The sequence below is a fragment of the Sphaerodactylus townsendi genome, linkage group LG03 (genome assembly GCF_021028975.2).
Source record: "Sphaerodactylus townsendi isolate TG3544 linkage group LG03, MPM_Stown_v2.3, whole genome shotgun sequence".
Lineage (NCBI taxonomy): Eukaryota > Metazoa > Chordata > Lepidosauria > Squamata > Sphaerodactylidae > Sphaerodactylus > Sphaerodactylus townsendi.
The window spans coordinates 43,413,399-44,566,831 of NC_059427.1; the positions used below are offsets into that span (position 1 = coordinate 43,413,399).

Genomic DNA, 1,153,433 nt, shown 5'->3' on the forward strand with positions numbered 1-1,153,433 from the left:
CAGGGGCTGATGGGAATTGTAGTCCATGAACATCTGGAGTGCCATAGGTTCACCATCCCTGCTATAGGCTATTTGACCAAGTGACTGTAGTCTTTTCATCATTGGGAACACAATCCACCCATCAGGTGCCATAATATGTTTCTGGAGAGGAACAATAAGAATAATAGTGATCTCTCCCTCAAGGTGATTTACTGTATTATATGAGATTACATATTTCATAACTAACCTGCAACAAAGTGTTTTTATTTTTCCATGCAACAATAATAGGGTAAAGCACTACAAAGACATACAGCTTCTAATGAATGACAAGAGTATACGGCTCTAAACCATCAAAGCCTAACATTGTGTTTCATTGATTTTACATAAAGTCTGCTTTTGCTGTTAAAAGCAAGGTATGTCTGAAAATATTGGAATTCTTTCTTAAAGTCTGACCATAATAGAAAATAAAAGATAATAAAAGGAGATAATTCTTTGAACAAAAACTGCAGTCTTCAAGGATCTCGGCCAAAATGGTTGATAACTTCCCTTTTAAATTTCTTTTTAGGATAGGTTGTTAATTTTTTTTCTGTCAACATTCAGTAGATGAAATGCAGAAAATCAATTTTCACTAATTGTTGAGCATAACTATCTCTTCACTATGTGCCGACTTCTGAAGCATGATTCAACTGTGCATGTTGTAACTGGGAAGTAAAATGCAGTAAGAATGGCCATTTTAATAGCAGGGAACAATTTGATGTGGTTCAATGATTCTATAAGGTTCATATTGAATGTGTCACAAAATGATGAGTGTGTCTCCTTTATATGTCTTGACCACAAGTCATACCAAGTGACAGATTCACCTACTGTGTTTGGCTTTAAAAATGCACCACTGAAAGGCACCCCAAAAAATTTGCCCAGATTCTCTGCTCTGCAGTTCCTTGGCTCCATTGTAGCCAGTAGGGAATTTCTGAGTGTGTAAGAAGCCTGCACATTTTTCAAGATGAATTTTTAAAGCTAGTGGCACCAAAAATTTCAGGGTCTCATCCGGAGATTCTCCAGATGATACTACCTGAGTTTGGTGAAGTTTGGTGGGTGGGGTGGGGGGGGGCAAAGTTATGGAACCTCAAAGGGGTAGCCCCATGTGCGTTAACTCCCATTGGAAACAATGGGGGATGGGGCACCCACTTTGGGGGGCCATAACATTAGCCTCCCCAAACAAAACTTCACCAAGCTTGGGTGACATCATCAGAACAGTCTCCGGATGAAATATTGGTGCCTCTAGCTTTAAAAATGCACCCCTGCAGGCTGAAATGAACCCCCCCGAAATACAAAAAAAGTTCCAATAAGAGGCATTTGGATAGGCTCATATTCTGCCAGAACATATTCGGGCTGATTTTGGCCCGAATATGCCTGAATTTGCCCAGATTCAGGCCAAATCCAGGATTTGGTGCACCCGAATCTCCAAGCCTTTCCTCCCTATAACTGTGTATGTGTCAAGTGTCATCAAGCTGCTTCTATCTTGTGGTGATCCACTGAAGTAATGATTTCTAAAATGACTTATCATTATCAATATTCTTCACATCTTACAAATGAAAGGCCATGGCTTCCTTTAGTGAGTCAATCCATCTCATATTGGCTCTTCCTCTTCTCCTGCTGCCTTCTATTTTTCCTAGCATTATTGTCTGCTCATAATCTGACCACAGTATAATGTAATGGCCTTCTATAATGAAAAAAAAAGATGTCATAATTGATATTCATACAGATGAATAAAGATTACAGAATAGCCAGTGTATTCTGGTATAAGCTTTAGGTAGTCATCTCCAGGAAGGTGTTCTTAGGATTTTGTGATGGCTGGGGAGAGGAGGAAGCAAGGGAATGTCAAACACATAACCTTTCATATGTAAGAAAAATGAGGCTGTACAGGTGCAACTTTCAAACTCAAGCTACCTTTATTCTACCTTTTACAAGGGAGGCATTGGTGGTTAATATCCCCACTTTCCATAAGGAATCAACCCCATCCATCGCCAGGAGGAACCCTCTTGCTTTCATAACTTCCTTTCAGAGTCTGGGTTTCTGGGCTTTCTTGTCCAAGTCTGGGCCTTGTCTGAGTCTGGGCCTACTTGGAGTTTTCAGGATTTTCTGTCCCTTCTTTCCATATTTTTCCCCCTCATCTCCAATAGAGAGCCAACCAGCCTATGGCTGATTCCACATGGGCCAAAAAACCCTTTACCCATTTTAAACCATTTTACACCATTTTCACACTGCTGTTTTTGGCCCATGTGAAATCTGCCTATGATGTGGCTCCATTCCATGATTTCCCAGGTAACCCAGTTGCCAGGGGATGTTTTAGAAGCTGTCTGATGACAAATGAGGAATAGGAAGTCATGTTCCTGGATGCAAGTTTTGTGAAGGCCCAGGATCTCAATAGGTGGGTTCTTCCTGACTGGAGCTGGATATGGATGTGGTAACCTTTGGATGTTGGTAAGCTTTGGATGTCAAAGGATTGTACTGCAAATCTTTAAAATTCAAAAAGATTCTCTACAACATATTTATATGACTAGCCCTGTAAAATGCCCTGCTGTCATCAAATAATTGTACTTCCACTGATAAACTAGTCAATCGATTAAAATGTTACCAATTGAAAACTTTTTTCATTGCCTTATATTTACATTAAATTCCTATTACCACATACGTTAGAAAATCTTATGATATATTGATGCTTTCTTCGTATCTTTAAAAATATCATCATTCATGTTTACATACAGATGCCTTCAGCTGATTGTTCTGCCACTGAACCAGTCAATCAGATATTGGGATTAAAGACATGGATATCGAATGCTGGAAACAAATTAATTTTGTAACATTGATTGTGCTGCGAACATTTATGCATCTGCAAGGTGCGGAAAGCCCCAAGTCCTGTTGGTAAAGTATAATCTCTTCAAATCACTATTGTGTTAATCTTGGCCAAACGGGATGAGAGTAAAGATCTTGGTGAAGGTCAAGATCTGAAAACTGATAGCTCTGGAATTTGAAAAGTTGCTATATTACAGCATGCAAAGCAGATATACTACCTCTGGGGCCATTCTTTGGCAGGCAAGAGCTTCTGAGTGGCATGCTAATCGGAATAAAATGCAAATGAATGGGCAGACAACATATAATACTGACATATAATCTTCGAGCCATGCTAGTGGCTGAGGTTATATGGGAAATTCTCTCTGCAACTACCATCACCATTTTGTCACTGTTTGGATCTTTATCAGGATCATTTCTAGCATTATGATTGAATAAGAATAAAGTTTATCCAGATAACAAGCAGGGCACGTGAATTCATATATCAGTGGGACCTTCAAATGTCAGTTGAACATCTGCATGGAGCTTATGCAGCTAAAGCTGTATGCTCAGAGGAATCTGCCCACAATTGGGTACTCTGATTTTCCAGTTATGTAGAGAAAGTCCTCTGAACAAGTGTATGTCAAGACTCCATGGAGATGTTTAAAAAAAAGCATAGATAGGGACCAGGTCTGACCCCATATTTATGTGGTTAGTTTGAAAATCTCTATGCTGCCTTTCAAACGAACCTAATCAAGGAAGCTTACAAAATAAAAGATGATAGAAACATAAAATTAGATAGTTAAAATTAGCAAATTATTCAAACTAAGCTGTTAAAAGTCTGCATTAAAATTGTTTAGCTTAATATGAGTCTTACAAAAGTAACTCTTCCCTACCAGGACCAAGAACTATTCTTCCTTGCACCTGCTCCTGCCATGGTTTTAAGGACTTGTCTTCTCCTAAGTTGGCCCATTATCCAGCTGCTCATGACTGTCCACTCTATCACTGTCTGGACTGATTTAGCTCTTGCTGGTGCGTATGATAGTACTTCAGCTTATGCTATGAGCTGAACAACCCTAGCATAGTTTTGTGTATACATAGTCAATGTGTTATCTGAAATATAAATACAATGTGATTGTCCCTGCTCCATTTTTTAGTCCCCTACCCTAGATGTTTTAGCTGCAACCACATTCATAAATAGTGGTTTTAGACAGATAGTTGTAGGCCAAAACTTGTGACTCCAAAATCCTTTTTCTACATTTTTTCTGGTTTAAATATCTATTGGATTCAAATATCCCAATGATGGATTCATTCCACTTTTCACTTAATACTATGTATTCCAGTCCTGGCAATCAATGGGAGACCAAGGAGGTGGGGACATGTGTGGGGGGGCAGCCATTGGCAGCAGTCTGTCATCACTCCTGGGGAAAAACCTGGAAGTGATACCATAATTTTCTAGGCATTGCTGGAAACTTTATGGTAAAACCATAGAGTTTTTATTGATTCCCAGAGAGGTGTGACATCAATTACGGGTTTTTTCCAGAAGTGATGCCACATTATTGACATGACAACCATTTTTTAATTTTTCTCCCACCACAACTCAGAACAGTGGCAGGGTGCAAGAGGTGGTGGTGACAGATACTGCATTAGGAGATGGTTCTTCCTTCACTGTTCCAATATTATTCTGGACGTTCATTATGAATACTAGAATGAAATTTCCCAGTGTTGTGGATCATGATTTCTTGATTCGAATATGTTGTCTCCCTTCTCCTTTAACATCATATGGGAGTGCAGGGGCTCAGTTTTATTTACTTACTTGTTTGTTTGTTTGATTTATAAGCAGTTCTTCCCTAATGGGCTCATTGATACCACAGTTGTCCTCAAATGTCTTAACTTACTGTCTTCTGAATTTGCTTTAATATTTGAGAAGCACTTCCAAAGTAATTTAGAAATGCCATTTAGTTAATACTGATCAAGTTCACATTTTACTGTTCATCTCTAGTACATTAAATATGTAACACTTCATGAGCAGTAGGCCTTCCCACACCTTGTACAGAGGCAACTGAGCCTCCAGAGTTACCCTTTACCTTCTTTGCAACCCACCTGAACATTGGAGTTCCAACTCCCCTTCGAGAACCACTACCTTAAATTGCTATTGATTATACAAGTGTCACCCAAGGACATTCCAAACGACTTACAGATCACAAAGAAACCAAAAACAAGTAGCCTAAAAGGGAAGAAACCATGCAATGTGAATGCATACAGATTTCTGCAAGCAAATCCATAAGGTATTGTCTGTGATCTATACATCCGGTTGGCAATGCCAGCTATGTAACAACCTTGTAATCCTACCCCAAATATGAAGTGTCTCTGGAGATATGGTAGATATACTGAACGCTTTAGAATATTTTCAGGATATAGAAACAATTATTCCCCCTTTCAGGAGGCTGTTCAGCAAACTCCAGTAAAAAGAATGATTCTCGCTATGTTTCATTGGAATCAATGGCAGAGAAGTAAAGGTCGTCACACACATTTACATAACAGTGATCCCGGGCTGACTGGGATGTGATAATATGCTGAAAGCTTTCTTTCTTTCAAAGATGAATTGTGGGTTTATTTTTGGTTCTGTACTACAATAACGGAGGTGATGCAATTATTATGCTCTCAGCTAGAGCTTTTCAGGAGTGAAATTTTCCAGCTCTTCTTGGAACTGTGATTGTAATGTTGGCAGGGATATTTGTATAAATAAGATACAGTTGCTTAGACTGATCAGTTCACAAACAAATTGCTTTGTAGGCACTATAGACTTGTATAATGGTAATAGTACATCACACCCTACAAGTTTGGAATCCATGCCCTATGAGGAGGGACTTTGGGAACTGGGTGAGTTTAATCTGGAGAAGAGAAGGTTAAAGGGTGACATGACAGCCATATTTTAATATTTGAAGGGATATCATGCTGAAGAGGGAGAAAGCTTGTTTTTTGCCACTCGCGAGACTATGACATGGAGTAATGGTTTCAAACTACAAGAAAAAAGATTCCACCTAAACATTAGGATGAACTTTCTGGCTAAGGGCTGATCAACAGTGGAATTAATATGCTGCCTCAGAGGGTAGTAGAGTTTTTAAACCAGGGGTGGCCAACCCAGCCCCTGATGGGAATTGTAGTCCATGAACATCTAGAGTGCCATAGGTTGGCCACCCCTGGTTTAAACTGAGGTCCTTTCCACACTGCCAGCTTGCGCGGGTGCATCAGCATAGCTTATGCCGATGCACCCCCGTGAGACCGTTCACATGGAGGGTCCTGCTGGGTGCACCGCCTGCGGCACAGCCTTCGCAGAGGCTGCGCCACTCCCAAACATTGCTTACCTCTCGTCTACTTCCATCATGTTGTGGAGGCAAAGGGACATGCCCCATCCTGGCCAGAGCGACGACCCTGAAGTCGGAGGCCAGGAGACAAGCAACGGAAGGAGACCGGAAGTAAGCAACGTTTGGGAGGGCTGGGGGAGAAACGCCGGCTGCCACTCGAATGGAAGCTGGCATTTGCTAAAACCTCTCCCCGAGCGAGGTTTGAAAACATCATTTTAGTGGGAATAGAGCCCCGCTGCATCGATTTGGCAGCGGCACCTGTGCGAAGGGTCCCCGCCAAAACTGTGTTTTACTGGACCGAAATAATTGATTTTGGCCCATGCAGAAAGGGCCAGAGATTGGAAAGTCATCTGTCATGAGGGCTTAGGTTGTGTGTTCCTGCATGGCAAAAGGTTGGTCTGGATGGCCCTTATGGTCTCTTGTAATTTTTTAATTCTATTATTTGGGCAGCCCCATCTAAAGCCTGAGGTGGCCGGGAATGATCCTGCTGCCATGTAGTACTGCCAGAGGGCTTTATGGTGGCATGGGGAGTCAGAGAAAACAAAACAAAACCCCTGCCGCAAAGGCAAGGAGGCCAGAATATTTGAACAGCAGGGAAGTGTGAAGATTGAAAATTATTTATTTTATTTTTATTGTATTTACACTATTTCTAGTCTGCTTTTCTCTGAGACTAAAGGCAGATTAGACCAAATAGGTTATTGCAATAAACAGGCATGCAACCAACAATTTGATAGGATTAGGATTGCAGACATCTGAAATTTTCCATGGATGGTAAGATTGTCTGCGGCAGGCATAACTCATCCAAAAATAAAAGCAGGCATTTGAAAATTAGCCACCAGATTAGGAAGATGATGGGAGTTGCAGAGCCAAAAAACAAAGGAAATTGGAATATCCTAGCCCAGATCATCTCCAGAACATTCCTCTTCTATCTACAGAAAATTGTATTCATGTGAAACCAAAAAGATGTAGGCAGCACAGAGAGGGTGGAAAATACTTCCTTCTTTACAAAATAGAGGGGGGTTAATAACTGGCCTGAGCTAACTGAGCCAGATTTGTATTGTGCATAGAGTTCCTGTCTAGGACCTATGAGACCCAGGTTCGAATCTCATCTCTGCTACAGAAACTTGCTTGGGAACCTGCAGCCAGTCACACAATCTCACCCTAACCTACCTCATGGCTTTCAAGGACTGGATAATGATGTATACTGTTTTGCACGCACATTGGGAAGAAAGGCAGTACAGGCAGGGAAAGTAGAACATATCCTCTCCTTTACAAAAACAAAGGAGGAGGGATCAAACCATCCCTGACCTATCAGTCCCAGTGTGACATAGTGGTTAGAGTGTCTGAGTGTCTAGGATATGTGAGACCCAGGTTCAAATGCTACTTCTGTCACAGAAGTAGAGTTGCTAATTTCCAGGTGAACCCTGAAGATCTCTCAAAAATCATCACTAACCTCCAGGCTACGTAGATTAGTTCCCCTGGAGAAAACAGCTGCTTTGAAAAGTGAACCCTATGTCATTATACTCTGCTCAGGTCCCTTCCCTCCCAAACACTACCCATTCCACACTTCACACCCAAATCTCCTAGAATTTCCTAAGCCAGAAATTGCTACCTCGTGCAAAAGCTTGTTTGGTGTCATCAGCCAAACTTTCTCACCCTAAACTATGCCAGATGGTTGTTGTTTTGAGGAGAGCAGGTGTGTTTTTGAGTGGAGAGCAGGAGAATGATGTAAACTGCTTTGGACCCATACTGGGGAGAAAAGCAACACAGGGATGGATGGTGGAAATTTTTCCCTCCTTCACAAACAAAAAGAGGGTTGAGAACTTCCCAGAGTTATTGGAGTCTGCCTGGTATAGTGGACTAGAGTCAAGGAGATCCAGGTTTGAATCCCCAACCTTTCAGGTTAGGTTGCTGAGTCACATTCTCAGCCTGCCTTCTCTACCTCACTATTATGAGGACAAACTGGAGGACAGTTAGAATGCTGTAAGCCCCTTTGGCTCCTATTTAATTCAACAGAGGTTACTCTCAGGAAAGTGTTGTTAGGACTGCAGTTGTAGGATCTGGGAGGGAAGAGGGTTTCCACAGACAATCAGGGAGTGTCTTTATCATCAAAGCGCTCAGGTTTCTTATAATCAGCTTGACCACCACAATTTACTGAGAACAGGGCAGTATCAGAATTTCTGTTGAGACTTATGGCTTCAGTTCTCAGAGGTAGTTTGAGGAAACATAGTTATGTTTTGTTTCTATTTTGAATAGAAATATAAACTGTCCTGAAATCCATTTGCAGCCTTTCTGGAGAAAAGGTTTACCTATATGTTCAAAGAAAACAAAGAATTCCCTTATTCTCTTCCATCTAAAAATACAGCACAGCAGATGGGGTGATGAACATGAGCAAAACGTCAGTCCTTATTTTATACCTTGCTTGTATTCCTCTGTATACATTGCATCCAGGAATGATATCAAACAATGCAATAAGATACGAAATCAATGTTTTCAATTCTATTGAAACTATCCCCAAATTAATACTCTCCCTCCAAAAAAGAATGCATAGTGAATATGTTATTAATCACTTTTTTCAGAAGGGGGCATACTTGTGCTGCTGCAAGCAAATCCTTTCAGCTCAGCTGACAGAAAGTGGTTTAGCAGATACCAATCAATGAATGAACTGTTCCTACTATGAAGGATTTGCATGTTTAACGTAAAAACAGAGAGTCTTCTTAATTGGTGTGACAATTTCAGAAACAGAGACCTCAGTGCATTAATGCAGATTTGTGTCAGCGTTTGTTCAAACGTTTCTAATCAAAAATAATTTTCTGTGTGCCTTGGGGAATGTTTCTGATGCATGTGCATGTTTGCATGGCAGGGGGGAGAGGGAAACACTTATGATGGCTCTGGAGGAAAAAAAAGTGAGATAATCTCATTTCCGCTTTTTGGCATCGCAAGATGTCCAACAGCTGTGCTTCTCACAATGTTACCATGCATCCACCCTCTCTATTTCTATCAGGCTACGGACTGCACATCATTGTCAGCTAGAGAACTGGATTATGCCTCTGTGCATATTCAGGACTGAGGCATTTTGTTTTGAGTTAATTAGTGTGTGTGTGCATGCGTGCATGTGTGTGTGTGTGTGTGTAGGATAGGGGAGTTGGTGGGGAATAACAACAAAAAAGCACTGCAATCATTGACCTAATAGTGCTTCTACCTCTGCTAAAATTAGGGAATGTGCTTCTCCAAATTTTTGTTGTCAGTTTCAGCAACTCAGACTATTATGAGATTGCACTTCAGGGACATTGCCCAACAGTAGAAACAATATAATAGCACACTGGTATAATAATATTAACCCTGACCTGAATGGCCCAGGCTAGCATGATCTTGTCAGGTCTCAGAAGCTAAGGAGGATCAGCGCTAATAAGTATTTGGATGGGAGACCACCAAGGAAGTCCAGGGCTGCTTTGCAAAGGCAGGCAATGTCAAACCATCTCTGGACGTCTCTTGCCTTGGAAACCCCATGGGATTGCCTCAAGTCAGCTGTGACTTGAGGACACTTTTCTCCACGTAACTATGCCAATTTCAATTGATATATCTAATTGTCAAGCTATGAGGGCTGCCAGAAGAAGGAAAAGAGGGGAAAGCTTGGGAAGGAGGATACAAGGGAAAGTGGGGTGTTTCCTGCAAGTCCGTGGGGGCTCCCCTCCATGCAACTGGGATGTGGTATTCTCAGGGAGAGACTGCAAGTGGAAGGGAAAGAGGTTAAGCTGAAGATGGGGCCATATAAAGGTAGGTTTGCTGGCAGGTGAGGAGAGAAGGAAGCAGAAAAAGGGGAGAGGCCATTGGGAGGGGGGCTGCTGAGGAAGGGAAACAGGAAATTGTAGGGAAGGTTTAGATGAGATGTCCCCTGCAAGTTTGTGTGGATCCTTTCTTAAAAAATAAAAGGTAACCACAACAAAAGGAGACATCTGGCACTATGTTTTCTAGCACCCACATGAAATGAATATGTCCACATTTATTCTGACAGTTTTGAACAGCGTGCCAAACACTCAGTCCCCTGCTTGTGACCAAACAGCAGGAGGTGTACTGAACTGGTGGGTGCGTGAGACTCTCTAACATCTAACAATTACCAGCAGCGTAAGAAGTCGATAAGAAACAAGTTACATAAATCTAATACAATATGTAACAACCAGTTTCATATCATGATGTGGTAAAAAAAGTCTGCAAATGTCTGGTGGGCTGCAAGCCTAGTAGAAATTTCTAACAGTTGGGAAAAAGCAAAAAAAAAAAAGTTTAAAAATTAGATTTAAAGTTTAACATGCACACCCTGAGCAACAGCTAAGTATTGCCAGGGTTTCTGTGGCAGTCACAAATTTATTTATTTATTTATTTATTTATTTATTTATTTATTTATTTATTTATTTATTTATTTCATTTTTAAACCGCCCTGCCCCGAAGGGCTCAGGGTGGTGTACATCAATGGCATCCAAAAATAGAATGAGGTGGATAGCAGGAAGAGGAGAGAAAGTCAAATGAAATATTGCTAGGGCAATTGCGGTGTGTGTGTGTGTGTGTTTGAACAAATAGTGGCAATAATGAAAATGGAGGAAAGTAAATGGGGGTGAAGAGCTAGAGGCAGTAGGCATGGGGAAGTGTAGGTAGTTGAGAAGGCCAGCAAGCCTGGCCAGAAAATTGGCAATGGAAAAAAGCATATAAGTTATTATATTGAGTTGAAAGAACAAGTGGAGACAGAGGAAAAGGGTGGCACGCAAGGCCAACAGACAGAGGGAAATCCCCTCGTCCATGAATACCAACTGTCATCCTCTTGCCATCTGTCTTCAAGCTCAAAGTTTGCCTCAAAGGCCATTTCCGCACAGAGATGGAAGGGGTCGGGTTGGCGCAATCCACGCCGACCCGACCCCTCTGGGACCGTTCGCATGGACGGTCCCAGAAATGGCAGGGACGACGGCGCAGAGCTGCGCCGTCGTCAGAGCGACTCACCTGTCCTGCAGCCCTCCAGCACATCACCGAGGCCAGGGGACACGCCCCCCTGCCCTGCGTGACCGGTCCAGAGTCGCAGGGCAAAGGGGGGGTGTCCCCAGGCCTCGGCGACGTGCCGGAGGGCCGCAGGACAGGTGAGTCACCTGGTCGGGGTGGGGGAGGGAAGGCGCCTCCAAGCCAGCGTTTCCCAACAACCTCACTTGCCGAGCGAGGTCGGGAAACACCGGCTTCGCACCAGTCGGGCGGCGTGAGGGCGGCGCGGCTGCGTAGCAGCTGCGCCCCCTGTGTGAATGGCTCCCTGGGGACGGCATTTTTGCCATCCCCAGGGCGCCATTAACCGCCCGTGTGGAAAGGGCCAAAGTTTGAGGCCTTCATAGACCTTGAAGCTGATCTGTTACAGACATTTTACACAAAACTCTTGGAGAACCTTGCTTAGGCTTGTCTATTAGATTAGATAATAGACAGATAATACACAAAGGCATTATTATCTATAGTAATGTGATTTCTAATATCAAATAAGGGCTTTCTTTTTTAAAAAATGCAAGAGTCTTTCTCTGAATGTTAGAATGCAGAAATGGTAGGTCTCCCCCCTCCCCTGTTTTGATCCCATTTATGTACCCAAATCAAACTCTTGTACCAGCAATCCTAAAATGTGATATTCAGGTAAATATTCATCCTGCCTCAACTTTCATCAAAGCTGAAGACAGTTGGGCTGAAAGCTGAACATCCCATTGCTGTCTTGCCTCAGAAATGATAGACGACATTAAAACTAATTTTCACACTGAAGGCATGCACTGCATAAAGACGTTTTGTAAGAAGCTGTCACTTTGCTCTATTTCCTTTTTTTACTGCAAACATTTTAAAACCACTACACACATCAAAAGAGATGACATAAGCTTGTGCATGATTTGCAGAAATTAGACATTGGAAACCAGTGAGCTTTGCTTGACAAAAATGCTATCTGTTGTGATATTATCAGGCTAAGATGTCCATTATCTCATAACCAGATAGCCAATGATCTATTAAACAAAGAAGGTAGAGGCCTCAAAGAATGTGGCCCATACATTAATGCACTTCTCCGCAGGAGGTCCCAGGAAGCAACAAAGCTGCTCTGTTGTCATCCATATCTTGAAATGCATTGAGATATTAATAGCACCATCAATCTGTTGGTGGCATTCTAGGCAGATTAGTAGCATTTTATTTTTCCTGCTGCTGGGAACATTGCCACTACTCACTGGTCATGTAATGTGCAGCATGTTGAGTAACCAAAGGCAGAAGATGGCAACACTCCTGTTGCACAAGTGAGCAGGCATAGCCTATCCTTATCTTACACAATAAACTCCCACCATAGAACTTGCTGAAGAGCCTGGCAGATTCTGTGATTTGCAGTGTCTCCATTGTAGCCAATAGGGAATTTCTGAATGTGTAAGCACTGGCTGTACATTTTTGAAGGTAGAGGCACCAGACTTTCAAGGTGGCTCCAGGATGCCTCCTGGTAATAGCATCCAGGCTTGTGAACTTTGCTTCTGGGAGGGGGGCGGGGGTTGAGAGAGAACCCAGACATCAGGCTTCATGTGCAGGAGTGGGGAAATAAAATAAACCTTTTGGGGACCCATAAAATTGAACCCCCAGAAGCAAAGTTCACCAAGCCTCTATCTTCACAAATGTGCAGCCTGCTTACACACTCAGCAATTCCCCATTGGCTACAATGGAGCCAAGGCGCTGCAAAGAAGAGAATCTGGGCAAATTTCTTGGGGTGCCTGTCAGGGGTGCATTTTTAAAGCTACTGGCACCAAAATTTCAGGATATCATCCAGAGAATGTTCTGATGATACCACCCATGTTTGGTGAAGTTTGGGTCAGGGGAGGCAAAGTTATGTACCCTCAAAGGGGTAGCCTCCATCTCCTGTTAATCTCTTTGGAAACAATGGGGGATGAAGGCACCCCCTTTAGGGGTCCATAACTTTGGCCCCCTGAACCAAACTTCACAAAAATTGGGTGGTATAATCAGGACAGTCTCCAGATGATCTTCTGAAATTTTGGTGCTGCCAACTTTAAAAATGCACCCCCTGCTGGCCAAAAAACACCAAAAAAATCAGACAGACCCAAATTTTTCAGGTATACCCGAATATTCGGTATATCCAAATATGTTATTTGTTTTATTTGAGCATTCAGAAAATTTCATGCCTGAATAAATCCAAATCCTAATTTTACCAAATTTCTAGGGTATTGACCAAGCCTAGTAAGAAGGTGTTTGCTTCTATCCTTTGTGACTGATGCCTCCTCCTTTGGACCTAGCTTGCTTTCACCTACACTTGTGCTTACTCAATAGTAAAGAATGAATTATATAGATTTGCTTATTTTGAACATAATAGATATTTATTTTGAACATAATAGACATAGTCATCTAAATGTTATTAGTACTATCATTAAAGGAATGCTGTGTTACAGTTGCATTATGGTAGATGGAAAATTACAGATAATTTTAATAGAATGAGAGGGGTTAAAGACTCATTTTAGTCTGTGTTGTTACCTAATAATGTTTGTCTTCCCAACACATTAGCATATTACTGTTTTTGCAGACTGACCAGTGAATCCAGACCTCTGTGGTGGACAGAGGTAGTATGGAGAAGGCATTACAAAGGCCACGCTGCCTCAAATGGGCTTTCCAGAGACATGGGAAGGGAGGAAAAAGGAAAAAAAACTCTCCTCACCAGCAGGAAGCCCTCCATGGGGCCCAATGGACTTACATCACCCAAAAAAGGTGGTGTAAGTCCAGGGCCAGGTCTATAACTCAACTGGTCACAAACCCAGGGTTAAAACTGACTAACCAGCTCCACCTCTGAGAATGTCCTAGCCTACTCCTCACCACCATGCCAGCATCCATTCTGGATGTCAGAACAGCCCTTCAGCAGCCAAAACTTCCAGGTTTTCCCACTGTGGATCAGAGGGGAGATTGGCCGCCATCACATTTGCTCCCTGCACCACAGAGATGTCCTTTATATGATGGGGGGAACACATAGCCTGGCCTGGCACTGCTACCTATGTTCAGTCCCTTTCCATTTGGACTGACCTGCCCTTAAGGTATTTATGTCAAATACAGAAGGTATTCATGTCATATACAGTTTCTTCTGCTTTCAAATGAATTAGCATAGAGGTGGTTGCTCAGCTGAATTTTAAACAAATTAAACTGATCTAAAACTGAATGTAAAAAGATAATTGTAATCCCTATGTAACTCCTTCAGGCATAATATGTAGTCTTTGATGCATCAACTGATTAGAGTTTTGAGCAGTATGTGTGGTGTGAATGACACTTGACCTCCAACTTCCACCTGACATCAAAGAGATCTAAATTTCACTGCTATGTGTCATTTGTTCTAGTGCTATTCCTGTATTGCAGGAGCTTACTAACTACATCCTGGCGTTCCTTGGAGCTTCTTGTTCTGGTTTTTTTTCAATGAAAGGCTTAGTAATGGCAGAACAGTCTTCCAAAAAGACTACTTGCCTTACCAGTAGGACTCTTTCTCTGCAAGAAAGTTGCAACTTGACCTTAAGTTCAGTCTGTCAGACCCGAACTTTGCATGGCCTGTATGTGTACCAGAGAAGTCTATCTTCAGGATCTGTTCAAATGTTCAGTCAATTATGATTTGCATGAATTCCTTGCACTGAGTCGAATGCAAAACTGTTTTCTGAATGCAAAACTGTTGGGGAAAAAACACTATGCACTTCCTTCATAGACTTTATAATGTTTCAGCTCCACAGGTGAAATGGAAATGGTTAGAAGGCATAATCTTGTTGTCCATTCTTCAAAACCAATTAGTCTTTTATTTAAATATATGTCTTAATTTTTGTGGCTTCTAACCAAAGTTTCTTAAAAGTTTCTCATCAGACAAAAACATCCAACAAATTAGAAGAAAAGCCTAAAGAGTAAGGCAAATGTTATATTTCACATGGCAGAGAACTCATGGGATGTTTGGGGTTCGGATGCCATCCCCAATATGGTTTATCTGAGTTATGATGCTGCTACTGTTTTAACGGATTTTAATGCACATTTGATTTATATTGTAGTATTATGTTTTATCACAACTTCTTGTTGGTTTTATTGTACACCACCCTGAGCCCTTAGGGGGTAGGGTGGTCTATTAAATTTAATAAATGATGATGATGATGATGATGATGATGATGATGATGATGATGATGATGATGATGATGATGATGATGATGATGATGATGATGATGATGATGATGATGATGTGGTGGAATGGTACAGCAAAACCTGATTTCATCAGATCTTGGAAGCTGACTAACCAGCTCCACATCTGAGAATGTCCTAGCCTACTCCTCACCACCATGCCAGCATCCATTCTGGATGTCAGAACAGCCCTTCGGCTGGATGTCAGAACAGCCCTTTATCTTGCCCTTTCCCAGAGGGCCCAGGGCAGGTTACAACAAGTTAAGGACACACTAAAACATTATAGAATAAATTATGTTGATCTCTATGAACTATTAATGAATAATTATACTTTTACATTATTTTATCTCACTATAGTGTTTGAATATTTCCTTAGCCCCTCTATACACATAAAAACACAACACAAGGAGAAAGTTTTTCAGTCTAGTCTTTTCCCAGACATTTTCTTTAAATGCAGCACTCATAATTTTGACAAGGAGAACACCAAACATACCTCACACTTCTTTGCAGCCAGATAAAGTACAGCCCAAGAAAAGCTTTATCTGGCAACTGTGGTGCTAGAAGTTAAAATGACTAAACAAAAGCTACTGTACTTTAGCCATTTAGTCATTAGAACAGACAATAACACTAGGAAACCAACAGTAGGAAAAGTAATCTCTGCTGGGCAATTGAGCCTCCCCCCTCTCCTAGAAACAGTCTAATCAAGGGAACAAGCGTGCACGCTGCAGAATGAGCCATCTCTTCTGGGCAACTGATCCTTCCCCACCTCCTTTGCTGCCCCCTCTGCCTGCTGCCCAGGGTAACTACCCCTTCGCTCCCCGCTTCAGATTCAGCCCTGCTAAGTAACAACACTGACCTGCTACAATGAAATAATGCTTGCGGGGGGGGGGGCATCATCACTACATTATTCCAGCCATGTCTTTGCTGACTGGGTTCCAACAAGTGCGAGATATGAGTAATTTCTCTATTTCAGCAGTCAAGTAGTGCTCAAGTTGTGCTGGACAGAAAATCTTTCCAGCCATCAGGATCCATCAGTCTTCAGAGACAGACCCTGTACCTTGCAGAAAGTATTGTCCTTTTAAGATTGTGATCCTTACTATAACCCTAAAGATAAGATGCTGAAAGAATTCAAACTCATTTCACACGTGGAATGGTTTTGTGGCCCATTCTCGACATCCAATGTCGTATTCATTCAAAAAATTATCTTGGTCCGTTGTATTTTCTTAGCTAACCATGTCTGGGCTCTTTTCAATACGTGACTGGATACAACAACATACCCTTATACAAAAAGCTTTACCTAAAGGTATCGCATGACAAGCAAGCTTAGATGATCTATGGCAGCAATGATGGCAAGTGTTTTAAGTGTTAAGCATTCTTCCTTGAGAGTTTACTGCTAACATTCTAGTAATATTTCACTTTGCTTGGTTTAGTAGCCTAGCTCCATCATGTCAGAAGAAGAATGTCAGGTATTTTTGTCAGATGGCATCAATAATTTCCTTATTAAAACCTGGGTAACTTCTACAACTCAACTTTTTTCTCCAGTAAGTGAGTTTCTAGGCAACCAATAACAAGATTTCAGACTTGAAATAATAATTTAATGCAAGCTAAACCAAGAACCTCTAGAAAGCTTGTTACCTCTCACACTAACCAACTTCTTTGAGAAAAGAAAGGAAAAAAGAAAACCAATTTTTGGTTGGCTTCCAATCCAGTAAATTGATTTTTCAAGATTTCAAATTGTAATGCCACTGCATGGCTTTCTTTTGTAATTTTGTTCAAGTACAATAATCTTTCATTGTTGTTGGAGGATAAGAGGTGTTTGTCTTGCCTAGCAGAATAACATGTTTTTTTCAAATGATGCAGTGTTTCTCATAAGTAAATATTTGTAATGTTAAAAATAGAAATCAAAAATTTAACCAGTGTGATTCAGTGAATAGACTGATATACTTGGACTGTGGGCAGCAGTTTGCTTGAAATATCTGCCCAAACCATACAATTTCTGAACATCCTTCAGCACTTTGTGATTACTTCACCTAACCGATTTCACAAAGTTGATGCTGTGAAGAGAAAATGGAATACATTCAATGGTCTTTTCTGCACAAGTTATTTACTATGTATTTTGGTGCCAAATGCTTCATCTTTATCCTTTGAATTCCATATATTTTCGCCCTCAGTTAGGTTTCAGAATTTTTTTACCCTTCATTTTTCTGCATTGTTTTCTTGATCATTTTAACCTCAATGTTTAGTTTCGATCCACTTCTTAGTCAGCTTCTCTTCAGCATGTGGTCATGTTGAAACAGCCTTTATTTCTCCACCCAACCAAACACTAGGCCCTTGTCCATGCCCCTTTGGAGTTGCCCAACCTCCCTTTCAGTCATTCCCTCCTCTTCCTCTGTTTTCAAAGCAGATAGGAAGAAGCAGGGTTGATTTCACCAGCTTTGTCAATTTCATATTGAACTAGTTACTTACATAACTGTATGTCTCTCTCTTAGCTCCTTAGTATTCAAACAAGACTGACAAAGACATATAAAAAAGAGGGGAAACGAAACCTCATTGTATTGTCGAAGGCTTTCACAGCCAGAATCACTGGGGGGTTGTGGGGTTTCTGGGCTATATGGCCATGTTCCAGTAGCATTTTCTTGTGACGTTTTGCCTGCATCTGTAGCTGGCATCTTCAGACGATCTGATGGTAGTAAAGCAAGTGGAGTATACATACCTGTGGAATGTTCAGGGTGGGAAAAATTTGCATAGGTTAACAAGTATGAAGGGTGCAATTAGCAAGTGTGATTTGCATGTGTTGAATGAAATCTACCCATTTTAGCGTATGTAAGTAACAATGAAGTTGCACAATCAATTAGTGAGGGCATCTGCATAGTAGTAGTGAAGGCATCTGCATAGTTCTCCCACCCTGGACATTTCACAAGTATATATAGTCCACTTGCATTGCTACCATCAAATCCCCTGAAGATGCCAGCCACAGATGCAGGCAAAATTTCAGGAGTAAATGCTACTGGAACATGACCATACAGTCCAGAAACCCCACACCACCCCAACAAACCCTCATTGATTTGAAAAAGACAAGATGGAAACAAAAATATGATCAATGATATCAACACCATTGTTCCATACATCAACAACCTTTTTTAAAAAAACAAAACAAAACACCCTCTTTGGCATCCTATATCATCATTATAGCCTTTTTCTTTCAAAAACAGTTTTGTGGTAGAACACTGTATGCCTCTAAGATATTTTAGACCTCTATTATTCTTTTGCTAAGATCAAACTCCCTGCATTATTTAAACAAGGTATCATATCCTCTTCATGTATCCACGAAGCTTAGCAACTAGCAGAAGAGGTGGAGGTGGGGTCATGGGAGCATGTAAAGCCATAGAGTTTCTGGCAATTCCTTGAGCTACCATTTATAGGGTTACCAGATCCCCTATGGCCACTAGTAGGGTGGTGGGATAGGGTTGCCAGGTTCATGTTGGAAAACTCTTGGAGATTTGAGGGTGGAGCCTGGGTGAAGACAGAGACCTTAGTGGGGAGCAATGCCTTAGAGTCCACTCTCCAAAGCATCAGTTTTCTCCAGGGACACATATATATGTAGTCTGCAGATGAACTGTAATTCTGAGGGATCCTTAAATCTCATGTAGAGGATGGTATTCCTAATCCACTCTTACTTCTAGATTGTACCACAGGTAACATATTGGTGTAAAGGATATTTTCATTCAGCTGTTGCTTGGAGCAGCAACAAACACTGAAGGAAACAAAAAAGATACCTGCTGTCATAGTAGGAAACATGTCAACTGTAAAAGGAGGCTGTCTATTATAGGTAGTATGCTATGTCCAACGTATGACGATTTGGCACACAGCACTCTATTTTAAACCTAGAATACCTTAAGATGGATGGAGAGCCACTGTTGTTAGCTCTCCAAGGTCAAAATGACATTTCAGGAAAAGTATGTCATGGCCAAGTAAATGAAGCAAAATGGGATGTTTGCAGATCTTAGTAGCAATGCTGGGAATTTCCAACAACCCATTACTTATCATAAGTTCTCATCAAGCCCTGTAGGCCTGCATTGTCATTGAACCCACATAATAGAATGACACTTTCTGTCAGCGGTGCTGTGAGTCAACGACTCCTTGGGCTACAGCTGGAAATCAGTCTCACCTACGAATGTGGTTGACTCATGGACAGAGAGAATTGTTCCTTTTTTGTATTAAAAAACCCTCACAAACTCTGGCATGATCATGCTTCCGTGAGCCTTTTTTAAAAAAAACACTGAGCATTGAGGAAGCCCTGCTAGTCTTGCTGAAGCATTCTGGAATAAAATGGAATTCCTTCAGAAGAGGGATCTTCCTATCTGCCAAGGCCATCTCCAAAGGCTCTAAAAGATTTATAAGCATAGAGAAGAGCAAGGATGGTGAAAATATATAGTTATACCTTCATAAAGAATATGCCATAATACTTACATAACACTGCCTGGGCTTAAGCCTTCACACATCTGTGCAGAAGCAATCTGGAATTTAACAATCTGATTAATGGCAGACTATGGAGAAATGTCTGAGTCACAGCTGACCCCAAGGTCGCAGACTCTGGTGAGAGGAGAAACAGTGTGTGATCATTAACAGAAAATAGCTAAGTGGGGAGGGGGGGCGGCAACTAAGGGACAGCATTTGGCTGCATTCATTTTGGATAAAAACGAGATATTATTGGAAGCTGGAAAATGTCAAGACGCTCAGGCGACTGAGCAAAAGTCACTTGCAAGGTGCCAGCACCAACTTAAATCATAGTACTGCATGAGGCTAGCCACCATTTCCATCTTGTCTCACCACTGATGATCTGTCCATGCACTGAATGCTACATGGGGAGGAAGAGTGGCCATGAAGCTGATGGCCCCACCCCCACCTCCACCCCATAGCCCTGTGGTGGCGAACTTGTGGCACTCCAGATGTTCATGGACTACCATGGAGTGCCACAGGTTCATGGACTACAATTGGAGTGCCACAGGTTCACCACCACAGCCATAGCCAATTGGTTTCTGTATATACACTCCCTCTCCATGATCAGCAATGCAACTTTCCAAACCTTGCTGATCATGGGGAGTCACAGAGTGCAGACTCCTTAGTAATCACATGGAGGTTAGTGTGAGTTCAGTATGCTCATGTCTGATCTTCTTTCCTGTGTGGTCAGTCAACAAGAGGTGTATCATCTGTACAGGGCTTTCAACTGTACAGGGCTTTCAATATATATGCATGCATGTAAAGTGCTGTCAAGTTCACAGCCTGCTCATGGCAATGTAGGGCTCTCAAGGCAAGGACTAAAAAAATGATCTGCCACTGCCTTCCTCTGCCCAACAACTCTGGCATTCCTTGGTGGCCTCCCACCTACTAACCACAGCTGATCTTGCTTAGTTTCTTAGATATGTCAAGATCAGGCTAGCCTGGGCCGTTCAGGTCAAGTCTCAATTGACTTTGAAGGGTGTAACTTTGCTTATCTTTGGCTTAATTATACAGCTGGACCTGTAGAGTGTCATAAATTACTCACACACATATCATCAAAAGTTTGTCAACATGAATCTTGGATAATTATGTTATTTGACCAAGAACTAAACAAATAGGAAGTGAAGTGGTGTGGAATTGGGCCAGATAAAGCAAGTGATACTGGAGTGTATTAAGTTTCATTGAAATAATCATGCCTGCTAGAAGTAAAGCAACCTTTCCATACACATAACTATTATTTTACTCACATCTAGGATTCACCCTATTCTTATTTCTCCATCCTTGCTTTCTTGTCCACCAGTGTATGCCTTTAAAACACTGTTATGGTATATTCAGTTTTGCAGAGCTCCACATAAGCTGATGGCGCTACATAAATAGAAAAGGTTCAGCGCTTCTGGGATACTTCATGCTGAATGAGGTTGATAATTAATGTCTTGCTTTAGGCCAACTAAGTTGTGGCTGTTCTCCACATAATCATCCTATCAAGATACATTAAATCTATGTAGATGTTAGATGCATATGTTAGATGCATTGGAAAGTGGTAAAACTAAAGGTAATGTTCGCTAGAGTTGGAGACATGCACCACCAGAATTGTACCAACTACATTAAAATCACAGGTTGGGTCCTTCAAAAATGTTACAGCAATAATCTTAAAATGAATGCAACTTCCATTTAGATTATACAGAGGAGACACAGACTGCATAAAACTATATCACTTTTGTTTCCCAAGAAAATGTGCAGGACAACCAACATAAAGAACAGGACAGAGCATGTTAAAGATTTGGGGGTGCAGGGGTTCTCTCTTCCACATTTTCTCCATCCCTGCCTTTTAATGGAAATTGGAATAGTGGATAATATACAACTCAAGGGGTTGTATATTTTTTTGTACCTCCATGATACAAACAACAGATTCTGTTCCTGGCCTGTACTTCTTCAGTTAGCAAGGCAAGTGCATTATTTATGTAAAACTTTGTAAATGTTTCCTTCTCATTTTTTAAAAGCCCTTAAATGTAAAAATAGATGCCACAGATAATGTGTTTTTTCTGTGGACGACACTAGATTTTTTCATATTTTGGTTTTTGTTTGAGGCTGACATTCAAACATGATATAATGTCTGCCACCACCTGCAGTTCAGGTTATTCCAGTCCAAGAACGGTTTCACTGTTTATACAGACCAGCCCACAGTGTCTGCATCCATCCACATCAGTGAACACAGCAGGGACTCGCACAGTTTGCCTGTAAGGAGAAGCATGTTTTTCTCTCTTACCAGGTGGTGATGGGGGAATGTGTCAGTTCCCACTTCGGACATAAATGATATCATTAAGCTCTCACTGAATGAATCCCTTGAGAGACAAGGAGTGAAAAGAAGTCTGTAGATATTGGAATTCAGATGTTATTAGGTTGTAGTAGCTTATTTGGGAATCCACTGCTAGGGAAAAGCAGGTAGCAGAATTAGCCAGCTAGAACATTGGTTGGTCTGTCATGAATAGTTGGGCAAACTCTCACTGATAAAACTGGCAGAGGAAAGGGAGAAATGCTTAACCCTCTGACATCTGCTATTTTTTTGTGTGGAAAATATCCTGCTGTCGATTGTTTCTAGCCCCTCCTGAGTTTGCTTCCAGATTATGAACCTTATTTGGAGAGCAATCAATTAACATTTCTGATGGAGAGCAATTTACAGAAGATAAATTGGTGGGCAGTGATGACTTCAGACCTCAGAAGCAGCTTTGGGGTACCACAGGAGACTGTAGAGCAGTGGTTCTCAACCTTCCTTATGCCGTGACCCTTTAATACAGTTCCTCATGTTGTGGTGACCCCCAACCCTAACATTTATCCATTTTACAGATGGAGAACTTTGATGCAGAGAATCTTAGGTGACCCCTGTGAAAGGGTGGTTCGACCCCCAAAGGGGTCCCGACCCCCAGGTTGAGGACCACTGCTGTAGAGCAAAGGAAAATGAAAAACTCATTCCATGAAATCCTCTGAATCAGGGGTCAAAGGATCCAACCCATATTTGAAGACATGGCCTTCAGGTCCAAGGCCAACATCCTTCTATAGTAGCCTTTACTCTTCCACATAGTAGAATTATGGATGATGCTTTTTTTCTTGCTGTAATATTAATGGAAAAAAAGAATGAATGGACAGGTGCTTATGAGTTGCTGAGAGAAGCATGTGATTATAACAAAGAAAGCCCTGCAATGGACCTAATTTTTCCATATTTCACCAAATAATTGCAACTAATACAGTATTCGGATTTCTAGTCTTTAAGCCCTTGCCTTGCTATCTTAAGAAGAGCGACATCATTCTAAGTCAATGAGCTTAGGCAGGTTTGACTCTGTTTTGGATCGCACTTCTGTGATCAAGATGGCTGGGTTCCTAAAAAAAAATGAAGTCCTGTTCAATTCAAAGGCTGAATGAAATGAGTTTGTTCTTAGACAAGATAAAAATAATTGGACTTCTGAGATATGTTTTAACTGTTGTGTTTTATAGATCAGCAATATCAAAGCATATGGAGAAAGTGCCCACCTGAAAGAAATAAAAGTTAATAATGATCTTAATAATACGAAAGTTCTCTTCTAAAAAAGTTTGAAAAATTCACCTCCCAAAATTCTAGTCATGCATAAAATATTGGAAGAACCCCTGCCCCAAAGCTGTAAAGTAGTTTATCTGTGATTACCAATAACAAATGGATCCAGGATGGAAAAAAATACCCTCCATTTTATAAAAGGGGTGATGACTTTGCAGAATTTTTTTGCCTCCCTACAAAGTAGTGTTTCCAGTCCTTCAGGCCTCTAGAACACAAAATGAAACAAATGTTGGTCAAACGTTAAATATGACCTTGGTCTCTGTTTCGATATTAAACTTTTTCATCACTTTCAAACATCATCCAGCAGATTTATTTTCTGTAATTAAGTGAATTGTTATTTACCAGCAAATATAAGACTTGGATAACAGACATTGTAACAGTAACATAATTCACAGGGCATGAATTATTACTGAGATGTGATTAATGGAATAGTTTTGTTTTGTTTTTTTGCTACAGGTTAGGGAATGGTATTTCATAAAAGGGGGCAGGGGAGGCAAAATATCCCATCTGTGTGTAGCAAAGGCTATTTGTGCCTGGCTAGTCTGAGAACTGGAAAGGAACGGTAATGGTATAGCCTGATCTTGTCAGATCTCAGAAGCTAAGCAGGGTCAGTACTTGAAAGGGAGGCAACCAAGTATGACTCTGCAGAGAAAGGCAGTGGCAAACCACCTCTGTTTCTCACTTGTCTTGAAAGCCACTTGCTGGGGTCACTGTAAGCCAGCTGTGACTTGACAGCATTTTACACTCAAAGTGTCTTAGAACTAGACATACAAACATGCAACACTAACTCTTAGACATCCGTTTCACTGTGAAGACATTTAGCGAACAGATGGTGTGATTCTGAAAGTGAATTCCACCGAGCCTCACACTTTGTAGTTGTAATTTTGGACCATTAAAATTATATAGGTCCAGTTTTGTTGGCACCGCTTGACATTCAGACATCTGGCAGAGTCTAATTAACGTTAGAAATCAGGTAGTCAAGTTGGCCATTCAGGGTGGCAAACGTGCACCCATCATGCAGGCAGTCTGCGGAACCTAATGCAAAGCCAAGATGAAATGGATTCAAAACTCCATGGAAATCAGTTGAAAACAAATTAGAAGGAAAGTATTGTGGACTTGATTTTGAGGGGATTTGTTATTCTAGAGTTAGGAACTGCTCCAGACGCACATGATGGAGCATTCTTGCTGAAGCTATACATGCTCATCTGGTCAGCACATGGATAGGAAACAATCTGAAAATTCTGTGTATGCCATTTTAAATTCCATGGAAGGAAATGAGGATGCAAGGCTTACAAATACATAATGAATATACCCTTGTTACAGGATGACTGTCCACCTAGCCAGCTTATTCATATCTGAACTGTAGACATTTCACATTTGCCAATTAATGCACTTTCAATCCACTTTTAGTGCACTTTGTAGCTAGATTTGCAAATGGTCATTAAGATGCATTAAAAGTGCATTATTCAGTATGTGTGAAAGTGTTCCATGTGAACATGTGACTGCCAATAAACTGTAGCAGTGGGACCATGGCATTCCAGACTTCTTCTATCTCTACTGGCTTCTAATTTGCTTCTGGGCTCAATTCAAGATGCTGGTATTAACCTTTAAAGCCCTGAATGATCTGAGAACAACATACCTTCTCTCATATAAACCTACCGGTTCACTGCAATCATCTTTCAAGGTCCTACTTCACTTGTCTCTACCATTTGAGGCTAGATGGGTGTCAACCTGAGAAAGTACTTCCTAGGTTGTGGAACAAAAACTTTGGAATTCCCTCCATCAGTTGTCTTCTGCCAGTAGCTGAAGTATTTTTTGTTTCATTTGGCGTACTGCAGATAAGGTTATTGGCCTCCTTCCTGGTTCTAGAGCTGTATGTTTATGTGTTTTTACTGAATTATGTCTTAATTTCAAATGTTATTTCTAATCATTCAAATGTTATGTTTTCATGTTGACCACCTTGGGGACCACAACTGGATAGACAGGTGGCATTATTATGTTTTAAATAAAACAAACAAATAAAATGCTGTATGAGCCCAATTTCAACTTACTACTGTCAAGGACGAAGGTAAGGGGGGTTTCCCAGTTTCAAACCCCCATTACATGTCCGAAGCTTAACCCCCGTTTGTGTTTTTTTGTATTTTTAGTGTTTTTTTGGTTTTTGGTTTGCAAGGGGTGCTGTTTTTAGACTAGCAGCACCACAATTTTAGGAATTTGTTGGGAGACTCTCCTGATGGTCCCACCCAGGTTTGGTTAGGTTGGTTCAGGGGATCCAAAGTTCTAGACTCCCAGAGGGTGTGCCCCATCCCCCATTGTTTCCAATGGGAGCCAATAGAAGATGGGGGCTACACCTTCAAGGATCCATAACTTTGGACCCCCTGAACCAAACTTCGCCAAACCTGAGTGGTATCATCAGGAGAGTCTTCTAAAGATACCCTGAAATTTTGGTGCACCCCTGACAGCAGGCACCCCCTCCCCAATTTTCCCCAAATTCTCCTTTTAAATCCACCCTCTTCGGCATGGATTTAAAGGGAGAATATGAGGTCCCCAGTTTAAACATTGCAAGTGATGCTGTTTAAGGGTGGGGGATAATCCACCCCAAAACAGCATCACTTTCAATGTTGTTTTAACTGGGCACCCCAGATTCTCCCTTTAAGGTGGATTTAAAAGGAGAATCTGGGCTCTCTAGTTTAAACACAATTAAAAGTGATGCTGTTTGGGGGTGGATTCTAGCATCACAGCAGCCACCCATGGGGGCCCCTGCAAAACTCAGATTTTGCACCAGGCTCCACTTTCCCTAGCTACGCCTCTGCCTAGATGGGAGGGCAGAAGGGACTGCTGGCTGGAAGCCCAGCTGTGGGGGGGGGGCAGGAGAGTCTGCCATCCCTGGCCTTGGAGAGCTGCTTTTATAAGCACAGAAGCCAGGGGCAGGGCTTGGGGAGGTGTGGCCATGCCCCCAGTGGCAGGCGAGGGTGTGGCCCCACCCCCAAATCCCCCATAAAAATCTATACCTACATCACTGACTACTGTGAAGTTCTTTGAGAGACCTTTAGTCAACTGCACTTGCAATTAACCTACTTGACTGTTATTGTGAAGTTTTGTAAATGAAGTTAAAACAGGAAAGGTGGGAACACCATCCTGAGCAACTTGGAGGAAGAGTTAGTGAAAAAAAATAGATATTTGTGCATACACTATCTACTGGGTGGCTGAGGAATGGGACAACCAGAGAGAGAGAGAGAGAGAGAGAGAGAGAGAGAGAGTAGGAGATATATATAGATATCTCTAGATTAGATGATAGATAGATAGATAGATAGATAGATAGACAGACAGACAGACAGACAGACAGACAGACAGACAGACAGACAGACAGACAGACAGACAGACAGACAGACAGACAGACAGACAGACAGACAGACAGACAGACAGACAGACAGATAGATAGATAGATAGATAGATAGATAGATAGATAGATAGATAGATAGATAGATAGATAGATAGATAGAAAACTTCTACCAATAAAGTGCTTAGCAAGCTAAGAATCTGCCTTTAAACGGTTTTCTAGAAAACACATTAAAGTCCATCTGTAACTGCTGAGCATAACAGTTCTTAAATTCAGTATAAATCTTTGAAGAACATTTGGTTGATAATTAGTTGGAAGGCAGAATTTGTAGCATACAGTGTAAAAGTCTTAATTATCATGCTGAGCTGAGGTATACGTACTGGCTCCGATAGGAGGTTTCTTTCTTCCCCTAGAGCAGGGTATACAAAATATGGATAACTGTCAGCATATCACTCACATCAGGTCATGCAGGTTTGGTAAATATTCAGCCTTGTTTACTGCAAATTTATTGCTGCCACCTCAGGATCCAGAAGTAAAAAGAAATTGTTGAATTTGTAAATTGCATAGCATAATGCTTCCGGATCATATTGTCTTGATTTTTAGTCTCTTCCTTCTACATCCTAAAATTTCAGAATCCATTGCTGAGATCCTGCCCATCATTGTCCCCTGTCCCCTCTGTCATTTCACAGATCGTTAGGGGGAAATGGAGTGGGCTGGCCAGCACAACATGGTTTCTGCCACAAAATCAGAAGTGACACTCTAAGATTCAACAGATCTAGGATGTGGACAAATACTAGAATGTTGTCCCAATATGATGATGTTACTCCTTGTTTTGTGCTGGCAGTGACACTGCATGTCGGTGGAACACCAGCAAGCCTTTCTTGGAGGGCATCCCTAGTTTCACTGCAAACTTTTTGTCCTGTCATCTAAGCATATATACCCTGAAATTCGACCAGCAATTCAGTACTAGCATTTTATGTACCCCTCTCATAAAAATGATTTCGCTATGTTATCACATACTGAAGTCCTGGGGGATTTGCACATCTTCCATGTTGTAAACTGGAGATAATTTTCTATATCTGTAACTCATGTAGAAAGTAATATAATCCCATTAAAGCTTCAGGGAGCTTTTTTTTAAAAAAATTGTTTTCTCTCATAAACTTTAAGCAATATCGCATCCTTCAGGATAAGTACCACACATACTGCACGGATCATATTTCCATTAAAAATAAACACAGCAAAATAACCAAATATGCCTAACTTAGCATTAAAGAGCACAGAAATTTATAGGTATAGTAGAGCATTAATCATATATAACATCCTGAGGAGCAGATTCAGTCGGATTGCAATTTTGTTATTTTACTCAACAGCTTAAGTTTTAATTGTTCCCATTTACTGAGATCTAATTGTGTTTTGTGCATTATTCGGCATAAATTTAATTTAACCTAATCCATTTTCAAAGAGATAGGTGGGTATTTAAGAGCACCATGTCTATTAGTCCTAATGTGAAACACACAGCTATTCCCAATGAGAGATGAATCCAAAGCTTTTAGATGTTTGTCTTTCTCTGACACTAATGGGGACTATTACCTTCATTCACCAAAGCATCATATGAATCTTCAGTGGACTTAACTTCACAACTTCTTTGCAAAAGAAAATTGTGAGGCTTTGTTACAGAAGGACTGACCAGTTTGACTCATATCATCAAAAAAATCATAGAATCATAGACTTGGAAGCGACCCCAAGGGCCATCAACCCTCTGCAATGCAGGAACACACAATCAAAGCACTCCTGTCAGATGGCCATCCAGCCGCTCCTTAAAAACCTCCAAAGAAGGAGACTCCACCACACTCCAAGGTAGTGCATTCCACTGTTGAACAGCCCTTACTGTCAGGAAGTTTTTCCTGATGTTTAGGTGGAATCTCTTTTCCTTCACCTTGAACCCATTACTCCTGGTCCTAGTCTCTGGAGCAGCATAAAAAATGCTTGCTCTCTCATCAACATGACATCCCTTCAAATATCTAAACTTGGCTCTCACATCACCTCTTAACCTTCGCTTTACTAAACTAAAAATACCCAGCTCCTTAACTCTCCCTTCATAAGGCATGGATTCTGGACCTTTTACCATTTTGGTTGCCCTCCTCTGGACCCATTCCAGCTTGTCAATATCCTTCTTGAATTGCAGTGCCCAGAACTGTACTAGGTGTACAATATTCTAGGTGAAGTCTAACCAATGCAGAATAGAGAGGTATAATTACACTAAGACTCCCAGATCCCTTTTGCATGTCAAGCCAGGTGTCACCCAACCAATATCTGTGCATTTCATTTCACTAGCTTACTTGCAAGAATATCATGGGCACCTTGTCAAAAGCTGGGGAAATTTGGGGGGTGCCTGCTGTCAGGGGTGCAATTGTTAAGCTAGGAGCACCAACATCTTTAGGAGAATCTCCTGATGATAACACCCAGGTTTGGTGAAGTTTGGTTCAGGGGGTCCAAAGTTATGGACCCTCAAAGGTGTAACCCCCATCTCGTATTAGCTCCTATTGGAAAGAATGGGGGATAGGGGCACCCCTTTTGAAAGTCCATAACGTTGGACCCCCTGACCCAAACCTCACCAAACCTGGGTGGTGTCATCAAGAGTATCTCCTGAAAAATCCCTGAAATTTGGGTGCTTCTACCTAAAGATGCGCCCCCTGCAGGCCGCAAACTGATAAAACACTTTAAAATACAAAAAAACCACAAGCGAACCTGAAATGTTTGCGCCCTCCACTAGGGGGCGCCCGGGGACAAGGGGTACACCCTGTCCCTAGGCAAATACACCACTGCCTATAGGCATGAGGTGCAACCCATCTCTTGCCACCAGTCCCTCTTAATGGAACCACAGACCATGGTCCAAGAACCCAAGTCATTTCCAGCAGCACCACTTGCAAAGCCAGTTGTTCACCTCCACTATTCTTCTTTCTCTCCATGGGCCATGTCCTTCAACTGGGAGTAGAGATGAAAATACAACTTGTGCATCCAGATCCTTCAGCTTCCTTCCCAGAGCCTCAAAATCCCTTCTGATGTCTCGAAAGCTATGTCTTGCTGTACCATTAGTTCCCACATGGATCAAAAGGAAGGGGTAACGATCAGTGGCCTTAACAAGTCTTGTCAGCCTCTCTGTGACATCATGGATTTTTGCCCCAGAGAGACAGCATACCTCTTGATACATCTTGTGAGGCCTGCAAGTAGCTTTTTCAGTTCCACTCAGCAGGGAGTCCCCAACCACGACTACATACCTCCTCTGAGGTTTTGCAGGGGCCATTCTATAGGCTGAACTTTCGATTGCTTGCACATTCTCTGAGGAGTGACTTGGTTCCTCCTGTGCCTGTTCCTTATCCTCACTGAGAAGGGAGAGAACTTCAAATCAATGTTGTAGCTTTAAGTTCACAGAATGCTCCCTAATCCCTCTACTTCTTTGTGTCGCACTCCTCCAATTGCCCACCTCCAGTGTTTGAGAGCTGCTAACTTTTTCAGACAGATTCCCGATGTGTTCCTCACCCAGTACTATCTGTTCCACTCTGTCAAGGAAATTTTCCTTTTTCCTAGTGTCGCAAAGGGTAGATACTTGTGCCTCAAGCCACTGGACCTTCTCTTCTAAGAGAGCAATCAACTTACACTTGTTGCAGGTGTAGCTCTACACATCCTCCTGCAAAAAAACAAACCCCCCACAGCTGTTGCAAGTAACTGTAGCAACTCCCTCACAAGCCATATTTAGCAGTTTACTAGTTCAGAAAGAGACCTGAGGGTCTCCTTTCAAAAAGTCCTGTAAGAATTTCTTCTACTCTCCCGCAAAAAATTTGCCCTTATTGAGCTTAAAAAACTGCATGCGCTGCCAGGCGTGTGCCGCTGCTTTCAAAGAGTGAGCAATAGCAAGCCCTGCTTCTCAGAAGCCAAAGGAAAGCAAATGGCCAAAACAACGCAAACCAAGAAAAAAAATCCCACACAAACAAAAGTCTTTCCAAGCCCTGAGAGAACAAACACACAAGCCCTAAGAAACACACATAGTTGAAGATTTGGCTTTGAAAAAAGCCCTCCAAAAAGAAAACTAGAGCTCACCTAGTGCTTTCTGCCCCACTACTCCTCTCTACTGCTACAGGGAAACCATGTCAGGTTTCTATGGCTGAATGATGAAAAGACCCTACCTTATACTGATTCAGACCATATCTAGCCTAGTATCATTGAATGACAACTTTCCAGCCCCTTAGTCAGAAAAATGCCTATTCAGGACTGGTTTCAGACTGAGGGGAGGACTCTACGCAGCAAGTGGCCAGAGTGGCCTGCCTACTGCTAGGCCTATTAGTTCTTACCTTTCTGCCCCCCTACCCACACGTCATCCCACCTGTTTAGGAATCCTTCCTTCCCTTGCTCATGAGCCCTCCCCGTACCTGTGTTCATATAGCCACCTAAGCTGCTTATGGTATGTTCTCCAATGATGATGCATGAGACTGAGAGGGCCAAAACCATGGCCTCCAGGATCAGTACATAGTGGTACAAGATGGTACAAGGAAACATGTGCAGGCAGGAGCATGAATGGCAGAGTGCTCAGAAATAAGTGGGCAGAGGAGGGAAATATTGGTTGGCATTGGATCCTGTCAAAAGCTCTGGGCTTCTGGCAGTTGCCCCACCGCAGAGCATGCTGATGAGGGCCTATGTCTTTTGCCATAGACACTAAGAAATCCAATAATTTATGCTAGGGTCACTGGCATTCAGCCACAGACTCTGCCATTGAGCCACAGTCCCTACCATTGTATTTTACTGTGACCTAGGTATTCTATTGTGATTTTACTGTGATTACTTTTTGTATCTCATAACAACCAGAAATATTAGGTGTTTCCAAGGAGTAACTACATCACTTTTTTTTGCTTGCGTGTGTGAGACAACTTACATTTTCAGCTGTGACTGTCTTTTTGTTTAAAAAAAGGAGTACTTTGTAGGCATTCATGTTTTCCAGCAAATTTGAATTTTAACCATCAGTGTTTTTATTACACAGGGGAAAAAAAACCTGTGGCAAATTTCACAGCAATCAAAGAGATTTTTTTTAAAAAAAAAAAGTTCATCAGATTAAAATATGTTGCATTAAAAATCCATCATTTGAAAACATAGCATCTGGTTGTAGTAATTCTCTCTTTTTCAAAAGAATTGCTTTTGTTTTTGTATTATAAGCAAAGATGAAGTCCATTTCCAAAATACAAACTCATCTGAAAAGCACTTTATTCTTTTCACTGTGAAGAGTCACAAATATATTTGAAACTTAAATTACTTTAAGTATGTTTTTTCTAATTCCCACTAGGAACAACAGACTCAGAGTCTGAAGATCAAAGGGCTTTAAAGTTCATTTTCTACATCAGTATTCATGCCAAATAAGTGCTTTTCTGGTAGTTTAAACATTTTTATTTTCAAAGAATAAATTAGGATCATGAAGAAAAGAACAGAATGTCTGTTGATACAACCAAATTTGATCTATAATAAACTTGGTGAATGAATGTGGAATTGGAATAGAGTTTCACATTATAAATGTATACTGGTAAATATTGCTTGATTCAGCAATCATCAGACTTTATAACATAAGTACAAATGTGATAAACATAAGAAAAAAAGTCAATTTAAGCCAGCCATTTATTTTATTGTGAATCTGCCTTTTTTGAATACCCGTATATACTCGCATATGTCGAATTTTTCAGCACATTTTTTGTGCTAAAAAAGCTCCCCTCGACTTATACACGAGTGAGGTGTATTTTACAAAATATTTTAGGCTTTTTACTTTGTTGGCGACCAGGTGGCACCAACATTTCAGGGTATCATCAAGTGCCCCATCCCCCATTGTTTCCAATGGGAGCTAATAGTAGATGGGGCTACATTTTGAGGGTCCATAACTTTGGACCCCCTGAACCAAACTTCACCAAACCTGGGTGGTATCATCAGGAGTGTTGCCTGATGATACCCTGAAATGTTGGTACTGCTAACATAAACATTCCTCCCCTGACAGGCACCCTCAAATTTTCCCCAGATTCTCCCTTTAAATTACCCCCGCCCCCTTCTGAGTGAATTTAAAGGGAGAATCAGGGCTTACAGAGCTAGTTTACTGTTTTTCTTTGAAATAAATATTCAAAACATTTAACCTACCGATGTCTCAATTAATGTAATTTTATTGGTATCTATTTTTATTTTTGAAATTTACCAGTAGCTGCTGCATTTCCCACCCTCGACTTATACGTGAGTCAATAAGTTTTCACAGTTTTTTGTGGTAAAATTAGGTGCCGCGACTTATATGCAGGTCAACTTATACAAGAGTGTATACGGTATGTAACCTATAGTGGAATAAATATTGAGATACTTTGACTGGGTTGCCAGTGTTTCACTGTTCAGTCTTTTTTTGGGATAGGATGCCTGGGTTTGGAAAAGCACCAAGACTACACACACACAAACCCAATCACAAAAATCACAGAAGAAAACAACCTAAATCAGTCATAAGAATCAGAATCCAGCTGATGGGGGACAATTCATGAGTACCACCAATAACATCCCTTATACTGAACACATACACCCAAACTCAATTTATGCAACAAATGACTTATGTGGAAGGAGACATTCCCATTTTCAGAAGTAATCCATCACTAGTGGCTTGTATTATACTACATCTGGGATGTAGTATAATACAATTTAGCCAAAGAGTGGTTTCTCAGGGCTCAATGCCAAATTGAGTCATCTATACTATGGATTACTCCATGATTATCAGAAGCTGCCTTGGAGAGGTGGATATAAATATTTAGTTAACAATTAATTAATTAGCAAAATAAAAGTCACCAGATCATCCTAGTTGGTAATGTAACATTCTTTTGACATGCTCTGTCTGTCATCTATCTATCATCTATCTATCGCTTCACGCATTTGCCACATTAAAAACTCCTAATGGATGGAAGAAAAGGATATAGTTCTTCACTTCAATTAAAACTACTACCTAACCAGATTTATTTGGGAAGAAGCTCCTACATCAGTTTCACCATTTAAATACATAACCTAGTCCCAGGATGTTTTTGGAAGGTGTGTACAACTTCCTGAAACCTTCCTGAAACAAAAAAGCTCTTGGTCTGGCCACTGGCTGGATGTGAAGACCTCTTGAGATTCTTATGATGGAAGAAAGTGAGGACACAGGTATAAAAAGTAAATATAAGATGAACTTGCATCTTACAGTAAGAAAATATGCATGTGCACATTTGGCAAACTACACATTGCATTGGCCACTTGTTACATTGTTCACATTCAGTACCTATAACTCTGTTTGGCTAATAGGGGAGCATTGCTGTAATGGAACATACCTCTTCCACTAGAACAAGGAGGAAGTTGCCACCATTGGTAGAACAGAATGATAGCATCCAGTCCAACACACGTATTATAATACATGCCCCAAATGCCAAAGAAAACATTTTGTTTTTGTTACTTTACTTTGTGGTCTCTTTTTATTATTACAGTAATACATGGGCAGGATTTTCCTCAGAGAAGCTGTGCTATACAGACAATTATCTTGTTCAAGTCTGCAGCCAGCTGTTCTGATCCCCTAGTTTTGGCAAATTGCATTTCATAAAGAAAGAAGGAACACCAACATTCATGGTAACCTGGAGATCTTCACCTGACCAGCAATCATGATTATGTGAATTTAAGCAGATCATGAGAGGGAGGACACAAAGTGAGTCACTGCTTGAGTCTTGTAACCCTTTCTTACATGCTAAGGATACTGCTGATTGCCACTTTGGGATAAGGAAGCAATTTTCCTCCTAACCAAATTGGGAAGCTTTCTGACTTCCTCTGCGAATGGAGCACAGGTCACTGGGGAAGTAGGGGGGACGTTGTTGAACTAGAGGACCCTTGAGGTCTCTTCCAACTCTAAGTTTTTACAGAGATCTCTGAGCAAAAATAGATTTTAACAAGACTTTTTGGCATACACTTGGCTTCAGAATGAGAACTTCTAGAACATTGTCGAGTGTGTTAAAAATATAACCAGGTATGCAGGTCCCCCCTTTTGAGGATGGTTCAAAAAGACATATTATAGAGCCAAGTAAAATTGACAACTTGTGTGCAGGCCAGACCAAATATGTTAAAAAGAGATAAACCTTTATCCATTAGAATGGTCTTTTGCAAGATGCTGGATTAGCTTTTGTAATTTTAGTAATACTTGCTGTAATTTTGCTGCAAGAAAATTACAGCATGTTCTGAATAGCCCGTTCTTTTGGCAGATTCCCCCTTTGTTTATTTTTGTTACGTTAATTTTTCATGAAGTCTGTGCAGGCTTATATAATGCCGTGCTTACACAGCAAAGTTTTATGGTTTTATTACAGATTGAAAATGATTAAAAAAGAGAATTGTTGAAAATAACAGATGATCCATTTCAGCTTCTCTATTTCCTTCAACTGTTTTAGCTGCATAGAGTTGGATTTTGGCATGGGTCACAACTAGCTCCCTATACATCAGTTTTGGGGGTGCTGATTTTTGCGGTGTGAGTCATGAACTATCTATTCATTCAGCAGTTGAAACATTTCAACATCACTTGTAGAACTAGCAAAACTGTTCTACAAAACCAGTTTGCTATTGATGACAGTGTAGTGTAGTGGGTAAGAGCAGTGAACTCTAATCTGGAGAAGCAGGTTTGATTCCCCATGCCTACACATGAGCATCATACTCTAAGCTGGTGACCCAAATCAGTTCTCTTTTTCTCCACATAAAGCCTGCTGGGTGACCCTGGGCCAGTCACAGTTCTCTCAGAACTCTCACCGCCCCACCTACTTTACAAGGTGTGAGTTGTGGGCAGGAGTTTGTAAGCTGCTTTGAGACTCCTTATAGGAGAGAAAAGTGGGGTATAACTCCAAGCTCTTCTTCTCCTTCATTAGTATACTCAAACAGTATGAAAGGAGGTGCCCACATTACAAATTATTGGTCCTTGACACTGACTGACTGGTCGGGTTTATGTTGCAGGGTTTCATGGCAGAAGTGGCAGGCTGGCACCTGCAAGGCTCCACAGCAGAGAGGCCTGGCTTTGGGACCTCAGGGTAGCAGCTAAGGAACCTTGGGTCTTTTCTTCAACCAAACGCTTTTCTGATCATTTATTACAAAGTGCAGCTGGCATGCACAGTACCTTGGATCCTGTGGATTGAAAATGCAGTTGCACTATATACCTGGCAACTTTCCCACTTCTTCTCTCCTGAAGCGCATGTGTATGCCTCCTAAAACATCACAGGGCTCAAAATGGCAGCTGCAGAAGGCTGAATGAGAAACTTCCCTCTCTTTCCCCAAGTGAGCAGAAAGAAAGGTTAGGATCCAAGCCATGGATTCATGATTAGACCGCCATTCAAATTATTATCTACTTTTCCCACAGCACAAAATGAAATTTGCGATCACATTATGAAAAAAATAGCCAAGCCGGCAATATTACCATTAGCAGGCCAGTGTTTCAACCAGATTAGTTTCTCCTACAGCAGGGGTAAGCAACCTTTACCACCCAAAGAACCATTTGGATCCGTTTTCCATGGCCCCGAAGATATACCGAGTCGGAGAAGTGGATCTGCACAGAGCCGCCTCCAGTTCGGTCCCTCCACTGACTTTTCCTTCCAGCGCTGGCAGGCGGAGGCACCAGGCAGGGAAACCCCCTCTGCCCAATGGAGCAGGGAGCCGCCTGCTCCATGGGGCAGAGGGGGGATGGCAGCTGCTCCGTGGGGCAGAGGGGAGATGGCGGCTGCGAGGATGGCAGAGGGGGATTGCGGCTGCTCTGGAGAGACATGTCCACACTACCCTGTCACCTCCAGGGGTCGGAGGGCAATGTGGGCATGTCCCTCCCACCCTCCAGAACAGCGCTGGAAGGAGAGGTGAGTGGAGGGGATGCGAAAAGCGGCGCCCTCACGCACGGAGCAGCCTCCGGTTCGGCCCCTCCACTCATCTTTCCTTCCAGCACCACTGTGAAGGGCTTCACGGACATGCCCATGCTACCCTCCAGGCCATGTGGAGTCGCAGTATAAGGCTGAAAAAGCTGCATGCGGCTCCGGAGCCATGGGTAGCAGACCCCTGTCCCACAGTTTCAGAAGGAGGTGACGTTTTTTTCCTGTGGTGTTGCTGCCAAAGGGCGAGACTGAACATGATGGGCTCAATAAGTGACTTTATAAACTCTGCCTTTGATAGTCGATGAAGCAGGCCTTTTGTATATGAGAAATCAAATGAGGATCAGCTAGGATTCCTGTGTTTACAGATACAATTTTTGTTATGCAGGAAATGTTGAAGTTCAAATGTTGAAAATGAAATAAGGTTCCACTAGGATTCCTGTTGACATGAGTATAATTTTCATTGGACAGGAGATTTGAAAAGCATATGCTTCAGGGGCTGTGGTTTGATAGTGGATTGTGTGGAATTGTATGTGCCTTATGTACCTGAAAAGAAGACTAGTTATTTTTTAAGAGAGATCTTCTTAAATTAAAGGTTATTTAAGGACCATCTAAATCCAAACAGAGCTACCCAAATCCTATGGTCATCTGAAGTGCCCCACCTTCTGTGGTTAGAGAGGTGACACTGAGAGAGACCCTTCTCAGTTTTTGCACTAAAATTGATATGATTATTAAACTTGACTGTAAATGGGTTGTATGGTTCTTTGATAATATTCTACTGGCCTTGGTGGCCATGACTGGGCAGAAAGGTGGTATAACAATTCAGCAAATCATTAAACAAATTATCCTTTTATGGTGACCACAGCAAGGGACTTCAGGGCAAGTGAAAAGCAGAAATGGTTTGCCATTTCCTTCGTCTGAAGATCCTTGGACACACTCACACATGCACAATGTAAAACCTTCTTGAACTGATACAAGCTCTAATGGTAGGTGACAGTGCTGGTCACCAAATTAAAAGCAAATTTGCACATCTACATTTCATTTAGAAATTGCTCACCAGTTTGCCCTTGGTGCTGAAAATTATTACCTAATGCTTTTAAGTGACTTATTCCTGCTGTTCTTGATGGGGAGGAGTGTTATAATAATGATTTTTTTAAAAAAAAAATTCTGCATTAGAATTAGCTCAGAGGGATTTTTTTCTCTTCAAGTTCCTCTTCACACCACTTCAGCTTGAACAGCCTATAGAGATACTGTTATTTCCTCTCCAGTCTAGAATTTCTTATTATAGAGCAACTGCCCCTTTTGCAGCAAGTCACTTAAAAAAACTTTTTGATCAATTGTATTCTTTTAATTAGATTAATGAAGTATTCTAGGCAAAGTCAAGAGAATTTATAAGGCAAATCACAGGTTATTTGAGAGAGAATTTGGGCTACTTATCACGCATAAAATGGATTTCATTGTAAAAGAATTTCCAAAGAAATCAGTAGGTGACTAGTTGTGCAAAGAAATGTCAATATGTGTGGGCCCACTGTGCGCTTAGCTGGTAAGGGATCTTTATTTTTGAAAAGTGCTTTTGAATAACTCAAAGCACTGAAAAAAGAGAGGGTGTAGATAATTTTGGGGTGCAGGTATTTATTAAAAGGTAGTGGAAATGAGAACTAAAAAGGGACACTCATCTCAGTAAGCTTTTGAGCCTGGACAACTGACATGGATGACACAAAAGGACATTTGAAGAAGACCATTAGAAATGGTCCCCATTTCATTTCTGTCTGGTTGCCCTGGAAGTTTAAGTTAGAACAAAATATGGTAGTGCCTTTTGTAGAATTTCTAAATGGGTTATAAAGCAAAATAGCTTGCTCAGGCCACTTCTTTCTAGAGGACAGTGACCAAAAAACTGCATGGGATAGACAGGTTGCTCAGGATGTTTTATTTTTTTAAAAAAAATGGCAACACATCTGTTTGAACAATTGTAAGTAGTATTTACATGCAGGAATAAAGTATTACAAATGGAGGAAAGGAAAAAGATGGAAAGGAAATCAAAATGTTTTCTATATGTACAATGCACATTTCTGTACATAAGAATAGTTTGGTTGCCCTCCATGTGCCATTAGCAGTGCTATCCGAAGTCAGTTAGTTCCTTCTGAGCAGCTTACAAGGGTGGAACTCTGTTTAGGGGGCACTGTCTGCAAGTCATTCATTTAGTTCCTTATTTTACTTCATTTATATTCCACATTTCTTACTCATGGGACCTAAAGTCACTCACATCATTTTTCTCTCCTTCATTTTATCCAAACAACAGTCCAGTGAGGTATGTTAGCCTGACAGTAGGTGACTGACCCAAGGTAAGCCAGCAAGCATTAATGGTGGAGTGACGATTTGAGCCTGGATCTCACAGATTCTAAACAATACACAACACTGCGATAAACAATACACCACACTGGGCTGAATTTGGCATAACATTTCTACTTGCACCAGATCTCTTGAACAAGCAGAAAGGCCAGAAAAAGACTTCAGTAGCTAGTTGAGCTACTCAGATCCTTTCATGCACTTCCACTTGCACAAGATATTGGGCAAACAATTTATGGTCAGTAGGGTGTAGTGGGTTTTCCAGGCTGTATGGCCATGTTCCAGTAGCATTTTCTCCAGACGTTTCACCTGCATCTTTGACGGGCATCTTCAGAGGATGGTCACTATAATATATAGAGAGAAAAGTGCTAGGTGTTTCAAAAGATCTTGTGCAAGCACAGCTACACTATTTGTGTTTCTATTTGTACATTGCTAGATGCAAGCCCATATTCTTAATAACATTAGTCATCTGTAAAATGAATGGGAGGGACTCAGGATTCAGGTTGCTTTACATTGTGCATCTTTATGGGAGGAGGGGGAGGGGCTCCATCATCTGCTCATGGTCCACCCACCCTGGGGGGAAGGGGGGAAGGCGAGGAGGGAGGAGCCTACCCACCCTGGTCATGGCCCACCCAGCCTGGAGGGAAGGGGAGAGAGAGAAGGGAGGTGTTTGCATTTTTCTTTCCTTTATGCCCCTTTAATTCTCTGCCAAGCTCACTTTGGCCAGTGAATAGCTTACAACTTTATCTGGTAGCATCTCTCCAGTGGAGAACAACCTCTCCTTCTACTTGAGTTCTGGCCACTGGAGATGCCAAGGTCTGGTTTCACTTGATTCTCCAGTCCTGCACTTGAGCAGTGGACTCTAATCTGATGAACCAGGTTTATTTTCCCCAGTCTTCCACAAAAAACCTGCTGGGTGTCCTTGGGCCAGTCACGGTTCTCTCAGACCCACCTATTTCATAAGGTGTCTGTTGTGGGGAGGGGAAGGCAATTATAAGCCAGTTTGAGACTCCTTAAAGTGAAAGAAAAAATGAGTATAAAAACAAACTCTTCTTTTTCACTTCTAGTGGGGATCTTATGAACGCAAAGAACATCTTCCACAACTACTCCTTGACTTCTCTTCTGTGCCAACTTCTTTTGTGGCTTGGATAGCTGGGGAAACCTGGGCTAATGGACACTGCAGCAGGTGAACCAGACACCAAAAAGAGATGTTTGAAGTCTTATTGGAGGTCATGAAATCTTTAGCACCGCCATCCATCTCGTGCTCCTGCGGCATTGCATCCTTAGTGGAGTTGCCGTACTATCTCTAAAGCTTGAATTAGAGAGGCATTTTTCTTTCCTTTATGCCCCTTTAATTCTCTGCCAAGCTCACTTTGGCCAGCACATAGATGGGCTTATGCAGCTCTGTTACTCTTCTGCTCACAGAAATATGAGTCACAGTATTTGAGCTGCACACTGCCACTCTCTAGGAGTTTTTGAAGCTAAGCAAAGGCTCCAGAATTGAGTGCAAATGTCCACATGGACACCTATGACTATTGGTATTTCCAGTAGATCTTACCATACATGTAAAAGAAGATGTGAATTGGATGACCCCTCCACCACTGTTGAGCATCTGGGATGTCGTGGTGAAACATTTTAACAACTAAACGTGGTTTTTTCCAGAATCTGACTGTCGAGAGTGTAGTTTCTCTGAAGGAAGTGAAAACTAATTTTGAATGGGATTCATTCCAAGACAGGTGTTGCTTTTATACAAAACGGGCAATGCAGGCTGAGATACAAAAAGGTGAGCCAGAAATGTCCTGTGCAGTAGGGAAGCTTGAAGACAATGAACTCAAATGTGGATTGTGAGAAGAAAGGGGCAATACAGGTAAGGGAGTAAGAAGCAGCAAGGAGCCGTCAGTGAGCAGACAAGCAAAATAATTACAGCAATTTTCAACATCCACGCAGCAATTCTATAAGTTAAGTGTAGATCTATGAAGATGTGCTAGCTTTATGAAACTCTGAGGCAAACACACACACACACACACACACACACAATGCTTCCCACTAAAGGAAGTTTAAATCATTTTTGAAGGAAAGCTGATTAATAATTCATTCACTTACATTGCAGACAATAAGGACACATCTGGCTTTTTAATTTTAGGGCAAACCCATATTGTGAGAAGAACGCAGAGACATCGTTCATAATTAGCTTTTTCAGAACTCTAAATGTGCTATTGGCAGGACATGTACCAGGATAGTGCACAGACTGTGTGCTCATCATGCCGGAAAAATGCATCAGCTGCACGTCATGGATTCTTTTTTTTAATGTAGATTTTTAAAAAATTCCTCTGCAACAACACGAATGCACTTTCATTGAAAAGTGGTGGGAAGATTTGATTTTCTCATCTGTTGAGCTAAAATGGCAATCATAAGTGTAAAGCTGGCCACTTCTGTGGAAGCATGAAGACAAAAAGATGGATCGTGTCCCTTCAAAAATCAGAGGGACAAGAAACACTAGCCTCAGGGCGTCAGGATTTGAATTCCCATACCAGGAGGCTTTTTGCATCAAGTAATTCACCAAAATTAGTGCCAAGCAATTGTGGGGCAAAAATTTAATCCAAATCCTGATTTGCAGGCAGAGCTTGTCTGAAAGTATTGTCACATTAGTGGCAGTGTGACCTACAAGGAGCCCTTCATGGTTACAACCTGATCTGGCTGGTATCCTGTGCCCATTAATGGATAGATTTATTTACCATGATGTAGGGTAATCAAATCCAAAGGAAAACAAGGGCGCTATTTTTTCTAATATTCATGGAAAAGGATATTGTGGGGATTGCAAATTGACATGTTGGAATGTGGAAGGCTGTGTCTTCTGAAATTTTCTCCTCTGCATCTCCTCCTGCTCTGTGATTGAAGGTACAGAAACTCTGCCATTGTTTCTTTCATCCTGGTATCTTGCATTGTTTGCCATAGCTTTGCTTTGCTGGAAACAACTCAAGTTCCTAAGTGCAGCTGTGCTGTTAAAGCATTAGGCTCCCTTTCAAACTTTTTTTCCCCATATGTATTACACTACATGAATCAACTCAGAGCCCAGCAATGTTGGGCCTTGTGCCATGGAGAGAAACTCATCTTACTGTGAAATGCCTCTGAAGATACCAGTCATAGGTGCGAGTGAAATGTTAGGAGCAAAAGTTACCAGACCGCAGCCACACAGCCTGGAAAACCCACAACAGCCAGATGGGCAAATTAATCCTAAATCCAGGATACCAGCACATCACCCATGCTGGCACATTGCCAGCATAGTACCCTTTGCTTTCTTAGCATGAAAGAATGCCTTTATAAAGACCCAGTTGGAAGGAACTGAGAGTATGGTCACAGAATTGGGGAAAGCCCTTGAACGGCAATGCTGCCAATCACCAGAGAAGGACTGTAGTTCAGAAATAAGGCATATGCTTTGCATAAAAATATTGTGTATTGCTGCTCTGATGTTGTTAAATTATTGATCCATTGTATTTATTTATTTATTTATTTATTTAAGATACTAAGTATTGTATGGATTTAGCTGTATCTTTGTTAATGCGGCTGTTTAGGTTTTTGAAGTTATATAGCCTGTTGCCATCTGGAATTACTGGTAGCTTATTTAGCCATATATATTTATTATTGCTATTATGTATTTTGTTATATTGTTGGAATTTATTGTTTACTGTGTTGCTAGCCGCTCTGAGCCCTTCGGGGATAGGGTGGGGTACAAATGCAATTGAAATTTTAAAAAATGAAATGAAAAATAAAAATAGCCCCAGGTTCAATCCCAAGTATTTCCAGTGAAAGGATATAATAGCAGGTGATGCAAAATACTTCAGCGTTGCTAAATCCACTCATTGCAAATAATACTGAGCTTGATAGACCCATGGTCTGACTTCATATGGTAGGGTTTCATGAATGAATTTGTGGAGCAGCATGCTGATGACATCTCTCCCTCCCCCCCTCCACACACACACCATGGCAGCCAGTTACACAAACAGCTTGTCAGTGTACAATGATGCCAGCACACTTTCCTGGCCCCACTTATACCAGTGTGGAGCTTTGTTGCCACTTTAAGCAGTTTACAGATTACTTTTAGGGTGGCACTGTCAGAGATTTATTTCAGCTGTCAAAATCTTATTAGAATCAATAATCATCTCAGCTTTTTTTTTTATCCACGTTCAATGTGACACAACACTTAGTGCTGCCAGAATGCCTTGCCACAAGGGACTGTTTTCCGCATGCCAGGCAGTCTGGGCTGAAAATATGAGTTTCTCTTAGCAACCATGGCTTGCTCAAAGTGCTTTTAACGCGTACAGCTTCGAGATGTCTTTGGAGAAGCCACAGGTAGTGAACAGTTTCTTGAGACAGTCAGTATTCTAAGCAGTGGCTTCTTTACACTGGTGCTTCTTCCCCTTGTGGCTCTGCAGACACAGTGTAAATATAGCTTATACAGGTAAAATTACCACATGGGTGAGAAGCAGTCACTTTGCAGCCTTTGTTCTCAAGCGAAGTTTTTGTGTATGCACCGTCCTTTTCCCCTTCATCTTTTTTTGGTTACATTTTGTTAATCTCCTCCAAAGAGTCTCTATTCAGGCCAACCCACCATTCCCCACCCCCAGCTTCTTTTTCAACATCATGCGTTTTTGGAGGTTGTTTGCCTTTTTTGGAGGAAGGTTGTCTGCCTTTTTTTATCAGTAGATAGTTCACACATTTTCAGACTCCTCTGCAAGCACCCTCTGAAGTCTTCTGATCATGGAGCTGGGTAGCTGGTGGGTGTGGAGTGACTGGCAGATCTCCTTTGCATTCCACCTAAAGCATCCCCTCCCCTTTCCTCCTCCTTCTCCTGCTGCTGCTGCTGGGGTTGTCTGGTTTAAAACATTCCTCCTGAGTCTTGTCAGTTTCACTAGGTTCACTGCACCATTTACAGATAGCACTAAAAATATTTTTTGGGGGGGAAAAAACCAGCAGAGGAATTTCCAAAAACCTCAAATCATCTTAACATGGAGGAGGCATGAGAGGGAGATAGGGAGTGGAGTAAGAGGAACTGCTGTGCTGTGGATGGGAGGAAGGGAGGGAAGAATGAGAAAACCCAAGGTAACCATAATGCATACAGATCTCCTTCACTTTCCCTGTGAAAGGAGAAAAAAGACCCACTTCAAGAGCTTGTGGAAACTGCAGGGATTCTCTGATTTGACAGTGGAATGAGTGCTGAAGAGGGGATGACTGACAGGTCCATAAACCAGAACCAAACCCGAAGGGAATGTACACTCTAAGCGAAGGAGGTCACATGTGCATAAATGGAAACAGAGAGAAAATGTGGTACCATCACTGGTTATTTATTTATTTAATGGAGTCCACTGTCCTGTTTTGATTGTAATGTTATTGCTTCTCTTTACTTGCTCATTTAAAAGCTCATTTAAAAAACACATGCTCATCACTTATCAAAGGTTGCCAATGAAATTCCTGCTGATTTGGGGATGAAGCCCAAGAAGACAGTGGTTCAGGGATGGACTTTCACAAAGCCTAACGCCATAAAGTCCCCCTTCAAAAGCTGTCAATTTCTGTAGGACATCTTATCTCTGGAATCTGGAGATCTGTTGTAATTCCAGAACATCTTCAGGCCCAACCTGGAGGATGACAACCTTGTGTCTTTCCACTCACCTTTGGATCCCCAACATGGTGAACAATCAAAACAATGTTAAAATATGGATAAACTTTTATAAATGTGTAAAACAAATAAACTTAACAACACAGCGACACACAAAGACAGAGGACAGCAAACAAGAGTGGTGGAATGCTAAACGTAACACCAAGATGTTCACTTGCTGGCAGAATGGAGCGAGATAACCAGAGAGTTCCAGAGTCTGGGCATCATGACTGAGAAGGCTCTTTGTCAGGTTGCTACTCATCTAGCCTGAGATGTCAGGGACACCTGAAGCAGGCCTCTGAAGATGACTTGAATAGTCTGATAGGTTCATACGAGAGCAAGCTGTCTTTCAGGTATGCTGACCCCAAGCTATACAGGTTAGGGTATTTTTCTTTTGGGGAGAGGGGCTATTATTTTTCATCTTGGATTGTTTTAATTGTGGGTTGTTTTGATGTGTACTTATTCTAATCATGGTATAAGATGATCTATAACTATAAAATACTGAATAGGGGTTACTTCTAAAGGATAGAGAGGAAACTGAAGGACAGATCAGAACCCACAGTGTAATACAGTAATGGGTTGCCTTTGAAACCTCATTTGGCAGCCCAGTTAGAAACTGCAGCTGCACCTGCTCTCAGCTGGGCTTTTTACACTCCTGTTCTTGCTCCCATTTTGCAATGTAGGAGTAGTTGATCATCAAGTAGGAATCTTTCCTACCAAGGCCAAACTGTTTCTTGAGCCAGAATTTGGTAAAATGGTTCTTGTCTCCTACTGCTGGATATGGTTGAAATTATATGAGCAGCCTTAACTATATGTCACTACTGGCATTGACAATTCGATTTTGGAGGGAGGCAAGATTCAGTTACCTTGGTGGTCACCCTGACTTGCCACTATCAAGATAAAGGAACTTCTCTCTTACCATCTTCTCAGGTGACTGGGTTCATTGAGGCTTGAACAGACACCTTCTTTGGGGTTAAAAAACTTGTATTCAAGCAGTTGTATCTTAGAAAGCCTCTCTCAACACAGTTAATCTGTGATTCTGATGAGCATCAAGCTGTTATAATCTTGCAGAGTTAGGAGAATAGTAGATCACCCAAACTACGTTTTATCTCCGCTAACCAACATGAGAATTCCAGTACTGAAAGAGGGCGGGGGGAGAGAGATAAATCAGTTGTAAACCATCTCTTTTCTGTTGCAAATTAATTGAAGTGATAAAGTTGGGAATCAATTTTATACAATATTATTCCATCTTTACTCTTAATTTCCTTGCAGAGCCGAAGCTGGGCCATACTGTGCCTGGTGCATACTCTGTGCCCCCCCCCCCCGACACACACACACACTTACCTTAGCTCAGCCTGAAAGTGCAGGCTGGGAAAAGTGGCCTGTTCACTTGAGGCTGAAAATGGCCTGGTGGGAACTACACTTCCCAGGAGACTTTGGGGCTCGCAAGGTCTCCTGGGAAGTGTAATTCCCACCAGGGCATTTTTCAGTCTCAAGTGAACAGGCCGCTGTTGCCAGCCTGCACTTTCAGACTGAACTAAGGTAAGTGTGGGTGGGTAGGGGCCATGTGGAGGGAGCAGGGGGATGATTTTCCATCCCCCAGGCATGTGCCTGGTGCAATGCCCCCCCCCCCCATCCCCTGATAGTTCCGCCTCTGTTTCCTTGGGATGCTCAGTGATGATAATATATTAAGGTTACTAATCTCCAGATAGAGCATGGAAATCTCCTGGAATCACAACTGATCTCCAGACTACAGAATTCATTTGTACTGGAGGAAATGTCAGCTTCAGAGGGCAGAATCTACATCATCAGTTCTCACTGAATTCCCTACCCAAACTCACCCTCCTCAGGCATAATCCCCAAATCTCCATGAATTTCCCAAATCAGAATTGATATGTTACCAGTCTGAATGCTTGTTTAATGATGGGACAGTGTACTACGTACTACATGAGCTCCAGTTAGCTCCAATCACCAATAAGAGAGAAGAGAGGAAGGAAGTACAGCAGAGGTGGAAGAGGGAACACAAGGGCTTCAGATAATAATACACAAGCCACATTGGGCCAGGAAAAAGGGCAAGGTCTAAACATTTGTTTGAAAAATGGCCATCACGCTGATGGAGTATCATCACAACATTTTAAGAATTGCTGAAAATCCTACAGTTTTGAAAGCATAGAGTCTATAACATTTCCTAGAGAAGGGTGATGTGACTTCCATTTTTCCCAAAAGGGATGTCACACTGTTGCCGATGATCACCCCCTATGTTGTAATCCACCCAGAGACCTTCGTGTATAGGGTGGGATAAAAACTACAACAAAAAATATCCCTGCTCCCTTGGTTTCCCACTTGTTGCCAGGGCAGGCCTGGAAACCCCAGAGGTGGGGAAATGTTCTATTCATTAAGTTCTATTGAACTTTCCTATGATTTAAGAGAATTGTTGTAGAAAGGAATAAGAGTGAAATCCCATGGTTCTTGCATGTGGAGATTTGGATCCAAACTGATACGTTATATGGGGGAGTTGGAAGGCCATTACCCCTTTATACATAAACCTTCAGATCCCTTGGCTCAGCCTGATGTAACAGAATATAAACTCCCAGACTTGATTCTGTCCACTCAGGAGGGAATAAAATTAGCTATTCCATCAATGTCCAGAGGACAAGTCACTCCCTCCATTAAAACTGGAGAGATAGATTTCCAATTGTTGCAATAGAAATTAATTATTTTTATAATGGGTGTATATAATTGAACAGAGATTACATCAGGGATGAGTGAGTCTTTATAATTAAAGGCCTGAAAGGTTTCATTTGTAAATTACTATTTTCAAGGGACTGTAAGGCTGGAAATAAGGAGGATGAAAGCACATGTACAAAGTTTTATCTGTCTAAAGGGCAACTTGCCCACTACACCCCTTGTACCTTTTGTAGGAATATGGTCAATTATCAATAATCCTGAGTCTGTGTGAGGGGACATGGAGGTAATTCCTGTGTGGTCAAAGGTAATCACCTAGATTTAAACATGCTGAGATCAGAATAGGGAACTGCAGACCCAATCCTAATTTCTCCCTCTCTATGTGTTTACCAAATGGTTGCATAATCATGGAGCAGCTAATATTTTTTGTAACATAATAATATTTATTTAAAACATTTTAATACCAACTTTCCACCTGAACAGGGTTTCCAAAGCAGTGCTCATAAAAGCTTTAAAACGTCTGAACAATTGAAAACAACATTTTACTGAATTATTTTGCAATCTTTTTGCAATTATTTTGCAATCTTAAAACACATAAACAAACAACACCAGACCCAGGGAGGAGAGGTGTTATTGGGACATGTCAAATGAAACAAAAAAGTCTTCATTCACTGGTAAAAGATACTGAGAGAGAGAGAGAGAGAGAGAGAGAGAGAGATCTCCCCAGGAAGAGAGTTCCAAAGTGGTGCCATGACCAAGAAACTCCTGTCTAAATTCAAATGGCAAGAACAACTGAAAATGACTGGTGTGGATGGGCTGATTCATATTGGAGAAGGTGGTCCTTAAGATATGTTGGTCCCACTCCCAAGCTATACCTGCCCAGGGCTTTAAAGATCAATATCAGCACCTTGAATTGACCCAAGAAGCACTGTTGAAACCCCAGCCAAGGTACCTGTATCTCTGATGATGTGGCACATCGTATAGACTACCCCTCTCCAGCATCTTGTCTGTTGTGCTTGGAAGGAATGTGCTAATACTAAAAAAAACAGCAATTTGCACAAAAAGGAACCACTGTTCATGAAAAGTTCAGTATCAGAAGAACGTAACAGTGTTTTCTAATACTGCTCTGCTCAGAACCCTTGCCTGTTATTCTACCTCACGATACAAACCGGAACTTGCTTCTTTTATTCCTACAACTGGAAATGGAAAGACAATATGTGCCACAAAGCTAAGCTCAGGAAAGGAATTGTTTTATTATTTATTTATTTGATTTGATTTCTAGGCTGCTCTTCCCCATATGAGTTCATGTCGGCATAGAATAACAGTCAAACAACAATAAATCAGTTATAAAACACACTATTAATCTGGCACTATTAATTCCAAAAAGGGATAATAATTAAAAACTAACTATACCCCTTAAAATCAGCATATATACATATATCAAGGGAAAGGATGAAAGGGGGGAAGAGGAAAGGGAGACCACCTAGAATGGATACTGTTTGTGTCCTCAACCAGGTCAGACCTCAACTGCTGTACATATTTTCCCTCATACAGATGGAACATGTAGTGTACCTTTTCTTTTTCAATAGTAGCAATTAGGCAGCACACAACACACAAAGGGGGGTGTCAAACATCACTTCCACACATGCTAAATAATGCACTTTCAATTACTTTTAGTGCAATTTGAAGCTGGATTTTATTTTGTGAAATACCACAATCAATTTGGAAATGATTACTAAAGTGAATGAAGTTGGATTCAGTTATACTGTATCCAATTGGTATGGTGACTTTTGTGTGATGTCATTCCAGTGTAGCCACACTGTCAGGGAAAGAGGGCATTCAACCACATGTTTGAGTGATTACTAGTCGTCACAGCAACAATAGCTACTGTTCATCAAACATTCACAGTGTCTTTTGTATGACTGTGCTTTTCCATGTGACAGCCATAATGGAAATTGCTGACAGAGTTCCAGTGTGACTCCTTATAAGAAATGTGAAGTACCTAACAGATGGGGATGCCCAAAGAAGAGGCTTAGCAGTAGAAAGAAAAGCTAGCTAGGTGATGCTACTGTCTCATATCCATCACTCATAGAGCAAGCATGGTGTAGTGGTTAAGAGTGGTGCACTCTAATCTGGAGAACTGGATTTGTTTTTCTTCTCTTCCACATTAAACCTGCTGGCCTAGTCATAGTTCTTTCTGAACTCTCTCAACCCCACCTTCCTCACATAGTGTCTGTTGTGAGGAGAAGAAAGGCAGGAGTTTGTGAGTCACTTTGAGACTCCTTACAGGAGAGAAAGGTTGGGAATAAATCCAAATTCTTCTCTCTTCATCATTGTCACCTTGTGCAGGAGATTCCTGCCTGCCTCTACTGCAGTATGTCACTCATTACTGCTCTACTCATCTTGTGTCTCTTTTGACTCGATCCAGGCAGTCCTCCAACTGCAGCAGAGGCAAGAATAGACTTCAAGGTGCAGTGCAGCTGACACTGCCACACAACCAACAGCTGCAGGACTGATAGTCCCATGAAGCATTTGAGCCCTTTTGCTATTTCTTTGTCAGATGACTTGCTACACTAGGGACTTCCAGTATGAAAATAGCTCTAGGTGGATATGTCTGGATTCACTCCAGACAATTAAGCTCAAATGAGCAGTCCTGAGGGGTGCTTAAGCCTCTCTGGATGAAGGAAAGAGCAGGAGACAGCTGCATGAGCTCCCATGGTGATCTCCTCCAAGTGTGATCATGCAGAGAACATTCACTCTAGTGATTCCATGGAGCTGAGAAGCCAGAGCAAAGCGGCATATCCATCTTGTCCAGTTTGAGATGCCGTTCTTCCCCTGGGAGAAAACTTCCAAGCAGAGTGCCTCTGAAGAAAAGAATGAAAATTGAAAAAGAGAAGTCCAATCATTCCTGCCGATAGCCTAACTGAAAGCACAAGAGTTTCTTAACAGGTATGCAAATGATGGGAAAAGATAAATTTAATGATCTGAACTGATATCAAATTAAAATAAAAAGGACTCCCAGTAAAAACAGACATTATACGATTTTGAAAAATCTTCTGCAGTCTGAAATGAACAGTCCTGATCAGATAACACTTTTGCTAGGGAACAGTCTGACTCCTGCTGAAACCTCTGCCCTTACTGACTGCTTGCAAAAAAAAAAAAGGATTATTAATTTTTTTAAGTGGCACACTATAAATGCAATAAAAGAGGGGAAAATCCAGGAATTTGAAAAACATTACCAAAGTTTTATTTGTAAAATAATCATAAAAGCAATATAAGGGGTTCTATCTCCTCATCACTAGCAAAACAATGGTGAAGCAGGGGAGAGCAAATGTCCCTGGTGTTGCTTGAGGGAGAGCACCAGATTCCCCACCCCACCCCAGGAAAATCCACCCAAGAGACGCAGCAAGGTTGGCCTCACTTGCTGCTGTCCGTGGTTCTCTCTGCCTGCCAGGCCTGTAGCCAGAAATTTTTTATTAAGGCAGGGGGCAAATGAGTATATGGGGGCATCCGTCACTATTTACTATCGTATAGACCCAGTTTCTACTTGAGACTCAAGGTGGATTACACGGTACAAAAGCAATGTAATCAAATAGCATGAGAGCTCCCTAATGCAAAGCAACTAGACTAGGGTTACAAAAATTCAAAAAGTGCAAAAAAAGTATCAGATATACTATGCCAAATAATGTCGAAAATGGATTAACAGAAAATGAAAACAATGATATAAGATCATGTTGGAATGGCATACACTATGGCATAGACTACAGTTCTGTTCTCTATTAGAGTTATAAAAATGCCCTCCCAAACAAGTAGTTTGCATAGTTTGCAGAATTAAAGAAGTGTGGCAGCCTTTCTTCCAGATACTGACACCTGAAACTGCAAATACAATCTTCATTTTTTTCATAAATTTTCTGCTAAGGAAACAGAAAGCTTTGTCACTCAAAATGGAGTTTTCAAGCCTATCATACTATCTGTAGCCAGTTGGTCAGAGTTCTTATTTTTTTAAAGTGAACAAGTTGAGGTTGTGATTTTCTGTACCTAAGTCTGTAGAACAAATTAATTTTGTTCTCTAAAACTCTTGGTCTCTGCTGCAGTTCTTTGCTTGAAACATAGCTATTGGGTTACAGTTAGGAACCGGTCCATTTTCTTACAGGATTAAGTTATGAAACGGATGCCAAATGAGACTCCCTATATTCAAAAACCCACAACCCTGCCCTGTGAATAAGATTCCTGTGGGGTCACATTAATTAGCAAAAGATTTGTGCTCACTTAAGCCTCTAAGCCTAAGTGCCATATTATTTGTCTCCTGGCCTGTCAAAAATAATTTCCCCAGCAGTAAGAGTTTTTCAGGACTATTGTAAAACAGTGTCCTGTCCTCTCTGTCTTTTTCTTTGCTTTGTTCAGAGTCTGGTACAACATGGTTTTTACTCCTTCATTACTTAATCTCTCTCTCTCTTTACTCCAACATAATTTTACCTCACTGCTTGTAGGCTTTTAAAACCTTCACCCTTGATCTTCACCCTTTGTTCTTCACTCTTCACCCGTGTTCTGTTTTAGCCTATTGTAAAAGAGACTTCACACTTGGAAAGATTTGTAACAGGATTCACACCTTTTACCTCAGCTCTTTCATTTCCGCCTTTACATAGAGAATTTACACTTGAAAGACTTGTGACTGTCACCTCAACCCCTAGTGCTGGTTGGAGGGACATGACATATGATTTATGGGGCACTGCCCCCTCTTCCCCCACTGTGGCCATGGGCCTGCTGCCTGCCCCTCTTTCTTTCTCACACTCTTTCAATCTCTCTCTCTCTCTCATTCTCATTCTTGCCCATTCTCTTGTTATTGCTCTCTCTCTCTCTTGTCCATTCGCTCACAACCTCTCTCACTCTCATTCTTGCTCTGTTTTGCTAGCTGTCACTTTCATTAGTGCTCTTGCTCACTGTCTCACTCATGCTTGGAGCTTGGGTACAAGTCCCCCCCATAGGAGAACTTGCTCAAGGATGCCTTGGGTGGGTGAAGGAAGCACCCGCCAGACCTCAGGGGACTTATGCCCCTCTGCTGCCTGCCAAGTTCAGAAGGAAGCATCCAGAAGAGAGAAGCGTCACCTTCCTCACCCTCCTCTTCCTCTACGAGAGAGCAGGGCCATGTTCTGGATTCATCCACCAATCCACAGGAAGAAAGGAAGAGGGGAGGTTCACTCCCCTGGAATTGAAGCTTTTCTGTGTGTGGGGGGGGAGTCCTTCCTCCCATTTCTTCGGGCCAGGGTTCCGGGGTGGTGGGAGCAAGGGATCATCTCACAGTATCATTGAGGAGCATTCAAAGGGTTCACTCCTACTGCTGACAAGCCTGACCCCAAAGACTCTAGACCCAGCTGTGCATCTTAAGGCCCAAAGAAATCAGCAGCATTTCTAAAAGGAGCAGTTCTGTCAACATTGACTCGGGGATGATTGCTCTTGAACATCTCCATTAAGGTTTTTTGGGGATCAAAGGGGGAAGTGAAACTCTTGGTGAAACTGCTGGAAGATTATTTACTTTGTTTGTTTATGTTATTTATAGTCTACTTTTTTCACAGGGATTCAAGGCAGATCACACATAGTGAGGCAGTACAATCAACAATCTAAAAGATGGGTGTTAGACATTTGAGAGGGTGCAATTGTACTACTTGCCTTGGTGCCATTTTATGTAGATTTGCCCATGGTCCTCACCCTAGGGGGCCGGGTTTGTAATTGTCTATGAAAGATTCAAAAGATGTTGGGTGTTTTTATTAAGTGAGGGGAATTTTTGCTGTGGGGTTCAATTGTTTTATTGTTACCTGCTTTTATGGCCTCTAGTCTACAGCAATCTAGTCTACAGCATAATCTTTGCCTTTCAGTCAGGAACTAAAAATACATATTTAAAATTTGTTTCCCCCCTCTTTTTTATTTTGTAACTTCCGGCTTGATGAAGAGTTCTGGGGAACTCAAAAGCTTGTCCCAAAAAAAAGCTTGCTTCAAAAAAGCTTCTATTTTTGCCCAAAAAATTGATAATGTATTGTCGAAGGCTTTCATGGCCGGAATCACTGGGGTGTTGTGTGGTTTCTGGGCTGCATAGCCATGTTCTAGTGGCATTTTCTCCTGATGTTTCACCTGCATTTGTGGCTGGCATCTTCAGAGGACTGATAATGTTGCAATTCATTATGTATTATGGGTCCAGGCTAGTGCTGATTAAGGAGGCTATAATATTTTAGCCTGCTGCTACAGTTTTTGTCTTTTGGTATAGTTCACAAACTGTAACCTGCTGTCTTAGTATCTTATATTATATTGAGGATAAAATTTTTCAACCTGCCATGGAATATGTATAAGCATGGGCTATAATTCTAAACACAGTTAGACGGCTTAAATCCTTTCAAAATCAATGGGATTAAAACAGCCTGTTTGCAGGAAAGCTGCTCCTTATCTCTTAATATTTGCCAATGGAAAAATTATTGGTTACTTTGATGGAAAGGATAGCAAAACAAAAGACTGGTTTCTGCATACTGAGTAGCACAGGATCCTTTTGCCCCCTCTGTAGCTATTATCATTAGAATTCATCTATACCTAGGGAGGGGGACTTTCTATTTAGGAATTATTAACCTTACTATTGGACTTTAGATCCCAATTCAGATCATTAAAGAATGAAGAATAGGATGATGATATTGAGTTTTAGCTTTACCAGGATATGCTATTCAACATATAGATTTCTCACTGAAAATCCTAAAAATTGGTGATGGCCAATGGTAAAAATTTCCTTCCAGAGATTAAGTAACTCAACCAACAAGGTTTTCACTTCACACATAACTGCTGTCTCAATGATAAATCCTGAAACTTGCAAAGAACTATGATAGCCATATAGTTATACTGCTTACTTTTTAACCAGGAGCAGCAGTCAGGTTAAGTTACTGGGTGCATGTTTACATCATTCCAAACAGCATCTTCCATACCATGGCTTGCAAAATTTGCCAGTGATTCCTGATCCACACACAGTGTTTGCCCAAGCCCTGTACACAAAGATACAGGCATTACCCTTATAAGTGGGCAATACATCGAAGCTCAGTTTTTATACATGGGTGGGGTTGGGGTGTAAACCAGTCCCAGTGTACAAGCAATGGGTTGGATCCACTCATTCTCACATAATTACCTTACTTACTCCAGCCTCCATCACACGTGTCTTTATCTATGAAGATTCCTTGATTCCAAGCATAGCCTTTTTGGCAGCCAGAAAGTACCATCTCCTCCACTTTTCACCAAAGGAAAAAAACAGGTTGGATCCAATCCAGTAGCCCAGTTTTCACACATTTTGTGGGGAAATGGAATGCTAGATTCATACTATAATTAATCAGCTCCATTTAAGAGGGGTTGGTTAAGCTGATCAAGTGCAATATTATTGCTTGGTGTAGACTGTGCTATGTTACAATTGTTGTCTCACCAGTTGTGTTTTTGCGTGCCACCAGTCTTATGCAATCAGTTCTGGGCACTATGATATACATGTGAAGAATAAGATCTTATGTACGCAAAACTGTATGAAGTGTGTTTATGTTTCCACTTGTGTATCACTCAGTGTAAGCCACTGTCATGTTAACTAATTGAAGACAGTGGTTTAATTATCTTAAAGTTCAGTCCAACTACTCATGGCTTGATCGCACTGTAGACTGAAATTATTACCTTGTTGACAAGGAAAAGCAGGCAGCTGAGCAAATTTTCATTGTCCAACATAACCCAACATAACCCAACATAACCTCATACAGTCCCAGTGAAACATTCTTGAAAAAAAGAGAAATTCTGTCCTGCTAGGATTGCAGTGCGCTTGATGATTTGCCTCAAGCACTCATCTAATATATCTGCCGATTTGAAATATCTGAGTTCCCAAAGGAATGTTTTTATAGTCTTCTTCATCCTGTATAATTGATTGATCCTTTCCTTTTAAAGGCTTGGACGGCTTTCAAATGGAGGGGACAGGTACTGATGTAACTTTGAGTGGGACATGAATTGCAAGCACATGACAGAAGGTGGGAAAACTTCTCCTGAAAAATGAATACAGAAAGGCCTAATTGTGTTGTTTGTGCAGCCTGTTCACAAAAAAAAAAACCATGGCATTATTCAAACTGGGCTATGGCAAAGCTGTTTCTAGGAACAGTATTTGACTGTGAAATACCTCCAGATTTCATACTGTAGCAAGAAGTGCTCATGGATACTACCCTTATTGGATTAAGACCAGAATAAACAGGTGCTTTGTAGAAAGCTGCTAGGGAGTCTGGTGGGACAAGAAGTCCAAGTAGAAGTTTTAAAATGAATATTGTCTTACAGAAAGAATGAGACGCTGGACCTGGGATTTTTGCATGATGGAAGGAAAAGTGGATACAGCAAGGGGATAAACCTTCTGAGGCTCTAATAAATGAAAGAAAAGATAAGTCTTACACTTTTTTGATGCTTAAAGAGGGGAAGCAAGGGAAGGTAAACAATTCCTTGCATCACTTTCTCATTTAATACAGGTACTGGAAAGGAAGATAGAAAAGGGTTCTGGATATTTAATATACCCTGTTTCTCTGAAAATAAGACATCTCCTGAGAATAAGACGTAGTAGAGGTGTTGCTGAAGTGCTAAAGTCTTCCATTTTGCCTCTGGGCTCAAGTCAAGATGCTGATATTTACCTTTAAAGCCCTGTACAGCCTAGGGCCAACATTCCTTAAGAACCACCTCCTCCCATATACACCTACCCATAAACTCCAGTCATATTTGGAGTCCATGCTTTGCTTTCCTCTTTCAATTTAATCTAGATAGGTGGCAACCTGAGAGATGGCCTACTTGGTTACGGTAGCAAAACTTTGAAACTCCCTCCCCCAGGAGATTTGTCTGTCTCCCTCTACCTGTGTCTTTTGCCAGCAGGTTGAGATTTTTTTTTTGCTAGCATACCCCAATAATGATTATTGCCCCTTCTCTTTGTATTATTTATGGTGTTATTTATGGAGAACATGGTGGCAAACATAACAAGTGGAAAGGTGGCATAAAAAGGTTTTAGATGAATAAATAAATGTTGACTCAGAAGTCAGTTTTGCTGAGTTCAGTGGGACCTACTCCCACAATAAAAATGTAGCATCTGTCAGCATCTGTCATTGATGAGACTTTCCTTTAACATTAAAAAAGGATGATAATGCATCGGGTGGGAGGAAAATGATAAGCTTCTTTCAGTCCTTGTTTCAAAAATTTATTTCAATATTTCCTGCTCACACCTTCCACTTTGTCCATGCTGTTACTTTTTCTGCATATAATTACACTAATTGACTGAAATGACCTTGACATTCTTTACACATAAGTTGAAGGTGTTCTGTTTGTTTCCCAAATAAAATACATTTGATGGAAAATATTCCTAAAATAAAACACCTAAAAGACAGAGATTCTCAAACACCTGCCAGTTTAGCTCACTTCCCTTTCACCAATGGTGATAAAGTCTCAATATAATTGACTGTGTGTGGTCAGTTGTAACCTATTAATGTCTATATACAAGAAGATGCTACTTGTTTGCAGCCATTAGAAGTTACTCCCAGTTGATAATGGATCAGTTGGAAGTCAGCTTCTGATCTCCTGATGGAAAACATTTTGCTCTGTACTCAGCACAAGGGTGGGGGGAGATTGGTTGTTGACTCCCAGCTGATCAGATGGAAGTCAGATTCTTCTGATCTCCCCAGAAACTTTGCTTCCTCCCAGAATACCTGAGAGAGAGAGCAAATTGAAATGAGGGATCAGAAGCCCGGCTGATTTCCCTTCCCTTTACCCTGTCCCCAGCTGTCAATTTGGGCTGTGGAAAAAAAAGATGAGAAATTAGCTCTTTGTTCTCTGCCATTTGCTTCTGTCCCTGTCCAGCTTGGAGAGATGAGAGAAAGGAGGGGTTTTTGCCCTCTCATTGGAGCATCATCTTATAGCTATTTTGCTGAGGAGACAAGGTCAGAACCCCACTCCAAGCTGCTCCCCTGAATAGCAGAGTTGGCCCCTGACCAACAACAGACATATTCCTGATCCGCTCACAGTCCAGTCGCAAGTGTCAAACAAGCTAGAGTGTAAAATGGGTGTAGTGACAACTTTGAGACATCTCTACTTAAAGATCATGCTATTATATGCAGAAGTTCATATAATGAAAGTTACCTGCTTATCTGCCAGACTCACTGGCTTAGGGTCTATTCATGAGTTACAATGAACATGGCCAAAAACTTTGCGAACTGTTCAATGGGGATTCAAACATTTACAAGCATCTTCTTGATTATTTGTTTTTGTTTTTCTGAAGGCTTCCCCATTTCCGCTACCACAGATCTTACCAGTACCATATTCTTTAATATAAAGGGTAGAGGGTGTTCTATCAATTTCCCTCACATTCCTCTCACCACTTCATAATAGATCTCACAAGTGTCATACACTTTAATGCATAAAATAGATCACAGTGACATATACAGGTGAGGTGTTTTTGTGTCTCTGTCAGAGGTGTTCCTCCCATTGGGCAAAGCGGGCCGTTTCCCAGGGCGCCCCCTTGTGGGGTGCGCAAAAGCTGCAGGTTCGTTTGTGGGATTTTTTGTATTTTCAGTGTTTTTTTCGTTTTTGGCCTGCAGAGGACGCAGTTTTTAGGCTAGCAGCACCAACATTTCAGGGATTTTTTGGGATACTCTCCTGATGGCATCATCCAGGTTTGGTGAGGTTTGGTTTAGGGAGTCCAAAGTTATGGACTCCCAAAAGGAGTGCCCCCATCCCCCGTTGTTTCCAATGGGAGGTAATAGGAGATGGGGGCTACACATTTGAGGGTCCATAACTTTGGACCCCCTGAACCAAACTTCACCAAACCTGGATGGTATCATCAGCAGGGTCTCACAAAGATACTCTGAAATTCTGGTGCTGATATCTTAATAATTGCACCCCTGACAGCAGGCACCCCCTAAATTTCCCCAGATTTTCCTTTTAAATCCACCCCTTCCTGCCATTGCTTGTTTTCTTTCTTTCTTTTATTCTCTCAATGCCTAATGAAGGTTATTATTATTATTCAATTCACCCCCTTCGGCATGGATTTAAAGGGAGAATCTGAGGTCTCCAGTTGAAACATTGAAAGTGATGCTGTTTCAGGGTGGGGATAATCCACCCCAAAACAGCATCACTTTCAATGTTGTTTAAACTGGGGACCCCAGATTCTCCCTTTAATGGGGGTTTAAAAGGAGAATCTGGGCTCCCTAGTTTAAACACCATTGAAAATAACACTGTTGGGGGTGGAGTCCAGCATCACTTGTTTAAACTAGGGAGCCCAGATTCTCCTTTTAAATCCACCTTAAAGGGAGAATCTGGGGTCCCCAGTTTAAATAACATTGAAAGTGATGCTGTTTCCCCCAATTGGGGGGACTGGATGCAACACCATAAAATGTTTTCGTAGCAGTAATAAAACATTTTGAAAGCATTTTGAAAATGTTTTCAAAAAAATATTTCTGCTGTGTGGCATGGCCCATTGCTGTGTTCAGATTTGTGAGTTGGGACATGTTCTATAATGTGATGGTGACTTTGAAGTGACCTGGAGGAAAAAAATCATTGTTTGGTCATGGTAGGAGAGGATGGCCGCCCATGGGGGTGGGCATCAAACTCAGGTTTTGCCCAGGGCTCCAGTTTGCTAGGTACTCCACTGGTCTCTGTGACTACTTGTTCCAGCTTTCATGATCAAGGAAAACTGCAGAAAAACTCTTCAGCTGCAAAGACAGGGTGAACTGTGGGTGAGGACTGCTATGAGTCAGACTAGATAATACTGACCTTGATAGACCAATGGTCTGTCTCTGAATAAGGCAGCTTCATGTGATAGAAACAGGAGGAGATTAAAATGTATAGATTGGATAATTCAAATACAGTTCAGCTTCATTTATTTTAATAGATTAATGGGAAATATCAAAAAAGCTTTGAAGAATCAAAGCTTTTAAAATGGGACTGTTCTAGAAAGGCATGAGCATTCATTTGGATAATCAGGAGATGCACATGACCGAACGTTGACAAATTGCATGTTGAATATAATCTAAAATTCAGAAAATACTATGGAACAGAAGCAGCAGTATAATTTCTTCAGATGTTAAGCAGATCTTCAGTATTAACTAGACAGTTATTGAATATTTACATCATGTAATCTGTTAAGTAAAGCCACCAACAAGCGTTCTGGCTAGCCACTGCTGGTTCAGAGACAATTTGCTGTAATATCCTTTCTTCTTTCTGAAAGAGAGTCTGCAAACCCTTATGTTTAAGGATCATAGCCCCCCTTTGCTTCAGATAACAAAATTTAATTATTTACACAGTGCCAGTTAAGCAGGAGCCCTGGCACCAGACTGTCCATTGACTCCATCCAACAAACTAATTGCTTGTACCATGGCCATTAATATGGAGTCAAAATGACCTGAGATAGTGCCATGTATTTTTTAAAATTATGCCCAATCTCAAAGCTGTCTAGATTCTGATACATGGTCACTGTATACCTTGCTTTTGTCCAAAACATCCATCCCACACAAAGAGTATGATCTTTTGTGCCATATTGTCTGTGGCCGATTCTCACAAAAATCAGTGCCGTTACCAAAGTGGTTCCTGGATACTCTAAACAGACCTATTTCTCTGTTACTTGCGTCTGCTGATTAAATAGGCTTTCCACTTTCTATATGTGATGCCATATCAACTGAACAGCATTGAATCTAAGTTCTGTGTTCAGTCACGATGGGGAAAGATTGTTTTAAAACTTTTCAATGCAACTTAAAGTCTTAAATATATATTCCATTATTATTTAGTAGAGTTCTACAGATCTGCTGCTAGAAATAATCCATCACCAGTTTTTCATTTCTGGGTTGTTGTTTTTTATGTAAGTAGTCGGGCATAACTGGATATATATATATACTGATCCAGCTGCACATGGGCAAAATTGAGACTCTACAGCAGCGGTGTTGTGTCTGTCCAGGCCCATGTGAAATATACCATCACCTCCTTGGTGTGAGCCAGGAAGAGAATGCTTGGAATAGTATCATATTGGCATTTTCCACACAGATCATATATCCTGGGATGGAGAGGTGAAACATCTCAGTTTGAGCATGACTTCCACATGGCTTCTGACCCTAAATTGCCCCCCCCCCGCAAGATTTTCCTTATCCCAGGGTTTTGGCAGTTCTTTTGAAAAACCCTGCACTAATCCCTCTCCCTTGCAAACACAGCAGGAGGTGGACCGGTTTATTTTTCCCACCTTGCCACCTGCAGCCAATCAGAATTGCGGAAAAATGGGAATTTTCATGCTCATGTGGAAACATTGGCATGGAAAATGAAGATAAATCATGGGCTCTTGCATAATTACCTGGAGTTCTTCCTCCCAGTCTTAATGCAATATTGGGCAGCCATGCAAAGGGAAAAACTGGGAGACTGGGAAGTTAGATCTATGGCCAGGTGCCTGTCATAACTGAGGAAGGGCTGGAACATTCCTAACCAGGCATTTAGATGTGGAGCAAATTACTGGAATTGGGCCAGTGTTTATTGTTTTGAAAATCTGGGTTGTTAGCTGAGATCAAATTGTTAGGGAGGAGGTCCCAAGATCTTTGGGGAAAATGGTCCTTGACTGAAGCCTTCTTATTTGCATGATTGATCAATGAGCTGCCCTGCATTCTTTTCCTGCTGTGACTAAGTGTCTTTTCATATCACTTCAATTCAAGCTCCTTCCATCAGTTATAGGCCCACATTCAGGTGTACATATGTAGAAAAGGGGAACAAGCTGTAAGAAAAATGGGGTCCCAGGGGCATCAGGAGGAGGAGGGAGTGGACCTTCAGGTACCCCAGCTCTAAACCATTTAGGGCTATATAGAAACATATGAGCAGCCTGGGTAAATCTTTCAGCCCATGGGTGATATAATACCAGTATTCAGTACCTAATATTAAATTTAAAACAAATAAAATATATAATCACATAAAATACACAGAGAGAAGAGTTAATGAGAAATATTAAGGGAATGACAAACAACACACCTTGAATTAGACTGAGAAGCAATTGAAAACCAGTGTAGATGGAACTAGTTTGGAGTGGTAGGGTCTCAGGGACAGGTGTGCAGTTGAACACTGAACCCAACTAGCATCCACCTGGGCTCACTCTGCTGAATTCCACATGGAGTGGTTCAATGCTGGGCTCAGCTTGACTATGTCCAGCTTTAAACTGCAGTCTTTAACTGCCCTGCCCCTGAGCTCCACATAGAGTTTAGGGATGGGATGAGCCATTAGGCTCACTCTGGGCACCGTTTTAGACCCCTGGATGGAACATAACCATCACTGCCCTCAACTGTAAACCCAACAGAACATGTTCATCTAACAGGCCCTGTGGAATTGGGAGAGATTCTGCTGGGGCATGGTCTCCACAGGGAGCATGTTCCACCAAATGGGGGGGGGGGCACAGCCAAGAAGGCCCTGGTTCTGGTATATAGCCAGACTGACTTTAGGTCAGGAATCACTGGAAAGCTTTGCACACTTGAACATAGTCTACTTGGGGGGACAAAACAGTAGAAGCAATTGTGAAGACTTGAGAGTCCCAGACTATTGAGGGATTTAAAAGTTAATACCAGTATCAGTTAGCATTCTGGCCACAGGACTCTATACCAACTCCTCCTGCCAAGGAAGAGCTGCAGATGGCTCAACAGCTTCTGTGGCTCATAGCCCAGTCCAATATAATGGTCATTATATATATGACCATTGAAACTTCAGGGAAACACATTTTGTGTGTATCATTTTCACCTGCTGACTGGGTGAGAAGGACCCGTGTAATTGTGCCTTATATAATTCATAAAACAAGCATCCAAACACAGAGCCGCAGAAGAGCAGTTCTCCCATAGATCAGTGGGAAATTGGTATTTCAATGTTGCTGCTGAACTGCTGAAAACTGATATGATGTAGCCATAATAGCAATGCATGAAGAAGATCCATTGCAGTAGATGGTAGCAGGGTATTTATTTCTAGGTGCACAGCACTGTCAATTTAATGAAGAGGCACAGCATTTTCTTTTGATACAAATTTGAGAGAGAAGAATATTGGAAGCAATCACTGCCATCACAAATAATCATTATGTAAAGAAAGCTTGAACAGAAAGGAACAATTTCTGGAATAAGGACAACTTGTACATTTTTTCAAGAAAAGAAAAAGGCAGAAATTTGGATGTATTGCCTTTTATAAAATAGCACATGATTGCTTTAAGTGTACAGCATACACAAATGCTTGAAAATTGTGGGGCCAGTCTAGCAATCCCTTGAAGATGTAGGCCTCCCAAATGCATCCAAAATTGCAACGTTTTCTCCAGAGCAGTCCTAAACAGTGCTGCCCCCTATGTCCAAGTGAAGAGAGAAGTCTAACTACACATGAGAGAAATCCAGAGTTTTGGTCAAGATCAGCCTGTTAGATCATGACTATTTGGCTTTTAACTTGGATTTGTGAGAGTTAGTATCTGGTTGCTCTTTCTGGCACCTTTTGCATTATTTCATCTTATCCCTATTCTGTGATTGCTTATTCTTTATCATATGTCTTAATTATTTGGTTTTGTATTTTACACAAGAGTCTGAACCAGTTATTTTTTGGGGTGGTGGTGATAATCCTAAATAAAATTACACTCTTCAAAACCGACTAGATGTAAAAGAGTAAAAAATTACTTAGGATGGCACTGATAGTGACTTGGACCTGGTGATTTCAAAGAAAAATAAGTTAAATCCAGCTATGATACAGGTCCTGTGGCTGAGCCAAAAGGAGCAGGTGGGTGGCGTCAGTTGCTTACTTCACTGATTATCAAGAGTTTGGGCATTTTCCTTGATGCTGCAGTTGGGCAATGCATTTAATTTGTTCATAAATTTTAGAAAGCTTCTCCCCTAAGCCTTCATTTAATAGAGGAAAGCAGTGGAAAAACCAAGCATTCATAAAGCAATGGAACTAGATGAATCCTCTCCTTACTAGTGATTACATACATTAGTTCCATCAAGTCACATCTGACTTAAGGTGACCCCAGAAAGGAGCTTGCAAGACACAGAGGTGGTTTTCTGCAGAGTCTTCCTTGGTGTTATCTCATTTCAGTACTGACTCTGCTTAGCTTCTGAGATCAATTGGCCATGCTGGCAGGGGCTGATGAGAATTGTAGTCCATTAACATCTGGAGAGCCACAGGTTGCCGACCCCTGGGCTACACCATGCCATTTTCCCTACCAGTGATTACTTTCTCCTATAATACATGACTTTGGTTGCCTTATTGTGTTCCCTGGGGCTATTCTATATCACTTGTTCTATAGCAGTAATCCATGGCAGTCTGGATTGAGGTGGGAGGAGCCAGTCGATGGACCCAGCTTGCACAGGGTGATAGATAAGGGAGCCTTTGGATCCCTTTTATATTTATGATGAGTTTCTTAATGCCATTAAAGGTAATTGAAACTGAAATTGATTAGTTACAACAGCAGATAAAAGGTAACATTTCCTGTCAGTTTCATTGCAAATATTATTATTCTCTAAAAATCTTTTGAATTAAAAGCTTCTTTCTTTGGTTTCTTTTAACATTCACTTTTCAGATTTATAGGTTTTCCCAGCTTTCACTGACTGCCAGCTACCTGCACCTGACATATGTTTTAAATATTCCATTTTTTAAAATTAAAATATGGCAGCAAGCGGGAGAAGACTATAGATCATGCTAAAATATGTTTTCCGGCTTTTTCTCCTGGTTTTAGTTAACACGCAGCCCCATGAATTAAACACTAGTTTTAGTTACTTGGAAATTCTATTCATTGAAAAATCAAGATGACTTGTACCACCACAGTATGAAATTTGGCACAGAAAAATCTATCTGGATTTGGGTATAATCTCAACTTTTTAAAAAAAAACTGCTTCAAATGGCTTACAATGATTTCTGTTCAGTCACAGTATCTTAAAGCTTGATTCTCTTTGTTTTTTGTGCATCCACCACATATTTTGAATTTCTCCTTTTTTTTCTGTTTATGTTATATTGAAAATGCAAAGCTATTCAGGGAACTTTCCTTGTGTATACCCCCACATGTATTAATGAACGTGTGAGGTTTCAGTGAAAAATCTTATTTAAAATATCTACAGAAACTTGGTTGGGGTTGCGTTAATGGTTCGTGAATGTACACACTACAGAAAAATGGCCCACCAGCCCAGCTGGATACAAAAGGACATGTTAATTTGTGTCCAGGGATGAAACTGCACTCAGCAGCCCTCCTCACACCTCTCCCTTTCAGAGATGCCCACCCATGGACAGCAGAACATCTGTCAAATGGCAACCCCAGAAAACATAGGCACCTTGTGGAAGTCAGAAACCAGAATAAGCTACAAGAAGTTGGCAGGAAGGACTGGGCAACAGGAGCTGGCCTCAGCTGTTCCTCAGAACAGAGCAAGGCCGACACAGCTGAGGCAAAGCTGCAAGCAGCATGCCCCAGCCTTTCCTCAGAGTAGGGTGAGGCCTTCACAGCCTAGACCAGGCTGCAATCCGGGAGGAGGGCAAAGAACACTGTGGTCCTTTTCTTTTGTCATTGTGCTGACCTGTTGTCCACCCTGCAAGGATGGTGGAGAGGGGTGGTGCTCACAATTTGTTATCAACAAGACTCTATTTTTGTCTGTCATTCTTTCTCCCTCAACAGTCTTGGTATAGGCAGTGCTGGGGTCAGGACCACGAGTCTGGGCTGCTGCTTGCCACTGGTGAGTGGGCTCTGGCTACAGAACCACCTTCTTTTCATCCTGCCATTGCATCAGGCAGTTTCCTTGGAAACTCAGTCAGAGGACATACTTACTTGCCCCTTCTGGTCTCTCCCCTTTTTCCAAGTCTAGAAAGGAAAGAAAGAAAATAATTTTGCTCCAAACCAGAAACAGCACCCCAAGAGTGGATTCTGACTGGCTCCTCAACTATCCATGTTTGTGAAATTGTAAAGAGTTGGTTTTATACCCCACTTTTCTCTTCTGAAAAAAGTCTCAAAGCAGTTTACAATCACCTCACCCCCTCAACAACAGACATCTTGTGAGGTAAATACTCCACTCTCAGAGGGATTTCTGAGAGAACTGTGAGTAGCCCTGCATGTAGAGTAGTGAAGAAACAAACCTGGTTTTCCAGATTAAAGTTTGCTGCTCATGTGGAGGATCAGGGAATCAAACCTTGTTCTCTCCATGCTCTTAACCACTATAGCATGCTGGCCAGGAGCGGAGAGGATGGGTGCAGGCCATCTGTCATGTGGGGGGTGCAAAATCACCCCACACCCCCTCCCTCATGCCCACTTGGCTCTTGGGTCAGCACAGGAATGGAGGGGTGTGTCGCATGGGGGACATTTTTATTTATTTGTTAATTTTGTGTTCCTCACATCTCCCCAGCACTGACTTGGCTTGTCTGAGTTGGCGCAGGGAAGGAGGGAATGGTGCCTGTGGGGGTTTCAAAATTGCCCCCACACTCCTTCTCCCTGTGCCGCCCCCTCTGGTTCAAGTCAACGTGGGGGAGGAGGAGATGGCACCCACAGGGGAGGGGTGCAAAATCACACCCACAGCCCTCCCCCTTCAGCCAGCCCCAGCACCGCCAGGCTGCTCCTTCAGCTAGCGGAGGCTGAAGGAGTAACCTAGTAGGGCTGCCACAGAGCACTCCTCAGCCCGGCCCAGCCTCGCCAGACCTGGTCAAGGCCGCAGCCAAACAGCCCTCAGCCCCACCCTGCCAGGTTGTCTGGGACTGCTGCCATCTCAGGTAAGTGGGGCATGAAAGGCGTAGCTTCCAACGGGTGCCATGGAGGTGTGTGGGGTGGGAGCGAAGGAGTGCCATTTTGCCCCAGGTACCATTTCCCCCCCCACTATTCCTCTGATGCTGGCTCTCTTCATGGTCTCTGCTTTCCCCCGTTGGGTAGAGTATGTTAGCCAGTGCATGTAGGTGCTAGGAATGCTAGGAATATTTACATCTCCCTCCGAAGCTCCCAGCATCCAGGAACAGTGCTGCTGCCACACTGTCACACCACCTCCAGAAAGCTTTCAGATGGCATGAGTATGCATAAAAAACAAAACCTCATGGGGTTAAATGGATTTATGTCACCTTTTTGCATGGAATAAGTCTGGGGCAACAGCTGTAGCACTCGCAGTGTGAAAGTCCAGGGGGAAGCCACCTATAATCAGCTCCAACCCTGGGAATGCCTTGGCTCACCCCCTGTCTGCATTGGCATCCAGTTGGACACCAGCATACTCTGCAGCAGCACCCAGTTCTAGGTTCTGTCTCCTAGGAGTTGAGAGGTACCTGGCCACAGGCATCTTTGTCCTCTGGCATGGGTGTCTCTTGCACCAGTAGAGGGGGCAAACATACTGGCATGGCTCCATGACACTTCCATCAGTCCATTCCCCACCCCCTGCCCATAGAATTGGGCTTTCTAGTGTTAGATATTATTGCTATTATTTGGCTGCTTGAATCTGCTAATTCTGCAGCCCAGTTATTTGTATGATTACATTACTGTGCCTTCTGTACAAACTTTATTTCTGATTTCATTCAGTCCAGATTCTCAGTATTAATTTCCAAGCTTGTAGAGTCAGTTCACCACTTTGTCAACAGATCCTTTAATACTGTTGTGTGGGTCGCTGCCCAGATTGGAAGCTTTCCTTAAGCTACAGGATGAATCGATGCCAGTAGCTTCTTTAACTGAGGTGGCAAAAGAAGGCTGTTTTACTGAGAATGTTGGCTCAGACTGGATGTGAGCCACTTTCACCCTGAAAAGTATTCAGGGTACTTGTGACTTTCTAATTACATTTGGAAACAAGTTGGAGAGAGTGGGGAATCCCAGGACAGAAAAGAAGAGAAGGTTTTTGAGTAATTTCTCCTCCTTTTTTTTAACCCAATTCTGCAATACAATGAAGTCATAAAACTGTAGAATGGTGTCAGAGTATAATGACACAACAGATTTCAAAAATGCAATTTTAAAATATGTTGTACTGTTGATCGATGCAGAAAAAACTTACTTTTTCTATGTTGTTAGGAGCATGAAAATGTATGTCTTGATATCAAATAATATAAAGGAATAATCATGTTTCTCTTCTATTGCAAAACTATAAATGTATGAAGAATCTACACACCCCAATATGGGATTACAAATAAAAAAAATAAAGACATTCATACTGTCCAGCCTTTCAAAATTTCAGTCTTTTTTCTTTCTAATACACATGCTGGCAATGTTTGGAAAATCTGTCGTCATGCTCTGACATTCCCTCATTACTCCACTATTGTAGATATGATGTCATATTGCATATGTGATTGATACGGTCAATATACATCACATTGTTTAGGAACATAGGTGCCAGATTTCTGATGACTATGGGAATAAAGGAACCAGAAACAAATACCTGAGTTGGAGAGGAGACAGAGAGGAAGATAAAGGTCGGGGTGCAGAAGGTTAGGAACAGCAAGAGAACTTCACTAGCATTGACTCTGATTCCCAAGGTGACTTATTGGAGTTGGTGCTAACTTCAGCAGATTCAAATTCATTGTATGATGTCTGGACAATCATTGGTCTGCAATTCAAACAGTTAATTGCACTAACAGGTTCATTGAAACCAGTGGGATAAAGATTAGGATTAACTCATTTTCTCTAGATTGAAGCCTTTGTCACACACCCTTATTTTTCAGTCTTTAATGTGCATGATCTACTTAAACATAAGAAGAATGCTGGACAATAAGACCAAAATACTGCTAGTCTGTTTTTTGTTACCAGCCTAACAAATGAGGTATCAGAACTCACAAATCTCTCCCCTATTGTCTGTATCAAGCAAAAGGTATTCATAAGGTAAACAGCCATTGAACACTAATTATGATTCGCAGGTGCTGATGATCATAGTCACTATAGGGTTTTTTCTAATGTCTTTTCGTAATGGACTAGGAAGCCATGAGAGGATTATTTATTTAAAATTGTTATTTTATTTATTTTGGCTGCTTTTCAATCCAGTTTAGAGTCCCCAAGGCAGAGAACAATCAAAACCATTCAACAATTTTTTAAAGATTATATATTGTAAAACTAATCAGAAAATTAAATGAAATGTATAAACACTTGGAACATATAAATAGGAAGGAGGATCAGGGAGGGAATGTCAAATGAAACAAATATGTCTTTATTTACTGAAGGAAGGTGATTGCTGAAGAGAGCAGATGAATCTCCCTGGGGAGAAATTCCATAATGTTGCTGCCATGATGGTGAAAACCCTTTATTGGGTGGCCATCCATCTAACCTCAGATGGTGATGTTACCTGAAGTGATAGGAAGTCACTCTCTTTCAGAGTGGGGAATTAGCAGGAGAAGATTCTTGGCTTAGCTAGAGGTTGGGCAATGCAAGACCTGGGATCTGCTGGAACCATGAGCTCATTGTCATCAGCATATTGGTGGAAACTGAGCCCAACTCTCTGGATGACCCTCCACAGCAGTTTCATATAAATGTTAGAAAGGGTTAAGATCTTTTCTCAGCCCACAAACTTGCTGTAATACACAAGGCTGTAACACTGACACAGGATGCTGTGAGAATCAAGTGGAAAACCCTCTATGCTTCCTTGAGATCCATAAAAAAGAAAGAGGTAAGAAAGATACACAAACACATACATACTAATCTAGAGGCTTTTCCTGCACCTTGTAGATGTGAATTTTTATTAACTAAAGCAGAGCATAGTAGCCTGTTGTAATGCAAGGTGCTTCGTAAACAATGACGATGACAGGTCATACTAAGCAGAAGGCCAAGACAACTGCAGAAACACACTGTAAGTGAAAACAGATGGCCACTTTTACAAATATGGGGCCACTGTTATAAATCTCTGTCCCCTGCCCCAATACACAATGCAACTTTAACCACCTGCAAAATGATTGCCTGAACTAGCTGACTAAATGGAAGATCTGTGGCTGCTCAACAATATGAAGAATGTGGGTACAGTCCTATTCTCCTCTCACTGTACAGCTGAGGCTTACAGATAACTGCCTTTCTATCATTTAGTTCTTCTCCAGCCCTGCTGGAATGAATGAAGAACAGCACAAAGGCTTGGTAGCAATCTTGTGACATCTGATGGCAATATAAAAGGAGAAGACGAACATCCCAAACACTGGATCAGGCCCCACCTAATTAACATCATGGGAGAATTTTGAAAGCAGCCAGGTGGTAAGTAGCCAGCAGTTTATAAACCCAGATTGCAGCTCAAGGAAACAAACCAGGAGAAACAAAAGTCAACATGAACAAATTAACTGGACATCTTTGTGACAGTGAGCAAGATTCACATTCAGCTGAGCAGCAACTGGGTGTCTTGCAATCATTGGGATGAGAGGAATGATGAACGAGCACAAGCCACCTGCGGTATGAATGAAATAAGCCAAAATACAGGGATGCTACATAATCAGTATGTCTCAGGTGGGCAGCAGTCAGGTGAGTGCATAAAGAAATTTCCACTGACATGTCCAGTCTCATCTTGCCTCTATTCTCACCAGACCGGGACAGTTCTGTTTATGCTGCCATAACCAAGCTCCCCTGCTGCCTCTCCTTAAGTTGACACCTTGTCCCAGTTCTGTCAACATGATGATAAGCAATACTCGAGACCACATGCAAACAGAAAGGTCACAGAAGCAGCACCAAAAACATGGACACCTCCTCGTCCAAGTATTTGCAGGCTGCCCCAAATGTAATTGTGGTTAAAAAAACAAAACACTTTTGTATTGCTAAGACAACTGCTTTTGAAATTAATAACAACACTGATTTTAAAGTGACAGCTCAACAGCAACTGAGTATTAAGTGCCAATGTATAAATTTGAGGGTCACAACATAATTTTTGAAATGTAGACATTGTGGGGTCAAATCACACACCCTGGGAATTTTTTTAAAGAGTCTGTCCCTCCCTCCTCCTCTCTGTCTCTCTGATATGCACACATGTATGTTCTTTATAAATGTTTGAGAGGAACAAACTCTTCATTTTTATACTTCAGTCATCAATCAGGGCGTGCTTCCTGTTTCGAAGCAGATGTGTTCAGTGCTGTGATTCACACAGACACACAATGGGCAGCTTCCTGTGGGGTTGCCAGTGCTTTTACATCACTCCAGGACAGCCAACTGGATGTGTCAGAATTTTACCAAAGGGGCCTTCATATAACCTCCATCTGTGACCTTGTTGCCATAATCAATTGTCTCTAGAAGATAGTCCCTACTAAAGATGCTCTGACCTATGGTGAAGAGGGATTCTCAAACACCGGTCAGTTCAGCGCACTTCCCAATTGTCAGGGCTGATCAGGCAGGTAACGATGCATCGTTGGGCTGCTCACACCATGTTTGTATTACTAGAAAGAAGAGGGTGTTTATAGTCATTAGAAATTTCCAAACTCCTGCTAAGGAAATTTTGCTCTGTAAGCAACAAAATTTTGGGAAACAGGCTTTTCTGATCTTCTCAGTTCCTGGAAACTTTGCTGCCTTTCAGACTTGCTGAAATGCATCAAATTTACCACATTTAACTGAGAGGAGGGTGATTGAAAACCCAGCTGATTTCCTTTCCATTCTCCCTACCCTGACAGCTTAGGCTCTAGAGAAAAGGAAAATATTTCTTTCTCTGTATTGTCAGAATCAACTGGCTGTTGTGGGTTTTCCGGGCTGTGTAGCCTAGCCATAGTTTCTTTCTCTTCTCCTATTTGCCATGCAGAGATTAAAAGCATTTCTTCTATCCTCCCCCAATTTGAATGGAAGGGAAGAGAAGAAAGTAACTTTTTCTTTTCTCCATTTAGCAACTTCTCTGTGTGCTTATTTGCTGGAGGGAGTGGGAGGGGGGAATCCGAATCAAACTCCCTGCTGATTCCTTAATCAGCTCTGATTGGGCTTCTGACCAACACACACCTGCAAACTTTTTCAGTAGCTGTTCAAATTGCTCAATGCAATACAAATGTATCCCTGATCAGGTCAGAGTGTGAATGTGCACATGGAACAAGGTAAGTTCAGCTGTAAGTTCAATTGTCAAACAGGTTTACTGAAAGATTTGCAGCATCCCTAATGGTAAATAGCAGTGCAGCAACACAAAGTCCTGTCTACTTCTGCTCACACTAAGGAGAAAGCAATCAGGATAGAGTTGCTCCACATTTCACATTGAACATGTTTGACAGTCAAATTTACCATGCCGGACTTGACAATTAAGGATGATTGGTCTGTTTGGTTTGCACCTAATGGATAAAACACCTGCCAAATCGGTTTTCATCCTCCCCCCCCCCCCAACCTATACATGGGCTAATCAAGGAGAAAGCCAACCATTAATGTTGTAACACTATTAGATGAACACCAAGAAGTATGATTTTATTAAAAAATACCTTCCTTATTTATAACTGTGGATGATTCAACTGCTTATGGTTGCACTGGAGGGCTTTTTCAGGACCAAAAAATCAGCAACTTCTGCTGCTCTAATGTGCACTAATGTTTCAGTGATCTGTTGCCATGATCTACCAGCTTCTCTGAATTATCAACTTTCATTTTATTTAAGTCAGCTTCTTGTTAGAGACTTCCTATTTTGCAAAAGGCTTAGGGCCAGGGAAGAGAGGACACAGTGGTAACAATGACAGCAGAGTCTCTGGGGGAAGTCAGGCATGAACCATAAGGTGCTCCAGATCTAAATGCTATGAACAATAGTTATATCATGGATTGTTTCTCTGACCTCCAAAAAATGGAAGGCTAAATCAATACTGAGCCAGCTACCTGAAGCCATCTTCCATTGGTGTCTAACTCAGGTCATGAGCAGAGTTTTGACTGTAGGACTGCAGTTTACCAGTCTGCACCATGGGGCTTCTAATTTGCAAGATCTCTGTACCTTTGTATTAATTGTAGCTGATGCCCGCTTTCTGCTTCCACAGCAACTGGATTTTCAGAATTGACTTCAGCATATTTTGACACAAATTCTCCACAAAATAACGTGTTACAAATTAATGGGTGATGTGTTGAAATCCCTTAGGGTGCTTTGAAAAACTCAATCAAGAGTTAATCAGCTAGAACCACTTATAATTTGATCAGCCACATCTGCTAGCCTACTTCCACTGTGAAATCTTAATGTTATGGGATAGAATTTGACTGAATCTAGAAAGATCGAGACTTCTGATCTGAGGTGTTCAGTACTTACTGCAAATCAGTACTCTAAAGACACTATTGGAACCCACTGAATTGTACCTTGGACCAAAACTGTGGCAATTTTCAATGATCAGTGAATTTTGGTGACTCTCATTTATTTAAAGTTTATAACCCATATCCTCAGTAAAAATTGCCAGTCTGGCTTGCAGCCATCTTTTAAACATACACTAATAAAACAGATAAAGACTAGCAAAAATATCAAATAACCGTTACAAGTGGCCGAGCTTTCTATTAAAGCAGCAACAGCAGCTGCCTGTATCATAAAAGCAATAGGCCAAGAAATAAATAATAACATAATAAAAGAGCAGCAAATTTAATATGGATAATTTTTTAAAACTTAACAGAAATCCAGGCAGAAAAACTCAATCTTCTCACCCGGATCTTAAAGCTCAGCAAATATGGCACCAATTCCTAAGGGAAAGGGGAATTCCACAATCAAAGTGCCTCCACAGGGTATGGTAAGTTTTTGTTGCCACTATCTTCTATGTGGAGATACAGGCACAGAGAATAAACTTCCATAAAATACTTCAGACAGGAGTTGAACAGGTTTGTAAATAAGAAGGCACCCTTTCAAATACTCTCCCTGAGGAGAAGAGTAGGGCAATAAACAAATCAATCATTGTATTTCTGCTAAGACTGGTGGGATATATTCTGAACTTTCATAACAAAAGGAATTCCATATAGAGCACATTACAGTAACCTATCCCAGGGCACTTTCACACATGCAGAATAATGCACTTTCAATGCACTTTACAGCTGGATTTTACTGTGTGAAATAGCAAAATCCACTTGCAAACAATTGTGAAAGTGGATTGAAAGTGCGTTATTCTGCATAAGCAAAAGTGCCCCCAGAGAGCTGACCAAAGTTGAGATAACCATAACCAGCTATCCACCTGCCTACAACTGGGCCTGTGACTTAGTGGCCTCCCCTACCCCCAAGCCAGTGGTGGGATTCAGCAGGTTCACACCACTTCGGCAGAACCGGTTGTTAAAATGGTGCTTGTAAACAACCAGTTGTTAAATTATTTGAATTCCACCACCAGAACCGGTTGTCAAATTATGTGAATCCCACCACTGCCCCAAGCCCCTTATGGGGACCCCAGATTGATGGGGAGGCAAGCATTCAGGCATCGCCTCCCACAAAAAGAATCCATTCCCATGCTCAATTCGCCAAGCTGTGACAAAATAAATTAAATAACAACTCCAACTGTTATGTACAATACATTCAAAATTGCTGTGTGTGCAGGCCTAATATAAAAGTAGCAAAAACTAATGTAAAAAAGACAATGCAGAAATTTGTGTCACCCTGAAGACAATGTTCCCTAAATCCAGATTTGTGGCAAATAGTTGTAGAAACTGCAGCAAGTGTTCCTGACATGTAGTCAGGAATAATGTAAGCAAGACTACCTAGACAAAGGGCAGGAAATAACCAGTGAATTATCATAATATAGAAAGAACATTGCACTGAAAACACTGCACTGCATTGCACTTGCACTAAAAATTGATTATGTACTTGAGCAACTCTGGTCCAAATTGGCCCAATCTCTTCTACAGTTTTACCTTTCCTCTTCTTGAAGTAAGGCTCTAGGATTTTGATATGTATGGCACTGTCTAGCAGAGAACTTCATAATTATTTTTTAAAAAAATCAGCCTTGTTGAAGGCCATCATTCCTCCAAGAACCTCAAGGCTGTGGATAATTCCATCAAGTATTCTCAAAGAACCATGTCAGCACCTTCAGTTGGGTCATCTGTTTTTGGTAAGGAGAGAATGCCGTTGGAGAACAAGGATGGCCGTAAAGGTTTACTGTGACTGTTTCTTCACTGAACCAATGAAGAAAGAGCACCAGCGATCTCTTCTGGGTCGATCAACTGGGCAGCCATCGAGATTCAGTTCAGGAGAGCCAAGAAAGGGAGTAATATTGGATCCTCTCAATTGAGTTCAAACGAGTGTGGCGCTGTCCAACTCCCTTTCCGGAGGGCTGAAAGTCTGCCTATCCGAGGGATCCCATGTCGGCACCCAAAGATGCCCGTGCGCGCGCTCTCTCTCTCGCTCTCTCTCTCTCTGTCAGGTGAGACCCTTTGAGTGAATATAACAGGTGGATCTCACGGCTTTCCTTGAGAGAGCTGATCAGAAGCCCAAGGAAAGGCGCGGAGGAGCCAGCCAAGCTCCTGTGGGGGAAGACAGAAGGAGACGCCTCCCTCTCCCCTCCCCCCTGCGGTCCATCACTCCCTTAAGCGTCTGCGAGACGCTCGGGCTTCCTCCAGAGCGGCAGGCTCCTCGCCTCGCCTGGCCACCCTTTTCCTTGGCCGCCGGTTAGCTCAGCCCGTATCTCTGCGTAATGACGCGCGGGGAGAGCCGGCGAGGCTGGGGAGGCGGCTGAGAGCGAGCGAGCCGGAGAGGTGGGCAGATCGCGCGAGCGGGAGGCGGAGAGGAGCCGCCGACGGAGCCTTTAAAGCGACAGCCGAGCCGCCCCTTCGCCCAGTGCTGAGCCGCGGGAAGGGAAGGCAGCGCGGCCGGCCGGAGCGTCGACGGCAGCCCAAGCAGGAGCTGGACCTCCCCGCTGGACCTCTGTTCGCCCCTCGGGGGAATCCTCTCGGCGGGACCCCTGGCCGGCGGGACCAAACAGTAGCTGCCTTCTCCCCCTCGTCGTCGTCCTCCTCTTCCTCAGCATGCTCCAGCCGGGGCGCCTCGTCCAGCTGCTGACTTTGATGAAGTTGCCTTGGTGCCTGCTGGAGTTCCTGCTCTCGGCCGTGGCGCAGGGCCAGGAGATGTACGCCCCTCACTCCATCCGCCTGGAGGGGGACATCACCTTAGGGGGGCTCTTCCCCGTCCACGCCAAGGGGCCCACCGGCGTGCCTTGCGGGGACATCAAGAAGGAGAACGGGATTCACCGCCTGGAAGCCATGCTCTACGCCCTGGACCAGATCAACAGCGACCACGAGCTGCTGCCCAACGTCACCCTCGGGGCCAGGATCTTGGACACCTGCTCCCGGGACACCTACGCGCTGGAGCAGTCGCTCACCTTCGTCCAGGCGCTCATCCAGAAGGACACCTCCGACGTGAGGTGCACCAACGGGGAGCCGCCGGTGTTTGTCAAGCCGGAGAAAGTGGTGGGAGTGATTGGGGCGTCTGGGAGTTCCGTGTCCATCATGGTAGCCAACATCTTGAGGCTCTTCCAGGTAGGGGCTCCATTGCTTCAGCAGCAGGTTGTTGTTGGGGGGGGGGGCGAGGGAGGAGATCTGGCACCGAGAGATGGCTGGATCCCCTTCGCATGTGCGTGCCACTGCGGGGGCTTGCGTGCATAGATCTGGAGAAAGAGAGATGCACGCACATGTCCGTGAATATGTGCACGATCGTGGAAACATCAGCTGTATCAGATGGTGCTATATTTGGCGAACCGTGTGACCCAAGAGGATTATTATATGCTATGCATTATATTGTATAGGCGAATGTTATATAATAAGAGAATCTCTAACCTACCTTCGGCATCCCCTCTCCTCTGGGAACCCACTTCCACCGAAGCAAAATCAGGCAGACTCCCGAGCTGCAGTGCTAAGTCTGCCCCTGCAGCGCACAGGCGCACATTTCCCCAGGTTTGCTTCTCGCCTTCTCTTTCCCAAACCCACCTGTCCCACCCAGTGCTCTCCCTCCTCGCTCTGTTTCTCCCGACCCTTCCCTTACCAGGCTCCCTACACGCGCTCGGGGGTTTCTCTGCCTTCTCCACTCTTGGCACTGTCCGGATTTATGATCCAATTTTCAAGAAGCACTATGTGAATCAAGAAGGTTGGGGGTGGTGATTTAAATGGATTTTGCATTAGAAGGAAATGTGGCTAGCGGAAAGGCAACAGGGAGCACTGCCAGGGTTTGGTTTCCACCATGAAATATTCAAGGGTGTCCCCCCCCCCCCCGCTCCCTGCAATGAAGACACACACATTGCATACCGCAACTCATGTCGGATCAGTTTAGGGTTAGTTGCCTTGAGGGCGGAGGGCATACTCTTCGTAGGGAGAAAGGGATTTGTGCCGGGGAAATACAATTCCCATTCATCCGGGCCGTTATTTTATCCCCCCTTTCCCCTCCTTTAACTTTCCGTCTTCGTGAGTGGGCTTTGGGGGTGACTGTTTGGGCAACTTCAGCGCATAATTGTGCCTGCCGAATTAGGTGTCTTTCCGCAACTTTGGCCGCAAGCTTTCCCCTCAGGCAAATAGGTAGCTTGCAATCCAGAACTGTCGCTGTTTGTCTATGACTGATTTTTTAAAAAATCTCTAGCTATCCTTGGGAGGTAAAAAAAAAATCAGTAAGTTAAAAAGAATCTGCCTGGAAAGGAAAAATTGAGCCTCCCCCTCTTTCGCCTTGGACAGTTGGTCAGTTTCTTAGGCGTCCGTGTCAATTTCAAGAGGAGGCATCCGGGTGGGAACCAGGAGGCGAGAGCTGCTCTCCGCCTTACCACAACTCGGATTGCTGGAGGTTTTGACGCCTCCTTCGTGTGGTGAGCCGTGACAGAGAAAACTGGATTAAAGGATCCGTGTGTGTGTGTGTGTGTGCCTGTGTGTGGACTTGTGCATATGCGAGCGCATGGTCGCATGTGTTGCTGCAGTTCCTCCTCCCTCCTCGTTTGTCTTTTATTTTCTTGGTCTCCCGGCTTTCCCCTTCCTCAAATCGATTTCCCCTCTTGTTTGCTCGTGGCAAATAACACCCCTTCCTTCTCAGCTTGAATCCAGCAGCCACGTTTGAGGCGCGCCCCCCCCCCCGAAAAAGCAACCCAGCCTGCTTCAAATCCAAATTGGATCCGGAATTTGCATTAAAGCTTCTCCCCTGCTCCTCCCCCCGCCCCTTAAAAATGCAAGAGGATCTATCTGCTTGGAAAGGCGCTGGGGGAGATAAAACCCCGGCTGAGTACAATCCTGACTCTCTTGAAGCCAGTGCCTTTGCATGCAGGAGAGTCAGAAAAAAAAGCAGGGATTTAATTAACCCACAGCAAAGACTCTCTTTACAGTTCGGGGATGGGGATGTTCTCTGCAGTAGGCGCTGCTTTTTAATTTTTTTTTAAGCTGATTTATAGCCTTGAACTCCGAAGATGTTCCAAATGGAACACTGGCAGCAGTTCCTATCGAGACTCAGAGAGAGAGTGGAAAAGAAAAGGGGAGAAAAGGAGGGGGGAGAGAGCGCACCCTGGAACTGGAGGGCGGGGAGAGATCTCAACCGCCAGCTTTTGCAGTACTCTGTAATTTTGCCTCTGATTTGCAAATTGAAACAGTTCAGAACAGGTGGAGGTGTCCCCGTTGGAGAGCGAGAGAGACTAGGGAGAAGGCGGGTGTGAAGAAAAAGGAGGAGGAGGAGGAGAGAAAGGAGGGGGGGGGGCTGGGGCCAGAGCGCAGAGATGCATCAACTTGTAGCACGCCCTGTAAAGTTAGGCGCTGTCCAACTTGGATTGCACGTCCCTGTTTCACGCAGCAGCTGCGAAGAGCCTCCCTCCTCCACCTTTGCTGAGGCTGAATCTAGACACTGATCACCGTTCAAACGCAAGAGTTGCCGTACTGTCTGCTAATGCTGGGCGCCGGGGAGGCTGTGTGGGTGTGTGTGTCCATAACAGTGGCAATGAATTGGGGACTTTGGAGCAGGGCTGGGAGCGGCTGCGTCTGATTCTCCTGCCTGTTAGGTGGCTTGGCAAAGGGCAAGGAAGTTGAGCTCTTCGGCTCTTGCCTTCCGCAGTGCCAAGAGAAGAAGAATCTGCCGGCTGAGTGGGCTTTCATGTTGCTTCTCCCACTGTTCAGACATCTCTCCAGAACAGCTGCCTATTTTTACACCGAGCTGTCCTTCGGAGTGCAAGGTGCCTTGGGAAGGGTAAACAGCAAGCCGGCCACTGATCTCAGGGCCAGCGACAAAGTACCCCCACTACTAATAATAGTGTCATCAGCAATAGGGTTGGACTTCATTCTACAGCATGTAGTGGATTTTTGTTTGTTTGTGTGGCATCAGGAAAGTTTCCTTGCACAGTTGTTCCTTTCCAGCATAGGGATGAGAAGAACTGAACAAAACCAGAGGGGACTTGCCAGTGCCAGTCTCCATCCGACAAAATAGTCCCTCTCCCAATACACTCCTGGAGTACCTTGGACAGTTCCATTTCCAGACTTGTACTGAGACCTTCTGTGGAAGAAGAATGATCTGCAGCAGAATAGGACTACAGTTTTATTCAGGACGTTTTCCCCCAAGTCTTGTGACCAGACCTACCATCCTGAGAGCTGGAAACCAACCACTTGTGCTCTCATCTTCGATAGGTAGACTGAACTGACTCATCCCTCTTCTTCTGGGCATGATTTTTCTTTGCCTCTCCACCCAGGTCTACAATCCAGTCTAAGGCACCCTTGACATTACTATCCAGTTGCTAAGCCTACAAACATCTCACACCCAGACCTTTAGCTGAGACTTCCTCTCACTGAACAGATACAGGAGAGTCTGGGCTTTCTGCAAAAGGCAGCCTCAAAGAATCTCTCTCTAGGAAGGATGGGGCAACTTAGTCTTCTCCTGAATCTACAATGTGTGGCTATTAGCCCAGTGGAGACCACAGTCACCTTTTCATAATACCGTAAAGCTTGTGTGGAGGGTCCCATTGTGACAAAACTGTCAACTCATGCTTCTTCTATGAGTGGTGTCTGCTGTGTGAATGAGATCTAACTAGAGATGGGGGCAGAGGATGCACGCCTGTAGAACACTTCTTTCTGTGATGGTGGTGGCGGTGGTGGTAATAATCATTTGTAGGCTCCGGGACTGCCCTATCCTACTCTATTCCATTTCATGTCAAGAGAGATGCCATTAAAAAGATGAGGAAGCCCTAGTTAAAACAGCATTGCTTGAGGCTTTTTTTTTCACAAGCTGAAAAAAAGCAGTCACAACCTACTTTTACTGAGAAAACCTCATTCCTGCAGTAACTAACCCCCTCCCCGCTATAACTCCGGCACTGTTGATCTTACATAATGTGGCAGGAAGGCAGACATAATAAGTCTTTTTAAATGCAGATTCTTAATGCAATGAATAAAGTCACATGCTGTAAAAGAAAAAACCTGGTTGCTTTCTGATATAAATCCCACATAGTAACCTGTGATTACTGTGCCACAAGTAGCCCCAGAAGCTACTGCCTCTTACTAATGTGAATATTGTTTTCACAAGTCAGGTGTTTTTACTTGCATTTGAGTTCTATTTCCTTTTACTACTCATTGTGGTTGCACCCCATTGTCAGTTCCTGTTCCTTAAACACACACACACACACACACACACACACACACACACACACACACACACACACACACACACACACACACACAGAGGCAAGATAAAAAGAGATTGACAGGAGACAGGACAGTAAAAAGGGGCAGGAGATTGACAAGAGGAAGGAGAAAGTCACCAGCGAGCCTCATGTTTAGTTATGAGCAGGAGGGAGGCAGAGTCCTGATTACAGCCCTGGGTGTTGGCACTGAAATGGAAAGAGAGGGCAAAAATCAAGATTACATGCTCATATAGTGAGGAACTAGGAGCCTCAGAGTGCCATGGGGAAAAGCTGCCATGGAGAAAGATCATCAGAGCTGCCATGGGGAAAAATTCATGGGGGCCTGGTCACTCAGAGGACCCAAGAAGTCAGGCAAGCAATGCAATCTTTGATCACGTTTGGGTAGAATAAAGGAGGAACTCTTTGTCTTAGGATCTCTGCTGGTTCTCAAAGTCTGGTGAACTCTTTTCAGCAAAGTTGATGCTGTTGAATGGCTAAGTCATCCCTTCAACTCTTACTCAGGCCACAAACCCACTAGGCGGCCTTGGCAAGCATCTTCCTCTAAGTCTCTCCTCCCTGAATGAAAAAATCTTACCTTACCGGATTTTCAATTCTGAGCTCTTTCCTTCTTGAACATGGATGAATAGTTGCTATAGGGATTATCTTCACGTTTAATGACCCCAAACACGCTTGTTTTCAATAATATCCAGCATTCTCTCCCCCTTTCCCCTCATCTGTTGAGGTCATGGCAAATGTAATCCCACTCAGCAATGTTTACATTTCCCAGTGATTAATTTAGCTGAGAGAGAAGTGCTGGACTGGCTGGCAGCATATTCACAAATGGGCCACCGTCATATAGCAAATGTATGCATTCACTAGCTGTTTGCATATACTAATATTACTATAGGTAAGAGAGAGCCAGTATAAGAATGCAAGTTCACTAGCCTTATGCCATTACATGTAAATTTAGCATACCCTCCTGATAGGCTTTGCAATGAAAACGAGTTGGTGTTGGTTTGCTGCTTCTGCTATCATGAAGGAGTTTTTATTTTTCATTTGGGGGAAATATACTTAAGTGGGGGAGGGGTTGAATTTCCATTTTGCATTCATCTCTATCTGAAGTCAAATCTTTTGTGAAGAAATATCTATGAGACCAATAAGACATACCTCTTCCTTAAAAAAATGCTTTCAGGACAAGTTAAAAATACATTTACTTTGACAGTTCTGTGGCTGATTATTGTTGCTGGTACAATCATGGCATAGCCTTAACTTATTAAGACAGTTTAAAGTATCAAAGTGTTCTAACATGCATACTTGCATAGCCCTCTACTCCCTGATGTGTTGATGTATATCTCTATAATGGATTGGTTCTCCCATCTTACAACTCTGCTTAATTTTAATGACAAAATATAAGCAACATTTATGGATAAAAAATTTAAAACAGTTTTTACCTCTACATATGAGTGAGTGCGTGCCATTTGGTGTAGCCATAGTGGTTAAGAGCAGTGGACTTTGATCTGGAAAACCAGGTTTGATTCCACATGAGTGATTGACTCTTATCTGGTGAACTGGATTTGTTTCCTTGCTCCTACATAAGAAGCCTGCTAGGTGCTCTTGAGCTAATCACAGTTCTCTCCAAACTCTCAGCCCCACCTACCTCACAAGGTGTCTGTTGTGGGTAGGAGAAATAAAGGAGCGTGTAAGCAGCTTTGAGACTCCTTACAGTTGAGAAAAGCAGGGTAGAAATCCAAACTCTTCTTCTTCTTCTAAAAGCCACTACTATTTGGAACCAGAGGTAGGCCTCCCCATTCTGTGAACTGTCAAAACTTCTCAAATCTGCTGAGAACTGAGATTGCTTTGGCTGCATAGTCATAGCCCATTTCTGATTGTTCTAAAATATGATAAAGAGATACAAGCAGGGGACAGGTTTTCATGTACTTTCTTGTGAAACTTACAAATAATCAATTATACCAGAATCAAAGGAGCCCCCACTGACAATAAACCTGTGGAGGGTGTAACTCTGCTCAGGACTCAGATTCGTTAATATAACTTATACAAACCAGTTATGACCCATCCTTAGGACACATTGCTTACATTCTGTGTTTTCCCCATGTAAGCGGGCTGACAAACCCCACTCTTGCTGCATTCTTTCAATCCAGAGTTCTTCAGTATTGGCTGTGACACCACCAAGGTTGTTGTTCAGTAAATACTGTGTGTATGTTAGTTTGCTGAGGGGTTTTTTGTGATCAGTGTTATACAATTATTAGAAGCTGAGGAAACTTGGCCAGCTGCCCAGAGTTGCTGTTCTGTCTGGTGATGGCTTCTCAAAAATGGAGGAACAAGTAGAAATATATGTTTTTGGGAAAGCAGTTGATATGTTTTTGGGAAAGCAGTTGCAACATGTGGCATCAGCAATGGTGATACAAGCTCCTAACACATGTTGCCATTGTTAATTTGGTCTTATGGCTGGATTCTACCTAAGCATAGGAAATATGTAAGTAAGCTAGAAGTTATGCTTAATCCTCTGGCTCAAGTTCAGCAAGCTTCTTGTCACCCCAGTAAGAAGACAAAGGTGGGCCACCCCAGTAAGAAGACAAGGTGGGCCACTGCGAGTAGCAGAGAGCTGGACTAGATGGACTCTGGTCTGATCCAGCAGGCTTGTTCTTATGTTCTTATGCCTTTTCCTCATGTGAAATTTACCACAGATTTTCCTAGCAGGCAAACCTTGCGTCTTGGAAAAAATTTCTGTGAAATCATTCCACGCACCTACATTTTCCCCTTGTCTCTTTAGAAGCATTATTCCACATGCTGCTGCTGAAAACATATTATTCCTAATGGCGGTAAGATGTCATCCATGATGCAGAAGAACAACTCTAAGGCTGTGAGTAGCTTTAGGGATTGTGTGCGTGCCAAACATATATCTTAGTCATCATTAGAGGTAGCTTTCACATACATATCTATTTAGAATTCAATGACTGTAGCATCAGGTCATTAGTTGCAATCGTAAATGAATCATTATAGATCAGTCAGCCCTAGTATAGCTTTCATCACTTCAGACACAGTGCTTTTCTGTAGCATCGATGACACACTCGGATGTGCACCGTCAAATGATGTCATCAAGTAATCTATGCATGTGCCTGAACCGGAAACCCAGTACCTGTAGGAGGGTGATGAGAAAGATTGACCGTGACAGTTCTGTCCACACTGGGGAACCTTTCAAAAGGCTGAAAGGATGCTTAAGGGGGCAGGAGAATTTAAATAGTGAAATCCTCTCACTTGTTTTCCTAGATAGCTAGCCCAGTGAGAGCTGTCTCACTTAAATGTGCTGCTCGGAAACACGCCCTAATTTTGCTGCTCTGCTTTTCCTCTCTCGTGGTTACTGCTTCTCCCTCTGTTCTCATGATGTAGCTATATTTGGTTTTACAGGGCAACAAAGCCTTTTCCTTCCCATTCACTGTCTTGCCCTCACTGGTCATGGATTCTCCATAAATCCAAATGCTTATACATTCTTGTAGGAAGTATGAAGGACCAGAGTTGCAAACCCTCCCTGTTTCTTCAAGTTGGAAAGCCCTACTGCTGTCTGAATACTGCCTCTATCCCTTGCTCCCTGGGGGTGCCCAAGACAAACTGGGCAATTCCCAGTTTGGTGTAGTGCTTAAGAACAGATAGACTGTAATCTGGGGGACCAGGTTTGATTCCCCACTCCTACATTCCTGCTGGGTGACCTTAGGCTAATCACAGTTCATTTAGAACTATCTCAGCCCCACCTACCTCACAAAGTGTGGGGAGAAGAAGGGAAAGGAGTTTGAGTCTCGTTACAGGAAAGGGAGAAGTATTAATCCAAACTCTCCTTCTACTACTGTTATCAGCTACTCTGGAAGTATCTCCTGATAACAGAGTTGCACATCTAGCACTCTGCAGCTATACTGCAATTTAAAGCCTCAGCCTGGTTATCCTGTATTCCACTTCAGTCTGTAAACTAGTATGTGGGCAATCTATTGCACCTTCACAATTTCAATCAGGGAAGGCAACCTCACCTTCTGTGCTTCCCACTATTTCAGATAGCAAAAACAAAGAGAGGTGCTGTTTTTCCAAAGCACTCAAAATATAAGCAAGTTTAATAAATGAATAAAAATAATCCATATGGCCTGTTCCAGCATTCAAACTGAGAATGGTAAAAACACACAGTCCTCTTTCCCTGTACTCGGTGCCTATCTAAATTTATGTTTAGATGGAACAGGCTGATGTTACTTGATGTAGCAGTAGATTAAATTTCATCCTTACCTTCCCCATTGTTCCACTCCAAATAGACAAGATGGAATCCCTGGCAAAAGTTTAGTCCTTGAGACCGTACAAGCTCATTCCATTCCAAATGGATGAGGTAATGGAAGAGTAAGCAAGCTTCTTCTCTGAGTCCTCAGTATTTACAATCTACCTTGAAAAGTCCTTCCAACCTAGGAGTAATTTTGATCTTCCTATCTCAAGAGGAAGAAAATACATTACAGTACTTTAGCAGTTTCCCTCTCTGCCTCTTGTGGGGTTTCCTTCTAGAAAGATGTCAAGTGATACACAGTTGTCCTCCTTCAGCCAGAGTCATTAGCATAACCAAGAGCTTGAGTGTTCTGCAGTTGGTTCTGGATGGCTTCTTTATCTGTCCATTGTTTTCTGCCAGTTATGAGTTACCATCTGGGTTCCTGAGCACTCACACAGAGTTTAATGACAATGACTGAAATATCTGAGAGAATTCTTGAGTGGATGGTATTTATCCACAGTTAGAGAAAACACCAGGCAGTTATACAGTAGAGAAAGAAACATGCACAACAAAAGGACTGCCTCTCCCCTTGTCCAGCAGCTCCAGTCATCCCCACAGTTTTTTTCCTCTGTCTGACCTCCAGAAGGCTGCTTGTATATATGTTCACCTAGTCACAAGTATTTTCAGCAGTGGCCCTGGTGAGGTAGAACTATCTACCAGAAAAATGCTAGGAAGGCTCTATCATGTTTTTTTACACCACAAACACTGTAAATTAATGATGTTTAGGGGCACTTTGAAGAAATTAAGATTTACATGTAGTTTACAGATCCAGATGCTCATTTTGTCTTTTTTAATGGTTTTTTTATATTTTATTATATTTATTAATTTCGCGGTGCTCTTGGGTTTCTTCCAGTCTGCTGGGTAATTCTCAATTTGTAAGCCTCTTAAGGTGATCTTATGAGAAAAAGGCAAGATGAAAAAAAATTAAACATTAATTACTCAATGAATGAAAACACTGGAACATAGACCCCTTCACATGCACACACAAAAAGTTTGAACAGATATATACACCTGACTTGCCCAGCAGAACTCATAGACTATCTTTGACCTGCTGGGAAGAGACATTGTTGTCTATCTCGACTTGGCAAAGATAGTGTCATTTTTTCTGAAATGTAGAAAACATGGATGAAAGAGTGTGCTACTAGCACTAGAAAAGACTGAAACTGCCCGTGGGACAATAACACTGTGAAAAGCATCATCTGTTGCCAAATAAGCAGCCTACCGATGACATCAAAGTACCTTCAGGAATACAGAGGCTTACCGAGTGAAAACGTACTCTTTGAAATTAAGATAGCTTTGGAGAGATAATAATTTTTATGAAAGTAATATTGATTACATTTGGGATGGCACAGTGCTAATAAGATAAGCTTGCATTGGCCACGTTATAGTTTGTCTTCTAAAATCAGTTTTGACTTGGAGGCATTGATCCATCCAGCAAAATGCACTGTAACATTGTATCAGATGCTGTTACTTCTATTTATAGCACTATGCAAATTAATCTCAATGAATGAGAATACAAAGTGTCCTGGGGATAGGAATATGACAAATTTTGTCATAATATTGGGAGATATGAAGCGTGTAATTAAAGCCAATTTAGAAGCGTGATTTTTGATATAGTCAGGGCACTGGAGGTGGGGTGGACATTTTGGGAAAACAGGCACAGCAGGGTTGAAAGGAACCACACTTATTTAGAAATGAAAGTATAGAAGGGCAATTCTACCTCTTGGAAACCAATGCCCTCCCCACAGGTAGCTCTAAAGAACTCAGGTAAAGACAGCCTGGTTTATCAAATCCTGGCCAAGGAATGTATGCCCAATGAAGAACCTCTGAAGGAATGAATCAAGGGCAGAGAACAGAACAATTACCATCTGCACAAGGAATGGGAAACTACTTCTAATTTAGTCATATGGCATCAAGAGAAAGTATTTAGTCAAACGTTTTTGTAGCAATGGAATCACGGTCATTTTGGGCCTAGAGACTACCTGAAGCCAAAGATTCCCAGGTGCCAATGATTCTGTTGATAAGTGATGTGTTCTTCATCAATATTGCAGGCACTATGAGCAAGCAAGAAGGATTCCTATGGTTTTAATAGCTCCAGCATAGCCTTTTTCACCACTGTGTAATCATACTGCACTGGCTGAACCTTTTCTACCCAGTTTTTAATGGCCCTTCTCCACTCAGATCACTGATACAAGACTTGAAGTTGATGATACATTCAAACAGAAGCTTGAAGTCTGGTCACTGTTCTTACATTAGCATCACTGAGTAATAAGGACCGACCTATTCTGCTCTTTACTCAACATCATTTCTGAAGGGAAAAGAGGAGATCGTAGAGACTCGTCTGATTTTTGGAACCAAAACTCTGAGCTGAGTTTGATTTAAGATTTTAGAGTAATTTTCTAACTCTTTGTCCTTTCAGACATTATATAAAAGAACAGGTGAACAGAGGCAGGGATAGGCCTCTTCCACTGCTTTTCATTTATTCCATACCCAATGGTGTTTTCAAGGCTGTCTGCATACACAATAACTGAAAATGGAATCAACTTCAGTTCTGAGTTTTTTTAATAAAATCGCTAAGGTGATATAAAAATGACATGTATTTTAGTGCATACTGAAGGCAACACTCTTGTCATCCATTTCAAATCCATTTGAAATAAGTCTTTTATCAGTTCTGTATTTGGGTTAGTCCAGAATGGGCAATCAGCGATGTGTTTGTAAAACAACCATGTGGGCAGAGATCCTTGTGGTAAACCATTTTCTACACAACTAATGCAAATTGTGTTCACTCTAACACAATGAATGCACACCCACTGAAGATTTATTATTTTATTGTGATTTAACATGTGGTGAATTCTTTGCATAATGACTTACTACAACATGGAATTTGAATTCATCAAGGGGAAGAATCCATATACAACTATTCCTGAATTATTTACAGTGAGTAGAATTACAAGTCTTTTTGTAAGGTTGCTTCAAAAGCTAGGTGAAAATCAGTTGTTGAACCCCTCTACCTATGACAGTAGGATTAAAATAAATTGAAAGGCACTAATCAGTATCTTCTTGATCACGCATTTCCAACATCATGCTCTATATCAAGAGACAGCAATTCTGGAAATGAGTGTATATGCACTACAAGTGATTATATAATATTGCCAATGAACAAAGCATTCTACTCAGGGACCAAGCCTCTTCTCAAAACTTGGCAAGCAAAGGACCCATATTGATGGGAAAGGCAACTGGATTGACAGACAGGATGCTAAATAGTTCCTGACACTACATACAGCGCCATTGGATTTGGCCTAAATATGTAAAGAACCTGTAGTACCCCAGTTGAAAATTTCTTAAATGCCATTGGATGAATTCTTCTTTCTTCATAAAGAATGGTTATATCAGTCATTCTGTAAAACATGTTCTGAACAGAAAAGAAAAGAAGCTATATATCAACCTGCCTTTTTGATAATTATCTCCAAGTCACTAGTATTCCTTAATAGGCCTTATCTGTACCTGCAGGTCTAGCAATCTGGCTGTCTTCTTTTGAGACTGGCACTGCTGGAAGAGATTGCAACATGGGCCAGTATGATCCACCCCCTCCTCCTCAAACAACTGACAGTACTTAGAAATATCACAACATTAATCATGTCTATTGCCTCCCAGCTAAGCATTGCCTTACCAGTAGGCTTATTATGTCTTGGTGCACTTGCTCTGTGATGTACATGAACCATTGTTCAATTGGCCTTGGGACACTGCTTCTCTTTCTTATTGAGGGAGCAAATGCTATCCAACCCTTAGAAAAATCCAGGTAGAATAGCTCTGTGTTTTAGCCAGGGAGCATACAACACAGACTGACTGCAAAAATGTGATTAATAGACCTCTGGGCTCACTAAAGAGATGAATATGTAAAGCACCTGAGCCAATCTTTAGGCTAGGGTGAGAATTCCCGGTTGCAGAAACTTACACTTTTGAACAGTCTGTGCCATATCAGGTGCTATTTCTGACCACACTGGTCCCAGCTGTGTGGCATAGTTTGATCAAGTGCAATGTCATTGTCTCATTTCTACACCACAGTAGTTGTTTTTTTAGCTAACTGGAGGAAAGCACAGTGCTATGACAGAGAGAGGGAGCGAGAGAGAACAGGAAGCTGGCTTCAAAGCATTGAGTGACTAAGAAATAAATATTCAAATCGACAGTGATATCAAATATAAGTTTGGGTTGACTTTCCTTTTTCCTCTCCTTCTCCCTTTCTCACAGATGTGCACAGAGGATAGCTTAATTTGTACTACACTTCAGTGCAGCAGTGAAAGAATGTAGAACCTTTGCACAGATGGCACAGCCAAAGTTCATTGAACCTGCCTGTTCTGACCTATTTTAGTTTACATAATTCTAAGAGAATTCAGCAAGGTAGATGTTCTATCTGGTTTAGAATATTGTGTGTTTGTAACTGATGCTGCATTTGACTGTGAGTGTGTTTTTTTAAAAAAACAAACTTATTCGAAGCTGAGTGAGGAGAAGGTGGCAAGAGCTTCGATTATATTGCTAGAGAAGAAAGAGAATAATAGAACATCAGGAACTGGCAGTCCTCCTAAAGGACAACAAAGTGATTGGACAAATAAAAGAAGCCGTGTGTTTGCTAAATCGGCTCTGTTCCTTGATCCTAGTCCGAGTTTCAGAAACTCATGATAGCAAAGCTTCCCATCCAAAGTCTCTTACTGGTCTGATAGGACAATATACTGGGTAGGAGAGCCAGTGAGTGGTTTTGCTGTAGTCTCATATAGAGCTAGATTAGACAATCTGTATGGTTACTCCAGCCTGAGCCCATTGAAGTAAAAAACACTAAGCTTTGCTTTTGAAAAGTGAAAGACCATTGTTTCATCACATGCTGTGCTTCTACTCACACTGGGAAACAAAGGTGATCCTTGAGGAGTTCTGATGGTTGAGGCTATCCAGACTGCATGTATTCCAGGATTTAATTAAGCAGTTACTAAAACTGGTACTGGGTGCAATATATGAAATTCTGAGGATCAGAGCATTCTTTTAACTTTTTAAGAAATTGAAACAGAGAAACATATAGCTGGAAGGGTCCAACATTTGATGGCCATCTAGCCCATGATGCAGGACATTCAAAACTACATCCCCCCACCCCAACTCTATGCCAGATGTAAACATATCATGAACCAAAATATGGGCCCTTCAAAAAATGCAACTGTGTTGACAGAAAGGATCAGCATATGGCTCTTTCCTCTCTCTAGCTGCAGTTATGCATATATGCAAACACTGGCGCCCAGCTATGGCTTCCAATGGGGGGGGGGGGCAGGCTGCATGCATCTCCCAAAAATTTGTCCTTCTAATCTTCTTTTCTCTCCTTGGTCTCCTTGCAATGAAATTCTGATCAAGAAGGAAAGTGAAAATGGAGAGGAACATTAGCTCTGTTGTTGTAGGCCATTTATGCGTGCAGCACTTACTCTGTGGCTGTTTGCCTTGCAGTGGCGTTTTCCCACTTTTCCATGTTCACTCCAATGACAGCTGAACTGAGCCAAGTTGCCATTTTGCCCAATCTTTTGCTTCCTTGTTGTGTCCTTCATTTGGGTTGCTCCATTTGCCTTTTTCTAAACAGCATTTTGTTCAGTCTATTCCTGCAATAGACCTCGCAGCATATTTTTGTTTAAAAAAGGGAATCCTTTCTGAGCTTCCTGAAATATTGGCCTGAAGAGAGGGTGAAACTATTGCTGTTATGTCAGTGGGGTAAAGTGGGGAGTAGCAGGAAAACCCAAAGCACCCTGAATGTATTCGGTCTTCCTTCACTTTCCCTGCAAAGGTAGGGGGAAAGCTGCATTTTACTCACTTTTGGAAACTGTGGGGATTGTCTGTTGTGCAGCATTGTGAGTTTCAGAGCAGGGAAAACCTGTGACCCGAAGGGAATGGATATTCACTGTGGAACAGACCACAGGTGCATAAATGGCCATATAATAATAGATGCAACTATGCATTTGGTGTGTATAATTATGCCCCTTATGGGAAGAATCTCTGTGAATTCAGGCATGGGGCTGTCTGGTGAGGCTGGGGTTGTCAATTATCTGTTGGGGTCTGGATGTCTCCTGGAATTAAAACTGATCTCCAGATTTCAGAAGCCAGTTCCCCTTGAAGAAAATGGCTGATTTGGAGGGTGAAGTCTATGGCATCACATTCATGCTGATATCCCTCCATTCTTTAAACTCTGCCCTCCCAAGGTTTCACCCTCAAATCGTTAGAAATTTCCCTGCCTGGAGCTGGCAACTGTAAGTGAAACCTAGTGAAATCTCAAAAGGCAGTGACAGGAAGCTGAGTAGGAGTTTAGGAGGTCAAAGTGTGGGGCTTCAATGACCTGTATAGGAACTGTCAGCTATGAGACTCAGCATAAAACAATGTTGTACACATTTGCATAATATGGACAATGTACTTGCATCAAAGAATCGAGCTTTTTTCATTGGAAAATTTTGCTGTTTGTGTAATGATGAATAGCATAGCAAACCCACAGTACCATTAACTCTGCATCTCCATTTTTCACTACTTCAGAAACGAGTAAACTATTGAAAAATCTTAACTGTACCGAAATAGAGGTTAGTTTTTGCATGAGTATGTTTTATCAGCAATCCTTGAAGGTCATTACAAGCAGCCTCCTTCAAATGGATAGTTTTTGCCGTTGTAATGCAGGGGTGGCAGAAACTAGTTACAGTTTCACTTCCTGCTTGGGTTGGGAGATTTTTTTTGCCCCTAGCCAGCCTGCTTCCACTCAGATGAATAGTGAGAAAACAAATGGGGGGCATAATTATGGGCATCCTGACATGAGTGTGCCATTTTTATTGAGACAATAGAAATAAGTTTTTTTAGAGGGCATGATAATAATTGAGCCAACTTTAGAAAGAGCAAAAGTTTAAAAACGTATTAAACACATGGTCACGATTCAAACTGTGCATGTACAGACAATGGTTGTTGCTCAGAGCACAGGAGCATCGGTTTCTTGCTGTATAATGAAGAGAAATTTGGGGGCTATACTAACAGCCTCAGTCAAGTTGCATGGCACCTGGAAAACATTAGACCTGGCCCACTGAGTCCTTTGCTAAAATGTGTGTCGTTTTGGATTTTAGCACGGTAACCATTGTAATTTTGGGATTTTTATTTCAAGACCATAAACTTGGACAAATTCCCAGGATCTTTCATCTTTGCAGTAAGAGGGAATGTGTAAAACACGCAAAGTAAATCAGAGATAAATCTACTTTATGGAAACACAAAATAATATGCCAGATTTGATGTTATGTGTAAATGAAGAAGTAACTACAGCAATCTGAATATTTCTTTAAAACATCATTATAATTATTTGCAGCACAGCTCTATAATAGTAGCCCTGCATAACATGAAGATTAATGTTCAATATTCTTACTGATTTTCTGACTGATAATGAAGGCACTCTCATATTACTCAAATTCTGAGAATAGCGAATGCTACGATCCATCTACTATTCATATATAAATTTATTATATTATATTTATCTGTAAAAGGTTTTTCCTTTATTTTCTGTTAAACTTTAAAATTAATAAAAACTTCTTTGGGGGGGAAAAATAATCTTACTCATTTTTAAGAGCAAAACAGACAAAATGGCAGAGGCAGTTCTCATCTGCTCAGAGCAGCCAGCCAAAGTGGATTTTGATGGCAATCTTTTACTCTCTTAGTAGAGAGGAAGAGAAGAACCCTTCCCCCCAAAATGGCAGAAAGATGAAGTAGAAATGAAGAAGCAAAAAAAGGAGAGTTGGTTCTTATACCCTGCTTTCTCTTCCTTTAAAGTCTCAGAGCAGCTTCCCTTCCCTTCCCCTCCCCACAACAGACATTTTGTGAGCCTGAGAGAGTTCTGAGAGAACTGTGACTAGCCCAAGATCACCCAGCTGGCTTCATGTGGACGAGTGGGAAATCAAACTCAGTTCTCTCGATCAGAGGCCTCTGCTCTTAACTAATACACCACATTGGCTATCTTAAACTTAAGAGCTTCTCTCTTATGGTGTGATCCAGCATTATTATTATTCAGCAGTGTATTACATTTTTGAGAAGTCAACCCTTTCTCCCAATACTGTCATATTAAAATGATGTCCAATTAGAGAAGATCTGACTTTATTCAAGTGATTCATTGACACCTTACAGAGAAATCTAGGAAGGTTCCAGACAGACTAAATGGTTAATGGTCTTTTGGTTATTGGATCATCCCTTAATATTTTGCCAACTAATTTCATCATACTCTTCAACCCTAGTGGGTTTTTTTTTGGGGGGGGGGTGGAGGGATGGCAATTACAATCAATTGTTAGGAAATTCCCACCCTTATCTATATCACTATCATGTGGTTTCAATCAGCTGGTGACCCTCTGAACGTTAATATTTGTTATCAAACAAGCTGGCCCAAACCAGGAAAGGGATTTACACAAACTATGAAAATCGTTTCGCTACCTATTTATAGGTCATCTCTACCTATTTATAGGACAAGTCACTGACATCAACTGAGATGTTACAGAGAATACAAAAAGCAATTGATTTCACAAGCACACAAAAGGTAGAGAATCTTGTGTAGGGCTCATGCTTTAGCAAGTGTGATATGAGTGTGTTGGGCAGGGAGGTAGTGAACTGTCTTTGTGTGAACTCTGTCATCCTGTTTCACAGATGCTTAGGATTATCCAGGTGGATGCCTTTCTCACACTTGCTATGATGCTAAAATGGGCATGAGACAAAAGCTAGCAGAACAATCATACCTGGCAGCAGGGAGTCCCACCAAGTCATGTTTGTCAGGCCAGTCTCCCACCTTCCTTTTGGACTAGCAGGAATTAGCATAGCATAGTCATAGATCAGGGGTAGGGAACCTGCGGCTCTCCAGATGTTCAGGAACTACAATTCCCATCAGCCTCTGTCACCATGGCCAATTGGCCATGCTGGTAGGGGCTGATGGGAATTGTAGTTCCTGAACATCTGGAGAGCCGCAGGTTCCCTACCCCTGTCATAGATCATATGTGGCTGGCAGGTGTCAACTGTTCTGATTCAGCTCACCAGATGTTTAACAAGCCTCTGCCTAAAAGCAGTCCCCAAGTTGCAAATCCCTTTAAATTAGAAATTGCTTCTGTTCCTGAGACGACGCAGTGCAGGTGACTGAAACAACTTGGCTCGCTAGGACTGATTTGCTACAGAGCAAGAAACAAAAGATGCATAATGAAAGAATTCAGTGAGGCATTTGAAGCTTGCTGCTATATTCTGATGTGCAGAGTTGCTCCCATATAAGTTATGCCTAAAATAGCAGCACATTTATCTGTCCATAAGGGAATGGGTGGAAGTGGAATTACCAGAATCAACAGAGGGTTGGGTGGGTCCAGCAGATGCCCACAATTTACAGACCAACTGGCCATTGTAGTCTAGTCCAGATGCTAACTGGCAATGTTGTCATTAGTGTAGCTACCAGGTGACCTGTGCCCCAAAGACTTGAGAAGGTATATTCTAATATTTCATTTATGGAGGCAACTGAGTGTTCCAGGTGTGTATTGATTTTTTACAGCCATGTGAGCAGATTCTAGCCATTTTGGTGGGTTCAGCACAAGTCTTGAGCCCAGCGCAAAAGTTGTCCATTTACCCAAAGCTAATAAAACTGGGTGAAGGGGTGCTTTACTTTCAAGCACCTTGTTGAAAAATGTCAAGAAGCTTTATCTTCTAAAGGGCTAAAACTTGTGAAATTTGTAAAAAAAAATCTGTGTAAGACAAGGGTGACGAGCCAGATGAAAATAATCCCGTTCCAATAAGAAGTTTAATTTGCTGAGTAAAGTTGAAACACCTGGCAGGAAGAATGTGATTGGCTGAAGTTTAGCTAAAAGGAGGAGCCGTTGTGGGGTGGAGCCAGAGGTGGAATCTAACCAGTTCTCAACACTTGTCTAGAAGTGGTTACTAATTTTTTCTGAGTGCCGAGACGGGGTTACTAAAGAAACTTCCCTGCCCAATAGGGACTGGAGGTGCGTGTGTGCAGCGGCGCCACTGTTTGAATCCTACCACCATCGGAACCTGTTATTAAAATTTTTGGATCCTACTACTGGGTGGAACGTGAGTTGGTGGGGATGCTGCAGATGGAGAGGCCTGTGTAGCCCAGCTCAGAAGCCTGCTGCTATGGAATTGCCAATTGGGTCAGCTATTCAAATTGTATTGTACACAGACAAGGTCTTTAGCTAGTGCCCTAAAACGGGACTACGTAGGTTTTGTTTTCTTGTTGCCTGGATTGTTTTATGTTACTCTCTTGCCTCAAATAAATCTCTGAACTTAAGTTTTCCAGTGATCTTACTAACTTGACAAATCCATTTGTCACACTACTTGCCTACTTTACAAAGAGGTCAGGGAACCCTTTCCTTGGAGCAACCCAGGAGGTTGGGAAGTGGGATGTTTCACTATAGGCTGAACTTCTTGACAGTAACAACAGCAAAAATTAATGGAGAGACTGCTCTCATAAACTATACAGCTTGGGTTTTTCCTTGCCAATCCAGATGTTCTCTGGAAGTCCTGATAACAAAAAGTGGTTATTTCTTTCAGTTAACCAACCTTGCTGCCCTTATAGAGTCACCAGCAAGAATCTGTGTGCTGAGAGGACTATAACTTGCCCACAACTTGCCCACTGCTTCTAAAAATGATTGTGGAAATATTCAGGTTGATGCTGCTCCATTTTCACATCTCTGGTTACTCCTTCCTATATTAACAGAGGCCTTACACCTTGAAAAATGTACCTTTATTTAGGCATAATGCATTGCTTCAGTATCATTTGTTAGTGTCCAAAAAAGCTTTCCAGTTCTTACCTGATTCTTTCCTGATTCCTCTGAGATGGGCTAGGATGTAAGAGAGCGAGGGAATTTCATATCTGAATGGGGATTTAAATCTGAGTTTCTTATATCCAAGATTAAGATTCTGTGCCTGCCTCACCACTTAACATAGCTAAGTTTATCTGTTGAGATTTTTGTGTGTATGCTGAGTCATTTTGTGGTCAATCTGAAGGCCGGAATTTGCATTTTATATTAAGGCATGAAACACAGACAACACACACACACACACACACACACACACACACACACACACACACGGGTGTCTTCTCTCTGAAATGCTTAAGTTGGCTAAAGCCTCCCCTCACTCTGTACTGTTTTCAAAGACAGTTGATCAGTCTGCCAAGAAAAATAATGTGTAGTTTCTTTTCCTGCTCCCCACATCACTGTTTGGAGTACAACTTCCAGTTTCCTGAACACTGGAACAAGATTACAAAAAGTAGGTTCAGAGAATGAATTCCTGCACTGCCTGACAATATCATAGGGGTCACAGGGGTATCTCTGGACTTGCTTCAGTTGGAAGAGTTCCTGACAGAGTGACGTATACCTAAGCAAGTCAATATCTGTTTCGAATGCTCTTGATAAATAGCAAAATCGGTTGGCCTTTTAACCTCCTGCTTCAGCCAGAATGTAAACACCCATAGCAGTGAAACAGGAACCAACAACAGCCAAACATCATTCCAAACCCAGTCTGTATATGTAGATTGGCCTCAGTCATGGGAGTGAGCTGTGTATTACTGGGGGTAAAATGTAGATTTCTGGGGATGGCAATGGCAAGCCAACCTATAAATACAGTCCCACTAGTAATCACTGTGATATTACTTCACCTCATGGGTCAGTAATGAGCTCAGAGAGTTTACCTCACAGGACTCAGGAGGGAGAGATAGCTCAGCCCCTCCCAGTCTTTTGCAGATGTCTTCATTCAAACAGGGCTCACTTTTGGTTTTAGAAACTGCCTGGGGGTGGGGTGGGAAAATTAGAGACCAGTTTGAATATAGACTGCAGGGGTTGGGGAAAAAAGCAAAGGAAGGGGGGAAATTTGGCTTCCATAGTGTACATACTCTTTTGTCATTTAACATGTATACCAGTCCCAGCAACCGGGGCATGTCCTAATGACTTTGCCCTCTAGGGTTGCCAGTTCCAGATTGGGAAATTCCTGAAGATTATAGGAGTGGAGCCTAGGGAGGGAAGTTTAATGGAGGGGAAGGACCTCAGCCGGGCTCTCAGAGCCCACCCTTCAAAGCAGCGATTTCCACCAGAAGTATTGATCTTTGACATTTGGAGATCAGTTGTAATTCCAGGAGATAGCCTGCAGGTTGGTGACCCATTACCATCATGTGTTTTCCATTAGACATGCTCGGTCGCCCCTCTGTACAGTGTGCAAATTATAAACAGGACCCTCAAACCTCAACAAAAAGTTTCATTGTTTTTTTCAAACTATTGAAATCCAATAATATTCCAAAATCCAAAAATGTCCTTTGTCCTGCTTTTCTGAACATCCCTCATCTTTGTATTTCAGAAACACTGTTTTTCAGTCCTCCTTGGTGGGGAAGGGAAAGGGAGGCATCTGTGTAGTTTTGTTCTCTTTTCTAGGCTTGGTAAGGAGAAATGGCAAAATATGCACAGTGGCTTTTAAGTTCTTTTTTTTCTTTTTTGAAGGAAAGTACTTTTGAAGGAAGGAGGTTTGAGTATGAAAATGGCCCTTTCTTTGCTGCTTCTCTGCTCAAACGTCTTCCCCCGCACATCGCATTGGCTTGGATCTTAGAAAGTATGAGGAACTCCACTATATAAATAGTAACTTTCCTGACTCCCCTCCCCTGCTGCAGTCATCTTCGATTTCGAATACCTTTAATGGCATATGAACCGCATATACATCACAAATTTAAAACAAGTTTTACAATTTCAAGCGCATTGAAATAACACCGTTTAAAAATTTAGCCACCGCTTCCAACAGATCAAGGTTGTGGCTATTTAAAAGATATATAACCTTCTGATCATCTGTTATGCCTTCACTTCCGTACAGGGAGGGGATTATATGCTTCTTCCTATCTTTCTCATAAAGGGAACAATTCAACAGCATATGAGATACTGTTTCCACAGAACCCATGCCACAGGGGCATTTCCTTTCTTGGTATTGGAATACCAAGATGACGTCCCTGGCTAAAGGGAAGAGGGCAAAGCATTACACCTAGCTAAGGTGATTGCTCTGCGCCACCGGGCCTCAACCAGGAGGTAGAGGTACCGGGCTGCAATTAACCTATCCACCGGTATTCCCAGAGAGATCGGGGAACAGGTTTTATTGGCTTCCTCTAGCATCTGTTGGAACTCTCTATCAAAAAGTCTCTTCTCTATAGCCCCATAGACCTCCTGCTCTGTTAGCATCAGCAGGTTCTCCAAGGAAATACCCAGCCCATTGAGTTTGGCTTCGATTTTAGCCCACCATTGGGCTGTGTGGAGGATGGTACGCCCCTGGGATGTGTAGTCCCCGCTCATCTCGAGCTGGAAACAGATCCTGGCCCAAAAACTTGAATGTTCGACACTGTGTCAGAAAGCCTTCCAGATGATGCTGACCTGTTTCTAAGCACAGTGGACCTGCAGATGGGGATGAATGGGGCAAGCCAAGGATTTTGTACAGAAAGTGCCACTGAATTTTTTTTCAACCTCTCTGCTCCATGCCCCTATCCAGATGGGAATCCCATAAAGGATTTGTTACCTCACTTTGGCACAATACTCTCAATGAGCAGGGATGTATCCTCTGCCTTTCCCATAAAGGAAGCTTATGATGGCAGAAGTACTTAATCTAGCTGATGGAAATGGCCCGCATTCCTATGAGATGTCCAGGGAGGCCCTATGATGGTAGGTGAGCCCTAGGTATTTATACACGACTGCACCCACTCAAACCTACTGTGGCCTACCCGCCAGATGTAGGTTTTCCATTTATGCGGTAAATTACCACTCTTTTGGATTTATCTAGGTTGAGTTGCAAATCGTTGAGTGTGCAGTATTCTATGCAACGCTCTAGGGCTCTCCTTAGTCCAACTCTTGTACGTGAAAGTACAACTGCATCATCGGCAAACAGAAGCAGGGGTATAGAAGTTGAACCCAGAGTTGGACTATGTACTTGGGCCTCACTTAGTGAGGAAGCTAGATCGTTAATAAAGAGCTTAAAGAGTGTAGGGGCCAATACGCAGCCTTGTTTCACTCCTTTAGTAACTGGAATTTGTGGGGTTAACAATCCCTTTATGTTGCATCTCACATGGCAGTAGGTATTTGTGTGCAGAATCTTGATTAATTCGAGCAACCTTGACTCTATACCTTGGCTACTGAGTTTCCTCTCACAGTTTCCTTCCTCTCACAGTCATCTGTGTTCTTGAACTTATTTTCATGTGGGTCGGTAGACCTCCAAAACACAACATGAGGGGATACAGTGACCAAAGACTTGGAAAAAAATGTGCAAGAGAAACTGCCTACTGTGAGTTCTTGGCATTTGAGCCATGCTATATAATGGACACCAAAGTTCCATTATCAGGGTCATTCTAAGCAGTGGGATGGGTATATGAGCAACTCCTTGAACAAAGAACCGTAGATCAGATACTTTTTATGAGCAAGACTTTGGAAGGGGATTGCAACTGATTCATTACATAGGATGGCGTGAATTGTCTAAGCTCTGCCGGCACACATTCGCCACTGCCGATTTGCAGCCCTATGAACATTTTATTGAAGTTTAATTGGCTGACAAAAAGGGCTACTATAGAAATAGGAAACAGATGCAACTCCCCCCTCCTCCCCCATCAAACATTCCCTCCATCTAATGACTTGAATATTCTCTGTGAAGAAAGAAAAAGTACCCTACTTCCTGGGCAGGCATGATAAGCAACCAATTAGCACTCAGACAAGATGTCAAGAAATGTTGCCAAACTGAACTGAATTTCTCTGAATTACCTCACCCATGGCTTGATTCAGTCTTTTGAAAGGATAACTCTTAAAGCATCTTCAGTCTAGTGACCCATTCTGGGTTATAATTGTGACTACTAAAATTGCAGTGCAATTTATGAGGCTACCAGTGATACCCTAGTGATTAATGCACAATAGCTTTAAACTCAGTTCACTAAGTAATACCCCAAAATGTGGTTCAAATGATGACATGTTCCAATGCCAGTGAGATGCTGTTAGAGTGTCCAACTCAGATCTGGGAGAACCACATCTCAATTGCCTGGTGACCCTGAGCAAGTCACTCGCTCTCAGCCCAACCTATGGAGGTTGCTTTAAAATGTAGGAGGGAGAGAATGATATTGTAAGCTGCTTTGGGTCCCAACTAGGGAGACAAGCAAGGTATCGATATCTAAACAGATGGATCAGTCAATAAAGAAAAGGTTTATAATGAAATCCCTCTCAATTGGATTGGATTCTTTATAAGCAGCATCCTCATGAGGCTGGGATTTGCAGCCAGGGGGCTGTATGCATGGACCCACCTGCTTATCCTTTTCCCTCTTTCTGCTCAGAATCCACTGTGCTCTGATTTTTCTTTGCCAGGATAATTATGTATCTGGAATTTGACAGCTGTTGCTCCTTTTTAACCCCAGTATCTAATAGTCAGAGGAAATATACCTCTGGACATTGAGACCTAGAATTTTATTGTTTATGTTATCAGCGTACATTTCTATAGATGTGTAATCTAAAATATCATCAAAAGAACTGGTCATAGTGTTCCTTCATATACAACTGTTTACCAGAGGACATTATGCCCATAAAGAACCAGCAGGATCAAATATAGATACAAGTACAGTATTTTGTTATCTATGAAATGGATCATTACAGTGTAAAATAACATTCTTCAAGTTACACAAAGGAGCCTTGCACCCATTTTCTTAGGCAAGCCACAGCGATGTTCCACAAGAAAATAAGCACCTCTGAGTAGAAGTATACTGTGGAAATTAATACTTCATAAACCGTTATTACTCAACTCAATAGGAAGCTTATTATGGCTACATTTTGCTATGACAATGTCACATATGAGTCAACATAGCAAACTCCTCGATTTAGAATTGACATACCAAGAATGGAGGAAGTTATATGCCTTTTGTTAGGATATTTCTATTGTGCTGTACTTCAGAGCAGAACTGACTGGCTTTCCTTTAAATATATCACTCCTGATACCTGAGCTGCCAGGAAAATATTCCGCCAGGTCCTCTGTATGTTTGGTTGAGTTCAGTGGAACAATCTCATAGCCAACAGTCTAAAGCAGAATACTAATGAACCAAGTTGCACTTAAAGTTGCCAGTTTCCAGGTGGGGCCTGGAGATCTCCCACAATTCCAATTGCTCTCCAGACTACAGAAAACTATTCCTCTGCTTTGGAGGGTGGGCCCTATGGCATTATACCCCACTGAGGTCCCTCCCCTCCCCAAACCCCTCTCTAAACAGGCTGCAACCCAACATCTCTAGAAATTTCCCAACCTGAAGTTGGCAACCCTATACTTTGTTCAAAGTAGGACTGTATAGTATCACATTGTATTATATAAATGGTTTACAGATAAAGCCCATATGACGTATATTTTTGTCACCTTAGTCTGTATGTGTGAATGTTTCCTCATATTAAAAAAATCTAATCTGCATATTCAAAATTAGAAGGTCAAGAAGAGATAGGCTGAATCTCTTCTTTTAGTGTGCTAGTGTATGTAAGTGATGCTCATATTAAGATGAGCATCTGAAGCCCTGAAGATTGAGGTGGTACGGCTTACATGTCACATGGAGCTTCTGATTATGCTTCTTGGTTCTTGGACCAGGAGTGAGATCAGTTCTTACAAGTCTAGGGTCCCTTCCGCACACGCAAAATAATGCGTTTTCAAACCACTTTCACAACTGTTTGCAAGTGGATTTTGCTATTCTGCACAGCTTCAAAGAGCACTGAAAGCAGTTTGAAAGTGCATTATTCTGCATGTGCGGAATGAGCCTAGGAGTGTTTTGCAATGTGGTTCTTGATATGTGGTCTATAGGTGGCAGTAAATCAGTTGTAAATCAATACTCAACTGATCTTTGTTTGTTGAGAACCACAGTAGTGTGGTGGTTGGTGTCAAACTAGGATCAAGGACATTTAGGTTCAAATTTGCATGCAGTGCTGAAACTGAATGAATTACCATGTATCTCATGCTACTGTTGGGTTTTATAACCTGCTTTTCTCTACTGTAAGAACTCTCAAAGTGGTTTGCAATTGTCTTCCTTCCTTCATTCCCACAATTAGCATATTGTGAGGTAGGTAGGGCTGAGAGTGTTCTGAGGGAACTGTCACTGGCCCAAGATCACCCAGCAGGCTTCACAGGGAGGAGTGAGAAATTGAACTTGGTTCTCCAGATTAGAGGCCACCACTCTTAGACACTACACCACAATGGATGTCGATAAGCCAGTGTGCTGAAGTGATCAAAAGCACCAGACTAATCTAGAAAACCAGGTCTCATTCCCCATTCTTCACATGAAGCTTGCTGGGTGACCGTGGGCTAGTCACAGTTCTCTCAGAACTCTCTCAGCCCCACCCACCTTACAAGGTGCCTATTGTGAGGGAGGGAGAACAGAAGGCAATTATAAGCTGCTTTGAGACTCCTTACAATAGAGAAAAAAGAGTATAAAACCCAACTATTCTTCACTGTACATTACCATAGTCCAAATTTCGATACAACCTCCGGACTATTCATAGCCTCCCTTTTGAGGTAATTTTTACTCCTCCTCCTGATTAAGAAATCATTGACCAATCATTAAAAAATCATTGACCAGAACAAGAAATGATTGACCAATGGCCTAACAGCCATATAGCAGGATGGACAATTGCTCCAGGGCTTGTGGCTCCACTGACTGGAGATGCAGCAGCCTGGTGGTGATAATGGTGGAGGTGGGTTTGCATTCTTGTCCCAAAGTTGATCTTCTTCATTTTGGGGTCAGCATTTATTTTTAGGGTTGCTAGCTGCATGTTGGAAAATAACTGGAGTTTTGGGGACTGGAGCCTGAGGAGGAGAGAGGTTGGGGAGGGGAGGGACTTCAATGGGGTATAGAACCATTGACTCCAGCTTCCAAAGTGGCCATTTTCTCCAGGCTAATTGATCTCTGTACTCTGGAGATAAGCTGTAATAGCAGTTCTCCAGCCACCTCCTGGAGCTTGGCAACCCTAGTAGGTCTAGTATTGGCTGCCTCAGAAAGCAAAGATGAGACTAGGAGCAACAGCAATTATGCATTATGAGTTGATTCAAGCACCTTTCTGACAACACTAGTTTTGTTCAGGCTACTAAGAGCTAGGAACATAGGACCTGATGGGTAGCCATGTTTGTCTGTAGCAGTAGAAAAGAACAAGAGTCCAGTAGCATCTTAGAGACTTAATAACATTTCTTTCAGGGTGTGAGCTTTTGAGAATCACAGCTCATTTCTTTCATATTTAGAGTATCTTTGTAATATATACTTCATTTACACTCATCAATCCCGTACCTCACTGTGCTTGCCATATTTAATGGTAGCTTGAATACTGAATTAGCACTTCCTCCTCCTTCAAAACAGTTGCAAAGCAAAAGCAAGACCACCAGTTCTTCTTCTTGGAGAATTTCCTTCATTTTTGGCTCTACAACTTCCATCATCCTCTCAATCTGGCGGCTAATTTTCAAATGCCTGCTTTTATTTTTGGATGAATTATGCCTGCCACAGAGTATCTTACCTTCCATGGCAAAATTCAGATGTCTGCCATCCTAATCCTATCACATTGTTGATTGCATGCCCCATCCTGTTGATTGCAATAATTTATTCGGTCTAATCTGCCTTGAGTCTCAGAGAAAGGCAAATTAGAAATACTGGAAAATACAATGAAAATAAAATAAATACTTTTCAATCTTTCCACTTCCCTGTTGCTCAAACACACTGACCTTCTTGCCTCTGCTTGGGCACTTTATAAGTTTAGATGAGCAAGAGATCTAAAAGTAGACCATCTCCAGACAGCCCATATTGAAGAAACATTGCCAGCACTTAACCATCATTAGCCTTCTTTTTCAAAGGCCCTGAATCCCATAACCCATGTCTTTATGTCAAAACTAACTGATATATCCATTAACAATAATCAAACCACAATCTCACACCAAACTAAAGGTCCAGAAAGGAAAGGACTGCTGTGCTTTACTCTCCTGTTCATGGTGACCACCTATTTTCTCTTCTCTATGCTTGGCCCATACTTATGATGATCATATATCCATTTTTATCTCTAGTTACAGATGAGGCTGTAGGTGATGTGGAAGACCTCACTCTGAGACTCTGAAGAACTGCTGTCAATCTGAGCAGGCAGTATTGACTTTGATGGACCAAGGGTCTGATTCAGTGCAAGGGATCTTCAAGTGCTCGCTCTGATTGATTTGTCAAAAGAAAAGAAAATGCCACAAAGAGTTCAACATGAGATGCATACATAGGGCAAAGTTTATTGTTCTGCTTCAGGTATTGTGGCAATACTTGTAAAGTTTAATGTGTCTCCATGCTAGAGAGCTCAGATACGCCATTAAATATGAACACAATTTTGAAATGAGGAAAAGGGTGGGTTGCAATGAAGTGACTGAGTCTTGTACAGGGCCACAATTTTCTCTCTCTCACACATACGTGCACTACACACACACACACACACACACACACAGAGAGAGAGAAAGAGAGAGAGAGAGAGAGAGAGAGAGAGAGAGAGCACAAGAAAGCAAGAATGGTGTGTCCTGTTTCCTTAGTACAAGGGAGGTCGTGAGGTTGATACTTTTGGGCTATCTCTTGTTGTTATTGCTCCCCATAGAAAAAGGAATGCATTTCCTATTTCTGAACTAACAGAGAGAACATCGTACAGTACCATCATGGGATTGCTTATACTTCATAATAGAGAGAAAATGTAAAGGCAAGCAAGGGGGACATAAAGGGGAAAGAAAGATTTGAGGGTGGAATGTCAGTGGTTTTACAGGCAGCTCCCCACTGTTCTCCACTTTCTACTCACAGTGGCCCTCTAGGCCTTACATTTGCTCAATTTGTTTTAAGTGCAGCTCCATTGTTAAGACAATTCCCTTACTTTCTTTTGAGAATCGAGTAACAAGGACCCCGGCTTCTGTATGAATTAGAATCAGAGTTCTGGGAAAAACTGAATGGATCAAATAGTCCAAGCAGTTGTCCTAAGGCAAAGCCAAATGTCCTACACTTCAAAAAATCTGACAGATGAATGTCCATTTCTTTTCTTGAAATTCTCGTTCTTTCCCTCATCAGGTAGCTGATTTTACAGTGGGGAAGTTTCCCCTAAGGTTTCCCCTGAATCCATCTTCTTACTTGTTCTTAAAGTCATTTCTGTTTCTCAGTTGACAGGATGAACGGTTGCATGCACATAAATACAGCCTTAATTACATTTTTTTAAGGCTGCCCAATACCCAGTTCCTTTACTCTTTCTCAGGATTTATATTATTGTTCCTTCAACATCTTTGTAGCTCCCTTTTGAATTCTTTCTTGTTCCTTCAAATTATTTTTAAGGATGGTAGACAGAACTGAACCCCTTTCGGTCAGGAAAGCAAAATGCAGGCACTACCTGTATCAAACTTCAAGGAGGAAAGAAAGACAGTTGAAATATAATTTCATCTATTGGCCCACATCCCACAGTTTTCAGATCTCTCTCTCTGTTCAAAATTTGCACTGAGTACATTGCTCACTGTATTATGCCAAGAAGAATGAGAAAGCCTCCTGTTTTTAGATTCCTTTTGTTTTTTCAAAGCACACATGGAACTCTTTATAAGGTCAGTCAAATGAAGTAAAGCCTCTAAAAATCATTTAAGCTGTGAACATTGTTTTGATAACATTAGGAACTGTTGCCCTGCAGAACAACAGACATGGTAAAGAACACTGAAGTATGTGTCAGAACTAGAATTTTGTCTGTGCCGATTGTAATTGCCATCACAGTACTCTGCAGTACAAAGCAATCTTCCATTTTCACCTTATGCTACATTCAGATCCAATTTCATCTCTTTATTTCTTATCACTTTTAAGCAGGATGGGATACTGGCTGGACAGCTGATTAAAGTCTGGAGGTTGAATGTTAGGAATCAGATTTATAGAAGGGGGGAAAGTAACCTTGCGCTTAAGGCACAGAAGGAGTGTCACTATTCTGTTGGCTGGGCTCCCATAACACAATTGTCAAATATTTGATGATCAGTGTTCCTGTTATTGTATTTCCATCATGGAGAAAGCCACATACTGTGTATTTCCAGCCACTGCATAACAGACAGATGTGAAGGAGCTCCATCAGACAAATAGGCAAGAAGACCTCATGTCTAGTTTGTGGAGGGGAAGAGAAATGTGCCAGCTGCCCTGCTCACAGTGTCTCCCTTAAGCTGCCCAACCTTGTCCACTCCTGGTTCCTCTGTGTAAAATAATGACCAGCAGTGGCTACAAAAGCACCAACTTTGGCAACCTTTAATAAGACACAAAAGACCACTCTGCATCAGTGGGCTGTCTCTTGAAGATCTATTTGTTTTAAGAATAAATGGAAACCTCTCAACCTTTTCCATATCTCATCAGATGCTTTAATAGGGATCTTACAGAATTCCATTACTAAAACACTTCAGAAGTCTAGGTTTCTGCTCACGGAAAAATGGCATTCCCCTGCCCCTTTCTAATTAGATGCAGAAATGTTACTATGAACTGGTGCCTGTGTTTTAGTCAATGACACAAATCATTAATGAAAATAATAATAAAATGGCATACAGACAAACCAATTAGGAATACTATGTTGAAAGGAGAAGAGTCACAACCAAACCACAACAGAAATCAACATAATCAAACTAAAAGGGTTGTTAATGTCACCCCTGCTCTTTAAAATGGCAATCAAAATGACCTACTTCATTGGGTCCTAGTTATTTGAGGCACTGTATATAATGAGATATGGATTTAAACATTTTGCACATTAAAAGTGCCATAAAATTTAATTAAACCTTAGAGAAGTAATGCCAAGCAAGATATCAGGCATTTTCTTACCAACAAAGCTTTAACATATGGAGCTCTAAATGGAAACACACAAATGTATGGGGTGTAGTGGTTAAGAGTGATGGCCTCTAATCTGGAGAACCGGGTTTGATTCCCCACTTCTCCGCATGGAGCCTTTGGTTAGTCCAAGTTCTCTCAGAATTCCCTCAGCCCTGCCTATCATACAAGGTGCCTGTGAGGAAGAGAAGGGAAGGAGTTTTTCAGCCACTCTGAAACTCCTTGTGATAGAGAAAAGCAAGCTATAAAAAACCAACTCCTCTTCTTCTCTTCTGTGTTGTGGAATGTGCTCCCAACAGACCTAAGAGCCTAAATGAGATTCTCTATGGGAGTGACTCAATAAATTCATTAATGAAGTGGAGACTGAAAGATAACTTGGCTCTTGTTCACAGCTTCCATGTCCCCCTGCAAGGTAGTGTTATACCTTTTTTACTGTTGATGTTATACCACTAACATCAACCAGTGAAGTTCTTTCCCCAACAGTGAAGTTTCCCCCCCGCATCTGTCCCTCTCAAGAAAACTGTCAGTCTCTGAATCAAAAGTATAATATCAGCATGACAAAGATGCTACAAAAAAGGCAGAGAATCAACATTTATCTATCATCATCGGGTACAAGTATAGAAGAAGAAGAAGTGGTTTTTCAGCACTCGATCCCTTCTAGTCCGGCTTCCATGCTGGGCATGGGATGGAGACCATCCTCGCTGCCCTCACATATACACTCCACATGCAACTTGACCAAGGCAGATTGGTGCTGCTGGTATTATTAGACCTTACTGCAGCATTTGACGTGGTCAAACATGACCTTTTGGCCCACCGCCTGGCTGTTTCCGGGGTATGGGGCGTTGTCCTTCAGTGGATCGTCTTGTTCCTTCAGGATCAGTCAGCAAGATTGGCAGGGGGATCGAGCCTCCCAGAGGTGCCCGCTTCCCTGTGGGGTGCCTCAGGGGGCCCTATTATCTCCTCTGTTGTTTAACATCTATATGCAGCCCCTTGCTCAGTTGGTGCAGAGTTTTGGGATGATCTGTCATCAATATGCTGATGACATTCAGGTCATTCTGTTGATGGAGGAGAGGTGTCCACTGCCCCTGCGGCTCTACAGCATTGTTTGGAGGTGGTTGCTGGTTGGTTGAAGCAGAGCAGGTTAAAACTAAATCCATTGAAGACGGAAATCCTTTGGATGGGTCGCGGTGAGGGGATTGAGGGTTTCCAGTCACCGGTGCTGGAAGCCGTCTCTAACACTGACCTCTTCAGTCCTCAACCTGGAGGTCCACCTGGATTCATCTCTATCTTTGGAGACCCATCTTCACCAGGCTCGGTGGCTGGCCCCCCAACCTTTACCAGATTGAGCTGGCCATGGTGATCCATGCTATGGTCACTTTCAGGTTAAACTATTGTAACTCCCTCAATGTGGGCCTTCCCTTGCAGTTGATCTGGAAGCTGAAACTGGTCCAGCATGCAGCGGCACAGCTCCTCATGGGTGGCTCTGCCAGGGATCACATGTCCCCCATGTTGCGCTGTTTACACTGGCCCCCAGTGGAATACCGGATCCCCTTCAAGGTGTTGGTATTGACCTTTAAGGCCCTTCACAGCCTGGGGACCTCATACCTTCAAGACTGTCTTGTACCATATGTCCCTGTTCAGTCTCTGTGTTCTGCAGAGGCAAATTTGCTGGTGGTCCCTGGACCCTCAATGATGTGGCTAGCCTTTACCCAGGCCAGGGGTTTCTCTGCCCTCGCCCCTGCCTGGTGGAACACTCTTCCTTCAGCTGTTGGGGCCTTGCGGGACCTTAGTGAGTTCCACAGGGCCTGTAAAACTGAACTGTTCCACCAGGCTTTTGGGGGGGTGCGGGGGGAGGGGTTGGCTGCTGATTGTTTGCACCCCTGCTAAATCCCCCCACATACCATCTGACTGGCCATGTATGCTGGTCACCTGCCGGAGAGGGGTTAGGAGTTCTCGACCGCCTCCTACAGTTCAGGTTTTATGATGCAGGTTTTGGAATTTTAATGTATTTAAATTGGAATTTGTGTTATGTTGTGTACTGGTTTTATTGTATTGTTTCGGTTTTTATTGTACACTGCCCAGAGCCCTTCGGGGGTGGGGGGTATACTAAATTTAATAAATATTAATCACAATAATACCCCACTTTTCTCTGCTGTAAGAAAGTGGCTAACAATTGTTTTCCCTTCCCTTCTCTTCAACAGACACCTTATAAGGTAGGTGGGCCTGAAAGAGTTTTGCAAAAACTGTGACTAGCCCAAGGTCTTCTGGTAGGCTTCATGCGGAGAAATGGGGAGTCAAACCCAGTTCTCCAGATTAGAGTATGTCACTCTTGTGGAAGAGTAGAAAATCAAACCCAGTTCTCCAGATTAGCATCCACCACTCTTAACCACTACACGATGCTGGCTTTGTTACACAGAACAGCATATTGTACAGGAACTCTGTGTATGCACGTCCATTGTAGTGCATACATTTGTAATGCATACATCTTTAAAGTGCACATTTTGGATTTGCACTGACCCTTTGACTTCAGTTTTGGCTCTTGGTGGCTGGAGGTTGACCTTCCATAGAAAAAAGTAAGCCTTGGCAAAGTCTAATTATGAGACTACACAGTTTACAGGTGTATTACAGAATCATTGCAACACAAACCTCACAGTTGGGCAGCAAAACTGTAGAGCTATCGGGATACAATGTGTGGCACCAGGTTGCTAATTTGTTTTATACCATCAAGTCACAGCTGACTTATGGTAACCCCCAGAGTGGTCTTGAAGGCAGGAGGTGTTCAGAGGTGGGTTGCCATTGCCTGTCTCTGCATTATGACCCTGGTGCCCCTTGGAAGTTTCCCATTCAAATACTAGCCAGGATTGATTCTGCTTAACTTTTGAGATCTAATGAGATCAGGCCAGTCTGGGGCTATTCAAGTCAGGAATGCAAGCTAAAATTCATTTTTTCTTTGTTCTGGCAATTTTATCAAGCCCCAAAAATGTAGTTAAATCTCTGCAAATGTAGTTAAATCACTCAGTGAGTAAGTCTAATTTCTAAGTTATTTTCTTTTTATTGTTAAATATCTCCCAAAAATGCTTGGCATTAGAATGAACAAAAGCCTTTACAAGAGTGATCGTTGCAAGAGTGTCCCTGATATAGGTCAAAATGTACTCCTGTTTGTCAGCTACTTCTGTCCCGAACACTGGGATTCTCTTGTGGTCTTTATTAACCTTCAACTTATTATGAATTACGTCGATCTCTATAGCATTTTTAATACAGCAAATACATATATGCCATTTAGTTCCAGTTCAAATGTTTGCTTTTTATTAGGCCTTACATAGAAATCAGCTTCCCAGTTGCTGGTAAAGGTATCTCCTCCATGAGGCAAATGTGGAGCTTGCCTGAGGCAAAAGATACCAAGGGACCGATCTATACTTGCTCTACTGCCTCACCACATATTTTATTTAACAATCCATTGACCCAGAGATCTTGGACAGAACCAATTTTACAAGTGTCACCCTCTATATCTCTCCCGGCATGGATCCAGAAATGTGGCCACAGCCAAAGTAATATTACAATTAGTTCCAGCTAGCAGAGAAGACCTAGAAATAAGGAAAACATTAGAAACTATTGCCAGCATCTCTCCATTGATCTCTCAAAGGAAATATTGGTTTCTCTTTTCAAAACAGGGATGCCAGCCTTCTGGTGGGGCCCGAGGATCCCTCATAGTTATAGCTTATCTTCAGACGACAGAAATCAGTTTCCCTGGAGAAAATGGATACTTTAGAGAATTGGCTGTTTGACATTAGACCCCTCTGAGGTCCCTGTCCTCCCAGGTTCCACCCCAAAATCTCCAGAAGTTTCCCAACCTGGATCTGGCAACCTCACTGGTGACTGGGGGGTGGGGGACCTGGCATTGCTAGCCATGTTGACAACACTTCTTGGAGATAAACCCAAAAAACTGACTTTCCCTTACCCTGTGCCTTCTCTTAGGCCCCTTCCGCACACGCAAAATAATGCGTTTTCAAACCACTTTCACAATTGTTTGCAAGTGGATTTTGCTATTCCGCACAGTTTCAAAGAGCACTGAAAGCAATTTGAAAGTGCATTATTCTGCATGTGCGGAATGAGCCTTAGCTAGCTTGTCTATTTTGTTGACAAGAGTTAGAAGAAGAGCTGATATGAGGTGGGGGTTCCGCCAATTTCAGTCTGTTGGTGACCTCCAGGTGTTGCTAGAATGAAAGTACATCCAGTGAACTCCAGCCTTGTGAAATAAAAGCTACTTCTGGATGGTTTAACGTGTTCATGAAGATGCTGTGAGTGGAATTTATTACAGAACAAAAGCTTGCTGATTGCATAAAATAAGGATATTTTGCTACTTCAGTAGGTAACAATGAGATAATGCAGAAGTTACCATTAGGAGAAGGAATGTTTTGAAGCATGTTGCTAACAGATGTCCTAAGTTAAAAGCTTTTGTGATGTAAATGTTGCTTCCACACTGAAACAACTGTTTTGTAGATCAGGTATGATTGCTAACTTCATCAGTCAGAAGGAGGCGGTGCAATAACTGATATTTTTTTTATATGTGCCTGTTGCTTGTTGTATGTATTATAACTTAAGATTTCCCCCTGATTATTTGAAATGATAGGTTTTATGGATTATATTCTAGAATGGGTAAATATTACTTTACTTAGAACAGATAGTTCTATGGTTGCTTGATCCTCTTTGTTTCTGAAAATAAATACATTTGCTAGCAGTGTGTTCCCAGGCTCTGACCAAGAGATTGGGCACTAAGGGTGAATTCACAATATATGACCACCAGCTGAAATCTATTCACTTTGAGTTATAGTTTGCAGCTTCACTGTAGAGAACACTGAATTTAAGTGTAAAAGGGGAATTCAAAATTGCAGGTTTGTATCTGATGTTTCATCAGTGAAAATTGTATGGAATTCCCCACAGTGTTCTCCATTGTCTTCTGATGGTCAGAAAGCTTATTTCAGGGATTACGGGACTTAGTTGTATGGTTGACACATTTATTGATTTAGATATTCACACCTTGCTTTTCTCTCCAGTGGAGTCACAATGGCTTATACCATCATTCTCCCACCTGCACATTATCTTCACAAAACCTCTGTGAGGTAGGTCAGGCTGAAAATGTACGATTAGCCAAAGGTCACCCAGTGAGCTTATGCAGCAGAATAGGAATTCCATTCTCTGTCTACCATATCCTAGCCTACACTCTGACTCTATGCCACAGAATGACAATTGCTCTCTCTTTCTTGCTCACATCTCCTTCTTGCGCTATATGGTATTTCTTGTATACAGGTTCCATGACTCCCAGAATGAGCTTTCCACGAGGAGGTTGAAAGGTCTACAGCAGGGGTCTGCAACCTGCGGCTCTTCAGATGTTCATGGACTACAGTTCCCATCAGCCCCTGCCACCATAGCCAATTGGCCATGGTGGCAGGGGCTGATGGGAATTGTAGTCCATAAACATCTGGAGAGCTGCAGGTTGCAGACCCCTGGTCTACAGGAACAGAGAGGAATGTAGAGGAAATTGGCATCCTGTTGATGCTTTATTGGATTCAGACCAGTCCAAGGCATTTGATTTCTTATGTTTGTTTCATACATCCAGAACAATCAAAGCTCTTGTCTAGTTGGACATATGTGCAAGGATGGGAACAGGGTTACCTACTAGCCTGGAGAAAAATGCCCCATCCCTTTAATAGAGGTTTAATGGGTAGAAATGGGTCATTGAATCTTTTTGCAGCATGGAGGTAAATTAACATCCTATTAAGTTGCTATGACACAGGTAATAAGACTGTGCTGAAAACAAAAAGTAAGATGCTTGGGTAAAGGATTAAGAATTGTAGACTATACTGCTATGTATAATACATACAGCCTGTTGTTGTATGTGTGATTCTTCTATATAATTGAATGTGTTGTGTTAATACTTATGCTTTCTTTCTGCTCTGTTCAGATTTTTGTTTGGTTTAAAATTTCTGCAGTCCAATTCCAATTGCATTGTTGTCCCTCATTATTGCATTGGATGTACCATCCTGTGGATTGTGTTGACTTAACACTGTGCTTTGAGTCTAGTGAGAAAGGTAGATTACAAATAATGTAAAGGTTAAAGGGACAATGTATTTTTCCCTGTGCCAACTGACAGACATAGACGAGGGAAGCTTCACCAGTTGAACTTTTGCCTGATAGGCAATTCTCAGGTTGTTTAATTCCATCTCTCTCTCTCTCTAAGGACCGATCAATCAACTCATAGCACAACACGATTGTCAGTGTTTCCAACTGAGTTCAAAACAGATAAATTTTCTGTCATGTCTTTAGTATATTTGATATGGATGGCACGTATGGCTTAGCGAGATGACTCCTGTGACCATTGCTGTTATATTCTTTATTGGCAGTTTGACTGCACTAAAAGAATCTGAGATAAATGGCTTTGGGATGCATGTAGAAATGCACTGCTTCATGTACATCTAATGAGAAAGATGTCAGTGTGACTACTTTGACTCAACAAGCTGTGTAAACAGATGGCAGAGGCGGTAGTAACCAATGTTGTTCAGTCCTCTGCACCACAGGAGCCGAATGGAATGACAACAGGCTCCAGTTGACCTACCAGCTTTAAAATAAGTGAACTCGGCAGCCTACTGAGGTGGGGTTTTTTTCATTTTGCCAATTTGTGTCGACCCTTTTAATTGTTCCAGTGAGTCTCTTTTCATCTCTCCAATCTTCTCTTTGAAAGTTTTTTCCCCAAAGCCCTTGCTTTAAACTCATGAGCTTCAGAAAGTCAACACTTTTGCAGCTTTCTAAAGAATATGACTCTTAAAACAGGCATATCATAGGCCATGTCTCAGGAAAGGCATCAAGCGTATCACAGATATATGGCTAAAGTTGGGCGCTTTGTAAAATGTACCAGGGAAGTTGGTTTATGCTGTTCCTTGTTTGTGTGGCATTCGGAAATTCACAAGCAGCTCATGCACAGAAAGCTTCACTTTTGGTTGCTTTCTGTGGTATAGTTGAAGGAACTATACCAAAACCACCCTGCTGGAACTTCATCTTTAGTGTCTACATATTGAGTGGGAAGCTGTTTAATGAGGTAGCTAATTCTGTAAATTAAATAAGGAATGTTTAAATCATATTTCTAAGCAGTTTTCTTATGATGCTCTCTTCTGCCTCTGTATCAGGAAACCACTACTGGTAGCCTCTGGGTCACATCCAGTCCCTACCATTGGAAAATGGGGAAGGGCCAGATGAAAGCAGCATCTGTGACAAAACCACTTGCCAATGGATTATGTTGAGAATTATGAGGGCCCTTGACCCACTGCCTCGCATAGTTGTCTCAATGGCCTTCTAACAAGATAAGCAGCTGAACAAGACTCTACACAGATTACACATTTCTCCTGGAGCTTCAGAGCTCTCCAGGAAAATACAGAGAGTAGCTTGTGTCTGATGGAGTCTTACTGCATCCTTTGCCAAATTTGCCATTATGAGGCTCATTAGTTGTCTTTGGACAAGGCCCTTAAAGGGTTGCTGAAATTTTACTGAACAAGTTAATGTGGTGTATTTTAAGCAGCCTGACTACTACTGGGGAGTTCCAGGCTCAAATCCCCCCTCAGTTATGATGTTCATTGGGTGGCCTTGTACCAATCTCTCTCAGCCTACCCTATCTCACATAATTGCTGTGAGAATAACATGAGATGACCAGCTTAAGCTCCTTGAAATAAGAGTGACTAAAAAACCTGGCGTGAGTGAATAAGAGTGAATAAAAAACCTGGAGAATCAAAAACCTGATAAGACTGTCCCTATACTTCGCTGTGGCAGCTGTGTCTGGTGAGGTTTTCCCTGATGTGTAAGGTACAGAGTTTGAAGCTTAGCATATTCTTTTGTCAAGTTCTGTGAGGGAAATAGATACAATAAACTAAGGAAAGTATGAGTGATTCTGACTTGGGAACTATTATCGACAGATATGTTACACTTGGAATAAATACTGTTAATGGATACCTGAATGAAGAGTGAGAACTAGTTATAAAGGAAAAGCTAGTTTTCTAGAGTGAGAGCTAGTTATAACAGTAAAGGTAGTCCCCCGTGCAAGAACCAGGTCAATACAGACAAATTAGGTGATATCAAATCATGTTTACTAGGGAGACTTTGTGGTTTGGGTGATATGACTCTGCCTTCCCCAGTCATTTACACTTTACCCTCAGCATCCTGGGCACTCATTTTAGCAGTGTTGGAAAGATGGGAAGTGGAGTCAACCTTGAGTTGGATTCCTGAAACTGACTTCCATTGGGATAGAACTCAGGTTGCGAGCAGAGCTTTGGCTGCAGTGCTGCAGTTTACCTCTCTTTGGCTCATTCCGCACACGCAAAATAATGCACCTTCAAGCTGCTTTCACAACTGTTTTTGCCATTCCGCACAGCTTCAAAGAGCCCTGAAAGCAGCTTGAAAGTGCATTATTCTGCGTGTGCGGAATGAGCCTTTGTCACAGGACTCACAGAACCACAATGAGAAGGAGGAGCTTTACATACTTGCCACTTACAAAAGAAGTTAGAAGGAGAAGCTCAGTTAGGAAAAAATCAGCCCAAAGTGCACATTTTAGAAATAATGTTTCTAGTCTGTTTGGGTCTGATCCCAGAGAGGAGATGAAGCAAGAATCCCAGTGCCTGTTAGGGCACTTGGATAGCCCATCAGTGCCATCCTAAGTAGAGTTATGGCCTTCTGAGCACATTAAAGTCAATGGGCTTAGAAGGATGCAATTCTGTTTGGGATTGTATTGTTGGTACTCGCCCACATGATGTGCAACAATAGACTAACAGTGCAGGCCTAAATAGCTTTACACAGAATCCTCCTTGAGGCTATTCAGTTGAACTTAATCCCAAGAAAGTGTTCTTAGGATTGTACTGTAAATAAAGCAGAAGCAACAGACATGGCCATTGTGCTTTGTGTGCATCATTTAGAAACAGTTTTTTAATAGCATAGAATTTCGTTACCATGGTGCAGTGTATCCAGGCTTTCTTTTAATCTAGAAAAACTGGTATTCACCAAGAAGCAGCTTTCAGTCTGGCCTGGCCCATATGGACGTTTATGAGAAAGGCAATGCTGCGTAATTGTAAGAATCCATTATACCGTGGACTGTTCATGTTGTTGAAAGATAAATGTCCTCAGAACTTAAAATACCCAGGAAACAAAAGCCCATGGGGAACCAGCAGGGTATAGTGGTTAAGAACAGCAGACTCTTATCTGGTGAACTGGATTTGTTTCTCTACTCCTCCACATGAAGCCTACTGGGTGACGTTGGACAAGTCAGTTCTCTCAGAACTCTCTCAGCCCCACCTTCCTCACAAGGTGCCCGTTGTGGGGAAGGGAAGGCAACTGTAAACCGCTGAAACTTCTTAAGGTTGAGAAAAGCAGGGTATAAAACGCAACTCTTCTTCATTTGGTTGCACAATTTGTATGGGTGTCCCTGCAGCATAAGATTGTTCCAAGACTCCTTTTATTCTGGACATGCTAGTAAAGAACACTTTACGTCTGTTAAAAGAAAATCAGTGCACGAGGATTCCTATTAGTTCTTAATGGAGCTTTCCTTTTACAAGGTTAATGGGTTGCAACCCAGAGACCTGTGTTTACATATAAATTCTCAGATTATCAGGAATGAGGCCACCATAGTTTCTCCCCAAATCCTGTGGTTCGTCTTTTTCGTCATTTGGAATCCTTGTTACAGCAGGAGGAGAAAGGCAAGAGGAGATAATTGCAGAAACTGAATAAGACTTGGGTTGGAATCCTGTATACAGTAACTTGAACATAATGAAATTCTGTCCATTCAGGTTATGGTCATTAACCAAATAAATAATACACACATATATGGCCAGGGAAATCAAATATGGGGGGGGGGGGGTCAATGTTTTTCTCACTTTTAGCTACATCTAGACAACAACCTGACAACTCTATTATTTAGTCAATGATGGAGAATTCTCAAATACACATGGAATCTATGACAGCTAACTATACCGATTCAGTATATGCACTGTCTGAGGTAAGCTGTCCAGAGAGGGGAATTATTTACTTTATTTGAAAACCAGTTTTACTTTATATAAGTTATAGGCACATCATATTTACCTTATTAAATACTTTATTTTCTGTTAAACAAACCTTTGTTGTACATCCCCATCTGTGTCTTGTCTGACAAGTCAAATATCAAAGAAAATGTGATCTCTGTTTAGCCCAAAAATAAGTACAGCCTGAGTTTAACAGGAGACCTTTAGGGAACCTATATCTTATGTACCAACCTTTTTTATTTGATTGTTTGTGACTGGAGCATAAAGAATGTATGGGAGAAGCTTGAATGGGGACTGGGTATTCTTCAGTCCAGAAGGCAGAAGCCTCAGAGCCTTCCCTCACCGTGCCTATCCCATATTTGTACATCATCATACATATAGATATATCCGAAATTAGCCATTTTGATTCAGCACAGATTAGAATTGCCAACTCCAGGTTAGATTTGGGGGTGAAGCTTGGGGTGGGTGGAATTTGTGAAGTGGAAGGACTTCAGCAGAGTATAATGCCACAGAATCCACCCTCCAAGACAGCCATTTTATCCAGGGGAACTAGGGATGCCAACCTCCAGGCAACAGTTCCCCCAGAGAAAATGGCTGCTTTGGATGGCGGACTTTATGGTGTTATAATTTGCTGAAGTTCCTCTCATCCCCAAACTCTATGTTCTCCAGGATCCATTTCCAAAATCTTCAGGGATTTCTCAACCCTGAGTTGGCAATCCTGTGGAGATCAGTTGTCATTTAAATAAAAACAAGTGCTCATACACTTCCACAAGTAACAAAAAGTTATCTATTCCATGGAATATTTGGAATATTTTCAGGTTTTTGGACCCCTCCCCGGCCCTTTAATTTTCTTTAAAAGAAAGAAGGGAAGGAAGGCATGACTTATGAGCTATCTAGAGCCACATTGCAGCTCCTGGTCCTTCTTTCTATGGAAGGTTGCGCCTGCTCAGGCTCTAACAGTGAAAGAATTTTAAAACTTTAAAGGGCCAAGGGGAAATTCCTTTTAAATCTCAGGTTGACAATGTGGAAATTGAAATTATTTGAGACTTTCTATTCCCTGGGGCTATTGTCAACCAACAGGGAGACTGCAACAAAGAAATCCAAAGGAGAAGGAGACTGAGACTGAGACTGGGAAGGACAGCCATGAAGGAGATAGAAATGTTTCATACGTGTAAGGCAACCAAGATAGTTCATACCATGGTATTCTCTATTGCTATGTATGGGTGTGAAAGTTGGACAATGAAGAAAGCTGACAAGACCAAAGTAGAATCCTTTCAAATGTCATGTTGGAGGAGAGCTTTACAGACATCATGGGTGCCCAAAAAGACAAATAAAGGTGTCCTAGATCAAACTCGGCCTGAAATGTCCAGTAGAAGCTACTGTACTTTAGTCACATTATAAGAAGACAAGAGTCACTGGAAAAGGATCATAATGGTAAGAAAGGTTGAAGGAAGTATGGAAGCAGGAAGACCCAACAGGTGACAGATTGACTCGATAAAGGAAGCCATGACCCTCAGTTTGCAAGACCTAAGCATTGTTCTTAAGATAGGATGTTTTCGATTGATTCATAGGGTCGCTTTGAGTCAGAAACGCCTTGACAGCACACATGGTTTTTAAGTGCCAAAATTCCTGAATCCAAAAAAGTATCTGAAAATAATCCTTTAAAATGAAAACATCGTAATGGAAAGCATGCCCTGTAGAAACCTGGACATAAAATTAAGACAGAAATTTTTGCAGTGCCTACACTTAGGAAACTGCTGCATTTTTCTCCTAACACCATTCTTTGGTATTTCAAAGGCACTGCGAATGCTTGCTTAATAGATGAGCATGTTACCATGGAATTCAAGGCTGCCTGGGGGAGATATTTTTAGGGAGTGGTGGCATTATATGAAAGCATTGTTTGATGCAGCTGGACTAGGCAGTTTTCCTGTGAGCACTGTGCTCATTTCGCCTTTTAAATAACAGGAATGAGTTCCCTTCGGAGGTTAGACTTTGTTGACAATTATGACCTGGGATTTTGAAATCTTGTTATTGGTTTGCTTCAGTAAGAGGGACAGCTTTCTTTTGGAACTGCAAGCGGCACAGTAGTAGCCCATTAAAATAGCAAATTTTCAATATTGACCTTTTTCAATGGGTTTGATAGACATCAGGTTTAATTCATTAAAATATTTCTAATTTCCTGACATTAAAAAGGGACTTTTTTCAGTGCACAGCCACTCCAACAGTCATAATCAAATGTCCTAGTTTAACAAAGGTCCCTTGACTCTATGCATGCCAATGAACCTGACTATTGAATTTATAAATCAGTGCTAATATATGTCCTACAAAAGTCAGGGACTTCTGGCTGTGTATACTCTGATGTCTTACAATTCATTAGAGGGGGTATATATGCTTCAGTGAGCTTGGTCTAAAGGTGCACAAATACATTCAAATGAATCTCAAATTAGAACTTTGAGGGGGGGGGGGAAGGCTCAAAGGAAGAAAAACACCCAATGAGTACTTTAGGGCAAAATTGAATTCTGGCCACGTGTAAAATATAAAAGGCTAAATAAATATTAATATATCTACTTTCAGGATGATTATATTTTATTTCTAATCTTCTGGATATGTGAAGTGGGTTTGAATGAAATGGACACTTCTAACACTGTTGCAAAGGCTGCTGTCCAGAGCGTGATTTCTTTGAAGTCAGTACCACTGAAGTCAATTTTCAGGGCTTCATTTCAGCTAGGGTTCTGGACTCAGATTCCATTTTCAGTGCTTTGACCTCTAAGCTAATGAGGAGTACCATTGCCTCTTGAATAGCTGTAATTATGAGATATGATTTAGCTCTGGAGCATGGTATAGATGGAGCTGGGGCTTCGGCCTTTTCTTCTGTCTGTTTTCCCATGCCAAAATGGCTGTGAGGGAGGGCTGTTTTACCTACTGTGCAAAGCTATAATGACAGCAGCATATGGAATCAGCTTTCAGGTGGGACTTGGAAATCTCCTAGAATTACAACTGTTTCTGGAGTTTAGAGTACAGAAATTAGTTCATCTCGAACAAATGGCTGCTTTGGATGGTGAACGCGATGGCATCATGCCCTGCTGAGGTTCATTCCCTCTCCAAACTCCCCAGGTTCTACCTTCCAATTCTCCAGGAATTTCCCAATGCAGAAACTGTAACCCTAGTCCCAAGGCAGAGCAAACATACCCTCTGCAGCTATTTGATTAGATAAACTGTGCAGGAATAGGTTTGTCCACCTCCAGGTGGTGGCTGGAGAGATCCTGCTATTAAAATTGGTCTCCAGGTGACAGAGATCAGTTCACCTGAAGAAAATGGTCACTCTGGATGGTGACCTCTATGACATTATACTCCACTGAAGTTCCTCGTCTCCACAAGTTCTGCCTTCCACAGGCTTTAGCCCCAAAATCTGCCACTATTTCCCAACCTACAGCTTGTGACTTTTTGCAGAAGAGAAGGCTGAGCTACCTCCTTTTCCACACCATGCTCCTCAACCAAACTGGGCCCCTGTGTGCATGGGAACATTAATTCCCTGAGAGCACTCATGTCTGCAAGTGAGGCACTTTCAAAAATTAGTTTGTAATGTTTATTTCCTGCTTACGTAGATGTCTTTCAGCCCCAACCACTGCCAAGGTGGTTTACAATAAAAACAAATTAGTGCAGTAACATCACACAATAACACAGCTGCAGTGGCTTCAGTGGTAGTGAATTCATTATGTCTGAACCTTCTTCCCAGCTTTCTAAATGTTCTGTTTACTGTTTTTAGTTCATCATAGAGTTTATTTTTAAAAAAACTGAAGAACACACACCCCCTCCCAAGTTCTGGATATTGTTCTCATGGGTGGGGGACACACTTTCTTCTCCTGGTCTCCAATCCAGGGTGGTTGAGATTCTGCTTGGTGACTGTGGAGTCCTTAGTAAACAGGTCATGTTCACTTCTCCGACCCCTCTAGATGCTCTGGCTGCTGCTCTTTCTTTCTTCGCAGGGCTCAAGACACAGGAGAAAGACTATTAAAATCTCAGTAGCTATGTCAAAATCCCTGAGGATTTACCATAGCTCTGAGGAGTTACTAAGCATAAAATGAAGAAAATAGATAGGTGGATGTGAATGAGGAGACTGTGTCCAGAAAAGGGGTGAATTGTACCGGGAAAGAAGGCTCCCAACAGCAACAGAAAAGGAGCTGGCAAAGGAAAAGGGATGGGTAGACAGATGGGGAATGACAAAGCTCAGCAGAAAATAAATGAAACCCTACAGCTGATGAAACTTGCATTTGTTATCAGATGATCGATAATACATTCGGACACACGATAATTGCTACTGCTACAAAAAGAAGATGAATATTCACAAAGACAATGCTGAATGCACTTTATTTTTTTCAAAGAAACCTCAAAAGAAGAGGAAAGAAAATCATACTTTCATTTTTCTTGTGGAAGGATTTCTTAACTCTCCTTGAAAAGCAAGGCTGAAAGTTTTCCTGAGATAATTCTGTATTTGCGGCTGAAAGCATGTCAACCGAGTATAAACAGAGTACAAAAGAAATGGCGTATGGCCATTATGTGAGTTGAGTTGACTGGGAACTATCAACAACCTTGCAGGAAATCTTGCCATTACTATAAAGTGTTAAAGACTCATTGCAGTTGTTTTGCTGTGCCACAGAGCCCATTAAGAACTTAAGCAACCTTATATATTGCAAAGGCCTCTAGATAAGCAGAACAAAGCTGCAGTTTGATAGATTTCCAGTACCTTATTTTGAACTGTTCTGTAGCATTGTTATATGCTGCTGGGGATTTTCCTCTAAGCCTTTGGGAGCTAGTGAATACTATGGGAACGAATAATAATAAGTTGAAGTTTACACAGCAGTTGATCAGTTTTGCACATTTGTATTCCAACTGTTCCTCCAAAAACTTGAGCGGTGCCATGGGATTGTCCCATCTTTGTTTAGTAGGATAGACTACAACAGAGCAACTGACCAAGGAGCTCCCAAGAAGTATCATGACAGAATTGTAGTTGGGGCCAGGAAATCTATGCTGTGTGTGCTTGCATTGTCCTGGGTTCAATCTCTGCCATCTCCTGTTAATGAGCGACAGAAAGTAGGTGCTGGAAAATACTTTTCTCCATAAGCACCATGCTCAGGCAGGATTCCTAGAGTTGTACTATGTGTGTGAGAGACAGATGAAAACTCAGCACACCAGACTATTATTGGAAACCTTTAATTTCCATGTCTAGAATACCTCTTCCACTTGGTGTTTGGGACTGGCTGAAAGGTCTACACAGGCCGTTTAGGGATTGGCTTCAAAATCAATGTAGGCCATTAGGGATTGGCTGGAAGATCCATGTAGGTCCCATAAAGCCCTGATGCGGGACCTGCATGCACGTGTCATAAGGGTATGTGAATCTTTTATGTCCACTGGAGGTTTTTTTGGTATGTGGAAATGGAGAACAGGGTCAAATCTTACCAAAAAGCAAGCATCACAGATATCACTTTCACAGATATCACAGATAACACTTTCACCTGAAAGCCATTGATTTTTGTTACTGCTGTTTGCCAAGGCTTAGTGTCCTGTCTGCTACAAACTTAGATATCTGTCAGTATCTTTCAACAACAGAAACAGCTTTAACTGCACTATTCAGATGTAATGGAGGAATTTATTTAAAGAGGTGGGGGAAATGTTTATGATTAAATGTTCTAATTGAGTGGTTAAGAGAATGTGAAAAGTTTTACGAGCTCAAGTGCCATGAGTACAATGGCCCATAAACAAGATTAAATGGCTGTAGCTCACCATTCATCAAAATGATACATTACATTTACTTCTCCAACAAGACCCTAGAAATCAGTGTTCTATCAAACCATGAAATTCTAACTCATCCACCAAAAAAAAGTCTTTCGTTCAAGAGGCATTTCATCATGATGCCTCTGCACTCTGCAAATGAGGTAATAATTCAAACAAACCTGAGCTTATTAAGTAAAATAAAAATGAATTACCCCTGATTTGTAATAAATAGCTAACATATTCAGTGAGCAAGGGTAAGCAGTTCTCATTGAGGACTTGTAGTCTACCTTGGTACTGAATGACTAAAGCTACAGTCCTAAAGATACTTCCCTGGGAGTAATCCCCACTGCATAATATGAATTTGCTTCTGAGTTAACCTGCTTAGGAGTGCTATCTTGTAAGAGTCACTCAAAAGATGGGGATTTTTGTATGGATTTTAGGCCTACAGTGCTTAATGTCACAAGTGTTCCAATTAATATCAAGTATGAATGGTAAAACATCACTGTTGTCATGAGAGATGATGTTATCTTTAATGCAGGTACTGGTGGCATTCAGAACCTAAATCTAGCACTTCCTGTGCAATTCAAAATCACAAGGTTGGTTGAAAATTAGGCTTTACATAAGCTGCCCATATGATATAAGTCAACATGGTTACTTTATTCTCCATAATAAATTTATCATTAGTAACATTGTTTTTTGTACAAAAGCCCAGAATTCAGAATCTGAGAAATACTTTGGAACACAAAAACAAGAAGAAACTCATCACTCTCTCACTTGTCCAGTGTGCGAGGGAAAGGTCAAATAGCCATCCTTTTGTTCACCTGTTTTCCTTTTGAACTTGATTATTGACACACTTGTGGATTCCTTTGCATTGAGCATACATTCCCTTCAGCTTTAATTCTTGATTATGCACACATTTCCCCATCTTTGAAACCCACTGCCCTCTCAGTTCATAGAATCTCTGCAGTTTCTGAAAGATGTTAGAGTATGACTCTTTTTCTACATTCACAAAAAAAGTGAAGGAGATCCACATTCATTAGGCTTTCTTTGGAGTTTCTCACTCCTCCTGCCTTCCCACATCCACACCATCGCAGTTCCTCCCAGCCTTCTTGCCCCCATTTCAGAAGGATCAAAAGGGCTTTCTTTTTTAAAAAGAAATCATGCGGAAGCAATAGACTTAGTTTGCTAAACCATGTCAATTTCTTGCCAATTTCACTAAGATAGACCAAAAATGGCAGGTAGCGGGGGGGGGGGGGGGGGGCAAACGACATTCCCAAATGGAGTTGCATGGAAACAAGTGGGGGGGGGGGGGGGGGGCGCAAAATGGCAGATCAGCTTAACTAGGGACACTTTGCAGGAGGAGAAACCCTGTGCAAACAAAAACTGTATATATATGCGCATGTGTGTGTGTTTATATGCGTGTGTGTGTATATATGTATGTGTGTATATATATACATATATGTTGTGTGTGTGTGTCTGTGTGAGAAAAAAAAAACAGTGATTCCTAGGTCACCCACTGAGCTTCTGGGTGGAGAAGAGGAATCCCTTTATGAACATGTTTACTTTGCAATTCCACTGACTTCAGTGATCTCAAGCTGTAAAAAGTGAATGCCTAAATTGACTTTTTCAAACTGTACTCATTGCTATTTTCTAAATAAAAAATAGCATTATAGACAGATTTTTACTGAAACTTCATTGAGACTCTGCTCCCCTCTCATAATCTGCTGAGATGATAGCTAGAAAGAACCCTCTTATTCTATGTATGAGGTTATAGCAATTACCTAAACTGCGACAGAAGGGCTTACTCATCAGATTTAGCCGCTGCTTTATAGCCTGGGCAGTTGTATTTCAGTGGCGGCAACGGAGAAAAGAGACTGCAAAAAATAATGCCTTGTTCCCTGAAGGCCAGCTGCAGTGGCAAATGTACAGTTGAGTGGAATCCATTATTGTACTTAGGCCTAAGTCCAAAGCACAGCAGATTAATGTCAAATGAGGAGGATTTGTATACCTGAGGAATCCCCTTGATGGAGAGACATTATAGTTTTTAGCACATCCTGCTTTCTTGAAAGTGTACCAATCCAGGCAGATTTGCATATATCAAAAGACATGCATGAAGGCTTGGCTGTATCTCTTTCTCTGGCATGATGTAACAATACAAAGGACTACAGCTTGGTGAAAATAGAACATTATGTCCCCAATTTAATCTCTGGCCTACTGCTGATAAAACCCCACACATATAGTTTAGCTAAGGTTCTCAGTGAATGCTGGGCCTCACAACCAGCGGCAGAATAGATTGGTTGCAAATGAGACTAGAGGCCTGAGTGCATGTGCCTTTGCTATTAAAATTTTCATCAACAAGGATTGGCATTTAAAAGTGCAGTGAATCTTTGGAAGAGAGAACAAGTGACGCACATAGACCATGTGGTACCCCAGAAATAAGAGAAGTACTGGCTGAGAAAAGAAGAGGTTCGTTGAGGGTTGGGCTGGGTCAGACTTGAGGGAGAAGGTATGGGAATGTGGCGCGAATCCGTGAACCCATTAAAAGCTCTGGGCCCCTAGATGGATAGACGAGGTGTCCCCAATTTGTGGGGAGGGAGGAAAAGAATAGATGGGTCATTCTTGGTGGGAGCGGGGGAGGAAAGGAATGACATGGAACAATGGTGGTCCAATAGCCAACAGTGCATTAGAATTTAAATCTCTACTGATACCATCAAATTGGTAACATGTTGTACTCAAATATGCTTATTTTGTTGGATGTAAAGAGAGGGGATTTTCCCTGTAGCACTTGCCTCATATTTGTTAGGGATGTTAGGGATGTTTTGATATTTCTCATCCCTGTGGTTTCAACCTGACTGAAGAAGCTACTATAACTAGGATGCATTTAAAACTTTTTGAGGCTGCAAATGAAACGTTTTGGGGAAAAAACAATGCAAAGCTCCTTGGAGGAAACATTTTATTTCCTAACCAAAAATGTTTTAAAGCGTCTCAAGATCGTGCTGTAACCACACTAAGCAGTTTGCTCACTGACCTCCTTGTTGGAGACTCTGCTCTGTATCCTGCATCTCTCTTACATGTGGTTGGTAGAAACATCAGATAAGGCCTCTGGTGGTAGCCCTTGGCCTCTAGAACTCTCTATGATGGACCCCTTTTAGATGACAGATCAAATTATTCTTTTGGCATGCATTTGACTTGGATAGTAATAAATTATCATTCATTCCCTGTTATTGTTGAGATTTTGTTTTCCTCTGTTTCAGCATTTGTGTTCTGATTTTATTGTTTTTGGTGCAGGAGGCGGTGCCTAGGGCACGCGTGCGCCCTGCGCCCCTGCCACACCCCTGCCATGCCCCTGAATGCCCCCACCATGCCCACGCACCGACATGCTCCCGGTGCGTCCCCCCCCCCCGTTTTGCTGTAATGCTAGGATTCTCAACTTCAGCTTAGGAAACTCCTGGAGATTTGGGGACAGTGCCTGAGCAGTAGCAGAGAGAGATCTTCCTGTGGATGTAGTGTTATGGAGTCGGCCATTTCCTTCTGGAGAACTGATCTCTGTAGCCTGGCGATCATTTGTAATTCCAGGAGACCTCCCTCCCTCCCTCCCCCCACCCCACCCCCATGGCAACACTGTCCTATCCAGGAGTCTGGCCTACACCCATGCTATTTTTTTTCTGCAACGTTTGTTGCTGTTACAGATTAACAGATCTTCAAGGAAGCTAACAATAGCTTATCTGTCTAAGATTGTGCCTCAGTTCAGTTTCAGTGCCTCACTTCCCTGAAATTTGTCAGGTGTCTGTGGTCTACTCACAAACTTCTGGCTTAACCTACTTCATGGAGATATTATAGTAAAAATGGAGGTGCCTGTGCCATGTTTGTCCTCCTGTGTTTCTTGGTGGGTGAGATAAAATTTTATTAGGTAGTAAAAAGAAATTCCTGTCACAGTGAATTCCAAACCCTATGGATACAAATGTTGCTTTATAATAATAGTACACTTGGACTGTGAGGAGCTTTTCTATTTAAATGTATGCAAATGTTTAATCATTCATAAGATATCCATCAGATCTAGTTAAATAGGTGATGAAATATTCTATCTCCACCTATAAAAACACTTTCTATTGCTAAATGGCTTTTGTGAAAATTGCTTCTGCCTAATGTTCATAATTGCACTCTTCTGAGACATTTACTTTTAGCCAGTTCCCACTAAATGGAACACTGTGTGCTCATGGAAGATGGTGGGCATGTCAACACATGTTTATCAGTCACCAAGAGTAATAAAAAAATATTGCTAAGCTAGAAACTTTTACTGGTTTTGGCTTAGGTGTAAAAAGACAGAAGTGATGGAGTGATTACTTCCGTTTATCTTACCAAAAGTGATGTAACTCCACAGTCAGCATTGTGTGTTTTAGTTTTTTAAATTTCTCTCTTGGGGCCCTCCACTAGTCCAAACAGCAGCAGGTAACAGGAGCAGAAGATCCCTTGCCCTGACCAGAGGGCTGGCAGCCCTGCTTTAGCCTAGAGACCTGCTTTAGCCTAGAGGACACATGTCACAGATCCTTGGTTGGACATGTTACGAAAAGGAATGATTAACACCCTTCCTGTAATTTTCCTCTTGGGGAAAATACCCTTTCAGGATATTCTTTATCATGGTTGTGGGAAGAGAGACAGGTACTCATATTTTACCAGTCTTCCTCCACCTCATGCTGAGTTTGAAGGCAACTTATATCATTTTTGATTGAAAAAATGGTCCTGAGAGAAGAATAAAATTTACTTTCCACAGCACCACAGGCTCAATCCATATCATGCCTGCTTCTCTGCAATTGTTTTGTGTGTGTGTATGTTTTTTTGCAGCTGAATAGTATGTGTCATTGAGGGTCCTTACGGGGACCTTGTGGCAAGCCAGTGGCGTAGTGCCAACAAGGCTGGAGGGTGTGTGCGACGCCCCAGGCGGTGCTGCGGCAGGGGCATGCCCGGGGTGTGGAGGGGGCGTAATGGGGGCATTCCAAGACAGGTGCAGGTGGTGCTGCAGCAGGGGCGCAGGGTGCATGCGAGCCCCGAGTGTAGTTCCCCTCACTCTGCCCCTGTGTCAAGCACACATACAACTGGTGCTTTGCCAGCTGCATTGGCTTTGGCTGGAGTACCATATCAGATGCAAGATTTTGTGCTTACCTTTAAAGCTCTAAACGCTCTGGGGCTATCATACTTGTGGGACTTCCTCTCCCAATATGTCCCCTGATGGGCGCTATGTTCTGTATATAATAGCTTACTGGCCTGAAGATATCTAGCTGGCTTTGACCAGAGTCTGGGCTTTTTGACCCTATCCCCCACCTGGTGGAACATTCTGTCTAATGAGACCTGGGTTCAGGGGTGTACCGGCCACGGTGACATGTGGTGTCACATGTCCCCGGGCACAGTCCATTCAGTCATGTAGGGGATGCAAAATCATCCCCCTTCTTATCCCCACTGCACCCACCCCACCCCAAGCCGCCGGTCCATTCTCTCTCTCCAAAGTTCAGTCGCTCTCTCCAATCCTCCCCCTCTTCTGCTCCTCCTTCCAAATCACCCACCCCTTGCTGCCAAACATGCCGTCCTTTTATCCCCCATCCTGGTCCCTGCCTCCTTTCTAATGGCTGGGCTCATCCCTGCCAGCCCAGCTTCACTTCCAAGGCAGTCCCTCCCCTGCTGCACCCCTCCAAGCTCCCAGCACGGCCCACAACTCCCTCTCTAGGTGAGCTTTCTGCCACTCTCCCTTCACTGGGCTTGGGAGGGATTGATAGCAGCTTCAGGGACCAGCCACATGCACAGTCCCTGCCCCAGTGCCTTGGGTCGCAGGAGCCATTAGGAGGTGACTGATCCCTGCCAGGTTGGATTGATTGCTGGAGTTGAGGGGAGGGGGGGCTGGGGTACCAGGGATGTGCTCCCCCCATGCCCCGGGAGGGCTGCTGCTCAGAAGCCTTGGCTGCAGAAGCCCAGCCACCCAGCTCTCTGCCATCCTTATTTTTGGGGTCTTCTTTTCTCTTTTGCAGCAGGGGTTCATTGCCACCACACCTGCTTCTTTCATTGAGCCAGGGAAGGGGGTAGGTAAGCTGGGATTGTTGCCAGGCAGGGGAGTCTTCACACTCTGGGAGCATCATCTCTGTTTGGGGAGGGGGCATATTTTCAGCCCAGCTGATGTTCTTTAACAAGGTTTGAAGGAGACTAAAGAGAGCTCCCATCAGTCTCCCTTTCTTGGCGGGGTGGGGGGGGGAGTAGAAGTTCAAGGAAGATACTAGTCCAGGCTCTGGAGGGAGGCACAAAAATAAAGTCTTGTCCTGGGCATCATTTTCTGTGGGCACGCCTCTGCCTGGGTCTTGCAGGACTTGATGCAGTTCCACCAAGTATACGGTTGAGGCAGCTATGGTAATACCTTCTAAGTGGCCTCCCTCTTCTCTGTCTACTCAGTGGGATTTTTATCAGGGTAGGTATGGGATAAAAGAAGGAAATGCCAAATCGCCATCTGGGTTTTTATGGACTATTTATGGTTTTAATTTGAAGGGAGTGTGGCGTTCTGCCCCCATGTTTTACATTGTAATTTTGGATATGGTGTGAGCCACCCTGAGCCTGTAAGGGGAAGGGCAACAAACATTTAGCAAAATAAATAAAATAAATAAATTTGCTATCTATTGTTGATTTCTAATGCTGAATATAATTTGGCCATTAAAATACTGACTGCTGCTAAGTTGACTTCAAATTGCTTTGGTAGCTTCACTATGCTTGAATAACCACCTGAACCTGATGACGGAGTGGGAACAGCATCTAATGAATGATCTCAACAGGAAAGATTTCTATAAACCTGTCCTGTAATATAAGCATTGGCCTCAACAGCAAAATCTGTCTGTAATTGTGATGATCCCAAAATATTTGAGTTGGATGGATCCATTTTTTTTAAAAAAAAAATACTGCAATTCTGAAAGTTCTGTAGATGTGGAAAATCCTGCTTTATGGAGCGAGTTTCTTAGATTTTAATGGTGATAGATGACAAAGTGAGGGGGCAAGGAAGAGGAAAGTCTGACTATTTTGTGCATTTGAACCTTCCTTCCGTTCAAAAGAGCTCTTTCATATTACTCTCACAAGAATCTTGAGATGTTGGGTCTGAGAATGAATGACCATCCCAACATTACCCAGCAAGTGTCATGGTAAGTGGAGATTTGAACCCAGGTCTCTAAATTCCTAGTTCCGGGGTCCCAAAACATTTTGAGCTTTTAGGCACATTTGGAATTTTGACACAGCATGGCAAGTGCAGCAACCAAATGGCTGCCACAAAATGACTGTTGCAGGAGGCAGAGCCAGCAACCAAATGATTTGGCAATCATAGCTTAACTTCAGTAACACAGTGTAGATCTTTGTGTTCCTTTGAAAGTTGCTGTCAAACACATATTTTTTAAATCTGTACAGCCAATCAAATATTCAATAGCCAATTAGAAGGCTTGCTGGACAAAAGCCCTGCCCAGTTCCACCCACTTCCTAAAAAATACTTGGTGAGCATCAGAGTACCAGTGGTCATCATGTTGGGGCCCTTGTCCTGGTCCAGCTGCCCACTGTCTCTTATGGTAAAAGAATTTACTGTGTATTTAAGAGCTTACTGATTACCCTGGTTGGAGCTTTTTACTTTCATTTTCAGAAGAGTCTTTTTGATGCCTCAAAAGCAATATTTTCCCCCTCTTACTATCTCCAGAGGCAGAAAGAAAGAGGGAGTTGGGAGAGGGTAAGAACAGAGCACTATTGTTTTGGCCATGATTTTGCACTGACAGGTAAAATAATTTTTCTTTTTAAAAAAACCCTGGAATTTCAATGATGTTCAGTTTGATCACATACACATTTACTCCAAAATAAGTCCCACTGTTGCCATTTTAGGAGAACTCTGGGCCTTCCTGAGAGTCTCCTACAAGATCTGGGTAAATTATTTCTGAAAAAAATGTGCCCTACTCCTTTTACCCCAGCCGCCAGTTTTTAATGGGCCTCAGAATTTCTTGTTTCTGGACAAATTGTCTGTACTCTGCACTTTTGTAACAAGCTTTTTTTTTACAGGAACTTAAACTAACCCTTGCAGCGGCCCTTCGAAAAACAAGTACATATCATTTGCCTATAATGAGTTCAGATACGATACAGCATGTCCTTTTTGTAGAACAAATCCTCAAAAGTTGCTCAATATTTTACTCTTCTTGAAAGAATTCTCATAAATTTTGTACTGTATTTGAGCCGTGTGTGTGTGTGTGTGTGTGTGTGTGCATTTGTAAGAGGAGAGGAATATTAAATTAAATGCCCTGACCAATTTGCCTTTTCATTGAGGAAAAACTGCAGGTGTCATGGAGGAGATATTTTGGGTTTCATTTTGTTCATTTTAAATTGTAATACTTTTAATTATGATTTGTAAGGTACCTGCAGCCAAGAGGAAAGGCTGGATATAAATATTAATAAATGAAAATGATAAAAAAAATGACCTGCACATTACATATAGTTTAAGATGTCCATTAATCTAGATAAGGTAGTAAGCATCAAAGGCTTCTTTAATCCTTGCTTTGCGCTTATGGCAGAGTTGAAAAATGGATTATTAAAGAATTGTTTTTCTTTTGTTAATGTAGTTAGTAGAAGGTCAGATTAGTGCAGGCATTATTTTATTATTTTATTAAATTTTGAAGTGGGACTAAATTTTACAGCTGACTAGCAGAAAATAACAGTTGGCTACCAATCCCAAACACTGTTTCAAAACATCATGGCATTGTGCTGAAACAGTGATTTGTATTGGGCCTTGGAATAGTTTCTCCAAATGGATGGAGTACTAGGTAGTGCAATCAGCCTGCCTGCCCAGCCATCCTATCCACTGCCTGCTTTTGCCAACATACAGTGCCAAGGCCAGGTTTGTATTGTTTTGCTAAAACTGGCATTTTCTCCAATTTGAGTTAGAACCATATAATCATAGAGTTGGAAGAGACTCCATCAAGTCTAACCCCCTGCAATGCAGGAACACACAATCAAAGCACTCCTGACATATGTTCATTCAGCCTCTGTTTAAAAATCTCTAAAGAAGGAGACTCCTCAACTCCCCGAGGCAATGAATTCCACTGTCAAACAGCCCTGACGGTCAGGATGTTCTTCCTAAAGTTTAGGTGGAATCTCTTTTTCTGCACCTTGAATTCATTACTCAGTGTCCTAGTCTCTGAGGCAACAGAAAACAAGCTTGCTCCCTCTTTGACATGGCATCCCTTCAAATATTTAAACATAGCTATCATGTCCCCCCTTAATCTTTGCTTCTCCAGACTAAACATCCCCAACTCCCTAAGCCTCTCTTGTAGAACATGAACTCCAGACCTTTTACCATTTTTGTTGCCTTCCTCTGGACCCGTTCCGGTTTGTCAATATCCTTCTTGAATTGGGGGCCCAGAACTGTACATAATATTCCAGGTGAGGTCTAACCAATGCAGAATAGAGAGGAACAATTACATCCCTCAATCTTGACACTATACTCCTATTGATACAGCCCAAAATTGCATTGGCCTTCTTGGCTGCCAGATCACACTGCTGACTCATGTTTAATTTTTGGCCTATTAAGACTCCCAGATTCCTTTCGCATGTAGCATTGTCAAGCCAGGTGTCACCCATCCTATACCTGTGCATTTCATTTTCTGCCTAAGTGTAGCATCTTACATTTACATTACATTCTTACATTGCATTCTTTTCCTCCTGCTCTGTTATGGGTGCAAGGTGCAATAAGTTATTCATTCCAGATCCTGTTGTAAAAATCTTCGACATACCAAGATGGGACAATTAGCCATAATATGACATAATATAACAGCATTTTATAACATGGAACACTGACAATACCAAAAAAAATATGCCCGCCATATTTCAGGGGATGTCTCAGATTACCATCAGATGGGAGGAGGGGGAGAATCACAATCTGTAGTTGGAAATTCGTGCACCATAGAAATGTGTAGTGTGGATGGAAACCCATAATGCTTGTCTATATTAATAATCCTGAAGTGGCTTTAAATTTTGCAATGAGAAACATGAGAATTTTTTTTTTGTTACTTCAAGCAGCTAGAATAAAATAATCACATATGAAAGCTGTCCGTGAGAATTGGTGGACCACCCAAAATTCTTTGAGTGTCTCATGTAACTGTCTACCTTGGGCTTTATAATATTACTAATAGTGCTAATGTAAAGGACAGAGTTAGGCTTGTTTTCTTTAATAAGATCAAAGGCCCAAAGGGAACGAAACAGCTGTTTTAAGCCTTTCATCTCCAACACTCTGATTAGATGTGGAATGGAAATCAAGAAGCAATGGCTATTTTGGCTTTAATAAGTAAAGACAATCTTGCAAATGGAGACTTTTCGGTGTTCATGGACGCATTTGTGTATAAATGTGCTTTCAGAGTATCCCCCCAAAATTCCCCCCAAGCCCTTCCCAGATTTTAAAACTTATAGGATTTTCTGTATAGAACTATTTGTTTCACAGAGAGAAGTAGCTTGATGAATCAAGTAGATTTCATTAAAGATTACAGATGAGAATTTTTTTGCCATGCCGATAATAGTGGGAGGTAGCCTTAACACTGTTAAATGAATGACTGTAATAGAGCCCCTGGGGGAAACCAGTAAGACCTTCATTATTAGAAAGCATTTTGAGAGAAATTTTACTTGTTCAAAAATATTAATCTATGCAACAGAGATGAATAATCTTTCATCATTCCTAAATACTTGTCAAACTGATTGCCTTTTTGCCTGGGAAAGTCTCTAATGACTAGGCTAATTCTGATGCTTACAGATTTGAATAGAACTTCTGAAAATCTTTGTAACGTCCTTTTGGGTCCTCAATTTGACCAGAAAAGTGGTATTTATAACATCTGGGCTTCTGAAATGTTCTATGCATACTCCATAACTTGCACTCAGGGAAGTCTGAAAACATTTCCCAAGACATTCAAAGCCACCTGGGTTTTTTTTTAACAACGCATCCTCAACCTTTTGTCCTATCTAATTTGTAAATCATCTATGCAATAGTTCTCTTGTTTAAGTTTAGGAACATTCAACAACTAGTATTGGCATTTATTTGCATCCTAATTTATAGGAACCCAGTTAGTTTTCAGCCATCTTTTTACTTCGTATCCTCCTAGTTTCTGAAAATCTGTTTCTTCCCTTTACTTAAAATTTGTCATTTAACATTGTATACTAAGACCTACCCCGAAAATAAGCCCTAGCATGATTTTTCAGGACTTTTGGAGGATGCTTGAAATATAAGCCCTACTCCAAAAATAAGCCCTAGTTACAGATTCCCCGGCGCAGCTGATCTGGTCATGTGGGGGGTACAAAATCATGGGAAAAAAATAAGTTATCCCCTGAAAATAAGCCTTAATGCATCTTTTGGAGCAAAAATTATTATAAGACCATCTTATTTTCAGGGAAACACGGTATATTGACTTACTAGGAGAAAGATGATGTGCCATGTGTGAGATTAGTGAAAGATTTCACTTTATTAGTTAGTTTATAATTAATGCTCATGCCAATTGGTAAGTTCAGAATAATGTTTCCACTCAAGTCCTGCTATGAGCATAACATGAATTCCCATCTCAGAAAAAGTACCAACTCATAATGGTACCAATCTGATACCAGATCTTTCTGGAGGTGTGATGAGAGTACAGTAGAGCACTTTCTTAAACATACTCTTTCAGTAGATATTGGTATCTCTTTTGCCTTGCAAATCCCATGAGGGGTTGCCATAGGTGACCTGCGACTTGACAGCACTTTGTATCACTACCACCAGAGATGGTTAGTGAGCCATGAAGCAGTGGGCCTCTGTCTTAAGAAATCTACTGCCACCAGGGAATTTTCCAATCATAGTTTGCAGTTCTTCACAGGTCTTTTCCTTTTGGCACCCTCCGTTGTTGCAGGAAAACTTAGGAGCATAAGGAGGAAGTTGTTGTCTTTCTCCTCACCACTGGTTTGTGCTGCCAACTCTTGCACAATACACTTGGTCAACTAGTTACAGCATGAGACTTGGCAATCGTGGTGACTAATAGGTTGCTTTCCTGGGCTGTATCACCTTTCCAAGTACTCAGAAAACTCCTGAGCTTTCACTGAGAAAGCCTGGAAATAATGAGCAAATTACAAAGTGAGCCAGGGGGATCTTGTCTATTATTACTGGAAATACACACAGAAACTACTCAGGAAGTAGCCCTGGGGAAGAGATGCAGGAGTCAATACTAGCAATCTACCTCTAATTAGTGATGGCCAAACTCCCCCAGCCACTATTCACATGCCATCCACAATTACAAGCAGAGTAGAGAAGTGAAAAGTTCTTTCTTCCCAAGAGTTCTACATTGATTTGTAATTGCCTACTCAAGTCCATGAGCCTCTAACATCCTCCCCTTAGAGCCTTCGACTTTCTTCCCTGGTGTTTTCTGCTGGTGCTCCATTTTTTCTCTTTGTCCTACTCTATCTTCATCTACAGAAGCACTTCCCCCTCTCTCTGCCATTCTTTTTCTTCTTCATGTTCTCCTCAGAGACAACAGTGGATCAATTTCGTTGTGTGCATACAATGCAGATATGTTAATGTTATATGTGTTTATTACTGGCTAGACTTTTGTCAGGCACCCTCTGGAAACTACATGTCTCAGTGCTCCTAGTTCCTGAAACACTAACCTAGTTGCATTTCAGGCAATTGAAAGCACAAAGGGATAATGGAGACTAAAACAACTGAACAACCAGTCACTGAACAGTAATAGCAAAATATGTGAGTAGGAAAGTGGAGTTGTCATCTGGATAGGATTTAAAATCTGAGTTCACAAAGGACTATAAATCACCAAAGCAAATATTTTAAGCCAAGAAATTATGAAGTTTGATGAAATTATCATCACCAGTTGCTGATAAGAAGTAAAAACATTCCATAACCTGTGCTTCATAAGAAATAGGAGGTACTCTGGTGGATCAGAGCAGTAATCCATCTGACCAAAATGGTTAACCAATTATCTTGAAAGACTAACAGATGAGACACAGAAGCCAAAGCCTTCCTGTGACATTACCTCCAATTAGTGGTATTCAATGATTTGCTCCCTCCACATGTGGAGGTTCCCTTTAGTCATTGCAGCTGAAGGTCATGATGCACCTATCTTCCATGTTTTAGAGTCTTGAACCACAAGATAAGGATTTCACCATCTTTGGGGAATTGGCCTACAATTGAGCATATAATGAATAATGACTATTTTCATATTCACTTCAAACATGCTATTTGTTTTAATTATATTTGTTGTAAAATGTGTTTGATGAAGTGTTTACATTTTTGAAGTAGGCCTGGAGATAGCCAGATTCAAATCCCTGTTCAGCGGGGAATAACTTACTGAGGGATCATGAACCTAATGTACATCCAGGGATTGTTGTGAGGATGAAGTGGAGGAAGGAAACCGGATATAATGTCCTGAACTGTTTGGAAGAAGGCTAGGCTAAAATGTCAAGATTTTTCTAATCTATTTTTTTTTAATTTTCTGGTTTAATTTTTTTTAATTTGTATCTAAAAGCGATTTAACGACAAGCAAATTACAGAGATTACAAATATAAATAGGTACATTTATCTATCATATAGACTTTCAATTTCATCTGCATCCATTTTTTTAAAAAAACATACCTTTTGGTCTTTATTAACAAAATTGAGATCATATGCCTAAAAACATTTCTGATAAATTGCTAAATATCATACTTTTCTCTATTGTCTTAATTTTAAAATACATTAGAGCTCAAAACCACTTGTCTTCAGTTATTCTTTTTTCCTTTTTATATTCTAACAGGTTTCTAATTACACCAACATTTGTTCAAATTCCTTTCTTTGAGCCTAAATGTCTTAAAAAAGTAAGTTTAGACATTTCTGCTAATTCCAATACCTTCACCTACCATCCTTCAATTGTAGGAATAGCTTGAATTTTGCATTTTTGTGCATATATTATTCTTGCTGCTGTTATCATAAATAAAAATTCAGATTCATGTTTCTTTTCCAAAGTTCTGTCCATAAGCTCCAACAAAAAGACCTCTGGTCTCTTTTGTACAATCATTTTTTTTAAGTTTTGGATTGTTGAATGCATTATTCACCAGAGTTCTCTCACCATGTCACAAGTCCACCACAGATGACAGAATGACCCTTCATGGTGCTCACATTTCCAATATTTATTTGAGACATTTTAAATATATTTTTGCTAATTTATCTGATGTATCGTCGAAGGCTTTCATGGCTGGATTCAACTGGTTCTGGTGTGTTTTCCAGGCTGTGTGACCGTGGTTTGGTGGATCTTGTTCCTAACATTTCGCCTGCATCTGTGGCTGGCATCTTTAGAGGTGTATCACACAGTGTATAACAGACTTCCCTCTCTTTTACACCTCTGAAGATGCCAGCCACAGATGCAGGTGAAACATTAGGAACAAGATCCACCGATTACAACCACACAGCCTGGAAAAAGCACCAAAACCACTATCTGATGTATCATCTATGCATCATTTTATAAACATCTCTTTCAAATTAGAACGTAATGTATGTTTTAGGCCATTCACTACATATATTTTATTTTTTATTTTCTAATATTTATCGTGTGTTCTGTAATTTTTAGTAAATATAATTTTTCAATATGGTGGGTGGAGCCCACCCTTCAGTTTTCCAATAGGCAGCAGTGGTAATCAGAGGGAGCAGAGCTGATGTTTGGATGTCCCATGCATGCATCTTCAGAACAAGAGAGTAGATAGTACTTGCCGATCAGAACCTCACAAATACTGACAGCTGCAGCATAACAGTTGGCAAAGTTCACAAACTTATATACCCTCTGGAAAATCTCTCACTCTTTCTCACTCAGGTGACTCAGTATTACAGTAGCAATGCTACTTGTACCGCACCAATCAAAAGCTATAAATACAAATTCCTCCTCAAGAGTTCATTCTCTCTCAGGTGGATCTGGAGATTTTTGAGGGGGTCATGCGAAAATCAGTGCTGGGATTATAGTTCCCAAACTAATGGAAGTGAAGAAAGGATCAGCCTAATAATTTTAATAATGAATTTGGCAGGATCACACCTTTTCTTTTCTTTTTGTAAAGCAAACAAATCAAAAATGAGAAAGCAAATGTTCAAATCCCTAATACTTAATTCTATTTCTAAGGGGAACAAAAGAAGATATACAAGTACAGAAAATTTATATCATTTGCCTCTTCTCTCTGCTCCCGGAAAGCGTGTATTTGATCATGTATCACTTTTACATATTCAGGCAATGAGGCATGGACAAACTCCCTTCGTCTAATGTACGTAAATCAGGCTTCTGGGTGCTTTTTTAATTTAATTGATCCCTACAGAAAGCATAGCCAGCTGTTCCTGCCCTGTAAACTGTCAGAGGCTACATTGACACATGCAAATCAAGGTTGCCCATGCTGCCATTGTACCTGCACCTCTGAAACAGAATTACTCAGTCATCTGGACATCTTTCAATGATGCATTAACATACAATGATCATTCTAGTAACTGTCAGTTTCTGCTGCCGTGTCTTCGTACATAATACATTTTAGACACATGCCTTTATATTCTTCACCTCTTCTCAATTTCACTCTTTTCCTGGGGGAAAGCTTGATTGGCACAAATTTCTCTCTTTTTTTAATCAATGATTAATTTTTCTCCATTCCCCCCAAATCTCTCACTTGGTTTAAATTAGGGCACTGCATAATATCATGAAAGATCAGTCAATTGGTGGGAGAACATATAATATGCTGGTGTCTTTCAAGATCCAATGCAACTTTACTCCTATCACATACAGAAGTAAAAGGCGAGTATTTTTTCTTTTCTATTTTGAAGAATGTTTGCAACATATGATATTGTTTGTACTATTTCCCCAGTGGTTCTGAATCTAACTTACTATCTTTAGAAAAAAGCAGTTATGGCTGCAAGTGTCACAGGGGAAGTAGTGTGAGTGGGACCCAAGAGATAATTTCCAGTTCTCTCCATGCAATGGAAATGTTAACTAGCAGGTAGAATCACAGAGTTGGAAGACACTACAAAGACCATCCCTCTGCCATGCAGGAATATACAATCACAACACCCACAACAAAGGCCATACATCCTCTCTTTAAAAACCTCCAAAGTAGGAGACTCTACCCCCCCCTTATCATCAGGAAGTTTTTTTCTAATGATAGGTGGAATGTCTTTTCTTGTTTGAATCCATTCCTCCTTGTCCTACTTTCTGGAGCAGTAGAAAACAAGCTTGCTCCTTCAACATGGCATTTCTCCAAATATTTAAACATGGCTATCATGCCACTCCTTAACATTCTTTTCTATGGACTAAACATACCTAGCATCCTAAATCTCTCAAAATCCTCTCCAGCTTGTCAATATACTTCTTGAATTGTGATGCCCAGAACTGGATACAATATTCCATGTGGATAAAGTGGTACTATTACTTCCCATGATCCAGACACTATACTCCTATTGATGCAGCCTAGAATCACACTGGCTTTCTTAGCTGCCTCATTACAGTTGACTCATGTTAAGTTTGTGGTCTACTAAGACTCAGATCCCTTTCACATACTGTTATCAAGCCAGGTGTTGCCCATCTGTGCTTTTCATTGTTTCTGTTTACATTTCTCCCTGTTGAAATTGAATTTGTTAGTTTTGGCCCAGCTCTCTAATCTGTGAAGGTCATTTTGAATTCTGACCCTCTCCGCTAGGGTATTAGCTACCCATCTCAATTTGGGGTTATCTGAAAATTTGATTAGCATGCCCTGTATCCCCTCATCCAAGTCTTTTATAAAAATATTGAATAGCACTGGGCCTAGGATAGACCCCTGTGGCACCTGCTAGTCACATCTCTCCAGGATGAAAATGAATCATTGGTGAGCATCCTTTTGGTTTAGTCAGCCAACCAATTACAAATCAAATCTAACAATAGTCTTTCCCATATTTTCCTAGCTTGCTTGCAAGAATTTTTTTCCTGGTATTTATGTCAGGCTGACTGGGCAATAAATGTTTGGATTCTCTTTTTTCCCCTTTTTTGAAGGTGGGCACAACATTAGCCCTCCTCCAGTCCTTTGGGACTTCTCCTGTTCTCTCGGTGCTCTCAGAGATTATTGCAAGTAGTTCTGAAATTACTTCTGCCAGTTCTTTTAATATCCTTTACCAGGCCCTGGAGATATGAATTCATTTAGAGTAGCCAGATATTCCTGTACTACCTCTTAGGATCCTCATATCAAAAGAAGCTGGAATGACTATAAGATGGCTAGCTAGTGATAGAAACAGAACACTAAATTAGATGGGTCTTTGGGCAGGACCAGCTTGCCCACAAGTTGACCTTGTCAATTTCCTAAGGCACAAGGGTTCACACTCCTGGCTTAGAACTGCTTCTTAGGAACTTTTCCCTTGGTTTGCTTGCTTGTGCTCCCACAAGGGAGAGAGAGCAGCTGGCCAATTGTTCTGCTGCTGCCACCAGGCTCCCCAACAACCCAGCTCATACTATGCTGTTGGCTCCTCTCCCACCTGGCTTGTGCACAGTGGCTCAGAGTATGTCAAGGTCTGAGTACCAGATCTGGGCATAGCAGTGCAGGACACACCAAGGGCCATGTGTGGCCTGGGCCTTTGGAGGGGGAATAGAAGATGGCAACAATGCTGCCTCTTATCCCTTCTATTGAGAGCTTCTGGGTGTTTACAAGCAATGAGAGCTGGAGGGCAAATAAAATTTTCAACCAGTTTGCAGAGAGAAAGAAATGAGAAAGAAGGAGCCAGATCTATAGCTTGGAGTTGGGGGAAAGCAGGAAGTGATACAGTATGAAGAGAAGAAATGGAATAGAGCCATATTGGTAGTTTTCCAGGGAAAATCTTCATCTTCACAAAGAGGGAAACCCCAGCAAAGAAGCACAGCCTAGCATGCTTGAGGCATTGCAGCCTGGCTCCAGGACTTTCTGGTGATTTCAAGTGTCTGGGGCAGGGGATAGGAAGCTTGGTCCAAGCATGGCGGCTTGGGAGCAGCATCTCAATGTGCCCCTTTGCCTTAGCTGCCATATGAATTCGTAAAAGGAGTTTAAAACAGGGTGTTATGCGTTTTCTGGGCAGTGTGGCTATGGTTTTCTTCAAACATTTCACCTGCATCTGTCGCTGGCACCGTGTTGATTCCAGCCATGAAAGCCTTCAACACTACCTTGATTAAAAAAAAAAAACAGCCTAGTGACACCTTTAAAACATGGGCATAATTTTTCATGCCTATTTGATTGTAGCTGGTATTGCTAGGCCCTGTGATTGTGTCGCTTGAGTGACTATGAAGCCAGAGTGGGTGTTAGGGTTTGCAGGGCAAATTCTTTGTATCCCCATTGTTGTTGGTGAGTGAATTTCTTCAGTTTAGGGGGCCATTTGTAAGCAAAAACATATATTTCAAGGCCTGTGTGAGAGAGGAAGATCATATTTTCATATAAGGCTGAAGAACTCTAATAATACACTGGAAAGACTTTACCTGGAATATTTCTGAGATGACCAATGTTATTCTGCTACTGCCTCTTCTAGATCTGTTTCACTGGGCTGCCTGTGATTCTCGGTACCTATCCGATTTTGGCGGTTTGCTAACTCACTTTACCAAATCACTGATGGGCTTTTTGTACAAATTACTGTTTATATGTCAGTTGTATAGTGGATTCCAGAAAATAAGCCTCTTGTGTGAGCTAGTCGAGACTTGGATAGATGGTGGAATGGAAGTTATGGAAATCTGAGGGAATTTTTCAAGGTCTTCTTTTTCATGGGTCCAGATGGGAAAGATGTGATTATTTCCCTGGCTTATTTTTTTCTCCCTGGATAAAACATCTTCAACTGCAACACAGAATACATTCTGAAGAGCTGGATTATAAATATGCATATATTGGGGCAGAAATAGAGTGCAGGAGATACTCCTCTGATATATAAACAGTGTTACTGGATATGTAATTGAGGCAACAGCTCCTAGTAGTAGGTAGGAGCTTGAGGTCTTCCTGTAGATTTGTTGCCTTGTATTTGAAAAGTTCTGGCCACTGCAAGTTTGTATGGCAGACGGCTTCATCTTATGGGGCTTTTAATGCTCTCCAGTTTGCTGAACAGGATGCTTTGTGAATGCTTCTGCAGGGTAACTGCTCACAATTGAATAGAGAAATGATATTCATATGTATCAGAATGACTCTCTGTTTTGAAAATGCAACGCTTCTGTGGAGATCAAAGGAGGTTTCTAGTTATATTTGGCTGTGATTCAGTGGTAGTTTTGCATGCAGAAGACCTCATGCAGTAGTCCTCGGCATCTCTAGTTAAAAGATACAAAACATTCAGGAAAGAAAAGTCTTTCTCAGCATATGAAACTCCAGAGAGTCATGATAGTGAGCATAATACTGGGGTAGATGGACCAATAATGTGACTTGGTGCAGTGAGACTTCATAGTTTTGTTTATGTCCATCCAACCGGAGATTTGAACAGTCAGCAAGAGGTGAAGGCTGCATTCCCTTTCCTTTTGCCAGTTCAGTCCTGCAGACGAAAAGGTAAATTTGAACTCTGTATCTCATAGGGCTTCCTGAATGGTCTCAATGCTATCAAACTCTTACATGAATCTTCATCCTTAATGAACCTACCTAATAACTTCTACCTATGTCTCCCTCCCACAATCAAATTAGGAATATGCTGCACTGCCCTCCCAGTGCACCTCTTTCCTCTATCCAAAATAAACAGTTATTGCCTTGGGGTGCTATGTGGTTTCCAGGCTGTATCGCCTTGTTCTAGCTACATTCTCTCCTGACATTTCGCCTGCATCTGTGGCTGGCATCTGCAGAGGATCTGATAGTAGGAATGGAAAGCAAGTGGAGTATATATACTGTGAGGTCAAAAGGTGAGGCCCTCTGAATAGAGTAGCCTGGTATGTGAGTCACAAAGATGTCTGTAGCCTGGGAGTAACAATGAAGATAGCAAGGTCAATAGGTGAATGCATCTGAATAGAAGTATCCTGGTCTTTGTTTCCTTTGATTGCTATTGTCTATAGTTGTCCTGTGTTTGTGTGGAGCTGATTAGTCACTGTCTTGATTCTAGAGTTTTTCAACACTGGCAGCCAAATTCTGTTCATTTTCATGGTTTCTTCCTTCCAGTTGAAGTTGTCCATGTGCTTGTGAATTTCAATGGCTTCTCTGTGTAGTCTGACGTAGTGGTTGTCAGAGTGGTCCAGAATTTCTGTGTTCTTGCCTTGTTCATTTTAAAGCATGAGTGGATTTATACTTTTCTCATGTGTTAGTTCTCAGACAGATCTTGGCAGCATAAAATGCTGCTCACACCTCACTCCTCTTATTTAGGAAGCACGTAGAGCTGGTGGCACATTCGCCAAACGGTTCACTTCCATCTCACTGTCGTGTTCACTCATTCGTTGCTTGTTAAGATGAGATTCATACTTGCAGTTGCACATTAGAATGGAATACTGGTAATGAAGAAAAATATATCATTACATTACAAGTCAGGCAGTATTTTAAAGGCTGCCAGTGTCAGTTGCTTAGCTATGTCCCAGACCTTCCTAATGTTTCTTTCATTGCACTCTGCAGTGTATTTATATGCTCTTGCAAGTTTATTGAAGTGCTGTAAACTGATTTTGTGACCATCTTGAATGTAAATAGTCATCCTGTTTTGGATCAAAGGTTCAGAAAGCTGACAAGGGATTGAAATATTATTGAAACCATTCCCTAATTCTGTGATATAAATTACTTGTCCTGAAAGACAACTGAACATCCTTGTGGGATGTGCTAATTTTATGTTCCAAATTCTCATCATTTCCTAAATCTCAGCTCTTCTGTCACTTTCTGCATCTATGTTTAAGGCACTCAGTTTATGGTTAACTTCAAATTAGACAGTAAATTTCTCCATATGGGATTGGGAGACTACTTCAAAGATCCCCCTCCCCACTTAATACAATTCACCGATTTGAGATGTATAGTTTTGCTTGTTTGTAAAGCTTAAGGCAAGTACTCTTGGATAAAACTCTGGCAGAGGTGTTGGCTTTTCTCAAATATTTACAGAGCTCAAAAAGCTGAGTAAGTATCTTTGTCATCACCAGGACTCTTCCATGTAATTTCTTTCCCAAATTTTGGGAAAGGATTTGTCTGGGATCCACAGCTTTCACAGTTGACTCATGTGAGGAAAACAGTTAACCATTCCAAAAACTAATTTACTTGATTGTAGAGACCATCAGATTTCTTCTGGCTTTCAGAGATATTTCATTCACTGTCTGCCTTTAAATTATGTTGTGGCTGGGATGTAAGTGGAAAAGAACATGCCGTTTCCAGCATTTTATACTCTCCATGAGCTAAATCTTTTCCTGCATTATACTGTCTGTCTTCATTTCATCAGTCAAATTTGACCCTCTTTACAGTGTGTGACACAGTGCAGTGAAAAATAATGGAAGTACTAGAGCTAAGCTGAAACAGTTTTCTTAGGATCATTTTTGTTGATCACTATTTGTTGATTTGGGAAGCACCTCTGTTTTCCTTTGGCCTTTCAGCTTTTCTCTCAGTCCTTTACAATAGCAAGAAAGTTGTGAAAGCCCTTAAAGTGTTTTCATGGTTTTTGGGAACTGTATAGTCCCCGAGCTAGCCAGCAGGGCAGAATTCAGACAAGCTCCTGAGCCCTGGGAGCAAACAAGACTGGCAATCCTTGATCTTCTCTCCCCAGTCTGGCTGAGCTACTTATGCTTCAGCAGAGTTCTTTTATGTGCTTTCTTTAATTCTAACATCATCCAGTTAATTCATTCCAGCCCTTCATTGACTAGCTCCCCAACCCTGCCTGAATCAGATTAGCTTCAGGAGCGGGTTTATAATGATTATGTAAAGGGACCTTACTTAAACTTAGCTTAGTGAGAAACTTATCTCCAGTGTGTCTGAAAAGTCCATATGCAATTTCACAGTACTCTAATTTTGTGGTTAGGAGATTCAGTGAGCATTGTACTTCAGGCTCACTTAAGGATTTGGATCCATTAAACCAGCCTTCTGCATGGTACTGTCTGAGCTGTGATTGGTATCCAGGACCTGGAGGTAAAACAAAGCAACATTCTTTATGTTTGAGGAATTTGCTTTACCATTCAACAACACAGACCATAACAAATGAAGCTCTTGAAAATTCATCTCCTCCAACCACAATTGCTATTCTAAAAAATTTAAATGGTAAGTGTGCAATGTTAGCTCCTTGCAACATATGAATTGCTTTATTTAGAGTAACTCATATTTTTTCTCCACGATACCCTTTATAAAAATAAATTCCCGAATCAATACTCATTTTGATAGTGAGGGTAGGGCAGGATAGAAATCTAAAATAAAGTAAATTATACTAAATAATTTAGATGGACCAGTTTTCATTCTGACCTCTTTTCATTAAGGGACAGCACTAACAAATTTCATTAATATTTTAAATTTGTCCATATCCAGAATGGCCAAGTGGCACCCAGTGGGCTCCATTTGGCTGCTGAATAGTGCTGGATGAGTGTTGTTTGTTCCATCTGTACTTGTTTTTGCTTCATCAAGTGCTCCATTCTGCATCCTTCCAGTGGTTCACTGCAGATTTCTGGGAGCTTCGTGTGGATGTGCACAAAACACTCATTGTGACGAGAGCTGCAATACGCTAATATATATTCAAATGTTTGTCAAGTGTGTGCCCCACAATTCAAGGTCAAAATAGCCATGTAGTTTTTATTCTGCAGTGTGCGCTTCTCTATTCAAAATAGTATATTCAATTTGGAAGAATTGAGATGCATCCCTATGCAGGCAGCCTCCCTCCCTCCCTGTGCTTTGGTTTTCTACTGCTTGATAGGGTGGAGGGGAAAATGGGGGTGGTAAACAGTATTTTACAACATCACTTCCAGCTGCATAACTGAAGTGGCATCACTGAGTCATGGGCTGCTTTAAGATTTCCCTGGGAAACTATTTCATAGGTATGGTGCTACTTAAAAGGCCCACTCTCTCACCCCAGTTCACTGCATCTCTGGTGGGCAAGGGATCCACAGAAGGGCCTCGAATATTAATATAAGACAAGCAGAATGTAATGCACATTGCAGAGGTAGACCGGTAATGGAGGAAATACTGATGAAATGAATTTTGACACAGGAGTATCATACTCTATTACTAGGGGACCTAGTGAGATCTAATTTTTCCCATTCCCTTTTGCTTTCCTTCTTTGCAACCTTCTCTTACACCCATCTAACTTCTCTTTCTTTTCTGGCAGCCTCTTCTCTCTCCCCCCTTACTCGTGCATCTGTCCAGAGCTTCCCCATGTGTTGAGATGATGAAAATAGCATCAATAAATCTCAGGTACAAGCGGGGTGTTAATAGATGGGAGTTGAGCTTATACTTGCGCTTGTGCCTAAGAATAATTGGTATTTTTCATAATTTGGATACATGGGAAAGAAGTAATGAAGAAATTTTATCAGACCTAAAAAAGGGGAAGAAGAGGATCACAAAATGGCCACCATGAATTGTTTCTAGGGGATGAGTGTGACCAATGGCGGCGCGGGGGGATTGAAAACATTTTACAAATGCTTTAGGAGATTTGTGTGGAAAAGGCCACTGTTTCATAGACATATTCAGGCTGTCAGATGGTTAACAATTAAGTCAGTTTAAAATGTATTTTAAACATCCATTGTCAGGGATGGTTTCAGTTTAGGTTATCCCCTTGGAAGCTAGAGTTGGCCCTGATTAGTATTTGGATGTGAGGATACCAAGGAAGTTCGCGGTTGCAATTCAGAGGCAACCCGTCTCTGAATGCCTTTTGCCTTGAAAACCACGAAGGGTCACTATAACAAGTAAAATTACTCAATAATATGTTAAGTTCAACCTTTCCATCTTTGCTTCAAAATACAAAATACTGTGGGAAACACGGAGAGCCTGCCCAAGTAAAATTATTGGTTGTAGCATAATCGCCAAAGGTGCTGCCAGCCAGCTTTCCCTGTAAATATAAGTTATCAGCTGGATTTCCTTGGGGAAATACAGAACAGGTTAATTGTCAGTAGGCAACAGATTTCTCCAGAGGGTGAAAAATATATTAAAAAGGGGAGACATTTTTTTAAAAGCAGAAATAGGAAGATTAAACCAAACTCTTGCATATTCAACCACACATCCCCATTCTACAAGCTTGTTCCATCTTCTTGATTTTCTGTGTGTACCAGCTTATGTATAATTACATCTGAGTACCAGCATATGTATAATTACAGACAAAAGTATGGGGGCAGAGTTTGATTCAGAATGGGGATCTGTATTCTTTTATGCCATGCTCAATCATGGTCCTTAATGATATATGAGTTCATATATACCACATTGAATGATTGTCCTCTGTGATATATGAGTTTCGCAAATAGGACTGTGCTGAATCTGAACAGTTCCAACTCTGTTCAAGTTTTTGTTATTCAAACAGCAACCCTTGTGTTCTTCTACTCACCCAAATAACAGTTCTTGGTCAGACCTGCTGCATCCAGTGACGAAGCTCATTGATTCCGCTGTACTTGTTAGAAATAGTTATTATCAGATGCTGCAATACAGGTTAGACTGTGATAAAAGGTGGTGTGACTTTGGATGTCTAATATGAGACAGATATACAGACAAATCAGTCATCATAGTTATACCAACGTATGTATACATAGATTCAGTGGCATAGTGTCACAAAGTGAAGCCCGTGGCAAGCCCCAGGTTCCACACCCAGCCCCCAGCCTGACCAAACTCTCCCCACATTGGCCCCTGTGAACTCCCCCCTCCGCCCCCCACTGTGCCAAACTCCCCCCAACTCCAATAAACTGGTGAGGTGACAGAAGTGGCAGCAAATTGTGCCCCTAAAAACTTTGCACCTGGGGCATCTGCCCTTGTTATGCCACTGCTTAGGTTCCACCATGCAAATCTGACCATTCACATTTCTTTTTGTATAGCCAGCTCTTCATGCCAACTGTGTGCCTAGGAATCTTCTGGAATATCACTGGGGATTGTGGAATTTTTCTTAGCCAACCAACCTGCCATGCTGGAAATAATATGCAAGATGTGACTAGCTTGGGTTATTACATACTTCTCTTCAAGAAATATACTTTGAACTATAGTTCTTTATCCTGAGAACCTTGTGGAATATGTGAACACTTTGTATGATGAACATGTTGCATGAACACTTTGTATGGTCACCATGATGAATGCCATGTATGACTACCATTACAGTATGCTCACATTCAAAATAAACAGCACGTCTGAATAGTTTAGCTTCTGCACAGTGACATCAATCAGCATGGCAGCTGGCTGAGGAGCAGCAATGGCGTAGGAGGTTAAGAGCTCGTGTATCTAATCTGGAGGAACCGGGTTTGATTCCCAGCTCTGCCACCTGAGCTGTGGAGGCTTATCTGGGGAATTCAGATTAGCCTGTACACTCCCACACACGCCAGCTGGGTGACCTTGGGCTAGTCACAGCTTCTCAGAGCTCTCTCAGCCCCACCTACCTCACAGGGTGTTTGTTGTGAGGGGGGAAGGGCAAGGAGATTGTTAGCCCCTTTGAGTCTTCTGCAGGAGAGAAAAGGGGGATATAAATCCAAACTACTCCTCCTCCTCCTCCTCCTCCTCCTCCTCTTCTTCTTCCTCTTCTTCTTCCTCTTCTTCTTCCTCTTCTTCTTCCTCTTCTTCTTCTTCTTCTTCTTCTTCTGGACTAGCCGTCGTCGTCGTCGTCTTCTTCTTCTTCTGGACTAGCCATTGTCGACTCACGCTCACAGTTTGCTGGCCTTCTTGGGTTTTGTGCGCCTTTGGTTCAACATCATAGTTAAGTTATGCCCCAGTGGAAATCAGTTATATATGTTCTGATTATGCTTCTGTACCATTGGCAACATTCAGCAAGAAGATCCATGTTCAGAACTTTCCCTGAAAGAATGGGACAGCTTCATTTGTGTTCAGTGGTTGCAGCAGGGAAAAAGAATCAAGGGAAGGTTAGATTCTGGCAAGTCTGTTCTTGAGTCCCTCAATGGTTATTAGCTTACATAATTTTTGTCTGCCTTAAATATGTCAGAAGCCCTATTGCTGGATGTGACAGAGGTCCAGTATATAAACCATACCCCAGAATCCTGTAGGAGACACACTTGGTAACTCCTGTAGGTGCCATGCTTGGAAAATACGTGGAGATTGGGGATGAAGCCTGAGGAGGTTAAGGTTTAGGAAAGGGAGGGACCTCAACAGCATATAATGCCATAGAATTCAGCCTCCAAAGCAGCCATTTTCTCCAGAGGAACTGATCTCTTTTAATTGAAGATAAATTGTGATTCTAGAAGTTCTCCATTTGGAAGCTGGCAACCCTAACTTTAGTCACAGGTGGGCTTCCCCCAGCCCCCCAGTCAGTGATACTGGGCTCCAAGAGACAACAGGGATAAAAAGGTAAAGAGCAGGAGTCAGACCAAGGAGAACAGGTGTCAGCAAGGCAGATGATTACTGGAACCTTTCATCAAAATTCCTTCTCCTTTGTAGTTTTTTAACTGCTGCTATTTCTCCATCTGAACTGCTTGGGATTAAGTGCAATAGTTTTTTACTTCAGCTAGAAGAGCCTTGGTGGAATGCCTTACAACACTGGGCAGTAGTTATAACTCTTTGCCCCAACAAGAGACTCATTTTGTTGTTGTTCTGTTTTCTGCAAAATTACCCTTCATACACAACACAGCATTGGATGTAGAAAATCGTACCTGTGGTGCTTGGTTTATAAAATGTGATCGGAATGCGAAATGACCCAGAAAAGGAAGATGAGGCAATCATAAGGAGCCTTTCTTTTTGCCAGAGTTGCAGGATTCTAGAGGGAAGACATTACAATATATATACACAGGATTTTTTTAAAAAGGTGTGTATAAGCTGTGATGACAGCAAAAACCAATACATTATTTTTACCTCTGCTGATGCTTGAAATAGAAGCTCATTAACTGAAACCTTTTCTTCCCACTGAATTTCTTGCACAGCAGACGTAGATGATGAAGAATTGCAGACTCGTTTGCTGTGTCCTCTTATAAGAAGCGTTCAGCATTTGTGACGCTCCCTAAAATTTACAAGGCCAAGAACACAGAGCAGCTTGGTTATCCATCTACCCATGTGACTCTTGGCAATAGATTTTCAACTCCCCTAACAAATGTCATTGATTTTTTTTTCTTCTGGCTTGTTTTGAAGGGCTAACATAGTTTCATTGTCCGTCACACGCATATAGAATTTTTTGTTTTTCTGTTTGCTTTTCCTCTTGTAAAAATCTTTCATGATGAAAAGAATTTAGGAAGGTTTTTCATGAACATAAACGAGGGTCGGGAGTAGCAAAGAAAGTGAAAGTTTTGCAGACACCCAAACAGTTGAACTCATGGACCAAGTGTGTTCACTTCTCTCTGTGATACACCTCTGAAGATGCCAGCCACAAATGCAGGCAAAATGTTAGGAACAAGATCTACCAGGCCACGGCCACACAGCCAGGAAAGCCCACATCAACCATTTTGAGAGTCGTTTGTATGCAGTCCCAGTAGCAACAGGTCTCTTAGAAAATATAACATACGATGTTAGGATCTTTGGAAAAGGCAGCTATCTGAAAGGGGCGGGGAGCAAATTGGGGTTGCATCAGTCATAGCCTTGGTATTTAGCAGCTGTTAGGTGCTTATCATTTTGTTTGAAGAACAATTCAGGTATATGGTACTTCAATACTTGCTACTGTAACAGAAGAAACATAAGCCCTATGTGTTGGCAACAGCATAGCTCCAAATAATCTTATTTTCAACTCTGCTGTTGCCAGGTCAGGAATTTTATTGTTGTCTCTGAGGATTTTATGATAATGTTAAATTAGATTTGCATTTACCATAAAGGTGTTCTGTCACTGCAGTGTAAGATTTTCTGCCTGATGGAGGGGAGGGAAAACATTCAATTAATAATGCTGTTTTAGAGACTCATTTATTAGCTTTATGAAATGCAATTGTGTCATTTTATGAAGATCTTGCTACTGACTTCAATCTATTTAGAAACTATTGATTGGAGGAAGAATCTAGTAGGCCAGGTGATAGGAAACTTAAATGAGTGGATCAGGCTATTTGAATGAAAACTGCATTTTGAAAAGTGGACAGTCTTCATTTGTTCAAAGAAACATTTTATTTGAACAGGTGATACACACAAATGCTTTTATTCACCTGGGAATTATTTGCGTTCCTGTTCCCCCATTTTTAGAACCGTCTATCTTACTTTAAGACCACTTCATAAGGAGGACTTGTTCTACGGAACAATTTCTCTTTCCCTAAAGCCAGGGTGGCTAAAGGAACAATCTTAGGCAGGTCTACTCATACATAAATTCAATTTTATTGTGGAGCTTACCCCCAGGAAAGTAATGGTAAGATTGCAGCCTTGTACCAGTTCCTTATCATGAAGTCATTTTGAATGGTCTTGATAGTATTGGAAGAGGGAACAAGCTTGTTTTCTGCTGCTTCAAAGACTAGGACCAAAAGTAATGGATTCAAAGTACAGGAAAAGAGATTCCACCTAAACTTTAGGAAGAACTTCCTGATGGTAAGGACTGTTCAACAATGGAATACATTGCCTTGAAGTGTGATGGAGTCCCCTTCTTTTGAGGTTTTAAAAAAAGATGCTGTATGGCCATCTGTCAAGGGTGCTTTGATTGTGTCTTCCTGCATGGCAGGGGTTGGACTTGTTGGCCCTTGTGGTCTCCTTCAACTCTATGATTTTACAATGTATGCTGTGTGTTTGCCAATTTACTGGAGCCCTGTGTGGATGCTACATTTGTGAAGACATGGAAATGGGTCAGGATTGCATCTGTTGATCCTTCTCCCCCCAATCTGCAAAGGGGTTTAAGCAATCCACTGTGCCTATTCTCTGTAAGTGGCAGGTTGCACAGTTAGTCTTGAAGGGACCTTGAGTATATGGAGACTGGCATGAGTGACGCTGGAAATCACCTCTCCCCCACCTTCTTATACAAACATATGGAGCGTTTGCAAAGGACTTTTAGAAGTTGCCAAGTGGTAAAATTTTGCTCCTATGAAACATGATGTCACTCTTATATAGGAGCAGGCAGGCTCCTGTATGTTGATTTGTTGTGCCATGCAACTTCCTGTTGGGATGCAAACTGTCTCTTCGTTGATAAATGTATGGTACTTTCTTCACCATAATAGCCATGTAAGCTGATGTGGGGCAGAATATAGAGTGCGGGTTAGTTGGGCACAAACTGCAGCACTTATCTGCATCTTCTTTTGTCCTACATTCAGGAGTGAAAAGGTTATCTAGAAGAATTTCTAGCATCTTTTAGTTTTGCTGAATTCAGTATTTTTTTTATAAAAGAATCAACATCCTGTCTTTCTTCATGATGTAGTGGTTAGGAGCAGTGGACTCTAATCTGGTGAACCGGGTTTGTTTCTCCACTTCTTCACATGAAGCCTGGTGAGTTTTCTCAGAATTCTTTCAGCGCCACCTACCTCAAAAGGTGTCTGCTGGAGGGAGGGGAAGGGAAGGCATTTGTAAACTGCATTGAGACTCCTTAAAGACTGAGGCCGTTTCCGCACGGCCAAAAGCAGCGACGCGATGACGTCGCAAATTGCGACGCATCCCAAAAAAAGCGTTCACACAGACAGGCGGAGCTGCGGGCGTCCGCAGCCCCGCAGAAATGTGACGGTTCGCACGGAAGCGCCATGGAAGCTGGGCGCGCTCAGCGACGTTGCGCTCTGGCGCGACTTCAGGAAGCCGCAGGCCCGACGCCATTTGTGACGACAGCCCGCGGCTGTTCGCACGGTGCGCGCCGAACGCGCCGCTGGGGAAAAAGAGTGGTTTTAAGCGCTTTCAATACACCGCCTTCGCGCCGGTTTAGCGCTACGCCGACTCGCGCACTCCTGCACAAGTGCCGCGTAACGCTTCCGCTTCTGACTTTTCCGTTGCGACGACGTCATATTTTGCCCGTGCGGAAACGGCCTGAGAAAAATGGGGTATAAAAATATATCTTATTCTAGTTTGCTATTTTAAAAAAAACGGTCTCAGTAATTCTATTAAAGAGGAGGTGAGCTGCTTGGGGGACTCCAGTCAAAAATAGATTTTCAGATCTAAAACCAATTTATTATTTTTAACTATGTTTTTTGTCCTGTCCATCTTCCAAGAACATGGCAAGTAGGAATTTGAACATGGTTCTTCCCAAGTTTAATCCAGCACTTTAAATACTTCATGTACACTCTTTCTAAATCAATCAATCAATAGATACTAGTAATTATTATTTCCACATTGCTTAAGTCCTCCTCAAAGTAGCAATGCCAGGGTGTTTGCAGACTATGGAGTCTCTCCAAATGCTGATCACTGAAGATGCTTATCTTGTGATTGGATCATCCATTTTTGAGACCTTGAGTTTGAATCAATACTCTGAGGTGATCGCAGAACTACTGAGGTGATTGCAGAAGGCCAACATGATGAAGCATATGACTGTACAGGCAAGTGAGCACAATTTGCAGTATAGTTCTTGGGAGTTAAATTAGTACAAGTAAGATACCAGAATAATATGTGTTCTGATTGATTTATATTCATTTCTTCGTACCCTTTGGTAATTCGAACTTACCATCCTTGTGGAATTTATTTTAAGTTCTATTTCATTACCATTAGGTGTTTATTTTCTCTGCAGTCTGATTTTGTACTCAGTAACTGATATTTTACTCTTTAGGGTCTAAACCATTTTAATTATCGACTCCTGATTAATAGTGAAAGAGGATGTTTTATCCTTGGTGTAGTATAAATGACATTGGCTAAATTATGTACCTAAATATTAATACAAGTAAATTAAGAATTTAGCTGTCAGCAAAACTCTTTTTTTTAAAAAAAAAATCATGCCTTGTTAAACTAAAGAGAGGTTAATAAATAGTGTGGGGCACACAAAACTGATTGTTTAGGAAAGGCGATAGTAATGGTTGTGTAACGTGTTCCGATTTCATATATGTCACAGCTCCGTGTGTCAGTTTCATTTATTTTCAGTGACTGTTTTCAAACAGCAGTGGATGTCCTTATTAGGTTTTGCATTTCATGCTCTTATTGTTTTCCTGTATTTGTTTTTTTTCTTATCTTAGATTTGTTCATTTGTATGCATTCGTTGTATGAATTCAGTGTGTTTCCTTGTGAATTTAAAGGACATTAAAGGATCAGTGTTTAGGCAGAAAAAATACCCAGTAGTTTTTGGAAATATATGCTAATAAAGCCTAATTTCTAACGATGGATAAACATCAGTGGCTTCAGATTTTGACCAAGGCTTCCGAAAAAATGTTAACCAAAAAGGCAGCTGAATCCAAACATTCTACCAGAGTTTTTGATTCCAGACATCACTGGTTGTACTCATCGGCAATCTCTATTTAAAATGGATAAGCATAGACTATTCCTTGTTGATATTGCCAGATCTTTCAGTGGTGTTTAATACACTTGTCCACACCCACTTTTTAGTCAGATGTAGTTCATGTTTCAGGAATAACTCATTGGTAGTTTGATTCATTTTTGTGTGATTGAACACAGAGTATCCACTGGAGGAACAAAATCAGCAGGGTGGGTCCTGTCTTGAAGAGAGTCGCAGGGTTCCATTTTAACATGCACTTTAAAAAATATTAATGTGAAACACCTAATGGGATTGCTCAAAGACTAGGGATTGGATGCAATCAATGCATCAATAATATCCAGCTCTACACTTCATTATTCAAGCTCCCAGATGTGTCTGCCCTGACTCTGAACGAGTTTTGAGGTTGTGGTTGTAGCTAAGCTGAATCCATACAAGAAAGAGGTAATGCTGGTTAAAAAGTTGAAGATTTTGAAGGATTATGCCCCTTTGTAGTAAACTGGTACTTGCAAAAAAGGCTGTGAGCTTGGAGGGTGCTCATAGACCAAGCTTTGCTGTTGAAAAGCTCTCTTCTATCACCTGATAGAGGGTCCCAGAACCAACTAGAGAGGGAGAGGTGAGGAAATCTTAGAATTAATTAATCTGAGATGAAATGCACATTAAGGGACTGTGGGAAAAAACACCGGTCAACCTTTATCATCTTTGCTAATAGTTTTCCTAGTTCCCCAAACCAGGTCTTGTGGCCATGTCTAGTCCTTTTCTATTGCTCTCTGATACTTTCATGGTGGGCATGAAGAAGAAGAGAAGAGTTTGGATTTATATCTCACCTTTATCTCCTGTAAAGAGACTCAAGGTGGCTTATAAGCTCATTTCCTTTCCTCACCCCACAACAGACAACTTGTGAGGTAGGTGGGGCTGAGAGAGTTCCGAAGAACTGCGATTAGCCCAAGGTCATCCAGCACGAATGTAGGAGTGTGGAAACAGATAAGCCTTTGCCATTCAGGTGGAGGAGTAGGGAATCAAACTCAGTTCTGCAAATTAGAATCTACCTGCTCTTAACCACTACACCACTCTGGCTCTGAGAGACAGAGAAAACAGATGGTGCTGCATTTTCTTATAGGCCTGTGTCTAGGCCCACAAAAGCTGCACCTGACTGCCATTAACTCCACATTTTCAAGAGTAACTTAACAACCTTGCGAAAACAAGGTATTTAATTTTTTTTTAAAAAAATCACTGCACACAGTAGGAGAAAAGCCTGTTAGTGACTGTTGGATTCAATTAGAAAGAGAGCAATTCACAATAATTTCACATGAGATGAGGCTCTTATTTTCCAGGAAAGAGTGCTATTGGATTTTATACCAGGGTCTCTGATATTCCAGGTGGATTTATTTCAAATTTTATGCTCTTTCATTCTTACAATAAACTGCTTATATTACTAAATGACAGGCACTTCCGGACTATAAAGACCTTCTTTTTCAAGATGTTGGCTCTTTTCTATTATAGTTCAACAGGGGGTCCAGGTAGAAGAACATGACCAGCCCTTATCCTCCCAATAAGAGTAAAGGACTATGTTTTAGCTGTAGATTTTATATTTTGCCAATAAAGAGAAGCAGAGAGCAAAAGTGAGCTTCAGCCTTAGGACTCACAGTAAGTGTTAGTAGATATGTTTTTTTGTGTTGGAAGAACACTGGGTATTTTTTTTAAGGCAATTGATGGAGATTGGTTTTTTAACTCCAGCAGCTTATTGTTCCTTTGTAGAATTTGCAAACTCGGGCTATCAGATTTTGAGACTGGAGTACTTTACTTAGTGCATGTGAGTATATCTAAAAGTCTTATTTTCTGTACAGCATATGCCAAGGATCACATCTATGAATGCTTGCTGAGAAATGTCAATTCCTCCTCAGTTTGAGGCCGATTTTGAAAAAAGCAACAACAAATGGTTCATGCAGTGAGCTGTTTATAGTGTGGATATGATACCAAAATAATATTGGAACTACATGCATAATGTTTTGCTGTTGCTACTGTGAATAAATTAGCCTTTCCCCCTTTAAAGGCTCTAAACTGCTTCAGCCACTGGTATGGAATTCAAAGAAGGCACCTGGGCCCAGTTGGAGACCTCCCTTATGTCATGTTCCAATTTCTGAGATTGGCTACTCACAACCTTTTTGACTTTTACATTTGTGTATGATACGGAGCTCAAAAAGAGGCCTTACTGGTGCTGAATGGCACAGGAACTCCATTTCTCCTGCAGAATTAGCAGAACCAGAAGCACCATTTGATGCCTGAAGTCCATCTGTGCAATTTTTGCTGTGATGGTTTAACTGATTATTCCTGTTTCTTTGAACGTGACCGTTCAGAGTCTTTCGAGAAGTTCTACAAATGTTGAAGGAGACTCTGGTAGCAGATGGGAAGAAAAGGAATGAAAAAAAGGAAGGCAGAAGCTGTGGAGAATGGCTGGAACAGATGGAGAAGTATCGGGTGATGAAAGGCATAATGTTTTGCTTTACAAAACAGGTATTTGTTCCAATTAGTTTTAAAGAATAATGAAAGGATCTGCTCTCGGTATATTGCAGTAGAGTAGTTTGAAAACAACTGGTTTAAATTGTTTTATCTACCTGCTCTCTTGGGTTGTGCAGTGGTGGACAATAGAGTTCTAAATAAATTTAAGACATACTGGAACTTTTTCTAGCATGTCTTCATGATTATAACAGTTGGAAATTCTGTAATGATTTGCAATGATTTAAAAATACACTAATCTTAAACAAGAAAGATTTGAGGGAGTATTGATGCTCAGAATGCATGGTTTCATAGGGGTTTCCAAGCAATACCTGGCAACCAGCGGGATGTAGAGGGCACAATACCTACTGCCATGTCATGTCATTTCTAGTTTAAAACACCCAGAAGTGACGCAAGTAGCTCTGGAATCACTTTAAACTCCATAATTTTTGCCATAGACTAGAGTTTCCAGGGATTCCTAGTACTACCCTAGGTCTTCTGTTGTTTTATCTGAAATGAGATAGTGCCTCAGTGGGCATAGCAGGTTTTATTTATTTTTCTTCTGCTGATCATCAGAATGGCAGTGGGGGATATTCTGTCTCAGTGAGGAGAATGCTATTCTTGAGTATCACAAGACTGGTTGTTTTCTATTATATTAGCCCAGTCTCAAGCATTACAAAAAAATAATGTATATATTTCAGGTTGAATAAGCTTATACATCTGTTTTTGTTCCTTCAAGAACTACTATATCTCTATTCATTTGTTCTTGCAGCCACACTGCATCCTGGATAAGTCTTTAGACTGAAAATAGTGCTTGCATGCTTCTTTATATGTATATTGATTGTTGCCACACTGCCATTTGGCAGACTTTGGTATTTCAGAGCCTTTGAGAGCCGACTGAAATTTTCCATCTCATCACCCTAAAACATAAAAATAGATTAGGGGTGGTCATTCAGTAATCTTTCTGACTTTTTATTTTGGCTTTTTTTTTGGAGCAGGGTTGCCCTAAAAAAAACACTAAATAGCCAGATAAATAGCTGGTGTTGAAAAATCCAAATAGATTCTGGCTTTTTCAGCTTTCCTAGCTTCCTGCATAGTTGTGAGATTCTCTATCCTGCAGGCAACCCTTTCTTCCATCTTGTGAAGCAGGTTCCAACTTCACAAACAAGGAGCTAGCCCCGCACAGCTCAATGCAGGGGTCAGCTCAGCTGATTTCTGCATTCAGCTGTGCAGGGCTTGAATTTTGGGGGTTTGGCTTTAAAAACTCGAAAATGTTTGGGAAACTTGAAAAAGCTAATTAGCTTTTGCTGACTTTTCTGAAAATGTCCAGGTCTTTTAAAATTGTCCTCGAAAATTACTGGAAGAGAGTTGCCCACCCCAGTATAGATTTTAGAGTCAAGACAGATGAATGAAGGGGATTTTTCTATCTTTGAATTTTGAGGCTTCATTATAAACATTTTTTTTGGCGTTCTTTCAGTCTCATCTTTTTGCTGTTTGGTATATTTAACATAGAATTGTATACATCTCTAAATTAAAAATATGGTTGTCTACAGATAAATTTCTATTTTTACACTGAAAATAAAATTGGTCTGGTCTGTTCCCATTTAGTTTGAGGAGTTAGCAGGGAACGGACCTTGCAATGCAAGATGAGGTAACTAGGATCTCTCCACCTATGTTTTACAGAGGTCTTTCCCCCTAGAAATCCACATGAAACCAGAATTTAAGGAAAAGGTTTTACAATGTACACACAAAATACACACATGATTCAACAAAACACACACATGGAGTTTCAAGGAGCCTAGGATTTAGAGGGAGGTGGAAAATAGATGAGAACAGAAGAGGGCATTGAGGGAAGGATGATATTTAGCAATCAAGAAGAAAGTCCGAGGAAGGAAAATCCAGTGCCAGTACTGATTTCCAGGGAAAGGATGACGTCAGGCACAATGTAACTAGAACCAATGGCAGCACCAGATCCAAGGGGCGAGGGGCCCTCATTTCCAAGGTTTGAATATTGGAAAAGGTAGCCTCTGGCAATGATAAGTGGGGCTACTTTTTAAGAAACAAAGCAAAGTTCTGTTCCCAAGGAGGAACAATGCTTTGGGAGAAGGAAGGAAGGAAGGAAGGAAGGAAGGAAGGAAGGAAGGAAGGAAGGAAGGAAGGAAGGAAGGAAGGAAGGAAGGAAGGAAGGAAAGAAGGAAGGAAGGAAGGAAGGAAGGAAGGAAGGAAGGAAGGAAGGAAGGAAGGAAGGAAGGAAGGAAGGAAGGAAGGGTTGATTAGGTTAAAACCTGGGAGTGCCCTATAGAGATCAGAGCAGAATTGATAAGATTAATGCCAGGGGCATTCCAAGTCAGGATGACTTTGGACTGACATAATAAAGGAACTCTGAAAGGTTGGATGGTTCACTGATAGGTTGAAGATTGAATTCTATTTAGGAAGAAAGAGAATTGGGTGAGCTGATTGATTCAAGGTGTGGAATGTTTGCATGTCCTTTGTGAGACTGAGACTTACCAAGGCTGGGCTTTGTAATCTAGATTCAAATGGCTCCACCATCAGGGAAGGTGAAAAACATGTTCAAGCAGACCCCTCTTTGTATCAAAGTTTAATAATTAAGATGTGGCATCCATCTTGGCCTAGACTGGCTATGATACCAAGATATGACTGGTAAGGCAATTCAGAAAAATGCCCCTCCGCCCCGTCTTGCCATGGGCCTGCATGTCAATACCATCTACCACAATATTTGGAAAAGAAATACACACATGAATCAGTAAAGAAAAGAAACAAACTTTTGAGGAGAAATGAAGTGGGCACAAACTTGAGATCAAGGGCAAGAAAAAGGTCAGCTTAACCCTGATTTTGCTCTTTGCATAGAACCATTCTTCAAACATCTAATCTCCAAACATTGGCAGCATGGATCTGAATCTCTCTATATTAATGATCCAAGTAAAATTAATGGCACAGTAATAAAATGATTGTCAATAAGGAATTTGAATGAAAGGCATCAGACCTGGAATGAGATGGAAGATTTATTTCAGGCACATGAATTGATAGCCATTGAACTGTCTGGAGCCTTGATTAAGTGCTCTTTGCTGCATTGGGAAATGGCTATTTGGACAAGAGATCAGCAAAGAGGAAGAAGGTTGATAGAACCACTAGAAAGCTTTACAGTTTCTAAATGGTAAGAAAACATCCAATTCCCTCTTTAGCCAACTGCCAATTGCCCTGCAAATAAGGAAGAATATGAATGGTATTCCTTGGGTGGAGGACAGTAGAGAGATATGAGCTGTACTTTGTATAAACAGGGTAAAGGGAACTAGAAAGGGAGCTGGAAATATTATTTCTAGATATTTTAGTCCACTGGATAAGCGCTGACTCTTAACATTTGTTTACCTCTTCATTCCTCTTCATTCAGTGGACCTTCCAAATAACTATCTACTGTTTATTTGTTTACATAATTGTGCCCCATCTTTCCCCCGCCACCCCGAGCATGGATCCAGTGCAGCTTACAGTATTGTTCTCCACCTTTCTATTTTATCTTCACAACTACAACAACAACCCTGTGCACCGTTAGGCTGAAAAAGAGTGAATGACCCAGTGAAATTCCATGACAGAATGGAGATCTGAATCTGTGTCTCCAAGATCCCAATTTGACATCCCAAGAGCATTCCAGCTCTGCATGGAAACTCACAGGAGTTTGCAGGGTGGGTGGGTGGGGGTAGAGACATGGGGGGGGGGGGCTGGTGATTCATCCATGTGATGTCACATATAAGGAAAATTAAAATTCTTAGAATCACTCTAGGAATCACTGGAACCTCTATGATATAACAAAAAGGAAAAAAAGATAAGGCCCAAAAGTAGTAATTCCTGTAGCAATTTAGAAGATTGGTTGTATTTTAGTTCTGTTTTATATCTAAATCCTCCTACTAATGCTAGCAGCTAGTTGCTGACTTTTGACTGAATTGCTGCTCTTCCCATCCTTCTAGATATTCCATTTTAAACTTTCTTCTCTGTATTTGTTTTATATGTTAGAATTGTGTATTGTTTTATGTGTTGCTTTAAGGACATGCCTTGAAAAAGTTGCTACAATTTTTATCATTGCCATATTTAAGAAATCTGGATCAGCCTATATCCAGTTACAATTCCATCCAGTTACCACTCTGTGGAACTGCTAGAATATTTTAATCATTTTCCCTGAAGAGTTCCTTCAGACTGAGTCTAGTAATGTGCATTTGAGTATACCTAAGCCAAAATTACATCCCAGATTAGCTGTTTGGGGTAGGCGTGGAGACACACAAAGTGAATTAAAATGCTCTTGAAATTCTGAGAGTAATAAACATCCATATCCTGGAATTTCAAGAAGGTTTGGGAAAGGCTAGGTATGTCAGCCTACGAATAGGGCCTGGGAATCTCATGGAATTACACTTTACCTCCAGGCTAAAGAGATCAGTTCACCTGGAGTAAATGGATGTTTTGGAGGGTCGAATTCATGGCAGTGTACTCCACTAAGGTCCCTGTCCTCTGTAGGCACCTCCTCCAAACCTCCAAGATGTTCCCAACCTGGATCTGGCAACTCTAACTCCATCTCTTGCCAGTGACTGGTGGGGGGAATGATTTAGTAACCCTAGGGAAGGTTCATGTGTAGGGAGGGAAGGATAGGTAGCCAAACAAGGTGACAGTCAGATATGCGAGGCTTTCACCTATGACCATTTAAATTTTACTGTGAAAGAACAGTCTTCAATTTACCATGCCCATATCATCACTATTGGAGTCTTCTCCTTGCAGCCAGCACTAGAGGCAGACAAGTCCACACCCTCAGCTGGTGGACTTGTGAGTTCCTGAACTCCCACTTGGCTTCATTGTCACAACAGTGATTTTCTCCCTCACCATTTTTTTTATTTGGCAATTAAATTGCATTTTATTGATAACAGTATAGCAGTATGAGTACCAGGTTCTCTGAATTCCCAGTGTAAGAATCATAAAGTTGGAAGAGACTACAAGGGCCACCAAGTCCAATCCCCTGCCATGCAGGAACACACAGTCATAGCACTGCTGACATATGATCACCCAGCCTCTGTTTAAAACCTCAGAAGAAGGAGACTCCACTACTCTCCGAGGCAGTGAATTTCACTGTCAAACAGCCCTGCAAGTCAGAAAGTTCTTCCTAATGTTTAGATATAATCTATTTTCCTGCACCTTGTATCCATTACTACGTGTCGTAGTCTTTGAGGCACTCTTTCTGTTCAAGCAGTCAACTAATTACAAATCCATCTAACAGTTGCATTGTCCAGTGCACATCTTTTCAGTTTACTTGCAAGAATATCGTGGGGCACCTTATCAAAGGCCTTACTAAAATCAAGGTATGCTATGTCCACATCATTCCCTTCATCTATCAAGTTTGTCACTCTATCAAAAAAAGAGATAAGATTAGTCTGGCATGTCTTTTTTGAGAAATCCATGTTAATTTTCAGTGATCACATTATTCCCTTCCAAGTGCTTACAGACTGTCTCCTTAATGACCTGCTCTAAAATCTTTCCTGGTATTGATATCAGGCTGATTGGGTGGTAGTTGTTGTTTAAGTGAGCCTCTAGCTTCTTCCATTGTCAAGAAATGCCTTTTCCTTTATTTCTCTGCAACAAATAGGGATAGAGTCTTCTTTTTTTTAAAAAAAAAGAACAAAATAAAGCTGGAAATTCAGAGATCCTGGTAAACACGGTTCTATGTTATATGAATATAATGCTATTAAACTGTTTTTTAAAAGCCCTCCTCCCTCTATGGCCACTGCAACAGCCATCATAGGAGTCCAATAAGTTGCCAGCCTTCCTACCAATTTCTAGCGGAGGGGAATGGGCTCTGCTGTTTCTGATACCAACAGCATGGAGAAGCTTCAGCATGCACTTCAAAGATGTGCATAGATGATGATGGCATGTTAAGTCTGGGGTTGGCTTCCTCTATCTCCTTTCCTCTCTCCGCATTCCTCCTGCCAAAAATAATGGTCCCAAATTTTTGGAAACCCCGCTCCCCCAATCATGAACTGGTACCAACACTTCCCAAAAATCAGGATAATAAAAACAGTGCCCATATTCAAAATCTAGATTTGAAATTATTATAAACTTTTTTTGAAGTGCATACACCTAATTGTGTGGGAAGTGTCCATCTCGGTACTGTCTTAGGGAGTGTGATCAAAACCTTTAAAGCACCTACATCTTGACATTCCTTTCTATAAGCTTTTTTTAAAAATTCCTTCTGGCTTCTGATGTAGCACTTTTTCTCATGTAGTTCTTTCTGGCAGCAGGCAGTCCAGGTCTGGGCTTGAAATAATATGTTGATTCTCATATACCTGGAGCAAAAATATGTAATTAGCTTACTGTTATAAGTATGGGATACAGCATGATCTTTAAATTAGTTGTGAGGCAATTAGAGGATTTGCTGATATCTGGAAGGGCAATAACACAGCATGGGATTCTTATGAGTCGTGCCAGAACCCCCCACATTGTATTAACTCTAGTAATATTTAATTTGGGACTTCCTGTATTAGTTGCTCTGTGCTCAGAATGACTTTGTAGTCTCCCAAGGGTTTCTGAGGTGCCAGTGTTAAGAAATAAACTTTTTGTAATGAGATTGGAGGAGCTGTGGGTATCTTGAAATATAGCAGGAATGTGATAGTAGGTTTCCAGCTGGAGTTTATCAGATTGCCCTACAGTTATCCCTCCAATGTGTATAATATTAGTAAATACTATTTGCATTCCACAGTAATATTTCTGACTGGTTCTACCATTGGCTGGCTCATAGTATCTCAGCCACCAGTGTTTCTGTCCAGAGCATGCAGTTCTTCCTGCCTTCCTTGTCTAAGGTTCTTCTCTTACCTGTTCACTTTATGCATTTGATGAAATGTGGCCCTAGTATGCAAAACCAATGCTGAATAAAGTCATGCTAGTCTTTTAGATGCTGCTAGACTCCTGTTCTGTATGCTAAGACCTGGCTTAGCATGTGATATTTGGGGTTATTGTGTGTGTGCCAATGGAATGGAAGTTGCCTATGAGTGGTTTAATGCCTAGGGAAGGGGATGGATAGATTTTCGCTTTGAGCGATTGCAGTAACCAACCTTGAGAGACATCTTTGAGTTGTCATATTTTGGCTCTGGAAGGACAGGTGGGATGGGAATCCTCTTTTTTCTTCAATAGTGGTAGGGCAGAGTTTCTGAGGTTAAACCTGGGGATCCTGAAACAAATTATATCCAGCCTTAATATAATAAAAGATTGCAGAAAGCATTTTAACTGTAACCTTCTATTGTTTCTTCATACACATTGTCCCTCTTGAAGTTCTTTTCTCTAAAATCAAAACTAATGGCTTTCACTGGGCAGGCTGGCTTGAAAGAATATAAAGGCTTTCACTGACTGTCAGACCCAGGACATTAGAAATGGATTTGTATGTGGAGGCTCCCGCAGTGGCCTTATTTGAATCTTATTTGCAAGCCCTGGATCAGTATGGGTCTGTAGAAGATAAGGATTGGAGCTATTAGACTGCTAGTCATAACATTTGGGATAGGGCTGGCCTGCTGCCCCCCCCCCCATTCTTTCTACAGCTTAAGTCTATACGGCATTGTGAATTAGACCCAATTCCTCGTGAAAAAGGGGAAAAAAGGCAATGCTGGAGATCGTAGAACCTGCAAGTATCAACAGCCGATATTGTAATGACCATGTATAGATTTATGTTGAGGACTCTTTTGGAATACTATTGCAATTCTTGCTGCTGTAGCTCAAAAATAATAGTCCAAAGCTGGAATAATTACAGAAGAATGCAGCTAACAGTGTTATAGAGTTGAAGCATTTTTCCTAGGAGAGAAATGTAAAAAAGTCTAGGACTTTTCAATTTGGAAAAAAAAAGACTTTGAAGACGATATGGTGGAGGTTTATACAATTATGCATGGGATGGAGAAAATGGCTAAAGAGGTCTTTTGGTCTTCCTCCCATAACTTTAGCACTTGGGGGCACCCAGTGCAGTCAATGGGCAACAGATGCAATACAGACCAAAGAAATACCACTTTAATCAAAAAGTAATTAAATTGAAATTGTAGAATTCAATGCTAGTAGACATAGTGATGGCCATGATCATGGGTGGTTTTTGTGGAGAAATCCCCTCTGCTATAGCATTTGTCTTAATAACTCAACCACTGTGAGTATACCTAGTTAATGATGTGAAACCTGGCTTCAAACTCATAGCTGAAAGAAGGGGGCAGAATATGAGCCATCAGACCTGGACATGGGGCTTTTGAATGCAGATGGTTCTTGTTGAAATAAGAATGAAAGGTTTAGCATCTCACATCTTGCTTAGAATGTCACACTTCAAGGAACAGAGTCTCAGAATATTAAAAGGCTAGACAGCAATTTTGTTTTTGCTCTTGAGTCAGGAAGACCAGGGTTGACTCCCAGAGGGAGAGAGACATCTAAGGGGATATCATAAATTCTCAAGACACACATAGCTTTCTTCTCCTTATTTAGAATTTATCATCCTTGGATGCACACAAGCCATGAAGGACTAAACCTTTATCTAGGGACTTCATTTTATCCCTGTCACAAGACACAGGGAGAGAAAAGTTCCAGCTCTGAGAAGTAAGGTAATGATGAACTTCTAAAATGCTGCAGTTTTAAGAATTGCTTGCCCTTTGCTACTTAAACTTTGAAAAACCAGCAGGCATCAACAAGTACCTGTGTATCAACAGATCCATGCATTTTTTTTAAGAATAAAGGTTTCTGATTTCACTAGATAAGCTGAAGGTTTCTTGCCTAATGTTTCATGGATACAAGGCTTAGAGTCCAATCCAGAGTGTCTGTGTGTGTGTGTGGGGGGGGGGGGCGAGGAATCCCACACTGGATGTGTAAGTGGCATCCCCACCGACAGTGAGGGTTCCATTGCCTCTTGGGGGGGGGCAGCATCATGGAGATCTGGAGCACACACACACTGAAGTGTCAGCACCTGCCACTTTCAGCACCCGGACGATGCCAAGACAGCCTCGAACTTATGCCACAATTTGCAAGGTGAAAATTGCTTTCCTCTATGGGGTTTTCCAGGGGCAGGAGAATTTTGCAGTTTTTCTCCTGCCCATGCCATTGGGGAACACAATAGGAAGAGGTGCGGTTGTAATGTAGTTGCACCTTCCCCGACCGGCCTTCTTTCCCACCCCTGTTTGGTTTGGCTTGACTATACATCAGTTAAATGACAGTTCTAAGACTACAGGATTTAACCTCGAGAATTTAGAACTATTGGGTTCTGGAAGATATAGAAGTGTAAAAAAATATCCAGTTTATATATGGAACATCAGCATGTTACTATTATTATGGGCTTCAAGGAAATCATTATAAAAATAAGAAATTGTCCAGGGACATTAGTATACAAGCCAAAAAATATAGATTACTATGCATTTAACTATGCTGATTTCATTTTTTTAAACTTTCTTTGGAGATATAGCAATGAAGAGTTCAGATTTGTTTACATATTTGCACTGATGGGTAGCTTTGTGTTTTACATTGTAGAAACTAAGCAGATAAATTGAAGAGACAATTTTCTTGATAAAGAATTTCCCTGAAGACACCTTACTGTAGTTATTTGCTAAGTGCATTTGCAAAGTGTGTTTACTTTTAATTAGAAGAAAAAGCTCTCTAACTGAAATTTCTCTCAAAATGTCTGTTGTGTGGGGGAGTTAAAAAAAAACCTGTATCAGCTAATGTTTTAAAAAGCATTTTCACAGCTAAATGAATTGCTTAGATCAACTAATATGACTAATAGCTATCTTTTGAAAGTAGAACTTTCTTTGAAAAACAAGAAAATAAATATACTTTATTAGCATTGTGTGGAAATAAAAATAAATTAGATGCCCCAGATGAATCAGAAGTTGAAGTATAAAGTTTTTTAAAAGGGAGTTAATACAGTTCTCAATCAGATAAGTGCAATGCTATCAAGAAATCTGTAACGTATAATCTGTGGAAGAAGAAAAATGGAAAACAAATATCTTATTTGTTGGCAGTCACCACACATATTTTTGTTCTTATGCCAGTATATTGCTCCAATTGTTGTGGTCTTCAATTTGGATTTGGGGGTTCCTTCTGACCTTGTCTGCAGAGCAGGCTTCTGGTTTTTTAGGGATGTGAAGGGGAATGAACTATGTTGAAAGGCATTTTTCTACTTGGATGCTGTCTAAAATTCTGAATACTGATTATACAGAGGCGAGGATAGAGAAGAGTCTGCATAGCTACAAAGATAGCTCCTCAAAAATATTTTTTTTAAAAGGAAAACTATATATTGCCAGAATCAGCAGGACCAGTTGAGTACAACTATGCACTTTTCAGGCTGAAAAGGCTCACAGGATCAGAGCTTGCATCAGCAAATGGTGGCAGGGAGAATTCCTTCAGCTGCACACAAAATGTCTGGCACAAGCTAAGGGTGAAACTGACCACTGAGCTTAATGATTGGGTGGGAAGAATCAGATACTTCCTGAGCTCTGCAGTCCGCACAGCCAGGCAGGGGATGTCTTGCAGGTGGCATACAGAACAAACGAGCACTTTAAGGTGTCCCCCAAAATAGTCACCTTGAGCAAAGATAAAGTGTTCTGAGGATGTCTTGGGGAAAAAGCTGTGTGGAGTTCTACCCCGAGATGCCTCTTTTAGCATGCTCAGGACATGTTATTTCTACTGTGCAGAATGGACTTGCGTTTCTTACAGTGGTGGGATTCAGCAGGTCCGCACCACTTCAGCAGAACCGGTTGTTAAAATGGTGCTTGAAAACAACCAGTTGTTAAATTATTTGAATCCCACCACCAGAACCGGTTGTTAAATTATTTGAATCCCACCACTGCATGGTTGGGATAACTTTTAACTGACACAAACAAGTGGACCTTGCTGGTTATAAGTGTCCCAACCATGGCAGTGGCTAGGAGTAGAGTGCTAGAATGCTTGATATGATGGACTATTCCCATTTGTTTGGAACAATTAAATTGTTTTCCCAGCCACCAAAACAGCTGGTCACAGAAAAGTGGCCCCCATTACTGCTAAAGGATTTCTTGGAAGAAGACAGATAATGAATCAATGCAATATGTGTCATCTTGCATATCTCCTGGGACTATATTGGTGCAGTTAAATTTTATTTATGCAGCATGCCATTCATCAGATGTATTTTGCACCTGCAAAGCTTTGATTCATAAATTAGTTTGACATTGGATTAGTATGTTGCAGAAGCACAGGAGTGTGTCAATCTGAAAAAATTGTACATAGCTAGTATGGCACAATCTAAAATTACCTGTGTTTTCAATCTATTTTCACCTCTTTATTTTCACGGACAAGCTGTATCCCTCACTGTCATTGCAAACATTTTCATTGGCAGTTTTTGGCAGGAAATACAAAAATCACCAGTGAAAATATTTGCAATGATGGTGAGGGATATAGCTGGTCAATGAAAATAAAAAGAGGTGCAAATATCTTTAAAACACAAGTGATCCATGGTTTGTTTGTTTCTTCCACTTTGTCCAGTTGAATGTTTTAGTGGTTTTCTGGATTGCCTAATTTTTTGAGTATATCTCATCCTGTTTCTGAATGTGTTCAGTAACTGTAACAAAATATTAGTGGTATTTAATAATTGTCCTTCACTGCACAAGATGAAATCCGGCATCTCCTATCTGTCTAAATAAATGGTGATCCATTTTCAAGGCAAAATATAATTTAAAAAATGAAAGGAGGTAATTTTGTATTGATTTCTCTATTGTAATTTTGGGCATAATGGGCACGGATTCAGCTGCACCAATTATTAGGCATATTCCATTTACCAAGGTCTTGTGAAAGGTAATACCAGTGTTCTTCTCATTGCAAACCCTATTATCTCTACAAAGAAGTAGTTAATTACCCCCCCCCCCCAGAGCTATTAGAAGATCATTTTCAAAACCTTGCATTCTAAAAGGGATGTATTTACCATTGACAAGAAAAGTCACGCTTCAGGATACTAATAGATGCAAACCTAATGTATATGGACAACAAGAGAAAGAGAGAGAAAGAAACCACTGTATTAGAAAGCAGATTGGGGAAAAAGAGGTGTATCTTTTTTGAAAGTATTCTGTTTGGGATTTCAAATAGTTCCATGGATATGTATGTTTGGTTTGATAAATGCCAGAGGATTCTTTTTTTCTGATTCTGAGTTAATGTAAAAGCGAGCACTTTCTTCTATCACTGTATCATGTTACTTTTTTTGCTATGCCATGTAATGAAGTATAAAACATGCATTGCACTCTGTAACAAAGCTGTTATTCCACACAAAGTAAACTATACATACTAAATAGATTGAAACCATAGTGAACGTTTTTAGGTAAGGAAGAAGGAGATTTAGAGCTGAGAAGCAAAATTTGGGATAAACTAATCTTTCTGCCCTTTGTTTTATGCATTTACCACAGCTTTCTCCCCCACAGCCATGCTGGGGGTTGGGTCAGTGTACATGACGCCGACCCAACCCACCCGGGACCGTTCGCACGAACGGTCTTGGTAACGAAAGGGAAGACGGTGCCGTGGAGCGTCGTCGTCCGATTGACCTACCTTCTCTGTGACCGTCCAGCACATCGCCGAGGCCAGGGGACACCCCCCCCCCTGCCCTGCACGACTGCTCCGGAGTCGCAGGGCAGGGGGCGTGTCCCCAGACCTCAGCGACGCGCTGGACGGTCGCAGAGAAGGTAGGTCAATTGGGCAAAGAGTTGCCATTTTCCAAAATGGTGGCTTCGCGCCGCTGGGGAGGAGCAAGGGCGGTGCGGCTGTGAAGCAGCTGCGCCCCCCATGCGAACAGCTCCCTGGGGACAGCGTTTTTGCTGTCCCCAGGGCGCTGTATTTGGCCTGTGTGGAAAGGGCCACACCCAAACCAGTTTACATCATTCTACTGTTCTCTGTTTTCTCCTTATAACAGTTCTGTGAAGCAGGTTATTTTGTTATGTATTTATTTACAACATCTATATCATACCTCTCTGCCTTTACAAGGATAACTGAAGCGGTTAACAATTTAAAATCTAGCTTCGGGGGAGAATTGTTCTGATTTGTTATGTGGAAGTCATTCTGGAGCCTTCAGCAAATGATGTCTGCCATATTTAGTGGCCATCATAATATGACATGTTATATCTGTTCTGAGAAAGCCAAGGAAGATATTGATTTATTGATACCGTTTATTTACAAAATTTATATCACACCTTTCTGACCTCACACAGGCCACCAAAGAAGCTAACAATTTAAAACATATTCTGTCCTTTGTGTTGCATTATTCTGTTTATTAGCAGCATAATGATAAGCCCAGCCTAGCCTGATCTTAATGCAATTTGGAAACTAAGCAAAGTCAGCCACAGCTTGTCCTTGAATGAAAGACCACTGGCATTCTGAAGGAGACAATGGCAAGCAACTTCTTTTCATCTGCCTTGAAAAATCTGGTCCTGGAGTCACAATGAGTCAATAGAGACTCAATATTATTAATTGTTATTCCTTTTGTGAAAATATGTAGAATACATTCCTTCATCTTTCATGAAACAAGTATAACCGTGATCATATTAAGCCAAGGTGGTTTTTTTTAATTGCTAAAAAGAGATTGCCTGGCACCCTGCTGCTGACATCAAAACATTTTAGGGACATTTGAGTGACAGATAAAAATCCACAGAAATCTATTGCAATACAGAGCACAAGTGATAGCCTCCCAAGAGGAATTTTCTTTCCTATCATGCTACCACCAGGAACCAACAATCCAAGTAACACTTTAAACAATACAGCAGTATGAAAAAAAAAAGACAGGACAGGACAAGTTGTTCTGTACGGACAGCCACAGCCTCCTGCTTCTTGAAATATCTTTAAAATTCCCTGCTACTAATTCTCTGCTCTCCTGGATCAGCGTGATGTGCACCCTGTTTAATTTATGTGTTTCTGCACGCTGAACAGTAAAAATTAAGTTGTTCACTAGATATGGATTAACTGGTCATACAAAGCATGTAAGAAATAGAGGCTGCTTCTGCATGGGCGGAAAACAGCGCCCTAGGGATGGTTAAAACACCATTCCTGGGGCGCTGTTCGCACAGCAGGTGCTGCTGCATTGCACAGTGCCGTACTGGGCCCGTCCAAGCAGTGTGAAGACGCTGCTTTTATTGGAGTGAGGGAGCGAGGTTTTTTTTTAAAAGAGCGAGGTTTTTTAAATAGTGGCATCTTCCCACTGGCGCGATGCAAACTTCACCGGCGTGCAGCCGCTGCTTTTGGCCCCTACAGTATCTGTGAGGGACTTACTGTGACCCCTGAGGGTCGGAGGGCAGCGTGGACATGTCTTTCCAGCTGCCCAGAGCTGCAGAGGAAGGCAAGGTAAGTCCTTCGCAGACACCCTGGGCAGCTCAATGTAGAGCCACCCCTGCGGGCAGTGGCGGCAGCGGGACTGCCATGTGAACGGTCCCAGTGCTCCACCAGCTTCATTTATGCTGGTGGGAAGCCGCTGCCTCTGGCTGTGTGGAAACAGCCAGAGAAAGTCAAAGCTATGATTCTTAAGAACAGTGCCCTGGGAGAATACTTCTGAATATATCTTGTTAGGATTCTTCCCTAAGTATTTCTATGTCAATTCACACATTTTACTTTGATTTTTATTGCCTTAAGCTCAGTCATTTATTGAGTGCTTACTTGGCATAGATTGTAATTGTCCATATGTGAGTGAAAATATCAAATGGTTTTGACCTATCATTTTGCAGTAATTCGATATCTCATTATCATTGCTTATCAATAACCATGGTCATGTTAAAAACCTTGATTCTGGGTCAAATTACTGTCAAGTTGTATCTCTCTTTAGGACAACCATGGATTTATACCCTGCCTTTTTCTACTTTTAAGGAGTCTCAGAGTAGTTTACAATCACCTTCTCTTCTCCCCTTCCACAACAGACACCTGGTGAGGTAGGTGGGGCTGAGAGAATTCTGAAAGAACTGTGACTAGCCCAAGGTCACTCAGCAGCTTCCATGTGTAGAAGTGGGGAAACCAACCTGGTTCACCAGATAGAATCCACTGCTCTTAACCACTACACAATGGATTCCTGTACTTGATTTGCCTTGCACAAACAGTAATACCAGGAAAACATACATTTTTGTCTGTAGTCCAGTTTGACACCTAGATTTATGGGGAAGTGTGTGCTGGCTGGGATCTTGGACTTTTGGGTCGTGTAAGTCCATTGAGCCCTACAGAGGGCTTTCCGATGCCAGGGAGATTTTTTTCATTTTCTTCCCATTCCGTGCTGGACAGCCCTCTAGAGGGGGTGGGATGGCACTGCAATGGTCCATCCCTGGCTGTCCGTCCCTGGCTGTCCAGCTCAACTATGTCATGTCAATGGAGTCTGTCATATAATATGGTATGATACTACCTTGTTTCCCCTAATATAAGACATCCTCGAAAAATAAGACATAGTAGAGGTTTTGCTGAAGTGCGAAATATAAGGCATCCCCCGAAAGTAAGACATAGCAAAGTTTTTGTTTGGAAGCATGCCCAACAAACAGAACACAGGAAAAATAAGACATCCTCTGAAAATAAGACATAGCACATCTTTGGGAGCAAAAATTAATATAAGACACTGCCTTATATTCGGGGAAACACGGTAGTCTTGGCTTCCACTGCTCTTAACTACTATACCATGCTGTCTCTCTTTAGGTGTGTGTCACATTCTGTCTGCTGAATAAGGAAACTCAGCAGGAAGGTGGTTGTAGATATTGCCAAAGACAAATGCTTCTTTTAATTTTGAAGGAATCCTGGAGTCAATAGACATAAAATAGACATACAATTAATCACTTCAGGTTCACCCAAAGTACTATTTCTTATTTTTGGTAAAGATAAATGCAATAAAATTAACATAACTAGTTAATAAAATTAACATAACTACTTGCACATTTACAACTTGACCATGGCTAGAAGCTAGAAAAATACTGATTTTTTTTTCTGTGACTAAAATATGGTTTGTTCACGAATGATGAGAACAGAAGACCTCCGAGGAATCAAAACATGATGCTGGAATCAGTTATTTTTAAAAAGCCATCTGTCCATTTTCTGTTTGAAAAAGATATGCAACATACAGCAATTTCCAGATTATTTCAGACAGATTCTAATCTGTTGTTGGAAAAAACTGTGTTACCTCTATGGGTTTTTAAAGTTCTTTTACTGTGGCTATTGAATATGTATTTAGGCTAGTAGGGTCAGAGGCATCATTGTGCCAGTATCTCTGAAGAAAAAAAAATCTGTGGGCAATATGTGGGTGGGTGTTTCTGATGTGGCTACCTTTTACAGAGATCTGTTAAGAGGCTAAAGCATGTACAGACGTGTTCTTTCACAAATGCCTACCATTTTTTCTTCTTTTATATTCTTCAGTTTGGTAAAGCAGAACTGCATTTACTAGAAGGGTCAAAAATGGGTGTCATTATTCAATATTTTTTTTGCATCATGGCAGGTAGTAATTTTGAATTTGAGGAACATGGAGATTTGTAATCCAGGAAGCTGGCCTTCCTTTGCTTTTCTGGGACAATTTGGACAGCCCCCAATGTCAAATATTTGTTATAACTACTTGTTCTCTGACAAAATAGTTCTTATTATATGGTATGCTGTTCTGGTGAGTGGGTCACATTGACACATGACATTTTCAAGTTTCAAGTGACTGCAAGACTGACCATGAACACAAACACAACCGGTCTGATTTATGGACCAATCCACTTTTTAAAGGTGTTAAATCCAAATTAATCCTTTCATACTGCAGATCCCCCAAGAGAAACTTCTCATGAACATCAGCAGAGGTGAACGGAGAAAAATTGGTGCCCAGAGACAACTCGGTCTCTGGGTGTCATCCCCGGCCTTAGGGGCAGGGCTCAGGGGATGGGCCCACCACAAAGCCCAGCCCCCTCACCAGGCTCCTTGCAGCCTGGCTGCTGCTCTCCCCAGGTTCTGGGGAGAGCAGTTGCTGGCCGCCGGCTATGTGCTTTTAAAAGCACAGAAGCTGGGGACAGGGCTTGGGGTGGGCCCCCACCCCCATTCCTCCCCCCCAGCCCCAGCCCCAGCCCCAGCCCCAGCCCCAGCCCCAGCCCCAGCCCCAGCCCCACACTGGGCTCCCTGCATCCCAGTTGCTGCTCTCTCCAGAGCCTGGGGAGAGCAGCTGCTGGCCTCCAGCTACATGCTTTTAAAAGCATGGAGACTGGGGGTGGGACTTGGGGCTATGCTCAGGGGTGGGGACCCATCCCCACAAGCCCCACCCCCACTGGGTTCCCTGAAGTTTGGTTGCTGCTCTCATTGCCAGCCCCCATCAATGTGCTTTTAAAAGGCTGGGGTTGGGGCTTGGGGTTGGGGCTTGGGCGGGGCCCCAACTCCCCACTGTCAGTGCTTTTAAAAGCACGTAGATGAAGGCCCAGCTGGGGTTGGGGCTTGGGCGGGGCCCCAACTCCCCGCTGTCAGTGCTTTTAAAAGCACGTAGATGAAGGCCCAGCAACTGCTCTCCCCAGGCTCTGGGGAGAACAGCAGGCAGGCTGCAGGGATCCCACTGCCCAGGGGAGGGGGAGGGGCTAGGGGGAGGTGGTTGGGGGTGGGGAGTGGTTGGGAGGCAGGGAGGGGGCAGAGCAGAGCTCCTGCAGAAGTCGGCTTGCAGGGAGTCCGGGAGGGGGGTGGGGGCAAACAGTTTTGGTCATGTGAGGGGCCCCTCTGGCACCCCCCCCCCACATGACTGAAAGGTGTATCCCTAGGTCGGTAAGCCTCTGAACATCAGTGAGATGCAGTGAGAGGAAGGAGGCAGAGAAGTTCCATTCTGCCACTGGAAAACTCATATTAATAACAGCAAGCAGTCAAGTGACAACATATGGAACATTACTACAGGACTCAACATTAGATGAAGCTGAGGCGTAGCCCTCCATTCACTTCAGAGAGGTAGGGAGCACTTCTGCTTTCTTCAGGGATGGCAAGAAAGAAGCAGATACCCAGTGGTGTGCCTGACTTTGGTCCTGTGGTAATTGTCGTTTAAGAGTGTAGAAATAAGCTTGGTTTCTTAGGATGAAATCTCTGGATTTGTTCCTCCCTGCTGTGAATTTTTATTGGGCAGATAGAACATGTGAGTAGGTCAGCTACATCCTGTAATTGTCTTTTCAACTCATCAAATCATCGTTTTTCTCACAGGCCTCTTTATAGCAGAAATCTTCCTTTTTTTCTCAGCTACAGCCTCAGTCTTTTGATTCCTTGGCCAAGTTTTGACTTGGTTATGAGATGTGTGTATGTGGGGAGGGAGAGTGTTGGACCTCTAAATTACTGGATGCCCTATGCATTATATTCCAGCTCTGCTGACAAATTCCCATTATTTGTCTCCAGGATATATACATGCATTATTTTGCAGATTATACTTTTGCTGCCTTTAGAAATTCATTTTTCTAACTCAAATGTGTAATTCCAAAGACAATGATGGACTGTAGTTGGAACACACAATTTTGCCTTTGAAGATGATAAATCGCGCCCCAGGCTTCAGCCTGGAGGCGCCATTGCAAGGGGGGAGGAACGAGTGGAAGCCTCCTTCCCTGCCGGCCGACTGAGGCTGTCACGTGGCCGGGTCCCGGCACGTGACAGGGGCCTTGAGCAGCCTATAAAGGGCTGCGTCGGCGGGGGACCGGCCTCTTCGAGGCCGGCTGCTTTCAAAGGAGTCTGCCTTTATTGAGCTCTCCCTTGCGGCCTCGAACAGAGCAGGCTGATGCGGCCTTTGCTGGGACTCTTGGTTCCCTCCCTCTCCCGCCCTAATATTGCTTAGGCTGGACGGGACGTGCGATCGCTCCCAAAACAGAGCATTGACAGCTGAGCATCCTGCTGCTTTAAAAGGGAAGACGCTGTTTGGCGCGGCTCTCCCTGGAGGCCTCGACCAGAGCAGGGTGACTCGGCCTTCACTGAGACACTCAAGGGCTCCTCAGGAACTGTCAGCTCTTTCAAGGCCGGCTGCTTTAAAAGGGAGAGACTGTAGTCCTTGCTCTCCCTTGCGGCCTCGTTTAGAGAAGGTTTGTTCGCCTTGGCCAAGAGCCCTGGAAAACGGCTGCAGTTATTGCGGCTGGGGAGGACGCTTGAAAGAGCGTACGTCCGGCTTGGGCAGCATCAACATCCCCCCCCTTTTTTTGGGGGGGGGTGAGGGGTTTTTTGCAGCGGGAACCTCCCGGGAGGCGCACGATGCAACGGCTCTTTGCAGCCCTGTTGGTTGGCGGGCTCTTGTTTACCGCGGCGATTGAGCCAAAGGCCGTTGCAGCGGCCTCTATGGTGCCTCGGCGCACCCCCCTCCCCCCCTTGTTGAAGGGTATTGTGCCGGGAGCCTCCCGGGGAGCTCGATGCAGCGGCTCTTTGCTGCCGGGTTGATTGGAGGGCTTTTGGGCTTCAGCGGCAATTGGGGTCTGAAGGCCCGTTGCAGCGGCCTTTCCCCCCTCCCCATGTTGAAGGGTGCGGCGGCTTACTGGCTGAGCCTCCCGGAGAAAGAGGCTGTTGCTCGTTGCTCGGGGATTGTCCCAGCCGGCAGTTGGGCGCTCATGGGGGGGTGTTCATGTAGGCATTTGCTTGCCACTACGGAAGTTTCCAGCAGGGCCTGCCCGGGTATATGGCCTTGACCGGAGAGGCCTTGCTCCGGCAATGCAAAAATGCTCGTGGCAGAGATCCCCCCCCCCCGTTAGCGGGGATTGTTCTAGGAAGCAGGGTTGTGTCCCAGAGCCGGTGTCAGGCAAGGTGGTGGCCGAGTCGGGGCGGCAGCCACTCTCAAAAGAAGGCTCTTCAGGCAGGCTTAATTTTCTGGATGACCCAGATGCAAAATAACAGAGGGAGAGATCCAGCATGGTGTAGTGGTTAAGAGCAGGTGCACTGTAAATTTCTGGATGACCCGGATTCAAAATAACAAATGGAGAGATCCAGCGTAATGTAGTGGTTAAGAGCAGGTGCACTGTAAGTTTCTGGATGACCGGATTCAAAATATCAGATGGAGAGATGCAGCATGGTAGTGGTTAAGAGCAGGGGCACTGTAATTTTCTGGATGACCCAGATTCAAATTACAGATGGAGAGATCCAGCGTGGTGTAGTGTAAAAGTGCACCATAATTATGAGAACCGGGTTTTTATTCCTGCTCTGCTTGAGCTGGGGAGGCTTAAACAATGCTTTCATGCTGGAAATCAGACCTCCACTCTTCCTACCAAAAGCTAGTCTCAAGCTATGGCCTGAAGCTTTTCTGGAATTACAGCTGATCTCTAAACTATAGAGTAAGCAGCTGCTTTGGAGGGTGGATGCTATGTTCATTAGAACCCAATTGTTCCTCCCTTTCCCCAATTCAGTTTACAGGAATTTTCCAACCTGGAGATGGTAACCCTATCACCACCAACCCTTGGAGGGAAGGAAGTCAGTAATATGAAAGTTCTCTTCCTTTGAATATATGCAAAGAGCAAACTGCCACCATGCCAAGCACGAAGAAGTTGATAAAGGGACTGTATTTAGCAGTTTTTTTTTTTATAAATGGTGGTGAGCACAAACATGTGCCTTTGATGTGGCATTGGGGATTCAAATTTATTAAAATAGATCATTCTTTACGCCGAAGCTGGCTTATCAGAGCTCGGAGATTAACTGGGGCTGACTCTGGTTGGGCAGATTCCTTGCTGATTAAGCCTATTATATATGGTTCAATGTAGACATTTATACTATGCAGAAATCCATCGGAAGTGATCATCCTTCTGTATAGGACAAGAGTTGTTTATGGGATTGAAATCAAGCGGTCATGGATGCGCTTTCCCGTTAAGAGCACCCAAATTGGTCAGCAGGGTTGTAGCACTTTAAAGGGCCTTTAGGCCCAGTTTGCAAAATCCATGGGTGACCATAAGGCTTTCGGCCATCAGTGTTCACTATGGCACCACAAAACAATACCATCAGAGTCTACCTTGGCATGGACGGTTGTCAGACAATCCAGCCACTTTAGTAAGGGTTGGGCGCTTAGCCCAGGAGTGGTGTCGTTATGTGAACTAATTGGCATTTCTTAAGGCTGGTTTTTTCCAGGTATCAACACGGATATTGCCAACAGTTAATTCGTCACCAGATGGATTGTTCCCGCTCCCTGGCTCCCGGGGCAACAGTAGCCGGAGGCATTTTCAGATCAGCCGTGTATTGGTGGGCGATTTATTTTATTTATTTACTTATTTTTGGCTTGATATACTGCCCCATCCCCAGGGGGCTCTTGATCTTGCTGGGCCAGGAGCCTTTCTTGTGGCAGTAGGGGACTCCGTCAGGTCTCCCCCACTTTAGTACTTGATCACTGGATGTAGTGGGTTCAGTCTTCCTCACCCTGTTCCATCATACGGGGAGGTAGCGCCTTTAAAAAAATAATAATAAAAAATGAAATAAATAAATAATAATAATAATAATAATAATAATAATAATTAAAAATAAAATAAAATGAAGTGCCACAGGCCATTTACTTGCCGATATGTGATTGGTGACAACAATCTGGTGATCTGGCCGGTTGGTTCCACACTGCCCAGCATGACAAAGGGATGAATTTATCCACACGGACTCAGCATGGTTCAGGGGTTCAGGTATGGGGCTAAGACCTGGGATTGCCACATGGAAACCCCCACTGGCACCAGGGAAGCTTTCTTGGTGGCCCTGGGCGTGTCACACACTATGGCTCTGCTTAAGAGTACCAGGCTGACATGATGGCTGGCAGGGGCAAACCACATCTGCAAAGAGAGGTGGACGCGAATTTGGTGACCTGGGTTAAACCGTACTGCAGGGTCTTCATGGCCAGACAATGAGGCAGCTGTGGCTCAGCTCAGTGGCCAGCTATTTCAGGCACTTTCACCGGGGATGGGTCTCCCCTGTTTAGATGGTAGATTTTGTTTTATTTTATTACATCGCACGTCTAATTCAAATAAGAAAGTGCCAAATTAATCAATTTGAATACAGAATATGATTCCAGCAGCTCTCTTCACTCCTACAGCATGGGCTGCTTAAAGCAGACTTTGGGATAAGTATTGATCCTGCTTATACTTAAGTTCGATCTCGGTCCTGGTTCTAGGCTATTACTCTTAGTGATGGCTTGGAATTTTATCACCGGGGCCTTTTTTCGACTGGGTTCCTCCAGCATAAGGGCTGCTGGGGCAGTGGCAGAGGACAGTCACCCCAGAGCAAATTTGTATGGTCAGCCAGGGGTATCGTTGGTTGACAAGGGAATGGTCAGCCTCAGTTCTCTCTATTTTCTTTACCTGGTCTCATCCGAGCCAGCCAACTGGAGTGTGGATCTGTGGACACAGCTCAGGCTGGTTGGTTTGCCCTCATCGATCCAGAGGCAGTGGAACCTGCGGGATTCCACCGTCAAGCTAGCTGATTCGGGCAGCATGGTTTTGCGACGGGATCCGGCGCCGCCGCCGCTCAATGTGGTCCAACGCTGGCCAGGGCTCCACAGCTAATGGAATCATCATCCCGCCCATTGTCAGGCTAGTTGTTCACAGCTCGGAGAGCTGCATCTGCAGCTCCACTGCCCAAAAAATATGGTTATGCCTATCATATAAGTGGGCATGGTGGAATGCTTTCAGCCCTAGTACAGTGGAGCCTAGCACAAAGTGCACTCTAGCTTGGTCCGCTAGGTATCTGGGCTAAGTAGAGTAAGGCCTTAGTTTTCAGTCGATAGCCGAAAACTGGGCTAGGGACGAGGGTTCAATTTGCTGAACACTTGTCAGCCCCTGGGAATCACTGACCATTCCCACTCGAAGTCCCGAAGGGCCATGGTCGGTTGGCAGCGGTATTCCCCTAGGCCACAGGACCATAGGCAGCCCATTAGAAAGGGCCCCCCTAAGAACGCTGCTTTGGCCTGTTATGGTTTGTTCCGGTGCAGTGAACTTGTTGCCCCGTTCACCAAAGCATCAGCTCCCTTTAGCCTTTCAAAGGGTCGACATGTGCATGGTTGATGGGGAGGCATTGACATGCTGGGCGAGAACAAAGAGTATATTACCTTTCTCCAAGCCTTTGGAAAAATTTAAATTGTTGCTTTATTAAATTTTAATTTGTTGGGCAGAGCAGGAAGAAGATCTGTTATTCACTTGCCACACTACAAGTGTGTAGCGGGTTGCAGTCCCGCTTTCCTGTTTTGCATTTGCATTCATCCATGCAGGCAGCATTAGGAGCCAACCCGATGGCTCACATGACTGCATTACCAGTGTCCAGATATCAATTCACAGCTGTTCTGCGGTGTTGCTTGTGATTTCGGGGTCTCCTTGCTGAACAGTTTGGTTCCCACCACGCAGACTAGACTCAGGCTACAGACCACTCAGGCTGGAGGCTGCTGGCAGTCTTTGGCTTTCCGTGTGTACATCTGGCCTCACCTTTTGTTGTAACTCTGTTCTCTTTATAGTTCTGGTGGCGGTCGTTACTGAGTTTGGCTGGTGGGCCACAGCGTTGTGTCCTGGGCTGGTCGTTACGCGAGCGGAAGTCCATGAGGTGGTCCCTACTCCCCTGGTTGCGATTCCGTCCTTCAATTCCGCTTCCCTGATGGAGTTGTGCTACAAGAGAATGGCATTCCTGGCTTGACGGAGTGGCCTCTGCAGATCCTCATGAAGACTGACTTGAGCTTGCTGCGCTTATGCGATGCCAAAAACCAAGCTGTTTGGTCGTGCTTACTAGAACGGAGGACTTGGAGGGATCCTCATGGAGCCAGTGACCTGAGCTGGCTGCATCGTAAGACGTCACAGACCAAGCTGTACAGTCGTGCTTATTGGAACAGAGGAATTGGAGGGATGTAGTTGCTCCCACCAGGGAAAACAAAGCCAAGGTTAAGGCTTGTCGGCCGCAGCCCTCGGGTTGTACAGGATATAGGGGATGTTATTCCCCACAGGGATATATCCCATGCGCTCGGTGCGCTGTCTTTGCCCGATAGAGTACACTTATCGGATTGACGTCAGGACATCTGTGAAATGATGTCGGTTATGCTCTGATATGCTCTGTTGCAGTGGCTTCACGGGCATGCACTGAGCTGCTCTGCTGCAATGGCTTTTGCAGTATGCACTGAGTGAAACTGAGGTGGTCTGTTGCAGTGACTTCACGGCACGCACTGAGCAAAATGACGTCTGATATGCTCTGTTGCAGTGGCTTTGCGGCACGCACTGAGCTGTGTGACTCTGGGCTGCTGAAGCTGGGGCGGGAGCTGTTGGTTTAACAGCTCGGTGGCGGTTTGGGCATAAGAGCACATCCTATTTTGGGAAGGCAGTAGCTTGCATGCCGGACCTCCCATGGGGGCCTCCATATGAGGTCCGTGGTGGCGATAGAGCTCATGAGGGCAAGCCTTGGGGCCGCGCCAAGAGCTCGCTGCCTGGTAGGAAGGAGTGTCATAAATTGGGTTTGCGTCCATGTGGCATCTAGTAACTTCCTGTTCCGGTTCCCTCGGGGGATGTGCCGGACAGGGGTTCTGTCCGAAGGGCCTAAGGGGTCAGCTTGGGCTGCCCTATAACCAGGTCAGCGGTTTGCTGCCTGGGGGCCAGGATGTGCTCTGTTATGCTCGCCCAGCTTCAAAGTTTTGTTATATGTTAATAAATTTGGGCTGCGGCCGATTTCTTTTCCAACAAGTATGTGTCAGTGTCTTTGATGGAACGAGTCTCCACACATCCCCATGCAATGGTAATACTAGCAATAATAGCATAGCAAATTCTGTTCAGTCCAGCTTTTTCCATTTTTATAGTTGGTCATAAAAGTAATAAACAAGCTGCAACATTACAAGAATCAGAAGATGAGACACTTCAAAACTCCCCTTTGCTTTCTGTTGAAAGAGAGGAAGGTGAGGCCTACTTAGAATGAAGGCCCGGGTTTCTTTATCTCTGTCTCTTGGGAAGAGCACCAAGCTGGGGCATTTAAAGTATGTGTATTTTACTGGCACACAAAGCCCACTCTTTAGAACACAGCCTAATCCAGACCTCTCTAGTAGACAGGGACAGTGCCACTGTGCTATCATGTCATCCCTTAACCTTTTCTTCTCCAGACTAAACATCCCCAGCTGCCTAAGTCTTTCCTCATAGGACATGGATTCCAGACCTTTTACCATTTTATTCACTCTCCTCTGGACATCCTTCTTGAATTGTGATGCTCAGAACTGGGCACAATATTCCAGAGACGGTATGACCATCGCGGAATAGAGTGGTACTATTGCTTCCCTTGATCTAGACACTGTACTCCTATTGATGCAGCCCAGAATCGCATTTGCTTTCTTAGCTGCCACATCACACTGTTGACTATTCCACACTGAAAAGTGGATTTCTGGTGATTTTTGTTTTGTTTTGTTAGGAATCCTTAAAGAACTCCTAGGCTTAAAACAATATTTAATCTGCCACTCTTATCTCCCTCTTTCCCATATTTTCTCAACTTTTGTGTGAGGGGCATGGGGGGTGGGAGAATAGCATGCGTTTACAAAAGCCAAGGGGCTTTTCCAATCTGAGCATGCTTTTGTCTTCTACTTTCATGAAGAAATTCAGGAATTGTAATTTTTCATTCTGATAAATGTCAAGAAGAATAACAGTCAGCAATTCAGACTTCCAAGAACTCAAGTAATCTTCACTGAGTAATAAAAAAATCTTAGAAACACTTTTTGTCTTAAGTCTGAGGACAGGTTTTTTTAATTGTTGTTCTGTTCTGGTAAATGAGTACAGATACATTTTTTAAAAAGCCTACATCGGGAACAATAAAAAAAACCCCTTTTTTAACCTTTGCTTATGTTTACTGTCCTCCCCACAGAGCTTTGCCAGTTTGAGGAAGTAATGGGCAAGATGAATCTGGCAGACCTAAATAATGGCACTAAGCTATTGTGAGTCAAAGCAGAATTAAGAGGCAGGTTGGTTTCTGTTTATAAATTGCTTTGGGATTTCAGGACTGTGGGGAATTTATTTCCAAGCCCCCTCCCTTTGTGCAAAATTACTTCCTTCGAAATGTTTTTGGGTATGAGAATGCTGTGAGCAGGTGATTATGGGTTAAGCTGTGGGAGGAGATTAAGCATATATGTAGGAATAAGAAATGGTGAACGTGTTTAAAAGGGATTTTTCTATTTATTCTTAATGAGTATGAAATGGCTCATTAAACTAGAGTTAAGAGGATTTTCAGCATTCTTTTACTGCTCCATGATTTCACTCTGCTTTCTAATCTTTCTCCTGAATTTTTGTTTAGCTATATAGCAAAATTTCTAAAATTAATTCCAGGGCCCATTATTAATTCCAGGACACACACCTACGTTGGGACTCTTCACTGCACAGTGGGCTTGTAGTGGGGTCTCTCATTAACTGTTTACACATGAGGAGGCAGCCCACAGCCTGCAACCCAGTTTGCCTGCTGAACTCAACTGGGCCTCTGCTTCCTGGTTCTCTTAACTCTGCCCATCAACAGCCTCAAAAGGACAGATCTCATCACACTCGGTAGTCCCAGGATTAGAGCTGATGTTTTCTCTCCCTTCCTTCCCCTCTACTCTCTCTCTCTCTCTCTCTCTCTCTCTCTCTTGCTGATGCAAGAGAAGAGAAGATAGAAGCTTGTTTTAAAATAGAGTCTTGTTGGAAATTCAGTTTTAGAAAGCTCTCCAAATTATCAGGGGTGGTGGAAGCAGAGCAGGGGAGGTGGAGTAGAGCCAAAAAGAGCCCCTGCTTATACAGTTCCTTGCAAAAGTCAACTCTGTTATTGATATAACAATATATTGATATAACAATATGAGCATTTAGGGAAGGAGCTGGCAAAATGGAAGTGTGTGGATGAGGGGGGTGAAGGGGTGAGGGTGAAAGTATGTACAGCAGTGTGAGGGAGTGGGAAGGTTGGCTGGTGAGGGAGGGAAGATGTCTGGGGCAAAGCTGTGCTCCCTGGCAAATCTGCCTGCTCAGGGAGTGAAGCAAATTAAAAGTCTCGCTAGAAGTAGTCTCGCTTGCCACGGAGAAAATAGATAGTGAAAGTGGGGCTTCAGAAAGTAGGTCTGTAGAAGAAATCTTGCCACATTGAACCATTGCCCCCAGTGAGTACCAAACACCTTGTGCATAATCCACCCAATACTGGAGCACGCACAACTTGCCACAGTATTCAGTTTCTTTGATTTTTATTTGTTACTTCCATTCTGTCCTTTGTTTGCTATTTCATTCTCATGTGACATATATCTAATTTATGTTTCACCCTTACCTCAAAAGTAGGGTACTTACTCTCAGTCACAGTTCTCTCAGAAGTCTCTCAGACTACATGGAGGCAGGCAATGGCAAGCTGCCTTTAAACATCTCTTGCCTTAAAAACCCTACAGGGTTACCATAGGTTGGCTGTGACTTGACAGCATACACATATGATGGGAAAGAGCAGATATTCACCTTAATCATTTTAGTCCTAGGCTGGTAGAAGGTGTTTCTCTTGTCCCTCATTGTATTCCCTTTTGCTCAATAGCCATTGATCAAGGTTTGCTCAGCTATATGCATTTACTTTTTGTGACCAACAACTGTGTATTCAAGACAAGTTTGTGTCTTTTTTTGTAACTGGTATTATGGTGGTCCATCTCCATCCACACAAAAAGCCTAATTTCGTTCATGCTCACTGAGACAGAAAGGAATAGCAGGGAGATGGTCGTCTGAATCTATAATAAGAAAGGTTTCACTATGGGCCAGATCAGATTATCCATGTGACTTCAGTTGAGTAAGGGATCCCCAACCTGTCTTGTACATGACTTTTGAGGAATGAATTTCCCAAGTATACTTCCCATTTGGATGGGGAACAGAGCACAGAGGGAAGAAGGAATTCAGCTTTCCCTCAAGCACAGTATGACTGAGCCAAGTGACTTTAGGGTGCCTGTTTGCCTCAACTGTGGGGCTGCACATGTTATGACTGCAGCATGTGGAGTCTCACAGCAGGGCAAATCAGAGCTGTTTTGGTTGAGGTGGGGAAGCAGAGGAAGAAAGACCTTTACTACTAAAACGAATCAGACTCCAGCATCCTTAAAAAAGGTGAGTTCTCATATGCTTGCTATTGGATCATCTGTTTGACCCGCAAATTCAATGAGATTTGTAGCACAAGGGACAATTGAAGATATTTGTTAAGGTTATTGTTTGGGCTGCAGGGTATTAGGGAAGCATGTTTATAGCTCTTAATGTGCTTCTCGCAGCAAAAAAAAGAATTCTATATGTGTTGAGAACGAGTAGAATAAAACTGAACTGGTTAACTCCACACTGAAATTTAGGTATGTGAGGCCTGGACAAACTTTGTAGACGCCTCATTCTCCCCAGTGGAATGAGGTGCCCTATAGGACCCGTTTCCTGTTTTGGTTTGTTCTTAAATGTACCATGTTTCACCAAAAATAAGCCCTAGCATGATTTTTCAGTATTGTTGGAGAATACTTGAAATATAAGACCTACTCCAAAAATAAACCTTAGTTACAGATTCCCATGCACAACCCCCACCCTGCTACAAGGACACACACCCCTGCCAGGCTAGGCACGAGTGCCTCAGACACCCAAGCTACACACAGGCTCACTGGCTCTGTGTGTTAAATAAAGTCACCTTTTAGCAGGCATGGTCCTGCCTTTGGACTATCTTTTAAGTTATGACGAGCATTTTTAAAATTATGATTTTTAACTGTAATGTAGGTTTAACATGTTGTTGCTGCCCTGAGCCCTTCTGGGATGGGCAGGATATACAACTAAAAATGAATTTAAATTTTCTTAAACAGCATACCCATGAGCCTTTGCTAGATATGCAAATTATTAATTATAATTATAAAGGGCAGAAAGGAAGGATATACATTTTGTAAATAAATACATAAATAACTTTAGCACCCCCTCTCCCTGTCATTCCAATATCACATGACTTTCTGTTATTTGCATAAAGCTCACTGTGTCTCATCCTTGGTGCTAAGGGTGGATCCCAGGTCTAGATGTAAAAGAGAGGAGTACAATCCAGTTTATAGCTGCATTCGGAAGCACTCTATCCATTGACTAAAATGGGACTTACTTTTCAGTAGTCCTGTTTAGGATTTTTCCTTTAAGTTCCTATAATCTTGTAATCTTGTCAATGAATATTTTAGAATTAAGAGATGTCCAGTGCAGAGTAAATGTTTGCAAGTTTTTTAGATTGTTTTAGGAACTGAGTTCCTAGTTACTGAGTTCCTAGTTACTTTTTTCCATTCTCAGCAGGGCAGAAAATCCTGTCCAGTATTCTAAAGAGCAGCTTTAATACCGGGCTAGAAGTCATAGCTTTCTAAAGGCAACTGTCTAAATGAATTGGCTGCCTTCATCAACCCATCAGGGAAAGCAACTGGGGTTTTAAACTTGCAAATGTGCATGAACAGGTGTTGGCAGCTAGGTTGTGTCCCTGTCAAACTGGAAAGCTCAGAATGCTGATAAGCTGGGTAGTTGTTACAGCACAATTGAAATGGAATTGCCTGAAATGAATGGAAATTAATGGAAATGGGTAATGGAATTCTCTACCATCAACCAACAGAGAGGTTTTGCTGTGCATATGCTTTAGTGAAAATTGATGACAACTATTTCAGACTTAATGGAATTCCTGCAACCTTATTGGGATATAATAATATTCTTTTAATTGAAAATCAATTCAAAAATAATTCCAATTAATTATTACCATTCTTTGCAGTCTTAACTAACATCTATAATTTAGGGCAAGCGGGGAAGGCAGTATGTAGCTGCAAGTCTAATCTCCCTTCATTCTCAGGTTCTTATGGATTCATTCTCAAACTGAAAAAAGGCCAGACTAGTCTTATCTTCCATTAATTTATTTTAAATATCTCTGTTGAACACATTCAGAAATGAGACCTGCGAATACAGAGGAATGTAGAAAGTATATTACTGATTTTAAAATTATTGATGTATCTTTATTTCAGTCTATTACTATAATAAAGGCAGAATACTTTGTTCGATGTTTGGCTCTGTGAAATGATGATACCCCTCTTACACAAAAGTAAATTGTCTTTCTCTTGGCAGTGTGTTTGTCTGTGATACATTTAGTGCAATATTTATCAATGAGCTCTAGTTGTATCTTAAAATATAATCTAGTCTCAGTTTTCAGCCCATGAAAATATATATATGGAAAATATATATATGGAAAATATATATGTATGGAATACACACACACACACACACACACACACACACACACACACACACACACACACACCCCAACCATCTTCTTTGTCCATGTCATGCTTTTGGTGCTGTGTTGCCTGATAGCTCATTGCTCTTTCATTGCACATTTCAGTTTCCAGACTACAGAATCTACAATGACAGTATTGCATGAGTATATAATACTGTTTTATGTATAGCATCTATATTCCAATAGCAGCTAGCACCAATGGCATATTGGGAATTAAGTTGGTTGGCCTTGGGTCTCGTGAAATAATAGATACAGTATGTGTTTGAAGAAAAGTATTTAGGAGTGGGCTTTGCGTTCTCTTCCACAAAACCTATTTCTAGCAATGTCCTGTTTCTAGCAATACAGAGTATCCTATTTCTAGCAACAGAAAAAAACAAGAGTCCGGTAGCACCTTAAAGACTAACAAAACTTCTGGCAGGGCATGAGCTTTCATGAGTCACAGCTCATTTCTTCAGATTTTTTGCTGCAGGTATTTTTCTAGCAGATGAAGTTAGATCATGATGTTGTGCACACAAACATTTAAGCCTTGGGAACATTGCCTGCTTTCCCATTCTAGCCTGTTACAGTCCTTATTCAATCTATAAGCCCTGCCTTTTTGCATGTGCTAGGATTTTTATGTGATCGGAAGTGTGAACAGGACCTTATACTTAGTTTCTTGTGCTGAGTTGAATGGAGTATGCCATGAACTAATTTTTTTTTCATGGATAAGACTTGGGGTTCTGGAGGAGCTGAGGTCGGAAACCTTGAGTCTCCCTCTCCAGTTATATTAACTTTGAGGTTTGTTACCAGGACCATTAGACTTTTTTGCAGTTTCTGAGCATGGTAAAGATAGGGAGGAAAGGACAAGGCATTGTACAAGGTCCATTTACATTGGAGTGGTGATGTTCACTGTTGTGGCACAGATGTGATGGTGGTGGTGTGACCATTTGAATGGTCATGAAGGGACAAAAATGCTTGGGCTGGAGAAAACTGTAGATTGAAGAAACCAACAGCATGGGTTGTTGTGCATTAACTTAATGGAAGCAGCTTGCTGTCACTGTCTGCCTGGAGTGATCACAAACTGAGCAGTTTGGAACCCTCTGTGAACTGGCTCATCTATTATGCTTGTGTTTGCTGGCAGAGTGTGGGAGAAAAGAATTCAAAGTGGAGATGCTTGAAGCAATCTGGGGTGGTGAGGTGATTGGACTTTGGAAGTCCAGGTTCAGATCCCCACTTCCCATGAAATTGACCTGGTGACCTTGGGACCCTCCTCAACCCAAACAAAGGATCCCCAACCTTTTTGAGTTGCATATCATGTATGGTATCCTAGTAGAAAGGTGGGGAAAGACACATTTAATCACTGAATATCTCTGTATGTAGTTATGGTGGGTACTTGATGACTATAAACAGCTAGCGAATGACTTAAACACACTTCTGAAAGTAGGAAACATAGTAAATATTCGGAAATTATGATCATAAGTACAACAGCAGTTTAACAGCACAATTTGCATAGAAATATAAAATTAGTATAGAATGATTAAAATCTGTAACCTTATTGTGCTGTAATTAACTATATATAAAAGTTTTTAAAACATTTAGAATATCTGCTTTCTTATGGACTAAGTCTCAGCACAAAATTTGACTTCTTTAGAGATCAACTAATTGGAATACTCTACAAGGAGGAGATATGTGTAGAATTTTCCAGATCTTCTGGGAAACTCTTAGGCCCCTTCCAGACACGCAAAATAATGCATTTTCAAACCACTTTCACAACTGTTTGCAAGTGGATTTTGCTATTCCGCACAGCTTCAAAGAGCACTGAAAGAGCAGTTTAAAAGTGCAGTTTCAAAGAGCAGTTTGAAAGTGCATTATTCTGCATGTGCGAAATGAGCCTAGATAGACGAAGAATGAGATATGTGGAACAGATGTCCTTATGAAATGGACAATAAAATGACACATATTCCTAAAATACTTAAAGAATGTATTTTATGTGTAGAATACTGCTGAGGCAAATGCTTAGTCATTTCGATTGTAGAATAAGATTCCAAAGACAAATCTTTAAAAGTATCTGTACTGAAAAGATTGATTAACATTTTCAGAAATAGTGTTGGGGAGCATACAGTCTCACCAATGCAGCACTGCCCTGCTACCTCCAAAAGAGCTTTTTGGTGGCACGGGGAGCAGGGAAAAGCCCAGAATCTCTATGCTGCTGAGGACTGGTGCACTGTGCTACCAGACTTCAATCCTGGGAGGGAACACCCAAGCCCGCCCCCTCCCAAGCTGGCATTCAAGCAGGACACCAGCACAACCCCTCCACAGCCCAGCCTTCCTGGTCCTGAAGCAGCGGAGCTGTGGGACGGGTGACCACCGGCACATCTTTCCCTCCTCCTGAGTAAGTGCTCCAGAAAGGGCAAATGCTCCGGCATGAGGCATGCCCATCTTACGAACTCTTCCTCCCCTTCTTCGGATGAGGCTCTAAAGGACTTTTGCTTTAGGGCAACTCCATTTTTTTCTCCAGTGCAGTTCTCCAGTTATTTCTTTCAAGCACCAGCTTGAAACATGCAATGTAGTAATATACATGAAACTGCCTTAGGTTCTCCTGTTGGTAGTTCACTATTTCATCAAAGTGCTTTTTATCTAATGAATATGAGAAAAATGGAACAAGCAGGGGACATTTCTTGGACAAGCTAGAGTTTAATCTACTGGAGAGTATTTTTATAGGGTATAGTCTTCATCATATTCATGAAAAAGAATTAAGTATTCTGGATGTTGATTAAATGGTAGAATCTAAATGGTGTTCAGAACAAATATGTAAATAATTTACTTTAACTACCAGTTGGACAGTTTGGTTAGCATTGTCCTACCTAACGAGCAGAATTCCATCTCTCAAAGTCTGCAGGGTCTTGAAAACATACTCGTGACCACTTTCATATAGATCTCTCTTGCTGAATGTCTCATCCCCAGGAGACCAAGAATATCTATGCAATTTTTGAAAAGAACATGCTTGAAAATCAAACTTGCTTTGCTCACAATTACCATGGTCTCTAGAGACCAGCACCCTGTACAATTTGCATTGGTGATTTGGACGCAGATTAAAACAAGTAGAACTTTGAGTGGTTTTGCATCTGCCCATTTGGCAGCATTCAGTATGGCAAATGCTGTTGGCACAGGCTTACAATTGAATGACTGGTTTGGTCATCTGGGGAATATCACGCTGCTTTTAAAATCTGCCACATAGTGCATCTTTGTTCCTACATATGCAGCGCATTCATTATGTTTTGCAAAGAGTTTACCGGATCAACCTGCAGTGTGAGAAAATGCAAAGTACTTATAACCCAGTTCTGGACACTTGATGGACACATCAACATTGGGTTTGGAAAGCCAAGAAAGCAAAATAAGCAAAGCTGGAACTCTGTTCAGTCACAACAACTGAGGAGGCTGCTATTTTTGGCTAGGTGTCTTGGAGAGATGGCAGACAAGGAAGGGGAACAGAGATAGCTTCTGGGGGAAAAAACTTGTGAGAAAATGCAGGCATGATGTATTTGTGATCTTGCTTAAAATGCTTTTTTTTTATTGGGCATTCAAATTGTTCTATGTGTTTGTCAGTATAATGGAACAAATATAGTCCACAGGAGGAACAGTTGCCAGAGCTGAAGAGGCACTAACACCTAGAGATCTGGGATGAAAGCACTGCTCCTAGAATTTCTTGGACATCCTTACTTAGGGTTGCCAACGTCCAGGTTGGCCAGGAGCTATCCCAGAATTATAACTGAGCTCTTGGTTACAGGGATCAGTTTCCCTGGAGAAAATGGCTGCTTCATTTATTTATCTTTGGCCCCTTCCGCACACGCAAAATAATGCGTTTTCAAACCACTTTCACAACTGTTTGCAAGTGGATTTTGCCATTCTGCACAGCTTCAAAGAGCATTGAAAGCAGTTTGAAAGTACATTATTCTGCATGTGCGGAATGAGCCTTTTGCCACTTCCCCCCTTAGGAAAGGTAAACTGTGTGGCATTATACCACAGTGAGGACCTCGCCCTCCCTAGGCTCTACCCCCAAATATCTGGACATTTCCCAACACAGAGTTAGCAACCCTATTCCTGATGCTGGAAGAAAAGAATATTTGAGTCCCATGATATAGTGACAAACAGCAAAGTGAAGAAGCCCTATGCAACACTGACTGGCAACATCTAGCTGTTGAGTATAAGCTTAGCAGCCTCTTTGGAGGAATGTTGCCTGCCACAACCAGCAAGAAATAGCAGGGCAGGAAAACCATGTGGTTTCATGCGAGGACTCTGAACCACTATATACCCACATCATCTTTTATGAGAAAGCGCGTTTGTGGCTAATGGATTTTGTAAGCCATCTTGAGTCGGGAGCACTTGACGGCTCTTAACCCACACATAAGCCATGTTAAGGGTTGTGTCTAGTGGAAAAGGGCATGTGTGGAATCTTATTTATTTATGTTCTTATATTCTTTATAGCCTGCCTTTCTCATTGAAATTCAAGATAGATTACACAGGGTAAGACAATGGCATCAACAGATGAGATTTCCATTACATAATTCAATAAAACTTGGATTGCAGAAACATGGAACCAAGCAGCACTTTGAATAGAGCTGAAGCAATGTACTGCATTAAACAATGCATAACATTATCTAATGGGATCACACAGCAACAGAAACACTGAAAACAGTAGTATTATCCATATCCTTTTATCCAAGCATCTTTCTGAACCATTTCATCATAGTACAGTCCTCATAGGATGTATATGTTGTGCTATAAAATTGCATCTGCTTTATGATGACATTATAAATTAATGACCTCCAAAATGTTCTTCCATTAAGAGCCTTACTCAGGTCTTACACATTTAGGATTGTGAGTTCCTTTATTGAGTCAATCCATCTCATTTTGGGTCTTTCTCATTTCCCACTGCCTTCCATTTTTTCCTTGCATTATTGTCTTTTCCAGTGAGACTAGACATAATATGCAATACAATATGATACCCTCAATTTGGTTATTTCTCATTCTATACTTGGCAACAGTCTTTGTGAGATTTCGAGCATCATTTTATTTGCATGAGAAAATGTGATGATCCAATCATTGCTGTAATCTTTGACATCTTTTTTCAAAATTGGAATTTGTATCTGTGTTAAAAAAAGTGCTTCTGCATAATTTCACACTGCATAGTTTATAGAAGATCAGGCAAGAGAGGGAGCTTTTCTGATCTCCTCGGCCAGGTTATTCTATGAGGTGAAAACCATAACAAAGAATGCACTTGTTGAATGCACTTGTTGCCCAAGGCTTTGCTCAGATGAGCAAAGCTGTTGAGGTGGAAATTAAAGAGAGAAAGATGGTCCCACAGATATGAGAGAACAAGGCAATAAGGGGCAGAGGGTGGACTATTTAACTTAAACCAGGGATAGCTGAGGTCAAGTTGCCATTCTACAGTGAAGCATATTGGTTGAATAGCGTGCAGTTGGGGTTGTTGTGAATGTACAATGAACCAACTCCCATGAAAAAATGTTTCAGGCAACTTGCTTCTATTTCCTGTAATAATTTTCAATTACCAATTCCATTGTTTTTATCAAAATGACAATGGTTTAAAAATAACACCTGACAATTTTTTTGTCTGCTTTCAAGCAACCTTTTGTCAGCAGTCTCAGAAATAAGAGAGACCATACTGCTAACCTATCTACATTTTTGGATGTATTAATTTATGTAGATGCTGTGCAAGTTTGCTAATCTTAATTGTAAATAAAGCTGTTTAGGAAATCCCAGTGAAGAGATAACAATGAGTAGTAGTTAAAGGAAAACTAACCAGAATGAGAAAGGGAAAATAACATTTAAAATTGCTTGATGGGACATATGAGGATATGAATTAGGTGATACACATGGCACAAATAGCAAGAATATTTCTAAATCTGCTGGACCCAATACTAATTTTGGCCAATGGGAAAAGATTTCAATTGACAGAACGGAACATTTTCTCTCACATGCTACAGTTCCAAATGCACCCTGCCATTCTGTTCCTGGGCACAAGTAGGGTTGCCTGTTATAGGTTGGGAAATCCCTGGAGATTAAGGCTCATTCCGCACATGCAGAATAATGCACTTTCAAACTGCTTTCAATGCTCTTTGAAGCTGTGCGGAATGGCAAAATCCACTTGCAAACAGTTGTGAAAGTGGTTTGAAAACGCATTATTTTGCATGTGCGGAAGGGGCCTAAGAGACAGAGCTGAGAGAGGGTGGACCTTGAACTCAGCGGGGATGAAATGCAATAGAGCCCATCCTCCAAAGCTACCATTTCCTCCAAGAATCAGTTGTAATTCTGGGAGATTTCAAGGAACAATCTTGAAGTTGGCAACTCTAGGGACAAGGGATCACCGGGAACAGCATGAAAAGTATTGGGTAGCATCATTTGGAAGAATGTTGTCTTTTCTGAAAATTACCCAACCTTTCCTATCTGTTAAAATTCTTCTATGGATCCAAGCCATTGACCAGCATGCATCTAAATATAAGCACACAAATGTCAGCTGAGTCATAATTAAGTGCATAGTTTCTATATTCCTATGATCCCCTTCGGGGATCCTATGATCCCCTTCGGGGATCGGGCAGTATACAAATTAAATAAATAATAATAATAATAATAATAATACACAGCTCAGGATGTGCAAGACCTTTTATATCTGGAAATTTTTGCTCTACAGATGTTATGCTGGGTAACACTCTAAAGAATGTAGTGCCTAAATAATATGAAAGCAAATAAAAAATGTAAATGAACAATTTTATAAGGCATTCCAGGTAGAGCCGGTGCCAGCATTTTTTGTACCCTAGGCCAAGCTAACTACTTGTGTAGGATGTAGTAGTTAAGAGTAGATTTTAGATTTTAATCCCTGCTTGTACACATGAAGCCTACTAGGTGACCTTGGGCTAGTCACACTACCCTCAGAACTCTCTCAGGCCTGCCTGCCTCACAAGGTATCTGTTGTGGAGACAGGAAGGAGGGAGTTTATAAGCCACTTTGAGACTTGGTATAGCTGACCAAAGCGAGGTATAAGTGTTTCATACTGAATTTAGAAGAAAATACAGATCTTTTCCCCTAGTGATAAATGCTCCATAGGTGTTCTTAGAAGTCATGTAGTATTGAAGATGGCAAAGTGTCTATACTATTTGTCATTATTTGTATGAATGCCACATCTCTCCTGGTTAGTCCAGGGTCTTCATTGGTTCCACAGGCAGGGCCCACCCCTGTTCTTCTGGAAACCTGCCAAATTGATTTTCTTTCCTAAGCAATCTCATCTTGTCATTTTTTGTTTCGTGAAGGGCAGCTTAATGGAGTTTCCTATCAGTTCAGTTATTTCCTGTCATTTTCTCTCAAGACTGAATCCTAAACTCTGAGTGTGGGTATGCCAATGTGATGATGATGCTTGTTGATAGCTGAGGAAGATCATGGTAGCAAGTGATAGCAATCATACAAATTGTTCAACATGGGCAGCTTCAGGGGAAAAAAGAAACTTTGCCCAACATATTTGTGACTTACTACTGTTCTCAAATTGGATTGAAGAAAAGTGGATTCATGTGAACCCTGTTTACCTATGCTCTAGTCTGACCAATAACTTGTATAGATCCAACATGCTCATTTTAATAATTTGTGACCTTGATGTATGGCATATTGGCATGCAGAAAGAAGCAGTGTCAGTAAAATGTGCTTGGTAGAATAGAATGCTTCCAAAATTCTCATTATCCCAACTGGGGTCAGCTCAAAATTTTGTGCACAGTTTTGTGTGTTTTTAGTTCTTGAGAACACTTTATGAGGCCAGATTTTTAAAAAGCTGGGAAGGGGGAAAATATTTGTATTTCAGACTTTTTGTGTGCTTCCTCTATCAAAAAGTCTATAGATGAAAATAGATTAGGGTGGAGCTGGTATCAAGTTAAACCTTGGCTAACTGGAAAGAAGAAAAATGGCACCCCCCCCCCATAAAACTAGCAGCTGGTTACATTTGTTTCTAGGGCCAAATAGCTGTCACATCAATTTGAGTTGGACTATATAAAGATAGCTCCAAAATAAGGCCCTTTCTGCACGGGTCATTTACGGCGCCCTGGGGACAGCCAAAACTCCGTCCCCAGGGAGCCGTTCGCACAGGCGGCGCTGCGAAAATGCAGCAGCGCCGACCTGGCTCCCCTCCCCCAGGGCGGTATCAGGCCGCCTCCAAAAACCTCCCTCCTGGAGGGAGGTTTTTGGAAAACAGCGCATTCCCGGTGGCGCGGTGCAAACGGCACCGCCGGGAATGCACTGTTTTCCCCGTCCCTCTCCCACTCACCTCGTCGCCCTCGTCACCCTGCTGGCCTCCTAAGACCCTCCCTCGCTGTCCTCCAACCCCACCCCTCCACCGGCAGAATTCCTGCTGGTGCAGAGGTGCCCAAAGGCCCGTGCGGAAAGGGCCAGAGGTAGTTTTCCTTGTTGCTGCAAAACTGCTGGGATGGCACATCTATGATGGGTCTTCCATATGGCAGGTTTTCTGGCAGTTTCCCTGCTCATGTCCCCCAGCAGCAGCCAGCCCCTTTCTCCTGAGCTACTGGAGCTTTTGTATTTTTTTTAAAAAATTGGCCTTATAATATTCTATTGTAGGACTGCCAACTGCAGGTTGGGAAATTCCTGGAGATTTAAAGATAGACCCAGGTGAGGTTGAAGTCTGGGCCAGAGAGGGACCTCAGTGAGGGATAATACCATAGATGCTACCCTCCAAGAGAGTCATTTTCTCCAGGGGCCACTGATCTTTGTCAACTGGAGATCAAATGAAGTTCAAAGAGAACTCAAGACCCCACCTGAACCTTGGTGACCCCATAATAGACCATAGTAACAATAGGTGTAACAAGTTCTCTGAATGCTTCCACTGTTGAAAATATGCCTTTCCTTTTATATCTCTACAAGGGGAGGGGCTAGGGAGTTACTTTTATTTTTCAACGAAAGCTAGTAATTCAGAGAACCTTTGATACCTATTATAATAATAGTATATTGTTACCTATTGTTACAACAGTCTAGGACTGATTTTTTTTAAAAAAAACTATCAAAGAAGCCCTACTTGGTGAGGAAAAAATGGTTGTGGAGATGGGATGAGGGAAAATGGCTGCCATGTGGAAAGGGAAATCCAGTAAAGTCATCTAGGAAATCCAGTAAAGTCATCAGAGCAAATCAGGGTTGAGGCGGGTTTGAGAAAATCCAGGGCAACCTCAGTAGGTGCCTTAGTGCATCATGACATTGGGGGAAGCAGGAAGAAAACCAGCTTCCCAACAACATTAAACCTGGGGAAAGTAATCTGTGCATAAATAGCCTAAACCAGAGTTTGGGATGAGCTTAACATAGAGGGGGAGTAAATCTACAGAGTAACAAAAAATGCATCAAGGTACATTTGATTATTCCTAGAGGCTTTATGTTTTGAAAGTGAGATGCCAGCTGTGTGGATTGCTTACCTGCGGTCAGTTTCTTGTTAGATTCTGGCCTTCGTCTACAGCTCCGCTGAGTAACATTCCTTCATAAGTGGCTGAGTTGTTCCCTTACCTAATCCCATTGTCCCTCTAGATTTAGTGTGATGTGATGGATTTTATGTCAGAGTCCTGATTGTGCAGGCAGCATACCACCCTGGCATTCTGAGCAGCTGACGTACTGCTCTCTCTTTTTTCCCTGCAATCCTGGAGAGAAGCAAAATATTGGCACCTTCTGATTTTTGTTTTGTTTCTGGTTTTTTTTCTAGTAGATTTAACCACAAGTATTTAAAAATTTAAACGTTTTAAAGCTTGGCCTTTGGAAGTCTTAATATTTGTTTCTTGCTTTACAAAGGTCAGTATTGATTTTGTAAGAAGGAATCGTGTTCCGAGGGGAAAGCGCGAAGAGGAAGAAATGCTGCTGCAAAGACACACCAACCTGCAATCTGTAAATCAATGCAATATCTTTTTTTAATGGTTTGAAAACTAAATGGATGCAATCTAATTAACTCTCTTAGCTGTGAAAGATATTTATGTGAATTAATTTTTAATACTTGGTGCCAGGAGCAAGAGAACAGCCTCTCTCTGAAAACAGAGATCAAATCTATTCCCTTGATCAAAAAAACCCCCAAGATGGGGTGATCGAAGGAAAGATGAGCCAAGCTTACTTTCACATGTACATGTGAAACAAAAGCTTACCCTAGAATTAACAATTCCTAACTGATTCCTAACCCATGTTTCATTTTCAAGCTTTATTAGTCCTATCAGAATACTTAAGCTTCTCTCACTGTTGTATTTTTTCTTGTACTTATCTGGACCACTATATTGTTTCAAATTAAAGTTGCCAATTCAGTGTTGAGAAATTTTGGGCGATTTAGGGATAGACTCTGGGCAGGATGAGGGAGGGGAAATACCTCAACAAGGTATAATGCAATAGATTCCCTCCTCCGAAGCAGTTGTTTTCTCTAGTAGAACTGGTCTCTGTAATCTGGAGATTCTAAATAGTCCCAGTTAGAAGATGGCAACCCTATTTCAAATCTAGCTTTGGTAATTACTGGATAAGAAGTAGTGATGAGTGAGTGTCCTGCAGCCTAGTCTGAATCTGGGTTCAGGAAGCTATTCCCATCTAGGGTTGCCAGACCCCTGCGTAGGGGTGGGGATCTCCTGATTTGGGCCCCCTTCCCCTGGCACTGTGCAGCTATCCAGTGGGAGTCTTAACAGGCATAAAATGGAGCCTAGACCTCAATGTCACTGGTGTAATGATATCACTGTCATTATATAGATGATGAGGGAGATGCTGTGCTATATGGGCAAGACTATATAGTAAAAACAGCTTCTGCCCTAGAGTTTTTTCCTAAATACCAGAGCTTCTCCCTTGTCATCAGCAATGTGATGATGTCATGTCCAGAAGTGACATCATCATGCCAATGATGTCAAGAACTATGTCTCATTTCATACCCAGTGAGATCCACCCCTTCCCCCCACATATTGCTAGGGGGTACCTACCTGCCCTACTCCAGTCCCCATTTTTTGAAAATACCTTTTTCTGACATAAATTTTGGAAACGATAATTGGAAATAGATCAGAACTTCCAAATATCCACCACCATTTACAACCCTCCTCTCTAGAACAACAAATCCTAGTGTAGTTTGGCCTTGAAGCAGCAATGACATTACTGGTGGCAGCAACAGAGAGGCCTATCTGTAACTCATTCTGAAATCCACCCATCTCATTGTATCTGGAATGGTAGTGTTCCAAGTGGTCAGCACAGACACAGTGGGAAAATGACTATCCCAATGATCCTGGTGCTTACATTCAAATATCTTACATTCCATCTGTCAGTAAGATTAAATGGGATGATATTGTTTGTGTTCTAGTCAGGTCTCTGGCATGTTGGCACCTTTATTGATGTCGTAGTTAGTGTGTTGCGATAAGAGCTAGAAGACCCAGCTTCAAATCCCGCTCTGTCGTAAAATTTGCGGTGTGACCTTAGTCGGTCACTTTTTCTCAGCCTGACATACTACACAGGGTTGCTGTGAAAGTAAAATGGAGAACAGAATAATGTACACCTCCCTGAACTCCTTGAGAATTAAACCATCTGCTTGCAAAGGACATCTGCCAATATGCCATGTCCCTCAACAGGTTAATCAAAAGTGGCAAGTATTTGTTTGACATGAATAGCTAAGTAATTGGCTTTAACCTACTGGCATATTTTACTAGATATGTATTCAGTATCAATTAAAATTTTTTTTATTGCATTTGCTTTATCTTATGTTGTTAGCCACTTGAAGCAAATCTCCAGAGAGGCAGACTACAAATATCCTAAATAAAGAAAACAGTGAATCCTCACACCGCCACTGTCTCAAGTGTAGAAGCTTTTTATTTTGGTATTGCAAATTAGTTGACCTAATAGTGTCTATCATACATGTTTCTTTTGCTACATTTCAGCAGCCAGCTACCCCTTGATATAACTTGCTTCCTGTTGGAAATTTGATTTGGGTACAGTTTGAATCTATGTGTGTGGGTGGCCAAACATGTTAGCTTTATGATATGCCTAAACATCTTTGGTTGGTTAATCTGCCAAAAATTTAAAACGCTGAAAATAAGACGTGTTGTCATGGTGTTAGGAGGCAGTGTGTTGGATTTTGCTTGCAATAGCTGTGGTCTTGTTCAGCTGCCTTTTGAAACTAATTATGTAAAAAAAAAGGACAATGCCTCAATCTCATTCTGACTAAATGGCACCTGTTGTTTTATTCCTCCAACCTTCCCAGCCCCTATCACCTCTGCAGATTGTTTCATAGTTACAAGATGCTTGATGAAAAGGTCCCTCTCATTTGATATTTGTCAAAAGAGCACAGGAGTTCAGACCGGCAGGTTTGGCTTTCTTGATTGAAGAACTATTTTTTAAAAACCTTAAATATTCTCACATGATGCAAAAGCTTTCAATAATGGAATGCTTCGTATTCGTCTAAGTTGGGTTTCTTGATTCAAACATCTGCTGTTTTGCCCTAAAAGCTGCTGTGGGGAGCAAAGTATGGATTTATTTATTTAGCGTATTTATATACCACTTTTCTCCTGGAACACCAGACTCGGAGCAGCTTGCAAACATCAAAGGCGTAGAACAGCTAAGATGACTATCATAATTTAGAATTCTAGTGCATCAGAAAACATTGCTTGCTCAAGCCACCGCTGCCACCAGAATCAAAGCTGGAGAAAATGCGACGCCAGCAAGAAACCACCCACCAGGATGAAAAATCAGTTGTGAACCACAAAAGTTTAAAAGAGGGAGGCACAACACAGGAAAGGTAACCATCTGCAGGTCAAGGCCAGAAGCAGACTCTTGCTTCCCAGCCCCAGCTTTTTATACGATCTCTAGGCAGGGGTGGACTTGAAGCTTTGCAGGTAGATGGAGGAGCTGGCAATTTGCAGGCCAAGATGGTAGCACTCTCTCCCCTCCCAGGTTCTGGTCCCCTCATCATTTCTAGCCAAAATCAAAACTGCAACTCTATAGGTGGAAAGAGAAGCCAGCCAGCCATAGGCCAAAGTAACAATCAGACATTTTCCTTAATGGAGCTTAAAGCAACCTGGGGATTATTTTTAAGTAGGCCTTGGGACTGTGGGACTGTAGATGAGGGGAGGAGTTAACTCTCTTCTTTTTATTTGCTTTTCCCTGCTTGAAAATGATCCACAGGTTGCCTGAAGCCCAGTGAGGAAAGAGTCAGACACATATTGTGCCACATACCCCTCTTTACAGCCATATTAAAATGGACTAGAGGAATAAATTTTCAGTCTGAGAAGGAGGAATTAACTTCCCCACCTTGTAACATATCAACCCCCCCCCCCCACACACACACACATTTCTTTTAACGGGCCAAATATAGCAGAGACTTTTCTGCTCACAGAAACGGTATAAAGTAAGTTAGGCTGCAAGTGTGTGAATGCTCCAATCTAGCAAGCTTCCATAACTGAGTGGGACATGAACTTGGAATCTGATATGACGCTCTAGCTGCTACACCACAGGAGGAGTTGGGAATCACAGCCTGTCAGAAGAGACAATATTGAGCTAGGTTTCCGCTGTCATCTGGCTGTGAAGTTAAAACATGCAGTCAGCCACTTAGGAGGGCTTGAAATAAATAAATAAATTGTTGCAAGCTCCTTAGAGGTTAATCAGATAGAAACAAGACATTGTGCAACTCCTCCCCCCTCCCGCCAGTAGTATTTTGTATTGTGGGTCATGCAGGAGCAAAGACCACATAGAAAAGCTTTTGGATTAATAAATCTAGCCTGCTTTGGCAGTTTTGTAGTTTATGTTCTGGTCTGTTAGATTTGCAGCTTAATCCACTACTGAGCTATGATTACAATCTTCCATAAGCTGCTCCTCAGCAAGATATAGCAGCTTCAGGGGTTGAATTTTTTTTCACTCTGTTTTTCCCCCCATCACTCTACATCAGGTCTCTAATCATGTTTCTTAAGGCACCAACCACTCCTCTTAAAAAATTATTTGGCAAACATTGGGTTCATTCTTATGCAGAGTCCTTCTGAACAGGCATATCTACTTTTTATTTCTTTATATTCTTTCACTTTTGGTTGATTTAAGTTGATTTATTTTTTATTTTCCTCATTACACATGCCCGTTTACTTTATAATGTTTGTTTTTATTCCAGTTGTTTCCATGTTTGTTCATTTATCTAGGCAGATGGGGTCCCAGAGCAGCTGACCCCATTGTTCCTACTCCTCCATTTTATTCACATATCAACAATCATGTGAGTGGGGTTGCTGAACCAAGTGTGGAAACTGGCAGAAGTGCTGGAGGTGGGAACTTGGTGGGAGGGCAGTATCATGAGCATGAAACCATAATTTTTCTGGCAATTCCTAGAGCAGTGATGGCGAACTTTTGGCACTCCAGATGTTATGGACTAGAATTCCCATCAGCCCCTGCCAGCACGGCCAATTGGTCATGCTGGCAGGGGCTGATGGGAATTGTAGTCCATAACACCTGGAGTGCCAAAGGTTCGCCATCACAGTCCTAGAGTAACTGCCATCACTTTTTGAATTTTCCTCAGAAGCAATTTTCCTCAGATTCACCTTTTCACTCCCTGGACTGATAAGCCCCATCCACAATACAATACTATCAACCACATCTTTGCATAACAAGTTCCACACCAACACTTACTGATTAGTTACCCACCCTGAGACATGGACAATATCTATCCAAAACATTCCCTTCTTTCTGGACACAGTGTGTAACAGACTTCCCTCTGTGATACACCTCTGAAGATGCTAGCCACAGATGCAGGCGAAACGTTAGGAACAAGATCCACCAGATCACAGCCACACAGCCCGGAAAACCCACCAGAACCAGTTGAATCCAGCTGTGAAAGCCTTCAACAATGCAAAGTTTGTTTAGTCTAGCGATCCTGTTCACATGTCATTTTTCCTTTTTTTGTTTTGAGGGGACTGTCTGCAAAGCTAAAGAAGCTGCAATATGCACATATTTGTGTTTTGAAATAGCAAACAGATGAGTTGCAAGCAGAGGAAACCTCCATGGGAATCTTCTTGGAAAATCTCCTGTAGCACACAAAATGGCACGTGTCACTGAGAAACTGACAAGTGTTTTGAGCAACAGGCGGGGGAAAAAGATCCTTTTTGGCTAACAACACTTCTGTTCCCTCACGCTGTGGGAGCACAAAATCCCAAAATGGATCTTTTTATAATATCCTAAAGATGTTATATTTATGCTAGCCAAAAGTCACTCAGGCCGTTTCCGCACGGCCTCCTTGCGCCCCCACGCCGCCAAGAGTGCTGGCGGCGTGAAAGCCCGCCGCACGCCGGAGGCAGCCGCCAGGAGAGGCTGCTCCGCGCAGACACGCCCGCCGCCCTCCTCCGTTCTACTCACGATGTCCTGGATAAGTAGCCTGCTGGCCGGGCCCATGCGCTGCCCTCCGACCCCTGGAGGTCGGAGGACAGTGTCAGGCGAGGCCTCAACTTCTGGCGGCGAGGACATCTGTGAAGGAAAAGCGGCAGCTCCGGCCCGGCGCGATTCGCACCACCGCCGGGAAGACGCTTCCTCCCCAACAACAACCCTTTAAGGGTTGTTGTTTAGAAATGCCACCCTGGGGAGGAAAGCATTCAGGTAAAGCGGCTCCTCGCGTTGCAGCAGCGGCGCCTGTCTTAACCTGCCAGCGGCCTGAAGAGCGGCGTTTTTACGCCAGGCGTCGTTTATGGAGCGTCTTGATGAACGGCCTCAGTGAGCTTCCCTGACAGAGCGGAGATTTGGACCTAGATCTTCTAGATACTAACCTATAACCTCTATTCTAATCATAGTCTAATTTTTCTGGCAAGATGTAGTTTACTTCCAACAGCTGAATACAGAGGAAGTCTTAATGGTTGTCCCTGGAATGAAAAAAGCTGTTTTTGTGTGCCTAGAGCTATGGAAACCATCTCAAATGTGTTGTTATGCTGTCATCTACTTGCAGAAGCTAGGTGTGATATACTGGAATCTCTTATTTACTCTGCTGTTTTGTGCTCCAGTAATGACATCATTTTGAAATTGTTATTTTTTAATGAAATGGGCTGGATTACAGCTATAGCAATATTTCTTTCATGCGTTTTTAAATGATCTTAGTATTTATTGTTTTATTGTACTCCCTCCTTTTCATTTTATTTCTAATCCTACCAATCTATGACTGAAGGGATTGAAAATGGAATGCGATTTGAAATTGAAATATTCCATGTTTCAATAGAAAACAGGTTTTTGACGGTAACCCCTGCCCTGATCCAAGTGGAATGTAATTCTCAGAGATTATAGCCCTTGCCCAAGGAATCCTCCCTGCAGAATTTACCAAAGATAGAAGAAATGCACACTGTTTGCATAGGCAATGGAAATTATCATTGACAGAGCATAAGCAGTAGCAAGGTGTTTGATAACACAAGGAAGCTGGTATTGACCACAAATGAAAAATAAGTGTATTTACATGAGCCCATCTATCCTTGAATAAAGAAAGCTGGGCTTATTGTCTATTTTTAAACATGGATAAGAGTTTGAGGGTAAGTGAAGCTAAACCCTCTTTTCTTCTGCACCTTAGCTTGTCACTCTGTAGTAGAAGAAGCATTTTCATCTATCACTAATATCAGAAACAAGCGTAGGTTTTCACCACCCTGAATAATTTGCAATATCATTTGCAAACTTGGTTAGTATACTGCTCCAATTCCAAATAATTTATGAACAAATCCAATAATGTATTGTCAAAGGTTTTCACAGCTGAAATCAATTGGCTGTTGTGGGTTTTTCAAGAGTATGTGACTATGGTCTGGTAGTTTTTTTTTTCTTGTCACAGTTTGTGCCATGGAGAGAAACACATCTCACCATTACACACCTCTGAAGATGTGAGCCATAGATGCAGGCAAAATGTTAGGAGCAAAAACTACCAGACCATGGTCACCCAGCCCAGAAAACCCACAACAAATTATATTTGTTCCAGTTTTTAGCCTGGTGGGATACCATTACTCATTCTTCTTCATTGTGAGAACTGTCCATAAACACTACATTCTGCTGCATCACCTGTACTTATTACTCCCTCCTGTAAAGCTAGGTTGTTTGACTGACTCTTATCTACAACTGACAACTTCACACTTGGCTCAACCCAACTCAGTCATTAATACTTAACTGACGATCTGCTTCCCAGTATTTGGAAGTAGTTAGGACTTTACTCTCATTGGATTCTATGCTGTAAGGTGGCAAAGATCCATGGTCATTATAATGATCCTGGGTGTCAAGCATAGAATAACATGCAATTTCCTACCTTCTGCACTAGCACAATTGAATGTATCCTTTAAATAACCAACAATTGGTTTATTGCCTGATTGTTTTAATGCCTGTATGATCAGAAAAATGTTTAAGTGACTTCAAGAACAGATTTCAATAATAGTTAGATCCATGGACAGACACTGAAAGCATATAGAGACACCAAAGTAATAAACTGCAGCTCAAAATTTTCAAATAACTTTTTAAAATCAATATATGCCTTTTAGCAATTGAGGGTCATGATGGATGAAGTGACTGAGAAAAGGCAGTCTAATCATGCTAAGGACATGTCCAAACTTTCTGGTGAATGATCAGCTCTTTGATCATGACTAATGAGTAAGATGCAAGCTAAACCAATTCATGATCAGGCCACTCTGATTGCTCAATATTAGCAGGCATGGTTAGCATGGAGTTTTATTTGTTTTACTTTAGTTTTGACCTTCTCCCCTTTTACTTTCCTTCCTGCCTTGTTTCATTTGTTACGTTGCATTTTCCACTTTGCTTTACCATACTAAATTCTGTCTTCAGTATCCCTGATGTGTGAAATTTAGAAACCCATAAACATTTTTATTGTGTGAATAATAACTTAGGCTAATGAGGTATGTCTGCTGTAATGATACAGCAGATGACTAATGTGCTTATATCAGGGTACTGCTTGCAATCTATAATTTATTTATGTGCACCAAAAATCCATGATAAATGTATTGGTGGCATGCATCCTACCATGTTGCTTAGCACAACGATCAAGCCGTCTGTCAACTTACATGGTTCTTCCTCTGGAAGAACGTTAGGCCTGAAGTACAGTCTCCATGTAGTGGCAACCTACAAGTCCATAATGGTACACCACGAGTCTGTGTAACATTTCCTCTAAAGCTGTGAAATATGTTTTCATAGAGGGATTTCATATGTTTTCTGAGAATGTCTTAATGATTTTCAAGAAGAGATGTGAGTTAGGATTAAGGCTTTCCCAAAAAGGGTCTGCTGGGGATGCCAAAATTGTATACAAAGACATCTTCTAACCCTTATCCACTTCACACCATTTCATTTAATTTTGTCCCTGTTTGCTGCACCACTCACCAGCTGTTTTGATACATTTTCTCTTCTTTCCTTTGAAAAGGTGGTTTTCTTCTTACTAATGACATGATTCAGCCAACAAGCCAATCACATTTAGACAATGTGATTATATCATGTTAAATCAAATTAATCTCTATATAAAAGTGCTTTCTGCCCTCACTTTGAATGAGAAAACATTTTGTCCCATTTTACATGGGGTTGTTTTCACAGGGGGTGGGAAGGCCGCAGCATTGGTCCATCTTATTAGCCCTCAGAAACTATGCAGGGTCAGAAGGTGGGTGGGGGATCGTCATGGCAGACCACAGAAGAAGGCAATGGGAAACACCTGCCTTGAAAACCCCTTGCTGGGGTCGCCATAAAGTGGTTGCAACTTGTACATTTATTTATGTACATTTCAAAGGAAGCAATTTTTTTCAGAACACTTTTCCTGCTTCCTAACATCAGCTTGGCCCACAATAACAGTTATCGTTTTCAAAGGCTTGTCACAATGCAATCCCAAATAGAGGTACATCTTTTAAAGTCGATTGGAGCCAATGGGTTTATAAAGGTGCATTTGTCTTAGGACTGTACTGGTGACTGCTGTTAAGTGAAATACATTCATTCATTTATGGATCTTTCAACTGCAGTGTTTTGTGAAACTGTATTTTGTGAAGGTGTGAGTTGCCTTGAATACTGGAGGCAGAAAAAAGCCCCTACATTAATCGATTTAAAAGATCTTCACCCCGTTCATTCTACACTTGGAGCAACATCTACAAACATAAAATGCGACAAAACACAAACAGTGCAATCCAAGGGTGGGGGGAGCTGAAATCGCAGATGAGGCAGTGTGGCCCTGGAACTGGCATAAATGCCATTTATGCTGGCATTAGGAACAGTAGCGCCAACACAGAGGTTCTTATTCCAGCATTGGGGAGCCCCTTTCCCTTCCCTATCCATCCTCCCAGGATGGATGGGCTTCAACCAGATGATGGCCCACCTTCACCTCTCCCCCTTCCTACCCTTCCCCCTATGGTGAGTGGGCTTTGACCAGAAGATGGACCCCCTTCCCCTGCCTGCCCTACCCTTCCCCCCAGGGTGAGATGACCCCCCCCCCCATAATGCCCATGGTGGGTGGGCCAAGTGGCACTGAAGAGGTGGAGCCAAATTTAGTTGGCTTCCTGAGCCGTTCTGTCTTGGGAACACCCCATTAGTTGACATGGATTCTCACCAGCAAGAAGGTAGGCACAGCCCATTGTGCTGCATAGGGGGATTTCAACGAGATCATGAGAATTTTGCTCTTAGGAGGTGGCATGGCTGTGCCATCCCTGGCCACGTAGCACCTAAGATTGCACTACCCAATTACCTGAATTCAAATTACAACAACTATTAATTTAAAATGTGGAACTCTTCACACCCTTCAGCCTAACAAATCAATCAATCATATAAATCATATATGTCAGTAAATATAATTCCACTACCCAAAGTATTCAATCACACTACAGCTTAACAAAGAGAGTTAATTTGTTGCCTTACAGAACTTTCAGACCATGATCCCATAAAGGGCCCCTTGTATTTCCTTTGCCAGATTATTCCAAAGACTAAGCACCACTGCAGAAGGGATGGGTAATCCTACAGGGAGTGAGGAGGGACCACCTGAAACAGCTGGTTGGTGGATGTATTTAGATTGGCAGGTCTGTAGTGAGATGCAGGCCTCAAATAAGTGAGTCCCAGGTTGTGAAGGTTTATAATCACTAGTCTGAATTTCTCTTGGAAATAGATGCTTTAAGGATAGTTTGATTAACGTCACTTATAGAAGAATCAAGAAAGTATAGTAAGGTCAGTAGTCCCTCTAACCATGATAGGGAACTGCACGGAAGTTCCCTACCACTGAATGTCACAGACCCCCCTGTGAGAGTTCCCAATGCTGGCAGCCACCTGATCTGTGCAGCATTCCAATATAGTGTCTGCGTAGCCGTGCGGCTTACAGGAAACATTGAGTGAGGCATAAATGTATTCTTCTTAAGAAGGGCATCAGTATTCTGTGCTTATGTGCTGGAAATATATATTGAAGAATGTGTAATCTTTGGAAGCTGAGAGTAGTTCAGCACCTTGTAAAACGATTCCTGAGCGAGTTACGCAGTTATACAGTGAATTAGCTTAATGCATAGATTTTGAAGTGGAACAAGACTTCTTATCCTACATAGAGCAGGCAGTGAAAAATTTCCATAAATGTAAACAAAGCAGAAAAAAATAAGTCAAAGAATTATTACAGTTACAATCAAAGACTAGCAGTGTAATTAAATGGTGGGGCTGAAACTGCTCAGGAGGTGGCACGATCCTGGCACTGGTGTAAATGCCACTTATGCTGGCTTAAGAGCACTTATGCTGGCATTGAGGAGCTATGGCATTGTGCCTGGGCAGCAGTTCTTCTCTGGTGGACGAGGCAATGCTGAAGGGGACGTTCTCAGGAGCATGATTGGCATTAGTCAGCTTCCCGGGCCCTTTCAGCTTGAGAACACCCTTATTTCCTTGAGCAAACTTGACACTGGCAAAAATGGTGGCACAACCATTGACCACTTTCACAGATTAAGTGGAAGCATCACTGTCAGATTGTTGGATGTGTTGCAGCAAGCCTCTACAAGGCTGCATGGCTGTTCAACCCCCTGAAGAACTACACTCCCTGAAGAACTGCAGTGCAAGAGAGAGAGAAATATTCATGTTACACATGATCTAAGAAACAATAAAGATAATTGTTATTGCCAGTAAAGAATAATGGTAAACATGAAATAATGTAATAATTTAAAGAAATCGTTATATATCTGATAATATTACCCACTGCTTTAATAAGTACTCCTGCTCCCAGATTCTAGGTTATAGGCTGTTAGATCTAAAGCCTTATACCCTCCAGATCTTACATAAACAGGATGAAGGCAGTCCCAGTAATCTTCTGGGATTGTCTTCTGCTGTCTCCAGCAGCTCGTCCAGCCCTTTATAGTTGCCCCCAAACTTCTCAGGGCTTCCTAGAAACCTCCAGAGTCATCTAGGGTCCCTCCCTGTTCCCTCAAGCTCACTCATTCCTTATTATTCCTTGTTTCTGCTGTGACCCTTGTTTTCATCTGGGCTTCTTGTTCTCACTTTCTTCTGGTTCTCACTGATGATGCATGTAGATCTGCTGAACTACACAGAGACAAGTACGATGATGAATGCTCTCAAGGCTTTCCTCCAACTTCACCAATCTCTGCCTCCAGGAGAAACCCACTCTTCTGCTCCCCTGCCTCCAGGAGAAACCCACTCTAAAGCTCCACCTTTAGTTTCACTTCTGAAGGATCAAGCTCCTTCAGCAAGGTCCCAGACAATGGCAGCTGTGCACCACTACCACAATGTTCCTGTTTCAGTCAAGGGAACTCTGGGAGACCCTTTCAGGAGCTGCAGACCTTAACCTTCAATAATGTCCTTTGGCACAACCCCGTAAGCTGCCTTATTAGAAATTTCTAGGAATGATTCTCACATATTCACCCTGAAGTCCATATATTTATTTTCACCCATTGTTAATATATTTAAATGTTATGTATGTCTTCTCTTTAAACCCCTTTTCAATGTAGCATTTTGTGAGAATTATTAATAGTTTATGTATATCATCGCAACAACCACATTCTCAACTCACCCTTTTTAAAGGATAACATAAATAGCATGCTTTCTGTTTATCTTGAAATTCTTTGATTGGCCTCTTATTCCAAAAGTTTGTTAGTTTTGCCATTAAAAATTAAAATTCAAAACTTTTCAAAGCATTTTCTTCCTTAGGATGAATTACATTGGGCTGTTCAAGGATAAAACATGATTTTAATGTATTTCCTTTTCTTTCAAGAATATTCAAATTAATCATATGTGTGGAAAAATTGGGAGGGCTGTGTATGTATTCTGGCAGCGACATAGAGTACATTTCACATCCTAAAAGAAAAGCTGTATTTTGGGTCCAGATTATTGGCACATAATTGATCAATGATTCTGATGGGATAATTTTGGTTGTGTCTTTGGGTGGAATCCTACTTGATCTTTCCCACTTGATCTTCTCTCATTGTTCTCATCACCTTATCCCCCTTCCCATAATGCCATGCTGGGGACTAATATTTATTATTGTTTTGTAGGAGGGATTGCAAACCTGCCATCATTATATTTTTCTGCATGTACAAGTAGAAAGCAAGATGGCACCTCCAGTGATGCAGGCAATGTCAATCTTCAGCTATTTTTCCAACTTGCATGGGGTTGAGATTTGATTAAAGCACAATCTGTGGCTGTAGCTGAACCGTTGCTATCATTTTTATATGTCTAGCATTTCATTTTATGATAAATGTCATGTCCTTTCCATTTCCATTTCTGAACCAAAAGTGGAAGCCATTCCAAGTGCTGTTGCAAATCCTCTTTGGACTTAACCTGTGACTCTAGCAGATAACTCTCACATTGTACACAATAAGATAGCATTAGCTTCAGAGAGGCAGATGCTCCCTTTGGCCAATTAATTTTTTATAAATCAATTCTGCCCTTGAAATGGACTCTGCCTTTGCGGTTGGCAGAACTCATGCGGTCTAGATTAACGTTTACATTGAAATACATTGAATGATTGCTCTCTTGCAGCACATGAATTCTGAAGTATGTATTTATTTTCTTGGGTAGAACAGTCAAAATATGCTCTCTTTTTATCATATCTCCTGAGCCAATACAGAGTAGATGGGAAAGGACAATTTTTTCTCAATATTTTCAATTAGCTGGTCTTATAGCCTGATCCACAATGCACTTAAGCTAAAATACTTAAGGTAACACTATAGATTCCTTGATAACTGGCAGCCTGATTGGATGAACTGGATGTAATCTGCTGCAAAAGTTTAAATATGCCATGCGGTAAATTTGTGCAGAGCCAGACATGAACATTTTCATTAATAATTTGTGAGGGAATGTATAATTTGATGGGAGGGGGCAATGCTGACAGACATGAGAAGTAATCCTGGTACAAATTCAAATACAGGGATGGGCAAAATGTGAACCAAATTTGAAAAAAATATATAATTTTTCATAGGTCAAACAGGACAGTGGTGGACCATAAGTTGTGAACTCTTCATCCAAAATTTATAGTTAAATATGGAAAGTTATTTCTGTTAAATACTGTTAAGAAAGTTAAATACTGAAAGAAATGTTAATGGATCCAATCAAATTTCTCACTTGTAAAACTGGCAGCTGTAGTGATCATGGAATGTGCATGCACAAAACCTATGTGGAGTAGAGGCTGTAGTAAACTTGAAGGATATATTTTAGCATGGATGCCACACAGAATTTCTGCAGATGCAAGCGGTATGGTGATGATTTGTTTGGTGATTTTTCATCCTTTTATGGTCACTCAAAATGCCACCTCACTTGAAATTTTGATCCTGAAGAAGACAGGGACATCCCCAGGAGTAACTTGGGGTGAAACAAGGATCTCTTGTGGGAGGCTGGGTTTGATGAAAATTGCCTCTTAAGGTCATACAGCAAGATTCCATGGCAAATCAAGGTATCTGTATCTGCGCTGCCCAGATCTTAATCTGATGTTCTAAGCACCCCATCACATTGGCTGTCAAAGAAATAGGTGGAATCTTTTTTGGGGGCGGGGGGTGGGGGGGGACAATAATAAAAACATACATTCTACATAACAAATATGTGTGAAATATACTCTTTGCTTGCAATAAAGACAAAAAATGAGGTGTATGAATACATCTCTATTCAGATCACCAATTTTGAGCAACCTTAAGAATGCTCATTTTTTTTGTTCTTTATTAAAATTGCTTTAAATTGCAGTGCAAAAGCCTTCTTGGACTATCCCTGTCCTCATCCCTCTCTTATGTTCTACCATAAGTGTACATCGAGCTTTGCAGTGAAACATTCACTGACAGAATGTATAAGAGGTCACTGTGCCAAAGATGTTACACTGTACATAAATGGGAAATAATTAATTGTAGCCCGTCTCACTTCCTCCTTTTGACTCATCTGTGTAATAATGTAGGTGTCAACACTTAGATGCTGCCTAGACAAGATATCAAGACATGCTTTTACAACACTGGGACAAAATATTTGAATCTCCTTCCCTGAATCAGATTCATCACCCATTCAGTATTGAAATATTAACAGACAGAAGTTGCAAATATTTTCTTTTTCTGCATGTTTCTTTATTAGATCTTCTCATTTAATCTGTTTGTGTATTTATTAAAATGAATGCAGTTGCTTGGACAATGAAAAAAACATTAGCATCTAAAAAGAAGAAAAGACATGCATTTTGTTGCACATAGGTTGAATAGTTCTTTGTGGGGGGCAGTTACTTTAGAAGCCTGTCAAGAGTGGTGTATTCATGAAGAAACTTCAAGGAGATTCTAATTGTTGGTGAAATCTCTCCCACATCAAACCTGTTTATAGTGTCTATGCTCTAATTTGCTCCAGTCGCTGTAATTGCAAGCTATTCCAGCCTTGCAGTTGTGTAACACACTCCTTTTTACCATTCACTTGGCATTTTGAAGGAGGTTGCAAATGACTCTGAGCTTTCAACTCTGTCTTTTTGGAACAAGGGAAAGGGGAAAAGATTTATTTCTCTATTCCTGGGGGGAAACTGGAAGTGGCACTCCATTTTGAGTAAACTGGCCTAGGTACTAATCATTTATTACTGTGGTGGCTGCTAGTACTTTGTAATAGAGAAAAAAACTTTATTCTGAGTTATGGATGTGAATGTTTACTGAATGGGAACTGTCTGATGGGCATGAAATGCAATAATCACGGAGACAGGAGGGGTCGAAATGAGAGGAGGCGCAGATAAACAGGGAAATTATTTTAAGTAAATATGTGATCTGGGCAAAGACTCAAAAACTGTAGCCAGTAATTGAAGTGATCAATGAGAGTCATATTTTTGAAATGTGCATAATCAACCATCATAAGAGTGTATGCCACAGTTCTTAAACCTATCTATCTCATTAAACTCAGCAGCTTATAGATTCATGAATTCTTCAGGTAATGATTCTAACCGTACCTCTGGTTTATCTCAGTGGTTCATGGAGAGGAGAGATAAATGATAGATATGGATATAGGTAGAGGGAGGTCCTTAAATTGTTGTGCTGGCTTTTGCTGCACATATTCATAGAGAGAAATCCTTAAATTGTGCTGGCTGCTTCTGCCTGTTAGACAGTTTTTTAAAAAACCTCACGCAATGCAGGCATTGGCCTATCAGAGTTTTTGGTCTAGTGTTGTCTATTATGATGGTTAGCAACTCTTCAGAGTCTCAGACAGTGATCTTTCATATCTATTACTACCTGATCCTTTTAAATGACAATACCATGGATTGAACCTTGGAACTTGCTGTATACAAAGTACATGAAACTTGAAGCTGTCTTATACTCAGTGATGTCGCAAGGGGACATGGGCAGCTGGAGCCCTGGGCATCATTTCCTTAGTGGTGCATAGCAGGGCTGCACCCCTCCTTGCAATTGCCTTCCAGCCCTAAACTCCCCGTGGAATTTGGGCAGGGGTGCAGTTGAACACTAGCGAGCAGAGCTTGCCCCACCCCTGAACTCTTCTTGGGCCTCTTCCACACATGCAGAATAATGCACTTTCAATGCACTTTGCAGCTGGATTTTACTGTGCCGAATAGCAAAATCCACTTGCAAACAACTGTAAAAGTGGATTGAAAGTGCATTATTCTGCATGTGCGGAAGGGGCCTTGGAGCTCAGGAGCAGGACCAGCCACAGGTGCCGTTTTATAAAGCTACACCCCTGTTTATACTGAATGAGACCATTGACTCATTAAGGTCAATATTGTGTACTCAGATGCTCTGCCACTATGCCATGCCTCCCCCACCCCCCACCCCATGTATACTGGAGTTGTGAATTTGTTGATACTGGTAATCCAACCAAATCATAAAGATTACTGCATTTTTAAAATTAAGGGTTAATTTCATACATTTTAATCCTGCCCTTCCTCCAAGGAGTTCAGGACAGCATATGCACTTCTGTCTTCTCCTCCATGGGCAGAAGAAGGAGGTTTTACATATGGGGTGGGAGGGGGACTGAAATTTGTTTCACATAAAAGATCTGGGTTTTGCTAATGCCCCTTATGGCTCAGTGGTGGAGAAAATAAGAATTTGACTTTATACCCCACCTTTCTCTCCTGTAAGGAATCTCAAAGTAGCTTACAAACACCTTCCCTTCCTCTCCACACAACAGACACCTTGTGAGGTAGGTAGGACATAGAGAGTCCTGAGAGAACTGTGACTGGCCAAGATCACCCAGCAGGCTTTCATGTGTACAACTGGGGAATCAAACCTGGTTCTCCAGATTAGAGTCCACTGCTCTTAATCACTATACCATGTTGACTTGTACTGACATTGATGGACTAAGGGTCTGGTCCGCTATAAGGCAGCTTCATACATTCATACGTTCAGGGTCAGGCTACTATTTATGGTGCTGAGTTTTGGTGCTGGGCTTAGGGTTGTGCTGTCACAGTCTACTAACTCAGCCATTCAACATCTAACAAAAAAAGGATACCCAGTTCAGATTGACTTGAGAAGATGGTAACACTCAATTGCATGACCAGTGTTGTATAAAAAGTTAAACTTTTTCCTTTCTTTTTTAAAAATTAGAACATCAGTGCCCATTGTGCACGAGTGACTGTAATACCATAGAATGAATTGATCATCATGTTATTTATCAAATCCAACCAAACTTGTTTAGCTTTTCTTATGTATGGCATGAATAAATTCAGACTGACAGGTTCTAGTGTGCAAATTTATCATCATTTTTGACAGGGATAAATCATGCATGCAAATCATGCAGCAAAGTCTAATAAAAACAATGTATTCAGAAGTGAACAAATGAAAGGGACACAGGAGATGCTCTTTGCTTGAGGTGCCATTTGCTCACATGATGACCCTGGTGGGAGAGATAATACAAATTGATGAGGTCAATGTACTCTGGGGTCAGCCTGAGGAGTTATTTGGAGGGATTTCATCCTAGGAAATCAAGGATACAATTTGCTATTCTACCATCATGAGCAAAAAAGGCAGCTGAAAAGTTTAAATCTGTTATAAAAATGGTCTGATAACTGAAAATGTTAGTCCAAAGTTGCTTAATCTGAGACAAAGAAATCTTCAATTTTACAAGGAACAGATTTTGGCCTATAATAGTTTTAGGTGGGTAGCTGTGTTAGTCTGCAATTGACGACTGACATTGAGAAGTAGCCCCTGAGACCAACAAAATTTCTGGGCACAATGTTTATTTATTTATTTTACTAGATTTTTATATTGCCCTTTTGAACTCTCTTATTATTATTACTATTACTATTATGGTAGATTTCACAGCTGCCAGATCTTTAGCTGGTTGTTGACCTTCATTATAATTCGAGCCTCACCCAGAGGCCTAGGAAGTTGTAATGTATCGGCGTAGTATTCGTGCGGATCCCAGCAGGGCTGCCTTCTGAATTTGACAGATGTTAATTTTGTCAATTCGAAGATGTTTCAAGTGCTGCCCTAGTGTTTTTGGGAGGGCGCCCAGCGTGCCGATTACCACTGGGATGACCTTAGCTGGTTTGTGTCATAGACGCTGAAGCTTGATTTTCAAATCATGGTATCTAGTGACCTTCTCATGTTCTTTTTCAATGACCCTGCTGTCACAGGGGACCGCTGTGTCGATGATGGTAACTTTCTTGTCCTTGATCACAGTGATGTCTGGTGTATTGTGTTTCAACACTTTGTCCGTTTGGATTCGAAAATCCCACAGGATCTTGACTTTCTCATTTTCCATTACTTTCTCTGGACAATGTTCCCACCAGTTCTTAGCTGCTCTTATGTTGTAATTCTTGCATACATTCCAGTGGATCAGCTTGGCCACTGAGTTGTGTCTCTGTTTGTACTCAGTCTGGGCAATCTTTTTGCAGCAGCAGCTATTATTATTATTGTTGTTGTTGTTGTTGATTTCACAGCTGCCAGATCTTTAGCTGGTTGTTGGCCTTCATTACAATTCGAGCCTCACCCAGAGGCCTAGGAAGTTGTAACGTATTGGCGTATTATTATTATTATTATTATTATTATTATTATTATTATTATTATTATTATTATTATTATTATTATTATTATTATTATTATTTAGATTTTCTAAACTGCCCACCCTTTAAGGGCTAAATACAATAACAGATCACAATATACTAAACAAAATATAATTCACAATTTTAACTTTAAAAAAGTAGTTAAAAATTCCAACAGATGGCAGCACAAAACCCAATGGAAAGGAAAGAGGGAGGCCAAAATATTCTAGAGGTCCTTCTTTGTTCTGCCTCTGCCTCAGTCATAAGCCTGGTGGAACAATAATGCACAATAATAACATCGGTGAAAGCTCCTTGTGATTATATGTGATAAAAGGAGATTTTACTGTCAAAAGCTTATACCCTGGAGAACTTCTTAATCTGTTAAGATGCTACTGAATTTGATCTTGTCCTAAAATAGCTAAATTTGAATCTAGCAGCACCTTTTCAGGTATAAACTTTTGGCTCCCTTCATCAGATACCAGAAGGGAACTTTGACTCTCAAAAGCTTATACCCAAAAAATCTTTTTGGTCTCTAAGATGCTACTGGACTAGAATCTAGCTGTTCTATAGTAGACTAATACAACTACCCTCTGAAACTGGCCTAAAATATTATCCCATCTTATTCTTTTTCATGACCATAACAGAACTGGCAGAAGTAATCTCAGAACCATTGACAATAATCTTTGAGAATTCCTGGATAACAGGAGAAGTCCCAGTAGACTGGAGGAGGGATGCTGTTGTTCCTTTCTTCAAAAAGGGGAAAAAAGAAATCCCAAACAATTACTTCCTAGTCAGCCTGATATCAATACCAGGAAAGATTTTAGAGCATGTCCTTAAACAGGCAGTCTGTAAGCACTTAGAAGAGAATACCATGATAACTAAAAGTCAACATGGGTTTCTGAAAAACAAGTCATGCAAGACTACTCTTATATCTTTTTTTTGATAGAATGACAAGCTTGGTATTGTGGATATAGCATGCCTTGATTTCAGTGAGGCCCTTCAGAAGGTCCCCCATGACATTTTTACAAGCAAGGTAGTAAAATGTGAGGTAGACAATGCTACTGTTATGTGGAGAAATGTATGGTACTACACTTAGGCAGAAAAAATGAAATGTACAGATATGAGGTGGTCAATACTTAGCTTGCAAACAATAAATGTAAAAGGCATCTAAGAGTCTTAGTAGACCAAAGGCTGAATATAAGCCAGCAGTGTGAAATGGCAACTAAGAAAGACACTGCGATTCTGGCCTGCATTGATAGGAGTATAGTGTCTAGATCAGGGGTAGGGAACCTGTGGCTCTCCAGATGTTCAGGAACTACAATTCCCATCAGCCCCTACCAGCATGGCCAATTGGCCATGCTGATAGAGGCTGATGGGAATTGTAGTTCCTGAACATCTGGAGAGCCGCAGGTTCCCTACCCCTGGTCTAGATCATGGGAAATCAGTGGTGAAGCTGCAGCGGGGTGGGGGCGCCGCATCCCGGGGGTGTGCCATTGGCATCACATGGGGCCAGAAAAATCGTCCCTGGACCTCTCTTCCAGGGGCAGGGTGGGGCAAGGGTGTGTGGGCAGGTCGTGTCCCGGGCGCAGTTCCCTCTCGCTTCGTCACTGTGGGAAATAATAGTACTATTTTATTCTGTGTTGGTCAGACCTCACCCGGAATATTTTGTCCAGTTCATGGTCCCACACTTCAAGAGGGATACTGGCAAACTGGAATGTGTCCAGAGGAGGGCAACCAAAATGGTAAAAGATCTGGAATTCATGCCCTATGAGGAGAGATTTCAGGGTATGTTTTGTCTGAAGAAGAGAAGGTTGAGAGGTGACATGATAGCCATGTTTAAGTATTTGAATGGAAGATGTTTTCTGCTACTTCTGTTTGTTTTCTGCTACTTCAGAGATTAGAACACGGAGTAATGGATTCAAATGACAAGAAAAGAGATTCCATCTAAAGTTAGGAAGAATTACCTGATGGTAAGGACCATTTGACAGTGGAATATGCTGCCTTGGAAAGTGGTAGAGTCTCCTTTTTTGGAGGTTTGGATAGTCATCTGTCAGAAGTGCTTTGATTGTGTTTCCCTGCATGGCAGGGAGTTGGACTGGATGGCCCTTGTGGACTCTTCCAACTCTATGAACTCTATGATTCTAACGTTAATTTATCTTCTCTCTTCTTACTGACATTAAAATGATGAAATTTGGATCAGTTTTCAATAAATGTCATCTGGGTATTAGCTGATAATTTCACAGCAGAGAAAGTATGAGCAATACTAAGATTGGGATATAACAATTCAGAGTAGAAAACATCTCTTTCACATGGAAAAGTAGGCAGTTTCTAAATGAGTTAAAGAGAATGGATAACGAAGTCCAACACAGATCTTGGGATATTGAGCCATCATTGCATTATAGCAATCATTCATTATTGCACAATATCCCATTTGTGGATTCAGCTGAAGTTGCTACAGCCAGTTGTCCAGAGTAGTAGCCAAAATGCTATTCATTTGACAGGAGAATTAATATGCCATAAGCCTTGCAGACAATCTGGCAAAAGAAACACTTGGAATAATATTTTGAAATGAGGGGTGCTGCCAATCTGCATACTGTATCTCAAGAAACATTGTCTCAAGAAAAGAATTAGGGAGAAATGGCAGATGGTAATTCCAAAGGAACCAGCAGTGGTAAACCAGATAAATTAGCCCCAGAGCCAATGACAACATGTGGCAGGTGTCCCACATCTGAGCAGAGACTAAGCTGAATATATGAGCTATTTGTTGCTGTTGCATTTCTCTCCTCCAAAACAGAAAGCTGTACTTCTCAAATTAGAGGAATACAGATAAGTTCAAAAAGTTCAGAAGATTCTCATTTCTCTAACTTGGTTGATGGAATTCTATCAGATTGGTGAGGTTCTTTTGTCTGAGACAATTGCCAAAATTGTCTGAGACAATTGCCAAAATACCCTTTCCATAGGAAACTAATGAAACCGCTCCATAAATAACCACCCAGATGTTCCATTTCCTCTCAAAGTTCATGTGTGTTCTAATTACTTGTATTCTTCAGGATGGACAGTTAGTTTCCCGATTTGTTTCATAATCAAAAAAATTCTCTCTGTTCACATACAATCAGTGACTGGGATGAGTTTGTGACTTTCAAGAATGATGAATCCTCAGTTGTTGAAGATTCTCTTTGAGCTGCCAACAGATCTGCTGGAGACAAGAATGGCAGTGTGTATTCAGTGCCTCTAGAGAATTCATCTGCTACCACTGGGTTGGAAGTGGCAATTGTCATCCAGCATACGTTGTTCCTCTTTCTGTCCATAAGCAAATTGTAAAAAGACATCTCTTTACTTCAGTAGTTGTTGATACACTGAGCAACATTCATTTTTAAAAAATCAAGAATCATTCATGATAATATATAACCACATCATTTTGCTAATGTAAATAGGAAAAGAGCAGGTTCCATACAAGAGAAATTTCTTTTGGATCTCCCACAAGTCTGTGTGCCCTCTTCTTCTTTTTCCTCTACTGTAGAGCAAAGGAGTGTGGAGAGGCAAAGAAATAATGAAAAGGGTAAGCATAGATTTTTTTTCCAATTGTCATAATACTTTGAATTGGGGTTACCCGTCAAAATAGATTGGCAGTAGATTCAGGACAGGCTGGATGAGTTCAGAAATTGTTTTCATCTGAATTTATTCCCTGGCCCTGAATAACCTGGCCTTAGTAGTGAAGTGAATCTGATGTCCTGGTCACCCTCTGTTGTTCCAGGTTTTATTTCCAAATTTTGAACAGTTTGCCACATATTTTAATGTTTTTTCCATTAATTTGCATCCTCTGGCTCCTCTACTTTGCTAAAGTGTGTATGCACATTGAGAAAATGCTGGCAAGGATCAGCTCTGCTATGACTGGATATGTGATGAAACTAGGATTCTTGTCGTATGTGTTCTTTTACCAGTACACAGAAGCCTACATTCATCAATAAAACTTCAGAAGAAAGAATCTTGATGCAGTCATATGGGCTGTAACTTGTGCTCAAATTGATGAACTATGCTTGAAATATTAAACCAGGCAAAACAGAAATAAGAACAGTGACACAGTTAGGTAATATTGGACTCTGGACATAATTGTATTTTTCTGGCATGGGTGGGGCTTCAGATGCAAAAATGCAGCCTGTTTTGGGAAGGCCCCTCCTAAGCTCTGGAATTCCTCTGTAAAGTCCGGCTACATTAACAATGATGCAGTACTGTACAGAGCAGTAGTATAGAGGGCTAAAGAAAAAGAATGAAGCATTTCTTCACACTGTGTAACATAGCATGGAATTCACTGCTATGAGATCTAGTCATGACCACTGGCTTTATGGCTTGAAATAATTCAAGAATTGTCTGTTCTTAGCTATTAGTCTTGACTGCCAATTTGAACTTCTACATGCAGAGGCAGAGTACCTCTGAATACCTGTTATTAAGAGGCAAATGGCAGGGGAGAGCAGTCATTTTCACATTGTGTTTGTGAACTTTTGGGTAGTAGCTGGTTATTTGGTTTTGGGAATGGGAAACAGAGCTAAATATACTGGTTCTGGAGGGTTTTCTGGGCTGTGTGGCCGTGGTCTGGTGGATTTTGTTCCTAACATTTCGCCTGCATCTGTGGCTGGCATCTTCAGAGGTGTATCACAGAGAAAAGTCTGTTTCTCACTGTGTCTAAGTGAGAAGGAAAGTTTAGTGTGGTATATTGTTCATGTCCCAGGGTGGGGAACCAATCATTAACTGTTTGGGTGGGACTTGCTATGCAAAGGTGTGGTTGAGTGCATTGTATTGTGGGTGGGGTTATCAGTCCATTTTTTAAGTACTGGGAGCCAGGCCCTGCTAATCTTCACAATCTCTTCTTTCTTATTGAAGTTGTCCTGATGTTTGTGAATTTCAATGGCCTTCCTTGTGCAGTCTGACATAGTAGGCTTCTGAATTGTCCAAAATTTCAGTGTTCTCGAATAAAATATTATGTCCAGTTTTGTTTAACACATGTTCTGCAACTGCAGATTTTTCAGGATGGTTAAGCCGACAGTGTCTTTCATGTTCCTTAATACAGGTCTGAATGCTGCGTTTTGTGGTTCCTATGTAGACCTTTCCACAGCTACAGGGTATGCAGTGGCGTAGGAGGTTAAGAGCTCGTGTATCTAATCTGGAGGAACCGGGTTTGATTCTACAAGGAGCAGCAGTGGCATAGGAGGTTAAGAGCTCGTGTATCTAATCTGGAGGAACCGGGTTTGATTCCCAGCTCGGCCGCCTGAGCTGTGGTGGCTAATCTGGGGAATTCAGATTAGCCTGTACACTCCCACATGCGCCAGCTGGGTGACCTTGGGCTAGTCACAGCTTCTCAGAGCTCTCTCAGCCCCACCTACCTCACAGGGTGTTTGTTGTGAGGGGGGAAAGGCAAGGAGATTGTAAGCCCCTTTGAGTCTCCTGCAGGAGAGAAAGGGGGGATATAAATCCAAACTCCTCCTCCTCCTCCTCCTCCTCCTCCTCTTCTTCTTCTTCTTCTTCTTCTTCTTCTTCTTCTTCTTCTTCTTCTTCTTCTTCTTCTTCTTCTTCTTCTTCTTCTTCTTCTTCTTCTTCTTCTTCTTCCTCCTCCTCCTCCTCCTCCTCCTCCTCCTCCTCCTCCTCCTCCTCCTCCTCCTCCTCCTCCTCCTCCTCCTCTTCTTCTTCTTCTTCTTCTTCTTCTTCTTCTTCTTCTTCTTCTTCTTCTTCTTCTTCTTCTTCTTCTTCTTCTTCCTGCAAAAGTGAGGGGGTCTCTCTTGTCCTTGTCTTGAGTGTAGCATCTGCTGTATTTTCCTGGTGGGTGTGAAAATTGGGTTTGTAGGTAATGCTTTTTCATCAGTTTCCCTATTTGATCTGTGATTCCCTTGATGTATGGTAGAAATATTTCTCCTGTTGTAGGCTGTTTCTCCTCAGTCCTCTGGGTTTCTCCTGGACTTAAAGCTCTTCTGATTTCTGTTGTGGAGTAGCCATTAGCTTGCAGAGTCCAGTCTAGATGGTTGATTTCATCAGGGCGGAGATTCATTTTGCACAATCTGTCAGAGTTTTGATTATGCCCCTTTTTTGTTGTGGATGATGATTGGAGTTTTTATGTAGATACCGGTCTGTGTGTGTTGGTTTTCTGTATACTGTGTGGCCCAATTGCAGAACATGTGTTAAACAAAACTGGACATAACATTTTATTTGAGAACACTGAAATTTTGGACAATTCAGAAGCCTACTAAATCAGACTGCACAGGGAGGCCATTGAAATTCACAAACACCAAGACAACTTCAATAAGAAAGAAGAGATTTTGAAGATTAGCAGGGCCTGGCTCCCAGTACTTAAAAAATGGACTGATAACCCCACCCACATTACAATGCACTCAACCACACCTTTGCATAGCAAGTCCCACCCAAACAGTTAATGATTGGTTCCCCACCCTGGGACATGGACACACTAAACTTTCCCTTCTCACTGAGACACAGTGAAAAACGGACTTTTCTCTGTGATACACCTCTGAAGATGCCAGCCACAGATGCAGGCGAAACGTTAGAAACAAAATCCACCAGACCATGGCCACACAGCCCGGAAAATCCTCCAGAACCAGTTGAATCCGGCCGTGAAAGCCTTTGACAATACACAGATCTAAATATAGTTTGTTGCTCTGGTAAAGTCCTTCACTCTTCATGTATGGTGGATCTTGGAGTACATGAATGATAGTTGTAATAGTGTAAATGACAGACTTTATGGAATTGACTTACAGTTCTAACCTATGTAATCTGTTTTACCATCATACAATAGTGTTTTGTGGCCTTTTGATTTGATCCAGGGAATGATCTCACATCTCACATTTTGCTGACATGTTGTCAATAGAGAACACATTTTCTCACGCACAGAAGCAGTTCAGGCCAATATGTTGTGTGTGATCAAGAAGGATCTGTGCACACTGCTCTCCCCACCCCGCCGCCCCACTCCCCTGCACATCACCAATCAAGAACAAATCTAGTTAGATGAAACAGACATTTCAAAATTGCGAGAAGAATAATGTGCCTTCCCATTTGGTGTTGGAGTGTGTCAAATGAAGTTAATGGAGGCTGATTTGTGTTGATTCTCATTCATCCATGGGAGAGGTTGCATAGCCGCATACCCATCCCACTCATCTCTCCCACATCACTGAAAACATGCTTTTTTTAAAAAAAAAAGAAGCACAGAGCACATGAAAAGAAAGCATCAAAATGTCTCCATTTTTAGATACGTTTTCTCACACTAACATGAACTCTGGGGATGTTCTGGCATTTCCTGGGCTGCTAATGGTGTCATGGACAAAGCCTATTGCAATTGGCTGGTTTCATGTGCTATGTGTTTTGGTTAAAAAGAACATAGTGGCAAGGCAGAAAGCAATGATGCTCCAACATCACAGCTTCTGTACAGCCACAAAACTTTCTAACATGTTTAAAATATATGGTGGCAATGTGAGGAGATTTGAGATTCAGCTCAAGAATTTGATGAGAAATGGAAAGTGTATTTTGTATTTGAGACCGAATCAATCATGTAAGAATAATAAGAAACAGTAAGAATACTAATTTGTTAATGGTTACAAGAAGTTGTTTATTATTGATGTTTTAGAACTAAAGGTCAGAAGGTCAGAACTTTGAAACTATGTTCTCTCTGAATGATATTAATTTTGTAACCTTGAGATCCAATGTGTTAAAGTCAGTACTTACACAATTCATGGGTATTGTATATTTTTTTATTTTTCTTTTCTTCTGTTCTATATTTTTTATGTCAATTATATATGAGAAAATAAAAATATAAAAAAGAGAATCAGCTCAGAAGTGATCACTGCTGTTGATCATCATATGGCGTAGGAGGTTAAGAGCTCGTGTATCTAATCTGGAGGAACCGGGTTTGATTCCCAGCTCGGCCGCCTGAGCTGTGGTGGCTAATCTGGGGAATTCAGATTAGCCTGTGTACTCCCACACACGCCAGCTGGGTGACCTTGGGCTAGTCACAGCTTCTCAGAGCTCTCTCAGCCCCACAAACCTCACAGGGTGTTTGTTGTGAGAGGGGAAGGGCAAGGAGATTGTAAACCCCTTTGAGTCTCCTGCAGGAGAGAAAGGGGAGATATAAATCCAAACTCTTCTTCTTCTTCTTTAAAATCAGTCCTTGCTTTGAATAACAGACCATTTTTGCACCACTGGGAAAAAGGTCACAAGGCTGTTCCTTCCCCACCTACCAAGCAGATTAAAAAACAATGCTTGTTTAAAAAAACAGTTAAAAATGAAATAAAATGTTTTTTGAGGAAAAATCTAAAGATAGTTTTAAGTTTAAGATATATTATGTTGCAAAGGTTACCCATCATGAAGTAAGGAATAGTATTTTGTTCATGTCACATGAGGCTGTACATTCATGCAGTGTTTAAATGTTTTGGTAATCCATTCACAATGTCATTCCCTTCCAGAAATTTCTGTAAGATAATTTTGCGGTAGATGACTATATAGAAACTTATGGGGAAAGCTGGTCTTTCAGAGATGTAAATACTCAATTGTTCCAGATCAGTAGTGGTTATATAAAATACTTGATCTATAAAACTCTAAAGAAATCAAAATTATTTCCATGTTAACCCACAGACCCTTTGTAAAAAAAGTTTCTTTTTTTAAGCATAATTTTTCCTGGGTTTTTTTGGCATCTGGAATGCCATGATTTCATTTAATTATTTGCGCAGAGCAGCAGGAAATCTGTGTAAGTAACAAAACAACATCATTTTCTCCTCCCAGGCCGTTCTAAGCCATTATAGGAACAGGATGGCAGGTGACCTGTTTTAAATGGGTCATAACTCTTGACTAAGTAAGGCACTTAGTGACAAGTTATGAGCCTTTTTTTAACATGCTAGCTCAGAACACAGTGTGGCATATACAGATAGAGATAACTGCATAGGAGCCTCATTATTTGTATTTTGTAAGAGATGCTTTTGCTACTGATGAGTATTGCCTACCTGATGATCTACCTGAGTGTTGATAAGATTTGAGCATTCATGAAAAATAGCTGATTCTCTTGATCCCTAAAAGCTCAAACTAATAGGGGGGGGGATGGGTCTGTGGAACCGACACAAGCTCATGCTGGTGCGTTTGCCCGCCCTCAGAGGCGTATGGAGGGAAATGGTGCCTGGGGATAACTCCTTATTCGGGCACCCCCCCACTGGGAGTGGGACTCAGGGGTGGGGGCTTTTGGGCAGGGGGTCCCATGCTCATGGGCAGGGCTTATAGGTGGGGCTTGGGGAACCAAGCCACGCCTCCAGCCTCTGTGCAGGCCAGCTTTTAAAAGTCAGCCTGCACTGAGGCTGGGGGGGGGCGGGCTCGGGGAGGCAGAGCTCAGGGAGGTGGGAGCAGCGCTCAGGGGTGGGTCCACACCCCCATGCTTGAGGGTGGGGCTTGGTGGTGCCAAGGCGTGCTCTCAAACCCCTCAACCCCAAGTGCCCTGCCCTCTACCTCCCTGCAGGCTGTCTCCTGCCATCCCCAGGCCCTGGGGACGGCAGGAGTTGGCCTGCTGGGAGGCGGGGGTTGGGGTTCAGCGGCGTGTGGCTGGGGCGCATGCCTTTTGTCACATGGGGCTCTTGACGCCTCCATGTGACTGAAAGGAATGCCTCTGAGGACAGGAGTGACCCCATGTCCCTAGGGTGGTATGCCACTGCCCACCCTACTGTCGCTTTTGGCAAATGTATTGGCAGGGTGGGCAAATTGGGAGGCAGGTGGCTGCTGTAGACCTTGGCAGCACCTGACCCAGAAGGGACCCTAGCCTTCAGAGCTTTGTTGGCATGCAGGAGAATGCTGGCACAGCTCAGGGCACACCGGGGGCATTCCCAGGTGGAGCTGACATTAGTTGGCTTCTACTCAGCCTTGGCTGCTGGAAACATGGCACGAAGGGCTTTGGAGTTATGCTACCTGAAAGGGTAACATAACTTTGGCCGCTTCCGCACAGAGGCGGAAGGGCTTGGGTCGGTGTAACCCACGCCGTCCCGATGACACTGGGACCGTCCGCATGGACGGTCCCAGAACCGGCTGGGACGATGGCGCAGAGCTGCGCCGTTGTCAGAGCGACTCACCAGTCCCGCGGCCCTCCGGCACGTCTCCGAGGCCAGGGGACACGCCCCCCTGCCCTGCGCAGCCACTCCAGGGGCAAAGGGGCAAAGGGGGTGTGTCCCCAGGCCTCGGCGACGCGCCGGAGGGCTGCGGGACTGGTGAGTCACCCGGTTGGGGGGGAAGGCGCTTGGAAGCCGCTGCCGTTCGCACGGCAGCGGCTCCAAGCTGGCGTTTCCAAAAAACCACGCTGGGAAAGCATGGTTTGGAAACGCCGGCTTCGTGCTGGTCGGGCGGCGCAGCAGCTGCGCCCCCTGTGCGAATGGCGGCCTGGCCGTCCCCAGGTCACCATATTCCACCCGTGTGGAAACGGCCTTAGTTACAGGCAATGGAGGGCTTTCAGGCATTTTGGGAATTTTTCTTTTTCCTTGCTGCCTGAAACCCTCTGGAGTTAGCAGAGGCATGGTGCTGTCCCTGGCTGCTTTGGACTTTGGTCTAAGAATCCAACCAGTTCTCCTCTGAAAGTACATTCTGTTGGAAGCTGAGAGTGAATCACCTAGACATGGATCTATTGGGGATTGGTTTATGGATTACTATTGCAGCCAACATCCTGGTATCGCTTCATAAACTTGTCAAAGAGCTTCTTTCTAGCTGAGGTTTCACTTTGGTTTAAAGCTGTCTATTTTACACTGATTTCATATCTTGACTATTAATTATAATAAAACGTTGAAAAACAAACAGATGAACAAAAAAAGACAAACCACAATACGGTGAAAAAGGAAGGCTTCTGACCAAATATAAACACAGTTAAAAGTTTACCACTTGCTTCCAAGTTACAATTATAAATATATAATTTGCTTAATTTTTACTTATTCTTATTAATAAAGTGGAAGTGACACTTTTAAATATTATATCCATTTTCTAATTCTCCTAGTCTTCAAATCCACAAATCATCAGTTCATTTATTTTCTGTCTTAAGCAAAAAGTCTATCAGCTGTTTCTAGTTATCAGTAGGAAAGGCTTTTTCTCTAATCAAATAAGCCTGGCCATCTCAGACAAGTCCAATATTTTCACAAACCATTCTTGTACTGTGGGTATAGATGACTTTTTCCAGTTTTGTGCATATAATACTTTTTGCTGCTGATGTCTTATGTAAAAACAAAATTCCATCTTTTTTTTTTCAAACTATCTGTCCATAAGACCCAAAAGGAAAACCTCTGGTTTCATATTAGTTTTTTAAAATCTCCTGGATAATTGAATATGTTTGTATCCAGATTTTTTAAAAGTTTTATTACAAATCCCACATCAATGGTAAAATTATCCTTCATTATGTTCCCATTTCTAACACAGCTTGGAATATTTCACTGATTTCAGAGAACTTTGGGTTGAGGAAGTTTCTTTAGAACACTGTTAAAAGTTTATCCTTACACACCATCAGTGTTGGCTGAATTCTTCTGTCTTTAAACTCCAGAGTTGGGAAATACATGAAGATTTGGTGGGGGAGGGGTAGATTCTGAAAAGGGTAGGATAAAGGGGAAGAGAAGGACTTCAATAGGGTATAATGCCATTGAGTCCATATTCCAAGGTGGACATTTTCTCCAGATCAACTGATCTCTGTCGCCTGGAAATCAGCTGTGATCCCTGTTAGTCAGATCCCTATGCTAAGTAGTTGTGGTTCCAGTGGTGACTAGGAGAGGGAGTGAGTAAGGAAGAGGGAAGGATCTTCTGTGAAAAACAGAGGGAGAAGCATCAGTGGAGAGTACAGCAAATGGCAGATGCTGCTCATCTTCTTTGTTGGCTCTCAGCATCTCGGGGTGGGTTTTTGCGGGGAAGGTGGATTCAGGTCAGCAATCACAGCAATCACAGTCATGGCAACTGCCAGAACATGCCAAATCATCACTGTTTCAAGGTTTCAGTGCTGTAATCAATTGGACCAGCCTCTGAAATCTTGTAGCCTTGGCTGAATCCCCACTGAAAATTAAAGATGGATACAACCAGGATTCAAAAGAAACAGAAAATATCTATGTCTATCATGGATTCAAACAATGTGGCAATCCCCACGCAATCGTGATCGGCTCGGTGGGTCTGTTCTGATTGGCTGTCATGTTGTGTTGGGGCGTGAACTTTTTTGTCATGAAAATAGGTGATAACATGAGCGTGTAAGCTCGTAAGCACAATATCCCCACCTATGCAGCTTTCTTCTGATTGGCTATCATGTTGTGGCAGGAACCGTGCTACTCAGTTTAGTCACCGCGTAGTTTCGGCATTTGAAAAAAAATGGTGTGGCCGCATTGACTATCATGGCACTGAACGCACTGAATGCAGTTTTGCAACCTTCAGCTCCCTCATTCCCTCGCGCCCACGGTTTAACGTTAGCCTCAGCTGGCGTGAAACAAAAAAAAGGCTGTGCGTGCATCGCTAGAACCGGGATGAATCCGTGTTCGATGGTTCAGCTATGGTGAGTTTGTCGTGAAACCTGGCTATTTCGTGTGGGTATCACGCGATTAATTGGCAGTGGAGATTCCACCCTTGTTTTATGCTCATACCAATTCTGCTGGAATATTTAAAACATTGAGATTTTTATGTTTTTCTTTTTTTTTGGCTGAAAACAAAAACAACTGAATTTTGCCTACTGTTCAAACAGTGTAATTCTTTGCAGAGTTATTCCAGTCAAAGTTTGTTGAAATTAAAGGACTTTGCACTGGAGCATTTTTGCATAGTTTTTTTTTCTATATGAAGTTTTCTGATTGCTTTCCTTTTTGGATGAATTAAGACTTCTAGCTAGTATTTGTTAGGGGGGGAAACGCTATGAAAGAAAATGTAGAATCATATTGCTGCATGAATAATGAAAGATCATTTGGGCTTTGCACATGAAGTTGAATTGATCAGCTGCTGCATATGTGGAAATATACTTTAGCAGATCAAATGCTTTTCAAAAATGAGAGCACAAACAAATAAAGCTTTTTGAGCTCATGAATAAATAGTTATATTCCTAAACATATTTGAGAAATATTTGAGGACAGAGACTATCCTGCTTTCTTTAAAAAAATGATTTGCTGTGGTTAGATTGTAGGGAAAAGCAATGTAACAAATATCTAGATCATGTGGTAGTATCAGCCAATCAAACTGTATTCAAACCAATTCCCACCTGTCATTAGAAAGCCATTTGGCAAGATTTGTTACATTTGCTCAGTACTTCTGCAGACTGTTCATTTTAACATTTCCTGTGCTAATTCTCCGTTGGCTTTCTTTTACATTCTCCACTTGTACTTTCCCCCAAAGAAGTTAATATTCATGGGTAGTTTGCGTCCTTTACATCAGGCAAATATGTATTATTCATTTATAGCCCACCTTTCTTCCACCACAGATGCATGACAGCATGTTAGACTACATGATGAAGGCACTGAAAAGGCAAAGTTCACTAGCTATTTCAGCTCCATCAAGAACTAAATGAGTTATATTGACTTCCCTTATCAGAGCTTTTTAGCCCTGCTTTTTCTTCATGGAGCTATTCCCCAAGAAAGATTCATCCCCAGCATATCTCCCAAGGAGTAGTCAGGCTATTGTGTGACCTTAGGTCCTTGGGCTGAATTATGCCCAAGATTCCCTCACTGGTGCCACCCGGGGACCAATAGCTGTTGCACTGCTTTCACACTGTGGGGTTCCCCCAGACCTCAGAATAGAAAGGGGGAGGGTTGCATCACCCATATTCACCCTCTTGATTCCTGAAGCATTGCCCTTGTCTGCACAATACTGAGCTTCCTATCTGGCCTGGTTATGGAATCATCATTTATACTTGCTTTGTGGCCTTGCTCCATGGTCTGAGCCATTATCTGGGCCAAGGATTGGATTACCACAGCCTCATCCTTACTGCCCCCCTTTCTCTCACTGGCCAGTTCCTGGGAGGCCTTCAATCTGACCCAACTTGCCTGGCTTTACCTAAGGTTCTTATACTGCTGGTCTCATGTTCCACCTAAGCAGCCACAGTTTGGTTTCTTCTGGCTGCTGGCTGGTTCAATGGCTTCTGAGGCTTGCTGTTCCTCAGCAATACCTTTGTTGTCCTGGTGTCATGAGATGATGTCATAAACCATCACCTGAAGCTCTGAAGCCCAACAGGGAGGTGGTGAGGTCCATGTATAGTTGCTGCAGCTAATTATACCCTAGGTATTTTGGCCAAGTTGATGGTGGCTACCTAAGGGCATGATGAAAGTGAGTGGGTCCTGCTTATCTCCTGCAATACTGAGGAAGTCTCCAACTATACTGGAGATCCTTGCCTGAGGACAGACCAGCATGGGCCCTGGACAGATTTTATACAGTGAATCCTAAGCAAGCTGTAATTTCATTTAGTTTGACCTGAAATGTGTAAATCTTCTGGGGCCTGGATTCTGATGTTTATATTTGTTGTCATGCTTGTTTGGCCCACCTTGAATCATTAATTTTATTGCACCTTTATGATTTACTGATTGCCTTTTAAGTACTCCCAGCACATTTGTGGCAAACCTCAGAAGCATCTCTGCATAAAAGGAGGATGCACGTTGATATACTTACTATGCAAAAGTAAATTCTCAGAATAATTGTTAGAATCATAAAGTTGGAGGAGATCACAAGGGCCATCAAGTCCAACCCCTTGCGATGTAGGAATCAAACCACTCCTGACAGGTAGCCACCCAGCCTCTGTTTAAAAACCTCCAAAGAGGGAGACTCCACCATGCTCTAAGACAGTATATTCCACTGTCAAACAGTTTCAGTCACTAAAAAGCAGGTCCTTCCCTTGCATTTTGGCTTTTGAGAGAGGATTCTAGGAGGAGGAAAAGAGGAAATAGTGTAGGGAGGGGGATAAAGGAGGGACAATGAGGTGCACCCTGAAAATCCTTATGATTTTACACTGTGCAAGTGGACCTGGCCTGAAAGCTGGCACCACACAACTTAGCCAGAAGTGTCCCAGGACAAGCTGATTGGGGTGGGGAAGAGGGAAAGCTGAAAATGGAGGGGGGGCTGTCAAAATTGGGTTGGCTGATGGTGGGAAGGAGAAAAGGAGACAGGAAAGGGGGAAGACTATGGAGCCTTTCAGGAAAGGGAAGGTGAAATAGTGAGGGAAGGGAAATGAGTAGCACCCATCAATCCCTATGGGCACTCTCTTGTAAATAAATAATCTTCAGTTGAATTGAAATCTCTTTAAGTAGGCTTGGAGGGATTATTTCTCATCTTTATTTTTCTGTCTGCAGGACAGGAATATTAACAATCTGCCTCGCATGATGGTTGTGATGATGAATGTGATCTTTACTATAAAGCCCTTTGAGCTCAGATGATATGTGCATCTGTGGCAGACACTGTTCTCCCTTCCATCTCTACAGATTGCCTGTGTATCTGACATAGTGAACAATCTGTGACTGGCTGCATGTGCCATCTACTTCCTACCCCAAACAATGGCAATTTGCCTGAGTAGTAGAGAACTGACTAAACCTGTGACTTTTTCCTATTGCTTATGAAACTGTGGTAGCATTCCGTCATTCTCCTCCTTTCCTAACTCCCCTCTTACCAACGCTGAGTTTACATATCATAATAAATCTATGGTAACAGTAATAATTGGCAAAATTAGCTTGGATTGTTGCATTAATATTCATGTAGTCTGCAAGAATATGATTCTTATTAGTAGTCTTTTCTCTCTCTCTCTTACTCCCTTGTGGAGAACACAGGATAGAATGTAATTTCGTTAGATTAAAAGGATATTAATTATCCTCTAGATTAAAAGAATAAAAGCGCAAGGGGAGATGATTTCTTCATGTTAGCCTTTGGTATGTGGAGTCCCTCCAAGGGCAGTCATTTCCCCAATGTTATTTAACATCTATATGCAGCCCTTCCCCACTAGTCTGAAATTTGGGCTGAGTTGTCATCAGTATACAGACAACTCCCAACTGTGTTTGTTGATGACTGGCTGACTAGATACTGTCCCAGATACATTGAACAGGTGTCTGAAGGCTCTGATAAAATGGTTGAAACAGAGGCCCTTTATGCATGTAGTGCTTACCCTGCAGCCATCAGCTTCACAGTGAGTTTTTCCTACATCTTTTTGTTTAAATGGGATACTCCTGCTGTAAAATGTCCCCAGCTGAGCCAATCCACCATTTTATCCACCCATTCTATACATGTAACCTATAGCTGGAGAGGTTGCTGTCTGCTGTCTTTTTGTGTGTGCATGTATGTGTGTGTGGGCCCTCTTGGTGTTATTTTGCTAGACTATGTTCGATTCTGCATGCACCCAGGAAGCGGCAGGGCACCAGTGTACATGACACTGGTACAGACCTGGGACCATTCGCATACTCTACATGGAGGTGCGGCACTTTTAAAAATCTTGCCTCCTCTTCCCTCCATAGCTCCATCAGGACGAGGGGACATGACCCCGTGGACCTGGCAATGGCTCAGGGGTCAGAGGGCAGGGTGTGTGTCCCCTCATCCTGACAGAGCTATGCAGGGAAGAGGAAGTAAGTTAAAGAAAAAGCGGCACACTGGAAGACGGCGCCTTCCACCTGGTGCCGTTTTCTCAGCATGGGGTGGATGCCACCGCTTTCCAAAAGACTCTCTTCTTTAGCGAGTCACAAAAGTGCAATTGTGGGGGGAATATGCTGTTGTAGCTTCACTCCAGCTGTGGCAGCTGTGCGAAGTCCTCCCCCGCAATGCTGTTTTTACCGGCCACACACCACTCTTTACAGCCCGTGCAGCATCCGCCTTTGTAAATTTCATGTAGATTTTACCAATCTATTGCTCCAGTGATAGGAAAAGTTCTTTGAGGGTGTAAACAGGCATGTGGACAGGGGTGAACCGGTGGACATTGTCTACTTGGATTTCCAAAAGGCTTTTGACAAAGTTCCTCACCAGAGACTGTTGAGAAAACTCAGCAATCAAGGAATAAGAGGGGAAGTCCTCCTATGGATTAAAAACTGGTTGAGAAACAGGAAACAAAGAGTGGGTGTAAATGGGAAGTTCTCACAATGGAGAGATGTAGGGAGTGGTGTCCCCCAAGGATCCGTATTGGGACCAGTGCTCTTTAACCTATTCATAAATGACCTGGAAGTAGGGGTGGATAGCGTGGTGGGCAAGTTTGCAGATGATACCAAATTATGTAGGGTGGTGAGAACCACAAAGGATTGCGAAGAGCTCCAAGCGGACCTTGATAAATTAGGTGAGTGGGCTCAGAAATGGCAAATGCAGTTCAATGTAGCAAAATGTAAAGTGATGCACATAGGGGCAAAAAATCCAAACTTCACATACACGTTACAGGGGTCAGTGCTATCAGTCACAGACCAGGAAAGGGATTTAGGCGTCTTAGTTGATAGTTCCATGGGAATGTCAACTCAATGCATGGCAGCTGTAAAAAAGGCAAACTCTATGATGGGATAATTAGGAAAGGAATTGAGAATAAAACTGCAAAGATTGTCATGCCCTTATATAAAGCAGTGGTGCGACCGCACTTGGAGTACTGTGTCCAGTTCTGGTCGCCGCATCTCAAAAAGGATATTGAGGAGATAGAAAAAGTGCAGAGAAGGGCAACAAGGATGATTGAGGGACTGGAGCACCTTCCCTATGAGGAGAGGCTGCAGGATTTGGGACTCTTTAGTTTGGAGAGGAGGCAGCTGAGGGGGGATATGATTGAAGTCTACAAAATTATGCATGGGGTAGAAAATGTTGACAGAGAGAAATTTTTCTCTCTTTCTCACAATACTAGAACCAGGGGGAATCCATTGAAAATGCTGGGGGGAAGAATTAGAACTAATAAAAGGAAACACTTCTTCATGCAACGTGTGATTGGTGTTTGGAATATGCTGCCACAGGAGGTGGTGATGGCCACTAACCTGGATAGCTTTAAAAGGGGCTTGGACAGATTTATGGAGGAGAAGTCGATTTATAGCTACCAATCTTGATCCTCCTTGATCTGAGATTGCAAATGCCTCAACAGACCAGGTAATCGGGAGCAACAGCCGCAGAAGGCCGTTGCGTTCACATCCTACATGTGAGCTCCCCAAGGCACCTGGTGGGCCACTGCGAGTAGCAGAGAGCTGGACTAGATGGACTTTGGTCTGATCCAGCTGGCTTGTTCTTATGTTCTTATGTTCTTATGTCGCAGTGTTAAATTAAAATAAATAAATAAAGCTCTTCTGATTGCTTTGAATTGCTGCCCCAAAGAATGGGAAAAACTGATCGGTTGTATGGGGGATGGTGGGTGAGAAGAGTGAGAAAACCTGATGCAAGCCAACACATATGCTGTCTTCCTTCACTTTCCGCATGAAATGAGAGGAAAAGTAGTGATTTCAGAGGGTTTTATAAACCACAGAGATTCTCTATTCGAGTCACAGTGAGTTTGGGAGAGGGGAAAACATGTGCATTACAGAAAATTTTACCCAAGGGGAATGTATGTCCAATGTGAAGCACACAGATGCATTAATGGCCAGACTCGGAGTGGCTGGGCTGGAGAAACCCAAGGTGGGGTTACTAGTTTATGACTTTGGACAGGGTGGTATTAACACCAGGACTGACCTTCAGGAGCCTGGGTGTGAGTCTGAATCCCTCCCTTTCTATGGAGGCCCAGGTCACCAATATTACCAGAGTGGCATCTTTCCATCTTTGCCAGACTAAGCAGCTGTTGCCCTACCTGTTTCACCTTGATCTAGCCCAGGGGTCTGCAACCTGTGGCTCTCCAGATGTTCATGGACTACAATTCCCATCAACCCCTGCCAGCATGGCCAATCACTCTATGCAGGGCTACCTTTGAGCTGGTTCAGAATGTGGCAGCAAGGATCCCCTACATGGGTCCTCATGTAGAGCACATAAAGAACTGCTCTCATGGTGCAGGGAAAATAACCTGGTTCTTAACACTAACAAGACAAAGGAGCTCATAGTGGACTATAGAAGGAATAGCTCAGAAATTCAGCCCTTGACTGTAAATGGAGATCAAGTGGAGCGGGTGGCTAGTTTTAAATTTCTGGGCGTTATGATTAAAGAGGACTTGACCTGGGGCGTACAGACTGCCGCGGTGGTTAAGAAAGCCCAGCGAAGACTGTACTTTCTGAGACTTTTAAGGAAGCAACAACTGGATGGAAAACTTCTGGTGTCCTTTTACCGCTGTGCTATAGAGAGTGTCCTAACCTACTGCATCTGTGTATGGTTCTCCAGTTGCACAGTGGCGAATAGGAAGGCGCTTAAAGGGTGATCACTACTGCACAAAGGATTATCGTCTGCCCTCTTCCCTCCTTGGAAGAAATCTATAATTCCCGAAGCCTAAAGAAAGCCCAAAATATTCTGAGGGACCCATCTCATCCAGCACACTCTCTTTTTAAACTGTTACCATCTGGCAGACGATACAGGGCCCTCGAACTAGGACAAAGAGGCTTAGAGACAGCTTCTACTCTAGAGCTGTGGCTATGCTAAACTCCTCTGCTTCATATTGATGTATTTGGGGCTGTGTAGGGATGGATGGAAGAAGGGGAAAGTGAGGATGATGTATGAGTCTGAAATTGTGTGCATCGAGGAATGCTGCTGTAAATTTCGTTGTGCGTGCACAATGACAATAAAATGCTTATGCTTAACTGGTGCTGCCCCAGCTGCACTGGCTCTAAGTTGAGTATCAAATCAGATTCAAGGTTTGGGAGCACTAAACAGTCTAGGACCTTTGCAGCACTAAACCTTTGCAGCACTAAACAGTCTAGGACCTTTGTACCTGTTGGTCCACCTCTCCCGATATACCTCTCAAAGAGTGTTATGCTAAGCTGGTAATAATCTATTATTATTCCCTGTCCAAAGAAGCATCCGGCTGTCCCCCATAACCACAGCCAGAGCTTTCTCAGCTCTAGGCCTGGCCTGGTGAGACCCAGGTCTTGCGGGATCTGGCTCAATTCCACAGGGCCTGCAAGAATGAGATGCTCTGCCAAGCCTATGGTTGAGGCAGGGATATTCCATTATAGCTGGACTCCTTTTTTCTCTCTCTCCCCACTCTTACTGGTTGTCCCCGTCACCAAATCTAATTTATTAAGGGCACCGATTGGAATTTGAAAACCAGAATTTTAGAGTCGATAAGATTTTTAATTAAATACATTAATTAGATAAATCTCCACGGTGTCCCCCTTTGTCCTCCTGTCTGGTATAAGTGCCACTTATGCTGGCTGAGAGGGCAAACAAATATTGCTAAGTAAAGGCAAAAGATGCTCAGATTTAAATATTTCAAAAAGGATAAGGTATCTAGCACTTATAGTTGTAATACAAATGGACACCCCACCCCACCCCAGTTTGATTTCCTGTGATTTCCCATATCCCTGCCTGCCTCTGTTTACTGTAGTGTTTGCCTTGGAACTTGTGCAGCTGAAGAGTAGACCTTCTGCTTACGAGAAGAAACTCCTTGAAAAGTAGATGAATTTGCTTGTGCCTGATAAAATCCATGTAAAAGTGCTAACAGCTCTGCCTGTTAAGCCAAATCACTCAAACAATAGGTGTGGGTGAGTTGTCCTGCTTCTTTCCCTTGGGTAGGATCTTCAAAGTAACATATAACAGGAGAGCATGTCAATTCATGTATGTCTTCCCCCTTCATGCGTACCACTAAAAATATGAAATGCAGAAGTATAACTTGTTTCTTATGCTTTGACCAAATATATTAATTCAGAGTTTCTGTTGGTCTGGCCTAATGCTGGCTCAATTTAAATGGCAATCATTAAAAACTGGGACTGCCAGAGTTGTGGGGACTGGAGACCTGAATTTGCATGAGACTCATTTACAAACCAGATTATGAATGTGAAGTATATCAGCTCAATTTGCTCCCAGGTTTATGGCAGGAATGCACATTTGCTAAAGTTAATCAGATTTGAATCGGACAGTACCTGGATGGCAGACCTGCTGGGAACCATTTGCATGCCACCTTGAGTTACAACATGGGGAAAAGGTGAGGTATAAATTTAATAAATAAATTACAGGGCAGATGGCGTAACATAGAAGAAACCAACACTGATCCATCGTGAAGGTAGTTTATCTTTTGATTTAATATCTGGACTTTTCATCCCCAACATATCACTGATAGATCTGGCTAGTCACTGCAAAACTTCCAGCTGTTTGTTTTGAATAGTTCAAAATTAGCATTTATTAAAGTGTTTGTAAGGACTTCCCTAGGGAAAGAATGAATAGCTGACAGTCATTTGAAAGGATGTGTAGAATACTAGATGAGAAACCTGGCAAGACACTTATGGGGTTGTTCATCAGTCATTTTTAAACTTATCAATACAGTGCCCCTCAATGCCTAAACAAGGCTATCCCCACTCGCACCCAGGGACTCAGAGGTACAGTAAAATTGTTGCTTGCTTTTTAAAAAGTCAAAAGCTCCTGAAAGAGTTGCCTGAAATCATTTACTTATTTATAGCTCAGTGGTAATGGATTATACCTGCCACATTTCCCAGCACCCTCCCTCAGACTGACAGCTATGTTAGGTAATTAATAATAATGTCCCTGCCATGTAAGTAGACCTGCCAGTGAACTGTCACTGTTGTGCCTCAAATATCAATGTATAACCATGGAAAGATATTCCCAGAGCAATATTAGGGGGTGAGGGGGAGGAGAGGCAGAAAAAAAAATTGACTCGACTTGCTCGCTTGCGACCGTGTAATGACTCTCTACACAGATGAGAAGGTTTCACATAGTGCTTATATAAAGGAGGCTGCCATTTCACAATGCTAATTTTCCTGTTGGTTGCCTGTGATACAAAAAAAAAAAAGGTAGCATTTGAGGGAAGTCCTGTGCTTTGTAACTTTTGAGGGGGAAAAATTGGTGCCTTAGTACATACAATTGTTATAGCGTTTGCTGGGCTTTGTGAAGGGATTTGATTCCAAGGCTGAGAGCTGTGACTGGAGTAATTAGCAGAGAAGTCTGCAGAATGTGATGAAACGTGCACATCACAGAGCTTGTTTCTTTGCATATTTCTTGTCTTCCTCAGAAAGAATATTTAACTAGAAGGACGGGATTTTTTTTTTTTAAAAAAAGAAAGAACGCTCAAATGGATTAAGATGAGGAAATATGTTGCTGCCAGGAAATGGGCATTCTTGGTTTTATGTTGACTGTCTAGAAATATCTATTTATTTCTAATATAATGTACTTTGTGGTAGCATAACATTACAGGTTTGTTTGGTTGTCCCAAAATATGACCTTCAGCATTCTTTTAGTGGTTCTCAGGTGCGACTGAATCATAGAGAAGGCTGGGACAATACAAAATGGACACTCTAGGTTCTGTCACTACTGCTAAAATCCTCTTTCCAAGGCCCACCCTCCATGCCTTTACCTACAAAGGCAGGTAGCAACTAGCATCAGGATTTTGGGGGTTGTTTTATTTCTTCAGTTGTGACATCTCATGTTTTGAATGACCTCCCCTTTGAGCCCCCACCTTCCAAGTGCCTGCTTTACTTTCCTTCAGAACTCAAACAAAATCATTTATTTTTACTTAGTTTATGGCTGTAATTAGGTTCTTTTTCTTTCAGCTGATTTATTGTTTACTTCTGCTTTGTGGACTGTCATTTTAGGCTGATGAATGTTGTTTTATGTTCCTGTTATGCTCCAGACTTTAAAAAAAATATTAATAGTTCTTTTTCATCATCATCATCAATTATCATCATCGTCGTCATCATCATTATCATAATTATTATTTTGTGAGTCTCATTGACTTTTTGACTCAAGACCTCTGGAGAAGAGTCATATTAATTATCTAAATAAATGTGTATATTTATACTGTGACATTCTAAAAGGAGTTGGAAATGGTAGGTTCCCCTCTAAATATTTTTAATTAAAACAAATGGAAGGGGTGACCCTCAAAATGACCAGGCTGATTTCTAGAGTCCAATGAATTTAAAAATAACTATTCTGATTGCAAAAATTGAGCCTCAACCACCATTAATCAATGTGCGCATATATTTGATATCAGCTCCATAATGCACCTGAGATTTGTACTTTTAGGCTTAGTGTGGTCTGTGAACATACAACATTTCATGGCATTGATGATAGCAACTTTATGGTGTACCAGAAGTCACTGTGACCATGTGTGACCTAGAAAGCATAGCATAATGTTATGTGCAGTGATACCTAGCAGTTCCTGGAACATGCAAACCTGCTCTCAGTTTTTGGCAAATCTGGTTTCTGAATCCCCCTTCCCCCGCAAAAAAAATACATTTGATAATTTCCTTTCCTAGCTGTCTTGTAGTTTGTAAACACTTATAAGATGTACCCAGGCTAGAGAAGCCAGCCACTGTCTAGCAATACCTGGGAGTATTATGTAGGCCAGAAGTCTCTTGGAAATCACTTCCTTTTTCAAAAAAAGGAAGCAACATCATGACACTCTAGGAATTTTTTAAAAATCATCTATAAATTTACTATAAGGGTGAATTTTTTTTAGAAAAATGAAGGCATCATGTCATTACCACTTGTTCTGGAACAGCAAGTGATTGCGTAGTGCTATTCCTGTCTCCCAATTTTCCCTTCTGCTCCGCTGGGTAAAGACCGGGGACAGGGAACATCATTGGGAGGTCAAGTGGCAGCACTAACCCAGGTTAGATTTTGCCTAAACTGTCCCAGGTCCTTGACAAGGGGTTTGGATCCCCCCCCCCAAGCTGTGACAGATCTCAAATCCCTCACAAGCTATTCCTGGGCATTCCCTGTCCCCCAGAACAGTTTTTGGGGTTCATTTTGTGTCAGGAAGTCATGCTTATGTGGACTGAAATGTTACCGCAAAAATGTTACATAGAAGGCATGCCGATATTTTCACAAACAAAGTTTAAAATACTTCCCGTGGGTGGACACGGATCACGGCTGGCATTTACCAATGAACAAAAAGTTGAGCTGCATGTATTCACTTCTGAATCCGTCCAAACTCCCTCCTTTCCACCCCACCCCTCTCTCTGCCTAATATGTTTTTCAGGTTTGTTTGAAAGGCCTAGATTGAACACAAATATGATCCAGCATCAGGCAAAATACTCTTGATTGCCAGTGCTTTCAGACTCTGCTCCATATTCTGTCATCAACTAAATATGTTATCAATAGGAATAGAAGGAATAAAGGCAAAGAATCCACTGTGCCCTGAAAAATCCACACGTCCAGGCTGACTATCTAAAAGAGCAGTAGGCAAGACCACTATTTCACAAGGTTGCTGAAATGACTAGGAATAGCATTTTAACTTTATGTAGAATGGTGTAACAAATGCTTATTAGCTGGAACTCTGTCAAGCATAACATGTTAGTGACAAACCTTTGAGGGATGTGGAGGTCTTCTGTAGACTATGAAGCTGAGGAGGGAAAGGGGCAGAAAATTGTCTGACTTCACCAAGAAGTTTTGCTCCGGAGTTCTGAAACTGTGCCACATTTAGCTGTGTCACTTCTTGAAGTCTGATGGATATGACAGAATGCGCTCGGCAAGACACACTTGTAGAACTCAAGGTGAAAGTCTCTCTCTCGCTCTACTGCTGAGCGGAGCATGAGGAGAAGTGGTTTTAATTGGCATGTTAGAATGTCTTCTCCATCAGAACTCATCCTAACAATATAGATCATTCTATTTCTAGGAGCATTTCAAGGACACTGCACAAATCCCTGCTGTAACTACTTAGCATACCTTCAGCACCAACAGTACGAAGGACACTAAATAACTTGTGATCCTAACCTGGAAGATATACCATCTATAGGATGTCTCAAAGGTGTCTTTGTAATTTGATTACTTGTGCCTGTGGATCACAGAGTCCTATGCATTAGTGAGTCGCTGCAGCCACAGTCATTTGCAAGGGATTCAATTCAAGTGTTTAGAAAGTTGCGGGCAATCAAAGGAGAAAGGGAGTCCTTGCCTGTGAAGAGTTCAAATGGGACCCTGTGAGATGCTCAAGAGTAAGAAGAATAAATGTTGGGGATTGAGACATATGTAACAAGGCAAGAACGAATTCAGGAGTGCCAGCATGATGTACTGGTTAAGAGCAGCAGACTCTAATCTGGAGAACTGGGTTTTGATTCCTCATTCCTCCGCATAAGGGGTGGACAACATTAGCTAGTGAACTGGGTTTGTTTTCCCACTCCTCATACAGCTTGCTGGGGAACCTTGACCTAGTCACAGTTCTCTCGGAACTCTGTTAGCCCCACCTACCTCACAAGGTGTCTATTGTGGGAAGAAGAAAGGAAGAAGTTTGTGGTAAAACAAAAGGGGAGCCTTCTCAGCCAGTTGTGGTCTCATAATTCTCCGCCATCTCTCAAAGCTGCTTTTTTTTCATTTTGAGAAGCATAAGAGAGAAATGTTTGAATCAACAAATATCTGGAAAGGAAAGCATTAAACATCCCCCCTACAGGTCTCTGTTTACAGCTGCTTTGCTTGAAAAAGTACAAGTGTCCTGTGCATGACATTTAGCTCACCTTGAAACCATTAAATAGCTGAACTTTGTATTAGATCATTTAAGAATGACCACAAGAGGGCATTATGTAAGGAGCTTTCAAATAGGGAAAAGGGGAGTGAAAAGTGTATCGATTTTCAGTGTAATTTGATAGAACTGGTGAAAAAAAAGCCAGATAAATTATGAAGGGGGCTGGGCTGCATATCTACTGTAAATGTAGAACAGAACCAGTAGTTCAGTACCAACAAATCCATTCAAAGGTATATTTGAATTCATATCTTTAGAGAGAACTGTGAAGATTTTATATTGTTTCATTCCCAATCCTATAGATTGCTTACAAATCTAAATTATAATTCATCAGATTTAACCTCTGTATTTTAAGACCATACTGAACACATAATCCAGTCACATATGCCATGAATCATCACATAGTAAATATATAAGCTAAGGAATACAAATGATGAAATAATAAATATTGGCAATCAAGCTGTCTCTGGGGACAAAATTAATCTTGAGAAACATCATTTGCTTGGTTAATAGGCTGTATGATGCAAATATACCAACATGTTAGCTATCATATACTTGGAAAGTCATATTGTCATGTCAGCATATATTAAATTTACAATAGCACATGCAGATGGACGAAAAGTGAGTTTACTGCGGTTTTGTCATGTAAATGGATGTGATCTATTGGAAATTAAATATGTGCATTTGCTGTTGTCCAGTATCATAGAGACTATAGCCCAGATCTCCAATCCTTTGCATACTTAATTTTTTTAAAAAAAATCTATCTTCTAACTGAATTTGAAGTGACTTCTAGTAATCAATAAAACAACACACTAAAATTCAATAAAACAGTGACAGAATGAAGCATACACTAGGACTCAGTCCAAATCGATTGTTTCCAACCTCAATTGAGGAGAATTTGAGGATAGAACAATGTGGGAAAGAAACTACCTGTCTCCTGTTATCAGGTCATTCTGTGTCACTGAGGAGAGAGTATGGCTTTCGAACCTACAACCACAGGAAAGTTTATAGAAACTATCCCAATACATGAAAATTATAGCATGGATGAAAACTTCCGCATGCAGAAATGTTGTTCGTGCATTTACTCCCTAGGACCGTGGTGGCGAACCTTTGGCACTCCAGATGTTATGGACTACAATTCCCATCAGCCCCTTCCAGCATGGCCAATTGGCCATGCTGGCAGGGGCTGATGGGAATTGTAGTCCATAACATCTGGAGTGCCAAAGGTTCGCCACCACTGCCCTAGGATATCTATATATCCTATAAATAAGTTCACAGTCATCATCAGTGCTTAGTTTTATTTATTTTAAAACTTCTGGTTTTGAAAGCACTTTTAAGAAGCTTAGCTGATAATTATTAAGTACCGTATGTATGTTACTGTAATTGGCAGTGAAACCCCCCTAAGACAAACCAGGCAAACGTGTTTCAGAAGCACAAGTTAGTCTGTTAGCGCTTTGATCCCTGAAGTGCTGAGCAACTTGCAGATGCAGCACAGAACCAGACAAACAGCCTATTCAGAGACCAAGGGAGAAGACAGTGATAGCTCCAGATGCCATTCTGCTGGGAGTGGGGGGGGGGGATCCAGAATCTCTCATCTGGGTCTTGCAGCTGCCAGGTTAATCTGTATTTCCACAGGGCTCTTGTTTTGCTCTGCTAGCAAACAGTAGAGAAAAAACTCATCGGGGATGGGAGAGGAAATACACAGTATATGTTTGATCTGAAGTCATTTTTTTTCTCAGTTAAGCATAGTTGGCCTTTTGATTTCACATGCGTCTGTGGAAAACAAGGAACACCTTCCAGAAATTTGTGCAGCACTTAAAGCAGTACCCAGGTACACCCAGGCCAAGTATAATATTACTGAAGGGTGTGCGGGGGCGGGGGGGTATCATGTTTCAGATTTATTTTGATTTATCATACAGAGCAAGCATAAGCAAAAAGACCAAGATTAGCTTCCTTTCTCACTGAATGAACAGTTAAACTTGCCATGGAGGCCACTTATAGTCACTTACAGTTGCTATGTGGGTTTGGGGAAAATGCTTAGTAAGCCAGATATGACCTGCTGAACATTCATGTGTTTAGGTATTCATACACCACTTCCCCTTCTTCAGTCAGGACCCAAAGCACTGGATCGCCTCTCCGTCTACTGTGTTGTCCTTATAGCAACAATTCAGTGAGGTTGGTTAAGCTGAAAGAGCAACTGGCTACAAGTCACCCAATCACTTTCTGTGACTCAGCAAAAATCTGAACTTGAGTCTTCCAGATCCTAGTCTAACACGTTAACCACAGATAAACACTCTACTTGTCATCAGTCTTGACTAAGGGTTTTCTTCCTGTATGCTCCCACTCTCTGTTTTAGGTAGGTAGGAGGGAAAGAATAACACCAAACGTTTTCTTCAGGATTGTGTTCTGAAAACTGCAATTGGAATGCCAAATGCCCCTCTTTCCTGATACTCTAAACACTATACCATGCTGGTTCTCTTTTTATGTTGCCCACTACTGCTACATGTTAAAAAATTAACAGGAAAGAGGGACATTTGCCATTCATAAGATTGCCTCAATAGTTGCTTGAAATTTATATTAGATGCCCGAATGAGCAACTTAGTGTTCTCAAAATTTTTGTTATTTAGTCTGCTCTCTGAATAGCTGTTTCTATAGGATATCCTGTGTAATTTGCCTCATATGCTACAGTATCGTGTGTTGGTCAGGACATGGTATATAACCTACATTTATCACTGATGTTGCAGCAGCTTTTGTACCTGCATAGTAGACAAATAGGTTTTTTTTGTCTCACTGGGGAAGACACATAACACACAGGGGCACGGTTGGGTGTGGTTGTCAACACAAGTTTGGGAAATTCCTGGAGAATTATGGATAGACTGAGGGGGGTGACTCTGGGGGGAGGAGAGCAATCAGTGGAGAATAATGTCATACAGTTCACCCTTCAAAGCAGTCATTTTTCTCAAGGAAACTGAGCTCTTTGGTCTGAAGATCAATTGTAGTTCTGGAAATTCTCTAGACCTCATGTGAAGGTTGGCAACCCTATTGATTGGGTCATTAAAATGTGCAAAGTGCCCAGGTGTATACCTCTTCTTTAAATTGACAACACTGCTTCTGAATGTTTTTGTTCACAGCATCTGAGCACTTCGGTCATTTTAACATGCAGATAACTCAACAACTGTGTGTAGAGGGCATGGCCAATGTGTAACATTGCAATTACCAGGAGAAACTGTGAACATACTGGTCCAGGTACGGGTGACCTGCCTTGTACAGCAATTACCTGCCTTGTACAGCAATGGGCATTTTTCAATGACCTGCCTTGTACAGCAATGGGCATTTTTCAAACTGTCCAACTATGCTGATTGCAATTAGTGGATGAATTATGAGCTGAACCTGACAGAGCACCCTGAAAATTATTTCTCTATTATATCTTTCTCACCCTTCCTACAAAGAACTCAAGAGGGTAGATATAGTTTTCCACCCTCCATTTTATCACCACGGCAGTTAGTGCAAGATAGGTTAGTATGACTGACCCCGGTTCTGTGAGCTTCATGGCTCTTTTAACTCAGGCCCTGGGCCAAAAACAGCAGTGTGAAAATGGTGTGAAAACAGTATAAACCCTTTTACACCATTTTCACACTGTTTTCACACTGCTGTTTTTGGCCCATGCGGAATCAACCCCAGAGATTTTGAGGGTAGAGCCTGAGGAAGATGGGGTTTGGGGAGGGAAGGGACTCAGCAAAGTATGATGACATAGAGTCCATGTTCTAAAATGGCCATTTTGTCCAGGGGAACTCATCTCTGCAGCCTGAAGATCAGTTGTAATAGTGGGAGATCTCCAGCCACCGCCTGGAGGTTGGCAACTAACTACTGCAACACACTGACTGATTCTTTTTAAAATATCAACTTTCAAATGTGTTTTGAGTTTCTAAAAACCATTTGAGATGCATATCTTGCATAACAGTGTGAAGCTTGTATATCCTTTAGGTAATTTGGTAATTACTCTGATAAAGAACAGTTGGATTTAGACTAAATTTATTTTTATCCTATTCAACAAATCTAATCCATTCTTGATTGTTCCCTTATTGTCGTACATGTTGGCTAATCTTTATTGCGTCTCTGAATGAATTCAGGAGTTTAAAGGTGGGAAGTTTTGCTTTTAATTAAATTTAGTAATGTTTAAAGCATATTTCAAGTTTCAGAATGTAGGGTTTTTTTTAAAGTCACTGTAACATTCCAGGTTAGGTCTCACCAGTCCCTGCTGCTTGCATGAGGAATTTTGCTGTGAGCAAGGTTCCTTCCAATGGAGTTCTCATTTAGGATCTTTATGTAACAGAAATGTATTTATTATTTATTATTATTATTATTTATTATTTTTCCAATTTATATACCGCCCGATCCCCGGGGGGCTCCGGGCGGTGAACAACAGGAGCAATCATACAATTATAAATACATAGGCCCCATCATAAAATAACTTAAAACTCATAAAAACAGCGAATACTATAATACGTAATAAATAAATAAAATAGAAGGCTCGGCCCAATTTAAAAAACCTACCTCCTGAGGGGCCGTGGGGCCTCTACGTGAGGAGACCTTCTGATGTAACCGCCCAGGCATAGAGCCGTGAGGGGGCACCATATTAGCAGCTGGACTCCAGCGCCCGGTGGAACAACACGTCCTTACAGGCCCTGCGGACTCACCTGTTCCGCGAGGGCCCGGACAGCTGGAGGAAGGGTGTTCTTACCAGGCCGGGCCAGTGCCGTGAAAGGCCCTGGCCCGCTGCGGAGGCCAGCCGCATTACAGAGGGGCCGGGGACCACGATTGGCCTCTGCAGAACGCAGAGGCCGATTTGGGACATATGGGGTGATGCGTCCCGGCGATACGGTGGGCCCAGGCCGCCAAGAAAGCCTTAAGGTCAAAACCCACACCTTGAAGGTGATTCGGAATTCAACCGGAAGCCAATGCAGCTGCCGCAACACAGGCTGGATGTGTTCTCTGAAGGCGCCTCCTGTGAGCAGGCGTGCTGCCGCATGTTGGACCAGTTTTAACTTCCGAATCAAACGCAAGGGAAGGCCGGCGTACAGCGAGTTACAATAGTCCAGCCTCGAGGTGACCGTTGCATGGATCACTGTGGCCAGATCCGCCTGGGAGAGGAAGGGGGCCAACCGCCATGTAGGATTCAACTCATTCATAGATGCTTGGAGCAACTTTTTAAAAAGAGATTTTAATATTTTTTATGTTCCGTCATGCCCTGACCTGAATCAAAACTAGCTTGAAGTTGTCAAATCTTGGAAGGTAAGTGAGGTCAGCCCTGGTTAGTACCCAAATGGGAGAGCACAAAGAAAGTCAAGGGTTGTTGCAAAGGCAGACAATTGCAAACTATCTCTGTTTGTTCCTTGCCTAGAAAATCCTAAGGGGTTGTTGTAAATCAGCTACGGCTTGATAGAACTTCCTGCCACCATGTTCAGTCACAAAATTAATGGTCTCAGATTTTTGAAAAAAGCGAACAGCAGATTTTAAAACTGATATTTCACACTTGCTGTGGAATCTTCCCAGTTAGTTAAATTACATTCTTGCGTTGGATGCATTTTCATTCATAAAATGAGAAATCATCCACCACACAATAGGGAGGCTGGATTGCAATAAAATCAGACAACCACTTGCTATTGCAAGCTTCACCCACTTAGGAGCTGTCTCTCAGCCATTAGGATTTTAGCTCTGAGTCATTAGCCATCATGAGGGCAAAGAGGTTTTCCTTTTGTCAGAATGGCTTGATAAAGCCAAGTGACGATTTCAACATGGTAAAACAATTCACAATTTCCTCTGGCATTGTCACTTTCTTATGTTCTCCTTAGGGATTTGATCAGCTCCCCCTCACCGACAGCTTTGAAGCAGTGGTTGGATGAACACTTGTCAGGGATACTTTTTAGACTGATCCTGCATTGAGCAGGACTAAATGGTTTGTATGGCCCCTTCCAACTCTGTGATTCTATCATGTGGGTTGTTTTATCCAAAAAATTGCGGTGGGGGGTGTGCTGCTGCCTTTACATCCTGCTTGTGGGCTTGCTTAGAGGTATCTGACACTGTGACAAACAGGACTATGGACTAGGTGAGATCTTGGTAAGATCAAGTAAGGTTCTTCATACTCCCCCCCCCCCCCAGAAGTATTCAATTCAAGAACATCCTGCCTTAGTTCATGTCCTTGAACAAACAAACCTGCCAATGTCTTCCTGATCCTTCAGTTTTACAGTTCTATAAAATTTCCACTTCATAACGGCATTCATTAGAATTTGTAGTATTCATTAGAATTATTACTTTGCATTTATTAATAGAAATGATTTCATGAGAGAGTTGCCTGGCAAAAAAAGGAAATGAAAAGAGAAACTTAATTCATGAGAAGGTCTCAGACTGCAGTTCTACAGATACTGTAGATTTCATTATTTCCACAGTATTTCAGCTGCAGCCACTGTATTTACCATGAGGAAGATGGACCTGAATGTAAGATCGTCCCTTTAAAAACAGGTGAGGGGTAGCATAGCGTTGCGATTAAAATGTCAGACTAGGATCTGAAAAACCCAGGTTCAAGTTCCCACTCTGCCATGGAAAGCTGCTGGGTGACCTTGGGCCAGTCACACACTCTCAGCCTTGACCTTGGCGAGTATTTGTAATGTTAGCTGTGTTGGATTGGGTAACTCCCATGAGCTTTGGTCAGGCAGCCTCTGGGACTGCTGCCTAACTCCCTAGTTCCCAGAGCTTGTGAAGCTTCCATGGGCTGTTCACTGGGGTGGCAGAAATCCTTACACTGCTACCTTTCAAAGCGCTTGCACAGCTCTGTGTGAGCTGTGTTTGTTGCCGATGACCTAGATGAAAAGCAGAGAGAGAGATTTTGGATTTGCATGTAATTGGGAAGATGCAAATTTTGACATGGAAATCAACATTCATGAAAACGGAGCTCAGCTGCAGTCCTTTCCTGAGTCCTTTGCCATAGCAGATGGCGTTATTCCAGTGGTCAGGTCTGCCCTAGTTTGGTTCCGGTGCTTCTTTCACAACTTTTTGTGATGCCAATCACCTTCCTTCACCTGCAGCCATCAGGCTTTCATGACCAATTACTTCTGAAATTGTGTCTGTTACCCGGTGCTGTCATCTTTTATGTGTTTTACAGCTGCTGTTTTATTTTTATTGTAAGCTGCCTTGAGATCTGCAAAGTAGACAGGCAGCGGAGACACATTTTAAAGAAATAAATAAATAACCTTTGAGCATAAAGTAACATGCTGCTTGTCAAATAGTGTGAAGCCTGACAATTCATCTTTGTTTTCAGATACAGAATTAGGATCCCCTGGCTCCCTAGTATGGAGGAGATTTTTTAAAAAAGAACATGCAGAAAAGCCAGAAGTGACATCACATCACTTTAGATAATATATATCATTTACATGGTTTTACTTAGAGCAGTGTTGCATCATTTCCCCCTCCCCCTCCAGAAGCGATGTCATGGTGCATGCACCATCAGTGACCCCCCCATGAGCCTGTTCCCCAAACTCCCACCATGCCTAGCAACTCTCCATATAATTGTTCATCAATCCACAGGGGCATGGTTCTAGTTAATCCAGTTTCACCAGCACTGTCTTCTTGACATCATCATTTTGTACAACTCAGACATCTCTTTGATACTTGGGGCTGCTGAAAAGGGATTAATTATGGGGACAAATTTCCGAAGCTCATGGAGCTGGAATTTACTTTCAAAGGATGATTGGGTTGAGTCAGGATAGCACTAGTGGGAAACTCTGCTTTGAAATCAACCATTCTAAGCAACAACAAAAAGTGGTATAGAATGTAGAAAATAAATGGACCCTGTGATAGTTCTTAGTGACCATACTGGTTCTCCATGGGTTGTTGCAAGAATTTCTGAAACAATATCGAAACTGGTATAAATGCATTAAATATATAAATATTGACCAGTGCAAGCTTAAGACATGGGAAAAGGCTCTACTGAATAGACCTGACAGAATTCTGAACAGCCCTACTTTGGATTGGTGTCTTAAAGCCCCATCGTGGGAGGGGGGATCCATTGGTGGAAGCAGCACATGGCCATACCAGCAGATTTGCCCTCCCTGGGGCACTTACCCCTATGGAGAGGAGGTTTCACTGGCATGAAGCCGCTGCCCCTCCCCAATACAGGGACACTGCACCAGCATCCCAGAGCTCCTGCATAACAGGGGCATGGTGGGGGTGTGGCCGAGGAGGAGCTGACTTTAACTTTAGGCTTGCAGCTGGGAATTCAGACGTAATTGAGCTCCAATGAGGCTTCTTGGCAGCGGGGAGGCTTCCAAGCCACTGGGAAGTCTCTTGTGTGTGTGTGTGGGGGGGGGGGAGAGATGTGGGAGGCTCTTGGATGGGGCTGTTAGTTTCCCAAGGTATCCCTTCAGGCATGAGAGCATTCAGTTTGAAATTGGAAAATTTATTTTGAATATTTTCAGATTTCACGTTTAAAATTCTTTTATTTTTGAATCTCTGTTCTTGTTTCTCAGTTCATTAGTTTACAAGTGATGTTTTGGCATTTGATGATTTGCTGTCTCTCCCTTTTACAGTTCACCTCCAAGGCAAATAAATATCACACTTTAACGAGTTTGCAGTGTCTGTTGAATAAAATCCAAGAGTATTTTTTTCCCCTCTGGAGAAGAACTATTTTAGAATATGATGGAGAAGCAACTTATATTTTCATCAATTATAGCATAGAGACCTTTCAAAAAGTCAATTTACAGAAAGCTCTTGTGGAAATAAAATATGTGGAATGACTGCAGATATTAGTGAGCTATATGTAGGTCAATAAACCATAAACTTCCCTAAAAACAATTTCACAACCTCACAGTTTGCATTATCAGCTCAAATAAAATGCTGTGGAAACCCACAGTTCCAGTCAGCTCATGATGCCATTTTAAATTGCAGATAATATGGTCTCATCATAATTGTTTTCTTCCTTCCTCCATTTCTTTAAAGAGTGGGGAAAGAGAAAAAAATGAATCTGTAGCTTTATATTTAAACAAAGAAAATATAAGTTTTCCAAATAAATTTAGGAAAATAGATTACACACCTTTTGTAATAGGCATGTGAGGGTCATCCCCCCCCCCCTTCATATAAGAAGGCGATTCTTTGAACATTCCTGAGATATATTAAGGATAATTCTCAGGTGAAGGATCAGGACGTCAGTTTCAACATGGGACAGCCCTAATTCCTGACGTATACATGTTGTGGCATGTATTGATCTGAAGATGACCGGGGCATAGACTTTCTGCTGGCAATCTCTTTTGCCTGCAACCACTTGGAGCAGCAGTGGATAAAAAAAAAAGACAAAACAGCAACATTGACTTTGTCACAATGTCGCTTCTGGAGAAAACCGTATATTTTTATCATAGAATTTCCAGTGATTCCTAGAGCTACCCTACGCCACGTGTGGATATTCCCAAAAGTGAAGTTGCAATGTAGCCAATGTCTACCCTCCCACTTTCCCTGCCAGCAACCCTTCCACCAGTTGCTGGGTAGGGCAAGATGGCTGTGAATTTTATAACAATCAGGACCCAGTCCAGATGGGGGAGTGAAACAGACTGCCCACTTCGCTGGCATAAGCGGCACCCACACCAGCGAAGAGAGCAAAGATGCCAATGTATGGGCACAGCCCAGCCCTGTGGTAGCCACACGTGGAAGTGGCCACTGCCTGGGAGCTACACTGGTGTTCAGGTGCACTCAGGCACAGTGGGGGGTGGGCCAGAGGTGTTCTCAGGGTGGAGTTGACCAGGGAATGCCCTACTCCACAGCTGTAGACTTATGCCACCAGAAAGTGTGGCAGAAGCCTGTCTGGCCTATGGAACTATTCAGGTGACTGGAGGGAATTTCACATTCCTACTGTCCATGCAGCCTGAAGACCCTTTAGAGGCAGTTTAGCACCACCTTCACCACACTATTCCCAGCAGCCACAGAGTCCCCCTCCCCCATCCAGATTGGGTTGTCAGACTTTGCTTGACTTTTCAATTGCATTTTTATCCATCTCTTCCTACTGGGAGAGCTCTAGGTGAAGTATATAGCTCTCCCCTCACTGCCATTTTGTCTTCATAACACTCTGTAAGTTAGGTATCTTATTGGGTGTTGAAATGTGTTGAGAAAATGCATATGGTTTTATTTCCAGCATTTCTAGCATTTTGAGCTAGTATGTTAGAAAAAATCCATCTCAAAAAGTCCTTGGAGGTAATACTTCAGAGTTTTCAACAAGTTGTTTTTCCGTTGCCTTATGTAGAGAGTTAAATATAGACGTCTGAAATTAGAATACCAAAATTACCAACTTTATAGCAATCACCTTAAGTGCATAGACCATCCCCATATGTTACATTTCATCTAGCTTTCCAACTCTTTTCCAATAATATATTTTATATATTAATATACATTAAATTTATATCCCTCTCTCCCTGACCAAGGCCAGGCTCAGGGTGGCACAAAACATATTTTTAAAAATTACATAATTCATAAAAACTAGCTTATGTATTCCTTGCTATTAGAACTCCGTAACTTCTTAACAATAACATTAATATTACTTTTACATTTTTATTCCATTAACGTTCATAAGAAATAGATCTTTTTACAGACAAAGAATTAATGATCATTTTACAGATCGAGAACTGGAATTCAGAATTAATGTCTTGCTCAATACCAGCAGCTCATTATCAGTGATATATGTACGTTCTCCTGTTATTTCATATCTAAGAAAAATGGCCCTGTCTTTTTGTCTAGATGGGTTTAGTAGAATTCTGTTGAAAGAACATCAAGAGACTGAAAGGAATCTAACTTACCCCTTCATAACTTTGGGCCGATGTACTCAAGGACTCCCTGTTCCTATCTGGCAGCTTGTTCTTCCCAACAAGGGCAGTCCCTTCTGCCCTTCCCTCTGGGGCCCCACCCCCAAGCTTATAAAAACAAAAGCCCCAGCATGGAGCCTTCCAGTTGCTTCTGTCCTCCCCAGAGGACTGCAGGCTGCCGGCTTGGAGCCAGGAGGGGGTGGGACTAGGGGGTCCACCCGAGGTGTAGTGGAGGGGTGCCTGGAGAATGGATGTGCTATTTTCCCCCGGCACACCTCTGGCTTCATGACATCCCCTGCCTGGCTGTGCAGAATGCAGAGCTCAGAAAGCATCTTATTTTTTCCCACCCGACTGTTAAGCAGTCTGGTCAGTTTTACCCTCCACTTGCGCCCAACATTCTGTGTGCTTCTGAAGCGATTCTCCATTTGCTGAAGTTTGCCCCATAACGTTTGTTCTGCAGAGTCCGATCCAAGGTGCCTTTTCAGCCCCAAAAGTTCATAGTTATAGTCATCTCTTCCTACTTTCTTGGAAAGTATATTCTTCCTACTGTATTCGAAAATGAAAAGTGGCAGACCTTTCCTCCACATCCCAATATTTTTCAGTGGAAGTCCTCACAGAGGCCATGATTCTCATATGTGTTTCTTCTAATACAGCGTCTCCAAAATAACAATAATAAAAACTAGGAAAACCATATATTGCTGGAGCCTGCAGGAAGAGCTGAGTATAACTATGTACTTTTCGTGCTGACAAGGTACTCAGGATTGGAGCCTGCAGAGCAAATGTCCTGGAGGGACCTTCAGCATGTGGCAGCAGGGAGAATCCCTACAGCAGCACACAAAATATCAGGCACAAGCAGAGAGTGAAACTGACCAGACAACTTAATGGTTGGGTGGGAAAAAGTATCTTCCCTCCTCTGACACTTGTGCTGTCTGGAAATGAGAGGCAGCTTTTTAAAAGATATCCTTAGGACGTCTTATTTTGGATTTGCAGAGTGAAATTAAGAAGTCGTCTCTTTTTAAGATGTCCCCTGGATATCTTTCTTGTGCTGTGTGGAATGGACCATTGGGTCTTTCCACATTTTCTTTTTCCTTGTCTCCAAGTTCCTATTTAATCTGTGTTCTTTTAAAGCTCTACATGCATTTTGCACCCTTTAGTGGTTGAGTCGATGTCACACTTGATTTTATCAAGAGTAAAAAGCAGCTGCATAAATCAGAAGGAAAATAAGCTAGGTGTACTCTTCTGCTATATTGGATGGACCACTAGAGGGAGGTACAACACATGGAACGTTTTAAAAACACTGAAGAATCAGGAACTTTGTGATGAGGAAAAAGAGAATGTGGAAAAGGCCAGTGTGGTGAGGTATTTACTGGCGAATAAAGGGTGGTCTAGAGAGTGGAAATACCTTTATTACAACTCTCTATTACAATGTACATCAGTAACATAAGAAACAACTCAGTCAACACAGTGCAAGTACCCTGTTTCCCTGAAAATAAGACCTACCCTGAAAATAAGCTCTAGCATGATTTTTCGGGATTTTTGGAGGCTTGAAATATAAGCCCTACTCCAAAAATAAGCCCTTATTACAGATTCCCCAGTCACGTGGGGGGCACAAAATATAAGACATCCCCTGAAAATAAGCCCTAACGTATCTTTTGGAGCAAAAATTAATATAAGACCCTGTCTTATTTTCAGGGAAACACGGTATGTAAATCCTGACTTGTTACCAGTTCCCATTGTGGAGACAGATCACTGATATCAGTGGGGCTGAGAAGCTGTTATGAGTCATGAGTTTTCACTGGTGCCTGAAGTTCTCAGTAACAGCATGTATTCTTCTTCCACCTTATTAACTCCCCAAGAGTGACATGCTGTACCTGCAGATGAAGCATTTTTCCAGCTATCACTGGCTACTGAGCTGAATGCAACTGAGGAATCTGAATTGGAAATCCGAATGCTACAGTGGAAAGTTCAATATTGTATGACCCTACCTTCTAATTAGTCCTCCATTTACAAATAAGTTATGCTTCTGGCTTGCCATTTGTTTCAAGCATTCAGAGCAAGGGAAGACAGTTTCTTTCCTGTTAGCTTCTTCCATTTTAAATCCTTGTATACAGCTCATAAATCAAAATTATTCATGCTTATAGTTTGCATACCTCATTTATCTAGTCTGAAATGTCTTGTATATGAGACTTGTCTTGTTATGGTTTAATAGTGAGGTCTTTTTTTTTTTTTTTGGCTTGTAAGCCTGTCATTTTGGTAGCATATGATGGCTTTTAATAGAATGTTGCAAGTGATTTATAAGGAGTTTGTAATATATATGAAAATATCCAAGGCTAACTCTTCAAGAACATGAAGGCATTTGCATACTTAGGTGGGTGTTCATTAGATTCAGGCACTCAATTTGAAGGGGAAAGTGCGGAAACATTTGCAAGTTTATATTTTTACACATGGGAAGTCATAGCTCAGTGGTAGACTACACACTTTACATTTAGATTGCTCCAAAGTTTTCCCCCTGCCACTTCCATATAAAGGGGTCTTAGGTAACCAAGCCTTGAAAATTGTCAAGACAAATAACCTAGGTCCTGGCTCAAGCTGATTATAACATGAAAAAGGAGGATCCACCATACCAGAGCTGCAAACTACAGCCTAAAGCTTAAGTGCAAACTTTAACAAAGAGCAGAAATGGCTTCTATTGGACTGTCAGTGGATTCACTCTGCCTTTTGTCCTTTTCAGAGGCTTATACACAATTAAAAGGTCAACTATTGGATAGAGAGTTCTCTAACCCTAATCACTGCAGCCAAGAAAATTTGCTCCCCCTGTATTTTTCTTTCCCATTTGAACAGGGCCACTTGGCACACTACCTGTACTGCTTAATAAACCCTGCTCAAAGGAGAGTCATAATGCTCACCGGGTTTAACGTTATGCCTTCCGCCTTGTTACATGGCAGATTTAACAAGCAAGAAAAGTCTAAAAGATTGTGCCCGTGTAATGCTGGCTCAGTTGAATCTCTGGCCCACCAATTATTTATCTGATTTAAGGAAATCAGATCCAAGTATGTGAATCTTACTCCTTTATACTTACTTGATCTCCCCGATTTATTTAGATTACACCACTTGCTGGACAATCCTGATCCTTCTCTCTGTATGATAGTGGCAGACTTTCTCCTAGAAATTATTAAATGCCAGTTGATTTCCTTTCACTTAACATTTATTTCCAGTTTGTACATTTATGTTTTTGTAAATCAGTCCTTTACTATTGTTGTATCATTGTCTATGCCAATAAAGGCTTGCTGCTGCTGCATTAAAAAACTAACAAAGAGCAGAAGTGCTAAGAGTGCAGTTGAAATACAAACCTATAACATAATATAAACAACCAGAAGCTTGTGCAAAATGCTCCTATGACATATAACAATATACAACACAACCAGGAGAATCATGAACCATTATATGCAAGATAGCTTATATTTATATCCCAGGGAAAGAAAAAGACTCTGATGAGCATTTATGATTGAGATAGTCAATAAAGTTCCAAATATCACTTTAGTATTATGTAGATCCCTTGAGTTCGGCTCCTGAACTGATTATGTGGATCATGGGTCTCTTGTTCTGTTGGGACCTGCAATACTCTTCCAGTGAAATTGACATGAGTATTCTAGAAATTGCAGAACACAACCTGCCATGAGCAGCTTTTTTGAGCAAAATCATTGTTCACATGAATTCTGCCAAATATGGTCCCAGAGCTATAGGGGCTTTCCGCACTGACAGAGTTGTACTGGTTTCTATCTAGGTTCACCTCAGTGTATCCGCACTGCAACTGAGCTCAACATTGTTTTGTCTCAGTCCCCACCCCCCTCTCAGAACTGCGACATCCCTGTCGCAGTTATGAACTGCACCTTTCTGCTGGAACAAGGTCGATACCGCTTCAAAGCTTCGAAGTGCAGATGCATCTAAACGACACCTCATCCGTTCAACCAATCAGGAGCCACTTTTGTGGCATGCGCAGAACAGGAGAGTCATGGCGGGCATGTAACTATAAACTGTAAAAAAAAAGAACGCTCCCATTTCCCGTGGTAACACAAGCTCTAATCACGATCGAGGAGCAAAACAGGCACCAAGATGATCCCGCCCACTTAGCTCGGTTCCAGGGGGCCAAGTAAGTTGCTGTGCGGACAGCCTGGAATCGCCCCCCACTGAAGGGAACTAAGTCGACCTTAGCTCCCTTCTGTAGTGCGGAAAGCCTCATCTCCCTGACATGGTTTGAACACAAATACAGCCTGGAAGAATCTGCCTATTGGCTACAATTACCACCAGTTACTGTCACAGCAGGGTCTGTTTATACTGGACCAGAATTCAGATAAGATACAGAATTGGTCCAAACCCTGCCCAGGTAGGGCCAGAATTCAGATAAGTTCTATAAATAGTTTAATGGCTTGTGTTTTATACTGTGATACATTGTAAATCATCATCAGGACTCTGAAGATGTGGCACACAAATATTCTAAACAATTAAATGAATAGAATAATTATGTAAATAAATAAATATGATCCAGTGGAAAGACTTCCTACTCCCTACTGCTTTCCATTTGTTTTTCAAATGTACATATTGATGGAACATAATAGGAGTACAAAGGACAGAAGGAACTGGCTGTTGTGGGTATTTTGGGCCATTTGGCTGTTGTCTAGTAGTTTTTGCTCCAAACTGTTCACCTGCATTTTTGACCTGCATCTTCAGAGGCATGCCATGGTGAGATTAGTTTCTCTCTGTGGTTCTGAAAATGCCAGCCATTGATGCAAGCAAAATGTTAGGAGCAAAAACTTCCAGACCATAGCCACACAGCCTGGAAAACCCAAACATCCAGTTGATTCCAGTTGTGAGAGCCTTTGACAATGCCATAGGAACTCTGTCTCTCATGGCTCCTGACAGCCTTGGATGCCACACTCTGACACTGTTTGGCCCCACTTTCAGGTATGTTTGGAAGGGGAAAAGAAGATAATGACTTCTAATTATTGAAATTACCCCACAATCTCCAAACAAAAGACTATTTGAGCCACCCTAGTGGCATGTTAACTAAATGTGCAGAAACCTGGCTAGCATGCAACTAGCAGGAACCATAATTCGATTAACCAAAACCTGCAGTAAATGTTATTGTTGTGTAATTTAAAATGTCAGTGTGGAAATCAGTTACGAAATTACCTTTGCCTTGTGTTGAATATCGCTGGTCAGTTTTGACAGTGGGAAATGGCATCAGAAAGGGCCACCAGAAGCCTGATTTTCAACGCCATCATTTATATAGGGAAAAAAATGTGTGTGGAAATGCACTTACCATATTATTATCCACATATGTGAGTTAGAAAGGTTAAAAGAGATCTAGTATACCTATGTCCTCAAGGGTATTCAGCTAATAATTTGTTTTATGCATCAGTTGAAAAAGACAACTTGCTTTGATCTAAAAATTTTGAATTATATATTAGTGTCATCTATGACTGCCATGGGGCTTTCAGATTCTTATTTTATCCACATTACAGAGCAAACAGGCAGAGTCGTCACTAACCAGCAATGATAGTTCAATCTTTACTACATACACGTTTTCTTGTATATATTTGCATATGAGAGATGGAAGGGTTTTCTGCATATTACGTTACAATACGTTCACTGAACTCTCAAGTGCCTGAAACACTCTTTCTTGGTTTTCTCCTTATAATTGCATTATTCTTGTGGAATGGTCTCTGCCCATGTTCCATGTCACCCCTCTTTCAATTCACATGGAACTATATTTTGGAAAAGAATACACTTTTTCCTCCTTGATGCTCCCTTTCAGCACTCCTGTGATGTTTTTTATCCCATTTACAGAGAAATCCTTAATTAATCCTTAAATTATTATTTTATTTTATTATTAAACCCAACTCACAGGGTGTTTGTTGTGAGGGGAGAAGGGCAAGGAGATTGTAAGCCCCTTTGAGTCTCCTACAGGAGAGAAAGGGGGGATATAAATCCAAACTCTTCTTTTTCTTCTTCTAAATTACATCCTTGTAATTCTGCTTAGGATTGCTCTGTTTACCCAACTGCCGGGGTTCAATAAAACTGGGGGAAGGGTGGAAGTAGTTGGCATTTTTGTCACAAATACAGCATCATTTCCTTTTTAAAAAAAATTTCTGATTTAAATAAGTTTAACAAAGTTTCAACTTGTTAGTTTGTAAATCTGCACATACTCTGCCATGCATGCTTTTGAAGGTTTTTAATGTTTTTTAAAGGATGGACCTATGGACACAGGTTTTCACTTAAAAAAGTAACACTGTACTGGGGATGGATGCAGAAGTGACTTAACTGTGCATATTGCCCTTTTAAATCCAGACTGATTTACTAACACTCAACTTATTCCTCATTTAAATATCTTTCCAGCTTGATTCAGATTTGTTTGAAGGCTCAAGAGAGTTATAGCTGTGCTGTTGAAAGAAGACTATTATGGAGACCAATGTTTGTGTAACTTGTATATTATTCAGAGATACATGGTTAACTTGAGGGTATGGACAAAGAGAGAGAGAGAGAGAGAGAGAGAGAGAGAGGATTCTACTCTCTCAAGAAGTCTTATTTCAATCAAGCCAATATAATTTTAATATTGCTGTTTGCATGTTGGAGCAGCTTTTGTTGTGTTGGAATTTCTGTGGCACTCATCTAGTTAAGCCCTCACATTTTGAATAACAGTCTACAGGTTTGAGGGATCTTTCTTGACTTTTTAGCTCAAAGGAAATCTTCAATTAAAATGTCTAAATGTTCAAGAGAATTGATGATGAAAGGCAATGCACTGGGATGTAGGCCAGTGATTGTAGAGTAGGTTCAAGAAGGTTAATGCCAGAAGGCAGTGAAAATAGTCTAGTGGAGAAATAGGTCTAGGTAATGACCTAACATTTGAAAACAACTTTCTTATGTTAGACTGGACATGGGAATGCTAAGAGCACTAATGTCACATCATTCATTTATCTGTGGAGCTATCTGGATAAAATATGAGGAGGGGGAAGACTTGTTATCACTCACATTTTCTCAAATGAAAGTAGTGGTTTTATTGTACCAAATTTTATGGCAGCATTTGAAGGCCACATCTAGCTAATTGATCAGAAGGGAATAGATCATAAAGGCTGTCATTGCAGTAAGTAGGTGATTTAGGGCAACATAGCAGTATGGAAGACTAAAAATGGATTGTACTACATATAATCATTGCTAAGGCCAACAAACGTCCGGCTTTATCAGATTTTTGAGACCTCTAGTCAGGGGCGTAATGAGGCAGCCCTGGGAAAACTGTAGCCCTGGGCAAAACCTGAGTTGGATGCCCCCCCCCCGCCCCCATGGGCGGCCACTCCACCACGACCAAAAATTTTTTTGCACCAGGACATTGGTGCCTGCAGGGGGTGCATTTTTGGATGTATTGGCACCAAAATTTCAGGGTATCATCTGGAAACTGTCCTTATGGTACCCCCAAAGTTTGGTGCAGTTTGGTTTAGGGGGTCCAAAATTATGGACCCTCAAAGGGGGTGCCCCATCCCCCATTCTTTGCTAAGGAGATGGGGACTACCCTTTTGAGGGTCCATAACTTTGGCCCCCCTGAACCAAACTGCACCAAACCTTGGTGGTGCCATTATGACAGTCTCCAGATGATACCCTGACATTTTGGTGCTGATACATCCAAGAATGCCCTCCCTGCAAGAACATCCTGAAATTTGCCCAAGAATCTTTGTTCTGCATTGAGTTTTCTGCATTGCTGTCAATGGGGGTTGCAGGCTGGGGGGGGGACATTTCTGAAGGCACAGTCTCAAAACTTTCAGGGTCTCATCAGGAGACTTCCCTAATGATACCCCCCAGGTTTGGTGCAGTCTGGTTCAGGGGGGCCAAAGTTATGGACCCTCAAAACTGTAGCCCCCATCTCCTTTTAACTCCCATTGGAAACAATGGGGGATAGGGGCACCCCCTTTGGGAGTCCATAACTTTGGACTCCCTGAACCACACCTCACCAAACTTGGGGGGTATCATAAGGACAGTCTCCTGATGATACGCTGAAATTTTGGTGCCACTAGCCTAAAACTGCGCCCCCTGCAGGCCACAAATGGAAAACTACTAAAAATACCCAAAAACGAACCCAGCATTTTGATGCCCCCTACAAGGTGATGCCCTGGGCAGCTGCCCACCCTGCCCAATGGGTATTACGCCAGTGCCTCTAGTGCAGCTTGCTGTGCTCTTTCCACACCAAGTTCTCCCACCACAAACATGGTTCCACACAAAACCATGGTCAGGATTGACACAAAGAAGATATGTGCTTAGTAGAGCTAAAGAACTGATCTTCCAGTGGTTGCCACTGAATACCATAACATCAGCCGCTTCTCCTCCCCTAATGTAGGTTGCCAACTCCATTTGGGAAATTTCTGGAGATTTTAAGGAGTGGAAGATCAGGAGGATGGGATTTGGAAAGAGAGAGACCTCAGCAGGGTATAATGCCATAGAGTCCATCTCCTTGCATGTGGGTATGAGGGAGTGATGTGGAATTTGGGAAATGTCATGAGATCTCTAAAGAGGCTTAACATAAAATAATTGTTAGATTAAAATAATGTTACAACTATTTGGGTAATTCTGATGGGTAAAAGTAGCACAAGTGAAATCATACATAGAGGCACAGAAACTACTAGTAGGGTAGCCAGACATGGCTGGAAACCAGTGGAAGATTAGGGACACATGGGGCAACCATCAGTTACGATGTGATGTCACTTATATGGAAAACCCATAATTGATGTCAGTCCTCTTTAGGAATCACCAGAAACTCTTATGATAAAATTGGGTTTTCTGAGAAGTAGCGTTATACTGTGATGGTCATTTTCCTTCTGAGTTGCTTCTTTTCTTTTGATGATCTTTCATGCTGTGATACACGTCCCTTTGGTAAGGTGAGGTACGGCAGTTCACAGCTCACACTCTAATACTGAGTGCGTCTGCAATTATTCTACAAGGAAACAATGGGAACAGAGGGTGGGGGAACCTCACCACTGAGTGCTTGTCAACCATAACTACAAGAGATGGTCATGGCTATGATGACTGGGGCCAGTGGAAATACTGGTGAAGTTATTTGGAAGGCAAAAGTTTAACACATGGATATGATGCCTATGGTTATTTTATTAAAAGCCACTGCCCCTAACACTACTCACCCCCCTCCCCCCACCATCTCACTTTCATTGTGGAATTGCAGTTTAAGCCATGGTTATCTTCCTGTTACAAATGTCAAGAGTTTTTATTATGATAATTGACTGCTTATCTTATGAAAATGTTGTTGTCAGTGCCTCAGCTTGCTATTGGTACATTTTGACAACTGCTGAAAATCAGGTAGAAAAACCCCAACTGAGATATTTTCGGGGGTGGACTGGTGAAGGAGGCCCTGAGCCTAGCTTTGCCAAGGGAAGGTGCAGGTAGAAATCAAAATGGATAAATAAAATAAATAAAAATGTTCAAAGTGTGCTCTGACAATTATATATAATATGTCTGTGATTCAGAGGACTCTGTATCAATCCAAGTGCTTGATATTACCATTGCCTTTCAGCTGTGCTTTTTAATTTGTGTGTAGCATCCAGTACTGTTTCATTGTTTTGTTTTAGCTGGTCACACGTTGTCCCTATTTAACTGTGAGATATGTGTAAGGCACCTTGAGCTTCCTTGGTTGAGGGACAAGGAAGCATATAAATATTTTAGTGTAATAAAACTATAAATAAAAATACTGTAATTGAATTAAGAAGCCTAGTTGAAATATCAATTTTGCATTACGTACGCACTTAGGACTATAAAATGCAGTAGTAGTTGTACAATTATTTTTGAATAAAAATATTCCTCAGGCTGTCTCGTAATAAAATCACAATCAATAATTATTAACCAAATTATTAACCAAAACTGAAGCAGGAAATCATTGCTAAATTATAAATCATTGACACTGACCCTTAATTATTCCTCTTTAACTAAAATTAGAAGCAGCAATGACCCTCCCTCCCTCCTTCCCTCCCTCCCTCCCCTCCTGTCAACTTCCTTCCTTCCTTCCTTCCTTCCTTCCTTCCTTCCTTCCTTCCTTCCTTCCTTCCTTCCTTCCTTCCTTCCTTCCTTCCTTCCTTCCTTCCTTCCTTCCTTCCTTCCTTCCTTCCTGTCAAGTTGCAGCTGACATGGCAACTCCATAGAGTTTTCAAGACAGGAGATTTGTAGAGGTGATTTGCTGTTGCCTACCTCTGTATAGCAACCTTAAACTTCCTTGCTGGTCTCCCATCAAAGTACTAGCCAAGGCTGACCCAGTTTAGCTTCTGAGCTCTAATGAGCTTGAAGTAGTCTGGTCTATACACATAGTATACATGAGGACAACTGTAGCTGCAGCTTTTAAAGAAGCTGCTACTTATTGTGTGGTTTTTCTCTTGTTTTACGACTGTCTTAGACCTGTCATTGTTAGCATTTAGTGCTATTCCAATGAATTTATTGATGTGCAAATTGTGTCACCTTCCTTCAGTCTTTGGAAAGAAGTATGTTACCAAGGGATTGTCTTGTGTTAAGTGGAACCCCTTGTGGAATTATCAGATAACATTCTGAGTTATCAGTACAACAAAGGAATGATCAATCAGAGAAATACAGGTTAGGGGGAGAAAAACTATTTTTTCACCATCAAATCCTGAACATTAGATACTTGAAGACCTTTTCAAAGTATTGTAAAGAAGATAGTGAGACTAAAAATCTCCTTATTGAAAGAACATAAAGAACAAAATAAACATCTTAAAAATAGTCATCAAAGAACAAGCAGATCAGAATAGCTCTTTCATAGACTTTAAAGAGGAAGAATGGGCTGTTGACTCATGGCTATCCTCATGGTTGGTAGACTGAGAAACTGTTTAAACACCTGGAAGCACAAGAGAAAAATAAAAGCTCACTTTCCCTGTTGCCATTTATGATACATTATGTCTGTTCATGAGGACCAAAAACCTACCAGCTGCCTGAATTAGGGGTGTTCTTGTCCCCATTATGCACCTTATCCATGTGATCACTATCTCATGTGGATTGGCAACATAGATTTTTCATGTGGGTACATATCCACATGGAAAATTGATGCATTGCCCAATTCTCATGAGACAGCAACTTCACAGATTAGCTGCATTATGCTTCCAATACGCAAGACTGACTTCTCCTTCATGGGAACGGAACAGAACATCTGTACAACACTCATCATAACTAGAAGAGGCCATAAGTGTTTGCAGCTGGAGTCGGCTAAGTGAATTTTACATAAATATTCTAGTGTTTGGTGAAACAGTGAATCTGCAAAGTTTGGAAATGGCAATAAATTATTTAAATCGTATAAATTCTAGGCAGATTCCCCACAACGACAACTAAAGGTTCTTCAAATCAAATAGTTCCAGCCTGTGTATTCCTTTTTTTAACATCCAGATCAGTATTTTGAACATGTATACATCACATCATATTGTGCTAATATTTTGTCCCTTTGCAAACATCTCACGATACTGAAAAATAATTATTGTGTTATGATTTCCTTCCAGAAGCTGCGCAGGCATGGAGGGAGAGCAAACTGCATTACTGATCAAGGATGGGCAGTCTCTTTGCAGTTCTGCAGGGACAGTTGAAATACTGGGTGTTGTGGGTTTTCCAGGCTGTGTGGCCGTGGTTTGGTGCCTTTAGCTCCTAACGTTTTGCCCACATCTGTGGCGCCATCTTCAGAGTCATGTCAGGGTAAGATGTGTTTCTCTCCATAGCACATCTTACTGTGAATGCCTCTGAAGATGCTAGCCACAGGTGCGGGCAAAATATTAAGAACTAAAACCACCAGACTGCAGCAACACAGTCTGGGTAACTCACAACAGCCAGTTGATTCTGTCCATGAAAGCCTTCAATTATGAAATAGTTTTCCTACCCATGTTTTCCTTCTGCCCTGGGGTCCCTAACTTCTTATTAAGGAGTAAGATTGTTTGCTTGCCTTTCGAAGTGATGTGAGATTATTCTTTTTTTACAATAATGCTCTCAATGATAAAAAGATCCTCTTGAGCCCTTGGTAAGCAAGTTTTTTTAGATGTGCGCTGAGATTTTCTACTTCTTTAACTCCAATGCTTCTTTAGATTTTACAAAAGAATTATGTTTGTCTTCTTTTATTATTGCTCAATTGAAAAAAATATTGTAAACTTATTTCTGAGTACTAAAAATTAGCATATTTTAGTGAAGTTTTGAAGTATTCATTTGAGATAGATTTGTTCTCTTCATCTTATTTACTTCATTTTACTTCTTAATGTATCTTTGTTTTCTTTTCATATTATCATTCTGCTTTCTGCTTCTCCATAAAGAACCTTCTCCAAAACCTTCTCCACTTGATGTTTTTTTTTCAAATATGTCACTAACTTTTATTGCAGCATATAAAAAAAAATTGGACTGGGTTGTGTGGTGACAGAGATCCTATGCATATATTCAGTTACACCCTCACTTGCTTATCTTGTCAGAGATTCTCATTTTGGGGGCAGCTCTTTCTCATCATAAATTCTGTCCCCTCCCCCTTCTTGGGATGATATATTTGGGAACCAGGACTCAAAATGAATGTACTCAGATGAAGGTAGGCTTCGTATGCCTGTTTGACACATAATCCATCCATCTGTTTATTTAGTGGGGTCAGAGTCATTCTGTTGCTGGATAAAGATCTCTGACATTGGAGCCTCCCAACATTTAGAGTGATCCCAAACCTGTTGTCTTTGGATGGAGGGATAGGATTTTTTTTTTTTTGCCTTCCTGATCCAGGTCAGTGCAGTCTGGAAGTTCCCTTTCCCTTCCCTATCCCACTCTGAGGATCATAAGAGTGGACCTGTCCAAAACCTGAATAGCCTCATGTATCAGTTTTACTGGATGGCAATATCAATGTGGTAAGAAATAGGTCCCAAGTATAAACTTAGCACCCTAAATCATCAGTTGAAATATGAAGGGGCAGTTCCTCATACAAGGACTTATGGTGCAGTTCTTATGTTCTTATGCATCTTCAACGGGAATCTGCGTGGTGCATCCTCTTTTCCTTGGCCCAAAGATCTCATAGCTAGGGAGAGAGAACAACTTCCACTGAGAATCAATAATTTCTTGGCAAAGAGGAGCCTGGGCAGTATACATCTTGACAACTCAGGGCTCATAACCAGAGTGACCATACCCAGAAAACAAAGATATGCAAACAGAAAAGTCATGATTGTTCTGTGTCCCATCAGTTGCCTACCCTATGATTAACTATAAAGTGAGTTTTGCTTTTGGATGTTGCTGTAAAATAAATAAAGTTGGCCCTTGATTATTCCTACTATGTTGCTTGGTCCTAATGTTCTCCATCTGCCTGCAAATCCAACTTGGTTTTCCCACAGGTTTTTAGGTACCTGGTGACAGAGGTGATTTTGGGAAGGGCTTTTATGGTTAGACCTGACTGCTGCTGCAGTTCCTGAATCTGGTTAGGCCTTGTTATCTTAATACAGTTTTATTCCCATTTTGCTGCTCTGCTCCCATTTTGCTTCCAGGCCCAATTCAAGGTGCACATATCAACATTTAAGATCCTGTATAATTTGGGGCCAGCATGTTTCTATAGAAATCTGCCCAACCACTATGGTAACCTTTGTAGACCCTGCTTCAGGCGCCCCTATAATCAGCCATGGTACCAAAACTATGGAGTTTCCTCCCCAGGGAAATTTGTCTGTCTTTCTTATCATTGCCTTCCATAAGTAAGTGAATACTTTTTTTGTTCCATTCAGAATTTCCTTGCTGACTCTTACTGATCCTCCTGATTGTGTGTCTTGTGTTTTGTCTTTGTCTGTCTTTCTCTTGGTGCGTATATTAAATAGCTATCTTACACACATATACAATTCTATACAGGGGTGTAACGAGGCAGCCCTGGGCAAACTGTAGCCCTGGGCAAAACCTGAGTTGGATGCCTCCCCCCCATGGGTGGCCACTCCACCACAACCAATTTTTTTTTTTGCACCAGGACATTGGTGCCTGCAGAGGGAGCATTTTTAGACATATCAGCACCAAATTTCAGCATATCATCAGAAGATTGTCCTTATGCTACTCCCCAAGTTTGGTGAGGTTTGGTTCAAGGAGTCCAAAGTTATGGACTCCCAAAAGGGGTGCCCCATCCCCCATTGTTTCCAATGGGAGCTAATAGGAGATGGGGCTACAGTTTTGAGGGTCCATAACTTTGGCCCCCCTGAACCAAACTGCACCAAACCTGGGGAGTATCATCAGGGCAGTCCCCTGTAGCCCTGAAAGTTTTGAGACCCTGAAAGTTTTGAGACTGTGCCTTCAGAAATGTGCACACACACCCCCCCCCCGCCTGCAACCCCCATGGACAGCAATACAGAAAACTCAATGCAGAACAAAGATTCTTGGGCAAATTTCTGGGATGTTCCTGCAGGGGGTGTATCTTTGGATTTATCAGCACCAAAATTTCAGGGTATCATCTGGAAACTGTCCTTATGGTACCCCCCCCCCCAAAGTTTGGTGCAGTTTGGTTTAGGGGGTCCAAAGTTATGGACACTCAAAGAGGGTGCCCCATCCCCCATTCTTTGCTAAGGAGATGGGGGCTACCCTTTGAGGGTCCATAACTTTGGACCCCCTGAACCAAACTGCACCAAATTTGGGGGGTACCATAATCTCCAGATGATACCCTGAAATTTTGGTGCCAATACATCCAAAAATGCACCCCCTGCAGGAACATCCTAGAAATTTGCCCAAGAATCTTTGTTCTGCATTGAGTTTTCTGCATTGCTGTCAATGGGGGTTGCAGGCTGGGGGGGTGCACATTTCTGAAGGCACAGTCTCAAAACTTTCAGGGTCTCATCAGGAGATTTCCCTAATGATACCCTCCAGGTTTGGTGCAGTTTGGTTCAGGGGGGCCAAAGTTATGGACCCTCAAAACTGTAGCCCCCATCTCCTATTAGCTCTCATTGGAAACAATGGGGGATGGGGCACCCCCTTTGGGATTCCATAACTTTGGGCTCCTTGAACCAAACCTCACCAAACTTGGGGAGTAGCATAAGGACAATCTTCTGATGATATGCTGAAATTTGGTGCTGATATGTCTAAAAATGCACCCTCTGCAGGCACCAATGTCCTGGTGCAAAAAAAAAAATTGGTTGTGGTGGAGTGGCCATAACTTTGGGCTCCTTGAACCAAACCTCACCAAACTTGGAGGGTAGCATAAGGACAGTCTCCGGATAATACGCTGAAAATTTGGTGCTGTGTGTCTAAAATGCACCCTCTGCAGGCACCAATGTCCTGGTGCAAAAAAAAAAATTGGTTGTGGTGGAGTGGCCGCCGCTAACTTTGGGCTCCTTGAACCAAACCTCACCAAACTTGGAGGGTAGCATAAGGACAGTCTCCGGATAATACGCTGAAAATTTGGTGCCACTAGCCTAAAAACTGTGCCCCCTGCAGGCCAAAAATGGAAAACCACTAAAAATACCCAAAAACGAACCCAGCATTTTGATGCCCCCCACAAGGTGATGCCCTGGGCAGCTGCCCACCTTGCCCAATGGGCATTATGCCCCTGATTATATACATTTATTATAGCCTGGAGACAGTAGATTGTGCATTAAAACTTGGATTTTTTAAAGTGCTTTACACATTGGGTTACTGGCAACCTTACAGCTGGAAAGGTGATTTGCAGTGGAGCTGAGTTGTTTCCAATGTTTGGTCCTTAGTCAGGAATCATAGGATATCTGATGAAAAATGCCCAAGGCCAGGAACAAAAATGGCTCAGTCACCTACTGACCTCTCTTCCAAAGATGATGATTGGTGTACTTAAAGGAACAGGGTTTGTTTTGCTGGTCAGAATAGGAACAGGAATGCAATCTTAGTACCAAGTAATTTGGTCAGCTTATGTTCTTAGCATTGTGTTCTTTGCTGCTGAGGATATTTATTATTCCTTCCACTCTGCAGCTTAGCTTTTCATTTCATTTGTTTGTGTTTATATTTGCCTACTTGTCCCTTGCAAAATCTGATTCTGTTTCCTACTTTGGCAATCATGCAGGGCTGCTAATTTATCATTACAAATTCACTGCAAAGGTAACACAGAAGAGAGGCTGTGATGTGAGCAAACAGGTTCTTGTTTGAAAACAAATAGCTTTAGTAATTGGCAAACATGGGCGGAGAAGAAAGAGGGAAGGAAGAATATGTGAACTGTAAACAGCTTAATGCTTTGGAGAAAAAAATCTACTGTATAAGAGGCTACCTTAAAATAGTTTTGTTTTGTTCATATTAAGTTATTCCTTTTGAAATATGTTTGTATTGTTCATGGCCAACCCACATGATCATTGTGCTCAGTAAGTATATTAAATAATCAAACCACTATAATGATTAATGTTGTTGTTGTTATTCAGATTTTTAAATAAACTAGTCTTATAACTTATATTTGGAAATATTCTTTGTCTGGCTCTTGGAGTATATTCAGATCAAATAGAAGAATGAAAAGGCACAGATTGGTGGTAATGATAACCAAACAGATCTGTCCTTCCAAAGTGTTGGGCTGCCCAATCCAGATGGGGAGGATGAGCTGCAGGACAAGTACCAGGATGCACCAATGAGTTTGCCCCCTCCACCAGTGCTAGGGGCGTTCCTGCTAGTGGAAAGGGCAAAGTCAGCCAGGCACCATACAGCTCTGTGGCAGTAAAACCCTGAAGTGGGTGCCGCCATGGAGGAATGCTGATGTTTGATTGGATACCAGCACCGGGGGGTGGGGGGCAGGGCATTCCCAGGAGTAGAACTGACTTTAGTCAGATTCCACCTGAGTGTTAGGGCTGAGGACAGTATGACCAGGGCTTCGGATTTATGCCACCCAAAAGAATGGCATAATTATGTCAAGCCCTATGGAGGGTTTTGAGGTAACCATTTTTATTTCTTTTAGCTGCTTCTTTAATTCCGCATAAAACAAGAAAGGTTTTCTGTCCACCATGGAATGGTTCCTGAGCATTTCATCCTAGTTGGATAAGTGGAAAGACCTATCGGTGGATAAGTGAAAAGAGTTAGTGCTAGAAATGTAATTCTCTATAAAAAACAACCCAGGGGGGTGGGGAAGCTGATATTAATGATTTAATAAATCTAAATGAAGTTTTCTTTTTAAAAACTTCAAAAAGCACAACAACCCCCTCCCCTTACTACTACCACTGTGGCACATCCCTAATGCTCAAGTAGCATATGCTGTCATCAAGATAGATTAAATTCACTGTTGAGTTGTTGTTTTTTAAGAAGCCAGAAGTTGAAACGGTTGTTAAATTTGTTAAAGCCTCTATGTGATTTTGATTTTCCTTTCTGATGCCTTAAATCAGCAGTGCACTGAAAAGCATAACATTGATCTGTTCTCTATGCTTGCAGATCAAGAACAGGTTGCTCACTCAGGTGCCTGCTCTTAGAATCACACAGCAGAGAGGTGTGTTCAAATCTACATCAATTCATTAGTAAGAAGGTACAAGGATGGGATCAACTAGTTTATTTCTTTAATTGATTATTTACTTCATTTGTATTTCATTTTTCTCTACAATGAGTACCCAAATCAACTTACACAATCCCCCCTTCTCCCTTTTATCTTCACAACAATCCTGTGAAATTCACAACAATCCTGTGAAATCCCGTGAAATAAATTAGGCTGAGCGTGTATGATTGACCCAAGGTCACTCAGCAAGCCTCCATGGCCCAAGTGGGGTTTCAAATCCAGATCTCCCAGAAACTAGCACGCTTCTCTTACCACTACACCACACAGAGCAAGGGAGCTCAGGCAGGTTATAAATCTAACTAAACAAGTGAACAGAACTATGGGATTCATTCATCCCTACATCCACAAATATCCAAAGGGGAACAAACTGTTCTATTGTAACATATACAATACCTCAAGATCTTTCCCAAATGGTTGATGGAAAAAACAAAGTGAAGCATGGTATTCAAAAGCAAACTAAATTCAACAAGGCACTTGACACTAATCTTCTTATTCAAAGGGTATAGAAAATGTAGCCTGTGAACCATATCTGGCCTGCCAAAAAGTATTTTAACCCCTTTTGGAATGCGGCAACATACAATAAGGCTCCTTTTCCTGCAGCTCCCCAGGGTTGTGAGCAGGGAGTAGGGAGCTAGTGTGGCCCTTCCTTTTTTTTTTTTTTTTGCCCTTCTGCATGTTTCTAGACTCATATTCCACCCCTTCTCCCCTGAGCTAATTTGTGCTGCAAGCTCCTGGAGAGAAAAGTGTCATTGGAAGAAGGTAATGGTTTCTCCCTGCTCCCTTTGTTGAGAGCTGCTCCACTACCCTGAAGCCTCCCTGCTTCTTTCCTATAGTTATGGGTGTCTTTTTTTGAAGGTAAATGGGACTGACTTTGGAATAAACTTGCACAGGATTGGGTAGAAAACTCCTCCCTTGCTTCCTTGTTCCCCTTGTTTTCTTGAAAGAGGAAAAAGATGCTTTCTCCTCCCTTCTTGAGTATTTGTTAATGATCCATTATCATTACAATAGATGCTCTGATTCTTCCTTCTCCCCACTGTCTGTGATGGCCTCAGATCCTTTGTCCTATAATTCCTTCAGTGTTCAAGTTTGTCCCGCCCAAACGTACCTGTTGATACAAGCAAATAGCTATGGAGAAATGTCTGTCCCCTCTAATGTTTTATAAAAAGTGCCTCCTGCCTTTGCTTGGAGCTCAAAGTTCTGATGCCTGATAGTTTAACTGGCAAATGAGCCATTTTCAGTTTCCAGAATACATCTGAATTCCAGAGGTTGGTTAATTGCAACTGGGCATAGCATGATGCATAGCAGTAATTTAAGGATGGGAGGAATGCCCTTTTTGCACCCCTGCAGACTCTCATACCTGGACTTGGGGCAGTAGTGTTGCCAAATTACAGGTGAGAACTGGAGATCTCCCAGAATTACAACTAACGTCCAGACGACAGAGATGAGTTTCCCTGGAGAAATGTCAGCTTCATAAGATGGCTCAGCAACTTACAGTAAGGATCCTTTTCCTGCAGTGGCATCATAGCCTACAGAGGTCCCTTGCACCACAGATCCTGCCCTTCTCAGGCTCCATCCACAAAATCTCCAGGAATTTCTTAACCCAGTGTTAACAGACCTAATGAGAAGTGTATGTGGTTGCATGTGTGTGCATGTTACTGATGGAGGAAGTGATCTTTACCATTTGGCAGAGATGGAGGATGGAAATGCAGTTCACAACCCCCTCCCCTCTCAATTGTTTCTAATTTCAGGAATGAACGTTTTTCCTTGTCACATTCCCAAGGATGGCAGATCAGCTGCACAGGCTTGGCTCCATATAAACTGAGGCACAATTGTGGGGGATCATCTAGGGTTGCCAGACTGTTGACAGGATGGAAGATCCACCACCTCTGAACCAAGTCCACCCGTCAATCAGCTGGCTCAGCAGCGGGGGAAGCCTAGCCCTGTGTTTCAGTCATCTTACCAGCAGCGAAAAGAACTCTAGGCTAACATGACTGGCAACATACTGATGTCAATTCTGGTGCACATCAGAAGTGGTGACACTGGTGACACAGTAACACTCTGGTATTTAGGGCAAAATCTCTATAGTAAAAATGGCTTCCACTATAATTTTTTTGCCAAATACCATAGCATCACCACTTTGTGACAATGTCATGACATCATGACATCAATTTGGGCATGCATTGAAAGTGATATTGCCAAATCGCCAGCAACATGGCTGAAACATCAGAGTAGGTTTTCCCCATTGCTGGTAAGTGCTCCTACCCCCTCTAGTTGCTAAAGGGTACCTGGAATTCCTGATCATGAACATGCTGGTTTTGTAACATCTTTTTAAAAGTATATTATATAGAATGCTGGAATGGATTGCTGCTTGCAAGCTGACACTCTTCTGTTGAGCAATTACCTTAAGGAAAACAATGCTTCTGTCTGTGAGTAAGGGGAGAAGAGTACTATTATGTCAAAATCAGGTTTTGTAACAAATAGCTCAACAATGCTGCATTATAATGTTGGATGTGTGCAGTATCATTGGTTTGCCACCTCATGCTTTCTTTATACATTTGTACGTGTGAAGCAGAGAGAACAGAGTGAATAAAGACCTGAAGGGACAGTATTTATCCTAGCAAATGAAAAAGACAACCTAGACTCTACGTAATTTTAATTCAAGACTGAAAAAAAGATGATGCATTACTCTCAGAATGCCAGGTTTCTTTGTTATGTAATTAGTGAAGTAAATTGTCAGCAAAGAACTGCTGTGGGAACAGATTATTAAATCCTGACAGAGGAAAAATCCAGCATCAATACAACTGAAGACCTAAACCCATGCAAAGCTGTTAATCATCCATCAATCACCCTGAACTGTTTAGTGACTGAGTGCAAATTGGGGATGATAGCAAAGATCTGATTAGATCAAATTTGGAAGCTGAATATGGGCTTTCCCTGTCTTATTCAGCCTATTGACTCTCATTCCATGGGACTTCCAGTGAGCAAGCTGACAAAATTTGTATCAATGTATTGTCGAAGGCTTTCACGGCCGGAATCAGGATTATTCAGATCCTCTGAAGATGCCAGCCACAGATGCAGGCGAAACGTCAGGAGAGAATGCTGCTAGAACACGGCCATACAGCCCGGAAACCACACAGCACCCAAAAGTTTGTATCTTTTCTAAGGTTTAAGAATCCTTGGGGAAACCATGGAAGAACATTTGCCAAGGCCTATCTGAAACTGCAGGACTGAACAAATGTTCTCCTTTAGCACTTAGCAATAACTTTTGAAGCTTGCGGTGCCCTCTGCAGTATGTTCCTGGCACTTTGCCCTCTTTCTTCTTTCCAACCATAGCCCTATTGGACCAGGCTTGTGATCTTTTGGATTATTCAAAGAATGAGGTGGCTCTTTAAATCCCAGAGAATTAATTTAATGGAGACCTTTACAAATGGTCTCCCATGGAAGCTCATTTACTAAGGTCATTACATTGTCAGATTGCACAAATGCACCCCCACAGCTCTTAGGCATTGATTCCCAGGGTCTACAGTTTTGCTGGCACTAAGGCATAAAATGAAGATAGGAATGTTCCATTCTTTCATTGTTCCTGGGATTCTACTCCATTCAAATAATCTATCTGAATCCCATGAAGAAGACTTGAACCCATAATGGGATGAAACTTTGGGAATCTAATTATCTGCAGTGAAAATTATTCCCAGATCTTCTTATTTGATACAAAAATAGATATTAGTTATACTACAGAACCAACACCAATGTTTCACGTAATTTTACTTTAAAATGTTGTGAATCTCCCCTTCACTGTTGTCTGGAACCCATATCAATAAAATTTAATAGGAGGTTGAAAGTGAAATTACAGCAAACTGTGAACTTAATAATACCCCAGTGGGAGCTCATTAATATCTCAACAGGTATACTCATGCATTATCTTAATCGCACATGATCCTTAAGGAAATTGCCTTTTTATTTGATAAAGCAGCTTTCTAACAACTGTCTTTGGAAATAAGTTTCAGGTTAGTCTCATATTAAATTGTGCCTGGATAGCAAAAGAGATGAATAGCAAAGTTTATTTAGTAATTTGAAGTAATATAGTCTTATGCATTGCATTTATATTACTATTCATGCCTATAGCTATTTACATAGTGGAAAAAGCCAAACTAGTGAAGGAGCCGAAACAGAGGCCAAAACAGTGGAAGATATAATTAGAGTAAGATTACTGTGACGATGAAACTAGCTAATCTGAATGTGGCTGCTGACGCCGTGGTGTCTTCATCCACTTGCTGGAGCTGCTGCTGTCTACTACAACCCGATTCGCTTTAATATTTTTGACTCATTGAACATTGGTGATACTGACTCTTTCAATTTATTGGAATGCAATATGAATGTTACAGGTTTCTTGCCTTATGTACAGTGTTTATGAGAATTTGTTACTAAGTACTGTCCCATTATGCTTCTTAGGTTGCTTAAGTGCCCTCATTGTAAGTTTTGTTATTACATTTATATCCAGTTGCATATTACTTATAATATAATCACAATATATAAGAACATAAGAACATAAGAACAAGCCAGCTGGATCAGACCAAAGTCCATCTAGTCCAGCTCTCTGCTACTCGCAGTGGCCCACCAGGTGCCTTGGGGAGCTCACATGTAGGATGTGAAAGCAATGGCCTTCTGCAGCTGTTGCTCCTGATCACCTATCTTTATGAATGGTGTATGACTTATCTATTGACTTTATACTCAAATTAATTGCATATACCAATTAGTTCATTGCCTTGTGTTACAATATATACAGTCCATGCTTCTTAGGCCTGGCTGGCCTCAGATTTTCTAGTATTGATTAAACTAGCTAGCCAGCAAGAAAACAAAAACTATAGGAAAGCATACAGGATATATTTCAAGGGCTGCACAATCCAACAGAGAGTTCAGGGAATCTAAATCTGTTGTCATCAATGGACTTAATTCTGCACTGGACAGAGCTCAACGTCTGAAGGGCTGGACTTGTAGATACAGGAACAAACCATTTTTGACGGTTCAAAGTCTTGATTTCCATCACAGTTAAACAATTAAAAAAAAACCCCTTTGCATTTGTATCTGCATTTTAAAATGGGATTAACAAAGTACAATTTCCCAACGAAGTCAAGAGTTTTGAACTAGAGTTTTGAAATTTTCTTCTGAATCGCAGGGCTCATAACCATGAGCTGTGGTAGCTGCCAGGTATGATACTAAGCTGAAGTTTTCTATGACTGCCATGAAAACATCTCCTTGTTCAAGAGTTCCTCTTTTTCAGAGGTTTGTTTGACCTCAGTGCAAGTAATGACACTTTTGTGGTGGCCACTCCCCTATCGATTACCTGCTTATCAGATACTGTCTCTGTTAGCTGTTACAGACAGTGGAAACATTTAGAGGTGTCAAGAGGCAATCTGTAGTTCTGCTGGTTCAAGATTGCTTTAGGCAGCCTTCTCCTATTCTTGTTACTACGGATGGTCCTTAGTTGCTGGTTCACGTTCTTGACAAGTTAGCACTTCTTTTTTTGTTCCCATTTTGTTCCCATTTTCCCCTTCAGTGTTAAGTTTCAACACAATTATATTTTTAGTATTACCTTTTTGATATTTAGCAAGTGCTGGATGGGTAAGGGCAGAGTTAAACAGTACAATAGAGCAGAATCTTCAGTAATGTCAGTGTCAGGAAAATTGGATGGCTTGTCCATGGTATCAGATCATGGATGCCTGTATTTTCAGCAAATGTCGGAAAATACAAAACATTTTTAAAAGTGAGCTTTTAAAATTAAACCTCGCTGTTACTTGATGACATTGTTAATGTCTTTGAATGTGTAACATTTGCTGGACTTTTACTTCATGTCATCTTTAGTATTTCCTTCAAGTTCAATTTTAAGATTCAAAACACACATTGACTTTCATGGAAATTTTGTGCCAGCTTGTGTTGCTTTTGTAAAATAAATCTTAATACTGGGAGTCTCTAATGATAGAAGTTCATCTGAAATCTTGGAAGTGAGATATAGAAAAGCAGAAGGAACAAAGCCACAAGAACATGGATAGTTGTAGTGGAGGGTAAAGACATAATTAGTGCCAGACTGAACTATTATCTGGTGGAATGCTCTAACTTGTGAGATTAGGGCCCTATGAGATTTTATGCAATTCCACAGGCCCTGTAAGAAAGAGCTGTTCCATCAGGCATATGGTTGAGGCAGCTACAGTTCTTACCATCAAAACGGCCTCCCTCTCTCCCTTACCTTTCTATTTCTGTTGTTGGTAAATTGTTTTGAATATAACTATTGTTGGAATTTTTTGTTTATTTAATGATGAGAGTTTTAGTCACCTCACAATCTGTGTTTGATTTATTGCATGATAGTAGCTGTTTTTATTTGTTACAAGCTGCCCTGAGCCTTTGAGGATTAAAGCAGCATATAAATTACATAATAAAATAATAATAGTTATATACCAGATTGATCTGTCAGGGAGGCTCGCTGTGCTGCTAACAGGCATCAGCTATAGTGTCAATATATAATATGCATATATGACCATAAACTAGAGGACAAAGAACATAGAAAGTGCTGGCTGGTCTCCAAGTACCAAAAAACTTGTAGCAGGTAAACGCAAGAGTCCTGGTACATGACGTCTCAAACAGCTCAGTAGAGATGTGTTCCAACATGTACTAATACATATTCCAGGTAAGTAGATATAAGGGATAACATTCCCACATGTGAAACACATATCTCAGGTAAATAGAAGTGAGGGGTGGGATGGGATGAGATGGGATTGAAAGTGCCCGTTTCACTGAGAAAAATAACTTCATCTGCAGACTTTCAAAAGCTTGACCATTTTAGGGATACTAAAGTCAAGCACTTCTCCTTGTATTACTAAGCTGTCTCTACCTTTGCCTTCTTTGTGCAGCTGGCTCCTCACTTATCTTGTCTTGAGCTGCTGAAGGGTCTTCCAGTTGCACTGTATCTGGCTTAGCCTGGCTGGCAGGGAAGGGCTTGGCTCTGTTTCTTGCAACTCCTTTTGAGTAGCCAGCTCCTGGTCTATGGTTTTGTCTGGCTCTGCACCTGATTCCTCGTCTCTCAAGGGTTGACTCATTACACTCGCTTTGATTCCACCTTCTGCTGCTTATTCCTGGGATATCTGAAGGAGATAGCTTGCAGTATTGCACTCAATAGGATGGCTTTCATGAGACAAACAGTATGCAGGAGACCCGTGAATAATGCAATAGTGATTTGTGATTTTATTTTATTTTTAAATCTCTGGTAGTTCCAAACAGGAGCAGCAGAGCTGCAGGGACAAGGACATCTGATTTCTTCTTCTTTTTTAAATCCCTCCAGAATAGGGATTTTTTTTGCTGTTCCTCTTAGACTGTGACACTCAGTCATGTTCAGCAAACCCTGACTTTCAAAAACCAAAACAAAGCAAACAAACTTGAAAAAATACATATATACAAAAAGTTTATTTTAACTAGAGCTGAAGAACAGAGTTCTGTACAAAAGATAATGAATAGGTGGTGATGATGAAGAATAATGTAAAAATGAAGGGACTGAAATTAATGACTGAACAATGCATTTCCCATTGATTGTGGGGATTTTATATATATAATACCCTTGGCACAAAAATGCATTTGTTGTTCATCTTGCAAATGATATTTTTTTAAAAAAATAAATTCTGGTGCTGTATTAAAAAACTTAGGGCCTGACTGTTCAAACTTGTAAATTAGGAAAATAAAATGCATCTCTGTCCTGGTGTACCTACTTCTCTGTCTCCATAAAACTGTTTTTTACATCACAAGTGCAAGTAATGTGATTGCTTTGTGGGTTGTAACTGTTACTTTGGGATGTTCGCTAATCAGGATTGCCAAACAAATCGCCATGAGCTTGTTTTAGTTGCTGTGGAAACCTGCTGTGCAGCAGACTTTGATTTTGCAACATACAAAATATATTATTGCTATCCCCCTTACACCTAATCATCATTATCTAACACTTTTGACCCACTTCCTGCTGGGTACTCCTCTTGTATGAAGCATGTGGTGCCTGCCTATCTATCTATCTATCTATCTATCTATCTATCTATCTATCTATCTATCTATCTATCTATCTATCTATCTATCTATCTATCTATCTATCTATCTATCTATCTATCTATCTATCTATCTATCTATCTATCTATCATCTCTCTCTCTCTCTCTCTCTCTCTCTCTCTCTCTCTCTCTCTCTATCTATCTATCTATCTATCTATCTATCTATCTATCTATCTATCTATCTATCTATCTATCTATCTATCTATCTATCTATCTATCTATCTAATCTGCCTGTCAGATAGAGATATTACCCCAAAGTCTTTTGAGGCTGGGTGATGATGATGGCTTGGATCCTATTAATAGGTTTCCTGCATGCTAAATAGGTTGTGCCATAGAGTGCTTTTTCACTAAACCATTCATTTGTACAATGACTCACTGAAAACCATTGATCATGTGCAAATGGAAGCGTTCTTCACAGCAGAGGCTAGCATACACAGGACACGTTCATAGAATCCAAAACAATGAGATGGGCACCTTTTCCAGTGTTGGGAATTTGAAGTGGTCTTTTTCAGGCTTTCTATTCATACAAAATTCAGATTGAAGTAGTCTCTCATTGTGATCTCAGCTATGAACCAAAAATCTACCACCATTATTTCTCTCAACTCTCCTTCCTTGGAGGTTCAGAACACGGATTGTGGTAAGGGACTACCTGAGGCTACATTGGCTGCCAGCCGGCAATCATGGTCTGGTGTCTCTAACAAAAGAATCTTGCTATTGCTTTTCCTAGATTCTGCTTTAAGGATCTCTAGATTTCTTTTCAGGTTTCATAATAATATTCTGATATGTTCCCTAATAACACAAGCTGTATCCCACGCAAATATACATGTAAGCATGCACACAGAATCTTGAACTTCTGTTTCCATTGATGATGTTCGGAATGAATGCATAAACCATGAATTTCTTATTTGGCTTTTTCAGTATGACCCTGGTTAAACGTCTCAGCCAGATGGCAAGGGATTCCCTGTCCTTGACTGCTGTTTTCCACTCTCTCCCAGACTAATCTATCTTCTGGAAACAATAAAATGGGGTATAGGAGAAGTATGTATGTTGCCATAAACGCCTTGAATGAGGGTCTGGATAAAAATGCTTTAAAACTAACAAGATTCTACAGTTGACCCAGTTTTACTAGCATTTTGCCCTAGGGTACAGTATTGAATAGTATGATTTTTTTCAAGTTTCTGTCTTGTTTCAGCTGTCAGCTAACTAGTTAGTTTTAGGCAAATTAGTGTTCTTCCAGACTCAACATGCCAATTGCATCCTTAAGGATTGTCGTAAATACTGAGATAATGGATGTGGGGAACTTTAACACTAAAGCAGCAGTCTCAAACTAAGAATCTGGGGGGCCTCATTTTGATTTAATCCTTTTTCTTGTTTCCTAAAGTTTCTCCTCTTCCTCACTATGGTTGGCAGCTTACAGATGCCACATTCTTGGAACAGATGAAGATTCTTCCAAGATAATGCAGCATGGAGCTGAATAGTAAACAAAATTATGCTACACATTACACTGGCATGTTCAGGAAGGACTCACCACTGCTGCAACCTGTGAAGTTGAGCAACATTATTAAAGAGAATATCACTTTGCTAAAAAAGCAATGATCAAGTCTAGCTTTGTACTAGGATATTAGGTTGCCTCCAGTGGGCTTTTGATTTTGCCTGCCAGTGGGCTTTGCCTGCTAATTTATTCACATGGTCATTGATGCTGATTGTCATGGTAGAGAAAGGAATAGGAATTGTGTCTGAACCCAGAAAAGAATGGTGATAATCTAGGAATATGCAATTGCTCTTTTTTTCGAACTGTGATAGGATATCAGATACTCAAAAGATCTTATACTTGTTAAATAATTCTGATCTTTTGGTTTGTGAATTGGTGGCAAATTTCTTCCCCAAGACACTTTTTTAAATGTCTCCAAGATATTTTATTTCTGCTGTGTGGAAATCAGGGGGCTTCTCATTTCCCCCTTCCCACTGTTTTCTGTTACAGATATCATAGCTGTAACCCTTTTCCTATTTCCTTCTCTCCTTCCCACCCATAAGTGGGAAGGTTTTTTTTTAAGTTTTCAGATTTCTCAGAAAAACCTGAGGCATCTTGTCTGTTTATTGCTCCAGTCTCTAGATTTAATTATTAACAGATCTTGTGATTTGAGAATTAGATATATTAAGCTATTCAAAGTAGCAGATCATTACTAACAATTAGAAACTTCTCTTATCCTTTGTTGAATCCTTGAGGACCTTTAAATCTTCACAATGGCTCTTTCCACACAAGCTTTTGAAATGCGACATTTTCAACCCCCCACTCCATCTGTCCACACTCATTCCCCTTTTAAAAAATGCTTCCTGGCTATAATTTTGTGGTTGTTTCTTTTTTTAAAACTTCTTAAATCCAGTGCTATGAGACTTCACAACCTCCTACTGTGATTCTCTAGGGGTCTTGTCTACATAGCTACGTAAACACGATCCCCTAAAATCAAAAACAAACTGACAAATACAGCACAAGATGGCCAACATGAGCTCAGAAAACGGTGCCAACAAGGAAGTCCAGGGACTAAAAAGTGGTGTGGGAAATGGTTTAAAGAGATCTGCACATCAAGTGAAAATGCTTCCACAAAAGAATCACTTCCAGAAAACCATTTTCAAAACAGAATCACTTGGGAACAGCATGCACATAAAACCTTTTGAGGCACGAAATGAAATGTTTTGGGCTAAAAACCACGTGAAACTCCTTGGAAGAAACATTTTATTTTCTGCCTCAAAACATTTTATTTGGTTTGCATGGGAAGGGACTATTACAAAGTAAACAAACTATGGTATGTTACTGGAAAATTTTGAAAGACTTCCAGCAAAATTCAGTATTAAAGTCAAATGATACAAAGCGTACAATAAATACAATAAACTATACAAAGCGTGCAAATGACCACACCTCATAAAATCTGAAAATTGTTTCCAGTTGAAGCTAGTGGAACTTTACTTGAAGACTAACAGGCAGAAGAAGGGTAGAACTATTTATTCGAGACCTAGCCAAATCATGAGATTTGGAATAACTGCCAACTGCAAATACTCCCATTGCACATCCTTTTCCCACCTGAAAAGAGCCCTGAGAACAGAGCACAGTAAGACTACAGTAGTTTACAAGGCTAGGCCCCAGCCTGATTCAAAACCCAGAGTCACTTTTTTTCTGATTTTATTCATCACTAAGATGTCTTTGCTGTCTTATTTACAGAATTGTAGTTCCTTCTTGAAAATACCTCTCAGCCTATTATTTATCTCTGACCCGATTGCACTAGAATCGACCTTTTATCTGACTGAACAAGAAGCAGCATATTGAGTAGGTCTTTTTTTTCCCCCTTCTGACTTGAGCAGATGTTCTTTTTGTTCATCTTAGGTGGTGACAGTATGCCTGGGAATGGCAACCATTCCTTCAGGGAATGAAAATGGAAAGAAGATTTTGACATACCTCTCAAAGTTTGCCATGGTTGTTTGCACGGAATATCAGATGACATTCTAGTACTGTTAAAAATAGTTTTGACTAAATTTTGACTGTTGCACAATATTTACATGCTTTCTGAAATAAATGCTGCATAAAGTAAAAGAATGCTGAAGCAATTGGGCCATTACCAGTGAGCAAATTAGGACACTTCCAGTTCAACTCCCAGTGACTTTTGAAGCTAACTCGTTTCCAGGAAGTGCCACTGCTTAATGGCAGAGAATGTGTGTTTCATGCAGAAGGTCCCAAGGTCAATCTCCAGTTAAAATAATCGTGGATAGTAGAGTTGGGGGGCAGAGGAAGATCATATGTTCCTGAATAGACAAGTTTGAGATAGATCAGGGGTCTGCAACCTGCGGCTCTCCAGATGTTCATGGACTACAATTCCCATCATCCCCTGCCAGCATGGCCAATTGGTTCTTCTACCAAGTCAAACCACTGGTTCAGCTATCTCAGGGGTCTTCAACATGAGGCTCTCCAGATGTTCATGGACTACAAACCCCATTGTCTTATGCACATGAGACATAAGACATATGAGAACATGCATAAGACAATGAGAACAGCCAGTCAATAAAAGCATGTACCAGCATTCTTGTGTTTTGGGGGGTTAGTGAGAGTCATTTCCATTTCCAAAGACTTGCCCCAATCACTCACCTGCATATCAGAGGAAGGTGCATCCAACTGAGGGGTCAGTGTAGCGCCCAGACTTGTAGCAGAGTCATCCCCGTCATAGGCAGCTGATTCGTTCGCAGATATATTATAACACACCCGGTAACCTCTTACCAACACCCCACTGACTCAGCCACTGAAGGAGTAAACAACAGAGCCTCTTTAAAAATGGAGGGAAACTCTGTTGAGGGGGGTTGGAGGTAACACAGACAGGCACTACCTCGTTCAGACTAGCTAAAGACACGCTGGCACTTTTGGTAACGTAAAAAACAGATTTTTAACTTTATTTTGACAGAAATTGTATGCTTTCTCAGATGGCACAGAGAGGTCTCATAAGCATGTGGTTTCAGAAAGTTAGAGCTTCTACTTCACAGATTTATCAAGCAGTTTCATTGACACAGACTTGGTAACACACAGGTGGCCCACTGAGGGTACTTTTTCCTCTTACTAAAGTCTTCAGCTTCTTAGCTACTAGTACACCCAATGTCCCACACTACCAGTTGGAGCTTAGAGGACTCTTGGCTCCCTAGCCTTCCTCTTATTGGCCCCTATTTGGGCTTCACTACCCCTCTGGACTTTACTCCCAGACTGGATGGAACTGTGTACTGACATATACACTCTGTCTGGATACCAAGCTGTGGGTCACCTTCCACAGTCTCAGATTGAATTCAGCTTAGCAAAGCTTTACACTGCTCAAAGAGCTCTTGCTGACAAAGTCAGACTTCTCTTCAGATCCAAAAGATTCTGATTCTAAGTGTGTCTCTGGCACTGGCCAAATACAGCGCCCTGGGGACAGCAAAAACGCCATCCCCAGGGAGCTGTTCGCATGGGGGGTGCAGCTGCTTCACAGCCGCACCGCCCTCGCGCCTCCCCAGTGGCGTGAAGTCACTGTTTCCCAACCTTGCTCCCTGAGCGAGGTTGTTGGGAAACAGCGGCTTCCAACTGCTGCTGTGCGAACGGCAGTGGCTGGAAGGCGCCATCCCTCCCCCCTGTCCCATTTGACTTACTGTCCCTGCGACTGTCCGGCACATCGCCAAGGCTGGGGAACACGCCCCCTGCCCTGCGACTCCAGAGCAGTCGTGCAAGGCAGGGGGCGTGTCCCCTGGCCTTGGCGACGCGCTGGACAGTCGCAGGGAAGGTACGTCGATCAGGCGACGGCGTGGTGCGGAGCCATCGTCCCGGAAGTTTCTGGGACCGTTTGTGCAAACGGTCCCAGGGGGGTTGGGTTGGCGTCATGTACGCCGACCCAACCCCCACTGTGGCCATATGGAAAAGGCCTCTGACAGACTTTCTCCTGTTTTTATATAACCAGCACTTCTAGCTCTCCCTACCTGAAGCTGTAGGTGAACTGCGCCTCTGCCAGCCAATCACATGGTATCTCCATATAAGGAGTGTGCTTTACCCATTTGCTTGCTGTTGCTAAGGTCAGCTAATCTGCACCTTAACAAACACACCAACCCTTCAATGTGGGCTAGTCCGTCACATATAGCAACCACTTTAGATGTACCTTTCTTAGTGCTTGGGGGTTTTGCTGTTGGAGCCTTAGTAGATTGAGATGACTTGGGTAACGATTTTGGTGCACCTGGTTTGGCTGGGCAAGTTGCTACCATGTGGCTATGCTTTCTGCAATATAGGCACAAACCTAGACATCATCTCCAGGCAGAGAGGGTCTCCACAGGTGGTTGAGTGACAGGGGCTGCAGGTTTATGAGGAGGAAGTACAGTACGACGAGGGCCAACAGGTTTAGATTCCAACACTTTGAAGCGCCGAAGCCAGACATCAGCATCTGCTGCCATAGTGATCCATTCCACCAAGCATGTGGGCTCGCCTCTCATAAGGACCCATTCTTGGAGCTTCGGGTTTAGACCTTCCAAAAAGGCAATAGCAAACATCAGGCCAATCAGAAATCTGGCTTGCCAAGGCATGAAACTTGCTCGAGTATTCTGCACAAGACATAGAGTCTTGTCTAAGATTTCTAATGTCCCGTTTGGCCTGTTCATCCATGTGGAATTGTTCGAACTGTTCACAGAGGGCCATCAGAAAGAGAGGTAACGAGGTGAGCTTTGGAGCGGCCTGTCCGAACAGTTCCATGTACCATTCCACTGCATCACCCTCAAAGGTAGTAGCCATATCTCGAACTTGCTCACCATCATTGCAGTAATACTGATTGAAATCATGCATATGGGTATCGACCTGCATCAAAAAGTAGGGCAGTTTCTGGGGTTACCATTGAACCGTATAGACAACTTAGGACAAGTTGCAGGTACCGTCGGGGCCTGCTGCACAAATTGATAAGGCATGCCTGTATACAGTAATTGCTGCTGCTGAGGGGACATCTGCTGTGGAACGAAGGTACCGTGGGCCCTGGGGATTGTTTGTGGAATTGGCTGTGGAATGGGAGCACTCTGGATGTGAGCACTCTGGGTCATCTGATCCCAATGGATTGGAGTAGGCTGAGGCAAGGTCTGCACAGGTTTGCTAATGGAAGCACAGCTAACCGACTGTGATGCAGAACTTTGCTGCCCACATTCCAACACCTTCACTTCCGCTTCCTGTGCTCTAGCCTCCATTTGTTCCAGCTTAATTTGCACATTGAGCAGTTGTAGTTCCAATTCGCTATGACCGGTTTCATCAGACCCCTCTGAGTCAGATCGAGACGTCGGTCACACAGGGACTTTTGAGAAGCGCAATCTCCAACCAACGTTGGGGTTCACGCACAGACGTTTTTGCTGGAGTATCCGAGCGGCTGACTTTGGCCGAGCACCTCCAGGAAAATTGGTGGAGAAATGAACACAATCTGCAGAGAATGGCCCCCACCCGGATTCAGTAGTGAAGGTTCTGTGGGCACTGAAAAATCCAACAAGGGACCCCCGCCAGGGTCTGTGAAACAATAATCCGATGGAAGTGTGGTCAGCCAGTGATCTTGAGTCACAGAAGGAGGCCAGTCAGCTGGGATATCTATCCCAGGGTCGGACCATGTTAACGGATCATAAGATATGCCATCAGTAGCTCCAAGAAGCTGTGGTCCCAGATCAATTCCACATGCCACTCACAACACCGGGAGAGAGGACTGAAGAACCAGCTGCCACAACAACCTGGCCACTGGTCCCTATTCAGTTTGATAGCCTTCAAATCCATTACCGAATTCCTCCCTTGTAAGATCCTGCAAACCAATCTCTCCCCTCAGGTATTTCCCGGCACATATGGCTGAGAGAGATTGTTTAGTGTCTCAGTCAGGATGCAAACAGGGGAACTCTGATGAATCCTGAGAATCAGAGCTTTCAAGGAAAAAAACCCATCCAACTCCTCCTGACTTGGTTCCATGATAAGAGTTGAAAAGGGAGAGACATCTTAATGTCAGAACATCCTTAAACCACTTAATTGAAATACTTGTTGATGAACAATGGTTCCTTTATTGTAGGTCAGAATAGTCCAGAACAGTACAAAGACGTCTTTGGCTGCCCCAGCCAGGACGTATCTATTTTAAAGCAACCAGCATGCCCATTCCCCCCGCCCACCATACAGTCATCCCACAGCTACACTACAGACCAAAGTATTTGGCCTTCACTAGCTGAGCAGAGGAGATGATAAGCAGTCAGGAAACAACCAAAGAATAGTTTCACACAGCAGATTCACACAGACCAGAATTCCCATCCCCCAGTACTCAGGCCACCCCAACACATGGCCTAGATGCCAAGCTGACCTGATATGTAATAGCTTCTTTATGTGAAACTGCCAGATGGCTGAACATGCATCTCATGAAGTAAACTCAGACCCATGAAAGCTAGTGCTGGAATGAATTCTGCTAGTCTTTCAAGAACCCCAGGATCTCTGTTTTGTTTTGCTGCTGCAAATGTTGTTGTTGTTATGTTTTGTATGCTGCCCTTCCCCCACCTGGCTTCCTTATAATATAAACTAGGAAGTGGCCATGATGAACATAAGAACATAAGAACTAGCCTGCTGGATCAGACCAGAGTCCATCCAGTCCAACACTTTGCTACTCGCAGTGGCCCACCAAGTGCCTTTGGGAGCTCACATGCAGGATGTGAAAGCAATGGCCTGCTGCTGCTGTTGCTCCTGAGCACCTGGTCTGCTAAGGCATTTGCAGTCTGAGATCAAGGAGGATCAAGATTGGTAGCCATAGATCGACTTCTCCTCCATAAATCTGTCCAAGCCCCTTTTAAAGCTATCCAGGTTAGTGGCCATCACCACCTCCTGTGGCAGCATATTCCAAACACCAATCACACGTTGCGTGAAGAAGTGTTTCCTTTTATTAGTCCTAATTCTTCCCCCCAGCATTTTCAATGAATGCCCCCTGGTTCTAGTATTGTGAGAAAGAGAGAAAAATTTCTTTCTGTCAACATTTTCTACCCCATGCATAATTTTATAGACTTCAATCATATCCCCCCTCAGCTGTCTCCTCTCCAAACTAAAGAGTCCCAAACGCTGCAGCCTCTCCTCATAAGGAAGGTACTCCAATCCTTCAATCATCCTCGTTGCCCTTCTCTGCACTTTTTCTATCTCTTCGATATCCTTTTTGAGATGTGGCAACCAGAACTGACACAGTACTCCAAGTGTGGTCGCACCACGGCTTTATATAAGGGCATGACAATCCTTGCAGTTTTAATCTCAATTCCTTTCCTAATTATCCCATCATAGAGTTTGCCTTTTTCACAGCTGCCATGCATTGAGTTGACATTCCCATGGAACTATCAACTAAGACACCCAAATCCCTTTCCTGGTCTGTGACTGATAGCACTGACCCCTGTAGTGTGTATGTGAAGTTTGGATTTTTTGCCCCTATGTGCATCACTTTACATTTTGCTACATTGAACTGCATTTGCCATTTTTTAGCCCACTCACTTAATTTATCAAGGTCCGCTTGGAGCTCTTCGCAATCCTTTGTGGTTTTCACCACCCTACATAATTTGGTATCATCTGCAAACTTGGCCACCACACTACCCACCCGTACTTCCAGGTCATTTATGAATACGTTAAAGAGCACTGGTCCCAATCCTTGGGGGACATGGATACCATGCTTTGTATGTTTTAGGTCCTGCTTTGTATGTTTTAGGTCCCAGGATCAATCCCTGCCATCTCCCATGAAAGAACTGGGTAGCAGGTGATATGAAAAAGGCCTTTTGCTGAGATCCCAGGAATCTGTTGGCAGTTAAAATAGACAATACTGACCTTGAGAGATCAATGGTCTGTCTCACCATAAGCCAGCTTCAAGTGTTCATCTCTTATTATTCAATTGGTTATCATTCCTGCCTTGATTCCTTCGTCTTTACTCAGATCATGGCTTATTTTGCAACTGGGTCAACACTTAAAACATGGTGCCCATCTTAAAAATATGGCATCATCCAGGTGGTTTGCACATCTCTTTGCATTCAAGCTACAGATCTGTGCTAATATAGAATCTTGACTTAAGACACACACTTCCCCCCCCCCTTCTCAACCGTGTTTTGTCTATGTCTACATGTCTTTTGATGCATTAGAATGTTGTCTGGAAGAAAGAGACACACAAATTATATGGTGATGAATTTACATAATTTGCAAAATAAAGACCCTGATGCTCAACTGGTTTGATGTTTTGCTTCTTTAACATTTTATGAATAAGCATATGCAATTTTATTCTGAAACTAAGTTGTTAATAAATCTCTGCATTTGAAAATGGTCCTTCTAAGATCCTTGTAAGAAGCTGAGATCAAGCCTCTGAAGTATTTCTGTTCCCAGCTTGAAAGCCTTCCTGGCTTGACATGGGCCTGCTAAAATGTGCAACAAATTCTCAAAAGTGCAACCCTTAGCAGAAACGCAAGGCAGAAAGACAGAGGTAATGAGGGGTAGATTTTTCTTAACATGTAGAATGTTTTTTGTAACCTTGGTTGAAAGTTTGAGCATTTATTTTTGGTGAATAATTTACAGCTATACTGAACTAAGATTACCTCAGGGACTTGACTCAGCAAATTCTTCTGTGGTATCCTCATCAGCTTCGGAGGGACTTCAGTACAGGAAACATTAACTGGATTAATCTGGTTAAGCAGCTCAGGTCTCTATGTCTTTCGTTAAAAATTTCAGTGGAGAGCTGCCATGTAATTCTTACAAATTATTTTGTTTAAAAGAGAGCATTAGCAGAGTTTTGCCCCAGATTCTTCTAAATTTTGTCACAAGCAGAACTGCTAGGGCAAAGGACCTGTTGTTGTATCCTGTTTGCCCAAACATTCTTCCATCCCTAAAAATCTCTTTTTCTGCAAACCCACAGAATGAACTGTCTTTGTCTGATATATACCTGATATATATGCATGCATATACCTTCTGTTCTTTTGCCACAAATGCTGGTAAATTGAAATAACCCATCACATCCTTGATTGCTAGTGCAAATGGTTAGCACATGGCATCACATAGATAGGTCAGCTCCATTTACCTGACTGTGTGTGTTGTTAGTGCAGTAATTTTTGTGGAATGGAGCTAAAGGAAACTCCAAAGGGCTTCAAATGAAGCTAAAGGAAATTCCAAAGGGCTTGAAAAGGGCCTTAAGTTTGGCAGCTCTTTTCTAACGAGGAGGTTGAGGCAGATACTAGAGCCTTAATGTACACATATCTTATGGCATGATTAAGATTTTTCTGTACATGAGTGGTAAGATACACAAATTGCCAGGGATTTGCCTCAGGGATTTTGAAGATGTGAGGCTGACAACACAACCATATCAGGTTTTGTTTTAGTACTGAGATTTCCTCAATGCACATTTGCAATCTGAGAGTTGGCTCTGCGTGAGGTATATGTGCTCACAGGTTAGGGCACCCAACTCAGAGCTGTGGAATTCCTGGAGATTTAGGGATGGAGATTGATGAAGGGGGGTTTGGGGAAGGGAGGGACCCCAGTGAGATAATTCCATTGACTCTGCCCTCCAAAACAGCCATTTTCTCCATGGGAATTGATCTCTCATGTCTATTGATCTGTTGCAGTTTTGGGAGATATCCAATCTCTGCCTGGAGGTTAGCAGCCACATGTATTCATTAACATTTAAGAGAAATAAAAGCTGTGAAATTAAAGCTGCATAAAGCTGCATCATCCCTCTGGAAATCCAATTGGGAAGAATGTTGTAATGTATCAGTGCCATACCACAATAAGCAATTTGGAATCCAAAAATGAGTAGAAATTTTAGTTCAGACAAATTTTGGCATCTCAAGTTCACCAAAAAAGCTGTACACATACACATACTTATGAACTTACCTTTATATTGAGTTAACCTCTTGGTCTATTGTAGTCAGTATTGTCTACTGCTCTGACTGGAAGCAGCTGTCCAAGGTCTCAAATAGATCTTTTATATTACCACTTAATTGACCCTTTTTGAAGCTGAAGAATCTAGATCCTTCTACATGCAGTTCAGATACTTTTCTGGTGAACTCCCCCCCCAAAAAATAACATTAAGTGACCAAATAAATGCAATCACAGTTGTCTCAGGTATCTGAAAGTAATCATATTTCCCCCTGATTCATTTATGGAATGCACAGTTACTTATGACCTACATACAAAATATCAGCTAAATAGTAAAAATCAGATGCAGCAAATTCTTTATGTCAAATTTAAAAACTGCTGAATCAGAAGTGTTGTCTCTTAATTCAATTACCTTTGTACAATTGGTGTCAATTCTACTTAACATGGAGTCCGCCCAAGCCAATGTTGTGATTTGTTTATTGAATAACTAGATAGAAATCAGCTGTTGGTCATGCTAGTGCTACCCTCAGATAGCAAAATTATAATTCAATCTCATTTGTCTTCAAAATTAAGCTACACGTCTTTGCTATTGTCTTGGGACAAACTTATATGTGGTTTATTTGCACTTAACTCCAAGCATGTTACTATATCATTCATTACAGAAGTCTATGAAAGTTTGGGAGGGGAGTCTGATAATACTTTAATTGACCAATTAGTATTCACATAATGAAAGTCATTTAAAAGATAGCTTCATTGACTTTCACTTAGGAGCCAATGGAAATGGAAAGTAACAGATGGGCATTGGGAAGGCTAATTGTATTATAGCTCAAGCTAATTGTTGTTGTTGTGTGTGCATGCGCTGAGTTTTATCAATTTATAATTCCAAATAATTGTTCTTTTCTCTACAGATCCCCCAAATCAGTTATGCTTCAACTGCACCAGAATTAAGTGACGACAGGCGCTATGATTTCTTCTCACGAGTGGTTCCTCCAGATTCTTTCCAGGCCCAAGCAATGGTGGACATAGTGAAAGCTTTGGGATGGAATTATGTCTCCACATTGGCTTCTGAAGGAAATTATGGAGAAAAAGGCGTGGAATCTTTTATGCAAATTTCAAGAGACTCAGGTAGGTGAGGAGCAATCCTCTATTTAACAGGCAGCTATGGAAATATAGTGTGTCCGTTTGTGTGTGTGTGCATTTTACAAACGTTTTATCTTTAAAATTGTTCTACATCTTTATTATTTTTCCCCTCATGATTTTCTCATGTTTCTCCGGCTATAGAAATGTTCACAAACAAAATGTTCATGCTCTGTGGAAGAAAGACAAAACAGTGACATTGTATTAGGTATCTTGTTCTCCACTGTCAAAATCATACACTGTGGTGAAGTGGAACAAAGCGGTCTTTTCACACCCTGGAGTTCTTTTGAAGCAAACAGTATCTTCAGTGTTGTAGACTTATATGAAACAGTTCTTGTATACCTTTTAAGATCGACATTTAAGAATTGGTCTGTGCAGTATGAGGAGCAAACTTCTTGTTCTTGGTTTGAGGGGTCAAACTTCCTTAGCCATGAAGGGGTTCCAAGTCAAGCTGAGACAAAATGTTTTAACACAGTGTAAAACCAGAAATATATTTTTGTGTTTAACATACATTTCTGTTTTTAAAATTCTGTATCGTCTGTGAGTCTTGTCTTCTTAGGGACACCAGATTGTCTACTTGAGAACCTTATGGGCTGGATCTTTTTTTGCTCAATCCTGCCATGTTCTCCTCTTTACTACAGCCCCCATCCCACACGTGTTTTTTCCATGCAGAGCTCATCATCCCCAGTGTAGCATTTTGTAAATTCCTCTTTTCAACAGGTATAAAACTGGCTGGATCCAACCCTATGTGTTTTGGGAAATTCATGGGGACTTTCTGGGCTGCCTGATATTGCTATTGGGGGTTGTTTTTTAGCTTGCATCAATTGACAATGCAAAATACTGTATACTGTTGTAGCTCTCTGTTTTATAGAAGTAGACTGGTAACCATGGTTATCTTTCTGAGAACCTTTTCTGCCATTGTTGATCTTTTCACTGACAGATCATAGGATGGATTTTGAAGTCATCACAGAGTTCTCTGGAGCATAGTTTGAAAATCACTGACATGCATCAACATCTTCTCTACCATGGTGGAATATCTCAGTGGCTCAGAGCATCTGCAAAAAGATGCTTAGTCTAGAAGTATGCAGCATTCCAAAAGAGGAAGGGACGGGAAGCTAGTCTTCTGCTTTCTTGCTACAGTTAGTGGATTTAAGAAACAAATGTAGAAAAAAAAAGAAAATGTCATGATGTTGCTGCTGCTCAGTATTTATTTTATTATTTAAGGAGTCCACATGGGCCAGTCACATTTAAAAAATTCACATTTTTGCTCTTTCATTTTATAAATGCTGACAAGCCAGACATATGAGTATATAGCTCAGTGACTTGATTTGGAAAGGAATATAAATCCCTGCCTAAATAATGCAAGAAATGTTTTCTGCTCCCATGTAAACATTTTTAATGTACATATATTTAAATGCTCCTATGTAAACATGTGTGTGTGTGTGTGTGTGTGTGTGTGTGTGTGTGTGTGTGTGTGTGTGTGTGTGAGAGAGAGAGAGAGAGAGAGAGAGAGAGATGTATATACACATGGACAGTGGTCTACCTATGCCATTAAAATTGCACCCAGTTCTTTTTACATTCCTTTAGAATGGTTATGTCTGAAATGGAAAAGCTATGGATGGTGGGGAGGGGGAAAGCAGAAATTATTATGGCTAAGGGGCATGGAATTCCTTTTGTACACCAAGAGGCAGAGGTTAAAATATTGTCATTATTTCACTTAACATTTGTTCAGCTCCCTTTATTTTGCTGTTATGTTGGCCTCATTCCTGTCATCTAGTGTGGAGGCTGATTTTAACACATTACATATTTCTGTTCCACAGTTTCACTTCTTTAATAACTCTTGGGTGAATGCCATCTGGTTCCGGTGACTTGTTACAGTTTAGTTTGTTAATTCATTCAAAACCTCCCACTTTTTTTCACATCTCAGTTCTTCTAATGCATTGTATAATTGGGGATGGAAGGGAGAGATGGGGTGGTAAATATGAGTTCCTGTAAAGACTATACATTATGCCCCTTCTCAGCATTTCCTTTCACTTTATTTTTAATGCACTATTCTTGAGAACTAGCAGGGTGTAGTGGTCAAAGAGTCAGAGTAAAACGGGGGGGGGGGGCAGAGTCACATACCCATGTAACCATGAAAGTCACTGAGTACCTCACCATTCCTCACTTGTAACCTAATCTACCTCATAGCATTATTTTGAGGATCAGAAAACAGAGGGGAGAATTATATAAGTTGCTCTAGCCTTTTTTAAGGAGAGTTAAGGAAAAATATATAATAAACTGATAGAGAGGCTTGCAGTGTTTTTCTGATCATCCCATACCTAGCCAGTTTTCTTTTTTTCTGCTGCATGTAGAATATTTTGCTATATCCTCATTATATTGTCAAAGGATTTCACGGACAGAATCACTGGGAGGTTGGGGGGTTGCTGGACTGCATGGCCGTGTTCTAGTAGCATTTTCTCCTGACGTTTCTCCTGCATCTGTGACTGGCATCTTCAGAGGATCTGATGGTAGTAAAACAAGTGGAATATATATACTTGTGGATTGTCCAGGGTGGGAGAAAGAACCATTTGCCTCTTAACAAGTGTAAAGGGTGCAATTAGCAAGCTTGATTTGCATGTGTTGGGTAGGATCCACCAATTTAGCATGTAAGTAACCATGAAGATAGCATAATCAATTAGTGAGAGCATCTGCATTGTTGTAGCTTGGCCTTTTGATTCCTTTGATTGCTTACTGCCTAGAGACATCCTTTGTCTGGGCGGTGTTCATTAGTCACTGTCTTGATTCTAGAAAAATCAGCAATAGCAGAACATGTGATAAACTTAGCTGGGCACAGAATATTATTTGAAAACACAGAAATTCTGGACCACACTGACAACCACCATGTCAGACTACACAGAGAAGCCACTGAAATCCACAAGCACATGAACAATTTCAACAGAAAGGAAGAAACCATGAAAATGAACAAAATTTGGCTACTAGTACTGAAAAACACTAGAATCAAGACAGTGACTAATGATCACCACCCAGACAAAGGATGTCTTCAGACAGTAAGCAATCTGTGATGGATTAGGTCCAGGTAAAAGGGTTAATTTGTAGAAGGTGCAGAGAAGCTGGCCTTAGCAATGCTTAATGTAAACGTAGACACCTTCTGATTGGCTGGCGGAGACTATAGCCTGGACCCATGGTGGCGAACCTTTGGCACACCAGATGTTATGGACTACAATTCCCATCAGCCCCTGCCAGCATGGTCAATTGGCCTTGCTGGCAGGGGCTGATGGGAATTGTAGTCCATAACATCTGGAGTGCCAAAGGTTCGCCACCACTGGCCTAGACCCACAGGTAGGAGGAGCTGGGGACTATAAAAACAGGGAACAGCCTGTCAAAAGGAGGAAGAAAAAAGAAGTTTTGTGAGAGAAGGAGCTGTTTGATTTTTGGGAACTGGGCTCTTGAAATGGCAGACAAAGGGTCACAGTTCTGGGCAAGTGGTCAGACAGACCCTATGAGCAAAACAGATCCTCTGTCTAGAGAGGGAGTCAGGAGGTAGTGTGGCCTACGGGATGGTGAGAGGCAGGCTGGGTGGCCAGCTTCTTCTAAAGTAATCTGAGATGGTCAAGGAGAAACAGTGGTTATTATAGGCTAGATAGCCTGGTTCTCAGAATTACGTGGGGGCCCTCCTAAAGTCAGTGACCATTCCCTTTTGTGATAAAGGGCAGGTGAACTAGGAGTGTCCATAACTGCGGGTGGAAAGTTTTCCCTCAAGAGGCACCCATGGGTGATTATGTCTGTTCTGAAACTGATACCTGTAATAACAAAGAAGAAAACTGCTCTGTAACCATTAAGAAGTACCTGCCTAAAGGAATGCTTATGTGCCTCTCTGAACCATCATCCTGAGAAGAGAAGTTTGTTAAATAAAAATACAGTTTTTGTGTTTTAAACTTTCAAGAGCCTCTCAAGTTCCAGTTATTTTACTTCAGTTTATGGTGGCAGCATTTATAACTATAGATTAGTTTGCCCTGACAGGAGTCCTGTTTAAAAAGCCTGTGCATGTGTGTGTGTGAGTTGAGGGGAGTGCCTCAGGCCAACAAAGTCAGCTATCCAAATAACCACCCTCAGCAACAGGCTTCCCTTCCTTTTTGTGGTCTCTGTCTTCCCTCAGGGAGTGGGTGCTGTTACACAATCAAAGGACTCACTTCACTAACTGTAACACCAAGGAGTGTGTGTAGGTTACACGCTTAGACCCATTAAACAAAGAATTTTGGAGCACTCTTCAAATATCAGACCAAAAACAATTGTGGAACCAGTTGTTCAACATTATTTACAGAAAAATCGTACAGATAGAGATCTAAGGTTCTTGGTTTTATATAGGCATCAATCCAAACATCCTTTTACAAATGTGCAACAGATCCTCCTTAGAGAAGAGGCTAAATGGATATTCCCACTCAAAACTTTTCATACCGATTGGGGCTTGAATCAAAATTTGGATTTGAGATGTTATTTGTGAAACATTCCCTTTCTTATTGTTCTCAAGATTACATCCTGTCTCTTTAAATTTCACTCAGCACTATGCTGCATTGGCCTTACACCCTGTCACAGCTATGAACATTATAAACTTGTAGGCTTGATTACTTTGTACTGACTTTCAAACATGTAACTGACTTTCAGTAACTGACTTTCTAACATGCTTGTATGCACGTAGGTAATGACTTGCCTTGGGGGTGGATAATTTTTTGTATGTTTGAGCCAGATTATTCTGATTCCTAAATATACAAAATATATTTATATATTTATATTTGTAAGTATACTCTCTCTCTCTCTATCTATATATATATATATATATATATATATATATATATATATATATAGAGAGAGAGAGAGAGAGAGAGAGAGAGAGAGAGAGAGAGAGTATACTTACAAATATATGTGTATATATATATGTATATATGTGTATATAGACATATGTGTGTATATATATATATATATATATATATATATATATATATATATATATATATATATATATATATATATATATATATGTATATATATATGTATATGTATGTATGTATGTATGTATGCATGTATGCATGTGTATATATATGTGTGTGTGTGTATGTATCAGCTTATTATAATTATTGTGTCTATGTTGTGGGGCTATTTCTTTGTTCATATTTTCTATCATTATCATTATGATAGAAAGATTGTGCCTAAAGTGGCTGAAGAAGTCACAATAGTTGAAAGTATTGTTCTTTCCCCGGGCCAATACTCCCACCTTCCATTGACCACCAGCCAAGGATTTTATCAACATCCTGTTCATCTATGAATACATGAAACCCATCAATGGAAGCTGAGTATTTGAAAGGCATCAGACATTGATATCTTTCCCTTCTGCACCATTAGTGGATCTCTTACTGTATTACAGAGACTTGATATTATTTTATTTGGGATCCCCTGTGTGTGTATTGTTCATTGTTTTATTGTTGTTGTTTATAATATGTATGTTTTTGTTGTTAAGAGTTGTGGTTCAGGTATATGCATGTTTTAATTATTTTCATTAAAATAGAGTTTTAAAGTTCTCACCAGAGTCAGACAGGTTCTTTTCCCTTCTGTAAACTAGATACTGTCTCTGGCTTATTATATATATTTTTGGAATTTACTTTTTTCCCAGGGATCCTGATGACAGGGAGCTGTTTGGCAGGGTACAGAGTCTACTACATTCTTGTCCATTGCTCTTTTTTGTTTGCTGCCAGCACATCACTGCCCAGTATCAAACCAGGTGGAGCAGATGACCAAAAGAGAGGACAGAAATTTGGGATAACATAAGAACATAAGAACATAAAAACTAACCTGCTGGATCAGACCAGAGTCCATCTAGCCCAGCACTCTGCTACTCGTAGTGGCCCACCAGGTGCCTTTGGGAGCTCACGTGCAGGATAACACTGGTCTATTCTGCACAGCACAAATAAAACATCCCAAGGATGGGGAAAAAAGCATCTTGAGGAGGAATTCCACAGCTTTTCCCCCAAGATATCCTCAGAACGCCTTATTTCTGCTCAAGCCATCCTATTTTGAGGATGCTTTAAAGTGCACCTTTTTTCCTTAAGCCACCTGCAAAACATCCTCTGCCTGGCTGTGCGGAATGGAGAGCTCAGGAGGCATCTTATTTTTCTGCTGTTAAGCTGTCAGGTCAGTTTCACCCTCTACTTGTGCCTGACATTTTGTGTGTTGTTGAAGGGATTCTCCCTCCCTCCATTTGCTGAAGGTTGGCCCTGAACATTTGCTCTGCAGGCTCCCACCCTGGTTGCCTTTTCAGCTTGAAGGTCATAGTTGTACTCAGCTCTTCCTGCCGATTCTGGCAATGTGCTTTTCAATGGGAATCGTCTGAGCAGCTAAGATTTCCATATGCATGTCTGCATATCTTCAAATACCGCTCCTCCAAAATAAAAAGAAAATAGGAAAACTGTATGTTGCCGGAATCAACAGGAAGAGCTTTGTATAACTATGTACGGTACTTTTAGGGCTGAAAAAGTGCCCAGGATCAGAGCAAACATCCTGGGGCAACCTTCAGCAAATGGAGGTGGGAGAATCCCTTCAGTAACACACAAAATATCAGGCTCAAGCAGAGGGTGAAACTGACCAGAGAGATTACTGGTTGGGCAGGAAAAATGTCTTCCCTCCTCTGATGCCTGTGCTGTCCATAAAACAAGTGAGAGGCAGCTATTTTTAAAGATGACCCCAGGACATCTTATTTTGGGTGTGCAGAGTGAAAATAAAAATTAGCGTCTTTTGAAGACATCCCCCAGATGTCTTATTTATGCTGTGAGGAACTGACCACTGTAGTTCTCCTGAAGACCTTAATTCTGAGTGGTCTGAAGGCTCATTTTTTGAATAACAGGTTCAGATTATTTAAACAAGGAGACTGCAAAGAGCACAGCCATCTCTAGTAAACACCATGGGCTAGATGAACCATGGACCTTGTACATCAAGACTGTCCTTATATTACCCTTAACAATACTAAACAAAATCATGAAAGCTGGTGCAACCTTTAAATATTAAGCTTCAGTGAGATTTAGTGTGGTAGATTCAGTCGCTAACTAGATTTCAGTCTGAACTAGGTCATGGGCCAATTTGTCTATGATCTCAAGAGGCGGCATGAAGTTTGTATTTGTTACAGATGTACTTAGCTAGTCCAATGACAGCAGCAGCAACTGTCTCTTTGCAGATTCCCGGCATTATCTGTACGTTGAAGAGCATTTGCATGATCACTGATGCCCAAACTGTCATTGAGTAATTAGAAGCATCTTATTCTTCAACCTAATCCATGTAAGAATAGTGGCAGTGATGATGCCGCACTTTGAAAAACAGCTTTATAGAAGGATGATGCTCAAATAATTTCAATCTACTGACGTGCCAAAAGATGTTGGTATTTGCATTTACTTTCCTTGTATGTATGAATGCATATTTATGTGTTATTAAGGGGGGAAACGTTTGGAATTAAATATAATGCAAAATGCTACAAATGCAAGTGTTGCTCATAATGGAAAACACAGACTAAACACATATGACAAAATTGTTTGTTATATTTTCCACAGTAAGGACAAAGTATGACTCTTTTGTAGCTGTTTGTATCATGCCATCGTTTAGCAATGGCCTAATGGATAATGCATTTATCATTGATGTTAAGGCTACTATAGATGCTTGTAGAAATAATGCATAACATTTCTTAATTATAATGCTAAATTCGTGGTAATATCAAAATTACAGTTTTTTCCCATGTGGTTGCATACATAAAGACTATTATTGCATCTAGAACTGGATAATAGGGAAGGAAGGAATATGATGTCAGAGATAGTATTAAGTTATTAGAGTGTTAGATTTGATCCTAAGTTGGAACCCCATTTATCTATAAAGCTTCTTGTCTTATCTTGGGTTACTATCTTCAGTTTAACTTGTCTCACAGAGCAATTGCCTTGATGCACAAGTACCTGGTATGTATGCTGCTCTGAACTCCCTAGGAGAGTCTGTGGCTAAGATACAAATGTGATAAATAGAAGCATCCAATAAGAAGCCCTTCATACATACCTTGCACTGTAATATTCTTTGTCCAGGGAATATATTTTGAGGTGGTAGTTTTAAGCAAGGTTAGGACTAGTTGTTATGAGTGAAAGAAAACTTTTTAAAAATTCAGTCCAGTTCCAGATGTACATAGGGGAGGGAGATTCTGGGGAGAGAGGAGCGGGTAAAATTGGTAAAAAAAAATTTTTTTTAGTAAAGAGTAGATATTCCCATCCCACAAAACAGAATTTGACTGTAATCTGATGAGGAAAATGATGCATTACTACAAATGGTCATACAAATCTTGCAGATCTACCTACTTGATTCTCTCTCACTCACACACCCTCTGCCCATGTTGGTCCAACACATATTTCCATGCTTCCCAAACAGCTCTCTGAAAAAGGCTGTATTAATGCCCCAATAACTTGAGTACATTAGTTTTTTCCCCCAGTCTTTGCTCATTTCTAATTCTACATACAATCTGTATCCACCTGAACCCAGCAAGACAGGAAAGGCAATATTTTCGCTTGGAGCAAGTGAACTTCACCACATACATCTTTGTGTGCTAGTTTTGCTTACCATGCTCTTCCTCACCATTCATCTCTGATTAGATCAGGTTAAGATCCCCTTCTCTTGGTTACCCAATATGTACCATCTTAAGTATAAATATGAAGTGACTTCAAGATTCCCTTTCTGTATTGCCACTTCTGCTTCTTTCAGAATGGTTCTGTGTCTCTTCCATGGTACCATTTAAATGCACTTCCTACTGTTGGTACAACACTGCTTCAGTTTCCAGAAAGGTAACTTTGGTTCAATAGGCCAGCATGGTGTAATGGTTAAGAGAGGCAGACTCTGATCTGGAGACCCAGGTTTGATTTTCCACTCCTCCACATGAGTGGCAGATTCTTTTCTGGTGAACTGGATTTGTTTCCTCACTCCTACACACGAAGCTTGCTGAGTGCCCTTGGACTAGTCACAGTTCTCTAAGAACTGTTTCAGTCTCACTTATCTCACAAAATGTATGTTGTGGGGAGCTGGGGGCATATCTGCCATGGGGACATGGGGAGTCAAATGTCTGCGGGAGCCCCCATTTGGTCATGTGGGGAAGTGCACAAAAATTTCAGATTCGTTTGTGTGTTTTTTGTATTTTTTAGTGTGTCTTCAGTTTTTGGCCTGCAGGGTGCGCAGTTTTTAGGCTAGTAGCACCAAAATTTCAGGGATTTTTTGGGAGATTCTCCTGATGATACCACCCAGGTTTGGTTTAGGGGGTCTAAAGGGATGGACTCCCAAAGGGGATGCCCCCATCCCCCATTGATTCCAATGGGTGCTAATGGGAGATGGGGGCTACACCTTTGAAGGTCCATAACTTTGGACCCCCTGAACCAAACTTCACCAAACCTAGCTGGTATCATCAGAAGAGTCTCCTAAAGATACCCTAAAAGTTTGGTGCTGCTAGCTTAACAATTGCACCCCTGAAAGCAGGCACCCTCCAAATTTCCCCAGCTGGCATGGATTTAAAGGGAGAATTTGAGGTCCCTAGCTTAAACATTGAAAGTGATGCTGTTTCAGGGTGGGGGAGAATCCACACCCAAAACAGCATCATTTTCAGTGTTGTTTTAACAGGGGACCCCAGATTCTCCCTTTAAGGTAGATTTAAAAGAAGAATCTGGGCTCCCTAGTTTAAACACCATCAAAAATCATGCCAGTTTTGAAAAACACCATTGAAAATGGTGCCAGTTTTGAAAAACACTAGAGTCAAGACAATGACTAATCAGCTCCACATAGACACAGGATGACTATAGACAATCAAAGGGAACAAAGGCCAGACTACTTCTATTCAGATGCCTCACCTATTGACCTTGCTATCTCCATTGTTACATGCTACACTTCATTGTTACTCACTTGCCAGGCCACTCCTATTCAGATGCCCACACCTATTGACCTTATTCACAGGTATAAATGCTCTACTTGCTTTCCTTTCCAACTATCAGATCCTCTGAAGATGCCAGCCACAGATGCAGGCGAAACGTCAAGAGAGAATGCTGCTAGAACACGACCATACAGCCCGGAAACCACACAGCACCCTAGAAAATGATGCTGTTTGGGGGTGGATTCCACTGGAGGTGTTTTGTGCGAGATGTCATTTGTTTGGTAAATGTTTTGCTAGGGGTGATTTGTGAGAGATTTACATACTTAATACCCACTTGCACTGGCTTGGAGCTGTTTCTCAGGCTAACAATTTACCTCATAGGGTTGGTGTGAGGACAAAATTAGGAAAGAGAGTTGGTGGTGAGAGAGCCATGTATGTCTTGCTGAGGGTGGAAGGTGTTTTGTGAGCTGGTTCAAAAAATCATTGTTTGGTCGTGGTGGGGGAGGGTGGCCGCCCATATCGGGGAGTGTGTGTAACAAACTCAGGTTTTGTACCCAGGCTCCAGTTTGCCTAGATACGCCTCTGGTGGGGAGAAAAGGGGAAAGGAGTTTGTCAGCCTCTTTGAGACTCCTTGTGGGTGAGAAAGGTGGGGTATAAATCCAAACACCTCCTCCTCCTCTTCCTCCTCCTCTTATTCTTTTTCTGGTTCTGCTTCTTCTTCTTCTTCACAGCACACTAACAAGAAAACTGGAAAGAGTAATATTATCTATGTCTCATATAATAGGTGACAGCAGGAGCTGCTGCTACTGTTCTTTAGAGAATGGAGGACTGCCAATGGAAAGGCCATCTCTGTAGGCTTTATTTCTTGAACATGTCTTATTCTCTCTGAAGTCCTAGTTGTACTGAAGCAACAATTTATTGGAAACAGCTAATTGTGTAGGTTTTCATGTCTTCTGTGCTAAGGAAGCACACTTTTTCCTTTTGTGACCTATTTATATCAATAACTGCTTTTATGAGCAGTGTAATACAAGAGGAGATTATTTTCTTTTTTTTGCTGTTCCATCTCCACAACCAAATAGTAGATATATAGGGAATGATCTGCTGTTTTACTGCTTAGCTGAGGGTGTCCTTACATGCAATAATAATTCCTCCTGACTGTTTAGAGTTAGTCTTCTCTGTAAAGTGTGACACAACAGTTGGTCTGCAAGTTGTACATTTTGGGGTTGCTTTTGTTTGTGGTAATCTATCAGACAATGAGAAAATTCTGCTATGAAATAATTTTGTTTGCATGACACTTGTACCACTCCTTAAGCAGTGGCATAGGAGGTTAAGAGCTCGTGTATCTAATCTGGAGGAACCAGGTTTGATTCCCAGCTCTGCTGCTTGAGCTGTGGAGGCTTATCTGGGGAATTCAGATTAGCCTGTGCACTCCCACACATGCCAGCTGGGTGACCTTGGGCTAGCCACAGCTTCTCGGAGCTCTCTCAGCCCCACCTACCTCACAGGGTGTCTGTTGTGACGGGGGAAGGGCAAGGAGATTGTAAGCCCCTTTGAGTCTCCTACAAGGAGAGAAAGGGGGGATATAAATCCAAATATAAAGCATGAGCTGAGAACTCATTGATTGCTACTGTGCTGCATTTACTGTTATGCTTTCATTGTTTTGACTCAAAATTCCCCGTTTCGATTTCATTTTCCCCTCGTGTTATTCCAAGACCTTATTTTTGGGCTAGTTTAGCTTTCTTCCTGATGACTTTTCCTGTTAAATTAATGAAACTGTAATGTTGTTTTTGTCCTCAATTGTATATAAATGGTGTGAATGACATAAAATAGTAGAATATGCTCTCAAAGTTTAAAAAAAGGTAGAGAATCAAATGTAAAAATCAATGGTGATGAAAATGGACAACATGAAAGGATTATGGGTGGCATATAAAAAGAAACAGACATTCTGTATTTCCATATCCTTATCACAGATTCTCCAGTATTTACATTTCATTTAGTGTAAGTGGAAATACCTGTGTTTGCAGCTCACTTGGTACAGGACACATATGTAGGTCACTGGTTGAATTGCCAAAATAAATATAAGAAGAGACTGTGCACACTTAGGTCCTATTTTGAATTTAATTATTTTTAAATGTAGATAGCAGCCACAGGATAGCCTGATAAAGATCAGAACTTGGGATGTGAGGGGCAACCAGTTGTAGAGGGTTTTCCCAGCTGTGTGGCCATGAGTTATTGCCCAATGTTGGTCTTTCTCCCATTGAAGTAAACTATATATATTTCTACAATGGGCTAAATAGCAGCCAGAAAGGTCAGCTGAGTTTTAAAAAAATAGCATAGGGAGAACCATTTAACTCCCTTCCCCTTGCAGTGTAGCCCCAATCCAAATAAAAATTCCCTTTTTAAAAGTGGAATGTGAATTCACCATTTTTGAACACTGTTTCTTTATAGCACTGAGCAGTCAAATTTAGATAATGAGAAAAATCACAGATCATGAGGCAGGCTCCAGTGGCTGCGGTGTGACATGTGACACAATTGACAGACACAAGCAGCAACCAATAGCATCTCCTTCTTTCAGTGGGCAAATTGACAAGCCTGCTTGATCTCAGTTGATCTAAGCCTCAAGCTCTAGTTGGAAATGGAGAAATTCCTTCCTTGTGTTGTAAGTGTCGTAAAGATTGTTGACTTAGCGAATATCAAGTGTTTTAAAAATTCTAAATCATTATTTCAATGCCAAGTTTTATGTTAAATTCATCTTAAACTTATTACTAAATTGTCATCATTGGCCATGGCTTGTGCGAAACTAGAGTGATTTAAAAATAATTTTCAGGAATAAAAGTCCTGTCCTGGTGCTCAGAATTATACCAACTATATAATTCTGGAAGGGATTAATAATTACAACATCTGGCACTACTTTTGATGTCATTTCCCACATCAAAATGTTTTTTTTAATATGCCTGATATGACCTATGCGGGTACACATGTGCGTTTGTAAGCTTCGTATGCCTAAGTGGGATCTCGCCATGCATTGTTTCCCCATCAAGAGTACAAAGCCAAATGTATACATGTCGAAGAAAAAGAGGAGGAGGAGGAAGAGGAGGAATCTGGATTTGTACCCCACTTTTCTCAACTGTAAGGAGTCTCAAAGCAGTTTGCAAACATGTTCCCTCTCTTTCCCCACAACCGACGTTTTGTGAGGAAGGTGAGGTAGGTGGAGCTGAGAGAATACTGAGAGAACTGTGTTTAGCCCAAGGTCACCCAATGGACTTCATGTGTAGGGAAACAAATCCAATTCACTAGTTAAAAATGTTCCTCTTATGTGGAAGAGTGGAGAATCAAACCTGGATCTCCAGATTAAACTCCATTTCTCTTAATCATTACACCATGCTGGCTTTCGTATGATTTTAAATTGGTTGGTTCTGGGTTTCCCAGATCTAATATATTTTCCCCATTCATAAGAGCAGCTTTGTAACAATCTGTGGAGACCAGATTCAATTCAGGATCACCATACAGGGAAAAGGAAGGACTCATGAGCCAAAATGGTCCCATGGTAATTATTTGCTGGTGGTTGGAGATTCATGGATCTGACTCAATTAAAAATATATATATTGTGTAATTTGGCCCGCTCTGACCACAGATGTTGTGCAGCACATGGACTTCTTTCCCTCTATATAGTACAATGTATGTAAATTTGAATGTCTAAATTTGTCTATGAAATATTTGCCTGGTTGATTGACAGTTTTTCCCATCAGTGAAATAGGCAGCTTATCTTGGCAGACAAGCTACAGAGAATAAAATGTTTATCACCCTCAACCCTAAATCTGTCCCTAAATTACCTGAAATTCTGGATTGTTTCCCTGAGTATCTGCCAAAATCCTTAGTTCACAAAACTTGCAGCTGGAACTACAGAACATCAGTTTTCCTTTAGCATTTACTCATGCTTCCAGTATCAAAAGACTTCAATTTGTCCTTTTCAGAGTTCATAATTCTTCCCAAAATGACTTTTATTATGAGTACTTGAAGTTAGCTTAGATCTATCTTTATGACAAGAAATATAGCTTTGAATTGCATACAGTAGCCTGTGGAATTTATAAATTATGAACATTTTCTAATGATGGAAAAACTAAAGGACAATTTGAGGTTATTAATGAGACTACCAGACACTTAACTCTTAAAAAGTATTTCATCTGTGATTACTTTTATTAATTAATAAGATTTAATACTGGCTAAGGGAAGGGGGAGGCATCATGGTATAGCCTGACCTTGTCAGATCTCAGTAGCTAAACAGAGTCAGTATTTGGAAGTGAGGAAGACTCCACAGTAAAAAGCAATGGCAAACCACCTCTGCTTCTGAAAGCTCTTTGCTGGAGTCAGTGTAAGTGGGTTTCAATGTGACTGCATTTTACACACTTGGCCGGCTAAATTGGTAAAAATAAAGATTGTGTATAAGTCTGTAGTCCCATTCTGGCTAAAATCAATTCATGATTAAGACTGCAATGATACACATTCTTATTTGGCCCACTGTCCATTGACAGACATACTTCTGAGACGGCATGTCTAGAATTCTGCTGCAAATTCCATTGAAAGGAATTAGGAGTGGTTTTAGTGGTTGCCAACTATGACTTAGGAGAGAATAAGGTAGTAGTTCAGGGCATACAACTTCAGATGTCTAGTGGCACTTTATGAATATTTCTCTATGTTATTTTTTTCTTAATTGCCATGTAAGTAAAAAATGACAAACCAGAGAAAAGTGCTGGAAGATATTTCTGTTCTGTTGACTTTTTATGATAGGAGAGCATTCAAAAATGTAATCATCCTATGGAATTCATTGCTGGTAGATGTAGTAATGGCCACAAACACTGATGGCTTTAAAAGGGGAATACACAGTTTTCTGGTGGATAGATCCCTCACTGGATGCTAGCCATGTTGGTGATTGAAGGAAACTTCTAAAGAGGCAAAAATTTTCTGAATTCCAGTGTTAGGAGGCAATGTCAGGTAAGGGCTTCCTTCTATGCTCTGTTCATTTGCATTCAAAGGTTGGCTGCTGTGTCAAACAGAATGCTTGACTAAATAGATAACTGGTTAGATCCAACAGGGCACCTCTTCTGTTTTTATAGGCCAAGAATTAGACAAACTGAATGACAGTAACTGCTTAAGAAAGTGGTTCAAGTGGTACTTGATCCTTACTTAATTACTTAGGTCGATCAGGGTCCTGAAATACAGCTACAGCAATTACCAATATTATTCTTATTCTACATGTACGTACTGGTGAATAGAACTTCTGGTGCACTTTCCAGGCATTTAGGAATAACCACAAACTGAACATCATTGTTTCAAGTTCAAGTTGGCATAATGCTGTTCTAAGAGCCACCCAGAAAATAGGACTTTCTCCCAATACTCTTCTAAATCAGGGCATAGAGAAAGCCAGGGAGATTTTCAGACAAAGAATTTATGACATAGAGAAGCAATCTGATTTAAGCCTCTCCCCAGAATACCTGGCTCCTGAAACTTTTAGATTTCAGGTGGAACCAGCCCCTTATTTATTTTTTCTAGAGAACAAAAATTAAAGGGGGGTGTTTTTATTGGCTCGAAGTAACACCCTGCCATCTGCTGTCTTAGAGAGTAGATTCAAGAAAATCCCCTAGGAACAGAGACTCTGTGGTTGCTCCTTGGAAGAAGTTGATTCTCTAGAGAACATAAGTTACTTAAGTACCCTCTATATGACAAGCTTAGAGAAGAGATCCTGGGGCCCATTTTGACTGAATGGGCTGGAAAAGTCAATTAATGGAAACTGGACTATTTGTTGTTGGGTAAGGACAAAACAGTTTCTAATGATGTAGCCCAGTTTTGAATTGTATTAAACAAATACAGGAGAGCAGGTGTACAGGAGACCCTTAATTCCTATAGAAGAATGTTAAAAATCAGTTTTATATTACAGTTTAACTTTCTAAACTCTCCATTTATAAACAATTTGGCTTTTTATGGATTGTTGTTCTACTGGTTGTTAACCATAAACAAATAAACTAACCTGCTAAGGACTAGATTGTTCACAAATAATTTAAGTTGGATCTCTCCTTACAAGTAAATGTGGAATTATGAACTTTACAGCTAAAGTTGGCTCCTCCCCCAGCCATGCCCCTGGCCACCCCCATTCACACCATGTACGGCACTGCATCCCAGCACTGGGGAGGAGCCACGGTGGCCATGCACCAGCTGTTTTCCTCTCCACCAGGGCAAATGCCCCAGGGTAGGCAAATCTGCTGGTGCATCCGCATGCCGTTTCCACAGACATATTTGCCCCCCCCCTCCTTTTTGGATGGGGCCATTGGTCTCTTTCCTAAACTGGTACTAGCATGTAACAAAGATAATTTTGGTAATCATTGGATTAAAGTAGCTCACACATTGGTTTTCTTTTAATTTGTATCAGTCTGTTTTGCTTAGTAGTTAGTATGTAGACTTACATTATATTTATCTTGAGAGTAACTCTGACCTTGGCTTGTTTTTAATTCACTAAATGATGTCAATGCACAAGGAGCCTGATCCCTTGGGTGCTAGCCAGATGATGCAATCCCATCCATCAATCATGTGCTGTTGCAATGAACATAATGAAAAACTCCCTTCACTTATACCTTGAAAACAACTATCTCCACAGAGCAAGCTGCCACATTTAAAAGCTGGAAATTCTCTCAAATGAAATAGAAGGGTAGAAGCTTGGTATACATGGTGAAACTCTCTAACAGGGGGCATAATTTATGCTTCTGCAGTATTCAGTATATTGAATTATTCTTTTCTGGTTGAGTACATTCTAATGGACTGTACTTCATTTCTCTCATGGGTTAAATATAGTGCATAGTAGGGTATAAAATGTTAATGATGCAATCATTTATGTACAGTTGCATATGGAGTTTTCAAAATGTATTTCTCCCTTTTAATCACTGTGTGCTGTAATCATTTATATCAGTGCCCCTCTTACCTACTGCATTAGTAACTGTGAAGCTTCCTCATTAATAAAACGTCCCTTCTAATTGCATTTTAAATCAGTGGTACTGCAACCTTCTCCAGTTATCGTCTGCCATTCATAATTAAATTTTCTTCCCACTCCACAGTATAAACAGTATTCTATATTTATGTTTTTTTCTCACTATTCGAATGCTGCAGCTCCAAAAAAAGCCTTACTGATTTTTAAAAAATTTCCCAACAGTGAATACAAGAATAGTAGATTGTATCCCACAAATCCACTCTAATGGTGGTGATTTCCACTGGCATAATATGGTAGCATAATTCAAATCAGTGATACATTTAATGGACATACTGAAATACGGGCTGTAAAAAGTGATCAGCAGGCAAGTGAATGAAGAATTACTTCAAGGTTCCAGTGGGCTGCCTCCTGACTTTCAACCAAGAGAATTTGTCTGTGGTGGCCATAACTTGTTATTTATAAGCTCTAGCACAAATAAGACATCCTGAGGAGAGAGGAGGGAAGGTGTCATGGGGAGGAGGTCTGCCCAGCTTTTCCCCAAGATGTCCTCAGGACATTTTATTTTTGCTCAAGCTGTCTTATTTTAAAGTCACTAAAAAGTGGACTCTTTTCCTCAGACGTCATCTTCAAGACATCTCCTGCTTGGTTGTGCAAACATGACAGGCAAGAGACATTTTAGTTTTCCTGCCTTCTACACTCCCCCCACACACATTAGAGCCTTTGCTTTCAGTTTTGCAACAGCTTGCACCCGCCATTTTCTGCATTTTGAGAGTGCGTGCTGCCACCATTTGCTGCATTTGTTTCCCACAGAGATGTCTTCTGCTATTTCAGATTGGTCTACCCAATGCTTTTTAATGGGAAGTAGATCAATCTTCTGAGTGGCTGCAATTCTCAGAAGGTATCTGAGTAGCTACGAATACACCTCCCACTTTTAAAAAAGGGGGAGAAAAATCACACATGCACATCAGCAGGGAAAACAAACTTTATTCATGATTTTTTTACAAGGAAACAACAATCAGATAAACTGAAAGCAGAGGAAAACATGGAAAACAAATGCAGCAGATGGCAGCAGCATGGACTCTCAAGCTGCAGAAAATGGCGGACACAAGCTGCTGTGAAAATGAAAGTGCTCTAATGGGAATGGGGTAGAAGGCAGGAAAAATAAAATGTTCACTATGTAGACGAAAAAGCCAAGGTGGTTCTTTTTAAGACGTCCTTAGGACGTCTTGTTTGTGCTGTGTAGAAAAGGCCAATGTTAATATGAGCAGTAATATGTTTAGCAGTACTAATGGAAATATAAATAACAGAGGCCCTTTCTGCACATGGGTGGAAACGCACCTCCACCGGCATGAATCATGCCAATGGAGGCTCAGGGACCGTTCTCTGCCAAATGCTTTTGACAGCTGTCATCAGTGTGGGTACAGGACCTCAGGTGAGAGCAAAATGCCTGTGGGAGATAAGTCACTTGTTCCAAAGCACCGTCTTCCCGTAGGCATGGTGTGAACAGCACCGGCGGGAAGACACTGCTTTCCCACTCCCCTCCACTCACTTTCCTGTCCAGCGTCGCTCTGGAGGGCTGCAGAGCCCCGCCCACATTGCCCTCCGACCCCTGGAGGTCGGAGGGCAGTGTGGGCGGGTTCCTGTGATATAGAAAAATACCTAAAAGACTTAGCTGAGTGTGAAGGTCACAGATGTTTATAACAACAGAAATGAGGCAGAGGGAAAAGAGGAACTAAAAGGAGAAAAGAACAGGGAACTAGGCCTGTGGTAGCCAGAAACACAGGATATTGGTGCATGTTTGTGCCTTATGTAGAATTAGCTGATTTCCTAATTAAAGTATTCTATGCTCGCTTAGCTAATGCCTGCATGTGGAAAGCCCTTGATGTATCTAGGGCAGGGGTAGGGAACCTGTGGCTCTCCAGATGTTCAGGAACTGCAATTCCCATCAGCCTCTGTCAGCATGGCCAATTGGCCATGCTGGTAGGGGCTGATGGGAATTGTAGTTCCTGAACATCTGGAGAGCCGCAGGTTCCCTACCCCTGATCTAGGGGATAGGTGTTGGAAGCAGATTGGTAGATTGGGAGCCCCATAACCAAATGAGGGGGCCGCGGGGACAGAGTAGGAGCCTTAACATTGAGCTGTGCTGTGACACAGACCCCAGAGAGATGCCTGAGCTGCTTCTCTCTCCATGCTTGCAATCGTGCCTTCAATAAACTGCTTACTGCTGACTGTCTTGTTTGTGAGTATTTCTGGATAGAATATCCCATAACACCTGCAGCCCTCCAGAGTGATGCTGGATGGGATGGTGAGTGGAGGGGGGTGATTGGAGGTGGCTCTGTATGGAGCCGCCTCTCTGGCTGAGAAGAAAGTCGGGGCTGCTCACACGCTAGCGTGTGAACGGTCCCCAGTGGAGGTGCATTTCTATCCATGTGCGGAAAGGGCCTCAGTGAGGTTAACAGGGGCGGCTTCACGCCGCTCCTGGGCGGCCAGGATGGCGCTGCTGCGATGCAGCATCACCTCCTGTGTGAACAGCAGCCCAGGTATGGCATTTTTGCCATCCCTGGGTCGCTGTATTACACCCATGAGGAAAGGACCAGTGTGTTTGACTTGACAGTGGTAGTCTCCTCCTGCTTAGCAGAGAATTTCCCAACTTGCATGGCAAATGTGTATAGGAGATTTGCTGTTCATGTAGTGCCATAAATGTGAATAGTTTTTACAAGAGTATAATACAATCAAATGAAATAAAAGAAAATATACCACCATGCTGTGGCTTGTTTTCTTGAAACCACTCTCTGCCAAATGCTTTTGACAGCTGTCATCTGTGCGTGTGCAGGACCTCAGGTGAGAGCAAAGTGCATGTGGGAGATAAGTCAAAGTTCTCTACTTGAGGGGGACAGTTCCATGTTTTTCCTCATCTTAAAACTGCTACTTCTGACTTGTCTACTTGTTTAACTTTTAGACTCAGGTAATTATAGTATTGCACATACACATGTTTGGTCTGTCCCCCAGGATATTTTACTTCTATGTATGTAGGGGTGTGTGTGCGTGTGTGCGTGTGTGTGAATGTGATAGAGATTATTTTATATCATACTAGCAGGCCAGGCCACGCGTTGCTGTAGCAATTGTCCTTCTCATCACAGTCAGCAACCCACACAGATGTCCATGCAGGTCCAATGATCCCCAGCATAGCCTTTTGGGGTGGTCAAATGGAATCCCTCTTTCCCTTTTCAATGCACATCATTATATGGTGCTGTCTTGTTTTTTAGTATAAGGTAACCCTTCCCATTCCACAACAGAACTGTCCAGAGTGCGAATCCACTGTCCATGAGGCTGGTTGACACGCACAGAGTGCGAATCCACTGTCCATGAGGCTGGTTGACACGCTCCGCTTCTTTTGCATGTGGCCTTTTAAGAACCCAGGGAGCTGGCCTCGATCTGAGCGCCTCACCACTCTGCCTCTGCTGCCTGACTGGGATAGCTTGCTTGCCCCAGTTCTGCCTTACCCAAGCCAGGACTGTGCGTGTCAACCAGCACCATGGACAGTGGGATTCACACTCTGGACAGTTCTGTTGTGGAATGGAAAGGGTTACCTTATACTAAAAAAAACAAGACCCCACCATATAATGATGTGCATTGAAAAGGGAAAGAGGGATTCCATTTGACCACCCCAAAAGGCTATGCTGGGGATCATTGGACCTGCATGGACATCTGTGTGGATTGCGAACTATGATGAGAAGGACAATTGCCACAGCAACGTGTGGCCAGGCCCCGCTAGTAGTTTTATAAGTTGTATTCCTGTACATTCTCATAAATGATATTGTTATTGGGATAGTTAAAGTCCATATGGAACAAAATCTCAGATCAGGAATTTCTCTGCTCTCCTATGAGCAACCTAGAGCATCCTGTGGCAGCCATAGTTTAGGATTCCAGCGGTATGAAAGGCTGTAGTATTGACCTTTTAGGCTTAAATGTGTCCCAAAGCTTTCTACAGAAATGGAGAAGGAAGAAGTTGTTCACTAACAGCATTTGGGCCAAGAAGTTTTACTTACAAAATCAGCATCAAACAATGTGTTTTTTAGACCTATTTCTCCCTTACCATGTGCCTTTGAGATAGATTTTCTCTGGCTGAGAAGGAATGGATGACCTGAGACAGTGTCTGCTGCTGATCAATATTTGAAAAACAACCTAAGTCCAGTTTCATCAGGCATCAGGAGACAGAGATCCCTATAGTAATGTTAATCTTCAGTGGCCAGTTGTAAAATGTACAGTTAATCATCCAAGCAATTAAGCCTTACACAGAGAGCAATTATTACCCAATCTGTTCCTCTTCAAGCTCTTGAGCCTTGTATTCTGTGAATCCTCTGCCTTCAGACTTTCTGTGACTCACTGGTCTGACAACACAGCTCTTACTGACCCTGACAGTTTACTACAGAATACTTCTCTTCAGCTTCTGTGAACCTAGCAGTACTTTTGTATGTAGAACCAAATTGATGAGCACAAACACTCCAGGGCAACTTGTTCCTAGCTAGCCGGGTGAATCATAATATTATAAAGCTGACTTGTACTGAGTTTTATACCCTTGACCAGTCTCACCTAAATACTGTTGACTTTGAAAAAGCATTTGCCCACCCTTATTACTCAAGTTCCCCATCCCCCATACTGGAGATATCCTTTCCCCTATTTACTCAATGCAAGACCTATATGCAGAAATTTTAATTAAGATATGAAAAACATCATGTTATTAGATATATCAGTACTGTGATATTAGATCTTTTGATTGGAAAGAGCAGTAGTCACTGTGATTAACTGAAATTTGAAATGATCTATTGGACTCAAAATAAGTGTCATAGAAGAGATGCTTAAATGTTTACTCTTCATTATGGGTTTGCCTCTTTGTTTATGCGCCACATTCATTTGAAAGCTGACAACATGCTATTAGAGATTTATGTCATCATAGCTATAATAGAAAAATACAAAATCTGTACAAATATGAAATTACACTGCCCATGACTGTGTGTCATGTTTTTAAATTTAGCAGTATGAGTGACCATTGTTGTCACAAATGTATTGGATTTGTACATTTCCTTTTCAAATATGAAATGTGGGCAATGGCATTTTAAAAAAACTATTATCCTACTGTGCATCTACAGGAATTCATGTCCCTTGAATGAAGACCACTTCTTATGTGAATTCCAAACTAGAGAATTTTTCGACAATGCAGAGAATTTTTGTTTGTTTAAAAAATTGTTTGGTAATATTTGGGGGAAAGTCACAGTCTAATGTCATACAATGAATTGCTGAATCTTGCTCTTTTAGACATCACCATTTTGTGATTTCTTCATTGTGTTTGAGATGAACTTTGTAGTTTCTTGAGAGCATGTGTTGCCAGGCAGTGTGAGCAAAATCAAAATAGAAATGTGATATAGTATCACTAGCTGGGTTCTTAGTGGATTTCCGAGATGACAGTAATTAAATTCTAACAGACATTTTCTTCTTGAATTACGAAGTGGCATTTTAAATATTTGAAATAGCGCATGATCAGTCTTCAGGAGGATCTTTTATGAATCCCATGGAAAAGAACATCCCTGCCTCTTAGAATAGCCCTGTTCTCTAAGGAAGAAATGTCTAGCTCAGCTCTTTAAAGTTCAGTTTAATATATATATTTTCCCAACACAATTTTTTGTGTGTCTCTCACATCCACACAAACACACACACAGATAGCAGTTATGAGGAACAGACTTTGCTCCCTCAATTATTTTATCTGTTTTCCTATCCTAGAGTCCAACTTTGCCTAACCCACTCCTTGATCTAGGAAAGTATATTCTCTTGGGCCCTTTCCGCACATGCGGAATAATGCACTTTCAATCCACTCTTAATGCACTTTGAAGCTGGATTTCAAACCATTGTGAAAGTGGATTGAAAGTGCATTATTCTGCATGTGTGGAAGGGGCCATAGTACCTATACTGCTCTGCCAAACAGAGATAGATAGCCAAGTTCAGACTAAACCTACACATGGAGCTAGTTAGGGCATGGCACTTACTTCATTGATGATAAACATTAAACGACAAACAATTTTATTCACTCTCATTGTCTTTCATCTCATGGCTGTGAGAAGTGTCCACATTTTTGGACCATCTTTTCCTTAGGCCAGCTAGTAGCTCACCCATCCATTCCTGTGTTTTAAGGACCATCAGGTCACTTTCAAGTAATGGCAGCCCTATGAATTTTAGGCAATAAGGTTTTAGTATGAATGTACAAAGCCATAAATGGCCTGGGGCCAACGTACTTGCAGGATCGTCTCTTTTGTTATGACCTCCAAAGAACACTTTGCACTTTAAGTGAGAATTTTCTTGTGATCCCTCACTCAGTGAAGTCTGGCTTGCTTCAACAGGGCTAGACTTTTTCAAACCTGGTCTCCAAGTGCTGGAACACTCTGTCTAATGAGTCCAGAGCTCTGCAGGATTTAATGCAGTTCCACAGGGCCTGTAGGACAGAGATGTTCCTCCAGGCATATGGTTGAGGTAGTGATGGTTTAACATCGGGGCCTACCCTCCCCTTCCTCAGACCACCCTGTGAATCACTTCCAACCTCTCTGATCCTCTGTCCCACTGATCAGTATTGTTTACCAGTTGTGTTAGTGCCATCAGGATTTGTCTGGAATTTTATACAGTTGTAATTGTTGATTTTGTAATTGTTGATTTTGATATGGTATTTATTTATTTTATGGTATTGATTATTTATACTTGATCTTATTTGTATTAATTGTCTATGGTTGGAAACTGTCCCAAGCCCAAAAGGGGAGAAGCAGTATAAATATCCATTGATTGATTGATTAATTAATTAAGTGATGACCTTAGAATGTCCTGTTGTTAACAGCCTTGCTCAGGTCTTGCAAATTAGGGCCTGGCTTCTTTGACTGAGTCGATCTGCTTTGTACTGGCTCTTCCTCTAAGCCTGCTGCCATCATCTTTTACAAGCATTATTGTCTTTTTCAGCAAGACTTGCCTTCTCATGTGACCAAAGTACAGCTGAGAAGAAAACTAGAATTGTACCAAGCATTGTGTCAGCAAAGCAAAAATATGGGAGGGGGGAGGTGCAAGGTGTCCGGTGACAGTTTTATGGTCATGTGCAGCCTTAATAGTATGGATTATGTTAATCTTAGTTGCCAGTGATGTATCCTTACACTTAAGGATATTTTCTAGCTCCATCATGACTGTCCTTCCCAGCCTCTATTGGCTTCTGATTTCTTCACAACTGAACAATGTCTTGATCACTAGCTTTACAGTTGTGTAATTCCTCAGTAGTCATCACTTTTGTCTTCTTGATGTTCAGCTGTAATCATGCTTTGACACTTAATTCTTTAACTGTCATATGAAATCATTTGAAATCTTTGCTGTTTTCTGCCAATAATGTGGTGTCATCTGCATATCTTGAATTGTTTATGTTTCATTCCACCTTCATCTAAGCCCAATGCAGATTTCTTTATGATATGTTCTGCATAGAGACTGAACATAGGGAAATAAAATATATCCTTGTTTGACACTTTTGCCATTAGAAACCATTCTGTTTCTCCATATTCTGTCCTAAAAGTAGGCTAAAAGCCTCTTCTCTGGGGTACACATTGCACTTCCATCAGGTGCTGTGGCACACCCATTTCCTTTAAAATCTATTTTCTGTAATCTATGAAACACCAGCTGATATTCTTCTAAAATCCTCTCAAATGTTTCAGTAACTCATGTGAATTTGCAGTGTAATCTCTACTGCCTCTTCCTTTTCTGAATCCATCTTGAACATCTGACATTTCTTATTCTGCACATAGTAAAAGTTTTTGTTGTACAATTTTAAGCATCGCGTGAGAAATTAATGATGGTGCAATAGTTGCTGCTAGGGCTGAGCAATACCGAAAATATTTGGTAAAATTTGGATTCAGGCTTATTCGGGCATAAAAGTATGTTTATGTTAAAGCTAAAGGCACCACAATTGCATGGTATCATCCGGAGATTCACCTGATGATACATCCTGAGGGAGGGGTGGGAGCAGCAAACTGGGAGACACCTATATAGAAATTTCACAAATCCAAACTAACAGTAGGACAAAGTAAAATCACATGAAATCACAGTGTTTCCCTAGTAAGGCAGTCCTGTGTGGGCTAGGCCTAAGGCCTAACCTCCCCCCCCCAAAAAAAAAACACGTCAGTGAAACAATTGAACAAATAACAAATTAAACCCCAAGAACCCTTGGTCTTTGGTAGCTAACTCTTCATTCCCACCCCTCCCCAATACCAAACAGCAACAGAAAAGCAAGAAGTTTTCAAGTCAACTGTTAATAAAAGCAAAACAATCAATTGGTTTGGTTGGTTAAACCAAAATCAAACTGTTCTGTGTCTTTGTGTCCTTTCTAGGCAGGCGTGTCCTCCTTTGCAGGACTGGCATGTCCCACAAAGGCAAGCTCTCCAGTCACCAGAGGGAAGACAATTTCAAGGATGTCTCTCCAAGCACCCCTGCAATTTATATGTTTGAGCCAGGCAGGCAACCAGGCTACCAAAATCCCAAGGAATAAAAATCTTCCCTGATTGGCCAAGGAGCAGTGTTGAGCAGTTACGCTCACACTTCATTGGCCAGTTTAAACTTTCCCCCTCCTGCTGTGCTCTCTGTCCTCCTGGCAACATTTTTTTAAAAAACACAATGGACTGAGACCTGAAGATCTGGATCAATAGAACAAGCAGAGTTTGGCGATTCCCCCACCCCTTTCTCTCCTATAAGGAGGAGTCTAAGGACAGGAGAATCAAGGTGGCATAAAGCTTCTTTCCCTTCCACACACCTTTCCTGCTTCAAGCTGGCCCCAACACAGACCCCCCCTCACAACAGAGAGTCCCCAACACAAAAAGCAATGCAAGGTAGTTATTGGGGGGAGATTCTCGGGAGGGCAATCCCAGGTGGTAAGGGAAGAGAATCCTAGGTGAGGGGGAGAATTCTATTTTTCTTTAGTTGGGTGGTTAGCGAAGCCGCTTGCCACCAAACCGGGGGGGGGGGGGGAATTCTCCGTTTTTTACTTTTTGAAGTGGCACACGGCAGTGGGAGGGATTCTCAGTTTTTTTCTTTTCTTCTTTTTTCAAGCCCCTTTTTTCCCTTTTCCAAGTTGCGTGTGGCAGTGGGGAGGGGGATCTCAGTTTTTTCCTTTTTTCACCTTTTCTGTGTTGGATCTCAGTCCCCCCCCCTTTTTTTTTACCTTTTTCAAGGTGCGTGCGACTGTGGGGTTTTTTTCTTATTTTCTTCCTTTTTTACCTTTTTTGAGCTGCACCTGGTGGGAATCTCGGGGGGGGGGTTCTTTTCAAGCCCCACACATGTGCTGAAGCCCAAATATGTACCACCTGATCCAAATACCTTGTATTCAGATCAGCTTGTATTTGGGCAGGACATATTCGAGCTGCACATGCCCGAATATGCACGAATAGGGTTGGATTTGGCCTGAATACATGTTGCTGCAGACTTTGATGTCTCCTCTTTTTTTGGAAATGGAATATAAATTGAGTGTTTCCATTGTGTGGACCATTGTTTTGCTTCCTATATTTGTTGGCATATTCTTGTCACAATTTTGATGGACTCTTTCTGTTGCTTGGAATAGCTCTGTTCCTGGTGATTTGTTTCTCCCAATTGTTCTCAGTGCATCTCTCACTTCACTTTCTAAAACTGTAGGTTCCTCTTCAAAATATGCTCCATTTAAAGAATCTGTCATCCTTTTGTTTCTTCTTATAGTTCCTCAGTGTATTGTTCCCATCTCGTTACTCTTGGAAAATACTGGTGAGATATTTTTTGGGATATAAATTCAAGCCAAAAATATCTGAGTGCACATCCTTAATTGTGTACCAAGCTTTCATTCATCTTTGGCTACATCTCCTTTTACTAGAGGCAAAGTCTGTGAGAGCAAAGTAAAGTTGTTATTGTAGGAACAGAAAACAAGTGCGCACCTCTCATAGACAAAAAATGATGGACTCTTATTCAAGCCCTTTTGACCTCTGCAAAACTTTTCTACAAGTTCTGGGAATCTTCATCTCAAGTTCTTTGATTAAGGAAAATATACTACCCATTGTTCAGACCTCCTCCGAGAGGAACAGCTGACAAGCTAGGTTCAACATATTACCCTTTCTTCAGGGCAGATAACATGTGCTTTTAAAAGACATTTTCATCTGTGATATTCAGGTCATAGAGATTATTACTGTTTTCAATGGCACTTGGGAAGTTACTTATTTTTACACTGCTAAAGAAAAATAGAACCATTAAGGCAATTCTAGGTCTTAAGAAGCTCAACAATTTCTGAAGAAATAACACATGAAAATGTAATAATTCATAGGTTGAACTGAGCTACTTTTTCAGTTGGTGATGTTTAATGAATTTTTCTACATATCATGACACATGCATGGACAAATGAAATGTGGGATTGAGGCTGTGGGGAAGGGGGCAATTGAGCAGGACTGATTGAAAAATCTGGCAGTATCCAAACCATAGTGCTAACATTACAGTGAAAGCCTCAGTGAATCTCTTGCAATAGGACCAATTCACAGAAGTTTATATTGTTTTCCTCTAACCAGAGCCCTTCAGGCTAATATCAGCATGCAGAGAATTCACCAGGGTCCTGGTGGTTGCTAGCTTTCCTTCAACTCAGGAGTACAGTGTGTTGGATTCCTGCTGATAATGGTATTTGATAGTCTCTTGCCTTGTGAGACATGAGGAGTGATGTTTGAGTCATTTTTTTATCAGCTGTTAAAAACTCATTTTTTTAAATAACTGGTGATTTTCTGCTGTGAGCCTAGGTCAAAAATCTTTGGTTGCCATGGATGTCAGAAATTCAACCTGAGAAAGCTGAAACAAAAACTGTATATTTGGAGAGAGAGAGCTCTGAAGAGTAAATTGAAAAGGTATGGATGCAACATGCAGGGATACAAGGATTTTGTCTGCACCTTTTTGAGCTCAAAGAAACCTCCCCTCCCCTTTGTTTGTAGGTGTTTTTTGTCTTAATGCAATTATTTCTACCTTTATCCCATATTTTGTTTGTGTCAAAGCAAGCATTCAGAAAGAACTTAATAATTCTACCTCAAGCCATGAAGTTTGATACAGCTAAGATAACAGGTGGTTTTCACATTGGGCCTAATTTCTGGTGACTTTCACCCCCTCAGAAGGGATAAATAGATGTGGATATGTAATATGTTGTAGACAAGCATAGACATCTGTGCCTAGTTAAATATAGATAAAATATTATCTATTTTGATCAGATTCTCACATCATAATGACCAGGAATTGTTTCAGTAGAGATTTGTGATCAAGAAAGAGTACACTTCTGTCATAGCAATGACTTTATTTCTTTGGTTAGTCAAGTAGCATGCCTCTGTCCAAGGAATGATGCAGAAGTACTCACGAAATTCTCTGGCCCTGTTCCTGATATATTGATTTCGTGACAGAATATTCTGTTGCATGAATGAAATTTTAAAAAGTGGTCTTTTCAGAATTGGTTCTAATCAGTGGTGGGATCCAAAAATTTTAATAACAGGTTCCGATGGTGGTGGAATTCAAACAGTGGTGCCGCCGCACACGCGTACCTCCAGTCCCTATTGGGCAGAGAGGTTGCTTTAGTAACCCCTTCTCGGAACTCAGAAAAAATTAGTAACCACTTCTAGAGAAGTGGTGAGAACTGGTTGGATCCCACCTCTGGTTCTAATATGATTATATATCGCAGAACCAAATTTAAATCCTACCTGAAGGTTAGTGGGAAGATTCTGGATTATAAACCAAATTGAACCATGAGGAAAGATGGGCTAAAATGTTTAAATAAATAAATAAATAAAATTAATGGTTTTCCAAGATAAGCTTTCCCATGGGGGTTCCTGTTGTCAGATCATTAAAGATACCATGATTGTCATAGATATTGAATAGCAGTCTTTGACTGGGAGGCAGACATTTTCAAGAGCTATGGGCTTTTGAGACTTAATCAAAGGGAGAACCACATATGACCAGAGTAGCCTAATAGTAACCCAGTGAACATGAATGTTTGTGAAGTAAAAGGCCAAGCAAACTTCCACCTTGAAAAACAAAAATGGTTTACACCTAATATGCACCTCTGATAAGCCATTGTCTATTCTCAAAAGAGCTGTGTGATGGATTGCCTGCAAAATATAATTTTTAAAATGCAGTTCTGTCTGTAAGATATTCTTTACCTTCAGAGTGAGGATGAAAGGCCTAGGAATAGGGGAGCAGGCTGATTGGCTATGGCTTCCTGCACGCTGATTGGGCAAGTAACTACATAATATAGCGGGGAAGGAGGATATCTCCCTTGTCTTTTGGAATTTGGAGTTCCTGATGTGAACATCTGTCCTTGCTGTGACAAAACAATACCTCTCTGAGGAAAGTAGTGGCAGACAGTGTGAGATTCTGGCCGGCTGTACTGTAGGGGCAGCTCTGTGCTGTAGTTAAAGCACATATACACCAACCAGGAGATCTGGATGGTTGTGGGTTATTGAGGAGCTCAGGTTGAAAGCTATATATATGTACACTGAAGATAGTGTTTTATGTTTATTTTGAAGGTTATCTAACTGTGTAAGGCTTGCGAAGGTACTTCGAATTGTACCTGCCTGTGTTAGACCCTGAGTACAATCCACAAGCCAGAAACATATGAAAGATCTAAAGGACCTGTACCATCTGTGAAACATCTCTAACATCTAAGGCCTTTTCTGCATGGCAAAAGTAATGCAGGGTGCAGCCAGGATAGATGAGCCTGGTGCAGCCCCAGGTCATTCACATGGATCCATGCGGCGGCCCCCAAGCCAACGCAGCTGGGCGATGCACCTTCGCACGGAGGTGCATCTGTATTGGCTGTCCATGGCCCTCTCTGCTACATTGCAAAGCAGCCAGCCACAGATGACCCCTGCAGCCATACTGACATTTCTGAAGAGCGGTGGGGGGAAAAACAATAGTGCTGCGTCCAAGTAACGCTCCTTGCATGTGGGCCATTTACTTGGCGGCAGCTCCAACCCGTGCTTTCTAAAAAGAATCACAGGTAACACAATTCTAATTTAAGCAGGATTGGAGCAGATAAAAAAGTCACAGGGCAGGTCCGATAGAGAGGTGGGAACCCCCCCCCCCGGTTTAAACCTGTGGGTGACCTGCGTTTATTGGTCCATGCGGAAAGAGCCTAAGCTAAACTGAACCAAGTAATCTTAGATCTCTGTTCCAAACTTTCTTGCCTTGTTTGCTTCAGCCATCCATCTCCAAATTTAAATACCCTGCATTACTATCTCCTCTGCCTGTTTAATAAATCTGTGTTCTTGATTAAGTTTAAATCACTTCTGCATCTTTATTTTATTGTGCCTTTGTGGAGGGTAGTGTCTGAGAAGAAAAAGAAAAGTCTTTGGGCTTCCTTCACCTTCTGGGGCTACCTCCTTCACACTATCTTATTTTTGAATCATCTCAATCCCTGAAGTGAAAAGGTGGGAAAAATCAGAGTCATCAGTTTCCCTGCCTTCGTGATATTGAAGGTTGAGTGGGTGTCCATCGCAGCATGTTCAAATGCACTAGCAGGAAACTACTCCCTTTCAAATGTATTTCTTTGTCATACCCCCACAGAGCCTTTGTTTATTTCCCCTTTAGTTTCCCCACAGTTAGTATGGGTTTAGCTATGTTTTGTACAGTATTCAGTGGGAGGGAACCGAATTTAGTTCTGTCCCTTTAAGAAGCCCTAGGGTTGGTGTTCTACGGCAGTTATTACCCAGCAACCCGTCTGGTTTTGGCAGTTAGGTGCCAACGGAAGCTGGGTGACAGCAACAAGTTAGACAGTCCAAGATGTTATAGACTCTCAGTATTTAAGTTAAACAGTCCAAGAAGTTATAGGCTCACAGTATTTAACAGTCAAAGATGTTAGAGATTCACAGTATTTAAGTTAAAAAAATCATAGATGTTATAGGCTCACAGTGTTTACGTCAATAAATTCCAGACTCCAGAAGTTTCTGCAACAAAGTAACCTTTATTAAGTTAGACCCGGGAGGAGTCAGGGTCTGTCAACATTGTTACAATTAAAGCTTTAAGTATTGAACTGTTAACTGAATCAGTGAGTCTTACATTCTGCTTTGGCCGGGTGCAGGGCACCTAAATAACCACCTGGGGAGCAGAACAGTCTAACTTGAATGTTTCCAGTTTCCAAAAGGCCGAATTGAAAGTTTTCAGTCGGTGAGAAGCAAGTAAAGGAACAAAGAAAGTCTGCCTAGCAACAGTAAGAGATTGGTTCCTATAAGCCCTAAAGTAGCTGGGCATAGGAATATTGAAGTCTTCTTTGCTAGGAGCACCGGCAGAAGAGAGAGATTGGTTCCTACAAGCCCTAAAGTAGCTGGGCATAGGAAAATTGAAGTCTTCTTTGCTAGGAGCACCGGCAATGCAAGAAAGAGAAGAAACTCACTCAGAGCCAACAAGCTCTATTTCACAAAGCAATGCTAGAAACAAAAAGCCCACTACCAAAATGTTAGCATCTTTGCAAGATCAGGTGAATGTATTGCAGCTCAAATGCTCTAAGGCGTGGCAAGACCTCCTAGCTATTTATCAATCTGGAAAATGCCTTGTACAAGAAGAAGAAATATTAAGTTGTAAAGAGACCTTACAACAATGGTACCTTTTATGGAAAGGTCAGCTAAGAGATACGATTTCCCTCCTAGAGCGTATGAATACATCAGAAGCCTTGAATATCAAGACAAAGATGGAGAAGGATCAGAGAGAAAAGGCAAACTTCTTTAACAACATTATGTGTGGTTTATCCAGTAAGTTGCAGCGGGTGCAAGCAAATCAACAATCAGAGATCCAGCACGCGCAAGAAGAACAATCCACCAAAACAACTGTAGACACTGCATCCCTACTCAGAGGCATAGGAAGAGGAATGTCACCTCACATTCCAAGAAAGGTTACACCTGAAGTGCCAAGCAAGTGTGGCAGTAAATCTGCAACTAAAACCTCGTCTTCCCACACATCCCACAGAACAAGAAGCACTAAGTCAGGCTCAAATTATAGCAGTGCCTCTTGTCGTTCCCAAAGATTGGCTATGGAAATGAAGATCCTGGAAGCCAAAGCTGATGCAGCGGCGGCTGCAAAACAAGTAGATTTCTTCAAACGAAAAGAAGAAATCATTGAAGAACAAGCTCATTTGAAAGCTCAGGAAGCGGCTCGACAAGCAAAAGTAGAAGCAGCCTTGTCAACACTAAAACAAAGAGCAAAGGCAGAAAAGCTAATAACGAGAGCTCAAGTTTTGGAGCAAGGCCTTAAAGAGAATTTATTTACCTTCCGCTCTAAAGAAATAGAGGAAGAAGACCCTATGATGAAGATATCTTCCTATTTAATCCAACAGACATCCAACCTTGAAGAAGTGACTGCTGATTCGGAAGAATTCAGAGTGACAGAACAACTTCCAGTCGTGCAACCTCCAGTGCCGGGGTTCCAGATGCTTGAAGAGCAGAAACCAGCTACATTGGTGTTCCAGATGCCCAAAGAGCAGCAACCTGTGCCGATATTCCAGAGGCCAGAAGTGCAATACCAAGCAACTTACTTTCAACCTCATCCTAGTGTGGTGATACCAGAGGTGACCAGCCGACAGGCAGATCTGTGGAACAGTCTGCCTCAAGCCAAAGAGAAGCAAGATTGGCCAACAAGCTCACACAGCGTGACAAGGTCAACATACACCACTCCAGTTGCAGCACATACTTTAAATCCTGCAGTTCCTCGACAGGGACCAGAATTGCCTAAGATGACAACTGTTCCTGCAGTATCATCAACTCCACAGCAGGCTTTTATCCAGCCAAGAAGCAAGTTGCCAAACAACCGCGTTGTGGCATTACAGCACCTGAAAGTTCCGGAGAGTGAACTAGGAGAAAGGTGTGATGAGAGGTTTGATGTACCCTTGCATAGCACTGCTATGTCAGTGTATGAAGATGAAAAAACCCAGTATATAGAACATGATGAATCCATCAGTAATTCATCTGATAACAGTGTACCTGATGCTCCTGTGACCATCAGTAGGGCAGAAAAACGAAGTCATGTACAGAAAAGCAAAAATCAGCTTGCGGTAAAATCAAGGCAAGTTAGAAGAGATGGTACTGAATCAGAACCTGAGATAGATGATTTGATGCCTAAGTTGATTGTTACATCCTCTGTGCAGCAAGAGGAGAGAGGTGCACCAGGAAAGGAGATAGAAAACATCACAGATCCAGAAGAGGATCTCATAGTAAACAGTTGGCACTCCGAGAGGCTTTCCAGACATGTCACAGAATCGAATGTTGTTCTGGACAAGTTCGAGAAAATAAGAAGAGTCTATGCAGCACATGTAAGAAACCCTCACATGGCTTTAGAACGAGCATGGGAGAGAATGATAGGGATAATAAAAAGACTCCTGGATGCTATGCTTTTGAATGTTAGCAATCTAACACATGAAGTCTTAGTTACATTGATGGCAGAGGTAGTCTCTATAGTCAATAGTCGGCCTTTAACTCCAATTTCATCGGACCCAGAAAATCCAAGCATTTTAACACCGGCAACTTTGTTAACTTTTAAACCTCCAGAGTGGACCGATATAACTATAGCCTCAGATTTAAAAGGAGTACACTACAAACAATGTCAACAGGTGCAGTCTTTGGCTAATGCATTCTGGAAGAGATGGAAGAGAGAATATTTGCCATTGTTACAAAAAAGAAGCAAATGGGAAGATCCCCAACCAGATCTTCAAGTAGGAGACGTGGTCTTGATGAAGGAAAAAGAATCTCCACGGAGGTTCTGGCCATTGGACATTGTGGTAGAAGTAGTTCCAGGAGAGGACCACAAAGTGCGTAAGGTTAAAATAAAGACAACTAAAGCAACAGGTGAAGAAGAGACTTTGCTGAATTTGATAAGTCACAGTTCAGCTTTCCAGGAGCAAGATGGAGATGGCTGCCTTCCTTTACATGATGCGGCAGCTCAACTCAACAAACATATTCTAGAAATAACTCAGAAAGCTTCAGACCCCACAGTGTGGCAACAGACAAACATGAAAGGAGAGACTCCTCTCTTTGTAGCGATGGATAAATGTCTTGTGGAAAACGTCCATTTTCTGCTACTTAATGACTTTAACCCTGATTTTAAGAATGAAGATGGAGATTCTTCTTTATTCAGAGTTCCTGAACGTTGAACTTCAGTGAACCACAAGCAGTTTGAATTCTGCAATCAAGATTGTTAGAAGTTTATAGTTATAGTTAGCATAGAAGTTTACAGTTAGCATAGTTGATATTATGTATTAGTGATAGATAGTTATTAAGAGTAGCACAGTAAGAATAGTTAAGTATAGTTAATGGAAGTTGATAAAGGTAAAACTTCCAGAGGAAGTTTTAGGCGGGAGTGTCATGCCCCCACAGAGCCTTTGTTTATTTCCCCTTTAGTTTCCCCACAGTTAGTATGGGTTTAGCTATGTTTTGTACAGTATTCAGTGGGAGGGAACCGAATTTAGTTCTGTCCTTTTAAGAAGCCCTAGGGTTGGTGTTCTACGGCAGTTATTACCCAGCAACCCGTCTGGTTTTAGCAGTTAGGTGCCAACGGAAGCTGGGTGACAGCAACAAGTTAGACAGTCCAAGATGTTATAGACTCTCAGTATTTAAGTTAAACAGTCCAAGATGTTATAGGCTCACAGTATTTAACAGTCAAAGATGTTAGAGATTCACAGTATTTAAGTTAAAAAATCATAGATGTTATAGGCTCACAGTGTTTACGTCAATAAATTCCAGACTCCAGAAGTTTCTGCAACAAAGTAACCTTTATTAAGTTAGACCCGGGAGGAGTCAGGGTCTGTCAACATTGTTACAATTAAAGCTTTAAGTATTGAACTGTTAACTGAATCAGTGAGTCTTACATTCTGCTTTGGCCGGGTGCAGGGCACCTAAATAACCACCTGGGGAGCAGAACATTTCCTGCATGAATTTTGGCCCTCCCCCTAATTTCCATAATTTTAATGGTTAATGACATTTTAATTAAGTAGATTGATCATATTTTTTCTTCCCCGTCTTTATGTTTATTTCTTATAATCCAGTCTGATGAAGAGCTCCAGATAATTTGAAAGCTTGCACACTACCCTTGGAGGACAAGATTTTTTCTGTGGCCCAATGCAGCTACTTATAATCTTTGCCTGTTTTGAAAAATGAGGAATTTACAGTGTGGTCCCAGATTTTCTAAGCCCATTGACTTGAATTAATTAGGAGGGGTAACTTTGCTTAGTATCATGTTGTCAGCCATAAAAGAACGTCGTAATTAATTGAGATGATCTGCTCCCATAGCCTGATGTATCTGATTGGTTTTCAGATACTGTTCGGGGATTTTCATGCTGATCTGTCTGGAACCTCTGTCAAGGCTCTAGTTGACCTCTAGAATGAGGAAATGATCCAGGTCGTTAACATGATTGCTCTGAGTGTGTCTGTTTGATCTCAGAGCCCCAGTAGTTTAGTGAAGAGCCCCTTGGTTTAGTGGAGAACAGTGGATGATTAAAAGACAAGGAAGACCGACAAGGCAACTGTGGAAAAAGACTCAGGACAAATCCAGTATGGGTGAAAGCTCATTTTAAAGCCTATTCCATGGCAGTGATGGTAGCAAAGAAATAATATTTCTCTGCCTCCATTTCACCCCCTTAAGTGTAGATTTGCAGAACTCTTCTGGGTGGTCTTTGGTTGTGCAGCCCAATGAATTATTTTGCTAAAAACTTTGCAGATGTAATCTCTCACATCCATTCCAACCTGGACTCTACATTAGCAACAACAGGAGCAGATGATCCCAGGGGGTTAATAAGTCCAGTTATGTGGAATACCTTTCATCCTGTGCAGTTTGATGTGAGCTGGAGGACTAGGTCTGGTAGACAGTTAAGTACTTTCCCGAGAGAGGCAGTGATCATTTCCAAGTCAAAGTGGGCAGTGGTGTGCCCACTTGTAAAGAAACCTACACTGGATCCATGCAAGCCGAATAACTTCTGCCCAGTTTCAAATCTACCATTCTTGAACAAAGTGACTGAACAAGTGGTAGCGGGCAACTTCAGGGATTCTTGAATGGACTGTTTGTTTCAGTCTGGAAGATATTTATTTAGATATTTATACCCCAATTTTTTTTTGAATGGGCAGCTAAATCAATTTACACTATCATTTTCCCCTTCTCCATTTTATCCTCAAAATGACCATGCGAGGTGAGTTAGACAGAGAGAGAATTACTGGAACAAGGTCACTCAGTGAACTTACATGGCAGAATGGGGATTCAGACCTGGGTCTCCCAGATCCTCATCTTTTAATTACTACACCTTACAGGTGCTATGGTACTGATTACCTGTAGTGTACAGGAGAATCTGGAAGAAGCCTCCAGATGACAGATTGTCCATATGGTATTCAGTACAAGCCATTCCATGATCCTTCTGCCAGATACAGGCAATTTCTGTGCTATCAGATTGCCACTAGGAAAACAATAAATGATGATACTATATCCCATTGTGCAGGCAGAGAGAATATTTCACATTAGATCCATTTTCAGTTTCCTTTATGTGATTAATGTACTATGTATACTAGCATTAAATCTCATCTGGATTGGAAATAATTCTCACTTTTGAGTATGGTGATTTTCACTTCTTTTTTAGTGCATCTGATCCTTCCATGTTAAATGGCTATCAAGGTGCAGGGGGAAAGTAATCTGCTACTTTTTGGAATTGGTGTTATACCACTTTTGCCACAATCATACTGTAAGATTTTTTTTCTAGAGATGGATGTAAATTCCTAGGAAGGTGAACCAAATCTTGATCCCTTCCACTTGGACTGCTCATCAGATAAAAATCCAAAACCTTACCCATTTGCAAGTGGAGATTGCTCACCAGAGCAACTTAGATATGTTTCACTCCCACAACCATGTCAAAAGCTGTAAGAAATCAAGAGTAAATGAATCATCTAGAGAACCTTGGCTTTTTTTATTTAACTTTTCAATGAAAAAAAGATGGAGAATGACTTGAACCCTCTTTGTCAAGACAGGTCTTCTTCAACCAAGGATATGCTATGGTTCATCCCTGTGTTTCCATCTCCACCTCAGTTTTTTGGAGGTCACAGGTACCAAGAGCTTTTAACGATCCATGTCTGTGCGCCAAAATGACCTTGACATTCAGTTATTTCAGGAAAATGGATCATATATTGTGACAACTAAAGGGAAAAAATAAGACTCTTCAAAATGAGCTTTTTGTGTGCCAAAAAAGAAATTTTTTTAAAAGAAAAGGGTCAATTTTAACAGGGTTTCTATGTAATGCCTTACAGAACATAACACAAGGGAAGAGATGGGCATTGAATGAGGGGAACAGAGCACAGCTAAAATAAGAAAACCTTACTTAATAACTGAGAAGAGGATCCTAAGAGATGAGGGGACAAGTGGATAAAAGCAAATAGTCATCCAGGTTCACCAAAAAGAGGAAAAGCTGACAGAAAGTGGAAAGAGATTGACAGACTGTGATTACAAGAAACTGTGTTGGAAAGGTACATCTGAAGTGTACCTGATAAAAGTGGCCATGGCAATAGGAGTGATTGGGGGGCTGTGCTTTCTTCTGTTTTGATACAATTGTGAGTTATGTGGTGGTGTTTTGCAGCTTAATTTCATTAATAAGCCATACTATAGGTGTTTAAAATTAAGCCATACTATAACTGTTTAAGTTTACCTCTCCTTCTTTACTAACTGATCTGAAACCATTGCCATTGCATTTCTGCTTTTTGTATTGCTACTATTTTGTTACACATGGATTGGACTTCCTTTCTGTATATCTGTGAAATTTCTAAAATTATCCCCCTCCCCCAGGTTCCACTAAAACCGGGGAAATTAGAAAGAGAAGACTTTTTCCCTTCCTTTCTTGGACTTCCTTGGTAATTTCCTATACAAATGCTCACAGAGCTTACCCTGCTTAGCTTCTGAGATCATAAGATCAAGCTAGCCTGGGTCATCTTTTTCTTCATTCCACATCTACTATTAGCTCCCTTTGGAAACAATGGGGGATAGGGGCACCCCCTTTGTGGGTCCATAACTTTGTGGGTCCATAACTTTGTGGGTCCATAACTTTGGCCCTTAAACTAAACTGCACCAAACATGGGGGGTATCTTCATGAGAGTCTCCTAAAGATACCCTGAAATTTTGGTGCCGATACCGCTAAAAATGCGCCCCTGCAGGCCAAAATGCAAAAAACACCCCCAAAATAAAAATGCATCTGAGAATCTCGGATGTCAATGCAAGTTCGGGAGTATCCGAGCCTGGCAGGCTCCGAATTTGGTGGATCCGACCCTGTACATTTGAATTGGGCCCAAATGTTTTTCCCCTCTACCAACCTTAGTTGTTGCAGAATTATATAAGCATAAATCAGACCAAAGTATCATCCAGCACATTGTTATGTTTCCAATAATGACCAGCAGAGGCATAGCTCCAAGGGGGCGGGGGGATGTGACGCACTCGGCGTGTGCCCTTGTGGGGGTGTGGCGAGGGGGCATTCTGGGGGCATTCCAGGGGGCATGGTGGGGGTGTTCCATGGTGGGATGGGAGCATTCCGGGGTGGGACAGGGGCGTTCCTGGGTGGGACCAGGGCAGAGGACACATCGGTGTACTGGGTGCTTTTCCCCTTGGTATTCCACTGTTACTCAGCAAGCTTCCATGGCAGAATACGGGTTCATGTTTGGCTCTCCCTTACCCTAGTCTAAAAATCTAACCAGTACACCATCATCTTGGGCTGACACCTCAACAATTCCTTTCTAGGTAGAGAAGCAAGAAATTCTATGCGGAATTCAGAGATTAGATATGAGTCTCCAAAGGGTCTAAATACAGGAGTGCAACTTTGTGCAAATTGAACTGTTTTAATGAACTGTCCATTAAAACAAAATATATTTAGACATGTATATGTTACTTTGTGCTCTTTAGAGTTCAACAGCATTAATAATGTCTTCATGGAGCAGCACAGTGTAGCTAGTTAATTTTGTTATATGGAACACAATATAGAAATATTGTGTATTTTCTGATAGGATTAACTCTGGAAAAACATAGGGTATCTGCCAGTCCACCGGGGTGCTGAGTATAACTGGAAAGCCCCACAGTAGTCTCCAATAGCTACTGGATATAATTGCAGGGAAATATTGGTCAACAAATACAAATGGAAAAACTCTGAATATTGAAGGTCAAAACAATGAAAAACAAAAACTGTGATTGTGGATGGCTCTGTGAATCTGAAATACTGAGACCAATATCAGAAAGATTATGTACAACATTATTAGGTACTTCTACATTGTCGTCTATGGTGGCATATTGAAGCAGATATATTAAAGAGTAAATGAGCCTTTCAAGCTTTATTAAATAGCTAGTAATACATACTTTCTTTTTATTAGCATTCTGTTTACCCATTTACTATATTTGTCATTCTAAGAACAATGGTAGTCTACAACAACAACAACAACAACCCTGATGGTTATCTCTGTCGAGCCCAGTCTTCTGTTTCCAAGTGTGACCATGTATGAAGGAATTGTCTTTATCTGTTGAAGTGATTCCTGCAAACTGAAGGGTGATGACTCAGTAATTTTCTTGTTTAAAGTTGACAACTGAGAATGGTAATCAGCAGCTTACACTGATTAGCCACTGACTGTTGCCGGGCATTAGAAAAAATCTTAAGAACAACTGAGAGAGGGAGATAGAGCAGCAAGGGAGAGTACATTTATCTGAGCCTGTGTTTTGCTTCCTTTGCTTGTGTCTTGCTTAAGGCTTGGCATGATTCTGATATAATTTTCCTTTGACATGTTCTTTTTAATCATTTTAATTGTTATCCTGTTTTTTTTTGGATGAGGAGGTTGGATATATCTCCTTGAATAAACTTTGGACTTCTTTAAGGGTGCAGCATTTGGAGTCAGTGATTGTGAATGCAACGTTCCAGGGATGGACCCAAGAGGGAAGCCCTCGTGAAGAGAAGAGAGCCATTCTCTCCTAACAAATTGAAATGTTCTTCTTCTATGCAAGCCCCCTTTCCCCTGGCTGAATGCAAGTAGGGAGGACTACGGTTGGAAGCAGCCTGTTTATACAGGTCAATCTAATGCTGCCTGAATCATATAATTTGTTAGATTTCTTGTCATCTGAGTACAGACCAGCTTAGTCAGTGATGGTGGAGAAAAGTGTCATCAAGTTGCAGCTGACTTATCGAGACCTCACAGGATTTTCAAGTTAAGAGAAGTTCAGAGGTGGTTTGCCATTACCTGTTCCCACACAGTGAGTGTGGGCTTCTTCAGTGGTTTGCCATTCAAATACTAATTAGTTTCTGAGATCTTATTAGTCCAAGCTAATCTGGGCCATCCTGGTCAGGGAGCTTATTAATGATGGCTTAAACTCAAGGCAGGTTTCAAATAGTATTGGAGCTGCCCAGCAGCTCTAGAAAGATTGACCTGGTTCAGTGACATGGAAGCTAAGTGCTAACCCAAAGGAAAGCTGTCAAGACATTGCGGAAACCAGAAGGCAGAAAATGCTCCATATGGGTATTGTAACACCAATTTATAGGTAGCAACTGAGGATTTTTTGCAAACTATGTTATTGCCCCACACATCTCGGTGCCCAAATGAAGCAATGACCTTGACTTCCCTAGGTCCTAGATATGGGCGTAGCTTCCACGAGGCAGGGTGGGGACAAATGCTCTGGGCGGGCCCCTGTTCAGTCATATGGGAATGGAAAATTGCATGGCCACACCCCTCCTCCTTTCTGCCTTGGCCCGGCCCAGCCTCGCCAGGCTGCTCCTTCAGCAGGCGGAGGCTTAGCCTAGTGCAGGGGTAGGGAACCTGCGGCTCGAGAGCCGCATGCGGCTCTTCTGTCCTTGCACTGCGGCTCCATGAGCCGAGCTGCCAGCCCCATCCTTGCCTGCCCTGCAGGCAGCAGGGCAGGCGCACCAGTTGCCCACGACCGGTTGGGCTGCGCCGCGGGCTTCCCCTCTCACCCACCCCGTTCGAGCGGGACGGGCGCTTTCTCAGCGGCCGGCAAGTCCGAGCTGCTGGCCCCATCCTTGCCCGCCCTGCAGGCAGCGGGGCAGACGCACCCATGCGCTTCTCAGAATGAGCGGAGTAAAAGGTAAAAAAACCTCAATATATACAGTGTTATCTTTATTTTAAATATCAAAAATTATTTGCGGCTCCAAGTGTTTCTTTTCCCGTGGAAAACGGGTCCAAATGGCTCTTTGAGTGTTAAAGGTTCCCTACCCCTGGCCTAGTGGGAAGCCACCAAAGGAGCATCCTAGCACCCCTTAATCCCACCCCACCAGGCCCTGTCAGATCGCAGCCAAGCACCCCTCAGCCCTGCCCTGCTAGCCCCAGCAGAGGCTGCAGTTGGCTGCCCCTCGGGACCACTGCTGGCTCAGGTAAGTGGGGCACAGGGGGTGGGGTGCGCAGGGGGTGGGGGAACCCAGAGCAGGTGTTGCCCCTCCCCCATCCCTAGCTACCCCTCCCCATCCTCCCCCACCCTAAGCAGTCTTTTGCCACCTTCTCCTATCCATACCCACCCTTCCCCACCCTGAGCTGTGATTTAATGGTGATTTGGGGATTACCGAGAGCAAAATCCATGAGAATCCATGAGGATCCATGTTTTCCAAGCAGGTTTTTGTGCCACGGAGTATGGGATGAGTGATTGTTGTGTTCAGACATTTGGCTAAGGGCTTGGGCTATGATTTGATGGTGATTTGGAGGTGATGTAGTACAAAAATCATGAGGATCCATGTTTTCCAAGCAGGTTTTTGTGCCACTGTGGCGCCATGGAGCATGGGAGTGTGATCGTTGTGTTCAGATACGTTGCCAGGGGCATGAGCTGTGATGTGCAGGTGATTTTGGGGTGACCAAGTGGAAAAATCATGAGGATCCAGGAGGATCTATGTTTTTCAAGCAGGTATTTGCATCACTGTGGCACCACAAAGTGTGGGATGTGTGATTGTTGTGTTCAAACATGTGGCTAATGGCTGGAATTGTGATGTGCTGGTGATTTTGGGATGTCAGTGCAAAAATCGTGAGGATCCATGTTTTTCAAGCAGGTTTTTGCACCACTGCAGTGCCACAGAGCGTAGGATGTGTGATTGTTTTGTTGCTGCCTCTAGACTGAACCTGCGGCTCTCCAGATGTTCAGGAACTACAATTCCCATCAGCCCCTTTCAGCATGGCCAATTGGCCATGCTGAAAGGGGCTGATGGGAATTGTAGTTCCTGAACATCTGGAGAGCCGCAGGTTCCCTACCCCTGCTCTAGACTAAGATATGTTCTATAGTTTCATGGTGGTTTCATTTCATTCCAACGTAAAAATCATATGAATTCATGAGGATCTGTTTCAAATAATCTGGATCCGGCTTTTACCCAGATTTGTGAGTTGGGGCATGTTCTATAATGTGATGGTAACTTTGAGATGACCTGGTGCAGAAAATCTTTGTTTGGTCATGATGGGGAAGGCTGGCCATTCACTTTGGGGGTGGGGACTCAGATGTTGCCCTGGCTCCATTTTCCCTAGCTATGTCTCTGGTTCTATGAAGCCCTATGAAGAAGTACCTTTCGCTTCTGGTTGTGGGCAAGGATAATGTGGACTTGAGCCGGGTCCGAAGGCCTTTCCACATTGTTCTGTCTGCTCCAGCTTTTGGTATGCAAGACTTATAAATATCTACTGCTTGATTGTCTGTGTTGAATAAGAATTGCTGCCAGGCAATCAGGCAGGACTGATTTTTGGTAAATTTGAAGGATTGTTTACCAATGAAATTGATTTCGCAGTATATTCAGCACAGACAAAGCAAAGTACTCTATCTGCTCTGTTGACAGACCTCTTCCAGCTCAAAGCCACTAACTGTTGCCATATTTTCTGGCAGCAAATTCCTTTTTCTTAATGCCCTTGATTTCATCTGTACTGATGCCAATCATTTTCACTGGGAGCAACCCTTTCTCTCACAAAAACAATTGGTTGACTGGAAGTGGTTTGACCTAATGTAGGTGGCCCGGTGAATATAGAATCATTTGTGTCATGTAATTTCCATAGAAATAAGTATAACTTGCTGGTGAGTAAAGGTTACGACAGAAGTGGGAGCTTTTTGACAGTAAAGTTGAGAAGCAGGACTGCTTAATTTCATTAAATCAAGGAAGCCGAAAAGTCTAAACACATCATCTAAGCACATTTATTAGCTAATTAAGTTTATGTTGTTGGCATTTGTAAGCTAATTGGATGGCTGCTAAGCTTTTCATTTTGAGGATATCAGAATCTGGTAATTTGTTTGACTAATATTTCACATTTTAGACTTTTTTTTTTTTACATTTTTTGTGGGATAAGAAGGAAAGAGCCTTGAAACCTCAGTGGTAGCATTTGGCAGTCGGTGATATCCAAAGTAACAGCAGAGTGAACTCAGCACCACTAGTTTTTATTGATTTTCACAGCTGTAGAAGGCAAATAAATTTGATTTATTATTATAATATGTTACTGCAAATATGACTGGGTAAATGGGGACTGAAGAGTGGGGAAAAAACCATTTGAAAAGGGAGATGTGTATACATATGCATATGCATATGTATAGCCCCTTCCGCACATGCAGAATAATGCACTTTCAATCCACTTTCACAAGTGTTTGCAAGTGGATTTTGCTGTTCTGCACAGTAAAATCCAGCTGCAAAGTGCATTGAAAGTGGATTGGAAGTGCATTATTCTGCATGTGCGGAAAGGGTGGAAAGGACATGTGTGTGTGCTCATCTTTGTGTTAGTTCTGACAAACCACAAGTTGAAGGAACTAATGGCAGCAGAACTTTCCAGCCTGCCATGTGACTTCCTATCAGGATCTCAGGGGTCAGGGCACATCTGTCCCACCTCCTCGCTATTCCCAGGCCATTTTTCCCAGCCCCTGTCTAGTTCTGGAGCCCTACCCACTGCTCTGAAAACAGACCACTTTGGGGGCACCTGCCAAGGTGTAGTCAGCTGATCACTTCCCTCTGTATCCAGCTTTCTTCCTCACGTGCCTCTGACTGGGGTCTGTACCTCTCCACATTCAATGGATCCACTGTCCACTTCTTTTGCTTGTCAGACATTTGGAGGTGCCCTCTGCAGACTCTGACCAGGGCAAAACCTCATTCCTGAAGGCCAGTGCAGCAGGTCAGTGGATCCTTTGGGTCATAATTGCACACAGCATGTCAGGCTACATTAAGGGGAGTGAATTGGGTAAAATTGCCTCTGTCTCGTCTGGTAATAGAAGATGATGAGTGATAAGCTTTCCACTCATTCATAATGAGGGAGGATTTTTTTTTTCTTGATTTTCTCATCCCTTGCAGCATGATGGTCCCTCAGGTCTCAACATCAGCTTTTCAGGAGTCACAGGAGGCTGTTGGGGAAATCGGAAAGCACTCACCGTTAATATGATCTAATCTCTGACTCTCTCTCTCTCTCTTTCTCTGTGAGTCTTTGTACAGATAGACAGATAGCCACAAGGATAAAGTGAAATATATAGTATATATGAGCAGTCGTCATGAGTTAACATTTTATCTGGGATAATTCTTAAGTAGTCCCTGGGATATCGCTAACAATACATTTAGAAAGTACTGAACCATTTTTAATAGTATTACAAATCCTGTAAATTTCAAGAAAATGCTTCAGGGACGGTTGTTTTTTTAAATGGACACACCATCCTATTCTTAATCTAGTAAATGCCTGAGCCTGCAAAGTCCATACGTGGAAGAACATTTTATAAGAAGGTACTGACAGTTCTAAAGTGAAGCTATGGCTTAGCCCTTTGCTACTACCAAAGCCTGCAGTGCTACTACTGTAAGTGCAGACAGCATGTGCACAGCATGGGAGAAACAGGCTGATGACACTCCAGGGCTCAGTTGTTCACTCCTAGCCTTGCCTCACTCATGTATGCAAGGCTGGAAGAGCATGGAATGACAGCTGGGAAATTGCAATTGTAAGTACATGTCTAACACATGCCACCTCTTTAACCTTTGTACCACAGCCTCTCTTGTAGTCATTCAGTTTGAACAAATTATTTTTCTCCATGGAGTAAGATGGCAGTTTCATTAGATGCGCAGAGAAAGGAATGCCATTTTGTGTCACAGGGAATAGCTGGAACAGGAATCTAAATCTGTGCCACAGAGAAAAACACATCTTGCCGTGGCATGCCTCTGACGATGCCATCCATAGATGTGATTGAAACATTGTAGTGATTCTCTACCAACTTTAATAAGTTAATTTTGCTAAGCAATTGATAATTATCTATGCATATTAAGCACTGGACTTCATGGGTTCTGAAGAAATGTATCCATTTCCAGAGCCAGTAGTATGTTTGCCATCCTTTTGTGCCAAATAATGTGTATTATTATCCAGCGATGCTTAGTTGATTTTCAATCTGAAAAGTCAGCAACTGCAATAAATCTTCAGAGCTTGCTTCGCAGAGAAGGTAAGGATGGTCGTCATGTGACTTTGCAATAATAATACATCGTTTTGTGCCAAATGATCTTTATTCCTGTGATACTTTTCATTTTTGAAACACAGTGTATCATTAGCAAGATGTGAATTCATAATAGCCTGTATCCTACTACTACACTATGTAAAGTCTGAAACTTTCCTCCAGGAAAAGGAGGCATCCTCCAATTTAAGTGGCTATTCCACCAATAGAAGAATCACTTCAGTTGAAGAAAGGTCCTTAGACTGAAGGAACAAAATAGCCACCTGTTTGCAGCCGCTTCTTTGTAAGTAAGCCATGTGGACCACATTGATAACCATTGCCCAGAATCTTGCTTTCCTTCTTCCCCCTGGCACAAACAGCTGCTTCAGTTTACAGCTGAGAACTGAACCTGTAGTCTAAGGTAGGATACCACAAAATATAACTTTATGTAGCCTTAAAACTACAAAGCACATGATTCAGTGTGACTGTGAGAAGCATCTGTGAATACCTTTGCTGAATTTAATTAACTGCCAATTATTATATCCATTGAATCTGCATGCAGTGTGGGAAAAGTTGACCTTCTAATTTGCAGCTGGATTTGGAATAGGATAGTAAAATGGAGCAAAAAAAAAAGAGTCCCTGCAGCTATTCCTAGTTGATTTTGAACCTGAAAAGTCAACAACTGTGGTAAATCTTCAAAACTTGCTTTACAGAGAAGACAAGGATGGTGGCCATGTGACTGAGCAAGACCTCAGTGATTTTAGTTAAATAACTTCTAGGTACTTTGAAGCCTTAAGAGTGGTTTAATGCTTAATACGCAAATTATATCAAAACAGATAATATACAAACTGTCACTAATGAATATACTTAAGCAAACAACTTTGGGAAAAAAAACTCCATGACAAGCACTTGAAAAGGAGTCATTATTGGGTTCCTCACCATTTAATAGCCTTTTGTGATAGAATTCTGTAATACTCACTAAAAAGCAATTAACACTTCCAAGTGCTTTGCAAAATTTTATTAGTTTAGTGCCTCTTGAGGTTCTTTCAAATAATGCTGTTGCACTGAAGATCTCTTTGATGCAGTTTCCTTTTCCTCTGATTGCTGCGATAAAATGAAGTGAACAATACCTTAAGAATGAAATAAATCCTCTATTTTCTGGATTTATATATTAATTGCATCCATGTGCTAAGAAACTGTGTGCTTGGAACATTTTACTTGGAAATAGTTTGTTGTTGAAATAAGTGTGTAAAGCAGCCAAGTGCCTTCTGGATACTCTTGTCCTAAACCCAGAACTAATCTTTCCCAGTCAGACTGGTATGGAGTAGGAGCTTCTTGAGAGAAGGAATATTTACAGACAGCACTGTTTAAACTGCTGCATAAAGTCTTCAACCTCCAGGTCAATAGCTTGGGATTAACCAAGGGCAAAGACGAAGCCATTTATCAATGCTTACAGAAATCGTATTTGCTCCCTGGTGGAGCAGGATTGTTATAAGCGGTTTCCAGCTAAGTCATTGGTAGAGTGTCAGAGGTGGGGATTGAGATTTACTCTTGGTTTATTATTATTATTATTGGAGGGAGAGAGATACATGAAGTTGGGCCTTGACTGTTCTGCAGGGGAAGCAGGGGAAGCAATTGGAACTCATCCCTCTCTTGCAGTATGACTCCAGCCCAGCAATGCACCTCCCTCCTTTTAGTCTCTGTCTTTTCTATGTCAGTAGAGTTTTCATCATCTCTAAAAGCAATTCCATTCAAAGTCGGATCAGTCAGAAAGAAAACTATTGGCTATGATTTAATCCTGGATGAGAAGGCCAATCATTGATACGTTGGATAAGTCAAGGGCCAAGTTTTGGCCTGGATAATTTCAGTGTGTGGTGCTCAGAAAAGTGAGGAGGGATGGGGGAATAATACATCTTTAATCTACTAGGATTCCATCTTGCTTGCTAAGAACCAGTTACAGCAGACCACTTTCATAAGTATATAAACCTGATTAGGAGGCCTGAGGTTTCTGCTAGTGTACCACCTGTGCAATGACCTAATGGATTTCCTGGCTGAGCGCACAGAGGCAGCCTTGGGACAAGTTTTAGATTCTTCCTGGATTTTGATGACCCTCTGTATCAGTGCAGCACCCTCCATGCATGCATCCCAGGTCATCATGTGCTGTCTACCCACCTATTATGTTTTTACCAACCCTTTTCCCCCCAAAAATACTAAATCAGTGAAATGTAGTCCTAAATAAAATTGCCTTCAACTGCTTCTTGAAGATCAAAAGTGAGGGCACATTTCCCCAGGGAAGTTGTTCCATAATAATAAATGAAATGAGTGAATCAGTGGTTACAACAGTTACTTCAAAGTAGGAGGTTGAAAGCTCTGACTAAATTTATTTGAAAACATCACAGAGATATTTCAAGGACTATGCTTCAGTGGGCCCTAACCTGGATGACTCAGGCAGGGCCTGATCTCATCAGGTCTGAAAAGTTAACCAGGGTTACTACTTGGATGGACAACGACCAAGGAAGTCCAAGGTTGTTAGGTAGAGGCAGGTAGTGGCAAGCCCCTTCTGTTTGTCACTTTAAAACTCTACCAGGCCACCAAGTGCTTGAGAGCTTTAGTGCTTGACATGATTTAGTAGAGCTGCTGGCCAAGAAATCTTATTCTTGTGCCACCATCAGTTAATAATGTCCAGCAGATAACTTCCGGGTTGTCAGGAACTTGATTCAATCACAAATACCCATCTATAGCCTTCTGTGGCTACTTTCAAAACACTTGATAAAATCACCAGTATCTGACATGGCTTGGATGCTACAATGATAGTAAGTTCTATCTGAGATTCCTAAGGTGGTCATTAGTTGCAGTTGCTTGGATGAATTTGTGTAGATTTCAGCTGAAAATTCAAATAATGAGATTAGATGAGTGTGCAGCAATGCCTGCTCTCTTGGTCTTTGAGCATTAACACTTGTGATGTTCAGCTAATTTAAAGTAGCTGATTCTGTTAGATGAGTTACTAAGGCTTCTTTTGTAGACAGTTACCATATACTCCTCTGAAAGAGGTTTCAACTAAAGAAGCCATTAGCAGACCCAACAGAAATGAATAACAATAGTTCTATGTCATTCTTGGGCAAGATATCAAAAAACACAGTTAGATCCACAAAAGTAATAAACAGGAGGGACAGAGATTCAACTGAATGAGATGAAGTTTTTTACTTAAACAACTCACACAAACACACACACACACAAAGTTTCTTATTTTAAAAAAGCCCCTGGTTTCCATGGAAATTATGCTCAAGAAACAATGAAAGATGTCTGGGGTCACCTTGTTCTGGAGCCCATAGAAGGGAACCTCTTGGTCCAATTCACATAAAACTTGGAGGTTATTTAAAGGTCAGACACCAGCAGGTCTGCTCAAACATTTGCTAAAAAAACCAGCACTTAAGCCCCTAGAAATATCTCCCATAGGGAATAACGGAGCTGAATAATAAAATCCCCCCTCCCCCGCAAAAAAATCCCAGATACAAAAACCAAACTGGTATTTGGAACCTGGATAGCCAGAAATACTTATATTTTTTCAGCACCCTGATATCCAGATTATAAAAAAATGTTGATTTTTCTTTTTGAGATGCACATCCATAATTAGTACTGAGTGAGAATTGACCTCCATTGAACTCCCATTCTCCATTTTTAATATGAACCAAAAAAAAAAGTACCTGCTATTGTCTGCAGTTATGTTATGCAAATTGCTTCTGGAATGGTCTCTCCTCTCTCCCAGCAACTAAAATGGATGACTTTAAATTTCTCATCCCTGCTGTAGCAGCGTATATGGGTAAAATGAAACGATTCAAAATGACAACCTGTGTGTCTATACACACAAAAGAGAGTTGTTTATCTCTTGAAGTATCCAAAGACAGAAAAATAAGGATTGGAACTGACTGCTGTAGCAACCTTTGCACAGTCAGCACAGTGTACCATGAAGGTGAGGATGATAAAAGAAAAGTAGAGGATTCCTAATGTTTTGGTTCCATTTCAGAAACAGGATCAGGTAATCAGGGCAGGAATGTGGCTCAGTGGTAGGTCATCTGCTTTGCATGCAAAATATCCTGGAATCATTCCTCTGCTAAAGGATCAGGTAATAGATGATGTGACAGAGATCTACCTAAGAGTCTAGAGAGTTGCTGCCAGTAATGGGAAATAAGTATTACCTTGGTAAAGCAGTATTCTAATTAAGGCAGCTGTGTATGTTCATATGGTCAGTCTGGAATGTCCGCATTTAAGCAGCAAGTCTAAACACCACTTTATAATCACTCCCTCTGAAAGAGCCATTAGCTTGTGGCTAAAAGGCTCAATGGAGAGCACTCTTAGAACAAAGTTTGAGATGATGAAGTTCCTTTCTCCTTTTATGGGTAGGAGCCAGCCTTATGAAAATAATTGTAGCACTTGTTTTACCAGAATGCCACTACCATAACATTACTGCTATTGTTATTTGGTTCCAGCCAACCCTTTCAGACAGTCTTCTCCAGCATTCATCTCCGATACAACACAGTCTCCATGCCTTTTGACCATGTAACTTTGAGAAGTGATCAAGGGAATCCCTTCCTTCCATTTTCACCATCAGAAAAACTGGTTAGATCCTCCCCATTCTGATTGGTGTTGTTTTCATTTTATGTATTCGTGGATTTTCATTTGGTTGTAGTGGTTTCTTTTGTGGAAAGGTAGGTGACAACTTCATCAGTTTACTTTACACAGGTACCCAAAGCAGATGTACTTTTTTCCTCTTCCTTCACATGATAATGCAAAATGAAAGGACAACATTCACTTCTGCACAGAACAAGAAAGCTACAAACTTAGCTAACAATTCTAAGTATCAGCTTTAAGATTGCTTACTGTTTGGATATCATTATGTACAGAGTTAGAGGCGAGAACATTAAAGGGGAATTAATCTAGTAAGAAGCTCCATTGACAGCTCAACGTATGCAAGTAATACTGTCACACTGAAGAAAAAAGAAAATTAAAAGCTGGATTAAAAAACGCAGAATCTGAAGTATTTTGAGGTAAGATGTTTGACAATGACATGATCAAATATGACCACATTATTTTAACAAAGGTCCATATCTAGCCTCAAGAAAACAACTTGTGAGTAGCTAGAGCTTTATGTGTGAGAAGAACTAATTATCCTCTCAGTGTTTCATATTCTGTGATCAAGTGTACAGATGTTGAATAAAAATAAGTATTCATATTGCTTCCCTCAGACACATTTTAAGTGTGCAATTATCTCAGGCCCGAAGACCAGAGGTGGGGGGGGGGGAGGGGAGAGAGAGAGAGAGAAAGAGAGAGAGAGAGATGTCCAGCAACATTGTGAAATGAAAACAGATGATGGAAATTGGTGTTAATCCTGTTCTACCAGTTTCTACTGTTCTGGTGTCTTTTATTAGTTTAGAATCATAAGAATAGAAGAAAAGTTGTGCTGGATCATGCCACATAGCCTGGAATCCTGTTTCACAAACAAAGTGGCCCAGGGGTGCCACATACTTGCTTGCAGTGGTGGACCTCACAGCCAGCTTCCAAACCACAATCCTTGGTCAGGACAATGATGAGGTGGGGGAGGGAATGGGTTGGAAGGTGTTGCTCAGCACTGGAATATCACTTCCTGTTTCAGGACCAGAAGTGACATCAGGATGCTCTAGAAGTTTCCAAATCCGCATGGTTGTTACCACTGAAAACTGAAAATCCCTACAGTGTTATGACATCGATTCCTGTTCTAAAATAGGAAGTGACATCCCAGCAGTTCTCCCTAGTGCTCCTGTAGATTGGCAACAAAGGCTTAACAACCCAACAGTGGTCAAGCCAGGGCACGGAAGTCAAAGCCTCTTCTTGCTTTTGCCACCCATCATAACTATTCAGAGCATCACAGCCTCTGAACATGGAGATTCCATTTAGTCATTGTGGCTAATAACTCAATGATGTACCTTGTGGTGAAAGGGGTCATCAGCACTACATTGCGCTGCTGCCTATTTTGTCTTGGTAGTAGATTTGTGTAGGGAATTTCACTCACTAACTCCCACACTTTCTTCTAGCCCCGATGCTATTTCCATAGGTTGTTTTTTTTTTTGCCATTATGTCATATCTCATTTATCATGACCATGTATGGGTCACTAACCTGTTTGAGTCTGAGGGCACCCATGCAATTCTAGCTCAGTGTAGTGGGCATAGACAGTTTCCTGGAAGGGTGGTGGTGGTAGTATTCTCTAATTAGGCCCAGTCTTTTGACTAGTTAGGTCATAACTACTTTTGACAGGAGTTTTGCAACTTGCTACAGTATAAGAAGGAATATTTGGCAAGCACCCTGAGTCATCTAAGGAATGGCGAGGGGAGGGGGCGGGAGCTGTTCGCAAATCATTGATTGACTTGAGTGGCCTAGTGAGCTGGGGATGGAGCACCCCTGGTAGTTGAATGCTAACAACAACTGAGCCCTTGGATCAGGGGTCCCCAATGCCACGGCACCCACCAAAACATTTTCTGGCCACCAGCACATGTTTTTAGGAACCGGGTGGGTCCAGCTAGAGTTTTTGCCCAGCAAGGCTTCTGATTGATTATGGGAGATTTGATTGGCTGTGCAGATATTTTTTTAAAAAAAATGTTGCTTTGGCAGCAGCTGCCACCACAGCATTAACTGTTTCTGAAGTTAAGTGGTGTCTCACTCCAGCTCTTGGTGCTGCCAATTTGTTGCTGCAACCACCAAGCTATGCCAAAGTTTCAAATGTGTCTGGAGGTTCGAAAAGATTGGGGATCCCTGCCTTAGATGCTAGAATAAGCATTCAGGGCATAAAAACTAACATATCTTGGTAATGTTTTTTTTCATGTAGGTGAGAATGAATGAAGCTATCAGTGATGCTGGCTAAGTTTGAAATCAAAACGGAGTTGCACAAAACTCTGAATGCCACAGTAGGCTTCATATTAGCATCAGTATTCACTAATTCATAAATGTCCAGCAGATGTTGATTAGCCAGTAACAAGCCAGTTAACTCTCATACTGATGTCTTGTCCCTTATTCGAGGGTACTGATACAAAAAGAAAATTGAAACTCTGATTTTCAGTATTGTTTTTAATATTGTGCTCCCATATACATACCTTACAAAACTGAAAGCAAGATGATTCAGGAATTTATTGGAGAAAGTAACAAAGGGGGGAAATAAAAAAAACATGGGGAAACAAAAAAGGAGGAAAGGTGAGAAATAGAGGAAAACATACAGTGTTTTACAAGTGGAAACAATGTGGTAATAATATAACATTTCCTTACAACTAAGGAAGAGTAACATAAATGAGATAGGATAAAATGGTGAACCCCTCCTCCCCGCCAAAAAAAAAAAAACAGTAATAGGGAGCAATATGATCATATCACTGAGTGTGATAAACTGGACAGGCAGTAGCGCTCTGAGGATCAATCTACATGATAGGTTTATTAATAAGATCGGTGTCTATTTCTCCTTAATTACCCAGGAGCTGAGGGAACTGCTTTTCAAAGTAGTACTGGGACCTAATTCCCTTGAGACCATGACAGAAGGAAAGAGGGTCACTAAAATAGAAGCGAGTCTTATTTTTGCCTAATTTTGGAGCTACATAGTCTGTCCAGATGCAGCTCCAAAACTGGGCAAATAATGGCCATGGGGAACTTGGCTCTAAATTGTTTGAAAAATGATTTGCCCGAAGCAGACGAAATTGTTACAGCAATCTAAAAAACCTGTTTTTTCTAAAATGTGGCAAATATACTACAGGAATCATCCAAGACTTGCTGAGACTCATATGAGCTCTGTTCTGGCTATGCTTCCCTGCAGGCTTAGTCAATGCCATACTGTGTTTTATATCTTTTCCTTGGGGCCAGCTTCACTAAGAGATGAAGAAAGATGAAATAATCACTTTGGCTGGCAGATTTTAGAGGAACACCATTTACTTTTATCTCTCTGTAACCCTTAAAACATGCTGAAAGTGGTCCTTGGTTGTTTAACTTCATGCTTAGGTTATTCCTTTGTAATAATCACAATCGCCTTCTCATGAAAAAATCCACAATATTGTGTATTTTGCAAGAAAAGTAGGAATGTTTGCGTTTTTCTGATGCAAGCAACAAAATTAGATTTACGTTGATTCAGAACTCAAACTGTGAGGACAGAGGGAAACAACAGTATCCTGTGTTTTACCTTCAATTTTTAAACATTTTTTTCTACCTCCCACGACATACATGCATTAAAGTCTCACTTGTGCTATAGTACAGGATATGTTTTTACCTTACACAGAAAACTATGGCTGCAGTCCTAAAGACTGGGAATAAGCTCCATTAAGTAAAGCAGGCTTATTTCTAAGTAGGTGTGTTTAGAATGACACCTGAAGGCATTTATTACTTTACATTTCCATAAATAGTAAGTATTTATACTCTAGTTTAGTTTTGAGTTATAGTCTAGCTAAGTTTTGAATGATTTATTTTATATTATTAAATTAGTAAAACAGATTTTAGAGTTGATAGGAAAGTAAGCATTGCATATATTTCAAGTTTCCTCTGATTTGCGTTTTTCTTCAGTGAAAATGGGCTTCGAAGGGCATAGTTCTTATTAGGATAGTTCTTATTATTTGAGGGGAATGTTTACAAAGCTATGACAACACAAATTGTGCATATTGCAGCTTCTCTAATTGGGTTGCCATAGCTTCACTGATATTCCCCTCAAAACAAAAAAGGAAAAACAACAAATGTGCAGGATCACTAGGCAAAACAAACTTTACTTATATACTTATCACATGGAAATCACATGCAGATGAGCTGCAAGGAGAATAAACCTTCATGGGGAACCTTCACAGAGAATCTGCTGCAGCACACAAAATGGCAGGCACAAGGGGTGAAAACTAAAGTAAGAAGTTTGAATGGGAGAAAAAAAAAGTGTTTCCTGACTGGTTGTTGTGGGTTTTCCGAGCTGTGTAGCAGTAGTCTGGTAGATCTTGTTCCTAACGTTTTGCCTGCATCTGTGGCTGGCATCTTCAGAGGTGTATCACCGAGAGAAGTCTATTACACACTGTGTCCAGTGTTTCCAGACTGCTTTTGTCTGGTCAGCAAGCAGGAAATGTCTTTAACCCAGATTGGGGGGAAAAGATAGTTAGTTTAGCAATTAAAAAAACCCTGAAAGAAATCAGATGGTTTGGGGGCATCCTGGGGAAGAGAGCTGTATGAACTTCTCCCCCAAAATACTTTTTAAAATGTCCCCAAGATGTTTTATTTCTGCTGTGCAGAAATCACCAATATTAGTTTTTAAAAATGCTTCTTTCAGAATTCTTCACACTAGTTTTATTTTAGGTAAGATACACATTGTAAAGCCAGAAGAAATTAAACAATTCCTACTCCTCCAGATCCATGCTTTCTTTGTTGCAACCATTTCACAAAGGTATATTTTGCAGACCTGAGACATATGGAATCTCTGTCATATTCAGTGGAATACTTTTGGGATCTACACAGTGGAAATTTGGGAGAGGCATAAGCTATGTGATTGAAAGTGTTGTGTGCTTGATTTCACTTCTAACTGTGTTTGACGCAAAAAGTGCTGCGGAAGAATTGAGAGCCTCTGGACATGAAAGACTCAAGTTGGGTAGAAACTTATTATAGCGCTGCCTAAACCAATTTGTTTGGTGTAAGACATCTATAAAAACAGGCTGTTGAGAGAGGACATATATTATGTAGTTCACCATTCAAAATTATACTAGGACATTTCATTCAGTGAAGCTGTTCTATCAATTTCCTAAAACAGATGTTCTTGGTTAAAAAGCAGTCAGATAAAGGCTGTCAATTTTGCCACTCATGTTTGCCGTGCTTTGAAACCAATGCTGCTTATTCTGTCTGTAGAGAAAATGGAATGTTATGGTATAGCCAGATCTTGTCGGATCTCAGAAGCTAAGCTGGGAGACCTCCAGGAAAGTCTCTGCAGAAGGAGGCACTGGCAAACCACCTCTGCTTCATCACTTGCCTTGAAAACCCCACCAGGGATCTCTATAAGTCCACTGTGGTACTTTACACAGAGGCGCCTTCCGCACACGCAAAATAATGCGTTTTCAAACCACTTTCACAACTGTTTGCAAGTGGATTTTGCCATTCCGCACAGCTCCAAAGAGCATTGAAAGCAGTTTGAAAGTGCATTATTCTGCATGTGCGGAAGGAGTCAGACATACATAGAGAAAAGGATAGCATAAGTTCCATCCAGCTAAAATATGGTTTTTAGTCAGCATGCTAATTAAATGTCATGTGGGAGGAAGATGAGCCTGATACAACGGTAGAAGATTTCCAGCTCTGATACCAGAACAGAGCTCGCTTTGCAAGTTGGTGTGCACAAATACTTGTATGATTGTGAAAATGTGAGAGTTTAAAACAAGGTAGAAGCTTATTTGGCAGCCTAGCAACATGGCGCCCTTTACAAAGCCAGATAGAAAGTAATACACAAAAGTGTAGGGGCATTGGGGCATTACTGGGATGTACAATATGGGTATACACTTGAAAAAAAGTTTGAATTCCATATAATAACTTTAGAAAAGGCATCCTTATTGTTTTCTTTTTGTGCATGTTTAGAAAGTTATGTGAAGAAAATTTTCATTATTGTCAGTTTGGATACATGCCTATTATTCTTTATAGGCAGTTAATGGCAGACTTTCTGGAGCAGCTTTTTAAAAATTAAATGGTACCAAACTTTTAGGGAACTTAATCCTCCTCTCTATTAATGGCCATTCAATTTTTCAGTAACCTGGAAACAGAGGTTTGATGTTATGGACCCCAGAAGAAGGCTTCCCCATGGATATTTCTTTTCCTTGGTCACCCTCCCCAAAATACAACAGATGGGCAACAGTAAAAATAAGGACGTTACTAACAAGAAAGCAGCTTTCCCTCACTCCTAACACAAAGAACACACTTCCTAATTCCTCTCTCTGAGGAAAATAAGTTATCTATGATGATCAAAATTATCTATACTGTAACCCTGCCCTGTATACCCTGCTTTATGAGATATTTCTCACACTGTGTGCTACAGAATGCCAGTTTCCATGTTTGTGTGGGTGGATAGCAGAGTGTCCAAGCTGAGAGCAAGCCTAAGGCAAAACAATCTGTTTGCAAATCTATGAGTTACTCCAGGCAATACTATCTGGACACCTCCTGATAAGGACATGCATCTTTGATTATCTCACCCTGCCAGAATACTCCTTTAGCATAATGGAGTCTGTAGAACTCCTGAGCATCTCACCTCGCTAAGCTGTTTCTTTGGAAGTCCCTGATACTGTGCCTTTGAGAAAACATTTCTCCAAACAATTGCTTCTTCCTTGCATTTCCCCCCACCTTTCAGATACAATCTCCCTAACAAGATCCCTTCCTGACTCACCAAGCCTCAGTCAAATTTGAATACTTAAGGCAGAGACTTTAGGAAGTACCTCTGCATAAACCATTCAAGGTTTCACTGATATAATCTAGGACTAATTGGCCCCATTGTCTTGGGGAGTAAAACAATAGATAGAGCTGCTAATTAGCTCAGCCCTGCAACCAGCATAGAGGCAAGAAACGAAACCTAATGCAAAGGGTCGCTTTTCCCACCAAACTAGCGATCCACCTTATAAAAGCCCTGTTCACCTTAAGCTCATTGCTCATTTCTAACCTGAACATCCCTTGGTCAAGTTGGTGTGAGACACGATAAATCGTCCTTTGCTTGGGTCCCTATGCTGGCATAGAGATTTTTGCCTTCTTCTGGAACTTCTCTGCAGATCTTTGGTAACGTATAAGTCCCCTGCTTCCCCAAATCCCATTCTATCATCCCACCTATCTTTTCCTCCCTATCTATATACTTAGGAACTGTGTGCATGTGCCTTAACATCTCACTGTGTGATTGTTTGCAACCAAGAGCTTATATAAAGATATTTAAACTGCAATTTGGTCTTTTGTTAATTCTCTGCGGATACGTTTCAAGCCATTTCTGGTATACATAGTCTAAAAAGATCCCCTCCCAGCCTGCCTCTCACATTGCCAAGCCAAGTAATTCCCAATTGCTCTATAAAAATAAGTCTGTTCACTGTTAAACTGGGTAACAATACCTGTTAAGCTGGGTAACAATAGAACTTAACCCTGTTAAACTGGGTAACAATAGAAATTCCTAGTCCAGGCTGTGGACTGCATACTACAGGCAAATAGCAGGCAAGGCCTCCCAAGTAACTCAAGGGTCTTTGTTGTTTGCTGTTTTTTTTTACAGTCAAAAGAAAATAAGGATCAGTGGGAAGGAAACTGCTGCACAGGATATCATGTCTAGCCAAGGGGATCTCCTGATCTTTCCTTGGGACCAGATCATCTGGGTGACCTGCCTCTCTTACCCTCATTTCTGATTTCTGGGCAAGCTACAGAGAATTGAGAATGAAGCATCCAACCTGATTCCAATTTTTTTTCTGATAATTATCAGATGGAAATACTCAGTGTTGGGAGAGTATCAGGAAGGTTTTCTTTTTGTTGGATATTGTTGACCATTTGTGATAATGTAAACATTGGACATGGTAGAGGAACAATAATATCAAACTCCACACACTGAATGTACAGGCCAATACTGGGGACCACTACAGTACCAACCATGGTGAAATCAGAGGGAGAGCATTCCAGCAGAGCCACTAACACCTCTCCCCAGGATGCACTTACAGGATAGCAAAAGAACATAGCAGCTAAATTAATTGAAGGAGAGAAGGAAGTCTCTAACTTGTGATGAGGCAAGATAGGAACATAAGAACAAGCCAGCTGGATCAGACCAGAGTCCATCTAGTCCAGCTCTCTGCTACTCGCAGTGGCCCACCAGGTGCCTTTGGGATCTCACAAGGTAGACCCAACACCTACCATTGTTTGGTAGTGTTGAACAAGGGTACAAAGTATGCTATGTGGCATGTTACTGTTTCAAACTGTACTGCTTAATGCCAAATAATTATGCAAGGGTCACAAACGTTCCAAGAATACAAATAAGGTCAGCATTAGAGCTGTGGTTCTTTTGTACGTAATGATGGACTTCTCAAGAGGAGGAAGCCTTGAGATGGATTGAAATCCCCCTGTCCTCTGTCAGTGTGTCTTGATTGAGCAATTACTCACAGGGTGAATCCTAAATCTTCTACATCTGCACTTAGGAAGGGGGCAATCATCACTGCTCCCACAAAAAAAACCTGTATTGCACTGATGTGTTTCTACCATTTCTCCAAGTTTGAATTCACCACTGTTAACAAGGAATGAGGGATGGCTGAGGAGGATGCCCCCCCCTCAAAAAAGATGGTAGTTGGTTCATCCAGTCTGAATTGGAGAACGAAACAAATTATGATGAGGACCCTTTTATTATGCACTGAGATCAAAGCAAATCTAGTGAAGAAGCATATTTAGTGATATACTCATTGGTGTCTTATCATATACCCCACCATCATGTTTTGCATCATCAGATAAATGCCATGTTAAGTTGCTTATTGCAGCTCTGTACTTGTAGTGTCAGTAGAAAAAAAACGATTTCACACTTTATCCAGAACCTATAGAGATTCAAATATATCTGTAGTTTGTATTCAACTAGTTTAAAGTAGCTAAAAAATAGTTTCCGTATATTTGCTTTCTGAAACTCTTACAGGGATTATACATTTTTATGTGAAAATATTTGTGGTAGCTTTTAAAATGAATGGACACAGCAAGATGATGGATCACTGTAATAGAGGGCAGCCTATGAAAAATCCTGTTTCTCTGCAAACTGTAGTATATTGATTTGCGGTATAGATAAAAATAGCAATGGCCATTAGGAGGTGGATTTTGTGATTCTGAACGATCTGTATTGCATAGCTGCCTGCTTGAAAATGCACAGAATGAAAGGTTAGGGATAAATTTAGACCAACAGGTGCAAAAAGAAAACTCAGACTAGGGAGAAGCAGTGAGAAGCAAAGATTCCTTTTCTTTGTCCCTGGCAATACTCTGTATTGATTTCTGGAATTATCAACTTTTATGATTTTTTAAAAAAATATTGAGAGTTAACTACTGTAGTGCTTTCTGTGTGAGAGATCTGGAAGGCAACCCACAGATTTAAGCTAATACAAAATCCATAAATATCTGTACGGAAGGAACCACATCTTACTGGCAGAATATTTTTTTTTGCGTGCATGCATAAGACCTTGGGTTATATCCTTGGCACCTTCCATTAAAGGATTATAGATAGGACTGTTGGAAAGATCCTCTGTCTCTTTCAATGAAGTGCTACAGCCAGTTTTAGAAGACAAAGCTGGGTTTGTTGGACTTGAACACTAAACCTTTTTGCATTTTCACTTGTAATCTACACTCCTGTGTATACTTGTTTGGCAGTAAGTCCCACTGAACTTTGTGGGATTGATTCCTAAACAAACATGCTTAAGAAGATGGAGCTTGCCTGGTTAGACTGCCTCTCTGACAAGCAGAGGCATAGCTGGGCCAAACTTCGCCCACTGCCAGTGTGTTTTTTCCGCCCCCATGGGCCCCCCACGTGGCACACACACCCGCCTCCATTTCCACACTTACCTACGTTCCTTGTGAGCCCTAAGGTCTCCTAGGAACTGTAGTTCCTCAGGCAGTTTTTAGACTGAACTGTAAATAGGCCGCTTTTTTCAGCCTCAAAAAGTACTAAAAAAAAGAAAAGGAACGTAGGTAAATGTGGAAAGGGGGGGGGTGTGCATGTGTGTGCCGTGGGGGGCACCATGGGGGGGTTGCAGGGGGTGTGGTGAAAAGGGGAGGGGCCAAGGGCGATTTCCCCCCAGGCGTGCGCCTGGTGCACGGCGCACCCCCCCCCGTCCCCTTGGCGCTCCGTCACAGCTGACAGGAGACTTGAGCATTGAAGCAATCTTAGAAGTTTCAAAATACCAAATGAAATTTCAGTTAGGAGGACCAAAAGGGTGGGCAAATTAGGAAGCAGAGCATGGAGAACTTCTTCCCACTAAGAGTTTGGATATCCAAACATGCCCTTGCTGGATTCTAAGATGATGGGATCTGGTGGGGAGGGATTAAAAATGGGCAGCATGGATAAAAGATGTCAAGGAAGAGAGCTCTGATCGGCTTCTATCCACAGGTTGACTGGTCATCTAGCATGAAGTGACCAGTAAGAAATTGGACAGAGCCCATTACAGGCTGATTTCATTGTCTGCCATTGGCATTTCTAGATGTCTAGAACAAACCTTCTAGGGGATAGGCAGAGTGGTCAGCATGCTTGGCTGGATTTAAGTAAACATTACCAATTTGAAATCTGTCATCTACATGGCATTTTGATGTATGACATTCCCTTTCTGACAGCACTGGGTTTAAAAAAACTTGGTCAAAAATAACCATTACATCCCACACTTTTCGGATGAATAACAGTGAGCATGGGAAAAAAAACCCTGCCAAACTACAGGTTTCTTTTGGCTTTCAACTTTTGCAAAATGCTACTTCAGCAATCTTATTCAATTTCACATTGTATACCCTTGACATTTAAATTTGTTTATTGCCCTTGTTTGCTCTTTGTGTGTGTGTGTGTGTGTGTGTGTGTGTGTGTAGTTTCCTGTTAGATCCAACAGATAATTTTGGCCGATGGAACAGTTTCTTCTTACTACTTCTTCATGCCGCAGCTCAAAAGGTGCCCTTCCTGCACCTTCCTGCACCCAGTGACTATCCTGACAACCACACTTCGGGGGCAGGGGGGGGGGTTGGACTGTAGTGTAAGGGAGAGGTGATCAAAGCCACACTCTGTGGGTAAAAAAATGTCTGTCCATTGAACCACTCCATTGGATCTGAGCCACTACATTCTGAGTATGCAGCAACATGATGAATATTGTGGACTGAGAAATATATCAACTGCACAGGTGCAAAGCTATGCCTATCATTGGGATTAAACTGATTTTCAGTGACACCTGATGTGCCATGATTGGCCCAGAAAATATGCAGTCTAAGGAAGCTAATAAATTGTGAGCATGAATCAACAGTGACTACCTAGTCAGATATGAATGCAATCTCACAGACAAGAAAGCACTCAAAATAATGCTCATTTTAAATTGCAAATAAATCATCAATGGGACCACAGGCGGTCATCAGCTCAAGAAAAAATGGCCACTCCAAACATAAAAACATAAGAACATAAGAACTAGCCTGCTGGATCAGACCAGAGTCCATCTAGTCCAGCATTCGCAGTGGCCCACCAGGTGCCTTTGGGAGCTCACATGCAGGATGTGAAAGCAATGGCCTTCTGCTGCTGTTGCTCCTGAGCACCTGGTCTGCTAAGGCATTTGCAATCTCAGATCAAGGAGGATCAAGATTGGTAGCCATAGATCGACTTCTCCTCCATAAATCTGTCCAAGCCCTTTTTAAAGCTATCCAGGTTAGTGGCCATCATCACCTCCTGTGGCAGCATATTCCAAACACCAATCACATGTTGCGTGAAGAAGTGTTTCCTTTTATTAGTCCTAATTCTTCCCCCCAGCATTTTCAATGAATGCCCCCTGGTTCTAGTATTGTGAGAAAGAGAGAAAAAATTCTCTCTGTCAACATTTTCTACCCCATGCATAATTTTATAGTCTTCAATCATATCCCATTAACCATTTTTGAGTATGAAAAAGACTGAATCATTCCTAATGGAGGAATCTGCAAAGCATTATATCTTAAGTCAAGAAGTAGAACTTCCTTCTGTCTATTATTATTTTTTGTTTTACAGAAAACCAAGACAAGCGGGTAGTTCCAATAAGAAGACATAATCTTTATGATAATATAGGAACACAACACCCATGTGAGGAAACAGCTTGAAAATATCAGCTGATTTTTAGCCATCTGTGTTGGATAGCTGTTAATATACATTGCAATCCAACCAATGGAATGATTCCATCGTTTGTGTACTTTAATGTGCCACAAATAATCCAGCTAAACTGTAGGCATTGTCCATATTCCTCACAGGCAATGATTTAAAAGCATTGGAACTGCAAGAAAACTCCCAGGTGATTCTAAAGTGCTGGGCAGATGAGCTTGCTTGTACACCAATTACTAGCTTCTGAGAAAAGGGGGGAAAGGATAGTAAGACTTGGGAAATCAGTTTTATTGAGACCATAATTTTGCACAGACCAGTTGGTGTTAGCTTAGCGATTAAATACAGCAGGCAACAAAATGACTGAATGAAGCTTTTAAAAGAGCTACTGAAAGTATATCATCTGGTGTTCCCCAAATGAGGAAACCTGTTTGCCCCAAAATGTGGGAAAAAACAAAAGGTTCAGCTGATGGAGATATACACAGTTCTCTATCTATGGAAAAGAGATCGAATTTTCATTCTGACATCAATTACATTTCATGAGATGGCTGGTAGATTCCAGCCCAGTCAATTCACACAATGGGTGCAAAGGAAAAGACTGAGCAGAGGAAGCAAGCAAGTACCTCTAGCAGGGGATGCTTTCTGTTGGACATCTTGAGTTGACTTGCACTTGATCAGACATGAATAACCAAAATTCCCAGGAATGCTGAAATATACCAGGAGCATACAGAGAATCGAGTTGGCCTTGGAGGCAAAATGTGACATGCTAAAAATTACACTTCAGATAGCACTACTAGTTTTAGTTCATGAAACTATACTCATGTTCTCAGAGTATTCAGAGCCCTACAGCACAATGAACCAAATAACAGGAATGAAGTGTTTACTTGACTTTTCTCTGTACATCTAGCTAGGGAAAAAAATATCTGTGTGAGCGCTCAACGTTTTAGTTCCATTTTTGTGCATAATGGGAAACATCTTCTGAATCATTTCCCACATCCCCAGATATTTGCAGTAAACAAATAGAAAACTTATTTATGGAGGTTGAACAAAACAAATTAAATTCTTTTTTTTCCAAAATAAAGAACCTTCTTTTGTAATATTGTGTTTAGAAAAAGATTCTTGCCTTTGCCTTTGATCCATTCAGAAAGCTGGTTGTTTATTTAGTTTTATTTTATTTTTCCAAACTTGTTTGCTTTCCCATGATGGTTCATATTCCAGTGTTTCATGATTACATATTGAGATTTCATCATGGAATCTTCTATTTTGCTCCTAAGTGCTCACCCACAGAATCTCCATCTTTGCTGGATTCAGTTTTAACCTACTTGCTCTCAAACAACCAGCAACAGTCTCAAAACACCACTGGAGAGCCTCTGGGGCCAAGTGCAGTCGGCCTGCCATTGTGAGAACAAGCTGGCTGTCATCTGTATACTGATGACACCACAGCCCCGAACGCTGGACCAATTCAGCCAGGGGGTGCATAAAGATGTTTAAAAGCATTGGGGAGAGGACCACCCCCTGCGGCACCCCGCATACCACTGGAACTCCCCCTCCCAACGATGCCTGCAATCCCCAGTCTCAGAGGAACTAATTATGAACTAATATCAGCCTCTCATGTGCCACATTCAGACATATACCAATGAAGACTTTTATAGCTCCTCATGCTGAGGTTGTTTGTGGGAGATGTTCTTCAATGTTCAGGAGATGTCTTCAATGAAAGTTCTGTGGTTCTACCTCAGTCATATTTTTCATGAGTAGCTAATAATCTAAGGCTTTTTCTGCACAGCCAAGGGAGAGATCCTGCATCGGCATTAATCATGGGCTGCGCAACTGTTGGAGCAGGCTTCACACAACTGCGCAGCCCCCTTCCCTCCTGCTGGCAGCCGTCGCTCTGCTGTCACTCTGAGGAGGCCAGGGGACATGCCCCCATGGCCAGAGCGACAGCTGCAGCTACGAAGGCCAGGGGGTGTGTCCTCTGGGCTCTTCAGAGCGACGGCAGCCAGCAGGAGGTAAGGAGGCGTTTGGGGCTGGGGAGGGGAATACTCCGGCTCCCTTCTTCCATTCGCATGGCAGCGAATGGAAGCTGGCATTTGCAGAAAACACTGTTTTGGCGGGAACAGAGCGCTGCTGCACTGATTTGGCAGCGGCACCTGTGCGAAGGGTCCCCGCCAAAACGGTGTTTTACCGGGCTGAAGACATTGCTTTCTGCCCGTGCAGAAAGGGCCTTAGAGAGAGATCTGACACCACCAATCCCATCAGTAAATTCTTACCTGTGACACAAATGTAAACAATCTTCCTTCCTCTGTTTTTAAGGGTAAAAAACTTCAGAACAGCAGCAGAGGCACATTTGCTACCCTTGAAGGCCTTGTCTCTATGGCTCATTCCGCACATGCAGAATAATGCACTTTCAAACTGCTTTCAGTGCTCTTTGAGGCTGACCCTTGAGCGGGACAGCAGAACTGAATCGTTGGCATATAAAATGATTGGGACTGGAACACTATCCAAATGCGGACAATGAGAATTTATGCTGTTCAGGGTTGGGGCAAGATCGTTCATGAAAAGATTAAACAGCAGTACATAATAACGAAAAATGTTTTAAATAAAAAGTGTTTTTAAAGGATTTAATTTAGATTTCAATATCTAGAAGCTCAGATTTGCAACCAGGAAGGCAGGCTTGCTTTCTTGCATCAGTTTGCGGAAGTTGTTCCTTCCATTTTCCCCCCATTGGGGCATGCTGACACTTTGCAACAATTAGGAGGATTAAACAAATTGTTTTGTCATTGCAAGGTTGAGAACTGTGTTCTGAAGCAATTTTGAATCAGTTTGTAACTGGGTTTTTTTTAGCTTTCTTATTTTTGTGAATGTAGTAAAATGGAAATTGGCTGGAAAAAGGAAATTGGTTATTTACCATTATTTTGGGCTCTCTTCAGCAGAGCATCATTTTTACTTCTTCTGATTTACAGAAAACATACAAGACTGCAACAAACTCTGGGACAGATTTAATCCACACCAATCTTCCCACTGGAGCTTAATTAACCTTGTAGAGAGATGCAACTGTGGGGTTTTTAAAAAATAAGTTTTGCACTACAGTTTGCAAAAGAATGTCTTCGATTTGGCAGCCACAAAAGATGTGCTAAGGATATTATGTTGCTTTAGCTCAAATGGTTCCCAGGGAATGAATAAGGAAGAAAACGTAGTGGAGCAAAATAAAAACTGTTCAGCTGAACACGTGAACAAAATTCACTCACAAACACACATTCTAGGTGGTTGTGGTGGGTTTTCTGGTCCATGTGGGCGTGGTCTGGTACATCTTGTTCCTAAAGTTTCGCCTGCATCTGTGGCTGTCATCTTCATAGGTGTATCACAGAGAGAAGTCTGTTACACACTGTGTCTAGTGAGAAGGGAATGTTTAGTGGGGTATATATTATTCATGTTCCAGGGTGGAGAACCAATCAGTAAGGGTTTGGGTGGAACTTGCTATGCAAAGGTGTAGTTGAGTGCATTGTATTGCGGGTGGGGTTATCAGTCCATTTACATTTGTAGTCGCATTTACATTCCCTGCAGCAGCTGCAGTATTGATGACTGCAAATCCTGTGTCTAGGTGGAGTCCATTGTCCGTCAACTTAGCATGCTCTTGGCCTTTGATTCTGATATTTTTAAGTACTGGTAGCCAAATTTTGTTAATTCTCAGAGTCTCTTCTTTCTTGTTGAAGTTGTCTTGGTGTTTGTGAATTTCAATGGCCTCCCTGTGCAGTCTGACATAGTAACCTTTCGAATTGTCTAGAATTTCAGAGTTTTCAAATAAAATGTTATGTCCAATTTTGTTTAGGACACGTTCTGCTATTGCAGATTTTTTAGGATGGCTAAGCCGACAGTGTCTTTTGTGCTCCTTAATATGAGTCTGAATGCTGCGTTTTGTGGTATGCAAAAGACTCCTGAAGAACTGAGGAGGTCTCTCTTGTCCTTTGCTGAGCGTAGCATCTGCTGTATTCTCCTGGTAGGTTTGAAGATGGTTTGCAGGTTGTGTTTTTTCATCAGTCTCTCTATTTGATCTGTGATTCCCTTGATGTATGGGCTGTTTCTCCTCAGTCCTCTGGGTTTCTCTTGGTCTTAACCTCTTCTGATTTCTGTTGTGGAGTAGCCATTAGCCTGCAGAGCCCAGTCTAGATGATTGATTTCATCAGGGAGGAGGTGAGGTTCACAAATTTATTTTGCAGGATCTGTCAGAGTTTTGATTATACCCATTTTTTGCTGTGAGTGGTGGTTGGAGTTTTTATGTAGATACCGGTCTCTGTATGTGTCGGTTTTCTGTATACTGTGTGGCCCAATTGGTGGTTGGGTCTGAGAAAGACCAAGACATCTAAAAAGTTTTCCTTCTTTTTCAGTTTCCTTCTTTTTCAGTTTCCTTCTTTTTCAGTTTTCCTTCTTTTTCAGTTTCAGAAAAGACTAAAGGGGGTCTTGGCTCAGAGGCCGAGAGGAGTTGGGAAATATCTCAAGGGAACCCGGGGTGGAGGGGGTGGGGGGAGGACACTGCCTGTCAACTCCAAACCGCAGTGCAGTTTGAATCCCAGGTGGGGGTGGGGGTGAGTCACTCCGAGGCGTGTGGCTTTTTAAGGAATCTCTTTCTAGGCAAGTCCCATCCCAGGTTTCCTTGGAAAGTGACTTACAACTACCCCCCTTCCCCCAGCTCCCCTCCCCAATATCTGATAACTCTCCGGCAGCTGCAAGCCTTTGGGGGTCCTGTTTCATCTGCAAGGAGTCCGGAACAGAAGTTCTACATGGTTCCGATCGGGGTTCATGTCTGCCAAAATTGCCCCCATACCCCAATTGACTTAACACCCTGGCAATTTCTCCTGTGCTCTCCGTCCTCCTTTCGCAGTTTTTACAACTATTTTTATTCTGGTAGACTGGCTAAGATAGTTTTTAGGATCTTCCTGGTGATTTAACCTAGCAGCTGCTTAAACTCCACAGTGGAAGCTGCCTGAAGTTATTAGCATTAAAAATGGCCCCGTTGAAGGAAGGAAGGAAGGAAGGAAGGAAGGAAGGAAGGAAGGAAGGAAGGAAGGAAGGAAGGAAGGAGGAAAGGAAGAAAGGAAGGAAGAAAGGAAGGAAAGAAGGAAAGGAAGGAAGGAAGGAAGGAAGGAAGGAAGGAAGGAAGGAAGGAAGGAAGGAAGGAAGGAAGGAAGGAAGGAAGGAAAGGGTATCACAAGGCAGCAAAGAGCTCCTTCAATTCAGAATCCATGATGGTTCACCAGCCAGTTTGTGTGGAAGCAAGTAAAGTCACAACTTCGTGATGGTGTCGCAAAGTTACTCCGACCTTGCAACACTCACGGAACAAAAGGAATTTCACATTTCCCGTCATGGGAAAGGGAACCAATTGGGGCAGAGGGCTGGATGACGGACAGAGTCGAGCTTGCCCACTGAGCTCTGGTAAGGAGCTCTGGTAAGGAGCGGATTAACAGCAGCCAATAGAATGCGAATCAAGAGGAGGCGTGCCCAGCTCATCCTGCCCTCTGAGCTTGGCTATGGAGGATCGAGCTCTGCCACTGTCCGGAATTATAGTGAGTTGAATTCATGAGGAGAAATTCCGGCGAACGCAAGTCGAGCTCAACTGAATGTACTGTGGGGATTCACTCTAAGAAAGGTAAGATGTCCCCTGGTCTGTGCGCTTCAGTGATAGAGTGTTCTGAACCTGCAAAGATGAATGTGTCTGTTGACATACTGGAGGTTCAGAATGGCCCTCAAGTCTCTGTTCTTTTTGGGTACTGGTTCCATCGCCTGGATTTCGAGTAGGAGTCAAATGGTCGAGATAATCCTCAAAGCCTTGTTGGGTCTGGTGCTTAGAGGGGAAAGAAAAATGATTGAAAGACACTAGCACCTAGCAAAACATTGTGCTCTCCCTGAGAGGCAGGAAAAAAAATATTGACTAAGATGGCACCTAAACGAAGACAGGAACTTATGGAAAAATGTTTCCTGCCTCCCGGAGAAGGGGTATAGAATCACCCACACAAGACATCCTCTGCCTCCAGGAGAAAGGAAAAACATCATGTTTATTTAATCAGCAGGCAAAAATAAATTTATTAGTGCACAGCAATGACAGAAATGATGGGTAGCTGCAATGACAGATGACAAAATGTCTGTAGGAAATTTCAGCAAATGGTGGACAGCACAGAGGATCTAGGTAGGTGGCAGAATAATGAAAGTGAGAGCTTCAAAATCAGGTGGGAGAAATAAAATGTTTTCTGCTCTGTGTGCAGCAAGCAGGGAACATTTTGAAAATGTTTTGAAAAAAAAGTCACTAGTTTAGCCAATCCAAACAAAATGTTTTGAAGATGAAATAAAACATTGCCAAAATGTTTTTGAGCTACAAGCTGTGTGAAGCTCCTGCAGGAAACATTTTACTTCCCTGCTTTAAAATGTTTTATTTGTGCTGTGTGGAAACAATCAAAGTTCAATTGACAAAGAGGATTTTATCTTAGGAAATTTTGTATCACAATCAATGCATTTGTCTTTAAATCATCAAAAGATAGTGTTCTGGCTTCAGCAAATGAACATGGCTACCCCTGTATGGGATCTTATTTCTGTATTGTTCCATCCATAAATCCTGTCCATTTGAATTTGAATTTAAAACATTTTCAGCATTTTCTGAGAACAGGATAATTGCTGTAACAATCAAAAAAAGCACCATATGAATTAAATAATAACCACCCTGGCATCTTCCAGAATGAGAAATAAGCTGCCATACATTTCTAATTTATTCTTCCTCTGATAACTTGACTTACTGATCATCTTAGAAACTCTTTCTTATGTTGTGCTGCTGTAATTATCAGGCTTGCTGCTTGAGAGATTTACTGTAATGTGCAAAGTTTCACACTGTCTTTTCTAGCTAGTATCATGAGGGAAAGGTTTTTCTTTTGTTGTGGAATGGGGAGAATTTCCTCAAATGTTATCTCTTTGTTCTGCTCATCTGCAAGGGAGGAGTTTGGAAGCAGTGCTGGTGTAAAGAAAAAAAAGCTCAGCATGAGGGAAAAAAATAACAGAGCTGAAGATGATTACAAGTTCAAAAAAAACCCAGTGGTACAAAATTGAGATTAATTCAAAATGATTATGAAGCCTCCACATAAAGAAATATTAAAAAATTATTTGGGAGCTTAAATATCTTCACAGAAGAAAAAAGATTCGTGCTCTTCATGAATCAGTGTAGCCATCTCTAACCATAGCATTTTTATTGTACAATTATGAGCCTCTTTGTTATGGATTTATGCTTCTCAGTAAAAGATTAGACTCTCCTCCCCCTTTCTTGCCGGACATTCTGATTTTGATTTTGACACCCATCATCTGATACATTGCCTCTCATGCCTCCCAGCTCTAGGTAAATGATGCCTCAACTCCAAGAGTGAAGATGTTTCATCAGCACTTCATTTTCAGCCCTGTAAGGTGCAGAAACCATTTGGTTAAAGGACAGATGTTTGTGTCAAGACTGGATCAAGAAAGGATGATAAAACTCTCTTGTCTTGCCAGGCAAACCAGCTGTTTTCCTCTTGTAAAGTGGAAATTGCATTCACCTGAAGGGACTGATTTCTCCCAAAAGTGCTAGACAATTCCTGACAGTTCAAATTCCTGACAGTTCAGTGGAATGTTCTCATTCATTCTTATAAAAATCAACAAAAAACATTCATTCTTGCTCTCTCTGGCAGTCAACAACTTCTCAATAGCCACAATAACAGTCGTGTTTTCTTTTGTTCTCTTTTGAGGTGAGACTGTTAAAATATCAGGAATCTGTCCAGTGCAAACATCAAAATACTAATTCATGGTGAAGTGCAGTTTTAATGGGGACTGGGAAAACATGTTTGCATGAAACACTTCAGAAGATTGGAGGCTGAACTGAAAAGCTGAAGACACCATGGAGTGTTTTACAAATTGATTGACCCCTTGAGGCTGAATGAAACAATGATGAAATGATTATCAGATAATGCTGTGATATGAGTGACTTCAACTCACATTGACTGTGCTTGGAACATGCTGTAGAAATGAGGTTCTTTGAAATCATGTATGACTCGTGCATATGATCAGCTGGACACATTGCCACCACAGTAGTGGTCTTGGACTTAGTTCTGAGTAAAGCTTGAAACCTGGTACAAGATGTAGAAGAGGCTGTTGCCCAAGTTGGGAATAGTGACTGCAGTGCTATTAGGTTTAGCCTTCATGGCAATGGGTAGTTGTCCCTAAAGTCCAGAACAATTATTTTTAGGAACAGAATCTGAAGAACTGAGTGAATGATAGGAATGATAGGAGATGAAGTTCTATTGGGAACACTAAACCAGTAAGTCTCTGGGTCCTGATGGAATCTTCCAAGGGTTCTAAAGGTAAAATTTCCCCTTCAGTCATGTCCGACCCTGGGGTACCACTGCAAGCAGTAGGGTTGGTAAATGGGAAAAAAAATCAGCCCCGGTTCGGATTCGGCTCCAGTTCGGATGTATGGGGTCGGATCCCTCCATATCAGAGCCTCCCAGGCTCGGATACACCCGAATTTCCGAGATTCTCAGGTTCGTTTTTATTTTTTTTGCTGTTTTTACCTATTTTGGCCTGCAGGGGCGCATTTTTGAAGGTATCGACATGAAAATTGCAGGGTATCTTTAAGAATATACAATACGATCATACACCCCTGTTAGTGTAGTTTGTTCAGGGGGAACTGGGCGTTATGGACCCCATCAACATAGCTCCCTATATTTCATTGTTTTCAATGGAGCCAATGGAATATAGGGACTATCTTTTGAGGGTTCATGAAAATGGGCCCCATGAGACCAAACTGCACCAAACTTGGGTTGCATGATCAGAACAGTATTCCAAAGATAACCCCCCGTGCAATTTATAAAGTTGCTAGCCTTTCAAAAATGCGCCCCTGCAGGCACCCTGCAGGATTTTGCTCGAGGATTCTGCAGTTTGCATTGAATTTTTCAATTGCTTTCAATCGGGGAATTCCTGGGGTGCCTGCAGAGGGCATTTTAAATAGAGATCATCATCATCTAAGGCACGTAGGTGTTCTTTCAAGACATCTATTTCGATCAGGGCATCCCCATAGCTTGGTGCGGTTTGGTTCAGAGGGCCCCAAGTTATGGGATCTCCTCGAAAACTTAGATGGTCCATTATCACCCAATCGGAACACCTGTTTGGGGGTCGCATAACTTAGTCTCCCCTGAACCGAACTGGCATCTCGTAAACATGAAAGTGCATGATCAGAACAGTGTCTTGAAGGCACCTCTGAAAAGGTACTAATCGGTGTCACTAGCTGGAAAACTTTTTTTAGGCAATTTCTTTTTAGTTGAACTTCCATGGGAAGAGAGGCAGTGAGAAAAAAACATTTTTTTAAAGATATTGTCACCAAACTTTTAAAGAATATTCCGTCACCAAACTGGGATAGAAGCTTAACTCCAACGTTCTGAGAATGAATTTGTTCGGCCATTCTTACAGCAAACGGCAGTCAAGACTTGGGGCTCTCATGGCCAAGCAATTATGGGGTCCTAAGCAAGGCAGCAGCCTTCTCAAACAATTCAAACTTCATCCTCTGTCCTCAGAAAACATTTTTTTTTAAAAAATCTTGTAAGGAAGGTTTCTACAAGTTGCAGGATCGATCATTTTCATAAAACCAGAACCAAAAAAGCTTTGCAAACTAAGGAACATGAAAATAAAAAGGTTGGAGGACAAAAAAGAGGTGGGCACCAAACTAAATCAGTATTGTCTCCTGAGATTTTCTGGGCCATCTATATTACATTGTTTCACATTCTCCCATTTCGCTTAAATGCCAGGAAGTTCCAAGCAGCCACACCTATACAACATTACGAATAAGTTGGACCACTCAGATTTGACTCAAGAGGCACAATCGGGTTCACCTCTATCTTTCCATTCAGGGGTCCTTGTGTTACTTTGGATTTAACTGGCATATTATATAGCTGTGATGTTGACAAACTTCACAGGGAACTGATGCTGTACCTGTAATACTTCTGAGCACTTCACAAGCCAGGCAAATTCATTTTTTCTGAACTCGAAGTCATTACAAATCTCAGCCAATCGCGACTGCATAAGGTTCATAGAAACAATATGAGGGGAGCTGAAGGCAGGCTAAGAAGAACTCTGCTAAATACAGGAATGCTGGCTGACTTTTTTCTCCTCCTTGAAGGTACTCGAAGTCTGGGGTGGCCAAGCCCATGGCCACCATGCATGGACTAAGCTTTCCTAGACCCAACAATCCCCTCCACAGAGGGGGGGTCTTCCTCACATTTCCTACCGGTTTGAACAGGAAGAGCTGCTCTACTGTCTGCCACTTCGCAGGTCACAACCACTCCGCGGATTGGGGCTTGGAAGCGCCGGGCTTCTTTCAGAGGGGAAGGGTGGTAGCGTGTCGAGGGAGGGTGGATGAATGCTTGGAGCCGACTCCAAGCATCCATCTACCTCCCTCGGCAAGCTTCCCACCCCAGTATGCTGCCGTCTAAGCCCCGGATCGGGGCTTGGAAGCTTTGATCCCGCAGGGGCGCCTTTGGGAGAGGCTGGCGTGCCGAGGGTGGATGATACCCGGTGACCGGCATCCATATCGCTGTCATCGGCCCGTCTGCTGTCCGGGACGAGCGACCGGGAGAAGGGGTGGAGGCAGCGCGCCGAGGAGGGTGGTATGAGTGCTTGGAGTCGCACTCCAGCGATCCATCTACCCTCCCTCGCAAGCTTCCCACCCCAGCAGCTCGTCAAGCCCCGATCTGCAAGCGCGGACCGGGGGAAGCTGATTTCGCAGGGGCGACCTTTGGGGAGGGGAAGGGCAAGCGCACGAGGGAGTGGTGGGATGAGCAAGCTTGGAGTCGCACTCAAGCAGCACCCCACCTCCATCTCCTCGCAGGCTTCCCCACGACCCAGCAGCGTGTCAAGCCCCGATCTGCAAAATGCGAAGACCGGGGCTTGGAAGCTTTCTGATCATAGAGGGGGCTCTTTTGGGAGGGGAAGGGTGGCAAAGTTTCGAAATGCCGTTTGAGGGAGGGTAGATGAGTGCCTTGGAGCTTCGACTCCAAGCAATCATCTACCCTCCCTCGCAAGCTTTCCCACCCCAGCAGCTTCCATAAGCCCCTGACCCGCGCGGACCGGGCTTCAGTTGACCGCAGGGGCTTTGGGGAGGAAGGGTGGCAGCGCAATGGTGGGAGGGAGTTTGCCATTTGCTATTCCATCTATACTCCTCACTCGGCACGCTTCCCACCCCAGCAGCTGTCAAGCCCCCCGATCCTGCCGAAAGTGCGGACCGGGCTTGGTATTGATCTGGCAGGGGCGCCTTTGGGGAGGGGAAGGGGGTGGCAAGCGTGCCGAGGGAGGGTGGATGAGTGCTTGGAGTCGACTCCAAGCACCCATCTCCCCTCCCTCGGCAGGCTTCCCACCCCAGCAGCTTCAAATCCCCGATCGCAGATCGGGGCTTGGAAGCTGCGCACAGCCGCCTGCCGTTTTAAATTTTTTTCCCCGGCTGGCTTGTACAAGCCGCCGGCGCCGCTTGGGAGAAGAGCCCGATCCGAACCACTGGCGTTCGGATCAGGCATAGTTCAGAGGGGGCGGGTCGGACCCTTGGCGGGTCTGAAACCCTCCGAACTAGCGGATTTCGGGCCGAACTGCAGTTCGGCCGATCCAATCCGCTAACTCTAGCAAGCAGTGATTTCATAGGCAAGCCGTTTTTGTGGGGTAGTTTGCCATTGCTTTCCTTGGCTATTCTTTACCCCCTAGCTATGAGCCAGGTACTCATTTACCAACCAAGGAATGGATGGATGGCTGAGTTGACCATGAACCAGCTGCCAGGATATCTGACCCACTGGGGGCTTGAACTCCTGACTGTGTGAGTGGCAGTGCAAGCACTTAACCACTACGCCACGCGTCTCCTTTTTCCAAGGGTTCTAAGGTAAATCAAATATCTTCTAACCAGTAGATGTGACTTGTGATTAAGATCAGTGATAGTATCAGTGGGAGGATTCAAATAATTTAACAAATAAACAAATAATTTAACCACCAGTTCCGGTGATGGGATTCAAATAATTTGACAACTGGCTGTTTACAAGCACCATTTTAATAACTGTTTGTGCCAAAGTGGTTTAAAAAAAGAAAAGGAATGCAGAGAACAAGGAAATTACAGGCCAATTATCCTAATGTCTGTCCCAGACAAATTAGTAGAAATTGTAATCAAATAAGTATTAGTCACATAGATGAGTTTTGTGAGTTGTCTAGTGGAAGCGAGAAGTAAGCCCCAGAATGGTATGTGAGAGCCAGTTGAGTGTAGTGGTTAGAGTGTTGGACAAAGATCTGGGAGACCTGGGTTCAAAACTCCACTCTGCCATGGAATCTTGCTGGATGACTTTGAGCCAAAGGCAAGGAAACAAATGTTGCAAAGGGAAATGAATGTAATAATTTTTGCACACTCAGCCTAACCTACCTTACAGGATTGTTGTGAATAAAAATGGAAAAGAAGAGAATGATGTTGCTGCTTTGAGTTCCCATTCGGGAGAAAGGCTGGGTTTAAACAACTTTAAGAAAAGTAATATGTTTTAGCACATGTGGAAGAATTGTAAAGAATCATGACTAGTACTTTTTCTTTGGTCTTTCATCTCAGGTTCTCTTTCCCATAGTTCTTTGTGAAAATTCAGGTGAGAGTTACCAGAATTCTCTGCCCTGTAGTTGCCCTTGGTTATGCTAATGTAGACACACCAGAGCCTAGCCCTACTATAAGCAATTCTAAAGATTCTTATTGGTGTGACTCCAAGAGCTACTGGTATCAGTGATTAACCTTGTGACCTGGCAGGAGACAACATTCCTCTTAGATTGAGAAGGGGGGTTGGCCATAATTCCAGCATGGCATGTATCCTCCCCATACCACATTTTCTTTGAATGCCTGAATAATATACAGCTACTTACATTCTTAATGGACATTACATTCTTGATTGCTATCTCCCACCCTTTTTGCCCTCCTTGTATTGGGAATGTATTTCAGATATCCACCGTCGTCAGGTTTTAGATTAGGTTTAAATGATGGTTTTAAATTGGTATTTTTATTGTGTTTATTATGAAATGTTGTAAGCTGCCCAGGAGCCCTTAAGGGGAAGAGCAGCATACAAAACCAATAAACAAATAAAAATGATTTTTTAAAAATCTCTGCTATGGAGTGAAAAGGGTAAATAACCTGGTTGTTTTCTTTGTTCATGCCAACTTCACCACTGCTTTGCTAGTGACTGCTATGTAGGTGGAATATAGTTCTTATATTTCAGCTGCTGTGTTTGCTATGTTTGTCTCTGTCTAGTTTGTTTTATGATGTAATAGATATATTTTAAGGTTGTAATGATGCATGTCTGTCTGTCTCTCTCGTTATGGAACTATAGAAATAGGTGCTCACTCTATAAAGGAATGGACAACAGAATGGAGGGTGTTTGGTGCCCTTTCCCAATGTTTCCCTAACAGTGCAAAAAAATGTAGTTTCACAAATATGCTAGCAAGGTCTCCACTGCCTTTTACAGATTTTTCTTTTAATCCTTTGGTGTATAGTGATGGATAACTCACTAAAATGGTTTGACTCTATGAACAGCAGTGATCCCAAAAGGCTAACTCCATACTCAGGATCAATGGGGGGGGGAGGGGGGAACCAGAGAATAAAACTGTCGGCATAGTAATGTCATTATACAAGGCTCTGTCTAAAATGAGTGAGAAAATGTCGGGCTCCTAGAAGATAGTTCAGCATAAATTTTCCTTACTCTTTAATCCGCTGATGTTGAAACAGAAAAAAAAAGATATTCTCATAAAGGAAGCTTCAATAAGCCTTTGCTGGCCTAATTAAGGGTGACGACAGAGAATACTTTATGTGTGACAGACCTGGATATATACATTTGTTCATGTATTTTTGTTGTTAGGAAGACCATTTTTGTTCTGTTTTCTTTGTCACGTTTCACACTTTTTGTTTGTTTTTTTTCCTTTTGGAGCATTTTACTGTTTTTACACATGTTTACATCATATATAATTTCAATGCCAATTATATACTGGATATACACTTTATATCATATTTGCCAATTATATACTAGATACACATGTTACACCATGTATTTGCATTTGACATAAAATGACATTTAGGAGAAAATGATTCCATTAGGGTGGGGCAGGATGCACAAAAAATGGCCCTACAACCTAGTCCTTTAAGGACACAATCTGTAAACAGTATCATCACAGTAAAGTCAATCACTCCTTACAGTTTCCTGCCTGTAAGCAGAAAAGATCCATGAGTAGAGACCAGCCCCCAAATTTATTAATTCTAAGTTTTCCCTGAGTTTCCAAAGGGCTGGCTAACATTTTTTTTAATGATAGCATCCTTAGGGTGTGCACATTTCCGCTCTCTGAAAACAGAACCTCTTCCTTTTAGTGGAACAGGATTGTGAAAGAGATGGAATCATCTTGTACTTTATTCAGAAGGTGCCTTTCATTTGTCAAAAAAGTACCTCTTTCATTGTCTAAACTTTGACTTTTATGCAGAAGTCCAGACATTTTGGTGCTGTGGTACACAGAAATCAGTGCAAATTTATGCTTGCTTTGATGGCAGGATATTATGTCTGAAGTCACAGGTAGGGCATCTCTGAATCATATCAGGTACACACTGACTCCCCAACCCCCAGCTTTAAATAAGAGTGATTGTTCCTGTCCAGCTGAATCTATGATGAGCAGATTTCTCTGGTTCCACATACTTTACGGCTCAATATCTCTGCTCCTGAGGATTTGAGTCTTGACAGAGAAAAGCCCCAGGTATGGAGGAAAAGTTATCCCTTCCCTTCTCCCACTATTTTTATCCATTTCCCCCAAAGTCCATTGAGAATGTATCGGGGAGGGGAACCAAATTCAGGCCCTTAGAAATGGTTCTACTCAGGCCTGAATCACGTCCCAGATTTTAGAAGTACACCTATCTGGATTGTGAGGTTTGATCCAGGCTCTTAGAACACCATTTCAAATTGCCAGGGTTGAGTCTCATACTTCATCTTGATATTCAATTGTCCATTGGAAGCCCCTTAGAATGGGATATGCTTCAATAGATACCTCAAGAGAGTGGGGATCTGACTAAACTGGATGTATCCCTTCTTTCAAGCACAGCATAACAGCCAGGATGATTCCATGGTACCCCTCTCAAAATGCAGGCTACAGAGGAAAAGGAGATTGATTCCACTCACTAGAGGGAGAGAGATGGTTTCCCCTTGGCAAGCATGGTAAACAAATTTGAAGGTCCCCCCCCCCCTTCTGCCCTTGGTGTTCAGACATCATCACTATGGCCACCCCTGCCCCCAAGTCTCCTGCTACATTATTACTCTTCAATAAGGATTGCATTTTAATTGTTATGTTTTAAACAGTATGTTGAAAATAGGACTGTTTGAAATGTTGACTTATGTTAACTGAAGCAGCACAAATGGCAACCGCATTAAAGATTGTGCATGAACAAAGATACTGTTTATCTTCTTGAAGTGTATTTCCAGCCCTGTCGGTGTACATGTAAAAGCCCGTTTAAGCTGCTTGTGCTTTTGAATGTGAATGCTATCGTGAAGCGCAACCTTCATCATTTTCGTAAACTTGAACTGAGATATTAAGGACACATTTGAAAAGTTAGATTCGATGAGGTTTAAAAACATGGTTTTATCATGTGGCATTAAATATACGAGGCTGGAGCACTGCAAGATTATTTCCTCTAATACACTGCTTTATTTTCCTTTAGTGAGTCATGTAAACCATCATTTTAAAAAAATCCTATTTGTCTTAAGGGAAATAAACATTCTGAAATTTATTCCCTTGGCACTTTGTTTCCAAAGGGGGTTGGTTCTTCTGATATTCAGTGATAAAGAAGCAGAGGATTTGTGAATGAGCAGAAAAAAAGTTATTATTATTTTTTCCTCTTTCCTTGTCCAGCAGTGTACTACATCAAATTCATGAGAACATCCTGTCCTTACAACAGGATGGATTGTGAGGATAGCATTGTTTAATCCTAGAAATGGTATCCTGCCTCCTCATATTTTATTTTCCCCCATTTTTGAAGGCATTTGTTTGAAGTTTAGTGGAGATTTGCTGAAATGTTACACTGTTTTGATACATTCTTGGAAAGAAGAAACTTTAAATATAACACTATTATTCTTATTCTCATTATAAAGCCCAGGGGAGTAGTTATACAGCTGAAATGCCCTCAAATGTTTGGTTTGGGGTGGGGGTGGTAGGGAAGTTGTGTCCTCTGCTGTATACAACAACCAAAAACTGAAATTGTTTTAATATACAGTGAAACAGTATCAGGTGTTTTTAAACTGACTGTGTTTATGCTACCTAAAATTAATAACCCCCTGGTTATAATCTGCCAAGTTGCTTTATTAAGAGTATATTTCCCATTAATAAGTGAGAGGAGATAAAAGTTGGATGTTGCTAATAGGTATTAAAATATTTTATTTACTAGCAGGGTTCAAAATTATGAAAATAGATAAGCAAGTATTTATTTGGGAAGCATTTATTTCAAACAAAATAAGTGGGTGGTGGGTTGTATCTTTCACTGGTCCAATTCAGAGGCACAAATTAGGGCTATTCATGTGACTGAAAAATGTCCACTGTTGTTCCACTGTATGTATGTTAGTCTTTTACCTTCTTTAACCAAACCTGAAAGTTTTATCCTAGGACAGTGGTGGCGAACCTTTGGCACTCCAGATGTTATGGACTACAATTCCCATCAGCCCTTGCCAGCACGGTTAATTGGCCATGTTGGAAGGGGCTGATGGGAATTGTAGTCCATAACATCTGGAGTGCCAAAGGTTCACCATCACAGTGACCTAGGATGTCAGGTAGGGGTTTATTGTAACCCAAAATTCAAACCACCCCCTTCTCCCTGCTACATAAGTTCCTAGTGAGAGTCTGGAATGCTTTAATAAAGGAATGGCTTACATTAACAAAATGTTCATTGAAAACTGATATTCCTGTGTTCCTCTTCATTTCTGTCTTCCAGGCTAGGGTTGGTAGATTGGAAAAAAATTCAGCCCCAGTTTGGGTTCAGGTCTAGTTCAGGTGTGTGGGGTCGGATCTCCTGAAAGATCCACCCGAAATTACAGCAACATCCGAGATTCTCGAATGCATTTTTATTTTGGAATAATTTTTTGGTGTTTTTTGCGTTTTGGCATGCAGGGGGCACATTTGTAGAGGTAATGGCACCAAAAATTCAGGGTGTCTTACGGAGACTCTCCTGATAATACTCCCTAAGTTTTGTGAGGTTTGGTTGAGGGGGGTCAAAGTTATGGACCCGCAAAGTGGGTGCCCCTATCCCCCATTGTTTCCAATGGGAGCTAAGCAGATGGGGGCTACCCCTTTTGAGGGTCTATAACTTTGGTCCACCTCAACCAAACTTCACCAAACTTTGGATGTGCCATCAAGACAGTCTTTCTATGATACTCTGAAATTTTGGTGTGGATAGGTCAAAAAATGAGCCTTTTGCAGGCATCCCCATAAATGTGCCCAAGATTCTTCGTTTCTCTGTGAATTTGCTCCATGTCTTTCAATGGAAAATTTCTGGGGGTGCCTACAAGGGGCTCACCCAAACTGGCTGATCTCAGCCCGAATTGCAGTTCGGGGGGGGGGTGAACCGCTGACCCTACTAATTACCCCAAGGTAGATCCATTTTAAGACTATGGGACTTGCATGAAGAAATAGCCATACATGTTACATGAAATCACCCTTCCTAATGCTGATACAGCTCAGTTGAGGGGGGGGGGAGAAGAAAAGAGCCCCCAATAAGGTTACCAACTCTGGCTTGAAAAATTTGTGCAGATTTGGGGGTAGAGCCTGAGGACAGCAGAGTTTTGAGGAAAGAGAGTTCAGAAGAGATGTGATGTCCACTTTCCAATCCTGCTGCTTTCTCCAAGAGAAGTGATTTCTGTAATCTGGGATTGTAATTCTGGAGAACTTTAGATGTCATAGGGAGGTTGGAAATGCTAACCCATGTAGCTATTCCTCTATGTGCATGACACAAGGAATTATATTTTCAGGGGAACTACAGGAACAGAAGAAGAAGAAGAAGAAGAAGAAGAAGAAGAAGAAGAAGAAGAAGAAGAAGAAGAAGAAGAAGAAGAAGAAGAAGAAGAAGAAGAAGAAGAAGAAGAAGAAGAACAAGAACAAGAACAAGAAGAACACGAACAAGAACAAGAAGAACAAGAAGAAGAAGAAGAAGAAGAAGAAGAAGAAGAAGAAGAAGAAGAAGAAGAAGAAGAAGAAGAAGAAGAACAAGAACAGTTGGATTTATATCCCCCTTTCTTTTCTGCAAGGATACTCTAAGGTGCTAACAAACCCCTTTCCCCTCCCCCCTCACAACAAATACCCTATGAGGAAGGTGGGGCTGAGAGAGCTCAGAAGAACTGTGACTAGCCCAAGGTCACCCAGCTCAAGTGGCAGAGCAGGGAATCAAACCCAGTTCCTCCAGATTAGAGTACACCTGCTGTTAAGGACTGCGCTACTGAGAGCAGCAGTGGTATAGTGGTTAAGAGCAGCATCCCAACCAAGTATGATTTCTCAGATTCAAGCCACTCTAGACCTGCTTTGGAAATTCTGCATCTTCTACAAATTGTGATTCCTGCATGGAGTTGAATGGTAACTAAGGCTGTACCATCCTATTACTGTGCAAAACAAAAAGAGAGAGAAAAATCAGGTCACTTGCCAAATATTGTACAATATACATTTTACAAGGGGAGGGAGAGGCAGGAGACAGAAACAAAAGAGGGAGGAATAGTGCCAGTGGGTTTACCAAGCTGGCCTGGGGGGGGGAGATATCCCCACACACACCAGCAGACACTTCCTCCCACCACTTATTGATATATAGATCTTCTCTTTCCCCTTTTGGTATCAATGGGAAAACAGGCTAAAATGTAGACATGTAATCGCTTAGAAAGATTTAACAAGGGGCGACACATTAGATCGTGAAATCACAAAATGAACATCAGAGAAGTGAAAAAATAGATTATATAATAAACACTTTAAAACACTCTAAAATATTTATTTCCCTCTTGAATTTTGTTTGGAAGTGGTCAGTATACTTTAAATGCCCACTTAAAATTGTATGTGTCAAACCAAAGTGATGAACCAGGCAACTTTTTAATGCATCCCTAACAACAATATGATACGTTAGGTTAACTCAGAGAGTACATAAATGTGTTTGTATACACACTTGCTTTACTTCATAATGTTGCTATTGACCTTAGTCAACAACAGATGTTTCAGAAGAAAATGCATGAATGGTTTAGTAGACAGCTGCAGGATAATCTGTTCCACATATTATCCTAATCCCTAGAATCTTGAGATAGGCCTTACCACTGAGGTATGGAATTCTCCAAAAAGCATGCAAGAAAAGGAACAAAAAACCCATGTGGCATTAAATCCTTTTCCATTTGAGATTATTGTCATCTGTATGGATGCCCTGTTTGTGTTTAAATGTTACTTGGAATTAATCCTTAGAAATGAAAAAGAGATTCATACTTTAATTTAAGTTGGCATTAAAATAAAACCAATGCAAGATGGTCCAACAGTCATCCTCACAAAAACTATTCATTGTATCCTCTGGGAGAAATATATAGAGATAATTTATCCAATATTATGGTGTGTTGAAAGGTTGGGGATCTGGATTCAGGCATGGTTCAGCAGAGCCATCTCAACACGTATCATGTCTACGCTGTTGGATTTTGACAGATTCACAGGATAAATCCTCTTTCCTTTCTGAAACAGGATGAAACCCCACAATGTCCTCCTTTGCATTGTTTTATATTTATTTTGTAAATGGTTTCAGTTCTCTGCCTTTCATTGTTTGCTTTCTAGATACATTTGTTTTCTAGATACATTTGTATCATGCACATACACTGTGCATTTTCATAAGCAATTTATGCAGGATTTATGCTTTCAATGTATGAATTTCATTTACTGACAGACAAACAATATTGGAAAATGTGTACAATGGGGAGGGGGAGAACCAGTGCAGGGGAACAGAAAATGAATGAAATTGAAATTGGGGTTTGAGGTTGAAGCAAAAGGGGTGAGAAATTCTATCTCATCTGTCACCCTACAGTTGCCAACCTAAAGGCAAGAAATTGTAACTCATCTCTAGAATACAGAGGCCCTTGGAGAAGTGCAGGTTTTGGAGCATAAACTGACTTAGAAACTTTATTGCTGTTTGAGGGAAGTAACTAAAGGCCTCCTAGCTATTCCAGGAATAAATGAGAGTACAACACGCTGTTTTGGGGCCTTTCCCCACTTACCGTTTCTTCAGCGCCAGAAATGACGCACGCTGAGGGGACATGAGAGCGGCAGAGTTGGGGCGCCTGCATTGTCACTGCCAGAACTTGTGGGGAGCGCTGCTGGACCCTGCGCTATTTGGGGAGAGTAGCGCGCAGCAAACGGTAAGTGGGGAAAGGGCCTTTGTGTGGAGAAAAGTTGGCCATAGCCATTTGGTTCCAGGTAAACAAAGCAAACAAAATTGGTTCCAGGTAAACAAAGCATAAGGCGCAGCATAGGGGGTCTGATTTGTGTGCTGGGCAGCACGAGTGCTGTCCCCCAGACACCTAAATTTTTCTCAGCATGCCTGCCGATGAAAAATTATCACACGCTGGAGCAGCTGTGAGATTCCAGATGGGCGGTTGCCACTTCCTGAAGACTCTTAGCTGCCAGGGACACAAGCCATAGAAGCCCACCTCTGGGCAGGTTACTCCTTGACTTGCTCCACCCCAAACCTCATAAGGAGGTTCCAATAATAAAGCGAGTATTTTACCCGCTGACCCCAAGCTAAAGATCAGTCTCCGATGCGGACTTAGAAACTTTATTATGGCCATAGACACACAAGTCCCCTTTGGAGGGAAGACTTTCTGGCAGCAGATTTTCTGCTGAGCTCCTTCCCATCCCAGACTTCACCCCCCCCCCCACACACACACACAATTCTCCACAAATTTCCCATGTGACTTTGATATCTTGTGTTGATACATAGATACATTTTTGCTATTCAGGATGTACTATTTCTGCCTGACCTTGCCTCTGCCTTCAGTATGTTGCATTCAGCAGTCCTTCAGAGGTGCTGATGGTCATGGATCTTTGCTGCATTGCTGATTCTCCTTTCTTCAACAATTCCTTCTGATTTCAGGATTGCTGGATCTCTATGAAAGTGCAAGTCACATGGGTCATGAGGCAGCCATGAGTAGAAGGAAAAAGATTTCTTCTGTTAGAGTAGCTCCATTGGCCTAAGCGTCAGATATCACCCCATTCCTTATTCTTATTCCACATATACCCAATGACCCCAGGAATAAAGTTTCCCAGGATAAGGAGACTGCTAGGCAGGAGGAGAAAGCATGGATATCCACAGTATTTGTATGAGCAGATACTGAGTCCAACCCATTATCTTGTTGTCCTCTCTCTTGCCTTCCACCAGGCCTGACAAGCTATTTCCCTCTTGAATTTTGGAAGTGATTCTAACTCAAGAGAATTTTGTTTGGAAGTGATTTTAATTCAAGAGGAAGTAGGAGGATGATACAAGATCCCATAGATTACAAGGCCCGATATACAAATAATGTTTTGTGGCAGGTGGGGGGAGGAAAGGGAAACCTTCTAATATTTACATGTTTTCTGGTGACCTCACTCAAGTAAAAACTTTAATACTGAGCACTTCAAAATTTTAATACTGAGCACTCAAGTGAAAACTTTAATACTGAGCACTTCAAACAAGTAAAAGTTAATCAAGATACCAAGGAAATGATAGATTAAACTACCCTGTGAAATAATTTGATCACCGTCCTAGACCAACCTGAAGTTCATTCCCCACCTCTGAGGCTTTTTGTAATTATAATCCATGTATCTAAGTAAGGATTGTGAGGTGCCAGTTGAATTGGCTTTCCCATTCATTAAAAGAAAAGTTAGTGATGAATGTTCATTTTCCTTTTTAAAGTTTTGAGATAAATAGGGACAATGACCAACATATTAAGAAGTTGGCAAGTAAATCCAGTTTTTCCACTAATCTCTTTCTGAGTGCCAGACTCTTGTTTTTAGAGTCAAGCTGACAATAATCTCAAATTCTTTTATGTAAGATTTTGCTTTCTCACTTTCCTTGAATATGTCGTATTTGGGCTGTGAGGCAAAATACAATCATGGCAATAGTCTAGGGATTATTGTCGCCAGCATTTCCAGCTCCAGCTGGAATAGTCAGGAAATTATGAAGACAGAATTTCTTGAATCCAGCTGCCCACGCAGTCAAGACATTATAATTCTATTTTACAATCAGCTGTAATCATTTCTTTTAAACAGAACTAGATTTGAAAGGCTGACCTACAGAGACTAGGTTCCATGTTATATTACAAAACCTCTGAGACATCCTACACAGCTGAAATTAGTAACAGTGATTCTTGCAGGAGGCGTTTGTATGTGTGTACTTTAAAAAGCTGGTATATTTGTAAGGCTAGGGACACTTCAACCCAACTAGCAGAGAATCAAGTGGAATATTAGGTCTGAAATCCCACCCCCGCAAAAAAAAACCCTCACGTTAGGCATATGTTGGGAGAATTGATCATCCTTGATTTGGGAGATATTTTTCCTTCCATACCCGGCACTGTTAGATTCCTAATTCCATTTCCCAGAGAATAACAATACTCAAGGTCACATATCCCCCCTTTAAATCACATCTTCAGCATACTTTCACCTAGCCATGATTACCCTCGTTTCCTTACAGGTCTCCTCATTAATATTTCAAGCATACAATTTTTCACATGTTAATATCATATCCCCAGAGACAGACTGGCTATCTGTCTGTCTGTGCAATCACAACAGAATATGGTTTTAAAGAAAACAAAGGGAGAAGAAGCACCATCTAGGAAATTCAAAGCACAATTTTTTTTAAAGAGAAAGACACAATACATTATTTCCCTCAAACTTCAAATTGTTCAACTGTTCGGCCGGCATAATGTAGTGGTTAACAGCAGCAGACTAAGATGGACAATTGGGTTTATTCCCAGCTCCTCCTGGTGGACTCTAATCTGGAGAACCAGACTGGATTTTGCAGTCCTTCACATTAAGGTTGCTGGGTGACCCTGGGCTGCTCACAGTTATCTCAGAACTCTCTCAGTCCCACCTACCTCACAAGGTCCCTCTTGTGAAGGGGAAGGGAGGATGTTTATAAGACTCTCTGAGACTTCTGCCAGTAAGAACAAATAGGGTATAAAAGCCAACTCCTCTTCTTAAATGATGTAATGTCATAGGTCTTTTCCGCATACACAGTTTACTGCAGATTTTCCTGGTGGTCATACCTTGTGTCTTGGAAATGTTTTATGTGAAATCTTTCTGCAAACCTCCAATCTCTGTCATTTCCCTCCTTGTCTCTTCAGTGGCATTTATTCCACACATTACTGCTGAAAACATTATTTCTAATGATGGTGAGAAGTCATCTGTGATGCTGAAGAAAATTTTTTTCCCCTTTTATCCTTTTGTGCAGTCCATTAAAGTGACAGTTAAAAAAATGTCCCAGCCCCCATTTCTGCCCACATAAAACAAAAGACAAAAAACTTCCCACTGGAACAAGTGCCATTACCTGAAGGAGTAGAAACATGTAGCCCACCCTTCCCCTAAAAAACCCCACCTTTTCCAGACAAATTAGATCTGCAGTAGTCCACAATCTTTATTGGAGCAGCCCCTTTCCAATTTTACTCACTCCTAACTGCAATCACAGTGTATCTTCCTCTTAAATGTTGCATCACTAGTTCCATAGTAAATTGACCAGGGACATAGGTATAGATTTTTTATGGGGGGGGGGTTCAGGGATGGGGCCACACCCCCATCTGCCCCTAGGGCATGGCCACGCCTCCCCAAGCCCCACCCCTGGCTTAGCGCTTATAAAAGCAGCCCTCCAAGGTCAGGGATGGTAGACCCCTGCCCTCCCCTGCCCTCCCCTGCCCCTCCCCTCTGGGCAGAGGCAGAGAGGGAAAATGGAGCCTGGTGCAAAATCTGAGTTTTGCCCCTCCCCCCGGCAGACACTGTGATGCTGGAATCCACCCCGAAACAGCATAAATTTCAATGGTGTTTAAACTAGAGAACCCAAATTCTCCTTTTAAATCCACTTTAAAGGGAGAATCTGGGGTCCCTAGTTAAACAACATTGAAAGTGATGCTGTTTTGGGGTGGATTATCCCCCACTGTGAAACAGCATCACTTTCAATGTGGCGTAGTGGTTAAGAGCAGGTGCATTCTAATCTGGAGGAACTGGGTTTGATTCCCTGCTCTGCCACTTGAGCTGTGGAGGCTTATCTGGGGAATTCAGATTAACCTGTGCACTCCCACACACGCCAGCTGGGTGACCTTGGGCTAGTCACAGCTTTTTGGAGCTCTCTCAGCCCCACCCACCTCACAGGGTGTTTTGTTGTGAGGGAGCAAGGGCAAGGAGATTATAAGCCCCTTTGAGTCTCCTAAAGGAGAGAAAGGGGAGATATAAATCCAAACTCTTCTTCTTCTTCTGAACTGAGGACCTCAGATTATCCCTTTAAATCCATGTTGAAGGGGGTGGATTTAAAAGGAGAATCTGGGGAAATTTGGGGGGTGCCAGCTGTCAGGGGTGCAATGGTTAAGCTAGAAGCACCAAACTTTCAGGGTATCTTTAGGAGTCTCTACTAATGATACCACCCAGGTTTTGTGAAGTTTGGTTCCGGGGGTCCAAATTTATGGACCCTCAAATGTGTAGCCCCATCTCCTATTAGCTCCCATTGGAAACAATGGGGGATGGGGCACCCCCTTTGGGAGTCCATAGCCATGGACTCCCTGGACCAAACTTCACAAAACCTGGGTGGCATCAATAAGAGACTCTCCTGATAATACATCCCAGGTCTGGTGACGTTTGGTTCAGGATGTCCAAAGTTATGGACCTTCAAAGATATAGCCTCAATCTTCTATTAGCTCCCATTGAAAACAATGGAGGATGGGGGCACCCCCTTTGGGAGTCCATAAATTTGGACCCCCTGAATCAAACCTCACCAGTAGTATCATCAGGAGAATCTCCCAAACAATCTCTGAAAGTGTGGTGCTGCTAGCCCAAACAATGCACCCCCTGCAGGCCAAAAACCAAAAAAGCACAAAAATGCTTTAAAAACCCACAAACGGAGGGGCGGAGCTTCGGACATGAATGGGGGGGTTCAAACCCAAGAAACCCCCCCTTACCTAAATCCATGCAATTGACAATCACCCCTGCTTTTTATCTGATCGCATCGCAAGCGCTAGGTGAAATTGACAATGCTGACCCAATCATCTCTGCCTTTTTTGTATTTGCTGGCATTGCAAGCTCTTGGTGAAATTGGCAAAGCTTATCCATTTGCCTCCCTTTTTGTATCTGTGCCTGAACATCGCAAGCACTTGGTGAAATTGACAAACCTGACCCCATCTTCACTGCTTTTTTGCATCTATTGACATTGCAAGCTTTAAGTGAAATTGACAAATATGATCCAATCACCCCTGCTTCTGATCTCTGGCTCAATGTTACATTGCTAGTTCAGTTTGTCAAAGAGAAAAAAATCCTTTCAGAAAATGAAAGGTCGAGAAAAAGTCTAAGGGGGAATTTGGACAATTACATGGAGATGTGGGTAAGGGCTGGGTTTTTGGTGGTGGATAAATAAAGACCTTTTCAACATAATCACACATTCAAGGGAAGATCACTCAGAAATTGATAGAAAAAACGTTGCAGTAAAAATGCTCAAGAAAGCTATGGAGGAAAAATGAAGGGGAACATTTTTGGAATGAAATGAAGGGGAAAAGTGCGGAATTCAAAGAAAAAATGTAGCATTTGATGGCAAAAATAGTTGTAAACAATTCATGAAGAAAAGGCTAATATCAGCTATATCCCCAGTATGCCACTGTTAGAAACAAAGGGGGTATTAACTAATTAAAGATTCACACTTGCTTTCTAAACCACATTCTAACCTTTCAAAGTAAACCCACCTTTCAGGAAGTTTACAAGCAGTAAAAAGCTTAGAAGGTGCCATTTAGCTTTGCATTAACTGTAACAATGCAAGCTATTGAGTGAGGGAGTAGGGTGGAGAATATATTTTGGGGAAGTAATATACCGGATGGATGGATGGATGGATGGATGGATGGATGGATGGATGGATGGATGGATGGATGGATGGATGGATGGATGGATGGATGGATGGATGGATGGATGGATGGATGGATGGATGGATGACCTAGGCTAGCCTGATCTTGTCAGATTTGAGAAACTAAGCAGAGTTGGCCCTGGTTAGTACTTAGATGGGAGACAACCAAGGAAATCCAGGGTTGCTGTGCAGAGTCAAGCAATAGCAAGTCACCTCAGTTCTTCTCTTGCCGTGAAAACCCTATGAGGCCACTTTAAATTGACTGCAACTTGACAGCACTTTCCATCAGTAGAGGGTACTTCTCTCTGAAGATGCCAGCCACAGATGCACCTCTGAAGATGCCAGCCACACTTCTGAAGATGCCAGCCACAGATGCAGACAAAACATTAGGAACAAGATCTACCAGACCACTGGACAGGTGTGATAGGTTCAGCTCAGTGATAGGAAAAGACTCAGGAAAGCTGACTAAGTTAAGGCTGGATGGCATTTGTATATCCTTAGCAGGCTGGAGAACAAGTGTGCCCTTCCCTGGGTGGCTGAAGCTGCAGTAAAGGTGTTGCTAGCTGCTATGCATATGATTGGGAGTGGAAGAACATGATCAGGCAAAGCCCTTCTTTTGGTATCAAAGTTCAAAATTCAGATCTGGCATATCTTAGTCTGAACTATCTGTGACACCAGTAGAGGTGACTAGTCAGGCACTGATCAGAAAACAGGCTCCCTGTCTTGCCATGAGCTTGTCTTCCAACAGGGAGATGGAGACATGGGAGGTACTGTCATGTCAACAGCAATATGTCACTTCTGGGTTGAACCCAGCAGTGATTTCATGCCATTCTAGGATTCAGTGGAAACTAATGGTTCACTGTAAACGTTTCTGTAGAAAGTTTCTACTGAACCCTAGAGCTACATATGACACTTCCAGGTCCATCCTGAAAATGACATCACACTATTGATGCCACACTGATTTTCTTCTAATTTCCCCCCTTGCCAGCCTACTAAGCAGTTGTGGGGATTTGGGAAGCTTCTAGCAGGAGATCTGACAATGTTAGCTATTAGCTGAAAGCTTTTGCAGACACTGGAGTGCTTTTATAGGCATTGTTGCTGGTCATGATTATTGTTTGGATGTAATTATTTTTTAACAGACTGTAGGCCACTTTGAGAAATGCAAAGTACAAATTTTCACAACTTTATTTTATCTAGATTCCATGGGTTGGGTTGTGCAAACAAAGCTGAGTCTGTAATATTCATTAACAGGAAAACAATCAAGTCAACTACAGCAAGGATTTTATATCCATGAACAATTTGTGATTCCTGGAACCTTGGATTTCTCAGTGTCTTCATTCACTGGTAGTAATGATAATGTGATAAATTTACTAACCTGGCTGCAGCTTTGCTTCACACTCCAGTAACTGGTAGAATGATAACACTAACACAGATTTTCAGATATAAAGAAACTCATTTGTACCCTCTGTTCTCATTCAAATCCCATATTCATGTATTATTAGAGAATATTTAGTCAGACATGGAACAAATATGAATTTGAATTCCAATTGCGGCAATTACTAAATTAATTTAGAGGCCAGTATTCTAGAACAGGATCGAAAGTGACTGAGCAGTAAGAGATAGAGATCTTCACGCACTGACTAGGTCGTAGTCACTATGTGAAGGAGTTTTGATGGGATCGTAGTCCAAATCAAACACTCAGCCAAAAGAAAATCCAATTATAAAATACCTACTTCCAAGAGCACACAGAAAAGCAAGACAGTGGGGTTTTGGAGATGAAACTGCAGAACACTGAATAGAAAGATTATGACGTTGCACTATCTTCCTTCCAATCTGGTGGCTCGAAGTATGGTAATGTAGAGTGATGGCCTAGTTTGCTTATATGAACTGGATGAATTGTCATTTGGGGGGGGGGGTAGCAACTATAAATGTATTTTAATGTCTAATTTGGCTCTGAGTGACAGCACTGTGCCATGCTGAACTAGCTAAATAAATACTTCGAGATAAAATTTTTGCTGAGTTTTCAGCAGTTCACAGCATCACAGTTTTTATGGTGAATTAGTTGTGATAACACCTACATTAGTTTACAGGGTCAGAGATCTCAGAGTAGGGTTAGTACTGAGTAGTCAAAATCTGTGCACATTTACTAGGTCACAGTCAATACACCAGCTAGTATATATGTTCTGCATAGGACACCTGCATCTTCATACCGTTGAGGAAAGCACTTTACCCAAGTGCTCCAAGAAATCTAACAAGACAGAATTTTACTCTGTAGATGCTCAGGTAAAGCCTTCTCAATCCTTCCTGTCCTCAACTGTAGCACCACCCCATGGTGTGTAACATAAAATGACTGCAAAGGCTAACTTTACAAAAGGCTGCATTGATTTCTTTGTAAATAATAATTCCTCTTTTTAAAGAGAATCAATGGCTGTATCTATGGTGCATTCTGCACAGGGAAAATATAACCAGTGTAGGATGCAATACAAACCATTGGGGGGAGGCCACTTTGCACAGATCCATCTTGAAAATGAGTCTGCCCTGTTTTATTTCCCTCAACTGGGATCCTTTTGCAAAATCCCAGGTTGGAGCTGCTCCCTTGTGAACGGTCAAGCAGAAGGTGCATTAGTTCCCTCCCTTCCACTGTGCTGTCCACAGTCAGGAAGAATCCGGCTGCCACAACAACTTGTTTTTGTTTTACCCGTTACACGTGGGCACTAATAGGAGATGGGGGCTACACCTTTGAGGTCCATACGTTTAGACCACCTGAACCAAACCTCACCAAACCTGGATGATATCATCAGGAGAGTCTCCTAAAATTCCCCTGAAATGTTGGTGCTGATAGCTTAACAATTGCACCCCTGACAGCAGGCGCTCCCCAAATTTCCCCAGATTCTCCTTTTAAATCTACCCCCTTTGGCATGGATTTAAAGGGAGAATCTGAGGTCCCCAGTTTAAACATTGAAAGTGATGTTGTTTGGGGGTGGATTCCAGCATCACAGCAGCCACCCATTGCGGGGGGGGGGGGCGCAAAACTCAGACTTTGCACTGGGCTCCATTTTCCCTAGCTACGCCTCTGATCTAGGGAGTCACACTTATTGCACCCAGACAGAACTAAGCCCAAGTCAAGGTTTTGCTAAGGTGATTAGAACCCTGCAGAGATTTAATTTTGTACTTAGTCTTCCTCTCATGCTGATATTTCTAGTTCAAAGAGCCCTCTGCTGTATCGAGCTGCAATGCAGGTTCTTCTCCTTTTATTACAGAGATCTTTCTCTGTTTTTGCCTCCTCTGCTCTAATGATTCATTAGCTCCTGCTGCCTCTTGTTCCAGTGTATTTGCTTGCACTGGTGGCTCATCTGGCTGTGATGTGTTTACCTCCTCAGCTGTTTCCAAAGCCTCTGGCATTTGATTTATTTCTTCTGCTTCTGGCTTCTCTTCCACAGGCCCCTCATCCCCAGAAGACTGGCTCATGACACCTACATGCAATAGAAATTCTGCACTCAGTTCTGATTGCAATCATTCTGTGTTTTCTCATGCTGAAAATGTCTGGCACTTTGTGGAAGGCTTAAGTGTTTTATGCACTTGTCCCATGAGTGTGGTCAGAATTGTTCTTCCATATGTATCAAAGCACAAAAATCTCATCACATCCCTGATTTAAAGTACTCATGGAAGTCAGAAAAACAGGCCACTAGTATCTCCATTACTACCACATGACCTTCTCAGGTAAAGTCAATAATCTCCTTCCCTCTCGGTAATGCTCAATGGTGGTAACTTGATTTTTTTCCTCTGAACCACCACATGGGATGGGCCATCCCAACCTTTTCATTTTACAAAATATTGGTCTGTTCAGTTTTTCACATATAAAGGGCTGGCTTTGTGGTCAATAAGCAGTGATATCAAAATAGAATTGTACTGCAGTGGTTTGCGGTGGTATAATAGTGGATAATAGACCAACTTCATCAGTACATTCTAGGGTTGCTAGGCTGAGTCTTGGAACTGGGGAGGAGGGAAAGCAAGGAAATGTTGTGCAGGGTGGCATCACCAGTGTGATTATGTCAATTCAGGAAGCAACAGCAGTAGCTCTAGGAATCACTAGAAACACTATAATTTTACCAGTGGTTCCTAGAGCTACTGCTATCATGTGCAGATATTTCCCATAAACACTAGTCAGTGATTTAAAAAAAATTAATGTCACCACCACCACTCCATATGACAGTAGAGGATGCAAATTTGGGATGGGAACTTGTCAGCAGTAATGCATTAGTATACTGTCAGTGCTGTTAATTGATTATGGGATACATTTAGGTGTTTTGGGCACTGGTTTAACTGATATGTAACAGTTAATATGAACTATTCTTATTTTGAATGGTTCCTTCACTACCAAAACATAGATTGTTTGAAATATTTTAGCTGAGAAGTTTGTTTCAAGGATCTACTGTTCCAGAATTTTGTCCTTCTTGCTGAGTAGGCTAAAAAATACTTTATGTTGGACTATGAAAGGCCCATACTCTGTTCAACAGTTTGACATGATGTATTCCTCATAGCCTTTATATAATCAGAGTGTCATCAGCAGAAGTGTACCCTTCCAGATTTATCTGTGCAGGTGATAGTCACAGTGTTGTGATGGTTCACAGTTTTAATTATTTAAAACCATACAACAATGATTAGAACAAAGTTATCTTTGATACACAGCTGATTCAGTATTTTTTCTCACTTCTCATAAGAGCAAAAAAAACTTAGGGCAGCAACATGCAACAGTCAGTGGTGATGAGGATGTAAATATATTGTTTGTGAGACTTGGGTTCACACTCCCACTCAGCCGTGAAAATCATTAGGTGAGCTTGGGCCAGATACACCTCATACAGTAACAAGACGGGGGGGGGGGGGGGACTTTGTTTGCTTTCCTGAGCTTTTCGGGTTAAAAATTTAATAAATAAAAAATGTGATTCAAGTTCGCTCCCATATAGTGAACTGTTCACCTGGAGTGACCTAATACATGGGGGAAAATATCTATGCCATTCCACTCAGAATCCATATTGAACATATCTCTGGTATTATAGTAACACCAGGGTTTTGCAACAGATGTATTAAGATTGAAAAAGCCACCTTTGGATCCTTCTGATCCAACTATTGAATCTCCTGTTCCCAGGAGAGAGAGGTTTTCTGGAGGATTAATAGGCCTGGACTCATTTCAGTCCAGCTTCCAACCTGGGCATGAGACAGAAACTAAGCTGGTCACCCTAACAACAAACAAACAAACCTTTAATGGCCTAAACAAAGTAATACCAATATTCAAGATGGATTAAAACAGAGTGGCTAAAACTAATACATAGATTTATCTCTGAAGCCAAAGACTTTATATAAAAATTTGGCAACCATCTCCGTGGTATGTGGATGGTATAATCTCAGCATGTAGGATATTGTATCCTTATCTGATCTCACTGGTTTCCTCTTCAAAAGAGCTTTGAGAAAAGAAGAGCAAAGATCTGCTGAATCATTGCAATGAAGAAGCAAACGTTCTGTCATTTCAGTACAGGAACATACTCTATTCTTCTGTGGAATGTTATGGGATCTATCCCTTGTTTGAGCAGTTGGTAGTACGTTCAGTTGAGCTAGCATAAAAAAATCTGCAAAGATGAGGAGTGGTCAAGTTGCTCTTATATTCAGGCATAAGGCCTGGTAAAGGTGATGGAATGCCATATGACATAGGAGAACAGATTCTCCTGGCTCCAGTTATGAGCAGTCGCCCTTCAATATCAAGGGTTCGCTGTTTCAGAACCCTGAATGCTTTGTCTTTTGTCTAACAGGAGAAGTTGCTCAAATGGGGTTCCTATGGTTTTAATTTGGCTGAGAATTATAGTGTGCCAAATAGAGTTAAAACGGTCACTTAACAGGAAGTATGTCAAGCTGCCTGAAGATGCTCTGAAGTGAAGGTGAAGCCAAAATTTAAACAGAGAAAGCCATACCCGAGAGGAGATCACATTAGCTCCAGTTTCTAAGCAAAGGTCTTGGTATGTTACCGAGTTTGGGAGACCCAGTAGGTGATGAAAAAACAAAGACTGGACACTCTCTAATTTGATGGCAGTATTAACTCCCCAGATCGATGCACCATAAAATAACTGGGGCAGTGGTTTAAACTGAAAAACTTTCATCGCAGCTGGAAAAAACTGACTGCCTTTGGTGTAAAAAAAATCTTGACATTGTGAGCACTTTGGTTTGGGTTGTATTTAATGTTGTGTGAATGTGGGAGGACCAAGTCAGAGAGTGGTGGAAGGTGATTCCTAGATATCTAAATGAATAAACCTGTTCAATTGACATGCCATTTACTTTCCATGTGCTAAGGTTTTTTGACTTAGAGAAGACCAACACTTTTGACTTGTAAACCCTAACAGACAATCTCTCTAGATCGAGGCTTTTATTACTTGATATTTACAGAAGCATTTGACATGGTCGACTGTACTCTTATAGCCCACTGCCTTGCCATTTCTGGATCATGTGAAACTGTCCTGCTGTGGTTAGTCTCATTCCTGCAAGATCAGAGACAGAGAGTAGCACAGGAGGAGAGGGTGTTGCTATAACACCTTTTGGTGTATGGAGTCTATGAAGGGGAAATCCCCTCCCCAACATTATTTAACATCTACATACAGCCCCTCACTCAGTTGTTCTGGAGTTTTGGGCTGGTCTGTCATCAATATGTAGAAGACACCCAGCTTTATCTGTTGATGGATTGCTGGTCAGATACTGTCCTATATATAATGGCTAACTGTATGGAGGGTGTGGTGTTTGGTTTTAACAGAGTCAGCTGAAACTAAATCCATCAAAGATGGAGTTTCTGTGACTGAACAAGAGGAATTTGGTTTCAGAACACAAACTGCCAACTTTGCACAGGGTGAAGCAAGTATCAGCTGTCAAGACCTTGGGGTGATTCTGGATGCTTCCTTTTCTATGGAGGCCCAAGCCACTAATATAGCCAGAGTGGCATTTTTCCATCTTCACCAGGCCAAGCGGCTGGTGCTCTATCTGCCTCACCCTGATCTTGCCACAGTAATCCATGGAACAGTCATCTCCAGTTTGGATTTCTGCAACTCCCTCTACACAGGCCTTCCCTTGAGATGGCTCTGGAAATTCCAGCTGGTCCAGCAAGGGTCCTTACAGGGACATCTTTGAAACTGCACATGTGATTAGTTCTCTGCCAGTTGCACTGGCTCCCAGTTGAGCACGGAATCAGGTTTGCAGTTTTGATGTTAATATTCGAAGCCCTAAATGGTCTGCAATCATTGTACCAGTGGGACCCCCTCTCTCAGTCTAATCTCTGGAGGGCATTATCCTCAATTAGTAACAACCAACTAGTGGTCCTTAGCCCTGGAGACATCCAGCTGTTCTCAACCAGCCCGGTTGAACTGTCTGTCAAATGAGCCACAGTCTCTGTGGATTTGGCTCAATTCTGCAGGGCCTGAAAGACAGAGATGTTCTGCCAGGCCTATGGTTGAGGCAGTGATGCTACACTTTAACTGGCCTCCCTATTCCTACTCCTTTTTTTATTCCCTCAGTTGTTTTAATTTTGATTATCATCTTGCATCAGTGTTCTGTCCCTCACTGATGTATTAACCATGTTATGTAGTATTAACTTCATAGGGGTCAATTGGAATTAAAATTTGGATACTTTTTAAATCATACTTGTTCACTGCATATTTTATTTGATTGCATTTTAAATTGTTAGCTGCCCCCAAATCTGACATTTGTTGGGAAAGGGTGGGATACAAATAAAATAATTGGAGTTGATCTCCTTGTCTAATGTTTTTATGTTTTTTTTCCTTCCAGTTTGTTCTACTGGTAACCAGCTTGGCTGCCTTCACACTTCAATATTTATACCCCAAAATGGGTCCTGAGGCTAGCAGGAAAGCCAGAGACAGACTGCTTTTCCATGGTTCCAACAGTAAGTTAGATGCACTGCTCAGGTCTGGGCACAACAGGCTCATGGATGACTAAGGCAGCCAGGGAGTAGTTGCACATGTTAAGCAGCTCATGTGCCTAGACAGGTGGTGTAAGGTAGTGCAGGTCTAACAGTTCAAAGATCCAGGCAGGTAACATCTGTAGGCATAAGTCAGACAGCCCAGGAGTCAAGGCAGGCAGCATTCATAGGCAGAGGTCAGGCAGTCCAGGGGTCAAGGCACAAACCTGAGGCAATGGCAAATGAGATGTCCAGGCACACAATGCTTCTTAGGAATCACACTTGTTGCACTGAGCTGCACCCAAGTCAAGGCTTATATCAGCCACCCTGTTAACCAGGACCAGAACCCAGCAGAGACTTAATTTGCTCTTAACCCTTCTCTAATGAAATTGTTTCCAGTTCACAGGGCCTCTTGCCATACTGAGCTGCAATGCAAGCACTTCTCCTTTTATTGCTTAATTCCTGTCTCTGCTTCTGCCATCTTTGTTCTAATGCTGACTCTTCCTCCAGTGCATCTGCTTGTATTGATGACTCCTCTAGCTGTAATCTGTTTATTTCCTCAACCAGTTCCAGAGTCCCTGACCTTTGATTTATTTCTTTTGCTTCTGGCTCCTCTTTCACCAGCCCCTTATCCTCAGAAGGTTGGCTCATGATAATAGGAAGGCTTGATGAGTCATCAGGACCCAAGAGAATGCCTAGGCTATTCTCTTGAATACTAGTTGATTTCTGGGATTGGTGCAGCTGGGGTAAGTAATGGTCTTCTCAGAGCTCTGATTAAATAACTTTAAGGTGGCACAATGGGAATTAGCAAGCCCCATTGTCTAGCCAGGCACACCTTAGGGCAGGGGTGGGCAACTATGGCCCTCCAGATGTTCGTGGACTACAATTCCCATCAGCCCCTGCCAGCATGGCCAATTGGCTATTCTGGCAGGGGCTGATGGGAATTGTAGTCCACGAACATCTGGAGGGCCATAGTTGCCCACCCCTGCCTTAGGGCTAAGGAGAAAGTTTAGTGGTCAACCGCATTCCTGCCTTGGCTTGACACACAAGATAGATTCCAGAATTCTCTGAGAGGCATGCATTTTGAGAAGAAAATCTTCTTGCTCTTTTGCCAGTTTTTGGCCCTGTGCCTTGATGGCACTCCTTAGCAGGAAGAGGGATTCAACAGCTTACACTGGCCCTTGCCTCCTATCAAGATATGTAGATGCCAGTCCTGCATCTGATTCTAAGCTTCTTTAGTTGGAGATACTGGGGGTTGAATCTGGGACTTCTTGTAAACAAAATGCTGAGCCACAGTCCCTCCCTCAGGAAAAAGAGAGCCACCTCCTAAATCATTAATCTAAAAACCCATTGGTATCTGAGATAGTATAGGACCAATTATTGATTCCAAAGTTAACATAACCTGTGGCACAGTAGTGCAAACTGGAATTTGTGTTTTTAATTCAATGAACAAAGCACATATATGAGGGCTCCACACCATTTTTCCAGTGATAAGGAAACGGACCACTTCCGTTAAAATCAACAAATGATACCTGCCACTGAATCTGGATCAGAAAACAATCCAGTTCACAGTAAAATGCAAGTTGGACTACATCCAGGTTATTTAAGTTAACAGAGTTTTCAGATTCTTATTTGCATATCGCTTTTTCTACTTGAGGAATGACTCATCATCAGCTGCTACCTGGTATCTCACCCTTATTTTAAAACCACTTGGATATTACAGACTTCCTTTGGAAGCACAGCGGTAGCAAGAAATTTTTTAGAGATATTCTATTTCTCTACAAAGTGATTCACATGATGTATTTGATGCGGTTATGGATTTAACAATGTGTTTTCAAAGATCAGGCCACCCTTATCACACGGTTCTTTATCGCTGCCTTGCCCCATTTGATTTGTGCAACTTAGATTCCTCAAAGTGATGAAGTGCCAGACAGTTTAGCTCCATGCCATCTGAATATTGCAGTGCTCAAATCACAATTTGTGAGCAGCAGCTTCAAACACTCAGACTGAGAGTTTGCTTTTTATGAGCACTCAAAGTGGTTATAAATTGTGTTGCAAATGTTTCACATATGTATGTTTTTGGCACCTTTTCTCTTGTGTCCTCTCTCTCCTTCCTCCATCTTAGGGTGCAGAAATTGTGTGGCTTGTTCCTTCAGTTTTCCATCCTAGCCTAGTTTTCCTGTGTGTGCCAAAAAAACCCAGGTTATTTTGCTCTAAATGGGACTGGAAGTACTTCACACATGCCTGCATTGTTACCCCAGAACAATAGTTCAATCCAATACAGTCTACTCAGAGTATACAGCAACATGATGAAGACCACCAACTGCAGAGGTAAAAAATCAACACACTCAACACACACAGTGCATTCCCGGCGGTGCCGTTCGCACCGCACCGCCGGGAATGCACTGTTTTCCCAAAAACCTCCCTCCTGGAGGGAGGTTTTTGGAGGCGGCCTGACGCCGCCCTGGGGGAGGGGGAGGGGAGCCACGTCGGCGCTGCTGCGTTTTCGCAGCGCCGCCTGTGCGAACGGCTCCCTGGGGACAACGTTTTTGCAGTCCCCAGGGCGCCGTAAATGGCACGTGTAGAAAGGGCCATAGATACAGCACTTGGTATTCCCAGGCAGTCTCACAGCCAAGTACTAACCAGATCCAACCCTGCTTAATTTTTGAGATCTGAAAAAAATGGCAATTTTCAGGGTGCTATGGCTATATCCAGAGGTATAAAATCAGCACACTCAAAATCCCTCTTTACATGTTATAGTGAACACATTTACACCCTATCTGTACTTGCATACTTAACGTTTGTAAAAATGAGCCCATGAACAGGTATTTTACCAATGAAACCAGAGACCAGTACCTGAATAAATGGGGGACTGAATGACCTGATCACCTGTACATGTAGAAAGAAAAATAAAAAATGCACTGTACAGATTGTATGTGTGGTCACTAACTTGTGAGCAGGTACTATGTATCTGATTTTTAGTTATATAATACCTGCCAGTGATAATTCTGATTAACATAGAGTGCTTGCAAGCTTGTAAATTGTAAACATGCCAATGGTGTTTAGCAAGTAGCCACAATTAATGTCATTAATTGCACAAATACAAAATGACTTAAAATACTGCTTGTTTAGAATGAGAAGCAAATCACACATGTGGTTGTAGGTGTGCCTGATTCTAGAGAAGTTGGTGGTGGCAAACAGAATCAGTTTGCTGCCCAAGCATCCTATTTGTAAAAGTTGCATGGTTGCTGCTTCAGCTATTAGGTTCCTATTTCTTTTCTACATACCAGAAATACCTTTTCCAAGCAGGCCCATCATCATTTTTAGACTCATGCCTCTGAGATGCTGTTTGTTTTGTTTTCTTTGTGCTATCTCCTTTGTGAGCATGCTATCTAATCAGATAATCTACAGAGGTCCTGCACTATTTGCCTTCTGAATTTGGGGGGAGTGACCTTCTGAATTTGGGGGGAATGACTTTGAGAAACAAGGTCTTTTCTGTTGTAGCACCCACATTTTGAAGGCTGTACACTAGATCATATAACCTACCATTCTGGGCATGGAACACAGAATTTGTGTTCCTCTGTGTTCCTGAAGCCTCTTCTGATCATCAGAAAGATAATTCCTTGGAACTCAGGGCCAGTACAGAGGAATAGCTGTGCGGTTTTGAGCATGAAATGAGGAGACCAAAAGGTTGAAATCACTTTTTTTCTGTTCTTCTACAAGCTCAGTTCATCTGAGGAAAATAGTCAGTTTTATCTCCTTGTCTCTCCTCAGTCCACCCCACTGACTTGCACAACTGCCTCTGCATGGATCCTGCAATCCTAGAAATGGTCTTTCTGGAGGCTTGGAAGGGACCATAAGAAGGACAACAATCTTGAAAAAAATCTGTATGCCTGCCATGCATGGGTAGTTTGAGACAAACCCTGGTAGCAAGCTTCACCTTGCTTAGGGTTGCCAACCTCTAGATAAGGCCTGGAGATCTCCTGGAATTTCAGTGGAACTCCAGACAACAAATATTATTTCCTCTAATGAAAATGGCTTCTTTGGGGTGTGGACTCTATAGTGTTATACCCACTCGGGCCTTTTCCCTCCCCAAACTCCATTCTCCTCAGGCTCCATGCCCTAAATTTCCAGGAATTTCCCAACCTAGACTTGGTACTCCTAATCAACTTGTCCATTACACTATTACCCCATATTTCCTCCAAAAAGCTCAGATTGACATGGAAGTCTTTTATCTGTTCCATCTTCAAATAACCTTCTGAAGTTGGTGAGACTGCATCCCTTTCCACACAATAGATGTACACAAAGTCACCTATTTTCCTGTTTTTGCGTTCACATGCATCTGTGCAGGCAGCAATTGCAGCCCATGGAAACCATCCGGGTTGCTGTTGCACCTTCGCATGGAGACACAAGCATGCACAAATGAACTCCTATAACCATTCTGATGTCTCACAATACAATCATCTGGACCTGCGTAGCTACGCAGATGTAAGCCACAAAATTTTTTTTAAAGGAAAATGGAAACAAGTAAAGTGCCTCCACCCTAGCCGTTCACTTGCGAGCAGTTGTAACCAGGATTTGTTAAAAGACTCGCTAATTGCGCAATTCTAAAAAATAAACAGTTTGGGGGAAATAACATGGGGCAGACTCATTTTAGGAGTGGGATCTGTGCAAAGCCCCCCCCCCCATTTTTTTTTACCATCCTACACCCGTGTTTATTGGCCTGTGCAGAATGGGTCTGAGAGCATTTTAGTGGCCCAGATTTATGGGATTTTGAATCAGGGTCTTTCCAACATTCTAACCTCTAGACTGCACCAAAGAATATTCTGGGCCAGACAATGAGTCTTTTGTTCGGGTTTTTTGTTGATGTTTATAATGATGGTTATCTCAGTTATTTCACGATCATTTCAAATCATAGCCCTTTCATCACTGTTATTATGGTCCACGATCATATTACTCTGCTGTCGTAAGTAATATGCTAATTTTTAATATTTATCATTGCTGATACTGAAGGGGAGATTATGGACATTATTTTATTGCTATTGAGAAGGGAAGTTATGGATATTATTTTATGGATATTATTTTATGGATATTGAGAATTGGGAGATGAATAGCTAAAAGTGAAAGATATAAATATTTCAAAGAAATAAACATTTGCTCCCATGCCATGAACACTAGCTGAATAAGGCTATTCAGCCAAATGTGAATATTATTGTTAGATAGCTGTTTGAACAATCATACTCAATAAATGTTGATTAAAATCATTGCAGTTTGGAGGGAGGTCTTGAGAGGAATGCAGCAGGGCTTGCTCCTTGTTCCTCTGCTGTTCAACAGTTATATAAATGACTTGGATGAGGGCATAGAACCTGAGTGGGATATCTTACACTAAAAAAAAAGGACAGAGTCAGGACTGAAAACGATTTTAATAGTCTGGAATTCTGAGAGAACACCCATGAAATGAATTTCACCAGGGATAAATGTGAATTTAGGTTTCACACACATCACCTCAAACAAAAACCAGATATAGGAGATCTGGTTTGGCAGCAATACATTCAGAATGGAAATATGTTTGTTAATCACAAATTGAACATGACCCAAAAGTGCAATGTATTTTTAAGGTGAAGGGGGAAGCTAATGACATCTTAGCAGATGCATAGAGTCCAGATCTCAAGAGGTGATCGTTCCACTATGTTTTGTCTTAGCCATGCTTCATCCAGAATGCTTTGTTCAGTTCTAAAGAAGGACAGTTAGGGCCTTTCTGCACGGGCCATTTACGGCGCCCTGGGGACGGCAAAAACGCTGTCCCCAGGGAGCCGTTCGCACAGGCGGCGCTGCTAAAACACAGCAGCGCCGACCTGGCTCCCCTCAACCACCCCCAGGGTGGCGTCAGGCCGCCTCCAAAAACCTCCCTCCTGGAGGGAGGTTTTTTGAAAACAGCACATTCCCGCCGGCGCGGCGCAAACAGCACCGCCGGGAACACACTGTTTCCCCTGTCCCTCTCCCACTCACCTCGTCGCCTTCGTCGCTCTACTGGACTGCTGAGACCCTCCCTTGCTGTCCTCTGACCCCTGGAGGTTGGAGGGCAGCGTGGGCAGGTCTTGGGAGTCCAGCAGGGCGACGAAGGCGATGAGGTGAGTGGGGGGGATGGGGAAGAGGCGGCTCCAGCGCCGGCCTCTGCGGGGGCCGCTCACATGCTCCCGTGCGAAGGGCCCCCACCCCTCCACCGGCAGAATTCCTGCCAGTGCAGGGACGCCCTTTCCGCAGTGCAGAAAGGGCCTTAGTTACAAGTAGAGTTCAACATAGAGAAAGCAGGCAAGATGTTGAAAAATCTGGAAATCAAGCTGTAAGGATCTCAGTCGTTCTTGTTTCCCTTACAGCCTAACCTGACCTTGAAGGAGATTCTTTTGGCCGGGCGTCCGGCCAGGACCTGCACCAACCTTGTGAGAATGCTTATCTCACTGTTGCATAGTAGAATTCCGTTCTCATGAGAACGGGGCAGGGGGGTTGGGTTAGTCAACATTATAACCTGTTGTTTGAGCGGGGATGCTCATTCCTGCCATGTCGTGTGTGTGTGCTTTCCAGGATGTCTGAATAAACGGACTTATAATCAAAAAGCCTTTTTATTTCTGCTCTTTGGAATTCCTTACATTATGGCAGGAATCTAACTCTTTTTTTCTCTTGACTATGTTTGGATCTCTTGTGTTCTAACATGCAGAGATTGAGTACTCTTGACCATGTGGAAGGCACGATAGCCCCCATAGAGGGTTTCAAGCCTTCCCTTCCAGACTCGAGGATCCGGGAGATGATCCGGTTTCACTGGTGCCTCTCTCCGACCTCGGTCCAGTTCGAGTCTGCCTCTCTTCCCTTGGGGCGATCGACGGTTCAGATCGTGTGGAGATGCATGTAAAGAGACTGTTGGGGCGCTATCTATGGATGGAGCGACTGTTGACCGGTTCATTGCCACCCGGCAACGTGTGGATTACCAGCCGCAGATGCAGCAAGGCTCTGAGGAGTTTGGATTATCTACCATTCATGCTGACACCCAAGAATCCATTGAAAGGTTCCTGGACAAATGCTTCGAGGACATTCCCAGTGATCAGCAGTGGCATAGCACGAATTTCGTCCCAAAGTTACAGAAGCGGAAGCAGGGACGATGACGAGGGTTGGATCGATGATTGAAAGAGGGTTCTACAGACCCCCCATCCCAGCTCGTTTTGATGGTACCGTGTCCAAACTTCCTTACTTTATTCTGCAACTTCTGAAGTGCTCATATGCAAAGGAATTTCATGATCCTATATCGTTCTGAGCGAAAAAATCTCTGAGACATTGGGTCGGTGTTGGATTGGGGTAGCCACTGAGTGGTTTTGTTTCCTCTTTATGGTGCAGGGAATGGACGATACCCGCCGCGGTAGCGGGTTCCTCCAGGCGTTAGCGCATACCTCGATTCCAAGATCCCAATGCTGAAAAGCGATGCCATCCGTTACCCAGTAAAACCATCCAACAGGGCAAACTCGCTCCTTTGCTGATTTTGCCTGCATTAATTCGGCGCCAGCGGCCAGTAAACTTCCACCGGACTGGCCCGAAAGCACATGAAATCACCGGTATTTTTTCGAAACAATGGATATTAAACTGCGTTGAAACAGTGATCCTTATTCGGATCCCGCATAACGCTTCGCGGATTGGATCGGCTTCGGTTTCTGCGCAGGTTGCTACCGTCTTGCTATGCCCAGCTGGGGGCCGCCCGCACGAAACCAGCCAACATGCGGCGGCCGGCCGCTAGAAAACTAAGCCCGACGTAGCGGCGGCCGAGACCATCGTCGGAACGCCGTCGCCCGTTTGGAGATTGTGCCTCTATTAGGAGTGTCCTGGCCACCTGGCCGCTGCCAACTGCCCGAAGAAACCCAGAAGCCTCCTCCCGGGGGCCCGCACTCCGTCTGCATCACCAAGCCTCCGCGCATAAAATCCAGCCTGCCAACTCAAAAGGATCGTCCAAAGCTACTTTTGATGAGGATGTCGAAGAGGGAAGAAACTGCGCTTAGTCTTTCAGCGAGCACCGCGTGGATCTTAATCCTTCTCCTGATCCGGTGAGTGAAGTGCAGCGGCCCATTACTATTTTGACTTCCTTAGCCAGCCCCAGTAAACATATCGCATTTTGGCCTCTGCACTTTGTGGACTCAGGTTGCTCCCCACTGTCTTTAATAGAGAACCGCAGAGGTGGCGAGGAACTTCGGTTTAGACCAGCGTTCCTTGGTGAAGCCCATTCCTTTCACCCAAATGGAGGGTATTGTTAGCCACTGGAGTGGTGAGGGTCCGGCCGGTTCAAAACCCAACCGGTACTTCTCCGTTGCAGCGATCATTTAGAAAAGATTATTTTCATTCTTGCTCCAGTTGCAAAGCACTCCATTGTTTTAGGTATGCCATGGCTACTTTACTACACGAACCAACCTTACGTTTGGAAGGGCGAATCCTTCAATTCTCAGATCCCCCCTCGCGGAGATCGCTTGGATGGGGAAGATCCATTGGTAGGGGAGAAGCAACCATGCGCTACAGCTTTCAATGTAGCGCTGTCGGCTCCCCTTGCTGTTATTTACTGAAATCCCAAAGTATCAAAGAGCCTATCTAGAGTTTTCCAGGAACAGGAGTCGCGATCAGCTTCCCCCCATAGAGATACCGAATTGCAAGATCCTGCTACAACCAGACCCAATTACCTAAGGGTAGGATCTATCGTATGAGTCCCACCGAGGAAGAAGGAGCTCCAGCGCCTTCTTAGATAAAGAATTTGTAGCCAGCGGTTTTCATACGAGCCACAAAACACACCCATGCAACCCTGTTTTATTTCGGTTAAGAAAAAGGGACGGTTAGATTCTAAGACTGTGAATACTGATTATCGTGGACTAAATGCTGTTTCCATCTCCAACAAATATCCTTTGCCCTTAATAAAGGACCTCTTGGATGCCCTAGGCAAAGGCGGTTTTTTACCAAATTGGATTCGCGGGAAGCTTATTATAGTGTCCGCATCGGGGTATGGACATTTAACAGCATTTAATACAAAATTCGGGCAATATGAATATTTAATAATGCCCTTCGGATTAGCTGGGGCCCCAGGGGCTTTCATGGCCCTCATAAACGAAGTATTACATGATTTATTGTACAAGGGAGTAGTTGTATATTTGGATGATGTTTTGATTTACTCACAGACACTGGAAGAGCATGAGGCTTTAGTCCGGGAAGTTTTACAACGTTTCCTTGATAACTCCCTCTTTGCCAAGTTGTCAAAATGCTGTTTTCACCAAACCTCCATAGACTACCTGGGCTATCGAATATCCTCTAATGGTCTAGAAATGGACCGGCTAAAGTGGCGCAGTGGTTGACTGGCCTGCCCCACCAATAGAAGGGAATTGCAATCTTTCTTAGGCTTTGCTAACTTCTATCGTGACTTCATTCCCATTTTGCCAAACTTGCCTTACGGCTCACTGATCTTTTAATGCGCACTAAAGGAAAGGACGCCCAAAGCGGCCAAGCCTGGGGCCCTCCCCTGGTCGCAGGAATGCCAATTAGCGTTCCAGCAGCTGAAAACAGCTTTCACAACTGAGCCAATTCTGACACATCCGACCCTGAGCTTCCTTTCATCATTCACGTGGATGCTTTGGACAAGGCGCTGGGCTGCCCTCTTGCAGAAAAAATAAAGACAATAGAATTGGTACCGTGTGCTTATTTATCCAAAAAATTTTCTGTTTCCGAACTAAACTGGACTGTCGGAGATAAGGAAACCGCTGCCATCAAACTTCGCGTTGAGCACTTGGCACCATTGGTTAGAAGGAGCCAAGCACCCCTTTCAAGTCTGGTCGGATCATAAAAATTTGGCTGCGCTTTCCACACCCCTCAAAATGTCCGCTAAACAATTACGTTGGGCTGATTTTTTCTCTCGCTTCTCCTTTACGGTCCATTTTTCCCTGGTAAAAGCAATAAGCTGGCTGATGCATTGTCCGCCTTCGGGGAGAGCGCATCGGAGATATTCATGCACCGTTCTCTCCCTCCCAGCTAGGGATTGGCTGTCACCGCTCACAATCCCCCCCTACGCCCATCCCAGCCATCGTCTCCCCTTCCTTCAAGAACTCAAGGAGGCGGGATGCAGCGAGCTGCCAACAGAGGAAAAAGATGCACAGCTTCGCTTGGAGGATGGTGTCTGGAAAAGGGGGGGGATGTTGGTACGTTCCTCCTCCCCTCCGAAAGCAGGTTCTTCAAGCATGCCATGATGCTCGGTCAGGCTGGGCGCCGGGTTTGTGAAAACCCTTCATCTAGCCGCCGCCAGTTTTGGTGGCGCTCTATGCGCAAAGACGTTGAGTCTTACATTAAAGGGTGTTCCATTTGTGCGGAGGCCAAGTCAATACCGGGAAAGCCTCATGGGTTACTGAAACCTATCCCGTTGCCTCCCGGACCCTGGCAGGTTATTTCAATGGATTTTATCACTGACTTGCCGAACAGTCAGGAACACTGTGTTGTGGGTGGTGGTGGATCTCTTCTCCAAACAGGCGCATTTCATTCCTTGCACCACCATACCTTCAGCTCCCAAACTAGCGGTTGTTCATTCAACACATCTACCGCCTGCATTCCTCTCCTGAGGAAGGTGGTATCGGATCGTGGCCCTCAATTCATTTCTTGATTTTGGAAGGCTTTCCTGGAGTTGTTGGGAACCACACCAGCAGTCGCGCCCCTACCACGTTCAAAGTGACGGGCAAAGTGAACGGACGAACAGAACACTAGAGCAATACTTGCGTTGTTATACAAACTACCATCAGGACAACTGGTGTGAAGTGCTTCCCTTCGCAGAGTATGCTTACAATAATGCAATTCATAGCAGTACGCAGAAAACCCCATTGAAGTAGTCTCTGGCTGATCCTTCCCGCCGTTGCCCCAGCTGCCGGCGGAGGTATTGCAGCCACCAGAATTCAATCAATGGATTTTGTCACTAGCTGAAGGCTGGAAGTCAGTTCAGTCTACCTTAAAACAGGCTCAAGAAGCCCAAAATTTTCTGGCAGATAAACACCGCTCAGAATTCCCCTTACGTGTTGGAGCTTGGGTTTATTTGTCCACTAAAAACCTTCCAGACGTGCATAAATACTCAAAACTTGGCAAGAAATTTGTGGGTCCCTTTCAGATTACAAAAGTGATCAATGATGTTACTGCTCGCTTAGATCTGCCTAATTCACTAAGTAACATTCATCCGTCTTCCATTCCAGCTTGCTCAAGGAGGCTCCAGCCAGATGCCTGGCGACCCTCGGAGACACCCCCCGCCAGTTATAATTGATGGACATAAGCATTTATGAAATAGGCGCTATCCTGGACTCTCGCTTCTTTCATAAGCGTCTACAATTATCTGGTGTCATGGGTTGGCTATTCTTCTGGCCATAATCAATGGGTGTATAAGGAGAATATCGATGCCCCCTCTTTAATTGCTGCATTTCACCAAGCTTTTCCGGACAAACCGGGGGAGGGGGAAAAAGGGGAGATTTCTTTTAGGGGAGGCAGAGTGTAAGGATCTCAGTCGTTCTTGTTTCCCTTACAGCCTAACCTGACCTTGAAGGAGATTCTTTTGGCCGGGCGTCCGGCCAGGACCTGCACCAACCTTGTGAGAATGCTTATCTCACTGTTGCATAGTAGAATTCCGTTCTCATGAGAACGGGGCAGGGGGGATGGGTTAGTCAGCATTATAACCTGTTGTTTGAGCGGGGATGCTCATTCCTGCCATGTCGTGTGTGTGTGCTTTCCAGGATGTCTGAATAAATGGACTTATAATCAAAAGCCTTTTTATTTCTGCTCTTTGGAATTCCTTACACAAGCCCTATGAGAAACTGAAAAATAGGGCTGGATGGCCATCTGTTGGGAGTGCTTTGATTGTGTGTTCCTGCATGGCAGCGGTTGGACAGGATGGACCTTGTGGTCTTTTTTAGCTCTATGATCTAATGAGTCTAGCCAGGAGAAGAGAAGTCTATGAGGAGAGCTGGCCACTGTCTTCAAATATCTGAAGGGCTGTCACATAGAAGATGAGGAAGACTTCTTGTCTCTTTCCCCAGGCTGCAAGACTAGAAATAATCAGTGGAAATTAAAAGCAGATTTTGGCTACCTATTAGGAGAAACTTATTAACAGTAAAGCTGTTCAGCCATCGTTGGTTACAATCAATGCCTGCGTTCTGAATGGAGCAAGAGAGAATTCATCTGCTTTGCGCAGATGACCTTGTGGATTATGTTACAATGTTGCATTAATTATTTCATTATCTGCCTATGCTGCATAGATATATATTTCATAATTATCCAGATTTAGTCACATATGCAATGCAATGCTATGTAGAATACCTCTAGTGTAAGTCCATTGAATTCAAGCTCATAGATCCTTTATATAGGATTTCCCTGTTAGCTACCTATAACTTGTTATAGATATATCCACCAGAATTAATATTTCTAGATTAGGTCTTGAGAACACTGACTCAGTTGCCCCATTTGGTCTTATATTTGGTCTTCATTTGGATAACTGCCTCCCTGTAAAAAAAAAAAAACTGTGCTTCTTAAACGAGGGCAAAAATGGCTCTAAATGAGAAGAAACATTTCACAGAGGTAAAAATGTCCACGAAAAGAAGGCCTTAGTTCTAGCTCAGCCCTCCTTTAAAGCACTTGGTATTTTCATATGCTTTCTTGAACAGCTTGAGTTGTACTAAAGGATTCATAAAGAATGTCTCTTCAGCCTACTGTTTCCATTTGGTTTCAAGAAAAACACTGCAGGCAATCTAACTATCAAAAGATCTCTCGTCTGTCTTTCAAGTTCGGAGCTTGCCAAAAAAGAAAGATGTGAGATCCCAAATGAGGGTTTTCTGAGTGTGCTTCTTAGATTTCATGCTGAGAACACCACTGGAAACCATTGAGTTTCCAAGATTTTGGCTCAGAGGCTTGTAATGCAAGAATGAAGAAGGTACTGACATAACCTAATCGATTGCTGGTCAAGCAGTATGGATACAGCAGCCCCCAGAACTTTAAGAAGCATGGAGAGTATCATATTTCCCCCCCAACCAGAATGCCAGGTACCTAGCAGAATCATCAAAAACCATCAGCTCTCTGCCCCCACCATCATCGTTACTTGAAACATTTGAGTCCATGCTGTGTTCTAAAGTCAGTGATCTATTAAAACTGCAAGAACATTTAAGTTGGCTTTCGACAAAATGGATAAGTGCTACCCACCGATTAGTCATTATGCTTTTTATTGCTCGTTGAATACCTTCTTGGTTGGCAATGGCTTTGCTTGCCTCAAAGGATGCACAGTCATCTGAAGTACCCAAAAAATGCTATGCATCTGACCAAGGGGGAAAAATAAATCAGAAAAGCTCTCAAAGCTCACATCTTAAAAAGAAAAAAAAGAAAAAAAGCTTTGTGTTTGCAACTTGTAAAATGCTTCACTATCTAGAGGTGGCCGCATTAATACTGGGGTTAGAGAGAAATCTGTATAAGAATGGCACAGCATTGAGCAATCTCTTAAATTACAGTGTGGCATTCTAAGAGGCTGTTCAGAGGAATAAAACAATGTCACAGAGCATAAAATTCTCCAGGGCATGTGGAGGTTGCAGGAAATTGCTTTGGGCAGCGGAGCCAAATCAGTATTGGAAGGTATTGTTTGCGAGCAGTATTGCAACCAGTCATTCCAGGTAGCAAACAAATGACTTTGAATCACAAATGGGCAAGCATGGATGCCCACTGCCCTAATGAAATTGCAGATTTTTTCTGCTCCTCCCCCACCCCTGTCCTCAGATAATGGATCTTTTTACAAACATTCTCTCACTGTTATATGAACTGCTACTTTGGGAGGGGGGGCGGGTTGGAAATAATTTCCTTTAAAGCAATGTAATTTTTTTTAAAAAACCAGCATGGGACCTCAAGTATTTGGTGTGGCAGTTATTCATTATGGACATATTCAGTGCTTCTAATTCAGTGAACTCAGCAGCATACAAACCTCAGTTTATCAAAAAGGTCCTAATTATCAGGTTCTCCATGTGGCCTGAAGCCCTTGCACAAATTAACATATAGACCTTGAATTTAATCACAACTAATGTGCTGTCCTGGAATGGAACTGAATCGTATTTCCCTGTGTAGCTTTGTAAAAGCCATAGCAATCCTCCAGGGCACACACCACTCTCAAACGAAAGGGCAAGTTTAAAATACAGTAATGGGATGGGGAGGGGTGTCAGGGATGTAGGTATAGATTTTTATGGGGGGTTCGGGGGTGGGGCCACACCCCCACCAGCCCCTAGGGCATGACCACGCCTCCCCAAGCCCTGCCCCTGGCCTAGTGCTTATAAAAGCAGCTCTCCGAGGTCGGGGATGGCAGACTCCCCTGCCCTGCCCTCCCCTGCCCCTCCCTTCTGGGCAGAGGCATAGAGGGAAAATGGAGCCTGGTGCAAAATCTGAGTTTTGCACCACCACCACCACCCCCCGGCAGCCACTGTGATGTTGGAATCCACCCCCAAACAGCATCACTTTCAATGGTGTTTAAGCTAGAGAACCCAAATTCTCCTTTTAAATCCACCTTAAAGGGAGAATCAGGGGTCCCTAATTAAACAACGTTGAAAGTGATGCTGTTTTGGGGTGGATGATCCCCCACCCTGAAACAGCATCACTTTCAATGTGGCATAGTGGTTAAGAGCAGGTGCATTCTAATCTGGAGGAACTGGGTTTGATTCCCTGCTCTGCCACTTGAGCTGTGGAGGCTTATCTGGAGAATTCAGATTAGCCTGTGCACTCCCACACACGCCAGCTGGGTGATCTTGGGCTAGTCACAGCTTTTCGGAGCTCTCTCAGCCCTACCCACCTCACAGGGTGTTTGTTGTGAGGGGGGAAGGGCAAGGAGATTGTTAGCTCCTTTGAGTCTGCTACAGGAGAGAAAGGGGGGATATAAATCCAAACTCTTCTTCTTCTTCTAAACTGAGGACCTCAGATTCTCCCTTTAAATCCATGCCGAAGGGGGTGGGTTTAAAAGGAGAATCTGGGGAAATTTGGGGGGTGCCTGCTGTCAGGGGTGCAGTCTCTCCTAATGATACCACCCAGGTTTGGTGAAGTTTGGTTCACGGGGTCCAAAGTTATGGACCCTCAAATGTGTAGCCCCATCTCCTATTAGCTCCCATTGGAAACAATGGAAGATGGGGGCACCCCCTTTGGGAGACTATAGCTTTGGACTCCCTGGACCAAACATCACAAAACCTGGGTGGTGTCAATAAGAGACTCTCCTGATAGTACATCCCAGGTTTGGTGAAGTTTGGTTTAGGATGTCCAAAGTTATGGACCCTCAAAGATGTAGCCTTCATCTTCTATTAGCTCCCATTGAAAACAATGAAGGATGGGGCACTCCCTTTGGGAGCCCATAACTTTGGACCCCCTGGACCAAACTTCACAAAGCCTGGGTGGCATCAATAAGAGACTTTCCTTATAATACATCCCAGGTTTGGTGAAGTTTGGTTCAGGGGGTCCAAAGTTATGGACCCTCAAATGTGTAGCCCCCATCTTCTATTAGCTCCCATTGGAAACAATGGAGGATGGGGCACCCCATTTGGGAGTCCATAACTTTGTTAAATCCAAGTTAAACGTTGTTAAATCCAACTTTGTTAAATCCAAGTTAAATCCAAGATGTTGCCTCTTAAGTGACAACACCTGGTTCTAAAGTTTTTCCTTATTTCACATTAATTTGGAATGTATGCTAAATGCTTACAAAAAAGGCACAGAGGAAGGAAACAAATGGCAGTTGAGTATATCATGAAGTCGTCACTTTAAATTAAATGGGCTTTTATGCTGAAATCCTGGTTATCCAAGCAAATCTTTCCTATTAAACTTCGTGATAATCTATGGTTTTCTCAAGATGTGCTACTGATAGCCTTTCCAAAATTCAAGTCATGATTATTAGTTTGTGCATTGGCATTTGAGGTTTTAGGAACAACTCATCCTGGAAATTCTCCTGCATAAATCCCACCAAAAGTCCCTTAAACTGTTCTGTGGACTTGAATAAATTTCTGGGAGATTACACCTTTCCTTGCTGTTTTAAATGATGTTATGTCACCATGGTCAGTTAGTTCGGTTTTCTAAATCAGTTTTTTTTAGATCTTGCAACATGCATGTAGGTAAGGGGGGGTTCTCGGGTTTGAACCCCCCCCATTCATGTCCGAAGCTCCGCCCACCTGTTTGTGGGTTTTTAAATGTTTTTGTGCTTTTTTGGTTTTTGGCCTGCAGGGGGTGCATTGTATGGGCTAGCAGCACCAAACCTTCAGGGATTGTTTGGGGGACTCTCCCGATGACATCCGCCAGGATTGGTGAGGTTTGGTTCAGGGGGTCCAAAGTTATGGACTCCCAGAGGGGGTGCCCCCATCCTCCATTGTTTCCAATGGGAACTAATAGAAGATGGGGACTACACATTTGAGGGTCCATAACTTTGGACTCCCTGAACCAAACTTCACCAATAAGAGACAAATCTTATACTACAGGTTTCACACATACAGTGGCATAAAGTCTGTCCCTGATTCTGCGTGGGCCAAAAACAGCAGTGTGAAAATGGTGTGAAAACATTATAAACCCCTTTACACCATTTTAAACCCTTTTACACCATTTTCACACACATTTTCATACTGCTGTTTTTGGCCCATGCGGAATCAGCCTGTGATATTCGTTGCCAACATCTGGAAAAGCAGTTAGCTAAATTCCATGTGAGGTTTTGTACTGAGATAGATGTCAAATATATAGATTTAGAATGGTCGTTTAAAAAAGAAAGAAAGAAAAAGTTTATACCAGAGAACAGTTAGTGTTAAATCTAACTAATTGTTCTAATGCCTCCAACTGGAACAGCTTATTATAACCATATGCATTCTGCTACAAAATTATATCTCAGTAACTATGGCAGCTGAGGAGACAGTATATATAGGCCTGCTCAGGGAGATAGAAACTTAGCTGTGTTGGATTTAGGCATACCAGCCTCCACCATGTACCCAGGGATCACCCTGCAATTACAAGTCTCTCACCAGTCTAGAGAGCAGTTCCCTATGAGAAAATGGCTGCTTTGGAGGGTGGATCGTATGACATTGCACTCCACTGAGGTCCCTATTCTTCCCAGTCTCCATCCCCAAATATCTAGGAGTTTCCCAGCCTGGATATTACCACCTCCCATCCCCAGCTGGTGGCTGCTGGGGTGTTGGTAGAACCTGGTAACCCTCTTTGAACTCCAAAACAGGTTGTCTGGAAAGGTTGGACAGAAATGTTTTAAATAAATTAAAATGGCAAGGAAGCAGATTTCTTGCCATGTGTTTTCCATCATATGACTCTGATGATCACTTTGAGGGTTTTCCTCAGATAAATGTTGGGACATTTATTTAAATGTCCTCAGATAAATCCAAGGCGCTTCAATTCCTGTTTGACTCAGGGTCAGCTACCTCAGACTCTTAAAGAGGTTGAAAGAAGCTTGTGTCTGGCTCTATAGGGATTCTATGATAACCCACTAGGACTGATTTTTAAAGCTGATATTGTGTTCCACTGATGCATATAAGTACTCAGTAGCCTCCTTATGTCTGATGTAATCCAAATGAACTCCTGATGGGAAAATATAACTGCAGCTGGAGTTGCACAGATTTTTGCCTGCTGATTATTGGAAAAGCAGTTGTAATTAGATATGTAAAACCTCGTGCAAACATGAGAAGTTGTGAAGAAAAACTGGAGAAATCAATGAGCTCCCTCTTCACCTTTCTGACCAGCCCCTCCCACTTTTGCCTAACCCCTTCACTTTAGAAATTAAATAGGTCAGCTTTTCAAAATACTTAAAATGAACAGTTTGGTCACATCTTGTAGAAAAGATTGTGAGAAAACATTCGGCTTCTTCCCTCTATAGCCTTTGCATGTTTACTAGATATAATTGCTATTGAGATGTTAGTTGTAGTATGAATTATTTGTAATATTTGTGCATGTAAGGAACCAACATTGTGCTCTTCTTGTTATGTTGTGATTGTGCTCTTCTTGTTATGTTATGTTATGTTATGTTATGTTATGTTATGTTATGTTATGTTATGTTATGTTATGTTATGTTATGTTATGTTATGTTATGTTATGTTATGTTATGTTGTATACTGCCCAGAGCCCTCCGGGGGTGGGCGGCATAAAAAATTCAATAAACATACAAACATGCACACTTTGCCCCTCTATTGTAATGCCCACCCACTTCATTAAATACAAAATAAAAAAATCTTCAAATACATATCCATCGATACACATTATCAATTTAAGGTCTACAATTGTACATTTTTGTTCCTCAATAAATGAAAATGTGTGAGTGTGTTTTAAGTACACTTTTGTAGAAATTGTTTGGATTAGGAGGACACTTTACTGCATTCTGTGGGCATCCAAAAATGAATTGCTTCATTTATTGCTGTGTCTTGATGGAAGCTTACACTGTGAAGATAATACTTCTACAGTGTACTGCTAAGAACACTTTCTTGGTAATAAACCACACTGAATAGGACTGAGTAGAATTCTGAGTAGACCTGCTTAAGATTGCTCTCTTAGTTACACTTAGAAGTAAGGACTGCTAAGACTTTTAAGGTCTGCTTTTCTAAGTTTTGAATAAACAAAAAATATTATTCCCCGTTACACAAAATGGTGGGAGTCTCTCCTTTTTAGAGTGGGGAATTAGCAAGATCAGACTCTTGATTTACCAAAAGGGTGGGCAAGCTCGGGGTCTTGGTTGCCTATGTGTATCAACATCAGATTTTGCAAGAAATTTGGCAGGAGTGTGAATAAAGTTTAACAATTTTATTAAGGGATAATAGGGATACACAAAGGCAAAATCAAAACAGCAGAACACATACAGTCCTGGAATATATGTAGTGTTGGGTAGATAGGTCTACAATAGATGACAGAATTGGGAAGCAAGGCTTATAGTCACCTGATCTTGGAGTGGAATTGTAGAGGTACAGCTAACTAGCCACCTCTCAATGTGGGTCAGAATTTGGGTTGCACAAACACACTCAGAGGCAAAAAGGAGTGAAGTATCTTTTAAGGTTTATTGAGTACAGCACAATCTCAACAAATGAGATAAAATTTGCAACACCCACATAGAGCCAGTTGAATGAGGGCAAGAAGCATCAAAGTAACTGCAGAAATTAAAATAACAATATAAAAATATCCATGTCATAGTGTAGCCTTGCTTCCAAGGAGCAAGCAAAGTAAAAGACAAAAGAATTGCTGATAAGCACTAGCAGGCTGGAAATAACAGTATTGTGATATCTGAAGTAGCAGGTGGGAAAAAAGGTTAGTTGGTTTGAATATTGAAAGATAATTATAGAAAAACTACAGGTCAGGTGGCATAAACAGACCAATCACATGTTAGTGCCAATTAACAAAGACAGTTAGTGAGAAATCATTATTGCTATCAGATGCAAGTACTTGAAGGAGCTTGTTGCCATTAGGGAAACATCCCACAGCTGGACTGTGACCTTCAGCCAAAGCAGCTACTTGGGAGAGAGTCAAGAAAAGACAAGATTATTTTGAGAACCACATTTCAGCAAGGCCTGTTTTGAAATGGTTACAGTTAGGCTAATACAGGAATGGTTTGGTGATCACAGCTGAACGACTCACACTCTGGTAGGAGAACAATGCATTGTGGAACAATATCACAGATAGAGAGGTGTCCAAAGATATTGAACAATGGCTACTGGGAGAGGGAGCTTCTCATAAGGGGAAAATGGGCCTTCAGGGTTATGTAGAGTGTCCTTTAACCTTCCAGGGCAAAAAGGAGTCTGACCTTTCCAGGGAAAGACAAGAGATCAACAGCAACCTTAATGGTTGGATTGTTAATCTAATGGTTGAGACATTAGCTTGATGGGCCGAGTTTGGGAGTGCCTGAGAGGGGGGTGGTAGCTGATGGAATTACAGCTTTAGAACAGTGACAATGTAAATGAGGCAGTCGTTAGAGAGGTTAGTCAGAGGAAGAAGTATTGGTTTAATACAACACTGAGCAGGAACATCTGGAGCAAACACATTAACAAGTCCTTTGTCTCTGCAGAGATGCATAGTCCAGGTCTGGAGATGGGAATGCTCTCCAGGGCAGGGTTATTGTGCTCTCTTAATCCCTTCAGGAAGGGTGTGAGATAGGTACTTTGCATGGCAGATATGGACAAGAGAATTTTCAGAAAGTTTTTTTCTGTGTTTTCATGGGTACACTCAGTCAATGCAGAGAATGGGTTCCCCATTTTGGCACTGCACTGCTAGGCACCCCAAGGTTTGGCAGGATGAGTACAGACACTGCTGACTTAAAAATTGGGTTCCCTCAACCAGGGTCAGAGCAAGGGGGAAAGGTGCCCGGGGCATGTGTGTGCCCTGTGCCTCTGTTACGCTCCAGAATGCCACCACTACATCCCAGAATGCCCCTTGAGTGCCCCCGCACTAACGTGCTCTCGGGACATCAGGCTCCCCCTCCCCCAACCCACAATGGGTTGGTCTGGTGACATCCCTTTCACAAAATGTCCAGCAAAGAAGACCCTACAGTTCACTCTGATCTAGTGAGAGAAGAGCTAGCAAACATTGCCCTTGGACCTGAATGCATGTGTGCGTGTGTGTGTTTATGTATGGGAACACTTACATTCTTGCAAGTGGGGGTGTAGGGCAGCTCATGAATAGTTCCTGCCCCTTCCTTCCATGGAAATATCCCTTGAATTTTCAGGAAGCAGGTGTCCTAGATTCCTTCCTGAAAACCTTTCACTCTAGCTAGACTGAGACTGTGGTTCTGGCAAAGAGTCAGTACTTCGAAGTTGTGTGATTGGATTTCCCATTAGCTATTCTTTGACTGCTCCAGAGTTTGTATGTACTGTGGTCTGTTTCAACCTAATTCTGGTTTAACTAGAAATTTCTAAAATACATTCTGAAAACGAAGCCACCGCTTTCAGGTCTTTCATTTCTGCCTTTCTCATACACTTTCACTAATGAGGGATTTGCCTTTTTAACAGTTGTACGGTATGCTTCTAGTCTGAAGTCTGTTTGAGGGATATTTTATAGATTTTTGTTTTGTTTTAAGAACACTGAGTGGTTATTTTACACTGCTGTTATGCTTGTGATCTGTTTTTAATGGCTTGTTCTTGTATTGATGTAATATTTTTGTTGTAAGCTGCCTTGAGCAGGACTCTGGGGAGGCAGCATGTAAATTCCCTTAACAAATAAGTACACCAGTATACAAATATGAATTTTACAAAATGTGAAAAAATGGATTTTGTATGTGACTAGAACAGAAAAATCTTTTTTTGTTCAGTGTTTTACTGATGAACTCACACAGACTGGCTTGTATTCTGCTGCTTGGTATTGAAGACTGAAGGTTGCTTTCATCTTTAGCAGGGGTTTCCAACTCTGGCCCCCCAGATGTTTATAGACTATGATTCCCATAAGCCTCTGAGAACAGGCTGATGGGAATCGTAGTCCATGAACATCTGGAAAACCAGAGTTGGACACCCCTGGCCTTTAGCATTTCTACCAGTTCTCACCGCACATTGCAGGCCCTCTATTCGTCTGTGTTTTTTTCTGAGGGTATGCCCAGGAACTCTGTAGGCTGCAGAGAGAAAGTGAGATATACCTTCTCTGCGAAGTCTGTTGGCAGATCTTGCAGGGTACCAGTCAATGTTGAATAGGAAGCCAAATTAGTCCTGGAAAAGGGCCTTGTCCTGCCCACAGCCCTGCCCCCTCCCCAATAAAGGAGAAAAGGAGAAAGGGCCAGTTCTGTTGTTGTGGCAATTGCTCACCTCTTCCATATGGGACACATGCAGCCAGATTTCTCACCACAGTGACTGCTCACTCACATGGACACTGTACAGGCAGCTCTTTCAATGCAGTGGCTGGTTGCCTGCCTTACACAGGGCCAGGAGCAGCAGCTCACCACAACATAGCTTCAAGGGCCATTTCTTGCTTGGGGACAGGGTGGTCCTAGTGGGGGTGGAGGAAGGCAGCCTTCCCACAGCATTGGTCTACCAGGACCTTTCCCAGTGACTTTAATAGCCAGTCTGTCCCCAGGTAGGTCATGGTCCCCTCCACCCCAGTATTTTACCAAGGTTGACATCATTGATCAGCTAAGACTTCTTTAATTGTAACATAAATACGTAAAAATTTAAAATGAACTTAGAATTTGAAAGCATTGGAAAACTTTGCACATGCTGCACTTTATACACATTACAGATTGGGGGAAAATATAAACATAGATGGATGGATTAATACTTTAATTCGTTGTTAGAAACAGGACTGGGTAATTCAGGATTTCTAATGTAGTCATCCCCGCAGGGTCGTCGCTAAGGAAGAGGCGAGACGCGGAGGTTTCATCTGGTGGAGAGCGCCAGCAACGGGAGCGCGGGTTTCCGTGTTCCAGGCGACTCTGCCGCGTGCTGGTTCCTGGCACCTTTTATTATGATTCTAGCGGGGGCGTGTAGAAGGGCGGAACGGGGGGAATTCCGGGAGAGCAGGAGAGCGGGAGACTGAGAGATCATCATGTAATGCATGATCTCACCTGGCTGCTACGTGCGGAGAGGAGCATCAGCGTCTGGGCCTAATCCTCACCTGGGGGGCAAGACCATTTGTCCCTTTGTCCGGGACACCCGGCTGTGAGCCAGGTAGTTCATGACCTGCACTCCATCGGGGATGAGGGGTGGGGGAGCCGTGCCACCCAGAAGGTCAGAGGGAGCCCGGTGTGCCAGCGCCTCTACTCTCTAATGGGTGCTGCTGGGTCAGCAGCGTGCATCCCTTTACATTTAGAAGGGAGGCCAAATGTTAGGGCGATTTAAAGGGGCAGCTCACCACCTCCGCCTCGCTTGGCCAAGCTGGCCGAACTGTTTGTGCAACATTAGAACTTGGTTGGCATGTGTAAGGGAAAGTCAAAGGGTTGCTTGCACACGTTACAGGCAAAAGTAGATATGCATCGCGCAAGGCAAACTCCAATAATAAAGCATACAATCCAAACAATGCAGAATTGAAATGTAGTACAGTAGCTCTCAACCCATGCACTTACACATGAATCAACAATGACAAACAATCAATGGCGGCACGATTAGAATTGGTGGACTTCAAGTAAGGGCACAGGCCAGAACGCAGGTCATAGTCTTGGTGTTACAGGAAATAAGTCCGGGGATTCCCAACAAGGGAAGTCGCCAGGGAAACATACCCGCCTTGGCTAGAGTCACCGCCGCCCGGCAAAAAAAGGGGGTCAAGGGAAGGGGGGGAGCCGACCGGCGGGCGCTGCGGTAATTCGCGGAGCCTGAGGTGGTGTGGACGATGGTGAGGCGGCAGCAGAGAGTTCCTCGCAGGACGGATGCAACAACAACAAATAACATAACTTCTAAGATTAAAGCATGCAATAACTTCCATGATCAGTTAAGCCATAGTATTCTCAATAATTCCTTTGAGGTCGTATTCCAAAGGGCATCATGTAGATGGAAACAATAAACATAGCTAAACAATACAAAGGCTAGGTGATGAAAGGAAGGGGGGCAGCCCATGGCTGCATAAAATGTCCAAATGCACGGCTCTTGTTGTTTGGGCCACCAAAGCCTTTGTAGAGCTGATGGTGGTAGAGTCCAAGGATTTCTCAAGAACGTAGAGAGTTACTGATAGTCTTGGCATTGTAAAGTTCAGTGGACTCTCACGCAGCAAGGCTGCTAGAGAAGGTATGTCTCGGAGCACAATCAGGGTGGCTGGAAACAGCTGAGAGTTCCAAAGGTTAGCCTATCAGGAATGTTCCTGGCTGCAACTTCAAACTCCCAGCCAGGGGGCTGCAGAGAGGGAGAGAGAATGGCGGCTGTAGATGAGAGGAGCAGCGACACACAGGAAGGCCAACCTCTGAGCCATAGCTGGCCCAGGGCTGCCATTCGGGGCAGCGAGGGCTGCGACCTCCGCGGAAAAAATGGGTGGTACTGGTTCCAGAGAGGGACCTTCCATCTTGGCCCAAGCTGGGGTGTGATCGGACTCTCTCAACAGGCCGGCGGGGTCGGGTCCTCCAGGAACGCCCCGCTCCATCCCCGGGATGGGGCTGGCCGGGCATGGCGAGCTGGACTCCCTGTATGGAAGAGAAAAGACAAGCAACGCTTTTCCCCCTGGGTTTTGCGGCTGGCTGAGTTAGTTCTTATAGATGACAAATGGAAAGCCCGCATTCTGAGTGGGTGGGCAATTTTTTATAGATAGAGAATAGAGAAGAGTACTTTGGATTTGTAGTACTTTGGATATGGTCTGCTGGATGAGACCTTGATTGGGTCGAGATGGGGGGGGAACTACTCCCTTTCACCATTTGTTTTGGCCAAGCTTTCCTTAGGTGCAGTTGGCCCATTCCGACAACGATCACTTGCAACATTCAAAGCAGAGACACAAGGCAGAGAATTGCCCAAGGCTTAGGAGAAGGGAGAGGTCACACGCAGGTCGTGGTGTTTGTTTGTAAAACAATCCCATTCACCGTCCAAGGTGTGGGTTTTGCAAAGCAACTAAACAATCTACAAGCAATTATAGTCATATCGTGAATATAGCAACTTACATAGGAAAGATTTAGAGAAAGATGCAAAGAAAACAGTTCCTGGGCTTGAGGTTTGATCACACGAAAGCAACTTGAAACCCCTTTCAAAATCCTAGGTGTTGAGGTGGGTGAGTCAGCCTCCATTTGAGAGAATGCAGGGTAACGTGAGAAGGAAAGGAGGGGGGGGTTTGGAAGAATCCCCACCTTCCCTCCCTGTAAAGGAGACTCTGGCCGGTTTGAATCCGCTTCCCACCTTCACAGCGGAGGCTGTGTAAGGTGGGTGTGAGCTGAGAGAGCCCCCCAGCACTGTGACTAGCCAGGGGGGGGGCACTCAGCAGGAAAAATGGGAGCACGGAAATTCTGGCTCCACATACAAACCTGTGCTAATGCCAATGTGGCAGTGTAGGCTCAGGTAGACAAAGGAAAAGGTTCTCAAGGAAAGGTTTGAAGAAGGTTCCACTGGCATTCTTGGGAGCACACACGAGCTGTGTCCCGCTCAATGGGTGACACCTTTCAAGGCATTGGCACATATAATTGAAAGAAGAGAAACTTTAAATTGAAGCATAAGAGCATAGCTTAGAGGCAATGCGGAAAATTCCTCTCATGAGGGAAGAACCTTAGGGGTCCCTTTAAAAGGGCAGGGCACACAGAACATACATAAGCATACATGAGCATATATAATGAAATGAGGAGGATTGGGTAACTTTGACTCAAGATCCTGCCTCTCCCTTGCTGAGGATGGTTTTCTTATGAGAGCATTTTAAACAAGGCAGATTCCAACCATTTTGGGATTTCTGTGAGAGCATTGTTATCAATATAAGTAGGGGTGAAAAGGAAGTGGGGTTAGTCCTTGTCTTAATTCCGTAGGAAGTGTTCCCAAACTGGATCATTTTTATTGAACAGACAATTGAAGACACACCTAAGAGGGAATAACATGAGTTTAAGCATCCAGACCCCTCGTAGGGGGGAGGGGTCAGCAGCTCTTGTGTTGCTGTGGAAGAAAAGGTTAGGTGGGGCCGATGGGGAATTGGCGCAAGCCTTTGTCCCCATGGCTGGTTCCAAAACTGGCTCAAACAGGATCCTAGAGGCAGGCACATGTTGAATTTTTTTTGAGAATGGCTGCACCTAAACTTGAGAAGCTCATCATCTGTCTCTCGTGATACGGTTCCTGCAGGCTGGGATCCGCTCCTCTGAGGTACTGACGCATTTTGCTGTTACTGGTGCTTTGAGCTTAGGGGCCCTGCACGCGGCTCTTCCAGAGGCTGAAATCTGGCTTCTGAACCTTACAGCTGGAGGGGGCCAAGGGGGCTTCCTTTATGGCGAAGGACTCTAGGCTTAAGGCCATCAGGCGAAGCTGCTTCCATGCCTCATTGTCCTGTATGCGTGACATTCTGAGGAGGGGAGCCCAAACGCAGTCCCCCCGGTTAGTGAGACGGACTGGGCATAGTGCCAAAATGTTGGTGTTCTTCCACAGCATTTCTTCCGGGCTGCAAGTCAGTGGTTTTTGTAGGGATTTTGAAATGCCAGCCATTCTGTGGCACTGACGGAGGCATGGTGACTTCAGAAATAGAAGGAACGAGCAGGAGCTGGGAATGGAAACGCAGAGGAGGCAGGCAACGAGATTTAGATCAGCTGAGCTTAGATTAGATTCAAGTGGAAGGCATAGAGGCAGGAGGATCGGAGGAAAGGCATTGAACACACCGCGAGGGAGGTAGGCATCATTCTCCGTCAGGGTTTCCTCCGCAGATCGTGGGTTAATGCGCTCTGCCAGAGTTTTTTGAAACCCGGGCCATTACGTGGCGCTGACGGGGCGCGTGGCTCCAGAACATGAGGGAGGAAGCGGGGCGGAAGGGCGGAGCGAGGAGGAGGTGGCCGGGCCCTCAGGAGTGCGAAGCGAGAGTTGGAAGGAGGCAAGGGAAGCAAGTGAGGCCGGGCGAGGACAGGCGCCCAGCTTAGAGGATAGAAAATCTGGGTGAAATTGAAGTTGAAAGATCGAAGGAGGAAGGCTCTACAGCAAGGGGAGCCATAGGTCTGCAGGCTGATGCATGGCATAACATTGTCTCCTAGTCAGTAGCAGCGACACTGGCGCGGCGAGGCTCTGTGCTAAGAGTCGCCCGATGTTTTCCCAATCCTTAAGATTCGATGTCCCTCCGGGTACCATGGACATTGAGCTTCAATCTCCTCGGACCACCTAAGTGAGCTCCCCTTTACCGGGGACCCTGCCGCTGGCTAACGCTTTTAGCTCGTTAACGTTTGTCATAAGCCCTGCTTTTGCAAGCTCCCATACCTTCACCGGTGTTCCGGCCGGACGCGAGAGAGTGTCCTAGGACTCAGTCCCTGGATCGCTCGATCCAGCAGACGGGCGATACCAAATGGTGGTCCCTGGATGAAGCGCCTCGATCCAGCGGACTTCGTACCGCTGCCCTTCCAGGCTGCACGGTGAGCAGGGGTGGAGGTCTGAGGATTCCTGGTTTTGGCACCAGCTTGTAGTCATCCCCGCAGGGTCGTCGCTAAGGAAGAGGCGAGACGCGGAGGTTTCATCTGGTGGAGAGCGCCAGCAACGGGAGCGCGGGTTTCCGTGTTCCAGGCGACTCTGCCGCGTGCTGGTTCCTGGCACCTTTTATTATGATTCTAGCGGGGGCGTGTAGAAGGGCGGAACGGGGGGAATTCCGGGAGAGCGGGAGAGCGGGAGACTGAGAGATCATCATGTGATGCATGATCTCACCTGGCTGCTACGTGCGGAGAGGAGCATCAGCGTCTGGGCCTAATCCTCACCTGGGGGCAAGACCATTGTCCCTTTGTCCGGGACACCCGGTGGTTGTGAGCCAGGTAGTTCATGAAGCTGCGACTCATCGGGGGATGAGGGGTGGGGGAGCGGTGCAACCAGAAGGCCGTAGGAGCGCCGGTGTGCCAGCGCTCTACTTACGGTGCTGCTGGGTCAGCAGTGCATCCCTACATCTAACTCCTCCAGGAAATTCAGCTGAGCAGAATTTGTATTTATTTATTTATATTCCACCTTTCCCCCATCAGAGACCCAAAACCACTTACCTCATTCTCTTCTCCTCCATTTATCCTCAGTACAGCCCTGTGAGGTAGGTTAGGCCTTAGAGTGTGCGACTGGCCCAAGGTTACCTGGCAAGTTTCTGTGGCACAAGTGGGGATTTGAACCCGGGTCTCCCAGATCTGACACTTTAACCACAACACCACACTGGCATCTCTTACTAAGTTCGTGGCAATCTTTCAAAATACCATAATATATGTTCTTGTGAAGTTCACAAAAAGAGTCCATGCCAACCCCCCCCCCCCAGCTGTTAGGAATTCATAACCATGGGGCACTGAGGAATTAAGTTATGAGGCTCTGTACATCCCTATTTTTAGATCAGAATCAACCCATCAAGCAAAGCTATTCTGTCTTTTCCAACCATAATTATCATTTACACCATTCTTAGTATTCAATTTCATCTTCCACTGACTGCTTTGATTTTGGTATATTAAAGAAGCTTGATTTAACTGTCATAATAAAAGTGAGTCTTTGAGGTGATAAAATGCACAAGGGAGCAGTGTTAAAAATGCACCCAAAATTACAGTGACAACTTTAATAAAATAAAGTTCTTAATTAACTCATCTATGCTAGACATTTTTAGTCTCTCTGCCAATTTGCACACTATGGCTTCTGTTTAATTTTGGTTTTGATTAAGTTTGCTGTGAGGGGAAAAAAAATAAAACCAATCAATAAACACAGAGACATTTGAAATGTTGCTGTAAAAAGAATATTTATGAACATCTTCCAAAGAAAACTTTTTTAAAATTCCACACAGAGATTCTTCACAAAAAATAAATTATTCTTCAGATGCACAGTGCTACCAAATGTATTCAGAAAATATCAATCCTCATTTTCCTGGTTGTTACAACAGATTTCTAAGAATCTATAGATCAACCTTTATCCTTAGGTATTTTCCACTCATGCTCTCTTCCTTAGAAAGGGACAAAGTCAAATTCCCCCTGACCCATAGGCATAGAGGAAAGAAGAGAAATTATGGCCAAATAACACATTCATGAAGATCAAAGGAGCAAAGTATCATGAATTTTTGACCCATAAAAGGTAAAGGTAGTCTCCCGTACAAGCATTGGATCATTACTGAACCATAAGGTGACTTTGTTTATGTGATTTGTCATTGCCTTCCCCAGTTATTTATGCTTTACCCCCAGCTAGCTGAATACTTATTTTACCAACCTTGGAAGGATGGAAGGCTGAGTCAACCTTGAGCCAGCTACCTGAAACCAACTTCTGTCAGGACTGAACTCAGATCATGGCACATATATTCATACACACAACAAGGAGCAAATGGTATCTTTTTCTTCTGACAGTAATAGTTTCTATCCATTGTACATAATGTGGGTGCTGGTTTTCAGTTCTGTTCCAGCTCCTTCTACAGTAAATGCCCCTTTCCACTTTCCCAGCCCCTTGTTTACTGCTGTGTGACCAGATTTTGTATCTATTCTGTGTGCCTGTGTAAATCTGCTCCCTCTGAACTGCCTTGATTTTACTTTTATGATTTAAGTCAGTGGGAGTTCAGTTCACTTTGACAGTCAGAACAATGCAGTGTCAAAATGGTCCCAGAACTATTCCCAAGGATTACAGTTAAATCCAAGATGTTGCCTCTTAAGTGACAACACATGGTGCTAAAGTTTTTCCTTATTTCACATTAATTTGGAATATATGCTAAATGCTTACAAAAAAGGCACAGAGGAAGGAAACAAATGGCAACTGAGTATATCATGAAGTCATCACTTTAAATTAAATGGGCTTTTTTGCTGAAATACAGGTTATCCAAGCAAATCTTTCCTATTAAACTTTGTGATAATCTATGGTTTTCTCAAGATGTGCTACTGATAGCCTTTCCAAAATTCAAGTCATGATTATTAGTTTGTGCATTGACATTTGAGGTTTTAGGAACAACTCATCCTGGAAATTCTCCTGCATAAATCCCACCCCTTAAACTGTTCTGTGGACTTGAATAAGTTTCTGGGAGATTACGCCTTTCCTTGCTGTTTTAAATGATGCTATGTCACCATGGTCAGTTAGTTCGGTTTTCTAAATCAGTTTTTTTTAGCTCTTGCAAGCTAGTACTTGAAAAATAAGCTGTAAATAGTCAATAGTGAAGGACTGAATCCATTGTGGAAGGAGGTCACTGGATCCAGTGTTTCCACAAAAGAGGACAGATGCTTGAAATATTCTTGGAGCCAATCCATTTTGCAGCTCGTGAGAAAATGTTTACTGCCAAGTAAGCTATAGTGCGGATTATGGCAACTGCATGTACAAAAGCAATGTGGCAAGGAGAAAAACAACAAGGGACAAAAGCTGTGGTACAGATGGGAATTGGGTCAGATTAGGATTGCCAGACCATCACCAGGTGTGGGAGGGATTACCTGCTCTGGGGTGTTCCCTCCCCCTAGTGCAGTGCATCTGACTGGTGGGGATTTTACTGGGGCAAATTGAGGCCTCGGCCTAGAAGCTGCCAGCAAATTGACCCCACTTCTGGAAATAATGCCATTATATCACTGAAGACATGGGAGATGCTTTGGTATGAGGGTAAAACTATATGGTTAAAAACAGTTTCTACCATAGAGTTTTTACCCAAATACCAGAGATAGTTGATATGAGATGTAACTTCTGGAAGTGGGATCAATGTGCCAATGGTGTCAAGACCATGGCCACCCCACATCCCAGGGGTACCTAGATGAGATTGAATGGGAAAACATGGATGGATTAACCCATTGTTTACTTGGACTGTAAAGGTAATTATGTGAGTGTGTGTGAGAGAGACCAAGAGAGAGAGGTCCATTCTGCATAGCAGGCAGAGGTCCAACATGGATCCTAGGGATGCTAAAATGTATCCTGGGAAGGCATTCTACACAGTTTTCCTACCAGGACATTCTCAGGATGTCCTTATTTTACCTTATTTTACCTCAAGGAATCTTTTTTTGGAGAATGCTTCAAAGTCCACCTTTCCCCCTAAGCTATCTGCAAGATGTCTCCTGCCTGCCTGTGGAATGCAGAGTTCAGGAGGTGCCTTATTGTTCCCACTCAACCATTTTGCTCTCTGGTCAGCTTCACCCTCTGCTTACACTTGACATTTTGTGTGCAGCTGAAGGGATTCTCCCCTGGACAAGTGGCACCCACTGGTCGAGGTTCTGCCAACCATCTCGATCCGAGGTGAATGGCATCAGGAGGTTGATGCCAATCTGGATTCTCATTTGCACCACAAGAAGTTGCAGTATGTGGTTTCCTGGACTAACCAACCAGCTGGGTTTAATGAAGGGGTGGATGCTCAACATGTTAATACCCCCTGCCTGCTGAAAGTCTTTCATTGTGGCTATCACAATTGGTCTCAGGGGGGAGGAAGGCCTTAGGGGGGCAGAATTTCAGGTGGGAGCTTGGCATCGGGGTAACCTGTTTGCAACTGGAAGGGGGAGCGAGGAGTCTAGATGGAAAGTTACTTACTTTTCTGCTTAACTGAAACAAGTAGGGGTGCCCGGGCCAGATGGCTGCTTATCTCTTCCTTCAGCCTTGGAGATTTGTCTCACCATTTCACAGCTTTCCTTTGTATTTGGGTAGCACGGGAAAAGGTGGGAGGGGGGATGAGCACTGGGGGTTGATATATTGGGATTTGGGAAAAGACAATTTAGAATTGGCTTTTCTTCTGCTAGCCACTTTCCAATAACGTATTTTGAACTGATGGTTTCAGAGTCTTGTTTGGTCTCAGATCCAAGGCTTGTCATCCAGTTCCTCTGGATTTTTTAGTCAGCAAGAATTCATGAATTGTAAATCCTCAGTTAGTTCAAAAAAAGAAGAGGAAAATTTCCCTCTATATTTTGTATTTTTAGGTGGCTTTTTTACCTATTCCTGGTGAAACAAGCCCATTGAAATCTTCCATTAAACACCAACTTGTACAGTCCAGTTTGACTGATTTTTATATAAGTCAGAAAAATACTTTTGTTATTATTGGGAGCCTACACCACCACAATTATGGTTTTAGTATCTAACAATTCAAACTCTACTCCTATGTATCCTTACATTATCATCTTTTAAAAATGAGGTTGCATTAAATTTGGGGCTGACATACAAAGCCATGCCATTTTCCTTCTTACTGTATGAGGAAATAAATTTGTTCCCTATGCTGGTATTTTTTAAATAGTTTCTCATCTCCTTTTCTAATATGGGTTTCTTATAATGCCACAATATCAAATTTCTGTTTCTTTTTTCTTTAAAAAAGAATATTTTCCTACTTTGGGGTGGAAAGTTAAGGCCATTAACATTCCAAAAAGTGATCTTCTCAATTATAGTCCTACTTTATATAAACCTATCCAAAACTATCTTTTTTTGTGAATCCCACCAAAGTCACAGTCAGGGTAAGGCAACTGATGTATCACCCTTCAGTGCATCCACACACACATGCACACAAAGTTTAAAGTGTGTCATGATAATATTAATGTGTTTAATGGAAACTTTGTTATAGATTATGTAGTTGATTGGTTTTTTAAATAGCCATGTTGAATGGTCCAAAAGTGGTGATCCTGTAACCTTCATTCACCTGCCTATCTCAGCTATGTTTGTAACATATTTCTCCTTTGTTGTGTTTAACAGTACTATCCTATGCATGCCTGCTCAAAATCCTACTCAGTTTTGTTCAGTTGGACTTACACCCAGGAAAACATTTAGATTGCACTGCCAGTAACCCTGGGAAACAAAATCTCCTGTCATATATGATGACAATGAGCAAGACAGGTTGAGTAAAGGAAGCTATTATTATGTTGATGGTACAGGAAATCTTCTGAAGTTACTAACAAAATGGAAGAATGAAATAACTGTGCTTTTTCAATTTGTACATATCTGATGCTAACAATTCAACTGATATCAAGTACATGCAGACACTTGGGCTTGGTAGCAGTTTTCTAGACATTTACATTGGTTTCTGCAAGATCCCACCGGGAAATGTAGCAGCCCCATATCACAACAGCTTTTCAGGATAAGAGGAGTTTCAAAAGCAATGTATGATCAACTGTTTAAAGAAGCAAAAGTGAAAAAAAAATCCTATGGGTAGTGTAAGTCCCTTTTATGAGTCTAAGTAAAGTACATTTGTACTCGTATCATCTTCTTAATACTGGAATAGTCATCTTGCAATTAAGTTGCTATAGGGAATAACTGTTCACTGCCTTCTATTAAACTAATATGGCCTAAACCCATCAGACATGGACTGTGACCTTGTTAGATTTCATAAACTAATCAATCTGGGACCTGAACAGCTTAAAGCCATGAGGCTGAGAGCTGATTCAGTTTTTCTTCTTAGGAATGTCTTGAGGGCCTGTCTGTTTTAAAATGGAAGCTGTATTAGCCTCCCAGAATGTGTGCAATGTACAGTTGAGCGACTTCAGTAGGCAGAGGTATATCATCATGCCAAGTCTTCTGTTCTTATCAAAATATATATACAGTTTTAAGCACAAATTATTATTTGTGAAAGTAGAATTTTAAAATCTATTTGGATTTTTTAGGTATAAGCCAGTAATTATCTCTTGGTTATTCTGCAACCAAAACAAGGTTGAGGGTAAACAAGGCTAAAGCTAGCACAAAAATTGGTGAACAGGGTCACATCTCTATGCCAGTTTCATTTGACCCACTCATAAGCCTTTTTACTGAAAATATTTAAGCAAAATGAATTATTTTGTTAATTAAACTGAGTTGTTCATGTGAACAGAGCATATACCAGGGGTCTGTAACCTTTTTTCAGTCTTTGGAATTCTGACACAAAATAGTGGGCACAGTCATAAAATGGCTGCTGCAGGAGGCCAATCATCCACAAAACGGCTGCCACAGCTTATCTTCAATCACACAATGAAGTTCCTTGTGCTGTGGTGGCAGCTTCTGCCAAAGCAGCAATTTTAAAAATCAGCTCAGCCAATCAAATTTTCAATGGCCAATCAGAAGACCTGCTGGGCATAACCCCCACCCAAACAGTTGGCAGGCTACTGGAAAGGTGTCATCAATCACCATAACACCCATGGGCACCATGAGAGTGGGATCCCTGGGGTATATTATTTATGATCATTGAGTTATCCAGCTCAATTTGTCTGGCTGCAGCACTCTAGGCAGTGACGTAGGTATAGATTTTTAAGGGGGGCTGGGGGGCAGTGCCCCACCCCCACATGCCTCTTGGGTGTGGCCATGCCCCACAAGCCCTGCCCCTGGCCTCAGTGCTTACAAAAGCAGCTCTTCCAGGGATGGCCAACTCTGCCCCCCCACCAGCTGGGTTCCCAGCCAGTAGTCCCTTCTGCTCTCCCCTCCAGGCAGAGGCATAGCTAGGGAAAATGGAGCTCAGTGCAAAATCTGAGTCCCCCCCCCCATGAGCGACCACTGTGATGCTGAAATCCACCCCCAAACAGCATCACTTTCAATGGTGTTTAAACTAGGGAGCCCAGGTTCTCCTTTTAAATCCATCTTAAAGGGAGAAACTGGGGTCTCCATTTAAAACAGCATTGAAAGTGATGCTGTTTTGGGGTGGATTATCCCCCACCCTGAAACAGCATCACTTTCAACTGGGGACCTCAGATTCTCCCTTTAAATCCATGCTGAACGGGGTGAATATAAAAGGAGAATTTGGGGAAATTTGGGGGGGGGTGCCTGCTGTCAGGGGTGCAATTGTTAAGCTAGCAGCACCAAACTTTCAGGGTATCTTTAGGAGACTCTCCTGATGATACCACCCAGGTTTGGTGAATTTTGGTTTAGGAGATCCAAAATTATGGACCCTCAAATTTGTAGCCCCCATCTCCTATTAGCTCCCATTGGAAACAATGGTGGATGGGACACCCTTTTTGGGAGTCCATAACTTTGGACCCTCTTAACCAAACCTCACCAAACCTGGGTGGTATCATCAGAAGAGTCTCCCAAAAATCCCTGAAATTTTGGTGCTGCTAGCCTAAAAATGCGCCCCCTGCAGGCCAAAAACCAAAAAAACACTACAATAAAAAAAACCCACCAACAGGGACTGGAGCTTTGGACATGTAATGGAGGGGGGACTGAACCCGAGAACACCCCTACCCTTAGCTACATCCTTGACACTGGGGTCTATCTGGCAAAATGGCTTTGGGATCTGAAGCATAGGCTATACCCCTCAATTATTACATTCTAATCATAAGACTCATCCCACTAAGTTTCAGTGATGCCTACTATATCATATTTGCTATGTTGTGTTGAGAGTTCTAGTTTGTCTTGTTCATTTCCCATGGTCTGCACATTAGTGTAGAGACATCTAAGACCATTGGTCATTCCCCTGGCTGCTCATTTAAAAGTTTTTTCCCCTCCCATTTTTGGGTTTTTGAATTATTCAATCAGTTGTCTCTACAATATTCAGTCTAGTATGTCTAGCACTTGATGAACTCCTGCCCTCAAGAATAGTGTCTTCCTTACCCATATAACTCAGCTTAAAGCCATCCTGATCAGGTTTGTGAGCCTTCTAGCAAGAAACTAACAAATTCAGTTTCAGCAAGGAGAAATGTAAGGAACTACACTTTGGTAGAAAAAAAATGAAATGCACAGATGTGAGATGGGCGATGCCTGGCTTGACAACTGTCCATGTGAAAGGGATCTGGGAGTCTTAGTAGACCACAAACTAAACATGAGTCAGCAGTGGGATGTGGCAGCTAGAAAAGCCAATGTGATTCTGAGCTGCATCAATAGCAATACAGTGTCTAGATTAAGGAAAGGAATAGTACCACTCTATTCTGCATTGGTCAGACCTCGCCTGGAATACTGTGTCTGGGCACCACAATTCATGAAGGATATTGACAAGCTAGAGAGTGTCCAGAGGAAAGCAACGAAAATGGTGAAATGTCTGGAATCCATGCTGTGTGAGGTGGGATTTAGGAAGCTGTGTATGTTTGGTCTGGAGAAGAGAAGATTAAGGGATGACATGGTAGTTATGTTTAAATATTTGAAAGGGTGCCATGTTGAAGAGGGAGCAAGCTTGTTTTCTTCTACTCCAGAGACTATCACATGGAGTAATAGATTCAAACTACTAGAAAAGAGATTCCATCTAAACTTTAGAAAGAAATTCCTAATGGTGAGGCTTGTTCAACAGTAGAACATGCTGCCTCAGAATGTGGTGAAGTCTTCTTCAAATGTTTTTATCTTTATCTGAAATGCTTTGTTCAATTTTAAAGAAGGACAGTTTGTTACAACTAGAGTGCAACCTAAATGTTGAAGAGTCTGGAAATCAAGCCCTAAGAGAAACTGAAAAATATGGGCTGGATGGCCATCTGTAAGGAGTGTTTTGATTGTGTGTTCCTGCATGCCAGGGGGTTGAACTGGATGGCCCTTGTGGTCTCCTCCAACTGTATGACTGTAAGTTTCACTACAAGTTCTGGTTTTGATTACTGAAAGCTTCCCTTGTACTAATGATCTATGCTCTTCATAAGTGAATACAGCCTTCACTACACTGAAAAATAAGTCTTGGCATTAAATTTAATCCTGTTTGATTCCTTTCTTCTCACCCATGTGTTCAGGAGCAGAGGTGGAGCTAGCAGGGGATGGGGTGGGGGTGCGTGTTGCATTGGGTGCATGCCTGGGGGGTGGAAAATTGCCCCAAGCCCCCCCCCCCCACGGCAACCCTTGTGGTCCCCCTCCCATACACTTACCTTATTGAAACAGTGTAGGCTGGAGAAGAGGCCTGTTCCCTTCCAGCTGAAAATGCCTGGTGGGAACTACACTTCCCAGGAGACCTTGCAGGCCTCAAGGTCTCATGGAAAGTGTAGTTTCCACCAGGCCATTTTCAGCCTGAAAGGAACAGGCCACTTCTCCAGCCTGCACTGTTTCAATAAGGTAAGGACGGCAGGGAGGGCAGGGCACCACAGAGTGGGGGGTGGAAAACACAGAGTGTGCACCTGGCACACTCTGGCTCAGCTATGCCTCTGTACAGGAGTATCACAGTCTTCCATGATGCCTGTAACCTCCATTCGACAAATATAATTTTCTAAGATATCCTTTTGGGCTCTTAGTGCCCTGAGGAACTCATTAGAACAAATTCTGAACTAACAATTGCCCTGTGGAATCCTGTCAATCCTGGACTTTTCCCATTGCCAGTCATGGTTTTGTGGTTGCTGCTAGGCCAGGCTCTGTTTAGCATTGCCAACTGTTAAGCTGGTTGTTCTAGCTGCCCGTTTAATCACAGATGATATCTGCAGCAATTTTCAGTTCATGTTGCTTATCTCCATACTAGGAAAAACTTCAAGTGCCCATTTCTGCATATTAAACCTCTGTTAAAAAGACAAGACATTTTTTCCCTGACCAGTTGGCAATCTTTTAAGTAGTTAACTGCGACTGCCAGGCCTAGTTGCATGGTGGCAAAGTGGTTTGGGTAGACAATCTTTGGTGGTCATTGTAAATCTTACTCTATTGGAATGAAAGAGGCTTTCCAGGGTTGTTTTGGCCTCCAAGTCCACCCTTGCTCTCCTCCATAGCTTCACTTTACAGAAAGCAATGCTAAGAGGACTCAGCAATATCATTGCGGGTGTCTAGCAACATCCAAAATGGCAGCTGAGAGCTCAGTGGGCATTCTTTTGTTTAAGTTACAGATATTGTTTTATTATTTTGGAGTGTTAAATTTTTCAATGTCTTTTCTTCAAGAGCTCAGCTTTTTCTCCAAGCCTAGGACTTCCTTTAGGTTTGCGTAAAAATCCTCTCTATCTGTCCCTACTGTAATTTTGTGTATCTATTAGTTCACTCTCTATGGCTGCATACAGAATTAATATATCTGATTACCCCACCTTGCATTTCCAGTGGTGGAAAGGCAGTAGAGATCCAGCGCATTGAGTTGGCTAAGATATTTCATTTGACATCATTTAAACATTTCACTGTCATCTGCCATAATAAATGAGTATTTTGTTATTATCACTTTTCAAAGAAACAATTTATCATGGTAGATGTGATGCAAATGTTTTAACCTTTATAAAAATGACAAATTGTGTACCACAGTGACACCTGCTGGAATATTCTACATCTATTCCGGGTATGATGGATTAGTTTTCTCCGATGAACTTGGAACAAGAAAGGGTTGCAGAATGATAGAAAATCAACTATTTGTGAGGCTGTAATACTAAAAGAATGCTAAAAGGAGACTGTAAATATGATTCCCTAGTAAAAATTAATCTGTTGGACCTTTTTTTTTTGTCTGCAGTATGTAAGGCAGAAAAACTTGAACGACACTCAATAGCCTAGTATTTAAATTGCTAAAGCTATGACTTACACATAATTACATCAAAACAAACAATGTAATGGATACTTCCATTGGCATGGTTGATATGGATTCACTGTGATTTTCTGTATGGGCAACTTTATTTATATAATATTTTAAGAAATTGATCTTTCTAAGATGATACAGAACTCTTTCACTAGCCTCCAGAGATTATATAGCAGAACTAATAGATTTGAGTCCAGTAGCATCTTAGACATTAGCAAGATTTCTGGTGTATAAATTTGCCCTCTGAAACAACTTAACAGAATGAAACAATTTTAATAATATATATTGTGCCATACACCTAAAGATTTTGTACAATTTTAATGATAAAAATAGTATAGGCTTTTGATTTTCATACAAGGCATGATTGTACCAGCCCAAGAACAATAATTGAAACACTATCCTAAAACCTTATCTCAGGAGTTTTAAAAACATAAGGTTCACGGTAAAGGTCGCATAATTCATCATCTTTCTGTCCACTGTAGCTAGTAATATTATTCTAGAAGGGCCACCAGATGAAACATTCACTCATTGTCCTCCACCCTCATCCACTAATATTGCCAGATCTCTGATCATTGAAGTTGCATTCAGAGATCACAACAAGCTGCAAAGAAGACCAGTCAGGTATGTTCCTTCTACAGTACCCACCAGCAGTTGTGCACAGTTCTTGATGAAACATTTCCCAGCTTGAACAAGCAATGGTTCATCAAAATGCCAAAAAATTAAGTGCCTTGTCAACTGCTATTTGCTTTATGTACCAAACCAGGAATCTAAACTACAGTTCAATCCCAGTTTAGAATTCTGTTTTGTGTGGAATGGGCAACATGACTTCAATTAGATGTGTTCATTTAGATCAGTGGTTCTCAACCTGTGGGTCGCGACCCCTTTGGGGGTCGAACAACCCTATCACAGGGGTCGCCTAAGACTCTCTGCATCAGTGTTCTCCATCTGTAAAATGGATAAATATTAGGGGTGGGGGTCACCATAACATGAGGAACTGTATTAAAGGGTCATGGCATTAGGAAGGTTGAGAACCACTAATTTAGATGTCTTGGTGAATTGAGGTTGATCAAGTGGGGAAGGGCTCAATCAAGATTTTTATGGAAGTGAGAAGATAGCAATAAAAACCATTTGAAGTTTAAGCGTAACTTGTGATATTTGAATGCAGCCTGATACTCTATTTAGCTCACAGCCACGGTTAATCATATCTTCTATGAACTTGTCTAATTCCCTTCCAAAAGTCATTTACACTTACCACCATCACAACACCAAATGGCACTTAATTTTACATGTTAATTTTGCATTGTGTGGCAAAACACTTTCTTTTGACTTCCATTGTGTGATCCTGGTTATTGTTATTTTCCTTTCACCATTTTAAAAACCATTTTATAAATCATGTTCCACTGCTTATTTTTGTTTTAAAAATTGAAAATCTGAAGTGCTCTTCTGTATAACTAAAAGGTCCCAGTACCTTGATATATGTTGTCCTTTTCCTTTGTACTGGGTAGAGTGCCACAGTGAAAACTGATATATGGTCTCACTTATCAGACAAGAAGGTGGACAGGATTTGGGGAAGTCTGAGACCCACCACTTATTTGTATAACCCTTGCCCCTCTGGACTGCTTAAATCTGCCAGGAGATGGCTCGTAGGTTGGGCTTAGGAGACAGTAAAAGCTTCTCTGAGACAGTGGGTGGTTGCTCTTGCCTTGAATTGAGTACCTAAAAGGTTAAAAAAGATGTGTTTGGGCCTGCTGGCCTTCATTAGTGGGCATTTGCTCCAGACTAAAATAATTTCCTATGACTGAGGCACTATAGGATTTTGCCATAGCAGAATTGACATGATTGACAATTTGAATCGTACTCTTTAAGACAACATGACCTGGGTGCCAATTTTAAACAACTCTCTAACAATTGGGTTCAGTCATAAAAATGTTATAATGGTAATTTGTAGTCTCAAATGTTCCATCCTTGAACAAGGTGATTGAATGAGTGGTGGCCAGCCAACTTCAGAGACTCCTGAGTGAAGTGGATTGTTAAGATCCATTTCAGTTTAGTTTCGGGCCTGGTTATGGGACTGAAACAACCTTGGTCACCTTGGTGATGACACACATTGGGTAACTTTTGATACCATCAGCATGGTATCCTTCTAGATTGCTTTTCAGGACTGGGACTGGGAGGCATTGTTCTGCGAAGGTTGCAGTCCTATCAGAAGGACAGGTTTCAGAGTATGGGGTTATGGGACTGTGAAACTGCTGCTCTGTCTCTTGGCCTTTGACCTGTGAAGTTCCCCAAGGTTCTATCTCATCTCTCATGTTTTTCAACATTTATGTAAAGCACCTGAAAGACAACATCCAGAGATGGGCTACCAATTTGCAGATGACACACATCTATCTCACATTACCAGCAGATCCAAGGGAAGCTATGGAAACCATGAACAGGGGTTTGGAGGCAGTTTTGGAATGCCAGAGAGCTAACAAACTGAAACTTCAGCCTAACAAAATGAAGATGCTACTGGTGGGGGCAAGGTCTGACCAGGGAAGTGTATTATCTCCTGTTCTGGATGGGGTTGAACTCCCATTAAATGAGCAGGTTCACAGATTGGTGGTGCTTCAGGACCCAGGCTTCTTGTTGAATAAACATGTGGCAGTGGTGTTCAGCAGCTTTTTTTTGGTGAGTCAGCTGTGGCTTTTCTTGGACAGAAAAAAATCTTGCCACTGTGGTGCATGCATCTAGATTAGGTTATTGCAACATGCTTTACATGGGCTTCCCTTGAAGACTGTCTGGAAGATTCAGTTGGTTCAGAATCGTGCAACCCATGTCGACTGGAGCAGGTCATAGGGACCATATCACTCCAGTCTTGTTCCACCTTTTTTACAGGCTTTCAATTTGCTTCTGAGCTCAGTTCAACATGCTGGTTTCATCAACATAAGTTTTGACTGTCCTCTCCCATGCAAATCCACCCGTTCACTTCAATCATCTTTGGAGGCCCTGCATCAGTTGTCATCTGAGACTAGATGAATGGTGATTGAGAAGGAGCCTCTCTGTCATGGCACCAGAATTTTGGAATTCCTTCTCCAGGGAGATTTGTCTCCCTCTACTGGTGTATTTCACCAACAGATAAATACTTTTTTGTTTCATCTGGCTTACTCTCAATAAAGTTTTTAGGCTGTCTTTTTATCGTTGTATGTTAATATGTTTTAATTGAATATTATGTTTTAAATCATATTTTAATTGTTTAAAAATTTTATGTTCATCATCTTGTAAATCCCACTTGGGCGTAAAGGAGTCATAAAATGTTTTAAATAAATAAATCTCTTTATCTGAGAAAGTACTTTGGTGGCTCTCATAGCTTGATCTTTAAAGAAATAACAGCTTAGAAAATGGAAGCATGGTTTGTTTCTGCCAGCAAGACTGGCTTTTTCTGCCAAATAACAGGATATTTAAGGGTCTGTCTGATCTCCCCCTCCATTATTCTGCAGCCATGGAGGGACAGAACTGTTAAGTGATACTTATTCAGGATAATGCTGGTCTTTTATCTCAGAACAAATTTAAATAAGCAGTACAAAATATGCTCTGAAAATTTATATTTGGAAAGAAAACAAGAAAGGTTCTGTCTCTTCTCCTAATTCTAAGAAATTCAGCATCTGTGTGCATGCTAACATATGTAAATGGTTGTGTGGTTTCAAAACTATCTCTAGTGTCAGTTTAAGAAAGAGAGAAACATAAAAGTCCATGCTGATATATGTCCATTAATTTATTATCGGCATAATGACCTGGAGTTGAATATTTGTAGGCAGACAGTATTTGGTAAAAGTGTTGGATTAGGCTCCGGGAGACATGTAATGAACATGTAATGAACTAACAGTCTTAAATAAATAAAAGTATACCTACCTAGTCTGTTGAAATAAAATAGATTTAGAAGGGTGTAGCTCAGTTTAGGATGGCACCGTTAGTGCCTTGGGCCATTCCCTGTCAGCCTAACCTTTTAATAAGTATCAAATCCTTACTCTGATTCAGATACTCTCAGCCTTCCCTACTAGTGGTTGTATAAATATAATTAGAGAGGAAAAACCATGTAAGATATCATGAGCTCATTAGGTTAACAATGTAATAGATAAGATGTTAACTCCATTGAAAAAACATGTTGTGTAACATTCCATCTATAATTATTGTTCTGTGATTGATTTTTTATTCATATATTTAAGTGATCATTTGCTACTCATGTTATTGTGTGATACGATTAGTTTCTCTGAATATTTGTAATATTGAGTCCTTAAGTGATTGTGAATATGAGCATACAAAGAAATTATCCTGTGAAATTTTGCCACAAATATTCAAAGATGCAAAAACATCCAGTTTGGGGGGCTTTTAAAATTAAGCGACTGTTCATGTGTGTTGTGAGTATGAATATTTCCAAAATGCTGATATTTATAGTGTACAACAACATAGGCTGCCAACACGGAGGTATCTCATTGACTAAATGGGACTTACTCTTAAGAAAACAGGTTTCAGTTTGGACCAGTTACTTCCCAATTTTCCTCATTGAATAGAATGATATTTTTTTTCTGAATTCTCTTTTTACTGCCCGAGCACCCAGTAGCAATATCCTTTCCCAGACACATTATGAGCACAAAGTCCCACTTTGGTTTTATGTTTTGTCTGGAAGGATATTCTTTGGGGACATTTCAGGATAAATGTTTTTGTATCTACCCTTCGAGTTTTAGTGTACTAACTTTGAGTACAGCTAGGACAGAAAATGCTGGGAATTTAAATGACCAGGGCAATTTAGCAGAAATTGAATCTGACTGCCAAATAGACTCAAGCCACAGGGAAAGGTAACAGCTCTAAAGAAAAGCAGTTTGCAATTTACATTTTTGGTCCTTCTTATGGATCACTGATGGCGCCTCATGGTGCCCAGTCTCATCAGAAAGATATTATAGAAATTCCCATCTTTTGCTATTCTGTTCTATTAATAAGCTTTTGTTTCCTGCCCAAATATTTACCGATAGCCCAGGATGGAACATTTAAACTGAATCTGACATTGTGTTGCCCCAAAGAGAAAATAGTAGTAAGATGTCAGATGCTATAATTTCAGGAAAGTTTTCCAAAAAAGTTTTCCCCACATCCCTGTAGTTTATACTGTTCAAAGATTTTTACCTGTTAATCGTTACAACAGTAGGCTAGACTGAGGTAATATGAGGTCTACTCTGTGTCAGAAAAAGATGTTAGTATGGTCAGTTGAGGTGTGGTCAAGAAAATTGTATGTTTCCACGTTAGAATATAGTCCCAAATATGAAAATTATCATTCATTTTTACACACTGCCTTTGTCAAAACCATTATCAAAAAGCATAATGTATAATTAAACCGAATGTGAAAATGTATTTTTACTTGCAAACTTTCAAATGGATGAGGGGGGAGCAGCAAGGTTAGGTAGGCACTAGGCCCGAAGTGAAGCATTCTACAACAAAGAATGTCTGGTATGTTAAGTTCTGTGGCAGAGGAATGTGCAAACCTGCTACCATCTTTTTTCTGAGACAGACTATAGACTGGGCTGATATATTTTAAAAATGCTGTCGTTTGTACACAAAAGAGGTATACACAAAAGACTGGGTATTTGAATACAATTTTCTCATGTTCTGAACTAGCACAACTATATCCAAAGTATCACACAAGACCTACAAAGTTTTCATGTCTCACTTTGTTCCCTCCTCCCACTAACCACTATTTTCTCCTCGCTGGGTTTAATTTACAGATTTTAGCATCTTGTCTTCTTTCTTTCTGTTAACAGGTGACCTCTGCATTGCCCAGTCATTGAAAATCCCACAGGATCGCAAAGACAAGACCTACGAATTTGATAAAATTATCAAGCTGCTCCTAGATACTCCCAGAGCCAGGGCTATCATTGTCTTTGCCAACGATGAGGATATAAAGTAAGGATGACTGGAGAAATTAATTCGTGTACTTGTAATGGTGCTATAAACTAGCTGGAGCCAGAGGGATTTACAAAATATAACAAGAGCAGTGAAGAATCTATTGGAAAGAGACAAGCAACTCATTTCTTTTCCCTGCCCCTGCATTACAACTAATAGCAGCTTTGAAGAGAGCAGTTTCTATTGTGGAAATGATGCAAGGGCATCAAGTTAACCTTCCTGCCACAGCCCCAATTCAAGGGAATTCATCCCAGCACAGCATTTTTTTGGCATAAAAGGCTGAATTAGTGGATTCAATCAGAGATCTCCTGTGTGATGCACAGTTTGTCCCTTAAATATTCTTCTCATTTTCAGTGGCGGTGGGGAGGGGATTATATACCTGCACCTGTCTATAACCTCTACAGATGCAAAATGAATGGTCCTCAATCACACTGACAGTATAGTTCTAAATCTCACATTTGGTCCTGTGTGAATGGGTTTTTTAGGATTGCTTCTTCACCTAGTGAATAGGTGAGGTAATAAAATTACTCCAGATCCAGCTTTCTGGGCCATAAAAAGAGTTTGGAAAATTCATCTGGTTCAGAATGTAACATCCAGTTTGGTCACTGGAGTTTGCCACAATTGTAATATTGTTTCTCTACTGAAAAGTCTATGCTGGATTATTGTTAATTTCTGGTACAATTCACAGTGCTGGTTATGTCATGCCACTCTACAGTGGAGCATGAATCTTGAGAGACTATCTTTCACTCATGAATGTGTCACACAATCTTCCAAGACCCTCTTCTATGTCCCTTTGGCAACTACACAGTGGCTACTAAAAAAGGGTTTTGCTGTGGACTGCAATTTTTGAATCTTTTCATGAAGATTGACCAGGTGCCATTGGTATCTTCTAAGTGACAGACTAACAAACCAATCCTAATTGGTGGGGGGGGGAGTAGAGGAGCAGTAACTGGACACGGCACAGCCCCACCGCCTCCAAGGAAGTTTGCAGAGGCACAGGGAGCAAAAAAGAGGAAAATCCAGTGGGTTGCAACTCCCTTTTTGGTGGCATGAGTCTACACAAGCAAAAGGGGCATTCTAAACCTGACTAAACTCAGCTCCACCCCTGGGAACCCCCCTACTGGCACCAGTACCAGCTCCAGCTCCTGCACCAGAAAAGCACTGGCACAGCAGCATCATTTGCGCCATGATGTCACATAGCCATATGGCATCCTGATATTGGTATAAGTGGTACTAGTGTAAGTCACTAGTGTAGATGACATTTATGCTGCCTCAAGTGGCATTTATGCGGTGATGGGAGCCCCACCAGCTCCTCCCTCAGGACTGCACTGTAAATTTCTCCTGTTTACTGAAACTTTTAATAGTAATTAAGACTTATTTTTATTAAACCGCTGCTGAATTTTAATTTTTAAATTTTATTTGGGGGTATTGTTATTTTTTGCCCCAATTTTAATATAAAGATTATAAAACATTCCGTGGGCTTCTTGAAATGGAAAGGTGAGGTAAAGTTTTTTAAAATAAAATAATAGCACTTCTGGGTGTATGAATGTGATTACATGGCAGGATACTTTCCTAAGATAACTGTGTGCTCTATAGTGATCAGCATTGTTTTTTTAAAAAAAATCTGAGATTAAAAAACCTCCCCAGTTGTATGTTATTGAGAAAATGCATAGATAAGTGATCCAACAAGTTTGTCCTTTTATGACAATTTCACATGTCTGTTACTAAACAATGACTACTCTGAGGTCATTGGCTACTTTGAGGTCATTGTTTAGTAATATACATGTGACAATAATTGATTTTTCCACTGGAGTGCTTCCCCGCACTGTAGCATATAGGGAAAAATATGCTTTGGTTTTTTTTTCAAAGGAAAGCTGTTCCAGACAATGACTGAAGTGAAATTTTGTATTTGTCTATTTCTTATCTTTGTTTGTACAAACAATACGCTTGACAGGACAACATTCACCTCACCGCAGTCAAATATATGATAGTGGTAGAGAAATAACTCCCTAAATGCCAGCTCCATGAGTGATGAATGGTGGCAGATGTTTTCCATCATAATTTATGTTTGTTTTCTGACATTTGGGATCAAAGTTGGAGTATTGTGAAAGAGTCATTTCTGCTGCCACAAATATGAGTTTGCTTGGTGACCTGACACTTGGATAGAATTGGGCTTTGGGATAGAAAACACACCCAAATTTCATTTATGTATTTTTTTTCTCACATAATTCTCACATTCAGTGAGATTTCTGGGTGATCACTTGAGGAAAAAAATGTTGTCTTATGAAGAAATGCTTAATATATGCATTTCCTCATAGGAATGGTACTGCAGACAATTTGTTTTTTTTTTCCAGGCCACCTTCAAAAAATGTTACATTAATGTTTTCATCTTCTAAAAACATTCTCTGCACGAGCATGCATTAGTCTTCCCCTGCGGGTGTTTGTGTGTGACGGGGAGGGATTAATCCTGGAAGAAACCACCAATGGCCCTATGCATTTTTTCACCCTTCTGCAGCAGTTCGGCAGCATTGCAATGCAGAGACATTATTTATAATGATATTTAAAAATCCCCATAGTGAATTTATTCCAAAAAGGATCTGGTCATCCTGAATACATACTTCTATTCCAAGACAAAGGAGAACTTTTGGGGATATACTGATCCACACAAAATGCACATCAGCAGATCCAATTAATGTTTTGTTGACTATTCACCTATTTGGGAAGCCTCTTCAGAGCTGCCTGGACAGGATACGAATGACTCATTGCTTTGATTGACACTTATTATAGGCAAATTGGTAGCTAAAGCTTTTCATAGTAAAGAAGTAAGCAACATCAACCTGGCAATTCCTTAAGATCAAAATGATATCAAAAGGACTGCTAGAGGAACCAGGTTTATTTATTTATTTATTTATTTGTTCCACTTATATACCGCCCTCCCCCGAGGGGCTCAGGTTAAAAGTTGCCTTCACACAAGGAAGCTATAACACAAAATATTAACTAACTGATCCAGAAATGTCATAGTTTGGACAAAAGGCAGAAGTCTATGAGAGCAATTTGATAGTTCAGATCTAAGGCCTTGCAACCAAACCTAGGAGTACAGAGCAAAAATACTTGAATTATAAAACTCCTTTAAAACACTGGGGTATGAAGCAACTTCATAGTTTCATTTTTTAAATATATTTCAGCCCCTCGGGGGAGGGCGGTATATATGTTCTGAATTTAAACAACTATTGAAATATCTGCTTAAGGCTTTTTCTTTTGGTGGTCATTTTCAAGTAAGGTTGCTAAGTCAGTTCTGGCAACCAGCAGGAAATCGGGAATGGACGAGACATAAGGATGATCTTCAGCAACAGTATGACAGGAGGAGACATGCAGGTAGTCTTCAGCAACAGTACAATATCATTTCTGGGGGTGAAGAAAGAAGTGATATTACGTCTCTCTAGGAATAACCTGAAACTCTATGGTCCTCCCAGGAGTTACATGTGAAATCTCTAGGAATTGCTAAAAACTCTCTGGTTTAACCATAGAATTTCAGAGATTCCTAGGGAAGTATGATATCAGTTCTGAGTTGTTCCCAAACAAGATATTACAACCATTAAAAAAAATTAAACAAGAGGCAGGTCAGGGTATTCTCCCCCTTCACCACCAAGGGACTGGAAACCCTATTTCTAAATCAGAGGAAGAAGTCCAAATCTTTTCTTCTTTATGTAAAATTTGGCAAAAATCTACTAGTAGGAAATTCTGAGGAACATCTGGTCATTAACACATGTTCAATTATGGGATTTGGCACAGTGAATGCTCACTGCAGCCTTACTCATTTTTTTTTAAAAAATCTTGATTAGTGTGATAAATATAATTTTGTTTGGAGACTCAACTGCAATGATTTAATTTTAACCCAAATGAGAGATGATTAAGAAACCATTGAAACCAATAAGGTTCAGAAGGATTCAGAAGCTTTACTGAATAATTTACTGTACAAACAATTCAAGATACATTTTGAAACCCCACTGATGTATATATGCAGAAATAACAGTACTCAGACTAAGCATTTTCACAAGATTCAAGACTGCATTAGCAACAAAACATGTTTTGCATGAGGATGTCAAACCTGAGCAATTGAGCACAGTTATTTGGGATTGATTGCGACTTTGGATTTTGGTATGAAAAATTCCAGCGTGCTGCTTGACTTATGACTTGTTTTCTGTTAACCAATATTAAATAAATAAATATTTTGAAAACAGCAGAGCCAAGGAATAAATAAAGGGAAGAGGACAAGTTCAGTTAGAATAATCTTAAAGGAAACTGGGAGAGAGGTAAAGAAAAGTGCTTATGGCTAGGCCCAGACAGATCAAGTCCAGAGAGACTTGGTCTGTTTCCAGCTCTTGAAGCCTCTAAACTATTTCACAACTTGTGAGGAGCCAAAGTCACAATTTTCATTAACCAAAAGAGCCAACCCATCAAACACTCCCTTACAATAATTTAATATACTTTGAACACTTGTGTGCCTCATTTCTACCCAAGGCAGCAACCGTCAAAATATTAAAACGCTGCAAGGTTCAAAGAGCATTTTAAATGTAGCTAAAATAATTCAATAAAAACGAACACTCATAACTCCAAAACTAGGGAGGAAGTCCAATAACAGCTATTGGGAATACGCCAAACAAAGCAAAATTTTCAGCCATTGGTGGAAGTCAGTGATAGAGGGAAACAGATGAGTCTCCCTGGGGAGAGAGTTCTAAAGTTATGGCACAAAGCCTGAGAAGGCTTTTTCTCACATTGCCACCCATCTAACCTCAGATGACCAGAATGGATGGAAGAAAGTAGCCCTTAAAGTATGTCGTTTCAAGCTGTATCAGCCTTTAAATGCCAATACTAGCACCTTGAATAGAGCCCAGAAGCAAATTGGAAGTCAATGTAGATGTAACAAGACTGGACTGATACTGTCCCAGTTAGCCTTCATTCATTCCAAAATTGCCACCAGCAGCCTCTGTGGGATCTTTTGAGGGTGAGGAATAGGGTGGAGCATCATCTGCATATTGACAACACCTGAGCACAGAACTCCTCATGACCTCTCCCATCAGCTTTCTGTAGACGTTGAAAAGCATAAAGAAAGAATCTGACAAGACCCCATAGGTTGCTGGCCAATGCGTGGAGCAGTAGTTCTCAGACACCATACTCTGAAACCTATTTTTGAGGTAGGACTGAGACCACTGCAGAACACAGCTTTCCAGTCCCAGCCCCAAAAGGCGGTCTAGAAGGATACCATGTTCAGTGGTATCAAAAACTGATGAAAAGTTCAGGGGAATTAACAGAATCCCACTCTCAGGAAAGAGAGGTGGAAGTAGGAAAAGGGGAGAGAAAATAAAGGCTTTCAGGAAATGAAAACAGTAAATAGTCCTGAAGTGTCCTCTTCTTGTGAATTCCCAAAAATCACACTAGATCTGTGTTGTTCTGATCAGCTTCTGTTTCTGATGATCAAAAGTTATTTTTGTTTGCAGAGTGGATATGTAGGTAGCTTTAAAAATGCTCTTTGATCTTTGTAAAGAAACAGAAACTATGCTTTTTAGTGTACTTCTGTGCATATTCCTCCCATTGTAAAATAAGTGTTTTGACTGGTTGGTCTTAAACAGAATATCAAATTTTTATTATGATTTCTGTCGAATTGCTTTTCAGTATTCCTTAGTGCTGTAATTTCCATTAGAATGTATACTCTAATCTGGTGAACTGAGTTTGTTTCTGCACTCCTCCACATGAAGCCTGCTGTGTGACCTTGAATCTAGTCACAGTTCTCTCAGAATTCTCTCAGGTGCATCAAAATGTGCGTGTTGTATTGGGGGGGGGGTTGATTATGAGACTCCTTAAAGGCAAAGAACAGCAGGATATAAAAACCAACTCTTCTTTTTAAGTGCTGGGTTATTTCTCAAAAGATGAGGCTATTGTCAACTTTTTCATTCTATGCAGTTAGCTCAGTTCCACAGCACTTTATTATATGCCATTTTTTCTTCTTCCCATTCTAGATTTATGATGCATACCTATCCAATATTTATCTCAAGGGGTTTTTGTCTCAGGAAATGCCTCCCTGATAGTCGAGTCACAGTGCGTAGTTTTAAAATGTAATTTTGTTAGTTGTTTCTTGATCATTACAAAGCAAAAAAGGGACACTTATTTGCCCAGTATGACATCAGCAATAACAACATTGCATACAATTGTACATGTAGACTATGGTTGATTTTAATTTCTTCTCTGTGGTGTTTTGCTCTCTAATACCCCATTTTGACCTTGCCTTTCCTTTGAGTGAATCACAGTGATTACGTTTGCACCATTTGTGTGTTCCTTGCAGTTTGCTGAAAAGATTCTTTACCAGAGGTATTCCTTCCCAGTTGGGTTGTTTTTGGCTAGATTTAATTATGTTCATTTCCGCATCAGTTTCTTAAGCCTTATCTCAATGAATTCCCCAAAGTTCAGAAATGAATGTATTCAACAACACTCTCCTAAAGGCAAGCAGAAAATATTCCTGGTGATCTTACATAAACCCACAAAATGGTAGGAAGAGAAAGTAGAAAAAAGGGGACTCACTACATTTTTTTGAAGCAGACATCACAAAAGTACCAAAGTACCAAGTACCAAGTGAGCAGCAGTGGCGTAGGAGGTTAAGAGCTCATGTATCTAATCTGGAGGAACCGGGTTTGATTCCCAGCTCTGCCGCCTGAGCTGTGGAGGCTTATCTGGGGAATTCAGATTAGCCTGTACACTCCCACACACGCCAGCTGGGTGACCTTGGGCTGGGTCACAGTTCTTCTGAGCTCTCTCAGCCCCACCTACCTCACAGGGTGTTTGTTGTGAGGGGGGAAGGGCAAGGAGATTGTCAGCCCCTTGGAGTCTCCTACAGACGAGAAAGGGGGATATAAATCCAAACTCTTCTTCTTCTTCTTCTTCTTCTTCTTCTTCTTCTTCTTCTTCTTCTTCTTCTTCTTCTTCTTCTTCTTCTTCTTCTTCTTCTTCTTCTAAGGAGCAAAACTGGAACTCAGTTATAGACTGTTAGGCCCCATTAAAAGGATGAAGCACACGGCTACCTAAATCAAAGTAGGGAGAGTAAACAGAAGAGTCCTGCTGGATTAGAACATTTTAGTGTATCATTCTATTTTCAACACCTGAGTGCTTATCAAAACAAACATGAAATCAACAGTAATTCAGCACTATGGAAAAAATGGTTTTCTGAGGCCTATTGAGGCTCTTGTATATTTATCACTTGCAGTGCTATTTAATGCATTGAATCCACTGATCTGACTGTGGAAGGCACAAATGGTCACAGATTTTTTTATTTCTGCATCCAGCAGAATGAGCCAGTGTGGTGTAGTGGTTAAGAAGAAGAAGAAGAAGAGTTTGGATTTATATCCCCCCTTTCTCTCCTGTAGGAGACTCAAAGGGTCTTACAATCTCCTTGCCCTTCCCCCCTCACAACAAACATCCTGTGAGGTAGGTGGGGCTGAGAGAGCTCCGAGAAGCTGTGACTAGCCCAAGGTCACCCAGCTGGTGTGTGTGGGAGTGTACAGGCTAATCTGAATTCCCCAGATGAGCCTCCACAGTTCAAGTGGCAGAGCAGATAATCAAACCCGGTTCCTCCAGATTAGATACACGAGCTCTTAACCTCCTATGCCACTGCTGCTCCTAGCCTCTGAAGAACTGAAGAACTGGGTTTGATTCCCCACTCCTATACAGGAAGCTTGCTGGGTTACCTTGGGATAGTTCTCTCAGAGCTCTCTCTCTCACACATCCCTTCTTCACAAGGTGTCTGTTGTGGGGAGAGGAAGGGAAGAAGTTTGTAAGCCTCTTTGAGACTCCTTATGGTTGAGAAATTCAAACTCTGTTCTTCAGCCTCTGGGAGAGGGGGGGTGGGGACAAAATCCCTCATTCTGATTCTTCCTTAGAGCAATAGTGACCTAAATGGATTATACTCCCTTTCCTTTCTTCAGCATAGCCCAATGATCCACATGACCATTAGTCCTATTATATCTTGCTACCCAGGGGACTAGAAAGTACTGCTGGAGTGAGGAGAACATAGAAAAGATCCACTGTGTTCACATTTATGGATTGCTGAATCCAACCCAAGGGTTGAACGAGTGAAGACTGAACTTTGCATTTTTGGACTATTTATTTATTTATTTATTTATTTTCCCATTTATATCCCGCCCTCCCCAACAGGGCTCAGGGTGGCAAACAGTAAAACAACCATAAAACCATTTAACAATCATAAAATCAATAAAACAACCACAAATGGTGAGGAAAAAAAACCCTCCACACCCAAGGGAGGCCGAAGATGATAACAGGTCAGACTGGCTGGCTAGGTGGAAATGCCTGGTGGAAAAGCTCCATCTTACAGATCCTACAGAAACTGTTTAAGTTCTGCAGGGTCCTGATCTCACTTGGGAGCTTATTCCACCAGGCTATAAAAGTCATGGTCCTCATAGAAGCCAGCCAGATATCCTTGGAGCCAGGGACCTCCAGCAGGTTTATTGTGCTTAATAATCAGTTCCAACAGTGGCAAATCACAACAGTGGCAAATCACCCACATCTACTTTGTTTGGGGGGGTTGGTAACGCTGTTAGATAAGAAGAAGAAGAAGACTTTATTTACAGTCAATGACCAGATGTATTACAAAGACTCCAAAATATCTACAAACAAACAAAACAAGAATACAGATCTCTCTCCCGTATTCCAGCACTATCCCTCTATATATCATTATACTTAGTAAACACACCAAACAGCATAAGAATACTAAACAAAATAAAAATATCTAAGGGGGATACCATATTCAGATCATTTTTTCTTTTCATAATGAATAGACAGAATTTTGCTACCCATTTAGTAATATTCTCCTTCTTATCTTGTAATAGTTTTTGACAACAAACTTTATCAGAACAATATGTCATTTTGTGTAGTAGATGTGACAGGCATTTTTTCCTTGCCTCCTCATAAAGGGGACACTTTAATAACATATGCTCTATAGTTTCTACAGACTTCAGAGAGCAAGAACATAACCTTGCAGCGTAAGGTATCTTTTGATATTTCCTTCTAAAACAGCAGAAGGTAAATGTACACTTCTTGCAAGAGTAAAAGCTCTCCTTAGATCTTTGTTATCCAGATAAGTTAAATAAGGAGCAGGGGCAGTGATATATTTCTGTGTATAGCATAGAGGAAAATCTGAATATCTTGCCAGATCAGACTGTCGTGATACATCTTTGATTCTTTGGGTAAGTTCACTTTTAAATTGATCCCAATTTTTTGATCATATGGATGTTATATGGAAGGCCACATTTATTAAGGCACTTCTCCATCTCTTGAGCCCACCTAGGTTTATAAGGATCTTTTGCTAGAAAGGGCCAGAGACCATTGAATCAGTGTGTAACTGTATCCATTTATATGCCGTTGTTATTATTATCTTGTCCTTCAGGCTCATTACTCCTGTTTCAAAGCCTAATAAATGTATTTGGGACTCCTGGAGGAGCTGAAGGATTGCTCTTAAAATTTGGACTGTAGCCTTTCTAGCTGTGTCATACTCGATTGTGCAATCCCCAAATAGACACCGTATAGAAGTTGTGTCAATATTTTAGCTTGGTATAAATTTAGTGCTGCTGAGTGCATTAAGAAAACCCCTTGAAGTGCGGAAGAACTTCAACACTGCATATATTGTCTTTTCTACCCGCTCAGTTATCATATTACAGTGAGTAACATGGCTCCCTGAAGCTTGAACCACGACACCTAAATACTTAAATTTGTCAACTTGTTCTAGTCTGTTTCCGTTTATTGACCAAGATCTTTTGGGAGGCTTTCACATGCCATCACTTTTGTTTTATTTATGTTAATTATCAGTTCTTCCTTTTCACAATAAGTTGAAATGCAGCTAATGCCCTCAACATCCCAACTGGAGTTCTCGATACTAGAACAGCATCATCTGCGTATAATAGAATTGGGAGGGATCGTGTATTTAATTTAGGCGGATGTGAGTCTACAGTTTTCATATGTGCTATTACACCATTTATATAGAAATTAAATAAAGCTGGAGATAATATACACCCCTGTCTGACTCCTCTATAGGTCCATATTTGTTCAGTAAGGTATCCTTGTGTGTTGCAACGAACTCTCAAGGCCAGATTGTTCATATAGAAGCCAGTTAGGAAGTACAATCTTCTATCTATGTTAGTCTCTTCTAGTTTCTGCCATAGTTTTTTCCCCTAGAAATTGAGTCAAAGGCAGATTTAAGATCAATAAAGGCAATATATAATGATGTTACCTTGCCAGTTGTATATTTTCAATTAGATGTTGTAGTGTTAGCATTATGTTCATCTATTGATCTACCTTCCCTAAAACCTGCCTGCTCTAGAAGCGATGTCTTCGTCCCTTAGCCATTGTTCAAACTTTTCTGTTAGATGTCTTGCATACAATTTGCTTATGACATTCAGAAGACTGATGGGTCCTTTTTTATAGATAGGGACAACAACTGCTGTGTTCCACGACTTGGGTATGCAACCTGTTTTGTCTATATATGTAAAATAAGGTTGCCAGGAAAGGAGCCCACCAGTCTATATTCTCTTTCAAGTACTTCAGTGAGATTCCATCTAATCCTGGGGCTTTCCTAAATTTAAAGGCCCGGTTTATGCAAGATTTTATTTCTTGTGTTGTAACCGGTGGCCATTGATTTAGAGAGGCTAATTCTGGTTTGAAGGTCTCCTGTTTATCACCTTCATAAAGCCCCTGAAAAAAAGATACCCATTTGTCAGGGGGAATACAGGCTGCAATCATCTTCCAAAACTGGCTAGAATTCCTTTGAGTAGTTGCAAATATAAGTTCTTGCCAAGATTTCTTAATGTATTGCTTTTTCTTCTTTAGTATTATCTCTTTATAAGCTTTTTTCTGTGTTAATAATAGTGCATGGGCCCTTACTTTATTTTCATAATTGCACATAGTTGTGTATGAGAAAGCGGCAATAAGATCTTTTTTTGCTTTTACACACTCACTATCAAACCAAGGTTTTGAATATCTAGGTATCTGAGCCATTTTGTTATTATTTGTTATTGTAAGAATTGATCTTAGCTTCTTTATAAGATTCTCGTACATTTCTAAAGGGTCTTGGATAGGAGAATTACCATTCATTTGTTGTATCAGTTCTTCCCCTACTTCACTAGAGAGAACTTCTTTTATCTTAAGATCCAGTGTTGGGGACCAACGAATTCTTTTACCTAAGGTTTCTAATTGAGGGGTATAGCAAGCTGTCAGATGAACATATATTTTGATCTGTAAAAAAAGTGGTAAATGATCACCTTCCATATATGGCAAAACCCAAAATTTTTGGACTTTTGTAATCAAGGAATTACAAACCAACATATAGTCAAGTGTACTAGTCCTTTTACCTGTTACAAAAGTATATTCTCCTGGGACATCCCCATCTATTGTCCCATTTAAAATATGCAGGGCTCTCCTATGTGCTAGTTTATACAAACAGATTCCCGCATAATTCACTTTTAGATCTTTGGATATGCGATTTTGAGTTAGCATACCCTGGTCTTTCCCCCTACTGTCAGCTACAGTTTTAAATTTGGATAATAGGAAATCATCATTAGGGCCCATACGTGCGTTCATGTCCCCAGCTATTAGAATTTGAGCTTGGGGGTGTTCTAAAGTAATTTGGAGTAAATAATTATCAAAATCCTGCCAGTTATTTTCAATAACTGTTTTCTTACCCTTTGGGGGGAAATAGATATTAACTGTTAGATAATGCAGAGTTAATTTTGTAATCTTTGCTAATATTCTATTTTTAATTTTAATTTTTTTACCTTTGAGAGCTATCGACCATTTGTTTGATTAAGATCTGTGTAGTGCTTGTTCTAAGTGGTAAGAGTTCCAAAGCTCTGCCGATTTGTAAATGGCACTGCTTCAATAAGAACACCAAATTGCACCGCTGATGGTATGATTCTAATTCACAAAGCCAAGGGACAATGAAAGACCAGTTTGAAAACATCCTGAGGAAGTGCGTGCATGTGTGGGTAGGGGTGGGTGGGGGGTGGAGTTGCATCTCTGAACTTATAAGAATATATTGTTCCAGCTTATTAAGTGACCTTTCTCCACTAGCTATTGTCCCCAAGTGAATAAGTCCCACCCCCTTTATATTTGTGTGACTCAAATGTTTTTGTCTGCAGGCAAATCCTTGCAGCAGCAAAAAGGGCTGATCAAGTTGGCCATTTTCTGTGGGTGGCATCAGACACTTGGGGCTCCAAAATGAACCCTGTCCTTCAACACGAAGATGTCGCTGAAGGAGCCATTACCATCCTGCCAAAGAGAGCAACAATAGAAGGTAAGGCTTTTCCTTCTGTAGTCTTTCTGGGTGTCATTTAATTTCCTTTCCTTGTTGTTGATGCTTTCTACTGATGTAGGCCATGAACCTGACAGTGTAAACATATTTCATATATTCAATGCTTCAGAGACATAAGCTCAGTGCAACCTAATTTGAGTGGAATCATCTTCCTAACTGTGTATACTGCTGTTTTGAAAACCTGTTATTTCCACAGCTGGAAATTTGTCAGCATTTTTAAAGGACTTTAGAAGCTCACAGCACTAAGTCACCTTTATTTGTCAGAGACTTGTATCACGCTGGCAGCAAGAGCCAGGCACACTCACCAGCATCTCTCTGGCTTGGTTCAGATGTAGCTTGAAACTATGGTTTGTTTTCACTATGGTTGGTCTGTGAAGCTAGGATTTGATTTACAGAGCATCTCTCTCATCTTGGTTTGCCTTGATGGATGCTGGTTTCCACTTCTTTTGTTTTCTGCCCAGAGATTCTCATAGAAGGAAACCTTGCTTGTATCACTACAGCACCAGGGCACAAGTGTCAAATGAAACCATGGTTTCAAATTCTGGTTTAACATATCTAACTAACTATAGTTAGAGGAGCAGTTAGCTTGTCTAACTTTTCATTGTGGGTTGTCTCATGAGTAGCCTCTTGGCTGTCCGTAAATTAGCAAACCCAGCCTTGCTCTTACTTTGACCATGCAATATTGCTATGCTTCTGTTCTTGCCTGAGTACAGTGGTGGGATTCAGCAGGTTCGCACCACTTTGGCAGAACCAATTGTTAAAATGGTGCTTGTAAACAACCAGTTGTTAAATTATTTGAATCCCACCACCAGAACCGGTTGTTAAATTATTTTAATCCCACCACTGCCTGAGTACCAAAATACATGGTAAGAGAGGCTTGGTATTTGTAATGCAAAAAGACCCAGAAATTCAGGACTTCCAAATTACAGATAAGGAGAATTTTAGAAGCATTTATTTGTGGATGAATTCCACCTTAGAAAGAATTTTCCAGCAAAACAATCTTGTTTCTTTATTTCTCCTGTCTTCTCCTAGGTTCTAGGATACATGTCTCACTGGCTAGCATAAATCCTCATGTTTCCCCAGTCAAAAATGGAGAATTCCAAATGGTGTTCATCTGCCTCCTTTGCTATGTTGAATATTCTCAGTGGTTCCTTGCAGTATCTAAGTGTGGGTGACAACTTTCTCCCCTGGGGGTGGAAGGGCTGATGGATGTAGTATGCTTGTTATGAAGCCCAGGGATGCATAGAGTAGGGGAGATGTACTTTTATGGAATGTTGAGGGACATCACCACCACTCTGCTAGATCACTAGAATGTGAGGAACCAAGCTTTGACACTTTGGCTCTTTCCGCACGGGCCGTTTACATTGCCCTAGGGACGGCAAAAACACCGTCCCTAGGGAGCTGTTCGCATGGGGGGTGCAGCTGCTTCACAGCCGCGCCGCCCTCGCTCCCCCCCAGCGGCATGAAGCCACCATTTTCCCACCTTGCTCCCTGAGCAAGGTTTTTGGAAAATGGCGGCATCCCCCCCTTCCTGATCGACTTACCTTCCCTGCGACCTTCCGGCGCGTCGCTGAGGCCTGGGGACACGCCCCCCTGCCTTGCGACTCCGGATCGGTCGCGCAGGGCAGGGGGGCGTGTCCCCTGGCCTTGTTGACGTACCGGAAGGTCGCAGGGAAGGTAAGTCGATTTGACGGCTTACGCGCACGCATGGCGCTTGTCTTCCCTTCACCGTCATACGGGACCGTTAGGTGCAAACGGTCCGAAAGGTTGGGTTGGCATGGCCGTGCGGAAGCAGCCTTTATCACAAGTAGCATTTGGAGGCATTCATCTTAAACTCTGTCGTCAAATTGTGTCATTCACTCCTCTTTCTTTTGAATCTATAGCCATGCTTAAACACCCAGTTGGAACCCTTTTAGAATCATAATGGCTGCTTATGAATATGAAATTCATATTTCTGTTTCATTTGGGGGACAATCTTTCTGAAGAAGACTTTGTGTAAAGGGAGGGTGTCCTCTGGGTACATGGCTTTTCTTGTCTATTAGGCTAGGTCTCTGAAGGCTCTGAGAAATGTTTCACACATTAAAATGAGATCCCATGCCTTAACCCCCTCAAAGAAAGATCAAATATTAGCATTCCTTTTTACTAAGTTGATGTTCCTATTGTACAAATTATTCTTCTCAGAGACAGAAAGAACTCTAGTCTTACTTGCTTTTTCTCCTTCAGCCTAGGTAATTTTCCCCCAAACTTGTGTATGGGCGTGTGTGTGTGTTTTCATCTCAATAAGATCAAAAGGCTGCAATTTTGTTTGTGGGAAACCATCCATTTATTGCTTTTCCCCTCATATACTCTGTCCTCAGAGCCTTTTCAAACTGTTGCTATTGTTGTTTGTTCACTTGCCATTTGAACTGTTCCAGGTGTTTTGCTGCCCTCAGTGTACACCTTCTCAGCAATTCTGTGAGGCACTTTGCTATTATCATGAATTTGTCTTGAGGTTTTGACAGAGTTGCTAAGGATATAGTGATACAAGCCTTTTAACCAGCAATTATGAGAAGAGAAGCCAGCACTGCTAGCCTCTTCCCTCAGCCAGCAATATTTCTAAAAGTACCAAGGCTTATGCACACAGATGTGACCTGTGTATGGATCAGATGGAGCAGTGATCCAGCATCGTCTTTCACATAATAGCCAGCCATAGGTACTCACAAATAACCTGGCTGACTACAAAGATAAAGGGGATCACCATTCACTAATTTTAGTTTTCTTTCCACTCTTGCCTGTCTTTTGAATATGGAAGAACCATGAAAAGTAAGCATACAAGCAAATTTTACACGAATACCTAGTAAGTTGTGCTTTAGTGAGCTGTGGGCACAGTTCCAAGTCACTTCCTGTCACATGTGTTGAGAAGTATAGACAGTGGAACCAGAATATAGTCAACCCTGTGCAAAGCAGATATTTATAAGGTGATTATTTGGTTTGAGGAAGTCTTTGAGCTCTACTCCATGGAGGCTCTGGAATGTGGTTCTGCACAGAGGTTTTGGATACCATACTTGTCCTGCTTCTGTTATGTAGGGAATACTGTTTTTTTCAAAACTGCTTGGATGTAGATGACTTGGCATCAGCATAGCAGGAATGTCTTATTCTAACCCAACTGTGGATTCTTATTTGAAACACTGTGATAGGATCAAAATCCTATTGTGTTAATTAAAGAATGTCAGTCACATTTATGTGGGCCTGTTTATTCAGTTAAAATGGTTATCACTTCTTTTTCTCACCGTTATCATGGAAGTTCTAAAGATGTATAAATTAGACTGCCATGTTTCCATTCTTATCATTAGATGATATATCAAGCTGTAATGGAAAGAAATACTTCACCATCATCTTTATCTTCTAGTACAGAACAAGTGTTCCCAAAGGGCTGCTAGTGCATTTGGGTATACCGAAAGGACAAGATACACATCAGGAATCAGGAGCAATTTGCTGTTGAAATGGCTGGCTTTTATTTTGTCCCAAAGTGTCTGGATGCAGCTGTAGCTTAGCATCTCTCTAAAGGCTTTCTTGGCTATTTACCTTATTAGAGCTAAGAGTGAAAGTGTACGCTTAATGAGATTGCTTCAAAAATGTGTAGCTGCTTTGCTATACCAGTGTTGGTTATTAGTTACCAAGTGAGGCTTGCATTCAGTAATAAAATTTGGCATTTATGTTTTGCTCTTAGAATGTTTTAAACACTTCTCAGTCATACCCTTTCTCTCATAAATCCTTACAACAAGCTTACCTTAAAGTTCCATGATCCTTATCAAGAAGCTCAGACACCCAGAAAGTTCATGGCAGAGGATGGTATATGAATCACGGATAAGACTCACAGCTCTTACTTGTAACCACCCCATGGTTAGATTTTGGGTTATAAGATCATTATAAAAGTGGGTGCAGACTGATGGAACTTCTGCTAGCTGAAGGTAAAATGATCTCAAGAGGCCCCTCGTCTGTCAAGAGAAATTGCCAAAGTAGGACAAAAGAATAAACCGAATTCCCAACAAAATTTGTGAAAACTAGAATTTCTCTTCAGCACCTTTTTTCCTGACAGTGTCTTTGACTGATAATGTGAGGATAACATCTCATCATTGAACCTGTGACATTCCAGACCTTTACTCACACTTTAAAAGGAAAAAATAGAATAGTGAGGAGACATGATGTCTCATCTGTGTCATATGAGTTTGTGCACCACTTTTCAAAAGTAATCAAGTTCTTAGCAAAGCTTTTAATAAATTGTACTAGCATTCTCAATTTAATGAACAGTACCAGTAAGATAGTGGCAAGACATAATCTCCAGGCAGTCCAGGCAGAATTTCACCAGTCTAAGTTCACTAAAGTCAGTTGACTCATGTTAGAGAAACTATACATAGGATTATACTGTCAGGTCATTTCTGCACGGCCAGCTGAGCAGGGGTGCATCAGCATAGTTTATGCCGATACACACCCCAGGACCGTTCGCATGGACAGTCCCGCTGGCTGCGCTGCTCCCAAACAGCTCTTACATTCTGCCGCCTTCTGTTGCATTGTGAAGGCCAGGGGACACTCCCCCATGGCCAGAGCAATGGCTCTGGGGTCAGAGGCCTGGAGGCATGTCCCTTGGCCTCCACAAAGTGACAAAAGCCGGCAAAAGATAAGAGCCATTTGGGAAAGCCGTGGAAAAAATGCCAACTTCCACCCAGTGCCAATTGAAAGCTGGTGTTTTCCAAAAACCTCACTCCTTAAGTGAGGCTCAAAAACGCTGTTTCGGGGGGGAGAGACCTCCGCTGCATCAATTTGGCAGCGGTGCCTGGGTGAAGGCTCCCCCCCAAAACAGTGTTTTACCAGGTTGAAATCATTTATTTTGGCCCACACAGAAAAAGCCTCAGTCTCCTGGAAGAGGTAATGGGTTCATTTTGATGGATGTCCTATCAGATCACTATTTATAGCATGAACATGCGTACACTAAAATAGATGTGCTTGCATAATGTTTGTGGGTTGGTATATTTTTGTTGATGTCTACCAAACTGAGGTTGTGGCTATAAGAATGGGAAGGCAGGTCAGATAGCAGGTTTGTAAGAATGTGAATTCTATTAATGAAACAGTCCTCCACCAAAATAGTGAATAAGTATTAATTCAGTTTATGCAAAAGCTTGGCCGTGCCTCACACGTGGCCGCCATTGCAGGAGGGGAGGCCCGGCAGAGAAACTGTCTGTTTGGCACTGGGTCGAATAGTCGATGTTGCGGCCCTTCATGCACATGTGCGCCCTTTCTGGCACATGCGCAGTCGGCCGCCAGGAAGTCATCTTGCCCAGAGAAGGTTGGCGTGGCGAGGCACGAGAGCACGCCGTTGGTATGGGGGCTGGGCTAGGGCTTATTTAAAGCCCTGCCTTGTGGACCGGCCCCATTGGTTGTAGAGAAGATGCAGGCTGCAGTACCAATACTAGAAAAAATGTGCTGGGTAAAGTAGAGTTTCTACACAACAGTACAGAGAAGCATTTTGACTCTTTAAGAGGCCCAGAATTCCAAAATGTTGAAAAGGATGGATACAGGTCATCTGCTCCTCTTATCTTTCTCCTGCCCTGCTTCTTCTTCATGCTAGTTTCCCATTTTTTTCTTCAACATTACTAAAATGAAAATGACTTTTTGTTTCCCACAGCAGAATAATGGCCAATGAGAAAAAAAAAAGCAGCAGGGTGGGAGAAGCTGAGGCATCAACTTTTGCAAAGACGGGCCTGTAAAAAATATTCCCATTCCTATTTTTGTTTGTGTTGTTCAGGCAACAAAATTTGACCTGGTGCCAATGTCTATTTATACACATAAGTTTTTTAGCAAGTTATGTACCTTCTATTTTATATGATTCAGGTAGTGTATAATTTTAAATGCATGCAGGCCCTCTGTAGAAGAGCATTTGGGGTTTCAGTTGAAGGGGGAGGTGAGCTTGTTGGCTGGAAGAGATTTCTGTTCACAGAAATTACAAGTGAATCCACACCCCCCCCCCCAAAAGCATTTACTTCCAATCACATGAATTAACATCTGTTCATGTATATCAGTCTTACCATAATCTGGTTTTCTTTGATTTGCTTACAGTAAAAGGTGATGTCACATACAATTCACAAGATCCAAGGAGTGGATAATACTTTGGATTAATCTCTTAATAATCACTTCACAAAAAGGTTTAAGGGGTGTTTAATCAGAGCTACTTTGTATTGATAAGCAATAAACAGTACCCATATTTAACTTACAGAATCAATAAAACAGAGCTGCATTTTGTCCAGATGGCTGTTATTGAAGATTATTTAGAGACGGTGGGGCTAAAAACCATTATCTGAACTTTATCACACTAACATCATTTTCCCACATACCACAAGATTTGCAATGAGAATATATTTATACTGATTAGCATAACCTCCTTATACAAATATTTAGGTGTAATATTCCAGAAATCTTTATCATGGAGAACCCAAATAAAAAAAAAAAAATATCCAGCACAAGACGAATCACAAACGTATAATTAAAATACTTTTGTGGCAAAGGAGGCCAATTGCTTTCTCCAATCCTCAAAGTGTTCCAAAGTAAAGTCCTCTCTCAACTAAAGAATGGTGCAGAAATTTGGGGATGGAAGATTGGTTTAGTAGGAAAATTAGAAATGATTCAAAATGTTTTTCTGAGGAAGATTCTAGGCCTTCTACCTTCTACCCTTACTCCTCTACTTCGTGTGGAAGTAGGCTTACCATCTATTATGACAAGAATACATCTAAGAATACTCTTGTATGATAAAAGGCTGTCAGCTCGAAATAATGATCATTTAGTGATCTTAAGTTATAGATATAAGGTGAGCATAAATAAATGGGAGGAACAAATTTCTCCCATCCTAAAATTATATGAAATTCCTGCCTTGAAAAACATTAGTTTATGGGATAATAGTAACATTCGTGAGTGGCTTTTCAACATTGATGCCTTACAAGATTTTTTAAAAACCCATTGCCACCCAGAAATGCTCTGCATGGTTTTGTAAGGTTAAAAAGAACCATTGTTTTTCTTGATATCTTACAAATCTTACAAATGCAAATATAAGAAAATCATTTGCAAGCCTGAGATTTCAAACATTTAAGTCAGAATATTTACTGGGGAGATGTATTAAAAGTCCAAAAGAGCCTCAAGTATGTAGATGTAGCTTAAACCAAACAGAGGACTTAATACACTACATCTTACACTGTCCCTTCTATACATGTATTCATGCCAAATATCTTAATGACACCTTGATGGGCCTGAAAGGTCATGAGGAGGATAAAGTTAGCTTCCTTATGGCTGATGTATTTGCTGGGGTTACAACCAAAGTAGCCCCCTTTATGTTTCTAGCAGCAAAAATTAGAAAAAAAATCTAACTGAAGTTCCTATTTTAAAAGCTAAAATGTAATATGACTAGTATATATGTTTCCATTTTTAGTATGCATAATAGGATTCTATATCAGGTACCGGTAATCTTAAAATTTTCTTGTTTAAATGTTTTAAAGGATCAAATGTCATTAATTTTAGTCATTGATAATTGTACTGATAATTGTATTTCTTGTTATAGTGGCTAAGTGTGATAAGGTTGGCTTTTATAAACCCTTTTCGGTACAGAAATCCAGATTTTACATCATGTTTATGTAACTACAATTCTACAATTGTAGAACTACAGTTCTACAGTTCTTCAGGATTAATTTTTTTATGAGTCATATGTTGTTAAAATTACAAATAGTAATCTGAACCAACTATCTTAAAAGCATAGTCACAACCAGTTTTAGATTTTAACAAGTGTTTATGTATTTAGTAGCTTACACTATTAAGGCTGAATGTTTCTTTGTGCTACTGATGGTTTATATTTATGATTATGTATGTGTATATGGCCATTAGCTAATAAATGTTTATTTATACACACACATACTGATTAATATGGTTGCTTATGCTGCCATCCTACAGAGCTACACTCTGCTAAATCAGTTGAAGTCAATAGTTTTAAGAGAATAGTTCCAACCAACTACCACCATAAACTCATTTCCTTCTCTCTCTCTCTCTGTTTCCACTATGTTGCAAAATGCTGCGTGCCCCATTTAAAGCACATGAGAGCATACATTCTGTTCCATCCATAAAATACAAATTGTACACCTAAGGAGCTTAAATTGGCTATGCAGAGAAAGAGAGGCTGGCTCAACTATTCAACCTCAACTCAATTTCATTATTTGAAGCCCCACCACCACCCACTCCGCTACTATTAGTATTTTGAAGGACAGCATGTGTCCTTTAAACATTAAATGAAATGGAAGTTAAAGGGTCAGACCCTACCCTGCACCGCTCCAAGGCAAATGGTCAAGAAACATCAATATTTTGTAATTTTGGGCCATTCATAATGATCAATCCAATAAATCTCAGCATCTTTCATTATTATTTTATTTTGTTTGATATCACAGCTGCCAGTTCTTTAGCTAGTTGTTTGCCTCTCATTACAATTCAAGCCTTCTTTATTTCAAGTCAGCTTCAAAAACAAAACAGACAGTGACTGAGGTGGATTCCACACAGCATAAATATAACATCTTTAGGACATTTTAAAAAGATCTGTTTGGGCATTTTGTGTTCCCACAGCATGGGAGAACACAAGCATTAACAGCCAAAACAGATCTTTTCCCCCCACCTGCTGCACAGAGCTCTTGTCAGTTTCAAAGTGGCATGCATCATTTTGTGTGCTGAAGAAGTAGATGAAGTTTGTGTTGCCTAGCGACCCTGCGCATGTGTCGTTTTTCCTGTTTTTTTGTTTTGTGATTTATGTCACTGTGAAGCTACAGTGACATAAATATGCATATATTGCAGCTTCTCTAATTGGTCATCATAGCTTCATAGACATCCTTCTCAGAACAAAACCAAAAAGGGGGGGGGATGACACGTGTATGGGATAGCTACGCAAAACAAACTATTCATCTACTTTTTATGGTGAAATAGCAAACGGAAGAGCTGCAAACAGAGGAAACCTCCATGGTGAATCTTCACAGAAAATCTGCTGCATCACAAAAAATGGCGGGCATGAACAGTAGAAACAAAAGTAAGAGGTTTGGGTGGGAGAAATAAAGCATTTTTTAGCTGCTTGGGTTCCCAGAACAGGCAGGAATTGTCTTCAACCTGGGTTGAAGGGAAAAGATTGCTAGTTAAGCAATTTTTAAAAAACCCAGGTTGAGAGAAATAAAATGGGCTGAAGTTGTTTTGGGGAAGAGAGCTGTATGAAGTTCTTCTGCAAGACACTTTTTATAATGTCCTAAAGATGTTATATCTGTGCTGTGCGGAATCCACCTGTGTTTCTTGCTATTCATCTAGTTATACAACGATCCTTAAAAAGAGGGAAATTTTCACTGGTTATCCATTGGTTCTGACAAATGCTTTAGCAATCCTCCAAAGGACAGTAGTTTCACAGCTAGGTTTAAAAGATAAGATACACTTCTGCTGGCTTGAAATTCTTTGAGTTGGCGTTTACTGCACACTTTCCTCATGTCTTTATCAGCCAAAAGTACTGACATCTGAACCAAAGATAATCTTTTTTTACTGTTCTTGCTCTCATTCCTATCATTGTTGTCCCTGCTTCTGTATGATTTGTTTTTCTAAGGATTTCTAGTTATATGGGAAAAATGAAGACAAGAAGTTAGAGCAGGAAGAGAATGATAGCAGAAAGGCACCGGTTACTAAATCTTCTGGTTAGTCTCCATCAGTTAGTATCATAGAATACAAGACTTCTTTGCCTTTTTCCTTCTTAGGGTCATATTGCCTCTTGCCCAATGGAAGAAATATGTGATTAACTCACACACTGAAGAAGTACATTTTTATATTTTATTTCTTCTTGCCTTCTGCTGTTTGTTTACCAATCCCACAGGCAGCAAATATAAGCTTCCAGATTTTGTTTAGATTTTAGCTAATTGAGGCTGATTATTGTTGTCTCATTTTAGGGAATATTCTTCTTGCCCATTACTCAACACTATCCCAAACATTCATTACTGAGGCATTTTAATATGGTAATCTCATTGTTCCCTCTCTTCCTTAAGTAAACATAGCATGCATCTCATCTTTCTCACACACTCTTCCTCTAATTTTTTCCACAGTTAAAGGGAAACAAAGCCTTCATACTGATACAGGATAATTACTGAAATTAAAGTTTACAATTGTGTCAAAATGGGGGGGGACGGATTAAAAACAAGAGTTGTTCAAAGATGTGGAGTTCAGGAGCAAAGTGCTAGAGCAGCTGTTCAGTGTAATGTCTTAAAAGATTAACATTGTTGGCCATTGCCACCAGAGGGAGGGATTATGATGTCGGCTCATAACCAATGGACTGCGCAGGCACGCACAGGTCCAGGACGTACCCCGGAACACGCCGCCCACTCCTCCCCAGAAGTGAAGAGGGGAAGGAGCAGGAGCACTGCCCTTCCCCTGTTGGCAATGGCGGCTGCAGTGAGTCACAGCCGCCCCTTTATCTTCGTGCCTTTCTCCCACCTGACTATGGAAATATGCAGTATGTGAAACTGCTTCAGAAAGCATACATCACCATGTCTGTACAGAATAGTGCATCATCCTTCAAAATGATTGTTAAATGTTTTCAATATTTATGTTTTGACTGAAATTTATGACCAGTTTACCTGACACATTCTCTGATCTGTGCTTCTATAGTTTGTATGGATTCTTCTGGCATGCTGGAAGGGCAGATTGTGACAAGATTCCTCTCAGCCAGCACCATCTAAAATGGCTGCAAACAGATTAAGACTAGAGCTTTCTGCATGCTGAGTGGCTAGAAGTTCTGTGCACCAAATTTTTCCAGGTTTTTTTTAAAAAAAATTACGTTTAATAGGTCCATTTTTGAAGGGAGGGGAGAAATCTGAAAAAAAGTCAAATTCCCATACTGATATGTGGAAATATCAGAAAATTTTAAGTCTATTAAACTCTATGAAGAATATTTGTGGAGCTTGGGGGACAGTTTTTAAGGTAGTACCACAAAATTTTCAGAGTAGCTTCAGTTGACTCATCTTAACAGAACCCCCAAGTTTGGTAAATTCTGGGTCAAGAGGTCCAATTTAATGGATCCCCCAAGAGGGTGCCCTCATCCATCTTTCATGTTTTCCAATGGAGAAAAAAATGGGGCCACATAAAAAATGGACGCCCTGAAACAGTCTTCACCAAATTTGGGAGTTCTTGTAGGGAGAATCACCAGCAGCTATGCAGCAGAGCCCAAAGTTTCCCCACGGTGAGCTATGGTGATAATCACAGAGGTGAAAATCACAGAGAACATTTTTCTGACATAAGGAAACTATTAGGATATCGTTGTAGGGCTCGGGGTGTGTGTTTTGTTATGAGGTAGAGGCATGACACTGGCAAGGTAGCAGCTGGTAACTCTGCTTACATTAACCCACAAGTTTGGTGAAGATTGTGTCATGGAGTCCAATTTTATGTGCCCCCCCTTTTCTCAATTTGAAACACTGAATAATAGATGAGGCACCCTCTTTGGGGTCTAATAACATTGGACACTTCTGACCCAATCTTCACCAAACCTGGGGCATTTTCTGGTTTGCCTCTTCAGCTCCATTGAAATGGTGCCTTTTTTTGTTTTTGTTTTTTCCGTTTAGTGTATCTGAATCCAGACTCCTAGTAACTAGTTCAGACTTTTTCACAAAAATTAACGCTTCTGTTACATATACATCAGAGAAATACCTGGAAATATTTGAGGATACAGCAATTTCAGTATTTTGAGACCTTTACCAGCTGAGAACTATTTGGATTACTCTTTTGACTGTTGATTTTTTTCCCCCACTTTAGTAAGGGGCATGCATCATTTTTTTTTTTAGTATTTTTCAGATTTAGGTTTAATAGACCTGGGAATTTTCAAAAAAGCTGAACCCTAATATCAATCAGTATGAAGCTTTTTCTGGATTTTTTCAGCCCCCCATTGTTTTTTTTAAAACCTGATCCCAAAAAATTTCATGCCATAGAGATGAATGCTGGACTTGGCTCAGTCAAGCCCAGTATTCATTTTCTCCTCCGCTGCCTCCGAAGTCCAAGTGGTCTTCAAGGGCAGCAGGGAAGAGCTGAATGCTGGATGTAGCTGGGCCAAGTATAGTATTCAGCTCTCTGTTGCCTGCTGCCTCCAAGCCCCTATTGACGTCAGAGACAGCACAGAGCTGGTAAGTGATGGGGAGCAGGGCCAAAGCAGCCCAGAAGCTGCTGGAAAAATTTCAGCATATTCCAGGATTTGAATTTTGGCTCCCTTAGATTACTGCTGTTTTTTTGGCCAAAAATAAACCTGAAAAAGCCAAAATTGCTTTTTTCAGGTTTATTTTCCATTCGGCTTTATCTGGATGCCCAGCCCCACTTGTAGTACTGGCTGCTTTTTATTGCAGCACTATTATTTACAAAACCATATGCTTTGTATGTTTGTCTGTGCCCATGTAAAGTGAAGACAAATGGAAGGTGATTCTAAATCATAGGAGAGATCATACTGCTTTAAGTACCATGAACTAATAATGAAAGGCAGTGTAGTATAAGAGTTAGCATATCAGACTGGGATGTGGGAGACCCAGGTTCACATCCTCACTCTGCTGTGGACGTTGACTCAGTGACCTTGGGGCAGTCATGGCGTAGGAGGTTAAGAGCGCGTGTATCTAATCTGGAGGAACCGGGTTTGATTCCCAGCTCTGCCGCCTGAGCTGTAGAGGCTTATCTGGGGAATTCAGATTAACCTGTACACTCCCACACACGCCAGCTGTGGGCTAGTCACAGCTAGGGCTAGTCACGGCTTCTCAGAGCTCTCTCAGCCCCACCTACCTCACAGGGTATTTGTTATGAGGGGGGAAGGGCAAGGAGATTGTAAGCCCCTTTGAGTCTCCTACAGGAGAGAAAGGGGGGATATAAATCCAAACTCTTCTTCTTCTTCTTCTGAGCCTAGCCTATCTAACACATTTGTGGTGAGAATAAAATGGAAGAGGTGAGAATAAGATACCCTACCCTGAGCTCCTTGAAGGAAAGGAAAAGGCACCTACTAAATTATTCCAATTCCAAGCATAATGAGGCAAGATTTACATCTCAGGCATCATGAGTGCACAATCAAATATTTGCTTAGGTACTGTTCTACAGTGAGGCAGTCTTTTGATATGAAGAAGGCTGGTAATCTCGTGGTGATTCCCAAATGTCATATGCCAGCTTCATAGTTAGGGTGACATTGTTGAAGCAACCTGGTGCTTAACATTATAAAGTTAAAAATAAGGCTTTAGAGAGAATTCCAGTAATCCCAAGAAGCCACTAGCTGAAAGGAATTACTACAGTTTAATATGCAGCTCTTGGGAGGCCAAGAAATGCAATTTTAGTGCAGTGAGATGGTGTTATCAAGTTAATATAGTTTCTTCCCTCTTTTTAACTTGCTGAAGTTCCCCCCCCCCCCTTTTAACCTCCTCTTCCAGCTTGTACTCTTCAAGTCATGGAGAAGTATAATGAGTAACCTTATGTGTTGCTGTGCTCTGTAGACCTGAATGAATCATGAAAAGTATGATTTTTAAATCAAATATTTCAGTATGAATGGTAATGAATGCCTGGTTGCAGACACATAGGGATGAAGGGATGCTCCTCATTCTGGTCTTTTGTTGTTCTGTTGATCCTTTGTGTCCCTAGTTCTATTTCTTCTGAGTTCTGATGTAGGAATGTTGGGCCATTTCCGCATGGGCCTTCATGCGCCCCCACGCCAGCAAGAATTCTGCCGGTGTGGGGGTGGAGGCCGTTCGCACGCAAGCGTGTGAGCGGCCCCAGCAGAGGCCGCCGCAGGAGAGGCGGCTCCACACGGAGCCGCCTCTTCCCCCTTCTCTCTCCCACTTACCTCGTCGCTGTTGTTGTCCTGCTGGCCTCCTAAGCCCCGCCCATGCTGCCCTCCGACCTCCAGGGGTCGGAGGACAGCGAGGGAGGGACTTAGGAGGCCAGCAGGACGACGACAGCGAGAGGTAAGTGGGAGAGGGAAGGGGAAACAGCGTGTTCCCGGCAGTGCTGTTCGCCTGACAGCCTGACGCCGCCCTGTTCGCCTGACAGCCTGACGCCGCCCTGAGGGAGGGGAAGGGCAGCCAGGTCGGCGCTGCTGCGTTTCAGCAGCGCTTGCTCAGGGTGGAATCGGGCGCCTGGGGCGGCGTTTTACGCCATCACCTCTTGCAAGGTCACTTATCTTGGCCCAAGCGGAATGGCCTAGGAGAATGTCTAAGATTATTTCTGAAATTGGAGCATATGTAGTTACCTGTGGTGTTCAATTTCTTCAGGTGATTAAAAAATTTCCCCGCTTCATCTGATCTTCACAGATACTTTTAAGGGGTGGGGGGAAGGGGCATCTTTGAACTCCTCCTCAATGAGGATTTCTTCAACCTTTAATCCAGAAATTTCATTCAGCCTATCTCCATCAAACTCTTAGTGCTGGAGAAACATGGTCTGCATCAGATGACCAAACCTTTCCTTTTATGATTAAGTTTTTATGACCGAAGGTGGGTCTGAAGCATCAAACCCATGTGTCACAACAAATCAAGCAAGCAAACCAACGCAACATAATAAAACAATGAAAACCAAAAACCAAATCATTACACATATCTCAGAAAATCTGCAACACATTAAAAATAATACATAACAATGGGCCTGTGCAATTTCTTATAAATCAGCAAAATAGTATTCATTACAGCAACATTTTAGGACGATCACTATTGTCAACATCTGGTCATTGACTGTAAATAAAGTCTTCTTCTTCTTCTTCTTCTTCACTATTGTCAGATATTTAGCAGCAGCTCAGGTTGTTTCTGAATCAAGATCTGCTAATAATGATGATTCAGCCCAGGGCTCAAGAGGGAACTGAACTACAGTTCAGTTCAGTGATGCGTGATCCTGTGAAATTTCAGATCTTTGAAAGTTCTTCATCCCTCCCCAAGTTTTTTTTTTTTTTTAAATCCAGACATGGGTGATTTATCTCCATTGGTATTATGCTGGGTTTTTTTTTAATGATGGTTTTACACTTTTTAACAAATGTTGGATATGTTAGGGTTTTCTTTAGAAACTCCATTAAAATGCATTTCTTTATGTGAAATGTTAAAAATAAATCTTTTCCATTTCCCAGAATGGAAAATGTGCTGGCATTGTTTTGATTTGTTTCCCTGTGGCAGACTAGAAGAAAGAATGTTAATCTCTACTTTGTAAATCACTAAGGCTTACAAGGATTCTTCCCGTACTGTGTTCTAGCTGCTGGTGGATATTACTGAAAATAGAGCCTTTTCCCCACTCTTCCTTTTTATTTTTTTAAAAAGAAATCAATTCACTAAAGGTTTGCAAGGGCACATAAACTAATTAAACTGTCTGATGCAACTTAACTTTCTTTAAATCAGCACTACTTTGTTTTAATACTTCTTTACTCACAGGGACACACCTTCCTCCCTTCCCCTAAGAAAGATCACCTCCTTCAGGCTCCTGATATTTAATTATTTATTTCCGTTTATATCTCACAAAAGCGTTCAACACAGCAAGAGGGGAAGGGAAAGGTCTAAATAGCTCTCTTGATTTTACTATATTAATATCAACCCATTTTAGCTATTCCGACTGGAGTGAAAGAATCTAGTAATTGAGCAGCAGGTACAAGATCTGCAAGACTTAGAAGAGCTCCCCGGAAGAGCTTCCATTCATATGAATTTATTCCAACAGTGAAATAATCTCCTAAATAATGAAGCAGGCTTGTTGAAGACTGAGCCATGCATTGCAGCTGAAATTTAGTAGCAGTTCGAAAAGACTAAGTCATTCTCATCACTCGTTGGCTTCCCAAATGGCCATGGGTGGAGGGGAAATTGGTGTTGAAAGGAGGAAGGGTGACACAATGTTATTTCAACATGTTCATGAAATTTCCTGTGGTTCAATCAGAAGTGACATCAGTGCATCATGGTGATATCACTACATCACTGGTGAGATCCTGGCCAGTGGTGGGATCCAAACATTTTAGTAACAGGTTCCCATGGTGGTGGGATTCAAACAATGGTGTAGCGCCAATGGGGTATGGATGGGGGCGTATCGGCATTCCAGAGGCGGACATTAATAATTTCTCTGTTACTGTAAAAAAACTCTTACTGTAAAAAAAGTTCCTAATTTCCAGCTGGTATCTTTCTGTCCATAATTTAAACTCATTATAGCAAGTCCTATCGTCTACGGCCAACAGAAACAACCACTTCTCTAATTGACTGCCTGTCAAATACTTAATACTTTCAAATACTTAATTTTGTTTCTAGAAATCAAAAGGATACTTTCCTTTAACAAGGAACTTTACCATATTACTAAAACATGTTATTAAAACAGCCCAACTGGGAGAATTATCCCGTTTTCTACCTTCACTAACCAGCCACATAGGAAATAACAGGACTTTATGATTTTTGGACCTAGTGGAATTTCTAACGGAAAAGCGGACCCAATTAGTAACCCCCTCTCGGCACACACAAATAATTAGTAACCCACTCTTGGGAACTGGTGAGAACCTGCTGGATCCCACCTCTGATCCTGGCCCCTCTTGCCAGTTGCCAACCTCATGCTGGTAACTCTAAGCAGTCGCTGGGACAAGAAAAACAGTATATATACTGATTTTATTTGTTTTTGTTACAAGTGCTGGCTCTCAAATTTTTTGAAGTTCTAAATAGGCTATATTGATCAAGATCCACTTCTAACCATTTCTAACTTATTTCATCCTCCAGGACCCATTTACAGGTATCCTCCCCATTCTCAGGAGTTTCTGATCCTTAACTCTGAACAAGTTTATATTTTATTTTCCATGCTTAATATTTGCAAATCTGTAGCATTACTGAGAAACTACATGGCCATTGTGCACATTAGGCAGAGGCAAACAAAAAATTGTCATGAAGCCAGCTGCCCCATCCCACTCTGTTCTTCATGGTCCTCCTTGTTGACCTCATAATCCATTTGTGTAAAATTGCAAGATAGTGTTGTACTTCCATTTCCTGTTCTAGAACCTGTCCCAAGGCTTTTGAGAGTGGTGTGGGGGAAAGGAATGCCACTCCCCACTTACCTCGTCTGAGTGCAACCCCACAGTGACCCCTCGTAGAAAAGCCTCCGTGGCTTTTGACAACGGAGACATTTGTTCCCCACTCATTTTCCATTCAGGAAATAGTGTGGGGTTCCACATCAAGAGTCAAAGAGGCAATCAAGCCGCTCTGATCATTGGCACGCGGTGCATCATTTTACGCGGGAGTTGCAGTTAAATGGGGGGGCTCCATTTTGATTGGCTGCCCCGAAAAGTTCGTTTGGATAAGCTGAACGCATTGTTTTAAGACATCTGCACATGCTGACGTCACTACCTGTTGCAAATTGCTTAGGCAGAAAAATGAAAGTAAATATCGGTTTCGGTTTACACCGCCGACAACCCTGTGCTCAGCGGCACTTTGCCAAGCTGCAAAACAGTGGAGCTCGAGCAAAAAAAGAGCAAAAAAGAAGCAATGTTGGCACGTCTTGTTGTGCACACGCCTCAATTTCCAAGCACTTTCTGACGGGAATACCCTCCCTAAACAAAATGACGGTTCCTGTTTCCTGATTGGCCGAAGCCGCGCTCAGAGCGAATCAGCCACCGCCAGAACAGCCGAGGTTCCCACCCCCCCCCCCCGCGCACTCCGCGGGTTTTGAAAATGCTGCTCTTTCGATAGGAGCCAATTTGCCGCGGCAACAAGGGAGGTGGAGAGCGGCAATTAAGGCAGCGCAGCGCTGGTGATGTGGGGAACGTCCATCCTCCTCGTGTCTTTTAAAGAGGTGACCCCACGGCTTATGGTGAGTGGGGAGTGGCCCTAAGTGGGGAAAAATAAGACTCTGTTGACAACTCTATGCTACCGAGATATGTGGCATAGAAGCAAGGTTGCTTTGCCAAAAGGAGTGAATAGCATTTATTTGGATGTGCATTCTGCAAAAACCCTCTGAAAAATACCTGATCTGTATTTGGATTTTTTTTTCACCTGAAAAAGGCAGCAATTTAAGCGAAACTAAAAAGTTAATCCTGAATCATACCATTTTTTTTATTTGGTTGATTCAGGCCACTTCAGAATTGCTGCTAATGCTGCCACCTCCCTGCATTATGAGGACTTAAAGGCAACAGGCGCAGAGCTGAATGCTGGGTTCCGAGAGCCCAGTATTCAGCTGTGCACATGCCTTCTTCAGCAACAGGAATGTTTGGATTCAGGTTTAAGAGATCTAAAATGTTTTGAAAAACCTGAAGAAGCCAATAGGTTTCAGCTTAAAAGAAATATCTGGGATTATTAAACCCAAACCTGAAAAAGAAGCTATGCGTACCTCAAAAGAACCTGAAAAGGAACCTATGAATTATGCCAAGCATATCTTCGAAGTAACACTGCTGACCATAGTCACCACCTGGGTGCAAATAAAAAGGCTGGTAAAAGAGTTACCTGAATCCAGAGTAGGCTATTTACATACACCCTATTAGCATACATTGCTTAACTGGGGTCAGAGAATAAGCTTAACTGAATCCCACAACCGTAGTTTTATTACTGCACCGTGGTGTGTTTTGTTATCTACTGTACTATATTTTTGTCATTTCCTATGAGGCTAAATATGTTTATTGCATAGCCGTGCCAACTTTCAGGTATGACCAGGAGATCTCCCAGAATTACAATTGATCTCCAGACCACAGAGATCAGTTCTTCTAGAGAAAAAAAGGCTCTTTTGGAGGATGGACTCTATGACATTATACCATGATGATATATTTGGAGGATGGACTCTGTGATATTATACCATGATGACATTATACCATTCTTTCCCTTCCCAACCCCACCTTACCTGGTTCCACCCCCCAAAAATCTCCAGATGTTTCTGAAGCCAGAATTGGCAACTCACTATTTCAATGTAATACTTATTGACTTCAGTGGATTTAAATGGGTATAAACTCTGGTGTTGGACCTAAGTAGTAGGCAGAGGCAGAAAATCATGATTCTAAAGTGTTAATCCCTCAGAGAACTTGTGGGGGTGTGTGAGTGACAGGCTGGGAGTGGTTGGAGCTAAGAGGGACTAAGTTTCTGACAGGATTAGAAAGAGTTCAGCACAAATAAAGTACTAGAGTATAGTTTAAACTGAAAAAAATATACAACTACAAAACAAATTATACCCAAGCTACATAAATAGCTAATATAATAAGTGTAAAGTACAATATCTCTTTAATACAGTTATGCTTAACCTTTTCCTAAATTCAAAGAGAGCAATCTTACTAGCCTTGAGGATTTCCAGAAAACACTGTTGGTATGACATATACTATATAATTCACACTTGTAGTCTTCCAATTGTAGGTCATAATGTCACAAAATCTTATTATATCAGTGATTCTCAAACTTCCTGATGCCGCGACCCTTTAATACAGTTCCTCATGTTGTGATGACCCTCAACCCCAACATTTATCCATTTTACAGATGGAGAACACTGATGCAGAGAGTCTTAGGTGACCCCTGTGAAAGGGTCGTTCGACCCCCAAAAGGGTCCCGACCCCCAGGTTGAGAACCACTGTATTATATAATTGAGCAGCATGTTCCTGATGAGGAACCAGGACAAGTGAAGGACTCTGGGAGATGTAGTTCAGAGGTTGCCATTTCTCATGTTCAGAGGGGCTGGCAGGACTACAACTCCCAGATTTCTTCTCACACAGCTGGTAACACTTAAAGCTCTGGGGTCATTGCCTGACATCAGTGGCCAGGACTGAACAAACTGTCCTAGGCTGTTTGAGGGAGGGAGGGGGAAACTCTCTGTTGGGGGGCAGAGAGTGGTGAAAGTGGTACTGTGTGGGGAGACTTTTCACCACACCCAGAGCACTTCAATCAAGCTACCAAGAATTGGGCAGAGGAGGAAGAAAGGAAGAGTTGGAGTCGGGGCAGAAAGAGAATGAGCAAGGGTAAGTGGCCAGAAAGAGAGAACAAAAGCTAGGGTAGGGTGGCAGAAGCATGGAGAATTGAGAGTTGGGGTAGGAAGAGAGAGCTGTAATAAGTGGGTAGGCAGAGAGAGAGAGAGAGAGAGAGAGAGAGAGAGAGAGAGAGAGCTGGGGTGGACAGAAAGACAGAGAAAGACAGAGCTAGCAGGGCAGAAAGTTAAAAATAGAAATTGGGTGTGGGGCAGAAAGAGGGAGTTAGGGTAGGGGGTCAGAAAGAGAGTTGGAGTAGTAGGGCAGAAATAGAGAAGGTTAAGATAAGGAATGGCAGGATGGAGAGTAAGGGACAGAGAATAAGAGGTTAGGGGGGAAAGGGGTAATTTCCTCTTGAGTCCCCACTTGCTTGTTCTCACTTGCCAGAGCCTACTGCATCTTTTTCACACATCTTCACAGGCACCCTGCTGGTTCATGCCCCTCTTTGCAAAGCAGGGATCCAGCTTTGTAAATGAGGGGCACCTATAAAGATGGGGAGAACTCTACCCATCTTCCCAGGCATCCTGCTGGCTCCCCACACCGTTTCAAAGCCAGGACCCACCTCTACAAACTGGTGGTACCTATGGAGTTGAGATTAACTCTCCTCATCTTCACAGGAACCCTGCTGCCCCTTCTTGGCAAAGTTGGGATGTCATTTTTAGGGTTTGTGCCAGGTGCCATTTCCTGTAGATACGTCCTGTCCACATCTCTTGCCTTGGGAAGGTTACTTTTCTAGAGCCCATTGTATTTCTTCACACAATGGGCTTAATTGCTAGTGTTTGGTAAATTTGGAAAATTATAATAGTGTGCAAAGTATTCTTTTTCTCTGTTGCTTTTGTTTTTCATTGTTAATTAAGTTTTTCCTTTTTAGAGATTAGTATTTTGCTTTGTTTAAACCAAATTTTCCTCACAATAGCAAAAGTATATATTCTCCAATTAACTTTCCAGCATTTCACTGTATCATTTTATGTAGGAATATTGAAGTTTATTGTTTGGAAGGAGGCAGTATCTGAGTCACTCTAGAATGCATCACTTGAATATATATATATTTTTTTAAAAAAATCATTGTGCACTCATGACTTTGCACTTTTAAATAAAATACACACCTGTTGCTGTCGTGAAAGGTGAGACCTAGCTGGTGTTTACTTATTAAATGAAGGGAGATTTAAATCATGAAACTTGAAGACATTGATTCTAAAAGGATTTAAAAAATTCAGAGGATACCTCCATCAATGCCTACAACTACGCTGACTAAATTGAACCTCTGGTTTAGATCCATCCGAAAACTTATGTGGATGTTAAAGAACCATTTTTTTCAACTCCCTTTTCCACTGTACACCTTGGTTTCCTCCCTCACATTATTCCGGGAGGTGCCCTGTGAACAGCATCTATGGGGCACTTGAGTCAGCAATTAGATTGGGAAGACAAGGAAATTACTGATGGATCCAAGTCTTCATGTTCAGAGGCAGTGACTGTCAGATACTGAGGAAGGCAACACCTGGAGGAAGCAATGGATACAATACTCTTGTTGCATTTGGCTAGTTAAAGGATGCTGGACAGAGTGCTGGTCTCATTCAACAGGGATCCTCATCTGTTCTTAAGGTTGTTAGTACAATTATATTTAAAAAAAGGAAAATGTGATTAATTATTTTTAGTTAGTGGGCAACTCTTTACACAGGCTGCAATTAACAGTGATCCTTACTTCAACTGAATGTGAATGCCAGTTGAATAAAAGTTACTGATGATGTGCTTTTTAACATCCTACATCTGTTATGCGCTGGAATATTGGTCACAGGGTGAGCAAGAAGGGTAGTGATTTTGGGCTTGGTTCTGAGCAAGGTTGAAGACCTGGTGAGAGATGCAGATGTTAGGGCTGATCATGGGTAAACCAAAATGACAGGGGACCCAAAAAGCTCTTTTTTGAGTTTAAAAAGAGGCACCAAACTTGGGCCATTTCCGCACGGCGGCGGAAACGGCTGGGTCGGCGCATTGCGCGCCGACCCGAAGACGCTGGGACCGTCCGCACGATAAAGTTCTAGACCTTTGGGGGAAATTAAAAACTGAGGTCCTGGTTTCATAATACCTGAGAGTCCTTAGGAAACTTAAATGAGAAATCGTTGATCCACTAGCTCATTCCTAAATGCTTTCTTGGGAGTAAGCTTCATTGAATAAACCTGAGTGTGACTCTGAGCAGACCTGCTTAGAATAGCATTGACATCCCCACTTCTATGATTTTGTGATGTACAGCAGCTTGCCATTCTGCTAGGTCCTTAGATTTGAAGGATAAAGTTTTGTGTTGTCTTTTCTTCATGTTAACAGCTGCCATTTTCTTTGGCCCACTAAGAACTGCATACTTTATCCTCTATCTACCGTGCCCCATGGTAGCTATGCACCTTGCACCCACTTACCTGAGTTGGTGCCGCACAGCCCAGGCTCTAGCCTCTGAGGCCTGCCAGGGAGGGGGGTGGCACCTGGCTGACTGCTCCACCTCCTCCTTAGGCAGCCAGCCTGCAGTGGTGCAGCCCAGGCCCAGGCCTACCTGGCAGGCCTCAGAGGCTGGGCTGCACAGAGCAGCCAGAAGTATGGTGGGTGGGTCAGAAGTGTGGGGACAATGTTCTGCCCCCCACATGACTCACTGGAGGATGCCCAGGGCATTTTTTTTCCCCCAGGTGTCCCCATTATAGTTACATGACTGCACTGTCTAAAACTTCCTGATTTGAAGAATGGAAGAAAGCCTGCTCAGTCAGCACTTCTCAATACTTATGGTGTTATATTTTGTGTGAGGCATTCATTTATCTGCCATAAATGAAATATGCTTCTATATATACCTTCTAGCATCTGGCAAGCTAGGGCAAATATACCATTGCAAAATAGACTTTAACACCGGAAAAAAGTGTCCATTTTACTCCTTTGCACTTCTATGCCTTTGTTTTTTGCAGGAATGGAGGATATTCTAACAGTGAAATCCTGTACAGACTTTCACTCTTCAAAGTCTGTTTAAGTGAACAGGTTGAAAATGGTGTAACTCTGCTTAGGGTTGCCCTTTCAGTTTTCCAGATCAGGTATTCCATATGAATGCTTGAATAAACTACAAAATAGTTGTCATAAGTTGTTTTCTTGCTTCTGATAGCACTTAGTTAAAATTCCAGTTAAGTTTTGGGGGGGAATAATTTAATTAAAGGTTTTTTAAAAGCCGTAATTTATTTTTGTGAAAAAAGAGAGAGTGAATGTTAGAAAGTCCCAGGCCTATTTCTGCAGGCTTAACAGAACTACTTGAAAGTAATGTGGTGTATTTCCGCCCTGCTTCTCCCCCCTCCCCAGTTAGTTGATAGCACTTGCTGAATACACATCAGTAACCAGTAACCAAAGGGAATGAGAGATTACTTGGGAAATTTGTCTCAGCAGTTTTGTAAAGAAATAAAATATGTATGTCTAGTAAGGAACAGGTGTCAGGCTCTGAACCCAAAGGCATTACCAGGGACTCTGGGGGCAAAGCTGAGGCCTTGTCTGATGCCTCATCCAAGGAGCCTCCAGACATGCTGGGCTGAGGCATAACAATTGATCAAATGAGCTGAAGCCAACTTAGATGCTTGCCCATAAAGTTTAGTATTTTCAGTCTTGTTTGGCTCCTGGTGCCTCTTTGATCCAGCCTTGGACTTTCCGATTTTGTACATGCTTTATGGATCAGACATGCTGACTCTTGGATCAGAATGGACTTTGACTGCTGGAGGATTTCAGCTGGAAAGGGTAACTAACATCTGGTAAAACTGGACTAATGCTGTTACTGTGTAATTTATCTTGCTGCTTCTCATGCTGTTTTGTGTGTGTGTGTGTATTCTGTCAATATATAAGTAGTGTTCTGTATTTAAAAAACACTGTGCCTAATTTGATACAATGTTCTACAAGTGCAATTGCAGACATAATTGATTTGTATAGAGCAGCGTTTAGAATTAGTATATACACAGAGAGCTGAATAAAGAGGCAGAAATTAGGTTGCCAACTGCCAGGTCAGGCCTGGAGATCTTCTGAAATTACAACAGATTTCCAGATGTTAGAGATCAGTTCCTTTAAGGAAAATGACTGCTTTGGAGGCTGGACTGTCCAGCATTATACTCTACTCACTGCAACCCTCCCACCCACAACACCCTCTCTGGGCTCCAGCCCTAAATCTACAGAAATTTCCTAACTCGGAACTGCCTGTCTATTAATCAGAAGTGATTGGACTGAACTAATCCAGACTGCAAATAGGGGCCACATTTTAATGCTCCCCTATTTAAAAGTTGAATTCCAATATTTAAAAAGCACATCAGGGAGAAAGGCTCTACTTAAATATCTTTGCATGCTGTATTCAAGGAATTGTTAATGTAAGGAAACCTTGAAAATGTAAACCCTCACCAATGTCTGGCGTGGTGCAGTCCCTTTTTGCTATCTGTGTCAACTCAACCTTAGTAATTATCTAGGGAGCTTCTAGGAAGTATTCTAGGAAGATTCAGAGTAAATAAGAATTAATGCCCCATCCACGAGCTGGGTGCCCAACCGTCACACCCAAAGAGGCTTCCTGGCAGTGTGGGGAGGTCAAAAAGCCTCCCTGCAGCACACTAATGCCAACCCAAAGGTTGGCTTAAGTGTGGATCGTGGCCCACCGGCATACTGCCAGCAAAGGCCAGAAGGGAGTCGACTAATGTCAACTCCTCACCCGATCCTGCCCCTACTATGCTGGTGGCAGGGCAATAGTGCAGTATTCAGCATGATGGTTCAGCACCAGGAGGGGGTAGCAGCAGCCACATGCCAATGGCATTGCATCTCCACACGGGTAAGTGCCCTGGGGAGGGCAAATATACCAGCATGGCTGGCATGGTGCTCCCTGAAGAGAATCCCACTTTTTGGATGGGACTCTCAGTCATAGATGAAGGTCCAAAGGTCTGGATTATGTTCATTCGTTCATTCATTCATTCATTTAATATACCAGCCTTCCCCTTAGGGGCTCAGGTTGTCTTCCAACAGGTAAAACACTATCGTTTACAAATACAATAAAATACAGTACATTGCAAAAATTTAAAACCATTAAAATCCTAACTCTAACACATGGTGACTGAAAATCTCATTTAACCATGGCCTGCTCTCATAGTTATGACAGTTTAGGGAGAAAAGGGAGTGGGAGGGAGGCCAAACTGATGGAAATCATTGGTTAAACTATTGTGGCCCAAGGGTACAGAAAAGTAATAAGCTCTGTTTTTAGTATGCTTAGTTTGGGTCTGGCTGGTACAAGAAAGGCACAAATCATCTTTCTGAGTTCCCTGGTAGCTCTTGCATACAGTAGATAAATGGAAGTGGTAGGTATATATACTGGGGGACTCCAGGATACATCCATTGAATAAAGAAATGTTCAAAAAGGAAAGGAAAAAACCAACAAATCCAGTGAGATCTTCTTATATAAATACCTATTAAAAGAGAGGACAATAGAGGAGATGAATTCCTATAGATATAGTGAAAAAGGCATCCTTATTTAGCCTTTCCACGGCTTTGTTAATGGAAAGCACACTTTGCATGTAGATAATTCCTTCTTGGCTCATTCCTTAAACATTTCTAGTAAAAGATTCCACTGTCAAATACTAGGAATAGCTGTAGAAATGCAAAATGGAAGAATTAGGGTAGATAAACCACTCTCCTGATTCCATATAAGGCAGCTTCTTTGCCACAACACAAGGAATTGAGATCAGTTGACCTTTTCACATAATGCATCATGATAAGTCTATGGAGTTTCATTACCAAACAACCATATGCATGTATAACCATGTAGAACAATGATTCATTTATAAATTATGTCTAGCATCCTCAGCATCTTTAAGTATACCATCAGATGGGAAGGTGAGCTCTTCCATTGTTTAGTTGCAGACTTTCTTCATTAAGAACATAAGAACATTGTGGCAATGACTGACCCAGAAAAAGTTATGACTGTAGTATCAGGGCCAGTTTTCAGAAAGCGTTCAAAGCAGTCCTGTTTCAATGGATTCCTCATCACCTTATTAGAGGCTGCTGGATTTATGTATTAACATGGAGGTTTATTGGTTGTGGTGGGTTTTCTGGAGCTGTGTGGCTTTGGTCTGGTGGATCTTGTTCCTAATGTTTTGCCTGCATCTGTGGCTGGCATCTTCAGAGGTGTATCACAGATGGAAGTCTGTTACAAATTTCCCTCTGTGGTATCTCTGTGATACCTCTGAAGATGCCAGCCACAGATGCAGGCGAAACGTTAGGAACAAGATCCACCAGACCATGGCCACACAGCCCGGAAAACCCACCACAACCAGTTGAATCCGGCCGTGAAAGCCTTCGACAATACATGGAGGTTTATGTTTTGTTGGAGTTGAAAAAGTGGGGTTTTACTTGATATTTTGATGCTGTGTTTCTCCCTATTATATTATATTATATTATATTATATTTATTTATTTATTTATTCATTCATTCATTCATTCATTCATTCATTCATTCATTCATTCATTCTATTTTTATCCCGCCAATTCCCCCAAAGGGCTCAAGGCAGCTTACAAAATAATTAAAACATAATCTTTATGCTTTATGAATATATTTGAAACCTACATGTACAGGGCAGGGTAAGGGAAAGGGTATGGGTTAGGTCCAACAAGTTTTCTGCTGGTAAGAAAAGAAGGACCCTCTCAACCCCCACCCAACTATCCTGAGTATTATGAAGCCTACATGTACAAAATCCATGTGGAATTGGAACTGTTGCATGGAAGGGTAAGATTCACTTTAAACATTGGCAGGATCCAACCCTCATATTGCTTATGAAAGTCCCTGTGATACGTAACATCAACTGCTACACATTTGTTTTATGACTCCCCGTCTTCAATAAGAAAATTAAGGAGCTTTTCAAAATTACATGTCCACTATAAAATCTCTTTGTGTCTCCAGTTGAAGCAAGAGAGATTGGTGCACATAATTAGCAGGTGTTTGATATTTACTGTACTCTTGCTGCAACATTCACTTGATTCGTATAAATGTAATTGAAAATTGAAATTTTTCTCTTCAAGACCTTTGTAAGATCTGCTGATTTTTTGTTGTAATGCTGGCTTGAAAAGACTCTTCTGAATACATAACCATCACCTCTTGTTTATCCAGGACTTCACTGCCAAGGGGAAATGTGTGAGTGTGTGTGTATACACACATACATACATATTTCTTAAGGCTTCATAGGATTAATGTTATAGCCAATTCTAATGTACAGAAATAGATTTCAGTCTCCCTGTGACTGTACTACTTCAGCATACAGAAATATTTACCAACATCCCTACATCACCATGGATGTGTAAAGTGTGCATATCAAGAGAAAAGCTAGACCTCAACTTTCCATCTGATGTTAACTTTCCATTAACACAGAGAGAGTAGGACCACAAGCTACTGAAGTGCCCCAAGCATCCATCTCATGCTGTTTCCTCCTGTCAGAATCTAAGCTGGCCTGCAGAAATGTCTTCTTGGATAGATGTGAGGTAGCAGATAAAAGAACATACATGCCTGCTGTCACCTTCTCCTATGCATCACCAATTTGCTGCTCCAAGCGGGTGCTCTTATTGCTTGGGCAGCGAACAGGCTCTGTGAGCTGGCATTTGCAAAAAAAAAAAGCAGTTTTCTCTGTGGCCTTTTCCACACAGAACATTTAACATGTTTTGCAAACATTTTAAAAAGAGCTATATTGGCTTTTTTTGTCCACATAGCAGGGAAAAATAAAAACGTTTCTGGTAACAACAGTTCTTTCCATTTAAAAAAATTCTGGGAGGTATTTTTGAAGCTAAGGAGACACAAAATCTTATATTGTATCTCCGTTGCTTCAAAGATACATTACAGAAAATAAAAAAGGAAAAACAATATGTTCGCATAATCAGTCAACAATACTGAGATTACTAATGTATGTTAATGATGGAAATGGTGGGCAGCCCTGATGCCAGGTGAGTAACATCTCTAAAAACGTCAGCAAATAGCAGACACCCAGAGGCGTAGCTGGGCCAGAGTGCGCCCGGTGCACACTCTGGCTCCCCCCCCCCCGTGTCCTCCCCATGGCGCCCCCCTTACTTTATCAAACCAAGCAGGCTGGAGAAGAGGCCTTCCTGTTCCCTTGCAGGCTGCAAATGACCAGGTGGGAACTACATTTCCCTGGGGCAAAAAAAGGGTTGGGGTAGCAAGGCAGAAAGAGAGAGAAAGAAGAGCTGGGGTAGTGAGGCAGAAAGAGAAAGCTGGGGTAGGGGGCTATAAAGAGAGTTGGGGCAGTGGGACAAAAATAGAGAAGATTAAGAGAAGGGATAGCAGGATGAAGAATGAGGGGCAGAAAAGAATGGGGAAAGAGGTTCCCCCCCATTCAACTGTTAAGCTCTCTGGTCAGTTTCCTCTTCAGCTTGTGCCCAACATTTTGTGTGCAGCTGAAGGGATTCTCCCTGCCTCTTATTTGCTAAAGGTTTCCCCAGGACGGGGAAACTGGGTGCCTTTTCAGCCCCAAAAGTACTTCTGCCAATTCTGGCAATTTACAGGGGGGGGGGGGGTTGGGGGGGGAGCAGTTGTGCCACCAATTGATTGCCTTCTGTGGTGTCAATGCTTTTCAATGGAAGTCCTCTGAAAGGCTAAGATTTTCATATCAGTGTCTGCATATCTTGGAATACAGGTCCTGCAAAGTAATAATAATTTTAAAATGGGAAAACTATATATTGCCAGAATTAGCAGGAAGAGCTGAGTACAACTATGTAGTTTTGGCACTCAAAAGGCACCCAGGATCTGAGCCTGCAAACGCCTCCTGAGCTCTGCATTCCACACAGCCAGCTGGGGCAGTCCTGCAGGTGGCTTAGGGAAAAAAGGTGCACTTTAAAGCATTCTCAAAATAGGATGGCTTGAGCAGAAATAAGGCATTCTGAGGACGTCTTGTGGAAAAAGCTTTGCAGAGTTCCTCCCCAAGATGCCTTTGCTGCTTGAGGGAAGTAACTAAAGGCCTCCCTGCCATTCCTGGAATAAATGAAAGTACACACACTTTTTGTGTGGGAAAAAGTTGGCCATAGCCATTTTATTAACAAAAATTGGTTCAAGGTAAACGAAGCGTAAGGCGCAGCATGGGGGTCTGATCTGTGGGCTGGGCAGCCCGAGTGCTGTCCCCCCAGACACCTAAATTTTTCTCAGCATGCCTGCCGATGAAAAATTATCACACGCTGGAGCAGCTGTGATTCCAGATGGGCGGTTGCCACTTCCTGAAGACTCTTAGCTGCCAGGGGCGCAAGTCATAGAAGCCCACGTCTGGGCAGGTTACCCCTTGGCTTGCTCCACCCCAAATCTCATAAGGAGGTTCCAATAAAGCGGGTATTTTACCACTGACGCAAGCTAAAGATCCAGTCCCTGATGCGAAGCATACATAGAGCTGGCCTCAGCTCCGCCAAGCATACCCATACCTTGAGCCAATCACACAATTTGCCCGCGTATGCTATGCAGCCAACAGTCCATGCCACAGAAGGGTAAGCGTACCCCGCCAACCCTATAAAAGGGGGAGGGCAGTTTGTGTGAAATGTCCCAAAGAGGCGTACGTCCCCCGTTATGCCGAACAAAACCTGAAATTGCGACAGGTGTTAATCCCACGACTAAGTCCACCGTGTTGGGGAGATGGCTGCGTTGCTTCCACTCCAGCAGCATAGACCAAAACAGCAAGGTCCCAGGTAACATTCCACAGATCAGTTCTAGAACTTCCCGCATCCTCTGAAGTCGAACCACAAAACCCGGTTCCCTGGCAGAAGACCCAAGTTCTGTCCCCATCCCGATGGCGATGCATAGCGAGATGCCCAGTGTACGATGCTGTGTCCAATTAACAAAATGGTCCGAGGACCTGCGGAAACTGAGAGAGAAGCCAGTTAAGCGTGCATGATGGGCCTGATGTAAGCCTTGTATGCGGAAGATCGCCCTCCACCTAATGACTGGATTTGTGCGGCCGACCAGCCCAAGGAAGCCACAGTGGATGCCGCCCAAATTCCACAGGAGCGAAGGCCAAAGGACATATGAAAAGGGGGGGGGAGCCCCCTAAGACATATGGAACACACTGGCAAACTGATGATGAGACAAGCAGGTCCCATCCTTGTAGATGAGTAGTGGGCCCGGGATGTTGGGGCAGGCGGCCAAGTATGCCTCCATCAGTGATCGGGGCAGGGAAGACCCGGTGGGGAAGAGGGAATAATAACATCCGTCTCCCTCCCTAGCTGGTAAGTTTTGGACCAGCAAGGTGTAGATGTAAGGCCAGGTCCACGATGGTGATGTCATCCCGTGACAGGGCTATGGCATGAGACCAGTTCATTGCTCCAGAAGGAACTGAAAATGCTAAAGAAAGGCCGCCCTGAACAGTAAATGTTCCGCATGGGACCTGCCAACCTGGCTTCCCCATCAGGGAGGGTGGACAGGATCTGTCTAAGCAGGGAAAGAGAAACCAGCTGCCGCCCGTCCCGTTTGCAGGGGGCCAACCTGGCCCACCCTTTTATGGCCTGTTCAGTGCATGTGAGCCAGGTAGTGAAGGACAGCTTAATTCCGTAAGGTGACTTGCCCCTGCCCAAAGAGCCACTAATCTTTGCCAAGGCTCCACATATCCTCGATCTCCCAGAGGGAGCAGCTGCTGAAAACCTGACACTAGGCCTGTAAAAGCCTTTCAGCTTGTCAGCGCATCCCGCCGTGCCAGCCTTTCCTCCGATCAAGATCATCCAGGTAGTGTGTTATATGAGGAGAGGAAGCATTTTGTTTACCCCACTTGGGGCAGCTCTCTCGCCTGCTCGAGGTTTCCGCAATCCGTGGTAACCCTGGGGCCTGAATAAGGAAAGCGAAAACCATCAATAAAGACTACAGACGAAACCTGAGCAGCCCGCCTGTTGGAATAAGCCTGAATTAAGGGGAGCAGGGTGGAAACATTCACAGGGGAGGTGGCCAGGCTGGTGAGGTCCCACAATCCCCCCACCTAAAGCAGAGGTGGTGGCCCCGGGGTCCTCCGACCTTCCATCCCCTGGTTGTGGGTCGGTCACCCCCAAGAAGCGACGAAATGCCCTTTGGGCAATGAATCGTGACTGGGAACCAACCGCGCCCGTTCACAGGCATGCTCGAACCTGCAATTGGCCCAAAGGCACTTCCCCCCGATAAACTCCCGACGCACTAAGCGGCCTGTGCCGCAAAACATGCGACTTAATTGGAGGCTGCTGGAAGATGGCACAGGGCTGCACCAGCATGGTCCATGCCCAATAATGGAGGAGATGCCCCCGTGTTTTGAACGTATTGGAGGCACTCTCCCGAAACTGATCATCATATCCCACAGCCGCAGGTTCCCTTGCAAATGCACGTGGCTACAGCACGTCATGATAATGTGCCATTAACTGTAGGGCAAGGTGGACGCGTGAGCATGGTTCGAACCGGTCGCTTCCGGAGGCCGAGAACCTGCTAGAAAGAGAGCCGTAACCTCTTGGGCCCCTCCAGGCAAGACAAAGACAAAATATTGACATAGTAGCCATCTAGGGCCCGTTCCCGAACTTTCTTAGGCAGGTACCACCCGGGGGGGGGGGTCCTGGAGCATCCCCCCATCGGACAAAACCAAGTCATGGTCTGTCCAGTGGTGGGATCCAAAAATTTTAGTAACAGGTTCCCATGGTGGTGGGATTCAAACTGGCATAGCGCCAATGAGGCTGGGCGGGGCACGATGGGGACGTGGCCGGGCATTCCGGGGGTGGGGCATTCCTGGGTGGGCTTGTGGCAAGGACGCAGCTGCACCGGTCCTTGGGTGGGAAACGAATGCATGCAGGTGCAGGCCGCCACGCACGCCGGTGCACCTCCTGCTAGACTGCTTCAAGTTCTGCGCGCTGCTGCTGGGAGGAGGGGCGTGACTAAGGCAAAAATCACGTGGCAAAAACACCAATTAGTAACCTCCTCTCGACACGCATAAATAATTAGTAACCTACTCTCGGGAACCTGTGAGAACCTGCTCGATCCCAACTCTGGGTCTGTCCCATCCTGTGCCAAACCTAAGGCAAGCTCGCAACGCTTGGCCAAAGAGGGTGGCAAAGCAGGGATGCCCTCCTGGGAAACCCAATAAAACCCGACTGCCTGAGCAGAGTCCTCATCGGAGGACAACTTGCTGGACGACGCTGTGTCTCTGTGCTTCCTGGAACATCTGCGTTGATTGGACTCGCGTTTTCTGCTACAGGAATGACGAGGCTGCCGTCACTCTTCTTTCACCTCACCGCCGTTGAGGAAAGCTCTCCTGTCTCACTGCTGTCGACCTGGTCAGAGAAAGAAAGAACCTCCCCTTCCTTGTAGTGCCTGGCCACACGACCGCTGGTGCTGGGAGCGCCAGAATCTGGTGACTGGTCTTGGCCTCAAACCAGCTCCTGGAGAGCTGCCTCTGATGGCACTGTGGACTTCCCACAATTAGTTTCCCGCAACCTCAGCTGGGTTTATGCAAAATTCCATGCGTTGGAGGGTACCTTGAATTAGGGGATGATTCATGGTTCAGCTTGGCATGCGAAAGATTCCAGGCTAACCCCTGGAATTTCTCAGTAAAAGATGTAAGTTGGATGGGAAAGACCTCCACCTGAGACCCTGGTGAGTGGCTGCCCATCAGAGGAGACAATACTGGCCCGGGCAGACCAAAGGTGTAAGACAGCTTCAGGTGTTTATATGGATTCTGCATTATAAATCTAAAACATAAAAGTCACCACCCTGTGAATTAGTGTACATAAGATTCTGGAAACAAACAAATAAGTTACTGAGGTTGACAGCACTTTTAGGAAATTGCAATAAAGCTTAGCATTGTAATGAAGCTTATTTTCTCTCCATTCCCCTCTCCAAAAGAATTTCAAGTGGCAGCTCTGTCAGGACTGAACAACACAATCCGATGGGCAATTCACAGCAGCGGCAGTGAGTAAAGCTGAGTGTTAGCTTATGCACCAAGTATCCCTGTATAGGAAATAGCAGAGACAGGCTAGTCCAATCAAATTAATATAAATATTTGGGTGCTAGTTAAGGAGAATGTTTGAAATCTAAGATTGGTTTGTACCTCTTTAGGGAGCAGGGTTGCCAGCCTTTGGGTGGTTTCTGAAGAACTCCAGCTATTACAATTTATCTCCAGATGACTAAGATCAGTTCCTCCCAAGAACTGCTTTGGATGGTGGGCTGTATGGCTATATAGCCTGTTGGGAACCTCCCTTTCTGGAAACCTGCCCTCCTACGGCTCAACCTACAAATTCACCAGGCTTTCCCAACCGTAATCGGGAACCTTACCACCTTTATAAAGTTGTCCAGTCCTTGACTTCCTATCTTCTCAAAGTCTCCTGCTCTGGGAAAATGTGGAATAGTTGGTGACAGTCCCGGTGACAGTCCTCACAAACAACAACAATGCAGGTGCACATCTGGGTGTGCATTCCTAACTGTAGTGTGATGCCCCTTGACCTTCTGGGATGGGGATGCCTCCGCCGGCCCCCTCCCCCCACCAACCGAGAAGATGGTCCTGGCAGCAGCGAGGCACCGTGGGCGGCGGGAGGCCTACCCCACCTGGCCCCCTCCCACACTGGCCGAAGCCAGGGGGAAGGCCGTGGCGGTGGCAGAAGCGGCGGAAGCGACACAGGTCTGCCCGCTGCTTACCGGCGGAGCTGAAAAGGCAGCAGCGGCGAGGCGGCAAGGCCTGCCGCCTCTCGGCAGAAGCCGGGAGAAGCAAGGCTGCAGCAGCGGCGTAAGCGGCGGGTGGCGCAAGGCCTGCCCCGCCTCCCCGTCCCCGGCAGAAACCGGCAAAGAACGGCAGCGGCGGGCAGCACGAGGCCCGCCCCGCCGCCCCTCACCGGCCGGAGCCGGCAAAGGACGGCAGCGGCAGGTGGCGCAAGGCCTGCCCCGCCCCCCCTCCCCTGCCCGGCAGAAGCCGGGAGAAGCTGGGAGAAGAAAGGCCGCAGCAGCGGCGAGAGCGGCGGGCGGCGCAAGGCCTGCCCCGCCGCCTCCTACCTGGCAGAAGCCGGCAAAGAACGGCAGCGGCGGGCGGCGCAAGGCCCGCCCCGCCGCCCCCTTCCCCCCTCACCGGCCGGAGCCGGCAAAAGGACGGCTGCGGCAGAGGCGGGCGGCGCAAGGCCTGCCCCACCGCCCCGTCCCCGTCCCCGTCAGAAGCCGGGGGAAGAAAGGCCGCAGCAGCGGCGAGAGTGGCGGGCGGCTCAAGGCCTGCCCCGTCGCCTCCTCCCCGTCCCCGGCAGAAGCCGGGAGAAGAAAGGCCGCAGCAGCGGCCTGCCCCGCCACCCCCTTCCCCACTCACCGGCCGGAGCCGGAAGAAGAAAGGCAGCGGCGAGAGCGGCGGGCGGCACGAGGCCTGCCCAGCCGCCCCCTCAGAAGCCGGAAAAAAGAACGGCGAAGAAAGGCCGCAGCAGCGGCGAAAGGCGCGAGGCCTGCCCCGCCAGAGCTCTTTCTCCCCAACCGGCTGAAGCCGGTAAAGGAGGCCGCGCTCAGAGGCAAGGAGCGGCGGGCACCACTAGGCCCCAACAATTGAGCTCCGGCAAATGGGGAGGTTGTAGGCCAGGCCCAGCCTTATAAAGGCTGCCTTGAGTACCTCCCCACCACCAACTTAACTGAAGCTTCAGCGTTACTGCTTGGCTACCTAGGGCCAGAAACCTCAGCGAAAGCACTTGAAGCTCGCAAGGCCACCAGGGAAGGTGGCAGCCACCAAGGAGGCTGTCCCTTCCCCATCAGCAATGGCGGCCGCGGTAAGTCGCGGCCGCTTCTTTTGTTGCGTCCTCAGGACATCTTATTTGGGCTGTGCAGAATGGACCAAAAAGTCTGACAAGTATTACAGTTTTCAGAAAGTGGTCCTGGTTTATGTTAAGTTGGTGAGCTGAGTTACATTATCATGAAGAGCAATCCAAGCTGTACACCTTGGCTAAATTGATTGGCTAAATCGGCTATTAATTCAAGTTACTGTGGAGATGGATCAGAATGTGTATTAATTTGTATTAATTAAGAAATATAGAAATCCAAATGAACCAGGGATTGCAATGAATCAAAATGGAGCTTCTGTGTAGGAGACCAGCAGAAACCTGCATGTTTTAGCAAAAGGTCAAAAAGCCAGTTTCTCAGTGAATATGCAGGCCAGCAAGATAACATCTTGGCACAGAGGGCCTACGTGACAGAAGACAAGATGCAATTTTATTACCTTGTTTTCTTGGTTAGGTTTTTGTGGGTAGGACCCGCAATATGGGAGAGCTAAATCAATGTGATTAATTAAATAAGGGAAAAGTATTCTATATAGTTAAATGAACATAGAAATAATAAGAGTGATTCATATTCACATGTATTAGTATTTCACTATAATTCTATTGTGTTAGAATCATTGTATTAGAATTATGTTTTAACATTTCAAACTGGGGAATTGTTAGAATCATTTCAAACTGTTGGGAGAGAAGGGAATTTTTATGACCCTATAGAATGCTGCATAGCCTAGCTGCATGGCCTGAGGACATTGGCTTTCTCTGAGAGCCAACCAAGAATAACGGGTTTTTCTTGAAGACAGTGAGCTAGCTTTTATGGGAGTCCTTTGCATATGGGCAAGGATGGCCATAAGCTCACAGCGCAGCAGTTTGAATTACAGAAGCGTGTGACGTGAGAATAAGGGGTTTGTCTTATTGTGACCAGAGACAGATCTGACCAATGAGATTCTTAAGGGGTATGGACCATCATACGTGAGAAGTAAAGGAGGATGGACTGTGTGTGGCGTCTTTGCATCTACAAAAACTCAGGTCTTCCTATACTGAGCGTGACTCTCACTCTGAGAGCCACCCGAAGGGCGTGTCTCGCTTGAGCTGCGGTGCCTCTCGCCGGAGAAGGTCACCTCCTGGTTCTAAAGTTTGTGCCTTTCCTCGGGGTTGGGGAAGGTCACCTTTGTAACTTATCTGTATTCTGTAACGTTCTAAATTCCATGTCTTTGAACTGAGAGCTCTCTCTCCCTCGGGAGAGTTTACATACTGTAATCTTTATCTAAATTCTGCCAAAGTAAAAACTATCTGTTTGTGTACAATGTCAGATGTCTTTTGCTTTTATTTCTAACTTAGTTTTTCTTAAAACTAACCCAGCTGTGTAGGACCAGAGAGGCGGCTCTGGCCCCACATTACGATACCTGAACAGAATGATTCCCTTAATGGCTTTTCGATGTTATCTAGGTGCTACTGTAAGCATATTTTGAATCAAGGGCCCCTTCTGCACACGCAAAATAATGCGTTTTCAAACCTCTTTCACAACTGTTTGCAAGTGGATTTTCCTATTCCGCACAGCTTCAAAGAGCACTGAAAGCAGTTTGAAAGCAGTTTGCGTGTGCGGAATGAGCCAAAGTGAATGAAAAGTTAAAATGTTTTTGGGGAAGAGACCACTTTGCGAAATAATAGGGCTATGCACTGCAGCTTTGACTAAAAACAAAATAGGTGCAAAATCTACATTCCAGGGTTGTTTGCAAAGCAAGTTTAGGAATCCAGACCTTCCTGTATCCCCTTGTCTTTATTAACCTTACAGCTGTATAACACAAACATACTATCCTTGAATATAGGCATCTTGCCAAAAGTAATTTTAACATACTTTTATTGGAAATCCAAATATCCAAGTATAAGGAAAGCAATGTGACTCAAATTTTCAACAAAGCAGGCCTCTCGCTTTCTGCCAGAAAATCACATTCTACTGGCAACGGAAAATAACCTTAACTATACAGTGATAATAATTCAGGGGAGGCACTGTGGCTCTGCTTTAGAGCATATGCTTAGCATGCACCAAGTCCCAGATTCAATCCCTGACATCTCTAGTTAAAAGATCTAGCAGTAGATGATGTGACAGACCTATGCTTAAGACCCCGGAGAGCTGCTGCCAGTCTGAGTGGAATACTGACTTTGAAAGGTCAAGTGTCTGAACAAGGCAACATCACGTGTTCACATGTGCCTACTGAATTATTCCATAAACCACCATTGGTTTCTGTTACCAATGTCACTTCCCTGGGCAGTCCAGCTACAATGCAATTGATAATAAATCAGACTTATTTATGATTTCTTCAGTTTGGGTCCTGAGTGGGCTACCTAGTTTGTTATTTTTCAACACCACGTTGTAATTTTTGCAATCCCAGACATTTTAATGCCGTATACTTCTTTTTAGTTTTTAATATGTATTTTCATTTAGCTATTACATTTATTTTTTCACCCTTCATCTTAAGAAGTCAGAACAAAATACATGGCCCTTTCTTCTCCATTTTTAGCATCACTACAGCCCTATGTTAGTCACAGTGAATTTTATGACTGTGGCGATCTAAACTCAGACCTGTTCCTTGTATAGCATGTTAACAACCAGATAACACTGCTTCGTGTTATTATTTTAACCACACTTTGATGGTATTTGTTTTTTCTTGTTTATATTATGTTTATTGGTTGTATATACTTTCTAAGCAAAAAGGGAGGATAGGATTCAAAAAAACCTAAGTAGATGGACTAAGAGTGGTAATCATGCATTGTACTTACTTTAATCAATATAGCTGATGATAGATCCTTTTATTTCAAATAACCTTTTTGAAGAACTAAAAGACATTAAAGGGCTGGTCAGAAAAAGTGGTACTAAAGAAGCAAGATTTCAGTACAAGTTATCCGTAGGTCATTATCTGTGGAGAAATTGAAAATGAAATTGAAAGTTGATTTGGCTGCCTTGAAAGAGAAAGAGAAATTACTTTCCTGTATAGCCACAACCAATTATATCAAATTCAATACAGTCACTGCATGGATTGCCACCATTGTTCCTGCTTATGTATTAGCTTTACATGAATGCAATTCACAATACCCGCTGGCACAAATCTTCAGTGTGTACTATTTAATTGGTGCTCCAACAGAAAAGGAAGGAGGGGTGGAAAGCACTGCATTAAGGCAACAATTTTCTTTCAAATTGCTTTTTAATTCAGGTGAAATGTTACCATGTCAACAATAAAGACACCGTATTATCATTCAAAAATGCACAAAGTTGTGACTACCTGGAGCATGCAGCTTGCTTAATGAGAAGGATCTTACTAGTTAATACAGCAAATAAAAAGAAAGTATGTGTCAGAAACATAATTTGTTTTTTTTTACCCTCGCAGTCCAACCCAATTGAAATGGCTGTGATGGTTCACAAAGGCACCTACTAACCATTTCTCAAAAAAAACAACAACCCAACAACAACAAAACCAGTTTTCTGTGTTTGAGAAACTGAGCCAGCATTCTCAGAAATCTCTTTGGCCAAAAATGGGAAGGATAGAGCAGTGGTGTAGAGTGGGACGGGGAGAGAGGGAGAGAGAGCATTGGTACTATCATTAACCCCCCAAAACAAGTAATAGTTTATCATAGTTTAATCATTTTTCCCACATACATATTTTGGAGAATTAAAAGTGCAAGAAGAGTAATTTTACCTCTTTGTTTAGTGCAAACATGACTCTATTTTTGAACTGCTTGTGAGCAAAAGAAAGATAGAAAGGTGAACCTGGAAGGGACTTTATGGGTCATTTAGTTCAACCTCCTACACAGCACAGAAAATTTGAAACTACCTCCTCCACGCCTCCTAATTACACATGCCCTTTGCCTAGAGGAAAGGAAAAAACAGGATCCATGGATAATCTGGTTGATTTGAAGTAAACTACACTGAAGTGATAAAATGCTATTTATGAAGCCCAACCACAATTGCTGCATCAGCAACATATCTGGCAGAAAGTCTTGCTGTCAGTGTATGTGGCCCATGCAGTGCAATTGATAGACCCCCTTGCATTAGCACAGGGGTCCCCAAACTTTTTAAACAGGGGGCCAGTTCACGCATGGTCAGAGCCCAGCCGGGGGCCGGACCAGAATTGCAGCCGACGCCAGTAGCCATCCATACGCCTCCGAGCCGCCCCCCTGGTCGAAAGCGCCCCACCCTCGCGGTCCCCTTCCAGTCAATCCAGCCCTGAAAGCTCCATCAGCCTTTCTTTCCCCCCTTTGCCACATTGATACGGTCCCCTCCGGCCGCTTAGGTGAAACTGAGCGAGCGATAGCCTAAACGAGGCTGTTTATGTAAACCTGCAAGGATCGAGGTGCCAGCTCCAGGGGCAGCCTGGAGTTTGGCACTCCCAACCCCAGGTTTACAACAGGTAACCTCAAGCGTCGCAAGCATTCGCTCATCGATAGCGGCCGAGGGGACCATACCAATGCTGCAAGGGGAGTAGGAAAGGCAGCTCTGCCGCCTTTCTCTCTCCCCTTGCACCTGCATTGATGCACGGTCCCCTCGGCCACTTAGGAATGAGCAGCGAAGTCATTAAGCCAGCATGTAATGCTGTTTGTAAACCTGTAAACCTGGGAAAAGGAGATAGAGAAGGGGGAGATCCGCTTCTGCCCAGCGGGCCAGATAAATGTCTTCCGGGGGCCTGGTTGGCCCCGGGCCAGAAAGGCTCTGGGGACCTCCCTGCATTTAGCTGGCAAGGCCGAGACTCAAGAGAGGAGACAGTCCTCCCAACGTTATAATTAAGTAATATCAATATGTATAATATTGCTTCACATGTCCAACTGCTTGCATTAAGGGAATTTTTCAAGCCTAAAATTGTCCAGAGTGGAAGAACCTATCCTACTTTAATGTGCAGCATAAACCAAAGTAAGTGCCCATTGCATAATGTCAACAAGAATATTTTCTGTCATTGTCCCCAAAAGTACCTTTTATCCCCATTTTTAACACTCCTTAAACATCTTTATGACACCGCGCCAGTAAGTTATTAAAATCACTCAGTAGCAGCATTTCCTTTTTTATTGACTACAGAGGTCTAGAGAGCTTCTGTAAAGTATCTTAATAGTTCCATAAAAAATATGGAGTGTACTCTTCAGACAAGATAATAAAATGGGGGGTGGGATATGCTGTGGGATATGCTTTAAATTGATTCTGTTAGTTGTCCCACCTATTAATGTTTTCTTTCAGACTTGAGATCAAGATATAAATTGGCTTTGGTCCGAGTGCTGAAGAAGTGGTTGTGAGAAAGAATAAATGTCTAAGAGCCCTTCAGTGAAATTAATCATAGGTCACTTTTCGCTGCTTATTAAGTCAGTAATAACCATCCAGTAAGTGCACATAGCATTTCAGTCACAGAATTCCATTAGAAGAATTTCCTTTTCTGTTTGTATGTCTAAAACGTACTGTAAGTTTGGATATCTAGAAATTATTGTTTCTTGAGAATGGAATTGGCTTGGCTCAAAGCCTGGAAAAAAACCCAGCGTCTATAATGATCTGGTTATTAGAGGCCTCTGATACTTCTATGATTATTAAAGTGACTGAGTTTATGCATACTAGAGACAGAAGACAAACAGATCATTTTTTTTAATTAATGGCTTGGAATAGCAAAATAGCTGACTTACCAACATATGCTATATTAATTTCATTAATAATTATTGTAATTACGAATTAGTTTCTTCATTGTGCAACTAAAACTCAAGTACAAATAATGTATACTAGAGAAGACAGATAAAATTATAGACATGTATTAGAATACTTTTTTTAAACTAAGAGCATAAAATATAGTATTTTAAGATAACAACCAGTGTGCTCCAAAGAAGCTCAGATGAACTTTCCCATCCTAGATTCTATTGATGGCAGAAAGTTGGATGCAAAGATTTTGATGCTGAGATAGTTCCTCAACACAAGGAATCAGCCACAGGGAAAGCTCCAGTGTTATAGTTGTTGCCTTTGGGCCTTACTGCTCAGAGCCCTTCGGGGGTTGGGCGGTATATGATGATGATGATGATGATGATGATGATGATGATGATGATGATGATGATGATGATGATGATGATATTTGAGTCGTATTTTTGTCAGGATGCTCCTGTTGGGAGGGGGGAATTATCTTGGAGTGCTTTCGCTTTTGCAGGTGCATTGCTATCACTGGTTCTGGCCTTGGAGTTCTGCGGCTGGGAACTGCCTCCAGGCTGGACACTTCTGACTCTCTTTGTTCCCATGTGGGGATGGGGATTATGCTATCCATACTATCAAGTGCTTGGCGCTTTTTCGCCAGAACTGTCTTCTTCTGTCTCTCATATGTCTTTAATAAAATTCTTGAAAACCTACAAGTTTTTCATTGTCTGAGAGGGGGACTGACAGTTTTCCACACAGTGGCAGATTTGTGTAGTTTCAAGTGGGTCGTCATGTTGGTCTGCAGTAGAACAGCAAGAATGAATACAGTAGCACCTTAAAGACCAACCAGATTTCAGATTATAAGCCTTTGAAAGTCAAAACTTTCTTCATCAGTTTATATAGTTTCTCATAACTGCTAAGGCTGCCAATACAGCACAGCATAAACATGGCTTATGCATGGCAGGTTTCATGTAGGTTCCTGACTCCAACCCATGACAGTGGCCATCTCCCCTTCCCCAACTTTTTGGGGGGAGGGCGGGCGGTTAGCTAGCAAGTGAATATTTAAATATTGTATCTGTGTATCAAGTTTGTTGAATTCCCAGTTTTCATTTTTTAAGTAAGCCTTTATTTCTATTCATTGCAGAAGCTTCACAGCCTTTACCCTTATGTCTCTGCAATGAAAGGAGCTAAAAACTCATTACCAAAAAAAAGAAAAGAGAAGAAAAAAAGCAGTGACATCTGCAAACGTACTGCACAGATTATTATCATATCATATTGATATTCAGTTGCCAATTAAAATATAAAAATCCCCCTTTCATGCGGGGAGGGGAAGGAAATGAGTACCTTGGGAACAGAAACAAGGAAAATGGCTATTATGAGGGCAGCATCAGGAAAATCCGAACCCACATAGCAACCATCCAGACTTTGCTACAGACTCTTCCAAACATCACAGTAAAGCAGGTTTGTGAAAGATCACAGAAAAAACATGGAAATCCTGGGGTGGTGGTGGGTGGTGGTGGTGGTACATAAATGTACCACAATGCTATGGGGCAACAGAAAAAATGCTTCCCAGCTATTAAAGCTAGAACAAATGATCCTCGCAGAAAAATGACCTAGTCTGTCTACTCCAAGACTACTCCTCTGCTGCCATGAACTTACATTACAAAAAGTTCCTGCATAAATTTGTGTATATCTGGAGTATGTGCTTGGTTCGAAATGAAGGGATTGGGAGGTGTGGGCTAGAATCAGATACCTAAAATAACAGTAATAGTCTGTTGTTGTGTATTTCAGTTGGGAGTCTTGATCCTAGCTGTGCTGACAGTGAGCTGCAAGAAGACCAAGTTATTATCCTTATAAAGAATTTTTTTCAAGAGAAAAAAACTGTAGGCAGCAGAAAGAGAAATTCTAGACAGGAGAAAAATGTAAGAAGAGGTTCCCCCTCGGGCTCAAATGCATATGGATCTTGGAATTTAGAGCATGATACTATTTTTGCACAGAAATTCTCCCACCCTGTGTTCTACAGCTGGCGCGTGGGAGTATTTTGATGCCTAAATGTGGAAGTAGTTCAAAAAGTGTGTGGAAATACCTAAGGTTGTTGGTGAGTGAAAAGACTGGACTGGTTCATGAGCCCTATTCACAAGTTATTAATGAACACACATAGACTTTGTTGTATGGTAAAATGAATGTGAATCTTTCAAGAGGAAATATCTTTCCTACAATGAGACTTATCATGGATCCAAAATATTAAATTTTACAACCTGCCAAATATTGAGGGTGAACTGGTACAAAATGTTTTACAGTTAGTGCATGACCCCAAAAGATTTCATGAAAATGAGTAAAAACCATAATGGTCTTTGTTGGAAATGTCAAGATGAAGTTGGGTAATTTTATCATATGTGGTGGACTTATTAAACAAGTTAAAAGGTACTGGTTAGATGTACATGCGAAAATACAGAATATACTCAAGATCAATTTCCCAATTGATGCAAAGGCAATGTTATTAGGTATCCTTCTGGAGAATTTCCCAAATAAACTTTTTTAAAAAAATTTCCCAAACTTTATTGACAGAAAAGATTAAGAAGTTACAATATATAAACAGAAAACAAAACAATCTGTACGTATAGATTACATCCTTATAAGATCCAGATATATCTACCCTATATATCTAAACAGTAACATTGGCATCCAGTTGGAAAGCTGAAAGATGCCTGAGTATAGAATCCTGGGAGGAAAAAGTAACAGAGTAGGCCACAATGGCTAAATTAACAAATCTTCTAAATAGTTGAAATGTGAGTTTGATGAGAACCCGTACTTTTTGTATGTTGCTGAATCAGTGATCTAAACATGTAATACTGGAGATCCAAAATATTTAATATGTACAAATTGGTGCTGGTTAGGAGAAATAAGTATGATTGAAGGCACTCCCTCAAATTTACAGGTTTATATCTTCTTGCAAATTAACAGCTCCATCCAAAAGAGGGATGAATTTGCTCATGAGAATGATGCACTTGTCCTGGCGAAGAGTCAATTTCGTAGGTGTGCTACCACCGTGGCCCTTCCTGGTCACCATTGTACAAACTTACAATGTAATGAATTTAGTGAATGTATTGTCAGAGCTTCTCTGTGTTTTCATAAACATTAGGGAAGTTATGGGAGTGCACTTTCAAGCTCTCTAAATAGTAAATATTAGTTTGACCCTGAAATTTCCAGGCTGGCCAGAGTTAGGTCTCCATCTTTGAATAAAATAGTGAGCTTTTCTGATTTATTTTTGAAGGCACAATATATGAGATTGTTGGCTTTAGCAATGCATAGAAAGTAATAGCAAAGGCCCAATAGTAGACTCAGCTTAAGAACACCAAACTAGTGTGTTCCTATACCATTTAGAAATATCTCGGTAAGGAGCTCAAAATTGGACTCTAAGGAGCTCTTATGGCACTTAGGAAACTTTTGAAAGGACTAATTGTGCATTCTAAAAACTTAAAACCCATGCAGTAAGTGCGGATTGACATCAAGTGCACAGATAATCATTTCTAAATGCTATAGGAACTCCTTAGAGTGCAATTGTGCTTTGAGGAGCTCATACAGGTCTTAGAAAACTTTAAGTGCCATAGGCACTTGAAATTCACAGACCTTGTCCGGTGCATACCCCTCACTTCACTAAAGTCCAGGAAACTGTAGGTATGGTATGAGAAAACTTACCAAGGTAACTAAATTGTGAATTTGCACAACTGATTTCTAGTGTACTTAGGACCCCACCCTTCGCCCCAACTGCCCCAACACTGTCTGAAAAATAAAAATAATTAAAAATGAATTCAGTTTGGCTGCTTATCAGATGTTCTATTAACCATGATTCAGTCTAATTGGACTTGGCAATCATTCCTAGAAAAAATAGTGATGACGTTCAGAAACCAAAGCTGTTCTTCCCTTGAAGTGGACAAGGGAGCAGGAGAAGTGATGAAGAAGAGATACTGCAGTGAAACAGATGGAATATGAAACACGGGAATCAAGGAGAATGTAGGGTAAAGAAGGGATGGAAAATGGATCAGAAATCAGATGATTGCACCAAAGTGGGATCTTACTGTAATAGTATACTTAGCTCACTGGTTAATCTGGCCTTTCTAAGAAGTGTCTAAGAACTTTTCTAAAGATCTTGTCTCCCATAAACAACAGGAAGATAGCTTATTTATCATGGTTCAAACCACCACTGTTCTGAAACTGGTGGCAGCTAGAACTATTCCTTCTTGGGCACAAATTGTGATTCATCCCTTTGCCACTTAACCAAATGTATGGTTTCATCCTGTGCGAACTTGGATGAGGCCTTTAACAGATATTTAACCAGATGCTCGTATTTTTTGTGCATGTAGTAAGTCACAACTCATCAGCTTCTAGTACCAACACTTTGGCAAGTGATCCTACAGTGTGTTCAATCATAGTTTGATCATGTTGGAGCATGTGCAAGATCCACTTAATAAGCAAAATGTAGTTTAAAAAGCTGATTTTTGCTGCTGCTTCACAACATGCCTTCACATATGTGCACACACCTGGACAAGGAAGTATGGACTACCCTACATTCTCTAAATAAATGCATCATAATGAACAAATATTTATCATGTTTCAGTGGGATATCTTTCTGTTTTTTCTATTTAATGTGGCATCGTTTACTCGCCCTTCCCCCAAAACAAAACCTTCTGGATGACTACCCCTTAATTAAGGCTATGAGTAAGACTGTCAAGGAATAAATTAGACCGGTTGATGTTACCTGTATAAATATATTCATTTCATCAAATCATAAGAATATGAAGTAAATAAATTTATTTTCATTAGGAGCATGTCAGAATAACTATTTATATCCTTTGGGAAAGAGCACTGTTGTGCATTGCTGTGACATACTGTGCTTCTGAAATAGATTCCCTTCTACAGTGTTAATATTCCATGCAGTTCATGGTCAAACATTCTGGCTGCAGTGCTTTAAGCCGTTAAACAGGAGTTAAAATATATATCCTGTGGATATAGAAACATTTCCTAGCCCAAAGTCACCCAGCAGGCTTCATGTGGAGGAGCAGGGAAATAAACCCGGTTCTCCAAGATTAGAGTGTACCATTCTTAACCACTACCCCATGATGGCTGTACTCAGAGGCCCCTTCTGCACACGCAAAATAATGCGTTTTCAAACCACTTTCACAACTGTTTGCAAGTGGCTTTTGCTATTCTGCACAGCTTTAAAGATCACTGAAAGCAGCTTGAAAGTGCATTATTCTGCATGTGCAGAATGAGCCAGAGGTGGAATCCAACCAGTTCTCACCACTTCTCTAAAAGTGGTTACTAATTTTTTCTGAGTGCCGAGAAACAGCTAAAGCAACCTCCCTGCCCAATAGGGACTGGAGGTGCGTGTGTGCGGCGGCGCCACTGTTTGAATCCCACCACCATCGGAACCTGTTAATAAAAATTTTGGATCCCACCACTGGCTGTACTACAACATCTAGGAAAAAAGAAGCCTTTCTTGCTTGCTTCATCACTTGCCTGGTACAGAGTATTTTAAAACTGGACTATTAGTTCCACTGATTTGAATGTAATTTAAACACACACTTACATTTAATTCTTAGGACAGGTTTGTAATTATGCGATTTAAATGAGATATGTGCATCCACCACAAGTGCAATTAATGTTACAGCCCAAACAATGAACAATGAGAGCCGTGTAACTTTTCCCCCTATCCAGCTACGTATGTTTTATTTGATTTTGGAGGATAGTGAATAGGGGACAAGAGACAGTCTGGAACAAAATTTCATTTAGAGGCGAGCCAAATGGATGCCTAAAACCTGCTCCACTGCTGAGCTTGGCAGGATGTTTATAATCCTGTAATGCATGACTTGCATCAAGTGCATGGTTATCACTCCTAGTCTTTGCTCTTTCGTGCTGTCTGAAGTCCCATTAATATCTGTCAGTGTGGTGTTGACCAAGCTGAGACTGTTGTCTGAGTCTTTGACCCATATTGACACCCAGATGCCTTTCTTGTTTCCATATACTTCTTTCATGTGATCTTTATTTGTCACAGGCATAAAGGTCAGCCTTGAGACATCAGAGCAGTATTTAGCTTAGGTGTCTATTGATTTGTGATTCTTGTTATTTATTTAAGGTCTCTCTGCATTTCACTGGTGGTGAATCAACTCAGTGGGGACAGACAGTTACAAATACAAAGAATAGCTGAGCCACAACACTGAGGGCAGGCTGGCTTTGCCATCTATTATACCAACATTGATATGGTATTCTTAGATTATTGTCTCCAACTTCTGAGACAGTGGAAAGCTTGTTGACTAACTTCTGGGTGAATCTCAGGAGATGTAAATCAGTGTGATCTGGTACTTTTTACAAAGCGATATAAATTAAGTTCTTGATGAGTTTGGTCAAGAACTTTCCATTTAGCTCTGGAAAATATGAATGCTTCCACAATTCTCATCCATTCATCATCTTAGATTTTGGTGTTTCAATGATCAAGGGTTAGACCCTACATATCTGTTGTCATTAATAGTGGCATGTATCTACCCTGAGTCTGAAGGAGGGCTTCTCAGTGGAATGGTACAATACATATTTTAAGTCATGTCACAAAGATTCCCTGGGAAGGTGGCATACCAATTTTCCAAACAAATAAACAATGGCAGCAGCATTTTCCATTAGAACAACAAGTTTTCCTTTTCCAAGGTAACTGCACTGGAAGAAAAGCCTCTTGCATTGAGAGAGGGGCATCCGTACCTGCCAGAGGGACATGAAGGCTCCCAGCCCTTGACCATGGCTTGATCACGCGGCACACAATTTTGCGCCTCCCACGTGGTCAAATGGGTGGCGTCTGGGGACATGTGACCCCACATGTCCCTCTGGCTGGTACGCCACTAACTTAAAGAATATTTCTGCTTATCAGTGTGCTGTCAATGCATATGTTCATGTAAGTAATGGAAATGGTAGAAAAGATGCTAGCTAAAGCTGTATACAATTTAATTCAGGAATTAATTTGAGAATGTTTCCTAATTAAACTGGACTTCAGAAAAAAAACAAAGCATAGAAGGAAAATCAGCTGCTCAGATGAGCCCACAAGGGTGCTGCTTCAGCATCCAGTCACCTTTGAGAAAACAGATGAGTTATTGGAGGGAACTCAGGAGAAAATGTTTTGCCCACATCTATGGCTGGTGTCTTCAGAGGCATGAAACACACCTTAGAGTGACTTCCCTGTGATGATGCCAGCCATAGATGCAGGCAAAATGTTAGAAATAACAAGTACCAGATCACAGCCAATGGGACCATGACATCTTGCGATTTGGATGTTATGCCTCTGCTGGTACATGATCCCATGATCGTATTAGTCTTTTTGCTGCTGTTTCGTGTATAGCTTGTGATCCACCTTGATCTTGTTCACAGACACTGCTACCCAGAAGTGTATCCCCCATCCAGTATGCATGTTCCTTATTTTTGTTACTCAGATATAGAACTCTGCCCTTGTCCTTGTTGATTTGCATCTTGTTCAAATCCATCCACTTTTCTAGTGTTCTTAGATCTCATTGAATTCTATCTCTGTGTTCTAACTCTAACCATGACTCCACAGTGTCCTCAGATTGCATATTCTGCTCTTACAAGTGCAACAGTGCATTTGATTGTAGAGATATGCATGAAGTTGTCCTTTATTGGACTTGCTAATAAATAAAGTAGATTTCATCATTCATACTTCATGTATCTTTGTCTGGGATTCATTTTGAAGTCACCCAGAAACATCATGTGAATGAAATATCCGAACCACCTGTGATTTGAGTTTAATTGGCCTAGTTCCTTTAACAGTGAGATAATTCATTGTATATTCTATAGGGTGGTCAATGACAACTGACTTGCTATTACACGATAAAAATATTTGGTAAAAGTCCCCCCCCCCCCAAGGATTTGCTAACAAGATCAGATTTGACTTTTCAAGCACCTGCTATGCTGAAGAAAGTGGAGATTGAACTTGGCCCATTGTGCCCCCAAAAGCATGTGTTTCACCCCTAAGAACAGGATGCTAATTCTCCTGCTTCGTCCCAATTTCTAGCTGCTCCTGTATCTAATATCAAAAACTGGCAAATCATAAAACATCCACCTTGCATATAATTAAAAAAATTGTTTATCTTTTAGGATTTGATGCCTACTTCACCTCACGTACGCTGGAGAACAATAGAAGAAATGTATGGTTTGCAGAGTACTGGGAAGAAAACTTCAACTGCAAGTTAACGATTAGTGGGTCAAAAAAGGAAGACACGGATCGTAAATGCACGGGTAATTTCATTTTCTTTGTCCTTCTCGTGATGCTTTATGTGACCAGCATTACAAAGTCTGTATAGCTGTTGCAAAGAAACCTTGTTGGAGACAGACTGAAAAGAAATTGAATTTTCATAGGTTTTATAGAAATTGGGCACAGAAGCATAAGCTTTCCTAGACAAGAGAACTGATTAGGTTAAAAAATAGACTTTTTTCTGTTTCTACCTTTCTGTGCTGTAGTAATTGACATTTTCCACTGATTTGTGCCTCAAGAATGAGAGGCAGTTGTCTTATTTTGAGTATTTCTTTCACATGTTTTTTTTTTCAAATAAGAGGAATATCTTTATAAATACTGGCTTTGTTGCATCAATGCAAGTAAGATCAAAATGCACTACATTTGGAGTTCCTTTGAGTGGTGATTTTTTATTTCAGGGTTCATCTCTTGTGCAAAATGTGTGTCTTTGTTCAGTCTTCCCTGCCTTTTTCCCAGCACAATGGGCCTTGGTCACAGAAAACAGTAATATCATAACAGAAAAAAGTCCACCACACAGCATAAAATGACCACATGAAAATTACATATAACTTGCAATGCTCCATAGGCTTTCTGGAGAAAACAACTTCAAGCCATTCAGAAACTTCCAAGTGACTGAGGAATTGGGATTCATGACAGATGGAATAGTACTATAAAAAAGATGGTGTATAACAAACTCATAGTATGTGATATGTTATGTTCTGTCTAGTGCTTCCAACTGATAGTGACTCTATGAATTAATGACCTCCAAAATGCCCTATTATTAACAGCCTTGCTCTGGTCTTACAGACTCAAGGATTTGGTTACCTTGGTTACATCAGCAGTGTGATGCGGTGGCCAAGAAAGCCAATGCAATTTTGGGCTGTATCAACAGGAGTATAGTGTCAAGATCGAGGGATGTAATTGTACCTCTCTACTCTGCATTGGTTAGACCTCACCTGGAATATTGTGTATAGTTCTAGGCACCACAATTCAAGAAGGATATTGACAAGCTGGAACAGGTGTAGAGGAGGGCAACCAAAATGGTGAAAAGTCTGGAATCCATGCCCTATGAGAAGAGACTTAGGCAGCTGGGTATGTTTAGTTTGGTGAAGAGAAGGTTAAGAGGTTAAGAGATGACATGATAGCCATGTTTAGATATTTGAAGGGATGTCATGTTGGTGAGGGAACAAGTTTTTTTTTCTTCTGCTCCAGAGACTAGGACCAGGAATAATGGGTTTAAAGTGAAGGAACAGAGATTCCACCTAAACATCAGGAAAAACTTCCTGGCAGTAAGGGCTGTTTGACAGTGGAATGCAACAGTGGAGTGTGGTGGAGGCTCCTCCTTTGGAGGTTTTTTTTAAAGAGAGGCTGGATGGCCATCTGTCAGAAGTGCTTTGATTCTGTGTTCCTGCATTGCAGGGGGTTGGACTTGATGACCCTTGGGGTTTCTTCCAACTTTATGATTCTATGAATCCATCCCATGTTGGGTCTTTCTCTTATTCTACTTCCTTCAACTTTTTCTAGCATTAATGTAAGTCTTGTCTTCTCATAATGTGACAAAAGTATGATACTCACAATTTAGCATTTTAACATCTATGGAGAATTCAGGATTGCTTTGATCTAAAATCCACTTACCATGGATTCTACGTGAAACTCTGCAAAACTCTCCTCCAACACCACAATTCAAATGAATCAGTTTGCTTCCTGTCAGCTTTCTTCACTGTCCAACTTTCATATCCATACATAGTATGAAGTATGTTGATCTTGGTTTCCAGAAACACTTCCTTATATTGAAGAATCTTTCTGGCTATTTTTTTTCCTCTTAATCTTAGGATTTCTTGGTTGTAGTCTGCCCTTCAATGGATAACTGAGCCAAGGAATACAAGGAATACAAAATCTTTAACAATTTCAATAGCTTTACTGTCATCCTTATAACCATGTAATTCCTCAGTAGTCATTACTTTTGTCTTAATGTTCAGACATTGCAAAGTGAGACTTCTACTGTGGCAGTATCTGGAGCAAGATATTCTAGCTGATCTGTAGTGGAGAAGTAGATATGAAGAAGATATGGAAGTACATTTTCCATCTACTGGAAATGAAACTGGAGTTCAATGCAGCTATTTAATCGCTTGTCCATTTCAAAAGTTCATGTAGACCGTCAGTTCCCAACCTGAATATATGTACTGCCAGGAGTATGCGGCAGAGCATTCGGAGGGGTGTATATGGCACAAATTCTTTAATGGCAGGTGGGGGAGAAAAATGGCCCATGTTCTTCCTCTCCACCCCTGCTGCCACCAGAAAAAATGGCTGTGGTTGCTTTAAAGTTAAGATTAGCTTACTTCTAGGTAAGCGGTGGCTGAGAGGAGACTAAGGTTGGGGCAAGTCAGAGAAAGAGCACTGTCCCAGGCCTGTCTCTGTCCCCAGTCTCCTTCTGGCCACAGCACTGCTTGCCTGAAAGTAAGCTAAGCTTAATTTTAAACCAGATACATTTTTTTTTAGGTGGAAAGCAGGGAAGGAATGTGGGCAACATTTTCCCTGCCACCAAAACTTCCTCTTCCCCATTCTCTCTCTTTCCCGTTTCTTTCCCTTTTCCCCATTTCTCATATTTTTCCCTTTCTCTCCATTCGCGCTTTTTCCATTTCCGCCTTTTCTGCCTTTTCCGCCTTTTCCTCCCTTTTCTATTTTCCTTTTTCTCTCACCCTCCTTTCTCCCTCTTTCCCCCTGTGACAGACTACACAGTAAAGGGAGAGTCTGAAAGTGCAGGTCAGTCTAAAGATGTGTTGTTTACATTTCAGATTGGGGAATAAATACCTTAGGAACAGGGGAAGTACCTGATTGGGGTGTTAGCCTGCATTCTGATTGGTGTAGCAACTGGATGACTCAGAGGGAGGATGACTCAAACTTGACAGGACAAGTTTGAATATGCTGTTAGATTCTGATTCCTATGAGTGAACATCCAATTACTTTAACTGTGGTTTAAACCTATCTTGTCTGAAAGTGTACCTCAGCAGGGGCGTACCTAGGCAAACTGGAGCCCTGGGCAAAACCTGAGTTTGATGCCCCCCCCCCATGGGTGGCCAACCTCTCCCACGGTAACCAAATAATGATTTTTTTCCACCAGGTTGTTTCAAAGTCAACATCACATTATAGAACATGCCCCAACTCACAAATCTGAGCACAGCAGAAATATTTTTTAAAACATTTTCAAAATGCTTTCGAAATGTTTTATTACTGCTATGAAAACATTTTATGGTGTTGTATCCAATCCTCCCAGTTGGGGAAAACAGCATCACTTTCAATGTTATTTAAACAGGGGACCCCAGATTCTCCCTTTAAGGTGGATTTAAAAGGAGAATCTGGGCTCCCTAGTTTAAACAAGTGATGCTGGAATCCACCCCCAAACAGCATTATTCTCAATGGTATTTAAACTAGGGAGCCCAGATTCTCATTTTAAATCCACCTTAAAGGGAGAATCTGGGGTCCCCAGTTTAAACAACATTGAAAGTGATGCTCTTTTTGGGGTGGATTCTCCCCCACCCTGAAACAGCATCACTTTCAATGTTTAAACCAGGGACCTCAGATTCTCCCTTTAAATCTATGCCGAAGGGGATGGATTTAATAACAATGATAATAACCTTTATTAGGCATTGAGAAAATAAAAGAAAGAAAGAAAACAAGCATTGGCAGGAAGGGAGTGGATTTAAAAAGAAAATCTGGGGAAATTTAGGGGGTGCCTGCTGTCAGGGGTGTAATTATTAAGATAGCAGCACCAAAATTTCAGAATATCTTTGTGAGACCCTACTGATGATACCACCCAGGTTTGGTGAAGTTTGGTTCAGGGGGTCCAAAGTTATGGACCCTCAAAGGTGTAGCCCTCATCTCCTATTAGCTCCCATTGGAAACAATGGAGGATGGGGGCACTCCCTTTGGGAGTCCATAACTTTGGACTCCCAGAACCAAACCTCACCAAACTTGTGGGGTAGCATAAGGACAGTCTCCTGATGATACGCTGAAATTTTGGTGCTGCTAACCTAAAAACTGCACCCCCTGCAGGCCAAAAATGGAAAAAACACTGAAAATACAAAAAATCCCACAAACGAACCTACGCCCCCCCACAAGGCTGCGCCCAGGGCAACTGCCCACTTTACCCAATGGGAGGAACGCCTCTGTACCTCAGTGTGTGTAAATCTGACTGGTTATATGGTGACAGCTTGAGCCAAGAAAGCAAGAGAATACCCAGACAAGGAGAACTGGTTATTTATGCAGGGGACAAGGCTGAGGTGGAAGAGCAGAGACTTTTTATATAAGTGGCCATAGATATAAACAGGATAGGAGTAGATCTTCAGAGGAAGAATAATAATTCCTGAATCAGCATGGTATTATACACTTGTCTGGTTTATTTGGGTTTTGCTTTATGTTTTAACCTCAAGAGAATGATTTGTGTTTGTTTTGGGTAGCTAATGTAGACAAGACTGTGAAAGTGTTTATTGTGTAAAAGTACAAGCCTGTCAGGACCCTGTAATAATCTATTAGCCAAAAACATCTGAAACTGTGCCATCTGAATAAAAACCTCTACAACGTCTAAGCTACTGAAACTGAAAGTTATGAGCCTAAGTAAGATCTGTTGCTAGTGACTGAAAGCTGAATTCTGAACATAAGCTGACTGACAATATATTTATCTCCTGCCTATTTTCCATTCCTCTAAGTTTTTTTCAATTCCATCTCCTCTGTTGATAATTTTCAATTCTGTTTTTGAAACTGTCTCAGTATTCTTTGGTACCTTGATAAAGAGATTCACCAAAAGTAAAATTATGGTCTTCTTCCACCTTCTGGGGAGTTATAGGGATGAGCTATAGTGCTTTTAAATCACATCACACTACCATACTAAGCTGTTCGGTCCCTAAGAAAAGGCAGGGAATCTGACAGCCCAATCAGATGGTGTTTAGCCTGCCTCAGTAAGTTAAAAAATTGAGCGGGTTGGTCACACTGCCATTTCTCTCCCACTTTCTCCTGCTTGTCTCTCTCCCCATTTCTCTCTTTCTCCCCATTTTTCTCTCTTCCATTTTTCTCCCTGTCTGTCTTGCTTCTCTCCCTTTCCCCCATTTCTCTCTCCTTCTCTCTCCTCTTTCTCTTTCTCTAGACTTGCTTAGGATTGCTCTCTTAGCTTTCAAAGAAGGTATTTCCTAGGTGGCCACTGGTTGCTACTAAACTTTAGTGTCTACAGTTTCCTGAGCCATATCACCATGGAAACTAATTGCAACTATAATTCAGGTTTGAATACATCAAGGTCTGAGCACTGTTTTGTCTGACTGCCAAATTACAATTATTGATTGATTGATTGATTGATTGATTGATTGATTGATTGATTGATTGATTGATTGATTGATTGATTGATTGATTGATTGATTGATTGATTGATTGATTGATTGATTGATTGGGCTTCTATACCGCCCCATCCCCGAAGGGCTCTGGGCAGTGTACAACATGACATATAAATAAACAAATTATAAAATCATTAAAACAGCGATATCAATAACAATAGTAGTAATAATGGAGACGTCCAACCAACCCCATTTTTAAAATTCTCCCCAAAAGAGAGGGGAGGAGGGCGGCGAGTCACATTTGATGATGGCCAAGATGAAAGGCCAGTTGGGGGCCTTTAGATTATTTAGACAAACAATGGGTTTTTCTGCACAATATGTTTAAAAGTTTCCTCCATGGATTTCTGCATTGTTTTTACCTCCAAACATTTTATTTCCAGCCTCAAAACATTTTAAATGAATCCCCTTTAAACGCAATTATTTGACTGAAGCGTTTTGAAAATATCTTCGGTTTCTGTGTGATCTATAGACATGCAGAATAATGCATTTTAAAACTGCTTTCAGTGCTCTTTGAAATTGTGCGGAATAGCAAAATCCACTTGCAAACAGTTGTTAAAGTGGTTTGAAAACGCATTATTTTGTGTGTGCGGAAGGGGCCTAAGTTTTCCATGCTTCTCTGCTTCCCTGCATTTCCTCCTCAGCGCCATCTTCTGAGCTTACCCAGTTTCCCCTGGCCTGTTAATTTGCAGAACTTAGCTGTTTGTTCCTTTGTTTTTTGGGAGGGGTCAATCTTTGAAGCATCGAGTATACGAGTAGAGAATGCAGCACGAAGCTATAAAGCACTGAAGCATCGATTCAACACAGAACTAAAATAAAACGAAAAATCACAAAATGGCAGCCAGGAATCATTTCAGGTGAATGTGAACAAAAAGGAGGATTGAAAATGTTTTACAAATGTTTTAGGAGATTTGTGCAAAAAGGACTATTGTATTTAGAGAATTGGCTGACAAGTGTAAGAACAGTGGACAGAGTCAGATTTTAAATGCAAATGTTTTCTTTACCCTGTGTACTAGATATAGACTAGCCCGTGAAACCCAGCAGAACCCTGGCTTCACAAATCCACTTCATTTTTTTTCTTTTTCCTGTTGGAGAGCTGGAAGTGGTTCAAGTCAATAAATGACAGCAATATTTGTGGCTTGTGAAGCAGTCATGAATTTTTTTTCAAAAAGAAGACATGCAGGGTATTATTTTCAAGGCAATATAAATGTATTAAATCATAATTGCTACGGACATAATATTTGTAGTAGCATTGTTTTCATTTCTGTTCAGAAAGGACACGCTGAACAAAGGCAAAAACCTAACTCTGAGCAGAGGCAAAAACCCTAAAGGAAATAGAAGGTCCAAAATATTAACTTAAAAGATGCGCAGGGTCTCTTTTTCAACAAGAAGGAACAGACTCTGAGAATTAACAAAACTTGGCTACCAGTAATTAAAAACACCAGAATCAAAGGCCAAGGGCATGCTAGGTTCATGGACAATGGACTCCACCCAGACACAGGGTTTGCATTCACTAAGACTGTTGCTGCTGCAAAGAATGCAAGTGTGAATCACTCCCTAGACCAGGGAGCTCTCCAGATGTTCATGGACTACAATTCCCGTCAGTCCTTGCCAGCATGGCCAATTGGCTGCAGGTTGCAGACCCCTGCCCTAGACTGAAAAACCCCACCCTCAATACAGTACTATCAACCACACCTTTGCATAGCAAGTTCCACCCAAACACTTACTGATTGATTCTCCACGCTGGGTCATGGATAATATATACCCCACAAAACAGTCCTTTCTCACTTGACACAGTGTGTAACAGACTTTCCTCTGGGATACATCTCTGAAGATGCCAGCCACAAATGCAGGCAAAATGTTAGGAACAAGATCTACCAGACCATGGCCACACAGCCCAGAAAACCCACCACAACCAATATTTTGAATGTTTTTTTTCTTCCAAGCAATTTTATAATTGCTTGCCAAGCCACAAGGGTGCAGTCACTTATTGACTTAAATCCTCTCTCCTGACTCTTTAACTGGAAATGATACTTTAGAAGAGGGATTTATGAAGCCAAGATTCTGCTTGAAAATGCATTACCCCAATGTGTGAATAAGCATGACAGGTTTCTGTGCCAAGACTTGAACAGCTTGAAATGGCAAGAGCTGAGACCCCATCAAAGGCTTAGCTGAAGTTTTCCTTTGTTCTCCCCCCGCAGCCCTGACTTCCATTAAATCCACATCGAATAACTGAAGCAACTGATCAGCCATCGCTATATGGAACTTGCACTGCTGGGAAAGCACCCAAATGATTTCTGGGCACAACAGTTCAAAATCCATTCTTTGTTATATTCTTGACAAAAGCAGAGGCTGAATTGTGTATAGATCAGGAAACATGTAAGCATTTCAAGCAGCTGAAGTCATTTTTCCCAGTATGTGTGATATCCAGCACATCAGAAGTCATTTTCATGAAATCTTTGTTAACAACAGCAGTATGCAAGAGAAGCCGATTTCATTCCAGCAGAGAAAATGGATGATGATTCTGAAGTACAGTGCTATGGACAGGAGGCTGTCCTGCCCCTGAGAGGACAATCAACCAATCAGATGAGCTCACGGGGTGCAGCTCTAGCATCTGATCAGCTTCAAGAAGAGGGATGCGATTTCAGAGGGAATACAGGAGAAGGAAGAGTTGAGTTCTGCCTCAGGGAGAGAACAGTGGCAGCTCAGGTCTGGCTTAGGGAAAAGAACGAATAGAGTAAACGGTATCTCTGCCTGGAAGTGTGGCCAAATGGTTTTGCTCTGTCTCTGGGAGAGAAGAGAGTGTTTGATTGCTAGACCTGTCTCTTGTGATGAGCAGATCTTGTACAATTCAGCCTGACTATAGGGACGGGCAGGCTGTGGAACCTTGTGTATGAGACAGGATCCAATCTCAGTGGTGTAGCTGCCATGGGGACAAACACCATGGGCGCCCCGTGGGAATCACGTGGGGTGTGTGGAAAAATCACCCTCATACTTCTGGGATGGAGGAGGGGCGTGGCTTGGCCTCAGCACGATGTGCATGCATTGCTCAAGCCAAGGCCTGCCCAGGTGGCATGCGTATGTCGTGCCGAGGCCCAGCCATGCCCCTCCTTCTTCCCAGAGGTGGCTGGGCCTTGGCGCAACATACATGCACCACCCGGACCAAGCCCGAGACAAGGCCTGTGCTCATCAGCTGGCCTCAAGGAAAGTGTAGGTCCCAATCCCCCCACCCTTGTTCCTCCCCCCATTTACCTCAGTTCAGCCAGTTGCAAAGAGCAGCTGGCTGAAAAAGTTGTCTGGTGGGAACTACACTTCCCAGGAGACCTTGTGAGCTGCTCCCCCAGGGGAGGCCTCTGCAGTTGTTGGGGCTCGCAAGGTCTCCTGGGAAGTGTAGTTCCCACCAGGCTGGTTTATCAGGGAAGTGGGGGGGGGTGGAATCAGGGGCAGGGCACCACAGGAGGCTTGCCACATGGGGAGGTGAGGCCTGGGCACCATTTTGTCCTGGGCACCATTTCCCCCTCACATGCCACATTCCAATCTAGTGGCTAGACTCTAAAAGTCTGTGCTTGAAAAAATTGTTGAAAAGTCTAACTCAGGGGTAGGGAACCTGCGGCTCTCCAGATGTTCAGGAACTACAATTCCCATCAGCCTCTGTCAGCATGGCCAATTGGCCATGCTGGTGAACATCTGAGAGAGACTATGGCTATCTGGTCTAACTACTCTCTGAAATCATAAATCTTTGTGCCTCACCATGTTTTTACTTTGTCTACCTAAAGACCTGTGCAGCTGGTTTGTTCCTTTAAAACCATCCTGTACGTTATAAAATCTTAGTTATTTATATATTAATCCAGTCTCAGCGATCTCAATAATCTTCTTGTGCATCTAACAATCTACCTCACAGCAATGAAGCCAAAGCTTATACACTTGATATTTGTAGAACACCTGGAAACTGAGAAGGTTTATAGTTCAAAACAAACCTAGATCCCAAAAATCCTAGGAGGCTGTGTGCCTACTGAGGGGGCTCAGTAGGAAAGAAGGGCTTGTCACATGTGGCCACAGGAGTTTTCAAAGCAGGTTACAGCCTAAACTGGGATGCAAGGAGTTTAAAGCTTCTTCATGTTCAGTCTGAAGAAAAAGCCTCTCTTGTCATCTGTATTTAAATAGCTAGAGGCATGTCCAAGATCAGTCTCAGCAATCTTGACAGAATTACAAGGGCTGCCAAGATGTTTCAGATGATTGTATATTAATTTTGTCTGACAGTGCTGCAATGATCAGACCATTAACTATTCAAGTACTATTTACTTAATTTTTCCCCCATTAACTGGAAAATCTTCTCCATCTTCATTTTTGTTACTTTTACCTTTCACCTCTGGAATTGCAAGATAGTCATTTGTGATTGTATCCCATGTTTATGACTGTAGGAAGGGTGTTAACTGTTGAGAAAGAATTGGGGAAAACTTGAGACTGTGAGATTATGAAATTGAAAGGAGTTTCGATTTTGTTACACACACCTACAGATTGCTGCAGCTACCTCCTTGATGTGTAAATTACCTCCATTGTGAACTGCAAGATCCTACAGTGGAAAATCATTTATCGCTTTGGGACTCAAACGGGAAGCCCCCACTACATTCATAAGTCACAGAAATGAATCACCTCATAAACTACTGAGACCATTGAACTGAGTTGAAGTTTAGGCTTCAGTGAGTCAAACTACTCAGCTCCTTCCCAGATAAGTAGAAAATAAACACATTTCTTGCAGCTTAGTGCCTGCTGCAAATATAATCTACAGATATTCAATTACATGGCAAGTAAATCCATTTAGTCAGTGCTGATGCCCTTTTGGTATTTGCCGTTTGCAAATCATTTTGCATTCACATTGATAGGTAAGAATGTTCTCTTACACAGATAGCCTAATATGAATGCTGCTGAATAATTTTTAGGAATGCTACTCTGAGAAAACTTACACTGTATTAGTCTGCTGGGTATCGCTGGTATTATCTATAGTATGGAAAGCAAAACCTCCTGGCATTTGTAACCAGCATCTGGATGCAACTGCTTATGGAAGTTCACAGAACTGACATCAGAGTCAGCCATCCTATAGCTCAGGGGTTGGCAACCTTTACCACCCAAAGAGCTATTTGGACCCGTTTTCCATGGCCCCAAAGACCTACCAAGCCAGAGATGCGGCTCCACATGGAGCCGCCGCAGGTTCGGCCCCTCCACTCACCTTTCCTTCCAGTGCGCGGAGGTGGAAGCGCCGGGCAGGGAAACCCCCTCTGCCAGACGGAGCAGGCAGCAGCCTGCTCCGTGGGGCAGAGGGGGGATGGTGGCTACAGCCACCATCCCCCTGAGTTGCAGCAACTCAGTAAACTGAGTTGCAGCCTTCTAAGTCCATTGAAGTCAAAGGGCTTTGAATAGCATGACTCTGCTAAGGGAAACACAGTAAGCCACCAAGAGCTTTTCTTATGATTACAGGATGTATTGACCTGAAAGTGCAAGTCTAATGACAATATACAGAATGAGTTGCTCTTGACAAGAGAGGCTGCTTTGAAGATGGCAGCTATTATGTAAACAGCTAAAACATGGTATTGTTTCCCCATAGAGATTTAGCAGAAATGATATCGAGCATACAAATGCAAGGCATCAAGGATCCATTTCTAATCTGCTACTTACTCTGGCATCTCTCAGTGGGCTCCTATGGGAATACCTGAGAAAGAAGCCAGAGCAGCAGTAGTAGGCAAACAAAATGAAAAGAGAAAGTGAGCCTGGAATCAGCTTGTGTAAAAGACTAGTTCTAAAGAGTAGAAAATTGTGTGCTTTTTTGGAAATGACAAGTTATAAATTAGGCTTGAAGTTTTAAATGGACCACTGTGGTCAATGGGGATTGCACTTTTCTAGAAGCCCAGCAACTTGACATCTCATTAGAACTGAAAATGGATGGCGTAAATCAGAAAAGTTATGCTTGGATACAACACCCTTAATTGGAAGGATGTCTCATTGATTTTGGTGGAGCTTACTTAGAATGACAGCCTGGAGCTCTAAAATGCCCCACTGTGCTTTGTCTGGCTTAGTGACTTCGCACAGTAGTATCTCTCTTATCAGGATTTGAAGGTTAGGGTTTTTTAAAAAAATATAAAAGTTAACATTTAGCATGGCAGATATAACATCAAGTAGCTGTAACTCTTGACATTTGCATTGTTTTATGGTAAATATCAGGTTAAAGCGCAACTACTTTCTACAGAAGAAGGAGGAGTTGGAGTGAATCAAATATCCTTTTTGTTGAGTTGCCCCTAACATAACATAGGTGATGCATACTCACTACTTGTGGATAGGGGAATATACTGTGTCAGATGACATCCTTAAAAATAAAACACACTGGGAATAAACACACTGGGAATCACATAGCCACCTTCAGCAAGACACTAACGAGGCAGCATTGAAATATCTTAAACAAGTAAACACTAGTGTTTCAATCTTATTCCATCACCACTGAAGGCATAATGAGCTAAGTTTCCTTTGTATGCCCAGACATGGCTTCTATTCACATAACTCATAAGTCAGCCCACCTTTTAAATTATGTGAATTAGCTGTATTGCCTCATTTGAATGATAGGTCATACTGTTGTTTAAAATGCCTCAGACATACACATTTTCCCTAAGATTATGTGTTGGTAAAGAGGGAGTTCCCATCTACTGCATCTTTTTAGATTATGTATTTTGTTGCTTGTGAGCTGCTGACCTTTCCATTTCAGTCAGTCTTTTCCTCATCTTTTTATCATTAGTTTTTACCTTCCTTTAGGTTATTTGAACAAATATTGCTATCATCATTTCCAAAAAGGATCAAAGTAGACAAGAAGCATTTTTCTTCTGAAAAGAGCAGTTGCTGATTTAGCCTAAAACTCAGGCTCTGAACGTTGGTGTATATGTCTATATTTTTATAACACACGCCCATCCATACATATTTACAGATGTACTGCCAGGCTGAAGAAAATTTTGTAGGTTTTTCTGGCTTTTGGAGTCTAGGAATATTCACTCTGATCTGTGCTTCTGAGGATGATAGCTGATGGTCTTTTGTAGAAAATGGCAGAGAACTCTGTAATGGGTCAAATGTTTCCCTTTGATAAATATGCACGACTCTCGTTATACACAGTAGGAGTTACTTGTCCATGCCTGAAGGCAGCTTTTGGCCCAGTGTGAGCTCTATGAGTGACAACTTTAAAGACAGCATTTTTGAGATATAACTTTGCTGAACTATTGAAGTTTGCTGTCTCTCTTACCAAACTTTAAAGTGTGAAATGAGTGAGGGAGTCTGTTTGACCTGTTTACTTCCCTATCGATGGATATACTCTCAACAACAGTATTTAAGTGAATCTTCACCATGATGTAGCAGAAACACTTATCAACAATACTTTAACAAATACTTTTAAACAACAGTCACTTGTCAAAGGACTTTAATGGAAATTTTATTCTTTTGCTTTGAAATCATGACCTACTTTCTTATATTTTCAAAGGATACACCCAAAGCTAAACCCATGTAAACACTCTCAATTTTAGTGGTAAAAAAAATTAAGCACAACTGATGAGTATTAATCAAGTCAATTACAACTTGTGACTAACCCAGACAAATGTAGACCTATATAAACATATAACTATACACACATACAGTGGAACCTCTGTTTTCATTGCCTTTAGTTTTCATCGGTTTCGGTTTTCATCAATTTTTTTCAGTGAAAAATTTGTCTCAGTTTTCATCGATTTGCCTCAATTTTCATCAATTTGCAGTAAGGTGCAAGGGTTTGTGGAGAAAAATCACCCGGACAAAACTGTTGCAGGCCGTGTCTGCAACTTGTTTAATGACAATGTCTTGCCCCATTTCAGACAAATCTTAAAGAGGCATCAGAAACAGACTAACTTTGGGACACGAAGCTTTCTAGTGCTTAGCTATTACTGGTCCACTGGCTCTGAAGCTGGTCCTAGTGTTATTGTTTGTTACTGTTTTCAGCATTAAACACTATGTTTATTCACCAAAAAATGTCTTTTTGATATGTTTTTTGGAGTGCCTAGAACGGATTAATTGGATTTACATTGATTCCTATGGAAAAGTTTGCCTTGGTTTTCATCGGTTTCGGTTTTCATCGATTCTTTTCGGTTTTCATCGATTCTTTTCTTGTCCAATTCTTTTCGGACAAAAACTGAGGTTCCACTGTACATATATACCATGTGTTTACCATCATATCATCATCATATATTCTAATAAGCAGCCTATCTTAATGTGAGGATACTTATATACTTATATCTGAAGATTAGGACGGATGAAGAAAAAGGAGTTTTTTTCCCAACACCCCTGACTCACAGTTTGCAGAAACAGCTGAAATCTTTTTAGAAAACAGTGGTTTAACAACCCAAAAGAGAGCAGCTTGCACACACAACACATCTCCTCTGCCAGCATCTATCTTCCTGTTCACTTCCCTGATTGCCTACTCAGTCAACGTGAAACTTCCTCTTTCACCTGCATGTCTTGAGCCCAGTGTGGCTTCCTCCATTATCAGCATGGCCAACAAGGCCTGTGTGGCTTTCCTTTTTGTGGTTGGAGCTGCCATGGCTGAATCTGAGGGTGGAAGCAGACATGGCTGAGGCTGGGGGCAAGCAAGGCTTCTATCTGCGCAAAGAAAAGAGGGCAGTCCAGGTGGACTCTTAAATGGACAGTGAAGGATGCCAGACAGAGGATGGGCTCAAGAGCCCTCTGGCTCAGCTAGTGAGTATGGGGGGAAAATGGAAAGAAAGGATAGCCAGTGGCCACATGAGGGATGACTGACCGAGTTGTCTGTCAGAATCTAAGTGATCAGGGTAGAGAAAGAAGGAGATAGTAATGGGAAGACAGAGACAGAGTAATGGGGTGGGAAATAAAAAAAGTAAAGAAGAGAATATTCTAATAACCAAGTCAGCCAAATCTGAGAATATTTAAATTTAGTGACTGGAGCTATTGCTAGCCAAGACAGATCTTCTACAAACCTGAAAAATGCCCCTGGTTTTCAGGAAAAATCTGATTTAAAAAAGATGGGTGGCTTAAAAAAAACCCAAAATGAGAAAAGGTGCACTAGCAGTTTTAAGAAACAGAAACCCTCAGTGGCTATTTATAGACAATCCTAACATTCTAGGCTTGGTATATGAGTATAGTGTGTCCAGATGTGATGGCATTGGTTTTTTCTGCTCTGGTTAGACTTCATCTAAAGTAATGTGTTCAGTTCTAGGCACCACAATTTAAGAAGGATGTAGTTAAGCTGGAACATGTCCAGAGGATGACAGTGAAGATGGTGAGGGGTCTGGAGGCCAGTGAGGAAAGGTTATATGAGAAAAGGTTAAAGGAACTTGGTATGTTTAGTCTGGAGAAGAGACTCCTAAGAGGTGATTTTATAAGCATCTTCAAGTACTTGAAGGGTTGTCAAATAGAGGATGGTGCAGAATTATTTTCTGTGGTCCCCAAAGGTTGGACCAGAGCCAACAGGTTGAAATTAAAAGACTTTTGGCTAAGCATTAGGAAGAATTTCCTAACAGTTGGTGGGACAGGCTTCCTCAGCTGCTGGTGGGCTCTCTTTCTTTGCATATTTTTAAGCAGAGGCTAGCAGAGGCATCTGGCAGCAAGGCTGGTTCTGGGAACTTAGGCAGATCATGAGAGGGAGGGCAGGAAGGGTTGTGTCAGCACTTGGCTCTCATGACCCGTCCTTACACGTCTAGGGAAATGCCTATCACCTTTTTGGAGTCAGTAAGCTATTTAACCACATCTGTTAGGGTCCACATTGATACACTAGGAATGATATTCTTACAAACCCTTTTCCTTCCACCAAAGGAGGGGGAAAAAGATTTCTGAATTGATTCTTTGTTTTCAAAATGAAGGGGAGGGGAAGCTTTTTTCCCCTCAGTTGAAGTTTTCTACTTCCTTCCAAATAATTTAACAGCCTGGTACGATGGTACGATTTTGCATTCTTGGCGTTGATGTCGGGAAACAAATCTGTGCCATACCCAACTAGATTCTATGGTACTTTATTGCAAACTTAGTCCTTTAAAGTGTGATTACAAACTGATCGAAGGGACGTTGCATCTTTCAAAGCCATACCATCAAAGATTATTACACCGTTTCCCCTCAAAAATTATTATCAACACACCTCTTTTTTTCTGGGCAGAAGAAAGTCAATAAGAACTGAATACCATAGGGCACTATCAAGAAGATTTAAAATTGTTCCCAAAGAAAAGGACAACATTTCCCTTAAATAATTTATCCTACTGTGGAGAAAATTAGAAATCTTATCAAAGAGTTTCCGGACACAGCATAAAATGATATATTTGCTGAAAATATTGCTTTTATTTAGATTTGACTGGGTCCTTTGAGGTTATACCTATTGATGGAAGAGAATAATTTCTAAGTAACAAGAAGCAATTGCCTGTTTAAGAACTCTGGGTATCTATGAGGAGCTGTGACTACTAGTGCTGACAGGCAAATGATGGGGAGAGTTGAAGTGATGTGTTGCCCTAGAAACCAGAAAAAATATAGCTGGTTGTTGCAAAGAACTAGATAACAAGCTAACAAGGGGAAATTCTGGTGTATAATATGGAAAAGATAGATAGAAATCCTAGCTCTCTGAAGAATTTTCTCAGGATTTTTCCCTGGTGTGTTACGCCCATGTTGAACCATCCATTATAGCATTTTTGCATGATGTATTAACTGATTAGTTCACTGTGTTGTAAATCTCTTGTGGTCATTTTGAGCCCACTTGCCCTAATTGGACAGCAAGTATGAAAGTCATCAATTCAGAATGCTAACATAAGTGGGCCTGGATGCTGTGACTGAGTTTCTTGCTCGCTAGATAGCTTGTGCTCCAGCACCTACTCCCCCTTCCTCTAAAACTTGTTTGCCCAGGACTGTTGCTTTTTGCAGGGTTCTTGTGCAAGTGGAACTTTTAGTACAAGGTCAGTTCCTGTCATGGCTCCTCCTGCTGTAGCTGACAGCTCATCTAAGGAACAATTAACTCAGTGACGTAGGTATAGATTTTTATGGGGGGGTTCAGGGGCAAGGCTACGCCCCCACCTGCTCCTGGGGGCATGGTCACAGCTCCCCAAGTCCCACCCCTGGCCTCAGTCCTTATAAAAGCAGCTCTCTGAGGCCAGAGATGGCAGACTCCCCTGCCCTGCCTGCCCCCCCCACAGGCTGGGTTCCCAGCTGGTAGCCAGCAGTCCCTTCTCCCTCCCCTCCAGACAGAGGGTTAGCTAGGGAAAATGGAGCCTGGTGCAAAACCTGAGGTTTGCGGGGGGGGGGGGCATGGGTGGCTGCTGTGATGCTGAAACCCACCCCCAAACAGCATCACTTTCCATGGTGTTTAAATTAGGGAGCCCAGATTCTCCTTTTAAATCCATCTTAAAGGGAGAATCTGGTGTCCCCAGTTAAAATAACATTGAAAGTGATGCTGTTTTGGGATGGATTATCCCCCATCCTGAAACAGCATCACTTTCAAGGTTTAATCTGGGGGCCTCAGATTCTCCCTTTAAATCCATGCCGAAGGGGTTGGATTCAAAAGGAGAATCGGGGGGGTCAATTTTCCTGCTGCCAGGGGTGCAATTGTTAAGCTAGTAGCACCAAACTTTCAGGGTATCTTTAGGAGACTCTCCTGATGAAACCACCCAGGTTTGGTGAAGTTTGGTTCAGGGGGTCCAAAGTTATGGACCTTCAAAAGTGTAGCCCCATCTTCTATTAGCTCCTATTGGAAACAATGGGGGATGGGGCACCCCTTTTGGGAATCCATAACTTTGGACCCCCTAAGCCAACCTTCACCAAACCTGGGTGGTGTCAGCAGGAGACTATCCTGATGATACCACCTAGGTTTAGTGAAGTTTGGTTCAGGGGGTCCAAAGATATGGATCCTCAAAAGGGTAGCCCCATCTACTATTAGCTCCCATTGGAAATAATGGGTTGAAGGTCCAATTACCTGCCCGCAACAGGTTGGGACGGCATGTGAAAATTTGGGGGCGATCCGTCCAGCTGTTTTGGCATTAGGGCAAGACCAACAAACGAATACACACATACACACTAGCGGGCCCAGCCACGCTTTGCTGTGGCTGAGTCGGGTGAAGTGGAAAAGGAAGAAAAGGGGAAGCGAACGGTTCAAACATGTGTCATTGCACAATGATTGCAAGAGAGGGGAGAGGGAAGGGGCCCCTCGCTCCCCTCCCTCTCTCCCGTTCCCTTGCATGGCAACCCTGCAGGTCCCCCCCCCTAACATTCCCCTTCCTCTGCTAGGGTGGGTGGGCCATGTCCAGGTGGGCTGATCCTGTCCCTTTCACTCCCTTCCCTTGCAGGCGAATTATCTAGCGTAAAACACGCTGGGAGGCATGAGCTATGTTGTGTTCAAATTTCAGAGCGTTTTGTCCAGCAAACCCCTGGACCCTCCCTCACCTTCCCCTTCCTCTGCTAGGGTGGGTGGGACATGTGCAGATAGCCCTCCCCATCCCTTTCACTCCATAAGGCAGTGGTTTTCGAGGAAGGCATGGTTGGTTCCCTTGAATCAGAGTGCGTTGCTTTGACGGCCAGCATATGGTGCTGTTGCGGAACAGAACTGTGGTTCCAACTGTCACAGGGGTAGCATGTACACAATAACTGGCACAGTTGTGAATGTACACAACAGGAGGTGTGGAAACAGTATGAAAACCTGGCCGCACGTGAATGCGACGTTGTGTGAAAATTTCAAAGCAATCGGTCCAGTAGTTTGGGAGATTACCTGTCAGCAGAAAAACGAACTGATAGATTTTTATATGTATAGATACACACACACACACACACACACACACACACATTCCGGATCAGCATGGTATGACCTTGTCTAAACTTTACAGTTTAAAAATATTGAAGGTAGGCTACCACATGTACAGGAGAGAGGTGTTCAAAGTTTTTGTTGTTTCTACACTGATTAGAAACCACTTTTTCCTTAATAGATTTAGGTAATCAGTAGATCCATTGACCTTGAACCAGAATCTTCTTTAGTTTATTGTCAGTGTAACCCATACCATGTTATTATTTATATTTTATTTTTGGGGAGTGTTTGGACTTTAGGACAGTTGGTAAATTTTGAACAGTTTGGACAGTTGGTAAATTTGTTCTTATGTTACCAACTGCAAGAGACCCATTCCCCCTCAGTCAATCCAGCCTGCAGCCGGAGAGGGAAAGCCCAGAGCTTGACTAAGGGAATTGATAATTTCTTTACAGGTCCAAGCTGAAGAAAGACCTGAAGCAACCACAACCAGATGGAGGAAGAAGTAGTCCTGCATTTCTAATTAATATTTTGGACTTTCCCCCCTTTTTTATTACTGAGCACCATTGGTAATTGTTATTGTTCTGAGTGCCTTTCCTGAAGGGCACTGAAGATCCTGTATACCTCAGTTGTGCTATATTCATAGCCAGTATGTTTTAGTTTTAATGTAGTAGTAACGTTATATTAGTAAAATATATTCTATAGTTGTAAAATATATTAAACATTTGTTACCATGAATGTTGTTGTCCTGTTATCAGTCAGGGAGGTCTTTGGTCCTGATTCCATTCACTCCCTAGGGGTTTGCCCCTGAAGGGAGGGCACTGGGGGAGTCTGGGGTCTGGGGTCTGGGGTCTGGGGTCTGGGGTCAGCTCATCATCAGGCAGTCCTTTATTAGGCCAGCCCAGGGAAGGTGGAGGAATGTCTAGACCACCCCCAAAGATACCCAAAGATACCCAAGGAGAGGCACCTTGCAAGAGTGAGTGAGAGAGGGAGCACAATAGAAGCAACCCCGCCCACCCCCGGCGCATACTATTCTGAGGGTTCCTGGGTTCCAGAAGATTAAAAAAGTGAAGCTACAGCTCCAGATTCTGTCCAAAGACTGCCAGAGCCTGACACTTCTCCTGTCTATATTACCCAGTATATGTGGGTAATTAAGTTTGGGACTGGAGCAAGGAAAAGGCAAACAAATGGCTTGTTTCTTTGTGAATCCTCTGCCATTTGGTAGCTGGCCAGGCAAGCCCTAAAAATGGCTGGTCAGAAAATTGGCAATCTTTTTGCTGAATCAAATGTTATATGAATTTGATCCTTCTATTTAAATCTGGCCAGCTTCAGCTATGTAGATTAAACTCTATCTTTAATTCAAGTATTTTCTACCCTGTTTCACCTTATCTCCTTTCACATTGTACCTGTTTCAAAAGTGCCTTAAATCGTTGTTTTTAGAATGTTTCATAACATCAGAACAATCTAGTGTTCAATGGAAAGGGAAAATACAAAGGAGTTTAACAGAAAACTAGATTTCAGATAAGAAGAACAAAGCAAGGTCATAAGCACTGATAAAAGAGAAAGGACAATATTATGTGCTAGTGGTGAATTATGTTAAGAAGATATGAAAAGCTAACAAGGTCCAAGAAATTGATTGAAGTGGAGATTTGCTGTACTCAGTCTTACCGAAAGATAAAGCCAGAATTGTGTATTAATCCACCATTTCCTATACCTTCTTTGTTCTAGAATGCTCTGTTTGGGTCCTGGTGCCTATCTAATTCTGTCCCCAAGGCACTAGGGACCAAGCATTCTTGAACAAAGAAGGTCCAGGAAATGACAAATTAATATACAATTCTGGTTTTATCTTTCAATGAGATAGAGTCTAACAGATTCAGTAGCAACTGCATCCTGAAAACACTTTAAGCCTGTTCTGGGTGCCTGTACCTCTTCGCTCTTCTTGCAAGCTTACATCACTGCTGAATAAGGGTTTTGTGATAGTTTAAGGATTTGGAATGGCAGTGAACCAGAAAGCAACCCACGAGAGGTACTTTGCACTCCTCTTCTCCAAAAGCATTTGAATCTACAACAGGTTAATGATCTGTATGATTTTTGTTTGAGGAAATAAATCTTTTAGGGTCACAAGACTGAAAATATGTCCCAAATTCCAATGATAACATTGCCAAGGCGTTTGCTTCCAAAATGTAACCAAGCTGAAAAGATCCATTTTGAAGTTCCTTATGGTAATGACAATCTGTCACCTTGGAGAAATCCAAGGACTAATGTGCCAACAAAAGCAGCAAAAAATTAAAGTGATGTAGGCATGTGTGCTTCTGTTAAAATGTCTCCAACATCCAAAAATGTAATACTGCCATCTGACTCAATATAAATGTTTAAATCACAAAATTGTAAAAGGGTTTAACAAGATAGACATTTTAAAAAGCTGCCAAATAAATGACTTGTTTTCAGTAAATGGCAATGGGGTGATCTTGGGCCAGTCACAGTTCTATTGAACAATCAGCCCCAGCTACCTCACAAGGTCTGTTGTGGGGAGAGGGAGGGAAAGGAGTTTATAGGCCCCTTTGAATCTGCTTGCAGGAGAGAAAGAGGAAAGAGGGATAAATCCAATCTTGTTATCTTCTTCTTTTGCTTCGATTCCCCACTTTCTTCCCTGTCAGTTACAGGATAATAAAGTTATTCTCCTAAGATGTCTGTTGTGAGAAAGCCACATTAAGGATTTTGTAGACTCCAGGCACTCTTGCATTCAACTCCCTGCCTCACCCTGACGTACCGCAAGGGACAGACAGACATAATTCCAAAAACTGTCGTGTCAACCTGTATGAACCTCAAAATGTGCATAGCTGATAAAAACTGGAAGTCAAAAATTTTAATGGATGAAAATACAAAATATCTTTATTTTGAATTTTGTTTTTCTTCCCAGTTTCTGTAATGTCTTTGTTAATCTTGTTCTGATAGGCCCTAAAATTTTCATAGGCCCTAGGCATTGTACCTAAAGCTGAATGGGGACAAACCACAAGATATACTATACTTTTAAATAACTCTGTTCCTAGTTATAAGCGTATTCCGTGCAATTTAATTACCTTGGTATATTTGAACTGCATATATTTAGAACAGGCAATGCTTTGTACTGAATGTTATGAATTTTATGTTATAGACCTTATGAATAAGAGTTTAAGTGTGTTATATAGACAACTAGAATATAGACTGAAAGTCAGAATAAGTGTCATAATATATGGTTGAAGTATTAATTTGGGGAGTACTTAAATTCATAGCCCAATTGCCCATGAGTGCGGTGCGTTTTTGATGCCACAATATTTACATTGTACTCTATTTTCCAGGTTTCTAATTGGGCCAAATATACCTAAAAGATAAGGTGGCCCTAGTTGTAGGGAGAGGAAAGGAAGGAGTTTGTAAGCCCCTTTGAGACTCCTTATGGTTGAGAAAAACAGGGCATAAAGCCAAACTCTTTGGCTGTTTCCGCACGGCCCAAATACGACTCCTTAGGGATGGCAAAAATGCCGTCCCTAAGGCGCCGTTCGCACAGGTGGCGCTGCTGCGTTTCAGGTCGCACAGGTGGCACTGCTGTGACCTGGCTTCCCTCCACCTCCCCCAGAGCGGCGCCAGGCCATCCCAAAAAACAGCATGTTCCCGCTGGCGCAGTGCAAACGGCACTGCCGGGAACACGCTGTTTTCCCCTTCCCCCCCACCTCGTCATCCTGCATCGCTCTACTGGACTGCTGAGACCCTCCTTTGCTGTCCTCCGACCCCTGGAGGTCGGAGGCCAGCGTGGGCGGGTCTTAGTAGTCCAGCAGGGCGACGCAGGACGACGAGGTGAGTGTGGGGGGGACGGGGAAGAGGCGGCTCCGTGCGGAGCTGCCTCTCCCGTGCCAGCTTCTGCGGGGGCTGCTCGCACGCTCCCATGCGAACGCCCCCCCCTCCACTGGCAGGATTCCTGCCGGTGCAGGGGCGCCCTTTCTGCAGTGCGGAAAGGGCTTTTGTTTTTATTAGTGGGCTGCAGGCATCTGATCATGTTATTGAAGGAGCTTGGTTTGGTTCCTGGTTCAGCTGTTCTTTCTCTCTGCAAGCAGGAATGTATGTTGCAGGTTATGCATGCAAATATATAAATGGTGCTGGGTAAAGTGCTTGCATGTTCACAGAAATGGGGGGAATACTGTGGGCGTAATGTTTCCACTACACATTGGTGGTTGTCTGCAACATCCAAAGTTGCATGAAAAATCTGGTAGTTTCAGGATTTTCTATATATTTAAAAGAAGAAAAACCAGACTGAAGCAAAAGATATGGATAGCCAAATTGGTTCATAGTCAATCCAACAAAGTCATGTCATATCTTTTGTTAAGAACAACGACAAAACACACCACAATGGGCAGACTCTTCCAGAACTCTTCATCTGGCTGGATATCCAAATCTGTATGGGGATGGGGGTGAGATCTTCCAGGATCTTAGGTCTCCTTTGCCTACTTTATTTTTTTTTGTTGGTTGGTTGGTTTATATTTTCGACTTATTGGCTGCCCTCCCCCGAAGGGCTCAGGGCGGCTTACAACATAATAAAACAATAGTCGGTTTCCTAGAATCATTATTATTAAAATCAGACAGAAATAATCTAAAACCAGAATAAGATCCACAACAGTTTGGATGGTGATAAAATCCAACCCCCACCCCCACCCCAAGCCCACCGGAGGCCGGGACGATGTAACCACACTCAGCCCAGCTGGCCAAATACCTGGCGGAACAGGTACATTTTGCAGGCCCTGCGCAAACTCACTAAGTCCCATAGGGCCCTGGTCTCTCTAGGGAGCCTGTTCCACCAGATGGGGGTCAGGACCATAAAGGCCCTGGCCCTAGTAGAGGCCAGCCGGCCGTTAGATGGAATGCTCAACTGACTTCAGAAGACACATAATAGCAGGTTACACCAAAGCATTCTGGGAGAAGGAAGAAAATTCAGTATTTATATTTATATTTTTAAAATATATTTTCAGTAGATTTTATTCTGGTAGACAAAATATCTTGACCTTTATACTTTCTCCTGCCATTCTACGGTGCAAATTTCTTGGTGAAACAGAAATGCCTCTTTTCAACTTATGGCCTACAAAGCACAGATTTCCAGTGCAAGTCAAAGGCCATTTGCAACTGCTTATTAAAAGGTTAATCAGGTTGTGCTGATTAATTTTAAAACTTCCATATTTGCTTGGGATATAAAGGTCACCCATTTACAATTTCCAAGCAAGGAAGTATCTAAAGTAGATGCAACTTGAAAGAAAGAAAGAAAGAAAGAAAGAAAGAAAGAAAGAAAGAAAGAAAGAAAGAAAGAAAGAAAGAAAGAAAGAAAGAAAGAAAGAAAGAAAGAAAGAAAGAACTATCTATAAAGTATTTCACTTTAGGTCTTTGAGAAAGAGATTAAGTTCAGAAAATCATGTTATTTTGTTTTTGAAAAAGACGTGAATGAATGTCTTCATTTAAAATGATAGAAAACTGATTCAACCATTTCCCAGGTTCTTTATCAAGGTAATTTATCTTTCAGGAACTGATTCATTCTCACTCTAATGCCTAAATACTGTTTTGGTCCTGTGTTGTCAAACTCTGGGACATGAAATCTCAATGGCATTAGACATTTTGGAGCATTGTCATGGGATAGTGTTTCTTTTTTAAAAAAAGCTGTAACTTTTTGAGTTGCTACCTGTTTCCTTTGAATCGCTACCTGCTGTAGAAAGTACAGATAATACTGATGTGCCAATGCAGGGGGAAAAAACCCATATGTGTGATTTAGAAGATGATAATTAAGAAGTATCTTGGAAGAGCACTGCTTGTTTCTGTTGACTTTGTGCTTTTTTGTGAGTTCACTGGGAATTACCTGTTGTGCCATGGACCTTTGAATGCTCTTTCATACATTCAAGTTGGATGCCAGGGAGCAAATACATAATTAGATAATGATCAAGTGAAAAGACTTAGTAACAAAACACAAATTATCATGAAAATAATAGTAATATAATGCAATAAACCTGCAATCTAATATTGGACTGATTATTTCTTCTTAGGCCCCTTCCGCACACGCAAAATAATGCGTTTTCAAACCACTTTCACAACTGTTTGAAAGTGGATTTTGCTATTCCGCACAGCTTCAAAGAGCACTGAAAGCAGTTTGAAAGTGCGTTATTCTGCATGTGCGGAATGAGCCTCTCAGAACTCACTAACCCCCTCTCCATAATGTGTCTTTGCTGTCTCAGTTTTCTGTTATCCAAGGATCCTGGCCTAAGAATGTAAAGATTCAATTCAATTTGAAATGCATTTGTTCTCAGTTGAGTCTTTTGAGCTGCAGGACAGATCTCCAACCGTCATACATTTTTGACTGCCAGATGAATATTGAGAAAAGTGATAGATTTTATGAAGTGAACCATTTATTCTATGCTCTTTTTTAAAAAAGAAATTCTTTGACTGACCTTGTTTCTTTTGTGATCTCAGTGATGATTCCCTGCTTGGTGTTTTTCATTGTGTTAAAGTTGACTTTTGTTTGCATTTTCTTGGGAGATCAAAGTCAGACTGAGTCTGTTGTCGAGGGCTTTCATGGCCAAAATCAACTGTCTGTGGTGGGTTTTCCAGGCTGTATGGCTATGGTCTTTTTTGTTCCTCATGTTTCACCCACATGTAGTTTTTGCTCCTCATGTTTCACCCACACCAATGGTTGGCATCTTCAGAGGCATGACACATTGAGATGTGTTTCTTTCCATGGCCAAACACTGTTGCCAGCCACAGATGTCAGCCATAGATGCTGACAAAATGTTAGGAGCAAAAACTACCAGAACACAGCCATACAGCCTGGAAAACCCATCAGTCAGATTGAGTCTTCTCATGTGTTCCACAATAGTATTCTCTAGGTCAATGAAATCAATAAACATAAATAGATACAACTCTGCATAGGATAGCACTGTCAAACTGTCACCTTCTGTATTACATTATGTTACCCAAAATGGTGGGACACAATGACCCTTTTTGGTTGGGGAAATTAGCTATAGAGCACAAGGTCGCTTAGCGTTGCTGAGGGGCATTGGGTAATTTTTGTTTGGATAATTTTTTAATTAAACAAATCATAAATAAACATTACATTGTGTTTCATTCAACAATTTGTCTCTATCTTTACTTACACTTTATGGAAAAGAAATGAATAATATATATAAGGAGGGTTGGGTAACTTGATCACTATGTATATATAGATATAGATTGCCTATGTATACGGGCTTCAGCTCACCATAAGAAATTAGCAGAGAAAATAGATTTCTTTTTCAATGGTTTTTATTAGGAAAAGTAACAAATGGAATAAAATAAATTCTCACTCACTCACTCAGTTACTGAGGTAAAAACATATGCATTCAGGGTTTCCTAGGATATAATTTAGAGGTGAAAGATAGGTTTTGGATATATAGAGAGAAGGGATGAGATATCAAAGATTATATTACCAGTCTTGTAGATCTCCAGGAAGCAGAGACCTAATGGCTGGGCTCTTGATGATCATTGCTAATGGAACAATATTACTGACCACTATGGTGGCATGATAATCTTGAACAACTGACTGAGGTCTGAGACATGCTTTTTATAGGGAAAATCATGTCTTGGGACCAAGGAAATCCTTGAACAAAAGATTATCCTGCTGTTCCAGGTGAGGTCTTGAGCAGGGGTCCCCAAACTTTTTAAACCGGGGGCCAGTTCACTGTCCCTCAGACTGTTGGAGGGCCGGACTAAAAAAAACTATGAACAAATTCCTATGCACAAATGATTGTAAAATGTTTGATTTCACCTTTCAGCCTTTCTGTCATGGTCTATTTTTAGAACAGTGACCAAAGTATGTCAAGTATAGGGTGGGCTCCAAATATTGTTGGGGAGGCTGTAGAATACCTTCCCCTGTAAAAAAAAAAGCAGAACTTTCCCAATGAAACATTCCATCTAACCCAGGATCAGGTATCTTCCTGGGTTCTTTCCTCCCTAGCAGCCAGCGATCGATTCGCCAGCCTGGCTGATGCCAATGGGAGTGAGGCGGAACAGAAAGCCTGAGAGCAACACATGGAGTAGCTGAGAGGGAAGGGCGGAGCAGGCGTTGCCACATGTAAGGTTTCCAACTCTGGGTCAGAAAATTCATGGAGATTTGGGGGTGCCATCATGTAACTGCAATCAACAGCCGTTGGGGCCGGTTCCTCCTCTCCCTCGAACCCCCACTGAACATGAATGGAGCCATCGCCGCCATGCCTGGCGAGCCGGATAAATGCCTTCAGGGGGCCACATTTGGCCCCCGGGCCGTAGTTTGGGGACCCCTGGTCTTGAGTATCAGACCATTGAGCTGATGGCTAATCCATTATCTTTGATGGGTTTTGATGGCTGTCGGACAAAACAGGTAACGACTCTTAATGGACGTTGCAACATAAGATGGTCACAAGGGGATGAGTCACAGGAAAGGTGTAATGTATTGTATTGATTGTGAGGTACTGTATTGTTTTAAGAGTCTGCAGCTGTTGCACTGGAATTGGTAATCAGTAGGTGTGTTATATTGAGCACAGCTGCAGAGTGATTTTAGGCTATGTGTGAGTAGCAGCTTTGAAATAAAGCACCATGTTTTGTTCCTCCGACTCCTGATTCTTTGAGACATAACATATTGGCGACGAGGATAAACTTATGACGAGTCTAGCAAGTTTTTGTGAAGCAAGGACTGTGAGTAAATTATGGCTTTTCAAGGGCAGCTGGAACAGTTTAATTTGAAGTTTCCTTTGAAGTGGCAGAGTTATGAGGCCCGATTGGAATTTTATCTTCTGGCAAATGGCATAACAGACCCAGAAAGGAAAAGAGCCGTGTTTTTGAGCCTCTGTGGTGAAGGGGTGTTTGACCTCGCCTCAGCATTGATAGCGCCAAGAGACTTATCAGCAACACCGCTTGTAGAGATACTGACTGCATTAAGGAACCATTTCATTCCCCAACCGTCAGAAATAGCTAGACGGAGTGTTTTTTATAAACGTGATCAGGAGGGGACTGAAAGCATTGCAGATTATGTTGCAGCCTTATGGCGGTTGGCACAACAATGTAATTTCTCCAATTTGGAAGAAATGTTAAGGGATCGTCTGGTCTGTGGCCTGAGAGAGGCACCATTGCAAAAGTTGCTGCTGGCAAAGACAGACTTGACTTTTCAAACGGCATACCAAGAAGCCTTGAATTTTGAACTTGCTGCAGCCTCTACCGAGGTGCGACAAGCCAGGAGCCCACAGAGATTGCAAACAGCTGGCAGTGGGACTGTAGACCCGGGTAATGGTGAAATTCAGAGACTGCAGCATGGTGCAATGAAGATGGGAAGACCACCACAACAGAGGGGGAGGATGTTAACAGAGAAATGTATGAGTTGTGGTGGGCCCCATGAGAGAGAAAGGTGTAAATTTAAAGAGGCACAATGTTTCTGTTGTAAACGTTGGGGGGCATATTGGGAGAGTGTGCAGAGAAAAAAGGCATCAGGGACCAAGAAGACATGTTCCCGGCTCATCTGCTACACACTCTGTGGATGCACCTTGCTGTCCCCATGTAGCTGGCTGACTGGCCAACCCCCACATGAGCAGTGTGATGGTGTTTACGCAGCTGATGTAATTAACCACGTGCAACCCGAGATCCAGCGTAAGTTGTCGGTGACTGTGAAGATCCAGGATGTCCCTTGTGTGATGGAAGTGGATTCTGGGTCAGCATTCTCCATCGTTTCATGGGACACTTATAAAACATTTTGCCCACAGGATGATTTGGACATTCAATCTTGTGACTTACCACTTACGGATTATCAAGGACATAGAGTACCTGTGGTTGGCATGTGTAATGTCCATGTGAAATATCATATGTTTGATGGATGTTTGAAATTGTTAATAGTGGAAGGAAGGCGGACGAGCCTATTGGGGTTGAACTGGTTTGGGAGGTTGGGAATTGTAATTACTGGAATTCCTTGAGGTTAGCAAGTTGACATGGGAGGTGCTAGTGGGAGAATTTAAGAGTGTGTTTGCTGAGGGACTGGGGCAGTATAAGGGTCCACCTATATCATTGCATCTTGATCCTTTAGTACCCCCAATACGTCTAAAATCACGTAGCATTCCATTTGCTTTCACTCTAAAGTGGATGCAGAACTAGATCGGTTATTGGAACAGGGAATATTGAGCCAGTGGTAAATGCAAAATGGGAAACTCCACCATTGTGACCCCTGAAGGCCAATGGGGATGTAGCGATTTGTGCTGATTATAAGTGCAACAATTAACAAGGCATTGCAGAAAACATCCGCATTACCCAGTGCCAGTTGTCAGTCAGTTGTTAGCAACATTGGCAGGGGAAAGGTTTTTTTGCAAAAGAGTTAGATCTAAGCGCCAAGGCATACCAACAGCTGGAAGTGGATGATGCCACTGCAGAAGCCCAGAATCGATGAAGGTGACTCACAGGGGGGCATTCAGAGTAAAAGCGGCTGCAATTTGGAGTGAGCGGTAGCTCCTGGGATATTCCAGAGCTTGATGGAAGAAATATTAAGAAACTTGCCGGAGTCACATACCATATTTTGATGATGTCTTGATAGTGGGTGCAACTGAGGGAGGAACTGATGACACCTGGGAATTACGGAGAAGAGTACTGCAGTGCTTCTCCAGATGTAGGGTTGCTGCTGTTAGCGCGAAAAAAATCGCGTGTTTGGAGTAAGCGCAAGAGGTAGAGTTTTTGGGATACATGGGTAGATGCAAGGGGAATCCACCTCGACATCAGCAAAGGTAGGGAGGGCCATCCAGGATGCCCCCAGCACCACGAGTCAAAAGCAAGAGTTTAAGCAGGCATTTTTTGGGATTGCTAGAAATTTTTTTACCATTCATTTCTTGAAAGCATGAAGGCCACAATGAGCTGAGCCACTGCACCGTTTATTAGATAAGCGGAGGCAGTGTGGCAGTGGACAAGTCAGCATGAGAAGGCATTTCCGGAGATGTCAAACGAAAAATTGTTGTCATCAGAAAGTGTATTGGTTCATTTTGGATGAGAGGAAGCCATTAATTTTGACGTCACGATGCCTCCCCGTGGTATGGAGTTGGAGTTAAGTTGGTTTGGAGCCTAAAATCAATTGCCAGAGTGATATCGCGGGGAAGCTCCAATTGCGTATTATTCTAGGGCGTTGTCTACAACAGAGGGCCGAAATTACAGCCGCCGAAATTGATAAGGAGGCATTAGCTTAATGAGTGGCTGGGGTTAAGAAGTTTTCATGATTACGTGTATGGGCGCACTCATTTATGATTGTTACAGATCATATAAGCCGCTGTTGGGATTATTTGTTATTTTCCTCAGAGCGCCAGACACCACAGATATTGTCCCCTAGAATGCCATAGGCGGTGGGCAATGTTCCACTGAATACATATGATTATGTCTCTTACCCAGCACCAGTCGGGGAAAAGAAAATTGGTCATGTAGATGCGTTGAGTCGCTTAAGCACAGTACAAAGCGGAGGAGGAAGATCATTCCCCCCCCACTTTTGGAGGTTTTGATGTTGGAATCGTTATCAGAGCCTCCAGTGCAAGCGGCAGAAATAGCAGAAAGGTCAGCTAAGGACCCAGTGCTTGCCCGAGTTTTGAATTGGGCATGGAAGGGTTGGCCATTGGGTAAGTTAGAGGAAAATTCAGACCATTTGGAATGAGGCAGCACGAGATATCTGTCCACAAGGGGTGCTTACTGTGGGGAAATAGAGTAGTGATCCCAGCAGCTTTAAGGATTAGGGTGCTGGAGGCTTTACATGTAGGGCACCCCGGAATAGTGAGAATGAAGGCATTGGCCCGTAGTTATGTGTGGTGGCCAAAGATGGATAGTGAAATAGAAGAATGGGTGGCCAGGTGCAGGAGTGTCAGATAACGTGACCTGCCCCACCTCAGGCCCCTACCTATCAATGGGGAGTCCACACAAAAGACCGTGGTCGAAAGATGGGTACATATTGATTTTGCAGGATTTGCCTTTCCAAGGCCAGGTGTTTTCTCAATCGTAGTGGACTCATGTATTCCAAAATGGCTAGGAAGTAGTGCCAGTAATGTCAATGACATCGTACAAACAGTTATTAGGGCACGTGGGCGTAGTTATTTGCAAACTCCATGGCCTCCCTCGGATAACGGTGGTATCAGATAATGGGACAGCGTTTGGCGTATCCAAGGAGTTTTCAAGAGTATTCCGCAGCCAATGGTGTTATTCGCCAGGTTACCTCGCCCCTTACTTTCATCTGGCTCACGAATGGAGCAGGTGAGCAGAAAGGATGAATTAGCATTTGCTTTAAACGAAGGATGCATTGCAGCGGAAATAGTAGAGGGGGATTGGCACCGTCGGTTGGCGAATTTTTTTTGTTAACACAGCTATCATAACACCGTGCACAGCCACCGGGAGGAGTCCCCATGCGAGGAGTTGCTAATGGAAATGCGAAACTTACAACGTTGCTGGACCGGAATGCATCCCGATTCAAGTTGATGATCAGATCCACGGAAAGAAGATCAGGTGTTGAAAGCACCTCGGACATTTGATAGGGATGATACAGTTGTATGTCCGGAAATTATGGAGCAGAGTCCATGTTGGGTCCCAGCAGTTGTGAGGCAGCCGACAGGAACTGCCCTTGTCTTATAGGGTGGAAACTGAAGAGGGCGGGTGATCCGCAGACATGTTGACCAAGTAAGGAAGAGAGTGCCAGGATCCAACAGGTAGAGCAGGAACCCCAGGAATCCTCCGAATCTAGGGCTATAAGGGGGCAGATGGAGCTGCAGGATGAGGAAGCGAAAGTAAATAGTCCAATTGCTCCCAGAGGAACCTGGGGGGCAATGTTAAGCTGGCACAGATGGAGATGCAGGATAAGGAAACAAAGCAAAGGGGTCCAATTGTTTTGCAGAACCAGGAACAAACACAGACTCAGGAGCCAGAGCGGGAGCTGAGACGATCTCAGCGAAAGAGAATCCCACCTGATTATTACAGGAGTTAGGGGAAGGGGTGTAATGTATTGCATTGATGTGTGAGGTACTGTATTGTTTTAAGAGTCTGCAGCTGTTGCAGTGGAATTGGTAATCAGTAGGTGTGTTATATTGAGCACAGCTGCAGGAGTGATTTTAGGCTATGTGTGAGTAGCAGCTTTGAAATAAAGCACCATGTTTTGTTCCTCCGACTCCTGATTCTTTGAGACATAACAAAAGGTTTAACACATATAGGCCCTTTCTGCACGGCCGTTTTATGGCGGCCTGGGGACAGCAAAAACGCCGTCCCCAGGGAGCCATTCGCACAGGGGGCGCGGCTCGGGGAGCGAGGTTGTTGGGAAACGCCAGCTTGGAGCCGCTGCCATGCGAACGGCAGCGGCTCCAAGGCGCCCTCCTCCCACTCCCACCCTTCACTTCACATTCTGGCCTCCGGCTGCTGTCAGCTGAGGGCCGCTGGGGATCACGCTCCCTGCCACTGCAATGCTGCGAAGGGCCGGGCGTGGTCTCCAGGCTCCTCGGCTGACGCCGCTTCAAAAGCGCCAGGGACAAAGCCGGAAGCCGGCCGGGCTTATCTGACGGCCTCCCGCGGCGCCGTCGTCCCGGCTGTTTCTGGGACCGTTCATGCGGACGGTCCCAGAGGGGTTGGGTCAACGCGGAATGCGCCGACCCAACCCCAGCGACGCCGTGCAGAAACGGCCATAGACAAAAGAGAACTGGCTTTGCTGTTTTCCATATTCAAATGTTATTTCCTGAGTATGGGCCAGGCATGAAGTTGTGTGTGTGTGTGGGGGGGGGGGGAGCCCTTGAGGCACTCTTGCTAGACACAGTCCCAATATGGAATTTCTGAAACAGACTCCTACATTTCAGGGCACTGTTATGCCAGGTCTGACAGGGCAGCATTCTGGGAGAAAGACCATTCTTTCACCCTCTGCACTGCTATAGGCCAGATGGCTACAATTATGACTGTACATAATGATTCCACAAAGCAAAGAATTTGATTTTTCTTAATGAACTTTACAGTGACCTAAAAGTATGCAATTAAAAATGAAATTATGTGTATTTTCTTCCACATGATACTTCAGTGACACCATCCAATGACAGTTAATTATATAATCCCAGCATTGTAACTCAACATCTATTTTGATATGTGTTGAGCTGTTAATCTACAAGCAGATCTGCCAGTGAAAGAAACATTGGCTTGCTCTGCTAGTCACTCATCAGCTATACCTGCTAATTAAAAGTGTCCAGGGATGGCATCCTCAGAATGGATACCAGCTGGAGGTGACCTTGCCCAGGCCCTACTGAGGGAGGCAGCCCAGCAGAGGCTGTTGGGGAAGTGGGCAAAGGTGAGGCCATACCTGGAATTGCCCCAGCAGCACTTTCAGAGCCTGGCAGGATCTGACAGAAGTTTGTGCCTGGGAATGGGCCAGAAGAAAGATGATAGCAGCACCTGGGCCTCCTGGATCCTGTGAAGGCAGGCAGAACAGTTTCTTCAAACTTTGTGGGAGGACAGGGCAGAAAAAGAGAGGGTTCAGCCAGGGAGGCCATTTGTCCAGATTCCCTTCATTCGCAAAAGTCCACTCCTAAAGATAAGACATTGAGGGAGTCTAGAGTCTTCTGAAAAAAAGCCAGGGAGGAAGGGGCACACCAATTCCAGGATAACCACACCCATAACCACGCCAATCCCCCATTCTGAGTCCCTTTCCAGGGTGAGACATAAAAAGGAAACACAAGAGGGTACTATAGCCCCAGGGTCTAGTCTGGCACTAAGGGAACCTGACATTAGGCCATTCTGCTAAATTTGCTATGTTTTGTGTCCATTCCTGCAATAAAATTTCTTCAGTATAAAATATTTACTGCATGTATTTGTGAAAAAGAAACAAGTGGATTGCTAAAAGTGGGGGTGGGGCAGAATGAAATGGAGATGCTTGTTCTGGATCTAGACAGGAGACATTGCATGAAATAGGTCAGGACTTCCCTTTGTAAAAAAATATGCTAATTTTTACCAAGGTTTGTCCTTCCATATGTTAGACAACTCTATCTTCAGTATAAAAAATTGTCCACCAACTTACTGTGCTAATCAAATGTCCCCATCCTTTATGGTGACTCATTTCAAAGTTTGATAGCTGTAACAATGTGTTATCTCTTTCCTGCCCCCACATTTGGTCTATAGCTTTTTGCCATTTCATGTGACTGGTGTAGATTTAATATTGCCTGCCTGTTGAATTATAGATTTGATTTTGGATCTCAGTTAAAGGCCATTTGAAACTACTGAATTGTCAATGACTAGCAATGTAATGCAGTCTATAATCAGTGTGCACAGAGTGGAATAATACTAAAAAGGACAGTTAGTATATATTCAGAGCCCAGGCCATTTTTTACCCGGTTGGTTTAGTCAAGAAGAATTAATCATGGCTTGTCTTGTTGTTGAATTATGACTGATCTTTAACCCAGGAAATATCTTAATCATAGCACCTTTCAAATATAGAGCCCTGCAGCTTGACATATTTGAAGACTGCCTCACCAGACACAGTATGAAGACAAAAGGCCTTGCTGGTGAAAATCTGCAGTACAGCAGGGCATGTTAGATCGGCTTGGTATTATGAAGTAGATCGAAATATATAATTCAATGCAAATGTCCTTTTTCGCTAGCATAATATCTGCAAGGATTTTGCTGAACACCCCAGTTCAAAAATTGCTCAATGAATTTTATCATTGGTTCTGGATTAATTGTCAGATGTTTGAGTGGGTAATTCTGGACATGGGTGCTGTGTGGTTTCCGGGCTGTATGGCCGTGTTCTAGCAGCATTCTCTCCTGACGTTTCGCCTGCATCTGTGGCTGGCATCTTCAGATGATCCTCTGAAGATGCCAGCCACAGATGCAGGCGAAACGTCAGGAGAGAATGCTGCTAGAACACGGCCATACAGCCCGGAAACCACACAGCACCCAAGTGATTCTGGCCGTGAAAGCCTTCGACAATAAATTCTGGACATGCTTTTGATAACTATACCTGAGGTATAAGGAAATCCATGTAAATCACTAGGGAAATACTGAAGTTATTTTTCGGTGGTATCTGTCAAGATTAACAAGCATAACCTTCAAACAGCGTTGTGATTATCTCTGAAAAATAATGACAGATAGAAGACTCTAGAAGGTTTTGCTTAGTTGTATAAACTAATACGAGTATACTTAGACCTGGTTTAGATATTTAACAAGTGGTTCCTTCTTTCTGATGGACAGCTCCCCAACCTCCTGGGACCAATGTTGGCAAAAACTGAGCCTGAGCAAAGCTCAGCTTTATAGTTCTGCTACTATGCTGATGTTTTCGGGGCGTTTATGCTTTTGTTGTGTTCTAGCGTAGGGCTTCCCCATGCCCCCACCAGCACATTTTCTGGCACTTGTCAAGTTCTTTTGGAATGTAGGCAAGATTGTGGAGCTTTCCCCAGCAAAGCTTCTAATTGACCACTGGAGATCTGAATGGCTTTGAAGATTTTTTAAAAAATGTTGTATTGGAAACAGATGCTACCACAGCTCAAAGATCTTCACTGTGGGAATGAAGGAAGGCTTTGGTGGCCATTTTGTGGCTTGTTACACCTCCTCCTGCAGCCACTTTGGGGCAGCCCTTTTGTTGCTGTGACTACCATATTGTCTAAGAATTCCAGTGGTGCCCGCAGACTCCAATATGTTGTGGACTCTCAACCTGGTGGATGTTTAGCAAACAAGGGCCGATTATGGACAGGGGAGCTTACCTCCTCTCTGCCTCACTGCAGTATCAGGTGTACCTGAAGTGCTCCTCACTTTCTGTGGGGAAAGCCAAGAGTGAGAGCAGTAGGCACACTGCAATTTCCTTGTACTTCAGTACACCTCTGCTCCCCATGCGCAGCAACTTCCTTGCATGTCAGTACAAGGAAGTTTGCCATGCCAAGGTTCTGTTGCCAGCGCGCCATGGGGACCTCCTGTGCAATTGGCCAAGCATTCAACAGCAGCACAAAAGCAATGCTTTCACAATTTCTAACAGGTCCTCTTTTAGAACCATTTCCCAAATCCAGTTTTATTGCTATGCATTTTTATTATGCTTTTAAATGTGTATGCGTGAGAAATGATGTCTCATATTAATATGATTTAAAATTTAAAAAACAGCATCGCCTCAGAGAATTGACATACACTTCTTCTGTATTGCTCGGGAACAGCAGGGATTCTTGAGAAAGTAGAAGTTAAGGGAAAATGGTCAAAGTTTCTGCATTGCTAATGGAACATTTCAATGACATGTTATGAATTCAGATGAACTCTTTTATCCCTTTTGGAACAGACAAAAGGGAAGCCTCATGAATTGCATACATACCATGCTTCCTCAAGTTGCAGTAAGCTGGTTTACCAAATTCTCCTGAGCACTGTTCACTTTGCATCAGAAATTACTCTTTCCTGCTTCAATCAAGCCATGTCTTTCAATTAGAGTCTGGGATTAGAAAAGTGAGCATACCACAAGACTCTAAAATAGCAGCTGTGCTTTGTTTTAAATGATTTCTCTTCATTCAGACAAATCTCATTTGCTACACCCTGGATTTTGCGTCAGAGTTTTGAAAGGCACATATATAAAAGATTATGAATGTTGGTGCTATCGGTGTCTTTATTTTAAAGTGGGAGCAAAGGCCGAATATTTGAAATGAAAATACATGAAGAGTACATGCTTAGTATGCGACAGGATTTAATATTTAGAATCTTCAATTTGAAAAAAGGAAGGAGAAATACCTGAGAGCATTGCCTGCCCGATGAAGCCAAAGAGGACTAGATGAACCACTGTACCTCACTGTAAAGAAGTTTCATATATTGAAATCAAAACCAATACTATTTAAAATGGTTTCTGTTTCTCTTTTTGTAATTTTATTGGTGTTCCTTGAAAGGGACTTCTACTTCAGCCATCTGAATAATTCTGCTTATGACTACCTTTTTTGTTTGTTTGAATGTGCAGGACAGGAGAGAATTGGGAAAGACTCGCACTATGAGCAAGAGGGTAAAGTTCAGTTTGTGATCGATGCTGTTTATGCCATGGCTCATGCCCTCCATCAAATGAACAAGGATCTGTGCACTGATTTTTCTGGTGTTTGTCCAGAGATGGAACACGCAGGGGGCAAGAAGTTGCTGAAGTACATACGCAGTGTTAACTTCAACGGTGAGTCCCTAATCATTTTTGATCTCAAAGTATTGGTTCGAGTTAATAACTGTACAATTAATTCTCCACTAACCTTGAAATAGATTTAATGCAAAGTCAACCATATTGCTTTCCAGGAAACTTACTTCCAAGTCACTGGTCATTTGTTGCTTTGCTTGAAACAAATGTACAAATATAACACACACCTTGGTTTGGCTTGTTCTTTTGAAATGTGTGAGTGAGTGGTTTCATCCTCCCTACTGTCAGCTCATCCTCACTGGATGAACACTTTAAAAGATCAGGCCAGCATGCAGTTATGCATCTTATGAGCAACATGGTTATTTGAACCTCCAAGCAGGTCTTACTCTATAATGGAACATCAGTTACTGTGCTGATTCTACATATACATCAGAAATGCAATAATGTATTTTAACTGTGTACTGCTATATGCAGTACACAATGTTATAAAATATAATAATAATATTTTACTACCAAGCCACCCTTGATTACAGAAATGTCCAGAAAATAACCCCCAGTAACCTTCTGTTCTCAAATAAAGCTTTCTTGCCTGCAGGGCTGGATTAAGAAATGCTGAAGCTCTATTCTATATTAAGTTGAAAAGGTCCCATAGTATTACCATAAAAATAGTAATTTAGCAATTTGTAGGGTTTTTTCTTTTTTTTAAATTCAGAGACTTCACGTAGTCTGAGATCTCAAACTGTAACTTGCTTAGCTTGTGTATAAATACATCTCTGCCTCACCAGCACATCCTTTCACAAGCTTTTACTGATTGTTGGCTGTAAAGGCTCAAAAAGATAAAGCATGTTCTCTGAAGCAGCCGTTTAATATTAGATGCAAATGTGAGGAGGAACTGAGTTTCTGCAGAAAAACGTATGCTTCATGTGCAGAAGAAGCTATGTTTGTTTTTTTTACTTATTTGTCCTCAAGGCCTTTTTCCTCAATGGGGACCCAAAGTGGTTTACATTGTTCCTCTGTCCTCCATTTCACCATCACATGTATGTTTGAAGTAGGTTAGGTTGAGAATGTGTGACTGACCCAAGGTTACTCAGAAACCTGCCATGTCAGAGTGGGGAGCTGATCCTGTGTCTCCCAAATTCTAGTTCAGCACTCCAGCCACTACACCAAACTAGTTCCTAATCCCTCAGCATCTCAAATTTAATGACAGAAATTTAATGACAGAAAAGAATAACTTTACCTGCCTGAGGACAGGGTAACAGTTGCCTATTAGAATATATAGTGGAGAAACTGAAAATGTGATAAGACAGCAAAAAGAACACTTACTTGGCTAAATTTGCAAGCTGTTACTTCAATTTGACACAGAAACAGAACAAGTTAAAGCAGATATGATTAGATGGATACAGAATGTTGAGGAAAAGGTATCTCTCTAACAATGGGAAACCTTATGGATGAAAGACATAACAATTACAGCAACTCAAACACTGAGAGAAAAATGAAACGAGGTTTTACTGATAGTTTATTAGCCCAAAATTTATTGAGAAAATGGATGTGAATTATAAAGGGAAATGTTGGAAATGCAAAGAATTGGATGGCACCTTCTACCACATGTAGTGGACTTGCAAAAGACAATAAAACCCTCTGAAGATGCCAGCCACAGATGCAGGTGAAACGTCAGGAGAAAATGCTACTAGAACATGGTCATACAACCTGGAAACCACACAACACCCCACAAAAAAAAACTATTGGAAAGAAATACATGAAATTCAGAAATTTTTAAAAAGCACATTTGCAATGGATCCTAAGAGCATACTCCTAGACATCTTGCCTAAAAATCTTCCAAAGTTTTGGAAGAATTATTTAGATGACCAGTTTTTTGCAACAAAATGGCAAGCAGAAGATTGTTCATGGTGGGAAGACTAAGAAAGTAAACTAACAGATTATACAGTAATGGTGAAATTAACAAACAATGTGAATAGCAGACCAACAACAGAATTTGAAGACAAATGGAAAGCATATTATTCATACAATTCTCATAAAATGAGTAGAGGAGGAAATAGCTGGATTGATATTGTACCAAAAGCTGTCAAGTAGCTTACTCCCAAGAGGGGAGGAAAAGTAGGAGTGGTAGCCACACCTCATCCAAAGAAGCCAGGAAAGCAATGAAAACCACTGCTAACCATGAAAATCATTCAAAGCAAAGGCTTATGCCACTTTTTGTGTGTGCCCAGAAAAGGGTTCATTCCCAGGTCAAAAGGGCTCTGAAAGCTGATTAAAGTTGGAAACATTCCCAGAATGTTTTATTCTCCTGTGTTCGGGGTCCCTTACCATCTATGGGACCCTTTCCCCACTCTTTGGGAGGGTTTTTTTAATAAGGGTTTTATTGCTGACGCTGTTTTATTATATTGATCACTGTGTTATTTTAATGGGCTTTTAATTGTATTGTTGTATATTTATGTTGTTCACCACCCAGAGCCCTACGGGGGTACGGCAGTATTAAAAACTCAATAATTAATTAATTATTAATCAACTTAATTAATTAGTTAATTGATAAAATGTCCCTATACAAATCAGTGCTCCATGCTCATTTGAGCAGCACAAGTGTCACAATGACACAGGTGCACAGGTCACACCAGTTCCAGTGGGGCTTCGCTCCTGCTTCTTTGGATTGCACAGTAAGAGAAAAACAGCTGAATGAACAGTTGGTAGATAACAACTATATTTGGATTTATTTTCTAGTATCCAAACAAACGCACTAAACTAGATGAACCAATGGTCTGAAATGGTGTAAGCCAGATTCGTATTTCAAACTTCAGCATTTCTATACCCTTTAAATGCCCTACAAAAGATTCAGACAAAAGTCCTACCCAGCATTCTTGTGGTAAGGGCGCACAGCTCAGAGGTAGTAGACATACTTTCCATTTAGTAGATCCCAGATTAAATCCCTGTTCTTCCAGTTTAAAAAAACCCAGGTGCCAGGGTCTGTTTATGACCTTGAGTATCCATTAGTACTAAGAATTGAATTAGATCGACCAATGGTCTCATTCCATATAAGAAAACTTCATGTATTCAAATAAGTATTAGTTCAGTTATCAGTTGTTCAGTATCAGTTCAGTGAAGAAACCTCAATGAAATTGATCTAAATGTTTGGTAACCTGGTAATGTTTAATGTTTATAATGAGAAAGATGTCCATTTTTTTTCTGTTTTCTCTGAAGTCAGCTGCAAAAGGGGGAAAATGTTTTGCATCTAAAATCTAGGATCTTTTATTCCTATTACCATATATATTCACATATAAGTCGACCTGCATATAAGTCGAGGCACCTAATTTTACCTTAAAGAACTGGGAAACCTTATTGACTCGAGTATAAGTCGAGGGTGGGAAAGGTCCATGGGGAGGTGTGGTGCTGAGCCAGCAGAGCAGCAGCAGTTGGGGGAAAGGAGCGCCCCAGAAGCCTTTGGGAGGCTTTTTAAGGAGGGGCAAGGCCGGTGCGCATGGGTCCGGGGAGAGGGAAGAAGCCAGGGGCCATGGAGGGTGAATGGGACAGGAGGTGGTGGAGGAAAAGGCAGAAAAGAACGAAGCACAGAAAGTGGCTGAAAGGGGGGTGGCAGAGAAGAAGGCAGGAGAGAGAGAAGCAGAGAACGAGGCACAGACAGCAGCTGAAAGGGGGGGCAGAAGAAGGCAGGAGAGAGAGCGAAGCAGAGAACACAGTGGCTCGTCCCCCTCGCTAACTGACCCTTTCTTTCCTTTCCTCACAGGCTCTGAGGCTTCGTTTCAGAGAAGCTGTTTCTCAGGGCAGCCTGTCTCTATGGTTTTCTTAAAAGGGCAATGCTCCAAAGATTGCTTAAACAATCAGAAAACCATAGAGACAGGCAGCCCCGAGAGGCAACTTCTCTGAAACGAAGCCTCAGAGCCTGTGGGGAAAGGAAAGAAAGGATCAGTTAGTGAGGGGGCCCGCCAGCTGGCAGGAGAGAGCGAAGCAGAAAACTTGACACAGAAAGTGGTTGAAAGGGGGGCGGCAGAGAAGAAGGCTGGTAAGTGGAACCCGTGTATAAGTCGAGGGGGGCATTTTTCAGCCCAACAAAAAGGCTGAAAAACTCGACTTATATGTGAGCATATACAGTATGTATATGAGTTTATAAACTATAAACCTTTATAAACCTTATTAACGATATATAATTTTGTCTGTGTAAACTGATGTCATGTCATAACCAACTTATGTCATAACCTGCAGACCTTATGAATGAGGCCACCACATAGCAACAGTGGACTTCCTGGTGGTGTCCCATCCAAGTACTAGAGTACTAACCCTGCTTAGCTTCCTAGATTTGATGAGATTGGGTTAGCTTGGACCTTCTATGTCATGTCCAAATATAATTATATTTGGATAGGATTGGATTTTTAATTTCTATACCGCTCTCCCCTGCAGGGCTCAGGGTAGTGCACAACAATAAAAGCAATAAACATAACAATACAGTAGTAGTAACCATTTGTAACTATATATACATAAAAAATGTTGCTTTGTGCAGCTTGAGGGTTTCTCCCTACAGATAAAAGGCTGTTTAAAGAGTAAAGGTTTTAATAAGCAAAGTTGTGGCATTTGTTTTTTAAATACAAAGATCCAGTTTTTTTTCAGATTGTTTCAAGTTTTCATAAAAAGCGTAGTGGCTCTCCTTCACTTTGTCACAAAGTGACAAAGCTAGCCTTAGCTAGTATTCACTTGTCAAGTTCCTTGTTCTACTCTTCATAATGGCCTTCTTATCTGAATGGGTTTTGTGAGATGGCTAAGAGACAAAAATCTGAAAAAATCTAATTGACAGTATCTCTCTTAGCTAGAACTTTTGGTGAATGGCAGCTGAGATTGTGTATCAGCTGATTTATTTCTGGAATTGGAGAATTAGCATTTGATAATACTTCCAATGGCCTTCCCTCAGGAAGAAAAAAAATGATATTTTCTGTCTTTCCCGATATTTGTAAGAAAACAAAATCCCTCCTAGAATCAAGACCTAATCATGTAAACTAGGAAAAATACATTTATTTGAAAATATGATATGGCCTGATAATTTAAAATAATATTATTCCATTACCTAATTAAATTCAGAGGAAGGGAATGTATGTTAGAAGATATACGAGCATGTGAAGCAATTGTCTGGTCATTCTGCCAACCACCGAAGTTCTTTTAAGTGTGTGGTGAGACAAAGAAATTATGAACAGAAAAGCAACTGACATTTGGTGAACTACTCAGACAACTACATCATCATATAACCCTTTGTAATGGTTTTAGTTCAGCTGAGGTCATCATATATCACTTGCTGGACCACCTCGTGATTTGATTTGACAAGTGATTCGTTGTTGTTTTATCATAAAATACATTTTGAGGATAATTTTATTTTTAATATGGTTTCTAACTTAAAGCTGTGATAATAGTCCTCCTTGCCTTATAAAATTGCCCAGTTTGCAATGAAAGGAAATGGGTTGTTAATTTTGTTATTCCTCATTAAATCTGTCTGGTGGTAAATACCAGCAGGTTGAACTCACTCTACATATTCTGCATAATTCATTGTGCAGAGTTCATGCCTTCGAAAAAGAGGGCATTTGTCATGTAATCCAGTCATTGTTATGCCTTTCTAAGTCCATTAAGTTCATATCTGCTTAGCTGGTTGGAGCAAATTTTTTAACAGAATGAAGTCTGAAATGGAAAGGCTTTGAGGCTCTCAATTCTGAAAATCCTTTTTCATGGAAATTCAATTAGGATAATATGTGAAATGATCAGAACTGGGGCGAGGGTGATGGCACACACCTTTTCTTGTCAGGTTCCTGCTTTCTGTCTTCCTCTTTTGCCTTCCTGCTGTCATCATCCTCCACCCCCCCACCCCCCGGCATCTTCCTTGGCATTGATAACATTTGCTGAGGAGACAGCTACTTCAGGGATATAATCAAGGTGATGATGGGGGGAAAAGAAACGTATCCAAATGCACTCTCTGCTGCCACTGGAATCTCTCCACTGATGCAGACAGCCCTGCAAGCATGGTTCACACGCAAGCTTTCTGCCCTCACTGCCCATGCTGCCTGCCTTTGCAATTCTCATATCATTACTGCTGCTGACTGTCTCTGCTGCTGCTGGGAGCCAATGACGTATTTATGCCAGAAAGTTCAGGTTGGTATTGGGCCAAGAACTTGCTTGGTCTGAGAGGGGAGAGCAAAAAGACAAAAAGACAATGAGCATACCTGTTTGTCTCTCAGCTGTTACCTGAAGTGGTGGGAGTCAATCCCTTTTAAAGTAAGGAATTAGCAAGAGCAGACTCTTGGCTTATCAAAGGGTCATGCAAGGTCGAGGTCTTGGTTGCCTATGTTTATGGAAATCAGAGATATACAGCTATCTTAAAAGCAGGGTTTCCCCAACCTACCATAGGTCCGCCTGGTAACATAGCATCTCCCCCCACCACTTTTGCAAATGCAGTCTGCTCTATACCTGTGCACCCCAACCAGAGCTGTCTGCTCCCAAGAAACAATGTGTGTATTGGGGGAGGGGGAGCATCAATGTACTAGAAAGCTGGAGAAAAATAATCTCTTCGTTGAGGGCATTTGGAATTTGGCCCTCTCCGCACAAAAATTTTAAAATATTTTGAGGCAGAAAATAAAATGTATCTTCCATGGAGTTCTACATTGTTTTACCCCCTTTGGTTTCCAAAACATTTTAAATGAATGCACTTTTAAAATGATTTGTTAGTTGAAATATTTTCAAAATGGCTTCATTTGCCTGTGTGATCTCTTTAAGATATTTCCAACATCTCTCTGCCTTTCCAGAACTTCCTCCTTGGTGCCATTTTCTGAGCTCGCTCCTTCCCCCTTGCTTGGTTTTTCTGCATCATTTATGTGAGTTTCTTTAGTTTTGGGGGCTAATCTTTGAAGGATGGAATATAGAAGGCACAGAGAATGTCATGAAGCTATGGCCTTTTCTACATGGCAGCAGAAGCAGCTGTCCACCAGCATAATTAATGCTAGTGGAACCACGGGATTGTTCGCAAAGTCTCGTGTGGGCGGCCCTGAAACTGCTGCAAATCGCAGAGATTCCACTTGGAGCCACCTCCGGTCTGTGTGTTTTGTTTACCTTGACTTCCCTCCAGGCCCCAGAGGGAGAAAGTGATATGGTAAACAAAAGATGCAAAAAGGCAGCACCTGAAAGCTGCGCCCTCGCGCCAGTGCCCTTCTCATGGTGCTGGCGGGAAGAAGCGACTTTCCAAAAAACACGCTCACGGGGCGTGTTTTGAAAGCAGTGTTTTTGTGCCTGGGGGTGTGTGTGTGAGTACAGCGCTGCTATGCTGCAGCAGTGGTAGCTGTGCGAACAGCGCCCCAGGGACAGTGTTTTTACTGTCCCTAGGGCACTGATTTTGGGCCGTGCAGAAATGGCTTGTGAAGCATAGACACTTCAATTGGACAAAGTACAAAAAAAGGGGGGGGGATAACAAAATGGTGGCCAGGAATCATTTTGAGGCGGTGAATGCAGACATACATCGTGGTAAAGGGGAGACTAGAAATGTTTTAGAAATGTTTTCAGGGATTTGTGTGAAAAGAGCCTTTGTAATCTTTTCTCCTTACAGACATATAATAGTTAAATTGCTATGAGTTATATATGTCAGTTTTCCCATATGTTTGCAGCAGTATTCAGGCTACTAGAAGGCCTATTTCTGCAATGAGCCTGTTCTTCTGGACATTATTTGGGGCTTGAATTGTGTTGCCAAACATCCAGAAATATTCTGCCACAAAATCTAGGTTCCGTTAATTATTTCACTGGCAGAATGTGTCTAGTCATGATACTAGTTGCCTTCTCTGGAAACCTCCTTTCTCAGTAGGATGGCAGCAGAAACACAAGGAGAATAATATGGTAACCATTGATATTGCAGTGTTCCCTGTGGCCCTTAGAGCCATCCAGATAGATCTCAGTGAAGTAACTAAGAACTGCATTTCTGTTTAGGAGCTAGGAAAGAATTTCCCTAGATATGACACAATATTATTCAAATATTTTCCGAGCAGGTAACAGAATATGTACTGAAATCTAAGGGAAGGAGGATGCAAGGACAAATTAAGAATAGGTCTCTTCTGTTGATTTTCCTTCTGTGAAACATGTTGATTAAGAGCATATTCTGAAGGAGGAAGCTATTTATGGATGCTAGTCAAGATTCACTAAACTAGAGCTGTCTTCAGATGGCAATATCTCTCTGAAGCAGATGGGATGTTTTTTTGGGGGGGAGGGGGAGAAAATAATTTAGAAGTTCCATTCACAGCACCAGTTTTCACTGAAGAATTATCGTGTGTGGCAGAAGGGAGCAGCCCCACATTTTCTGTCATACTAAGACTAGACTGGTGCAGGTTTCTATTTTTAATTTCTTCTTCTGCCACAAGACATGGAGGTCATGTCAATTAATCACAAACTGACAGATTGTGCCATGCATTCTAAAGTGCCTATTAAAATGCAGTAGCAATGGCAGGCTTTAGAGAGTCAGGGTGGTGTAGTGGTTAATAGCAGCAGACTCCAATCTGGAGAATGGGGTTCGATTTCCCACTCCCCCACATGCAGCCTGTTGGATGACCTTGGGCTAGTCACAATTCTCTCTCAGTCCTGCATACTTCACATAGTGTCTGTTGTGAGAAGGGAAGGCGAATGTAAGCCACTTTGAGACTTTTTAAAAGTGAAGAAAAATGGGGTATAAGAGGCAATCCTTTGGCCAATTACACAGCCATGTCTTATTCAGCCCTTTGTCACCAGTAAAATCATGCAGAGCAGGTAGCATCATGTATTGCACACTCTTGTCCTCTCCTCTTCAGCTTTTTTTTCCTGGCTTGGTGCAGAAGTAACATATTTCCTTGCAAATCACTTTCTCTTGCCCCGGGTTTGTGCTGTCGCCATGACATGTTGTCTGTGGGTATTTCCACATCTATAAAATTTGCCTGCAGAATTAGTATAGGGAAGTTGTATTGCACCTGTGAAGATCAGTGTCCTGCAGCACATGTTTTTCTCCCCCCCCCCTCCAATACAACCTCTAGTCCTCTTTACCTAAAGGGGGGGATGCAAAACTTATTAAACAATACAATACATTGATATATTGATACATTAATGTTACTGCAAGTGGGTAACAATGGATTCAATGACATAGATGAAGAAGGCAGCAAAAACTATTTCCCCAGATGCCACGATGATGGAGCTTTGTTTTTGCTGGAGAATTGCATTGATCACAAACAAGCATAGGGGAACTCAGCAAGGGTTTGAGCTGTTCTACCAGCAGGATCAATAATGCCCTGTAAACCTGCCACTGCCAGGGACCGAGAAAGCTCCCAATCAAAGTAGATTTCGCAAAATATTTATTTAGTGCTCCACTGATGGTTGCCAGTTGAACAAAGGGTTGAAAGTTGGGATTAATAGGATTCCCCCCTTCCCACGTTGATGCAGGCATGGTGGGCAACAAGCTCTCCAAGGCTGGCAGAAGCTAGTATGGATTCCCAGACAAATAGAGGTTTTATGGTGGCAGTTGACAGATATCTGGCACATTTTTCACATTATTAATGCATCAATCTATTACAAGATGAAATAAAAAATTATAAAATGAAATCCACTGCAAGCCACACAACCAGAAAACAGAACAACAATGGAGGTTGGAGAGGATGAGGAGAGGACCAGCTGGAAAAGTGGGAAGAAGGTGGAATTACGCAAATGTAGAGGGACATTGTTATGGGTGGGGGAAAGAAGGAGAGGGGAAGAAGGCATTGCGTATAAATTTACTTCACCTTCCCTGTGAAGTGAAAAAAAAGGTTGGGTTTTCCTTGCACCAGGAACACGTGGAGTTTCCCCTTTAAAACTTGACATCACCTCAGAGCAGTTGCGTAATGGAAAATCTAATCTGAATCATATATCAAAGCTGTTGCATGATTAACAATCTGATCCAAAGCAAAAGGGTGCTTGAAATGGGGACCACATCAGTGTGTAATAGGCCTTCATCATCTTCTTCCTCTATAACGGGGTGGCCAAACTTGCTTAATGTAAGAGCCGTGTGGAATAACCTTCAGATGTTTTGAGAGCCACAAGACGCGAACAATTATTACATGCACACTTTGATTTTTACATGTACATTTTGTAACATTTTATATAAATATTGAGAAATACAAATCTGTTGTAATTATTCCTGTATGTAATTTTTATTAACATTAAACAAGACTGCCAAAAATAGAAACAAAAGTGACAAAAACAGATGTTGCTAATGATACTTCTTTGTCTAAGACTCTGAATATCTGATCAAAGCAGGGAGAAAAATATATAAATTCAAATGTTGCATTGCAAGGAAAGGTGAGACATACTTCCTTTCAGATTTTCAAAATCCACCTGCTCCTTCCACTGTGGATTAATTAAAGTTGTTTACACAAGGAAGCATTCAGCTCTTTTGTTTGGGGAAGAGGGTAAGAATGGCTACTCCTGCAGCAGGGTCCTCTCCCTCCCCAACTATCTTATAGGTTGAAAACCTATTTCAAAAATATATCTGGCACAACTTAAGGATAACCTGAATGCCCTTGTCCCTTCATCCCACCTGTATAGCTGGTTGCAGCTATCTGGCAATTAGGGGTATTTTGTACATGTTCAGGGGCCCCCTTGACCTTCAAGTCCCAAACTTCTCAGATCCAAATGAAGATCTGCATTCTCTCTCCATCTCCACATAATCTATCTCATGCAAAACAGACATTTCAGGAAGGTCTCTCAAAATCTTCAGCTTTTGAGCCTTTATCCCTGAACTAAAATAAGCACCCAAAGACACAGTCAGAAGAAATGAACAGCCATTTCCATAGAGCCCACCCCACTCTTCATTGCCACCACCGGACAGGAAATTTGATGGACCATGCAGGAAGAAAAAAGGAGGAGAAGGTGGAGGAAGTCAAGGATTACTCTGACTAAATTTGAGAGGCTGAACACTCAGTGTGAGGTTTGGCAACAACAGCAGCACACACCCCTTTCCTAATTTTTTTTATATTGCAAGGATTCTGCAGCCAGTTCCAAGTGTGAGGAGAGAGTTAAGGGAGACCTCTTTTCCAGGCCAAATCAGGCCTGAGGAGAGAAAGGGCAATATCCGAGAGAGAGACACTGACGGTGACTGCCCCTCTCAGTACATTCTTCGGAACACTTCTGGGAGGTTCCTTATACCTCCCATAGATGATCCATTCACTTTCTGCCTCTGAGACTTAAGGGGGGGGGGGTCATTTCCACCCACCCCATGGCAATGGCTGGTGGGGTCAAGAAGAGCCAATCCTGACCTAACATCCATCTGGTCCCTCAGCCAGGGCTGTCCCACTGCCTTCCCTTAGAATAGTTTGCCAGTAAGGTGAGGTTCAGACATCAGTTTCTTGTGCCCAGCCCAGATCTATCACCACGGCTGCTTGGTTGGAACTTCCCGCCCAGATGGCTTCCCATCTTCCTATTCTTCTCTTCTCCCTTTGCTCCCCCACACTAGAGATTGCAGCGCTGTTCAAGAAACCAGGCCACGTCCCTGTAAGAGACTCACATGCAGAAACACGTGCACAGACAAAAAAAGAAAACAGAAGCACACAGACTTGGAAATAAGCCGGAAGAGGAAGTGATCTGCCTCCCTAGACACGAGCCACACATTAGGTTACAAAGAGCTGCAGTCTAGAAGTCCAATCTAAGAAGTCCAATCTAAGCTCTCTTCAGCCTCCATGAAACAAATAAAGCAATCATTGTAAAGTGTTGGTCTTCTCTCTCTTTTCTTTTGCTTCACTTCCTTTCTTAGGCAGTGCTGGCACGTCAGTGATGTTTAATAAGAATGGGGATGCACCGGGACGTTATGACATCTTTCAGTTCCAAACTACCAACACAAGCAGCCCAGGTTACCATTTGATTGGCCAGTGGACTGATGACCTGCAGCTGAATGTGAGTCCATTTTACTCTGCATTTTGTTGCTCATATATGCGACATGTTCTGCCAACAAGGAGAGACGAATTTCTGTTATGTGAAAATCTTTTATTGGACCTATTTCAACTTCGTTTTGCGAAGTTAATTCAACTTTGTTTTACAAAGTTGGAGTATGTACACATATTAAATATATAGCTGTCTTATGTAACTACATCAGTATTTAATATTGCTTTGGTAAGTCTCTTTGATGGTGTTAATGTTCTTTGTTGACATCTTCTGGTTTATAACCTTATAAGCAAAAATATTTTACACATGGCAAGTTCATCAGAGCTCCTACTGTATTTTGCTGTTGATGATTTATATCAGTGGTTCCCAACTTTTTTCACATGCATACCCCTTGGTCACCCATATCCCTAAAATTGTATCCCCATATTAGCAAACCCATTGTATAATTTGGTGTGTACCCTGTGGGTAAGCATACCCCAGGTTGGGAACGACTGATTTATATCATCTACTATCTATTTTGCCTTAACTCAGGCTCCATTTACATGTGCATGTACTAGTTTAGCTGGCAATATGGGTATGTGTAAAAAACCCCAGTGAAGTTTGGGTCATGTTTGCAAACATGAGCAATGCCATGCCTTTCAGAAAAGTCTGTTACTTCCATTGTATGTTAGCATGTCAGGAAGCTAAACCACATAGAGTGAAGGCATTATATGTAGCAAAACTGGAATTAAAGGTGACATTAATCACAGGGGTCATGGTTCATGCAAGTAGAGTCTAAATTTTAGATCCCTTTTTGATGTTCTCTTGCTAGCATAACTGTTGCAGCTGCTTTGTTCCCAATGAATCTCTGAAGAAAGCCTGACATCATGGTTAGCAACTACATAGGCAATGTACACAAACCCTTTAAGTGAATTCACTGAACTCATTCTTAAATGTAAATGAAAACATATTGACTCAGTACTAAATTGAATCAAGAGGGTGACCTTTCCTCGTTTATTATGATTTATATTGGAGTTATAAACTTTTCCTCATAGCTCTCGTACAGTGAACATTATAGAGCAACAGTATTCATAGTGAAATATAAGGAAAGTGTTAATGTAATAAATTAAAGCTGGAATCTTATGCACACATTCCAGGTCAGGAGATTTCACTGGGAGTGAATTGTGTCAGGCTGTAGCTATGTATCACTGATTGATCACTTCAGCAGGGCCGGATCTACATTTTTGGAAGGGGAGGAGGGCAGAAATGATCTCCCCCTTGTATTCATATATTTTATTTATATATACATGTATAACCAACACATACAATTTACATATCTAATCAACTATTTTAAATGATAGAATAAATTGTGTTGATGTCTATGGATTGCTAATGAATATTTACACGTTTACATTATCTTATCCAGCTATTATGTATGAATTCCTCCTAGAATGCTTTTTGTTGTTGGGAGCCAAGGGAGTTCAAAGCCAGATATATATGTCAAAAGTTAGGAGGACAGACTTTCATGAACTGTGAGTCATTCCATGGCAAGAATCATGGAAGAGAGGGGAGCAAGTGAAGGGTAAGGTCTGCTAAAGCAACAGCTCTTGCAAGGTCAAGCCATTGGTATTCCATTAACATGGAAATGTCGTGAAGAATTCACTATAATGGGGGAAATTTAAACTCCAAGGAAGGGAGCCTACTACCCAAATAAAGAAAAGAGATTCAAAGTCTTTATTCTAGAAAGTGAGGTGGATGCCTTTAGGTTGCGTTACCAAAGCACAATTCCTCTTACCTGGAGGAGAAACTTATATTAGAACCTACATGGAAGTAAGGTTTCTGAATAGAAAATAATTTTATTTTGTAAGCTTCCTTTCTTTTTTGTCATCTTCTGTTGAGCGGTGGGAATTTTTTTTACAAGACTTTAGTGAGAAAAAGCATAGGCTTTGAACGGACAATGCAAACACCATGAAGTTATCATGGGTAGTTAACCCTCTCATTGCTCTGCATCCCAAGCCTTTGCTGGTTCCCAGGGAACTCTTTGACCTCCCTCTTAATGTCCATGTTATTTTTGAACTAAAACAGCCAACGAAGCTGATGGGCAGGAAATTGAGGATGGACAAAAGCAAATGCTTCTTTACCCTGCTAGTGACTAAAATGTGGAATTTGCTGCCAGAGGATGTGGTGGTGGCCACAGGCGCAGATAGTTTTAAATTGAGATTGGATAGATTCATGGAGGAGAGGTCTATCAGCCGCTACTAGCCACGATGACTAAAATGAATGTCCACCTCTGAATTCCAGTGCCCAGAAGCAACATCAGGGGAAGGCCTCAGCCTGTATGCTCTGTTGTTGGACATCTAGAGGAAATGTCTGGCCACTGTGTGAGAGAGGATGCTGGATTAGATGGACCATTGGTCTGATCCAGCAGAGCTCTTCTTCTGTTCTTCTTATGTCAATAAAAATGGCACATTGGCTCAGCTTTTTTTCCCATTTCCTAATTGTCTTCCAGAATACTGTAATGGCCGAATACTGGACTTGGATCTGGAAGGCCCAGGTTCAAATCCCTACCCTGGCAATGAAGCTTGATGGATGACGTTGAGCCAGTCACATATAGAAGAAGAAGAGTTTGGATTTATATCCCCCTTTCTCTCCTGCAGGAGACTCAAAGAGGCTGACAATCTCCTTGCCCTTCCCCCCTCACAACAAACACCCTGTGAGGTGGGTGGGGCTGAGAGAGCTCCGAGAAGCTGTGACTAGCCCAAGGTCACCCAGCTGGCGTGTGTGGGAGTGTACAGCCTCCACAGCTCAGACGGCAGAGCTGGGAATCAAACCCGGTTCCTCCAGATTAGATACACGAGCTCTTAACCTCCCACGCCACTGCTGCTCTAACCTATCTTACAGGATAAAATGGAAAAAGGAAGAATGAAGAATGCCACCCTGAACTCCTTGGCGGAAGGGGCAGTATTTTAAAAGTTCAGTATTGATAAAGAATTACAAGGTGCTTCACCTCTAGGCTGGTGATTAAAACAAACAACTCCAGTGTTAGCACAGAGATCGTATTAGAAAAAAAACAATTCTGTTCCTACAACTTAGATATTGGTTAGAGCGTATGATGAACCAGAAATAGTGTGGAGAAAATATGTCCAATCCTGCAAAAGTGTTCATGTCTGATCATTCTGCTGAAAGTATGAAGGCTGAAAGATAGGTCTTCTATTGATCTGGCCTAAACCACCAATTTCTTTTTCTTTCTGACACAAGAATGCCCAAAATTTCCAGTTTGTTATTGGGATGCCAAAGGCAGATATCAAAGTGCATGATTAAATCTTACCCCTACCTCCTTCCTCACTCAGACTCCATGGCAAATCTGTGGCAAAACTCTAGTAGGGGAAATCTTCAGACAAGATCTCTCATTGGAAAAAGCAATAATGCTAGCAAAAGTGGAAGTCAGCAGGCAAAGAGATGAGATGGAGTGATTCCATCAAGGAAGCCATTTGCAAGATTTGAACAAGGCTGTTAATAACGGGACATTTTGGAGGTCATTAATTCATGGGGTTGCCATAAATTGGAAGTGACTTGACTTCACATAATGCACAGATACACACATGGCCAAAGCATGTCTGTCTTCCTCCCCTTCCCCATCAGGCTTGCTTCTCTCCTCCCCTCTTTTAATCCCACCCTGTGGCCCCAGGAGTACCCAGGCTTGCCTCCTCTGCCAACTATGATCTGACTCACTGCCTGTCCGAAGGAGGGACTGCTTTTGCAGCTGCCAGAAGCAGCAGAACTGAAGTGCTCTTCTGCTTTCCATCGCAGGCCAGCATGCAAAGGCGGCCTCAGGCCCAGACAGCCATGTAGCTGGGGATACCTTACCTCAGTGGAATGGGGCCTGCCAGGGTCTCGGCTGCATGACATATGTGTTTGTATGTGTGCCCATGCTTCAACTTGGCCTTCTCAACACCACGGGCCTGCTTGGTTCCTTTCTCTCCCAGTAGAAGTTGCACAGATGAAGTACAGCATCATGTGCTCTTTGAATGTTGTGCACAGTAGCTGGGTGGACACCTGCCCCCATGAGTACCACAGCAGTGCCTTCTTCTGCTCAGAACCTCAGAGCAGATGCCAACCCTCACCTCCCAGTTCCAGCCCTGTGTTTCAAAATGGATTGGTCTGGATATTAATGGTTTTGGATGCGATGTACATCTAAAATATGCATACATCTTTATGAAAATGTATTGTTCAGCACTGAACTTTTTGGGACTTAAAAAGTATGTTCTTATAAACAGGAAATTGCACTCAGAGTGGGAAGGAAAAAAGTCCTTCTAGAATGATGCTGCAATAACATCTGGCTAGCCTGTGATATAAGGTCATTATTTAACATCTTTTAAAAACACTTTTGATATTTACTCCATAAGATCAATATATAATTGCTCATGTGCCTTCTCCTGGACTCCAAAATTTTTAAAAATCCACCTTCTTGCCCATTTTGCAGAGTTTGTTTGTTTCTTCCTTCGACTTTTATACCACTCACCCCGGAGGGCTCTGGGCGGTGTACAACAACTAACATAATCTAAAATAACAGGAAGAGCACATGCAATAAATACATACAATATAATAAAATTAGGGCTCTAAATTTCACATTAAAACCATTTAAAACCGTGCACAAAACATCACGTCCGGCAATCTAAAGGTCCCTCTGACGAGGGAACAGAAAGGCCCAAGATGTAAAAGGCCGCAGATGATAAAAAGGGAAGGAGGGAAGGAATAATGATTTGCATATCTGTCAAATTGTGCAAATCACAAAGTAACATGTAGATGAAAAAAATGTATGAAATCCAATCTTAATTTTGCTTGTTCTGGTATTCAGTGTACACAGGGAGGAACAGAAAGTACCGGTAATAGAGAAGGAGGAGAGGAGGAAAGAGAGAAAGATAGAGACAGGATTCATAGTTATTAGTTAATCCTGAGAACAGTAGTATTTTGTAGTAGGCACAGTTCTACAAATTTATTCTGCCAATATGTCGCTCTAATTGTCGTTTTGGAATCCAAGGCAAAAATTTTGCTTTGAGACATATGTGTTTCCTAATATAGAATGATATAGATTTGAGAAATGACTCTCATGAACTGCTTGTTCTCCCAGAACAAATTTGGGTGAATTAAGGATACAGGGGTACTTTTTGTACATGCACAAGTAAATGGAAGACTAACAACATAATACTGATTTTATTTTTTATTATTATTGTTATTTAGAATTCAATTCCATCTAGGAGGATAGGTGTATTGAAATGTCACAATAGCAACTTTATACTATAATGAAACGACAGAGCCTACTTTAGGTTTTAGTTACAATTTGAGTGATCTCATGCAATACCTCATATTGTGCATTGAATGAAAAGGAGGTTTCTGTTCAGACTTTTGATCATGTCACGTGCTCCTATAATTATTTATGATTCTGTAACCTCAGCTTGTGGGTTCTGTGGGGCAGTACTTGGAATGAGTTGCAACAACAAATTTTAAACAACAAAATGGTTTACTTTTCTTTACATATAACATATAACATCAACATTTAACGTTACAATTCAAGGTCCTGTTCAGGTTGCATTTCAAGTCCTTCTATTTACAGTCTACTGATATTGCCAAGTCCAAATCTTCTTTGCAAGTTGGCTGGCTCCTGAAGACTCCAAGGGCTTGATGAACAGGTTGCAACATGATGAAGGTCTCCAGGAGAACTCTCACCCATTACAACCACAAAAGAAACCCTGAAACAATAAACTTCAACATTTACAACATAGCAAAAACAACTACCTTCCCAGTAGTTCCCAATAATATTGCAATTACCTTAACAAGGTGTTAAGGGCTTATAGAAATCAAGGTCCGAGTCTGGTAGCCTTGTTCTTCTGCAAAAGAGCTCTTTCAGCCTCTCTGCTGCTCCGAGTCTCCACCCCTTACTGGGCCAACCCATTCTGGGCATGGGGGTTACAATTCCATTCTTTTTCAGTTTAACATTTTATTATACAGGAAAGTGTTGTTATTTGTGCTTGATTTCCAGCATATATGGCAGCAACCAGATGACAAGTTCCCCACCCACCTAAGGAGTCATACCTATGATTCTTCAGAAACATCCCCAGCTTTCCATCCAGCTACTTTGATGCTTCTGGCCATTTCTGGAATTCTGAAAGTTGGCACTTTTGTCTTTTGGCAACTAGTGTGCCTCAAGTTGTTTGCAGCCAACTCTGCCAGAGGCTCTTGAACAACTGGCTGGCTTGTCCCATCATGTGTGGTGTTTGCCACCATGGCATACTCTCTAGGATGGTGTATGGTTGCTGTGGGATATGGGATGGGTGTCTGGCACATTTTATTAATTAGCAACATATTTATCTGAATCACCAGTATTTTGTATTTTAATAGCAAAGTCAGCCAAATCTTTCAATACTTAAATTCAGTGACTAGGGCTGTAAACAGACTGAAGATCTTTCTAGAAATTTAAAAAGGACCCCAGGTTTGCAGAAAAATGTGAAATCCAAGGCTTATTTTGGCCTTTGAGGGAGGACCCATTGGAGCCAGGCCAAGGGTTGCCAGTTCCACAATGGAAAATTCCTGGATATTTTGTTGAGGAGTAGGCTTGGAGATTTGGATGCATCAAATATCAGATTCGGGCTGTTAAGAAAACCATTGCAATCGATGAAACATGCACAGGAGCAGTGGCATAGATGTCACGGGGCCATCCGGGAACAAATGCCCCAGGCCAGGGGTAGGGAACCTGGGGCTCTCCAGATGTTCAGGAACTACAATTCCCATCAGCCCCTTCCTGCATGGCCAATTGGCCATGCAGGAAGGGGCTGATGGGAATTGTAGTTCCTGAACATCTGGAGAGCCGCAGGTTCCCTACCCCTGGCCCAGGCGTACCGGTGGAGTCACATTGAGGCAGAAAAACTGGGAAGGAGGAGGGGCATGGCTGGCCCTCACCCCCTGCAGTGCCCCGCCCCCACCCCCACTTACCTGAGTTCATCCAGCTGTAAAAAGCAGCCAGTTGAAAAGTAGCCTGCTGGGTAGGAACAACACTTCCCAGCAGACCTTGTGATCTCCTTCTGGGAGGTCTCTGCAGGAGTTGGGGTTTGCAAAGTCTCCTGGGAAGTGTAGTTCCCACCAGACTGCTTTTTCAGCCAGCTACTTTTTGTGGGGGGGAGGGGCACCATGGGGGCGGCACCATTTTGCCCTTGGTTCCATTCCCCCCCCCCCCCATGCCACTGCACAGGAATCTTACCTGGCTTAGCTTTACAAACTTGAGATAAAGTCTGTAGTTAAGAACTCAGCCATTTAAGGGATATTCATTAGCATTCATTACATCTTAGGTATTGCATGCCATTTAATATAATGCAATTTTGAGTCTCCCTACTCCAATAGGATAATCAAAGAATTGAACAACTGATTGTTACTTTAACTCAAGACTATCAGTTTTTAGAGTCTTTGAACAAGGATTTAGCATCCACATCTCCAATTTCTAAAATGCTTCATTCCCAAAGACCCTTCACTCCTTTGTAAGCTCTTAAAAGAAGGGTGGAAATGGTACACCTAGATGCCATCTGAGGGTATCAGAAACTTACTAAATAAGCTGCTCACAGTACGGCTCAGACAATCAGAACTGCTGATTCACTATTTAGATACTCAGTTGAATTAATGCTGTTGCCCAAGCAACCTCATGGAATCTGCTCCACAGGCCACCTACCTGTATACCTACTATTGGATTTGTGCATAGATCTGTCTTCTCTAGGCTATTTAAGCACCTTGCAGGGTTTTTTTTTCTGGAGCAGGACAGCAATGGCTGTATCAGTGTTAGGCTGCAGGTATTGGGATAACAAGCTATGTGAATGTTCCTGTTTCTTCATCTAAGGAGAGGCTTCTTAGGTAAGTGTATGAAATGTGTCTAAGCTTTAGTTCAAGTGGACAGTACATTATGTCCCCTTTTTATTCTTCTCAGTAGGCTCATTCTCAACATAATACACTACAAGGTATGCCACAGTGTAGGCATTCAGCCAAACGATGAATGTTACTGGTGTGCAATTATCTGAAACTCTTTTTTGCAGAGAGTGATGTGTACTCCCCCTATTCTCTGATCTGGACTGTTTGGATTGTTCACAGCTTGCAATACTGTGATTGTTTTGATGTCACAGGATGGGGGAATGTGGCCATCTCTCCCTGTAGTGGGCAAGTGTGAAATACAAAGTATAAAAAATTGGCCTCATGCCCAGGCTGATGAGCAGAATTCTTATGTTCTCTAATACCAGAATTTAAACTTACATTTTCAGCCTGTTTGGATTTTCTGCATTTCTCTTCATCATTACTATGATCAAGACAACTCTTTCAGTTCAGTACTATTTCTGTGAAAGGTTCTTACTGGTTGGCGGGCACTGACCCTCAGTTTCACTATATTCTCAGAATAACTCAGAATGGTGTATAGGAGTTTAAGGAAGAGGGAAATGGATCCATGTCAAGTATTTATTTCCTGGTATTGTTGGGTTTTTACATACATCAAATGGTTCAGCTCCAAAATGAATGTCACATTTGGTACCTTTGGCCTTATTCCTTTTTATAATGCAGTCATTTATTCACTTGTATTTCAACCTGTACGCATTTGTTTTCCATAACTGTCCACATCATGCATCTCCTAAAGTAGGCTATATCCTAAACCCTGTTTCCTAATGTTATTATGATAGCATTGTACATTTTTATTCCACCCTTCCTATATGAAGTTGGGCTCAGGGTGGCTAACAGTGTAAAATGGCAATTAAAAATCATACATGCTATATGGATAATTACAAATAACTGGTCATCTTTTAGAGCATTTTATGGGTATCAATAAATTACTTGGGGAAAGTGGGTCAGTTAATTATAGGAATTACAGTTAATCAGTTCCTCTTAGCCACTGTCAGGCCAAATGATACTGAGGAAGGCGGAAATTTATTTTGACTGAATATCAAAGAGAAGTAAATAAAATATGTCTTTCTCTGAAATATACAATGTTGGAATTAGGAGCATATGCTGTTCCTGGGACAGAAAGGGGGGGGGACAGTTTGGTAGGAGCATTGTTAGAAGATAGAGCCACCTGAACATCCAGATCTGTGTATTTGCTGACTTTTCTGTTGGCAGAGCCATTGCCCTGTTGTCCCAGTGGCCTTTGGTGCAACCCGAGACCTCTATTGCACTTAGCATGACTTGAAGAACAATGGTAAACAGAATTATCCCTTAAGTCAATAGGCTTCGAAAGGTGCCATTTGCTTAGGATGGCACTGTTAATCTAACTGAGCCTGAGTGACATCTCCTCTCCTCAGCTACATTTTATGAGTCTTGAAATTTGTCTTGATTTTTGCATCATTCCTACTGCCATCTTTTTATTTTATTGTTTTTGTCTTTGTGAACATCCAACATGATGAAGAGTGACTATAACTGTGTAATGTTTTATTTGATATTCATCCACTTGTTTTTCAAGGCTTGCATTTTCCCCCCTATGAATTCTTCCTTCAGCAGGCCTGACACTCAGCAATCAAGCTGCATTTTAAAACATGGAAGGCCTGTAGGTATTAGATGAGAAGGAAAAATAAATAGGAGTCTTGTGACATCTTGAAAACAGAAAGGTTTCTTTAAAAAAAAAGTATCGGCTTTTATCAGCAGGAATTCACCTCACCAGGGATACCTAAATATAAATGTGGTGATGAAGTGGTCTGTAGTCCGTGGAAGCTTATACTCTGTTATGGCTCCCACCTGGTGGAATGGCCTTCCTGAAAAGGCTCCCACACTCACAAGCTTTCCACAAAACATATAAAATGGAATCGTACAGGCAGACATTTTTGTTAAGGAAGCAGGGTTGTAGTTCTGATATTTGTGAAAACATCTGGAGAGTATGTCTTTTTAATTACATTGCATTGGGTGCTGTGTGGTTTCCGGGCTGTATGGCCATGTTCTAGCAGCATTCTCTCCTGACGTTTCGCCTGCATCTGTGGCTGGCATCTTCAGAGGATTGGTTTGTTGGATTATTGTACTGATGTTATTCCTCTCTGTATTTTTAATAGTGGTTGATCTCCTGTGACAAGGCAAGCTGGGGCCAGGAGGTGCACAACCTAAGAAAAGTCCAGAATTGCTGCTGGAAGCAAAAATGGGGGCAGTTCTGAGACGCCTACTCTGGAAAACAGGGCATGCTTACATGGAGCTGGTGTGGAATAAAGACCCTGGGTCCTGCTGATTAGTAGCATCTGGGAGAGGGCGAATAAGCCCGGGTGCTTGTTAAGGCAAGTGTTTATCAGCTTCAGATGGAAGGCTGCATGGAGTAGCAAGAGGAATAAGTGAGCCAATAGACAGGGAGGGTGTTGTCAACCATTTGTGTGAAGACCAAGAATAAACATTTCTTTTGAGAGCCTGGCATGTGCTTGGGGAAAACAGGACCAGTGATGTCCAGGCATTTACGCAGCTTGCAACAACTTCATAAGAGGTATTATGTGGTATTCAGTTTTGTTATGGACCAATATGACTATCCAGTAGGGTTGCAAAAAGAAAAGAAAATGTCCAGCCCCTTTAACAGAGACCAGAGACTGTTGAGAAAACTCAGCAATCAAGGAATAAGAGGGGAAGTCCTCCTATGGATTAAAAACTGGTTGAGGAACAGGAAACAAACGGTGGGTGTAAATGGAAAGTTCTCACAATGGAGAGATGTAAGGAGTGGGGTCCCCCAAGGATCCGTTGGGACCAGTGCTCTTTAACCTATTCATAAATGACCTGGAAGTAGTGGTGGGTAGCGTGGTGGCCAAGTTTGCAGATGATACCAAATTATGTAGGGTGGTGAGAATCACAAAGGATTGTGAAGAGCTCCAAGCAAACCTTTATGAATTAGGTGAGAGGGCTAAGAAATGGTAAATGCAGTTCAATGTAGCAAAATGTAAAGTGATGCACATAGGGGCAAAAAATCCAAACTTCACATACACACTACAAGGGTCAGTGCTATCAGGCACAGACAAAGAAAGAGATTTGGGCGTCTTAGTTGATAGTTCCATGGGAATGTCAACTCAATGCATGGCAGCTGTGAAAAAGGCAAACTCTATGCTGGGGATAATTAGGAAAGGAATTGATAATAAAACTGCAAAGATTGTCATGCCCTTATATAAAGCAGTGGTATGGCCGCACTTGGAGTACTGTGTTCAGTTCTGGTCGCCCCACCTCAAAAAGGATTTTGAAGAGATAGAAAAAGTGCAGAGAAGGGCAACAAGGATGATTGAGGGACTGGAGCACCTTCCTTATGAGGAGAGCATTTGGGACTCTTTAGTTTGGAGAGGAGACTCTTTAGTTTGGCGGGGGGATATGATTGAAGTCTATAAAATTATGCATGGGGTAGAAAATGTTGACAAGAGAATTTTTTGTTATTTTTTCTCTGTCTCACAATGTTACAACTAGGGGACACACATTGAAAATGCTGGAGGGGAGAATTAGGACTAATAAAAGGAAACACTTCTTCATGCAACGTGTGATTGGTGTTTGGAATATGCTGCCACAGGAGGTGGTGATGGCCACTAACCTGAATAACTTTAAAAGGGACTTGGACAGTTTTATGGAGGAGAAGTCGATTTATGACTACCAATCTTGATCCTCCTTGATCTGAGATTACAAATGCCTTTACTGACCAGGAGCTCGGGAGCAGCAGCAACAGAAGGCCCTTGCTTTCACATCCTGCATGTGAGCTCCCAAAGGCACCTGGTGGGCCACTGCGAGTAGCAGAGAGCTGGACTAGATGGGCTCTGGTTTGATCCTACAGACTTTTTCTTATGCTCTTAACAAAGGCTTAATGCACGGAAATGAAGTTTTTCCTGACACAGAGATTTATGACATCTCATAGTAAATACCATCCCATTAGGTCTATGTGTTAAAGGTGTAGATCTTTTTTTTCCTAGGTTTTTGCCAGTGCTACCTACTGGTTTTACTCTGGAGAAGAAAACTAACTTCTGGGTTAAGTTTTTTGTCTAACTAATGGTAATGAATTGATTCAGCAAATGTTTCATTGCAGTCCTACTGACTTAATTTTAATGCAATGATAAAAAGAGGAGTAAGTTAGCTTTGTTTTTTCCCCAGCATGCAAGATTTACATTTTGTTAGATCTTACAACCAATTAGAGCAACTGATGAATTCACTGTCATTGTCTTCTAAAGAAAAAAGGAAATCTAAGGGGGATAGGTAGTACTGGGTATGTCTAGTTTTCAGTAATTAATAATGGCTGATGTGATTTTTAGATAATGCCAGTGGAAAGAATGAAAAGCGTTACAAGTCACACCAGTACACTTGTGCCAGAACAGACATTTAAAATAACTTTGTAGTCATTTATGATGCATATTGCATGTAGTTCAACACCTGCTGTATCTATTTGTGCACAGACTAATCTATTTAAAGTGTTTTAAATATCTTGGTTACTGGGCAGGATATGAGGAGCTCCCTTTGGATGGGTCCAGGACTTGGACATGTGTCACCTCACAGTCTGCTTTTGAATGTTCCTTCAATTTCAGAATGGATACTGGAATGTGATGTAGCAGTCACCATGTTAGAAGAGGTGTTCCTTCGTGGATGAGAGGGAAAGCTGTTCAAAGTCAGTGCCTGCCTCTCAAGGATGCCACGCGGTCTTTAGAAAATGGGGCTGGTCCACAAGGCAGGGCTTTAAATAACCCCTAGCCCAGCCCCCATACCAATGGCGTGCTCTCGAGCCTCATGAGAGCATGCCAACCCCCATTCATGTCAACCTTGCCCTTCTCTGGGCAAGATGACTTCCTGGTGACCGACTGCGCATGCACCAGAATGGGCGCACATGCGCATGACGGTCCACAACATCGACTCTTCGACCCAGTGCTGAACAGATGGCTTCTCTGCCGGGCCTCCCCTCCTGCAATGCCAGCCGCGTGTGAGGCACGGCCGTGCTTTGCTTTAAAATTTCTGGCTAGTTGTTAATGATAATCTTGTTAATTAATTCAAAATACCTAAATTTATTAATATAAAAATTGACGTATTGTTGAAGGCTTTTATGATCAGAATCAACTGTCTGTTGTGAGTTTTCTGGGCTGTGTGGTCATGGTCTGGTAGTTTTTGCTCCTAGCTTTTCACCCTCATATATGGCTGGCATGTTTAGAGGCATGTCATAGTGAGATGTGTCTCCCCACAACCCCCCCCCCCAGCCCAGCTCCTTGCACCCACCCTTGCCTGGCTCCCTGCACCCCCTTCCCACACCCCACTTATGACAGCCAGCAGGGAGGCTGAGGAGGGCAGGGCTGGGCAGTGGATAGCTCAGGTGGGTGGCTGGGCAGGGCAGCTCCTGCCCTTCCCAGCCTTTCTAGGGAGAGCAGAAGCCAGCCTGCTGCCACGGCAATCTGCTCAGCCAGTGAACAGTGCCCCGGCACAGAGGGAGCCGCCAGGTGCTGGCCAGGTCGCCACACTGCAGGAGAGGCCAGACGTAAGGATCCAGCCAGCACCCAGCACCCCCATGTGACCAAATGGCATGTGCCCAGGGACATGGGATATCCCATGTCCCTATGGGCAGTACACCCCTGCATGGGATATCTATTTGTTGTGAGGGGGGAAAGGAAAGGAGTTTGTAAGCCCCTTTGAGTCTCCTTACAGGAGAGAAAGGGGGATATAAATCCAACTCTTCTTCTTCTAAGTCAAAATGAGACTGGAATACTAAACAAAGAAATCCTGGAAGGTTGATGGTTTAAGATTAAATTAACATTAGAGAGAAAGGATTCAGGTAATCTAGCTGGTTCTCTGATAGACTCAGGGAGTGGAGCATTTGCATTTCTTTGTGAGGTCAAGGACAGGTGTGCCTACTTAAGGCTGTGTGTTTTCATTGTCCATTTTTAATATTCTGCTTGGTCAGTACAGTAGACAGGGGAAGGGCAAAGGTTCAGCTATAGAGCATCTTCTTTGAATCCAGAAGGTCTCAGGTTCAATCCCCAATATCTCCAGTGTAAAGGATTAAGCAGTAGGTGATATGAAACAGCCTGAGACCCTGGAGAGCAATTGGCACCCAAAGTAGACAGTAGTTACTTTGATAAACCAATTGGTATGACTCACTTTAAAGGACTTTCATGAGTTTATGAGAAGTTGTAGAAAATTGACTTGCCTTGGTAATGGCTTGTGATTCAGATTTTCTCTATTCAAATGCTCTATTTCCTCAGTTTTCATTTTCCTGAACTGTAAAAGGGGTCTGACAATAATGTTGGCAGGAAAATTATGTTAGTGCTTAATAATACTTGACCATGACTACATCGGATTGCTTTGGCTGAGGAAAAGATGTAGATTCATTCATCTCTAACCATTGGTAAATAATTTCCATCTCAATATCCCTAATTTTTGATGTGGGGGGTGGGGGGTGGAACCTGGATGTTTTCTGGACGTTATTCTATTTGCATATTTTTCTCAATAATTCCTGGGTAGCTGCTTAACTTAACCAACTTTTGATGCATGATCTTTTGCTAATTTGTAATAGTGACTCTCTCCGTTGACCCTGCGTTGTCAGACCACGTCCCTGGTTCCAACTACTACACTGCCAGACCATCAACTATACACAGATTTGTACATATTGGAAACATTGGTAACACAGTAAAAGCTACTACCCTGAAGCCACTGATATTGTCATTTTCACACAATCCTTCCCACAGCAGGATTAGTCAAGCAGTGGTGAAGGAAATGGCTTATACAAGTGCTGACATCACTGGGCATCATGAAGAGGTGAAATAACAAATATTTGACAAACTAACAATGAAACTCATTGTGCAAAAAAATACAATGAGCTTTATAAAATTAATCCTCCCAGGTCAAGAGACATGGACAAGGAAATTCCTACAGGAAGTGGCATCCGGAGCAAACACGGACATTGCTCTAGCTTTGCAAGAAGTGCGGGGGGGGGGGGGAAGGGTGCCTGTGAATATGGGGAGAGTTCTCCCCATCTCCATAGCCCACCTGCCCATTCAGAAGCTGGATTCAGAAGCTGGATCCCTTGGTTCAAGCAAGAAATAGGACAGCCCTGCAAGGGCCCCAGAGCTTTAAGAAGTGTTACCAACTAAGTAAGAAGGAGAGTTGTAGTGCAATTGGACCCTCTTTGCTGAGGAAACGGGGCCCTCTGACTAGATCTCCCAGAGTCCTTCACTTTAAGGAATGGGTTGTCTGAAACAAGCTGGGCTTTTATATAGTAGGATAATCAAAGTCTATTACCTTTATAACTGCAGAGGAGGGCACTGGATGGTATTCATTTAGCTCTAATTACACTCTTTAATTGCTTATTTCAGTCCAGACCAGGATGAATCCCATTTAGTTTTGTAGGTTTAATTCTGCTGTATTCAACTTAACTTTTTAAACTATTGGTTTCCTGAATGACCATATGTTTGTCCACAGGCTTCAGTCATATGTCTACAATGTATTTTAACAGGCAGCCAGATAGTAATCTCCCATGCTGTGATCATTTTCTATCTTGTTACACTTCCCATCAAATACAACAAATGCAATCTTTGGCAGACAATAAAGAAAATCCAGTTTTTTGCTCAACTTCAATTGAAATAAAAGGCCCTGCCTAAAAGCCCAGAAACAGTGCAGTTCTCATTTTGTTTCAATAATACCTGCAAATTAACTTCTAAATTGTATGCCATAAATATATTTCACAAGAAAGATTTATTTATAATGTATAACTATTATCCCCCAAAAAGAGGAAATGGTAGATTTTCAACTATTATATAAACAAACATGCATACGCCACTGCCATGCAACAAAAATATAAGTAAAGTCTTCTGAAATGTGCCCAGAATTGAATGTTGACAGATCTTGGAGAAAATAATGTATATACATCTCCAGGTGAATAAACAATTGACTGTTCATAGATCTAATAGCCAGGGGTTGGCCCTCATGCAGGCAGGCAAATCTTACAATGGGGCCAGCCACTGGTATGATATGGTGTTCTGCCAACCTGGCTATGCAGAATAATCTTAGTTTCGAGTGGCTAAGCCAAAATGTGTAATGTCTGTGACAAGGAGCTGGGAAGGAGGGAAAGCTGAAAATGCCCTTGTATCTATTCCTGCCTGTCTTCTTCCTTCTAGTGTGAGAAAGCAGAAGGTGTAGGGTTGCCTGATCAGGAACAGGGAGGAGGTGAACCAGAACAGTGAGGGATTAGGGGAGTGCCATCTATTTCACATGCTGTAGTTGCTGATTTATATTTTGTACTGCTGATAGCATAAGCCTTTTGGCAAATCAGTGACACTTGATGAGAGCACACACTACCCATGTACTTCCAGATTCAGTGACTCTTTTTGGTGAATGTGGCTAGGCACTTTTTTTTCTCTCACAGTGAAAAGATTCATTGCACACAAATGTATATCCTGAAAAATCTTTTGTTCCACAGGCAAACAGCAGATCTGTAAAACACAGCCTTGCTCACCAATTCTCCCAAAATCACTCCAGTCAAGCCAAGGTTCCCCTCCCCACTCTTGCCAGCTTGCCCAGAGTTGCTCCAGGTGGGTGCAATGAAGCATCTCCCCCACATTCCCGCTCTCACCAGCTTGCCTGGATTGCTGTAGACAGGCACATTGACGCTTCGCCCCACAGCCTCACTCTCATGAGCTTGGCCTGAGCAACTGCAACAGGCAAGAGACCCCCCCCCCCCGCCCCACCCCCAGGAGCCCTGCTTGTGCCAGCTTAGGCAAGGTAAGTCAAGGCTCTCCCCCCCATTGGGAGAGAGTCTTCCATGTACTGGACTATTTCACTGTACTACAATCCTAAGGCCTTTAAAAATATGCCTTCCAAAACATTTTTGTTTAGCATGTTCTGCTGTATCATAGAAGTGTGGGAGCTTTTCTGACTTTCTCAGACACACCATTTTACAAGTTTGGAGCCACCACTGAAAAGACCATGGAAGGCTGTTGCTGATCTCACCTATTTGCAAGGTGACAGCTTCAGAGGCTTTACTCAAATGCACAAAGATTTCAAGGGCAGCACTTCAGGAGAGAAAGTTATAATGTGGACCCAATGGATGTCCCTTTTAGCGTTCCAAATCTTTAATGTCTTCTTTGATTTACATTGTACAAATCCATTTCCAAAATCAGTTCTGACACTGGAAGCTACAGTTCTTCTTGCCCTTACATATATGTACCGTACATGTGTGCACTGATAAAACACTACCCCATAACACCCTTAATAAAACAATATTGCTTTTTTATTCAAGTTTGATAATGTAGCGGGTTGGGAGAGTATTTACAGAATTGAAAACTACAGAGCCAGCATTCTGCACAGAACTTGAAAATAAAGAACACCAAATAGTCGGAGATTCCCCTGTCAATCAGTTTTTGATACATTCAGAACTCCAAAAAAGCTCTTCAGCGGAGGAGTATTCCGCACTTTGGTCACATTCCTGGTAGTTCCTTTTTTCACCTTTCAGTTATTATTGTTCACCTCTGCAGAGCTACAGACCCCGAAGTATTGTGTGGCTGGCGATTGAGCTGGAAAGAATACATTCCAAACCTATAATGGTGAGATAATCATGCAAATAATTGGTGTGTGATAGATTTCACTTTCTTCTTGGCTGAGCAATGCAAACACAGTAAACACCACTTATGCCTAGGTGGGTTGTGTAGGAGTAAAGGTGCAAAAAATCAAGACAAAACAAAAGAAAAAAGTAACTCAAATAGCACTTGAAAATGAATCACACTGAGAGCCCAACAAAAGCATAGTGAACAAGTGCTCAGCGGACACATCTGAAAATTCTTGCTTAAGAATTGACTTGGTGTAAAATAAATACTTCAAAGGCACTAAGTGCCATAAACACATATTACATGATAATACATAGTATAAATACAGACAAAATCTCACAGTGATGGTACCCCTTCATAAATATAACATAGGGCTATATGGCTTGGGTTAACATTATATAATAGAATGTTTCAGTAGAGTATTAATAGGTCTAGTATAAGACAGAGTGGATTCCCCCATTCCATTACTGGTCTGGGGTTTTGCTCTGCACTGCATTTTTGCTTCTGTGGAATTCTGATCTAAAAATATTTCTAAAGGTATTTGGAGCACACATTATGCAATACCTTTGTGTTCCATTGGTTCCTTTGTAGTTTTTTTCCCTTCAGCATTACTGATTCACATGTAAGCATTAATAAACAATCCCTAAATCCAAATAGCTAAAAACAGTAACACTGATTTCTAAAATAGTATTTAAAAAATTATACATTTTCATAGAATTCAGCAAGATTTTAAAAAGCAAAATGAACCAGAATTTGAAATGCTTTGGATCCAGTAGCTCAATCCCATTATTGAGATGGGACCCACAAGCCAGTGTTCCTGTAGCTAACTTTATATCCCAAAAGTGTGAAAATTGAAAGGAAAACAGGGTGCTTCTCAAAATGGATTGGAACCAATGTTTTAAACCTTACTGGTCAATTTGTAAGATAACCCTTGAATGGAAAAGATATCTATCAAGAAGGATGAAATCGGGGATATCAGTTACTTCACTGATGAAGTGTTATGGCCCAAATGGAATAACATGCTAGGCTCTATAGTCACTGTTTGATTGGAGTGAATTTTGGGAAAACAACATACTGAAGGAAATAAATATATAAAAATCAGGGATTGTTGAGTTGGTATGTCATTCCTAGCTCATGGACAGAGCTTGTTAGTATTTGTGGAATGCTGAACTTAGTTAACTGAGACACTGTTGCTATCTTCCAATGGGGGAAGTGAGTTTACTTGCATTGGTCCTTTACTAAACATGGTGCTAATTGTCTTACATCTTCTCTTTGAAGTGGTGTGCTTGGCTGTGCTTGATTTTTTTCTTCCTCCATATTAGAAAAATGCATTGCCATATATTATATCAAACTTTGGTAGAGGCCAAATTAAGAAATAACATAAATTGAGTGCATACCCTTCTGGAGGATCTGTGAAGGTATTCCAAGTACATATTAATGCACCAATCCAAGATCCTGCTCATTGGGTAATGCAGGGAGACTAAAGGGTGCTTTACCAGACAGTGGAAGGAGAATACCAGATACACAGTCAATGAGAAAATTTCTACAGCTGGGGTGCCACAACTGAAAATGCCCTCGTCTCATTTGATAAATGCCTTAGGCTCATTCCGCACACGCAGAATAATGCACTTTCAAGCTGCTTTCAGGGCTCTTTGAAGCTGTGCGGAATGGCAAAAACAGTTGTGAAAGTGTAACCTCAGCTTGTGGGTTCTGTGGGGCAGTACTTGGAATGAGTTGCAACAACAATTTTTAAACAACAATTGGTTTACTTTTCTTTACAATTAACACTTTTAAAACATCAACATTTAACGTTACAATTCAAGGTCCTGTTCAGGTTGCATTTCAAGTCCGTATATTTACAGTCTACTGACACTGCCAAGTCCAATTCTTCTTTGCAAGTTGGCTGGCTCCTGAAGACTCCAAGGGCTTGATGAACAGGTTGCAACATGATGAAGGTTTCCAGGAGAACTCTCACCCATTACAACCACACAAGAAAACCCTTAACAAGGTGTTAAGGGCTTATAGAAATCAAGGTCCGAGTCTGGTAGCCTTGTTCTTCTGCAAAAGAGCTCTTTCAGCCTCTCTGCTGCTCCGAGTCTCCACCCCCTTACTGGGTCAACCCATTCTGGGCCAACCCATTCTGGGCATGGGGGTTACATTCTCCCCCACTAAAATTCTGTCGTCCCGACAGTAATTGCAATGCAACTTTTGAAATCATTAAACAATGATTTCCCCAGAGATTCCTGTACTTGGAGGAACCACATTTGGTGCATGTGAATACACAACAGTGTCTTTCCCTTAAGCTTAGCTGCACTGGCAGTTTGCAAAACTCTTTACAGCAGTTGTTGCAATTCAACCAAGCAGTTTGCAGAAGGGATGGGGGATTGCAACTGGAATCCTTTCCTTCATTTAACTTCCAAACAGTGTTTCAAATTCACACAGCAACATCTCTTGAACTTACATCAAATAACAAAACAGTTATATGGGGATCAAACCCCAACTTGCTGCACACTTCCATTGCAAGCAATTTATATTTGCAATCTCACTTCCAAGCCCCACGCTGGTTGGGCGCCATTTGTAACCTCAGCTTGTGGGTTCTGTGGGGCAGTACTTGGAATGAGTTGCAACAACAATTTTTAAACAACAATTGGTTTACTTTTCTTTACAATTAACACTTTTAAAACATCAACATTTAACGTTACAATTCAAGGTCCTGTTCAGGTTGCATTTCAAGTCCGTATATTTACAGTCTACTGACACTGCCAAGTCCAATTCTTCTTTGCAAGTTGGCTGGCTCCTGAAGACTCCAAGGGCTTGATGAACAGGTTGCAACATGATGAAGGTTTCCAGGAGAACTCTCACCCATTACAACCACACAAGAAAACCCTTAACAAGGTGTTAAGGGCTTATAGAAATCAAGGTCAGAGTCTGGTAGCCTTGTTCTTCTGCAAAAGAGCTCTTTCAGCCTCTCTGCTGCTCCGAGTCTCCACCCCCTTACTGGGTCAACCCATTCTGGGCCAACCCATTCTGGGCATGGGGGTTACAAAAGCAGCTTGAAAGTGCATTATTTTGCGTGTGCGGAATGAGCCTTACATTAGAAAAAGCAGGAAAACAGGTTTGGGACTCAGAACAAACTCTCAGTGGCTGGGCAATAACACAGAGAATAGGGACAGGGCATATGAAATGAATCTCACGTTCAAAGTGTGACCAAAAAATGAAAATCGTTTGCAATTATAGTGAGGTTCAGATTAAAAGATTGCAAGAAAGATGATTGATAGGCCAAGCAAAGCAAATGCAACCTCCATCCAGGTGCTGGGGACTCTGCGGAAGGTGGGGTTGTCACACTGAGGCAGCTGGCAGGAGGACTGCAGCCAGGGACATTGCGGGGGGAGACCAGAGTGTCAGTAGGGTTACTGTGTCACTTCTGTAGAAAGCCCTAGAGTACTCTGCATCACTTTAGGATTTTCCCTGGAAATGATGTAGTGATACAGATGATGTTGCATTTAGATCAGTGGTGGGATTCAGCAGGTACGCACCACTTGGGCATAACTGGTTGTTAAAATGGTTCTTGTAAACAACCAGTTGTTAAATTATTTGAATCACAACACCGGAACCGGTTGTTAAATTATTTTAATTCCACGACGGCTTTAGATATTCTTTTCTGTAGAGTTGTGAGCAGGGAGCTTCTGCCACAGTGAGAGGCCTGGCAACTCTAACAGATAAACACCTGGCATGCCTGTATGCATCAATGCAGTTCAGTGGGCCAATTACAGAGGCAAAATTCTGCCCTCTGACTAAGAAAAAAGTTATATATTTTACATAATTTTCATAACTGAATTTGTTAAACCTATAAGCAAATTTGTTTCTGACCTTTAGATTTGGAGAAGGCAAACATGGCATCATAGCTATGAGCCTATTGACTGATCCTTATGTAGCATTGTTTCATGTGGTAGAAATGTGGGTACCTATGAGAAGAGGAAGAATGCTCATTAGGCAGATACCCACTCAAAATGGGGCAGCACAGTTCTCTCTGTGCCTCATCCAACAATCTTTAGCAAAATGATCCAAATGGTGATTTCATGTCTTTTGCTGAACTGAATAATTTGTATATTAATACCATTTTCTTTAAGGTGTTATTTTTGAGTTTTTCTATTTTTTAATCACGATAGGTGGGCCTATGACGTTACTAGCCCAATGGAAGGGTCATTTAGCCAACAACTACAGGCTGCCTAACAACCATTGCCAAAAATGTGTTCATAGATACTATTAAGGGTTGCCAGCCAATACCTGGCATGAAACTGGAGGCAGAGGGGCAAGGCCATGGGAAAGTACTGTCACATGGATGGCATGCTATTTTGGATTGGATCTGGAAGTGACATCATGCCACTCTAGTATCCAATATAACCACTATTCAATAGAATCACTGCTGACTCCTACGGCAGTGTGATATCACTTCCCGATTCTCCCTGGAAATGATGTCATGCCATCAATGTGTCAGTGATTTTTCCCTTATCTCTTCCCCCTGCCACCCCCCACAGCATACTGAGCCAGTGCTTCTTAAAAGTTTAGACCCATCCTGACTATTGATGGATCTAGTGATGCCATTCTTGGGATTGTGGCTTATGATCCTATGCGGTGACTTTTGCAGTCACGTCCAGCTTCTGTCTTTTTAACATTAGCTGTGCCACTGGGACCAAAAGTCTGCTCAGCCTTGACATTAATATCAAATGGAATGGCGGCAAAACAGACTTTCAGCCTCAGTAGCTGACACTGACTTTTGGAGCAGAAAAGTTGGCAATGGAAACAGAGCACATTAATGTAGTCTTGAAGTTCATTTTCCACCTGGAAAAACTGGCCGCTTAAGGGGTTCCCCCCCCTTCCCACACACTGCTCTGCACAGACTGTGCTTTGACTCTGCTAGTCCTGCATGATACATTGATCCATGAGACAATTTCAAAATGTAAAATGTCATTCTTCATAGCTATTGTGTCTAGACAATAAAGTGTAACATCATTATAAAATGTGCTACTTGTGGCAAAAGACGGGGAAGAAATTAAAGGTTATCAGCTACTGGCAACTGAACACTGTTGTTCCTTTTCTTTCAAATGTGGCTTTAAGAATGCCAGAAGAAATAGAGATGAAAAGGGAAATCATAGTAAAAGAATATATGAGAAATATATTTCCTGCACCTCAAAGATACTGGAAAAAGAAGTTGCAGGACCATTTTTAAATGACCTTCATTAAGCCTATTTATTACAAAAGCTGTCTTTGAAAGAATGCTTGTGTGATCTTATAGTATCATAGAATTGGAAGACACCACAAGGGCCATTGTGTCCAACCTCCTGCCATACAGGAATACACAGTCACACTTTGCTCCATTTTCCTCTATGCAGGAATACATAATTATAATTTTGCTCCATTTTATGTTGTGTGTTTAAAAAGTGTACAAACTTTCAAGCTGTAAGAATAAATGCACTGATAGTGCAATTGTGGAAAGTCCAGGCATCTCCTAGGCAACCTTTAATCCGTAGCCAGCTGGTTGAAGTCCACTGTTCCTGTTCACAAGTACACTCCAGAGTCTCCAGTCAGTTCCATCAGTCATTTATTTAGACCTTCATGCATCCAGTGTAAATAAGTAGTTGACAGCACCCCTCTTGTCTCATGGCTTACAAGTTCCCCTTACTTCTCCATCAGCTATCCCCAGAATATGTCTGGATGCTGCTTTTAAGCTTTACCTCAACAAGCTCCCTGGCTTAGCTGGCCTCTTGCCCCACCTGCTCTCAGCTGCTGCTAATTGCTGTTGGCTCAGTCTGGTTCCAGATTTGTTAGTTCTCACCAGTTCCACCTGTGCTTATCTGGCCTTACCTGAGCAGTCTTATCAGAGCTGTTTTGGTACCCTTTCTCTCTCAGTCATGCCTCAGGGGTTTCCTCATAAGGTGGACCTTCTAGCCTTAGGTAAATGGCCTGTCTCTCTTACAGTAGTCCTAAACAGAGTTATAGCCTACCATAAAACTAATGAGCTTAGAAGGTTGTAACCCAGGAATGCCTTGTGAGTATCCCGCTTCACATATAAAGCGAAAATAACAAAGTCTGAATTCCATGTTCAGGACATCTTGCAGGCATACATGAAACTGAGTTCTTTTGTCAACAGGGAAGCCCACTTTTCACTGTATTTCTACTACACATTGAATGCTATGGATGTATTTTGGCAGACAATGCATTTTTAAAAAATCAGAAAATGAAAAGGTGCAAGAAAATGCACTTGTGTAACCTATCAGATCCCTGGCTACATAAATCTCTATCGAAAACTTGGGGTGGGGGATTAAAATCTATAAAATGACAGCACCATTGTCACTTGCTAAACAAATATGAGTTTGACAGGATAACAAAATTCATGGTAACAAACGTTTAATATGAATGCAACAATTTTACAACTACAATTAAAACTAAATCATACTGGCTATGAATATTTTTTAAAAAACTGAGGTATACACAGTGGTGGGATTCAAATAATTTAACAACTGGTTCCGGTGGTGGGATTCAAATAATTTAACAACTGTTTACAAGCACCATTTTAACAACCGGTTCTTAAAACCCACCACCTCAGGGTTTTTTTATATTCATAGCCAGTATGAACCTGCTGAATCCCACCACTGGGTATACAGGATTTTCAGTGCCATTCAAAAAAGGCACTTAGAACAATAACAACTATTAATAGTGCTCAGTAATAAAAGAAAAGGGGGAAGGTCCAAAATATTAATCAGAAGTGCAGAACTGCCTCTTCCCCATCTGCTCCTTTATGATGGCTGTAGCAGGTCTTTCTCCAGCTCTGGTCTGTAAGGAAATTATCAATTCCCTCAGTCAAGCTCTGGGCTTTTCTTCTCTTGCAGCATCACCGACTTGACTGGGGGGAAGGAGGGCTTACAGTTGGTAATATATTATGAGCAAACTTATCAAATGCTCATTTCAGTCAGTGAGTTCCTGTTTCCTACACCCCAAAGTCCAAACGATCCCCCCCAACATGCAATACAAATATTAAAATGGCATAGGTTACACTTGCAAAAAAAATACTAGACCCTTTTTTGTTGGCTGAAAATGGGCCAGACATATTTTAAATTTTAAAATGGGCATAATTTATTGGAAAATGTAAGTGAATAACCATGCAGAAATATCTATGTGGAAAAGACTGGCAGATTACGCATAGTTTTCTATCGAGTTCTCAACCTCCCTTTGAGTACAAGCCCCCCAGGTGAAAAAGAAAGGGCATTAGCATATCAGTGTGAGAGTGAAAGTTGCCAACCAGAATTATGCAAAAATTTATACTGATCTATGCATATAAAAGGGTTGTAGAGCCAGGCTGGTCTCATCCAATTTCTATCAGCAGGCCTAGTTATTATGTGACTGCTGCAGCATCACTGTACAGACCAAATAGTAGGAAGTCACAATAATCTTATAAGCAGGCAACTCATAAGAGATGCCAACTGAGGCACTTAAATCAGTAGTAAAAACATTCAAGACGTGAGGGGAAGGTCAGGCCATGGTGCCACTTGCTCTTGTTAAGTCAGATTAACCTCACATTTTAACCACAGCGCACTCTCTCTCCCCTTTTTTTACCCTACTCAGGCAAGTGAATGTGATTAACAGTGCTCCTCTTAGACATTTTGCACTTAAAGCAAAAGGTCAAAATGATAAGCCTCTCCTCCCTCTTAAATGAACTCTTTAAAAAAAAAACCTTGCAGCTGTAGGTCTGTGTTAGCAAATGATTCCTCTTTTGGTTTCTGCTGCTTGAAGCTTCATCATGCCTCATGGCAAGCTGGCATTTGACTGTCACTTCAGTTGAGAGTGACCCATAAGCATTTTGTTGTTTAAAACTTCAGTTTGGAAAACAGCCCATAATAGACTGTCTCATCAGCCTGTTCTTTAAGTATAAAAATGCAACAGTGTAGGGATAGGGCATGAGCCGCATTAAAAGGAGAAATGGGACTTGTAGATGGGAGACAAGTGCCAGTTTTTCCTTATGCTTCAGTTAAATATTTCTTGACCATTCCGTCCGTCCGTCCGTCCGTCCGTCCATCCATCCATACATACATCTGTCCTTCCTTCCTTTCCACAGTGTTCTCAAAGTAGTATCTATAATAATGTAAAACAATGTATGTGTGTATACAGATAGATGTTAGAGATAGATAGATATAACCAAAAAATAAAATCCACCATAGCAAAAACACTAAAACCAATAATTAAAAATTCATGTGCAGCCCAGTCTAATAACAAAGCTAAAGCAGGAAGGAAATATAATTATAGGAAGATCAAATGACAGAAAATTATGTGAAAAGCAAAACACCAACCAAATAAGAGGTAGGAGATCTATGTAAGTGAACATGGGAAGGTGGCGAAAAAGAAACAAATAAAGAAAAAAAGTTTTGTCTTCGTGTGTAAATCTCAGAAGACCAGAAATCATGTGAACAGATGGGAGAAAGACATTCTATAAACCAGATGCCACAACTGAAGAAGTCCTGATTCTGATGCTCACCTATTTTATCTTCAGAATCCAGGGCTGGATATGGCCCAACTCTGTATTCAACATAATTTGTTGAGTGTAACCTTGTCAAAACTTATGCTCAATGCCAATGTTTCTGAGAAATATAATGATATGAGGAAACATACAATTGTATGACCAAACATAGGTGGTAATAGCTGACAATCCTAAATGGCTATAATTCACAAAAGGTTGAAGAGGCCATTACTGTATTATTTTTTGAAGTTTTCTGAGTTAATGGGATTACCCTAAAGAGCCAAATTAATAAAGACCTAGATTTATTATGTCTTGCTTATAAGGCAACAGTTGTAGGTGACAACTTGATCCTTCAACAGAGACACTGTGAAACCCCATATGCCTTTCTTGCTTAATATTTTTCAGAAAGATTTGAAAGGATTATAATAAACAAAGATTCTTTAGAAAATATCTAAGCTGTCTCCCCTTATCTGAGGTAGTTTCCCAAGCAACCAGTATATTTTTTTCACATACTAATATTTAATAAATGCTTAGTGTTGATTGGATCCAATGATATGAAAATAGGACTCCCAAGGCCCACTCCTATTGCCTACTGCTTCTCTAAGTGGTGGGAAGAGAGAGAAATTTAAAAAACCCTGTGATACCAGCCATGACATTATGTCACTTCTTTAAAAAAAAATGGAAGTGACAAAGGGTAGCTAGAGTCTGGGGATTCCTGGAGCTGCCTCGTGTCACATAACCAGAAGTGGTATGACACTGCAGTTGACATCAATCCTCCCCCTATTCCCACCCACAGCCCTCCCACCAGTTTCCACATTACTGCCTGATAACCCTATGTGCAAGTGGAAACATAGCCTTCATTCAGTTTTGTTTGCACAACCTAATGCTTCCCTCCTTATATTAATGAGTCCAGAAATTGGTAACACAAGATCATGTACAAGTGAATATCCAAATATCCAAATGGGTGTACAATAAGCCTGACTTAATGCAGATGACTACCTCTAGTGCAAGCATGGAAATTTTGCACTGGATCCCATTCCATAAGATTATTAATTCATTATTAAATTATGTCCGTATTAACTCAGGAAAGACATACTGTGAAAGCATAGTTTCAGAGAGTAGTCATGTTGATCAGCAGTAGAGCAGTAAGATTTGAGTCCAGCTTGAGTATAGCAAATTCAGTTAGATCAAATGCATTTTCCTCTGTTCTAATCAAGCTGTTTACAGTACACATTGTAACTTTGCATCCTTTATATGCATTTTTATAACACTCCTCCCACCTTCTGAATAAGGTAAAAAAACTCAGATCATCAGAATTCTACTCTACTGTTTCTGAAGGAAGCTTTAACCTTTGCAAGCTTAAACCCTGTAGCTCTTCTTGGTATCCAAGGTGCTAATGGACTCAAATCTAACTGTGAATTCATAGTTTATTGTAACCATGGTTAATTTGTAAAACCAGGATTCATTTCACTGGTTGCATTATTATCACTATTTTCTCTGTAATATTTGGAGTCTGCAGTAGCAAGAAAAAGAGGGTAATAACAGCCAGGGATTTATTTTAAGAAAATTGCACCAGACCCATTTTCTTCATGGGTATTGCTAAACAGAAGTGGATGCCACTTGGCTACTAGGTGGCAACTAACAGGAACATATATTTAGGGTAGTCTCATAGTGGAGGTCTTTCTAATGACCCTCTCCAAGCCCCACTTGTGCTTGGTAGGCCAGTGGAGGAAAAACTAAGGGAAAAAAGTCACCATCAGTGTCTGGCATTACATCACTTTCAGGAAAAAACATGGAAGCAATACCACACCACTCTAGGAACTGGTAAACCCTTTTGGTAAAACCACAGAGTTTCTGCCAAATCCTACAGCAGTATGATGTCTTTTCCATGTTTTCCCAGAATTGAATTGATTTTTTTTGTGTTTTCTCATTACGCTAATGGCACACCCACCCATGTTTCTGCTGCCCATTCTCCCACCAGGTGCCAGTATAAATATGTTACATCCTACTCCCACCCCACCCCAGGGATCTGGTGGTATTCCAGTCCACATTGTGTTGAGGGTGTGCTATAGAACAAGCCAAGATGAACTGGCAGAAACTATAGTAAACCATTTCTGTGTCAAGTATGAACCTATCCACTACCTTGACTTTATCCTTCCTTGTTCGTTCTGCATCAGATATTTTAGAGATCTACAACTTATATAGGAAGGATAGCAGAAATTTTGTTTTTAGTATTTGTAATCATTTGTCTTCTCTTTCTGCCCCCATGGGGCATTGACATGAGAATGTCTCCAAAGTGTAATTAAAGTTGAATAAACAAAACCTAATTTTCAGTACACTAACTCCTGTTGTCAAAGGACAATTGATGACTGTAACACGAACAAGAAAATGTATTTCTTATGAGCTTCTGGTAGAGGCTTCAGCAAGTCAGATATTGAGGGATTGCTCAGAATTCATAGCTGTTACCCATGTTGGCCTTTTATGACGCTATTCTTTTTTAAAAAGTTCCTGTAATGCATAAATAACAAAGAGTGGCTTAGAAATGTGTCATATCAGTTAAAGACCTAGAAGCAAATAAGAACTGAGCTGAGGTACTACTGGTTTGGCAGAAAGATTTTTAGTACATAAGAAGATGGAATTCAAAGTTGCTATATCCTTGGCCTACTCTTTCAAGTAATTCATCCTCTTGGATCATAACATAAATAGTGTCATTTGTTATCAGTGCATCCATGAATACTCCCCTTCTCTCTGAAATAGTTTTATGCTGGTTTCCATTACCCAAAAGGACAAGTTAAATAAACGCTTCTCATCCCTGAATTCCATTTTCCAATATCATAGCGCCAGTGTGGTTTAATGGTTAGTGTGTTTGACTAGGATCTAGACAACCCAGTTTTATATTTCTGTTCTTCCATGGAAGTCTGCTGAACTCTCTCAGTCCCACCTACATCACAAAGTGTCTATTGTGGGAGAGGAATGGAAAGGAGTTTGCGAGCCCCGTTGGGTCTCCTTACAGGAGAGAAAGGGGGTATAAATCAAAACTCTTATTCTGCTTTCAGAAGGTACTGAGCTAACTTCAAATGGCAAGCAGATTTACAGAGGGAGGCGTGGTTCTGCAGATATTTATTTATTTACATCATTTATAGTTTGTCTTTTTCACTGAAACTCAAATGTATGGGTTTGAGATCCTGCAGTACTTTAAAATAAAATCCAGTATGGTGAATTGTGCCTGAAACATTCAGACAGCCTATTATTTGTCCCAAGATTGCGGTTATATGAAGATGCCACCTAATGTTGATTATGCCAGCTGTGGCTTTTTACAAGAACTACAGCTTTGGGGTAACCCTGCAAGGGTAACCCAACACAGAGCATACTACAGTAGTCCAGTCTAGAGGTTGTAGAAGTATGGGACAGTTTTGTTTTATAGAAAAACAAGTTGCTATGGAAACAGAGGCCCTTTCTGCACGGGTGTTGTATGGCGCCCTGGGGACGGCAAAAACGCCATCCCCAGGGAGCCATTCGCACAGGGGGCGCAGCTGCTGCACAGCCGTGCCGCCCTCGCGCTGCCCGACCGGCGCCAAGCCGGCGTTTCCAGAGTGCGCTTGGAAGCTCACTTTCCTGGAAATGCCAGCTGGGAGCCGCTGCTGTCCAAATCCCCCCCCCCACTCCCTCCCTTCACTTACATTGTCCCCGGCCCTCCGGCGCATCGCCGAGGCCTGGGGACACACCCCCCCTGCCCTGTGACGCTGCAGCAGGCGTGCAGGGCCGGGGGGGCATGTCCCCTGGCCTCTGCCATGTGCCAGAGGGCTGCGGGACTGGTGAGTCGCTGTGACTCGTCCCAGCCAGTTCCCGGACCGTCCATGCGGACAGTCCCAGCGTTGTCGGGTCATCGTGGCCTACGCCGACCCGACCCCTTACACCTCCGTGCAGAAGTGGCCAGAGTGTTTACAAATAGAGAGAAACTTAAGAAATGGGAGAAGAAAAAGGAGGGAAATCCAGAAAACAGAGGTCATTTTCCTGGAGTTACCCCAAAAGATTTCATGGTGTATGTGTCACGAGAAGATCCCCAAACCTTCATGTCAACTTTTGAGAGGGCTTCTCAGAACTGGAGAATACTAGAAGCACAATATGGGAAGTATTTACCCAGTTTAGATAGAGGGGAATTGTCTGAAATCTACAGCACCTTTCCCTCAAAGACTAGCTATGAACAAAACAAACAGGCTGTATATGAGACATTTAGACTGGGAACTTATTATTTTAGAAAGAAATTTAGAAACCTAGTACCTCAGAGAGAGAAGTTCTTTAAGTCTTTTAATGCCAAACTGACTACTTTGATAAGTGGATTGTGTCTAACCAAAGCTAATTCTAAACAGGGGATATGAGATTTAATGATTTTAGATCAATTTTTATTTCAACTTCTCTCAGAGATCAGGCTGTTGGTGAAAGATAAGCTTCCACAAAATGCCAGACAGACTGCAGAAGGGGAGGATAGATTGATTCTCAATAGAGGAGGTTGGGACCATCATGAGAGAAAAACTATTCCTTATAAGCCATCTTTTAAATCAAGGTGCAGACTAGAGGAGGAAAATGAAAGAACATATGAGACAACTGAGATTACAAAAAGACAAGCTGTGGATACAAAAGGATACAGGAGTGGATATATATGGAAAGAACACATTTTTTGTGTGGCCCTACAGGGAATTTATTGTTTAATTGTCCCAAAAGACAACCCAAGCCTACTTCACCTGAACAGGTATGGAGAATAACCAGAACAAGCTCAGAGAGTGAGAAGGAAGAGGCTAAAAACTCTTATTGGAATAGCAGTTGTGACAGAAGGAGTCACCTCAGCTAAAAATAAGGGAGAAACAGTTTGCTTTTGGGAAATAAAAATAAACAGGATTGCACCAGCTACTGAATTGAGAGAAGTGATTCGGGTGGATGGGACAGATACTGTAGCCATTTTGTCAGAGGGGCTTCAGTAACCCTAGTCAAAGAAGATCTGGTCAGTAAAGAAAACATGTTTCCTGATACACAATTCCTTACTCTATGGCCATTTCTGCGCAGCACAATTATACCAGGTTACAATCGGTATTTTACAATCTGGGTCTATTTTATCCCTGATTCTCCCTTCACATGGTTGCCTGTTTTTGTGAAGGAATCGAGTGAAGACTGGGAGGAAATACTCCAGTTTGTTTCACATGAGCTCGGGTCTTTGGTATTCACGCAAACATCCACAATGTCCCATGTTCTGATTGGCTGTTATTTTGGGGCAACAACAGGGGAAAATGAAGCCCCCCTTTTTCCATGTCTGGCTGGGGCCCAGTGCAGGCCTCAATGCAGCAAGTGGCATAAAAAACCAATGGGGCACAGCATCACATCATATTTCCACTCACATTCTCATATTTTTGTGACAAACAAGAGACATACACACGCACCCTTGTGGCATGCTGACTAACATTCAGCCCAAAGTGCACATCTCCCTAGCTATGTGCTTCAAACAATCAGTACACGTACAGAAAAGAAAACAGGGACACTTTGGGACTCCCCTCCTGATTAACCAAGGTGAAATGGCACCTGGTCGATACCATGAGTAGAAAACATGATTGGGGGAACATTTCGGGAAGGGCGGACTGCAACAGTGGCTCAGCAGAGTTGAAAACTGACATGATGTCAAGTGGGGAGATCAGGGTAAGGGGCGGGGTGGGGAGATCAGATGGCTGGGGAAAATAAACTGGTTCTGCTCCCGTGGCATTTACATGGTAGCGGGTTCACTGTGGAATTTTTGAATTGGCAATTTTTTAAAATCCTGGAATGAGAGAAATATCGTGGGACAAACCCGCTTTACGATCATGCAAAATTCTTAGCCAAACTGGGATATTTCCCTTTCTCAACCCAGGATATTTGGACCTTGCAGAAACAACCTAAAACTGTGCCCTTAGCACAGGTGCCAGTCAAATGGAGGAGTAAAGAACTAAGTCAGATTGGAACTCTATAAAACAGCTGGTGATTCCTAAAAAAAACCCTTGATGGGAATGACAGATGACATAGTATGTGCAGATCATTTAGGAATTGATAAAACAAAGAAAAGATTGCTGAAAGAGTGTTATTGGTTCAGAATTTCACAAAATGTAAAAAATTACTGACAGAGCTGTGAAGTCTGTCAAAAGGTGAGAAAACATGGGCTTAAAGCCAAAGCTTTTCTTAATCCCCTATCCATAATTGGGGAGGCCTCTCAGAGAGTGGGAATTGATATTGTGGGACCACTACCTAAACCTTCCAGAAAGGGAAGATGTTACATTCTCACCCTAACATGATCAGCATTTTATACTTTTGAGCCTTCTGCTACAGATTCAACAACCACAGAAGATAGAGTTTCTGCCTCTGGATATGCAGCTAAATATCCAGAGGCAGAAGCTCTATCCTCTGTGGTTGTTGAATCTGTAGCGGAAGGCTCAAAGGTATAAAATGCTGATAATGTAGATGAAAAATCATGGGAGGAATCAAGAGAGCAGGTTAATCCAGAAAATCCTATGGAGACTGCTGGGACACAACAACCAGAACCAGCAGAAGAGACTGCAGAAGATGCTTCTGTTAAAAAAGAAAGAAAGAAGAGGTCAGTAGTTGTAGAAGATGTTGTTGGGGAAGAAAAGCCCATTAAAGCAAGAACTCAGGAGTCAGGAGACAAAGGTCAAAGAGAAAGTAGCACAGCTTGTAGACCAGGCTGCTGAAAAACAGATAATATAGTAGAGAAAAAGACTGAAGTGGCGGAACTAGTAAAAAAATCAAGAGTGGCAACAGAAGAATTGGCAACAGCTGGTGAGAAAGCAGAAAGCCAAGTAGAAGCAGCAGTAGGGAAATAGGCAGCCTACTAGAGTTACTGAAGAGAAGATAGGAAAAAAGGAAATGGCAAAAGTAATATTCAAAAGTAATATTCAAAATATAGGAAATAAAAAAGCTCCACTTCATGCTGCCTAGGGGCATCTAAAACTAGGACAAGTTAGCATTGACTCCTCAAATAAATTCAAGCCAGAGAAGAGTGGCACTCTTGCTTGACCTTTCAACAGAAAAATGTAGAGGTTGATGACTGCCTGTTTGCAGAGACTCGCTGCCTATCATTTTAATACTCAATACTTTGGTCAAAGAAAGACCAAAGAACAGAAGACCTTAGTCTAGCTGTGGAGCATCCCTGAAAAGATGACCTCAGCCCAGCAGTGAAGCGTCCCAGGTGACAAAGGTAACACCCCCATAAAGGACAACCATGAATTAAAACCACAATAAAACTTTACATTAAACTGGAAGAATTATTTCAGACATACCTGGATTTTCAAAGCTTTTGCAGAAGAAGCTGCATGCATCTCTTTGGGAAAAGAGATGTGTTCCACTTAAAGACACAGAGAGGAGAGATGTAGTGATTTTAATATGTGTGTGGGTGACTTTAAACTGAGAGCTGAGTTGGAGAGAGAAATGAGAGAGTGATATGATTGGTTGATTTTAGAGGTTGAATCCCCATGGTCAATTAATTGTGTGATACTCACGCAAAATATCCAGGTTTCAGCAAGAACTCCCCACAGCTCAACCATCGAACACAGATTCATCCTGGTTCTGGCGCTCCTCCTTCCCCTTATCACGTGTTTTTTTTTAAGAATCTGCATGGAAGTGCAACTTTTTAAAAAAACATGTGCCGAATCCAGATTGGTGGGGAGGTTTGGGGGTTGAATGTCGGTTTGTTTTCCCGCCATTGGCAGTGACATGGAGCCTTCAGCCAATCAGAGTGCAGTGGGTTGTGCACAATTCACGTGCAGTCCTTTTTTTTGTTTTGCGCTGGTGGAGGCTACATTGAAATGTGCCTGCATGGAACATGATTTCTGTGCCAACAGTTAACTAGACTTTCGTGCTAGCGCAGCTGCATGGGTACAGAGTGCCGAAGCCACGCGTAAATGTAGCTTAGCGCAAACAACATCTACCGTTCTATCCACACATGCATGTGGTGACGTAGCTGCACAAAAAAAGTTTTTAAAAATTCCCGCCCCAACACAGCGCAACAGCCAATCAGGAAGAGGAAGAAAGAGCTGCTGAGCAGATTGCGCGTTGATCGCACTATCGTGGGGAGTGCTGCACTTTTTGAAACCATGATAGACATAGATGTCCTCATCACACACATGCTGCAGTGGGGAGGGTAAACCGCGATGAAAAAGTGCCATTTCTTTTGAAACCTGGTTGTATCTGGCTTTAATTTTTCAGTGGGGAAATGGCTAGAGTGTGCATATGAGAGGGCTGTGCTGGACTGCCAGAGTATGACAGGGTTTCAGAGTGTCAAAGCTTTAGTCACAGAGAGTTAAAGCTCTGTGTGAGCAAGTCAAAGTGTGCCCAAACTCTGTGTGAGCAAAAGTCAGAGGTTGTTGCAGAGGCGTAGCAAGGGGGGAAGCGTCTGGTGCACTGGTGTGTCCTTCACCCCCACCCCACCCTGGAACGCCCCCGCCCCTCCCCAGAATGCCCCTGCCCTGCCCTGGAATGCCCTCATCATACCCCCACAGGGGTGCGCACCCAGTGTGTTGCACACACCCCTTCCCCCTTGGAGCTACGCCTCTGGGGTTTCTAAGTGAGAAGTCAGAGAGGGTCAAAGCTCTGTGAGATAAATAGTCAGTGCATTAGATTGTATAAAGAGAAAGGTAGAGCCTCAGTAAAATGTTAGACAAAATGAAGACAGAGAGTCTAAGCAAACTACGAAAGTGAGAGAGAGAAGCCATCAGAAAGTGTCAGAGTGAATTTATGTTGAGTGTTGTCCTCAAAGTATTTGTTGCCCCAGTTTGATTTTATTTTATTCTATAAATATGTTGCTTGAAACCTTGAAGTTACATTTCAATCAATAAAATCTTACCTTGAAAAAACATTAGAATCAGTTATTTATTTAATTATTTTCTTTTTGGCAGCTACCATACGGGAAAGAATTAAGGGAACAAATATTAGTTGGCATCATATATTTATTTATAGAGAAAAAGAAGTGGACCTTGAATTTGTTAGCCATGGGTGTGAAGGTCATCACAGAGTGGTAATTCGGTGAAAACTGAATCACAAAGAACCATATTGTATTTTTTGAGGGGGGAGGGGGGTTAATCCTGAAAAAAACCCAGACTATTCAGAAGATCTGGATCAGCCTGGTGCCAAAATAAGCCAAATAGGCTTCAGCTGTTTCAGATTTCCTAGCTGCTTGCAAGAATGGGAATTTCAGATCCCACCTCTGTCTGCCCCAAAGCGGTTCCAGCTTTACAAGTGAACCGGATTACCTGCAGAGATTGGAGCTCCAATCTCTGCCAGAAACCTCTTCCATTCCCATTTGCAAAACTGGGAGCTGGCTTTGTGAGCAGGGCTGCCTGCTTAGATCGGGAGTCCTCCCAATCTCTGCAACCACCCATCTCCCTTTGGCCCCACAAACGGGAATGTGACTGCATTCACCTGGGCAGGGCTTGTATTTTGGCAGTTTGGCCATAAAAGCCAAAAATAATCAGAAAAGCCAAAACAGCCAACAGAGTGTACACAGGAAAAATCTTGTCGCTCTCTGCATTTGAACCATAAGAATAATACTGCAAATCTAAAAAAGCTACATTCCAGTTGAGCACAGGCCATTCAGAGGCAGCCAAAGCAAACGGTTCTTTTTAAAAAGATCTGTTCCTCTTGCTGTCTCCAAGAGTACATGAATTCCATTGGGATCTGTCCTGGCTGGTGCTACCTATTTTTGTACCTGATGTGTGTGTGTGGCAGGTTTATTGACAAAAACTCAATCTTCTCCTCTACCATTCTAATAACAAATGATAGGTGCTGTGTAGATAAAAGCTCTCCCACATTTGTAAGTTGCAGTGCACTGGTCAGTAAAAGCCGAGTACTGTGACCTGTTGTCATTATGATTGAGTGAATACCTCATTAGGGAGTGTGTTCTCATTCATCAAAGGTGCCAGCTTTCATTTTTCCAGCTGTATTTCACCTAGGTTCACAGAACTTTGTGACAAGCTGTATCAGGCATAGAATACTATAAAACACTTGAGGACGGCTCAAGCCATGTTTTTCTCCCCATAGTGTATTACAATAATCCAGACTAGATAAAATGTAATTCATTTATTATATGAAACTAACTAAGAGCTGCTTCAAGCAATTGTTTTTATACTATGGCATGATACCCAGGTATGTATTAGATTTGTCAAATATTATGTTTGACCTGTGCACACATTTATTTTAAGTTATTTGTCTCCCATATATGAGTTATTTATGTGTATATAGTAAAATGTGCCTATATTGTACTTTCATCAGGAAATTCAGTGTATCATGCATAAGCATTTAGGCAGTATTTTGTGCAGGATCTAACCAAACCCAGGCCAGCTGTTAACTCTAAAGGGACTTAGATTTTAAATGTGGGGCTGGATATTTTACAGCCTGTTAGTGTAGCTTCTGAAGGGGAAAACTAGCTTGATGTTGACTTGTAGCCTCCACCTCAAATGGTGTGTGTGTGTGTGTGTGTGTGGAGGGGGAGGGGGAAAATTGAATAGGGAATTGGGATTTTGACCTGCTCTGTCACTTTTGTATTGTAAGTTCTCCACGTCCTACCTGATCATCAGCTACAGTATAGAATGAAACTATCTGAGAAACTCACCACCGCCATTGTAGTACAAGATGTTACCTTGGACTTGGTATTGTTCATATGGATAATTAGTAAACTTTTCAGGTCACTCTTTTTGCATATTGCTGTTGAAATGGACTGTGATATTAGAAATGCTAGCAGTGATTTGTGTACATTTATTTGGCATAGTTTCCTGTCCTTCTCTATAAGTCAGACACCTTTGTATTTCATCTGTCTATCCATCAATCCATTAACTAACTTTTTAAAATGATCTCCTCCCATATTCCTTTCCTTAGCCATTAGCTTAGGTGACTTTCAAAGGGAATTGGACAAATTCGTGGAGTGAAGGTCTGTCAGTGGCTATTAGCCATGAGGTCTAAATGGCAGTTCCATGTTCTGAGTGAGTCTTCCTGATGGCAACTTCCAACCCCTGTTTGTGCTTGGTAGGCCAATGGAGGGGGAATGAAGGGGGGAAAATCCCAATCAGTGTGACAGTATTACATCACTTCCTGGAAGCAATGCCATCTGCTGTCTCTGGTCCTGGAGAAATGAGGCCAGCCATTTCAAGGCTATACCCCAGATCCCAGCATTGGCAAGGCAGTGGGTCAGAAGATTGTGATTGATCATGCCAAATGTTGTGGTGAGTTCTAATAACATCAGCAGCCCTGACCTACCTCAGTCCAGCTGCATCCAGAGTTCATATGTGATGGCGACCAGCATGGTCTCTGTCCCATGGCCAGGGTAGAAGTCTGACTGGAAAGAATCCAGAACTGACATGTCCTCTAGAAATATTTGTAGCTGTTCTGCAATCGCCCTCTCAACTACCTTTCCTAGAAACAATAAATTTGAAACTGGGTGGTAGTTGCCTAGATCAATAGAATCTAAAGATGACTTATTCAAGAGCAAGCGTACCACTGCCTCCTTTTACCTCCCCTGGAAAACTCTCTGTACAGGGAGTAGTTGACAATTCCTAACAGGGGTTTTGTAGCACCTCACAATTGGCCTTCACCAGGCGTGTGGGACATGGATCCACAAAACCAAGTGGTAGGTCTTATGGCTCCAATGCTCTGTCAACATCAGATAGAGTAGATCAAAATGGTCCAAGATAGAACCAGAAGACAGCCAGTAGGCAGGAGGTTTAGCTTTTCACGCAGCTAAATTAAACAATATAGTATGAAGTAATCATCTCATAGTTGTTAGGGAAAAAAAGAAAGTGAAAATGTAGACTCCAATAAGATTTGCAGTGAAAGGCGTGTGATATTGTAAAGTACCATTATCTCCATTCCGGCTCAAAAACTAGCAGCATGAAAGTTACTTGAGAAATCAAGAGAGATAAAATGTTCTTTTGGAATTGCATTCAGAATAGAAAAACCACTGAGAGAGAAAATCCAGCAGTCAGTGACAGAATTCATGATCAGTTTTGTAATGGTATAATCAATATTTCTTTGGCATATAATAGTGAAGCCCAGAGGAATTCTAGAAGCCATTTTATTGCAACTCAGAAATATTCCAGTGGGGAACCAGCACTGATCAGTTCAGATATTATGTCTCATTCTCTGGTTGGAGCAACATTTGTTCAAATGTCATACTTGTACCCATTATGAATTGCTGCAGTTCTAAAGGGAGCCATTTTAGTTTTCAGAGGGAAGACCATGTTCAATTTGTTGAGCCGAAACAATTGTGACACAGCATTCCTTCCCCCCTACCCTAGATTTAGTTTTCTGAGTAGAAACAAGCAAAATAAGAAAATTGAGTTAAATATGAAGCATCCTCACCTTGGTTAGGGATAGGTGACTGATAAATGTAAACCAGAAATGAACCCCAAAAGACCTTGTCGGTATTTTTCGGCGGAGGGGTTCCATCAAACAAGGTGGCAATAAAAGGGAGCCAAAAAAATTGAATACCCCTCAAATAATGCAGAATTTTTCCAGAATTTTTCAGACCCTCTCTTACTTCCCTCTCTCATTTCCTCACTTCCTTGCAGTTGGGCTGGTCCAGTGTTTAACTGTGCGCATGCCCTCTGAAGTCTATGTGGACTTTGCAGTGGTGTCTGCAGTTGATGCTCAACCCAGCCAGCCTGAGCCCACAGTTCAACTCTGGCCTTGCCCTGGCTAGGTTTTGCTTCTAACTGCTGGGTTTGGATGTGTAGCCCACAGTTTAAAGCTGGGCCCAGCCAGACTGTGGCCATGATTAAATACTGGGCTCAGTCTGGCAAAGTATAGTGTTCAAATCTGTACCTGCCTCCAGCCTTCTTGTCGGTCTCAGAGGCAGCAGGTTGTGGGTTCAGCTCTGCACCTCCTTCTGTCTCCCAGACCTAAATGGAGTCCAGAGGCAGGCTATTTTTTTGGTTTGGGTTTATTAACCACACAATTTTCAGGAACATCTGAAAAAGCCAATATATAGTACTGGCCTGAGGGGAGGGTTGAATAATTCCTGATCTAATAAATTCAAAACTCGACAAATACTGATAATTAAACACATTTATTCTTTTAAAAATGTAATTTAGGAATGCAACTTTTTATGGGAACTCTATGATGTTATGTGTTATATTTTGCTTTTTTTGAGATTCCTTATATTTAACTCCTGGAAAGGCACCTCTTTGTTTTTGTTTTTTTAAGTGATGTGTATTATGCTTTCTCCTTATACTTCCTAGTGTTTCCTACTTATTTTTGCTGCCTCAGAAGGCTCTGGCCTTAGAATTCTTATCTAAATCCAAAGAATAGTTATATTTGGTGGAATGACAGAATGGTTAGTACATCGCCCTGTGTTAAAAGGGAACCCTTTAAACAAAATACTTATATCTTAAACATAAATACAGTTTATTTTGAAGTTAATACTTTCAGTAAACTTAACTGTTCAGAAAAGTATAATTGTTTCAGATAACTACAGTTCTTCTTTCTCTAAAGTTCCTTAAATAGACCTTGCCACAATGCCTTATTTTCTCACTTGCCACTTAAGCCAACTTCCACAAATAACACAGATTTCTCTCACAGTATCTCAGTCTTCACCCACTTAACTCTCTTCTCCTCTCACACACCTGCAATTACATAATTTAAGGAACATCATGCAAGTATGTTTTCAGTATTGGTTTATTTTTCCCCCCTGCTGAATACTATAGTCATTCTTTTAAAAAAAAAGAGGATGGTAGCAGATAGAATCAGACAGAAAGCAATCCTCGGGACAGGAGCAGATAAGGCCACTAGGAAAAGTCACATTGAACAAATAGCCTGGGAAGCCACCTAACACCAGGACCACCCTGGCCCCAAAGGAGGGGCCACCATGCACTACATGTGTGGTGGGAAGCAGCAACCATGGAAGCTGGTGCTCCTTATCTCCATGTCAAGGGGGGGGGGGTACATAGCCCAGCCAAACCCAGCTGAACTCTGTTGACTGGGGATGTTGGCTGGGTGGAAAAGGAGGTTTATCGCCGAACCAAGTCACAAGCTAGGCAGGAAAGGAAGCCCTTGCCAGACTGGGTGTGTGTCCCAGCTGAGCTCTGAACACTGAAGGAGCTGCTTGGCTAAGTTATACAGGGCTGGATCTTTCTCAATCCTGTGTGCGTATATGCGTGTGGGGATTAACAGCCAGGGCTGGTGTCCCTCTCCCAGACTTTTTTTTCCTTCGCAGTCTTCCCCTCCCTGTCTGTGTGGCTCATTCCGCACACGCAAAATAATGCACTTTCAAGCTGCTTTCACAACTGTTTTTGCCATTCCGCACAGCTTCAAAGAGCCCTGAAAGCAGCTTGAAAGTGCATTATTCTGCATGTGCGGAATGAGCCTGTGTTTGTGCCTTGCTCCTGTGCTGCATTGCACTTTTGCCAATATTGTGTAATTTTTTTAATGCTATTCTGAAGCAGTCCTGTGCAGGCGGAGACTTTTTAAAAAATCGGCAGAGAATTATGACTACATGATGACAGCAACAGATACAGTTCATGTGCTAGAAAGAAACCAGAGCTAATAACTGGGAAAAGTCACATTAGTCTGTGCTGTGTAAAATCTCTGTTGTAAGTCCAAATGGACCAACAATTGCACAGACAAAATCCTTTCTCTGTGTAACCACCGATGAGTTGACTGGGTTATCTGCATTATGTTGTCTGAATATTGGCATGTGCTGGCAGGAGCTCTGTTCTGCATTTGCTCAGCCCATTCTGGACAAACTGCAGCCCCATAGTAATTGTTAAGCAGGATTTGTCAATATTTTAGTTATCTTGGACAAGCAACTTACAACTTCAGATTTTTGTTTGACATTATTTGTTTATTATTTAGATATTTATACCCAATTTTGTTTCCTTTGGGGGACCCAAAGCAGCTTCCAGTGTCAGTCCCTTCCACTTCACAAAAACAAATCTGTAAGGTAAATGAGCCTGAGTGAGAATTAAGTGGCAGAAAGGAAAGTTAGGACAGGAGTAACCAGTGAATTCTGCTCATGTGCAGACATTGCATAAAGAAAACTGAATGAAAATAAACAAAATATGGGGACAAGGAATAGCCAACAGGAGGGGGGAAACTGACCAGTTTGTGGGGGGAGGGGGGGTAAGTGGAAAGAAGAAATATAGGTAATTGGGCTGGTTGAAATGGGGGGAAAGAATGATGGTGCATTTGGTGGAAAGTGAGGGAATCAGGCATATTGGAAAGGGAGGGAGGGGACACAGTTAAGTAGAGCAGGAAGAGAGAAAGTGGGAGGGATGAGATGTCTTTCCAGTGGAAGCCTTCATGGCCCCCCTTTTTTATCCCACCAGTGTGGGTTGAGACCCAGACAGTAATATGTTTAAAAGCACCTGGTGATTTGGTGGCTGAGGCAGGATTGGAAGCAGGGAGGAGCTATTTAGCCCATGCTACAGCACTATATTTTAAGGATAAACTTTTGTTTATTCATTACTGCAGTTTGAATTGTATCACATACAACATTTAGTTATTGATATATTCTTCGCCGGAGACCATTATTGTTTGAAGCCCGGGATTTAGAAATTAATTGCAAGTCTTAAATGGATAAGCCCATGGAGTTAAATCATGCAAATATTGCTATCTGTGAAGCTTAATATACCAAAACTGATTGAACTGCTGACTTAGTAATTGGAGCTGGAAAGCGATCTGCAAGATAAAAATGAATCTTAGAACAATCCTCAACTCTTATTTCTAGCACATCCATGGGAATCATGGTTTAACCACTATTAAGCAGCTACGGGGAACAACTGCAGCTATGTAAGGGGAAATGTTTTATTTTCAGGCATAGTGTGTTAATTAACCCCGACATAATTATTTCTGCACTGATTTTTATTTTAATTATACATTACATGGACTCGTTTGCTATAAAACAAGAGGGTATTATAAAAATGTTCCTTTTGGCAGGGAAACTATGTTTTGTATAAGAAAGCAGCAGCTATAACTAGAGATAAGGTGTTAGAAAGAGTGAGTTTTTGCTGATTCATTCAGCAAAATTCATTCCTTTATTATAGATATAACGGAGGTGGTGCATTTTCAAGCATGGATCAATTTCCATTCATGGAGCATGCATTTCTCACCCTTCCTTTCTTTAAAAAATGGAGTTGTAGTCAAGCATACAATATTCTACCCTATTTCAGTCCATTTTAGGACAGTACTGTAATTCTCCTTCCCTCAAATTTGTAGTTTCTTATCAAAATTTTGGTTTTTCATCAAAATGAAATGGAAATTAACCTTCTGTAAGCTAATTCCCAAGTACCTAATAGTAAAACACTTCCAGCCCTGCCTGGTAAAGGTGTACACGAGGCAGTTTTCAGTATATTCCAACTACATTTCTGTATCACACTGAATCCCTGACCTTCAAGACTGGTTTTTGGGATGCCATTAGGGACTTCATAGTGGAAGGGACCAAAGATTACATGAGTGGTGTTTAACTAATTTCTGCTAGAGAACACCACAATATATTTATTTATTTACCTCATTAATAAGCCACTTTTTCCTCTGAGACTCAAGCACACAACGTTTCTGTTTTCATGTTTCCCCCTTCATTCCTAACCTTGTCAAACTCTATTATACATCAGTTGGTGGGAGTGCCTGTGAGCCATGAAACCTGCTTTTTTAAAACACCTGAGCTAAATAATTACATTTTGCTTTTAAGAAAAGTCAGACGTGGTTTTAACACTTGCCGTGGCTGATTCTAACTTAAAAGGTGCTGTCTTGAAAAGCTTGCAAGCACATCTGAGATGCTCACAATATCATTATAACTTTATCACATAGTAAAAACATCAAATACTCCAGCAGTGTTGCTTTGAGCTGAGTAAAACCACCTCTGTCTTTCACAGAATGGTTCTCTATATAAAAAGAACTATGTGTTAACCTGTAGAGATTGGCAAGGAGGGAGATAAAGCCATTGTGAAATCAACAGCTTTTTATCTGGAAAGGACACAGGTATTCTGTCTTTCTCTCTTGCATCTACTGTGACCATGGAATAATGGGTAAGACAGTGCAGTCCATCCTCCATTTCAGTGATGCCATAAATGGAAGTAAAGGAAGTAAAATCTTGAGGTGGCACATAAGGTGAGACAAACTGTACAAACTGTACTGTACAATAATACAGAAAACCAGTGACATACCTGCAGAAATTGGTGCTTGGGGCAAGTACTGAAATTGTTCCCTCCCCTTCAAAGTTGTGCTCCAGGGAGAGGCAGAGGGAAAGGGTGCCTTCAACTTCTTTCCTATGTCTCTGGCAGGCAGGCGGCAGTGAGCAGGTGATGAGCGGTGACTGGTGGACAGGAGGTGAGCAGGTCGGCAGTGAGTGGGTGAGCAGTGGGCAGGCAGCAGGAAGTGAGCAGGCAGGTAGCAAGTGGGTGGGCAATGAACAGGGGGTGGGCAGATGGCAAGTGGTGGGCGGGCAGCAGGAGGGCAGAGGATTTGGGATATCAGTTGCAATTGTGGGAGACTCCACCTAGAAGTTATGAAGTTGACACCCAGTCAACTGTACAAAGCATTGAAAAACAACTGCTGAAATGATAAAACCATTAAATTAGAATAAAAGCCTGTGTAGAAGGGAATGTTTTGGCCTGATGCCCAGAAGACTGCCTGCCTCACCTCTGAAAGCAAGGGCTTTGATGGTAACTATGGGTAGTGTGGTTGATGCCTGACATTGTTCTGCTTTTACCTGGGGTTATGTAGATCTCTTCAACCTCTGTTGTTTTGAGGAGTGCCTGAAGGGGATGAAGCTCAGTGTAGATATTGGCTATGTTCTAATAGTAAACCAAGTTATGATTAATACCTGTTGACCTTTATTTCTTACTACCACCAGCTCTAGCATGTACGTGCTCCCAAATCCATTCCCCAAATAATCTATAATATTTTATTTATTTATTTATTTATTTATTTTTTATTGTTTCGATTTATAAACCGCCCCATCCCCTGGGGGCTCTGGGCGGTGAACAACATTCACATATACAATTAATTAAATCGATAACAACAATATAATACTAAAATCCATTAAAAGCTACTTAAAAACAGCGGTTAGCATCATAATAGGTGCCCTATTATGGCCAATTCAATTAAGATCACCCCAGTAAAAAGAAAAGGGAGGGGTCAGGTTCCTCTCTGGGAGGATAATAGGTGGTAAAGTGCAACAGATGGTATGTGCAAGAAGATGCAGGGGGGGAAGGAGAGGGGGAGGAAGAAGGGGGCGCCACTCAGCGACTGGACACTCCAAAGGCCCGGTGGAACAACTCGGTCTTACAGGCCCTGCGAAATTCATCAAGGTCCCGCAGGGCCCGGACAGCTGGACATAATATAATATAAAACTAACTTCAAACTGTGTTGGAAAGTACAGTAATACTAACCATCTTTCCTTTTATTTATTTATTTATTTATTTATTTATTTATTTATTTATTTATTTATTTATTTATTATTATTTCTAAGCTGCCCATTCCCACAAAAGGCTCAGGCCGGCATAGAACCAATAAAACAATATTAAAATTCAATTAAACATAAAATCATTTATAACGAAGACCTGGCAGTCCTAGGTTGGATCAGTTTCCCATAGAGCTGCCAATAGTACCTAATTAAATAGAAGGGGATATTGAGGATAGAGTCAACAGAGGTTGTAATTAGAGAAGGATATGATGTTGATTCCAGATTATGCTCTGGGAATTTCCCCTAGTCTCTATGGTAAAGACTATAGAGACAGGGGGACTCCTAGAGCTTCATGGAAGCATTTTCCTCCCATTTCTCAATTTCTTAAGTGTAGAGGATTGTGTCTAAATGTGATGGTTTACCCAAAAAGGAAGGCAAATGGTAAGCCTAATGTCCCAACTATCAACAAATAACATTAGAATATGATATGAGTTGATTATGGGTCTAGAGATATTAAAAGTTATTAAATTTCAGTATCCAGTTCTTCCATTATATCATTTTGTGCCATCTCTTTGGAAAGACTAGCTGGAATAATACCTATTTAACTAGTTTAGAAGCTCCCTGTGTGAATTTACAACAAGTATTTGTTCTAAAATTAATGTTAGGTTAATTATTTGGGAACATTTGACTTAGTTTTGCCTTTTGGCTGTTGAACTGAAACAAGAGTGAATTAAAGTAAAGAGTAAATCATACTGTTATTATATATTTTCTTTATAAATGTTACAGTTGACTTTTTTCATTATATTAAAGGCACAAGTCAGACTATCTCCTTGTTGGCCTGGCAGAATTTGTACTGCATAAGCCACTAAACACCATCTCTCTTTTAACCCGTATTCATGTCAGTGGAAAGGATTTTGCTGACAGCGCATAACATCTTGTTCTCTTCTGGACTAAATAGATTGGGATTTTGCACTGGAAAGAGCAGCCAGGTTCTTATGCATCATTTTCAAAAGCTATATCATAATATAAAGTGATAAACAGAAAATGCTTGTGCCAACAGACCTTTTTGATGGACCTTTTAAAAACTTAGTCAAGGGAATTAGAGGAGACTGCATATATGTGCAGCTGCCTCTCATCTGCCATCATCATTCAGTATAAATATTTAACCTAATTTACTGGCACTTGAAGAATCATAAAGATGTGCTCCCTAGAAGCAGAAGAATGGTTTCACCTGCTGTGTTTCACGTGATGCCGTCTTATTCTGAGTCAGATTATTGATCCATCTTGTGCCTTTCTTGGTCTGTTTACTCTGACTGACAACAACTCACTTGAGTTTGCAGGTCTTTACCAGCCTTACCAAATTCCTTCTAAATGAAGATACCAGTGACTCAATGTGGGATCCTGTATAGGTACTGCAGGGCTGTGGCCCCTCCCCAATGTTTTTAGCAATAGAACTGTTTTTGATAAGACATCTGAACTGCTACTTTTTAGCCCAATCCACAGGACTCCAGCGGCCAGGGATGACACCGCTGCTGCACTGCTGTGTCACCTTCAAAGGACTTCCAGTTGCTGCGGGGAGGCAGCAAAAATAGAGAAAAAAAACCCCTGGCTGCCTGAAAAGTCCTCCACAGGGCTGAGTGGAGTTATGCCACCCTTTCCAGTGGCGTAAGCCCCAGGCTTGTGCCACAGTGTTCTTGGCTCGAAAGCCTGGGTGAAAGCTGACTAAAGTGGCTCTACCCCCAGGGGAGGCACCCCCAGGGGAGGCACCGGCCACCCTGTGCCGGTGTCTGCTCAGAGACCAGTGTAGCTCTGTGGTGGTGCCCACTTCCATGTTTGGCCACTGCAGAGCTGTGGTGTGCCTGAATGCCGGTGTATTTGTTCCCTCCAACAGTGTTGGTACTCCTTACACTGGCATCATCTGCACCAGCGTGGCTCTCCACATCTTCCAGACATCCCCCCGCCCTCTGGATTGGGTCAAAAGTCTCATGTCCTTTCTCCTCCACTCACACACACACAGTTTCATTGAAGCTTCATTCATTTCGTAGGGTTTTAATCAAATGTCATCAAAGGTCAGTTTGCTATGACATCTAAATGCACAAGTCTGAGCAAATTGGGGAGGGGAGGTTCCCTCTTCCCCATAACCTGACTCTCAACCTCTAATTAATCCAAATGAAGAATTCTGGTTTGTGAGACAAAACAAAATCCACTTTTTCCAGGCATTCCATTTGGAATCACATCAAACTGGAGCTGGATTCAAGTGTTCCCAAAGCAGGTGCTCTTCTTTCTTTCTGTCTGTGGAAAGGGAAGCAAGGTAGCATGCAAGCACAAGGACAAGCTGTCTTTATAAATCATCACAGAAAAACACATATTTGTCAGGATGTCTAAATGTGGCCTTTTTAAAAAATGGACCTTAATGTATTTTTTCTTTGTTAAGGTCTGCATCTTCCTCCAATCTGACTTTGCAAGACTTTGTCAGTGATTTCTCTAACAGGTAGCTTTTCATAATTTTCTTGCCAAAAACAACGAAGCAGCAGGTTATTTTGAGATGATGTAGTGGTTAAGAGCAGGTAGATTCTAATCTGGAGAACTGGGTTTGATTCTCCACTCCTTCACCTGAGTTGCAGAGGCTTATCTGGTGAACCAAATGTGTTTCTGCACTCCTACATTGCTGCTGGGTGACATTGGGCTAGTCACAGTTCTTTGGAATTCTCTCAGCCTCACCTCCACTAGGTAATACCTGCAGCTCAGGGCTCAGGACCATACTATCAGCTGCCAGCATGGCCAATTGGCCATGCTGGCAGGGGCTGATGGGAATTGTAGTTCATGAACATCTGGAGAGCCGCAGGTTGCAGACCCCTGTCATAGAGTGTCTGTTGTGGGGAGAGGAAGGGAAAGGAGCTTGTAAGCCACCTTGAGTCTCCTTAAAGGAGACAAAGGTGGGATATAAATCCAAACTCTTCTTCTGTTCTTCTACTTGCACTAATTAGTTAGGACTGAAAGAGGTGAGATGCCTCATTTATGTATTTACAGCAAATTCTTCCAATTGTATGCCATCCAAGACTGTGAAAATATCTAGGGTCCTTATAGCATCCAGAACAGGGGGATTAGGCAATTATGATAGGGAGATGAGTAACTCATGGTGTGCCGCATGCAACCATAATCCCTGCTTCTCAGGACTGGCGCTATGAAGCCACACATATTTTCCCCTTCCTTCCTAGTTTCATCTCCCCCACTCCTGCCCCAGCTAACACCCATGCTCCTCAAACATCAGTGAGCATTTTCAGTCCTCTTTGCGCTATCTTTTGGAGGGGGCTGAGGTGAAATCTTTTTTTTAAATTTACACAATAATGCATATCTGTGGAGACATGTGACTATGCAGAAATGGTGGTCCTTTTTTGCAGCTCCTGCTGACCATAATGAGACCAGCAACTTTATTATGCTCTTGTTCTTATGTGATGAGTAATGTGTTTCTTTCACTTATGTTGCTTTGTTTTTTAAGAGATTGTTACGCCTGATTCCTGATGTACATTTTAAGCTATTTTTTCCATACCAGTTTAGCAACTAATAACTTGTATTGTATATTATGTCACCTAGTTTTCCTCACAAGTTTGTGATTTGCCTAAATCAACTAATGAAAATCATGGAACCAGGATAAGAAATTTGTGTGCTGTTAGTCTCTTTTTTGTGTTTCTAGCTTTCTTCTTAATGTGGGATTGGTTTGTAACATTCCTAACACTTTGTCAGAATGAATGAAGACATAGCAATTGAAGGGCCCAATTTCTTTTCCTTCTGTCTCATTCCTTCTCCTTCTCTTAGTAAGGATACACTACAGCACTTTGGATAGGATCACAGCAATAGGCCAGTGGATGTTGTTATTCAATGTATTCTTCTTTCTAACCCAGCATTCTGACTGTTATTTGACTCAAGCATGAAGCTGAAGGAAGTTCTGAAGGGAACTGTGGGTTTGAAACAGAGAGCTGGTTGGGAATAGAAGTTGATAGCACAATGCACAGATGAGGACTGTGAATGAGAAAATTGAAAACATATAAAGAAAATATATGTTTTTTTCTCTTTCTCATTCACAGTGTGCTATCAAAGGAAGAATATTGAATTTCTGATTCTAGCCAATGATCCAAAGAGAAAAGGGGAAGGACTCTTTTTTTCAAGAAAGAGCACAATAAACTTCAGAGCAAACCCTCCATAATGCATTGTACCAGTTGCCTGCGTAAGCCATAAATACATGATCCTTGGCATATATGTTTATTAGTGAGAACACACTATTTTTCTTGGCAGAGATGACTTGCAAGCCTGTCCATTTCACCTAATCCTAGAATCGTCAATATCTATTAATTCCAGTGTCTTAATTATCCTTGGACATAACTGATTTCTGGACTGGGCCCACACTACTGAAATATTTCAACTGTAAATTCAAAACTCATAATTTCATACTACCTTGGTAGGAATCCCTGAAGAGATTTAAAGGAAGAATTAGTGGGTTTAATTTAACAATTAATTAACCCATTTAAATGGACTTAGAAAGTTGTAACCCTGCTTGAGATGGTACTGTTAGCATAGTAACAATGTTCTTAATTTTGTTAATAATTTGTGTAATAGATAATCAACCATCAGTTCAGTAACCCTTATTAGGCATCAAAAAAGAAACACCAAATAAAAATTTCAAGGTATGAGAACTGGGAGGAATGTCAAAGGTATACAAACATAATATAAACAGAGAAGAAAACCCAAAGGATTATTTCAGAGTATTAATCAGGAAATTGGCCACCATTTCCAATAATGTAGGGTCCTGATTATTCAGGAAATAATTTGATTTTGAGTTAGGTGGACAAGGGTCAAAATTGAGGCCTTAAGAAAAAAATGGGTCTAAATTCTGTAAATTTTGGGCAAACAAAATGTGCTCTAGCAACTCTTCAGAAGTTAGCCAATACGTGCAAACGTCCTTCTAGTGTAGAGATTTTGTAAATCTCTCTGGAGATAGTGTGAGAGGAAATGTATTGGTTTTTGCTCTGGTAACCACCCATCTCAGCTTGGAGGTCAAACAGTATGTTTAGATAACCAGCGATCCTACATTTCCTGGGTATAATATAAAAATAGAGAGGGGAATACAGACTCCTTGCTTTGCCAATTAATAGTTGATATTCCTAGTCAAATAATCACTCCTTAATACAATGGAGGATCTTGTTGGAGGAAAGCATGTGAAGCTAGTCCCAAGTAAAACCCAGGGGGAAAAATGTTGGACTCAATAAGGGCCTACCAAGCAGAAAGCTAAAGTTGAGGAAGGGCAAGATAGATAAGACTGTTTGAATCATGAAAAAAACATAGCTGGACCCAAAATTTAAGGGTTTTTTTTGTTTCCAAATGGTGCTGTCCTGCCTCAAGACAGCATAAGGTACACAGTGGGGGACCCCAAATAGTTTGTAGAGGAATCTGGATTATATTTGCTCCCGTGAAATACATCAGGCATTGATCCATAGGGGAACCCCATAGAGAAGCTGTTTAGTCACATTGGAGTTGAATACCCTTAGGGCTGCCGGTATAAACCTGAGATAGTTTAACAGCCCTTAACTATGATCTTCCTATGCTTGATTCAACTAGCTTTGTGGTGATAATTTATACCCAAATATTTGTAGAGGTTAGCTTGCTCAGGAGTGTCACTACCCAGATACCAATTTGTAGACTTGAAAGTGATTAAAAAGACCAAGATCTTAGGTTTAAGTGGGCTGATTGATAACAATTTGTTAGCACAATATTCACTGCATTTAAACAAAAGGCAGGTTAAACCAACCTTGGTGTGGGATAATAGGAGCATGTCATCTGCATACAGTAATATTGGCAATGACACATTACCTAGGGTAGGACAATGTGAATCAACAGTTCTCAAAAGGTCATTAAGAAACAAATTGAACAAAAAGGGGGCCATAACACATCCTTGTTTGACTACTTTATTATGATTTTAGGAGTCAATAAACCAACGGGTGAACATTTCATTTGGCATGTAGTGTTAGTGTGCAAGGCTTTATAAGCCCTAGAAGTCTAGAATCAATACCCATGGCCTTAAGTTTCTGCCACAGAAGCTCTCTTGTGACTGAGTCAAAGGCCTCTTAAAGATCGAGAAAGGCAGTAAAAAGATTGACTTTGTCTCTCTTAATGTACTTGGAAATAACAATAATTGAGGCCATACAATGGTCTAAGGTGGAATACCCTTTTTAAAAACCAATTTGTTCTAGACCCAGGATCCTGTTCGCATCAATCCAGTATAAGAGTTTGTTCAACAGAAATTCAGCATAAAGCTTACCAGTTATCGAGAGAAGATTAATGGGCCTGTAATTGACTGGAAGAGTATGGTCTTTCTTTTCAAATATAGGGGTTACAATGGCATTGGTCCATGAAGAAGGGACTGAAGTGACTGAAGTGAACAATTGAATGAAGTGAACAATAAAGCTAAGAGTGAAGACCACCAATCAATGATTGTTTTAAATAACTCTGGTGGAAGGATATCAGGACACAGGGCTTTATGGGACTTAAGTTGCTCAATTAATGGTCGAATTTCGTCAGGTGGCCAGGTGGAAACAATTGAGATAGAAAACAGGGTATCTAGAGGATAATTGCCACAGTTATCACCAGGGCCATAGCTGGGCAGGAGTGTGCCCAGGGCACACTCTGTGATTTCTCCCCCCCCCCGTGGCCCCCCTTCTCCCACGGCCCCTTCCCACTTACCTTTTCCATCTGGCAGAAAACAGCTTTCTGAAAACAGGCCTGGCAAGGTGGGACAAGGGGGTGGGGTCAGGAGCGATTCCCCCCAGGTGTGCGCCCGGTGCAATGTGCCCCTTCACGCCCACTTGTAGCTCTGCCACTGGTTATCACCAAACACCTCTTGGAGGTAGGTAAACCACGTGTGCTGTTCTATATTAGTTGTTGGCACAGCAGATGTGTGCATACCACAGGCCACAATTGACCAGAAACCCCTCATATCATTCTTCAGGACAGACTGAATACGGGATTACCACTTGGATTCAATAACTTTTTGTCAATTTTCCTGAAGAGCTTGCATTAAACTTTGTCTAAGAACAAAGTAACAATTAGGTAAACAAGAGGAATCACTATTTCTGAAATTAGAAAAGATCTTTCTTGTTTGTCTCTCATGACACCTGCACTTTTTTTCGTGAAGTCTACAGTGCACATTGCAAGTGGAAGGGGAAACACCATGATCATGATCAACCATATTGGACTCAGTTAAATTTCTATCCAAGAAGAAAAAAACCCAACACGATTAGCTTTACATATCCAACATTTAAATCGATCTGTAATGTATATCTTATTTAATTGGACCGGGACAAGATATCTTCTATAAAGTAATGTATATTGTATCCATATTGAATAATGCCAGGGTTGATGAAGCAGATATCCTGGACCAAGTCCTGGCCATTACTACAGTCTTTAGATCTCCATCCCATAATGTTGTAAAAGTGTTATATCTTTTGTCTGAATTTAGCAGAAGTTTATAGTACAAGGAAAACATTCCTTTTTAGTAATTCTTCTTGAAAGTTATACAAAAGACACACATTCACAGACACATACATTTAAAAGAAGTGAACAGGAAAATAAATAATGTATATCTTAATTGTTCAAATTCTCAAAAACCATTATAATTTAATTGGTTCCAAAAATTCAAGTCTTCCATCTATTCAAGATTTCAGCTCAAGAAATATTACATTTGTTGTTCAAATTGCACTCCTCTTCCCCATAAGAGGGAAGATCATGAAGACACAGTTTTGACCTACCACAATCACTGCAGTTGCTATAACTTTATTACCCATTATGCCTAGCCGATACTATTACACTTGTGTTCTGAAGAACAAATGCAGAACATCTAGCCTTAACAAGAATATAGTGTCTAAAATGGTCCTGGATCTCCATATCAGAAAATAATATGTATAGACCTGAATGTCAACCACACTATGAATTTACTTCAAAGAAGTTGCATTAAGCTCCATTGCTCAGTTTCAACTTTGAATCTCAAAAAATGGTTTTGAAAATTGCAGATATAGATGTCTAAATCTGATCCAGGGCTCTACGTTCATTAAACTTTATTTCAAGTGGTATCTATGAACATGGACTTTTCATGGCTGTGAAAAATGTTTTTTTATACCTTAAGAATGTTGGGTAGTTATTTGTCTATTACTGTATAAGAAAATACATGGGTCAAATAATACTGTACTAATCCAACAAAATGCATAATCAAAATAATGCAGATTTTGTTTAATAACCCTATTTATTTTGTATACTGGTTATTTTATGATTTTAAAAACTTTTTGTATATTGTAATCTTCGTGTATTACAATTTCCACCAAAATACTGCAGGTTGGAGGGTTTTTTTAAAAAATGGGACATTCTTAACTATAAGAGAAATTCCATCTTTGCACATATTCATTTTACGTTGCTTTTGCCATTAAATTCTTCAGTTGCCTGGCACTTTTTGATACTAATATCCAGATAGCCAACCCCATTGACTTTACATTCTTTTCTCCATAGATGGATGAAATGCAGTGGGGAAAGGGAGTGAAGGAGATCCCTTCTTCTGTCTGCAGTCTTCCTTGTAAACCAGGAGAACGAAAGAGGATTATTAAAGGGATGTCCTGCTGTTGGCAGTGTGAGCTGTGTGATGGATACCAATATCAATTTGATGAAGAAAACTGCAAAGTCTGCACCTACAATCAGCGACCCAATGAGAATCGAACCGGATGCAGCCCGATCCCTATTGTAAAGCTAGAGTGGCATTCCCCATGGGCTGTCATTCCAGTTTTCCTGGCCATGCTTGGAATTATTGCCACCATTTTTGTTATGGCAACCTTTATTAGATACAATGACACCCCAATTGTGCGGGCTTCTGGAAGGGAACTCAGCTATGTTTTATTGACGGGGATATTTCTATGTTATATCATCACTTTCTTAATGATTGCCAAGCCAGATGTTGCAGTGTGTTCCTTTCGGCGTATCTTCCTTGGATTGGGTATGTGCATAAGTTATGCTGCACTGTTGACTAAAACAAACCGTATTTACCGCATATTTGAACAGGGCAAAAAATCAGTGACAGCGCCCAGGCTTATTAGCCCAACATCACAGCTAGCAATCACATCAAGTTTGATATCAGTACAGCTTTTGGGGGTTTTCATTTGGTTTGCGGTTGACCCTCCCAACAGTTTTGTAGATTATGATGAACAGAAGACTATGGAACCAAATCAAGCCAGAGGAGTTCTCAAATGCGACATTACGGATCTACAAATCATATGTTCCTTAGGGTATAGCATTCTGCTAATGGTTACATGTACTGTGTATGCCATCAAGACTCGGGGTGTCCCAGAGAATTTTAATGAAGCCAAACCCATTGGATTCACTATGTACACTACCTGTATAGTATGGCTTGCCTTCATTCCAATATTTTTTTGCACTGCCCAAGCAGCAGAAAAGGTATGTACAATTAAATCATTTACATTCAATCATTATAAAAATAAGTTGTACATTATAGACATGAATTGGGTGATTGGAAAACAGTTTGAATTCAGTTGATCTGTCAGTTTCATGGCGGCATTTGTTTTAAGCTATACCTTTTCCAGAATGATGAATGAAATCAGTTGTCATCTTAACACAAGGGACCGCTCCTTGTGAAGTCACTTTGATTACAGGATGTAAAATTAGCATCTCTCAATAAGAGTGGTGTACCAATCCACATGTTTGGAGTTCAGATTAACTTAAATGAGCACATTATTGCTGAGAGCAAAGGGGTCTGTTGAACAAATAGACATATCACAGACACATTTTTCAAAGTACAGATTGTGACTCAGCCTTATTAATATGAATAAGGCATGCCCAGTGGTGAGTATTCAGAAGGATAAGAAACAATGTACCAAGGTTCTGAATTTTGATAATAATTGTATTGAATTTGATCAATACAAATGACATCTCTGGGTGATTTTTTACATATCTTTGGGAAACTCAGAATGAATGGGAGTTCCATACAAATAAAACTAAACAATAATACAAGGCTACTGTGATCAGTTAACTGTATCAATAGGAAATTATTTCAGTCAGCAGTTCCACTAGTGTAATTATGAATAGTTACATTTTTTAAAAAAAATGTAATGGTGTAATTGAATTTTCTAAGTTCTAAGTGATTAAAGGAAGGGGAAAATTAGCCCGGGGGAGACTGAATGGGTGATCATTACTTGTGTTCACTGAATTAGACCACAGTGCTGGTTCTCTCATGACAAAATTGTTGTACATCCACAGTTACTCTTATTTAGCACTTTATAGTGTGATGGAAGCTGTAAGACCAAGAGGCACTTAGAATAAAAGAGAATCACAAACAATATTTTTTGTATTTTATTTGGATATTAACAAAGAGAGAAGGCAAAGGAGAGTTCCGGAGCTGGAAATCTTGTTTTAAAGTGGGCTTGGTGTAGGATGTGTGCTTATGAATGACGCGTGACTCCATTTTATTAACAGGGGGGATTCAATCCCTGGAGTCAGGACCTGGAGATTGTTTGCTTTGCCTAATTGTGCAGAATACAATTAAATATAGTCCAGTGTTATGGATAAGTGAACAGTTAAAAAAATAAAAACACATTGTGTTTTATTGTGGTTAAGCACACACAGTGTGCTTGTATACAGTTCTCTAGGTGGTGCTAGAGGAATCCTTCCCCTTTATCTAAAGTTTAGTTTCTTATTGTCTTTCTTTGCAAGTATCTAGGGGAAACTTATTATATTATTAACTAAAAACATTGCAGCAGAGGCTCTCCTTCCTGGATCATCTAGTCCAATCTTCTATAATTGTAGGATTCCCTAGACCTGAGCTATACACAGATAAGACTCATCCAGACTGTTTGTAAATACCTCAAGGAAAAAAGATTACCCTGCATTTTGTGTGGCCTTGATCTCTCAACGGAGGGAGAAGCTTCTCTTGAGAGCACAGCTAAATCTATTTCTCCAGAACATTTACACATTGCTTATTATTCTTACACACACCCCGGCGACCTAGTTACAAAGATCAGTGTGTTCAATACTTCATTTGAAAATCAATGACAACAAGCCAAGTAGTGTTAGAAACAATACCGATGTCATTTCAGATATATGACTTGTGAAGTAAGAAAAGGATTATGAATAGTCCGGGAGGTTTGTAAAAAGCAGAAACCTGCCTTGACATTGTGAAAAAGCACCGAATACCATTGAGTTTAAATGTTGTTACGCTCTTTAAAAATATTGTGTTTGTGTAACCAATATTTAACAAGGAAATAAACGTAAATGTTCTTGTGATGATGTGGAGGCACAGGTGGAAAGGCTGCCAGCTGCCTGAAGAAAAATGCCCTGGCCTGTTAATAAAAGTTTAATGGGCAGTTATTTACCAAGTGATGTGATTTACCCTTCTGCCATGGGAAAAAAAACCCCTTAATCTTCCACACATTAAGCCTCTATTAAAGGGGCAGCACGTTTTGTGCTGGCAATCCTGTACCTAGTGTTCAAATTAGAGGATGTGAGAGTGGTCTCCTGAAACACCTTTGATTTCCTTCACAAATGAAGTCCGGAGTAAAGATCTTGAGATTCTTGAGAATCTCCATCTGTCCGGCTACCCATCTGAATTAGGAATATAAAATCTAAACCATACCCTGCAATTCTAACAACACTTCCCTAGGAGTAAGCCATACTGAATCAAACGGAGCTTGCTTCTTAGTACATCTGCTTAGCATTACTCCCATAGTTTAGTTGCCAGATCCATGTTGGGAAACTCTTGAAGGTTTGGAGATGGAGCCTGGGGAAGCATTAGGGACCCTAGTGGGGTACAAATGCTGCCAGAGTGTAATTCCTCCAAACCAGCCATTCTCGTAATGAGAACCTGATCCCTGGAGATGAACTCAGGAATATGAGGGGATCCCCGGAGGTCCCATCTGGAGGCTGGCATCCTTAGTCTTGATCTTTCTGTCTTTGGTGAGTTACACTTGGTGGGGCGACCACTTGTGGTACTTTGTATCTGTAATGCTTATCCTAAAAAAAACCTTCAGTTCAATTAATATTACATGTGTTTTTGTAAGGGTTTTTTTTTTGCAACTAACAACCCTTTGCTATTGATTCCAACTGCAGATGAAATTATTTGGTGCCTTTATGTTTTATATTGGACTGGTACCTTTTCAGCAAAAGGATCTCAGCAGAACCATCCACCATGTGCTAGACCCTATTTGTTTGAGAATGCTCTGCATGGGCACTAGTGGGTAGGCACTAGAACCCAAGTGGAACGTTCTAAAACAAAGACGGTCGAGCACATGGTGGATGAAGTTACAATTCTACTTAGTTCCTTTGGTTGAAAAGGTTACAACAATAATGTCTGTTGTGTGAGAAAATACAACAGGCTGATGCGAGGGGAGGACAGATCCAGCAAAGGATGCAGACTAAAGGGGGCAGCTACAGGTGGAAGGTGAGGGGGGCAAGGGATGGGGGGCAAAGTGGAAAAGTTGCACAGGGGAGAAAGGCAGCAGGGAGGGAAGCAAGAAGGGCACTCTAAAAGGGTGCGGTGGGAGGGGCTTTTGCATGGGACATGGATGCACAACTGCAGCTCCCTCCCCTCCATCCTCCCCCCCCCCACTGACCTGCTCTCTTCTTCCTCCTGCCTGGCAGCTGCATCCCAGCTACTTCCATGGCAGCTCCTGGAGCCACAATGTCCCCCCCGCAGTTGCTGATGCAACCCCCCCGGTTGCTGCTGCCCCCCCGGTTGCTGCTGCCAGCGAGCGTAGTCCCAACATGGATGGCACTTCTCTCCATGAAGGCAGCAGCAACCGCAGCCGCCGGCGGGCCCAAAACCGGCAAGTGCGGCCTGGGCACAGAGTGAGACTCTGGGCACTGCATCTCAGGAGAGACCAGGCGCAAGGACCGGCTGGTGCCCAGTGACTCACTCTGTGCCCAGACCATGCTCGCCAGCTTCAGGCCCGCCATAGGCCTGCCAGCAGTTGCTGATACCGTGGGGGGGAATTCTACACCCCCCACGTGACTGGAAGGCCTGCGCCCAGGGACTTGTGACCCCACTTATCCCTCTGGCAGGTATGTGTCTGCCCGCAGCCTTCTGGGAGATGAGAACTCTGTTGGTAAAGTTAAGGATTGTGGAAGTTGTAGTCCAGTTGTCCTCTTTTTGCTTGGGAAAGGGCACCCTCTGGACTACATCTCCCAGCGTCCTTCACTTTTTCTGGTTCTTCGTCAGGATCATGTTGCTCAAGTATATATTCAGACTGTACAGGGGCAGATTAGAATTACTGAGGAGAGTGAAACTGAACTACAATCATGCACAGTTGTTGTATCTGATGCTGTACATGGATGTTTTGTGTGGTTTTTCCCTGTTTTTCCCTACAAAGAATGTACTGTGTATAGTAAACCAGCAGACTTTTGACTTCTCTCATATAATAGACTATAAACTAGTGGAGTGCTGGCAGTGTCACTTCATTTATGATGGTATTTGGTTCTGGAAGCATTTTATTCCATCTTGGGAATGGTCATTCTGACAATCAGTACATCTTCTCATCTCATGTCTCTCATTAAGATCTATCAATTCAGGAATGCTATCAATTATGCACTGGGCTTTTCCTTCTGAGAATTATTGGTTCCTTGCAGTCAGCCACTGAATAGAATCTTGCGATCAAAGCCTTCTGTTGCAGCAGTGGAGATCTCAGTATAGCTAATATCCCTCTAACCTAGTTTGCTGCCCAGCTAAGCACTATGGTGTAGCGTAGCTTGTTAACCTCAGCCTTTGAAGGGTGGTGGTGCACAAATGAAATGCTAGCGATGCTACTGCTGAAATAATTGGCCTCTACAACAAAACTGTTTTAAATTCTTGAGCTGATCCATGGATACCTTGATCAGAAGTGAAGCAGCCTCCAAAGACAGTTAGACTAATTATAGAAGCTATAGGTTTATGCTGGAATCAATACAAAGTGGCACTTGAAAAGAGCAGAAATGGCTCTGGTAAGGTCGAGCAAAGCATGGCTAAATCAATAAGCCGAATTGAATCAAAATATTAGAATAAGAAAGTGAGAAGATAAGGAGGTAAGTGAATCAACCCACTTCTATAGCAAAATATTCATGAAACTGATAGACAGTGAATAGAGATTTTCTGAAACGTTCCCCGTTTACTTGCAAAGATAGTTTCACTTTGAATTGTAAAATTTCTTGGGAGCCAGAACCACATTTCACTACTGCTTTGTGGGAGTGGCTCAAAATCAGATGTAGATGTTGTCAGTGGTTTTGGGAGGCAGGCTAATGTCCCATATGGATTGAACTTGCTTCCAAGAATGTGCTTCAATCCTCTGCAATAGGTAAAGATTTTTTTTTAAAAAAAACCCTTGCAAATGAGCAGCAGAGGTTCCTTAGCACAAAAGCTATTGTTGAAAGGCTGATTATGCACAAGGCATCTGCTGCATGATGGGGGTAAATGTGCCACAATATTTTTTGTACAGACATATTTCCTCAAGCCCCACTTTCACTTTCTATTCTCCTTGTGGCAAGCAAGACCACTTCTAGCATGAATTTAATTTTGATTCACAGCCAGAGTGGGCAGATTTGCCAGTGAGCACAGCTTTGCCATGGACCTCTTCTCTCTGCCCATAGCCAGCCCACCTAGTCTCACCCCCTCACACAAACACACACTGCCTTTGCACACTTCTTCCTCGTCCTTGTCCTTGTTGCTGACTCCTTCATGCTTATCTAAATGCTTGTATCAATACATCAACATAGTAATAACAGAAAGTTGGCTTTTGCAAAGGAACAACACAAGCAAAGTCTTTTTCTGACTCCACCCCACCTTCCCCACTTTGCTTCTGCCCTCCCTTATGATTGGGAGGGCATTTTTAAAACTTTCAGACAAGCTTCTATTTAAAAAAAAGCCTCTCTTGCAGCAGCAACAGCAGATTGAGAGAGTGGGTGGGAAAGGAAGGGGAAGAGAATATCAGTGAGATCTGTGCCTTTAAGGCTGTTGATAAGCAGAGTTAAGAGAAGCAGCAAGATGTTAGCCAGTTGAGACTTTAGCAAGCAGCTCTGGGGCAAACACTAGGCTTGCTCCTTGCGTGTAAACAGAGAAATGTGCAAGCCCACTGCGCTGAGAAGAGTCCCAAATTAAGCATTCTCTGCATAATCAGCGAAAGAGTTGCCAAGATATATAAAGTTTTATAATAGTCCACTTTAAAACCTGGGCTTGGTATGCCATGTCTTCCCATGGCTTCAGCCTGGGTCTTTCTCCAACCCTGTTTGGCAAAGGTTCTGGCCAGGGAACTGAATGCTGATTCTGCAGTGAGTCTTCTATCATCCAATCTTTCAGAAGGACTGTCTGTGTCTTTACTATTAAAAATATGTTCACTCACTTGATTCCTTATTTGGGCTTTTTGGAGTTAGCAATTAAAACACATATGTACAGTCAACTTTTTAAACATATACCAACTGCTCTGGGAAAAAGTGGGAATTCACTTTACATTAGAAGGGTTAGCCAATCAGTTCAAATAGGAATCACAGTTCTTCCAAGGCTGATTCTAAAGCAAAAACTACATGGTAAAAAACATGATGAACGTAAGATCAGTTCAGCTTTTGTGAACAGCTTAAGAAAACAACCGTGTAATCTTAAACAGAGTTGCAGTCTTCTAAATACATTTTCGGCATGTAGTGCCAATAACAGATGTATCTCACCGAGAGAGCTTTGACTCTTCAAAGCTTATAACTTGGAAATCTAGTTAATCTTCAAAGTGCTGCTTGAATTGAATCTTGCTCTTCTACTGCAGACCAACACATCTATTCACCTGTAACAAACGTTTAGTTAGTGGCTTGTATTTTACAAAATCTGCAAATGGGATAAAGCTGTTTTCTTGCCCTGCTACAGCCCGCTGAGTCCTTCCCTTTCCCATTCTCCCATTTTATTAATGAAAATCAGAAGATCTTCCTGAACCAAATGCATTCTGTAGTGGATGAGAGTGAGGAATTGACCAAAATTGACTGACCAGTGGAACTACCTTCCATCATCCCAAACAGGCCATAAGGTACAAGCTAACATTTGAATCCTGTGTTAGGTTGGGATTAATGCATGAGTCAAATGTTTTTATGAAGATTTCCATCCCCTTCCTTCAGACTTTATAGTGTAATAATGGCATGTATATGATGTGCTGAAGTGGTAATGAGAAAACTGCTGAAGGCTTATATCTCCAGAGTTCAATTCTATTTGTTTATTACCTTTTTTGCAACTCAAGCCAAACTGTGTAAATAATATCAGGACACTGTCTCAGTACTCTGCATTACACATATGTTCATTTACAGGTAAGGTTTCATGGGCGGGGGGAGAAAGAGAAGCTCCTTGGGTAATTTTTTTAAAAGATAAAGAACACTGGCTTACACAAAAAGAATTGTGCACATGCTCTCTTGTTCTTCATGTCTGTGACCACCGTAGCAGTGACAATAGCAATGTATCAATATGCATGTTATCACTTCTGGTATTCATGCAGTCAGGAAAACTATTTTATCTTTCCTATTTTCTTTGGACAACTTCCCTTTTGGGGGAAGAGGGTTGTTGGTTGGCATTTTACTCCATTTTGAAGCCATGGACATGCAACTGAGCCCCAAACAGGCATCAGTTTTAACAGAATATTTCTATCAAATTTTATTAAGATGGTCAGGATAAAGGACCCCAATGTGAAGAAACCAGAAAAGCAACTTGAAAAATGGACCCTGCGTTGTCATCAAATTCATTAACATCCCCAGCCAGGAGTTTAGCATTGACTAATCTGTGCGCACAGTAAAGAACCAACTTCCTCTCCAGCCTTATCTGCTCATGAGAGAAAGGTCAGAAAGTATATCAGGAGCTGGGGTTTTTTTGTGAGAATGTCACAATAACCCTTTGCAGTGGAAGAAATCTCTCCATGTATCTCACAATAAAGGTTTATAGTCACCACTTAACAATGGTCTAGTGTTGGAGCACTGTTTAGTCAGGATGTGGGAGAGATGAGAAAAATGTCAGCACTGCATTTGTTGCCTCAAGACAAAACTCTACTTCCATACCCCAATTGCAGAGCACCTGTCTCACAGTTTCCCCACTCATATATCTTAACCAGCAGGAAATGTGAAGCCCTTAATCCCAGTTACTGCTGCTCAGTGATTTCTTTTAACAGAGCCTTTTTTTTTAATTTAAAAAAGGTCTTTCTATTCAAATCAATGTTGGAATCAGGATGCACAGGGTCCATATGGCAATATGTGTTTTCACTTGCCAGCATTCACATTCACTTGGGTATGAACACAGGCTATCTAAACACTATAATTTGTAGGCCAAACAGTCCAAATGAAATAATCTCCACATAGAAAGTTGGTACTATATCTATACATTTAGGGGGGTGAAGGTACTGCCTTTTATTTTGTTGCAACATAAATATTGATTGACTAGTTAAAGCTAACATATGTTTTACCAGGAAGATACTGTATGCCGCTCAGAAGTGCTTCACTGGCAGTTGCTATGGCGACTATATATGCATGGAGATCAGTGTCCACTGTCATACTGTGAAACATTTGTCAGTCCTATCTCTTAAATAAATCTAATGTTTTCAGTGGAACCCATGCTCTGTTAAACATTAACTTATATGTGTGTACTCCTTACTATTCTTACATCTCTGATAGTGGGAGGAGCTACACAGCAGTATGTAAACCACTGTTTGGAATCCCAAAGCTTAACCAGGTAGTGAAAGCCAATTTGGTGGTCTTTGCGCAGCACAAATCAGACATCTGGGGGAGTTTTTAAAAAGAGGTGATTTTATTTTTTGTCCTGACAGCTCAAATAAGATGTCTTAGTGACATCTTTAAAAAGCCGCCTCTCTTTTTTTGTCCAGACAGCACAGGCATCAAAGGAGAAAAGAGGATTTTTCTCACCAGACCTTTAAACTATCTGGTCAGTTTCTTCCTCAGCTTGCACCCGATGTTTTGCTTACTGCTGAAGGAATTTGCCCTGCAATATATAGTTTTCCTTTTTTAAAAAAAATCAATGTGGTTTCTATGAGGAAACACAGAGACTATAAGAATTGTAGTCTCTTGGAGGATTGTCTACCACCAATTGAGAAGCATTGGGTAGACCTGCCCTCTGCGGTCCCAATACTTTTCAATGGGCGGTAGACCAGCCCTCTGCGCAGCTAAGATTCACATAGTGTGCCTCCATTTCTTTGCAGATACCTCATTGAAATTTTTAAAAAGGAAAACTATATAGTTCCAGAATCGGTAGGAAGAGCTGAGTACAATTGTTTATTCTTTGACTGAAAGGGCACCCAGGATTGGAGCCTGCAGAGTGAACGTCCTGGGGGCAAGCTTTAGCAAATTGAGGCAGAGAGAATCTCTTCAGCAGCACACAAAATGTTGGCTGCAAGCTGAGAAGGAAACTGATCAGAGAATTTAACGATTGGGAAGGAAAAATAAGATGCCTTCTGAGCTCTGCACATCCAGGCAGGAAACATCTTGCAAACAATTTGAAGGGGGAAAGTCCATTTTTTTTGCATCTTCAAAATAAGACAGCTTGGGCTGAAATGAGTCATCTTGAGGTTGTCTTGGGGAAAAAGCTGCACAGAGCTCCTCCTCAAGATGCTTTTTTTTTTGCATTCTCAGGATGTTTTATTTGTGCTGTGCAGAATGAACCACTGTCATTCTTGTATTTGCAGTTACCACTGCTAGGACCAAAAATCTTGACTATATTTCCATAGAGTTTCCAACTCTGTAAGACAGATTTTGTACTTTCTAAATGCTCCGGCTTCTCATCCTGCTTGTAGTTCCCCACTGCTGCTCAACACTTTCCTTCACTTGAGTCATGGGCTGGTGAGAGAAGCCCTGAATGGTTCCACACAAGCCCGGGGCTTTCCCAAAAGCACCGCTTCAGCACCATGAGCTCTTCCATAGTCTCTTTCATGCATGTGCGGTCAGCCTCCCTTTCCTGCATTCAGATTGGCTGAATTTTGCCCCATCCCCCACATTCACTTTCACTATAGTTTTAAATGACGCTGCATGAAACAGGTACTGAGAATCAGTGCCCTTGCCTTCCCGCCCCCATCTTAAATCCTTGGATGTGTGATGGGATCGCCGTTCTCCCCTCCCATCCCCCCCAGTCTAAAATCCTTGCATGTGTGAGAGAATCGCTGCCCTCCCATTCTCGGTGCTTGCACATGCTGTTTTTCTGCCCAAGGCTTCTCCCGCCTTTCTAAAAACCAAGGTTTCTCCCTCCATTTAATTTTCACTGCAAGGGGAGGAGGATGCTGCTTCTCAGTGCCTGTCCATTGGTGGGGAGGGCCAGAGTGGCGAGGCGGGAAAACTGGCCCCATTTCTGCTACGGAGGAGTTTTGAATGGCAGTGGAAGCCTCCGGAGCAACAAAGGGGCATTTCAAAAGGACCTCAACATTTGCAGTTCAGGAAATTAGCGGAGCAAAGCCAATGCCACAGGGCAGCTCCAGGGCAGAAACATGGCAGCCATGCTGCAGCACAGGGGCAGTGCAAAACTCCCGATTGCATCGGGGCATTCCCCATGCCAACAGAGGGGCAATTTCAACATGCAAAATCAGCCTAAGATCAACAACAATTTTCATTAACTTTTGGGATGTTTATCAGACATTTCTAGCTGTCTTGTATTTTATAGATGATCCTATGAAGGCAGTGATGGCCTATGCATTTATCTTAAAGGCTTCTATGCCACTGACATTAAACCCCCTCCCCCCAGGCCCATTTCTGATTAATGGTTCCCAAATCATTGATCCGTTTGATGGATATTTGAACTGTCAATTACTGAATAATTAATCAAATGTGTTCAACCCCTACAAATTGTTCTCAGCTACTTAGCAGCAATCTAACATGGCCAAATATTGTAGTCCTTTAATTTTATTAAGCGTTGAAGTGTTATCATGGAGTTTAATGATCTGACATTTATGCTTTAATCTCAAACATTCCAGCCTCTCCCCCTCCCCAATTAAATGAACCGCAATACAAAGCAGACTAGCCCCTATATTTCATAAAACCTATTGAGAATTTGCAGTTATGTTGCTTTCACCCACCCTATTCAAATATTGTAGAATTATACAGGAAAGAGTAATTCTATTTTGCTTAAAAGCATATTACCCTGATTGTGAGACAGCACTCTTTAAAGTGTTAAAAAGTTATTATTGATGTTATTTTTGTACGTTCTCAGAATGTGTATGTGAATGTAAGAAGGCCTCCTGCTGCTTCTTGTAGTTAAATAAAGTGTAAGGTGTTATATTTTATTGAGAGTAGGGCTATATGTAATTTAAACAGTGGTTACCAGGAAGAAAAATGAATGCTCATTTACCACTGAAAATGATGAATGAAAAGGGGAAAGAAAAAGAATCACTAGTTTTAGTGCTGTTTAAAAACAGGAATGGTTAACAGTTTTTGCTTTCAAAGATTATTCGGTATCCATCTCAGTACCATTTAACCCCCTTATGAATGTATAACCTAATCTTGTGAAGACAAAAAATGTTCAGAGATTTCCAACATTGTTGATGTATGTTTTCAAACTATCTTATTCATTACACAGAATAATACAGAAGCATTTATTATAAACTCATGGGAGTTCTGTGATAAATATTTTCAAAACTACTATTCATTTGATTGCTCTTTGTGTATAATTTTTATTTCAACACCCGGGAACCTTCCTTTAAGGCATGAACTGCACAAAAGGAATAATGCATAGAATTGGCAGCAAATTTTAGCTTGTGATGAATAAAACAATTTCAAAGCAATATTACTCAGTGGCATTATTCCAGCAGGCTCATCAGTGAAATATTTTAGTAACATGCAGAACTATTAGGTAGTATTATAAAGAGTAGATTACAGTTGACAAGTTTATATTTAAGGAATTCTGCCAGTGGCATCAGGCTAGCTGATGGAGTCAGGGACAGACTGGGGCAAAACCTGGCATACTTTAGTGACAGCTTTTCTGGCTGGTAGGTGAAAACAAAAGAACATCCCTGCTGGATCAGACCAGTGGTGCATCTAGTCCAGCATCCTGTTTTACACATTGGCCACCCAGTTCCTCTGGAGGTCCAACAACAAAGCATTAAGTCTGAGGCTTTCCCCTGTTCCTCTGAATTCCTCTGAACTGGGATTCAGAGGGTGACTACCTCCAAGCATGGTGTTTCCCTTTAGTCACCCTAGCTATTAGCTACTGTTAGACCTATCCTCCATTAATCTGGCTAATCACACTTTAAATCTATGGTTGAATCTCCACTGAAAATTAAATGCAGATACAACCAGGTTTCAAAAGAAATGGCACCTTTTCATCGAGGTTTCACCCTCCCCACCGCGGTATGTGTGTGATGAGGACTTCGATGTCTATCATGCTTTCAAACAGTGCAGCAATCCCCACTATTGCGCAGTCAAATGCGCGATCTGCTCAGCGGCTCTTCCTTCCTCATCCTGATTGGCCGTTGTGCTGTGTTGGGGTGGGAATGCCCTCGTTTCAACAATTTCTGCTACCCGTGCCCACGTTTAAACAGTTTCTGCTCCTCGTGCCCACGTTTACACAGCTTTTGCTCCTCGTGCCCATGTGTAAACAATGCCACGTTGACTCTGCCAGCGCAATACCAAAAAAAAAGGCTGTGCATGCATCATGAACAGCCCACTGTGCTCTGATTGGCCAGAAGGCCCCGCATCACTCTCTATGGCAGGTAAATTAAATCCATATTTGACCGCCAATCCTCCCCTCTGATCTGGATTTGGCACATTTTTTTAAAGGTGCACTTCCTTGCATGTTAACATGTTTTAAGGGGGAGTGGGAGCGCCGGAACCGGGATGAATCCATGTTTGGCAGTTCAACTGTGGGGAGTTCTTTGTGAAACCTGGATATTTCGTGTATCATGCGATTAATCAGCAGTGGGGATTCCTGTTATGTCTGTGACCATCAATACAACTTCTGGCAGTGAATTCCACATTTGAATCACTCACTGTGTAAAGAAGTATTTATTTTTTGTCTCTCCTGAATCTGCTGTCCAGCAGCTTCATTGGCTGCCAAGTTGCCCTCTTCTGTACTTATTCCAGCTCTGCAATATGTCCTTTTTGAGAAACAGTGACCAGAACTGTATACAATATTCAGAACCAGACCAGAATTCAGAACCAGACCAGAACTGTATACAGTATACAGTATCCAAATGAGGCTGTGCCATTGAGCTATATAGGGGAATTGTAATAGCAGCCATTTTATTTTCAATCCTTTCCCTAATTACCCCTTTTTCACTTCTGCAGAACATTGGGTTGACCCATTCATTGAACTATCTACTATCACCCTGAGATCCTTTTTGCTCTCAATCTCAACAAGTTAACCCCCCCCCTTGCACTTGCAGTTGTGGAGGTGGTTGTCCCAATGTATATCACATTACAGTTACCAGTGCTGACCCCCATCTCCCCCTATCAAGATGCCAGAATCCTCTACCACCCTTCCTTCTTTGGTTTAATAGAGCTGGTAGGGTGGAAGCTATGAAAGAAGCACACTATGAAATCTGTGTGTGAAACAGATGGGGCTGAAAACAATGTCTCATATGCAATAAATGAAATTGCTGTTTCTTATACATATTATTAGGCATACCATGGGAGAAGCGTGCCTCCCAGAGGCACACTGGTCCCTTTCTTCTTGGGACTGTGGGATTGGGGGAAGAAGCGCCCTACCCACCCATGGACCACTCTTGTATCCTCAAACTGTCCCATATAACCATTGGTGCTCGGTTGCAAAAATCACATTGCTTCCATGGCTACATGCAAATTTTTGCAATGGCACCTATAGTCTGAGGACACAAAAAAGATACCATAAGAAGAAGTGGAAGCTGTGTCTTCCCATATGCCTGTGGTGGCGAACCTATGGCACTCCAGATGTTCATGGACTACAATCCCCATCAGCCCCTGCCAGCATGGCCAATTTGCCATGCTAACAGGGGCTGATTGGGATTGTAGTCCATGAACATCTGGAGTGCCATAGGTTTGCCACCACTGCCATATGTGATGGCCATTCATCTGGCAGATATACAATTCCTAATGTATGTTTGATATAAAGTCCTTAAGATATCCACCAGGAAACATGAGTGCATTATTGCACTTAGCAACAGCTCCTCAGGTTGGATTGTGATTAGGGTTGCCACCCTCCATTTGGGGCCTGGAGATCTCTTTGATTTTTCAGGGATTTGTTGGAGTAGTTCTTTCCAAACTCCACCCTTCCCAGACTCCCCCTCCCCACAAATCTCCAGGAATTCCCCAACTTGGAGTTGGTAAAACATGAATGTTAGAATAACTCCTACAATTAGTCAAAATGATTTGTGTTGTTTTCTTTCGGTTTAAACTGAATCCAGGAAACAAATATAGCTCCTGAAAGGGCTTATAAAATACATAGTGTCAATAAAACAATTTAATTTAAAAAGTGTTTGTTTTTTTAAAGTTAATATTCCAAAAATCTTTTAATAACAGTGTGTGTGTGGGGGGGGGGGTGGGGGGCAAGTAGCAGAGATATTGAATTAAACTGTTTCTAAAAGCCCCATGCCAAGATGGAAAAGATACAGAAGAGGTACCTCAAGGTAATTAGGAGGTGGGAATAACATCTCTATGGAGAAAGGCTGAAGTGTCTGGAACTTTTCAGTCTAAAAAAAGGACAACTAAGGGGAGACTTGATAGAGATTTGTATAATAGACTCTGGGCAAACCCAAGGGTTACTTAACTAGTAATTAAAATGTGACAGTTCAGTGCCAGAGGATGTTATAATGGTCGCAAGTATCGGTGGCTTTAAAAGGGAATAAAACAGATTTATGGATAGGTCTATCAGCAGCAACTAGCTATGGTGACTAAAGGAAGTCTCCATATTCAAAGGCAATAAACTTCTGAATATCCATGCCAAGTAGGGCTTCCAGCTGTGGTTGGGCAGATATCTGGAGATTTTGGGGATGGGCCCTGGTGGGGGTGGGGTTTGGAGAGGAGGAGGTCTTCAGCAGAGTACAATGCAGGGGCAGAGTGAGGGGAAACTGCGCCAGGGGCACGCGCTCGCCCTGTGCCCCTGCCATGGTGCCGCCCACCCTTGAATGCCCCCGCCATGCTCCTGTCATGGCGTGGACATGCCTCCTCCACTGCTCTGCCCAGGGCATCACCCCCCCGTTCCCCCCGTCCTGTGGATGCTACACCACTGGTACAATGCCATACAGTCAACTCTCCAGAGCAGCCATTTTCTTCAGGGGAAATGATCTCTATTTCCTAGAGATCAATTGTAATAGCAGGATATCCCCAAGCCTTACCTGGAGATTGGCAACCCTAGTGCCACAAGATAGCAGGGGAAGGCCTCAGCGTTTATGTCCAGTTGTTGACCCTCCTCTGCTTCTTTGTGTTGATTTTTTTTCATACATTACCTATATGTCAGGTTGCCAGACTGAGCCTGTCAATTGGTGGGGCATTTGGGACAGGGAAATGGATGTGTGTGCAATACCTGCAACATGACTTCTGGTGGAAACATAGAAGTGATGTAGGGTAAGTTTCTAGGGAATTATTGAGCTAGTATCATTTCTGAGTTTCCCCAGGAAGTGATGTAGTCATGCAACTAGTCTCTCTCTTTGGCCATTTCCACACTGCACAATTATACCGGATTACAATCAGTATCTTACAATACAGGTCTATTCTATCCCAGTTTCTCCCTTTGCATGGCTGCCCATTTCTGTGAAGGAGTTGAGTTAAGACTGGGAGGAAATATTCCTCTTTCTTTCACATGAGCCTGGCTTTTTTTTGTTTTTACAACATAGATGTAGAACACATGCTTGAACATCCCTGTGCTGCATTCTGATTGGCTCTTCCCCCACCCCCAAAGGCAATGCTTTTGATTGACAGATCCACAGCAACCACAGGAAAACCAAGTAGGACCCACACACCCATTTTCTCTAGCTTTGGAAAGGAGTGAGCAAAATGGCAAGCATGTTGTGCTATGCAAAGTAAAAACTTTTGACTAATACTGAGTAGAGCACTATGTCCCATCCACATTTAAAGGTGTGCAGGAAACCACAGCATGAGGCACTCACCCCCCCCCCCAATATACCAAATAATACATTTGACTGCCCCCCACCCGATATACCAAATAACACATTTGACTGGTCTTTGGGGCTGATACAGAATGACACACCCCTCCCCTCCCAGGATCCCATTGGGAATGTGAGCCAGGAGCTATAGGATTGCACTGGCTACCACTTGGCTAGCAAGTGGTGCTTAGTGAGAGTGAGCTGGAACAGAGTGAGCATGATGTAAGGTAGAGAGATCCAGACCGGAGGTGGGAAAAAATAAGAGGTCGGATTGGGAAAAATAAATTGCCAGTTTTGCTCCTCTTGGACTTCCAGCAGACAGAAGTGAGGATTCCAATGCAGGATTTTGGAAAGATCAGCTTACTTATTTTAATAAGCAGTTTTTGAAAAACCTGGGATGAGGGAAATATCATGGAATAAACCTGCTTTATGATTGGGAATTGTACGAACTTCTTGGCCAAACTGGGATATTTATCTTGCTCAACCCAGGATATTTGAACTGTGCAGAAACAGCCTTTCTCTGTGTGTCTGTGTGTGCGGATTTTTAAATTCCTGGTGTCTTTCAGAGTGGTTGTGGGTAAACCAGAGAACTGGCAGGAAACATACTACCATAATAGGAGGCCTGGCTGCCCTTCTTATGAGTGCATTTATCAGCAACTAGCTGACTTCCTAGTGTAATCATGTATGTGGGAAGTATTTTTGCCCACACTTCCTTCCAGAATGGAAGCTGTGTGGCAGGATTGCTGGGCTGAATGCCTCATGCAACCCATCCAGTCAACTTGGGGCAGAGAGTGGTAAAATAAACCAACTTCACCTCCCAAGTCCAATTGCAGTAGTACTCCACTGGCATTCTCCCATCTTTGTAACCTATGAGCTGGTTGTCATTAGAGCAGGGCTCCCTTCATTGTGTACTTTGCATTATTTATTGAGGCTTGGACTTTGTGTAATTAAGCCTGGTCCTGAAGATGGTGATTCCTAAGAAAATTGGAGAACTTCTTAGACATCACTTCCTTCTGTTTTAGAACAGGAAGTGATGTCATGATGTTCTAGGCATTTCAAAATTCTTTATGGTAAAACCCTAGAGGTTTTCTAAATTCCTAGAGCATCGTCATATTAATTCCTATTCTTGGGGTTTTTCCTGTTGACCAAAATAGGAAGCGATGTCCCGGTGTCAATTAACTCAATTTCCCCCTGCCACTCCATTGAGTGAGAGCAGGGGATGAGGAGCATCTCTGGGAGATTCTCTGCCGGCCCAGATATATGGCAATCCTAAATGATAGGAATATTGCAGATTGTTGTGGCATACACAGGGATAACTGGCAAGTATCCTAAAACATTAAACGATGATAAAAGGTTTAACAAAGCCAGATGATAATTTGGTGTGTGGTTTGGGAAGTGGGGTAAATAGCTAAATAGAATCACCTGTCCACAAATTACTGTATCACATGGCAGGGAAGGGGGATGAAGTTTGACTCTAGTCATCAGTGGTAGAATGCAGGCAAGAATAAATGAAGTGTGGCAGTGATGGTAGGTGAGTTAAGAGTCATAAAAAGGGTTGCCAAGATAGTTTGAGCGTTTGGAGATTGAGCACACAGATTGTGTGATGTAGGTTTAATAGTCTTCCACTGTAGCAGGAGATGTCCTTCTGGCAGTTGTTGGACAATAATCTGAAACGGGAAAATAAATTTAAAAATCATAGAGTCAAACCATAGAGCTTCTGCTGAATCCTAGACTGAAGTAACATTGCTTCCACATTGATCCAGAAATGGCTTCATGCCAATTAATGTAAGAGCACCCCCATGTCCACCTTCACTCTCCTGAGTACCAGCAGCTGGTCAGAAATCCTAGAGTGTGTGTTTGTGTGTGTTTATGAGGGGGATATTTCTGCTAACTGTGAAGTCAGTCATGGCTTCCATAAGTGTCACAGAGGTACATGCATTGCAAGGTCAGGTGTGTATACATATTTCAAAGCGAGGCTCCAGAATTCTAGCTTCTGTCAAACTATTGTTTTCTTTCTGCCCAAACCCTTGTATAACTGAGCTCTGAGTTTTGAAGATGCCACCCAGCTTCTCCAAGAGTGTGCACTCAACCAGTATGAAGCCTCAGTCTGAAAACCTGCTATTCCATTTAAACAACTCCCCTCTGTAATAAGATTGGCTCTATACCCGAACTGCTTTCTTTTGATTCTTCACTTTGCGTTCTTGAAGTACAGTACCTGTCACTAGTTCTTTTGACCACTTCCTGTTTTTGGAGTGTGGTCTTGGCCTGCCATACCGGCTTATTTATTTAATATCTGAATTGAAAGGGACCACCAGGATTATCCAACTCCCTGCCAATGCAGGAATTACAGTTTTAGTATCCCCAACAAATAGATATATGATCCATGCTTAAACGCTTCCAATGGCAAAGAATCTACCATCTCTTGAGGGGGTTTATTCCACTATCAATCACACTTGATCATCAGGAGGTTCTTCCTCAAATGTTGTCAAAACCTACTTTACTGTAGTTTATATGTCTGTCAGTCCAAATCTGGTCTTCCAACATGACTATAAGCATATCCACCCTATCTTCTTCATGGGATCTCTTTAGGTATTGGAAGGTATCAATCATACCCCCTTACAGATATCTCTTCTTCAACATAGAGATTTCCATAGCTCCATATGGATGACCTTTAGTTTCTCTGAAACCTCCATGTTTAACCAACTGAAGCTAGACTTTTTTATGATGTGACAAAGGTCTTGGTATTTTGAGTGCCTCAGTTCTTCTCAGAAGTCTATTCATTGGGATTTACTTCCAGGAAAGTGTCTGTAAAATAACACTGTTATACATGTAGGGCAGAATGAATTTATAGTGCTATAAAATAATAGTTCTTCATTATGGGATCATTGTGTTATTTTTGTATCCCAAAAGTCTTTTACAATTTATGACCTCCACTTCCTTCTGGCTTGCAGAATATCCTTTGTGATGCTTATCAAAGGCTGAAGTAGGGGATGATATTATTAAATAGTATATTTAGATTAGTCTTGCAGAGAACTGTGAGTTGAAGCTATCGCTAATCAGAATAATTACTTATGTCTTAGAAGGCCATAAATTAATAGTATATGGTTTCTGAAACAACAGAATAATACGTGTTTGATGTTGACCTGCTCTGCCAGATTTATTGCACTGAAATCTAGTTAAAATTTAAACTTGTGAGGTATGCTTCTCATTTAAAATATTAAACAGAAAGTGCCCAGGGTTATAATCATTCTCTATATAATTTACCGAAAGTGTTGAATGTGCCTTTTTTCCCATCAAGAACACGCCACTAGTCATTAGGATACTACAAAAAGTATATTCATGCAGCTGTAACCTCCTGTATCTCTAATAGGAATGCTGAGATGAATTCTAAGACATAATTAACAATCAGAGTCTTTTGTGGAAGTTTCAGTTATTAATACTGCTGTCTTCACAATAGAGGGATAATACTCAAATTAAACTTATAAGAAACCACATCAATAATGGTGATGTATTCATTTAGGCAGAAATTACTTTGTAAAAGTTGGCCTCGAAAGGTAGGTCTGCAGTCACTGAGGAATTTCTTTGAAGCCTGCAAGCCCTGGCTCCGCATTTTTGATGTTTCATGCAGAAAGCAAGGAGATCCTTTTTTCTTTTCTTTTCTCTCTCCCTCCTTGGGGCTGGGAAATAATTCTGAATTGTCTTCTTTCTTGGCTGGTTTGGTTTTATATGTATGTTTGTATTTGTATTTTGATTTATACTGTGCCCTATCCCTGCAGGGCTCAGGGCAGCTAACAACGTAGCAAAACAATATACATTCGAATAGAGCAAATACAAATAGAATACATGAAACTAAAAAATAAGAAACAAATACAGATGGTAACTTAAACACATCAAGCCTAACAATTTGCCAGTAACAATAACAGCAGCACTACAGCAATACATATCAATACTAAATCCATACAGAAATACATTATCAGTGTATCAGTATAACAAAACACCAATACATGGACAATATATCAATACATCAAAATATATCCATGTACTTCATTCCTGAATACTATTGAACAATATAATGATACCCTTGAATTCACTATACTCAAGTGCATTTAACAATAGCAAAGCTAAAACCCTGGAACCCCTATTATTGCAACTGGCTTGGGTAAAAAAAGACCACCTAGCAGTACTACCTAAATTACTCCAAAGGAGCTAACATGCTTACATAGAGTCTACTCCACCTACAGCATAACCCTCCTAAAACAGTTCCTTAATGGGCCCATAAGAGGTGGCATCTTTATGTTGCTGCCCAAGGCCTCTGCCTTGGACTGCTGGTGGAACTCCTGTTGTAGCTACCAAACCCCACCCCCTGTAGGTGTTTCCAATGGGGTGGGTGGGGAAGGACTCTCACTCCTTCCCGTTGCCAGCAGGCGGAAGCTCACCAGGTTGACTTCTGCTTGGCTGGCTGGCAGATAAACCAACTGGCTCTGTCTCAAGCAGAGCTGAACAAGCTGGGAACCAACAGAAGAACCAACAGAAAATAAAGTAAATACATTTTAAATAACGTGAAGACCCCCTAACAGTATATAGGAGAAGTCAGAAAAGGAAAATGCAATAAACCTGAATCGGGTGGGAGGGGGTGTAACACACAGGACACAAACATCTCGTTTCACACCAGTTGTGCAAATACTTCATTGTCAGCATGAAACTAAGAAATGATTACAGTGAACTCCTGTATTCAGAAGTATTGATGGTTTCAGATGGGTAGCCATGTTGGTCTGCAGTTGAAGAGCAGGAATCAAATCCAGTAGCATCTTACAGACCAAGAAGATTTCCAGGGTATAAGCATTCAAAAATCAATGTTCCCTTTGTAGATATCGAAGTACAGATCAACTGAACTGAGACAAGCAACACTTCACTGATGCAAGAACTACTGTTTTCCCATTGTGACCTCAGTGATCTCATCAGTGCAGCCTATTCCTGTCTATACAGCACTATTTTACACAGTGCCATCCTCAGCAGAGTTTACACTATTCTAAAGCCACTTCTCTTAGGGATTTAGGAGGGTGCAACTCTACTTAGGATGGAGTTATATGTCTTGGTAAGGCCAGAGTTCAATGGAGTGTTGGAATTTGCATCAGGTGGCACAGTGGTTTGTGATGCATATCTAATGGCCCTGGGCTAAACCTCACAAGCTGGTGTTTTGCAAGATGTCAAATGCATCATGTTGACACCTGTTCTTTTTTGTCATTCTTTAGAAATTGTAAAACTGCTGGCAGAGTTTGAATACCCACTATGACACTGTACAATCGTCAGTTTCCAAGATGAAGTGGCATCAGTGTAATATGAAATAATTGCCATTCTGTTAGCAATGTTTTGAACACCAAATGAATAATTCATACAGTCTTCCCTATGCTTACACCTCAGTTTTTTAAAAATGGCAAACAAACATCACTCATAAATAATTTTAAAAAAACACTACCATGTTTATGTAGTGTATTTGGTGATCCTCTGTTGTTTTGGTGATTTTGTATTTAACTTCATTTAATATACTCAATGCATCCCATTCTGGCCCAATATAAGTGACTGATACAAATTCCTACTAAATTCATTGTGGTTACTTGACTGTGTAAGTGTTATTCATCATTGTTAAAAGCATGCCCATAACAAAAGCAGCTATAGGTAGATTAAACAATGTTCAGTTTCTTAACTTTTTACATTGCATCTCATAAGTTACTGCATCTTCTCGGACGGGCAATAACTTTCTAGGGTCTTGAGCTGAGGTCTATCAAGGTTAGCATTGTCTGCTCTGATTGGCTGTGACATTTCAGTATCTTAGGCAGAGGTTTTTCATTTTACCTATTACCTGATTACCTGAAGATGCAGGAGACTGAGCCTGGGACCTTTTATAAGTGAAGCAGATGCAATATAACTGAGTCACAATTCCACCCCAAATAACTACAGTAAAAGAGGGAATGTTCTTTATGAGTACTGTTCTTTATGAAGCACTTTATTTTAATTATTTGTATGCCACTTTCCCCCCTAATGGGGCCCAAACCCAGCTTATATTATTCTCTTTCATCATATCCTCAGAACAGCAGCCCTGTGAGGTATGTTAGGCTGAGAGACTGTCATGGGCCCAGGGTCACCCAAGGAGCTTCCATGACAGAGTGGAGACTCAAACCCAGTTGTCTTAGGTACTAGTCCAATTCTGTCACTACTGTGCCACACTATACTAAGCACTGAGCAAAAGAGTAGACTGGTCTAGTCTAGGCTCACAGTTTAACATACACCGTGTCCGGAGGCTGTGGCTGGTTGGTTGAAAAAAGAAGACTGAGGCTAAATCCATCAAAGACAGAGGTCCTGTGGCTGTGTCAGGGTGGTGTGGTAGAAAGTTTCTTCTGCTGAGGTTTGGTGTTGTGGCAGTACATCCAACCACATCTGTTAAAAGCCTGGGGGTGACCCTGGTGTCGTCCCTTTCAGTGGAGGCCCAGGTCACCAATACAGTGAGAATTGCCTTTTACCATCTTTGACAGGCTAGGCTACTTATCCCGCCACTGTGATCCATGTAGCAATCACCTCCAGGTTAGACAACTGCCTTTAAGACGGACTCAGAAACTAGCACTGATCCAGAATGTGGCTGCTAGACTTCTTACCGGTACATTGGTGAGAGAATATACCACCTGTGCTTTGGGAGTTGCAGTGGCTGCCAGTGGAGTTCCGAATTAAGGTTCTGGTTATAACCTTCAAGGCCCCAAGCAGTTTGGAACCATTGTATCTGCAGAACTGTTTCACCCCATATTGCCCATGGAGGATACTCGGTTGTCCGATAAAAACCTCCTGGTAGTCTTTGGTCCCAGGGATGTGCAGTTGGCCTAGACTTTTCTGCCCTAGCTCTGGCCTGGCAGAACTGTCATATGACACCAGGGCCCTGCAGGAACTTAATCAATTCCACAGGGCCTGTAAGATGGTGCCACCACGTCTTTGGTTGAGGCCTTTTGTGCATCCCAATATCATCAGCCAACCTCCTATATAACAATCAACATGTGGTTACTTAGTGTTTCTCTTACTTGACTCAGCCTATGCCTCAGTTTTTAAGAGGAGTTTATGTATGGGCTAGGTCGGATGATTTTCATAGACTCAAATTTGTTTGTTTTTTCCCATCTTGTGTTTTTAGTGAGTTTTAATGTTAGGTGTAGTGAATTTTATTTATTTGTCAATTTGTTTCAAAATGAGCCCAACATCAGTCGGGGAGAGCAGGATATAAAATTAATAAAATAAATTGAAAATAATAAAAATAAATAAAGCATCACTACTGATTTTTAATCTTAACCAGGAGCACAAAGAAAACTATGAATGACTTTATCCATCTCCAAGTAAGCTATACAGATGTGTTTCCATTGTGTTGCTGACCACTTGTTCAGAGTGTCTGAGAAAACCTCTTGGAGGGGGGAGATTGGTTCAGTATTTTTTTGGTCATGGAATGCAAATAAAAGCAGAAAATAAACAAGTGTTAAATCAGAGGATGGCACCAGTATTTTTGCTTACCTTTACAGAGAGTATTCATCATCACAAATTGTGACAATGTCTCTTTTTCCAGAAATAAATGAATACAAATTGCTGACTAGGCGAGTCTCACACCGGTTATTCATTCTGAAATTATCATTCTACATTGTGGGTGAAGATGTTGCAGTTTCAAAGCTCAGTACTTGATGTGCATTAATTCACAATTTTTACAATAATCATGTAAAGTAAGATAGTGTTGATCCTATGAAACTAATTCTGATAAAGTACTGGGTTCGACTGCATATGCAAGCTCTCAATGGTGCTCGAAGTAGCTCTTTGGATACTAGCAATACATAGTTATGATTTCTTAGCACTGTCTCTGAACTCAAAGCATACAGAACAAACACAATACAGACACCTGTCCAAAAATATTTGCTTACATACTAACAGGGGGGTCCTAAACAGATTTGTGTCCTTCCGTTGAGTTCAATGGATTTCAGATTCTGTTTAGGATTGACTGTGAGTGAATCAAGTACAAAATATATCTGCTGTAAGATGTCCATTTATTACAGTGAAACCAACTAAACTTTACCTTCACAAGAAACAGCTGGCAGCAGGAAAGACTCATTAGACCCAGGAAGTAGAACTGACCAATCACAACCTTCCTAGAAATAATTTTCTACTGAAGATTATGGAATTTGTAGTTTTCTCGGTTTTTTGCTTCCATTCAGAACCTAGCAAAGACTCTTTCATTTTATTAGCTCTGGTTGGCTACTAGAATATTTTTCCCTCTCCTTTGATGCTCCTTCTCCTTGGTGGCTTTAATTGTGTTACATTAATTAACTGGATGTGACAACTGGCTAATTGCATCTTTCATCCCCACTTTGGCCAAAGTTCCAGTGTGAACAAGGGCAAACTCAAATTCTAGGTAGAAAATGGAAAGTGTTCAGAAGGTAGGTTTGCCAATTTTGAAGTGGTAGCTGCAGATTTGAAATTGTAACTGTTCTCCAGGCAACAGAGATCAGTTCATCTTGAAAAATGGCTGCTCTGGAAGGTGGACTCTATGGTATTATACCTCATTGGTCCTTACCCTCCCCAACCCATCCTCCACTCCCAGAATTTCCAACTATTTCCTAACTCCGAGTTGGTAACCTCTGTGGAAGGGCCTTCTTGATTGGACTGAGAGAAAGAAGGACACTAAAATATCTTGAACAGCTCATGAATGGAAAGACTGTCTGTGGTATTGACGGTGTGGTACAAACAATTGGGCTGTCAGTGACTTGGACAGGGAATCCACCTGTCACCCATCTCTGTACACAAGGCATCTGCCTTACAAGGTAAAACCATTGCTTCATACTTAAGCTGAATTGTACCAGGAGATATTTCTCCTGGCTGTTTCTTCTTTTCTCCTGGCTGTCCCTTCCTCAGTATTTCAATAGAAAAGTTAAAATTACGCCTGTGGACTGGTCTGAAATCCTGTATGTTCTTCAGTGGCGCCTTTTAATGGGAGCTGTTGTTGCTTGTCTTTAATTTTAGTTCTTCTCTCTGATGAATTATTTCACATGCCTTGTTCAGGGTGGAGGAACACATGGAAAATATGTCTGAATGAGCATGGTGGCCCCATGTAACCCCTAGCATAAAAAATGTGAGCAAGGCTATATTTACAGAAAATAAATGCACACTGGCTCCATTTCCCTCATTGGGAACACTGTCTTCTCAAATGTTCCTGATTTTGAGGAAATAGCCTACACAGGGAACAAGAGCTCACATTAAAACAGCATGCTCACATTCTAGAGATTCATTCATCCCTACCCCCTTTCAGTACAAATTCTATCCACCTTGGATGTTTGAATTAACAGAACTGCTACTGAAAACAGAGCTGAACTTACCTGTAGCTGTTGTTCATTGAGTAGTCTTCTTGTAATTGTGGCCAATCAGTGCAGTGCAGTGCAGCACAGAAACCACATAGTACATAGTTATATATGACCTTGCATGTATCAAAATTTGATGCCAGTCAATCAATCGATCACCTTTATTTGGCATAAGTTGAAATTTTAAAACAGGGATAACCAAAATAAGATCAAAGTCAAAGTGACTAATAAGATCAAAGTCAAAGAAAGTGACTAATGTTTTAACAAAGCCAGAACGAAGAACTTCGCTACATCTTCAGTTCATTTAGGGCAGCGATCATTAAGAAGTATCTGAGTCTTGGCCCTATCAGAGGGGGCAAGATTTAAATTGATTTGAGGCGCAATAAATTGTTTACGTAAATCAATATGGTGGATGCAGTGCAATAGAACATGTTCCGTTGTTTCAGTCAAATACTTTGATACCTTAAATCCTTATGTCAGTGGTCTGGAAAGATTCAAGTGATCAAATAGTGGAAATAAAACTGAAACAAGCAATAGGGAAAAGTTTTGTACTAAGCTAGATTTATGCACTTTTGTCAGAAATGGGATATTATTTCTCCCATGGGATATCAGTGGTCTGTGACATAATTCTAACCCCAACTGATGCTGTGTGTCATGCATATGTGCCCTTATGAAAAGAGATAGCCTTAAATAACTTTGATTTTTTCATATCTGCAGATTAATCAAAGGATTGTTGCATAGCTGGGCTACAGTTTAATCATAGATGCTGAGATTAATTAGCAGCTCATGAGTTGCTTCTTCTGCTTTGGTTCAGACACTGTGCATACTAGGGATGAACATATATATCAGTGTGAACATTTCAGATAGCCCTTGGGTAGAATCTCAGGCTTGCATCACCAGCAAGTTCAACAACACAAGATAAATTGCAGTGTGTGTGAGATCACATAAGTGGGTGAGCAGGTGGGAGGGAGGATGTTGCAGAAAGCTATCACTGCCAAAAGCCAGAGAATAGCCTGGATGGGCAATGAGATGTTACTAGCTAAAAGAAGGCCTTTTCCCACCTAACCAGCATTCTGTCCCACCCATGCCAGGGAGTGAACTGGAAGCTGCAAGGAGCAATGGGAGGAGGAGCCTCTGCTGGTTTTTCCTTCCTTCCCCAACTCCCCATGGGGGAGAAAGTGGGTTGGTGACTGGAGATAAGAGGTGCCACTACAGTCTCTTTTCTTCCTTCTGTATTGGTTGCCCTTGGCATGCAGAGAAAGTGGGCAAGCAACAGCAGTTGCAAGGAGGAAGAAGCAGAGGCTTCTTTCCCTCTTCCCTATGAGTTCCTTGTAGGTCTGGTTTTTTTTACCCCAGGTCTTTTGTGGAGGAGCCATAGCTCAGTGCTGGAGCCTCTGTTTTGTATGGTTCAGGTCTCAGGGTAAATCACTGGCACACAGTTAAAGGGATCATATATTAGGTCATGCAAAAGATCTCGACCTCAAGCCATGGAGACTTCGAGCCAGTGACCTTGATGATCAGTGGTTTGACCCAGAATAATTTGGCTTCATGTGTTCATCTGTAATTATATTATGCCACGTATCTGTCTTTATACTTTTGAAAATTCAAGGTAGGGTTTTGATCCAGTCGATAAAGTCTGCAGAAGAAAATTTCTAATCTTGATTGTCATGTGTTGCTGATCGTGAAATAGCTGTGTGTGTTTAAAGTGCAGTCAATGCAGCGAACTTGTGGTAAACCTATAGGGTTTTCAAGGCAGGGGACTAGCAAAGGTGATTTGCTGCTGCCTTCCTCTGCACAGCAGCCCTTAGTCATCTCCTATCCAATTAGTAACTAGGATTGACCCGGTTTAGCTTCTGAGATCAGATTATGTGAAGGTAGCCTAGCAGTAATCTGGAAGTTGCTACTTCTGTGCTGTCATTCCAGGCAATAGTGGAGTCCAGATGGGTACTGTTGCCCACTTACTGTTTAAGTATCATCATCATCACTATGGTTTTGACCTAAGCAGGAACAAATCATTCAAGAGATATTATATCATTATATCTAAATCCAAATCAGATTATATGATCAGTAGATCTGCTAAGTGGAGCTGAGAGCCAATAACAGAGATTTTTCTACAAACTTGAATGAAGTCCCAGGTTTGTAAAACATCTGGAATCAAAAAAAGAAAATACTTTGGGGCATTAAAACTCCCCAAAATAATAGAAACAATACCTGTCACCTTAACAAAAAAAATGCCCACTTGCTGTAATATATAGACTCTATGAGTCAGTTCAAATTTCCGCCCCAAAATAAACATGAAGCAATATTAGACCCCTAGAGGCATATCATCTTGAATAACTGAGATCAATGCAGTCAGCTGCTAATTCCTCTCAATAAATTGTGCTTTGCTTCAGAAGTATTTGAGAGAAACAAGGTATAGGAAGCACATTGTAGCCAGGAAAAAAATTGCTCTTTGGGTAGCAGCTACACTCATAAAGTTGAAAGGGTATAAAAATATTGAGGATGAATGAAAGATATAGAAGTTTGCTCTGAATGATACTTTACATGTGAATTTTTGAGGATGTTGTCAAAATGGTAACATTTGTTGTGATCTGCCCGATCTCCACCTTCTGTTCTTTGGCACATAGTGACTATAATGCTAGCTAGGGAGTAGATTCCATGAGTTATTTCTGAGTAAACAGGTGTGGAATGAGATGCTTCTGTAAATTCTTCTGTAATAGAAGAATTATGTTTCCTTGTCCATTATAACATCAGAATCTTTATTTTTTGTATCAGATATTCATTTTCATATTCATATGCCAAAAATGTGGAAGAGGATTGGATATTCATATACCATGGTTTCAGTGCACTCTCTATTAACCTGACATATTCTAGCATATTGTTTTTTTTGCTGTAGTTGAGATCTATATATTATTGGATGAAATAGTCTCATTTGGGATGGGTTGGGTTAAATTTCATTGTTGTTGTTTGGTTTCCTTTTTGGAGGACTTTATCTAAAGTTAAACGATAAGTCTGTATGGGGAAAATACTCTGAAGTACTAGACATATGGCCCTGAAGAGCTGTGCAATTTTTATGCTTCCTGGGTCCTGTGTGAAGCTGTCTTCCAGTTCGTGCCCCAATAACTTCAATCACCAGTTCTCACAGAGATGTTCCTGTTGCCATACTGAACCTCAGGGCTCAACATTGGAATAGGTTTGCTGAGAATTTTGACATGAACTCAGTTGCCAGGTAAACTTACTTTGATTGATTGCTTAAACCCAAGTTGTTGACTGGATATTCTTGAATCTTCTTATAAAAGTTCATCTTGTGCACCACACCACACTGAGAAGCTTTATAATTTTCCTGAACAATAGCTACTACCTAGCCAGGATGTGTCTTCATGCAGGTCACAGCCCAATCCATAACCCCAGGCAGCTGGGGATGGTGGCACTGCCACAACTACCCACTGCCTCTAGAGGGCTTCCTGGTGGTGTGGGGGAGACAGAAAAACCCTCCTCCCATGCATATACACACACTGCCAGAAAGCCATCCATAGGGCTCATGGAACTTATGTCACCCAAAGGGTGCAAGTCCAAACCCCAGGCTGCAGTGTGACTGCTCACAAAGCCAGGGTGAAAGGTGACTAACATCAACTCCATCCTGAAGATTGCCCTGTCCTCCCCTGCCCCCCATCCCCGTGTACTGGTGCCTGATGCCAGTGCAGCTCTGCAGTAGCCCAGACTTCTGGGTTTTGCTGCCATGCACCCTTCACCAGTGGGGATGCCCCTATTTCCATCATTCCCATTGCCTTTTAACCTACTAAGTTTAAACTTGAAACCTCTCTGACAGTCTTTTGTGACTATTTCCTCATAAGGGAAAAATAAGTTTGTGTTGAAAATTAATATCAGCCTCTTGTGTGCCATATTCAGACATATACTAACAAAGAGGTTTTCAGTTCTTCAGCTTCCTAGACTGGGTCAGAAGACATCTATGTAACTTTCACATGTCTGGGAGGTTGGGGAACGAATAGTATCGTATATACACGCGTATAAGTTGACTTTTTCAGCAGATTTTTTTGTGCCAAAAAAGCCCTCCTTGACTTATAAACAGCCACCCATAGCCGCCCACCGCTGCCGCACCACCACCGCCTGTCGTCCCCCTCACTCACTCACCCACTCATCTTTTCCTTTCCCCACAAGCTCTAAGGCTTGGCTTCAGGGAAGCTGCCGCTCAGGCAGCGTATCTCTATGATTTTCTTAGAAGGGCAATGCTCCAAAGAAGAGCAATGCTCCAAAGGGCAAAGGGCAATGCTCCAAAGGGTCGACTTATACACGAGTATGTACGGTATATAGTGATTTGGAAGGCTCAGTAGCTTTAGGGTTATAATGAATTCAGTCAGAATACTGTGGACCTTCTGCCTACTCTTGTTTTGGGTTTTGGTTCCATTAACCTGAAATCATTCCCACTATGTGCAGCTCCACTTTCAGTGGTCCCAGGAACCACTCATGGGATCTGACCTGCAGATTGGGAACTACGGCTTCAGAAGTCATGGGGAGAAATATTGTGAAGGAAATGTCTTTATAATGAATGTTTATAGATTCAATACCAAGTTGCCATTTCTCCCCTTAACATTTTGGCCATTTCTGCATGGCCACGCTCGGGGGGTGCGTCGGCGTATACAACGCCGACGCACCCCCCCAGGGCCGTTCGCATGAATGGTCCTGGTAGGGGCAGGGAAGATGGCGCGGTGCTGCACGGTCACCCGAATGACGTACCTTCCCTGCGACTTTCCAGCACGTCGCCCAGGCCAGGGGACACGCTCCCCTGCCCTGTGCGACAGCTCTGGAGTCGCAGGGCAGGGGGGGCATGTCCCCAGGCCTGGGCGACGCGCCGGAAGGTCGCAGGGAAGGTATGTTGTTCGGGAAAGGGGGGGATGGCACCTTCCAGCCGAAGCCGCTATTTCCAGAAGACCTTGCTCGGGGAGCGAGGTTGGGAAACAGAGGCTTTGCGCCGCTGGGGGGAGCGAGGGCGGCACTGCTGCAATGCAGCTGCGCCCCCCCCCCATGCGAACAGCTCCCCAGGGACGATGTTTTTGCCGTCCCTAGGGTGCTGGTATTGGCCCGTGCGGAAAGGGCCTTTGTGACATACAACTTCCATGCTTGCAAAGGCCTTCTCATCTGCATCCACCAAGTAAATTATCTTTTGAGTAGCTCTGTAAAGCTACTATGCAAAGGTTTATTTTAATGCTGCAGCTTTACCTTTCAAGCCTGCCTGCCACCACATTATCTTCTCTGTCTCTCTTTTTCTTCTTGTTTATTAAGCAGTGAACTTTCCAATTACTTTTGCCCCAGACAATAAACATTTTAATTGATAGTCTGTTAGCTAGCAACCACATAACTTTTGTCATTATATAGCTATCATTAAATAATTCCTTAAATAAATAAATAAATCTTCAGAGTCAGTAGGTCAACAGTACGTAGTGCTATCCACTGTTTCTAGAAACTCTGAGTAGCTGGCAGAGTCCTTAACTGAGAACAGAAGGAAGTAATTGGCACCACACTGATGACCACCAGTTTACTGACTGAACTTTGTTGTGGTTCAACCATATTATGGAATGTATGTGGTTTCTATTGGCCCTAGATAAGCATGAGTATATTCATTGCTACCCAAGCTGGATAAAAATAATTCCTTTCAGATGTATGAAAATAAAGAAAATGATGGTTTAGGCCGTAATTCTTCAGTAAATTCTCTGATCTGACTATGGTCTCCAAGCCAAACCAGAATTGAGATGAGAGTGGGGAGCTGATCAACACAATTTCCCCTTTTTTGTATTCAAGCTGAAGGGAGCCCATTTGGTCTAACAGCCTGAGTGATCATAGAATAGCCTAAGGTACAGTAGGTACATTTATAATGTGCTGGTTTATTGTAAGCCACAGTGCTGAAATAACTAAAAAGCACTGGTCAACAAAGGATGAATGTGAAGGATCTTACCACTTGGTTTATGCTCATGCATCTGTAGGTTGTTTTTGACAAAGAGGTGTTCACTAATATGAGAAGTAGACACTGGTTTAAAAAATTGCAATTACTTCCGTTTTTTAATCATCCACATTTATTAATTATTTCTAATGCTGTTAGTTAGGCATTACTAAAAGGAACTATGTCAGATGTTTCTGGGAAGAAAAATGGTATATAAATTCCAACAACCACAATCCACTTTCTGTGCTTGATTTCTTCCAGTGTGCATATAAAGAATGTGATTCCTTTTCTTAATTCTGTCCATTTTTTCATGTAGATAAAAGCCTGAATTATACTTTGTAGCTCTGCATGAAACAGTATAGATAACTAATTCCTCTGTCCTCCACCTCCTACTGTGATCACATTAAAATTAACTATGTTTTGGACTCTGCAATCAACCTTTCTTTGACTGTATGGTTACTAGAAGAGAAAAAGTGTTTGGATTTATACATCACCTTTTTCTCCTGTATGGAGACTCAAGGCAGCTTACAAACTCATTTCCCTTCCTCTCCCCACAACAGATACCTTGTGAGGTAGGTGGGGCTACCAAATAAGAGTCTAGCTAAGTCTGCTATTCATGTGGAGGAGTGGGGAATCCAACCTGGTTCCCCAGATTAGAGTCCACCTGCTTGCAACCACTACACCATGATGGCGCTACATGGGTTGCAATTATGTGTTAAGAGTACTAATCTCTATGTACTGCAGAAATGGAATGCAATGCATTAGTTGTTAACTTTGCTAAGAGGATGGACGTAGCATCGGACTTTGCCATTCAGTAATGTAATATACAAAACATGTATTCAATAAGATACCTGAAAACTGGGATCTCTTTACTGTTTCAGGCCTGTGAATATTCAGAATACATAACAATCCAAGTCATTCTAAAGAAGCTCAGGTTTGTGCACTGCCACATTTTTAGCAATGTGCTTTATAGTGGTTTACAATGCTTTTGCAGCACTATGTCAGCAAGGTAAACTTCCAGAGTTGTCTTTTTTTAAAAAAAAAACTAATGAAGACGTGTTGAACCCTAAAGATATGTTGTTGCAATTACATGTTTGTTTATTATGTGATTTCACCAAGTCCAGTGATCTGACCTAAATTTTCCAAAGAGTTTTTGTAAACCTAGAGTCCCTTATTAACCACAGTAGTACTTCCAATTGTGTCTGCTGCTCCTGAAACATAATAATCTATAAACTAACTACATGAGAACTGTAGATAAGTACCTCTGAGCACTTCTGAGAAAGAACAGGGTATATGTGAAAGAAGTAAATAAATAATAGATTAATGGCTTTTTCATCATGGTAGTGAGATGCTCAAAGGCACAGACATTATCTGTTGACATAAGAACCATGTTCTACTTTTTTTTGCCTGCTATACATCCTTTCCCCTTCCACTGTATTGAACATTGGCTTCTGTTTGTTTTCTGTCTTTGTACCTCCCCTAAATTATTCTTCTTGTTTTATGTTCCCTTTTATCTTTCAAAGCTTGGTGCAAAGAGTATCATTACAAAATTCAAAAATAAAAAGCAACTTTCATTCCGTAGTTATTTTTCAAATGTGATTATGGAAGTTTTAAGACCAGTTGCCATGTGCTTGATTGACCAAAGCTGCAATTAAGGAGTTAGCTTAGAAGAGATTAAAATTCCAACGAAACAAATAATAAATAACAGTAGAGTTTTGTTTTCGTTTTTGCTTGGTTTTACATGTCTTTGGTACTTGCAGGAGAAACAGTTGTTTAGAAAGACAGAAAAAGAGTAGGTGGATAGAATATTGGTTGAATATTATGCCAAGGTAACAGCTCTCTTTGCTGTAATTTACATTTTTGCCCATATTAGAGCAAATGGTATCATTTGATAAGGTAATTAAATAGATTTGTCAATGAGCTAACTTTTTTTTTAAGGAAACAGATCCTGGAAAAAATCTTACCCTACCAATAGAAAAGAACAATGGGGTAGATCCAACCATTCTCAAAGGAGCCATCCTCCAATGGAAGAACCATGTATTTATTTAAAATTGTGCTGCTTCCCTATCTGAACAGGATTTCCAAAGTGGCCCATTTGGACAATTAAAAAACAATATTTAAAATATACAAAAATTCAGTAACCAAACAAACAATACCAGAACCAGGGAGGAGGGCCAATAATAGCTATTGGGGATATACCGAACACAAACGTCTGTACCCACTGGCAGAAGCCACCAGTAGAGAGAGACAAATGGATCTCCCTGGAGCGGGAGTTCCAAAGTTTTGATGCCTTGACTGAGAAAGCCCTTTTCACCACCTGTCTAACCTCAGATGGTGGGGCCAACCAAAGCAGGATATCTGAGGATGACCAGAGTGAATGGGTTGGTTCGTATGGGGAAAAAGTGATCCTAACATAAGTTGGTCCCAGGCTGTACAGGGCTTTAAAGCATCTTGAATTGAGCCTGGAAGTAAATCTGAAGCCAGCATAGATGAAATAAGATTGGAGGGATACAGTCCCTATGACCCACACCAGTCAACATTCTGGCTGCAGCATTCTGTACCAACTACAGCTTCTGGGCAGTCTTCAATATAAACACATTACAGAGAAGAGTGATACAGTGAGGGAATGTCCAAAGGTAGTCTTCTCCTGCTGGTGTAAAATCACAATATAGGGAGCCAGATTAATCTCCCTGGGGAGGGAGTTCCAAAATTTCATTGCTGTGACTTAGAAGATATTTTCTTGATATTCTAGCCTCATGTGGCAGAGCCTTATCTAGTCTCATAGACCAGTGATGGCGAACCTTTTCGAGACCGAGTGCCCAAATTGCAACCCAGAACCCATTTATTTATCACGAAGTGCCAACACAGCAATGTAACCTGAATACTGAGGTTTTAGTTTAGAAAAAAACGGTTGGCTCCAAGGCCTGCGTTACTCAGTAGTAAGCTTGGTGGCTTTGCTTTGAAGCAACCGTGCAACATTTCCAACGGGTGAATCACGACCCTAGGAGGGTTTACTCAGAAGCAAGCCCCATTGCCAGCAACCGAGCTTACTCCCAGGTAAAGGATTGCACTTTAGTTCTTCGCATGAAAATCAGTGGGGTTTAACAGCGCTTAACAGGGTTACCTACACTGCTTCCCCAAAACTAGGTCTTAGGTTTAATGCTAATCGAGCCCAGATCAGACTTGCTGAGCCCAGCGGCCCAGGCCAGCCTAGATGTGTGTGTGTGTGTGGGAGAGACTCTGTTTGTGTGTGCCCACAGAGAGGGCTCCGAGTGCCACCTCTGGCACCCGTGCCATAGGTTCGCCACCACTGTCATAGACTGAGGCACTCAAAGCAAGCCTCTGAAGATGACTGGAGTATATGAGTAGATTCAGATGGGAGTATATGTGCCTTGTATAACTTGAGGATTGTCCATATGCACACACCGTATATTTTAATCACCATTCCCATCATCAAGATAAATGGAAGTGGCAGAGGCATAGCTGGGCAAAGCTGTGCCCGGGACAGCCTCCACATTTTATGCCCCCCAATGCCCCTGCGCTACCCCCGCACCACCACTTACCTTATCCTATGAGGGTGAGTGGGGGTGGCTACAGCACCCATGGGGGTGCAGAAACGCAGAGGCCGCCATCCCTCCCTCCCTCTGCCCCATGGGACACAATGCTCTGATGGGGCAGAGTGGGATTTCCCTGCTAAGGGCTGCCGGCTCCCACAGAGTGAGAGCCAGAGGCACAAAGCGGGGCAACACTTCCATTCTCCCCTCTACCCTATGGAGGAGGCAGCCACCTCCTCCGTAGGGCAGAGGGTGATTCCCGCTTGGCGCCGTCAGCAGCACCAAGTGGGGCGCCATTTCCATTCCCCCCTCTGCCCTATGGAGGAGGAGGCTGCCTCCTCCGTGATGCAGAGGGGGTTCCCTGCTCGGTGCCCCTGGCTCCCATGGCGTGAGAGCCGGTGGCACCAAGCAGGGTGCCACTTCCTTTCCCCCCTGCCCTACGGAGCCTGCTCCCCGGGGCAGAGGGGTTTTCCTGCCCATGGGGGGCATTTTTGCACCCCCAATGTGACCTGGCAGGGGCACGCCCGGGACAACCACCCCAGATGTCCCCGTTGGCACTTTGCCACTGGGAAGTGGTGAATGGGAAAGAACCCGGGCCCCATATCTAAGGAAAATGGCAATTCTCAAGTGTTGCAAGCTATGTATATTTTGTAACCTGGTACAAAATGTAAAGGGGAAAGTGGTCCTCCTGCTAAGGCAGTGAAATCTGTCAAGTGTAGTGGGGGTGATAGCTTAGAAGCTAAAGCATCTTAACTGCCTGGGTTGAGTGAAGAAATAAAGCAGGTAGAAATAAGAATTTGGGCTCAGGAAGGAATATCCACAGTGGTTTTGTGTGGAAGTTAAGGAATGGAGGCTCTTTAAATAATGTATCACTAGCGGTATCCAACTCGGTGAGAGCGTGACAGATTTAAGTGAAAAGATCAAACCTTTTGCAACACGAGTGCTTGTTAAATCAATATAATTCATTAGTTGCTTTCAGTAGTGGAAAATGAAAACTGATAATGACTCAGGGCAAGAATTAGAGGACTTGGCCCTTTAAAAATTCATTCTTTGCAATCAATGGTGGGCGCTTCAGCCCACTGTCCTTTGGGAGATGAGCTGCCTTGTCAGTGGAGACAGGCTAGAATGGAAAGCGCCGGCGACTGCATGAAGTTGCTAGGAACAAATTCAATCTGACTTGAAAGTGAGCAAGAAGGGCTTGTTCAGAAGAAAATAAATCTGTCTCTTGGCCATGTGCCAAGGTGTTCTCTGGTGAATGGTATTGAACGTCTAACTGCCACGAAGTGTGTTGAAAGAAAAGCAGCCCTAAATGTACCTTTTTGTTAGAAAGCCTGTTTAACATTGTTTTTAGACACCCCCCCTCCCCAACCTTCCAATTTCATGAGGCTTGGTTTCGAGAAGGAATTCATACCAGATATTGAAGCAGTTCAGAGTTTGGTTTCTTATGCTGTGCATATTGGGGGGTCCTTGTTCCAGACTATGAAAGAAAATTTTGTCTATAGATAGAAGAGTGCCATGCCACCTCCTTGAGCCCCAACTAAGTCATTAGGTCGGCTGCCATGGCAACCAGAAGTGGATCGACTTGTACGAGAAATAACATCATTATGATGAGTGACGTGACACTGGGGTGTCAGACAGAGGTGCTTATGTAAATAAAGGAGGCACAGAATAGCACTGAGATCTGTCTTGCTGAAGTGCATTTATCCAAGAACTAATATGGGGTTTTGGATTTGGATGCCAGTTACAAGTGATTACTGAAGTAATTTATTTTATTTTATTTATATTATTCATAGTCTGCCTTTCTCATGGAGTTTTCAGGTACATTACATAATTTAAGTCAATATAATCAACAGGATGGGGCCTCCAGTAAGCAATGTAATAAGATTGGGATTGCAGGAATATGAAAACAAGCAGAAATCTCAAACAAAGCACAACTATTCACATGGCATGTTAAATAACGCATAAATTGCAATATAGGATAATACATACAGGATATACAGAGTAGTCCACAGTTCCTTTCCCTTTACTAAAGTGTGTTTTTGTACCATTTAATACCTATTGCCTTTGTAAAAATATTCTGCTGAATAATTCAGTTTTGCATAGATTGCAGAATGTCAGAAAAGTTGGGGCCATCCTGACCTCATCATGCAGACCATTTTATAAGGCTGGCCCAAAACAGAGGGTGAACATTTGTGGGCAGTTGCTGATTTTGCCAATTTTTCATAGAGAACGTGATGGCAGACAGCACTTCCTCCCTGTGTACAGCTATACTGATTACAGAGAGGGAGAATTCATGTGCCCACTTCCTCCACATGGTTGACCCTGCAGAAAATCAGGTGATCCCATGGAAGCCCGGCAGGGGGAAGCACACGCTCATCCATTGCAGTGGCGTAATGCCCATTGGGCAAGGTGGGCAGCTGCCCAGGGCATCACCTTGTGGGGGGCATCAAAATGCTGGGTTCGTTTTTGGGTATTTTAGTGGTTTTCATTTTTGGCCTGCAGGGGGCGCAGTTTTTAGGCTAGTGGCACCAAATTTCAGCCTATCATTAGGAGACTGTCCTTATGCTACCCCCCAAGTTTGGTGAGGTTTGGTTCAGGGAGTCCAAAGTTATGGACTCCCAAAGGAGGTGCCCCTATCCTCCATTGTTTCCAATGGGAGCTAATAGGAGATGGGGGCTACAGTTTTGAGGGTCCATAACTTTGCCCCCCCTGAACCAAACTGCACCAAACCTGGGGGGTATCATTAGGGCAGTCTCCTGATGAGACTGTGCTTTCAGCAATGTGCCCCCCAGCCTGCAACCTCCATTGACAGCAATGCAGAAAACTCAATGCAGAACAAAGATTCTTGGGCAAATTTCGGGATATCCTTGCAGGGAGGGCATTCTTGGACGTATCAGCACCAAAATTTCAGGGTATCATCTGGAGACTGTCATGATGGCAACCCCAAGGTTTGGTGCAGTTTAGTTCAGGGGGTCCACAGTTATGGACCCTCAAAAGGGTAGCCCCCATCTCCTTAGCAAAGAATGTGGGATGGGGTACCCCATTTGAGGGTCCATAACTTTGGACCCCCTGAACTAAACTGCACCAAACTTGGGGGGTCCCATTAGGATAGTTTCCAGATGATACCCTGAAATTTTGGTGCTGATACATCCAAAAATGCACCCCCTTCAGGAACATCCTAGAAATTTGCCCAAGAATCTTTGTTCTGCATTGAGTTTTCTGTATTGCTGTCAATGGGGGTTGCAGGCTGGGGGGGGACATTTCTGAAGGCACAGTCTCAAAACTTTCAGAGTCTCATCAGGAAACTGCCCTAATGATACCCCCCAGGTTTGGTGCAGTTTGGTTCGGGGGGGGCAAAGTTATGGACCCTCAAAACTGTAGCCCCCATCTCCTATTAGCTCCCATTGAAAACAATGGGGGATGGGGCACCCCCTTTGGGAGTCCATAACTTTGGACCCCCCGAACCAAACCTCACCAAACTTGGGGGGTAGCATAAGGACAGTCTCCTGATGATATGCTGAAATGTAGGTGCTGATATGTCTAAAAATGCACCCCCTGCAGGCACCAATGTCCTGGTGCAAAACAAATTGGTCGTGGTGGAGTGGCAGCCCATTGGGGGGGCATCCAACTCAGGTTTTGCCCAGGGCTACAGTTTGCCCAGGGCTGCCTCGTTACGCCCCTGATCCATTGTCCCTCTTTGCACATTATGTGTGGCTGTCATTTGTGCCAGGCTCTAGGTATCAGTATTCAGGTAGTTCTTAATTTCACAGGTCACTACAAATGCATTCTAAACAGAGTTGCGTTATTATAAATTGAAGTCAATGTGCTTAAATACACCTATTGAAGTCAATGTGCTTAAATACATAAGGATAACTCTTCGTGGGATTGCACTCTATACCACTTAGAGAATCTTAAGCATATAAACATGTTTACTTGAAATTTTCCTCAAGTCTTTCCAAGTCTATTAAACTCAGTAATCCCAGTAAAGTGTTCCTACGATGGCACTGCTAATGTTAAATCAACACATTTAGTATCATGCAGTTTCCACACACCCTTTATGTTTTCCACTGCTTCATCTTATCTCATGCTCTGATTCAAGCCTCCTTCTCACAACCAATCTGTGAGATAGGAAAGGCTGAGACAGTGCGCTCAACCAGATGATATGTGTCATAAGTCTGATCAGAAATCTCGCTGCTGTATCACATATAATAATGGGGAACCATTGCTCCCAAGTGTTGGCGGGGGGGCTTGAATCAGCATAGGAGTTCAGTATGAGAGGTAGAGGGGCTTCAGATTTTCCTCCCATGCTGTTTTCCTGAGCATAAATGGCCATGGGGTTTGTCCCTGAGTGAAGCTGCATGTCCACTGACTTCAGCATGTCAGGATCTCTTGACTTGACTCATGTCACATACTATCTAGTTAAGCCTAACATGAGGGACTGAAAGTCACCCAACGATCTTCATAACTGATTGGGAATTTGCACACAGGTCCCCCTGATGTTATTCCATTGTTCTAATGACTAGACCATATGAAGGGTATACACTGAAAAAGTTACAATTTCAGATCCAGGATTTGGAGGGGACACCTTAATCAAATTTATTGATTTTTGGATGAAACAGTACCAGTTTGGGATTCAAATATGTATTTTTCCCCCAGTTCTGTGATTTGGAGACCATTATTTTCAGTGGGTGGGAATTTGAGAGTCTGATGCAGCTGTCTGTAAAGATAACGACACCATGTTTGCACAGAACAAACTCCTACCTCTAATCTAAAGAATTGCAACATTTCAGGAAGAATGAATGAAGGGGTACGATTGTATTGACTCCCAAACAGGTTCCTTCAGCACACTTCTCTCCACAGTTTCATGGGGCAGGGGGGAATGACAAATGGCAGCAGTCCAGCAAGAGAGTGCCAGTCACTGGGGTTTTTAAAAAATCATGTATCTAGTTTTTCTTTAAATGTACCCTTACAAAGAATGGCATACAATGTTGTATTTTTTAACCTTTCTGTTAAATATACTTCATTTGTCATCCTACTTTGTTGTGGTCCATTGCCTCCTTTCACAATGTAACAAAGGTTTTTGGGTGGTTGTTGTTGTTTTTTGCAGAATATTGCACCTCACCCTGTTGGTACAATATTTAAAAAATAGTTTAAATTTCAAAAAGAAAAAAAATAGGGCATTGAGTGTGATTGCATATGATAAACTGATTATCCGTTGGCTATGTGTCACATGTCCTCTTCATGCTAGGCCTCTACTGTGTGGGACCTAAATTACTACTGATCGTTATAAAGTTCCTGGTGGGTAGCGTCTCTCATTCCATTAAAAATGTAATCCGGGTCAGGGCAGAATCTATGGACCTTGAAAATTCCTTTTCTGGTGTTTGTCTCCAATGATTTATTGACTGGGAGTTCTGATCTCTTGCGAGGATGCAGTTGGAAGGATGAAATGCCTTGGCTCAGAAAAGCAGGAGAATCAAAAAACCATAAGATGCCTGACACTGCCAATGACAGTAAGTAACCAACATGAAAAGCAACATAGGGGAGGAAGGAGTGATGCCTATGAATCCCAGATTTGTAGTTACCTTTATGGAAATCATAATAATGACCCCCAAAAACAATTTCTGTGAATATTTTAAGCTTGGGAATTTTGGGATGCACTTCCCTAGATTAATAACATCAGTTATCACAAAGTACAATAGCAGATGTGGGACGGGAACCTTAACGATATTGTGATGGGTAAAGACCGATTGGAATGTCTTTCCTGACAAAACAAAATCTGCAGTTGTCTGTATTTTTTTCTAGTGCATGGAAGGGTCTGGCTTTTTTTCTCTTCTCAGAAATGTACCCAAATGTTGAAATGACTGATTACTTGAGGAGGCATGTTTGGGATTGTTTAATTGGAAATCCTGCACACAGTGATCATTTTCATATAATTACAGTACTAGAGTTTGAATCATTCTCTTATTCCAAGCCACCTCCTAACTCCTCCCCTTAAAATAAGCATTATTATAAAAGGGTAAAATGCACCAGAAGGGTGGATGACCATATCTATCAACTGCTTAACGCTAACATCTCAGTCAAGCTCAGCCAACAAATACTTAATGCTCAAACAGTGCAGTTCGCAGCTGGGGGGGGGGGGCGGGATGGGGCTACCTCCACATAGCTGGGGATGGGGCTATCTCCAAAGGGGTTTCAGATGTCATGGGAAGCAAGACAAATTGCAGGAATCCCCAGCCACCCTGCAGACCCCCTATGCAGCCCAATGAGCTGTGTCACACTTTAACAGGTATAGGTCTGCGCCAGCCAAAGTCAGCTCCACCCTGGGAACAACACCCCTACCAGGGCTGGTGCAAGCTTCTGTGCCAGAGGAGTGCTGGCACAGTGGCAGCTTCCACATTTGGATACTGCACTAGTGCCCCTCCTGCTGGCATATTTTCCCCTTGCACTGCAGCAGGGCACCTGTGGCAGCATGCCCTCGCACTACTCCCACGGCTTTTTCACCTCCCTCTTAATGAGACATACATCTAAAAAAAGATATAAGCCACAGCCTGCCATTCAAACAACACTTCCCTAGGAGTAAGCCACACTGAATTAAATGGGACTTGCTTCTGAGTAGATCGGTTTAGTATTGTTCCCATAGTATAGTTGCCAGATCCATGTTGAGAAACTTGTGGAGGTTTGGGCATAGAGCCTGAGGAAGGACAATACCACAGAGTGCACCCTCCAAAGCACCATGTTCTCCAGGGAGATGAGCTGTAATTCTGGGAGATTCCCACTTGGGGGTTGATATCCTTACTGGTCTTATACTTTCTATCTCACTGGAATCCTTATATTACCCATCAAGTTGCTAGGTGCCTCTTAGCAGCTGTGAGGATCCATGAATTGGCTGTGAGTGATCATGAGAAATGTATCTTTATTCTGTTTAAGTTTATTGTCATGTATTAGTGTACTTTCTGAAGTGTGTATTTATGTTAACTGGCTATACAGTTTTTTAGATTGTTTAGGGTCTGTACTACATGCCTAATAAACAGTCTGTACTACACTGTTAATGTGACTGAATTTTGGTCCTGGGATCTAAGTGATAAAAGTCTCCATGAAAAAAGCATCTAATCATCTTGTGTTTTGAGATTATCAAATGTAAGGTTAGTTTTGTAATAAATACCAGTCTGCTTGTCTCAGAAAGTCAGGGCTTCTGTATTGTAAAATTCAGACTTACCTCAGTTTCAGAACCATAACAGGCTGCACAGTTTTCATAGTTACAGTTTTACTTGATGCATTAGCAGCAACACAAATTGGATGGCTGAAGCAATTTAGTTAATTAGATTCAGACTTGGATGCTATCAAAGGAATGACAGATAGAATTCGCCCTCAAAGTGATCCACCTCTCAAATGGAAAATGTGTTGTCACCCATGTGAGAAAATATTTGCTTGTTTCACAGTATTCATAGTCCCAAAATGTATTTCCAGAGTCTTAGGACATTTCTGCACAGTCCAAATATCCCGGGTTGAGCAAGGGAAATATCCCAGTTGGGCCAAGAAGTTTGCAAGGTTACCAGGCCTAAAGTGATATTTCCCTCATCCCGGGATTTTCAAAATCACCAATTTGGCGATTCTTTCCAAAAATCTTGCGTTGAACCCTCTACCGTGCAAACACCACGGGAGCAGAACCAGTTTATTTTTCCTGCCCAGCCGCTGCCTGAACTCCCCACCCCACTGCCCGCCCACCCCCGATCTCCCCACCTGATGTTATGTCAGATTTCAATATTGCTGAGCCACCAACCATTGCAGCCCACCCTTCCTGAAACATTCCCCCAAGCATGTTTTCTGCTCATGGTATTGACCAGGTGCCCTTTCACCTTGGTTAATCAGGAGTGGAGTCCCAAAATGTCCCCATTTTCTTTTCTGTACATGTACTGGTTGCTCGGAGTGCACAACTAGGGAGATGTGCACTTTGGCTGAATGTTAGTGGGCATATCACGGGTGGGAGCGGAAGTCTCTCATTTTCCACAAAAATATGACAGTGAGTGGGATGTGATGTGAGCAGGTGTAAAGGCAGGTGCCAGCAATTCAAAAGGCAGAGCAGAGATGTCTAACAGTATTGATGGGGGGGGGGGGCACATTGCTTGGTGCAGACCACTAAAACATGTTATATTTCTTTTACAGAGATGGTCTCTACAGTAATTATACTTAATGATGAATCCATAGTTTTGTGAATAGAATGTAGAGCTGCTTAAAACAGAAGTCTGTAATGGAAAAGTCTGGCCCTGCCTGTCCTTCACTGTTCTGCCTTAAATCTTCCTTCCTTCCTTCCTTCCTTCCTTCCTTCCTTCCTTCCTTCCTTCCTTCCTTCCTTCCTTCCTTCCTTCCTTCCTTCCTTCCTTCCTTCCTTCCTTCCTTCCTTCCTTCCTTCCTTCCTGTTTGGTGAACCAACTCACAGAGGTTTTCTGTCTCTCTGGCTCATTCCGCACACGCAGAATAATGCACTTTCAAGCTGCTTTCAGGGCTCTTTGAAGCTGTGCGGAATGGCAAAAACAGTTGTGAAAGCAGCTTGAAAATGCATTATTTTGCGTGTGCGGAATGAGCCTCTATGTTTTGCTGCTGTTCTTCACACATACACAACACACCTTTGGTCCTTTTCCCTACCAGGAGTGATGGCATCTTCTCCATATCCAGATTTCCTGGTAGTTGTCTCATTCATTTATTCAAGGACACATATATTAATAGTACTATCAGGAGAACTATCTCCTGACAATTACCTTCTCTTGAGGAAACATCTGCAGCCATTAAATAGCAATGGCATTCTTTTATAAAAGGTCTTCACTCTATCATGTGTCATTTTAGTAAACCCACAGTGATAGTATCATCCACAGTACTCAGGCAGCAATCTAATAACAATGTATTTCTCAGATTTTTCACTCTGCTGCTCAGTTATAATAAATTGAAGACATAAAAGACATCTTGATTCTATTGACATGGTCAGAAATAATGTGCTTGTTTTCTCCCTGATATGGTGTCAAAAATGAATTCGTTTACATGTATTACCTCAAAGGAATAGTTCAGCATGCACATGTTGTTGTTTCTGTTATAGCCAGTGAAATATCATGCATATCACCTGAATATTTCTTTATTGAAATATCTTTTAGTATGTTGATAATATCTTTTGGTATGTTGATAAGAAAAACATATGCACATATGCATTTATTTCTAAATCCATACATTATTGTTTGCAGCATTTTTAAACTGTGCAGGTGTTCATATTCTGTGCTTTCCTTAAGATAGAGGTCAGTTTAGAGGCTATAAACATGAAATGAGGTTGAAACTACTGGGTTTTATTAGCTATAAATACTGTTACCGATCAGATTAAAGCAAGGCACATTTCCTTTTCTGATATATATATCTTATATATATGCAACAAAGTATTATTAAAGTTCTTAAAATGGCTTTATTCAAGGAAAGAAACAAGACCCTAACTCCTCTAAGGGTTTAACTAAACAGAGTACTTGCTTATCCTCAGGCTGTAGGAAGCTGCAGACTTGGTTCTTATCTGGCTGCTGTTGGATGGTTGATGGTCTCTTGCTTCCTTGTAGCTCTGGAATCCTTGATCTTCGCTCTCACTGTAGATAAGCTTGGCTTGTTCTCTTTTTAGCCCACCATATAAACCTATGGACTTCTCTTTAAACTACTCTAAGGTTATATGGACGTTACGAACAGTGCAGACATCTTCACCCTTAGCACCTCATTGACTAACTGAACAAACTAACACAGAGGGCTTCTGGGTAAGGAAAAAGAAATTGCCTGCTGGGAAAAAGTCTCAAAGGGGCAAGGTCTAACTAAAACACCCTCCCAAGGAAGACTTAACAATAAGGCAAAACCATACTGACTATAGGGAAACTAAATCTTAAAAGGCAAATAAACAAAGGCTCTGTGGGGGCATGACATTTCCCATGTTTTCCTAGACTGTGGAATAATTTGGACAATAGGCTTGAACACTGACAATGTGCAGCAGCATTAAAGTGTCTGCTTTTACTCACAGTTCCTTTATTGCCATGCCAAAAGCATTCGAATTTATGAGCTGCTGTCGATTGTCAAGCTGAACTGTCAAATTTGACCTGCCACTTGACAAAAAACATCTGCATTACACTGCCCTGTTGTGAGCCTGTTATCTCATTTGTTCATACTGATGACATGTAATGAGGGAAAAGAGACTGCACTGAGACAGACAAATCCCCCAAGTTCAACCTGGTTGCTATCTTAATGCAGGCTCTTCTGTGTTGGAGGTTGCCTGTTTCTCATTAGCTAGTTATTGTGTTTTATAAAGTCAGTTATTATACCATATTGTCCTCTTTCAGACAGCCATTATCTCTCAGCAGCATGTCCCCAAAATGTGATGGCATACTGATTGCTGATCATAGGTGGTTATTACTTTAAAGTGGATGCAAGTTAAGTGTAATGGTAGTTATTTTGGAAATGCACTAACCATTTAGTTGAGTTATCAACTGAGAACTGTTGGCATTACATTAGCGATCATCAGGAAGATCAAGGATTGGGCCATATGTATGTACTAGATTGACATAGCACAGGCGTAGTTCAGTGGTCACCCATACTGAAGTAGGCCTGCTGACATCTGTTAGAAGTATGTCAAAACATGCCACTAAAATATGGTATAATAGAGTCTTCTGTCTTAACAAATAATTTGGTCTTGCCCCCATTTAGCTAGTGGGCAAGGTTCATTTTCACTCTAGGCAAGCACATATTGATTAGTGCTTAAAATTTAAAATGAGCAGTTTTTTAGTATATTCACTTATGTAAATTTGGTTGCATTTCATCATCATATGGGGAGCAAACTAGTAGCCATTATTGGCACATGCTCAGAACCGAAATGGATTCTGGAGCTGATCATGAACATTTTTAGTTTTTCCAGTCTTCTCATTCCATTCAGAAGGCTATAAAAACCAGAGTTCTCATTATATCTGGTAGGAGGTCTCTGCCTCCTCATGCTACCTGCAAGCCGTCTAGAGGTGGTACAGCAGCACAGCAAGAGTCCTGTCCCTAGCTGCCTCAGCTCTTTGGATGGGGCTGTAAAAGACATATTTAGAATCTATTTTACAAGGAGACTTTCACATTGTACAGATGATACGCTCCTGTTTTCCATGCTTTGGAAATGTTTTGTTTCTTTTTCTGAGGCCGTTTCCACACGAATGCAGAAACAGCCGGGTCGGCGTTTCCGACGCCGACCCGATGACGCTGGGACCGTCCGCACGGACGGTCCTGGAAAGAACTGGGCAGCCGGCGCCGCGGAGTGCCGGCGCCGGGCCGACTCGGCATGTCCCCGGGCCTCTGGCGCGTTGCCGAGGCCTGGAGACACGCCCCCCTGGCCCTGCGCGCCTGCTCCAGCAGTGCAGGGCAGGGGGGCGTGTCCCCAGGCCTCGGCGACGCGCCGGAGGCCCAGGGACAAGGTATGATGCTCGGGTTAGGCGTCACCGAAGCCGCTGCCGTTCGCTGTCAGCTGGCTTCGAAGCGGCATTTCAACAAGCAGCATCTTCCGGAAAGGCACTCTGGGGAAACGCTTGGCTTGCGAGCATGGCGGTCGAGGGCATGATCGGTTCGGCGTTGCGGCTGCGATGCAGCTTGCGCTTCCTAATAGAATGGCGACCTGGAGAGCCCGGCGTTTTTGCGTCTGCCCAGGTCTACGCCATTAAATGCCCGTGCGGAAACGGCCTGAGAGAATTGTCAAGCTTAGATCAATCTTTTCCAGGTTACTTTTATTTGGAAGACACACATTCCCCAGTCCAGACATCTACCAGAAATCCTATCTCACTCCTCTGTTTGTGCGACCCAGTATCTGGCGACCAATAATGACAATCAGGTACTATAATGAAGAATCCTGACTCATCACACATTGTGGCCATCACCTTTATAGCAAATACTCAAGATAAACAGGAAACAAGGTAAAAGGCTTTTGCAAACTCAGGCTAATTCCGCATGGGCCAAATACTGCAGTGTGAAAATGGTGTGAAAACGGTGTAAAAGGGTTTATACTGTTTTCACACCGTTTTCACACCGCTGTTTTTGGCCCATGCGGAATCAGCCTCACTCTTTATAATCCCAGCAAGAAAGGTGAACTATAAACAAAGTAAGTAAATAAATAAATACATGTCATTCATCCTTCTAAGAAATTCATGTAAAAATAAAAGCAGTAAAAGTAATGTGATCACATTTTTAGAACTGGACAATCAGAAGACGTGGTATTGGTGATGGTGAAATGTGATGTCAGGCAACTCTTGTGGGGTTTTAAAGGCATGAGATGTTCAGAGGTAGTTTGCCATTGCCTTCTTTTGCATCACATACTGAGACTTCCTTGGTGGTCTCCAATCCAAATATTAACAACGGCCAACCTGGCTCAACTTCTGAGATCTCACAAGATCAGTCTAGCCTGGCCTATCTAGGTCAAGGTAGGGAAGGTATTGCTAGGCATAAATTCCTTTTTGTTGAAAAGGCAACAGCATGTGAGTAGTTTTGTTAATGTAAATAGTGATATAGGCATATCTAGTCCATTGGCACTCAAGGGGGCCCTGAAGTATATTTGCTCTATGTGACCCACTGAATGCTTTTCTTGTCCCCACTTCATCTTCACTGTGCTTCCTCTCTGCTTGTAGTAAATTGGTAGCATCCTAAAAGTCTCTCTGCTGTTGGAGTCCTAAAAATTAGTTCATGCTTTTTGCAAATCCTGCTGTTGCAGTAAACTTCACAGAATGCAACTTTGCTGATTTGGACTGGATTATTTTCTCAACCCTACTAACCTTTTTGTCTGGTCTTGGGCTTTCAACCTTTTTAGAGTGTATTATATGGTTTGTAGGGCTGACACTCTGTCTGCAGATGATGTAAAATTATTTTTATTTGGATAGAGTTTTGCAGGACTTCCAGACCAATAGCTACAGCTGTAATTAAATAACTGTTTCCCTTCTAAACTCAGCTGATTTCAGCACACAAATCCATACTATCACAGTCTATAAACTGTATTGCTGTTACATGATTTATATAGAGCTGTCAGTGAAGATGGTTCAGAAGCTTTGAATAATTGCAGTTGACTTATATAATACCAGTATTGGCTAGGATCATATAATACTTATATTGAGTAAATTATATTTATTTAAAGACACCTTTAAATCCTTTTATAAACGTGGCTCGCACATCTCAGGGACAATGCCTCCCAGCAGAAACTAGAATTGATGTGTGGGGGCATAGTAGGGGTGACAATACAAAAATAGAACTAACATCAGCCCTATTTAGGAATCACCCTGATTGATAGAGAACAGTGACATCACTTCTAGAGAAAACCCAGAAGTGATGTTGGTTCTCTCTAGGAATCACTGGAAACTCTGTGATTTCACCATAGAGTTTCTAGTGATTCCTAGAGAAGCATGATATCACATCATATGTGCATTTGGAATTTTTAAATTTTATTTTTCTCCTACCACCAGGGGACCAGCAGCCCTAGTAGAAACCTATGTGCATGCTCAAAGCTGTTTATCAGACTCTTCTACCATTCTCAGGTAGTCTGGTTGGTTCCATCAGAAACTGGACATTCTCACATCTGTTTCTGTTTTATGGAACATGCTGCCTGGTGCCATGCACAGGATTTCATTCATCTTGTCCTCCAAAAAAGGCTGTTCCTCGAGCTGAGAATGAGGAGTTTTGAGTGTTTAGAGTCAGTGGTTGTTCTTTTGACATTGATAGTTTCTCAATATTTGGATTACTTTTATTGTTAAAGCATGTTGGTGGTTGGTGATTGTTGTTGTGGAAAATTGCTGTTCTGTACTATTCAAGTAGTTTTATATCATCAGCTGCTGTGAGCCTACCAGAAGAGTGGATGTAAATATTTGAATTTTTTTAAAGTGTGGAGATTTCTCCCCACTTAATTTAAACCCACCTCTTGCCTCTCAATGAAACCAGATTTTAGAATTGTCAAAGCTTTACATCTTGCTGTTATCCTGATAACTTTTTCACAAGGTCACTGGCATGAGTTTCTTTTAAAGAATGGAAGTGTTGCATCGATAGTGAAAGTACATTATTATCATGGACTTGGTGCATAAATATTTCACTTCCGAGGCTCTCAGAAAATCATCTGTACTGTGTGCTCTGCACTCAATTCTTTCCCTTTGTGTTCCCCAGGCTTGTGAGATGAAAGCTTCAGAACCAATACACCAAAGCCATCTGCAGGTGTTATATTTTAAGACAAGGAGATTTAGGTTGGCTACAGTAGTGCAACACCTAGATAAATAGTTCTCACATTGCTGGAAAGGGAAATTGAAAATTAGTCCTGGAGGACCAGTTTACTGTGCTACTGTCATCTTTTCTTTTTGGCCTCTGCAGGTAGCAGTTATTTACAACATGACCTGAATTTTCCTTTTTTGGTATCCAAAGCCTGAAACATCCCATTGCCCATAATCTGCATAAAATATACTATATAATTTTGCTGTTGTCAAGCTCTTGTGCTCCAGTACCTTAAACATGAAAACATTTGTGCTCAGCACTTAGGAGCAGGTTTATTGGCATCATTGTACTCTTCCTTTTTTCCCCATGTTGATTATCCTTCAGTTTTTTTGCTTGCCAGATTTTATGGTATTCTAAATAATAAAATCTTCACTGAAAGTAAAAGCGGCATTTCCGTCAAATGAAATTTTGCAGTTGCAAAAATCATGTTGAGTATGCCCCGTTCCCCTTACCTTGCTGCTGAGAATGGCTGTTGAAAATTTCATAGCAAATGTGTGCAGGATAAACCATAGGATCCAGTATCAAAGCTACCACTTGATAGGCAATCCAGTGTAACATTTGCAAAGTGTAACTTTCTCATTTTGCCTCTCCCTTTCCAGTCCAAAATGCAGAAGTCAGGAGGAATAACTGTGCTCAAAGGTTGTAGAATCCTGTGGAAACACTCTGTTGAGTCTATAAGTGTTACCAGTTTCTTGTAGCAGAGGCAGAACATATGCTTTTAAAACAATAATAGATTTTGACTCTGGTATCTTTTAAAACTTGCCTAGAACAGCAAGGTTCAGTGATCTTCCTATATGTTTCCAAAGAACATACCCTCAAGTGTGCAGTGCAACTGCTTGTAATACTCTAACAAAGCATATTGTAGTGGAAATGCTGCAACATTGAAGAAAACCTTTATAAAGAGAGGCTCAGAAGCCATGTCTGCTCCATATATTTGCAGCCATCATGAACTAAACATTACAGACATGGATATATCATTATATACCATTTCTATGCACAACATCCAAGTTTTAATTCAGTCCATGATATTTTTAATTAAGAGAACTTAAAATAGGGTTGCAGGGGGATTATCTCCTTGGGACCTTGCCAACAATTGTCTTTTTAGGAGAACGTACAGCAGCAGAGTCCCTGCTCTTTCACATGTCCCATCCCTCCATCCCGGATTGGGTTACCTACATGTTCATGATATATGAACGCACTTGCCCTGGCAGAGGGGTGAAACTGCTGGTGTGTGGCTGCCATGGCCCTCCCTGGTGCTGAGGCATGTACCGGAAACTGCACCAGCATTCCAGCACCTTGCTGCCAATATAACAGAAGCATGGCAGGGGCAAAACTAGGAGTGGAGCTGACATTAGTTGGCTCCCTCCTGGCCATTGGTCACATTATGCCAGCAACCAGGAATGCAACCCAATAGGGGCTTCTCATTGGCAAGGGGGGTTTCGGCACTATCCTCGGCTGCCATGGACTCCCATCCCTCCTGCCTCTGGATTGGCCTGGACTGAGAATGTTGAATGTTGTTTAGGCAGGGTTTAAAATTAATAAAAAGAAGACAAAGGTTATAACTAAAAATATGACTTCAGAAGACCAAATAGAGCTGAAAATATCTGCAGAGTGAAGCAGGAAAGAGAAAGTAAGTAAAAGAAAAAAGTGGTGGGCCTTGTCCAAAGGTGCCTCCGTGGGCCACACGGCTCCGAGGCCGCAGGCATGGAAGTGCGCAAATGGCCCCAGGATGCACCAGTGTCATGTACACTGGTGCACCGCCGCTCTTGAGACCCATGTGGAATCCACCTGTGAGAAGCACTGTACAGATATGAAAGGAGTTTAGAAATGAAATAGATTCTAAATACTGATATCCTAGATTGTTCTTGAGAAAAATGCAAAATGAAAAGTAGAAAGCAAAAGGTACTCATTGTGATGGTTTTTTCTATGCACAATTACAGGAGAGATTTATCAAGATGGAATTTGAAAGGGAACTATGCACAGATGACAAACATGTCATTGCTAAAATATACAAACTTTTGTTGAGACTGGAAACAGGAGGACAGGTCAGAAATGCTTGATAAAGTGGGCTACCAATTTTGGGAATAATAACTAATTTGAACAGTGGGGGAATATGTGGTCAAAAGGGCTTAAATATATGTTAAATTTCAGTTTGAAAGAGAACTTTTTATAAAATATGACACCAGAAAAACTGGCAAAGATCAGAGGTGGGATCCAACCAGTTATCACCACTTCTCTAGAAGTGGTTACTATTTTTTTCTGAGTTCCGAGAAAGGGTTACTAAAGCAACCTCCCTGCCCACTAGGGACTGGAGGTGCGTGTGTGCGGCGGCGCCACAGTTTGAATCCCACCACCATCGGAACCTGTTGTTAAAATGTTTGGATCCCACCACTGGCAAAGATGTATAAAAATGTTTCAAATAAGCGTTGGAAATGTGAAAAAGTGGGGACTTTTTATCACTTATGGTGGACTTGTGAAAAAGCTAAGAAATTTTGAAGGTCAATATATACTATAATCCAAAAGATTTAAAAGGGAAATGAAACTTGAGGTATATCTGAAGGAACTTATGGACAAGAAATTATGAAATTTTGTTTTTATGCATGATAGCAGAAGCAAGAATACTATGCAAACAGAAATGGAAAACTCCAGCTATACTTATAATTGAAGAATAGTTAAATGATACTTTATTCAAATAATGGCAGAAAGATATAATACATTTTGTGAGTAAAAAGTATAAGAGCTGGCAGAGATGACTGTTAACTTCAGTACTAAAAGAAAAGAACTTAATCACATTCATGAACAATTGGAAACCCTTGACAGAGTATTTAGACAAAACAGAAAAAAAAATAAATTGATGACTAATCATTTTGAAGGTTGAGGAATGTTAAAATAAGAACCAACAGAGAAAAGTGAGACTTTTTATCAGTAATGATGCTAATTTCATTTCAATGCTTAATGACCAAGTGCTGCTGAATTTTTTTTTAAGTTTAAAGGTTAATATTTGGTGCAGAAGAAACTGAGAGGCCTTAGGGAATAAGTACTTCACAATCTGGTAGATTTTTGCCTTTGTATGGGTTTTGGATTTTACAGTGATTTTGAATCATTATATATGATATATGATATATACAATGTCTTTTGGTTTGGGTAACTTAATTTGGGTAACTAAGAGTTTAGACATCTTCAAGGCACTTTAGGTATATATTTATTTTGTCCTTGCAATCAGTTGTCTTAGTGAATATAGACTTGGAGTCAACAGAGCAATGCCACATAGGTTGAATTATTTGTGTATTTGAAGTTTGTTTTATTGCCTTCCTCCACCCAGTGCAGCCCCAGATGTCCCCTAAAATGAGGTACCTTGGGGTCATCTGTCCTCAATAGCAGCTTTTTGGCTTACATTTTGGCTTACAGTGGGTAGTTGAGGGAAGAACGCCATTTTTTATGGGGGAAAATGTTATGCTGGATCCAAATTGTTGTGTGTGTGTGTTGTGTGTTAAGTGTTGTCAAGTCACTTCCAACTCACAGTGAATCTATGAATCCACGTCCTCCCAAACATTTCATTGTTAGCAGCTTTGTTCAGATTTTATAAACTAAGGGCCACAGCTTCCTTTATAGAGCCATTCCATCTCATGTTGAGCCTTTCTCTTTTCCTGTTGCCTTCAACCTTTCCTAGCAATGTTGTCCTCTCCAGTGACTCTTGTCTTTTTATTATGCAACCAAAGTATGACAGCTTCAGTTTAGTCATTTTAGCTTTTAGGGCCATTTCAGGCTTGATTTGATCTAGGATCCACTTATTATTATTTGGATGGTCCATGGGGCTTTCCCCACTACAGAAGGGAGCTAAGGTCGACTCGGTTCCCTTCAGTGGAGGGCGATTCTAGGCTGCCTTCACAGCAACTGAGTTGGCCCCCTGGAACCGAGCTAAGTGGGCGGGATCATCTTGGTGCCTGTTTCGCTCCTCGATCGTGATTGGTGCTTGTGTTATGGCAGGAAACAGGAGCATTCTTTTTTAAACAGTTTTTACAGTTTACAGTTTACAGTTACATGCACTTTCTGCACACCACAACTCTCCAATTCTGCGCATGCCACAAAAGCGGCTCGTGATTGGTTGAACAGATGAGGTGTCGTTTCGATGCTTCCCCACTTCGAAGCTTCAAAGCGGTATCAACCTTGTTCCGGCAGAAAAGTGTAGTTCATAACTGCGACAAGGATGTCGCAGTTCTGGGGTGGGGGGAACTGAGACAAAACAATGTTGAGCTCGGTGGCAATGGGGATTCACTGAGGCGAACCTAGGTAGAAACCGGTTCAACTCTGTTAGTGGGGAAAGCCCCCATGATATCTGTAACACTCTGTTCCAACCCCCCATTTCAAAGGAATCTACATTTTTCCTAACAGCTTTCTTCATTGTCCAGCTTCCACACCCATACATAGTAATATAATTCTTTGGCATGGATTCACTTGACCTTGATTACCAGTGAAACATCCCTACACTTGAGAATCTTTTCTAGCTCCTTCAAGGCTGCCCGTCCTCATTTCAATCTCTTTCTGATTTCTGGGTTGCACACTCTATTTTGATTGGATCCAAGCCCTAATTTTGTAGAAATTTCTGTAAATGCATAGCACATTTAAAATTGCTACAATTGTAGGAATTCTATATGATGAGTAGTTTATACTTTATCACTTCCCCATGCACCTGATTCAGGAGTAAAAAAAACCCCTGCCATTAAATTTGTGGCCAGGCCTGGTGTATATAGAGACACAATTCTTGAATTGGCACTTCAATGTAATAGAATACATGCAGCTTCCATAAATGATGACTATATACTTTGGGGGGGGGGGGCAGGGACTAACATAATGGAGAAAAGAAAATGAGTGACACATTAACCTACTTCAGAAGCATCTTACTCTATTCAGGCCCCTTCTGCACATGCAGAATAATGCACTTTCAATCCACTTTCACAATTGTTTGAAAGTAGATTTTTCTATTCTGCACAGCAAAATCCTGCTGCAAAGTGCATTGAAAATAGATTGAAAGTACATTATTCTGCATGTGCGGAAGGGGCTTCAGATTATCAATTCATGTATGCATCATCCCTTAATTTGTAATATTTTGGTGCCAATTTTGTCAATGTGATACATACTTGAGGCAACTCTAAAATGATTGGGTGCACCAACCTTTTGTTTCCTTTTCAAGCCCCCTTTTTTACAACATGTTTTCATGGGACACCAGGGTTGGTCAACCATACGGAACAATTTGATACAAAGAAATAAGTTCATGAAATTAACAGATCACTAATTCACTAAAACCTCATCAAACCAATTTCAATCTGTCAAAAGTAGACAAACAGGTGTCTGCTCTGAATAATTTGCAAAATAGCCCTAGGCATGTTACTTCTTTTTAGGTGTTTTACAATCCTCCATAAGGAATTTTATGACAGACACATTTTTACCAGAATGAAAGTCATACATATTCATGAGAAAGGGCATTTCAATTTTAGTGGGGGGAAATGGCTGTTCGCCTTCATCACCTTTTAGTCCTGCTTAGGTCTACTTGACAGCTAATTAATTACCTCACCCATAAATTCATCTGCTATTTCAGCATTACCCAATGAAATTTATCAAATATGATGCTTAATACATTGCATGCTGAAGAGCTTAATGAATTGAAGAGCAGTCTATATTAGAAGAGTCTATTGATTACAAAATCTCTTGGTATGATTACTCTAGGACCAAGAGCACCTTCCAAATCTGATCTCATGATTTTTTTTTCCAGCAGCATGTATTATCCCTGCCACCCCCACCCCCCACAAGAACTTATCTGAATGTACAAACAGAAGATGACAATTGTTCCCTTTGATCTGGAATTTATAAACGCAGACAATCTGTAGTGCAAAAAAGGAATAAAGTTTGTTTAAATTTATAAAATGGACGATGATATTGCCTTGTTTCAAATATAAGTGCTTGTGACCTTTTCATTTGTTATGCAAAAACTACACCAAAATGCTGTTGTATGTTGTGTGTGTATATGTAAGTGGAAAATAAAATAGTTGTATCTTAGGTTGTTGCCACTAAGCACCTCTCTAGAACATTATGGGCATAGTCACAAGGCTTTTATTGGAAATCAGAACTTCTCATGCTAGGGTTGCCAACTTTCAGTCTGTTTCCTAGAATTAGAACTGATGTCTAGACTGCAGAGATCAGTTTCCTTGGAGAAAATTGCAGCTTTGGCACCAGATCCCCACGGTTCACCCTCCATTCCAACTCTGCTGTGCCCAAGGTCTACCCCCAAATCTCCAGAAATTTCCCAAACTGGAGTTTTTTCTCTCTCTCTCTCTCCTCTCTCCTTCTCTCTCCCTCCCTCTCCCTCTCCCCCCTCTCCCTCCCCTCTCTTTTGTAGGGTTTTTAAGGCAACAGACATTCAGGGATGTCTTTGCATGTCTTTGCATAGAAACCCTGGCACCCTCGGTGGGCTCCCATTCAAATATTAACCAGAGTTGACCTTATTTAGGCCCCTTCCGCACACGCAAAATAATGCGTTTTCAAACCACTTTCACAACTGTTTGCAAGTGGATTTTGCCATTCCGCACAGCTTCAAAGAGCACTGAAAGCAGTTTGAAAGTACATTATTCTGCATGTGCGGAATGAGCCTTAGTTTCTAAAATTTGATGAGATCAGGCTAACCTGAGCTATTAAAGTCAGGACAACCTCATCTCATGTAGTGTACCAATTCTTAGCAGCTCTTTGTGACCTTAATTGGGATCTTCTTTTAGGATGTGGTCATTTGTGTGGAAGTGAAAGAGGCTAGCAACTTTCTATTTTTACATTAAATCTGGAAATTCAGAGAACCTAACAAGTCATTATCACATTACAATGCTGTAGGGAGCTAGCTATTGCTGTGTTTTTTTTAAAAAATGAAAAGGTTACTGGTGATATATGTGTGTGCGTGTGGGAGGGAGGTGACAGCTGTGGAAGAAAAGAGCAGGAAAAGTACAGGGAAAAGTACAGGAAAACCTACCATCTGGAATTCCTGTTGCCCCTGTTTTGAATTCTCAGCCTCTACAGCAATGGGAAAACTAATCGGAATTGTTGCTCTGTGGAAGACCCCTTAATCACTTCACACCAGCTCTCTAGAACTTCATGATTCTCACATAGTAGTACAATTGACGCCATCATTGCACTGTTCGGTCCACAAGAAATGACCTCTTGGAACTCATATACACATTTTCTAAAAGATGAGAAGTCCAACCCTTACTCAGGGTTACATCAATGCACACCTGAGAATTTACAAGAGTAAATTCATCTGTGTGGATAGGAGGAAAAATATTAGACATGAAGAACTCTGTGATGTTACCAGCTGTTGTGAATACCACCTGTAATTATTGTTTCTTCATCCATAGTTTTGAAACTGATAGGAAATTTCTGCACAGCAGACACATCCTGCAGACATTTTGAGAAGATCAGTTTTGGCTTTTTTAGTTTTCACACAGCTGCCCAAAACAACCAGTTAAAAGCATTGCCAGACAAAGCAGATCTTTTTTCCTGGCCGCTGCACAGAGCTCTTGACAGTTTCACAGTTGTGCTTGCAATTTTGTATGATGCTGCAGAGATTCTCTCTGCTTTTACCATTTGGTGAAGGTTTTCCATGAGGTTTCCACTGCTTTCAGCTCATCCGCACAATATTTCTGTATAAAAAGTTGATGAATAAAATTTGTTTTGCCTAGCAAACCTGCATGTGTTGCTTTCCTTTTGTTTTGTTTTGAGAGGGATGTCTGCAAAGCCACAGAGACACAAATATGTACATTTTCAGCTTCTCTAATCATGTTGCTCTAGCTTCACAGACATCCCCCTCAAAACCAAAAAAGGAAAAATGATACATGCATGGAATCGCTAGGCAAAACAAACTTTATTCATCTACTTTTACTTGGAGATTGCTCACAAATGAGCTGCAAGCAGAAGAAACCTCCATGGGAGACCTTCAGAGAATCTCTGCTGCACGCAAGCAGTGAAAATGAAAGTGAGAAGTTTGAGTGAGAGAAATAAAGTGTTTCCTGCCTGCTTTTGTTCGCTCAGCAGGCAGGGAATGCCTTCAACCTGGGTTGAGTTAAAAATATTGCAAGTTTATCAATTTTTCAAAAACCCGGATTGAGATAAAACATTTTAAAGATGTTTTGGGGAAGAGAGCTGTGCAAACTACTTCCTCAAAACGCTTTTAAAAACAACCTCACAATGTTTTATTTCTGCTGTGTGGAAATCACCATATCTATTTCTCATTTAGCCAATTAGGTTATATTTTCAAATCATGAACCATATTGTGTTAATACAATATACACACAAACTTTAATTCAATAGCAAATCAGTATGCCTGACGTCCCACATGCAGTAAGTGTTAAACAGTAAGTGTGGTGAAAATAACTTCCCATCATTTTCTTGTCCCCACAGAGAATATCACCTTTTGTTTAATTACAAAGCACTGAATTGACAATCAGGTAGTGCAAATGATACTTTGACATTCCCATGGAAACTTCAAAGAGGCTACTTGCATGTCTTGTTATTTTGTACAGTAATAGCTGCAATCATCATAACTGCTATCATTTGTTTATCAAGCGTCCCCTGGGTGCCATCATTACTCATTGGTAAAACTTAGAGAACTGCATTGCAGACGTAGAAATCAGCATAGCATTACTTTCTGCACTCTTTGGTTCAATAGCTGTTAAAAAAATCAGCCTTGGCATTAGACTGTTGTAGGCAGTCTTACATGTTTCCAGAGTGTGTGTGTGTGGGGGGGGGGGGGGGGGAACGGGGCAGCGCAGGAGGAGAAACTGCAAATGGAAATGCTAAATTCTGTATTGGGATAAATAATACAAATTTGCATTATTATCACCTATTGTATCCTGACTGGCAGGGGGGAAGACATTTACATTAGGGAAGAAAAGCACAATTTGGGGAAAATGGAAATTGCAACTGTAGATGAGTTTATGGACTATACAAACAAGTTTCAGAACAGTTAACATGGCAGTGGTTTACTGTACAAGCTATTATGTTTTTAAGTGGCAATGTTCATCTGGGGTTTGATCCTTTTCACGGCTGTCCCTGTCCCAAGGATCACCAGTATTGAGTGTGCTGGCCTAGAGTGGATGTCTTTGGAGAGGTTTGCTGTCTTCTTGGTGTACCGGTCACCTAGTGCACCAGGGGCCAGCCTGGCACAGCTGCTGGAGGCAGTGACTGACTAGGCATTGCAGTTTCCCAGACTTATTGTCTTGGGTGATTTCAACATCCATGTCAATACTTCCTTATGCTCAGCAGCTGTGGATCTAGTGTCATCCATGGTGACGCTAGGCCTCTCCTTGATAAACTCTGGCCACACCCATAAGGCTGGGCACACTTTGGATTTGGTCTTTGAGTCAAGAGTTGATATGGTCGTATCCTCTGTTGATAGAGTTCCATGGTCCAACCATTATGCCCTGAAGGTCCAGGTGGACTTGCCCCTGTCTAGTTGGTGGGATGATTTATGTCCACCCATGAAGACTTATGGATCCCATTGGATTCCTGAATGCTCTGCGAGATCCTGAACCCTCTGGCACCCTTGATGAGCAGGTGGAGGACTGGAACTCCAGGATCTCCGATGCCATTGAGGTGATTGCTCCCCAGAGTCCTGTGCACCCCCGTTCGTGGCTAGCTCCCTGGTATATCGAGGAGCTGTGCCGAATGAAGCAGGAGCTCAAACGTCTAGAGCGAGTGTGGAGGAAGTCTTGTGATGAAGCCACGCAAACATGTTATAGGACATTTATGAAAGCCTATGAGGTGGCGACAAAGAGGGCGAAGAGGGAGTATTTTTCATCCTCTCTCGCGTCTGCTAGCTCTCACCCAGCACAACTGTTCCGGATGATTCGGTCGCTTACCTCATTGACTGAGGGTTCCAAAAATCCCCAATTGGCTATTGGCTGTGAAGCATTTATGAGCTTTTTTGCGGATAAAGTCACATCGCTCCGCCAAGACCTTTCCGCCACCTTTGCTACAATTAGTGAACTGGAGGCCTTGTTGCCATCTTCAGGTCCTTGTATGGACCAGTTTTGCCTGCTCACTGAGGCTGATGTCGACAGGGTCCTAGCTGCTGTTAGACCTACTACCTGTCCTCTGGATCTGTGCCCCTCCTGGCTAATTAAAGTGTGCCATGAGGAGTTGTGACCCCACCTGTTGAATATCATCAACTTCTCCCTTGAGCAAGGAGTGTTTCCGGGTGGGTTGAAGGAGGTGGTGGTCAGCCCAACTTTAGATCCTGGCGATCTGGCCAATTACCGCCCCATTTTGAATCTTTCATTCCTGGGAAAGATAATTGAGAGAGTGGTGTTGGATCAGCTTCAGGGCTTCTTGGAGCGCACATTGGCATTTGATCCCTTCCAGTCCAGCTTCCGTGCTGGGCATTGGATGGAGACAGTCCTCATCACCATCATAGACAAGCTCTGCATGGAACTTGACCAAGGCAGATCAGCGCTGTTGGTATTGTTAGACCTTACCACAGCATTTGATGTGGTCAATCACGACCTTTTGACCCACCACCTGGCTGCTTCTGTGGTGCGGGGCACCGTCCTTCAGTGGATTGCCTCATTTCTCCAGGGCAAAGGTCAGCAGGTGTGGCTTGGGGAGCAGACCTCCCAAAGGTGCCAGCTTCATTGCGGTGTGCCCCAGGGAGCCTTATTATCTCCGTTCTTCTTTGACATCTACATGCAACCCTTTGCTCAGTTGGTGCAGAGCTTTGGGCTGATCTGCCATCAATATGCTGATGACACTCAGCTCATTCTGTTCATGGAGGGGGAGGTGGCCTCTGCCCCTGTGGTTCTACAGCATTGTTTGGAGGCGGTCGCCGTTGGTTGAAGCAGAGCAGGTTAAAATTTAATTCATTGAAGACAGAGGTCCTTTTTGCTAGGTCGCGGGGAGGGGTTTAGGAATTTTCAGCCACCGGCATTGGAAGGAGTCTCTTTGGCCCTGACCTCTTCGGCCTTCAGCCTGGGGGTCCACCTGGATTCTTCTCTCTCTCTCTCTATGGAGATCCAGGTGGCCCATGTCACCCAGGTTGCCTTTTTCCATCTTTGCCAGGCCTTGTGGCTGGCCCCCTAACTCTCCCAGGCTGACCTGACCATGGTGATCCATGCAACGGTCACCTCCAGGCTAGACTATTGTAACTCGCTCTATGCAGGCCTTACCTTGCGGCTGATCCAGAAACTGAAGCTGGTTCAGAATGCAGCGGCTCCTTTAGAGATCTCATCACCTCTGGGTTGCGCCACCTGCATTGACTCCCGGTGGAATTTCAGATCCTCTTCAAGATGTTGGTATGGACCTTTAAGGCCCTTTGCAGACTGGGGCCCTCATATCTTTGTGACCATCTTACCCCATATGTCCCAAGCAGGCCTCTGTGATCCGCAGAGGCAAATTTACTAGTAGTCCCTCACCCCTCAATGATGTGGCTAGCCTCTACCCAGGCCAGGGCTTTTAATGGCCCTGGCCCCTGCCTGGTGGAACACTCTTCCACCAGCTGTTAAGGCCCTTGGTGAGTTCCACAGGGCCTGTAAAACTGAGTTGTTGCACCGGGCCTTTGGGGAGACTGGTCACGGATTGCCTGCCCCCTCTTGATGCTCCCTGCACCACACTTTCATGCCATCTCTGACACTGTCATTGTATTATATTCTCTACCATCTTTGGCATTGCTGGTCCCCTTCCGACCTCAGGATCAGACTCAATCAATTAATGTGAGTATTCTGATAGTTCTATTGTGATTTTAAGCAATTTTAAATGTTTATAATTTATATTCGATATTTACTGTTGTACTGTTTGTTGTTGTACACTGCCCAGAACACTTTGGGGATTGGGCGGTCTATGAACTATTATAACAATAACAATAAATTGGCATTCATCAGGGCCAAGAAAGATTTTTCCAGCCTCTTGCACTCGTACACTTGAAGATGTTTTACTGTTACAATTAATCTCCACACACACACCCATCATTATTCCAAATAATCTCCTCCCACACCTTTCTTATACATGTTTGGGCTGCCTGAGTTCCCCTCAGTTTCTTTTCTTTTTATTTCTTTTGTTTTCCTGTTCTCATAGCCAGTCAATCTGGGGAGGATGGGGATCCTCTTGCAGAGGTGGGGCGGAGATGCACCAATGTGTTTGGAACGTTGCTGACAGATTGCTGTCTGGTCTCCGCTGAAAGCCATCCATTGTGGGAGAGTCCCCACCCCCAGTAATTTGTTCCATTGTTCAACTGCTTCTCCTGATGTTCAGCTGAAATCTATTACCCTGTAACGGAAGTCCATTAGATCTAGTGTTGCCTTCTGGAGCAGCAGAGAATAAGAATTTTTCTCCTTCTTTGTGACAGCCTATCATGTATCTGAAGAGTGCAATCATGTTCTGCCTCAATCTTCTCATTCCCAACCTAAACGTACCTCGTTCCTTCAACCTTTCCTCACAAAATTAGTTTCTAACATACCTGCACATTCCATTGCTTTCTTCTGAATCTGTTTCAATAAGTCTCCAAGTCTCTGAAAGTGTAGTGTCCAGAACTGTACATCACATTTTAAATAAGATCTGACTAATGTGATACACAGTAGAATTTCTAATATATGATACTCTGCTTCTATTAATGTAACCTAAAATTGCATTAGTTCTTTCCTTGTTTCTTTGTTACTTTCATTCATTCTTTCTTTCACAGCCATATCACACTTCTTACTTCTGTTCAGCTTCAGCTGCCATCCCAAGGTTGCTTTAACTTGAGCTACAGCCAAGGCAACTAATTAAAGATAAAGGTAGTCCCCTGTGCAAGCAGTGGGTCATTACAGACCCATGAGGTGATGTGTAGTACATCTAGATCGAGTCCATTTTATCAAGGTTATTTAGAATATTACTATTAACTTCTAAAAATGTTAGCTTTATTGATAAAATTGATAGTGTTATTGATAAAATGTTGAAGAATACCAGTTTAGGAGAACCCGCAGAATAGCCTGTTTAGAACCTCCTCCAGAATGATGAAATGCCATGATGAACACTCTTTGAAGATGTTTCTCCAACCAGCTATGAATTACCTGAAAGTAATGTCATCTAGTCTACATTTAGAGCCTCATCCAAATGGGAGGGGGGCAAATCCACCACTGGGAGTGGTGGTGGGGACATGCTGACAGATTCAACCTCACTGGGGCACTTACCCTGGTAGAAAGGTGAAACTGCCACTATGTAGCTGCCACCACTCTCTCACAGCAGTGGGATGGCGTAATGCGGAGGCCTAGGGGAGGAGCTGGCATTAGTCGGCTCCCTCCTGGCCTTTGCCAGCATTGCTCTGGTAAGCTGCAATCTGGACTTAAGTCAGACTTTCGGCTGGCGTAAATCCATTGATGCCCAATGAAGCTTCTCAGTGGCAGGGAGGCTGCCACACTTTGCAAGCCTCCCCCACCACCAGGAAGCCTTTTTTGGATGGGGCTGCCAGTCAGTTTGCTTACCAAAATCTTGGGGTGACCTCTGTCCAGTGTTTCAGTAAAATCAAGATGTATTATATCCACAGCATTCCCATGATCCACTAAAAGAGCTATTGAATCTAATGAGCTTAAAAGTATGGTTGCTCTGGCAAGATTTATTCTCGATAAATCCTTACTGTTAATTTCCCATACTTTGACCATGGTCCAGTGTCCCTGTTGATAGTTCATTGTAGGATTTTTTAGAAAAGCCCTGTTTTATTAAAAATACTAAAACAAAATTAAACAAAATATTTAAATAAAATAGAAACCATCAAGAAAGAAATACCAGACATGTTCAAATATGATATTTGAAAAATCGATTTTATTTAGTAAGGTCACAAAAAAACAGATCTAATGTCACCCCTCTCTTGTAAATGGTACTTCATTTTGACAGAACAAAAGACAAAGATTTTTTTTAAAAAAAATCAGATTCTAGTTTTAAGAGGAAAGTAAGAGAGACGACAGCTTCCATCTGTCAAGCTTAAGGATCTGAAGAAATCCCCTATTTAAGAATGTTGCCAGCCAATTTTGAATTCTACTGTCCTGCTCCATAGAATCATAGAGTTAGAAGAGACCACAAGGGCCATCAAGTCCAACCCCCTGCCATGCAGGAACAAACAATCAAATCACTCCTGACATATGATCATCCATCTGTTTAAAAACCTCCAAAGAAGGAGACTCCACCACTCTCCAAGGCAGTGAATTCCACTATCGAACAGCTGTGACAGTCAGAAAATTCTTCCTAATGTTTAGGTGGAATCTCTTTTCCTGCACCTTGAATCAATTACTCTATGTCCTAGTATCGGAGGCAGCAGAGAACAAGTTTCCTCCCTCTTCAACATGACATCTCTTCAAATATTAAAACATAGCTATCATATCCTCCTTTGACCTTCGCTTCTCTAGACTAAACATCCCCAGCTCCCTAAGTCTCTCTTTGTAGGGCATGGATTCCAGACCTTTTACCACTTTGGTTGCTCTCCTCCGGACACTCTCCAGCTTGTCAATATCCTTCTTAAATTGCGGTGCCCAAAACTAAACATAGTACTCTGGTACAATTACTTCCCTTGATAGACACTATGCTCTTATTGATGCATCCCAGAATTGCATTGGCTTTCTTGGCTGCCATATCACACAGCTGACTCATGTTCAGTTTGTGGACTACTAAGACTCCCAGATCCCTTTCAGATGGACTGTTGTCAAGCTAGGTGTCACCCATCCTACATCTGAACACTTCATTTTTTCTGCCAAAGTGTAGAATCTTACGTTTATCTGTTGGAATTCATTTTGTTAGATTTGGCCCAGCTCTCTAACCTGTCCAGAAAATTTTGAATTCTGCCCATTCTCCAGTATTCTGCTCCTAATTTGATATCATCTGCAAATGTGATTATGCCCTCTATTTCATTATCCAAGTCATTGATAAAAATATTGAATAGCACTGGGCTCAGGACAGAACCCTGTGGTACATCACTAACTTCTCTCCTGGATGAAAATGAGCCACTGTGTCTTGAAAATCTCACTTTTAAGAAACATCTCTCTCTGTTCTTCTCCTCTCTCTCACTGCCTCTCTCCTCGGTCCTTCGCCTTCCCTCCTTATCTTCCTGGTCTGCTGAGGATTCCCTCCCCCTGGGTCTAATGGGCCAATAGAATGCAGTGCCCTGCATTGCGGCCGGGCTCACCTGCCTGCCTTGCCCCAATCCCCACCTTGCCTTTAAAGGCAGGGGTGGGGTCAGGCAACTGGGCCAGCTGCAGGAGGCCTGCTGGCGGTGCCTTGGTCTGGGGAAGACTGGGTAGAGTTTGCCACTGGCCCAGAGAGCTCCCTCATCCCAGACTGTGGTTTCGAGGTAAGTCCGTGGGTGGGGGTGCTGGCTGTGGAGGCAGCTGCAGGATCACACCAGCTGCAGAGGGGGGGGGGTCATCATCCTTCTTCATTCCCACAGGGTGTTGCATCCTGGCAGGGCCATCAGGGGCTTTCCCAGTGAGCTGCCAGGACACAGGGAGGTCCCCTTTGGGTGGGGGCTCGCTGCCCACCCCTGGACACCCTGAAGATGGGTTCTTATTACAGCTTCAGAACCTTTAATTGTTAATATTTAGTCATTTGGGGAAATTGATATGGATTGAAGAAAAATATTGCTTGATTGATATATCACCACTGCTTCAGAATTCAAGAATAGCATGTGTATTTGAGATCTTGAAACTCAAACCAAAAACTGTATAGAAATGTAAAGAATTCTGGGAGCTAACTTCTGTAACAAGTGCATTGCAGATTGTCAACTGATTGTAACAATGTAGGGCTTCATCCAAAGTTTCTTCCCACAAATGGAAAGTTAATTCAGCTCTCACAGGGGCCTGCCCCTCATTCAGATCTCTGCATCATATGTCACAGTGGGCATTTTCCCACTTACCATTAGGTGCGCGCTACTGTAGGCAAGTAGCATGGGGTCCCCCGGCACTCCCCACTACAGGGGCGTGCAACAACGCAGCCACCTCGACGCTGCCGCTGTCACGCCCCCTCAGTGCGCGTCATTCCTGGCGCCCTTTGAAACAGCACCTTTTGATGACCCCACGCAGACCACGGGGTCATGGGGAAGCCCAGACACGCGCCAGAAATGACGTGCACCGAGAGCAGCGCGCGGCATTGGGGGGCCCGTGGCAAGTGGGAAAATGCCCAGTGTTTCCAAGTGCCCTCCAATTCCCAGTCTACACAATAGACTGCAATGGGAAGTAGGAAGTATATACACACATAACCCTCAATACTCTGGTATTCATTGAGGCTGAATAATTTTATCATTAAAATGAGGACATAAAGGATAGGGTTTTATTAAATGGACAGCTGGAGGAAGACATAATACCAGTTTGCAATAAATTAGAGCTGTCTAGATAAATGGGATTTTACTGAAGTTGTCATTTGAATGCATATTTCCTTTCCAGTCGGTACACTTAGTTTCCGTTGCCTTTTCCAAAGTGGTGGGTAATGAGATGAAAAAAAAAGTTTAAAGCAGTTTAAAAACAAATGGAACAAACATGACAGGTTTGTCTAGGCATAGAGGTGATCCTGTAGCCTCCATCTGCTGCAGCAACATCATGGGGAAAGAAACTCACAGTTTTGAAAACAACCTTATGCTGTTTTATGTAGGTAGTGATGGCTGTTTCCCTTGGGATATACCTTGTGCTAAGTGGATTTGCAAATAAGTACGACTGGAGCAAGCATCAAGGTGCCTCTCAAAGAAGTGTCTGTTTTTTTATTACCTTTTCTCCCCTTTGTGTTGTTTATTATGTATTCTGATGACATACTTGAATTATCTCATAGCTGAAGTGTTATTTCTACATTTTGATGTAATTGTACTGAGGACAAAAGGTCAATACGCATGGGGAAAAGACAGTATTTACTGTTATTTAAGAAAAAAGTATAGACTTTTGTGCTAAACTGATTCTTTACAAAACTATTTGAAAGACCAAGATTTACAACCACAGAGGATTCCCTTGGACTGAAGGGAAGCTGTTCTCAACATTTTCTCACTGCAGACTTCTGATTCCACCCTCCCACAGGTGTCAAACTCGCGGCCCTCCAGATGTTCACAAACTACAATTCCCATCAGCCCTTGCCAGTATCGCTAATGCTCATGTTGGAGGGACTGATGGGAATTGAAGTTCATGAACATCTGGAGGGCCTCGAGTTTGACATCCCTGCTATAAGCTATTCTTTGAAGTGCCTTATCCCTCACCCAGCAGCAGCATTTGGATGGGCATTGAGCTGCAGTGGAATGGAAATGCAAAATAGAAATCCTTTCTGGGGTAGACTGTGTGGTTTCCTTTCTGCCTCCCACAAGACCCTTCAGGTTCCTCCCCCTGCAACGGGCCCAGGATGTCTTAGTGACTGGTACTGTGCAACTTGGCAGAGTTTTCACAAGTAAATGGACAGGGAGTCTGGTAAAGGTAGGTAGGTTGGCTGGTTGGTGAGTGGGTGGGTGGGTGCGTGGGAAGGAGAGAGGAAAGCAGGAAAAGGGAAGAGGCTAGAGGGATGAAGGAGAGGAGGGAAAATGGGATGCTCTCTGCAGCTTTTTGCACCTCACCTGTTTGTATCTTCAGTACGTACTCTTTGGGCTTAATTATCTGAGTGCTCCTTATATGAAAACATCCAATTCACTATAGCTAAAAATAATCTATATTCAGTGCTGCAAAATCTTTAGAATTTAAACATGGCCTGTGAAAGTTCATTTTGGCAAGTGTCAGGAGTGAGGGAAGTTGTATTCCAAGTGCACAAAACCTCAATTTGGATCATGGGGGGAAAAGGGCTGCAGCCTTCCTCATGCAGTTTTCCTGTTAGGGTCTGTGTGAGTGAAAAACTGTGGGACTGGAAAACCTGCATAAGTGGAACACGTCTCCCTAATTAAGCTGACGATCTACAGATAAAGATACAGACCAAGATAAGGTACTTCTTTACTTAACGAGTAATTAAATTATGGAATTCATTGCCAGCAGATATAGGGATAGCCACAGCATACATTGCTTTTAACGGGGATTAGATTGATTAATGGAAGATGTCCATCAATGGCTAGTCCATGATGATCCATGGAACCTTCATAATCAGAAACAGTAAACCTTTGTATACATGCTAGAAGGCAACATCAAGGGAAGACTCCTGTCTCTGTTCTGTTTGTGGACCCTCCCTTCCCTGGCCAGTATATTCATTGCTGGATTAGACTAACCACTGGCCTGATCCAGCTGAGCTGTTCTTACAATATTATTTAGTTAGGTATATTATTTGTTTGATATCTCTCTGGTTATTTTCTTATGTGTGCTACAGTTGCAGCTGTGCTGAGAGTTGTGTATTCACAGTCCATTGTGTAGAACGGGGTAGGGAACCTGCGGCTCTCCAGATGTTCAGGAACTACAATTCCCATCAGCCCCTACCAGCATGGCCAATTGGCCATGCTGACAGAGGCTGATGGGAATTGTAGTTCCTGAACATCTGGAGAGCCGCAGGTTCCCTACTCCTGGTGTAGAACCTGGCACCACACAGCAAAGGAACTGTAGTTTTTCCCCCTCACTGGCAGTTTCAAGCAGGTGCTGGATGAACACTTGTCAGGAATGTTTTAGACTGACCCTGCATTGAACAGGTTGCACTAGATGCCTTATTGGGCCCCCTCCAACTGTATCATTCTAAGATTCCTGTCATTAGCTTGTCTTAACATAACAGATGAAGCACTGAAGAATAGGATGCAGCAAAATGCATGTTCAGAATAACAAGGAGTGCAGAGAGGTATAGACATTCCTTGTGTTGCTCATGGCACAAATGCCTGTATGTGTAAACAGGGAAAGGCAGACAGCTTTTCAAACCAAGCAAGCCAAAAGAAATGGAAATGAGAAAAGGTGGTAGTGTAGAGATTGCAAACCACTTGTCTTCCTGCAGAATATCTGACATTTTTCAGATAGCTAAAAGAGAAATCCTCTGCAGAATTCAGGGTTCTCTGCACTGATTGCTAGAGCCTTTCTTATATGTACCTAGTGAAAGTAGGGGGGTATCTGTTGAAAATGGCACCCAGGGCAAGTACTGGCTTCCCCTTCCTCCCCACCCCCAACTCACATGGAGTTCGGAGCCTGCACTGTTCAATGCTGGGCTCAGCAAGGCTGAGTCCAACTTTAAACTGCAGCTTGACCTAGCCAGGCTGAACACAGTGTTGGACTGAGCAGTCATTCTGTCCAGCTCCAGCTTTCTACTGCTAGCTCTGCCCCTACGCCCCAAGATCCACCCCTGAAGCCTGCTGTTTAAAGCTCAACCCAGCCAGGCTGAGCTCAGTATTAAATAGGCATGCCCAGTTGAACACTGAGCTCCATCTGGCCAGGTTCAGTATCCACATGGAGTTTGGGGCAAGCACAGTTCAACAGTGGCTGCTAGGAGACTGCAGATCAAGGGCTAGTGTCTCCTTCAAGGGGTGACATGCAGGACACATACCCTGCCTTGCCCCACTCTGGATATGCCTCTGAGTCAGATACTTCAATGGTGAGTTACTTCAGTGTGTACTACTAGTGTACATTATCATGTCACAGACACACAGGTTGAAATGCCTGAGTGGCAAAACCCCACAAACAGCTTCCCATTGAATAGCTAATAATATCTAAGTGACAAAGCCCTGCTACCTATTGAATAGTTAATAAAGATATTCAACTTCTCACATGATCACAGTCACATGAGAAGCAAAATCCTGAATGAATTTAAAGGTGTTAATACCAAAGTACAGTACAGAATGTATAACTCAGTCTAAAGCATCTCTGTCTCCAATTGTACTGTGAAATAGGTCAGTTCCTGAATAGAATCCAATGGCCTATTTGGCAGTTCAGACTAAAAAACTCCACAAGGGCCCGATCCATAAGTGATGTAATGTTACAACAGACCCTTAAGCCATTAAAATGGTCTGTTTGGTGCCATATGTGCTGTACAATGTTTCCAGTTAATACAGCTGCATTTTAAAGACTATTTCCTGTACTTTAAGGTAGTTTTGTGTCATTTGCATGGAGAAGGCAAGATTATAGCACACATGGAAATTCAAATCAAAATATGTTTGTAAATTAAATGATCACATCTAGGTACCTTTGAATCTAAATGATATCCTCAGGGTGCTACTGACACAAACGTACTTCAGCAAAGTTTGATGTGCTCTTGATTTCAGTTTGACATCACTTTTAAAAGAGGTAAGGTAGGATAAAATTTCAGAATGTTGTATAAGTATTCATCCAATTCCATGCTATTCACTTGACAAAGGCAGTAAAAGGGGGGGGGGGGGGATGTACCTGCAGCTTTTCAGTTATTACTTCTTTTATTATGGAACAGCATAAAAGAACAATATGTTTTCTATTGACAATTGTATGATCAATATGCAAGAAGCTCAAAGTTCATGGAGGTCATGAAAAACTCAGCTGGATTATATAAATCAGTTTCTTCACACTTAATAGATATGTTGACCATAAGCAAGCAATATAAAGCCTCTGTTTAATTTTGTGCTACCTGTGCCTGTTTTACATTGGCTCTTTCCTTACAAATCCCCTAAACTGTTTCTAAAACATTTTCAAATCCTCCCTCCCTTTTCAACAAGGTATGTTTGCACTCACCCCCTCAAAATAATTCCTGGTTGCCATTACATGATTTTTCCTGTTTTTGTTTTTGAGTTCTGTGTTGAATCAGTGGCGTTTTCCTCACGAACCAAATATCCCAGGATGGGGAGGTGGAACACCCCAGTTTGTGCATGATTTTCGCATGACTTCCGCTCCTAAATTGGGGTTTCCCCACAATTGTTCCCTTATCCCGGGATTTTAAAAAATCGCCAAATTGGAGGTTCTTTTTTAAAATCCCAGGGTGAGCCTGCTACAGTCTGCTACCATGCAAAAACCAATCAGGAGAACAGACGGTTTATTTTTCCCACCCAGCTGCTTGATCTCCCCGCCTGATGTTCATTTAAGCTGCCACTCAAAAACAACAGCCCGTCAGAACAAGGGATGCTGAGCATGCTGATAGGTGCTTGCAGCTGCCACTCAAAAACAATAGCCAATCAGAATGCAGGATGCCGAACATGCTCATTACTGTACTTTCTACATGTTTACAAAATGTGACTGACACAGTATTTCAGTCAGTATTAATGCTGATTCCCAAAATCCCCTGAATATTGGCCTTAACTAAGGTGGATGATCACACAGCTAGAAATACTGCCATTTCACAGGCAAGAGGAGATTATAATGTGCATATGGTCTTGTGAGATACACTTGAAGCTGCCACTCAGAAACGACAGCTGATCAGAAAGCGGTTCACTGGGCATGAGAGGCTTTCAGCTTGCAACTTGCATCTGCCACTCAAAAACAACAACCAATCAGAATGTGGCAGAGGCATAGCTAGGAAAAATAGAGCCCAGGGCAAAAAGTTTTGCACCTGCCCCCTCCCTCTGCGTTGGCATCCGCCCTTCCCCACCATGACCAAACAATGATTTTGTTTCACCAGGTCATTTCAAAGTCACCATCACATTATAGAACATGCCCCAATTCACAAATGTGAACACAGCTATGGTCCTGCGATCCATGGGCAGGGAGGCATGCTGAGGATTGGGGGGTGGGGGCAGGAGGCTGAAAGAGCTTGCTCTACCCATGGATCCTGTGATCCATGGGCAGGGAGGCATGCTGGGGATGGGAGGGATGCTGGGAGAGCTTGCTCTGCCCATGGAGCCAGTGACGAGCCTTTCCAAGCCCTGGAGCGCTCTGGTGCTTTGAAAGGCACATTGTTCGCCACTCCAGGGGAGAGCCAGCGATGGGCCGTTCCAAGCCCCGGAGCGCTTCAGTGCTCTGAAAGGCATATTGCTCGCCCTTGCAGGGGAGAGCCATTGACAGGCCTTTCGAAGCTCCGGAGCACTCCGGGGCTCTGAGAGACACGTCACTCGCCATCCCTGTTGGGATTCAGCTGGTTAGCTACTGGCTGAATCCCACCACTGGCCATGTCCCCCCAATGTCCTTACTTACCTTATCTGGTGGCTGGGCCTGGCAAATCAAGGGACCTGGCAGGGCGCCCCTGGATCCAGGCTGGTGGTCCATGAGCATGCTCTCCAGAGAGACAGAGAGCACATCCATGGCTGGAGGCCAGCCGATTGGCCCAGGCATCATCTCAGACTTGACCCGAGCAGCAAATAAATCCATCATAGTAATTGTTTGTGAGGAGCTTTGGGAGGAAAGAACTGCAGCTTTGCTTTATTTTTATTTTTTTTGGGGGGGGGGTCAGGTTGCAATGAAGTACTAATGTGTTCCTGCAGAATTTTTAAAGAAGCTTTTTAGCCCAAAAATAATTATGCTTAGTCTTATGCTTAGTCCCCTTCATCCCACCCATTCTGGATACTTCCACCAGGTCTCTTTTACGCTTCATCAGAGAGATGTCATATCCCTCCTCCCAGAGGTGGAAGCCATCAGTCCTACAAAGGTACATGCATCAAGATGAGTGGTAACATATCTTTCCAACTGCAGTGACTACCCATTTCACAACTCCATTAACCTTTTTCCTTTGCCTTATCCAAGCATTTTGTAATATGAATATCGAGCCAGACTCACTTTAGAAGTAATGCCTGATCAAACAAGGAGCATAGCAGGCCATCTGCTTTTAATTACTTCATCATGTTGTTCAGAGAATAAAATGTCCTGCTAAGCCTTACTCAGAGACTTGCCTGCGCAGTGACCTGGATCACCCTCACCAAGGTGAAATACCTGGAAAAGATGAGATGAGTGGTCTTAATTTGACTGATTGCAGTAGGCTAAATCCACCACGGAGCTTTTCTTCAAAACAATATGAGATGATGCCAAGCTATAATCTTGCTCTTGAGCCCGCTTCAAATTACTCCTCTTGTTCATACTTACCATATTAATGATGGAATAACTGCATTTCACTCTCCATAACCCATATATAATGTATATGTAGATGACAGAAAGTGCTAACAACCCAGTCCCATCACAACTTTCATCTTTGTGATAAAAGCCTCCAAGACTGTTTTTTATTTTTGAAATGCCCCATAGGATATCTGGGGAGCATACCTGCTGAGGTGCTTCTCACCCATGGCTTCCCAGCTCTTTCCTGCGGGAAGCCCCAGATGGTTTTCCACGGGCCTGGGGCTCTTCCACAGTCTCTTCCAGGAATGTGTGGGCAGCCTCTGTTTCCTGAGGTCGGGTTGGCTGAATCTTGCCCCATTCCTCCCACTCACTTTCAATACTTTTTTATTTTTTAAACAGAATGAAGGCAGGTGCTGAGAATTGGTGCCCTCCCCGCCCCCCCGTCCAATCGCCAGCTTCCCCCTGCAAACTCCTTGTGTGTGTGAAAGAATAGCCGTTTCCCCCCCCCCCTGCAAACTCCTTGTGTGTGGGGAGGGCGGGGAGTCTCTTGTTTAGTGGGGTGGGCACCGAGGAGCTTTGCACTTTGACAGAAATCGCCAGAGCAACAAAGGGGCATTTCAAAAGAACCTCAACCTTTGCAGTTGTGGAAATCTGCAGAGCAAAGCCAATACCGCAGGGCAGCGCTGGGGCAAAAATGTGACAGTCATGCTGCAGAGCTAGGAGCAGTGCAGAACTCCCAATTGCATTGGGGCATTCCCTGTGCCAACAGAGGAGCAATTTTGCAGTGCAAAAATGGCCCTAGAATGCAAAACTTGAAAAAGTGGTATGAGGGTTTGTTTTTACTTAAACATCATCATCTGTGAGGTTCTATACAGGAAAAAAAAATTATAACTTTAATTTTTAAATTACTTTTATTTCTTTAACTTTAACTTCATAGCCAAAGCCCCCCCCCCCCCTTCTTATTGTGTGGAAAGCCAGGTAGCATTTGATTAGAATATGAAACTTAACGAGGAGGTTTTTTTTGCAAGAACCTTTCATTGAGTCCTTGGATCATCACTGACAGGCCCAGACTAGAGAGGGATCAATTGTCTGATGGTATCAAGCACTGACCATATTCATAGTATGTGGCCAAATGCCATCTGTAAGTATTTTTCCCAAAACATTTGACAGGAAATAGTGAGCCATCACACATTTGCAACCAAAATGATAATGGGTTCTTTAATCTTCAGCCCCTGAAATGGAAATTTAAATCTTCAGTTTATACATTAGATGATTAAGCTTTCAGTTAAATTGATTCAACTGTCGTTTTTAAAATTCGGATTTCAGGAAGGGCATCGATATTGATACTCAGTAGTGTTCAGGTCCCCCCAAACCATTTCAGGATTTAAGGCTGGGGGGTTTTCAAATTCCACAATTATTCAATCACCATTATTCTCTATGGGGGACAGTTTTGGTGGGGGTGGAGTGGCTGCTTTTCAACCAAATGACACTAAAATTGCAAGACAACTAGTGCTGTCTGTACACTATGGAATTCCAAGTTCTAAGTGAATTTGACTATGGGACCCAGTCTGTGGGCCCCTGAACAAGTTGCCCTGAGCCATCTTAGTTGCCCCAATTGCCCCTGATTACCAGTTCCCAAGAGGAAATGGCATCCCTTCAGTCTCATGGTCTGAGAAGAAACTTCACCCCGCTCAGGGTCAAAACAACCTACATTCCACACTACTGACTGAGCTACAACAGCAGGTGTCTAATGAGCTGATAGTAGTGCCTGAGAAGCAAAGTGGAAAAACATAAGCACAGCAGAGAGGAGGAATAAGAATAGAAAGGTTCCCACATCCTGGGCAGGAAACAGGAGATATGGCAGGACAGGGGCTGAGCATGACACTTGCAGAGATTCAGATAGGGAAGAACAAAGCCCCGGGAAAGGAACACACCCAGTGGTGGGATTCAGCAAGTTCACACCACTTCAGCAGGACGGGTTGTTAAAATGTTGCTTATAAACAACCAGTTGTTAAATTATTTGAATGCCACCACTGGAACCAAATTATTTGAATCCCACCACTGACCCCACCCCCCACAAAGGAGGGAGAGAAGAAGAAATCGTGAACTCTGTAATTATTTTCTATGGGGAAATGTGGGGAAGGCTGGGGTGGCTGTTTTTCAACCAAATGACACCACCATTGCAGGTGAGCTGGTGCTGCCTGTCCACAACCCGCCCCCTCCTATTGTCTAGTCAGTCACAGCATTCAATTCTATGGGCTCCTGAGCAAGGTGTCTTCACTCACCCTACTTGCAGTGCTGTGTACTGAGAGGAAAAAAGGCGTCCTCTCCAAAAAGGAAAAAAGATAAGAGAAGTAAGTACTTGCAGCTCTTCTGGATCCTACACCTGGCTTGCACTTCCTTTTCTGTTCCACGGCCTAGAGCAGTGATGGCAAACCTTTTTGAGACCGAGTGCCCAAATTGCAACCCAAATCCCACTTACTTATCGCAAAGTGCCAACCCAGAAATTTTACCTGAATGCTGAGGTTTTAGTTTAGAAAAAACTGGTTGACTCCCTCTTCCTCCACCCCACCTTCTCGAGCAGGGGCCAGCCTGCTCTAGCCTCCAGCAAGTCCCGCACAGGCCTCTCTAGCATCTCTGCCTCCTCTGAGCCCACCCACCCCCCCTCGGGCAGCAGCCACCCGGAGCACAGGCACCAGGCCCTCCAGCCAAGTCCTCCCTGCTCACCGCAGTGTGCGCATGTCGTACTCAGTGGCCCAGGCCAGCCTAGATGTGTTCAGGGTGATTTTCCACCCCCACGTGACAAACTCTGTGTGCGTGTGCCCACAGAGAGGGCTCCGAGTGCCACCTCTGGCACCCGTGCCATAGGTTCGCCATCACTGGCCTAGAGAATTCAGAGCATTAATAAACCCAAACGTCTCCTATTTCTGCTACTGGTGTTAGTAATCACCCAAACACGAAAAACTAAATGGATTTTGTGGGGGGGGGGGGAGGTTATGTGTGTATTTTTATAATACCTGAGAATTCTAGATGTGTGTAACTGTTCTGGAAAATTATGGTAATCACCCAAAGCAGCAATTTTCTTGAGTATTTACAGCTTGAAAATTTCAAAATGCACACCTGAAGTAATACTAAGCTGATTTGCTAAACTTACTGTGCTTGTTCTCTTTTAGAAAGAAACCTCCATGGAAGAATCTTTGAAAGTAAAATTGGATGGCATAGGAGTAAATTGAGTTAATTATTGACTTGCACTAGAATACCTAAAAGGAGCCATGTTTTTTTCTTTTTTCTGTATTCTTTCCCTTTTAGATGTGTACTGTTGCTGGTGATGTGGGAATCACTAGCCAGTGTTTGGAATATATGCCTTGTAAACACTACTTATATGTGTGCAGAGCAGAGGTGTAGCTGGGCCAGAGTGCGCCCGGTGGGCACTCTGTGTTTTCCGCCCCTCCTCCATGCCCCCCCCACACATACCTTCGGGAAACTGTGCAGGCTGGAGAAGTGGCCTGTTCCCTTCAGGCTGAAAATGGCCTGGTGGGAACTACACTTACCATGAGACCCTGGGGCTCTCAAAGTCTCTTGGGAAGTCTAGTTCCCACCAGGCCATTTTCAGCCTTAAGAGAACAGGCCACTTCTCCAGCCTACACTGTTTCACAAAGGTAAGTGTGTGGGGTGCTGCTGCGAGGGATGGGCTGGGAGAGGGACACCATGGAGGGTGGCGGGGGTAATTTTCCACTCCCCAGGTGCGTGCCCGGCGCAACACACACCCCCAGTCCCCTGGTATCTCTGCCTCTGGTGCAGAGCCAACAGACATAGCTGCATTGAACCATGAGAAAAGGCAGAGGATAAATGTTTTAATTAATAAATGAAGAGTTGCAGGTGCAGCAGTGAATGCTGTGATCTCAAATATGGGCAAAATACTTATGTGAGTACAAACTGGCTATTCATATAAAATCTCTGACTGAACATGATGGAGAATTCCTAATTATGGGAGTGAAGGCTGTGTGCCTACAGTTTGTATACAAATAGATGCTATGCTTGCATTGAGACAAATATATACAAATGACTGGCCTTGACTAGCACTCTTAACTATGAGTAGGGTGAGGGGCCAACACACTTCTGCACACATACACATCCTATACTTTGATCTTGTATATAGATAATGTCATTCATACAGGTCCTTCGTGTGAATGAGAAGTACTCTTGTGTGTTACAATATGCCAGTGATGGCGAACCTTTTCGAGACCGAGTGCCCAAACTGCAACGCAAAACCCATTTATTTATCGCAAAGTGCCAACATGGCAATTTAACCTGAATACTGAGGTTTTAGTATAGAAAAAACAGTTGGCTCCAAAGCACAGGTTACTTGGGAGTAAGCTTGGTGGTAGTCGGTGGCTTTGCTTTGAAGCAACTGTGCAACGCTTCGAATGGGTGAATCACGACCCTAGGAGGGTTTACTCAAAAGCAAACCCCATCGCCAGCAACCGAGCTTACTCCCAGGTAAAGGATCACACTTTCGTTCTTCCCATGAAAATCAGTAGGGTTGAACAGCGCTTAACAGGGCTACCTACACTGCTTCCCCAAAACTAGGTCTTAGGTTTAATGCTAATAATCTCCCTGACATAATTACACTATTATCACATGACGAACTCTGTGCATGCGTGCCCACAGAGAAGGCTTTGAGTGCCACCTCTGGCACCCGTGCCATAGGTTCGCCACCACTGCAATATGCCATTGTAGTAATCCACTATGAGCCCTATTACACTAGAATTTTGAACTGATGTTCAAAGGACTAGAGACTATGGTAAATTGTCTGTATGAAGCAAGTATGCCTAGAAGGGTTTGTTGACTAGAGAATGCAGCTGGTGGAAAAAAAAATAGTTTGGCATGATATTAAACAATGCCATTCTGTTTTTATGACCTTCTCAGAGCTCTCCATTGATTTTTATTGAACAGCAGTGGCAGCACAGAAAAACAAAAGTTTAAATTATAAATTAAGAAGCACTTTGCTAGATCAATTTCACATTTGTTCTAGCACACTCCTTCTAACCAGCCAACCAGAAGCTTCTAGAAAGCTTACACACATGACATAGTGGGTGTTCTTTGTATATCTCCAGCCTCTAGGGGAATGTATGCATGGTCCCACTAATTTAAAATACTCAATTTTTTAAAAAAAGTGTAGTTGATCACCATTGATAGACCTTTTAGTCTAACATTTTCTTTTTTAAAAATGGTAATAGTTATCAGCAATATCTGTAATAAATTAATGGCCCAGCCAGTTTTGTTCAGGTGTAAATCTGTTCTTTAAGCTTCTTGGCCCACATCACTTACTCTCAAGTCTAGAATTTCCTTTTCCTTCAGCAGTACTGAGCTTGCCCTGTCCCTAGACATGTGCGATTCTCCTTTAGTCTCCATTGGCAGCCATTACTTGCATATTTTCCTTTTGAACTTTCCTTTCTCTATAGATGCTACTCTTAATTATTTGTGTTTCATGAAGCAAATTACCTCTATTATATTTGTACAGATCAGAAAGAAACAATGCTGACAAAAGAAGGGATTACTGAAGGGGATTACTAGATTACTGAAGGAGGTCACCTGTGATGAAAGAGAAACCACACTGAGCATGTGAAGCACAAACATTGTTGTTCTTTGTATTGTTGAGGCCAGATTCAACTGGTTTTCTGATGGTTTTCTGGACTGCGTGGCCGTGGTCTGGTAGATCTTGTTCCTAACGTTTCGCCTGCATCTGTGGCTGGCATCTACAGAGGTATATCACAGAGAAAAGTCTGTTACACACTGTGTCAAGAATTGTTGTTCTTATTTCCACACCCAAGAACAACTGCAACAGCGGCTTCTCCCCCACAAAGCATTTAAAACATTTGTTAAACATTTTGAAAAAAAATCATTTTTGTGATTTTTGTCTGCATAGCCCATAAAAATAAAATGTTTCAGGTGGAGCCATTTTTTCCTTTAAAAAAAAAAAACCCTGCACATGTGGCTTTGATGCTACTGAGACTCGATATCCAAAGCCTTGCTGGTTCTGACGTTGAATCTATGTAGCATCAAATCCACTGAACACAAAATTTTAATGAAGGGGAAAAAAGACACGTATTCTGTTTGGGTGGAATTTTCTCTGTGATACACCTCTGAAGATGCCAGCCACAGATGCAGGTGAAACGTTAGGAACAAAATCCACCAGACCACAGCCACACAACCCGGAAAACCCTCCAGAATCCATTCCCTTTGTCTCCCCACAACAGACACCCTGTGAAGTAGGTGGAGCTGAGAGAGCTCCAAAGAACTGTGACTAGCTAATGGTCACCAAACTGGTATGTAGGAGTACAGAAGCAAATCTGGCTCACTAGATAAGACTCCACCACTCAAGTGGAGGAGTGGGGAATCAAACCTGGTTCTCCAAATTAGAGTCCACCTGCTCTTAACCACTGCACCACACTGGCTCCCTCCCATGCTTACAAAGAATACTGTGTGGGTTATTTATTTTGCTAAATCCCCATAATCAGTGCCTGAGGCTGAATGTAGTTCATCTCATTGGTATTTCTTTCTTTCTTTCTTTCTTTCTTTCTTTCTTTCTTTCTTTCTTTCTTTCTTTCTTTCTTTCTTTCTTTCTTTCTCTCTCTCTCTCTCTCTCTCTCTCACACACACACACACGCACACACACACAAACACACACACTCTCTCACACACACTCACACACATACAGACAAATCTAGGCTCACCATTTCTTTCCTTCAAGGCATGATCACCATAGAGGCATTTCTTGTACTATGTCTTGCTTCATAATATGCATACTGAAACTTCATGATAAAAAGCAGCAAGAAAGGCTGTGATTTGATACACTACTGGTTATGAATAAGTCATGTTGAACTCAGAGGCCTTATTGAACTTATTTCATGCGTAAGATCATATCAGACTTTTTCTTGCCCAGAAGGTTTTCATTGTTTAAGAAAATGTTTGCAAAATTGCCAAAAGCTGCGTAAAGGCTGGTACACATTTCAAACAGCCCAGACTGTCTAAAGTGAGATGGCATCTCCATACTGAAAGTGCTATTACTGTCTTCTCAATCATTTTATTTGTAATAGTCTCCTTATGTGTTATTGTTTCATAGCTCTACGTACAAACTACCACACTTACAATATCCATGAACTTAAGTGCTTCAGTGGCCCTGGGGATGCTTTACATGCCGAAAGTGTACATCATCATCTTCCACCCCGAACTAAATGTCCAGAAGCGGAAACGCAGCTTCAAGGCAGTAGTGACAGCAGCGACCATGTCATCACGACTTTCACACAAAGCTAGTGACAGACCTAATGGGGAAGCAAAAACAGAACTTTGCGAAAATGTAGACCCAAACAGTAAGTAGTTTTGTACTTGTTACTTTCTTCAGAGTGTGGTAGGGATAGTGTTAAGAGGCGCCTTATTTGTAAAGGCTTCTTAAGCTCTTATCTCCTGTTCTGAAAATTACATATAGATGTCTAAAGAGATTTTATCTCTGCGGGATATTCTTTCCATGACATTAATTCTTTCTCCACTGCTCTTTGGCTCTTTCCAGCTGGGTTCAACCCCCTGGTCTAGTCTTGAAAACAGCAAGTGATTCCTCCTTCTTCCCTTCCCTTCTCTTTTAGGAATAAACTTCTAACCACGCAAACCTGAACAGAGTTATACCTTCTAAGCTTACTAACTTCAACAGTCTTAGAAGGGTTATCTCAGCTAAGGATTGCACTGTTTATCCAGTAGTATTCTCTAATATTGACCCCAACACTTTGCACTCATAGATGTCTGCCCTATAGCAGACACTGCTAAATTGAGAGGTAGGATACCTGCTGGGTGGGTGTCTCCTTTTTATGATTAGTCATACTTCTATTATGCACATTTTGAAAAAGTTTCTCCAGTGTCCAGATTTTTAAAAGTATGGTAAAGTTTTATTTACACATTGTCTTCCATCAGAAGCAAAATTTAGCAAAATGTCTTCCATCAGACGATGGTCACACAGCCCAGAAAACCCACCACAACCAGTTTTATTTACAAATTATTTATATATATGTATATATATCCTTGATTATATTGGTTGTATCGCCACACCAACCACACAGTCCTGCATGTTTCCTGAGCCAAATTTGATGAAAGAGAAACATAGTTTTCTTTCATTTGAATCCAGTTCTTTCTACCAGCAAGAACCACAGGCAGTAAGAGCTAATTGTGGTTACTACCAATTGGCATCAGTACAATATTGCTGGAATTTGAGCTTGTTTATATTGGAAAGAATGGACTTGTGATCTGGGTGAAGGATTGCTAGGCGTGGCCTCATAACAAGTGACATACTGGTGGTGGGGACATGTGGGACACAATTGGGACTGGTATGATGTCACTTCTGGGGGAAACCCAGAAGTGATGTTCATCTTCTCTGGAAAGATTCAGTGATTTTGATGATTCCTGGAGAGGTCTGAAATCACTTCTGAATTGTCTCCCAAAATAGTGTCATGCTGTTGAACCACTGGCCATTTTGTTTTGTATTTTCTTCTTCTCCCTGACCAGAAATTTGGCAGCTTAAATTATTGTAATGAGCAATCTGTGTTTTCCAGTTTCCCAAACTAATGAAAAAGTAATATTAAGATGATCTAGTAATCTAACATTAATGGTAGTGTACATTATTAAGCTGTGAAATAACATGCACTCAAGAGAAATAACAGTCATTCTTCCATTTCCTAATGCTCTTGCACAGATACAGGCCTCAATCACAAGAGCACTGATGAAGGGATTTGTGTCTGTGGAGCATGACGTTCTTTTCTGCCCTGTCCCACTATTGTAGCAAAATGTGTTCCAAATGCTATTCCTGAATTTGGAGGTGGGCACGGGAGCGGGGGTGGGGGTTGAGGAATTTTGAGTTGTACCAGAGAGGGGAGGAGAGAATATTGTGTTACACAGACATACATACTTTTGTCCATGTAAATGTTCCATTGGATTCAAGCCTTATTAACTGTTTTCCCACAGGTAAGTCCCTCTACCTCAATTGTCAAGTTATGTTAACAATAAGTTCTTTATTAGCAATATGTTGCTGTATTGGAACAACAGCAGCAAGTGACTTCACGTTTAAAATTGTTTACATAATATTCAATGTATGTGGATGGCTAATTTCTTTCTGCTTGACTTCATCGTTAGTAGAAATACAGCTCTTAAAAACTAATAGGTGCATGTCTTTTCAATTAATGACAGTTTCTTGCATTGAATGGTCAAAAGCATGGTCAGAACCATGGGTCTCACAAAGAGTCAGACCACATGAGGGCTCTGGATGATATATAATTGGATCCTTCCAATATTTCAAAAACAGAAATAACAGTTGCATGGGGTTTCACTTCAGATCAGTGGAAAGGTGTGGGAAGAGGAGAGTTTACTTCTGTCCCAGAAAGACAAATCCCAACTAAGTAGTCATTGTGGCTCTGTTAGTACCAGTGGTGGGATTCAAAAAATTTAACAACCGGTTCTGGTGGTGGGATTCAAATAATTGAACAACTGATTGTTTAGAAGCACCATTTTAACAACCGGTTATGCCGAAGTGGTGCAAACCTTCTGAATCCCATTACTGGTTAGTACCACTGTAACTCAAATTGTTCCTGGCGTCTAGAGGCCTTCCATGGCAGTGATCCACAACGATGTTGATTTAAGATAGCAAAACTATACAAGGAGGAAAGGTTAGATCCTCTCCCTATGTACCCTGGCCAGAACCTGAATGGGATTGCTAAACACCTGTTATTTCTGTTTTCCAAAACCTGGTAAATTTTGTTTACAGATTTCCTGTTTTCATTTTTGGCTTGGCCTTAAGATTTAGGCCTGAATAAATTGTTCCAGCTTGACAGAACCTATACAACAAGGCATCTGATTGAAGACTGTTTTAGCAGAGCCTCAAACAATTTAATTGTACCTTACATCAGAAATGAGATGGACTGATTTATAGTGTCATCCTAAGCAGAGTAATTCCCTTTTAAGTGCATGGAAGTGAATGGACTTAGATCAGTGCAACTCTGCTTAGGAAGGCATTGTTGAGTCATGTTTAATTTACAATGTTTACCAACAGATGTTTTGTAGGATGACGGTGCTTAACAATTTTGTTCCAGCATTTCATGAACATTTTGGATTTTATAATCAGATGTGAAACCATTTTTCACTAAGGAACGCATATATCTTGAACTGCCAGCAGGAGATTCATGTACCTCCAAACACTGGAGTGTTAGGTAACCAAAAATCCTAGAAAACTAACTATTGACTCACTGCATTCTTTTGCTGCCAAGAAGTTTTTTTAAAAAATGAATTGATTCTGTATACAAACATCTATATCAAATTAAGAAAGGGAGAGAGAGCAAAAATATGTTTTAATGAAGCATACACCTCTCCTAAAGCCATGATAATGGTATATAGGAGAATCTTCAGTGATAATCATGAAACATCACACAAACTCACCCCCTTCCATGTTAGCTAGACTTCTGTTGCTGCCAGCCCATCTTCCGCCACCAAGGGAGCATGCCTAAGCATTTGGTGACCTTCCTCCCAGGAAAGCTTCCTTACGCTTTCAGCCTAATTTGCAACCATGCTGTTAAATGCCAGTAGCTTACTCTAGCAGTAATTTCATCAGTTAAGTGCTATGTTGTCCATACTGCCAATTTGATCTCTATTTAATTGGCACTGTGACAAATCGAAGTACTTTGCTAATGAAGTAATGCAGTGCTGCTTGACAGTGTAAGGGTGACTACCTTCTACTATGGATGAGAATCTACATTTAACTGATAAAAATGCTCTGACTGTGGGACAGAGAAAGGAAAAAGAAGATCCATTAGCCTTGATTATCCACGTGATAAGTAGGTCTGTGCATTAAATGCTAATAAATCCATGTCTTGTTGTTTTGACTAATTCACACACAAAATGATATCATTTCAATTATTTAATTGTGCATGGTGTTGCCTCTGTTGAGGCTGAGGTTGAAACTACTCAATTTGCATGGGAAAATTGGTTTACTAAAAGTAAAAACAGTATGAGCAAAAGGGCGAAAACAAGAATAGCTCACCATGTACTTCATCAAAGTACAATAGGTACAATAAAGGTTTTTTCCACATCAACCATTTAAAACATTCTGCAAACATTTTAAAACGAGCCATTTTGGCTTTTTTTGTCCACATACCACAGAATGGAATGGTGAGGAAAAGAACTAGGTTTAAAAAAAAAAACATTTGCAGAAGAGCATGGGAGGGGGTAGATCTTACAGGCAAGATCTGTCTGATCTCCCCTGCTCCCTTCTACACTCTTCAAGCCCAGCAGGGTTTGAAGAGTGTAATGGGAGGGGGGAGAGATCTTGTGTGTCTATCTGATCTCCCCCCTCTCAGACACTTCAAGCTTGACAGCGTTTGAAGTGGGGGGGGGGGCAGAGATCTTGTGTGTCAAGCTGAGTTTGCTGTCTGATCTCCACCTACCTGCCATTTTCTGCTGCTTGGGATCCTCCATGCTGTCTGCCATTTGCTGTGTTTCCCATTTTCCTTTTTTTGGTTTTGAATGAAGTAACTTTGAATCTATGAATACACAATATGAGGGGGGAAAAGGAAAAATTACATTTGCTCAGAATTGAAAGGCAAAACCAACATTATTCATGTGCTTTACACATTGAAATGGTGGTCAGCTGCCCTGCAAGTAGAGGAGACCTTTGTGGGAAACACAGCAAATGGTGGACAGTATGGGGGATCTCAAGTAGCAGAGAATGGTGGGCACAACAAAAACGAAAGGGAGAATTTCTAAACTGGGCAGGAAAAATAAAACATTTCCTGCACTCTGCACAACAGTTAAGGATGTTTTGAAAATGCTTCAGCGAAAAACGTCGCTAATTTAGAGTTTGTGAAATAAAATGTTTTGAGCAAAAAGTTGTGCAGATTTCCTGAAGGAAAGTCCAAAATGTTTTGTTTGTGTGGTGTGGAAAGGGCCAATGATTGCTACCTGAATATAATTCTTTTGGGGTCAGAGAGTCTTAATATATGGCATGTCAGACCAGAATTCTTATCTAGCCCTGATCAGTTACGTTTATAAAGACTGGTAAGGAAGAAAACCAAAAATCAGGCTTTGAACAGAAAGAAATGTTTTTTTTACTGTACAGAATTAGATCTTTCACAGGGTTGTCTCTCTAAGAGAGTCACACCCAACCAGACAAAGACCTTCATCTTTTATAGATACAAAGAATACATACGTCATATTTCATAATCGTACCTGCATACATTCATACCATCTAGATGATCATATTTCTCCCACATATGCTTTCTTCCTTAAAATCAAATTGGCTTGTCTGGTTCTTATTACACAAAAGTTTATTACACAAAAGTTCTGTCCTTCACTGCCCAAGGCTACATGTCCTTTTCCATAGACAAGGGGGCGATAAACTGAATTTTGTATTTCTGGTTTTCAATTAAGATGAACAATTCCCAGCAGTCCTGAGGGTGGAGTTTTCCCATAGAGAAATACAATTCCAAGATGTAAGGATTTCACATACAACTTATTCACTTTAAAAGGTTAAAATGATTATGACAGTTATAATATGTGATTCTAGTATAATACATGTTATATATATATATATATACTTTTCATATATTTCACTAACATTTTAGTGTTCATTAAAATATAGAAAAACACATTTTTTCAATTATCTGATCAGATTCATCTCCTTAACCTTTGATCTAGTTATGCCTAACAGGTCTATAGGATATGCCTTTTGTCACATTTTAGCCCTTAGTGACATGATCTTTCTTAGCGATATGAACTTTTCTTGCCTGCATGACCAGTTGGCCTAAAGAGAAAACCCTCTTGAATCTTTGGTTCTATAAATCCCTTATTCTTTAATATCAAATACAGTTTTCAGGCCTATTCGCCTTTCCCACAGGCAGAAAACAAGACTACCTATCATGTATGATGGTTAAGAGCCAACATGGGCTTGGAGAAAGATTTCTTCTGGGCTTTCTCATCCCACCCAGGTGCAGCCCAAATATCATAAATAAACCACATGATTTGCCCATAATTTTGGTCCCCCATAATTTTGTTTTCTGTTCTTCCTTCCTTGGCAGCTCTATATCATTGAATGCAATGAGGCATTATGGCAGGATAATTGGCGCATATTAAAATTAAACTTCTTCTAGTCTTTTAACAACTGTCTGCTAATCGCTGTTACAATGACCATTTGTGCATGCTTTCTCCATTTAACAACTTTGCTTTGCTACTACATGTTTGCACTAAAAACTGTTTTCCAGCATTTTACGGTGATCATAGCCACTTTCTTCCCTGAAATTGTGCATCCTTCAATCTTGTGTTTCACTGGTTGAATTTCACAGTATTTGACAAAAATACGTCACTGTGTTTTTATTTGAATAAACAGGCATGCCTGTTCTGTTCTTGATAACAAGTATCACAATTTGGACAAAGCAAACAACTCTACCCGAAATAACTTAATGGAGAGGTGCACACTTGTTACATTTAGCTGCTCTGAGGAATGAGTATCATTCTAAAATGCAGCAACAGAAAATCAAGATCAGTATTGTTCCATGAGTGGTTTTCTTTTCTCAAAGGTTGGAAGAAGTGATGGTGGCAAGTTTCAAACTGGCATTCACAAATGTAGACATAGCACTTAAATCATAGTCCCATTGTACAGCATACGATGCAACCTCTTTTAGCTTTATAGGTGTCAAGTGCTTCTCCCCAAATAATCACAAACTCATTTCATCACTGAACTTCTGACACTTGAGATTTGTGGGATTCATATCTGAGCTAAGAAGTGACATGCCAACCCCTACCAATCAGTGATGACTACCCTACCATTATGTGCATTAAAATAGGGAGTTTTCCCGTATTCTGTTCTTGCAGCCCTTTCTGAGCCTCAGAAAGATCATTCCCACAGTCCCAAGACTTCTGTGGAAGAGCAGCTGGCTGTTTCATTTGGGGCGGGGTGGATGAGGAAGGAAAAGTGAATGCTCTTCCTTCCTCAACTGCAAGGACAACTCCAGTAAGGAAAGGAATCTATTTCATCCCATTGCCTCTATTAGCCCACCTAATTCACATAGCTGTTTCCCTGGACAGCTTATGAGACCTCAGGAATGATATTTTCTGGGATCTGCAAGGAAGTGCGAGAACAGAATGAAACGCAGGAAGCCTCTTTGTGCCTTCCATGCATGAATGACTGGTCACATGCCTATGAAAACTGGATGAGTTCACAAGCCAGGCAGAACTTTCTCAACTGACAATGCTGATAGAACAACTCCCTGTTAAATACAAATTTTTTCTATTCTGTTTTGGTTTGGAAAATTAAAACATTTCATAGACCTTCATTACCCTGATCTCCTTGGAAGAGTTCATATCTACATGAACTGAATATATTAGCACTGCCAGCTACCCTATCTCAGTGATGGTGAACCTATGGCACAGGTGCCTGAGGTAGCACTCGGAGCCCTCTCTGTGGGCACGCGCAAACAGAGTTCATCATGTGGGGGGCGGAAAATCACACCCACACACCCACACACACACATCTAGGCTGGCCTAGGCCACTGAGCACGATGTGCGCGCACTGCAGTGATCAGGGAGGACTCGGCTAGCAGGCCTGGTGCCTGTGCTCTGGGTGGCTGCTGCCCGGGGTGGGGGCAGAGGAGGCAGAGATGCTAGAAAGGCACAGAGCGGTGCGTGCGGGACTTGATGGAGGCTAGAGCAGGCTGGCCCCTTCTCAAGCGGTGAGGTGGAGAAAGAGAGCCAACTGGTTTTTTTCTGAGCTAAAACCTTAATATTCAGGTTAAATTGCTGTGTTGGCACTTTGCGATAAATAAGTGGGGTTTGGGTTACAGTTTGGACACTCGGTCTCAAAAAGGTTCACCATCACTGCCCTATCTGCTTTGATTGTTGATATATTTCAGAAGGTTCAAATAAATCCACTGTTGCAAAACACTTCTATATATTTTATGCAACTTGTTGTCAGTCTTCTAGCAAAACCCTGACATTGTGAAAAGGACTGTTTATTATTTTTAAGCATTTTGAGCAAGGGGTTGGAGTGGGTTGTCTTTGTGAAGAGCGATGTGCATTTGTAGAATACTCTTTCTGCCACGGTTCATGTGACCATCAATCTTAGGTCTTTGTTTGCCAGGACTGACAAATTGAAAGCCCTAAGATGTTTAGAAACGAAGTATGAAAACAATACTGTTAATCTTCAAAACACAAGGATATGATTTCTAAATGCCACCTATCCCAGATGTATTCATCTAATCTTTTTGAAAAGTTATTTATGCTTCTAAGTATCATATTTTTTTAAAAAAAAACCAGAGGAGGTGTTTGCCTGGAATTTCCAATGTCACAACTAATTCTGTTTCAAGTCAGTATATTTTCAGCTGTTGGTGTCAGCTAGAGAAAGTTGTTTTCTGATCACCATAGCTTGTATTTGAGTAGTAAGATGAAATTGCTGCTGAATGTGTTTAGAGCAAGCTTTATACAGTTGGGATTTGTTGTCCCCTTATATATATTTACTGTGAATTACCAGGAAACATGTGCAGAACTGCGTAAGCAAATGAAGCTGAAATCCTCTTGAGCCCTTCCTTCTCCCAAGACATCAAACTACAAAGAATGAAACTCTTGTCAGTCTTCATTTGGGAGCTGGCAATCCTAGTGCAGGGTTAAGAATATACACTGGCTGTGGAATCCCATCAGTGGGTTGTGAATGATGTACGCATGGAATGAAAACATCTCATGTTCTGCTTCAGACACTGAAGTAGACACTGCTGTACTAATGCTACTGTGTGTTGCTATATCCTTTGTTTGTTCATTTGTATCAGTTCCTAACATCATTGGCATGTTGTTGCCTTTTTCACTTTTGAGGCAGAAGGCGAGAAAACCTAGTAAACAACACAAATTAGCAAAAGTAGGGGAGGACAAGAAACAGTGATTGCATGGATGATGGAGACTGGAGTCTGGATGCCATCTTTAGATGTAACAAACATTTTGGACCTGTGTGGGATGCATCCAGTGTTTCTTCTCCTATGTTCAGAGGTACCTGAAGTTTTATGTGAAGTGCTTTATTATCTATTTGCCAGGTAATGTGTACAATGACATATTCCACATCCTTTATAACACAACTGAAGCAAGCTCATCAAACAAATAATATGGTCTGTTTCAAAATATTTATTATACATACCGATATATTTACTTTCCCTATAGACTGCATACCACCTGTAAGAAAGAGTGTACAAAAATCTGTTACTTGGTACACTATTCCACCTACAGTATAGCTCTTGCCTGCTTTCTTAGAAGGTAAGACCAAACCTAACTTTTACTGCTTCATTTTGAAAATATGGACAAAGTTAAATGTTAAAAATGTACATTGGCATTAATGCTCTATGGTGGTGATTGAATAAAAAGTGAGCTCTAGTCTATGAAAATTCCTTAATAAGGTGCCACAAGATTCCTTTTTGTTTTTTTCATGGAAGGTGTTGATGCCTCGTGTCTACCTCATTTCCAATGTATAACCTTTCCTCCCTAAATCTGAATCTTCTAATGTTTGTCTGAGCTCTTGCTGAAGGAAAAATGAAAGTAGCAGAGGAATAGGATAAGAGTACAATACCTCTTCTCCATCAAAGACTTGACTTCTGTACTTTCAGAGCTTGAAGGGGTTACACAGTTATACTTTCTCTCATAATCAGTGCTCACCTAACTGCAGTGATGACTGTAATGGTACCTGGTGACTTTCCCCAAGATTTTGAGCTTTTAAAGGGCCAAAATATGGTATGAATCATGAAGGGCTATACTTTCTACTTCACATATTCCAAGTTGCTATTATTGCATACGTTATGGGAGAGGGCTAGATTTTCTAACAAAATGATACATTAATGTCAAATGACCACTAATGGAAAAAATATAATTAAAATATATGGTTAGTGACTTAGTTGCTAGAGCTGGATCCCTTCCCTCCCTACAACAGTTATCCATGACTCCCCATGGTGGTTCATGATAAGTCATACATAGCACAGGGAACTGCAGGAGGGAAAATTGAATGAAATTATCTTTCTTTCTCCCTTACCAGCATGGCTTTTTGCACCAACAGAAACTACTAGTGGATGAGAGGATTTTGCCCAGTTTCCTCTTCTCACAGCAGCCCCTGTGCCTTCTCCAAAAGACCCCCCCCCAACTCTTGCATCATATTTTTGAGGGTTCCACAATGAATAAGAGAAGGTGGGGGAAAGTCTACTGTCTTGTAATTGTTGGATTCAGCACAATAATATATTTTTAATATGTAGTGTATAGTTTTTTTAAAAAATGTAGCTGATATCCATGGTTATCTTAAAATGTATTATTGCAAATTATTTTGAGTGGTTTGTGCTAAAAATTAGTGTTGTTTGTGTGACAATCTATGAAAAGTTTTGTTATGGACTATTCTCACCAATCTATGAGGTTGCAAGGTCAATACAACGGAGTAAATAAATGTTAAATAAATATCTTAATGTGGAATACTAATGATCTTTTACAGTTTTTCTCTTAACACCAGAATTAATGGTAGAATCATACATCATCAATGCTATAAGTCTCAGAAACATAAAAAAGAGAAATAGCAATAGGTGAAGATAATGTTCTTAGCAGTATCAACAGCAGCACATGAGGTGGGATGAATTAGCCCAGTTAATGATTTAATACCTAAAATTGCAAGTGTTCACACTCTTCACATACATCATCATGAAATCCATACAAAACCCCAGTAGAATGGTATTATTTTCCAAATATTACAGCCGTATATGGGAAGCACTTTCACTGACAGAGGAGGGTTTGCTTGAGGCCAATTAGAAATTATGTTGGAAACATGAAATTGGTTCAGTCTAGGTAGGGTTGCTGGGCTTCCCTCTCACCACCAGCAGGGGGTAGAGTTGCCAAATCCAGGTTGAGAAACTTCCGGAGATTTGGGGTGGAGCCTGAAGACGTGGAATATAATGAATCCACCATCCACAGAATCCATTTTCTCATGGGAAACTGATCTCTGTAGTCTGGAGATAAGCTGTAATTTTAGGGGATCCCCAGGTCCCACCTGGAGTCTGGCATCCCTAATTCTAGGGCTTAGCTTGAACTGCCTTCTCATTTTAGTCAAATGGGACTTTTATAATAAACAGAAAAAAGAGAAAGGCTTTCGCCATAAGTTATCATTATAATATCAGCAAGAAGAAAGGTGACTTAAAAAACATGATTTGTAACAATATGGCTGTTAACATGGAAGACAGCATTAACCTTTTGAGTCAAGAAGAGAATGATTATTTTGGAAGCCTCCCATGATTGAAAAGTTGCCTCCACACCTTCTTTCTCTTCTCCTTGGGGTTGTATCCCCCCCCCCAAAAAAATAGATATAGGCAACATACTTCAATGACTGTCTTGTAATTGTTGGATCCCACAATCTGTGGATTTAAAAACTTCAGTCGGTCTTATGTTTATCTGCCCCAGCCCCAGCAGCCATTTCCAACACCAGGAAAGTTTATCTTAGGGGTTGTAGGACCCATGTGGCATAACAGCCATGTGTGTCGGGAAGCTGTTAGTGGCATTGAATTGATGGAAGAGACTGAAAGAATAGGAGTCGCCAACATGGGAATAAATTTTCCCAGAGTTGGAAAGGATTTCTGGGGAGAGGAACTTAAGAAAGATCCATGAATGTCAGTGTCTTCTTCTGATGAATCACTGGATCCAATCCAGTGTGACTTGGGGCAATTTCAAGGTTCTCATCCCTGAACTTCAATCTGAAAGTCATCATTTCCATTTTTGTTCTTCCTTATTTGACACATTCAAAAAGATCTTTCACATCTGTCTAGTACAGTTTTCTGGCCTTCCTCTAAAGAGCTCGGCATGCCTTACGCTTATTTTTTCAAAGAGAATGTTTGCAGTTTTCAACATTTGTCATCAATAAATCTGATATGTATAAATGATTTATACTACTAGTGGATGGAGATCTGGGATTACAACTGATCTCCAGAAGAAAGAAAGGAGTGGCTGCAAATCACTGCGGCCGCCATTGCTGAAGGGGAAGGGACAGCCTCCCAGCCCTGCCCCTCCTTCCAGGCCTTGCAAGCGCTCATCGGCTCACGAGGCTTTGCCCGCCATGCCACACAAGTGTGGCAGGTGTCGGGGCACGGGTTGATGACATCGGGTCCTCCTGACGTCATCAGGGGAGGCCGGGCCGGGTGGCCTATATACGGCCAGGCCTGGCCTGGGTCCTCCCCACTTAACCATTGACAAAAAACGTTAATGAAAATTAAAAGACACAAAATAGGGCATACTTGTTCAACCTTAAATACTACTCACTATTTTGGAAAAAAAATGAAATTCTCTGCTGATAATTGGCATTGGAGACATGTCAGTACTTTGTTGGCCAAGAACTTCAAATGATGAAGGATTTTCCTTTCCCCGCTAAATTTGGAATACATATTATTAGCAACTTGAACAAAAGCTGGAGTCTCTGCACCCATCCCTTTACTGTATGCAGGCTCATTGTTACCGATGAAACAGGAATGACAATTTCTTCTGCGCTGTGTGAGTGAATGAACAATTGCCCCACAAAAAAAGGTTTCATTTTCATGAGTTCCATGCCAGCAGCTATTTTATCCTCAGACTGAATCATAATTTGCCCTACTTAAAAAAAATAGGACAGATATTCATAGCAGGACTTACCTGTGGGCCTTTGGCATTTAAATTTCCTTCACAGAAAGTTTCCTAAAATCCTGCAACTCTTTAATTGTCCATAGGTGTCTGAATCCATGGATACAATTGGTGGGAATAATCTGGACCTTTTTCATCGGCTATCAATCAAAGTTCATATATTTGGCATTTGGTTGATATTACCCCATTAGTTAGCAGCACTTTAAGCATACCAAAAGAAATAGTCTCTAGGTAACATTTCATGAATTTACTAGCACATTTAAGATACTAGAGGCTTATTCACTGTTATATTCCGTATAATAGTAGTATAATGCTACTATAAGTAATATATCTGAATACCATATTTAGTACTCAAGAACAATCCTAAGAACACTTTTCTGAGCATAAGCCACATTGAATATTATCAGACTTACCTCAGTGGTCCTGCTAAGGATTTCTCCCAATCGTTGCAGTCCTATGTTAAATTACTCCAGCCAGGCAGCCCAATTCAAAGCTCTTTGTGGCTGAGACCAGCACTGCCACAGTGCTGCCCCTTGAGGACTTTTTGGTGCTGCAGGGAGGCAAAATACAAAGCAAAATGTCTTCAACATCAAAAATCTTCCCTGCGACACTGCATATCCAGAGGCAAAGCCAGGGTGGAAGCCAACGAATGTCACTGCACCCCAGCCATTCCTCAGGAACATACCCATTATGCCAGCAGAACTGGCGGCAGTATGGGAGGCACTAATGCAGTAGTCTGCACCATATCCAGACATCTTGGCTGACCATGGTGGCTGATTGCCAACAGATTTACCTTTCCATTGGTTTTTAAAACATTCTCAAGACATTTTATTGCTGTTATGTGGAAATCATCACTGGCTTGTAATGGGGTGGCTGCTGTTGTAGCAGGCTTGACTGAGCCATGGAAGTTGAGTGGTATCAAGTAGTTTGGTGTTTGCTGACAAGCTGGGCCTCAACAAGTCTTACCTAAAAGGCTAAAAACGCTCTGGAAAGTGCCTTCCCCCTCCCTTTCTTTTACTGACAAAAAACCCAGGTTGAAAAACTGGTAATACTGTTGTGGTTGCATAGAAGGCATCCATTTCTTAAAGCTACTGGCACTTTTGTGATTTTCGATTGTTTTAACCCTCCCCCCACCCCCACAGTGGTGTTTGTGTGTTCTGCAAAGCCATTGTCGCGTTTATAGAAAAATCTGTCTTTTCTTCTCACAGCCCCCATCTTGAGATTTAACTATCCTTATATTTGGCCGTGATGGGAATTAGAAATGCTGTTAGCCTAAATATGCCCACTGATTTCAAGGAGATTAATGCCAATGCATAAAGTTAAATGGGGCATATGTCTTTGTAGGCTGGGATCTGGGCAACATGACCCTCCAAGTGTTCTACTGAATTAGAGTGAATAAAGCTTCATGTCCTGAAATAACTTCATTTTCTGAAATATTGCTTCAAAATGCCTTTCCATCTGGACAGTTAAAAAGCTGCTCATCGCCTGCATTAGCAATTCACATAATTATTGATTACAGCATCAGCCCGTGCCACCTGCAAGTGTTTCCTGAAGGCCAAGCTCTGTTATCCTGCTCACATTAAGTAGTATATTAATTTAGCTGTCACTTAACATTTTAGCCCTCTAGGTGTCCAAAGTTTATTTCCATTTGTTATTTGCTTTACTCACTGATCTACTCAAAACAGGTGTTAGCACTAGAGAGACTGCTGGAAATCATTGTGGGCCTGAAGCTTTCAAAATGGCTTTACCTTATAGAGCTTTGTTTAAACTGAGCTCTTACAGAAAGTTAGAAGAATGTCTGGCACACAAATGCATAATATTGTTGGGGGTGGTAATGATCCCACAGAAGATAGGCACATTCTGGAAGAAAGTATGCATCCTTTTGCAACAGACAGGGGGCATAAAAATGCTTCCAAGCAATATCTAGTTGGTTACTCCTAGAAACGCTGACCTGGCTAAAATTAACCTTCGTCCCACAAAGCAATCTGTGCATTCTTCGTATATGGGTTATATTTGTGTATGAATTTAGCTTATTTATAGCCTGCCTTTCTTACTGAGACTCAAGGTAGATTACAAAAGAAGAAGAAGAAGAGTTGGATTTATAGCCCCCTTTTCTGTCCTATAGGAGACTCAAAGGAGCTTACAAACTCCTTATCCTTTCCCCTCACAACAAACATCCTATGAGGTAAGTGGGGCTGAGAGAGTTCAGAAGAACTGTGACTAGCCCAAGGTCACCCAGCTAGTGTGTGTTGGAATGTACAGGCTAATCTGAATTCCCCAGATAAGCCTCCACTACTCAGGTGGCAGAGCAGGGAATCAAACCCGGTTCCTCCAGATTAGAGTACACCTGCTCTTAATCACTATGCCACTGCTGCTTTCAGTGAAGAAAGGGGGGAAATGCAATCACAGAGTAAAGGAAGGGGGAAATGCAATCATAAGACATAAAACATCAAATGAACAATACAATAGGACTAAAATGCAGAATTCGAAGAAAATGTGAGCAACGAGAACAGCAAACTACCTAAGGCAAGGTATTTTATGAGCAGTGAAGAATATGGCAATGCAAGTTGTAAAAATCAAATGATACCAACAGCAGTAGGTGATCCCAACCACAATCACCACTATGGACTATGAACCTTGTCCACTGCTTTACCTGGTGAACCAGGTTTGATTTCTCACTCCTCCACATAAGTGGTAGACTCTTATGTGTTGAGTTGGATTTGTTTTCCTGCTCCTACAGATGAAGCCTACACTGGGTAACCTTGGGTTAGTCACAGTTCTTTCAGAACTGTCTCAGCCTCACTTACCTCACAAGGTGTTTATTGTGGGGAGAGGAAGGGAAGGAGTTTGTAAGCCACTTTGAGACTCCTTCCAGGAGAGAAAGGGGGTAGTATAAATCCAATCCCTTCTTCTTTTCTTCTATTCCTCTGTGTAAGTGTCCTTTTAGACTGTGCTATCTTAATACAAGTCTGTTTCAGTTCTAAGAATGTCTTCCTGAATGTTTCTGTTTTGTTCATTAAGTCCCTGCTAAGAGCTGGAGCCTGTGTTTTCTAAATTTACTTTCAAAGACAGCTGATAACTTTAACTGTTATGTATATTGATTATTCATGTCCCAGTTTTACTAGCATTCATTGGTCAACAATCTATTGCTAAAGCAAACTATCTCATCTGAGCTGTTTGAGCTCTATTATTTTCTGAAGAAAAGAAGATGACCACACAAAGGATAACAAAGGCAAGGAAACAAATGCTGCAGAGGGAAATGAATTCTTTAATAACTTATATAACCCCAACACATTTCTTGTGGAGCTTCTGTTGGAAGTAACATGTCTGGTGCGCAAATGAACTGAGAAGAAGACCCAGCAGAGGGTAGGCAAGTGGTCAGCTAGAGAAGGCTATAAGTTTAGAGACCCTTCTGTCCTTTAGTGTAAACTCTTGTATGTGCTTAGAATGATATTCTCAGGTTCAATTTCCTCATTCTCAGAAGCCTCTTCTCCCTTTTTATCTGGTTAGTAAGGTAGCTGCAGGCTATCGCTGCCTCTCAATTTTCCTGTCTGAAATGTAGTGTCCTAATAAACATTTAACTTTGTATTCAATTAGTGAGTCTGCTGCTTCTCTGCATAACCAGCACTCTGCCAACAGCTTCATCAGGGAGAATGTAAAATAAATATGAAATAACACAAAAATAATAATGTAATACCTGATTAAACACATGCTTAAAACATATAGGAAAATTATAGCAAGAATAATTAACAGAATACGTGCAGAGTGCAATATCTAATTACATCTTAATATTGAGAAAATTAAACAAACAACAATACATAGAATACTATGCATTGTAAATATAAAAAGAAATCACTTTTTAAAGCAACATTAATTACATCAATCACCATAAGAATCCACAATCTGTCTTTTTAATCTGTAGTCCGCCCACAGGTGGGTGGGCACTGCTGTTTTTGCAAAAATAAAAAAATCTATGAAATATTTTACTAATCCTGTTAGTAAACAATATAATCTCAAACAGTTCACAGAATGTAATAGTGATCATGCAGTTTATGTAATATCATGTGACTGTGGGAAAATTTGTATTGTTATGACAAGCAGACTCCAAAAATTAAGATTCTCTGAACATAGGAGTAACCTAACATGCAAATGAGTTGCTGAACTATTTCTTAGATTATAAGCACAAAGCCACAGTCTTCTTGTTTTGGGTCATATATAAATCAGAAAGACAGGATGACAGAATTCTGTCAAGGAAAGAAGCTGAATGCACCCTAAGGGGTTAAGTTAGAACATTTCTTGGCAAGATGAGAGCCAGTACTAGCTTGAACAGCTCATTTTTTCATGGGGACATTACTAAAAAGAATGGGAAAGCTCAATAGTAAATAATGGTCTGTTCCACACAGCACAATAAGGTGTCCTGAAAACCTAAAAAAGACATCTTGGGAAGGAATTCCGCAAAGCTTTTCCCCCAAGGAGCAGCAGTGGCGTAGGAGGTTAAGAGCTCGTGAATCTAATCTGGAGGAACCGGGTTTGATTCCCAGCTCTGCCGCCTGAGCTGTGGAGGCTTATCTGGGGAATTCAGATTATCCTGTACACTCCCACACACGCCACTTCTTCTTCTTCAAGTCATCCTCAGGATTCCTTATTTTATCTCACCGCATTTAAAAATGTTTTCAAGTGAACCTTTTCCCCTTAAGGAGCCTGCAAGATTTCCCCTGTCTTGCTCTGTAGAATGCAGAGCTCAGGAGGTGTCTTATTTTTCCCACCTGACTATTTCATTCTCTGATCAGTTTCCCTCTTCTTGCACCCAGCATTTTGTGTGCTGCTGAAGGGATTTGCCCTGCCTCCATTTGCTGAAGGTTGCTCGAGAATGTTTGCTCTGCAGGCTCCGATCCTGGGTGTCTTTTCAGTCCAAAAAGTGCATAGTTGTACTCAACTGGTCCTGCTGATTCAAGATATATGTAGTTTTCCTTTTTTATTTTTGAAGAGCTATCTTTGAAAATACATAAACTCGCAACAGAGACCTTAGCTACTCAGAGGATTCCCATTGAAAAACACTGAGAATGCAGATGACAAGTCTATCGCCCATTGAGAAGAATAATGGAGGCAGGGAGAATCCCTTCACCAGCACATAAAATGGTGCAAGCTGATAGTGAAACTGACTAGAGAGTGAAATGGTAGGGTGGGGAAAAGTCTCTTTTCCCTTCTGATGCCGTTGCTGTCCAGAACCAAACCAACAGCTATTTCTTTTAAAGATGTTCCCCTGGACATCTTATTTTGGATGTGCTGAGTGAAAAGAAGCAGTCACCTCTTTTTAATACATTCCACAGATGTCTTTTTTTGTGCTTTGTGGAACAGACCAATGTTAATTTTAAAAAGTAATTTCTTTGTAAATTTATAATGCATAGTATACATTGTTATTTATTTAATTTTCTCAGTGTTAAGAAACAAAAAGTTACAAGAAAGAAAAAGAAAGTTAAAAATAAAAAATAAACATGAGCAAACATAACAATGGTGGTAGTAGTAGTAGTAATTATTATTATTATTATTATTATTATTATTATTATTATTTATTAGATTTTTATACCGCCCTATCCCTGAGTAGTAGTAGTAGTAGTAGTAGTAGTAGTAGTAGTAGTAGTAGTAGTAGTAGTACATTTCAGGTAATAGTACTACTATTGGTAATATATTAACATTTCTATTCAGTGTACAGTCCAGCATTAAACTATTTTTATTAATGTGACAATGAGGTACATAGATTATAAATGCAGATCCATTCGATATAATCACTCTGCATGTTCTGTGAATTTCCCTATGTATATTTTTTATAATTTAAAAAATGTTTTCAATTATGTATGTATTGTGTTTACATTATTATTTTGCATTTTTTTCTCATTTATTAGATTCTCTCCTATCAAGCTGCACAAGAAACACTTTGAGGTTATAAAATTATTAAAGAATTTTTCCCTCTGCATCATTTGTTTCATTGCCTTCACTGTTATTTTCTATCACAGAAAGGTAATTTGAAATTTTATATTAAGGAGAAAGATGAAGCTTTATATCATTTTTTGCCCTTAATGTATTTGTAATACTTTTTTTCTGAGTAGATGGCATATTGATGCAGCTGAATTGTCTTCTTTTTATAAGATACTAAATCTAGAGCATACTTTTGTTTTTCCATATGGTCAGTCATGGTACTGTTCTGCTCAGATTAAAAAAAAATTCCAATGCTGGGACTTAAAATAGATTTTTTTCAAGGTACTAGTGATTCTGTGTTCTGTTCTCTATGCGTGGGGAGCTGTCAAAATTGGTTTCTGTGACAGCTCAAGGCCTCTCAGACTGACATAACCTCCGACATCATAATGGCCCTTTATCAATTGCCATGTTTCTATCATCATCTAAACAATGCTAATATACCTCTAGGGATGAGCTTGACATGGAGGAACCATAGCTGAAAGGAATGCAGATGTCAATTTTCTTTTGTACAAAGCAATAGCTGTTTGTCATTTGGTCAGCAATTTATGTAGTTAAGCCTCCAAATCATGTACACATTGCAACATTTTTTAAAAAAAACAATCACAGTTTAAATTCAGTGAACACCAGAAATAAAATATAAAGGAAGCAAAGGTGTAAAATGAGGGGTTGGGAGTAGAGGGTTTGAAGTGGCTGTCAGAAAGGAAGCCATACCATGGTACTAAGTAAATATTAATTGTAGGTAAAATATTGACTGGGCTAAGGCAGTCTATCTTTTGAAAGTAAGTTCATTGCCTGAGAAAACCTTAATTGGCCTCATGGTACATCCAAATTAATACTATATCGGCATTTTTTAAAAATTTCCAAATGTGGATGTATTATTTTTGTTATTAATTTCAGAAAGTGTTTTAAATTATATTTTAGTTATTTGTTTACTCCCTAGCTTTGCGCTCTGAGCAACCAGTACATGTACAGAAAAAAATGGGAACATTTATTTATTTATTTATTTTTGAGTTTTTTATACTGCTCTACCCCCAAAGGGCTCTGGGCAGTGAACAACATAATAATACAACATACAATTAAAACCCGTTTATAATAAACACAGCGATCAGCATATAAAAACCGTGTCGGCAATAGATCCTTATTAAAACCCTCCCAGAGGGGGGGAGGGGTCCCATAGATGGTAATGGGACCCCAAACACAGGAGGATAAAGTAGGGGAGGAGGGGTGGGGGGCGGGAGCACATCAGCGGCCGGACACTCCAAAAGTCCGGTGGCGATTTTTTAAAATCCCAGGATGAGGGAAATATTGCGAGACAAACCCACTTTAGGACCGAGAACTGTGCAAACTTCTTGGCCAAATCGGGACATTTCCCTTGCGATTGGGATATTTCCCTTCCCGGGATATTTGGACCATGCAGAACTGACACTAGCCACCCCTACCATCTAAATATCTAGGGACAAACTTTATCTGACTTTTTAGAGGGAGTAAAAAGAAGAGTATACATCTATCCTGGTAACTTCATTTATCCAAAATTGTCTGCACTGCCTGAATTAAGTTTGTTTGTCTTCATCCAGTCATTTGCTACATTTAAAAACTTACTGTGCTTACAGATGCACATCAGGCAAACAAGATGAAGCACTGAGGCACACTCCACTCCATAAGCCAATAGTCTGAAGTCCCACTGTCACTATTTTCTGTATGTCTTCTTTCTTGAGCCAGCACGGAAGTGTGTGTTAGGTTCAGGGCTGTCAAGTGTCACCAGAGACTCTCAGACAAAATTCCTTTGAGGACTCTTCCTCAACTCCCCCATTCTCAACTCAATATCTTATGTCTTCTCCAGTTCCAGCAGCCTCCACCAGGATTACCAATTCTTCCCCTAGAATTGTGTCTTCCTTGCTGCTCCAAGCAGTTCGGGGCAATCCTTTTTGAATCCAAAACTGGTCCTCTCTCTTCTCCACCCCTCTCTCTCACACACACTCACTCTCTCTCTCTTTCTCTCACTCACTCACTCACTCTATCACATACATATGGCTGGTTTCATAACTGAATAATTGTACTGTAATACTAGTTAGCATGAGAAAATAACAGATTCAAAATAACCAGCTATGAGAGGAAAATAACTACAGATCATCTTAGATACATGTAGATATATGACCACAGTGTCTAACTCACATCTGTCAGAATAAGACTCATCAGTTTGGACTGGGATATAGATGTGATGGGGAGGATATATATGAAGCTATGCTACCATACTGGAGGAAGCTAATGCAAAGTGACTGAATTGTGTGCAGCATACACCTTTGCTTTTGAAAGCTGCAGCTAGAAAAATACAAAGGAGCAGAAGTCAATTATCTGAATCAGATTTTGCTTTCAACTTTCTTCTGAAACCCCATTAATATCCTGGATATAGCGTAGCCGTACCTGAGAGCACCTCATGTCTAAGTGTACTATTTTCACATGCTTCTGAATGAGAGCACAAATGAATAGTTGCTATGGTTACACTGTCTTATGTTTCTAGAGTAAAGAATCCCATGTTAAGTAGTCATGGTACTGAGATCAGATATGAAACTTCAAGTGAAAGTTGCAAATAAAGCCTTCAGAGTCACAGTCAAATGTTATGTTCCTACATCAGTGGACAAAAAAAAAATTGCATTTAGATAATCTGATTTTTTTTCCTCTGGAGCTGCTGGATTGATTGTGAATAATTTCAGCTATTTTGATCAATAGTTAAGGACATTCTGGTTTATTTTAATGGATTTGCTTTCTGTAAACTTGAGACCCAGATAGGTTGACCAGACTTTGATTTACATTTGTTTTACCTTAGTCACATAAGTAATCTACAGGAAAGTGCAATGTTCTCAAATCAGAAAGATGAAAATAGCAGAGCTTGTATAAATGAATCTGACATTTGGGAAGAAATGGCAAGAATAAATTTGATTTGATCATCAAAAATTGAATGAAATATTTTTGAATATGGTGATTTTTGCAAATATTCACAATCAAGTCCACCTAGGCCGGTTTTGCACAGTAGAACTGCCCCGTGGTATGTCTGAAAGCGTACCTGCTGCGGGGCTCCTCACCCCACTCGTAGCACCCATGACTGCCTGGTTCTTTCCATGACTCAAGTCAAAGCCTGTGCGGGAAGCTCCAGCTGGTTTTCCACCAGCCTGGGGCTTTGCCATAAGCACCGTGAGTTCTTCTGCAGTCTCTCCCACACATGTGCAGGCAGCCTCCGTTTCCTGCGTTCTCATTGGCCAAATCTCACCCCATTCCCCCCACTCTCCATTGAACCCCAAATCTCCAGAAGTTTTCCACCTTGGATCTGGCAACCCTACCCTGCCATCCCCTACTGGTGGTCAAGGGAGACCTGGCAACCCTAATTCCACACCTGATCTATTGATCTGGTAACTCTAAGGACAGTCACTGACTTATGAAGATACATGTAGGAAGCATACACGTGTGGTAAAGAAAGTTGGAAAGTTTATATTCTTGATCACATGGAAAGATCCTAAATTCACTGACACTGTTCTCATCAGTCAGTGATCACATGTGGGCAGGATCAACATGCTTGTGACTGCTCTCCTTATAGTTGTGTTGATTTTTCTGGGTGTGGTATCCTGTGCAGAATGCTTTTGTCTTTCCTTGTCATGAAATCTTTGCATAAAGGTATACAAGCATCTTTGCCCTGAGATGATTACAAGGAAATGAGTGGGCTTCTACTGTGTCCAGTGTTGCATGAACAAAGGCATTAAAAAGAAATCTTCGCCAAATTCTTGGAATGAAACCATCTGCCAATTTGCATTTCTCTTGTTTTACAGCAGCTGAAATATGGGAAAGAGATAAATGAACTAGAGAGAGAAAAAAGAGATAGAAACTGCAAAACTATATTTAATTTTGGCCCCCACAGTAATACTGCAGCGATACATAAAGAAATCTCAAGCTAAATGTATATACCGGTACTAGAGAAAACCCTTGCAAAAGCTTTATTGAGGTAAATGGGAATGGTTATTACAATACAGTTTTACAGCCCTATCCCTATCCCAAAAAAGTTCTAACTGCTAGGCTAGGAATGGCAGTAAAAAAAAATCCCTATACATATTGGAACTGAGCAAAAAGATGAAAAGATCCCATCCATATCAATATATAGCCACAGTTAATACCAATTCCACATAGTACTATGATATGGATAGAGAGCCGCCTAAGTGTGGATTAATTTTACAATGCTATTATTTATTCATTAGATTTGTATTATACCTTTATACCTAAGGAGATCAAAATAGTCATTGTAGGATTACATCCATATCAACTCTGTAGAGCAGGATAAGCTGGGAGATAATGGCTTTACTGAGAAGTTTTATGACTAAGTGGGAATTTGTTCTTATTAATTAAAATCCAAAATTCAAATAACTGCATTGCACTGGCCCTCAGTAGTGAGTCTGCATTCTGATGTATTGCACTGGCCCTCAGTAGTGAGTCTTGCTTGTTACCCAGGAAATAAGGGCTACGCAGTTAGCCACCATTTAAACATGCTTCCCTATGGTGTCTGTATGACAAAGGCTGTATACTCACAGGCATATTGTGGATTGCTGTTTGAGAGAAGATATTCCTTAAGGAAGAGTTAGGCTTTAATGACTAGAAAGGAGATGGCCAGAATGGAAAGATGAGTTCAATAGGTAGCAAATACCCAGATAAATCCTACCCACCAGTAGTTCTGCTAGAATCCTCTTACGAGTGAGCCCAGAGAGACACAGATTATGGAGACAAGAGGAAGTTGAAAATGGGGCTGGTGAAGAAGGATAAGTGATTAGAAAGATAAGGAGAAACAACTGACTACAGGCCCCAGGGAAAGGAAGGGGTTGTAGCATAGAGGAGGGGATGGACAGCCTGGGAAGAAGTGGCGTAGGAGGTTAAGAGCTCGTGTATCTAATCTGGAGGAACCGGGTTTGATTCCCAGCTCTGCCGCCTGAGCTGTGGAGGCTTATCTGGGGAATTCAGATTAACCTGTGCACTCCAACACATGCCAGCTGGGTGACCTTGGGCTAGTCACAGCTTCTCGGAGCTCTCTCAGCCCCACCTACCTCACAGGGTGTTTGTTGTGAGGGGGGAAGGGCAAGGAGATTGTAAAACCCTTTGAGTCTCCTACAGGAGAGAAAGGGGGGATATAAATCCAAACTCTTCTTCTTCTTCTTCAAGAAGGCTTATGAGAGAGGAGCAGTTCAATTAGCAAAGAGTGCTGGGATGAAAGGATGGAAGCAGAAACTCATATATGATGTGTCCTGAAGAGTGAGTATAGTCTCTTTGTCATGGTTATAGAGACCTGCTATGGGAATGGAGTAGCTGAACCTAAAATGCTGGTCTAAAGATGGTCTTCTATCTTATTAATCTGAACCCTTTTTTTCAGGAAAGCAGTTTGTCACATCTGGATTGTGCTGAAAGCTATGCTACATTTGTCAGGAGATGGTTCGGTTTTTGGAAACTGAATCTGGGGGGCTTCTTGAGCACTCCACCTGGAGATTTGTAATATGTTTACTGATGCCTCAAAAACACTGACCATCCTGTAATTCTGGATAATTAGGATGTACTTATAGTTGCACAGTTTCTCAGGTTTTGTCGCAGCCAGAAAGGTATTTATTCAATTTTATTACCTTATATATTGTTGGCAGGCTTCTAGCATGATTAAGATGGATTCTCATCCTATAATATGACCCTTGGCTTCTAGGGGTTCAGGGATAACATGTTACAGTATTAGTTAAAACTGGATGTTGACTCAGCTGGGAGCAACCTAAGGGTGTTCCCAGGGTGTGGCCAACCTTAGTCAGTTTTCCACTGGACTTCCAGCCCAGAAACACCCCTGGCTCAGGCTGATGACTGATGCCATAAGAACATGTGACATAATTAATTGCCCATGAAGTATTCCAAACAGCAATGGGTGGGGGGGCTGCCCCACTGCTTGCTATGCTACCATACCACCCCTTCTGCAATGCTGTCTCTGGTCACTTTGGAGCCCCCCCCCCCAAAAAAAATCTGGATTGTGCTCTAGCAATAGGAACATCGTGGCCTAGACTCACATGGAGTTCAGAGGCAGTTGGCGCAAAGTTGAACACCCAAGCCTGGAATTCAATTGTGTGCACCACTTCCCAAATCCATGTGATGTTCAGGCTGAACGTAAGAGAAGGAAGGAGAGAGGTGGAGAGGGTTTTCTTTTTTAAAGACTGTTTTGGGATCAACTTTTTTGGCTCCCTTTTATTGCAGCCTTTTATTTTGTATGAAAACACTCTGAAAAATACTCAGGGATTTTTCAGGGATTTTCCCCCTGTTTGTCTTTACCAAAGGGATAGCCCTAGTATGTATCTGTGCTTTGTTCCAAAAGAAAGATATTGGTTTTCAAGCAATGTTTTCCTCAGTCTAGTTCCTGTACTGAAGCAGAATATCATATTCATCTTCTGGTCCCCCAATACACCAGAGGTACCAATGTGGTTCTAGCAAATTGCACTTCTCTTCCAGGCTCTAATCAGGTCTATGAAGATGGTGACTGATGGTGTTATCTCAAAAAAGGCCTTTTTTCTAAATGCTACCCAACAATATGGATCATCCCGTTGATATAACAAATATCTTAATTTTCTAACACCTGATTTATTAAGTAAAAGCAAGCTTCTAAACATTTTAACCAAAGAAGGAACTTTAAGAAAGCTATATTTTGGAAGAATTAGTAGGTAAATACTATATAATTTTCATGCCTGGTTTAAACTGTGGAGAAACCAATACTGTCCTATAAAATAACATTGTTAATGGCATTTTTAAAATGTATTAAAGTACTTTGCAACCCTTTGTTATCTTTCAAGTCGGTAAAACTTAAATGAGAACAGACATATGCAGCAATCTTAGGGTGATTTACAATGAAATATGCCTCCTTGATTTAGCTTTCTAATTAACAATACTTAAAGTTTAATGTAAACTATCTGAACTTCCTTTGTTTTTGAATAATGCATTTCTTTCAATCACAATGAAACAATGTCACTACACAATGTAGGTATATTCCAGCGGCTTTAAAGATCTTTAACGCCGAAATCTGTCAACAGCTCTTTTAAGGTATCCCATTATGGATTCAAGCATGGAATATCGAAATTGAGCGAATTCAATCTAGCTTCCTTTACAGAATTTTTGGAATTCCCCATTCTGTGCCCTGTGCTGGCTTGTGCTTGGAAGCAGGTCAGCACTTGATGAAAACCAGAGCTTGGTGCCTCAACTTCAAGTTTTGGCTAGGAATTTGCTATAACAATGAGGATTCTAGCTTTACTTCTCATGCTCTCACCTTCCTTCATTCAATGGGCTGGTGGGCTCATCGGGGGAGGCGGGAAGGAAACTCTTTACTTATGCTAACTGCTAATGAGATATTTCATAAAGTAAAACATAGACTTTTTGAGCAGGAATCACAGAGACTGATGGCCCAAGCGAATAAAGTTTGCTCCCCTATCCATCTGGGCATCCTCCCTAGGTTTACCATCATAGCCAGCTATCGTCATCTTTTAACTGATCCCAAACTGCAACAAGCTGTTACTCTGGCTAGATGCAACATGCTTCCTTTCACCAGAAGATTCAGCAGACATAATCATATTGCAACCACTGACAGAACTTGCAGTTGCACCTTGGATTGGAGAAAACCATTCATCACATCCTTCATCACTGCCCTCTTTACAATTCTGTCCAGCCTACACAGCTTCGCGGATGCTGCCAAAACTCTGTTTTTGTAGATAGCAACTCTGTCTCAATGCTGGAACCTATGACCAGATTTCTGTGTGTCATTGTCACCACACATTCCCATTTTTTTGCTAATCAAAACTTTTAATCCTTCCTTTTTAAAAATATTGTTTTATTTAATGATCTCAATTCTTATATTCTTCAAGCCTATTGTATATTATATATTTTAAATGCCATTAAAAGTTTTAATTCAGTTCAATCATTACTGATTTTACAACCTCATCTTCTGTATCCCAATTCAATAACCTCTTATACATTTCAGTAACCAATTTCTCATCCTTTGTACATACCTAACTTTCAAATTCTGTCATTTGTGGATTAAAACCTATGTTCTTTTGGTCAGTTCTTAAACTTATCTGGATTTTGTGAAACAAGACTGATGACACATTTACTGAAATCCTTACTCACAAATCAGATCTTGGATCTTTTTGAAGCTAAAGAATGGAGAGAAACATTCAAGAAAAAATAGCATAGATATCAAATTCAACACTTAATAATAATTCTTCTTTCCAATAGAAGCTATTGATTATAGAGACTAGTTTGCTACATGTTTCTATATATGTCTAGTAAAGTCTGCCGTTGTCCAAAAGAAATAGTTAAGTTGAGCATCTTTCAGCTACTTAGAGTTCAGTCACTTTATTATTTATTATTTATGTATTTATTATTTTTATATGTATTCCCTGTTTTTCCCACCAGTGGTGATTCAAAGCAGCTTACAATATTGTTTTCTTCTCCTCCATTTTGGCCTCACAAATACCACTGTGAGGTACATTCTGCTGAAAGAAAGACTGACTGTCCCAAGTAACTCAGCAAGCTTCCATGGAAAAGTGAGGATTTGAATCTGGGTCTTTCAGATCCTTGTCCAACATTGTAATCACTATACCACACTAGAAAATTGATAGGATACATTCAGAGTATACTTTAATCCTTGATAGGTTTCATGTTTAAGCAAATAACAACAGTTTATTATTTATCTTTACAGTTGTTATTGGGAAGCAATGTGATTTTTAAAAACATCATCAAGAATTATGATTCACAAAATAGCTCTCCTTTTAGTTCTTCACCTGAAATACAAGGATCAGTACGGCGTTACATTTGAATACAGATATTAAGAAGGAACTAAAACAATGATTTAAACAAATGGACAAATTAGCATCAGGCCAGTTTTTTTCCCAGTATGGACATGCTTGCAATTATAATAAATGATCAGTAGAAGAAACTTTGCAATGCTGATAGATTTGCCCCTGTCTGCTGCAGAGCTAGGTAGTGAACTGTCCTGACTCCTACTGTTGCTAACAAATGTCACTCCAATGAATTAAAAAGGTAAGCTGCTGCCTACACAGTGGCGAATGTGGTTTTATAGACTATTTCACAGTCTTTGCTGTGTTCAACTGATAGGCTAATTAATTCATCAGTCTGCCAAATTTAATTTGCAGATTTTGAACAACATATATCGTCAGGGCTCTGACCCAGTTAGCCCAGGCTCGCCCATCTCATCAGATCTCAGATAGCAACCTGGTCAGTTTTGGTTAGAATTTTGATAGCAAATCACCAAGGTAAGTCTACATGGTCACCATAAATTTTCTGGACTTGATCATATACCAATCTAAAGCAATTTATTAAAATGGATTTAGAAGGGTGTGACAAGGGCCCTTTCAGCACGGGCACTGAGTGGGGGTGCATCAGCATAAATTATTAGGGTTGGAGATTTGGACAGTCCGAATCTGGATTTTTACCGAATCTGCACTGATTCGGATGGATTCGGATGAGCAAGGTCCGAATCTGAGCTGTCCGAATCATAACAGATCCGAATCCATGGGATTCGGATCACCAGCCGAATTGCGTTTTTATTTTTTGGTGTTTTTTCATGTTTCGGCCTGCAGGGGGCGCATTTTTAAACATATCGGCACCAAAATTTCAGGGTATCATCAGGAGACTGTCCTGATGATACCCTCCAAGTCTGGTGCAGTTTGGTTTAGGGGGGCCAAAGTTATGGACCCCCAGAAGGATTCTTATCCCCCATTCTTTCCAGTAGAGACTAAGGAGATGGGAAGCTACCCTGCTGAGGGGTCCATAACTTTGGCCCCCCTGAACAAGATTGACTCCAAATGTGGAGGGCATCATCAGGACAGTCTCCTGATAATACACTGAAATATTGGTACTGATACATCTACAAATCACCCCCTGCAGACACCCCCAGAAATTTGCACAAGATTCTTTGTTCTGCAGTGACTTAGCTACATTACTGTCAATAATAAATTTACCTGATAGAGGACTGTGGAGGTGCACATTTTTCATGAGTATACAAAACTTTCAGGGTGTCTTCAGGAGAGTCTCTGGATGACACCATCTAGGTTTGGAGAACTTTACTTTCAGGGGGCAGTGGGAGATGGGCCCCTACCCTTTTGGGGTCCCATGGGAATTAAACCCCCTGAAGCAAAATTGCCCACACCTGGATGGGGTCATCGAGAGACTCTCCTGAAGATACCCCGAAGACCCCTGTGACCATACTACTCAGAAATGTGCACCCTCGCAGCCCTCTACCAGAAAGTCCTCATTGACAGCAATAGCTGGCCCAAGTTAACTGCAAGACAAAGAATCTTGGAAACAAGCTCTGAGAATGCCTAAAGGGGATGCATTTTGGGATGTATCGGCACCAAATTATCGCGGGGGTATCATCGGGTGACTGTCCCTGATGTTGCCCTGGGAGTTTGGTGCAGCTTGGTTCAGGTATGGACCCTCAAAAGGGGTGCAACTATCCCCCATTGTTTCCAATGGGAGCTGATAAGGGATGGGGTTACACCTTTGAGGGTCCATAACTTTGGCCCCCCTGAACCAAACTGCACCAAACTTGGAGGGTGTCATCAGGACAGTCTCCTGATGATACCCTGAAAGACTAGTGTCACTAGCTTTAAAAATGCTGGACTGCGTGTTTCACCGCTCACTCACTCCAGCAGGCTTCATGTGCAGGGGCGGTGAAACATGAAAGCGAGATTTTTTTAAAGCTAGTGGCACCGAATTTCAGGGGTATCATCGGGAGACTGTCCTGATGACACCCTCCAAGTTTAGTGCAGTTTGGTTCAAGGGGCCAAAGTTATGGACCCTCAAAGGGGGCCCCCTATCCCCCATTGTTTCCCATGGGAGCTAAGGAGATGGTGGGTACCATTTTGGGGGTCCATAGCTTTGGCCCCCCCTAAACCAGAAACTGCATAGCTTGGGGGTGTCATCAGGACAGTCACCTGATGATACCCTGATATTTTGGTGCTGATATATCTAAAAAATGCGCCATTACGATCACCCCAAAAATTTGCCCAATATTCTTTTTTCTGCAGTGACTTCTGCATTGCTGTCAATAGAGGGGAATTTCTGGTGGAGGGCTGTGGGGGTGCACATATATCAAGGTACAGTCACAAAAGGTTCAGGGGTATCTTCAGGAGAGTCTCTGGATGACACCATCCAGGTTTGAGGAACTTTGCTTATGGGGGCAGTGGGAGATGGACCCTACCCATAACATTGAACCCCTTGAAGCAGCGGTCGCAAGCCTGAATGGTGTCATGAAGGGGGGAGACTCTCCTGAAGACACCCTGAAAGCTGTGGGTTTACCATGAGAAATGTGCACTCCACAGCCCTCCCACAGAAGGCTCCCATTAGCTACAATGGAGCCAACCAGCCAACCACTACAGAGCACAGAATCTGGGGAAATTTCTTTGGAGTGACTGTGAAGGAGTGCACTTTTAGAAAACTACTGTCACTGAAATTTCAGGGTATCATAAGAATTACTGTCCCTATGATACTCCCCAAGTTTGGTGAAGTTTGAGTTCAGGGGTCCCAAGGTTATGGACCTTCAAAAGTGTAACCCCATCTCCTGTTAGCTTCCATTGGAAACAATGGGGGGATGGGGCACCCCTTTTGAGGGGTCAGCCTTTGCCCCCCCCCTGAATTAAACTGCACTAAACAAGGGAGAATCATCAGGATAGTCCCCATATGATATCCTGAAAGTTTAGTGCCACTAGCTTTAAAATTGCGTCCCCTGCAGGCCAAAACGTGTAAAAACACCAAAAATTCAAAAAAAATAATAAAACAGACCAGAATTTTTCGGATTTACCCAAATTTTCGAACATATCCGAATCGGCTATGATTTGGATTCGGGTATACAAATCATTTTATGCCCCAAAATACCCAAATCCGAATTTTACCGAATTTTTTTAGTATTGACCAACCCTATAAATTATGCCAATGCACCCCCCCCGGGTTCGCACAGGGGAAGGCGCAGCCTTCGCACAGGCTGTGCCTCCCTGACCGGCTTACCTGCTCCTACTGGCTCCCATTGTGCTGTGGAGGCCAGGGAGGCATGTCCCCCCTGAGCGACGGCTCTGGAGACGAAGGCCAGGGGGCATTTCTCCTGGCCTCCACAGCACAATGGGAGTCAGCAGGAGCAGGTAAGCCAGTCGGGGGAGGCGGGAAGGAAACACTGCCTACCAGCCGCTGCCATTCACACAGCAGTGGCTGGAAGGCACCCCTTTTGAAAAACCTCGCTTGTGGAGCGAGGTTTGAAAGGGACGTTTCCATGCCAGCTGGGTGTTGTGAGCATGCCTGCTGTGCGAACGCCTCCCTAGGGACGGCGTTTTTGCTGTCCGTGGGATGCTCTATTCCACCTGTGTGCAAAGGGCCTAGGAGTGTGCACCTCAAAGGATTTGGATCCAGGTTTGAGGAGCCCATGCTTTTTGTTATCCTGAATTTTCAAAACTTTCTTTACTGTTTTCAGGATTATTTTCAAGGGTGTGTGTGTTTCGGGTCCCCAAAATTTTAGAAACGTTTAATCAATTCCCCCCATTTCCCAATCCACCCAATGATATCAGGAGCAGGGAAGGTGGGAGAGGTAGCTGCTCTTTCCAAAACAGCAGTTTGGTGTTGTCTCCTTGCCAGGGGTACTACAAATCAGCTTTTTGGCAGACCATTTTCCTCTCTCTTCCATTGGATCCTGCCACCTGAAATTTGCAGCACTCTTAAAATTCTGGAAGATATATATTTGTTTTACCAGTATTACTCCAGGAATGTTAAAGTATTTTGAATCACTTTAGATATTCCCTAATTTCTGGTTTAATTTTGGCTCAGGTAAATCTGGCTTACAATATGAGGTACAGAGTTCATCATTAATGCAGAATTATTTATTTCACACAAAAACAAGTTGCATTTTAAAATTTCATTTTAAAGCAAAACAATTCTAGCCACAGTGGGTTAGAACCTGTAGGTTGAATTCCACAACACACTAGCAGAAAGCACTGCCAGTCTATGATTTCCCCTATCCCCACAGCCATTTCCAGTCTCATAAAACTTTATTTCTAGGGTTTAAACAGAGTGATAGCCTTACCAGTTGGGAAACTGTAGTGAACAGGGGGATGGGAACCAGAATGCCCTTTTTGCCACATCACGAAAGGAGCTTTGCTTATGGAAGAGAAAGGAATTATTTCACACACATCCTCTCTACAGCCTTTAACTGATACAGATATTCATATACAGAAGTCCGTCAACTTCTGTGGGATTTGAAATGGATCCATGGGGGAAGGAGGAAGATCCATTGGTCCTTGGTCCTAGGAATCATGCGATTCAGCCTTTTGGATCCATTCCACCATATTTACTTGAACATAAGTTGACCTAATGTAAGTTTTCCTGAGGGAAAAATCTAGACTAGATACACAACTAATTGAGACATTCTCCTCCTGCTCAAAGACCATTCTATGAATGCATCAAAGGAAAGCTCCTTTCACCAGAGAAAAGCCTTACTATCATTTCAGTTAGGATCTAGTCCATTGATTTTGAGGAACATGTGATCAATGGAAAAGGAATATTTGAGAATGATTAATAAAGATTAAAAATATAATTTCTATCTATATATTTTTAAAATTCACATAAAGACATACATCTGAGTTCAGTTGAGGACCATATCTTAGTGATTAATGTGCACTGCATTATTAGCAGGGCAACGAAGTGCAATTATTCACATCTGTTATTCACAACAATAACATATGGTCCAAATTGGCCTTTGAGAGGGATCATTCCAAATTCTGTAACCAAAATAAATCAAGCAAATTAATTACCTGAAGTAGCATAATTTACTTGTCTTACAGAATTCAGTTTCTAATTCAGGCGGGATATTCTGAACTTTTTTTTTAGAATTATAAGAAGTTGGATGTCGGCCATACAGTCATCTAGAGTTAGAGGTTGAAGAAGGTTTTAGAGGTCATCTAATTCTCCCCTTTTATCATTTCAGTAGTAGGTGACTACAACTGTTGGCCATCCAGCCTTTGCATAAAGAGTGTCAGTGTTGAGGCAGTCTGTTCTTACCATTAGGAAGTTTATCTCAATATTTTGGTGCAATTAACTTACTTGTGAATTTGGTGTAATTAACTTAATTGCTGGGCTGCAGGGAGCCCAGTTGGGGGGGGCTTGGGGGAGGCTTGGGGGTGAGGCTCCACATCTTCCCCAAGCCCCACCCCCAGCCTCTGTGCTTTTAAAAGCACTTCACTGGGGGCCGGCAACTGCTCTCCCCAGGCTCTGGTGAGAGCAGCATCCAGGCTGCAGAAAGCCTGGAGGTAGGGCTTGGGGGGAGGCTTGAGGGCAGGGCCCTGCTCCTGAGCTCTGCTTCAGAGCACTGCCCCAAGCCCCATCCCCAGCCTACGTGCTTTTAAAAGCATGCAGCTGGAGGCCGGTAACTGCTCTCCACAGGCTCTGGGAAAAGCAGAAGCCGGGCTGCAGGGAGCCTGGTGGGGGCGGGACTTCAGGGCAGGACCACACCCCTGAGCCCCACCCCTGAGTGTAGGGGGATGCCTGGAGACTGAGTTGCTGCCTCCCCTTCACAGGTCAGTTGTTTCTTCACACAGCAGTTGCACATGCTGTCCTGGTGCTTCTCGCTTGCCCTCTCAGCTCCAAGTGTCCAGGTGCCATTGGAAAGAGTGAGGGAAGAATAGAAGTTAGAGGGAATGGAAGCTGGAGAAAATGGGACAGAGTCTGGGCTATGTCACTGTTCAAAAGGCAGGAGAAAAATCTGATGGTTCAGAGGTCTCTTTCCCATCACTTCCTTGGCAGAGAGGAGACAAGAGGGAGAAAAATGGCCCAAAACCTGACTCTGGAGGATTCAGGGAGGCAGGGGCAGCAGCCTCCTCTTTTCCCCTCCCTCCCCAAAAGAAAACACTCTCAAAATTTCAAGATATTGATTTCCACTTCTCAAATTTATGAATTGTTTTGCTTCAGTTCAGCAATATCTGAGCCAATCTGAAGGATTACATATATTTAGCTCAGGTATACCAGAATGTACGTATATCCCTAATTTCTGTTTGTAGTGGCCAATGAAAGCAATAAAGGTGAAGCTGAATTCTTGGCTTATAAACTCACTGACTCAATGAATGTTGAAAGGTGTCAAGTACATAGTTCTTGTAGGACAGCATGTCTGAAAACAAATCTACAGTTCTCCCATCTCTACTTAAACAAATCAGATATGGTTGTGGGTTCTTCAGATAGTGACTAGCCTATTTCTAATATTCCTTTTTTATGACTGGCAATTAATGTGGGTTTTGATCTCACCCTGCCGAATTGTACTTAGCCCTAATAGGATAAGCAGGAATTTTTCTTGCTTACTAATTATTGTATTTTTCTAAAAAAAATATTGAGATGTATTACTCTGTTTCCTGTACAAAGACAATTAAACTGAGATTCCATTCTGTGTAGACCTCTTAAGTGTTTAACATTTGCATGTATCTGTGATTTATCTGTTGTTATTTATTAAACCCCAGAGGCCCTTTCTACCAAATTAAGCTGCTGTTATGCTGGTCATTCCCTAGGAAATCTTGCTTATAACAGTAGTGTGTTTCATAGAAAGGTTTAATGTATAGATCCAAAGGGCTAGTACCTGCTGCATTTAGTAAGTGGTTTATAGCATTTCAGTAAGTGGTTTATTAAACCATTTGACATTACTATAGATGCATTTACTTTATTTTAATGGATATTTAATTATAAATACTTAAACGAACATTTAGGTCAACCGTAATGTGATGATGGGTCTTTTGTCTGAAGTAAACTGCTTTATGGTACAAGTAGATGTCTCATCTGGGCTTTAAGTTGTTTGTAAACTATTTTTAGATATTGTCTGTATTAATGATGACATCTGGAGAATGCTGATGGCTTCTGACTCTGTATTACTTCATTGATCAGTTGTCCATACAGTCAGTCACATATCAACATACGCCAGATGGCATACCATAAAATATCCATATACTCTGTAAATGATGCACAATCTGCTTAAAGTTTAAAAGAGATATCAGCAGCCAAGTGGTTGTTGCTTCCAAAAAGACACTCAGTTGTGTGTCAGTGTTTGCTGATTGTAGTCTGTCAAAATATTAATAACCCAAATGCCTCTCAGTTTCCTTTTTAATTGCATTAGAAAGGCTAATTTAGAAAGACTTTTTTCTTACATCCTGTGATACTATGACTTGCTTTTTAATTTTTTTTAAAAAAAATTGATTCTCCCAGACTTATTCACATCATTTTTATAGAAGTTGTATGTGATACATCCTTTATTTCAGGAGGTTGCTGTGGTACAATACCTTTTTCTTTGACATTCATTATGTGTTTTATTCTTATTGAGTAGTCACATTTTATACTAGCTGTTTTCTCTGCATCTAACAGCCTCATCCAATGTTTATTTCATTTATTTATTGTTAAATTTATATACCGCCCTTCCCCAAGGGGCTCTGGGCAGTGAACAACAAAGTAAACAGACAAATAGAGCACAAATCGAATAAAATTATAAACAAATAATAGGCTCCATGAGTCTTAAAATCACTAAAACCCCAATAAATACATTACATACAACTTCCCGGTGTCCGACATTAAAATTTCAATAAAAACCTTCCCCAGAGAGGGGGGAAGAATGGTGGTTGCATAGATGATAAAAGTCCCAAGATGTAGGCAGGGCAACCAAGAGGGAAGTGCACCAATCAGTGGCCAGCTCCCCCAAAAGCCCGGCGGAACAACTCGGTCTTGCAGGCCCTGCGAAAGTCACCAAGATCCCTCAGGGCCCGGACAGGTGGAGGAAGGGTTTTCCACCAGGCATGGGCCAGGGCTGTAAAGGCCCTGGCCCGGGTGGAGACCAGCATCATCATCGAGGGGCCGGGAACCACCAGCAAATTGGCCTCTGCCAAACGCAGAGGCCGTGTAGGGACATATGGGGTAAGGCCAGCCAATGTGTGTGGGGGGGGGGGCGGCAAAAGGGCTCTAGGGAGTGGAGCTGCCTTGCTCTGGTGCATTTGCCCTTCCTTGGGGTACTTACTCAAGCAGAAAGGGTAGATCCACTGGCATTTGCTCATTCCTCAGCCTCCACTCCTACAAAACCTGGAAGTCTGGTCTGCAGCAGGACTGTTCCGGCATGGAGCGGGGGATGGGCTGGGGCATTCCCAGAGGTGAAGCCAAAGTCTGCTCCCTTTGTAAGCCCTATGGGTGTTTTCACTGATGGGGGAGGGGGGTTGAGGCTTTTCTGAGTTCTCTCAACCGCTGAAAAGCCCTCTTGAAGGCAGTGGAGCAGGGCCGTACTGGTGCTGCATCCTGCCACTTATGGGTTTGAATGGAGCTGCCTTTTGTCAGTTTCATACATTTTTTTTACAGAACACTTTGTTGGAGGGTTTGTGGTCTAACAGCCTTAGTCACTGTCAGTTAGCACGGCATCTCAAAAATACTACTTTAAACTATAAACATTAGAAAGGCAATAGTAAGGCGATTGAAGGACATAGCACAGATATGTTAACATAACTTGAACTCAAGTTGCACTGCTTTTATGAATCCTGACAGCCAAAGACTCCCCCAGCTTGAAAACTATCAGTGAATAAGAATCCAGCCTTACTCGTGAATTCCTATTCTCAGCCAATAGCTGTACCATGTGTAAATACAACTGTTCAAGGGCTTCAGTTGAAGATTTTGAGCCCGAGTTTATGATATAGGTTTTGGCAGTCTGAGTTTGGTGGGATGGCCTTCTTTCCCATCTTCCACATTGTTTTTCTCTTAAGTTTTCAGTTGACAGCTGTCTTGTCTCATTAAAAGTGTCTTCCCAGTACAGTATAAGGGGCTTTTTTTTCCAGGGCTGCTCTAGGAGCTGAGAGGAAGCTCTCACTTAGTTTCATTCTATGACTGCTTGGTGATCAAGGAACTATCCTGTCAGGCAAGGACTGCTCCAAACCATCTCTACTGAGAACTGGAACTCATAGCTATGGCAGAACTCTTTCTAAGCTAATTAGCAGACAGGCTCAGTGCACTTTGACTTAGATCCACTTTGGCATGTACCATCAATAAGCGGATAAAATTCCATTAACAGTTTGGCTCCTCAGTGTCATTTCTTAGGTTCTAGAAAGTTTTGTGCAGACTGAAGCCTCCTCTCCATTATTTTTTTCCAAAATTCTACATTATTCATTGCATTAACATTATGCAGTGGAAAATATACATAACTTGAACTCAGTCATCATTTGAAAATATGGTCATCAGATAGCAGCTACTTCTGTGGAGTATATAACATCTCATTTAAATTGGAACTTTTACTTCAAATGGCTAGGTCCTCTGGCACACAGCCAAGGTCATCTTTCTGCCGCATATTACAGCTTCTGGGAACTTCAAAGAAATCCCAGTTAAAGGAAACCATTAGGTTCAAAATATGTTATTGTTACTTATACTTCTGGCACTGTTTATGTTTTAGTATTTTACTAGTCCCTAGGGTAAAAGCAGAATTATTCTATAATTTACTCCCATGGTTATGCAGTCTGAGTTTGCTTATTGACTGTGCAACAGTACAGATGTTAAATATGCATTTTTTTAAAAAAAATGCTAATAATGAGAGAACCTTATACAACTGTGGCTCTATAAAGAAATATTTTAAAGGAGCCCATGTGTGTGAAGTGACTGGCAGCTGGCGACACTAAATAAACTCAGATATTGACTCTAAATGCACATTAATGTGAAAAAGAAGACCATTTAAGGATTTAGAATCACATCTCCTTTGTTTAAAGTCATATCTTAAAGGTGGAAAAAATATGGCATGTTCAAAATGCTGGTTTTTCCCCCCTTTCTTTCTGAGATATATATCGCTGCCACCAGGAATTTAATTCCAAACTCCTTTTTTAATTTCACCTACTAAAGTATTATGTCCTAGCTCTAAAGCAGTTTTGAAGGACTGTGTCTATGTGATCCTGAGGAAGAAATCCTGAAAAGTTACGAATGTAGGATTCCAGGTTAATTTGAATTATGTATCTTTTCTTTAGCTTAATAGCTACAAGAAATAATTTATCTTATCTCTATTATGAGTAAACCAATCTGAGGCAGTAACTTCTGGCAGAAGTGACTTTCACTTCACATAAATGTACTCTTCCACCGTCTCTAAATCTGTGACCATATTAGGATTTGACTCCATTTCTGGTCTCCCAATGTCATCTCCCAATGTTCTACCTATTTCTTTGGGCAGTTTTGTACTTTATGTAAGACTGGGAAGGATTTTACTCAGAAAACTGATTTCTTGGCTGTTAACATCATACTGTTTTTTGTTTACCCCTTCTCACTGCCTTTCCCCAAAAGACTGACTTTCCCTCTTTAGAAGAAAAAAAAAACTTCACTGCCTCTCTCAAGTGTCAACCAGTCACCTCACTCTCTTATTCCCCTCTTTCACCCCCCCTTTCTTCTACAGCTTACTTCATTTAAAGAAACACATGCACAACATTTCAAATTGCTACAGAATACTTCAGCAACTAGGCCAAAGATTTTGAACAGCCAAGAACTGGCTAGAGAAGACCATTTTCTTGACACCATGTTTTTACCTTATTACCTGAACACTTTCAAGAAATGTTTGCTAGTGCATGCTCTAACCTTGGTAATGCAAGGGCATTGCCATGCACTCTTGTTTCTGCCTGTGAAGCCCATTAATCTCATCTGCGCTCAGCTTCAGTGTATTCAGTCTTCGATATGAAGCCCCTGAGATGCTGCTTGAGGTGAAAACATTAAATCACTGATGAACGGGGCAGCTGTGCTCCTGAAATTTATTATGGTCAGATCGCTCACACACACACACTTTACATTGCACAGAATTAATTTATGAAATTCACTGTCGCATAGTGTTGCCAGCTATGGATTTGGAAATACCTGGAACTTTTTGGGGTGAAGCCTGGGGAGGATGGGGTTTGTGGAGGGGAGGAACTTAAATGGGGTATAATGCCATAAAGTCCACCTTCCAGAGCAGCCATTTTTTTCCAGGTGAACTGATCTCTGACACCTGGAAATCAGTTGTAATAGCAGGAGATCTCCAGATGGAAGGTGGCAACCCTTCTGCCCCCAGAGGTAGACAAAAGTTTGTGTCTAGTGGCACCTTTAAGACCAATACATTTTTATTTTTGTTACAAGCTTTCATATGCATGCACACTTTTTCAAATACTTCTTCTGATTCTTCAGCACATGAAAGCTTATACCAAAAGCTTACTTCAGACCTTCAGTGAAAGCTTATACCAAAAGCTTACTTCAGACCTCCTCCATTCGCAGTCTGGGGGTCCACCTGGATTCGTCTCTTTCAATGGAGACCCAGGTGGCCCATATAACCCGGATTGCATTTCTCCATCTTCGTCTGGCCCGCCAGTTGGCTCTCTTCCTCTCCCTCATGGACCTAGCCACTGTGATCCATGCAATGGTCACCTCCAGGCTAGACTATTGTAACTTGCTTTACGTGGGCCTTCCCTTGTGCCTGATCTGGAAGTTAAAACTGGTCCAACTTGCGGTGGCTCACCTGCTTACAGGGGGCACCTTTAGAGATGATATTCAGCCTGTGCTGTGCCGCCTGCATTGGCTCCCAGTTGAATTCTGAATCATCTTCAAGGTGTGGGTGTTGACCTTTAAGGCCTTACGTGGCCTGGGACCCTTGTACCTTCAGGACCGCATTACCCCATATATCCCTGCTCGGCCTCTGCGTTCTCCAGAGGCCAATCTGCTGGAGGTCCCTGGCCCCTCCATGATGCGACTGGCCTCAACTCGGACCAGGGCCTTTACGACTCTGGCCCCAGCCTTGTGGAACACTCTTCCTCCAGCTGTCCGGGCCCTGTGGGATCTTGGTGAATTCCGCAGGGCCTGTAAGACTGAGTTGTTTCACCGGGCCTTTGGTGAGACTAGTCGCTGAATGGTGCCCTTTCTGTTCTCCTGTCTGAAGGTCCCTTCACATCTCTGGGACCCCCCGTGCCCCCTCCTCCTTGTTAGGGGGATTTTTAAGTAAGATTTTTGCGGGACGCTGTTTTTATGTGTTCACTACTGTTTTAAATTAGTATTTTAAAGTTTATGAGGGGGGGTTGCCCCTCTTGTTACTTGTATTTTAAAATAACTATGTTGTACACCACCCAGAGCCCTCTGGGGATGGGGCGGTATACTGAAATAGAATGAATGAATGAATGAATGAATGAATGAATGAATGAATGAATGAATGAATGAATGAATGAATGAATGAATGAATGAATGAAAACTTTGTTGATCTTAAAGTGCCACTGGACTCACTTTTTTTCACCTAGCCCCAAGATGTAGTCATGTAAAAGAGAATGAAACAGGTTCATGGGGCATCCTGCAGACTACAAGTAGCTAGTGTTTATTCCTGGATCTATGCAGCATACCAGCTAATTCTGCCATGGGCACTGAACAGCCACCAGGCACTGTCACTCATAAAAATACAAGACCAGCCAACCTTTGAAAACTGAAGTGGCATTTCTGTTCTGAATGCAGACTCTCAATCTCTGGGTTTCTCTTCTGTACTACAAGCCTTAGAAGACATGGTTTGCATGCACAACGCAAGTCCTTTCCCCGACAATGGCAACTATCATTTTGTGACATGGTGAAATTGAAAATCTCCTCATACATTCCAGGAAATAAACAACAACAATTTCAAAGGGTGAACTGTCTTCATTTAATGCACAGAAATGGCAATAGTCGCTAGGCAACATGAAAGTTTTCTTTCATGCAATTTAGCTGTTTCTGGTTTTTCAGGCCATGTCTGTAGCTGCACGATCCTGTTTGCAGTGACAGTATAGGCCCAGATACCTTGGATACCTGTTCTTTATATTCTCTGTATGCCACAAATGTGCTTTTTGTTTCCTTGGAACCCTTCGGGAAATTTTAATGTATCTGTTTAAACCAATTAGTTCTTACGTACAGGCTTTCTGAAAGCAGTAATGTAACTATTGTGATACTTGCTATTTCCAGCACTTTGGTAGAGAATACAGGTAAAATTTGCAGACATTACACCTTTGGTCTACAGCTTGTTTTAATAGAAAAAGGTAAAAATATACTGTAAACATTGATCAAATTCCTGTTAGGTAAAATGGGACATGTTAAACCTGCTTTGATTCAACATGTAGTTAATAGTGAATTTGAATCCAGCAGTAAGTTATGCTGATGGGAGAACTTTTTGTCAGGAAAGCTTGACTTCTACACTTTTTAAAGGGGGAGATATTTTCCACTCTAGATAGTCAGTGTGGTGTAGTGGTTAAAAACAGGTGGAGTCTAATATAGAGAATCAAATTTGATTTCCCACTCTTCCCCATGACTCTTATCTGGTGAACTAGATTTGTTTCCCCACTCCTACATTCCTGCTAGTTGACCTTGGACTAGTCACAGTTCTTCAGAACTCTTTCATGTGGATTCCGCATGGGCCAAAAACAGCTGCGTGAAAATGGTGTAAAATAGTTTAAAATGGTGTAAAAGGGGAGAGCAAGGGAATAGAGTTTGTAAGCTCCTTTGAGTCTCCTTACAGGAGGGAAAGGTGTGGTATAAATCCAAACTCTACTTCTTCTAGTTCCACCTCCCCAATGTGCACCTGAAGTTGCTTACATTGTTCTCTTGTCCTCCATTTTATCCTAAAAACATCAACCCTGTGAGTTAAGTATATGTTGCAATCTGTTCTTCTATAACAACACCTGTCCCTCTCAAAATAGGAGTTAAAAAGGGGTGAAAAGAATTTGCTTGTAGTTCCATTCTCTGGACCACTTGAATCAAAATGGCACATTTTGAAGTCATATCAAAGAAAAATTCAGAAACATCTTTAGTCCTAGCTTCAGGGGGCTCTTTCAAATCTCACCTATAGAAAATAGTCATTTCTTGCAAACACCTTAACATCCTGCTATCTTAGAAGACTTTGGATTTATAGTATGTTTTTCTCAATTGTAAGGAGTCTCAAAACAGCTTACAAACTCCTTCCCTTTCTCTTCCCACAACAGACACCTTGTGAGGTAGGTGGGGCTGAAAGATTTCTCAGAGAACCATGACTACCCAAGGTCACCCAGCAGGCTTCATGTACCGGAGTGGGGAAACAAACCTAGTTCTCCACATACGAGTCCACTGCTCTTAACCACCACACCATGCTGGTTCCTCTCATATATCACTCCTCATATGCCATGTTACAAAAAGGAAGCATTTGTGTGTGCATGGGCCTAATTGCACTTGCCACTTACCACATGTTAATTGCTCCAATTCATATTGTGACAACGACAGAGGTGAGAGGTTTTTTAAATTTCTCTATCCCTCATCCCCTGCCATGTTCTCTTCCCACCCAAAACAACTGGGTAAACTATATCTGCCATGTTTTGAAAATGCATGTATATGTGGTACCAGTTCATGTGCATTTTCAGAATCGGGCAAATTGTGCTCCCCCAAAGTCATTTTTTGACTGGGAAGAAAATGTGAGGAAGAAACTATTTCTCTTTGTTTCATGAATGCTACTTGAACTGCGAATTTGTGTACCTAGTAAATGAGTTTTTAAAGAAGTTGGAAGCTCCATACACAGAATTCCCAACTGGCTGTGTGGTTATACTATGTATTAGTAATTACGAGGATATACTGACTCTTTAATAGTTCCTACTGCTAGCCTGTTTTATTTTCACTTAAGGCTGCACAGCAGTCTCCCTGTAAAAAATATTAATCATCTCATCCTTTATTTGCAAGAGAGAGCGTACTTCTGAATTGCTCTGTCCTCATGGGCACTTGGTAGTGCTTTAGTTTGCATTCTGTTCACCCTTAGTGCTAGTTTACATTCTTTATCCAACATGGTCATTAAATGTGCTTCTGTTTTGGTGGTCATTTAACCAGAAAAAACAAAAAGTTTATCATCTTGCTGTTGCAATACTTGGTATGCCAAAAGTTCCTTAGAGAAGCTGGAAAATGTCTGAATTTAATATGAACTTTAAAACAATCTGATTAGAGAGGTCCAACAACTGCCTCAGCAAAACGAATAAATACTTCAACATAAAGCATTCTTGATGTTGTAATTTACTAGCTTTCTCTTTATTGGAGCAGTAGAACAGGCAAATAAGCAAACAGACCAGAAATCAAATTACCCCTAAAGTTAACTGCAAATCTCACAGACTTTGGTGTTCCAGAACCAATCCTGCTATTTCTCAATTTACTTCAGTTCCCAGACAAGCTGTAAATGAATCTTTTTAAAGCTATGTCAACAACTATGTGAAGTATTACATCTTGTCGCACAAATTAGGTTTCCCTTGAAGCACAGGAGGCAATATGCAGAAATAAAGGCAGATTTCTCCCCACCTCCCCCCATTTTTATCTGTTCTGTTTTGGTTCATTCTCTGCTTTTGTGATAGGAAAAATATTGAACTATTAAAGCCTTCAACTCCGCTCATACCAGTTGATACCAATGGTCCATTGTACACAGCACAAAAGAGCTCTCTGTGGAATGTCTTAAAAGGAGGCAGTTACCTCTTTTCACTACACACACCCAAAATAAGATGTCCAGGGGACATCTTAAGAAGAGAAGGCATCTGGGTGCTTTCCAGACTGCAAATGCATCAGAGGGGGAAAGAGGTTGTTTCCCACCTGACCATTTTGCTCTCTGGTGTTACTCAAAATGGTGGGATGCAATGACCATCTTATGTTGGGGAAATTAGTTGTAGAGCACAAGGTCGCTTAGGGTTGCTTAGGGAGCGTTGGGTAACTTGATCGCTATATATTGCCTGTGCATATGGGTTTCAGCTCACTATAAGAAACCAGCAGAGAAAATAATTTTTTAAAAAGATTTTATTGGAAAAATAAGAAAGGGAATAAAATAAATTCTTACTCACAATCACTCATTTACTGGGGTAAAAGCACACACATACAAAGTTTCCTAGGATATAATTTAGAGGTGAAAGACAGGTTTTGGATATATATAGAGAGAAGGGATGGGGCATCAAAGATTGTATTACCAGTCTTGTAAAGGAAACAGAGACCTAATGGCTAGCACTGATCAGCACTGTTGGAACAGGAGAACTGTTTTCACCCAGGTGTGCTGTTGTTCATATTCAAATATTGTTTCCTGAGTATGGGTCAGGCATGACGTTGGGGGAGGCGGAATCCTTTAGGCATTCTTGCTCTCAAGGTCAGACACAGTCCCAAGATGGAGTTTCTGAATCCCAACAGACTTCTATGTTCAGGGCACTGTTCTGACAGGTCTGACAGGGCAGCATTCCGGGAGAAGCACTGTTCTCTCCCCCTCCGCACCACCCAGGTCAGGTTGGCTACACTGGTCAGTTTCACCCTCAGCTTGCACTCGACATTTTATGTGCAGCTGAAGATATTCTCCTTGTCTCCTTGTCAATTCCCAATGGTGGGAATTGTAGTCCATGAACATTTGGAGTGCCATAGGTTCGCCACCACTGCTCTAGGACATTTGCTTTGCAGGCTCCAATCCTGGGTGCCTTTTCAGCCCAAAAAAGTACATAGTTGTACTGAGCTGGTCCTGCCAATTCCAGCAATTTATAGTTTTCCTTTTTTATTTTTGAGGAGCTATCTTTGTAGCTACACAGACCCACATAAGAGAATCTTAGCCACTCAGAAGACAAGTCTGCTGCCCATTGAAAAGCATTGGGTTGGCCTGCCCTCTGTGGACCAACTTTGTTTTTCTGCTAAGTGAGAAAAAACTCAGTCAGGCCAACCCAGTGCTTTTCAATGGGCAGCAGACCTGTCTTCCAAGTGGTTAAGATTCTCTTGTGTGTGTCTGCAGAGCTTCAAAGATAGCTCCTCAATTTTCTTTTTTTAAAAAAACTATATATTGCCCAAATTGACAGGAAGAGCTGAGTACAACTATGTACTTTTTGGACTGAAAAAGTGCCCAGGATCAAAGCCTGCAAAGCAAACATCCTGGGGCAACCTTCGGAAAATGGCGACAGGGAGACTCCCTTCAGCAGCACAATAAAATCAGGCAGAAGCTGAGAGTAAAACTGACCAGAAAGCAAAATGGCCAGGCTGTAAACATAAGATATCTCCTGAGTTCTGCATTCCACAAAGCCAGGTAAGAGACAGCTTGAAGGCAGCTTAGGGGGGAAAATGTGCACTTTGAAGTGTTTTTTTTAAAAGATGTCTTGAGAAGAAATAAGGTGTCCTAAGGATGTCTTGGGAAAAAGGTTGTGTGGAGTGTCTTCCCAGGACACCCTTTTTTGTGTCCTCAGGACATCTTATTTCAGCTGTGCAGAATGGACCAATGTTGGGTTGCCCTTACCAAATAGCCCTCAAGATCCCTGCCTTTTAAACGATTACAAGTCAAAAAGAATACATGGTAAAAGAAACTCCTAAACATTGATCTAATCACTTGGCATAGTCTATTCATGTTGTAGAAGTTATTCCTTTTTCAGTATTCTCTAATATTCTGATTTGCATAGTGACCACAGAGACATGAGGTGTCAAATGTCCCCGGGGGGGGGGAATCACCCCATGCCCCTCCTTCTTCCCCCCGGAAGGTTGGATCTCTGCCACCAAGCTGTGCCCCACAGCCCAAGAGCAGGGAAGATGCCACCTCTCCCCAAGAGTCCCAAGTCCCGCGCTCAGCCACTGCTATATTTGCCTGCTGCAGTCTGCACCACTGTAACTCTGAGGCAGGTAGGTGAGTGGCCAGGAAGATTAAATTAAAGCAAATGGGCGGGTGGGAATCCAGGAAGCAAACAATGCAAGTGGCGGCCTTTTGGTGGCCCTTCTTTTCTGGCTGCTTGGCTGTGAATCCGACTTAAAGAAACTTTGGGGCATGGGGGAGAGAAACATCTCACGTGTGGGCTGTTTGAATTCAAATGAATTGTTACTCCTGGCCTTGCGCGCTTCTTCCCCAGGTTCCTAGGGCTGTCATCCACCTGTCCACAAGAGCATGCCAAGCAGATGCAAAGGCAGGAGCCATACTGGTGGCAATGTTTGCATGTGTGTACGTGTGCTGTGGTGGTAGTACTTGAGGCTGGAACTGGGACATGCAGCATAGCCCGTCGGCTCTTGCAGCTGGGCACTCGCCTTGGTGGTGCAGGTAAGGCTGGGTACCGTTCACAACTCCCATGTCTCGTCAGTTCAGATGGCAGGTGCCGGCGCTTAGTCCTCAAGGACATCACTAACCAGTCACCCTGTCGACTATGGAGAAGGACCAGTGTGAACTGGCTCCAGGAAAAGGCTGACAACATGCCTTTCTCCCCCCCCCTTTTCTCCCCCCTTCTCTTTTTCCTGCACCACCTCCACTTGCACACGCTCGCCTACCCCGCTCAGGTTCCCTCCCTCGTACACACAGCCACGGTCCCCAGCCAGACGTACACCACAGCCCTCAGGAGAGAAGGAGACCCAAGCTGGGAACGAATTTTTGTTTCGTTTTGTTCTATTCAACAAAGAGAATTCCCATCTTTTCTTTTAAAGAATGAAGGCTGACCTTTGCCTCCTGATTTTTGTGATTGGATCTATCTTTCCCTGCAATATGGATTTGGCCCTCTAAAAGTCAGAACACGCACACACACACACACACACACACACACCCCATCAGAACAATATAAAAGGCTGGCATGGAAGGGCAGGGAGGGAAATAGTTGAAGTTTTGGACCTGGAAGGAAAGTGATTGTAAGCTGCTGGAAAATTTCTTAAAAGGTAGAAAAAATGAGCTATAAAATCCAGCTCTTCTTCCTCCTCCAGAAACAGCTGACTAGCAGTAAATCCTAAACAGAGTTATGCCATTCTAAGACCAGCCGCTTCAATGAACTTAGAAAGGTATAACTGCTTATGACAGTACTTGCTTATTTTAAGAAAGAAAAGATGCAAATGTTTTCAGTCACCCAGCTTGCTATTTAAGGATTCTGTGAACCATGAAAACTTGCCCTCCTGAGTAAGTTCAACAACATGCATTACATTACCCAGGGTATTCCTGCAATCTAATTATTGTGGTGTTGAGAAGCCAGTTCAAATGAACTACTTGAACTTTTTTATGATCACAAGTGGCAGACCTCTTTTCTTATTTGATCCTATGGTGAAGAAGGTCAGAGTTGAAGGAGAGAAGCTATGCAGCCATCATACATACTCATTACAGATTTTCTGTTTATTTCTGTTGAGATAAAAGTGAGAAGAATCAGTAAACTGAGATCGAAAAATGCACCTTCTTAACAGTCAGCTAGTATTCTGTGTCTTCATGGAAAAGGATTCTGACAATAATAACCAACACAGTGCCCAGTTCATAGTGTTATAATTGACAAAAGGCACACACACATAAAAACACAATTCCAACTGGATAGCTATATAGCCTGTAGCAGCAAAATAACTAACAACTAGCTAAATCTAGCTGAACAACTAACAACTAGCTAACAACTAGCTGAAAACATCCAAGTCCAACAGCCCTGTAGAGTAGACTGGTGCCATTTTCCCTGCAGCAGATGACTGTGAGCTTGCTCATGGGGTGAGGCCAGGCTTCTGGAGGTCCTTGTTCCTCTGCATTGTTCCAACTTCATTATGAGGCTCCCTTCTCTGACCATATGAGCTGAGAGTTTGAGAAATAGCAGCAACTGAATCACCGGGGGCAGCCATTGCGGCTGTGGTGAGCAAAGAGGCAAAGGGAGGTTGCTTGCAAGATGCAATGCATAGCAGTAAGTTTGCAGAAGGTCTGCATTGATTGGCTCCAAGCCTTAAAGGCGGGAGGAGCCAAAGTATAAAGGGCGCCACACCCTGAGCTCGGCCTTCTTGGCTGCCGAGACTCAGGAACGGCGTGGTGTCCTCATCTGCGAGTTTTTGAGCCTAAGGCCAAGCAGAAGGTGTCGTTGTTAGTATAATTATTTGCCAGAGAAGGGTCTCACCATCTGCACGCAAAGTTCCATACAATTGTAAGGTGGAATATATTCTTCACAAGGTGCTGATAGAGATCAGCAAATATTGATAGTATAAGATCTAAAAGTAGTCTGTGTTAAATATTTGCTTAGAAATATTTATTGATTGGTGCCTTCTAGCAGACTTGAGTCCTAAGGCTAGGTCAAGATCGTGTTTGGCAGGTTGATTGTAAGCTAAGACTTGTGCGGTACACAAGGTTTCATTTTTACTGTTTGCCCTTCACACTTAGCTCCTTTTTCTACTCCTTTTTCTTTCTTCTCTTTTTTTGTCTTTGGATGGTGATTACTGCTGTTTTGATGGATTGGATTGTTTTATGAACTTGTTTGCGGGGTGTTTCTTTCCCCTTACCACCAACTGGCGTCTGTGTGTCTCACTCTTTCTCCCCCCCCCCACCTTTAAACTATGTTCTGGATTTGTTTTTAAACATTCCCGTTTTTTAAGCATCAAGTTCATATTAATTAGAGATGAGAAACAGTGATGACGTTTGTTTTCGTGGACAGACTTTGCTTGTAATGCATTGGTCATGATGTCTGGAATCAGGTTATAATGACGGGGGGGATTTTACCATGTTCTATGATAGACTGTGTCACACTAATTGCTTGAAACGATTAGTTTTCATTAGTGACTTCATGTGTTTCAGAGGTATCTGCTTAAGGCCAAACTACAAGCCATGCTCAGTTGTATTTAGTTTTCCCGCCCACCCCCCTGCCCTTACGGGGGCAAAGGGAAACTCAGATTTTGCCCCAGGCTACATTTTCCCTAGATACGTCTCTGCTGACGCAGCTTTAGGTTATGCAGCTTTCTTGGTACAGACATGGCACATGATAAAAACCTCCTCTAGCTAAAAAAAAGTCAGAAATGGGAGGGAGCTTCCTCTGTGGTGCTGTGTGGTTTCCAGGCTGTATGGCCATGTTCTGGCAGCATTCTCTCCTAAACACAGCCATATAGCCTGGAAACCACACAGCACTCCAGTGATTCCGGCCGTGAAAGCCTTCGACAATACAGCTTTCTCTGTGTTTCCACTTCTCTTTGTTTGCTATAGCAGTGGGCTGTTAGCTTTGTTCCTGGTAGAGCCAAAAGGTATTACTCACAAGGGAGTGAGTTAGGTAACCATGAACAACACATCCACATTGGGTATCATTTATTTATAGCATTACCAACCGCAGCAGATTATTAGTCAGTCTTTAAATGCATGGTTTACAAGAAGTCATGTCAGAATTAGACCCAGGTAGGTGGGTAGATAGGTAAGTAAATAGATGGATGGATAGACAGACAGATGTTTAATTGGTCTTTAAAGGAACTGACACATGCCTTTGGGATAAGGAGGCATCCTGTACATTCAACTGAACAGATCCCACCTCTTACTGATAGAAGTGCCATCAGGTCATTGCTGACTTATGGTAACCCCATAAGGCAACTCATGGCAAAACCATAGGGTTTTCAAGGCTTACTAGATAATTGCATATGTGGGGTCTTGCTTGGACATACAGCACCTGAGGAGGAGAAAGAACAGTATTTTCATCTGGGTCCAGGCACAAGATTGACAGATATAGTGCATTTTTTTTCTGTTCTTCCTCCAAGGAGCTTAGAGTAGCACACATAGTTGTTCCTTCTATATTTCATTCTCACAAAGGTAGGTTAAGTAGAACAGAGCGATTGACCTTGTGAAGTTCATGGCAAAATTTGATCCTGATACTCCAAAATCCTTCTTCAGCATTCTTATCACTACACCTCATGAATTCTCAAATTGGACTGAATTCCCAGTGATATGGTAGGTACTGTGTTAGGATGATGATTTGCTGGGGTAGCTGAAATGACTTCGCAGAAACAGATGCTAAATGTATCCTGTGGATGATCTGTCTATGTGTTCAATAAATATGCATAAAGTGGGAGTGGGCATAAGCGCACAGGTTGTGAGCATGGTGTCTGCATTTGAGCAAGTCTGCACACATAGGCTTCCTCCCCACCATGGGGGGGGGTGGGTATTGTGAAAGTAATGTTCCAAATGACAGGGACAATGTTTGTGCAGATACATTGTTCATCTACATATATAGAGTATCATGAGACACTGACCATGTAAAGACCACTTGTGCCCATTCTGGCACTGCAACACCAAAAAGGAACACAGTGTGTGTAAACAGAAAGGGAAAAAAATACTAAAGAGCACCACAGTGTATAATTGCAATGGGCAGGATATGTAAGTCAATGAAGAGAACCCTTAGGACAGTATTGCAAAATGAGAAAACTGATTAGTGGAAGAGAACTAAATTCACATATACTAAATATATATTCAGGAAGAGTCTCTCAACACACACTCGAGTAATAAATAAGATGTGTTAAATGTGACTCCTCAGAAAATCCATCGTGAGTTCATCAATAGGACAGGCATATTTTGTTTCAAAATATATCTTCATCAAAAAACACAGAGTGAAAAACAATCAAAGGATGTGTTAAATTTCATAATTGATTAAAGCAAATGATCAATATATATTACATAAAAACTTGTGAACCAAAAAGCCCATATAGGAGACAGCCGTGATAAGCATATCACTACTCATAAACCAGTTATCATGACAAAGTTGACCAAAAGGTTGTATTTTGTGACACAGTTCCTCACATTGAGAAGGCTATACTTGTAGTGGATAGAAAGAATACACCTCGCAACAAAGTCTCTGGTCTTCTTTTCCCATTTAATCAACAGAATTCTAGGCATTTGAGAACAGGGATGAATTTTGCACTTGAAATAGACAGTGAACTCTTTTATAATTTTAGATACAAAGTGCATTATTACTCCCATCAGCCCCTGGCAGGGGCTGATGGGAATTGTAGTCCATAACATCTGGAGTGCCAAAGGTTCGCCACCATGGCACTAAAAGAAGTTAAAAGCAGAATTAACAACAGTTTGAAACTTCAGTTTAGAAGGCATTTGCTGACCTTCAGTCGTAGTATTTTTTGAAAAACATTGAGTTATGTACTGCAGCTGGTCCAAAGAACACTTCCTAACATGGAAATGTATACACAATAGAGGGTATTAAGAAAATAAGATTCCCAAACACATTTGCATAGACTTCATCTACACATGGATGGCATGCTCACCAAACTCTGATCACATAAAGGCAAGGGTGGTGACGAGCCAGCATCATTGTGATTGTTCATGCTCTACAGCATTGATTGAACGCATCAACAGATGGTCTGCAGAGATTAAGTATGCCTGCAAATCAAGCATGCACAACTGGAAACCCACCAAGCCCAATAGCCTTCTACTCTTTTATGTCTTGCCAGGGACTTGATAAACTTTAAGTTGAATTCATTAGTGTTTGTGATGCTTTCTCGGGATTTCTATCAGATTCCATGTATTGCTCTTAATTACAGATTCTGAGCTCTCCTGTCATGTGGAAGTCTTAGCATGTGCCTTTACTCCTTAATGACATCATTTTTTTTATTCCTTTTTTTATTCATTTGGGGGCTGCTGCTTTCAGCATCACTACATCAGGTTTGCTTCAGAGTGGGATATTCTTTGCAGCAATTCCTTTTATTTTACATCAGCCATGGGAAGATTTCCCCCCCCCCCCCAATACTAAGGTGACCAGATGGTCACCTTTGTGATCCGGGACGGGGAAGCGCATGGGCTTCTGGGGCTTGCCGTTTGCCGCCCTGTGACAGAGCGGCAAACGGTAAGCCCCAGAAGGCCATGTGCTCCTGCGGCCGGGCGCACGGGAGGCTGCCACACTGCCTTGCACCCCAGAAGGCAGTGCAACAGCCTCCCAAAAATCGGGACAATTTGTAGAACCCGCGGGACGCGGGACAAATTCTTTAAAGGCGTGACGGTCCTGCCAAAAGCGGGACGGCTGGTCAGCCTACCCAATACTCTAATCCATTCCGACCATTTAATGACAGCTAATGTTATTTCTGTTATTACTGTCTGAACCTTGTTTACCAGGTGCCTCCTCTCTGATGAAATTTATTGCATTTTGCTGTAGCAGATGCCTAGAAAGTTACAGCCAATTCTACTTTTTCAGCAACACACATAATCTATTAGCACTTGTTTCTATAAAGAATGACTGGATTAAACTTGAGCAAGAGCACTCATGTTTCTTTGCTTTTTCTATGATCGCAATTTATTTCACGAAGGATGCTTAGGTGACGTTTCTAGTGACTTGTAGCCAATCGCTCAAAATGCGGTCAACATTGAAGCAGATATAACTATTGGCTAATCTAGCAGTGTGGAATTTCCTTGTTCTTTGTGAATGACATGTCCACACTCACAGATTAACCAAACTGACACATTTAACTAATTTGTAAGGAGACCGGAAAATAATGATTTGATGTCAGTCACAAATGTGATGCACACCATTTACAATTCAGAGGTGGCTTGCCATGCTGCTCTTTGCAGAGTTATTCCAGTCTAAGCCCACTGAAATCAATCAGTTTGGACTGAAGCAGACGCATAGCGCCAAGGGGGCAGGGGGTGGGGTGCACAATGCACCGGGCACGTGCCGATGCGGGGGCATGGCAGGAACATGGCAGGATTCCCCGAAGCCTAAAGAAAGCCCAAAATAGTCTGAGAGACCCATCTCATCCAGCACACTCTCTTTTTGAACTGTTACCATCCGGCAGACGATACAGGTCTATCAAAACTAGGACAAAGAGGCTTAGAGACAGCTTCTACTCTAGAGCTGTGGCTATGCTAAACTCTGCGGCTTCGTGTTGATATTTTGGGGCTGTGTAGGGATGGGTGGAGGAAGGGGAAAGTGAGGATGGGGTATGAATCTGAAATTGTGTGTATCGAGGAATGCTGCTGTAAATTTCGTTGTGCGTGCACAATGACAATAAAATGCTTATGCTATGTCTACAAGGCAAATGAGGATGCAGGCATGCCCCATGTGCAGTTCCCCCTCGCTCCAGCTCTGGACCGAAGTCACTGCATAGGGTTGCACTGTTCATAGACAGTAGCAGGTTGCTGAGCAGTTGGCCACTGTTGACCTGGGCAAACTGAGGTAGGTTCAATATGGATCTGAAGGATCACACAACTGCTTCTACTTGTCCAAATCACATTTGTAATTATGTTTCTCCTCGCACATAGTATCACAAGGCAAATAGCTTTTGACATTGAGAGGAGGTTTATATGTCATTGGTGGCATTGTGTGTAAAACTGATTTTCCAAGCAAACTTTTAAAAAACTTTACTGGGTATGTGCAGTTTTTGAACATGCTGAAATAAATCTTGTTCCAGTTATATTCTGCATCAAATCTTGACTAAGGTTTCATTTGTCGTGCCATGATGATTAACAATGGACTACAATGTAGTGGCTCTGGCGAGCATGCCAGGTTTCTCTCTTCTCTTCAAATGGATAAAGGAATGCATTGAATCTACAATGAAGCATATCCATGTTGCATATGTGCTCATGTCCTAGAGAATATGTATGCCCAGCTGGGACTGTGCTTGCTTAGTCTGATAAACAAAGCTGAAATCTTATTCAGTATCTATTTGGCAGGGTAGGGAGTGTAGGCAGTGCTGAATGTAGGCCACCATTCCGTGACACATTCTCCACTCTTGAACTATGGGTTAGTGAGATTTCAGCCTTGGTTACAAAGCATGAAGTTATGAGTATCCCACTGGGATAACACATGCAATTTTCCATCCAGTGAAAGATGCATGGTACTTCCAAATATATTTAGCTCCAGCTGGACTGAAGCCCATTTTACTTCCATAGGGGGAAAAATCACTAGTTTCCACAAATGGTGGTTTTCCATTTGTGCAGACATTGTGCTCATTTACCTGAAATGGCTTGCAAGCATGCAACACCTTAAGTGATAAACCAAGTTTAGACACTGACGGTTTGATAAATCTTATTGATATACCTCTCAGGATTTAAAAAGCTTACCATATATTCTTCTTTTCTGTAAGTTTGATCATCACAAGCGTCAACAGAGGATTTTTCTTCTTTTGTTAAAACTTAGAGGCAGTACAGGACAATCCTGCGTATGTTTTTTGCTAGAAGACAAAAAATTTAGGATCTCATTAGAGGTTGCAAAATTTCTGGCAGAGGTTTTCAGAATTAAAAACCAGAGATCTCAAGCAGCTGTTTCTCTGTTGTAATATTTTGCTCCTAAGTCTATGTAACCTTACCCCTTTTGTTCTTTTAATCTATGGATCTGTTTGCTGCTGTTGACCAGATACTATTTTTTGCTGTATGTATGTTTTATGGGTCAATTGACCGCAACAATAAAATCTAATTAATTAATTATCGGCATATCTATATGCTTCTTAGGTGCATGTGTTTATGTGTTTATTTGATTGTTTTACATATATGTATTTCTAAAGTTTGTTAATGTTTTTGATTGCTTACTGCCTTGGAGAACCTAAACTGAATGGAAAGATAGTATTCAAATGTTAAAAGTAAATGAATAAATAGATGTGTTCCATGCCCCTTTTTTGTTTTGAATGTAACCCACAAAGAGGATAACATTCCTTTTGCTTTTGTTTCTCTATACTTCAGTATTCAATGTTACAAAAAACACAGAATTAAAAACAGAGTGTGATGGTGTAACATTTGTCTAAAGGGTGTCATAAAAAGGCAAATCTAAACCATGAAAATGTGATGGAGTTGTCTGTGACTGGCACCAAACTATAAGTTTGCCTACAACTCTTGACAGTTTTAATGGTTTTCTGTTTAATTATTAGGAGTGGGAAAGGGAGGGTAGAAACTGGGATGTGAGCCAAAAGTCATAACAGGAAAGCAAGAAACATAACTACCAGTTCAGACACCTAGTGAAAGCTCCATAAATTATTATATGCTTGGGAGCTATTTTATCTTTCAGTATAATAAAAACAAATGTAGAAATATGAAAGAGTTTAATTGGATCTAAAGGCTTTAATGAATATTACAGTAATTGTGGGCCACTGATGCAAACACAAACTAATGTATGCTAATCTGTTTATCTTGGAGACCAGACTGAAGGCACCACTTTGGTTGATCTAATCAGCCATTTCTTTTCAAAACAAAAGCACCACTTTCAAGGGATTTGCTGTCTTAGCAGGCTTTTCGATTCATATATGGTGATACTTACTTCTAGGGGAACAGGGTCTGGTGGTCTTCTGCCCACTGAATGAAAATGGATTTCCCCTTAACCCATTGATGTACAGCCTATGATTCCCATGACAAACCTAATGGGCCAGTAGAAATGTTTGTAGACAGGGAAATTTGTGGTCATCTTGCATAACTGTGGTGTAGATACAAGTACAAAGTGACCACTGCCCCTCTTAATTTTAGAAAAGATCCCAAAGCCACATACAGCAAGACTTTGAAGAGGGTCCTGTACTGACATCTGCTCTTTTTGCCCCTTTCTTTCAGGCCCTGCTGCAAAAAAGAAATATGTCAGTTATAACAACTTGGTTATCTAGTCCGCTGCATCAGATGGAGTCATGGGAGGATGGAGATTTTTCTTCCATTCAGTTACCAAACCTGTTGTAGGCCTGTTCCTGGAACTGCAGCATATGCACTGCTGAAGGTGTTGAAAGGTCAGGCAGTTACTATGGAGGATCTAAGTATTCTGAACAGCTGTTCTACGGAAAAAAAAGAAATCCTTAAATTATTCTTGGCTTAATAAGTCACTGGCACTGCCATTAGGCTGCGATGTGGGACCTTTTTCTTTGTATTGGAGATGCGATCTATTGAGTACCCAGCTCCAACCTGTGAGAAGACCTGGCTTCTCTTAGGTGAACTACACTTGGCAACGGTAACTTTCAAGGGGCTATTTTGTCTTTATATGTACTTCCAAACTGCAAGATTTTGAACTTTCTGTACAGTTTGTGAGAGATTTTTTTTTTCCGCATCTTGCCATCCTTGTCATTTCAGAGGGTCACCATTGGTTTGGAATGCACAGTATCTTGCAAGCCCTGTTCTTTCCCATTTTAACACATCAAAGAAACAAGACAGTCTCTAAGACTGAGAGTTTATGTTATGTACATGATGTGTATATTGATGACTGTACCACTGCAATTCATATATTATTTTTTAATTAATTTTTTTAAAAAAATTACTAAAGACCAAAAACTGTGCTGACAAAGCAAGCCCCTCACTTTGTCCCCCCCCAACTCCATTCTCTGCCTTTCATCATTCTGATGGCAACAGAGAAAGCAGGGGAAAAACAAAACAAAAGGATTGCTGAATTTTGATAGAGGTTGTCTTGATATTTGGAATGCATGCCAGTAATGTAATTTTACGGTACATGTTAATAATTTATGTTGGATATTTGTATTTGTGTTTCTATTTTGTTATTTTCATTAAGGTATATAACTATTTTGCAATAATTTCAATAATTCTTATGGTATTTGGAAGAATGACAATGGCTTTTACATGTCTTGAAAAGGATTTTTATTTTTAATTTTGTTGATGCCCCACTATTGACTGACTGATGTGATTAAAAAAGAATTTTAAGGGGGGGGAAGCATGTATGTTTTATACTGTTTGTAATAAGTAATTTCGTTAATCTTGCTGCTTATGTGCCAATTTAGTGAGAACAATCTTTGCCGCAGAACTCCCCTCTTTCCATATTCTCAATCCTGTGATATTGTCCAAGAATGTATCAATAAAACATTTTGGTTAACTTTTCGTTATTTATTGTAACCACGCTTTTTTAGTTGTTACCCTGCCTCCGACAGAACAAACAGCCAGCGGCAACCACATGTGGAACTGTCCTTTCTAAATATGGGAATTTAGAGGCTATTCCTTATCGAGAAGAAATCCACAGGCATGCCTCTGGTAGCTCTTACAGTTTTGTATATAAAGACTGCGTAGACTTTTTTTGTTATTGTTGTCAGCAAGTCACATCTTACTCATGGAGACCCCTAGTGGAGTGTTCAAAGTAATAGATATTCAGAGGTGGTTTGCGATTGCCTTCCTCTGCATCACAACCCTGGTATTCTTTGGAGGTTGCCCATTTAAACACTTGTCAGGGCGACCTGCTTACCTTCTGAGATTTGATGAGACCACCAGGCTATCCCAGCCTATCCAGGAGAGGGACATTAATCACCACTTAACAGTATAGTCACTGATAAGGGTGACAGTAAGAGTGGGGGAAGGGACTGTATAGTTCTACCTGCAACACTGCTTGCCAAGCCTATTTTTTTAAAAAAAATAGTACATTAAATTTGTCACAAGATAATCTTCCATCTAAAAATAAGTCCCAGCACACATGCATACACACACACACGCACGCTCAAAGACATGAGACAATAGTATTTGTGTTACTTTAGGTTTATTATATAATCGAATTAAGTGACTGGTCAAAGTTGTCCAACTATTAACTCAATATAAAGGGCATGTATCAATTAAGGCACTTGCTACTGGCATTTTGGACAATGCCTCCCTGGCTCCAATCTTGACCATCATTGCCAAAGAAACCAACACATCATGTGCTGGTCATGTGCTAACAATCATATGTCCCAGGATAAGATCCTTTCACTCAGAGGTTGTGCTTCTAGCCACAGCAAGGCTTAAATGCCTGCAAGGAAAGCAAAAAACAATGTCATCCCAGATTCTAAGCTGCAGATTGCAGTTTTTTGCCAACTGTCTTCCCTGCTGATCTGAGGAGACTCTGCTCCACATTCCTCATCAGTCACTGACAACTAGTTAATGCTATGCTGCCCCATACTGGCTAAGTGGGTAGCCAAAGGCAAGCAGCAAATGGCCACTTAAGATAGGCAGAACTCTCCTGTAATCTTCCACTTTTATGCCTTCTTATTTGCTGAGTCTCAGCAGAGCTATATCATATAAACATATTTGAGTTATAGGGGCTGGCACTGTGACACCCATGGTACCAATTAAGTTACAAATGGCTGTTTTAAAATAGGAACATTTATGATTTTTTTAAAATTGCTGAGAATGCACACCCACTGCAAGAAGCACTACAGCTCCAAAGGCTTTATACTGCATTATACTGATAATGTATTATTTTAACCGTAAGCTACCTGTCAGCAGGGCTCTGGAGAGATGGCATAATGATATCCGAAATAAATAAATAAGCACTTTCCATTGGTGCATAGAAACTAGCCCACATTTAGACTTCAATAGAGCCGTGATAAGCAGGGGTGTATCTACAAAAAATGGTGCCAGAGGCAAGCAATGAAACTGTGCCCCCACCCATAACATTGTTGATTTTTATTTTTTTTTCATTAATATAGTTTTGTAATCACACAATTATGATCATTTAGAGTACAGAAAAGCAATAATTAACCCCTCTTCCCGCAACAAGGACTGATTACGCACTAACTCAGGAATGCCACACCATCCCAGTAAGCTGCAAAAAAAAACAAATCTGAAAAGCAGAAGTTGTTTTAAATATGAGAAGGTAAGAGTCAAATTTAAAAGGACCGTATACCTGGGCAGCTTCAATAAAGCTTTGGTAGTCTGCATGCAAACAGGATGGTTGGAACTGTAATTGGACCAAAGCTGGGAAAAAAATACTGATACAAATCAGGTCTGAAAAATCGATGGGAAAACATAGAAATCACTAGAATGTAATCACTGAACAGTGACATTTTAATTCTCCATAACAATGGATTACTGTTATGTTTTCCAGAGAAAATGGCGAATATGAAAGCTGCTGAGTATGTACAGAATGCTTTTAAATTGCCAAGTGTAATACAGGCAGAAGGGAGAGAGGAATAGCTGTCAGTAATATTTTGACTGGAGAAAATGTTGGATAGTCTGACTTTACTATTTTTTCCCCTCTACTGCATTCTCTCAGTCTCTGTCAGAGCTGGACATGCCCTTACTAGCTTCATGCTAGGTAACCAGCCTGGGATGAAAATGAAAACAGAACCCTCCTATCCTCCCTTCTAAAGTCTTGTCACAAGCAGTCAGCTTCCAGCACAAGATGACTGTGAACATTACAGTTTCCTCCTGAGACACTTTCCACCACTAATGAGCCTGATGGCCCAGGCCAACCCAATCTTGTTAGACCTTGGGAGTTCATTTTCTGATTTTGCCCCACTTCCTATGGCCTACTCCTGAGGCAAATCCTCTACTGCCCATGTAGGAGGCAACCCAACATTATCATAAATTTTGCTTAGATTTTCTAGCCAGCATTCTGACTTGGCACCGCTAGTGTGAAAGAAGCAAGGGTCAAGCAAGTAAGAAGCAAAGATCATCTCAGATAAAAGATTGGGGGCAGAACTGGAGGGACTGCACATAAACCTCACCATTCAAGTCAGCAAATGCTTAACTAGCTGAGCTCCTTTGCTTTCCTGGGAAGCTCTACCTGGAGAAAACAGGAATCTGGTTATGGTTTCATAGTGCAGGACACTCCTAGAGGACACTCTTATTAGAGGCCTCACAGATTGGCCAGTTACACACAATGTGCTTGATGTGTGATGAGGGCAAATGGCTGTCACAGCTAGATTTCTTGTATGGACCTGTTTCCTCAAGCCCTGCTTTCACTTTCCATTGTCTCCATGGGAAAGCTTTAACCCAGCTTTTAATATGCCTCACTGCAAGAGCAAGGAAATTTGCCAAATTTGCTTCCTCCCTGCGGGAGAGGAAAGCCAGCACCAGTTCTGGCCTGTCAGACTGGCAACCAAGATGGGGGCACCAGGAATACTCAGTGGACCCTGCACTTTCCAGCACAAGTGTGATAAGTCCCCTTTGGTGTTCAAGGCTGCTACCTAGCCCACGACTCTCATTGATGGAGGAGAGGCTGACATGCTTGGGAGCAGGAGGAGGAAAGGTGTTTCTCTTGGCCAAAGGTGTGTCTCTTGGCCAAAGAGTTGGCGGGCCCCCATGCAGGGCAGGGCTGAGCTACATCCCTTCCCCAAGGTCTTCACCTCACCTCTTTCTTCATTGTTTAAGTTGCCTGGAGGATCAGAAGTAAGAGGCTCCTGATTGACCAGAGGCCAAGAAAACATGGGATTGGCCTGGTGGCTGTTAAGAACATAAGAACATTAGAACAAGCCAGCTGGATCAGACCAGAGTCCATCTAGTCCATCTCTCTGCTACTCGCAGTGGCCCACTAGGTGCCTTTGGGATCTCACATGCAGGATGTGAAAGCAATGGCCTTCTGCGGCTGTTGCTCCCGAGCACCTGGTCTGTTAAGGCATTTGCAATCTCAGATCAAGGAGGATCAAGATTGTTAGCCATAGATCGACTTCTCCTTCATAAATCTGTCCAAGCCCTTTTTAAAGCTATCCAGGTTAGTGGCCATCACCACCTCCTGTGGCAGCATATTCCGTTGTCCCCACTCCCTTCTTCAGCTCTCCCCCACCTCTCTTTGCATGGTGAGGGAAGAGGCAGGCAGCAGCAAATGCAGCTGTCACTATTGCTGCCAAATGTAGATCAATAGGGATAGGGCCCTACCCACATGCTTGATCTCTTGCCCACCTATTCACACAACATAAGGGCCACACTCCATCTGTCTTCCTGGCCTGTGGAGGAAAGGAGGGGGCAAGCAGACAAATGCACCCCTGACATGACCCACGAAAGTGGTGGCAGGGGCTCCCGCTCTCCTCCCCAGTTATGCATCTGATGATAAGCACCCTTTAAAACAAGTAAGCAGTTCAATGTATTGTCCAAGGCTTTCACGGCCGGAATCACTTGGGTGCTGTGTGGGAGTGGTAGTGTACTTAGCAGCAGCCTGATGCTGGCTTGTATCTGGCTGGCATCTTCAGAGGATCCTCTGAAGATGCCAGCCACAGATGCAGGCGAAACGTCAGGAGAGAATGCTGCTAGAACATGGCCATACAGCCCGGAAACCACACAGCACCCAAGTAAGCAGTTCGTTATTTACTTTGGTTTAAATAGTAGAAAAAATTTTGGATTTATAACCCATCACTCTCTCCTGTGAGGAGTCTCAAAGCAGCTTGCAAACTCCTTCCCTTCCTCTCTCTACAACAGACACCTTGTGAGGTAGGTGGGGCTGAGAAAAAGAGCTGGGCCTAGACCAAAGTCAATCAGTAGGCTTTCTGTAGAGGAGAGGGCAAACAAATCCAGTCCATCCTATAAGAGTCACTGTTCATGTGGAGGAGTAGGGAATCAAACCCACTTCCCCAGATTAGAGTCCACTGCTGTGAACTACTACACCACACATGTGCTTTTGTCTTTGATGCCTCTCTGCAAGATGCCAAGTGCTCCATTCTATAGCAGTTATTAAAGGATGAAACCTTTCTGAAGTTTTGAAGTGTTAATTTAATCAAGTAATGACATGCACAAAGGTTTTGCTAGGATTTCAGACAACCTGAGTATCAGTGATTTTTTTTCAGAGGGATAACTAACCACATGGAAGGATGTCCTGAGTACTTTTTTTTTTGCGATGTTTGCTTTTCATTTCGAGGTTGTATGTCAGGTACACCACACATAAATCTGTGTTAAATTCCCATTCAGTCTAGATAATACAACATGGTGGCAGCAGAGACCAGCCTCAATTCAGTATGGTCTGATTGAAAGCAGTGAAGAGAAGACTTCAGAGATCAAATAACAGGTCGCCTGGGGATGAAAGAAAAAAAAAACAAGATGAGCAATATGGAGGATGGTGGACAATTCACATTGATTGCTGGTTTCTCCCAATAGACACCTGGCATGCACATCCCAAAACACACCTGGCATGCACATTTCAGAGATGCACGCCATTTGACAGTTAGATTTCAAAGTATTTATCCTCCCATTGTATCTAGACAACTTGATAAATTATATTGATGAAGATAATCAAAAGAAAATATCACAGTATTTGCCCACAGAAGTCAGCGATGCATGAAAGCCACTGTGTGTCAAATGTTACTCTGTCTGGATACTCTAGTATCCTTAATGACTGAAGGATTTTTCAGTCCTTTGAAGAATATGAAAACATCAAAATGTCATCCCATAGCATTTTAAACAGAATAGCAAAATGGGGGGTAAAGATCCTTAGTTGAGTCACAAAAGATTTTCCCTGCTTCTTCCTGGTTTTCCAGTCAAACCGAAAACATATTCCCTGACCCAGTTGATACGTTATCACTGTGCACAATACAAAAGCAAACAATCATTTGCATTTAGAAAGGATTTCATTTTATTCTAAGTGAACAACACAGATGGAAATGCAATATACTTTATATGTAAATGTTGGGAAGGGGATGACCAGTTATAAAATAAGTAAAACTGCTATAGCTTTCTGTAAAAATTAAACAATGCATTCTTAAGTATAGAAACATTGATATTTTTGTGTAGGAAATGTCCACCATTTAAAAATAAACTCTAGATGCTTTACAATTTTGGTTCCTAGTAAATAGCATTGGCAGTTACATGGGTGATGGGTTTAACCATTTGTGGGCTCCCAAGGGTGATGGGTTTAACCATAGGCTCCCAAGACTGATAATAAGTTAAAGCACCATAGAATCACATTATCATTTTTTTTTTAAAAAACCACATATCTAAAACCACTTAACAGCTAAAACCAACAACAAAGACTGCAGTCTGGATGAGAAGTTGCATGTGGACCATGCCACCTCCACAGGGAGGATACTTATCGCCATCTGTATCCTGTTGGTTTTTACTGGTTTTATGGTTAACGTTATTATGGTATAAGTTTTAATATTGTCATTATTCTATTTTATATTAATATTGTACGCCATCCTGAGCCCTTCGGGGGAGGGTGGCTAATAAATACATAAATGTATTGTCGAAGGCTTTCATGGCCGGAATCACTGGGGTGCTGTGTGGTTTCCGAGCTGTATGGCCGTGTTCTAGCAGCATTCTCTCCTGGCGTTTCGCCTGCATCTGTGGCTGGCATCTTCAGATCCTCTGAAGATGCCCTGAAGATGCCAGCCACAGATGCAGGCAAAACGTCAGGAGAGAATGCTGCTAGAACATGGCCATACAGCCCGGAAACCACACAGCACCCCAAATAAATAAATGTTCCAGGAGTGAGCAAAGTAGCACCTGTGGTTGGAAAGTGGTTCTCACTTTAGCACAGCCAGTGATGGAGGGACTGGAAGACAGGTAAGCTGTGAACCTCCATAAAGCTGTGTGTTTCATTCCCGGGATCAAAATAAAGGGCCTGTTTTCTCCAAATGCTCTCCCAAGCCTTTGCCCTCTCATCGCACCACTGGGGTAACTGCCAGGAGAAGAACAAGCTGACTGCAGAGAACTGACTCCAGGAACCTTGATAATCTCACTTTCTTAAACAACCTGCTGTGCCTCATGCTGGGGACTGCAAGATTACTATAGAGAGCATGCTGAGGCTAAGAAGGAAGCCTTTCTCCTCATTTCAGATTCACGCAAGCTGGCTAAGATTCAACAGCGGAGAGAAGAGACAATCCGACATGTGCAGAGGTATTCCGGTAATTCAAAAGTCATAGTTATGTGCAATATTAACAGTTACATTCTATATTATTGGATTTGTGGATTTTAGGAGTGCCAGATGTATCACCGTAGTGGGAGATTTCAGGCCAGCCCAGTAGGCTTGTGCGGGGGAGGGGGGGAGGGAATGTAGCAAAAATCCCTGCTTCATTGACAGCATGTCGTTTCCAGGACAAATCCAGAAGTAACATCATAGCACTCTAGAATTCAGCAGAAATTCTGCAGTAAACCTTTGTGCAAGGCCTTCTTCAGATGCAACCCTGTAAATAGGCAAACTCAATGACTGATTACTCTCTCTGTTGAGACTCACTCTCAACCTTATGGAATGACATACCTAATGAGGTCAGGAAAACTCTCCTGGTTTTCTGCAAACTATGCATAACTGAATTATTCAGAGGTATTGTGGGGGTCTTTTTGCACAGCTGATAGGATTGTACTGTAATGAAATAGTTCAGAACGATTCTTAGCCAAAGAAAGGGAATTGGGGCCTGTACTGCTAGGTACAATATGTTTTGGCTGCTACAGTAAATGAACTTATTGCTTTGTTTCATCATTGGTTCATAATTCTGCAATCCACATCCTAGTGAATGGTTTATTATAAGCAGTGGTGGGATTCAGCAAGTTCGCACCACTTCGGCAGAACCAGTTGTTAAAATGGTGGTTGTAAACAACCAGTTGCTAAATTGTTTGAATCCCACCACTGGAACCGATTGTTAAATTATTTGAATCCCACCACTGATTATAAGTCCTATCCTGTGGATAAGGAGTCCACAATCTTTTGGAGCCAGCGGGCCCCTTTGGAACTATAACACGACATAGTAGGTTCAGTCACAAAATGGCTACCACGAGAGGAGGAGCCAGTCACAAAATGCCATAAATTTAATTTAGTCACACAGTGAAGATTCTTGTGCTGTGGTGACTTCTGCTCCCAAAGTAACATATAAAAAAACATGCAGAGTCGGTCAAATTTCCAATGGCCAGTCAAAAGCCTTGCTGGGCAAAAGCCCAACCAGGCCCAACCCATTTTCTAAAAATGCTTGGCAAGGTCTTGACAGACCTCATGGCACCCACAGGCATGACCTCATGGCACCCACAGGGGACCCTGCTATAGACAGTATTCACTTTCACTGTGTAATCTACCTTGAGTCTCAGTATGAAAGACAGACTATAAATAAACAACTAGTCTTATCAACAGCTAATAGTGGTCTTGTTCCTTATTTAAAGTCGGAACTGGAACAAAGCATTGGCTGTTTCTGCATGACACAAATAAAATATCTTGAGGGCAGAAATAGAAGTGCTTTGGGGAGGAGTTTTGCACAGTTTTTCCCCAACATGTTTTGAAAGCATTTTATTTCAGCCCCAAACAGTTTTGCTTTGAAATGCTTAACTAGAGTTATTTTTCCCCCTGAAACATTTTCAAAACGTTTCCTGCTTCCTGGGGAGAGATCAGGCAGCATTTTATTTCTTCTGCCCGATTTTGAAGTTCTCACTTTTGTTTCTCCGCTGCCCTCTATTTCCTGCCGCTTCAGTATTTCTCTGTGTGGTTCGCCGTTAGTTGAAAATTTTCACTGACATTTTCACATCTAGCATCGTTGTTGCTTGTCATTTCCATTATTGCTGTGAACTAATAAACTCAGTATTGCTTGCCAGTTATGCAAATGTGTTGTTTTTCCAATTTTTTTTTAAAAAAAATCTGTAAGGTATCTTTGACGTTATGTAGACACATCATGAGAATCATCAAGGCTGCACAGATTTCAAGTCTCTGTAATTTCAAATATACAATGGCATGTTTTTTAAAAAGCAAATAATCATTTTTGCTCATGGCACATATGTACAGCAGAATACGTGTTATTCTGTTTGCACAGAGCTTCTAGTACCTTAGTAAACAAATATCAGTATTATAAGAAACTCCATTCTGGACCAGATGGAGTGAAGACAGCATTCTAAACTAACTAGCTAAACTAGAATGGATGGTGATGTAAAAAGCATGTCCTTCTCTCATGGTGGCAAGTTAGAAGGAGAGAAAAAGTGCCAGCCAGAAGGAAGAAAGATTCCCTGAAGGCATCAATCTACACATCAAAAGGACAGCATCAGAGGAATGGAAAGGAAGGGACATGCACGTCCTGACCTATATATCACTCTGACTTAGTATAGCTTCAGGGCTTCCTGGAGGACACATCGGCCTTCGATCCCTTCCAGTCCGGCTTCCGTGCTGGGCATGGGATGGAGACTGTTCTTGTCACCGTCACAGACATGCTCCGTATGCAACTAGACCGAGGCGGATCGGCGCTGCTGGTGTTGTAAGATCTTACCGCAGCGTTTGATGTGGTCGATCACGATCTTTTGACCCAACGCCTGGCCGCTTCCGGGGTGCGAGGCACTGTCCTTAAGTGGATTGCCTCGTTTCTCCGGGACCGGACCCAGCAAGTGTGGTGCGGGGACTCAGCCTCCCGAAAGTGCCCACTTCAGTGTGGTGTACCTCAAGGAGCGCTGCTGTCCCCGCTGTTATTTAACATCTATATGCGACCCCTTGCTCAGTTGGTACGGAGCTTTGGGCTGACCTGTCATCAATATGCTGATGACACTCAGCTCATTCTGTTGATGGAGGGGGGAGCGTAACGCTTCCTGTAGCTCTCCAGCATTGTTTGGAGGGGGTCGCTGGTTGGTTGAAGCCGAGCAGGTTAAACCTGAATCCATCGAAGACGGAGATCCTCTGGCTGGGCCGGGAGGGGTTGGGGATTTCCAGCCGTGGGAGGGGGCTACATGGGCACCGGCCGCCTCCGTTCGCAGCCTGGGGGTCCACCTGGATTCCTTTCAATGGAGACCCAGGTGGGCCCATGTAACCCGGGTTGCGCCATCTTCGCAGGCCCGACGGCTGGCCCCTTCCTCTCCCAAACGGATCTGGCTACTGTGATCCATGCAACGGTCACCTCCAGACTAGACTATTGCAACTCGCTCTACGCAGGCCTTCCCTTGCGATTGATTCGAAATTAAAACTGGTCCAGAATGCGCCCGGCCTGCTCACAGGAGGTGCCGCCAGAGATCACATTTCACCTGTGTTGCGCCGCCTGCACTGGTTACCGGGTTGAATTCAATCATCTTCAAGGTGCTGGTATTGACCTTTAAGGCCTTGCGCGGCCTGGGACTCCTCCGCACTTGCATGGACCGTCTTGCCCCATATGTCCTAAATCGACCACTGCGTTCAGCAGAGGCCAACCTATCAAGGATCCCTGGCCCTCAATGATGCGGCTAGTTTCTACCCGTGCCAGAGCCTTTACAGCTCTGGCCCCTGCCTGGTGGAACACTCTACTTCCAGCTACGCGGGCCCTGCGGGATCTTAATGATTTCCGCAGGGCCTGCAAGACAGAGTTGTTCCACCGGGCCTTTGGTGAGGCTGGCCGTTGATGGCCCCCCCCCTTTTAACATCTGTGGACCCTGCTGTCCCTCTTCTCTTCTTCCCCTCCCCCCTTTTTTAGGGGATCTATTAGTAGGACGCCATTGCTTACCTGATGTTGGAACGCTGCATTTTAAACGGGGTTGATTTTAAAATGTATAGAGCCGTTATTTAATGATTACTGATTTTATTGTGCTCTAGCTATTTGTCTGTTCACCGCCCTGAGCCCTTCGGGGGAGGGCGGTTTATAAATATAATAAATAATAATAATAATAATAATAATAGTTCCTCTTTGAAGTGTGAGGCTAAGAGACAGTGCAAAGTCCCACACTTCTAACAGATAACAGAGCAGCAGGACTTCCAAGGACGCAAGAACATCATAAGTGACCATCACAAAACTACATAGACATGCCAAATATGTTTTCAGCCTAATGTTTTCGTGAATCGAACAGATTTATGGAACACAAGTGAAGGCACCCCCTTTACACTGGCCCTTTCTGCAGAAATCCCAGAAGACATTTCTAAAATGTTTTTAATCTCCCCCTTTACTATGATGTATGTCTGCACTAGCCTGCTGGAAATGATTCCTGACTGCTGTCACATGATTCCCCCACTTTTTTGAGTTCCGTGTTGATCGATGCTTCAGTTATTCAAAGCCTCATGCTTCATTCTATACTCCTCCTATACCCAATGCTTCAAATATTGTCCCCTGCAAATAAAAGAACAAACAGAAATGCTGCAAATAAACAGGCACGAGAGAACTGAGTGGGCTCAGAAGATGGCACTGAGGAGGAAGTTCAGGGAAGCAGAGAAGTTTGGGAAACATAGTCAATAGATCACACAGTCACTGAAGAAGTTTTCAAAACATTTCAGCCAGAGAATCATTTAAAAGGGGGATTGCGCCCAGATGTGCAGAGGCTTCATCTGGTGAATAACCACAGGACACTTCTTGGAATTAAATTGTGGCAGAAGCTGAGCAAGCAAGAGGAGCGCATCTCTTAGCAGCCGGTCAGCACCCATGGCTGACCCCAGCACCAACCCCAATCCATATGGCGGGGGACAGAGAAGGTACCAAGCCACCTGGGCACCCGCCTGATGTGGCCCCCTTCCTGCTGGGGTGTCAGACTCGAGAGGCCTCCGCGGCATGTGCCATTGAGCCCGCCCCACCCCAAGCCTCTGATGGAGGCCCACAACCGCGGGGAGGTTCGGTGCACAAGCTCGTCCTCCCCATAAAGATCCACTCCCCTGCCTAAACCACCCAAGGCTGCGACGAATTGAACAGCAAGAAAGCCCTATCCAAATAGGGAGTGAGGGTGGGTCAGTTTTCTTCAGGCGTCGAAGAAGGCCAGAGAAACAGCATGCTGCCTAATATATAAAGAGCGTGCTCCTCCCCTTGCACTCGTGCGTCACTCATGAACAGGCTGGGTAAGGCTCAGCCGCCCAGCCACCACTGCTCTGGAGCTCACCATGTGCCCTGCCCTCTGTTGCAGTTATGGCCTAGTTTATTCTAGAGCCGTTATTATTATTATTTATTATTTATTATTATTTATTGTATTTGTATACCGCCCTCCCCGAAGGCTCAGGGCGGTTTCCAACAAAATAAAAATTTAAAACATCATACATATAAGTTAATTAAAATACATAAAATACATAAAATATTAAACTAGAGATGGCTTCAGCTATTCTATTCCCCCTTTTATGAACCCACGGGAGGCCAGATGTTTGCTTTTTATCGCGGTTGATATCATCCCGGCTGGCCAAACGCCTGGCGGAACAGGTCCGTTTTACAGGCCCTGCGGAAACTTTGTAAATCCCGCAGGGCCCTGATCTCACCTGGAAGCCTGTTCCACCAGGTAGGGGCCAGAGCCGTAAAAGCCCTGGCCCTTGTAGAGGCCAGCCGGATCGCCTTGGGGCCAGGGATTACCAGTAGGTCCGCCTCTGATGAACGGAGGGGCCTAGAAGGGCAATATAGGGAGAGACGGTCCCTTAGATATGCAGGGCCAAGGCCACGAATGGCTTTAAAGGTCAAAACCAAAACTTTAAACATGACCCAGTACTCGATTGGCAGCCAGTGCAGTTGGTATAGGACCGGAGTAATCCGGTCCCTCACTGTTGCTCCGGAAAGGAGTCTGGCTGCCGCATTCTGTGTATGAGTTTCAGTTTCCGGATCATGGCCAAAGGTAAGCCCGCTGAGAGCGAGTTACAGTAGTCTAATCTAGAGGTGACCGTGGCATGGATCACAGTGGCCAGATCAGAACGGGAGAGATACGGGGCCAGTTGCGGTGCCTGCCGCAGATGGTAAAGCTGCCTGGTTGTCTGGGTGACCTGGACCACCAATGATAGAGATGGATCCAGAGTCATTCCCAGGCTCTTGGCGGACGGGTTAGTTTTAACGCCTCGCCAAGAAGGGTAGGCAGGCCAAAGGCCACCGGACACTCCTCCCGGCCCAGCCACAGGACCTCCGGCCTTAGTGGGATTCAACTTCAGCCAACTTGCACTCAACCAACCAGCCACAGCATCAAGACAACGCTTGAGAGCATCAGGGCCGAGGTGCCGGGCTGCCTCTCCATTGTGAACAAGAGCTGGGCGTCATCAGCGTATTGGTGACACCGCAGCCCAAAACTCCAACTAGACTCGCCAGGGGTGCATGTAGATATTAAAAGCATCGGGGAGAGATCGCCCTTGCGGCACCCCACACATAATGGGGCGACGCTTGGAGATTCACCCGATGCCACCTGCTGTCCCCGATCTCGGAGGAACGAGATCAGCCAATTTAAGGCTGAATCTCGACCCCGATACCAGCGCAGGCGGTGGACCAAAAGGTCGTGGTCTACCATATCGAACGCCTGCGGTGAGATCTAACAACACCAACAGCGCCGAACCGCCTTCTGTCCAAGTGTAGTCGGAGGTCGCCCACAACAGTGACCAGCACCGCCTCGTCCCATGACTAGCGCTGAAGCCCGACTGGAAGGGATCCAGTACGCTTGTGTCATCCAGGAATCGCTGGAGCTGAGTCACACCGCCGCTTCAATTACCTTGCCCAAGAATGGTAAATTAGAAACTGGGCGGTAATTGGCTGGATCTCCAGGATCTAAGTGCGGTCTTTTTAGGAGCAGGCGGACCACTGCCTCTTTAAGCCGACCAGGGAAAACTCCTTGCTCAAGAGAGCAGTTGACTATATCCAACAGGTGGCTCCGAAGCTCCTCCCTGCCGGCTTTCACCAACCAGGAAGGGCACGGGTCAAAAGGACAAGTGGTAGATCGTACAGCATCCAGGATCCTGTCAACATTCGTTGGGTCAAGTAAGCTGAAGTGGTCCAAGAAAGGACCCAAAGACGGCCCAGGGGCCTCTAGTTCACATACCGTATCAATAGTGGCAGGGAGGGATTGGCGGAGGGTCAGGACTTTGTGTGTGAAGTAGTTCGCAAAAGCCTTATTTCATTTAAAATACGTTGAGGCTGGAAATAAAACATTTGGGGGTAAAAACAATGCAGAACTCCATGGAGGAAACATTTTTATTTCTTGGGCCAAAACATTTTTGTGCAGAAAAGACTTTTCCCCAGTAAGCCATTCTACAGGAGAGGTTTGCAGCAATCCTAGGAGAAGGAAAATATTAACAATCCTAGGGGAAAGAGAAGTCAGACTGAACAGCATAATTGCTGCATGGACAACTAACAAAGGAAATTTGACAGGGTTCTTGGCCACCATGGAGGGTTTCCAGCTAATTGGATGTGTTACTGACATTTTTGATGCGTGATAAGGACATGGAAAAGGGATTAAGCATAAGGATGCCAGCCTCATTTCCAGACTACAGGGATCCATTCCCCAGTAGAAAATGGATACTTCGGAGTGTGGATTCTACATCACTGTACCCCACTAAGAAGAAGAAGAGTTTGGATTTATATCCCTTTTCTCTCCTGTAGGAGACTCAAAGGGGTTTACAATCTCCTTGCCCTTGCTCTCTCACAACAAACACCCTGTGAGGTGGGTGGGGCTGAGAGAGCTCCGAGAAGCTGTGACTAGCCCAGGGGTAGGAACCTGCGGCTCTCCAGATGTTCAGGAACTACAATTCCCATCAGCCTCTGTCAGCATGGCCAATTGGCCATGCTGGTAGGGGCTGATGGGGATTGTAGTTCCTGAACATCTGGAGAGCCGCAGGTTCCCTACCCCTGGACTAGCCCAAGGTCACCCAGCTGGCATGTGTGGGAGTGTACAGGCTAATCTGAATTCCCCAGATAAGCCTCCACAGCTCAAGCAGAGCAGGGAATCAAACCCAGTTCCTCCAGATTAGAATGCACCTGCTCCAAACTAATACGCCACTGCTGCTCCTAAGGTCCCTGCCCTCCCCAGGCTCCACATTCCTCCTCCTATAATCAGCAGAAATACACTCCAAAAGCTGCTCCTTTGTGACAAAGAACTACCTGGAACAGCACAAAGGTTAGCAAAATCTCTACCTACAGAAACCCTCCCTAGGATCCAAGCCAATGTCATTTGTCATAATGAATGGATAAGTAGGACATACTATTAAGTGAAGGGCCAGATTTACATTTTTTGAAGGGGGGAAGAGGACAAAATAACACCCCCATATATTATACACATATTTTGCTTTACATATGCATGTATAATCAACGTATATAATATACCAACATAATCAACAACTCTTTTAAATGACAATAGTGTTGATTTCCATTAATGGTTGATGAGTTAATTACACCCCTGCATTATCTTTCCCATCTATTATCTATGAATTACTCCTAGAATTCCTTTTGTGTTGGGAGTCAAGGGAGTTCACAGCCAGCCATGCATGTTAAATGTTTGGAAGACAGACTTTAATGAACTCAGAGGCATGATGAGAATCATTCCGTGGCAAAAATGCTGGGAGGGAGAGGAGAAAGTGAAGGGTGGGCTCTCCTAAAACAAGAGCTCTTGCATGCTCAAGCTGTCAGTTTTCCAATAAGATGGAAATGTGGTAGAGAATTCACTCTGATGGTGGAAAGTTCAACTCCAACAATGAGAGCCCACAACCAAATAAAGAAAATTGACTGAAAGTCTTTGTTCTAGAAAAAAATACCACCTTTATTGGTAAGCCAAGTCAAGTGTCAGTCACCCCCAAAAAATCCACAGCAATTGCAAAGATTCAAATTTTAGCTTAGGCAGTTATAGATATTCGGACACCATAGTGATATAGAGACCAAAGCAGTTACATATAACCAATAACCATTAATCAAGATAGGCATATTCAGTGTGGCGTGACACCACATGCAGCCTTGTTTCAGTTTAGAAAAGAGTCAACTACAGGGAGACATGATAGAGGTTTATAAAATTAGGAACAGGAAGGAGAGAGTTGACAAAGACAACCTTTTCTGCCTCTCCCAAAATACTAGAGCTTGAAGACATCTAGTGAAGCTGATGGGCAGTAGATTCAAGTGGAAATGGAAATACACCTTAACACAGCGAGTGACTGAAACGTGGGATTTGCTGCCAGAGAATGTGTTGATGACCACAGGCACAGACAACTTTAAAAGGAGATTGGATAGGTTCATGGAGGAGAGATCTCTCAGTAGCTTTTAGCCATGGTGACTAAAGTGAACCTCCGTGTTTGGAGGCAGTCCATCTCTGAATCCCAATGCTAGGCGGAAACATCAGGGAAAGGTCTCGATCTGTTTGCCTTGTTGTTGGACATCTAGAGGAAATGCTTGGCCTCTATGTGAGACAGGATGCTGGGCTAGATGGACCACTTGTCTGATCCAGCAAAGCTCTTCTTCTGTTCTTCTTTCTTGTGTCAATAAAAATAGCATGTCGACTCAGCCTTTTCCCCCCATTTCCTAACTGTCTTCCAGAATAGTGTAGTGGCAGAATACTAGACCTGGATCTGGAAAGGCCAGCTTCAAATCCCTGCTCTGCCATTGAAGCTTCTGACCTTGAACCAGTCACATACTCCTAGCTTAACCTACCTCACAGGTAAACTGGGAAAAGGAAGAAGAGAAGAAGAAGAAGAGTTTGGATTTATATCCCCCATTTCTCTCCTGTAGGAGACTCAAAGGGGCTTACAATCTCCTTGCCCTTCCCCCCTCACAACAAACACCCTGTGAGGTAGGTGGGGCTGAGAGAGCTCCGAGAAGCTGTGACTAGCCCAAGGTCACCCAGCTGGTGTGTGTGGGAGTGCACAGGCTAATCTGAATTCCCCAGATAAGCCTCCACAGCTCAGGCGGCAGAGCTGGGAATCAAACTCGGTTCCACCAGATTAGATACACGAGTTCTTAACCTCCTACGCCACTGCTGAATGAAGGATGCTGTCCTGAACTCCTTGGAAGAACAGCAGAATTTAAAAAGTACTATATTGAAAAAGAATTACAAGGTGCTTCACCTCTAGGATGGTTATTCAAAACAACTCTAATGTTAACACAAAGATAGAAAAACAATTCTACTCCTACAGCTTAGATATTGGTTAGGCAGGGATAGTACAGAGAAAATATATTCCACTCTGCAAAATTGTTCATGTCTCATAATTTTGCTGAAGGTATGAAGCCTAAAAGACAAAAAGCCTTTTACAGATCTAGCTTGAACAACCAACTCCTTTCTCGCTCTCACAAAAGAATGCCCAACATTTCTGGCTTGTGGCTTGAATGCAGATATCTGAGTGATCCAGATATCAAGGTTCATTAATAAACTACACCACTTACCCCATTCCCCATCCCTTTCTCACTCAAGACTCCATGAAAAATCTATGATAAAACTCTAGTGGATGTGATCTCCAGAAAAGTTAACTTTTGAAATGCCCTTTCACTGGAAAATACAATAATGCTAGGAAAAGTGGAAGGCAGCAAGCAAACAGGAAGACCCAACATGAGATAGATTGGCTCCGTACAGGAAACCAAGGCTGCCATTTACAAGACCAGTGCATGAAGGCAACTCCAGGCCTGGAGGACAGCCACATGGCTGGGAATGCTTCTCGTCTTGGTGTCCTGAGACCTACTTGGGTGGTCATGCTGTGAGACTGCCTTGTGACTTCTATGTGTGCATGCACTCACTCAAGAGTCAGCCTCAGTGGTGCTACATGCCTTCTTATCCTACTGCTTAATTCTAATTCCAGCAGTAATTGTGCAGACCCACAAGGAAGGACAGTGTCACGTGCTTTGAGTGCGGCACATGCAGCAGCCAGATGGGCAGTTGGATGGTGTTCACTGTTCACCCCTACCCAGTTCACCACCAGCCCTTATTATGTGTATTTAAATTGCATAGAAAATATTGTGGAATATAAAGTTTGCATCGAGATTGCTTTTTTTCCAGCTTAATATTCTCTCATTTTATAATCTATCTTCCATTTTGTTGACCTTTTTTATCACTCCATCCATCTTGATGCTGAAGCCAGCCCTTCTATTCCAAACATATGAGGCCCAGAGACAGCTTCTGAGCCATCTACGAGATGAAGACTAAAGGCCAGCAGAGAAAACGCTTGATTGGACTAATACCCTTGATCTCATCACTCGCACTGGAAACAAAGCCAACTTCACAGGTGTGAACTAAAAAAAAAGTTGATTTTTTAAATGCATGGTTTTCATTATGCTGAAATTTGGGGGAGAGAGTCTTTTCATTTCCATAATTATTTTGGGGCATAGTTTTTCGACTTGGGAATTTTGGTGCCTGAAAATCAAATCTTTTTAAAAAAGAAATTACTCTTAATTAAAACAATGTTAATTTTGAATCCCCCATCCCTTGCACAAACAGCTGAAGTGAGGAGGTGGAATGTTCAAAAATCCATATTGGAAGTGCCTGCTTATGCTTATATCTTCCATCTGTGGTGCACAGCTAGTAGCCAGAGCTGAAATATTTTGAAATAGAATAAGTTCCTGCCCTCTGCTCGATTAGTCATAAAATCTGTTGTCATGCTGTAAGCCATGGGGTCTCCATCTTCAGCGCATGGATGGTATATGAATAGGACAAGCAAAAAGAAATATTCTCTGAATTAATAATTGTGCTGAAATGTAGCATCTCTCTCTTTTTCATCGCAAGTGGCACCAACCTAAATGCCTTCTTTTATATCATTATTAAAGGTAACTATTTTTTAAAAAAATTCTGTGTGTCTTTTTACTCTGTACATATATTCATAGTGATCCAAGACACCAACGTTTCATTTTAATTTTTCATATTATTTACGTTATCATCAGCATCAAAAATTGCCTTCCATGTTATTGACCAATTTGATGCAGCGTGGTATTGTGGTTGACTGGGACATTTGGAACTTTGGGACTAGGAACCTGCATTCCACCCCCAATTTGCCATGAAGCTCTCTGAATGATCTTGGGCCAAGCATCTTTTTCATCATAACCTGTTTTACAAGATTGTTGTGAAGACACACTAAAGAAAGGGGGGCCATGCACATTGATCTGGACTTGTTGGAAGAAGGATAGGACAAAATATGACAGAAGATCCCATGGCTGAATTCTATAAAATATATAGTCAGAAAGTTTTTTTTTAAAAAAAACCTGCTCAAATTGAAACAGATTTAAAAAGAACGAGAGAGATAGCAAGAAAGAGAATGGTAGAAAAAGAGAGAGAAGTCTGTATGAACACTGTAGGCCTGCAGCATTGCCCTTGGCTGTAGCACAAGGGAATCCCAGAGCCCCAGCTACCTCTGTAAAGCTTGTGTTTGAAAAATGTACAAGCAGTGAGGTGACAAGCATGACCCTTGCCTTGTTAAATGATAGCACACAAACTGAGATTTTGGCATGTGTGTTGACACCACCCTCGCATCTGATACGGGTGAAAAGGGCTTTGTGTACTATAATAGTGTTTTCTTCATGAACAGTAACCTTGTCACAGTTCTCAGGAAGAGCTGAACTCTGGGAACAACAGAAGTACTGGCTCATTCAGAATGGCCTAGTTTTCTCTTGATAAAAAAGCCACCCCCCAAAAAAAGAATATTTCTGTATTACATCCATTTATTCTATAGAACATCAATGCATCTACAATGGTGTCAATGATGAACGAGTCACGACTATTTGAAATAAAAATATTAACGAATGGTGTTGCTATGTGGGCCAATGTCACATCTTGCAGAACAAAAGTAACAAGAGCCAGGTTTGCTTCCATAAAACTGAAAAGCTAAATCAAGCAGCTCTTCTGTTTAATGTGACTGATATTGCTCGCCCCATCCTCCTCTACTGTGTTTTCAATACATTATTAGAAATATGTAATAGTTATACAGCACTGTAGAGCATACAGTGCATAGAGCAAAACTATTATACCATATTACAAAACAAAACATTCACAACAGCATTCATTAATAGTTCCTCAAAAACACCAAATCACTGAAAGCCAGCACCTCTATCAAAAGACATTATGCTAGACTAGGACTGGGGAGACCAGAGGTTAAAATCACTGCTTCCCAAGACATGTCCTGGGTCGAATCCTCACTTGAAATTTGCATGCAGATCCAAACCTGTTCATTGTGAAACTGTTACCTCTTCATTGGAATTTCTTCCTCCCCACCGCAGCAAGCACACAGCAGACACACACGGTTGCAGAACTCTTAGCAATCCCCACTACCAGGCGAGCTCACTTTGCCGGTCTCCCCGATTGGCTGGTGTGCCTTGATGGGGCAGGACCTTTTCCCACTGCAGAAACGTACATTGTAAAAAAAAAACCAGCGTGTAAAAGTTTAATATTTAACTGTTTAACTGTGCAAACAGTTGATTGTTACCTGTGTAAACCATTAATGATTCAAAGTTACACATTTGACTGTTTAACGTTTGTGTCCCCTTCTGCTGGCCGATCACAAAAGCGGAAACGAAACCAAGGAAAGGCTGTGTGCGCATCACAGCTCTGGTTGGTTGCCCGAATTCCGCATCAAACTCCAGGGTGGGAAATGAGTCAGGGTTTCAACTCTCATCCCTCCCCTCGGATCAGCTCTGAACCGTGTTCATGGGGTCTATGCCACTAGCAACCAGGTCCTGCCAGAACATGGATTAACAGGGAGAACGAGTGCCAGAAACAGAATCTGCCACGCAAGCAATGGGGAGGTTGTCCCTCAAACCTGGTTAGTTTGTGTTCTGAAACCTGGCTAAGACGGTAGTGGAGATTCGACCCTGGATTATCTTTGGTTAGTCACTCTCTCCCAGCCAAATTTACTTCACTGGCTAGTTTGGTAGTGTGATAGATGTATATACATGTACACTTACATATCCTAGGAAGCTGAGGAATTGAAACCCTTCATTAGTAGTAGAAGAAGATTTTGGATTTATACCCCCCCCCCTTTCTTTCCTGTAAGGAGACTCAAAGGGACTTGCAAACTCATCAAGTACGGTATTTTGCAAGTGCGGAAGGGGCCTTTGTGAGGTAGGTGGGGCTGAAAGAATTCTGAAGACCTATGACTAGTCCAAGGTCACCCAGCAGGCTTTGTGCACAGGAGCAAGGAAACAATCCAGTTCACCTGATAAAGAGTCCCTCACTCACCTGCTCTTAACGACCATACTACGCTGGGTTTGACTATGACACACGAGAGGCTGATGTGCATTCTCAACACATAAACTGTTTTGTTTTTCTCTTATGGGAAAATGGTCACGTCAGACTGTCAGGGAGATTTCAGTTTTAAACTGGGCAGGTGAAGGGGCAATAGGAATGAGGAAAACTTCATGTAACTATATACAGTAGATACTCTGTCATAAGATTGTAGCTGTTTTGTTCTACTGACAGGTGTTCATAACTGCTGAGAGAGATCACTTGGCTGTCACTCCTTAAATAAATAAACATAAGCCTATTTGACCCAAATTTTATAAAGTCTGTGAGGCAAATACACAGATTCCAACTTTCTTTCCCTAACACCAGATAGGGAGCACTCTAGGGCTGGAGATTTGGGGAGAGGACCCTGACAAAGGCAAGGTTTAGGGAGGGGAGGGACTTAAGTAGGGTGTAATGCTATAGAGTCAACCTTCCAAAGTAGCCATTTTTTCCAAGTGAACTGATCTCTGTTGTCTGAGGAACTGTTGTAATCACAGGTGATCTCCACCTGCAACCTAAAGGTTGGCAAGCCTAGATCACCCCCTGGAGCTCTTTCTCTCAAGAAAGAGCTGCCAGTTTCATGTCCCTATCTTAAGATCTTCTTTGATCCTACCCTACTTTTCTTCTTCCACTCTAACTGCCAAACTCTTAACTGCCACTTTCAAATGCCACTCTTCCAGGTCAACAATAGTTTTTTTAAAAAGAAAATTCCCTGTCAGTCTGGATACTCAGACTGGTATGGCCCCTTCCGTACACGCAAAATAATGCGTTTTCAAACCACTTTCACAACTGTTTGCAAGTGGATTTTGCTATTCTGCACCGCTTCAAAGAGCACTGAAAGCAGTTTGAAAGTGCATTATTCTGCATGTGCGGAACGAGCCATATGAGACACTGGAATTAACTTTCTCCTACAAGAAGATTTAATGGAAGTGGGGAGAGACATGCATGCTACCCTAAGCATCTAGGAGGAAGGGAGTTTCATAATACACCAAATAAATAAGAAGTTAACTTAATTGGTTTACTCAATTTCCATGCCACTTTTATAACTTTAAAAAGTTTTCAAAAGCCCACAAAAAGTCATAAATATGAACAAAAGAGTGTTAGACACAACTTATGCTGAATGTTTTATAACATCCGCTTGCAATTGAAATGTAAGTTCTTGCCAAAAGGGGGGGGGTTATTGTTTATTGTGTGTTTAACATTTATGTAGCCCTAAGTGCTGTTTGAAACATAAAAAGGGAACAATAATGACCCAGGTAGCTTATAACTTCCATTAGGGAAGAAAGGACTGAGTTAATAAAATGGTAGCAATAATAGCATTCCTGTTCTTGCTGCTGTTGTTTCCTGCTCCATATCAACTATCAAAAAGGATCTAGCCTGGGCAACTGGATTTCAAGAGTATGTATATACCTACCTAATCTTAATAAGTGCACCCAACAGTTCAAGGTATTTGTCAGGCCTCTCTTTCAACATTTATCAGAGCAAGGGAAATAAGAAATGTTTTGGGCAGATATTTGGAATTGGATCATTTCTTTTCTCTCGCTCTCTCCCTCTGGTAAGCTAAAGTTAGCAGAGTGCATGAAGACACAAAAACACATATAATCAGTTTTCTATGCTGAATTAAATGAATACACACAGCCCCTTCTGCACATGCTGAATAATGCGCTTTCAATCCACTTTCACAATTGTTTTCAAGTGGATTTTGCTATCCTGCACAGTAAAATCCAGCAGCAAAGTGCATTGAAAGTGGATTGAAAGTGCATTTGCACAGTAAAATCCAGCAGCAAAGTGCATTGAAAGTGGATTGAGAGTGCATTATTCCACATGTGCGGAAGGGGCCTTAGTGAGCTAATATGCTTTCTTTATTGTAGGAACTCCTGTTATAAATAGGATTGGGTAGAGATCGGACTCTAATCTTGCCTAGCTAGCTAGGATGGATGGAAATGCAGGATCTATGTCCTGCTTTCATGGTGCCAAGATGGAGAAGAAAGTGTGTGTGTAGAGAAAGTGTGAAAAAAGACGGAAGAAAGTTCTTTTCCTTAAAAGCAGCAATCTACACATCAAAGGGATAACCCCAGAGCTCTAGAGGAAATAATACCTAATGCCTTGACCCATCTATCTATCTGAATCTCTAGACTAGTCACCTTCTAAGGTCTGAGGTTAAGAGTCAGCTCTGTTAGCCAGCTTAATAGTGAACGAACTTATTTTTATAGAGCAATGGGGAATTATTCAGCTTGGCAATGCTAGAGGGAGGCTGGGAGGGGATCTTTTTAGACTATGTATGCCAGAAACGGCTTGAAACGTATCTGCAGAGAATCCACAAAAGACCAAATTACAGTTTAAATATTTTTATATAAGTTTTGGTTGCAAACAATTACACAGTGAGACGTTAAGGCACATTCACACAGTTCCTAAGTATATAGATAGGGAGGAAAAGATAGGTGGGACGATAGAATGGGATTTGGGAAAGCAGGGGACTTATACGTTACCAAAGATCTGCAGTTCCAGAAGATGGCAAGGATCTCTATGCCAGCATAGGGATCCAAGCGAAGGACGATATATCATGTCTCACACCAACTTGACCAAGGGAGGTTCAGGTTAGAAATGAGCAATGAGCTTAAGGTGAGCAGGATTTTTATAGGGTGGATTGCTGGTTTGGCGGGGAATGAGACCCTTTGCATTAGGTTTTGTTTCTTGCCTCTATGCTGGTTGCAGGGCTGAGCTAATTAGCAGCTCTATCTATTGATCTACTTCCCGGGACAATGTGGCCAATTGGTCCTAGATTACATCAGTAGCTCTGAAAGGCTTTATGCAGAGGTACTTCCTAAAGTCTCTGCCTTAAGTATTTAAATTTAGCTGAGGCTTGAGTGATTTAGGACAGGATCTTGTTGTTAGGGAGATTGTATCTGAAAGGTGGGGAAAATGCAAGGAAGCAGCAATTGTTTGAGAAATGTTTTCTCAAAGGCACAGTATCAGGGACTTCCAAAGAAACAGCTTAGCGAGGTGTGGTGCTCAGGAGTTCTACAGACTCCATTATGCTAACGGAGTACTCTGACAGGGTGAGATAATCAAAGATACATGTCCTTGTTATGAGACGTCCAGATAATATTGCCTGGAGTAACTCATAGATTTGCACACAGATTGTTTTGCCTTAGGCTGGCTTTCAGCCTGGACACTCTGCTATCCACCCATACAAACAAGGAAACTGGCATTTTGCAGCACATAGCATGAGAAAAAATATGAAATCCACTATTTCATAAGGCAGGGTATATAGGGCAGGGTTACAGCACAAAGTCTTTTGCTTCCAACAGACAGGATGTTGTGGCTACAAATCAATGCTGCATTTGTGATTCTGCAGCAGAAGACATTTGGGGTTGCAGACATAAAACCCCATCAGATAAATGACAACACTAACATGTTATTTCGAAGGGCAAGTGGAAGGGCAGGACAAAGTCTCTCTTCACCAACAGTAGCGCACTCTACACCAGTGACTAATCACTGACCAACACTGTCCCTGTTCCACAGTTCACGTGTGTGTGTGTGTGTGTGTGTGTGTGTGTGTGTGTGTGTGTGCGTGCGCGCGCACGCTAGTATATCATGCCCAACCACAGCTAGGATGATATCCTGCACCTGGACAATGATGTCCTTCTTGACCTTTAGCAATTTCCTGCTGAGTCATTGCATTAGACCATAATATGTACATGCATCATGCAAATCTCCAACAGTTATAACCCCCCTCCACATCCCATCCCTGGCAAGGAGCTCATGGATACAGGTGACTTTTTGAATAGGTTTGTGGATATGTACATTTGGGGACCCTCCCGTGCCACAAAAAGAGGGATGTGCTTCAGATAACCCAGTGTTAACTATAATGCACTAAGCTGAATGTGATCCACTAGGAACTCAGTAAACCTCTTGTTTTCTGTGCCAGTCTGGTGTTACAGCCCTGGGGAATTTTAAGCATCCAACAGGCTGTGTACATGGGTTAATGAATTAGCTGTGCTTGACGGGGTTGGCCAGTGTTCTGAAGTCCTGGCTTAAGACGTTTGGAATTGCATGACTTAATGGGCTGGCACTACTGCAAACACCTTCTCATGCTGGGCAGAAAAATCACATGAGGACCAGAACTACATGTTATAACAATGGTCTTAGAAGGGCAACTTTTATTCAGCTGTTTCTGTCATAAAGATAATGTAAGGCATGCTATTAGTTAACTGCAGTCTGTTCAGTATAATACATGGTAGTAGCATACTAAAATAATTTCATGCACATGTTTGTTATCAGAGAGCCAGTGTGGTATAGTGGATAAGAGCAGGTGGACTCTAATCTGGAGAACCAGTTTTGATTCCCCGCTCCTCCACATGAGCACAGTGGGTCTTACCTGGTGAACTGGATTTGATCCCTCACTCCTCCACATGAAGCCTGCTAGGTGACTTTGGGCTAGTCACAGTTCTCTCAAAGCTCTCTCAGCCCCACCTATAAGGTGTCTGGTGTGAGGGGAGAAGGGAAGGTGATTTTCAACCACTTTGAATTTCCTTATAGAAAAGTGGGGTATAGATCCGATCTCTTCTTCTCTTTGAAATATTTTGGCTACTATCAATCTCCAGATAAAGACAGCATTGCCTTGAATTTTCCAGACGAAGCAAAAACAAATCACACATATTTTTTTCATTACATACATTTTTAAAAAAATTTCATGTGCAGCCTAACTAGCTATTAGCAAAATAATGTCCATGTGGTTCTATCCAAAAGACCCCTCAAGCAGTCCCCAAAATTATAATTATACATAAGGATTAAATAGAAGGAATTACAGCCAAAATAAATAAATATATTTGATTAATATATGCATGGGTGCACAAATACTACAGACAGCAGCTCCAAACAGTCCTTAATTATATATATGGAATAATTAATTTTACCAAGGCACGAATTTTGACTCAGTCTAATCAACAGAGCGTTCAGAAAGCTTGCATTTAAAGCTCTGTTCAGAGAAAAATAAGCCTAGCATTTTAATATAGAAAATTTGGCAGTTTCAACAAAATATGATATTTTGAAGTAAATCAGAGTCCAGTAGTCAATGATCCCTAAATATATTTCATGGCAACGGTGATTTGAACCTGTGTCTTCCAGATCCTAATGTGTCCTACACTGGTTTTTGTGGGGTGGCCACTATTGAACAGTAACAAGCAATCAGTACTGGTAAGTCATGCAAGTCATATAGTAACAAGTTACTTGGTGGGCTGCTGCTGGACTTGGCCCCATGAAATCCTCTCAAAGATTAAAATAATATTGACTGAAATCAAAGCTTGAAAGCTGGTAATGCTGTTGTAGTTGCCTAACACTGGCCAGTGAGAGCATTTGTGTTTTTTTTTTTTAAAGCCAGAGGTGCTTTTGGTATTTGGGGGTAGATTAACCCTATTTTTTAAAGGTTTCAGATTTCCTGCAAATTTGAGGTGCTTTCAGGTTTTTGGAAAGATCTATCATATTTGTTCATGGCTCCATTCTGTGGATTTTAAAATTGAGAATTTAGCTATATTGATGATGATTAGCAGCTAGTAATCATGCAGCACTGTTCATCTGAAGCAGGCACAACATTTTAGAAAATAACGCTATAAATGTCAAAATGGCCACCAGCTTCAGGATGATTATAGAAGCTGCAGTGCCAAAGGTGAAGGGAATCCAAACATCTGGTCAATTCTTTTCTCCAGATATCTTCTCTCTCATATTAGCAATGAAAGGTAAGGTTCTCTGTTCCTAGGAGGCATGATTCCTGAGAAAAGAAAGCTTGGCATTAAATCTGCAGTGCCCATAATGCAGGGAATCAGACTCAGAACATTCTGCCCCAGCTTAGTTTTGGGATATCCCTGTGCTATTTGCTATGGAGGCAAAGGTTTACACACAAGAATAAAGGAAGGTGGAGGTAGCCCATACATTGGCTACCCTTGGTTACAAAACAGAAGAAGGTAAAGAACTTTCCAGAAACCTACTATGGTGTGGAGACTAGAATGTCAGATTAGCATCAAGGAGACCCAGCAGGTTGAAATCCTCATACTGCTAAGGAATGTTGCTGGGTGATGTAGGGCCAATCACACACTTTCTACCAAATATGAGGACATAATAGAGATGGGGAATCCTAACTGCTTTGGGGGCACAATGGGAACCAAGGCAATAGACAGAGAGGGTGAAAAATATCCCCTTCTTTACAAAATAAAGGGGTTTAAGAATTTTCCTAAACTATAAGAGCCAGTAGGGTGTAGGGACTGGAAAGTTGGACTAGATCAGGGGTTTGCAACCTGCAGCTCCAGAGCCGCATGCAGCTCTTTCATCCTTGTACTGCGGCTCTGCATGGCTTGGGTCCTCTCAGCCTCCTTTGGAGAGTCGCCCTAAGGGTTAATGGGAAAGAGTCACCATAAAGGACAATTGTTCTTACTGATGTTTCATCAGGTATTGCTGCAGCTCTTCTGCCAGGAGGCAGAAGTACTTCTTCACTATTCAAATTGCCAGTAAATATGGCAAGTGCAGTGAGCTTTGGGGATGAAGAAGGAAGCAGGCACAGGTAGGCCCCATCAATAAAATATGCAGTACAATCCTAATCAAAGTCACATAGAAAAGTATAAGTGTGCTGAGAATTGCACTGGCAGTCTGAAAAGGAAAACAAAAGGTAGAATGGACTACCTCTGTTCAGATATGTTTCAGAGCCTTAAAAATTAATAGCTTTTTTAAAAAAATACTTCTTTTTATATGTGTCATACTCTCAAAAATCCCATTGACTTACTGCCTACTAAATGTGCTTAAGAGACTACATGCACAGCATCTAACAAGTTCTAAAGGTAAGACTTCATGACCAAGCTACTAAGCATGAAGCAAACAAGAATCTTAAGTAAAGAGACCGCACATCTTTTAGCAGAATAATTTCCAAGCTATTCAGAATATTTGGATAAGTAGATGAGCAGGTGGTGTACTTATGAAGAGTTACAGTGTCACAGTCAGCAAGGGGAGCCTGCAGTGAAATGCTGGTTTTAGATAAAGGAGGGTTTCTACCACAGTGCCTTTCCCCCCTTCATTAAGGCAGTAAATCCATGTGGAGCCATGAAGCAGAAGAGGCAGCAGCAGAGTGCCAGCCGGCTTAATCACACAAGTGAAGCAGGCTGCTGAACTACCTGAGCTGCTAAGCAGACAGATGCTGCTGTTACTGGAAAATATCTTCTTTTACAGTTTGGCATGAGGGTTTTTTTGCTAGAGCATCTGTGGTATAATTGATTCAGGTTGTTATCCTAAAAACTTTCTATAGCTGAAAAATAAACACGTACAAACACAACCGGAATAATAATTGAGGTAGAAATAGCACGGCCATTAACACCTTGGTTCCAAACAAGTCATTCATTAGATTTCCATTCTGCTTGCCCAACAAAGGATCTCAAGGTAAATGTTATGTGGAATGAGCTCACATTTATCTGCACACTAACTTTGCAAGGCAGATTACACCAAGAGAGAACAATTGACCCTTCTAAGAATCCATATCCTTGAATGTTATTTTAACCACTGCATCATACTAGTCCTCACAACAATGAAAATGGAGAAGTATATAACCAGCTAAGACACTAGGGTGGTTGCCACTGTACTTTGGCCCCTCATTATGAAATGTGATTTGTATCCCCCTTTTTCTCAGAAATAAATTAAAAGATGATTAAATGAGACTGAACCCTACCAATGTTAGGTCTCGCAACCTTAAGCCAAAAAACAGAATCTGAAATATTGATCAGTAGTGTTTATTGAATAAGCATCAAAGCACCATACTTGGCAAAGCCAATCTGATGAAGCTGGCATTCACAGTCCCTTTTACCTCCTGTAGATAACCCCCATCCTGTTTTCCCAAGAGTTTGTGGAAAACAGTCTTTGGAGCTAAGGCACCCCAAAGTCAGTGGCAGATAGCAAGAGAAAGCCACCTGGCTTCCTGCCCTACGAGATTATGGATGTAACACAGTTCCCATGGGTCAGGAGTACCAGGGGAAGTCTAGTTGTCTACAAAGCATGTGAAGCCATAAAGTAAAGATCAAGGAAAGAATGTACAGATGGCAGTGGATACATATAGCAGGCTGGTTACATATATCTTTCAAGCAGAAGCAATTTGTTATTTTAAGCAGTTTTATGGGTCCAGGAATGTATCTCAATCACCTAGACAGCATTCCCCTGACAGCTACTCCAATATACTGGGTGAATGACTTGAGAAGACCCATCAAAAACACTTGAACGAGAGCTTGATGAAAGAAAACAGATTTTTTTTCCTGGTGTGTAGATCCTATCCTATAATTGTCTTAAGTGATCAAATTTCACAATTACGAACCCTCCACCAACTGGCACGCAGAACTTACAAAGTGATTCCTGCTCACCCATTGGTGAGCAACATTCCATTCCCAGAAGCAAGGCCGGCTCTGCTGCCTTCTGAATACCCTCCCAGTGTCCCCACCCTCCCACAACCCCCAGCAGCCCATCCTGGCAGGCTAAGCAGTGGTGCCTTGGTGCTCGCTGTTCCATCAGCCACACCAAAGCCCTCCTGATTCCCTCCCATCCCCAACAGGCCATCCTGGTTGGCTGAACAGTGGCACCTTGGTGTCCCTGCTCCACCAGCCCATCAATGCCATCCTGGTTCCCCTATCCCAAAAATCTCCATTCCACTCTCTCCCACCCCAAGCCACACTTTTCCACCCTCCCCTACCACAAGCCTCATCCTTCAACCCTCCCGCACTCAAGGCACTCCTTTCTACCCTCCCACACCCCAAGCCTCACCTTTCAACCCCCTCCAGCCCTAGCCACTGCAGGAGGAAATGCTTGCTCCCCTCCCTTTGCTAGTGCCCATTGCTTCTCCCATGCAATGGGCTTTGTTGCTAGTGACTTCATAAAAACATATTAGCCCTATTTTAATATTATAGTCATAGCAGACCCTCAAAAGTATAAACAGGACTTCCATCACTGACACTGGATTGCACAGACTGTGGTCAATAATCATGGTTCAAAGAAAAAAGAAGGAAAAAAAGGCACATAATGCAAAGCTTCTTCTACTTTTTAATTCTCCCATTCCCTCCCACACTGCATATCTTTAACACTGCAGGGACAAAGTGAACAAAGCAGAGAGCATTCGCCCTCTCTGTGGTTTTGAAAGATATCAGGCAGCCCAGAAAACTGTCTTTTTATATTTATAGAGATACACTTTGAGATACAAGGCAGAGATACACATTGTTGCTATCTAACAGGTGCCTAGATGCATGTCTAACATACTGTATAACTATCTAATACCTAAAAACAGCAGTGATGGTATGTGCTGCTCCCAAGCAGATGTTGTGAAGATACCTTTGATTTTATCCTAGAACCAGGATATAATAGAAACCAAATGTATGCTGTGTTATTGCTTTTGAAACTGAAGCAGGGGTTGTTTTTTTGTCATAAAATAATGCAAGCTTTGGAGTTATACAAAATTCATGATTAGACCTAACTGAGATAGTAAGCTACAGTTAGTTAGTAGTAGTTTGTGACCAGGATATTAAGTGAAATATAATTGCCTTTGTTATTTTAATTTCTTCCAAGATAACTGAAAATTAGCTTCCATTTCACTACTAGTTGAAGAATTCTGTGTGCATTAACAGTGTGCATATTGGTAAACAAACCAGTAGAGATAGTGCTGCCACACCCCCTCTCAGGTGCCAGATGTTTGGTGCAATAACATTACAGCTGTCCATATAATCAGCTCTCCAAGCTCAAAGTCACCAAAGATAATGAGGCTGGTTCTAGCTTTTGAGTTGCAATGCCTTGAGCGCAATATTTGGTTTGTTGCACAGCATGGGCCTGGTCCACAACACTGCTGCCACACTGTCATTCCCAAGAAGAACATTCCAGGCAGCTGGCCTTGGTACCCTTGGCACACAACAGACCAGAAATAATGTCTGATGCACTGTGAAACATTGGGCCTACAGGGGATGCTGAATGGCCATGGCATCACTAGCTGTTCATTTGAGGGACAGTCAGAAAGTTCCAGGAGTCTATGTCTAAAGTAGGATTTGCCAAACACTGATTCAATTCAGTGGAGCACCGCTTCCATTTATGGTGAGCCTACGGACCAGTGGTATAGAATTTAGGAATCAGTGGGAGGGCGGGGGGAGGTGTTAGCTGCCTTTGCATTTCTTTCCAAGGCTGCAGGATGATCAAATCCATGAACAGCTTCTGGTGTTCATTACTGTTGGAGAAATAGGCTAAAAAATTGATATAAGCCAGTATTCCAGGCATTTTGTTGTACCAGATGTTATGGCATTCTGATCTCATATTTTCAGGTGCTGGGCTCTCCTCTGTCTGACATGTTCCTCTTAAGAATAGCAGCCTCAGCAGCTTCACATGGGCAACTTGAGGGGTGAGATGGGATATGTTCCGGTGGCAGAGATGGCTGGGGCGGGGTAGGGAACTATAACGTCTCGAATCGTCAGGAACTGCAATTCCCATCAGCCCCTACCAGCATGGCCAATTGGCCATGCTGACAGAGGCTGATGGGAATTGTAGTTCCTGAACATCTGGAGAGCCGCAGGTTCCCTACCCCTGGGTGAGGGATATTGAGTGGCTCAGGGTCACCCAGTGAGTTGCATGGCAGGAAATTTAAATCTGGGTCTCTTGGGTCCTCATGTAACATTGTAATCACTACAACAGACTGGATCCTGCAATCAGTGAGATGAAGTTTCAGGCTGATTCCTTTGACTTTGTTATGACTATGAGTTCAGCATACATTCATGCCTACTAGCTGCACTCAAAACAGCTTTGGGCTGCAATTTTAGTATGATGATGATTGTTGCTTAGGCTCACCTGGTTTTTCTGTTGCAGGTGTTGTCCCCTGAGATAAGCCTGAAGGAACCACATGATCATCTTCTGGGTCCATATAAGGGCAAGTGCCTCTAGTGGTAGTGAAACACATCAGGGAGTTACCAAGCTTTCCAAAAGGACTTATTGTGGAAGCAAGGAATACTATCGAGTCAATTTCTGCCTGTACTGATTGGGTTTTATTCTTAGCTGATCTGTAACACAACTTGATGAAACTTCTTAGGTTGTTGACTGAATTGAGAGTGGGCGTTTAAGCTAGGCTAACCCTTCTTGCAAAAGAAATAGTACACATTTTGATAGAGCATTTAGAGCTTGAGGATCTAGAGAATCAAAGAGCTTTCTGTAAACAAATCCCTTATTGTAGACTGCCCTGTGGTGTGGGGACTCCACTGGGGCAGGGCATCCTCATGAGTTCAGTCCTTCATTTCCCCATATTAGGGTTGTTAGTCTCCAGGTGGCAGCTGGAAATCTTCTACTATTTCAGCTGATTGTAATATTGTTCTTCCTGCCACAGAATCTGGATGATTACTTGTGCTAGATCTTTGAACCTGACATTTGGTCAATAGTTCATATGGCAAATGTTTGCTGGTTCATATGGAGAATGTTTGCATTACTGTTCCAAGTTACACAAGATTCAAAGACGAATATGAGGAGAAAGTGGGGAATGACAAGGAAATAAAACTATCAAGGATCTGCTTAGGAAACAATGGGATGGGTCTGAGAAGGGACAGAGATAGAAGCAGGGGCTTGTGGGAACATTAGAGACAGAAGACAAAAAAGAGTTTGGATTTATACCCACCTTTCTCTTCTGTGAGGAGACTCAAGGAGGCTTACACACACTTTTCCCTTCCTCTGTCCACAACAGACATGTGTGGGTAGTTGGGGCTGAGAGAGTTCTCAGAAACCTGTGACTAGCCCAAGGATCCCAGCAGGAATGTAGGAGTGGGGACACAAATCAGGTTCACCAGAGTGTGTTGGTCTACTTTACTTTCACTCAAGGAAGGATGTGATGGTGGGCAAAGGGAAACACTTTCAAGATGAAAGCATGCAAGGAAAAGTAAAAGTTGCAGGTACAGATCAGGAAGAGAGGGGTATTGTTTTCTGTAGCTATTGGTCATACAGAGAATTCTGTGGATAATCTGGTATTGCATTCCAAGCACTCCTGCTGACTCCTAGAAAATTGAACTGACATTTACGCTTGTATTTAGATGCATAATTTTTAATCACTTGCTTTCACATTGCAGTCAGTTCTAAAGAACAGCACTGTTATGGCGTCAGAATCATACAACAATCACAAGTAATTGTATGGTGGGGACAATTTGTGCTGTTGGACGGAAAATGAAAGATAGCAGCATATTAAACCCAATAGGACACTGGCAGATGTTCTCCCCTACAAGGCAGAGGCATCAAGAAGTACAGAGCATTGTAATCAACAGATGTGAAAGTGACACCATTTTCACAGATTGTGTTTTCTGATACCTGCATGGAAAAGAAAACCAGAGAGATCAAAGAGACTGCTGTGCATACAAGGTGGCCAGAGGATTTTTTAAAAAAATCCACCAAAGAAAGATCTCCTGTTACAGAAGAATGAGGTAAGTAAAACTGATGAATGACTGTTATGTGGCATTTTCAGATAGGGATATCTGAAACCAGTTTTTGGAAACCTGTGTTGGAACAACAACAGTAAAGTGTGTATGTATATATGTATATGTTTATGTGTATATGTGTATACACATATATGTATACAAGGATGTGTATATATATATACATCCTTCCTATCCTTTCCATGGACTTTATATACAAGGACTTTATATACATATGCTATTCTGACCGCCAAATCTATGTCTTCATTTAGCACCAAGCATTCCAGCTTCTCCATCTGGGTTTGGAAGCTTCTAGTATTTGTGTATAACCATCTGTAGCTTGATTTCTTTTCCTTTGGCACTTACCTTTGGTAAGTACATTTTCCCATATAATTGTTTGGTTTCCTTAAACAAGTATTGTTCCTTCCTTATGCTCATTGTTCACTGCTACCAGATCACTATGTAACTGACCTGGAACATTTACTCCATTGTCCCGTAGGGATGAGTAATCCTGATTCACATTCTCTCTAGCTCCTAAGAGTTTTCTCTCAGGAATTAATTGAAAAGCTGCTCTGTAATTTTTTTGATATTCAGTGTCAGCATTTTGGTTCCATTTTTGATCAAGTGGAACCTGTCACTTGTATAGAGCTGACTTGTCCCAAAATGTTCTCCTGTACTCCACAAAACTAAACCCTTCCCTCCAAAACCCACCATCTCATTCACTCTGCCTTGTTTGCTCAATGTACAATAGGCAGTATTTCTACAAATGATACTACAGAGAGTCTATCATGCTATTGCAGCCCAATCCAGGGGTGGTGGGGAGCAGAGTCATCCCTCTCATTGGGTAAAATGGGCAGTTGCCCAGGGCGCCCCCTTGTGGCGGGCACCAAAAATACAGGTTCGTTTGTGGAATTTTTTTGTATTTTCAGTGTTTTTTCCATTTTTGTCCTGCAGGGGGTGCAGTTTTTAGGATAACAGCACCAAAATTTCAGGGATTTTTCGGGAGACTCTGCTGATGATATCACCCAGGTTTGGTGAGGTTTGGTTTAGGGAGTCTAAAGTTATGGATTCCTAAAAGGAGTGCCCCATCCCCCATTGTTTTCAATGGGAGCTAATAGGAGATGGGGGCTATACCTTTGAGGGTCCATAACTTTGGACCCCCTGAACCAAACTTCACTAAACCTGGGTGGTTTCATCAGTAGGGTCTCATGAAGATACTCTGAAATTTTGGTGCTGCTACCTTAATAATTGCACCCCTGACAGCAGGCACCCCCTAAATTTCCCCAGATTCTCCTTTTAAATCCCCCACTTCCTGCCAATGCTTGTTTTCTTTCTTTCTTTTATTCTCTCCATGCCTATTAAAGGTGGTGGTGGTAGCGGTGGTGGTTGTTATTAAATCCACCCCCTTCGTTATGGATTTAAAGGGAGAATCTGAGGTCCCCAGTTGAAACATTGAAAGTGATGCTGTTTCAGGGTGGGGGAGAATCCACCCCAAAATACCATCACTGTCAATGTTGTTTAAACTGGGGACCCCAGATTCTTCCTTTAAGGTGGATTTAAAAGGAGAATCTGGGCTCCATAGTCTAAACACCATTGGAAATGATGCTGTTTGGGGGTGGATTCCAGCATCACTTGTTTAAACTAGGGAGCCCAGATTCTCCTTTTAAATCCACCTTAAAGGGAGAATCTGGGGTCCCCAGTTTAAATAACATTGAAAGTGATGCTGTTTCCCCCAATTGGGAGGACTGGATATAACACCATAAAATGTTTTCATAGCAGTAATAGAACATTTTGAAAGCATTTTGAATTTTTTTAAAAAATATTTCTGCTGTGTGGCATGGCCCATTGCTGTGTTCAGATTTGTGAGTTGGGGCATGTTCTATAATGTGATGGTGACTTTGAAACGACCTGGTGGATAAAATCATTGTTTGGTCACAGTGGGGGAGGGTGGCTGCCCATGGGGGGCATCAAACTCAGGTTTTGCCCAGGACTCCAGTTTGCCTAGGTACGCCACTGGATCTAGCACCAGCCCAGGATAGTTAATCGTACTCTTTTGATGCTTGCTTATTTAAGTGGTGTTTTTGTCAGCTGCTTTGGGTCCTCACTGGGGAGAAAAGCCAAGTAAAAATATTGACAGAAATAACATTAATATATAGGTAAAGCATATGAAAGTCTAATATGCACAATGGCTTCTTGAACTTTTGTTGTAAGCAATAGCAAGCCAGGCAAAGGTACAATGGTAATGAATGTCACAAAATCCTAGGAATTATACTTAGCATAACTACTTCCACTGCAGTAGAATGACAAGTAGTTTCAAGTGATACCATTTTAGGTCTAAATAGAAATAATGCTTTAGTTAAATTATAGTGGCATGTTGTCTGCAATGTTCTTTTTTTCCTTTTTTCTGTCTGAATGATCTGATGTGGGTGGGGAAAGGGTTACTTGTGCTATTTTCTACATGGTTTATCCAGGCCATTGTTTAAGGATGCCCTAGCTTATATAATGTCTGTGGCAGTGAAATCAACATTGTGAAGGTCGTAGGACTAAAGTACCTGTGCCATTCTAGACTTCATTGGACAACACTTTCAAAATTCAGCAGTACTTGGTAGATTAGGTGATCGGGAGCAACAGCCGCAGAAGGACATTGCGTTCACATCCTACATGTGAGCTCCCAAAGGCACCTGGTGGGCCACTGCGAGTAGCAGAGAGCTGGACTAGATGGACTTTGGTCTGATCCAGCTGGCTTGTTCTTATGTTCTTATGTTCTTAGATTAGACAATGGTTGGATTTTTTAAAACGAAACATTCACGACCAAACTCAGCCTTTATACTTACATTCATGGATTTAAACTGAAATTGGAATATTCAAGAATTCATGTAACATTTCTTTATTTACTTCATTTGTAGCCTGTCTTCTAACTGAGGTTCAAGGAGGATTGCAAAATATCAATGTAATAGGACAGAATACAAAATATGCATAAGCATTTACATGTGAATCTTCACCAGAGTAGTCAGTGCTGAAACCCATAGAAATGTTTAGTCATAAATGTTCTGAGAAGAGAACCTTTGCCAGGCCCAATCTAGAAGAGCCTGTGCCCCACCAAATTGGGTCAGCCAAAACCTGGCTGCCAGCACAGCTGGAGGGAGCTAGGGATATTCCCAGGAGGTGTGACCCCAGTACAGGCCCCAGTGCAGTACCACCTGTTTAGTCCTATGGGGGGCCTTCAGGTGGCCAAGGATTCTCTATTTTGTTCCGCCTTCTGATGCTGCCTGGAAATGCTCTTGAGGCGGTGTTGCAGCAGTGGCAGAGCCATCTCTCGTCATGAAAGTCTCTGGATTGGGCTGTTAGTGCTACAAATGTCCCAAACTATGTTTTATAGGCCTCACACAAGTGTGGGAGGTAGGGATGACTTAATCCCATCACTGAGATGGAAGGGAAGAAGCAAACTAATGAAAATAGAGCTTTGATGACAACACCACCATTGCTGGTTTTGTTGGCAATGCTGCTTTCTGCAAATGGTGTGGCTGCCCTAAAAATACAATATAACAATTTAGGGATAGCATGAGTGTGAGACAGTGATGTGGTGGTATGAAATGCAGCCAAGTTCAGAGGAAAGTCTGAGCACTAGATTGACATGGACGGGATAACTGGGGATGAAGAGGTATGAAGAATAGCACTGGGGCAGGTCCAAAATGTCAGAGAATGCAGAAAATTGGTATGCATCTTGTGAGCAGACAGATCAAAATGATCTAGTTGACAGCTCCTTCCAGAGGTTGCTGGGAGAAGCACCTGTCAAAAACCAGATGTAACTGTACAGAACCAGTACAAACCAGATGACTGACCTTTACAGTGATAGGCTAACAGATATATAAAAGTAGAGCCTGTTCACTAGCACGGTGTCTAGGGATTTTTGTGTTGCTGCAGAGCATGCTGTCCAACTGTTTGCTGATATCTGTATATACTGTAAATAACTGCACCTATGATAAAGCCTTCTTGGAAGTAAAGCTACTATGTGGTGTGGTGTTTATTCAGCTTTGCCTAGCCTATTGCAGCTGCACTTTGCCTGCCTCGGTAACTCAGCTTTTGCTGGATAGGTCTACTCTGTATCACAAAACTATGCTGGAATACATTTTTTGTTAGTCTTTAAGATGCCACAAGACTTCAGTGCAATTTTGTTTCAGTAAAGTATCATAATTACCCTTCTGATTTTATTTTTTTGCAAAAAAAGAGAGGTGCTGAAATGCCAGTTGGTGTGTGGCTTTAACAATTTTTCTGCTGTTTGACACACAGAAATTTTGTGAAAGTAGAATTGATGTGAAAAGTCAGTTGAAGAAGGAATAGACTGACTTACAAGGTGAAAATATATGTTAGGTTGTTCATAATTTGGAGCTTGATGCAACTCGTGTTATAAAAGGATCAAAGAAGACAAGGCACACAGTGATCCATGACCAGATCTCTCTCTCTCTCTTTTAAACTACATTTGCTGTCCGAGGGTGGATCTCTTTTGTGCGAGTCCCCTTTTAACAATAATACACAGTACTCAATTGCTGGGTAATAAATTGGCCATAGCCATTTTATTGAGCAGAAGCGTGAGGCTAAGCATGGGTCTGGGTCTGGTCAAACGGGTGACGGGCGCATAGCCTCAGAAGCAGGGCTGGCGCGATGCGCTCGCCCGAAGCCGTTCTGCTTCCATTGGCGGGCTCTGCCGGGCGGACGCTCCTGGCCAGAGATGTTCCCCTTCGGCCCGGTTCGACAGGGGCGTCGCCTCTTGCCGCTGTTGCCGTTCCCAAGGGGAAGGCGTAGCTCCCTAGCTCCCTTCCCCTTCCCTTCCAGAGCCATATCCATGCACCAAACTGTCAATCATCAGGGCTATGACAAAATAAGCATGCATTAACATAAAACATTTCAGGGAGAGGTGGGTGGGCAAATCGTAAGCCGACGAGCACATGGCCCGGGACAAAGGAAGGGAAGCCGCTTTATAGTCTCGCTCGCCCCTCCTTTCTCCTGGTGACGCTCACCCTTCTCTAGCATGGGTCCTTCTCCCTTCCGCCCCTCCTTTAATTGGGGGGGGGGTCGTCACTGGCCTCGCTCTTCCCCATCCCCGGCAGCAACTGCGCCTCGTGGTGATTCACAAGTGTCTTATATAATCCAACATTGTACCATGGAAGAAACACATCTTACCATAATATGCCTCTGAAGATGCCAGTCATAAAAGCAGGCAAAATGTTAGGAACTAAAACCAAAAACTACACAGCCTGAAAAACACACATCAGTCAGTTTGTTGTTCTTTTTGCAAAAATCAAACATCAGATGCCTCCGATGGCATAGTAGCTGTGGAATGGGGAAAGGATTATTTGACCATTTTGCCCTTTACCATGGAGAGGATAGAGAAGGTAATTTCCAAGCTATTCAGATTAGACAATTGCAGCAGATTCTTAAGAACATAAGAACTAGCCTGCTGGATCAGACCAGAGCCCATCTAGTCCAGCTGTCTGCTACTTGCAGTGACCCACCAGGTGCCTTTGGGGCCTCACATGCAGGATGTGAAAGCAATAGCCTTCTGCTGCTGCTGCTCCTGAGCACCTGGTCTGCTAAGGCATTTGCAATCTCAGATCAAGGAGGATCAAGATTGGTAGCCATAGACCGACTTCTCCTCCATAAATCTGTCCAAGCCCTTTTTAAAGCTATCCAGGTTAGTGGCCATCTTGGAATTGACTGAGGCCATGACTTATAATAGAGCTCCTGTTTCCCATGCAGGAGGTCCCAGATTCAATCCCTGACATCTCCAGTCCAAAAGAATCAGACAGAAAGTGATGTGAAGACCCTGAGACCTTGAAAAATTGATGACAGCCCCAGCCAAAAAATACTATATTTTTTATAACTTTAATTCTAGTAATGTTGTATATCTACTGTAATGTGCCTGTGGGCTTCTGTACATGAGTCAAGGAAATTTAGGTTACTGGAAACATGTGTCGTGCATTAAGAACAAGGCTTAAGAGACATTGTTAGTGGAGCACTTTATACAAGAGAATCATCCAACAGATGCACTCAGATTTTAAAGTCCTTGCAATGGTAGACCATTGGAATTCCTCTATGGACATTAAACAGAGACTGAGACAACTTGAATTGATGTTTGTGCTTCAACTCAACACTTTGTAACCATTTGAATTAAATCAAACCATTGACTTCATGGTGTTTCTATGAGTAAGGACTGGTGCTTTAAATCATCAGTGGTACCTGCTTTAAATGTGTGGGAGTTCATTCTTTCCTTTGAGGGCAATAGCAGAGCCTGAGAGTGAGTGGCAGAGACACTGGCTGTTTCCAAACGGCCAGAGGCAGAGGCTTCCTACTGGCTTTGATGAAGCCGGTAAAGTGTCAGGACCATTCGCATGGTCCCATGCGGGCAGTCTTGATGCCGCCGCTGCCTCAGGGGTCACAGGGCAGTGTGGCCTGCCATTCCAGCCACCCAGAGCTGCAGAAGAATGCAAGGTAAGTCCCTCACAGACACTGGAGGGACCAAAAGTGGTGACCTCACGCCAGTGTGCTTCGCACCGCGCCAGCGGGAGGATACTGCTTTTCAAAAACCTCACTCAACAAGCAAGGTTTAAAAGCGGCGTCTTCACGCTGCTTGGGGGAGGCGAGGACAACAAGCAGCACCCTAGGGACGGCGTTTTTTCTGTCCCTAGGGCACTGTTATTTGGCCATGTGGAAACAGCCACTGAGAGCAAACAGCAGAGACACTGTTTTGTGGACTTTCATTGGGATTCAGGTGAGCTACATTAGGAAGAAACAAGAACTGCTTTAATAGCAATATCATTTTTATTTGTAGGAAAGTGGCAAATACACAGCTAATGGTGGCAAGTTGACTGTTTTTACACAGAGTATTAGCACACCTTAATGTTGTGATTAGAGTGAATGTTTTCTGGCTTCTCTGCTTCTCTTTTTGCTGAGTTTGGTATTAAATATATGTAGGGGACTAATTCTGTGTTTTAATTTATAGGTTATTGAGCATCTGAAATTAAAGCCTTACCGAATATTAATTGTTCAGAAAAGAAAATAGATTTATATAATATTTGTTTGCAATATCGGGTTGATACTGAATATATACAAAAAGGCATGAGACTTAAATGCATTATAAGATTTTAGTTTGTATTTCGTTTATAAATAGTGGGTGTTTACCTCCTTGGTCAAACAGTGTGAAGACTTTGTACCTGTTAAACAAAAACTGAGAGTATCACTTGCTCTTTTTATTGTTTATTACTTGTGAATGCCATATAAAAATGATTGTCTAAGACATTAATGAATGTGATTGAGTACATTTGTACCTGTAGCTACTGGTGCACAGTGGAATCTTTGACTCATTATAAGGCAGTTTCATGTGTTCATGTAGAAGTTTAGGAAATGAAAAATAGTAGAACTGGTAGGCTGATAGCTAGAATTGAAATAAAAGCCGGTGAATTGACAATATATTAGTAAATAAAGTCAACAAATAGTTCATGAGGTTTTGGGTCTACTTGGTGTCATATAAGTATAGGTGAAACAATCAGCCAGGGAAGGTGGAATCAGTCAAAAATACACAATCAAAAATTAACTAGAAGAATAATTAATCTATTCACTTGATTCTGATTATTTCTCTTTCAGGTGTGAATACAGAGAACTGATAAAAAAGGTAATTTTCTTTCTTTCTTTTTCCTTGAGTATTTCCAAGCAGGAGAAATATGTCCATTTTGACTGTTTCTTTAAAAAATAATGTATGATTTATTTTTCATTATCACAACAGTGTGATTTATCTCCTTTGTCAATATTTGTCTCTATCTTGCTGCGGCTTATTTATCTCCAGGGTGCAGAATCTGCCTTCTTGATCACAGGCAAAATTATGTATTTATCATGAGGCTACAATTGGTTTACCATTGAGGCTTGAGGCTCTCTCCTGAAGTGTTAATAAGAATTCAGATTTTTTTTTAAAGACAGTTTTTATTAGATATCTAGCAAAACCTGCTAGTACATTTCGTAGCATCTTGTGTCCTGGGGGCAGGTAAACAAAGATCTGTAGATTAACGTGAAGTTGATGTAAACATGAGAATCATTTCCTTTTCGCTTCATCTGAAACATCCTCCTGCGCCATTAAAAAATGAACCTCACCTGCCAGCGAATCTGAGTATGTTTTCTGGCTTGACTAAAACAGAGATGGCCAGCTGGCAGGCAGCATCTGCTCTTGCCAACAATTTTTCCTGCCCCTGCCAGTTATTTTTCTTACCCCTTGTGTTGCCTTTGAGCCCTGGAAGGAGCTCTTTCTTCACTTGGCAGGTTTACCTTCATGCAAGAAATGGGAAGCAATCTTTCATATTGTGCTAGATAGAGTGCCTGCTTGGCAAGAAGCAGAACTTTAAATACGGCTTTTGGCCTGGCTAGCACTGTTCTCCAAACACATTTGCTCGAGAAGTAGTGTTGGCCAGACGGTCTTGCTTGACAAGCCCCAAAGGGAAGGGGAGACTGATCCAGAGACCTTTGTGATAATGCAGATTTGCTGGAAGGAAGCTGTACTTTAGAATCTTATACCACTGAAACCAGGTTGTACACTACTGCAAGGGCATCACTGAGACAGCTCAGTTAAAAAAAATGGACATATAAAGCTAAAAGGTACAAGAAATGTTACTAGTGGATCTAGTATTAGTGGATCTAGCAGCAGTGGCATAGGAGGTTAAGAGCTCATGTATCTAATCTGGAGGAACCGGGTTTGATTCCCAGCTCTGCCACTTGAGAAGGAGGCTTATCTGGGGAATTCAGATTAGCCTGTACACTCCCACACACGCCAGCTGGGTGACCTTGGGCTAGTCACAGCTTCTCGGAGCTCTCTCAGCCCCACCTACCTCACAGGGTGTTTGTTGTGAGGGGGGAAGTGAGATTGTGGGCCCCTTTGTGGAAGAGATTGTAAGCTCCCTTTGAGTCTCCCCTGCGGGAGAGAAAGGGGGGGGATAAATACAAACTCCTCCTCCCTCCTCCTCCCTCCCTCCCTCCTCCTCCTCCTCCTCCTCCTCCTCTTCTTCTTCTTCTTCTTCTTCTTCTTCTTCTTCTTCTTCTTCTTCTTCTTCTTCTTCTTCTTCTTCTTCTTCTTCTTCTTCTTCTTCTTCTTCTTCTTCTTCTTCTTCTTCCTTTTCTCATATCACACTGACCTCCACAAATTAATATGAATGACTTCCCTTGTTCCATAGAAGCACAGAATCATAGAGTTGGAAGACACCACAAAGCCCATCGAATCCAACCTGTTGCCATGCAGGAAGAAACTATCAAAGCATTTCTGACAGATGGTCGTCCATCATCTGTTTAAAAACCTCCAGACTCTGCCACCTTCTAAGGCAGCATATTCCAGTGATGAACAGCCTGTACCATCAGGAATTTCCTCCTAATGTTCAGGTGGAATCTCTTCTCCTGTTCCTTGAACCCATTACTCCTTTTTCTATTTTCTGGAGCAGTAGAAAACAAGCTTGTTCAATCTTCAACATTGCATCCCTTCAAATATTTAAACATGGCTATCATGCCACCCCTTAACTTTTTCTTTTCAGACCAAACATACCTAACCCTAAGCTACTCCTGATAGGGTATGGAATCCAGTCCTTTTACTATTTTGGTCACTGTCCTCTGGAACTGTTCCAGCTTGTCAATATCCTTTTCAATTGTTGCACCCAGAACTGGACCTAGTATTACATAGTAGTCTAGATGAGGTCTGACCAATGCAGAACAGATTTGCTGGAAGGATTACTTCCCTTGACCTAGACACTATACTCCCATTGATGCAACCCTGAACTGCATTGGCTTTCTTGGATGCTGCATCACACTACTGGCTCATATTCAGTTTGTGGTCCATTAAAATTCCCAGATCACTTTCATATGTACTGTTATCTAGTCTGGTGTCACCCGTCCTATATCTGTGAATTTTATTATATTTTTTCTAAATACTATCTTACATTTATCTCTGTTGAAATTGTCCTCTGCAGATTTGGAGATGACACCAAATTAGGAGGGGTAGCAAATACCCCTGTCCTCTGGGGTATTAGCTACCCATCCTAATTTTATGTCATCTGTGGATTTGGTTAGCATGCCCCCTATTCCATAATCCAAGTCACTGAGAAAAAGTATTGAATAGCACTGGGCCCAGGACAAAAACCTGTGGCACCCCACTAGTCACTTCTCTCCTGAGTGACGATTCCATTCCATTATCTTCCCTTAGTTCACTCTGTCTTGAGTTCTGATGCATATGCTTTTGAGTTTAACTTGGAAAACTTCTAAAATTAATTTGAGAACTTTTTGTCATAATTTTGGTTGTTTTATTTTCCAGCATGCATCCGTGCAAAATTAAATTGCAGTGTGATAAAGAAACCATTGTGTGATCAAGGTTTCTTTTACTGTTGTGCTTTAACAATGACTATTAATGTTGGTCCACATAAGGGCTAGCCCAGGTGTAGGGAACCTGCGGCTCTCCAGATGTTCAGGAACTACAATTCCCATCAGCCCCTACCAGCATGGCCAATTGGCCAACATGGCCAAGTTTGCAGATGATACCAATTGGCCATGCTGACAGAGGCTGATGGGAATTGTAGTTCCTGAACATCTGGAGAGCCACAGGTTCCCTACCCCTGGGCTAGCCTGATCTTGTCAGATCTCAGAAACTAAGCAGGGTTGGCTCTGGTTAGTATTTGGATGGTGAACCTCCAAGGGATACCAGGATTATTATGCAGAAGAAGGCAATAGCAAGCCACCTACGGATATCTCTTGCCTTGAAAATATTGCAGGATAGTCAGCTGCAGATGGTTATTTTACACACACACACGAAAAAAAATGCACAAATGGGACAAATTAGGTATTCTAGCCAGCAGAGAATTTCCTGAAGTCCAGTTGCCTGCCCTCTCCTTTGCCCCTTCCAGTCCAAAGATGGCTTCCAGACTTCATGGCCAGGGCCATACCTATGCATGGCAAAATTACTGAAGGTAAGGGCTGACTGGTTCCTTCTCCTTGTTTCCTTTATGAGGATGAGGACTATTTGGTAGGGCCTTTTGCCAGGGTTTTTTTTTTGTTGCTGTCCAGCATGTTTACAAAGTCTAGTAAAAAAGAACAGAAGATGATAGATTTATAAAACATGATTTAGATTATTAGGATGAATTGGATCCCATACATCCAGGGGAAAATTCAGATGAGAAGAAATTTGTAAACAGCTATAATAAAAAAGTGTACTAGAAAATTTCAGGCTGCGTTATCCCAGGATAACCACAGACACTACAGGGAAAAAAAGGTTGCCCATGATAATTCATAGTCCATGGTATTGGAAGGAATGGTTTGCCCACTTTTATCTTTACACCTTGGTCAACATTGTCTTTGATCCAAAAAAGAATTGAACTTCTCAGATATGCAATTGTGGATAAAGATTTTATTGTAGGTGATTTTATTAGGAGATTGCGGCAGAATGATGTTATGTTGGGAAAGTATGATTCCTACTTTAAAGATGCAATTAAGAGGTCACTTTAGAGAATGCTATTATTATACAAGTAAAGAAAACTGCTCTGTTACTCTTGGATACATCAGTTACTTTAGCCATAGACATGGAGAAATCTACATGAGGTATTTCAGGTGTATATAATTTCCATACTAATTCTTTTTGAACTCTACCAAGTCTCAGAATGGGGAGTCTTTTTACTATGCTTTTGACAGTACAAATACACTTATATTCCACAGACTTCTGCAATAACTGCCCACAAAATTGCATATAATGTTTGCAGTAACTGATGTAACCGGAGATAATTATAGCTCTGCTGGAATGTGACAGGTGTCAGAAATGAAAATGTTCTCCTCTCAGTCTCTGAAATATATGGAAGATAACATATGCACTAAAATTTGGGCATATGCCAGCATGTCTGCAAAAGCCATAGATTTAATCAGTTAAAAATTAGTTCCAATTAAATTTCACTTCTTTACCAAACACTACAAATTGATCAAGCTTTATACCCTTAGGCCTATCAATGCTGTTTGATTTATATCAAATATATTGAGGATGGTCTACTTTCTGACATGCTTTTATTTCTCTTCTTAGAACCCCAAATTTATATTATTCTCAGCCAAGGATGTAGGTACCCCCTCCCCCATTACATGTCTGAAGCTCTGCCCCCCATTACATGTCTGAAGCTCTGCCCCCAAGGAACTAGCGAAGATAGTGGTAGACAAGGAAGAAGTTCTGGCAGCCATTGATAAACTAAATGTTACCAAATCCCCTGGCCCAGATTGCATTCACCCAAGAGTTCTTAAAGAGCTCAAGCATGAAATTGCTGATCTTCTCACTTTAATATGCAACTTATCCCTGAAATCAGGCTCCATCCCTGAAGACTGGAAGATGGCCAATGTCACACCAATCTTTAAGAAAGGATCTAGGGGGGACCCGGGAAATTACAGGCCAGTCAGTTTGACATCTGTTCCTGGTAAATTAGTAGAATCTATCATTAAAGATAAAATTATAAAACATGTAGAAAAGCAAGACCTGCTGAGAAAGAGTCAGCATGGCTTTTGCAGAGGCAAACTCTGGTCTTACAAACTTACTAGAGTTCTTTTTGGGGGTGTAAACAGGCATGTGGACAGGGGTGAACCTGGTGGGACATTGCTCTACTTGGATTTCCTAAAAGTTGCTTTTGACAAAGTTCTCACCAGAGACTCGTTGAGAAAAACTCGTAGCAATGAAGGGAATAAGAGGGGAAGTCCTCCTATGGATTAAAACTGGTTGAGAAAACAGGAAACAAAGAGTGGGTGTAAATGGGAAGTTCTCACAATGGAGAGATGTCGAGAGTGGTGTCCCCCAAGGATCCGCTTTTGGGACCAGTGCTCTTTAACCTATTCATAAAATGACCTTGGAAGTAGGTGGGTGTGGGTAGCGTGGATGGCCAAGTTTGCAGTGATGATACCAAATTATGTAGGGTGGTGGAGAACCACAAAGGATTGGCGAAGAGCTCCAAGAGGACCCTTTGATAAATTAGGGTGAGTGGGCTCAGAAATGGCAAATGCAGTTCAATGTAGCAAAATGTAAAGTGATGCACATAGGGGCAAAAAATCCAAACTCTCACATACACGCTTACAGGGTCAAAAAAAGTGCTAGCACAGTCACAAGACCCTCAGGAAAGGGATTTAGGCGTCTTAGTTGCTAGTTCCATGGGAATGTCAACTCAATGCATGGCAGCTGTGAAAAAGGCAAACTCTATGCTGGGGATCATTAGAAAAGGAATTGATAATAAAACTGCAAAGATTGTCATGCCCTTATATAAAGTCGGTGCGCACCGCAATCTTTGGAGTACTGTCAGTGTCCAATTCTGGTCGCCGCATCTCAAAAAAAAAGCGATATTGGAAGGAGATAGAAAAAGTGCAGAGAAGGGCAACAAGGATGATTGAGGGACTGGAGCACCTTCCCTATGAGGAGAGGCTGCAGCATTTGGGACTCTTTAGTTTGGAGAGGAGGCGGCTGAGGGGGGTAGATTGAAGTCTACAAAATTATGCATGGGGTAGAAAATGTTGACAGAGAGACATTTTTCTCTATTTCTCACAATCCTAGAACCAGGGGGCATTCATTGAAAATGCTGGGGGGAAGAATTAGGACTAATAAAAGGAAACACTTCTTCACGCAACGTGTGATTGGTGTTTGGAATATGCTGCCACAGGAGGTGGTGATGGCCACTAACCTAGATAGCTTTAAAAGGGGCTTGGACAGATTTATGGAGGAGAAGTCGATTTATGGCTACCAATCTTGATCCTCTTTGATCTGAGATTGCAAATGCCTTAACAGACCAGGTGATCGGGAGCAACAGCCGCAGAAGGCCATTGCGTTCACATCCTACATGTGAGCTCCCAAAGGCACCTGGTGGGCCACTGCGAGTAGCAGAGAGCTGGACTAGATGGACTTTGGTCTGATCCAGCTGGCTTGTTCTTATGTTCTTATGTTGTTTTTTTGTATTTTAAGTGTTTTTCCAGTTTTTGGCCTGCAGGGGGTGCGGTTTTTGGGCTTGCAGCACCAAAATTTCAGGAATTTGTTCAGAGACTCTTCTGATGACACCACTCAGGTTTGGTGATGTTTGGTTTAGGGGGTCCAAAGTTATGGACTCCCAAAGGGGGTGCCCCATCCCCCATTGTTTCCAATGGGAGCCAATAGGAGATGGGGGTGACACCTTTGAGGGTCCATAACTTTGTACCCCCTAAACCAAACTTCACCAAACCTGAGTGGTATCATCAGGAAAGTCTCCTAAAGATACCCTGAAAGTTTGGTACTGCTAGCTTAACAATTGCACCCTGACAGCAAGCACCCCCCCAAATTTCCCCAGATTGTCCTTTTAAATCCACCCCCTTTGGCATGGATTTAAAGGGAGAATCTGAGGTTCCCAGTTTAAACATTGAAAGTGATGCTGTTTCAGGGTGGGGGATAATCCACCCCCAAACAGCATCACTTTCAATGTTGTTTAACTGGAGACGCCAGATTTAAAATGAGAATCTAGGCTCCCTAGTTTAAACACCATTGAAAATGATGCTGTTTGGGGGTGGATTCCAGCACCCATGCCCCCCCCCCGCAAAACTCAGATTTTTCCCTGGGCTCTATTTTCCCCGGGGGGGGAGGGCAGGGGAGTCTGCTGTCCCTGGCCTCGGAAAGCTGCTTTTATAAGCACTGAGGCCAGGGGCAAGGTCTGGGTAGGCATGGCCCCGCCCCCGAACTCACCCCATAAAAATTCTATACCTATGTCCCTGCTCTCAGCTGTTTGTTATAAGCTGCTGGAAGTAAACCACTCTGGCACCTTGGCCTGACCAGCCAATGGATTCCCTCCAAGCTCACCATCATTAAACAAAAGTACTTCAAAGGGAGACTGCAGCATAAAACTGCTGGATTGAGATTCATTAAGAAGTTTCTCACCATTTCTCTGTCTGGTTTGAACAGAGACTTCAGATTTTTTTTTTCCTTGCTGCAAGTGTGGACTATCTAAGCAAAGCCATTATAGGTGTTAACTAGCTTAGCATAACTAATAAATTATCTCTGTATTTACCTCAGCGCTCAAAAATCTGGTGGTTCAGATTATATCCTGTTTGCCAATCATGAACTAATTTTTTGTCAGTCAATTCAGCTGTTCACAAAAGGTTTGATCCTGTTCATTGGGTCACTTTTTTACTGTTATTTTATTGCAGCAGAGTGCAGTGGTCAGTATTTCACACATATGTGTTCTCACATAGCACAATAGGAGTTCCCTCTCTCCCTCAGGCTGCTGGTACATACTGCACAATAACATCAAATATAATGTTTCAGAAGGAATGGAATGTTAGGAGTGCCAGAAAGTAAGTTAAAGGAAAAGGAAGGACAATTGGTCTGGCGAGGAGGCTGAGAGCTTAGAGATTCCTGGGAGATGAGGAGGGGAGATCTGAGAGAACTTCCAAACTGTTCATTTACAATTCCCTCTTGACCTCCCATTTTTCAATATTACAAATTCAAACTTAACATTATCTTTTAATTATCATTTTACCATCATCTAATCAAACTATATTTATTTAAAACATTAAGTCCCTTACTTATCTTTGCAAATGCTAGGCAACTAACAAAACAGAAAGAGCTGTGAGGACCACTACTGTGATTGTCCAGCAACATCTTAAAACCAATTTACAATTAAAGCAGGTAGCTGAAAACTAATACACACAATTTAAAAACCAAAATCTGTAACCTTTAAATCCGAATTAAATGGAAACTTTAATCCATGTTAAACTAACTGATAGGCCAATCCATAGAGGGGGATGTGGTAGAGAGGCAACCAGTGACGAAACTGCAGGGCTGCCTCAAGAGAGAAAATCAGTGGCATGGGTACTGGTGGAAAAGAGGAAAACCTTTATTCCTCTGGGAAAGTCCATTGCGCAGAGTGACTTACACCATACTTTTGGATGGCATAAGTCTGTGCCGTTGGGAGGTGGTGTTCCCAGCCTGAAAAAAACACTGGGGGCCAATTAACATTGATTCTGCCTTCAGGAATGACCAGGAATGCCCCCTACGATGCCCATATGGGCAATTGAAGCACAGCCCCACCGCCACAGGGATCAGCTTCTTGGGTTTGGCCACCATGCATCAACATGGTAGCCCAACCCCAAGGTATATAGCCACCTCCGGCATCCATGCCATTTTGCATGGCACAGTGGGTACAGACATTGGCGTAGGACTGCTGTCACTTCCAATGTGGCTTTCACGCCCCCCCCCCTGCACTCTTAAATTAATAGCGTTTGCAATAAAATAGCATTTGCAATAAACAATAAATCTGAGAGGTATTGGCATTTCTGCAGAAATATAGCAATTTCTAAACTTTCTCAGTTGGCATTCAGCTTTAAAACTTAGTTTCATTGTTCTGTGTCAGGCATGTAATATCTGCAGTTTGGTTTCGTAATCTTATTTTACTACATTTTAATTATACACCTGCCAACCAGTTTCACAAGCTTCTGTAAAAAGAATTTGTTCAAATTGTTCTTAAAGCTGTATACTCAGATAAGCATTCTTTTTTTCAGTCTTCAAGCCAATTTTTCTACTGAAGCAACAGCGTATTATCTTTCACATACCAACGACATCTTTTAACATCATACATTCTTCACTTCTGAACAACTTTCCATACTTCCTTATTTCTAAGCATGTAGAGGATCTCTGTGCTTAAAAAATAAAGCCTCGGTAAAGATTTTAAAACAAAAACAGGTTTGAAAATATCCTTTAAGAACTTTCATGCACCTATTCAGTGTGTATTGCTTTTACAGTGTCTGGTGAATGTTTGTATTCTAAAACTCTCATATACTGTATATACTCGTATATAAGTCGAATTTTTCAGCACATTTTTTTGTGCTGAAAAAGCCCCCTCGACTTATACTCGAGTGAGGTGTATTTTTTAAAATATGTTAGTGTTTTTACTTCGTTGTCCACTAGGGGGTGCAGGTTTTAGGCTAGTGGCACCAAAATTTCAGGGTATCATCAGATGACACTCCTGATGATACCAGCCAGATTTGGTGAAGTTTGTTTCAGGAAGTCCAAAGTTATGGACCCCCAAAGGGTGTGCCCCCATCTCCCATTGGAAACAATAGTAGATGGGGCTAATAGTAGATGAGGCTAGCCTTTTGCGGGTCCACAACTTTGGACCCCCTGAACCAAACTTCACCAAACCTGGGTAGTATCATCAGGAGGGTCTAAAGTTACTCTGAAATGTTGGTACTGCTACTGTTGGAAGGAAAAAGAAAAGAAAAGGGAAGATTGAAGAGAGGGGTTTTGTTTTGTTATAACAACCCTGGATTTGTATTTCCCTTCTGGGAAACCTCCCAAACCAGCATTTCTGTGTATATTTTCAGCTCAGGAATTCTGTGATATACTCCTTAGCTTTTCTATCCACTTTCCCATTTATCCCACTTTAGTTGCCAATGTTTTTAAAAAAATCTGTTCCCTGTAGCTGCTCCTTTAATGTCAGTATGCTCCACAACAGTTGTCAGGTGATATTATTAAGCTCCATGCAATAAAACTTCAGTTGCCAATTTCAATATTAAACCTCTATTAGAACAAACAAGCCTTTTTCCCCCTGTCAGTTTTGGCAACCATAAACCATGATATGTTTCCTCAAACAGCTAAGTAAATGCTCTAAACTAGTGGCAAGAATTCATGTGATACATACATTGAAAGATCAATTATAACAGCTACATCAGCCTCACATGAGGAAGATAAAAACAGCATGCGCCAGAAGACAACATGCACACTCTCTTGGAACCCTTTCTCGGACCCTACAGTCTGGCCTTTGAAGCCAGTGAGAAACACAGATAAAAAGAATCAAACATAATGGTGATATTAGCCCCCATTGGGAAAAAAAGATTGAAAGTTAAGCACAAATTACTTGTTCAAACAAAAAATCCCTGTCTACAATTACTCGACTGAGGCATGCTACTGTATTTAAAAGAGAGCAACTCTAAACAGGTCAACAGACTGTGCAGAGTATTGTTAAAATCTTACACAGCCAGAATCACTGGGGTGTTGTGAGGTTTCTGGGCCGTATGGCCATGTTCCAGTAGCATTTTCTCCTGACTTTTCACCGGCATCTGTGGCTGGCATATTCAGAGGAGCTCACGGTAGTAAAGCAAGTGGAGTATATATACCTGTGGAATGTCCAGGGTGGGAGAAAGAACCATTTGCATTGGTTAACAAGTGTAAAAAGTGCAATTAGCAAGTGTGATTTGCATGTGCTGAGTGGAAAGTTTACATTTATTGCTTTGAGTAGAAGTCAATGTCCTGACCAGGCTAGCCTGATCTCATCATATTTCAGTCCTTGTTAGTACTTGAATGGGAGGATACCAGTGACACTATGCATAGGAAGGCAATGGCAAACCACCTCTGATAGTCTTTTAGAATACAAGGAATGCCAGTGTCACTATGCAGAGGAAGGCAATGGTAAACCATCTCTGCTAGTCTCTTGCCATGAAAATTTTAATGGGTTGTCATGAATCAGCTCCGACTTGATGACACTTTACGCACACACCAACCAGATCCAAATTGACAGGTATGCAAATTAACAACAGATCTCCATACATATTGTCTCTGGTTCAGAAAAAAATGTGTAATGATGTGCAGCACATGTTTCATGCACATTAAAGATTTTATAACAGATAATCCCACTAAATATTGAGACTATTGCTGCTAGCAGGTACCAGCAAAAAAAGTTAGAGACAGCCTTTCTTGAATAAGGTTAGATGTTATCAATGATACTGCATTTTAATTAGCGGCATCTGTTTTTCATGGAGACTGTCTGCCTTATGGATCTGTTGCATCTGGAAGTAAATAATCCACTTCTCCCTTTTTGTCTTGAGCTCTTGAAAGCAAGGGAACTGTTCAAATAAATATAACATCCCATGACAAGGTTATTTAAAAACTTAAAATCCTTAATTAGTTGTTTACAGCATGCCAGCTTGGGGGGCATCATTTTTTAAGTACCTTCCTGACAGTGATGTTTCCTTGCTTATAACTGTGTGCAAGTGTGGGAGAACTTTTGTCTGATTTAGTATTTTTGGCGCAAGGTATGATTGTGGTTTTCTTACTTTGTCATTTCTGCAGAAGGAAATGGTGGCTTTCCAGGGCTTTTTTGCAAACTTCCTTCAGCTTGGTGTTCAGGACTTGAATAAAAAAAAAATAGAGATTATTTCTAGGTAGTGCTCAAGAAGTCACTATCGCCCTGAACCAGAGATGGGAGAAGTGATTAACAAATCTAACAAACAAACAGACAGACAAAATGAAAGGCTTTTTAAAATCTCTATTTGTGACATGATCATTTCAAAGCCACTAAGGGTCAGTTTATATGATATGCAGCATGGTAGATGCAGGAATGTAACTGCCTCAAATGGTGCTGGGGCAAGCACAATTACTTGCCCCATCCCAGGCACCATTTGGGCAGGCCATGTGGGGGTTGCATTTTCACCCCCCCTTGCAACTGCGCCCCTCCTCTATGTAGAATTTAGAACCAGTGGTGCACTTGAATGCTTAGCTGGCCAATATGGTTCTGTGCAGATTGGGGTGGGCCTCTTTGATGCTGAGTTCAACTTTGTGAGGTCCAGCTTTGAGCCTGCAGTTCAAAGCTCCATCTAAACCATGTTGAGTCAAGGATCAAACTGAGCTCAAAGTCTGCAATTCAAAGCTGGATCTGGCCAAGCCCAGCCCAGCACTGAATATGTCCAACCCACTCTAAACTCCATGTGGAGTTCAGGACTTGGTGAGCTCATGCTGGCTGACTCAGCATTCAACTACATCCCTGCTCCTGAACTCAATGTAGATTTTGGGCAGGGGTGCAGTTGCAAGGAAAGGAAAGGAATTAATAATAAAACTGCAAAGATTGTCATGCCCTTATATAAAGCAGTGGTGCGACCGCACTTGGAGTACTGTGTTCAGTTCTAGTCGCCACATTTCAAAAAGGATATAGAAGAGATAGAAAAAGTGCAGAGAAGGGCAATGAGGATGATTGAGGGATTGGAGTACCTTCCTTATGAGGAGAGGCTGCAGCGTTTGGGACTCTTTGGTTTGAAGAGAAGACGTCTGAGGGGGGATATGATTGAAGTTCATAAAATTATGCATGGGATAGAAAATGTTAACAGAGAGAAATTTTTCTCTCTTTCTCACAATACTAAAACCAGGAAGCATACATTGAAAATGCTGGGGGGGAAGAATTAGGACTAATAAAAGGAAACATTTCTTCATGCAATGCGTGATTGGTGTTTGGAATATGCTGCCACAGGAGGTGGTGATGGCCACTAGCCTGGAAAGCTTTAAAGGGGGCTTGGGCAGATTTATGGAGGAGAAGTCGATCTATGGTTACGAATCTTGATCCTCCTTGATCTGAGATTGCAAATGCCTTAGCAGACCAGGTGCTCAGGAGCAGCAGCAGCAGAAGGCCATTGCTTTCACATCCTGCATGTGAGCTCCCAAAGGCACCTGGTGGGCCACTGTGAGTAGCAGAGTGCTGGACTAGATGGACTCTGGTCTGATCCAGCAAGGCTCTTTCTTATGTTCTTATGTTCAACATGGGGATGACTTGGCAATGCTCTTTCTATGCCACCTGCTGAAGTGACTCCTGGGGCTGCAGCCCCTCATGCTACTGGGTAGTTGTGTTTCCAAAGTTCAAAGGGAGAATTAGTAATAAAGTAAAATTCACACTTGGCCAGCAACAAGACAATGAGAAATAACATGAAAGGTAGGCTCAAAATTAGAACCCACAACACACATACTACACACATACACTCACATTATTGCATCTGCATACCAAGACGAAGATACATCATGGGCCACTTGGAATCCTCCAATGGCCCTGAGGTCTGCCTCTTTCCAGAAGGACTGCAGATAAAGGAATAATGTTGTAGAACAACATATGCCATGCCTGAGGACCATGGTTCAAGCTTTGTTTATAGTTAGCTTCCATACTATCCTGTGAGAAGTTTCAGGATTAACTGATACTTTGCTTCACAAAACCCAATCTTAAGGATGAATCACTCATACGGATTGTTGTGTAGGATGGTCAGTATACTGTTACATCAGTCTATCTACTTTAGGGAAAATAAGCAAAAATAAGACATGATGTAGCAAGTGATGTTTTTGATCTCCGTGCCAAGCATGGTCAGCTGACCATTTCCATCAATTAACCCATTGTTAAAGGCACATCACATTTTTTCTAGACCTGAAGGTAACCCTATATGCTACATTCACAAAATTTCTGGTTGCCACCCTCCTACCATAGCCCCACAAAGTGCTATTGTTATTGTTACTATTATTATAATTTCAAGTTCCATGCTGCTCCTCCCCTTGTGAAGAATGGCATGATAGGGCTCTGCAACCCAGTAGGGTTTTCCAGAGACTAGCAGAGGTTGCTTTTCCTTTGCTTTCCTCTACACAATAAGTCTGGCATCCCTTGATGGTCTCACATCCAATTACTAACCTGTTTAGCTTCTGAGATCTGAGAATATCAGGCTAGGAAGGGCCATCCAGGTCAGGGCAATCTCAAATAAAGGTGTGCCAAAAAACCCCCCTGTATTTGTGTATATTGGAGCACAAGAGGGGATTTAAACTTTAAAGCATTGCAGAGATTGGCAGAAATGTGCTGAAGTCTTTTTTTCCCTTTAAAAGAGATTGTTTCCCTTTTTTAGTGCTATTGCCAGCAATCCCAAAATGATCCCAGAAAAAAAGCTGATTTTTCGGCTTTTTAAGGTTTAGGATTACTGGCTACAGTCAAAAAGCCATCTTTTGTGGTTCAGCTTTACTGAAATCACACACCCCTAATCTTGAATTTAACCTGGATCCAACCCATAGATTTTGTTCTACAGTTCCCGTTTATGTTTTCACCTCTTTCAGTAAAGACCTAATTTGCACTGCCTCAGTCAGAACTAAGGAATGTTACATGTTGCAATTCATGTTTGAGTCAGCCTAAAGCTGTATGAGTAGATAATGGTCCCTATGTGAGCATGACAGCACAAACTAGCATGCCTTGTGTTATCCCTCAGTTTTTAGATGTTTTAATATGGACAGAGCAAATATTTAAACATACCTCTTAAACCAGAGCCTCGTTGTTGTGTTTTCATATAGACCCATTTATTTCAATGGAATACCCCCTCCTCCCCACGCTATATCAGTTTCATCCATTGAAATTAGTGGTTCATGGGCCAGGGAAACGTGAATGTAAGAATAACCAAACTGTTTCTTTTGTGACAACTATAGGAAGGCCCCCATGCATTTATTGTTTCTCAGAAAGTACAAAACAGAGCATTCTTATAAAGGGATCAAAACTATAGTATAATGGATCAGCTCAGGAGGTTGCTTCTGCTAGGGATAATATTACAGTATACTGTAGTGTTTATTGTATGTTGTCAGGAGCTGAAAGTATAACAGCTGCATGGCAAAAGCCTTGATTGCCTTAATGGACTGCTGAAGGACTAACAGCAGTCACCTGTTAGCAGTCAGCCAAAGGGAATGACTAAGCATGATTGCATCAGCTATATATAAGAGTCATGTGACCTTTGACTGTACTAGCCATAGGCTAATTAATGTATTATAGTGTATATAAGTAAGCTAACTCAGTTAAGCGTGTTCCTTGCTGGGGACAGGACCTAAGCCGAAGGCTTTGTCCGTTTAAACTGTATATATTGTATCAATGCCAATACATCCTTTCTTTGAGTGAACTCCCTGGCCCCTTAGTGGTTATTGCCGCGACTCTGTGTATGTGCTCAGCTGCTCTTACGCCATTCGTCAACTCGTGTCAGGTTATGGGCCCAGTTGCCGCTAGGGATGCCGCATTGACAACCCACTGGTGAGTAACATTGCCTAGTGGGTGGAGCTTAAGAGTGTATGAGTCATGACGGAAGTCCTACCTCACGGGCTGCTGTTTGCTAAAGCGCTCAATGAGTCCACCACGCCTCATGGGCAGAGAAAATGAAATGCTTCCTCATCCGGGAAGGACTCTGGACAGCTGCTCAGAAAGCTCCAGATATGGACGATGATGATGAGGTGGAGGCTGATGAGAAAGCCAGAGCAGCCATTGTTCTGTGAAGCAGTGGAAAACAGCCAATTGGTGTTCCTATGCGGTGATAAAAACAACAGCTTTGGGTGTTGGACTGGCCCTGAAAGAGTTGTACCCAGAGGACAACAGCTGGGCTCCAAGCTGGATTCTGGTGTGTAGACTCTTTAATCTTCAAGCTGCATGAAGGCAAATGTGATTTTCCCATCTGCAACAAAATGAGAGCACTCTTTTGCCTTCGATTTGTCCGGGATAGGAGGTTTGGCTTTTTGATAATAATCTGCAAGCTTTGATTTTGCTCTTCTCGGCACACAATGGGACCCATTAGCGGATGGTTTACAAAGTGTGCCAGAGGATGATTTAACTTTGGACTATGTGTCCGGGAGGCTTTTGGAATGGAAGGTAAGCAAAGGGATTTGACGCGCCTACTCCCTTCAGCCCTCCAGTGAACAACAGCATCAAAGCAAGGACCGAGGTGACAAGCTCTGGCAGAGGCAAATGCTGTTCGCAGGATGTTACACCTGTGGAGCAAATCCAACCACCTGGAAGCGAGGAATTCGCCAGCGCAGGGCTTATTGACATGCTTAATTCCAGACCGCCAAGCAACAGGCTGTGCAGAGGACTGGGAAAGGAAGCACCTTTCTGGTGCAACATACCCAAGCACCAAAATCTACGTGGCTTTTTTGGACAAATCGGGTCTACAGAACATATATAGTAGCAAGGGCAAGTTCGCTGGCAGAAGAAGAGGACACCGGATATTGGAGAAGTGACTTCCTTGCTGACAGCTCTGCAGCCTGTTGTACAGTCCCAAGGAGAAGTGTTTTTACAAGCCATGGGGATTACCCTGCAGAACGTGTTAAGCACATACCAAGTATGGCGATGACAATCTATTAAGCGTGTCCAGGTTGGCACTGGATGGGTATGTATGTACTTTTTCTGGGACAGGGTGCTCCATAGCCAGGATGGGGACATTGCCAGGCACAGGGTGTATTAAGTAACAGACTCTTATAAATTGACTGTGGACAGTAACACCCCTGGTGACTCCTGTGATGTTCCAACTACTGTGTGTGGGGTAAATGACCCACTGCACTCCAGCTATTAATTGTGTGCACAACTTCCATAGGAAATGTGGGCATGTGAGCTTCAAAGTACTCAAACAAACAGCAACAAATGTGTGGTGTGCAATTTGCCAAATGTGATTGTTTTCTAGAGTGCAAAGTGTGTTTGAGTGGGGAAAGTGAAAACGCATCCAGTGGCAAGACAAAGCCCAAGGGTAAACTAATGACCCTTTTCGCTTTGGTGCACTAAGCGATATAGCACAATCGTGATGGTGTTTCCATCGGGGTGCCAAATATGTGTTTGTAATTGTGGACGATGCCACACGCTTTCACTTTCTCTTATTTCTTTAAAAAAAAGAAGAGTGAAGCCTTCCATGTATTTAAATTATGGCATACAAGGATCTGTAAACAATTTGGATGTGATGTGAAAACAATCCAGATTGATGGTGCTGGAGAATTTCTAAGTAACCAATTTACTGAGTGGCTAAACAAACGAGGAATAGATAGACGAGTGTCTAATGCCTATGTGCATTCTGAAAATGGTTTAGCAGAGAGAAAGATTGGTGTACTGAAACAAATGGTGCGCTGTGCCATGCTAGACGCAAATGCAAAGGATAGTCTCTGGGCGGAGGCATGGGCTTACTGTACATATGTCATGAACAGATTGTTCAGCGAAGCACTCAGTGACATCCCGTATAGGAAGCTGTATGGTAAGGCACCTAAGTTAGATCACCTTCATACTTTTGGTTCATATGCCAATGTTCTGGTGCCACCACAGAAAAGAAAACGAAAGGTGCACTCACAAAGGCTTCAGTCTGTGGGTGTCCAAGTGGGTATGAAGGCTTTCAGGTTCCTATTACCAAATGGTCAGGTACTATTTTCCAGAAGTGCTGAGTTTGAGAAGCATTCTGGTTGGTCCCGGCTGCATAGCAATTTAGACTCCCTGCTTTCTAAGCAAGAAAGTCCATCTGTCATTCTGCCATATGCTGATAAACATATTGAGAGAATGATACAAAGAACTGTAACTGAAAGTTCTTCTGAGGTAGAGTGTGAAAGACACAAGTCTAGTGTTCCTGTTAAAGCTGAATCAGACTCAGAAAGTGATAAGGAGAAAGAACCAATTCCCAAAAGGTCTGCACGTGTGACTAAAGGGAAACCACCCCAGAGGTTTGGGTATGACACACAACACAAAATGAAAACAGAGAATGGAGCGGTGAATGTTTTACAAACAAATACTGATGAATGGTCTGAACCAAACAATTATCAAGAGGTTTTGCACAGGGATGAAGTTGAGCAAAAGCGATGGTTTGAGGCTGTGAACTCAGAGTTCAAATCTTTAATCGACCTAGATGTTTTCACTGAGGTTGATATGCCAAAAGGAAGAACTCTGTTGGACTCCAGATGGGTCTATAAAAGAAAGCTTTTAGCAAATGGTGAAACGCTTTTTAAAGCCAGATTAGTAGCTAGAGGTTTCAAACAAAATTTTCCTGAGGACTTTACTGAAACCTATGCTGCTACAGCTAGGTATGAATCCATCAGGTTGTGTTTGGCTATTGCTGAACAAAGGGTATGTCTCCAAGCAACTAGATGTGTACCGCCTACCTGAATGCAAAGGTGGATGAGGAGATATATATAGAGACCACCACCTGGTTACAGGTGTAAAACAAATAAGGTTTGGTTACTGAAACGTGCTCTTTATGGTTTAAAACAATCAGCACATATGTGGAGAAACCATTTAGATGACCTGTTGGTGAAAGAGGGTTTTCAAAGTTGTGCCACTGATTCCTGTGTCTATAAAACAGGGAAACCAGGTGCTGAAACATTCCTAGTAGTGTGGGTCGATGACATCATAATCCTAACAGAAACCGAAAAGGAACTGAACAAAGTGTTTCAGACTTTAAGTAAACACATTAAAGTGCGTGATCTAGGTGAAATAAAATCCTACCTAAGTATGGAATTCGTACAAACTGCTGAGGGTTTATTACTGCACCAAGAAGGTAAAATAAAAGAGCTCTTGGAGAGAACACAAATGGTTAACTCACTCAGCAAGCAAACACCCATGGTAGTAGGTTTCCAAGAACTAGACAGGACACAAGAATGTGATGACTCCGGTCTCTACAGAAGTGTAATCGGGTCTTTGCAGTATATTGCTTCCATTAGCAGACCAGATATTTCACATGCTGTCAACGTACTCAGTAGACGATGCCAACAACCAACTGAAACAGACTGGACTGGGGTAAAAAGGGTACTGAAATACCTTAATGCAACCATGTCTAAAGGTTTACTGCTGTGTCCAGACCAAACTACCAACATTGCTGGATATGCAGATAGCAGTTTTGCGAATGAAGAGAACAATATGTCTTGTACTGGGTATGTGATAACCTACGCAGGTGTACCCATTTTATGGGCATCATTTAAGCAAAAACTAGTAGCACAAAGCAGCTGTGAGGCCGAATACAGCACTGTGAATAGTTGTGCTTTAGACATGCAGTGGGTGTCTGAATTAGCTAAAGACCTAGGTCTCAAGGTACCAAAACCAAGCATATTATTCAATGACTCTCAAAGTTGTATACAGTCTCTTAAAGGCGAATCTGTTAAGACCAGAACAAAGTATATAGGAGTACGCTATCAAAACATCAGACAGATGATTCAAACAGGACTCATAGAGGCAAGCTTCCTACCTTCACAGGACAATAAGGCAGACATCCTGACCAAGCCATTAACCTCTATAAAACATGAAAGAGGCGCAGAGTTGTTGGGTATAACTGATGCATCTCTGAAGTAAGTCAACCATGTTTTGGAATGTAAAACATACAGTGAATTGATATATGTGTAAATGTAACTGTTAATGTGATAAACAAAAATGTGATGTAGGTTTGCTAAGCATCTGGGAAGGGGTGTCAGGAGCTGAAAGTATAACAGCTGCATGGCAAAAGCCTTGATTGCCTTAATGGACTGCTGAAGGACTAACAGCAGTCACCTGTTAGCAGTCAGCCAAAGGGAATGACTAAGCATGATTGCATCAGCTATATATAAGAGTCATGTGACCTTTGACTGTACTAGCCATAGGCTAATTAATGTATTATAGTGTATATAAGTAAGCTAACTCAGTTAAGCGTGTTCCTTGCTGGGGACAGGACCTAAGCCGAAGGCTCTGTCCGTTTAAACTGTATATATTGTATCAATGCCAATACATCCTTTCTTTGAGTGAACTCCCTGGCTCCAGTGGTTATTGCCGCACTCTGTGTATGCTCAGTTGCGCCTACGCTGTCAACTCGTGTCATATGTATCACCCCCTCATATTGCAATTGAATGTCTTCATAACCCCTTCTTTTATTGTGTTAGACTATATCACATATGACAGTATTGTTGCCTTAAGACAGTCTTTTGTCGTTGTTTGGTTGCTTTGTTTTCACTTATTCTACCTCATCCCCATTTTGTTCATTAGATATCTTGGCTGATTGGCTGAATTGTTTTTAATCATATTGCATCAACTGCTTTAGAGTCTCAGAGAGAAAGGCTAGCTATAAATGAAGTTGATAATCTTTGAAAACAGGAAAAAAATCCAGTAAGTGAAAGCATTTTAAAAATCCTATTTCTAGGCATCGGTTAACTAATCTGTAGCTGTTGACACAGCGCAAGTAGACTGTAAGTGTGTAATAATCAGAGATATGGACCTCCAAGCTCCATGTCAGATGAAATCCAATCCATTTTTTCTTCTCAGTACAGCAGGGAAATGAAATTGGAACAGTTGCCATAGGAACATCTCGGCCAGCAGCTTGAATATAAATAGGAAAGGAAAAGAAAATAGAATTTTATTTCACTGAAAAGCTACATGTTTAAACTGCAACACCCATACAACATTTCAGCACACAGAAATCATCTGAACTATTGTCATAGGTTGTTAATGTTTTTTTTTCCTTCCATGGTAGTATTTTCATTCATAAGACTAGCACAAAAAAACCTTGTGATCCCAGTATATGAAAGTATTGCATCACAGTTTACAGATTTCCACAGGAATGTGTGTGTGTGCACGTGCACACGTGTGCATGCATGTGTGTATAGGTAGGTGGATGTTGTACGTGCAGGCATTAATCTATCTGCAGCTGTACTGCCAATCCAAGTATGATTTTTTTTAACACACATGCAGTGGGGGTCACAGACAAGAAAGCGCAGTGGGAGATCTAATCATGTTTTCTATTTGTAGCAGCATCTTGTAAGGAACAATGAGCACAGCATAGCTGGTCTATGCTTGTCATCTCCCAATCGTCTCCCCACAGCTGTCACTTTTGTCTGATGGCACATTAAAATTGTATGACATTTCAGCAGACGTCAGCCTTTGTGGTTTTTATTTACTTTCTTTCCCATGGCTGTATTTGCATTATTTCCTAAAAACCTAATCCCACATGGTGTGAGCTCTCTTTGGGGTTGCAGTTTGGTTGCTGGGGATCTCTCGCTATTACAAACGATCTCTTGGTGACAGATATTGGTTCACTTGGAGAAAACGTTTGCTTTGGAAGGTGGGTTCTACTCCTCCCCAAACCCTGCCCTCCTTAGGCTCCACCTCCCAAATCTCCAGGAATTTTCCAACCTGGAGCTGGCAAGTCTAGCTCTCCTTCTCTTCCCATCTTCAGTGTAGGAGCATGAATATATTAGAGCAAGTGCTGAGTCATTGTTCAGAGCAATAGGCTGGTTCATGTTCTGATTCCCCTTTCAGCTCTTCCTCTTACATCCAGGCCTTTAGCTTGGAATTTGCTCTGGTTCAAAGTAAGAAGCAGGAAATGTGCCAACCTTCCATTCCAGGTAACAATTGCATGCTGTGGTTAAAAAAAAAAAGGAATGCTATTGACCCTGTGGGATCCCTTCACATACACATTGTGTGCTTCTTATGGGAGAGACTGGGGCTTGTTAACAAGAATTCTGAATGAAAACAGTTGTGCAGACTATTATACAACCATCTTTTTTTTCTTTCAAAGAAGCATTGAAGGAGGATAACTTATTGGAATATTGGAACAATTTAATTATGCTAGGGTAAAAATTCTCTTTTTGATCCTTCACTATTACCTTGTCATCCAACTGATGTAGTTGAGAAGTAAAACCTATACAAAGTAAAGAGAATATGTGGGTTTAAGATCAATTAAGACAATGGCATCATCTTGTTTACTGAGGATGTGCATTCAGAAATAGCTGGAGGCACTAAATTTAGAATAGTTATCAATAATTCCAAATCCAAATGTTATATTGTCAAATATTTGGAATAATTCCTAATATTTGGAATCCACTCATCAGCTGCTGGCAAGAGAAGGGAGGTGAAACTTATTCCTCAGACAGCTTGAGGTTGCTTCTTGAAAAACAAAACAGAAACATTCCTGAAACAGCATGGTACCAAGGGTGGATCTCCATGTCCCCCAAATGATGTTGCCATCATTTGGGAAGGGGGAGGGGGTGAGCAAAGCCTATGACAGATATCGAGCTGCACTTTTGAAATCCTAAAAAAGTCACAGACCCCAGTGTGAAGAAGGTTTAACAAACATTTGGCCTTTTTTACATGGCCTGGCTAGGTCATAAACTATGAGACCCTTGGCCCTAGAAAAGCTACAAAACTGTGTTTATGTTTCCACAAAGGAAATTAGATTCTCTAGGACCACATTCTAAAACCCAACCTGTCAGATCAAGAAGATCGGAGACACAGGCCATATAACTCATATCAAAAGGAGATTGAAGGGAGATTCAGATTCATTCTGATTCAGCCTTCAGAGCAGAAAGGAACATGCTAAAACTTTATATTGGAACTTGAGTCATTTTTCTGTTATTTTTTTCTCATGCTCTTTCCTTTTAATAAAATCTTTGAAAAGCCAGCAGTTTCAGAGTATCTGGACTTGATGAACCTTGTCCTCTCGGTTAAGTTACGAGGACGAGGGTAGCCCACACCCCCTCTTTCTTTCACACCCAGAAGTCACTTTTTCATAGGTTTTCTTCAACAGAAAGGCAGGTATAGCTGCTCATATAATTCCACTGCTGCCAGCCCCCCTTGACCATTCACTGTTGATTGAGGTTTCCAGCTCTGGGTTGAGAAATACCTAGAGATTTGGGGGAATGAGGGTTGAGCTTGAAGAGTGGAGAGAAGAGACTCCAGTGTGGCATAATGTCATAGAGCCCATCTTTCAAAACAGCCATTTTCTCCAGGTGAACTGATCTCTGTTGCCTGGATACCAGTTGCAATCAAAGGAGATCATCAGACACCAACTAGAGGCAGAGAATCCTAGTGTTCAGTATGCTGAAATGGACTTCTCCAAGTCCTTTACCGACGTTTGATTCTCCATGCTCCATTCCTTGGTGTATATTAGGACCAAAATATATACTACGGGCAAATCTTACATTATGTTTAGGCCCATTTTGGGGTTTATTAAACTTAAGGATAATGTTCAGAGACAAAGATTTACATTAAGCTTATACAGAGTGTGTGTGTGTGTGTGTGTGTGTGTGTGTGTGTGTGTGTGTGTGTGTGTGTGTGTGTGTGTGTGTGTGTGTGTGTGTGTGTGTGTGTGTGTGTGTGTGATTTCCATTTTCTTTTTTTGGTATTCTGGGTGATAAGGTAATCCAGGATTCTGTTCGCTCACTTATTCAATTGTGCTGTGACCATGCTATTGTGATAGTTCTCACCCACCTATCCACCAATGTCTGTCTGTTGCTCCCAGTGCTCCCCAGAGTATTTGCCCATGTTCTAGTACCATCTGTCAACTGCTCCATGATGCCCATATCCAATACTGTCCTGATGGCCTTTGCGCTATTCAAAGTTCATATCCAGTTTGCAATTTATTTCTTTAGCAGTGCCTCACACTGCCAGTTGGCAGTAGTGACTGTTCCTGTGTGCACTGCCACATGTTCTTAACCCATTGTGGTCTGCATAGGCCCTGGGAAAGAGTCAGAGGGCTGAGAGAAAACTTGTGAAAAATGATGAAAACCATGAAAGGGAACATGGAGCTTTCCCCAAAGCACATGGACAGAGGGTGAGCCCAGGTGAGGCCTAGTTAGACTCAAAGGACAAACAACCTACCTGTGCCTATCATCCTGCTTAACTAATGGCACATGGAGGACTGGGGGGAAGGGTAAAAGAGGAAACAGATGTTAAACCAGAGATTGAGACAGAAACAACTCTGAACAGGATGCACCAGGGAAGAGATGGGGCAGGGGAACAGAAGGTTGGGGTGGCGGTACAATTTAAAAACATACAAAGGCCAATGAAGAAGGAGAAGACTGGGTGAACGAAGAGGTACAGTTCTGGACTGGAGCATCCCCCTCTCTCACCCATTCTGAGGCCCAGGGTACTTGCTGGGGCATCCATCCAGTAAGCCATCAGAGAGCAAGCCATCCTCACTGGAAAAGGCAGAGCTTCACAAGTGGTTTGACTTTTTGTGGTCCCTTTTAAGGTGAAAAATGGCAGCTTCTATTGACTTTAATGGAATTCCAAATGCTCAGAAATTCCAGATTTTCTACATTATAAATATCAACTTTGAATGGTCCTAGTTCCAATTTGAAACCCAAATCTGGATTTTTAGGACAGTGCACATGATTAATGTTAACTCATAATGTTTACTCACTGGGTTCTATATGGCGTTTCCTTGAATAGCAATTGTGAATAGTTAAGAGTGGTGGACTCTAATCTGGAGTGTCTTGATTCCCCAATCATCCACATGAGCAACGGACTCTTATCTAGTGAACTGGATGTGTTTCACTGCTCTTACACATGATGCCTGCTGGGTGACCTTGGGCTAGTCACAGTTCTTCGGAACTCACTCAGCTCCACCTACCTCACAGGGTGTCTGTTGTGGGGAGAGGAAGGGAAAGGAGCTTGTAAGGCACCTTACGTCTCCTTACAGGAGAGAAATGTGGGGTATAAATCTAAACTCTTCTTCCTCTTCATTCTTACAAGCAGGATTTTTTTTAAAAAAATACCTATTACTACATTTATGAGGACATGCATAATTCAAGACATTCCCAGAACTGTAATGTCAACCACTGTTTGGAATTCTCTCACTGTTATTGTATCAATTTTCTTCTGACATTTTTTCAAGGGTTCTGATATTTGTCTTCCTGCTCTGTTTGACTGAACCTCGGTCTGATTCCACGCCCATAAAGAGATTGAGGCATTTGCTTGTTTTGTTGAATGGTTGTCATTTTTTCTCATTATTAGAAGCACTAACCCTACTATTCTTCATCAGGAGTCTATCAGGGCCATCCCTAGCAGACTTCTGTTGACGTCAGTGTCATTCATTCATTCATTCATTCAATAAAATCATCATTAAAAATCCCCACCCCACTCCATCCTCTCCCACTCTTCAGCTGGCATCGATGTGAGGGACCCTGGAGGTCACACATTGAAGGCCTCAGTAAAAAGGAAGGTTTTAACCAGGCATTGAAATCCATAAAGTGTCAGCACCTGGCATTTTGATTTTTATATTACTCCCAGCATCCAGTACTTAGGTAAAGGGTTTGAGCCTAGATATGAATATTAATAATATTAGTATAAATATTAATATCACTGAAAGGTATACACAGTTGAAAGGAAAAAAAATAGTAAATGCATAAGATTAGCCAATCTCATGAATAGCTGTGGTGGTGTACCAACCCTTTTTCCAATTTAATTCAAATTATGTACCTGACTCCTAACAATTATAATCACTAATTCATATATTTTCCCAATACCTAATCCATGGGTATGCACTGGAATTATCATTTTAATTTCATATAATCATTTAAATTTCATATAATTATCATTTTCATTACATGTCCAGAGTGTTTTCATCATATCAGAGAGTCAGGTTGGGGACAATTTCCATTTCCATTTATGCCAGATTGGATCTTTGCCCATTATCCCTGATACGGATTAATGGCAAACTTTCTGAGGAAGCTGTTTTTTCGTCAAATGGCACTAATCTTTCAGTTAACATAGTACTCGCTCTCTACTGAAGATCCCCCAGTTTCAAGTTAATTGGGCAATGGGGTCAAATTTTATGGGCCCCTGAAAATGTCCCACCTACCTTTCTCATCTTTTCTAGAGAGGAAATAAAGGGTTTTTTGGAATCGTTGTTTTTTTTAACTAAATGGCACCTCTCAAACTTAACAAATGGACAAAGGTAAAATAAGTACAGTATGTGAATAACAATATAGCTGTTCCCCCCTTTCTCCTACTCCAAAGACACAAGGGTACTCTCTTCTGATGTAACCCAGCAGGGAGAAAGAACAGCTATCACAAAGAACCAAACAAGACAAGGGTTCTGCATATTCAGTCCATGTTCTGCATACTCCAAGCAAGTTCCAGGCAAGGAATCCAAATCAATCTGAGGCTTTTCTGCAACCAGAAGTATATGAGGATCAATGGGAAACTGCTGCCCAGGATAGCCTGATTGGCCAGTTGGCAACTCCAGTATTTCTGATTCTGTCCGGCTGAGAGATCAGCTCTCCCCCTCCTTTCCTTGGCAAGCTGCAGAGTACTGAAAAAAATACCCTCTGAATCTGATTCTGGATTTTTCAGGTGATTCTGGATTTTTCCATTGGAAAACTATCACAAAGTCTTTCACTGTGCTGGATATTGATGATCTGATCCAATAATGGAAAAACAAATTTCTTTTATCAGGTCAGTAATATTCAACAGCACGCACCTTTCATGACTAACCCTTGTGCCATTCCATCTGTCTTCTGACTTACATGAAGAATGTTCATAGTCATTTTTGAATCTATATGTGTGCAATTTTTCCTTGGCACTAGCGGAGATCCAGCATGGTGTAATGGTCAAGAGCAGTAGATTCTAATCTGGAGAACTGAGTTTGACTTCCCTCCACATGAGCAGCAGACTTTTATCAAGCGAACTGGATTTGTTTCCCCATTTATGCACATGATGCCTGCTGGGTGACCTTGGCCTAGCCACCTCCCTGGTACACCACTGTTACAGGAGCCAGCAGGGAGGCTAAGGCTCGGGGGGGGGCAGCTTGGATGGGCACCGCGGCAGCAGGTTATCTCCTGGGCTCCTGGCTCGACCCATGTCGCATCTCTCGCCTGGGCCCCACCCTCCTGGCCTCCATTCAGGCCAGCTTCTGCCCGCCCCAGGCCCCTGCAGGGAGGCCAAGAGGGTGGGGTACCGCGGCCACCCACTGTTGATCCCTGCTCCCGCCCCCCTGCAGGTCTGGGCAGGGCAGAAGCAGGCCTGCAAAGAGGGTGGGGCGCCACAGCGGACAGCCCAGGTGGGTGCCATGTCTGCCCACTGCCGAGCCCCGCCTGCGCCTCCCTGAAGGCTGGCTTCTGCAGGCCAGCTCCCCAGCAGGGCCTGGGGAGGGCAGAAGCTAGCCTTCAGGGAGGGTGGGACACTGTGGTGAGCAGCCCAGACAGGTGTCATGGCTGCCTGCAACAGAGCCCCACCCCCTGCCCCCACCTCCCTGCAGGCCAGCTTCTGCCCTCCCCAGGGCCTGGAAAGGGCAAGAGCCGGCCTGCAGGAATGCCGGGAGGGGAGAGGGGCTTGGTGGCATGCACCCAGGGACATGGGATACCCCATGTCCCCATTAGCAGTACATCACTGCAGCACAAGGTGTTTTTTTGTGGGGAGAGGAAGGGAAAGGAGTTTGTAAGTTGTACTGAGACAGGAGAGAAAAGCAGGATATAAATCTAAACTCTTCTTCCTATTATTATTATTTTTCATTTAGACTTTTCTTTCTAGTTGAACAAGCTATGAGTTCAGTCAACAGTGCACACTAACAAAAAGGCAATTATAAACCTTTTGTTTAATAATGTTGGGCATTAGCTCCCATAAGCAATAGCCACCTTTGTCAGAGGCAGATTGAAATTGGCATCCCACTGGTCTGAGGTTCCTGCACCTATAACAAAGGTTTGCCATGCCTCTGACTGCTGTATCCAGTGGGCTTCAGTTGTAGAAGTCTGTCTACTCCTAATTGCACATCTATCCACTAAACCACACTGGCTCAGAAATCTTAATATAGTTTTTAGTTTGAAAAATGGGCGTGCAATCAGATATTGGTTATAAAATGCCTGACATTTCAGGTATCAGATCAGCAATGTCTGATGCCATGAAAGGAACTCCTGATGTTTCTTGATTCCAATATTTTACTCCCAATAAGTATTGGGAATATCTGGAATCGGTGAAGAGTCCTTTCTGCTGCTCTTCAATAGCTAGGAAGAGAGGTCTACCACACACTGAAAATAAAGGTCCTTTAAAGTGTAAAGGGCCAATGTATCTGGGGTACACTTTCTCTCTCAGCCTTCTCCTGGTGCCTGCAAATATTTCAAAAATTATGTGTTGTAAAGTTGAAAAGGACATTATTATCATTGTGACTCAATTTCAGGCATATTGATATTTTCGCAATATTAATTAGAACTTTTTTCCTGACATGACTTTCTAATAAAACATCAATACTTCTGATATTTAATGAAAATTATAACCATGCCCTTCTGTCTTTCCAGTAAGGAACTACCACAATAGTTTTTGAAATGCATATAGTTAACACAGTCATGAGCATGGCGTACTCATGACGTTTTGTTGTCTGAAGCAGGACTGTTGGTCTCTAAGCTACATTATGCCACAGTCCAAGCTAAGTTCAGTTCTCCTGATTAGAGTCCACCACTCTTAACCCCTACACCATGCCGGCCATGCCCACTGCAGTCAACTGTGATGTACTGCCCCAAGCTTTCTCTAGATTCTCTTGGGAAATGAATTGGCCTTGACTGAAGGTATTCTAATGCCAGTGGATTCCATTGTCTTTCAATAAAATTAATTGTGAAGTGTTAGTAAGAACACTTCCAGAGACAGCACCAAAGAAAGGGAAAACCTCATGATTATTTTGAGAGAGGTTATTTAGGAATAAGATGGGAAGACACTCCTCAAAGGGCGTTTTCGCACACACTGTTTGTTGCAGATCTGGCATGTGAGGTCGTTGCCGTATCACACATTTGTTTGCACACACTTAAGCTGAAATGTGTTCCGACTCCCTTTCTGTGCCACATTCCAGCCGTTGTTCCGCATTTTTCCTGTCGCTCGATACTTGTGCAACTTTCTTGGAAAACGCAGTTTCCCCCACAATTTGGTGCCTAGTTGCGAAACAAAAGTGGAGCAAAAGTGGATCAAGCGGCAGCAAGGGTTTACGCCCACCATGTGACGAGATTTGATCCATCCAATGGGAGTGCGACTGGGCGTTCTGGCTGCGCGCGCACATTCCTTTGTTCCTTTTGCGTCTCACTCGACTTCCTCCCTTCATCCCGTTCGGTCGTGTACGCCTTGTAGCTCGACCCACAGATGGCCTCTTGAAGGGTGCTTAAAAAACCGCCACCCCTTTCTGCTTTTCTCTTTGTCCCTCCCATTGTCCGGAACTGAATGGAGGGTGGCTGAAAGAGAAAGCCTGCTTGCTTTGGCGGAGCCTAGGAGATGTTGCTTAAAGGATGCGGATTTTCAAGGAGGGCTGGAAAGAGACCCGGCTTGCATCTTTGAGAGGAGCAGAGAATATTCTCTTGTGCTGTCATGCACAACAGGTGCCTTATTTGCCTGCAGACCTCCTTTGGGGGTGGGGTGGGATGCGTGTGGGTTTTTCCCCCCGTTTCCCTTCTCATCCTGCTAAAGTAGGGTAGAGAAGAGGGCATTCCACTGTTTTCTTGCCCCTCTCTTTCTCAAGGCTCCAGTGCGAAAAGTCCTCCTGGGAAATGGAACAAAGGTATTCCTGTGCCTTCTCCCAGAGCGGGAGAAGAGAACCACTGAGAAAACACCCCGGCCAGTGGCGTAGGGGGTTAAGAGCTCGTGTATCTAATCTGGAGAAACCGGGTTTGATTCCCAGCTCTGCCGCCTGAGCTGTGGAGGCTTATCTGGGGAATTCAGATTAGCCTGGGCACTCCCACACATGCCAGCTGGGTGGCCTTGGGCTAGTCACAGCTTCTCAGAGCTCTCTCAGCCCCACCCGCCTCACAGGGTAACTTAGGCCCCACCCCCGGACTGCCCCAGGACTGCGCGCCAGCCAATCAGATTCGTCGTTTGCGCCGCATTCCTGAGGGATGCAAAAACCTGGGAGTTGCGAAGCAAGTGGAAGATGTGTGACTACCGGGCCATGTGTGAATGCCATTGAGTGACGAAACTACATTAAAAAGGTAAGGAATCAATGCGGTTCGCTTTTATTCTGGAATAAAAAGTGTGTGCGAAAACGCCCAAAGTTTGTGAGAACATAATAGTAGCAATATAATGCCTCAGTTCCTCTTAGGGATGCTTGCAGAGAACAGAAGGGGGAGAAGACCACTTACGGTGCTGACTGCAAATAGTAAAAGCTGTTGGCTATGCCATCTCCCTAGTGCTTTGGGCTAGACAGAGAGAGATCATAAAGATACTGCAACAGTAAATACATCCTTAAAGCTGAACTCAGATCATATACTTGGAACTACATATAAGTCTCTCTCCAGTTTATTTTTGAATTGATCTTAGGGAGACATCACGGATTTCACACTTTGCTCAATTCAGTACGGCAGAAGAAATTCTAGCCACCAGTTCCTCAGAGCCATAAAATAAAGTCTGCAATACAGAACATGCATGGAATCAAACCACAGTCTATCCAATCCGGCATCCTCTTTCAAGCAGAAGTCTGTCAGTTGCTTCCGGATTATTGCAAGCATGGTATGAAAATGTTGTATGTACCCAGCATCTTAAGTTCACAAGTATGCTGCCTCTGCCCATGGGTGTTCCAGTTATCTGACTAATTAATTGCTTCACAATGCAACTTACTGACATCTCAAGCAGATATACTGAGGCCCCTTCCGCACATGTAAAATAATGCATTTTCAAACCACTTTCACAACTGTTTGCAAGTGGATTTTGCCATTCCACACAGCTTCAAAGAGCACTGAAAGCAGTGCATTATTCTGCATGTGCGGAATTAGCCTGAGTCAGGCCCATTGCATATGGTAGTTTGAAGACATGTCTTTCTTTTTGGCAACACCAGCTACATGGTCTGAGGAGAAGTCAGTCCAGCTTCTACTTTTGTAAGCTGTACATTCAGAAAAAAAGAACAAAATATTTACCAACCCAGCTGAGTCATATGGAGCATTTTTGTACCTACCCCATATGAAAATGCCAGCCTCCTTTTGACTATCAGATTCACATACACTATTTTCTTCATTCCATCTGTATTATTCCCCCCCACCCCCACCCCCCGGCCCACACACATATACAAAATCTTTCCAAATAGATATGTACTGGTACAAACGGGGGACAGTGATGCTTGCAGGAGGGGAAACCTAACTTTATCCCCCCTACACACAAACACATCTCCAGGCCTCTTCCCCATCCAGGCTTGCTCTTTGACCTTCTCCTCACCCCTCAGCCCCACACTATTGCCCAGCTCTCAGAGGTGACACAGTAACAGCAACTGAAGAGCACTGTCTGCACATGCACAAACAATGCTTTTTTTTTAAAAGGGGGGGATTTAAACCCTCTTTTTAAAGTTTCAGATTTTTCTGCAGACCAAGGGGGTCTTCTAAATCTGCAGAATAAATTGTTGGACATTAGTGTGCCCTCTATTCCCAGCCGGGGGCTCACTTCAGAATTAGATACTCAGTTTTGTCAGTGTCCTTCTGTGGATTATACCGCACAGTCTTTGCTGTACATTGAGCGAATTCTTTTCTGTTTTGCTCTCTTTTAATTTAGAAGGGCTGATGGATGCCAGTGCAGCTGAACTAGACAAACCCACTTCAAAGATCAATTGTATGACAAGTTGCTGATTAAAAAAACAACCCCAGAAACAAACACATTTTAAAAAGCATTTCTGTCTATTAAGAACAGAAAGCAGATGGCAATTGTGTCTGTTCCTGCCACGCAACAGCAAAGAACTCCTTTCAATGAATTAGTCTTGTCAGCTGCTTAAAATATGTAGACGCGCATGTCTTAAAAAGGGACAATTAATCCCCTTTGAATCAACCCCCCTCTCTCTCTCTCTCTCTTGCTCTCTCTCGCTCTCTCTCGCTCTCAAATAAACTTTACTGGTGTTTAAAGTGCAACTTGCATCACAGGCTAAACTAATGCAAGGAATTATTTTAATTTCTGCAGGGCTTTTTACTTGTTCATTATGAGGAATACTATGCTGCACTTGGGATTACTTAGCTGCATCAGAATTGCCCTTTTTGTCTTTAATATGACTGTAAAAACCTCTCTCTTTCTTTTCCTTTCAAGGTAGATACCATATCATGTTGAGATGAGCAGATTAGCAGAGTCTCTTTTGTAATTGTAAATGGGATCTGCAGAGTTTTACAGGAATTGGTTCCCCTCCCCTTCAATAACAAACACAAATATTATGTCTGTAGACCAGGCAGAAGCCATATGTAAGCCAGTGGCTCTTGATCTGCTGATCAGTTTCGCTTGCTGTAGGGCACTGCCTCACTTAAGAATAGACAAATTGTCTTACTGATCAGATCACAGGCCAAGTTAGATATTAGCCCTTTCCGGACATGAAGAATAATGCACTTTTAATCCACTTTCAAAATAGTTTGCAAGTGGATTTTGCTATTCTGTACAGCTGCAAAGTGCATTGAAAGTGGATGAAAGTGCATTATTCTGCATGTGCGGAAGGGGCCATAGCCCTGAAAGCAAGGCACCAAAAATACAGTTTTAATAAACCAAAAGACCTTTTCAGAGATTACAAACTTGCACACCAGCAGCCGATCATACACAACCCACAATCCTGCTGACCTTTGTGGTAACATGTCATTTGAATACAGGCTATGTATGCACTTACCTCATGAATACTGCCTACAGCAAGGTGTAGTGATTAAGAAGAGACTCTAATCTGAAGAACCAGGCTTAATTCTTCACTCCTCCACATGAGCAGTGGACTCTAATCTGGTGAACCAGGATTGTTTCCCTGCTCCTCCACATGAAGCCTGCTGGGTGACTTTGGGCTAGTAACAGTTCTCTCAGAACTCCCTCATTCCCACCTACCTCACAAGGTGTTTGCTGTGGGGAGAGGAAGGGAAGGAGTTCATGAACTGCTTTGAGACTACTTACGGTTGAGAAACGTGGTGTATAACTACTTCTTCAGTATGTGGGAATACAAATCTTGAAAAATCCAGTAGTCAGTACATGTATACCTAAGCTGTGTATGCATAGTGAATATGTGTGTTCACACAACATGGTTGACCATGCTTATTGGGGAGAGGAAATGGGTATTATTGGTAGGCTCTCGGTACATGTGCTGTGGCATCTGATACGTGAGACTGTTAATCATGGTATTCCTTTGCCAGAAAACATATCTGGGAAATTGTGGCTGGGAATGATTAGGCAGAAAAAGTGGAGCGTCCCAATCCCAAGTCTCAGGCTGCCGGGGACAGCACTACTGCCCCACTGTTTCTAGAAAGCTTTCTGGCAGTGCAGAGAGGCAGAAAAAGCCTCACCCCACTCCAAACTGACCCTGCCACTGGAAAGTTCTCCATAAGGCTTAATAGACTTTTGGATGGTGTATGTCCAGGACTTGGGCTGCAGCTCAACCAGCTGGAAACCCACAAACCTGAGGTGGAAGCTGATTAACATCTGCCCCACTCCCAGCAATGCCCTCACCCCCTGCTGTATCCAGTTGGAATGCCAGTGCAGCCCAGATGTCTGTTTTTCAACACTGTGGAGCTGAGGGACAACCAGTCACCAGCGCCTTTGCCCCTTCCACTGGCATGGGAGCCCTTTGTGCCAGAGGAGGTTGCAACTTGCAAACATGTCAGTTCAGCCCTGCGCCACCTCCACAAGTGGATTCACACACACACACCACATTGGATTGGGCCAATAGTGGAGAAAGAGTTGAGCACCCCTCTGAATCTCCTCTATCTTATGTGTAGGTACCAAATGTAAGGTTCAGAATCTCATGTTTCTGCAAGACATTCTGCCTTAAGGAGTTGATCACACTGGGGAGACTGTCAAATCGTCACATTTGTTGCATGGATTGTTGTATGAGGAAAGAGATACACAAAAGCAGCATTTCTCCATCTTCTGTGATATATCTATCAATTTATGAATGAGGTTGATTTAAAATAGTTAGAAGAAAAACAAAAGAGTGAGCCAAAGTTTCAGAATCATAACTTTGGCTGAGAAGACCACAATATTTAAGAGTTTAATAAAACAGATTTTTTTTTGTACATGCTTTTGAATTTTAGTCCATAATACTGGTGTAACATTTTACAACTCTTCGTTGCAAACGTGAGCCTGTTTCACTGGTAGTTCTTGCATTGGCACTACATAAAGCAAGCCCAAATACTTAAAGACATAATGAAATTGCTTTTCTCTCAATATTCCAAGTACGAAACAATGTGTTCGGAGGTAGTTTCTTTTCTCGCCTACACATGACATTATCGAAAACAGCTTGGAATATGAAAATAAGCAACCCAAATTAAAAATCAATAATGTTAATCACTTTATTTTATTGCCTGCTAAGAAGGGCCATTATCAATTTATTTTCCTGCTGAATGCCAGTTACCACTGCAGTATTTGGCATGGATTACGCATTAATGGTCATAATTACTTATGCTATTGGCTTAGCTAAAGGACATGGCCCAAGAGGTTACAATCCATAAATACACTCAACTGTGGTGTTTTTATTCACACCATTTTTATTCTCAGTATTGAGGGGTTGCATATTGACCTACTGAACAGTCATAGCATGCCAGATGTAAGAGCACTCTTGGAGAAAGCTCAATTTTCTGGGCCATTCATAAACCTCACTGCAAAAAATGGAACCATTCTCACTTGACTAACTGTTCCAAAATGGGGGAAAATGGATTCAAGAAAGGCATGTCTTTAAAATATATATTGACAGGAATTGTCAGCATCTTGACAAAAGAAATAGTAACATAGCACTCCACATATTCTCTCCTCTCAAAGCCCATTCTTTTCTCTCTTTTCCCCAAAAGTCCTTCTCCCCTTCTATATTATATGAAGTGCTCTCTTATTTCCTAAGTCCATGGCAACCAATTTGGCCCTGATTCTCAAAACAGCAAGCTGAACTCAGATATCACAAGAATCCTTGCTCCTTTCACAGCCGGAAAGGCAAGTACCAGTATAACTAAGGCCCCTTCTGCACATGCAGAATAATGCACTTCCACTCCACTTTCCCAATTGTTTGCTGGTGGATTTTGCTATTTTATACAGTAAAATCCAGCTGAAAAGTGCATTGAACGTGGATTGAAAGTGCATTATTCTCCATATGCGTAAGGGACCTGAGTGTTTCACCATACGAACACCAGGGGTTTTATATCTCCACAAGGCTAAAGAGACTATTACAACAAAAGTCAGAGGCAAAAGTAGCATGACAGGTGGTCGTTGATGACATCAGATGTTTCAAAATCCAGATGTTCCCATCGAACTGATTGAAAGACCTCATTCAGAAGAACTGTATTCTAGCTTTCGATTTTATAGCATTCAGTGTCATTGGATGACGAAAGCAAACATGATCCAAAAGCTATATATTTTCTGACTTTCCAAAATGACTTACAGAAATCACTGAGCAAAATCTTCAATTACTAATATTATAAAAGTTGTACTTAAATGATTTTTTTCCTTTTATTCTTTGGGTGTTGTTGATGGTTCAGGAAAACCTGTTTCATCCTTCCCTCAGTCCCCCCCCCCCCAAAAAAAAACACACATCCAAATGCAGATGATTAATTTATGTTAGGGGCGGGCTGTGAGGGCACACTTGTTCCGTCTGCTTGCCAACCCCATGGTTCACTGCACACACACTATTTAACAATAGTTTGAACACTGAATTAGAAGTTCTGCCTCCTGAAAAATGAGTTAAAGCAATCCCGGATGAAGCAGGGCAGCAATTCAAGTGAACATTTTTTGGGAGAGAACGACAGAAACTAAATGTCATTCCCCACCTTTCTCCAAAATGTAGACCTAAAGTGACTTACATCATTCTCCTATCCTCCATTTTTCCCCTCACAACAACCTTGTGACGTAGGTCTGCATGGCCCAAGGTCACCCAGCAACCTTCCATAGTAGAATGGGGATTTGGACTGTGATTTTTGTAAAGCTGGTGTGACGTTCTAATCATTGCACCACTATGCTGGGTCTGATAACACAAGAAAGTTCTTGATACCCCCCTCCTTTGTTTTGCACCCAGCAAGCTTCCATGGCAGTAGTGGGATTGAAAATTGGGTCTTCCAGATACAAGTCAGAATCTTACAGCTACACTATGCTGGCTCTGGTAGCTAAGGAAGTTGTTTGTATCAGTGGCATACTGAGCCTAAATGGTGCCCGGGGGCATGACCAGCTCCCCACATCCCTGGATCCCCCTGCCCCCACCCTGTCCAGCTCCCCAGCAGGGAGGGCAGGGGAGGGAGGAATCGGAGGGGGAGGGCAGAACCCCCCACACTAAACCAAGAAATGGTTTGTACCAGAGGAGAAATTTTCCATCCTCCCTTGTGTGAGTGCTAGGTACTGTGGGCTGCAAAATTCTCTACTTATTCCACTAAACTTTCATTTGGGCAAGGGCCCATTGAAAACCATTGACCTTGCTAAAATCAAACTTTTAGCAGAAATTTTAGCATGCACAGAACCTGTTCATGTAATCCAAGCCTAGGGCTATCATTACATACACAATTAAACTGTTTAAATCTTACTGGCTTTAATAGGATTCACACAGTTTGACTGTGTCTAGAACTGTGCCCTTAACCCTTTGTGATCTGCTGACTTTTAAAAGGATAATTTATTGTATATACATGATTTTATGCTTATGGATTGACTGAACCAGCAAAAAACTGGACTTGATGGCCTTTGACACCAACCAGCTCTTAACCGTTTTATCATTCATTTGACTTGTCTTCTTCAACACTGTTTACTATAGCACACCATTTCTGGCATTTTACTAGTTTTATTTTTGTAAATATAATTTAGAAAAGGCGGGCCTTGATCTGGAGGGCTCAGGCTAGCCTTATCACATAAGCTCCCCAGAGCTAAGCAGGGCAGACCCTGTTTAATACTTGGATGGGTGACCACTAAGAAAGTCCAGAGTTGCTACACAGAGGCAGATATTGGCAAACCTCCTCTGTTTATCTGTGGCTGGGAGCTAGCATGGCATAGTGGTTAAGAGTAGTGGACTCTAATCTGGAGAACCGGGTTTGATTCCCCACTCCTCCACATGAGCAGTGGACTGTTATTTGGTGAACTGGATTTGTTTCTCCTTCTTCTGCACATGAAGCCTACTGGGTGAACATGGACTAGTCACAGTCCTCTCAGAACTCTCTCAGCCCCACCTACCTCACAGGGTGTTTGTTATGCAGAGAGGAAGGGAAGGAGTTGGGAAGCTGCTTTGAGACTCCTTACAGGGGGAAAATATGGGGTATATAAATCTAAACTCTTCTTCTGCTTGCCTTGAAAACTCCATGAGGCCATAAATTGGTTATGACTTGAAGGCACTTTTTATGATCAGAAAAAGAGGAGGAAGTGATGATGAAACTGACTTCAGGTAAGAGTGTGCTTGACCTACCCTATATCAAGGTGAAGTTTTGCTTCCATCCTTTAAAAGAAGGCATTGGGGGTGCTTAGTCATTGGTTAGATTAAATCTACACACTAATCTGTAATCCCAACTGATTTACTGCAACAACAGAGGCTTCCTTGGTATGACAGAGGCAGTATCGCTACAGCTAAGGTATTCCTGTGGCTGATAAACGGAGTGGCCTTTCTGCTTTGAATCACAGTAACTGACAAAGCAGCAGGTGGCAAAGCTTTCTCCTTTGGATGAATGAAATGCTTTGCATTCTGTAGCTGAAACTTCAAAGCCCGATAATTTTTTTGAGGGCAGAGCACAATGACCTTAAAAAAATGAATAAAAGAAATCATGGCTCTGAAAATTGAGGGGAAAATATTGACCCACAAGCCAAAAATACTGTGATCCTCAGTATGCCTGTAAAAGTCTCTCGGTGCTCAGTGTCATTGTATAATAATTGCCAGAGCTGAATCTCTCGGCATTTTGTAGAGAAGGATAGAACTCAAGGCCAATGCAAATTGTTTCTTCATTTCTGCACATTGCTTTTTTTTTTTGTGGCTCTCACTGCAAAATCCTCACTGGTTAATATACCAAACAATACCAAGCATTCTTTCTCACTTACATAGTTTACTTCTGCCGTGCAGGATTTCAGTTCATTTTGGGACTATAATATTAAAATAATAATGAGAATGCTAAAATACAGGCCGGAAACCACACAGCACCCAAATGCTAAAATGTCCTGTATGCAAGCATGTGAGGAGGAACGGAGTCACAGAGCAGTGGAAGTTCACAGGATGTTGACTTCATAGGTCTCTGGAATGTTGACTTCATGGGTCTCTGGGATGTCTAGTCCAATTAGACCAGTATCTGTGACTTCTCATCAGGGGCAGAGCGAGGGGAAACTGTGCCCAGGGTGTGCATGCCCTGCACCCCTGATGCTGCGCTGCCCACCTCACCCTGGAATACCCCCAGAACGCCCCCTACATAGCCCAGCTATGCCACTGCTTCCCCTCTATCTGCCAGGAATGGGGGTAGCATTTTGGCTACATAAGTGAACATATGAAGCTGCCTTATATTGACTTACAACATTTAGAATATAGAATAGAATCACAGAATCTTGGGCTGTTTCCACACAGGCGGAATACAGATCCCCAGGGACGGCAAAAATGCCGTCCCTGGGGAGGCATTCGCACAGCAGGCGCTACTACAATGCAGCAGCGTCATGCGCACACTGCCCAAGTGGCACGGAAACACCATTTTTCAAAAGTAGCGCCTTCCATCTGCTGCCATGCGAATGGCAGTGGATGGAAGGCAGCATTTCCCTCCCGCTTTCCCCAACCAGCTTACCTGCTCCTGCTGGCTTCCATCGCAGTGTGGAGGCCAGGGGACATGACACCTGGCCTTCCATCTCCAGAGCTGTCACTCTGGCTAGGGGGGCGTGTCCCCTGGCCTCCACAATGTGACAGAAGGCAGCAGGAGCAGGTAAGCCTGGTGGGGAAGGTACAGTCTGTGCGAAGGCTGTGCCTTCGCCTGCGCCTCTACTGGGACCATCTGTGCGAACGGTCCCAGGGGGGTGCATCGGCTTCATTTATACCGATGCACCCCTGCTCAGCACCCGTGCAGAAAGGGCCATAGAGTTGGAAGAGACCACAAGGGTCATGAAGTCCAACCCTCTGCAATTCAGCAACACACAATCAAAGCCAGGTCAGTTAGGACAGTATGATCTAAGCTAGGTAGCAGCAGCTCGCAAGTGTCTCCATAGACATTCATCACATCACCTGTTACCTGATTAATTTAACTCAAGATGCTAGAGACTGAATCTGGAACTCTGTTGCCCTGTAGGCAGAGGAGAAAGCAAGGGAAAATGAAGAAATAACTAAGCAAACATATCAATTGGGGGGAAAAAACAGGCCACAACTTTTATTGAAAACATTTACAGGAGCTTTGGCACAGCATAAAGCATGGATCCAGAATCAGTTACCCCCTTGTCAACCAATGGCACCAACCATCCCCCCCCAGCCCACCTTCTGGGGGGCAATATGAGATGGCAAGCCCTGAGGTATCACATGAGCACAAGCCACTGTGTGGTCCCATTGCTATCTAAGGGTTAGAGTCGGGTGACAGCTCCCAAGCTGGGCATATTGGTGAATGGCCCCACCCCCAAGACACCAAGCGGTCCCCTGAAAATGGGAGGCAGACATGTAGGATCAGCCCTCACCCCACCCCCACCCCTGGTGGAATCCAGCCCATTGCCCAATCAACCACCAGAGATGGGCAGCTGCTCAGTTCCCACCAAAGTTTCCATATACATACCCAAGAAAGCAGGCGATTAAAAAAGCTATAAAGTCCCTTATCATATTTGGAGAGGTTCACAATTCCCTAATGCCCATTCCTGGAGACTGTGACCAAATCCTCAAATCCTAACTTGGTCCTCAATCCAGATGATAATGTGTAAAACCCAGCCCAGTACAATCTTGTGGCCAAAAATCCAGACAGAGCTGCACTGCCCTGATGGAACAGAAAGTAAGGAAATTAGAAAATGGACTTGGAGGAGAGACAAATACAGGCCTTGAAGGCAGAGGACCACCAATGGCCAATGGCTTATATGTGAGTGGAAGAGAATCCAAGTTCCACCACCATAGTGGCTGCTCCTTTGTTAAAAGGGTAATCCTGAAGTCCCTAGAATGGAGTCTCAGGGTGGCTAAGCCAACCTGCATGATGCCAGTGCACTGGAACTTGATGAGGAATGTCCCATCTTCATGGACAAGTTGGGGATCAGGAGAAGTAAGTCTCTTAGCTAGATATTTTGAGATATCACAGACTGGGCAAGGCTAATCCAAGGGGACTTCCTGAAGACACATGTGGTTATCATGCTAATTTTGGTCCATCTCTGACCACCACAGAACCAAGAATTGTTCAGGGCCTTTAGTGGAGACATATTTCTATATGAGGGTCCATCTTTGAGTGATTCTGGCATGAACCTGAGAGCAGCTCACTGCTGCAGAAAGCTTCAAAAGGAGGTCAATGTAAAGGCAACCTAAAACTCAGACCAGCAAATTTCAGGGAGCTATAATTAAAGTCCTTTAAGGACTGAGAGTGTGATGGGGTTGCATGGGTCAGGTGTGGAAGGGGCTTCTTCTCCAGCTGTCAATGGCCCAGCAGGCAAGAAAGTTTCTGTAAAGATTGCTGTAGGTAGAGATGGTCAATAGATGAATGCCATGATTTTAGAAGCTAAGCCATTCTACTTCAGGAAATGCAGGACTATGGACTCAGAGGTTAGCCAGAAGCTTCTGCCCCCCTTTTCTGCCCGCTTTCTCTGACACAACAGTTCAAAACAATGAGTAGAATTGCCAGGTGGATTGAAAAATGGAATCAAATACTCCCTGCATGATCATTCATCATTAAGTGCCCACAGCTTCTCTGGAAATGGGTACAGGTTTGCATTGGGAGCTAGAACTGAGACTCTTTAAAAAAAAATGAGATATGGTATCTGCAGTGTTGTTAACCGTATCTGCAATGCACCAGGCTGAATAGATGGTAGCAGAGAGACAGACAAACACGAACTTGTTTACCAGCTGCATGAGCTTGAGGTTTGACAGGTAACAACTGTAGTCATGGCCTGATTGTCACACCAGAAGAGCACTGTTTGTTCCTGAAAAGATCCTGTTAAATAATGACTGCTACCAAAATTGGAAAGAATTCAAAGAGGACATCTCTTAAGCGGCCAGTAAGCTGAACCTTAGGCTGCTGGTGGCATCTGTGTCCACCTGCAGAGCCCAATAGTGTATCTAGGTAGACATGAGGGGACTCAAGACCCAAGCACCACTTGATTTGCCACTGAGCTAGAGCCTGACCACTCTTTCTTGCCTGAACAGGTTCTCCTGGTGTGTGTGGGTGTGTGTGTGTGTGTGTGTGTGTGTGGTGGTGGTGGTGGTGGTGGTGGTGTGCTAGAAATTTACAGCTGCCTGCTTCATTCAGTCAAGCAAGAGTAACTGCTGATGTCACATGTCTAAAATCACATGAGCTTCTGGAAATAGATCTCTGTTTCTTCTTTCAGCAAAAATAGTAGAGGCAGACACACAGGCACAGATAGACAGAACAGACACCCAGAGTGAGCACTTGCACAGTTAGAGTTTGCTGTTCTTACATTTATTTATTTTTATTTTTATGCTTTAATTTATATCCTGTCCTTCCCAGCAGGACTTAGGGTGGCAACAACATAAAAACCAATACAAAATAAAAATAATCAACAGAACAATATTAAAACAGTAAAAACCAATCATAGACGGCATGACATTTAATGAAAATTTATTTGTTATCTAGTAAAGTTCTACGAAACAACTCACATCTTTGCCCTATTATTTGCTTTGCTAATTCATTTGCTAATACAACAGGGGGAACCTGGCAGAGCCCCATCTGGGGCCAAGAGTGACTTTCAAATGGATGCCCAATTACAACTTGAAATAAATTTGAGCCAAACCTGGAGATTGGCTTTCATGCCTCGGGTGACCTTGACATATTGTGGGGTAAATACCCTAGCTGTGACCCTGGTCAAGCAGGCTCAGAAAACCCAATTGGGCAACACTACTCTGAAGGCAAAATCAAGATGCCTGAGGTTGATTGTACCTCCTTTAACCTAGGCTTTTTGATGGCAAGGTTCTGGGAAATAAAGATTTGCAAGGCACCCATGTCATCTGGCAAGCAGGAAATGCCACAGACCAAGTCCAGTAGGATCTTTAGGTATGTTAGTTGGGTGGTAGGCCTGCTTGGGCTGGTGGCATCCCCAGTTGGGCTGCTAGGACCTGAAAGGCAGCTAAGCAGGAGGTCCTTGATATCATATTCCATAAATGTGCTACAAGTATCAAAGGATGCACAAGCCACAGAACAGCCCGTGAGCATGGCTTTGCCCACATACTAGTGACCATCTAACTTAAGACCCAGTAAAAAAGAAATAAAAACCAAAAAAAATCCAGATGAACAAGTAGTAGCCAGGAGGCGGATCTTCCCTACTGCCATCTTCCTTACTGCAATAGCATTTGATCATAAGGGCTATGGGGCCTCAGGACCAAACCAGGCTAATGGCATGATTGCAAAATACATATTTCCCAGAACAGTATTGGTGTGAGATGGTCCTTTTAGTGGAGGACCCCTTGAGGTGAGATAGGTGATGAATTAACTTCAGTTCACCAAGATTTTTTAGAAACTCTCCTCCAGTGGGGACACTAAGATTTGGGATGGGGAAATATCAAAGGGATGTGTAACCCATGAGGCAGTGCATTCTTTGGTGATCTTCACTGCGACAACCTCAGACATGTCATGGGTTGATTTTAAATTGCTTGCGATCATGGGAGCCCATGGGCCCATGAATGGAATCCTGAAGCCTCACTGGTAAAGCAGACAATATTGCAGTTGTGGCAATGATTGTGCAAGGGCAGGATGATGTTGAGGTATATGGGAGTGTGGGTGAGCCCCAAAGCCTAAGTTGCTGTGCCTATGAAGACTACCTGGAGTGACAGTGGTGGCAGGATGCCTGACCCTCCATCTTCCCTTCTGCCAGCTGTAGAAGAGGGATGGCTGTCCCAACAGAGCAGGAGGTTGTGACCACAAGAGCAGGAGGTTGTGACCACAAGACCAGGAAGATCAGCAGCGGAGAGCACCTAAATAGCTAGCAGAGAGGAGGAAGATACAGACTATTGGGTGGGGGAGCAATTCAGCCCTGAATTTGCAGCTACAATGGAGTAGTGGCACAGCTGGATTAAGTTTGGCTGATGCCATAAACACAGTCCAACCTTGGTGCCCCAGCCCTTCCATTTGCAAGATTCATAATTCAGTTTACTTGCCAGCCTGTCTGACCAGATTTTGCAGGTTGCTCAATACAGTGGCTATTGGAGCTGTTGAAGATTGTTACCCTGGTCTAGTGCCATCTTCTGGCTCCTGGCTCCTCTCTCCTCACTTCCCCAAGGAACTATTCTCCACAGAAGATATAGCCAACTGACAAGCACAGCCCTGGCTTCATCTACCTTTATATGTGAGGGACAGACCTCAGTGAAAACTCCGACTTGCAGGTCCTCTTGGAAGCCCTGCCCTCCTTCTCAATCAGCTCAGGTATTTGATGGGCTGGACTGGTCTGCATCCAAGAGGCCAATCCCAATGACTCCCTGTTCCCATCATGAAGTCCGAAAGGGAATACTTCTCTTTCACCTGCTGTTGGTCATGGGACTACAAAAGCAGTCCTGGTTACATCTGCAACCAACAGTACTGCATGAAAGGGAGATGATTTGCCACTGAGCTAGAGCCAGGGCCTGAACCAAGTGGTTTCTTGGGTGGCTCCTTCCTTACTTGTAAGGATAAAATACACCTGGAAGGGTGATATAGTGCCTGAGCAATGCCTTGAACCAGATCTCTCGAAAACAATACTGTGTCCTATATAGCACAATGGCTTTTCTGCGGTGACAGAAATTTGAATATGGAAAGCAGAAATTGTACCTGAAAGGTCAAATTTCTACAGAGGAATTTCAAACAGATATAATTGCATGACAAATGGACCTTTTGACTCCTGTTCCATGGGGGGTGGAGTGGATATCCATATTAAAATATGAGAATATGTTCAAGAGAAGCTCAATACTCCATATTGTTATGGCTGAATGGCAACCACTACTTGGTGAAAAAAGGGCTCAAAGCAAAAAACATCTCTGTTGAGGTTCTTATAATAGCATTTAGATAATATGCGCGTTAGCAAAAGGGGGAAAAAAAGAACAAAAGGAGGAACCCGAGGAAGAGAAATTGTAAGTCAAAGTGGAGATTGTGGGACAAAGCAAAACCAAGAGTTCTCCAATGAGCAGACACAAAAGGAAACATCTCTAAAGGAACTGAAGGACAGTGAAGTGAATGGAACATTTGCAAATGAGAACAGAAAAATCTGTTAGAGTATGGGGATGCATAGGATGAAAACAGAAAAGCCATAGTAGCAGGCAGGCAGGCACACAAAGGAAAAATAAAAAGTCCTTTCAGAAAGCTATCCTGGCTAATTCATCTGAGCAAGAATGAAAAGGCAGAGCAGTTACGTACATTAAGCTTTCTGTCTAGGGTTATTTGAGGACATCCAAAAAGGGGAAAGAAGAAATGAGCAAGTATTAATTGTAGATGCAAAATAGGCACACAAGAACAGAAGAAGAGGAAAGTGTTTGTGACAGTGTAGAAGTTAATTCACCAGCAAGTCACCCTCCCCCAAGTTTTCACATAAGATCTAGCTGTGCCCATATGATGGCTGTTGCCCTATATGCTTGACAACAAAGACTATGTGTGCAATAGAAGAATTAATATATTATACACCCCAGTAATCCCCTCAAAGAGCCTTCCCTCAACTGGAAACAACTTATTTTTGGTCCCTGGCCCCCAAACTAGCTGGCTGTTCTTAAACAGGACCAGGGCTTTTTAGCCATGGTCCCAGCTTGGTGGAACTCTGTGTCCAGTGAAACCCATACCCTGAGGGACTTGGCTCAGTTCTGCAGGGCCTGTAAGACAGAGATGTTCCCCCAGGCCAATGGTTGAGGACAGTGATGGGGTTCACATCAGCTGGCTTCCCCCCTTTTTTCTGCTCCCTCTAATTAGATCCTTATCCCTCTCATCCACCTCTTTTTGGTCCTTCCCCTCATTACTCCTTGGGACCAATATGACAGTTCTGCCCCCCAAGTGAATCTATTTTTGGTGCCCTGTGCTTGGCTAGGACAGAGTGGAGGAGACACAAGCCAGGTTCAACAGTTCTTACAATGGGTTTATTACTGGAAAGAAAAAAGACCCTAACTCCTCCCTTGGGTCAATCTAAGTCAGAGTACTTGCCTGTATTGAGCAGGTTTGAAGCTGTAGACTGTGTCTCCTCTTGGTTGCTTTCAAGAAAGTCCGTTGTGTCTTGCTTCCTTTCCTTTGTCTAGTTCAAACTGCTGTTAGACTTGACTTGTGCTCTATGGACCACCATATACTAATATGGACGTCATGAATATTCTGGTCTCCAACTACCCTTAGCACCTCTCTCTAACTGACTGGCTAGAACTAAAACAGGGGATTGCTGGGTAAAGAAAGGAAACTGCCTATGGGGAAATGTCTTAAAGGAGCAGGGGCTAACTAAAATATCCTCTCCTAGAAGACTTAACAATGAACTAAAACCATGCTAACTATGGGGAAACTGAAAATACATATCATACAAAGCTGAAGAAACATACACTTCACAATAAACCACAAAAGACTCGATGCATTTTGTCTGCTTGGGACTTCTTCAGTGGTCACAAATGTACAAACTTAAAACCCACATCCCAGTGGTATACATTATATATTTAAGAAACCTGATCAAGTGCTTGATCAGTTTCTATTGTGTGTTGCTTAAAATGGAACTCCAAAAGAAACTATGGATCTTATATTTCAGTTGTGATGCAGAGGCACAAACAATGCAGAGTTTTATATAACCTGCCACAGGTTTTACAGTTCTTGAAGGATGTGGTGTCATCAGCTGGAAATCTTTCAAAGTGGCCAAAGCAGTATTCATTAAAAATCACTCAGTATGCAGACCTTGAAAGCATTGTATTTATTTATGTCATGGTTTGACACAGAGCACCTTCAACATCAAGTAGAGCACGAGCTTTCCAAGAGACACATCCTGATAGCTGTGCTTCAATATACATTCCAATCATTTGAACTTAAAAGAAACAAAGATAATTCTAAATTTAGAATGAAGCTGCTGGAATGTATTTATGTAGGGATAATAGTGATTTCCCTGTGGCTATCAATTTCTTGCATCCTACACATTTTAACACAATGACCATGCTCCACATCTATCCAATGGAGGTTTCAATTGTTTCCAATGGAAAATGGGAGCACCTCCTTTGGGGGCCCTCCTGACACAAATTCCACCATACCGGCGGGGAGGGGGGGTTCTCCTGCATCTATGGTTCACATTTGGTCCCTCTAGCCAATCCAATGTGCAAGTGCACATTGTGGGTTCTGCTGGAGGGGGGAGTGTCTTGTGACCCGGCCACCATTTTTTAAAATCACATAGGATGCAAATTCACCCAGTCCCCCCACCCTCCCCCCAGTGAAAAGGAGACAGCAGGGTTATCTGTCCCACAGGAGAGCAGCAGCCATCATGGTGCTGGAAGCCAGAAGTAAGATGTTGTTGAAAACCTTTGACCATTTCAAGTTAGCTCAGTTGTTCAAGCTTTTGTAAGAGATTTCAATTGTCTTATTTCTTTCTGTTAATTTCAGTAGATGGCTTATTTTCTTATATTACTTATAAATAACAGTCAGGTTTTAAAGATTTCACAGACGTCATCTCACAGATGGTTCTCTTTTCCTCTCTGAAAGGAATTCTTTTTTCCCCTCAGGTATTAGATATTCTTACAGATGTTACATCACACTGACTTCAGGGCAATCTGTCCTCAGATATATCCCTCCTCACATGAAAATTTGAGTAAAAATTCTCTTTTTTTATTCCCTTCAAAATAAACCCTCTCTCTCTTTGAATACCACTAACCATTTTGCTTATTACAGATATTCATTGCTCACATACAACACTTTCTATAGAAGCTAAGAGTAAGGACTGCTCAAAGCCAGAAGAAACAGGCAGTTATAATTTTGGAGGGAAAAATCTTCCCATGGCACTTCAGGGGCAGAGGGTATGTCACACTGGCATTTTTGGAGGAGATGCCTGAAGGCACACGCTGTGGTGTCCTGCCTGGGATTCTCTTCAGAAACCAGGCTCAAGGCATCCTTAACCATAAGGTGGAGGAGGCGGACCAGACATTAAATATACTTCAGGCCCAATGCCATTGCCACTGGCATATTTGCAGCACTGTCAGTCATCATGAAGGCCATGGTGATGTCCCTCCTACTCAGCCTGTTTGTCAGTGGAGGCAGAACTGTTGTCCAACACCTTGTTGAGAATCTTGGCATGCAGCTGAGCACATTGTCTAGTGCAAGTTCTTCCCACCTTCACCAGAATGTTGTTGGATTACCACAAATGTGTCATCAGCAAGAGGCATGTGTGATGCACCTGAGGGGAGATCCAGATGTCAGGCATGAAGTGCACAGTTCTCCTGTGAGTGCAGAACAACTGTGCTTTCCTGGGGTCCCTAGCAGTCGTCTACAATGAGGGTATTTCATTCCTGATCATCGTGGTACAAGAAGGGGACCAGAAGCAGGGATTGGAATCTTGGAGCAGCCTGCAGAAGTTGATGTCTTGCACAGCTTTGAAGGCTCACTTCTCAGTAAGGCTCATTCCGTACATGCAGAATAATGCACTTTTAAACTGGTTTCAGTGCTCTTTGAAGCTGTGCGGAATGGCAAAATCCACTTGCAAACAGTTGTGAAAGTGGTTTGAAAACGCATTATTTTGCGTGTGCGGAAGGGGCCTAAGAATCGCCTTCCTGATGAGACAAATGAGGCTTTTCTCTCCCACCTGCCTCCTATTCTTGGCACTGTAGTGCTGCCTATGCCAAGCATCTCCATCACAGATGCTTGCCGTCCCTTGGAGCAAAAGGACTTCCTTTTTTGAAAAAGAAAAAAACCAATCCTGTAGTTTTGTTTGCTTATGAAACTTGTCTTTATAGCTTAATAGCTTTGATGTTTTCTTGCTTCTCTACTTGCTCTAATACTGCTCCTTAAAAAGTCATGGGTTTTTTCTGCCATGTTTTTTTTCTGAGTCATAGTCAGCAGCTAATAGTACTGAATGCTCATTTGTGAGTATCTTTTAAACAACAGTTCTGATGCAATTAGATCAATCAGTGACCACTAACTACTTTCAACATGAGAGGGAAGTATTTAAATACTTCTATTTGAATACTGATCTATTTAAATACTAAAAGACACAGAGCTTGAAAATGCTGGTTTGGTGTTGGGTGGATAGAGCTGAACATGGTTTCCTGGGGCTGTATGAATATATGCTAGTGAAATCACTTGGGAGTGCTGTTTGCTCCGCATACTGGCTCTGATTATGTATTGTTGCATTTTAATAAAAATATTAAAAAGCTAGTGAAATTACTGGAATAATAAAGTTTACTTATGGCCTGTCAAAATGCATGAAGCTGTGAAAATATAGAAGTAGGCAGGTGCAACACCAAGGAGAAATATGATTGCTATCATAAATTAAAAATAAAATTTGCTCAGCTAAAAAGAAGAGGTAAAGGATATAATCTAGAATATGAGATGCTAGTAACTATAAATTTTGCAGCATTAAAAAACACATTATTTTTTAAAAACTGTAAATTCAGGAATTTCCTTATGGGGAAATTAGGTTGAAATGATATACACAAAGCAGTGCTATTTTTTTCTTTAAAAAAGTTCATGTCAGATCCCAAAGTTCCACTGTGAGGATCCCTACAGGTTGGAATACCCTGTTTTTCTCCCTTATTCATGATGAGCAGGTGTAAGGACTAAAAGGCTTGAGAACATGTTTACCAACATAGCTAACAGGTACAGATTTGTTGCTGATGGAATAAAGTCCCCTCCTCTGCCATTCATGCAGCTTCCACTTCACTTCCTTGTCCAAAAAAAAAAAAAACAGTTCCAGTGTTGGTTTCACCCTGTTTCCCTTGTTTTACTGGCAAGCTGCCCACCTTTTAAAAAAAACAACTTAAAATACTGATTGTGCAATTAATGAAGCAAAAGCTCATAAAGCAATGATTTCAAAAGATCAATTGTCTAATTTTTAAGTTGTGAAACTGCTCTGAAGGAAGATAGAGTTGTGATGTCGAATCCATTGCTGTGCCAAAAAGAATCTCCCCCCACCAAACTTGGCTTGTGCACTCAAAAGATGGTTGTAATATCATTTTTTTAAAAGCCCTTTACCTCATCTCTCCCTTTTCACAACTGTTCAAATATGTCAATAATTTTGAGGTCAGTGGCTTTATTTCAGCTAGTGGGGGAAACGAATAATATGCCCCTAAAAAGTAACCCAAATGAGGGGTTTTTGTGACATGGAGAACATCTAGCATCCACGAGGAAAACTAATGTGGTTTATCAATAATTTTTTTAAAAATAGATGAGAAAAAGCCTTCACATCTGGGGGTGCAGATTGGTCTGTCTTTCCCCCCTCACTTATCTAAAACTTATACAATGTGTGCCTGGAATGAAGAGAAAAAGGCTTTAGTCATTTGAATGGGGTTCTGTACCCATAATCTTGCTGAGTTATTGGCCATATAGTCTAGTGGAAGCCATGAAGAACCACACCTGCACTCCTGTTGGATCAGACCATCCACCTATTTTTGTCCTGATTGCAGTCAATACCAACTGTTGCAGGAAGCTTTTTTGGGTTCTTGACAAAGCCCAAAGTGTAATGTATTGGTGTTTCTAATACGAATATGAGCAATTAGCCAAATTGAAACGGGTACAGTATTGTGTGGGAAATTTGCAGAAAGCAAAGGACATTGTCCTATGTCACCACTCCAGATTATTAGCTACGGTAGATGTAGAGTCAGATTACCTTTCAAGCAGAGAAGAGACGGAGGCTACAAAGTGACTGTGGTCTAACTGAGCCAATAATTGCTCTTAGGAAACAAATTGCTGTCCTGGGTGTTTATGAAACATTTAGTACCCATATTAGCTACATTCTTAATAAAAGTTTTGCAATGTTGGAGCCTAGAAAAATCTATCCAAACCATCTTTATGTTTCCAACATAGGTTGTTTTGATGTCTCTGGAAAAATGCAAAGATGATCACCTTCCTCTGTTGTTTGACTCCAGTATTAAGTAATCAGAGGTATTCTGCAGTATTAAGTAATCAGAGGTGCTGTTTACAATGGCTATTGTAAGGTCTTGCTTCCATGAAGTTGTATAAAAAATCATTGAAGCTAGTGGGGCCCCCCCCCCCCCCGTGTGTACTAGAAACTTCTGCAAAGTAATTCCACGGTCTTGAATCTGTACAGTCTTGAATGCTTTTAGAAGAGAATGGGGAGGTTACACTAAAAACAGCAATGTCCTAAAGTTGTAGTGAGCCTTCATTCCTGGCTCTGTGCTGTGTTTCCAATTGGCCGTGCTGGATATAACACCATAAAATGTTTTCACGGCTGCAAGAAAACATTTTGAAAGCATTTTGAAAACGTCAGCAAATTTTATTTTCGTTGTGTGTCATGGCCCATTGCTGTGTTCAGATTTGTGAGTTGGGGCATGTTCTATAATGTGATGGTGACTTTGATATGACCTGGTGCAAAAAATCATTGTTTGGTCATGGTAGGAGGGTGACCGCCCATGTGTGTGGTGGGGTGCAAAACTCAGATTTTGTCCCCGGGCTCCATTTCCCCTAGATATGCCTCTGATGCACACAACTACTGTTAATATTTAAACCACTCTGTAAAAGTATTAATTAGTTAAGACAAAAGAGACATCCCACATTTGTCAAGAAGCCAAACATATGAAAAAACCCCTATACATACCACCAGTCTACATGTGATAGAGGCATGTGCATATGATCATGATTGAGAGACATATATGTTACCCAGTGAGCACTAGTAACCTAGTGACTGCCATTTCCAACTTTATATAATTTTATCTTAAAACACTTATTTTAAAAGTTGTATCTTCCCTAATTTTTGACAGTTTTCTTTAAACATTTGTTTGTTATAGTTATTTCTTTCAATATCCTGTTATCTATACAACTGCCTTAATTGTTTTAAAGAATGATGTTTTGGAACTTGAGTAAACCATACCATATATCAAATATCTACATGCAGATGGTAGTTCATTGGCTTTGCTTTTATTCTACATCAATCAAAACTACTAAAGTGTCATGGGAATTAGAAGCACACAAAGTATTTGACTGTAAAAACACATTTTCAATTACAGCATACTCATTGATCAAAACTCCGCAATCTGTATCTCACTAGATACGAGTTCTGCTGCAAGATGAATTAATTCCCTTCAGCTTAATTGCTTTGTGTAACAATGTACTGTATCCTGAGAGTGGACTGCTAATGTAATGCTTCTCGTGGGATAGAATTATGAATTTTCGTTGCGAGAAAATAAAATATTTAAAATATACTTAGTGTTTAGTTGAAGTGAAAGTTAGAGAGGCAAGAGACTGCACTGAATGGAATGCCAGTTAAAGGCGAGATTGGTAGTCATTACTTTCTGTTGTGTTGTTTGTCCTTCATAGTGTATACTTATGAAAAGTTATGTCAGAAAGTAAAATCCACATGATATGTGTAAGAATCCTCAGGCATGGCTGTATGTACATAAGTGCTGTCAAGTCTCCACCATTTTCAGTGACCTTTCAAGGGGCTTTCAAGGCAACTGAGAAGCAGTGACTGTCATTGTTTTCCTCTCCTGAACTTCAGTCGTGGTCTCCATCCAAATATTGACTCTGCTTAGCTTTCAAGATCGGACTATACCATGCCACTGTCTCTTCCATCCATAGCTATATGAAAACTCATATTTTCCATGGTATAGATGCAAAGAAGATTGCTTATCTTTACTACCTTCCCAATGAGAATTACAGTAGGATGTATACTTGTAATGGTTGATTTTATCCCACAGCAAAATGGAGCTTAAACAGGTTTTCCTTAATAGGCACTTGCTCACTTTGTTTTCGGTCTTGTTACTATGACTGGCTGCAGTGGAAGTCACAACAGAGTGGCGTACATTATGTCATTATTTATTGTCCAATTTTCTAAGCCTTGTGATGACTAATTATGATGCCCCCCACTGTAGGACATAGCAAATAAGAGGCTGAAATTTGAGCAGTCAGTATTTTGTTACAGTAATTCAACACAATTCCTTCTGCATTTTACAATTGTCAGCTCTCTGACATAAATGTTTTAAAAGGGTTGGGCAGTTTCATGGAGGATTCATCAGTCAGTGGATACTATCCAAGGACCCTCCATATGTACAGGTAGCAAACCTCTTCATATCAGTGCTAGGAAGCAAAATCAGGGGAAGGTCTCTTAGTTGACCTCTTAGTTGACCCTCCAGGGCAACTGTGTGAAATAAGATGCTGGACTAGATGGGACAATGCTCCGACCCAGCAGTTCTCTTCTTATATCCTTATGACTAGACATGTGACGATAACACTGCATTATTGTGGTAGACCCACACGTTTAAAGGATTTGTGCAAAAAGAATGGTGGAGATCTGAGTTCGAAGAGCAATGATGAGTGTGGAAGAGGCAACAGACTATAGGGATATAAGCTACGAATGAGGAGGGGCTAACATCCCAAATCCAAATACTTCTTTTGTGATCATTTGTACCAGTGTGAAAAAAATCAGTGATCCTGTCACTGAAATGAAGAAGGTGCATCTACGTCCTGTCACAGCGTGTGCTGAAAGTATTAATGATTTCATGTTATGTATAGACTAGCAGTAAAGCTCATTGTATGAACAAAAACAGTGGGCTCTAGAAAGCTGTTGGTGGGAACGGAGCCCTCTGAAGGAGACAACTCCTCCAGCCTTCCCCCCCCCCTTGGCCTTGCTGGCTTCCCCTTCTTTTCAAAGGTGGGATCTAGCTTTGCGAATCGGGGAGGAAGCCAATGTAAATGGGGGAAACCCTCCCCATCTTCACAGGCACCCTGCTGCCACCCTTTGCAAAGCCAGGATCCTGACTTTGTAATGGAGGTGGAATCAGCAGGGTGCCTGGGAAGATGGAGAGAGTTCTCCCCATCTCCATAGACACTCCATTTGCAAAGCCTGAATCCTGACTCTGTCACTAAAATGAAAAAGGTGCATCTATGTCCTGTCACAGCGTGTGCTGAAAGTATTAATGATTTCACATTACGCATAGACTAGTAGTAAAGCTCATTGTATCAACAAAAACAGGGGGGAGAGGAGGAGCCAATAGGTTGCCTATGAGAAAGAGGACGGTTCTCCCCAAATCCTTAAGCACTCCACTCCTTGTTTGCAAAGCTGAATCAAGGGGAAAACAAAGCTGAATCAAGGGAGGGAGCCACCAGGATGCCTGTGAAGATGGGGGATAGTTATCCCCATCTTCATAGCCCTCCCGCACTGTTAGCAAAGCTAGGATCCTGGCTTTGCAAAGGGAGGGAGAATCAGCAGGGTGCCTGTGAAGACTGGGAGCATTCCCTTATCTCCATAGGCCACCCCCCATGTTGTCTTGCCCCCCACCTCACTTGCCAAGACCCCCAGGCTTTGGGAAGTGGGGTGGGGAGGGTGATTCTGCATGCAGGATGAAGCTAGTTCTGTCCTGCATGCAAGATCATGCTGTCTCCCCTCCACCTTGCTTTTCAAGGCCCTCAAGCTTTGGAAAGTGGGGTGAGGAGACTAGTCTTGCATGCAGGACAGAGCTAGCTCTCTCCCACATGCAGGATTGTGCTGTCTTTTCCTTCAGCTTGCTTTCCAAAGCCCCGAAGCTTTGGGAAGCAGAATAGGGAGTGCAATATTGCATGCTGGATGGAGCTAGTCTTCCCCTTCCCCCACTCCACTTTCCAAGGCCCCCAGGCTTGCTCCTGGGTCAGGGGAAAGCAGGTGGGGGACTAGATGGAACGTGAGGGATGCACTTCAGTGAAGGAAGTGAATCATCAACTCACTTTCCATTTTTAGCCAATTATGTCTAAGGATATATATAGCCACATTATATATTGCTTGTGCTCACTTGGTTTGTTCCTTTGAAATTCTGGATCAGGTGTTTGGACTATTAGGTCCCTTTACTTGGATGAAGTAAAGCATGCAAACTAACTTGCCTCTTAGACTGTTTCTGACCTTCTCGGGTACTCTATGCAATGTAGTGAGTACTTTGTTTTTCATGCAGCCATGATAAATGCCCAACATCACCACACTCTGGAGCTGGTTCTGAAAGTTATTTATCTCTGTCTCTTTCTGTGGGGGATTATATGAAAATTTCTAGGGGCTCTTTTTTCTCTCTCTTTCGAGATGTCATCAGTTAGCGTTTCACGTGTTCTTTTATCTTTTCTTTTGACCATTTTCCTGAAAGTTATAATAGTACAGTAGTGCTAGACAATACTGATGTGTGGAATGGTGGGGGCCTACAAGCTTGAACGTTGGTGCTCTCCCTGCTGTTTTGCAATATCAAGCAGAAATAGAGGTCATGGTGTGGCACCATAAGGGCCTTTGATGAGCTCAGTAAGTAAAAATAAGTCTTATGGAACTTCTAAAAGCGGAATCTACAATGACTTGCCCCTACATAGTGGAAGAGTGTTGTTAAGTCGCCCAAACTGCTTTCCCCCTCGTCCCTTATATATCCTCGTAGGTAACGCTTTTATATCCTATGATTTTGACTGCCTCAGGCAATCAGTTTTGTTTCAGGAATAGCCAATGGTGGGGAAGCAAAGAATAGCATGTGAGTGTGTGAAGTCTAGTCATGGAGCTCTTTCTATCCCATCCAATTCCCATGCTAGACTGAATTGTTTTACCTAAACCCAGGTATCGCTGCCTGACATAAACTGTTTACACTCATGCCACACAACTTCTGGGTAGCGGCACGTGCAATTCACTGCCAGCTTTAGCAAGACAGTTCAAGAAGACCAACATATCGCCGTATCCAGTTTCTTTATCCTATGAGGAATTGTATTTTGTCCTTCCTTATGTACCTTCTTAAATGGGGTGGGAACCTATTCTCTATCCACTCTATATATTTGAGAGAGAATATATTTGAACACTTCCCCTTTCAATTTTGAAAATATCAAATTTTGGTTTAATGAGATGTGATCTATTGTTTCACAAAATATATGTGTCTTCTGCTGTTTGTTTAGTGTTTCCCCTAAAATACCAGTTGAGTTTTTACAAACCCTTGTGAGCCTCATGAGGGAAATTCTAATGAAGCTCAGACTTCAGGGTTGCCATAGTAACCAACTAGAAGTTAGGAAGGACTTTTGCACTGTATTTCAAGAAATATTCAAGAAAACTAAACACTAATTAAATTACTTGTAATAATATCTTTTACAATGATTGCACTTCACCTCTCATTTGAAATACTGTACTAGATTTTGTTTATTGCTATTACAACAGTAAATATACATCAGTGTTTGAACACATAAATGCTGGGCTTTCCTTGAAATAGGCACTATCTTGTACTACTGACAGATGCATTTATTTTATGGGCTGTGGTAATGCATTCATCATGGGAATTTTGGCAAAGACTACATCATTCTGAAGAATCAAGGTTTTACAGAAGGCAAATATAATTTTAGAAATACATGGAACCGATCACCTAAGAGTCATTCGAATGAAACATACTAATTTTAACTTGTGGCCTAGTACTGCAGAATTAATATATGTTTCAGAAGAGTGAAGATTTGTTTTAGTGATGCTCAATAGCCAATATGTTAAACCAGCCCTAACACTAGATTTCACTTCAGATCTCAAAACATATGCAATACCATGATGTGGAAATATCTTACAGAAATCCATCATGATATAGCAGTTAAAAGCAGTGGACTCTAATCTGGAGAACTGGATTTGATTCCCCATTCCTCCATGTGAGTGGCAAACTCTTATCTGGTAAACTGGATTTGTTTCCCCACTCCTACTGGGTGACCTTGAGTCACAGTTACTCAGAACTCTCTCAGCCCCACATGCTTCACAAAGTGTATGTTTTGGGGAGAGGATGGGAAAGAAAAGGAGTTTGTAAGTTGCTTTGAGACCCCTTACAGGAGAAATATATTGGAGACCATTGTACAGGCTTGTTTCTTATTTGTGAACTGCTGAATTGTCTTACATTACAGTTGCCACATTGGAGAAGTTTCAAACTCTTCCAAATGAAATGACATGTTCTATCACAGTTATACTGAAGTGGAGTAATAGAGGATTAGACCTGTGCCTGTTCTGTGTCACCAAGAAACCCACTGTAACCCTGCCCTGTATACCCTGCCTTATGAAATATTGGATTTCATATTGTTTCTCATGCTATGTGCTGCAAAATGCCAGTTTCCATGTTTGTATGGGTGGATAGCAGAGTGTCCAAGCTGAAAGCCAGCCTAAGGCAAAACAATCTGTGTGCAAATCTGTGAGTTACTCCAGGCAATATTATCGGGACGTCTCATAATAAGGACATGCATCTTTGATTATCTCACCCTGCCAGAGTACTCCATTAACATAATGGAGTCTGTAGAACTCCTGAGCATCACACCTCGCTAAGCTGTTTCTTTGGAAGTCCCTGATACTGTACCTTTGAGAAAACATTTCTCAAACAATTGCTGCTTCCTTGCATTTACCCCACCTTTCAGATACAATCTCCCTAACAAGATCCCGCCCTAAATCACTCAAGCCTCAGCTAAATTTAAATACTTAATGCAGAGACTTTAGGAAGTACCTCTGCATAAAGCCTTTCAGAAACGAAACCTAATGCAAAGGGTCTCTTTTTCCGCCAAACTAGCGATCCACCCTATAAAAGTCCTGCACACCTTAAGCTCATTGCTCATTGCTAACCTGAACCTCCCTTGGTCTTGTTGGTGTGAGACAGGAATTCGTCCTTCGCCTGGATTCAGATGCTGGTCATTTGAATCCTTGCCTTCTCCAAGATCTTCTTCAGCTGAACTAACCCTGCTTCCCCAAATCCCATTCTATCATCCCACCTATCTTTTCCTCCCTATCTATATACTTAGGAACTGTGTGTATGTGCCTTAACGTCTCACTGTGTGATTGTTTGCAACCAAAACTTATTTAAAAATATTTAAACTGCAATTTGGTCTTTTGTGAATTCTCTGCAGATACGTTTCAAGCCGTTTCTGGTATACATAGTCTAAAAAGATCCCTACCCAACCTGCCTCTAGCATTGCCAAGCCGAGTTATTTTCCCCATTGCTACTTTAAGATATTTGTGTGCTGTTACACTCTTAGCAGCTGGTGGAGATTTTTTAGAAATAAGTTCACAACCTGTGAAAGCTGGGTAACACCGCTAATTAAGAAACTAATAGTTATTGATAATATTTAGAAAACTGCATTTCTTCTGATATTTCAGAATCCAAGGGTGGTATACAGGGACAAAATTCCTGGGGCCAAAGTCAGCTTGAAGAACCTGTGATGTTGGAACCATCCTGCAATTAGAAAATTCCTTTTAATTTATGTCACTTGTAATACAGTTAAGTATTTCAGCCACTAGGGGTGCACTGCAAATAGGCTGTCATTCCTTTTCCTTGCTTTTCTGCTCTTTGCTGCCATTTTCAGCAGCAATTTTTCAGGAAAGCTCTCCATGGCTGCAATTGTTTTAAGCCACAAGGCTGAAGCAAATATTTACCTATCATGAGATATTGCTCGACCAATTAATCAAACTAGTATGCCTTCATTTCTCTCCCCTCATCTAATGCTTGTGTGTTTGCCCCCATCCCCCATCCCACTGACAGCCTCATGCCTTCTCATGAACACAGAACCGCTGCTCCTATTATGAATAGAAAGGGTGTCAAGGCAGTATTTCCCAGAAATCTATCAAAGTCATGAAAGAGATATCCTGCCTCCATACACACACCTTACATGCACTGTGATCTGCATTAATCTATATTAGGTAGATAAGAAAAGATAGTCCCCTGCACTGCCTATAGGGTAACCCATGGCCCTGGCCACAAGCTTTTTGTCATATGGGGGAGCACCAGGGTCCCTGTTTCCAGCCTCTCCTGTGGTGTGGCAACCCGGCTGGTGCCCAGTGGCTCCCCCCCATGCCTGGCACCACTCGTCAGCACCCAAGGTCAGGCCCAGCCATGTGGTTGGCAGGCTTCTCATGCCGGCATGATCCCCCAGCCTTGCATGCCGGCACGATCCCCCAATGGGGGAAAGGCCTCATGTGCCGTGGGAGAGGCTGGGCATGCAGGTGTGATCCCCTAATGGGGAGGGGTCTCCCAGCCACATGGCCAGGAGGCAACTCCCCCACTAGGGGATCATGCCAGCCCCCAAGGCTGGGACCAGACACACAGCGGGGAGGCTTCACCACCACTGGTATCAGCCACAGTGCCCTGCCCCCTGCCTCCGTGCAGGCTGGCTTTTGCCCTCCCCAGATCTTGGGAAGGAGAGGAAGTAACCTGCAGTGAGGCAGGGGGACTTGGATGGGCGCCGCGTCAGCTGGCTGGCCCAGGAAGCTACTTATTCTGGCATCGTGGAGCCATGCAGGTGTGTATGCTGCTGCTGCACCTGCACTTCTCCAGTGCAGGAGTCCACACCAATGCTGATGGGGACATTTCTGATGGCGGGGACAACTTTAGTCAGCTGCTTGAGTCCTTTGTGCCCCAAAATGCCCCTTTTTTGCTGGCGTAAACTTACACCAGCAAAAAGGGTGCTGCAGCCCCTTGGGCAGGCTAGGGCCTTTCTATGTGGTTGGCAAGTTTTCATTCTTTTTCCTTCCTGCACCTCTACAAACTTCTTTGGAGTGGGCATGGCTGCACTGATCCTGACCACCTGTCATCCGTTCCGCTCTTCATGGATTGGGCTGCCAGTTAAAGCACACGTGAAGGCTGATGTTAGCAATTAGAACTGGAAATATATCCTATATGGGCAAATAATTATACATGAGTTTATAAATATAAAACTACAAAATTAGACACACGAAATAGTGAGAGGCACAGGCTGTGCTGACTGAGTAGATGATATACAGAATTGTCAGGATTGATGCATGGAATCTTTAAATAAATAGAAGAGGAGGGCATTTTTGGCAGGAATAGTTTGGCTGAAAAGTAGCGAGGAGGACAGCTGCCCCTGCTTCTTTTACACAATTATGAATGCTTATATAGATATATAAGCTATATAAATATAGAGGCTTAAAAACTACTGAATGGTGTGAAGTAAAATCTATTATTTAATAACCCTGTCCCTTTTCCTTTACTGTTTCCTGCCTAATGAACAAATATTACTCTATTCACAGTAATAGAAAGCCAAACAATTTGTTCTGCAATGATATTTGTTTTGGATCATGTTATAAGGGGGATGATGGAATTTTTGTCTGGGAGCCCATAGTGGCTCTCAGTAGCCTGCTGATATCAAATAAATCCCAAAGCCATCAAACTGTATTCTTTAAAATGTAAAAATACATGAAAACTTCCCTATAACAATAAAATACATTTATAACTACAAAATAACCTGTATAAATCTATCACAGCCAACAAAAAAAGTCATTCTTACATCCCATGCCTTTTCCTCCAGCTTTCTTTTTTATGGTTACCAACCTCCAGGTGGGCCCTTGAGATCTCCTGGAATTATAACTGATCTACAGGGGTCAGTTCCCATTGAGAAAATGGCAGCTTTGGAGGGTAGACATTTTGCACCATTGAGGTCCCCCCTCTGCCCTAAACCTCATTTCCCAGGTGCTACTCTCAAAATATCCAGGAATTTCCGAACCCGCTGCTGGTAACACTATTCTTTCCACCTCCTACATGGCATTTATCCTTTCAGTATTGAGAAGAGTAGCCTGCCTAGAAGAGAGCCCCATGGCACAGAGTGGAAAGCTGCAGTACTGCAGTCGAAGCTCTGCTCACAACCTGAGTTTGATCCTGACAGTAGATGGTTTCAGGTAGCTGCCTCAAGGTTGGCTCAACCTTCCATCCTTCCAAAGTTGGAAGGTGACTGTGTGTGAATACAAAGTTGGAAGGGGACAGTAATGTGAATACCCAGTTTGCTGGGGTAAAGTGTAGGTGACTGGGGAAGGCAAGGGCAAACCACCCCATTAAAAAATCTTCCTAGTAAATGTTGTGATGTGACAGCACTCCATAGGTCAGTAATGACCCATTGCTTGCACAACCTTTGCCTTTACCTAATCTGCTTAGGAATAGATTACAATCTTCCTAATAAGACAAACATCTAAACATCAGCAATGAAACAAGCTACAGCTATTAAAACACAACTCTAAACATGTTGGGAACTTTGCATAGGATATATTTGCAGCTTTGCAACAGTGTAGAAGCTCTTGGTGATAGGGTTCATTTCTTTATGCCTTTTGGCAGCAGGGGAAATTAGTTGGGTGAAGTCCTTAGTACATAGATTTGACCTTCATAACTGCATGGGGAAAGTATCTTTCCAAAGGCATGCTTACTACCTATGACTGGAATCCTACCCAGAAGTAACTACTTTTAAACTAATGTGATTATAAAGAATTCTTCAAACAGTTGACAGCAAAGGGTAGGTGGATGGGATCCACTTCCCAAAAAGAGGCTGCCAACTGCACATGTACAGACATGCAAAGTAAGCCAGCAAACAGGTTTCTCTTGTTTGCAAGTGACCCAAGCCACTTGTTGACCGATGACCTTTTCGATCACCACATGCAACTACAATGCTTGCTGCACTGAGAGTTGAGGAGTACTGGGAGTTGAACAAGATGGGAAAATCTTCATCACATCTGAAATTGTATATGGATGCTGAATGGCTTTTAAGCACTGGATTAGGCTGCCAGTCTAGAGTCCTGCAGCATGTTACTGTGCCTACTCACACTGCATTGCCATCTCTGAAGCAGTAATTTGCTCACAAAATGGGTGTTAAAACCCACAGCTCCTATTATTGCTGTGCATAATGACAGTCTCAAACCAAGTCAAATTACAGTGCAACAAACTGCGGATGCCTGAACAGGAACAGATGCATTAAACTAGTAATGTTTAAAAGGGGGGAAACAGACCTGTCCTTTAAGCACACTTAACAGTAATAACAATGGTGTAGAATAAATCCTAAAAGACTGTAATCTAAGGTTGTTCAAGTATATGGTGCCTTCATTACAGAAAATTAACAGTTGCTATTAAAGAGAATTAGACCTTCTCTTTCTCATGAAAGGCATTGTTATTGAGCATTATTTGCAAGAAATATGACTGTATTTGTAGATAGGATGGACAAAAATCCACAATGGCAAAAATTCACAACTGACAATTAAATAACAGAGGAGAGGGGTTGAAATGGAGTGCACCTTCACACTGGAAATAAAATAAAAACGAAATTATTTCTCATGTATTGCCGTAGGCTTTCATGGCCAGAATCAACTGGCTGTTGTGGGTTTTCTGAGCTGGTAGTTTTTGCTCCTAACATTTTGCTTGCATCTGTGGCTGGCATCTTCAGAGGTATGCCACAGAAAGATGTGCTTCTCTCCACATAAACACATCTCACTGTGACATACTTCTGAAGATACCAGCCATAGATTCAGGCAAAATGTTAGGAGCAAAAACAACCAGACCACAGCCACATAGCCCAGAAAACCCACAACAGCCAAGATTTTTTTTTCCTTCCCTCCCTTTGACAAAGGCCTTAGATTGGTTGTGGTGGGTTTTCCAGGCTGTGTGGTCGTGGTCTGGTGGATCTTATTCCGTTTCGCCTGCATCTGTGGCTGGTATCTTCAGAGGTGTATCACAGAGGGAAGTCTGTTACACACTGTGTCCAAAGAAAAGGGAATGTTTAGTGGGGTATATATTGTCCATGACCCAGGGTGGGGAACCAATCAGTAAGTGTTTGGGTTAGGGTTGGAGATTCGGACAGTCCAAATCCGAATTTTTACCGAATCTGCACGGATTCGGACGGATTCGGACGAGCAGGAGCCGAATCTGAGCTGTCCGAATCCTAACAGATCCGAATCCATGGGATTCGGATTACCAGCCGAATTGCGTTTTTATTTTTTGGTGTTTTTTCACATTTCGGCCTGCAGGGGAGACATTTTTAAACATATCAGCACCAAATTTTCAGGGTATCATCAGGAGACTGTCCTGATGATACCCTCCAAGTTTGGTGCATTTTGGTTTAGGGGGGCCAAAGTTATGGACCCCCAAAAGTGGTGTCCCTATCCCCCATTCTTTCCAATGGGAACTAAGGAGATGAGGGCTACCCTTTTCAGGGTCCATATAACTTTGGCCCCCCTGAACCAAACTGCACCAAACTTGGAGGGTATCATCAGGACAGTCTCCTGATGATACACCGGAAATATTGGTACCGATACATCTACAAATGACTGCAGGCACCCCTAAAATTGCACAAGATTCTTTTGTTCTGCAGTGACTTAGCTGCATTGCTGTCAATAAGGGGGGGAATTTCTGAGGGGGCTGTGGAGTGCACATTTTTTCATGGTAAGGAACCCACAAAACTTTCAGGGTATCTTCAGGAGAGTCTCTGGATGACACCACCATCAGGTTTGGGGAACTTTAGCTTCGAGGTGGAAGTGGGAGATGGGCCCTCACCCTTTTTTTGGGTCCCATAGAATTTAAAACCCCTGAAGCTTAAAAATTCCCCAAAGCTGGATAGTGTCATCCAGAGACTTCTGAAGATACCCCTGAAAAGTTTTGTGACCATACCTTCAGAAATGTGCACCTCACATCCTTTCTCTAGAAATTCCCATTGACAGTATAATACAGCTAAGTCACTGCAGAACAAAGAACCTTAGGCAAATTTCTGGGGTGCCTGCAGGGGATGCATTTTTGAGATGTATCGGCACCAAATTATCAGAGTATCATCAGGTGACTGTCCTGATAAAGTTGCCCACCAAGTTTGGTGCAGTTTGGTTCAGGTATGGACCACTCAAAAGGGGTGCAACTATCCCCATTGTTTCCAATGGGAGCTTATAGGGGATGGGGGCTACACCTTTTGAGGGTCCATAACTTTGGCTCCCCTGAACCAAAACCTGCACCAAACTTTTAGGTATCATCAGGACAGTCTCCTGATGTTACCCCTGAAAGTTTGGTGTCACTAGCTTTAAAAATGCTGGTTTTGCGTGTTTCACCGCTCACTCACTCCAGCAGGCTTCATGTGCAGGGAAGCGGTGAAACATGAAAACCGAGATTTTTTTTAAAGCTAGTGGCACCAGAATTTCAGGGTATCATCAGGAGACTGTCCTGATGACACCCCCCAAGTTTGGTGCAGTTTGGTTCAGGGGGGGGGGGCAAAGTTATGGACCCTCAAAGGGGGGCCTCTATCCCCCATTGTTTCCAATGAGAGCTAAGGAGATGGTGGCTACCATTTTGAGGGTCCATATCTTTGGCCCCCCTAAACCAAACTGCACCAAGCGTGGGGGGGGTCATCAGGACCAGTCTCCCTGATGATACCCCTGATATTTTGGTGCTGATATCTGGGGTCTAAAAATGCGCCCCTGCAGGCACCCCCCCCCCCCAAAAAACTTGCCCAAGGTTCTTTTTTCTGCAGTGACTTCTGCATTGCTGTCAATGTGGAACTTTCTGGTGGAGGGCTGGTGTGGTGCGCACATTTATCAAGGTACAAGTCACAAAATGTTCAGGGTATCTTCAGGAGAGTCTCTGAATCGACACCATCCAGGTTTGAGGAACTTTTTTTGCTTATGGGGGCAGTGGGAGATGGATTCCCTCACCCATAACATTGAACCCCTTGAAGCAACGGTCACCAAACCTGGATGGTGTCATGAAGAGACTCTCCTGAAGACACCCCTGAAAGTTTTGTGGGTTCTCACCATGAGAGAAATGTGCACTCCACAGCCCCTCCCACACAGAAATTTCCCTATTGTGGCTGCAATGGAGCTCAGCCAGCCACTACAAGAGCACAGAATCTGGGAAATTTCTGTGGGTGACTGTGAGGGGTGCAGTTTTAGAGCTACTGGGTCTCCAAAATTTCGGGGTATCATAAATGTACTGTCCCTATGATACTCCCTTCAAGTTTGAGTAGAGAGTTTGGTTCAGGGGTCCAACGTTATGGACCTTCAAAAGTGTAGCCCCCATCTCCTGTTAGCTTCCATTGGAAACAATGGGGGATGGGGCACCCCTTTTGAGTGTCAATAACTTTGCCCCCCCTGAACCAAAACTGCAAAATCTCAAACAGTCTCCAGATGATATCCTGAAATTTTGGTGCCGCTAGCTTAAAACTGCGTCCCCTGCAGGCCAAAACGTGTAAAAACACCCAAAATTCAAAAAAATAATAAAACGGACCCGAATTTTTCGGATTTACCCGAATTTTCGGGTATATCCGAATTGGCTATGATTCGGATTCGGGCATACAAATCATTTTATGCCCCAAAATACCCAAATCCGAATTTTACCGAATTTGTTTAGTATTGACCAACCCTAGTTTGGGTGGAACATTTTATGCAAAGATGTGGTTGATAATATTGTATTGCGGGTGGGGTTTATCAGTCCAGGGAGTGATTCACCTTTTCATGCCCTGCAGCAGCAGCAGTATTGGTGAACGCAAATCCTGTGTTTGGGAGGAGTCCATGATTGGTTGGGAGGAGTCCATGATTGTTCATGAACTTAGGTTGTCCTTGGGGTTTGCTTTTGGTGTTTTTAAGTACTGGTATCCAAGCTTTGTTAATTCTCAGAGCCTCTTCTTTCCTGTTGAAGTTGTCTTGGTGTTTGTGAATTTCAATGGCCTCCCTGTGCAGTTTGACATAGTAACCTTCTGAATTGTCCAGAATTTCAGTGTTTTCAAATAAAATGTTATGTTCAAGTTTTGTTTAAGACATGTTCTGCAACTGCAGATTTTTCAGGTTGGTTAAGCCAACAGTGTCTATCATGCTCCTTAATATGAGCCTGAATGCTGCGTTCTGTGGTTCCCATGTAGACCTTTCCACAGCTACAGGGTATGCGATAGACTCCTGTAGAAATGAGGGGGTCACTCTTGTCCTTTGCTGAGCGTAGCATCTGCTGCATTTTCCTGGTAGGTTTGAAGATGGTTTGTAGGTTATGTTTCTTCATCAGTTTCCCTATTTAATCAGTGATTCCCTTGATGTACGGTAGAAATATTTTTCCTGTGGTGAGCTGTTTCTCCTCAGTCCTCTGGGTTTCTCTTGGTCTACTCCACAACAGAAATCAGAAGAGCTTTAAGACCAAGAGACGTAGGACACAGTGTGTAACAGACTTCCCTCTGTGATACACCTCTGAAGATGCCAGCCACAGATGCAGACGAAACATTAGGAACAAGATCCACCAGACCACGACCACACAGCCCGGAAAACTCACAGCAGCCAGTTGAATCCGGCCGTGAAAGCCTTCAACAAAGGCCTTAGATGTTTTGAGTACCAAGATTTAGGACCAAAAGTGGAATATAAGACACAGGTTGTGATTGGGCAGGCTATCTGTGTTAGGAAGAGGAAACAGTCCCTTTCTTGGTTGGCCCTATTGATTGGCCATATTGTGCATTTCTGTTACTTGTATAGTATAGTTCTAAGCAGAGTTACTCCCCTTTAAGTCCACTGACTTTGGCATCCTTAGAAGAGTGTAACTCTGCTTAGGATTGCACTGATATACAGCTATTTTTTTTAGTTCCTGGTTTGTATTCGGACTCCCTTCTTCTGACTTGCTGTTGGCAAATATTCCAAGTTCAATAATAATAGCAAACACCATTCCTAACTGTTTAGCAATGCAGGACTGCCATCTTTAACCTTGTTTCCTGGAAACAAGTCCCATAACAAAACTGTAAAGCATGCAATGTAATGCTGAGCCAAATAACTAACCTAGTTTTCTGCTTGGTTCCATGAAAGTCAAAAAGCATTTCCTCTTTGGGGAATTTTTCAATACTATTCTTGACATATTAGCATTGTTTCAGTGTTGCTTGGTGCCATTTTGTTCTTACAGTGTCTGCTGTACTGCATCCTTTTTTCTTCTTTGCCAATGACTTTACAATGCAACTTCTGACGTGATGACATCATGGCTATGGGTGCTTCTCTGTTAAACTATGTTGAGTCCCACATCCAATCAAACGAAGCAGCTGCAAAGACAAATGGCTGAAACTGGAGTGAGTGAAGAAACAAATTGAATCAAAAATCAGCATTAAGGCTGACAAAAAAGTGGTAAACAGAATTAAAACCAAGTATGATCCATTTCTGTGTATGTATGTTTCCTCCTTTTTGATTGAACTTGGGTACATAAGAAAAGAGCTGGAGGATCAAAATAATTTTGTTGTAAAACAATGCCAAGATTTTGATTCTGCTTCCTTGCTTATCCTGAATCTGTGTATTTTATTTAAAAAACCAGTCACCAAGACTAGTGAAAGCTCTGCAAATATTAGATACATAATTGATCATAGCTAAATATTTAATTTAGGCATCTGTTAAAATACATCCAAATATACTTTCTTGCTTTCAAATAATCCAGTGCCATTTGTCTAAATATTCAAGCCCTGAATCCCTAAGGTATGATATTTTGACATGTTACATCCATTGCTGAAGTAAATAATGAAAGAGGGGAAGTACAAAAAAAAAATTAGAGGTAATTTGGGGGGAGAGGGAAATTGAGTTATTTGATTGGGCAGCAGCTAGCAATTAGCAGCTGCTGAAACAAGATCAGAGAAGCAAACAACACACGTTAATGTAGGAGAATGTCCTATTGTCAACACGAACAATCAAACTCAAATGAAAAGCCTGGGCTAACAAACCATTTTCACTGGAAGCTTACAGATAGGCAAGTTAAATACAAGGCAAAGAGCTGTATAGAGGGACCACTAGTCATGCGCCTCTGAAGAAGTTCTCACTGAAAGGCAGGCTTGACCTGTGCAAGCAGTCCTTAAAACTCTAGTTACTAGGTTTGCCAATTTCTCGGAGAAAATAATGGTCTCTTTCTTTAACAAAGGCTTAATGGGATATTATTTACTTCCTTGCTGTTGTTGTTGTTGTTGTTTTCCTTTGCAAAGAGAGACAGCAGAGTGAGGAGCTGAGATGCATGAGTTGCAAAGTGATATTAAGTTTACTATCCATCTAAGTAAGTTTACATGTAGATAGAAAATAAAATTTTGAGAAAATGCTAAGTTGCCCTGTAATACATTTTGATATTTAGCTGCACACTTAACACTACATCTTTCTTTATGCTTTTCTTAGTAGGAACAGAACCAGAACAGGGGAACATAGATTTACTTTTTAACCTCTCAGAGCATGTGACCTGTTGCATGTAAGCAATGGAGATTTAACTAACCAATAGCTCAACTCATCACAATGTGACTTCAGCAAGTTGTTTACATACAAACAACACTCAACTCCTTCAGGACTGGAGTGACATACACGTGTAATATACCATCACTTGCCAGGTCAAAGCTCCAGGGGGCCATTCTGACTAGGATTGCAAATCTCTCCCACTATTGCAATTGATTTCTAAGTGACAGAGATCATTTCATCTGGAGAATCCTTTGGAAGATGAATTCGCCGGGCTGTGGGAGCCCAAAGGGGGGGATAGGGGTGGTGCCCCACCGCACTCTGCCCCATAGGTCCCTGGAGACCAGCTTGTGCTCTCGCCAGGGCCTGGGAAGGACAGAAGCCAGCCAGGAGGGGGACAAGGCACCACCGCTGCCTCGTCATCTTCAGGCTCCCTCTGCCCCATCTATGTCATCGCTCCCATGACATGGGCAGGGCCATGGGAGCCCAAAGACACTGTCATGTTCGACCTTCTTCAGGCCCGCCCAAGTCGATGATGACATGGGCAGGTCTGAGGGAACCCAAAGATCACAAAGTAGCAGGACTTCCTGCTGCCTCATCATCTTCACAAAGGCCAATTTTGTGCCCCGCACATGACCAGATTGGTTATACCTGGGAACAGGGGTTACCTCTTGTTCCCGGGCAATGCTCCTCAGGCTCCAAATCCAAAATCTCCAGGTATTTCCCAACTCAGAGCTGGCAACCTCAATTCCTACACATTAATTTAATATTCAAGGGGCAGAACATATTTCTGAAGGTTTGTTGGCTAGTCTCCAGTGGTTCTTTGACTGCTGGAGAATTGGTTCTTTAACTTACATGGGAGTGTTCCTTTAAGACCCCTTTCCCAAAGGGTCAGTGGCAATGCAGCTGGGTCTTACTTACTGTACTCATTATTACCAACACAGACTGGATCTAAGTTAAATTGCACTGCAGGACTGTCCCATAGAGGCTTTGATTTAGCAGCAGCAATGACAGGTCCAAACAGGATATTCCTGGATATGAGGGAGGGGGGGGTGGAGCCTAGGAGGCAGGTGTTGCTCCAGGCACCATTTTCTCTCATTACGCCTCTGAAGGACACTGGTCTAGAATGTTGTCCTTTAGTCACATACTTTGAAGACGAGCATTTTCTTATGACAATTTTCCTGCAGGATTCTAGAAGTGTCTATTATGATGGCAGGTGGGGTAGGACCACATTTTAACAATCTTTCCTATAAATGATAAAGACATGAGACCAATGTGGTGTAGTTGTTAAGAGTGTTGGACTAGGATTTGGAAGCACAGGGTTTGAACCCCCTCTCTGCCACAGAAAATTGGTGGGTGATTTGGGACCAGTTGCATACTCTCAGCCTAATTTACCCCATAGGGTTGTTGTGTGGGTAAAATGAAAGAGGGGAGAACAATGCAAGCTACTTCAGGCGCTCACGAGAGACAAAGGCAAGGTATAAAGGAAGTGAATAAATTAAAATGAATCCTTTTCAAAACATACTCAAAGGACTATGTATGATATGATGACACATTCTCATCTAAGGAAGCATAATGAACTGCTAGAGCTTCACCACAGAAGCTTTTAATGCCATTTGATGTTTACCGCCATTTTTAGCACTGGCTACTCAAGTCCCACCAAGGAGTTTCAGGAAAGCGCTTCCTCTGTGTTATGTAGTACTCCCAGATCAGTTGCTGATGGGGAAAATGTGTGTTGCTAAATGTTAAGGCTGGCTTCGAATTCAGTCACTGGACCTCTTAAATATCACAGATCAATGATGGTGCCTCTCCTTTCAGAACATAGTGTTCTCTTGTAAGATTTTTTGTGCCAGAAATATGGAGTACAATGATTTGCTTTAAAACTAAAGAGGCAGTGATTACGATACCTCCTCCAAGACAGAAAGAATCACATTAAGAATGTATTAGAGAGTCCTTTTAGTCACATTGAAACCATTATCATCCTCTTTTATGATTGCATTTGATGGAGTGTGGCTGAAAGACCAGAGCTAATATCTGTAAAAAAATACCATCCATTGAGATGCCACCAATGGATTTTTTTCGTGTATAAAGCTGCCTTGTATAAAGCTAAAAAAAGAAAACCCCACAAATCTTCTTACATAGATGTATCATTATCAAGTTTCATTTACAGTTAACCTGTTTACCATATGTTATATATATATCAGGAATATGACTCCTGACAGGAATGAGAGGAGACCAATGAAATATTTTGATGTAGGACAAAACTTCCACCTTCTTTATTCAAAAGAAACAGAAAGCCTGGTTGGAAGTAAAATAATAGCTATTTGAATTTCATTTCTATGTATTTTATAGGAGTCTTTTACATATCGTTTTGATGTATTCTTCAGATATCTAATACAGTTTAATTTAAGAGTTTAATTTAATAGATTTGACTGGAAGACAGGACAGAATCAAAATTGGAAATAATGTAAACCAGCAACTGTAATTTCATGCTCTGATCTGTCCTGCTTTATATGCATTAATAGCTACAGCTCTTGATGAATTTAGGTGAAGAAGAAACATTGGTTTTGTATACCCTGCTTTGTTCTAACAAAAGGAATCTGAAAGCAACATAAAAACACCTTCCCTTTTTCTCCTCACAACAGATACCTTGTGAGGGAGGTGGGGCTGAGAGAGTTCTGAGAGAATCGTGAGTAGCTCAAGGTCACCCAGCAGGCTTCATGTGGAGGAGTGAAGATTCAAACTGATTGATTCACCAGACTACAGTCTGCCATTCACGTGGAGGAGTGGGGAATCAAATGTGGTTCTCCCAGTTAGTGCTTGCTGCTTTTAATCACTACACATCGCTGTAGAATCGTGGTTTGGGTTGTGACCATTTTTCCTAGAATTTTTCGGGTTTGACTTTAAAAAACCTGAACATTGTCAAAAAAGCCAAAACAAGGTAGAACCCCATGCTGTCTTTTTTTTTTTTGGTCTTAAAAAAATGTTTCAGGTAAAGCTAAATCTGAAACATTCTCAGCCACAGAACTGAATGCTGGGATCGACTCAGCCAACCACTGTACACAGCTCTCCCGGCTGCCCCACTGCCTTGGAAGCCCTCTTGGATTTTAGAGGCAGCAGTGCAGAGCTGCATACAGGGAACAAGTGACCCAATCCCTACACACAGCTGCTCTAGCTGCCCTGCTGCCTCTGAAGTCCATTTGACATTAGAGTTAGTGGGGAAAAGATGTGCGACACCCAATCCCTGAACATGGCTCTGCTGGCTACCCTGCTGCCTCTGAAGCCTACTTGAGCTTCGCAAGTGGCAGGGTGAGTTAAGTTTTTTAGATGTTTGGCTATTTGGATCTGCCAGGATAGCCATTTTTTTTTTTTAGCCAACCCCCGTGAAAGTATAGCTCAGGCTTATCCGAATGCACGACCCTAAATGTGGTAGAATTTCAAGCTACTTCTGTTTTGGAAGAATTAAACAAACCTACGCAATACTGAATTCCCATGAGGCACTTTCAGCAGAAGTAACTACTAGCATGAAGCAAAGATCCTGCTTTCAACTAGAGATGTGCACTTAAAACAATTGTAATGATTTTGGATCTGGATTTTTCATAGGGAACTGTTTTAATTATCCTGATTATTTGAAAGTGTTGGATATGTTTTCTGGGTATGTTTTTTCCAGGTCATGAATATATGGGAACATTATTTTTGTTGATCTCACTCCCACACATACACAATCAGACGCACAAAAACACACCTTGAGGCAACTGTAGCATAGAAGAAGAAGAAGAAGAAGAGGAAGAGGAAGAGGAAGAGGAAGAGGAAGAGGAAGAGGAAGAGGAAGAGGAAGAGGAGTTTGGATTCATACCCCACCTTTCCCTCCTGTAAGGAGACTCAAAGCAGCTTGCAAACTCCTTTCCCTTCCTCTCCCCATAACGGACACCTTGTGAAGTAGGTGGGGCTGAGAGAGTTCTGTGAGAACTGTGACTAGCCCAAGGTCACGCAGCAGGTTTCATGTGTAGAAGTGAGGAACCAAATCCAGTTCACCAGCTAAGAGTCCATCTCTTAGGTGGAGGAGTGGGGAATCAAAACCCAGTTCTCCAGATTAGAGTCCCCTGCACTTAACCACTTCATCACTCTGGCTGTCAAGCTGACCCAGCCTTTCTGTATTGGCATGGTTCTCCTGGAGGTTTCTCCAAAGCCTGTTAAACAGCTGGAAAATATTGAGCAGACTGAGAGCCTCCTGCACACCTTCCTTTTCCGCTCTGCTTCTTCTTTTCTTTTCTTTTCTTTTTCAAAATGGGTTTTTTAAAAAAAAACTGAACTGAACAGCTTTATAAAAACTGGAAACTGAACAGCTTTATATCAACATAACAGTAAAGTAACATGCATACCATGTGCTTTAAATTCCTAACTATCTTTTTTTTAGTTTCTAGCTTGTTTGCTGTAGAGATATTTAAAAAGGCTCTGCAACATAACTAGAGACTTTTTTTTAATGGAAGTGAGTAATTCAGGAAACCTGGGCTCATATTGCCATACTGGGCTCATATTGCCATATTCATATAACACTGTTCAATTGTCAATCAAAAAAGATAATTCCCCCACCCACCCCATACACACACATTGGGGAAGGAATCCCCAAATCACATAGAAGTCCAGGAGCCCACCAGCTTGCCCACCATTTTCCAGCTGAGGGTGCATTCTGCTACCCTCAATGCTGGCAGCGGGGAGAAGGCTCTAGCAAAGACAATACCAGCATAGTATGTCCAGGATAAGTTCAACCCTTTCCCTTTTAAAATTTAAAGGGACCTTTGCTTCCTTTGCAAATAGCAAGGGCCTGTTTTGTTTTGCTGGTAACCTGAGCCAGGATGTTCCGGTTCTTTTCTTCTTCGGCACTGCAACTTTCAGAAGTTGGTGTCCAATTTTGTCTTAGTTTCATTTTCTGAGGATTTTGCCTGTTGCAGATGGGCAAATACACTCTTTTATTATTACAGGTGAAATGGCTTCATTTATACTGAACCTGACTGCCTTTCAAAACTTGCTTGAGCAATCTGTTGTTCACTTGAATCAGCCCTTATAACAAAGGACACTTTTGATAATTTCTTGGTAGACACAAGATTTTTAATGCATCTCTCTCTGTCTGTCTGTCTGTCTGTCTGTCTGTCTCTGTGTGTGTGTGTGTGTGTGTGTGTGTGTGTGTGTGTGTGTGTGTGTGTGTGTAAAACTATTGATTGTCATCTAGATTGCCTATATCAATGAATTTTGAAACACGTGGTGCTGATGTCAGAGCTGCTTCAGCAGCAAATAGATCAGGGCAACCAGTTAAGGTGAGAGTAAATCCATGCCTGGACAGACTGGGTGAGGCGTCTGTATATGTTATGCATTATTTATATGATGGGCATTAGTGAATCCAGTCTGCAAAGCACTATTCAAAAAGTAAAGAGTGAATTATTCAGGGGAACATTCCAGACTTTACAGTGTGTGCAGAACCCCAAACAAATACCAGCTCTGACACAATGTCCATGACTATAACTGATTCAATATATGAGAAAAAGAGCTAGGCATGTTTCCTGGATCAATGCCCCAATTCGTATGTGACTTTAAGGGAAGATATTGATATATGCCCATGCTATATAAGGAAGGAAGTGGATGAAGTACATGAATTTATATCTCTTGGAGTAGTTTAGTTTTCCATTGTTCTTCCTTTGATGAACCTATGACATATATTTCTGTTTGGAATAGAGAATGAAGACTTGCTGTAGCCTAGAAACTAGCTACATTGAACTAAATAGCCTCTTCTCTTCTTATTCAGCAGTCCTGTATTTATCTGCCTATTGTCTGCCTGTGTCAAACCACTTTTTATGATTAGACTATGGGTCTTTGCACAGAGAGGTTTCCCCATTCTTCCAGTGCTGACCTGCTGCATTTTTTCCTATAAGCTTCCTCATGTCCTCATTTTCCATTTGTTGCCCTTCTGTGGCTTCTTCATCATTTCTCTCTGCTTTGTCAAACCACCCGTGTTGGGCTTTGAGAAAAGCATGAGACATGATGAAGAAAACATGGAAGGACAGTAAATGGAAAACGAGGATATGCAAAAGATTGAGGAAAAGTTGCAGTAGATCCTATATTGACATAAAAAGACTCTCTATTGTACATAAGTAACTGACCTCAGTAGTTTTTTTTAAAATCACATTCTTTAAAAATAACACTTCTTTCTTTCTTTCTTTCTTTCTTTCTTTCTTTCTTTCTTTCTTTCTTTCTTTCTTTCTTTCTTTCTTTCTTTCTTTCTTTCTTTCTTTCTTTCTTTCTTTTTTTCTTTTTTTTTTTTTTTTTTTTTTTTCTTTTTTTTTTTTTTTTTTTTTTTTTTTTTTTTTTTCTTTCTTTCTTTCTTTCTTTCTTTCTTTCTTTCTTTCTTTCTACAGAGAGTGATCACTTCTACATTTTCCAGCTTGGATCCAATGATGCATAAGTGGAAATCTAAATGGGCTTCTCATAGTTATGCTTGCATAAGATCTTATGCAATGGCCGCAGAAGGCCATTGCTTTCACATCCTGCATGTGAGATCCCAAAGGCACCTGGTGGGCCACTGCGAGTAGCAGAGAGCTGGACTAGATGGACTCTGGTCTGATCCAGCTGGCTTGTTCTTATGTTCCTATGTTCTTAACACCTAGCATGTTCCTGCCTATATATTATAGTACACAGGAATTGGTTGTACAATATTTTGTACAATATTTTGCACGATCCCTATTTTGCAAGTAGGAATGCACAATATCTCATAGCTGGACTTGGTGCAAGCAGCTATTTCAGTTTTTTCTTTGTATTTCCACTTGCACATAAGCTTTATCATAAGTGGGAATTCATCACTAAATCAAGCCTTCTGTGTCATTGTTACCCAGGATGCCATTTCATAGAACCATAGAGTTGCAAGTGGCCTTATAGGCCATCTAGTTCAACTCCTGCTCAATGCACAATTAGCCTAGAGCATTCCTGACAAGTGTTTGTTCAGCTGCTGCTTGAAGACTGCCAGAGACAGGAGTCCACCACATCCCTAGGCAGTGGATTCCATTGCTGAACTACTCTGATATTCCTAACGTCCATAAATACTTTTCTGTCTGTAATGTTTGCCCATTACTGCAAGTCCTATTATTTGCTGTTAACAAGAACAGTTCCCTACCCTCTTCTAAGTGATAGCCTTCCAAATACTTAAAAGAGAGCAATCATGTCCCCTCCCCGCCACCTCCTCTTTTCCAGGCTGAACATTCTCAACTCCCTCAGTCTTTCCTCATAGTGCTTGGTCTTCTGACCTTGATCATCCACATTGCTCTCCTTTGTATCTGTTCCATTCTATTGATATCCTTTTGAACTGAGACCTCCAGAACTGCACACTATGTTCCAGGTGTGGCCTGACCAATGGAGATTATGAGACTTCTTGCAATTTGGATGTCATGTTCCTGTTGATGCACCTCAAGATGGTATTAGCCTTTTTTGCTGCTACATCACACTGACTGCTCATATTCAGCTTATAGTCCATTTATCAGAACCGAATTCCTAATTTGTGTGGGAAAAGAAACTTCACTGTGAAAGCTTCATCTGGGTAACTGTATACTACTTTGGAATTTGTCTCCGGGATTGTGAGTAGATGCATGAATGCATTTTGGATAAACAAGCTGTGTTCACCATAATTTAGAATTTAAATCAGTTTAAATAGGTGGGTGCTGAGGATAATACTCTAAAAATAGCAGGAGTTCATTCAAGGCATTGAGTTACTGTGTGTCTTCAGAGTCACTTCTGCTTACCTTATTAATAACTAAAATTGACTCGATGAACAAGACTCCTTTCAGACTTGTTTATTATCAACAGAACTTGATAATTAAATTATTGACCTAAAATCTTTAGAGTGGTTAGGAAGTGAATAAACTAGGCAAAGAACAAACAAGCAAAAGGTCTTTCCAAGTTCTTAGCTGCATCTATAATGCTGTAAATCATGTACTAATTCCCTGTTTGAGACTTGGCTCTCAAACCGGGAATCTTAACTCTGATAATAAATGTACATAAAAAAGACTGTACACAACACTAAGTCACACCTGCATCAGAGCAATTTAGATTAATCTCTGAACCTATTTAGAAAACATATTTGGCACCAGCAGTTATTCCTTGATGGAACATGTATTTATTAAATTTAAAATATTTACATGCTTGCCTTTATTCTCAGTATCTCTGAAGACACAATGTTTAAGAGTATGGACTATCAACTGGAAGTTCCTGGTGCCAAGCCCAACTACTAAGTATCAACCTAAATTCCCAGCCCCAACTGTAATATACAGATAATGGATTATATCCAACCGGTTGAAACCACTACACGCATGACTCTTTCCTGCACTTTATATCCCTATTGGTTCCTTTTAGATTCTTGGAAAGATGATCCATGGAGTCTCGTGATGTGCATGAAAATAGATAGGGGGTTTCTACAGTGAGGATGGAAATTAGTCAATTTGGCCTCATCTTCCTGTCAGTGCCCAATGTGGCCATTCACTTGAAAGATCAGGAGGGTTGGCTGCAATCAGTACTTGAATGGCAAACCACCAAACAAGACCAAATAAGGGTTGTTGGGCAGAGGAAGTCAATGGCAAAATGCTTCTGTTCATCTCTTGCCTGCAAAACCTGATGGATGGAGTTGCCATGAGCTTGTTGTGATTTGCTGGCACATTCTTCTTCTTCCTATCAGTTCTAGAAAAGTAATGAGGGGATTATTTTTCCCTGTTCCCCCTTTTCATTTGTCTAAGTTATATGACATTGTCCATAAAGATCCAGCACCTCTAGGTATCTACTTTCTTGGGATGAAAAAGAACTCTTAGAAGTGAAATACAGATACATGCTGTGTCCAACCACATGTTCCACTGAAAGGTGGTTGGATAAAATCTAATCATGATGGTGTGATGGATTAGGCTTTGAAATGGTTAATTTGAAAAAAGGTGCACTTCACCCAGAGCAGCAGCACCAAGTGTTATCCAGAACACCACCTGATTGGCTAAAATGCAGTAGGAGATGCAGGAAAGGTGTGCTCACTTATATAAAAACAGAGACAGCCTGTCAGAAAGACAGATGAGGGAGATTTGCAGAGATTTTAGAGATTTGAAAAGCAGCTTGTGAGCTTGTGTGACACACAGATTGTGTCAGTCCTCAGATACAGTCATGAGTTATTGTCTAAAGACAGCGAGAGCCACAGAGACCGAGAGAGAATAGCCAGGGGGCCAGTGTTCTCAAAGAGATCTCAAAGACTGAGAGGGAAGAGCCTTGTTTTCACCAGAGGCTAGGAGGCCTAGTGTTGATGGAAAACAAGAGGGACATCCTAAGACCACACAGAGTGCTTGGCTATTGCCTCATGAGGAGACCACACCTAGATACTGAGCTGGAGAGCCCATGAGGGTGTGTTTATTTTAAATGGCAAAGTTAAGTGTGGGTTTAGTGAAATCACAGACCTTAATCTGTCCCAAGCCAGTGTGAGTTCCATTGAAGTTAAGGGTGGATATTTTAGGAGCGTGTTCAGGACCCTGTTGAAAAGGTTCACCCTAAACAGAGTCACCTGTGCATGTGTAAAGTTATCTTGAAACTGAAACAGCTAAATTTAAGAAAAACTGCATTTGATCTGTAACCTCTAAGTAAATATCTGCCTAAAGAAACCAGAAATACTTAAATACCTCTCTGTGACAACTACCTGAGAAGAAAGCTTGTAAAATAAAATCTAGTTTTGTTTTATCTTTTTAAAGTCTCTCTTTTATTTGGGGGGGGGGGGAAATCTTTGAATCATCAAGCATACAAGGAATGATTGCAACACAAGATTGTGAAGCATTGAAGCATCAATTTAACAAAGAATACCACCACCCCAACTGAAAACATTTTAGAAACATTTTAAGGGATTTGTGAAGAAAGCGCCAATAACTCCCAGGGCTGTAATGTTCACTTTGAAGGTCATGAAAGCAATTTTTTTGAATCATGTTGTAGCAATATCACTAGCTGAATGGTATACCTAAAGCGACCTCTTGATGAGTCAGATTATAGGTCGATCAAAGCAAGCATTGCTTTCTCTGAGGTAGTGGCTTTCCTGAGCCTCAGGTAGAGGTTTTCAAGTCACCTGCTACATGATCCTTTTTCATTGGAGATGCTGGAGATTGAACCTCGGACTTCAGCATGCAAAGTGAAGCGTCTATCACTGATCTGATCCATGGCCTCATCTCAAGGACGGCTCCACCCACAATGCCATACATACAATCAGAAAGCATGTGGGTATCTTATCACTCTATTCTTCTAATGTGACACCTTCTGTAAGTTCCTTGAGTCTTCCATTAGCACAGGGGACACTTCCACAGTGGAAGAAACAATGAAAGGCTCTTTGCACCAGAGGAATATATTGCTGCTAATGGAGCAAACTGGGAGGATGCAGTCCCTTATCATAGGCTCTGTTACAATCATATCCTAAAGGTGACATAAAGGGAGATGCAGTGAAAAAATACACCTTTCTTTTGAACTAATTTTCAAAGTCTGCCTTTGTGCGTTCAAGAGTTTAACTGAAAATTACAAATGTTTATTCTCCTGTCATCTTTAGTTAAGCACATCCAACAACAATATTTGGCCTCTTCAGCTGTAGCAAAAAAAGAAGAATTAATATTGTCACTTCTGTTGTTCTGAAACAGAAATTTTTATGAGAGATAATGTCACAATAATGCATGAAAGTGAAGGAATAATATTCGTGTGAAGACCGAAAAGATGCTTTAATCTTATATCAGAGAAAAAGTACATCCTGGGAAGATAGGAACCGAAGTGCATGACATTAAATATTTTTTTAAAGATTCAAAGACAATTTGCAGCATTTTACATCTTTAAAAGTAGAAATATATTAGCAACAAAAGTCTAAAAGAGATTACCACTGTTAAGTCACATAATTCAGGGTGCATTTCTGAAGCGTGTATTGTTTTACATGCCAAGCAAATAGATTGCCCTGTCTTCTTCCTAGTCCAAAGCTCCTATTTACGGCATGCAAAGATGTGGAAATCCCTCCCAAGTCTATAGTTAAGAGAGTATCAATCTATTGCTTTAAAGATCACAGTTCAGTTTTATCACATGATGTGAGCCTTGGGAGGGAAATTGGGATTTTATGGTATTCAAAAAGACTTGCCATCATTTACATAGCACATTTTCATACATCTCTCCTTTAAATATTTGGATGGATCCAACCAGCTTTGTTAATGATGGTTCTTTCTATGGTTCAGGGAAATTTCCCCTGGTACCAACGCCTTCTAGTAGGTGAGCTTTTGTAACAGGGGAAGCCTTCAAAGCAACCCTGTATATACACAAGCTGTGTGAAGAGAAAAAAAATTGCCATTTGAGAAGAATCTCTCAAATTTCTTCTTGTCCCCAAAGCAACCCACTAATTCCACACAGCTATATGAAAGGTAGACAAGTCAGTTTTTGCCAGAAAATAGCTGGCTCTAAAATACAAGATTATTTAAAGTCTAGTGCTGCCTCACTGATTGGCCACTTCACAGCAAAGCAACAAAACTGGCTAAATGCTGACGTCTTCCATGTCCAAACAAGTAGAAGTAGCAATTCAATGGATTCTGGCTGGGATGCAGAAGTGTCCATTTGGATATACGGAAGCCAGAATAATACCTAAAATCTGCACTTTTGAGCTGGCTTAAGGATGGCTAAAATGATGCAAAGACCTCCAGAAATCTCTCAGAATTTCAAAAGTTTTCCAAGGGGCTGTTGTTTTTCAAGAGCTTTGGAGGGAAGTGCTAAAGGGGGGGGGAGGAAGTTGGCTTTTGAAATAGCTTTTATGTGGCAAGAGAGACACCAGCTGATGGTCAGATAGACCTGACCTTCACCCATGCCCCTTAAATTTTAAAAGGGAAAGGCAGGGGTGTACTGCCCAGGTGGACATATGAGGTCAAATAGCTGTGGCCATTTAATCATGTGGGTGACCGAAAATCACCCCACATACCCCTACTCCTCCCTCCTGGGTCCATTCAGATTTGTGAGCTGGGGCATGTTCTGTAATGTGATGGTGCTGAGGCTCAAGGCAGGTGACAAGCAAAACAGAGGAGGGCCAGCTGGCCAGTCAGACCCCTCCCCTCTGGCAAGCAGCCTGAACGGTGCCAGCAATGTTCCAGCTCCTCAACTGAGCTGGTCAGCCTTGCAAGTAGGGTTGGTCAATACTAAAAAAATTCGGTAAAATTCGGATTTGGGTATTTTGGGGCATAAAATGATTTGTATGCCCAAATCCGAATCATAGCCGATTCGGATATGCCCGAAAATTCGGGTAAATCCGAAAAATTCGGGTCCGTTTTATTATTTTTTTGAATTTTTAGTGTTTTTACACGTTTTGACCTGCAGGGGACGCAATTTTAAAGCTAGCGGCACCAAAATTTCAAGATATCATCTAGAGACTGTCCTGATGATTCTCCTGTTTGGTGTAGCCTTGTCTAGAGGGGGAAAAGTTATTGCCCCTCAAAATGGGTGCCCCATCCACCATTAATTCAAATGGAAGCTAACAGGAGATGGTAGCTACACTTTTGAAGGTCCATAACTTTGGACCCCCTGAACCAAACTTCACCAAATCCTAGGAGCAATGGTAGGGACAGCACTTGTATGATAATCTGGAATTTTGGTGGACAGTAGCTCCAAAACTGCAACCCCTCAATAGTCACCCAAAGAAATTTCCCCTGATCTCAGTGCTCTGTAATGGCTGCCTTGCTCCATTGCAGCCAATGGGAAATTTCTGTGTGGGAGGTCTGTGGAGTGCACATTTCTGGTGACAAAGTACCTTAATAAAACTTTCAGGGTGTCTCTCAGGAGAGTCTCTTTCATGACACCATCCAGGTTTGGGCACCGCTTCAAGGGGCTCCAATGTTGCAAGTAGGGTCCATCTCCCCACTGCCCCTATAAGCAAAGTGCCCCAAACCTGGGATGGTACTGGGTCATGTTAGAGACTCTCCTGAAAGAATACCCTGAAAGACACCTTTTCAGACTGTACCCTGATAAATGTGCAATCCCACAGCTCCCTCCACCTCAGAAATTCCCGATGTGACTAGTAATGCAGAAGTCACCTGCAGGAAAGACACACAGGAATCTTGGGCAGAGTTTTAGGGAGTTGCCAGGGCTTGTTTTGGACATATCAGCACACCAAAATACTCCAGGGTATCATCAGGAGACTGCTCCTGGTTGACTCTGCCCAAGCTTGGCGTTGCAGTTTGGTTCTCCAGGGGAGGCCAAAGGTATGGACCCTCAAAATGGTAGCCACCCTCTTCCTTAGCTCCTACATTGGAAACAATGGTGGGATAGGGCCGAGACCCCTCTTGAGGGTCTGCATAACTTTGGCCCCCCTGAGACCAAACTGCACCAAAACCTGGCTCTCAGGGTGTCATCAGGACAGTCTCCTGATGATACCCTCGATAATTCGGGTGCCACTTTTAGCTTTAAAAATTCCGGTTTTCATGTTTCCACACCGCTTCCTGCACATGAAGCCTGCTGGAGGTGAGGTGAGTGGGTGAAACACGCAAACCAGGCATTTTTAGAAGCTAGTGACACTAGTCTTTCAGGGGTATCATCAGGAGACTGTCCTTGAGTGATACCCCCCAAAGTTTGGTGCAGTTTTGGTTCATAGAGGAGCCAAAGTTATGGACTCTCAAATGTGTAGCCCCCCATCCCCTTTCAGCTCCCATTGGAAACAGTGGGGATGAAGTTGCAACTTTTGAGGGTCACATACACCTGAACCAAACTGCACCAAACTCTGGTGGGCAAACATCAGGGACAGTCACCTGAGTGATACCCTGGATAATTTGGTGCCGATACATCCTCAAAATGCGTCCCCCACAGGCACTTCCCCAGAGAATCTGCCTTTGGTTCTTTGTTCTACAGTAGAGCTTAGCTGTATTGCTGTCAATGGGGAATTCCTAGTAGAGGGAGCTACCATGAGGTGCACATTTCTGAAGGGATGGAAGTCACAGTAAAGGCTTTCCAGGTAGTATCTTCAGGAGAGTCTTCTGGATGACCACCATTCAGGTTTGGGGAATTCTGCTTCAGGGGGTTTAACTCTATGGGAATCTAAAAGGGTAGGCTCCATCTCCCAGCTCGCTGCCCCCCCTGAAGTAAAGTTCCCTAAATGCTGGAGATGGTGTCATCTAGAGACTCTCCTGAAGATATCCTGAAAGTTTTGTGGGTTTGCACCACATGAAAAATGTGCACTCCCCACAGCCCTCTATCAGAAATTCCCCTATTGACAGTAAATAAAGCTAAGTCACTGCAGAACAGAGAGATCTTATTACTGGAAATTTCTTGGGGGGGGGGGTTGCCTGCAGGGGGATGTATGTTGCTTAGATGTATTGTTGCACTAATATTTTTCAGTGTAATCATCAGGAGAGCTTTTTTCTGATGATGCCCTCCAAGTTTGGTGCAGTTTGGTTCAGGGGGGGCAAAGTTATGGACCCTCAAAAGGGTAGCCTCATCTCCTTAGTTCCCATTGGAAAGAATGGGGGATAGGGACACCCCTTTTGGGGGTCCATAACTTTGCCCCCCCCAAACCAAACTGCACCAGTCTCCTGATGATACCCTCCAAGTTTGGTGCCGATATGTTTAAAAATGCGCCCCCTGCAGGCCGAAACATGAAAAAACACCAAAAAATAAAAACGCAATTCGGCTGGTGATCCGAATCCCATGGATTCGGATCTGTTAAGATTCGGACAGCTCAGATTCGGACCCTGCTCGTCCGAATCTGTCCGAATCCGTGCAGATTCAGTAAAAATCCAGATTCGGACTGTCCGAAACTCCAACCCTACTTGCAAGAGTGGCTCATGAGATGCCGCCGGTGGGACCAAAAGGGGCAAGGCCTCCCCTGAACCCTTTCCTGCCAAGGCCATACAGCTGACAGAGCTTGATGGCAGGAGCTTCACCTCATGCCCTGCCCACACCACCCAGCATCGCTCTCTGGGGCCCATTGGCCATCTTTGGGGGAGCTGGGGGAGGGCAGCAGCAGCAGCAGCAGCAGCAGCAGGAGGAGGGAAGCCTGCCTCGACCTCTGTCTCTGTACCTTCCAGCAACAGCCACCCCAGCAAGTAACCCCCTCCCCCACCCACCCACCACCACTTTGCAGTGCCACTCCTCCTCCTCCTTGCCTGGCTAGTGGGGGGTCATCATTGGGACTATCCCCACTGCCTCAGCACCCACCCACCCAGCACTGGGCATCCCTGCTGCTGCCTGCCCACTCCGCAGAATTCTGCCATTGGTGCTCATAGGGGGAGGACTCAGGTTTTGCACTGGGCAACATTTTCCTTCGATATGCCTCTGGGAAAAGGGTTGAACTTATCCTGGACATATTATGCTGGTATTGTCTTTTCTAAGTAGCAGAACACATTCTAAGTAGCAGAACATATTCACTCCTCAACTGGAAAATGGTGGGTGAGTTGGTGGGTTCTCGAACTTCTATGAGGCTTGGGTATTCCTTACCCAACATGGTTTCTCTGTTTTTTGGCAGACATAATTTCTGAGGAAAGTAAGTTAGGTGTTTCAAATTGAGTGACTATTACTAAAGCTTCAGGATTCACCACTGCTGGAAGCTCCATTGTCAAAAAGAACAATAGAATTGTAAATAGACATCTCTCACTTAGAATGGAATAAGTTGCAGATCATCCCTCTGAAATTTGCAATGGAAACAAAGGTTCTCTCTCAAGAAGCCAAGAAGGTGGAGGCAGCTCAGACAAGGAAGGTTGGAAATATATACTCTATTACAAAATAAACAAAGAAACAAGTTATTAGCTCATCAGAGCCAGTAAAAAAAAATACAGTGCTGGAAAATGGAACCCCTAGATCGGATGGCACTCAATCAGAAGAAAACTACAAACAGCACAGTTTTTAATGACACAATTGGATTCAAGCCAAAAGCATGTTCTTTTGCTGACATGAATGGATACAAAAGGAGAGGCATTAGAGATCATATTGCAAATTCACACTGGTTGCTGGAGCATATGAAATAATTTCAGTGGAAAATCAGCTAATGTTTCAAATACAGGAAAGCTTTTGACTATGTAGATGATTAAAAAATTATGATTGGTTTTAAAATACATGGGTGTGCCACAGCATTTGATTGTTTAGATGTGTAACCTGCTCCCTGGGCAAGAGGATAGAATAAGGAGAAACAGAATGTTTCCCAGATGGCAAATGTGTCAGACAAGGATTAATTTTATCTCTGCCTCTTCAATGCAGAGAGGCTGTCAGGAGGACAGAAGGAAGGAAACCGATGACATGGGCAGATAATAGGAGGTTATTTGGTGGGTGAAAACAAGAAAAGGGAGCAGGAAAAAGGGAGAGGTTATTTATTTATTATTTCACATTTATAGCCCGCCCTCCCCTGAAGGACTCAGGGCGGCTTACAACCAACATATAACTAAAATCACAACATTGAATGGAGGCGACAGATTTATTGACTCAAAAAAAGCAACCAGGATTTAAGGCAACAGTAAACTAAAAAGATATGGCAACAACCCACCCCCACCCACTGCACCCATGAGAGGCCAAGGCAACAGATGGAACCAGTGGTGGGATCCAAAAATTTTAATAACAGGTTCCGATGGTGGTGGGATTCAAACAGTGGTGCCGCCGCACACACGCACCTCCAGTCCCTATTGGGCAGGGAGGTTGCTTTAGTAACCCCTTTTCGGCACTCAGAAAAAAATTAGTAACTACTTTTAAAGAAGTGGTGAGAACTGGTTGGATCCCACCTCTGGATGGAACACAGCATCACTTTGGCTGGCCAGATGGAAAAGCTTGGGTGAACAGGGCTGTTTTGCAGGCCCTGCAGAAATCTTGCAGATCTCTCAGGGCCCTAACTTCCTTAGGAAGCCTGTTCCACCAAACGAGGGCCAGGGCTTGTAGAAGCCAGCCCAGGAGGATGGTTTGGGGGGCGAGGAGCGGAGGGACCTGGTAGGGCAATACGGGGAGATGCAGTTCCTCAGATATGCAGGGCTGAGACCGCTCATGGCCTTGAAGGTCAAAACCAACACTTTGAACATGATCCGGAAGTCGATCGTCAGCCAGTGAAGATTATACAGGACTGGCGTAATCTGGTCCTGGCTGGACACTCCAGTAAGAAGTAGGCTTAGAGATTTGGGTAAAACAAATACCAGATTCAGTCCAAATCTGGGTGATTTCGGGCATATTCGGGCAAAAATCAGCCAAATATGTCCTGCCCGAATAGGAATGTATTGGAATGCAAGGTATTCAGGCTTTTGGGGGGTATTTTTGTTGTTTTTTCATGTTTCAGCCTGCAGGGGAAGAGTAAATAGTGGGGGACAGAAAAATGAAATGCCTCCCAATAGCTCATACATTCTAAAGTGAAATGTTTTCTCCAATCAAAATCTCTCACACTGTTAGGAACATATATACTTTAATTTTCAATCTTTATCAACAAAACTATTCAGTCCTATTTCAGGGAAATAAATAAAGTTCTTGTTTTATTTTCCATTGATCTCTTTCTGGCTTTTCATGTGTTGACAAGGTGACATCTTAATTGCTAAGTCAGAGGAGACATGAAGTGCATCTTCACATCATGGTGAGAATGTACTTTTAAATATTCACATAATTTATTCACAGGTAGCCTACAGAGAATTTGCCAAGTACTGTAAGCCCAATTCCTAAACAATTTGCTGGACACTTCATTGCTTGAATTTATCCCATGAAAGGGTATGTATAGTGGGAGTTAGTTCTCAGATTCCCAAAATTAAATAACGTGCTCCTTCAAAGAACATGTTATGGTTCATGGTCACAAAATAAAAACCCTCACAGTTGTTCTCACAAAAACCTTTCCCATCCCAACTTTTTTTCAAAATATTTCAGAATCATCATTTTAATGCACTGGAAATTAAGGTCCCATATTTTTTTTTTCTCCCAAGGCAGTAGCGTGCCACCACAAAGGTGAAGCAGAATTCCATAGAAGTCAGTACAATAAGTAGCTAATGCTTAACTTTCTCTGGGGATCAGGCTATGAGATTAAGATTTCAGGCAGCATTAAGCTCAATCAAGGCCCATTTAGGTCATACCTAAAAGTCTCAAGCACATATCCTATTAATAATAAAATCCTATGTCTAGTTCTTATTCCAGAACTGTGGAAAATCCCTTGAAAATGAATGAAAGGCAGTGATTTCTGATCTTTTCTCAACTTAATTTTTCTGGAAACAATTTTAGAAATGTCCAGGGCAACACAGAGGCAGGCAAAAGAAGAAAGGAAACTGAATTCAATGAAATAAGATTGTCAATCATTTTGGTTTCCTTCTGTATGCCTTCGGAAGAACCTTCTCTGTTCTCCTTCAGCCTTTTACTTTAATTGGATGTGAGACATTACAGACCATGAATGAGCAGCATTAGTTAAATATTGGCTGGTCCATGACACGTAGAACACTTACATCGGGGCTCTTCATGGGCTCTTCAGTATGCAGTGGGCTTGCAAAGGGGTTTCCTCACATTTTTCTGTTCACATGTTTTCTGTTCACATGCAAGGAGACAATTCTTCCTGGGTGTGCAGTTTTTTTCTGGCCCTGGTCCTTTTAATTCCACCGAGCAAGTGTTTCTTAAAGTACTTATTCTTATTCTTAAAGGCACAGATCTCATTACACCTGATAGTCAAAATTGCTGTATTAGCCTTTAAACTGGACTTTTATGCATATTACTGTTTCAAAAATAATCCCCCCAAATGAAACAGCAAAGCAATTCCCTGGACCTCACGCTGCCAAGGATGGGGGCATTGTGCTAGAGCCCTGCTGATATTCTGCCCCCCTCCTCCTGCTGCTGCCACCAGAGAACCAAGAGGCTTGTTATTCCTATGCACTCTCTGTTCTTATTATGTTGAGATGTTGATCTGTCAACATTAAATGCAGAGGTCATTGTGTTTTAGCTACATCCATGTGAATGAACTTTTCTGCTACTTGAAACAGCTGGAAACATGGAATGGGGGTTGAGGGGGAAGGCATGGGAGAGGAAGAGGGGAGGCTGGCCGTGGGTGAAAGAAGATCTCTGGGGCAAAGCTGTGGTCACTGGCAAATATCCCTTCTCTGGTGGTGAAGCAAATTAAAAGTCATACTAAAAGTGGTCTTGCTTGACATGGAGAGAATTAAAGTGTAAGTGGGGCTCCAGGAAGTAGGCCTGTATAAGAAATATTGCTGTGACAGACATTCGTCCCCCTCACACAGCAAGCACATTGTGCATAATTGGCAATGTCATTCTGCTTTAATAAAGATATCAGCAGTTCCTTCCTGCCCAGAATCAGCAATATTTTTCTTGTGTAATACCGATGAAAAGTCTATCTTATTAAATCAATCATAGAGCAGTGATATACAGGAACAGCTCTTACACCTAAGGCATGTTGTATACCTGTTCAAACAAACCAACTCTCATTCTTGCAAAGTTTAGTTATCTTCTCTTATCTTGGATGAAGGATGCAAATGATCTGACTGTTGTGGGTTTTCTGGGCTATGTGGCTATGGTCTGGTAGTTTTGCTTAAATGTTTCACCCACATCTAAGGATGGTCTCTTCAGAGGCATGTCATGGTGAACCAAATTATCCATATTTTAGAAAGAAATGCAGTTGGATCCAGTCATCTATTGTCCCGATGATTGTGGATCTTTGTGGAAAGATCATAGATATTTTCACTTTTACCTCCCCTCTCCAGAAGCCATTTTTGACCCTGGGAACATTGATTGCTGAGGTTGTGGAATCTGCATGGAGTAATAGCCATGGATCCTTGAACATCCTGTTTTCCAGTTCTAAACAATAACCTATTTTGTTGATGACTTGTTCAATAGGTCATCAGTCTTGGTTTGTTAGCATTCAGCAGGCTTCTTCACCATATTCCTTCACTGTATTCTTTCTAGCCATATAGGATAGCAGCACTGGCTGATCCATTTCTACTTCCCATCCCAATCCTTGCTGTATAACTGTGCAGCTTTAGGCAATCATTTGAATAGACCCTCAGATCATTCACAAAACATAAATCAGTCATAAATAAATGCTATGTTTCAACAAAATCAAATCTCCAGTGTTCACCTATGTAATCCTTAGGAATTCTTCTGGCCAAGATAAATTTGAATCAACAGCATCTTTGCACATGTACAAAGATGATTCAAGTATCTTTGGAAAAGTCCTCTATACTGGTTATCTAAGTTCTTGGATGTCTTCCAAGCAAAAATACTTGGAATCAAGGGGAAATGATGTTCTCTCAATGTAACTGTGATTTAGAAAGGCACACCCAGGTTTCCATTGTTATAATTATTGTTACAGAGGCAGTCCCTATCTGTGAGGATTATATTCTAACTATAGGCAGGATGGGTTTAAGATACCATCAGAGTTTACCTTTCTAAACCCATTGATTTAAATGTGCTTAGAAGGCTGTAAATTGAGGATTGAATAGAAGCTTCCCTAACTATAAGTGCGAAATAGAACAGTCCTTTCCATGCCATAGACATCCAGTCTCTCCTCTCTCTCTCTCTCTCTCTCTCTCTCTCTCTCTCTCTCTCTCTCTCTCTCTCTCTCTCTCTCTCTCTCTCTCTCTCTCTGTGTGTGTGTGTGTGTGTGTGTGTGTGTGTGTGTGTGTGTGCGCATGTAGAAATGATATTGACATTGATCCCAGAAACCACTACTCCTTTGCATGCCCAGGCAGAATCCAATGCTTCATTTGTGCTTTTCAGAAGCTGAGTGAGTGGTTTCAGCGAAGAGGATGAGGAAGGTGAAAAAGAGCACAATTGGGTCTCATAGCATCTTGCCTGAACTTGCTCCCAACAAATGAAGCATAACTGCAGAGAAAAACACTCATAAAGAAAGCTCTCCTGGAGGCTGAACAAATTGATTCAACAAGATGATTTCAAATTCTTTCTTTGCCCAAGAGAGAAGCTTCCAATAACCACAGAGTCATGGGCAGATTTTTCATTTTGTAGCACCAATAAATATGTCCTTTCTAGGTTACTGTACCAATAATCTATGAAACGCTCTATCTGTTGCTAGGAGAGGTTGAGGGAAGCCATGTGCCCTGAAACATTTGCAGCACATAAACCCAAAGACAAGATGTTGTGCCATATCTACAATGAGTCGGTGTCATTGCATTCCCATTGTTGTATGGGTTTGTGCCAGGGGCGTAACGAGGCAGCCCTGGGCAAACTGTAGCCCTGGGCAAAACCTGAGTTGGATGCCCCCCCCATGGGAGGCCACTCCACCACGACCAAATTTTTTTTGTACCAGGACATTGGTGCCTGCAGGGGGTGCACTTTTAGACATATCAGCACCAAAATTTCAGCATATCATCAGGAGACTGTCTTTATGCCTTCAGAAATGTGCCCCCCCCCAGCCTGCAACCCCCATTGACAGCAATACAGAAAACTCAATGCAGAACAAAAATTCTTTGGCAAATTTCTAGGATGTTCCTGAAGGGGGCGCATTTTTGGATGTATCAGCACCAAAATGTCAGGGTATCATCTGGAAACTATCCTAATGGGACCCCCCAAGTTTGGTGCAGTTTGGTTTAGGGGGTCCAAAGTTATGGACCCTCAAATGGGGTACCCCGTCCCACATTCTTTGCTAAGGAGATTGGGGCTACCCTTTTGAAGGTCCATAACTTTGGACCCCCTGAACCAAACTGCACCAAACATTGGGGGTGCCATCATTACAGTCTCAAGATGATACCCTGAAATTTTGGTGCTGATACATCCAAGAATGCACTCCCTGCAAGAACATCCCGAAATTTGCCCAAGAATCTTTGTTCTGCATTGAGTTTTCTGCATTGCTGTCAATGGGGGTTGCAGGCTGGGGGGCACATTTCTGAAGGCACAGTCTCAAAACTTTCAGGGTCTCATCAGGAGACTGCCCTAATGATACCCCCCAGGTTTGGTGCAGTTTGGTTCAGGGGGGCCAAAGTTATGGACCCTCAAAACTGTAGCCCCCATCTCCTATTAGCTCCCATTGGAAACAATGGGGGATAGGGGCACCCCCTTTGGGAGTCCATAACTTTGGACCCCCTGAACCAAACCTCACCAAACTTGGGGAGTAGCATAAGGACAGTCCCCTGATGATACGCTGAAATTTGGGTGCCGCTAGCCTAAAAACTGCGCCCCCTGCAGGCCAAAAATGGAAAACCACTGAAATACCCAAAAACGAACCCAGCATTTTGATGCCCCAGAAGGTGATGCCCTGGGCAGCTGCCCACCTTGCCCAATGGGCATTACGCCAGTGGTTTGTGCAGATGTTTATGGATTTATGGTTGTGCCCTGCATTGATGCCAGTGGGAGCAAAAGGACTGGAAAATTTCCACAGGGTGAAGCCTGTTAATTGTAGTTTTGTTGTCATACACCTGCCACCATCATCTCTAGTCACCAAGGAGATTCAGTCAAGAGGTGGAGGGCAGCATCATACTGCCCCATTGAATAAAGAAGTCAGAAAGCTGGATGATCTAGGTCGGACATAAAGTATATAGGATGTAAAGTATATATAAAGCTGCTTTGATTTTAAGAATCATGATTATTGGGTAATCATGTCTGCTTACCAGTCATCTTTGTAGAAGCAGATGTTTGCCTGGATAGATTTGTTACCGGATGACAATAGGACAGCTCCAAGGCAGGTTTAAGATGAGGCTGTTTGAGTATTGAAACAGCAGTTAAATGACAGCAAGCATGTGGCTGAGACATTAGGAAGAGCAATGGCCACAGCAGTAGTGCTGTGGTGGCATTCCCAGCTGAGGTCGATGGCGCTACCACTAGAGACCAAATCTAAACTTGGCATTTGAGGGCAATTTGTCATTCTCAGGAAAAAAACAGATGAGACCCTTTCCCAAATTAAAAAGAATAAACAAACTGCAAAATCACTGGGTGTTTTACCATCAACATCTGCAGGCTATGGGCAGAGGTCATCATATCAAAGGTGGAAGCCTTATTGGAGAGAGCAGAGGCCATATCAGTCCCCTTGCCATGATTTCCAACAGCACAGAGGGCAACAGCACCATCAGTATGGAAAGAAAGGGTACTCCAGAAGGGGGACAAGGACTATGGGGCAAGAACTCTAAGTGTTCAATTAAGTCTGCATCATGATTAATTGATAGGACTTCGGCCCAATTGTTATGGTCTCAGTCCATATTGGCTGGTTATGTTCCCATTGGCAAAATGTTACCACTGATACATGGGTTTTGAAAATATTGGTGTATGGATACAAGTTAGAATTTAAATCTGTTCCAACCACCTGTAGGCAAAGGTGTCTGTTAATAATATTTTGCCATTGTTAAAAAAAGAATTAGACAAGTTATTGTTACAAGTTGGCTTTCAGGAGGTTTTATTTACCTTCTGTACTTAGTAAAGAAAAAGGAGGGAAGGAATAACCCATTCTTGATTTAAGGGAATTAAATATTTTTTTAATGTCTCATAGTTCTGCATGGTGTCATTAATAATATTTTGCCATTGTTAAAAAAAGAATTTGACAAGTTATTGTTACAAGTTGGCTTTCAGGAGGTTTTATTTACATTCTGTACTTAGTAAAGAAAAAGGAGGGAAGGAATAACCCATTCTTGATTTAAGGGAATTAAATATTTTTTAATGTCTCATAGTTCTGCATGGTGTCATTGCAAGCAATTTTGCAACTTCTATTGTGTTCTTCATGGTTTGCAGTTTTGGATCTGAAGGATGAGTATTTTCATGTGACCATTCAGGAAGACCACCAGAGGTTCTTAAGATTCAAGTTCTGGGAAAGTATACCTGTATACTGTTTTGTTGTTTGACCTAGCAGTGGTGCCACGGATGTTCACAAAATATATGACTCTTGTGGTGCCTTTTTTAAGATTGTAAAGCTGTACCATTTATCTGTACTTGGATAATTAGTTAATTGTAGCCCCTTTGAGAAAACAGCTGTGTGGACATATAAATATGGCATCACAGTCTTGAGAAAATTTGGGTCTGTATGTTAACTGGAAGAAATTGAAATTAGAGTCAGCCTCATCTGTACAGTTTATAGGAGCTGTGTTAGATGCTTTGGTGAGGAAGAATTTTTTTCCAAAGGAGAGGGCAGAGAAAATATCCTTATTGGGCAGACATTTCGTGCACTTTAGATACTAAGAGGTGAAACAGGTTCAGTGGTTGTTGGATCTAAGGCATCAATTGCAACTCTGTGTCTTTGAGCAAGTCTTTTTATGAAGCCTTTACAATTGTGGTTTATAGATAAGTTTAGACCTACTTTACGTGAAACTTACAATACCAAGGGAGGTAGCTAGGTCACTCAAGAAATGGACTGATGAATCACTACTTGAGGGAATTTAGAAAAGAGGCTGCATTATTTATAAAGTATTCAGGTCCTTGTAAGGGGAAGAGGGCATCAGTGCAGACTTTATCAAGGTGGATTGTATCAACAATTACAGTTTGTCATGAGAAGGCAGGAATACTGTGCCCGTTGGAAGTCAGAGTTCATTCAACGAGATCACAGGGGTTGTTGATGGCTTTTCTGCAAAAAGTGTCAATTCATAAAGTTCGCAGGGCTGCAACTTGGTGATCTCTGACACTTTTATTAGACATTATATGCTGGACCTATAAGAATGAAATGAGTCAACCATTTGTGATATTCAATGACATTATCCTGTCAAACTCACTCCACGTTTCCGAAATTCCCCACCTCTCCTTATCCAGTGGCATAGGAGGTTAAGAGCTCGTGTATCCAATCTGGAGGAACCAGGTTTGATTCCCAGCTCTGCCGCTTGAGCTGTGGAGGCTTATCTGGGGAATTCAGATTAGCCTGTACACTCCCACACATGCCAGCTGGGTGACCTTGGGCTAGTCACAGCTCCTCGGAGCTCTCTCAGCCCCACCTACCTCACAGGGCGTTTGTTGTGAGCGGGGAAGGGCAAGGAGATTGTAAGCCCCTTTGAGTCTCCTGCAGGAGAGAAAGGGGGAATATAAATCCAAACTCTTGTTCTTGTTCTTCTTCATCATCATCACCGTTAAATGTAATTAGTTCTCTTGACTTCAAGTGTACTTGACATCCAGATCGCACTAATAGATAAGTAGGCCAACCTTTCGCATCATTCTTATCTTTAAGATGCTTCACTTCCATTTGTGAAATCCATAACGGAATTTTATTGCAAAAATTTTTCTATATTTCTCCCATATTTTAAACAGAGCCTTCCTTATATAGTGTGTCTTGATTTCCTTATTTTGTTCCTTAGTTTTACCAAAATTAGGCCACATAAAATGATGCCATCCTCTTTGCATTTTGAATCCCTCCAGTGTCAATATATTACCCTCTTTAAATTTCACCCAAGCCCTGATCCACACTAGCACTGCCGCTTCATGATATAGTTGCAAATCCAGCAATGCATACCCGCCTTTTTTCTTTACCTCTATTAGATATGTATAGTTTATTTATTATGTTATGAAATGTCTTGGATATTAATGCAAAGATATGACATAATATTTTAATGAAATTCACAGATATTCTTGTAATCTTTACAAGAACCTGATAAAGTAAGCCAGGATCTCTTGAGTTATTGCTCTTAGCCACAATGTTATATTATTTCTCCATGTACAGTTCAAGTTGGTTGAACGAATAAGTCATAAATGGATAGGACCTAATCCTAGGATGCTTTCTTGTCTTCTTATCATGTCCTCTATCTGGAGTCTTCATATTTCTTCTTGATGACACTTTTAAAAAGCAGGAACAAGACAGCACTGTCCAAAACTGTTAAATTTTCTCCAGAGGTCTGAAAAAGATCAGGCCTAATGGTTGATTCCTCCATTCCTGTTCCTCATAACATTTGGGGCTTTTCTAGGTCTTTCCCCAACAATCTTTTGACTGACTTCTGTCAGAATTTCTTTTCAATGCTGTTACTTTCACAGATCTATAAATAAGCAAGGGATAGTTCACACATGCATTGACAACACATTGAATCTCCACACTGCATACTTCTAAATGTAAGAACTTGCTCCATTAAAAAAGAATTGTATTTGAAGGGGTGTGAGAAAATATGAACATTCTGTGATGTTCCATTCTCGCATGTAAATCACCATTCAGCAAATGTATTTTTGACTCATGCCCATGTTCTACATAGTCAGGTTTAGAGATATCAAGTAATATGCATGTGTGAATTAGCCTTTGACTAGCCTTTAGTAGTGAGACATTTTTTTTAATTAGGCAAAGCTATAAATACACTTTTTTTCTGCACTGAATAAGTCTGCAGAGTTATCCCATGTTGTTATTTGTGGAATGTCCATCCATGTATGCATCTTCTTAAATTGCTTATATAAACCCTGAGTCATAAGAACATAAGAACATAAGAACAAGCCAGCTGGATCAGACCAGAGTCCATCTAGTCCAGCTCTCTGCTACTCGCAGTGGCCCACCAGGTGCCTTTGGGAGCTCACATGCAGGAGGTGAAAGCAATGGCCTTCTGCGGCTGTTGCTCCCGAGCACCTGGTCTGTTAAGGCATTTGCAATCTCAGATCAAAGAGGATCAAGATTGGTAGCCATAAATCGACTTCTCCTCCATAAATCTGTCCAAGCCCCTTTTAAAGCTATCCAGGTTAGTGGCCATCACCACCTCCTGTGGCAGCATATTAACAGGATTAACAGCTGAGACCCGCTGTTCCCCTCTCAGAGGGACCAGAGGAGTTATGGGTTGGACGCCATCTGTTTTTTAAATGATTATGATCTGTAGCGCTGCATTTTAATTGATAATAATTTTTAGTATTTTTATCTTATGTATCCACTTGTTTGTATTTATGTTGTGAACCGCCCTGAGCCCTCCGGGGGAGGGCGGTATAAAAGTGGAACCAATAAATAAATAAATAAATAAATATTCCAAACACCAATCACACGTTGCGTGAAGAAGTGTTTCCTTTTATTAGTCCTAATTCTTCCCCCCAAGCATTTTCAATGAATGCCCCCTGGTTTTAGTATTGTGAGAAGGAGAGAAAAATCTCTCTCTGTAAGACCTAGAATATCCATGATGCTTTTTTCTGTTCCATTGTCTTTATTGTACTGATAGGGGAGTGGGGGGGGGGAGAGAAATATGTTAAGAAGGCATCTCTCCAACATATGTAACTGCCTTTCTACCTGCCAAACCTAAAATTGAGTAAATGCCTTGAGAGTGGGACTGGGTGGGCTTTGGATGACAAATCCTCTTTCGACATCTGATTGAGCACAGGAGTTCTGACTGGTTCTGCAGAGTTTTTTAAATATGTTGCTTTGACAGCAGTTGCCACCACAGCACTCAGTGCAGGGATCTTCATTTTGTGACTGAAGGTAATCTGCAGCAGTCTTTTTTTTAAGCAGCCATTTTGTGGTTGGGCCTGCCATACAATATCAGAATTCTAAAGATTCCCTCAGGCTCGAAAAGGTGGGAACCTCTAACATGTACCATAATGCTCTGTAAGTTTGGCCTGAAAACATTGAAACTAGCTGCTAGGAGCAAAGATTGCTACTTTTCTCAACCTGAAATTTGGAAACTCAAGGTTGGGAAATTCCTGGAATTGGGGGGTGGAGCCTGAAAAAGACAGGGTTTGGAAAGAGGATGGGCCTCAACAGGACATAATGCCATAGAACAGTGGTGGCAAACCTTTGGCACTCCAGATGTTATGGACTACAAGTCCCATCAGCCCCTGCCAGCATGGCCAATTGGCCATGCTGGCGAGGAAGGCCATGAATCCATAACATCTAGATATAAGGTCACTCCTGCAACCATAACTGATTGCTGAGTCAATCAGAACGTCGCACACCGGGTATGTTCAAACATGCGTGCTGCATCTGTGTTGTAAAAACAAAAAAAGCTGGGCTCATGTGAAAAAAAATATGGAGCATTTCTCCCTGGTTTTAACTCGATTCATTCACGGAAACAGGCACCCATGCGAAGGGAGAAACCAGGATAAAATAGACCTGGATTTTTGAATACCAAATGTAACCTGGTATAATTATGCTGTGCAGAATCGACCAACCAATAATGAAATGTTGAGGTCCTTGCCTTTGCACGCACACCTAAGAGAACCTTAGCCACTTGGAAGACAGATCTGCCACCCATTGAAAAACATTGGGTTGACCTGTCTTCTGTGGACCAACTTGGTTTTTTTCTTACTGCACAGATATTAGGTCAGTTCCTAGAGTGGTGTGGGTGAGTTATGATGGTAAGGTCAAGCATCAGTGCTGTCATTTCCCCCTTTAAGAGTTCATCTACCATTGGTGGGCACCTAGCAGTAATCCCCATCCACGTTCCGAAAAAGGGATGTTATAAAGGAACATTTCTATCGTAGTGGGTGTCTGGTTAATTTAAGAGACATTTGCATGTATGTTTTATGAGTTGTTTTGATTTTTGTTACCAGATTGAGGGAAGTGTGGTCTAAATAATTAAAGATGAGAAAGTAGAAGAATATGAAAAGCAGACATTCTCCAGATTGGCCTCCTACTTGCAGGTGGAATTAATAAGTGTAGTATCCTTTCTCTTGTGTGGATCATTCAGTGATGCATATTCTTAGCTGCCTCCTGCATTTTTTGTAGTGGGGGTGGGGAGCAGAAGCCCTAGTGGGTGAAGCTGCCTTTTGTAGCACATCAGGACCTTCTGTATCTGCAGCAACTCATGAGATCAAGAAGACTTCCATAAAAATAAAGGGAAAATTCATTTTATGTAGCCTGTCATAATCCATCTTTGAGCAATTAAGTAACATTAGTAAATGTGCAGGTGGCCAGGCCAACATTAACATAAAAGAAATCCATTTCTTCTGTTTATGTCATTTGTATGCATTTGTAATCAGGCAAATGACAGAATATATAATAGGCCTACCTGCTGAGCTGCACTCTTTAATCTTTGTCACTGATTCATCACCTACCTATAAAATAATAAAGATGCATCCCTTTGATGGAATTGAAATGGCTGCAATTATCAGCGATTCTTCGGCTGCTTTGTTAAAAACTGTTTGTGTTAGCATTTACAGAATAGACAGGGAAACAAAGAAGCCTGCATATTACAGAGGGGGATGAATGTGTATTTCTATTTAAGAGGTTCCTCTATTTTTAACTTGCCGTGGGAGGTGTAGAAGCATGAAGTGAAAAAAAGAAAAGAAAAAGAAGAGGGCCTCCAAAATTGAAATGTTTTGTGTCCTTATCGGTTTTCAATAAATTTCCTTAAGAGAGAAAGAGGTTTGCTCACAAATAGCTGCACAGAAACTGGGTGTTTTTGCTCTTGGCACTGTGTAAAGTGTATTTCTGTTAATGTGCCAGGATACAAGAACAAGATGAATTAGTATCTGGGGTGTGTGTGGGGGGGTGGGGGGGTGGCGGTTGTGCATATATTGTACGTACAATCCTTGGAAAGCAATGAGGGGAAAACAGCCTTATTTGTATTAAAAATACATATTAATAGTCTCATCACCAAATGTTGCATACAAGAAAGAGCTACAATTTAAAAGAAACTATTTATCCCCTTTCTAATTTGTAAAAATGTATTTTCAATAAGCGAAGTCTATTTCTTACTCTTCCTATTTGAGTGACAACCAATATGGCTACATTTTCAGTACAATGGGCAGCCCCATCCAAGCAGCAAGGTGGATAGCCATGGTGCCACAGCCACACTTCCCAACCTCTCCCAGACAGGATTCCTGGGGGTGCAGGCGGCTTGTAAAAAAAAAGAGCCTTTCTGTCTCCAACAGCCTCCACGAGCCCAAATAGACTTAGCATGACCCAAAGGATCATGTAAGTTTGAATTCCCCTCTGCTGGCATAACCTGGCAAATGGCTGGGCAGAAGCAAACTGGCCGCACCCCTGGACCACCCCCAATGCACCTGTGGTGGCTGCAGGGGCACTGGGATGTTGGCACAGCATATCCCACAACTGGGGGAGGCCAGCGGCAGATGCGCTACTGGTTTCACCTCTCCTCAGGACATTTTCACCAGCAGAAGCACTGGCAGATTCAGCCAGTCTCCAAGCCCCTAGGTGCCCCTTTCTACTTTGTGCTTTATAGCCCTTTGAAACAGAATTCCTTTCATGATGATAGGTAGTTTGTTTACTTTAAAGATTCCATGGAATGACTTACTGCACCTATTTATAAAGTAACATGCCACTCCCATCTCTTAGCAATACTTTAGTACCCCAGTCAGTTAGGGTCAGGTCACCCACAGGAAATTCCCATTTTATTTAACAGGGCTTTATTCCCAGGAATGTTTTCTTAGGATTGTAGCTTCAAGCCATTTCCGCACGGCCACGCTGCAGGAGTGCGTCAGCGTAAACAACGCTGACACACACCCCTCGGGACCGTTCGCACACACAGTCCCGGTAGGGGTGGGGAAGATGGCGCAGCCTGTGCAGAAGCTGTGCCGTCCCCCGAATGCCTTACTGTCGCTCCGGCCTTCCGGCGCATCGCACAGGCCAAGGGACACGCCCCCCTACCCTGCGTGACAGCTCTGGAGTTGCAGGGCAGGGGGGTGTCCCCTGGCCTGTGCAATGTGCCAGAAGGCTGGAGGGACGGTAAGGTGTTCGGGAAAGGGGGGGAAATGGTGCCTTCCAGCTGCTGCCGTTTGCATGGCAGCGTTTGGAAGCCACTGTTTCCGAAAAACCTCACTCAGAGAGCAACGTTCGGAAACAGCGGCTTTGCACCACTTGGGCAGCACTGGCCATTCGAATGGTCTCCCAGGGACACTGTTTTTAGCATCCCTGGGACGCTGTATTTGGCCCATGCGGAAAGGGCCTCGGGCTCAGTGTCAGGGATTTGATCCACAACAGAAGAAATGCAGCAATTTTCTTTTCTCCACATGAGTCCATTTACGTAACAGAAAAGAAGGACCTCAGTGAGTAACATCATTGAAGTTAAGTTCACACCTAATGCTTGCGCCTGATTATTTGAATCAATGGGAGTGGAGCTTTTTCATACAATAGACATTTGGAAAAAAGGGTTATAATTGTGGTATTATGGGTCCAACAGGATCCTCTGATGATGCCAGCCACAGATGCTACTAGAACACGGCCATACAGCCCGGAAAACATGAAAGCCTTTGACAATACAAGTCCAACAGGGTGTTTTCCAGATTCAGATGACCTTTATTAGGCATTAACAGTCAGGAAATTTAGTACAGGCAGAACGAAGAACAAATAACCAAATCAAAGTTCTTCCAAACTCAACAGGAAGTTTGCGACTTCAACCTCATTGTCCAAGGGAGGCACAAAGCACTGATTAGGAAACAATGAAAAAAATTGGGCCTAACACCTTTAAATTTTGAACATATAATCAGAATATGCTCAATTGAGTCTTCGAGAGTTGAAAAAAATGAGCACATTTGGATTTCTGAATATTGGCAAATCGCCCTTGAAGAAGATATGAGAGAAGTGAGTTGCATCTTGCCCTTGTGAAAGCCCATTTAAGATTGTGATCCAGGAGTTGGTGTAAATATCTAGCTAAGCACAGCTTCTTGGAAATAATCCCAAGATATAAAGGTGAACAGGAACTTTGAGCTTTCTTGATCAGAAATTGGAATTCGTGCTCGAACAATCTGCTTTTCAATTTATGAAAGGTTTCTGATGCAGAAAGCAGAAGCAGAGAATCCCAGGCAAAGCCCAACGCAGAAATGTTAGCGTTTATAAAACTAAATCACTCTGAAGTCTGCAGCTCTGGCAGGGCACAGTAAATAAGACTAAGGGGAAACTCTGGTTTCCAAGAGATGTTGCCCAGCTTCCAAACAACAGGCAGCATAGGGAACACAATGAGGTGCCTCAAATATCTATCTATATATAGAAATCTATCAGTTTGTTTTTCTGCTGACAGGTAATCTCCCAAACTACTGGACCAATTGCTTTGAAATTTTCACACAACGTCACATTCACATGCGGCCAGGTTTTCATACTGTTTCCACACCTCCTGTTGTGTACATGTCACAACTGTGCCAGTTATTGTGTACATGCTACACCTGTGACAGTTGGAACCACAGTTCTGTTCCGCAACAGCACCATCTGCTGGCCATCAAAGCAACACCCTCTGATACAAGGGAACCAACCATGCCTTCCTTGAAAACCACTGCCTTATAGAGTGAAAGGGATGTGGCGGGCTATCTGCACATGGCCCACCCACCCTAGCGGAGGAAGGGGAAGGTGAGGGAGGATCCAAGGGTTTGCTGGACCAAACGCTCTGAAATTTGAACACAACGTAGCTCATGCCTCCCAGCGTGTTTTATGCTAGATAATTCGCCTTTAAGGGAAGGGAGCGAAAGGGACAGGACCAGCCCACCTGGACATGGCCCACCCACCCTAGCAGAGGAAGGAGAACGTTAGGGAGGGACCTGCAGGGTTGCCATGCAAGGGAATGGGAGAGAGGGAGGGGAGCGAGGGGCCCCTTGCCTCTGCCCTCCCTTGCAATCATTGTACAATGACACATGTTCGAACCGTTCGCTTTCCCTTTTCTTCCTTTTCCACTTCACCAGACTCAGCCACAGCAACACGTGGCCGGGCATGCTAGTTTTATATAGAAAGCTAGATTGGATCTGTTCTATCTCAGGACTCCATGCCTGGGTCCAAATGGGAGCCCCAAATAGAAGTTGCTGAGCCACATTCATATGAGACTTCCAAAGCCACTGGAATGAACCTACCACAATTAAGGGAAAAAAAGTTTTGAACAGTGTCCACAAAATTTTTGTTTTTATAAGCAATAGAGTCATAGTTTATTGCAATTAATTGCCTTACTTTAACAGCATTGTCTTCTACATTTATCACCTGCTTTTTGCATTATGGCATGTCATATCTTAAACCAGTGGTTCCCAACCTGAAATACACATATCCCCAGGAATTCATGCCAGAGTTTTCAGGAGTATGTAAAAAAAATTGCATAGTGGGTTTGCCCCCCATCCCCACCCCACTTACCTTAGTTCAGCCAGCTGCAAAGAGCAGCCGGCTGAAAAAGCAACCTGGCTGAATGGTCGCTCAGTCCTGTGGCCCAACCCCGCCGGGCTGCTCTGGGCCACGGGGCCTGACTGGTGGTGTGGGGTCAGGCAGGGGCGCCCAGCAGTGGCTTTTGTCAGGGCTGGCGAGGCGGGGCGATGGGGGAAGGGGTTTTTTTATACATCATAAAAATACATCAGTGTTCTGATGTATACTAAGAGGTTGTCATCAGGAGTTTGTGGTTTGTAACATACCTAGCACTGGGTTGCCGCTTGCTGGGAGACTACCTCAATGCGGTATCAAATGGAAGGTGCAGACAGACTGAATTATAATAATTTCAGGAAGATTTTGTGCATCATCCCCAATGGAATGTGACTATGCATCACTTCTTGTTTGCAAATTAAGACAGCATGCAGCCATTATAAATGCATGTAGCATGGTTACAGCTCATTTATTATTGATATAGACTGTCTAAGAAGCCCACACTATTAGTAGTGATCAAGGTAGAACATCACTGATCTAGTCTTTAAAGTAGGAGGGCTAGTCTCATCCAGTTGACAGGTTTAAAAGTAGAAAAACCTGCTTCAAGCCTTTTATTCTGCCTTTTAATCTATGGTGTCACCTTGGGCAAGGAGCTATTGTAACCTAAGATGGTTTGTATTAGGATAAAGGAAAAACTATTATGCCAGCTAGCATGATGGAGTTGTCAGTGTCAGACTCACATCTGGGGATCCAGGCTCAAATTCTCACTGTGCATGGAAGGCTAGGGGACCCTGAAACAGTGACTCTATGGGGGCCTTTCCCCACTTACCTTAAGCCCCACGCTACTTGAGGGAAGTAGCGTGGGGTCCCCCGGCACTCCCCATGACAGGGGTGGCGACAGCGCAGCTGCCCCGATGCTGCCGCTGTCATGCCCCCTCAGCCCGTGGCATCCCTGGCGCTCTTCTTAACAGCGCCTTTTGATGACCCCGCGCAGAGTGCGGGGTCGTGGGGATGCCCAGGCGCGCTCCAGGGATGCCGCACGCTGAGAGCAGCGCGCGGCATAGGGGGGATCAAAGAGAGTGGGGAAAGGCTGTATGTCTAATTACCTCACAGGGTTCTTATTGTGAGAATAAAATGGACAGGAACATGATCTTAAAGACACATTTGGTTCGCATTAGGGAGAAAAGCAGGATATAAGTATTTAAATTTAAAAACTTCTTGAGGAAAGGATGATATATACATGTCGCAAAAATATCAATGGCAGGATGAATGTAGCTATCTTAATGTTACAATCTGAATTTAAATTGGGGCTTTAATGCCAAAATGTATGAAGGATAGGCCTGTCTGTGGCTTCTAGGCCAAAAATAAGTCAAATCTCCATGTTAAAGTATAGCTCTGAATACTAGATGGAGTTTTCATGCCTTGTTTGTCCTGAAAGCAGCTGGCTATGTGCTGTAGGAGACAACATGATAGAATTATGGATTTTTGTGCTGATCCAGCTGAATAATGCAGCCATTCCCTCAAATAATTTTCCATAAGCCAGTTGTGAAATCCCTTTCTGGCAATAGGTGTTTTGAATGATTTGGAGTTTTTATCTATGACACAAGTTTTCTTTTAGAGCCTTGGAATATACCTGAGTTTTAATCCATCAGCAAGAGTTTTGGCCCAATAGTGAAGCATCATTAGGTTCTGCAGTGAGAGAGTGGAAAAAGCAGAAATCGCTGCCTTCTCTTCTAAGTGCCATTAAATCTTTGGAACTGCATGGTTGGATTCATGCCATTGTGTTCCCCAGTGTTACCATCCTTATCTACAGCCATTTGGAACAATCAACAATACCTCTGTAGCTATAAAGAACATAAATATTTGGTTTGCTTCTGATGCTTTCTGGGTCACAGACCTTATCTTCCAGCTTGTCTACAAACTGCTTAAAACTCTGCTAATCCTATACACATTTTAAAGAATGGCAGTGGGGCCATCAATGGCCTTGCCTGCTGCAACTACATTCTGTTGGCAGAAGGTGTCTCGCTGCCTTGTTAGCACTACTGCCATTGAAGAGGCTTGGCAAAATGAATGCCTCAGTGCTCTGAATGACCAGTATAACGAGGAGATTCACTTACATTGAAATATAACAGCCATGAAAAAGAGGATTGTTTTACTACACCCTTCTCTAATGAAGAGGGATGGCACTTGCAAACAGGAACTTAAGAAAAACATGCATCTGCCATCTGGAGTTCTCTTAGCAGGTTTGGGTAGCCATAAACAGTCAGTACAACTGCTGGGAAAACTGTTTATCCTTTGTGGGGAGTTTTGTTCACTCATAAAACAGCAATAACAATTGTTTGTGATTCTAGTCTGCTGCTTAGAGTGAGAAAAAAGGTGCAGCAGGGATGAAACTAATAACTTCCAAGATGCTGGGCGGGAAATATCATGAAAGACTAGGGACTACAAATATTGACTGCATCTTCTATGTCCCCACATAACCTGTTTAGCTGTTAGCTTACTTTGCCAAGATCTGAGAGGCTATCTTTTCTCATCATCTATCCTGCATCAGTCCTGCACTTTCCCTTTTTTTTTTACTCAGACATAAGGAAGGTGTGTTGCTTTCAATCACCTTGGGTTTTATGAGCGTATGTTGAATTTCTGCGAGCAATGGTGAGGTGATGGTGAACACTACATCATTTTCAGCTCACTGGTGTGTGTCCCCTGTGGATTTATGGCGAATGAACAGGGATTACTTCAGCTGTATGCAAACAGTTGGGCCCTGTTCAATGTGTTCCTTTTCATGTATTCATCACGGTGCAACAGGCAGTGGTTCATACATGTGCATGCTCACATGACCCAATGGAAATCCTACTTTCTTCCCACCCCCACACACTTGTTATCACTGTGCATTTCTCAGCTGCCAATCCTTATAAACGGTGATGCAAAATCCACCAAATCAATGCCATACGTGTATGCAACAAGATCTACATGGAAGGAGGGATGGCTGATATGATAGCTCGGTAATTGGTGAAAGCTTATTTAACTTTGCATACGCAGAAAGGTCCTCAAGTTCAATGGCCAGCATTTCCAGTTAAAAAGATAAGGTAGTGGGTAATATCAAGGGCCTCAGTTTGAGATCTTGGACAGTGGTGACCAATCAGAGGAGATACTACTGACCTGGAAAGACCAATGATCTGACTCAGTAACCCTCTGTTCATGACCCCTCTGTGAGGAGAGGGACAGCTGGCATGCATGCACTGTTCTTGCTTCCTGACCTATGTGATTGTGGACTTGTGCATCTAGCCCCAATGCACTGCAGCATTGTCTATGCACATGGTCCCTCCCTATGGTCAGCAACATTCAGCAAGCAGCATCCCCAGTCATGGGGAGGGAGCATCTATGTGGGTATGTATGCCTTTATTTTATTTATTTATTTTATTTATTTTTGAAATTTATATACCTCCCTACCCCCAGAGGGCTCTGGGCAGTGCGTAACACAATTTCATAACAAAATATAACCAAAAACGAATGGAGCAGATAAACAAAATACAGAATAATAAGGCCCCATTAACTATAAATATAAAAATCCATAAAAATACAGCGGTCGGTACAATAAATCAGCATCCAGCAATAAACCCTTATTAAAACCCTCCCAAGGAGTGGGGAATGGTGGGTCCCTTTGGTGTTAGAGGGACCCCAGATATAAGGAGAATGAAAGGGGTATTCCAATCAGCGGCAGGTCACTCCAAAGGCCCAGTGGAACAACTCAGTCTTACAGGCCCTGCTGAATTCAGCAAGATCCCGCAGGGCCCGGACAGCTGGAGGACGAGTGTTCCACTAGGCAGGGGCCAGGGCCATAAAAGCCCTGGCCCAAGTGGAGACCAGCCACATCATTGAGGGTAGGACCTACTTTGTGGGTAGGTCCAGTGCTTATGAGACTGTAATCATGCCAATATGGGGGCAAGACCAATGTGCTTGTTCCTGCTCCTCCCCTTCGCACATGCACGCATAGCATGGCTAGGTTAGATCCATATAAGGCAGATTCACATGAAACAAGAAATTCTTCTTAATTAAATGAGTTTCTGGACATTGACTAGTAATATAACATTTTTCTCTCCTTGCTGGAGAATTTTTTTCCAGAGTCAGACAATATCTAACAGGCAATGATACTAAAACAGCTCTTTGCTGGTAAGGTCATATTTAGAGAGCAGCTGAGAGTTACCAGCACTCTGTAATCTGTTCTTGTGAAGGGAATTTAAAGCAAAGAAAAAACCCCTCAAAAGATATCTTCTTGTCTGATTGTTTGCCTCTGGTCGAAAAGTACCATATCCGAAATCATAGTGTCTATAATCTTCGTACCTCACATCCCAGAACCAGCCTAAAAGAAAAGAGCACTATTTCCAAGCACTATAATGTGATAAAATATAGATTGGAAATGATTTATCTGGTTAATTTTGTTGATTAAAAATATAGGCTGATATATATTGTCTTTGCCAATATTGCTGTTTTACACTAGATCCATTCAAAATTGACAGTTTGAAAAAACGTATTTTTAAAAATTAACATAATTGGGCACTGGAATATTGAACCAGTGTTTCCTGATATGAATTGTATTCCAAAGCACACTCACTTATATTTCAGGAATTAATAGTAATATACAGTTTTATGTATAAAAGTAAAATTTGAATATGTTTGGAACGAAAATTTGGAAAATTTGTTCCCTTTTATTTTGTTGAAATCACTCTCTATATATTATTGTGTTTTTCTTTCTATTGAAGCCAGTGTCATATCTCCTGGGTCTTGGAATATATAAGTACAGTCCACTGGTTACTATAATGTACATTTGCGTCCAGATGTGCAGATGCTTTCTGGTGAATAACCACAGGACATGTTCTTGGAATAAATTGGGCTGTAGCCCTTTTATTATATTTACATAATTAAGGTGGAAGCTGGGCACTCAAGAGGAGCACATCAGCTCACCGGCCGGTCAGCGCTCCTGGCTGACCCCAGGACCACCCCAATCCATCTTGGAGAGGACAGAAAGGCCAGGGCCACTGGGGCACCCACCCTTTGTGCCCCCCTACTGCTGGGGTGTCAGGCTCAAATTCGCAGAGGCCTCCTGGCCTCACCACACGGGAGAGTGGGTGCGTCAACTTTGCTCCAGGCGTCAAAGAAGCCAGAGCAACTGCGTGCTCCACCCTTCCAGCTCATGCGTATCACGGGATCAGGGCCGGGTCTGGCTCAGCTGCCCAGCCGGCCCAGGGCATGCATGCTCACCCACCAGAGCTCACCATGTGCCCTGCCCTCTCACAATTACAGCCTAGATTATTCTAGGGCCGTTATATTTGGACAAGTTCCATTAAGTTCAATAAGATTTACATCTAGATAGATTTCCAACATGTGAGACATACTTTCCTGTTTTTGTCACCATTTCAATCTTTGCTTGGACTGCTGCATGTGTCTCTGCTTTGGGTCCTGACTGTGGGTGTTCGGTGTGTTCTATTCCTGCTCTACATTGCCATGCACTTTGAGGTGCAGTGCTCAGTCATGGCCAGACTAGCTTCTTTTGTTCTTTTGGATTAGAACTTATGTCTAGGACTCAGAACAGTCTTTGGAACTGTTCAGATAATCACTCGGTTCATCCTCTTACTTTATAATTATGCCTCCCTATACTGGAGTGCTACATGCTGCTCCTGTATTTTGAATACAATTTGTACCTTAATGGGGACCTTGTACTGTTTGGTACTATTGATGTACTATTGATATTATCATGACTGTTTGAGTAGTTTGAGTTTGCTGATGGCTTCCCTCCATAAAGCCATCTCCAGTTTCACTTTATGCAAGTTTTCATTGTTCATTGTTTTTCCCCCAACTACCTTCGGAGCCTTGTTATTTGAACAAGAAGTCCCTTAGTTGCTACTTGTATTGGTTATTGTTCAACTTGGGTGCCTGATCAATATAAAACCTGTGTGTTGGAAGAAGCATTTCCCAAGTTACCTGCATAGGAAGAGAGAAGCAAATTGAAAGTAAACCCCATTCACATGGGCATGTAGCAGGTATAACTGTATTCCCTTACTACATATGATACTGCCTTATCTTATCGAGGTGACCTTCCGTCAGTGAGTATTCTTATAACCAAGGGTTAGTAGGAAACTTTGTGTTATGGTTTTGACTTTCTCTCTAGACTTGACAAATTATTGACCCTGTTGATGTTTCAGATTATTTCAAATACAGAACAGGAAGGACAGCTTGACAGTCCCCTCTAATCTGCTTGGTGATACTGTCAATCTTTCCAATTCTGATCGATCTGCAGTTTTATTCGTGTCAAATAGACAAGAGCTGGCAAAATCCCATAATGGTTATCTGGGGTCTTGAGTCAATTTAAAATGTATCTTTTTGCCTTGGTAGAATTTGACAGTTCTCCAACTTTCAGCCCTAACTATGAATGTTGTCTGATTCGAGTCTGTTAACCATCTTTTGGCTCCATATCAAATTGATTCCCTACTATTACATGAAAATTGTTCTGTCTTCAACAATTTCCTTTTTTTCATGATTAAACATGTTCATTTATTTTAACCAATTCTTTGTTTCTCTTGGTTTCAATGGAACACATACTTAGGGTTGTGAGAGTATTTTTTTTTTTGGGGGGGGGGGTCCACCCAGTTGGGAGGAAGTGTCAACAGATTCTACCTCCCACCTGTAAAATTCTGCCTGAAAACATCTCATACATAGAACACATTAATATTCTGTAAGTAATTAAACAGAATGGTAATGTGGATATGTTTTTATGCTCTTATTCTAGTCATCTTATATAGCATTACTTTCAGATTTTTCAAATGTGAATTTCCATAAAGGAGAAACAATCCAATTTGGACAACATAGAATCATAAAATCATAGAATCTTAGAGTTGTAAGAGGCCACAAGAGCCATTAAATCTTCTGCCATGGGAAGACACAATCAATGAACTCCAGAAAGATGGCCAGCCAGCCTCTGTTTAAAATCCTCCAAAGAAGGAGGTCTAGTCCAGAGAGAGGAACCTCATCTGCTCATTCTGAGACCTGGGGGATTATGGAGCTGATGACACCCCCCCCCACCCTGCACCCATAGATGAAATTAGAAACAGAAGATATTTTTGAAGTGCTGGAGTATAGGAGCTCACCTCAAAATCAAGTTCAGTACTAACAATACACCAAAGGACTTCCTCTGCCTAGCATAGTTTCTCCTTAGCCTAACATCTTTACGTCAATGCTTTCATGTGGCAGCAAATGATAGTTATAATGATCCAATTACAATCCTTGGTTTGAATTCTTTACAAGTTCCTAAACTTTTTCCAGGTAATAGCTAAAATTAAACATTCGAGTAGTCTGATCTATGTTTTCACTACTGTCTATGTTCAGATGACTGTTCCCAAAAGCTGGTAAGCCTTGTTCCAGGATCATAACATGATTATTACCATCTTTAGTCTCTACCTCCGATCTTCATATATTATGAGGCAACAATCTCTCTTTGAAAAACTTGGGTAGGCTCCAATATAACTGAAGACAATTTTAAAACTGCTAACTCTTTAATCTAGCTTTCCTATAAGATTGATGAAGGACAATCATTCTCTACTGCAATCTGTCCTTTTATTTCTTTCTGTAGCGTTTGTTCCCATTTAAATTTACGTTTTATAAAAAAAACCTGTTCTTGAGAGGAAATGATGAAATAATTGGACATCTCTATGTATCTGAAAGAACCACAATGCTCTCTTATCTTCCTATCTCTTAGCAACCTAATCCCCCAGAAATAGCTGCCAGTTGGAAATGAATATAGAAAATGTCCTTTACTATAATCCAACACTGAGTATTATGTAGTAATGGGTGTGATAGTCTAACAAAAAGGTTTGGCTTGGCATATCAGAAAAAAAAGGTTTTGAAAAGACTGATGTCCCCATGCATGATGCAGGCTACATAACTGAATTGTTCTGATATTTAAGATGCCAAAACAGGCTGAGTAAAGAAATAGGGTTAATTTGCTAGAAATCAGTGGTCTAGATAATTTGGGTATGGGACTTTACAGGTCAAAGCAACAGTATTTGCAATAACCTAACATGTATTGAGTAATAAAATAACTTCTGAGTACTGAAGGGGAGGGGTGTGTTGTATAGAGTAAGTAAAATATTGGTTTACATTCAATGGATTTTGTTTTATTCTGACAACTTAATGCAATGATTTGGATCCAATGGACGGTATCTGCAGGTGTAAAGAATTTTTTTTTGCTCATGGAGCATGATGGTCTTAGTTCCCCACTATAGCGCAAAATGCCCCCTGAAATGCAATTCCTGTGCTATCTCCTAGGAACAACATTTATTTTTTTTAAGAAAGTTTTATTTATTTTGCTTTTATATACAAAAGATATATAGATAGACAGAAAGAGAAAAACAAAAAGTCAAAATCTGGTCTCCCTTCCCATATCATAATAATAATACAAGAAACACACTCACACACACACACACACACACACACACACACACACACACACACACGCACATGCGCTCAGATCCATATGTATATGGAGACTTCCCGCTACCTCATTATAGATCTGAACGCAAATCTAGTTCCATGCGTATGGTTAATAATTAATGTCTGATTTTTTTTCACTTTTAGATCTTCTTATAAAACTACTTTAGTCCAATACGCTGTTTTCATTTACATCTGGAATCCTGCCATTATCCTAAGAACAGCATTTAGAATGACATTTTGGGCAGCAGTGAGAGAAGAATGCTGAGAAGTTCTACTTTGTCTGCTTGTAGGAAACAATCCATTGAATTCCTGCCACTGCACTGAGTTCAACAGAATTTTCTGTTAGGTTCCTACCTGGATCAGGGGTATATCTACAGAAAATGGCATCTGGAGAAAGATTAAAATTGCATACATACCACAACCATCAGATACCAATTTTTTAGATAACTGTATCGAACAACATGCCTCTGTTTCCTGAAATATCTCCATTCATATACAGCATAGACATAAAATAAAGACCATCTCTACAGTAGACAGCTCTGCTCCAAGGAATCTTCTCAATTACTGATCATCTCCCTGGCATAATTCTCCCCCACTTCCCAGAAAAGAAACCAATTCTTACCTCTTTATTGGAAAAGAAAGGAGGCTAAGATAGTGTGGGGAAGAAACTTTATTTTTCGCTGGGAAGATCTATCAATATTGGGAATAATATTATGATGTTCTGGAAAAGGATCTGCAATTCAAGATAGAGATGGGAAAAGAAAGGAAAGGGGAAAATAAAAAAGATGGAGAGAGATGAAAGGAGGAAGGGGGGAAGAAAGATAGATAAAAAGGAAAGAAATATGGAGACCCTTGGAAATAAGGAAAAATTGAGTGATAGAAAGAGACAGATGGAAAGTGGGAGAGAAAATTGAGATAGATGAAAGAAGGATAGATAGATAAAAAAGGAAGATAGATGGAAAGAAGGAAAGAAGGAAAGAAAGAAATAAAGATTGAGAGGTAGATGAAAAGAAAGATAGATGAAAAGAAAGAAAGAGAGAAACAGATGAAAAGAAGAACCCAACCCAGCCTGGAAAGCAGCCACAGGACTCCAGGGGTGGGCTGTAGTGCTCCCCTTGCAGCCCTGAAATACACAAAAGGGATTCAGCTGGAGAATCTAGTAGAGGCACTCTTAGCCCTTCCCCAGCCCTTAATGCCCCTCACATGACCCAAGCTCCAGTTCACTCATGTCTCTCCTTGTTGCTCCAGTGGTCTGGATGCTAATGTGGCTCCATTACTTCAGATAGATTTACCTTCTTCCTGCCTTAATTGCAGTTTCATGATATACCCAGACATTTGCAAGCCATCCTAAATATTTCTTTTCTTTTTACAACAAACCTGGTCATGCCTTGACCTATATCCTGTGTATTGTGAATAATTTCTTCCCATGAAATGCTCCTTGGTATCAAAATGAGATGTTTCTTGCTGTCCTTTTAATTGGTAACTCATATGGAAGCATCCTCAATAGAATACGTCTCAATGTTCTTGGCCTATTGTCACACCTTGGTGCATTACTCTGCTTCATTCTGATTCTAGATTTTGCTATAAAAATACAGCCCAGTCTATTGCAAGGTATGTTTGGACTGACATTGTGATCTCTGAATTCCATATTGCATCTTCTGTCAAGATTGCAAAGAGGAATATTTCCTTGTCTTATAACCATGTTAGCTGGTAACAAGAGTGATATATGTGAATGGAAGAGAGGGAGAAATTTTGTTTCATTAGCACTTTAGACTTCATCACCCAGAACCATGCACGTAGGTAAGGGGAGGGTTCTCGGGTTTGAACCCCCCCCACATTCATGTCCGAAGCTCCGCCCACCCGTTTGTGGGTTTTTAAAATGTTTTAGTGCTTTTTCGGTTTTTGGCCTGCAGGGGGCGGATCGTTTGGGCTAGCAGCACCAAACTTTCAGAGATTGTATGGGGGACTCTCCTGATGATACTACCCGGGTTTGGTGAGGTTTGGTTCAGGGGGTCCAAAGTTATGGACTCCCAAAGGGGGTGCCCCCATCTTCCATTGTTTCCAATGGGAACTAATAGAAGATGGGGACTACACTTTTGAGGGTCCATAACTTTGGACCCCCTGAACCAAACTTCACCAAACCTGGGAGGCATTATCAGGAGAGTCTCTTATTGATAGGCCTACCACAGGGTTTGTGAAGTTTCCCGGTCCAGGGGGTCCCAAAGGCTATGGGATCTCCAAATGGAGTGCCCCATCCTCTATTGTTTTCAATGGGAGCTAATAGAAGATGAAGGCTACATCTTTGAGGGTCCATAACTTTGGACATCCTGAACCAAACTTTACCAAACCTGGGAGGGATCATCAGGAGAGTCTCTTATTGATACTACCTAGGTTTTGTGAAGTTTGGTCCAGGGAGTCCAAAGCTATGGACTCCCAAAGGGGGTGCCCCCATCCCCCATTGTTTCCGATGGGGAGCTTAGGAGATAAAGGGCTACACCTTTGAGGGTCCATAACTTTGGACCCCCTGAACCAAACTTCACCAAACCTGGGTGGTATCATTAGGAGAGACTCCTAAAGATACCCTGAAAGTTTGGTGCTGCTAGCTTAACCATTGCACCCCTGACAGCAGGCACCCCCCAAATTTCCCCAGATTCTCCTTTTAAATCCACCCCCCTCGGCATGGATTTAAAGGGAGAATCTTAGGTCCTCAGTTTAGAAGAAGAAGAAGAGTTTGGATTTATATCCCCCCTTTCTCTCCTGTAGGAGACTCAAAGGGGCTGACAATCTCCTTGCCCTTGCTCCCTCACAACAAACACCCTGTGAGGTGGGTGGGGCTGAGAGAGCTTCGAAAAGCTGTGACTAGCCCAAGGTCACCCAGCTGGCATGTGTGGGAGTGCACAGGCTAATCTGAATTCCCCAGATAAGCCTCCACAGCTCAAGTGGCAGAGCAGGGAATCAAACCTGGTTCCTCCAGATTAGAATGCACCTGCTCTTAACCACTACGCCACATTGAAAGTGATGCTGTTTTAGGGTGGGGGATAATCCACCCCCAAACAGCATCACTTTCAATGTTGTTTAACAAGGGACCCCAGATTCTCCCTTTAACGTGGATCTACTTTAAACACCATTGAAAGTGATGCTGTTTGGGGGTGGATTCCTGCATCACAGCGGCTGCCCTGTGGGGGGGCGGGGGGCGCAAAACTCAGCTTTTGCACCAGGCTCCATTTTCCCTCTATGCCTCAGCCCAGAGGGGAGGGGCAGGGCAGGGCAGGACAGGGGAGTCTGCCATCCCCAACCTCGGAGAGCTGCTTTTATAAGCACTAGGCCAGGGGCGGGGCTTGGGAAGGCGTGGCCATGCCCTGGGGTGGGTGGGGGTGTGGTCCCACCCCGAACCCCCCCCCATAAAAAATCTATACCTACGTCCCTGCCCGGAACTGTGACTTGTTTCCATGCCAGTCACATAACTTTCAATACCAGCTTCCAGGAGGTCTCAGGAAGTGCTGGGGAAAGAGAAAGTGTGAACAATGCACATCAGATGTCTTATGTCTAGATTCCAATGGATCCAGGCAGCCTGAGATGTGGCAAGGCCTGTGGCTGTCAGCTCTGTTTTGAAACCAATTTCCCATTGATCGCTGGTTTAATCATATCTCTGCTTATAATATATCAATTACATTAACAGTGACAACAAGCCAACAGAGGCTTCATAAACTCTTTCAAAGCAAGGGGTTTCTTTGTAGATTGGTTGCAGTTCAATTTTGCCTTCATAGGCTATCCAAGGAAATTGTAAGAAAACAATGGAAATGAATCTCAAGTACTCCCTTAATTCTGTTTAGTTAAATATTCCACAAGAGCTAATTGAAAATAATTATGATCATGTAACTTAAAAGTTAGAAAACTTACCAGGAGCAACTTGCAAGGGATTGTGGAAGGCATATCATTTGCCCCTTCTCACTATTTCTTTTTTTCCCTTCCCTGAAAGCCCCATAGCCCTTTCCCTTTTCTTGCTTCCTTCTTTCCTTCCCATCCAACAGCCAACCTACCTTTATCTGTCCCCCACCCTGCATCTCTACCTTTCTCTCCCTGTGGCAGCCTCCACTAGGAAAACTATGGCCCAGTTTTGTGGTCCCACTCCCAACCACTGGGGCATGCCACTTTCATGGTAAAGAGCTCTCAAGGCCTTGTGAACATCTCACTTTTCACTTCCTCCCCTTTACACATTAGTTACCCTTTCCTTTCTTCTGGCCACCCCCATATCCTCTCCCTTCTCTTTGCCTCATTCTCTGCTTCTCAACTATTCACCAACTTACCTTTTACCTGCCTCTCATCTTCAGCTATATTTATTATTGATTTATTTCATTTTTAATCCACCTTTCTCCATAGTGGGGACTAAAGCAGTTCACATTATTTTCCTTTCCTCCTTTTTAATCCTCACAACAACCCTGTGAAGTGGCTAGGCTGAACATATGTGACTGTCCAAAATCACCTAGTGAGCTTCCACAGCTAACACTGATAAAATTGCCATGGAAGGAAGAAGAAATTGTGAGCAACCTTTAAATCCCAAAGAAAATATAGCACCATGGATATTACAAAGCAAGATGTTGTGGTTTCCATATTATTAGAAACCTGATGTCATCTCTGTTTACCTGGAACAACAGTTTCAACCTTGGAAAAGATAAAACCGAATCTTTACAAACATCAGTCATCCCAACAAACAAATGTGCTTCAGGGATGAACAAAATTGCTGAAAGGCAGGTAACAATGGTTGGTACAAAGAAGGTAAGGTAAAAAGTAGTGTCCTTCTGCCATCAATTTTACATCTTCAAGATGACATCTCATAACAGGCCAGTGGGAGGGCAGAATTTTCAGACCGATGGATGCGTGCAGAGAACCAATGGTAGGGAAACAGGCAAGCAAGTGCGTATAAGGAGAAGATGTTTGCAACATTCAATTTCCTACTAAGCAGGAAAAAAAGATGCTACAAGATTCACTGTTGTCTATCAGTCTGTAAAATTAGAATTGTACCCATGCTGCCATTTGCATTGGGGGCAAGCAGGATGAGGAGAGGGAATTTAACCCTTCAACCCTTGCTTAACTTTGTTAATTAAAATAAGCACCCTAATCCTATTCCTGCATGGCCCCAATCTGAATACGGAGTGCACACACCCACGTTTTAACTTTGATAGACTGATTGTTTATCCAAGATCTTTATTATGTCTGTTTTAGCTCTAAGAGCGCAAAGGGATGCAACATATTCAGCATGGCACTGGCAAAATATAAATGTATCCCCTTCCCAAATATTATGTGATAGACACATTGCTTGATTAGAGCTGCAGTTGCTATGCAGAACTTTCTGTCCATAGTTCTTTTTTTTTTGTCCTTGTTTCTGACCTTGCACAACTTAGTTACTTAACACTTGCAGCTGAATGTTATTCAAAAGGCATTTGACTCCGCTTCCTTTCTTCTGTACTGATTTTGTGCAATTTCACATCAAAGGTATTGGTGCATATACAGGACTATCCAACTGATTGCGGAAGTTCAGTATTACTTTAGAGAGGGAAAATAATTAAATGAGTCTACAATTCCCAAAGGCGGAGGTGCTTCTGCCGTGAAATCAGGCAAAGAAGGGCAGGGAAAATGATTATTCAGATAGTCATCCTGACTGCGTGATCATGTCCTTTTCCACACAAATCTCCTAAAATGTTTGTGAAACATTTTCAACCTCCTCTCCCTTGACCACAATGTATATCCTCACACACACCTTTGAAATGATTCCTGGCTTCCATTTTGTGACACACCCCACCCCCGTTTTGAGAACTTTGTTTGATAAATGCTTCAAAGATTCACAGCCCCGTGCTGCAATTCCTTACTTCGTGCATACTTAATCCTTCAAAGATTAGCCCCTCCTCCAAAATTTAAAAGAAAAACAAGCAGCAGTGTTGCAAATAAACAGGTGAGGGTTAAGGAGTGAGCTGTGAAAATGGTACCAAGAAGGAAGTCCAGGGACAATGGAGAGGGTGGGGAACCAGTGGGGCCTTTTTGAAAATGCTTCAACTAGAGAAACATTTTTAAAAGGTATTCACTTAAAATGTTTTGAGGCTGCAACAAAACGTTTTGGGAACCAAAGGAGGTAAAAAATAATGTAGAACTCCATGGAGGAAACATTTTATTTCCTGCCTAAAAAATTTCAAAAGGTTTGTGCAGAAAGGACCCACAAGAGGATAGGATGGCTCCAGAGGTAGTTTCCTTTGCTGTCATCTTGAATGTAAAGTCAGCCATGAGGCTGGCATTTTTGGACTCTCAGCTGTCATTGGTGCAGGACAAAAAGGGGAGGAACTATAGCCCTTCTGGACTAGATAAGAGCCAGCAGTGGCACCCTAAAGAAATGATGTCTATTTTAGTACATGAAAAATTGAGGAACCAGCCTGAGAAATCAGGTTAATAGTTGCTCTGCTTCCTTTTTAAGGAAAAGAATGCTGGGAACAAAAATTTTAAAAGTTTGAGTCCAGTGGCATATGAAAACTTATCTCAAAATAAAACTTTGTTGGTCTTAAAGGTGCCACTGGACACAGACTTTTTTCAGCTGTTTCAGACCAACACGGCTACCCACCTGAATCTGTGAACAAATATGCACAGGTAATACAGATCCAGTGTACAAAACTGATTTAAATTTTCAGTACCATTGAATCTGTTCATGGTAATCCATTAGTTGCTTTGTCCAACTAAGAGGCTATCTCGTAGGCTACCTTAGAGATGGGTCAGGTCTGGACCTTGCAACACAAATTGCAAAGAAGTTAGGGACTTTTTGCCAAAAGTATGCTTTGTCAATCAAGGTGTATGTGTGGAGAGAGAGAGAGAGAGAGAGAGAGAGAGAGAGAGAGAGAGAGAGAACTATAGTACTGGATGAGTCTAAAGGTAATCTCCTTCAACCCTCTACATTCAGATGGGAATTTTCTCTGCCCAAAGACTCCTAAAGGATTAGGCGGTGACATAGAAAAAAGCCCAGCCCAAATATATCCTCCAGATGCAGCAAGCTGGAAGGGCCAAGATACACTATAATTGAAGAGCCCCCGGGACAAGAATAAGCTGTTATTCCCCAGTGGAACAGCAGAAAATGCTGCTTTCACTATTGCTTTCACCTCAATGAGTCCTTTTTAACACCCCAGAACTAAATTGCTACATAGCAGGCAGGGAAGCTCTCAGACACTGTCCTCAACTGCATTTGGCCACAAATTAATCACTGACAGCCCATGATACTGAAGCAACTTCTGCCCAAGGCATACCGTGCTGCTGTAACTCCTTAATGATCACAGGATGATATAGAATCGGATGGCAAGTATGGAAAACAGTTCATCCAGCATACATAAATAGTATGCGAAAATGCTTTAACACTCTGCCCCACAAAACCCCCACATTATTTTGATGAAGAGGGATGACATAAATGGCTCGCAAACACTGGAATTACAGTTGAAAGGACTGATTGCTACAAAGTACATCGGAAATGTAATTTCTTAGTTGGATTAACTTTATTTTGTTAAATGTATTTTTTTTTGTTTATTGATCTTATATGCTGCCCTTCCTCAACAGGCTCAGCTGACAACTTTTCATAATACATGAGCAAATATAACCAATCTAATACATGTAAAAACATAATCCCTGTCCCACCCTAACCCTAACAGGATGGGTTAATTGCTAAAAACACCTCTGGGAGAGAAGCATTTTGAAGTAATGAAATGACATAGGGTATGGAAGAAAAGAATGCCCTCCTTTAGCATTGCAGCTCTGATCTATACGATCTCCAGTGTTGTGTTTGGCTTTTCAATTCAGCAACAGATTGAAAGCTCCTGTGTCAGAATTCTAAACTCACAACTAGCTTGATTCACTGTATCCTGGCTGCTCTATGTCTGTTAATTACCTCAACTTTTCTTTGGCCCCTTCCACACATGCAAAATAATGCATTTTCAAACCACTTTCACAACTGTTTGCAAGTGGATTTTGCCATTCCACACAGCTTCGAAGAGCACTGAAAGCAGTTTGAAAGTGCATTATTCTGCATGTGCGGAATGAGCCTTAGCTTCCATGCGGTCCCCTTATTTCTATCAGCAGAATTTGAAGCAGAGCTTTTCTGGTAAGATGAGAAGGTTTAGTAGTCTTCTTGCACTCACTACAGCCTCCCAGCAAACTTTCATGACGTACCCAATTTCTGAGTGGTCCTGCACATATTTAACTGAGTGGTCCTGCACATATTTAACCCTATAAACTTATCCTCTGTTGGCGTTCTGGAAGAAAAACAATTTGCTCCCTGAGATGGAGCCAAATGAGCAGCATGAGGGAAAAGTGAAAAAGGAAAAGTGGGTCCTGGAAAGAGAACTATGTAGCCTTCTGAGGAGCCAGAAACAGAGCCACAGCCTTATGAAATCAGCAGCAGCACCATAGAGACCCAGCCAAGCTGCTGGAAATCCAGAGAGACTTAGGCCGTTTCCGCACGGCCCATAAACGACGGCCTGGGGACGGTAAAAACACCGCCCCCAGGCCGCCGTTCGCACAGGCACCGCTGCTGCAACGCAGCAGCGGCGACCTGAATGCGCTTCCCTCCCCCCAGGGCGGCGTCAGGCCGCCCTAAACAACAACCCTTTAAAGGGTTGTTGTTGGGGAGGAAGCGTCTTCCCGGCGGCGCGGTGCGAACCGCGCCGCTGGGAAGACGCCGTTGCCCTCCTCCGTTCTACTCACGATGTCCTCGTCGTTGCCTGCTGGCCGTCGGAGCCCCACCCACACTGTCCTCCGACCTCCAGGGGTCGGAGGGCAGCGTGGGCGGGGCTCCGACGGCCAGCAGGCGACAACGAGGACATCGTGAGTAGAACGGAGGAGGGCGAAGAGGCGGCTAGTAGCCTTAGGGCCCTTCCGCACACACAAAATAATGCATTTTCAAACCACTTTCACAACTGTTTGCAAGTGGATTTTGCCATTCCGCACAGCTTCAAAGAGCATTGAAAGCAGTTTGAAAGTGCATTATTCTGCATGTGCGGAATGAGCCTTACAGAAAACCTCAGAGAGAATGTAAAGAACTTTATCATCTCTGTTTTATCAGTTTTTAGTTGTGTTACCTCAGTTTTATATGTGTGTGTCTTGCTTGGGTTTCTAATTTATAGGTGATTGGAGAATCTGGGACAGAATTCCCAGCCAGTGGCTGGAAACTGGTGGGAGGGCACTATAAGGTTTTTAATCAGTCATACCATGAGGAAATAATTTATTTAAATTTCACCCAAAATGCAGGGAATTCTTACTCTATCCTTCCTGTCATCTGGTGTGAAGATTCCTAAAAGTCACAGCATAAAGAAACATTGTAGTTCTGATCTGAGTGGTAAGTTCTCATTAAGCCCTAGTAGACTAGAACAAATGAGCCAATCAGGAAGTAACTTAATCTCTTTAGAGCCTCATCATTCCCATTTTAGGATCTCAGACAAGCAGCTAATCTGCTGGAAAGATTGAAAATGAACAAACTGCAATGATTTATTAATTTCAACCTGGTCCTCAGGTAAAAGAGGGGGAGGGAATCTTCTCCAGGGAATGAGATTGTTGAAAGATCCCAATTTCTTCTTTTAAGTGGTTCTGCTCTTGAGAGAAAAGTATTTGCACTCCAGACATTTCTGTAGGATGGAAATGTTTAAACAAAAACCAAGCCATATTTTATGTCACAGTGAATTATAGACTGAAACTCTCAAGGCTGATCTTAAAAAAGAAAGATTGTGTGAAGAAAAAGGGTTTATGTTAAATGCCAATGTAATATATATATCATCTGAAACCAAGGGATGCTATATTCTCATGCAAGTATTGTGACACTTTTCCTTTTTAAAAAATTCCCCTGTTCCATCAAGACAATATTTACATATTATTTACTTCCATAATTCTTTATTAACAATTCAGGTAAGTAGCAAGAGAGGAAAGAGAAAAATAAGAATGCTTCTGTTCTGGGCTCTCAAATGCCATAATGTGCCTCCAAACAAGGATTCTCAGAGACTTCCACACATACCACCCAGACCCACTCCACAAAGCCATGTGAAAACAAATCACAAGGCTTGCTTTTGGAATATCTGAATTTTCCTCTGAGAAACTCAGGGTAATGCAAATATCTGAATGACAGACAGACAGACACTTCATTCTCCTACATTAGTGGACTTTTTTGAATTTATTTGATTGTATATTTACTTGATTGTAGTGATCTTATTATTTTTTTAAAAAAAATTGTTATAGAAAAAAATGTATAGGAAGTTTTATAGAAGAATAGCAATGCCAAAAACATGTTATAGAAACTACAACATCTATGTGGACAGATTCCCACATATTGAAACCCTTGCTATTGCATACACGAAGTGCATCATGTACTTGACAGCAAAGTTCCAGTCTATGCAGTCGGGAAAGACTATAGCTTAGTTGTGCTCCAGAATTATGTGCTCATTTTAATCGTCACAGTTTTGCTATTCAATATTCAGAACATATCCTGAAGCTCAGCAATGTAAAATCTCAGGAGATAGCAACATTTTGATCCAGATTGCAGCATCTTGCTTTCAAAAAAGGGTCCTCCCCCGTTGGCTGTTGCATTGAAAATGGATTGGACCCCAAGGTTGCATTTTCTGAAGCAAGAAATCTTGTATTCATGGAAAAATGGGGAAGGAGGTCTTTGTGTTTTATTAAACTCAGAAAGATGGTATTTTGTTAAGCTGGCACTGTCTTGGAACATATTTCCTCCTTCTGACTAACCTAGAAACTTAATCTGGGTGTCTACACATAGGTTTCTTGGTGCAATAGAGCTGTTGCAAACAGTCAGAACAATACTGATGGCTTGCAGATATAACTTTTGGAAATGATAGCCAGGGTTTTGAAATCTTGTCTGGCGTCTATATTTAAGTCACCAAAATGTACAATAGTACAATACTATTAAAATTAATTATGTTATGTTGTACAAATGACAAAGAGGTACACAGTGTTTAAAGCAATGCCTGATTCCAACCATAATCCAGTAAAACCTAGATGGAGGAGGCAAGGATGTAGGTAAGGGGGGGTTCCTGGGTTCAAACCCCCGCATTACATGTCCGAAGCTCTGCCTCCCCCCCATTTGTGGGTTTTTTGTACTTTTAGTGTTTTTTTCAGTTTTTGGGCTGTAGAGGGCGCAGTTTTTAAGATAGCAGCACCAAAATTTCATGGGTTTTTTGGGAGACTCTTCTGATGATACCATTCAGGTTTGGTTAGGTTTGGTTCAGAGGGTCCAAAGTTATGGACTCCCAAAGGGGGTGCCCATCCCCCATTGTTTCCAATGGGAGCTAATAGAAGATGGGGGCTACACATTTGAGGGTCCATAACTTTGGACCCCCTGAACCAAACTTCACCAAACCTGGGTGGCATCATCAGGAGAGTCTCCTAAAGATATCTTGAAATTTTGGTGCTGCTAGCTTAACAATTGCACTCCTGACAGCAGGCACTCCCCAAATTTCCCCAGATTCTCTTTTTAAATCCACCCCCTTCGGCATGGATTTAAAAGGAGAATCTGAGGTCCCCAGTTTAAACATTGAAAGTAATGCTGTTTCAGGGTGGGGGATAATCCACCCCAAAACAGCATCCCTTTCAATACTGTTTTAACTGGGGCCCTCAGAGTGTTTCTGTAAGGTGGATTTAAAAGGAGAATTTGGGGTCCCTAGTTTAAACACCATTGAAAGTGATGCTGTTTGGGGGTGAATTCCAACCTCACAGTGGCAGCTGGGGGGAGGGCGCAAAACTCAGATTTTGTACCTGGCTCCAATTCCCCTAGCTGCGCCTCTGCTCGGAGGGGAGGGCAGAAGAGGCTGCCGGCTGCCGGCTCGGAGCCCAGCTGGTGGGTGTGTGTGGAGGGGTGGGCAGGGCAGGGGAGTCTGCCATCCCCATGCCTCAGAGAGCTGCTTTTATAAGCACTGAGGCCGGGGGGGCAGACCTTGGGGAGGCGTGGCCACGGCCCCAGGGGTTGGTGGGGGCATGGTTCTACCCCCCAAACCCACCCCATAAAAATCTATAGCTACATCACTGGAAGGAGGGTAGGATAGCAAATAAATAAATAAATAAATAAATAATGACATCTCCAGAATGTGATTGCAAATGGAATGAAGCAAGTGAGATCCTGAGAGATACAAAATTGAATTCTGAATATTTTATTAGACCAGTAGCATCTGGATGGGGTGGGGAGCCTTTGCATTTGATTTAGGTCTTTCATACCTGCATGAATTCACCATTCAAAAATCAATGCCTCAACAACACTGGTCTTACAGAGCTGGAAAAAATATGGAAGTGGGTGGCCAAGATGATTAAAGGGGTTGAAAGCTCTTTTCTATTAAGGAAAGCCAAAGACACTAGGACTTTGCAGTTTAGAACAAGTATGACTGAGGGAAGCATGACAGATTTATGAAATTATGCATGAGGCAGAGAGAGTAAAGTTTTTTTTCTCCCCTCCTCCAAAGTACTAGTCCCTAGGGGCACCTATTTAACTCACCTGTTGTGTATGCTAATCTGTTTTAGGACCCAGCCAAAATGTTTTAGTTTGCTTAATTAAAGGGCTGAACAGTGAACACCATTTTAATAGTGTGCTTTTATCTTTCAAACATGCATTTTAAGCTGCTTAATGATTTATGTTTTTAATGCTATGGGTCTTTTAATACTGGGTGTTAATTAGCAGCTTTTAATCTTGTATGTTTTATTTTATTTTGAAAATTGGGGGGCAGATTTCCTGGGGTGGTGATATATTTTTGGTCCCCCCCTTCCCAAGTGAATACATATGTTTTAAAAATCTTCAGTTCAGTATTCACAATAGAGAAGTCAAATTGAAACTGGGATGTATTGTCGAAGACTTTCACGGCCGGATTCAACTGATTGTTGTGGGTTTTCCGGGCTGTGTGGCCGTGGTCTGGTAGATCTTGTTCCAAATGTTTCACCTGCATCTGTGGCTGGCATCTTCAGAAGTGTATCACAGAGGGAAGTCTGTTGCACTCTGTGTCCAGTTTGTAACACAGATGCAGGTGAAACGTTAGGAACAAAATCTACTGGACCATGGCCATGCAGCCCGGAAAACCCACAACAACCAGTTGAAACTGGGATGCTCAGGTTAGAATAGCAGGGATGAGACCTTTGAGATCAACCTGACTGCTGATTAGTTGGCTTCTACAAGTCCACTTCAATAGTGTACATGTGGAGTGGGAGCAGAGGCAAGTGCATAGGCCCCATCCCCACCAATGTGCTATCACCAGCTTGTGAACATGGAATGTATGCACACAGGATACCCAATCACCCAGAATATTAGCATTCCTAATCACAGAGATGTACTATGGATACACACTTTTTAGACACATAGAGTCTATCCTCATAAACTTGTGATTATGTGTGTGCACGGAGGGAGAGGGGATCAGTGCATTCATGCTCTTTCTTCCCTATGAATGCCAGACTCCAGGTGGGACTTGAAGATCCCCCATCTCCAGGCTACTGAGACCAGTTTCCTTAAAATGGGGATGGACCTTGTGGCATTGTACCCTACTGAGGTCCCCTTCCTCCCCAGGCTCCATCCCCAAATCCCTCCCATCCCCATGATGGAGGCAACAGGGGACCTGGCAACCCTATTCTCACTGTATGTGATGATTTCAGTGTATATTCACCACCTCACTCTTATCCCTGATAGGGAATTTTGCTGAGAACTGGAGGGGGCAGCATTTTTACCACCAGGAGAAAGGTATTGGTGTAAAACAAGGCAGCTGATACCAACTCTGCCCCTACAGTCTCAAATCTGGATGTAGACTCAGGGCAACAGTCTAAGCAGCACAGCTCAAGTTGCCCTGTAACAGCCAGGGAGCAGGTTTACCAGAAATATTTGCCAGTGCACATTTTAGCACTACCTCATGAACCATAACAGAAACCCAGAGAATATGATAAACCAGCATGTAGGGATTATGTGAGTGATACAAATTATACCAAGGAAGGCAATGGTGATGAAACCACCTCTGTTTAATCTCATTTCTTGAAAACCCTACAGGGTCACCATAAATTGGCTGCATCTCTCTCTCTCTCTCTCCCTCTTAAGAATTGACTCCCAGCATTAAGTATTACTGAAGGTATCAGCAAAGTGGAAGAAGAGAAAAGTTTTATTTTGCCAACTACAAAAGAAGAAGAAGAAGAGTTTGGATTTATATCCCTCCTTTCTCTCCTGTAGGAGACTCAAAGGGACTTAAAATCTCCTTGCCCTTCCCCCCTCACAACAAACACCCTGTGAGCTGGGTGGGGCTGAGAGAGCTCCGAGAAGCTGTGACTAGCCCAAGGTCACCCAGCTGGCGTGTGTGGGAGTGTACAGGCTAATCTGAATTCCCCAGATAAGCCTCCACAGCTCAGGCGGCAGAGTGGAGAATCAAACCCGGTTCCTGTAGATTAGTTACATGAGCTCTTAACCTCCTAAATCACTGCTGCTCTACACAGAGGAGGCTCAGGCCCTTTCCACATGGGCCAATAAACGCAGGGTGTAGTCACAGTTATCTTCCAACTCACTCAGCTCCACTTACCTCACAAGTTGTGGGGATGGGAAGGGAAAGAGTTTGTAAGCCACTTTGAAACTCCTTGAGACTCCTTGAGCTTTAAGAAGTGTTACCAGCTGAGTGAGAAGGAGTCTGGGAATTGTAGTCCCATCATCCCCTCTGCACATGAGATATTATACCCTCTGGACTATATCCCACTATATCCCACAGAGTTCTTCACTTTTTCTGGTTCGTCATCAGAAACATGCTGTTCAATTATACAATAAGAAGATGAGTATGTATTTGTTAATTAAAAACCTATTTATGCATTAATTGAATCTATGAATTAGATAAATCCAGATGTTTTCACTGGAAAGCAACACATAGCTATCTTCAATCAACAAGGAACAATATGAAATACATAGCATGTACTGTGCAGATTTTTATACCTACTATTTGGATGCCAGTTGTCTTTTGCAGTGAAATGGAAAGTTTTCAAATGATATTATTTTAGCAACTTAATTTAACAAAAGATTGTAAAAATAATGGTAACACCTTACCTATTTTTTCTCTCCAACAGAATTTATGCAGCAAAATAAAATTAAATAGATATACCAAAAAGGAACAATTCAAATACAATGTCTCTGTAATTTACTCTGGCAGTATATTCAATAGGTTCATACTTCAAAGCTGATGTTTATGATTCGTGAAGAGTTACATTCTACTGAGCGCACAAATGCAAGAAATGGATATAATCAAGTAGCAAAGAGCAAATCAACAGTACAAAGGCCATTAATGCTGCCTATTGTGTTAGCTCCGGAGCATGTGAAATGTAGCCACCAATTCTAGCTGATAGATCTTTGATAACATATGATCTTGCTTGATATCAGACAAAAATATCATTAGTTTCTATTGCCAATCTCATTGAATCATTCCATTTGATGTAGATCATTTGTGCAAAGAGATATGTTTCTATGGAAAATTCACTCACAAAAATTGTTAGAAAATCAGTCATGGCCGTGAATAGGTTTTGGATGTGCCATCTGACATATGGTAACTTTTTTTAAAAAAAATCGAAGTTCAACTGTACAACCCCCTTAATAAGAAATTTTATTTACAAACAGTGAGTTTGATCATCTTTCAAAGTCATTAGACTGGATAACAAATAATTAGATCCAAAGCTCCCTGGATGAGCTGGTGAGGGCTGGATTACCTGGCTCTCCAAAGCCAGTGAGGAGATCATTTCCTGATGCCCTCTCCACTCCTGTGCCAGTCTGGCCCCTTGGTATACTGAGGAACTTAGGCTGATGAAAAGGGAGCTGAGATGGCTAGAGCGAGATTGGCAGTGAAGTCATGATGAAGCTGCATGAACATCTTACAGGATGTTTATTACAGGCTATGAAATGTCAGTGAAGGCAGCAAAGAATAGATTCTGTGCTTCCTCCAAGGTCTTGCCCAACACAATTATTTCATGTGATTCAATATTTGATGTCACTACTGACAGGATCTAAAATGAATGATTTGGCACCTGGCTGTGAGGCTTTTGTGAACTTTTTTTGCAGATAATGTTGCTCTGCCATGACCTTCCACTGATGCTTGATACAGTGAGGGAACTGGAGGCCCTTTGGCTGTCTTTTGGTCCCACATTGGACCACTTTGATCTGCTCTCTCTATCCAATGTTGACAGAGTGCTGGCAGAGTTAAGATCCACCACTTCTTCTCTCGACCTGTGTCCATTATGGCTGGTGAAGGCCAGATGTGAGGTACTACAGGCCCCCTGTTTGAAATTATCAACTGCTCCCTATCTCAGAGAGTTTTCCCGGGGAGGCTAAAGCCATCATTAGATCCTATGTTAAACCAAATCATCATTAGATCCTAGATTAACCAAAATCTTGAATTTGTCGTTTCTGGGAAAGGTAGGTAGTTGAGAGGGTGGTTGTGGAACAGTTGAAAGTATTTCTGGAGGACACATTGGTTTTGGACCCCTTCTAGTCCAGCTTCTGGCCTGAACATGAGATAGAGACCATGCTGGTTGCCATCACAGATGAGCTCGAGATGCAGCCAAACCAAGGTGGGTCAGCGCTGCTGGTGTCATTAGACCTTTCCACAGCATTTCATTTCATTCATTTCATTATTCGATTTATACCCCACCCATCCCTGTAGGGCTCAGGGTGGCGAACAACATAATATTACAGTATACATTAAATAGAATACAAATTTGTAAAATAACATACATAAAACTGTAAAATAAAACAAAGTTACAGATGGCAACTTAACTCATCAAACCTAGCATTAGCCAGTTACAATAATGATTTGATAAGGTTGAATGCAATATTTTGCCTCACTGCCTCACTGATGCTGGGATTTGGGGCATAGTCTCATTTCTCCATGACCAGGGACAGCAGGTGACATGGTCGGGGGAGAGGAGAACTGTCCCAAAGGCATCCACTTGTTTTTGATGTGCCACAAAGGGCTATCCTTTCCCCAATGTTGTTTAACATCCACATTTGTCCCCTGTTTGCTTGTTTGGAGCTTTGGGCTGAGTTGTCACCAATATGTTGATGACTCTCAGCTTGTTCTGCTGATGGATGGCCAGCCAGCCACCACCCCAGATGTTCTGGCACAGTACTCCAAGGCCATGGCTGGTTGGTTGGAAAAGAGCAAGTTGAGGTTAAATCCATTGAAGATGGAGGTCTGTGGCTGGGATGGGGCAGCCTGGTGGAGGGTTTTCAACTGCTGATATTTGGGGATGTGGCATTACATTCAGCTGCATCTGTTAAAAGCCTGGGTGTGACCTGGGAGGCCTCCCTTTCCATGGAGGCCCATGTCACCAATATGGCAAGGATTGCCTTTTACCATCTTCAACAAGCTAGGCTGCTGGTCCCCTACTTATCCCACCCTAACTTAGTCAGTCATGTGATGGTCATGAGTCATGTGATGGTCACCTCCAGGCTAGACTACTATAGCTTGCTCTATGCGAGCCTGCCCTTGAGACTGATTCAGAAACTAGCACTGGTCCAGAATTCAAATACCAGACTCCTCACTATTATGTTGGTGAGAGAGCATATAACACTTGTGCTTCAGCAGCTGCACTGGTTGCCAGTGGAATTCCAAAGTAGGCTCAGTGTTTTGGTTATAACCATCAAGGCCCTGAGCAGTCTGGGATCATCATATCTGTGGAACTATGTTACCTCATATTGCCCTTGGAGGCCACTCTGGTCCGCCAATAAAAAAGTTCTGGTTGTCCCAGTCCCCAGGGATGTGTGATTGGTGTCAGTCAGAGTCAGGGCTTTCTGTGCCCTGGATCCAGGCTGGTGGAACTCCCTGTCAGCTGACACCAGAGCCCTTGGGTCCGTATTGCCCTTGGAGGCCACTCTGGTCCTCCAGTAAAGAAGTTCTGGTTGTCCCTGACCCCAGGGATGTGTGATTAGCCTCAACCAGAGCCAGTGCTTTCTGTGCCCTGGTTCCAGGCTGGTGGAACTCCCTGTCAGTTGACACCAAAGCCCTCAGGACCTTAAACAGTTCCACAAGACCTATAAGATGGAGATGTTCCACCAGGCCTTTGGCTAAGGCCTCTCCTGTGTCTTGATGCCATCTGCCAGTCTTCCTATAACAACTCAATGCTTCGGTGTTCTTTGTTGCCCTTTTTCTTACCTGACCCATGCTCAGACTGGGCTGAATGGGCTTACAAGGCTAATTTGTTCACCATCTTGATTTTATTGGTTTAGTGTGTTTAGTGTGTTTTTAATGATGAATAGGTTATTACTTTTATGTATTAGTGAATTGTTTTAAAATGTTGTGTACCATCTTGAGATCATCCTTGGTCAGGGAGGGCAGGATACAAATGTAATTAATAAATAAATATTATATAAGTAATTTTAATTAAGTATAGTCACAACAGCATCAATCATATGCTTGTATAATTTTATTAAAAAATGTAAAAGATAGACAAAACCAACAGCTTCTGTAATAAATTATGTTATTGTAACAGTCTAAGACAATGGTAACAGTTAGCAGCTTTAAAAATTACCTTTTTCTAAGGACACATATAAGCTACAGTTTCACATTGGAGTATACACAAGAAGTTCAATATATGGCTTGCTTCTCTACGCCTCCTCTTTCCAGGTTTTGACCAGTTCTTGTTTATCCTTAGAACTTCTAAAACTATACAGAAAATTCAAATGGCACAGATAAATTGAACCTTGAAATATTTAAATGATAAAATTTTGAAAGAAGCCACCAGCATACATCTACCAGTTTGTATCCTCAAAAATCTGCCAAATGATATTTTCTCGATTCTTTCTCAAAGCATTCCTCATTCTTCTGATTGGTTTGAGAATAGAATAATCTAGTTGGCCAAAAACTTCATCACCTTGGAATCTTCTAATTTGTCAACACATGCATGCTTCCAGTCCAGAATTAGTTTCCCTCCCCTCTCCCTTCCCTTTCCCTTTCCTTCCTATCTTATTTCCTTCCTTTCCTCTCCTTTTCCCCAAGTCAGTATGAATGGAGTTGTGGGTATGGTTTTATCATTCCCTCCTCGACCTCCCGACCCCCCCGCTTAGGATGTTGTACTGTAAGTATGAATTTTATTATCTTAATGTATTTATTATGTTTTTATGAGCCCACATGGGGAAGGGTGTCTTATAAGTTCACTAAATAAATATTACATACATACATAAAATTTCATATACTTAAACTGGAAGCCAGGAGATGTGTAATGGAAGATGATACTGGCTAGCCTCCTCTGACAATCCTTTGTAAGCTGAACTCCTGTGCTATCCTATGCAGATTTATACCATTTTAATACAGTAGTTTGAGAGTTACTGTACTTTCCTGTATTATTAACTCTTGTATTTTTCGCATTTGAATGGTTTAAATTGCTGATATTAATGAAGAGGGAATGTTGATTAATGCCGTAATGAAACATCAGAATTAAATGTCCAAATAATTTTGGTGGAATTCCTTTCTCCCTCCAAGTTCATGACCTAATAACTTCAGCTTAATGCTGAGAGCCATTAGGGACCCAACTAAAAATGTCTTCTGAAATTAAGAAGGAAGATCAATATCTTGGTATTATCTCTAGCAGCTGTTCCCTATTCATCACAAAGAATTCGACTGTGCAGTAGTAGCATGTGCAATACAGGACTAATTAGAAATACTCATCCTCTGTAAAATCCTGGTAATTAGTGACATGAGGGTTACTAATTTAATTGGCAGAAAATAATTCAGCAGAGAGAATTGGCAGATTTGATTCTAGGAGTTTAATTACATGGAAAATGCAGGTATTTTTGATGAGTGGGTCATGTCACATTATTCTTAGACACTTTTGTGAATTGCATAGTTTATCAATGTTGATATTTTACGGTGAGAATATATCTCATCATGGATAGTTCAGACACTATATATGCCAAATTCCTATTACAGTTTTCTCATAGTTGATAATTAGGACTGATTATTCTTCTAAGGCAAGAGTTCTCAGATTCAGACCATGGGTTGAGACCCAAAGGAGGATTCCAATGTTCTAACAGGTGGATCATTAATCCAGGAGAGAAGAAGAGGGTCAAGGTGAACTTAGAGAACAGTTTATAGGAAATCCAATAGCAAATTTGGAGTTGCCTCTGCAAAATGTTTGAAATGGTCATGAAATACAGTCAGGTGCTTAGTAATGCTATATATTTATAAATGTTAAACATGAAAAACAGAATAGCTACTGTTTCAGTGTTAGCTGGTGTGAACATTTTTAATGTTATAGTTAGAGGGTAAAAATAATAAAAGAAGAAGAATTTCTACTTATACTCTTTTTTCAACTGGAAGAAGTCTCAAAGCAGCTCACAAACTCCTTTTCCTCTCACTGCAACAGGTATGCTGTGAGGTATGTGGGGCTAAGAGAGTTATGAAAAAGCTGTGACTAGCTCAAGGTCACAGAAGAGGCTTCATTTGAAGGAGTGTGGAATCAAACCCAGTTCTCCAGATTAGAGTTCATTGCTGTTAACTACTTCACCATGCTGGCTGTCCAGTGTAGAGTAACTTTGCAAATAGATCCTGCCAGTACAGTAAGTTTAAAAGTGAGTCTTGCTTCTACCTTAGGGAGCATGGAACATTTTATCAGTGAGATGCCAAATCCCTGAATAACCAGAGGAGTTCCTAGCCTACACCAGGATGTCTGGAAAAATTGTATAATGCCAAGACTGGGAAAAAAATACAGCAAATCAGATATAAATAGATAGGGAGGATAAAGACATAAATAGAGGATGAATCAGATCCAGCAGGTTCTCACAGGTTCCCGAGAGTAGGTTACTAATTATTTGTGTGTGCCGAGAGGGGGTTACTAATTGGTGATTTTGCCACGTGATTTTTGCCTTAGTTACGCCCCTCCTCTCAACAGTAGCACGCAGAACTTGAAGCAGTCTAGCAGGAGGTGCACTGGCGTGCATGGCAGCCTGCACCTGCGTGCATTCGTTTCCTGCCCAAGGACCAGCGCAGCAGCTGCGTCCTTGCCACAGCCCCACCCAGGAATGCCCCACCCCCGGAATGCCCGGCCATGCCTCCATCGTGCCCCACCCAGACCCATTGGTGCTACGCCACAGTTTGAATCCCACCACCATGGGAACCTGTTACTAAAATTTTTGGATCACACCACTGGGATGAATTATCAACATTCTGTCCAAAATGTCTCTGCTAGTCAGAAAGTTTTAGATGAAATCAACTTCTGATGATTTCAAAAGCCAGGATTTCTCATCTAAGACTTGCTGATTTATCTCAGGACTCAAAAGCAGGAAGGGAAATATGTCCATCTACCACTTTAAATATTGTTATGCTCATGAGTACTTGACTTGAAGGGGCCCATGCTAGCCTGATCTCATCAGATTACAGAAGCATAGTTGGCCCCGATTAGAATTTTGGAGAGCTCCAAAAATTAGCAGGGTCAGGACACAGAAGCAGGCAGGGCAAATCAACTCCAAAGGTCTCTTGCCTTGCAATTCCTATGGGATCACCATAAGTCAGCTGTGACTTGATGGCAGGCACATAATACGCATGGGTTCACAAGTAACCTTTGACCTTTAACTCATTATTCATACAGTGGATTAATTGCACATTTCACTTTATAACTATGACTGACCTGGGACCCACATAACTCAAATATATGGGCCTGGTAGGCTGATCCAGTCCCCTAATCAAGGATGACCCTCTTTCACAGTCATGAAATCTGGCACAGTTTGAAGTTGAGTTTTCTCAGTAGTTTCTCAGTCAAAAGTAGTTTCTCTGTCAAAAATTGGTATTTGGTTAGATTAGATGTGTATTTTGTGACAGTAGCTGATATTTTATTTGTTTATCAAAAGGTTTGATTTTGTTGCATTTTAGATGTCATTGTTGGCTGTTTTGAGTCCTTTGTGAGAAAAAGGTGGACTAAAAATGCCCTAAATAAATATATTGAACCAGCCAGGGATTAAGAATGAACTGAACACTCAGATTGGTAGCTGGACACTCTTTGAAGAACATCAATGTAGTATCTCTCTGCTTTGTTCCTAGCTTTTCTTTCACCAGATAGGATAAGAAGTATCACTGCATCATTGTTCCAGTCTTCTTGTAACTATGGCATTATAATTGGTTCATTTTCACTATTGAATTGTGAAGTTGTTATGATTTTATTGTGATTCTTGAACAGCTCTTAAGATTTGATGACATTCCAACCCACCCACCCACCCACCCGCCCTCCCTGTTTGTGAGCCACATTGAGTGCCACTTGAGCAGCAAAGAACATGCAATTTATCCTATGGTGAGAAGGCAATCCACATTAAAGTGATCAAAGAAACAATTGATAGTACAATTAAACTTTTAGCAACATTACAAGGTATTATTCAGAATTCTGTTTTGTTTTTTAGCATAATAATTCCTGGAAAGTCATGCAGTGCTGGTTTAAAGAGAAAGGTTATAATGTATCAGGTGATTGGAATACAGACCTTGATGACAAAAAAACCCACAAATAACAGATTACACCTAAAGGTAAGGTGTAGTTCACCCAGCAGAAGGATACTGACAATATAATGTGTGATTCGTAAGGGAAGTCAGACTATGAAACAAACAAATAACAAGCCATCCCAGTAAACTATTTATTTAGTTATTCATGGCTATTTTTTTCAAAACAGAGTTTTTAGAAGGCAAAACAATGACCAAGTCAGTTTCTGCATATGTAGTGTTTTGTCTTCTAGCAAAATTCAGCAGAAGATTCACTATCAATTTTGTTGAGTCATTTTCAACTGATCTAATTTGCTCATATGTTTTACATGTAGTACTGTTAACAGCAGGACATATACATCTGTGTAGATAAATATGCTAATCCTCCACTTTTTTGAAAGAAAACAACTAAAAGGAGGTGTCAAAGGCCCTTACAATCCCATTCTCCTAAAAATACGATGTGCATATATTGGAATATTTGCTGATTGGAATGATTGTTAAGTATAGCCACATGATACTTGTCTTTCTATACCTGACTGCAAGATATTTTTGCTTTGTTTAAAATGAAGAACTACAATATTCATCCCAAATAATCCAAAGACTGTCTGAGGGTTAGCAGAATAGATCAATTAATTTGGTTTCCACTGAAGTATTCAAAATCATCAAACATTTCCTCATCCACTATCCCAGAACAGTATCATAAACCACTAAAAAAGCATCACATATAGCATTGTTACACAGTCTAATGAAGAAAGTGTGGCCCCATCCACAGATTGCTTAATTGAGTGTTCCTACACGGCAGGGGGTTGGACTGGATGGGTGGCGTAGTGGCTAAGAGCAGCAGTGGCGTAGTGGCTAAGAGCAGTGGCTAAGAGCAGGTGCACTCTGATCTGGAGGAACCGGGTTTGATTCCCAGCTCTGCCGCTTGAGCTGTGGAGGCTTATCTGGGGAATTCAGATTAGCCTGTACACTCCTGTACACCTTGGGCTAGTCACAGTTCTTCGGAGCTTTCTCAGCCCCACCCACCTCACAGGGTGTTTGTTGTGAGGGGGGAAGGGCAAGGAGATTGTAAGCCCCTTTGAGTCTCCTACAGGAGAGAAAGGAGGGATATAAATCCAAACTCTTCTCTTCTTCTCTTCTTCTTGTGGTCTCTTCCAATTCTATTATTCTAAAGCTGCAGATCAGGGCTACACCAAAGGAAAACACTTCTGCAATTGTGGTGGATTCCCCTCCCAAGTTTGCCAAAACATCTGGTGCCAGAAGAAACAACTGCAACTTACCACGGCCATCATTTCTGTGGGGGAAGGGACCGCCTCACCCGGCAGCTGCCTCCTTCCCAGCTGCCTTCCAAGCCTCCAATGGCTCGTGAGCCTTCAAGACCAGGCACAGGAGTGTCATGTCAGGATTTCCCGACATCACAGGGGAGGGGAAACCCGTGGCCTTAAAAAGGCTATGGCCAATTTTTACCACGCACGAAATTAGAGTTTGTCATGTTTTAATACAGGGGGTTTCAACAGGGAGGTGTATTAGTTATTTCCCTTAAACAGCAAAGAGAAGCTGGTCCCATCATGAGACATATGAACAGCTTGGCCTGTGCTACCTGTGAGACACTGTGCTGATGAGGGGACATGGGCATGCATCTGCTGATGAAGTGGGCTGTGAGACAAACAAGTGACATGCCAATGAGGCAGGGGAGGGAGGCAGCTGAACACTGCACTGATAATGGCGGTGGGTATAGGTAGCTGAGTTCAGTGATGACGATGAGGGGGAGAGGAAACCAAGGAACACACTGATGATGGGAAGGGGAAAAGGCAGCCAAGCATCATACTGATGATGGGGTGGAGGCAACCAGAGGGGAAGGTGAAGCTGTCAAGCGGGTGGCTGAGGAACTGAGGAGCGGAGAATTGTTGTTGGCTTTCAGGCCAGCATTTGCTATCTCTCCAGGAATGGCATTTAAAGAGGGGGAGGACTATTGTAATCAGCAGCAGGCAGGGAACCAAGAGAGGCAGAGAGTGTAAAAGAATAGGAAGAAGGAGCATGGAAAAGAGAGAGAGAAGGTTTATGTGTGAGAGAGTGTAACAGGAAGAACTAGGAAGGGAGAAAGAGAGAGCTTAAGAAAGAGAGAATCAATAATAGTTGTGGTTGGGAAGAAAGACTGATTGGCATTGTGAAGAAAAAAAATGGATTCTGCACAGAAAGTGTATAACAGGTTGCAGTCATAAAGAAACCCATTTTCCTTTTTTCCGTTCACATGTGTGCCATGCAGGCAGCTATTAGAGGAAACAATCAGGGTTCATTTCACCCCTTCGCATGGATATGCTTCTCTCTTTTTAAAAAATTCCTGCAACACATGTGTAGCTGTACAGGCATCCAGAAAATGAACCCTCACAGCCATGCCGATCATCCCACAATCCAATCAGCTGCACCTGCATAGCTGCACAAATGCAACATGCAAAATTTTAAAAAGAAAAAGGGATCTCCCTGCCATGCCATGGTTAATAATAATAATAATAATAATAATAATAATAATAATAATAATAATAATAATAATAATAATAATAATAATGATGATGATGATGATGATGATGATGATGATGATGATGATGATGATGAAGAAGAAGAAGAAGAAGAAGAAGAAGAAGATGATGATGATGATAATGATAATGAACATTTTGCTGTAGATCAGTCAAACTTGCTGCCATGGGGAGAAAACATGCTTGGGGACCCTCAGAGAATCTGCCCACGACATGCTGGGCAACCTGCACAGAATGGCAGGTGGGAGGATTCTTCCTGATGGTGGATGATGCAGAACTTACAGTGAACGGGTGGAAGGAAGGGAAATAAAGGGTCTCCTGCCCAGCTGTTTATGCGGGAGCAGCTCGAACTTGGAATTTTGCAAAAGAATCGCTAGTTTAGCAACATTCAAAAATCCGAGGTTCAGGGAATTAAAATGGGTCAGACTCATTTTGGGAACAGGACCTGTAAAAAGCCCCCCCCCCAAAAAAAAACAGTTTGTATTGCGCCCTTCATTCATTTGAAGGGCCCTTCATTGCACCTGTCATTCAGTGCAACAAGCACAGTATTTTTTCTATCAACAATACTAGTTCTCAGTTTGTTTCTGGGCCCAATTAGAAGTGATATTTTTGATCCCTATATGTCTTTGGTCCAAATCACTATCTTCCCCTATATGTCCCTGTCTATACAGTCTCTATTGATCAGTGTCTGTTATAGGTATAGCTAGTGGAGACCTGGATGAAGGTCTTCTTAGCAATTATCCCTATATTCTGGTCCTTGGAAGCTTTATCATATCTTTCCTAGCTTTATCATACCTTTTCACTACAATCATTTCACTATCTATGAGGGATTGTAGAGGAAATGTTGATTTTAAGCACAGGTCTGTCTGCAGTTATTATTGTTCAGTTTCAGAGTGAGAAGTAAAGGGGAAGCCACCTGATTGGCTGTGATAATCCTGTACTCTGATTGGGTAAGTGGCTTGCTGAGGCAGAGAGGGAGGAGGTTAACTTCCTGGAAGAACACTTTGAGAGGATTTTGGATTTTTGAGTTCCTAGAGTTAAGAGCAACCTGCCTTAACTGTGTTTAAAACCATAACATCTTTGAAGAGAGTAGTTCAGCCAAAGTGTGTAACTGGTTCTACTGAAATCAGCCTGTGAGCTGTGTGGAAGCAATAAACTGCTCAGACAGAGAGAATTGATGGTAGGGTTTATTGAGGGCCAAGCTAAAAATGGAAGAGTGTGTTTCCACAGGGGCCATATAAACTAGGGAGGAATATATCTTCCAGGAAGAGGGAAGAAGAATCCCTGAGTACCTGTTAGTCTATGGTATTGGATTTGGCTTAATTTTCCTCCAGAGAGAGTGTTTTGTGTTTATTTTGGGAATTATAACACAGCAAGGCTTCTAAGGGTACTGAGTATAGTACCAGCCTATTTTAGACCCTGAGGGTGTACCACCCATTAGCCAGTGCCATCTGAAATATATAAAACTGTACCATCTAGGAACATCAAAGAAACAAAAATAACATCTAAGCTGACTTAAACTGAAATATCTTAAGTCTGTGCTGTGCCTAATATATATATATTCCTCCTGCCTTATCCACTCCTTTCCAAATTATTTATCTCCCTTTGCCCTCTCTGTTAATAAACCTTTTATTATATTTAAGTTTAAAATCTGACTTAGTTTTATTATTTTGTAATATTTTTAAAGAGTTTGCCAAAAAAAGGAAAAAATTGATATCTTTCACCTTTGGGGTCAATGTGAGGGCTGAGAAGTGTTTTTACTACCATTACTCTACCATTTCTTATGCACATCAGTTTCTGAAGGGAAAAATGTGGAAATAAATTGACAAGACAGGTCAGTGAGTGGGTTCCCTGCCTGAAGAAGTTAAGTAGATGTGGAGGTCTGTTACACCATCTTTTAATAATATATTTGTTTCAGAATATCCTTGTGTTATGTCTACTATATCTGTGTTTTAATTTGTAGTATATTAGGAGTTCAGTATGTCATTAATTTTTTATTATATGTGTATTTTATTTTGTAAGCTGCCTTGAGGAGGTTTGATTCATACAAAGGTGGTCCATAAGCCATCTAAACCAGCAATTATTAGGGGGCTGTGCAAATGTCACATAGTAACTGTAGATAATTTACACAGATCCTAAGCAAGGGTATTGAAAGTGGGGGAGTAGGAGTACAAGATTCATAGACCAGGTCACTTGGCATGTCAAATCCTTGACAAGATGTGGATAAATATTTTAATACCATTTTACTTTATTTCAGATTTATATTTGCCCTAACCTGGCAGGTTAGGCTCTGGGCAGCGACCAACATTATTATAGCACAATTCAAAACAACCAATAAACCATCCAATAACAATACATTTCAATATAAAAACCTATAATGTAAATCAACATTCAAGTGGTGTTGTCTGTTCCTCCAAGTGGTGCCACTGGAAACTGCCCACCTACAAGGTGGTGTTGGGCTGAACACAGACACGACATCAGGCTGTGGCGACAAGGCAGTCAGTTAATCTTTGTCACAACCCAGGGATCAAAAAAAGCCCATCTCGAAAGGAGCTTTACATTGGCCTCACCCAACCAATGTGAGAAATATGCAAGGGCTGCCAATTCAAGGGCGGAACTGGCCATAGAAGCTAGCCCATTTGAAACCAATTCGAATCACTACGCTTAACATTGGAACACTAACTGGACGTAGCCGTGAGCTCACGGAAATACTTAAACAATGCTGTGTACACATTGCCTGCCTACAAGAAACTAGATGGAAGGAACAGAAGTTGTGCAACATTGGTGATGGGTTCAAACTGATCTACAATGGCACAACTAATCAGAGAGGTGTCACCTTAGTCATTAGTCCCAATTTGCATGACTGGGTGGCTGAAGTGAATCACTACTCTGATAGCCTCATGTCTGCCACCATTGCCATCAGCACCTACCAATTGCGAGTATTCTCTGCATATGCCTCACAGACAGGATGTACAACAGAGGAAAAAGAGCAGTTCTGGCAGGAGCTACATAACCTAATTACCTTGTGCCCTGCAGAAGATTTGCTCATAATCTATTGTGACCTGAATGGACACTTTGGTCAGACCAAAGATAGATACAACTGCCATGGTGGCCTTGGTTATGGTACACATAATGATGATGGCCACTGGATCCTTGACTTTGCAGAAGCCAACAACCTCATAATTTGCAACACATTTTTAAAGAAGTGCATGAGCCATTTGGTCACCTACACCAGTGGTAACTATCAAAGCCAGATCGACTTTATGTTGACATGACAATGCAGCTTCACTGCTAATGCTACCAACACAAAAATTATTTCATCTGACTCCTTGGCCCCACAAAATAAACTAGTAGTCACAGACATGAAGATCACCATGCAGTCTCATGACGGCCATGTAAGAGGACCAGCAAGCACTAAGTGGTGGAAACTACACCACCATGCAACAGCCATGGTCAGCAGCATTATCTTCCCCAAAGTAGATGCAACTTCAATTGACACCATGTGGAATACACTTTGAGACACCGTAACCGCTGCTGTGAAGATGACCCTCGGCATGAGGAAACCAGGCTGCCGGCACCTCGATAAGCAATCATGGCTCTGGACCGAGGAGGTGCAGCAGAAGGTGAAGTAAAAGAAGGTGGTATCAAGGCCTGGTTTGCCAACAAGACTGGTAACAGTTGGCAGCATTACACTGGTGACAATTGACAGCCTCCAAGCAGGAAGTCAAAAGAGTATTGTTGAAGGCTTTCATGGCCGGATTCAACTGGTTCTTGTGGTTTTTCCAGGCTGTGTGGCCATCCACCAGACCATGGCCACACAGGCCGGAAAACCCACCAGAACCCTTGAAAAGAGTGGTGGCCACAGCCTGGGCTGAATACCACCAAAAACTGTATGAATAACTGAATATGCAGGAAGGTGAAAAGAACATATATGGATTAGCAAAAGCGCAAACGAGAGCGGCATGTGACAAAGTGCTGTACCCTGGACATTACTCTATGCTGATGTCATTCTCGTAACCACTACCTGAAAGGAACTGCAGCACCAGTCAATTCGGACTATACCTTAACACTGCAAAAACTGAATATCTGGAAATGACTCCTGGTGTGGGCTTGATCCAGGGCAATGTTGACAATCTGAAGAAAACAAATGCATTTCGGTACCTTGGCTTGAACTTACAGAGTGATGGCAGCATTGATGGTGAAATACAGGCAAGAGTGAATGAGACATGGCTGAGATGTAAAGAGTCACTGGTGTTCTTTGTGATAAGAAAATGCCTATTCACCTGCAGTCAAACATCTACAAGACCATCTACAAGATCTGCCCTGTAGCACTCTATGGGTCAGAGTGCTGGCCTGTAATGAAAGCGACTGTGTGGTGACTCTACATCATGGAAACACATATGATTCGCTGGACACTGGGTGTATCCCTCCTCAACCACATCACCAGTGACATGGTCCAACAACAATTTGGCATCATGCCCATCAAGGCAAAAATGAGAGAGAGGTGCCTGCCCTGGTTTGGGCATGTCCTACGAGCAGCCCCAAACATTGACGCCAGCATCACCTGTCACATTAAGGTTACTGGTTAGCGGCCATTCAGACGGCCAAAGCAACAATGGCAAGATACTATCAATGCAGATCTGAAAGTTACATGCCTGCAACCAGACAACATGCTCGTTTGAGAAAAGTGGTGTTTAAAAATCTGAGCAGAAGAACCTGCATTAGTGGGACAATGCTAGGAATGATGATAGAAAACTTTGGGCTTTCAAGGATATAATTATTGGAAGAAACCTCTATGAAGGACCTCTTCTCAGTTCAACATATATTAAATATTTTGTGTGTGTACTTCTGAATGGAGCAAAGGGAATCTTTACCTTGGGACCCATGGAAGTTCTTAGCAGCTCTGGTAGTATTTTAGGGATCATAAACCATGTTGGATCTGGAGGCTCTCCTGTAATTTTGAGAACAGGAAATAGAATAGAATAGAATAGAATCTTTATTGGCCAAGTGTGATTGGACACACAAGGAATTTGTCTCCGGTGCATATGCTCTCAGTGTACATAAAAGAAAAATACATTTGTCAAGAATCATAAGGTACAGCACTTAATGATTGTCATATAGGTCTAGTAAGCAATCAGGAAACAATCAATAGTAATAAAAACATAAAATGTAAAATCATAAAATAAAATAAAATAAAATGTCAGCACAGGCTATAGTCATACAGTCATAAGTGGGAGGAGATGGGTAATAGGAATGATGAAAAAAGTAGTGCAGTAATTATATAATAAGTATATAATAAATAGTTTAACATTATCGAGGGAATTATTTGTTTAACAGAGTGATGGCATTCGGGAAAAAACTGTTCTTATATCTAGTTGTCTTGGTGTGCAGTGCTCTGTAGTGACGTTTAGAGGGTAAGAGTTGAAACAGTTTATGTCCAGGATGCGAGGGGTCATTAAATATTTTCACAGCCCTTTTTTTGACCCGTGCAGTATACAGGTCCTCAATGGAAGACAGGTTAGCAGCAATTGTTTTTTCTGCAGTTCTGATTATTCTCTGAAGTCTGTGTCGATCTTGTTGGGTTGCAGAACCAAACCACACAGTTATAGAGGTGCAGATGACAGACTCAATGATTCCTCTGTAGAACTGTATCAGCAGCTCCTTGGGCAGTTTGAGCTTCCTGAGTTGGCGCAGAAAGAACATTCTTTGTTGTGACATTTTTGATATTAGGTGACCATTTTAGGTCATGAGATATGATGGAGCCTAGAAATTTAAAGGTCTCTACTATTGATACTGTGTTGTCTAGTATTGTGAGAGGAGGTAGGATGGGAGGGTTTCTCCTGAAATCTACCACCATTTCTACGGTTTTAAGTGTGTTCAGTTCTAGATTGTTCCAGTGGCACCACGAGGCTAGTTGTTCAACCTCCCGTCTGTATGCGGTTTCATCGTTGTCTCGAATGAGACCAATCACTGTTGTATCATCTGCAAATTTCAGTATTTTAACAGATGGATCGTTTGAGATGCAGTCATTGGTATACAGAGAGAAGAGAAGTGGTGAAAGTACACAGCCTTGGGGGGCCCCTGTGCTCATTTTACAGGTGTCTGAAGTAATTTTTCCTAGCTTCACCTGCTGTTTCCTATCTGTTAGGAAGCTTGTGATCCACTTACAAATATGCTCAGGTACTGCTAGCTGATTTAGTTTGGTTAGAAGAATGTCCGGTCTGATAGTATTGAATGCTGAACTAAAGTCAACAAAGAGGACCCTTGCATAGGTCTTTGGCGATTCAAGATGCTGTAGGATATAGTGCAAAGCCATATTAACAGCATCGTCTGTCGATCTGTTTGCCCGGTATGCAAATTGCAAGGGGTCCAACAGTGGATCCGTGATGGTTTTCAAATGGTACATCACTAGCCTTTCAAAAGTTTTCATAACTACAGATGTTAGAGCAACTGGTCTGTAGTCGTTCAGTTCCTTGATGGAAGGCTTCTTCGGCACTGGGACGATAGTGGAGTGTTTGAAGCAGGAAGGAACGTAGCACATCTCTAGTGATTTGTTGAAGATTTGGGTGAAAATGGGGGCCAATTGGACAGCACAGACTTTTAAGCAAGAAGGTGTTATCTTGTCTGGGCCTGGTGCTTTTCCAGGCTTCTGTCTGTGAAATAGATCTTGCACTTCCTTTTCTTGAGATCACCAGGGTTGTAAAACCCAATGAAATGGGTTCAGTTGTAGGAAGTTTGGCTATTGTTGAGTGGCGTCTGAGATAGAGGTTGTGGAGAAAGGTGACTGTAGATTGTTTTCAAACCTACAGTAGAACACATTCAGGTCGTCTGCCAATTGCTGATTTCCTTCAGCTTGGGAAGGTGGTTTGCTGTAACCGGTGATATTTTTGAGAGTTTTCCACATGTTTGCTGTTTTGTTCGGTGAAAACTGATTTTTTAGCTTTTCAGAGTAGTTTCTTTTTGCTGCTCTGATCTCCTTTGTTAATACATTTCTGGCCTGATTATACAGCATTCTATCACCCTTTCTGTAGGCCTCTTCTTTGGAAATCCATCGTAACTGCTTAAGTTTAGCTGTGAACCAAGGTTTGTTGTTACTATATATACGCAAGTTCCTGGTTGGTATACAAAGATCTTCACAGAAGCTGACATATGATGTTACAGTATCTGTGAGTTCATCCAAATCTGCAGAGGTGTCTTTAAAAATATTCCAGTCTGTACAGTCAAGGCAAGCCTGCAGCTTTAACTTTGCCTCTTCAGTCCAAGTTCTCACTGATTTAGTTATTGGTTTTGTGGCTTTAAATCTTTGTTTGTAAGCAGGTACAAGGTGAATCATGCAATGATCAGAATGGCCTACAGCTGCTCGTGGTAAAGACTGATAAGCATCTTTCAGTGTTGTATAGCAGTGGTCTAAGATATTCTTGCCTCTGGTGGGACAGTTGACATGCTGAAAGTATTTTGGTAGGTCTTCCCTTAAGTTTGCTTTGTTTAAATCTCCCAAAATAATAACCAGTGAATCAGGGTATTTGGCTTCAGCCTCCATAATCTGATCGGCTAGAGTTCTTAATGCCTTTTTTACAGACGCTTGTGGATAAACAACAGGCAAATGGGGACAGAGTTCAGTCACAGAACGGTGGAAGGTTCTACAAACTGTGAGGAAGTTCTAAGCTAAGTATCCTCCTGTGGGTGGCTCCTTCAGATGTAAATGGGCTCTTATGAAACATCTCCTACTTCAGCAACATGGATAAGCAATTATATGCCAAGAAACACATTGCTAGGCGCCATGGTGCCCAGTGGCACCATATTGGGAGACACTCTGCTGTGGACTATGTGGGTAAAGCTCCCATAGTCTCTGCATTCTTTTGTAGAACATTGTAACTGTACTGTTGATTCGTAGCTATCTTTTTAAAATAATGGCTAGTAGCTCAAAAAGTTAATGGAGTAGTCTTTTAAAGTTAAAACATGTCTCTGCTCATGGCAACTGCAAGAAAACAAATGGATAATATATGTTTCACCCACAGGGGTGCCTTTGTTACTGCACTATAAAAAGCTAATGGCACTACAAAACATAGATTTGTGTAGTTAAGCTTCATATTCATAGAGTATTGTGAGATATATTAGTAGCTGTGTCTTCTAATTATTGCCACAGCATGCACTGAATAGCTCTAAATTATTGATGTAGTTTACATTATCTTGCTCTTTCCATAGACAGATATAGGAGCTAAGTCACTCCTCGGAGGTCTTCAAAACATTAATATATATGGTCAATGGACAGCCCTGCCTAGGCCTCTGTTCTCCCCTTGATTAATTATGAACTCCGAAGTTGCATAGTTTTCTTTCTCATTTCAGTCCTGGTTCATACTTTATGGTGGCATTCAGAATTAAATTATTATGCTGAGTAGAAATAAATATTTAAGCACCATGCAGTTTTAATTGAAAGCTTGATCTCAGAACAGAAATCAATCAATGGTAACTAGTCTTTCTGGTTCTGGTTATTTATGAAAAATAAGCCTGAATAAAATAGGAAAACGCTAGTAGCAGAAAATAGTGTACTGTGTGTGAAGGAAACTAAGAACACAGTCCAGGTCCAGGAGGCGCCCTGGATAGTGCTGCTGCTGCTGCACTGCCATGCCACCTCCAGAGGACTTTCAGGTGCTGGGGAGGCAGAAAAACAAAAAGCCTCCCCAGTCACCTAAAAGCCCTCCATAGGGCTTTCGGGCAGCCATCTTTCGGGCTTTCATAGGGGTTTTGGGCAGCAGCAGTGGCGTAGGAGGTTAAGAGCTCGTGTATCTAACCTGGAGGAACAGGGTTTGATTCCCAGCTCTGTCACCTGAGCTGTGGAGGCTTATCTGGGGAATTCAGATTAGCCTATACACTCCCCCACTCGCCAGCTGGGTGACCTTGGGCTAGTCACAGCTTCTCAGAGCTCTCTCAGCCCCACCTACCTCACAGGGTATTTGTTGTGAGGGGGAAAGGGCAAGGAGATTGTAAGCCCCTTTGAGTCTCCTGCAGGAGAGAAGGGGGGATATAAATCCAAACTCTTCTTCTTCTTCCTTATTGCTGGCATTCACGGGGTGAAAGCAGTGACCAGAAATAGTCCAGTATTCCATGGCACATGCCCTCCTCACTGTTTGCCTTCCCAGCCAGTGAAAGTGGCATTTATACTGCCAGGAGGGCGAATGTCAGTGTGAACCCGTGCCTCCTCCTATGCCAGTTCAGCCCCCACATGTGGATTGGGCGATAGGATACATATATTGTGTATGGATGAGGGTTTATGCATCGTTTGGACTGTATAAGCTATTGGAATCAATAGATCAGATTCTGTGGAGATTTCCACAGATGTAAAGTACTCTTGTTTGTGGAGCAGGACTTTCCAACTTCCTCCATCCTGGGGCAGCTGAATACACTCTTCCCCAAAATGGCTCCCAGGGGAAAGGAACAACTCCGGGTGGAGATCTGCATTATGAAGGGGAATCAGTGAATATCAATCTCCCCTTCACTTCATCATACCTCCAGTGGTTCCAAGAGAATTTGTTTCATCTCAGGTTTCCTTTTGCAGTTTTTTTGCAAGTACTTGAAAACAGTTTTTGAATGGATGAAGGCTAACAAATTGAAACTTAATCTTGACAAAACATAGGTGGTGCTGTGAGGGAAATGTTTGACTTGGGAAATGGGATATCTCCTGTCCTGGATAGAAGTAGGTTCATAGCTTAGGGATGCTCCTCAACCTGGTCCTCTTTGTGGGTAAACAGATGGCAGTAGTGTCCAGCTTTGATTTTCATCAGTTTTGGTTGGTGTGTCATCTGTCATTCCAGGGCAGAAAAGTTCTTGCCAATGAAGTGCATGCCCTGGTATAATCTAGATTACAGGTGCTAGATTACAGATGTTAGATCTGTAGATTACATCTACAGCCTGCAATAGGGTTGGAGACTCGGATGAAACAAATAACAGATTCAGCCTGAATCTGAATGAATTCAGGCATATTCGGACAAAAATTGTCCAAATATGTCCTACCCAAATACAAACGAAACTGAATGCAACGTATTCGGACTTTTTTGGGGGTATTTTTGGTGGTTTTTGCATTTTGGCCCACAGGGGGTGAATTTTTAAAGCTAGTGGCAGCAAAATTTCAGGGTATCACCCAGAGCCTGTCCTGATGATACTATCTGAGTTTGGAAAAGTTTGGTTCAGGGGAGCCAAAGTTATGGACACTAAAAAGGGGTGCCCCATCCCCCATTGTTTCCAATGGGAGCTTGCAGGAGATGGGGTCTACCCATTTGAGGGTCCACAACTTTGGCCCTCCTGAACCTAACTTCACCAAACTTGGGTGGTATCATAAGAATAGTTGCCAGGTGATTCTCTGAAATTTTAGTGTTACTAGATTTAAAAATACGCCCCTGACAGGCAACCCAAACATTTTGCCCAAGATTCTTTGTTCTGCAGTGCTTTGGCTCCATTGTAGCCAATGGGGAATTAATGAGTGTGTAAGCAGGCTGCACATGCTTGAAGATAGAGGCAGTAGACTTTCAAGGTGGCTTGGGAGGGACAAATGCTGTGGACATCAGGTTCACCTTCAACTGGGTGGCCACAGCATTTTCCTCTTCCACACAAACTTTAGCAAATTTGGCTGCTTCCTTTCAGGAGATTCACACCAGCAGCCCTGCAGGAAATGCCCCCACCCAGAGCAAGACCCCCACCAGAGTGCCTCCCATTGAAACCTCTACCACAGAGCCAGCTGAATACACTCTTCCCCAAAATGGCTCCATTCTTACTCCCTGGCTGGTTCAATATATTTATTTAGGGATCCAAGTCATTCTCAGTGTGTTGCAAATGGGATACATTTGTGAGCATTGTGAACTTGTTTTAAATGCTGACAATCCAAGTTATTATTTTTTTAAAAAACCATTGTTATGATAACTGCAAAACTGCTAAATTGTGGTGGCTTAAAGAGTGAAAAAGAAAATCCTTATAACATCCAATCTACATGTATGTACAAAGCTTATATTGTGTTCCTATGTGGTTTGGTTGCCATGTTTTGCGTAGATTTTGTGCATTTGGGTGACCATTTCGTTCATTAGCTGACCTATATTCTCAGTTTTACATGTAAATGGTAAGAACACAGTCCAAAGCAGCTTTACACAGAATCCAGCACAGTTCTATTAATCCAGGCGTACTGCCAAATATCTGGCACTGCAAGGGAAGGGGTGTGGCATCTGGACTTGGCCCACCCACCCTAGCAGAGGGAGGGGGAAGGGAGGGGTGGCATACAAGGGAGGGGAATGAGTGACAGGTGGCATGCAAGGGAGGGGAATGAGTGACAGGTGGCATGCAAGGGAGGGAAGGGGAGGGGGGCCAGTATCTGGACCTGGTCCACCCATCCTAGTGGAGGGAGGGGAGGGGGAGCGGTGGCATGCAAGGGAGGGGAGGGAGGGGGCCTGGCATCTGGACTGGCCCACGTACCCTAGTGGAGGGAGGGGAGGGGGTGACATGCAAGGGAGGGAAGGGAATGAGGGGTGGCATGCAAGGGAGGGGAGGGAGGAGGATACTGTAGATACAAAGACAAAGAGGCAAAATGTGGATGCAGTATCATCCTTAAATGTTTAATGGAATATAAGCACAACACCCACCATCCAGTTTCCTTGCAAAAAAAGGAAGTTACGCCTAATATATCTACTAGTACTACTAGTACCACCTACAATGTTGTCAACAAGTTTGGCTATTTTTTGAGGGCCCAACTATGCCTGGTTGTAAAAGATCTGTGATTAGGATCGTCCAAAGTTTTTTTTTTTTTAAAGCTCATAATTAAATCCCCACAACTATCTAAAGACTTGGAAAATGTAACTGGGAGAAAAAATGTTTAAATTCTCCTGTTATGCCTTTCATGATTTTGTTATGCTGCTGAAGCTTAATTTAAGCCTTTGTGAATAAAAACTATGCTGCCAGTCTTCTATTCCAACAAAGTTAACTGCAGCTACAACGAAGTTGTTGAAATAATAAAGGCAAAGAAGGAAGGGTTTTGTTTTTAAAAAATTGCCTTTCCCAGTATGACACATACATTGTAGCACATGAATTTATAAAGATGCCTCATTGGTCTATCAAATTTGGTATTGCCTTTTCTGACTGGCAGCAGCTCTCTAGGGGGTCATGGAAAGATTATCTATGGATGCTTGTACACCTATTGGTTCAGCTCGCATCCCGTTAACTGGTTGTAAACAGATATCCGATATTTGATGATCAGTTTGGTAGTTTGTTGATCTGTTTGTCAGTGTTTGGTAGGTTGTATTGTTACTCTAAGTAGGCAGTCTCCATTTAAGTTGGGGGAAATTAGATGGAGACAGAGAGTTATAACTTGGGATATATAGCTTATATATACCATAACTGACCCTGGGTGAGAACTTTTAAACGAGCAGGCAGTTGTGCGATTGAAAGCAATGAACGTACACACACAAAGAATACAAGAGCTTACTTACATACATACATAGCCTTTATTGGCATATACATTAATCATAAAGTTACAGCACAAAATACAGAATAATCCACATCTGAATTGTCCTGGAGAAATTTTAATTTCTGTTCATCTGCTAAACCATCACATTGCCCAAAGAGTTGTCCCAGTATTTTGCCCTTATGTGCTCCTTTTTTGACCAGTAGAACAAAGTATGTACAAATGTTTTTCTACTTGCCCAGTATTACAAGGACAAAACCTTTCCGATTTGGGAACTTTACGATGTCTGCCAACTAAAAGGCAGAGAAAACTACATTAAACCTTGCCATGGTAAGGGTGCATCTCAGAAAAGCTTACTTTATGTGTGGGTTCCTCCTTTGTTCCTGGTATATGCTGGTTGTTTTCCTCCTAGTGCAGCTTTCCCTGGACATCCCTTCAAGACTGGAACTATCACCCATCCTTGAAACCCTATCTAACTTCCTCCCTTTGGGTCCTGATAAATCATCAAGACCCTAAAGAATGCCTGGGCTATTCTACTCAAATACTGATTGATTGCAGGAATGGTGCAGATAGGGTAAGAAATGGTCTGCTTGGAGCAGTGATTAAATCACCTTAAGGCAGTGGTTTTCAACCTGTGGGTTGTGACCCCTTTGGGGGTCAAATGACCTTTTCACAGGGGTTGCCTAAGACTCTCTGCATCAATGTTCTCTGTCTGTAAAATGGATAAATGTTAGGGTTGGGGGTCACAACAACATGAGGAACTGTATTAAAGGGTTGCAGCATTAGGAAGGTTGAGAACCACTGCCTTAGAGTGACCCAGTGGGGATTAACTAGCTCCATTGTTCAGTCAGGCACATCTTAATGGTATGATTGAAATGTATGGTTCCTAATTTGTTAGCAGAATTGTTTCAAAATATGTAGGGGCAGTGGCAGACATCAAATACAGAAAAATAATAGCTCAGTCCAAACATGATTGGTGCATGTGTAGATGTATAATTCAAACACAATTAATCTTAGGTGTAACAGATGATATTTGTGTCCTTGTGTTATCTGTAGAAAGGAATGGATATAAACAGAAGCTGTACGGTAAATGTGTCATTGGATAAGATTGTTTGTACAAGGTCACCTTACACCTGCTTGGACAAGTGAAAATTAAATTTTATACTACAGCAAACAGCTCCACATGATGTTAGGAATTTGAGAAAGGCTCAACATTTGAGTATGGAAGAAAACTAATAAAAGGAATTCTAGAGTTGAAAATATACCACAGCAATATATAAAATGACTTCAAAGCAGGATCAGTTCAGGGAGGCTTCTGAGTCATAAGCCCTATTACATATTTATGATACTCTGATACGTTCTTTATATTCACTTTTGTAAACTGGTTTGTTTCCTTCTAGGTAAGTTAATCACTTCATGGTATTAGCGAATCATAATAAGTATTTCATTTTCAATCATTTTATACAAATTGACAGTTATGGCTTAATTAAGCACATGGACAATTTTAACAGGAAGGAAGAAACTCTGAAAATGAACAGAACTTGGCTGCCAGTGTTGAAAAATACTAGGGTCAAGACTGTGTCAAACCAGCTCCACACAAACACAGGATGACCATAGACAAAAGAAACAAAGGCCAGGATACTTCTATTCAGATGCTCCCACCAGTGACCTTGCTATCTACAGGGTTACTCCCAGGCTATAGTCTTCATTGTTACTCATACTTCTATTCAGATGCCCTCAACTATTGACCTGGTTGCCGCCTTTGTTACTCACAGACAAGGTTTCCCCACCCACCCTGGACACTCCCCACACACCCTGGACAGATATATACTCCACTTGCTTTTCCAACATCAGATCCTCTGAAGATGCCAGCCACAGATGCAGGCGAAACGTCAGGAGAGAATGCTGCTAGAACACGGCCATACAGCCCGGAAACCACACAGCACCCAAGTGATTCCGGCCGTGAAAGCCTTCGACAATAATATGAGAATTATCATTCATTTTTACATGCTGCTTTGTCAAAAACATTATTTTGTGCATTATTGAACATGGTACTTTAATTCAAGAGCATGTATACTTCATTGAACAACTATCATAAAACTTTCAAAGGATTGGGCTCTGTAAGCCCTAGGGCCCAAGTGGAGTATTTTACAACAAAGAAGATCCACATGTTGAGTTCTGTTGTGAAGGAATATACAATCTACTAACATCTTTTTATGAGACAGAGTGTAGGAGATGTCATAATGTGACATTACCCCATGGATCAATAATTACCTGGTGTTTGCACAGGGACTACCTTTACCTTATCTTTATCCCATTTAAGGATGTTTGAATCAACCTAAAGGCATACAAGAAAGGAATGCCAATTAGCAAGGTTTGAACAGAAGTCCTGGAATTTAAAGAATGCATGGTAAACAATAACAACATGAAGTGTTGTGGGTTTTCTGGTCTGTATGGCTGTGTTTCAGTAGCATTTTCTCCTGACGTTTTGCCTGCATCTGTGACTGGCATCTTCAGAGGATCTAATGGTAGTAATAACAACATGAGTCTCTGTATTGTCAAAGGCTTTCACGGCCGAAATCACTGGGGTGCTGTGTGGTTTCTGGGCTGTATGGCCGTGTTCTAGCAGCATTCTCTCCTGACGTTTTGCCTGCATCTGTGGCTGGCATCTTCAGAGGATCTGATAGTAGGAATTCCTACTATCCGACTATAGGAATTCCATTCCTATCAGATCCTCTGAAGATGCCAGCCACAGATGCAGGCAAAACGTCAGGAGAGAATGCTGCTAGAACACAGCCATACAGCCCGGAAACCACACAGCACCCCAACATGAATCTCTGCTGTGGGTGTGCTTCCAGATATGCAGAGCTAACCCCCACCCCCCAGCAATCTGAATGAAGCTGAGAAGCTAAAAACTGAAGAGCTTTTAGGCTTCCTGAAAGCCTACATAAGGGCTCGTTCCGCACATGCAGAATAACGCACTTTCAAACTGCTTTCAGTGCTCTTTGAAGCTGTGCGGAATGGCAAAATCCACTTGCAAACAGTTGTGAAAGTGGTTTGAAAATGCATTATTTTGCGTGTGCGGAAGGGGCCAAGGGTATGGGGGGGATTAAAGCCCATTCACAAGGCTGGTGATTGGGCTTTCAATTTAAATGCTCCTTAAACATTCTGCAAGGTATATGACAGAATGATTTCATCATGCCAGATACAGAGGCCTAGAAGAGTAGTGTACTTTCAGAGGAGAATGACAGTTGTGTTTCTTTATGAAACACTGTTCTGAGCTTGTCTCCTCAGGAAGTACATCCAGGTCCAATGACTAGTGTACAAATAAAGTTTATTTATATATCTGGATATTTCAGCCCTACATTTCTCCCCAGCCTTACATTTCTCCCCAAAGCTCCTTACAGTATCATTCTCTGCTCTTCCATTTTATTATCACAACAACCCTGTGAGGTAGACCAGTTAAACTTCCGTGGCAGTGTTCACTTGGGACTCCCAGGGGACTTGTACCTGGCTTAAAATGCTGCTCAAATGCTATAAAAATGGCATAAACTGAGAATGCCAACATAGAAAAATTCAAAGCCACAATCAGACAACATTAACAACAAAACCCAGGTAACAAGCTACAAAACCAAAAAGCAATGAGAAATCCTGGGTTCCAATGAGAGTGGAATCACTGAGTTGCTAAGGACAATAAACCCTTTGACTAACTGTAGGACAGAGAGTCAAAGATAGGAAGTACCTATTTTGACAGGTTTTGGAGCCTTCCTGAAAGCAAATATGAATACTCTGTCCTTAAGTCCTTTAATACTTTATTTATTCCCTGACATAGTGTTTGCTCTTTGTTGCCCAGTGATCACAGTGAATTGGCTCAGACCAGGAAAGAAAAAAAAAACTAGTATCCATTTCATGGTTGGCATTTTGGTCTCAGTTCTTTGTAATGATTTCCATTTATCAGCAATCACTTACCAATTGCAGCCACTCAGCCCTTTCTGCACCTGCAAGGTTGAATTATACCTGGAAGGTTGAATTTTATTTTCATTTGGCTCAAGCCACCTCATGGCCCAATGATTACAACTGTGCTCATGTCGGAGCTGTAAAGCAGTGATGACAGTCAGCAAAATGGAGACCATCCATCTGAATTTGGACTTCACTTCGAATGGTGAGTGTTAGAGAAGTCCCAGGACTACTGTTTCAAGAGGCATTTAAGAAATAATCTATATCCGGGGGGGGGGGGGGGGAATTTGGAAGGTGGAATTTGGAGTTTTGCAGCAAAGCAAGCATCTTTGGTGCATCCTAATTAAAACAACATTTTGCATGATTTCTTCCTGTTCACTTTTCAGTAGATATCTTAGTATTGGTGTTTCCACATGCACAAGACAGAACTAAATAATTAGCCCCATTAAGGAGTCTCAGAGGATAAGTTAATAAAAATCCACTCTGGGAAACCGTGGACTATGAACTCTATCCCCCATCACCATGTTGACATGAACACCAGAAGCTATTTTATGCCAATGGTATACTCCAGGGATGAATCTTGAATAGAGGTGACATTGCCCTGATACTGAGCATAATAAATATTTTCACACAAGGGAAATTAAATGAACTACATTTCTGAAATGTATTTCTTGAAGATGAATGTATGTTCTTGTCTCATTTTAAAGTGTAAGAATATTGCATTTTAAAAAGAAACAAAGCCATATTAACTCTGTAATTTCTTAGTTTTAGAAGAGGGTGTTAAGTACCATCAAGTCACTTACAGTGATTCTATGAATTAATGCCCTCCAAAATCTCCTATTGTTAACAATCTTGCTCAGGTCTTGCAAACTGAGGCTTGTGGCTTCCACTAATCCATCTCATAATTGGTCTTCTTGTTTTCCTGATGCCTTCGGCTTTTGCCTAGTATTATTATCTTTTCCAATGAGCCTTGTTGCAACAGCTCCAACTCCCTGAAAAGAGACAGAGGCCCCAAAGGGAGGGAAGCATGTTGCTAGAATAGTTGTTTGATGGCTGCTTGTTGACCTAGGCCAGTGGTGGTGAACCTATGGCACTCCAGATGTTCATGAACTACAATTCCCATCAGTCCTCAATTGGCCATGCTGGCAGGGGCTGATGGGAATTGTAGTCTATGAACATCTGGAGTGCAATTGGTACACCACCACGGACCTAGGCACTCCCCACTCATGCACATACACAAGCCCTTTGTGTAAAAAATCCTGTCAGGAAACTATTATACATACCATATATACTTGTGTATAAGTCAACCCGCATATAGGTCGAGGCACCTAATTTTACCACAAAAAACTGGGAAAACTTATTGACTCGCATATAAGTCAAGGGTGGGAAATGGAGCAGCTACTGGTAAATTTCAGAAATAAAAATAGATACCAATATAAGTAGGCATCAGTAGGGTAAATGTTTTTGAACATTTATTTCAAAGAAAAACAGTAAACTAGCTCTGTAAGCCCTGAATCTCCCTTTAAATCCCCTCAGAAGGGGGGGGGGGTGATTTAAAGGGAGAATCTGGGGAAAATTTGAGGGTGCCTGTCAGGGGAGGAATGTTTATGTTAGCAGTACCAACATTTCAGAGTATCTTTAGGAGACCCTCCTGATGATCCCACTCAGGTTTGATGCAGTTTGGTTCAGGGGGTCCAAAGTTATGGACCCTCAAAAGGGTAGCCCCATCTACAATTAGCTTCCATTGGAAACAATGGGGGATGGGAGCACCCACTTTGGGGATCCATAACTTTGGACCTCCTGAACCAAACTTCACCAAACCTGGCAGGTATCATCACCTGATAATAGCCTGAAATTTTGGTGCTGCTATTTTAAAAACTGAGCCCCCTGGCGGCTGACAAAGTAAAAACCCTAAAATATTTTTTAAAATACACCTCACTCGCGTATAAGTCGAGGGGGGCTTTTTCAGCACAAAAAATGTGCTGAAAAAGTCGACTTATATGCGAGTATATACAGTATGCTGCCACCAAAATCTGAGGTAAAACTTAGAGAGGCTTTTGAAAGGTAAAACAAAACTAGATTTTATTTTACAAGCTTTTCTTCTCAGGTTGTTGTTTCAGAGAGATACTTAAGTATTTCTGGTTTCTTTAGACAGATATTTCATAATGGTTACAGAACAAATGCAGTTTCTTAAATGGCTGTTTCAGTTACAAGACATAGCTTCACTTAAATATGGCTGCTTCAGGTTCCAGATTACTTCACATGTAGTTTCACATACACACAGGGTTTACTGAAGTTTAGCTCAAGGGATCCAAAACTATGGACCCTCAAAATGTAGACCCATCTCCTGTTAGCTCCCATTGGAAATAATGGGGGATGGGGCACCCACTTTGGGGGTCCATAACTTTTCTCCCCTGAACCAAACATTACCAAACTCAGGAGGTATCATCAGGATAGTCCCCATATGATACCCTGACATTTTGGTACCACTAGCTTTAAAGATGCGGTCCCTGCAGGCCAAAACATAAAAAAACCCCAAAAATATAAAAAAAATCAAACAGACCCACATTTTTCGCATATACCTGAATATCCAAATATGTTATGTGTCTTATTTGGACATACAGATAATTTTATGCCCAAAGAAATCCAAATTTTACCAAATTTTTAGGGTATTGACCAAGCCTACCAGATGGTTCTTCTGAGACGAGCAGGTGTGTTTCATTGGTGGCTCATTTACACTTCTTATTTTTTTGCCATTCAGTTCCAATCAGCTGATGACAACCCCATAGGCAGAGGTGATTTGTCATTGCCTGCCTCCATGCGGGACATATGGGGTCAAATGTTCCCAGGGGCATTTAGTCACATGTGGGGTGGCGACTTTGAGATGACCTGGTGCAAAAAAAGTTTGTTTGGTCATGGTGGGAGAGGGCGGCCACCCATACGGGGGGGAGAGGGCAGTGGAAAAATCAGATTTTTCACTGGACTACATTTTTCCTAGATATGTCTCTGCACTGTCCACTATTGTAATATCTCAGTACCCAATGCAAGATAAATTATGAATGTAGGCTGAATATATGCTCTGTTTTTCTCTCTGCAGGAAAACCACTTGCTGGATTACTAAGCAATAAGATTTGCAACACATAACGAGTTCTCTTCGAAATGATTAATGGCCATGTTAATGTGGTTTCCAGCTGTTCATCTAACACTTTCAGAAGGGACAAATGAACACTACCAAGCTGTTAATGTGATATAGTAACCTTTTAACATATGTATTACCTACTCTTTAATTCATATGAACAGTGTTCTTCTATAATCCCATCATATTTTTGGTTTATAATAATTAATATGATTCTTTTTGCTATCTGTAAAAGGTTTGAATAAACATTCTGTTCAAAATCTGCTTTAAAGCAGTAGGAGAAACTGCCCCTCCACCATACTTAAAGCAAATGTGACAGTGTTCTTTAATCTCTTGTTAACTAATTTAGAGTAATGTAGTATGATTTTATATAGAGAATTCTCTAACATGGGTGATGGTGCAGAGCTGAATAAAATTCTGTGTAGATCTGCTGATGATTACTCTCCATGAACTGAAAGGATGGAGTCATGGAGAGTCATCATGTTTTCATATGTTACTGGGACATATTGAATTCCATAACAGTAACCAACTCAATTTATTTCAACAAAACAACCCAAGGTTTTATATTACTTGTGGTTTATAGTTTTGTGGCCTAGAGCTGACTTCAAAGTTGTCCTATATTATCCTTGGTAGTTGATATACAAATATGCATGGGTAGCTACAGAGCGGGGAAACAGATAAAGAGTAGAGCCATATTGTACGTGATATCCTTATACAAAGTTCAGAGGCATACAAGGGACTGGATAAAGTCTAGCATCCACTCATGCAAGGATTTCAGATCTTCACCCTTCTTGTCCCATCCCCTTAGCCAGCTAGGACACCAGAAAAGCTGATTCCTGTGTTTGTAGCACCCACAATGAGAAATAGTCTCACAATTCAGCGTGCAGCAGTGAGGATGGGGAAGGGGTGAAATGAACCCCTCTTCCATTTTCCACGAGAACAGCTACCTCTTCCATCAGTGGAGCTCTTCTGATGGAAGAGGCAAGAAGAACAATTTTACTCATTGCTGTCCACTGGCCCTCATGGCAGTAGGAAAGGAAAATGGGACCCAGGGCAAAATGGTGCTCCCCCCCATGCCCACCAAACATGCCTCACTTACCTTTTACAGTTAAAAGAGCAGCCTGCTCCAGTCTGTGGGGTCTGCTCCAGGCTGCAGAGGCTGCTCTGGGCTGGAGAGGTGGCCTGAATGGAGGAGTGGGGGAACAATTCTTCACCCCCCTGTGCCTGGGACATTTGTCCCCCCCCTACCTTGTGGTAGCTCTGCCTATGGTCTAGGACTATGGGAATCAACTTATTTGTGTCAAAAGAGCACTAAATGGCTGGCCAATCTCCAGTTGTCACTTTCCAGGATCCAACATGGACCAAAGAGAAGTTGTCCCCACACTGGTCCACTAAGCTGCCCCAACACCTCAGTGCCTTCAGTAGATGTACAGTTGACTAAAGAGGGTATGGCCATGAATGGCAGCATGGCATCCCTGTAATCACTTCATGCCCTTCTGTTTCCCCCTTCTCCACCCAGAGCACAACCTGCAGGAAACTGGATTTATTTTGATAACTACATTGATGTAGTCAACAGGAAACAAGTCATTTGCAATATCAAACATGAAGGGCTACTTTAATGATGCTTTCTGTATTGCTGGGAGGGGGGAAAGGTTTAATTTGGGGTGAGGGTGGGGAGAAGAAACTCGTCCAAGAAATCATGTCCCTGTTTCTAACTTCATGTATCTTATGAGCAATCAGTGCAATGGAAGAAGTAAGGAGAACAAGATAATTTCCCACTACATAAACCTTTGAAAAAGGTTAGATTAGCAGCTGTTAGGGATGTGGTCTGGACTTAATGAATTGTGGCTCGATACTTGTGGGGAGGGAATGGGCTAAGGTTCTTCTCCAGCCACATAGATTTTTGTCTTATGTACTGTATTACCTGTGTGCTGGAGAGAGGAAACATACAACTATTGCGAGCTGGTGTAACCCCTATGATCAGAATGGGTTGACCCAGAAAGGGGTGGAGACTCTAAGCCGGAGAAGGCTGCAAAAACTGGTGAAGTTGGAGGAAGCAAGGCTACCAGGCTGGGACCTTGATTTAATCCGTTATAAGCTGTTAACACCTTGTTTAAGGTAATTGCAAAGTTGTTGGGAACTAGTGGGAAGGGAGTTGGTTATTTTTGCTATAATTGTAAATGTTAGAATTTATTGTTTCAGGGCTTGCTATGTATGTAATTGATGGGAGTTCGTTTGGGGACCTTCATCATCTTGGATCCCATTCACCAAGCCTCTGAAGTCTTCATAAGCCAACCACCAGCAGGAAGAATTGGACTTTGCATTTATCAGTAGTTTGTCAAGATAAGGACTTGAAATGCAACTTAGAAGGACTGTAAATTGTTAATGTTAAATGTAAATGTTAAAAGTTTTATTTGTTAAGTAAACCATTTTGTTTTAAAATTTAGTTCTTTGCAACTCCTTCCAAGTTCTGCCCCACAGAACCCACAGTTAGAGGTTACAAATTGGCGCCCAACCAGCGTGGGGCTTGGAAGTGAGATTGCAAATTGCTTGCAATGGAAGTTTGCAACAAGTTTGGGTTTGATCCCCATAAAACTGTCTTGTTATGTGACATAAGTTCAAGAGATGTAAATGAGGATATTCAGCATGCTGTGGAAACTTATGGTGCAATTGCTAAAATGTACAGGATAAAGGGCAGAGGGAAAGAGATGTTACTGTGTGAATTTGAAACACATAATTCTGTTTGCAAGATAGTCAACCAGTGTATAAACTGTAAGTTGCAAGGGAAATGGGATGTAATTCCTATTGATGCAGAGTTTGCAACAGTCAGTTGGGAAGAAGCAAAACCCTCTGCACAGGGAGATAAAGGAAGACTGTTTGGCAGTTACATGAAGGAAGGGATTCCAGTTGCAACCTCTACCCCTTGTGCAAACTCTGAATTGCAACAGCTTCTGGAAAGAGTTTTGCAAACTGCTAGTATAGCTAAGTTTCCAGCAAGTGATCTAGGTTGCAATTAAAAACATTTTCTGGTATTTCACCTAAACCAGCGGGGGAAATAGAATACCTCAGTATGGCGAAGTTCATGCAAGAGAATTCAATTGCAGATGACAGTGTTCCTGAAAATATTAAAAGAAGGAAAATTATAGAGAGCTTGGCTGCCTCCCCTGCATTGCCCATAGCTTTGGGGAGCAGGGAAGGATGCTCCTGCAAAACAATGTTTTGCTATTTTGGAAATTGCATATGGCAAATATTGTTCCAGTTTCTGAATTGAAAGCTAAATTTTATGAGACCTATCAGCACATTAATGAACCCAAGATCAGTATATTTAAATCGGTTGCATGCTCTGGCTATGGAAATATCAGAAGAAGGAGGGATTGTTGATGAAGAGTTTAAGTTCTATGTTCAGGAACAATTCTTTAGGGGATGCTGGCATGAAGCATTATTAACAGCCCTTAAAATAAGGAACATAGGGTGCAGTAGTGGACTAAAAGAAGTTCCATATGCTGCTCTCCTTCATGCAGTGAGGTCCTTAGAGAAAGAAATTTCTTTGTAAACAGGAAAGGAAACTGAAGCAAGAGATGCATGAAAAGGGAAAGCCTTTCAATAAAATTGTGGGGAACAATTGATAAAAAAGTACAGTGACTGACAAGAGTGGTACTAACAAAGAGATTGGACTGGAAATCTAAATACTTAGAATCTGAGAGGGAGATGGCTAAACTAAAGCTTCAGCAAGCAAGGGACTGTAGCAATTCAAAGCCTCAGTTCTCCCAGGGTCTGAGAGAAATGAGAATGGTAGCTCCTAAAGACCCCAGTAAGGGTGGTGTTTTAACTGTGGATTAAAGGGTCATCTTAAACGTGATTGTGTCAATCAGCCAAATCCAGTATTGGTTCATCAAAATTACTAAATATAGCTGGTAAACTAAGAAGAAACTTGTTTAGATGGCTCATCTAAGAGCAGTATAGCAAGCCAATGGGCATCTGGAAAGGTGACTGTAGATATGGCAGCAAAGGAACTATTGCAAGGCTTGATAGGACCTGTATGCAATGATTGTGTATATTTGGATGGGGTGAAATGCAGCTGTTTAATAGGATACAGGTTCACAAGTGACGTGCATTTGTGAGGACCTTTTATAAAGCCCATTTATCTCATCGAGCTGAAACCTATTAGGGATTTATTGGAAATAGAAGGAGCAGGAGGTCAGACAGTATCCCATTTGGGATTTATAATTCTAGACTTGCATATTTCAAATAATACCAAAGATATAAGAGAGAAATATGAAATTTTAGCTCTAGTGTGCCCAGACCAACGCATGAATCAACAAGTTTCAGCTTCATTATTGGTACCTAATGTGTTAAGATGTGTGACTCCAGGCCAATATTAATCCAGATGGGATCAGTTTTGCAGCTTGCACAGACTTGTCAGATCGCTGGAAAGAAGCTTCAGCAGCTACTATTTAGAAAGTCAAAGGAAGAAGGCTGAAGTGGAAGAGGGAAGTGAAGTGCTGCTACAGCTGGGAAGGCCTGTCCATATCCCAGCAGGAAGATCATGCACAGTGACAGGTGTGTTGCAAACTTCACCACAGAAAATAGGGAACAACAGTCCCTTTTAGAAGACCCAGAAGTGGCAGCCGGACCAGGAGGGTTGTCCATCTTCCACAAATAGTAAAACCTACAGTGTTAAATATGAGAATAGGGGTCTGTGTCAAGAATTTGACACAAAAGGATATTGTATTGAAGCCTCATACTGTGGTTACTAAAGCTTATGAAGTAGAATGGACAAGAGCCTCTAGCCCCTGTCAGGTTTGGACCTCACAAATGGAAATGAATTCCCAGTTTTAAATTTTGAAGCTGCCAGCATTAAGTAAGCCAGAACAGGAAAGAATTTCAAAACGTGATAGCAACAGAAACACCAAAGGTCTCTTTGCAATGCATGATTTAGACATTGGGAGAGTTTCAGGTGTCACCCACAAAAATTCATTTAAAAGTGATGTGCCCTTTAGAGAGAGAACTAGCGAAGTCTCACCTACAGATTTTGAGAAGACCTAATGCCAACATCTAAGGGAGTTGGCTACTTTTAGGCATAATTGAAGAAACCAACAGTCCATATGCATCACCAGTAGTATTGGTAAGGAAGAAAAATGGGGCCCTTAGGATGGTAGTGGACTATAAGAAATTAAATACTTTAACAGAAAAGGATGCTTATCCCTCTGCCTAGAATAGAAGAAATGTTTGCATTACTCGGAGGATCACAGTGGTTCTTCTGTCTTAGATTTAAAAGTGGATATTATCAGGTTCCAATGGACCCAGCAGATTGCCAAAGACAGCATTTACCACCCCATTTGGTAATTGGCAATTTAAGATGATGCCCCAAGGGTTAACAAATGCCCCCTCAACCCTTCAACTAATGATGGAAAATGTGATGCAAGGTTTGAACCTTACTGAAACTATTGCCTTTTGGATGATTTGATCATATTCTCTACAACCAAAGAGGAGTACATGAAGAACGCCTCCCTGGCGAAGGTTTTTGCAAAGACTTCAGAATTATGGATTAAAGTTGGTCCCCTTCTAAAATGTAAAATTATTTCCAATCATCAGTGAAATATTTAGGGTCATATCATATCAGCCTCTGGAATAGAGCCAGACAAGGAAAAGACAGATGCCATTACCACTCGGGCTAGTGTCTACAAACCCTCAGTGAACTTCGGAGATTTCTTGGTTTGCTGGATATTATAGGAGGTTTGTGTCAGGATATTCAATCATTGCTAAGCCATTAAATTCATTGCTAGCAGGTAGTTCTAGGGGAAGTAAAACTAAAGGAAACCAGTCTCTCAAAGACAAATGGGATGTAGGCTGCCAAGAGGCCTTTGAGACTTTAAAGTTAAAGTTGACCACAGCACCAGTATTGGGATTTGCAGACTGGAAGTTGCCATATATATTGCATACAGATGCTAGTCTCACAGGATTAGGTGCCACCCTGTACCAAATGCAGAATAACTGTCTCCGTGTCATCGCTTATGCCAGTAGAGGTTTAAGCCGTAGTGAACGCAATTATCCAGTGCACAAATTGGAGTTTTTTGGCGCTAAAATGGGCTGGTGTGACAAGTTCCACGATTTTTGTATGGGTCAGAGTTTAAGGTAATGACTGATAACAACCCACTGACTTATGTTCTAACCTCTGCCAAATTAGATGCTGCAGGGCAGAGGTGGGTGTCAGCATTATCTTTATATAATTTTGAAATAGTCTACAGATCTGGAAAAGCTAATATAGATGCTGACTCACTTTCTAAAAGGGTACGAAGAGCCTCACCGAGGATGAGGAAGGGGATAAACAACTAGAAAGAATTTCTAAAATGCTCCTAAAGATTCAACATGATCCCAATGCACTAAAGTCGGGATGCTGAAGTCTGTAAGGCAGTTATCCAAGTTCATAGTGTAATACCTGCAAACATCCAGTAGTGCCAAGATTTAATGAAGGGGACCACAGTTATATTGAGACCTTTTACCTGCCTCTGAGGACAGTATTCCAGGAAGAATTTGTAAAATGAAGGATGCCACATTAAATCCCCTTCTGATCAAAATGATGAGTTTCCTGATTGGAAGAAGTTGGGTAAAAGAAGGGACAGATATATAGCTAGAATAATACACTTTTTGGAGAGAAGGCATAAACCCAATCTGGGATGAAGAAAGAAAAAGAAGAGTATGAAACTAGACTGTACTTGAGAGAGTGGCCCACTTTTTCTGTTGAATGGAGTTCTATATCGGAAGGTTCAACTCAAAAGGAGAAGATGTGGTAGGAACAATCCTTGTGATCCCTTACACTCATCGGAGGAGGAGCCCTAGAAGGCATTCATGATGAAATGGGTCATTTTGGAATTGAAAGAACTTTTGGAATTGGCTAGGGATAGATTCTTTCTGGCCTAAAATGGCACAAGCTATAGAACAGAAGTGCCGTAACTGTGAACGCTGTGTAAGAGGAGAGCCAGAGTAGAAAGAGCAGCTGAATTAGTGAATATAAAAACATATGCTCCCTTTAGAGTTAGTCTGCATAGATTTTAACTCTTGAACCTGATGAAAATGGCACCAAAAAATATTTTAGTAGTTACTGATCATTTTACCAAATATGCACAAGCATACCCCACTCTCGAGATCAGACTGCAAGAACAGTAACTACAACTCTGGGGAAAATTTATATGCCATTATGGATTTCCTAGAAGATTCCACAGTGATCAAGGAGCAGCAGCCTTTTTGAGTCAGAACTGGTTACAGAACTGAGTAAAATTGCAGGAACTAAATCCCATAATAAACACCATATCACCCAAGAGGGAAACCCTGTTGAGAGGTTCAATCGTACCCTTTTAGACATGTTGAGCAATATTAGAAGTAAATAAGAAATCTAATTGGAGAAAGTACATAAAACCATTAGTTCATGCTTATAATTGCACTAAAAAATGATACTACTGGAGAATCTCCTTATTTTTTAATGTTTGGAAGACAACCACTACTACCAATTGATTTGTGTTTTGGGATAAAGCTCGAAGGCGCAGACAGAGGTAGCTCATCAAGAATATGTAACGAGACTTAAAACGCGATACTCGCTATGCATATGATTTGGCCACTCAGGAAAGTGAAGTGCATCAGCAAGCCAACAAACGAAGATGGGATATGAAAGTCATCAAATCAAACATTTCAACAGGAGACAGAGTACTGGCACGAACTTAAGTCCTCGTGGAATGCAGAAATTAGCTGACCGATGGGAACCTGTTGTGCATATAGTTCTAGAGCAACCCGATGAAAACCTTCCTGTATGGCCAAAGTGCAATCGGAAGATGGTGAAGGCGCTTGTTCAACTCTGCACTGGATATGTTGCAATTAGCGTGTGGATTTATTTCCTCCTCAGAGAACATAAGTGATTTTGGACAGTCCAGACAGTCCCTATTAGGTGGTAGGACGAGATAAAAAAGCTAGCTGGATGTCAACTCAGTAGGAGACGATTTTGCATCCACATCTAACTCCCTTTCAGACTCCTCAATCCTATGGCAAGAGAATTTACTCCAAGCTCCCCTTCTGATGAGGTTATTGCAGTTGGAAATCCTTTTTCAGTCAAGACAAAAAGAAAGACAAAGTTGTGCTGTCAGATTCACCAAATGTGGTTCCACCTAGTACAGGGATCTCTGAGGAAATCAGTAACCCACCCCTAGACTCCTCAAAGAGTTAGAACTCAACCTACTCAAGTTAGCTGATTATGTTCTAAACTTTTCAGTGGGTTAACTGAGTCAACACCTCATGGTAATGTGTCATTGTTTAATGATTTCAGGGGTTAAGTTATAAATACTGTCGGACGACAGAATTCTTTAAAGTAGGGGAGAATGTAACCCCCCTATGATCAGAATGGGTTGACCCAGAAAGGGGTGGAGACTGTAAGCCGGAGAAGGCTGCAAAACTGGTGAAGTTGGAGGAAGCAAGGCTACCAGGCTGGGACCTTGATTTAATCCGTTATAAGCTCTTAACACCTTGTTAGGTAAAATTGCAAAGTTGTTGGGAACTAGTGGGAAGGGAGTTGGTTATTTTTGCTATAATTGTAAATGTTAGAATGTATTGTTTCAGGGCTTGCTATGTATGTAATTGATGGGAGTTCGTTTGGGGACCTTCATCATCTTGGATCCCATTCACCAAGCCTCTGAAGTCTTCATAAGCCAACCACCAGCAGGAAGAATTGGACTTTGCATTTATCAGTAGTTTGTCAAGATAAGGACTTGAAATGCAACTTAGAAGGACTGTAAATTGTTAATGTTAAATGTAAATGTTAAAAGTTTTATTTGTTAAGTAAACCATTTTGTTTTAAAATTTAGTTCTTTGCAACTCCTTCCAAGTTCTGCCCCACAGAACCCACAGTTAGAGGTTACACTGGCATCTGACCAATCTATACCAACTTAAACCCTGCCATTTTTTACATGCTCAGTGTCTTGCATGGCTGAAATGCTTCATGTCAATTTTATTTGAAAGTAAAAAGAATTGGTTCTTGCCATCCAGGAATTATTCCTCCTGGATTATGAGTGATTCAGAGAGACATCTGTTGGCTGTGGCTACTGGCCAATTCCAAACTTGCTGCAAAAGCATCTTGGCTCATCCTGGCGACATATTTGGCAATCCCTACCTGCGCCTGCAATATGACAACCTTTATATTACTGCTGTTAGGAGGCAGCATCTCTGCCAGGTGCACATAAATAGGTCCTTATTAGTTGAGAGAGGATGTCTTATTTAACTAGGCATGGGGGAAAACAAAAACCTACTTACCTTCTAGTCCCTGGAGAGTATTATATGTGTACCATAAAAAGCAGCTGGAAGATGGAAAATTATAGCTAATGGAAACATTGTCTTAGTTTTGTTGGAAGGTGATAATGCCTGCCTCCCAAGGCTGCAACAAACAGATTCCCAGGGATTCAGACTCTTGCAAGAAGGTCTATACAGATGCCTTCCATAGAAAACATGCAATTATCCATGTATTTGCCCTTTAGGCTCACACCTGGCTCATTATGCTAGGATGTTCCAGACAATCTTATTATGATCATTCACCCAGCTGCCTCCCATTCTAAGACTGCCTTGAGAGCATCTTTCAAAGCCTAAAGATGCCATTCAGACTATGAGGGAATGTGTCAAGAGTTAGCTAAAAAGAACGTGGTGATCAAGGGAACAACTTAGTTCCTTAAAAATAAATCATGCTGTCTGTCCCACTGTTACATATTAATAAATTCAACAAGGGACTGTCCTAAGAATAGAATCTGGCCAAATACCAGAATGGTAACCTATTCAAGTCCCATTGATAGGAATAGCAGAGAGTTAAGCACACACTTAGCAGGAGACAATTAAACACATTGGCCATTGATAGCAGTAGGATTTGCAGTATGAGGTGCATAAATCTATTTACTTGGGAGTAAAACAAGTTACTTCAGTGGAGCTTACCTCCACACAGGATAATGTTTTTAATTTTAGATTAATTATTAGCCGCTGTTTTTATGTATTTTAAGATGATTTTATTGATGGAGCCTATGTATTGTATTGTATTGGATCTGCTCCTGTTTTATGTTTATAATACGTTGTTCGCCGCCCGGAGCCCTTCGGGGATCGGGCGGTATAGAAATTGAAACAATAAATAAAATAAATAAATAAAATAAATTTTGACTCAATTGTACCCTTCATATGCTGGAATACTTGCTCTATCACTCTTACTGTGTGTGAAAAGTGCCCCCAAGTCATACCCAACTTAGGGAGGCCACAAGGAAAGAGAGAAGCAGAGGTGGTTTGCCATTGTGTTCCTCTTCACAATCTTCCTTAAAAGGCCTTCCTTTTAAGTACTGACCCTGCTTAGCTTCTGAGATCTGATGAGATTGGGTTACATCATGCCCCTTTCCCTCCCCACTGTTATTTTAGGGTTACATCCATTTATGCTCTCTGAAGATTAGGGATTTCCCTGTTCAGGGCAGAAAACCCACTCAACTTAGCAAGGAGAAAGGTAAGTCATGGGATAGGAAATATTCTGGTTGTAAAAAAAAAGCAGTAGAATCAGAAAGGCTAGATGCAGGACTGGGATCACACAACAATGATTTCTGTGAGTCCTCTGTGTGGCAAACTGTGGGCTACCCAGAAGTCTGTGAAGAAAGGGATAGAAAGGCAAGTAAAGAAATGCTTTGATACCAGTGAAGTCAGACCTCAGAGATGCAAGCTCTGTCATGAGCCAATCATTGTAGAAATATGTTCCCATGCACCACTGAGCTATGTTGCTTCTAATGTAATACAAACTTTAAGCAGTTTTGGATTTTAAAAAAATATCCAATTTATTTTATTTTAATTAAAATTAAAAGAAAAACCACTTTAACATTCCTTCTCAATGGGAGTCTAATGAGGCATGTTGGTTCCTGTAGTTTTAGCGCAGCTGGAAGTATACAGAGATAATTTACTTTATTAATATGCACTGAATTCCGATCATCAAAATTGTTCTACAATGTTAAAAGTTGAAGTATGCCAAAGGGGAGGTTACCCAGATAAAGTTACAAGTAGTAAGCAGGAGACTCTGAAGAAGGAAAGTATTACTTTATTTATTTAAAACAATTTATTGCTACCTCCGTCCAAATAGGATTCCCAAGGTGGTGAACATGAAATCATTTGAGCAGAAAAACAGTGTTTAAAATAATATATAAAATAGTTCAGTAAAAACATTTTAAAAACTTAACACTAAAGCAAGGAAGAGGACCAATAAATATCTGTTGGAGGTATGCCAAACAAAACAGAAAAGTTTTCACCCATGGATGGAAGACATCAGTACAGGGAGACAGAAAACTCTCCCTCAAAATAGAGTTCCAAAGATTTGGTACCATGACCAAGAAAGCCCTTTCTTAGGTTACCATCCTTCTAGCTTAAGTTGGAGGCACCACACCAAACAGAACTTCTAGAGTTGACTAGAGTGGGTGGATAGGCTCACATGGGAGAAGATCTTCACTAAGTTATTTATTGATATATTGTGCAAAATCCCTGACAGCTGGAAACAGAGCATAATTGTACCCATTTTTAAAAAGGGGGGAAAAGCCCTTCCTAGCAATTATAGACCCATTAGTCTGTTAGATGTAGTCTACAAACTGTACACAAAGCACCTGCTTACCAAATTGAATGATTGGGCAGAATAATCCAGGATATTTAATGATATGCAAGCTGGATTTCGGAAAAATCATAATTCTACTGATCATTGTTTAACACTAATGACTTTGATTCAGAAGTATACCAGCCAGCGAAGTGGAAGACTCTATGTAGCATTTGTTGATTTTACCTCAGCTTTTGACTCCATAGAGAGATCAATTCTTTGGAGTAAACTAGATAAGATTAACATTGACTGAAGACTGTTTAAATTAGTGAGAGACCTACATACAGGAATTTCTGCTAGCGTTAGAGTGGGAAACAGAGGGGCCCTAACAGATCAAATCCCACTGAAGAAGAGGGTCAAACAGGGCTGCTTACTGGCCTTCTTTCTGTTCAATTTTTATATGAACAATTGTGTTTGGGCCTGTATAGGATGCTTGGGAGTTTGGCAAACTATTGTGAAAAGAACAAACTAAAAATAAACCACAACAAAACTAAAGTTTTGGTTTTCAGAAACTCCAAAGTGAAACATAGATGGACCATATCTGGACATATAGTAGAACAATGTCCCGCCTATAACTATTTAGGTATAAATTTTAACACTAATTTTCCATGAAGGGAGCATCTTAAAATAAACACCATCAAGGCAAAATGTACCATCTGCATACTGCTGAAATTTTTCTACCTAAAGGGTGGTCAGATGGTGGCTCCAATACTAAAAGTATTTCAAAGTAAAGTGATAGCACAGCTGTTGGGGAAGAAATATGGGGCTGGAAGGCAAGTGTAGTGAACCATTTAGAAGTAATTCAAAACAACTTCCTTAGGAAAATCCTAGGACTTCCACAAGCCACTTCTGCCACTCTAATGTGAGTTGAGGTTGGTCTCCCAGCAATAACCACAAGAATACACTTTAAGATTGTGTTATATTATAAAAAGCTTGTGGGGAATTTGCTGGTAAAAGATACCTACAAGTACATGGAAAGGATGGGCAAATGGAGGGATCTTCTACTCCCTATTCTAAAACTTTATGAGATCTCCTCAATCGTGGAAATCAAGACTTGGGAGCTAAGTAAAATCCATGAATGGATACTTCATAGAGACAGACTACATGATAAACAGAGAATGGCTCTTACAAAATTTGTACCTTCTCCAAAATTAAAATAAATAAAATTTATACCCAATATTTCTCAGATTTAACGAACCCTACCCTAAGGAAAGCTTTTACCAGCTTGCGCTTTCAGACCATCCATACCAAGGTCCTCTATGGCAGATATAATAAACAGCCAAAAGAACAGTGTCTATGTAGGTGTGGGTTGAATCAGGTGGAAGATATTCCCCACTATCTCCTGAGTTGTTCTCTATATGAGCACATTCAAGACAAATACCTCATAGGCATTTTGACAGACTTCAAAGGGGCAGGACAAAATAAACTATCCTCTCACAGATGTGTTCCCAGCAGTCATACTAAAAGTGGCCAGATTGACCTTCCTTTCAGTACTAATAAAGAAGAAGACTCTGAGTGAAGCCAAATCGTAGCACATACTTTTTGGTATTTTAATCACATCAGATAGTGATTCTATTGTATATTTTTCACTTTTGTTAGTTGCGCCCAGATGTGCAGAGGTTTCATCTGGTGAATAACCACAGGACACTTCTTGGAATTAAATTGGGTTGCAGCCCTTTATTATTGAGGCAGAAGCTGGGCAAGCAAGAGGAGTGCATCGAATAGCAGCCGGTCAGCACCCATGGCTGACCCTGGCACCAACTCCAATCCATATTGGGGGGGGGGGAACAGAGAAGATACCGAGCCACCTGGACATCCACCCATTGTGGCCCCCTTCCTGCTGGGGTGTCAGACTCGATTGCAGAGGCCTCCGCAACATGCGCCATTGAGCCTGCCCCACCCCACCCCATCCCACCCCAAGCCTCTTATGGAGGAGACTTCTTGGATTGTAGCCCCCATTTCCTGTTAGCTCCCATTGGAAACAATGGGGGTTGGGACACCACCTTTGGGGGTCCATAACTTTGGCTCCCCCTGAACCAAACTTCACCAAACTCCGGTGGTATCATCAAGACAGGTGATACTCCGAAATTTTGGTGCCGTTAGCTTTAAAAATGTGCCCCCTGCATGCCTAAATGTGAAAAAACACTCCCAAAATACAAAAAAAATTCAAACAAATTTGAATTCTTCAGATATACCCGAATTTCGGGTATCTCCAAATCTGTTATTTGTCTTATTTGGGCATACAGATAATTTTATGCCCAAATAAATCTGAATCCGAATTTAGGGTATTTACCAAGCCTAATACATAAAAGTTTGTGTTCCTGCAAATGTAATTATATGTTAAATATCTATCAGAACTTAAGGAAGTGGAACATATCATGCCAGCTGGATGACCTTGGGCTAGTCACAGCTTTTCGGAGCTCTCTCAGCCCCACCCACCTCACAGGGTGTTTGTTGTGAGGGGGGAAGGGTAAGGAGATTGTAAGCCCCTTTGAGTCTCTATAGGAGAGAAAGGGGGGATATAAATCCAAACTCTTCTTCAAAACTCTTCTATCTACCTGTATACTTAAATATGGAACTGATGGGCTCAACAGTTGAGCTGAATTCATCTCAACATGAACCAACCAATCAGTGCTTTGAATGGAACAATATAAAAAATTGGACTGTCATGAATTTTGTGATAAACACACTCAGACATCAACTATACCATCTTTAAGTGGTATATTAGATTAGAGCCATGAACTCTTGCCAAACCAATTTACACTGGGTTTTTGCAAAACTGGGCATGTGCAAAGACGTTGGCAGTTCAAATTGATCCTCTGCCATGACTGTCACTAAGGACTACTTAAACATTGAACAGTAGGATTTTATTGAAACACAGCATTGAACAGTAGGATTTTATTGAAACACAACATTGAAACACAGACGTATATGATTTATGAATGATGTGTTTAAATAATTGCCTGCCAAGCTGAGCAGTTACCCAGCCAGGATGAAGGAAAAGTAGAACTCAATCAGGCAATGTGGGAACACATATACAAGAAAAGCCAATTGCTCTTTAGTACACAGTTTAGGAAGCAATATGGTGAAGGGATACCATCAAGCAGCCCGTAAAACATGGAAAGCAGGTCCCTGTTGGAGAAAGGTAAACAGGATGTGAGCTGTACCAAAAGGCATTCAAGAATCCCTAAAAATAAAAGTCCGTAATAGACTCAAACTGGTGTACTGATGGTAAACAAAAACTGTACCATTTTGCATGTTCTACTAAACAAAAAGCTCATCAATGAAGCAATGTTTTCCCTTGAGAACTGGTGCCAAAGGGTGGTGTCAAGCAATGTGGAAGGAGGGGAACAGAGTGAAGGTATAATGGAAGCTGTTTTGCTCAATTTTTACTTCTGTCAATGAACATTTCATCATTTTAGCTTCTAGAAAGAATTCAGGCTTGATTTGGACTAGAATCCATGTATTTGTCTTTTTTAAGGGTTCATGGTATCTGTAAAATTCGTCTCTAACACTGTATTACAAATGAATCAATTTTCTTCCTGTCAGCTTTCTCTATTGTCCAACTTTCCCATCCAAGCTTAGTAATGGGGTAGTAGCATAATATTAAGGTAGTGGGTTATTTCAATTGATTGCTCATGTCAGTGACAGATCAATTTCCTTGTTTTCTCTTTGACCCCTTTCAACTACTGTACTTTGCTAGTCAATGGACATTATTTCTTTCAAGAAAAGGCAGCATCATAATAAGTGGTGGCCACTTACAGTAGCATCTTAAAGCAATGATTCTAGGACTTTCTGGACCATGGTTTCTGGTTCTCTTGTTTCTGTTCAGGCTCCTTACTGTTGTATCCCAGCTGAATTTTGGGAAGATTTTTTTTTGCCCAGTTTTATGTCACCAGGTCCAGTTATGCTCTTCCTTTTTCTTGATCTCTCCTTCCACTTCCTTTCCAATGTGGCCTTTGGTGTCAGAGCAGAAGCTAAAAGGTCTAATATAGCACTTTAAGGCCAGACTTTTGTGAATCTATTAAAGATTTTTTCCAGATTGGAGGTTGCCACTTTTCAGCTTTGTTTACCTCAATAAATAATTCTGATATCATTCCAGAGTCTTGGTTATAGGCTATTAACGTACTGGTCTAACTATTGTCCTCTTAGCCTCCTTTCTTCCATTGGGAAGCTGTTTGCCTCTTATTTGTACCATGAATTGGTCTAATGAATGGAGAATAAGGGAGTATTGGAGAGAGAGAGCAGGCTGACTTCTATAGAGGCCATTCCACTTTGACTATGGTTTAGCTCTTTCCCATTCGACAAAGTATATATCCTCCCCAAAAGGTATGCTTTCCCCAATAGATTTAAAGGCTGCATTTGATTTTATACTTATTATTTATTTATTTATTCCTTTTATACCCTGCCCTACACTGAAGTCTCAGGGCAGCTTACATAATGGGGTTAAAAGCCCCATCAAAACATACAATCCTAGCCCTAAAAACGTAAAAACATAACGTATAGACATTAAAAACCACCATAAACACATCTTTTAAAAACAGTCAATAAAAACATCATTAAAAATCCTTCCTCCCCCTCCCCCACCCTTCAGCTAGCATCGATGCAGAGGACCCTGGAGGGTCACACATTGAAACTCTGGGTAAAGAGGAAGGTTTTAATCCATAAAATGTTTTAATCCATAAAATGTTCGCACCTGGCAAATTTATGCAGGGAGGCTGTTCCACAGCTTGGGGCTTACCACAGAAAAAGTCCTCCCATGAGAACCCTTCTACTGCACCTCGGCAGCAGAAGGGATCCCAAGGAGGGCCTCCCCACTTGACCTCAGTGCATGGGCTGGCTCATATGGGCATAGAGGTTCCTTTAGCTAGGTGGGACCCAAGTAATTTAGGGCTTTAAATATGAAGACAATGGTCTGTGGGCTAAACTATAGGTGCTTTTAATTTTTCAAATAGTTTTATATTTAACATATTAACTATATAATAATCCTGCTGCCTGTGTTCATTGTGGCCTTTCGGGGCAATTGACAAAGAACATCTCTTTGCCCGTGGGGGTGAAGCAGGGCTGCCTGTTGGCCCCTTACATATTCAATTTCTAGGATAGTGATCTTTGGGGGGGCACTACTGGTAGTGAATTCTGATGCCCCAGTTCTAGCAACCTGTCAGATTCCATCATTACTTTATGCAATATTACTAAAACCTTTACCTTGATCTTGGTTTCCAGCAACGCTTTTTATATTGGCAACCCAATCCAGAGGGGTCGGGAATTCCCTTGTGGAGCTGGCACAGTGCTGGATGGCTACCCCACCAGCATAGGGGCAAATGTGCCAGTGGAGGAGCAACTCCCCCCCCCCGGCACAAGGGACAAATGTGCCAGTGGAGGTCCAGGTTACCAAGGTGACCTGAAAATCATTGTCTGTTGCTAGGTCCACCAGCATAGTAAGCTGTGCCAGCATGGTTGGGGGCATTTTGAAGGCAGGCCAGGGGGTCCAACTTCACAACCAGCCCTCGCGTGCCAACAAAGCTGGCCTTGGAGATATGCCATGTTTTTTGTGGCATATCTCCATTATCTCCTATGGGGGATTTTCACCAGCAGTCTTTGTTATTTTGGGGCTTCCAATGCTGTGGGGAAAACCTTTGGAGAGGGCTGGGGAGTGCCAGAACAGTGCTCTTCCTGCCTGCCCAGCACAACTGGATTGGGCTGTCAGTCTCCTAATTTCTTGGTTGCAGTCTTCTTTTTGGTTGATGAGGGATCCAACAACAGGAAGTCTTTACGAATTTCAGTTTCTTCATTGTCAACCTTTGAACTGTGTAGTTCCTCAGTGCAAGGTTATCAGTTTTCTTCAACAGAGTGGTTGGAATAAAGGTTTCACTGGGGGGCAGCACTTGGGCTCCCCAGTGTTCAGATCAGGTCCCATGATGTGCATCATGGTTCTTACTCACGGTCAATAAAATGGTTTAGCTCTGGCCAGAATACCTTACCCACAAATATGAGTGTGGTGTGGTTATAGGGGTATGGGATCTATCAGCAATATTGGTCCCGCCCTCGGGTGGCAATGAAAATTCTTCTGCCAGCAGAAATGCTCCATGAGAGCCAGCCTTTAGGATCACTACAGTCTCTTCTGCTGTTTACACCCTATAAAGCACACCTTTATCAGTTACCAGGGAATGCCTGTGTACATACAGATTTGCTCATTCAATTGTGCTTGCTCACTGCTGATGTTAAAAATTGCACATTATTTTGTTAAGCTGGCAATGAAATGAAATGTGTGATTCTAATTATGTCTACCAATAACCAATAAGATTCTTTCCCTCCTCCCAAATAAAAAAGTAATAGGTAGTTTTCAAATAAGTTGGTAACTTTATTAGGAAATGGAGAAAAGATGAAGAGAACAATTCTTTATGGCATAAAAATTCTTAAGTTGCTTTGACTGTTCTAGATATTTGTCAAGTCATATAATTTGTTATTTACAGGAAATTGTTACTCCCACTTACGATGATTATAATTTATAACACAGAAAAGGTCTGCTCTGAAGTGTTTTAGACCAGCAGTGGATCGCTGACTCTGAAGAATTGGATTGATTATGGCATACTAATTTCCATCTTCATACTGATAATGGTCCATTACTGCTATTGTGAATGGTTTCTGTACTCCCTAAATTTATATTTGAATTTTAAATAATCACATTTCAGCCTGTATTGCCTGCATTATTACATGACCCCCTTCGTGATGTTGTTTGCTGTATCCAATGAGTTGAATTCAGACTCAGTTTTCCGCTGACAGAAGGGGAGGTGTAATTTCTACCAATTCCTCCTTCATCCTGATTTGCCTCTCATGGAATTTCTGAGGAAATTCTGTCTCCCAGGAGCACAGTTTCCGAGAGAGATCAATGGGCTACGTGGGATAGGAATGTTCTTTTCTTCTAACAGAAGTATGTTCCATTAGTGGAAAACTAACTGAACCCATGTTTTTTTTTCCTCATACGGTAACCTCATAAATGAATATTTGCCTATCGAGGACCCAGTATATTCCATCTGAAGAAAGGGGCTATAATCTCTGCAAGCATACACTGGAGTAAAATATTTGAAGGTCCACAAGATTTCTATTTATTTTGATATCTGGAAATGCTATGGGAATCTTGCTAAACAAAGATGTTGTTTGGTCAGGTTTTTTCAGACATTAGAGTAATGAAACAGATGTTTTAAAATGCTTTAGGTGATTTGTGCAGAAACAGCCATTGTTGGGAGAGAAAACTTTTCAATATTAAGGTGACTGGTTGGGGCCTCTTAAGGAAGTGGAACATTCTAAGTTGCTTTTAAAACAAATAAGCTAAAACAAATAAGTATGATAACTCTCATGCTTTTTGCAGTCTCGTCACTAGGTGCCCATTAGTTATCGGGTTTCATTCAAACTATTGACCATTGCATACAAAGCCCTTTGTGTCCTCGGTTATTCATACCTCAAGAATCACCTCTCCGCCTGGGCTCCAACATGACAGCATCTCAGCAGGCCATTCTGAAGGCGAAACCCTTCAAATGAGCAACATCAAGAACTGCTGTATGTATGTATTCTTTGCTAAAGCCCCCAACTTGTGAAATGACCTGCCTCATAAGGTCAGGAAGGTTCCCACTCTCCTGGCTTTCCACAAACTATGCAAAACTAAATTATTCAGGAGAGTATTGTCGAAGGCTTTCATGGTTGATTCAATCTGAAGCTATTGGTTTCAGGGTTGTGTGGCAGAGTTCAGGATTTTTTTTTGTTCCTAATGTTTCGCCTGCATCTGTGGCTGGCATCTTCAGAGAAAGGTCTGAAGTGTGAAACAGACGTGTCTCTCTGTGATACACCTCTGAAGATGCCAGCCACAGATGCAGGCGAAACGTTAGGAACAAAATCCACTAGACCACGCCCACACAGCCCGGAAAACCCATCAGAACCAGTATTCAGGAGATATTTTTAATACAGATAATAGTGCTGTACTGCAGTGAAATGCTTCAGGAAAATGACTTTTAAAAGGTTTAGAGACTGTGGACTCTACTATTATGTCTAGCATGGACTGCCTTATACTACATGCAGGATCCCATTATGTAATTTCTGCATTGCTTAAATGTTAGGAACAAGATCCACCAGATCACTGCCACACAGCCTGGAAAACACACCACAACCAGTTGAATCCGGCTGTGAAAGCCTTCAAGCTGGAAGGAGTTTGCAGAATGTTCGGTTTGCAGAATGTTTGGTTACATAAACTAGCTTGAATTTTGCTAGGGTACCCAAAGATTTATTTCCATTATGAAAATTCTGACCATCAACCCTGTTACTGAATGCAGCTGTGATACAGCCTTATCCATAGGGTTGGGCGCATGGACGTGACATTGCAGCTGTGTCAGCGCACCATTCTCAAGGGGGGTAACTGGTGAAGTGGGAAGCAGAAAAGCCAACAAAGCCTCCTGACCACTGGAAAGCCTCCCTCAGACTTAATAGACTGACGCCACCAAAAAGATGTTGTAAGTCCAAACAAGCCCTGGCTGCTGGCATGATGGAGGAAATGGCCAGCTGGCATTTAACTAGTGTTGGCTTTTCTTCTGGCCATGCCTCTGGACCACCCATGCTAAGCCAGTGGTGGGGTGCAGGGATGCTGGTGCAGGGCTCAGCACCACATTCCACTGCCCACCAGCAGATCCATCCCTCTGCCCAGCAGTGGATTTACACCTCTTTTTAGATGGGCTGATAATCACATTTTTTTACTTTAAAATTCCATCTTGAGTAAGTAAGTTTTAATGTATTGTCGAGGCTTCTCATGGTCGAATACTTAGTGCTAGGGCTTATAGCAGTATTTCCCTGACGTCTCCACTTCTGCATCTGTGGCTGGCATCCTCTGAAGATGCCAGCCACAGATGCAGGCGAAACGTCAGGAGAGAATGCTGCTAGAACACGGCCATACAGCCCGGAAACCACACAGCACCTAAGTAAGTTTTGTTATCATCTGAATGATCCATTCTTACCCTTCCTATCTTTCTGAATTGTATTTCAGCAGTGTTTTAGGTTGAGCAATATATTCTTCCCCTTGTGATTCTCAGTATTCCTACTAATCATAATTGTCTAAAGCTGCTTGTCTTGAGTAGTGATAAGCTCAATTATCTACTCATGAGATGCTTGTTATTGATCATCTTTGTACGACTCAAGAATTTCAAAGTCTGGTTTTCTTAATCAGTGAAACTGAAATGACCTGACCATCACAAAGCCCATAACACTGGGCAGCTGTTACTGCACTTTAAAATCATAGCCCCCCCCTCCCCAATCAGCCTGAATGAATTTTAATCCATTAAAAAAGAATGACCCACATTTATTCTCAGTGAAAATGATTCTGCTCTGCAGAAGGCTTGTAGGACTTTTTTGTTTCTGTTCTTTCAAAAAGCAAGTATTTTGCTGTGTTTTAGAAAGTTCTTTAGTAGGCAACCAAGGGGTGTTCAGACCATGGTTTCAAGTTCAAGCTGAGGAATCTAGCTATGTCAAGTGTATGTATTATGTGCCATCAAGTCACTTCCAACTTATGGCGACTATGAACTAACAACCTCTCAAGCATTCTCTCATTAACAGCCTTGCTTAGGACTTGCAAACTGAAGGCCGTGACTTCCTTTATTGGGTCTTTCTCTTTTACTATTGCCTTCAAATTTTCCTGGCATTATTGTCTTTTCCAGTATTGTCTTCTCCCAATGTGACCAAAGTATGATAGGCTCAGTTTAGTAACTTTAGTTTCCTGGTAGAATTAAGAACATAAGAACTAGCGTGCTGGATGAGACCAGAGTCCATCTAGTCCAGCACTCTGCTACTCGCAGTGGCCCACCAGGTGCCTTGGGGAGCTCACATGAAGGATGTGAAAGCAATGGCCTTCTGCTGCTTCTGCTGCTCCTGAGCACCTGGTCTGCTAAGGCATTTGCAATCTGAGATCAAGGAGGATCAAGATTGGTAGCCATAGATCGACTTCTCCTCCATAAATCTGTCCAAGCCCTTTTTAAAGCTATCCAGGTTAGTGGCCATCACCACCTCCTGTGGCAGGATATTCCAAACACCAAACACATGTTGTGTGAAGAAGTGTTTCCTTTTACTAGTCCTAATTCTTCCCCCCAGCATTTTCAATGAATGTCCCCTGGTTCTAGTATTGTGAGAAAGAGAGAAAAAATTCTCTGTCAACATTTTCTACCCCATGCATAATTTTATAGACTTCAATCATATCCCCCCTCAGATGTCTCCTCTCCAAACTAAAGAGTCCCAAATGCTGCAGCCTCTCCTCATAAGGAAGGTGCTCCAATCCTTCAATCATCCTCGTTGCCCTTCTCTGCACTTTTTCTATCTCTTCGATATCCTTTTTGAGATGAGATTCAGTCTTTATCTGATCTAGAAACCACTTCTTGTCTTTTGGTAGGTCCATAGTGTCTGTAAAACATTCTTCCAACACATTTCAAAAGAATACATTTTCTGTGAGTTGTATGTTTTCTGGACTGAGTGGCCATGTTCTAGTAGTTTTTTCTTCCAATGTTTCACTCACATCTATAGCTGGCATCTTCAGAGGCATGTCACGGGAAACAAGAGAGAACTTTGTCCATGGAAACATTATAGTCATGGAATGGCCGCCCCAAGAAGGCTCTCCTGGCCCCCTCATTGTCGATCTTCAAAAGGCAGTTGAAGACAGTTTTATTTAGGACTGTGATTGCTCAGTTTAGCTTTTATCCTTGGAAGTCCTAATTGGAGTTTTTTAAGTGTTGTTTTTACTTTGTTATATAATGTTTTATTGATATTGTAAATCTGCCTGGGTTTTGCAAGGGAGAAAGGAAGCTAATCAGTATTTTACATAAATAAATATTTCACCAAAGAATGAAGGAATGCTGACAATATTAACGAGTCATTCCATAACCAATGCCAATAGTTTCAACAAACTTTTGGAAACATACTGACCTGGGAAGCCTAATTGTCAGAAACAATCATGTCTGCTAGACAGGGAAAACCACCTTTTATGTAGGGATGTAGGGACTGCACCACTCACTAGATGCAGGGTACTCCACCTTCTTCAAAATGGGCAGAAGAATCTGCAAATTAATCCAGTGTGGAGAAATTTATGTACAGCACATGTATTCAAGATCAAGAAAGGTGTATTTAATAACTATTTAAAAACCACTGATAACACCATCTTGGCTAAAGCTTAGGAGGCTTCAATGACTTCACCTCAGTATAACAAAACAGGGCGGGGGGGGGGGGGGGGGCCAAAATTCAGAAAGAGACAGCGGCAGTTAACTCAGTGGATAACTGTGAAGAAGACAGAAGGGAGAGGCTGATTCCAGAAGAAATAAAGAACCAGTACTGTGCATCAAACCCCTTCTGACTTGGTATAGTGGTTAACAGCAGTGGACTCTAACCTGGAGAACTGGGTTTGATTCCCCACTCCTCCACATGAGCAGTGGATGCTTATCTAGTGAGCTGGACTCCCATACATGAAGACCGCTGGGTGACCTTGGGATAGTCACAGTTCTCTCTCAGCCCCACCCTCCTCACAAGGTGTCTCTTGTAAAGAGAAGAAGGGAAAGGAGTTTGTAAGCCACTCTGAGTTTCCTTACAAGAGAGAATTCCAAACTCTTCTCTTCTTCTTTCTTCCTGAAGTCATAGAGGTTTCTCTTATACAAATTAGGTTCCAGAGACTTTTCAACAATATCAGTTACCTACAGCTATTTTGAAAGGGATTAAATGTACTGAGGAGTGTTCCACAAAGCTTGCATTTCACCATATTCACCATTTCAGGACAATGGGTTCTAAAGTGCACAAAAAGAAAAAAACAAGTGGAGTTTTGTCAATGTTCCTCCCCTAGCTTATTGCATTACTTTGAATAAACATTGCTAGCAGAATTAACAAGGGAGAAATAGGCATGTGATTTTCATTTCTAAAGTTTCTCTCATAGGATTAGCGGAGACCATTATTTTAATTAAAATTGTACTTTGAGAAAAGCACACTAATAAGAAAGTCTTGTGTGGAAGAGAAACTAGAGCAAGAATATTGTCTCCTACATAGTACCATTCACTTATAAACTGTCCTGGTAAATTAGATCGAAGTAGGGAAACATGGACAGTGAAAAAAAATCAAATTCATTATAACTAGTACATGGAAAGCATTTGTTCAGATTTTTGTTCGTGTAAGAATTACTCACCCTAAATCAGCAGGCCAGGAGGGAAGGCAGTCTGGTATAACCTAATATCCTCAGATTTCAAAAGCTAAGGCTGATTCCGCATGGGCCAAAAACAGCAGTGTGAAAACGGTGTGAAATGGTGTAAAAGGGTTTAAAATGGTGTAAAAGAGTTTATACTGTTTTCACACCATTTTCACAGCACTATTTTTGGCCCATGCGGAATCAACCTAAGCTTTTGAGGAAAGCTTAAATAGAAGAGGAAGTATTTATGTACAACTTCAACAAAATGGAATGACTCAAAGCAATACATTGTTACTAATATTTGAACTCATGATTCCAGATCCCCTCAGCAGTCACAAAATGCAAGGTGTCAGTTCTGAGAAGTAATCTCTGACATAGGCTACATCCTTCAGAGGCAAAGAATCCTAACAGTTCTCCCCCTTTCCTCTCTAACCACACAACTGTGTTTCAACTGCCCCCTCCCCCAACATTTCATCAGCTTCCATCAGCTGCCTTTGCAAAGGCAGAAGTGGACCTGTACAAAATTGGGGCAAAAATTGACATCTTCCTATTCACATACACAAAAACTATGGTTTTTGAGAATATCACACATGGGATCCAGGTATCAGCCATCCAATGCAATCAGTATCTTCACTTCAGAGTGTAGATGCAGATATACATTTCCACTGGTAGTACAATTAAGATGTGCATCACTACTTGCTGTCTCAGGCTTTTAGTTATTCTCTATGGAACTATCTATAAAACAGTAAATCTCTGTACAATGTGAACAGTAATATAACATCCCTAGGACTTTTTTAAAGAGCCTTTGTAGTTCTCCTTACTCAAACACCCAAGCAATGACTCAAGTTTGTTATGTATGCAGGGCTTACCTTGTGGCTATATGCTTTGCAGTGGGTTTTTCTTTGAACTGGATTCTCCTGCTGTGAAGTGTAGACAGCTGACCCAATCCACCATTTGGCTTGCCCCCTACTTCTTTATTTAGTCCAACTGGGAAGAACTAGTGTAGTGTGGGTTGAGAAAGCTGGGAAGAGCAAGAGAACCTGAAGCAAGTGAAATACATGCTGATTCCCCTCTCTTTTCTCTGAAAATTCCACTTTAACTGGTTACAGAAATCACAAGGAGAGTCTGACCTGAGAGCGCAGTGAGTTCTGAATAAGGGAAAACATGTTGGTAATTGAGAATCCAACCCAAAGAGAATGTACACATGCATAATCAGCCCTAGTCAACTAAACTGAACGAAGGTCTGCTCCAGATTTAAAGCTTGAACTAAATCAAAGTAAACCACACTATCTATTGAGCAAGTGACTTTATTTGCTTTCAGTGGAGATTTCCAGAGAGCAAGGCATAATTTTGTCAGTGCCCAGTGTCTCACCACTCAAAGGGTAGTAACCTTACCATGCAGTCCTAAGCATGCATACCAAGAAGTAAATCCTATTGAGAGACTGGATCTGAAATGTGAGCCTAACTACATTTTTATCTGGTGAAGCAAATGTTCAGAGGCTTTGGGGTAAAAACAGTTGGTTACAGGAGATCCATACCTAGAAAAAGTTGTTCCCAGGATTAAAAATCCATTTCTCTGTCTTCTGTCTTATTGGTGGTACAAAATGGAATTTAACAGACATAGCCTTTTTTTCCTTTCAAGCTATAATCTAATTAATGACAGCCTTCGTATTCTTACCGTGTTTCTCCGAAAATAAGACAGTGTCTTATATTAATTTTTGCTCCCAAGGATGTGCTATGTATTATTTTCAGGGGATGTCTTATTTTTCTGCTCCACAGCTGCATGCTCTGGTGTTCTGTTCGACGGGCATGCTTCCAAACAAAAACTTTGCTATGTCTTACTTTCGGGGGATGTTTTATATTTAGCACTTCAGCAAAACCTCTAGTACGTCTTATTCTCAGGGGATGTCTTATTTTCGGAGAAACGGGGTATTTGCAAACCTAACAGGGAAATTAGTCTGAAGTGCAAATGATCAAGGAAGTTTCTAACTATAAAACAGCAACTTCAAATGAACATCTCAACTGTTTTGGAAACATCTGGCAGTACCAGAAGCAAAGATGAGGAAAATAAAGCTCATTCTACAATTGAGCAGTTACTGGCAGATAATAACAAAGTGCCACCTGGCCAGTTAAAAATGGAGGTGCAACGGCCTATACATATATAAACAGAAGACATTAAATTCAGGCAACTTAACACAATATATTTTGTGTAAGTGTGATAAATTATGGCTACCTCATAAGGTTTTGAAAAGACATAATAAGTCAAGATTGGAAACTCTTTTACTAATCTATAAAGGACTGTTTAAATCAGAAATAGAAGTAAATAAACACAGATCTCGCTGGACATTTCTCAAAGATTTAAAAAGACATAGCTCCCTGTCAGATTCCCTGTTCAGACAATAATTCACTTGATTGGTTCAAGGCTTTTATTGAAGACATGTCAGGAACATAGAAAGAGAGTTCTGGCGAAAAGCGTGCCAGACTCTTGATAATATGAGTGTAAGATCCCCACCCCCACATGAGAAACAGACAGTTCATCTTGTCTGGCCTGGAGTCTCTTCCCAGTCACAGAACTGCAAGACCACAGCCAGAAGTGATAACACTGCACTTGCATAAGCGAAAGCATATTTCCCCTCCAACAGTCCCGTCATGACACTCCCGCATCTTCCCAATAGATCTTTTCTTGTTGCACTTTGTTTGGAATATTTGCATAATATTTAAATAAAGAGACTGAACATGCTTTCAGTCACAGCATCACAAACCTACAGCAGAAAGCAGACCATGCATATTTGTCTCAAATGCTGTGAAAATGGTGGTAGAAAGTGTTGTCAAGTTGCTGCTGGTTTATAGCACCCGCACAGCATTTTCAAGGCAAGAGACAAACAGAGGAAGTTGCCATTGCCTGCTTCTATGCAGAACTCTTGCACTTCCTTTGTGGTCTGCCAACAAAGTACTAGTCAGAACTGATGCTGCTTAGCTTCTGAGATTTGACAAGGTTGGGCTGGCTTAGCTATCAACGTCAGGGCACTCTGAAAATAGTCACAAACCAAAATTTCATTAGAAAGTGAAGCATTTCAACCTGAAGCATAACAAGGGCACTACAAGGCGTTCCAGAAGGATGTTTATCCCCACACAGAGAAGGTAGGATGGGACTTGACAGGTAGTGAGGCAGGTAATGTTACCCAAATAAATTCTTTTGCCAAGCCTGTCAAGTCAGAGTACCCCCTTACAAATGTACAGTCAGAGCACAAAACTCTGGCATCAAAAATTGTAATAAACCAGTCTAGTTTCTAAACAGCTCCTAAGTTCATGCAGTGACTCTTTTAGACAAGAAAAGCTGGAAAGAAAACAAAACACTCAACCCAAAAGTAATGTTATGACCCAAGCAAGATACAGATTATAAACTAAGAAATTAGAAGGGAAATGAAGGAAGTGACCAATACAACATTCAAATTGAACCAATCCTACTGTGAATTTGTGATACTTTTAGGGGGATGGGCAGGCACAGTGGAACTCTGTGGTGCCCAACCCTGAAGTGTCCTCCAGTCACAGAACTTCACTGGCCTAAACATGGATGCCAGCACAGCTGGGAGTGGATTAGAGGCATTCCCAGAGCAGAGTCAACCTTAGTCAGCTTCCAACCGGGCTTTCGGCTCACAAATGCCTTTGGCACAGCTCAATGACTTACACCAAAGTAACATATGTACTATGTAAAGTAACATGCAGAGCAGGATCTTTGAAATAAAGCTAAAATAACTTGTTGTCTTTCTGTCACAAACTCAATAAAAAAATGGCACCAGAGGCTTGTGAAGTTGAAGCCAGATATTGAAAGATGTTATTTACAGGAACAAGTTTAAAAGAGCTAAATTAGTAAAGGATTAAGGAGAAAAAATATATAGGTATAAAGGAAGCTGGTTTCAGATAGGCTACTATGTACAAGATTTCATCCTGTTTTCATTAAGCCTCAGAACTGCTCTTGGGCACAGCACAGACAAAATTAAGCACTTGAAATCAACAGTACTGAGAATCATGTATTTAACTGTTACTTGACAATCAGCTGCTTCACCTTGCCTGTGGTTAAATACCATTCCAAGTAGATTTTATTAAAGCAAATCTGTATAGCTAGTGTTTCACTTCTTGGACTGGGCTGCTAGTCCTCTTGTCATTTGTATTGTATCTCCTGTATTTGGGAAACTATCTTCTTGTTTCCTTCACAGATTAATAATCGGTCCTCAGTTGTTGTTGCTTGAGATTAAAATTGCCATGTTTTCATGCAGTATGTTAGGATCTCATGTTTTCATGGATGAACAGAAGTCCACCTGTGGAAGTGATACATGCCAATTCATCATTGTTAAATATAGAGAATGGAAGCAGCAGGTGTGATTCTCACTGTCCAACCAAAACTCCAAGCAGATCCAATACAGGTTGTATCCTCTTGCTTCCATAGGAACAAAGAGAGTGCTGCAGGGGCCTATGTGGCCAATAGGATCATAGGTCCAGGGAATAATAACATGCATGGGCTATGCCCATTGCTTCTTCTCACACCCTCAATAGCTGGGATCAAGTTAAGTACTAGCAATGGTGCCATTACCTAGGGCCATGGTGGTGAACCTATGGCACTCCAGATGTTCATGAACTATAATTCCCATCAGCCCCTTCCAGCATGGCCAATTGGCTATGCTGGCAGGGGCTGATGGGAATTGTAATCCATGAACATCTGGAGTGCCATAGGTTCACCACCACGGACCTAGGGGATCAGTTTGGAGCTGAGTCAGAACAGGAAATGGGCAGCTCTTCCAAATTCCCTCATGTAAACTGTCCTTTGAATTAGACATTGCTCCTTATTAAAATGGTTGCAGAGTGTGCCAGCTTTTGTTTATAGTAACTCAGTAGTAGATATATTAATTTAGGAAGCAAATAGAATCTGGCAATGAATTGAGTTTTCATGCGGGGAAAAAACATAGCGATATATAGGGTTTTACCATAATGAATTCAGATATTAGATTCATTTTTTCATTAAGCATTTGGAAACTTCTGTCTGATCTCAGCATAGCATTTTACATTTTCATTACATTATATTAAAGCATTTGTTTCGAGATTTTAATTACATCTTTGCATATAGAAAAGTACTTAGTTTAACAGTCTATGCCTTTCGCCTTGTGCGGTATAAATAACAATAGAATAATTAATAGTGTCTTTATTTCATGAAAAGTCTTTCATTCCCAACCAACACAAACTGTTTTCAATTGCCATATGGAAATAGTTCCACTTATACATCCCTTTGCGTACTATGCATGTTTCAGGAGTCAGTAATTAGCAGTAGTCAGAACAGAAGTAAAGGTAATTATTAAATAAATATTAGGGTTTGTTTTAAAGAAATATTTTCAAGAAGGCAAGTTCTGTGTTTCTGTAGGGTATCAGCATGTTACAGAGGCACTTTAACACAAAAAGAATTGAAAAACCACTGAACAAAAATATGTAAATAAACAAACAGTGTGGGAATGATCAGAAATGCTATTGAATAAGGTTTAAAAGCCAAGTTTGTAGAGAAGCTGGGGCATCTGGGATTCATGGTGTCTATTTATTGGGGTCTTACATGGTGTCTTACATGGTATCTATTTATTGGGGTTTTGAATGGATTATAAGTTCTGGGGAGCAGGCTCTGCTGGTTGAAATGCATGGAAGACAGTGGATTCAGATAGGTGGGAATCAGTAATTAAAAAATTGTAAAAGTGGATGCAGTGGATATTTTAAATATTAGTATATTGTTTTCACTAAGGCTGCCATCCTATGTGCCTGACCTGGATGGCCCAGGCTAGCCCAATCTCATCAGGGCACACTATTTCATTTATGGTGAATCTAGTCTTTGGCCTTGGCATTTGTGAACTTTGTTTTTATATGTTGTTCTTCATTATTTGGAGAAGGGCCTCACAAAATGGTTTTGAGACAAGAATGGCAGCTTCCAAGTGGGACGTGGGGATTCCCTGGAATTACAGCTCTACTCCAGACTACAGAGATCAGTTCTCCTGGAGAAAAAATGATGCTTTGAAGGTTAGATTATGGCTGATTCCATATGGGTCAAAAACAGCGGTGAGAAAACAGTATAAAGCCTTTTACACCGTTTTAAACACTTTTACAACATTTTCACACCGTTTTCACACTGCTGTTTTTGGCTCATGTGGAATCAGCCTATGGCATTATCCCACTGAGGTCCCTGACCTCCCTAGGCTCCACCCCCAAAATCTCCAGGAGTTTCCCGACCTAAAGCTGACAACCCTACCCTACCATCCCTTGCCAATGGCCAGGGAGGACCTGTAAACCTTATTTTGTGGATAGAATAGGTAAAGACCCATTTGTGCCACCTTGAGCTTCCTGGAGAGAGTGTGGGGTAGAAATGTACTGAATAGATTTTCTTTCAGCAGGATTTAAGAAAAAGCAATGATAATCTCCCAGTTTTTTGAAACACTGAATATATAAAGTATTTCTTTGGCTGGTGCAGTCCTATTACTCAACAATGCAGAAATAGAATTTTCATGAGGACAATCACTCAACATTCTTTCTTGACCTCAACAAATAACAACTATGATAGAGGCAAGGTCTTTATTATTATGGTATTCGGCTCAGTAAAAGCTTTCCTTTCTTCAGTGTGTTTTCTCCTCTGTTATCAACATTTTGCTTCCCCCAGGACATCAAGATTCAGTGCCATTCTAGATGAATGAGCTAATCAGAAAAGACATTCAGGCTAATTATAAATGAGAGCTCTCCTATTTATTCCAAAGCATCTTGATAACCAAGAGTTTGCTTCAAATATATATACTTACATACCTATATGTACTAATAGTTTTCAAAGACAAGATTAGTCATAATTATCTGCAGACATCACCATTTACTGTGCCTTCTGACCAACATATTACTCTGACCAACATATTGCATATTACTCAAAACAAATATGAGAACTCAAATGAAAGGCTGGCTGTTACAAGTGATCTAACAAGTCCAATTTTGTTCCATTAAGTCCAATTAAAATACAAGGAAACCTTATTTATAGCAATGGCCAAGAGACTGCGTGAACCATTTGTCTTTTCAGAAGTTCAGTCTAACAGGTATATTATCTACAAAGCTTTGCCTAAACTACTTGGGGCTGCATGAGAGACAGATAATGAAATCCAAATAAGAAGAATAGTTTGTATCGCTGCCCTAATACGTGTTTTCTTTCCTCTCTCTCTTTTCAGCAGCTATTTGGAAACAAGGAGTTGCAAATAAGGATTTTTAAAGTTTGCCGTACTTGACAGTGAATTGAGCTTCCTTAACGCTGTAATTAATATTATTGTGAATGTACATGCCTTTCTGAGCTCTTGTGATTTATATTCAACACACCAACAGCCCAATCCAGAGGCTGGGGGTGGGCTATACTATCATTCATCTATAGGGGAGACAGAGACAATGAAGGATGGTTTACATTAACTTTTGGGTATCAGAAAAAGAATTCTGGAACTTGGCCATAATTAGAAGTGGTGAGTGGCTGACACTGGTGAGTGAGGGTATATTAACAGTGCATTCCTAAATGGGATTACACCCTCTTAAGTCTGTTAAAGTCTGCTTAGAATGGCTTTAAGAAGTGAGCCCAGACTTACCTGGAGCACTGTTTGTGGCAGGGGAAGTTGGAGCGGATGGCTCGCCTTCCCTCATGCCGAAGGGATGGGTCACGTGACGGTGGTAAGAACCATCATGTGCCAGGGGAGCCGGGCAGGGCTCGACTCAGCCTCTTCAGGAGGCTGCATTCAAGCGGACCCACCCTCCCTCCCTAAGTTTGGGCAGTTTTTTTCTTGAATGTTGTTTATACATTTTGTCACAGTCTGGGCGGTTTTCAGGGCATAGGGGCACATCCTTTGTGGGTAGGCAGGCTTGCATGCCAGACCTTCCACGGCGGGGGCCTCAATAAGAGGTCTGGGGGTTGTGGAGGGCTTGAGGGTGCAGTCCTGGAAGTCCTGTCTCGAGCTCTCCATCCCCGGCAGGAGGAGGTGTCACAAATGGGTAGGTGCCCAAGTGGCATCTAGAAACCTCCTGTCCCGGTCCCCTATGGGGGACAGTGCCGGGCTCAGCGGTTCGCTGCCTGAAGGGCCGGGGGTCAGCTGTGGGCTGACAAGGACCAGGGTCAGCGGTTCGCTGCCTGGTTGGCCAGGATGTGCCCCGTTATGCTTGGCCAGCTTCCAAAAAGTTGTGTGTTATTTGTTAATAAACCGGGGTGCGGCCATTTCCATTCCAACAAGTATGGTTTATGTGTGGTTAATTGGGGTAGTGAAATCCGCACATCTGCACGCAATTGACAATAACAAAACCACAAAGAAAGAAAACTAAGTAACTGGAGTTTTACTTCCTAATATTTTCCATTAGTGTGAACTCTGCAAAATGACTTATATGACATCCCTGTGACTTCAGATGCCTTATGCTGCTGCATGCCTCCTTGAAAATATTATTACTTCTTTTATGCCAGCATTCCTACATGAAGTTTAGGACAGTATACATTTCTCTCTTTTGATTGAACAAACCTGTGAGGTAAGTCAAGCTGTGTGAAAATGATTGCCCATAACTTTTTACTAGAATAGGCATTTCATCCGAGGTTTGTCTTGTCCTAGACTAGAACCATACCATTGTCTGGAACAGTTGGGTTATTAAACTTGCTCATTCCCTGGCTTTTCAGTCCAAGGATTGAATATCATTAATATGATATCCAATGATCTGTGGATCCTATATTTGTCAGAGCACAATACATAGTGGCTTTTATTAGAGTATTTACTGGATGGTTTGATAGCACAGTAAAAGCAAAGTCTACCAGAGATCTGAACAGCAAACAGCCTCATCCACAACCTGTAGTGGCATGATGCAATGTCACTGTGGTGGTGCCCCACCATGTCCAAGAGGGCTTTCCTGCAGCCCAGGGAGCAAAAAGTGCAAACTTCCCCCCATCCACAGGGCTTAAACAACATAGGCCACACAAAATGACTAATAGCTTCACTCCTGGAACACCCACTGCTATCCAATTGGGACGCCAGTGCAGCTCTGCGGCAACCTGAATTTGCACATTTTGCTGTGGAACTGGGGAGTGGCCACCCACTGGAGCAACTCTTTCCTCCACCAGGGTAAGTGCCCCAGGGAGGGCAAACACACTGGCACAAGGCCGCACTGCTCCCCTAAGCTCTCCCCTCCAGAAAGGGGTCTCAGGAAGTCTGAAAATGGCAAGTACATGCTAAGTTTTGCACGGGTCACAGATTCAGATTCCTAACCATTAGGAAGAACTTTTTGAAACCTAGATAAGTATCATTACCATACCAGTTAATCAGACTTTTTCTGTTATGGGTTGTATTAAGGCCAAAAGCATTCAGACTGATCAATGTAATCAGTCAAATAAAAATAAGGCAATTGAATTTACTAATATTGCTTTGAGGTTTTACCTTTTTTGCAAACATGTCTGCTTTTGTATTTGTGGTAAGTTTATACTTTACAATTTTGATTCATATGAATTTCTACTTTCAACTGTATCCTTTTCCTCCCTTTTCCCGCTCCTCGGAGAAGAACCTACTGGTGATCCTTGGCCCGAAAACTATCCGGCTGGCCTCGACTAGGGCCAGGGCTGACTCTCTCCTGGCCCCTACCTGGTGGTAGGAGGGAGGAGAGGGAAAGGGAGGGGTGGCATGCAAGGAGAGGGAGGGAGTAATGGGTGGCATGCAAGGGAGGGGGAGGGGCCCCGGCATCTGGACATGGCCCACCCACCCTAGCGGAGGGAGGGGAGGGGTGACATGCAAGGGAAGAGGAGGGAGGGGAGGGAGGGGTGGCAACGCAAGGGGGAGGGAGGGAGTAATGCCTGGGTGGCATGCAAGGGAGGGGGGAGGGGCCCCGCAGGGATGGCCCACCCAACGAAGGAGGGAGGGGAGGGGTGACATGCAAGGGAAGAGGAGGGAGGGGAGGGAGGGGTGGCATGCAAGGGGAGGGAGGGAGTAATGGGTGGCATGCAAGGGAGGGGGAGGGGCCCCGGCATCTGGACATGGCCCACCCACCCTAGCGGAGGGAGGGGAGGGGTGACATGCAAGGGAAGGGGAGGGAGGGAGGGGTGGCATGCAATGGGAGGGAGGGAGTAATGGGTGGCATGCAAGGGAGTTCTATGGGGTTCTATGTGATACAACACTCACTTCAAAAATACATGAAATGATAAAGTTAAGGTCACCTAAAAATTGTAGTTTGCTTATGAAAATTATTTATTTCAAGGGATTCTATGGATATAAGCAAAACAATGATAGAATTGAGTTTTTATATGGCAGCTTTTCAGTTACAGAAGCTATTGCCTTGGAACCAATCTAGTTAATTGGGTAGGATGTCTCTGGAGTAAATTTACTGTACGTTGTGGCCTAGATTGTTTCCTTGGGTGACTACTGCCATTGCAGTTTTTCCTACTATTTTGATAGCTGTGAATTCTGGCCCATGGGATGGTCACACAATACTGGTCCCTGGGGGTAGGAGTAGAGGTCAGCTTACCCTTCCGCACAGAAAGACAGCCACTTTTGTCTGCTCAAAGACCAAGGCTTCTCTGATGACCGTGGATGGGGGTCAGGCCCTCATTACTGGGAGCAGATGGCTGGGATGCATCAGATCTCTATTTTTATTTCCATTTCATTTCTGCATAAGATCTCTTTAAACAAACAGACATAGTTTATGGTGACTGGATTAGAAAGATACTGAGGAAAATGGGATGTTGTCAGAATGGCAAGTCCTGATAAGAAGGAAACTGTGCCCCCACCATCAGATGTGACTAGAGGCAGAGGTGTATCTAGGGAAAATGGCCCACCCACCCCCTACCCCCCACAACAGCTGCTGGTTGCAAACAGGGGAAGGGTTGGCCCACCCACCCCCCACCCCCCACAACAGCTGCTGGTTACAAACAGGGGAAGGGTTGGAGGTAAACACCCAGAGGTATAGCAGAGGTGAAAGGGGGTAGGAGCAGAGGGGCCTCATTGCAAAGGCTGCAAGCCTGCCCATGCAAAACTCCCCTAAGGGTGCAAAGCCTACCCCACAGTGCACTAAAAGGGGGGAGAGAGAGATGTTTGCATGTTTACAAAGCCTCGCACAAGGTCTGGAGAAGGAGGTCGCTTTTGGATGGCAGGGGCTTCCTAAAGAGACTGGAGGTAGACAAAGGAAGCTGGGCATGAGAAGCCGCTACAGACAATGCAACAAAACCAGGGGGTTGTAAAATCAGAAGGCCCTGCCGGCTTCCCAGAGAGCAGCCAGGGATCAGCCCATTGAGCTCCTTCCTGCCCAGGCGATGAATGGCATGGCTATGCTTTGCAAGAGGGCACAGCAGCCAGAGGGTGCAGCTGCTGGCCAGCCCCTGGGGGTTGCAGCTCACCACCTGCTCAGTCGCTCCCTCCCAGTTCCTCCAGCTTCCCTTCCCTTTTCCTTCTTTGAGTCACTCACCCTTGCTCTGCCCAGGGGTACCCGCGGGGTCCTACCACATGGCTGACTCCTCGCCTTTCTGCATCCCCCCACCCTCCGGTTTCCATCAAAGGCTTTTCTTTTCTTTCCATGTTGGAACAAACCAATCCAACCCAAAGTCTGCATGCGGGAAGCGCTCTTTCGCTTTCTGGCTTGCCCCTGCAAGCCTTTGCTTTGCGCTCTTTTTTTAGGATGGGGTTGGCTCCCTTGCAGCTACCAAGCTGGGTTCTTAAAGAGGGTTTGTGCTGGTTCTCTTTAGCTCCTCAGCATAACTTCAAGCCCATACCTGTTTCTCCCTCCAACCCTGCATTTTGTCAGGGAAAGCATAGTTGGGGCAGCTCCGCCAGTGCTGCTCTCCCCTCCAGCCCTGCAAGATGGCTGGGGGGAAGGAGGAGAGGTGTGGGGGTGATTTTCCACCCCCCCCCCCATACACGTGATTACATTGCCTGTGTCCGGGGATGTTTGTATCCATATATCCCTCTGGCATGTATGCATCTGACTAGAGGTGGGACATTATTTGCAGTGACACCAAACCTCTGGACACCAAACCTCTCACAATACTAGAACCAGGGGGCATTCATTGAAAATGCTGGGGGGAAGAATTAGGACTAATAAAAGGAAACACTTCTTCACACAACGTGTGATTGGTGTTTGGAATATGCTGCCACAGGAGGTGGTGATGGCCACTAACCTGGATAGCTTTTAAAGGGTTTGGACAGATTTATGGAGGAGAAGTTGATCTATGGCTACCAATCTTGATCCTCCTTGATCTGAGATTGCAAATGCCTTAGCAGACCAAGTGCTCAGGAGCAGCAACAGCAGAAGGCCATTGCTTTCACCTCCTGCATGTGAGCTCCCAAAGGCACCTGGTGGGCCACTGCGAGTAGCAGAATGCTGGATTAGATGGACTCTGGTCTGATTCAGCAGGCTAGTTCTTATGTTCTTATGTTCTTATGAATGTCTTTGTGGGTCATTGATGTCTACTGTCTTGAAGCTGCAAGGCCAAAACCCATATTTTTATCCACTCTTTTAATTAAGGAGGTTTATCTTTTTTTAGTTGTTTTATGGTCCGCTGCTGATCTTAGGTCTGTTTTATGCCTAGTTTTATGTCGTTTCTGTCCAATGGCTTGTTTTTAATTGCTAGCTGCTTTATATTGTTACATTATTTTAATTATAAGCAGCCGTGAGCATGACTCTGAAGAGGCAGCACAGAAATATGCTAAATAAATAAATACATAAATATTATTGATGAGATTAGAAAAGGTTACACTTATTATGTCTATATTTTTTTCAGTGTTAGGCTAGAGGCTGAGAGAAGTAATTGAATATTCTGAACTCTGCTTGGTATTCCCCAAAGATTAAAAAATACTTAAAACTTTTAAAAGTTTATATTTTTCCTTTTTATTTCATAAATATTTTGCCCTCAATAGTTCTTCATGTAAGAAATGGAGCCAAAGGCAACACTCATGCTAGCTGGTCTTGGTTACCAGAAAAGGGGGTTTAGATGAATGAGGATCTAGTTACCTTGTGGGTAACATCATTTGCTGAGCTTGAGGGAGGCAAGAAAACACTCTGCCCCTTAGGTTTGAAAGATCAAAAGATGTGAAAAATCCTAGGAAGGAAAGAAATGACAGTGCAGGGTTTAATGCAATTTCACAAGGGCTGTATAACAAAGCTGTTCCAACAGGCATATGGTTGAAGCAGCTATGGTTTTCCATCATTCAACTCAGTGGTGGGATCCAAAAATTTTAGTAACAGGTTCCCATGGTGGTGGTATGCAAACAGTGGCGTAGCGCCAATGGGGCTGGCCGGGGCATGACGGGGGCATGGCCGGGCATTCTGGGGGTGGGGCATTAATAATTTCTCTGTTACTGTAAAAAACTCTTACTGTAAAAAAAAGTTCCTAATTTTCAGCTGGTATCTTTATGTCCATAATTTAAACTCATTATAGCGAGTCCTATCGTCTACTGCCAACAGAAACAACTACTTCTCCTCTAATTGACTGCCTGTCAAATACTTAATACTTTCAAATACTTAATTTTGTTTCTAGGAAATCAAAAAAGTATAGTTGATACTTTCCTTTAAAACAAGGAACTTTTCACTCATATTTCTAAAACATGTTTTCTTTAAAACAGCCCAACAGGGAGAGAATTCATCCCCTGCTTTCTACCTTCGCTAACCAGCCAACTTTTGAGGGTAAATAAATAGGACTTTAAGTGATTTTTTGGACCTAATGGAATTTCTAACAGAAAAGCAGACCCAATTAGTAACCCCCTCTCGGCACACACAAATAATTAGTAACCCACTCTCGGGAACTGGTGAGAACCTGCTGGATCCCACCTCTGATTCAACCGGCCTCTCATTCCTTTACCCCTTCTGTTCCTATGAGAAGTTTTAAGGTGTAGTATTTTAGTATATTTAAGGGGAATTAGCTAGCCACAATTAGAGATTTTCATAGTAATGTAATTTACGTTTTTATTGTCTTTGTGTTGGAAGCAGCCCTGAGCCCATGAGAAGAAGGGTGGTGTACAAGTTAAATAAATAAATCAGTTGGAAGTGATATAAAGAAGTGGGATACCAAATTAAGAGAGTTTGAGGGTTGGACTGTGCAAACCACATAAGCCAAAGTCATTTTGAATTATTTGCTCTGTAATCACCTTCCTGGAATATACCTGCTCTCTGGTTATGATGATACTTTGGAAGAACTTCCTGACAGTAACGGTTGTTTTGTTGTGAAATATGCTGTCCCAGAGTCTGGTGAAGTCTACTTCTTTGGAGGTCTTTAAACAGAGCTTGTATGGCCATCTGTCAGGAGTGCTTTGATGGCCATTGTGGTCTCTTCCAGCTCTATGATCTTGCTTGGCTATCGTAGGTTTTGATACCTGGATTGACAGCAGAGATTGCTGCTGACTTTGTGATTTTAAGGTCTATTTCACAGAAGTATAGCTCTTCAGAGTTAGCTACCTCATAGTGCCCTTATAATCATCTAATTCTGTGGTGTTCATTCAGTCCAAAAAGCCTAGTTTATTGTTTTCTTTCTATCTTCTCTTTCATTCCCAAACCTATATTTTTCTATTCTTGCATTAGGATGAGGCCCCTCCACATCAAAAAAAAAGAGTCTGATATGTACTCTAGTGCAATCTGGAACTTTGCCACAGGGTCAAAGCAATAAATGTTGAAAAACCATTGAAACAGTGCATCATCTCGGAAAAGCCCAAGAAAAATGGAAGGAAAATGAACACTTGGACTCTCTTTTAGCAAATCAGTACCTTTCAGTGCAGAAGTGCTTCTCATGTGCATTTATTTTTGCAATTTGCTTTGCCCCCAAATAGTTTCTGAGGCAATTTTTATTTGACATTTAACTTGGAAGTGCTTTTACAACGTATTCATCTAGAAGTAAAATGATGATAAATGGATGGGATTTAGAAAAATAACAAGGAAGAAAGCCTAAAATTTAGTTCATGGCACAGAGAGGGAAATTTACAGGGAATTTCTGGTCCAAGTCACATTAGATGCCTGAGGAGAAAGGATAACTACCACCCTCAGCCATTCTATTTAAAGGCAGGGAATGAAGGATAACAGTCTTTTTGTAATTTAATTAAAATTGAGGGTACTCCCCCTCTTTGTAAACCCTTGCTTTATGTCCAATGGTATAAAGAACATGGTAACTATATCCATATCCTTCCAGTGCCGTCTCTTCCAGGAAACTATTTTTCTTGGCATACTAGAAGCACCATTTTAAAATGGTTTCAAGACATCAGCCCTACAATGGATTCTTGAAGACCAACTGTTCCAGACACTGTAATGTTCCAATTTATCAGTAAGGACTTTGGAAGACTGCAAAGCAATTTTCTTTGCTTGTGATGTTGCTGTATTGCAAGTTCCATCAGATGGCAAACAAATGCCGGGGCAAGGGACTAAACAAGGGTGTGTGTTTTTGCTTTAATTCTCTGTGTCAACAAATTAGATAACTATTTTGGAAACCTGGCAGATTATCTTGTTTGCATTTGAAAATTAAGTTTTTACTGCTTGCATTTGTAGAGGTGACTTTGTGGGGTGGGAGGGGGGGACTTTGAAAGCCAAATGTCAGTGTTTGAAGAAACTGTGATTTGAAAGACAATCCCCTGAGATATTGAAATAAGGGTCATTTGAAGTTAGTAAAAAAGACCTGGTGACTGCTGGCTTTAGACCTTAAAGGTACAAGGGTACAAACATAGCATTAGGATTTTACAAGTGCCTGCTTCATTCAGTCAAAGCAAGAGTTTAGTGCTGAAGTCACGTGTGTCCCTGGAAAGATCTCTTTTTTTCTTCTTTTAGCAAAAGAAGAGAGGCAGATACGCAGGCACAGACAGACTGCACAGACACCCAGACTGAGCACATGCATAGACAGAGTTTACTGTTCCTATATTTAGTGCAAAATTCATTCATTATCTAGTAAAGTTCTACAACATGTCTCACTTGCATCTCTTCCCTATTATTGACTTTGCTAATTCATTGCAATACCAACAACAGGTTAGGAGCACAGAGGTTTCCACTGCATATACTTTTCTCTTTGATGCAAAGTGAGTTGCTTAAGAAAAGGAAGTTCCTAAAGAAGCAAAATGTTGAAGAATCTCAGTCAGCACTTCTAACCAAGCAACAACTTGTTTCAGCAAATGCGAGTGCAGTACAAATCCCAAACCAACATGTCCTGGCGAGCAGTCTTGCTCTACCTGCTCTCCCTCGTTCGTATTTTTGCGACATAAGCTGGGGGTTTTTTTCATCCAAGGGTATGGTTTTGAAATGAAAACAAGACTGATAGGAAAGGGTTAAACACTATTCGGTGTCCTGCCCTTCTTCTGTCCTGTCCATAGATACTTTTCTTTTTTTTTTTTAAAAAAAAGGCAGACTTCCATATAAGACCTCTGAATTTGAAGAGATTCCTTGAATGTGGAATACGTCACTAAGTCAACTCTCTCTGGGTCAACTGCCAGATTTTGCTTGGATGCTCAGGGTATAATTGATTGCCATATTAAAGGTCTAAACGGAATTTTCCCCTAGGAGAAGTTGGCTGGTAATTAGGTTCTTTGGTTATTAATAATAATCACCTCAGATTGTCAAGCTCAGCTTGGTTGATTATTAGTTATGCAACAACATTACAGGCTAATCAGCAGAAAGATAGAAGAAGCCTCACCTCATCAAATACCTTGTCACTCTTTGAAAGAATCAAGTAGACATAATTTGTCTGGAGCATGAGAATCTGACAGTATATTATTGTTACTACTGCTGCTTAGATTTATAACTGTGGCCTTGCTCAGATGAGATCAGGGTGAGTTAAACCCCAACACATGAAATATTACTGCATCTGTTTCCTCTTAATATTGCTCTTTTTTATTCTTTCTTTTTTTCTTCTGATCTCCTCTGGTTATTTATTTTATAGGACTCCTCTTCCTTATTTCTTTGTTCCTTTTCACCAGCAAACACATCATTGGGAGTTCCTTTCCCTCATTCCATATTTTTTCACTTTGGTTATAGGATGTCAGAAACTGACCTGTTCACATCTGTCTATTCTGTCTTTTCTCTGCCTACAGCCTTGGGAGTCAGGGGTGGCAATGGTGGGGGTAATGGCTGACCTAGCCCAGCATTAGTTTGCATTGCTGTTGGCAAGACCAACACATTCTGCTTGCATGTACTGGCATATTGATGGCACGGCAGGGTAGGTGGATGAAGGCACATGCCCGATTTGCACTTTCCAGACAATTTTGCAGTACCATCTTAACTATCTAGGGCAGATCATGGACAATGTAGAAGACGAGTCTTTTAAACAAACGTGTCATAATGGATTTTATTTATTTATTTGTTTGTTTAAAATGTGCATGCACCATATTTCTACCCAAATAGGGTCCCCTAGGCAGTAAATCCCACAATCTGGGAGTACATGGATCTGGAATCTTTCTCGTTTCTTCCCACCAACATTCCCACCAACATTCCCACCAACATTCTTTTCCAACCCAGAAAATCTGGTTCCTGGGGTTAAGGGACCTATGCAAACTAATAACCTACATATTAGGAACATAAGAATATAAGAAACAGCCTGCTGGATCAGACCACAGTCCATCTAGTTCAGCACTCTGCTACTCGCAGTGGTCCACCAGATGCCTTTGGGAGCTTACATGCAGGATGTGAAAACAATGGCTTTCTGCTGTTGCTGCGGTGGCAGCATTTGCAATCTCAGATCAAGGAGGATCAAGATTGATAGCCATAGATCGACTTCTCTTCCATAAATTTGTCCAAGCTCCCTTTAAATTGCGGGAAACCACTGCAATGAACATACTGGACCCTGAAAAGTGGAAATGTCAACAGAAAATGCCACCAGCATTGAGGAATGTTACCAAAAATGGTGGGACACACAACCCTCTTTGGTTGGGGAAATTAGCTGTGGAGCACAAGATCAATTACCACTGTTTAAGGAGCATTGGGTAACTTGATCAATATATAATTCGGTAGAACAGCCGTACTGTGAGCCGCCTCGAGCCCTTTGGGGATGAGGCGGCCTATAAGTTCAATCAATCAATCAATCAATCAATCAATCAATCAATCAATCAATCAATCAATCTTGCCTATGTTTATGGGTTTCAGCTTATCATAAGAAACCAGCAGAGAAAATAAATTCTTTTCAATAATTTTATTGAGAAAATAAGAAAATAGAATAAAATATCTCACTCACAATCGCTCAATTACTGGGTTTTAGGCATCCTTCTCACAAGGTCAGGCACAGTCCCAAGATGGAATTACTGAATCCAAACAGACTCCTACGTTCAGGGCACTGTTCTGCCAGTCTGATAGGGCAGCATTCCGGGAGAAAGACTATTCTCTCCCCCTCTGCACCACCCAGGTCAGGTTGGCTACAGGAAGCAGGGGGAGTGGGCAGGGAAAGCAGAAGAAAATTAAATTAAAAGTGGTGCTAGTGTATGCAGTCATCTGCAGACTTTGGAATGGGACTTTCCCACTTCCTTATCTTACTGCAGCCCACTGAACCTCCTCAGCATTCGTTATTTCTTCAAGGTGAAGAGACCATAAAGAACAACTTTGCAAGTAAAATGGGAGCTTGTAGTAGGAGAGGGAATAAATGGGATTGGTTATCTACTGTTGCAAAGTTTTAATTTGGAACTATGTGGTGAGATACGTGCTGTTAATAACAACTAGAAATATTTTTTTAAAAAAAATAAAATAAAAATAACTTAAATGAAGAAGAATAATGTTGTTGTGTGTCCCTGTTACAAAGATATAAATAATCTATGATGACCCAAGGCTATAAACCTGTGAGACTGGAAAAAAAATAAAATTGCAAAAAAAATTTATCTCATGCAGGATTCAGAGATGAAGAACTTATTTCTCCCATTAATCTTTTAAATGAAAAAAAGTCATGAGAACTATTTTATCTTCCTACATCCTCCCCCCCCCCCTTCTTCGCCCCATGTTTGGTAGCTGTTTGGTCTATTAACTAAACATCACTAAAAGATAGTCAGCTAATGCTTTTGTAATGAGGATAGAAAAAAACCCCACCTCTCTGCATATATCTACCCCTGGAACCATAATTTAGCTGCAATAAAAAAAATGTGAGCAAGGCTAAAACAGAAATTACTCCTTTTGAAGAAAATGGTCAAATAAACATGCAATATTAGTTGTGTGTTCTCTCATGGTGACCCCAGGACCATGAGGTTTTCACGGCAAGAGTGGAGCAGCAGAGATTGTTTGTCTCTTGTCTACTGTATAGATTGTGCATCGAAACAATCAGAATCTGTGGCACACACATTTCCTTTAAAGCCAGCCATAGGTTTCCATGATCCACACAGTCAAAAACTTTACTGTAATCTATAAAGCACAAACTGATTTTCTTCTGAAATTCTCTTGTATGCTCCAGTAACCAATGCAAATTTGGTATTTGATCTCAGTGCCCGTTCTTCTCCTGAAACCAGGTTGAACATTAGGTGTTTCTCATTCCATATATGATGACAGTCCTTGTTGTAAGATTTTGAGCATCATTTCACTCACATGAGAAATTAGTGTGACGCTCTGATAGTTACTTTGAGGACTCCTTTCTTGGGAACTGGAGTGTATATTGACTGTTATCAGTCTGTGGGCCATTGTTTTGTTTTCCATCTTTGTTGGCAACTTCTTGTCAAGATTTTGATGGATTTCATTTCTGTGGCCTGGAATAGCTCTGTTGATATCCCACCTGCTCCTGGTGATTTGTTTCTCCCAATTGCTCCCAGATGCCACATTTAGTTCATTTTCAAAAACTGTGGGTTCTTCTTCAAAAGATTCTTAATGGAAGGAATCTGTCATCTGACTTGGGAGTACTATCTTCCAGCACTATATCTTTTTTTTTCATTTTGAATTCTCATCATAGAGTGGTAAAGGTTAGGGTTGGTCAGAAGTGGTTTACTATTGCTTTTTTTGTGCAGTACTAACCAGGGTTATCTGTAGTGGCACAATCCTTGGCTGTGAAAGATCCTTTGCCAGAGTCATCTTCTACTACTGCTGCTGCCCAGTAGCTAGCCTTTAAGGATTTCTCTGTCCCCAGTACTATTGGAACAGTCTGTTCTCTTCTGATGATGTGGCCATTGATCCCTAAAGATGGTAGACACATCTTAGTCTGGTGCCTCAGCTGAGATAATTCTGTCTTGATTGACTCTGCTAGGAGTTTATCCTCTTGAAAGTGTCTATACTCCTTATGATATTGCTCCCAGTTTCTCTGGTTCACACAAGCCCCCTCACCACATTAAGGCATGCATCCAAAAAGGGATTCCTATGTTCAATTCAGGCTCTTTTTTTTTTCGTTTTTGTACAGCCCCATGTCATGGGTCAGCCTGCTGATGCTTCCTCAGACGACAAAACAAATTAGCCTCAGCCCTTGGCTGATAAAAGAAGAGCAGTCACAGGCAGAAATGATACCAGAAGCAATCACAGCCAGAAACTGCTGCACTGTGCCCTGAGCCCTCAAGCTCAGGAACTCAAGCTCTGCCTGAAACCCAGTGACCAGCAGCCTCACCTTTAGGGTCACCAGAACCGTTAGAACAATGGAGACATTTTCAAAGAGTATTGCAGGAAAGCCGCTGAAGTGCACGATTGCTGGCTCTGCACAGATCAATCCCTGCAAGAGGCAGGTCAGGGCTGATGAATGACACCTGATGAATGACACCTGGAACAGCCTAATTAACTACAGGTGGCTTATCCAGTCCAGCAACAGTTTCCTATTTAAGCAACTAGCAAAGAAAAAGCTAGTGTAGTAGTACAGTGGTTAAGAGCAGGTGCACTCTAATCTGGAGAACCAGGTTTGATTCCGTGCCCTGCTACTTGAGCTGTGGAGGCTTATCTGGTGAACTCCAGATAAGCCTCCACTCCAACACATGCCAGCTGGGTGACCTTGGGCTAGTCACAGTTCTTTGGAGCTCTCTCAGCCCCACCCACTTCACAGGGTGTTTGTTGTGGGGGAGGGAGGGAAAGGAGTTTGTAAGCCCCTTTGAGTCTCCTTACAGATGAGAAAGGGGGATATAAATCCAACTCTTTTTCTTCTTATTGTGGCGGCAATACATCAAAAACCAAGCTTCTTCTGCCTTTGTTTCCATGCTGCAATTCAGGCTTTCAGTGAACCTGACTCTTCTGGACTGGACCTGACTCTGCTTTTTGGGTTTGCCCTCTGCTGCTTCATACCTTTGATTTTGTTTTATCTGTATTTGATCTTGAACTGCATCCTCTGTCCACATTTTCTATTACTTCTGAAAGCTAGCTGGCTGGCTCTGTCATGAGCCAATCTCTGGGCACTGACCTAGGCATCGAGGACTCTGATGTAGAGCCTGATGACATTGTGGAGCCATAGGTGGCTTTTCATGAGGAATTGCAGGCAGCAGAGACAGCTCCAAACCCTGCCTTGCAAGCCAAAGCAGAGCCTGATGCTATGCAGCTGGGAGAGCCATCAGAAACCTCAGAGGAGCCAAGTCATGAGTCAGCTGCACAAAGGAGACAAAGGCAGAGGCTACAGTAAAAGGTAAAGTGCTCACATTGCTGCTAGGTATGGCAGAAGGCTCTGAAAAATGAAGGCATCTGTTTCTGAGGAGGACTGAGTCCTTCCAGGATCCTAGCCTCATTACCCAAGACTTCCTACATAAACCCTGTTGTGGGTTTGGCTGTGTCTGGGTGCAACCAGTGTACTTCTTGGTAAGCACCACATTCCTGGCCTTCCTTTGATCTCCAACTCTTTGCTTGCCTGCCTGCCTGCCTGCCTGCTCCCCTACCTGTGCCTTGACTCGTGACTGCCTTGACCATGCCTTTGCCCGCCATCAGCCCTGCTGGCCTATCTTGACTATGCCTTGCTTGCTGCCCACCAGGACTCTGGTCTGTCTGGCCACACCCTAGCTAGCACTGACCTGCAGCACATGTGCTCAGTAAGATGACAGCTATGTTTGCATGCTTTTTTTAGGCATAGCGAGGGTAAAGGTACATTAGAGTAGCTACCATGCAGCAAATATTTGTCATAAAGAAGTCCACTGAAATCAATAATACTCAAGTGTGCAGTTAAAATGTTTTGAGCCCCCATTGATGATGCTGAGATTCAGTAACAATTTACTTATAATAAACTGTGCCCAGTGCCAGCAAAATTTGGTCAACTTAGATTTGGCAAAGCCTCACTCTGTATTACTTGCTGTGATAAAGCAATAAGACACATTGGTTACTACATTCATGGACCTGCAGTTATGTCCAAGCCTTCAGTTTTTTTCAATTTTTGCAAGAGATGCTGAGACTTACGTTGTGTTGTGGGATATAATTTCCTAAATCACTGTCTATTTTGTTAGTTTGTGGAACTGTAAATCTTATCTACCTCTCTTGACCTCCAAAAACTGACTCTAACCCACAAAAATAGTTTCCAGATTTAAGAAAGACATGAATGTTCCAATGTTGCGAGCGTTAGAGACAAGAGTGGAAATAATATCTCATAGGATTGGCTTGGGTAGGGTTTATTATTTATTTATTTATAAATGTATTCCACACCTTTCTGTCCTCATAAGAGCTAACAGCACAATCGAGAGCCCCCCAGTGGCAAGATGCAGCACTACCCTCCCTCCAAGAGGGTTTCCTGATGGTACAGGGAGGCAAAAAACAGGGGGGAAAAATCTCACAGTCAAAAACCCCTTCATTAGGCTCTACAGACTTGTGTCACCCAAAAGGGTGGCGTATGTCTAAGCCCACAATGCCAGCATCCTGACAGGGAAAGGCCAACTGGAAGAACACAGGACTTGAAACATCCCCAGACATCTTAAGCAATCGATATTTTGGAGAACTTAAGAACTTGCGTACTGTTCTTTGCTATTTTGGTCAATCGTAATAAAATGAATTACATCGCTTTAAAAAAACCTTTTAAAGTTTAACTTAATAAAACTGGATTCCAATTCCATTATTTCCTCTCGGAATCTCATGAAGGTTTTTGTTGGAAAATGCTGACTTTTAGATCTGTAGTGGAGTGTCCTTGAAGATTTAAATGTTCTACCGTAGGTTTTTAAATGTTGCTGCTGTTATCTGTCTATTTGTAGTAACTGTTCCTTTGCTTTTACATAAGTGAATTTTAATATTGTAGGCTTCTACAGCACAGGTAGGCAGAAAGAAGCATTTCACAAGGTACATCTATCTGATTGATATTTACCCTGCCCTCCAACCAATGAGCTCAGCGGGATAGGCCTCATTCTCTTGCTCCCCTTTTAAACTCACAACAGACCTGTGAGGTTGGTTAAACAAAGAGAAGGCAATTAGTCCAGGATTACTCAGTGTGTTTTGTGGCAGTGTGAGGATTTGAGTGAAGGTATTTCCAATCCTAGCCAGACACTAACTACTTCACAGCACTGGGTGCTACGAATAAGTAAAGGAATAATAGCAAGAGCAGAGAAGACGAGGTTGTGATACTTCATCTATAAATGAGGAGGCTGTTGGTGCCCAGGAGAGTTTTTGGTTTCAGCTGTGACATATTAGAGATATGGGTGTGTGTTTTTTGCCCTGGTTTAAATGGTAGAGTATGTGGCACTACAAACCCTTCTAATTCAGCTGATGGATCAATACAGTGTTGTTTTCTATTATTTGCTGGGGCCACTGTGCCCTCTAGTGGCAATCTGGAAACCCTTGGCTTAGCAGTCTAGTTACTGCTGCATCCCACAATATCCAAGCTCTCAGCCAGATTTTTTAAAATTTGATTTTTTAAAAAGGCACTGGGTAATCGCTCCATAATCTATCTGGTACTTACACTGCAATTGTAATAGCACAATATTGATAGTTTGAGAGACAATTCTCTAATAATGACAATTATTTGGGTATTTTCTTCTTAAAAGCAGCAGCAAATGAATGTGCTAGCAAAATAGTTACTTTAATTATGATTGCTGTACTTTGGCGAATGGGCAATCCAATAATTCACTGTCCTATAAACACAACCACAAATGACTATTTCATTTTAACTCGTTGTGCTGCTTGAGGCAGCTTGCTGCAGGCAGATTGTCCGTGTCCTTCATCAACCACTGGCTGCCCGTGGCTGGGCTATCTAATCTCTATTCCATGCTTTGATGAAGAAAGAACCATTTGGAACCACTCAGGAAAATGATGGGAAGATTCTCTATCTCCTCCTGGACAACTACAAGCCCAATGAATATGGTACAGCTTCTTATGGCTCTTCATCAGAAAGGAATTTTCAAGGGGGAGGGCTCAACCCAAAAGAGGACATTTCAACCACACAAAAAACAGCAAAAGATGAATCAGTCCATTGGTCCATCCAGTCTAACCTTTTGTTTTCTATAGTAGCTGACAGGAACCCTTCAGAGACACTAACTCACTAAGTTCCTCCTTCTGCTAAGCATTCCAAGGTCTTTCAGCCACCCTGAACTTATAAAGAAGTTTACACTTGCAAATATTACATGTAGCTGACTGTTGTGGGTTTTCTGAGATGTGTGGCTGCTGTCTGGTAGCTTTTGCTCCAAACATTTCACTTACTCGTACGGCTGGCACCTTCAGAGGCATGTCATGATGAGACTTGGCCAGGAAGAGCAGAGTGACCTGCTGGTGTTCATTTTGGAGGGCTTTTCTCAAAGCCACAGCTTTTAAAACAGTGTTATTTTAACAGGGGTTATCTCTTTTTCTCCTTGTAAGGCTGCTGAATCTGGAAGATGGGGCTTAACAGGGGTTAACAGAGTTCATCTCTTGTTCCTCTTTGTCCTAAGAGGTGGGGCTTTTGTCCTGAGAGGTGGGGCTTTAACTCAGTCTCTGGAACCAGCGGTTTTAATTTAATTTTTTAAAAAAAATTAATAAGGACATATTTGACAGATAGTACGTGCAGATAGCTCCAGGGGGGCAGTGACTAAAAGCTTAATATCTAAATATCTAAACAAATCAGATATGAAGGCAGAAAGCCAGCAAGGGGATGGGGGCTTTCCAGTGTTTTGCTCTGAGTGTCACATGTATGATTATCTGCCACTAGGACAGAAGTCGTGGGTGTGCCCTCGCTGCAATGAGCTCCTGGCACTCAAGGAACGTGTGCGTTCTCTTGAAGCCAAGGTGGCAGACCTGGAGAAGCTGAAAGAGGCAGAGAGGGTGACAGACGAGGCTTTCAGGGACCTAACAGCCGGGTCCCACTCCCAAGGTGACATCTCTTCAGATGTCATGGAGAATGAAGGCCTTGGGGATGGAGGGTGCTAGTCTGAGGTGGGGGAAGATGCTCCCTTAGATGGGATCCCTTCCTTAACTGGTGATCAGCTATCCTCTCGCACTGAGGATACCCCTCGGGGAGGTGGGGGGCTCCTTGTAGTGGGTGATTCGATCATTAGAAATGTAGAGAGTGTTGGGTTTTTGAGAGGCGTGATGCCCGCATGGTGAGTTGCCTGCCGGGTGCAGGTTGCGGATGTCACGCTTTGTCTAGATAGGCTTTTAGACAGTGCTGGGGTGGAGTCAGCAGTTGTGGTCCACATTGGCACCAATGACATTGGGAAATGTAGCCGGGAGGTTCTGGAAGCTAAATTTAGGCTGCTAGGAAACAGGTTGAAGTCCAGGACCTCCAAGGTGGCATTCTCAGAAATGCTACCCGTTCCATCGCGCAGGGCGAGCTAGGGCAAGCGGAGATACAGGGTCTCATTGCGTGATGAGAAGGTGGTGTAAGGCAGAGGGTTTCAGATTTGTCAGGAACTGGGGAACCTTTTGGGACAAAGGTAGGCCTGTACAAACGGGATGGGCTTCATCTTAACCAAAGAGGGAACCAGGCTGCTGGCCAACATTAAAAGGTGGCAGAACAGCTTTTAAACTGATCACTGGGGAAAGCCGACAGGAGCTGAGGTGACTTTGGTCTCGAATACAGTATCTATGGGGATGCAGACAGAGAGGGAGGTTTTTCTAAATCAACCACATACAAGCGAGGAACATAGCAATGTGCATGTGACAAGGGATAGTGTCTACAAAAGACTTGAGGGTAAAGCACATAAATCCCAGGTTAAGGACAGAGACAGGGTATACAGGTGTTTCTATGCTAATAGTAGAAGCATTCGACCTAAAATGGGGGAGCTAGAATACAGAGTTTTTAAGGAGGACTTTGATATAGTGGGCATTACAGAGACATGGTGGAATGAGGAGAACCAGTGGGATGCTGTTATATCAGGCTACGGGCTCTATAGGAAGGATAGGACAGGGCGCATTGGGGGTGGAGTTGCCCTTTACATCAAAGAGAGCATAGTATCACATAAAATAGACAATGCAAGGGGAGCTGGTTCCCCTACAGAATCACTGTGGATATCAATACCAGGTGTGAAGGACAGTTTAATATTAGGAATATATTATCGTCCCCCTGACCAAAGTGCACAAGAGGATTCTGAGATGGAAAAAAGAAATTAGAGAGGCCAACAAAAACAAAATGTAGTGGTAATGGGTGATTTTAACTATCCCCATATAAACTGGAAAAAATGCATGTTCAGGTCATAGTAAGGAGAGAACATTCCTGGATATGCTAAATGACTGTGGCTTAGAGCAGATGGTTGTGGAACCAACCAGAGGAGAGGTGATCCTAGATCTAATTCTATATGGGACCCAGGACCTGGTGCAGGAAGTTAGTGTTGTTGAGCCGATAGGGAACAGCGACTCACAATGCTGTCAGATTCAGGCATCTCAGCATGCGTAACAAGTGGCAACTACTAATGTAGTTACATTCGCCTTCAGAAAGGGAAATTTCTCAAAGATGATGGGGATAGTGCGCAGGAAGCTGGGTGTAAAGGGAAAAATCAAGAGAGTCAAAACCATCCAGGATGCTTGGAGGTTATTTAAAAAACACAGTAATAAAAGCTCAGCTGGAAATCGTGTTCCACAGGTTAGAAAAGGCAGCACCCAGTCCAAAAGAAAGCCACCATGGTTAAACAAGAGAGGTTGAGGAAATCAATCAGGAAAAGAAAAATGTCTTTAGGAAAAAATGTGGAAGTCCAGTTTGGCTGATGAAGAATATGAGAGGGAACACAAATGGTGGCAAAAGAGAAGCAAGTTAGCTGTAAGGGAGGCAAAAGGATTATGAGGAACGACATGGCTATGAACATCAAGACCAGCAACAAACAGTTCTTCAAGTACATCAAAAGCAGGAAGCCAGCAAGAGAAGTGGGTAGGTCCAAGTAGGATGACAAAGGAACAAAGGGTGTGCTAAAAGATGGCAGGGAGATTGCAGAGAAGCTGAATACCGAATTCTTTGCATCTGTCTTCACTCCAAGAGGAGGTGAGGGAACATTCCTGCACCTGGAACCAAGCTTCTTAGGAGGCTTAATCTGAGGAACTAGCTAAGATAGTGGTAGACAAGGAAGAAGTTCTGGCAGCCATTGATAAACTAAATGTTACCAAATCCCCTGGCCCAGATTGTGACATTCAACCCAAGAGTTCTTAAAGAGCTCAAGCATGAAATTGCTGGATCTTCTCTCTACCTTTAATATGCAACTTATCCCTGAAATCAGGCTCCATCCCTGAAGACTGGAAGATGGCCAATGTCACAACCAATCTTTAAGAAAGGATCTAGCGGGACCCGGGAAATTACAGGCCAGTCTGTTTGACACCTGTTCCTGGTAAATTAGTAGAATCTACTTCTCATTAAAGATAAAATTATTTAAACATGTAGAAAAAAGCAAGACCTGCTGAGAAAGCGAGTCAGCATGGCTTTTGCAGAGGCAAATCCTGTCTTTACAAACTTTACTTCAGAGTCTCCTTTGAGGGTGTAAACAGGGCATGTGGACAGGGGTGAACCGGTGTGGACATTGGTCTACTTGGATTTCCAAAAGGCTTTTGACAAAGTTCCTCACCAGAGACTGTTGAGAAAAACTCCTGAGCAATGAAGGAATAAGAGGGGAAGTCCTCCTATGGATTAAAAAAACTGGTTGAGAAACAGGGAAACAAAGAGTGGGTGTAAATGGGAAGTTCTCACAATGGAGAGATGTCGTGGAGTGGTGTCCCCTAAGGATCCAAGGTTTTGGGACCAGTGCTCTTTTAACCTATTCATGTAAAATGACCTTGGAAGTAGGGTGGGTAGCGTGGTGGCCAAGTTTGCAGATGATACCACAATTATGTAGGGTGGTAGAGGAACCACAAAGCGATTGCGAAGAGCTCCAAGCTGACCTTGATAAATTAGATGAGTGGGTCTCAGAAATGGCAAATGCAGTTCAATGTAGCAAAAAAATGTAAAGTGATGCACATAGGGGCAAAAAATCCAAACTTCAACATTAACACGCCTTACAGGGGTCAGTGCTATCAGTCACAGACCAGGAAAGGGGATTTAGGGCGCCTTAGTTGCTAGTTCCATGGGAATGTCAACTCAATGCGCGGCAGCCGTGAAAAAAGGACAAACTCTATGCTGGGGATCATTAGAAAAGGAATCTGATAATAAAACCTGCAAAGATTGTCATGCCTTTATATAAAGCAGTGGTGCTTAACCGCGACTTGGAGTAACTGTGTCCAGTTCTGGTCGCCGCGATCTCAAAAAAGGATATTGAGGGAGATAGGAAAAAGCGCAGAGAAGGGCAACAAGGATGATTATTGAGGGACTGGAGCACCTTCCCTATGAGGAGAGGCTGCAGCATTTGGGACTCCTTTTAGCTTTGGAGAGGAGGCGGCTGAGGGGGGATAATGATTGAAGTCTACTAAAATTCATGCATGTGGTAGTAGAGAATGCTCTACAGAGGTAGAAATTGTTCTCTTCTCACAATACTAGGAAAACCAGGGGGCATTCATTGAAAATGCTGGGGGGAAGAATTAGGACTACTAAAAGGAAACACACTTCTTCACGCTAACGGTGATTTGGTGTTTGGAATATGCTTTCGCCACAGGAGGTGGTGATGGTATTGCCACAAACCCTTTATAGCTTTAAAGGGCTTGGGACAGATTTATGGAGTGGAGAAGTTTCGATTTATGGCTACCAATCTTGATCCTCTCTTGATCTTAGATTGCAAAATGCCTTTAACAGACCAGGTGGATCGGGAGCAACAGCCGCGAGGAAGGCCACTATGTCGTTCACATCCTACATGTGAGCTCCCAAAGGCACCTGGTGGGCCACTGCGAGTAGCAGAGAGCTGGACTAGATGGACTTTGGTCTGATCCAGCTGGCTTGTTCTTATGTTCTTATGTTCTTAGATGTGTTTCTCTCTGTGGCATACATCTTATCATGACATGCCTCTGAAGATGCCAGCCAAAGATATGGGTAAAATGTTAGGAGCAAAAACTACCAGGCCATGGCTACACAGACTGGAAAACCCACAACATCCAGTTGATTCTGTCCATGAAAGCCATTGACATTACATGTAGCCATTCTGGTACAAGGGAATTTTTTTTTTCACAACACAACAGTAGCATCGTATTAGGACTAATCAAAATGCCACAAAAGAGAGAACAAGTCTCCAAGTCTCCTAGGCTTTTTCAATACATAAAATGCAATGTGTGTGTGTGTGAGGGGGTGATTTTAGGACATGGATGGGGAAGGAATTGGGACTCTCTAGCTCACTGTATAAGATCTGGGCATATTTCTCTACAGGAAATTTAAAACCTGGGATTTAACAGAAACATGAGCCTTGGGTGTTGGCCAGTGATTTGCAGACTGTGCCTCTGTATGGGACATGCATGGAGAACTAGGAAGTCCTTGCAGCTTACCCCTTTTCTTAATTTTTTTTTGGGGGGGAGGGGGCCTGAGTTGAAGATTTCTGTTTAAATTGTATAATGTATGTGTATTTTACTTTATGAATCACTTTGGATCCCCTAAGTATGGGGAAAAGTAGAATAAACATATTCAAATGAAGTAAGGAAGGAACACATGAACAAACGCATACATGTGTGTATGAATGAATGAATGCTGGAGCAGACCCTAGACTGCAGATTGTAGAATCTTCAAATGAAATAGAGGATGATGGCGGGCTATTGAAAGGCCCTCAGTTCTGGGGCACAGGACCACTGTCTGCAGTGCCACTCCATCACCTCCGAGAGGGCTTTCCTTTGGCCTGGGGAACAAAAAATGCAAAAAAATTCCCACTATCACTAGAAAACTCTCCATAGGACTTACAAGACTTATGCTACCCATGGGCCAGGGTCAGTGGTGGGATCCAAAAATTTTAGTAACAGGTTCCCATGGTGGTGGGATTCAAACTGTGGCATAGTGCCAATAGGGCGGGGCGGGGCACGATGGGGGTGTGGCATTCCTGGGTGGGGGTGTGGCAAGGACGCAGCCGCTGCACTGGTCCTTGGAGGAATGTACGCAGGCGCAGGATGCCATGCACGCCAGTGCACCTCCTGCTAGACTACTTCAAGTTCTGCACGCTACTGCTGAGAGGAGGGGCGTAACTAAGGCAAAAATAATGTGTAGGGTTGGTCAATACTAAAAAAATTCGGTAAAATTCGGATTTGGGTATTTTGGGGCATAAAATGATTTGTATGCCCGAATCCGAATCATAGCCAATTCGGATATACCCAGTAATCTGGGTAAATCCGAAAAATTCGGGTCCGTTTTATTTTTTTGAATTTTGGGTGTTTTTACACGTTTTGGCCTGCAGGGGACGCAATTTTAAAGCTAGCGGCACCAAAATTTCAGGATATCATCTGGAGACTGTCCTGATGATTCTCCCCAAGTTTGGTGCAGTTTGGTTCAGGGGGGGCAAAGTTATTGACACTCAAAAGGGGTGCCCCATCCCCCATTGTTTCCAATGGAAGCTAACAGGAGATGGGGGCTACACTTTTGAAGGTCCATAACGTTGGACCCCTGAACCAAACTTCACCAAACTTGGGGAGTATCATAGGGACAGTACATTTATGATACCCCGAAATTTTGGTGACAGTAGCTCTAAAACTGCACCCCTCACAGTCACCCAAAGAAATTTCCCCAGATTCTGTGCTCTGTAGTGGCTGGCTGGCTCCATTGCAGCCAATAGGAAATTTCTGTGGGAGGGCTGTGGAGTGCACATTTCTCATGGTAAACCCACAAAACTTTCAGGGTGTCTTCAGGAGAGTCTCTTCATGACACCATCCAGGTTTGGTGACCGTTGCTTCAAGGGGTTCAATGTTATGGGTAGGGTCCATCTCCCACTGCCCCCATAAGCAAAGTTCCTCAAACCTGGATGGTGTCATTCAGATACTTTCCTGAAGATACCCTGAACATTTTGTGACTGTACCTTGATAAATGTGCACCACACAGCCCTCCACCAGAAATTCCACATTGACAGCAATGCAGAAGTCACTGCAGAAAAAAGAACCTTGGGCAAATTTTTGGGGGTGCCTGCAGGGGCACATTTTTAGACATATCAGCACCAAAATATCAGGGTATCATCAGGAGACTGTCCTGATGACACCCCCACGCTTGGTGCAGTTTGGTTTAGGGGGGCCAAAGTTATGGACCCTCAAAATGGTAGCCACCATCTCCTTAGCTGTCATTGGAAACAATGGGGGATAGAGGCCCCCCTTTGAGGGTCCATAACTTTGCCCCCCCTGAACCAAACTGCACCAAACTTGGGGGGTGTCATCAGGACAGTCTCCTGATGATACCCTGAAATTTGGTGCCACTAGCTTTAAAAATTCCGGTTTTCATGTTTCACCGCTCCTGCACATGAAGCCTGCTGGAGTGAGTGAGCGGTGAAACACGCAAACCAGCATTTTTAAAGCTAGTGACACCAAACTTTCAGGGTAACATCAGGAGACTGTCCTGATGATACCCCCAAAGTTTGGTGCAGTTTGGTTCAGGGGAGCCAAAGTTATGGACTCTCAAAGGTGTAGCCCCCATCCCCTATCAGCTCCCATTGGAAACAATGGGGGATAGTTGCACCCCTTTTGAGGGTCCATACCTGAACCAAACTGCACCAAACTTGGTGGGCAACATCAGGACAGTCACCTGATGATACTCTGATAATTTGGTGCCGATACATCTCAAAATGCGTCCCCTGCAGGCACCCCCAGAAATTTGCCCAAGATTCTTTGTTCTGCAGTGACTTAGCTGTATTGCTGTCAATGGGGAATTTCTGGTAGAGGGCTGTGAGGTGCACATTTCTGAAGGTATGGTCACAAAACTTTCAGGGTATCTTCAGGAGAGTCTCTGGATGACACCATCCAGGTTTGGGGAATTTTGCTTCAGGGGGTTTAATTCTATGGGACCCAAAAAGGGTAGGGCCCATCTCCCACTTCCACCTGAAATAAAGTTCCCCAAACCTGGATGGTGTCATCCAGAGACTCTCCTGAAGATACCCTGAAAGTTTTGTGGGTTTACCATGAAAAATGTGCACTCCACAGCCCCCTCAGAAATTCCCTATTGACAGCAATGCAGCTAAGTCACTGCAGAACAAAGAATCTTGTGCAAATTTCTGGGGGTGCCTGCAGGGGGTGCATTTGTAGATGTATCGGTACCAATATTTCAGTGTATCATCAGGAGACTGTCCTGATGATACCCTCCAAGTTTGGTGCAGTTTGGTTCAGGGGGGCCAAAGTTATGGACCCTGAAAAGGGTAGCCCTCATCTCCTTAGTTCCCATTGGAAAGAATGGGGGATAGGGACACCACTTTTGGGGGTCCATAACTTTGGCCCCCCTTAACCAAAATGCACCAAACTTGGAGAGTATCATCAGGACAGTCTCCTAATGATACCCTGAAAATTTGGTGCTGATATGTTTAAAAATGTCTCCCCTGCAGGCCGAAATGTGAAAAAAACACCAAAAAATAAAAACGCAATTCGGCTGGTAATCCGAATCCCATGGATTCGGATCTGTTAGGATTCGGACAGCTCAGATTCGGCTCCTGCTCGTCCGAATCCGTCCGAATCCGTGCAGATTCGGTAAAAATTCGGATTTGGACTGTCCGAATCTCCAACCCTAATAATGTGGCAAAATCACCAATTAGTAACCGACTGTCAGCACACACAAATAATTAGTAACCTACTCTCAGGAACCTGTGAGAACCTGCTGGATCCCACCTCTGGCCGGGGTGCCACACTCCCTGTCCTAGGCCGTTTCCGCACGGGCAAAATATGACGTCGTCGCAACGGAAAAAGAAGCGTCAGAGCGAGAGCGTTCGCACGCGCAGCGGCGGAGGTGCGCAGTCGCGCCGTCGCGAAAACGCTAAACCGGCGCGAAGACGGTGTATTCAGAAAACGCTTAAAACCACTCTTTTTCCCCATGTGACGCATCGACGCCGCACTCGTGCGAACAGCCGCCACGGAGCTGTCGTCACAAATGGCGTCGGGCCTGCACGGCTTCGCAAGTGCGCAGGCGCAACGTCGCGAGACGCCGCTTCCGCAGCGCTTCCGTGCGAACCGTCACATTTCTGCGGGGCTGCGGACGCCCGCAGCTCCGCCTGTCTGTGTGAACGCTTTTTTTGGGATGCGTCGCAATTTGCGACGTCATCGCGTCGCTGCTTTTGGCCGTGCGGAAACGGCCCTAGTAAAAGCCAACTAACATCTGCCATGCTGGCATCTGATCATGATGCCAGTGCAATCCTGCTGTGGCCTGGACTTCTGAGTTTTGCGATGGCAGGGACGAGGAGTGGGCGGTTGCCAATGCAGCTGCCTTCTCTGCCGGGGTAAGTGCCCCAGGGCGGGAAATGTGCCAGCCCTTTCTGTTACCCCCCTCTGGATGAAGCTGTTGATTATATTGCATGATTTGGGGAGCGCAACAGCTTTCAAGATGTTTCAAAGGCTATTGGAACAGAGATTTTTTTTAAAGGACCATTTACCTTTTGAGCTCTTAGGGGATGGGGCAGTATATCAAAACTAACTGGATGGATGGATGGATGGATGGATGGATGGATGGATGGATGGATGGATGGATGGATGGATGGATGGATGGATGGATGGATGGATGGATGGCGGATGGCGGATGGGCGGAGGGTAGATAGATAGATAGAGAGAGAGAGAGAGAGAGAGAGAGAGAGAGAGAGAGAGAGAGAGAGAGAGAGTATATAAAAACCAGAAGTTAATCAGATCTCTCTAGCAGATAAATGGACCACCTTTTTCTCCCTCTCCCCCCTTTTTCTCCCTCTCCCGTGCTTTTTAGCCTCTACTGACTTTTTTTACCTATTGCATCACACACACAAAAATATTTTCCAGCTTTGATAATGTAAGGACTACCAGGTTTTTCTTCTGCTATCTTCCTTCCAAAGGGTCTGTGTGTTTTTCTAGTGCTTGAGGAGCATTTGATTAACTGCTGGCTGATTAACTGCTGCACTAAAACAAAGAAAACGATCCTTTCTTACCAGGCTGGGCATGAGAACACATTTACACAAGGCCCAGAAGCATGCATAAATTTCATTCCCATTAATCCAAAATTCAAGTCAGGTTTGAAATAAAGAATCAATCACATGTATGTATTTTCTTCCGGCAGCAAGGGTTAAACTAGCATATATATTTTGAGCATGCACCAACAGAAGTGTAATGGATCATGAAAATTCCTGGGTGTGCACATGCAAAATCAGTACAGGAGCTCAAAATGCATCTCTTAAACTGTGAACAACTCATAATGCTAGGGCATGAAAGGATATTGCCCCAATAACACTTGATTATCTCAAGCAGGGGTGTTTGCATTATTTGTGCCATGTTTACAAGTTGTGACACCTGTTATAGCTGTTATATCTAATCGTCTTTTTTTTTGTATAGTCTTGTGAAGTATCCTCTCTAAAATAAAGACTGGTACAAGGAAACTGGAAAATAAGCACAAAAGCAGTTGCCTCCTCACAGTCAAGTTTGTGGGCTCTTCCTGCCTCTTCTGAACTCCCCTGCTTCTTCATAACACTTATGCATACATGTCTTCACCTTAGCTGGGAGGGGGGCAGGTCTCCCATTCCATGCTCAGACTTACAAGAGCGAACAAGAGCCTATTACTTAACAGTTAGCTCCCATCTAGGAAGTATCATCACTAAGATAAAAAAATTATGCACCAGAAGAGATGCAAATTAGGGGGGGGGCGTCTTTGAAACCCAGAGACGTTAACAATAGGTATCTATACTGAAGGAAATTTGGCTATCAGTTTTTTATCATTTAATTGAAAAATAAAAGACTATATTTTAATACCTCCTGAGCACAAACTTTAATATAAATATGAACTTTTGAACCAAATAATCATGAAATTTGGTTCATCCCTATTAATTTCCCTGTGTACTGTACAGTAGTTGTGAATATTGAAAATATTCTTGGGACTCAAAGGTGCCAGTGAGGATCAAAAAGGAAGTATTCACCTTTATCCTATTCACCTTTCCCAGTAGGTCACACCACTTTCGATTGTTCTCAGATATGAAGAGACACAAACAGGCACTGCAAGTGTTCTTAAAGGATGCTGCTCTTTTGAAATTTAATCTTCAGTATATCCGATAGTGCATCTTTGAATCTTATACCTGAACATTTCTCTACCATACTCCAAACCCTGAAATAATGACCCTACTACCAAACTGTGCCAGCTATGTATGTAGCAAAAGTAAAATGTTCTTTCTAATTTTAGGGACACCTACTTGCTAGAGCAGGGGCCTCCAACATGACTGCTGACACCTTTCCTGGTGCCTACAAGTAACTTTAAAAAGTGAGCAGGGCCAGGTGGGGCTGTTTTGACCAAAAAAAGAAGCATCATTTCTAAGTAGCCAAAAAATCAAATCGGGGGGGGGGGGGGCTTTTTTTCCAGATTTTTTGGGTCAATTTTACTGAATGGCAATTGCGAGGCTCTGGGGAGGCTGTGTTTTGAGATCAAACCAAATTTTCAGATATTTAAAAAAGCTGGGGGGGGGGAGAAAGGAGGGTCAATAATAGTATGTAGATTACCCTTTTTATTTTCTGAAAAAAGTTCTGATCCATTAAACACCAAATCTGAAAAATATCAAAAAACATTTGATGTGCATCTTTACTGGCAAGTCTTTCCAAGGTCTCAAGCAGAGATCTTTCATGTCACCTAGTCCCTGGTCCTTTCAACTGGAGATGATGGGGATTGAACTGGAACCTTCTGGATGGAAAGCACAGGTTCTTCCAGTGTGCCACAGACCCTCATTTCCCATGCAATACCAGAAAGAGCCCTGACCCTCAGGGGCAGTATTCCAGGGGTATAATAGGCAGCAGCAATGAAGAGAAGAGAATTCCCTCACAATCCTTTGGATTGTGTCTGGTTCCCTAACAGTTATTGTATTGGCCTACAAATCAGTGCCTTGATGCACAAGAGATTTTAATTCTGGTTGAGATGAAAGAAGAATGAATAACTGCTAGGTCTGTTAGGTGACATCCTGGTCCCCCACATAATATGAAGTTGTCAGTGCTGTGTATAAGGAACAACAGTGAGCAATAGCTTTGCACCCATCACACCAGCAAGCTGGTGTTATTTTTTTAACAAGAGGAAGCAAAACAATTAAAGCTAATCTCCTTATATTGAAATGAGGAATATGCAATGGTGCTTGGAAATCGACAACAGACACACTAATGTGTAACAAGGATGAGGCAAATGTAGTCCTCACTCCAACTGCTATTGCAGATAAATGCACTCAGCATGCTATGGTAACTTGGACAAAATATACACTAAAATAGTTGATGTGCGCCCATCTCAAAACATTGGCTGGGATTCAGTAGAAATGGACCTATTCAGGAGAAACAATGCTGGATTGGACAGATTGAATGATTTGGCACAATTCAGGTAGCTCCTTCTGGAGAAAAGTTGTTATTCATTGTTGGATACTGAGAAATACCAAAAAAGATGCCTTCATAAAACCTCAGCAATGCTACAATGCCATCAGCATCAAGTATTCATCACTGCCCTGAGCTCTCTAATCTTCCTAGCTTTCTTGCCAACAACTGCCTTTCAGTTGTTGACCTCCTACATCTCTTTGTCTTGGATTATTGCTCACACTGACTGCTGACAACTTGAACCTACCATTAGAACATTTATGCAGAAACAATTTTTTTCTGAGCACAAGGCTCAAGCAAAACAGATTTTAATGTTAATGATTTACTGATTTTTTAAAAAAATCTCAGTTTTTGTTCCTCAAGGTCTATAAAAACTGATATATTATCTACTTTAGCTCTCCATTGGTAATGTCATATGAAAGCTTTTTGAAAGCAACAGATGTGTGTTTCTTTATGTTAGTTCAACAGAACATTGGCTAGTCCAATTGCAGGGCAAAAAGCAGTTTGGGCTTTTCAAAACAACATAGGGAATTGAGTTCATATGAACTGTCTCTGCTTGGTTGTAACCACACGATTAGAAGAAACAAATGGGGACTAACCAATCACAGTGATATGCTGATGCATAAGAATTGATCAGCTGTTGAGTCATTTGGAGGCTTTCCCTAAAACTCTTGTCATTGTTGCAAATAAGAAACTGGTTGACTGGAAGTTATGACTGTGAAAATTTCCACTCATAGTATAACTGTAATCCTGTGCAATTGATTATAGACAGGGAGGGCAGACTCATGAATTTCATGAATGATGTATCTTAAAGTCCTGAGCAATGAGCTGTAAGAGCTAAGTAAACACTTTATTTAAAAAAAGAAAGAAAACACACACATTGAGAGTGCAAATTCATCAGACCTAGACAAATCTTGGTTCAGGGTATGATGAAAGCATTTGCTAAGGAACATAGGCCTTTATTTATATGGGCAAGAATAAAATAAAGTATTAGCTTGCTGCTATGAGATGAGAACTCCTGAACTGACTGATGATCAAAAAGCCAATTTCAACTAAATCTAGCTGCAGGTCTCACTGAGAAAAAAAAGGTCACTAGGCTTCTCTTTAATCATAACTTTTGAGTCCAATTCTATCCAAGTCTACTCAGAAAGTCATTACATTTAATGAGAGCCAACATAGTATAGTTAGAGTGTCAAACTCTGGGGCCCAGAAAAGCCAGATTCAAAATCACAGCCATGAAGCTCTCTTGAGCCAGTCTCTCTCTCGATCCCTCTCAGTCATACTTCATGGGATTGTTGCAATGAAAAAGTGGAGAAGAAGAGAGTTCTCATCTCATAGCAGCAAGCTAATACTTAAATGCAAGCCATTTAATTGCACCCTGAGCTCCTTTGAGGAAGAGATAAGTAAACAGGTATAGGTAGGTTTAAAAAAAGAGATAGGAAGAGGAGATGCGGAGTGAAATAGTACACATTTTCTTTGGTAAAATGTGTTGCTTATTTATTGAATCCAGGCAAAGAAACAGAGTGTTGAGGCCAACCTCTGGGGAGTGAGGAGTCTTCAGGAGAAGAACTGGGCCAGGACAGTTCAGCCAACCACAGTCCCAATAGGAGTGAGCTGAGGGCAGCCAAAGCCCCAGCATGAGGTGAGCTCAAGGCAGCAAGCACCCTAGCAGAGGTTGAGGTCAGAGCAGCCAAAGCCCTGCAAGGTAGTCTTAAACATCAGGCTTGCCAAGGAGGGTGGGTGAACAATCTGAAGAAAACTGAGAGGCAAGGAGGCTGAACTTCCGTGGGATGACCTTTTGTGGCTTTGCAGGCCTGCAGCTCTAACCCCACTTGCCTAATATGACAGGCTTTTTTGGCTGCTAACACAGCCTCAAAAGTTTTGACCTTGGGATCCATGCAGCCAGGTGTTCCAGCTTTTATCTCCTCTCACCCTTCTGAATGACAATTGGCAGCTCAAGGTAAGTTATAGCTGTAATTATTTGCTCAGAATGAAAGTACAGATTTCTGATCTTTGACTTTCATTCCATTTTCTGAAAAGTGTGGAGTTAGGAAAAAGGAGGGTGTTGCAAGATCTTTTCTGGCCACCAATGGGGGATGAGAAGAAGGGGTTCCAGATCTAGGCTGGGAAACTCCTGGAGATTTGAAGATGGAGCCTGGGGAGGATAGGAACCTTAGTGTAATACAATGCCAAAGAATCCATCCTACAAAACCTCTATTTTCTCCAGGAAAACTGATTTTTGTAGTCTGAAAGTGAGCTGTAATTCTGGACAATCCCCACATGGAGTTTGGCATCCCTAAGTAAATATGACTGCTCCTAAAAAAAGGGAATACTGATGCTCACCATACCCATTCAACATTAACTTTGTCTTATAATAATGTGACATATGTTTGCCTTTAGGTTTCAGTGAATTAGAACTTCTGATCTAGCTATGGTATAAGCCGGTCATTCTCAGACTTGCTCCAGTATCTAAAGCTCCAGTCACTGGCTCTGAGAGAATCCATGCCTTTCTAGACTGGGAGAGTCAGGGGAAGCCACCTTGACTTCCAAGACAATCTCTCCTGGTTGTGATCACATGGAAATGATTACCATAGTGATTTGCTGGCGTAGAGAATTCAGAATCCTCAGTACTGCCATCGTTTCCCTGCCAGGGTCTTCACCTTCCTACATGCAAGCCATTCACCTCTCACTGAAGGACTGAAGACAAAAAGAGAGAGAGAGAATAAAAAGAGGAGTCAAAAACCTGTTGCAGATGAGCCCAGCAAAAATCAGAAGATCTTTTCAAAAGGTATGGATGATCAGTTAAAAAATTAGAAGTTTAGAAAAAGCAAAAATGAAACTGGACTAAGGGAAGCAAAGGCATTAGAGAATAACAGCTGCTTTGCAGCTATAAAATAAAACTGAGCTGATTGTTCCTGAGGGCTAGCAGAATGCCAGATTAAGACCAGAAAAGAAGAGCCATTAGGAAGCTTTACTGAATCAGAGAGTGGGACAAGAATGGTTTCCTGTGAAAGACTATTGTTGACTTGGGTGCCTATTGCAGAGTGATGTCTAGTGGTTGTTCAAGATGATGGTGACAATGAAAAAAGATATTATTATTATTATTATTATTATTATTATTATTATTATTATTATTATTATTTATTTATTTATTTATTTATTTGATTTAATATACCGCCCAATCCCCGAAGGGCTCTAGATAGTGGAACTACTGGAGATAGTAGAACTAACAATGTAAAGTGATGGCTACAAATATATGAAGTTTACTGTTGGAAATGGACTCTATAAAAATGTACAGAAAAATATACCAGCAATGATGGCTGAAATCCTACAGGAATTGAAGGAAATAAAGAGTGATCTTAGGAAAATTGTTCAGCTAGAGGAAGACCTCAGATGGTTGTGGTGGGTTTTCCGGGCTGTGTGGTTGAGTGCATTGTATTACGGGTGGAGTTATCAGTCCATTTTTCAAGTACTTGGAGCCAAGCTTTGTTAATTTTCAGAGTCTCTTCTTTCTTGTTGAAGTTGTCTTGGTGTTTGTGAATTTCAATGGTTTCCCTGTGCAGTCTGACATAGTAACCTTCCGAATTGTCCAAAAGGTTATTTGAAGGTTACTGTTGCTGCTGCAGGGAATGCAAACGTGAATCACTCCCTGGACTGAAAACCCCCACTAGACACAGTGTGTATCCTTTGTTCATGTAAATTAGAATTTAAAGTGACTGGTTCACTATTGTATTGTATTTTAATTGTATTGAAGCTGATAAAATTATTATAATAATTATAAAAAAGTTTCAGTTAATTAGACAATGATGGCTTTTTGGTTCACAAAATAATGGAATTGAAAGTTTGAAAAAGAAAAAGGATTAGTCTAAAAGAAGTAGATGAAAGCAGAGAGGGTCATGGAATCTAGACAGACTGAAACCATATTTTATTTTATTACTTTCCATAGTGTTCCATTTTTCTGCAACAAAAGACAACAATAAAACAGTCAAATAATGGGTAGTCTGTGTGATGTAGTGGTTAGAGCTGGGTTGCCAAGTACCCCTTGGCAACCATTGTGGGGTGGAGGTTCAAAGCAAGGTTGAGTGGTTCCCAAGAGCAAGGCAGGAAGGATTTGATAGGATTAGCGAGATAAGAATAACTGACAGGAAAAACTTATTGCATTAGGCTGACTGGCACTTGGTATATCTTCGTGAACTGAAGAACAGGTGCTGGTTCCTAGGGCTGTGGCTGTTTTCCTTGGCTTAGGCGACTGTATTTCAAATAGCTCTACTGAGGCCCCATGAAAGGTGCAGCTGGCAGGTATCTGGAAGTTCTAAAGCTGCAAACATCATGTGTAGAATACTTCAAACTATGATCCACATATTCACAAGCCATTCAAACCGCACATTTATCCAATTATTGGTCCCAGTTACGTAGCTGCAAGAGGGTTGGGGGGTGCCATGGGGGCAGAAAATCCCCACACACCCCTCCCCCTTCCCCCCACTTATCTTAGTTCTTAGAAAAAACAGCCTGGTGGGAACTTCACTTCCCAGAAGACCTTGCGAGCCCCCCCCCCCCGGAGACCTCTGCAGGAGTTGGGTCTTGCAAGGTCTCCTGGGAAGTGTAGTTCCCACCAGGCTGCTTTTTCTAAGGTAAGTGGGGGGCATGGGGGAAGAGCGCCATTTTGCCCCGTGCACCATTCCCCATTTTTTTCTCATAGAATGAGTTGAAACAATTTTGCTCTTACAGGGGTGCATATATGCAAGCAGGATGAACACACATTCCACAACTTCCTGCTTTGTTACCACTATTTGCCCCAGCTCCTCACTGTTCCCTCCCTAAGCAATTTGAATCAACTGTGAAGACAGATGAGAAGAATTCATTTAGTTTCTCAGCAAGCACTTTATCCTCATTTAGGATTTCTTTTGAAAGTGTTACCCTGCCAATGTACATAATTCACAGCTGCCCATCCCACATTATTCACTGCTATATCTCCCACTTTGTAGATCTGGCTGACTGAAGAGGAATGAAAGGCTCCCATATTATTATCATTCCACAGAACATGTAAGGCATAATTCTTCAAGAGAGGACTTGTATAAACATAGTGAGTTTGTAGTTGATATCTTTGGGAATTGAAGGAAGACCTCACTGTATATATTATATTTACAACTGTTTTATATTATACTGTTTCTATTACATTGTTATCTCATTTTGTAATCCAGCATTGTTGCATTGATGTTGCACTACATTGTCCTCCAGTTTTGTAATCTTGCTTTATCGTTCATATTATCCTGCATTCTTAGTGTGTTATTCTCTCTAATTTGGTCAGTTGTATATGTTGTACTGTTTTTACTGCATTGTTTTTTACTTGTAGTAGTTTCAGTGAAACAGGTGTATAATATATAACATACAAGCAAATATAATCAGTAATCAGCAAGTCTCTGGACACACGTCCTGTCACCTTCTCCATAATAACAAGGAGTCTTGGGGCAGCTTAATGACAAACAAATGTCTTATGATGTAAGCTTTTATGAGCCATCCCATCATTTGATGAAGTGAGCGATGACTCATGAAATCACATTTTTTTGCAGTTGCAGACTCACATGGCTGCTCATCAGACTGTGTCATAATGCATTCCATGTGGTTGGAGAATTTGACATGGTGAGTATTTTGAACAAGGGATCTTACATGGGCATTCTGAAGTGAAACTCTGCATGAGAGACTGTGCCACATGGCTGCCTGAAGGTTTGAATCAGTTCTACATCAGTGGCTGGGATACAGATCTCAATGCTAGAAATGATTGTCTGAGCCCAGAGAACACAACCTGACAACCATGAATATGCAGTACCATTTTAGGTAAGACTCCTTAATTCCAATGAGTTTAATGGGATTTACTCCCTAGTAAGTGTGCTTAGCATTGCAACCTTAAGCACTGATCCAGTGGAGGCATCTGTGAATAAGTCCTGTCTGAACTGATTTAAACAAGCACATATTTTGATCAATTGATCCATGCAGTGGCCATTGTATGCAGAGCAAGCTGCATTCATGATTACTTTAACTGCAACCTGCAAGATAGAAAACTCTCACCTTTTTCACGCCACTTGCACAATGTAAAGTTACCACAGTACCAGAACAGACCAAGAGTCTCCAAGACAGTGGTTTCATCCTATACAAATGGTTTTATCCTATACTAGCGGTACCCAGCCACGCGTTGCTGTGGCCCAGTCTGGTGAAATGGGAAAGAAAGAAAAGCAAAAGCGCACGTTTCTAAGCTGTGTTATTTATTTATTTATTCATTCATTCATTCATTCATTCATTCATTCATTCATTCAATTTATGGGATTTCTATACTGCCAAATCCCCAAAGGGCTCTGGGCGGTGTACAACATGGATTCCACATACAGTATATAAACAAAACCCCATTAAATTAAAATGTAAGTTTAAAAGTTTAAATATTTAAAACGCAGCAGTAATTCAGTAAAATGGTGTCAGCAATACCCCAGATTAAACCCTCCCAAAAAGGGGGAACAAGACAGTAACAAAAGTGGGTCCCCTAGATGACAGGGGAACTCTGAAAACTGGAGGAATAGAGTAGAAGGGGCACCTAATCAGCGGCTGGGCACTCCAAAAGCCCGGTGGAACAACTCAGTCTTACAGGCCCTGCGGAATTCATCAAGATCCCGCAGGGCCTGGACAGCTGGAGGGAGAGTGTTCCACCAGGCAGGGGCCAAGGCTGAAAAGGCCCTGGCCCGAGTGGAGGCCAGCCGCATCATTGAGGGGCCAGGAACCACCAGTAAATTGGCCTCTGCTGAACGCAGAGGCCGAGTAGGGACATATGGGGTAATGCGGTCCCGAAGATACAAGGGTCCCATCTTATAGGATGTTTATGAAACAATGCTTGTGGGTCTGCAATATTTTTTGTTGTTGCATTGTCTGTATAGATATAGAGATTGTGTGTTTTGGCGACTGTGAAACATGCAACATATAATGGACCACATGAGAAGCAATGAGTGTGTAGATCTAAACCGCACAATTGTAAAGATTGGCTTGATCTTTGCTGATGTTGATTGCAAATGGCAATAGAATTGGGAATTGCCAACCTCTCAAATTGAAATGGCATATCTGTTGAAATCCTGTTTTGACGGCACTAAATTGCACGGTGGTCACAAAAGAACGTTGCGAGAAGTGAGGATGTTGCGTTGTTGAAACCGACCGGGCCTTGGGCAATGCGAGGGGGGTCCCATAGTGCTTTTACCCTCCAGATTTCCCCAGCTACACCTTGGGGAGGCTGAAGGAAACACAGTTGGGGACGGTGGGCTTCCTGACCGGTCGGGCGAAAAGTTATTGTCCAAGAGATATCAAGAAACTGCTGGAGTTTGAAACAGATACCCATTTGCATTCGTTGTGCCCATTTGACCTGTACCTGCCAGATTTCCCAGTCTGCATTGCTGAGGCTTCAAAACGAAGATGTGTGATTATACTGTGTTTCAGAGAAAGTTGTTTAATATGGTCAGTTGAGGTGTAGATGTTGAGAAAACTGTCCACGTTAGAATATAGTCCCAAATGAATATGAACACAGGCAACCAGAGCATAAGCAACATCGGAATCTATGAAAAATAAGTGTAACAATGCAATAGGAAAGATTAAAGTGGAAGAGTAAAAGTGGAAATTTGGGAAGTGTAAATGGAGCATAAATCAGAAACATTGAGATGGAATCGTAAAGTAGCAAGTATAGCATGTGCTGCTGTAACATCCATCAGATGGCACTGTTTTTTAAAAAAACATGGTTTTACCTGTCACAGGTGTGACACCTGTATCATAGTATAACAGTAGGTATATAAAAACACACATATTCGAATGGAATGTTGTGTCAAAATTACAAACCAATTGGTGAAGAAATTTCGGAGATTTAAGATTTTGAACAAATGAACATTTACATTTTTATTCATATAGATATCCCATAACCTCTCAGAATCCTTAGTAACTAGCACTCAGAGATGTGCTGATGGAGGGACATGGTATGGAACGAAGCTGTCTATCTTCTTGACATTTACTTATGTTTTCAGTGGCAATCCAAGATTCTGTATATTCTTCTCCATCTAAAAGCAGAATCAGAATGCCTCTTTGTAATTCAGATAGGAAATATAAAATGGATCCTGAAATACCTTTTCAGAAGCATTAATGTAACTCAAAAGGCTATCTCTCCATAAGTCTGTCTACTAAACTATTGGCAGTATGGATTTTCTTCTGCAGGTAAAATGTTTCTGGCTTTCATATGAATAGGATATAGCCCTCCCCAGTACTTAGTCTTATTGCTGTAAAGAAAGCAATACCCTCCAGTGCAGAAGCGAGAGTGATGAGTTGTGGAAGGATCTCATAAAACCCAGTGATTCAGCAATAAAATGGTAGTTGAAATAAAATATTGAGCAGCACAGAAAATATATAAAATAGGAAAAAAAATAACAGACCTCCTGCCAAAACTCACTAAAAGAAGAATTTGGGCTGAAATTTGTGGTTCATTCCAAATAGGCTAGAGTTCTAATATCACAGGCAGATTTTTACATCTTTTTCCCACTTTGATGAAATTCACTATGTGTTCTTTGATTTTTTTTTTCAGTGCCTCAACAAAAAGCATGGTGTAAATCCACATTTTGTTGATCCTTATCATATTTTAAAACATTCACATCATGGGAAATGGAGGTGGGAAGCATGGATGGATGCTTGGACGTCAGTTTTCAGAACAGCAAGTGACATCATGATGCTCTAGGACAGTGGTTCACAACCTTCCTAATGCCGGGACCATTTAATACAGTTCCTCATGTCGTGGTGACCCCCCAACCATAAAATTATTTTCATTGCTACTTCATAACTGTAATTTGTCACATAAAATACAATATCAACAATTTTCATATTATTAATAATGCATTTGAGCATAAATTCTACTGAGATCCAGAGAAACTGGCCTCCACTGTACTGTAGTATTACAATCATTTCCCAGGGACCAATACAAGATTGCAGTTCAGCCTGACTCCATGCCATTCATCCAATGAACCATGGACAAAAGTCCTGTGTTGTTTTAGAAATTTTAAAATGATATACTTGCAGCCCAGGCCAGATACCCCACCTCCTGGTAAAATGCACTTGTATTCTCTCATGGCCCCATTCTTGTGTCCTGACCACAGCTGAATAGAAATATATATGTAAAGTAAATGTTTAACTTTACACAATAAAATATTATAATTTCCTTAACCACTGTTCATTTCTGCTCTTCAGGCACTCCCAGACAGACACATTTCCCCAAAATAGGGTGATACACTGCCCAGGAAATTCTGCTGCAGATGGCTAGGAGTGACAGAGGGTAGCAAAGGGTGTGGGAAATAGCAAGAGGTGGGAGGACAGGCCTCTGCCGGGTCCCTGCGGGCCCAGCTGGCCTTTGGGGTGAGTGGGGGGACGGAAAACCTCTGCTGGGCCCTCAATGACCCTGCTGGCCTTTTGGGATGGGTGGGGGGAGAAAGAAGGCCTCTGGTGGGCCCCCAAGGCAAAGAGGAAGACCCAACACAAGACAGATTGACTTCATCAAGGAAGCCTTGCACGCACGCACGCACACACACACACACACACACAAACACACACACACACACACACACACACACACACACACACACACACCATTTGCATAGGGTCGACATAAACTGGAAGATACTTGGCTGCACATAATGCACGCAAAGATCAAATCAAACCTGAATCCTTTCTAGTAGCTAAGAATAACCAATCTGAAGCTATTGACTTTGGCCATATCATGAAAAGACAAGAAAAGACAAAAGACATCTTTTCCACTGAAAAGACAAAAGAAAGATAAAAGAAAGACAATAATACTAGGAAAAGCAGAAGGCATCAGGAAAAGAAGACCCAGCTTGAAATGAATTCATTCTAAAAAGGAAACCAGGATCTCCTTTTCTCTTCTCTTCCCTCCACCTCCTCTCAAAAACAGGGCCAATGACATGCCTGGTGCACTGGGACCTGGCTGGGCAGGGGCCCCAAGCATCAGCCCCCTTAGCCTCAACCTCTTCCTTGTGCTTGGAGCAGCTGCCCCTCTCCCTTCAGTCTTGTTGCAAAGATATGAATAGGAAAATAACTCATGGAAAAACATGGACTATATTTCAGGAAGGGATTCTGTTTTGAGCACCACCACAGATCTAATTAAGGTGGTGAGATTGGCCCAAAATCCAAACAAAAAGATCCACTCCTTTATACACCAAAGGTGCTTTTGTATTGATGAACAAAATATTGATATTATACATGCCTACATGGTCCAAAGTTAGGGGTCTATGTGGTATTTGGGCAAAAGGAGCCTTCCATCCCCACCCACCCCTCTTCAACACCTTGCCCCAGCTATTTCTATGTATCTCAACAGAATGGAGGCTCTTCCCTCACCCACTGGATGTTCCCTTTCTGTTTCCCACTCTGACTTGTGGGAAACTCAGCAGCTTTTTCACTATGGAATCGGACCTAAACAAGTGTATGTGTAGGGGCGGGGGCGAGAGAGAGATCTAACAAATCCAGAGGGACCATGGAAATGAAAGAGGGGGGGATAGAGGGTGGGAGGGAGATAAAGAGAGATAGGTAAGTAAGTAGAGAAAGAGAGAGAGAGAGATAAGATAGAGAGAGAGAGGGGAAGAGAATGGGGGAGAAAGATGATATAAAAATCACAATCCCCTGTTCGAGGCCAGGTGAGTCAGACCCAACCTCGCCGTGGGAGGAGGTGAGAACCACCCCAACTCACCGGTGAGGAAGAGCCAAGAGGTGGGAGGGTGTCCAGATGACAGGGAAAGTTCAAGAGTTCAGGAGAGGCCGGGATAGCCAGCAGAAATGGCGGTGCTACGAGCCCACAGTGAGGTGGGCAGAGCCAGGATGCCTTGCTGACCCCATACCTGCAGCGCAGCAGCGACACAACCCCAAGCAGGGGGTGGGGCACAGTTTAAATGTCCCAGTATTCATTCCCTGGGGCCTGAGGCTGACTGCAAAAAGGCAGGATCAGAGGCAAGCTGAGGGGATTGGTGGGAGGGCTTGAAACAGATGGGAAAGTTTAAAAGTGGAAAGGACGGAAGGCAGAGGACGGGTTGTGTAGAAGATGAGTTTGGAGGTGGAGAGGCAGTGAGACAGATGGGGAGGTGAGGAAAACATGACTAGTGACTAGTCTTAGCCAGCCTGTCCTCGGTAGCCCCCCTGAACCAAAATTCACCAAACTGGGGGTGGGGGGTGGGGTATCATCAGGACAGTCTCCTGATGATACCCTGAAATTTTGGTGACACTAGTTTTAAAAATACTGGTTTGTGTGTTTCACCACTCCTCCACATGAAGCCTGCTGGGTTTCACCATTATAACAATTGTAGGCATGAAGCCTTCGTTCCCTATAGACACAATGTATAACAGACTTCTTTCTGTGATACAGCTCTGAAGATGCCAGCTATGATGTGGTGGCGATTTTGGGGTGACCAAGTGAAAAAGTCATTAGGATCCACAGGTGCAGGCCAAACTACAATAGCAGGACCTACCAGACCATGGCCACACAGCCTAGAAAACACACACAACACTTGCAGCAGTTGGTTGCTCCTACTGTTTGGTCTGCACCTGTGGCTGGCATCTCCGGAGGTACTTGAAGGTACCATTTCTCTGCTTAGCTCATCATAAAACACATTACGTTGTGCCAATTCCATTTTAACCATAAACAGCAAAATTTCATTAATATAAGAATTAGAATTCTAGAATCATAGAGTTGGAAGAGACCACAAGAAACATCCAGTTCAACCCCCTGCCATGCAGGAATACACAACCAAACCCCACTCCAAGATAGCCATTCGGTGAGGGGCGTATATACAGAAAATGGAGACTGGACAAGAAATAAAATTGTGCACCCCTCAATTTTGTGCCCCCCCCCAATCAGACACCCCTGCTTGGTCCCCAAATACACCCCATTATTTCTCTCCCCAGAACAGTCTGCCATCTGTCTGGGAACCTCTCTGGGCAACTAAAGAGCACCACAAACCATAATAATATGCTGTGGGAATGTGAGGGAAATTAGGTAGAAATCACTCCCTCCTTCCTCTGCCACTAGCAGCTGCTGGCAGTTTAAGTCAAACTTTTTCATTGTTCTAGTTCTGGGTTTTTTTAATGATCTTTATTAAACAGATTTTTTAAAAGATTACATAAGAAATGTTTCATGAAAGAAAAACACAGTTAAATTTCTGTCATCTATGTACATACACATTTCCTTTCTAGACAATGTCATTCAGTAAACAGAATTAAAAGTTGCAGAGCAGAAAGAAAAAGAGACTGGTGAAGAAGAAGAGAAAGGGGAAAGAAACTCAAGGGGGAAGGAAAGGAGAAAAAGATAGAACAGCGGGGGGGGGGAAAGAACTACATGATAAAGTTTTAATGTTAAAATAACAATATTTTCTATCTTAAACTCTTAAGTTCATTTCTTACTTATTTAATTGTGACTTCACCTCCAAACTCATATCTAATATCCCTTATCTTAATAGGTTGTATAATCATTCTTAATAAGCTAACTAGCTAGTAATAATTGATAATACATATTCAACTTAATGTTTTATACTGTATGCTTTACATAATATCTTAATTTTAAGGTTACAGTACATAATATTCCTCATATCCTCTTAACTCATAATTTTTCAATATGCTATCAATACATTTAGTATCATGTATTTTCAACTTAGTATTCAACCGGAAGTATAATGACATCATTATCTTTAGATATGAAATTTGTCCAAAGCTGCCAGTTCTTTCTGCATGTTTCAGCTGGCAGTAGTCTGATTTGATGTGCTTGTTTGTCCACAACAAATAACCCTACCTGCCATTTGTGTGTGTGTGTGGGGGGGGGGCTTATTGCCTCTAAATTCCTGGGTCATGGACAATATATACCACACTTAACATTCCCTTCTCAGTGGACACAGTGTGTAACAGACTCCTCTCTGTGATACATCTCTGAAGATGCCAGCCACAGATGCAGGTGAAATGTTAGGAACAAGATCTACCAGACCATGGCCACACAGCCCAGAAAACCCACCACAACAATCTTTACTCCTGAAGAGTTTCAGGAGATTTGGAGGGGAGGGGGAAAGAACTCTGGAATAAAGTTCCTGCTTTTGAAACTGAGGCCGTTTCTGCTCGGCCATGCTGCAGGGGTGCGTCGGCATAAACGACGCTGATGCACCCCCCCCAGGACCGTTCACACGGACGGTCCCGGTAGGGGTGGGGAAGATGGCACAGCCTGTGCAGAGGCTGCACTGTCCCCTGAATGCCTTACCATCCCTCTGGCCTTCCAGCTCGTCGCACAGGCCAAGGGACAAGCCACCCTGCCCTGCACGACAGCTCTGGAGTCGCAGGGCAGTGGGTTCATGTCCCCTGGCCTTTGCAACGCACCAGAAGGCCAGAGAGACAATAAGGCATTCGGGAAAGTGGGGGAAATGGTGCCTTCCAGCCACTGCCGTTCGTATGGCAACGTTTGGAAGCCGCTGTTTCCGAAAAACCTTGCTCAAGGAGCGAGGTTCAGAAACAGCGGCTTTGTGCCACTCGGGAGTTGCGAGGTGCTGGCCATGCAAACGGTCTCCCAGGGACGCTGTTTTTAGCATCCCTGGGACGCTGTATTTGGCCCGTGCGGAAAGGGCCTGTGACAGTCTTTTCCTTCCTGTGGTAAGACCATGAATCAGTCTACTCAGAGCCCAAAATTTCTACCTTCAGAGGGTAGCCATGTTGCTCTTCAGTGAAACAGCTAGATTCAAGTCCACCTTAGAGACAAAAAAATGGGGGGGGGTATAAACTTTTGACCATCAAAGCTGGTCATCATCAGATACCAAAGTATCTAGGTTTCCCCTGCTAGTTGAAAGCATGTTCAAAGGCAACTTACCAGAACTGCAGTGCATGACTCCCAGTCAAAGCCACTTCCAGTTACATTTTCTGTAATTTTACTTGAAAAGTAGTGCTTTCCCCCCTCATTTGAGCTTTGGATTCTGTTGGATTAGCCTTCTGCAGGACCATTCTGTTAAAATTCAGTCTCTGTCTAGGTTTTATTTCAACCCATATGGATTTACAGTACATCTAGAACAGGACATAGCCATTAGGAGCTCTACTTTACATCAAAGCAATGCTAATAATAATGGAACAACAATATAAAATAATGATGTGAAGTTTGCTTGTGAAATTGATTGACTAATGTTATGATACTTTCTCTTTGACTCAAAGCAATCAAATGTAGTTTCTCTTACAATTCTCAACAAACTGTATTTGTTCAAAGAGAAAGCCCTAAAATCTGAAAAATTATTCTATTTGCTCATTTGCCAAGTTCTTGCTGGGATCTCATCCAAATCAAGACATTCATAAGTTTTAGAAATGCCTGCTCAGGCCACAAACGTGGGACTTGCTGTTTTATTTGGAGTTTTATTTGAGAGCTTTCCCTGTAACTTAAAAAAAAAGCTGAGTCAATCAAAAACAAGTTTTGTTTTCTGAAGCAAAGGTGGATTTTTCTCATGTAACTGCTTCTTTTGCTGCCGTAAAAAAATGCATCGTGCAGTATAACAATAACAACAAAAAACCACCTTGTAACATTTCCCTTTATTTTTTCCCTTAAAACAAAGTTCAGAACCAACATTTCAAAACGTAGCCAATTTTTATTGTGAATAGTGTCAGAACAACTAAAACTATACAGTTGCAGTCCATCTTAGGCATTTGTTCATATCCTGCTTATCTCCCCAAAGCTGTTTACTATTTGGGCAGCTAACTTCCAGGTAGAACCAGGAATTCTTGAATTACAATTGAACTCTAGGCTGCACAGTACTTTCCTTTGGAGGAAATGACAATTTCATAGGGTGGACTAGGGTGTGCAAAGGTGGGTTTGGATTCATTGGCCCCAAAATGTTTGAGATTCTAAATATTTCCAAATCTCTATACTGTTATAGGTTTTGTTTTGTTTTAGGAATTCAAAACAACAACTACTACTCCAATATAGAACTATAAGGAACCCTTCCTGGGCTCAGGGGGCTGTTTTTTTATGGTAGAAGCACCACATTTGTGGTATAGCTGCTGGTGACTCTTCTAAGAAGAACTCCCCCAAGTTTAATTAAGATTGGGTCAGAGGTCTCAATTTTATGGATTCCTGAAGAGGGTACCCATTTCATCCTCCATTGCTTCAATGGAGAGAAAATGCAGACCCATAAAAACTGAACTCTCTGACCCAATCTATAAAAAAACTTGGGGACTGTTATAAGGAGAGTCACCAGCATCTACGCTGAAAATTTGGTGCCTTGAGAGAATAAAATGTGTGATCTTGGGCCAGTCACAGTTCTCTCAGAATTCTCAGCCCATGTTGCGGAGGAGTGGGGAATTGAATCCAGTTGTTGAGGTTAGAGTCCGCCACTGGTAACCACTGCATCACACAGGCTTTCTGTCTACAGAAATGCTATTTAATATAAATGTGGCACCTGCTGCCACTCCAGCATGTTGCCACTCTGTGCTTCAGGGGATATTCCGTATGAGGTAGCATAGTTCCAAAGATGACACATTGCTTGGGAAAGCTCTTCAACCTGTCTTGATTGACGCTGATGCCAACAACACATCACCACAGTTGATTCTTGCCAGACTCCTCAGAAAAGGCATTAGGCAATTGAGTACTGGGTTCCATTGACCTATAGAAAATATTACTCTTTTAATCAGCTTATTGCCTTAGATTACTCTGTGGAGGCTTGAACATTCTACCAGGGAAGCACAAGTGAAAAGAATCGATTTCACATGGCCAAGGAAACGTAATGTGGAAAGGGAGCGCTTTCCTTCCAGAAGGAGGGGAGTCAGTAGAATTCCATTAAGAAATGTGTCATACATTTTAACAGACTCAAGCTGAATTGCTAGAGGAGGTGATTCATAAGGCCAAATGAAACTTAAACTGTAGCAAAAAATATGTAGTTAATAGGGGCATCATTCAGCATAAATTTAGCTGTCAGGAAAAATGACAAGTTGGCTTCTTTTTCTGCTTGTTGCAAGTGGAATGCGCAGGTAATTAAGGAAACTTTTATGCGACCCAAATCAGCCCCACTTATATCCTGTTTATTTTAAAACTGTTTGTGTCATTTGAAAATACCCGACAGAAGTGCTAATTTCACTGTTTACTTGCCTATACAGATAGGGAGATCACACAATTTGCCTTGACTTAATAGCCAGTCATTATTTGCAGTTATCTTCCATGAAAAGAAGGAAAACTACCCCTCTTTTCTCCTGAACGTTGTGCAATTCAGCAGAGAAAAGATTTGGTGTCTGTCTTCATATTAAGCTTTTCTGGGAGTAGGTTCTGCAGAAAACTGATGGGAAGTGAAAGAAAATATGAAGATCCCAAAGGGGCAAAATTTGCTCCCATCTTCTGGTAGGAAAAGTTGGTGGGGTAAGAGAGCAATGGTGAGAGTTTAGCTGATTTCCTATTCTTACTGCAGAACCCTATTTTGCATAGGATTTTGTTCATGAGTTTCCCCATCTGCAGTATTGCTTTTGTGTGGACCACAGGGTAAAGAAGAAGAAGAGGAAGAACTGCTTGCTTTGTAGGATACAACCCGTAATATTTATGGTTGCTATGGTTTAATAATGATAACATTGCCCTGAAACTCAGCAAAAATGTCTGAGTACAACGGAGCAGAGCAAATCAATTTTTGTCCTTTTCCCCACCTCATCAATACTACAACTGGGCAAAATCAAAGCTTTTTTGACCTAGGATTACAGCTTATAACCAACATCTATAATATCAGGATTTTGAAGGCTTCAAAATTGTTCTGTATTGTAGCCTATGAGTTTGGAAAACTACAGTAGCATTAGCAAATTGACCTGCCCCAGAGGTTCATTCCTCCAAGGTAGGCTATTTTTGGTACAACTTGGGTCAAACTACATGTGGAACTGGGTCATGGAAAATTGCAGCTAGTAATGGAAGTTAAACCGAATGACAGCATTTGGGAAGACTTCATTTCTATGGCCTGACAAATTTCTGTTATTCTAATAGTCCCAAGATGAGTTGCATCTTTTCCGGTTCTACATGAAACACTCCGTTTCATTTTGAATGCTAACAGACAGCCCCATCCAAGGGGGAGAGGGTGACTCATGCCACGGATGCAGTGGATTTCCCCTCCCCAAGGTACTTACCCAGTGGAGAGGCAGAAATACCTGTGGGTAGCCTTCACTGGGACCTTCAATGCTTAGACGTGATGCCCAGTGCCACATCAGCACTCCCACAATGCCGCTAGAGCAGTGGAGGCATGGCAGTGGTATTCCCAGAAGTGGAGCTGACATTTATTATCTTCAACTGTGGTGGTTGCACTGCAGCCTGGGATTTTGGACTTACACCAACTTTTGAATGACGTAAGTCCATTGAGTTCAATGGGGGCTTTTCTGTGGTGGGGAGGTTTTCTTTTGTTTTTAGCCTCCCCACGCCACAGAAAAGCCCTCTTGGAGGCAGCAGGAAGGAATGACTGTGGTGCCACATTCAACTGTCTGCAGCTGTGGATGGTGCTGTAAGTCTGTTCTGTTGATTCATTAAGCTACCAACATTGGATTTTAAAAGCTGCCATTTTGCTGGGTGTGGTTTGCGATAATTGCAGCAGAAAGATCTTCTACTTCCTCTCGTATGGATCTATATTGTTTTTCAATCCAAGAAGTATCTCTTGGATGTGATCCCCAATACTGTATCTCACAAGTTTAAAATGCCAGCTTCATTCCCTCTCTCACACCAGCCATAGACAGAAACAGAATGGGGTGGGAGGGAGACGCTGGATAAGATGCACTGTGTTACGGCCTTAACAGGGGTAAGGGTCTTACTGAAGGGAATCTCCACCAGCTGCTAAAAAGTATAACAGCACACATATAGTTATTAAAAGTAGCAAAGGGGAATGAACGCTCACGTTGGCAGCGAGAGGGGCCGAGAGGAGATCTTTTAGACTGTGTAATACGGAGAAGGAATTCTGACAATGGATATTCCACAGAGTAATGCAAGAGTCCAAATTGAATTTAAATGTTTATATAAATTTGTTTAAAAATACACACAGACAGTAAGACACAAGGGCACATACATTCAAGTTCCTGAGATATAGAAAGGTGTTAAAAATATAGATTGGAGATAGAAATGGAGGGGGGTTTTCAGGGTAATACGTTACCTAAATTCAGCTGAAGAAGATCTTGTAGAAGGCAAGGATTTCAAATGACCAGCATCTGAATCCAGGCGAAGGACGATATCGTGTCTCAAACTGACCAGACCAAGGGAGGTACAGGCTAGTAAGAGCACTGGAGTTGGGGTGAACTGACCTTTTATACCCTTTTGCCCAGGAAGAGGCGGGAACAAGTGAGTTTTCTCTGGAACTTCCCATGTTGTGTTTGGGGGTGCTGAGGTAATTAGTCAGCTTGTTTACTGCTAAACCCGGGACAAAGGGGCCAAAATTGCTTTGTTAAGCTAAACAAGGAAATGCTGAAAGACTTCCATGCAGATTAACTCTTGAGAGTCACTGCCCAGGATATACAGATTTAGCTGAGACATTTAGATCAGGATAAGGTGAGTGGTTTTTAGGAGAGTCATGACAAAGGGAAGGAAATGCAGAGAAGCAACCCTTTGTTGCTAACTTGGTTTCCAGAAGAGATAGGGAAATGCAGAATCTGATAGCAAGTTGGCTTTCCATATTCTTTGTCTTTAACAGTATCTTTGCAAGGTGAGGTAATCAAGCATTCTAGTTACTCAAATGAGACCTCCAGGTTATGCTGGGGTAACTCATCCTCTTGATTAGATTTTGTAAAGCAGACCTGTGACCTTTGGACATGCTGCTACCTACACCCATAGGAGTGCTTTTGGCAACTGGCTTTTGCCAATATGATTTTAAAGCAGAAATATATATAAATAATATTCTGGGGGTCCTTTGGGTAGTTACAACTGGTCTGAGCTGATGATCAGAAAAAACACACAGAAGGTGTCTAATGGTTAGACATGGAAGCATTTCCCAAAATGAGGCATGTCTGAAACAAATTGAATGGAAAATTGGGGCGGGGGAGATATTTCAATTTTAAAACAGTATTGTAAGAGAGAGAAGCTTGATGACTGCAATCTGAAGCTTTCAGCTAAATAGGGAGCAACTTGAGGGAACCCAACCTCTTTTCCAAATTTTGCTTTCTCAAATCTCTACTTTAGAGAAGAAGGAAATGAGGTGGTAGTGGCTGAGTCCCTGGCTCTGTTTGTCCAAATGAAGTAAAATCCCCCTCTGTTTTATATATTTTCTCTGATATAATTTAATTTGATGGGGCTTTCCATACTCATTTACCTGAAAGAAAGCCCTGTTGAACACAGACACTTCTGATAGGACTGTACATTCTGACAGGGATGCATTAATTCTTGGCACTTTTTTAAAATTAAATTTTAAATAGCCAAAGAATAAATAGATTTGATAGCCTTTAAGGTTCAACGAGATGAGATCCTTTCGCTGTGTTTATATTTTTTTATAGCTCATGAAGCAATAACCTGCAATCAGATCCGTGATTTCTCCCATTTGTATTCAAAAGTTAAGCACAATAAATATTTCATCAAATTCCACATTAATAAATGTGTTAAGAACATTTTTGCTTGCTTTAAGCAATGCTTCTAAAGTAGGCTAACTTGCAGCTAAAATGCATGAAAACAATGACTGTCAAAAATATATGCTCCAAAATTCATAAGACAATAAACCAATGGGTCACCATACCAAGTAAGTTTGAACGTGTGGGTCACCATACCTAAAAAATTGGGAACCAATGATCTGCTGTGAGCCAGAGGACTGTAAAGTCAGATGACAGATGACTGGGGGCTAGATGAGGGTAAAGAAGGACATGGTGGGTTTGCTGTTTTATGTCTTCAGGGGAAGAAGTTTCAGGAGCAGAATCAACTACAAAATGGTCCACCTTGAGAGATGCTTTTTATGCCACTTATTTTACCTGCCTTCTAGAAGTTGAGTGGGTCAGGGAGATCTCAGATCCTTCATGAGGTAGCTGTAGACTGACACTATTGGCTGTATGGTTTTTTTGTGATTGGTGTAACATTGATATCACAGAGAATTTGAAAGTTTATTTGTGTGATATATTAATGGGGGATGCATCAAAGCAATGTTATGAGAGAGAGTGATGAGTCTGATTGTACTACCTGAGTGGCAGGAGGTACGTCCATTAGTTTTCCAAAATAGAAAGGGGATGGATGAACAGTTCCTCCCTGTATCTAATTAGGTTTCCAGCAATGTCTGTATTTGTATGAGAAATCCTGAAAGGACAAATTATTGTCCTATAAATATGGTCAGGATATGAGGAGTCTTGGAAGATCACACAAAAGAACATTGATTAATGAGCCTCAAAGTTCTCAGGGCAGCTAGGGTAATTCCTCTGGCAAGAGCCTGGAGTTATACACATTGATGAAGTCTGGCTTCACATCAGATGATGGATGGTCTCCAAATGTCTCTTGCTCTCCCTACAATATTTGCCTTTCTCTGCCAACGTAACCTTTCACTATTTCCTCTCCCTCTTTCTGCCCCATCCCAGCTCTGTCATCCTATGTCTCTATTTCTCCCCTTCTCTTTTTCTGACACTTCTCTCCTCTTCCCTCCCCCTTCCCAGTATTGCTCCAACTCTCTTTCTAGCCCCTCCTTACCTTACCTTACTGGCTGCAGGAGCTGAATGGCCTGGAAACTGCTCTGGGTCTGGAACAGCTCCCCTGTCACTGAACCAGGTATGGCTCCAGATCTCTGAGCCCATTCACAACAGCAGTGATGACTGGGAGCTGCTCTGGCTCAGAGCTTGAGAACTACCTTTAATAATTAAAAGCTACCAGCACTGAACACATGTCAATGACCTTTAGTGGTATGTAGGTCAGTTAATATTGTAAAAGACAGTAACAGATGAGGTTTGTGAAAAGCCAGTCAGCAATGGGTATGTTAATAAGAGGTCTTCCATTCTAATGAATGACCACATGTCTGACTAGCAACACCAGCTTCTTAGGTGTTGAACTAGGGATTTGGAAGGAAGGAAGGAAGGAAGGAAGGAAGGAAGGAAGGAAGGAAGGAAGGAAGGAAGGAAGGAAGGAAGGAAGGAAGGAAGGAAGGAAGGAAGGAAGGAAGGAAGGAAGGAAGGAAGGACGGACTTTTCACTTTATGATTATGGCTGCAAATTGATTCTGCCCACCCCCACCAGAGAAAACTAGATTTTAAAACAAAGTGTAAGAAGATCTGGTAGAGCCATATTATAGCACCTATTCTGACTTACATTCTCTCTATATTTTTAACATGCTCATTATCCAAAAACTCCGCAGTGCCCAGGGAAAGCTCCTCTTTGCTCTAATGCCCACAAAAGACCAGGAATCCTTGAGCTGACGATGAGTCCTTTATTATGGGGAAGCAGGTAAGATAACAGAAAACAGCTGCCGTATATTATGTAATCAGCAAAGAAAGCCTTCTGAGGCTGTGCGCAAATATACAATAAAAGAACAGTTGTGGTCTGAGGGGCAGGGAAAGGAGGCAGAGAGAGGAAAAGGGACACAAATCCACAAAGGGCCAGATGGAGACAAAACAGGCTACAGCTTTACTTGATTACAGTGAATGGAGCATGATGAGCATGGAGCACAGATCGAGGCATCAGATAACTCACTGGTCAACTGATTGAACCTATCCATAGCCCACATGCTGGGATTAAACCAGGAATGGAAAGTAAGTGGGCTTGCATGGACACAAATATCTGCATGGTCCCTAGACACCTGGCAGTGGACCTGGGTGATAGCCCTCATGCTTGGCATGCCATTGCAGGCCTTGACCCCAATACCTCTTTAGAAGGCTACAACCCAGGAAAGGCAGGCACAGGCTCCCCCCAACGTGGATCCTAAAACTGTGACAAGAATTAATAAAACAAGGTAAACCATGACACAAAACAACATGCAACTGAAGGAGGGAAGGACAGCTGGAGCTGACAGAGTGGCAGACCTGGGCAGTGTGGCCTGATAATGGGAAGGAGCAGACCAGAAGGAAGTCTTTGCTCCTCAAATCCACTCCAGCCCTGCTCCTTCAGGCCATGCCAGACTGCCAGCACTTGGTTCACATAGGCTTACCAGGTGCTCGATAATGGCAGGCAAACTCCCCATAATTCTTTCTGATGACCACTGAAGCTCATCTGGTCAGTAGCAAAAATGAGCTGGCCAAACAGGAAGTGGCAATCTTCATTGGGATGTAATGATGTCACTTGCAGTGCAGCTCAGAAGTACTAGCATCACAGGGTGATGCTCCAGCATTTGTCCAGAAACTTGCATGATGATGTCACTTCCAGTGTAACCCAGAAGTGCCAGCATCACACCAGGGTTTCGAGGCGTTGGGGATCTGGTGGTGGCGACTCCCCAGGCTCAGATACCATGGATATCAGCCCCTGCCAGCATGACCAATTGGCCATGCTGGCAGGGGCTGATGGGAATTGTAGTCCATGAACATCTGGAGTGCCATAGGTTCGCCACCACTGTGCTAGCGCATCATCCTGGTACATTGCTGGCACTTCTGAGTCACACTGGAAGTGACATGATTGCATGGCAACAAAGACTGTCATTTTCCCCACACACCAAGTGCCTGCCTCTCCCCATCTTCTGCTGGTTGCTCGGCCATGCCTGGCAACTCTACCTCCACTCCAATTTCCTCTCCACCTTCCCAATCGAAAGTGACAGGCTTACTGTCCAATTATTCTAAACAAAACTATTGGCCATTGAAGTTCATGGATTTATAAGAGGGTAACTGTTCAGGATTGCCTTGTTAGTACCAGCAATCAATTCTGTTTTGTCCATCTCACCATAATCTGGATGGTTTGTTAGTCTTTTAGTATTTTTAAGGGCTCCATAAATGTATAATCAATTAAATATTATATCTAATACATTTTTGAAACTTTTTTCAAGGAGCTCAGCAGGAATGAACGATTTCTTCTCTCTGTCATTTTGGGAGTTGACAATAAGACACATCAGGAGAGAATTCAAGAGCAGATTCCAAAGAATATTATTGCAAACAATAAACACTTCTTTAATTATAGCAGGAGCAGGAAACCATCCATGGACAAAGGTGTGAACAGATTTCTTAAGGAATATAGGGAGATTGCAGAGAAAATGACTGAACCTGATCCCCCCTCAACCCTGAAAAGGAATAAATTTGTTTTATGGAAATGAGGAGAGTGCATTTCTAGAGCAGCTCTAGAACTCAGATAATTGATGTTTGTATAAAGCCTCAAAGGGTTGAATGTAACTCTGAACAGCCATTCTCCAAGGACCAAGTCCAAGTAAGCAGCTACATATCTGGGCAGTTGGTAATCTGTGTGCGCGCGTGTGTGTGTATATGCATATGTATGTATGTTTTTGGTGATGGCAACCCCATAGAGATTTCAGGGCAAGAGATGTTCAGAGGTGGTTTGCCATTGAGTGTCTCTGAGTCACACCCATCCAAATATAGCCAGGGTTAAGAGTGATAGTGTGCACCCAGCAGGTTTCTGTGGCACAGTGGGGATTCAAACCTGGGTTTCCCAGATCCTAGCCCAAAAGCTTAATTGCTATACAATGCTCACTGTCTTGGTTTCCAGCTCCAGATGGGGAAATACCTGGATATTTGGGGGGGGTTGGAGCCTGAGGAGGGCAGGGTTTGGGGAGAAGGGGGACTCCAATGAGGTATAATGTCATAGAGATGACAATCCAAAGTGACCATTTTCTTCAAGTGAACTGATATCTGTCACCTGGAGATCAGTTGGAGGTTTGGCAACCCTATGTGAGTGTAAAGTGCTGTCAAGTCACAACTGACCCAAGACAACTCTATAGGGATTTCAAGGCAAGAAACATCCAGAGGAAGTTTGTCGTTGCCTGTCTTTATGTGGGCCGAGAGAGTGTGCCACAGAAATCTATGTTTAATGATACCACGATTCTTTTTTTAAAAAAGTATCCTGCATTTCCTATTCTATGCCTCTATAGCCAAGGTTTACAAAGCAAGAAATTCAGTTTGAATATTCCTCAGTACCCAGATCATTTAACTGGCACATAAAAAGGGTGTTTCTGTTCCCAAAATGCTCTACACTATCTATTTCTAAATGACTTGCAAAGAGAGTGGGGGCAATATGTAGCCTTGTCCAGTTATCTTAGCTTTGCAGATGGTCACTGTGGCATATATTACATCACTACACACACATACGAAGCCTGGCCTTTCATTTGAACGTTTCATAGATACTGTTGGTGGCACGTATTACTTTTCCAAATAGCTCTGCAGCAAAAGCCAGCCATATGTTTGCCAGTTGTGCTCATTCCAAACACACACACACAGATTTCAGGAAGTTTTTTTTTTTTAAAAAAAAACATGAGTATTAAAAATAATACCTCCTATGTGTCTGAAGCTGCACAGTCCATTCTGGTAGCTTAGCATTCCACCTGATGTGTTGGTCATGCCTTAGGCTTTGCTTAAACATGGCATGCAAACAAGTAGTAGAATATTGAAGTGATAGACTGAATGACCCCTTTTTTGAACTGCAAGTGATGTATTCTCACTTAGAATGTCTCTTTACATTAAAAAAAAACCCTCAACGCAAGTAGAAAACTGGTACAACAGTATTCCCTCCTTCTTCTTTTGTACGCAAGTTGGTTATTACAATAGAGCTTGTTACACAAAGAAACATTTAAAATGTTACCTTCTGCGATCCTCTATCTGCAGTCTGAAATACTGCCTTCCATTTAACTGCCTTGATGTTCTGTGGTCAGCTGTTACCACCAAATTCTCTTGCATGCGGACATGAAGCCTTAGACCCAGGTGAATGTGCACAGGACTGCAGCCCAAAGCTCCACAGTTACCTGTTTGTTTCCAAACTAATGAAAAATTGGAACAAACCCCACGTTGGTGACTGACAGCATAATCTAGTCGGGAGGGGAGCACTGCAGTGGCTGAAGGCTTGGCAAAGGCAGCACTGCACTGTCTCCAAAGGAGCTCCAGGTGGTGCAGAAGGGAAGGAAAAACAAAAAAATCCTCCCACCACCCAAATTGTCCCATAGGCTGCACACACTTACATTTCACTTTTATGCAATGTAAGTCTGCTGGTCCAGAGGCCAGAATTCTCAGGCTGGAGTGCCAGTGGGAGCCAACTATCGCTGGCTCTACCCCTGGGAACACTTTCACCCATCCCCCCCACGGCACCTGAATTGATGCCACACTGCTCCACAGTGGCCCCAACTTCTGGGTTTTGATGCCATGGAGTTGAGGGGTGGCTGGCTGCTGACGCCTTTGCATCCTCCCCGGCAGGGGTGCCCCTTGCACCAAGGAACAAAAGAGAACCTACTACACCAAGATAAAGGCAAAAATGCAAGAATGAAGAATACGTTTCATTTAATGCGAAACACAAAACACAAAGGTAAGTCAAGGTTAGGTAAGTCAAATAATTCTTACTTAATCTTTGCCAGCAATTACAAGAGGACACTATTCTATGAAACATTGTTACCATATAGAATCCTTTGGACTTTAGACCAGTTGACTTATCAGTGATTCTGTAATGGAACTAATGGACTGTTATGGAATTTTGGACTTAAGACCAATTGACTTATTAGTCATTCTGTTATGTTAAACTAATGAACTTTTTTACATGTCTTTTGTCTGTGGTATACACATTTGTGTTTTGTGTTTCACATTGAATGCATCATATTCTGCATTCTTGTATTTTTGCATTTGCCTTGATGTAGTAGGTTCTCTTTTGTTTCTTGCTCCACTACACCTTGTCATTTGTTATCATATACTTGATAATGCCCCTTGCACCAGCAGATGGGGGAAATGTATCAGCATGGCCCTCCACTTCTCTGTATGCAAATTCGAAGCAAAACATATTCTGAAGCAAAAGAATATGTGTAGATAGGTTTTAATTTCGATAGTACATTCACCACTTTCTCTGACCTGGATAGCTCAGGCTAGCGTGATCTTGTCAGATCTTGGAAGCTAAGCAGGGTGGGTCCTGGTCAGTGTTAGCATGACAGACCACCAAGGAAATCCAGGGTCAACTGCAGAAGTAAGCAATGGCAAACCACCTCTGAACATCTCTTGCCTTGAAAACCCACAGGGTGACAGTAAGTCAGCTGCAACTTAACAGCACTGATGATGATGATGCCTGGAGAAGGCTTCCTTGATTCAATGTATCTGCTGGACCAGGAAGTGTCATAGTATGGTGGGGCGGGGCGGGGCGGGGCGGAGGGAGGTCTCAAAATGTACCAGTCATATTAAGCAAAACAGGTCTGGTCAATGTTATGATTGGGTCACTTTGAGCTTTCTAGTGGGAGACAGGTGGGTTATAAATGCAATAATTTGTCTTTTTTTGCCTGAGCAAGCTGGAAGAATGAGCATATTTCTGAACATAAACTATGGCAATTGGAATGCATAGAAAAAAAGCTCCTGGTAGGGGAGAATACATTTTTTGCATGAAACAGACTACATGGAAAGAAGTGTAAAATAATGGATCTTGGATACATTGTTATGGTATTCTTCCTTCTCAGCACTTTCAGTTGTGCTAGACACCAGAATGAATGGTCTGCATTTGCACCATTTTTATGCTGGCCTCTCATTTTAGCAGCTAGGAGCAGAATGAACCTGTGTTTGCCTTCCTTTCAGTGATTGATTAAGATGTGGATGATGATAGTAATCACCATTAAATATTCAGCATCCTCCATCTACTGCACTACTTTAGTATGAGAAGAGCTACAGCAAATGACATGGCATGATAGATTCTAAGTATTTAATGGTAATCTAATTTTAGGTGCATGCTTTTTGGGGTTTCTGTTTCGTTGACAATCTACATGATAACTAATGGTAGTCCATCCAGAGGTAATTGTCCTTAAGTCATGAAGTTATTCACTGAAGTCTGTGCGTGTATATCGTTATTCATTTCAGTTTACAGAACCAGGAGGGGGAAAAAAACATGAATCAGTCCTTGAACTGTCACATACATTATGTTTTTGTTATACCTATTAACATGAATCCAACCATGAAGTTCTTCCAGTGAGACAGCATTTCCATTTGCAGGGCAGTGATTTCTGTTGATTTCTGCCTTTCAATGTGGAACTCCAGCATGCTGTTCCCAAGGGTGTGCTGGTACCAAGGAACAACAATTCAGGAGACTTAGGGGTCTGAATCAGGAAGTGAAGTGAAAGAATTCCACTGCACAAAGTCCATGAATAGTTGAATAGTTGTCACTATAAATTAGAGGCTAGTTACTTCAGACAACATAGACAGAAGACTATGCTTGTTGAAGGGGAACAGGAACAGTGCATTGGCCTCACTATAATATATGTAAACAGGGACAAATTCAGTGGTGGGATTCAGCAGGTTCACACCACTTGACAGAACCGGTTGTTAAAATGGTGCTTGTAAACAAACAGTTGTTAAATTATTTAAATCCCACCACCAGAACCTGTTTTTAAATTATTTGAATCCCATCACTGGACAAATTATATTTGCATCATATTGTCGAAGGCTTTCACGGCCGGAATCACTGGGGTGCTGTGTGGTTTCCGGGCTGTATTGCCGTGTTCTAGCAGGATTCTCTCCCAACATTTCGCCTGCATCTGTGGCTGGCATCTTCAGAGGATCTGATAGTTGGAAAGGAAAGCAAGTAGCAGATCAGGTAGCAGATGACATAAAACACTTTACACTATGGAGAGATGTTTCCAGTTAGACAATATCGATTTTGATGGCCAGCATTTGTAGGTTGGTGGGAGAGAAGGAAAAGGGAGGGGCTGCAGCCACTGCCATAGGGAAGCAAAAGGAACAGGAAGAGAAGGAGATGGGAAATGGGATTCCCTCCTCATATGAGTCCATAAGGGGACCCACATGGGTTAAAGGCCCAGAAACACATCTTACCATGTCATGCCTCTTAAGATGCCAGCCATAGATGCTGGCGAAACTTTAGGAGCAAAAATTATCAGACCAGGCCACACAACCTGGAAAACTCCCAATACCCACAAGGAACAATAGTTGGGATAAATGCTATCTATTCATGGTGTAGCAAAGCATTTCAACAATTCATGTTACATGTTCAGCATTTGACAGGGATCAAGTAGAGATATAAAATTTCCAGAAACAGTGAAACTACACAAATTCACACCCCATTTCCACTCCACCCCCCAAAAAAAACCTAAATTTGGGGGGAAATTGAAATGTATGCAATATTTGCTGTCTTATCAAACCTAAACTGATTTTACTGCTTTAACAACATTAAATACATCATTTATTATTTATTTAGCATATAAAATTATAGTATTTGGCATTGATAGAACTAAACATTTGTCAATGTCTTAGTTTTCTTCAAGCAAAACTGCCAATATACCCAGTTCATGAGAGAAAACTGCAAGTCAGTGCACCCTATGCTATCTTAAATCAATTGTTAACCAGTCTGTGGGCATGTTTCACAGTAGTGTGTGGGAGACGAGCAAATGTCAATCACAAAGAAGAGTCGGGTCAAAATGACAACAGAAGGCATGCAACAGCAAAGAACCAGTCAGGCAATGAAAGCCTGCGTGCTCCCCTTGATGAAGATTAGATATCTTTCTAAGGACAGAAATGCATCTTAAATTTAAGAGCTGTATATCTACAGCCTGTACACTTTGTTTTTATAAGCCTTTCACTCATTTTAACAGAAAATAATTCACATGCGAGGTGTTTTTTTTTTCAGTACTCCCCCAATTTCTCATTTTTTTCCATTAGGGTTTTTCCATTAGGATTTTTTAAAAAATGCCCTGTTTTAAAAAAGGGAAAAATCACATCCCCTCCACTGAAACATGTATTTATTTTTCCCTTGGGCTTTCATACCTTTGGGATCAAGTCGCAGACTGTTTTTGCACAGTCAAAACATTCTGGGGTGAGCACGGAAAATATCCCGGTGCAGCCGGGAATTCCGCATGGTTCCTGAAGCTGCACAGGGTCTGCCCTGGAATTGCTCCACGATATTTACCTTAGCCTGGGATTTTCAAAAATTGCAGTTTGGAGGTTCTTTTAAAAAGTCCCAGAGTGACTCTGCTTGTGCCTGTATTGTGCAAAAACCAATCAGGAGCAGGACTGGTTAATTTTCCCCTCCCAGCCACCTGATCTCCCCACCTCATTCAAGCTACCACTCAAAAACACTCAAAAACAACAGCCAATCAGAATGCAGGACACTGGGAAAGCTCACAGGTGCTTGCAGCTGCCATTCAAAAGCAACAGCCAAGCAGAATAATCACTTGATCTATTTTCCTCTGTACAAGCTTTGTTTTAAATCAATTAGCAGACCTATTCACTAGTTTTCTCCCTCTGGCAGCAAAATCTTATTTTGAAACATTAAAAACATAGATTAATTTCTTCTTTTCCCACAGCACATGCATAAAAACACAATTTGGGAGCAGACCAATTTTATTTTCCTGCCCAGCTGTCTGATCTCCCTGCCTGATGTCCATTCAAGCTCAAAAACAACAGTCAATCAGAATGCGGTACACTGGGCATGCTCAGACATGCTTCTGAAGTAAATACAGAAGTATGGCTTGTGTGGAGTAAACTGGAGCATTTGCTGTCTGATGGAAGTAGCTAATACCCTCCTGCTATTGAAAGAACTTTTAATACAACAACATTTGTGTGTGGAACAAAAACATTTATTAACAAAATTGGTTCAAGGTAAACAAAAGCGTAAGGCGCAGCATGGGGGTCTGATCTTATGGTATGTGTACTGGGCAGCCAAATATTGCTGTCCCCCAGACACCTAAATTTTTCTCAGCACACCTGCCGATGAAAAATTATGACGCACACTGGAGCAGCTGTGAGATTCCAGATGGGCGGTCGCCACTTCCTGAAGACTCCTTGCTGCCAGGGGCGCAAGACATCTAAGCCCACATCTGGGCAGGTGACCCCTTGGCTTGCTCCACCCCAAACCTTGTGAGGAGGTTCCACCACAGTGGGTATTTTGCCCGCTGCCCCCCAGCTAAAGATCAGTCCCCCATGCACAAACCGCCATATAACAATAAAGCGTATGCACTAACACAGACCAAAAAATGGGTGGGAAACACACATGTTTTCAGCAAATGGGGAGGTGGGGAGGCCGGGCCCAGGCTTAAATAGGCCGCCCGGCCCCACCTCCCCAGATGATGACAGGGCGCCACGCGTAACTGCCTGGCGCCCATGACCTTCCAGGCCTCGCGTTGCAAGCAAGCTGAAGCCTCGTGAGCCATGAGGAGCCTGCAAGGCGAGGGGGAGGAGGCAGCACCATGGAGGCTGTCCCTTCCCCATCAGCAATGGCAGCCACGGTAAGTCACGGCTGTTCCTTCCTGCTGGTTGTAGATCTGCTCCTGGGCAGAAGTGGGGAGCCATGGATAGGCAGAAACCAGGATAAAATAGCCCTGGTATATATGATCCCAGTTCAACCCTGGTGTAATTGTGCTGTGAAAAACAGCCACACTTTCTTCTAATCAGTTCTGTGCAGCGTAGAGCTACCTGTGCACATAATAGAGATAAGATTATTTAAATGGCTTAAATACTGATGTTTAAGTGTTCTGTATGTACATCTGAGGTCCCATATGTGGTATAGAGCTTGTAAAATGTTGCTGACCTTATCAGGGTGAATAAATGGATATATAATGAAAAGGATCGCTGTTACAATAATGGATTATTAGTCAGGAAATGTTCCAACAATAACAGGAGTCTATAATGAGTGGGATGGGTGGATGAAACTGAACTTCAGCTAAGATAAAACCCACTGGTAGGTTATGTAGTTATTGTATTAGAATTTGACCTATTCTAGAAGGGGTGGCATTACTCTATTGCAGGGGTGTCAAACTCACAGCCCTCCAGATGTTCATGAACTACAATTCCCATCAGCTCCTCCCAACATGAGCATTGGCTATACTGGCAAGGGCTGATAGGAATTGTAGTTCATGAACATCTGGAGGGCCATGAGTTTGACACCTGTGCTCTATTGAATTGGTATTAGATCTGATCAAGCAGATTAGTGATTAGATATCTGCGACATTAAGTGCCATCTTCAGCTCATGTCATCTGGGAAAATGGGATCTGGCCATAGATTTATCACTGTAATACATAAACGGATGAATGCTCTGGTACATCCATATTAGACTATGGCCTGTAACAATGCCACTTTGGAGGATCGTTTGTAAACTTTAACTGGTCCAGAAGGCATTGGTCAAACATGGAATTAAGTATTCTTAAACCAATTAAGTATTCTTAAGTATTCTTAAACTCCCAGTAGAGTTCCGAATCATCTTCAAGGTGCTGGTGTTGACCTTTAAGGCCTTGCGCGGCCTGGGACCTTCGTATCTTCGGGACCGCATCACCCCACATGTCCCAATAAGGCCTCTTCGTTCAGCGGAGGCCAATTTACTGGTGGTCCCTGGCCTCTTGGTGATACGGCTGGCCTCCACGCGGGCCAGGGCCTTTACAGCCCTGGCCCCAGCCTGGTGGAACGCTCTTCCACCAGCTGTCCGGGCCCTGCGGGACCTTACGGAATTCCGCAGGGCCTGTAAGACGGAGTTGTTCCGCCGGGCCTTTGGAGGTACCAGCCGTTGATGGTGCCCCCCCCCCCCCATGGCCTTTACATCTGTGCCTTCTACTTCTCGGGGATTTTCTGTCCTTCCCTCTTTGAAAGAGGGTTTGAAAATGACATCGTCGGACGCCATTTTACAAATTAATTAATTTTAGTCATATTAATCTTAGTCATAATACCTAGTTCTCACTTTATCACTGCTTTTAAAGAGCCCTTAGGGGATGGGGCAGTATAAAAAACTGAAAAATAAATAAATAAAAATAAATAAAAATTTAGAGAGGGAAAGTGATATGGTCTAACCAAATCTTGTCAGATCTTGGAAGCTAACCAGGGCTTGTACTTGGAAGGAAGACCACAAATGAAGAGAAAGATAATGGGGTTGCTGTAAGTCAGCTGTGGCTTGATGACACTTTACATACACAAACCAGTTTAATTCAGTTAGTTTAAACCTCCTTAATTCTTTATTAGATTGCAGGAAAGATTTATATATGTTCAAAATTTAATTTCCATACTGATAATTCTTTACCATGTGACATATTCAAAACCATCCTTATAGTTGTTCTTTTTAAATCTGGTTTTGCCAGAAAAAGCCCACAAACATCCCTTTAAATAGTTGGGATGCTGTGTGGTTTCTGGACTGTATGGCCGTGTTGTAGCAGCATTCTCTCCTGATGTTTCGCCTGCATCTGTGGCTGGCATCTTCAGAGAATCTGATATCAAATACTTGACTAAATGATGTCATACAGCCGGCTTTACAATTATGTGAATATTAAAAATATGTTAGTGATGCCAGTATTGAAAGTATTTATGCTTCTTTTGGCAGTATAGCCTGAGGCTATTTCTGCATGGCTGTCAATAAGGCATAATTAATCGCTGGTGCAGCCATGGGACTGTTTGCATCTCGTGCGGGCGGCCCTGAAGTTGCAGTGAACTGCAGAGGCGGCATGGAGCCACCTCCAGTCTGCGTCTTTTGTTTACCTTGTCATCCCTCCGAGGCTCCAGAGTGAGGAAATGACATGCCCATGCTGCCCTCTGACTCACGGGGGTTAGAGGGCAGCGTGGGCCTGTCCCTTCTCCCTCCAGAGCCTCAGAGGGAAGACAAGGTAAACTGATAGCTGGGCCCTCACACCGGTGCAATTCGCACAGCGCTGGTGGGAAGGCTCTGCTTTCTAAAAAACACTCTCATGGAGTGTGTTTTGAAAGCAGTGTTTTTGTGCCGTTTGGAGGCGTGAGCATGGCACTGCTGCACTGCAGCAGCAGTAGCTATTTGAACAGCGCCCCAGGGACAGTGTTTTAACCATCCCCAGGGCACTGTTTTTGGGCCGTGGAGAAGTGGCCTGAGATTCTCCTTTTGATGGTATAACTAATAATAAAAATGAGATTGAATCCAGTAACTAAGTAGAAGCCAAATGAAAATACAGTGAATAAGCAATAAATTTGAAATATACTATACTGAACATCCTAATGATGATGTTCTCTTTATGGAGTTTACGACCTTGGAAGGGAAATGGAGTAGTTAAGGCAGTGAATTGTCTCAGTAAATTAAGCTTTTTTTCTTTTTTTAAAAAAGCCAAACTGAAAAAAATGCAATTGTGATTGTCTCATAGTTCCAATCTATTCTGAATATGATAACATTTTGTTTTAATTTATAATATGGGGGTTGGAAACTATCCTTAATGTAAAATTGCCCAGTAAGCACCATGCTACAATTTGTTTTTGTGTAAATTCAGCATTAGATAGTTGTTAAATAGTTTCTTGAAATTACATTTAGATTTATTGTTTCTTAGGTCCACTTGCCAATGCTGATAACTGCTCATGCAGTTCTTACCAGTGACACTGATCAAATTGGTTTGAGCTGTGAAAACATTTTTTAATTTCTTTTATGATACATTCATCCCCACTTTATATAAGCTCCCACTTTTTCACAGGTAGCATCCACCCCCCCACCCCAAGAATAAATTGATTAGTAGTAAAAGAAACAATTTAGCAGCACACAGAAAAATAACAATCTTACTATGTAACTGAGCAGGGTTTTTCCAGCTGCGAGGGCTATTGGGAAGAATAGTTCTTGGCTATCTGGGGGCCCAGATTCCAGCTCCACCCAGAGGGCCAAGAAAGGCTATAAATCCCAGCATCCCTTGCTGTAGGAAGCCATACTCCCCTTCTATCCCCACGGTGTGCTTCTCCCTGTTAGCAGCAAGTCTTGAAAGGGGGGAAAGTGCAGGAGGAAGCCACACTCTCTGTGGTGATTACCAATACTTAGCCTTATTTTCTGCAAGAAGACCACAACCCAGAAGGAGTTAAGTCAGAACTGCTTGTGATTGGCTTATGATTGGCTGACTGGAAAAAACAAAATTCTAAAGGCTGTGTGAAGAGATTTTGAGTGGAGTTTGTTTCAGAGTAGGCTTGTGAACGGATGTATGCTTGATTGGGCTGCATTCTAGTTGGTTAAACTTTCTGTTTAAGGGACTGGAAGGTCACAGTAAAAGGAGAATCTATCCTATGTCCCTGGTGTAAACCAAAAAGTGCCCAAAATAAACACAGAGTTAATGATGGTTCCTTGGTTGGTTTTATCTCTGAGGAAAACCCCAGATATTAAGCAGGAAAGCTTATGAGAGTGGTGGCAGATATAAAGAGAGGAATTAGCTTCCTAAGGGTTAGCGGAAATTTCTGCTCTGTTAAGTAATGTGTGGACTAGACATATCTAGTGGAGAGGATTGTCTTGAAGCTAGTGTTTAAGGAACTGTTTTTGAATACTTTCTGCAGGTAAAAAGAACCTAATAATATGACCAAACTAATAATATGACCAACTGAGTACAGTGTCACCAAAACTGGTGTGTGTATGTTGATTTGAAATTAAATTTAATGAAACAACTTGAAGACATTAAGCTAGTGCCCTGAGTCAATCTTGTAGCACTTTTGACGAGAAATATAGTAACATCTTGTATATAGTAACCACTCAATACCGGTCTTTTGTTTATAAATAGTTGCTCCTTTGCCAAAATTCATTTTTCTTGTAAATACAATCTTCTTGTTCCATCTTTTTATTTTAAAGAGACTCTGATGCCTGCTTTTTATTTTCTGACAGAAAGAAAGGTTCTCTGTTTGCTTAGAACAGATTTCTCTACCTGCCTGAGTGTTACCCAGTCAAGCAGTTAAAGAACAATTTTATTGTTTACCAGTGGGGCCCAGCCACGCATTGCTGTGGCAATTGTCCTTCTCATCACAATCCGCAACCCACATAGATGTCCATGCAGGTCCAATGATCCACAGCAAAGCCTTTTGGGGTGGTCAAATGGAATCCCTCTTTCCCTTTTCAATTCACATTGTTATATGGTGGTTTCTTGTTCTTTTAGTATAAGGTAACCCTTTCCATTCCACAATGGAACTGTCCAGAGTGCAAATCCCGCTCTCCATGAGGCTGGTTGACATGCACAGTCCTGGCTTGGGGAAGGCAGAACTGGGGCAAGCAGGCTATCCCAGTCAGGCAGCAGAGGCAGGTTGGTGAGGTGCTCAGATCGAGGCCAGCTCCCTGGGTTCTTAAAGGGCTACATGCAAAAGAAGCGGAGCCGGTAGTGTTGATTCACCCCCACCCCACGGATTTTCTTAGAAGAAAAAGGCAAACTCCAGCTCGCTTTTAGTAAAAGAGAGCTGTGACGAATATGGGGGAGGAAGTGGGTAAGTAGTGGTTGGATGTGAGGGAGGGCAGAGTGAGGTGTGTGAGGATGAGCTGGATGTGTATGGAAGTATGTGTGTTGTGTGGTAGTAGTGGGTGAGGCACAGAGAGTGAAAGTTACCTGCGTGTGAGACCTGATGTCTCACACGGCAAAGTGTGTCTGTGTTTCACTTCCACTCATATTGCCTAGCAGTATTACCTATTTACTGTTTTCACTGCTCATCTCTGGCCATCTGCGCGAACAGTGTAAGGGCATACCAAGCCCTCAGGCCACAGACATGCTGCACGAACATTCTAAGGGTGACAGTTAAGCACAACCAGTTTAATGGCCTGGTGCGCCAGGAAAAAGACGTTTTACCTGGCTCAGGTATTGAATTTCAGCAATGTGAATATTCGAAAACCTGCCCGCATTGGAAAGGCACGTTGAGTTAAAATTTGAAAGCAATCCGTCCAGTGGTTTCGGAGTAAGAGTGCGACTCACAAACTGATAGTTTGCTTTATATATCTATATCTATCTATCTATCTATCTATCTATCTATCTAGAGATAGAGATAGAGATAGAGATAGAGATAGAGATAGAGATAGAGATAGAGAGAGAGAGAGAGAGAGAGAGAGAGAGAGAGAGAGAGATTGATTATACATTATAAATTATGAAGGAGGGAGAATACAAAATGAAAGAAATCAAATAAAAAAACCACATTCACACTGCTATATCACAATATTAACAGACCAAAGGGCTGCTCAGGCAAAGCATAGTGACAATTATAATTTTGGTGGGGGAACTCCTGAAAGCACCTTGTCAGGGCAGAACAGGAGTAAGTCCATCTTACACACCCCTTCTCTTCCCCCATCCCATGCTGTGCTTCTCCCTACCAGGACTAGGTCCCCATGGTGAACTCTGAAGAACATCCTGCCTGGGAACACAGGGAAAACTGTTAAGTTGCAGCTGAGCTGAGCTGGACGAGCCCATTAAAAAAGTTAGGAGAGCCTGTCTGTATGTGGGGGTAGGGGGATTCTGAGAAAGGAGAGCTCCTTTGCAAACTTAGGGAGCCTGTCTGTGTGTGTATGTGCATGTGGAAAATCTTTAAGTAAGTTTTTTCATAGAATAATTAGGCTAAGTTTTCATTATCTGTGGTAAATTGTGGGGAGGAAAGGCAGGAGGGGTTGCCCCTCTCATTGGGTGCAATTAACACACCATGAGTTTTCTAGATCCCATTGTATTTTTCTGTAAGCAACACAATGTACAAAAATCTGCAAGCCTCTCTTTGATATTTTGGTAGATGTTATACAGTGTACAAACATGATAAGACGGCTGCTCTGGCAGCGTCTCTGTTCAACACTGAATAAAATAAAGCTCCTTAGTTTTAGAAACAGCAATTATAAAAAAAAGCAGGGACAGGGTCATCTGCTACCAAGGGTCGTGATTCAATGGGGCGCACCTGGGGCGTTTGTCCCTGGATGTTCCCATTCCAGCTAAGCTACTGTCATCTACCAAGGTTCCTGGCTAAGTGGTGATGTGAATTGAAGTTTCCCCATTTCCAATGCAATACTCAACAGCCCATTATGCATCTCGGTCTTCTTCACTTTGAGCATATATTCCACATGGATTTGATTTTCCCTAAAACATGCTGTTCTGCCAGCGCTCACCCCAATGCAGATCTGAGAAGCCCCATGGTTTCTGAGAGCTGTTTAAGAGCAACTTTTCCTCTTGGTTTGTTTTCCAGGAGCTCACAATGGGTTAATCCTTCTTCAGATTTTCTAGTTCTTCCTCATCTTTCCTTGTTCAAATTCCTGCTTAACCAGTCACCAGTTTTGGAGGACTGGTAGGTAATTTTTTTTTTTAAAAAAAAAAATCTAGTGAAGGTTTTTCAGACAGAAGAGGTTGAACGCTGGACCAAAACCAAAAAGAAAACACTCCTGCCTGTCTTCCCTTTCTCCCCTCCTTTCTTCACAAGACTCATTGCTGCTTTTTGAAACTAGTTTGTGGGCGCCTGCAAACTGGTTTGTGGGAGCCTGCAAGGCAATGAAAAGGTGGGGGAATGGCAGATCAACATAGACACTTTCAAAATGTGCACAAAAAGACACAGGGAAGCCTCACTTTGAAGGAAAGAGTCATGGGGTAAGTACATCATGCATAATGGGCCTACCACTACATAACAATGGACAGCTAGTAAAACTAATTACTCTTCGATGTAAAAAAGAAATGTAAAATAAGTTAGCAGAAAAGAAGTAGAAAATGATAAAGAAATAGCTGATTATGCACATAGATGCAAGATGAAAGGTAAGTATAAAACATCTCAGGGTGTTATTTTTTATACTTTATCCTTAAGGTAGCAAAAGTGATAGGTACTGTATATGATGTGCTCTGGTGGTAACATTAATTTTTTATTCCATCAAAAATCCATTTGAAAATGTCTGCTAAAATATTTAATTGCAAGGTGTTTTTCTTCTGTTCTTTCCTTCCTTGTCTCTGCTTGTTCTCCCAATCAAAACCTGCAGCATTTGTAACTTTGACAGCTGTCTAAGAAAGGGAGGCAATGGAGTGGCATAAAAAGGTGCAATACTGATAGTGGTTAAATTGCTGAAGGCTTGAGTATTATAGTTTAAAAACGGTTATGTTTTGTTTAATTGAAAATTTGCAAAACTTCAGTTCACCCAATTGCTTACAAACACTGGAAAGGTGGGTGGCAGGTTTTTTTTCTTTTTTAAAATCAATTGAATGCAAACATTGCTCCCACTGAAGACATCATGACCACAAATGGTTTATCAATCCTTAACTATAGCTGTCTGAAAGCACAAAATAGCAAGGTTGCATAACAGGGATGCTGTCTGAGAAGGCTCTCTCAAGGATTACTGTGAATACTGTGCCTTTAACAATTGAGCAAGTGAAGGAATTTAGGTTGATGCACATTTTCTCGTATTTGTTTGGAAAATGTGTCATGATTCCTTTGGGTGGTTGAATCTCTGTGAGAAAGGAGGAATATAAATAAACAAGAAACGAATGTAAATAAATTGTATGGCTAAAAATGAGGGGCTTAGATAAAGACCATACAGCTTCATCTTAAAATACAAATGCAGGTATATGCTGCCTCAATTTGCTTCGGTGCCATGAAGAAAAGAGGCTTAACCCTTTAGCTTCCACTTGGTTTCATATCCTCCCAAGTTTGTTATTGACATTTTAAAGGAGAAAAGATGCATCCTTTTCCTCTCTTAAGAATATGCCAGTTTGAGCTTCAAATGAAAAATGTCTGTCCGGTTGTGAATCTGATCATCTTCAGAAAAACTGTATGTAGATTCTCTAATTGCTTTCAGATTTGTAACTATTTATAGTGGTTAATTTAGTTCTGTTATTCTTTGTCATTTGCATTGTGTTTGCAGACTCAAGAGTGGCAGAATATTCTGGCATTCTTTGAAAAAGAGGAAGGGCTGTGGTATATGTTGGAGGCACAATGGCTTGGATCATGCCTAGAATTTCCATGGGCAAAAGAACCTTCACTCACAGACCATGATTTTCTGCAACAGACCCCAAGTCCCCCTGAAATCCTGTCTGCCCAGTTGTTAGTCTTCAAAGTGCATAAGACACCAGTTTTGTTTCATGTTCTATTTCTGTTTTTGTTATTTTTGTTTTGCTGCAGTAGGCTTACTCCTCTGGGCTGTAAAATAATTTATTATTAAGATTTTAAATTTCTTTTTAAAGTGAATGTAAGGGCTCATTGTAGAAAATAGATTTTTTAAAAGGAAAAAAATTATCCTAATAGTCTATAGAAATCTGTGAGTTCCCAAACAGAGATTTGGGGCTAATAATGTAACATCATAACACTGTATTTCTTCATACAACTAGTGCCTTTCACAGGACTGTAGCCTTGCTGGCTAATTAGGAGATGAAACGTACAAACCCTGCAGGAACATAATGCATCTTCTAAGCTACCTATTTATATCCACATAACAAGTACCACTTAAGCGAATGCCAGCATTTCAAGGTTTCAGTGGTTCTTTGTTTATGGTCCATTGATAACTGCACTGTCAGATTTCCAGCCTCATCAGGAAAAGCCAATATTATTCGGTAGCTTCCTACAGCTTTAGCATAGGCTCCCCAGCAATCTATTATAAATTGGAGGGGCGAAGGTGACAGATAATTCATTGTGAATCAGCGAAGATTGGCATTTATCAGTGCTATGATTTCTCTGAGACCTTACCAGTCCATGTTATTAATCAAAATCACAACATTTTGGAGTGTTAATTTCAGAAGCTCTCTCACACACAAATAAGGCCAGGAGAAGCTTTTCTCTTTTATAATGTAGAAAGGATGTGCGGGACAGGAGCAAATGTGGAGGTATGCGGTTACAAGGCATTCCATCCCATTTCACAAGAAGTGGCCAACCTTTTGAATTTACCAAGGCTGCATCCATACATCATTGGATATTGGGCCATTGTTATGCTATAGCATAAGCATAAGCATAAGCATAAGCAAAGCATTTTATTGTCATTGTGCACGCACAACGAAATTTACAGCAGCATTCCTCGATGCACACAATTTCAGACTCATACATCATCCTCACTTTCCCCTTCCTCCACCCATCCCTACACAGCCCCAAATACATCAATATGAAGCAGCGGAGTTTAGCATAGTCACAGCTCTAGAGTAGAAGCTGTCTCTAAGCCTCTTTGTCCTAGTTCTGAGGGCCTGTATCGTCTGCCAGATGGTAACAGTTTAAAAAGAGAGTGTGCTGGATGAGACGGGTCCCTCAGAATATTTTGGGCTTTATTTAGGCTTCGGGAATTATAGATTTCTTCCAAGGAGGGAAGAGGGCAGCCGATAATCCTTTGTGCAGTAGTGATCACCCTTTGGAGCGCCTTCCTATTCGCCACTGTGCAACTGGAGAACCATACACAGATGCAGTAGGTTAGGACACTCTCTATAGCACAGCGGTAAAAGGACACCAGAAGTTTTCCATCTAGTTGTTGCTTCCTTAAAAGTCTCAGAAAGTACAGTCTTTATAGCTGTATAGCTGTCCTTCTCAACTGGAAGTGTCTATCCAAATGGGAGAATCCTGAGGTGAATAATTGCTATGATGGCATGGTGGCACAATATTCAGTGATAACCCATGACAGCTAGGGGATTAAATCAAAACAGCTTCTGACAGTTGTGGTCAATGTAGGAGAATATAACAAAGTAAACATAAGGAGGGTTATATTTTATGCCACCATCCTCTTTTGAAAAGTTTGACAGATTATTTGTTTTATTGAGGGGGGGAAGTGTCCCTTCTATTTGTGTTTTTCAGTACTTAGGATCCCTTGTTTGCATAATCAGGTAAATGGCTTAATAGTAGAGGACCTGCTTTGCATTCATAAAAGCCAGGTTCTGTCCCAAGCACCTCCAGATACAAAAATCAGGCAGTAGGTGGTTTTCAAGACCTTCATCTGAGACCCTGATAGAGCAATGGACCAACTCAATGAGGTGGCTTCATGTATTCAGCAGTATGGGGCTGGACTATACAATGAAACAGAATCCAAATCTGAAACTTTGTCAGCAAACCTTTTGGAACAAAATAAACCAAATCCTGTGTTAATGCTTATACCAGAAGCATACTGACAATAAATGGTGCCCAGGGCACACACACACACACACACCCGTTCTCCCTTTGTGCCCCCATGCCCCCCTGTCGTGGGGTGGCAGCAGGCAGCAGCAGCCGATGCTAGCCCAGGAGCCTGCCACAGGCCCATTGAGGGATGCCTGATGGGCTGCTGCCCCCTCTATTGGAGGCTGCACCTGCCTCCAATAGAGGTGGCCAATTGGGCGCCCCTCAGCAGACTCCCAGCCCGGCTATCCCATTGGGCACTGTGTGTGAGAGCTTGGCAGGCTCCCGCCCAGCTGGCCCATAAAGCTGGCCCATTGAGCACCCCTTGGCAGGCTCCTGGCCTGGCTCCAACTGCTGATGCTCCCCTCTCCATCAGAGACTGTGCCTTCCTCACTCAAGGAGCTTGCAATGACCCAGTGCCAGCTACTGTCGGCAGGGGCATCCATATCTGCCAGAGGGACATGCAGGCTCCTGGCCCTTGACCACGGCTTGATCACATGGGGGACGCAATTTCAAATGGGTGGCACCAGGGAACATGTGACCTCTGGCAGGTACGTCCCTGGCTTATACATACCTAATCGCAGATCTGGCAGCACCAAGTCTTTTCTTTTCACACTAAAAAATGTTAAAATGGATGATTATTCTCATACTACCACAATATTAAAATACCTACTCGGGCTTTCCTCTGTCAATAAAATGTCAGTAGAATCCTCAACTATCATAGTAATATCTTACATGTGTGGGTCTCAAGACTATGCATGCTGAACTTCATGGACAAGAAATAGACAGTGACACTGGACAAACTAAGGTACAAGTGATTAACCATTTTTTCCATTTGCTTTTGTAGGAAAATTTGTTGAAATCAGAAGAAGCATGTAAACATGTGAGCATGATGATTTCACCCACATGCAGAGGAATCACAGTGGAGCATCTGTGGTAGTATGAAGAGCCAGTTAGGTGCAGTGGTTAGAGTTAAGTGCACTAGGAATGAGAAGATCCAAGTTCAAATTCCCATTCTGCCATTTAATGCTCAAATGATCTAGCGCCAGATGCTCTTTTTCAGCCTATTTTACAGAATAAAACAGGGAAGAAGGACCCATGTAAGCTGTTCTGAATTCCATAGAAGAAGAGTGGATAAAACCAAAGATCCATACTTCCATTTTTATTATAAAAAGTACATTGTTGTGAGAAATATGTATCTGCAGTTTGGCAACAAGTATATGCTCATATCCCAACATTTATGGACTGTGCTAACTTAGAAAAATATTTATTTATATAAAATATATTCTTATGCTTTATATAGACTTAGAAAACAATAGCAAATAACAGGAACTGAAGGAATATGTTTGTAATGCATTTTAGAGAGATTTAGAATGTTTCAGAAGGATTTTTGTTTTATTACAAACAGGCAAGACTCCAGATTCCAGTTATTTTCCTCCAGAATTTATTCTGAGGCAGATTCACTTGATAGAATTACAAGAACTCATCCAGATAACAAAAGGCAGGTCATTTAGTCCATCTGCTGCATATGTAGCAGACAAGAGAAGGGCAGCTGAAAGCTGAGAGACATCAATATGAAAAAATAATGTACAGATAAAACAATAGCTAAGTAGACAAAGTATTTGGCTAACAAATGATGCCTATTAACAAGGAAGGTAGAAAATATGGTCCCAGTTGTTTTTTGATAACAGAGGGATTGGCTTTCACTGATAAGGTGTCTTCTGTGACAACACATTAAATAAGAATTGCCAAGGGAGAGTCTTGTGTTCTGAAAGTGCTATTAAGGACTATAGCTTTCCATACCGTCAACGTGGTTTCGCAATCAATGGTGAATAATGCTTACTTTGCTAGAGTTACTCTTTGGACACCTGAATTGCATTTTGAATCCCATGTGTATTTTGTTGGCAGAGTGCCTAAGTGGCATTCATGATTTTGAACGTATTAAGAGTAGCAACAGCTTTATTTATCAAACAATAAACTGGAAAGCGAAGCGATACAACTCCCAATCTTGCTAGTTGAGAGAGGGTTCTGGAAAAAAGGCTTAAGAATAGTATTTTGCATACAGACAAGAAGAAGCCCCTTTAGAAAAAAGGTACACCTGCTACAGATACATCTAGCTCAGGGTAGAATTGCGCTCTCCGGTGTTCAAACAACTGCAATTCTTATCAGTTTCTGTCAGCATGGCCACCTCAATATGCTGGTAAAGAAACTGATGGGAATTGTAGTTCCTGAACATCTGGAGAGCCGCAGGTTCCCTACCCCTGATCTAGCTAGAGCTTGCTTCCCCCTGGAGGAGCTTCTTTCTTCTTCTCTGTGCACAAGACATAAAGTCAACAACTTTATTGTGCCATATATTTAGTCAGTTTTTCTTGCATACAGTTGGGTACATCTGGATTTTTTTTAAAAAAAAATTGAGCATTTCTGCCTGCATATAGCTCAGAATCCTGTCCTACTTGAAGCTGGTTTCAGTTCAATTTTTTTCCTTGTAGGACTCCATCCAAACATGAGTGTTCTAACGATAATTTAGAGATGCAACCATGATCACCAGTCGAACTTACCTTGACTGAACTTCTTGCCTGTGTGCGAAGAAGAACAGTTTGGATTTGTATATACCAGTACCTGTAAGGAGACTCAAGGCAGCTTGCAAACTCCTATCCTTTCCTCTTCCCAAACATCAAATCAAACCCAGCTTTCCAGATTAGAGTCTGCCGCTTTTAACCATGTTGGCTCTCATTAAAACCATGCTCTTAACCAGGCTGACTCTCTTTAAAAGTAGTGCCCACCAATCTGAAAAGGTCTTAGATCTACAGGCCAAAAGTCTTGCCCACGAGCTTTGCTAGCCTTAAGGAACCATATTAGACCTATTACCACGCACTCCAACACTGGAGACCAAGTTGGCAGGGAAGTGGCCATAAAGAAAGGGAAGAGTCATTTGAACCTGGGTGACATTAAACAGGGAAAAGAATTGATCCTCCTAAACGTCAGCTGGGATGCAGCAATATAGAGCCCAAACAGGAACAAGAAACCACGGTCCAGAAAGTGCAGACTCATTATTGCAAGTTGCTTCTATAAGCTGCCACCATTTCTCACAACCAAGCTACTTTGTCTTTACAATAATAAGGTCTTATGGATCCTATTCAGCAAGAATAATCTGTGCGAAGTAAAGGCAGAATTAATCCACCAAAAATATCTGCATGATCCTTTTTGTCACAGTCCTGAATTCAAGGATTTTTTTCTCTCAGAAAATTACCCCACAGGATATTAAACAGCCTTGCAGGATTATGGACAATTTATGCCAACCTTTGCTTCCTCCCCACCCACCCACCCACCTCCCACTTAATGGAGATGACTTTTTCCTTTCATGTCTTTGCTTTCCCTCTAATATATTATGTAGAGTAGAAGTATGACTCCTACGGCTTTCTGATATGAGAAATTTTAGCCCTGGAGGTAAAGAAATAGCTTCATGGTTACCTGGCTCAGAATCAATACACACAGTTTTTATACTTTCATAGGAGCTGAGGATCCAACTGCACATTCAGTTTAGCTGGACAAGCATTTTAAAAGACTACACCCCCTGCCCCACAGGTGCTGTTGATGAAAATGTTCATGATGCTAAATTGAATTCTTACTCTAACCCTGGAGCAGGTCTGCACAAAATGTAATTCCGCAGCCATGCATATGAGAGCAAGCATGGTGTGGTGAATGAGACTTCTCAAGTTTCAAGTCACCAATCAGCTGTAAAGCTTCCTGGGTGACCTTAGTGGTTCTCAACCTGGGGGTCTGGACCCCTTTGGGGGTCGAACGACCCTTTCACAGGGGTTGCCTAAGACTCTCTGCATCAGTGTTCTCCATCTGTAAAATGGATACATGTTAGGGTTGGGGGTCACCACAACATGAGGAACTGTATTAAAGGGTCACGGCATTAGGAAGGTTGAGAACCACTGCGACTCATCACAGTCTGTAAGTCTAATCTATCTCACAGGGTTGTGGTGAGGATGACATAGAGGAGAGAATGATATAAACCATCCTGAACTTCCTGGAGAACACAGAACAAATATTAGACAGCAGCAGACTGGGATTTGGTAGCTTTCATGTTCTTAATTTCAGTCTGAGACTACAAAAGGAGTGGGCTTGTTGAGTACTGAACAAACCAGCATACATTACTGTTAGGCGATCAGCCTTAAAATATTTTTCCCCCAAATGGAAGGGAATTTCCTCTGATGAATACCAACTTTTCTGTGTTCCCAAAACCCAGTGTTTGTGTCTCCTTCAAAGCAGGAAACTAAAATGGGAGATTTATTCTTACAGCTGTGTGTATTAATCAAACTTTTTTTGCTTCCTTGCTGGCTTGCAAATTACAATGCAAAACTGTACAAACAGCTCCCAAGCAGTCAGAACAGCCTCTCTTCCCCGACAGCCCCTCTTTTGCCCCTTAAGTGTTACCTAGCTTAACAGTTATGAATATATTTTTCAAAGTAGCAATGGGGAATAACTCAGCTTGGCAGTCCGAGAGGCAGGCTAGGTGGAATTTTTTAGACAGCTGTACCAGAATTGGCTTTTGAAACGTTCCACAGAGAATGCACAAGAGACCAAATTGTAGTTTTAAATATTTTTATATAAATGTTGGTTGCAAACAATCACACAGTAAGACATGGAGAAGCATACACACAGTTCCTAAGTGATATAAGCAGGGAGGAAAAAGATAGGTTTGGATGATAGGTTGGGAGGGGGAGCAGGGGACTTATATGTTACCTAAATTCAGCTGAAGAAGTTCTGGAAGAAGGCAGGAATTCCTATGCCAGCATGGAGAGTGGGGGCCAGCAGCAGCTGGAGCCAGCTTGCAGAGCCAGCCTAAAGGGCTTGAGCCAGCATTGAGAGCATGGAGAGCCAGCTTGTAGAGCCAGCACTGAGAACCAGCACTGAGAACTTGAGCCAGCATCAGCTGGAGCCAGCATTAAGAATGTGGAACTTGGAGTGCACTGTATTTTTATACCCCTTTGAGCAGTTTGGGGTGGGAACCAGGTAAGTTTCATTTTCATTTTCCTGAATCCAGTGGGATTTCCCATGCTGGGATTGCTGGCTTGAGCTAATCAAAGGCTCATCTACTGTTGCAAAGTGTTGGGATAATAGAGTCAATTGTTCCTTGATTACATCGGGAGCTCTGAAAGGCTTTATGCAGAGTAATTCCTTGGAGTTTCTGCTCAGGTATTCAATTTGGCTGAGGCTTTGATTGGATCAGGAAGGGATTGATTGTTAGGGAGATCGTATCTAGAGGTAGAGGAAATGCAGGGAAGGAGCAATTATTGAGGAAATGGTTTCTCAAAGGTAGATTAAATATAATGTCCAATATTAGGGAGTTTTCCAGGATTCATTACATCAGAACAGCTTAGCGGAGTGTGGTAATCAAGATATTACATGGTCTATGAGGCATCCAGCTCCTATTGCCTGGAGTAACTCATTCACTGATTTAATCTTGCAAACAGACCTTTTGCCTTAGGCCTGCTTTTAGGGTGGACACTCTGCTACCTACACACACAAATATGAGAAATGGCTTTTGCCAATACAGTTGTACAGAAAAATGATATGAGATCCATATTTCAGCAATGTGGGGTGTGAGGGGTGGGCTAACAGAAGCCATTGCCAATGCCCCTTCATCTTTCTCTCACCTCTCTGCCTTCCCAATGCCTTCTAACTCCCCAGTTTGTGCCAACATACGGCTAAAACTCAGTATTTCAAAAGGGCATTGTGGTATGTTTCTTGATAATCCAAGCTATCATCAGAAAGCTATATGAGATTTCTGTATCATTCCTCTCTCCATGTTCATTTTTATTTGAGTAGAACTAAAATGGAGGAGGAATGTATTATTTACATGGTCACAAATCTAAATCACTTTGATCTCAGTTAGAGAATCCATACACAGGGAAGATCTAAGAAATAGTGCAGATGCTGTGACTTCACTGTGCTGGCAGAACAGAGGATTATTAGAATGTGCGACCTGGCATTATGTGTTGGTTTTGTCCCTTTTAAAAATACATTCCTTTTGCTCATAGATAATATTGTATTTCAGGAGCTGTGCCAAGAATGGTAGCAGAGGAGGAGCAGGAGGCAATGGGAGAGAATAACAATGATGTAGCCTATAGCACTGTGTTCTCATTCTTTCTGTAATGAATCCACACATCCATTCAAGCAAGAAGGGGCCCTCGTATTCCTCTCTTTCAAACATTTCAGGGAGAATTTTAATTTTCCTTCCTCTGTGTGTTCAGAACAGAAATACAAATTGGAATATGAGTTTTGAAACAGTGGAGATTTCTTTTTTCTGAAGTTGCATGCCTGATATCAATGCAGCTTAGCATCATCCCTACTGTTCAAAAAAGGGTCATGTCCAGAAAGAATTGATTCTTCAAACTCTGACATGCATACTCCCTTTTACACTATTGTTCCTGCAATGCTTTTAGACAAAGGAACTACAGTGTGCTAACAAATATTGTCTACATTGACAACTAAAAGGAAAGCCGCTGAAATTGTCCAAGATTATTGCAAAAAGAGGGCAAACTGTGAGTAATCTACACTTGAAAAGCAGATGTCTTTAATGACTTGGCTACAGTCTTGGGGAATACATATCATCTTCTCTAGTTCTCCAAAGGTTCTAGTTAGATGAGGGCACAACTGCAAAAATGCCCAAAAGCAGCAACACAAAAGAAACTAAAACAATGACCCTGAAGAACATCTGACCAAGGAACCACAAAGCTACTTGACATGGCATTCAAGTCGGATATCAAGCATATGGGTGATAATGCCAAACAGGATAGATTCCTCTGTGAAAGCCAGAGTGGTGTAGGGTTAATGTTTATAGAGTGGATTCTTATCTGGTGAACACATGAGTGGACTCTTATCTGGTGAACCAGATTGTTTACCCACTCCTACATTCCTGCTGGGTAATCTTGGACTATATCACAGTTTTCTCAGAACTTTCTGAGCCCCACCTATCTCACAAGGTGTCTGTTTTGGGGAGGGGAAGGGAATGTGATTATAAGCCACTTTGAGACTCCTTCAAAGTAGAGGAAAAAAGGTGCAAAAACCAACTGTGCTGCTGCTGCTGCTTCTTTGTTTATCATAATAAATTATTCTAGTTTTCATCCTAGAGTCTAGCCTCTAGGATCTTATAGTACTGATTTATAAGAAGGGCTATAGATCCCATCCATCTATCATGCTATTAGCCAGCAGTCGTCTGTTGGAAAACTCTGTTCTTATTTGTACCTTAAGTTGGTCTCATCGTGGGAGATCAAGGGAATTTTGAGAAGGAAGCAGGCTAGTTTCCAAAGAGAGTGTTCTGATCACTATCTAGTTCTTTTTCAGCTGGCAGAGAAGTATTTAGCCCCTCCAAAAAGGATATGCTTTGTGTCGCCTTTATGGATTTAAAAGCTGCCTTTGCATTCATTTCATTGCCCTGTATGTTCACTGAATGGACTGGCTTAGAGGGACACAACTAGCAGTACAAAGAGTAGCTGAGAACCAATGTACAAATTTTAAATGACTTGGTGAGCTATTTTTAGAAAAAGATATTGACATCTGTGTTACTATAAATTGTTATGCAGTGACCACAGACAGTGTATGACATTTGATGATTAATGCTGGTTGCTGCCATTGATCAATTGTGTAAGTGGACTTCAGTAAAATATGTATTGTATTGTCGAAGGCTTTCATGGCCGGAATCACTTGGGTGCTGTGTGGTTTCCGGGCTGTATGGCCGTGTTTGCTGCTAGAACACGGCCATACAGCCCGGAAACCACACAGCACCCAAAAAATATGTATTGGTATCCAGGGATTTCAGTAAATGAGAATGTCAGGCACAGATTCAAAATGCAGAGAACAGAAGGACATGGGTGCAAAAACTGCAAGGGGCAATCACATTTTTGGACAGAGAAATAGGGACAGAGATTGTTCATCACAGTCATCTGACACAATCAAAGTCTTGGCTGAAGATCTCTAACAAATATATTTTCAAGGTGAACTGCTGCATTGACTGCAATACCAATTCCAAGTGGGACCTGTTGCTGTAATCTTCTGAGGCATGATCTACTAGTATACTCATTTGGGCCAAAATCCAGAATAACTTTGATAACTTCTGAGCAATTCTACTAAGCTCAAATAATTGTTCTGTGGTAAGCAGTTTCTGGAATGGAATCTTGTCTGCTGTACCGTATAAGGGAATGTGAAATGGTTCCACCTTGCTGAAAAAGATTGACAGTCCCTTCTCCCAATGGATTTGATATCATTCCGTGTTATTCAAAGCAGACTTTTCATGAAGTGGTTCTGAAATGATCAAAATGGGTTGCTGATAAAGAGCTTTGGACTTTTGTTTGACATCTAAAAGCTTCTGCCTCTGCAGGTCAGCCTAGCAGTATGTGAATGTTCATCTCTTTCGAAGTAGAGAAATGGAACAATGCAATTCCCTGCAGTGCTATGTTCAGCCTCGCCACAGCTCCCCCATCCATCAATAGTTGTCATCTCAGAAGCAGGTAGTAAGAGGGTGTCCATACATAAGACAAAATGGTGTAAATATAATGAAAATCAGTGAGGGTCTATTTTCCCTACCGAAACGGGAATTGAATTTCCCAGGCATGTGGCAAGGAGATGTTGATTAAACATAAAACAATGCTATAAAAGTGGCAGCATAAAAGAGAGTTGCTCTCAGGAAAAAAAAGAATGTCTCTGTGATGAGATTTCCCTTGTAAAACTCAATCTTGTTTCATGCACTTTGTCTACAGTTTCATTTTCTGTCCCTGCCCTGCCACAACTTTATTTGTCTCAACTTATATGACATACTTTCCTTTGGCACATACAATCCCCTGAAGATGTCTAAAAATTAAAAAAAGTTCCCAAATGCCATCCGAAGTATAGAACCGCTCACAAAATAATGGGTACAGCAGTTTACGGCTTGTTTGTACATGTCACCACATGGTGAAAAAAGATCAATGCTCTCCCTTAAAGGTAGCCCCATTGGGGACTGAACAGTCTGGAATATGAATAGCTGGCTAAATTGCGTGCATGCACCTGATACTAGGAAGTACTGAAATCATTGCAAAAGCATCTGGCATTACTTATTCTGTTGATAACCCATCAAAATAGATATGAGTGACAAATCCCTAATACAAGTGCATGGTGTAACCCCCATGCCCAGAATGGGTTGGCCCAGAATGGGTTGACCCAGTAAGGGGGTGGAGACTCGGAGCAGCAGAGAGGCTGCAAGAGCTCTTTTGCAGAAGAAGCAAGGCTACCAGACTTGGACCTTGATTTCTATAAGCCCTTAACACCTTGTTAAGGTAATTTCAATATTGTTGGGAACTACTGGGAAGGTAGTTGTTGTTTTGCTATGTTGTAAATGTTGGAGTTTATTGTTTCAGGGTTTTCTTGTGTGGTTGTAATGGGTGAGAGTTCTCCTGGAAACCTTCATCATGTTGCAACCTGTTCATCAAGCCCTTGGAGTCTTCAAAACCAACCACCAGCAAAGAAGAATTTGGACTTGGCAATATCAGTAGACTGTAAATAGAAGGACTTGAAATGCAACCTGAACAGGACCTTGAATTGTAACGTTAAATGTTGATGTTTTACAAGTGTTAATTGTAAAGAAAAGTAAACCATTTTGTTGTTTAAAAATTGGTTCTTTGCAACTCCTTCCAAGTACTGCCCCACAGAACCCACAAGCTGAGGTTACACATGGCAAAGAACATTAAATGTGGGGAAGAACTGCACCAAAGAAATGAGTCCATAATGAGACATATCAGATGTTCATCTTAACATTCAACTTAGGTTTCTTACATCCTATAGAGATGGGTTAGGAGCATTGTTAGCTTTTGAGGCCACTTAATGGCAGCTTTCGTTCATATAGTGCCTACTGTTTTTCAGAAGAAGAAGTCTTTCCACTGTATTTTATCACAGCAGTGCTGGACAATTCAACTATCTAAGTTTTGTCATCAATAAAATGAGGTCTATAATAATAAGTGACAGTAAAGGTGAGACTGGGGCCATTTTCACTCTTGTGGACTCCTTCACTTTCAGCATACATTCCTTTTGGGTTTGATTCTCAGTTACACACACATTTCCCCTTTTTTGGCATTCATCTTTCTGTCAGATCTGCTCTTTAAGTGCAATTTTTTTCTCTCCCTCCACAGGGAAAGTGAAGGAGATCCCTGTGTGTTAACACTTTGCGGGCCAAGGCGGGACCCAGCTGGCCGAAGCCCTCTAAGCAACCCTTCTTGGTTGAATAATGACACTACACGCTCCTTTTTGTGGGTAAATATTTGGCCATAGCCAGATGCATTTATTGGCAAGGAGTTAACAGGAAGCAGGATGGCCCAGCATGGGGGATGATCTGACCATCTGGGCCACACGATTGCTGTTTCCCAGAGGCAAGCAAATTCCTCAGCCCGCCTGCTGGAGGAATTGATCGTGATGGGCCAGATTGGAGCTGGGGGTGCCAGGTGAGCGATGGACCCTTTCCTGGTGCCCGTCCAATCTGCCACTAGGGTGCAAGCCTGGTAGCCCCTGCCGGGCATCCTGATCTCTGGCTCGCTCCACCCCTGTCCCTTAAGGGGGCATTCCAACAGGAGAGCTCCCACAGTTCCCCTTTTCCCATCGATCATCCCCCCCATGTTTTTCATATGTGGGTGCCAGCCGGTGCCTGCATATGACGCAGCCCTTTTTTGGCTCCACGAGAATGTGGAGCCAATCAGGACCCGGCCCACATGCAAGTGCAGGCTGGATTCTGAGGCCATGTGGCCACCCTTCCTCAGGCAGCAGCACGGCTTGTGCCGGAGCCTGCTCACCCACAGTGGGCCAGCCCGGTCAAGCCACGGGTTATTTTTTCTTGCATTTTCTCAGTCCTTCCCACCTTCTCCTGCCCACCCCACAGTAGTTCCTCCTACTCTACTGGCCACCATTTCAGGATGATCTGAAAGTTGGGTGAGATCCCCCCAACTGACTCTTTTTTTGCCAATAACATCTATTGATAAAGCATTAAACCCAGGAAAATTAGCAAAGATTTTTGTATCATTTGTGTATAAATGGAGTATAATTTCTCTAGAAAAGGGAAAAAAGTGGAAAACATCTTATGAGCTTCTGTTCTGCTCTTGAGGGATGAGCTTCTGTTTTTGTTCTGTTGCAGCTATGCAGGCTGGGTGGGATCAGAGGCTAAAGGCTTTCACATGTCTCAAAGAACAAGAGCTAAAGAGCCCTTGGTCCATGGCTTGCTGCCTGTAATCCCAAGTAAGACTAGCTGGGTGATCTAGCACTTGTCCAGAATAAGCTGCCTTGTACAGTTTGTTTCTTTAAATTTTATTTTTTATATTTTGCAGACCACTTTGGGTTCTCACCATAAAGAAAAACAAGGAAAAAACAGGGGTGCTAAGAATCATTATGAACCTCCAGACAAAGATCCCATATGCCCCCCCCCCCCGGATATCATCCCAATATAAACCAAATACCATAACACGGCAAATCACTTGGCTTGCTGTTAGCATGAATATATTTTAAAATGTTCAGTAGGCGTTCAGTGGTCAACTTTAAAGGAAAAGGTATTATTAAAGCATTATTAAAGAACAGATTTTACTTAATTTATGATTGGCATATTGGTATAGAATATAGTGCAACCCTCACTTTCGAATAACAATCAAGTAGCACAAGTCAGCATTAAAGCAGAACATAAACATTTGAAGAAATATAACTCATAAAGTTTTATGAACTAGCAAAGAGGCTAGCAAACAGTTCAGTAATATTATCAAAGTTGAGTTTAGATTGGCTGTGCCGCTTCTCATCAATTTTCCAAAAGCTGACTGATTAATTTGGCTCCTTGATGATCTTATGAAAGATTCTTTACCTGGAATTAAACTCCACTGAATAAAATGAGGCTTACTTCTGAGTTTATATGCGCATACTACATATTGACTTCTGCAAATAATGAAATAGTCTTATGAACAGGCTTTTCATCTCTTACATTTCCATTATTAGTTCCAAAAAGGACTGTTTTATTATTGTGTTATTTTGTATGGTTTTGTTTCATGGTATCTTCTTTCATCATTGTTCTGTGTCATTATTTCCCAATTCTATGTCATTATCATTGGAAGTGAGTGACTGTGCACTGTCTCCTACAATAATTGAAGAAGACTGCAAGTGAGTCAGAGAGATAGATAGGTAGGAACACTGACCATTTTTGCTTTCACCACTTTAATGCTATTACTTTGAAGTGCAAGTTGCTACTCTTACGGACTTCCTTCCTTCATTCCTGCTTCTTCTCCACACCACTCTTCTTTTCTCTCGCCATCTTGCACCATTTGGGGAGAGATGCAGAAAGTATCTCTATCCATCCAACTAATTAGGTTAGAATAAAGAACCTATCTCTTCACTTTCCTATCTAGACTGGAGTTCTCTATTTAAAAACTCCTTATATTAGTTTGAAACAATGAACGATCTCTGAGATTCTTGTTCTGAGCACACATGCACAGCTATGTTCTGCCACTGTGCACTCTGCTATAATGCAAGATATACCAACCATTATGTCATTATTTCTCATTGGTTTTAATTGAAGACCCTCTCCTCTCCTCTTATGACTGCGTACCTTCATAGGTTTCTATTCAAATTATACAAAACACAGGAAAGGAGGTTACAGGACTCCTCTAGGACATCCACGCTGCCAAATTTCAGACAGATAGAATAAAGGATTCCCTCTGAATCAGTGAAAAGCAGACAGCCAATTAATCAATTTAAAACATTTATTTGCTGCATTTCTTCCTCAAGGCTGCTTACAGCGTAGATTAACATGCATAAAATTAAAACATTAAAAACATAAAAACCAAGATTTTGAATCACAACTCAGGACTGCCAAATAAAACTGTCTCTTTCTGCCTCCTAAATATTGACACTGAGGAAGCCAGGCTCACCTCCCTGGGGTGAGGGAACCAGGCTCACCTCCCATAACTGTGCAATCCTAAAAAGAGTTACTCCCATCTAAGACCATTCATTTCAGTGGGCTTAGACCAGAGTAACTAAAGCCTCACAAACACAAAGCTGAAGAGCCTGATGTCAATGAGGTTTTATCAATGTTCTTTAAATGAAAACTTCTGATATCCTGAAGGGCTGCCATTTTGTATCATATCAAAAACAGGGGAATATATCTAAGCCTTCTGAGAACACAAGCAACCTGCAGAAAGGTGGGTGCTAGTTTTGTGTGTTGTATCCTCCCCTTTCTCCACAGGCATGCCCCAAAAGTCATATGGGGCTGCATCGGGTGTTTAAAAAAAATCAGGAAAAAAAATCAGAAATTCTCCTTGTAAAATTTTGTCCCATCCAGAGATTTTTCTTCTGTTGTGCAGGAAATTCTGTGTGATTCTTCTGGTTCCTCTTTTCTTGCTTCATGCTGATGAACAATTCATGGGGGTGTGTAGGGACTGTACTTAGGAAGATGAAAAAAGGAAATATTCCAACAACAAATTCACTCAGTACCTTGAAAAGATGGAGTGAAAGCCAGTTTGGTGCAATCCTTTCTAAATTCATTGATTTCAATAGATATAGAAGTGTGTAAATCAGCTTAGGACTCTGTTGCTTATTATCTACACAAGTGATATTTTGAAAATTAGGGAATAGTAATGTTCTGTTTAAGCGTGTGTGTGTGATTTGCTGTCCTATCAAGTTCATTAAATGTTTCAATTGCCTTATTTAAACCCTTAGAAATGGGATTTAAGGAATTAGTTTAGTCTCTACATTTGCCTTTGGTCCAATTGTTTGCAATGGAAAAACCATTTCTGGTAGTAACAATGATGCACTCCATGCAGTTGGAATGACTTTCTCAGGAACTGTGGTCTTATCCAAGAAACTCTCTCTGCCAAATTTCAGAAAGATAGAGAAAATATGCCAATTTCAGGCCAATTAAAATTCTATATTGTACACTGGCATAGGGAAGCAGAACAACACTGGCATATGAGTTTTTGCTCCTTTCCTCAAAGAATGGGGGGAAATATTTTTAAATAAATTCAGATTCAGGGTGAGGAGAACAAAATTCTGTCCCCTACCATTCAGGCGATTTCAGTGTTTTCTCCCAGTTTGGTTAAGTCCTAGCAGCAAATATCACAGCTATTCTAGAAGGGGAAACAATCAAGTTCCGAATTAAGGTGCAGGAGCATACTAAATTTAATTCCCTACCCATTTCTTTATCCTTCAGTTTTGTTTCAAAACAGAATCCATATATTGCTTCCTTTTCATGTTAACCAAAGTTTGCTTGCTTTTTTCCTGTTGGGGCTAATTGCAAGTGAAAAGGGGAAAAAACATATATTAGATACCTGTGCAAAGTCATGCAGAGATCTCAGAAATGATTCAAAGTATATGCATGAGTGAGATATCAGATGTGTCCTGTAGTCAAGTTGTGATCAAGCAAGTTACTAATTCCAAGATGAGGTGAGAAGTTTGATTGCCTATCACCATCTGCTTTAACCATTGTTTTTTTAAACTATGTGTTTTAAATTTCATATATTATTTCTGTATTATAGCTATTGTTGTCCCCTGCCTTGGGTCATAACTGTGTCAGGAGAAAGATGGGATACATAAATATTTTAAATAAATTAAATAATACTTCAACAGATCCATTCAGTACACATGTTACTGTTTCTCAGACTTCTTGTTCAACGCGGTCTCTTCTGTTCATTCACACTTCCCGGATTATCATTTTCACACCTTCCCCACCCCTTGCGTACTGGTTGGGACTGACAATTCATGTTTCTGTCATTGCTGTGGCATCCTTATTTTCTCAATCCCAGAAAATCTTTCTGGAGCAGGAGGTGGTTATTATGATACCTTTCTGTTGTTTCACCCTTTGCCACACACATTCAGTGCAGTGTACTGTAGTTTCCATTTACATTTCAGAACTGAGAAAGTGCACTTGAAGTGTTCAGAATCATACACATGATTTGTCCATGTTTACATCCAGCTTCAGTAGAGACCCCCCCCCCTTTCTCCTGTTTCCAGCTGCCTTCTATGAGGACATCAGAAAATGGGCCGGAAGGAACTACATATTATCTACCAGTGCTAGGATTCAGTGTGGTCCCCTCCAGTAGATCCATCAGCCACCTACAAGGATATCTGAGCCAGAGCAGAAAACATCCTGTAATTCATTTATCATGTTTGCAGCTAGCTGAGTTGAGAATGTCTGCTCTGAGGGATAATTGCATCACAGAGTTTTTGATTTGCATCTTTTCTGTTTTTGGTTCCTGGAAAGTTCTTTAGAGGTAAGATTCAGCTGAGTATAAATATTAACCCGTCCTATTGTTAGGTCACACCCTTGCTCAAAAGATGAACAAAATCCCCAATTCATAGTAACAGCAAGAATGAAAAAACACATTTGTTGAACAACAGCTCCCAGTGTCTCTGATTAATGAAATATCAGGTGAATTTTTCAGAAGCCAAAGAAAATAGTTATAACAAAGCTCAATTAGTAATGAAATGCTGACTGAATTGCAGATTAAAAACTCATTCCCATGGAGATCAGTGGGAGGTTTGGGTATTTTTCCTTTATTCTTTCTAATATGTTTTTTTAGTTCGTTTCTGAGCTACCATAATTTAGTTCATACCTGCAGAACTGTACAATGTGTTCACTTGACAAAAAAAGATGTTCTTTTATTCAGCTTTTGGTTCTCCCAATTACTGAAATAAGTTGATGGTGTAATTTTTGGATCCCATCAAAGACACCCTTGGACACATCTTTAAAGAAAGAAAATGGTGGCCGCAAATATGTGATTGCATAGGTAATAGGGTTAGGCTGACCGCCTGTGTCATTTTGCCTGTTATCGCTGCTTAGCTTCTAAAGACATCTTACAACTAATTCTCATGTCTTGCTGCACACATTTTCAATGCTATCAGATTCCACGGCTGCTAATTCCTTGGCTTTCTCTCATTTTTTGTTTGCGTCTTACTCGACTCATTCCTTAATTACCTTTGAGCTGAAAAATAATGAGTTCATGCCGTTGTTAATAAGGGCACCACAATATTTATCCTCTTTTGTGAGAAATATATTGCCAAGTCTCCAGTTCTATTCATTTGATTTCATGGTAGTGAATATTACATTACAAGATCTGAAATACTTTTAAATTCATTAGTTGCACCCAAGTCCTATCCTGGAATTTTAATGTCAATCTGACTCTTTCTATTAATTGCCATGAAAGATGTTGCCAAATTTCAGTTTATTTACCCAACTTTTTTAAAAAAATCTAATTTAAGATTGGTATGAAAGCTTTCCTGATTTTTGTTAAAAGGAACAACCACTTTGACAATTGTTTGAAAAATGTTTGGGTCCTTTCACTGTTATATTGCATAGCATTTATTTCTTATCTGTGCATGTCAGACAAAAGAAATAGGAGGATGACTACTAAATAAAAAAATAATTCAATGGGACAATATATACTAAATATTGGGGCTAGGCCCTTGCTTAATGGTTCCCAAAGGCTGATAATAGTTCATGCTTTTATTAAGTGGAAGAAATGCTATCAAGGACAGAGAAGATGGTATTTGCAGTCAGCAGTTTCTCACTTATCTTCATGTTGTGTTTCTTGGATGACTGTTTTGCTAATTCTAATGCAAGGGGTGAATGAATCTAACAGCTCTGTTCCTATAACTCAATGGGAAATGTTTTCAAAAGACTTTTTGATATACATAGTCATGGATTTTAAGAAATGTTAATATGTTCTAATTTTTAATATGGCATTTTATGCTGTCCATACTGACTGCACAGTTGTTACTGCTTTTAAAGCAGGTTGTGTGTGTGTGTGTGTGTGTGTGTGTGTGTGTGTGTGTGTGTGTGTGTGTGTGTGTGTGTGTGTAAGGTTTGTCCCCAGGATTTGAAATTGGATTCTTCATGGCTATTTTACAGTGGGGTGTGGTGGTTAAGCATTGGGGACTCTAATTGGTGACATTATAGAGTTTTCAAGGCAAGAGATATTTGGAAGTGGTTTGCCATTGCGTGCCTCCTCAAAGAGTGACCCACTCCTCCACATGAAGCCTGCTGGATGACCTTAGGCCAGTCACGATCCTCTCATAACTCTCTTTGAGGAGGCACGCAATGGCAAACCACTTCCAAATATCTCTTGCCTTGAAAACTCTATAATGTCACCAGAAGTCAGCTGTGACTTGACAGCATGCACGCACGCACGCACACCCCAATAACAATTGTTGTTGTTTAGTCTTTGGTTTTTTAAAGTTCTTTACTCCACTAAAAACAGCTCCAAATCAAAACCAAATGTTTAGATTGTCTCGAAGAAGGAAAATAGCCTGCAGTTATTATGTTCCACTTGGCACTAGCCCAGTAAGCCTGAAAGATTACGCACCCTATCTAATTACCTTGTTTCTTGGCTTGGATAAGCTGACAGTATCATCTTAAACAGAGTGACTCCCTTCAGAGCCAATTGAAGTTGAAGGACCTAGAAGGGTTTAACTCTGGATAGGATGGCTTTTTTTTCTCCTGACTCCTAAGCAGGGATACCACAATCTATCCTGAGGGGCCTTACTTTTATCTAGCTTTGTCACTGGTGGCGTTTTTCCCACGACCACTATATCCTGGGATAAGGAACTGAAACATTCTGGTTCGGCCATCACTTCTGCATGGCTTCCGGTCCAACTCAGGTACACCCCACAAGCTTTCCCTTATCCCGCGCCTTTCAAAAAACAATCAAATTGGGGGTTCTTTTTTAAAAACCACGCCACTCCCGCTTCCATGCAAACACTGTGGGAGACAGACTGGTTTATTTTTCCTGCCTCGCCGGCTGCACCCAATCAGAACAGCGCAAAAACAGGACAGTTCACGCATGCGCAGCAACGTCAGTGAAAAAAATGAAACTAAATCAGGGGCTATGCAAGTTCTTCCTCCTGGCCTGAATGCGCTGATGTGCTGCCGTGCGGAGAGAGGAACCGAGATGGAAACATCCCAGTATGTATGATCCCAGTTTTCCTCCGGGATATTTTGGCCATGGGGACAACACCACTGTAAAATAGTGTAAAACAAACTGGAAAAACCTGTTTGATAGGTGGAATGTCTTAAACAATGGGACCTACTTAAAGGAGTTGAAGGTTTTAATGTCAAGTTACTACCTCAGCCACCCATAGTGCTCTGGCAAAATAGGTCTGGAATGTTGTCAATACGTGTGTGTGTGGGTATGTATGCCATACAGGCAGCCAAATAGACATATTTATATATGTATAACTATATCACACAATTATCTAGTAATATTGAGATACTGCAGTTGTCCTTAGTATGTTATTTTCATAAAATGTGGTGAAAAATCAGCAACAGTACATGTGATCCCTGTATTTGGATTATAAGTAGCTCTAGTGACTTGCCTCAGAAACTGTGGAGGAATTGTTAAGAAATATCTTGCATTCTATGTCAATGGAAAGTTTGAAAATAAACAAAAACTGGAAATCACCTAAATTTAAGCAACAAAATGTGACTGAGATCAGAAGAGTGGAATCTCACTTGAATGTTGTTCAAAAGTATTATTAGACTAATTGGAAATGTTTCTTTGTACAGATATGACTTTTTAATGGTAAGTAAAATATATTAACATGGTATCAGGTGCTTTTAGTTTGCTGATCTCAGAACAGAAATCAATACCTTTCCCTTTTTAAAAGAAAGCACTTTAGGAGGAAGGAAAACACAATAAGCCATCATCCTTTTAGCTGAACTTGTTCCCATTTCAAAACTGTTACTTTAAAGCATTACTAAAGTTTATGGTTCAAAAGCTTTGTCCTTAAAACCCTGCCAGACACAAAGCCTAGTAACAGATGGCCTTGGGATCATATGTAAAGAGATGTAACAGTGAAGGGAGATAGCAGCTCTATCAAAGATCCATCAATTGTTAAACTATGCTATGAATGCTTTCTATGAGTATTAAGCTGGAGATACTGGCAAAGCAGACAAGGAGTAGGGGGAGCAGACAGGCAAGAAACAACAGGGGGAACATTCAGCATTTTGCCTTCCTGTTACTTTTCTCCTTCAATCCCCTTGTCTGAGCTGAGAACAAAACTACATTCGTCTTTCCCCAGACTGAGAACTTGGGCTACAGGAGAACAGGAGTGATCTACTTCTCTTTTCTGCAGCCAAGGGTTTTTTGGATTTGTTTCTGTTTTTGGTTGGTGGTGAAGTTTGCTTGGTGGTGGAGGGAGGGTGAGTAGGCAAAGTAGCCCATCCTGTCAGCTTTTCTGCAACCCATTCTGTTAGTTTCAGGTGGATTTGGGGGACTTCCAGTGACTTCCAGCGACAAGTCTGACAGTGACTTTCAATGACAAGTTTCAGGTGAAGGTTAATGGAAAAGTACCCTTGGATAATATGATAGTGCCTGCAAACAGTCTTGCGCCATCTGGTTCTCATAGTAGCTCAGCAGCTGCTTATCTTAACTCAATTGACAATAAGGTAAAATAAAATCCAGCAATCTATTATTTTCTTCACTCAGTTGTATCAATAGGGACAAACACAATTGAGGTCCTCTGATGGCAAGGGTCTTCTGTTGCAAAAGTAACAGTTTGAACAAGCTTTATACAAGCTACCCCCCTGAACAAACACTTTGCCTCCACTTAAAGAGATACTTCTCCAGTGTTTACAGCCCCTTGTTCAGTGCACCTCAAGCAGTTTAAACAGTTGCTGCCCCTCCCCCACCTGCAACTTGGCCTGTCACTTTGGGTTGCAAACTATGGGAGCTAATTGTTCCTACTCTCTAAAGTAGGCTGACCAGACGTCCCGCTTTTGGTGGGACAGTCCTTCCTTCAAACAATTTGTCCCATGTCCCGTGGGTTATTTCAATTGTCCCGATTTTTGGGAGGCTGCCACACTGCCTTCTGGAGCGCAAGGCAGTGCGGCAGCCTCCCGCGTGCGTGGCCGCCTACCCCCTGTCCCGGTTCACAAAGGTGACCATCTGGTCACCTTACTCTAAAGCTCATTTTGTCAATTTCCCCCTGACATAAACACACAAACCCACAATATTATTTGCTTCCCCAGAATGCACTGCTGGGGACTAAGTCCCCAGAATGCACTACTGATTGCTGGGAAAACAAAAAGTTCTCAGGACACAGGTGCTCCCCTGAAGCTCAGATGATTAAAAAGACTAGTTTCATGACTGATAAGAGCTCAGACCAACATGTTGTTTTGTGGTACTGGGAGCATCTTATGGGGTATGGGTTTTGCAATTCTGTGGGTGCCAAAGTAAACAATGAATGGGGAAAAATTAAATCCACCCCACTGTTTCTATCTCTGAAGAGTGGGATGATACTACCATGATACTACCCTTATCCAAGGAAAATGTAAAAAGTCCAGGATAAAGTCAGTTTGGGACGCAGCTTTTCTTTTGGTAGTAGCTTTGCTTTTCAGGCCAAGCACAGTTTTGCATTTTGAGGCACAGTTACCTCTTCTGTTCAGGGCCACCTGCTTTGAGGATGTCTTGAGTTTGAGGATTGAGCGGCTTACAAGCCTGTGACAGTCCTGCCTCTTTAGCCCTCCTGGATCCTTGGATAGGTAGCAATGAAACTGCATCTTCTTGCTTGCTAGGAAATTGATCTAAAATTAGAAGTACAGATGAATGGTAGAGTGCCAATCAATCGTTTAATATTTAGATTGGCTAACAGGCATTTCGTTAACTCTCATGTTTGTTTGTGACTTTTTGTTTCAAGTGTATTTACAGTGCTTAATTCTTTGTGGGTTAACTGTGTACTATCTAGAATGTTCTCTACTGGAGACTTGCTCATAATTAATTAATTAATTAATTATTGTTTAGTTTTATATACCGCCCTATCCCCGAAGGGCTCTGGGCGGTGTACAACAAAGTGAAATCATAATACAGCTAAATACAATCAAAACTAAACAAGTAGATTCCAATATAAATAAATTACTAAATCCCCATTAAAACAGCGGTTAATACAAAGTTTAAAATCGAAATCGGGCGTCGAGCAAACCCATTTTAAAACCCTCCCTAAATGGGAAGACTGCTGGCTCCATCAATAAAAAGATGTAAACAGAAACTAGGATAGGAGGGGGGGCACCATCAACGGCTGGTTACTCCAAAGGCCCGGTGGAACAACTCAGTCTTACAGGCCCTGCAGAATTCACCAAGATCCCACAGGGCCTGGACAGCTGGAGGAAGAGTGTTCCACCAGGCTGGGGCCAGGGCCGTAAAGGCCCTGGTCCACGTGGAGGCCAGCCGTATAATTGAGGGATGGCAGGGATGGCATTAATTATGGCATTAATTATGCTGAATACATATGTCCTATCTGCTCATGCTTATGTATACTGTATTATTTTCGGTTTTTATGGTTAGTGATGGCTTAGTGATGGTTTCATATGCATTTTTTTCATATGTATCCTTATATCATGCTTCTAATTCAGTGTGTAAATTGCTTTCATAATGTATTGTGCAGTAATGCCTTTAAATAGATCTTTTCATTTGTGTTAGTAACACTTGGAAGTCTGTCTCCCTATTGACAATCATGTACCCACTGAATTATAAGAATCCATAGGAATATAGGCCTCTTCTTTAAGGAACTAAATTAATGGGTGTTCCTGCCATTCTGTAATAGAGAAAGATGCTTGGGCAATGGGGTGGAGCACAGATGATGAAACTGATATCAGTTGAGAATCAGCTTTAGATATCCACCTCCAAACTTCTTGCAAGGCAGGGATACAGCAAGAAGTTTTAGACTCAGTATGTTTGGCAACCATTTGTGTTGTTCATTAAAAGCTGGCCAGATAGGATGTTAAGGAAAGCCAAATACAGCATGTTCAACACTTAACACATTCACTGTGAAATTTGCAACATCCCTAGAACAGAGGGGTAATGGAGCATTTTGTTTTTGAAACCTGAGTGATGGATGAGTTATGCTAAAATTGAGGTCAGCTGTGCAAATATCTCTGGAGAATATGCCCCTGTCAATAGTTCCATTATGTTGTAACTGTACTCTTAGTTTTTAAAACAGTAATCAGCCACCTCTAAGCAACCCCTAAATATTACAGGAAAACCCTTTGGATCTGGGGTCTCGCCTTTGGGATCTGGAGCCACCCTTGGTTCTAGTTCCATTGTGCCCAACATTGTCCTTCTCTTGGAAAACAGTGCTGGAGTTCATTTCCTTGGACCTTCTAAATTGGTAAATATCACCCTTCCCTCTACACCTGTTCCCAATCTATCTTTCATCCCTCTCTATATCATAGGCTCCTGGAAATTCTGTCTCTGTGTTGCTGAATTGTGAGTGTATTTGTTATCATTTTTGGAGTTTAATACAATTGTAAAACCTCCAAAATTCTGGTTTCCTCTGAGAGGCAGCAGCATGTGCATAATCTCTGATAGGCAGCAGAAGGCAGCTGAACAGAGAGCAAAAAGTGAGCTCTGTATCTGGGTTTGTCTTAAAACCATATCTTTCTCTGTGTGTGTTTTGAGGGCCTGTATGTTAGGGGGTTTTTTGTGAGGGCTTGAGAGGGCTTTTGTTTGTGTGTGTGTGTGTGGGGGGGGGTCCTTTGTTTTTTGGGCATGTGATTGCCTCAGGCTTCTGAGAGGTGGGGTTTCTGGTGAGTCACCAGCATTATTTAACTGTCAACCAGCTCCTTTGAGCACTCTCTGAGAGACAGTAGTGCATGACTAGTAGCGCACACAGTTTTTATCAGTAAGAATCAATCTTTTGGAAGAGAGTAGAAGGTGAGTTGGAGACTTGACTGGGGGCAGAGGCTTCAGCCACTAGGTCTGTCCCTGGAGCTGCTGAGTAAATAGCTGAGTAAATAAGGACTTCGCTAAAAAGGCAAGACTAACACACATTTTTTTTTGTGGGGGAGTTTAGTGGAGGATTTTTTGAAAGGGAGACCCAGAGATCTGTTTCTGAGCTTTTTAAGACTACTAAATATGGATGGTCAGGGAGTTGCTGCTGTCACCTGCAACAGCAAGGCATGTTTGTTTTTTGCCAGAGGATGTGGGCAGCTATTCCAAGTTGGTTGCTCTCTTGGAAGAGAAGATCCAGCAGCTTAAGGAGCATGTATTCACTTCAGCCTGTTAAGTAGAATGAGGATTTTCTGGACAGGGTGGGGTAGATGCTACTTGGTGGGGAACACACTGAGGATCACTCTGAGGAGGATGGCAGCTCTCAAACACAGGAGGTGGGCAATTGGAGGAATGTGACATATAGAAGTAGATGGATCAGAGAGTATTCTGTGAGTTTAAAGCTGAGGAATAGATTTGAAGTTCTCTCCCTTATCAGTGAGAATAAGGAACAGGAACAGGTGTGCTGTCTTCCTGAGGCAAAAATCCATGATGTCTCAGAGAGGCTGACAAGACTTGTCAAGCCCACTGATTATTATCCCTTTCTTTTGATTCACGCGGGAACAAATGACACTGCAAGACATAGCTTTTGAAACATCAGAAGGGATTTTGAGGCTCTGGGAAGGAACCTGAGGGATCTGGATGCACAGGTTGTCATTTTATCTCCACTCCCAGCTGAAGACACAGCCCAGGGAGGGAAATAAGAATAGCGGAGGAGAAAAATTGGTTTCACAGGTGGTGGTGCCAGAAATGTTTTGGTTTCTTAAACCATAGACTGTGGGGATGTAATAGGTTTTAAATTAAACTTTTAAAAAAGGCTAACAAACTGATGCTTTAAAAGAAGAAAAGATCTGTGAATAGATACCATATATACTTGAATATAAGTGGACTTTTTCAACACATTTTTAATGCTGAAAAAGCCCCCCTCGGCTTATACTCGAATATATGCAGTAATTCCAAGATGGCCGCCAGAACTGTGGCACACCGAGAAAGGAGATCACACCAACTGTGGCAGAAGCATTTTGCCTGCATCCAACTTTGAATATTAAATTCACATTCCCTTTTGTGTTTTTATGTAAAGTTAGGCTTGTAAATCCTCCAGCTTTGATAAAGCCACAGTCTTTGCAATTAGAGTTGCTCCATTGGCTCTGAATGCTGTGTTAGGTATTACTCTGTGCCCTTGAAATTTGTGTTCTGACAGGCATGGCATCCTATTGGAGAGAGATTCCATTGTACTTGTAGCGTTTAAAGACTGCAAAATGCAAGTCAAGAGTTGTTACTAGTAAATCAGGTCAAGCTGAGTTTTTGTGCAAATTCCTCTCTGTAAAGCAGTACAAATTAAAGTTGAAAAGAGAGGGTCTTACAGTTCTAAGGACAGAAATACCCTCTGTGCTATTTCGCAAGTGTGGAAGGAGACAAAAAGACACTGTAGATCTTCCTAATGGCTAAATCTTACCTTTGAATAAAATATATTCAAGCATGCAAGGATAAAAGTGTACATGCAAGGATAAAAATGTACACTTTGAACATGCAATGATAAAAGTGTACACTGTTCACAAGGTGGTGCTAGCAAACAGTATCTGCTTCCTTTAAAAATTGTCTTGCTTAATGACATTTTTAAAATTCTAGTGAGCCATTTTTGAAGGAGGCATTGTGGGTACTCACAGTCTTTGGCATGAAGCAGCCAGGCAGTCTCCCTTCTTGCTTTCATCCTGTTCGTCCTCTGATCACGAAGATTGCTTTTAGTCAACTTTTCTTACAACCAGTGAGATACCTTCATGAATTTTATTGGTATCTATTTTATTTTTGAAATTTACCAGTAGCTGCTGCATTTCCCACCCTAGACTTATATGCTAGTCAATAAGTTTCCCAGTTTTTTGTGGTAAAATTAGGTGCCTCGACTTATATTCAGGACGACTTATACTCGAGTATATACGGTAAATCTATTTTCAAGTCATAAAATATATGACATTTGTAGAATTATTGTTTCTTATCAACATTGACTATAATGTGTTTTATGAAGCAATTGTGCTTGAACTGTTTGCTTCTCTATAGGGTAGTAAAAACTATGCAGTGTTTTAAATTACTGTCCTGCAGGGCCAGCACATATTGAGAGTGAGTTCAGATCAATTGACCATATAGCTATGCACAGAGAATCAGGTAATAACTGATTATGTCAAGCTCCTTAAAATTTCAAAAGTTCCAAAGCTGGTAAAATTGGAAGATTTTGCAGCTCTAATGGGTTTATCCATAGTCAGCTTACTGCAGGATCATTTTCTCCCACAATGAGGGAGAATGTGATATTACTAAGTAGAGTACATTACATTTGATAAGATGCAAAGAAGATAGATCTGTAATTTCAGAATTCTGGGAGAGGAAAGTTTTTTAAAATGTTATTTATTTGTTGTTCACACTTATATCCTGCTCTCTCCCTACATAGCAGGGCACAGGGTGGCAAACAACAGTGTATATGATAAATGCATGTAAAAACAAGTTTTGTTAATATGCCATAATTCAAAACATTACATGAAAAAACAAACTCAGTGATGGTTCTTAAGGATCAAAAATCAGAACAACCTCTCTAACTAATACAAAACCCCCCATAACATTAAACTATAATAGAAGCCAAGGAACATAGCAACAATTAACACCCAGGTTATAATCAAGAAGAGATGGTATGTGGCCGATGGAAGGGACGAGATGGCAGAAGTGAAGGAAGGTCACTAAAAACAGAGCCAAATCTTTTGTAGCTCGGACCTCCTTAGAGAGTTCCACAAGGCAGGGGCCAGAGCTGAGAGCTCTCCGGTTCTTGCTGAAGACAGCTGGATGTCCTTTATTTAGAAGATTCCTATGATGCTTCTCCAGAAAACCTACTCAAGGTGACATAAAGTAAAATCTAGTAAAAGCATAAAATGTCATCAAATTTGTTAACAATTAATAAACTATAAAAGCGAAGCCTTAATACCTCAGTCAGAACAAAAGCATAAAACACCAAGCCACTTAAAATGAATCTTATACAACAGTTCTCAGATTTGAAGCAGACCATAAAAATGATGGTGAGCCATCAGCCCCTTGGTAACAATTGGGGGGTGGGGGTTGTTTGTTTTTTTGGCTTGGCACCTAAAAGAAAGTAGGGCAGGGATAAGGTAAGAATCAAGAGGGAAATGATATTTTGGTGGTTTTCTGTCCAAATTAACCAGTTTCTTTAAGTAACTAGTTCAATGGAGCCACAGGGCAGCAAGGAATTAAATTACCAATACTCAGAACATTGACTGTGGACATTGTAGTCACAGTGTGAATAAGTTTACGGAGTGATATAGGAGCATATTTCTCTGAGTGTGGCTGAATGGACTGTGTAGCACCTGGCAATAAGGCTGGTTAATTATAGTAAATGGAGAGCTTTTCAAAGTAGAACTGACCTTGAAAAACACCACATAGTGTGTGTTATTTATTTAAAATCATGAGCTCCATGCATCTCTCTCTCTCCCAGGAAAAATGTATTTCACCTCAGAAACTAACAGTTCCAATCTATCTGTGTTTACTCAAAAGTCAGTCTACCTTTGCTTTTTGTGAGTTAATTCCAAATAAGTGTGCACTGGATTTCAGCAGCCTCTGTCAAAGTATAAATGCTGTTAAATGGTAAAAACTGCTTAGGGACAGAACAAAGTGGGGTTTTTTTCCTTATAAACGCAACCTGATATTTACTCAGCACAACAAATCTCACACAATTGCACAAAGAGCCAACACATTCCCATCTGTTCCACTTCTATCAATTTCATTTCAAATTCCAGGCTATACTTCTAATTGCGCTCCCCTCAACAGCTGTTTTAACTTAAGCGAGCAACCTAATCCACTTGAGCTCTCATCTTTGGTGGCCTAATTAATGTATACATTAAATAGCAAATTAGGGTGGAACTAAACTGTACAAGAAACATGAACTGCCACTGAAAACAACAGCTTTGTTTCACATTCTCCTCTTTCATACCATGACATCTAAACTATGTCATTGGCTGTCACTGAAAAAGGCGGTAAAATGAACAGTACCACGGCATAAATTTTCACAAAATGCTCCTTTTAATTTACTCATTCAAAACTGAATGAGGAACAATGGAGAAACTGGAACCTGTTGGATAATATACATGTACTAGCAGGGCCCGGCCACGCGTTGCTGTGGCTTATTGTAGTGAAATGGGAAAGGAACAGTAGCAGCAAATCAATTGCAGAGGCCAGCAGTACGTGCTCATGCAAACACGCAGCCTGATACTGTGCGATGTCAGTGATGTGTGTGCCCGCATTCCTTGGAGGGGGGGATGGAAAGGCACCCTTCCCACACATCTAGGCTGGCTGGGCATGATCCTGTACCTGGGAGTAAGTTTGGTTGGTGGCAATGGGTGTCGCTTCTGAGGAAACCCTCTGAGGGGCGCGACGCAGCCATTCAAAGCATGTCACGGTTGCTGTACCGAGCTTACTCCTGAGTAATGCATGCTTGGTTTTCTTAACTGTAACCGCAGTATTCAGAGAATCTAGGGTGCCTGGCCCCTCCCTCCTGTCCCTTGTATGTCGCCCCTCACTCTCTTCCCTCTCTCACTTCTCTTCCCTTGCATGCCACCTCCCTCCCTCCCTTCCCTTTCCCTCCACTAGGATGGGTGGGTCATATCAAGATGCTTGGGGGCCCTGCCTTCCCTCCCTTGCATGTCACTCCTCACTCTCTCCCCTCTCTCACTTCTCTTCCCTTGCATGCCTCCCCCTCCGTCCCTTTCATCTCCCTCCCTCTCTTCCCTTGCATGCCACCCCTCCCTCTCCCTCCCTCCCTTCCCTCTCCCTCGTGTGTATGTGTGTGTATGTGTTTCACTTCCATTCAAGTTACTGCCTATGTACTGTTTTCACTGCTCATATCTGGCCATCTGAGCGAACATTCTAAGCTGCACAAACATTGCTGTAGATGGTGAGACTCCCTCGCTCAATAAGTACACCACAACGACAGGCTGGAAAGGAATGGGCCGCAGCCCGTTTATTAAACAACAAACATATAAACAAGAACTATTTACATCAGAGCTGGGCGGCAAACGGGTCGCACATCACATCCCAATGAATGGGAAACTGGCGGGAAGGGAAGCCCAGAGATCATACTCCTAAATGCTTCCACACTTCCCGCCCCTGCTGAGGAGACGGGCACCGGCTGAGCCCCAAGGCCGCCCCCAGCCCGTCTTCCTCCCGTGCTTGCTGGGGTGTCGGGCACCGGCTAAGCCCATGGCCGCCTGACGGCCCAACCCAACCCCACTCCCTGGGGTGTCGGGCAGCGGCCCGGCCTGCCGGCCTGCCAGCCTGCCCGCCCCACCCCCCGGCCCTCATAGGGCGCAAGCCTGGGAGCCCCAGCCGGAAGGCTCGTTCTCTCCCCAGATGTGCGACACCGTTGCAAACCCGCCACGAGCTGCCCACCCTTGCAGCTCACCGCCCAAGCTCCTCAAGCCTGAGCCTGTCTCTATCTTTTTTTTTAAAGCTTTATTGAAAATTATTTTAAAAGTACAAATTGTACATACGTATTTTGTTTCATATATTCTGTTTCAAATAATTAAAGGTTATTGTTTCCCTTATTTGGGAATTTCGTACATTTAATTACTTAAACCAAAAGACTTCTCTTCTGACTAAACATTCCATATTGAAATCAAATATGTGGAAATATTACATTGTGAGTCTGCATTCATTAGATCTTTCATAACAAATTAAACCTTTGTCCTTTAAATTTTCGTTGTTCAAATACTTATCTAACATAATCTACCTACTTACTTATTACTACTAAATACTTATCTAACATAATCTACCTACAACACTTAACTTAATATAATTCTTAATATAATTCTTCTTATACTCCTACTTCATAGTTATTCTATCTATTCTATCTACTTCTATCTGCTGTAATTAATTTGGAAGTATTCTTCCAGTGGTTTCCGCTCAGTTCTTTCTTTCTTGTCTCTTCGTCCTGCAATGTAAGTGAAATGCGTTCCAAATCCATAAACATGTATATTTTTTCAAACCACGCCTCCACAGTTGGTATATTATCGGATTTCCAAACCGACGCCATCAACATACGTGCCGCTGTTATAAGGTAGGTAATCAACTTTGTATACACTGTAAGTTTTTTATCTTTAAATAAACCTAACAGATACATTTCCGGTTCCATTATAAATTGTACTTCCAATATATTTTGTAAGTGGTTATGTATCTTTATCCAAAATCTTTTGATTCTTTTACAGTTCCACCAAAGATGTATGAATGTTCCTACCTCCTTCCCACATTTCCAACAGGTCACCGGGTAAGTATTATCCATTTTAGCAATAATTACGGGGGTTAAGTACCATCTATGAAGTACTTTGTAAATATTTTCTTTAACATCTGTGCATACTACAGATGTATGCGCTCTTTTCCATACTAGTTCCCAATCTTCCAAATCGATATTCCTGCCAACATCTTTTGACCATTGTAACATTGATGTTCTAACTATTTCATCTTCCGTTTCCAAATCTAATAAATATATATAAATTCTACTTATTAATTTTTTCCTTCCTATATTCATAATTTCATCTAATTTCGAAGGTTTTTTTGAGAAACCCCACAGTTTATTGCCACTTTTAAAATAATCCGTAAGTTGCATATACGTATACCAGTCACATGTTTTATCAGCAATTGTTATATTTTCTTTATCTTTTAAAGTTAATTTCTCTGTCTCAAAAATTAACAATTCCTTATAGGTCGGCCATTTTGTTTCTTTTGACCAGCCTTTCAAGTTTAAGGCTTCCAACCTAGACAACCATAAAGGTACGGTTCTATAAAAATCGAACCTATATCTGTCCCAGACTTTTATTAGGGATCTTCTAACGAAGTGTTGGTTAAAGGTCCTGTACCTGCTCTTCTCTTTAGGTGGCCACAATCTTTCGTGCCACCCATGGTTGAGGCCATAACTTTCAATATTCAACATCTTAGTTTCAGAAAGGTCAATCCAGTCTTTTAGCCATACACAAACATTTGCAATGTAATAAATGTGAAAATCAGGTAAAGATAAACCTCCCCTTTCCTTCCTTGAAATCAAGATCTTATATTTCACTCGCAGTTTCTTTCCGCCCCATACAAATTTCAAAATGTCTCTCTTCCATGTTTTGAAGATTGATTGTTTATCAATAAAGGGAATGTTTTGTAGCAGGTACATCAGCTTCGGTAAGGTGTTCATTTTGACCAATGCTATTTTGCCTAGAAAGGACAAATTAATCTTACTCCAATTGTTTAAGTCTTTTTTTTACATTTTTCCACAATTTTTCATAATTATTTTTATAGATATCTAAATTACATTTAGACAGGTTTACTCCTAAATATTTTACTTCTTTCACTATTTTACAGCCCGAAACTGCCATCAGTTGTGCTTCCTCATCTTTTGGTAAGTTAAAGGTTAGTATCTTTGTTTTATGTTTATTGATTGTAAATCCTGCCAATTGTCCCAAATCCGATATGATTTTCCAAAGATAATCTATTTTAATGACAGGGTCATCCAAAATGATTAAAGTGTCATCTGCATAAGCTTGTATTTTGTAGTTGAAATTTTTTATTTTAAGTCCCTCGATTAATTTATCTTGCCTAATAGTATGTAATAATAATTCTAGTACCCAAATAAAAAGTTGTGGAGATAAAGGACAGCCTTGCCTTGTTCCTTGAAAAATGTTGAACGTTTTGTATGGGGATCCATTAATTTTCAGAGAGGCTTTCTGATCATTATATATTATCTTGAGAATTTCCAAAAAATTTCCTTTTATGCCTATTTTCTCTAATAATTTTGTCATAAACATCCAATTTATTTTGTCAAACGCCTTCTCAGCATCTAAGAATATTAAGGCTGTTTTTTGGTCTGGTTTATCTTTTAGAGTTTCTATGATATCAATTATTGTTCTAATATTATTTTTTCCACTCCTATTTGGTAAAAAGCCTCTTTGATCTTCATGTATCCATTTTGTGGAGATTCTTTTCAATCTTTCGGCCATTATAGAAGTTAAAATTTTATAGTCCGTATTTAACAGGGCAATAGGTCTAAATTTATCCACTTCAGGAGTTATTCCTTGTTGTTTGGCTATTAGTGTGATGTGATTTTCTTTCCAAGTTTGTGGAATATCTTTAATTTGTGTTATATTATTAAACATTTCAACAAGTATATTTGATATTTCTTGTTTATGATCTTTATAGAAGAGGGCAGTAAACCCATCAGGGCCAGGCGATTTATTCAATTTTAAATTGTCTATAGCTTGGTTAATTTCTGTTATGGTAAACAATTTATTCAATTCTTCTATTTCTGTTTGGGGAATTGTGATAAATGGATGGTTGTCTAAATAATCATCCATTTTCTCTGGTGGGATTTCAATTTTTTGGTATAATTCAGAGTAATACCTGTGTAATTCTTTCTTAATTTCTTCTGGATTAATTATATCCATTTCGTTTTTCCTAATGATATTTATGGTTTTATTTTCTTTGTCCTCTTTAATTTTGGCAGAAAGCCATTTTCCCGGTTTATTTGCATATAGGAAATTTTTATGTTTTAATTGTCTAATATTTTGCATCAAAGTTCTCCTATTTCTTTCTTCCATTCGTAATCTTAGTAATTGTAATTTCTTTTTGACTTTTTTGTTTAATGGGTTACTTTGGAATTGAATTTCCAGATTTTTAAGTTCATTCAATAATATCTGTTCAGTTTTCCTCCAAATTTTCTTCTGTTTAATCTCTTGACTTATACATAGTCCTCTTACCATTGCTTTATATGCATCCCAATTTACATTTAAGTTTTTTATAGAATCTTTGTTTAATTCCCAATATTCTTTTGTTGATGATTTTAATATTTTACTGTATTTTTCCATTTTTATCAACCAATTTTTTAATCTCCATACTTTAGATTTTTTCTTTACCGCAATGTATAGTTCAATAGCGTTATGGTCCGATAAAAATTTAGGTAGTATCTTAATATCCTTTATGAATTGGAGTAATTTCCCAGTTGTCCAAGCCATGTCTAATCTGGTGTGTATTTTATGTCTATACGAATAATACGTAAATTCTTTGGCGTTTCCGTTTTTAATTCTCCAAACATCTTTTAATTTGATCTTTTCACTAAGATGAAAAAAGGCTTGTGGGAGCATATTAAATTTCTTTTAGTCTATTTTTTTACTTTGTTTGGTTTCTTTCCTGTCAAACTCCGGTTAATTAAACCATTTAAATCTCCTAACAAAAGTAGAATTCCCTTCTCATAATCCAATAACTTATTTAATAAGTTATTGTAATAATTTGCCTTTTTGTTTCTTTCTGTAGGGGCATATATGCCTATTACTATAGTTTTTTCTCCCTCAATTGTTACCTCTGTTATTAAGGTCCTTCCGTCCTCGGCCGTATATAACAATTTGGGGTTCCATTGATCTTTAATGTACATTAGAACTCCTCTCTTTTTTTGGGTGCTAGAGGAATAAAATATTTTCCCCAATCTGTCATTTTTTACCAAATGTTCATCTTTTTTCCTGATATGTGATTCCTGTAAACAGATGATGTCATAATTTTGTTTTTTCAAGTAATGGAAAATTTCCTTTCGTTTTCTAGGATTATTCATTCCATTTATGTTATTAGAAAATATCCTACAAGTCATTCCTTTGTTTGTTTCTATCATCGTTTTTCCCCCCTTCAATCAACGTACATAAACAAACAATAATTGTTTTAGTTAATAAACAACCTAAGTTCCTTATTCTATAGCGATCAATACATTGAGCATCCAAAATAAAATTTAAACAGAGTGATAGCAATGACAAGAAAAGTACAATCAAAACAATGAATACAAAAGAAAATTATATGTATATATATATATATATATATAGACATATCTTACCCAGACCTGTGAATTATCCTAATAAGTCTTGTTTGTAACTTTTCAGGAATTCTTGTGCTTTCTCCACACTGTTAATAATGATTTTAGAGTCTTGAAAGGAGAAAGACAACCCATCTACCAATTCCCAACGAAATATAATGTCATTTTTCCTCAATACATCCTAACCAAAATAATGGATAGTCTTTTTCTTTTTTTCATCAAAGATATAATTAGGCATCTCCTTCAATATTGATAGTGTGGCAATGACCATTGTTATAGTCCAGTCCGATTTTTTGGAATGGTAATGTATGAGAATCTGCAAATCGCATAGAATTTTTTTTTCTAACACAGATTTATTATTATGTCTCTCGGAGACATTCTTGTTTCTTGCAAATCTGGAGTTGATCCTATATAGCCGATCCATATTCTTTAAATGTTTCTTTTCCTCACTTCTATTTTCCAGATTTTTTTGCTAAAATGGGGGGCTAGATTTGAGTGGAAGGTTTTCACCCTTTTTTCCCTCTTGCAAAGCCTCTTATCCGTGAGTGTTGTTAATTTCTTTTTGTTTAAGGATTCCTAGAAGTGCAATGTGTATTATTTTGTTTTGGTAGGTTTTTGTACCTGTTTTTGTAATACATCATATTTGTTAGACATCACTTCCAGTTGGTCTTGGTTAGATTTCACTGAGTCCTTAAGTTGACTGATTGATTCCTCCATTTTTTTTATTTGACTGATTTCTACCTTCATATCTTGGAGTTCTGCGTCTATTTTATTAAATCTATCTTTGGAGTCCTTATCCAATTTATTGAATCTTTTTTGTGCCTCCATATCTATTTTATCCAATTTTTCTTTGGTGTCCTTTTGAAAGTTGGTGATTATCTCAATGAGTTGTTCTATTTTAGGATCAGATGCCATTTTTTCAGGAGTTCTCACATCCGCATTTATATTACTGGCACCGTTTAATTTTGTTTTCCTTGTGGCCATATATGACTTAGTAAGTTCACTTATCTATTATAAATGTCTTTATTGAGGAGAAATATATTGGTTTCGTTTATATACTGTCGTCTTTAAAGTCCGTCACAAACCGGTTATATTACACAGGTCTGTATTAGTTGTAAAATCACGTCTTCATTGGCACTTCCTGACTGTCTAGGAAGATAGTCTCGTATGTTCTGTCGTCATTCCGGACCGGAAGTGGTACTTATTTCTATGGCACAGTAAACTTCCTGGTATTTTTAAAGAGGTAAGTAGGTATTTCGCTAGGCTCTAATTAGTCCTCCTCTTAGGTAAGCTCATTAAAGTTTATACTCAGGTTTTGATGTTCTATGGGGAGGGAACACCGCGGAGATCGAATCGGACCTCACCTCTGGTTGGTCACTTTCACTCACTCGCCAGTGTCTATTCAACTCCGCTGAAAGTCCAAATGCAGCGTCTCGTCAAAAATCCTTACTTTGCCTTCCACATTCGATGGAAGCCGCCGACTGCCCGGGTATCCTTGGGATGGTAATTATAAGTTCGTAACTATCCAAACTTTCAATACAATCCGAGCTCCGTCTGGCGCGATGGGAAGGGAGAATGGGCGTTGATACTATCGTCGCTATCTCGATAATGGCCGCGACGGCGTCCGGCTCCTCCGCCCCCTCACTAGTCGTTTGAGGACTCGGGTGCCGACTCGTTTCGCGGTCCTTAATCTTCACAAAAGCCCTCTCTTCTTCTGAAGAATTACCCTGGGTATTTTGTGAAGAAAGAGCTAAAATAGCGACGACTAACCGTCCGTGGTAGCGGACGCGTGCAGCCCTTTCGCCACCCACCAGAAGTCCTCCGGGTATCATCCTCTTATCCGTCTCTATCTTAACCACCGATGAAGGGTAAACTGAACTGACTGAAGCCACAAGTCCATGCCCCATTGGGACAGGCGGACGCCATTCGGCTGAAAAAGGTCCATGACGTCCCCGGTGATTTCGGAGTGTTCCGCCACCGCTCCCCCGAGGGAAAGCACCACCTTGGCGGCCGCCTTATTGACTTTTCTGCAGGCCCTGTCCACTGCAGAGGGATCCAACGCTCCGCTCCAATGGGCCCGCTGCACCATCTCGGACCAAACCAAGGTCATGTTAGGCCGGTGCCTGGCAAAACTCCTGAGCGTGGCGGCCACCGCAAAACGCAGGTCAAGGCCCGACCTGGCAGGGAGATCTTCCTCCCCAAGGTGGATGACCAGGAGGTCCGGTGTAGCCAGCTGGAAAATGTATTCAATGACCTTGGGCTCTAGCTCATGCCAAAGCATGTGCCCCTGCCCCATCCAGGAAATTCTTACGTCTTGAGTCGAGATGCCGGCCCCATTCGGAATTGCAGGCGTAGTCCCGACTCTGTTGACAAGGCTGTGCCCCACGACCCACACCTGCCGATAGACAGTCTGCGGCGTCCCTGGAGGCACTGAGGAGGGAAATCAACAAGTCAGGTGTGGGCGAATGTACGCCCGAAAGGCCCCCGACCGCCTTCCCAAATTGCGGATATCCTCCGGGGCCCTGCCTTCTGCTGCCGCGGCCGTGGCGGCCCCAATTCTGAACGAGTGCAGGCCGAACTCCGCGGCCGGTAGCCCGGCTTGAGCCAAGCATGCCCTGAACACCGCCAGCATTTGGAACCTGGTGAGGGGGGACCCATCCTCATGCACCAAGAGCATGCCACCCACCCGAGGCCTGTGCCGTAGCCACTCAATAGAGGCGGGTGGCGTTGCCCGGTAGGAGCTGGCATAGTGACCCAAGCCCCGCTGCCCTCTTAGTCGGTCTTTGAATGGGCCAATGGCGTAAGACCATGTCCCCGACAGGACTGGTGGTCCCTTTGCAGCGCGGTGCTGGAAGATCGATCCTGGTAGGGCTGCGACCAGTTCCCCAGGCCTGAAAGCCCGTGGTGTGCCAGGTGGAAGGCGGCGCGAAACAGCAAGCGCTCATAGCGTGAAGCGCACACCTGCCTTAACACCCCAGTGACCGCCCTCAACTTGCTTCCTTGGTGACTGGGCACCTGAGGTCCCTCTGTCTGGTGCCCACCCGCCGCCACCCAGCCACTGAAGGCGCGGACTACAAATGCCTTGGTGACATCAGGAAAACCGGAAACCTTGCGGTAAGCGATGCCGCCAGGTGCACCCCATGGTCGCGCGGGTGCATCCCCTGCCCATGGAGCGGACCAAATACTCGAGGAGGAGGCCAGTGTTCACTCCACCGCAGAACGGGCGCCCGGAGGAGCTTAGCGAAGCTCAGGAAATCAGCGCACGGCTCCGTCGTATTGCCTGCACGTGGCGGTGCCAACGAGTTCAAAACACCTGTGATGACATCTCGTTGCCAAGGCTCCAGAGGGCGCCCGGCACTGTTGCCGGGAGCGGCTCCGCCCGGGCCAGGCGCCGGGAAACGATCCACCTGCTGGCGAGATAAGGCGTCAGCAATCTCATTCTGCAAACCTGGAACAAAAGCAGAAGCTTTGAAAGAGATGTTATGAGTGAGGCAGGTCAGAACCAAATTGGCTTGGTAACCAGGCGCGATGACCTCGTGCTCGATTTGCTCTCGACTGTCTGTTTACACACACGCACCACTGCCTGAGATTTTGTCGCACCAGAAAAAGGCAACCCGTTTGTTAAGCCAAGAAGGTTGTGCCAAATGTAACGCACCGCCACCAGGATGGGAAACAGCTCCAGAAAAGTGAAGATCACTGGTGATGCCCTGCTTGGCTGTGCCACTCTGGGGGCCAAGGCCCTCGCCCACTGACCTCCCAGAAGAACACACCCGAAACCGGTAAAACCGGGGCCCCAGAGGCATCAGGAGTGCACCTGCAACTCAGGCCAGGTTCCAAAGCTGAGATTGCCACAGAGAGATGCCGTTGAAGTTTTCGGATGAAGGAGACAACTTCAGACCTTCCGTAGGTAGGTCTTCTTTTTCATGCCCTCCCCGGAGACCCTGATGTGATGGTCAGGGGACTTGCAGGCCCGACAAGCGACCTCGCCAGCCGGGAGCAAAGAAAGCCACCTTGCCCGGAGCCACCACCCTGCACCAGCGATTGAAGGTGGCGAGGAAGTAAGGACTGGACCGAGCACTCCTGCATTTTCGAGGAGGAGGGAGAAGAGCGGACTGGAGCGAAGGGCTGAAAGGGCTCTGTAAGCTTGTCAGCCGGGAGTGACGACGCGTTTGCCCTAGGACCGTGTCCAGGTGAATGCCCAGGAAGGCTGAAGGGCAGTGGCGGGCCCCTCGCGTCTTGTTGGGAGCAAAGGGGGACCCCCCAGCTCGGTGTGCCAGGACCTGGAAAAGCCTGAAGGGCCAGCTCACACTCGAGGGTGCCCTGCCTGCCGATAAACAAAGAAAATCATCAAGGTAATGGGCTCACCAGAAGCGGAGAGGGCACCGGCTCGCCTGAAAGCCCATTCAAGGAAAAGTGCCTGGAAAGTCTCAAAAGGCGCGCACAGGCAAAGGAGCAGCCCATGGGCATACGGCGCTTGTCCACATACCAATTGCGCTTGGAAGTGGATGCCCAGCAGCTCGAAGTCCACGGGGGAAATGGGCAGGAGCCGGAAGGCGGACTGAATGTCACACATTGCTAGGGATTTTGCCCTCCGGACCCGCCTTCGCCTGATGCAGAGGATGGCTTCGTCCAGGGTGGCGTTAACGGACCGAACAAACCTCTGGGTCAATGAAATGATTCACGGAATCGCCCCGGGGGTGGGAGAGGTGTTGAATTAGCCGTAAACTCCCCCGGGGCTTTCTTAGGCACGCGGCGCCAATTGGGGGGAGACCCTGAGGTTGGGGAGAGGAGGGTGACTGAAAGGGACCCCAGCAATCGCGGCCGGCCTGGATTTCCTTGTTGAGCTTATCAGCCACCACTCCCAGGGAGATCGCGGACAGATTTTAGATTGCTGGCCGTAAAAGCCCTCCTTGGGCCTTTGGTGGTATGGAGATCGCGAGCGAAGCCAGAAGAGAAACTTCATCCCCCAGCAGGCGCGCAGCCCCCCTGTCTGGATAACGCCGGGCAGCCACTCCAAAAAAAGCGCACTCTACCACTTGAGCAGATGTAAGAGCCAGAGACTGCGGCCGGCGAGCATCTCAATGTTTTGTGGAAGCGGGGGCACTGCCCTGGCCACCGGCATCTTTATTAAGGAGGGTCCGGCGCCCGTGGCGGCGGGCCTGCCGAAAGGGAGGGCGTCCTACGCCGGCTTGGGACAGCTGATCCTGCTGTGGGCTGCCGGAACAAAAAAGGAGCAAAGAGTGCTCAAATCTACATTTTGGCGGCTGGCAGCACCTTTGTTGAATTCCAACACAACCCCTTTGCCCCCACCCACCCCGCCGGTAGGTTCCTGTCGGGTTTTGTAAGAACAGGAGGATCCGGCCGCCCCTCCCATATGGCGGGATATTGGACCACGACCATCCAGGTTTTGAGTCGTGGATGAGGTCCCAACGCGAAAAGTGCACTCCCATGCGAGCATGCGTTCTTCGCGGATGGCCTGCGTCGTAAGCTTGATGGCGCGCAGTTTCCCCAGCCAGCGCTCGAGCCCGCAGCTTAGCATGAGCGATATCGTGTGATGCTGCCAGGTGCCAGGCCTGACGCCAGGGGATACGCTGCCCGATGATGAGGGCCAGGAATTCGGTGAAGCCCTGCAGCCAGTTGTTAAAAATTTCGCTCGGCCGGGCTGCCGTCGGTCCTTCCGTTTTTTGTCGGCCTTCCTTCCCGACAAACCATAACTCCCCCTCCGCCAGCGGGAACTTTAAAAGATGTCCACGTAATACCCATCCAGCGCCCGCTCCCGGAGCTTCCTGGGGATGTGGGACCCGGGCGGGTTGCAGCGCTGTGCGTCTTGAGCCGGGCCAGGGGATGAAGCGCACGCCGCCCCCGAAACGCCTCGGGCGCTTTGCAAGCCGACGGTGGGAGAGCAGGCACTCTCTCCCCCCGCACCTTCAAAATTCCCCAGTAGCCTGCGGCCGTCATCATCCTCAGTAAGACTCACCCGACGACGGAAGAGCTGGGGATCGCCTTGAGCGAACGGGAACAGCCCTGACCGACCGCCTTCCTCCTTCCTGCCCTCGTGCCCCGAGGGCTGACGGACGCATCCACCGATGTGGACGCTGCTAATGATGGCCTTAAAAGGTGCAACTCCTCCGTTATCGCTTCGGACCCCGCCATGCGCCGCTTAACCGGCCGCCGCCCGGTGATAGGCTTCAGGGCCCCCGACCCCCGAGTGGGGCCGGCTTCGCCCGCCGCCCCGCGCGAGGACTCTGTGAAAGATGCAACAGGGTGTCCGCCAGGTTCGCGGACCAAAGGCAGGATCGGTGCCAATATGGCCAACATGTTGCGGGTCGGGAAGATGCCGGGCCGGCACCGCCCGAGGACTTTGCGGGGAGGAGCCCCTCCCTAAGGGAGACTCAGTCCCCAGACCATGCCGACCCGGCCGTCCCCTGCCGATGGGGAGACAAAGCCTCGAGCCCGCCCAGCCTCCCTCGCCGCTGCTCCGATTCGCCCAACAAACCGGGTCGTTGTCCGTGACGTCCCCGGGCCAGTCGTGGGCCCGGATCTCCTGTTCAGCAGAGCACGCCGCTTCTGCCCTCGATGGCACCGCCGCCTCAGCAGCAGGCTCCCTGCTCTTGGCCCTTTTCGGCCCCATGGCTGACTGCGAGACCGCCCAGAAGAGGTGAAAGGAAAGAAAAGGTTGAAACGAGAGAAGCGAGGAGGGCCAGAGGAAGAAGGAAATTCAGCTAAGAAAGGAAAGGAAAGAAAAGAAAAGGCCAGTCTCCTTCCAGGCCTTACGCGAGACTCCAAAAACACGACCACGCCTTGCTGGTTCTCGCCACCGGGAAGGGCGCGGACCGGGGAAGGCGTCTAGATATACCCAGGCTCCTCCCGCCTTTTTCGGTGGGAGCCAATCATTGCACCCGGTTCTGCAGCTAGCCGCCAGGCCATGCATGCCCCTTATCTTGCTGCGTTGCTCACCACGGCAGCAATGGCTGCCCCTGGTTATTCAGGTGCATCTTATTTCTAAGGGTGACAGTTACACACAGACAGCTGCATGTCCTTCACCATGGAGCGCCAGGAAAAAGGTGTTTTACCTGGGCCAGGTGTGAAATTTCAGGTATGTGAACATCTAAAAACATCTGGCTGACTATAGTGGCTGGGAATTTTGAGGAATTGGCCCAGCAGTTACTGAGTCATACCATCACTAACAAATACACGGTTTGCTTTTTATATATATATAGATGTGTACTTTTTGTATAAAAAACAAATACAAAAATAATTTTGAATGCCCACTTTTCTAGTCCAGAGATATTTCTTCCTTGTTCCAATTATATGGGATTAAAGAATTGATTACCCACCCCCCACCCCCAAAAAGGCCTGGGCTATAACTTGGCAAATGCATTATTACAGCTACACTTTTCTTATTTATTTCTATTTATTTTGTTTTTATCTTGCCCTTCACAGATGCTATAATTGATTTTATACTAACAACCATATCAGAAAGGTTAAGTACACATACAATTACTTGCCTCAGGAGTCATCAGCGAGTTTTTCGTGGTGAGTGAAGACTGAAACCTAGGGCTCACAGTCACTGGTAATATTCCAACCATTACATTATATATTTATGCCTTGTTATGTTAGAGTAGTTGTCTCACAATCAGTAGGTACACAGATTCAGCCCCTTTAAAATTCATTTATGTGAAGAATCACCTCATTTGTTTTGTTAATTATTGTGCCATCAAACAAGCCAGCTTCAGAAAAAAATCACAGTACAATTATTTTATTTATTTGTTTCAATTTATATCCTGCCCTCCCCCACAGGGCATAGTGCCCTGATTGATTTAGTAAACAAATATAAAGTCCTTAACAAACACAACCTATTTGTTGCTTTTGTGGACCTCTCCTCTGCTTTTGATTCCATTGACAGGTCAATGCTTTGGAGAAAACTGGGATTAACAAAAATCGACAGAAAACTGCTCATCATTTTGAAAGAATTACACACAAATGCCATGGCTAGAGTGAGAGTAAGCAATAAAGGCTGGTTGACAGACCCAATACATCTGAAGGAGGGAGTAAAACAGGGTTGCCTGGTAGCTTACTTCTTGTTTAGCATGCATATAAATGATTGTGTTTAAATGACCTAGCCTTTTTTTCCCCACCAGTACTCAAGGGAAGAAAGATCTTTCATTATGCTGACGATATGGCGGTTATGTCTATTACAAAAGTAGGACTTAACAGAATGTTAAACAAGTTAGGTGAATATTGCAGAAATAACAAATTAAAAAGCAATTGTAATAACTCCAAGATTGTCATTTTTGGTAACCGCAAAAAGAAGCATAACTGGCAGATTATAAACAAGTCTCTTTGTACAAATACCTAGGGTTAATCTTCCAGACATCTTTCCTGAAAGACTCAATTAAAACAAAATATCTCCATAGCAAAACATACTGTAAACATACTTATAAAGGTTTTTTTAATGGCAAAGGAGGTCAATTGATTCTTCCAATCGGTCTTTCAAAGCAAAGTCCTCTCCCAGGTTTTGGATGGAGCATAAATATGTGGTTGAAAGATCAAATCAATAGAAAAATTAGAAATTATTAAAAATATATTTGTAAGAAGGATCCTAGGTTTGCCACCATCTACCCCTGCTCCCCTACTTCATTTGGAAGTGGGCTTACCAGCTATCACTACTAGGGTATACCTGAGGCTAGGGTACTAGGGTACACCTTTACTATAAAAGGCTATCAAATTTAAATAATGACCATTTGGTGAGTGAGGCATAAATTCAAGGAGAGATTAAATATCTGGGGAAGTCAAATTCACCCTTTACTTGAACAATATGAAATACCTTCCTTGGAGAGTATTACATCTTGGGAGAGAAGCAAAATTCGTGACTGGGTATTCAATAAGAAGGCCTTACAAGACAAAGCCACAGCTGCCAGGACAAATTATGCCCCAAGGCTTCCTAAAGTAAAAAAGAACAAATGTCTAGCCCAATGCTTAAATACACTTAAAGAGGCCCATCTAAGGACTGTGTTTATAAACTTAAGATTTCAAACTTTTAGGTCAGAATATTACAAGGGAGATTTGACAAACTCCCAAAGGAGTCTAGTTATGCAAATGTGGCTCAAAGCAGGTAGAAGATGCCATACATTATATTCTACATTGCCCTTTCAATGCTCATATATGCCACAAATATCTACACGACATCATAAGAAATTTGACATGTAGTGAAGAAGACGAAGCCTTTTTTCTCATGGCCGACGTCTTTGAGGATGTCTCATATACTGTTGTGACCTTCATGTTCTTAGCTGCTAGGATTTGGGAAAAATTGACGCACTAGCTATAAGAGCTAAATTGTACATATGCTTGTTATACAGGATAAGTGATTTCAATATTTATATTTTGGAATGGGATAAGTCTTATATTGCTGATTTCAGTTATGTATGGTTTTAGGGTGGTTTTGGATTCTTGGATTATATGTTTTATGTACACAAGTGCAAGGCCTATGGCTATCAATAAACGTGCTGTTGTTGTTAAAAAAATCTTTTTCTGCCATTGTCATCATTCATCACCTAGATTTTTCACTCCAGGAACAGCTTGGGGGTAAATTATGACAAGTCCCAGTTCACAGGTAGCCCAACTGGATAATTCTCAGAAGATTGGGGCTCCTGCACCATGAGAGGAAATGTATTTGTGATCTCGCCTGTGAAGAGACTGTTTGGCATGTCTTATTACAGTGTCCCTTGTATGCGTCTGTCAGAGCCAAGTACCTAGCCCCCTTGTTGGTAGACCAAGTTGAGGCAAGCGACGCACAAAAAACTGTATTTCTCCTTAATAACAAGAACAATGCAACGTTGGAGGCCATAGCAAAATTTCTGTGTATTGTTATTTCAATACGCTCTTAACCATCCCTTCCCACCAGTATTATTGTTCTGTTGCTTCTTATGCCAATAAAGGTTATGAAATGAAATGGATAATTCTCTCTTAGACAATGGCCCGTTCTGCACCTTCAACAGAGAAGAGTTAAAGGAACCTATGTTGCCTGAGTCAGCATTTGCACAATGGGTGCAGGAACCATCCATGATGACTGGGATCCTGGTGTCAGGATGTGGCATGTTCTGCACAGAAAACAATGTGTTTTCCTATGAACTGAGCATCAGAGAATCCCCCTACCCAAGAATCCCCCACCTGAGAATCCCCACACACGGACACTTATAAAGTGGTGGTTGCCTAGAGATCCACTCTAATGGTGGCCACCTACAGAATCCACTATAAGGGCAGATGGGAGGGGCGGATAGAATGCTTCCTACTTGCCACAGTTTGCTCAGACAAGCAGGAAGTATCTGATATCTGGGTTAAAGGGGGAAAGTCGTTGATTTAGTGACTTTCATTTAACCCAGGTTCAGCCAAATATAACAGGTTAGAAGCATTTGGCTGGTGAGTTCTGTGGGAACTTCTCTCCCATAACATTTTTTCACATCCCTGAACCTGTTATATTTGACCTATGTGGAATCACCCACTGATAGGTTCTTCTTCAACCTAACCAATGCGAACATGAGATAATGAACTTACTAGTCAGAGTGTAGTCTGACTATCAGTCCCAGATTTTGTCAGAGTTGCAGACTTGCTTAGACCAGCAAGAGTTACCTTACTTCATGCGCCCCTATAATAAAAACGGGAGTGCTCTAATGCGAGTCATTTAGAAATCAGTACGGAATGAATTCTAGGTTTGCTAAATGTCTAGAGGGGAAAAAATGCTCTATTCCTTTAATAGAGGCTCAATGGGATGTTATTTACCAGGTAATTTTTTTTTACCTCCATGTCATGAAAAGTTTTAAGGGTCTACTTCTACACATAAAGTTTGTATTAAAGGAACAGGACTTTTTTCTCTAGGCCTGTTGGCAATCCGAACTACATGTATAATCCACATGTATTTTCTAGTTTCCATATCTGCTGGATGTCTATATGCATATTTTAGTCTTCAGAATTGACTGGTTATTTGGAAAGGAATGCCATATCTGGCAGTTATAAAATCTTTATTCCTAGCCACAGGCTTTGCTGTTCACATACTTTGTCTGTTGAACAGGATCAGTATTTCTATACAGCTCAACTTTTTAAAAAACCATATAATTTTTAATAAATTTGCTGATGTGAAAGAAATATAGCAGATATATGTTTAAAAATAGCTAGTCTCTCTTGTGTTGTAAAGTAGCCATAGATAATTGGAAGGAATCATCCGTTTACATTTTGCTGAACACTGATCAGAAGGTGACTCCGTGTTGAAAAGCCTTGTAATGCAGCTTCATACATGATTAATTGTTCACTGCTAAAATGGCAAGACTGAAAAGAACCACCTGTAAGTCAATAACAAGTCAATAACAAGTCTCAAGATTGGTTCAAGAGCTTTATTTGAACTGTGTCAGCCCAATGGCCAGATAGCCGAAACTGAGGTTTGGCTCTCTGGCCCCCAGTATATACCTGTAAGTTACAGTTTGACTCAATCCAGAATCCCCCCACTCTCGCATACCCATAATATCAGCATGTGAAAGGACAGTGAGAAACAGACATCGTTTTTGGGACAGGCAGGCTACTCCCTCAAGCCGAAGGCTTTCAGCTGGATAAGAAGTAGCAGTCTAAGCACTCATTAGCTAGTTACTTGGCCACCAAGGAGGCCCCATGTCTTTGGGCGATAACAGTTGGGCCATCTGCTCCAAGGCTGTGTACGTGCAAGCTGCCAGGCCAAGCATGGCACAGGCCTGACACCAACAAGAAAGAGAGAGTAGTGATGGATCTGGACACAAAACCAGAAAACATGAACTTCAGAGTTCCTTTCAGACAAGATGAAAAAATGCCTGCAGATGACTTCATATCAGAAAACTAGAAAATACTTTGTATATTTTTGAGCTGAATCCAGATAGAAATTCAGTTGGACAATTTCAATATCCACAAATCAGTGCTCCTAGAGAATAGAAAGTAAAAAGAAGGAAGCAGCTATTTGGATCCTGCCCTGCCCTGCCCTAGCACTCTGCTGAGCAAGGTTCTTTGAACTGAAGGAAGGATCTTTGGAATATGACCAGGTCTACCCAAACTTCTTCCCTCCCCTCAGACTTTAAGAACTTCTTGTGTTGGTTGTGGTGTGTTTTCCGGGCTGTGTGGCGGTGGTCTGGTGGATCTTGTTCCTAACGTTTCACCTGCATCTGGGGCTGGCATCTTCAGAGGTGAATCTTCATAAGTCTGTGTGACGTGTTAATTAACTTTCATAGAATACTGAAATGTATTGCCCAAGCTGCAACTCTGTTATGTTTTATATCCCTTAGCAGCAATCTAGGTTGCCAGTGCTTTCCAGATACAGTGTGGATATAGAGTACTTTAACTAATACACCCTGGTTTCCCCAGTGTCATTATTCTAAAGTCTAACAGTGCAACGGTTATCGTTAGTTTTAAATGGCAATTGAACAGATTCATTAGAGAGTGAAAGATCTGTGAAATGTATCTTATAACTGGAATGATCATGGCATCTTTCCTGACAGAATATCCTTTCCAAACACTTTTCAAAGAAAATTGTTCCATGTGGTTTGCTAAATTCTCTGGCTTACAAAAATGTCCATATTATTATAATTAAGTTACTCGCATTGGATTATGCATTTAGCATATTATCAGAAAATAGCCTATAGTTTTAATTTATTCCATTAGCATGTTAGCTGCAATGAGTTACAGACAAGTTAATTAAGCAGAAAAATGTCATCCACCAGTTAATAACAGTACAGTCCTAAGAAGAGCTACACTCTTCAAAGTCCATTGAAGTCAATGGGCTTCCAAGAGTAATTCTAGTTAGATGATACTGTAAGACTGCAATCTTAAGAACTCTTTCCAATTAGCAAGCCCCACCAAATAAAATAGACTCACTTCTGGGTAGACTTGGCTTAGACTTGCACGACTGAGAAAGCCAAGATTGGTATAGAACAAGGAACAATATAATTGCAATTAACATTTGATCAACCCTGCTTCTTACTCACAGTTTTGGCATTAATCTTTGGGCAGGGCTGGCCATTTAATTACTAAGCAGATGCACTCGCCAGCTGCTTGCTGTGTACAGATGTCGGCACCACACTGTAACAATGGAGAGGTCATAGTAATTATGGTTGTGTCAAGCTGCTCAATTTGAATGCAGAGGCACTATGAGCTGCTGTACTGGAAACAACATGTATGGATAATTGAAGATCAGAGTGCTCTAACACTGTGTTTCACTTCATTTCATGATGTCAATTTAACTTTAGAAAATATAACTTTTTACTTAGGTTTGTTTAGACAACTCTCTGGTGCTCTCCAGTTCTGTAGTGTAATGCCACGGCTATTTATCTAGTAAATTAGGGTCCAATCCTGAATCCCAGGACTGAGAGAGCAACTTATAGCAACAAGTGTAAGGCGGATTCCGCATGGGCCAAAAACAGCAGTGTGAAAATGGTATAAAAGGGTTTAAAATGATGTAAAAGGGTTTACACTGTTTTCACACCGTTGTTTTTAGCCGATGCAGAATCCGCCTAAGACTTTTACTGACAGAATTGAATGATCTTCTAGCATTTGCTTAGAAACACAGTTCCAGATTTCTTCCTCTACTTGGGGCCAACTTACTCAGTGTAAGAGTGCTTATACTTTTTCTCTGATAGGGTTGGACAGAGCTATAGCACACAGGGAATGATGCCAGTGATAAATCCTTTTGGGGTATCATAGGAGAACTGGAAGTGTGTCAGGCCTGGCTCTGCTGGGGCCTGGCATCACAAGGCTGGAGCCAAGGCTACATCTGCACTTGCTATTATCTGTGGCCTGAGGGCACCTGGGAGCAGCAGTGGCGTAGGAGGTTAAGAGCTCGTGTATTTAATCTGGAGGAACCGGGTTTAATTCCCAGCTCTGCTGCCTGAGCTGTGGAGGCTTATCTGGGGAATTCAGATGAGCCTGTACACTCCCACACATGCCAGCTGGGTGACCTTGGGCTAGTCACAGCTTCTCGGAGCTCTCTCAGCCCCACCTACCTCACAGGGTGTTTGTTGTGAGGGGGGAAGGGCAAGGAGATTGTAAGCCCCTTTGAGTATCCTACAGGAGAGAAAGGGGGGATATAAATCCAAACTCCTCCTCCTCCTCCTCCTCTTCTTCTTCTATTCTTCTAGCTTGCTTGTAACTAGTGAAGTATGCAAACCTTCCCCATGTCTCCCATTTCCTGGAGAAGGGAATATGTCTGTCCCTGGCCTTGGGGAAACCCATAACAATGCTATATTCACACTATCCTTTCTCATGCGGGCAATTGTGGGAATCAATGGGAGGGGAGAACATCTGAATGAGTAATATTTGAAGATATATACTAGCTGCAAAAGGCTGAGCACCAGCTCTGGCTTTCTGCAGCTCAAGTTTTGACACAGTTCAATAAAGCTCTTGAATCATTTCTGAGTCTTAATTATTGACTGGCGTAACAGACCCTTACAAAGTGGGCCTAGTAGCCTTTAAGTGGTACTGCCTTAATACCACTTGATCTTTTTATTGTCACAATTGCATATTAACAGCTAACAAAGTCAGCTAATAAAGCCAGAAGCCTTTATTGGCATTATGTTAACAAAGTGATTTGTTTTATTATGATATTTGATTTAGATCAGCATTCTATAGGGTACCTCAGATGGAATCTTTGACCACGGGCCCATGGTGGGTTTCAGCAGCCCTGTTTACTTGTGATAGAAGTGTTTATAACTTGCAGAGATCAGCATATTGTCACATGTTCAGATTGTACTGTTGCTAGCTTGTACATCTGTAGTTAAAATCTGTGCTTTTTTTCTTTTCCCATGGCTGAAAAAGCATCTAGCTCCTACAACATGATCAAGGTACAAAATGTCATTGTTTTGTAATTCTTATAGTATGGTGCATAAGATTTATTCGCTTAACACCTTCAATGGTTTCTAATATATTAATATAATGTTAATCTCAATTTTACTGTCACTTCTTTTCTTTTTTTTACTTTTGCTTATGCAATTTAGTTACATTGCAAGTAATTTTCAAAAAGCCCTATGTGAAAAATAGGGGATAAATGAGCTAACTAAATGAATATTGATGGTTGCAGTTGTTATGAAGTGGAGGGAGGACCATATTTTAAGAGAGTATGGGAGCTTTTTCTCAGTGTTTTCCTCAACATACTGCCCTTCATCCTTCTTTTGTATTCTCTCAAAATTGCAATATGAATTGCCAAAGCTGTCTCAAAAAAAAAAACCACTTTCAAAATCCAATATCATGAAATGTAAACCTGCGATAACCTCAACCTGGCAGTTTCATCCACTAAGTGCCATGTAGTCCTGCTGTCCTTCAATTTGGTACAGAATAGGGCATTCAGGTCAGAGCTCTACTTAATTATAAAGCTATCCGGTTGACTTTGGGCCAGTGTCTTTCACCCTGGTCTACTTCAGAAAATTATTATGAGGACAAAATAGGATTGTATGCTGCCCAGATGACTTGGTGGGAGTGTGTGATAAAAAAATGGTTAGTTAGATCAAGTTGAATGTAACATAATGACTCTAGGACCTTATTTTGTAAAGAGCTAGTTCAAAATGGTGATATTGTTCAATGACATATAAGCCTACCCTTCATCATAGAGATAATATCACTTTGGCTCATTCCGCACATGCAGAATAATGCACTTTCAAACTGCTTTCAGTGCTCTTTGAAGCTGTGCGGAATAGCAAAATCCACTTGCAAACAGTTGTGAAAGCGGTTTGAAAACGCATTATTTTGCGTGTGCGGAAGGGGCCATAGAAATTGGGAGCACTACAAGAATTCCGCAACAGATATGCCTGAGTCAGGTGTAACTTTGCACATGCAGTACGCCCCAGAACATGATCTGAAGACATATGATTCAGAAACCTAGTGAAGTGGAGCAAATATGTGTCTAGTGAGTGCCTGAATGGAAAACTTCCTGGGAAACCTGTGCATGTAATGTTGGGTTCCAAGACAGAAGAAGGGAAAGAGTTGTGAAGTTCTCCCTGGCCCCCAGTGGGAGATGGGGAAGTAGAGTTGCCAGATGCTGGTTGGCAGTGGCATAGTGGAGCAAAATGGCACCTGGGCAAAATGGTGTCCCACCCCCTCTGAACCCCCCATGCCCCACTTACCTTAGCTGGCAGTGGAGAATGGTGGAGGGGATTCTGGCAGGGTCAATGGGAGCCCAGCTGCAGCCTCTGTCAGGCTTGATGGGGCAGGGTTGGGCAGGGGCGCCCAGCAGAGGCCTCCGCCGGGCCTGGTGGGGCCAGGCAGAGGCACCTGCAGCAGCCTCCATCAGGCCTGGTGGGACCTGGCCGGGGCGCCTGCAGCAGCCTCTGCCAGGCCTGGTGGGGTGGGGCTGAGGGGGAAGGAGGAGTGGTGTGGGTGTGATTTTCTGCCCCCACGAGACAACAACCGTGGCCACCTGGGGTGCTTATCACCGGGGCGCCCTGTTGAAGCTCCGCCTAAGCTGGTTGGAAAACTCCTGAGGATTTGGGGATAGAGTCTAGGGACGGCAGGGATCTCAGTGGGATACAATGTCAAAGAGTCAACCCTCCAAAACATCCATTTTCTCCAAGAGAACTGATCTCAGTAGAATGGAAATGAGCTGTAATTCCAGGAAATCCCCAGGTTCCACCTGGAAGCTGACATCCCTAAAAAAAGAGATATAAATAGAGCTGAGCGGGAAAATTTCCTCAATCCTCTTATGGCTGGATTGGGCAACACTGCAGATGCTGCCAAGACTCTGTTCCTGTTGGACAGCAACTCTATTAGCACTCTTGAACCAACTGCTAGATTTCTGTGCGCTGTCATTGTGATACGTTCTCAAATGCTTGCCAATTTTAATTCAACGGTTTAATATTTTAGTTTTTTTATGCTGCATGTCTAAACAGATATGCCATTAAAGGTCTCATTTCATTTCATTTCATTTCATTTCATTTCATTTCATTTCATTTCAAGTAAATAATTTACAGGCTGTTGCTGTTATGGTATGCTGCTTAAATAGTTTTCTATTGTTGTTCCACATCTCCTTTTCTGTATTGTCTAGCAGTATTCTCTCTTTTTCTATTTGACATACATTGTTATTGATGCATGATATTTTATCAGCCTTCTTAGGAGTCCCCTCAGCAGTTTTTAATCAATGAAAAAAACCTGTATGTTTTAATTAATAAATGGTAGGAAACACTTGCTCCTCCATCTTGTGAAGTATCTTGGTGGCCCAGTAAAAATCTGAACTGAGCAAAGAAATGCAAATAGCAACAGGAACAAAACTAAAACAAGACAACTATGCCTACCCAGTAGAACTAAATGCCACAGCGCAATCAGGCATCAGGGCTAAATGGTCTGATCAACTGGATGCAAAAGTAAAGGAGATACTGACACAAGAAATGTTAGAGTCCTTACAAAGAGCCACAGAAACTATGGACGAACAAAATGATCCCATAAAGATGTACAAAAGGTTGATTCAAGATCTGAAATCCTGCATCTTTGTCAACAACAATATAGGACCCAAGAAAAGCAAGCCACTTTCCAAGCCCTGGTTTGACTATGCTTGCAAATCTGCAAAACATACCTTAGACGACGCTTTCAGGAAAGCCCGAATGGCAAATGAGAACAATAAAGAAGAAGCATATTCCATCCTGCTGGCAGCCAAGAAAGAATACAAAGCACAAATTACATTCAGTAAGAAAAAATATACAAAATCCCTCTGGAATACGCTAATAGGGGCTGTTAAAACCAAGAATCAATCGCTATTTTGGAAGATAATCACAGACAAAGGAAGAAATTACATAACAACTCTTTCCGTAGGAATCCCGGCGAACAGCTGGGTCTCTTCCAGTCCCTATATGAAGGGCCAGACCACACATAACCTCCCTCCGATACTAGAAACCTGCCAAAATGGCCTCCTGTTTCCCCGGGAGCAGTGAAGTCATACATAAAACAGCTAAAAAGTGGGAAAGCACCGGGGATTGATGGCATCTCTCCAGAACTCTTGAAAGCGAACATCGATTGGTGGGCTCCCTTTCTTGCATCCTTCTTCACCCACCTAAATGAATCCTGCCATCTACCAAAAGACTGGGGAATGGCCATTATTGTTCCCTTTTATAAAAGAGGAAACAAGATGGATCCCTCTAACTATAGACCTATAAGCTTACTTAACGTTATTAGTAAGCTATATGCCAAATATCTCCTAGAAAAATTATCTGATTGGTTGGACAAAGAAGCAGTCTTAGTCCCGGAGCAGGCGGGTTTCCGAGAAGGGCGATCTACATTAGATCACTGCCTAGTTATTCAACATCTCATAGAAAAATATGCCTCCAGCAAAGCAACTTCATTATACGCTGCCTTTATAGATTTGAAAGCAGCCTTTGATTCTGTTTGTAGAGCACGACTCTGGAATAAATTGAAGGCCACTACTATAGATAGGAGACTATTAGTCCTTATCCAACTATTGCATAACAACACTAATCTAAGAGTCAGATATAACCGGAATGGTTTTCTTTTGACCCAATAAGAACTTTCAAGGGCGTAAGACAGGAATGTCTACTTTAAAGCTATTCATCTTCTATCTAAACGACCTTGTCTCACATCTGACCCGACCCTACGTTTCATCCCCCTAAGCTGGCAAAATCAACATATTTCAGCTCTGCTGTATGCCGATGATACGATGCATCCTCTCGAGGACCCCTGTCGGCCTAAAAAGAGCTCTAAACAAATTTACACTTTACTTCCAGCAAGAACATCTAGTAATAAACTTCCAAAAAACTGAGATACTTGCATTTGGAAGCTACCCTAGACACAGCGAGTGGCAGCTTGCAGGAAGCAAAATCGAACAGGTCTGCAGCTTCAAATATCTAGGGGTGGTCCGGCAGGCTTCGGGCTCCAAATTTGCCCATCATACGCCGTGGCAAATGTCGGTGAGAGGTCAGCAAATAGCATCCTAAAATTCTATCACGCGAGAGGAGAGTTCCTCACGTTCCAGCATACAGAAACTGTTTAAAGTAAAAACAATACCACAACTAATCTATGGATCCTTTCTAGGATCTTCCTCCTCCTCATTCGCTCCATTAGAAAGAGTGCAATCCAAGTTTTTATGATCATTAGTTCAGGTTCCAAAAATTTTTTCCAACTCATGGATTAGGCTTGAAACCGGGATGCTAAAAGTTGAAGCTCTAATCAGCCTATCATCAATCAAAAAATGTCTTGTACCAGCCTTCACCAACCCACAACCCATAAAGGAAGCCTTCTCCAATTGGTCCTTCAGGATGATTTTCAATTCAGCTGGCATAAGGAAGTCCAAACCACCTTACAACAGATAAACGACTCTCCGCGCAAAATCTAATAGCCATGGGGGCTGATAGGGCCCGTATACAGGTCAAGCAGAGGAATTTTTTGATATTGAGAGACCGACAGATTCTCCTAAAAATACCTAAGTACGTGCACCGGGCACCTGGATGGCAAAGTAACAACAGCACCATATCTGAACAGCCTTGAGAACAGCAACTTCTTACAAGAAGAGCATTCTCATTGTGTGAGCCAGATGTAATTCCTCTTCCCTCCTCGCTATTAGAGGGGAAATACAAGAAAATCCCTTATGAAAAAGAGGCTCTGCCCCTGCCCTCTAGAAATGAGAAATAGATACATTAGAACACATGTTATTTAGATGTCCCACTTTTGAAAAGCCCCGAAAGGAAATCCTCAGCCCAGCCATGACAGGTCTAATAGGCCTAAACTACAAAGATGTACTGGCCTACATATTGACAGGTAGGGACCAGAAAATTACACGGGCAACGGCGGCCAGACATTCTTTAATCTACAAACACAATAAGAGACATCTGACAGTTGAATAGTTTAGGGAGGGAAAGACTGAAGAAACTGTGATCCTAGAAGATATGGTCGGAGGCCGGAGTTTTCTAGTAATGTCACTATAGGTTTTAGCAAGACTGCACAGGCACTTTAGTGTAGTTATATTAACTTTTTAATCTTTTGACATAATCAAATGTATTTTATCTACTACTTGCTTTTTTGTGAGTTGACCTTTTAGTAAACGGTCACCGAACTGTGTATAAGTGCACTTCTCAGTTTGTATTATTATGTGCTGGTCTTTGACTGCAATAAAGAATTTTTGGCTTTCCTTGCATGTGACGTGGTACACTCTTCAGAGGACAAAGCTCATCCCAATCCTTCCGCAAGCCAATTATGTCAGCTGTTGCTCAGACATCCTACTGAAGATAATGGCAAAGCTCCCAGGAACTTTAAACAGTTGTGAATTACACTCAAAATGATACAACAATGCATCCATTATCCATTCATCTGTACAATAATGGTAAAAAAAACCCTTTCTGCAACACTAATAGATTATAGTAGAACTCAATACATATCAAATTGATGCTCGAAGAATTTATGGAATAGTTAATTAAATATTTTGAATGTTTAACAATTTAAAATCTGTAAAATATCCTCAGCAGCTGACAACATGTACATTAAAAAAGATTTACTACAATGCCATCTTCCAAGAAATGAACTGTATTAAATGGGATAGCATTTGTGCTGCAGTTAAAACTCTGGAGCTCATTCATATCTCTTGAAGCAAGATGCAAATATAGGCAGGCAGAGACATTTATGAGGATAGATATGCATAGTGTGACAAGCCAGAGGTACTTAAGTGAGTTATACCATTTGCTTGTGGACAACTATTTTCGCAGTTTGATGACATGCATTGGTACTGAATTTATGTGCATCATAGATCTGTTCCGTACAGCCTAAATAAGACATTGTGGGGACACTAAAAAACTCATCCTGGGAAGGTACTCCGCACTGCTTTCTTCCCAAAATGTCCTAAGAGTGCCTTATTTTATCTTCAAGGCATCTTTTTTGGAGAATGCTTCAAAGTGCACCTTTTCCCCCTGAGCCATTTGCAAGACATCTCCTGCCTGACTGTGCATAACGCAGAGCTCAGGAGGCTCTTATGTTTCCTGGCCAATAGTTTTGGTCTCTGGTCAGTTTTACACTCAGCTTGCATACAACGTTTAGTGGGCAGTTGAAGGGTTTCTCCCTGCCATCATTTGCTGAAGGTTGCCCAAGGAAGTTTGCTCTACAGGCTCCAATCCTGGGCACCTTTTCAGCCCAAATAGGAAATAGTTGTACTCAACTGGTCCTGCCAATATGTAGCTTTCCTATTTTATAATTTCTGATGAGGTGTCTACAAAGAAACACAGACATGAATACAAGAATCTTACCCACTTGGAAGATCCATCAGCCTCCCATTGAGAACCACTGGATTGATCTGGCCTCCGTGAATTGACATAGTTTTCCTGTTAAGAGGGTCTGTTTTTTCCTTAAAAATACATGCATTTCTAAGTCCTCTTTCTGTGATCTGTCTGTCTGTCTGTCTGTCTGTCTCTCTGTCTCTCTGTCTGTCTGTCTGTGAGAGAGAAAGAGAGAGAGAGAGAGAGAGAGAGAGAGAGAGAGAGAGAGAGAGAGAGAGAGAGAGCAAACTGGAGGAACCAGATATGAGCCTCATGATAACCTACACAGTTGGGAGAAATTACAGAATGACCTGAACCCAAGTTTCATAGCTCTGAGAGTAATACTTCCATTTATCTAAAACTGATATCTGGTATAAATAGTTTTGTAAAATAGTATGGTATTCAGAATAATCACCTTGCTCTTCACAACCAGTTGAAAAAAGAATGCTTACTATATTAAATATCATTTGCTATGTTCCCCTATGTGATTTTCAGTAGTCACTTCATTTTGGAGATGTCTGTGAAATGTAACCCTTAAAACAGAATCACTCTCCCTGCTCCTAGATTTTGCTTCTCTTCAAGCTCAGCACGTCTTGAGAATACACATGTAGGTGTGTATATAAGCAAGCAATGGTGGCAAAATAGCCAGGTACATATAAAACCCACGCTCATAATCATATTCCAGAGACATGATTATCTCATTGCTTAGAAGATCACACACCAAACATGACAGTAACAGAAGAGCTCAAACTGACATCTTTCTGTTTACCTGGAATCAGGGACATAGGTATAGATTTTTAGGGGGGTTCAGGGGGTGGGGCCAGGCCCCATCCACCCCTGGGGGCATGGCTACGCCTCCCCAAGCCCCGCCCCCGGCCTCAATGCTTATAAAGGCAGCTCTACGAGGCCAGGGACAGCAGATTCCCCTGCCTCGCCCTCCCCCGCCCCCCCACCAGCTGGGCTCCCAGCTGGCAGCCCCTTCTGCCCTCCGCTCTGGGCAGAGGCATAGCTAGAGGAAATGGAGCCTGTTGCAAAATCTGAGTTTTGCACACCCTCCCATGGACGGCTGCTGTGATGCTGGAATCCACCCCAAACAGCATCACTTTCAATAGTGTTTAAACTAGAGAGCCCAAATTCTCCATTTAAATCCACCTTAAAGGGAGAATCTGGGGTCCCCAGTTAAAACAACACTGAAAGTGATGCTGTTTTGGGATGGATTCCCCCGCACCCTGAAACAGCATCACTTTCAATGTTTAAACTGGGGACCTCAAATTCTCCCTTTAAATCCACGCTGAAGGGGGTGGATTTAAAAGGAGAATCTGGGGCAATTTGGGGGGTGCCTGCTGTCAGGGGTGCAATTGTTAAGCTAGAAGCACCAAACTTTCAGGGTATCTTTAGGAGATGATCCTAATGATACCACCCAGGTTTGGTGAAGTTTGGTTCCGGGAGTCCAAAGTTATGGACCATCAAAGGTGTAGCCCCCATCGTCTATTAGCTCCCTTTGGAAACAATGGGGGATGGGGCACCCCCTTTGGGAGTCCATAGATTTGGACTCCCTGGACCAAACTTCACGAAACCTGGTTGGTATCAGTAAAAGACTATCCTGATGATACCTCCAATGTTTGGTGAAGTTTGGTTCAAAGGGTCCAAAGTTATGGACCCTCAAAGGTGTAGCCCCCATTTTCTATTAGCTCCCTTTGGAAACAATGGGAGATGGGGCACCCACTTTGGGAGTCCATAACTTTGGACCCCCTGAACCAAAACTCACCAAACCTGGGAAGTATCATCAGGAGAGTCCCCCAACAAATCCCGAAAATGTTGGTGTTGCTAGCCTAAAAGATGTGCCCCCTGCAGGCCAAAAACCAAAAAACACTAAAAATACAAAAAACACACAAACGGGGGGGCGGAGCTTCAGACATGCAATGTGGGGCTTGAACCCAAGAACCCCCCCCTTACCTATGTCCTTGCCTGGAATCCATTTCATGAGTGTGCTTCTGGAGAACTTAATGTGTTGTCATTGCAGCCTAAACCATAAACAATAATAGATGTTTACCTTGTTGATCCTCAATCTATAATCAGCTTTTTGTGCACCTGTTTGATAAAAATTTCATATTAAAAATTACCAGTAGTTTAATGTATTGTGGAAGGCTTGCACAGACGGATTCAACTGGTTGTGGTGGGTTTTCCGGGTTGTGTGGCCGTGGTCTGGTGGATCTTGTTCCTAACATTTCACCTGCATCTGTGGCTGGCATCTTCAGAGGTGTATCACAGCGGGAAGTCACTGGACACTGTGTAACAGACTTCCTTCTGTGATACACCTCTGAAGTTGCCAGAAACGTTAGGAACAAGATCCACCAGACCACGGCCACTCAGCTCAAAAAACCCACCACAACCAGTACCATATGTTTGTTTCAGTAGATCTCAAAAGCTATCATTGTCTTCTACAAAAATGTGCAGAGCTGCATTTGGAGCCACAGGAAACAAACTTAATTAGATTTAGTCAGAAGTCCCATGTCTTTCAGCGGGCCTTACTCCCAGGGATCACAGGCAAAGTTAAGGTGGAATCACCACTGACTGAGCTGAGAACGGTTTGCCTCCTATTTCAATTATGGCTGATTTTGCATGCTAAAAATGCCCACACACACACACCTCTCATGGTGTAACGTTATTGAGAGTCCCTCAATAACGTTTCACAAATGGGGGGGGGGGGGAAGAGTGAATCTTGCAATGTTTGTATTTGTGGATATACTATTATTACATTGACATCATATTTTGTCATATTTGTCTCAGGGAATATTTTTAAATGTCTGACAGGATGCCCCAAAACCATACTTAGGAATCTGCTTTGCCCCGTGCACATGCAGACTTATGATAATCCTATCCAGTTCTTTGATGAAGTACTAACCTTTTGCTAAATCAATAGTTCTTGTCAATATTTCCCACATCAAATGGTGCATACCTTGAGGTTAGTTACTTTCCTACTGATTTGGAAAAAAATCTCAGTTGACAGGCTGTGGCATTACAGTGGAAATAAAATCACTTGAGGCAATAGGATTAAAAACTCAAGGAAGAAACAGGTCACGGCTGCAAAACACCAACTCTTTCTTTGTTAAAATATTCAAATGAAGATGATAAAGAGAAGGGAATTAGGTGCCATTAGCAACCAATGTGCGGTCCCAGAAAAGGCATTTTGTTTGAGTAAATATTATGCAAGATTCATTTTCCATTTTTCTTTAAAAATATAGCTCTTTGTTGGGAAGCTTCTGCATCAAATCAAAGAAACAATGAGCCAGATTGAACTAGAGTCCCCTCTCCTGTGGATGACAGTCTTGTCACATGCAGAAATTCAGGAGGAAAAGGAAAGCATTAGAGACTCTCTTTGCTATCACTGTTCCAATCACATCTGCAGGCACCAATGGCTGTTTTCAAGTTAAAATCAAAATAGTGGGAAATAACCATGTAACCCCATGCAGAGTTATTTCAACCTAATCCTATTGAAAGAGATGAAGATTGGTTGGGAGGACCTCAGTACAGGATTACACTCTGTGTCACAGACCTACATCATGTCCATCTGCACCTAGAGCATCAAAACACATTACGTACCTGTGATCAGGGGAGAGAATGTTTTGCAGAAAAATCACAAAAGTGTGGGAGGGTAGGGTGTTGAATCAGAAAAAAGCCAAGACAAGATTTTTTTAGAAAAATCCTTTAAAATTAAAATGCTAAATGAGATCTTACTATCTCTGAGGCCTCCCAGTCCAAAAATAAAATGTCAGCTGAGTGGAAGTGTCATGCCCTTAGAGACACCCTCACCATTTTCTGTATTTAAGCCGCAGTTGTACCTTAGGTAGAATTGACTTAGTTGTTTTTTTATACAGTATTCTGTGGGAGGGAACCTTAGTTAGACCCTGTCCCTTTAAGAAGCCCTCTAGAGGTAAAGCATTATAGCATTCTTATTAGTTAGCAGTCCCTGTTTTACAGTCTGTTTAGTTTTTTCAGGTGTCTGGGGAAGGCTGGAGACAGCAATATCTCAGACGTATTCAGTGGCATAGCGCCAACAAGGCGGGGGCTGTGATGCCCCAGGCGCGCGCCTGTGCGGGGGCATGGTGGGGGCCTTCTGGGATGTGATGTCAGCAGGCGGGGGCATGGGCGTGGCACGGGCATGGGGTGCACGCATGCCCTGGGTGCAGTTCCCCCTTGCTGCACCCCTGGACGTATTAAGTGTTAAAGATCCATGGTATTTGAGCGATCAAGTTTCAATAGAATTGCAAGGAAACAGAGTCCAAGTAGAGCACACTGAGAGATCTCAGAAGTAGCACAAGCAGCACAGACTTCCTTAAAAGCAGTTAAGGAAGAGTTGATGTGTAGTAATGCACTGCTGACCCAGCAGCACCGTGGTAGAACGTTGGAACGCCAACGGACCTACGGCCTTCTGGTCGCACCGCACCCCCACTCCTCATCCCCCTATGAGTCACGGGTCATGAACTGTCTGGCTCAGTCACCGTGCGCAGGGACAATGGTCTTGCCCCCCAGGTAAGGATTAGGCTCAGACGCTTACGCTCCTCTCCGCACGTAGCCAGGTGAGATCATGCATCACATGATGATCTCTACTCGACCTCTCCCGCCTCCGCTCTCGAGACTCCCCCCGGTCCCTCCCTCCTACACGCCCCCGATAGAATAACAATAAAAGGTGCCAGGAACCAGCACGCGGGAGACTCGCTAGGAACACGGACCTCCGGGCTCCCGCTGCTGGCGATCTCCACCAGATGTTATCTCAGCGTCTCATCTTCGCTTTTCACGCTTCGACCACGTGGGTCGCACTACAAGCTGGTGCCGGAAACCCGGAATCCTCGAACCTCCGCCCTGCTCACCGTCAGCCTCGGGAAAGGGTCAACAATGATATCGAGAAGTCGGCTGGATCGGGCGATCCAGGGACCACCGTTTATCATGCCTTCGTCCTTCTGATCGGCGCGATCCAGAGACTGCGGCGTCCTAGGGACCTTGCTCTTCGTCCGACGTGAACACCGGTGAGTATGGGGAGCTTGCAAAAGCAGGGCTTATGACAAGCACGTTGGCCGAACTGAAAGCGTTAAGCGAAATGCGGCAGAGGTCCCGTAAAGAGAAGGGAGCTGCGCGCAAATTGGTTGAGGAGATTGAAGCTCAGTCCACGCCGGTGCCCAGAGGGGGGGGGACATTGAATGTAAGGACTGGGAAAACATCGAGCGACTCTGCGCGACACAGAGCCTCGCGCTAGCGCGTCACTCGCTACTGGACGTGGAGACAATGTTATGTCGCCATCCAGCCTGCAGACCCTATGGCTCTCCCTTGCTGTAGGACGCCCTCCTTTTCGATCTTTCACCTTCAATTCTCAACTCCGGAATTTTCTCTATCCACTAAATTGGGCGCCTGTCCCTCCTTCTGCCCCCCCTTGCTCCTCCGCCCATTTTCAAGCTCTCTCAGCGGCTCAGCATCCTACCCTTCTGCTCCGCCTTCATTTTCCGAAGCCACTGCACCTCCGTCAGCGCTTAACGTAATGGCGGCGGTTTCAAACTCTCGCATGAGCGTGATTAGCCACGCGATCTGCAGAAGAAAGAAACCTGGCGGAAGAGCGATGCCGACTATTCTTGCATTGTATTGCCCCCGGTCCATTTCACAGATACCGAGGGGAGGGTGGCGTCATTCAAGCGGGTTGTCGAAAATCGCCCTTTAAGCTATAACATCCTCCGCTGAGCTCCATAAGCGCATGCGTAGGCGTGAATCACTCAGCCCCTACGTGAGAGGCATGCTGAGGGAACTGTCGCGGGGAATCACCTAATGGTTCCGGACGACTGGAAAACCACCTTTAGCATGCTCCTGAGCCCTGCTGCAATTTGTGATCTGGGAAAGCGAGTTCAGCCAGCAATGCATCAGGCAGGGCAGCCTCCGGCACAGCCGCTCAACACTGCCAGCCAGTTTTACCGCTCACGCTTTACCGTAGCCTAGCGATCAGGTGTCCTGCCTGAGGCCACCCTTCGCGATTAAGCACCTCTGGAGTGCACCTATAAGGCATTTATCAAAGTCCCCAATGCCGGCCAGCCAACCCAGAGTTTCTCCACCATCCGGCAAAAACCCCAAGAGCCCTATGCGCCGAAGTTTGTGAACAGGCTCCAGGAAGCGCTCAAGAGGCGGAGTAGATATGCGAAGGCTCCAAAGCGAAGCTCTCATGCTACCACCATAAAGAGAAGCGCAGCCTCCGCAGTGCCGCCAGAGCAATCGCGGGCCTGGAGCAAAGATCCTGAACATGCTGACATGCTTAAAGGCTTGCCAGGACATCGGATCCTCAGCCCACCAAGCTAGCCTCCTCCTCGCCGCCAGCACTTTCTCCCGCAGGAGGGCAACCTCAAGATGACTGCTTTTAACTGCAAGTGCAGACCGGACGCTTCGAAGGGAGTGTAGGCAGCCCGATTGGGAGACTTCTACAACCCCGGGATGGGAGGGAGGGTCCCTCCCCAGGAGTGAGAAGGCCACCTAAAACCCGGTGCCCACGATGCCAGAAAGGTTTCTGCTGGAGAAGCGACTGCCCATCGGAAACTCCCGCCCGAGCGTCTCCCCAGCCCAGGACCAAGGAGGAGAATACTAGAGCGAACCCAAACACCAAGGCCCCTGCCAAAACCACACCCCCCTCCTGGTGGCATCTGGCTGCGCGCGCTTAGCCCATCTCCTTTAGTTCCCCTAACGAGGTTCTTGTCGCCCCAACCCGGTATGGCGAGCCCGTCCTCACCGGACTATTGGGCTGGTGCTGCCAAAAGGCCTCTGCAGCTGAACAGGGACTGTTCATGTCGTCCCCGGAGTGATCGGGACTCCATGCACCAAGGGACCCATCCATCTCCAAGTCTGGACAAACATCCCACAGGAGCTGCTCTGCGAGGAGCCAGCTGCCAAGGCTCAATTGATTCTCTCTGCTCCCATCTCGCTGCCCGGCTGTCGACCCAATAAAGGCTAAGGCAAGCCCCAGCAGCCAACATGGCAAGCAGCCTACACCACCGTCTGAAAGCGGTGGAGGCGCCTATCGGGGAGCTCCCGGGCCATACCTGGGAGAGCTCGCGCCATAGAAGGATCTTATGTTCAAGGGCCTGGTGGACACCGGTGCTGATATTGCTGATCATCAGAGCAGCCGAAAGTGGTACGACCTCAGTGGGCTTCGACCGAGGCTTGCCCATACATCTGGGGGGGGTGGGGGGGAGACAAACCGCTGAGCGAACATCGCCCATCACGGGTCAACAACCCAGGGACTTCGGCGGCAGCTTCACAGTCACTTCCCCATCGCTTGAGACATCCATGTCAATCTGGGAAGGGGACCTCATGAGTCAGGTCAAAATCGACTTTGGTCTGGGATGGGTAAAAGCCGTCACAGATCATTGATCTAATCCGTAAGCCTTCGAAAATTACTTTCTAATTTCCGTAAGAAAACTGTTTCCCTCTCCCTCCTCTTCTCCTTCTGTTTTTCTCGACCAGTAGAGGCGGGAGGGCCAATTGAAGCACAACTGGCCCTCCCTGGATTAAAATCTGGGCCCATCCTGATACCGCCGCCGCTGCCAGGACAGGCCCCAGGGTTAAAGGGCTGCCACCATTATGCTAATAATGCACCCAAACCTGTTTGGGTTATGAGCTGCCAAAGCGCCCTGGCAATTTAACCATCAATACCACGCAGTTAGAGGCCGGAAGCAAGCGGCAAGCCCTTAAGGAAGGCGGTTCTGCGACGGCGGCAATTCCCCAAGATAATTGGGATCACAAAATTTTTAGCACCATCCAGCTTCCTCGCGTTAGCCACCAAGATCACTTGATAAGGTGCAACTCCCGCTGAAAACCCCCCCCTTTTTGTTTGTGTGCGAGGAATCTGCCTCAATAAGCCTGATTGCATCATTCTCCTCCGGATGCACCCATCCCCAAAAAAAAAGGCGCTTCCAAAAGCCCCCTTTGTGTTGCTGATTAAGCATGCTGTACCCACAATCCCCCCCCAGGACCCGCCTGTCCCCTCCCCCCCCCCTCGAGAGGCTCCGGACTATTTTCGCCTTGGCCAGCACCCTGGATGACGCTCTGAAGCCAATTCCCACCAGGGGTCGCCACCTCCTGCCCTCCCTGTCAAACAATTAAGAAAGAGGAGTAGGCGGCCCCAGTAGGGATTTCTCATTGCATTAAAACAGCCTTCACAGGCTGCAAAACAAAGCCTTCTTATATTAAACTCTAAACCCCAACTCAAACAAAACCGATCCTGATCTCCGCCCGGCCTATCTAGAACTGAGCCCACCACCAGGGACCCGCCCCCCCCATAACCTGGGGAAGGGGGTGTGTTTCAGTCCTCTTCCTACAGGTCCCTGTGGACTCCGGGATTAATACGACAGGCCAACCCATGGAATGGCTTGCCAGGGCGCCAACCCTATCCCGGAGATGGAACACACATCTCTCTAAAGAGGATCCCCAGCCTAGCGGTCTCAGCAAGGAACGCATGTCATTAAGCCAGCCCAAAGACCGAATGACCTGGGGAGACGTCGAGGCGACCACCAGCCAAGCTCCTAGAGCTGCTGGCGCCCCAGCGAGACCACCCCCCGAGACACCCGAGAACCCTTCTGTGCCGGGCTCTCTTTATATCGATCACCGCCAACTTTCAGGCCACCTCATCCTTTTACCTGCTCTGCCTTGCCTCCTGCCGTATGGCGATGTCGGTATTACACCCCTCGATGTAGAAGGCTTTTCACCAGACCAACATCACGGGAGCAGTTTGCTGTCAGCTACTTAACGTCTCATCTTTCTGCCTGGGCCAGTACTCTGGGAGTCGGGAGCCTGCTAAGCTCCTGCCTGCTCCTCGGCTCTGCAAGCGCCTGAGACTTCCTAGCGAGTAGTCTGGGCTAGCCCTTCATGAATGCCTCTATCCATCCAGGTACTCTGAGCTGACTGGGACCCGTCGTCCAAACCCTCGGCTGGCAGCTCTCTCCCTTGTCACCAAGACCTGTCGCTTAACCACCAGATCTAACACTCCTGCGCCCGCATCACCGGTGCCAGCCAAGCAGAGAACCCGACCAGACCCGACCGTCGGCTCGGCCAATTGGAACTGCACACACATGGAGGGGTACATTCCCCGATGTTGGAAGCATCCTGCTCCCAGGGGCTGGTTCTGGACTCCTGCGGGGAGAGAACGTTTAATTACATTCCGCTACCGATTTCCTCTCAAGGCGGAACTCTTTGTTGCCTCAATTAAGCTCTCACCATCAGTTCTACTCCCCTACCCCAGGAACCACTCCCGGGGAGTCCGGACGCCCGCCGCCCGTGGCTCCCGCTCTGCCTTGCGGCCCTCACACACCAGCCGAGATGACGGTGAAAGCCTCATCTCCTCGAGCCGGAGTTCGTCTCCCTCACAACTTCCTAGTGGGGAGTCCCCGGACTCAGCTTCTTACAATGCTACTAAAGACTATTGGCCGGCTGGGCCTGTGGCCTTCGCGAAGTCCATCGCTCTACCTCCATTGCTCTGGATGCTCTGTGGCCTCCGAGAGCAGCAGTGTGAACTTTCGATCAAAGCGCAACCCTAGACAAGTAGTGCCGGCTAGTACAGTTACTTATTGTTATTACATCACCAAGGTTGTGAGAATGTACATAATATGTGTTGTTTTAATCTTTCCTGATAATTCCTCGAATTGAAGTTCATATGAGAATGCATTGAGCTGCAAGTTGTATCCTAATCTGGAAATATGATGTTTTGCCCCCCCATTGGTGGTCAGCCCTCTGGAGCTGGCTGCGGGAGGATGGTTGAGTGCTATTGGCTACGCAGCTGCTGCATTGGATTTAATTGTGTGCACCTCATTATCAGGATCTTGTTTGCGTTCTAATGTGTGTCTAATATTGCCTGTAGCGATGTGTAAGAAGCCCCTCAGGAATTTCCCTTACCCCGCAAACCAAGTTCTAATGTTACACAAGCAGCTGGGTCAGAAACCCGGTGACCAGACGCAATGGAGGAGACAAGCGTCCCTTTAAAATCACCCCTTAGCATTTCGGCCCCTGTCACAAAATGTAAAAGGAGGAGATGTAGTAATGCACTGCTGACCCAGCAGCACTGTAGAATAGCTGAACGCTTAACGAGCACTGCCAGCGGACCTGTTATCTGACGATACAGTCGCCACCGCACTCCCCACTCCCTCATCCCCCCTATGAGTCACGGGTCGCCATGACACTGTCTGGCCTAGCTCAGTCGCGACAGGGACAATGGTCTTGCCCCCCCAGGTAAGAGTTAGGCTCCAGGCGGCTTGCGCTCCTCTCCAGACGCCGCATTGTAGGTGAGATCATGCATCACATGATGATCTCCGACCTCCGCCCTCCCGCTCTCCGGAGACTCCCCCGGTCCTCCCTCCTACACACCCCCGATAGAATAACAATAAAAGGTGCCAGGAACCAGCACGCGGGAGACTCGCTAGGAACACGGACCTCCGGGCTGCCGCTGCTGGCGATCTCCACCAGATGTTATCTCCGCGTCTCGTCTCGTTCTTACGCTGACCACGTGGGTCGACTACATTGATGTCTGCCAGTTCCTCAAACAATCTCCAATTGTTTTCAGCATCGCAAGTATTCATTATTAGTTAGAATTCTAAACTTTCAATATTATTGAACTATTTTTGAACTGTTACTTATTTGTCTGTGGGTCTTACACTCTGTTCTGGCCAAGTGTAAGGCACCTGATTTTAGTTCGCTTGGGGAACAGAACAGAAGGGAGTGGTAACATGCACAACCATGAAGACTGTGAAAGTGGGGAGGAAAGGGTAAGGAAATTGAAGGCAAGGAAAAGAAAGCACAGAAAGGAGAATATATGATGGAGAATGTATGATGGGGAGGACATGAATAGGTAAGCTGTATTCCCATGTATTTCTTTGTAGTTTCTGTACAATAAATAAATATGATGGGACCTAAGCTATGGCACCTTTTATGTTTGAGCTTCCTGGTTCATCTCTCCTGTTTGGGTAAGTGGCTCAGGAACAGAAGGTGGACAGAGCGTGAAGTAAAAGTGAAAGATTATGCACTAAAATAATTTTCTTCCTAGGGAGTTAGTAACATAGAAATTCACGGAAAGGACTTCCAAATAAGCATACAAAAGGCTGTATGTCTCTTAACAGGTGGGATAATTGAGGTATTTTATTTTTATTTTATATTCACATTTATTCCCTGCCCTTCCCAACTGGCGAGGTTCTGGCTAATTTATCTAACCAAAGTGTTTCTATGGTTGGCAGAAAACTTTTTAAAAACTTTTCCAACTGAGTTCACAATGGGTTTTTTTTAGAAACCAAATATTCCAAACGATTGCTATCACAAGCAAAGTAGGGGCAAAATTGGAGTCATTTAAGCAGCAATTTGAGGACCATCAGTACATGACACGTTGTAGAATTGAGAGCGAGCATCTGAGGATATGATGCCATGCAAATAAATATCTTGTTAGTACATGAAATTCTCCAAAATAAAAATGTCACTCTGGAAAAACACCCACAGCAAATGATTGCTGTGACAGAAAAATCATTTGAAAGCTTTCCGCACTCTCCCATACACCTTGTGTCTTTGCAGGTTTTTCCTGTTTGTTCAAGCGGACAGTTGGAGGGAAGCTGTCAAAATTGTCAAACTGTGAGAGCCATGCTGAGGTTAAACCTTTTAAAGCTTGGCAAAGCATACAATCCAAATTAAACAATGTGAATACAATTATTTCTAGTGATGTGTAAATACATGTAAATAAAAGATATTTTATTGAATTCAGTAGTTTTTAATAAAATTTACTCAGATGGTAGGTAATAAAATGTAGTGATTACTAAGTATGATGCTAATCCCTTGGTATCTGTCACAAATAGGGAAAGTTTATAAACCAGTAGATTGTTGTCACAACTGTGGTCTTGCCAAAATATGTGCAGTCATGATTAAAAGAATACAGAGGCCATGTAGGATCAGCCCTAATAATAATAAGGAGGAGGAGGAGTTTGGATTTATACCTCACCTTCTCTCTTGTAAGGAGTCTCCGGAGTGGTTTAAAAACGCCCTCCCTTCCTCTTCCCACAATAAACACCTTGTGATGTAGGTGGGGCTTAGAGAGTTTGGAGAGAACTGTGACTAGTCCAAGCTCACTCAGCAAGCTTCATGTGTAGGAGCAGAGAAACAAACCTGGTTTATCAGATTAGTCTGCCACTCATGTGGAGGAGTGGGGAATCAAACCTGGTTCTCCAGATTAGAGTCCATAAGAACATCTGGCCTCCCGTGGGTACATAAAGGGGGAGGGAGGGGTTGAAGCCATCTGTAGTTTTAGTATTTTATATATTACTAGCGTGGCCCAGCCACACGTTGCTGTGGCTTATTGTGGTGAAATGGGAAAGGAACAGTAGCAGCAAATCAATTGCAGAGGCCAGCAGTACATGCTCATGCAAACATGCAGCCTGATACTGTGCGATGTCAGTGATGTGTGTGCCTGCATTCCTTGGGGGGGGGGGATGGAAAGGCACCCCTCCCACACATCCAGGCTGGCTGGTCATCGCGATCCTTTACCCTGGGAGTAAGAAGTTTGGATTTGTGGTGGCAATGGGTGTCAGCTTCTGAGGGAAACTCCCTCTGATTTGCCAGTGCTGACACTTATTTGCCATTCAAAAAGTATGTCATGGTTGCTGTACTGAGCTTACTCCTGAGTGATGCATGCCTGGTTTTCTTAACTGTAACTCCAGTATTCAGGGAATCTAGGGTGCCTGGCCCCTCCCCCCTTCCCTTGCAAGTTGCCCCCCACTCTCTTCCCTCCCCCCCCTCCCTTTCATGCCCCCCCCCCCCCCCCCCTCCCTTCCCTTTCCCTCCGGCAGCTAGGGTGGGTGCCAGGTCCATATCCAAGATGCTGGGCCCCCTGCCTCCCCTCCCTTGCATGCCACCCCTCACTCTCTTCCCTCCCTCACTTCTCTTCCCTTGCATGCCACCCCTCCCCCTCCCTCCCTCCCTCCCTCCCTTCCCTTTCCCTCTGCTAGGGTGGGTGGGTCATATCAAGATGCTGGGCCCATGCCTCCCCTCCCTTGCATGCCACCCCTCACTCTCTTCCCTCCCTCACTTCTCTTCCTTTGCATGCCACCCCTCCCCTCCCTCCCCTTTCCCTCTGCTAGGGTGGGTGGGTCATATCAAGATGTACGGCCCCCTGCCTCCCCTCCCTTGCATGCCACAGCTCACTGTCTCCGCTCTCTCACTTCTCTTCCCTTGCATGCCTCCCCCACCGTCCCTTTCCTCTCCCTCCCTCTCTTCCCTTGCATGCCACCCAGTGGTGGGATCCAAAAATTTTAGTAACAGGTTCCCATGGTGGTGGGATTCAAACTGGCGTAGGGGCAAGCCAATGGGGAGCTGGGCGGGGCATTTTGACAGTGGCGTGGCCCGGCCATTCCAGAGCGGCGAGGCATTACTGGAGTGGGGCTGTGGCAGAGGGACTTGCAGCCGCTGTGCCGGTCCTTGGGTGGGAAAGCAGAATGCATGAGGCTGCCACGCACGCTGGTGCACCTCCTGCTAGACTGCTTCAAGTTCACTGTGCGCTACTTCTGAGAGAGAAGGGGCGTAACTAAGGTGCAAAAATCACGTGACAAAATCACCAATGTAAGTAACCCCCTCTTGGCACACACAAATAATTAGGGGTAACCTACTCTCGGGAACCTGTGAGAAACTGCTGGATCCCATCTCTTGATGCCACCCCTCCCCGCACTCCTCAGTGGCAGTGGAGGTTAAGAGCGCGTGTATCTAATCTGAAGGAACCGGGTTTGATTCTCCCGTTCTGTCAGCCTTGAGCTGTGGGAGGTATTTATCTGGGGAATCTCAGAGTAGCCCCTGTACACTCCACACCTGCGCCAGCTGGGTGACCTTTGGACTAGTCACAGCTTCTCGGAGCTCTCTCAGTCCCACCTACCTCACAGGGTGTTTGTTGTGAGGGGGGAAGGGCAAGGAGATTGTCAGCCCCTTTGAGTCTCCTACAGGAGAGAAAGAGGGGGTATAAATCCAAACTCCTCCTCCTCCTCTTCCTCTTCTCCTCCTCCTCCCCCCCTCTCCCTCGTGTGTATGTGTGTGTATGTGTTTCACTTCCACTCGAGTTACTGTCTATGTGCTGTTTCCACTGCTCATCTTTGGCCATCTGAGTGAACATTCTAAGGGCACGAACATTCTAAGAGTGACAGTTACACACAGGCCCCTCCCTGTCCTTCACCAGGGAGCGCCAGGAAAAAGGCGTTTTTACCTGGGCCAGGTATGAAATTTCAGGTATGTGAACATCTGAAAACACTCTCGCCTGACTGACTATAGTGGCTGGGAATTTTCAGAGGAATTGGCCCAGCAGTTACTGAGGTACCCTGTCATCAACACATACAAGGAAAGCTTTATATATATATATAGATTTTATGTAAATTATATATGATGTTTTAAATTGTTTTATCGTTGATGGACACAGCCCTGAGCCTTTGGGGAGGGCGGTATATAAATATAATAAATAAATAAATAATCTGTTATTAACCACTACACCACGCTGGCTTTCAATAAAAAGATGATCTTAAAAGGGCACAATAAATTCAGTGTATTTCCTACAACTCTGAGCATGAAACCAGGAACTTTTCTGTATTCCTTCTAGAGCTAAGAAAGACCTTCCTGGGGAAAAGAGGAAAATCTGGTGTACACAATTTTGTCTCTTATGAATTCCCAGTGCATGACCAGAGACAGAAACTGTCTCTGAGATGTGAAGCAAGAGTCTAAGGCCCGTTGTGCTTGGGTCAATTAGTGGGTTGAGGTCCTTTTTTAAAGTGTTGGGGGGGGGGAGTTGCCACAGAGCTTGCCCCCAAAATGCTGCTAACCTGTTTTAATAGCCAAAACCCAGGATTAATGAAACTCGCTAATTTTTGCAAGTTTTTTTTTCATTAAACCTGGGTTGCAACCGCTTCCTGCTTGCCTGTGGAAACTATGGCAAGCAGGAGCGTCCAATCCCCACTCCTCCTTCCCTCCACCATTATGGTGGATTTCACAGGTGGCTGTTGTGACGGTCTGCTGATTAGGGATTAATTTTACAGTTGCAGTTCTGTCAGATCAAAAACAATTTAAGGAGTTAACACGGAGCTTCACCTGATTGGCTGGCTGGTACTGCAGCTGTGTAAAAGGCCAGAGGGCAGGTGTTTGTGAGGAGAGAAAGAAAAAGAGAGAGAGAGAGGAAGCTCTCAAAACTGAGAGGGAGAGAGCTTTGGTTCTCAAGAGCTGGGATAGCAGGTTTTTGGTGAAGGACTAGGAAGGCCATGTCGAATGTGAAACCTGAGCCAAGGTCCTAGGGCAGTGAAAGCAAACCTTTTCGAGACCAAGTGCCCAAATTGCAACCCAAAACCAACTTATTTATCGCAAAGTGCCAACATAGCAATTTAACCTGAATACTGACGTTTTAGTTAGAAAAGAAATGGTTGGCTCTGAGGCGTGCATTATTCAGGAGTAAGTTTGGTGGTAGTCGGCGGCTTTGAAGCAACCGTGCAACACTCCTCCTCATGAATGATGGACTTTTATCTGGTGAACCAGATTCATTCCCCCACTCCTACATTCCTGCTGGATGACCTTGGGCTAATCACAGTCCATTCAGAACTCTCTGAGCCCCACCTTCCTCACAAGGTGTCTGTTGTGGGGAGAGGAAGGAAATGGAGTTTGTAAGCCCCTTTGAGTCTCCTTATAGGAGAAAAATGGGGGTATAAATCCAAACTCTTCTTCTTGGTTAACCTCTATTCTCTGCCAAGGATCTAAAGAAGAGGTACAATTTGTCCCAGAGGACTTATAACACAATGCAAGCTCCTTCATGCCTGAAAATTGTTTTCTGCTCATAATTGAAATTGAGAAAATTGATTTGACTATGATTTTGGGCCTGCCCAGTCTCCATTCCTTGAGGTGCTCACAAAAGGCTGCTGCAATGTTTGTGCATGTTCACTGTCAGCCAGAACTGAATTGAACATTCCTCCCCCCACCCCCCAAAAATGTGTATGTAATATACAGAACAAATATCTTGTTTCAACTGTCAAGACTGAAGAAATCAACATTGCTGGAAATTACACTTGGACCACATGGGTTTGCATACATCATTGAAACGTGATCTTTTAAAAAGAAAGTAAGAGTAGGGAGCCTGGCAACCATTAGTAGTTGGGAGCTGCTGGGATTGCATGCACTATGTTGTCATTTCCAAGAAAAGCAGGAAATGATGTAACATCACAGTAGGAAGCACTGGAAACTCTTGGAAGTGACATCATGGCTTACACAACAGTAGCCTTATAAATTAAAAACAAATATTCTGCCGCTGCTCTGAGATATGACAAAAGTTGCTGGTGAGAGAACAGTAGGAGACCCAAGAAATCTAAAACAGTCCCACCATTTCAGAGGGGGGGAAAGAAATCTAATACCTTGCAAACAGCCAACCATCCAGTTAAAAACATTTATCAAGCAACTGTTCAGTTTAAAACTGGCAAAAATCAATCACACAGAAAAGCAAGCAGTCACAGAAAAGGTATACCGAATCTAGCAGACTTGGAAATACCACCCTTTAACAATTTTGTCCATGTTCTGTACACCACCCTGCAGATTTTTATGCACCCACTTCTGTTAGAAGTGAACTACTCCTTGCTATGTTTCTCAGTGAAAATACACACATGCACAAAATGTGAACCCATTGAGAATATCTACTAAAAAGTAAGGCCCTTCCCCTCCCAAAAAATTGCAATTGGTAAATCATTTGTAATTAGACTATGGGGAACTGGTTGCTAATAAAGGTCACATCCCTTAATGTACAGAGTCTTCTACCTGTTTTGTTGGCAATCGTTTGCTTGATGTATCTAATCAAGCTGCCAATGAAACCCACTGAGATGTGTCCTTGTAGACTATGAGCAGGTCCAGGAATGCTGGGCAGACATTTTCTGTTTCTCACCATTGTCTGTATTATTTTCCTGTTTGTTCAACTTTGCTTTGCACATCTAATTCTCCAGTCATCCTGCTATAAGCTTGTGGCTGACTCTGCCTTCTCACTTGGAAAGCTCTGCTGGAAAAAATGTCTGCAGGTCTAATAATAACACTCCTGACAATACAAAGAAGTTCCGCTGAGCACCTTGAGCCCACTGGGATTTCTCCCAGAAGAAAAGCAAGCAGGTTTGTGCTCCAAGATTTTTACCTTGCATAATATAAATGGATTTTGTTCTCCTGAATAAAGGATTAGTATTGCTTGCATAGCTTCAGCTCTCATGAAAGGAGAGATTTGCAGAGCAGTTAATCAAATGAACCTGGCAAAACCTTTCATGCTTTGCATTTTGATCTGTAGATGCAATGTAGCTCATGATGTTAGCTTGTCATTTTGGTTGCAGGATCAGATTCATCATGAGAATAACTTGTCGGGGTTCGCTATTATTGCTTCTCACCCTCCCTTTCCACCAGTTGTAAATCTCTTTTGTGACCAATTTAGATCTTCATATAGAAAAAAAAATAACCACCAGCAATTAAAATATAGAAGTACACTGGTGCTGTTTGCAAAGGGGAAAAATTGATTAAATGGATTACCACAAATATGAATCAAGGTTCTATTGCCTATTTTTATTTATGCTTGTATTTGCATTTAAAAATACAACTCTTTGTAAAAGAGTCCTTGAGGGAATATAATTCTGCTGGTGCTTCAGTCTTTTCTTGTAGACACGTAATATTTACGCTTTGTTTGTACAGGATATTAGATTGTGATCTTACAAAAGTATACTGGTGTTAAAATTCCCATTAAAAGAGATAGGGGTGCTGCTGATACAGCATGTGATTTGCAAACTTGTATAATTATTATACATGCTACCTTTTCAGGTTGTACTTCATGCTTTTGTAGCACTCCAAAAAATGAAGGAAGCAAACTTCAAGGTAGCAATCCAATGATTTGCAGCCTGTTCTTAAGTTTTCAACAGTACAGTCTGTGCGGGTGTTTATGTGTGTATGAAACCCCCCAGGAGACAGTATGACACTCAGATGCCAGCACCACCACAGCAGCAGCACTCTTCTGGCACAGCAGCCTACATCAGCATCAAAAAGGAAGTTCCTAGGATGAGGCCTAGGAAAGCCCCACTTTGCAGGCAAGGTAGGCACAATCCATAGACCTGCTTTGGGCAGTTCCATGGGAGTTTGGGGAGTGTGCCTGTCAGTTTGCTGCCCTCAGCACAGCAAAACTCTTTGGAGGTGGCATCACTGCACTGCGGCTGCGCCATCCCTGGTTATGGCGCAACTACCTCTCCCCTTAGGATTGCACTGCTCATATCTTTTGTCTTTAAATATCCTTCCCCTTTTATTTGAAACAGAATTCTGCTCCGAGATCAGGTGCCTATAACCTTTACTTTCCTCAGACATTCCACAACTGCTTATATCCTAGGACTGTAGTTGTTGAAGACTTTCAATGCCTTGGCTCCATCATCATCCAAAGAAGAAGACTGAGAATAGGATGGGCAGCCATGAAGGAGCTAGAAAAGATTTTTAAGTGTAAGAATGTGTCTCTGGGAACCAAGATCAAGGTAATTCATGCTGTAGTACTGCCTGTTACTATGTGTGAGTGTGAAAGCTGGATAATGAAGAACGCTGACAGGAAGAAAGTAGATTCCTTTGAAATGTGGTGTTGGAAGAGATACCATGGTCCACCCCCCCCCACCTGCCACCCCCTAGAACCGTGATGGTGAACCTTTGGCACTCCAGATGTTATGGTCTACAATTCCCATCAGCCCCTGCCAGCATGGCCAATTGTAGGGGCTGATGGGAATTGTAGTCCATAACATCTGGAGTGCCAAAGGTTCGCCACCACTGCCCTAGAACCCCCAAACTCTTTCCTGATCAAATCAAGCTTGAACTATCCCTAGAACCAAAATTACTAAACTGAGGATGTCGTAATTTGGTCACATAAGGAGAAGGCATAAGGAGAGTTACTGGAAAAGACAATAATGCTAGGAAAAGTTGAGGAAGACACAGCTTGAGATGGATTGAGTATAAATGAGGCTGTGGTCCTCAGTTTGGAAGATATGAGCAAGGCTGTTAATGATCTGACATTTTGGCGGACATTAATTTATAGGGTCAGCATAGATTCGAAGTAACTTGACAGCATTTAACACACATGCACACACACACACACACACATGTTGTCAGTCTCTAGTGTCCCATCATTTTTCCTGTGACTGACCCGGGCTAAGGTCTCAGACACTTCACTTCCTCCTGTAGAAAGAAAAAGAGAAGAAGCTCCAATAATGTTAATCCCACTAGACGTTCAGGCATACAGGAAGAATGCTGATGAGAAGTAGCACAAAGAGGCAGTATAGAAACATAGAATTGGAAGGAACCTCTGGTGTCATCTAGTACAACCTTCACAAAGCAGGAAATCCACAAGTATCTTCCCCCTCCCACTCCCCCAGTGAACCCTGCTCTATGTCTAGAGGAAGGCAAAACTGTTGGTATTTTGCAAGAGTTTGTCACTTCAGACATGAAGGGGTTAACTATGTACATGCTAATTAGCAACTGAGGTCACAGTTTTATGGCCAGTCTATTGATTAAGCTATTGATCAGTTAGCTCTGGCATTGCCTATGTGGAACTAGTCACGCAGACATAAAGTTATAAAGTCTGTTTCTTTGTTAGAGTTGCCATCACGATGTGACCACGAGGTAGGAAAGTGTAACTAAGTATAGTGCTGTAGAAAGATGTTCTTTATTTTCTTCCATGTAACCCTCCCTAATAGCAAGTAAATTCATTTATATAAAACAAGTAACTGTGTATTAGTCTTTTTTATGTTGCTCTGCATATTATATAAGTTCAAAAGTTAACAAAAAAAATCCCTCCAGGATCCCTGGCCAATCTGCCCTGGAGGAAAATTCCTTCTGGGCCCCAAAATAGTCAGCTTTATTTGTAAGAAGGAGCCATGAGAGTCAAGCACTAACTCACCCTTTCCTGCTCACCCTCTCATGATCTACTTAAGTTAACAGAATCACAGCATGCAAGACACGACTTCTGAGCCCTTTCAGCACAAAAGGAAAGATCTTGCAGACATGCTGTGGCATCTTTCCAAGTCATGTCAAGATGATGCTGCCAACTAAGCATTGTGTGTATCTGTCCGTGGTGCTTTTTTCTGTGCAGCTCAGGAGGAAACTCTTGTGGGGGCTGGATGATGGCTGTGAGTTGCCAGTTAACCATGCTTGTAATAGCTTAAAACTGGCTGTCATTCAACCTCTGCCCCAACCAACGGCTGTGCTGCTTTAAAATCATGAAATATTTACGGTGCTAGTTTCTCACAGCAAAAGTACCAGCTAATAAACCATACAGATTCTGTAAATGAATTCAAAGTGAAGATCTAATTAAGTAGAGGCATTATGTGGGGGCACTAAGTAGAGGCATTATGTGGGGGCACACAGGAACACTGGAAGCAGAATAGCTGTAGGGAGTGGGAAGGAGGTTAGAAAGTAAACATTGCTTTTAGAACAGGTATCTGAGGGAATGATAGGTCAAAGAATATTACTGCTGAAACACAGAAGATGGAAGGAAGATAGAGCCGAGAAGATAGAACCTGAGGAAATTTCCTATATGTTTGCATATTACAGTGAATAGACATATATTTCTCATGTCCATGTTTGTAAGAAGCAGCCAACATGCGTTAGCTTTATGAATGAAACATGCACGTAGGTAAGGGGGGGGGTTCTCGGGTTTGAACCCCCCCATTCATGTCTGAAGCTCCGCCCACCCGTTTGTGGGTTTTTAAAACATTTTAGTGCTGTTTCGGTTTTTGGCCTGCAGGGGGCGCATTGTTTGGGCTAGCAGCACCTGACTTTCAGGGATTGTTTGGGGGACTCTCCTGATGATACTACCCAGGTTTTGTGAGGTTTGGCTTAGGGGGTCCTAAGTTATGGACTCCCAAAGGGGGTGCCCCCATCCTCCATTGTTTCCAATGGAAGCTAATAGAAGATGGGGGCTACACCTTTGAGGGTCCATAACTTTGGACACCCTGAACCAAACTTCACCAAACCTAGTATGTATTATCAGGAGAGTCTCTTATTAATACCACCCAGGTTTTGTGAAGTTTGGTCCAGGGGGTCCAAAGCTATGGACTCCCAAAGAGCGTGCCCCTCCTCCATTGTTTTCAATGGGAGCTAATAGAAGGCTACATCTTTGAGGGTCCATAACTTTGGACATCCTGAACCAAACTTCACCAAACCTGGGATGTATTATCAGGAGAGTCTCTTATTGATACTGCCCAGGTTTTGTGAAGTTTGGTCCAGGGAGTCCAAAGCTATGGGCTCCCAAAGGGGGTCCTAAGTTATGGACTCCCAAAGGGGGTGCCCCCATCCTCCATTGTTTCCAATGGGAGCTAATAGGAGATGGGGGCTACACCTTTGAGGGTCCATAACTTTGGACCCCCTGAACCAAACTTCACAAAACCTGGGTGGTATCATTAGGAGAGACTCCTAAAGATACCCTGAAAGTTTGGTGCTTCTAGCTGAACCATTGCACCCCTGACAGCAGCCATTACCCTCACTTCAGATTCTCCTTTTAAATCCACCCTTCGGCATGGACTCTAAAGGGAGAATCTGAGGTCCCTCATGAATAGACTCTGTGGTCACTAGGAACTACAATTCCCATCAGCCTCTGTCAGCATGGCCAATTGGCCATGCTGGTAGGGGCTGATGGGAATTGTAGTTCCTGAACATCTGGAGAGCCGCAGGTTCCCTACCCCTGGTTTAGAAGAAGAGGAGTTTGGATTTATATCCCCCCTTTGTCTCCTGTAGGAGACTCAAAAGGGCTTACAATCTCCTTGCCCTTTCTCCCTCACAACAAACACCCTGTGAGGTGGGTGGGGCTGAGAGAGCTCCGAAAACCTGTGACTAGCCCAAGATCACCCAGCTGGTGTGTGTGGGAGTGCACAGGCTAATCTGAATTCCCCAGATAAGCCTCCACAGCTCAAGTGGCAGAGCAGGGAATCAAACCCGGTTCCTCCAGATGAGAATGCACCTGCTCTTAACCACTACGCCACATTGAAAGTGATGCTGTTTCAGGGTGGGGGATAATCCACCCCAAAACAGCATCACTTTCAATGTTGTTTAACTAGGGACCCCAGATTCAACCTTTAATGTGGATTTAAAAGGAGAATTTGGGCTCTCTAGTTTATACACCATTGAAAGTGATGCTGTTTGGGGATGGATTCCAGCATCACAGCTGCCCGGGGGGAGGCCACAAAACTCAGATTTTGCACCAGGCTCCATTTTCCCTCTATGCCTCTGCCCAGAGGGGAGGGGCAGGGCAGGGCAGGGCAGGGCAGGGGAGTCTGCTATCCCCGACCTCGGAGAGCTGCTTTTATAAGTGCTAGGCCAGGGGCGGGGCTTGGGGAGGCATGGCCATGCCCTAGGGGTGGGTGGGGGTGTGGCTTTACCCCGAACCCCCCCCCCCCATAAAAAATCTATACCTACGTCCCTGGAATGAAACCAGAGATCAGTAGTTGAATATATGTGTGGTTTCAGTCTCATGTTCAATTGTATATAGGTTGATTTAGTGTTGGCAACTCTGGACAGGGAAATTCCTGGAGATAGGAATGTAAAGCCTGGGAAAGGTAGGATTTAAGAAGAAGAGTTTGGATTTATATCCCCCATTCTCTCCTGTAAGGAGACTCAAAGGGGTTTACAATCTCCTTTCCTTTCCACTCCCCCACCCCCCAGCAAACACCCTGTGGGGCTGAGAGAGCTCCGAAGAACTGTGACTAGCCCAAGGTCACCCAGCCGGCTTGTGTTGGAGTGCGCAAGCTAATCTTCAAACTAATTCCACCAAATACTTATTCCATATACTAATTCCATCATTCAAATTTTTTTTACCACCAATATGTACTGAAACCACTATACCCCGTACAGTGGAACCTCTGTTTTAGTTGGTAATCCATCTGAAAAGAATCGATGAAAACCGAAACCGATGAAAACCGAGGCAAACTTTTCCCTAGGAATCCAATTAATCCGTTCTAGGCACTCCAAAAAACATACCAAAAACACATTTTTTGGTGAATAAATATAGTGTTTAATGCTGAAAACAGTAACAAACAATAACACTAGGACCAGCTTCAGAGCCAGTGGACCAATGTCGCACCAGAAAGCTGTCCAAAAGAGGTCTGTTTCTGACGCCTCTGAAATGGGGCAAGACATTGTCATTAAACAAGTTGCTGTAGACACGGCCTGCAACAGCTTTGTCCGGGTATTTTTCTCCACAAACCCCTGCAGTGCCTGCACCTTATTGCAAATCGATGAAAACTGAGGCAAATCAATGAAAACCAAGACAAATTTTTCACTGAAAAAATTGATGAAAACCGAACCCGATGAAAACCGAACCCGATGAAAACCGAGGTTCCACTGTACATTTTAATTAATCAGTTAATTTTCTAATTTACAAAAGACACCATCTGCCACTCTTAACCACTACAGCACACTGGATATTTTTTAGTGTTTTTGTGATACTATTATTTGAGATTTCCAATCACCCTTTCCCCCACCTTTCCAAATTACAATGACCCTTTTTTTTAAAGTATAAAATAGCACTTTCGGTATCAAATAATGTGCAAGCCAAGAATGAGAGCTGCTTATTGCTTTAAATGGAAATTATCTCTCTGGGCAACTTGTTTCTTCCTCTCTTGCTAACTCTCTTACTAGCCTGTCACAGAAACAAGCATCTGGGATATATTAATTACCACTTGTTAGGCCTCCATGTGGTTATTGCTATTGAGGAAATCAAATCAATTGGAAAATAACTAAGGAGGCAAGGCATTTGGAAGGTAGAATTTTATGAGTTGCCCATCAAAGTCAGCACTGTGTGAGACAACAAGGTATTCTACAGCATGAGGCAAAGCCATTTTCTGCTCAATCCTTTTACCTTTCTGTGTTTTCTGGCTGCATTACCTCATTCTTTTTTATTAGTGTCAGATCCCTGGGATAGGTTTCTCTCAATGCCTTATTAGTGACAAATATAGATTTAGAAATAGCCACACAAAAGACTTCTTATGCTATTGGTGGCCCATCTACAAACTAGGCCAGCTTCATAAGAGTATTTGGATCTAGGATAATTCAGTCCTATTGAAACGAAGTAGGCCTCAGTCTTCTTAAGGCCATTAAACTGGAAGTATGTCATGTTGAATTCTATATAAACTATTTCCTGGAATATGTGCTTAGAAAGAAGGTACAGAAGGAAGTAGGTTTTGACTCTACAAATTTAAGAATAGAATGTTCAGTGGGGGTATGTGCATTCTGTTTAGGATTGCCAGGTGCCCACCAAGGATGGAGAAACTTCAGGCTGCACCCTCTATTTTCCAACCTCATGCCAGAAAGCAGCAGGAAGAAAATAGGAAAGAAACAACATTGGTGATGTTTTGATGTCATTTCCAGGAAAAAACCAAGAAGTAATATCACTCCCTTTTGGACAACTCTAGGAACTAACCAAATCTCTATGGTATTAATGATAGAATTCTGGGGATTCCTAGGGTGTCACAATAGCAAAAAAGTGGCATCAAAACACAGAATCATTGAATCATTGAGTTGGAAAGAGCCATATGGGCCATCTAAGCCTGCTCAATGCAGGATCAGCCTAGAGTAGTGATTCCCTGGGGGTGTTGGAAACATCAAGGAGGGTGGTGAGAAGTTTTGAGGCGGTAGGGGGGGCAACAGAACATTTTTGGGTGATAGCAGGTGATTCCTGGACCAGCACGCAGGTTTGTGTGTGTGTTGACTCCTTGAGCAATGCGTCATTTTGGGAAGCATGGTTTAAAACTGTGAGAGGCAAGGAGTCTGCAGTGAGAAGTCTGTGAGCTGAGTGTCTGTGACCTGCAGATCAGGGCCACAGCATGGATCTTCTGTCTCTCTTGGGGCAGGAGATTGGCACTGTGGCCCTAGCCTAACCAGAATAGGCTGTGGAGAGCCTTCTCTTCCCCTGGAGGCTCTCCATGGCCTGCGACCTGCAGATCAGGACCACAGCACCAATATTGGTTTTTCTTGGGTCAGAACATTGGTGATACAGCCTCAATCTAGCCCCCCTCCCATGCAGTTAGATTGGGGTCACAGCTCTGATCTTCTGCCCCAAAGAAGACTGAACATTTTGTGCTGGATACCTGATTTGCAAGTCCCAGGCCACAAAGAGCCAACATGGTGTAGTTGTTAAGAGCAGATGGATTCTAATCTGGAGAACCGGGTTTAATTCCACACTCCACCTAAGTGGCAGAGGCTTATCTGGTGAACCAGATGTGTTTCTGCACTCCTACATTCCTGCTGGGTTATCTTGGGCTAGTTCTTCGGAACTCTCAGCCCCACCTACCTCATAAGATGTCTGTTGTGGGGAGAGGAAAGGAAAGGAGATTGTAAACCACCTTGAGTTTCCTTACAGGAGAGAAAGGTGGAATATAATCCAAACTCTTCTTCTCTCTTCTCTCTTCTCCCCTCTCCCTGGCCCCTTCTGCACACGCAAAATAATGCGTTTTCAACTCACTTTCACAACTGTTTGCAAGTGGATTTTGCCATTCCGCACAGCTTCAAAGAGCACTGAAAGCAGTTTGAAAGTGCATTATTCTGCATGTGCAGAATGAGCCCCTGTTGCAGCTAGATTGGAGCCACAACACTGATGTTCTACCTCAAGGGTGACAAAACAGCCCCTAGGCCATGAAGGGCCTTCTCTCCACCACCCCCCTCCCCAGGGAACAGAAGGCCCTCCACAGCCTGTGGTAGCTGAATCAGGGCTGTAGTGCCAATGTCCTGCCTCAAGAAAAACAAAACATCGGCACTGTGACCCTGATCTGCAGGTTCCAGGCTGTTTTCCTAATGATTTGGTACTGGTGACATTAGGAAAATGTCCAAGAAGCTTGCTAATGGGAACACACGCCATCAGAAAAGATGAGCACATATGCAAATTGCTAAGAAATGCAGACACTGGTTGGGGACTGGCTACTTGACTGTAAATACTCAAGCTGCTGCCTGTGTGCCACCTTTCCGCCCAGGCACAATAATCCACTTTCATTCCACTTTCAATCCACTTTGCTGTTGGATTTTACTGTGCGGAATAGCAAAATCCACTTGCAAACAATAGTAAAAGTGGATTGAAAGTGCATTATTCTGCTTGTTCGGAAGGGGTCAGAAGTGGGAAGAAGACTTTGGAGGTCCCTGGTTCAATCCATGGCCTAAAAGATGAGAGGTTTAAGAAGCAACTATTGTGGTCCTTGTTACCCCAAAAAATGCATGTGAGATTTTCTTAAAGGCACTAAGCTTTACCAGATCATGTGGGGAAAACAGAAATTAACATTCAGTTGAAATGTTCCATTTTAAACAGGGGTTTTCCCCAACAATTGCAAATATTAGTAGCCAGAGTGAACTAATACTTTTAAAAGAGAAGCCATGCTAGTCTATTGTGCCAAAGTAAAATTGAAATCAAGTGGCACCTTAAAGACAAACCAGGGTCATCTAAGGATCAACTTTACTTCAGATGTGTAACGTTACCTGTAACTGAAATAATGAGGTCTGAGTTGTGAAAGTTTATGCTGAAAGGAACTTGGTTAGTCTTCAAGGAGTCATTTGAATGCTGTTTTCCTGTGATGCAGTGGCCACAGTGCTAGGTATGGTGTTGAGAGACTCAGATTTGAATCCACACTTAATGTAATTTCATATCTTATATTCAGCCTAAGGTACCTGGTTGGGTTAGATAAAATGGAGAACAGCAGAACTTCACCAGCTGCCTAGAACTACTTTGAGGAAACATTGGATAAAATGTAGTACCTAAAAAGGAATGAATCACGGCTCTGCAAACTTGGGACCATGAAATGTGGAAGGTTATTGCAAATAATTTTTTTCTTTAATCAAAACAGTAAGAAAACCTCAGGAGTACAGTTGGAAGCAACACCTTCTAGGATTGCCAGTTCACAGGTGACATTGTAAGAGCAATGAATCGTGCATTCAAAGAACCAATTGACACATGGCTGAGGAATATGGCCAGAATCCAGTTTGATGGAATGAAGTACAACCCTAATGGGTGTCTGAATTACCTGACTGCAGTACTGGTAGAGGCAAAACCGCCCATCAGAGTAGTTCTGAAGCACAGCAGAGAGTGGGCCAGTAGCATCTTCATCTGGAGAAGAAGGTAAAGCCCACCGACAACACCCCACTATGTGATCCCTGACACCATTTGGCATTACTTTGTCACTGACCACATTATCTGAGAAATTCAGGGTAGTGTACATTGGTTGTCTGCATTTTTTCCCTTTCTCATAGTGAGGCAGAGAGAAAAAGCAACTGGCCCAAGATCAGTAAATTTCACAGTTCTAGCAGGCATTTGAATCCTGGATTCTACACTCCAAGGTCCATACTCTAACCCTTGCGCCATGCTAGCTCTTTGATGCTGCACGTTATGTTTTTGTGACTAGGATATAGTAGCTGTGCAAGTGAGTCCTCTGTGCACCAAGCACATAAAAACGTAATGTCTGAATCCAATGTTTAGATGAATCAAAGAGTTTAGATGCTGAAAAATAAATCTGTGCGAAGAAGTTTGTTTGAGCTTAACTAGGTGGAAAAAGACATGAAAATTCAAAAATAATCCCAAAGGTGGCCTTTTCACATAATCTCCATTGGCATGTTCTTGCAAAGTAAACAAAATATCTTCAAATTCACTTCAGGCTTACCTCCAAATTATAAATACTTACATAAGCTTGAGACAATTTTGGAATCTCAAGCTGTATTCATTTAATACACACAGGGCAACTCAATCCTTTTATATAAGGTTCAAGCTTCCTCCCCCTCCTCAAAGTCCTTTATAATCAGAACTCGGGGGAAAGCAAGAAGAGGAAAAATCACTGAAGTTCCTAGATTTAATTTGCTCTTCACAGCAATGAACTTGAGAAGGTTGACACACACAAAAAATTCAATAAGTACTTTGGCTGTACAAGGCAACAAGAGGAAAGCTCTTGAAATCTTTTACTGGAACAAATACATATCTATATAAGGGGAGAACATAAGGTTATTCAAAAGTTTTAAAAGGAGGGAGGAAAATCCTGAAAGCAGGGCCAAGTGCCAGTATACCTTTAAGTGGCTGCCAGTGTTTCATGCATAGAGGCCATTTTGGAAAGAAATAAAAGCAATCGGCTGTCAGTCTACTAGTCCAAAACTCCACCCTCCAGGGCTGCCCGGGCTGCCAGGTCAAGGCTAGCAACCAGAGGGAGGGTTGGGTGGCAGTGATGTGGGGGGAAGTGACATCACCAGCATGGCTAAGTCACTTCTGGGTATAACCAGAAGGACTGTCTCAGAGGCCAGGAGAGTCAACTCCCACTCGATAGCTGGTTCCACACAGCAAATGTATAACAGGTTGCAGTTGTGATAAAAGGGACCTGTTTTCCTGTTCACCCATTCACATGCATTCTGAAGAACTGTGACTAGCCCAAGGTCACCCAGCAGGAATGCAGGAGTGGGAAAACAAATCTAATTCATCAGATAAGATTCCACAGCTCATGTGGAGGAGTGGGGAATCAAACCCTCTTCGCCGCATTAGAATCCAGTTCTCCAGAACTTTTGGTGCAGAAGCAAATTAATTTTAAAATGTCAAGATTCCACCTGTTTCGAAAAGCTTATGAAACAATCTAGTGTCCCGAGTTCATGAGCCAGTGTGCCAAAATAGCATATATTCTACCTGACCCAATCTCATCTTTTGAGTACACTGGATTGAGGAACCTGTCACACTCATGTCACACAGTCACAGCTGTGGCAAGTGTCACCAACCACAGCTGACTTATGGCAACTCCAAAGCATTTTCAAGGCAAGAGATGTTCAGAGGTGGTATGCCACTGCATGCCTCTGCATGAGCAGAGAGACTTGTGACTAGCCCAAGATCATCCAGCAGCCTTCATATGGAGGAGTGGAGAATCAAACCCAGTTCTCCAGATGAGAGTCTACTACTCTTAACCACTACACTGTGCTGTGTCTCTTATGCACAGCTATGGATTGGACAAATCAAGATCTTGGCAGACCCTTTCCATTCATAGTTCATTTCATACTTTTGAGATAGCAACTCTGGTCCCTTTTCCCTTGGTCATGTTATGATGCTCCCTTTAACTCCCTTAGGAGGTGTCAGCCATGAGTTAAAGGAAGAAGGGACAGTACTCTCTAGTCCATTATCCAAAGTGTTGGGTCCCACTTCCGTTTCAAATAATCAAACCATTGCATGTTTAAGGATAGCAATATGACTCCTGAATATATAAAAATGAATTTTATAAGACAAAACCAAAAATTGGAACTTTTTATTGTATAACAGACAACTTTACAGTTCCTATAAAAATCAACCCTTAGTTCTTTCATGAATTAAAATGATTTCAAGGAGTCTTATGTGGAAGATTAACATGGAAGCTGCAGTCACTAAATGTTTGAAAAAATGTCTTTCACAAACCTAAATGGATTGCCTTTTTAACCTCACCACATGCTTCTATTTGTCCATTCTGCGTATAGCTTATTTAGACTGAAATCTTCCCTCGTAGTGTCACTGAGAGCTCAGGAAATGCCAGCATGCCAATGTGCTGGGAAGGAATACACAGTTGAAATGTACACATTCATTTATTCAAAGTACTCAGTAGAATAAGCAAGTTCACTACAAAAACAGCTTTTAAAAACAGAGATAGAATACAAAAGTAGAAAACAGTGGCAGACTGTTAATATATACTGCAGCATCTGGCCAACTTTGCTTAAAGTGTAACCTCAAGTAAATGTGTATGGTCATATGGAGTGAAATACCTATATTAATTTTCATAAGGGTTGAAAGATTTTCAATAGGATCAGCAGTGTGTCTTAAGAGTAAGGGCTGGGCGATCAGTGGAACCTGTTTAGAATAAAAAAATATAGCATCTGTAACACAGCATCTGTAACCTGCAAAATGTCATGGCAAAAATCTCACACATCTCTAGAGTTCTTGCTCTGGTTTAACTAAAAAGAAAATTAACTCCAAAGTTGGGTCTTGTTCCATCTGTAAAAATGTCAAGATTATTCAAAAGACTGTCAGTGACATCAGAAACATTTTTACTGGAGGGGGAGACATGTATCATTAATATACAGTTTCAGTAGAATCTCTCTACAAAAGAATATTCTGCATTACTATTCTAATACTGCAATGCTATTTCCATTTATTACCCACCCTTTACCACAATTTTAGGACAGGTTACAATAACATGCAATATTAAAATCGTTACATAGAAGCACAATAAAATCCTGTTCTAAAAAAAAGGAAAAATCCATTCTAAAAGCCCAGACACAATATAAAATCTCACCCCACCCCACCGACCCACAGAAAAGGGAGAGGTGTACAGATGTCTCAAAAGTCCCATCCCAGTTTGGAGAGTCAGCCAAAAGAAGATGGTCTTCACCAGGCACTGAAACGTAAAGAGAGTAGGTGCCTGGCAAACCTCTGGAGGAAGGGCATTCCACATTCCAGTGTAGGGGCCGCTGTTGAGAAGACCCTCCAGGTTGCCCCCAGCTGCCTTACCTCTAACAGGGATGGGAAAATCAGGCAGATTTCCTCCTCCTATCTCAGTGCCTGGGCAAAAATATATGGGCAGATGCACTGTTTCAGGTACTTAGGACCAAAAACTGATAGGGTTGTATAGGTTAATACCAGCACTTTGGATTGAGCCCAGTAGCACATCAGAATTCAGTGCAGACTCCTCAGAATAGGGTTAAGTGGTCCTGGTGCAAAGCACCAATTAGGAGACGAGCTGCTGTATTTTTCACAACTCAAGTTTCTGGACTGTCCTCAAAGGCAGCCCCATATATAGTGCATCACAATAATCCAATCTGGCATTTACTAGAGCATGGATAACTATGGCCAAGTCATCCTGGTCCAAGAGAAAGCTGAGCTAGTGCACCAGCCGGAGATGTTGATGGGCCCTCCTGGTTGTCACTACCACTTGGGTTTCCAGAGACAGCACCCTATCCAGGATGACCCCAAGATCACTCACCTGGTCTTTCTGTGGCAGAACCACCCCTTCCAACACCAGTCTCAGGAATTCAGCACACAGAGCACCTCCATCTTATCAGGATTCAATTTCAATTTATTGACTCTCATCCAATCCATGACAGCGGCCAGACAGCAGTTCAGCACTCGGAGAGCCTCACCTGATGCAGATAGAATCAAGAGTAACAGCTAGGTGTCATCCACGTATTGGTGACACCTCACACCATATCCTCTCATGACCTCCCCCAGCAGCTTCATATAGATATTGAATAATATAGGAGACAGGACTGAGCCCTGAGGAACAACACAAGAGAGCTTCCAATGACTAGAGCACTTGCCCCTATATCTACTTTTTGGAGGCTGCCATTGCGGTAGGACAAGAACCACTGCATTAAAGTGGACCCCAGTCCCAACCCACGCCGCCACTCCAGAATGATACTGTAGTCAATGGTATCATTTGGTTCCCGCTGGGAAATCTAGAAGTACCATGATCAATGGTATCAATGGTACCTAATGGAAGATCTAGAAATACCAACAGGAACAGCTACCCTCTGTCCCTTTCCTTGAGGGGGCCACCCACCAGGGCAACCAAGGCTGGCTTTGTTCTGAATCCCTGCCTGATAGTTGTTGAAATCTTCTGGGTCCAAGGATAGCTTCTTCAAGAGGGGGTTTACCACTGCCTCCTTCAAGGCATAAGGCACCTCCACACACCCTAAGGAGGCATTCACCCACTCCAGGACCCACCCAACCAATCCTTCCTGCCTAGATTTAATTAGTCATTATTTGGAAGGATCCAGGGAATAGGTGGACAGTTGCAACCTTGTAAGCAACTTGTCCATATTCTCGGGTTGCAACAATTGTTACTGATCCCATACAACCTGATTAGACAGTTTTCTGGAAAACATCTCAGGATCATTCAAAACCTGAAGTCCAACTCCATACAAATCTGAGCGACTTTGCCCTGGACTTTGCAAAATCATCACAGCTCATATCCAAGGGTAGAGCTAGTCTCCTCTGCCTGGAGGTGGATTCCATTCACCACTCAGAAAAATTTGGCTGGATGGCTATATGCAGACACAATGGAGACAGATAAGTAAACCCTCTTTGCTGCCTTCACCATCATCTGGTAGGCTCAATAATGAGCTCTCATCAATGTTGGGCAGATTCACAGAGAGTATTCCTCCATCTGCATGGAAGTCGTTATCCTAACTGCTTCATATCCCTAAACTCTTCCATATACCAGGGAGTTGTCTGGGCTCTACCAGTAGCTTGCTTCAGAGCAATCATGTCAACAGCCCTAGTCATCTCACCATTCCATAGCATGACCAGGATTTTGACAAGAGCACCAGTCATGTTGGCCAGAAACTCCCCCAGAGCCTTCAGGAATCTTTTAGAGCCCATCTTCCTCTGAAGGCAACATGAATGGTTCCATACCTCTGCAGTGGGCAGATGGTACCAATAGTTCGAATTTCAATAAGTGGTTATCCAACCATGACAATGAGTAGATCTCAAAACCCTCCATCCTTTCACTCTGTTGTGAATGCCAGGTCAAGAGTGTGCCCTGCTTCATGTGTAGAGCCAGAAACACACTGGGACAGTCACACAGTTGTCATAGCAGTCATGAAGTCTTGTGCCATTGTGCCATCTGCTTTTTGGGTTTCCTTGCAAAAAAGCAGGCAAATGCTCTGTCTTGCCAAGGGCTGGGGCTGCTATGGAGTTTCCTTGCTTGCCAGACAGAGCAGTCGTCTATTTTTTGGGTTTCCTTGCTTGCAAGCAAGGAAACCCCCAAAGCAGGTGAATACTCTGTCTTGCTTGCAAGCAAGGAAACGCCAGAGCAGCCAAGGGCTGGGGCTGCTGTGGGGACCCAGGAGGCGGGGGGGAGCGATCCGGAAGGCAGCGGGCACCCTGGTTCTTCCCTGCCCCCACCTGCTTTGGAGTTACCACCCTAGACTTATACACGAGTCAATAAGTTTTCCCAGTTTTTGGTGGTAAAATTAAGTGCCTCGACTTATACACGGGTCGACTTATACATGAGTATATACGGTAACCTCAGAACAGACTCGGTATGCATTCTAGACAAGACACATAGTAGAGCCAGAAATGATGAGAAGATGAAATTTGATAGATTTTACCAGGTTTTGTCAGAGGTTTGCTAGTGAAATAGGGAAGAAACTTGCAGCTTGGAATTGCAACAAGGATGGAAAATGCCAGATTTTGGACAGAGCCAGTTTTAGTGGTCAGATCAAAGGAATATTGTCAATACAAGTAACAGTGGTCAGAATAAACTTCAAAAAATGATAATTACCTAAAGAACAATATGATGACCTCTATTTATTAATCTGTACTTTCTATAAAGGTAGGCCAAGAAAACAGGTTGCCTGGTTCTCTTATCTTTTCTAGATGATGCCCATCTCTTAAGAAGCACAAGATTTCCTTGAATGATGTAATGTCCATTTATATACCCCATGTACAGTCAGAAGTAAGTCACGCAAAGATCAACAGGATTTTTTTCAAAGATGCGTCTATGTTATAGTCCTTAGAAACATCCCTCGTAATAAATCTGTTAACTTGCTCTGAATAGGATTCTAAGTAGACTTGCTGCAAACAGTATTGATGATTCTCTCAACCCTAATTTATTTTGGCTTTGCCCCCTACTGCCTCTATTAATTGACGCATATGTTATTACAACATAAATTTAGGAATTTTTGGTTGAATAGGATGTTGCAGGAAGCACTTAATTGACAGATTAAAAAAATAAACTACCAGGGAAACATGCTGTATGCAACCCCTGTTGCCACTATGCTGTGTTAACAGTTGTAGCAGCAACACCACCACTATACAAGCTTGGCCCAGTGTGGAAAACACCCTTCTGTCTCATAGCATCTAGTATTTCTGATAAGCTCAGCTTAGTTTTACTGAAGTGAAAAAACAGACGGGCCCTTTCCACATGAAGCCTGAAAAACATTTTAAACCCCACCCCTTACCATGATATTTGTCTGCACTCACCCCCTCAAAATGATTCCTGGCTGCCATTTTGTGATTTTGCTCCTTTTTAAAGTTTATGGTGGAATCGCTGCTTCAGTCCTTCATAGTAGGGTGCTGTGATTCTCTGCAGCTTCTACACTCCATCCTTCACAGATTAGCTCCCCACAAAACTGAAGAAACTCTGCTCAAATGCTCCAAAAATAGGTGAGAGGGAATGGAGAATGAGCAAAGGAAATGGCGCCAATGAGGAAGTCCAGGGATTGCAAAGAGGCATTGGAAACATCTTAAAGAGATCACACAAATAAAGCTGTTTTGACATTTCAACTAAAGAATCGGTTTAAAAGGACATTTATTTAAAATGTTTTGAGACTGCAAATAAAACATTTTGGGAACCAGTGGGGGTAAAAACAATACAGAATACCATGGAGGAAATGTTTTATCTCCTGCCTCAAAATCTTTTTAAAAGTATGTGGAAAAGGCCTTGGACTACCTGAATAAAATAGTGCAATGTATTAATCATGAAGAAACTTTATATGATGTTAGGCACGTATGCTTCTGCTTATGCATAGCGATTAAATAATCAAGTACGATCAAAGAGAAAATAAAGTTACAGACCACTCTGGGCAAGTTCACTAAAATAGCCCTAGCATGTAGAAGTCTAAAGGACAATACCCTATCCCCCATTCAAAATTTAATGAATTCCCTGTGATTGTGATCAATAAATTTGGTCATCTGTGACTACAGTCATAAAAACAAATAGTGCTTGGGCTGGCAAATGCATAGCAAGGGATCATTAAATTATAAGCTGGTGCCCTGATCCAGCTGTATGCCCACCAATGCTGTAGGCATGCCTGCACATAGAGATCATCCTTGAAAAAGCAGAAATTACATCACTTGTCTGTTTGGCATGCAGTAACTAGAGAGAAGGCCCTATTTCTTGCAGTTTGCATTATTATTTCTTTAAAATAACTTTCTTCATGCAACTTCTGCTATTGTACATACATGCAATTGTTCTCTCTGAAGCAAATATCTGTGTTGTCTGTAATGCCAATGAACTATAACATAATAAAAAATACAGAACATAAGACGGATCTGTTTGCAGTAAAGTCATGCAAACATAGTGATAGATATAGAAATTGCCATGGAAACTGAATATTCTGGAACTGGTTTAGTTCAATGCCAGAGATTTGTAAAAGAAGGACAGATTATTTAAATACTGCTAGCATGTCAGGACATTTGTAAGCTCATTGGTTGCTGAATTACAAATCATGTGTTTGTGTACCAGTTTGGCATTCCAGTTCAGTGACAAAACTGAACAGTAGATGAAATACCTAGTACTTTCTTCTTAATATAATTAGTAGAGTAACTCAACAATCACAAGGAGGATTAAGAGAACTACAAAACCCTCAACAAGCTATATCAATAATTAACTAAACTTCCCTCTTCTACCGTAGTCAATTAATCACATTCGCTTTGTTTAAGATTACATAACTAGAAATATTTGTAACAAAGGAGAAATCTCCATTACTACTGTTTCACTTCTTTATAAGCCACCATAATATATGTGTTTGTTTTTTCTTTATGTTAACCTCGCAATTAAGATAATTTTTAAAAAAGAAATATCTAGTACCTGGTTCTTTGCACGTTCTCATTGTCAGAGGCATAGCTGCCATATTGAAGCATTTGTTTATCAAGGTTTGCTTTGTTTTTTTTATAGCAAGCACAATGACTGGCTTAGGTGGAATGAAAGGGACAAATTGTGTTGTTGTTATTCTTCTTCACCTTATGATGCTCAGAAGAACTCTCTGATATGAACCAGAAAACAAAAATTGCTGAATAAATTGCCACCAGAATTAACAGCCCAGTTTCATTGAACAGATGCCAAACGGCAATTAGCATCACACTGGTTAGCAAAGTGAAATTACATGTCATGGATTTAGTGCTTTAGATGAAGAGTTAACCTGTCTTAATTAAATTGCTTTTTGGTAATTGATTTCACTATGCCAATCTGTAAATAACAGACCGCAGATGTTCTGTAAAAAAGCAACCCAATATTTTTACTTTAACTCATAATGCTGCCTTATAACACACACAATGTACACATCTTACACACTGGTCCATTTACAGGGAAGGAAGTGGGCATATTGCAGTGGCAGAGCACATAGGTAAAGGTAGAGGTAGTTTCCTGTGCAAGCACCAGGGCATTACTGACCCATGGGGTGATGTCTGTGATGGATTACAAGACTATAAGGTCAACATGTCACCAAAAAGAACCAAGATGGCTGGAAAGAGTTAAATAAACAAGAGCTATTTTGTGATTGGCTGGAGGATACAGTGCCAATTTGTTGACAGTGTTGAAAGAAAAAGAAACATAGTCGGTGAGATTAACAGTTGATGAGATTAGCTTTGGAGAGTGCATTTCTGTACTCTGAGCACTAATCGTACTGAGGGAAAATGTCAGATAGACAAGTGGCTGGTCTGGTCTATATTATTCCGTTGTAGCAATCAAAACACAGACACACTTGGGGATTGTGGTTTTCTTTTTTTTTTTGGGGGGGGGGGGTCTGAAGTTGAGAGGCAGCGAGTCTTTTCAGGCAGAGTCCAAAGAGGGAAGGATTACTCTTCTAAAAGTCAGAAGTGGGAATCGGAAAAAAAAAAGTGTGTGGAGATTCTGTGTGAATAGGGACTGATCTCTGGGGAGAATTCCCATATTCTGGTGAAAGGGTGAGCTGCTATTATTTCTACCTCAGGGTAAACATCCTATCTCAGGTTATCTAGTGGAGAAGGTCTAAGAAATCTATTCTCAGGAGGCTCACGGACTCAACTAGATTTGTAACTTTCTGGAGAGAATGTTACAGTTTTTATAAATATAAATTTTATTTTTTTACAACTAAAACTTCAACAACTAAAACAAAGGAAAAAGAGAAAAATGATCCAGCTGCAATAATCTATTTACAAAAAACAAGGACCTAAATGACCTATATGACTTCCTGCCCAAACCATGCTGTGAAACCTATCTATACCCTTTTTACATTGTTTATTTAAAACATCAAGCCCAACATCATTTCCTCCTAATTTCTAAACTTTTATTAATATATGAAGTATCAACTTGAAGCAACACAAAAAAAGATATTCCTGACTTAATTTCCCAAAGTTTAAGACGTACCATTAATTTTACTCTCAATCCCTTATCCCCCATCTCTTAACCTTGTATCAAACTTTATCATTCCCTCTTTAACTATCATTAATCTCATACAACTGTTAGTTAAAAACCCTTGATTGTGCTAACTACCCACTTCTAAGTAAGTTCTTTCTTCATCTTCTTGAAGATCTCTGGCACTTGCTATAGAAGTAATTCTTTACTATTGTCTCTTGTAAGCAAAAAAAAAAAGTCCTTCCTATTTAAGGCAGGAGAATTTTATCCGTTTTTTCTTTAAAATGTCCATGAAAAAAATTGCATTATTTCCTTTTCTGTAGAACTCTTAAAATAATCTCTCTCTTTATAATGATTTCTGGGACTTCTGTCTTGATTGTTGACTTCCTCTGTATTTCGAAAATTTGTTCTGTCATTTCTTTGGAACCAAAATATATGACAATGTCTGTACACAGCCCTTTCACTTTTGGATTTTTTTGATGACTGTAAATGTTTTCAATCCTTCATGCCAATTCTTCTTCCTTCATCTTTAGATTGTTGGCTAGAAGTGAGGAGATCTTCAAATCTTTCTTTATTGGATCTTGATCATCTGGAACCTTTGTCAGCCTTAGGCCTTCTCTCTAATCTGGTGCTCCAGACAAAGAATGGTTTGATTATGCATTTTTACTTCACTGACAGCTTTTAAGTACTTTTGTTATTTGAAGTTACTTGTCACCTCTGTTCAGAGACTGATAAACATATTAAACTCCTGTAACAGTTTTTAAATATCTGACGGTGTAAGCAACTGCCTGATTTTTAAACTTACTTGATTTCCTGTATGGCAATTCCTTAAAACTTGTGTATTTAATAAATGCTTTTAGTTACTTTTGTCTGTTAAGAAGCCTCTAGTGTCAAGTGATTTGAGACAAAGTGGGGGAAGTAATGAAGTACTATGACTCGGCAGCCTTTGGGGGAGGTAATAGGAAAAGCCCAATTTGTTTTCTTAGAAGACATACCAATATTTTAGCTAAGGGTAGGACAAGATTTATTTACCAAAATGTCCTTTTTCAAACGCTACCCTACTGAACAAAGCCATACAGTAAGGGCTGCTATGCTCCTAGGCGGACAGTTTTAGATTCTTCTGAGGGAAAAAACTACCTCACTGAATTAAAAAATGTACAGATGTCGCAATGTCACATCATGATATTTACTAAGCAAGACTATGTTTATATGGTGGTTTGCCATTGCCTTTTCTAGTTGTCAACATTTTACTCCCAGCAAGGAGGATACTTATTTTACCAACCCCGGAAGGATGAAACTGACTTCCATCAGGATTTAATTTAGGTTTATGAACAGAGCTTTGATTGCAGCATTGCAGCTTTACACTCGGCACCATGGGGCTCCTGGTAGAGCACATACCACACCCAAAAAATATACAACTGAAGGTTCTTAGGCATTAGCACTGGAAAAGATCTCTCCCTGCCTCTCTCCAAGGTCTCTCTCCACTACACCCCAGCCAACATTTGTGATTGCTTGATGCCAGGGCAATCAAAATAAAGGTTCATCTCTTTGGAAAGGAAGTTATCTTACAAGAATTCAGGAAACTTTGCCAGGCAGTCAAAAGCACTCTCTCTCCCCTTCTCCTTTTTCTCTTTCTTTTTCTTAATAATATCACCTTTCTTACAAGTATAAATATATATATACGCTCCTCTTCTTTTTGTTCTGCATTAAAGGATGATTTCTAGGGTTGGAGATTCGGACAGTCCAAATCCGAATTTTTACCGAATCTGCACTGATTCGGATGGATTCGGACGAGCAGGGGCCGAATCTGAGCTGTCCGAATCCTAACAGATCCGAATCCATGGGATTCGGATCACCAGCCGAATTGCGTTTTTATTTTTTGGGGTTTTTTCACGTTTCGGCCTGCAGGGGGCGCATTTTTAAACATATCAGCACCAAAATTTCAGGGTATCATCAGGAAGCTGTCCTGATGCTACCCTCCACGTTTGGTGCAGTTTGGTTAGGGGGGCCAAAGTTATGGACCCCAAAAAGGGGTGCCCCTATCTCCCATTCTTTCCAATGGGAACTAAGGAGATGAGGTCTACCCTTTTGAGGGTCCATAACTTTGGCCCTGAACCAAACTGCACCAAACTTGAGGGTATCATCAGGACAGTCTCCTGATGATACACTGAAATATTGGTACCGATACATCTACAAATTAGCACCCCCTGCAGGCACCCCCCGGAAATTTGCCCAGGATTCTTTTTCTGCAGTGACTTAGCTGTGCATTTGCTGTCACATAGGGGAATTTCTGATAGAGGGCTGTGGAGTGCACATTTTTCATGGTAAAAAACCCACAAAACTTTCAGGGTATCTTCAGGAGAGTCTCTGGATGACACCATCCAGGTTTGGGGAACTTTACTTCAGGGGGCAGTGGGAGATGGACCCTACCCTTTTTGAGTCCCATAGAATTAAACCCCCTGAAGCAAAGGGAATTCCCCAAACTCCTGAAGATGGTGTCATCTAGAGACTCTCCTGAAGATACTCTGAAAGTTTTGTGATCTCCATACCTTTCAGAAATGTGCACCTCACAGCCCTCTACTTCTCAGAAGATTTCTACTTGATTGACAGCAATACAGCTAAGTCACTGCAGAAAGGCAAAGAATCTTGGGCAAATTTCTGGGGGTGCCTGTACAGGGGACGCATTTTTTGAGATGTATCGGCACGCAAATTATCAGGGGGTATCATCGAAGGTGACTGTCCCGATGTTTGCCCACCAAGTTTGGTGCAGTTTGGTTCAGGTATGGACCCTCAAAAGGGGTGCAACTATCCCCCATTGTTTCCAGTGGTAGCTGATAGGGGATGGGGGCTACACTTTTGAGAGTCCATAAGTTTGGCTCCCCTGAACCAAACTGCACCAAACTTTGGGGGTATCATCAGGACAGTCTCCTGATGATACCCTGAAAGTCTGGTGTCACTAGCTTTAAAATGCTGGTTTGCGTGTTTCACCACTCACTCACTCCAGCAGGCTTCATGTGCAGGAGCAGTGAAACATGAAAACCGGAATTTTTAAAGCTAGTAGCACCACATTTCAGGGTATCATCAGGAGACTGTCCTGATGACACCCCCCAAGTTTGGTGCAGTTTGGTTCAGGGGGGGCAAAGTTAAGGACCCTCAAAGGGGGGCCTTCCTATCCCCATTGTTTCCAATGAGAGCTAAGGGAGATGGTGGCTACCATTTTGAGGGTCCATAACTTTGGCCCCTAAACCAAACTGCACTGCTTGGGGGGGTGTCATCAGGACAGTCTCCTGATGATACCCTGATATTTTGGTGCTGATATGTCTAAAAATGTGCCCCTGCAGGCACCCCCAAAAATTTGCCCAAGATTCTTTTTTTCTGCAGTGACTTCTGCATTGCTGTCAATGGGGAATTTCTGGTGGAGGGCTGTGGGGTGCACATTTATCAAGGTACAGTCAAAAAATCTTCAGGGTATCTTCAAGAGAGTCTTTGGATGACACCATCCAGGTTTGAGGAACTTTGCTTATGGGGCAGTGGGAGATGGACCCTACCCATAACATTGAACCCCTTGAAGCAACGGTCACCAAACCTGGATGGTGTCATGAAGAGACTCTCCTGAAGACACCCTGAAAGTTTTGTGGGTTTACCATGAGAAATGTGCACTCCACAGCCCTCCCACAGAAATTTCCCATTGGCTGTAATGGAGCCAGCCAGCCACTACAGAGCACAGAATCTGGGGAAATTTTTGGGTGACTATGAGGGGTGCAGTTTTAGAGCTACTGTCACCAGAATTTCAGGGTATCATACATGTACTGCCCCTATGATACTCCCCAAGTTTGGTGAAGTTTGGTTCAGGGGGTCCAAAGTTATGGACCTTCAAAAGTGTAGCCCCCATTTCCTGTTAGCTTCCATTGGAAACAATGGGGGGATGGGGCACCCCTTTTGAGGGTCAATAACTTTGCCCCCCCTGAACCAAACTGCACCAAACTTGGGGAGAATCATCAGGACAGTCTCCAGATGATATCCTGAAAGTCCAGGGCTGCTAGCTTTAAAATTGCACCCCCTGCAGACCAAAACGTGTAAAAACACCAAAAATTCAAAAAAATAATAAAACGGACCCGAATTTTTCGGATTTACCCGAATTTTCGGGCATATCCGAATCGGCTATGATTCGGATTCGGGCATACAAATCATTTTATGCCCCAAAATACCCAAATCCGAATTTTACCGAATTTTTTTAGTATTGACCAACCCTAATGATTTCTGTTCTGTGTTAAATGATGATTATGCAATGAATGAATTGATAACGTTAATGAAATTGAAGCTTACACAGAGAGAAAATGTATAAAATAAGACTAAATCTGTACAGATTTATTTTTCTGATCCTCTGCCCTTTCACTTCTTTTTTAATTTTGTAACTTCTTTTAAATTTCCAATAAAATATTTTTTTTAAAAAAAAGCACTCTCTCTTCCAGCTTCTGCATGTGGATATGGGCAGCAGCAATAAAATAAAATCGGCTGTGCTGAGGTAGTGTAGTGACCATTGCTACAGTCTCACATAGCAAAACACCTGCCACTGATTGGTTGAATGGATTCCACTTGGAATTCAAAATATTTTAAACTGATTGATAAACTAAATGTTACCAAATCCCCTGGCCCAGATTGCATTCACCCAAGAGTTCTTAAAGAGCTCAAGCATGAAATTGCTGATCTTCTCACTTTAATATGCAACTTATCCCTGAAATCAGCCTCCATCCCTGAAGACTGGAAGATGGCCAATGTCACACCAATCTTTAAGAAAGGATCTAGGGGGGACCCGGGAAATTACAGGCCAGTCAGTTTGACATCTGTTCCTGGTAAATTAGTAGAATCTATCATTAAAGATAAAATTATAAAACATGTAGAAAAGCAAGACCTGCTGAGGAAGAGTCAGCATGGCTTTTGCAGAGGCAAATCCTGTCTTACAAACTTACTAGAGTTCTTTGAGGGTGTAAACAGGCATGTGGACAGGGGTGAACCGGTGGACATTGTCTACTCTTGGATTTCCAAAAGGCTTTTGACAAAGTTCCTCACCAGAGACCGTTGAGAAAAACTCGTAGCAATGAAGTAATAAAGAGGGGAAGTCCTCCTATGGATTAAAAAAAACTGGTTGAGAAACAGGAAACAAGAGAGTGGGTGTAAAATGGGAAGTTCCTTCACAATGGGAGATGTTGGGAGTGGTGTCCCCCAAGGATCCGCTTTTGGGACCAGTGCTCTTTAACCTATTCATAAATGACCTGGAAGTAAGGGGTGGGATGTAGCGTGGTGGCCAAAGTCATTGGCAGAGGATGATACCAAATTATGTAGGGTGGTGAGAACCCGCAACAAAGCGGGATTGCTAAGAGCTCCAAGCCCTGACCTTGGATAAATTAGGTGGGAGTGGGCTCTCCAGAAATGGCAAATGCAGTTCAATGTGTAGCAAAATGTAGAAGTGATGCCACATAGGGGCAAAAAATCCAAACTTCACATTGCCATTGACGCTTGGCATAGGGGTCCAAAGTGCTATCAGTCACAGACCAGGAAAGGGATTTAGGCATCTTAGCTTGGATAGTTCCATGTGGGAATGTCAACTCAATGCATGGGCGAGCTGTGAAAAAAAAGGCAAACTCTATGCTGCTGGGGATCATTAGAAAAGGAATTGATAATAAAACTGCAAAGATTGTCATGCCCTTATATAAAGCAGTGGTGCGACCGCACTTGGAGTACTGTGTCCAGTTCTAGTTGCCGCATCTCAAAAAGGACATTGAGGAGATAGAAAAAGTGCAGAGAAGGGCAACAAGGATGATTGAGGGACTGGAGCACCTTCCCTATGAGGAGAGGCTGCAGCGTTTGGGACTCTTTAGTTTGGAGAGGAGGCGGCTGAGGGGGGATATGATTGAAGTCTACAAAATTATGCATGGGGTAGAAAATGTTGACAGAGAGAAATTGTTCTCTCTTTCTCACAATACTACAACCGGGGGGCATGCATTGAAAATGCTGGGGGGAAGAATTAGGACTAATAAAAGGAAACACTTCACGCAACGTGTGATTGGTGTTTGGAATATGCTGCCACAGGAGGTGGTGATGGCCACTAACCTGGATAGCTTTCAAAGGGGCTTGGACAGATTTATGGAGGAGAAGTCGATTTATGGCTACCAATCTTGATCCTCTTTGATCTGAGATTGCAAATGCCTTAACAGACCAGGTGATTGGGAGCAACAGCCGCAGAAGGCCATTGCGTTCACATCCTACATGTGAGCTCCCAAAGGCACCTGGTGGGCCACTGAGAGTAGCAGAGAGCTGGACTAGATGGACTTTGGTCTGATCCAGCTGGCTTGTTCTTATGTTCTTATGTTCTGATCAATGGCCCTCATACCATCTGTACAGGCAGCACTGATTTGGGTCACACAATGCTGGAAATTTTTTTCTTCACATCTGCACAGGCCTTTTTTCTTTCTAAAGTCCACTACCCTGCTGTAAATACACTACCGTCTGTTTATAAAAAAAATTATGTTTGTCAGATCTACTTCCACTGAAGCCTCTGGCATTGTAACTTCCTATACGACCTGATTTCAGTGTTCCCCCCTTTTATCTCAGTGGATTAAACATTTATATTATAGAAGCAAAACTAACCGCCACTCAACATGCTGACCAAAACCATATGTTTATTTTATGAAGAAATACATTTGCAATTTAAAACCTGCCACAGGCTAGAATTATGATTAAACTTGCTACCTAGTGTAAATTTAGTCAGTTCCATTCTTATTAAGTAATAAGACACAGAACGAGATTATTTGAAATGAAGAATGCATAATGTAATTGCATCCATGTGTGATGGCAGTGTTTCTCCCCTCCCCGTCAATCTAAATTTTATTTATTCAGATAGGGTTTGGGGTCCCTATCATGAAAGTTCAGGATACAGAGTAACACTTCAAAATTTGAAAGCATTGACATGGTGTGGAGATTCACCCATGGAAAGTGCTGACAGCTGCAGCTCTCCTTAGTTCTCTCCTCCTTCCAGCAGTCATTTTCAACCTAGGAAAGTTTCTTCCTGAGGTCTTCCAGTGTGAAAGAACCAGCATGGTGCAGTGGTTAAGAGTGGTGTACTCTAATCTGGATATCCAGGTTTTATTCCCCACACTCCCACATGAGTGGTGGACTCTAATCTGGTGAACTGGGTTGGTTTCCCTACTCCTAGGTGGCCTTGGGCTAGTCATGGTTCTCTCTGAACTTTTTCAGCCCCATGAACTTTTTCAACCCATCTACCTCACAAGGTGTCTGTTGTGGGGAGAGGAAGGGAAGGGGCTTATAAGCTGCTTTGAGATAACTTATGGTTGAGAAAAGTGGGATAAATCCAAATTCTATACTTTCTCTTTCTCTCTCTCTTGTCATAGCTATGTGGATCGGGAGGCTGCAAACGGGAAGGGAAATGAAATGAAACTATTCTGTTTCTTGTTTTAACAGAGCTCCACTGATGAAAGAGAATGAAGGACATTATTTCATTCCTTTCCGCATTGCAAATTTTCAACTTACATGACTATTACTCAGTGGTGGGATTCAGTGGTGGGATTCTGTGGCCAGCTAACCCCCCATGAGGGCCTTCAGCAGCCACCACCCACCCAGACCTCCCAGCCAATGCTAGAGAAAGGTGCCCCCAAGCCATGCAGCCAGCCCCCAGGCGCATGGCCCACTTTGAGGCTGGCCGCCTCCTGGGACTGGCTGATGAAAGAAGCCTGACCCCTTCAGTGACTAGGGGGCCAGCCTGACAGCACGCAGGCCAAGCTGCAGCTGCCGCCTTCCCTCACTTCCCCCTGGCCCAACATCAAAGGGGAGCACAGAAGCCAGGTAAGTGGGCCGAGGGTGCGTGCAGCAGGGGGGGGGGGGGCGAACCAGTGGTTAAATCATTAGAATCCCACCACTGCTATTACTCCATACAGGTCCTATCATTCTGTGGGGGGGGGAGCTTGTCCAACTTTAGAAATAGCTGTTGGGGTGATTGGAGATTCTTGTGCTAGTCCAATTCTCCAGGAGATTGGAGATCCTTATGCTAGTCTATTACTCATGAACATAATACCTATAAAAGGTAACAGATGAAAATAACATCCAGAAAATTCCTGCAGTCCCGTGCCCCTCATTGCTTAATCAGCTTCACCTGTAGCTCCACAATTAGTGGAATAAAAGAACAGGATTAAAAATATATATATTTTGATCCAGCCCCAGAGAGGCTGACTTGAAGTGATGTGTCCATTACAGGGCACAGGGTAAAAGACAGAGTCTGAAATCTGGAAAACAAAAAACAAATGTAGAAGAGCTCTGTGGCAGACATGCAAGGATTCTTTGGCAGGACAAATGAGTGCAAAAAGGGCTTCCTGAGGAAAGGAGGCTTGAAAGCCACTTTTGTAAATCAAGAAGACAGCCTTTAAAACTACACTGGCAGATACAGTAGAAGCAAAAACCCATTTGGCTAGTTACTGTGCATACAACAGGGGTACAAATAAATTGCTGTCTTCTTGCAAGCTCCTGTGGCTTTGTGAATCTATGTCATTTTTTAAAAATAGACTTTTGACTACATTAAAATGTTATTGTTGTTTGTTATCAAAGACTGATACTAAATTCTTCTGTAATGTTATTCCTTAGCGTAGTATACTAACATTAGCCCATCATCCTATGCCACAGTGACTCAGAGTCAGTGAAATGCAGATAATGTTCATTTGAAGAACACTGAACACATAAAAATGCACATATTGCCTACTGGCATTATAGTGGATTTGTCAGCGCACTCTATCACTTGGATAGCGTGGAATCTAGTTTTTCGCTAGATTTTTTTTAATACTGTCTGCTTTGCTATGGTATCTGAGCACTACTGTAACACATTTCATTTTATCTGATGAATTATGCAAGATTAATAGATCTAGTTGGATTGCTTCCATCACTTATGCTAGAGCCAGGGGCATAACGAGGAAAACTGGAGCCCTGGGCAAAACCTGAGTTTGATGCCCCCCATGGTCGGCGGAAGGAGGCGGAGCTCCCCATCCTCCTCCGCTGGTGGCTTGTGGCTTCCCCCCACCCTGCTGGCTGAACTTAGGCGCCCCCCTTACTGGTGAAAAGGCATGAGATGAAGGGGGTGGGTGAGCGATGGTGGGCAGTGGTGGCATCCAGGAGAGAGCGGCGCAGTCAGTGGGTCGGCCAGGTGTGCATGCACCCATGACTACTAGTCCTGCCACCCCACAAAGGTCCATCCGAGGATGCAGCAGGGCTGACAAGAGGCGGAGTACAGGCAGCAAGGCTTGGCAGTTCAGTTCGGCTCAGCCTGATCCGTGGATCAAGCCGAGCTGAGCCGGTTCGGAGGCGCTTGGAGGGCCAAGGGCCTGAGCCAACCCTCTCCGAACTCTTGGTTCAGGGGGGACCAAAGTTAATTGACTCCCAAAAGAGGTGCCCCATCCCCCATTGTTTCCAGTGGGAGCTAATAGAATATAGAGGCTGCCCCTTTAAGGGTCCATAACTTTAGCCCCCCTGAACCAAACTTCACCAAACTTGGGGGTGTCATCAGGACAGTCTCCTTATGATACCCTGCAATTTTGGTGCCGATAACTCTAAAAATGCGCCCCCTGCAGGCCAAAATGTGAAAAAACACCAAAAAATGCAGGAGTATGCCCTGCAAAATTCCTGAGCCCTGGGGAGCTGCCCACATTGCCCAATGGACATTACGCCACTGGCTAGAGCATATGAAGTAAGAGCATCTAATCCCGTTGATTTCAAAAAGACTAAATCAGTGCTAATACTCTAAGTTAGAGGAGGTCTGTATGAAGGCATGAGATTTAAGAAAAATGAACATCTTCAACTATACACTGTACCTTCTGTTGTGCATCAAAGATAAAATGGACCTTGTTTTTCAGATGGGGGTATGAGCCAGTGTGGGATCCCATATATGCACAGTTGCATTCTATATTGTCTACTGAAACAACACAATTGCAGGAAGTATTAACTAGCTGTTGGCATCCCAGTATCACAGGGACCTTCAGGGTATAAAAATTAATTTACAGTATTTATTCAAACACAAGACTATGTTTTTTTTTCACCAGAGATATGCAGAGGAGGAGGAGGAGGAGATAAGAAGAAAACAAAAAAGGTATTCTGTAAGCTCTGAACATTGGACAGTGTATATTACCTCTCTCTCTAGAGTTCAGATTACCTCCTATTGTTACTTCTCCAACAATTTGAAGGTCTGAAGTCTGAAAAAAAACCAGGCATATACACAGAAGATGTTTGAATAGATGTTCAAGATAAAGATAAAGGAGATCTTAACTCAGGGTCTGATGATCCCCACAAAAAAGACCAATGAAGTACACATGGTTGGCTTAGATCTTTGATTCCTTAGTTTTAGACGCAGGCTTAATAAGTTTCAGTTCAGTTGTATTCTTCATTTTTGAGGTGTGTGCAGAGCTGGGGTTGGTAAGCTGCAGGGGACTTTTAGCTGTGAGGATCTGAGAAGAGAGATACCCTGGAGATGTTCCTGGGCCATGAAGTCTGGTTTCCATTAGAATAGAATAGAATAGAATAGAATCTTTATTGGCCAAGTGTGACTGGACACACAAGGAATTTGTCTCCGGTGCATATGCTCTCAGTGTACATAAAAGAAAATACATTTGTCAAGAATCATAAGGTACAGCACTTAATGATTGTCATATAGGTCTAGTAAGCAATCAGGAAACAATCAATAGTGTAATAAAAACATAAAATGTAAAATCATAAAATAAAATGAAATGTCAGCACAGGCTTTTCATAGTCATATGCTGTAGTCATAATTGGGAGGAGATGGGTAATAGGAATGATGAAAAAGTAGTGCAGTAATTATATAATAAATATAGCATAATAAATAGTTTGACATTATCGAGGGAATTCATTTGTTTAACAGAGTGATGGTATCTCGGGAAAAAACTGTTCTTTTATGTCTAGTTGTTCTTGTGTGCAGTGCTCTGTAGCTTAACGCTTAGGAGGGTAAGGCGAGTTGAAACAGCTTTATGTCCAGGGATGAAAGGGTACAGTAAATATTTTCACAGCCCCTTTTTTTTTGGACCCGCGCAGTACAGGTATCCCTCAATGGAAGGCAGGTTAGCAGCAAATTGTTTTTTCCTTGCAGTTCTGTATTATTCTCTGAAGTCTGTGTACCGATCTTGTTGGGTTGCAGAACCAAACCACACAGTTATAGAGGGTGCAGATGACAGATCTCAATGATTCCTTTCCAGTAGAACTGTATCAGCAGCTCCTTGGGCAGCTTTGAGCTTCCTGAGTTGGCTTATTACGCAGAAAGAACATTTCCTCCTTCTTGGTTGTGCTTTTACCTTAATGACATTTTGATATTAGGTGACCATTTTAGGTCATGAGATATGATGGAGCCCTAGAAATTTAAAGGCTAAGTCTCTACTGTTGGATACTCGGTGTTGTCTTAGGCATTGTGGAGAGGAGGTAGGATGGGAGGGTTTCTCCTGAAATCTACCACCATTTCTACGGGTTTTAAGTGTGTGTTCAGTTCTAGATTGTTCCCCAGTGGCACCCACTTGAGAGGTTAGTTGTTCAACCTCCTACCAGGCTGTATGCGGTTTCTATTTCCACAGTGTGTCTCGAATCGAGACTTCAATCATCACTGTTGTATCATCTGCAAATTCTCCAGTATTTTAACAGATGGATCATTTGGAGATGCAGTCATTGGTGCATACACAGAGAGAAGAGAAGTGGGTGAAAAGTATTAACAGCCTTGGGGCCCCTGTGCTCATTCTTTACAGGTGTCTGATGTAATTTTTCCTAGCTTTCCACCTTGGCTGCTCTCCTATCTGTTAGGAAGCTTCAGTGATCCAAATTCTTTACAAATATATGCTCAGGTACTGCTAGCTGATGGATTTAGCTCTTTGGTTAGAAGAATCGTCCGGTCTGATAGTATTGAATGCTGAACTAAAGTCAACAAAGAGGACCCTTTGCATAGGTCTTTGGCGATTCAAGATGCTGTAGAGATATAAAGTGCAAAGCCATATTAATCAGCATCATCTGTCGACATCTATTTGCTCGGTATGGCAAATTGCAAGGGGTCCAACAGTGGATCCAGTTATGGTTTTCAAATGGTACATCACTAGCCTTTCAAAAGTTTTCATAACTACAGATGTTGTAGGAGTTAACTGGTCATTCGTAGTCGTTCTCAGCGTTCCTCCTTGATGGAAGGCTTCTTTCCGGCACTGGGACGCATAGTGGGAGTAAGTTTGAAGCTATGTGGAAGGAACATAGCACATCTCTAGTGATTTGTTAAAGATTTGGGTGAAGATGGGGGCCAATTGGACAGCACAGACTTTTAGGCAAGAAGGTGTTATCTTGTCTGGGCCTGGTGCTTTTCCAGGCTTCTGTCTGTGAAATAGATCTTGCACTTCCTTTTCTGAGATCAGATTATCTACTCACAATGAAGTAATGAAGTATTCATCAGGTTACTTAGATGTCAAATCCTTAAGGTTTATCCAATATGTTCTGGTTATGATTCCCACAACATTGCCTTTTCTTACAGCTAAATTTTCATGGAGGAGAGATGCTTCTCATATAGGCCACAGGATTATATTTCCCAGCAACTAGTTATGAAGATGTGGGTGGAAGGCTGATGCTTCAGTCTTACATTGTCTATTCATTTGTTTTGAGAAAGAATTCAAGGTTCTAATTGTTAAAGTACAAAAAAGTCCTACCAATAGAGTAGTTGAGTCAAAAATACCAAGAAAATGATTATACCCTAATGACAGCAATTCATAAACTACTTAAAGTAAAGTGCTAGATGCTATTTAATAAAGGCATTTGGCAGAAGACGCAAAAGTTAAAGCCAGTCTGTCCTATTTTGGCAGTTGATTCTCTCCATTGGCACTCCTTGCCCCAACCATAGGACCTCCATCTTTGCTGGTTTTAACTTCAGCATGCTCTTTCTTATCTACCCCATCATGGCCTCCAGACATTGAACCAAAACACCAATTACAAGTGAAGGATCTGAGCCAAGTCTCTCCCAAGCCACTAGCAGAGTTGCAGGGGCTTGGCCACCAGTGTCTTTCTAGGGTAGTGGTCCATCAGGAAATTTTCCTGTAAGTTAAGCCCCTGGGCTCATAAGGACAGAAAAGTAATTAACGGCTGACCACTGCATATGATTCAGATTTAACCCAACAATGTGGCCATATAAGGACATCATTCAAAACATTAAACAGCATGTTTTACTTTAAATTTACAAGCTCTCTGTGTTATCTAAATTAGTCTGGTTTGTTCTAGGCTTGGAGATTTGGATGCAACAAATACCAGATTCAGGTGAATTCCGGCATATTCAGGCAAAAATTGGCTGAATATGCACTGCCCAAATATGAACGAATCTGAATGCAAGATATTTGGGCTTTTTTTGTATTGTTCTGTGTTTTTTCACAATGGCCAGTATGGAGTGCATTTTGTAAAGCTAGCAGCACCAAAATTTCAGGATATCATCCAGAGACTGTTCTGCTGATACCAGCCAAGTTTGGTAAATTTTGGTTCAGGGGGGCAAAAGTTATGGACCCCAAAAGGGGTGCCCCCATCCCCCATTGTTTCCAATAGGAGCTAACAGGAGATGGGGGCTACCCCTTTGAGTAGTTCACTAATAAGTTCACCCCTTTGAGCCAGTTTACTAATAAGACTCAGGGTGTGGAGTATTTGCATGTTCTTTGCATGTTCTGCACTGTTGTTATCCAGATCCAAGTTGCTGAGCCTTCAGGGAAGAGAATTGTCTACTGCTATGCATACTTGATTTGGGAGGGGAAAGCATGGCCCCTTCTGCACACGCAAAATAATGTGTTTTCAAACCACTTTCACAACTGTTTGTAAGTGGATTTTGCTATTCTGCACAGCTTCAAAGAGCACTGAAAGCAGTTTGAAAGTGCATTATTCTGCATGTGCGGAATATGCCCATGTGTCAGGAAAACCACTCATAATATGAATTAAGATAGGTCTCCATCTTAGTCTGGATTGTCTATGATACCAAGATATGACTAGTAAGGCATTTAAAAAAGAGCCCCTTGTCTTGGCACAGGCTTGCATGATCTAAAGATACTGAGAGATGTAAGGCTAAATCAACCCTTCCACTAACCAGGTAGACTAACAAGATAACTATTCAAGAAACACAAATCAAGACACAGATTCAATATGAAGCACTTCATATTGCGTTAGCTAATGAATAATGTCAAATCAGGCTCCCCACAAAGGTGGAGATGTCACATTTTTAAAAAGTTGCTGACAACCTCAAAGACTTACAAAGGTGATGCAAATTAACTGAGGATGTTAATGAATCACTGTGCTGGCAAACACTTTATTATCCGGGACAGGTTCTCAAAATTGGAAAAAAAAAACCCCACATACTGTATTGTATAAGGGGACAGAGTGGTAGTTTAATGCTGTTACTGAGCATATACAGACAGTAGGTATATGAATGCTGTTATTGAGCATATGTATAAAGGAGGAATATATGAATGAGGAATTTCTGACAATATTTTTTTAAAAAAACAATATGAGAGAGAGAGAGAGAGTATTTTGGGGTGTGGTAAAATAATATATTGGGGTTTAAGGGATCCTACTAAGTAGGGATAGGGAAAATACAGGCTCTAATTCTCCTATGCCCAATGTGTGACATGGGAATGATAATAGGATCGTTGGGATAAGGATTACAGTACAATGCAATATATGAAATATTTTGAATACTTTAAGGGGCTAGAAATGTGTGACTTACTATGAATAATAAGAGCATCCTCAAAAATAATTTGGATTGACAGACCTGTGTTCACAAATCTCAGGAGCTTCTAAGCCAGAGCCTGGGAAGAGTGTCATAGCCCTTCCCACTCTCTAGGAATTCCCTTATCCTGTATGGTCTTTATCATAGGTTGGGGAAAGGCACAGAACAATATAGGAGGCTATGGTTCCAGGTGATCACAGTGGTTCGTGCCGTTGTTTCTCCTACCAGTTTTTCTCCTGTAGCTCATTAGATTGTGAACAAGGCATTAAAGGTGGGGCCAGCATCTTCTCAACCTACAAACAACTTATAGTTGTCCAGTCAACCTTCACCTACACTAGTAATTTGTAGTACTAATTTCACAAATAGTTGTCTTAAAGATTTCTTGCACTGCCATCTAGAGATGATCCTGCGATACCCTGGTGACCAGGAAAGGGTTCATTGTCAATCTAGATTTAATACCAATTACCAGAAAAAAATGCAGTAAAATGTTGTAATTTAAGAGTCTCAAAAGCATCTTGCTTCTTTATCCAGATTTGGATTTGCACACAAACATTGAAAACAACAGTCTGTGATGTCAGATTTTGAGAGTCCTCTAAAACTAATAAATGTTATTGCTAGAATAATACACATTTTGAAGTAATTAATTTAATTAATTTACATTATTTGTCACTGATGCACAAGGTGGATTACACAGTTTAAGTCAAATGCAATTATCAGGATGGGGCCTCCAATAAATAGTCCAATAATGTTTAGACTACAGTTATCTGAAAACAAGCAGAAGTCTGAGCTGAGAAAAAACTTAAGCATTTAAATGAGACACGTTAAATAATGTATAACACTACATAGTTTCTGTGTGTGTGTGTGTATAGTGTCATCAAGTTGCAATCAACTTATAGCAACCCAGTAGGATTTTCAAGGCAAGAAACTAACAAAGACTAACATTGCCTTTCTCTACACTGCAACCCTAATATTCCTTGGTAGTCTCCATCCAAGAACTAACCAGGGTTGACCCTGGTTATCTTCTGAGATCTGATGAGAGCAGGCTATCCTAGACCACCCAGGTCAGAGCAGTTGGAACATACTTACAGCAAAAGGCAGCAATAAAATACTATAGGTGACAGTCCTTGACCCTTTACAAATGCAACTTTCTGAACCATTACATATTACAGCAGTATCCCAGGCGCCCCCCATTTGGTCACGTGGGGGCACAAAAATCAGGTTCATTTGTGTGTGTTTTGTATTTTTTAGTGTTTTTTTCAGTTTTTGGCCTGCAGGGGGTGCAGTTTTTAGGCTAGCAGGACCACAATTTCAGAATTTTTTTGGGAGACTCTCTTGATGATACCACACAGGTTAGGCGAGGTTTGGTTCAGGGGGTTCAAAGTTATGGACATCCCCCATGATTTCCAATGGGAGCTATTAGGAGATGCGGGCTACATCTTTGAGGGTCCATAACTTTGAACCCCCCTGAACCAAACTTCACCAAACTTGGCTGGTATCATCAGGAGAGTCTCCTAAAGATACCCTGAAATTTTGGTGCTGTTAGCTTAACAATTGCACCCCTGACAGCAGGCACCCCCAAATTTCCCCAAATACTCCTTTTAAATCCACCCCTTCGGCATGGATTTAAAGGGAGAATGTGAGGTCCCCAGTTTAAACATTGAAAGTGATGCTGTTTCAGGGTGGGGGAGAATCCATCCCAAAGCAGCATCACTTTCAATGTTGTTTTAACTGGGGACCCCAGATTCTCCCTTTAAGGTGGATTTAAAAGGAAAATCTGGGATCCCTAGTTTAAACACCATTGAAAGTGATGCTGTTTGGTGGTGGATTCCACTGGAGGTATTTTGTGAGAGATTTTATGCTGACATTTATTTGGTAAATGTTTTGCTGGGGGTGATTTGTGAGAGATTTATATGCTTAATACCCACTTGCACTGGCTTGGAGCTGTTTCTCAGGCTAACAACGTACCTCATAGGTTTGGTGTGAGGACAAAATTAGGAAAGAGAGTTGGTGGGGAGAGAGAGCCATGTATGTTTTGCTGGGGGTGGGAGGTGTTTTGTGAGCTGGTGCAAAAAATCATTGTTTGATTGATGTGGGGGAGAGTGGCTGTCCAGGTTTTGTCCCTGGGCTCCAGTTTGCCTAGATACGCCTCTGAGCCTGAGCATGTCTTATTTTGGCCGTGGCTTTGCCAGAATAAGTTAAGAATTTACAATAGGATTAAAGGAATTCTATGAAATACTTTGATGTCCCTCAACCTCTTTCATGTTCATGTCACCAATTAATTCATCCAGTTGAATCTGTTGAGTCAGCAATTACTTAGTCAGCAAAGAATTTAACCTGTTCCTATGGATCTTTCTGCAAAAACTTTAGCTACATGAGCTTTAGTTGGCAAAGAACCAACAGAGGCTCCAGCTGAGTCCTGATTTCACAACAAACACAGTGATATACACACAAAGCACCATCCCATTCACTGAAGATGTCCTTTTGCTAGTAATGTAAGGTTGGTATGCTGTTCTGGTTTCTCATCCAGTCAGTAACACTTAGATACTACAGAGAAGTCATCATTACGGGACAAAAACTTTGTGCTGTCTGTTATGGAACAGGTCTGGTAACTTCAGAAGAGCAAGCCGACTGACAGATTCCACAGGCTTGTGGAGGAGGCAGGGCATCTCTAATAATTAAGGCATTTGAGATGTCAAGCTTTCAAAATAGGAAAGATTATGTCAAAAGAGGAAAGTTCGATTAAATGGCATGCAGAAAAGGTCTAATTTGACATTAAAGCCAAGTGATTAAAAGGCTTCTTCTCATTTGAGAAATGCTAGCTTCCAGAATCTGTTGTATGCAGTCTCTGGAAATGTAAGCAGACCATCTAACCTTTGCACTGTAGGTTAGCTTTCTTTAAAGAAAGAGAGAAAAATGAGAGAGAGAGATGCCTGCATGAAAACTATGTATTCTAATAAAAAAACCCTCAGCCCTAAGCAATGGTTGTCCTTGGGAAAAGGTCATCAGTCCTATTCCTATTCTCATAGATTCAGTTCTCAGCTAGGAGGCAAAGGGGAAAAGGTTCAAGATACAGTTCAGAGTCAGAAAAGAAGGCAGACAGACCAAAGGCTGTCCATTTGGCAAGAAAGCAATTGCACAAAATTCTCAGCAAGCCAAACGTTAGAGCATGAAATATTCATTGTAGGGTCTGCTGAAGCAGTGACCACTGCAGAGAAGATATAACAGAAAGTTGGTATTTTATCTTAAGACAAATCAGATCCCAACACACGTTAAGCTGAAAGCCAAACTAGACAATACATTATCTTTGGATTCACCCCAATGATGCACTTCTGTTTTGTAGCATCAGACGAAGCCACTGAATTCTGCCATAAGAGACTGATTCTGCTCAGGACCACCATGAAACTGAGGGAAGAGTGGCTACAGCCTTTCCTCTTGAGACATTTTTCTGACCAGAAATGATGACAGAGGGATATGCTGGCAAATATGCCCTCCCAGTAGTTTCCTACTCCAGGTTGTGAAGTTCCTGGAGACTTTTGGGTGATCCCTGGGGAGGGCAGTGTTTGGAGGAGGGGGAGGGACTGCAGCAGGGTATAATGCCATTGATCCCACCTTTCAAGGCAGCCATTTTTATCCTGAGGAACTGATCGCGTTAGCTTGGAGATCAGTCATAGTTTTGGGAAATCTCCTGGCCTTAGCTTGGAGGTTGGCAACCCTACCCCAGTGCCATTTCAAGTTGGAGAAAAGACACAGGAAAGGGCAACAGTCCCTTCTCCTTCTACACCATGATAGTCCGAACCAGAATCAAGTGCCAATAGTTCTCTTAAATGGCTTTCCTTGGTACTACAAAATAGAGTAGCTCTGGGGTGGAGGTAGCATTCAACAGGAAAAGACTAGATGCTCCAGGAGTTCTGCAGGGCCTGTAAGACTGAGCTGTTCCACCGGGCTTTTGGGGAGGCCAGCAGCTGATGAGCACCCCCCCTTGTTCCGACAACGGGAGCCCTGCTTTCCCCCCCAGGGGAGTTTTAAGTTGTTGGACGCCATCTGTTGTCTTTTGTAATGTAATATAATGTTGTAAATTGAGCGCTGTATTTTAACGGGGATGGGTATTAAGATGTATGGAGTTTATTTATGTATTTAATTGTATTTGTATTTTTGTGTTGTGAACTGCCCTGAGCCCTCCGGGGGAGGACGGTATACAAGTTTAATAAATAATAATAATAACTGACCAGCAAGTTTTCTTTTCTTTATTTTGCTTATCTGTACCTATAACCTATATTGTAGCTACTTTGAGTTTCTGCTTAGAAGCAATAACATTTAATTAAAGAGTCTGCAGAGTTTCTTACAGCATTTCTACCCGGTGATTCTAACAACAAGTACCCCTTTAAGTAACAGTACTTGAACAACACAGAGGCCCTTTCCGCACGGGCGGAATATGGCGGCCTGGGGACGGCAAAAATGCCGTCCCCAGGTCGCCATTCGCACAGGGGGTGCAGCTGCAGCGCCGCACTTGCGCTGCCCTTGTGCCGCCCGACCAGTGCAAAGCCGGCGTTCCCAAACCACGCTTCCCCAGCATGGTTTTTTGGGAATGCCGGCTTGGAGCCGCTGCCGTGCGAACAGCAGTGGCTTCCAAGCGCCATCCCCCCCCCACCGGGCGACTTACCAGTCCCGCGGCCCTCCGGCGCGTCGCCGAGGCCTGGGGATACGGCCCCTTTGCCCTGCGACCCTGGAGCGGCCGCGCAGGGCAGGGGGGCGTGTCCCCTGGCCTCGGCGACGTGCCGGAGGGCCGCGGGACTGGTAAGTCACCCGAACGACGGCGCAGCTCTGCGCCATCGTCCCAGCCGGTTCCGTGACAGTCCATGCGGACGGTCCTAGCGTCATCGGGTCGGTGTGGGTTACTCCGACCCAACCCCTTCCGCCTCCGTGCGGAAGGGGCCTAGGAGTGAGAGGAGGGCAAATTTTACACCAAGGTGTGTTTTTCTAACAATTAGCAACTTTCTGCAAACTGCAGCAAGATGGGGAGGGAGGGAAAAATCTGTTTTACGTGCAAGGCTCAGCTCACTGTTCTTTGGATTGATATTCCTGTGGTTTTCTGTTTTCACCTTCTGTCACATTACCTCTGTTTGCAGGATCTGCTAGGAGGCCGGAATATAATTGTTATGTGAAATCTCTTTTTGAAAAAAAAAAATCACTTTTTTGACATAGCCATTTGTTTCTTTTATTCTGTTTTTCTCTTTCAAACTCCTGATAGTTTTCTGTTACACTATACAGCGGTGTCCTTTGGTAAATTCAGCCCTAGTAGATTTAGGAACTGGAATTGGGAAGACATTGCCTGCCTCTGCACAGCAAAAATTTGTATTTTTTTCAGCACTTCCCTTTTTTGCTCATCCTCTTGTCACATTTGTTTTTTGATCAAAGTAGAATTAATTAAAAACAGCCTCTAAATTTCTAAAAGGAAGAAAAGAAATGACTTGTTGGATTCTTGGAAGAAATTAGGTACATTAAGAACATTTCTCCTAGCCACGATAAGCTCAGGCCCATGTGGCAAGGAATCAAATGCTCAGTGGTGCTGTGAACTACTCTACAATAGAGAAATAAAATCATGGACATAATGCAGAGAGCAGAGTTTGTCAGAAGCTTAGTTGAATCCTGTAAAGTTACACTGCTGAAGCAAAGATACACAACAGGCATGGAAAGGCTGAGGATTACTCATCTGTGCATTACTACGGAAGTCGGTTTTGCCTGCAGGAAGTCCTCCACAAATCTGCAAGGCTAATGCTTGGTACTAAATGATTAGAAGAGGATTGCAGCTGATGCATGTTAACTACATCAGCAGGACTGCCCCATGCGCTACAAATCTTTCACATCAGGGAGCCAGAGAATCCTATCATTTGCTGCTTTCTCATTACCAGATCTGGTGCTTGAGGTGAGTTGCCATTTACAGCACTTGTCAGGACTTATTAATCCAATTTCCCCATTCTTCTTTGAAGATATGTAATGCTCTAGTAATGATTGATTCCCCCCAACCCCACTGATGATAAACAAAGACAAATGAGCCCCTGCATTGGGGATGGTATTTGCAATTACTACCTTTGTAGACATTCAATTACATCTAATAATAGTGTGTCTGGACTGCCTTCCTCTTCAACGGAGAGACACCTTGATACTGGAGACTTGGCGTGCAGTTGTCAGTGCGCTGATTTCCTTCACCAGCCTCAGCTCGCTATTGCCAGAATAGTTTGTCGAGCGTATATTAAATATAAATGTCATGACATCTCTCCTAATGGGATTTTAGAGCAAAGAGTCTAGAGTGGCATCCAACTGCCTTGTTGTCTGGCTTCCTACTAAAACTTCATTTAGCCATCCAACTGTTGCCCAAGGCTACATAATGTCAAGATGACTCATGGGCTTTGGGGGAAGGGTGGGCTTTGGGGGAAGAAAGAAATTATCTAAATCTAGTAAGCATTGGCTGTGTTCCCCCCCCCCCTTCTTGGAAGCCTCGAGGCAGAAATAAATATCCCTGGATTTGAAAAATGAAGACTAATATGGAGCTGACAGGTCTTGGCTGTGGCAAGCGTGCAGACGAGAAGTGTTTCAATAATGAGTTGCGTTGGTAGACCCTTAAATAGTTAATAGCCTGAACAGTTGACTACATAGCTGAGAATATATGCAGCAGAAATGTGAACCTTTGAGATGCAAAGCGGAATGGCCGGCCAATAATTCATCAAAACGTCAGTTATTCATAAGCAGCCACTGTAGCAATTGCCAGTTTAGATCTAAAGCAAGTGATACTCTCAGGATGATTTTTTTTTAATCTAGCACTGAGATTATTTTTAAAAGTTTTATTTTGGTTCAGAAGTGATAGTTCTCAGTTGATAGTTTTCTTACCATGGAGTATGGGATTGATAGTTTTCTCTGCCTCTCAATTCAATTTGAGAACTTAAAAAACCCCTACAAATATAATACTTTCTATTAGAAGACTTCCTCTTTTTTAAAAAAATGTGATGGCCAAGAGGTTTTACAATCCGACCCCAGTCAAGAGAAAAGAAAAGAAAATGGGTGCTGGTAAGCTGCTACAAAACCCAGACCCCATATATCCAAAGGAGTTTTCAGTTGTTTCCAATAGAAGATTGTCCGCCTCTCACCCAGGTTGAGCTGGCTCTCTTTCCATACCACCTTGGTCTCACAAAACAAAGCAGTGAGAACTCTCTTCTGCTCCAAATGCTGAAGCAGACTGTACTGGAGTTCCAGCAAGTGCTAATGCAACCAAACCAGTGGTGATCAGGCACACCACTTTCTCACACAGCAGATGGGTGTCTTCCACATTGTCTGAGAAGTGACTTATAAGATTCCAGAATTTCTGGACAAAATGCCAGAAGCCCCAAGTTGCTGCATTGGGCTTGGGATTCTCTGAAGAATCCAGACCCAAAGAATCCTTAACCATGGGGTAGAGAAGGTGGGCCAAACAATAAATGTACTTCAGGTCTGATGCTATTGCTGCTGCTTTGATGTTTGCCCTGCTATCAATAACTATGAAGCCCATGGTGATGTCTGTGCCTACCCAAGTTGCTATCTGATTGTTGTCACCAGAAATGTTCTCCAGTGTGTGCACCTAATCAAGGATTTCAGCATGGAGCAAAGCCTTGTGACAGCCTGCCTAGCACTGGTCTCTCCACCCCCAACCAGAATGTTGTTGGGTTGGGACCAATGGCACCACCATGATGCATGAGGGCAGATTGAAATGTCAGGCATGAAGTGCAAGGGGAATGTCCTTTCCATGATGGGAGCCCTGTACAATGAGAACATCATGCTCCTGCTCATCTCAGTATGAGAAAAGGTAATGTACCAAGAAGAGGCCATTTGGAGCAATCTGCACAAGCCAACATCTTCTACAACTGTGAGGGGCCACCCTGGTAATCATCTCATAAATAAGATGAGTGACCCTTCCCTCTGCTACCTGCTTCCCATCTCTTGACACCCTAATGCCATCTATGCCAAGCATTTCTATAAGAGATGTTTACTCATGCCTACTGAAGACTGTGCAATGCATACAGCAGGGAGAGTGTGAGGTGAGGTTGCTGGTTGACTCATCTCTTGGCTGGCTAGTGGCTACTTGGCCACCTTGCCAGCCTCTGTCTTTCCCTTAAAGAAGCACAGCCTGGTGATGCTTCATCAGATGGTTCCAGAGTCTGGGAACTGAGACGTGACAAATATTTTTCTCTCAACTGATCTGGGACCTAAACATCTGGCACAGTGAAAAATGTTTATCACCTGGATGTGCTTTCATACCAAGGATATGAAGTGATGCCCACACTGACAAGCAGCTGCAGAGCTGCCTCCTGTGAGGAGCTTGGTACAGAGACACTGTGTCTAGGGGACCAGGAAGAAATGACCAAAGGGGAAGAGTTAAGATGGCAGCATCTTGGGGCACCCATCTCTTCCTTTTATGCCATCTCTGGCCTCTCCTTCTGTCTCCCCTCAGAAGGCATGCTGGGCTCTGGAGGAACCAAAGAAGAAGAAGGTGGTCATCCTTCTCTAGGTCCTCCAGGATCCCCTTCATCCATGGGTGAGGTCCAGAGTTGCAACATTCTTGTTCTCTAAGCTCACCCCAAAATACAGATCAGGCAGCTTCTCCTGCTGCTGAGAATACTCAACAACAGTGGAGGAGGGGCATCCTGAGCAGCAGACTCCTGGCCAGTACCAGCACTTGCAGTCACCTTTGCAGGTGCTGCTACTCCAGCAGCTGACTTAAATGAAGAGTGCCTTGCATGGCTTCTTCATTGCACCACTCCAGCCAGTTGTCAGCATGGTACAAGGCAGCTGATGAACAAGTCTTGGCACAGGTAGGGGCAAACCTCAAACCTCCCCTCCTCTCTAGTCTTCTCTTTTATTTTTCTCCCAGGGCACCACTGCATTTCCTTCCTGCCACTTATTGTTCCCCGAGGCCAAACTCTGGCTGAGACAGAGAAGTTAAGTACCTAGCTATCTGCTACCTAACAGATACTGGAAGTTTTTAAAGAACCCTCCCCCAAGAAAACTAAGGTTTTAAGTTGTAAAAATTCACCAACTGTAATGTTTCTTTAAAGTATGGGTTTTCTTCTTCCTCCTCCTCCTCCTCCTCCTGTTTAAAGAACTACTACATAGTGGCTTCCTATTCTAGAACCTGTCTAAGGTTAACAGGTAACTATCCCAGAATTGGAATCTTAAAGGTTTTGGAAACGTAACTGCGTTAAAATTTGACCTGATGCATCTACTGCAAGCTCTCCAATTCCAGATAAAGGAATTGAAAAAAAAAACCTCTTCTGTAAGGTCACGCTGCAGTCTGAACTGATAAGTTAGTTTTTTAAGGCCTCCTGGCTTCAAGCATTACGAAGGTCAGAGCCAAACTGAAAAGGTTTCCTGTATGCTAATTAAATGTTTGGCAAATAAGTTTCTTGGATCTTTTTAACAGCAACCACAAGCCTAATTAGGAAGAACATAAAGCCTTAGACCTAAGTTAAAATTTGAGGGTTTTTAACCAATTTCTCACATGCCCTTATGAAAACTGGCCTCTATTTAAATCTCAACTATTATATCAAAATCACTCAAATGAAACCTGCCAAATGGAGATAAACAATATAACTCCACCAGTTCAATAGAGCAACAGTGAACAAAAAACCCTGCCAATCCTCAGAACAAATGAACAAGGAACAAGGGCCCAGGCCACCACAACACAACAGAGAAACAAATCCCAGAAAATGAAGGGAAGGGGAAGAGGAATAATCAATGCAAAAAATGGAAATATTACCCTTCCCCCAGACCTTGAAAACAAAATAAAGGAACCCAAAGAGAAAACCCTGGAACAAAAGCAAGACAACACACAAACAAAGGGAATACCTGTAAAAAACCAGAGCCTCCCAAACAAAAAGTAGAAAACCTCTGCAACCAATTACAGTGCAAAAGACTCCCCAAGAACCACATAACTAAACAGGAGAAGACAGCCAGTCCCTCAGGTTTTGCAAGGATTTTTGGCCTGCCTTCCCCTCGTACTGTAAGGTGAACCCCAAAATTGTGATTTTAGAGGCCTCTCTGCTAAGCCGGAACCTACAGAGTTAACAGTTCTGAAAACTTTATTCTTCTGAAAAGCATTGTTCTTGCAGACGCCAAAATGTGTGTAGCCTTAACCGCAAACTGCTTGCCTTGCAGAGACCAAGCTTATCTATATCCTGTACCCAAGAAAAACTTGCTAAAACCACCAAGGTTTCTCTTAGAAATATTCTTTGATATTGTGTTCTTGTGATTCTCAGAAAAGCCACCTGCCCTCTTCTCCTCCTGACCCCCTCCCCAGGGAGCTTTGCTTCATGGTTATCTGTGACATGTAACTATCTCATAGTATAGCTGGAGCCAACAAACTGGTCGCCAACCACGTATACCGGAACACATCCCAATTTAGACAAGATATAAACAGGAAAAAGGAAGAGGTGAAATACTAATTAGCCAATCATTAATTCAATGCTGCTTGTTGACGTATCATTATAAAAATGAATGTATCGCTTGCAAAATTCGGCCTGGACCCAACTAGGCCTAGTTGATAAGAGCTCTGGTAATAAACTTTCACTGATTTTTCAACCATTTGCCTTTTTGCAACTGAATCGCGTGGTCTTGTGACTGACACTCAAGGGGCAGAGTTGTCAGTACCACATCAAAAGAAGGTAAGGATTTCCAGGCAAAATACAGAAAAAAATACACCCAAGAAAATCAGCTCAAAAAACAAAATCAGCAGAACCATCCACACACAGAAGGCCCTAAAATAAAATAAAAAATCAATTTAAAAACTTTTAACAAATGGGGAAACCAAACCAAACTCAAAGCAATTGGGGGGCCTTTATGCTTTGCTCAGCTCACAGCCTTCCCCCAACCCACAAAATGTTGGAAGTCACCCTGGGCTGCAAGGGGAAGGATGGCATATACATACATACATACATACATACATACATACATACATACATACATACATACATACATACATACATACATAGGTTAACGACTAAAAGGCCCAACAGGAACACTTTGTATCAAATTATTTACAAAATAAAACCAATTATTTCAAACCATTTGATGTCTTCTTCTCCAGGCATTAGGCAGGCAGCAAGACTCCAATGCAAGCCAGCAGTAATCCAAGGGATGTAGCAGTCAAAGCACCAAAGAGGAACAGCAACTAAAGGCAAGATTTTTTTTACAGAACTTCTGTCGGGAATGGGGTCTGCTGGAACCAGACCTCCTTTTCAATGCTCTTTGACCATGCACAGAAAATTTTGAAAGAAACACAGGCAAAAAAAAATTGTTATGTGATTGGCCAAAGGGCTCCATCCGCATGTCTACTTTTTCAGTTCAGCATATCTGAACGCACACCCCTCACTGGTATAACTTTATGATCACGTTGCCCTTTTCAACAAGATATTTTCTTCACTTTGTCAGGCCACGCCCAGTGCATGGTCTCGCGCAGTTGAATTTTATAAAAACTGTCAAGGAAAGATACCCAAGAATCCAATTTTTAAAAAGAAAGATTTTATTGTGCACAATTAGGTATTTTATACACAGGGTGAGCTCTAGAGAAGAGTCACACTTACCATACAAAAGCCCTCATCTTTTATAGTTTCCAAGAATACATACATCATATTTCATAATCATACCTGCATACATAACCCATATAATCATTTTCCCCATAGGTGCTTTCTTCCTTAGCACTAAAATCAAACTGGCTTGTCTGCCTATTCCTTGTTACAAATGCTGGAATTGTCCTCTGCTCTTCGGCAGAGTGTTTGTCCCTCCCATAGGCAGGGCAATAAACTAAACTCTGTCCTTCTGGTTTTCAGTCCAGATAACCAGTTCCCAACATTCCTAAGGGTGAGATAGAATCATAACGTTCCCTTTCACAGGTTGAAAGATTTCACATACAACTTATTCACTTTAAATGGTTAAAAAAATGATTTCGGCAAATATACGATGTGATTCTAGTAGAATAGACTTATAGTAGAATACAAGTAAATATAAATCTCTCATTATTTCAGTGTTCATTAAAATATTGAAAAACACATTATCAATTAACTAATCAAATTCCTTTCCATTCTAACCTCTGATTTATTTATTGCTATGTTTATTTCTCGTAGACCATCCCATATAGCTAGTTTTGACTAACAAGTCTATAAGCTATGTCTTTTGTCACATCTTGGTCTTTAGTAACCATCTGTCTTATAGATGTAATCTTTTCTTGCCCACATTACTGCTATGTGACTGCTGACAAGCTGGCCTAGAGAGAAAACTCTTTTGAATCCTTTGATTCTATAAATCCCTTATTCGTTAATATCAAATATCAAAATTTTGGACATTGGTTCCCCAATCTCACAATTTATACATTTTTGAAACTTAAAATTACTTTGCTGGACTGGCTTATCTTTTCCTGCAGCTTAGCTTTTAATTGTCATGACATTTCCATTCTAAGCTCCCTAGCTTGTAGGGTGGGGGCATAGTAAACCTGACCTCCAAAGAAGTATTATTGTCTAAGCATTATCTGGTGTGAATCATTTAATTACTTTTCCACCATTTTGAAAGCAAGGTGGTTTTGTCTGGTGTTGGTTGGTAGGTATGATTTGGAATTATTTCAGTCATTAAATCCCCATTTTGATTTCAATTTTCCCTTTACATATATATTGGACCCATGGGTACCACTTTGTATACTTCCACAGTTTTTCCCCCATAAAATTTCTCTATTTTTCACATGTTATTTGAGTGTTTTACATATTATATATTACCCATATAAATGTTGAACAAGGTAGTAAAATACTGTACAAATTGCCTATAAAACTGTGCATTACTGTTGCATAATTCACAAGTCTACAAAACTAACAGAAATCACTGGCCATATTATTAGCAAATATGAAAATAAAAGAAGGAACATTTGCTTGTCCCCTATGAAATAGAACTGTGCTCCCCTCTCCCATGGTTCCTTTTTCTTGTTTGTTCTGGAAGGGGCATAACTATTTTTATAATAAGATTTCTTTGTGAATGCCCTGAGAAAAGGATGGCTTCTGAGTAGAGGCAGAAGAACCTCCCTGGTGGTGAATAAAGGGAAGATGAAGTTTAACAGGCCATGGTCAAACCTAATGGAGAGTTACCCACAAAGAAGAGCAGTTAAGGAAAACCAAGAAAGTGTAGCATTCAAAGCAGAGTTACCCTTCCAAACCAATTGACTTCAATGGATTTAGAAGGATGTAACTGTGCTTAGCATGGCACTGGAAATGTACTATTTGTGCTGTGTAACAAGGCACTCAATGTAATGGAGAAGCACATAACAGTGCAAGATGGCCAGCGTGAGGTCAGAAAATGGTGCTGACAATGAAGTCCGGGGACTGTGGAGAGGTATGGGAAACAATTTAAAGAAAGCACACATCAAGTAAAAATGTTTTCAAAAAAGAATCACTAGGGAACAGCATGCTAATAAAACATTTTCAGGCTGGAAATAAATTGTTTTGGGCTAAAAACTGTGGAACTCCATGGAGGAAATATTATATTTCCTGCTTCAAAATGTTTGGAAAGGGCCAATGTCAGAAAAAATGGCTGCTAGGTGGATAGAAAACTCTGAACTGTCTCTTCTATATGGCAGCCTTCAAGGTTTAACTGCAATCTTTTCCTAAAAATCACAACAAAGCAGGTTTGAGAAAGTCTGGAGGAAAAGCTTGCAAAAATCTTGGAAGTGCATGAATGCAGCACAATTCTGTGGGAAAGTAGAGGGAAATAACCACTAGAGACCAGGGAGCAGGGATATAGGGAGCACTGCCAACAATACACAACCTTTTGAGGATGCATAAAATTGGACCCCTAAACCAAACTTCACAAAACTTGGTGGTTCTTCTAAGGCAGGGGTAGGGAACCTGCGGCTCTCCAGATGTTCAGGAACTACAATTCCCATCAGCCCCTACCAGCATGGCCAATTGGCCATGCTGACAGAGGCTGATGGGAATTGTAGTTCCTGAACATCTGGAGAGCCGCAGGTTCCCTACCCCTGTTCTAAGGAGAGCCACTTGCAACTACACTTAAATTGGGTGTCTGTACCTTGAAAAACACCCCCCTGCACCTTGAAAAAAATTTCTTTATACTGCAATGAAGCCAAAAAAAAATCAGTGCACACTGCTTAAAATGAGAATATATTCCTCATAGTAACAATTAAGAAGCTACTGTGGGTTTTTTTTTTACAAATGTTTATTTATAAAACTACTAGTAGTTTCCTTTGGGTATTTAGTAAAATCATTGGCAATACAACATTATTATTATTCAAAAGCATGTGACATTCTTGACATTCAGAATCAAACACATACCAATAAATATTTCTATAAATAAATACTATTATGTTTGTTTTGTATGTTCTCTTGTATTTGGTTTTTCCAATTCATCGTCGTCTTGGTTATTCAAAAGAACACTACAGCCTGAGATTAGGAATGCCCTTTGTCATAAAGATCCTGATAGCCAAGGGAATCTATTCACATTTCAGAGTTCTTTTTTCCCTTCATGAATTCACAAGGTATGTAACAATGCATACTGCCTACTGCATTAATAGAAATATCATAATGGAAAGTTATTGTATCTTAGATAGTTTTTCTTCTTTATCCATATTCCCTGCATAGCTGTTAGCTCCTTAAGACTCAGGACTTTTCAACTCTCATTGTAAAAATAGAATTCTTTTGAGAGTTTCATCAATTTATTTCTGTTTTTTGAGATTCTCCCCTGTCACCACACCACAGCATACACATTCTTCCAATAGAAAAAAATGTGTACATACATACTTTTTTTTTCAGTTGCTACAGTGCTTATGTGAAGCTAACTTTCAAGGTGAGATAGAAGGTGCTTCTTGGATGATATACTGTAAGAGTTTTGAGAGAAAGTGAGTTTAAGAGAAGACTGAATGCAATTGTATCTTACTTGTGACTGAGTTCTGTGTAAAGTAAGACCAATTTAGACATTTCTAGATACAGCTTTGCAGCACATCTTCCGCAAAAAGAAGTCCTGCTTCACTATTATGAGAGGGAGGGATGTTGGTGCCCTTAAGCCTTCACACTGCCTTGGTCTTTAATTGTTCAATTGGGGCACTTCACAGATAGGAAGATTAGCAGCTCTGTAGGGACACCAAAAATAATCTTTTCCTTTCTGTCAGAAAAAAAAAATAAACAGGCACCAGAGGCTTTTAAAGTTTAAACAAAGAATCAAACATTTTTATTTACAAGAAATTAATCAGGAAGTTTTTCTGGCAAATAATAAAACTGAAATTATATACAAGAAGCTGGTTTCTAACAGATTACTATTTTACAAGTTTGTTTCAGTATCTTTTTACAGTTGATACAAGGTTCACACAGGTCACTATCTTAAGTGCCTTCAAGTTGTTGTAGTCACTTAAATTCTCCTCAAACTAAGGACCCACCAAGGTAGGTGTTCAATTGTCTGTTTGGTGTTCAATTGTCTCTAGTTAATGTGCTAACAAAATCTAAAATTCTACCCTCAGGTAAGTATAACCTACACAGTTCCTCCAGTACTAACTCTAAGACAGTCCTCCAGGAAACCCAATCATTTCTCTGTTTGCCAATAAAATCACCTTCAGGAGCTTCACTGCCCCATATCTCAGTGAGTTCCCCTCAGAGAAATTAAACAAGCCACCAGTGTTATTAATCAGTGTCATTATATTGTTGTTAACTCCAGGATTTTGGCACAAATTCCCTATTTCAAATCTGTCTTTCTTGGCACTTAATTAAAGTAGCTCAGCTCACTTAGAACTGGCCCTCAGTCTCAGAAAATAGAGCTACAGCAGAACAACCATTTAGTCTGGCTCTCACTTCTCAAAATTTTCAGTGCTCTGGTTAAGAACGTGTGGCTGCTTGGTCACTATATTACTCTCTTCTAGTCCCAGATCATTTACGAACTTGCTCTAGCCAATCACATAGAGATCTATGTTTACCTTTTGGGCTCTAAACATTCTACTGCCTGAATGTGCCAAAGGCCCTTTCCGCACTGCGGAAAGGGTGCTCCCCCACCGGCAGGAATTCCGCACGGAGCCGCCTCTTCCCCATCCCCCCCCACTCACCTCGTCACCTTCATCGCCCTGCTGGACTGCTAAGACCCACCCACACTGCCCTCCAACCTCCAGGGGTCGGAGGTTGCGAGGGAGGACAGCGGAGGTTGCGAGGGAGGACAGCGAGGGAGGGTCTCAGCAGTCCAGTAGAGCGACGGTGACAAGGTGAGTGGGAGAGGGATGGGGAAAACAAATTTTTAAAATACAACAAAATACCCTCATTACACCAGTAACAAGTCATGCATCAATAGAACAGAACAGGAAGGGACAAGGCATCTATGCATTCCCCAATAAAACCTTGAATGCCAAAATATGCATTGTTAAAAGCATACGCAAGGCATAACTTGCTAGGTAAATCCAGTAATCGTGAGTAGTTTTAGGGGTCCATTAGTAGGGTTTCTGCTTACCCAATTCCAGTGGGGAACTTCCAACCAATAATCCCTGTCCCCTGGCCTCAGTCATTTCAGCGGCAGGGGAAAACACTGACAATCAATGCTGGGAGTCACTTCTAGTTTAATAAAAGGAAATGATATCAGGTTCTAGGAATGTTCAAATCTCTATAGTAAAAAACATTCCTAGAGCAGCATGACATGACTTATAGTTTTGGGGCTACCAATGGCATCAGAATGCTCCAGGAATTTGCAAATTTCTGTAACAAATTTGATTGTAGATGACATTCATGACAAAATTTGCAGCATCCATACAACCTATCTAGTACAGCAATAACCAAATAAACTTCATGGCAAGTCTGAAGAGTACTGTATGAATCTAAAAGAAAAACCTCATGTTAAAGGTAATCAGAATGTCATGCAAAATACTAAGTATTAATGCAAATGGATTAAATAACCTGGGAAAGAGAAACAATTTTTCCAATTAAGTAAAGGAAATAACTGGATAACATGTACAAGAAACGCATGCATACAAAAAAAGGGGGAAGGAGAGGTATATTAAGAATCAAAGGTTGGGCACACTGTTTCATGTGGGATATAAAAAGAAAAAAGGGAGGTTGCTCTATATGTGAAAGAAATTCTAAAACCAAACAAAGTTGTAATAGATGAAGAAGCAAGTTTTGTACGGGTAGAAATTACATTGAACAATAAGAAGATGATGATTATAAGGGTTTGTGCTCCTAATGATAATAAAGCCCAATTTCACCAAAAATTCGCACATGTGTTGGCAAACTACCATGGAAAGTTGGATAATAATGGGTGACTTTAATGGGGTAATTGACCCAAAAAAGACAAACAGAATTTGCATTAAAAGTGGGTAACAGGGAAGAGAAAAAAGACAATAAATTCCCGAAATCCTTTTTTGTCATGATGACAAATTTAGGTTTGAAAGATGTCTGGAGAAAGAGGGGAATGCCAAGGAATATATGTATTAACTCATCTGTACATCATACACACTCCAGAATAAATATGATATGGTCCACTAAATTGCTGCTTCTTAATACGAAAAAATTGTTATTAACCCTAGGACCACATCTGACCACAATGCTATGTTGGGAACTAGGTATGGTAAGTAATCACTTAAACAGAAGTATTGTTTGTTTCTCTTTTGTTCTTCTTTTTTCCCAGCCATGGTTTGGGTTTAGAGAACCTATTTCAATAATGATTCTCCTAGACCAAGGGTCGGGAACCCACGGCTCTTTCCCACTTGTGGTGCGGCTCCCGGCATGGCTGCACCTTCCTAGAAAGTGTGTAGAATCCCCTTCCCTCAGGGGAGGGGAGAAAAAAGCAGCGCCCGGCTCCGCCCCAGACTTGACAGGGTGGTGGCGGGCGCCGGCCCAGCTGCGCGCCCCTGCGGCGGCAGGCCCCAGTCTGGCCGCGCGGCCCCAAGCCCCAGTGGCGGCGGCAACGTGCCCGGCCCCGGCCTGTGGGGCAATGGGCCGAGTGTTGCAGGGGCAGGCTGCCGAGCGAGTCACGGCGGCAACACCTCTCCCGGGCCCAGCCTCATTGCAGGATGCCTCTCCCGGGCGCCTCTCCCTGGCGCAGCCTCGTTGCAGGACGAGGGGAGAAATGCCCCAGAAGGCACTGGGGCAGGATTTCTAATTCAAACCGCCAAAACAGTAGGCCTATTTGCATAAGGGGGCGTGTGCTTGAGGCGATATAGAACCTCCAAGCCTGAAGGAGCCGAGCAGACGCCTCAGGAGCTCGCTATTCAAAGCGGGTGGTGAGTGGCTGGGCACCGGGACAAGAGAGCCCCAGTAAGCTACCCAAACGACGTACGCACATAGGACTATGGGAAACCCAATGCTGCTCATTTCCCGTGCAATTCCCATTTTCTTCCCCTGCTGCTTCATCTTTTTTAAAAAGTGCCGTCTTGTTGGTTGCTTCGACGCCCCCCCCTCCCGTGTGCCGTTAACCGTCTCTAACTGAAAGGGAAGGGAAACGCCAGGGAGCGCTCTCTTCACTTCATTCCCCCAGGAGAAGCGCCCAGCGATCACGCCCCCTCGGGAGGCTGAAGAGACGGAGGAGTGGCGAGCGGCGGTCCCCTCAGTCGCACCATCTCTACCTTCCCGGGGGTGCGGGGAGGATGCAGGGGAAGCCTTGGCAGGTTCGGCGCCTTTTCTTGCACGCTGAGGCGCCGCCGAATCCTTCTTTCGTTTGGGCAGCCTCCTGCCGTGACCCCCCCTTTCCGATACCCTCACCCCCTCTGCCTGAGGGCTGCGCGTAGTCCCCCCCTCCGAGGAACGGGCGAGGCTGGCTGGCGGGCAGGGGTGGCGTTCCCCCTACTGCTGGGGCAGGATTTAAGGCAGGGTGGGGCGGCCGAATGAGGCTCCGAGGAGAAGGAAGAAGCTGGGGAAGGTGGAGGGTGGAAAGGAGAGCGGAGGTGCCTAGGAGAGAGGAGAAGAGAGAGAGAGAGACAAGAGAGAGCGAAATTGCTGTGGAAAAGCCCCAGAGAGGGGAGGAACAGCAGGGAAGGAGGTTGAATGTAGTAGAGAAGGGGGGGGAGCTGAAAAGGGAACAGAAAGCTGGGTAGAAATATTAGAGACAGAACAAGGGGGAAAGGAGGAAACAGACTGGGAAAGGGTAACAATCAGAGGATTTGAAGCGGACCCTGATGAGAAGGGAGAAGTTGAGGAAAGAGGAGAGTTGCCCTTTATACAAAGCATAAAGGTAAAAAACCCAAATACTCAAGTGTTATCTTCATTTTAAATGTCAAAAAGTATTTGCGGCTCCATGAGTTTTCTTTTCCGTGGAAAATGGGTCCAAATGGCTCTTTGAGTGTTAAAGGTTCCCTACCCCTGTCCTAGAGTTAGATGTGATAGGACTGAATGACTCCCTTTTTTCTCTCCCCCCCCCCCCCTATTCTCTGTTTGAATAATGGGTCTTTTTGGTCTAGGAGCACCTTAACTGTTTAATGTTTTATCAATTTTCATTGATACAGTTAGCTATAATATGTATAGTTAAAGCAATATAAATTCTGAAGGGGAAGGTATGGGGGAGAGGAAAAGGAATTAGGGGAGGGGGGAACACATTATCTTTTCTTTGTTTTTTCTAAAGTATTTGTGGAGAGAGGGCAGGTGGTGGTGAGAGGTGGTTATTTTAAAATGTTGACCTGTTTGGAGTGTCATGAGACTGAAAACTGGAAATACCTATATATCAATTTGTTTTAGTCTATTATTAACCTGGTAGTGTATTTCCTTTTTTGCCTGTACCTTCCCTGCAGTTGGATGTATGCTTATTATTTGTTTATTATTGAAAATTATTAAATTAAGTTATTTTTTTTAAAAAATAAAGTTTTAAATGCTGAATCTGAAAAATTCCCACCCAGGAGAGCTGTTTCAGGGATACCGTCAACCAACCCCTGCAAACTGCTCTCTTAGCTTACCCACTCCCTCTGAAGCTAGCCATTGGTCCATATCATTCTCTTCCTTCCTTTGAAGCTGACTCCAACTTCAGAGGCAAGGGGAGACCTATTTGCAGAGATTCCTTCAAATATCTGTCCTAACTGGCACCCGACCTCTGAAGGTAGCTCCAACTTCAATGGAGTATAAGGCCATAAAGAGCACCTTTCAAAGTGGTCATTTTCTCCAGGTAAACTGATCTCTTTATCCTGGAGCTCATTTGTAGTAACAGAAAATCTCCAGCTACGTCCTGGAGGTTGGCTGAACAATTGTTATAATAGTTTCTAACTTAATTAAATCTGACTGAATGATTTTTCTCCATTACCATTTGAACACTAAACTATGTTGCTGGTCCCTCCAGGTCCCTAACCTCCATCCTCCCATCAGTTGCCACCTCGCAGTATTTAAAGTAGGGTTATTCTGCACTGTTCCTCAGGGAAAAAATTAGGAGGAAAGAGATGCTTGTGAAAAAGCTCTTTTGTCTGGTGTTAATCCCTTATCTACAGCTAGTTTAGTCTTCAAATTGTAATGGAGAAAAATCGTTCAGTCAAATTTAATTAGGTTAGAAACCATTATAATAATTATAATTATAGAGCATCATTGATGTACATGGTCCTTCAGATAATTGCATTAGCCAAAAAAAAGCAGGCCTATACCTCAAGGGAACTTACAGTCTAAATTTTCACACTGCAGTAAACAATAAAAAGGAGGGAAGAGGAACAAGGAGCTAATGTGAGCAAAAGCAGTTAGGGATTTCCTTCAGAATGCAAGATTAAGATTACCTTTTTTCTGAAGAAAATGTATTCTGAAGAAATGTATTCAAGCACTAGTTTCTGCAATGCAAGTATCACAAAAAAGTCAGCATTTCCCCACCCCACCCCCAACCCTCAGATCAGTATTTTCTGATTCCAAAAAAGTTTATTCCCAAAATTAACTGTGCCCAAATAGTCTAATAGCTATATAGGTCATGAGGCAGCAGTGGAAGGGGAAAGGGGGTGAAATTGCCCTTTTCTCTCTCTTCAGAAAGTGGAACTCCATGGACAGAAGAAGCAGAAAGGCAAGTGTATTCCTCAATACAGCCTCTCAGCCAACATGACTTATAGTTCAAGTGGGTCCTATACCTCAGGAATATGGATTCCCAGGGCTGGAAAAGACTGCTAAGAGGAGAGGAATGTGGGAAAGATCAGTAACCATCCAGACTTCTGCTGATGGATTGTAATGTCCAACCCAAAACCTCAAGTTTCCTAAATTTAAGATGGTTCTCACTGTTATGGCAAAAGTCAAGCTCAAGGCCAAGTTGTGGAATTGTTCAAATGATCTTATTTATTTATTTATTTATTTATTTATTTATTTATTTTATTCGATTTTTATACTGCCCCATCCCCGGGGGGCTCTGGGCGGTGTACAGCATTTAAAACAGTGTAATTAAATAACATTTAAAAGCAGCGATAAAACTCCCAATGCATTCACAAATTAAAACCCAAGATTAAATTTAGGTTAAAATTCAAGATATAAAATAGCGTCCAGCGTTCCAATAATGTAAAAACCCTCCCTCCCCAAGATGGAGGGGGGCATGGCGAGTCTCAAAGATGTAATTGTGGCCCAGATGTTGAGGGCCAAAGGCGGGGCACTATTAGCGGCTGGGTCCTCCAAAGGCCCGGCGGAACAGCTCCGTCTTGCAGGCCCCGCGGAACTCCCTAAGGTCCCGCAGGGCCCGGACAGCTGGAGGAAGAGCGTTCCACCAGGCCGGGGCCAGGGCAGTAAAAGTCCTGGCCCGCGTGGAGGCCAGCCGCATTGCCGAGGGGCCAGGGACCACCAGTAGGTTGGCCTCCGCAGATCGAAGAGGCCGCCTAGGGACGTATGGGGTGATGCGGTCTCGAAGATACAATGGTCCCAGGCCGTGAATGGCCTTAAAGGTCAACACCAGCACCTTGAAGATGATCCGGAACTCTACTGGAAGCCAATGCAGCTGCCGCAGCACAGGCTGGATGTGTTCCCAAAAGGTGCTGCCCGTAAGCAGACGTGCTGCTGCATGGTGAACCAGTTTTAATCGCCGGATCAAACGCAAGGGAAGGCCCGCGTAGAGCGAGTTACAATAGTCAAGTCTGGAGATGACCGTTGCATGGATCACCGAGGCTAGATCCACCTGGGTCTCCATTGAGAGAGATAAGTCCAGGTGGACCCCCAGGCTGCGAACGGAGGGGGTCGGTGCCAATGTGACCCCCTCCCATACCGGCGGCTGGAAAGTCCCCTCCCCCCCTTCATGGCCAAGCCAGAGGATCTCCGTCTTCGAGGGGTTCAGTTTCAGCCTGCTCTGTCACAACCAACCAGCTACCGCCTCCAAACAATGCTGTAGAGCCGCAGGGGCGGTGGCTGCTCCCCCCTCCATCAACAGAATGAGCTGAGTGTCATCAGCGTACTGATGACAAATCAGCCCAAAACTCTGCACCAACTGAGCAAGGGGTCGCATGTAGATGTTAAATAACAGCGGGGACAGTAATGCCCCCTGAGGCACACCGCATTGTAGCGGGCACCTCCGGGAGGCCTGGTCCCCGCACCTCACTTGCTGATTCCGGCCCCGGAGAAATGAGGTTATCCACTGAAGGACAGTGCCCCGCACTCCAGAGGCGGCCAGGCGGTGGGTCAAAAGATCGTGGTCGACCACATCAAACGCTGTGGTGAGATCTAACAACACCAGCAGCGCCGATCCGCCTTGGTCAAGCTGGATGCGGAGTGTGTCTGTGACGGCGACGAGAACAGTCTCCGTCCCATGCCCAGCACGGAAGCCGGACTGGAAGGGGTCAAAAGCCAATGTGTCATCCAGAAAACCTTGAAGCTGCTCCAGCACCACTCTCTCAATTACCTTCCCCAGAAACGAAAGATTCGAAACGGGGCGGTAATTGGCCAGATCTCCTGGATCTAACGATGGTCTTTTTAAGAGTGGGTGGACCACTGCCTCCTTCAACCCATCCGGGAAGGTTCCTTGCTCAAGAGAACCATTGATGATACTCAACAGATGGGGTCGTAACTCCGCCCGGCAGGTTTTCACAAGCCAGGACGGGCACGGATCCAGAGGACAGGTAGTAGGTCTAACAGCAGCTAAGGCTCTGTCAACAGCGGCTTCAGAGAGCAGGGAAAACTGGGTCAAACAAGAGCCCGAAGACGGCAAGGGAGTCTCCAGTTCGCTAATTGTAGCCAACGTGGATGGAAGGTCGTGGCGGAGCGACGTGATCTTATCCGCGAAGAAGCTCATAAATGCCTCACAGCTGATATCCAATTGAGGATTTGAAGATCTCTCCGGTAAGGAGGTCAATGACCGAATTATACGGAACAATTGTGCTGGGCGTGAGCTAGCGGACGCGAGGGAGGAGGAGAAGAAGGTCCTCTTCGCCTCCTTCGTCGCCATCTCATAGGCTTTCATAAGCGTCCTATAGGATGTTCGCGCAGCTTCGTCGCGAGATTTCCTCCATACTCGCTCTAGACGTCTAAGCTCCCGCTTCATACGGCGCAACTCCTCTGTATACCATGGAGCACGCCGAGAGCGGGGGCGTAGAGGACGCAGGGGAGCAACAACATCGATGGCAGCGGAGAGTCGGGAATTCCAGTCCTCCACCTGCTCATCGAGTGTGCCGGTGGGTTCAGGGTCCCGCAGAGCATTCAGGAAACCAAGTGGATCCATGATCCATGAGTAGTTATAGGGGTAAAATTTCCAGAAATTTTGAACCCATGTGGAATTTTTTTTGAGGTGGTGGGGGTGGGAATGCAACACTTCTTACCAAGCCTAACATTATTTTACTGCTTTAAGAACATAAAATGCATAATTTGATAACTTAGGCCATTTCTGTGGCAAAACACCATGGGGGGGGAACCTTCGCACAGCTGCTGCCTCCAAATTGATGTGGTGGTGCTCCCCCCCCCTCAAAAAAATGGTATTTTTAAACCTTGCTTGGGAGTGAGGTTTTTGGAAAACGCTGGCTTCCATTCAGTGTCGAGCGAACAGCACCGGGTGGAAGCTGGCGTATTTCCCACAACCCTCCAGGAAGCCTCCTACTTCCTGCCGCCTTCTGTCACTTTGTAGAGGCCAGGGGGCATGCCTCCTGGCCTCCGAACCCAGTCATGGTATAGTCAATACAACTAGTATGGTATAGTCAATACAACTAGTAGTTCTCCCCCCCCCCACACACACACACACACCAGTGCTCCCCACAGATTTGAAAGACCAGAATTCCTCCCCCAGGACTTCTTATTTAAATTTTCCAATAGAAAAACTAGGAATTAGGGAGGGGATGTAATGAAAAAACCTCCTACAGAATACTGAGAAAATCCTCATCTTAAAAACCACATCACTCATTTCAAATTAGTAGCAAACCGAAGTTAGTTTTTGAAGTGAAACTTTGGGAAACTGGGAAAAACACTTAAGAAACACAACCCTATTATACTCTAGATATATATAACATTTTCAAGATTTTTTTTCATTCAGATCTAAATATTAATTGGCAACAATTAATATGCTATAACTTTCTGTTTACTACAGAATTGTTTTCTACCTTCAACTTTTAGATTTTGCCTACATTTCAGATAGCAAACATTTGCTATAGTAGTATAGGTTGCAGCAGTCAGAAGCATTGGATGCCTAAAGAAACATATTTATATCTTTAAATTCCATAAATACACCAAACAGCACAATTTCCTATGTTAAATTATAAATGATTAATTTTATGTAATAATGCATGTGTTTTCCATCCCCCCTCCACCACAAAACCCCACCCTTTCTCCTGTGGCTTCAACATTTTCAACATATTAGATCTGTAGCGCTTCACAAGATTTCCACTTTTTTCACTGGAAAAATTGAAATCCCTCAACTTTTGTGTCTGCTTTTAGACTTCCACAACTTTTTATTTATTCATTTTTACATGACATCAAAATTTTCACTATTCTACCCCTACACACAGGGAGGCGATAGAGAGTTGTATTTCTCTGTCTTCAACATTACCACCTCTGGTGGTGACTGCACCAAGGTGTGTTGCTTGAGGCCTATGACACATAAGGTGTCATCACCCATCTTTCCACTGCTGCCTAGCAGCCAAAGCAACCAATACTGTTTCCTTCCTCATTCTCCTAGCAGCCTGAAAAGCAGTATGGCATACTATGTATGATCAATGAAGATTTTCTCACACATTACCCAGTCAGCCACCTGAAGATACTTCCTTATCATGCCTCATTGTAGAACCAGCAATGCCTATCAATCATGTGGTGCATTAACATTCAAATGGGATCATATCATACCCACGTAACCCAAATCATATATGTTTGGATTGTATCTGGGATATGAACTGCATCAGACCTATTGCATAAATAAGATTTCACCTTATTTAGATGTTAACCTGCCCAACAATCATGCAAATATGTCAAAACAAAGGTTAGTTCCAAAAGTTCATAATGAATGTTTGCATTTATCTCATATACATCAAAGGATGGAAGTGATCCAGGTCATATTTTGATTCTTAATGATCTGGCTGCACATCTGGCTGCAAATCTTTATTATCCAAACACACATGATCAATCATCATTATGGAAGGATATCTTTCCATAATGCACCTGTGCTTAAAGAATGGATCCCCCCTTCCTTTTGCCTTTTCTGTATATATTTTTTATTTCAAACTTTTATAATATGTTCCATTTGTTTCACAATGATGTAAGTCAGCACCACTTATGATAGTCTGAACAATTTTGTGAACATTGTGAGAAGTGACACAGTAGATTGCACTGGGAAGGAAGAATTAGTAGAAAGTCTATCCCACATACATACCGATTTGTGTACAAACTGTTGCTTTATTCACTGATCCCTGCTTTTGTTTGTACAAGAATTTCTCCTTATTCCCTTTTCTAACACATTTCCTTATTTTTTATTCATTATGAGACTTTTATACCACAATTGCCATCACACTATTCCCAAGGGTCCTTGATCATCAGGAGAGGGGTTTTTTTTGAGAGAGAGAGTTCAAGATTCAGCACTGATTAGTTATTTACCTCATTTTATTACAATTTTGTTTATCTTCATCTCAGGAGACAGCTAGAACCTCTTTCATCATCCACTATCAGAGGCAGAGCGCTCATGGGGACACATGGGATCACATGTCGCCAAGCTCACAGGAGCTGGTCTCCGCCCCTAAAGCCCTCCCCTCAGGCCACCCCACCAGGCTGCTCCTTCAGCCTGCAGAGTCTCCACCGGCTAAAGAAACAGCCTGACTGGACCGCCACCGAATGCCCCATGGCACCATCCTGCCAGACTGCTCCTTCAGCCGGCAAAGCCTCCACTGGTCAAAGGAGCAGGCTGGGCCACCTCTGGATGCTCCTCATCCCTGTGTTAGCCTTGCCCTTGACACCCCAATATATATTATTTCATAATATTTTCCTGTTAAACTACATAGGCAGAAGCCACCTCTCATATTTTTGTGTGGTTAGCAGAGTGTCCAAGCTGAAAACAGGCCCCAGGCAAAAGGTCTGTTTAGCAAGATTAAATCAATGGATGAGTTACTCCTGCATAACCTGGAGGTCTCATTTTGTTTGTGGGCATGATCTTGATTACCACACCTTGCAAAGATACTGTTAAGACAAAGAATATGGAAAGCCACTTTAGCA

At 42.2% G+C, this 1,153,433-nt stretch overlaps 1 protein-coding gene across 2 annotated transcripts; it reads left to right on the forward strand.

The window, feature by feature from the left end:
• The first annotated feature begins 74,994 nt into the window (after positions 1 to 74,994).
• GRM7 (glutamate metabotropic receptor 7) lies at positions 74,995 to 726,462 on the forward strand. 2 transcript variants are annotated; one of them, XM_048487962.1, is made up of 11 exons: positions 74,995 to 75,692; positions 288,315 to 288,531; positions 428,379 to 428,520; positions 440,715 to 440,869; positions 489,390 to 489,530; positions 525,656 to 525,856; positions 537,600 to 537,739; positions 590,715 to 591,650; positions 670,393 to 670,639; positions 679,494 to 679,586; positions 725,203 to 726,462. In XM_048487962.1, exons 1-10 carry the CDS (start codon positions 75,183 to 75,185, stop codon positions 679,562 to 679,564), a joined length of 2,760 nt encoding a protein of 919 aa, XP_048343919.1. In that variant the 5' UTR covers positions 74,995 to 75,182; the 3' UTR covers positions 679,565 to 679,586; positions 725,203 to 726,462. The 2 variants fall into 2 exon arrangements, with proteins under 2 accessions (XP_048343919.1, XP_048343920.1); XM_048487963.1 differs by lacking the exon at positions 679,494 to 679,586.
• Positions 726,463 to 1,153,433: the final 426,971 nt, after the last annotated feature.

Bases quoted from the DNA above. Each gene is read 5' to 3' on its own strand.
- GRM7 (XM_048487962.1), top strand. From the start codon at position 75,183: ATGCTCCAGCCGGGGCGCCTCGTCCAGCTGCTGACTTTGATGAAGTTG. The intron at 440,870-489,389 runs GTAAGGCTTTTC...TTTATCTTTTAG, and splicing joins AAAGAGAGCAACAATAGAAG to GATTTGATGCCTACTTCACC. The intron at 489,531-525,655 runs GTAATTTCATTT...TTGAATGTGCAG, and splicing joins CACGGATCGTAAATGCACGG to GACAGGAGAGAATTGGGAAA.